A 1134155-nucleotide genomic window follows, 5' to 3' on the forward strand; every position below is an offset into this window, starting at 1 on the left:
GAAAATAATAGTCCCTCACACATAAACTCCCTTTAACCAGCCTACATAAATGCTTACTCAGTTGAAAAACAGTTTACCCCAGAACTGGTGAAACCAGTCCTACAGATGCAGTCAACAGGATGACTCCGTTTAACAGAGGAGGAGGAGGAGGAGGGTGAGGACAGCCACGCATGGGAGAAACTGCTGCTTCTCTCACTAAGTCTATTGCAAGTCCTACAGGAACCTCGGTTGCTTGCCGGGGAGTCACAAGTAGGGCAAGCGCTGTTGCGTTCAGATCCTCCTTGTGTGGTTCCCTTAGGCCTCAGGTCTGAACCAGCAGCCAGGCTCTTCCTGGGTTTCTGTAGACATAATGCTCACAATCCAGTGAAACGGACCCTGACTTTCTCCTTAGAAAGCAGCTCAGTCGTATTCTTTCCCTGAGGGTCAGCTCAGAACATTTTGGTGCCTTAGCCAGGCCATCCAAACATTGACTTTCATAAGCAGCGGTTCACATACGTGGGATCCAGTCCACTGGGAAATTCTCTTGCAGAGCCTCCCTATCCTAATCATTTCCATGAGGATTCTGCAGAAGAACTTCCCTGTGGCTTGTACCTGACGTGGGTCAGGCCTGCCTGCATGTCTTTCTCACTCCTCCCACGCCCAGCGAGGGCGGACACTAACTTGCACAAAATTTGCAGGTGCTAATTTATGTGTAATGGTGAGAACTGAGGAACAATTCCTATAACCATTAAATAGAAAATGAAATAAGAGGCATATTGCTATCCTGGGGGAGATTGTGGCCAGACAACCTGTGTGCTTCAAGGCCACTCCTGCTCTCCAGTCTTCTGGTATTATTATTATTATTACAATTTATTATATGCCCTTCACCGTAAAAAGAATTCAAAACAGTTCCATGTATAAAAACAATTTTAAAATTGTAAAAATAATTCCATATATAAAAACATTTAAAATCGTTTCTCTACAGATGCAGAGGGAGATAAATATCTCTACTTAAAAGACTTATTCAGAAAGTAAGGTCTTTAGGAGGTACGAGGAATTGGGGAGAAATTTGTTTTGGTTTGAATTGAAAGGTGAATCTAACCCAATTCACAAAACAAAATGTGAATAATCAGAATTCATACCTCTGAATTTTGCAATGCAGTTATTTATGTGGGAAAATGCTTATAGTGAAAGAAAGGGTGTGTAAAAATACATCTATATTTGTAAATTTAACATTACAAATGCTTTATATTAGGGCAAATTGGCTTGTAAAAAGTGTGTGTGAAATTTGCACTAAAATATTAATATTAATAATAATAATAATAATAATAATAATAATAATAATAATAATAATAAATATGATGGTGATGCCAGTTGGCAGGAGACTACATTGCTGTGACAAAGACCCAGGCTAAGATGCAGGCCTTACATAGTCCTCTTGCGCTTGCCTCCAGCTGCAGCACATCTCATCACCTGACTGGGCATGCCGGCCTGCACCTGATTCACGTAAGATCCGCCTGGTCAGGGCCCGGCTCCTGCAAACCCTCACAGTGCTCATTACAGGACACACAGCTACCCTGCACCTATCTCATTGCTCTCTAACCCCCCTGTTAGCACCTGGGGTTTGGTGTGTGTTTTTAACTGAAAAACAAAATGGGGGACGGATTGCAAGACAAATATATTTCCTTTCCACCAACTCCTCTTTCTTCTGTTGCACAACCACACAGGAGTTCCTTTCCACCTACATAATATACAAATGTTTCTCTGGGTCATTTCAGCCTTCTTCCAGTCAGCATTTCCTAGGCAGGCAGAACAATTGCCTCGAGGTTGCTCAGAAAGACTGCTCTTTTCCAGAAAAGCCTGTGAGGCAATCAGCAGTGCCCTGCATGTTGAATGCAGTGATGCAACTGGTGTGTCCCTCCTTCTTCTTCCAGGCGGCACAAGCCGGCAGCTTTGACTTTGGACAACTGGACTGGTTGCTAAAAGCTTCTACCCTGGTTGGAGAACAAAGAACCCTCTTGAGAGAGAGGGAACTTTCTTTTCTGAAGCTATGATGACCTGGACTAGAATTGACCAAATATGGATTACTAGTGGGATGGCCCCAAAGATTAAGAAAGTGGAAATCTGCCCAAAGACTTGCTCCGACCATAACGCCATAAAGATGGAGATGAAATTTCCAACAGCTGGTTCTTTCAGATGGAGGATGAATGACACCTTATTTAGAGATGAGGAGGTCTACAAAAAGGCCCAAAAAACATTGAAGGACTATTTTGAAATAAACCTAAAAACAGACGTGGAAAAAAGAGTAATCTGGGACGCAAGCAAAGCTGTGATGCGAGGATTTCTAATACAACAAAATTCAATAAAAAAGAGAAACCAAAATGCCTTCAGCCTCTTTTGACTGTATGTATGATTTTGCCTACTTTGCAAATGCACAGTCTTTGCAAACTAGCCCTGCCCCCAACATTGCATCCCCCAGCACCTGAGCATAAGGTGTGAACAACCTGCACATACCTTTGCACATACAAACACATTGATACAATGTATGCAAATTACTTCTGAAGGGAGGGGAAGTCTCCTTCTCCAGTCAGCGGTGCAGCCATGTAATTTTACTCTGGACTTCACAGCCTTAGGGGCCTGGATAGGCGCCTTCAGCCTCTTTTGACTGTATGTATGATTTTGCCTACTTTCAAAATGTTGTGAGCCAATCTCGCTGTGTTTCGTGACCCTTCCTGCTCATCTTCCTGAGTGGGGTCCCGAACCTCTTCCCTAAAGTCCTGCCCTGACAGTCCCAAGGTAGCAAAATCAGGCAGGCCTTGCTTTTGGGGGACTTTTGTCTGGGGACTGGCATTGGTCTGAATCTCTCTCCCCTCCCCCTTCTTACCTCTCAAGGCTTTCACCCTCCTGGCAACTATCCTCTGAGGCTGCTGTGTGGGCAGTGGGGATACTGTACTTGGCCACAAGTGGCTGGACAAAGTGACTTCCTTGCACAAGGAGAGTAGGAGCCATTCCGAGCCCAGTGCAAGGCACCCTCCTTTCCCCACCCCCTTAATTGACAGGTCTGTGCAGGCCACAGATGAGGTGGGGAAAGAGGCCCTAAGCAGTGGGTGTTTGGAATTTCCCAGGGTGGAATCACAAATAATTGGTGGGGGCTGCAATTGTCCCATACGGTCCTTATACTCTGCAGACCTGATGAAATTTCCCTGCTGGGTCTTTTGGAGAATCTGTGCAAGCATGTTGTGTTTTTGTTTTATGTTCCTGTACACATAACTAGAGGAACAAGTTAAATTGCCAGATATTCAGCTCCCTGGGAGAAGCAAACTCTCACTGTAAACAAGAAAATCCTCATTCACAGATTTCAATGCTTGCTAAAGCATTTAGGGTTGGCAACGTTCTATCTTCCTACAGGGAAAGAAATATTTCTGTACCCAGACTGGTTCTCCAGACTTCCCCCCATGCCTGGGGCTCCCAAACCACATTCAGCATCCTCTCTCCAAAGAGGAACTGAATGAGAGGTTTGTCAGTCCCTCCTTGTAAGTAGTCAAACAGGATGCTGCCCGAAAGATGTTCCCTTTTGCCCAGAGGCAATAGAAGAGCCTTCCTCTGTTTTAGTCATCCGGGCTCAGGCAGGATGTAATATGCAACCTTTCCTTTTTTCAAATTTTATATCCCACCCTTCCTCCCAAAGCGATAAAAACAATTTAAAAGTTCTAAAAGCATCTTAAAAACAGTTCCAGTGTAGATGCAGACTGGAAATAAATCTCGACTTAAAAGGCTTGTTGGAAGAAGAAGACCTTCAGCAGGCACTGAAAAGACAGCAGAAATGGTGCCTGTCAAATATCCAAGGGGAAGGAATTCCAGAGGGCAGCTGCCACAACACTAAAGGCCTGACTGCTGTGACAAACAGATGATATTTGATCAACTGGGTGTATGAGAGCTGAGACGATATCAGAACCTCAAGTGTCACTATTTTCCAGGGACAGTCCCAGATTTTTAGAAGCCATCCTGGTTTCTGATTTGATCCCAGAATGTCCTGCTTTTCCTTCAGATGTCTCTATTTTCATCAGAGAAATGTTGGAGGGTGTGGTAGTGAAAAATCCGGATGCAGACATTGTTGAGCTTTTTAAAGTTTTGCCCAAAGTTGTTGAGCTTTTCTTGCAAAATATTTTTTTAAAAAAGAGAGAGATTTTGAGCTATTTTTAATTAAATTCACTAAAAGCTACACTTCCGACATGGGCTTTCTGGATTTTCCCAGACATTTCAGTGATTTCCGCCTGGACGCTGTTTACCATGGCTGAATACCGGCTATGTCTGGGAAATTCCAGACGTATGGCAACCCTAGGTATGGAGTTATGTGACCCCATGAACCAAGGAGATAAGTAACTATACAACCTTTAGAGGACACCTGTATAGGGGAAGTAATTAAATGTGTGATGTTTTATTATGTTTTTATATATGTTGGAAGCCGCCCAGAGTGACTGGGGCAATCCAGTGAGATGGGCAGGGTATAAATAATAAAATGATGGTGATGGAATAGGACATTCCTATTCCGATTGGGAAAACGTTAGAGGGTATGCAGTATTTTTTGGTATCATCTCAAGCTGCATTGGGGTTTGTATACCAGAACCAGAACTTTGAACTTAGCTCAGTAGCTAATTGGTAATTCTTTCAACAGCAGCGTAACATGGTGGTGATTATCCTGCCCCAGTGATCAGTCAGGCTGACCCATTTTGCACTAGCTGCAACTTCCAGACCAACCTCAAGGGCAGCCCCACATAAGAGTTCACTGCAGTAATCTAACCTGGATGTTACATGGAGCTTTTTGTGTCAGCCAACCGCTGAACAAAGGAGTCACCTCTACATTTCAAAATGAAATGAATGTTGTTGCCATTGCTGATAACCTAGGCCAGCTTTCTACATCAATGAGGTGACTTCCAGATGCTATTGGACTATGGTATGGACTGGTGGGATGCGGAGGAATGGTGGGATGTGCCTACTGGGGAACCACCAAGAGAAGAAGACTCAGAGGAGTGGTGGTGGGACAACAATGAATGGCTGCAGGGAGAAGAGGGAAAAGACTGGGGAGAGGAGGTGTTGGAAGCTGAAGGGATAAACAGGGCTTAGTGAGCAGGGAGGGTCTGTGATGGAGAGCAGTCAAGGAACAGAGGCAGAAGCTGAAGCAGGCAAGTGGGAGGAGGGAGGTCAAGAGGCTGAGATGAGTCAGGTGGGTGAAGAGTCACAGGTGTTGTCCCACCCACCCCCCACCCCCCGCTGCTGCGACAGGACTAGGAGTCCCCTCTGACTCCTAGAACCAGGAGCTGTATGAAACAGGAGCAGCAAAGACAAGCTTCACGCAGGCACAGTCTCCGATTGCTTGGAAGAAGCCCTGGAGAAGAGGAAACAAACACGGCTGTGGGGAGGCCAGGACTTTTAGTCACAGCAACCGGTTTCATGCAGTAAGACCTGAGTGAGCTAGCTCCAGCTTTGAACTGTGAGATTGACTGACAGGAATACAACTGCCATCAGTCCCAGTCCACGTGCTCTTGAAAAAAACAATGGTGCATTAATAGTGGATTTCTTCTGCTTTTTTAATGGTTCTGTGATGCTTCCCCAACACCACCACACTGTCTGCAGGGGCTCCAGCACAGTGAAAACAAACCTAGAACATTTGGGCATTAAAAGTCACAGGGCTTCATCAAGAAATTACAAGGCAGGCAATGGTTGGAAATGAAGCAGTATGAATACCCCAAAGCTTTGGGATGCACAAATAGTGAGGAAAGTGAGATCATGTATGACTGTCCAGATAACATCATGAGCACAAATCATCATAAAAGTAAAGGTGAAGGACCCCTGACAGTTAAGTCCAGTCACGAATGACTCTGGGGTTGCAGCGCTCATCTCGCTTTACAGGCCAAGGGAGCCAACGTTTGTCCGCAGACAGTTTTTCCGGGTCATGTGGCCAGCATGACTAAGACGCTTCTGGTGAACCAGAACAGCGCACAGAAACGCCATTTACCTTCCCGCCGAAGCGGTACCTATTTATCTATTTGCACTTTGACGTGCTTTTGAACTGCTAGGTTGGCAGGAGCTGGGACCGATTCGAACCACCGACCTTCTGATCGGCAAGCCCAAGGCTCTGTGGTTTACACCGGCGTCATGAACGCCACCGGCGTCATGAACAATAAACAGGGCATGTGGAGCAGCCCTTAAAAAGTCTAGTGCTACCTTAAGGACTAGCAAATAAATGGTGGACTTCTGGAAGGTATGTCCATAGGCAAAGTACAGGGAGAAGAGGAGAGATTGTTGTAGCTTTTTCAACCAAGTGAGACCCAGAGATCAAATGCCAGAGGCAGGTGTTCCAACGGGCACCTGGGGATGGTACTGCTGGGCAGCTGCTTGGCTTCAGCACCTCTGGAGGACCCCCCAGTGCTGCCATCGATACTGTATTTATTCTCCCTTGGACATCATGTTGTATGATGTACATCCAAGAATGCAGGCAGCAGGAAGTGGAGGGAGCAGAGAAACAATTTCAGCCTGCATACTTCCCTCCAATTTATGCCACCGTCTTTTATGCCTTGCTGTGCTCTGACAGGCCTACATGCCTTTAGGCCATGTCCACAAATTACATATTCCTGATTCCCATCCCATTTAAGGGAATGTCTCTAAATTATACACTCAGTCACTCTTAACTGCTGGCCCCTAACATGCTTCAGGCCTGCAATTGAGCAAGACGCTCCATTGGTTGGGTTGAAAACTGGGAGGCCTGAAATATTTTGCGACTCCAAGCTGCCCACCCTCAGAGAAGGCTGCTCACTGCAGCTCTGTGTGATGTGCCTACAGTTTGAAAAAGAAGGAAAGATCTGGTAGCAGTGAGTGATGGAAGTGATGGATCTGTGCCTACGATCACCCTGAAGAGCCACTGCCAGTCAAAGGAGGCAATACCCAGCTAGATGGACAAAGAATCTGGCACGGGGCAAGGCACGTCCCTCTGAGGCGCTCAGGGATTCCCAGGCCCAAGTTCTAGGAGAAGAGTCCTGGGACCAAGCCGCTTCCTGTGGTCCACCATAGCACAGGAACAACAAGGCCAGGTGACTCTTCCTTGCTGGGCACCTCCATCTCCCCAAGCAAGAGTCTTGTGGGTCAGCGGGCTGCATCTTGGGAAATGCGAGATCCAGCTGTATTCCATACCAAGTTCTCTCATCTTGTGTCAGAGCTATTCCACTTCAGGTAGCAAGGGAGGGCTCACGGGACAGAATTGTTCCTCCATGTGCAAAAATGGTTAATATATTTACTTGCTTAATACATTCCACTACTGATACAAAAACAACTAAATCCCTGCATCTAGATAGCTAGTACACCCATGAAAAAAGGGCTAGACAATAACCCTGACATGCTAGATATATTGCTGCAGGGATTTGAGGTGTTTGTGGAAGAGGTTGCCTGCCTCTTCAGGGCCACGCACTGGGGAATATTTGGGTACTCTTATGCATTGAGAGTATTATTCCTGCATTTCAGGGGGTTGAACTAGGCAATCCTTGAGTTCCCTTCCAACTCTACAATTCTATGATTTTATGATTCTGTTATTCCAGCCAGGCTGTGCTTGCATCCAGTTATCCTACTCCATCAGGATTGTGTAGACATGTAGCCAGATTATCTGTTCTCAGAAGAGTTTGCCCATTGTATCCCTGTGTGAGTCAATGATCTGCGCCCCATGTCCTTCTGATCAGGTCAGTATAAGAGGGCATCAAGTTCCTTTCAAGAGGCATCACACTTTCTCTTAGAATAAACATTTTCAGGGGTGAGCACGATTGCAAAAAGATCCCATTTTAACTCTGAAAAATGGAGCACTCCCTCGGCTTCCAATGTGTGGGGTGCTCTGCCTCACAGACGACACAAATGAATGTGGGTTTATATTAATGTCATTTTAAGCGAATTGTCAGCAATTGGGGCAGTGGGAAAGGGGAAAGTGCAGGCTTATGTAGCTCAAAGCTAAATATTTTTATACCTCCCCGAACCTAACCTCTGCCGACGTCATTCCTCATTCAGTTCCCACATGTGTTGTTCCCATTAGAAATGTAATGACATGCCAAAATCTGATCTACCAGGGCTGTTGCAGTTACGAAAATATTCTTCCCCTGCCTGGCCTGTGAGTGAAAAGCAGAAAAGGGGTTTCATGAGCCAATCAGACCCTCAGTTGTGATGCTACCCTTGAAGCTAGTTTTCATCTTTTAGCCAGACTTTATGAAAAGGTTTATCTTCTGTTCATTTGTGGTGTTTTATTGTTTTGTTTTTATAAGCATCTGTTTTTGTAGTTTTGTATTTTAAGTAATTGTCAGCTGCCTTGTGGGGTATTTACCTTGAGAGACCTAAAAACACTTAAATAAACAAATGGACTTTTAATGTCCTCAAGGATTTCAGCTCCCCCTAAAAAGGTCGTGTGAACTCTGGTGTGAACACAGCAGAGTGTTTGCAAACTTTGAACTACATAGTCCAGACACAGTCTCTGAGGACCCTGGGACTGGATACAGTTCTATGATAAGGGCAAACTTGGCAGTGTGACATGCAAAGCTGCCTTTAGGGCACTGGCAACACTCTGCAAACATTATTAATTTGGAATAGTGATCAGCAGCTTGTTTTGCATGGACAGTTGATAGTGCAGGTTAGAATATCCCCACAGGGTGTTTAGTTGCTGGCATGAGGCTGCTTTGACTCAGAAGTCATCCCCTTTGTTCTGAACTCTCTTCCTCCTGTCTTACTGCAGTGCAAGGGGAATTATTTTTTTACGCATGCTCAGGGATATTCTCTTCTTGATTAATGTGAAGTTCATCTTACTGCTAGCATTTTTGTATTTATCTGGAACAAAGAGTGTGATGGATCATAGTATAGCCCCTGCCCTGCCCACAGGACTTATAAGAAGCAATCGGATCAGGCATAATAATAATAGCATTAATTTGCTTACTTCAAAAAGGCTAAAGGTGTAAAAGGCAAAACGCATAAAACAGTGTACAGTATATCAATAAAACCATTTAAATAACTCATAAACAAAGCCGGCAGAAAGGCCTCAGAAGCCTTCCCCATCTGACTATGTATGGGGAAACATCTGTGCATGCTTAGAAACATTCTCCTCTATACAGAGTTAGACCATGAATCCATATGGCCTAGTATAGATTCTGCACTGGCTCAGACAGGAGCTTTTCACAATCCCACCATGGAGATGGCAGGACTGAACCTTCTGCACGCAGAGCAAATGCTCTACTTCTACAGAAAGGTCTGTCATGTAGTTCTATGTTCGAAGACTGAGAACTGTCACTGGGGTGGGGGAGAGAGAAAGATTGTGGGGTTGGGACCTCAGTTTCCTGCAGCAAAGGAAGACTGACTAATCCAAATCCTCTCCCATATCTTAAAACAGGGCAATAAACTTTACTCTGGAGGTTAACCAATGAATTCTGGGGTTGATTAATCAGCAAGGCAGCAAGTTAAGAGAGCACACTTGGTCTCTTTCTTTCTTTGACTGTTTTGTCTCTGGCATGTTATTGCAACAAGGAAATTCGGGGAGGGGGAAACAAATTTGTAACATGGCCTTTTCACTACAGCATCGTCTGAAAAAATTGTAAGTAGCATTTGAGTTGTGTGTACGGTACATTTGTTTCAATTCAAGCAATGGATGGGTTTTTAACTGGTTGTCCATCTAAGTTTTAAAACATGTTATTGCTTGATTTTACTGTGTTTCTTTTAGTACAATTAGATCTTGCATTTCTCTTACAGCACAAAGGGGAAAACCTGAGACCCAGGGTCGCACCTGATGTGGTCCTCAAATGCCTTCTGAAGTTGCCCACTCTTCCATCCCATCAGGGCTCCTTTTTTCTGCTTCCTCATTTTGCCTGGATTTTTTATGTACATCTCATCACCCACACACTTTCTGTGCTTCTGCACACTAGTTGCTGGAAACTGCAGAAGGGGAGAGGCCTCTGGTGCTCAGCTTCTGCCTGCAGGTTTCCCGCCACAGGCATCTGGTTGGACCAGTGGTGTAGCGTGGGGGGAAGGCTGGGGGGGGGGCGTGGTCCAGGGGCCACCACAACAGGCTCCCTCATCAGAGCCTGTATCTGGAGTGTGAGGGAGCTGCAGAGACGGGCAGCTCCCTTGCGCCAAACGCCACCAGCCGCAACTCCATTCCTGGGTCAAGCCTGACCCGGGGGTGCAGAGGAGAGTAGGCAGCAACGCTGTGTCCGCCCAGCTGCAGCTCCATCCCCAGGTGAGGCTTGACCCAGGGGCAGAGAGAGGCATCCAGCTGCAGCAGCTCTATAGCCGGGTCAAGCCTAGGCATTCTAACTGGAGGTAGTAGCCATGGTGGACATCAAAGCCAGGCTGTCCTGATTCCAGATCAGCTAATCCAGAACATTTTTGTCTCTGGCTCACTCACCATAGGCATGCAGGTTATGCCCAAGGGAGTGCGACCCTCGACAAAAGAAATAGATTTCCTACCCTTCCTCTACAGAGCCCGGCTCTCTTTCCTTCAGTGCCACCCTCCCAAGATGAGGTAGATCAGGCTGAGGGAGGAGTGGCCCAAAGATTCATGTTTTATAGGCTATAAATGCCATATATAATGACTTTTGTTGTAATTGTGATGCTTAGCTTGTTTTTCATTGCTTTGTTAATAGTGTTCCATAGATATTAACTGTTTTTTTTCGAAATTTTATTATATTATTATTGATTTCCAGTACATAACAATTACAAAAGGGTGGGGAAGGCAAAATCCCAGCTTGCCTCCCTCCCCACTCCAGGACCAATCAGTCTATTTTAGTTTGCCAAACTTCAAGGTTTGATTTCAGTGGCTGCCGTTCTTCAGGGTTATCAGTAAAGTATTTTATAAAGCGATTGTAATTATTTCACTGATGATTTGTTAATTATTTTATATGGTTTATGCTGTACTTGAGAGGTTCTGTTATGCTGTATTACGATATTCTTTATTGTTTGCAAACCACTTTGGGATTCATTTGAATGAAAAGCATCTAGGAAATACAATCAATTAATCCAAGGAAGTTGGAGAGCTTAATGGCTTGAATCTGCCTTTGAACCCGCTTCCCCCTGGACTGTATAAAGGTAAAAAGAGCCCGGGAGGGGGGCGTCCATCACCCTCTTCTCACAAGATGCCCTAAAGGACGGGAAGGCGCAGGGCGCGCTGGCCACTTGCGCTCCGGAGGAATCTCCCGCTTCCGACGGCGGAGGTGGAAGGCAGCAAGGGGCCAGGCAGAGCCCAACGGCCGTCCATGGTCTTCACCCGCCTCCTGGGAAAGCCGTCCCGGCTGCTGGGTCCTGGGCCGCGTCTTGGGGGAAGAAGCAGAAGCGCCGTCGGGCCGCGAGGTTGGACGGAGGCTCCCCGGCAGCGGCGGCAGCGGCTCCTGCCTTCTCGCCCCGTCCCTCTTTGCCCTTATATAGGCATCTCTGGGATCAAATGGCAGGGAGAAGAGAAAAAGATGCGGAGGAGGAGAGGAGGAGGAGGGCTGGGGAGGCGGGCGGGCGGAGGGAGGGCGGCGCGAGCCCTTTCCCAAAAAAGTATTGGATGTCTCCAGGAATGCACTCGGCCCCCGGGGACGGCGGTACTTATCTGCCCGGCGCGACTGGGGAGGCGCTCGCACTTCAGCCCGGCCCTTCGTCTCCGCGCAGCCCAGCCTCCTCCAGGAAGGCAGCTCCAGACGCAGCAGCAGCAGCCAGACGCACAGGTCCGCCGCGCCGCCTTCGAACCGGGACGTTCTTCTTCTTCTTGCCGCTGACCCCCGACCACCGCCGCCGCCGCCGCCATGGATGCCATCAAGAAGAAGATGCAGATGCTCAAACTGGACAAGGAGAACGCCTTGGACCGGGCCGAGCAAGCCGAAGCCGACAAGAAGGCGGCCGAGGACAGGAGCAAACAGGTGGGCGGACGCCCCGTCGGGGCCCCGCAGGGGAGTGGAGGGAGTTTGGAGCGGGGCTGGGGAATATGGGGAACCACCCCCCGAGAAGGCGAGGGGGCGCTCCAGCAAACGACCCTCCCGATTCTCGACGTGTTTCCTCGGGAGTAAGGTCCGTGGATCTCCAGGAGGGTCCAGACTGACGGGCTGCCTTCCCGGCGTTGGGTTTCTGGAGTGCTTTGTAAGAAAGAGGGCGCGCGGTGGGCCGTCGAGGAAATTTGCCTAAAGTTGGGGGAGTCTTTCTTTTTTGCCCCTGGAAGAAGCTGGGCTCATGGGAGAGAAGGGGCCTGCACCTCCTCCGGAGGAAAGCAGTTGGCTGAAGGGGAACGTTTCTGGACGGTGGCTCGACGGTAGCAGGCCCCGCTCCGCAGCTCCCAGGTCGTGGAGGAGGAGAAGCAGGGTGTGCCCTGGGACTTTTTGACACACGGAGACACAGGCTGGCCTGCCAGCTTTCTGAGCGTCAAACTAGTTTCACTGCAATAAGAGGAGCAGAATCCCTACAGCAGGACCAGAAGCCTCTTTTCTCAGAAGTCAAATCCCATGGGGGTGGGATTTTACTTATGAGAAAAGATGCAGAAGGCCAGGCAGTGAGGCTTGCCCAGTGGGGTCAAGGGCCCTGATCCTAAGGAGGCATGCCTAGAGGATTGAGCCCACAGCCTCCCTGTGGGAGGAAGCCCCAACATTCCCCGTTCTGCTTGGCTTCCAAGTGGGCATGAGGGTCCTTGCCATCAACCAGTCCAGGCCAGCTCAAGCTTGTCGTGACTAAGCCCCACTGAAAATAGTTACTCACAAATAACTTGTTTTGTTGGTTTCAGCAAGATTGACTAGTGATTAAGTATAGCTGGATTGGGGTCCAGTTCAAATCAGGGACTGTCTCCCACCCCACTTTTTTTAAAGTGATCTCCAGAGTGGGGTTAAAAAAATAAAAAGAACCACCAAACCCTCTAAGTCAATAACTATATCTAAGCACAGGGTGTGGACTGGCCTGTGGATGGGGCTGAGTCCACGGCTCAGATCTGTTGCATCCTGCCTCACATGCCACTTGGTTAATGCCTTTTCTCCTGCTTCTGGTCTTGTCTGCCCATGTGATGGAGACGTGTAAAAATATTGTGCTTGCTAATTCCAGGGTGGGTGGGAGGAATCCAAGAGGGTGGCTGAAGGCAGGGCAATGTCCCTGGACACAAATGCATCTGAGTGTGTTGTCTGTCTCCTCCTCTTTTGCCTCTAACATGCGTGGCTAGTTGGAGGAGGACATTCTGCAGTTGGAAAAGCAACTGCGGGCCTCTGAGGATGAGAGGGACCGGGTTCTGGAAGAGCAGCACAAAGCGGAAGAGAGCCTGCTGGCTGCGGATGAGAAGGCCACCAAGGTACCGTGCTGAGAGGATGCTAACGGTTCTCCTTCTCTCCCTCTTTCCTCCTTCTCTCCTCTGTCCATCTGTCCTTCTGCACCTGCACCTCTCCTGTGCGCGATCACCTTGCCTGCTGCACCCCCTTCTCCCACACGTCCTCCCTGCTTTCCCCACGCCACAACCAGCTGGAGGATGAGCTGGTGTCTCTGCAAAAGAAGCTGAAGAGCACTGAAGATGAACTGGACAAATATTCCGAGTCCCTGAAAGATGCCCAGGAAAAGTTGGAGGTGGCAGAGAAAAAGGCTGCAGATGTGAGTACCCTTCCCTTTCCACCATCACACACACCACTAACATTTGGGCTGCCATCAGCCCATGCCATCTCTAAGGCCACACAAGTCCATCTTCAGGGCCAGGCATCTCTTGACATGGGCGGATGGGCAGGAACAGACCATTTTCCTTGCATGATGACAGTCACCCCATCACCAAAGAGCATGGGTACCATTTGTTCATTTTGGGTACCTCCAAGCATGTGAAGTGCTACAGCTTCATAAGCGAAGGGGAAAGATGTCTCTCGGGGGTCAATATGCAGGCAGAGGATGAAGGGATAATTGATGTTACATTTAAAATCTTTGCAACTATTCAAAAGACACGTATTAATACACATAAAACAGGGAAGGGATGTAAATACTTAGGGTTGTTGAGTTGAGGCTCCAATGCATATAATGGATACCCAGTAGGTTACCAAAAGATGTCTGTGCTTAAGGATTTGAGGGTACAGGTAGGCCAATGATTCTTAACTTCCAAGCCATCTTCTGGTTTTGAAAGTCAGAAGGTTTGTCAAGAAAACTACAGCTGTGAGGACTCAGCCCGGAAGGTGATACTTGCTGGGTCTGCAGTCTGCAGGAGATAGATCCAGAGAATAAGCATCGGGGTTATATATAGCTCAGCACTTTATATGGTCTGGGTGAGAGCTGCACCCTTTGCAGCCTCTCATTCCGCCCACCTGTCTAACCCTTGACGAGTATTAAATAGTCTCATGCATGTAACTCTCAGACATTTGTAGCTCCCCGTCCATTACGGTGCAAGGGAAATTCTTTCCAAGTAAAGACGTCCTCCCAAGTTTAGAGTGGGTGATGCACATCCCAAGCAGATGATGTCACTTATATTTCACTCATTTGAAAAATGGTAGCATAACTTCCATATACATAAGTGGTTTTAGAAAGAATGGGCAAAAGTGCGGTGTTAAATGAAGAAGATCCAGTGCAAGTTGGAAGACAAACTTCTTTCTTATTTCTGCTCAGTCCATTGCGTAGGATTAAAAAAGAAAGTCTTGTGCCCAGCCTAGAAAGGAATCTGTTTGACTTAATTTCAGCCATAGAACCACAGAATGACTCTTCGTCTGAGAGACAGGCTGCGTCTAATCTGGTTCAGATGTGTTTCCCCCGTATGTGGCATTCTATAGATGGAAGTCAGCATTCCAGCCAGCCGGTTTATTTAACTTGTTCAAAGGAACCGCATATAGATCCAGGGGAGATATTCCTTATAAGGAAAAGAATGCAGACTATTTTGAAATGGCTTGTCTCAGATGAAGGCTGGGGAGAGCTGAGAAATGCTACTGGATTCTCAGAAGGAGACTCTTGCAGTTTCCCTTTAATTCAGAAAGCAGGCACATTGGCTTGCAAATGTTGAAAGGAAAGTGAGAGCTCCTTCCCCATCTTTTTCCATCCTGTACCTTTTAGGTGTGGGGTTTCTTTTTGTAGAAAGCAGCAAAAGGAGATCCAGTGCTACTTGATCTAGAAGGCCAACTTGCCTAGAGAGGAAATAATTTCCTGGATTGATTCAGAAAAATGCTTAGGGAAGGACGGATGTTAAATGAGTGTGCATGAGGAAGGGCTCCCTGGAGTGAGATCACCTTTACCGGCTGGGATTGGGCAACTGCGGGGACATTAGTCATGGGCAAAGCAGACGCAGTCAGCCTCCAAATCACTTCCTTTGAGACACACTGGTTTGCCTGTAGTGGGAGGGAAGAGCTTAATGAGTAACTTTAGGGTGTTGCTATCCTGTTCCCTGCGTGGCCTCCACCAGTCAGCAGAGTCTTGGCAGGTGCCCTTTTACTGTAAAGGTGTGCCCTAGTGTTCTAAATTGTCACAGATCCTACTTTCAGAAGCCTTCACTGCCAGAAAGCTGTAGTACAGGCAGCCCCATCTGAACTTGCTTGGCTTTGAAAACTATGTTTGCTATCAGGAGAGAGAGAGACTCTCTCTCTCTCTCTCTCTCTCACACACACACACACACACAGAGAGAGAGAGAGAGAGATCAGTACTACTCCTGCAGCATGTTGACTCAGGACTGAGTCCCACTGAGTAGACTGAGTGGGGTGGGGCTTGCTGGCTGGTAATTGTTTAGGGATTGCAGCCTTTCAGCCCAATCCTATACTATTATACTCAAAAGTAAGGTGAGTTGAGTAATCTGGGGCTTACTTCCCAGGTGCATGAAATGGCAGCTGAAATCTGCCTGTTACTCCATCCTCCACTTCTGCCCTGAGTGCCTGTGTGTTTTGAAGGCTTCCTCAGGAGGTTTATGGTAATCCAAAATGGCCATCCGTGGGGGGTTTCCTCCCTCCCAGGAGAGTGAGCAGGCCAAGTTCCTTCTGGCTTCTGAACACAGCTTTCAACTAAAAATCAATTTGGATGACCAGAACAATATTTTCCATGTGCCGACCTCCGTAGGATATAATTCTGAACATGTGGAACATCCTGTCTTGTGGAAAGGAAACTGTTATAATGAAGAGGGCTAAGCAACTTCTCTCTTTAAAAAAATACCCTCCTTGCAGACTTCTCCATTCATTTTTAAAGCAAACAATTGAAGCTCAGTTTAAATATGAAGCTGTATTTAAAAGCAGAAACATCTACATGTAGAAACAACTAGTGCGCCAGAGCCACATGCCACAGACTGGATTTCTGGCGTACTCCTTTTGCTCACACAGTCACCAGAGACAACGCACCTGGTTGGGGCTGAAAACCCGGCAGAAGGTTCTGTAGATGCTAAGTGCTCAGTCCCAGCCAGGTAGGTTGTCAAATTACTGGGTTTTAAATATATATATATATATATACCTGGTGTCATGCTTAAACCAGGGCTGAGGAGGAGCTGATTCTGCCATAGGCCAACACCCACCACACCCAACTTGGCGACTCATCTGACCAAGATTTGAAGCCAAAGTTTAACTGAAGTTGCAAATCCTAGTCAAATGGAAACCTTGGCTAGCCTTTGTCATAGCTCATATCAGTAGATAAGGTAGGAGTGAGGAAACCACTCCCTATGGGGGAGCAGAAAAAGAGAAGCCCATAGCTCAATGGCAGACACCCCTGGTTTTTGCATGTAGAAGTTTGGTGATCTGGTGACACACACACACCCCCCCCGGGTTTTGAACTAAAACTCCCATCAACTCCAGCCAGCTGGGCACTAGACTGGCAAAGCCTGCTTTAAAGGATCTTTGCCTGAGACCCTGACAAGCTGTTGCCAGTCAAAGACAGCAGTACTGGACGAGATCAGGAGTAGGCAGGCTTTAGGATCCACTTTCATTTTTTTACCAAACCCCCAAGACCAGCCAATTGGAGTCAGTTACAAAAGGCATCCTTTTGGAATTAGCCAACTGATTCTGCAATCAGAAGGAAGGAATGGTGATGGCATAAGGCATCTCCTCGACTGTCCTCCACTGTGGTTTTTCTGGTGGTGCCAAGAATCCCCCTGTGGCTTGTTGCTATGAAACTCCTTGGAGATATCTGGAGTATTTTGGACAGCACTTTAGCATCCTGCTGTCACTAAGCCCCACCTATCCTAGAATGACTCTGGAATATGGAGTGTTCAACTCAAGGCGATTCTCTGGTTTGACATTCCCTGTGTTTCAGCCAGTATTCTTCCTAGTTTTCTCTAGCCCAGCAAGTCCTGCTCCTTCCCCCTTCCTGTTTTCTCAGGGGGCGGGGCACAATTTTTCCATTCCATTTGCATTATAACACAAGCATGTTCAGAGCCAATTTAAAACCTCTTTGCTCTTTCCCAAATAAAAGGAAGTAAAGCCCCCTTCTCCCACTGAACACACCTAGAGTTACACAGAGGCCACAATTCTGTTTGCTGATATCTTGAACAAGCATACTTTTCAGAATTCATGCAAGTTCTCTAAGCCTTCCCTGCAAACATAGACCAATGTAGAGATGGTAATAATATTGGTCTACCTTGCAGGACTCTTGTGAGGATTGGTGAGTTAAGGCATGTGAAATGATTTGAATGCCAGCAAATGCTAAGTGTCATTAAGGCCACAATCCTACAAACCTAAGCAGCTTTGTACTGAATCAGACCCTTAGTCCACCTACCTCACACTAACTGGCAACAGTTCTCCGGGGTTTCAGACAATAGAAAGCTATACCTGGCAGTGCCAGGGATTGAAACTGGGGCCATCTGCATGCAAAGCCACTGAGCTCCAGCCCTTCCAGACTGAGGAGTAATATCCATCAGACACAACAGGATTTGCTTCTGAATAGACATGCATAAGATTGCACTGCATTTCTCCAATAATGGTTTCCAGAAACGTAGACAAGCACCTTTCATTCTCATGTCCTCCCATTTCATTTGCTTTGTTATGGTGGCCTTTTTGCAATCTCTGTTGGTGGGAGTCTGTCTTGTTTTTGCATATCTGGCTCTTGCTAGGTAGCCTGCTAAACAATTAATGCTGGGAATCTGTAGCAGGCTCAGTCCCTGGTAACTACTTCCTACAGTGCTATTGTGACAGCTGGCTCAATTCTTTAGATGGTTTAAAGCCAGGAAATGTTGCTGTAGTATCACTCTGAGCCAAAGCATCTGTCCCTGGGAGCACAACACCTTCCACCTTGGAAGTGCTGTGAATCTTTGACCACCAGGTGGCACTTGTGCACCTTTTCTGGAAAGTCTCCATTCACTTCCACCCTCCCCCTTTTCTGCCCCCAAACCTCTCACCCATTCCTGCCCCAGGGCATTTTGTCTTTGTACAAATAGGAGAGAGAGGCTGGGGCAGTTCAAGCAGAACAGGCCTGGGACAAAGCTGCTTAGTCCACCACAGCACAGGAACAAGGCCAAGTTACCCCTCCTTGCTACCCAAGCAAGAGTCATGCGGGCTGCACCTTGGGAAATGCATGCGAGATCCAGCTGCATTCAATACCAAGTTCTCTCATCTTGTGTCAGAGCTATTCCACTTCAGGCAGCAAGGGAGGGCTCACAGGACAGGATTGTATCTCAGTGTGCAAGAATGGTTAATATATTTACGTACTTGGCTAACAAATTCCACTACAATACTGATACAAAAACATCTAGATAGCTAGTACACCCATGAAAACAAGCTAAGGCATAACCCTGACATGCTAGATTTATTGATGCAGGGATTTGAGGTGTTTGTGAAAGAGCATCCTTCACCTTGACCTCTGCTACAGTCCAGAGGTTGCCTGCCTCTTCAGGGCCACGCACTGGGGAAATATTTGGGTACTCTTCCGCAGAGAGCAAACAAAAGCAGATCACATAGCACGATCCCAGAAGTGTTTACTCCGCTGTAAGATTTTGTGGGCCTTGCAAAAAAAGTATGTGAGGAACTGTGTCTGCATGCAAACTGATCATAGGCATACTTGTTGTTGTTGTTGTTTAGTCGTGTGCGACTTCGTGATCCATTGGACCCCGTGGACACGCGTACTCAGTAGCAAATCCCAGGGCTTTGAACTGGAGCTGGACTCACTCCCGAGGAATTCTAGGAAATGAATTCCACTGGTTTTACAATTCCACTTGTTACAATCAAGCTGGATATATATACTATTGATTTTTTAAAATTAATAAGGGGAGAGGTTTACTTCCACACTAACAGTGTAAAAGGGGTGGAGGTCTCCACATATAACTTTGGCTAGGAATTTCGCAGCGCGATCCGCAGCGCATTTCATCCGCAGGAAGTCCCGCAGATCTCGGTGATGCTGGTTGGGCTTGAGCGGTTCTTCAGGCGCTGAAGATGCGGCCTTGAAAGGACTGCGGCTTACTTGCGAGTAAGTGCCCGCGCAGCCCACTGCAGGGCAGGGCGCGGCTCCGCGCCGAGACGCGGCGTCTCCTGGCGGCGCAGGTGGGCGCTGGCGGGGCCGCGAAGGCGGACTTCCGGAGGCGGCGAGGCGGGAGGAGCCGGGGTGGGCGCCGCCTTGCCTCCTGGCCCTGCGCCGCGCTGCTTGCCGGTCGGCCTCGGCCCGCTTCCCCTTCTGGCAGCCTCGCCTCCTCGCTCTCCTCTCCTGCGGTGCCCATGGCGGCGGGGCTCAGCTCGCTGGAGGCCGTGCGCCGCAAGATCCGCAGCCTGCAGGAGCAGGCGGACGGCGCCGAGGAAAGGGCCGGCCGGCTCCAGCGGGAGCTCGACGAGGAGCGGGCGCTGCGCGAACAGGTAGCCATCCCCCGAGCATCGCGCCGGGCGCCGCAGTCCCAAGGGCGGCGGCCGCCCTTCCTGCGCCTTTGCGCCTCGGGAGCCCCCGACCCAGCTCGCCTGGGAACCGGGAGGACGCGGAGCGCGAAAAGGGGGTCTTTCCAGCAAGGAGGGACTTGGGGAGCCCCGCTTGGAGTCGGCAGCTCCTCGGTTGCCCTTCCATCCCGGAGACAAGAGGGAGCCCCGTCTCCTTCCTCGGCGGCCCGCTCCCCGCCGCGGGCCTCTTCCCCTTCGCGCTTTGCAAAGCGCGCCCCAAAACCTTCCTCGGGAGACAAAGGGGGCTGCCGGGGCTGCCGCGATGGCCTCGCCTCGGCGAACAAAGGCGGCGCTTTTGGGAAGTTCCCCGCGAGAAGCCAGCTGGCCGTTGCAAGGGGAGCCTGGCGCGGCTTGGACCGAGGCCGAGGAGAGCCTTGCAGGAGTCGCTTTGGGCTCGGGGGGCTCAGGCTCGGAGAGGAGGCGTAGCTAGAGTGAATTACCGTTTAGGATTGCTTTGCGCGGGGTGGCGCAAGGGGCAAGTCTGCACCACATGCCCCTGAAAATCTGAATTCGGGGCAGCGCAAAACCCACCTTTACACCTTTGGGATGAAGAGGGCGGGGCTCTGGGCACAGCGAGGGGGTTCTACGTGTTTACTTTTTTAAACGGAGTAAAATCCATGCAAAACCGCATGGTTTGAAGGACATGCATTAATGTGCACACTTTGATTCCGGTTTATCCGGCCTTCCTTGTAAGCAGCAGAAATTGGCATGCCAGCCTCATAGCCTACCCAGAAATTTGCCTGATGCCAAGTGGGACCATTGGAGCATCCTGGCTTCAGTATTGGCTACAAGGGCTCTCCAGGGATTTGTGCAGGAGGTGGGCCTCCTAAGGATCGAACTTGGAACCATGTGCCTCCTAAGAAGGAGCTGTTCTGCGCTTTCCTCCTCTGAGCTAGGGCCCTTCCCTAACTTGTGGGGGGAGGGGAGGTGAGGCTCAGAGACTTAGTCAACGCAAACCAGAAATCTTAAAGCTAAGCAGAGACTTGAATTCCTCCCCAACTTAAACCCAGTATCCTGTCTTCTGCACCATATTAACCTTTTCCTTTAAAGTGTTGGGGGATTTGCTCCCATGGGTGTAGCCAGGGGGGTGGGGGGCCTGCACCCCCCAATCAGATAACTAACTGACCAATTCCATTGCAGATATCTTGGTTCTGCCCCTGCAACAAAAGCCTGCCCCCGCTAAAGTAATTCCTGGCTACACCCAGATGCCGCTTAGAATCATAGAACGGGTCGTGGGTTTGAGCCCCACGTTGGCCAAAAGATTCTTGCATTGCAGAGGGTTAGACTCTCGATGACCCTTGGGGTCCTAGATGACCCACTCTGATTCATAGACTTCAAGAGGCATCCAGTCCAACCCCCTACAACGCAGGGCCCACAGCTAAAGAATCACTGATATAGGTGGCCCCCCATCCCCAATGAAGGAGAGACCACCCCCTCTGTGCACATCTTGCGCTGCACCCAGCCCTGAGAGGCAGCTGAACATTCATTTTGGAGTGTTCCCAATACAGGGTCACAGTATTAGGTGCAAACAACATTGTGTGTGATGCCTGTGCAAATTTGTTGACCAGAGGAGGGGTGGTGACCCTTTGGCCCTCCTTAAGGTGTTGGATTCCATTCCCCCATCAGCTGCAGTCGTCGGCAAGGTCAGGGATGATGGGAGTTGTAGTTGGGCAACATTTGGAGGATGTTCCGCACCCTGGACTAGAGTTCTTTCTCAACGAACATCAGAAGAGTCCTGCTGCAGGATCAGATCAAAGAGCATAAGAATAGCTTTGATGGATCAGGCCAAGGACCCTTCTGGCCCTGCATCTGTTTCTCACAATGGCCCATTGGATGGCCGCCACCTCCTACAGAATGGAAACATCATCTGTCCTACCACTTCTCTTAGTAGGCTAGCAAAAAATAGCAATAGTAATAAAAGCCTTCTGCAGAGCAGATTGGGGCATGAGGGGTGCTGGTTATGGAAAAACATTTCCCTCCCTCCCTTCTCCGTGGCCAATGTGGGAATGAAGTGGGCTGATGGGGGAGGGCCAGACCATTCATGCACCCCCAGGGCATTCCTTGTTGCCTGCCAGGGGAGTTGCTCAGCCAAACATTGGCCCTCCAGATGTTGCAAGAATACTGCTCTCCACCTTCCCTGAACCCTGGCCATGCTGGCTGCCAGCTTTGCTGGGTGATGGGAGCCCTGGCAACATCTGGGGGTCATTGCTCCTGCCCTGACTCTTCTCATTTGGGAGAATATGCTCCCACCTTTTGTTGTGTAAGGAATGGCTTTGCTACTCAACACCACAGCTCCCTGTGGCAGATAATTCTGCAGGTTAACAGTGTACTTAAAATGACAAAACTCTCCCGCAACCACCCAGTTTCTTTGGATTGTGACTCCTGCCCTTTGGTATTTGCTGAAAGACAATCTCCCTTGTCACTTTCTGCGTATGCCACCCATGAGAGAGCCCTTCTGGGCCAGCCTTTAAAGGCTTCTCTAGCTCATCATCCTGTTTCCTGTGGTAGCCAACTTCCTGGGGGTCCACAGAGGAGGATGCACTCTGATGCTGCTGCTCCCCAGAAAGTAACATTCAAAGACACATTGCCACTGAACATGGAGATTCCACTTAGCCATCATTACTATTGAAAAAGACCCCTATTTGTGCACTTTCCTGCCCTGCTTTTGGTGCAACTTTCTCTTCATCCAGGTTGTTAGTGTGTGGTTGTGCTGTCTGGGCTGCAAATTCTCAAGCATGCTGTCTGAGATTCACCCACAAAAGAACTCTGCCTTGAGCAGGTGCAGCTGGTGACTCAGACATCATGGACGCCTGGGTGATGGGCAACTTCCCTGAGCATTGCTAACCAGTTTCATTCAAGCTGTGATCCTGTGTTCATTTACATGGGAATAATCTCCCTTGACTTCTAAGTAAATATGCATATTGATGTTGGTAACATTTTTTAGAAGAAAAACCAGTGTGAACATCTTTGAATCTGGTTTCCTTTGTTCAAGGCTGAGTTTCACATGGCTGCTATGAACAGGGTTGCCATACAGGTGTTCAGATCAGGACTTGTTTTGTTCTGGTTTTTTTAAGACACAAGCTGAAAAAAAGTGGCACCTGCAACAAAATGTTCAGGCTGCCAGCAGCTCCCTCCCACCTCCATTTCAAGCACTGCGATGCCACTTCAAAAATCATCACTTCTTTCAAAGGATCCCGGGAACTTGTAGTTTGTTCAGGCTACTGAGAAGTATTAAAGGTAAAGGGAGCCCTGACCATTAGGTCCAGTCGTGACCAACTCTGGGGTTGCGGCGCTCATGTTGCTTTACTGGCCGAGGGAGCCGGCTTACAGCTTCCGGGTCAAGTGGCCAGCATGACTGAGCTGCTTCTGGCAAACCAGAGCAGCACACGGAAACACCATTTACCTTCCCGCCGGAGCGGTACCTATTTATCTACTTACACTTTGAGGTGCTTTCGAACTGCTAGGTTGGCAGGAGCAGGGACTGAGCAACGGGAACTCACCCCGTTGTGGGGATCCGAACCGCCAACCTTCTGATCGGCAAGTCCTAGGCTCTGTGGTTTAACCCACAGCACCACCCATGTCCCTCTACTGAGAGGTGTTAGGAGAGCCCCATTCCCCTCGCAAAGCTACAGTTCCCGGAGTGGTTTAACAATCCCTCTTCTCGGGGAACTCTGGGAGCTGTAGTTCTCTTGAGGGGAATGGGGGCCTGCTCACAACTCTCAGCAGCCTTAACAAACTACAGCTCCCATGGTTCTTTGGGGAAGCCATGGCCATGAAAAGGGATGCTTTAAGTGTATAGTGCAGGTGGGGCCTTCATTGCTGTTCCTGTTTGCCTGCTGGGATCCTGCCCTTTTCTCTGCAGCAAACATTTAGTTGGGCAGGTGCCGAATGGGGTGGATGCTTGACTTAATGGCAGGTGACCCACTTGTTTGCTTGATCACCATGCAAAGCAGAGGGAGGCGGGGATGAGAAGAGGAGGGGCAGGGGAAACCCGAAGCCAGGGCTCTAGATGGAGCAGGACTCCAACTCCTGCCGTCTCTGACCATTGGCCATGCTGCCTCCTGGGATTCCAGGTTTCCCCATCCGTGACTTAGATGGTTTTGCAATTCAGGCCGCAGTCCTATGCCTGGGGGCTCATCTCAGCATCTGAGGTTGCTTGTTAAGGAAGCCTTGTATGTATATTTTACATTTTTCTTGCTTGCTTGTTTCTCCAAAGAGATTGGAGGCAGCAAATAGACAGTAGTAAAAACAGATTAAAGCAAACACGATTCCTTTAAAAAAAAAAAAATCCCCCAAAACACATGTCCAGATCAACCCATTTAACAAATTCCAGCAGCATGAAAATAATGTAGAAGCCATCCTTGGGGGGGGGTGGGGGGGATATATAATCAACCCAAGGACTTTTAAAGCCAAGGTTGTTTAAGTAAGTCCACAAAAGTTGATAGTCTGTAAAAATGTTGTCTAGCCTGCTGCAGAATGGGAGTGCAGGGCTGGAGAGCAGGCAAGCACTTAGAGGCCAGGCTGTAAGAAATGGCCAGTGTATTGTGCAAATTCCAAATCCTGTGAGGATACTCCTTTAAAACACAGAGATCAGGTAACTAGCAGAGTTGTTGAAGGGGAGTTTCTGCAGGGTGGAGGGTGCTGTTCCCTTCCCATTCACTTCAGAATGGCGACTGGAGGGGGAGGGAAATAGTTGCTGTCAAGCCCGGCAGCAATCATTAATCCCTGGTCTTCTCATAGTGAAACTATGAGCAAACACAGACAAGAAACTTGTGTTTATCGGCTAGCCCTGGGAGTGCCCCTCCGGTGTCATGGGTAGTTTTCTTTACCATATAAGGAAAAGCCCTGCTTTGCAGAAAGAGGGGAGAAAGGCGGGGGGGGGGGAGAGCAAGGCCATAATTTTGGGACTTTCAAGGAAACTACAAGCAAGCCTCTGCTGACTTTCTGCTTTGGGAACAGGAAGTGGGATACTGACCTTTAATCACTGCAGACTGCAACTGGGTTGAGATCAGTTTTGATGTAATTATTAACTGGGCTGCCTAATCGGTTTTTTCCACACTTGAGACCAGGGTTGTTTGCCAGTTTTCCCCTCCTGAGAGCCTCGGAAAGCACACATGGACTCTGCTTCAGCCATGCCGGCCCAGGAAGTAATTCTGTGCAGGCCCCACCCAAGTGAACAGGAGCTCAGTGCATTGAAATGTGGCGTCGCCCTTTTGACTTCCAGAAACTTGTATTTATTCCTGATCTTTTTGCACTGACGGAGCTCCTAAGCAATAGTGAGGCTTTTGCATCAAAAACCACAGCAACTGAGTTTGCAGAAGAACATGAAAATGTGGCTTAGGTTGCAGTCCTAAACCCACTTCCTAGTGAGTAAGCTCTCTTGCACACAGTGGAGTTTCCATCAAAGTTGACATGTCGCTGTGAACTTGTGGAAGTATTTAAAATTAGGTAGTCTGGTTTGCTCATATTTTATGTTAGAATAAAAATTGTAGGGAATGGCATTCCTTGTAAAATAAGTTGTATAAAAAGTATTGAACTCTTTCCCCCTCCCGGATAGGATCATATTTGGCACGGGGACCACACACAAGTTGGGTTGGAGCTACTGACTGGTGCCCTTTCTGGCACAGAGGATCTGAGAGTGCAGGCCACTTCCCTGTGCGCTGTGGTTTTTTCTCTTGCTGACTTAGCTGAGAATTCAACATCAGCCCAGCCCTGGAGAATCAGCCAGGAGTCTGAGCTCTCTCTTTGGGTCCTGTCTAGGACTCCCAGAAATTCCCATGGCCTGCTTATGCCCTGCAGAGACCCCAAAGCTTTTCATGGGGGAAATGCAATTCCGTCCTTACTCCATGATTTGAGCAAAAAGTCTGGAAGTATGTCAGGCTGGTGTGAAGGAGAAGACAGTTCTCTGCCCCAAGAAGTTTGCAATCTGAAATGATGGTAGCCAACGTGGTACCCTCTAGAAGCTGTTGGATCCCCAACTCCTGTCTGCCCCAGCCAGCATGACCGGTCATTGAGGATGGTGGGAGTTGGGGATCCAAGAACATACAGAGGGTGCTGTGTTGGCCACTTTTGATCTAAATTTTGGAAGCAGGAGGAGTTGCATCCAGGGCAGCACACCTGTAAAGGGCAGTTGCTGGGCCTCGTCTCCCCGCCCTTCGTGTTCTTGCCCCTGATCTATAAGACCCACCCTTCATGTTTTAACTCTAAAAGATGGGGGGGGTCCATTTCCTTTAACTGTCTATAAGTGAAAGTGGCTCTTGATCCCTGAGTGAGTGAAGGATTAGACTGCCTGAGGTGTGTCATGAAGTAACTCGCATGAAAAGGAAAGAGTTGAGAAATATTCTAACAGATTAGGCAAGCGGTGATGGGGACACACATGGCCACAGTCTTTTTTTTAAAGAATCCCCTACTTTAAGAATTGGTTGCTTATTCTCTGCTAACCCCTCAAAACACCACTTTCCCCTATTTTGTTTCCGTCTGCTTCTCCCCAGCCTGACACCCCCCAGATGTTTCAGACTTACACTCTGGGGGTTGTAGTCCAAAACACCTGAAGGACGTGGGGGGGGGCTGGCTGAGGTCTCCTTTCCCCTTCACAGTGTGCTTCCCAACCACCTCTTGGGCTCCCTCAAAAGTCACGGTGTTTTCCTTTCTCCCCAGGCTGAGAGCGATGTGGCTTCTCTGAACAGGCGTATCCAACTGGTAGAGGAAGAGTTGGATCGTGCCCAGGAGCGCCTGGCAACAGCCTTGCAGAAACTGGAGGAGGCTGAGAAGGCGGCAGATGAGAGCGAAAGGTGGGGATAGCCCTCCAACTGTTGTCCAATCTCAAAAAAACCACACCTCAGTTGGAGGCAGGAGCATAGCAGCGGCTGTGGCCTGGCCTGCCTTTTAGCCTCGGCTGTGTTCGGCCACGTACCCTAATGCACAGCATATCTTGGCAAGAGGGCACCTGAATGGCATCTTCACACATCCATATCCTCCCAGAGTTCCCTGAGAAGAGGGATTGTTAAACCATTCTGGGAACTGTAGCTCTCTGAGGGGAATAGGGATCTCCAAAGTGCTCTCAGAACCCTTAACAAACTACAGCTCCCAGAATTCTTTGGGGATAGGCCATGACCTTTTAAAGTGGTATCATTGTGCTTCAACTGCATGGTGTGAATGTGGACACAAGCATACATACATACATGCACACACACTCCGACATGGGGCCCAGTCCACCAGGGTATTATTTTATTAAATTTCTCCAAATTTATACAGTTAACCCCCACCCCCTTTGTGTGCATTTGAGGCATGCATGACCACTGACCCGCACACCATTTTCAGCCCCAGAAGGGCATGGGGCTGGCTTACACAGTCCTCTTGATGCATACAGTGCCTCAGAATGCCACCCCTGTGCAAATGGGAATTCCCTGAACACTGGCTTAAAAAAAAGCAAACTAGCAAATAGCCTGTTGTTGTAAGTAGCTGTATGTTTTGAAGGGAAGTTCTTTTACACCCCTGCAAAGTATTTGTGAGCAGAGGCTTAGCCAGTCGCTGCCAAGCATGGAAGGGTGGCACCAAATTGTTCTTTCTCATACAAGTGAGTGGCAGCCATACGTGTACTAGATAGCCAGACTATCTTGAAGTTTAATTTTGGTACCCAAAAGTGCAGTGAGCTAGAGGGGGAAACAAAATTTCAGCCCACCAGTGAGGAAGGCACTTGTGGGAAGTCCTTAATAGTGTTTTAAAATTGTTGAAACTTCCCTAGCCAGAGAGATGGCTGCAGAAGATTTCCAGTGGGTTGGAGGCAGGTGCTTTATACCCCAGGACTATCCAGGGAAGCATAAATTAGGCAAAATCAGAGAGGCGACACTGATTTGCTTACAGGTCACAGAAATAACTTTTTTTGGGGGGTGAGGGGGAGCAGAATTGTTGAGACACAAATGGGCCTTCAATAGCAAGCTCTTTCCCAACCCTTGTAATTTCTGCCTTCCAGAGGAATGAAGGTCATTGAGAGCAGAGCCCTGAAGGATGAGGAGAAGATGGAGATCCAGGAGATCCAGCTCAAGGAGGCCAAACACATTGCTGAGGACGCTGACCGCAAGTATGAAGAGGTGCGTACTTGAGCGCAGCCGGGGGCCCTTGGGAGGTTATTTGGTTTGGCTGCTGTTTCCAAGGAGGACCAGTGAGGAGGGAGACCTGAGATGCTCTGCAGAAGGCATGGGGTGGCAGGGTGACCCACTGAGAGACTGCGAGGACCTGAGCGGAGAAGCTTTGTGGAGGAAGCCCACAAGAGGGGGGTGGAAAGTGATGCCTTTTGCCTAGCAAGCGTTTGAGAGAGTGTGCTGAAATTTCACAAGGGCAGGATCGCTGGGAGTTGTACACCATCTCCTGAAGCTGGGGACTTGACCTTGGCTTCCTGCCTTCTGAAATGGTCTCCCTCTCCACCTCCCTGTCTCAAGTACGGGCAGCACAGTTACTTGGGGCAACCTTCCCTGACCTGTTGCCCTCCAGATGTTGTTGGGAGATGATTCTCCATCGCAGTCTCCATTTTGCTTCTGGACCCTGAGCCCCCCCCCTCCTTCTGCTTCCCCCATTGCTATAGGTGGCTCGTAAGCTGGTGATCATTGAGAGCGACCTGGAGCGTGCGGAGGAGCGGGCTGAATTGTCAGAAAGGTAGGGGCCACCTCCTGGCCGATTAAAAAAGGGCTCTGGGGTCCATGTGGCAAGTGTGATTTATGTCGCAGTACATGAGTGTCTGGCGCGGGACGGTGACTGGCTATCTTCCAGCGGCAGCTGCGGGGGTCTGCTGCATGCCTTGGCACGCCTGAGTGTGTGTGCGTGTCGTTGCGCCTGCGTAGGTCTGTGCGCTTCCGTGGTGTCTGAATCGTTTCCTCTGGGGGCCTCTCTTATTTGGTCTGGGTCACTGCATGCTTTTTTACTCGCACACGGATTGTTTTGTGAATGGCTCTTGTGCATTTTCATGTGTTCACTAACAGCCAAGCCCGACAGCTGGAGGAACAGTTAAGGATAATGGATCAAACGTTGAAAGCATTAATGGCTGCTGAGGAGAAGGTACTGGAGACAACATACCTCTGTATCTGTGAACCGAATGATCAGGTTTTTTTAGCTGCCACCCAAATCTCCTGGCTACCCTGACCTTCTAGTTAGATGCCTCTTAGCAGTAGTGGCTGGATCTCCCCTTTATCCTTCTCCTTCCTCTCCTGTGTTTGCTTTCTCTCGTCTCTGGTGTGGATGCCGGCGTGAGTGTGCACAGGTGTGTGCTTCACCTTTTTTGTAGCTGATCGAGCCCCAAGAAGAAGCTGAACCTCCTGGGCTGGTTGAAGAGTTTTGGATAAGTCAGCCTTCCGGTGTTTTGGGCTACAGCTGCCGCTTGGGCTGTTGGGATCTGTAGTCCAAAACATCTGGTGTTGGCAGAATAAATAATTCTGAATCAACCTGGCTATTTTAAAACCCACAGTTGTGCTTGTACAAGTCACATCTGCATTGGCTCCTGAGTGCAGAAAGAGAATTCCATGGAAAATCCAGACAGAAGATTGTTGCAGGTCTGCAGACAGTTCGAAAATTGCCATTTTGGCCCTGCTGAAATGTGGCAGCATTCATTTGGGGGCCTTTCCACCAGAGACTCTTGGCTCACCCAACCCAGAGCACGTGTGTGATGCCCCAGTAGCATAGCAGATTTGTGGACAATATTTTGGAGTCCTTCAAAGCAACTTTGGGTTCTGCGATTAATTTATCTCTTTGATCTCAAGTGGGTTCAGCTTCTTTCAAGGCCCTTTCTTAAACTCTGAGATTCAGTTTTCATTTTTCTCTATCTTTTCTTCCCTCTCTTTCCCTCCCCCCTCCCCCAATGACTGTTCTTCCTCTTGGCCCCTTTCCTCCCTCCATTCCAAAATAATAGCAAATGTGCTGAACTTGAAGAGGAGTTGAAAACTGTGACCAACAACCTGAGGTCGCTGGAAGCTCAGGCAGAAAAGGTATGGTCTAGCTGCGAAAGGTGCAAATGTTACATGACGGGCTTTCCAAGCCACTTGTCAGAATGTTTATTCTGAAGTAAGTCCTGTTGCCTCCAGTGGGGAATTTACTTCCTGAGTACTCTTTTTTAATATTTTACTCTCCACTTATTTCTGATGCTTCTAATGCCACGTTCACACCATATAATTAAAAGTACTAGGGTACTACTTTAAACAGTTGTGGCTTCCCTCAAAGAAATCTGGGGGCTGCAGTTTGTTAAGGGTGCTGAGAGTAGTTAGGAGGGACCCCTGTTTCCCTCCTGAAACTACAATTCCTTGAGTGGCTTAATAATCCCTCTTCACAGTAAAACAGAACTGTAAAAGCATTCTGTAGATCAATAAAATAATAAAATAGTATAATAACAGTTTTGTTTAGGGTTGCAAAGTGGATTTCTTATTACTATTCTAAAGAGAGAGAGAGCAAAACTCTGCATCAACAGTCACTTGTTGGCAGATGAAAGGGTCTTTGACCCTTTAACTAGATTTCTGAGAATCTGCAATGGATGCTTTCAAGAGCAGACTGTGACTTCAGTGTGAAATGTGGATTGTAGCATTATGAAGCTGAACAAGGAACCCAATAGGCTATCTTTTAGTCATCCTGTGTCAGGAGTTCTGTGTTGTAGTGCAAACTTCTTTCCATATTCCCGCCCTCCCGGGCATGAGAGAGATTGTGCAGTCCTGCAGAAACAGCTGGTTTGAGCCAGAGCTATAAACCAGGGTGGGGAGCCAATGACCCAGGCAGTGTGGCTAATGGTCAGTGGTGGTGGTGGGATTTGGGAGTCCAGCAATATTTGAAGGGCCATTCCTGTTATAAGCTTTCCCACTGTTAATGCACTTAGCTTACAACAGGCTATTGCTTGGGCTTGCACAATGAAATCTCAACACTTACTCCTGGCATTGCAGTTTTGCTGGTTTCCTCTCATGCAGTTATTTTTAGTGGTCTTTCAACTTGTGATTGTAAAGATATTGGACGCTGCCACCTCAGTGCTGCCCATGTCTGCTCAGTTGACCTTCCTTTGGTCTGCTTAATCTACAGTACTCGCAGAAGGAAGACAAGTATGAAGAGGAGATCAAGGTCCTTACTGACAAACTGAAAGAGGTAAAAATGCCGCTGTATCCTTGCGACAGAAGCCAACCCTCTTCTTTTCCCTGCAGCTTTTAAGAGATTTTGGCCAAACACCATGAAGAATCTTACCTCTTGCCCAAGTGGAGGGCACGAGAGCTTTGCTCTGCTCTTGGGAAACTTCCATTCTGATCAGAAAATGTCTCCATGTACTAAAAAACAGAGGGCTGCATCCAATTTTAGGCCATTGATTTTGGGTCCATAAATTTTAATAGTTCTACTCTGAGCATAACGTAATTGGATGTCACCTATAAATATAATTGTTGCCCTGGGCTCCTTTGGTAGGAAGGGCAAGATACAACATGAATAAATAAAAATAATTGAAATGCTATATTGTTGTATTTGGAGCTGGTTTCCCACTCTGTTTTGGAAGATTCTGCTGCTGCCGCCACCCAGCCTCTTTGCACAATGCAGAAGCTTTCCTATACCTTCCGTGTGCTTTTTGACCATTTCCTTTGTGTGTTTTCTTGGCCTGCAGGCTGAGACCCGAGCTGAGTTTGCAGAGAGGTCGGTAACTAAGCTGGAGAAGAGCATTGATGACTTAGAAGGTACGTTTCTTTATTTGCATCCCTTGCTAACCTAGAAGGCTGAGACAGCAAACTCCATCTTTGAAGTGGGCACTTACAGTGGACAATTGCTAATTTTTGGTCAATACTGGTAAACATCTGCTATGGATAAGTGCCAGGCAGCAGAGGTTGAGAGACCTCCCTAGCATCACTGCGTCTGGAACGGAAGTGACCACTAGGCAAGGGAGGAAGATTGCTGGCTGAACAGGAGGGGACACAGGTGGCGCTGTGGTCTAAACCACTGAGCCTCTCAGGCTTGCTGATCGGAAGGTCAGCAGTTTGAATCCCCGTGATGGGGTTAGCTCCTGTCGCTCTGTCCCAGCTCCCGCCATCCTAGCAGTTCAAAAGCACACCAGCGCGAGTAAATAAATAAGTACTGTGGCAGGAAGGTAAATGGTGTTTCCACATAGTCAGATTTGACAGGACTTAACCTTTTCCTTTAACACATGAACAGGGCAGATGAATAACAATTGACTGAAAATGGGGTTTCAGAATGTTTGATAACTGGCTTTAGACAGAAGGTTTTGCTTTTGCATCTTTCTCTTTTGTCTCTGTCCCTTTGGTGTCTCAAGACTTCATTCTCTTGAATATTGAACTCCACTTCCTCCTCCTCCTGGTCCTTCTGGAATATTCCACTGTAAAAAAATGAACAACTCAGATAGGAAATGCTATGAGTGCCTTAAGATCACTGGCTGAAAATGTCAGCCAAGGGAGGCATTGCAGTTGCTCCCATTAGGAATGTTGCAAGTTGACATAGTTTTCTGATGGAGATGATGAATGAAGGTCAAGACAGCCATTTGGTGGCACCTACTGACTCCACTGTCAGCGACATTTGAAGCCTTGCTTGTGTGTTAATAGGGAGCATCTGTTTAGCAGTTACATGCACCCTTTGCTTCCAAGGTCTTCACAAGTCCTTGGAATTTTCTTCTGTGTTGGTTGGACACTTGGGGAAATGGAAGTAGTTGCTGGAGAGCCTTCCCTCAAGTCTTCCTGTTCTTGTTGGGGTGTGAGGCCTGACCCTGCTCTCATTCTGTAGGGAACTGCTGCGTGGGAAGGGGTTGTCTGCTGTTACACTGGAAGAATGTTTTGGACTTGGACTTTGCCAGCTTGTGTGTTCTGGTGCTTCTGGCCTACATCTCCGGGGGAAAGGAGGAGTTTGGTTTCAGAGCCCCTTGGGCCTCAGCGCTATTCTTTCTGCTGAGCCAATCTGCTTTCTGACCCTGTGACAGTGGCACCAGGTCCAAGAGTTCAAGCCCCTTGATGCAATGACAGAATCGGAAGGAGCAGTAGGAGAGATAAGGACTTTGACAAGTCCTAGAGAAAAATGTTCCCTCTGGCGAAATGCTGGTGCCCCAGTGTGTTTCTGGTAGGAAAGCCTTCCTTAGGGGGGGCTGTGCAATTTCTGCTTCAAGCTGCGTCTAGGCCACAGACTTCTCCAACCTGGTCCCTCCAGATGTTTTGGACTACAACTCTTAACACCCCCAAGCCAGCACAGTTGCATCATGCTGGAGCTGATATTGTAGTCCAAGCATCTGGAGGGCACTGGCTTGGAGAAGGCTTGTCTAAACTGTACAACTTTTGGCTGCAGAGATGGAACAGCTCAAATGCATGTAGAAAAGTGGGAACAAGTTTTATCCAGGTTTAATGGAAAGCTAGCATCTAGGAGAGGTTTTGCGGTATCACTTTGATGTTTGCTTCCCACCATTTGCTTGCTGTATTGTTATTATTTCTACCCACATCTAGCAACTCCACTGCTTGAATTCTTTTTGAACCCATTTGACTCATCTGTTTTCTTTTGCTTTCTCTCACACCTCTCCTGTGCCACACGCTGCCGCCTTCCGCACACCTCCATCTCTCCCCTCCTGGCTGCCATGACTTCCGGACGGTGTTTTGCTTCCACATCACCCTTGGTCACTGCCGCCTCCTCCTCCTCCCACTTCTTCTGCCTTCCCCTTGGTGACTCTCAGATGAGTTGTATGCTCAGAAACTCAAGTACAAGGCCATCAGCGAGGAGCTGGATCACGCTCTCAACGACATGACTTCCATGTAATTGGCCTCTTGTTTCTGCCTGCCCCTGAGGCGCCTCACTGCTGCAGCCTTGCAGGTTAAACTGGCTCACTCTTTAGTGCAGGGCTGGCCTCTCCACACGCCTGGTGCTGGCATGGCTGTGGTCTGATGGAAGCATCTAGGGTGGAGGGGGGGAAACGTTTTAAATAAAAGTAAGCTTCCAGCCTTTAAAATCTTGGAGAGTTTGTTAAATGTCTCCTAATAATTTCCATGCCAGTTTTGTGGTTTCATAGAGCACAAGGCATTCCTAGTCAGCAATAGATTCGCTGGCAGCCAAATTCATAACACAATTATTGGCAATCAGCTGTGAGGTCCCCCAGCCACCCAGTGCAATTCTTTTTGCTGGGCAATTTACCAGAGTCTCTTAACGAGAGGGAAATTCAATGGTCTTTGAGTTTTTCCTATTGCAACAAAGAGTGGGCAAGTTTCATGCTTGGATTGATGAATTTAATCTGACATTCCTACAAGGCTCATTTTTACCTAAGTGTGTGTCCATCCTGCTTTCTTCCTACACCCTTTTGCGAGTGTTTCTCCTTCAAGTTCTCTTCTGTTGCAGCATTTCTAAAGTTCTGTTCCCAAATTTAGTAAGTTTTTATGGTTGCATTCCTAACCTCCACTACTAGGAGATGAACTCAGTTGAAATCAGTGGAATGTACTTCCTAGTAAACATACTTCAGGTTGGAAAAACTATGCAAGCTGCGGGCCACCTGCTTTTAAAAACAGCCACACACTTATTGGATCCTGCTTCTCACTATCATTTAGCTTCACTATTTCGTGCATTCCTGCTATGCAAGAGGTTCAGTGTAGTTAACAGACTTTGGTGCATGTTGCTTTAAGAGAAATAAGGGCTGAACAGGAGCACTCAGGGATCTTCAATGACACTTGGGAGATTCAGGACAGACATGCCTCTGAATACCAGTGGCTACAAATCACAAGTGGGGTGAGTTGCTGTGTTGCGCTGGGATCCTGTTTTGCAGATTTCCCATATTAGGCCTCTGGCATCTTCCCATTTTTTCAGACTCTCAGATTATCAGAACATGGCAAGGAGTTTTAAAGTGAGAGATCAGGTGATCTTGGCTTCCTTCACCCCCCCAAAAAAAAATTCAGCTCAGGATGAGTTTGCAGTTTATTGCAGTCCATAGATCTTATTTCCGTGGAGAGATCTTGGGGTCTTAGGATTGGTGTAATCCAGCGGCCAAAGGGAGCTGCTGCTTCCACACTCTGCCTGCTTCCCACTGGTTGGGCATGGTCTACAGATGGAATGCAGGTTTCTTTGAAATAATTATTCCTTATTTAGGGAAAGGGAAAAAGGCATAGAAATTGCTTAAATAATGTACCAGCAGAGCTGAGTCTTAGAACACCCAAGTAGCCCATAAATAGTGGAAATTGCTGGGAGTTTGAGTCTGTGGGGTCAATTTGCTTTTTAATGTCTTAAGAAATGCTGAGCAGAAGTCAACTGTCCTGTACTGAGAACTCGTAACAAGAAATTTGCTAACTTATTTAAGAACAGCAAAAGGGGAAATCTCAACCTACTTCCCAAATTGCATGGCTAGCTTCATTGCAAAATTTCAGTACTTTTAAATTTCTGCATATTGACTGAACATTGCACACTAACACAATAACCTTCTTGGCTAGAGAAAGTAGAGATTTTTTTCCAGGTCCTGCCTGAGAGGGAATTTGGAAAAGGCAGGTGAGGAAGCTGGATATGCCTGGCTTGAAATAGCAGGTGTGTGGATGAGGGTCTGCCAGCCTTCTCCACCCTGGTCTGCCCCCTGCGGTGTTCGGCTCTAGCTCCCCTTATTCCTGGCCATTGGCCATTCTGGCTGGGGCTGATGGGAGTTGGAGTCCAACACATCTGGAGAGCATCAGGTTGCTTTTGACTCAATGGTGTGTGCCAAGAGTTACTCTGAATCAAGCTGCAGAAATAGATGCATTTAACACCGTTTTTTGTATATGTTTTGAAAGTGAATATTAATTGTGAATATTAAAAAGAAATACCTGCCAAGAGTGCTTGTGGGGGCAATTGGCCTCTTCCCTCCAACGAACCCTGCACCCCTTACACTGACGGTCATTTTCTTTGTCACCCCAGTCAATCTAAAGTGGGGGGGGGGAATGCAATTAAGACGCCCATGAGCTCAAAGTCCCCTCCCTCCCAGGCTGATTTGCATAAATTTGTCATGATGAGCAAGGCATGTTCTGAGTGCAGTGTTTGGAGGTACTGAAAAATGTTGGCTCTGGCAGCCCCCCACCCCACCCCAGTTTGGGAGGGCTGACAGCCCCAGCTGTGAAATGTGTCATTACAGCAGGAGCAGCCCTCTGATCAAAGCCGGCTTTGTTTCTCTGACCTGTTGCCTCTCTCCTGTCTTGCTCCTCCCCCTTGCTGCTTCCTCTTCCACGCCATCCATGATGCCATTTTTTTCATTTCCTTTCTTTTATCTCTGTGCAGATAAATGTCTTTGCTTCACTCCTCCAAAGACACCTTCGTCACGCTGGACAACCCATCTTTTCCAAGCTGCTGGCTGTTTCTCAGTACACGGTCCTGTCCTTCTCGCCCAGTTTCCCTTTAACCTTTTCCTCCTAGCTCTCCCTTTGCTCGCAGGACGTGGGGTGAACACTGTCTCTTCCTCTCTCCTCCCTCTTCTGTGCCTTTTCGACTGTACAGAAACTGGCCAACCTTCAGTGTAAAATAAAAAAGAATCCCACTGTGTAAGCTGTATCTGTTTTGCTATTTCTTTTATTTATTTCCATCATTTCAAGTATGAATAAAATATAAAAAATCTGCTTTCTCGCCATTAGGGATTTATTCTTACTTTCTATTTTAGTTTATTTTTTGCCTCTCTCTTCCACTCTACCCCCCCCATCCCATTTCACAAACCTCCTGTCTTTAATCCAAGAACGCAGCCTCCGTAGTGTAACCTCCCATTGTTGGGTGGAAAGACTGGGGGAAGGGTCTCCTTTATAAAGCCAGTTTCCTTTTTCTTCCTTGACATCTCCCTCCCTCTTAGCCAGGTGAGACAATATAGGCTGGATTCTTAAGAACTATTTGTTTAAAGGTGTGGGCATTTGGAAGGCTCTCAGCTCAGAACTAAGCGTCTCTGCATATGGTGAAAGTCCACTGTAGCCAGGCTTTTGTGTGTGGACGCTCTCAGAACTGAGTGTTCTGAGAATCTCAGCTTCCACTTAAAAATAAACACGGTTCTAACCCTTATGATTCTGGAGGCGATCAAAGGGGAAGGTGGCAGAACCACATCCAGCAAAGGAAGATGAAAACCCAGATTGAGCAAAGAGCTGAGGCTGAGAAATCTGTTAAGTCCTCTTTAAAAGGCTCCCTCCTCTCTTCCCAGCTGGTCAGTTACAAAGTGTTCATTAGAAGGTTTTTGAACATATATTTTTCACATGTCACAGGCTGAACAATTCATATTGGTTTGGACCATCGTGGATCAGTCTGTGGTTGGGGAATTGCCCAGTGTAGCTGTTGGCTGGCAACATTTGCCTGCTGGTGAAGGTGTTGGCCATTTGGTTGCCAGGGTGGTATTTGGCTTGCAAAACGGTTGTCTTCCTCTGAAGACCTAGGCAGGCAAGCAACTCCAAATCTCCAAGAGTGATCAAATGGAAATAAGTCATGATATGGACAGGACAATAACAAAATGTGATGATACATACAATACAATAATTGTTTCATCTGTGAAAAATGGAAATGCTCCAGAATTAACTGATGGCTAGCTGGCAAAATTCGATTTTATTTGAATCCTCATCATAAGCCATCTATGCAATGTGAAGATAAATGAGGAAAGCATAATCCTCATATGAGAAGAAACATTGCTAACATTGCAGTCCTGTGAATGTCTGCTTGGAACTAGACCCAGCTGAATTCAGTGTTGCTTACTCCCAAGAAAGTGGGTGCATGCCCACTTATTTGAGAGTAATCCCATTAAACCAATTTGTAACCAAATTCTGAATAGATATGTACAGTTGTTCCTTGAATCTCGAACACCTTGGCTCCCGAAAGATCGAAACCTGGAAGTAAGTGTTACGGTTTTCAAACGTTCTTGTGGAATCCGAACGTCTGACAGGGCTTCCAATGGGCTGCACCCAATCATAAGCCGCACTTTGGTTTTCGAACGCTTTGAAAGCCGAACGGACTTCTGGAACGGATTCTGTTTGACTTCCAAGGTACAACTGTATATTGTGTTTCATGTCAATGAAAATGGACATGTTACCAGTTTTGTTCTATTGTTATCATGACTTATTTCACTTCTGTGTCACACTTTTGGTACTGGGCTTCTATGTTTGTTTAGTTCGCTGGTTAACCATAAATGTGTTAACTGTTATTATTTTTATATACTTGAAATATGTTGAGAAAACAATGTAGGGGCAAGCCTTAGCCTCTCCATGGTCATTTATGTATTTAGCTTGTTCATCGCCTTGTATCAAAATCTCAAAGCAACATGTTACGTAAAAGAATCAGGACATACAGTTCAATGCCAATAAATTACGTATAACAATTACATTACAAATTACCAATAAATTACTTAAAGAAATATAAAAGGGCAGCTGAAGTACTGAAAGTCATCACATCAAACGTATCTCCCGGCAATATGATTCCTGTGGTCAAATTCTGTCCAGTTTATTTACCCTCATTTGCAGGGCATGTTACAAAAATGCAGTCTCATAAACATATGCATATCTTATGGAATATTTGAGGTTCTTCTGGGGATAAAAGAAGGCAGTGAAGAGCTGTCCAGAAACTTCTTTTTGAATGATGCATCCAACACCCTGCCCTTTGTCTAGCCACTATAAAGAGACCATAAAGGGATCTTTTCATACAAGCAGGAAAGCCTGTCTCACTTGGATCTTATCATAGAGGCTTCTGGGTGCTCCCTGTTCAACAATGGAGCCGGCATGGGGTAGTGGTTAGAGTGTTGGACTTTCAGGGGTCAGCAAACTTTCAGCAGGGGGCCGGTCCACTGTCCCTCAGACCTTGTGGGGGGCCGGACTATATTTTGAAAAAATAATAATGAATGAATTCCTATGCCCCACAAATAACCCAGAGATGCATTTTAAATAAAAGGACACGTTCTATTCATGTAAAAACATGCTGATTCCTGGACTGTCCGTGGGCCAGATTGAGAAGGCGATTGGGCCGCATCCAGCCCCTGGGCCTTAGTTTGACCAGGGTTCAATTTGCTGCCTCTCAGCCTAACCTCACAGGGTTGCTGTGAGGATAAAATGGAAAGAGGGAGAACCCTGTAAACCATTTCGAGCTCCTTGAAGAAGGTGGGAGAAATCAGTGGGATAAAGTTCAGAGAAATGTCTCTAACGTGTGTAAAATGTGTTTGCGTTTGAAAAAGTTAGCCACAAATAAAGTCCGGCTGCAGCCTTTACATTGCCAGGGAAATGCCACAGCCTCCTAGGACATCAGGAAGCTGCTATAGGGCAAGGCTTCTGTTCAGGGCTTTGGAACTTCGGTGAACAACTCAGAGGTGTGGAAAGCTGGGATGAATTATGGGGTGGAAGATTTTGGTTGGCCAGTGTGGGAAAGACTATCTTCTGAATGGTGCCCCAAGCCTGATACTTGGCCATCTCCTGGCCTGCCACCCTTAATGGCGCTGCCTAGCCCCAATGCGTGCTATGCCACCGTCCCCCACTGCAGAAAGGAGTGGTGGTTCTCCAGTTTATGAACAGTCATCTTCTAACGTGGTTATTGGCGGTAAGCGCATTGCCCACTTTTGACGGTAGGCTGTTCTTCCTGCCATGCCTGTAACGACCAGCTGTTACTGGACTCCAGCTTCCATGTGTCCCAGCTAACTTGGCTAATGGTCAGGGCTGATGGGAGTTGTAGTCCAACAGCATCTGGGCTATCACTAACACTGGGACGTGTTTGAGCTTTTGAAGTCTGTGTTTTCATCTCAGGATTGCTCGAAACTCGTGCACTTTTCCAATGTCTTTCTGGCTACTGAGCTCTCTGCATGGGGTGATTTTTCTGGTTAATTTTTTGGTCTGTCTCTAACCTTCTGTTCCTTCTGCCTCTTCCTCCTCCTTTTTTCTCCTGATTCGCTTGCTGACTTGCACAGACCACCTCTACCAGCAGCTTGAGCAAAACCGCCGTCTAACTAACGAACTAAAGTTGGCCCTGAACGAGGATTAAGCTTTAGTAGGAACCAACCCTTTCTAACAAATGTGCTTGTGATTCACTTGATATTGAAATATGCAAGAGTCCTGTGCAAGTAAGAAATATTGCTTTGGTGATTGTTGGAGGTGAAACTGGCTTGACTTAGGGACATTTTAAAATTTCACCGAGTCAGTTGTGCTCTGTTTAGAACTTTTCCTTTATTGTTTGAAGACCAGCTATACGCCTGATGATAATTTTACAGAGAGGAAATCAAGCAGCCTTCCTCTTAGAGTGGAGTTTTCACTAGTAACACACAGAGGTGGGAGCAGAGAGAACTTGGAAACCTGAATCTTTTATTTAAAAGATCTCAAATCAAATGTACTCCCAGCTGCTTATTTGGAATCTGAACCCATAAGTTTGAGTCCCGGTAAAAACAGCTTTTGTTTATGGGTTAAACTACCCACCTAAAGAAGAGGCCGTTATTGAGAACCTCAGGTCAGTTTAAAGGTACGATTGCATCATAACAAGGTCATTGTTACTGTTTGGTTGTATGTGGTCCTGCACTTTCTGTGCTTATGTCAGCATCACTGAAGCGTGTTTAGTGGCTGTCCTACAAAGTGTGCATGTAACAAAACTAAGAACTGTTGTAAAACTCTTTCTTTTTCTTTCTTTTTCTTTTGCGGGGGGAGGTTGAAAGGCTGCTGTAAAAATAAGTCAGCTGGGTTTTTTTTCCATACAGTCAAACTGGTCCCCCCCCTCCCAGCTTTCCTTTTCTGGTAGTTAAATATCAAATGGGTAGAACTGCTTCTGAAGTCCAGTCATCAGCATTTTTAAGAACATGTTTGCATTTCCTCCTGGACTTTCCCTGGAACTGGCTGCCTGACATTCTTTTGTACCTTTCCCTATTACTATTTTTTAAAGAAAAATGAGAAAGCTCATTGAATTACTCTGTTGCAGCAGTGGCAGCCGTCATGTGACATAAGGTTGATGGGGTTTTTTAGTGCCACTAGGATTAAAACAAAAAACACTCCCCAAAGTTGTAGCATAACTTACTCTGTTTAGTTCCCCACCACCACCTGGTTCTTTGGTGTTATGTTTGAAATGATATGAGCCAGGTGTCTTTGTGCCAAAACAAGTCCCAGTTCTTGGCTGCTGCCTCCTTTGATGATGGACCCAACAGATAACTCACTTCTCATTTGGCAAAGGTGTTTTTGGGCTGCTGGCTGCTCTGAAGTGTGTTGCCTTTGTCACCGCCTAGTTTATGTTAATCCTAATATGTCGTGGTCATGCACCCTTCATGCTCATTTACAAATGATATTTGCCTGTGTACAATTAATATAAAACAATGACCTTTTTTTCATAACTTGACTTTTCTAATCCAAAACAGAGAAAGTGGCACATGCCAAAGAAGAGAACCTCAATATGCATCAAATGCTGGATCAAACTTTACTGGAGCTAAACAACATGTGAAAACCACCATTGCTGCGGCCACACCACTGTCAGCTTTGTTTTGATTTATTTTTTCACCTGCTTGCCATGAAACCCTGAAATGTGTTTTTATTTTATTACTGTCCCCCCATGTTGCTATACTCACAAGTCCACTTGCTAAACCCCAGGCATGGAGTCAGGGAAAACAACATATATACACATGTATATGTATATGTATGGGGTTAGGCTCCATGTGGCTGTGAATCAGCTGTGCCATATTCCTGGCCCTAATGTTGCCTCTGTTTTGTAGAATTCGGTGCTGCAAATTGTGTGCAGCCTTTGCTGGGGGGGGGGGGCAGGTGATGGCAGAAATGTTCTCTTCCACCTGTCCAGCCAACTTAGATATTAAACAAAGATTGATGTTAAAAACTCAGGAGAGGAACAAGGAGGGGTGTGTGTGTTTGACATTCCTTGAAACTAAAGGTACTTGTGTGGTCCTTTGAATGGTATTTCTTTAATCTCAGCGGTTTGTCCAGCTCAGTAATTTGATTTCTTTGGAGATGCCTCAAGCTGCAAAGGTTTGGCCTTTGCATTTGAGAACAAAACAGGCCTGTAGGCTCCATTTTAAACTATTTAATGCCTGAGTTGAAAACGTGCAATTTACAGCTCACTACAAATGGTTAGGCAGCATTTTGGTCTGCAAAAAGTCATTCCATGGCAGCGTCTTAAGATCCGCTGCACTGGGGAACAAACCAAACATTTTTCATCAATGGATTCCAGTTGTTAACTCTGTTTTTGTCTGAAACTCAAGGGAATCAAATACATTTGTTATTTGCCACATGTTTGTTTGACACACTTTTTTTTAGCAGTTTTAAAAAAAACGTATCTGTATGTAAACATTGTATAATTGATAATAGAATAAAAGAACAAGCACTCTAGGACATTTTGTAAAAACATGCTGCCTTGTGATCTTTATTTTCCCATCTTACGGGTTTTGTGCATGCAGCTTTTCTGTTATGGTGATGGAAACGGGGGGAAGGGTGTCATCGTTCCAGCACTGGCAAGACGTAGGATGGAAAATGGGGGTTCCAGCAAACTTAATCCTCAACTTCAGATCCTTTTAAAGGTTCTATCAAAAATTGGGGGGGGGGAGGTATAATGCCTAAGTGAAAAGTAATTTGGGGGTGGTGGTGAGGAGTCTGTATGAAGCATGGATGAGTGCCATGGACCGCAGTTCACATATTCACCACAATCCAGCAGCTTTTTAGTCATGTAGAGGTGTCACCCATTGCATGCATGAGTCAAGGCAGATCTGGAGACCTTATGGTATGCTGCTATCCCTCAGCAGCGAATTGGGGGTAGGGGAAGTAGAGAGCCAGGCTTTCCCCTGGAGTAAAGGTGGATGCTGCTGAAACAAGTGTGTTAACAAGGGCAGATGGAGAAACTAAAGGCTGTAAGTTGCGCAAAGGACTTGTGGTTCTCTAATAATAATTATTATTATTTATACCCTTCCCATCTGGCTGGGTTGCCCCAGCCACTCTATATGTTGCTGAACCAAAATTCTCTATCAACCCTGACAGTTGGCTGTGCTGCCTGGAGAATAATGGATGTTGGGAGTTGAGCAGCGTCTGGAGGGTCACTGGTTCCTCATGGATGATGGAGGATTCCTAAAGACAGGCACTCACACTGTTGAGTTGCAATTCCGTGCGCACACATCACCCCAGAAAATGTCCTACCTCTGCACCCCTTGGAAATATTATCTGTGTGTTTCCTTAGCTAGAAAAATGGTGGCATACAGCTAGAATTTCCAGGAAAGGCAGCAGGAACATTTTGTTAACTTTTAAGCCAAAGCACCTCAGCTTTCCATGGTGAATGTAGGCCTCTTCCTAAGGAGGCTGCTGCCATCCTGCTAGCAAGTGTGGGTGGTTTTTATTTTACTTTGGGCACTTCCTGTCCTAAGCCTCTGCTACCCCCCGAAACCCTACAACCCCACAACACTCTAAGGCAGCAGCTTGGCATCGAGCCCGTAGGAAATCCTTATTGGATTGGTGATCTGATCAGCAGCTCAGGAACAACATGAAGAGTTTCTACGAAGCATATGACTTTCTATTCTATTGCATTCTTTGGGGAACATTCTGAAGAAGCCCTTTCACAGAGGAAACCTGTAAAACTTTCTTCCTGAATTCATTGCATGAAGCAAATATTGAAAGTCTTAAGTTGCCAGAAGAGTTTAAAGTCAGAAGTATATCAACATGGGGCAGTTAATGACTGGAATCTGTAATCAGTGAGGCTGTCAGCTCTTTGAGCAGTTTGGAAAGAGAGCTCTGCTTTTGGAAAAAGGCTCTTTTCTTTCATTACTGGAAATGCTGGCATCATCATACTGTTTTCTTATAGTAAGGAGTACAAGAGCAGGATTAAGAGTAGTCTACCCAGATCTGCCCCCCACCCCAGTGTTTTAGATGACACCTCCTGCCTGCCTATAATTCTTAAGTGCCAACACACGTTCCATTTTTGTATCTCTGAACAGCAGAACTTTAAAGTTTTCTGTAACATGTTTCTACAGATCAGCCTGTTGCCCTTCAGATGTTTTGAACTTAAGTTCCTCAGCCCTGACCACTGGTCATGCTGGCTGGACCTGATGGGATTTTGATTTAATATTTATATTCCGCTTTTCCAACAACAAATGTTGATATCAAAGCGGCTCACAATAATCATAGCATTAAAAAACAACAAACAATGAAGGTAAAAAAGTATTGGAAAGTGATTTATAATGAACTGGAAAAAAAATGTTTAAAGTTATTCCCCCCTCAAAAAACAACAACACCTGGAGTGCTTTCTGTTGCGGATAACTTAAATCCCCAGGTGTCAGAAAAGTTTGTTTATGTACGCAACAACTGCAGCCCATGTTTCGTTAGCCTAAAAATGGAAAGTGAGCGAGCTCCCAACTAAAGAAGATTGGCAATTTAAGTTGACAGAAGATGCACAACTTGCAGATTTGACATATAGAATAAGAGAGCATGAAGAACATGCATTTAAATAAGATTGGAAAATGTTTATTGAATATATGGAAAATAACTGTACAGCTGAAAGCGCTGGCACCATTAAGATAAATTAAACAGAGTAAATAATTTTTCATAGATGTAATAGTGGAAAACCAATTGGAATAGTTATTGTAAAATATGCAGGGGTGTAAGTTATGCAAAATGAACCATGGAAAGAGAAGAAGGGAAGTCACTGGATACGTTAAAGTATGTAAAATGTTTATTTGAAATTGCAAAACAAAATTTAAAATAAAAATTACACACACACTGCAATCACTATATTATCAAACACTAACATAAAGCAATAACAGATAATAACATAAAGCAACAACACACAGTAACATAAAGCAACAATATAAAGTCATAGTAATTCAAAATATTACGAACAGCTGCTGAGCACCAACCCTGTGCAATGAGATCCTCTCTCTGGGAAGGGGCTTCTCAGGGCACCAGGCAGCATATTTCCAGGCATATCTGCCATATTTTTTAATCTTTACTACTTTTTTCACCTTGTACAGGTCCACAGCAGTTGGTGTAGGCTTTGCACAAGGGGCCTTCTCAATGGATTGTGTGCCTGTTATAGTGAGGGGGAAGTCGCCATTTGAAGTTTCGGTACCAAAAGCTATTGGACTGGAACTGGGACTTTCACAGACAGCTTAGGGACACAAAGACGGGCAAAACTCCCAGGAGACCAAGCCAGCAGTACTAGTGGTCAGGGTTGATGAGAGTTGCAGGCCCAAAACATCCTGAACGTGCAACTTTGGCTACCCATAGCATAATGCAAATAGGGCAAAGGAAGAGTTATGCTTATTTCCATGCTGCTTGGAAACCTATCTCCCCAAAAAAGTCCGGAGCAAAGGCTGAGCCCAAGAAATCATTCCACCACAATTCAAATGGAAAGGACTATCAACACAATGCAGTCGCAGTGGCCTAGCGTGGAGGGAGACTCGTGGCCACAGGCGCATTTTGGGAGGGATGGCAACGAGGTGCCCCCACGACAGGATCCCTCATTGAGGGAAGCATCACCGAGCTTTCAGGGTTGGACGGGCAGCAGGGCTGGCATCCGGCAGGTGAGTGCACTTCCCCACCTGCCTGACTGGAAGGGTGCGCGCCTCCCCTGCTGTGTCCTGCTCATTTCTCCCTTCTTCCCTGCGCTGGAAGAGCGACATGAGGATGCAAGAGGCAGGCGCACTTCCAATCAGTCCAATCCGGTTGAGAAGGGCATGTGCCTCTCCACCGGCGTCTCCCTCATGGTGCCCTCCAAGCCCTGGGCACTGGGAAGGCAGGCTCCACCGCTGTGCATTCAATGCTGTTGCTGTAAGTAATCTGCCAAAGTAAAATGCTCTTAAGTGAATCCAGACTTTCTCTGTGTTGGATATGAATTTGGCATTTGATAAATGACTCTGTTTTATTGGGAAAATAGTAATGAGAATTAAAACAACAAATGCTGAAATGAATCCCACCTGGTCTGCATTTGATTGCACATCTGAAAGTGGTTTGGTCTGGCTTGGAGCCCAGCTCCATAGTTCAAAACATCACTGGACACGGGGAAGGATGCAATAATTTGTTACTCTATATTTCCTGGATTCTGCACTACTTTATGGTACAGGATAAATTGTTAATAGCCAAAATAATTTGCTCCTATCCTTGGTTTTCATCATTGCTCCACCTACTTGCCCACAGTGTGGCCTTATTTCAGTTGCTTATTTTTAGACTTTAAAAGTAATGGGTATGATCCACCAGGATGTGTCCCCCCCCCCCACTTCATTTCAATGGAGCTTGTGCAAAAAAGCATCCCAGTGAACAAAGTCCAAGATGGAGACAGTTCTGGACATTTTGGAGCAAGCCTGAGGCAGAAAATCCAAATGGTGGTTAGTATATAATGATAAATTTAAAAATGAACACTTAGCTGCTTTTTAATAGTATTCCAAAATCTACTGAGGTAGGTTGTCTCGCTCTGCCTAATGTTAAGTGAAGCTTGTCAGGCAGCAGGAAGAAAATGTGTACATACTCCGTTCTCCCAGCGTCTAGACATTGTTGGATGACAACTCTATAATCCCTGACCTGCTGTCTAATGAGACTTGGAGCCTAACAGCAACTGGAGGGCCACAAGCTCCCCTTCCCTGCTTTAAATTGCTATTTAATGATGGCTTAATAATAGCTGTCACTCCAGCTGTCCCCTCCAACATTTCTCAAATGAAAATAGAGACGTCCTACCATACCCTACAAAGAAAATAGGGATGTCCTAAGGAAAAGCAGGACATTCCAGGATCAAATCAGAAACCGATAAGGCTTTCTGTAAATCTGGGACTGTCCCTGGAAAATAGGGACACTTGGAGGGCCTGAGCCGAACCTGCTTTCCGGGGTTGTGAGAGTAAAAGGTGGATGAAGAATTGATTGATTGAATTCATATTCCATAGCACCAACCACACCTACATTTGGGGGTGGGGGTGGGGGAAGCATTCTGTAATGTTCTAAAAAGTTTCAGTTAAAAATAGTTACAAATAAAAATCAGACATGATTTCAAAACATTAATCCAACAAGATTTTTAAACATTAAGCAAACAATAAGCCTGGGTGCCGCCTTGAGTTCATTGGACGGTAAGGTGGGATAAAAATATATGATACAATACGATAATCTTTATTGTCATTATCCCATACAGAACAAGGAAATTGAAAAATATACACCAGACATTCAAAACAACAAGACAACAAGCTTGCTATCCCAGCTATCCCAACCTGGTTAACCCCCTAAAAACTCTGATACCCCATAATTAAATACAATATACTCCCACAGAGACTACCTTACAGGCAGGCACTGATGAATACAGAAGGGAGAGCTGGCTGTTTGGCACAGTGAGAATCCAATGGGACTCTCCGCAGGGATAAAACAAGCCCCGCAAGACTCCGCTCGATGCGCTCGATGGGCTCCCGCGCTGTCTGATTGCGGCTGGCTCTGCTCGATGCCCTCGGGGGGCTCCTGCTCCTGCCTGGCGCGTCTCCTAGCAACGCGGGCCTAGGCCTGAGCCGGGCGAGCGAGGCAGCTCTTGGCCGGCCATGCTGCGAGGGCTGGCGGCAGCGCGGAGGGTCCTGCTGCCCATGAGGCGCCCGGGGAGCGGCGGGCCGGGGGCGCCATGGAGTCCGCCCTCTCGCGGGAGCCGCTGGCGGCTGGGCCCCGTGGGGCTGGGGCTGGCCCTGACGGCGGCGGCGGCGGCGGCTGTGGGGAGCGAGGAAGAGCGGGAGGGCCCTCGGCCGGAGAAGGGCTTCGCCCGGGCCGTGGCCAGCAGCAGGGACCTGCTCCAGCGGCTGAAGGTGGGAAGGCGGGGAGGGGCCGAGGGCCAAAGTTTATGCCGCCGCCGCCCGGTTTTGTTTTGTTCTTAAGGACCGAACGGCAAAGTTCTGAATTTACATAGCATAAACTATGACAAAAATTTAGTCCCCTGTCTGCATGGGATGCCTTAAATGTGCAGTACAAGTATATAGAATTATAGAGTTGGAAGGGAACCCAGTGGTCATCTAGTCCAGCCCCCTGCAATGCAGGGATCACGGCAAAATAATCTGGCAGATGGGCATCCAACCTCTGTTTAAAAAACTCCAATAAAGGAGAATCCACTACAGTCTGAGGTAGTCCATTCCACTGTTGAACAGTTCTTACAGTTATAAAGTTCTTCCTCTGGTTTCGTCATAATCTCCTTTCTTGGCATTTGAATCCATTGGTTCAGGTTCCTGCTCTCTGGAGCAGCAGAAAACAAGCTTGCTCCATCTTCCAGCCTTTGAGATATTAGAAGATGGCTATCATATCCCAACTCCCTCAACCTTTCCTCATAAGGCTTGGTTTCCACAGCTTTTATCATCTTGGTCACCCTCCTCTGCACATGTTCCAGCTTGTCAATATCCTTAAATTGTGACCAAGACAGAATAGAGCATCCTCATGAGAATCTTCTGCTCACTTTGCATCCTCCAAACTCTGATTAGTCTATTTCTAGACCACCCTTAATATGAAGATTGCAGGGTTGTTTACAGCATACTATAAACCCCTTGCAATAAAAATAAATAAATCTTTAAAATCGTATTGACGTTAAACTAAACTAGCACAAGAGAAAGGTCCTCAAGACTCTGAAGCATATGCAGCACTGGTGCCTTCAAAGGCCTGAGTAAATATATCTGATAACTAACACAGAGAATAAAATTGTGATCCAGTTAGCAAAATTTTGGCTTGGGGAAGGAGGAAGAGGGTGGTTTCTTCTCCACCTCCATTGATGTGGGCAAGGTTATGTGGCTTTAATGGAATTAAATGAGATTTAAATGGTTGTGGGGGGTTTTAAGACACTCTCTTAGGATTGGCGCGTCAGAAGGATTAGGAGAATTCAGAAAGTCAAAGTTGTATTTTATTCCAATAGGATGAAGTGGGAGCACCTGGAATAGTAGCTGGAGTTTCTGTAGATGGCAAAGAAATTTGGTTAGAAGGTAAGTGAGGATTAATGTCGTTTTATTGTTTGTCAAAGACTTCTTGTATGCAGGGGCAGGGGTTGTCTTTATATTAAAAAAAAATATTCCATTTAAGATTATCATTCATTAATATAATTTCTATAGCTCTTTTGAGGATGCTGGGGGGAGGAAAGCTATCCAAATACAAAATTTGAGGAGAAACATACCGTATTTTTCGCTCTATAACACGCAGATTTTTTCTCCTGAAAAGGAAGGGGAAATGTCTGTGCGTGTTATGGAGCGAATGTGTGGTCCCTGGAGCCGAAAAATCAGACAAAAATCAAATCGGGCTTCACAATTGCTGAAACGGAACAAAGAGCAGGGAAAGCCCCTCCCCTCCAGGCAAGAAGAGGAAGTGGTTGCTTTCCTGCATTCTGCCTCAGGGTCTTACTGCCCACCCGCTCTGTTTCGTTGCTGTGTTTGCTGAAACGGAACAAAGAGCAGGGAAAGCCCCTCCCCTCCAGGCAAGAAGAGTGTCTGCTTTCCTCTCCGTGCTCCGGAGGGAACAATGTTTGTGAAGGGAGAGAGATTACAGGTTCAGCTTAAAATTCTGATTTGACTTCCTGCTTTTTGTTTTTGGGGACACACAGCATTCAAATATGCTTTCTTCAATTTAAAAGGATGAAATCCTTAAACAGTGTTTTGCCTGTAAATTCATGCGATCTGGAAGATTACAGTGTTGTGTACCTCTTAAGGGATGGCAAAGCTTAGGTTTCGCTGCTAAATAGTTCTTAATGCAGTTAAAATGCTTTCTTCTGTCAAGGCAATTAAAAAAAATAAATATCAGGCAGCCGGAAAACATGCAGATGGGAGGGAGGGAGGGAGGGAGAGAGAGAGAGAGAGAGAGAGAGAGAGAGAGAGAGCTGGCTGGCTTGTGTGGGTGGGTGGGGGGGAACTTTTGCCTTCCTTTCCTCACGTTATAGCCCTCTCCTGCATTCTTAGCCTTCTGTGTTTTTCCTTCCCTCCCCACTTAAAATGTGGTTACAAAGCATGGATCCACATGGATCCTCAGGATCTTTGCATTGGGTCACCCCAAATTCACCATCAGAGCACACAGCATGTCCATGGCTACAGCCTGCCCCCCCAAAATCACGCACCCACTGTTGCCTGGGGCTGCAATGGTGCAAAAACGTGGTTACAAAGCATGGATCCACATGGATCCTCAGGATCTTTGCATTGGGTCAGCCAAAATTCACCATCAGAGCACATAGCATGTCCATGGCTACAGCCTGCCCCCCAAAAATCATGCACCCACTGTTGCCTGGGGCTGCAATGGTGCAAAAAAGTGGTACAAAGCATGGATCCACAGGGATTCTCAGGATTTTTGCATTGGGTCACCCCAAATTCACCATCAGATCACATGTCTGTGGCCACAGCATGAAGCACAAAAATGATACGTCCACTGTTTCATTCAGAATATTTTTTCCCTTGTTTTCCTCCTCTAAAAACGATGTGCGTGTTATGGTCAGGTGCGTGTTATAGAGCGAAAAATACGGTAAGTTTGTGATGTAAGTCAGTAAGTCACAAATACAGGTTTGTGGTGTAAGTCAGTAATGTTCACAGGATGGCTGGCTGGCTAGCCAGCTTCCTCATTCCTCTGGAGCAACAGTATTCTCCTGCCATGCCTGTCAGTTATAATTCCGCTATCATTTGGCTGCTAGCAGGAATGGAGTGGGATTGTGTGTATGCTCGTTTGTGGGTAATAGCCTTTTAAGATGCCACACTGGTGAATTTTCCCCTCTCCCCCCCCCCTTTTGTTCTTGGGCCTTGTTTCCCTGTTTTGGGTTCCCATCAATTCCCTAAGGCCTGCGGGTGGGGAGTGTTTTTAAAATACCACTTTAACCAACGGTATATTCATAATACAAAGACTAGGAAAATAACATTTAAAATCCTGTGTTAGCGGTACACATAGTGGGAGCAGGATAGAAACAAGGATTTTCCCAGGTGTGGCTTTTCCTGTCCTAATGCTGTTGTGATGGAATAAGATCTGGCAAGGTGACGGCGCCTGCTTGGTTCTCTAGTCCCGTTGCTTCCAAAACGTTCTCTTCTGTCCACCCTTTCTGTCCTGCTTCCTTTAGCAACTTGGGCTCTTGCCTTCCCAGCTGTTTGGCACTACCTCTTCCCTTTCTCAACAGCATGCAGCCTCCTCCTTTAGGCCCTCTCTGAGCTTCTGAGACCAGTTCCTCCTTTGCTGAACTAGCTGCTTACTCTGCTCTTTGTTTCATCAGGCCTCGGCCTGCACAATCAACCCTTCCCTCATGTGTTCCTGTATTTTGATTCACTGCTTTATCCACTTTCTTCTTACCCCATTAGCTGTGGGTTTACCTGCTTCTCGCTTGACTTGCTGCCCAAGGCAAGCTTTGTAAACACTTGTGTGGCATCACAGCAACTTATCCAGCACCAGAAGCTTCTGCACAGCATCGCTTTGCACATTTAGCTATGAAAACCTTTTCAGAGGAGCTCACTCTGATGCGAAAAAGGAAGTGCTGTATGCCCTCCTATTTCAGCTGGGTTACCCACACATTCATGTCTGCTATGCTTAAATAATGAATATGATGCAAAATGTAGCCTGTGGTGTGTGTCCCAAGTTGTCTGTACTGAAATAAATGGGTGTGACTTTATGTCATTGCAGTTTCACCCGGTCACCTATTTTTTTCTGTGGCAGGAAAGGTTGTACTCCTTCTTAATAACTACTTCTCAAAACTAAGTTTAACTTATTCTTTCCATTTATGTGTTAATCCCTTTTTAAAAAATGCCTATGGTGCACATTAACTAAACTTCAGAATGAATTCCTGCAATAATTCCCAATATCCCCTGTCATGGACTACTTGAGATTCATGAGAATCTTGATGTACTATTTAGTTTTTAAAAGATAGTTAAATAGTTTTTATAGTTAAATGTAAAGATAGTTTAAAACAACAACAACAGTTGAACGCAAGCAGCCAGGATTAGATTATTGTTTTAGCAATTGTAATGTGCTGTGCTAGATGCTAAAATATTTTAAAAGTATTTTAAAGAATGATATCGTTTATCTTGCCACCATCCGCTGTTTTTTTCTTTAAAAAAGTAATATGATTAATATTTTCCAAAAAATATTATTATTTCATATTTCTAAAAGCTACCTGCAAAATGTCATCTTGGGATCTCAGTGGGATCACATTTAAAAAAATATTTTGTACCGTTGAAAATCACTTTTCAAAATTTTAAATTTGTAACTTAACTTTAGCATTTAGAGTAAGTCCATCATGTGACATATTAAAGCCCATGAAGTTCTGAAGAGATTGGTATTTTTAGTTTTGAAATATCTCAATTCTGGGCTGAGCTTTCAAGGTTTTTGTATAGTCTTGGCAAGGCCAAATTTATCAATTTTTTGAAATTTCAAACCCTCATAACCCAAAAACAGGATGAGATAAAATTAAAAACTGAGATATTGGACCTTCTCTTATATTACTTATAAGAAACTGAAACTGAAAGCAATATAAAATGGTAAGGTAAAAGTCATTGGATCACTTGACATGGAATGCCCCCTCATAATCTGAGACCTTCATACCACTTGCATAAATATTTGATGTGAGAAAGGAGTCGTAAAGGTTTTTTTGTTCTTCCCAAAAGAGTTGTAAAGTTGATGAGAGTTATAACAAATGTGCCCAAATAAGACTTGCTCAGAAAGCTCTAATAAACTGACTCAAAACATTCCCTCTTGAAGATGTTTGCTTGCCACAGGGAGGTGCCATCCCTTAATCTGGCTTGGGCAGGTCTAACTTGTACTGTGAGCTGTATAATCACTTCTCAGGACAGCAAACATTTATTTGAACTCTGATATGTTGTCTCTTTTCAGCTTTTCTCTTCCTCTCTCCAGCTCCAATTAGGATCTTAAATGGCATCTATGTTTTTGTTAAAAAACATTTGTTTCCTTGGGTTTCTTTCTAGCCCTCTCATGCATCCTCAGAGCTCAATGTGGTAGCCATTCTCCCTTCCTAGACTTGATAACTTTGTATTGATACAGGAACAAACATGTTTGCCACACACAATATCTCTTATCATGGATGTTCATGAAGTGCTGCTATTCATTTGATGTGCAAACAGACCAAAGCTAGATATTATGCCTAACTCACATCTGTCTGTCTTGAGAAGAGGAAATTATCAAAAAGTCTTTGAAAAGTCTTAGGCTGCATACAGACCATCCAGTAAAGCATATTGCTTCCCTCAAAGAATCCTGGGAACTGTAGCTTATCCCTCACAGAGCTACAATTCCCAGCACCCTTAACAGTTTCCAGGATTCTCTGGGGGAAGTAATGTGCTTTAAAGATATGGTGTGTACGCAGCCTCAAACAACTTGATCTTTTGGTTTTCAAAGAGCCTGAGGCATTCCAGTGCACAAAACACCACTTGACAGTAATCTGCTTATTCCCTTAAAGGAATGGGTTATGCTGACGTGGAGAACCGTGTGCTCTGCAAGCCAGAGACCGTCCTGCGAATTGCAAGCATTAGCAAACCTCTGACTATGGTTGCTGTTGCAAAGTTGTGGGAGGAAGGAAAGCTGGATTTAGATTCTCCAGTGCAGAAGTATGTTCCAGAATTTCCTGAAAAAGAATATGAAGGTGAAAAGGTAAATGAGGCCATTCACCAGCGTTAAGTGGTGGTCTGATGGAATTTCTTGGATATCCAGTCATCTGTAACATGTTTAATAGTGACTAACACACAATAACTCTCTTGTTAAGAAGAATGAAGCACATGTAGTAGGAATATAGCTTTCTTTATTGGGATGGGGGGCATCCCTCTGTTGTCCTGCTGACTTTAGCAAGGCTAGTTAAGTGTCAGCAGATCAATGGATTGTCATTGACAAGTCCCCACCCCAAATGTTGGAAAGTTTTTGTTGATGGTAGCATGTGGTATCACTCCACTGTTTACTTGAGCTGATGTCTTTTTAAAATGTAGGTCACCATTACAACAAGACTGCTCACTTCACAGTTAAGTGGGATTCGCCATTATGAGAAAGATATTTCCAAAGTAAAAGAAGAGAAGGAAAAGGTCAACAGAACCCTGAAGGCTACAAAAGATATCACAACATCTGACAGAGAGAAAGAAGACAAAGTCTCTGAAAAAACTGACTTTGCTAAAGCCAAGCCGGAACACGAAGGCAAACCTTCCAAAAGTGAAAAGAAAAAATCAGAGTTTGAACATAAAGAATATTATTTGAAAGAAAAATTTGATAATGTGATTGATTCACTGAACTTATTTAAAAACGATCCTTTGTTCTTTAAACCAGGTGAGTTGTACATTTAATCCAAACTGTTTAGTACAGCTGTGTTGTCAGTATGCCTTATGGAAGCTCACATAACTTGGTTGTTTCAACATTACTTTTTCATTGAGAAAAGGTTTGACTATCTTTGCCTACTCCATTTTCATTTTGAAGTAGGTCTTTATTTCTATACTCTTCCTCTTTTAAGTTTGGTATCTTCCACTGTTTGCATGAAAGATATCTATGTCTGTTCTGTGGGGATCTGAAGAGGAGGAAATAAAGCCCCATTCTTTCATGCAAAGGGTCTCTGCTTAGATTCTTACCATTTTCTGGTGTGGTTGAGAAGAACCATGGAGAGCTGCTGCCAGTCTGTGTGGACAGCCTGGATCTAGATAGGCAATAGTCTAACTATATAAGGTAGCTTCCTATGTTCCAAAGAGTGAGTATACAGTTGCAATCGAAATTATTCAACCCCCATTGCAAATTGGTTTCTTATCAAAATTTACAGACCTTCAGCTGTTTGCAATGAACAAATCAAACAAATGGATGTTCAACACAATGGATGCTTCAAGTGGTCTCCCCAAATTGAGCTGAAACTGCAACTTATACTGGTTTCTCCAGTCTCACAGCATAAACTATTTATAAAATGTACCTTTCTTCCCTTCAAGGTAGCCAGTTTTTGTATTCAACTCATGGATTTACTCTTCTGAGTGCTGTTGTGGAGAGAGCCTCGGGTCAGAAATTCACAGACTACATGCTGAAAATATTTAGTGACCTGGATATGTTGGCAACAGGACTGGATGATAATGAGCCCCTTATATACAACAGAGCGAGGTAAACTTCCATGCAGTCATGTCCCGTAGGCTTGCAACAGTTGCTGTTCATTTGTTTTGGCTTAATAAAATATGTTCCACAGCAATCTGGGTTCCACTGACAGAAGCACTCGTGTATCTTTATATGGCATGATCCCTCTGCAACAGCCTTATTTTCTCTCATTCACAACTGAGCAGTTATTGGCTCCGTTGGAGTTGTGCATAGCTCAGTTTTCCCCTGCCTTGTGCCCTCCAGATGTTTGGGATTACAACTCCCAGCAGCACAACCATACTGAAGGACCCCTGGATGGTTAAGTCCAGTCAAAATCGACTAGGGGGTGCAGTGCTCATCTCCGCTTTCAGGCCGAGAGAGCCGGCGTTTATCTGCAGACAGCTTTCCGCGGCAGGTGGCCAGCATGACTGAACTGCTTCTGGCACAATGGGACACCGTTATGGAAGCCAGAGTGCACGAAAACACTGTTTACTCCCTGTGCCATATGGCCATGCTGTCAGGGGCTGATGGGAGTTGTAGTCCAAAACTACAGGCAACAGGTTGGGGAGGGCTGCTTTAGAACAAGATGAAGAATTAGTTGTCTGGGAGTGATGTTCTAAAATCAGAGTTCACTGCCACCTTGTGGTTCTCTTTGTATTTACATAATCCAAGGCTGTGAGATGATAGTACAGTGGTACCTCAGGTTAAGTACTTAATTCGTTCCGGAGGTCCGTACTTAACCTGAAACTGTTCTTAACCTGAAGCACCACTTTAGCTAATGGGGCCTCCTGCAGCTGCGCCGCCGGAGCCCAATTTCTATTCTCATCCTGAAGCAAAGTTCTTAACCTGAAGCAATATTTCTGGGTTAGCAGAGTCTTTAACCGGAAGCATATGTAACCTGAGGTACCGCTGTACAATGGAACCTCGGGTTGCGAATGTGATCCATGCAGGAGGCACGTTTGCAACCCACAGCACCGCGTCTGTGCGCGCACGGGTCGCGATTTGGCGCTTCTGCGCATAGCACGATTTAGCGCTTCTGCGTGAGCGCCTAAACCCAGAAGTAACTCGTTCCGGTACTTCCGGGTTCGGCGCGGTGCGCAACCCAAAATCATGTAACCTGAAGCGCCTGTAACCAGAGGTACCACTCTATGTACCTTTTTTGTAGTCATACCTTTTTCAAAGAGCCAAGTATAAGAAGCAGAGTGAGTTTTGGCCTAGATCTAAGATCATAATACAGCCAAGTTAACAGTGCTTAAATTTGTTCATACCTACAGTTCCACAGCCCTCAAAATCCTCCAGTTTCTTAGAGTTTCCATGGCTGGCAAGCTGTTTACTGGCATTTTTGCTGTGTGTCTTTTAATTCAGAAAGCTGTGAGGAAGGGTTCTCACCTAGATTTCAGATTTGGAGGGACCGAGTTCTGAGGCATCTTCATTACAGTGAAGTAGGGCTGGCCTTGAATGCATACAAGAGCTTTACTGCTCAAGAGGCTCATCAGTGTACTTGGAGGTCTAGCCTTCAGCAGTACAATGATGTGGCTAGAGTACTGATAGCCTTGTTTCCTTTCTGCTGTTCTAGTGCAACTTGTCCTCCTACCTTTCATAGTAAAGCAACTCCATGCTGAGATGTGGAACCAAGCAGTGGTGAATCCAGCAAATAGCTGAGTGGTGCTTGTTAATTGGGCAAAGCTTCCCCATTTGAAAAAAAAACAACAACATTGCACCGGTTATCACAGGCATAGGCAAACTCGGCCCTCCAGATGTTTTGGGACTACAACTCCCATCATCCCTGACCACTGGTTCTGTTAGCTAGGGATGATGGGAGTTGTAGTCCCAAAACATCTGGAGGGCCAAGTTTGCCTGTGCCTGGGTTATCGCCATCTTTTGATTTCTTCTCGCGTGCAATTTTTGAAGTTTGCCTGTGGCACATTTGAATAAAATAGTTGCTTCCTTTTCTTTGTGGATGACCGTCTTTCTTGCTTCCCCCTCCAGGAACTACATTCACAACAAAAAAGGCCGTCTGGTCAATGCACCCTATGTGGACAACTCCTACAAATGGGCTGGCGGTGGCTTCCTCTCTACAGTGAGCGACCTTCTTAAATTTGGCAACGCTATGCTGTATGGCTATCAACTTGGACAGCTGGAAAACCTCGCTGCTGGACTCCTTCCTGGCTATCTCAAACCTGGCACCGTAGCCATGATGTGGAGGCCAGTTCCAAACACAAAAGCACCTGGGGACAAAGATGTTAAATATGGGATGGCGTGGAGTGTGGTGGAGAATAAGCAGGAATATGGCTTCTGCAGGCGGCAGCGACACTATGCCTACCACACGGGTGGGGCAGTGGGTGCAAGCAGTGTCCTGCTCATTCTTCCTGAAGAGCCAGACTCTGCAGCTTCAAACAGTGGCCCACTGGTGCCACCCAAGGGTGTGGTGGTCACAGTTATTTGTAATATGCAGTCTGTTTCCCTTAGCAGCATTGCCTTAAAGATTGCAATGGAATTTGAACAGGATAAGTTGGCACAATACACTGTTAAAAGCAGCTCCTTACAGGATTAAATAAGGTTCCAAAATAAATGTGGAAAGCTATATATGCTGACAGGTGTCCATAGCACTGAAAGCATCATATTGCAATGGCATGTCCCCATTCTATGTTGGTTGTGCTGCATTCAAACTCGCTACTCAGGGAAGCAGCCATGTGGGTCAAGCAAACTCTCATTAAAGGTATTTCTCGGGTGCAAGTTGCCAAAAGTGTGAGCAGTGGTAACTTTTGCCACCTAAAGCCAAATCTAGTTGCCAATCACATCATTTCACTTCTTCATTCTCTGATCTTAATTGAGAAATTGACTTTTAACTTTCACTGTTGTATTTGAAAGATTGTTGTATTTTGAAAGATTGAGAGGCCAGCTTTTCAACATTGTGATGTACCAGCCAAACATCCCGATCTGACGATACACCATGATGTTGAAACAGAGGGAGGAACAAGCTGCATTGGCCAGGAGCTGAGGCCAATGCAGCTTGTTCCTCTTGCCAGACACTGGGGATGGAGGGAGTCAGCCAGACAGTGGTAGCCAAGTGCAGAGTCTGTCAGGATCTGTGCGTTTGCCTGCCTTTGCCTTCACCCAAGCAAGTAGTCACACTGTCTCTTTTCTCCTGGGATGAAAGACCACTCTGGGGGGAAAGACACACCCCACCCTCCTGGGTGAAGGCAGCCGGGTGGTAGCCAAGCGCACAGAGCCTGTCAGGCTCCTTCCGTTTGCCTTCCCCTACACCCCAGCGAGCGTGCCGGGTCTTTACTCCCGGGTGACCGACCACCCCTGGAGGAAAGATGCAGCTCACCCTCCCAGACGAAAGCAGCTGGGTGACAGTAGCCAAGCACCCAGAGCCTGGGAAGCTCCATTCACAAGGCTGCCTCTGCCTTCGGCCAGAGCACGGTGGCAGTTTCACCCGGCGGTATATTGCAAGTGAAACCACCGCTGCTCCTGAGTCCCTCTGCCTACAGCACCTGGCTGCAGCTTGTTTCTCCTTCGGCACGCTGGGCACTTGGGAGCAGCAACCGTTTCACTCAGAATATACCGCCTGATGAAACTGCCATCACAGCCCTCATATTGGTCTTGGGCAATGTATTGATACATCACCTAGGCCTAGACAGGAGTGGCGAAAACCCAGGGGATGACTGCCACAGGCACCGCTTGACTCAAGTACAGTTGTGCCAAGACAGCAGGAGAGCAACAGAGGTCCATTAATCATGCAGGGTTTTGGTTCTGCTATGCCTGCTTTTGGGTGCCAGCTCTCAATAACAGACAGAGAAAGGCAGCAGGGACTGAGCTCCTAAGAGCAACAATTCCCATCAGCCCCTTAGGGACAGTCAAAGGACCTCCTTCCCCTTCTTGCTGGAACCGTTAGCAGGGCTCAACCCTCCACTTCAGTAACATTGATGCAAAGTACAGAAAGGTAATAAATCCTGCAGTTATATGGTGGGATTGACTTTACAAGAGACTCTTAAGTTGATGTCGGGTGCTGCTATTTTGCTTTTAATAGTTTAAGAACTTGCCCACCCAGTAATAATTTCCTAGACTTGAAGGTAGTCGGGTGTGTGTGTGGAATTTTGATGTCATGTTTGCTTCACAATAGCAAAATTGTAGTTGGTTTCAGGTAGGCATGATCACAATAGGCTGCCAATGTTGCTCCCTGCCAGTCAACACTTTACTGCGTGTATTATTTGTGAAGTGTAGGAAACAGCCATTTGAAAGCTTTAAGAGAAGTTTACATTTATTTAAAAGCTTCACTCCTATGTGCATCTACTTGGGAGTAAGCCCTGTTGAATATATGAGACGTGCTCCCAAGTGAATATGCATAGATTGAGGCTGCACCTGACATTTTTTCTTTCTACTTGCTCTTCTCTAGAAAGCATATCCAAGATGGTCCTTTGTTGTTGTTTTATTAGCCTAGAATTCCTCTGAGAGCCTGGTGCACCATCTTCTTCACTTTTTTAGTCATAGCTGCTAGTTGTAAGAGTGGAGTCCTGGGGCTGGTGGGAATTGTAGTACAAAACTTCAAGGGTATGAGGTTCAGGAGGGTTGGCCTAGGTGCTAAATGATTGATATGTCACAATGATCCTTATATAAATCATGTTAAATGTTTCTTTTTCTCCTGCCCCTGCCTTTTCTCCAGCGATCTGAAATTTGGCTGAACTAATTATGCTTATGTAAAATGCCTATTTGGATCCTTTTATTATTGACTAGCCTTTTTGTATGCCTTAACCAATAAATACTTTATGTTGTTGACAAAGTCCAAGTGGCTATGGGTGCTACATCATGTTCAATTGCATTTGCCCCCTTTTTGGCAAGAGGTGTAAATTCTGGAATCTGGGACAACAGCTATCTTGCTTCCTTGTAGTTTTAAGAAGTGTAGAGCAGCATTTGTAAAAACTGCACAGGGATGATAGAGGTATAGAAGGACGGGAAAGTAAGACAGTGGGGGGGGTCCTTAACTGGAAGTTTCTTTAAGAAGCCCCTCATCCACTGTTAGTCACAAGAGTGTGTCATCTTGAAACTTTTGAAATAGTCCCTAAAGAAGCACAAAGTTTCTTTGCTGGGGCTAAACCTACACAAACTGGTTCACAAATGAATGTGTAACTACAATTTATACATTTACCTAAATTAACAATTCCTTGGATAAAGCAAGACAGGTTAACTTTTTAAGAAGTGCAGTAAGGCAGCTCACACTTTCAGATTTCATATCAAGCAGTTTATTGATTCTAATGCAGACAAATTAAGAAAGCACAAAACACAGCTTTAGTTGAGGAAAGAGACAACTACTGATCAACTAAGACGCTTCCAACTTGGAAGGAGGCCTGTGAACCTCTAATGTTGGTTTTGAGACTTATGTTTTGAATATTACCAAGTAAGGAATAAGACACAGGCTGTAGTAATTATGATTAAAGTTAATCTGCAGTGAATTCTCTTAATGCCTGATAAAATACTCAAACCACTCAGAAATGCAACCGCCATAACACCAATCCACAATTTAGTACTCCTTGCAGCAACTTGCATTTCTGGTTTTAGTACTGTGGGTCATTATTTGCTCTACTGACCAGAACTAGTGAAGTGCATGTCATTCTGCTGACTATGCAGTACAGGCTATAAACAGCAGTTCAAGAGGCAGAAAACAGTCTATAGAAATCATAGAATTGTAGTGTTGGAAGGGACCCCAAGGGTCATCTAGTCCAACCCCCTGCAATGCAGGAATCTTTTGCCCAACTTGGGGCTCAAACCCACGACTGAGATTAAAGTCCCATGCTCTCCCAAATGGATAATCAATTTGAGTACAAGAACATGAGAAGTTGCTGCCTACTAGGTCAGTCCATTTACCCAACTAGCTCACTGCTGCTTCCTCTGACAGGCAGAGAAGCTCTCCATCTTCTTTTCCTTCATCTGCTGTCTGCATGCAAAGTATGTGATCTAACACTGAACGACAGTGCCTCCCCATTAAAAAAAAAAATCAGAAAAGTTAACAAGGGCACTGCATTGTATCAACAGGGAGGCACACAGCAACGCAAGCCGGTTCTGAAAACATTTGTCAAGTGCTGTGCAGTTAGTTGACCAGCCAGGAAATAGGATCAGCATCTTTTGTGAACTTTTCCTGGGCAAGACTACCAAAACAATAAACCAATAGGAACCTAGGAAGCTGCCTTATACTGAGTCAGACCATTGTTCCACTTGGCTCAGTAATAATCCTTTTCCTGTGGCCTCCTTGGCCTAATCTCCATGCCACATTGTGACACCTCTCTCTGCTGGCTTCACAGCAAGAGTGGAAGCATTCATAGGCCTATCTTCCCTGCATTGGTCTGATTTTGAACTGGTGCTCTTTTTCTATAGGAAATAAGAAGAATGGAGGAAAAAGGAGGGATCCTTGTGGGTTTTTCTGAGACCAGAGCACAGCAATGGCGTTTAATATATAATCTTGATCTTTTGCATCCATGAAACAGGGAGGGACATCCCGAATCGTTTGAGGAGAATCGGGATCGAGATGGAGGACCCACAGCTGGAAGTAAGTAGAATTACTTATCTTAACATAAATTGTCTATACTGACTGGCAACAGCTCTCCAGGATTTCAAGGAGTCGTCTCTCCCGGCCCCACCTATGGGTGCTGGGTACTGCACGCAAAGCAGATGTTCAGCCATGGAGCTACAGTCCTTCCCAAGTACCAGTAAGCTATGTTTCTTCTTGCATCATTTCAGTGGAGATTTGCAAATCAGAAGTTCCAAGAAGACTAGGCCCTATAGCTGCAAAACCAGCAGGGCTAAAATATAAAAACTGTTCCCTTCTTATGAAGTTTTTTAAAGACTGGCATTTGAATTTCTTCACCATAGTGATCAGCCGGTTGTTACTGCGAAGAAAAATGCACTAAATGCATTCAAATGACATAATTAACAGCCTTATTCATTCAAGGTTCATTGTATAATAAAAGCTATAAAAATAGAGTTTGGTTACCCCTAAAGCATATACACAAAATCTGCACAAAACCCCACCCCACAGCTAGACATAATTAACTTGCTAGATTAAGCAGCACTGTCAAACATAAGGCTTCCAGTGATATCATTTACAGCAGCACAGGAATTCTTCAGTGTTGCTTTCTTCTAAATGAGCAACCTGTAAATAAATAGTACCATACATGAGATCCAAAGAGCTTATAAAGACTGCAGACAGTGACATGAAAATCAAAGCTCCTACTTGTAAAATAACCCCAGCGGATGTTCGTGTTTGTAAATATCCAAGTGTGCAGAGTTTCCCTTGTCAAATTGTTCTCATTGGGAAACTTGCATTAGTGCTTATATTCTTTCTGTCTCCCTGTAGGGATTCCCCCCACCCCCTGCCAGAATGACTGATCTTTATATCATCTTCTCAGTTCTCTTTAAAGAAATTCAACTCTCACTGTCCCCTGCCCTGCCTTGCCATCCTAGTGTGTTATCTCCCATAATTGAACTGCACTGAGTTAATTTACCTTTAGAATATTTTTACCTATTGAAATGCAGAGTAGCTCAACAACTAGGAAATCTTTCGGTTAAGAATTTTAACTTCAATGGCACCTCTGGACTTAATAGTTCTGGGAATTTTGCCAAGCTGCAATTCTGCCAGCTGAGAATCTTGTTTAACATTGAACCCATTTGCTCATCTAGGTTTTTAAGAGCCCTTGCATTTGTGATTCAACTTTAGCCACACTAGAATGAACAGAATTTTAAGAAATGGCGTATTCCCCTGACCTTCCATCCAGACTAGGCACTGATCAGCGGCAATTTCTGCTAAATGTGTGTGGACTGGTTGGCATTCCAGAAAACTTGAGTCTTCTAGCCAGCCACTCCCTACATCCAAGGCCCTGCCTTATATATGCTTATTATATGCTTTTCCTCAAGTGCTGATGCCCCACTTTTTGTTTCTGAGAAGAATTTTAATGCTGTGTTCTAAATTCTGCCAAAAAACAACAACCCTACCCCTTTCAATGGTTGAAGATGTTTGAGTATATTTCCAGATGCATGCCCAATCATTAACATTAAAGCTGTTTTGTGCAGAACTGAGCAAACCAATCTGCCACATACCGAGTCAGACCATTGATCTATCTAGCCCAATATTTACTCTTCTGTTCGTTTCAGGCACAGGTTTTTCTTGGCTCTGCTATCCAAAAGCCATTAATTGAAGATGACAGGGACTGAAGCTAATACTTTATGCATGTGTTGAATCAATGAACTATGGGTAATCCCTATGGCTCTAGAACAGCCTTCCCAAATCTGGTCCCCACCATATGTTCCTCATAAGTCCCAGCCAGCAGGCTGGGAAATTCTGAAATCTACAAATACATTAGGAGATAAAATCAACAATTTATTTCAACACATAGACTGCCTGAATAAGCTGCCTGTGTTAATGAATACTAAGGTCATGGCGTAAATGGTGTATCTGCGCAGAAGAAGCCTGATTAAAGGAGCAAGGTGGTTTTCCCCTACCTTCTGTGAGTCTGGCTTTGCCTCCTGTTGGTTGGCACAAGACAGTCGAGCATCCTACGCAGGGCACCACTATCTGAGCATGGCTGAATACTGTGGTGATCTTGTAGCATCCTGAATTTTAAAAAGCATATTTTTTCATTCCAATGGACTTACACACTGATACTACACTGAGTGTCCAACATATTACCTACTGCTAGACTGGGATGTCAAATAATGTGCATTGCCCTCTCAGGTCTTTCTTGCCTCTGTGTTACTATTGGTACAAGTGAGTTGGTTTCTTAAGGCCACCAAGTGCTGTCCATAACTGCTTGGTACCTTGAATCTGGGTCTCTTCCCCTGTACAACTTTATTTAATTTCATAAAAATAGACATGCTCTGACTTGTTCTCAGAGTGTGTGCCGATGGTCAGACAATCAGTGTATTTCAGTTACAGTGCTCATTTATGAAGAGAAAGGAAGAGACTCTTAATGTGTTTCTCAAACCCATTTGCCCATGAGAAAAAATGGGTTTTTGTACATGTGTACTGGTGTCACACAGATCACAGATGTTTACAATTGCAAAAACAAAAACAGAACTTTTCAAAGAAATGCAACAAGCTTCATACCTTAAGAAAACCAAAGGGTGTATGTATGATTTTACAAACAATGTTTGGCCCTACAATTAAATTGATTGTAGAAATAGATGGCAGGATTGTAGTAACCGACAAGCTGAACATGAGTCAGCAGTGTGAAACTGCTTGAAAAAAGACTGCTGCTATTTTAAGCTATATTAATAAAACTATAGTCACAAAAAGTGACAGTTCCAACTTTATTCTGCCCTAGTCAGACCTCAACTGAAGTACTGTGTTTAGGTTTGGGAACCACAATTTAAGAAAAATTGGAATGAGTTCAGAGGAGGACAGTGGGGATGGTCAAGGTATAGGAAATGACTGCTATGAGGGAGGTTGAAGTACTGGGTATTGTTGAGCCTGGAGAAGACAGAGACATGATCACGCTCTTCAAATACCTGAAGAGCTGATAAATAGAAGGTAAAGATTTGTCCTCTTGCTGCAGCAAGTGAGAGAATGTCAGATGCAACATTTTCATCCTTAGACAACATTTAGCCTTAAAAAGCCAATTCCAGAAGCACAAACTAGATATGTAGGCAGCAGGCTGAAAAATGTAATAAACCTCATGTACGCTTAGGAGTAAGTCTCACCAAGTTCAGTGGGAATAGATAGGTATGCAGAGGATTGCAGTCTGTAAACAACACTGGTGTACTTGGATAGCACTTGTAAAAGGTTTGATACACACACACAATATCTCCCATTAATTACACTTTCAACCTTTAGGAGGAGGAAACTATTTCATCAACCTGACCTTTTGAATAAACTCTTCTGATAAGTTGCTGCAGTGTTTCAGTAATGAAAGTGAAAAATGAGCCACGCCAGTGAATGTTACTCTGCCAGCAGGACTGGCAGATGCCATTGTTCAAAACTGCAGAAGGAAATAAGTACCTGGTTTTTCCTTAAAGTACCGTAATTCCCCTCACATCCTTTATATTTAAAGTTTTATGGTCAATGAGATTTATTAAAAATATTTGCTTATGAGACTATTAAATTGTCTAGTGTTGTCTAAATGGTTAGTGAATAACCAATCTTGCAAATCAGGGATTTATCAAGACCATTGAACATTTTTTGTTAAGGATACAGGACTAAATTAATTCTTCAATAAATCAAATGTTATTTGTTGCTCATTGGGATGTTGAAGCAGGTAAGGCAAAAAGTGGAATAATTACAATTCATTCTCAAGGAATTTGCTTCTTTTTTATTCCTGGGAACCGATAAATGATAAAAGTAATGAAGAAAATTACATAGATCCACTGCATATGCCTTCGCAATACTTTTACTCCAGAAGAGAAGAGGTTAATATGCAAATTCAAGTGGCAGGCCATTATCTCTTATTGCAGTCTTTGCCAATCTGGTGTCCTCCAGATGTTTTGGAACACTAGATTGCCAAAGGCTGTCTTACTACAAGTTTTCTGTGGTCCTTTACAGGAAGAACACTTTAAAGAATAGTTACCTGGACACTTGACATCCATGAAGTAGGAATTTGGACTCTGGACCAGACGTTTCTTTTTGTGCTTTCTCTTTTCCTCCTCTAGGGATGGGTGAATTAAGTCTCTGGTCAGCTGTGTGAGATATTAGGGAGTTATTGCCATGAGTACAACAAAGCAGAGTTTGCTAACTTTGCTGAAAGAGGTGTTTTCTACTGAATATTATTAATTATAGTTGTTGTTGTTTATATATCTTGCTTTTCCCTGCAAGGATTATTTCATTTATATCCCACCTTTCCTCCAAGGGGCTCAATCAAGGTGGCGTACATTTAATCCCCACAACAACTTTGTGAGGTAGGTTAGGCTGAGAGGCAGTGACTGTTCCAAGGTCACCCAGTGAGCTTCAGCCCCAGTGAGTGGGAATTTGAACCCTGGTCTCCCTAATCCTTGCCCGCCTATGTTGGGTATTTCTCTCAGGGTTCCCCCAAACCATTTAGGTCCCCAAGCCACAAAAATCAAAATGGTAACAACACAGGGCACAATCCCCCATTACAACCCAAAGATCCCCAAGCCTGATCTTTCTACTCCTCACTCTACAATCCACAATGGCATCCAGCCTGTGCCCACTGCCTCCTCTGCTTACCTCTTCCCACCTTTTCCACCAAAAACTAACATCACAAGAACACTCCTCTTATGGGTTAGAGCAGTGGTTCCCAATTAGGGGTCCACGAAGAACGCACCCAGGGGGTCTGCGGCCCCATTCCTTGCCGCTCCAACTAAATTTGTGTTATTTTTGCATGGCAATAACACAAATTTTATGGTCTGTTTTAGCGCTGTGCAATTTTTCAATATATTGGCCAAAATCAGTTTTGAAATCATAGTGCGGTAAGAATTTTGACCTGACAATACATAGTACAGTGGTGCCCCGCAAGACGAATGCCTCGCAAGACGGAAAACTCGCTAGACGAAAGAGTTTTCCATTTTGGAGGTGCTTCGCAAAACGAATCTCCTATGGGCTTGCTTCGCAAGACGAAAATGTCTTGCGAGTTCCTGCGGGTTTTTTCCCCTCCCCCCCTTTTTCTAAGCTGCTAAGCCGCTTATCAGCTGATCCGATAAGCCGCTAATAGCACTAATAGCGCTAATCCGCTAATCTGTCAATGGGCTTGCTTCGCAAGACGATAAAACCGCTAGACGAAGAGAATCACAGAACGGATTCTTTTCTCTTGCGAGGCACCACTGTAATATATCAAGTTACTCTCAATATCACATGAAGCTCTCAGCTGATAATGCTGCTGATAAGTGCTGTTGATTTGAGAACAGGGCAACTTATTACCCTCACTTCAAGGCACCATGGCACTACCTTCCCCTGGCATTGAGGCGGAGCTAGTCAGCAGGAAAGCAGGAGTAGCCACAGTGGATGTGTATCTTCGCTGAAGGCAACTTGATGTGACTCCATTTCCTCTCCTCCCTCCACCCATCCTATCACCACGGCTGCCCCTTCCCTTCTCCCCCACGCTAATCTCCCATTTCAGACATTGTGATATATTGGAATATTGTGATGTTTAGTTGCTGATATACCACGATGTTAAAAACTAGGTATCACTCAGCTCTGGTTTTTAGTATACCTAAAATCCTTTGCTTATTAGATGCTACCCCATATTTTTTTCAGAAAATTGCTTTGTAAAGGTAACTATCATTGGCTTTTGAAAAATAGGGGGTCCTCAGTAATTAGCTAATTGGGAGCCACTGGGTTAGAATATTCGCCATATGGCAATAGCCTTTGTGTGCTGAATTTGCTCAATACTATATTGACTTGGTTGTAAACAGAAGGAGACCAGATCCTGGAAAGAGTGCACTGAATAACTGAAAGGGGGGGGGGTTGAGAGAGAGATGTCTCTCCTTGGACAGCCTGTTGTGGATTCTAAAATTAGCCACTGTAACACCAGTAGGTGCCTGTGAGTGGTGATGATGAAAGGAGTAAGCTGACTCTAAGGAAAAGAACTTTGAAGATTACCATCTGTCTGCACCAAGTGCCTCAAAATGCAGGATGGGAAAATTAAACTGAAAAGCAGACTAGAAAACTGTAAAATACTTGAGCTAGATGCCAAAGTGAAAGGGGGCCACCCCACACTACCAGGCAATCTGCTCAGTTATGTAGCTATATTCCACCTATATGCACCCCTATTCTGACACTTAATTTTGAGACTCCAGGGAGCTCTGGTGCTTCCATCCCCAGGTAAAGCGTAACAGCTGGACCCTGGCTAGGGATCCATATGGCACATCGCATTAAGGGGAAGAGTGTGGTGGTGGGGAGGCAGAAAGAGCTGCCTGGTTTCGCAGCTGGCCTGTGGCCAGGAGTCCGTGGGCACCGGGAATTCCTCTTCGAGGAAAGGGCATGGGTCTGATGATCCCGGTGCTGGGTTTGGGATCAATGCATACGACCTGTCATGGGGGCGGAGGCGTTGATCGTGGCGAAGTGTTCGTGTGTGTGGCTATAACTGCTACGAGGGTGCGCAGAAAGTAGAATAAGTGCTTTTTTTTTTAACACACACCCCCCGCCACCGTAAACGTCCTGCTCCACCCCCGCCCATAAACAGAGTGGAACATCCCACCCACCCCTTCTCTCTTCTTAGGCAATGGGACAAGCCGCCCCCCGACAGGCAGAGCCGAGGGGGGTCCTCTCCTCTTTCTGCCCCCTTCCCCCCATTAACCCTTGCCGCGCCGCCCGCCTTCCGAGTGGCCCCCACTCACGGGCATGGTGGCGCCTCGCCGCTGCTTCTCCTCCCTGCCAGCCGGAAGCCCCTCCGCGCCAGCCTTTCCCTCCCCGCGCCCCCAAACACGCGCAGATACAAACACAGGCGCGTGACGCAGGCGAGAAGCCCCGCCCCTGGGGCTCTGCGGGCACGCCCACTTCCTCGAGACCATCTAGGAGCCCATGCTCTGTGGTTTGGAGAAGGGCGTTTTGGTTTTTCCAAGGCGCGGCTGCCCGTCCAGAACCAGCGAGTCCAGCCCGACCCCCCCCCAAAAAAAAACAGTCCTTCTGCGTTGTCAGGATTCAACCTCAAACCGTTAGCCGCCATCCACCCTCCAGATCTCTTTTTAGTCATTTGAAAAGCAAATCTCAAGGGCTCTGGGAGTGTCCAGGGGCATAATAAAGGTGGCCCCGTGCAAAGACATTGCCTTTACTATGGAGCACATCTGTGCATATTACATATGAGGTAAAGGTAAAGGGACCCCTGACCACTAGGTCCATTCGTGGCTGACTCTGGGGTTGCGGCGCTCATCTCGATTTATTGGCCGAGGGAGCCGGCGTACGGCTTCCGGGTCATGTGGCCAGCATGACTAAGCCGCTTCTGGCGAGCCAGAGCAGCGCACGGAAACATTGTTTTCCTTCCCGCCGGAGTGGTACCTATTTATCTACTTGCTCTTTGAGGTGCTTTCGAACTGCTAGGTTGGCAGGAGCAGGGACCGAGCAACGGGAGCTCACCCCGTTACGGTGAATGTCACCCGCATATTACATATAGGGACATTTAAATAATATTCCAGTAGAGAGATTTAAGGGGTCTCTATTTCTTATAACACATTTTGATAGGACTAGAACAAAATTTCATCTGAGGTTCCATCATCCCAGGAAAGAGAGGAGGCAACCAGCTAACCATCTCTAAACAAAGCAGAAAAATATAGTACTGTCTTGAATCCTTCTTTAGAGCTAATCAAATATACAGCTGCCTTAAGAGTCTGTTTCCGGCTCCTAATTGGGTAGGGTTTGCAAAGCAGAAATATAGAGGAAACTGAGATACGTTCATTTTGTTCTTGGGTTATTCCAGTCTGATGGTGTGAACATTTATCAAAGCCTAGCGTTTTTTGGGGGGGGGGAGGCAGTGCTTTGACATGATTGAACATCTAATCACATACACACTTACCTGGGAATAAACCCCATTAAATGCATGCATAGGATTGTAATATAGTAATAATAATAATATAATAATAAATTTTATTTATATCCCGCCCTCCCCAGCCAAAGCCGGGCTCAGGGCGGCTAACAACAATAAAACAGTACAAAAGTACAGCATAAACAACACTCTAAAATCATTCATTATAAAATTAATTAATCAAATTACATCAAATAGTTCTCTTTCCTCCTAATCAAGGAAGTCCAATATTCTGGGAGAGGGAGGCTTTAAGTTATTTTTAAATCATTATTCATAGTGGTGGGGGTGGTTTCCACAATCTGATTATTTATGTTTGTCTAAAACAATTAACCTATTTAGTTTTAGTGCTCCATTGTCAGACCAGTAATCTGATTAAGTCTTACAATAACCACTCAAAAGTTCTATTTAATTACTCCCAACCCCCCATTTGGGCACTGAAATGAAGAAGCAGAATTGCCTTGACCACTTCCTCTTCGTTTATAAATGAACAGGCTGAGCCACTATCTCTTAACTTAAAAAAAAGAGAGTCTTTTAAAATTATAGAAATTGAACAATGACACAGATAACATATAGTGAACGAGAGGCAAAAGGGCACAAGATCTTACATTACACAGCAAATGTGCTGGCTGACACAAAGTTCATTTGCCACGATTCCATTTTCATACGCAAAAGGTAATAGGAACAAAGGTTAGTTCAATTATATGTTTACAACTTGGAATAAGGCAAAGATCCAGGGTCTAAGATGCTATGCAAAACACTATCTTCTTAATTTGAAATGCTTTCTGTTTCCTTCTCCTTTGTATTTTTCACTTTTATTTGTTTATTATCGCATGTATACCTGACCTCTCCTCCATGGAGCTTAAGGTACCGTATTTTTTGCACCATAACACTCACTTTTTTCCTCCTAGAAAGTAAGGGGAAATGTCTGTGCGTGTTATGGAGGAAATGCCTACGGGTGGCATGCCTACGGATTTTCCTCCTCTAAAAACTATGTGCGTGTTATGGTCGGGTGCGTGTTATAGAGCGAAAAATACAGTAATGTACATGGCTTTTCCCTTCACCAGCCCTGTGAAGTACATTAGGCTAAGAGACTGTGGCTGACCCAGTCACCCAGTGAGCTGAGTGGGGATGCAAGCCCAGGTCTTCCTTATTGCTTTCAAACTGAAACACTCCTATTTCTCTCTATTGAGAAGAAGAACATCTGTGGCACCTCCATATGTTGCCAAACTGAGGTCCAGCACCGAGGGCCTTCTGGCGGTTCCCTCACTGCGAGAAGCCAAGTTACAGGGAACCAGGCAGAGGGCCTTTTCGGTAGTGGCGCCCTCCCTGTGGAACGCCCTCCCACCAGATGTCAAAGAGAACAACAACTACCAGACTTTTAGAAGACATCTGAAGGCAGCCCTGTTTAGGGAAGCTTTTAATGTTTGATGTATCATAGTATTTTAATATTCTTTTGGAAGCCGCCCAGAGTGGCTGGGGAAACCCAGCCAGATGGGCGGGGTATAAATAATAAATTATTATTATTATTATTATTAGCCCCAGCCAGTATGACTAGTGGTCAGTGATGATGGGCCACAGGTTTTCCATCCCTGGCCTAAATCCCTCCTTCCATAAATGGGCTTGCTTGTTTCTTTGTCTCTGGAGCCTGTAGGTGCTCTGCTCCAACAGACCCTCCAAGTGCCCCTATTTTCCAGGGGCAGCTCCAGATTTACAGAAGCCGTCCCCATTTCTGATTTGATCCCAAATGTCCCACTTTTCCTTGTTGTTGTTGTTTAGTCATTTAGTCGTGTCCAACTCTTCGTGACTCCATGGACTAGAGCACACCAAGCACTCCTGTCTTCCACTGTCTCCTGCAGTTTGGCCAAACTCATGCTGGTAGCTTCAAGAACACTGTTCAACCATCTCATCCTCTATCGTCCCCTTCTCCTTGTGCCCTCCATCTTTCCCAACATCAGGGTCTTTTCCAGGGACTCTTCTCATGAGGTGGCCAAAGTCTTGGAGCCCCAGCTTCACGATCTGTCCTTCCAGAGAGCACTCAGGGCTGATTTCTCTAAGAATGGATAGGTTTGATCTTCTTGCAGTCCATGGGACTCTCAAGAGTCTCCTCCAGCACCATAATTCAAAAGCATCAATTCTTCTTTATGGTCCAGCTCTCACTTCCATACATCACTACTGGGAAAACCATGGCTTTAACTATACAGACCTTTGTTGGCAAGGTGATGTCTCTGCTTTTTAAGATGCTGGCTAGGTTTGTCATTGCTTTTCTCCCAAGAAGCAGGGCTTTTCCTTAGGACGTCCCTATTTTCATTGGAGAAATTTTGGAGGGTATGGAGTTATGCAACCCCCGAGCCAAGGGGATAAATAGCTATAAGACATCTGAAGGAAGCCCTGTAATGCTTTTTGTAATGCTTTATTATGTTTTTATATACAGTATGTTGGAAGCCACTCAGAGTGCCTGGGGCAGCACAGTTATGTGGGTGGTATAAATAATAAAGTTGTTGTTATGGAATAAAAGGTAAAGGTAAAAGACCCCTGACAGTTAAGTCCAGTCGTGAACAACTCTGGGGTTGCGATGCTCATCTCATTTTACTGGCCGAGGGAGCCGACGTTTGTCTGCAGTTTTTCCAGGTCATGTGGCCAGCATGACTAAGCCGCTTTGGCAAAACCAGAGCAGTGCATGGAAACGCCATTTACCTTCCCGCTGGAGCAGTACCTATTTATCTACTTGCACTTTGATGTGCTTTTGAACTGCTAGGTTGGCAGGAGCTGGGACCGAGCAACAGGAGCTCAGTAATTGGAGAAATGTTGGAGCATATGTGTAGGTGCTGTGGTGCTGTAAAGCCAACCAAACTTTGAAAATGCTATGATTCTGTGGGAAGTGCACAGACATCGTCCCCACAGATCTTTGGTGCTGACATTCTTGGAACATTGCATTCCTTGAAAAATCAACAATGCCACTGAAGAAAGCAGAAAAGACAACAGAGAGAAATCTGAAGGTGTGGGGCAAATGTTTAGGTCTTTTATCAACGGAAGGGACATGGATGAGAAACTACCAGAAACTTATGGACTTTGTAGAGAGACATGTTTCAAAGTCATTTTCTGGTTTTATGGCTAATTTAATTTGATTATATCTTTTTTATATCTTTTGTAACTTCATTGCACAAAAACCACAGAAACCATGGTGTGAATCAGTTTATAAAAGTGTTGAAATAAGTATTTGTTTTATTATTATTATTATTATTATTATTATTATTATGCCCTTCTCTTCTGGCTGGGTCACCGCAGCCACTCTAGGCAGCTTCCAACACATTTAAAACAAAATAAAACATCAAAAACCTCTGGATACAGGACTGCCTTCAGATCTTTTCTAAAAGTTGGGTTTTTGTATTTTAATTGTGTACTGTCTCTTAGAAAATCTAAAAACAAATGAATTATAATGAATTATATTTGAATAACTTTTACTCTGCTGAACCACTGAAATTAATGTCAGTGATTAAGTTATATTACTATCTGTGGGACTACTCTAAGTAAAAGTTAGTTGAATTCAACACTAAGTTTATTTGTATACCACAGCATCAGCACCGGATTTAGGGTGGTGTGGACCAGGGGTAGGCAACCTAAGGCCCGTGGGCCAGATGCGGCCCAGTCGCCTTCTCAATCCAGCTCGTGGACGGTCCAGGAATCAGTGTGTTTTTACAGAAGTAGAATGTGTGCTTTTATTTAAAATGCATCTCTGGGTTATTTGTGGGGCATAGGAATTTGTTAAACCCCCCCCCTCAAATATAGTCCGGTCCACCACATGGTCTGAGGGACGGTGGACTGGCCCACGGCTGAAAAAGGTTGCTGACCCCTGGGTGGACAGTTCCCTTGCACAGGGTGTTGAGCTGAGGGGTCAAAAAATTATAATAGTAATATGTAGTAATAATTTTTAAATCTATATTTAAATGGGCCATTATATCAGGCTGAAGGTGAGGAAAGGGTCTCCGTCTGCACAACTCTTGGCAGAAAGTCAAAACCAACAACTCTTGTCTCTTTCTCTTGGGCAAATGTTTTCTTTTCTAAGTGGCACTACTAAGACTCATGTAAGTGACTGGGTTTGCTTTTTCTCTTCCCTTCCAATCAATTTTTCTTCTACTATGTCTTTTAAATCATAAGTGTGAAGACAGGGACTCCTTTTCTTTTTATACCACTCTGGGAGCCACTTTTGGTGCTTGCTTTTTAATTATTATTGTTTTTAAAACATTTTAAATAAATGAATACATTTGCACTCGAAATGTCACACAGGAAACAAATCTAACCACAACAGTGCAATGACAACGCAGATCAAAATTATTTGAATTATATACTTTTATTGATAATAATATGTCTTTATTAATTATTATTCCCCCCTCCAAAATATAACTGGACAACAACTATTCAGCAATTAGCAGTTTGTTGCCATTTCTGACTTTGCACTATATTACTAAATAATATGTACATAATAGTATGGCTTCAGTAGTACCAATCCCCAGCACTGGCCGCCGTCCATCCGGTCCAGGCCTCCTCCCTCCCGCCTTGGAGGCTGGGATTTCGACGGGGCCGACAGCGACGATCGCTTCCTACAAGAAAAACTGGAAAAGTCCCGCAGAAAAAACCACGACTCCCAGAGGCCATTGCGCGGGCGGCGAAGGGGGGAGGGAGCGAGAAGGCGGGGCTTCCGTCGTCGCGCGCGCCGCTGGCCTCGCTGCCCCGCCCCTTCCTGTTCCCCTCCCTCCTGCTAGTTCCCCCTCCCCTCCGGCTCCCGGCCGCCAGTCGGAGCGAAGATGGCGAAGACCTACGACTATCTCTTCAAGCTGCTCCTCATCGGCGACTCCGGCGTCGGCAAGACCTGCCTGCTCTTCCGCTTCAGCGAGGACGCCTTCAACACCACCTTCATCTCCACCATCGGTGAGGCGGCCTCGGCCTCCCTCGGAGGGGCGCTTCCTCGGGCAGGCGCCTCGGGCGGGGGGGCGGCTTCCTCGCCTCACGGAGCGCAGGCCCGGCCCCCGGGCGCCTCGGGGGGGGGGCGGCCGGCTGGGTCCTCGGGGGCCACGGGCGTCGCCGCGAGCGAGCGAGCGAGCCGGTTTCCGTTTCCATTTCCCTTCCTCTCTCGCGCCCCGCCTTGTCCCTCAGACCGTTTTTTTTAGGGTAGAATTGTGGGGGTTTCTTCGCGCGACGTCCTTCCCGGTCCCCGTTATGTCGCGGTGGGGCTTCGGCGGGGCCGCGGAGGCCTTGATCCGGCGCGGGGGGCGTGAGAGGAGCGGGCCCTGCGCGAGTCTCCGGCCCGTGACGCGGGTGGCTCCTCTTCCTCTCCGCTCTTCTGCCGCCGCCCCCCTTCGCCGCTTTGTTGTGGGGATTTGTGCTGGAGGGCGGAGAGCGCCTTTTAGGCGGGGATGCTCTCGCCACCGCCGCGGCGGTGGGACGGGACCCTTTTCTCAGAACCGGAGGTCTGTGGGTGGCCCCTTCCGCCCCCGAAGACGCCTGCGCGGACGCCCACCTCCCTGCCCCGGAGAGAAACAGGTTCGTTAGTCCGTTAGGCTAACCCGCTTTCGGCTGCCTTGGAAAGCGCACTTTCCGACGACCCCGCCACCCTTTTGACACTCTTGGGAGTGCATCTCTTAACCCGTTTGACACGCCTAGAAATGTCGCCATCATCAAATGTCATCTTGGCCCCTGTTGGGCGGGGCGGAGGGTTGGAATAGGCACTTGTTTGGGGACACAGGGAGGGATTTGTCACTTCTGTTAAGACGCAAGGTTGGAATGATCCTCCTGCAAGCTGTTCTGTGAGTGCTCCTGACCTAGAGCAGATTTTGGGGAGGAGAGGGGAGGTGGAAACGTGCTGTTGCACTAGTGGGAACCCTTGCACTGACTTCCACTAGCATTCTTTATAAAGTGCCTAAAACTGCTCAGTCCTGTACAGAAATTATGTCATTTGAAATGACATAAGATATGCTCTCCGTCTACGGTTATGGCATGATGTGAAGGAAAGGGAAGGAGAATCTGACCTAGGTGAACAGCAGTCAAAATTGGCCACGGGAACTTGTCTCGCTGTGCAGGAGCTCTGATACAGTGGACGACTGGAATCATTTTTACTCTGATAGCCAAAATGGGGAAGATAGTGATGGATTTGAACTTTACCACTAGTTGATACTTTTGTTATACATATCATGAGTGAGTGGCTGCTAGTTACTCTTTTCAACTACAGGTTACATACGCTTCAGGTTACAGACTCTGTTAACCCAGAAATAGTACCTCGGGTTAAGAACTTTGCTTCAGGATGAGAACAGAAATCGTGCTCCTACGGTGCAGTGGCAGCAGGAGGCCCCATTAGCTAAAGTGGTGCTTCAGGTTAAGAATAGTTTCAGGTTAAGAACGGACCTCCGGAACGATTTAAGTACGTAACCAGAGGTACCACTGTATCCTTTATGTGCTATCTCACAGGATGCCCATATTGATAGGTGTTTTATATGCTCAAGTCCAGCTTCACAAGTTAATTTGTTCTGTCTGCTCCCTCTTGCTGCAACACTTGAAACACTTGTGCATTGATGCAGGTAGCAAGCATGGTGCCCTCCAGATATTGTAGGCAATGCTAGTTGGGGCTGATGGGAGTTGAAGTCCAACAATATCTGGAGGATATCACATTGGCTACGTCTCATAGAAACTTGTAACATCTAGGTGACTCTTCTGAGTCTGATTTAGAATACATTATATGTCCAAGTTTTGAGTCTTGTTTCCTTTTTTTTAAAAAACCTGTAGCTCACTAGCTAAATAGTGTGTTCAACTACCTGCTTAATACTATGCTGTCAGGCTGTAACCAAAAAAGGGAGTTGACTGAGCCCTTGACATACCCTCTTGAATGGCTACTATGACAGATTGGCAGGTTAAACGTTTTGCAGGCCTGCCTTATTCTGATAGTTCAGAGTGGGTAACATGAAACTTCCTGTCTCCCATATAAGGTGTGAGGAATTAAAGAGAGAAAAAATATTTTTAAAGCCAGGGGCAGGCATAGTTCCTGTCTGGCCTGACCATAAGCATAGGGCTAGGTACTAAGAACAAAAGAGAAGTAGAGTTCTGCTAGATCAAAGCAAAGGTTCATATTGTCCATCATCTACTTCCCAAAGGAAACTCACAAGCAGGACGTGAAGACAACATAGTATTATGAGAGAGGGAGAGAAAAAGCAAAACTTCACACAATGTATAATTTGATATACCTCTATGATTTCTCTTACTTGCCCTTTTTATTTTTATAAACAACAAAGTTCCAAATGTTGTAACCTGTCCTTACGGGAAAATAGTCCCAGCCCCCTAATCATTTTGTTTGCCTTTTTCCAGCTCTACAATGTATTTTTTTTATTTACAGTCATACCTCGTGTTGCGTTAGGTTCATGTTGCGTCTTTTCGGCTTGTGAACACGGCAAACCTGGAAGTGTATACCTCCGGGTTTCACCGCACACGCAGAAGTGTTCTGCGCACTTTGTGCATGAGCAGAAGAACTCTATTGCGCTCCATGCTTGCGCAGAAGCGCCTCTCTAGTGGACTTTTCGGGGTGCAAACGGCACCCCAGAATAGATCATGTCCGCAACTAGAGGTACCACTGTACTGCAACCAGGACTGTATACAATATTCCAAGTAGGGGTGCATCATAATATTTGTATAAAGACTTTACAATATTGACAGTATTACTGTATTTTTCGCTCTATAAGCCGCACCAGACCACAAGACGCACCTAGTTTTTGGAGGAGGAAAACAAGAAAAAAAAATATTCTGAATCTCAGAAGCCAGAACAGCAAGAGGGATTGCTGTGCAGTGAAAGCAGCAATCCCTCTTGCTGTTCTGGCTTCTGGGATAGCTGCACAGCCTGCATTCACTCCGTAAGACGCACACACATTTCCCCTTACTTTTTAGGAGGGAAAAAGTGAGTCTTATAGAGCAAAAATTACTGTATATTCAATTTCTTTTGTAGTGATTCCTAGCATGGAATTTGCCCTTTTTGCAGCTGCTGCACATGACAGTGTAATGCAAACAAGCAATTGTGCAGGTTCCTGAAGCAAAGACTGTGGTCCCAATACTTCTCCTCCTTCTGCCCCGCTACCTAGGACTAAGCCATGGTTCATCTTAACATTACATCTGAATCTGGGCTTGTGGATTGTCTCACCCAGAGAAACCACAAGCGGTAAGCTGAGAACAAATCTTCATTACGCTTGTGGTTTGTCTGGACTGAGACAAACCATGATTCAGGATTTGTATATAACACTAAGCCAAACCATGGAATAGCCTTGGGTATCATGATGGCAGCAGGAGCATGCGAGGAGTGCAATAACCTCAGTCTTATGCTCATTTACATTAAGTCACAGTTTAGCTTACTGCTGCATGCAGCATGCATGTAAAATTCAGATTTTTATTCCCGCCCCCCAGTATACATCACTTTTGACTAATTTACCTTGAGTTACAATTGGCATTTTATTTCCCGTTTTCCCAAAATTGGAGAGTTCCTTTTGGAGCCCTTTACACAATGACACTGTAGGTCATTTATGAATTTTAAAATAGTATTGGTCCTGCCAAATATCCTTTGGTGACTCTACACCTTGCATCCCTCCATTGTGAGAGTTGCACATTTATTATTACTCTTTGGTTCCTGTTATTAAAAGTTATTGATCCATATGGGGATTGCTTCCATTCACATGCTTCTTCTCACTCTGAAATGTTAATGAGACAGGACTTACCTTTGCTGAAACCATATTGATGAAAGACTTGTTCTTATGCTTCGTAAATTTTATATTTAACAATTTACCTAGAACTGATGTTAAGCTAATCAGCTTGGATCCTTTTTAAAAAAACTGATTTTACACTGGTCACTTTCCAGAATGGGTCTATCCAAGTGAATAATTTTTTTCTTACTTGGAGTGACGTCCTCCTTCTGAGATGTATATTCTCCATGATGGCAGAGCAGTTATTGCCCTGGGAGTGAAACACATTCTCAAAGGCCTTGTCACAAATTTGAATCTCTTTCAAGTTCTCCAGGGCATCCCCATGGCCGCAAAATTAGACTGTAACTGTGCCCATCTGTTTGAGGCACAGGACCTAGTGGTGCTTGTAATCTATTGTTTGAAAAGTTAGAATAGAGTAACACTTTTTCATTAAGGTATTATTACAGTGGTACCTCGGGTTACAGACGCTTCAGGTTACAGACTCTGCTAACCCAGAAATAGTACCTCGGGTTAAGAACTTTGCTTCAGGATGAGAACAGAAATCGTGCTCTGGCGGCAGCGGGAGGCCTCATTCGTTAAAGTGGTGCTTCAGGTTAAGAACAGTTTCAGGTTAAGAATGGACCTCCGGAATGAATTAAGTTCTTAACCCAAGGTACCACTGTATTTCCTTTGTTGGTTATACAATATTAAAAATGCTGGTTTGTACCCCGCTTTAAAGCAGATACATCAGAGCATTTAAACAAAGAAAACTGCTGTAATGCCAGAGCATTTTCATGACCAGAGGTAATAGATTACCATAAGTGATAAGGGAGTAGGAACAGTCTTAATGAATCTCTGAACAACCTGTAGGACTTGGTTGTAACTTGCACTATTTTCATTTCACTGTTTGAGTAGCTGCTAAGAAGTCAACAGGGCGGCCTTCAGGTGTCTCATTCAGTGCAAGGGCATTTTACAGGTGTTTTTTGAAATACTTTTTAAAAGCAACATTACAAACAGTTATGCCAAACAGTAGACAATTAAATCACAAGCAGGGAAGACATCAAGACCACATTATTGGGACCAGGAATGCCCAAGGTTGTGCTCTCTAGATGTTGCTGGTCCTGGACTGCAATTCTCAACAGCCCCAGCCAGCATGGCTGTAGTTCCAGTAATATCTGGTGGCTCAACATTGGCTACTCTGAGACAGCCCAGCCATGGTCGTTTATAGGAAGCTGCCTTATACCAAGCAGACCATTGAGCTCATGCAGCAGCTTTCCAGATTTTCAGATGGGAGCCCGTTTCAGCTCTACCTGGAGATGCCAGGAATTGAATTTCAGATCTTTTGTATACAGAGTATGTGCTCTACCTCTAAGCTATGGCACTTTTGGAGTTTGCTCCCACAATATGTCACAATGGCGATCAACTTGGATGGCTTTAAAATAGGATTACAGTATACAGATTCATGGAGGATAATGCTACCAATGACTACTAGCTACTGTTGAAGGAAGTATATCTCTGAATCCTAAGGAAAAGAGTGCTTTAGTGCTCTGTTTCTGCTTGCGGGCTTCTCATATTGGGCATCTGGATGACCAGTGTGAGAACAGGATGTTGGAATAGATGGGCCACAGGCCTGCTCTAACTGCTGTGTTCTACAAATGAAAGGTTTTTACTTTCAATGGGCCCATTCCTAGGGTTGAAATTCCCAAAAGATTCTGCTACCACAGAAGAGACATGACATTCACTCATTGAGTGAATAATGGCACTCTAAACAAGCCTTCCTTAGCTGAGCTCCCTGTGGGGAAACAGTTGATTCGAGGAAGGGTGTTCTTTTGTTTCTCAGGGAACTGTCATAGTAACTGTTTGCAAACTAAAGTTTTTGAATGCTGAGTGTACTAAAATGGTCAGGAAATGGAAGAAACCACAAGAAAAACTGCTCAAGCTGGGTGTCTTATTAAGCACTAACTAGCTGCAAGAAACCAAGCATAAGCTGGAGTCTTCTTGTGTTCTGAGGCTCTGTGGTTTTCTGGCCCTGCTGGTTTGTTTTGTCAGGATAGGAAGATACATTGGCATTTGAAGCTCCAACACTTTGAGATTGTTCTTGAGTTTTAATTACCATGGTTAAGGAAATTGAGTTTCTGCATGGTGAAACCTTTATTATGTACTGTTCTGTCTTTCTGTTCATGTCACATGTGCTTGTATTTTCATGTCTATCAATTTGATAGTAACAACTCCAATTGCTGAAATGTGCATTTGATTTTAAATAGTTTATTTAGCTGGTTTTCTCAGATAAGATAGAATTCTCACATGCATAGACAGGAAAGAAACTACAAGGCATTTTTAGTGTTGTATATGAAAATTCCTCCGAGGGCTATAATCTTAGAGCATTACTATGCCACCTAAATATTTTAAATGTCTTCAAAAATAGTTGAGACATTTATTAATTGAAGGTCAGTGGTTCCCTGGATAAATTTGCCTTCATGTCTAGATTTGTAAATTTTCTATGCACTAAAGGCAGCACTGTCAATGTGGCATGAGGCTGCCTTTAGAAATGTTCCAGATGCCTGGGCAGCTAAGAAGGACTTCACTTAAGATTTTGTTGTTCTTTTTCTTAATTTATCTGAGTGCCAGACTATGTCCCAACTCTACTGGTATGCTGTTTAGAAAATTTTGTTGGGAGCCTAAAAGACAGTGTACACATTTGAGTAAGTCACCTGACTGCTCAGTACTTGATGAATTACAACTGAATGTATGAATTGACTCCTGCATATTATACTTATTTGGTGGAAACCATTGATCAACTTTCAAGAGATTTTATGCAATTATATAGTGACTTAAGCAAGCTGCCTCTGTACATGATCTGTCAAGTTTCACTTCCTCTTTAGAGGAGAACTGCGTAATGGCAATAATTTCCACTCAAGGAAGCTGTAAAATCCTGACTACAGAGTGCTTGACTCAGTTATGTTTCCGATAAACATAGCCATTTGCAGAGATACAAAAGGAGATTATTGCTACAGATTAATAAAGTGTAAAGGAAATAGGCAGGGTTGTAAGAGCATGAGACGCTCGCTTTGAGCTTCAAAATTCAAGGGCGTCCTCTTGGTAGTTCCTCTGCACCTAGAGGCTCAGGGTGGTGGCAGCCCAGGAGAGGGCATCCTCTGTGGCATCCTTTAAGCTTTAAAATTTCCTCCCCACAAAGGTATGTATTGCACCTTCATTATACTTCTTATAGAAGTATATTTTTATTTTTGTAAGTGCTTTCAAACTGTTTTCAATGTGGTATCTGAATGTTGTAACCTGCCCTGGGACCTTAGGGTGAAGAAGCAAATAATACTGTTGCTGCATGATATATAGAACATAAGAGGATACCTTCTGAATCAGAACACGTGCCCAAATAGCCCATTGTTCTATTTTCAAAATGGTCTTTGAGAAGTGCATAAGCAGAACATGGGTCCAATAGCTTGTGATCCTCCGCAGCCACCACTGTTCAGAAACATACTTTCCATCTGCTAATCAGGGTACAGAGACACACATGTTTGACTGTGGTATCATAGTTCTTATCTGTGTTAGGCTTGAATTAATCTATTGCTATGTGATGTTTGTCAGATTAAATGTGTTGGGTTTTATAATACCCAGTGAGAGAGTTGTTCTCTCCAGAGATTGTTGGATTTCTTCTGCTGGCAATAGTAACATAGCAAATTTGTGGGTTAGCTTTCTTATCCACTGGGAGGAGTTCAAATTCAATGCAGAAACTTGCTGACTATGAAACAAACTTTGGAATATTTACATTCTTATCCAAGATGATATCAGTATCTGGCAGTGTGTCCACAAAGGTTGTTTGTATGTCAAATGACTGGAACAGATTAATATTTTTTTTACAGATTTTTTTGCCTCTGGGTTTCATTCTGTCTGTCTCTAGTTTGTTTGATTAAGATAAACCTTTGCATTGGAGCATCAGCTTCTAATAAACAACAACAAAAACCCCTCGTATTTTGGAAGACAATATAAAATGAAGGAGAGCTGTAGTAATAGAGAGACTTTGCTTTAGAAATTCCAGTTTAGTATGATAGTGTCATACTTAATTTAAACTTATAACAACTCTTTGGTGGTGTATTGTATCATCGTATCTAATAAGTCAAGCTTTTTCCTCTCAGAATTGTATGAAAAAAATCTGTCAACTGCTGATTCTGAACTTTCAGTTTGAGTTTGAAGGACTTCATAAATTAGAAAACTCATGAATTAAAACAAGCTTCTCAACTATTTTTCATGATTGTTGCTGTGGTTGTGTATTCAAATATGCATCCGTTTTTCTCTGTGTGCAGAAGATGGAGGCATTTGAGATGCTTGGTGGCTTTATGACCATGTCACAGAGACAAGATATTTGGCAGACTCCCAGACTGCGCTCTTGAATCAAGTTCCTGAAGATGTTGTGCAACATTTAGGAATACATTTCCAACATAGCCCTTAGGATGTTGCTTGCTTAGTAATTGAATCAAATCCTATAGAAATCCTCATTAGTATCATTTGAATGTTTGCTCAGTAATATTATTTTAATACTTTGTCTTTAAAATTAATTATTTCTGAGAGAAAATGTTCTGAGTGTCAAGTTTTTATCCATTTCACACCAAGCTTCCAAGCATTCCATGCCAGGCCTGGGGTGATGGAAGTGGGAGGAGGGGCAGGCTAGGCCACTTGGTTTGCAATGGAGTATTGTATTCACCTTAAATAGCTTACCATTCCACAGCCATGTTAAAATGCTAGTTTAAAACGGCTTCCATGTTATGCTTATAGATGCAATGCTTCTGTGCTATTGAAATGTGAACATTGCAACTCTTCCCTTTTATATGTGTTGACAGGTCTTTTGGTGAAATGGCTTGGGTTGAATGGGAGAAGCATCTGCACCTTTTGTCTTTCCACATGACAGATGTCTGAAGGCATCATCCCAATTCACAATTGGCAGATGGAGCTTTCTTATATGCCGCTGTCTCATTTGACTGACATGGAGACAAATGTCTTGTTTAAATATCAATTAACCCTTAATGACTTTAGGAATCAGTGCAACTTCTGACTGAATAGCATATGCTCTGAGGAACTTACTGTGAGCCGAATGAAAAACAGCTACCATACCTTGATCCTTTGTGTTCTTCAAAATAAGTATTTTGCACACATTGTTATTTGATGGCTGGATGTGGATTGAGTGTGTGTTTCTGAAGCTCCTTGCTGAGTTTTCAAAGCAAAGCACCCTACCCTAACTTTAGATCAACCTCTGATTGCAGGCAGACTTCTGTTTCTTGGGGACTAGCAGATAGCATTCTCCAGTTCACCATTATCTATGGAATTCTGTAGTTAAAGAACTTTCCTAACATCAAGACTCCTTAGCATATGCTGTGTTTGCAACAAAATGTATATGAAGACTCTTACATAGGACTATCCAACCTCCCAGTTATTTGCTTCTCACCGATTTCTTTCAACCCTTAAAAAGGGACATAAGTTAGGAACTGTACCTGGGAATGATTTTGCTTTGCATTACTCTGTGTGTGGCTTCTGTGCGGACAAGGAATGCTTTGCCTCTAGCTAAAGGTAGCCTCTGAATGTAAGGTTTGCCTCCATTGATTTACCATTGTACAGTATAACTGCAATATACATTTGTCTATATTGAACTGAACTTTAATATCTGGCTGCCTGAGAGATGCTAGCAGGTTTGCAGTTTGATAATTTCCGACCTAAAGGGCATCTTTTTAAGCCACGATTTGCTATTTGTTTGGGGCACGTTAATGTTAACTGAGTTGACATTTGTTTGCATTCTAACTTGTGGTGTGATTTGGTTTTTAGGTGCACTTTAGAACATTCTAGTTGGGGAAGGAAAACAAGTGAGCTGGCTGCGTTCTTCTCAAATCTGCTAAAGAAAAGGGAGAAAGATTTTCTTCTCTGCTTCCCTTTCTCCTTTTGTCTGAATAGATTAACATTAAAGGTGGGGTGGTGCATAAATATTGCCTTATTACAGCTCTTGTTGGTGTGGATTTGCTGTGCTGTGGAATTACATTAGGAGAACTTTAAAAAGAAAAGTATATTTGTGAGTGCCATGCAAGGAACAACATGCCACTGGGACAATTCTGAGGATGACATATTTTGAGAGGCAAAACATGAAGGTAGCAGTAATTTGTTTGCTTTCAGAACTAAAATTTAAAAACAGAGAAATTGGTATTGGAGAAAATCTGCCACTTAATTAGTAAGACAATCATTTTGTAAGTCTTTAACCAACAGGTGACTAGACGATTTCAGTAGCCTTCCTAAGGCAGGGAATACCTTGATTTGCTATTTAGGTTTTAGGTTTTCTTCTGTATCTACCTGGTAATATTCAAGTGACTTTATCCACTGTGGCGTAAAGGTAAAGGGACCCCTGACCATTAAGTCCAGTTGTAGCCGACTCTGGGGTTGCGGCGCTCATCTCGCTTTATTGGCCGAGGGAGCCGGCGTACAGCTTCCGGGTCATGTGGCCAGCATGACTAAGCCGCTTCTGGCAAGCCAGAGCAGCTCACGGAAATGCCGTTTACCTTCCCGCCAGAGCGATACCTATTTATCTCCTTGCACTTAGACGTGCTTTCGAACGGCTAGGTGGGCAGGAGCAGGGACCGAGCAACGGGAGCTTACCCCGTTGCGGGGATTCGAACCGCCAACCTTCTGATCAGCAAGTCCTAGGCTCTGTGGTTTAACCCACAGCGCCACCCACGTCATTATCCAAATTTAGATAATGGCCAGGGCATGGAAGAACTTTTAGGCTTGCTTGAATCTCAGCTCAGAATAGTGAGGGGTCAGGGAAGAGAGAACAGTTGGTCTTGGCTGCAGGTAAACTTGAGACTTATGGACCAGTTAGACAAATAGACCCCCTTCCCCTGGTTACATATGTGTGTGCTAGGATTCTCTTTAGAAATAACTTTGTTAATGCTATTACAGTGGTACCTCGGGTTACAGACGCTTCAGATTACAGACACTTCAGGCTACAGACTCCGCTAACCCAGAAATAGTACCTCGGGTTAAGAACTTTGCTTCAGGATGAGAACAGAAATTGCACAGCAGCGGCAGGAGGCCCCATTAGCTAAAGGTTAAGAACAGACCTCCAGAACGAATTAAGTTCTTAATCCGAGGTACCACTGTAATTTGAATGCAGGGAACGACTGATTTATGCACGTCCAATTGACTTGCGCACTATGGTGACCCAGAGGTGGCTGGAAAAGGGGGTGGGGCAGAGACAGAATGGGCTTATGTTCACTCTGCCAACACATGGGGGTAATCTTCAAAATTAGCCAAGCACATTTTGCACCTATCAGCTACTTGCAACCAAGTGAAAGGTGCCTGGGTGCCAGGAAGGGCGCCTGACATCTCCACCATCTGGAGGTGCATGCCTGGGGATCATTGGATCTTGACCTTTTTTTGCACACTAATATCAGATCCTGTAGAATTCTGTCAGTTATATTTTATCTGTACAATTGGACTGAACTTCAGGAACCAAAATGTTTTTTCTGTGCAGCCTGAGCAGGAGCAGTAAACATTATAGTTAATTGTTGTAGCTTTTCATTTGCCCCACCCCACTGCCCTGCTCACAGTTGTGAAGAATATTCTTATGATATCAATGGTCCATGTCACCATTAAGAAAAGGAGGTCAAAATAAGTCAATATATGTGTGGACTGTCCCTGGATAAAGTGACTTTTCTTTTCAAAGTTCTCAAAGTTCTTAACCTAGCTCAAGGCTGTCGTCTGAATTAGCCAGGGGTTTAACAGATAAATCAATCACAGTCAGTCAGTCCTTCATTTGAAAAATAAGACTTTAGAGCCGTACTGCCCTAAAATGGCAACTAGACATTCCATTTTGGCAACTGCAACCTTGGTTTAAGGAGCCTTTTGGCACCTAGCTGATATATCTGAGTTTCTAACACTGGCGTGGGGGTGTATGCAAATCGGTTGTTGCCTGTATAAGCACATTGATCCTACAGTTAATGAGCATTGCAGAACTATGACACCCCCCCTCTGCTCTCCTCTTCCTGCATGGTCTAGATGAGAGATAAAAAGTCTCTGGTTCTAACTTCACATCATGGTTAATAATCTTGGTTTCTTTGAATGAAACATAGTTTAACACTAACCACAGTTTCCAAATAAAGAATGCTCCTCTCAGTGCACAAACCCATGGCTTTCTCATGCAATACTAAATTTTGTGTGAACCAAACCAAACTCTAAACTGAATCAGTGCCCTCTACTAGGTGCAGTGAATTTAAAGATGGTTTCCTATGTAAATTAAGAACCAATTTGATTATTGACCGTACATAAATATTTACAGCCTACTTACTCAACATAGGTATTTCATTTCTACCTCATATGTTGCTCTGGTCTGCGCAGTAACTTATCAGCCCTTGCTTTGACCTATCAGTCATGGGAATTTCATTTTTGTTTGCTCCTTTCTTTTTGTGATGGCACGGCTGGGCCAAGGCGGAGGAAAAAGCAGACAGGAGCAATATTGGAAAGAGGGAAATGTGGAATTGTCTAGTGTGCAGGATGTTTTTCCACACCTAGTGATACCTTCTGGTTGTAAGATCCTATATACTGTAATAATAATTTAATGAACTTATTTATATAGATATGTTTTAAAATCTATTAAGCAATGTTATGTTCTAAAATTAGTAAAAAATAAACTTGTTTTTAAAAATTATACAAAATATCTCCTTTACCCCTTCTATAACTAATGCCCTATTTAGTTGTAAATTAGTGTTGCCTAGTGGTTGGATTTGCACAATTTAAAATAAAATGTGAAGTATATCAATAGGAAACTTGATTTAAATTTGCCTTTTTTTCTTGCAGATTTAAATTATGAAATGTAATTGTTTCAAATCCCCTTGAATGGATTTTGCTGCAAGCAAGGTGGATTTCAGAGTTGTTTTTGGAGCTCAGCTGTTAAAAATGGAAGAATGAGATTGTCTGCAGTGTGCTGCTCTGTTGTTGATATGAATGGGATTTTAGGGCTGCTTGGAAGAGGACAGATGAGCCAGGCTCTCTGTTTAATCTGTGGACTGGAGAGGTGGTCTTCCTCCTGATAATATTTTAATCTTATCTGTTTAGTCACTGTTCATAGGTTTACTAAAGGGGGTGAGGAGCTACCTCTGCTGGGTTTAAAGGAGGAGAGCCTCCAAGACCAGTGACAGCCAGCACACGTCCGTCTGAAAATGAGCACTTCTTGAAAGTGAAAATTCATTCTCTGCTGGAATGGAATTCTGTTCAATTCCCTGTTAGCCCTATGAACTTCATATGGTTGCATTCCATACTGCTTATGCAATGGACTTCTCACAGTGAAATCCTTATACATCTTAATGAGAAGTTATTTGCATGCCTGAATTTCCCTGAACAATGATCTAACTGTTGGAAGTTTGCTGTTTGACTTAGGATAGTGGCTTGTAACAATTACATGATTGATAGCTTGAAGAGACTATTTCTGTAAGTAGTCAGGTTAGCAATTTATTTCTTAAAGGGACACTGATACTAACAATAACACTTGAATTGGTTTAATTTGGCCTTGCTATCATAGCAATTCCACTTATGGCCACACTTTGTGTATATTAGCATAGCTAGTGATTGCTTCTGCCGCTGGTACATACACCTTTGGTACGAAATGCATACAATAAATGATATTGGATTGCTCCCCTGCATATTTTGGTATGCCTTGAAATGGAAGTATGAATTGGATATATCCAGTCATCTTCCTAATATCTCAAAACATTACAGAACAAGGCCTTGCCAATTTGAGTCACCTTGAATGTCGAATGACCTTTTCAGGGTCAGTGGGAGGGCTTCTTCTGACCCTGAACCTAAAGATCCAATGAAGCTTTGGCCATCTTGAGCTGTGAGGAAATGCTTCCTCCATTGCAGTAAATGATTTAGCATTTTATTCATGTTAATGCCCTGCCAGAACATGTGAGACGTACTCTTGAGGTTTTGTTGTAATTTCATCATTGGGACATTTTCGACAAAATGAGATCTGTAAAGGACTATATGAAACTCTCAAATTAGTTATTTTAGTACTTTATTCTGGAGGGTCTTATCACAGGCAAAACCTACCTGCAGAATCTTGAAGCACCTGCCAGCATTGCTATACTTGCTTTGACCTGGTTAGTGAGTCCTAAAGTGCACAAGAATAGAAAATGTGCACAAACTCTTTCTCCTTATCCACAGCAAGCTTAATTATGGAGCCTATCATACTTCACCTTTAATCCTTTTTGAATTCAGACCTTTATAATGTCTACTCATGATGGTACAAGTTCAGTTGTATGGATCTTCTGGAACTAGTAAACAAGCTAATTGAGGCTATGGACATTGACACATTTGGAGCAGTTGGTGGTGGTGGCAGAGGTTCTGCATGGAGCTTGTGACCTCAGGGTCATCATGTGTATGCTGTCCTCCCTTCCACTCTCCAGGACCAGGTGCAGGATTGTGGGCATGCTCCTAATACCAGGTAACTTTTATGGGGGGTCTCCTGTTGCTGTATATGAGCCCCAAGTTACTGTTGAAACTACTCTTAAAATTTATGCTGGTCTTTGTATTGAAAGCTGTTAATAGGCTGGAAACAAATGTTAAAGTAATGCTCTCCTTGAATAGTAAAGGAATTTACACGATTCTCCTTCAAACTATCCAGTTTTTGTCTTTTGGAAGGGTTCTTGCCTATTAGTGCCATACAGTAAGTTTTTTTGTGTATCTATCAAAGAAAATAAACCTGTATTTAACCCAGTATCCTTGCCTATTATTTGGCAATATAATAGGGCCAGCAGGCCATGATGTGTATGCTGGATTTGCTCCCCTCACTAAAAAAGGCCACAGTCATTGGATCACATGCTAGTTATCTTTTGGTGCTTCTATCCTGTGCTTTGGGTGAAATTGTTTGCATATCCATGAAAATGCCAATGGATATGTTTTGGGAGAAGAAAGCCAAAGGTTAAAGTTCAGGATAAGTTGCCTTTGTGACTTTGTACAGCATGACACTAGTATGTTGCAATTGTACTCCACCCTCACAAATATTATGAATGTGCCTCCCGTAAGCATTATGTTCCTCAAATCTCTAGTTTTTTGCACAAGTAAGGATGTGCATAAGCAAGACTTAATATTTCTTTCAACTTTAAAGAAGGGAGGCTGAGCAATCTCATACTTTAGGAGTTTAGAGGCTAGTGTAAACATATTTTTAATTATGGAAGTGTAATAGAGGAAATAAAAAGGGAAATTCCAGGCACTAGACTTGATCCTTGGAGTCCAGATTCAGTGCATTTATACCTTTCAGCACTTTCACAAAAGACTCATATACACATGTAACAACTTGCAGGTATGTCTCTACATGCCAAATTTTAATCCCTGGACTGTAAAGTCAACATGATCCCCTCAGGGTTTTTCTTTCTTTTCCTTTTCAAAAAAATTCCCTGCCCACCCCTTCCTTGGAGGTTTTTAAGCAGAGGTTGGATGGCTGAGATTCCTGCATTGCAGGGGGTTGGACTCGATGATCATTAAAAACACGGAGAACAAGGCAAAGGAGAATCTGGGGGGGAAACATTAGGAATCAAAGAAGAGAATAAAGTAAAATATCTAGGAGTTTGGCTTACATCTAACAATTTAAGTCTTATTCAAGATAACTATGAAAAAAATGGACAGAAATGAAGAAGGATATGGAAAAATGGAACTGCATGAATTTATCTATGATGGGAAGAATATCAGCAATTAAGATGAACATATTACCAAAAATGATTTTTTTATTTCAATCATTTCCGGTGATCGCTAACACTAATTGTTTTAAACAATGGGAAAAGGACGTAACAAATTTTATATGGCAAGGCAAAAAAGCCAAGGATTAAGTATAAAATACTAATAGATGATAGGAATAGAGGGGGTTTCTCGCTTCTCTATTGGAGATTTTACTATGAGGGTGCATGCTTAGTGTGGCTAAAGGAGTGAGCGGAATTAAAGGATGTAGGAACTCTGGACATGGAAGGATTTGACCTAAGGTTTGGATGGCATAGCTATTTGTATTATGATAAGATCAAAATACATAAGGGTTTTTTAAACCAGGTGACCAGGAGGAGTGTGTATAATGTTTGGGCAAAACACAGAGAATTGTTACAAAGGAAGATCCCACGTTTGATATCTCCAATGGACATGGTTGTGGTAAAAAAGAATTGAACATGGAGGAAAACGGGGGAACATAAAAAGACCTTCTTGAATTTAAAGATAAATCTGTAAGACTTTAAAAAGAAGTGATAGGACTTGTCACAGATTGGTTCCAGTATTTCCAAATAAAGTAGATTTTTAAAAGAGACAAAGAAAAAGGATTTGTAGAAGGTGGATCAGAATTTGAGAAAATAATATTGGGAAATAACAAAATAATAATAATGAAAGTATACAGAACTCTACTTGAATGGGAAACTAAAGATGAATCAGTGAAAGAGGCAATGATACAACTGGGCGTGAGATTTCAGATAAAACATTGAACTTTTGGCATGGTTAAAATTATGGAATGGCACGATAAAATTTTCGGCTGCCTATGCAATTCAACAGAACATCTTCCAAATGGTATGTAGATGGTATCTTGACACCAAATAAACTTGCCAAAATGTACAAGAGAGGATCCAATGTATGTTGAAACCATTTAGAAAAAGAAGGTTCTCTATATCATATGCGGTGGCAATGTAAGTATGCAAAAAAATTCTGGGAAATTATATATGAGGAACTCAAAAAGATTTTTAAATTTACCTTCCCTAAAAAACCAGAAGCCTTCTTGCTGGCAATAATAGGGGAAAGGTATACCTAAGAAAACAAAGAACTTATTTTTATATGCAGCTGTGGCTGCAAGGATAACTTAATGCAAAAAAAAAATGGAAAGAAATTATTGTTCCGACAAAGGATCAGTGGTTGCAAAAGTTAATAGAGTTTGTTGAGTTAGCAAGCTTGACGGCCAAAATAAGAAATTATGATGAAAAGAAAACAAGAAGCAAGTGAGAGCTTTTTGAAGAATACTTAAAGAGTGGTATCAAGGTTAACTGGCAAGTAGGAGAAGCCTATGAGAATCAGTAGACAAGACAAAGGGAAAGAAAAAGGAAATAATAAAGTGGGGGGGGGAGAAAAAAGGTAAGGAGTTGTACCTAAGAAAACGTAAGAATTTGAAAATAGGATATCAATGGAAGATAAATCAGGAAGCCTATGTAAGACTAAGGCAAGACTTGTATGGATGTAATGTGTAAAATGGAAAATGAATGCACAAACACACACACACCCTCAGTAGGCCAGTGCAATATATCAATATATTGTTTAAAACCACTATTTAAAGAAAATCATGATAACCTTTTTTTAAAAAAGACCTGGCAATTTATTGTGAAACAAGCCGGGTATTGAAGAAGCTGGGGGATGCCTATTCTTAGGCCAGTGCAGCCCTTGCTAACTTGGCGCAAGCTCCTCTCTGCCTCCTGCAGGCAGCGAATCACAAGAACTAGCTGTGGCTGAAATGATTGAGAAACCACATGCAGCGTTAACTCCACCTCCAGTTTCCCCTGCCTATGGCAGCAGCCGCAAGTCTCAAGAGCAGGCTGGCAAAAAAATCCAGAATCTCTGCAGCCAATCATCTGGTAGGTTGCTTAAGAATGCTGCTCCATTACTAGTCTGGACTTCTGGAGCCACTTTCCTCCTTCTGGTCCTCCTCCTGTTCTCCCATAAACATAAACAAACTAAAAGGAAGCACCCTGCACTGGTCTTCCCCCCATCTCTGTGTGTGCGCTGCTTGTGGGAGGGCAGTGGGTGTTGCGTTGGTTTATGTGATTGTGATTGTCTCCCAGTCTCTCTCTCCTCCATCCCCAGGTTGGCTTTTGCGAGGGAGCAGCTCCTAGCTTACCAGTTTGATTATTAACAAAGCCAGTCCAGCAATCACTGTGGACTGATCTCTCTCCTTCATTGTAAAAGAAAGACGTGTTCTGTGTGAAATGCTACTCTTTCCTCCCATCTGTGTTTGGGGTGGGGGGCAGTGGGTGGGGGGGGTGTCTCTCCCCTGGTGTTTGGTTTTGCAACAGAGCAGCTCCCAGCTCACTGGTTTTATGATTAACTAAGCACAGAGCCAGTCCAGCATTCACCGTGGGCTCTCACCAATGGTTGCTTTTCATAATAAAAAGAAAGACACTGCTCTGTGCTTGAGACGCTACTCTTCCCCCCCCCATCTGTGTTGGGGGGACAGTGGGTGGTGTGTGTGTGTGTGATTGTCTCTGTGTCTCTCTCTTCCCCACTCCCCAGGTGTTTGCTTTTGGGACCAAAGCAGCTTTCTCAGTCTCTCACACATTCAATCAAGACTCGGTGTTGAGTTATATTTGAATATCTAAAAGTGTGATACTGAATTGACTTTTTTCTTGTTTAGTACGTAATGTAATTCATTTTTTAGGGAACATTCTCTTACCTTACCTATGATGTGGATATGATTCCTTCTACAGTTTTTATTTTAGAAAATATATATGCTAAGTTAAACATTATTGGTACAGTTCAATAACATAACAGTTGTAACAATATGCTAAAGGTAAGTAAAACTATCAGTTTTAAAGTTAAACCTGTAAGTAATAAGTTACCAGGTCATTACCACATTCACTTCTACATAGCTTCAGCCTTATTTCACATATCGTGACATATCAAAATATTGTGATGTTTAGCTAGTGATGTATTGTGATGTTAAAAATCAGATACTTCTCAGCTCCCATTGCATCTGCTAGCTCTCACCCAGCACAACTTTTCAGAATAATTAGGTCTTTAACGTCCCCAGTGGGACAGCCAAATTTAAATACGAATTTGACCCATAGCTGTGAGGCATTTGCAAGCTTTTTTGCGGAGAAAGTTCTGCTGCCGTGACCTCCCTGCCAATTTGGATACAGTAATAGAACTGGAGGCCCCTTTACTGTCCTCGGGTCCAATATTGGACCATTTCAACCAGATACTCCCTGCCGATGTGGATAGATTCCTCCGAGCTGGAAGGCCCACCACTTGCCTCCTCGACCCGTGCCCGTCTTGGCTGATTAGAGCGTGCCCAGACGAGGTGCGGGTCCCACTGGGTGAGATCATCAACTTGTCCCTTGGCACAGGGACATTCCCAGGGGAGCTGAAGGAAGCAGTGGTGTGTCCGCTCTTAAAGAAAACATCATTAGATCCTTTAGATCTATCCAATTACCGCCCGGTTTTGAATTTTCCGTACCTGGGTAAGGTAATTGAGAGAGCGGTTGCTAAACAGCTTGGTAGGTTTCTGGAGGAAACATTGGCTTTGGATCCATTCCAGTCCGGCTTTCATCCTGGTATGGGACTGAGATGGCTCTGGTAGCCCTAACAGATGATCTCTGTAGGCAACTGGACCGAGGCGGGTTGGGACTGCTGATTCTTTTAGACTTGTCAGCAGCCTTCAACATAGTTGATCACAATCTTTTGGACCACCGCCTTGCTGACATGGGGATTCAGGGCACAGTCCGACAATGGCTGCGTTCCTTTATCTCAGGTTGGGGACAGAGGGTGGCGCTAGGGGAGGAGATGTCGTCGCGGCACCCCTTGGTGTGTGGAGTGCCACAGGGCGCAATCCTTTCCCTGATGCTTTTTAACATCTTTATGCGCCCCCTTGCCCAGATTGTCCGGAGTTTTGGGCCGAACGTCCGATGCGGCTTCCGCTTGAGTGCAGGAAGCTCCTGCAAGCAATTAGAAGTCGTGCCTCAGTTGTCAAACATTTCAGAAGTCGAACGGGCTTCCGGAACGGATTGCGTTCGACAACCAAGGTTTGACTGTATTAAACTTGAGTTCTTTCTGACAGAGGGGCCGCCACACAGCTGAAGATGGTATTGGACCTATGAGAATTAGCACCAAAAGCCATCCTCTGTGGCTACAAATAAGATATGAAACATGCCTTGTAGTGGCACCTTAGAGATGAATAACTTATTGTGTCATAATTTTTGTAGAGTAGAGCCTAGTTCCTTAGGTGCATGGAATATTGTCCTTGTTGGCTGGTTATTATTAGTTTTATGTGTACACAAATCCAGAAAATGTTTGCAAACTCTTATGATTCTCCTTCCTAAAATGGAAGAGTGCAGTAGGGCTGTCGTATTTCTGTGCAGATATATACACTAGCATAATCCATTCAAAATACCAGTCATTAGTATCTTATTTTTCTTGAGATCCTAATTTAACATCTGAAGAGACAATGGCTTTCTGCAGCGGGGAAGATAATCCCATATCTTGATAGATCTATCTTTGATCTTGCTTAGCAGAAAAAGGCATTTGAGCAGTGTATTGCAAATGTCTTAAAATCTCATTAAATCTTGACTAGCCTGGCTTGATACAGCTTAATACCTGAAGCAGAAAATCTAAATCACAGCCCCTTTCATAATTAATACAAGACAGAAGCCTCTGGAAAATTCTACAGTGGGGCTTATGTGGGAGGGAACTTCTATGTTTTTCAGTTGTAGCTTGCACAGGAAAACTTGCCTGTGGATTCTGCTCTGTTTGTGTTTGGTCCAAATGTACCCTAAGTCTTCTGAAAGTGGCGTTCTCTTTACTTTGATTCTTGGTCAATCCACCTCTGCTTGGGCATAATGTTCCTCAGTAGCATTTTCCAGACTTCCGATACCTGAGGCAGACTGTTCAGCTGAACAGAAACTGGAGGTACATTCACTCTTACACATACACACTGAGAAGTTTAGTGTTCATAAGAGAGTCACCCACTCACTGTGTTTCTGTCAGCTGCTGTTCTGGGCATGACTCCTGATGTGAAAGGGATTTGCAGAGAGGAAACATGGGTTAATTCTCAGGGTAGTTGAATTATATGGCATCCCTGCCTCATGAGTAGTTGCAATATTTAATCATACCTGATGCAGACAGAGCAGTGTTATCTGTCCTAGTGTAGGCAAGGCTAGAGTACTGTATCATTCAGAGACTTAGGAAACAGATGTCTTTGTAGGAAGGTACCTGGTTTTGCGCAAGCCTTTTAGTTATTCTTTATCCTAATGGCATATCAGCAGTACAGTGGTGCCTCGCAAGACGAAATTAATTCGTTCCGCAATTCTCTTCGTCTTGCGGGTTTTTCGTCTTGCGATGCACGGTTTCCCATAGGAATGCATTGAAAATCAATTAATGCGTTCCTAGGGAAACCGCCTTCAGACCAGGTCCGGGGACAGTCTGTCCCCGGACCTCTTCTGAAGGCTGGGGGGGGGGGGACAAGGGCTTTTCTTCCCACCCCCAGCATTTTTAAAAACCCTGGGACAGCGGAGGACTTCTCCGCTGTCCGGGCGATCTTAAAATGCTGGCGGGCGGCATTTTAAAATCGCCCCGGACAGCGGAGGACTTCTCCGCTGTCCGGGGCGATTTAAAAGCCCCTGGGAAGGCAGGCAGGGGGGAGCAAAGACTTTCGCCCCCTGCCCGCCTTCAGAAGGTGTTCCCACCCCCCCGCCCGGCTTCGCAGCAGCGCTACGAAGCCCGGCAGCTGGGGCAGCTGTTCCCGCCCCCCTCCCCCCTTCGGAACATCGTTCCGAAGTGGGGCGGCTGGGGCAGCTGTTCCCGCCCCACCTCCCCCCTTCGGAACATCGTTCCGAAGTGGGGCGGCTGGGGCAGCTGTTCCCGCCCCACCTCCCCCCTTCGGAACATCGTTCCGAAGTGGGGCGGATGGGGCAGCTGTTCCCGCCCCACCTCCCCACTTCGGAACAGCGTTCCGAAGTGGGGCGGATGGGGCAGTTGTTCCCGCCCCACCTCCCCCCTTCGGAACATCGTTCCGAAGTGGGGCGGCTGGGGCAGATGTTCCCGCCCCCCTCCCCCCTTCGGAACATCGTTCCGAAGTGGGGCGGATGGGGCAGATGTTCCCGCCCCCCCTCCCCCCTTCGGAACATCGTTCCGAAGTGGGGCGGCTGGGGCAGCTGTTCCCGCCCCACCTCCCCCCTTCGGAACATCGTTCCGAAGTGGGGCGGATGGGGCAGCTGTTCCCGCCCCACCTCCCCCCTTCGGAACATCGTTCCGAAGTGGGGCGGATGGGGCAGCTGTTCCCGCCCCACCTCCCCCCTTCGGAACATCGTTCCGAAGTGGGGCGGCTGGGGCAGCTGTTCCCGCCCCACCTCCCCCCTTCGGAACATCGTTCCGAAGTGGGGCGGCTGGGGCAGCTGTTCCCGCCCCACCTCCCCCCTTCGGAACATCGTTCCGAAGTGGGGCGGATGGGGCAGCTGTTCCCGCCCCACCTCCCCACTTCGGAACAGCGTTCCGAAGTGGGGCGGATGGGGCAGTTGTTCCCGCCCCACCTCCCCCCTTCGGAACATCGTTCCGAAGTGGGGCGGATGGGGCAGCTGTTCCCGCCCCCCTCCCCCCTTCGGAACATCGTTCCGAAGTGGGGCGGATGGGGCAGCTGTTCCCGCCCCACCTCCCCACTTCGGAACAGCGTTCCGAAGTGGGGCGGATGGGGCAGTTGTTCCCGCCCCACCTCCCCCCTTCGGAACATCGTTCCGAAGTGGGGCGGCTGGGGCAGATGTTCCCGCCCCCCTCCCCCCTTCGGAACATCGTTCCGAAGTGGGGCGGATGGGGCAGATGTTCCCGCCCCCCCTCCCCCCTTCGGAACATCGTTCCGAAGTGGGGCGGCTGGGGCAGCTGTTCCCGCCCCACCTCCCCCCTTCGGAACATCGTTCCGAAGTGGGGCGGATGGGGCAGCTGTTCCCGCCCCACCTCCCCACTTCGGAACAGCGTTCCGAAGTGGGGCGGATGGGGCAGCTGTTCCCGCCCCACCTCCCCCCTTCGGAACATCGTTCCGAAGTGGGGCGGATGGGGCAGCTGTTCCCGCCCCACCTCCCCCCTTCGGAACATCGTTCCGAAGTGGGGCGGCTGGGGCAGCTGTTCCCGCCCCACCTCCCCCCTTCGGAACATCGTTCCGAAGTGGGGCGGCTGGGGCAGATGTTCCCGCCCCACCTCCCCCCTTCGGAACATCGTTCCGAAGTGGGGCGGCTGGGGCAGATGTTCCCGCCCCACCTCCCCACTTCGGAACATCGTTTTAAAATGCTGGGGGTCGGCAGCGAATGCTCACGACCCCCAGCATTTTAAAACCTCCCCGGGACAGAGACTTCTCTGCTGTCCCTTGGAGATTTTAAAATGCTGGGGGTCGGCAGCGAACGCTTCGCTCCCGCCCGCCAGCATTTTAAGATCGCCCGGGGCAGGTGGGGGGAAGGCAGGCGGGGGGGAGCAAAGACTTTTGCCCCCCGCCGGCCTTCAGAAGAGGTCCTCTTCTGAAGGCCGGCTGTGGGCGAAAGTCTTTGCTCCCGACCGCCAGCATTTCCCTATGGGCTTTCGTCTTGCGATGCAAGCCCATAGGGAAATTCGTCTTGCGAAGCGCCTCCAAAACAGAAAACCCTTTCGTCTTGCGGGTTTTCCGTCTTGCGAGGCATTCGTCTTGCGGGGTACCACTGTACTGCCATGGCACACAATTTACGAGTTAGCGACCAAAGCTTTCTCACACTAGTGGGGATGGGAAGTGCAAAATATCTCTAGCCTGCTGCCTGGCTAAACTCTGAAACCTCCTGTATCATGTTCTTCAGTGTGTAAAGTTCACTTTAGAAACACTTTATTTCATGTTTCATGCAATTTCTGCAGCAGGAAGCAGTCGGTCACCAGACCTGTGCTGTTGATGGGTGCAGCAGCTCACCACTTCCTGTTGCTGAAGTGAGGAAACAAAAGAAACGTCAGCGGGTGGCTCATTCTAGCCACTCATTAAAAGCTGCAAGTAGTTGTAAGACTTTCCATTGCTTCCATGAAGAGAGTGTGTGTGTAAAAAAACAACCCATGAACCCTGTGTACATTTCTCAAATTTGAACAGGAATTTAGTTAGTGATTGCAACTGTTATGTTATGGCACACATTTCATTTCATAGAATCATAGAGTTGGAATAGACCACAAGGGCCATCGAGTCCATCCCCCTGCCAAGCAGGAAACATTTAGAGTAAGAGAATTTAGGGGTTGCATATAATCTATGCACACCAGATGTAGGCTTAAACATAAGCTTGTAGGCAGGCACCAGTCCTTCCTATGGGATGGAATCCTTTGTGTGCAGGAGAAAGATGTTTTAAGCAGATAGTTCTTATCTCTAGGTTAAAAATTCTCAAATTTGCTATAAACAAGACAGCAAGAACCCACTGACAGCATATGAATCAATATGGCTAACTTGACACAACAACCCACCCATGCAAACAAAGCTCACTCACAAAACTGTAGGCAACCACCCATGCCCTGGGTTCATTGGTTTCAACACCAATGAAAACTAATACAGTGGTACCTCGGGTTAAGAACTTAATTCATTCTGGAGGTCCGCTCTTAACCTGAAACTGTTCTTAACCTGAAGCACCACTTTAGCTAATGGGGCCTCCTGCTTCTGCCGCGTGATTTCTGTTCTCATCCTGAAGCAAAGTTCTTAACCTGAGGTACTATTTCTGGGTTAGCAGAGTCTGTAACCTGAAGCATCTGTAACACTGGGAATTCTTTGGAACTGTTTGTTGAGAAGCGTTGATCACTTTATTGGGGGGGGGGGGTAGGCAGAGAATAGTCTCCATGGATGCATTTGGGATAGGTTTAACTCTGGAGGTGGTTAGTCACTTCATGATGTGTAAAATGACTGCCTTTTGGATTCTGCATGACTAGAAAGCAAGACTGCTTAGACTTACATATGTAGCTTTAGGAAGCAGCCAGATCTGTTTCAGAGCCACTCTGCGTCTTTCCAGTTCTACTCATTATTCAGAACCAAATTAAACCTGTTAAAAACAAAGTTCTTTTCCCCCTCCCATTCACTGAAATGGATATTTTTAAAAGAGCAATATGATCACCAGTTGCACAGAAGTGGATGAAATTTTGAGGAACCCGTCCAGAGTGAATTAAGCCTGTCAAGTTGTAGGCACCTTTTACCTTTTTTAAAAATATGAAATAGTTTTCTGCCAGATTTGGATGTCATTTGCAGGTATAGTCACCCCTTCTCAGGGGATGAAACCTGTTAAATTTCAGAATGATATCTGCAACAGACAGGTGTTACTCTTTAGAGGTGGGTGGAGTAGGAACCATAGGGTGGGGTGGGGGAGTCTATGGCTCTCCAGGAAAATCTGGGGCAGAGAAAATGTCATCACAATCCCCAGCAAGGAACAACAAGAGTCATTGGTAGGAGTGAACTTCTGTCTACCACCAAAGTAGGGTTACAGCTGCTTCTCCACAGAAGAGGCAGGAAAGTCCCATTGTGAAAGTGAAGTTCCACTCACACTTCTCCGGAGCCCAGCAAGTGTGAGACTGGAAGTCCTTTTTCATATAAAGTAACGCTGAGAATTCTAAACTTCAGTATTTACAGAGTTCTCTCTGCCTACCACGATGATAGACAATATCTAATTTGAGAGCAAAGCAGCAGAAACCTGCATAATCCTAAATAACACAAATCTATCTTTCCCACAGGAATTGATTTTAAAATCAGAACAATAGAACTAGATGGGAAGAAAATCAAACTACAGATTTGGTAAGTTTTTTAAAAATGCAACTTTCCTCTGGAGCTAGAGACTTCAGATCATGTTTGTAAATTTCACACTCCTAGTAAAATCATAGTGCCTTGAAGCTGACAACCGGTGGCTGTAACATCTGGGTACTCCCAGTGATGACAGACAAACTTAGTTCCCTCCCAAGATTGTTAAAGAAGCATCCTGTATGTACTCAGCAGACAGCATGAGAGGATCTCCTCACACAATATAAAATCAGCTCCACTCGTCCACCTTCCTAGCAAGAGAATGTAGAAGCTGAGATCACTGCACTTGGAATGGAAAGATTGCACTAATAAAACTACCATTTAATTAAATGCATACAGTTGAGGGAGATGGTGCACATGGATGAAAACCAAACTACATGTAAGGGCTGTACTTGACAGTAACTTCTATTAAAAATAAGCCTTGCTTCCAAATGTGTCAGGGATTTAACTATAAAGCTACTGTCTAGATCAGCCTTCAGCCTGGTGTTTTGCAGGTTGTACTGGCTAGGGCTGATGCAGGTTGTAGTTTGTAACATATGAAGGGGTTGGGAAAGGCTAATCTAGAACCTTCTTGTAAATACAGTTTGCATAACTTGAACTTTGAATGCAAATGTATTGAGAATGAGGCTGTAACATTTTACTTAATTGTACTTGTCCAACGTAGAATGTAATTGCAAGGCTCTTGTAGAATTGTCACATTTATTTTTTAATTGTTCAGCCTGGACACTGAGATCCAGCGCCGAGGGCCTTCTGGCGGTTCCCTCATTGCGAGAAGCGAGGTTACAGGGAACCAGACAGAGGGCCTTCTCGGTAGTGGCACCCGCCCTGTGGAACGCCCTCCCTTCAGATGTGAAGGAAATAAGCAGCTATCCTATCTTTAAAAGACATCTGAGGGCAGCCCTGTTTAGGGAAGTTTTTAATATTTAATGCTGTACTGTTTTTAACACTTGATTGGGAGCCGCCCAGACTGGCTGGGGAAACTCAGGCAGATGGGCGGGATATAAATAATAAATTATTATTATTATTATTATTATTATTATTATTATTATTATTATTATTATTATTATTATTATTATTATTATTATTTGAAAGGTCCTCACTAAGGGCATTGGTATTGGATGGGGGTGGGGTGTGAGCATTGAATTCCTCTCCAACCCCCCCACCCCATTTTTTACATCTGTTTTGGTTTACAGGGATACTGCTGGTCAGGAAAGATTCCGCACCATTACAACTGCCTACTACAGAGGAGCCATGGTCAGTGCTCTTTTTCATACATAGTTTTTCAACTGTTATAAAAAGATATCAGCATCTCACTTTTGATTATCAAGTATATACTGTTGAAGATAAATATTTGGCCTTGCTTGACAGAAGAGCTGTTTCATGTATCTGTCTTCTAAAATCCTGTTTCCAAACATCATGATGGGAGCAGTTTTTCACAGAAGATTTTATATTTTGGACCAGAGCTCTCCAAACTCTTCATGTTGGTGACACACCTTATTTAGACATGCATCATTTTTGTGACACAGTATTTCAGTTTTACTAGCAAACTAACCCCTTTTCAGCCCTGGGAGGAGCACGGGGAGCATTTGTGCACATACCTACACACTGCAGCCAACATACCAACGTGCTTGTAAAGCTGTGTTTTAATTCAACACCCAACACCCGTCCAGTGTTAAAAATTCAGATATATAAGCTAATTGCCAAATGACACCCTAAACCTAGGTTATAGTTGCCACAACAGAATGTATAGGCACTATGGGGGGGGGGATAAAATTATTATTGTTATTATTGTCGTCGTCATCATCATCATCATCATCATCATCATTTCTATACCACTTTATATTTTAAACAAAAGATCTCAAAGCAGTTTACAGCACAATAAAACATCAAATAAAACTATCCAGAATAAAACAAATTAAAGCTTCAAGAAAAATATTTCAGATCCTTCTCAAAGTGGCATTTTGTTTGCCCCATACATATTTACCTACTTAATTTTTATAGCTGCCCCATAGCAGAAGTATTCTAGAAAGCCAGTGTGGTGTAGTGGTTAGAGTGTCAGACTAGGACCTGGAAGATCAGGGTTCAAATACCCAGTCATGAAGCTCACTGGGTGACCTTGGGCCAGTCACAGCCTCTTAACCTGCCTCACAGGGTCGTTGTAGGGATTAACTGAGGAGGGGATGAATCATGTGCTCCTTGGAGAAAAAGGTGGGATATACATGCAATAAATAAGCTATTCTGCTTACCTACCGTATTTTTCGCTCCATAAGACGCACCAGACCATAAGGCACACCTAGTTTTGGGAGGAGGAAAACAAGAAAAATTATTCTGAATCGCAGAAGCCTGAACAGCAAGAGTGATCTGGCTTCTGGAATACCGTGTGGCTGTTCTGGCTTCTGGGATAACTGCGCCAAGCCTCTTCAGGGCAGCAGGATGAAGGCTTCTCTGCCCGGAATAGGCTGTGCGGGACTAAGGCAGAAGCCAGGACAGCAAGCGATCCCTCTTGCTGTCCTGGCTTATGGGATAGCCGCGAGCAGCCTCTCCCGGGCAGCGGGATGAAGGCTCCCTCTGCCCGAAGAGGCTGTGCGCAGCTAAGGCAGAAGCCAGGACAGGCGTGTCGCTGAAGAGGCGCTGCGCAGTTCTCCCTCTCTGCGCAGCGCCTCTCCTGCGCAGAGAGGGAGAACTGCGCAGCGCCCCTTCAGTGAAGCTGGAGAAGGAACAGAAGGAGACCCTTCTGTTCCTCCTCCGGCTTCCAGGACAGGCGCATCGCTGGAGAGGTGCTGCACAGAGAGGGAGAGCTGCGCAGCGCCCCTTCATCGAAGCGGGAGAAGGAACAGAAGGGGCTCCGTTCCTCCTCCCACTTCGCTGAAGGGGCGCTGCGCAGCTCTGCTTCTCCGCGCAGTGCCATTCGCTCCATAAGACGCACTCACATTTCCCCTTACTTTTTAGGAGGAAAAAAAGTGTGTCTTATGGAGCGAAAAATATGGTACTTAAGAAAGCTGGAGGGGTCAGCCAGATGGAGATGTCAGATGCCAACCTGGCATCCAAGGATCTCCACATGGTCACAGTTGGACCCATGCCAGTTGCAAAATGCGCCTGGCATCTGAGGAATTTCTATCACTGCTCCCATCATCCCTGTTGGCTTCAGAATACAATTGGAAATTGTTCCTGGTTGTAGGTTTTTCCCTTAGTATCTGGTTGAGCACTGTGAGAACCGGATGCCGAACTTGATGGGCCTTTGGCTTGAATCCAGCAGCCAAGCACTTACGTTCTTACTCTGTTTTTTTGTAGGGTATTATGCTGGTTTATGATATCACAAATGAGAAGTCCTTCGACAACATTAAAAACTGGATAAGAAACATAGAAGAGGTATGTGTCTACAAGGGAACAGCCAGCTTTGAGTGCTAGCTCAAATTTCACCAACATCATCTCTTAAATTGCACAGTGATCAGGACAGCTGCTGCCATGTCAGTGGGAAGTGGGGGCAAAGTGACTTTGATTCACTGGTAGGATTCAAGTGAAATGTTTTTACAGGATATCAGGTAAATCCACACACAAAAAGTGGTGAAGGGAAGAATAAATTGATTCTGACTGCTTTCTTTGGGCAGTATTAGATGAGGGTAAGGGTATCCCCCGCACCCCGATGGAATAGAGATGAAACAAGAACTTGGTAATAAAAATGTAATGGTGTATATTGGTATATATTGGTGTATAAAGGTGTATATTGATGGTCTATCTACTCTTGAGCATACATGGTTGGATAATATTTTAATTTTTATGTTTGAATAATGGCTCTTAGAGATCCCTTTCTAGTTGTTGAGCATTTTGTTAAGCTCAGGGCTAAACTTTTATTTATTTTCTCACATAGCTGAAGCTTTTTTACCAAGTGGTGCTTATTTAACCACCAGCATGAGGCCCTGCATTTTGACACAGTCCTTGCTCTGTAAAATGAAGCAATGAAAGTTTAAAGGACAGAGTTAAAGGAAGAGGTGGTGTCTCAAAAGATGAATTAATCAGACAATTCTTCATGAGCAAAAGATAGCTAGTTTTATTCTGATATAATTAAAAATGTGTGAATTTGTGCTTTGTGTTGCCTCTGAATAGCTTAGTTCTTGTTATGTATCTGACATATCAAGATTTTGTGACTTGGCTGTTCTTGCTGTTTCTCCCTCTGTTCAGCATGCATCTTCAGATGTAGAAAGAATGATCCTGGGTAATAAATGTGATATGAATGAGAAAAGACAAGTTTCAAAAGAAAAAGGAGAAAAGGTAAATCTAGTTTGATCAGAACTCTCTAGATATTTTTTCACCTTCCTGACCTGATGACCTTTTCTTCCTTGCACCCATTTTCATTTTGAGGCAATGAGTGATGCAGAAGCAAAGTGTTCTCAATACTTTGATTTGGGGATGGTCTCTGAGCAAGCGGGTGGCGCTGTGGTCTAAACCACTGGGCCTCTTGGGCTTACTGATTGGAAGGTTGACTGTTTGAATCCATGCAACGGGGTGAGCTTCTGTTGCTCTGTCCCAGCTTCTGCCAACCTAGCAGTTTGAAAGCATGCAAGTAGATAAATAGGTACCGCTGTGGCAGGAAGGTTAAAGGCATTTCCATGTGCTCTGGCACTCATCACGGCGTCCCATTGCACCAGAAGCAGTTTAGTCATGCTGGCCAGAAAGCTGTCTGTGGACAAATGCTGGCTCCCTTGGCCTGAAAAGTGAGATGAGTGCCACAACCCCACAGTCGCCTTTGACTGAACTTAACTGTCCAGGGGTCCTTTACCTTTCTTTTTTCTTTTTTACCCTTGAGTTCCTTGAGACAGCAATTTTCCTTGAGCATCTCAGAATCAACATTACCGAGATGAAATATTCATGATAGGACTGTAGGTCATAATATGCTAACCATCAAGTTCATCAAGTAGACAAGCTTAAATCACAAGAGTTTAAATACCCAAGACTAAAGACCTGGCAACACAGATAACAAGCAAAAGATTCAGGACATGAGCCCCTTGAAAGCCCCACGACCATGCAGGCTGGACAGTCATTAACTTTAATTCTTATTTTGTGAATAGACAACAGTTTTAAAAGGTGCCAGTTGAAATCAACTGTATGTTCTCACTTCTACTGTGGTTGTATATGGGTCACAACCCTTATGTCCTGGACCAGTTTTGATTCTGTTTAGTTTTAGCATTAAAACTCAAAACGTTGAGGTTTGCCTAATGCAGGCTTGAAAACTAACTTCAAGGACTCGTTAAAGTAGACTTCAAAACCAATGCAAGCCTTGAACATTCTGTTCAGATCTTAATCTGAATTGAAAGGAATGCCCCATCTCTGCCATTTGGTTCTGTGGGAAAGGGTGGAAACAGACATTTCCTGTGGTGTGTAACTTGGGGAGGGTAATTGGGCACCCCAGCCCCAATTCCGCCCATTCCATCCCTCTCCCCTTGGAGTTAATGGAGCAAAGCTATGATGGAAAGGGGCAGGGAGGGAACATCTTACAAACCAGTTCAATGGAAGGAAGCTGCTCTGTTAGATTGCTGGGGTGGAAGGAATAGGGGTGGAATTCTGCAGGTGATGGGCAAGAGAAGACAGTTTTCCAGTACCTCAATTTGGCTCAGTTATTCAGGTTTTTCCAATTACTCAGGTAATTTCCAGTTTTAATTCTAGAGCTTCACTCATTTCTAAGAACCCTTAACTGGTGTAAAACACCATTTGGTGTTGCTTGCCATACTGGATAGTATGCTAGCATCTTGGCATATTTTAGCTTTTCAGAATCAATGAAAATGAAAAAAATAACCCAGCAGGTAACAAGTAAATGCAGAGGCTGCATTCCAGAGGGACACATGGTGCCTCCTCTGTGCCCACGGGATGCTTCAGTCCATTCCAGCGCTGGTGCCCAAATGTATTCCAAGAGGTGAGGCCACCTAAAGGGAAAATGAGCCTGTTTTTGCATCATCTACATGGACCTTTTGCACATTGGCCCCTTTGGATTCCAGTGGAAGAATGTCAGCTTGGAGGTGATAGAGATGGCATTGACTTAGCCATACATTCTGCTTTTTGCTTTTTATCATGCTGTGGTATAGTTGGGCAGTTAGAAGTATGCTGAAAATCCACTTTTTAAAACACTAATGAGTTCTTATTAACACTTTTGCAGTTAGCAATTGATTATGGAATCAAATTTCTGGAGACAAGTGCAAAATCAAGCATAAACGTGGAAGAGGTAAGAGTAGCTACTAACAACCTGGTGAACACCTAGTGGCTAAAATATTTTCTGATGTTGTGTTATAGATGCATTAAACAAAGTCCTATGCTTACACAGATGCTCTTGTGTGGTCTTCTGGGGTGGGGTTCAAATATTAGTTTGACTTGCTAGCCAGGGATTATTTGTATGGCCACTAACACCTTGCTGAGTACTCTGGGGAAGCAGCATGAGTCCTTTGTCCCTCTTTTGCAGTGCTTCCATGGGCATGGGGAAAAGTGGGAATCAGTTATGTGATAAAGCACATGCTTTGCTGCATGCAAATGGGCCCTGGTTCAATCCCAGGCATTTCCAGCAAAGAAGTTCAGGTAGCAGGTGATAAGAGAGACCCTTTCAGACCCAGAGAAGAACTGTTTGAGACAAGAACATAGTGTTAAATGGGAGTCCATAAAAGAGTGCTTTTACTTTGAGGCATGTTGAGGTCTCAAAGATCCCTTTTAGAAGCCAGTTCCTATAAGAGCCAAAGTTTAATGGGACAAAGATTTTTCAACTCCAATAAAGGAATTATTGTACTTTTCATTTTTTAAAAAAGTGCTTTGCACTCTTAAATGCGTAAGATGTGATGATTCATTTGTGGGGGGGTTTTCTTACTACTCTCCCTTTTTCCTTGATTCTAGGCTTTCTTCACCCTTGCACGGGATATCATGACAAAACTCAACAAAAAAATGGTTTGTTTCTCTCATTATTTGTATATCATAATTAGTATATTTTCTACCAAATTCTGAGATTCAGAGTGGTGTTCAACTATGTTTTACTGTGAGTCGACCCATTCAAATTAATGAATATGGCTAAGTAAGGCTTATTAATTTCAGTTGGTCTGCTTTGAGTAAGAAACTTAGTTGAATACCATCCCCACAGTTTTACCAGGCAATAGTAGCCAGCAAAATTTTTGTATTTTCAAACATACCTCTCTTCTCCAAAGAGGTGGGATCTTGTCTGTGATATGCTGAGCCTGGGAGGTGCTGGGGGCTCCTGTGAACCTGAACCCAGCAGTGACAAGCTCCCATCTTCCTCAGTCTGGAGCTGAGATAGAGACTGGTCCTTGCTGGGCTCATCTTCACTCTGGCCCAGATGCTTCCTTTCATGGCGAATCCTTGACTTTGTGCAGGAAGGAACTCTTTGATCAATCTAATGCTTTTTGTTTCATTTGGAACTGGAAACAACATTATAGCATAGAACAAACTCAAAACAAAGGAAGTTCTTACCATTGTTTTGTGCACATTTTGAACAAATTATGTATGTAGTGTGCCAATGTTGCACATGGCAGTGGGAATATGAAGATTACATTCCTTTCCATATGCTCAAAAGCAACATTCTGCACAGTTTCTTCTCAAGGTCTGCAGTTAGGAGGCCCCTAGCCAAACATTTGTAAAGCTTGGAACTGGCCTGCAATGGTACTAGAGCTGATCTGGTGACATCCCACAGGAATTTTGTTTAACCTTTTGGCTTTCCACATCTAAATGGCTGCAGCTTGTCTTCCTTAGAGGAATCTCTTAAGTGGCAGTGAGTTTGCATTTGTGTCTTTAAGATGCAAGTCAGGCACCACAATATGAAGAATCCCTGATTCCTGCCTCCACCCCCACAGTGTAATATAAAAGATGTGCCACAACATTTGCTTTTTTAATGGGAACTTGTGCACACATCTTCATGAGGCCTTTCCATTAAGTAGTGGGCTCAGAGACAGCCTTGCCATTAAGACATTAGATCTTAGGTGCATTAGAGGTGGCAAAATAGAGCATGCAGGTCTGAACCCTTGCACCATCCTCCAGGAAATACTCCTGCACAAGCCTTGCTGAAACACATGGGAAATGTGCAAGAAAACAGAAGTATGTAGTTCCCATTTCTTTGAAAGAGGTCTGCTCAGGAGAGTTTCCTGCCACATTGTGATCTGTTAAAATCAGATGCAGTGCTCTTTGAATTTTCCACTAGATATCCCCCCAACTGCTTCACTTGTCTTGTACTGCAGAGGGATGCAATTTTGCTCCTGTTTGTTTTCAAAACCACCCAATAAGCTAGATTCCCTCCCACAGGGGAAAGAGGCCCCAGTTGTCCTGCTCAGGGATTGTCCCATTTGGAATAAGGTTTTCTCACTTGACATGGACCTGCCTTTGCTTCCTGCACTACCTTGATTGTACTGACAGCCAAAGACCCACTTACTTATCTGTCCTTTGAGGAAACTTGAACATGTCTGATCAGTCATTATTCCTAGTTTGCTGCACTGTGAATTCTGAATTAATTTGTATGATGTTTTAAGGCCTTCTTTGTATTTTTTGGCTTGTCTGTCTTCCACCCTAATCTGCTAAGGGAGGAAGGCCAGGATTTAAATGTAGTGACATAAAGAAAGCAAGGCTGTCCTGTGTAGTGTCCATGTACAGGAGGCATAATCAAGCTGAATCCTCTCTATCATGAACTTTAGGAATGGAATTTGCACATGATTCTGCTGCTGCTCTTTTGCAAAGCTCCTTTTCACTAAAGTGAGGCAGGCGTATTTATTCTTTCATGATTTCCCAAATGCCCAGTAGCTGAATCAAAATTGTGGACTCTTACACCTGAAGAGGTTCTGAGCACCCACACACACCCTGGTGTCTGCATGAGTTTCTGTTCTGGGCATAACGTCAGCAAGCACGGAACAGTGACTCATGCAGGGCTGCAACGGGAATCCACCTCTGAGGGCAGGTAACTACTGCAACTCTGTATAAGTTGTGATTAAATGCTCCAGATAGGGCAGAATTACAAAGCCTAAGCAGAGGAGGAGGCATTGTTAGAGCAGGGAGGTGTATAGAACAGGGCAGTCCAGTGCATGGCCCTCAATACCTTTTTAGTGACCCTCACCAGCATTTGATGCCTCTTACACACACACACACACACACACACACACACACACACACTGCTGCCCTTGTGCTGCCTTCCCAAAGTTGGTAAAAGAGAAGCTGGGTTTTGGGAAGGAGGCATGTGGGCTCTAGACTCTGACAGAGCCTGGCACCTCGCTTAGCTGGCTTTGAGAAGGCAGCGTGAGAGCTGGGAGGGGAGTGTCAAATTTTCCAAAGCACTCTTCTGTGCCCTGTGTGGGGTCAGCTGCTTGACCTCTTGTTTTGAGTACACAATCGTACAGTTATGATTTATGTACTAGTTTTTCATTGGATTTGAGTTTTGTTTGGAGGGGAGGCAAAAAAATCCAAAGGATTTGTTCATTCTGTGGCAATAATACACCTTAAATCTTCTTCTTATGTCTCTCCTTAGAATGACAACAGTTCAGCAGGTGCAGGTGGACCAGTGAAAATAATGGAAAACAGATCAAAGAAGAGCAGCTTCTTTCGATGCACACTGCTTTGATGAACTCCTAATAATAGACTGCAGCATACCTAGAGAGAGAGAAAACCCTTTTCCTGCTTCTCTGAAAGCACAGGCTCACCTGGCCTCAGAGCTGTTACCACCAGGCTGCTGCTGAGAGCTCTGTTTGAATGTAGAGTGTGCTAAACCAAGAGAGAAAAGGATTTTGGTTCGCTCTGCTTCTCAGCAAGTCGGGCTCCCTCTTCTCAAACACGGAAGCTGTGAAGTTGAGAGACACATGTGCAGGAGCTAAATCTTCTTTATTACTTTGTTTCACTGCCTGCTTCAAAAGCTGCTAAGTTTTTCTTTGCACACTCATATTTGCCCTCTGTTGCCTGCTAGAGCACAGTCTTAACACTTGTCTTTGCACAGCTTTCTTTCTTTTTGTTCTGGTAAGCATTCCCTAGCATTTCACCCAGCTGTAGTATAAAGGGATCAGATTGGGTCCCATACTGAATACAGAGGGCATGGCCGTAGATGCAGCACCCATGCTCAGAGGGTCACCATAGAGCCCATAGAATTCTGCCTACAATTATTCATGGGCATCACAAGAGGCCCTTGGAGCTCTGTGTGCTTCCTGTATCCCCAGCCAGTTGCCCTCCTCAACTCAGTGTAATTTACTTGTTCTCTGTCAAGGCAAAAGGGAGGGCTAGATGGCATGTAGGCATAGACCTCCCATCAACACTGTGGCTCATCATACTGCCTTGTGTACTTAATAAGAAGGGGCAGGAGGGCTGAAAGCCCCGCACCTGGTGGCCTGAATATGGCCCTAGTATTTTTCTCAGGCATAGAAATATGTCTGCAACATAAATGTGGTTTTGTAGCCTGGTGTTGGAAAGCTTAACGCCCCCGGCACTTACAATTTCTATTTGGGCTTGCCACTTTTGTTTGACAAATACACAGATCTGTTTATATGAAAACGAACTTTTTTTCTGAATGTATGGTGTTGAATTTCTATGTACAGAAGGTGTACTGGAACCACTTACAGTATCTCTTACATCAATCCAATTTCACTTCTATTTCATGCTGTATTCAGTTGAACTGGAAGGCACTCAGTTCTCTCTTGAATGCAACTATTCCTGTATATAAAGGTTCCTGTTTCAGCCTGTTGAATATTAATAGAAAAAGCACACACAACATGTGTAACTATCCCCTCTAGCTTTCAGTCCCTTTTTCAAAAAGCATAGTCACTGTCCTCCTGATAATGACCTTCCATGAATCTTGAGACAACTGGTGTTGGTTCAGACATTTAGAACAGATATAAACTTAGCTGCCTTTCTCACTTAACTGAGACTCCCATACCAGCCTATTTCACCACTATTTAAATTATTTATAAAATGTTGAGTTACTTTAAATACAGGTGCTTTAGTTCTATTGATGTGCCAAACATGGACCTTTGTAAGTTAAAACTTATCTCAACACAACCTTGATGACACCCCAGCTCCATGAGCTGCTGTTGTGAAACATGTCCCATTAGCTAGCCAAATAGGCACACAACGTTGCATCGTTTTAGAGGGTCAAATGTCAATATAATTCTAAGCATATCTTGCGTCATTCAAGGTGAATAGGTTGGCCACTGGCACTCTGTAACATAACATTGGTTGAGCGGGTTAGAAAAAACATTCCTGTGGAGTTGTGAATTTTTGCACACTCTTCCTGCCCCTCTGTTTATAATCCTAACAATATTGCTCCAATTACCTCTTGGATTGCAGCATCTGGGTTGATGCATGGAAAGAGGAGTGTATCCAACAGGAATATTAAACAGCAAAACACAAATATGTCTGATTGCTGTGGGTCCCATGCTTGGACTAAAGTGTTGTGGTTCTTGCTTTATAACACAAAGTGCTTTTTTGGGGGGCAAGTGTGACTCCACCCACAATGAATGTCCATCTTTTTTCCACATCTGACTTCTTTGTATTGTAATCTGTATCTCAGGGGGTTTGTCTGAAAGCCAAAACTGACAAGTTCTGTGGTTCCTTTTGGCAGATTTTCTTTGCTTATGTTTCCTCTTCGTTGGCATCATACTTCACATCTTGGTTCTATGTACGAACATTTAGTCTCTATGAACTTCCCTTTGAGAGAGCCTGTAACTAGTTGAATTTATATAAAGTGCTTCTTGAAGCAGCAGCAAATTGGGGTATCTACTCTGTTTTATTTTAAAAAATATCTTGCTATTTTCTTACTTCTAGCTGTGCTAAAATGTACATAATTTGAGTAAGACCATAGGAAATTCACTTTAAGATTGGTGTAAGGATGCCACACACAGTTCACTTTCCCTCATTGTTAATATTGTTAATATTTAGTTTTATCCTGTCAAAATATTAGTGACAGAATAGTCTGTTCCCTACTGAAGTTCTGAAAATATTTGTTTCATACGGAAACAACTTTAGTCTTAAGGAAATGTTGGTATAGCCTATGCAGCAGTATTAAGTCAAACTTTTCATAATGGTTGATTTAGCCCATTTTTCTACAAATAATATGCCTTGTCGAACTGCATTTTACAGTGTAAATCAGCTGACTGTCCACGTCAACTTATTTCCTCGAGTGCTCGAGGCAAACAGGCAAACTATGATGGTATGGGACTGCCTTTGCCTTCATTGCTTGATGCAAACATTTCTTACCCCAGAACAAGTCTTGTGTTGGGTGTTAACCCTGAAAAAGACAACATTCTTCCATTTAGCTAATAGTTGGTTTAGATTCCCCAACTGTTGTCTTTTCTTCATGATACAACACATTTAGCCTTGCTCTGCAGAACTCACCCATTTAAATGAAGGGTAAACCTTGATACGCTTTCCAGAGCAGAAAGCATACACTCTCTTTCCATTCTTAGTTTTTTGTCGTTTACTACTGACTTTCTAAAAAGAGAGTGCAATTTTAAAACATTCATCTGTGCTTAGCTAAACTTGTTGATCCATCAAAGCATTGTGTCTCCTCCAGTTGACATTTTATAGCTTAAATGCTTGGTTTTAAGTTTCATACATCTGGTTAGACTTGGATTCCTGTGTGGCATATGAAATATAATCTCTTTTTGAACTTGGTGTTCTCTCTGTACCATACTTGTAAAATACTTGCTAGCCTTTTTTGAGAAGTGTTGTTTTTTTAAATAAATGGGGTATTCGCCTGTCCCAAGTGCATTCCCACTTCTCACTTACTTGCAAATTCAATGAATAAAGTCCATTAATTCTGCTAGCCAAAATGGATGTTGTGTTAGACTTTTTTAAATTCTGTCATCAACTTGGTCTGTAACAACTTGAGAGGCTTGTGACAGTAGGTTAATGTGCAAACGTGTTTGGTAATTATGGAAAGGCTTGATTTAGAGTGAGTGCAATATTTGTAAGGCTAAAGACTGAAGGGGCTAACAGTAAGTCTGGTGTCACCATATTCTAGTCTTATGCCTTTCATTTTAAAATACAGGGCTTCTTAGATAAGTTTCCCTAGCTTCTGGGGAATTTGTAGTGTGTTCCTATGGCCTTACAAATATATTTTTCTGCCCAAATATCATGTTTCTCCCTTGAACTTAACAGTTTTATTGAACATACTAAATTCTGAGAAATAAAGCATGATCCGGAAGAGCCTAATCCTAAGTTTTACATAATTATTCTGCCACGTGTGAAGCACATATTTTCGATACTCCAAAAGCATAAGGTGGAAAAGCTCCGGCAGATAATGTGAACTTGTCATGTGGTTAACTTGTAAACTTAATCATTAACTGTGTATTGATACTGTGTACAAAAAAAGGGGGGGAGGGGTATTATTTCAAGTGAACTCTTTTATAACTATGTGCGTCTCAAATAAAATTACATAATTAAATGTTAAGTTTTTATGAAATATACAGTGTGATCAAACAAGTTCTGTAGTGCATTATCATTCTGCCTGATGCATGCTGTTGGGAGTAAAAAGAGGTAAGAGACAACTGTTTCCTGAAACTGAATGGATTGATTGAACACCCTTTGTTGAATAATTCAGGGCATATCTACAGTATGCTTAACCCTGATCGCACACAATTTTCAGAACTACACTCAGAAAAAGTAACACATTAGATCTACATCCCTGTCCAAATGTTGAATTACAATGCCCATCAACCCTAACTCTTGGCTGGAGCTGATGTGGGCCTTTGGAGAGTCAGAGGTTCCCTAGCCTTTGTCTACTGTGTCTCCAAGAGCTTCCCCCCCCCCTTGCCTTGTCAGGAGATGCCAAGAACGGAGTCTGGGACTGTCTATGTCTCTCAGCTATAGACTTCTCTCTTCAATCATCTGTGAATGAACTATTTCCTGCTTCAGTTTATTCTAATGTGAAAATCTGTAAAAGGTGACTGACGCAAACATGGTCTCCAGCTATATTGCATTAATATAAGGATTCTCCTAGTACAGCCACCGCTGGTTTGAAATACAGGAGAATATTGTTACTTTTGGTGAAAAAAGGATAACCTTTTGCAAATTCCATTCATATACAAAGCTGCTCAGGGAGCATGCAGCCCAGCTGAATCCTCAGATAAGTGGCTAAAGTTGGAGAGGAGTGGAAAGGAAAACTGGCAGACGTTTCCATGCTTGCTGCAAGACTTCTGTACTAGGATAGCTAGTACTTGATTGCAGCCTATCCATATATTTTGTTTTGCATTCACATCCCTGCTCTTTCTGTTAAATTTATTTGGAGGCATTCCCATTTTATCTTGGCAATAATCTTGTTTAGGTTTGAGTGTGAGAGTGACCTAAACAGCTTCATGGCTGAGCAGGGAAAATAATATTGTGTGTTGAGCTTAGAACTAGAGAGAAGCATTTACACTGACTTCTAAGTGTGAGAGAAGCTGCTGTCTTTACTACTTAATCCCATGTGTTTGGTTCCCTTCTGTAACACAGCACCAAAGTATCACCTTCCAGCTGGTGAAGGCTGCCTGCCAAAAGTCAGTGGTTTGAAAACCCTCTATTCCACAACAGTAGCTTATCTGATATTAATGTATTGCTAACCTAGTTTGGGCCTAATGAGTCGTGTTACAAAGGAGCGATAAAAGGCATGCTTGCATACAGTAGGAATATCCCTATGCTGGTAGGCTTGAAGGCTCATCCCCTTTTCTAAAAGTATCGTGCTCAGTCTTTTTTAACCCTGCCAGAACATCTATATGAAGCTGTGGGGGGAGTGGTCATTAGGAGTTTGGGGCTGAGGTTTCATCAGTATATGGCTGAAACCCTTTTGTAGAGCAGGGATGTTTTAAGGTTCTGGACTTGGTTGGTTTGACAGCTATGCCTGTTCCTGAATAGGAAGAATTTGGCTACTTCAGTCATGCATTGGTAACCTCGCAGACAGACAGTGGCCACAGCACCCCATCCCATAATTATGTATTTACAGGACCCTGGACCTACCTGGCTACACCATTCCAGCAGCATTTAATTAGCTAGGCGGCGGGGGGGGGGGGTCCAAAGGGAAGGAGGTCAGACGTTACCGCAAGTATGATCCCATAATAAAAATTATAAAATTCTATAGGTTCAAGCGTATATTCAAAAGGCATATTTATTATTATTATTCACAACAATTACAATATAAACCTACTCGGACCTCGTGATCATCATCTGAGACCCTTCATGTGCCTCCTCTGTGAGAGGTCCAGAAGGCGGCAACCTGAGAACAGGGCCTTTTCTGCAGTAGCTCGCAAAATCTTCAGGCGCTCAGCAAAAATATTTCTCTTCAGCCACGTAGTCGGCTGATTAACATTCTATGGCTTTTAAATGTGTTTGTGGGAGGGAGGTTGTTGGCTTGTTTTTGTTTTATTATGTATTTTGTGTTTTCTGTTGCAAACGCCCCCAGGAACTTCAGATGAAGAACGGTAAGTAAATAACAACAACAACAGCTATATAGCTGGGATAGTCAGTAGCATATGAGACTCTTAATCTCAGGGTTGTGGGTTTGAGCTCCACGTTGGGGAAAAGATTCCTGCATTGCAGAAGTGGAACTAGATGACCCTTTACAATTCTATTAAATAATTGAAATGGCTATGCTTACATGACACATTTATTGCAAGTGGTCTCTGTTTTGTTGGATTAAAATTGGATTTTTTAAATATGCAGCTAGGAGTAATGTACACATCTCTGCAAGCCATTTCCCCTAATAGAATGCATTTTTGCATGTTGTTTTCACTAATATCTCCATTTCTATGCATACTTTCCTCTAACATGCATTGTGGTTGGCTTGAGAACTGCACTGAAAATTAGGATATGTGCAAATGTTGAAGGACAAACATGTTTCACATGTTTTGGAAAGTGAGTTGGAGAGATTCTGCTTTAAATATGTTCTGGATCCAGTTCCCCCTCTATCCTGTCAGTCGGCCGAGGTGAGGCGAGGCCTAAACCAATAAGCAGCAAGTTTTGCCCTACTCGTTGCAGAGTTTTCTTTAGTCAGCCTTTGTTAGAACCAGATTTTGTTAAAAGAATACAGTAAATAATGTTCAGAAAAGCAAACTATTTATGAAAGTGCTTCTGCACCACTACAAATCAAAGTGGGGCTGTGTATAACAGTAAAACAATATAAAACATTATTTGCAGAAGTTGACTGGCTGCACTTCTATCCCTCCTTTTCTCCAAGGGAGCCCAAGGTGGTGGAGCTGGTTAGGCTGCTCCCTATTTTATCCTCTCAACAACCCTGCAAGGTGGATTAGGCTGAGGGACCGTATCTGGCCCAAGTTCACCCAGTGGGTTTCATGGCTGTGCAGGGATTTGAACCCTGGTCTCTCAGGTCCTAGTCCAACACTGAACCATAAATGTCTTTTAAGCCATACATCTCCATAGGTTACATTCAAATAATAAATGGATCAAACAAGACCATTTTCCTACAGACTTGTCAATGTGAAAATTTACATTCCTCCTATGAACTAAATCTGCTGATTTGCCCATTTCTGCCATTCTGTTAAAATGGTTTGCAAGGTGGTTGAGGATAAAAAGCAACAACACTGTAAAACATTTTGGAAAATTTAACCTGCTAGTAGGAAACTGCAATGGATGATTCAGATGAGACCCCATTGTGTGGAGTCCATGGATAGCACAGGGGCATGGCAGACCCTCCATGCCCTGGGATTGCCAAGGGCCTGCGTGAAAAGTCTACGGAGCCCACGCCAGGTTATCCTAGATGTGTCTTGGGATCTTTCCTCTTTGATTTTTAGGTTTGTTTGTTTTTATATTGCTCCAGACCTGGCTGGGGATATATTTCACATTTATAGGCCACTTTCCTCCAAGCAGCTCAAGGTGGCACTCGTGGTTTTTCACATTTTCGGAGAAAAACCTCACTGAGTTAAATGGGACTTAATCCCAGGTAAATGTGCCCCACTGTATTCTTTGGGGGTGATGTCTGTGGAGGAAAGATGGGGTGGACATGCAATAACATGGGGCTTCCAGATGTAAGTGCAAAGCGTTGCCACATTAAAAAATTATAATAGTTCTTGTTCTTCCACTATGCACTAAACAAAACAGTTATTTCAGCAAAATTCTCAGTCCTAATTTGTCATAGTTTAGATAAGAATATCTTTACTTTTTGCTCCACATAGGGTTCTGCCACTAGATGGTATCAAATTGCTTCACCTTGAGATTGCCACATCCCCTTAGTGTTTCAAAAGAAAAACTAATAGACCATGTGTCTTGAAATACACATCTTGCTACTGCTGAGCAAGTAGCTACAGTTAAAAAATTATCTGCAGGTATATGCATAACTGTTGATCTCTGTTATTTCATTTTGCAGTGTGTATAAGTGAGATGTTTCATTTTCTTCACTCAGGCAATTCTTTTTGTTTCTTTTGACATTACTTTGGTATATTCTCTCTTTCCAAAACATGAATCCCTTTAGCTGGCTACAACTATACTGACTTTATGTTAGCTTGTAATGTTTCTGTTGTTTCTGTCTTAGTTGTGTGTCAATTAGTCTACTTAAAAAAACTTTTAGCCTTGAAACCACTGTTGTTGTTGTTGTTGTTTAGTCGTTTAGTCGTGTCCGACTCTTCATGACCCCCTGGACCAGAGCACGCCAGGCACTCCTGTCCTCCACTGCCTCCCGCAGTTTGGTCAGACTCATGTTTGTGGCTTCAAGAACACCATCCAACCATCTCGTCCTCTGTCGTCCCCTTCCCCTTGGGCCCTCCATCTTTCCCAAAATCAGGGTCTTTTCCAGGGAGTCTTCTCTTCTCATGAGGTGGCCAAAGTATTGGAGCCTCAGCTTCAGGATTTGTCTTTCCAGTGAGCGCTCAGGGCTGATTTCCTTCAGAATGGATAGGTTTGATCTTCTTGCAGTCCATGGGACTCTCAAGAGTCTCCTCCAGCACCATAATTCAAAAGCATCAATTCTTTGGCGATCAGCCTTCTTTATGGTCCAGCTCTCACTTCCATACATCACTACTGGGAAAACCATAGCTTTTACTATACGGACCTTTGTTGGCAAGGTGATGTCTCTGCTTTTTAAGATGCTGTCTAGGTTTGCCATTGCCTTTCTCCCAAGGAGCAGGCTTGAAACCACTAGGAGTCTTAATTTACAATGTATTTGTGAAGTGGCTCATCATAAGCATGGCAGGTTGCTTTTGTTTTTGTTTTATGTTGGTGTTATAAGAATTTTAAAATCACACACAAACACACACCATCATATATATATATATATATATAGAGAGAGAGAGAGAGAGAGAGAGAGAGAGAGAGAGAGAGAATGTTCATAAATGTACCAAGCAAACACATACAAATATGTAAACCACATGTCTGAAACCCACAGAAAAGTCCTGAAACAATTTTCTCTTTCCCAAAATGACCTCAAATATTTCTCTGCAAGGTCGAAGTACGGTAAATGGGAAAAAACCTCCCCATTGTCTCACAAATTCTGCCTTAAGGGCACATTTAAGATGTGAATAGGGTGAGCCTGTGACCTGTGACCTGGATTCGGGAATTAAGAAGTTACAATAACAAAAGAGTGGCCAAAACGCAGATAATGCAATCAGGTAACCTGCCAGACAGGAGACAGCACACTCAGGATTCTGTTTTAGACCACCCCTTCTGTGATGTATGTATAATGTATTGGGGGAAGTTGTCCTGGCCTACACCCATTCTGTGTTGTATGTATAATGTTTCTGGTGGTGGTCTGGAGTTTGAGGGTGGGCAATTTCCAAAGTCTATCTAAGGGCGGGCACACCTTTGTTCTGGGTTCCTCCTCTTTCCTGCTTGTGGTGAGTGAGGACCCTGTTGCAAGAGCTTAATAAAGATCAGGCTTAATAGCTGCTTTGCTTTTCAATATTCTCTGGTTGGCCTCTGTTATTTCTCCTACCAATAGAGAACCTACAAAAGGACTCTATATGGGCTCTTGGGTACCCCAATGGAAAAGGAGCAGTTTTTTCTCATAACATTGGCATATTGTCATCATAATGTGATACAAACAAATTATCTTGCTTATTCATAATCCATTTAATGAACTCCCTGTCTTCTCTTTTAATTGGGTGGTGTGGCTACTTTCCAATAATTACTTTGCAGAAACTCAGGCCTGGAGGCCAAGTGTAGCCCTCTAAGGTGTTTGGCCCTCAAGGCAGTCCCAAGGCCGCCAGCCTTGTTCCACACCCTTCTCAAGTGCAGTTGCCCAGGTGGAGACAGAATTTTAGAGTTAGAAGGGATCCCAGGGGTCATCTAGTCCAACCCCCTGCAATGCCGGTATGGCAGGCAGCAAAACCAGACCAGAGTCTGGTGGTGCAGTCCCCCTGAAATTCCACCAGAGGGCAGGAGTCTCTCTCTGATTGGCTACAGAGTCTGCTAGCGGGGGGGGGGGGGACGGACAGCACTTTGCAGGATGGAGGGGGAATATAAATGGAGCCATTTCTGAGGGAGAAGTTAGATAACAGAAGAGTTAGTAACAGAAACTGAAGTGTAGCAACTGATTTTGAGTAAAGAGAGGTTAAGAGAAGCTGTGAGACATCTTATACTGTAGTTAAAGCAAACTTCTAACAGACAGTATGCAATTCCTGACCCCACTTTGTTTCACAAATTTCTTTTTGCTTAATAAAACTTTTCCACTTTGCTTGATCAACTCCTGCCTGAGATGGCAAATGGTAAAACTTATGTGATTGGCATACAGAGTGTGTGCTATATTTAATTGGGGGCAGTTAGCGGGGTGAGTCCACTCACTATTAATTAGTAGTAAGCGGTGGATCTGCTACAGCAGGAATCTCAACTAAAGCATCCATGACAGATGAAGGTATCTTGAACTAGGATAATGCCTCTTGCTTTTCTGGATGGAGAGGTGTTTGTATGTGTCCAGGTGTGTGTGTGGAGTGTGGGTGCAATATACCCTACTGTACAAAGGTAAGAATCACATCTGCTGCTTGGCACATTTTTAGCCTTTGGCCCCGTCATGGGGGCATCGGGAAGCTTGCCCATAAGGAATGCCCTGGATTACTGAAAGCTAAGGCTGAAGGTTTCTGAAGCAGTAATTGAACCCAGGCTCTTAATTCCTCTTTTGCAACTTCATCTGAATTGCTTTAGTGCTCTAAGAATAGTAAGATAGTGAAACTCGAAATCCCAGGCAACTAAGTAAATAGTACCATAGAGGGATGCTTCCTCCCTTTCCATTGCTCACATCCAGAAGAGTAAAGCAGGAGAACGATTACAGTGGTACCTCGGGTTACATACGCTTCAGGTTACAGACTCCACTAACCCAGAAATAGTGCTTCAGGTTAAGAACTTTGCTTTAGGATGAGAACAGAAATTGGGCTCCGGTGGCGCGGCGGAAGCAGGAGGCCCCATTAGCTAAAGTGGTGCTTCACGTTAAGAACAGTTTCAGGTTAAGAACGGACCTCCGGAATGAATTAAGTACTTAACCCGAGGTACCACTGTACTGTGTGTCAAGTGTCATCGTAGGATTAGAGTGCTGGGAGCTGTCTGATGTGCCAGCTGTAGACACATTGTGTGGTGGGAATTAGTCTTCTTTGTGGTCTGACTCCAACAGCAATTTGCCCTACTCCTATTTTGGTTGTGGCTCAGCTCTTGAATAATATTTGTGTGGAAGTGTTTTTGTAATTATTGCTATAGGAGGTACACATGGAGGGGGGGGACACAACCAGTCAGATCAGGACATCTATCTGTTTACATTTTTCAGTTTTCCTGTCAGCTTCACCCCAGGAAAATTAATCAGTGGCCAATTCCAACATTTGTTTTTGGGGGGCTGAAAGCAAATCCTGTAATATGGTCCAAGTGACCGCCCCCCCAATGGCCGACTAACTAATTAACACAATCTACCAGAAAGCACAAGGAACACCACAGAGAGCTGTAAACTTAAGCATGCTTCACTCTATATTGAATTGTGGCCCATCAATATTCGTTTCCTTATATGCTTAAATTTGTGGTCCACCAGACCTGGAGGCTCTGAGCAGCTAACAAAGGACATCCATCACTGCCCTGGCCAGTGATGATTGACTAATTGAAATAAATTCGCCCCTTCCTTTGTTGACAAACAAGTAGGTCTTAAAACACTTCTGAAGGGCCCCCTGACTTCAACCCTGGCCTGTCTACGTTAATACTGGAGATATTAACAGGGGAACTATGATGCTGGGACTTAGGGCTTTATAAGCAGCACCTTGAATTGTGCATGGAAAATAACAGGGCAGACGGCAAGGCACCAATATAAACTGCTCCTGACTCACTAGTGGGTGGACTGTACCACTGCCAGGAGTGCGGGTGCAATACCTCAGGTGTGAGTCCCCATTTAATTAAGAATGGAGGCCAAGCAGTCTCACTGACATTTTCACTCGTGTTTCTGAGATATCATGGAAGACACAGGATGCCAATGGTGTAGTCACTGAAAGATTCCAGTTACTTACTGTAATATTACTGTAATATTATGCACACTTGCTCATGGGTTACCAACATTGAAATAAGTAGAAGTTACAGTAAAGGTAAATGTAAAGGTACCCCTGCCCGTACGGGCCAGTCTTGACAGACTCTAAGGTTGTGCACTCATCTCACTCTATACGCCAGGAGCCAGCGCTGTCCGCAGACACTTCCGGGTCACGTGGCCAGTGTGACGAAGCTGCTCCGGCGAACCGGCACCAGAGTAGCACACGGAACGCCGTTTACCTTCCCGCTAGAAAGCGGTACCTATTTATCTACTTGCACTTAATTGTGCTTTCGAACTCCTAGGTGGGCAGGAGCTGGGACCGAACGACGGGAGCTCACCCCACCGCGGGGATTCGAACCGCCGACCATGCGATCGGCAAGTCCTAGGCGCTAAGGTTTTACCCATAGTGCCACCTGCGTCCCTAGAAGTTACAGTATTTAAAGGTAAAGGGACCCCTGACCATTAGGTCCAGTCATGATCGACTCTGGGGTTGCGGCGCTCATCATACTTTACTGGCCGAGGGAGCCGGCGTACAGCTTCCGGGTCATGTGGCCAGCATGACTAAGCCGCTTCTGGCGAACCAGAGCAGCGCACGGAAACGCCGTTTACCTTCCCGCCAGAGTAGTACCTATTTATCTACCTGCACTTTGACGTGCTTTTGAACTGCTAGGTTGGCAGGAGCAGGGACCAAGCAAAGGGAGCTCACCCCGTCGCGGGGATTCGAACCGCCAGCCTTCTGATCGGCAAGTCCTAGTCTCTGTGGTTTAACCCACAGCGCCACCCGCGTCCAAAATAATAATAATAATAATAATAATAATAATAATAATAATAGTAATAATAATAATAATAAATAAAAATATGGTATGTCTGAGTAAATATGCTCAACCTTGCAGGAACAGAGAGTACAGCTAGAACAAACTCAGCACTCAGTTGCAGCTGGCATTGCAGGGGTGCGTTGATGGTGGCAGGCCACCTGTCTTTGAGAAGGTTGTCCATTAATACGATTGATTTTCTTTGTTGATGAACCAATGGGGTTCCCCGGAACACAGTTTGAGAACAAGCCCCAGTATGCCTTGGGAGTAATATATCTGCACTATAAGGGCTGCCAGGCACTCCTTGCTATCTGGGTGAAAAGCGGAATTCCTTGTTGTGGATTACATGAGCATCACCTTGTCAGCTGAGAGCTCAGGAAATACAGGGAAACATTGCCTGGCTTCTATTCAGGAGAATAATTTTGTCTTATATATTTATAAAACGGTAAATGATTGAAGACAAATGGGAGTTACCACAAAAACTCTTAATAAAAATATTTATTACATGATGCTATATAAAGCTGAAATTACTGATTATGTGTATATAGTATATATTTTTTATTTACAAATTTGTGGCTTCTACCTGTTGTCACTAGCGATAACAATTAGGAGGAAACAAGATTTCTTTAGCCTGAACCTAATGGAGCTCATTATAGTCTCAGAGGAAATGAGAGTTTTATTTGACCTGACCCCTGACCTATAAACTGCTTAAAACGTTCGCTGGGAAACCTGCATCCAAAGCAGGTTTTCTATCCAAATTTGCTCATTTCCTCTCAATATTTCCCACTGTTCCAATTCTATTATTGACACAATCTTTCAATCTGGCACCAATAATGTCATCTGCTCCCTAATACAGGTGATTCCTTAACCTTAGCAGCACTGGTTTTCTGATGGGGGGAGGGGAGTCACATTTTCATACACATGAAAAACTTTCTTCAAACTATAGCACTTTTTGTTACAGGTAGGTAGCCGTGTTGGTCTGCCGTAGTCAAAACAAAATAAAAAAATTCCTTCCAGTAGTACCTTAGAGACCAACTAAGTTTGTTATTGGTGTGAGCTTTTGTGTGCATGGTATCTGAAGAAGTGTGCATGCACATGAAAGCTCATACCAATAACAAACTTAGTTGGTCTCTAAGGTGCTACTGGTAGGATTTTTTAAATTTTATAGTACTTTTTGTTAGCCTTGCTCATAAAGCTCATATTTGAAGTCATAACACAAACAAAGTTCAACACAGCTCCTAATATGTTGTTTGGTACACTTTAGAAAAATATTTTTGGTGGGGGGAGGGAATATTAAGGCACATATCTGTTGCACATCTACTTGAGAGCAAACTCTGCCCTTTCATATTCTTTTGCACAAAGGAGAACAGCTGAACATGTCTCTTTTTGTGCTCAGGCAAAAACAATCCAGCAGATTTGAGTGATAAAGCAAGAGATAACAGTGCAAATGTTTGAGAAAGCAGTGAATGAGTGGCTGCTTAGGAAACTCAACAGAAGCTTATGCTTTGGAAATATTCTCCTCTTTGCTGATCGCTGGCTTATAGATGACCCCTTTTTCTTCCCTTGTTTGTTTGATGCTGAAAAGCAAAACAACTGGGTTAGTCAAAGCTGAAATTGCAATTGAAGAATATCAGCAATTATTTTAAAGCCCTCTTATATTGTTCTCTGAATTGAAGTCATGAAAGGGCGGACTTTTCCTACACAGACAATGGTTAAAGTAGACGTTCTAATCTATTGATGCTATGAATAGTGGAGCAGGGGGTGGTTTGGACTCATGACCCGAATAGCTCCAGTGAGGGTGGGCAGGGTAAGGACACTGGGAGAAAGACAATTTGTGTGGTACAGTACTAGAATAAGTCTGGAGTAAGACTACTGAAATTGGTTTCATCTGCTAATTGTACAGGACAATCTAGCTGAAGAACCATGACTCTAAACTAACATCCCATGGAATGACAGTAACCGTCTTACCTCTTCTTCCTTCGAATCAGCCAAAAGGCTACCACGAGAATGAAGACACTGCCAAGGCTACTGGCTAATACAACAAATGGGACAAAACCTAGGGTGGGGCAAGGAAGGAGAGAAAAGCAGGCAGTTATGAGTAAAACATTGTAATTGAATAACTTGTCCCTAACCTGTTGTGATGCTATAATTGCCCTCAAAGGAGAATACAGAGTTAAGTACTTTTGTGCAGTGTTAAACTATGGATTTCACCCATACAGTATATAGTGCTAGCTGCCAACCTGGATGGCTCAAAAAAAAAGAAAAGAAAAAGGATTAGACAAATTCATTGAGGATAAGGCTATTAGTCATGACGGTATGTTCCATCTCTACTGCCAAAGGCAGCCTCTCACCTCAGTTTCCCATTTGAAAAATAGGAAAAATAATGATCAGCCATTATTTGATAAATGCCATGGATAATAAACTAAACGTGACTGCCCACAAAGCATTAAAGGATACAAAGGTTGCGAATTAGAAGTTAGATTGTTGGGTTTGACAGCCAGTACCTTAGAAGAGGGCACTATTGACAAAGCAGGCAGTCAAGCAAATGCAATTAACTGAGATTGAAACTTCACTTCCATGCAAGACAGAGAGAAGCAGATATTACCGGTACATTTCTGCTTGTGCTTCTCCCTAACTCCTAACTGATGCTTCATAGACACTATACATTTTAAGCACATCTCTCCACACACCCACACCCAAAAATCTTGGGAACTGTAGCTAACATCTCCCAGAGCTACAATTCCCAGCACACTTAGCAATCTACAAGTCCTAGAAGTGGGGAATGTGCTTTAAATATATTGTGTGTACGCAGCCTCACTTGCATATTACACTTTGCAATCTAAGCACAGGTGACATCAGCAAGTGATTTTCCTGCAAATGTGCAATGCACACTTCTCAACAGGTTTGTATACTTCAGTGTGCAAGTCATGCATGTGACCCAATAAGTCACTTTTATATTGAGGATCAGGAATTAGGAATGGCAGACGTTACTCATGTCTGGACAACAGGATATTCCAATTTCTAAATTGTACAGAGGAAATTGAAACTTTAAGCCAGTTGATGAACATGTATGAAATTGTTTGTCAAGACTTAATAATACTTTGCAGGTACTCCATATGTGATCAATCCTGAGTGCTCTCGTACAGGCAATAACTATCAAGAGGACTGATTGGAAGAAAGATATTTTTGTGCTGAAGCATGATATGAGCACAGATTTGAATGGAAATAGGTACCCCCAGGGTCACCTGCTATGAATCCAAATGCTGAAAAATATAAATATGCCAAATCATTTCCTGTCATCAACAGAAAGGAGTTATATTGGAACAGGCAAATAACTAACTGCATGCAGAGCCCAGGCAGTAATGAGACAGTGCTGACAAATGCAACCTTCACAATGTCACATCAGTACAAGAAACACAAATACTCATGCAGCAACCACCAGTACTAGAGAAATGAAAGTCTCAACAGTGTGTTCAAATACTGCCAGCCAAACCACTGCAAGCATATACTGTGTTGGCCTCTTTTTGTTTCTGGGCAGTGGATTTAGACATACTGCTTGCTGGACTTTCATTTCTACCTGTCCAGATGGAGTCTGGATCCAGAGACTCAAGAGTTTCCGTTATCTTCCATCTGTTAGGCTGAAAGTTAATTGCAGCAGGCATCTTCAGCATCCCCCAGAGGTTAAAAATCAAAGAGAAGTCCAACAAGTGTAAAATGAACGTCTCTCAAAAGCTCTTGACTGACTTGAGAGCCACCTGCAGTCTTCTGAGGGTTTCACCACCAGGAAGCTCAGAAGAACTTTCAGCAGAGCCAAATTGATACATACTTTAAAACAAATGCATTTACTGAATGCTAATCTAAAATACTTTTAGGTGGTGTACCTGTTCCAATGCCCACTGCTAAATGTGCGGATTCACAAAACACTTATTGACCCCCACATTACATTCTAGAGAGGTAGCCCTGTGAACTGGTTGTGGCAAAACCAACCCCCCCCTCAAAATGTGTAGCAGCTTCAAGACATGCACATCTATTTTAGAAAATGCTTTTCTTGGCCATGTACCACAATACTCTGCTTTTTAAACGTAATTTCTCTTGTGGAGAGAGAGATGCAACTTATTAATCTAGAAAGTGAAATAAAAAATATGGTATGTATGCCTTTTTGCTTTCCTGTTGAATTGAATATATATTATGCAAATACAATATACTATCATGGGATCTCAGATGAATCTAGAACCGTGCTCCTGTGATTCTACCTAGAAAAAATACAGCAAATGGTCAATTTGAAATTGACAATCCCATATCTGTGTTTTTTAAGTAATTCTGAAATTCCAGCCCTCGAGTGCCAAGCATTTCACCCTTGGCCCATCCTTTGTTTTCTGTTCCTTTTCCTTCCACTGTTCTTAATTTAATAAATAGGGATAAAGACTTCTATGATCATTAAGATCTGCCATATTGTTATTAATTCAGAATAGACCATGCAGTGTTGGTGGAATTGGTGACACTTGTCTTTTCTTTAATGCTTCTTGAATATGCTTTAAGAATTGAGAATGGGGTATAGAATGCCGTGAGGAAGGCCAATTGTAAAGATTTAAGGATATAGCATAGATTACAGAGCCAGGCTGGGACCATGACAGCTGGGTTCACATCCCACAGCCAGGAAGTTCACTGCGTGGCCTCTGGAAAGGCATTCTTTCAGCCTGACCTACCAATAGCATAATGTTGTTTTCCAAATCTATGATGCAACCTCACTTGGAATGCTGTGTATAGTTCAGGTCACCTCACCTGAAAAAAGGGGGGGGCTCATTTAATCTCACTGTGAACAAGTAGTACAGTGATAATAAAGTATTTCTATTTCTATGTTGTACTGCTGGGAAAAGGTTCAGAAAAGGGCAGTCAGGGTGATCAAAGGGTTGGAGTAACTCCACTGTGAGGAAAGGTTACAACATTTGTGGCTAAAAAAATTGTTTAGACTTTAGAGAAAACGTGAGGAAAGGGGGACATGATAGAAGTGTATAAAATTATGCATGGTTTGGATTCTCTAATACTGCAGAGACATCCAGTGGAGCTGAATGTTGGAAGATTCTTGACAAAAGTACTTCCTCACGCAGGACATAATTAAATTAGCCCCTTTTGAAGTAGCAAAAAGGGTTCGTGTTAGGCTTCTAAAGTGCTACAGGGCTTTGAGTGTGACGGCGCTGCAACAGACTCAGGACCGAGTGTGTGTGTATGTGTGGTCCAGCTGAGTTGAGTTGATAGGAGGCAGGCACTGTACCTAAGCTGTAGGCGCATTGCCCATGTTAATTCCCTTCTGGCATATATGTATGTGTGCCAACATCATGTATATATATATATGCAAAAGTAACCTTGAGCATATAGACTGGCACCCCCCCCAGCAGAGTTATTGTCCCTCCAACTGATGTATGCCAGACAGGAATTCAGCAGGTCAGAACCAGCATTGTGAATGCTATTCCTGGGAAGGCTGTGGGTTTTTAATTCCCACTTTTAACTGTTTGAAAGGGTTGCAGATCCCTTTGTGTGCTCTCACTGACTTGAATGGGACAAGATGTGTACACGATTTCAGACTTGAGCATGCTTGGATTTGAATTTGCTGGAACTTACAGTTTGAACCATGCACAGTTTGAAGTTCGAACTTTGACCCATGTGTGTTTATTTCAAAGTAAGTCCCCCTGGGGCAACTCTGCTAGCCCTGCCCCTTCCCCTGTATTTCATTAACAGTGCCCATGTATAATAGCATGGTCCTATTCAACTGATAAATGATGGAGGGTATGAGCTTGTCAACATCCTTTTTGACACATAGTACCTGGAATTTAGATTTTACTAGCAGCATGGCCTACTAAGATGCTAAGAATGCTAATTTTCTAAGTTCAGTTTTCTTTTTGCTCCTTTGAATGAAGGATTCTGTACAAGGCAGAGCTTAGAGCAGTCTTTATTACAAATCTGTTATGTGACCAATTGAAAAATACAATATATAATAAAATTAGACAATCTATTTGCCACCTCAACGCTCATTATTTCAAGAACCACTCACTGCTTCTTTCTTTAGGGAGAGAATAAAAACCTTGTTTACAGAAAAATTAGCCATCTTTTGCCTTTCCTTTTCAAACAAATTTAAATTGGTGTTAATTTCTAAGGCAGAACACTGAGCATGTCAGATCATTTGGGACCTTTTCACACATTATGTCACAACAAACTTAGGACTGTAAATGTGTGTACATATGATGGGGAACTCCAACCAATTCTGATGCTCTGTACCTGTATAATATGCATGTATATGTACAGGTGTACATGCTTGACTGGGCTTCCACAATTGAGTTCCACAGAACAGAGGCAAGCTCGGCTTTCCCAGTTTAGTGGATTCTTAGTTCTGTATACACAGATCAGAGCACATCTCTGAGTGTTTTGTGGGCTTGGGAATGGGCTCTGCATCAGCCAAGAATCTAAGAACAGCACACACCTTTTCTGATGCAAACATGTCCGACATTGACAAGTACACACAGGGCCACTGTCCTCACCATGAAGGGGAGGCCATTACAGAAGTCCACCCAGAGGAAACAGCTGTTGGTAAACATTTATGATAGAAGCAGAGAACTTGATTTGGACTTGCTTCTTCTGAGCTGGGAGACTGGCACTACTGGTCCCTTTTCATCTTGCCATAATTTTGATACCTTAGATTTTGACTATGTCCCCACCAAAGTTGCCACATTATGCACTTGATTTATTCTGCATCCCAGATATGAACTTTCAAAGAAATTAACAATTTTGAGCAAAGCACTTAAAAAACTCCCACAACATTTTATGGATACCGTAGTGCTTGGTTGGTCTAGTTAAGTGCAAAGGATAAATGAAATGTAGCTTTCACGATATACAAGTTTGAAGGCCCATGAAATATCCTGGGTTGCGAAAAGAAATCTCCCCATATCTCTTTCTTCCTTCTTTCCTGTCTTTGGGAGGGTCAGCTGTATAAACTACAGCTTAGTTTATATGTTACATGCCCTAGTTGAATAGCAGATGGGCAGACAAAGAGGTCCAGCCTGCCAGCACAGCACAGGCTTAAAGACAGGGGTGGCATAAGGCAAGCACGTGTCCCTGAAAGTGCTCTCTGGTGCACCTTGCGCATGAAGTCTTCTGCCAGCTGCTTGGTTCATGCTCCATGTAAAAGTTGTATTGGAGCATTTAACTGCTGTTTACCCTGTCAGTGCTATATAAATAATAAATAAAGTTTGGGGTTTCCCCATATGATTTTAGAGTACTACAATTTCAGACCTCTTCAGAAATCTAGTGGAGAATCCCTCCTGAGTTATTTATACAGCTGCAGGAAACTACAGCTGCAATTCTATGCAGAATTAACAGAATAAGCTCCTTTCAAAACAGTGGCTTATTTGAGAGTAAACATGCATAAGACTGCATTATGTATACTTTCTTTGCTGTAAAGCAACAAAGTTTGCAGTTCAGTTTGAAGAAAAGAAGCCCTGTGACAGTAATAAAAAACATTGCTGATCCACAGTAAAATACAAGGCTCCCCCCCTTGTTTTTCTTTTTGACAGAGGTCATTGTTGCATTGATTTGCCAATAATTTAGACCCATATAATAATCTTCAGCCAATTATTTTTGCCTCACATTTCACTTCAGTCAGATGGCTAATTTTTCCACTCATGACGGTGGGTTTTTTAAATCAATCCAGCGTTATGAGTCTTTTTATTACGTGTCAAACTCATTCTCCTGAATGGCTTCATCGGATCCTTTGAAACTCCCCAGAAAGTGTCTTCCTGCAATGCAAAGTTGTGGTTCCTTTTAGATGCAGATCATCAGACAGCAAAATATCCTTGTCTGCTGTTATATCCTGCGGAGCCGGAGGAGGGCTCACAGGGGCCCAGATACTCAGGTTCCCAAAGAAAGCTCTCCACACCGCCAGGTTTACTTAAAGGAAAAGCAAACTCACAGCCCCTGCTCCCAGCACTCTGTGGGACAAACTCCACAACAAGGAGATGGCTTGTCCGCACCCAGGCAGTGGCACAAATGCTTTTTATACAGCAGAGCAGCCCACAGGTGGCCATGATCTCCACCACACCTAAGGTTATCTTGAGGATTCAGCTGGTGCCAGCACAGCTCCTGAACCACCTCACCTTTGGTTCAACACATCCACTTGCTGGCGCTTGTTGCAACTTTAGCCTTTTAGGAAATACAGTCGGGCTGCCCCAACAGAAGACAAGATAAGCAAACAAAACTGTATTTAATGACACCCCATTTCACATCATGTTAAGGGGGAATGCTGCACACCCAATGAACTGTTCTTGGCTTGGAAGTGTCTCTGGTGCAATTTATAAAACTCTAAACTCTGCATAAATTTGAAATTTGAATCTTCTGTTGCTTACCTTGCCGGAAGGACACAGAAACCAGCCTTTCATCAAACTCCTGGACTCTCCTATAGTTGTTCACCATTTCAAGAGGGGCAGGGTCACTAGGCTGTGTGCAGTACAGAGTGCTTTCCAGGGCCAGCAGCTATGAGCAAAGCACAACAGTTTTAATGATATCAGAGTGGCAGGAAAAGCATGCTTTCCTTCCACCACCAGTCCTTATTACAGTTGAGACATTTCTCCCAGTATATAGCTTTAATGTTTCTGTAGCTGGGATGTATTGACTCTACAGTACTAGTCAAAATTCAAGCGACTGAATTCTCCAATCTGTTAAGGTCACTTGGAATTCTGATTCTGTCTTCTGTACCCCTCCTAGTTTAGTGTCATCTGCAAATTGGATGAGCATCCCTCAAGTCCCTCATCCAAGTTGTTTATAAAGATGTTGAACAACAATGGGCTCAGGGCAGAACCCTGCAGTACCCCACTTGTCACTTTTCCCCAGGATGATGAGGAACCATTAATGAGTACTCTTTGGGTTCAGTCCACCAACCAGCTACAAATCTACCCAGTTAACTCATTCAACCCACATTTTACTAGCTTCCTTGCAAGAATATCATGGGGGACTTTGTCAAAAACCTTACTGAAATCAAGATACTCTATGTCCACAGCATTTCCCTGATTCATCAAGTTTGTAATTCCATCAGAAAAGAAATGACTTATTTTTGAGAAACCTATCCTGGGTCTTAGTAATCACAGCATCCTTTTCTAAGTGCTCACAGACAAACTGTTGAATTATCTGTTTTAGGACCTTCCCTAGTATTGATGCCAAGTTCACCAGTCGGTAGTTACCTGGGTCTACTTTTTGCCCTTTTTGAAGATGGGGACAACATCTGCCCACCTCCAGTCTACAGAGACCTCACCTGTTCTCTTAACGTGCAAACTGTGTAACAGAAGGAAAATGTGGAAATGGTGGTATGATTTCCAGATGGAAATATGCGCTGTGGAAAGCTGGGAACCTCAGGAAAGGAGGTTGCGCTCAGATCCTGCTCGAGGGTTTTCCACAGGCTCCTGGGTGGCCACAATGAGAACAGGATGCTGAGCTAGACGGCCCATTGGCCGGATCCAGCAGCCCCTTCTTATGTTCTGTAAAGCAGCTGCCACAGCAGACTTGACTAAGCCAGAGGCACATGCCCCCCCCCCCTTTAAGAGACCTGGATACCCCCACAACTAAGGAGAATTTGCTCTCTTAGTATGTTTGATTAGGGCTGTTTCAAACAGCCACATATGGGGCTTGTATTCAGGCTTGACAGCTTTTTAAAAAAATGTCAACCCAGATCAACTGTGGGTGTTCTAATGTGGTTGAGTGCCAGCAGAAGAGCATGCCTTCCCAGTGCCGGGGGGGGCGGGGGCAGGGCTTGGAGGGCACCATGAGGAGGAGGCAGAGGGGAGGTGTGCCCCCTTCCAGTCAGCCAGGTGGGGGCTGCACTTACCAACTCAGTGAGGGAGAGGGGCGGCAAAGCTGCCACTGCCTCTCCTCTCTGCTGCTTCCACCCCAAGTCAGGCCTGCTTGGAGCTGTGCCCTTCCCCTCCCTCTCAGCTAGCCGAGGGGCACCTTGTTGTACCCCCTAAAAATGTGCCTGGGGCCACGGCCTCCCCCATGCTGCGCCACTGCTGAGTGCATTGCCTGGATTGCAATTTAGTACATTACTGTTTATCCTTCAGGTGGTTTGGTTTGGTTTTGCAGAGGATGCTAGGCCTGTGATGGAATGTGTGGACAACCATTTCACTACATTCAGTACACATTCTGGTCTTGCCCAAGTTTCTTAAATGTGCCCCAAGATCTCTTGGGTCGCAACTCTCATATTGTCCACTGATTGCTTGCACAGCCCTGGACACACTGATGACAGAACAATTTCATTTCATTTTTCACATTGGGTCAAATGAATTAGCCCTGTCTGTGTTTTCCATGTCTCAAACACTAGGGCGGAAGTTCAGTCTTAATCTTCAGTTTGAATGCAACACAGTAAAGCTAAGACGGTAGATAGGAGTCTAGCCTGTGCACAGCATCCATAAAGGTGTAAGTAGGTGGGAAACGAAGTTGAAGGAGAAGAAGAAGAGGAGGAGGAGGAGGAGGAGGAGTTTGGATTTGATATCCCGCTTTATCACTACCTGAAGGAGTCTCAAAGCGGCTAACAATCTCCTTTCCCTTCCTCCCCCACAACAAACACTCTGTGAGGTGAGTGAGGCTGAGAAACTTCAGAGAAGTATGACCAGCCCAAGGTCACCCAGCAGCTGCATGTGGAGGAGCGGAGACGCAAACCCAGTTCACCAGATTACGAGTCCACCACTCTTAACCACTACACCACACTGGCTCTCTCAGAAGGCAGGTATACACTTCATGCACAATTACTGGCAAGATTACCAACTTTAACTGAGAACACATGTTTTATAGACCCTTGCCTGTTCCTCTGAAATTTGTACTGGCTTTCGAAAAACCGTCCAAAGAACACTTGGGTAGCAAGGAGGTGTGGTCAGGGATCCTTCATAGCGGTAATATTCATCCAGTCTGTCTGGGAGCAAATCTTGGACATTGAAACCTGGGATGAAGGCTTCCTGATCTGAAAAAGATCACCCTTTTTTTAAATAACTATATTCTTGCCAGCCCAACTCTCAGCATATTTTTGGATGCAGCATTTCCTTAATTTTTTTACTTTGCCCTCTTTTCCATTATTCCGGATAAGGAGGTTTCATTTGTGCATGCAACAGAATGAGCACTTTCACCAGTCAGTCCCCCTGATGCTGTGCATCTAGCTAGAGAAGCAAAGTGTTCTGCTCTAAAGGTCACAGCTATGACAGCCAATCAGTGTGGCTGGCTGCTGCAAAACACATACTTTGCTGAGCAACAAAGTAATCCAGTATTGTCATCATGACACATTCTCAACCGCAGGTTAGCTAACTTGTCTAGGTCAGGGGTGGGGAGATGACAGTGAGGCAGACAACAGGGTGGGTGCACGACAATGGTATTGGTGGATAAAACAAGCAGAATGTATTTTGTTATGCTGCTTTTTAAATATTTTGTTTATGCTGCTTTGGGTTATCACTTGCTTATAAACAATTCAGTACCACATACAGCAAACCAAGGGACGCGGGTGGCGCTGTGGGTTAAACCACAGAACCTAGGACTTGCCGATCAGAAGGTTGGCGGTTCAAATCCCCGTGACGGGGTGAGCTCCTGTTGTTCGGTTCCTACTCCTGCCAACCTAGCAGTTCGAAAGCACGTCAAAGTGCAAGTAGATAAATAGGTACCGCTCCAGCGGGAAGGGAAACGGCGTTTCCATGTGCTGCTCTTCGCCAGAAGCAGTTTAGTCATGCTGGCCACATGACCCGGAAGCTGTACACCGGCTCCCTTGGCCAATAAAGCGAGATGAACGCCGCAACCCCAGAGTCGGTCACGACTGGACCTAATGGTCAGGGGTCCCTTTACCTTTACCTTACAGCAAACCAACCTCACACCGATCTCTAATGAATTAACCTGCACTGCAAGTACATCCTAAATTGACAAAGTCTTCTGATTTGACTGCTTAGGGATGCAAAATTCCAGTTGAAATCCTCTTTCCTACCTTTGTATTTCACATTCTGAAAATGACTGAAGATCTTTTCGAACGATGGATTGAATGCGCCTGTCTGTAACAAAAAAGGAGAAGATTTATTTTCTCAGCCATTATAATTCTGCGTAGTTTTAGGTTCAGCAAGTACTTGCAGATCTTTATTAGGCACCATTAATGGTAATGGAAAGAGGAGAGCCCAACAAGGGGCAAAATCCACCAGAAAGGTCTCCTGCGCAAGAACACAGTAGCACAGCTCCCATCCACTTCAATGGAACTTGCACAGGAGAGCTTTTGATGGATTGTTTCCCCATGTTTACTCAGTAGGGAAGACCATGTGGATGTTTTGGGCACCCGAATGTTTTGGTCTGACCTTGTTGTTTCAGTTTACACCATCATTTGTTGGCGATATAAGCCTAGCCACAGATTTAGTGGGCTGAGGTCATTTCTATTCAGGGCATAAATACATTTGTGTTTCAATAACCCCAGAGCTGCTCTCATTAGAATAATGGCATCTGGTGGTGAGTGATTTCTTCAACCACATTCTAAAATACTTAATAGCCATGATTATAGTTCACTAAACCATTAGCAAAATAGCACTGGAAAAGCAACCCCAAACATATTTGGTGACCAAAGCATACTTTGGGGAGGGAGATAATGTTGTTTGCATTGTAAGATGTATGAAACAGCTTTTAACAGGGCAGCAATCCTTCATCCACAAGGGCAGGCAATCAAAAGAGCCTTGTCTCCTCCTTTTCCCTGTGTCTGGAGCAGGGGTGGGGAACATGTGGCCCTCCAGATGTTGATGGGCTACAACTTCTGCTATTGCTGAGCATTGGCAAGTGTGGCAGGGGCTGATGGGAGTTGGAGTCCAACAACAACTGGAGGGCCAAAGCTTCTCTAGCTCTGGGACAAGCTTGGAACCTGGATAGAATCATCAACTGCCAAGAGCCAGATAAGACCCTATTATATTAAACCTCTGGGTGGACTTTAGTTTTGGACACTTTTGAGGGAAAGAGCCGCTTACCTCAATCAGGATTGCCAAGACTGCCAGTCCATCTGATTTGTCCATTGCTGAGTTCACGTCCAGATATTTGTCAGAGTTGTAATGTACGATGTGGAGCTACAGAGGGGGAATAAAATGGCAAACACCAACTAAAGGCTTAACCACTGGTGGAGGAAGGCAGGTGGGGAGGGTGCAGTGCGCATCGGGTGACATCACTGCACCCCCCCCCCATGCTCGCTGCGTGGGCGACGGGCCGTTAGGGATGATGCTGCCATGGGCAGCTAGCAGCACCCCCTCCATGCTCACCACGCAGGCAGCAGGCAGCTAGGGATGCTCGCCATGCGGGTGGCAAGCGGCTAGGGACACTCACCGCATGGGAAGCTAGCCCCGCCCCCGCGCCGCTCCGGATGCCGGGGCAGGTAGCTCTGCCCCTGGGCTTAACAAATTTACAAAGCTTGCAAAAGATAACCTGATTTACTGGATGCCTTACTGCAATATAAGTTGCCTGATTAGGAAAACTGACTATATATATATATATGCCTGAATGGACCAGCATGCTGGATTTTACACACCCCAAGCCTGGCCTAGTTATAATAGAACAGAGGTGCAGAATTTGGGGCCTGGGGGCTTGACTTGGCCCACCAGGCTTCCCCATTTGGCAGGTAGTGGGGAGGTAGACATGAGGCTTCAAAAGAACGAAGAGCAACAGATTATTCCTTTGCAGAGACCAGATGTGCTCCCCTCCCCTTCAGCTGATGTGTGGTAGGAATGTGCCTTACTCAAGGAGGGGAAAGTGATTTCTATTCAATGCAAACCACTTTCCCCTCCCAGAGTCGCTCTTTGAACCTCCAAAAACTGATTTTCAGAGGTTTACGGAGCAGTGTGGAGCTGCTTGCAAAGGACTTTAGCACAGCATCTCGTGACATCACTGTGATGTCTGCTGATTGACATGTGGACAGCCTTGCCCGCTTGTCAAATCTGGCCCACTGGCGGAGGAGAGAGTAAGATCTGGCCCACCAGTCAGAAAAGGTCCCCTATCTCTGTAACAGACCATCAGAATTACAGCATTAACTACAGAAGTGGCAGAATGGAATACGGGGGAAATCTGTCTGATGGGTACAGTCCACCAAGAATATGGTATTTTAATGAGGTGGCTTCTGTGGGACAACTTCTGGGCAGCTTGGATGCCCCCTGTTAACAGCAAGGAATATGGGATGGGGAAGAGTGCCAACATCACACCATTAGGGTTTTCTGCCTCAGGAACCAAAATGTATTGCTGCAGCCTGGCGCTCTCAGTCCCTTGTAATTGACCTTGAATTATACTTCATGGCAGGCATCCATGTGTTCTGCTAGACTTATAATTAGTGCAAGACATGAAACAGCTTTGTGGTTGTGAACTGAAGGAACTGAACATAATGGCAATTCCTTGTGGCGTCCACAGAACAGTGTCATAGCTATGGGGGGGGGGGGTAGCTAGAGTTTTGTCCCAGGTGAAGCCTCCAGAGGGGCGCCATTGAGGTTTCCAGCTTCTCTCTCTGTGTGTATGCATGCGTGTGCACAAATGAATGGGTGTGCATGCCAAACTGAGTCTTTGACCCAGGTGAAATAAAGCCTAGTTTGACCCTTGCATGGAATGGATTCTGGTGCTGTGTTCAGATTGGTCCTCCCAGGCAGTTCTGTAGAATAAATATCTAAACTAGGATTGCGAAACTTATTAGCAGATCTGGATCAATCAGCAGTCCTTAAGAGCACCCTCATCCCAGGGTGGCCAATGTGGTGCTTGCCAGATATTGGTGATTACAACTCCCATCATTCCTGATCTTTGCTCATGCCGGCTGGGACTGATGGGAGCTGTAGTAAAAAAAAAAATAATAGTTACACTTGGCATAGATTTCTCCCTGCTAAACAGATATGATAGTTCACCATGTATTGAATCTTTAAGGAAAAAAAGATTTTTCTGGTATCATTTGGAATTTGTCTGTGTTATGATTTGGTGCTACAAGATTTGTAACTGTGTTGCTTTGAGAAGGTGGGGCTTGTAGAGAGTTGTTTGTCCTGAGGAAAACTATATCAGGGAATGAAATAGAATGCATGAGCTAATAAACTTTTTTTTATTATTAAAGTTGTGAAACTCAAAATATATTTTTCTGTACTTAGTAAGTTTGATTAAAATATGTATATTAAAAATATTAGCTGCTTTTCCATGTGAGAAAGGGTCCTAAAAGTGGCGTACAAAACTTGTGATGAACAAATGCAGCTGTGCTGTGCAGAAGAAGGGAGCAACTAGCAGTCTGCTTCTGCCAGCCTCATAAGGAAAACGAAAAATAAGGCAGGAAATTTAGTGTATGTTAATCTTGCCTTTCAATTTTAAATGTTGTTGGATCTTAATTGTAAATTGTCTTGGGTGCCCTTTGTAGGGCCAAAAGGGCCTTAAATGTTTTAATAAATTAATTAATAAATAGATATCTGAAAGGCACAATAGATTGAATGCCTAAAAATCTTACTTCAGCAGCATAATGCCTCCCACCAATTGTGTGTTCAGATCCTTCCTGCTTGTTCCGGTTTCCCCAGTGTAAATGGAGCTGAGCGGCAGAATAGTGGGAAGGGAGGCTCCGGATGCGCATGCTTTGAGAAAGACTCATTCTTACTAGGAGAGGAGAAGATGGGAGAGGGAGACAACACAACATGAGAGTATTAAATGCAGGGATAAAACTCAGTGCAGGTCCACGGCACATATTTACATAAAATTGCATATGCTAATTTATATGTACAGAGGCAAATGAATTCTGCCAGTTCTGATCTTAGATGTAGCTTCCCAAGTTAGGATGCAGCTCAGATTGCTCTCACCTTTTTGGGCAAGATCTTAAACTGAGAGCTACATTAGGGCTCCTAGTACTAATACTGGCTAATATCACAGTCCTCAAAGGATTAATGTTGGGATGTTAGTGTGCTTTAAAAGGGTTATATTTCACACTGGTGCAGAAGCAACAAGAAACTTTGCAGCCATTGAAGGAAGAGAGTTATTTTGTCATCAAACCTGCTGCAAAAGGGAATAATTCACAATACTGTAAAGAACTTAAGGAAGTTCAGATACAACTTACTATGTGCATATGGATGGAGATTACTAAGGAAGGAAATTCTGAATATCATGTGCATTTTTGTTGGGATGAAGAAACTAAAGGGATGACAAACTAGCAACATTTTGAAGCATCCTGTGCCTCTGCTAGTTGTATTTTTCCATATTCTGACTGCTGCCAATATCCAGAATATGAAACAAAATACTAAATGCAGCTCATCCCTCTAAACTTGGAAGAAGAACATTGTACCTTAGTTGCCAAGCCCAATTTAACATGCTAGGTGGTTATTATTCACTGTGCTTTGGTGAGAATTGTACACCTTGTGGTTTTAGAGCTATTTCGTCTATTAGTAGCACTGTATTAAGACCGTCATAATCGCCACCAATAGCAAGTCATTTAACTTGTAACTGAGGTTCTTTGAGTGGCCACCTGTGTAGACACACATATGGGCAAAGAACCAATATGTGTGACAACACCTCCACACAGGAGGGAAAACTAGAGCCAAAGTTATGTGCCAAAATAAACAGGCAGTGTGGTGAAGACTGTAAACCCAACCAAATCCTATCTATGCTGATCCCTGAACGTCTACAAAATGGGAATAAGGCTGGCCTATATTATCTTTTTTTTTTAAAAAAAAAGAGATAATAAATTATTAGAAATTTTTATTATTGAGAAAATATATATTGAGAACAATCAGAACACTCTAAAGTCCTGTACAAGTGCTAAATAGTATTCTTTGTCATTATGTAATGATAGTAATAGTTCAATTTTCTCTGTCCATGTTAGCCTCCCTTACCTGAATGTCCATTATTGGTCAAAATAAACTCCTCAGTGGGGGAGACATTGTAGCCTTCCAGTTCTATGGGCAGAAGAGTTGAATCATACTGGAGAACGTCATTGTGAAAATCAATTGGTGACTGGAATACTCCTCCACAAAAGGGGAACATCTTGGGCCACACTCGCTCCCCATCAGAAGAACCTTAGGGAGACAATAAAGGAATCCAGATTCGAAACACAGGAAGATGCATGGCACAGGGTCAGACCATTGGCCTGTCTCGCCCAGTAGCCTTCAGCCTCTTCAGACATTCGAGAAATACCTTGAACTCAAACATCCATTTAAGGACCCATTTGGAAAACTATTGTGAGCAAGTGAAAAGGCTAGCAGGATTATTGTAAATTCAACAGTATAATTTAGATTAAGATATGATGGGAAGGGGGAAACTAGATGGAAGAAATAGAATATGCAGCTAATTTTGAAAGTACAATGAACCATCGGAGGAGGAGAAGGGAAGTCGTTGGATGTATTGTTTTATATTTAATTGTGGAAAATGTGTACCTGAAAGTTTGTTTGTTTGTTTTTTAAAGAACCTTGGACATGTGAATAGGCAGGTATATGTTGCCCTGGGAACTATACAGACAATTGCTTCTTGAGACAAGCCTTATGGCCTGCCCAGTGTTACGCTCGTTCCATGCCTTGAAAGGGTTTGAGTGGTTTCCCACTTCTCCCCCGCTTTCTAAGAACAGGTCTGAGTGGTTTTGCCCTGCAGCTTTCCCTTGAAAAACCCACTCTTTACTGCTGAATCGGAACAACCAGCAATCCGCAGAAAACCTAATCGCCATTTGTTCCAATTCAGTGGTAAAGAGTGGGCTTTCCGGGGGGAAGTAGCGGGCCAGATGGATGAGTCCTTATTTGGATTAAGAGCAGGGAGAACCTAGGTTCAAATCACTGTTCAGTCATAAAACTCACTTTGTGACTTGTGCCTCTCTCTCTCTAAGCCTTGCCCACCTAGTGGAGTCATGAGGATAAAAATGGAGTCATGAGAATAAAAGCTCCTTGAAAGATTAACACTTAATGGCAACAACTCCCTCTCCTCTCCTTGCCTTGCCAGCAGAACAGAATTGTCTCTTGCTGCCCTCTCTGCTCCAAGGGCCACCACAACCTTGCCCTGACCTGTTAGAATCACATCCTGCAGACGAAACACCTTTCAACAGCAATGTTATATACCTGAGGTGCCTGTGCGTGTGCACACACACGATTTCTGCGTCTTTAGAAACGGTGGAATGGTTTTAAATGTGCAAAGGTCTCCTGCAAGCTTCCTACATCGAGGGCAGGACCTGGGGGGGGGGGAGCTCCTTATCTGACTCAGATAAATGGAAATGTCCTGCAAGCAGCTTCAGCAAGTCATAACTCCACACAAAGATGAACTGTGTGGGGCTGGGCAGCGGAGACAGCAAGCACTCTGCATCATTTCCCATGTGACACAAAGGTCTCTTGGAAGAAACAATAATTCCAAAACAGATTTCCCCTAAGGGGAAATTGTGCCATGTAGCTATTTCGCTTTGGAGGCTACCTTGAAGCAATCCACTTCCCTAAGTGTGTCTTACAAGGTCAATTTCCCTGTGGAGAGAGAGTATGATATGGGCATATGTGTTTGTGTGTGCTTTTAATATCTGCATATTTACAAATATAAAAACACAGAGGAACAGCCATGCACTCAGATAGGGCTTCTCCTGCATCCTAATTTGCCTTGCACAAAGCTTACACTGAGGGTTAACAAACAAACAAACAAACAAACAAACAAACAAACAAACAAGATAAGATAAACCTAAATTTCCAGAAAGCCCTTCTACCCCTCCCACAAAATACTGGCAATCTGGAAGTGACCGTAGATATCATGCCTGTGTATAAACCTGCATCAGTTCACCCCACATGCAAATGGCATATCCTTGAAGTCCCTTAGCCAGTTGCAGAATTCAGACTTTACTGTTTCCTTTGCAGCCACATTCCACCTCTTAGAGCAGGGGTCAGCCACATGCGGCCCCTGGGCTGGATGCGGCCCACAAAGACCATTTTACTGACACATGAGCCACTCCTGAACTGAGCCGCCCACTCGGTGAGTCCCCCGTGTGCTGCGCTAAACCAGGGACTCACTGAGTGGTGCCGGAAATCGCATCTGTGCATGCGCAGATATTAGAAATCACATCTGCGCATGTCCAGATGCCGAAAATCGCTTCTGCGCAGGCATGAATTTTGACGTCTGGGCATGCGCAGAAGCGATTTCTGGCGCCGTGGACATGCGCAGACGTGATTTCCAGCATTGCGCTGCGCCAGTCTGGCCCATGGCCAGTAAACCTTGCCGACCTCTGTCTTAGAGTGTTTCTGCCCAGCAAAGCAGGTAAGGGATGTCCAGTAGCTAGTAAACACCAGCCATCGAAAGTCAGTAAAGAACCTTTCCCAGCTCTTCACTTGACACGACATATTAGGATTTCCATTCCTGGGCTTTAACACATAGTCCTTGAAAGTGGTGTTCTTCTAGTAAAAGAGGTACCAGAACTCACCATGAAACATCCCTTGTTGTTTTCCAGTGGCCATGGTGCCAGAAATGAGTTCCTGCAAGTTCTGGGTGGAAAAAAAGCCCTGGCCCTTGAGACTCAACATGAAGGAACTAAATACAAAGATGTTCCATTTATACAGCACAACGTTGTCGCCACACAATACACCTTTGCCGCCAGCCAGCCGCTGCCTTCTACCCCAGCTCATTTTCATATACTTGTGTGGCCTGTTCCCTAGCAGTGGCCTGGTAAGTTCTACCTTCACTTCCTTTTTTGGTCAACCAGTTGACCTGGTAGTTAGCCAAGTGCTCGGCCCACCTCTTTGAACAAGAATTGATTTCATGTGACACAACATGTTCCTATGATATCTGTACCACATCATGGCATCACATGCTGTTAGTGCCTGATGTGCCCTGTTGTGTGGATGAATGGAATATATGTAGACATTAGATCAACAAAATCTAAATGAGACCTCCCTAGATCTAACCTGACATTAAACAAATAGGATAAAGAATTACAGTTTAATGTATTGACCTAAAGTCACTACTTACCCATATAAGACCACTTGGACCCTAGAAGGAAAATAAAATAGATATAACTTAGAACACATACAAAATAAAGTACTATAGCTAAACATGTGTATAAAAGTATAACATAAAGTAACAACTATATATATTAACACATTAGCACATTAACCTAGGAACTTCCTATCTGCCCAGAACGTTGGAGGCTATACACCACACCCCCTCAACAGTATTTATAGGAACTCAAACACTGAGATCCTGCTCTGTTCTAGTAACAAGAAGCCGAAAGCACCAGCCTGAAGATGACGAGTGAGACCTCGTCGAAACGTCGCCTAGACACCCCAACTCTTACACGGGAAGACACCCGAAGACACCAAAACCTACATTCCTGTACCCGTGAAAATCTACGAAAGCATATATATATATATATATATATATATATATATATATATATATATATATATATATATATATAAACTAGTAACTAAGAAATTCAACCAGAATTTGGTTAATTCTTTCTCTCAATCTGTTTTTCCCATTGAATGATGTCTTTCTAAGATTGTAAACCTGAGCAAGAACTAGTAACTAAGAAATTCAACCAGAATTTGGTTAATTCTTTCTCTCAATCTGTTTTTCCCATTGAATGATGTCTTTCTAAGATTGTAAACCTGAGCAAGGACTATGTTTAATTTGAAAGCTGTTCTGGGGACCTTTTTTTTTTTGGCTAAAGAGTGGGGACCTTAAATGAATGAAAGAATGCATGAATAAATGAATGAATAAATAACTATTTCCTCAGAAATAAATCCCAAAGCATATAGTGCTGCTTGCTCACATGTATGTGTGCATAGAATGGCAGCCTTATTCCTTGACAGTGAACTCTCTCTCTCTCTTTCTTTCTCTCTCTCTCTCTTACACACACACACACACACACACACACACACACACACACACACCCATAGCGATATCCAATGCTCACCAAACACAGAGCAGTCCCATTGAAGCTAATGGACAAGATTAACTTGTCCATTCATTAATTTCAGTGGGTCTGTTTTGAGTAGGATTGAGTACTTAGGTCAGCCTTTATTACTGAGGACTGGAAATGTAGCCAATGTACCACCAGTGTTTAAAGAGGGATCTGGGGGGATCCTGGAAATTATAGCCCAGTTAGTTTAATGACTGTCCTGGGAAAACTGGTAGAAGGTTGGATAGCTCAATGAAGATGTCGACCCAGTGTGATGTCTAAAGGCCATGACCAACACTTTGAACTGAATGTTGGAGTCCTGGGTTCAAATCCCCACTCAGCTATGAAGCTGAGTGATTTTGGGCCAGTCACTGTCACACAACCCAGCCCAGCCCAGCCTCATCCAATGTGAGGATAAAATGAAGATGGAGGAGAACCATGTATGCCCCTGTGAGCTGCTTGGAGGAAAGGTGTGGTGATGATAATGATGATAACGATGATGATAAATAAATAAATCCACTGTAGTCATCTTCATGCAAGAACAGAATGAAGGTTGAGGTATGCTCTCTCTCTCTCTCTCTCTCTCTCTCTCTCTGTGTGTGTGTGTGTGTGTGTTGAAAACCTCTCATACTTTGGGCTTTTAAAGGTTGTTTGCAGCAAACATCTTGTGTTAGTCCCATGCATGGCGTACGTGAGAAGAAGGAGCAGCCAGTGCCCCTCCCTCTCTCCCTTCCCACAGAAACCTCCTAAGAACACACAGGTGTTCCTGCCTCCCCCTCCTTTCACAATAGAACTTCTGTCTCTTGTTTCAACAGCAGAACTGGTGTCTTTAAGAGGAAGCAACCAGGTTTTTGTATTAAACACCAAGGGCTTCAACACACCTGAGATACTACTCTTACTGCCCTTCTTTATTCCTTTGATTCATTATTTTAAAATTTCTAATCCCTCTCTCCAGTTAAAACTGCTCCAGGCATTGAGCTGTGTGCTTTGGGCTGTTGCAACTTCTTTCTTTAAGCAAAGTGTGGAGGAATAAGAGCAAAAGAAGCTGTTAAGAATTCACTCTTTTTCTGAACAGCAGCATTATTCAGCAGCTTTTGAGTTTACAGTGAACACAGCTCAGTTTCTGTAGGTGTGTGTTTGGGGTGTGTGTGTGTTGTCTTTTCCTGGACTAAAATATCTTCAATTAGTGTAACTAGCAGCAAAACAAATAGGAATTGCAGTGGCCCCTACTTGCTAGGGGTTGTAAATCAGGCATGGGGAGCCTGTTGCCCTCCAAATACTCTTTGCCTGCATCTCCCAACCCACCTACCTCAAAAACAGGCTATGTCTGCTTCGGCTGGTGGGAGTTGGGAGTCCAACAACATCTGGAGGACTGTAGGCTGAGCAACCCTGTTTTACACATCACCATCCCTATTCTGCCTTTGGGGAGGGGGAAGATCTTGGAGCGTTGTCTTCATCATTTTGTTTCTGTCCATGCACCATGCAGCTCAAGGTAGTGTACGTGCAGAGGCCGATTTAGGGGAATGTGACCTGTTTGGTCGCCCTGGGTGTGGAGTCTTGAATGCCACAGGGATGCCGCAACTATGATGTAGAATGGAACGCGAGAGGAGGTGGCTGCACAGGGCGCTGCTGAGATTTGAGACCCCACTGCGTCTTCCACTGGTCCCCACATTTTGAGCTCACAACAACTTTGTGAGGTAGGTTAGGCTGAGAGATGGAGACTGATTCAAGTGAGCTTCACGGCTGAGTGGGAATTTGAATTCTCAGGGGCAGCCAACATCGTGCCCTCAAGATCTTGTATCCAACTATCTAATCCAAGGGTCAGCAAACTTTTTCAGCAGGGGGCGGTTCACTGTCCCTCAGACCTTGTGGGGGGCTGGACTATATTTTGAAGGGGGAAAAAGAACGAATTCCTATGCCCCACAAATAACCCAGAGATGCATTTTAAATAAAAGGACACATTCTACTCATGTAAAAGCACGCTGATTCCCGGACCGTCCGTGGGCTGGACTGAGAAGGCGATTGGGCCAGATCCGGGCCCAGGGCCTTAGTTTGCCTACCTATGATCTAATCATTTGCCATGCTGGCTGGAGCTGATGGGAGCTGTAATTCAGCAGCAACAGACCCCCCCTAAGCTCTACCATTATACCACACAGGCTCCTTTTATGACATTTCCTTACTCACAGTTGCCATCCTACTCATAGGATGCCTGTCCTATCTACTTTCCCCATACCAATAGCAGTTAAATATCTGTTGGATGCATTTCCCCCAAGCACTTATGCCTACAAGCACACACACGTGCAACATGCTGCACAGTCTGTCATGGCACACACTTCTTATGCCAGTATTTGCAGCTTCCAGTACAATCACCCTAAGTTCTTGATTCAGCACAGTGTTGTGGTGGTGGTGAACTTTATTACCTGCCCTTCACCAGGAGATCCCAGGGCAGGTTACAACAACTAACTTCAGAATTAAAAACCAGTTGAAACAAATCACAGGAACAGGGATTATTTCTCGTAGGAGCTACAGGTATGAGACAGGATAGCCATTCTCCAAATCTCACAACCAACCAACCAAGCCCAGGTTTACCTGCTGTCTCCAGGGTCCCAGCCAGAGGGCCTTTCTTTCCATCACTACCTGTTCCTTTTCACTGTGTAAGTTAGGGTTACCATACATACGGAATTTCCCGGACATAACCAGGATTCAGCTGTTGGAAAGTGTCTGGGTGGAAATTGCTGAAATGTCCAGGAAAATCCATAACGGCAACACTGTGGGAATCAATACACCCTACAAATGTGTGGCAACCCATGTCAGAAGTGTAGAGTTTGGCCAAAAGCTTTATTACCATATTGGCCTGAATATAAGCCTCACTTTTCCCCCAAATTCCAACCATAAAAAGTTAAATTGTGGCTTATACCTGCAAACTTATGGTATGCCTCCAGGAGTGTGGGGCAAACAGCGCCAGGAACGCGGCAATGTGGCGCCCACCCGCCACATGCGTAGGTCCCCGTCCCCCCGTCCTCTCCCCCAAGGCAGGGAAGGGAGACAGTGAGGAAGGGGAAAGGCCATTGGCAATGCAGCGCAACTCCCCCCCCCCCAAAGTATGCAGCCAGGAGCAGCAAGGGCTTATATTCAGGTATTTTAAATTTTTTTTCTCCCCCCCCTCTCCAATTTTAAAGGTGCGGCTTATATTCAGGTATGGCTTATATTTGGGCCAATATGGTATTTTTTTTTTACAAGAAAAAACTCACCAACTTTTCTATATGGGATTTTCACTTTTTGAAATATGGCAACCCCAGTACAAGAGCTTTTAGGAACCTTGCACCACTGTTGTCTTCTGCTTTTGGTTTTTTGTTTGTTTCTATCTGTGACTGTTCTAAACTGGTTTAGATTTCCCATTTTATTTTGAATTTTATGGTTTTAACGTTTATCTTGCAAACAGTCCAAAGAACTTCACTTATTTGGGCAGCATAGAAATGTAGTGAATAAATAATGAATCAATAAAGAAGTTGCCTTAAGCAAGCTGCCCTTCTCCCACAGCATCAGCCTCACAGCACATCTGCAAAATGGGCATATTATTACTAGCCAACCTGACTGGGCTGCTGTAAAGATGATAATACCTGTGAAAAAGTTTAAAACACTGGTGTATAATATTATTAGCACAGCTTGTGTGGTCTGAGCTGTTGGTCATTCCTGTCGGTTTCTGCAGTCCCTCCAGGAATATCTTCTTTATCAATATTTCTTAAGGAAGCATTTGGGTACTGCCAGCAAGCAAATGCAAACACTCGTCTTTTGCATGCACTTAAGAACATCAAGTGTGGCCACTAAGACATCTGATAACTTCCAAAGGAGCAACTGTATTGGTTTCTTGAAGAAAAACCAACAGAGTCCTGCAGCACTTTAAAGACTAAACCGCTTATTAGAGAACAACTTGCTTTCCTGGACTAGGCTAGAGTCCACTTAATCAGCTGCCTGGAAAGTTGTTCTCAGCAGGCTGTGGTGGGGAAGAACGTAAAAGGTAGATTGAAATGGTAATAAAATGCAAAACATGCAATTCGGTTAGTGCTTAGCTTCCCAACTGCCACATGCATTACTGCTACAGTACTTTAGGAACAGGGACAACAGGAAAGAAGTCTGGAAATGCATTACCGTTGACAGGTGCTTGTGCAGAAAGGTGAGCCTCTAGGAAGAGAGAGAGAAGAACAGCTGCAGTTGTGGCCGACATATCCAGGGAAGCCTTTTGACTCCTATGCAATTCACACAGGGCTGCCTGCGCTTCCTTCCGTGGAGCAAGCTGGCTTCAAAGAGACACACACGTACACCACCAGACACTCCTGCTAATGACTTACGGGCTCTCCACCCTGCCAGCCTTGGCTTCTCAGCAGCTCAGCCCCCAAACAAATGATGTCAGGGATGGACCTGCCTTCCTGGTCACATCTAGAGCTGCAGAGCTGCACTTAGTGTGCTCTGTTTGGGAAGCATTCCGTTTTTATTTGAAAATGAAACATTGCAGTGCACAACTCTTGGGGGAAATCTCAGCCCTTGCTCATTAAGTTCAGCAATGTGCCTTTTACTTTCAGGCTCCACTTCCCCTACACTGAACTCACTTTTGGGGCCCCCAAACCAGCACCTCGGAGGCCAAACTAGGCACACCTTCTATGGTATGAATGCAGTTAATATGCACATGTGCCTGTCTCATAAATGTGCTTGCCTGGTGGTGGGAAGCAAAAAGGTGGTCAGTGCTGGAAAAGGCTCACTGAGGGCACTTGGGGCAAGAACCCTCCCCCCAAAAAAAATCTGGAATGAGGCCTGAGCCTAAGTGAAGATTACTGGGGAGAGGATTGAACTTGGCACCTTCTGCCGCTGCCTTATGTGTCCTCCCCACCAACTGAGAACTTGACATACCACCTTCACATTTCAAGAACAGTCCAAGGGTTCTCCTCCTTATAAGGGTTTGAGGAGAGAAGAGAGAGACCTTGGGAGACCACATTATACAGCAAGGCAGTCCAACTTTTCATACAATGTGGGCCACAAGACAAACAGTAAATTAAATTTCCATACTATAAATTAAAGTGTTTGTAATTAAACACACAATTAATAGATTTAATTATTAAACAAATTTGATGCAGAGAAAGATTATGTTCTTTTGTTAACAACACATGACAACAAAATTTTATAAGGCCTTAAGATGTTTTTTTTCTTGAATGTTGCTGAAGGCTGACCAAAAAGGCCTCGCGGACGCATGTAGCCTGCAGGCTGTGGTTTGGACCACACTGTTATACAGTCTTCAGTAGGGTGACAATGGCTACTCACAGAATGAGAAGAAAACAAGATAGAAGAGAGACTGGACAAAGAAGGCCTTGTAAGGATCTGGAGCTGGTAGGTATAACTTTTTATTTCGAAGAAGCCCCACAAGCCACAGGTGCAAGATCCTCTATTTTCAATAATACTAATAATACTAATACCAATAATATTTATACCCTGTCCATCTGGCTTGGTTGCATGTGGCACAGCCAGTGTGCTTGGACAGTTTCCTTCTACTAAACTGACGCCCTCCTGGCGCTGGGCCACCCAAGTCCCTCCCCATCTCTTACTGTAGTTTGCCATAATTGGAGTTGATCATAGGCTAAGCCTGTTAATGATGAGGATTTTCATCTGATTATGTTTGATCTAACCGTGTTTTGCTCTCTGACTTTTTCACCCCAGCCTCTCTTCTAATCTTTCCTCTCCAGTTTAGTTTTCAGACAGAGATCGTTTTGCAGCAGGAGGGGTGCTTTTATTTGTTCTTTTGTTCTTTTAAATGTTTACAACTGGCTTTTTTATCATAATCCTCAAAGGTGGGTTCATAACAGTGTCTGTTTCTCTCTCTCTTAAACTGCAGTCCTATATATTCCTACTCACAATTGTTCTAAATGGAACTTCCTCCAAATCAAATGTGTAGGGCTACAGGTTTAAAGTAGTCCCAGCTCAAATCAAGAGTTGTTTAACATTTATGGGGAGCAGTAGCTGTGGTAGCCCCTGAACTGTATATATAATTATTTTATTTCAGAATTCTGTAATGCATTTCTGTGGGAGGCTGTTACCCAACAATGGAGGGTGGAATAAAAACACGGACCCTTCAGCTGGAGAAATGCATTAGAAACAAATGCATTGCACAATGTACACATTATAAGTGCACTGTATCCCCTGACAGTCCTAAAGCTTTTATGCTCAGGAAGCACACAGAGCCTGAGAGCAAGGCTAGCCCAGATCCCCCCCAAAAACAACCAGCTGATTTACAATTAAGGACCGGGAACATTCCCCCCACCACCACTTGAGACAACGCATAACAGACGATTAAAAATGCACAGTCTTAAAGTGGGGCTCAGAGCCCCCAGTTACCCTAGGGAATCTTAAATAAGATCCCAGACTGAGAAAGACAATTTTTGCAATTTTACAGTTTAAGTTAAAAGTTGCTGGTAGGCAGCTCTCTCTCCATTAGAGTGCTGAAACATTCCTGTGCTGCCCCTCGCAGGAAGACACAAAACTTGTCCCTGAAACCTTGTTATCAGGTTTACAATACAAATTACAATATGAACAGCAGTTCCAGAATATCCACTACACCAGAGGCATTCAAGATTTTTGAGTCCACGACTCCCTTGGCCAACTACATTCTTTCTGCGGCACCCCTGTGGGTCTCAGGAGCCCAGTTATGTCACCCCCTGCGTGCCAAGCTGGCAGCCTCTCACCCTTGTGGAGTGCTCCCTCAGCCTCCTCTCCTCTGGAGTCCTCTGGGCAGCTGCTGCTGACCCCCCCCCCCCGGTCTCTGAGCTGCCCCCAAAGAGAGGTGCCTCCTCACACTGCCCCCCAGGGGCCTGGGAAGCACCCCTGGCCAGCCCCAGAGGCATCGTTCACCTGGGGAGCTTATAACCAGGGCTGCTGAACAAACAGATGTGCAAGACTTTGGGAGGCAGAGGCCCAAGAGGGCATCAGAAGAGGGAAGGAAGGAAAGAGGGACAGAGGCCAGTGTTGCCCATGGCACTCCTGACCAACATTCAAGGCACCCCAGGGTGCCACGGCACAATGGTTGAAAACCACTGCACTATACCATAGGCATGTTAACTCATATTTTGCTCAGGACTAACATCAAACAAATTACAGTTTATTCACTTTCAGGAAGCTTCCTGCCAATCTAATCCCCCAAACAGGCTAAGCACATTGTAGGCAAACAGAACACAATCCTCCCTTCCCGCAGTCCTAAGGATGACACCAAAGGACCTTTCCACAAGGGTGAAGTTTGGGCAAACATCACAGCAAGCAAGCAATAAATCAGGCAGTAAATGCCTGAAAACAGGGCTACTTTAGCCCCAAATGAACCAGCCTATTTACAATGAGAGAGTCCTAAGCTACATATTTTAACCATTGTCTTTCTACTTACAATCACTTTCTGGAAACGTTCTACAACCACCTGCAGGAAACCTTTCTATGACCACTTTCAGAAAAACTTCCTGAGGACCTTTCGTCCCTTCTGCCACAACTCACACCTTTCTTCTTCATGGCACTTCGTTCCAATAGCCTCAGACTAAAGGGAAAAAAACCATGAACCAGCTTGGAAAAGTTCCTGGGTAGTAGGGGACTGGGTGGGTATCAGACAGACAAGATTCCAGCAAAACTGGCAACAGAATGGGGACTAGCCCCTTGAATTGCATCCGTCTGTAATCTGACAACATATTAGGTTTCACAGCTAAACAAAGCAACAACATACTACAGCCATATGAACTCTGGGTGTGTTCAGTTATTAGTGTTACCAGAAAATAGGGGGGTGACTTCTGATGGCCCAACTCCCCAAATTTGTTACCGGTCAGAGATTAATGAACTGAGGCAGAAATCCGGTGAAAGCAAAGCTGATCTTTTATTGTCTGTTGCAACAGAGTTCTCCCCCCCCCCCCCGTCAGAAGGTGAAGGACCCCGAACAAAGAAGAAACAACTTTTTTTAAGGTTTGCATTTTGGCATGGAGAAGGACATCCCCTTTTGCAAACGTCAGAAATACATCACACATAAGAGGCTCAGGCAGTTCAAGGTGTGACAGTCCTGAGGATTAGCAAGTTGGTTCCAGATCCTTGGAACAAAGTCACATTCCCAAAGCCACACAGTTCAGCTAGGTCAGGACAGAAGGTGTTTAGCCTCTCTTAAAGCACTTGGTTCGTCTGGGGGAAGGAAAGCACAGTGTCATGGACTCTCCTCAGGTTCCACATTTTTGCTCACCACAGCTCCACAGGTGGAATTTTGGTTTTCATTAAGAGCTCTACCCTTTGCAGACATCCTCATCCACAGTATGCACTGATATCAGTTTTATACCATGTTATTTATTGTATCAAAACATTTTTTTCTAATCTACTGCCTGGTTCATTAATCACACCTTTTTAGTTGATCAAAGTTTGGCTTTTCAATCTGTTTGATCAATCAATTAAAATTTACAGCCATGTATACAGAACCACATGCCAGAAACACCTTTTAAAGGGTTGAAACAAAGTTTGATTCAGAGTAGACATATTAACTTTTCACCTTTTAAAGGGTGGGGGTGTTGTTTTTGCTTCTTACTATTTTGCTTCTTACTTTTTTGGTTTTATATTTTAAACCACCCTGTGATCCTCAGATGAAGAGTGGCATAGAAATACAATCAATCAATCAATCAATCAGTCATGTTCAGTAACTTAAGTGCATAATTAATGCTGAGTAAAACTTAGTTGAATACCACAATCACTTGGGAGCCACATTTTGCATTTCTTTAAGCTTGACATTATTCATTCTCAAATTATTCATTTGTCAAACCGTGATCTGTGCCATTTGACTCTGGAATGCCATTCATTTTCAAACCTGACCACAGGGGACTAAAAGGCTTGTTTCAGTCTCCAAAGCTGTCTGTGGGAACACAATATGAAGTTCCAAACCATGTCTTCAGGCTTCCATCAGAGGGACACATCCGGATTCCCACAACAATCAGCTCCCTGCACCATGTCTTTAGAGAAGGGATGCTTGTTGAACTGGTTTATCTGTCAACTTATTGGGACAAAGGTTTGTTTGTAGATTCAAAACATGCAATTGTGTTATTGCAAGGGTCACAAGATCCCACACTGCAATGAAAGTCCTTTTCTCTCCACAACTGTGGTATGTAAGGCTTCCCTATATATCATTTTACAGCATATCTTCTGGACACAAAGACACTTGTCCTAGACGCTATCAGCAGAAAGCGCCCCCCTCCCTGCTGCTGCCACTCCTAGCAGGCCACCTCAAGAGCCATCCATCACACCCTGCTCTCCTGAAGCTCCCAGAGGCAGCTGGGTTTGCTGAGGGGACCTTCATGTGGCTCGTTCCCCATTGCTCAAATTGGTCAAACTCCCACTTGACGACCCTTTGGTTGCATGGTTGCTTATTGCAAAGTCTGTACTCTCCTGAGTCTCCCTGCGTTGGCTGAAAACAAAACAATCCATGGGCATAGGCAGTGCCGGATTTACACATAAGCTAAACAAGCTATATCTTCGGGCACCACTCTCTTGGGGGCCCCTAAAAAAATTAAAGGAAAAAAACACCTGGATGTACAGTACATGTCCAAAATATAAGATAAAAAACAAATAAAATAAAACCTACATACACCAACAGTGTTTTGTGTTGTGTAGATTCCTATGATGTAAGTCATGGGCCTCGCCTGCTAGCCTCCTCCTAAAATATCACTGGTTTGCTCATTTCTATATATAGGGTGCCTACATTCTGCTTGTCTAATAGCAGACAAGAGAACTGGACTGAATTAAGCATGGACTGGTCGCATGGAAACATGTGCAAGTGGCTTTGGATACCTGTTAGGTCCATCAATTACCATATGGCATATATTCAACACAAAAAACAGCGACCATTTGTTGTGGACAAAGGACCGCTGGACATAGAAAGGGCCTCATCCAACCTAAATCCGGCCCTGGACAAAGGCCGCCCAGCTTAGTCCGGGGACCGGGCGCAGGATGCCCGCCTGGCGGCGCGGCCCCGGCGCGTTTGTGAGAGGAAAGTCTCCCTCCCTGGAGCCGGGCTCCAACGCGCAGCCAGAGCTCCGCTCTCGGGTCAGGTCTGGCCCGGGGGTGGAGGGAAGCTGCGTCGCTGCCCCTTCTCCGGCCCCGGGAGCAGCCAGCTCCTTCCCGCCCGGCCTCGGCAGCGGCGCCCGCCTCTCTTGCGCGCTCCCTCTCGCGCAGTCGCAGCTCCGCTCCTGGCTCAGGTCTGGCCCGGGAAGCCGAGAGGAGCAGCGTCGCGGGGGCGCGGGCGTCGGGCGTGCGCGGCCCCGCGGCGTGCGCGGCCCCGGCGCAAAAAAATGTGGGTGCCCCGCTGCCCCTTCCTGGGGAATGGTGTGGGCGCTGGAGCAGCGGCGCCTGTGAATGGACAATAAAACATCAAGTAACTTTTAAAAGAGAAACGCGAGAGGGAAACACCAGCAAGCGAATAGCAGACGAGAGAGCGGGACTGAATTAAGCATCTACAATATTGTGAGCCGCCCTGAGATCTTGTGCTGAAGGACGGTATATAAATTTACATGCGTCCAACTTCAAAGGAATCCAAGCAGCAGGGAGGCCAGTGATGCCCATCGCCACCTGCTCCATGAGACAGCCCTGAGCTGGAAAAGGTTCTCCGTGTGGCCCATGGTTGGAAGCTGGTCTAGATCTGTGGCCTTGTATTACTGGCCTCCACTTCCCAGCAGCCCCAGCCAGCATGGCCAGGGATGATGGAAGTTGTCATTCAGCAGGTTGGATCATAAGGAAAATAAAAAGCACAAAACGGGAAGCAATAAAGTAATCTCAGTTAAAAAGCTCAAGTGGGGTGGACGGTGGGGAAGCCTGGAACTGGAAAGCAAAGCAAGCACCCGGCAGCTCTGCTTGGGGAAAGCATTCCATAAATGGGGCCACCAACAAAAGGGCCCTCAGCCAAGTTGCCCCTCCGATGATGATCTCAGCACAGAGGCAGGCTGGTGTTCGTTCAGGTATTCTGTTCCCCGCATTTGGAGACTTTCAGCACCAGTACTTTCAGCTGTCATTGCTTATGACAATTGCAACCAGCCACCCTGCCCCCTCCATCCACCCTGATCTCCCCAGTCATGCAAGCACTCCTAGACATGGCAGTTGCTTGCAGCTGAATATCTGATGCTCAAGGTGGGCTTTATATGGAACACAAATCATAGGGATGCACTGGTGAAATCACTATATTTGCTCTGTCTGCGTGCGCTGGAAAGGCTGGCCGTCTAGTTAAAAAGGGAGCAAGTGAGGTAAGAGAGAAAGGAGAGGTCCTGCTTGGATTTCTCACACACTGTGCCTGGCTATCCCTCGCCCTGAAGCTGGATCCCTCCATAAATAGCCTCTTCTGTAATAACAAAGCTGCTTCCATGGCTCCAGTTCTTTTTTTTGCTGTTGTTGTGACATTCTTTTTCTTACCAATGTCACAAGGGAAGCTGAGAGGCACTGGGATCACCCACACTTGTTTGTCCCATGATTTCTAGGCATGAGTCCCCAAAGTTTTTCTTTTTGCGTGCCAAGGCCCTGTGACCCACTCACTCCCTGTATGATGGAAGAACCATGCAAGACAGCAGAATATAGGTTTGGGTTCAGATAGGTCACAACTTTATTGGATACAGATGTGAACAGTTTGGCATAGGCGAAGCCATTTAATCAACTCTAGCCCGTCTGCTGGGAGTGTATTTAAGGGGAAACCACAACATGGGCCCCCCTAAGACTTACATCAAATAGAGGCACCCCCTAAGGGGTCCCCGCTGGAGGAGTTCTATGTCCCTAACCCCCATCTCGGCGTTGGACAAACGCAAGTCCTCATGGATCCCTTTAATGGGATACCCTTAACCAAGGTAACCCTAATGTCTCAACAAATGAAACTGACCTATGGAAAATGTAACTTGAAAAAAGAGACATTGTGCATACCTTTGTAAACCAAGAAAACTTTAATAAAAATATTTTTTTTAAATACAACAACCAAGGAGGGGCAGGTGGAGGCTACAACCTCGCCTCCAGGCTCCAGCCAAAACTAAGGCTTACCCAGTTCCTAACCTCACAAAGAGTTGTGATGATTGCTGTGAGGTAGGTGAAAAGCAAATGGCCAGTGCCAATTTGCCAAATGGAAAAATTCCTGCCCGGCTCTGAATACAACAGCCAATAATGTCTCTAGCAAGGTCTTAGGATGAAAGAAAAGCATATGAAATAGGGGAGGAATGGTGGCAGATCCAACAGAAAAACTGAGGAGGAATGCTGGGCTCACCTCAGTTTGTTCCTCAGGGGACGAATCCAAGCAAGGCCCATTGGCTGGTTGAGCCCACCCCCTGGGGAATCCCTGGACCCCAGCCCTGCCTGCCATAGGCCAATCTGCAGGCAACCTGCAGCCCTCCCCAGCTGGCTGCTGGATTGCTGACCAGGCTCATGGTCAGGCCACAATGCAGCCTGACCGTTTAGGGTAAGTGGACTTGTCCTGCCACTTTCCCTGGGAAAACCTGCTGACCCAGAACAAATGTCAATCAGGTTTTCTGCAGATTAATGTTTTGTTCTGATTCAGTAGTAAACTATGGGTTTTCCCAGGGGAAGTGGTAAGACAAAATAAAAGCCTCTCAGACCCATGCTGAGAAATCACAATGCAAGCAGAAAAAATTAGTGTTGATGAGCCCCCAAGGTCTGCTTTTTGCTAGGCGACCATAGGCTACATCTCTTGGTTGATTGCTGCTCTTGTTAAGGGCATTTTAGCCTTGAAAACCCACCACATTGTGAAGCTCCTGTTCAGTCACAAGAGCTAGAGTCCTGTTTTAGCAAGAAGGGGGGGGGGCCTGCTCAGTGCAGAAAAACCCTCTGTGTTTGCACGCAAGACCCCTTATTGTTGGTGTCTGCTGAGTTTTTTGTTCTTTTTTTAAAAAATAATTTTTATTGATTTTAACATATAAATTATAAAATGTACCACAAAACTTATCACTTACACAATCTTTTTAGACTTCCATCAGCACCTCTGATGATCCACCATTTTAACCACTTCTTATGCATTTCTTAACTTTATATTGCCTTTACATCTCTTAACAAATCATCCTTCCCCTTCTCCACTTTTGCAATAGTTCCAATAATACTCCTCACAAAACTTCTTGCAAACCTACAAACGTCGTCTGATCTTCACAAATACTTTTCAAATAGTCCGTAAATTTACTCCAGTCTTCCGTGAATTTCTAGTCCCGCCGGTTTCGAATCCTTCCTGTTAGTTTATCTAGTTCTGCATAGTCCATTAACTTCATCCTCCATTCTTCAATTGTCGGTAATACTTCTTGCTTCCATTTTTGGGCCAATAATATTCTTGCTGATGTTATTTTTTTGTTTTTTGTTCTTGGGATAAGACAAAAGGCAGGTGGTGGGTGAGGAGGAGTTTGGATTTGGTTGACTTTCCTGTTAACATAGTGCCCGGGCCAGGCTCATTTCTAACCAGCCACTTGAATGCAGGTAGTGTCGGCAGGTTGGCCCGGACTGTAGTGAATTAGGTGGGAAGAAAACTGTGTTTGTGCATTTTGGCTCCGTGTTTTAGGAAGAACCAAGAGAGAGATTGCATTATTGGTATCCTGGAGTGCCAACTCTTCCCAACTGGCTTAAACATAGACTGAGGGTCTTCTTTCTTAGACCTAAGAAACGGTTCCTTTCTCTCAAAGGCTCTTTGAGGATTCAGCTGGTGATCCGCCAACTAGGACATAGTGCATCTGTGTACACCCAGGCAGCTCAGCTGTGTGCAGAAGGGAAAGTTAGCACCCTTCTCCAATCACAGGGGTTCTGTGTATCAAGTTAGGGTCGCTAGGAAGTGCTGTAATGATTTTGCCAAATGTCGGGTCCTGGGGGTGTGCGAATTCTTCAGAGATGGGGGTGTGGTCAACATGGTTTCTAGTTTTGGGCCAAAAGGTCTGTCCCTGTCTGAAAGGATGGGATAAATGGAGTGGACTGTGGATTTAAGAGAGTTCTAGTATAATATGTTTCTATACTCAGTGCTAAGACTTGCACAAATGACTATGTGAGCCACGTAGGGCCCCATTTTAGACAGGAGGACCACAATAGAACCCTCTCCCAATTCTTTTGCATGGCAATCTGCATCTGGTGCTAATAATTCAGGCCAGGTGGCTTTGAGCAGCAGGTTACTGGACACAGCCAAGCACAGGAAAGGCAGGTAGTTTGGGAGAGTGAACGTAACACATTTGGGAAGTTGGTGTCCAGCTTCTCTCATGGTCATCAGACTTTCCTTAGACTTGGTGGAGGGAGATATGACTGCTAGAGACTGGGAGGTGAATAGATTGAGAAGGTGCCTCCACTCAGTGCCATTCAGTATGTTTCTCCCACAACAGAACTGAGCATGTGGATACAACATTGAGACTTGGTGGGACCACAACATTCCCTTGCTTGGGTTCCTGCAACAACTGGTGGGTCTGCTAGGGATTTTAAATTTTATTTTTAATAACAATAAGGTCAAGGCAGTGAGGTGAACTTCTGGGTGCTAAAATCTACATTCAGTATGTCTTCCTGCTTACCAAGTCTTTGGACTGAAAAGGCCAAAGCAAAAAGCTTTTGATTCTGAGCAAAGGGGCTGCATGAATGACTAGATGCTTTACAAATGGTGACCCAAAACTTAATGTGGCTTTCATTTGACATTTCCACGGCTTTTCAAAAACAAACAGCAAGGGAGACCTAATCCCACAGCCAAGGCACCTTTGCCTTTTTATAGCAGGGAGCAAAATATGGGTGGATGCTGAAAGGTAGACCAAGTTATTCATTTAAGGTTTGGGGCTTCTGGCAACTGTCATTACTAAAGTGTTGCTTGGTTAAAAATGGGCTCCGATGAAAGGCTTGCTGTGTGGGTCGGCTGGAACTCTCAAAGGAAGGGATTCTGGCACTTGACTGTGCTGAGGCATGGGAGGTGGCCAGGAAGACTCCCAATATGGCCGGTTTACTCATGAGCACAAACGGACATTATTTCAAGAAACAGAGCTCTGTGAACAGGAAAGACACATTCTTCATAGTCACTGCAAGTAAAATAAATTGCTCTAACTGGCCACAGTTCCGCTTATTCAAATGAATGGGTTTGAGTGTCCTTAAATCTATTTAAGGACACTCAAACTCATTCATTTGAATAAGCTTATGTGCATTCAATAGTACTGGATTGTGGCCATTCTGTTTATCTGATATTGTTTTACTGAGCCCACTTTTACTGTTCTTTAAAAGTCTCTAGCTGCCTCTGATCCTGGTATATCACCATCCCTATTTCTCCCTATTTTTACATTTCACAATGCATCACCATCATGATGTCAGGGGCTAGCACTGTAATTCTTTAGGGTTCAGTTCCATACCCTGGGTTGAACCCTGGTGTTTAGCATGTCAGTGTAAGGTGAATGTGCACTTGTATATTTCACTCAGTACAGCTGCACAAGTATAACGTAAGGAAGTGTGATAGCATTTTATAAGAGCCAGCTCTAACATTATACAGAGTAAGATGGCTGCTGGGGTGCAAGAAGCAGCAGTGAGGTGTTGGGAGACAGAGCTGTGTGTGCCATTCTCCCTCAGGTACTGTGGGGGTTGCTGTCCTGTTGCCAGCATTGAAGATTCAGCAACCAATTAGACAATTCACTTTTTCTTCAATGCAGAAAACAAGCACCCACTTCCCTTTGGAATCAGTAAAGGAGGAACACACAGCATGCAGCAGACAGTGGAGGAGAAGGGAAGAGCCCGGCTGCAAATCTTGACATGGCAATGGGGTGTATACAAGGGCATCCCTATTTGCATCCATGAAGCGCTGGTGGAGAGATGCAGATTTAGGATATATTGGTTTTGGCACAGGTGTTCTGTGAAAATCGAGCTGAGACAGATTCTTTTTTAGAAAGTGTCTTGACTTGGAGAACTGAGTGGTTTCAACTCCATTGGAGGAATGTCTCATTAGCATTTGATTCATGTAATGTAGATATAGTCCAACTGCTCCCATAATCAATTGGGCTGTTGTCACATGGAACTCCAAAGCACAATGTGGTTTCTTATCTGTTGTGCTGTCATGGAATAGTGCCTGGTCTTGTGGCAAAGGTATTGTGGCCCAGCAAGTGTTTATTGATGACTACAGCAAAGCTGAAGAGTCTGGTTTGCAAGGTTAACCACAGGGAAGCACCCCCATTGTTATTGTTTAGTCGTGTCCGACTCTTTGTGACCCCATGGACCAGAGCATGCCAGGCACTCCTGTCTTCCACTGCCTCCTGCAGTTTGGTCAGGCTTGTGTTTGTAGCTTCAAGAACACTGCCCAACCATCTCGTCCTCTGTCGTCCCCTTCTCCTTGTGCCCTCCATCTTTCCCAACATCAGGGTCTTTTCCAGGGAGTCTTCTCTTCTCATCAGGTGGCCAAAGTATTGGAGCCTCAGCTTCAGGATCTGTCCTTCCAGTGAGCACTCAGGGCTGATTTCCCTAAGAATGGATACGTTTGATCTTCTTGCAGACCATGGGACTCTCAAGAGTCTCCTCCAGCACAATAATTCAAAAGCATCAATTCTTCGGCAATCAGCCTTCTTGATGGTCCAGCTAGCACCTCCATTAGTGTTCTCTTTATTCTGATCTCCAGCTAGCCCCCTTTCCTCACCCCACTGATCTTTCTGCACCCCATCATGCTAGTGACACCTAACACTCTCTTCTCTTTGCAGCCACTCTTCATTTTTCTCTCCACCCCCCATCTCACAAGTATCTGCATGGCTGAGCTTAAGGATAAATGTCCTAATGGCAAGAGTTGTCCAACGCTAAGTTGCCTGACTGCCTTGGGAGGTGGAGGTAATTACTTCACTTGAGGTAATTAAAGGGAAGCTAGGCCAGAGCTGCTGTAGTTGCCTTTCTGCATTGCAGACCCTTCACTGAGGAAGGGGCTTGGACTAAATGTCCCTTCCAACGCTGTATGATTCTGTATGTTTCCATCTGGAAAGTGCTGCCAACTTTATCAGGCACCCCTGGATCCAGAGAGAGGAGCAGCAATGCAGACACAGGCATGCAGGCATTCTCCCACATTAGGTGGGCTTAAGCAGCCCTTAAATGTTCCCACAAAGATGTGAGAAAGGACTGCAGATTCAAGGGGTCCTCAGAATGGTGCCAACCCCCCCCCCCCAAAAAAAAAACACCACACGGTAGGATGGATGCAAGCTGAGCTGGCTCATGTTCAAAAGAGGCACCATTACTGGAAACACCCGGGAACTTGGTGGGGAAGGCTGTGAATGGTGGCATGGCTGGGTTGGACCAGTGAGGCCCTTCCAAACCCCTGGGTGCCTCAGCCAGGGCCTGACTGAGGATTTGAGGATGGGGTTGTAACTGGCCTGCTTTAGCACCAGCAGTGTCAAATGTTTCAAACACAATACGGGGAAGAGCTGACTGATGAGTTGGCTAAACAAAGAATTGAACCAACACAGTCCATGCTGGCAGCCCCTGTGGTTTACAAGGAAACACATGGCTACAAAAATAGCACCGTCTTTAAGAGTATTTTGGCAACAGTTTTGTTTATGATAGAGGAAAAGTGACCGAGTTTGTATATAGGTGCAACTCAGCCAACTAAATGGCTGGTGTGTGGTTTTTAAAGGGAATGCAACATTCTTCTGTCTGTCTTGAATATTTTGGGTGCTCTTTACAGCATGTTGTACGCTGAAAGAAAATTATATGAAAATGATGTATCGGTGGTATCTGACTCCTACTAAGTTATCCAAAATGTATAGAACAAGCACCAATATTTGTTAGAAGTGCAAAGAAAGGGAGGGTAGCTTTTATCATATGTGGTGGTCATGTAAGATAACAAAGTCTTTTTGGGAATTGATATATAATGAATTGAAAAAAATGTTTAAAATAACATTTGTTAAAAAACAAGAAGCATTTCTATTAGGAATTAAAGGTTCCGATATCCCAAAAGACCAGAAATGACTATTTATGTATGTGACAACAGCTGCAAGGATGCTACTAGCCCAAAGATGGAAAGAACAAACAGTACCGACCAAGGAAGAATGGCAAGTTAAATTGCTGGAATATGCTGAAATGGCAAAACTGACTGGGAGACTCAGGAATCAAGAAGATAATGTCTTTAAAAAAGAATGGGAAAAATTCATAACTTACTTAGGAGACCATTGAATGAATAAAGCTTTATTTGCGTCAGCCATAGGCCATAGCTACAAAAGAACATTGCAATATACACAGAACAGAAATAAAAAGGTGATTATATAAAACACAGATTATATAAAACACAAATAGTGGATCTTATTCTGATTGCCCCAGCTAAAAACCCTGCAACCTTTGCTGTTACCTGCTCATCTTGATCTGCCAAGAGAAAGGACACTGTGGCAGTGGCTGGGTGACCCAGAATGGACAATAAAAGAGGGGTGATAGTCTCATTCCTCAAGTCTTTATAAAGAGTGCAAGTCAGAAGGGCATGCGCCACCGATTCGGTGCTGCCATCTCCACAGACATAAGCATTTTTCGTGTCGAATCTGTTGGAATCATCCCTCAAGTACAGCCGAGGGCTGTACATTCAATCTTGCGAGAGTAAAAGCACATCTATATTTTTGAATTGCTAGGTTATGCAGATAGGGCGCCAGAGAATCAAAATGGGAAGGTGGATTTATGGCATGCCTTTCTCTGGTGTCATTACAGATAAGGAGTGAGCTGTACATAGCAAACAAGCAAAGGGAAAATGGCTGCTGAGCGGCACCCACCATTGTGAGGCCTGAGGTGATGATGATGATGCCGCTTCAGCTGCTGTTATTGGCTGTGGACATCCTGTGATGTCACATAAGCACACGGAAGCTCAGTGGATATACAAAAGCAGCCCAAAGGGAAAGCCCAAGGCAAAAGCTTGAAGAGGACACGGTGGACAACAGCTGTGTTATTCAGTACTTGGTGGTCTTCTTCTGCATGGAGGCGAAGTGGCAAATGGAAGGAGGCCATCATCCATCAATGAGATTCTGTGGAGCAAAGAGAAGGCAAATGGACCTGGCAGAAGCTGTGATTAGCATGTGGAAGCCCAGGATGCCGCAGGGCTGAAGGAGGCTGAAGTTTGTGCATGTAAGCTGGTTGAAATTCACCTTCAGAAGGCCATTGACAAAAGCTGTGTGGATATTTGTGTGTTGACTCTGGGGTAAGTATGAATGGAGAGAGTGGACATAGGTCACCCACCAGACATGGTATGCCTGAGAATTGCATGTTCAGATAGCGGTGTAGGCTGCCCTCCAGGCTCTGGGCGAATGAACCACTGGATATTTATGGGTGGAAGCCAGCAGAGGTTGGCAGGCTGGCCAGTGGAGGTGGCTGAATGATAACTGTTGAATGAGGGCCATTCCCCTCACCGTATCTGTGTTTGCCTTTCATGGATGCTACAAGCCGACGAGGCTTTCCCCGAAAGCAGCAATGAAGGGAACAGCAGAGCTTAAGCAAGCCATCTTTTACTTCTAAATCAAGGTATTTCTAAATACATCTAAGTAATGTTCATGACATTCCCCTTTCCAGTACCAGGATAGGAGGCCGTACAGATGCATCCCTAAGCAGTTGCCACGGGCTACAAACTTCCTGTGATGTCACAATGGACAGAGTGGCTGAGAGGGAAGAGGAAGTTATTAGTGGGAGGTGACTGGAAGAAGGGAGAAACCCCAATAGAAGGTTCAGGGGCAGTTGGGGTAGGTAGGCAGGGCCACTGGATATGCATAAGTTGAATATGGGCTGACTCCCTTCTGACTACTTGCGTTGCCAACATTTTGTTCTCTCAGGGCTCCTGTACCTGTCTTGCCTAGATCACAAGTAATTTGAGAGAACCAAAGCAACATAAAACAATGCAGGCATTTAGGAAATTACACATCTAAAAGCTCAGCAAAATTCCGAAGCGAGAAAGGAAACTCTCAGATCTTTGCTTAAATCTTCTAAAAACAATTTCATAGCTGCTTTCTCAAATGCAGCTCCAATAACCAGTATGGGTTGACATTCATTTGTGCAAAATGCTCTGCACAACTGCCAGCAAATTAATATGTTTTACATAATTACTATTAAAGATATATATGCAGAAACAGCCGTGTGCACCTTGGTAAAAGCCCCAGCCCTTTAATGGTTCCTGTATTTCTGCAGAGCGCCAAAAACCGCACTGGAGACCACTGTAAACAAATAAAAATGTTAGCTGGACCTGTGAAGAAACGAAAAATAAGGTTAATTTAGAGCGATGAAAACTGTGGAGAACGTAATGTAGTTTTAGAAAAATTATGTTAAGGACCCTTGCAGGGGATGGGGGAAAGTCATGGGATTCAGAGAATCTCATATATGGATATGGTAAAAGTTTTTTCTTTTTATTATTTTGAATTTGTTCTTGTAAAAAAACCAATAATTTTTTTTATAAAAAAAGAATATTTTGGGTGCTCTTAAAAATGCCAGAGTCAGAAACTGACTGCTTGGACGATGACCTGGACCTCCTCTTGGCCCAAGACCTGGGAGAGCAGGTAGGGCCCCCTGTTGCTAGCCTTGAAGACCCTATGAATTTGGGGGGGCCTCCTTACAGCCACCTCCGGAGGATCCAATCTAATTGTCAACAGATTCCCAGCACATTTAGAGGGAGAGGCTGAGCCACCACCCCCCCCCAGCCCTCAAGAATGCAGATGGAGAAAGGTCCAAGCTCAGGTTGCAAGTCAATGACAAAAACCATGCCTGAAAGCCCAGTTGCTATGTTGCTCCAGAAGAAAGGGCTGCTCATGAGTAAGGGTTCTTCTCAGGAGGAAGGACGATAGGTGGTCCCTCCTTTGAGCCACCTGGTTGCTGGAAAGGTAAGACCTCTGGCTCCTGCGCATAGCCAGGATTTATGTTGGCAGGACACCCACTTGTCCTCATCAGATTCGGAATGAATTGTACCAAGAACAGTTCCTAGGCAGTCCTTGCAAGTGCGCACTCTCAGGAGAAAATGCTGGAAACCATGAGAAGCTTCTAGAAGAGAGTTACCTGTGATGCACTTTGCGAGTTCACAAAACACAGCCTATCACTCAGTTGGGTTGCCAGATGTGTCACTAAAATGTGCCATATCATCACCCAAGTCTCAGTGAGCATTTCAATTTCAAGCGTTCTGATTATTTCTACTTTTAGTTAAGTATTTTTATTAACTTGACGGGGGAGCAGCTGCCCCCTGGCCACACCCATGTTCTGGTTCCCTAGCTGTGAAACCTGGCTCTTTTGACTTACACTTAGATTTGATTACCTCAGTTGTTTAGTCCTAGGCTGTCTTCTCTCTTCCTTTATTAATTAATACGATATCTTTTTCATTTAACTTCCCAGTTACTTAGAATACTGTGTAAAACAGGCATAGGGAAACTCGGCCCTCCAGATGTTTTGGGACTACAATTCCCATCACCCCTGACCACTGGTCCTGTTAGTTAGGGATGATGGGAGTTGTGGTCCCAAAACATTTGGAGGGCCGAGTTTGCCTATGCCTGGTGTAAAAGCTGATTATCAGAATAGAATATCTGAAAGTGTATTCCAAAACCAGAAATTTCAACTTACCAAACAGTTTTCAATGACTTAAGACCATCTTGTTTTTCACGGATTACCACTGAAAAATGCAGAAATAACAGCAATGCACAATGAATTAGTTTGTTAAGGCACTTCAGTGTCTAAAAAAAGTATGAGTTCTGGAGCATGTGCCTGGAGCCCCCTGGTGCTCAGCAGTGGAAATAGTATGGGAGAAAATGTATTTTCTTTGGAGACCAATGCCCACAGCTACCATGCTTGAAAGGCTTCAAAATTAAGCTGCTGGAACCGAAGGTCCTCTCCTCAGTGTTATTTCAAAAGGTCACTTCCTTCACTGTGACTGTATTGGTTCTAAATATACATCACTTTCCCACAAAAAACTACCCAAGGCAGTTTACTGGGGGGGGGGGTTGTAGCTCAGTGAGAAAACACTTGCTTTGCATGCAAAAGGTCACAGGTTCTCCAGGTGGGTCAGCATAACTGGGTGGGTAGGAAATCCCTGTACAGTGGTACCTCAGGTCCAGAGGTCCTTTCTTAACCTGAAACTGGTCTTAACCTGAAGCACCACTTTAGCTAATGGGGCCTCCAGCTGCCGCCGCGCTGCCGGAACCCGATTTCTGTTCTCATCCTGAAGCAAAGCTCTTAACCTGAAGCACTATTTCTGGGTTAGTGGAGTGTGTAACCTGAAGCGTATGTAACCTGAGGTACCACTGTAATGGAAGGGGAGGCAAGTAGAAGCCTCTTAAGCCTTTTTTTTACACAAACTGCCTTGCGCAGTAGGCCAGTTACACTTAGAAGACTGTCCAGTAATGCTGGACCCCTACAGCGCCCTCTGACAATGATGGATTTTTGGATCCTAAGCAAATATTTAACCAGGGACCCTGAGATAGCATCTAGTATACTTAATTTTCTCCAGGGCAAAACAAACTCCATCAACATTGCTCTCCGCTAATAAACAACCAGCTCTCTGGATCCGAGCAACCGGCATTTCTCTGGCATCCCCTTCTGTAGCATGAGCCAAGTGACTTATGTTCATGGGAGATTTTACACTTCTCCTGCAAATATATGCAAGAACCCAAAGCCAAACTTTATGTAGTTTATTAAGAATGAAGAAGAAAGGAAGATGACACCCTCCTGGTCAGCGTCTACACTGAAGCTCCAAAGTCTGACCCCATGTGAGAGATTTACATAATTTGAACCCTTAGCTGGCTGGCCTAATATCTAAATTCCTCCCACCTGTTAAGCTAGTCCAAAATACAGGGGCCAGCATACTTAATTAACTCTGCAGTTGCACTACTACTGGCAGGCACTCAGCCTCCAGCCGGGCCATGTGGATCTTCCCAAACCCTGCTGCTACTTATTATTAGAGAACAAAAAAACCAAAAAACAAAAACCGTCGACAGTCTCAAAGAGATTGTACCAATAAGCAATGAGGTTGTTGTCATTCATTTGTCCCAAGAGACAATGAAGCGCAGTGGCGTAGCGTGGGGGGTGCAGGGGGGCCGGCCGCACCGGCCGCAACATCTGGGGGTTAGGGGGCGCAAATCCACGGGTTAGGGGGCGCAAATCCACGGGTTAGGGGGCGCAAATTACTTGCCTTGCCCCGGGTGCTGACAACCCATGCTACGCCACTGATGAAGCGTGCCTCCAGGGGTGAAGCCAAACCACTGTGTTAGCAACACTGAAGTGACCTCCCTGGGGCTCAAGCCTGGGCAGTGCGTAGGAAGGTCCTGCGCTGTCCAGACATCAGTCTCACTGATGTGGTCCAAAGGAAAGCAGAACAATACATTTGGCAGCAGCCTGTCTGCAAGAGTTGCTGGAAGGAGGCATACAAGAGGCCATCCAACTGTCTTGGTGACTCCACTCCATGTAGTGTTTACTTCCTAGCCTTTTTCTCTCTCTTGAAAATATCCCAAAAGGCAGCAGAGGTTTCAGATCAGATTTTCCTTCTCCTAGATTGGCAACTTTCCCACGATGATGAGTCGCATTTCTCCCTAAGCAATGAGGAAGAATTGTATAAACCAATTGACCTATCTCCTCTAAATACAACATTTTCCCGGCATAGGTTTCCCTTACAACCGATTACTTCAAGACTTGATTACTGCAATGAGCTCTATGTGGGGCTTCCGTTGTGCTTGATCTGTAAGCTGCAGTTTGTGCAGAATCACTTCAAAAGAAAACTTTTATAAAGTAATTTTTAGATGGTACTTGACCTCCACTATGCTCAAACAGTGTGGCGTAGTGGTTAGAGTGCTGGATTAGGACCTGGGAGGCCAGAACACAAATCCCTATTCACCCATGAAGCCCACTTGGTGACTTTGAGTCACTCTCGGCTTAACCTACCTCACAGTGTTGTTGAGAGGGAGAAGTGTGTACGCTAGGTTGACTTCTTTGGAGAAAAGGCGGGATATAAATGTAGTAATAAATAAAATCATAAAGTCATATTTGTCAAGGTTCAAATGATGTGTGTTGTGAAGAAGTGCAAGTGGGTGTCAGGCACACCTCACTGGGGACAACAAAAATGTTTGTTTTTGTGCCTTCTACTCAATCCCTTTCATTGATTTGTTTTAGCTGCTTAAGTTATTCTGCTGCTGTTTTCTACTTTTGGTAACTTTAATTACTAATTGGATTTTACTGCATTTTAAATTGTGATTGTTTTAAGTTGCTTTGTTGTGCATGTGTTTGGGAAATGCGTTGATAATCATTTTCAGCTATCATTATAAGGCGACCACTAGCAGCAATTGCGGAAATTAATAATAATTAAAAAAGGGAGAAGTCTGATTGCGATGCCTTCATCTCAGGATTAGCGCAAGGCGGCAGGGATGGCAGCGAGGACAACGCTCGTTTTCTGCTCCATCCCCCCTAGCGGTGAAAGGGGGAACAGCAGGAGCTACAGCCGTCGCTGGGAAAGCCGAGCCAGGCGGTGGGAAGACAAACCCGGAGCCTGGATTCCTGGGCGAAGCGAGTGGTGGGAAGGAAGGGGCGGGGCCTGAGCGCCGTCAAACTCCCCGAGAGACAAAGCCAAGAGCCGCTCATTTCCGGTTCCCATTCGCGCCACATAAACAACACCAATGGGCCGAGCGGGGAGCTGCTCTACCCGCCCCCCCCGCTGAACTCTGCCTTTTTGGGCCGAGGGCTCCTTTCGCCCCGCCTTCCCGTAACTACGATTCCGGAAGCTCCGTGAGGCGGAGGCGGCGGGAGGTCTCGAAGTTGGGGGGTTCGAGTGGTCCTCCGAGACGGGGACTTCGCTGTGAGAAGCGGCAGAAGGAAAGGGCCGCCGCCGCCGCCTGTGAGGAAGACCGCGATGGCGGCCGGGCGGCTCGAGGGCTCCCGGGCGCTGAGGTGCCGGTCGGCGCAGGCGCAGTAGCGGCGCCACCCCGCGCGCGCGAGAGAGAAAAGGCGGAGCGAGCGCTGCTCTCCGGGCCCGGCCTGCCCCCTCCCCCCCCCCGCTCAGTCCCGGCCTGCGCTTCGCCTCGCCCGCCTCACGTCGCGCCCCGGCCCTTCGCCGCCGCCATGGAGTGCCCTCACCTCGGCGCCAGCGTCTGCCTCGCGCCCGACTCGGCCAAGTTCCCTCAGGGATCGCCCTCCTCGTGGTGCTGCAGCGGTGAGTGGGGGCGGGGGGGGGCTGACAGGCACCTTCATCTTCCTCGCTCCCCTCCCCTCCCCTCCCCCCCAACCCCGCTCTCCTTTGTTCCAGGGACACGTCCAGGCCCTTCGCCCGCCCGGCTTTATTTAAACACCCGTCTCTCGAGCTCGCCCCCCCCCCGCCGGGAAACAAAAAGATCTCTGGGATTTTGCTCTTCCCACGACCCCCTCTCTTGAGTCCGCCCTCTTCCTCCCCCCCCCCCTTATTCCACTTCAGGGGTTGAGGGGCCTTCGCTTTCTCCACGATCTTCGCCTCCTCTTGCCCCCCCCCCGCCCCGCCCTTTCCTGCACCTTACACGCCAGAGCAACAAAGAGGGGGCCGCACCTGAAGAGGCAAGCGCGTCTCCCTTGGTCTTGCTTGGGCTTTTCCCTGCCTTAAAGTTGTGGTAACCCTTGACAGGCTCTGCCTCGTGGCCGTTGCCTCACTTTCCCGGTTCTGTGTAAGATTTCCTGTTCCTCTTCTGATCCCCTCCTGGTGAGACTCCGCGTGCAGATTCTGCCCTCCTGATCCCATTAAACCATTTTCTCTGATCTCTCGATAGTCTCCCACTGTCGTGTGCAAACAGCAGTGCATCTCCTTTTCGTTATGCGTGTACAGTGCTAGGCTGCCTCCTTATATAACTTCCCACCCCAAATCCTGAGCTTCTCATTTCCTTTGTGGCCTTTCTCTCTCTATGGTCCACTGATGCTAAGGCGGGGGGGGGGGCCGCGAGGAAAGGATGCCTGCAAGAGGAGCAGGAAGTCTTCGATTTCAGACCCTTTCTCAGCAGGGGACCATCCTGGGCCTTTGCTGGAGATGTTGGAGGGATCACATTTTCTACTCTTTTTAGAAAGATGCTCTTTTTAGAAACATTTGCAGCACTCCTACCTCCCAAAGCACAGGATATGTAGTTTTTGCATTCATCTATCCGTGAATGTTTTTGCAGGCCTCATTTTTCTCCTTCCCATTCTGTGGGCTCAGGAATGCTTGGCCTCTACAGTTCTGCCTAGCTTGTCTTACTTTCTTAGAGAGGGAAGTCTAGCAGATGTGATCCTGACCATGTGCTGGCAGGCAAGGCATTGTCCTGGAGAGAGGAGGTGGCCAAGGGGTTCGTTGCCTTCAAATGGGAAAGAATGCAGAAATTTCTTTCTATCTTCTTTGTTCCAGTGAGAGAGCAGTAGCGAGAAAAACAAAACCCACCAAGGAGGACGCTGAAGAGGCTGTGTTTCTGTTGCTAACTTTGCTGCCTGGTCTTCGACCGCAGTAAAGATTGGTTGGTTGGTTGCTGAAGAGGCTGTTTGTGTTTAATGTGCTCGAAGGTGCCTCTTGTATTTTTGAATTTAGGCCATGTCAGTGAACTGGGCCACAGTATGCTGGAAGGTGGATATAGTGCAATAAAACATATGGGGAGGGAAAGTTTCAACAGGAAATGCTGGGTAATTTGATTCCTCTGTGTGTACACATGGCCTCAGTCAATATTTACATTATTGAGATATGTGTTGTGGTGCAAATGTAAGACTTTCCATGTTTGGCCTTTTGTTCATTTCATGGTGGTAATAAACATTGAGACACTTGCTTTACATTTTCAGTACGCTCATGGAAACAGAGTACTGTATGTTGTGTTTAGTTATTTCACTTTGAGTTCTTTTCACCTTTCCAGTAGGAAGTAAATCAATAGTAGGGTGTTTTACAGTGTTTCAGCTGTGCTCTTGTAACTTCTCTTTTTCTCTAAAATGTCTGAGTTGTGCTCAAAAAGCCTCTCTTTTGAATTTGCAAAATTCAGTTGGAGTTTTGCAGTTCAATGGGTTGTGGATTGCATCTTGTCACTAAAGTGAGGAAACCTTGCTAATGTTGTTTTCTGAGGTTTCCTTCTATGGAGGAAAAGCTACATGGCTGCTCTTAAATGTGGTGTTTGTGTTTGAGAGAGGCTGCTAGCTTGCTTGAATCTCCTGTGCAACTCCATCCTGGAGCTAAGGTGTGGTAGGGACTACTGCTGCCTTTGGCTAAACCAGTTATATTACTCTGTAAAACATGCAGTGTTAAAGCAGAATTTATTATACTATGTGATGTTGCAGGAGAACTAAAGTGTAAATGAAAGCACTGAAAAAGAAAACAACTTTGAGAAATATGTTTACAAACTTAGTCATAAGGGGCGTATCTATTAGCTCAGGCAAGCAAATCTGTTAGGCAAGATCACTGGCATAAAGTTCCTCTTCCTCAAGGAAGGTCAGAAAGATAACATTACCAAAGGTGAAGGTAGTAAAAAGTATCAGTGTCAGTATCTTGCAGATTATAAAAGTATACAGTGGTACCTTGGTTTAAGAACAGCTTGGTTTATGAACAACTTGGATTAAGAACGCTGCAAACCCAGAAGTAGGTGTCTTGGTTTGTGAACTTTGACTTGGAATAACAACATGTTTTGCTTCCTGTTGAGTGTGTTCCATTTGTAAATTGAATCCACCATTGCTATGGGAAAGCACACCTTGGTTTAAGAACAGACTTCTGGAAGGGATTAAGTTCGTAAACCAAGGTACCACTGTACTGTGAGCTGTCTTTAGGGCCTGACAAGCTAGTTGTCTGTATGGAAGTGTTACTTGCAACCTTGCAAATGGCTTCCTGTAAGTCTGACGTTTGTATAAATATCCTGACAATGATTTGGGGGAATTTGCTGCAAAATTGAATTAGTTTGGAAGATGTTACAATTGCACCCTAAAGAGTACAGTTGAAGTTGCTGTTTTGCTGAGACAGGTCCAGATACATCTTTGTCTATTGTATATGTAAATTAACATAAGTGCGCTTACACAAATGCAGGAATGTTTTACAGGATGCCAGAGTTTTTCCATACGCTTTGTTTGATAAAGCTCCCCTCTCATTACCACCTTCCCCTCCCTGCAGTCTCAGCCCTCCCATGGTTCTTCCAGTCCATAAAACATCAATCATGCTTGTAACGCTCTAGAAAGGCCAGGAGCTTATGATGTACTGTATTGCAATGTGAATTTCCAATAGACTCCTCTCTCTCTCTCTCTCTCTCTCTGTGTGTGTGTGTATGTGTGTGTGTGTATGCATAAGTATGTGTGGCCGTTACACTCCTTTGGGAATACCCTGTTGAACAGAGTTCAGCAGAGGAGGACAGGAGTTATTTTTATTTCTATAATATACTATAGACATATAAAGGGAACAAGTGTGGGAACTTTCCCCCTGTCGTTTTGTGTTTTGTATTAGAATTATACAAGATGACAAATAATATATTCTGGGCTGGTTTGTAAACATTTCTAGTGAAAACAATTTTTCTGCCTATATTGGATGTCATTAATTGGGCATTCTCTTTCTCTGCTACTGCTGTTCTTATAGTGAGACAGTAATTTTAAACTCTGCTGTTCTTAATTTTTATTTTTTGCTGTTTCTTTATGGTTGTATTTTACTGCTTTTTAAAGCATTCATTATAATTGCTCTAGTGCTGTTTTTAGATTGTAATGAATTTGTGATTTTATCTTGTTTTAATTCTACTTCATATGACATATAGAGAACTATAATTGAATTGGGAATCTAAATATAGTCAATAAAGTTAATGAGCACAGTTGTGACTTCATTCCTTGGCACTGTTTGGTGATGCTGTACTTATTCCTCATTTTTGTGGTGTTTAGAATAAAGCTTTTGTTTAACCGGAGGCCTCTAAATTATGTCCACTGATGAGACTCTCCATGGGATCCGCCTTCTGGCCAGTGTTAGAAACTGAGATATGAAAGCTAGAAGCTAAATGGCACCTTAAACCTAGATTATAGGTGCAACAATGAATGTCTAGGTGCGCTTTTTAATAACAAGAATACAAAGCTGAAAATGAATGAACTGCAGCTAAAATATTGTGTTCATTTTTCACAAGGCCCAGTCCTCATCTGAAGACTGCAAAAAACCAAAAACAAAGCCATGCTTCCCCTGCTGGCCCCCCTGATATTCTTAAGAGGGTCTCTTCTCCAGTCTTCAGAGAGCGGCTGGAAGTGGGGAGGCAGAAAAAGGTCCTCCCTTCTCTCCACTCTGCAGACAAGCCATGGATTCTCCCTCCACCCTCTTTCCCTCATATAAATATATCTTTTTGGCACTACAGTGGTACCTCGGGTTACATACGCTTCAGGTTACAGACTCCGCTAACCCAGAAATGGTACCTCGGGTTAAGAACTTTGCTTCAGGATGAGAACAGAAATCATGCTCCGGCAGCAGGAGGCCCCATTAGCTAAAGTGGTGCTTCAGGTTAAGAACAGTTTCAGGTTAAGAACGGACCTCCGGAATGAATTAACCCGAGGTACCATTGTACAGTTAACACATATTAAAGGCCTATACAGCTGATGGTAGAGACACCCACCTTGAGTGTCCTACAATGATCCCACTCCAAAATTTGTTTTGATTTTAAGCATCACTGTGAGAGTCTGAAGTAGATAACACTTTAACATGTGCTACTTAAACCATCATAACTAACTGGCTAGTATATTTAAAATTAAAAGCACGTCATACATTAAAAGTGCATTAAACAAGGCAGCTAAAACCTAAACAAAACATATTGAGTTCAAAAGAAAAGTTTTCAGGTCCCCGATCCATTCATATTTTACTTGAGAGGAAGCCCCATTGAACTCAATTGGGATTTACTTCTGAGTAACAGGTAGATCCAGATCAGGGTTGAAAACCCTTTCCCCCCATAATGGTGCCCAAATTGCTTCTTTTGTTTCTTATACATTGTATTTTATTGTATTACAGTTTGAATTCCTTAACATTGTAAAGTACAGTGCATTAGAGTTGCTAAACAGAGAAAAATATTTAAATGATCCACCAAGATGCTCAGCAGTTTTCAAGTGCACTGTGGATGGGAAGTTAGAAAACCACCACTCCTGTCTAGATCATTCTCCCTAGTTCTCCTTCCATCTCCCACATGTGTGAAATTCCACCCAAGGTTTAATTTCTCCTGTGCAATTAATTCTGTAGGCAAGCCCATTCCTCCAGCAGTTTCAGTGAAGGCTGATGGGTGGGGGGAGAGTTTCGTAGCTCTCTTGAGGAAAGAGCCAGACAAGGCAGTGAGAGCTTTGCTCCCTGCCCCTTTTCAGTGGTTGAGACAAGATGGGAATGAGATGGATGGAGGGAGGAAAAAGGCAGCTGTACTCCTAGCCTAAGGGCAGCCAGTCCAAGGCTTCTGAGAGGGAAACACTGCCTTTCTGTAAGGCCAGCTGAGAGGTGGAACCTATCAACTTGCCTGACCCTGCAGCAATCTCTTGGAAGTCTAGCGGGAAGGAATTTCTCCTCCCAAACCCTCAGCAGTGGCAGTTTTAATATGAAATATTAGGTGCTTCCAGAGTTCAGAAACTGCTTGCATTTATGAAATTCCCTGTTGTAAAATGTGTCTAGAACAATGGGAGTTTCGAACACTGCACCCAGTGAGAGGTAAGTTGGGTGATTGTGCTATTGGCCCACCTCATGGTTTAAGTGAAAATTTGCACCTGAGTCCGCCCCCCCTCCGCACCCAAATTCTAGTCTGAAACTCTCCACTAAGCACTCACTTTTGCCACTTAGGACTTGCCTGTGTTCCCTATTGGAGAGACTTGCAGTTATAGCAGGTAGCTAATGAGAGAAGCTTTGTAATGCTGCTTGATTTGACTAGGTCTGCTGCCAGTGTTCAAAACGCCCATTGTTCTAGGTGGATTTTGCTACAGGGAATTTCATCAGTGTGAGCTGTTTCTGAGCTCTGGGCACAGTACTGCGCCTAAAATTTCAGATTAAAACTGCAGAGTGGAAGGAAAGGAGGACCCTTTTCTGCCTCCCTACTTCCAGCTATTCTCTGAAGACTGGAGAAGAGACCCTCTTAAGTATATTAGAGGGGTGGGCAGGGGAAGGAATAGATCATTTGAAAAATGAACATAATATTTTAAAATAAAAAAATTCCTTCCTGTAGCACCTTAAAGACCAACTAAGTTAGTTCTTGGTATAAGCTTTCGTGTGCATGCACACCTTCAGATACACTAATATTTTAGTTGCAGTTTATTCATTTTCAACTTTGTATTCTTGTTATTTAAAAAGTGTGCCTAGACATTCCGTTGTTGTGCCCATAACCTAGGTTTAAGGTGCTATTTAGCTCCTAGCTTTCATATCTCAGTTTCTAACACTGACTGCTGCAGGACTCAGCAGCAAGCATCCTTCATGAGTAGCCATTTTAACATATGGTAACCATAACAAAATAAAATGATAGTGGCATTTTTGAAATATAGGCATTTCATTGAGAGTATTTGCTGGATCAGTTTACAGACAGGCCAACTCAGCTCTAATCTCTTGACTAATAACAATGTCTTCAATTATTGTACTGAATATTTATTATGCTTTTTCAATTACGTTTTTAAAATGGGAATATTTATTGTGTTACCAGCTTGACCCACATGGCTTAAGGTTTGTGGCATAACTGGACGTTGCCTGGGAGACTTACTCTCATCTAGACTAGAGTAAGAGTGATTCATTCTGGGGCAGCTGCTGAAGAGGGGTTCTTTGTATGCCTTGTTTGTATCGACTCAGTGTATAGATCATAGGGCTGGAAATATATGTTAGATGCCAGGTTGCCATAGCGATTGAAATTTGGTTCTATTGCAGTGCTTAGAAAACTATTCTGTCAGCTTGTGAAAATCTTTGCACATGTACCCAGTCTTGGTTATAAATGATACCAGAGGATGATATGTACAGGACTTGTCAGTGCAAGTGGTCATAATTCTATTGTCACAGCAACTGTCATTTGAAATAAATCAGTCTTATTTTTATCTGTTTAACAAAATTTATATACTGCTTGATTATAAATAGAACCTCTAAGCCATTTACATAAACTAAAACAAACAATGAAAGGCAAACTTAAAACATAATTAAAACCAACTGTTAAACTAAAAGCAGATTTAAAACACATGTCAATTTCTACATGTCAGAATATTTTAATACCTTATTTCATCTTGGCTACACAGCGAAGTAGCCAAGTGATACTGTGGAAAGCTCTGATACAGTTTAGGCACAGTTTATCATGTTTCAGCCAAACCATGGTTTGGTATCCCTACTTAGGTGCTCCTCTCACATGCTCAGATTTCCTCTTATTTGAGAAGCTTTCTATTTGCTGTGATAGCTGAATTGGGAAAACTAGGGCTTCTATAAATGGCAGCTTGCCTCCAAACAAGAACTAGAAAGTAGTTTGAAGTTGAATTTGAGGTTAATCTTTCATGCAGTCTGGTCATTAGCATAAAATTGCGGTTGAAGCTTTCCTGTAGCGAGCGTGCTGTATGAAAAGGCAGAACAAGCCACAGCTAAATGTCAGACCTATACCTTTGCTTCCCTCGTAGCTGGCCCAATTTTATTAGCAATTTTTTTTATTATGATGCTTGGCATGCATTCTTTATTGTTTATTTTAAATGTTGCATGTGATTTTTATTGTATTGAGTTGTAAGTAATTCTTTAAAAAATGAGACCCTTAAAGTAATTCAGTGATACTGGAAAATGATCATCCAGCCATAGGTGTGTGCAGGTAAGGATTGCTGCATCAGTGAAATGCTGCTTTATCCTCTTTGTGTTTTGATTTGGCATTCATGCTGCTTTTTAAAACAATTTATTTATTAAATTTTCAAATATACATTTTCCACCTTTAAATATACAGCAATACATCCAATGACTTCCCATTTTTTCTTTGTTTTTCCTTGTACTTCCAAAAGTAACTGCATATTCTATTTCTTCCATCTAGTTTCCCCCTTTCCATTATATCTTAATCTATATTATACTGTTGAATTTACAATAATCCTGCCAGTGTTTTCACTTGCTTACAATTGTTTTCCAAATATTCCACAAATAATTTCCATTCCCCTTTATACACACATTCTTATTGTTCTCTTACCTTGCTGGCCTGGCCTGCTAGCTCTGGAGAGTCCATCATTTTCAGTTGCCATTCCTCCTTCTTTGGAACCTCTCCCACCTTCCATTTCTGAGCTAACAAAGTTTGAGCTGCTGTCTTTGCATCCATAAATAGCTTTTTCTGTGCCCTGGGTACCTCTGTCTGTACCATACCCAAAATAAATGCTTCTGGTTTGTTTGTTTTTTGGAATATTCTTGTAAACCATTTTTTTCATTTCATTATAAATCCTTTCCAAAGCATCATTAACTATTCGAATGACCACCCATATATGATAAAACGTTCCTTCTGCTTCTTGAGATTTCCAACAGATACCTGTTTCACTTTTAAACATCTTTGCCAATTTACTTGGAGTTAGGTACCATCTATAAATTATTTTCATATAATTTTCCTTCAATGTGCAACATGCAGTAAATTTTAAATCCGTCTTCCATGTGGCAATCATGCTTCAAGGTAGATTAGGGAGGGGTTTGTGGCCACAGTCCAAGTGTGTACTTTCCTCCTCCTCGCTCATAAGTGCAAAAACAACTTTCTGTGTTCTCGCTCAGCCAGTGCAGATATCATCTTGATTACTGAATGGAAACCAGGCCTCATCTGGGTATTTGCATAACTTAAGGGGTATGACATTGGGTTTCATGCTAGGGTGGAGTAGAAGAAAAACAACTTTTAACGAAGCACTTAAAACAGAATAATAAAGAATACATTAATAAGGTATCTTTATTTTTCTGTATCTCATTGGTTCTGTTATATACATTTTCATGATTACTTCAGAATTTCTGGTTACCTGGAAATGCAGGCATGTTTGGTTCCCTGTGTCAACAGATCTTGTTAGTCTCTACGGCTTCAGAAGATAGTCTTGTTTGCTCTTAGTAGACAGGCTAGGTTTGATGAAAAGGGAACTATATCATATACATGAATTAGTAATGTTTATATGTAATAGACTTGAAACTTGGCTGCCATCCGCCTATCTGCGTAGTTGTTTCTCGGGTATTGGCTTAGCTGCTGTGGCTCGCTGCTTAGGGTGACTGTGTCAGCAGTAGAATGTGGAATTTTTCCTGAAGGGGATAAGTAACCTTGAAGGCACAGAGTAAAGGGAAAAAGCAACCACTAAGAGAGAAGTTCCAGAGGAAGAAAGTATCTTGCTCATGGGCAAGGAGTTGGATTGCAGGAAGGGACTTGTGAAGTTGGAAGCCAAGAGTGCAGTGAGGTCAGTGGTCAGAGTTGGAGGACAAGCAAAATTCAATCATTTAAACTAGCCAGTTGTTGCTTTACTGCAGGTCTTTTAGTTGTCTAAGAAAATGACTAATAAGTTCTTGGAGAGTGGTGAGTTGCCTTTAGAAGTGTATCGTTTAAAGCTACCCTGGGCATTATCTTCAGTCTCTTGACTCAGCTGTTCTCTAAAGCCCATTTCCTGTTTGTCTGCTGTTTCATCCTAACTTGACTTTTCTCTTGTCTGTGAGTATGGAAGCTACAGATAACTTCTTACTCACCTTCAACCCTCTTTGTACCAGCCTGGGTTTGAATATGATATCTGAGAGGTGGTACCCAGTACATATGGGACGCGGGTGGCACTGTGGTCTAAACCACAGAGCCTAGGGTTTGCTGATCAGAAGGTCGGCGGTTCGATTCCCATTGACAGGGTGAGCTCCCGTTGCTTGGTCCCTGCTCCTGCCAACCTAGCAGTTCAAAAGCACATTTAAAGTGCAAGTAGATAAATAAGTACCTCTCCGTCAAGAAGGTAAACCATGTTTCTGTGCACTGCTCTGGTTCACCAGAAGTGGCTTAGTCATGCTGGCCACATGACCCGAAAGCTGTCTGTGGACAAATACAGCTCCCTCGGCCAGTAAAGCGACGTGAGCGCCGCAATCCCAGAGTCGTCCGCGACTGGACCTGACGGTCAAGGGTTCCTTTACCTTTACCTTTACCCAGTACATAGCAGACAAAAACTGAGAAGTTCTTGGTTCGAAAGTCATTGCAGCTGACTAAAAAATGATAGGTGATCTTTGACAAGCCACTGTGTCATTGCTTCAGCCCCATCCCCCTGCAACATACACATAATAGTGTCTACTCCACAGGGTTACTGGAATAGTTACTGGAATAACATGTAAAGTGGTTTGAACATTTTGCTTTTATGAATTGGTTTATATGCCCCCAAAGTAGCTTGTAACAAAACCAGCTGATACACAATCAAACAAATGCATTCAAGAAGCAGAATAAAATGGTCAAAAACTTAAGAGCAAATGAAAAGCTAAGCAGAATAAAAAGATCTCAACAGCTCACCTAAAGCTTAGAAAGGAGGGAGCCAACTGAGGGGCAGACTAAATGTTGTTTATAGGGGAAATATTTTGCTCTTTAAAAATAGAGCAGTTAATTCTTTGCAGGGAATGGCTGTGCCCATTGTGTAAATAAGGAACAAGCATTGCAAACTCACTTCAAGTTACAAAGTTGTAAACAACACTATTCTCCCTCTTCTGTTATGCAATGGCAAATATAGTTTCCACATTCCCAAATTAACAGGATGTTGAAGAAAAGAGACATATGACTCATTTCAGATGGCTTTATGGCATCTCAGATTCTTTTTGGCCAAATCCTTCCTATATGAATGTATTTCATAATACTTGAGGCCATTCTAAAAATACAGCTGGGTAAAACTGTAGGTAATTGCTGTTGCAGACACTTTAGCTAAAACTTGCAGAACAGTTCTGTTTATTTCTCTTTAATGTGAGCTGTATAAAGACTCCCCTTTTCACACAAAGAAGAGCTTTGATTTTGTAAAATTGGTTTGATATTTTCAACATCTAGATAGATACTAAGTTCAGTTTACAGGCATAAGTATATTACTTTGCCTCTGAAGGCTTCTCTGTACCTAGAAGCTGGAGTACTAAGCAGCCAAGCAACTCTAAACAATGGTTTACCTGAATTTTCAGAATTCAGACATCATTCTTAGGTTTTAAGCTCTAATTAGTGCAAACTATGGTTTGGTTGTATGTCTGAGTTGCACCAGCATCTCACCACAGTTATGAAGGCTTATTTTTCAGGAACTATAGTTGTATGCCATCAAATACACTAATTGGGCTGTCAGTGTTTGGAGAGAGTGGCTGCATTTTGTAGCTTGCATGGAACTGAACCTAAGATTTCATGGGCATATTTCTTAAAATCTCTCTATTCTAGCATAGAATATAATTGTGATGATAGTGTGGCCCCAAAATGCAATGTTTTAGACGTTATGCCTGGGCTTTGAGGAGTGCTTTGACTCCTTAGGATGTTGGAGGCTGGAGATACAAGAACAAAGAGAATCTAATTCAGCACCATCCTCTTGTCGGGAGGACTCGCTTATCTTGTTAATTGCACAGTGAAAGCCTTCCATGGATCATGCAGCCTCTGCTTGTGACCAGCACCTGTTTGCTCCCAGGAGAAAAACTTGTGAAAGAGTTACTGGATTGCAAGTGAGCTGGGATTGGGCAAAAGTCTTTGACAGAGCTTCTTGTGGCTCTTGTGATTGGAGGGGGCAGAGAGAGAGAGGGAGAGTGCAAATGCAGATAGCTTGCTCCATGGGGCAGGTTCACATGCTCATCATTGGGGGGGAGGGAATGTAAGGGATCCCATCCCCTTGCTCTCTACTTTTCAACTGAAAAGAACTTCTAATTGCTTTCAATGACTATCAAGTTTAGAGGATTCTCCCACGGCTTGTAGGTAGGTAAGTCTTTCAGTGTCGTATGAGTTTGGGATTCGTGTCTCATCTTGCAAGTCAGACAAGGGAAATAGCTAAGCAATTTGACACTATGGTTAGCACAACAGCTCACCTTCTGATGATTTAGTTTAGTGCAAAAGGTAGCCTGTGTGGATTTTATTTTCTTGTTTTCTGTGGGAAGCTATGTGGCTACATTTGGGGGTGGGAGATGTATGGCAGAATCCTAATAAATTAAAAAGTTGGTCATTCCTATTGGGTAATCAGCAAGAATAAAAACCTCACTCCAAACAAGTATTGTATTTAGCTAATTAATCTCTTTAAGCCAGGGATGAATCTTGGGCACAGAAGGATGAAATTATAATAATAATAAACTATTACTATTACCAACATTACAAAATTCCAGTAGTTTTCTATTCAGTCTTCACCAATCCTTTATCAAGCCCTGACCAAGCCTTCACCTATGTCTTGAAGGTGCAAGATCCCTCAGTTAGCAGAACCATATGCTGCAAAGTTTTGCTGAGATGTACCATTTCAAATTACAAGTAAGAATAGCATGTTTGAACACTCTTTCCTGTAAAAAGCATTTTGCATATATAAAACATGCACGCTCGGGACACAGTTGCTTTTTTTATTCTGTTGTAATGGAGCAATTGAGACAAGTTTTTCCTGTTGTCTGGGGATAGGCAATAGCTCAGTGGTAGAGCATCTGCTTTGCATGCAGAAGGTTCTTGGTTCAATCCTTGGCACCTCCAGATAGGACTGGCAGAAATCCTTATCTGGAATCCTGGAGAGCTACTGCCAGATGATGCTTTTGCAGTGTCAGGGAAAATCAGTGGGCTTGTTTGGGTGAAGACTGTAGCACCTTTAATGAAATAGACCCACTGCAGTGTTCACCGAGAAGGTTTGGCCGCAAAGAAGATGCCAGACTCACTAAAGAAGGTACTTGATGAAATTGTCCAGATTAGTAATTTTATCAAGTTTTGGATTCTAGGATCTTCTCAAAATTGCGGGAAGAAATGGGAAGCCACTCTAAGCAGTTACTTTTACATACAGGAGTGCATTGGCTGTCGGGGGGGTGAGATATTGAAGCAAAGAGTTATGTGATGAAGTACGACTTTCTTTGACAGATTCAAATTTCCATGTGATCAGTTGAGCAACTTTGCATGGTTTTGTATGCTAGCCTAATTAGCAGACATTTTCACATACTTGGAACAATCTCAACAGAAACCTTCAAAGTCGTGATGTGAATATTTTTTATGTTGAAGGGGAGGGAGTGATTTTAAAAATTATAGTTATGGGCAAGCTGAGTAGAAGGTGGTAGCCTCACTAACATCCCAACACTAGAGACATTTCTGGAGGCCACTGACGAAGAATTGGTACCGAAAGTAAAACATTATATCACTGAGGACCTGCGTGATTTAGTGACTAGCTTCAGCAATTACGTGCACCAAATCTGGATTACTGCACGAAATCCTGAAAATTTGTGGATAAGGAATCCTTTTGAAGGGTGATGTACAACTAACAACAATTATCTGTGGAAGAGCAAGATGCACTTGTTGACATGACTTGTGATGGTTCATTGAAATCATTTTTCAAAGAGTGTAGACTTGACCAATTTTGGGTGAAGGTTTTTGCTGATTATAAGGTGTTAGGTGGAAAAGCTTGCTTTCAGGCATCTAGTTCCCTTTTGTTCCACATATCTTCGTGAACAAACATTTTCATTGTTTTGTTTTATGAAGAACAAGCATAGAAATCTGCTTGATGTTGAACCAGATTTGAGAATAAAATTGGAAATACAGAACTGGATGTTGAAGGAATTGTTTGACAAAAAGAGGCATGATTTCTCCCATCACATTTAGGTTTAGTGTTTTTAACATTTTGTTGGGAGGCATCTCTCTCTCAACAACAGCAGGAAGAAGAAGAAGAAGAGTTTAGAAGCTGCTAGAAATGTCAGAATTTGTTTGCATGTACTAGACATTAAGAAAATCTAATTTGTCTCTCCCCAACTAAATATTTGCCATTTTTGTGTGGAAATATCACAGATTTATGGTCTTTTTAGCATACTTAAAATCTTTGCTTATTAGGAGCTACCCACATATTCTTTAAAAAATTGCTTTGCACAGGCAGCTACCATAAAGTTATCAAACGTTTCAAAAGTAAGGGGTCTCTGGCTTAGCTTTTGAAAAATAGAGGATCCTCAACAATTAGCTAATTGGAAACCACTGTTTTATCTGTGAAGGAAGTCGCTGACCTTTTCCTCAGACTCAAAATTAGTAATTGTAATTTGTGATTTCAGAATCGCAAGTGATGGCAACTGTATTGCGGTCCTCATGGATTGGCTTTGGAGTTAAATTGGAGATTGTGACTAGTGCAAAATGAGCTGTTTCTTCCTTTCTAATGTACTTAGTACATCAGGAAAGTGAGTGACTCAGATCTTCAAATCAATCAAAGCAGGAGTGGAAAATCCTTGCTGACTACCCCCTAATCCCTATCCCAATCACTGCAGAACAGACTGCCCTCTTTAGAAATGTATGGCATCCGATCTTTACCATATGGCTTGCTTGCTTTGGTTTCTGTTTTCTTTCCAATATATTGGAAGTTGGTTCTAATCACAAGTGGAGTGCATCATGCCAACTGCACCTCAGTGCTTCACATAACAGGATTTTATAATAAACAAGTGAAAGCATTCCATTTTTTAGTTTGGTTCTGGTTCAGTTGCTGATTGTAGATGTTCCAGTTTGGTTCTGGTTCAGACCAGTAAAGATTTAGTATCCAGTTTAACTAGTGTTCGAAATTTGCCAGGCGCATTTTGTGACTGGCATGGGTCCAATTGTGACAACATGGAGATCTCTGGATGCCAGGTTGGTGACTGACATCTCCATCTGGCTGACCCCTCCAGCTTTCTTAAGTAGGTAAGCAGAATAGCACATTTATTGCATTTATATCCCACCCTTATCTCCAAGGAGCACATGATTCATCCACTCCTCAGTTACCCTGTGAGGCAGGTTAAGAGGCTGTGACTGACCCAAGGTCACCCAGTGAGCTTCATGACTCTGGGTATTTGAACCCTGGTCTCCCAGGTCCTGGTCCAACAGTTTAACCACTACACCACACTGGCTTCCTAGAGTACAGTCGTACCTTGGTTGTCGCACGCCTTGGTACTCGGACGTTTTGGCTTCCGAACTGAATGTTCCTGTTTGCGAACGTTCTTTGGAATGGAACCCGAATGTCCAATGGGGCTTCAAGCCACGCTTTCCGAACATTTTGGAAGTTGAATGGACTTCCAGAACAGATTCCGTCTGACTTCCGAGGTATGACTGTACTTATGGGGTAAATAAATATGGGGAAAGCAAAATGCCACTTAGAGAAAAGGATCTGAAATATTTTCCTTGAAGCTTGATTTTTTAAAAAATTCTGGATTGTTTTATTTGATGTTTTAATGTGTACACTGCTTTGAGATTTTTTATTTAAAATATAAAGCTGTATAGATGTGATGATGATATAAATTTCACTGCAAAAAAATGGCACCTAGACATTCTGTTGTGGCAACTGTAACCATTTAAGGTGCCATTTGGTGATTAGCTTTATATACCTGAGTCTCTAACACATTTAAAGTACAGTAGATCAGTTCAGGATCATGTCAGAAAACAAGTGTTCATATTATGATGCAGGTAAGTAAAATGTAGAACATATGATTGTGAGAAATATACTGATGGAAAATATATGTTTACATTTTAAAATAACCCACCCATTCTCCAACTCTCATATACTGTCCACCTTTATTCTGTCAACTTCCTTCTCTATAGTTTACACAAGCTACCTGCTACCAATCAGTTGATGTTGTATAAACATCATTGTGAGAAATGTTGTATTTCATATTTCTGAAAAAGAGATATTTGTAACTCAAAAAACTGGCTTATGTGACCGCACCACGCAGTCTGTTTAACTCAACTTCTCTATTTTTTCATGCTTAACAGTGTGCCGATCTAATAAAAGTCCTTGGATCTGCCTGACTTGTTCAAGTGTCCACTGTGGAAGGTGGGTATATCTACATTTGACCCATCCTGAAAGCGTATTTAGGTAAAACATGTTTTAGAATGAGAAGACTTAAGAGTGTTTCTCTTCAATTAAAATGACAGGTAATCTGGGCAGTATTTTTTTCAAAAGTCTCTTATCTGAGAGTTTCTGATGTTTTTTATTGGACTGAAACCATAAAAAGGCTGTTAAAAATGTACAAAGGTGAATGTATGCTTATTCTGTTGGAAGACTTCCAAAACCTACTATGTGCACTTAAAATCTGCCAAGTAATTTAACAATCAACAGCCCAACCTAGTTGATACTGCTGCAGTTGTTCATACAGTATGCTTGTTTGAGATGCGCTAGGCATTATCTTGGAAAAGGAGGCTCTTGAGAACTTGCTATCTTTCCCCTCTTCCTTTCAGATATGTGAATGGGCATGCAAAGAAACATTATGAAGAGGCCCAAGTTTCATTAGCTAATCACAAGAAAACAGAAAAGCAAGAGAAGATTCAACACACAGTGTGCATGGATTGCAGTAGTTACAGTACATACTGGTAAGGTTTTTTAAGGCATATCATCAGTTAGTAGTTGTAGTTTATATTTTATGCTTTATGCCTGTTGAGAGTGCTTCACATTATCTTGGCAATACCTTCAACAGTCCTACGAGATAGGCCAGAATTATCCCAATATAGCAGCTGGTAGGTGTACACTGAGATGGTGGTTTATCTCAGGCCCTGTGGTGGTAAGAACTGAACTTGGGACTTCCTAGCTTACAACTGATTTTCTTAACCACTACGCTATACAAGTTGAACAGTTTCCTTGTTTTTTTATTTCTATGTTCATCCCATCTTATCTTGAGGGTTTGGGGTAAATAATGAAAGCAGCAACCTTCACCTGTATGGAATAACCTTTTGCCCAGTTCATTTCAATTTTCTCACCCCTTTGCAGAAGAGATATACAGTGGTGCCTCGCAAGACGAAAAGAATTCGTTCCGCGAGTCTTTTCGTCTTGTGATGTTTTTCGTCTTGCGAAGCACGGTCTTCAAGCGGCTTTAAAAAAAAAGCGCAAGACGTTTTCGTCTTGCGAAGCAAGCCCATAGGGAAATTCGTCTAGCGAAGCAACGCAAAAATGGAAAACCCTTTCGTCTAGCGAGTTTTTCGTCTTGCGGGGCACCACTGTATAAAGCCAAAGGCCAACTGAAAGAAGGAATTTTTTTGCAAACCACTGTAGAGTTAATTTAAGAAATAATTCAAGGAGAAACACTACCTCAGTTCAAACCGGTGTTTGAATCAAGGTTTGCAATTTTGTCTTGAAGGACAAACCCCAGAAATCTGAGGCGAGAGAGCATCCTCATTGGAGGCATCTTCTAGACTTGTAAATCAGCATTATGAATGTGTGAGGAGAGCCAGTATCATGTTCCAATCTCAATCAGGTCTTTGTCAAGTTTGGTTTGAGGTCTATCTCTTACATGAGTGCATGTATGCTTGCATACATAGCTGTCCTGAATCTTCACATGTCCAAATTTTATGGCAGTGTGATTGCTATCCAAACTGCCCCCCTTTTTTGGTGAAAGCCTAATTTGCATAGGATTGGTGTGGTTCTTGGACTGCTTCCACTCTTTGGGTAATGTGTATATCTTCCTTACATGGTGGGTGGCAGATTGTTTAGTTATGGGTCATGCTGATAGCAGTCAACCCTTTGTGGGTATGACAGTGTTGCCAACATGCTATATATAGCAGCATTCTTGGGCCTTTTCCTCTCATGTTGTCAGTGAGATGTTATAAGCCTGACTTGTGAGTTAAAAGCAGCTGTCCTCTTCCCATCCCACTTGCCTCCCTTGAGGCTACCTATGCTCCACTTAGTAAGCTAAACATACCCAGTTAACTCAGTCTGTCTTCATTCATATGGCTTGCTTTGTAAACTTCAGGGAAGTATTATACTGGATTAAAATACCACATATCTGTTTAACTATAGCCACTAGAAGCCAACCAAAACAGAAAGGATACCATGCCTTGAAACCATGTTTGGCCTCAGAATTTGAGGAAAATATACAGTGAAAGAAGTTCACAGCTGTACAGCAGCCATAGAGAATGTCTCTTGATGACACAGCAAAAATGCAACTTTAATGTTCCAGCTCTCTGAAAAGTACAGTTTAATCTCACTTATCCAGCTCATTATGCATTCCAGCCTAACTTTTGGTCCTAAACAAATTGGTGTGTGGAGGTGTTGAAACTAATCCTTATTGCCAGGGTGGTGGCGGCCAGTAAGATGAGCATTTCAGTAATGTTTCTTTGTTTTTAGAATTCCACATAGGTCTTTAAAGGGGATTTTGAACCTTGTATTTAGTAGCTGATTTGTCGTACTTTCATCTGCTCTTGTTTGATTTGCAGTCATTTCTTGACTTTTTCAAGGGCTTCCAACACACAGTGCAATTGTGGTTGTTCCCCTTTCCAGCAGAAACAGTGTGCAGAGGTGTTGAGCCCTTCCTAAATTTAACCACTCTTTCTGCTGTGAAACTAAGGCTATGTACTTGGTAGTGTTATAATCACAGAAAAGCCAGCAGTGTAAGCAGAAACAAAAGCAGAATTGCAGTTAGCAGGTTAGTCATAGCTGCACTGTACCAAAACTCAATATATAACAGGAATATAGATCGTGGATGTAGTATTATTTCTAATCCCATTATCTCACTAAAATAGTTAATGCTTAGCTCCAATGTTGAGAAAATATTGTACAGAGATATGCAAAGTTTTGTACTTTAAATATGCAATCCATTAGAATTTGAGCTACAAAACAATTAACCTTTTTTAAAAGCAAAAGCAATAAAGTTTCTTGTGGTACCTTCAAGACTAGCAGATTTATTCTGACATAAGCTTCCATAGGCTAGAGTTACACCATCAGATTCTTATCCTGCCTTACAGAAATGTATACTCATGGTGGTGGTGGCCGGGGGTGGATGTGGAATTGGAAGCAAAGATACAGTGGTGCCTTGCAAGACGAAATTAATCCGTTCCGCGAGTCTCTTCGTCTTGCGGTTTTTTTGTCTTGCGAAGCACGGCTATTAGCGGCTATTAACGGCTTAGCGGCTTTAAGAAAAAGGAAACAAACTCGCAAGAAGTCGCAAGACGTTTCGTCTTGCGAAGCAAGCCCATAGGGAAATTCGTCTTGCGGAACGACTCAAAAAATGGAAAACTCTTTCGTCTTGCGTGTTTTTCGTCTTGCGAGGCATTCGTCTTGCGAGGTACCACTGTAACTGATTTCCACCTCCACCTCCGTCTACTATATGTGTAACTGAGGGTAACACTGAATGCATCTGATGCAACGGTTTTAATCCATGAAAGTTTATGCAGTAAAAATTTGTTAGTCTTTAAGGTACCATATAGCTGCCTGGCTGTTTTTGCTGCAAGAGATTAACATGACCTCCACTCTGGCTTTTATTATTATTTAAGGAATGGAAAACTGCAGAAGCAGAAGTAAATTTTTGTGGTCATATTAGATTGAATTTTGCAGATGACAAATGTTGTCAATTGATGCTTAATTCCACAAAACATGTAATCATGATTCATGCAGGTAGTGAGATCTCATAAGGGGCATTATAGGATAAGGATTGATATAAGCTAATACTGCAGGGAAGGAACAAGCAGAAAGTGATATCAGATACTGGAACGTTTCCTTGAATTTGTGTTGAGAACCTTTTCCGTTTTAAAAATATACCTATTATATTTTTAAAAAATTGTTCCTGACCCACAAGTGCTTGATGCCTCCCTTTTTATAATGAAAAAGTCTCTTAAATGACTGAAGTACTCTGTTGTAAAGAAATCAGTTGAAGTGGCAGCATACTGAGCAGCACATGCCATTGTGTTTAGTACTACCAACTCTGGGTGTCGCCTGTAGGGCAGGCCTGCTGCATGGTGCTGAGAGTCAGTACTGATTGTTCATGACTGCGTCTCTTGCTTAGGAATGTGACAGATACAGAGGTTTTTTTGCACTCTTGAGCAAAAGTGTAGGAGTAGTCCAGGGGTGGGAAACATTTTCTGGCCAGGAGGGCCAGTTCTTTATCTCCCCTAATCCTGGTGGGCCAAAGTTGACAGGTGAGTGATGCTTCCCTTTGAAGCCCTGATTGTGAGAGTGCAGCTTCAAACATTTTCTTCTTCAAAAAGGCTGCTGCTTGTCCACTGTGAGAACAGAATGCTGGACTGGTGGGGACATTGGCCTATTCCAGAAGGCTTTTCTTATGTTCTTAAGTTATGTAAACCTGCAGCCAAGTGGCTCTATGAAGCAGTTTCCCCTCCTGTAAAGATCTCTCTAGTGATGCGTAAAGGTGGGGAGAGAGACAACTTCAGAAAGTAGTTTGGCAAGCCACTTTAAGACAGTCACTGCTGTCTGAGCAAATAGGAGCAGAAGAGCTGTCTTAAAGCCTTTGGAAAAGCCTCATTGAAGTAGCTCCTGCGGGCTGATAGGCAGGATTAAATCCTGCTGGTTTGGCTGCAGGATCTTGTTCCCTGCTGGAAACAGGATCAAACAGCGAGTGTTCGAAACTTCATTGTTCTAGGTGCATTTTGCAACAGGGAATTTAATTAGTGTGAGCAGTTTCTGAGCTCTGGGCGCAGTACTGTGCCTAAAATTTCAGATTAAAATTGCAGAGTAGAAGGAAAGGAGGACCTTTTTCTGCCTCCCCACTTCCAGCTACTTTCTGAAGACTGGAGAAGAGACCCTCTTAAGTATATTAGGGGGTGGGTGGGCAGGGGAAGGAATAGACCATTTGAAAAATGAACATAATATTTTAGTTGCAGTTCGTTCATTTTCAACTTCGTATTCTTGTTATTTAAAAAGTGTGCCTAGACATTCCATTGTTGCGCCCATAACATAGGCTTAAGGTGCTGTTTAGCTCCTAGCTTTCATATCTCAGTTTCTAACACTGCACACAGCCAGTGTAGGATTAAACCCTATCCTCTCTCTCATCCACTGACATTATCAGTGATGTCCTCTGATAGGCAGGGTGGTGTGGTTTGAGGAAAATGTCATTGAGGACCAAATTGGATCCACCCTTGGAGCAGTCACTTTTAGTTAAGAGGAAATACATACTTTGAACTTGTATTGATCTTCTTAATACAGTCGTACCTCTGGATGCGAACGGGATCCGTTCCGGAGCCTTGTTCGCACCCTGAAGCGAACGCAACTCGTGTCTGTGCATGCGCGGGTCACGATTCACCACTTTCGCGCATGAGTGTGACGTCATTTTGAGTGTCTGCATGTGTGAGCGGTGAAACCCGGAAGTAACGCACTCCGTTACTTCCAGGTCACCACAGAATGCAACCCGAAAATGCTCAACCCGAAGCTGCTTCAACCCGAGGTATGACTGTAACAAATTCTGGTAGTGAGTGTTGAAAGTATTGGCATGCTTGAGGGAGCTTCCCCCCCAAAGAAACCCCCAAATCTAAGGGGAAACCCCCACAACAATCCCTAAATAGCCTAGTCATATGGCAAACAGGGATGGGGAATGGAAGAGTGCCTTCTTGATCTCCATGCAGCTTATTGTATCATGGAAGTGGGCACAGCTGGCTGATAGGAACCGTGAATAGGAAAACTGCTTCTGCTATGCGGGTGAGGCTACATCTCCCCCCTCCCCTGTAGGCCCCACTTGCTTGCTTCCTTTTTCAATGCAGTCTGCTTAGATCATAAGGGCAAGACCTCTGTACCTCTTCATCTGAAAGGAGGTGGTGAATACAGTTTTCATTTTAGTTCTCTTTTTCTGTTCAAGAAACCCATATTTGCTCAACATAAGTCTCATGGTGGTATGGCTGTGCTAAAGTCTGTCCATTTGCTGATTAATGTGTTCTTACTGCAGTTATCGCTGTGATGACTTCGTAGTCAATGATACCAAGCTTGGCCTGGTACAGAAAGTCCGAGAGCACCTCCAAAATTTGGAAAAGTAAGCTATATACTTATATGTGTCTTTCTGAAAGTGGATGTTGCTCGTTTAGCATTGTGATGCCATTCCTTATTAGTAGTTTGTCCTTCGTATGTGAAAGGACAGCATGGGTGCATGCTGAAAATCTAGAGGCACGCTAATTGACATGGAACAAAATCCACTAGGAAATTCTCCTGTGTAGGCTTCACTGTAATAAATAGGAGCTGTGCAAGAGCACACTGTGGTTTTGTATAGTTGCTGTTTATTTCTGTGAGACTTGCATAGCAGAACTTCCTGGTGTACTGTATCCATACGTGGGTTGGCCCTCCCCTGTGCTGCATTAGTGATGCCAAACACCTGTCACCACAATGGGCTTAAACTGCAAAAGCCTGCTGCTGGCCTGGAGTCCATTGATGGAAGTCTGTTGGTTCCAGATGTAGCATACTTTCAGTTCTCTACTTTGGCAAGCTTAAGTTTCATGTTTAGAACAATGCTTGTATGAGCAGAGATGGACTCTTGTGGGGATACTCTACCAAGTAGCCTTTGATCAAGAAAGTGGAGTTCGTTATTTTAGATCATAAATTTTAGTTCTAATTAGGGCATGCTCAAGGGTGTCTGCTGTAGCGTAACCTAATCAGATTAATTTGGGTATTTTATAATTGCATGCTATTGAAAATAGAATAGATTTGAGTGTGTGCTCTGAAATTATTTTAAGATGACTATTTTGTATTATAACTTCTATAACCAACGATCAGTCTCACTGTTGTATGTAAAGGAATCATTGCAAATGTGACTATGCAGTTGTCAAGACATTGTGGCCAAGATTATCTTTGGTATGTTTTCTTTAGATTTCTTAATATGTCTTAACCAATTTATTCATTACTACAGTTCAGCTTTTGCGGCAGACCGACAGAGGAAAAGAAAACTTCTGGAAGACTCTTCCCTAAACAGCAAATTGTTAAAAATAAATGTAGGTACAACATAATTTTGGAGCAGATTTCATTAATCAGTGGAGCTCATTTAGTAAATGTCTTGGGCTGTTAGCATACCTTTCTAATATACTCTTGCCTGCTGGTTCTTGAGTGACACTCCAGTGTTGGTGGTGCACACACAATTGTGTATTGAAATAGGCTCATTACCTTACTGTATCTAGTTTTAAATACCAAAGCCTCCAAAGAGGTCACTATTCTGACTGCCCAAAATATTTTTAATTTGAAGCAAGTCTTATTCTTTAGGGTACCTGATCTTGAGCTACCATTCTGTTCTGGGCATGTGGAGACAAGGATGACAATCTTTTTTCTATCAAAGGTCATTGACTCACCAGGTGGCCAGTCGATTAACAGAGACGCCAGTTGATTTTTTTCTTGTGAATTAACAACCTGTGGGCGTCTTTTTAAAAGTCTCCCTCCCTCCCAACTCCAAGATTTCTTAATGCTGCAGGCTATAGTAGAACTGTGGCAGTCTTCATGTCTTTGCTGGTGCTCATACTTGCCCAAACAGGGCAGATGAAATCCTTCATGCACTGCCTCCTTCTTGCTAGTCACGGAGAAAAGAGGGAACAGCTTTCTTGTCCCAGCTGCTTGCAAAAGCAGTAGAAACACCAAGTGCATGTGATCCTGCTGATAAGGGGAAGGGAATGCAAGAACCATTACAGTATCTTCTCACTGCTGCTGTCGCTGCCGTGGCTTACTTGCTGGGCCTTGCACTTGCCTGTGCAATTGGGCACTGTGCCTCTGCCTGCTCAGGGAGGCTAGAGCAGGCTGTGGTGTCTGATAAGGCCTGGAGAGCCCTTTGGACTGGTTGCAACTTGGCTGCAAGTTTCCCAGACATGGCCTGGAGGAAAGCTGGGTTCAGCATATCTATTCACTCATTCATTCTAAAATTCTGCCCTGCATAATTTCCTAAAGGAACCCAAGCTAGCTAAGAGATCAAATGACAAGACAAATAGCAAATAAAATAATTACATGCTTTTAGCATAAAGCTCCCCCATGTGACCTTGAACAGCATATCCTGCTCTCAACCTAGCCTACGCTACATGCAGAATCGAAAATATTAATAAAGAATAAATACTATTTTGTTTGCAAAGTGGACCTAATAAGAGAAGTATTATTATTAATTTATTATATTATGTATTATCTTATTTATTTATTATCTGGGTCACTGGTGGTCTCAGCCCAGCCAGAATTAGGTGTGAAAATTTGGGTGCTTTGTTCCTCTGGTGGGCACACAGCTGTTCCACTTGTGCAATTTGTGACAGTCCTTTCACAAGCTGTGTTAAAGCTTTGTGGGTTTGGCTCAAATCTATCCTTCTGTGTGTTCTGAATTCTGTGTGGCATGCTCTCATTGGATGAGAGTATTTATATGTAATACTTTTAAAACTTGATGTAGGCATGTAGCCCTCTGTTTCAAAGAAAGCAGGTGGCTGGAAGATGATGTATAGCCTATTGTAAGATGACTTGTTTGCCTTGATGTCTCTGGTTCACAGGGAAGCACCACAGCCCTGTGTGCTACAGGCCTTCGGAATCTGGGTAACACATGTTTCATGAATGCGATTCTTCAGTCACTCAGGTACTCATTGCTTTATTTTTAAAAATCCCACTTCTGTAATTGGCTTCTAGGCTAAGTGTTATTGTGCACCCTGTGATGTATTGAGAGAGTAGGACATTTCACTGAGGCTAAAATATGTGCATCTGAAGGGTCTCTCTACACCCATAAGAGCAGGTTTGCATTCCCACCAGTGGCATATCTAAAACTGACAAACCCTGTAATATATTTGCAAATAAAACTTCCTGTGATGTTTGAAAAGAGGATCCGTTAGACTGACCTCTTACTGTGCAGTTTAATTTCAAGTGTGTTAACATGCAGGTATTTGAGAGGCAATTGTAGAATGTTCAAGTTACATCTGTGTGTGTGCTTTATAGCTGCCCTACAGCTATTCATTGCTGGGTTACAAAGAAAACAGTTAAATCCTTTGGTTTCTTTTTTGTCCCTCTTGGTACATATTTCTGGTTCACATCTCTTTCTTTCAACAGTAACATTCAGCAGTTCTGTTGCTACTTCAAAGAATTGCCGGCTGTGGAGCTTCGGAATGGGAAGACTGCAGGCCGGAGAACTTACCATACTCGAAGCCAAGGGGATAACAGCATGTAAGTCTAAACACAGCGTGTATACCTATATACATATATATACAAACAGCACACATAGTGTTTATCTGTATCCTTCCATAAAACTATAGAGTTGGAAGGGACCCCGGATCATCTAGCTCAACCACCCAGCACACAAGAATATGTGCTGGGGATCAAAATGGGGATCAAAACCTGCAGCCTTGGCATTAACAGCAGCACGCCCTAACTACTAAGCTATTTCCACCTGTAGCACATGAAGTGAGACGTATGTGGGTATCAGTAATACCCTGTGTATTGGCATAATAAGTACCATGCTCTAACCACTGAGCTATCCAGCCTGTAATGCTGGGGTGTGTGGTTGTTCCATATGGTTGTTCCATCTGCATCTTGCAAAGGATCCTAGAATTGTAGAATTGGAAGGGACCACAAGGGTCATCTGGTCTAATCCCCTGCTATGCAGGAAACAACTTTTTGCCCAATGTGGGACTTGAACCCACAACCCTGAGATTAAGAGTCTCATACGATGCTGACTGAGCTATCCAGCCACACGTGCTATCACCATCCGGGGATCCGCCACTGCTCCAAGTCCCAAGCCCCATGCAGGGAATAAATCAGCACACCTGGCTTTGGCCAGTGAGCTATGCTGACTAAAGGGAGCGCCTTCTATACCAGCGCATAAGCTCACGCAGGCCCTATTCCCGCTTAAAGGCAAACGTTTTAACTACACATGCATCCCATGTCTTAAAGGCCCCAGCATTTCTTAAAAGGCTCACGTGAACTTCACCTATAGACCCAATATACTAATAAATACATGCAAACCCCACTCATGCTGAGAATCAGGCGTTACCAACCATACGTGCATCCAGTGCCTTAAGAGTTCCATGAGATGCTGCTTCAAAATATGGCAGACAAAATGTAAACCCTGAAATTCCAAATCTGAGATCTACAGGCAGCCACACAGATGGAGCATTTTGAGAATCGGGCACAAGTGCTTCCACAACTAGGGCAGACCTACTGCTGGCATTACAGAAAGCACTAGTCATAATATGGTGCTGTACTTACCCCCCCCCCACCAAGATCCAGCAGTGTGGCCACATGCCCGCAAAATGGCGCCTGCCACGTGCGAGCAGCAAAGCTTGAGAGGGGCAACTCCAGCAATCGGGCCCGTTGCCTGGGCGCTCCTCCGAAAATGTGACCAACTGCGGGCTAAAGCGCTGGCGTGTCCCTGTGCACTTCCAACCCTTCCAAGGGTTAAAGGACTCCGGTGCTCCGCCACACCTGGGAACTTCAGCTGACTCCAGTGCTTGGCTCGGATGAGCTGTGCCTTGCTGCCAGTGCTCCTCTGCACTTGGGGGTCTCCTCTGACTCCAGTGCTTTTACCCAATTGTCCCACGACGCTCCTCTCGCTGTGTCTTCTTAGTCTTCTTCCGATGACGCTCTGGGGACAACTGCACTGCTGGTATCAGTTCCGATCCCCTTTTCTACTTTTGGACTGCTCAGATGCAGTCCTCTCCTCCTCCCCTGCCCCCCAAGCCGCTGCAGACAGGGCAAATTTGAATTTGGCGGAAACCCAGCAAGTACTGTGGTGACCAAGGGGTGGAGTGGCGTGGCTTTGGGAGGATGGCGGGGCCATGCGCCAGGCCCCAAACCTTGCCCACCTCCAGACCCAGTGAGCAGTCTATATCCTCATCAGTTATTTATACTCTTGGTTGTTGTTGTTTTCTGTTGTATAGAATACAGTTCATGGTGTTGCTGCCCTGTGAAATTGGCACTGTTAATTCTGCTACCTGCAGAATTACCTGCAGAATTACCCTTTGTGATCAAGTGCATGATTTCACTCAAGAGCCAAAAACTTGTATCAGCATCTAATTTGAATTTGGGACACATGACAAGCCATTTATGTGGAGTTTCAAAAAAGAACATAGAGATCTTCTAGATGGTGGACTTCTCAGAGAACATATGGGATTGGGTGGCTAGTTAAATATAGGGAAAAAACACATAACGGAGCAAGGGGGAGCAACAGAGGTGCCAACTTGTGAGGGAGATGGTGGGCCAAGGTTGTGTGTGGGATCAATTCATGATGCTGGAGGAGGTAGGAATGCGGCGGCAGCACGGCATCAATGGCTGCTGACTCCTCCTTCTGCCACCACTGTCTCGGAGCTGCTTCTCCTCTCCTTCCCCTCTGTGGCAGCAGGAGGAGAAGGAGCTGGCCACTGAAGGTACGCTGTGCTTGGCCTTGATTTTTCAGAACATTGGGAGGCACCCCAAAAAAATATTGGGGTGTCCAAAAGGATTGGGTCCTCAGGAGTTGGCACCCTTGGAGAGGAAGATGGTTCACTGTGTATTCTTGGCACTGGAAATTCAACCCAAACCAGCAAAAAGAGAACCCTTCTCATGCAGATTAATCTAGCTGTGGTGGAAAGATTTAAGGGCAAATTACAAGAAGAACGGTACGCTGCTTCTATCTGGGATGGTCATCCTCTTCCACTGGGTGTGCAGTTTCGGGAGGGACGCACATGGAGTGGTGAGGGACACCTGCCTAGCCAACCAGTATAACCAAGTCAACCCTGGCAATCAATGGGGTGACAGATGTCTTAGCCAGATCACCCTCACATCCGATATAAATGGACCCTTGAGCACCATGAACTAGAGCAAACCTGTGTTTTCAAATATAGTGGAGTCTTTTTCAGTGAAACAGTGACTTGGAGGTGGCACACCAAGGTGATGAAAATCAGAACGTAGAGAGTGACCAGGGCTCTGAAGAAGTTTTACTTCATAAAGGGCAGGAAACAGTTTGATCCCACGCTGAAAGTATTTGGCAGTAAAGTGATCCCTCAAATGCTTTATGGAGTCAAAAACGGGTGAGGGTGAGAGTGCTATTAAGGGGTTAGAAACGGTACAAAACCAATTTCTCAAGAGATTATTTTCCCTGCTCAAGGGAACAGCAGTTGCACTCTTATGTACAGAAGCTGGATGGACAACGTTAAGTGCAAGAGCGGACTGTACCAGATTTAATTACCTGAAAAAACTCCTCCATGCCATGCGAGCGCTTGCCAGCCTTGTACTATGTGGAATTGGAGAACAGCCAATGGTGGAAATCTAACAACCAATGTAACTTGAATTCTTATTATTTCCATGAGCTAGAGGAGATTATATCCACAGACAAACGTCAATTAAGGGATTGGTGTCATTGGACAGAATCACTACGCAATCTGCAAGTGATCGAATCCTCTAAATGTTCTCCCTGGTTCCCCCTTCTAAAAACAGTCCCTTTTAGAGCCAGTCCCCTGCTGAATCTCCGGCCAGCCTCACTAAGAATCACTTTTATCGAGCTGCATTTTCAAGCTATGCCTTTCGCCCTCTTGGATGGACAATACCACAGGGTATACTGTACAAAGACAGACTCTATATGTGGGCAACTGCAGGTGGACAACATCTTGCACTATTTACTATATTGCCCGCTATACACTGGTCCTAGGAGGCGATTTCTCACCCAGCCACCTGTACAAGAAAGCTGTCTCTCCCTTCTACAGCTTCTTAGTGATGCAAACACTTCAGTGGCTTGCAAAGTTGCCCTTTTTGCTCTGGTGGCCAAAAAGAGCAGAAAGAAGACCCTGGACAATATAGCATTGAACTGTAAGGGTGACAGAGAGATCTAAACAGAGACTATTATTTGTGGTGAAGCATCCTTTTATTTGTGTATTTATTTTTGATTCAGATTTGTTATGGCCAATGGCTAGAACAATAAAGTTATTTGGATTGGATTACAAGAAGAAATTCCTGTAATCCACAGCTATCATGAATGGTTTTAGAGGAGTCTAATAATCTCTGTGGGGTTAGGAATGTCTTCCCACAGTGCCAGGAAATGTGAGCTGCTGCCCTCACCACTGAGGAGCAGAAAGTGGTGTCTATAGATGTGCTCTCTCTCTCTCTTGCCACCTGATTGAAAATTCCCCGTTCTACCCAGTAACCTGAGATGGTCAGGAAAGCCCTACATTCAGCTAAACATGATACAGCCTGGTTTGTTAGCTAACTTTCTCTCCAGAAGAGATTCGAGCCCTGAAAAGCCTCAGGCAAATCACATTCGTAGTCTCAATTTTCCATCTGTGAATTGAGAATAACACTACTTTGTTTGTAGGTCATGAATTAAAATTCGGCTGGCATGCATGTTTTTAGTATGGGAAGGTGAAAATTTATAAAAGTTTTATGAACCATATTCTTAGGAAGAATCTGTATAGAGTTTGGGAGAAATATAAAAATCTGCTGGAAAGGAAAACACTTATGGCCATCTCCTATCGAGTCTATTAAAATTAGGAGAATTAATATGGATAGACAGTGCACACTTTACAGGGGGGGGGGGAATGACCTAATCAATAGAAAATGTAAGGAGCTATGTTACAGATTGATTACAATACCATCAGGTATTTTTTAACCCATTTAAAACATTTTTATTAAAGATTTCTTGGTTTACAAAAGTATGTGCAATGTCTCTTTTTTCAAGTTACCTTTTCTACAGATCAGTTTCATTTGTTGAGACATTAGTGTTACATTAGGAAGAAAAGGGGAAAGGTGGAGGGGGCCATGGTGAGCGGGGGTGGGGTTGAGTGGCAATGCTTCTATTAAAAACTTTTCAATTTTCTTCCACAGTTCATTGGTAGAAGAGTTTCGGAAGACTCTGTGTGCTTTGTGGCAAGGGAGTCAAACAGCGTTCAGCCCTGAATCATTGTTTTATGTTGTTTGGAAAATCATGCCAAACTTTAGGTAAGTCCTATAAGAAAAGGAGGAATGCTGTTAGCAACTCAGTGACTCTCCAGAACGATGGCATTTTGTTGTCCCTGAATGCAATGTTGCCTTGCTCTTGAGAGCTTCTAGCTCTGTAGGAATGATGCCCACCGTGTGCCAGTAGGTTCTTATTCTTCCAGTATACAGAGGAAGCAGTGTTAGTGGTTTTTGAGTGTTTTTGTTGTATTTGAGGTCTAGCAGGGCTAAGTCATGCCAAGTTCTTAGTCTGTGCAACATGGCTTAAGTACCTGACAGAACCCAAACCTTTGCTTTTGGCAAGGACTGTGCTTAAAAATGTACAGCTCTAGCAGGTTCAAGCAAACATACTGGGCAAAACTTCCTTGATTCTCTCAATATTGAGTTCGTTTCTGTCATTTTAGTTATAAATAAGTGCTGCAAAGAGAATAAATCTGTGTGCAATAGGCATTTTGCACCCAGGCTGTCAAAAAGAACAGTTCACACAAGTAAATCCAAGTGTCATTCCTCTCCAAGGTCTCCCTGTCCTGGCCCCTGAACCTCTTTCAAAGGAGCACTGAACCCTATTAGGATTAATTGTGCAGAAGGTAAGTTGCTCCATATTTTCAGGTAGTAAAGATGTTCTGTTGATGTATTAATGCCTCTAGCAGTGCTGAAAAGATGCTCTGAATGCACACCCAGAGCCTGTGAAGTGAGAAACCCAGGCCATTCCTTTCCCTCTTCCAGTAACTGTGTGTCTATCCCTGGCTGATGAGAATCAAGGAAGTTTAGCACCAGTAGTTTCAGGCAATGGGCAAAAGTCATAATCGTGCTTCCTACAATACTTTTGGCCAGTTATCCTCCTCAACAGTTGTTTGAAGTCAAAGTAAGAGCTCTGCTCCCTAAGTTGGCTCCAGCAGATTTTCAGCACTGTGGGTTTGTTTGCTTTTAACAGAAAGGGATGTTAATGATAATAAATATATTATGGCACTCGAATGCATTTCATCAGATGGAGGAAATGTTATCCTTGGTTGGCATTGCAGGTATATGTATACCTAAGGGAATCAGAGAGTGAAAAAAGTAGACAGTGAGATCAGAGGGAAAAGAATTTGAAAAAATACATGGACAATTACATAAAGTTTAAATGTGTGAAAAATAACCAATATTCATAAAGCATTTTGGCATTGCTAAGCTAATATAATATGGGGGGGGGGGGACACCCTGCCATAGTCTGTCTTTTTTGCATCTTGTTTCCCTCCGGTCTCTTGTTTGTTTCTTTTTGCACTCATCGCCAACTGAGACTATGACTTCACGCATCTGAGGAGCTGGACTCTCGCGTCTGTTACATCTTTAAGGCGCCATGAGACTTCATTTTTGCTCTGATAGACTAACATAGCTCCCCCTTTCTAAAAGAGTGTTGCTGTTGCTCCAGCCCTAGGCTGATTCAAGCATGTGACTGCACTGAAGAGTCTTGTTTCTGAAGCAATCTCAGAGAAGGGCTCTGCTTGTATAGTGATGGATCTACAATTCTGTCTCTTCCTCCCGCCCCCAACAGTATTCTTAACATGTGCAAGTCATCATTAGATGCTCTGTGCTTGAACCCACCTTGAGTTAGGCTGAGAGAAAGGCTGTTTCTTTCTTGGAGACTTTACAAATATTTCCCTGTTGAGAAAATATGAACAATATGGACCAAACCTTTCCGGGTGGCTTTGTTTGGTATACTCATTTGAGAAAGTGTATGCTTGGAAGGCTTTTCGTGAGCAGTTAATAATAATAATAATAATAATAATAATAATAATAATAATAATAATAATAATAATTTATTATTTATACCCCGCCCATCTGGCTGGGCCTCCCCGGCCACTCTGGGCGGCTTCCATAAAAACCAAAAATACAATAAAATATCACCCGTTAAAAACTTCCCTGAACAGGGCTGCCTTAAGATGTCTCCTGAATGTCAGGTAGTTGTTTATCGCTTTGACATCTGCTGGAAGGGCGTTCCACAGGGCGGGCGCCACTACCGAGAAGGCCCTCTGCCTGGTTCCCTGTAGCTTTGCTTCTCGCAATGAGGGAACCGCCAGAAGGCCCTCGGCGCTGGACCTCAGCGTCCGGGCAGAATGATGGGGGTGGAGACGCTCCTTCAGGTATACTGGACCGAGGCCGTTTAGGGCTTTAAAGGTCAGCACCAACACTTTGAATTGTGCTCGGAAACGTACTGGGAGCCAATGCAGGTCTTTCAAGACCGGTGTTATATGGTCTCGGCGGCCGCTCCCAGTCACCAGTCTAGCTGCCGCATTCTGGATTAGTTGTAGTTTCCGAGTCACCTTCAAAGGTAGCCCCACGTAGAGTGCATTGCAGTAGTCCAAGCGGGAGATAACCAGAGCATGCACCACTCTGGCGAGACAGTCCGCAGGCAGATAGGGTCTCAGCCTACGTACCAGATGGAGCTGGTAAACAGCTGCCCTGGACACAGATTTGACCTGTGCCTCCATGGACAGCTGTGAGTCCAAAATGACTCCCAGGCTGCGCACCTGGTCCTTCAGGGGCACAGTTACCCCACTCAGGACCAGGGAATCCTCCACACCTGCCCGCCTCCTGTCCCCCAAAAACAGTACTTCTGTCTTGTCAGGATTCAACCTCAATCTGTTAGCCGCCATCCATCCTCCAACCGCCTCCAGACACTCACACAGGACCTTCACCGCCTTCACTGGTTCTGATTTAAAAGAGAGGTAGAGCTGGGTATCATCCGCATACTGATGAACACCCAGCCCAAACCTCCTGATGATCTCTCCCAGCGGCCGCATGTAGATGTTGAAAAGCATGGGGGAGAGGACAGAACCCTGAGGCACCCCACAAGTGAGAGCCCAGGGGTCAGTTTTAAGTTTGTTTCCCATTTTTCAAACTGTGGGTGGATCCAGCTCGGGCCCAGGTTTCACTGTCCTCTAGCCTCGCTTCCCAGTCTGAAAAAAAGAACTCGGAGGAAAACTATAAAATCCTTAGTGAGATTGTCTTGATTAGGAATGTTATCGATTCCAGATAATTTTGTGTACTTAATAGCACATATAATACCTTCTTTGCCAAGAAATATAATTGTATAAAATCCTGTAGTGGACTGTAAACACTGACATTGCTTAGAAGCTTTGGTTTTGTACAAATTTCAGGCGAATCTGGTGTGCCATTTGTTTGTTTAACCAATTTATAGACTGCCTAATATATATATTTAAAAGCTTCTAAGTAGTTTTACAAAGTAGAAGTTATAAAATCAAAAGACTACAGCAGAAAGTAAAACGAAATACATGCCGTCAATAAAAATCCAGTCAAAACCCTGAAATAAAATGCTGAGCAATGCTGTCTAAAAATGTAATTATATATTTGCTGTGATTAGAAAGCTAAACGGTAATTTTTTTGTTTTCTCTATTGGTTTCTTACTTGTATCCCTGGGTAAATTTAAAAATGGATTCATATTGTGCACCAGGAAATGACCCATCTAGACAATGAGAGGCTTCTCTACACATTTTTATCAACACATTTATTTTATTTTCCATTCCTTCTCCTACCTAGGTTTCAGTGTCTTTTTCTCCTTCCCCCAAGTCAGTCCTCATTTTGCTGTTCTGTTTTTTGTTCTGTTTTGTTTTTTGGTACTTTGCCAACTTTGGGGATACTCCAAAATGTACTGATACGTCCCTGTTTTGTGTCTGGTGGTGCTGTTTGACTCCATAAGTGCATTAATTTTCGCACTGAATGCTGGGAATGGGACACACAATAAGTAGCAAGCATTCTCTGGAATTGGGTGGATGCACTGGATACTGTGCTGAAAGCATAACCCCAGTTTTGCTGCATGATTACAGCAGCAGCCATGAACTGGCATCCAGTTGTAGTTAGAGCACACAAGAGGCAAGAGAGCAGTAAGGATATTACTATTATGGGCAGGTAGATGCCACAGCAAATGTCCACATACAAGGGATGTACACCATTCAGTTGATTATTTTTTGTTTTGTTTTCCTATATCTCAGTCGGGCAACCCACAGGCCCCATAGCACACCCACTGAACCGCTCTCCCTATTTCTTCCTGTCAGTCCTTTTTCGGCTCATGCTGGTTATGGGCGCTACAGAGCTGGCTGCCATGTTTTCTTATATTAATGTGCATGGGCACAGGGGTGTAGGAAGGGGAGCAGGGGGCGGTCTGCCCCGGGTGCCATCTCTGAGGGAGGTGACAAAAAGGCACCCTGCATGGGCACACTTGTCAGCCTGGGCACTTTCATGAAGAAACATTGCTGCTGGTCCTGGAGAAGCAGGCAGGAGATCCATGAATAGGTGGATTCCTAAAGTGGCAGCTGTTGCGATAGGGCGCTGGTGGTAGCCAGAAATCATTCCCCAACTTCCGTGTGTGCTTGGTTTACTTTTGAAATAAAATATGTTCCCATGTGTTAGGGCTACAGTACAATATAAGTTCATATTGCAGAACATTTGCAATGCCTGCAGTGTGTTCATTTTAGAGTTGTTTTCACAGGGTTTTTAAAATATATAAATGTCCCATCCTCTGTCTTGAAAATAAACCATTTAGATAAAGTAAATTGCACTACAAGTACAAAACTCCCACCGCCTTCACAACCTTACCACATTGGCATATTTCAAAATGTGTTTCGCATTGCTGGATTTTCTTTCAGCTCCGAATAAGTTTTGCATTTGAGCTATTGTAGGGAAGCTTGTTGGCCTTTTGTTTGGTTGTAGAACTACAGGGCCATATATCTGTGTGTCACAGTGGCAAGAATGATCGCTCTGAGCCTTTTTTTATTATAAAGTGATACATCCAATGTAATTGAAATTTCCTGATTTGTAAGCCATGCCATGTAATGTGAATTATGTACCAATGTAAGTAAGCAGTCTGTATATTCATTGATGTCTTTGTGTTAAGGGGCTACCAGCAGCAAGATGCCCATGAATTCATGCGTTACCTTTTGGACCATCTGCACTTGGAACTCCAAGGAGGCTTCAATGGTGTTTCCCGCTCAGTCATCTTGCAAGAGAATTCGGGTCTTTCTGGTGGCAGTAGATGCTGCATGTAAGAAGAGAGGTTTTTAATCTGGTTTCCTCAAACCATAAGATCTGAAGTGTAGGGCAGAAAATGCAAATTATGTAGTTTCTAGACAACAAAGATTGGGAGTGGCCTTTGGCAGAAGTTTGTCAGAAAAATGCTCACACGGGTTAGGAGCCAGCATGTTAGCAGCTGCTTTGGCTTGCAGCCTCTGATCATGCTGAAGGCAGACTCCTGGGAGCTGACAAGTTATCTTCAGTGGATAATTATTTCCCACCACAGCTGATGCCTCCTACCAACCTAGCAGTTCAAAAGCACGTCAAAGTGCAAGTAGATAAATAGGTACCGCTCCAGTGGGAAGGTAAACGGCGTTTCCATGCGCTGCTCTGGTTCGCCAGAAGCGGCTTAGTCATGCTGGCCACATGACCTGGAAGCTGTATGCCGGCTCCCTCTGCCAATAAAGCGAGATGAGTGCCGCAACCCCAGAGTCGGCCATGACTGGACCTAATGGTCAGGGGTCCCTTTACCTTTTACAGCTGGTGCACTTTATTGGTGGGGCAAGCAGAAATTCCTGGAGAGTAGCCCGGCATCCCAACTCCCTCCCCCCCCCCATAACCATGTGGCATTTTTCTGCGTCATGTCCAGTTCCCTCACATTGCCCTTTGTATGCCAGGAGGTGAGGTGACACATGGGGAGTATGTCCCTTGGAAACATGGACCTCTTGTGCCAAGTAGATGAAGTGGGAGAGTGGCCAGTTAAATGGAAGCTTCCATGCCTCAGCAGTGTGTCTGCCTTTGAGGGATAGTTGAAGGGAAGTATAAAGGTTGAGCTTTAGGGTTCAGCCTTTTGAAAGTATAGGACATGGGTGCAGTACCCCTCTCCAGCCCTCTCCTGATCCTAGAGGTAGAACAGCGCCATCATCAATAACTAGTTCCCATTGGCAGCCTTATGTCCTTCCACAAATTTCTTTAATCATCCTTTAAATTCATCCAAGTTGGTAGCCATCACCACATGTTCCTGGAGTTAATTCCATAGCATAACTATGCATTCTGTATGTGGAAAAAGTACTTTTCTTTTTTCTGTCCTGAATCTCCCAGCATTCAACTTCATCGGGTGTTCCTGGGTTCTGCTGTTATGAGAGAGGGAGAAAAATGTTTTTGTACAGTATACTCCTTCTCAACCACAACTGGTGCTTCTTCATTTATTTATCTGGGGATACTTTTTGCCACTTGGACAGAGCATAACATTTATGTTGTATTTGGGGCAATATTAGTAGCTCCATTTCTGAATGTAAGCACCTCTCCATATCTGTTCTAAGAAACTTAGATGACCTAAAGGATGTTTTCAGCATGGCTAGGGGCTCTTGGTGCTAGTTGAATGTGACCAGCTGTGCAGTGCTGACCCTTTTCTCCTTGTAATGTTATCTTCAGAAATGGCACGTCTACTGTTGTCACAGCCATCTTTGGAGGCATTCTGCAGAATGAAGTCAACTGCTTGATATGTGGGACTGAATCCAGAAAGTTTGATCCATTCCTAGGTAAATCAAGCATCTTGAAAAGTTTTATGAGCAGATGTTATGTTTTTGACATTAGAAACTAATTTTGAAATTGCCTGTGTCTTCTTTAGACCTTTCGCTAGATATTCCAAGTCACTTCCGAAATAAACGTAAGAACCAAGAAAATGGACCAATGTGTACATTACCAGGTAGGTGGTGGTGTTTTTTTAAACCCTTGCCATCTGCATATATCAATTGCCTTTTTTGCCTCTTTCATCAGTATTTTTATTTAGATCATTAGAGGGATGGGTCAAAAAGCAGAGGAAATGACTTTAATCATGTCAATTCAATTGTTCTAGATTGTCTTCGCAGTTTTACAGACCTGGAAGAACTTGATGAAACAGAGCTCTATATGTGCCACAAATGTAAAAAGAAGCAAAAGTCCACCAAGAAATTTTGGATTCAGAAACTACCAAAGGTGAGATCTAGGAGTTGAAATTTGTAAAAGATTATGGATCTCAGCCTTCTGCAAACTGGTGCCTCCCATATAATTTGGACTACAGCTCCCTATTTGCCTCAGCCAGCACAGCTGGGTTTAGAGATGAGCAGAAACGACTTACCTGATAATAAGCAACACTCAAGATAGAACAGACTCAGACAAGAGGAATTATTTAAAAATTAGGATTCAAGGCACTGGAGTTTTAAAGGAAGGGTCTTAGTGAGAGAGTGATTTTGATTGGCATAAGGAGATATTCATATCACAAGCGAACCCCCCCCCCAAAAAAAACACAAAAACCAGCCACCACTCTTCCAGTGTTACTGCTGCTAAGAGAATGAACTAGCAGAGGGAAATGGAAAACAGTGGCACAGGTCTGTCATATTACTTTATCATCCTTCCTATATGATTGAAGACATTCCTTCTAAAGTCATTCTTTGGTTGGAAGTTAGAGCTGTCAGTCACAAAATGAACTTCTCTTTCATGCCTGGCCTTTTCTATTATGGAGAGCTTGTAGAGAAAAGTTTAAACTTGTTGCCTGTTCCTTGGAAGAAGCGTCAGAGATTCTGATTTGCGTCAGAGAAGGGCCAAATCTTTTGAAAACAAACCACTTTGAAAGTGCACGCTTTGACCAAAGTGAATGCACACCCCAAACCTGAAGTGGGATGTTGCTTCAGTGTTCATTCTGCGGTAAAATAGCTTGTATCTCAGAGCTGCAGTACTTTGTCGTTTTTGCTACTACATATGGGCCTTTTGGGGGGAGGAGGGGAAATGTTTTATTTCTGGAATTTTATCTTTAAGCAAACTTGGAAGTTTCTGCTAGTATCATGTGGATATAAATGTGACAGCTACTTTGCTATGACATGCTCTTGACATGCAGAGGAGGTGGCAGGTCTGTTGTTTTTAAAGTACTCCTCCATTAAGGAATTTGTGGCATGTCCTTCGGCTTATGTGCCATTTTTAATTCCGCAGGTGCTGTGCTTACATCTAAAACGCTTTCACTGGACAGCTTATCTGAGGAACAAAGTGGACACGTATGTTGAGTTTCCCCTGAGAGGCCTAGACATGAAATGTTACTTGCTAGAGGTACAGTGACTTGTCATGGGGAGCTGCTAGTCAGGGGCCCTGGAATGCTGCTGGGAAATTCTCAATTCCTCTTCTCTCTTGTCTCTCTTCCTTGTCCCCCTCCCAATTGCAGCCAGAAAACAGTGGTCCAGAAAGCTGTCTGTATGACCTTGCAGCTGTGGTGGTGCACCACGGTTCAGGGTGAGTATGATTGGACCCTGAAGGCTCTTTTGCCTTTCTGAGTTGATGATTGAAAGGCTTCTCTGCTGTAAAACCTGCATCACTCCATTGGGAACCAGGCATTAATTGAAAAAGAATGTATGGGAACGACTGGAAGTGATGACCAGAGAGGGAGCCTTGCTATGTCAACCTAATCTATGCAGAATGACCTTGTTAGCTTTGCTTATCTTTTTAATTCCCCTTTTGTTTAATAAATCAATAAAGAGATGCAACGCTTTGCCTGAAAATAATGTCTGTGGTTCTGATAGAAATTTTATACTTCACAATCTTATTTGAGTTACTTAAATGAAATGGAAATACATTTAATTCCTACATGAGAGGTAGCTGGTCACATTTGATTTTTTGTTTAAAAGTGCAGTCATCCAGATGAGAAGCAGCTTGTTGTCAGAGGAGCTGTTATTTTTTTCAAAAGGAGAGCTCTCATATCTAGAAGACAAATGCCTCTTGATCTAGATTGGAGTCAACATAAATTAACACACAAAAAGATAATTCAGAATTAGAACTATTTAAATGTGGGATCTTGGTTCTTTCCCAAAACCCTGAATGGATTACAATCCAGCTGGCTTCACATTATATGGTCTGACTGTAACTGACCAGGCTACACTCTCAAAAATGATGTAGGCTGATTAGTGGCTGGTCTGTTATAAGACTTGTGGGTTCCACTGTTCCACTTGCTATGTGGCCCTGGGCAAGTCCCATGACCCCAAAAGGGCTCCTGCTTGTAGCAACAGAAAAAGAAAATGCAGTGCTGAATAGCTTCTGGCAAAAACAGGGCCTGAGGTTCTTCCTGAATAAGCCAACAGCATCAACTCAATAAGTCATATTTATTTTCTCTATGACATGGGGAGGGGTAGCCACTCTTGCTTCATGCACCAGGCATTGTGGGGACCCTGGCTGGTTGATTATGGGTTAAACTGCTGGCAAATTTAAGGAGACGGGTCATTTTCCGCCTTGGCTAAGTAAATGCTGGGAATAGAAGTAGAGAAGTATTCCAGTCAAAAAGTAAGGCAGTGAAGACCAAACTAATGGATGCTGCCCCATCCCTTGAGCAGGTCAGGACTGAAGGGGTGCAGACTTTTCCCAGTGGATGCTTCAGACTTGCCTAAGCCCAGCCTTGAGAGTGAGCAGGAGCAGAGAACCTCTTCCACCAACAGGCTGCGTTTATCTTTGCATGGCTATGTGCCTAAGGCTCCTGAGCGTTAGAAGGCATTCTGGAAATGTTTCATATCAGTGTTTGCGTTGGATGTATCCAATGAAGGAAAAGGCAGTTGAGGCATGGCAAGTATTTTAAGGTGAAGGAAATGGCTAAAACCAGGATTCTTCCCCATGACCTGTTAGCCTTATTTTTAAAATAGAAAGCAGTGAGTTAATTTCCCTCATGCTGTGTTTCTTGATGTTCTCAGGGTTGGCTCTGGACATTATACAGCCTATGCGACTCATGAAGGCCGGTGGTTCCATTTCAATGACAGCACCGTGACGCTGACTGATGAGGAGACGGTGGTGAAAGCCAAGGCGTACATTCTCTTCTATGTAGACCGGCAGGCCAAATCAGCATCTGATAAACTTTAATACCTCTTCCTGCCCTGTGCATATCAAGTCCATCAAACAAAACATTTCCAATCCTCCACAGATACTTGATCCAAGACTCTTGATTTCATTGTGCACTTTTCATTTTTTTTCTTGTGGGTTCTGGTTTGTCAGTAGTAGAGTATTTGATTTGTTAACATGGACACAAGCTGACTGTTGTTAGTCATACCAGGAAAAAAACAACACCTCATTTGCTACTTCAACCCAATTTATATATATTGTTTCAAGAGCTAATTTAGTTGTTTGACTTTGTATATCATTGTATATCAATGTTGGAGTTTGCTTTCTGAAGGCACATTTACATCAAAGAAACTTGAATCCTTCTAATAAGCACATTTGTGTACCTAATTATGAAATAGTCTGGAGGCTTTCAGCTGTTTGGGAAGGCTTTTTTTCTTAAGATCAAGGACTTGTACCAAACACTTTATGTGTGGACAGTTGTTTGGCTGCCTGTAAAAAGAAAAGGAGTGTATGAATTGTGGCCTCATTCAACAGGCCACGTAATCGCTGCTACTCTTTGTCTATGGAGGCTGCTTTCTTTCAAAATTCTCTGTACTTTAGTAGCTGGCTTCATTGTTTATAATAGGAATTTGCTCCATTTTTTCATTTCTCCTTTAAAGCAAGAGGAAAGATTAGTGTTCTACAGCAATTAAGCTATAAAAAAAGCTGAGAAAATTCAGGATTTGCTAGTCTTTCCATTAAGATTAGAACTGTGTGTATAATCCATCTTGTAATACTATCACGCATCCTTTTGTCTTGTGATGCCTTGGAGGTAGAATGGAATAGGTAAAATTGCCATCCCTGTATCATGGAAGCAACAGTCTTGGGTGACTGCAAATGTAGAGACTATAGTCTTCACTAGTATTAATAATCCCTGTTGCAGCATTGCAATGCTGGGTTCCTTGTTGGCATTTCTTTGCTCTGCATCTTGTGGTTTGTTGCTGCAGATTTGGTTTACAGTTGTAAGGAGCCCAGCCCAGCAGGGATTTTGGCTCTCACCGACTAGTTCAAATGAACAGAAGGATGCTCTCTTGCGACTCTATTTTGAGGAGAGGCTGGCCCCCTCAGATTGTGCCCATGTGGTTTACACATACTTGATTGCTTTTTCACACACCCAATAGGAAATTATAGCACCATTTTGTGGTGCTATGTTCACCCCAGGGTTTCAAAGTAGAGAAGAGAATCAGGTCGCTGGAGTTTGTAATGAACCTCAGTGATGCCCAAAGGGTCCATGGTAGGGTTATGATCAAGTTCCCTGGGGTTGTAACCCTGAATTGGCATCTGCTTAAGTGAGGAGGCAGAGCGAAAACATCAGGTCACACTATGTGCTATATTTCCTCAGCACCAGCTCCTGCTGGAATTAAGGAGGAAGCTTCAGAAAGTAATGTAAATGTGCCTTTCTTAAAAATTGGCTATGTTAAATAGCTGGGTCTGGTTCTCATTTCTCCCCTTTCTCTTCCACCTTTTGCCTCCCTCTTCCCCTCCTCCTTTTTTGTCATGGTCTCTTTCCCCTGTGTGAAGACCTTCTTTCTTTTTGGAATGTGGCAGTTGAAATGCAATGCACTTACTTGTTCCTGTTTTTGAAGCCGGCTGTGTGGTGGCTCAGGCACGTCAGTTTGGACAAAGAAGCCTTTTCCTAATTTAGCTCCACCCACCCCTGCAAACACAAATGTCTAATCAGTGAGTTGTGGCAACACAAGTTATTTCTCTTCCTGGTGGAGATTTCCTTATCCGCTGGATTATACTCAGTGAGTCGTGTCAAAGTGACAGATTTGAAGCAGTCAAAGTGTGTACTGCGCCTGGATTAGTATTTTATTTTTACCCTTGTTTGTATAACCTGAGTCTAAAGGGGAGGGTGGGGGGACTTTTTCAGTTCTGCCCCCTCAGCTGCCAGGTGTAGCACTGCCAGCCAGTGACAGTTATAGGCAGGAATGTGCAGCTGGTAATATAGGTAAGCACTAGAGATGCTCTCTGAAAAAGCACTGGCTTAGTTCACGCTAGTTATCAACACTTCCCAATTAAAGGTTGCTCCCCTGTGTAGTTGTTGGGAACCATGCCCTGTCTTAACCCCCCTCCACCCCCACCCCCATTTCCTGCAAGATGAAGCCTGTCTCCTTCACAAATGGTCCACCACCACCACCCCAAAGGTGCTCTGCCTTGGAAGTTCTGTTGATGGACCAGAGTGTTTCCTTTCCACAGACAAAAGGATTAGGCAACTAAGACCCACCTACAAAGGTAAGAGGCAGTCAGACTTTCAGGCACTTGTGGTGACTGGTTGGAAATGGCAGTGTGGTGCTTTTCTCCCCCCCCCCCCCCCGTTCTCTCTCTTTCACTCTCTCGCTCTCACTGGAGTGGTGATCTGCATCTTGAATACCCTTTGGTGCCTGCGTGCCTCGGGGTTCTAGTGCCATAGCTGTGATTGTTTGCCATTAAAATATTGTGTGTCATCCTCGGTGAGGACTGTTGAGCATTTCGGAAGGGGATTGTTGGCCACAATTCAAATTCCTTCATAGAACATATTCCTCTGAAAGATTTGCCATTAAAGTCTTTTCTCTCTGTGCTCATTGTGTGAGAATCGGTTTTCCTGAGCTTCTGGAAGAAGAGCCCTTTAATGAACAAGATTTACATTTTAGATCAGGGCAAGTAAGAATTGACAGAAGTTCCTGGAAAAGCTCCAGGAAAGCTGGCAGGGAACTTTTTGTAAAAGCTGGTGGAACAGGTTTTTTTCAAGGCCGGAACTGGATCATACTTGTGTACCAGGATTGCCATATTTTGAAGAGCAAAAAAGAGGACACATTCCTTAGGTTATCCTCCTAAGGAAACATGCATACATTTAAGTGCTTAACATTTTATTATAGCACAATCACGTATCAAAATATGTACAATTACTCAAAGAAAAATAATATCCTAGTAATGCTTTGAAACTGTTGGAATTTAAACCACATTAAGTAAGCTTTCTTTATTTTTTAATCCTAAATATTATTTCTAATACTTTTAGGTTATTGGGAAATCTTCCAATGTTTGTGTTCATTATGCAGAACATGACATACTTCAGTTTTGTTTCGTAAATGTAAGCCAAAAATGATTCCAATCAGTTTAAAGCACTGATAATTTTCCAGAAAACTCTTCACCACTGCTAAGTTAAGGAGGGAGACTGGAAGGACCGAGAGGCCACATGCCCAGGGCCCGATGCAGCCAGGGGGGCAGGGGAGAGGCCAGACGACAGGAGCTGTGCTCCAGCGGAAGATCCTTTCCAGCCTCAGAGCCTGGCTTCTTCTCCCCCAGGGATATGCCTGCCTCCCTCACTGTGGAATCCCATGCTCCACACACACAACCAATGTTTCCTCTGCAACCTCTGCCCTAAGTCTGATCGGTGGAGGGTGGTGTGGAAGAGGAGGAGGAGGAAGAGGAAGTGGCTTTGGCGTTTTGGCTCTAACTTGCCAGCCAAGTCCCGGCAAAGCACACCAGCTCCAGCAGGAGCCCGGATTTGACAGCTCCTTTTTGCTGCCGCTTCTCCCCTGCTGCGTGCACAATTCCTCGCTCCAGCCAGCCGCCAAACCCAGACATTTTGCCAAATTTATAAATTCTGCCTGGAGAGAAATTTTGACCATGAAAAAGAGGACATGTCCAGGAAAAACCAGACATATGGCATCTCTATGTACGCAGAGTATGTTTGGCTAAATATTTCTTGTAAGTTCCTCCCCTTTGCAGACTCGATACAAAGATTGCATTATTTCTTTTAGTCAGCTGTTGTGTGTTTGCATCCTTGATCATTTAGAACAGCTGTGTGGAGCCTTTCTGTAGAACAGCCCCTGTCCAGTCAATGACAGCCTCTCATTCCCCCAGCAGGGGAGCTTGGAAGGGGCTCCAAGAGGAACGGCTTCCTTTCATTTCCTTTTTCTTGTACCTCCACTGAAGTTTCTGTTCCTTTTTAAGGGAATAAGTTGTGCTTCATGAAGAATCCCGATGGGCATTTGCAGGGAAAGTGTGGTGCAGTGGTCAGTTTGTCAGACTAGCCCTTGAGTGACCAGGGTTCAAATCCCCACTCAGCAAAGAAGCTCCCTGGGTAGTCACCACCCCATGGCTTCACCTACATCACGATACGATAATCTTTATTGTCATTGTCCCATGCAGCACAACGAAATTGAAAAAAATCTACATCAGACATTCAAAAACCAACAAGCCAGCGATCCCAGCCTGGTTAACACCCTAAAAACTCTGATACCCCATAATTAAATATTCTGCCATAGAGACTACCTTACACTGCGTTGAAAACCACAAACACATTTGGATAGAAACAGGGTGCTTGTGAGGATAAAAAGAGGGCCGGACAGTTTCTTGAAGGAAATGTGAGATAGAGATGCAATAATGAAGCAAAAGGGGACAGGGAGCGATGCGACTGCCTCCCCTCCTCAAGATGCAAAGGAGCTGAATGGATTAATTTTTGCCCAGATCTTTTCTTCTCACAGGCTGGGTCTGTCTGTCCTTGGAGATGTTTAAATATAACAAAGGCCAAGCTGGAGCCTTTGGTGCCGGAGCAGGTGCCTTAAAACAGCTTCTGGCTGCCAGTAGCTCGTCACACCCAAGCAATGGGAAGGTGGACTTCAGTTCTGTAGTTTTTCATCCAGGCAGGCAGCAAGGTAGGAGGGCAGAACTACTTCACAAATGACTGGGTGAACCTTTTAACTCACAACCAAGCTCAGAGCTCTCACCATTTCTTGGAAGTCTCTGGAAATTTCCTCTACTTCTCATCTCTGTTTAACCAACTACATGAACTATGTAGCTGAAGTGTCCCATTCTGCAACATGATGAGACCTTCACAACAAAAAATAACAGAACCTGCCCCCCGCAAGCTAGCAATAACCACTCCATCATTTGAGAGCTACTGACTTAAGTAATGACTGCATCCAGCTGTTGTCCAGCATACTAGGTGCTGCTCATCCAGGGCTTTGAAGCAGAGAGTCTTAAACTTGCATTGTAGAATCTCAGTGGATTTATACAGTGTGTAAATCTTGGCTGTCTCCCCCATGTGGGCTGCCTTTGGTGCACAGCCGTTCTTTGAAATCAGGAGCTGCCCTGGTATGATGTGAACCAGCTTCAGACCTTTTACAGGGGAAGCAGTGGCTTTATCCATCATGTGACATAAACAGAGGGGTGGGCTGGGAAGCGCTCTAAACAAGCAGAAACCACCTCCTAAACATGAATAGTCTCGGAGGCAAATAAATCCTTTTAAGGCAAGATTTAACTAAACTAAGCCATTTTGCTCCTGCTCTAGCCATTCCATGGGGAGAAGAGACTGAGTCTGCAGCCAGCCTCCCCTTGATCCTTGCCCTTTTTTGAAACGCCTTTGCCAGCTGGCAGCCAAAAATAGCTTCCATTCCACACCATATTTGTGCAAGAGACCAGAAGTGACTTGGAAGCCGTTCAGGCCTCCTGTCTTGCTGCTGAAACATACAATACCTTCTCCCTACAGCCACTCAGTGGCAATGCATATCACACAGATGAATTGGGAATGCCTTCTGCACATCTTCTCCTTTTTGGATAAAAAGAGCAGGAAAAATTTAGCCCAGACTTGTGTCAAGTTGTTCAGGGTCTTTCAGGATCCCTCGTTATGGCCTCTGCTGCATTTTCATTCTCCTGCAGAACTGACCAAGAACAACTTTGTTCTGGGACCAGCCTTGCGCCATCTCTCCATCTGCTGGCATTCCAGCCAAGTCAAAGTCTGCAACGTTGAGAACTGGATGAAGAGCACCTTACAGCAGAACATCTGCAAGACCCACGAGCACATAGTCAATAACTTTTTACAACAAGTTTGCAACAGGTAAGTTCTTGGGCTGTGAAATGCTTCATAAAACGGGTGGCTTCTGTGATAGATGGGAGTTGCATAGGCTGCAGTTGTACGATCTGATTCCTCTTAGATTTTCTGCGGTTTCGCATCAGAATCACAGTACTTTTGTTTACATGCATTTCTTGAGTACTCTTCAATCATTGTAACAGGCAGTACAACAAAATATTTCTAGTAGGGTTCTTCCTATTCTTATCCCTTATTTCCTCCCCATGGGACCATTCCAACATCTTTTTAAGGTGAAAATAATCAAATCAAGCATAGCAGCCTTCTATGCTTAGGAATTTCCAGCATGTGCTTTACCTTGGCCAGCTATTCCAAACAGTTTTCAAATGGATGTTATTGCCCTCCAGCTAAAGCAAACGAATTTTGGGCCCCTCCTTCATTTCACTGTAGGAAGATTAACTATTGATAGCCTAAGACAAGGTACAAATAATTCCACAGCTGCAGAAAGGTCACTCCATCTAGAGTGTGGGAAAAATACAAAAACCTGCTGGAAAGGAAAACATCTCTATGGCTTTCACCCATAGAAGCAATCTCCTTGAAAAAAGGAAATATGGACTGAGACTGGGCAACACAGAGTTTTTGAATTTTACAGACCAAGAGGCAAAGCTTAAGAAATATGAGAACATTACAGAAGCAGGAAGGGACTAGTTAAAATAGAATGAAATGTTCAAAATTAAAAAAAATGGTTTTATGAATCAAAGCTCACAATTTGAAAGGGAGCTTATAGAGAACACAGAAAAATTGATTTCTAGAGTGTTTAGTGGGAAACAAAATATGTGCTGGTAAAACCAGGAATAATACATAAGGCAAGGGATATAAGATATAATAGTGAACTGAGTGAACGGGATAAACTATGGAACTAAAATTTACTGCATGTTATACATTAAAAGAGAATTATATGGGGAAACCCAGCCAGATGGTGGGGTATTAATAATAATAATATTTTTAAAAGTATGAAAATGATATATAGGTGGTATCTAGCACCTAGTAAGTTGCCGAAGATGTATAAGTCAGAACTAGATACTGCAGGAAGTGTAAGGAAAATTGAGGTACCTTCTACCATATGTGGTGGACATGTAAAGTAGTGAAAGGCTTCTGAGAGATGATTTATAATGAAATTATTTTTGGGGTGAAAAGGTCTTTTATAAAAATACCAGAAGCTGTTATTTTAGGAATAATTGGTCAGGTATACCCAGTGATCTGAAAAATATTTTAATGTATGCAATAATGGAAGCCTGAATGGTGTATGCTAAAAAATGAAAGGAGGGCACAATACCAACGAAGGAAGAATGACAGATGAAATTAATGCTAGCCTAACTGATAGAATAACAGCAGGAACAAAAAGTCTTTAAAGAAGTTTAGGAAAAAATTGTGGAGTATTTGAAAAATTATTGTAAGCAACTTAAAATGTTAGCAGGATTAGAATAAATTTAGCAGTAAAATTACAAATGGAGGAAAAACTGGAAGAGAAAGAATAAGGAGTAATTAAAATATGCAACAGTAAAGGAGAAATTGGAATGAATCATGGAAGGGGAGAAAGGGAAGTTGATGTTTAATGTAGGGTTTGTTGATAGATAGATTCGATAGATACACATTCGCGCAGTAGTTATTGCATACATGAGTACAGTTTGGTATTTCCTAGGTATTTGTTCTAAGAAGGCTTCTGATTTCTTTTGAAATGTTAGCTTAATTTTTTTTGAGTTCGTTATATGCCATCTCCCCTTTTTTTGACACATTTACAATTCCACCACATATAAATTAGCATATCCTCTATTTCTGAACACTTCCAACACAAGTTGGATCTTTTCTTGTACATTCAAAGATTTTACTGGATGTCAGAAACCACCTGTAAGGTCATTTTCTGGATATTCTCTTTAATTGTGTAACATGCCAAAAAAATTATTGTCTTCCAGTTTTTCCCATGTAGATAGCTCAATATTATGTCCAATATCCGACGCCCAGTGTATCGTTGCTGCCTTCACTAACTCATCTTTTGTTTCCCATTCTAATAGGATTTGGTATACTCTTGGTAAGTTTCTTGGTTGCTTCCTAATAGTGTGCTTTCAAACTCTAACCTGCCTTCCACAAACCCTCTTTCTTTATCTCTCCTATATATCTTGCTTGAGTATACTGAAACCAGTGTGTGACTACTCCTGTTAGTAGCTCTCAATTTTTGAGTCTGGTAGTGTCATCCTTAAATTCCAGTAAGTCCTTATATGTCCCCCATTTTTCCTCCAGATTGATCTTTTATTGCTACCACCTCTATTGGGGATACCCAGCATGGGTTCTTTCTTTCTAACAGGTCTCAGTACCTACTCCATACATTGTGTTAGACTTCCCAATCAAATGGTTGAAGCAGCCTTTATGTACTTTATTGTTGTTGTTTAGTCATTTAGTCGTGTCCAACTCTTTGTGACCCCATGGACCAGAGCACGCCGGGCACTCCTGTCTTCCACTGCCTCCCGCAGTTTGGTCAAACTCATGCTGGTAGCTTCGAGAACACTGTCCAACCATCTTGTCCTCTGTCGTCCTCTTCTCCTTGTGCCCTCCGTCTTTCCCAGCATCAGGGTCTTTTCCAGGGAGTTTTCTCTTCTCATGAGGTGGCCAAAGTATTGGAGTCTCAGCTTCACGATCTGTCCTTCCAGTGAGCACTCAGGGCTGATTTCCTTAAGAATGGGAGAGGTTTGATCTTCTTGCAGTCCATGGGACTCTCAAGAGTCTCCTCCAGCACCATAATTCAAAAGCATCAATTATTCGGCGATCAGCCTTCTTTATGGTCCAGCTCTCACTTCCATACATCATTACTGGGAAAACCATAGCTTTAACTATACAGACCTTTGTTGGCAAGGTGATGTGTCTGCTTTTTAAGGTGCTGTCTAGGTTTGTCACTGCTTTTCTCCCAAGAAGCTGGTGTCTTTTAATTTCGTGGCTGCTGTCACCATCTGCAGTGCTCATGGAACCCAATAAAGTAAAATCTCTCACTGCCTCCATTTCTTCCCCTTCTATTTGCCAGGAGGTGATGGGACCAGTGGCCATGATCTTCGTTTTTTTGATGTTGAGCTTCAGACCATATGTTGCGCTCTCCTCTTTCACCCTCAATAAAAGGTTCTTTAATTCCTCCTCACTTTCTGCCATTAAGGTTGTGTCATCTGCATATCTGAGGTTGTTGATATTTCTTCCGGCAATCTTAATTCTGGCTTGGGATTCATCCAGTCCAGCCTTTCGCATGATGAATTCTGCATATAAGTTAAATAAGCAGGGAGACAATATACAGCTTTGTCGTACTCCTTTCCCAATTTTGAACCAATCAGTTATTCCATATCCAGTTCTAACTGTAGCTTCTTGTCCCATATAGAGATTTCTCAGGAGACAGATGAGGTGATCAGGCACTTCCATTTCTTCAAGAACGTGCCATCGTTTTCTGTGGTCGACACAGTCAAATGCTTTTGCGTAGTCAATGAAGCAGAAGTAGATGTTTTTCTGGAACTCTCTAGCTGTCTCCATAATCCAGTGCATGTTTGCAATTTGGTCTCTGGTTGCTCTGCCCCTTCAAAATCCAGCTTGCACTTCTGGGAGTTCTCGGTCTACATACTGCTTAAGCCTGCCTTCTAGAATTTTAAGCATAACCTGTTGGGAAACTGCCAGGGAGATAGTGTCCATCTGAGCCCCCAAGCCGGCTGCCGGACGATCCATCGGCCTCCCGTAGTCACGCAGATCCAACAGTTAGCGGCACGAAGCCTTAGAAACAGATTGCCACATTCCAGGCTTGTGCACAATGTTTATCAGCAGAAACACAGGCAGAAAGCTGCACCGCAGAAGAGCATAATTTACAGACTTTATTTAGCGTAGAACAGAACAAAAGAAAACGTGACCGTTCTGTGTCAGCATCTCTGGCCAACTGGGCAAAACCGAAAGGAAACAGCAAGCATAAATATCCTGTGACTAGGACATGCGCAGACTCTGTGACTTACAAAGCCTGCTCCCTTTTAAGGTGGAACGGAAATATCCTAACATCCTCCCCCTTTCCGTGTAACCTGTAGTACCTGTGGTTCAACCCAATTGCAACCTCTGTGTGTAAACCTTAAGTTGCTCTTTGTTAACAACCTTAGACAACAGATCAGCAGGAATTTCATTTCCTGCCATGTAGGACACCCGAATCAGTCCTTTCTGAATACACTCTCTTGTACGATGTAGCTTAATCTGCAAGTACTTGGTTCTCTGCTTGCAACTCTCCGAGTTCAGCAAAGCCAAACAAGATCTATTGTCTTGATACACTTGTATAGGACATTTCACAGAAACCCCGATGTCCTTAAACAGTTGCATCAACCATTCACAATCCATGAGTGAAAATGACAGAGCATTGAGTTCTGCTTCACAGGAACTTAGGCTCACTGTTGTCTGCTTCTTGCACAACCAGTCAAACAGACAGTGGTTGTACATGTAGCATACTCCAGAAGTGCTTGTCCCATCCGTGGTGTCACTTCCAAAACTTGCATCTGCAAAGATTTCAAGACCTCCAGTCTTCTGACTGGTGAACCTCAGCCTGTAGTGCATAGTCCCTTTCAAATAGCGGGCTATGCGCTTCAGAGCTTTCCAATCCTGAACCGTAGGATTGTTGGCATGTCTGCTAAGCAGATTACAGCTTACAGCTATGTCAGGTCTTGAACATCTGGCAATGAAATTCAGCTTGCCTAGAATGCATCTGTACAGCGTTATGTCAGAAAACGCTTCAGCAGTACTGTCTACCTGGTAACCTGTCACCATCGGTGTGTCTGCTGGGTTTGCATCAACCAAATTCAACCTGGTTAACACATCAGCAATTTTCTGTGTTTGGTGTACCAGAAAATTACCTGCTTGGTCTCTCTCCACCTGCAGAGAAAGATAGTTGGATACCTCACCAAGATCCTTCATGTCAAAGTGCTCATTCAGCTGAGCTAGGGTGCTTTGGTAAAAAGCCTGATTCTTCCAAAACATCAGAAGATCATCAACAAAACATAAACAATACAGTTTGTTTTGCCCCTCCTCCTTGACAAACACACATGGATCAGCTTTGCCCTGGTGAAAACCTAGAGAAAGCAATGTCTCAGTGAGTTTTGTGTTCCAACACCTGGCACTCTGCTTGAGACCATATAAGGATTTCCGCAGTTTACAGACCATTCCCTTCTGTATCTCCATCCCATCAGGTGGAAGCATGAACAGCTCCTCCCCCAAAACCCCGTACAAAAAAGCTGTATTAATGTCATGATGGGTAACATGCAGTTTCTCCTCCGCAGCAATCTTGAGCATCAGCCGAATGCTCTCATACTTGACTGTGGGAGAGTAGGTCTCGTGGTAATCCTGTCCTGGTACCTGTGAAAAACCTCTGGCAACCAATCTGGCTTTGTGTCTGACTACCTTGCCATTCTGGTCTGTCTTGGCCTTGAAGACCCATTTGCTGCCAACCAGTCTCATTCCTGGGACTACCGGTACCAGTTCCCAAGTTTGGTTCCTGTTCAAGGAATCAACTTCAGCCTTCATGGCATTAAGCCAAGGCTCAGCATCTTTAGAGGTTAACTCCTGAACCTCTTTGAAGCTTGAAGGTTCCCACACCTTCTCTGAGCTACTAAGAACAGCAGTTGCTGTCTTAGCAAACTCATCAGCATACCTCTTTGGAGGTCTGCCCTTGGTCGCCCTTTCAGACCTACGTACTAGACACAAGTCTTCTGGACTCATCTCCTCTTTCTTAGGAGAAAAATGACCAATGGTGAACAGTGGTTCTTCCAGTTCATTGTCAGACGCATCAGATGGTCTGACTGAGGCCTTTGCGCTCTCGTAGTCTGCTGTGTCATCACTGTCACTGACACCAGCAGCAGCGCCGCCCACTGAACTGGAATCCGAACTCTGATCATCATCATCATCATCATCCTCATCATCAACAGCAGCAGCTTTCTCATCTTTAGCTGCTTGCTTGACATCACCTTCATCCTCCTCTGGGTAACTCTGGAAAATTCCCACATTTTCCCCCCACTTGGGATTGTACTCAACACTCCTTGTGAACTTAATGGACTTAGAGTTAGTCATCCATACCCTGTATGCACCTTTTTCGTACCCCATGAACAAACCATGTGCCCCACGCTTCCCAAGCTTGTTGGTTTGTTGTGTGCGTACCCACATGTCAGAACCAAAGATTTTCATGTGCTTGATGTTGGGTTTCTTGCCAAACATCTTCTCATAGGGGGTACAGCCAATGGGTGATGACAATCTGCGATTAACGGTATAAACCAAATTCCCCAGAGCCTCCCCCCAAAACTTATCGGGGAGATTGGCATCATGCAACAAGGTTTTCATTCCTTGCAGCAATGTCTGATTTGCTCTCTCCGCAAGCCCATTCATCCATGGCGATCTGGGCGTTGACATGTCATGCTGGATTCCCTTCTCAGTCAGGAAAGCTTCAAACTGCTGAGAAGTAAACTCCCCGCCCCGATCAGTAAACAAACAGGAAATACGTTTACCGTGCACATTCTCCAACCAAGCACAGAATGCCTTAAACTTCGGAAACGCTTGCGATTTCTGTTCGAGCAAATACACATGAATGTACCTGGAAAAAGAATCAATCAGAATCATGAAGTACCTTGCTCCTCCTTTAGAGGGCGCTAGTGGCCCAACCAGGTCCGCATGCACTAGCTGATAGGGTTTGGAAGCCTGCCTGCTAGACTCCTTGCCTTTTGGAGCAACCTTCACCTTGTTCTGTGCACAAGATACACATTTCATGTGAAATTTACAGGGTTTGATGTTCAAACCCTCAACCGCCTCTGGCATCTTGGCCAGTGCCTTCCAAGAGAGGTGACAAAACCTTCGATGTGCATCGTGAATGCAACCTGCATGAAGAACTTTGTTAGTTTGTGCAACACAACAAGAATCAGCATTAGATACAACAGCAGTGTCATCATAAGTTATATGGAACAAACCATCCATAAACTTTGCATGCAAATAGTCCTCTTTGCCTTTACTGATGACACAGACGCTCCTCTTGAAGGAAATCTGAAAACCACGCCCAGTAAGCTGTGGGACGCTAAGCAAGTTGCTCGCCGCTCCTGGAACAAAAAGTACATTACTGATGGTAGTGTGCAGACTTGCAAGTTTCACAGTCCCTTCTCCTGCGATTTGCAACGTCCTTCCATCAGCCAGGTGGATCTCACCTTCCTGAGGCTTGAAGGAGATAAAGAGGTGCCGATCCTTCGAGATGTGGCGGGTACAGCCTGAATCAACAACAAAGCTGCCTTTGGCTGTTGGAGCAGTTTTTACAGCAAGCAAACCCTTGTTTTGCACCGGTGTGGGCTTTTGCAGCTTGCCCCCCTGCTGCTCCTGGCCAGCTGACGTGCCTTTAGCCTTTGGTGAAGCTGTGCCAGCAAGCAAAACCTTGCTTTCCACTGGCGTGGGCTTTTGCAGCTTGCCCCCCTGCTTCTGGTCAGCAGACGTGCCTTTAGCCTTTGGTGAAGCTGTGCCAGCAAACAACGCTTTGTTTTTCCCTGGCGCGGGCTCTTCACCCTCCCTCTGCTCCTGGCCATCTGCAGATGTCTGCGTCTGCCTCTGTTTACCTTTGCCTTTCCGGCCTCTGCAAAGGCGATGGCCTTGGTTCTCACGAGAAACAGAGCTCTCAGCTGCCGACTCCTTGGCTCCCCCTGGAGGCTGGTATGCTGCCTGGGATGACGTGACGGTCAGCTCCCCCTGCAGCTTGCAACCGGTGCCCTCAGCATCCCTGCATTCACTCGCATTCTGGGAAACAGCTAGGACCTCCGATGCAGTCAAACTCTGGGCTGGGATTACTGGCTTGTGAGCTTTCATCAAAGCATACCATATTCCACGTGCAGTGGTGTTGCCAGCCAGCGTCTTAATTTCCTCAAGAGATACGGATAAGACTATTACGTCTATCGCTTTCGAATCAGCGGTTTTCCATCTCTCTGTCAGAGGAACTGGGGGGGGGGCTCACTCACGGTATGCCATACCCGAAACTGACGCAGCAAACTTTCACACCATTTTGCCCAGGTTTCATAATTCTGCCCATGTAACTTAGGACAGTCAGCATTTCCAGAAGCTTGGAAAAACTCCATTTCCAGCTTTTTGTATTAGCCGTGAGTCTTTTTTAACTTCAGAGACTCTTTATCTTGGCAGCCATTAATCACGAAGCCTCTTTGGCGCAGCTCCCAGGCCAATTAAGCCGTGCCGGAGATCAAAGACTCCGTCCGAGGTAAAACAGAAAAGCCTCCCTTTCTTTCGCTTGTCCCACTTCATACCTCTCAAACGCAGTCTGTTGCAGCTTTTACTCTCCTGTAGGTGCTGTGAATCTGGGCCCGAAACCTTGTTGTTGGGAAACTGCCAGGGAGATAGTGTCCATCTGAGCCCCCAAGCCGGCTGCCGGACGATCCATCGGCCTCCCGTAGTCACGCAGATCCAACAGTTAGCGGCACGAAGCCTTAGAAACAGATTGCCACATTCCAGGCTTGTGCACAATGTTTATCAGCAGAAACACAGGCAGAAAGCTGCACCGCAGAAGAGCATAATTTACAGACTTTATTTAGCGTAGAACAGAACAAAAGAAAACGTGACCGTTCTGTGTCAGCATCTCTGGCCAACTGGGCAAAACCGAAAGGAAACAGCAAGCATAAATATCCTGTGACTAGGACATGCGCAGACTCTGTGACTTACAAAGCCTGCTCCCTTTTAAGGTGGAACGGAAATATCCTAACATAACCTTGATAGCGTGTGAAATGAGTGCAATTGTGCGGTAGTTGGAGCATTCTTTGGCACTGTCCTTCTTTGGGATTGGGATGTAAACTGATCTTCTCCAATCCTCTGGCCACTGCTGAGTTTTCCAAACTTGCTGGCATATTGAGTGTAGCACCTTAACAGCATCGTCTTTTAAAATTTTAAATAGTTCAGCTGGAATATCATCACTTCCACTGGCCTTTACTTTACTTTAAAGATAAAGGTACCCCTGCCCGTCCGGGCCAGTCGTGTCCGACTCTAGGGTTGTGCGTTCATCTCACTTAAGAGGCCGGGAGCCAGCGCTGTCCGAAGACACTTCCGGGTCACGTGGCCAGCGTGACGAAGCTGCTCTGGCGAGCCAGCACCAGCGCAGCACACAAAAACGCCGTTTACCTTCCCGCTATAAAGCGGTACCTATTTATCTACTTGCACTTAGGGGTGCTTTCGAACTGCTAGGTGGGCAGGAGCTGGGACTGAGAGAGGGGAGCTCACCCCGCCGCGGGGATTTGAACCGCCGACCATACGATTGGCAAGTCCTAGGCACTGTGGTTTTACCCACAGCGCTACCCGCGTCTCTTACTTTACTTTAGTCTTGTACAAATAACTGTGCCAACCAAACCTCAAGTCATATCCTTCTAAATCCAGAGTCCTCACATCTTTAAATTCCACCCACTCCTTCATTCATACCAGGCATGCTGCCTCATAATATTTTTTAATCTGGGAGGGGAAATCCCCCTCTACTCTTCTCATCTAGCAAAATTTTGTGCTTGATCCAGTTATAGAACACAGCTCATGAAGCTAGAGACCGTAGCACACACAGTTTCTGATGTGTATAGCCTGGCTCTAAATGTTGCTCTCTGTTCTTCAGTAAAATTTCAATAGCCTGAGCTTGTGGGGTAGAGTGTTCTGCACAGCCAATCTGAGGTCTATCAAGCAATTCTCCCAACTCCTGGAGCAGCTGAAAGACTAACAAATATTAGGGCATAAGATGCCCTTACATGAACAGGGTCCATTCACACAGATTGGTATTGAACAGCAGAAAAGCTTCAGTAGCCAATCTGTGTATGCATCCTCCTCTTAGTTGCTGAATGGTGAAGTCTTCCTAAGACTGCAAGGCAGAGAATAGCCTCCATGCACTTGTGATGGCTATATTCTGCCTCTAGCTACCAGTTATTAGGAAACACCAGGAGGGCTTCTGCTCTCTTGCTGGGCAGAATGCAAGCAGGGAATGCTGTAAGATGATAGGTCTGTGGTCTGATCCAGCAGGTTCACCTTTGCATGACTTTACCTCACTTAAGTTGGAAGAACCTTCCCAGTATGTTTAACTAGCTTATATTTGATATGTTCTAAATATTTTGAGGTTAGCTAGATTATAATATTGGGAGATGCTGCAGAGGGATATTCACTATTGGTCTGATGCTGCAAATGCAACAGTTTTGTGGAACCTAATGGATTAAAATTTATTCTGGCATAAGCTTTCTGGAGCAGGGAAAGGGAATTCATGGCCCTCTAGCTGTTAGTATAAATAAAAAATTATCATCATCATTACCAAACTGAAGCTCCCAAATTAGTCACCCTGGAATTAGAAAGTCCACTTGATTAGATGCTTGAAGCATTATCCTAAGTTACATCTATAGCTATACATACATGGTTTGGAGAGGGTTTTGTAATAATAATAATAATAATAATAATAATAATAATAATAATAATAATTTATTATTTATACCCCACCCATCTGGCTGAGTTTCCCAAGGCACCCTGGGCGGCTTCCAATCAAGTGTTAAAAACAATACAGCATTAAATATTAAAAACTTCCCTAAACAGGGAAGTTGTACGTTAGAGGGAAATTAACGGCCATTGTTAATGCAATTTATTACTGTATTCTATGGGCTGTTTGCTCCTAGAGAACATGGTCAGTATAATTGGCTTCAGTGGAGTGAGGGGTAGAGGACTTTAGCACTGTGTGGCTTACGTTTTACTTTGCTAACCTATAGCATTCATTCTTTCAGATGCCCCAACTTGCTGTCTTTGATGCTGTCTGGATGTGGCCATGTCACAGATGACTGTATCACGCTGCTTCTGATGAGCTGCTCCTGTCTGAGCACTCTCCAACTTGAAAACTGTGTCCAGATAACTGACCGGACTTTGGAAGCTGTAATCCTCTACGCTACATCTTTAGAAATTTTACATGTGGACTTCTGCAGGAATATAACTGAGGCTGGTTTGCAGCAAGTCCGTAAAAATCGTCCATTGCTCTCTCTAAAAGCAGAGAGAAGTGCAGACATGATCCCAGACAAAAAGCCAGGCAGCAACTCGCCTGCAGAAAGAGCATTCAAGAAGCTGCTGTGGCACTAAGCCAAGAGAGAAGCTGCCGGGCTCTGGGCTCTTTCTGTTGTGAGATGGTGACCATGCGCACACAGTCACCTGGCTGTTCTCATGCACAAACTCACTAAATGGTGAGAATGGCAAAGCCCTGGAGTTAGGTACTCAGAACTAGCAACCTCACAGCTGCCAGAGGAATTTGTTAAGTGGGCAGTGTGGGGTGTGGAACAGTTCCTGATGGTTTGGGAACATTAAGTGTTCAATTTCATAAAGTGCTTTGGCTTTTGTGCTTTTTTCTTTTTTAGGTTACTTAGTAAGATCCAGAAAGAACCCGCTCTTGATGTTGTGAGAATGCATTTTTCCTCCATTTGGGCAGGGAACAACTGGGTCCCTTCAGCTGTTTGACACCAAGCTCTTCCCTGACCATTACTATACTGCCTTGCGCTGGTGTGAGTTGGAGGGTCACAGATGCTTTATTTACTGGAATCTCAAAAATACCTCAAAAACTGACAAAGGAAATTGCTCCCTTACAGTGGCTTAAACTCTACCGTCTCTCTTAGTGCAAATGATGTAAATCTATTAACTGCAATTCTTCACTACTCTTTACTTTTATACTAGCTTCCTTTGAAAGCCCTCTCAGATTAGCACTCCTCTGGGACTGTAAGAAAAAGTAGCATTGCATCCACAGCTGCACAATTAAGACTAATTGTTGAGCCATAAGACAAAAGTGAGTGAACAAAGCACATGTCCTGTTTTGATGTTCCAGCTCTCATTGGAAGTCCTGTAGTTTCATGTGCCAGATTACAGAAGCCTCCATCCCGGTTTCAGCTGTCAACCTCATTTAAGGAAATTAATATACTGTGAAAGACAAACTGGAGACCCAAATGGCAAGCCACGGTTCTGGGTCAGCACCATGTCAAATACTGACAAAACCACAATTCAGTTCTTGAATTTGCTTTATTTTCTCTGCATAAGGAACCCTGGACAGGCATTTCAAATTAAAACAAAAATAAATATATGAATATTCATGTAAAACTGTCCTTTCTAATGAACAATTATACACAATGTACAACTCTTCATGTTCACTGGGAGGGTTTACAAAATGTACCATTCCCAACAAAAATGCACAAGAAAGGCTCCATGCAAACTTATCAAAAGTGAACAAAAATATGGGGGGAGGGGGAGAAAACCCTTACTGATCTCACTTTTTGCATTTTTTTTTTGTTTACAGTCACAAAAAAATAAACACATCTAAGTTTTGTTACATTTAGAGTAACTAAAAAGGTGGCAGCTGTTTATGTTCCTAAAACATCTATTGTTACCATCAAATGGTGTCAACATTGAAATCTGACATGGGCGAAAAAGGCAGATGATTTTTGTCCACAGAGTTAATAATCTGTGTCTGAGCCCTCAGCGTTGTCCACGTTTCGGGACAGCATGTAATTGTCCATATCTATAGACCTGCAATTGTTGATTGCATAGCGCAAACGCTCGGCCATGATTAGCTGACTGGAATAGGGTGGGAGCCTCAGTTGAAAGAAACAAGTCTGTGAGGTAGGCAAGCTGTCGTAAGGCTGTGGAAAGGAAGAGAAAGGAAGAAGATGGTTAAGCAGAAAGGGAAGCAGAACACTTTAGGGCTGGGTCTGTTCACACACTTGTAGAGAGAGCAGTCTAGGCCTTTTGTTTTTTTAAGAACCCTCTTAAGAGTCAGAAAGGCCCAGCCAGGCAGGCTCCAAGGTCCCTCTTTCCCAATAATAAGTGGCAAGGTGAGAGGAAATAGCAAGTAACACTGTATTTCCATTTTGTGCAATGAAGACTTCCAAACATACTTGGATCCTCCACTGCTGACAGAAACTTTGGGGACCCAATATTTTTTATTCTTCCTGGTGTTAATGGTATTGATGTTGTTGATATTGATATTAATATTCAAGGGGGGAAATACCTTCCCTTGAACAACCCCAAAGCTCGGGATTCTTCTGCTCAAGATTCTCCGAATCCAGTGTTCACTTCTAAAAACCACCCTTCTCAGAGTTTGCATTGGCAATGCAGGGACAGCTCAGGCAGGTATCTGCCTCCCATCCTTTCCTCCCAACTCCCTCACTTTGCAATACGTACTGGAGGAAGGCAGAGGAGTGTGTGGGGACCAAGATACTACGAGCCAGCCTGAAACTCATAGGGGGTGGGGGGTGGGAGATGTTGAGTGTGGGATTTCCAAACTGGCAATATGATTTGTACTACTTCTCCCCCATTTCAAAAAAATACACCCTAAGAGAGATGCCTACAGCCCAGCTTCTAAAGATCACTTTCTATTCTATGGAGAGATCAAGATCCATTCTATACAGGCTAGAAAAGAAGATTTAAAAACAACTAGCTGTCATTGTGATAGGATGACAGGAAAGACACCCCCCACACACATTCTGTAGATCCCCATCAGAGGCCTTTCACCACACCACACATCTCTCACCTCCCCAGTGGTTCCACAAACAGAACACAGGAGGAAAAGATCCCAATGGAACCAATAGGGGCTCTGCCACTTAAAAAAAAGAGCTCCCAAGTCCAACCTTCCTTGTGGGCTGGTGTTTGCTGCCCCATTCCTCTGCTGGGCAACTTCATTAGTCCTTTGAATAGCTAAGTTTGGCACGTTGCCCCATCTAGTTGTGCTTCACCACAACTGGTTTTCCCCAAGGGAGCCTTGTTTCAAGCGAGAATTGAATGCCTTCATCTGCAGCATGGAGGAGGGAACCTGTGAGGGCCTCCCAAATATAATAATAATAATAATAATAATAATAATAATAATAATAATAATAATAATAATAATTTATTATTTATACCCCGCCCATCTGGCTGAGTTTCCCCAGCCACTCTGGGCGGCTCCCAATCAGTGTTAAAAACAGTACAGCGTTACATATTAAAAACTGCCCTGAACAGGGCTGCCTTAAGATGTCTTCTGAATGTCAGGTAATTATTTATCTCTTTGACATCTGATGGGAGGGCGTTCCACAGGGCAGGCGCCACTACCGAGAAGGCCCTCTGCCTGGTTCCCCGTAGCCTCACTTCTCGCAATGAGGGAAATGTTGCTGGGCTCCAAGTCCCAGCAGCCGCAGTCAGTATGGCCAGTAGCTATGGGTGATGGAGACAGACACCATCCGAAGGACCGCAGGTTCCCTGACCCTGATCTAGAGGAAGTTCTTCATCTACTCCCCTGCACAGGCTTTGTCAGTTCCAGATTAGCATTTACATAAACATTCTAAGCCAGTGGGGCCAGATCTATTAGGCTACCTCCAGTTTCAATATTACTTGTTCAAAAGTTTCAGTGTCCAGTGATTACTAGCTTTCTGTTGCCAGACTGAGGCAGGACAGCAATAAAGAGGAGGAAAAGTGGGACCTTACCCGATCGACCTTCATTATTTGGAAACGCTGAGAGATATCCGCTGTGTTAGCTGGCAGGCGAGATCTTCCTGACACAAACCTCATGAAAAGGACACGCTCCTCATTCGAAAACTCTTCCAGGGTGTGCCAGAACCACTGAACCAGCTGGTGCTGCTCATCAACCTCCCTGTACCGTACAACCTTCTTCAGAACTTCCACAGAAATTTCTGGCATTCCGCAGACCATCTGCTCCAACTGCTTAGCAGTCAGAAGAGAAAGCAAGGGGACCGGGACGATCCACGACATCCCTTCTCGCACTGCAGCCACCTGCAGCCCAGAGAGATGGATTTCAGTAGAGTAGAGACACAGATCTCTACTTTGCAGCCACACAATCCGAAGTACAGTCAGTGAAAACACATTTTGGGACAGGTAGCTGATAGCTCATGTAACTAAAACACATCTTCGAAAAGAGAATGCTAGGCCAGAAATGGTGTGACCTTGTGTGCAACTACTACAGTGTTGTTAAAAGTTGCCCCCCCTTTTTTTGCTGTTCTAGCTTTTGGAGGTTTTTTTGTATCTATTTTAGATCTTTTTGTGATTTGTGTGCAAATTATTCAGTTTGGTTGTCTATTTCTTGATATTTATTTGTTTATGACTTCTGTTGTAGCTATGTATTTCAAGTTGTAAGCTGCCTTGAGCATGGTTTGAACCGTGTAAAGGTGGCATATAAATAAAATTATATATGTATGTATGTACTACTTGAGAAAAACAGCAACACTAGATTCATTGTCAATGATCAAGTGATATTCCAAAAAAGGATATGCATTGAGTTCTGCATGTGTTTGGTAAGATGCAGGTTTTATGGAGTACTTCCCTAAGGGAGAACTATATTCTTGCAATCGTAGACTAAAAACACTATTGGTTGGCTCAAGTAACGTTAATGAAGTAGCATAATGTGTTGTTCTTGTTAATTTCATAGAGTATGCTTTTGAGCTTCACAGAGCTCACTGACAGGAAGAACTAGTCTTGATAGCTTGCATACTCCAGCAGCACAGATTGGACTAACCATGAGGTATCTTGCTAGATCTCTTTCTCCACTCTACTGTATCATTTAAAAATATTTATCAAAACTATATTCTGGATGCATCCAGATGAGATCCTATTTGACTATAAACTTTCAGAGGGCAAACCACTGGACCCCTGGATGCAGCAAAGTGACAACATAAAAGTCTTCATAATAGAAAGCAGTCACAAAACCAGGGAAAATTTTAAATTATAAACAGCTATTTAAAAAATGAAAATCTTATAAATACATCTGAGATTCTCACCTGACGGTCAATTTCATGGAGTCTGTACTCGATGGCCCTTTCCACGTACTCCTTTCGGTTTGAAAAAGTAAGTGGGATACTGTTCCCACCAGGGATTATGGGAACCATTTTTCCATCAGCACTCTGACCAACAAATGAATCTAAAGGAATCATCTAATTGGAAAGAAGAACACTTTTAACACTGGAGTTGTGGCCAACCTTCCAAAATGTCCATATTTATCATTTCACTACTATGCATGGACTGATTTCCACCTTAGCCTAGATTTCAACTATGCATTCTTTTTACTTCTCATTCTGCAAGTGCCCCCAAACTAAGTATATGACTTTCAACTCCAGGGCCATGATCTTGCATGGCAGCATCTAGCATGCTGACTTCAGGAGGTGGAAACAGTTGGACAGAGGCTTACTGCTTAACTTACCTCATGGAAATTCTCTTCCGTAATCCCACTGTCTTCAATGTGAAGAATGCTGTTGAGGGTTTGCACATAGAGAAGATCCACTTCCTCCAAGTCCTCCAGAGTGAGTGGGATACAGCACAATTGCTTCCAGACCATGGGAGCCAAATGGAGATCTAAAGGCTTCTTGGTACGAATGGCCACACCCATCAGAATGCCCAGGAACTTGAACTGCATCAGATGTTCATCTGAGCAGGCAGAAGGGTTGAAGAGGAACCTTGAAAAGACACAAGGCACAGGAGTGATGTCAATACACAGCCTTCACTAGAATGGTTACCCAAAGAGTCAGGATCTGAGCGTGTATCACAGGACTCAAGGGACTCTGCATCACTTAAGTGCAGTTTTGTGCCCAGAGATAATTACAGCACCTGCTTGCCCACCAGCTCAGATCCTTGAGGCTGTCATGGGCCAATCTGGTGGGGAATCTTATACGTTGCAGTACAAACTCCAAACACAAACTTGTTCAAATTATTTTTGAAGCTATTTGTGGAATATGCCCAGAAATCTGGCACAAAATAATATGAATAACCATTTTTAATATACTGAAGTTGACATAAGTTTACTTTATTTTCAATATTTTTATGCCATTCCATAAACACAAGATCACAGTGTCCTTTGATTCTGCCACGTTGAGCTTATCATGTGACTGCCTCAATACGTGGGGGCATTTTACGGCATTATGTTCTATGAATAAGGGTTAGTTTTGTTTAAGACAACCCAGTCTCTTCTGGTTCAGTGGTGGAGTAATTTTCATGCAAACACCTTTTTAATTGTTTAAATGAACTTTTATCCCAACAGCATGCATAGCCGCTTTGCATGGCATGGGTTTGATCTACAAGCTGCTGTATACTGTATTTTTCGCTCTATAACACGCACCTGACCATAACACGCACGTAGTTTTTAGAGGAGAAAAACAAGAAAAAAAATTATTCTAAACGAAACAGTGGATGTATAATTTTTGTGGTTCATGCTGTGGCCACAGACATGTGATCTGACAGTGAGTTCGGAGTAGCCCAATGCAATAATCCTGAGGATCCATGTGGATCCATGCTTTGTAACCACGTTTTTGCACCACTGCGGCCCCAGGCAACAGTGGGTGCGTGATTTTTTTGGTGCAAGATGTAGCCATGGACATGCTATGTGATCTGATGGTGAATTTGGGGTGACCCAGTGCAAAAATCCTGAGGATCCATGTGGATCCATGCTTTGTAACCACGTTTTAAGTGGGGAGGGAAGGAAAAGCACTCAAGGGACAAGGAGCACGCGTGGGGTGGGTGGAGAAGGATGTTGCTAATAATGCAGAAGAGGGGTATAAAGGGAGAAGGCTCCTCTCCTCTCCCGCTTTGCTCCTTTAAAGGCTCTGCTTTTCTCCCTCCTCCCCGCTCATCCCCGGCTTAGCGAGCTGAAAAACTTTGCTGCTATGTAGCGGGCTGAGTGGGGAGGAGAGAGGGACAGAGAGCCTGCTTGCTTTAAAGGAGCCAACCGGACAGGAGCCGCTTACACTCGTGTAAGTGGCTCCTCCTCTCTCCTGCTTTGCTCCTTTAAAGCAAGCAGGCTCTCTGTCCCTCTCTCCTCCCCACTCAGCGGCTCTTCTCCCGCTTTGCTGTTTCAAAGCAAGCCACGGAGGAGGGAAGGAAGGGGAACCATGGATCTTCTGCTCACGACTGCAGCAGATCCCCCCCGCCACCCATAGGCATTCTCTCTGTAACACGCACGGACATTTCCCCTTACTTTCTAGGAGGAAAAAAATGAGTGTTATGGTGCAAAAAATACAGTAGTTCAGAGTCTGGGTTCTCTGTCAATGGATTGCAAATATATCACTAGAGGGCAGCTGCAGATCCAACTCAGGCAATTAAGTTCAGAATCCTGATTGCAATTAGCTGGCCTTCATCCAGTTGTCTACCTTTTACAGTCCAGAGCCAACATCCAACATTTTACTCCCCTTAATACCTATGTGATTTTACTAAGCTCACAGGGGCTTCCCTCACTCATTTCAACAGGGCCTGCCTTGAATTCAGAGACTAGCAGCCTTTAAAGAAGAGAAGACCTTGCCACTTACCGATCTCTGTTGTAGCCGACTTCAGCTGTTGCGTTTGGGGAAGGAATTAGGAGGTCTACCACACCAGTTTCAAGTTCCTTATAAATTAAGAAAGAGGGACGGAGAGAGAGAGAGCATTTAAGGCATTATCAGATCTGCCCAAGCATATAAAACTACATGTTTTCATACTAGCTACAACAAAAAGGGTCTTTGTAGCCCTCACACGTACAAAATTAGTGGTGATTTGAGTTAGAGAAACTCAGTCTCAGTGCTTCCAAACTGAATCATGGAACAGACTTCATTTTCATTAAAAAATATTATAAAACTCTAATTCCATGCTAATGTATGGCATGCTGTAACTATGGAGCAGTAATAGCAGGTAACTAAGGTCCACAATAGACAGGGTCAGCACAAAGTATTTTGCTGGCTGGGAAAACGCTTGCTGCACCCACAAGAAGCCATAATTTACAAGGAGCAAAATCCAACAAGGAAGTTCTCATGGATGTGAGCCAGAGCTGCAGACGCACACTTCTCTGGGGTGGGGCAATGTGGTCTCCCCAAGTAAGATCTCTCTGTGTCTCTCTTAGCTGCCATTAACAATATTGATTATTCTGTAGGAATATTGGATCCCGCATGGTGTTGGTGCACCCCACCTGACCTTTTTAAAACCTCATTTTAACTACGTTAAAATTGGGCTTAAAATCCTTTTAAAAATCATTGGCCTGTCCCCTTTCAGGGACGATCTGGGGTGGGTGGCCCCCAAGGTGGCCCTGAGCTAATCAGCTTGTTCCAGGGAGCAACAGGGCAGATCTGGGAATCTGTGCATAGCCCTGTTGAATGGTCACCTAATTTCTGGTAAACAAACAGGGCAGGGAGCCTCTATACCCAAATGGCCAGTTGCAGAGATTATGGAGTTTCCAGAAACACTTTATTTGAATAAGTGCAGGTGTCCCTGGTTATGAGGAGGGCAGATCCCACGGAGAAGCAAGCCATACCTGCCCCCTGGTGGGGATGCCACAGAGTGGCATGCAAGAACATGGGAGACACATTCTGCTACCTGACTGGCCAACATTATCTCAGCCTGGCTGCTTTCAGTCCCAAGGAAGGTCCTCTTACCATAGACTGTCACACTTTTTATTAGATCTATATAGCTATACAAAACTACCGATTTGTTAACCTGCAAAATACCCTCACTTCACACATTTCAGAATCCTGACATAAGTAAAAAAATGCTGGACTATAATATCACCTTCCAACTCAACAAACCCATTTCCATTCCAAAACAGGCTGGCATTTAATTCAGAATTTTCATCAGGCCAAGGACACATGCGCAGGAGATAAGATTTTGAGGAAGAAACTGAAACCATTTAAAACTATACTGAAAATCAACTACCTGGCACATTTCAGTAATTGTGTCATCGAAGACACCGCCTGCATCATCGGCACCTTCCCCCACTAATTTCACTTTCCAGGCACGAGAGGGCAGGCGAAGGTCCGATGCATTCAGCTTCACAACTTGCCTTGCGATTTGAACAAAAATAGGCTTACATTTCCGACCTCTGTGGGGGAAAAAAAATCTGTTAATTTCAACCAATCTTGCTTGGAGGAAAACAAACTACAAGCACTGATTCAGATACGAGGCTAAGCTAAACCATGACTTTGCTTGGGGTAGTGTAGCAGCAGGACCAGAGGGGAGGGCAGTAGCTGCCGTCTTTGCTCTGGGCACCCACACGTTTGCCCAGTTGCACTAAGCCATGGCTTTGCATAGTGTTCCATGCTGACTGGGTCCCTCCTACAACACCAGAAAGAAAGAAAAATGCAGCCTGACCTTGTTGAGATCCTTTTGACGGTTATCTGTGGCCCATAGTTTTTCCCCTGAACCATGGTTTTTCCAATGGAGCGGACCATAGGGAGGGTGTAAACTCTCGGTGCAAGTAACGGCCTCAGTTGCCCTTGAACAATCCCCCATGTCCCAGCATTGTAATGAGATGTGCTGTTCTGTAAGAAAAGGAGGACCGCCTGCTTGAGGTCAACAGGCTCTCCAGCCCCAGTGCTTGCTTGCCTGCCTGCCGGCCAACCTCCCTCCCCCAGAACAGCGGACTGGGCTGGAGTCCCTGCTGCTCCTGAAAGAGACACCACTGTAGGAGCCACACACAGCAAACATCCCCTTCACAATACTGGCAAACCAAATAGCAAGTTGCAGGAAGGGGCTCTCTCTCCCCCCCCCCCCAGCTTAGCCCTTTAGCTCAGCCTGCAGCCAGTTTTCCTCTATGGAGTATGAAGCAAAGTGCTTCTGGGACTGGGCAGACCAGCCTCTTTGGACATGAATCCTGAGGGTGGAGGGGCTGAATTGCACTTGACTTCTCTCTCCCCCACCTTCCATTGCAATTATGGAGACCTCCTTAGAAACGTTGCGTAGGTGTAATTTGTTTCCAAGCCTCACTTTCCATTTATATATTTAAGCAAAAGCATTTAAAGATATTGACACTTCAAGACTTGGCTTTGACACCAAAGAGCACAATCCATAGAAGGTTTGCCTATATGAGCTTCCATGATGTGAGCTGAGGTTGTGCAAGAGACAACACAACTGTGCACCTCCACAGTCCCCAATCACACAAGCAGAGCTTGCAAGCTGCCCCATGGATTAGCTCGTTCTTTTAGGGAGGTGTGAGTGGGATGACTAGCTGCTAAAAAGATTACTGTACACAAGAGATTATCAAGCAGTGTAACTAAGGTTTTATTGGAGTGAGATTTTACAAGCTTAAGAATACACCTGTGACAAGGTTATAAATTACGGAACTTTACCTGGTTATTGGGACTGAGATTCAGCAACCTCCATGAGGAGTACATGAGGTCTGAGAAATGGTACAGCAGCCTCAGTCTTGCCCTTACGGTGTGGATGCTCACTTCCTTCAGCGCCCCATACTGAGGTGGGATGGCATCTGGCAAGCCAAGCTGCAAAGGCACTGAGACACCTGCCATCGGAATTAAGAGAAGGGAAGTGTGTGATCCTGCAGCCTCAAAGGCCTTGTGCATGTACAACCATTTCTGACAGGCCTGTAATGCCAACAAAATGGCACTGGTGGATCTTCAAAGGGGAAAGGACAACAAAGAGCATGAAAGCACTTTTTTGTCAAAATATGACACAATATTGTTGCTCATAAATCATATTGGTTGTGTAAATTACCACTAATTGGGTGCTATCCCATCCTGCTCCTCTGTCAGCATCAAAAGTCTTAAGGACAGAAGAATCAGGACTCATGTAAATATTGCTTTGCCCCCCAACCTGGGATTGGCACTGCAGGGAAACGGCCAATACAGTCCTTGGCTGTCAGGTTCACTCCCAGCCTCAGCACCCTTCTTTACCTGGAGCTCGTGGTGGAACAGGTGGGGCTGTCCATGCGGCACTGTGGCATCGCCCCGCTGAAATCTGCCGGATGCTCTTCCCTTGCAAGAAGGTAATCAGAGTTGGCTCCCGGATGTGGTTGGTATGGCCCAGTCCAAGCTAGAAACCAGGAAGAGATTGGGAGAGAAGGAGGACTTATGTAACCCTCTAATGCATGCAGAAGAGCTGTCAAATACACAACTGGAGTTCTGGACTGGGAGCAGATGGACAGGGAGATGCTACATTCAAATAAATGTGTCTCCTGGTTCAGGCATTAGATTGTGTGTTTGGTGAAAGATGGAGGAAGCAAAGGCTCATATACCTTGGACCGTTCCTTAATCTCACCATGCAGAAAGGTTTTGGGAATAAAGTAGGGACAGTAATCTAAAATGAAAGAATGTTTAACTGAACATAGACTGTTTTGTGCGTGTTCAACTGGTGCGTGACTGCTGGTACATGAGCAGTTTGGGGCCTCAAAAGGGGGAGGAATGGGGCAGTGGTGGAACGGCACTGGGGCAGGCTTAGGCGTGCTCCACCAATGCACACAATGACCCAGAACACAACCCCTGTGAAAATAGGGAGTTGCCTGTATTTTACTCTTTTCATTCAAATGGCAGAAAAGGCAAACTTTTGGTGGTCAAAATTAGACTCTTCTCCTTCCACAGACCTGCCCTTCCGAGTTGCTTCCCCAGGCATAGACGTCCCCAGAGGCAGAGAGAGCGAGAGTGTGTTCTGCTCCAACAGCGACATCTTCAATGAAGACTCCTGACAAAGCTGGAACTTGCTGTGGACGGTTGTGGTTGCGGGCTCTCCCTTCTGGCAAGCCGATCAGCCGGTCTGGAACAGTACAAAATCTGGTCATGTGTCCCAGGAAACAAGAGGGACTTCAAAGGGCGAAAGCAGAAAGAGAGAACTGTGGGCCTCTGGTCAGATCTAGCCTGGAAAGTTTTTCCATCCCAGTCTGCGGCCTCTCCTCAACCCCACTATCCTTGCCCTGCCTCCCCCACGTTTCTCCTACCTCACTGCAACTTCCACATCTGACCACCACCAGAGAAAGAGAGAGGAGAGAGGAACAGCAAGCAAGCTTGAAAGCAAATAAAGCTGATCACAGAATCCCCAGCAGCGGTGTCCCTCAGAAAGATGCTTTAGCCACCAAACTCTTTTGGACTCCAAACTGGTACATGCATCCTTGCCTGCCAGTCTTCTCCATGCTGTTTGATCAGGACTGGCCCTGCCATTAGGCAGAGTAAGACCACAGCCTGAAGCACTAGATGTCAAGGGAGGCAGCAGCCCCCATAATCACCCCTGGCTCCCCCAAGCTAACCTTCCCTGAGCCCCCTCAGCCAGCCTGCTGCCCTCAGGCACAATGAAGGAGGATATCCCATACCCACTGTTGATGTCTGAGTGCCAGTGTGTATGTAGGATTCTGTATATGGGGTGTTGGGGTAGGTCATATTGCCATTTCCCTCAGGCAGCAAAATGGTTTCCTGTGAGCTGAAGGAGCACATGGCCTTTTTATGGTGGGGGTGGGTGGGGTAGGGAGAGGAGGAATGCATCTTTGTGTGTTTGTGCATATACTGATGGAAGGAATAGGTGACAGAAACAGTGTGGGGTGACTCTGACCCTGTCCATCACCTGCACGCTGCTGCCACCCATGAGAGAGCTAGATTGCAGGGAAGGTCCTTTGCTTCTATCTTGAAAAAGCAGTGTGTGACATTGGCAGAGCAAATGCCTTTTGTGATCCAATGTGCACGTGCGGTAAGTGTCTCCAGAGAGACTGCAAATCCCACCCCAATTTGTGCTCAGATGATGTCCAGAAGAATTTTCTGAATGCTTTATCATTAAGCGAGCCAGTTTAACACACAACACATTGTTTAATTTTGAGGCTAAAATCTATTTGAGAAGTTTTGACAATCACTTTTCTTACAATGGCATAACATCTCTTTCCAGGCAGACCACCCTGTGACTTGTAAGCCCTGTGATGCTTGGATGAAGGGCAGTACAATCAATCAACCAACCAACCAACCAACCAACCAACCAACCAACCAGTGATGGGCTATGGGAGGATGGGTGCTCTGAAGTGCATGGAAAGTTTGCAGTATTGAGTAAGCGCCAAGTAAGCTTACCTTGGCCAAATGTATAGACATGCCCGTCTTTCGTCAATGCAACTGAAAACTGGGTCCCACAGGCAACCTTTTTTATTCCAATTCCACAAAGAATATCTACTTTCTATGAAAAAAGATTAAAAGGTAAATTACTGCCCTACTTTAATAACAGATCCACAGTGAAAAAACAAAACAAAAACCAGACAGACAGACAGTACGTCTCAAACAGAAATTTAATTTATTTATTACAATATTTATAAACCACCTTTCAGGGCATGCTGCAATTCAATCTCAATTCATTTTAAAATTCCAGAATCATACAAGCATATCCTTCTGCCCAATGGAAACAGAACTGCTTTTCATGCAAAAGCGATTGAGTTGCATTATCCTAATCTCAAAACTACTAAAACAAAAGCTGAATGGTCAAAAGACAGAGGTATTATGTGTGCCAAGTCTGGAGACCCTGCTCTGGACAAGGTTGCCCTCCCCTGAAATGAGCAGGGGGAGAAGACTCTAGCTTGTGAGCACCGCTCCCTCTGAGGTGCATCTAGCACTACACCAGTGTGGTGTAGTGGTTAAGAGCGGTAGTCACGTAATCTGGTGAATCGGGTTCGTGTCTCCACTCCTCCACATGCAGCTGCTGGGTGACCTTGGGCCAGTCACACTTCTTTGAAGTCTCTCAGCCCCACTCACCCCACAGAGTGTTTGTTGTGGCGGAGGAAGGGAAAGGAGAATGTTAGCCGCTTTGAGACTCCTTAAAGGGAGTGAAAGGCGGGATATCAAATCCAAGCTCCTCCTCCTCTTCTTCTTCTTCTTCTTCTTCTTCTTCTTCTTCTTCACTGTATAGCTTCCAATGGATGCTTTTATGCGGACCTTTGATACCTTAGATATGTGTTTTCAGAATCCATTCACCCTGTTCCTGTGACTAGTATATTTTAATTGTTTTAAATACTGAATTCTAAATTGTTGCAACTCACCCTGGAACCTGCTAGAGAAGGGTGGGTAATAAATTTAATAACACTATAGCTTCAGTATTTGTTTTTGTTTGCATGTTTAATCTGGGATGCATACACTGATTTGCATGACTCTGCAATGGCAGGCTGAGGTCTCAGATACTGAACTTGATTTTATGGTTCTGGAGTAAGAATTAATGGATGTTGCAGATACAAACTACTGTTAACCAACACTGTATTTTAGTTTTTGTTCTCTTATGTGCAGATTAATTTATCACTACCCTAAATGCCTTTTAACTGTGTACTTGTGTTTGTTAAATTAACTTTGTCAACTAAATGAGTTTTCTTTGGAAGCAAGTCCTGTTACATTCAGCAGATTGACTTCTGAGTCAACATACAGATGCTCAGATATTAGCCAGGGTTACTCATTTGAACGTCCCACTTTGAGATCCAAGGCAGGTAAATGCAAATCAACAAGTTCTATTGCTATAACAAAAAGACATGCAGAAAGAAAAGTATTGGTGTGTATTCAGAACATGCTTTTAGAGATATTATGGGAGAAATTACACAGAGGATGCTAACCTGTGGTGAGGATTTTGCAGTTGAGTTTCCCAAGCCCAGCTTCCCGTAGTCACCATCACCAAAAGCCCAAACCATTGAGCCATCTGTGGACACTACTATGGTGTGGTTTAGTCCACAGGCAACCTAGTATTGAAGAGTAAACTTGTAATTAGGTTTCTACCGAAAACAAAAAAAAGAAGTCTCAACTAACAGCTGCTTTGGGGAGAGGTTTTAGGAATATCACTGTAGCAGGTTCTTCCCCAGCCTACTTTCAGCAGGAGTAGTAATGGCGCCACAACCAGGGCCACAGGGGAGAATGAGCTGCAGCAGGCACCAAAGTGAGGACGTGGGAGGCCCTCCGTTTGACATCAATGGCCTAACTATGCCACAAGACATCAGGCATATAAGGCCTACCCCCAGGATGGTAGAGAGGGCTGCCTCAAAAGCTCCAGGGCAGTTGCTCTGAAACCTAGTCACTCTGTAAACAGCAGCATTTTAAAAAGGCTAGGCAAATGCTGATGCTGCTGACCCTACAGATATTGGAATCCTCAGAGCAGCTAAGTATCTCAACCAAGGCACACCAACATTCCTTCAGGGAGTGCTGGTGGCCATATTCTGATCTCAAAGCACCTTGTACACAAAGGTGGAGGTAGAAATGTGAGCTACTACACGTGTAGAGTTTTTTGGGGGGGTAGTAGTGGATTGTTGTTGCTTGTACACGTGCTTTGAACTACCTAACATTAAAATATGGGAACATGGTTGGGCAGGAATTTCCTCCTTCAAATTCCAGCCTGTAAAGGGACTGTGACGCAATCTGAGAGTGCAGTTATACACATGAATGCAAATCAAGCCTGACCTCTCCTATCTGATAGCCTTCTAGTGCTGTCACTCTTTCAGGAAGCTTCTTGTTGGATGTGTTTCCTAATCCAAGTCGGCCGTAATCCCCATTTCCAAAGGTAAACAGTTTGCCATCTGCAGTTACCACAGCTGAATGCTTGAAGCCACAGGACATCTAGGGGAAAGGGGAGGGGAGAGTGAATCAGAAGATCTTATGGTGAATGTCCTTTTTATTTATGAATATATCCAGAAATATTTAGAAACAGAGTCTGCAACAGTATACAAATATGTTATTTCCAACAGAACACATGGCCTCAGTTCTTCAAGAAAAGGAAGGTGATGGATTTGTAGCCCTCACCCAAGGCACTCATTGTCTTTAGCTGTAAAGCCTTTTCTCAGATTTAGAAAACGTCTTCTCTACTTACTGACTCAAACATTTGGAGAATGTATCTTATGGATACATTTCTCAATTCCAGGACTGCATTTTAACTTTTGGCCCATCTGCTATAGTTTTTTGGGGGGTGAGAGGCAGTAGCTCATTGGCATGGGACCTGCATAAGGTGGCTTATGAACATATTGGAACAAAGTGGTTTCCACTCTCAGCAAGTGTGGGCTCAGGTTCTGCCTGCAGATATTCTGCCTTCCTACAATGTAGCAGGCTTGATGTATGCTTGATGTTTAGGCACGATTACCAGGTTCTGACATAATCACATGGTGCATTTCTCTGTCCCAGCCCACTTATTGGCTGCCACAAACAGTCCGCTTACTGTTTTCAAGCGGACACAGAAGGAAAGAATTGCTGAGAGAAGATTGAGAAGTGGAGTGCAGCTTTCAGTTGTCAGCCTGTGGCAGGGATAACACACCTGGTTCTATCCCAACCAGGTAAAAGGAAAACTTGACTCATTACCCAATGGGCCTGAATTCAGATTAAAGACTCCATTAATGCCTAAAAGAGCAATTGAGTTGATGCAACATCTAATCTACTTTAAAACTAGGGAGAAATAACTGTTGCCTCAAACCTGCACCACTTCTTCTCCTTGCAAAGCCTCTATTTGTCTGGGTCGGCGCTGCCGGTCACTGTTTCCGTGGCCCAGTTTGCCATAATCTCCATCCCCCCAGCTGAAGACTTCACCACTCTCTGTCAAAGCCATGGAATGCCCATCAGATCCGCAAGATGTCACCAGCTGGGTCACAACAAAACCTACAGCACAAGAAGGAAAAAAGTGTCAGAATTATCCCAAAGCATAAGCAGCTAGTTGAGCCAAATGACCAAATAAGGCACAGCAGCATTCAGCAACCTGGTGCCCTTATGACGTTTTGCACCGCATCTCCTATCAGCCAAATGACTGCAACTCCTATCAGCCCCAGCTAGGCCTGTGAGCCTATTTGCGTCCCCCCCCCCAGCCCATTTTCCCTATTGTGTAACATTAGGGGACTACCACCTAATGTTGCAAAGGTGCATGAAAAATGCTTTGAGCACCTAAGAAAGTGATTATTATTATTTCAGCATTATACATAATTTTACTTGATCTGTTGCTCTGGGAAGAGATTATAGAAATACCAGCAATTAGGCTTTATAAGGAATCCCAACAACAAGCAAAACAAAACTGATTTGTCATTTGTGGAACTGACAAAAAGTGCTCAATGATTTTTGTTAAAATAAACCTATAAATCATGCCAGGACATATTGTTGCCTATTAAGCTCCCAAAATGAAATGCTGGTGTCCCAACGAAAAGTGAAACCATCTCAGTCTCATCAAATTAGTGAATAATGGGTTATGTCCCACATTCAGTGGATATATTTTTTCCTACTCACCTTGCAATGCTGAAATAACAGTGAGGACGTGAAGATCATCTGAGTTCCCTTGTCCCAGCCGACCATAACTTCCTTCTCCACAAGCCAAGACTGTTCCATTAGCTTGAATCACAAACGTACAGTTCTGGCCACAAATGACCTAATGCAATTAAGGAAAATGGAAAATACATAATTAAAAAACAAAACAAAAAAGATCCCATCCACCACTAAACAGGCACAAGCACAAAGACAGTAAGCTGATCTGTTCCTAATTCACACATTGACCATAAGCAGGGTTAAAATCACATTTGGAAAGGACCTCAGAGCACATCTAGTCCACCCCAACCCCCCGCTGCTGTTGCAGGATATAATAACCACACCTTGTAAACATGTGAGGGAACAGGGCAGCACTAAAGCCTACTCTCAGAAACCTGAATTGTGCACCCAAGTAACTTTTTATTGGCTCTTACAGACTTCGGCATCAGCACAGCCTAGTCTCTAGAGCTTCCTTGTTTATGAAAAAGGTGGCTTGTATGCTTCGAGGTTATTTTGCTTTGCAGAACTTTCCTGCTGTTGTGTCAAACAGCCACTCCAGCCATTTATGGAAAGCGAGGCAACCACTGAACAGGCGGACACAATGCCTCCTCCCACTCTCCCTCAAAAAGTGGTAAGGAAAGGGTTCTGGTTTACCTGTTGAGCTTGTGAGAATGATGGTGCTGACACAGGCACCATGACATTGCGTCCAGCCTCAGCTAGCTGCCCATGTCTCCCGGCTCCCCACAGGTACACGTCACATTTTCCACCAAGGTGCCAGTCCTGAGGATCAACATAAGAGAGATATTCAGAATGGGTTACTGATTACTTATTGTGAATGACTGTTAAGGGTATTGGGTGGTTGCTCGAGAGCAATCAGGCAAGATGCCTCACTGGTCTGTTCTAAAGCTTTATTATTGGTGCTAAAAACCTTTACGATGCAGAGCGCCTCTATTCCATGTCTTGCTCATTCACTGGCAGAATCTGAGAGTGGGCGGTCCTTAAATCTTCCCCAGCAGAGTAGTCTCCTGACCCCCAGTCTACACCTCCCCTCTCTGCGTGAAAGCCTACTGCGCAAGGAAGGCTTGGGTAAAGGAGAACCTCCCTCCTCCCCGCTTTGCTCAGGCAAGGTGCCTTGCATCCTCTGAGCCCTGCATCTCCTCCCCACTAGAGCCGTGGCTTCCTTCCTCTGCTGAGGAAGTGCTGCTTCCCATGATCCTTGGGGGCTCTGTGTAATCCATCTGCCCTTTCCCCTTTCGCCCCTGAGCCAATGGCAGTTTCCTGACAATGACCTTTATTGGTTGACATGTGGATGTGATTCACCCAAGGTAGGGACATGTGACTAGGTGATTTGAATGGTTTCCTTGTCTTGCTTCTTCCTTCAGTTAAGTCTGTGGCCAAGCTTAGAGCATAATAAGATTTCCACATTAGCAAAAGAGTCCTTAGTAAAAACAGCAGTATCAATAAAACATGGTGATGTGAGTTTATACTGATCAAGACCCAGGGCAAGCCAACTTAGGACTGCCAAGGGCTGATCTGAGAAAGGGTTTTCAGAAGCTTCCCTATCATTCAATATCAGTATCGTTTGCTGGGCGGTTCAAAGTTTGTTTTTGTTTTCTGTAAAAGACAATGGAGGTGTCATCTTTTCATAGTCTGGCAGGAAAACATGCTCCAGCAAGAGTCTATTTTGCTTGGTGAGATTGTTCCTTGCCATATGTTAGGATCGATCAAAATGACACCCCACTCCCAACAATGGTAGGGTTTGGTAGGGGCAGGCTTATCTGCTTCTGATAAGAAACACTGAACTGGAGCTGCTTGATTTGACATGGAGCTGACACTCAGAGAAAGCTGCTCCGGCACCTGAAGGCTGTTGGGAAGCCTTTTGATTAATGACATTGATGTACTGTGTTTTTTTTTTGCATACAAACTTACTAGACTGGCTGCCAGTCAGAGCCATTTCACTTATGCTGGGGAGGGGGCGGAGGAGAAAAAGAACAAACTATTTATTTTTGAGAGAGACAGAAATACAACAGGGGGAGGGAGCTGGACATAGAAGCTAAAGTGGAAAAAGGCGGAAAGCAACCTGAGCACAAATGAAGAGAGGAGAGGAGTAACACTTGCTTTGGGCGAAGGCAGGGACTGACTAAAGGAGATGCCAAGAGAGGGAGACTGCATTCAGATGACCTGGTCACATGTTCCCATCTTGAAAAGTACAGGACATAAACTCTCAAATGGATGCCTATCAGAGAAAGGGATCACCACATCGGGCTGCTTAAACACACCATTCACTATACTAACCTCAGGCCGTGATGTTGCCCAGGACATAATCTGCTCATCCATCCCATTGATCCATTTGCAGTTATCCTACAAAACATGAAATGAATTATATTGAGGCTAAATGCATAAGCTGCTCTCCATCCTTCCAGGGCAGTTCTTCTCTCTCTGTCAGAGGAGTAATTTCTTTATGTTTCAAAAGCCTACCAAATGGTGCTTCTCAAACTGTGGTAGGCCCCAACGTATTCCTGGGTGGGCTGCACAATGATGAGCTTCTTTCTTCGCAAGAACTGGAAGCATCAGGGCATGCACAAATACTTTTGAACTTCCAGTCAAGGATGCTACTCGCTGAGCCAGCCTCTCTCTCTCTCTCTCTCTCTCTCTCTCTCTCTCTCACACACACACACACACACACACACACCATTTTACATTGAGCATGGGTGGGCTAGCTGAGGTAGCCATTGAGAGAGCTGCTAGACTTGGCTGTGGTGCAAGCCAATCAACCAGTCAATTTTGGGTTTGTAAATGTGGGATTAGCTTACAAGTGGATCCCAAAATGTTTATGCAAGTTTACAGTGGATTCCACTTCAATTGTTTGAGAAGCACTGCTATATAACTTGTTTTCTGGAATGGAGAAAGAGGAGTGTCTGAAAAGGAAGAATGAGTGAGTGAGTGAGTGAATGAATAATATTAGCAGCAGGATCCCATCCTTCCTTCAGATCCTGACAGTTCATATACAAATTCCCAATAATCAAATTCCTCAAACATCCTTATCGTCAACAGAGAAATAATAATACTGACCTGTCATAAAGGGCTCTTAAAAGCATCTCAATATGTCAGGCACTTGGATAATTAAAATATTTATTATCATTATTATTATTATTATTATTATTATTATTATTATTATTAGGCACAAAGCTGGGGTTGTTTTGGGTGATATTGCCCTGAAAATTTATTCTAAGGATAAGTGGGGAGGCAGGTGTGCTACTGTTTTGGTGCCACTGAAACAGTACTAACTCTCTCTGCCCAACCCTGGCAAGTGCTCCACTGATATTTGTAAGTTTTGTCACACCACCAACCTGCATATCTTACCATAAGAAGGACTAGTTCATCCTCTGGTACAGGCTCCAGATCAGGGACTGTAAAAGACTCTGGAAAAGTGGCTCCTTTGGCCAGAGCCTCAGCAGCTTTAATTGTCGTCGAGAAGCACTCCAACCAGGCCCACTCCGTTGGGTTCCAGGTCAGAGGATCGGGGAGGCAAGTCTGGTGGTGAGGTGGGACTGGTGGGCTGCACAGGAGCTGATCCAGGTGAAGCCCCACGGCCAGCGAAGCCAAGCATTGCATATATGGACTATGAACAAGCTGGTCTCCACAAACTACATGGGGCTATAAAAGAGGAAAGCCAACATTTACAAAGTCCTGGAGTGGGTTAGTCAATCTAATCCAACTGGTACTCACTCATTGGTTTTCTCCTGCTGCTGCCACCACCACCATCTCTGACTTTTAGGAGCTACTGTCCACTAGCAAAAACTCACAGCACAACAGATGGTACAATCCATTTTGCAACAAAGTCACCAGCAACCTGCTTCTGCCTTCTCTAGAACAATGTTTTGCCAGAGAACATTTTGCCAGCTATATTGCTCTATGACTTTAACTTAGGACTACATTGTATGCAACCAACATATTCATTTGAAAGGTGACTGTGTGAAGGTTGCTGGGGTCATTTAACCAGTTTTAAGTACATCTTTGTGTTCTCATTTCTGAGTCCAACAATGAACACAGGCTCAGTTCAATGAATTATCAGGCCTTCTTGGGGGGACACACACGTCACAACTAATATCACACCAATATTGAAGTTCCCTCACTCTCCATGTTCTCTCAATTCTTTCCAAACATCTTCTTAGGAAAAGGATTCAAATGGTCATAAGGTGACATCTTACGGAGTGATACAATCAACCTACATCAGTACACACAATCTAACTTCCATCAGCTTAACGAAACTCTTATGAAATCAAAATGGTTATACAAAGGAAGTTATTCTGCCAAAAAGCAACATAAAATTGGTCAAATATTTTGCCCATATCCCAACAATGCCAGAGAATATTAATTTCAAGGCTCTCTTTTCATTTCTTAAACAAATACTGGAGAACCAGAAGTGTGTGGGACATATTATTTCATGCAAGGTAAGATAAGCATTTCTACTCACATCTTGTGTTAAAAATGTTTTGTTAAGCACTATGCACAGTTAAACAGCACTTTGCAGCTTTCTTGAATTACTAACATGTCACCTTATTCAAGTCCTCCTCTTACCTTTTCATAAGCATACTGTTCCTGAAGCATTATGGGCAGACGCTCTAGGAAAGCCCTCATGCAGGGAGCCATGTTTAACCCAAGAATCCCCTGTTGTTTCAAAGCAGTCCTACAGGTTGCAAGGATATGGTTGGAAGAGATCCATTCTGATGTGCAATTCACCACCAACACATCCTGAACAAAATTCAAATATGTCCAATTCAGGAAAGAAAGGAGAAAAACAGCTTGCTTAGCTTTTACAAACAGATAGAAGCTTGATATAAATCTGGTTTTGTTTACTATAATTATTTGTATTTCATCACCGATTTTATGTTGCTAATTGCAAGCATTCCCCTCCCTTTTTCCCCTTCTTTAATGTATGTTATTTTTAATACACTAAGGGTAAACAACAAAGAGTCTTGCGGTATCTACCTTACAGACAAAACATTTATTCTGTAGCAGAGGTTTCATTGGCAACAGTCCATTTTGCCAGATGCACGAACTCTTAGTCCTCAGCATGTTTTCTCAGAAGTAAGGCCTACTGTGTTCAATGGAGCTTACACTCCCTAGTATGTATGTTTAGGATTGCAGCCTTGCAGCACAATCCTATACATCTCCATTCAGAAGTGAGTCCCATGGAGTTCAATGGGGCTTATTCCCAAGTAAATGAGCGTAGAAATGCAACTTGATAGGTTTTTAAGGTACCACAAGACTTCTTGTTGCATTTAAGTAACACAGATTCCCCCTCTAGTGCTTGCCATTAAGGAGATTATTATATATTGCAATATAATGATGCTCAAATGTGTTGATAATCTGTTAATATAGACTATGTTAACAATATGGAAAACAGCCGCCTTCTACTAGAAGAAAACATTAATTACTATGTTACTATTTCCAATTGTATTTGCTCCACCAGTGGTCAGAAATTACAAATTTCATTATTTGTCTCTGCAGGTGTTTTGGAGGAGGAGGAGGATCAGCACTATAGCCAGATTCTTCATTACGTGCAAATTTAGACTAATTATTCCATGCAGCAAGCCTGAAATCAGCTGTCCATTACTGTACACTGCCAGTAATTCCTGTACAAACTTTTATGAGATACTGGCTGAGAAACAAGTTAAGTTCATTGCTTGATTCAAGTTCACAGCTGTCACTAGGAGGGCACACTTGGTCACACACAGAACTGAGCACACACAGTCAAGGCATGGATTAAAAACTTGGGCTAGCCCAAGCCCAGAGAGGAGAGAAGATGGGCACGCAGAATTCCATTCAAATAAAATGAAAAATACCTTTGATCTACTAGAACAAGCAGCTACTCCAACCTCAGGGATCCATACGGTTGTCTGAATGGCTCCAGAACCTATCACAACACTCTGTAAAACAGATCCATCCTAAAGGAAAGACAAGATAAACCCACAAAAGCTGATTACTTAAGCCCAGCTAATCGTTCTCTCGTGGCTACATTCAGGTCATCAGTAAAATAACTTTTAAATATTTCCTAATCTTTAGGGTAAGTGCAAACTTTTAGGAACCCTAAAAGACTACAATGAATGAAAACAAGCTTTACATTTCCTTAAATAGTGTTTGCTTACCCGTAAAGACCAAATGTTCACAAGCCCACCAAGTCCACCTGATACCAAGGTTAGTCCATCAGAACTGAAGGCCACTGTCCGAACAGGCGTGATATGCCCTTTCAGCTGATAGATGCACTTCGTTTCAGCTACTTTCCTGTATGCATCCTAGAAATTAAATATCATCATTAGGGCATATTTTGTACTAAAAAATACATCAAACATTTTACTACTCTGCACTTACCTTCTGCAGCTCCATCCCTACCCACCCAAAAATATTTGGAAACACAGCAGTTTCTTCAACAAACATAAATTAGATAGACACAGTGGGTGTATTTATGGATACTTTGCTAGGAATAAATACTGAGAACATGCTGAGCAAGTATTTTTAAATATTACAGACAAATAAGAGCGAACTGTTTGTTCACTCCCAATCATCAGCACAATCTAGGTCTATTTTGCCTCTGTCACCCCAAGACAGATGCCTTCCTAAATCAGATATTGTTGCTTTCTGGACCACACTCCTTCTAACAAGGAAGGGAAGGATCTAGATTCCTCTTGCTACCTATGGTTCTCTTTACCTTGCCATTGGCTTCCTCATCCCACCATCCTTCTGAACAACGCAGACTGGATTGCAGTAAGACCAGCTCATCTTGAGGAACAGTCCAAACACAAAGCAAACCATTCTGGCATCCTCTAAATAAAAATTAAGAAAAGCAATATTGAAGGGCCACAATTTATCAGTCAACAAAGTAGGGCAAGTTGGTTAACAATATAATCATGTTTGCACTAAAGGTTTTGCTTTTCAGTCTCCGGAAATCTTGCAAGCTGCCTTCTCAGAACTTTCCCTAAATTACAAAGATGGCAGAAGACAGGAGTCCACAGCAGAGGGGAACATAGAGATGAAGCCTGTCTCTCCTTTCATCTGGTGCCTTCTTTGAGGATGTGGGGGGGGGGGAGGTACATCCAAAGGATGGGTTCTACTACAGAAACATGACACACGTACTGGGAGAAGATGGTAAAACTGTGAACACTGTGTCCAAAATTCTGAAACTATTGCACTATTTTGTACTTTTGTATTTAACAGAAAGAATGCAGAACCATTTAGAATCACAGAATCATAGAACTATAGAGTGAAGAGATCCCAACGGTCATCTAGTCCAACCCCTTGCAATGCAGGAATCTTAATATAGAATCATAGCGTTGGAAGGGACTCTGAGGGTTTATTTGGAATTTAAAAACAAAACAAAACATAGGCAATACAGAGTTCATCCATTTGGGCTTAAAAAATAACCATTTTTAAAATGAGTAAATGCAGGTGGAAATGTCCTAGAAATCCATCCATTGTTTATGGATAAAATAAGCCTGAACTACTGAAAAGGATTACCAGCCAGTACAAAGATGAACCAAAGAATTAAAAGCAAAAGGTCAACTTACGTAGCCAGCAGGAGCTGTGGTTTGGGGCCTTTCCCTAGAAGGCTGCACCAGGCTATGGTATTCACAACAGCCTGGTGAGGAAGCAAGTACAGCTGTCGCCAGCAGCTCCCCATGTATCCCCAGAGCTTGACAGACTCTTCCTTGGCACAAGTCATGAGCATCTTGCCAGTTGGATCCCATTTCATGCTGACAATGGTGTCCTGAAGAATTGGAGGAGCAAGAAGGAAATACACTGTAGTAGGGCTGCCAAACATCTGGGATTTCCCAGACATTACAAGGATTTGAAAGGAAGTGACATCTGGGGAAAATTTCCAGAAGGCGGAGCCTTTTCCTGGATCTTTGGCAATCATGAGAAATCACGTTTTTTGTAAACTTTGGGGTTTGTCTTAAAAAAGTTCAACAACTTTTGCGGTGTCCTGGTTTTTACTTTTTGAAATACGGCATCTTTACATGGCACAAATGCTAACTAAATAAACCCATTTGAAAAAAATAACTCCCCTGTTTAAATAGATAGATGGGGAAGCTAACTTCTAAGAAGCAAGAGCAATCGGAAATGCTTCTCTAGGTCCAGGACGAAGGTATATGACAGACTCCAGACAGGTGAATTTGCCAGCTCCCCTGTGAAAATACTGCAAGGGCCCACAAATACAGAAATGGCATCTTTGCTCCTAAGATGATTCCCTCTTCTTTCCCTGCTCTCTAGCCATTAGCAGTTGTACTTAGGGGTGCTTCACAAAGATCATTTAAAAAGTCATCAAAAATTAAATGACAAATAATGCAAAGGACCACTACTTTAACTGGTGACCTTAATGACAGTGGAAGACACGACTTTATATCTGTGTGACTAAGTCATAAAGTAATTTTAAGAACCTAACAATAATTAGAATGCAATGCAATTTCAGAGTGAGAAATGATTTCCCTTAAGAGTACAAGCTGGTCCTTTTGAAAGAGTTGTCTCAGAATTGTGCACATAAACTTAAAGTTTATTTTAATTCTCAAGAATTTTTTTGGGGGAGGCAGGGTGATGATAATGCCTGGCTTTACCTTGTGTGCATCCACTAAAACAATTCCTCCTTTCTCGAGTGGCTCTTTCGTGCCTATCAGCAACTTTCCGTCCATATAGCCTATTGCAAAAGGTTTGTCTTCACTAAACCATGCAAGGCAAGTAACAGACACTAAGGAAACAAATAGGAAAATATGGATAAGCAAGTTATAATTTGCAGAATTTTAATTAAACTTCTTTGTACTGGAGAAAACAAGAGCAAAGCTGAATAAAGTGTAGGGGGAAGTGAGTGAGTGTGCATGCGCAGGAAAGGAAACTCCTTTAAAAATATCACTTCCAATTGTGCTACACAATTTACTTGAAGACTACTAAGTGCCTAGAAATTTTCAAAATCAAGGACTAAGACTTACTAAGCACATCAGTTTTTCCCCCACAGATATGGAAACAAATGTCCACATTTTTCTTTAATAGGTAGTCATAAATGTTCAGAGCTGAGCATATTGCACACCATAGGGCATTAAAGAACATAAATCCATCAGGCGTGGCCTTCATGAATGACATGAGTGAGAAACAGAGATCAAGTTCAGGCTGGCTTCTTGCAAGTCATGATTTTCAGAATAGCAACTGGCCTTGAGGACATGTGCTCTATCCCTTTCACCTATCGTAAGCAACTCATCCTTCCCAGCATTAACCTTGAAAAGGGCACCAATGCAAACCAGAGTTAACTACAAATCAGATTATTCCAAAACACTAGCTGGCATAACCATGGCTGGCGTCTGCACTTAAGATTATGGTTTTAACTGAAGGTTAACTGAAGCTTGTGAGTAACTCTCAAGACAAGACTTCCAAAGCATTCTAAGCTTCAAAAAGCAACATTTTAAAAAAATATCAGCAGCAGCTACTTACCATCCTTTCTGTAGCAGTGTTCCAATTCAACTCTGTGCATGGCAGAAACATCTAAAACTTCAATAAGTCCAAGAGATCCATCCATACGACCTACAAGGAGTGATTCTGGAGCTTCTCCTGTCCATGTTGCAGCTGGTCCTTCTTCTGGCCATGCTAGAGCAGACACCCAATGTGGCTGAACATCCAAGAGTCCTTTTCCTCCTAAGAAAGTAACGTGCGCCTAATTTTTCTCTATATTTTAATACCCACTAATTTCCATAATCCCAAAAGATGAAAACACATCCAAGAGCAGCACTGTCACTTCTGTAGCATTCTCCCCAGTTAGGCACTGCCAAAGCACTCTGGTAATTTTAACCTGTGATTGTACAAGCTATCAGATAACCCATTCAAAGGCTCTTTTACACAGCAGGAGGACAGACTTTGGTTTGCTGCTTGGTTGAGGATGCTTGTGGCTAGGAATCCCAAAAGCTTCCCCCTGCAGGTGTCTTGAAGGTTTCCCCACCCCGCCCCGACGAGCCCAGAAGAAGTTCTAGCATGTTTCAACCCAACTGTGAACCCATCTTCAGTTATTTATCCTCTTTCTCTCAGCTGCTGTTCCAAGCAAAGGTTAATTTTAAAAACCACTGTTGCTTAAGAAGCAGCTGCTGCCAATCCCAGGTTTTTTTATAAGACTGCTTGGCAGGGGTTTGGACTCGATGGCCCTTGTGGTCTCTTCCAACTCCATGATTCTATGACTTCAAAATCTTAGATGTCTAAACATTCAAAAGTGCAAAGTGTAAAGTGGCCCATGGATGCTGGGGGAGTTTAAAATTATTTGGATTTTTAAATGAATGATACCTATTAATCATGCGCTAGGTACCTAAATTAATCAGAAAGCAAGTGGTACTACACACCTGGTATTATTGACCCACAAAGTACACACCTGGTATTATTGACCCACAAAGCAAAGTAGTTTGCTTTTAAAGACAAACTACTCTTGCCACTATGTGATCAAGCAGGACCAGCCCTACCATTAGACAGAAGGAGGTGGTGGCTTTTATATTTATGATTGTATTTCTATTCCCAAGGAAGAGGTGCTTATGGATTTCAGCCCTCAGGCACCATAATAACTTGTTCAGCTTTGGGTAATATGCACCTTTGTTTTATTCCATTTGCTGTTCCACTCTGGCAGAAAAATGTATCAGGCCAGTTCTATAATCAAGTTACATTCTACCCCACCACAATGAGGCTGGCTCCTTCTGATGACAGGTATGCGACATTCAATCGCATGTGGCTCATACCATTAACTTGCCATATGTTCACCATCTTCTCCAGAGCTCCAGCCAGGTACTTGCCACTGACACTCCAACAGGCGAGTGATAAGCTAGGATCACTAGGTGACCCCAAGTTCTCCTCTTCGTCCCCTTCCCTGAAATATAATTTTAGCTTTCAGTTAGAGGAACGTAGAAGGTAAAGCATATTTGAAACAAGTCAGTTTCTCAAACAGATAGCTCTATGTAAGCCATACAATTAAGTTGCTCTCAATCATTGGTCCAGCTCTGATCATACCTTAACCGCAAAATCATTTGGAAAGGGTATAAATGAAGCTCCACTCCAGACACTATTATTCTTGCAAAACTTAAACCCATCTATTGTAAAAGCTACAGCAGGGATAATAAACTTATGGTTTAGGGACAATAAACTTGTACATATTTTGTCAGGCTGCAGCTCCCATCATACCTGACCACTGGTTATGTTGCTTGGGACTATTTTTCTAGAAAAAGAGGTGCTGGAACTCACCATGAATGCCTCCCTTGTTCTCTTAGAATGGCAATGCAGCCCACCTGGAAGTTGCCAGAACCCACCTGAGAGGTGCCAGAACTGAGTTCCAGTGAGCTCCAGCTGAAAAAAGCCCTGGTTGGGACTGGTGGGAATGCCCTATCACCTGCCTATGGGCTATTTTATGGCATGGTAGGGTATTCAATAAATCCTAAGGCAAGTACGGTCATCACTTCCCAAACTGAGATATAAATACTGTTCTAAGCTTGCATCCTGTCATTAAGGCTCCAGGAGCTTCAGTCTGTGATAAAGCCAAGCCAGTTTCCCTGTTTTACAATCACTCTTGCATAGGGACCCTCATGCACTGTCACTGTGACTATTACACTGTTCCCTGTAGCTAGCAGCAGCTTTCCCAAGAAACACAGCTTCACTGAGGCTCCTTTGCAACACGTGGACATGATGCAAGATATGAGTACTTTTCTAAGCTGTTACACATTGATCACCATACATCCTGCAGCACCCACATCCAATTCTTAGCATAGCTAAAAAGAATAAAAATGGAATGTCAATGCTTTAATCAGTACGGACTTTTTGACAGTAAGAACTGTTCAACAGTGGAACAGACTCCCATGAGAAGTAGTGGACTCTCCTTTGAAGGTTTTTAAGCAGAGGTTGGATGGCCACCTCTTATGTATGACTCCTGTATTCCAGGGGGCTGGACTAGATGACCATCAGTGTCCCTTCCAACACTACAATGCAATGGTTCTATGCACGACTTAACACCTTAGTCTCTAGGCAGTGTACAGTATGGCTTAAAAATACAATAAAAATAAAATCAGTTAGGGCTATCCATAAAATAAAAAAAATTAAATAAAAAAATTAAATAAAAATATCTTCAGTAGGCACTGTTAAGTTCAACAGGGAGGAGTCCTATCTGAACTCAGCTGGGAGGGAGCTTTACTGAGCTGGGCCCACAATATTGGTTACAATGTCCCTTGTGGAAATGAGCTGTGCATCCAAGCTATGAGTGATCAGGCAGAGATATGAGCAGTCCTTAAAGTATCCTGGACCAAGGACTTTGTAAATACATTTCTGTAAGTGCAGGGGAGAAGCTGGTTGCAAGGAATATCCCATGCCTTTGGGAATCAGCAGGCAGACTTGAATGCATCTGAACAAGGCTCTTTGTCATGGTTACAATGAAATCAAAGCAAAATGGCTGCCATTAAAATAACACATGTTTAGCAAGCAATAGTATTAATATAGTTTAATAAAATGGCATAGAGGAAATTAAGTTGCATTAAGCATGTAGAAAATTGAACTTACAAAACATGCATTTGAGTAGGCCCTTGATAACTCTCCTAGCTAATATTTTACCTACAAAGCTGGCACATTAAGCTGACTGAATCTATCTTCTCAAAGGATCACTTACAATTTGTTGAACACACATGTTTGTTGCAATGAGTACTGCTTCTTCGTAACATTCCACACCCGAATTGTTCCATCATTGCCACTTGTTGCTAATAGCCCTTTTTTGTTGCACCACACACACGTCATTACCTACAGCAAACGACAAGAATAATTGCGAAGTTACAAGGCAAGCATTTAAACATTTGTACTTCAAAATACAAGTAACATGCAATTCTCTAATGCCGCCTTTGTCAGCCTCCAGATGTTTCAGACTACAACTCCCATCAGCCCCCAGCCAGCAATGGCCATATGATGCTGGGGCCGATGGGAGCTCCGCTGTACCAATCTACAGCTGTGCCATGAGAACAAGTCCCATGCTTAATGCACAAGACAGTAGTTTAACAAGCACCTCTTGGAGAAATGCCATTTAAGAAACAGTGATGTAGATATTCTGAAAGGATTATTACCCTGTTCTGGTGAGCCTCCAGCTTGATGAAGGAGCATTTGCGCAGATCCCCACCCATATCTGCAAGGGTCTGTGGGCTGGTTTGATTATCTCGATCTTGAGCTGCAAGAGTTCGGACAAGCTGCTGAGCAGCCCACTGCCTATGTTGCGAGGACAACCTTGAAGAAAGGCAGCAAGCTGCTAGTGCATTAGCCAGCTCCAGAGGGCCTACAGTAGAAGGATCATAGGAAGGATGGGCATACAAATGGGCAATTATACCTGCTTAGACAAAACAATGAGATGATGTCTGGATGAGTGACAAGAACAGATAAGGTTGAACATTATTACCCACAAAACAAGAATGGAAGGAGGACCCAGCCCACACATCTGAAATCTCCAAGGAGCTGAAAAAAACTCAAGTTTTCATGTATCCCCACTCCTTCACTCAGCACAAAACTGGTATGCCTTCTCCACCTGTTTCCCCAAGAACGTTACTAGAGCGCATTCAACACCATACACACTCCCCTTTAAAACATTTCTCTTAGTATGTTAGAGCACAGAGTGCTCAACACCATGTTGAATTGCAATGGCAATTTTGCACTGGAAGAGACCTGCTTAACCAGGCCCAAGGCCATTCTAGTCCAATAGCCCCTTTCCCACAATGACCATTCTTATGGGCAGCCTACAAGCAGGCTATGAAGACAATAAACTTTCTCCTTCCAGTGTTGTCCCCCCACAAGGTATACAGAGGCATAGAAGTAATATACAAGCATCATGACTAGCAACCATTGATAGCCTTCTCCTCCCTGAATTTATCTAAACCACTTTTAAAGCCATCCAAGCTGCATCACTACAGCTTGAGGATGCAAATTCCACAGTTTAACTGTGCACTTTTGAAGAAGGAATTCCTTCAGCCTGTCCTGGATTCTAACAGTATGAGAATCTAAATTTTCCTAAACTGAAAATCCCCCAACATAACCTTCCCTCATAGGAGAGTTGTTACAATTCCCAACAATTTTGGTTGCCACTCCATGGCTGTGTAATATCCCTTTTGAGATGCAATGACCAGATTTGCAGGACCCAAATACAGCCAGTGCACGTACAACACTGCCAATTGCTTAAGGTGCCTCTGCCATTTTTTGGAGACCCCCACCACTGCAGCACAACAGCTCACTCCACTTAATAGGGTCCTCCGCCCTTTATGGGAATTTTCTAAGAGGCAGGGTTCTATGGTAAGGAGTTTGGGAAGGCAGGTTTTAGTTATGCATGCTTAACTCTGGGTCCAACTAACTGATTTTTAAAGTTTTAGAAAATAAATCCATAGCCATTTTACCACTCATTTCAATAGGTCAAGAATGTTTCATTTCATGTGGCTGTAGCTTACTTTTCCTTCCAAAAAGGAAAGGCAAAGCAGCCAACAACAACAACAGAGGAAAGCAAATGCCATAATACAAAAACCAAAAAAAATATTCTCAACCTTTGTCTACCCATGAGATGGTGAGAAACACTAGGGAGCTCTCATTTCTGGTGCCTGTACTTAAAATGATGCCCTGTTAAGAATAAATACCTTTCTTTTCAACTTCTGTTTTATCATAATTTGGCCTCAGTTTGGCCCCCTTGTCTGCCAACAAGGCTACTAACGCTTGAGTCACAATAAAGTTGGGTGATGTTACAAGCTTATTCTCTTCTGCTATTCCTCGCAGAAAGCTTGGCAGGAATTTTCGTTGCACTGGATCATCCACTGTAGTCAAATTGACACCAGTTGCTGCAGAAATCAAGTTCTAAAAAACAAGAAATGAACAAAACACTGTAACAGCCAATATAAGTATTTTCAATTATACACATCATTTCAACTGTACAGATTTTTTCAAATAAATGCAGATGCCTAAAAGGTAGATATAATTCTAGTTATTAAGCTGTGTCTATTAAGGAGATGCTATTGCTACATATTAGGCCAAAGGCCATTAACAGTATCTGTTAATTTAGGGACAAAGTGTGTGTGGGGGGGGAGTATTTACATGTCAGCATTCACATGCAACAAGTCAGACCTGGTTTACCTGCAATGAGTAGTGTGTTGATACATGTTGCCTGATCACATTGCTAGTGGTTGTTCATCGGTAGTTAGGGAGAAACCAACCATAGCCCTTGCTTTAGATACAGTGGGAAAACAAGGCTTCCAGGTGTGTTTATCCCACTCACAGAAGCAGGAGTAATGTGGAAGCAATCAGGCAGCATGCACCACTACAAGGCCTGTTCCAGATAAACCACGATTAGCCAGTAAGTCTTATTGTTATGTGTGAATACAGCAATGGATTGCTCTTCCATGTGTATCTTTGGAGGACAACTAGACTGGATGAACTTTCAAAGTTAAGAGAAGTGACTGCAAATGTTGGGGGAGGGGGGAACTAAGCCCTGTGCCACATGCTCTCCAGCCATATACTTCACTGCCACAGAAAGCAAGATTGTTCATTACCTTGTTGGTTCCAGAGTTTAAAGGTATTATGGACTTTGTGATTCAAATAATGTTTAATTTAAAAGTACTCACTCTGCAATGCATAAGCACACCATGTTCCTTTTATACCAGATGCCCATTTTCAAAATTCTCATTTTGTCTGGTGTTATGAGGTTATTGTTAAGTATGTTAGTTATCTAACATACTGCATGTTAGTTATCACTTCTAATGTTACATAATGGTTAGTCCATGTACATTGCCAAGTAGAGAACACTGCATGAAAACTAAGCAAACTTGCTCAAAGTTTTATAACAACAGCACTCACTCAATGCCAAAGTCAGAGGAGTGGGAGAAACTGGGTATGGTGATATACCAAAAGAGGATTGCACAGTTCTATGCCTTTAACCAAATCTCCTAAACCCCATTTCCCTTGGAAATACGCAATATTTCAGAAATTTTTCTTTTTAAAAAAGCAATTGTTATATGCCATTTCTTGGGATAACTTCAGAAAGAATAGATTTAGTACCAGAAAATAAAAACCCAGAGCAGAAGGATGGTTGATCCTACCTGGGTACACAGTTGAACCAGCAGTTTTGCAGCACTTGGGGTATTTGAAGCTAAACAACCAACAGCTGTGCTCAGATAGGCCAAGCAGGAAATGGGCTTGCTCATTTTGCTATGCACGCCTCGAGATCTCTCGGAGGAACCGGATACAGTACAGGGACTTGTGGAGAGGCCTGCTCTCCCTGCTGCAGCCAGGCACATCAGTCGGACCAAGGTTCGGATATCGGTTAAACCCAAGGACTCAAGTCCAGCTGCAAGACTGCAACTAGACCCACTGTTGAGGAAAAAAAGGCAAGTTTTTTCTGCCTACTGACACCCCACACAAACACAGCATTCACATTTCAAGGCATCTACTATACATTGCAGTGGTCATAAAAAACCAAAGGACTGCAGCTCAGTGGTAGAGAATCAACCTCCAAGTTGGGCTAGAAATGTTCCCTGCCTCAAACCCTGGAGAACTGCTGCTAGTCAGGGTACACAATATTGATCGAGTTGGTCTGACACAGTACAAAGCAGCCCCTATGTCTCTAAACCGAGTATAGGATAAAGAGTACAAGTTATTGTTTTTCTGTCAAGGAGAATATTAAGTCAGTCCTCAGAAAGTCAGTGTCAGAGCAGCATACCATCATTATGTCTGCAATCAGGACCAGGGAAAAGGAAGGAAAGGACACTGGTAATCTACATCTGTTTGCTGTGGATGCAGGAGAACATGAGCCCTAGAAGTGGGAGGTGCCTCCTAGTAGCCCTGCCCCCTGGTCAAATTTTCCTTTGTTTCAATAGACTGTGAATGGAGAGTGTCCCCACATTTGGACCACTGGATAGAGCAATATGAGGGGTAGCCAATGTGGCACTTTCAAGACGTTTTGGACAACTCTCATCAGCCCCAGTCAGCTTGGCAAATTGTCAGGGATAATAGGAGTTATAGTTCACAACATTTGGGTGATACCATGCTAGGTATCCCTGAGACACAGAGAGATTGCCAGTGTTCAGAATTTTTTCTTGTTACTAAAGAAAAGGAATTATCTAGAGGGGGGGGACTTGCTTTGAAATTAACACGTGGCTACTTTGGAAAGCTTGCACTAAGATGGGAATTAGCCCTATTCTCCTTGTGTTGTCTAGCAGATTTTTTACCATGTTCAAAAGTTGCTTAGTTTCTATTTTGCTTTGGATTTTGTTTCCGATAACACCACAAGCTAACAATCACAGGGTCATTGTTCAAATCAGGTCCTCTAGAGCTTGACAAACCTGACAGAAAGGAGTGAGAGGGCTCTCATGACCATTGTTCTTGCCAAGAGGACTTGAGCTGCCGCCGTCACCCTTCTTAAAGCCATAACACGGTCGTGTGGATTTACCAGAGCAGCAGCTTGTTCTCCCAGAGTAATTCTGCCAGAAGAACTTTTTTCTATGGAGCCATGGCAACCTTGAATTCAAGGAGTGACAAGAAAAGGAAGCATTGGAGCATGTGCAAATTTATACCCAAATAATTCTATGTTTTGCAAGTCACCTTGAACATTTTAAGTAAAAAGTTAACTCATCAATGTTTAAATGTTTTTTAAAAGTGACGGCAGTTGCAAGTGTGAGACCTAATTCAGGAGGTTAACCTGCACTTTCCCCAAGGACTCGAGTGACAGAAACTGCACAAGATAAACACAATGGGTCATCTCATGCTGAAGTTAATGCTGGGCGGTTCAAAACCCTCTCTCACTCCCATTTCCATCTACTTCACCTCAACTGATGGGAGCACTGCACTGATATCTCTATATCATTCATCATCCCACTGACCACAGTTGGAAACAAAACGGTGGACTAAGTGGTCCTTTGGTTGAAGCCAGCATTGTTCTTGCACGGAAGGGGTAGCTGAATAACTCCACTCACTGAGTCAACAACATACCTATGATTTCTTCAGAGGATGTCCCTTACATCATCTTATGTACCAAAAAAAGCCCTTCTGCTTTTACTCAACCCTACTCTCATGCTTTCCTTTCCCAATACCACATTCCCTGCAGATCCTTAAAGGGCAGAGGGAGATGGGAATAAGTGGTTTTGAAGTTTTCCTAGCTTTTGATGACACAGGAGGAAGCTATGAAAAAACATCTATTCCAAAGTAATAGTACCACCACCTAAAAACAGATGAAGCCAATTAATTTGGCTGCAATTTCACAGTGAGTATGTTCAGGATAATGACCAAGAAAAAACAGTGCAAGACTTCAGGCAATTATTTCTCTATGTAAAGTTTACCTATTTGCATCAGTGTTTCCTCCATACTATTGGTGGCTGTGACCATGGCAACTGAGGCTCCCAGTGGATCACTGTCCGGGAACTGAACAGGCTCAGGTACAATACGGCGATCATTCAACCCAAGGGGTCCAGCCAACAGTTCAAATTCCTCTTCACCCGTCAGCTTTTCATCCTCGTCAACATCCAACATGTCCCAGTCTTCTAGCATGAGAGAAGTAAATTGCAGTTAGGTATACTATTTTAAAGCAAAACTTGAACTATGCACTGGTGTCATCTGAAAAGACCTGCATAAAGAAGAAGTACCTTCATAGACACTGTCTTGCTTGCCTATCAGGTCGGGTGCCTGTCCTTTATATCTGCACCAAAAAGAGAACACAACAATCTGCTGTTAAATCGAACACCCCATCTTTTTCTTTTTTTTAAGTATTGTAGTCTTTTCTTGATTTTCTTCTTGTTGTTTTTTTGATGAAATATAGATTCCTCTTCAATTTTTCAACAGTCATATCAAAGATGCACCACAATATCTTTCGAGATGCACCCCAGAAACTTCTGACACTACCAGTTCCAAGTTCCAAGCAATAGCTGGGCCAAAGAACTGAGAGTCTGTATGCGCTTTTGTGTCAGGCATTGAAACCCAAACTTTGTATAAAGCATCAGAATGAAATGCTGATTTTGAAAACATTATCTTAACAGTCTAACATTTGATTTCATAAATTATTTTAAAATGTGACAATTTTATCCTTCTCCCTCATGCAAAGAAGTTACACAGGACTTCATTAGCAGCTCACATTTGAAAGTCTGGAACAAACAGGACTGCCAATAAGTTTTGATGCTTGTGTATTTCTAACCTTCCTCCATATGGAGGCACCCTTATATCAAATCAAACCACTGGCCCCACCTAGGTGAATAGTCTCTACTTCTGGACAGAAAATCCATGGCCCTCCAGATGTTTTGGACTCCAGTTCTGATCATTCCAGACCATCAGCCATGCTGACTGGGGCCGAAGGGATTTGGAGTCCAAAAATATTTCTCCATCTCTGCTCTAGCAAGGGTTAGATGCTATCTCCTCCAGATGTTGCTGGATTACAACTTCCATCATTCTCCATTGTGCTGACTGGGGCTGATGGGAGTTTGAGTCCAACAACAATCCTAATCTAATTGGCAGCAGCTATCCAAGGTCTTAGACAATTTGTAAACAATATTGGACTACTAGTCAGTGTAGACCAATACAGTCTACTGACTGGCAGCGGCTTTTGAAGATCTCACACTAGGGTTGCTGGGGATTGGACCCAGCACCTTTGCCATTCAGAGGATATGCTCTGCTTCTGAGCTGTACCCTTCTAATGATGTCAGGGGGACCCTGTGACAGGGGTTAGGATGAGACTTGACTTGCCCAAGGCTACCCAATGGAGCTTTCTGGCCATGCAAGGATTTTAAACCAAGCTTTCAGTATCCAACCCAACACTCTAGTTACTGTACCATATTGGCTCATGAAGTTCAGCTCTTTTATGATAAGTGCTTCCTTTTTCCTTTCCTTTCTTTCTTTTTTCCAGCAAAGGGCATCACAGGCTACACAGTCTTTGGTACCTTTCCGAGGAAGATGTCTTAGACTTGCTCTTCAAGGTCAAGTATTTTTCTCGGCAGCTGCCACACAAGAGGTAATAGGGATTCCCACTTCCACATTCGCCACCAAACCATCCATCCACATAGGAGCCATTGCTGCGGTAGCCCTGCCGGTTTGCACTGCGCCCACAGCCAGGGTGGTTTCTTTTCATGTGTTGATTGAAGCTGACAACGCTGGATTCACACAACTCACATACTACCACTTCTTCTCTGTCTTCAGATTCGCAAACATGCTGCACAGTGTAATCATGCTGTTATAATCATGTACACACAGAAAAATCTAGTATTTCTATTGTATTTTAATGGACTGTCATAACCACAGCTGACTCAGCAGTTCTCAGTTGCAGCTTATTATGGAGGCAATAAAAAAAACTGGAAATACAGTGGATTGCCATAGTCAACCTTTGAATAGGTGCCCTTCAGATGTTTTGGATTACAACTCCAATAAGTCCCAGCCAGGATGGCCAATAGTCAGGGATGGTGGAAGTTGTGGACCAAAAAAGCTAGAGGGCACTAGGCTGGCAAAGGCAGCTGTAGGTCAACAACTTCAAATATATTAAAGTTAGCAGTTCGTACTTTACTGGCAACCTAATGGCACGAACCTTTCTTTGACAGGGTCCATAAAAAGCTTCCTTCACTTAGTAAATTAACTCACAAGGAAGAAAAGTTTAGCATCTTTCTTCCTGATGAACTAATTTACTATAAGCATAGAGCATTCAAATACCTGAGGCCAGCTCCCTGAAATTTGAGGCAGCCTAGTTTGCCACCTCATTCTGTTTAATGTGCAGACTGGCTCAAAAGCCTCATCATTCTACAGACACTACTGCACTATTTACTTTTCCTTGAAAGTGATCAGAGAGCACCAGAACAGAGAAAGTCAGACCCCCTAGTCCATCTAGCTCAGTATTGTCTACACTGACTGGCAGTGGCTCTTTAGGGATTCAGGCAGGAGGTCTCTTCCCACCCTACCTGGGTATGTCAAGGATTGAACCTGGGACCTTCTGCATGCAAAGCAAGTGCTCTACCACTGAGCTACAGCCCAATAAATTTGGGTGCATTTGTTAGATCCTAATTCAAAATAAGGGCAATTATGTCTTCACTACTCAAGCATAGCACTAGACATCTTTAAAGCCTATGGTTTTCAGCACCTTCAGCAAGATGCTAAGCCAAAGACACCTGCTTACTTGAAGAGGCAGCAAAACATATATGAACACTGCTGTGAAAACATCAAAGCGCACAATGATCATCTCAATCTGAGAAGCACTTTAAGCAGCAACTGTTGCATTGAAACTATACAGGATATTGTAACTAGAAGCAATTTAGCATATTCCCAAAGCATTAAACAAGGTACAATCTTCAATAAATTTCTCTCACACTAGAGAGCTCTTGCATAACCGTCATTCTGTTCAAAATAAAAGTTCTACAACAGCCTTCCCCAGTGCTGGCCTCCAGTTGTTAAGGGCAACCGCGCTGGATGAGTTCAGGGGGAGCTGTAGTCCAAACCACCTGGAGCATACCAGGTTGGATAATTATTATTATTATTTTTAAAAAAGAAATGTACTGTTCCAATGTAGATAATTCCAGCTGATGTTTGGGGCTGCTCTTTGAGGCTGATTTTTGGCCGTGTTTGGATGATTTCAAGCCCCAATTTGTCCCAGCCATGACTTCACCCGCCCCACAGCTGACATCAAACATGACATCAGGTGTGGGGTAGGTGTGCATGGCCAAACTGGCCTGCCTGGGGGCAGGGGTGCTACTTGGGCCTACAGGCCAGAGTTTTCCTACCCCTGATTTAGGGGAATATTAGCCACTCATCATCTCTGATGAATGAAATCATGCAACTGTCTAAAAAACTTTTTTACAGCTTGCCTGTTTTTCCTTTAAAATGTCAAGTGACTTAATTAGCAGAAAAGACAGCTGGCAAATGGGAAAGCAGTCAAAGTAAAGAGAAACTGTTTCACATGAAATGTACCAATGAGAACTACATGACGATATTCACTTGTGCTGTTAAGAGCCTGGAACCATCCATATAAGGGTTAGCAGCAATAATGTTAATAAAACAATTGCTTAGGTAATGCATAATGTTATTTCATTTCCTAGAAAGCAAGTAATAAGCAAAGCAGCCCCAGCTGCAATCACACACACCCAGGTAGGCCAATCCAATACCTCCGGGATCCACATTCCTAGAATGTCATTATCACTGGCAAGATCCTGCCCAAACATGGCTTCCATGGCTTCATCATCCAAGTCAATTTCTAACTCCTCATCCAAGTTGAAGTCATACAACGCTCCAGGGTCTTGTGGCAAGGAGATCCCTTCTCTCCGGCTCTGATTCCTGTGCGCCTGTACAGAGCGGTACAATCCCGCTTAAACCAGAGAGAGAGAAAAGAAGCACACAGTTTGTTTTGCGGGTTAGTAGTAGCAGTACATGCTAGCTATGGTCAAAGCTGCAACTTAGCAAAATGGGTGCTGTGATGGATAAGGACACTTAAACTGCAGGACCTCTTAGGAGAGATGTCATTCACATTTCAAAGTGAGACACACTGTGCTACTCTCATTCACTGGCCAACACCAGCACCACCAGGCCCCAAAGAATAGATGTCATTCACTTACATGGGGAAGCAGGGGCAAATATAAGGACTATACTTGGTCCCCTGACTCAAAAGCAGGGCTTCCTTCCCTAGCCCCAACAGTTAGGGTTGATGGCACCTCAATTTACATTGTCACACGAAACTTATCAGCCACAAAAATCTTCATCATTTCTACATAAGTCCCACTCTGGGTTCTGTTTCTTAACCACACCATTCTGACAAGATTAGAAACTGCTCTATTATACACACACATATGAAAAAGTTAACATACACACTGACACATACAAGGCCAGCAGAACACATTTAAAGTTCTGTGCTACGGAGTGCATGCCCTCTTCAGCAGGGATGAAAAGAAAAGGGTGTTGAAAAATATTTTCAAACACCTACCAGCACGGGCTAGCAGCGTCCGAGCAGCTAAGTCAAATTTGTGCCTCCTGGTCACTGCTGATCGACCCCTTGAGGTGGGTCCACTTCCAGATGCTGCATTTTCTACGTGTTCCATACTATCATGGCTGAAATGTACAAATAGTTTAGAAATATTGAAATGTGTCAAGTATTCATTAACATTAATCCAGATTGGACATCGGACCAAGAAGGGGGTAATGTTAATATTGTCTAAGCGCTTGTTGTAGATAGCCTAACTCTCATAAAGCATAGAGGCCTTGATTTCTACTAAATTAGGTCCCAATCGCCAGTTATTTGCTCCATTGTAGGACTGCTCTAACTAGAACTGGAGAAATGTATAGCTCTGCTTTTATTTCTAACTTCTGAATGTATAACTCATAATACGCTCAGTCACTTTTGCTTTACCACAGATTAGCGTCTTTATTTAGATCAGGAATGTGAATGCATTAGTTCTTCTACTGTAAAATTGATCTCCATATGCTTTCTTTCTTGTAATAAACAACTTGGTGTGATTACAGTGGTGCCTCGCAAGATGAAATTAATCTGTTCCGCGAGTCTCTTCGTCTAGCGGTTTTTTCGTCTTGCGAAGCAACCCTATTAGCGGCTTAGCGGATTAGCGCTATTAGCAGTTTAGCGGCTAAAAGGCTATTAGCGGCTTAGAAAAAGGGGGGGAAGCGAAAAAAATCGCAAGACTTGCAAAGACGTTTTCGTCTTGCGAAGCAAGCCCATAGGGAAATTTGTCTTGCGAAGCGCATCGAAAAACGGAAAACCCTTTCGTCTAGCGGGTTTTTCGTCTTGCGAGGCATTCGTCTTGCGGTGCACCACTGCATGTTTGTGGAAAGTATAAGTTAGGCACATGTTAGAACAGCACTTGATTGATCTCTCTCTCTCAAGCGACAGGTTTCTGGGGTTCTTATGTAGGGAAGAGACATATAATGCCTTTTGTGTCTTGCCTCTTAAGACAGATTTTTCAGAAAATATTTGAAAACAAAAGAGCCCTGCTGAGCTAGTCAGCACTCTCTTTCTCACAGCAGTCAACAAGCCTGAGCCGGCTGTGGCTGACGAGGCTTGTAGTTCCAAACAGCTGGAGAAACCTGATTGGGCAACACTGCTCTGAACTATTGGTTAACAGACTTGGCCTCCATGGGTTTCTCTAATCCCATCTAAGATAGACTGATTTTAAAAAACTAATGCATATTTTAAAAAGAACCATATTGCATATTTTAATAGTAAACTTGGATGAGAGCCAACAAACTGAAGCTCAATCTAGATAAGACTGAGGCACTGTTAGTGGGTGGTTCCCTAGACCAGATGGCTGGGAAGTTGCCTGCTCTTGAAGGAGTGAGTCCTTTGCTGTCACTTGAGGCTCAGGCGGCCTCAGTGGTGCAGAGTGTGTTCTATCAGCTTTGGCTGGTGGCCTAGCTGCGCCCCTATCTGGACAGGGATAGCCTAACTTTTGTTGTCTATGGTCTGGTATCCTCTAGGTTAGATTACTGCAATGCGTTATATGTAGGGGTGCCTCTGAAGACAGTTCAGAAATGGCAGCTGGTGCAGAATTCGGCGACTAGGCTGCTCACCGGGGCAACATGGTTTGAGCATATGACACCAATCCTGGGCTGAGTGCACTGGCTGCCAAATAGTTTCTGGGCCCAAATCAAAGTGCTGGTTTTGACATATAAAGCCTTAAGCAGCTCAGGATTGCAATACCTCAAGGACCACCTCTCTCCATATGAACCTACCTGGACCCTGAGATCATCCTCTGAAGCACTTCTTCCTGTGCCTGCTCCATGAGAGGTCGTCTGGAAGGTGGCAGCATGAGAATGGGCTTTTCTTGCTCCCCCCAGGGAGATTTGGCTGGCGGCTTTATTATACATCTTTAGGCACTAGGTGAAAATGTTCTTTAACCAGGCCTTTGGCTGATTAACATCTGATGCCCTTTTAAATGTGTTGTGAGAGGGGCAATTATTGGTTTGCTTGTGTTCTATTTTTTATCATGTCATTTTATGTTGTCAGTCACCCTAAGATCTCTGGATAAAGGGTGGTATACAAAATGAATGAATGAATGAATGTGCTGGGGAGTACTATTGTGTGGAAAACTAATACTTACAGTCCCATTAAGGTTTGAAACCTGAAGAAACTAACATTTTACCTTTCGCTAAAACCTTCCTCCATTTCAGTGGCATCAGCTGAAGGAATGTCACCGGGAGACTGCAAGTAACACTGATCACTTGACTTCCCGCTGCCCCCAGAAACTACAGTGCCATGGAGGGAATCGGCTGTTTCTTCTGACTGAGGGTCTTCGTCTTCCTCGTTCCCAGGATGCTCTATCATCCACATTGCTAAGACTGTAATGTTTTGAGCATCTGCTTCTCCTCTTGCACCTAAGAAAGAAAAATCTTATGAAATGACACCCAATTATGAAAACAGGAATGCCCTCTGTTAGAAATGGATATGAATTCCAAAAGTTCATGACAGAAACTCTTTCCAAAGTTTTGTTACATGCAGTTTGATAGCTGATGCAACACCCAACATCCAGAGCATCTTGCCTTCACCTCTTTTAAGGGCAGTCCCTCCTTCTTACAACTGCAGAGAAAAGCTTGAGTGTGCTTGGAAATCCGAAGAAACCAAGAACTTTTGGTGGGTGGTTGTTCAGGACCTTCTACTATTTGATCCTGGGCTCTTATTCCTTGAGCAACTTCAAGGGAGTGCTTGTCCCCATCACACTTTACAGACTAATATTTGACAACAAAGAGCAAACCCTTTAATGAAAAAGAAAGCTATGACACTTCAGAGCCTAATTGGCTTGTTACTTGTGCTCACACTCACACATGCTCTCTCTCTCTCTCTGACAAAGCGGTGCAGTGCATATTCCTTGACAGCAGAAGGATTACCTGTGGCTTCCATTGCTTTCGCAATCTGCCGTAGGGAGAAGCCCATTTCTAACAAGGGCACAGCAATAGCTGGTGGAGGGGGGGAAGTTGAAAGGCGGCTGCTTGGGTCCGACAAAGCTGTGGATTGTGGAAAAAGAATGAATGGCAAATCAGCACCATCTCCTTCATAATTCATCCTGCAACTCATTCAGTCAGGCTACAAAAGCTCAAAATCATTTATTTTGGCTGCATTTCCCCAAACACATACATATTTGTATGCATTTTCCCCTAATATGCTTAGTCTTGTATATAATTGTACAAAGTACAGTTACATCTTTTTGTTACTACAAAAAGGGGGGGAGTAGTAATATCTTCCACGTATCTGCCAATGAATGTTTTAGTATTAAGAGGTTAAACCATTAGCATTCCCTGGCATTGATGCCTTGACCAGCTGAGGGCACATACAGTGATAGTAAACACACAAATTTCAGTACGGATATGAAAAGGACAAAACTGAGTTGCAATATATATATAAACCTTACTAAGGCAATGGACGAAACCTACCTGTCCGATTGGCAGGTCTTGCAGACTGAGAATCAGGAGAGGTCAGTGATTGTCTCCTGCCTACTTCATCAGAAGGAGATGTTGGCAAAGAGGATATGGGAGGCGTTTGTGCACGTCTTGTTGGGAGTACAGTAGTAGTTGGGTAACTGGAGAACATTTGCCTTTTAAAAATATATAAATAAAAAAGGTAAAGCAATGGATAGCAGTGCAAGGCATACCAACAAACAAGATAAATACCTGTATTTCTAATATTACATGGTGATAGCTGTAACCCACCAATGGGATGCTTATGGATGTCAGCAAAAGTAGGATCCATTCCTCACCATCTCTCCTTCCTAAACAAGCCTCCTTCAAATTTAAAAGATTTGAAAACAGCCTGAGGGTTCAACAGGCACAACCTATTTTGTGAGTGATGACAACCCAACTCAACACTATTACGTCTGGCACCATTAGTCAGCAAGTAAAAAAACGCACAGTTTTATTGTTGAAAGTAGGAAGGGAACAGCCTTTTATAAAAAGATATACTGCTTCTTGCTACTTTAGTTAAACAATTTGCAAACATTTTCAGAAAATGAAATCTATCTTTCGGTGAAAACTTATCAAGATAAAAAATGATTACAAACTTGGCTGGATTGTTTATGAAAAGCAAGATCAGACGTCAATCCATACCTAAGAAGGCTAAGAGGCAAAACACCAGGGGACTCAGAGGCAGGCACAGTTTCTGTATCAGTCACCGGAGTGGTGGCAGTTGTTGTATCTTCTAGAGAGCTGCTCATGAAAGATGTCGTACTAGAGGCTGAAGGACTCGTCGTCACAGGTGTCTGGGCCTGCTGAGCTTGGTCGTTTTCTTCTGCTTGCTGGTCCACTTCTGCAGAACAATTTAATGTTTTTCCATATCATTTAGCTTTTAAAAAATTCATTTATGACTTGCTCCCTATAAAGCACCTTGAAGCAATTTCACAATGCAACAAACACATACTCAAAACAATGGCATTTACACAAAGTTTAAAATATTGTGTACATTAAAAAAATGAAATCTAGTATAGACACTGATTGGAATAAAAATATAGCTATACAGATACGCTTATTTTTACAGGCAACTGCAGCACACCTGGGACCGAATACATGTGGGCCTCCTGAAGGCATCTTCTTAGCAAACATGGGAAATAGGCCACTTTGCCTTCTCCTGTAGAACTCTCCTTACATTCTTATATGTGGTTCTAAAGTTTTGATTGTTGAATGAAGGGTTGGGTGGCTGATATTTATTCTGTTAGAACATGCCATATCACAAGGAACGATCCCTTTAGACCTAAACTTTATGGCGCACCCTTCTTCCTAATATATGGGCTGGTGCTATCATTATTCATCATTCTGCACTAATTAAAGGCATGCTTATTTGCCCAAGCTTTCAGAGGGGGCCAGCTGAAAATGAATTGACTTTTTTTTGGGGGGGTTGTACATTGATATTGTACATTTTTATTTTAAATTTTAAATTGTTTTTATGTGAATTATGTTGCTGTAACCTGCCCTAGGATCATGAGCTGATGAAGAGGGGTCTAGGAACCAAAATAATAAATAAACAGTAAATGATAATCAGGTATTCCAGCAGTAGCCAGAAAGGTATCCTTGGGACACTCCAAAGCAGAATGTGAAGCCAATTGCCACCGCGCCCCCTGCCAACTCCCCACATGCTCTAGCACAATGCAGGCAAATGCTCCTCAACTGGAGACATGAGTGCTGAAAGGACAACTGCAACCTTAGCAGGGGATTCTTTGGCCCAGCCTTTCATTCACTGATGGGTTCTGTGGAGACAGAAACATCTCCAGTCCATCACTGGAGAAGCCTGAAGACAGCAGCCATGTGAGAGGCCTTCAGGGGAAAACAATGATTCAGGGCAGAACAAGATGGAACAATACTGTGAGTACAGGAGATAATTGCTGGGTAGGAGGGGAGTACTTTTCCATATCCTGAACACATTTTCACAAGTTGTCGTCCCCCCCCCCCCACAACCATGCATCAAAACCAGACCAGCTGGGGGGGGGATTTGCAGAAGGCATTAAGTACCTTCCCTTCTGCCATTTCTAGAGGAGTACTGCCTATGACGACTGGCAGCAGCTCTCTAGGGTTTCATGAAGGGGTCTTTCCCAGCCTCCCCCTGGAGATGCCAGGGGCTGAACCTGGGGCACTCTGCATGCAAAAGCAAATGGCTTTACCACTGAGCTGCAACATTTCCCCAAGTGGTTGCAACCACATTTACCCAGACATCTAGTTCCACCCACATACCTTATGTTGAAACTGCTACTCAAGACTGATAGCAGTTCTCCCAAATTCTCAGGCAAACAGATGTCTTTCAAGTGGTGATGGCATGGGCTGACCATGGGGTTTTCTGCATGTAAAACATATGCCCTTGCACAACAAGAACCACCCTCTACCATATAGAATTAAATTCAAATAACCAAAGAACTTTGTGATGTACGGGTAAAAGGGGGAAATGTCGTATGATTATTTGTGCAAGCACACTCAAATCATGCTATGGTAGTTCACACTATTGTTAAAACACTGATGCTCATCTAGAGGAGCAGAGATCAAGGGAAGAAACTAGGGAGGGTCACAGGAGCTGCTTTGTCTCCACAAATCTTTGTCATGAGATGTGATCCTACCACTCCTAAGCTGCACAAAGAGTGAAGTCATTTGTTTGCAGACACCTCCTGCAGGTTAGCCAGAGTATAAAGAGTAACTGCTATGTTGCACTAACTAGAAGAATTTTGGAAAGCTGTCATTGAATGCAACAGCCAAGCTTATGGTTTTTATAAAAAATGACTTAGTTTTCTTTAATTAAGCTAAAGGACATGGAAAGTGAATGAACAAGGTAAGGCTATTGGTCAGCATGATAACAGCTACCTTTAGTTATGGCAGAGACCAACAAGACAGACTGACTAACGCAAAGCAAAGTAAATGGCTAGGGCGCTGCACCCCAACTGCTGTTCATGTACCAGTGTAGCACCACAATACACAACATCACACTGGCTCTGCAGAAAGACCATAACAGTATTGCTGGCTTTTCACATGCACAAATATTAGGAAAAGGGTATCCAGCTACCAGCGTAATTGTATTCAAATTAACATCTATACACTTGCATAATTAAAGTGTACCTTGCTTAATTTTGCTGCCACACTGGTCCTCCAACAGCCCGTGAACCACTAATTTGTAGATCATTGCTTGTGCCCGTTCCAAATCAGCCAGTCCTAGTGCCCTCTTGATAGGTGAGCGCATGACTGCCCGTTTCACCATATGGCGCATCAAGAACTGCAAGGCAGCACGCATTTCCACATCTTCGTGAACAATGGGCGAACTCGCACAATCAGAATTATGGCCACTCTCTGCCAGGACCTTTGGTATCAGTAGCAATTCAGCATATTTACTACAACTAAGGAGAGTGCTAAGCGATTTCATAGCACCAAGGTAAAGATAAGACAACTGCACTGCTCTGATTTCTGATTGTACAGCATCATGATTCTTGGAGGCATGTTCATGAGTCTTCCTTTTGCCTTCGGCATTTGGATGCTGGCTCTCCACACCCAAGGGAACAGATTCTAAGGAAAACAAAGCAATTTCATTTTCGGATTTTGAACTTGTAGCTCCATGGCCTTTGATCTCCTCAGTGCTTGGCACCGACCGAGCATCTGATCCAGAGTCACCTTCTGTTCTCTGGTCAACATCTCCTTTGTCTTCTGCATCATGCTTGTGTTTTTTCTCATGTCGCTTGACGCTTTGTTTCCCCATGTCTTCATGGATGCCAGTCAGGAAGGTGAGGTCCAGCAACACAGTGGCTGTCAGTCCACGGAATCTTGCAACATCAAAAGGCAGCGGTTCGCAAGGTTCCAGATTATACAATGGCGTGTCACTAGGCGACCAAAAAGTTGGGAAGCTTTAATAAAGATCAGAATGACACAGGAAGAAGCAAGTGAGGGATAGACAGGAGGAAAGCACGGGAAATAATGTAGGCAAAATAAGACATAAAATATATTTAATCAAAATCTAAATGAATTGACAGTCTAAAAAAGTAAATGTAAACCGGGGGTGGGGGTGGGAGGGAATGAGGGTTATGATCAGATAATGGGGAGAGATGATACTCAGTGCAGAAGGTAACAAAAAATGAGTGTGCTGTTTCAAACAAAACAGTTCATTCCAAATACCCAACAAAGGTAATCATAAAATACTGAGGGAGTTTTTGCTATATTAGACACGTTTGTTTTGGAAAATGTTTCCTAATGGGCGAAAGCACCCTGGGATCTCAACTGGGTTCTGGCACTAAGTAGGGAAGTGGCATGCCCCTTAGATATTTTCACAAAATAAAAATGCAAAACAAAAACTTAGCAGAACTTTAAAGAGTTAAAAAACCCCTATTCTGGCAGAAGTTTCTGAGGGCTCACAGAATATGCCACAAGAGATGTGTTACTCTCTAAGGTGCCACAAGGCACTTGATACCATCGTTCAGACATTACTTAGCTTATAGTCCAAAAGTCATAAATAACACTCCCTAATGTTACAAAGCAATGGCCTCAAAACCCACAGTAGCAAAAGGTTACAAGATATTTAACTAGTTTATAGTATTAGCAACTACTATCTCACATTTTAAAAGTCAGTGACATTTCCTAAGCACTAACAACTGGCCACTTGTGCAACACCAATAGTGAAAACACTATACCTGATTGTAATCTCAGCTTCGTCCCACTGCACCTTGGCAGACGTGCTGCCTTCTTTGACCACTCCAAGCAAGGTGGCATGCCGCCCAGTTTGCCGGTGAACACAGCGGCCTCCAACTCTAAGCCCAGCATCCACTCCACCAATCACTGCCAGGACTGGCCACACCTCCACACACAAGGTCTTCAGCTGGAGCTCTGAGAGATCTGCCAGCCCATGCCGACTGCCATGTCTGCCTTTCTCCTCCTCCTTGCTCTCCTTCTCCTCTCGTGCTTCATTCTCCTCCCGGCTTTGAACAGAGCGGCTTTTCTTCAGTTTCTGACCTGCCTCTTTAAGGCATGCTTTGAGCTTGTGCAGCCGCTCCATCATTTTCTTATTGATGCAATGTGTCCACCGGTCTGTTCGATGGAGGATGCGGATAAGCTGAATTGTGGCCTCTGCAAGCACGGCAGCAACAGGGCTGCAAATGGGGTCTCCTGGCAGCAAATCCCTCGGGGTGCCACGCATCTGCATGTCACAGATTTTTACCTATGCACACAGACACACAAGGAAATTCACGGAGCTGGATTCTCAGGTTTTTGGTAAAATTTATTTGCAAATTAGAAATCTTCTAAATCAATCAGAAAGGGTTTATTTTTTGTAATTTTCACCAATATTGCAGGTCTGCTACCAATCAGACTTCTATGAGCTTTTGTGAGAGGTTGTAGCAATAAGGAAGAGTTTACCCAACTATACTGACAAGCACATGTGAGTCAATTTTTGACGTCTCAGTGATTCTTCCATGCCGTTACAGATAATTTCAAAATATAGAAATATTTACAAACACGTAACAAATTATTTAATTTTATATCCTGCCTTCTTTCTTCATGGAAACCAAGGCAGAATGCATATGGTTTCCAAGCACTGACCAGACCCAGACCTGCTTAGCTTCAGCAAAGGCCTTCAGACCATACCCTGGGACATTTAAGTTTTGGAAGCCGGTTATGAAGGTGTGCTTCAATTCTCATTTTCCATCATGTCCCAGCACTCTGTCTTAGTAGAAGTGGAGCAGAGGGGAGGAGTATTGAGAAAGCTCTGTGGACACAACCTTCCCCCTAATTTGCTACTCCTGGCTATGTTCTCAGCTCTCAGCAAGGACAGTAAGACAAGTTGAGAGATGTCAGGACTGCCCAGGCCTTTTATTTTCCCTGACCTGCCAAGCTTGCTGTATCCAAATGCTGACAGGGGTAAGGAAGAGAGAAGGAAGGGGCTAGAACAAGCTTGGCTGAGGGTGTTGGGGGGTGTTGTCTTCTTGCATGCAAAGGAATCCCTGATTCAGCCCTGGCATAATTTCAGATAGGAGGGCTGAAAAAGACCTCTGCCTGATACTCTGAAGAACATCTATCAGTAGCAACATACAATACTGTTTAAATAGACCAATTCCATATAAACGTGTATGTATGTATGTATGTACGCACACACGCACACAGCTAAAAATGCTCAATTTATTCCACATATTATACTCATAGGTCCTTACCAAACAGCATATTAACCTTCACCACTATTGCTAAATATCCAGCTTACCTTTTCTCCAGGATTACTGCTATAAAACATCACACATGGGTATAATTCTGCAGCATCCACATCTTCAAAAGCCAGTTTTGGTTCCTGGGGGGAGGGGGGGAGATAGCAGACAGCAAACCGATTATGTCAGTCACCAATTTTGCAAGGAGCACTTCCTTACTGTTTACCATCAGGTCATGATTCATTTAGCATCAATTTTAAAGTTTAGATAAGCCTTCCCCAACCTGGTGATCTCCAGCCGTTTTGAACACCATCACCTATTAAGCTCAGCTTGATGCTGGGGCTGATGGGAGTTTTGATCTACGACATCTGGAGAGTACTAAGTTGCCAAAGGCTGGTTTACATTATCACTGATGAAGAACGTGGTCTGTTCAGTTGTGGCACCTACACTATAGAATTTGCGTTCCCCCGAGGACAAGTTGACACACTCCCTATCCTTCCTTTCAAAATTTAGAAAGATTTGTTTCATTGTGCCCTTTCATTTGATTTCAGTTCAAAAATTTAGAACTTTGTGGTAGTTTGTATTATGTCTTTGTTTTGTCTGCTGTACTGCTTTTTTGTAACTGCTGACTGAATGTTGTTTTACTGTTGTGAACTGCTTTGAAAACCATTACAGGTTAAAAAAAATTAACAGTATACAAATGTCATAAATAAGCAATAGAAGATTCATACTTCTCCATTTTTTCCAAAGGAGATAGTTCTCGCTTCCATATCCAGCACGCATGTTATGAAGTCCCCTTGAGTAAAACTGGTCAGTGTCAGCGTCTGCTCCCCATTATGGTAGAGATTGCCACTATATGCTCGGTACAGCCACATGTCTGAGGTAGTGCGATGGTTAAAATCGTGAACTGGCCAACGAGACACTCCAACGCATGTTCCTTCATTGCCTCGATTTTCCTTCACGATATAGAACTAGAAGGTGAAGAAAAACCATCAGCGCCCATGGGCTACTTAAAACATCACGAAGCACAAAGACGTATAAAAGTAATGGGGATTTGAACAGTCATTTCAACCCTCAAACTAATCACTATTGAACTGGAAAGGGGAGGGGAGAGGCTCAGTAGACCCAGGGACATCCAATAGGCTATCTTGTCAAGGTGTACTTAGCAATTATTTAAAAACAGCAATAATCTTTTATCTCTACCATTTTGGGGGATAAAATATTATGAAGAAAAATGAAGTATTCCACAGAATGATGAAAACAAAAGGATTGTTGTTTTAAGACCATTGTTAGGTGGAGCTTCTGATTATTTCTCTCCCCCCCCCCAAAAAAATAATTAGATTTGACATATGATTTAGGTTTATATCTGGCAGAATATCCCATAAAATTTCAGAGTGTCCCGTGAGCCTCTCTCTTCCCCATACAGTTTACCTGGCCTCACAGGTCTTCGCAGAAAGATATAAAATCTAGTGCAGGCAAAAGTATGCCACTGATCTGTACTGCTCAACCCACAGGCTTAGAGAAGCCCAGCAAATCATGAACAAGACCTAAAAACTGTGGACTCTGGAAGTCCAGCTTGCAAGGGCCAGAAATCCTGTGCAAATCTAGGGAACAAATTTAGGCAACCTGAAAAAAATGCCATTAGAACTAGTGTTCAAATACATTCCCCCTATTTTGAGCAGTACAGTTTGTGGGTTAAGAACACAATGGGTTTATCTATACACCTTGCTTCATTTCTATTTTTAAACTTGGTTTTCCACATACCTTCCACTGGTAACACCCAGAAGTGACTCCAGTGGATGCTAATCCATATCCCTTTCCGCCGCTCCCATGAGTTAGGATCTGACCATTCTCTACTAGGCAGCACTGAGCCTTCTCAGGGTCAAACGATACTTCCTGTATAGGGAGATTTTCATCTTCTTCTTCAGATTCACCCTGTTTCTTTCAAAAACAGAATATAAAAACCTCACATTGTGGTCAATTAAACAGATGGGGGGGAGCACAATCTAGCAGTAAAAAAAGGGGGGGGGGTAAAAGATGTATAAAAATACAAAATACCTTTTTCAAAAATAACCATAGATACAAACACTCCAATATTAAAAACTTGATAAACCAAATCCCATATGAGACTGTAGCAGACTCACCCCACTAACTCCCCCCAATTAAATGTAGCAGACCCACCGCACAGTACACCAACAAATTTCTACCATTTACCACAGGCTATCTTGTGTGGGACTTGTGTGAGAAGAACTTTGTTTCAGGGAGTCTCAGGCAGGATTTGATCAAACAAGGAAAGTTTTATTTACAAAAAGAGATTGGTGACACAAAGTTGGGCTAGGAAGAAGTTAACTTTTACTTAAACTAAATATAAAGATGTCACAGGCTTAAACACAATAGTATATGCACATCTTTTCTTAAACTTCAGTTGCTAAATATCGGTTGCTGCACTTCAGGTAGATGTTCCAGTTTCTAGAATAGGTGGTGAAATGCTTGACTCAGTTTCTCTTGTTCCTTTACTTGGTTATGACAGGTCTTTTAGTTAAATACTTTGGACACAGCACAGCTTCCTTCACAACTTAATGCTCTGTTTCGTGATCTGTTTCGTCATTTCCCCCCTCTCTTAGCAATCCCACTTCTGAGGTATAAGAGACCTTGAGATCCCCTCTTAGCTGGCTTGGGAGTCTTCTTTTCCTAGAAGAGCTCTCCTCGCCTGACGGGAAGGAGACGCAAGGGAATTGTAGTCCCACAGCTTCTCCCTCCCCTGCTTAGACTCAGCCCTCCAGGCAACTCCTGTCTCCTCACACGGTCCTCCTCTCTTCAGTACAAGGCTCCTTCCTCTAGCTACAGATATTCTCCGCAGAGCAGATGCTAAACTCACATTTGAACCCACTCTCTTGGACAAACCCATTCCTAATCCCTTTCTCCCATTTCAAACCAAACTAAACCCTGTCTCGCTCCAGCTCTTTCCCTTCTCTATCCCCATCTCAAGGCTTCCTCAGAAGCTGCTCTTTTTTATGTGCCCCCCCATTCTGCTCCTCCCCCTTCTATAGCCAGCTGACTTTGTAGCCAATCAGAGAGAGGCTCCAACCCCCTGGTGGAACTCTGAGGGACTGCATCACCAGGGCTCTGCTTTCCGTCACAGGCCTTTCAACATGAGCCAAACATGTTTCAAGACAAAGGACTTCATCAGTGGCTGAAAAGAACATTATGAAATTGATCAGAATTAAAGCTAGTACCTGCAGCTTCATTTCTTTTTCTTTCTCCTTGATCTGAATTATGTGCTTGGCTTGTGCAACAGGACTTTCCCACATACAATCAGACAGAAGGGAGAACAACCGATCAATAACCTGTTTGGGAAACATGATTGAAGAACATTTAATTCCAAATAGTCACAGGTAATTTTTAAGACTGTATTTCCCGTCCTGTTTACACTACAGATAACAAAGCAACCAGGCGTTTGAAGCAGGCAACTGAAGACAGTTTTCTCTTATTTTTGAAAACACATCTCTGAAAACCTGTGATTTGGTGCACTCCAGGTCTGATGAAGTGGCTATGGGGCCAGGAAGAAGACCTCTGCCTTGTTTCCTTTTTTATAATTATTGGGGGGGGGCAGGAATACTCCCTTTACCCAACCCAAAGGCATAGTTCATACAAGCACTGAAGTGGAGAGAAAGTTGCTAATATCAATATGAAGGAAAATGTTAACACAATCATATATTAAGGAATGTGGCAGAAACAGCTCGTCCTATCGCAGCTCGTCCTGCGTGTGTTTTTTCATGTGTTGAATGAATGGCCACCAGTCCACCATAAAAGTCTCTTGGGCACTTGATCCTATAGCCACACAAAGTTTTGCATCACTTTTCCAGAAAGTGCTACGTCCCAATTTACCTTATTCCACTGTTGTACATTTAAACCCTTTGGTTCTTTCCAATTTCTAGCTATCAATATTTTTTCTGCCATTAACAAGCAACCTATTAAAAGTTTATTTAATAACCATTGGGTTGTTTTAGGAGGACCTTTTTTTTTACAGTATTTTTGTTTTTTCTACAAATATTTTATCCCAGATCTGGGCAACTTTGGCACAGTCCCACCACACATGGAGGATGTGAAGGAACTGTGAGCTGTACACACACACCCTTTCCAGGTGAGCATCAGTTATCCATTTTAGTTACTTCTGTAGGCATTAAGGATTATTTTGGTATTGTTTTCAAATAATTTTCTTTTAATCTAGCTAAAGTTGTTTTACTAGGACTTCTGGCCTTGTGACCTTAGGCAGTCATGGTCACTTAGAGGAGACTGTTGTATGTTGGGCAGATCAGTGATCAGATTGTCAAAAAAGCAGCTTCATTATTTTCAGGCTGTTGCTGAGGGCTGAGAAGTAACTTTAAATATTTAATTACAATTTTCAATTATTAACAATTATTAACAAAAAAGAAAATATTTCACCAATCAATCAACAATAATTCTGACTTTATAAATCTCGACTTCCCTCCCCGTCTTTCTGTAGTCCTTAAAATAATTTTATCTTTATCTTTCCCTGCATATCCCAGGGAAATTTTATCTTTCCCTGCATATCCCAAATCATTTCAATCTATTATTTTTATTGTTATTATCTGTTATTACAGATAATAACAGATATTATTACAGATAATGCTTATTGTAAATATTCAATAAGCCATTTCCATTTCTTAATTAAAAATTGTTATCTTGATTTCTTATTCTTTCCATAAGTTTTGCCATTTCTTCATATTCCATTAGTTTCTGCAACCATTCTTCTCTCATCGGGACTTTTTCGTCTTTCCATTTTGGGCAATTGTTATTCTTGCAGCTATAGCTGCATAAATAAATAAGTTTCTATATTGTTTAGGTAGCTCTGATCCCATTATCCCCAAAAGAAAAACTTCTGGTTTTTAAACAAATGCTATCTTAAACATCTTTTTCAGTTTCTTATATATCATTTCCCAGTAAGCTTTAACCTTATTGCAAGACAGCCACATATGGAAATGGGTACCTTCTTTCTCTTTACATTTCCAATACTTATTTGACTTTGCTTTATACATTTTTGCCAATCTACTAGGTGTTAGGTAGCATCTATATAACATTTTCATATAGTTTTCTCTTAAACCATAGCATACTGTAAATTTGATATCCATATGGGCTGTGAAGTAACTTAAACCGAACCACAGTTTATAAGATGCAAATGCCACCAAAGTAGTCACTGCTGCAAACACAAAAACTTAACATTTTACAATATTGTAAAGTATGAAGACCTGAGCCATCTGGTCATCCTCCACACCCGATTCACAAGCAGGCAGCACAGCTTCCAGAACATGTAGTGCAAGCAGCCTGGTCCTCAAGTTGCCAACCAAAGGTACACCTAGAAATGGGACCGAGAAGGAAAGTTGGTATTACCAACACATGCTAATAACATATCAAACAAAGTTAGAAACCAGTGGTGTGTCTATATTCATTTCATAGAATCATAGAATCATAGAATCATAGAATCATAGAGTTGGAAGAGACCACAAGGGCCATCGAGTCCAACCCCCTGCCAAGCAGGAAACACCATCAGAGCACTCCTGACATATGGTTGTCAAGCCTCTGCTTAAAGACCTCCAAAGTAGGAGACTCCACCACACTCCTTGGCAGCAAATTCCACTGTCGAACAGCTCTTACTGTCAGGAAGTTCTTCCTAATGTTTAGGTGGAATCTTCTTTCTTGTAGTTTGGATCCATTGCTCCGTGTCCGCTTCTCTGGAGCAGCAGAAAACAACCTTTCTCCCTCCTCTATGTGACATCCTTTTATATATTTGAACATGGCTATCATATCACCCCTTAACCTCCTCTTCTCCAGGCTAAACATGCCCAGCATTTGATGGACATGAGGCAAGCTTGTATCTCCAAATGATAAACACACTCCCCACACATCCAAAACAAAGACCATAGGACCATACCTGAACAACATTTCTGAGAAGCTATGTTCAGGAGCACCTCTGTCCACTTTGGGGATGCCATTTTGGACTGAATGGCTTTTGAAGAAACCACCCTTCTAAGAAAGACTAAGAAATCGCCTAGATGCAACTCTGCAGCATGCTGTTTTCGAAGAGCCACTGTGGATTTAAAACAATAAAAATTATTATTGCAAAAAGGAAAGGGATTCATATTTTCAAAAGGCCTGATTTGCATATGCTCTGCCTGGAGAGTGCCTAGGAAAAGATAACCAGCTGTCTACCCTACCTTCTGCCAGCAGGTGTCATTGCTGTTTTGCAGCCAAATGATTAATCCGCTCTGCTTTTATTGTCCACTGTCTTTATTTTTTTATTGCTTTTATATAAGGTGCCCTGAAAGCTTTCTCAGCTGAAGAGCAGGGCAAAAGTATTTTTTTTAAAGTAAAAGAAAAAATAATACACAACAATATCCTTTTGTTGTGCAACAAAATTCTTCTTACACTAACTTTATTTCTGCTCTCTTGGACCAAATTTAGATTTATTCCATTTCATGGGTGCCTTTTTCTGTACCAAAAGAGAAAAGGTAAGCAATGATTTGTAAAATAGTTCAATAAGAAGCATCAATAGGGGCTGCAGTTAAAGATTACAACAGAGGTGGAGAGACAAAATTCTCAGCAACACTTAAAGTCCCATTTTCTATAGTGTCAAAATGTAAACAATGCCCCCCCATTAATTCTGACACTGCTTGTGAAGATGTTTTCATGTTTACATTGTCCACACTCATTTGTTCTTTCTCAAATAAGATCATTTGCCCTCAAATGATCTCATCTCATAGCTGTGTTGTTCTGTTCATCACATGATCTCTCATCCTCTGAGAACATAGATTGTGCAATTTGGATTTACGGGTGAAGGGTAGAATAATAATAATAATAATAATAATAATAATAATAATAATAATGAAGAAACAAATAGACCATATAATATTTATATTTACTTGGAGAAACTTAATTGTGGCTACCTTTTCTGTACTTCTAACAACTAGGGCAATATTGTCAACATAGGTCAAGCTGTCATCTTTTTTTACCTCTGCCATTAGCATGCATGTGCAAATCCCATTAATTGTTTACTGCATTAAGTTTCCAGTGCATAAAACAAAAATATAGAAGTCTCTGAGGAATAATTGGGGATGTGGGCTCTTTTCTATAGCACAAAGCATGGAAACAGAGAGTACATGCAGGTCTCGCTATCCAAATACAGTACTTCCCAAGAAATCATTAGTTAGGTGAGTATTCACATAGCAATCTGATGATTTGCACTGTTTCCATTGTTTCCTGTGGGAACATTTCTAATCTGTGATTTGTCCAATCACACATCCTCCCTCCAAGGTTTCTGCCAAAAATGGCTGCTGCCATCCACCAAACACCAACAAGTAAGGAAGTGGGCAAACTCCAGCCGTTCAGATATCTGAATCAGCCATTCATGTAGTGAGCTTTGGCTCTACATTTCTTCCTCCCCTATCCCCTGCCCCAGGAACTCTCTTTTCTTTAAAAAGCAAACCAACAAAAAGCCAGAATGAGATTACCTCTGAAGTCTTTCTTCTCACTGTCTCCATTTGACTCTGCCTTTTTTTCTTCCTCCTCGCCATCTTCTTTTTCCTCAAATGATGCCATAAGCATTACACCAGCTTGGGACAACAGGTTTTTCAGCTGACTACACAGCAGATCCAGCAAAGACTGGACCACTTTGGGACTCAGTTTATCTGCGTAGGTTCTGGGGGATGGGAGTGTGAAGATCAATTAGCAACTATGTGAAAAGGCTTGGCATTATTAGAACAGCTTTGAATCTGCAGAACCCAGAGGGTTTTGCAGAAAAAGAGACAGATGTGTTTTGGGGGGCAGATTTCATGTTCTTGGGCCTGAATGATCCTTGTTACAGACTGGCAAAATAGTTGCTGGGCCAATGGTTTTCCCGAAGGGACAGAGAGGAAGGACTGTATTTTCAATATGTTGTAAAGCGAGAAACAAAACAGCAAATGGGGGAGAGGGAGAGGTAGGGATGTGTGTGTGTATTTGTGATAGAGATTTTAACAGGTAAATTATATTCAACTAGAGTCCATCTAAGTACAGCAAACAAGTATTAACATATTACACCAACAATTCAACTTTATAGTCCCAGTGCTACTTTCTGAATATTTAACTGTACAAATTTATTCTAATTGTTGTTAAGGTAATGCTGAACTGAGATGAAAAGTGAGTTATAAATGCTCAAAATAAATAAATAAAAACTGTTCCCAACTGACTGAAGGTTTTATCATATCCAATTTACTACCAAGTTACACTGCAAGGACATAAAAGTGTTGAGGAACCAGGTATGGGGAAAATACTGCTTTTAAAATATTTGGGAGAGCTGAGAAGATGAACGATCATTCAGAAAACAGACAGTTAATACTTACCCTGTGGTAATAGCTAGGATCTGAAGTAATCTAGTGCTGGCTACTTTTAAAGCTGTGCTGAGCTGGGAAATGCCACTTTTTGGCAAGAGCTGCAGTGGCTGACCAAGCATGGTGTCTGTTCCACATAATTGCGACAGGACATTTAACAAGCCGGTGGAAATGGCCAAGGAGACATCAACTGGCTGGTAGTGAACACTCAGGGCGAACACAGTTACCAACAGGAGACGCTGCTGTGCCTCTAATACACACATGTACACAAACACACACCAAGATATAAAGAAAATACTTAGAGACTGTCCCCATTTCAAGTCTGCTCAGGAATTGGAAAAAAAATAATACAAGGAATATTTGACTTGTTTTCTGTCGGCAGCAAAAACACTTGCAAGATCGAACGTGATCCTCTTACCTATGTGATGTTTATTTGCTTGGAGGGCTCTTTCCAAAGTTGCAGACAATTGCTGATAGATCTTGTGCACAGCCACTTGGATTTCAGTCTGGATATTTCTCTTAGCTGCCCTGATGCCATCCTATGGAAAAATCAAATACTGTGAAACCCATCCATATGGATATGCACTGATGTCATGCTACTTTTTAAGGTGTTTACCATGTATAATTCAGGAACTTTTCAAATTTTATGAAAGGTTGCTAATGGGTAGCATTGGCTAACTACATTTAACTCCTTTCATGACTTGCCTACTATAGGAAACAACTGACTTTGCAATAAACAATTGTCAGCACAATGTGGTTCCTATCATATGGAATCTCACAACACTAAGAAAATGTTATATTTATAGGATATGCACATATTTTGCTTCCAGTTGTCTTCTACAGTGTCTATTTACATTAGTACACCCCATTCCAGACTTTAATCCACTATCATTCCCTCTATATCTGATATTCAGAAACTCTCCTTTATTTGAGGTTTTAAAACAGAGTTTGGATGGTCATCTGTCAGGGATTCTTTAGCTGTGATTCCTGCTCTGCAGGGGGTTGGACTAGATGACCCCTGAGGTGCCTCCCAACTCTACAATTATATGATTCAAAGATTCTAAGTGCCACTGCTTATGTGGCCAAATTGGCACCATCTATTTTGTATATATAAGCTATTATCAGGCTTGGTGGCAACCCCAAAGCTTGCAGAATGACACCCCCCCACACACACACAATAGGAAAAGAACCCAGGGACCCAGAACAATACAGCACAATGAGAAGTTTTCAGTTTTAGACATGGTCTGCTTTAAACTCAGTTGACAGAATTCCAACGTTTGGCCAAAGCATCCCTTACCTGATAATGATGCAAACGGATACTCTCTCCTTTGGAGCCTGCATGTCCCACAGTACCCAAGCCAAAGCACCCAGCCAGGAACTGCAGCCTCACTGATGTGAGAAGCGAAGAAGACTGAAAGCCTGGGCCTTGCCGGCTTCCTATGGACAGAGTGCTGCCTTTTTCTTCCATCCCAGAAAGCAACACCAGGATCTGATGAAGTGCCTCCAGCCGCAACTAAAAAAAATGTTTTAAAATAGTTTGCATTTTACCCCTTGGAAGACAAAGGTCCTTCAAGTGCAGTGATACAAATACAGAGTATAGGCCTGTATGACCCCCACATACAACAGATGAAAGTATTTTAGGAACAGAAGAACAATCAAGGAAAATAAAGGAAGAGATGTGGGGAGACACTTCGCTTGCACAGCCAAAATTGCTTTCCATAAGCATCCGCTTCCTTCCTTCCTGGCTGCATATGCACAACCCCACATGTAATATGTGTGCATAAGGAACACCCATACAATCTGATTGACTGACTGCTATAGTCTGGCATGTTGCTCCTTTGATGCCCAAGCAGGAAGAAACAAACATGGTGTGCTCTGGAGGTCACACCTACTTCCTCCAAGGCATGCAAGTGATGGCAGAGAGGCCATTACAGACTCATGCATCCTAGAACCTCCTTCTTGTTAAGTAACCTGAAATGATTGCCTCCCCACAAGTTACAGTTGGGCAAAGCATGTAAATTCAAAAGCATCTTTCATTCTACAATTATTAACAGGAATATAGGTAATTACAATACACACCTCTGCCCTCTGTTGCTGCTGCTCCATTGCGATAATATAGGCCTGGGGGCTCGTTGACATGCTTTCTTCAGGCTCCTTGAAGCCTGGAGAGCTTCCCACATCTCCGCTTACAAAGCTAATAACATTTTCAATCAGAGTATGAACTCCAACAGATTTTGTAAAATCAAAATCGGACTCCCCAAACAAACACATAGAGCTATACAGCCAATCTCTGTGCTTCAGTCGAGTCCATGAATCACTTAGTGCTTCAATTGGGCTGTGGACTGCTCCTAGAAACACACAACAGAACTTCATAAATTCCAATGAAGTGATTTTAAATAACACTGACAAGTAGTATTGAATGGGCAGCTTTGCAACAGATGGTAAAAGGTATTCCTATCATCTCATGCACACAGTTAGCAAAGTATACTATTATTGAAGGAAGATAACTTCAGCTATGTTTTTTTAGCAGTAAATCCTCAAGCAACATAAAGAAGAAAATTAAAGGATAAGCCACTCAAACTGCTGAAAGCTTATATACTGAATAAGATGGTAACACAAATAAAATAAAACAGAGAGTGATTGAAGGAAAAGAACAGTCTGCCACAAAACAAACTGAGCACTCCATTTCTTCTTTAACATTCAATTGTAAAGCAAGGATTGTGACTGACCAGAATTATTAAACTATTAAGGGCAAAGCAGGGGGATGATACACAGCTCGCTTTGAATGAAAACTTTACGCAGGTACAGGAATGGGTAAAGGGCAAGTAAACTCACACAAATTATTTCTTTTCTGCCTTCCTTCCAAGCTGTTTTCTATTCATTTGGTGTAATATAGCAAACCTCCTTTTGAAAGCATACCACCTGTGGAGAGTCCGATTTCAAGGACTCTCCCACACCCAAATTTCCAATGGGACTGCAAACAGTTTCTGGTCCCACCCAAATTGCTGCATATGTTGATCAGTTAACTCATCTGGTAGCAGCATGCAGCAGCAATGCAGGGTGTGCATAGCTACTGACTGTTCAAAGGAGGAGGTGGCACAGGGATAGCCAAACAGATGACGAGAACTACTCCAAATATCAGATGGCAGCTATGCACACTCTGCATTGCTGCTGCATACTGGTACCAAATGAGTTAACTGTAAGCTTGCATGGAATTATAATTAAAACGGAAACAGTGCCTATGCAGTAGTATTCCGTGTATTCAAAATTTGCTGCCTGTTGCACTGTTCAGCTGAACTGCTGATAGGAAAAAGAAAAAAGCTTTGGTGTATTGGTGATTCCAAGGCCTGTAGCTTTTCTGTGGAAGTCCCCTTTTTAATGGATTGAATGTCCTAAATGTACCTCCTCATTTCTGATGCTATCATGAACCAATACAGCCACACACACCAAGGCAGCCTCATCATCCAACAGATTCCTTTCTTCCTCTAATTTGGTTTCTTTCTCAGAATGCCTCTTGGTACACTAAACTCTTGCATTCATGAAAATGTACACGAAAAACACTGTTTCACAAAGTTTAGTGTCTTTATTTAACTTTTAAGAATTGGCACAAAATGCAGCCAAAAGCAAGCTTCTGTCTTGAAAATATGAAAGCTAAAACATTTTTTTTTGGGGGGGGGGATACCACCTTGGGTGAGTCCGGGAAAACTTGCTTGCTGTCTTGCAGACCTTTCCCACTTGGCCTGGGAGGGTGAGCATCTGACTGACTACAGTTACAAAAGCTGAGCCTGCTGAACAGACTCTTGGGCTGGGATACTGTTTGGAATTTTGTTGGGGGAGGTTGTTGATGTTGGGTTTCTTGTATCTACATTTTAGGTTTTATTGTGATTTATGAGGAAATTGTTCAGTTTGGTTTTGTATTTTTTAATGTTCTATTTATTGTTTATGACTATTTTTGTTATGTTTAATTATATGGTTTTTCATGTCGTAAGCTGTCTTGAGCATGGTTTGAACTATGGATAATGTAAATTAAATCACGTACGTATGTACCACACACAAGTGTTCAATTCTCTAACAATAATTTGGTTATGTTATTGCTCAAAGTACATATTGCTTCATATTTTTAAAGCCCATATTCTAATGAGTAACCAAAATCACTTAATATTTTTAAATTGTGGGTTGGAATTACTTTCTCTAAAATCTCAAAACCAACTACAGACCTCCATGCAAATTTAAAATGACTTTCTTCATTAAACCCTCCCCTTTAGATGGGATGTTGTATGATCAACACACTTCGGTTCTCCAAATTTATGATTATCCACGTGCTTTGAGAAACTCCCAACCATTAAAATCAAAGAGGCTACTACACAAAATGCAAGCATGTAAAAGAATTTGTGGTTTTTAAAAGTTTTCTTTAAAAGTGATCAAAAGAGTGTTATTGTGAAGTGGCTCTGAAAGGACAAGTGAAAGAGCTTATGCATTTTTTAAAAAGATGGTCTGAACACATCTAACAGTTATTCAAGGCATCCTGCATATGTGAGCAGAACAAAGCCACATACTAGCATGACCTACTCTTGGAAGCTTAAGCTCATCTGCATCAGCCAGCGTGCTACTGTGGTCAGAGCAGTGGTAGACAACATGGTGGCCAGGGATAATGGGAGTTGTACTCCCAACAATATCTGGAGGGCACCATATTGCGTAGCCCCAGGTTAGATAGTTAGGCTAGGACAATTAAAACCCAGTTTCAAATCCCTACTAATCCATGATGTTTACTGAGTGACCCTAGGCTACCTGTTACCTTTTACTTTAATCCACCTTGGGCTGTTCCAGGGATAAAGGGGCACGGAACAGAAATCATGTATATTGTCCTGCACTCCTTGGGGAGAGTGGGATTTTTAAAACAAAATAAATTACAGGATTATCATACAGTGGGGGGGGTTTACTATGACGTTACTGTGTTTGCTTTGCCTGGATTTTAAAAACTTGTTTACTCCTATTTTAAGCCTTCTTCACTAGGCCCTTAACAGCTCGGCGGGAATTATCCTGTGCAAAAATGAGTCATATAGAGGACTGAAAGTGGAGCAACAAAAGATAAAGTCAGAGAAGGAATGCTCCTTAATACCAATTGCTGGAAACTATAGGAGGGGGGGGAGAGTGGTTCTTGTGTCTGGGTCCTGCTTCTTGTTTGCCACTGTGAGAACTGGATGCGGGACTAGATTGGCCTGATCCAGCACCACATTTCTTATGTTCAGATGAAGACCAGGTGAACTACTTCTGTACAAGGCAAAAAAATCCCAAGGAGCAGTATTTGACAAACTTGGGATTGCAGAACAAGGTGGTGCAGCAGATAAAGAGTATTAATGGTAGTATGGTCATACTTTTGGATTAAGTTAACAAGACTCCTCAAGAAAGGTTGGGGGAAGCTGCCTGCTTTGGTTTAAACAAGCTATTGTATTACTTGTAAGTACAGTATATCAAATCAAACCCTGTAGTTTACCTTTCTCAGTATTAAACTGGCAATGGGGTTCTGGACTATAACTCCCATCAGTCCCAGCCAGCACAATGGTGCTGACTGGAGCTGATGTGAGTTATAGTCCACAAAACATCTGGAAGGCACCCAGCTGATGAAGGCTGCTCTACGGTCACATACAGTAGCCTTTTCGCAGCCGTTTCAGTGGAGATGCCAGCCAATGAACCTGGCTTCTGAAACATGCCAAATACACAATTCATTGATCCTCTCAATGCTGATCCCCTGAACATAAACAGAAACATGCTAAATACATTCTTACAACTTGAATTTTTAGTGAGCCGTTATACCTATGTCTACCTGCCAACATTAGATGGAACAAAAACCCCACTGTTTACTTGTCCTTATATGCCAGCTTCTAGTAATGAAATTTTCAAAATGAATGTGGAACAACTGCTACACATATTTTATGTTTTATAAAGTATGTAGGCAAGCTAGAGAGAGAAAATAAAATCACAACATGCCGTCATGTACTTGCTTGGAGCTCTTCTTTTTTCTGGGGCTCAACTGGCCAAAAAGGAGTAAACACACTACCACACAAGAATCAGAAGACAAAGAGAGACATTGGGTACAGAAGACAACATTCAATCTGCATTCTGTCCATACATGGAAAACAGCTTTAAGAGTGGGAAATGTTTGAGCAACGTTCATGAATGTGCAGCTTCTCAAACTTCCTGCAGTGTAAGGAAGTGATGGGGTATTATTGCACCACTTCATATCCCCTTACCATGTGAATGCTAAAGAGGAGTTATGCAATAATTCATGAGGTGACTTCACATTTGAAAAATCGCAGTGTGTTCTAAAGATAGAGGGTGAGGCAGCAGGCTGAGCTTATCAGATAAGGTAAGAGCTGCCCCAAGAAGATGCCTCTCCACAGGAGTAATTAAAACTAGGAGTAACTAAGAGCTGGGAATAAACTCACTCATCCAGCCAAAGCCTTATGAAGGGTTCAAGTCCCAAAGATACTTTCCAAGGAAAGCAGAGCAGGGACAAGGGGAGCAGGCATGAGCAGAGAACTGAAACAATTTTTTGACCAACCTCCCTGCTGATTCTTCCGTCCTAGCTCTGTATTGTTTACAGCCCATGGCAACGGTTCTCTGGATCTCAGTCAAGGGTACTGTCCAGCCCTACCTAGGATAAATCACCCTTGCAACCTGCCCACTCTTTTGGGCCCAGAAGCAGGCAAATAGTGAAACTGCCTGCACTACATGGCATTTATTTGCTGGAGAAAGCTCTCATTGTTCTTTACCTTCTATTACAGGTATGTCAAAGTGTGGGTTTTCAAACTGTGTTCCAGAGTCATGGCAGACAAGATGCTCAAAAGGCGTCTTACCTACCATTACCAGTATTCTCCTGCAACACAGAACTGCAGAGGCAACTTGACAACACTCTGGAGCACACACAGATTCCAGGGAGTGTGAACTGTGTGTATGTCCATAATTCCCTGCAGTATAGAGGGGCTCTGTAGCAGACCAATCAACACAGAAGGATTTTCTGAGGCTTCAAAGTTTCAAGACCACTGCTCTAGAAAAACTGGCTTTTCTACACAGACTATTACCTCTCTTTCTATGGGATGATGCCAAGTCCAAATCCACATTTCGTCTTCCACTCTATAGTGAATAAAAATAACCAAAAAGAGTGTTAGTGTTATACCTTTTTTATTACATTTATACAATGTCTACCAATGTACTCGAGTTTGTTCATGTTGGCTTTCAATTTAACAGACACAACACAGAAGGGACAGGCTTGGAAGAGGAAAGTAAGCAAAGGCAGATATCATTGGCTACTGTATGGGGAAGTTCTGGGAAGGCATGAGCCAAATGATCACAGAGAGGCCTTCACTGTCTTGCCTCTCTCTGATACTGTGAGATGGAATTCTACCTAACCAGCAAACAAAAAGGCAACTCATTCATTTCTAAGTTATATGCAGCAGCTTACCACCAGAGTAAACAATTCCAAATATAATATACTGAACACAAAACATAGTGGGAACTTCCGAAAGACAACCACCTCTATACTTCTGGAGCCATTCCGTGCTGAATTTGAACATGTTTTTGCACAGGTCTCTCAAATTTGAAAATCATACCATGGGCCAGTTCTCACATAATCCTAGACCACGGGTATCAAACACAAGGCCTGCGGGCCGAATCCGGCCCGCCAGACCTCGTCATGTGGCCCATGTAGCCGGCGGCGGCCACCAGCCTTCACCTTTTATTATTCTTTTATTTAGACTCTAAAAGGACGGGAGAGAGAAAGCCTCCGGATACGGGATCAGCAAGCCTGCCAGGTGGCAGCGCCCGCCGGATCCCCGTCGCGGCCAATCCCAGGCAGCCCCAAACACGTGCGCCCACCCTGAGCGCACCAGGCGGCGAAGCAGCCCAGCCGTTTGCTGAGCGCAGCGCTGTGCGCCTTCGGGAAACTCAGGGAGAAGTGGGAGGGGACTTGCGTGGTGTGCAAAGACATCCTCCTCCTCCTCTTCCTCCTCCCGGAGCCGGGCCGCCGTGGGGGCAAGGGGGGCTACCTTCCTGCTGGCCTCCCCCCAAGCAGACACTCATAGAAGCCTCCAAGCACCGGGCCGGCGGAAGGCGGAACGCACGGAGGGAGGGCGCTGGAAAGGGAGATGCGATGGGTGGGGGAAGAGGGCGAAAGGCGCTCCGTGTGCCCCCAAGGGGGCTTATTTCCCCAAGGGGGGGCTCATGTTTGGAGTGGGGTAGGCTGCCGCCACCGGTGCTGCTGGTGCCGCCGCCGCTGCTGCAAAGGCCACTGGTCAGTTGCTGGTGCCGGGGCTGCCTCTCAGAGCCTGTGTGCCCAGCCCGGCCGTCGGGTTCTCCCCGCAGGCAGGAAAGGGCAGAGAGGCTTCCTGCCACCCCCCATAAGGCTCCTGAGTGGGGAGGAGGGCTGCGGAGGGAGACAGGTCCGCCCGGGATGTGGGCATCCAAGGCGGGCGGGCGCAATCCGAGCCACCGGCAGGCCCCCTCCCGTCGTTGCCGCCGCCGCCAGCACAAAGCTCGGTGGCTCTGCTGCCGCCACCACCGCTGCTCCTGCTCCTGCGCCGGCCGAGGCGGGGTTCACCTAAGGCTGCCGGGGCTCCGAGCAGGTGGAGAGGGAGCCATTGGGGCTCCCCGCCATCGGCAGGCGGGCTGGAGGCGGTCGGGGCGGGGAGGAGGGCTTGGGGAGCGATTCTAAACTCAAGGGTGAACCACGACGTCATGGGCATAGCCAGGATTTATGTTGGTGGCGGGCAGGACACCCACCTGCCATCATCCTCTGCCTGGCTCTGGCTAGCAGATTCAGAATGAAATGTCTCAACAAGAGTTGTTTAAAATTGTTTGGCAATATTTGTATGTTTTAAAAAAATTACTGTCTGTTACCAAAAATCATTTTTCAATAAACTGTACAATAATTGTACATTTGAATATCTACTTGCCATTATTCTGACTATGATTCTGCTTTCAGAGCTAGTTATTACTTACATTATTACAAAAAAACAGTAATAATTGATTGCAGTGACAATAATTTATGATAATAAAGAGTGGACACATAGTCCTACAGATACAACCGGCCCTTTGAGGGTGACCAAACTGCTGATGCGGCCCCTGATGAATTTGAGTTTGACACCCCTGTCCTAGACCATCACATGCTGCTAAGTGGATAAGCGAAGTGTTGGTCTCACATATTCCTGCTTCTCTTCTCCTACTCTTGCATAGCTGGAAGGGAGACTTCTGCTGAGTTTAGCATTGCCTTTAAAGAATCTTGGTCCCAGCATTGCATACAAACCAGGCATCCAATTTTAAAACAAATAAGCCAATTTACTTGACATCTGCTATTCAAACCTATGGTTTGAAGTTACTTTGTCATGAGACTGACCAGCTTGGGTTCATCATGCTGCCACTTACACAGCTTTAACACTGTCAAATATTCTTCTGTAATCTGTGGGATTGACTACATTCTTGATTTGCCAAGTTCTTTTGAATGTCATGTCTTGTTTTCTCCCAACAAATTTTTAAGGTAAGCAATGCAGTCCTTTGCACAATGTCATGAGTGGCTTTTCAAACTCCAAGGGAATTTTAAAGTCAACTTGTGATGAAACAGAGCAGGGAAAAGAGGGCTGAAATTAAGCAATGGCAACAATTAGATCCCACTGCATGTAAACTCCCCATGCACACTTTGGGGGCGATGGTTTGCCCCAACCTACCCATAAAGTCCTGAGCTGATGTGAAAGCAGATCCCACTGCAACACAGACTCACAACATTTTAAGGGCATCTTCAGCAGCTGAACCAGCAAGAGTAACATTATGCAAAGCTTTAAAGTATTTCACCTACCAGTGAATAACCTTCTTCATCCGATTCAGGCTGAGATAAATCAGATTCACTCCGTGATTTCATCAGTTTGTAACTTGAACTAGAGTGGACTGAGCGACTCTCTGCAGTAAGGCTTTCACTTCTGTTTCATGCAGATGCAAAAAAAAAAAAAAAAAAAAAGATAATAATTGAAGATGATAATTGGTCTGGAAACCAAGCCTTATGAGGAAGGAACAGTTGAGGGAATTGGGTATGTTTAGCCCAATTCAGGAGACTGAGAGGAGGTATGACAGCCATCTTCAGATATCTCAAGGGCCGTCCCATGGAAGGCGGAGCAAGCTTGTCTTCTCCTGCTCCGGAGGACAGGACCAAAACCAATGGATTCAAGTTACAAGAAAGGAGATTCTGACTAAACATCTGACAGTGGAACAAAATCCTTGCAGGTTTTTAAGGAGAGGTTGGATGGTCATCTGTCATGGTTGAGATTCCTGAATAGCAGGGGGTTGGAACAGATGACCCTTGGGGTCCCTTCCAACCCTACAATTCTATGCTTCCATAAGAGCAGGCAAAGTGCAGCTCCTAGGGTTTAACAATATGCACAGGGAAGTCTGATGTGCCAACAGAATGCTCTCTCAAACAAGGACTTCCCCTTTCACCAGAGACAAAGCCTGGCATATTCCACCACCACCACCCCCATCCCCTGGAGCTCATTGCACAAATTAGGCACTACCAAAGGAAAGGGCCTGACTCTAAGACCTGCCCAATGTACCACTAACTGCTCTGGAACAAACAGTAGGACCTCTGATGCCTATTGTTAGGATTTGGCAGGCTCACCCTACCTTAGCAGATTACTGCTAGGTTTCAAGCAGGTTTCTAGCAGATTACTTAGCAAGGTTTCAAGAGCTGCTGGCTGCTCTTGTGCACAGTTCATTAATCGCACCTGGTCATGAGTCCAATCCCTTCTGCGGTACCAGTTGATGGCTGTTGCAACTGCCCTTCCTCTCTTCGCTTCTGCAGCTCCTCAATAACGGGGCTGACTCCCAGAATCAGCAAAGCACACCTATGGATCACAGAGTTGCAGGCAGCTGTGTACAAATCTTGTCCTTCAGGAAGGTCTCTGCTGACTCTGCGTTCTTGCTGGGACTGAGGGGCCTGGTCATCCATTCGAGCCCCTGCCCCACCATTTATTCTCTCTCGGTCTCGACTGCGAGCTACTTCACGGGCTGATAGGAAACATTGAAAGATTTCTGTAACATGCAACACAAAAACAAAGGTCTTAACTTCTAGGCAGAGCTCAAGGGCTGTAAAAATTATTCAGGTGACTTTTTTTCATCACAGTTAAAACTCCTGTTGAAGGCCCCATTCATTTCAATGGGACTCTCTTTGAACAAGCTTCTGTGGAATCTTTTCCAAACTTTACTTACTGCCAGCTGTCATAACTTCATGCTCCCTTTCTTCCTCTTCCTCTTCTTGTTCTGGGTGCCCCTCTTCTCTTTCTCTTTCTGCCTGCTCTTCCATCTCTGCTTCTTCATCAATGGTCCGAGTAAAGGGGTGCTCTTGGGCATCAATGTCCAAAGAGTCTGGATTTTCTGACATCTGGGATAGGGGAGGAGAGAGGGTAAGGTTCAAAGATATGAAGAATTCATTGCTTAATAAGAAGTATGTTCTTAAATCAAACCAGGGGAGAGGTTCCTCAGGCCTGGGGGCCAAATGCAGCCTTCTCTCTACCTGGTCCCTAGGATTCTTCCTTAAGTCACACACTCTTTCCCGCAGCACAGCTGGAATGTGTCCTTGAACTATGATAGCACTTTGTTTGCCTGGAGGGTAAGTAGAAACCTGACTTTTGTATGGATGGAATACAGTGGTACCGCGGGTTACATATGCTTCAGGTTACAGACTCTGCTAACCCAGAAATAGTACCTCGGGTTAAGAACTTTGCTTCAGGATGAGAACAGAAATCGTGCTCCGGCGGTGTGGCGGCAGCAGGAGGCCCCATTAGCTAAAGTGGTGCTTCAGGTTAAGAACAGTTTCAGGTTAAGAACGGACCTCCGGAATGAATTAAGTACTTAACCCGAGGTACCACTGTAGAGTGTTCTGTACGGAGGTAAGAATCACATCCACCCACTTCTGCCTCTGACCCCATCCACCACTGGCACAAGGCCCCCGGAAGGTTGGCTTCAAGCTGGAAAAAAATCTGCCCCTAAATTAAAACAGGAAACAGTAGTGATTGTGCTGAACAGCAGTGGACTCACAGAGTCCTTTCAGGCTGTGGAGCTGAATTCATAGTAAAATGGCAGTGGTAAAATTGCTTCACCATAAGCACAGGTCACAGGATGACTGCCTCTGCAAAAATTTATGAAGCGATGAAGTAATAATTCCACTATCTGTGCTTGTGTGAGTGGATGCAGACAACCATTTTATACTTGTGACAATAATGACAAGGCTTTTTGTGGAACCTTCTAAGGGGAGGGACAATGCAAGAGGAATGGCACCAACATGCCAAGTCTGTAACTGCTTTGGCGGGAGCAGAAGAACAGAAAAAGATCCATGATGAATCAAATCAGGAAACTTCAACTAGTTCAGCAACCTCCTTCTTAAGAACAAGGAAGATAGGAAAGCAGGCAAGAAAAGCCTCCCTAATTTAGAGCTAGAAGATCCCTTTTCCTCCTTCTCAAAGCAGTTTGACCAGGAAGCAGAGAAGCTTCTCCCAAGTCCAGTTAACGGAAGAAACAGCTACCAACATAAGCCTTATAAACCACTGCCCCACAATTCAAAGCAGTAGGCAAATTAATTTAAAAACACAGTGTTATTTGTGGTCCATAGAACCCACCCACCCCCCAAAAGTAAAACATGCTGTAAAACAAAGGAATGTTTTTTAAAAAAACAAAACCCTAGCTACAGAGAAAACAGAACCAAGCAAAAATTTGAAACTGAAATAAATATACTGGGGCACATCTAAATAGGATTGAAAGTGAGCAAAACTGTAGACAAAGGCTCACATAATTGTTGGCCTCAAAACAATAATCAACTATGCAGTCTTTCATGTTAAACCAATTTTCCTGCCCTACGTAAGAAAGAGGAGCTGAAGTGCCAGTCTTTAGTCTTACCCATCTATCCCTTGAAGACGACCTAGTCTGAATAAGTTCCATATTCTTGCAAGCAAGCAAACGACTCCGCACTTTATACACACACCGATATACTTCTACTAAGGCTTTGCCAGGCTGATACCTAAAAGACACAAAAGTTACATAAGGCTAAGAGTACAGGAAATCTCTCTAACACAAGGGGGAAAGGTCTCAAAATGCTTTTTGGGTACTTGCCTGCTCTCACCACTTGCTTGACTAAGCAAATTTGTATGTTTCAGGAGGGCAGCAAGAACAAATCTAGACACAGTATCCAAAAGCGACTCACTACTCAGGGTGGCACTATCCCAATCTGAAGAGGTAGGGGAAAAGGAACTGATCAGTTTCCTGAAATATTCACAGTTAAAACAGCATCAAATTATTCAGCCATATTTCAATAATTCAGCCTGCATTTTTGCCTTAAACCAGGAGTGGGGAATCTTTTTCACCCCAAGGGCTGCATTCCCTCAATGGAAAACCTTCTGGGGATGAATGCCAGTGGTGGGAGGAGCCAGAGGTAAGAGTGGGCCCTAAATTCACTTGAAGCTCTGCTGTCTTGCCAGTGGGAACTTCCTTTTTTCATTTTGCAATAGCCATGTGGCATGATCAGTGAGCAGAGCTTGCTGAAAGCCTCAATAAGGACTTCACTGCTCTGACACTGGGCAGTATTCACCCCAAAATATTGCACTCCTACCCACCCACACCATGAAATAGCACCAAGTTCTATGAAGTGGGCTATCAAATTGGGATGGGTTTTTCAGAGTAATGGCAGATACACTTCATTGCCATGAGGTGTGGTCAGCAGGCAGAAGGTCATGTAGTTCTATGCTAGTTGCTATTTATTATGTGTCTAAAGCTGCTTTAAACAATATGGTTGTGCCAGCAGATGTCCAATGTACAGTTATTTTAATAAGCAAGTTGACTACAATAGAAATGCAACTAATTTCAGAAAATACATATCTTTCCTAAACTAAAATGGCCATGACAAAGTGGTTTCTCAAATGGTGTGCCCCAACCCAAGGACTTCACTGAAATTTTAAGAGTTCTAGGTGGATCCACACCCTGGGTTTTTGTTTTAACTAAACAAATAATGAAAGAGCCCCTCCTCCAAAATGAGCACAGAAAAGCTTAATTATTGTCGCTGTGGGAGGTCGCTCTTTTGCTTCCAAGAACTTACCTTTACTCACTGCATAGTCCTGCATGCTGACCCAGAGGCTACGAGCAGGCTCCTTCGCACACCCCAAAGCCAAATCCACAAAGACAGAGATTTCTGGGCAAAGCTTGTAATCAAACGGCTTTTGTTCTTCATTTCCAGAAAGAGCTACCTCTAACAAGGAACTCATGGACTTGTCTAAAATGAGATGAAAAGCCATGTCATTATTTATCTATTTAGGTACTTGCAAGTGGGGCCTGACTCAAAAGGGTTCCAACAAGCCAGCCATGTTGTTTTCCATTCTACTGCCGCCACCCCATACATATACATCTCCCAGCAGCCCAAATACATCAAGCATTCCATGGCCAGCAAGCATGCTCAGTCCTCAGGAGGTCCTTCTGAGGGTTCCCCTCACTTTTTTCTGAAGCCTTTTTTGTACTTTCCCCACGGCTACTGATACCTCCTCGTGTGTGGATGGTGTTTTGGCTACACAATGAACAGCACTCAGAGAATGCTATTAGTCCAGAGGACAGGATCACACTTCAAAACGACCTTGACAGATTAGAGAACTGGGCCAAAACAAACAAGATGAATTTTAACAGGGAGAAATGTAAAGTATTGCACTTGGGCAAAAAAAATGAGAGACACAAATACAAGATGGGTGACACCTGGCTTGAGAGCAGTACATGTGAAAAGGATCTAGGAGTCTTGGTTGACCACAAACTTGACATGAGCCAACAGTGTGACGCGGCAGCTAAAAAAGCCAATGCAATTCTGGGCTGCATCAATAGGAGTATAGCATCTAGATCAAGGGAAGTAATAGTGCCACTGTATTCTGCTCTGGTCAGACCTCACCTGGAGTACTGTGTCCAGTTCTGGGCACCACAATTCAAGAAGGACACTGACAAACTGGAACGTGTCCAGAGGAGGGCAACCAAAATGGTCAAAGGCCTGGAAACGATGCCTTATGAGGAACGGCTAAGGGAGCTGGGCATGTTTAGCCTGGAGAAGAGGAGGTTAAGGGGTGATATGATAGCCATGTTCAAATATATAAAAGGATGTCACATAGAGGAGGGAGAAAGGTTGTTTTCTGCTGCTCCAGAGAAGTGGACACGGAGCAATGGATCCAAACTACAAGAAAGAAGATTCCACCTAAACATTAGGAAGAACTTCCTGACAGTAAGAGCTGTTCGACAGTGGAATTTGCTGCCCAGGAGTGTGGTGGAGTCTCCTTCTTTGGAGGTCTTTAAGCAGAGGCTTGACAACCATATGTCAGGAGTGCTCTGATGGTGTTTCCTGCTTGGCAGGGGGTTGGACTCGATGGCCATTGTGGTCTCTTCCAACTCTATGATTCTATGATTCTAGATCAGCCTTTGCCTACCTGGTGCCCTCCTGATCTTCTGGACTCCAGCAAGCATGGCCATATTGTGCTAGGCTGACAGAAGCATGGCTGTGCTAGCTGGGGCTGATGGGAGATGAAGCCCAAAACATCTGGAGGGCACTAGATTGGCAAATGATGTCTTTTCAATGCAAAAAGTATTTGTACAGCAGCAAACAATACTACTAAGAAAGTATAAATAAAAACCAGTAAAAAAACTTCAATTCAAACAACAAAATAAAAATAGAAGTAAGCTAGCAATTAAACAAAGCAATTGATAAATCTTCCTAAAAACGAATACACTCTTTTTTTCTTTTGAAGGAAGGAGAGGGTCTGGTAAATCTCCCACAAATATGGGGCAATAACTGAGAAAGTTCTGTCTCTGGTTCTCATCAACTGGAATGTCATTAATGACAGTCAGACTTCCGGGTTGGCGCCTCAGGCAATGGCGGAGCTCCTCCGTTCGGGAGGAACTTGCTCCGTGAAAAACAGGGTCTGACCGCCACAGCGAAGGTGGAGACCCATGGAAATCACAAGCGGGAGAAGCTTGTGAACCTGGGATTCGGCTGGCACCTTTTGCGCCTCCCCTACTCACAGGGAAACCCTGTTTCGGGGATCCGGAGCGATGTGGGGTGAGTGGCGCGGTGCTTTGAATCGACTGCTTCTTTCACGGAGTGAAGCCGCATTGCTGTTGCCGGAGAGCGCTGACTTTTTCCTGTGGACAATTGGATTTTAAACAACTACCCGTGAGTAGAACGGAAAATTGGATTTTTAAATATCTTAATTTGGCACTGAAGCGGGAAGGTCATAAACAGGAAGTCCGCCTTCCGTTTTTGTAAATAGACTGAAGCAAAGACATTACAAGTTAAAGTCTTTGAAAGCTTTTGGCAAAGGATTAAATTTCCATCGGTTTAAAACACAAAACCCTCCTTGGAAGCAGGAGAAGAGGGGGAAATTCTGGACTTAGTGAGCCTGCAGGAGAGAGTGAAAAATCAAATTACCACTGCTCTGAACCTGGGAACGGGCTGCCAGATGACGTTTGGAGAGAGTGCATTGACAGAACGGATTTGACAGCTAGATAAATAAGAGTAAGATACTGTTTCCATTGTCCTTCTCTGCGTTTAAAAAAGAGGAAAAGTAACTGAAAATTTATCTTTAATGGTTGAGTTGTGCCTGAAAGAACTGATACAATTGGAGACTGTTTCCCTCTAGAGGGAGCTTTTGAAACTGTTACAGGAGTGTAACTGGGGGAATTCCAGCTGCAGATAAGGATTCTGAGAACCAGAGACTGACCTTGGACCACTAAAAAATGTTGACAGGAGAGGCCATTGTGACTGTTTTATGTAAGATAAGCTGTTCGCTGGGACAGCTTCACAAGAAGATAGATGACATGACTTTAAAGTTGATAATTTGGAACAGAAAGTGACTAATCTGAGTCAAAAAGTGAACACCAACACAGAAATAATTCAGGACTTGGTGCAGGAATCCATTTTGGCAGGACAAATGGTGGAGGAGGAGGAGGAGGAGGAGAAAGCTGTTGTTGTTGAACATAAAATAATTCAAGCGGGATCCATGGCTTTACAGAAGCAAATTGATGACTATAAGTTGAGCCTTTTATGATTGAATCTAGGAAAGTCAGATTTTGAGGAATGGATCCCGGCTTGAACTAAAGAAGGAAAGTTGGAAAGATCCCTCTATGCAGGGATTAACTGACTTTTGGGACATGGACTTGGGCCTGGAGGAGATTGAAGTTTTGGGGGCCTTTGGATTTGGAGGAATCTTGAAATATGCCCTGAAATACTTTATGGACTGTGGCTTCAACTATGGAAATTTGGCTGATCTGTTCAGAAGGAAGAAAAGGATTGACAGGTTGGAGTTTTCCCGAGATTTGCTCTTTAGCATTAAAGAAAATGAAGAAGACCTGCAGAAGGGACTTGGAAAAGAGTTAAGAGCCTTGGACATAAGATCACCAGGTTGATGGACTTTATGGAGTTGACGGAAAGGACTGGCAGAATCCGAAACCAGGGAGAGGAGATGGTGGAAGAAGATTGGAAAATTTAAAGTTTATATATAGACATATGGTAAAACTAATGAGTGATAGAAAAATGGTGGAATGATTTTTTATGGGCTTAGCAGAAATGTTATAAGGAGTTAAGCATATATAAGTATTTTAGTTTTAATGGAAAATAAGGTTAAAAAAATACGTTATTTACAATATGATAGAAAATGGAGAAAGATGGAAAGGATTTGTTGAAACAATTCATATAAGTGGAATACAAAAAGGGAGGTGAGAGGAGGTCGAGGAAACAAGGGAATGAAAGATACAGTACGGAAAAGGGAGGATGTATGTTTTTAAATTGTTTTTGTTTTGTTTTATTTAGGGTTAAGGTTAGGGAGTGGGGTTTGTTTAGTTTAGTTTAATGTCTTTAGTTTTGAGTTTAGGTTGTGTTTTGCATTGTTTATATATTGTACTGTATTGTGTGTGTTTTTGTTTTTTTCTGTTTTTTTCTGCTCTTTTTGTAATTTATAAAAGTAATAAATATTATTTTTTTAAAAAAATTAATGACACAGCAGGGAGAAGCATCGCCAATGACAATCTCAAGATTGGGGTAGGCTTGTGTATAGTCCCTAAGATAATCTGGTCTTAACCATTTATACAGCACCATCAATGTGCTTGCCACTTTAGAGAACACAAGACAACAGGTCCGTGTCCTGAGAATCTTACAATCCAGAATTCAACATAGAGGAAAGGAGGAGATGGAGACAAACAAGAGAAAGAACAGGCATTTATATTGCAGTCACATATGCTTCAACACAGTTACAGTAGAACATGGTGGGGAAATAGACAATACCAAAGTCTCCTGAAAAAAGTGGGTTTGGAGGAGGAATTTGAAGAAAGCCAACAAAGTGGCATTGTGCTGGTGTTCCAAAAGGAAATTTTAAGCATAAGTGCAGCAAGGAAAGACAGCTTTAAGTTAAGACAAACTCCACCCCATTTAGAAGATAGTCGTTGTCCTTTTGGGCAAAAAAGCAAATTGCTCTCTCTGCTACTAGCAAAGTGACTGCACTACTCCCGATATGGGAATGACGTCTTCCCACTTTCCTCAGTCTAGACTGAGAAAGGAAAAGAGAAAAACACACCCAAAGTTTGAAATTTTGCAAGCCCATCACTTTCTCACCCACTGAACCATCCCTCTCATGTGGAACTCTCCCTAAAGCCCTGCCTTTTGGGGTTTTAAAGCCAGAAATTCCCTGGTCCTCTTGTGAGATTCTCTGATGCATCTGGCTGCCCACTCTGAAGAGACAGGATGCTGAACTAGATGGACTTTTGGACTGAGTTAGCAAGATAATTATTCTAACAAACCACAACGGTGCATCCACATGTGTGCCACCTTATTCACACATCAATAAAGCAGTTGAAGAGATTACCTAACTGGGGAATGTCCATTTCAACTCCATCACTAAACAGTGGTGTTTTCAACCAATAAGCAGTATCTTGCTCTTCTGGTGACACAGGTGATCCTTGAAGCATTCCACCAAGACAGCGTCCAATAAGCAGAGCCACAGTTCTCTCAAGGTCAACTAGCCACACCCATGACTGTGCAGGCTGTGGTAAGGGCACCCCAGCTGGATCAACCAGTTCAGGTCCACCTAGAAATATTAATAGCTGAAATATTAATAGTCATTTTTTTCTGAATAGAATATGCAAGCCCACCCACCCATCCTGTGATCTGTACTGAGCATGCAAGTTCCAATGTCTACACAAGCTCCCAAAACAAATTCCTCACCCATTTCAGTGGCAGGAACCAACCTATGGATGTATTCATTCACATACATTTACCTCCACTGAGCTGAATGAAGATCAGGATGAAAAACATTTGAAGGCACATGACCTAATTGAAGAATTCATTTCAGAGAAAACTCTTCAGCAAGGGAGGACCCCCTTGGGGATTTACACTCAGCGCAATTACCTTAGTAATGTCCGAAGTGGTTAAAAAATACTCCTTAAAATGTCTACAGCAAAACGTACCAGGGGTCTGATTAGGAAAAAACAAGGCTAATTCCTAAGGGGCTGGTGCTCACGTTAACAAAGGTGGTAGGTATAGCAGCAGCAATTAGCCTACTGGGCCTCCAGATTACTTTAGAAGTCCTAGAGCTGAACCTCTGTGAAAGCATACTGTGAAATTGCTATCCTTTCTCTGTACTCACAAGTAACTGGTACACCAGAACTAGGAGGTGATGCTGTTTCTGGTGAGGGTTGACCATAGAAAAATGGGGGGGGGAGTGGGCACATAAACCAAGGTAAGTTCAGGTGAACAACACATTTTACCCAAAATTCATAAAGCATATTTGCATTCTACAATTCCTATCTTTCAGAAGGCAGAAGTACTGCACTGAATGCCTTACCATGAAGAGGCCACTGTAATTCCTGATCTTCTAAGAGAACAGCAGCTGGCAACAGTCTGTTAAGGCGATCCAGAGGTGGCAACAGATCCAGCAGATAGCTCAATAAAGGTCGGGCTACTGATACAGGCAGTAAGAGCAAGGAATTGACAATTTGGCAAAGCATGCTTCCGGCTGCAGAGACATAAATTACATCTGCAATGGAGGGGGAAATGATAACTTCATTAATAAATTCCAAAAGGGTAACCATGGTTGGATTTTTCAACAGCAGCAAATGATGTGGCATCTTAAAGACTAACAACTGTATTGCAATATAAATCTTTGTGAGATTCTTATTGTTATTTGTTACCCCGCTCTGTGGCAAAGGGATAATAAGGGTCTCCAAAACTAAATATAGTTCCCAAACAAGGGTAGGTTGATGGAGCCATTTTAATTTATACTGAATTGACAGGCTATATCCTGCCCATTCACTGTGGCCCGCAGGAAAGACTCTTCTGTGTTCCCCACTGCACCACAATCTGAGGCGCTGTTGGTGGGAATGAGGGCAAGGGCCTTTCTATAGCAGTGCCACAATGTGGAACTTCCAGCCAGAGAAATTCACCTCTTCCCCTCCTGGATAGTCTTAAGTCAACCCGTAAAGAACTTTTGGCTTGACCACTGTCCCCCCCCCTTTTGGTGTGCACCCCCTATTCTGGTTTATTCACTGCTGCTTTTTTCTGTTGCATTTTTACTGACTTTAGGGTAACTGTGTAACTTGCTCTTATGATGAAAGGCACCTAGAAAACTCCCAAAAAGGAGTGTAAAGGTGAGGAAGAGGTCTTGAAAGACATGTGCTGTTTTGTTGTATTTCCTTCTAAGAGTTGATACCTAAATTCTCAGATTGCAAAGACATCTAAATATACCTGTACAAGATCTGGCAAAAGAAGAGACAACTGGCAAAAAACCTGAGCAGCAAATGGACTCATTTAAAAAACAAACTTGTTCGGTTCTGCTGCTCACATTCCTTATATTGCGCATGATCTAATAAGTAACACACACCTCTTAGTTTTTCCCCAACACTACCATTCCAAGAACTCTCCTTCAGCAAAGTAGCAGAGCGGGAATAGATATCTGTAGCATGAGGCAGTAGAAGTTGAAGGTGCTTGTGCAGGAGCGACACACTACTTGAATTCTAGGAACAAAAGAAACATTCTAAATATGCTTTACAAATGGAAACCTGCAACAATATGTTGCAGCATGGAGTTTAGGGTTCAAGCCAACTAGCTATGGCCCTACTCCTGGAGACTCCATTCCATTACTTTGCCTCCCACACAATTTCTCCATTTTCCCCTCTAAAAGCTAGGCACCATTCTCTTGCCACTGAGTATGATCAGTTCTCCCTGGGATGATTTGGGCAGGGTTCTCCCCCTAGGTTTTTTTTAAAAAAGGTTTTTTGTACTGCAAATCTTGGGTTTTCCCTGCACTTGCTAATACTTCTCTCTTGCGCGTGAATTGTGTTGTTTTGGCTGCATAAGCACCACCACTTACCTCTGAACATTGAAAATAGGAGGGAATGATGAACTTCTGTTCACAGAATCAGATTTCTAAAAGTCAGAGCCAAATATCCTTATTGGTCCTTTTTGTTCCACCCATTATGGAGCAAGTATACTCATCAATACATATGAAAAGTCACAGCACTAACCTCACTAACACTGTTGATATGACAATATGCCAGAAGTTGTTTCTGCAGGGAACACAACAGCTCATGTAGATGAGCAGGCTGGCTGTTTTCTGATGATGATGTTCCAAGTAAAAATTTGTCACTGTTCTTCTCCAGCTCCCCAAATGCTTGATCCTAGACAGTTACAAGAATAATCATGTACATTTTCATATCATTCTCATCTTTCTTATTGTTATGCCTAGGAAACTTCAACCTGGCTCCTCTTACTCAGAATCTTATAAACTATGGGTTCAATTAAGTCCCAGTCAAAGTGAAAGATCCATGGACCTAAGTTAGTCATGTTTATTAACTTCAATGGGTCTAGGACTAGCATTAGATACAACCCTATGCTTTTGTTAATGGAAAGCCACTGGTAGTTTCCAGTAATAACTAAGTTTCAGTTTTGCCCCCAAATAAGCTGAAGGAAGAAGAGTCTGAAAGAAATCCAACTAATATGCAACTTTAAAAAGGAGCTGACTAAAGAAAAAAAGGACCAAGCAGCTGGTAGCTTCTGCATATAAAAATGAGTTTTCAAGAACAACGCCAGGTTTGTGCCTCTCTTGACAACTGCTTCAACACAATTTTTAAAGAATACTGTCATATTTGTGCTGGCAACATGATCCTAGCCAATCAGGAATCATGTAGTCAGTGCAATGATACTGCAGAACTATATAGTTGGATATGACTACATGGCAATGTCAAAAAGCCAATTAAGAGTGAGGACAATTACTTGCACCCCTCACTCTGAATGGGTGATGGTTGTTGCATAGTTTATAGTCCCCACTGAACGTTGCTGTAAAGTGAGGGCATTTTTGGGATGGGCAAATCCCTTTCCAATTCACCTCTGTCCTAGTTTGTTGTATTAAATCAAGTTTCCAATTGGTTAAGTACTGTAGACCCCCCATTTTTCAAAAGTCAAGCCATGGATCCCCTACTTTGACACCACTATGGAAGTTTTTGTTATGTGAATGGTGCCACAGACCCCAGGAGGTCCGCAGAGCACCAACTGGGAACGACTGTATGAAACAATTCCAACTTAATTGGTATTCAGAAATAAAATTCAAATTCTAAGCTTACTGTATAAAATCCTAAATTTCGCAGAAGGGTCTTCATTAAAATTTCAGCCAGATGAGTATCTGGATGATTACTCTGGACATCATATGTTGGATCAGCAATAGTCCCATAAGCAATACAGAGTGAGGAAACATCTGGAGCATCAGGTGGTGAGCTATAGCCAAGCAAGGAGGCTACATGAGTATGGTCCTGCAAACTCGTCAGAATAATATCCAATTGCATTCTCTGAAAAAATAAAAAATAGGCAATTTTCTTCATTTATAATTCTTGAGAGAGAAAAACCCAATTAGAAAATCAACATGAAAATGTTTTATTTTCATGAACATGAAACTTGTTAAGGATCGAAGGGCAAACTGGAATATAAAGGGCAACCAGATAGCACTTAATTTATATATTGTCACTGTATGCAAGTAATATGATTTGTGTATCATAATTAGCAATGTTAACCTAATGTTTTTGTCAGGGAACTGCCATCAGAGCATCAGGTGGTGGAGGGACTCAGGCAGGATGAAAGAGACTCAACTGCTGAAGCAGGGACCAGCAGGGGGAGGAGTGGGTCTCTGAGGGAATGCGAGCAGGAGGGAGGGCTCAGGGAGGCTTCCAGCGAGAACAGTGGTGAGGTATCGGAGTCTCCCATAGGGAGACCCATACCTCGCAGGAAACTGTCACGCCGTGAGTCCAGGAGACGCGTTTCCGTTAAGGAACTTCTTTGCTGGAAACGCTTCCGCAGACAGCCACTGTCGGACTCTACTAGTGACTAGAGCAGACATGTTTGAGGAGCTCCGTCACACACGGAGGTTTGTGGGGGCGCACAAACTCTGAGGGAGCACGTTTTCACGCACAAGCAGCTAATCAAACCCTCACAGCAGTCCGACAGTCTTTGTACGCTGCCTGTGCAAGAGAAGGCATCATGAGCGAACCAACCGGAACCGGAGGAGCAGGGGCTGGAGCTGGTCCAAGCTTGGAAGATAGATACCGAGCGTTGGAGGTTCAACTGGCCCTGCAGACGGCGAGGCTGGAGGAGAGAAGGGCTCAGGATGCCGACAAGAAGGGGAGAGCCACTCAATTCCCCAGAAAGGTACCAGGATTGGTGCAGAAATTTGGGGGGGACCCCAAGGACTACCATGCTTTTAGGACAGAGATGCAATATGCCCTTAATGTGCAGTTCGATGAGTTCCCTGATGAGGAATCGCGAGTTGCTTTTGTAATTGGGCATCTTGAGAAAGGGGCTAGAGACTGGGTTCGACCCCTAATGGCAACGCACAATGACATACTAAAGGACACAATGAAGTTCTTTCGTGCAATGGATATCATGTTTTCCAGCGATATTGAGGAAGGGGTGGTGCGCAGACAGCTAATGGCTTGTAAGCAGGGGAGTCGATCTGTCCGTGAATATTGGACTGAGTTTACCATGCTGATTCACAGACTGAGTTGGGATTTATCGGCGGCACCCGTTCAAATGCTATTTGAAGAAGGTCTTTCTTCGGGGGTGAAAGACGAGCTGGCACGGAGCCCCAGGGCGGAGTCTATGGATCAGCTGACCAAATCTGCGCTGACCATAGGAGCGCGGCAGGAGGCAAGAGCCTTGGAGAGGCGGGAAGGGAGAGGGGAACGTTGGAAGGAGTTCCGCATTCCAGACATTCCTGAGCCAGCTTTCCCGCCGGCAGAGCCGATGGAAATCGGAACAGCGCGCGCGCGCGCATTTTCAAAAACCAGCGAGGGAGCTAAGAAGGAGGGAAAGGGCCCCCGGAAATGCTATCTCTGCCAACAGCCAGGCCACTTTGCCAGAGTCTGCCCCCAGAGGAAGGAATGGCAAGGGATGGTGGGAGCTGTTGAGGGGGGAGAAGAAGGGGGAGCGGAGCAGGTAAAAGCCAACGCCTGGTTGCCACAATTGGGGCACTGCAGCCAGGCCAAAGAGCAGTGAAAGTGCCCGTGCCAGAAGCTCCTCGACCTGCTCTAGTGATTGAAGTGTCGCTAGAGCTGCAGAATGGGCATCCCCTAAAAATAAAGGCGCTATTGGACTCAGGCAGCTCCTGCAATTTTATGAGCAAGGAGTTTGCTGCTGAACACCAGATACAGACCATCCCTTTAAGCAACCCCCTGCAGGTGACCACGATTGATGGCAGGGAGTTGTTGGGAGGAGGAGTCCGCTTGCAGACTGTCCCAATGATAATGAGGGTGGCAAGGCACACAGAACTGATAGCGTTTAATGTGGCCACCCTGGGAGGCGCTCCCATTATTTTGGGAATGAGCTGGCTAGCTCTACATGATCCGCTGGTTGGCTGGCATCAAAGAGTGGTGTCCTTTGGTTCAGCACATTGCCTAGAACACTGCAAAGGGGAGAAGGGTTCAGTAGGGGCCCAAGCCACCCTAGCAGGGACTGAAGTAATGGGGAAGGTGAAGGTACCACCACAGTATGCAGATCTCAGCGACGTGTTCAGCGAGAAGGAAGCTGACCAACTACCACCTCATAGACCCTTTGATTGTCAGATCAATTTACTCCCTGGAGCACAGCTTCCCGTGGGCAAGTTGTATGCCATGTCAGACAGGGAAATGCAGGAGTTGCGAGGGTTCATTGACAAGAACCTGAAGAGAGGCTTCATCAGAGAGTCCAAAGCAGCAGGGGGGAGCCCAGTGTTCTTTGTGGACAAAAAAAATGCGGACAAGCCGAGACTTGTATGTGATTTTAGGCGGCTGAATGCAGTGACTGAACCGGTGGCGTTCCCTATGCCCAGAATTGATGATATTTTGACCATGGTGAGGAAGGGAAAGATTTTCACAAAGCTGGATCTAAGGGGGGCGTACAACCTGATACGCATAAGGAAAGGGGATGAATGGAAAACCACCATGTTTACCCCTTTGGGGGCGTTTGAATACCTCGTTATGCCATTTGGATTACAAGCAGGCTCCGCGTGTTTTCAATCTTTTATGAACCACGTGCTGGGCCCTTTGCTCTACAAGAATTGCGTTGCCTTTCTAGATGATGTGTTGGTGTATTCTGAGAATGAGGAGCAACATGTGAGAGACGTCAGAGAAGTGTTGAGCAGACTGCAAGCCAACAGGCTGTGGGTCAAACTGGAGAAGTGTCGGTTCCATACCAAGGAGGTGGAATTCCTGGGGTACCGCCTGTCAGACAAGGGATTGGCCATGGATCCCGGCAAGGTACAGGCAGTGCTGGAATGGAAAACACCCAAAACCAAGAAGGATGTGCAGAGGTTCCTAGGGTTTGGAAACTTTTATCGTAAGTTCATCCGCAACTTCGCCCATCTGACGGCGCCCATCACTGACTGTCTCAGCAGTAAGAAGAAGTTTGTATGGACGGCGGAGGCGGAGCGAGCGTTTGAGGAACTGAAAAGGGCCTTCGCCTCTGAAGAACAACTTCTGCATGTGGATTTACGAAAGAAGCTAAGGGTTGAAACAGACGCATCTGACAGAGCCATAGGGGCGGTGCTTCTTCTGCAGCCGGGGAAGGAGGAGTCGGAGTGGCGTCCGTGTGCCTTCTTCTCGCGGAAGCTGAACAAATCCGAGAGGAACTACACGGTGTACGACCGAGAACTGCTTGCTATTCATGAGGCGTTCCGGAGATGGAGGCATCTGCTAGTTGGTGCACAACATAAAGTGCAAGTGTGCACGGACCATAAAAATCTAGAGTACTGGAGAACGGCGCGAGTGCTCAACCAAAGGCAGTTGAGATGGGCCCAAGAGTTCTCCAAATTTAACTTTGAGATTTGTTATGTGCCAGGCCCAGAGAATGTTAGGGCGGACGCTCTCTCACGCAAACCTGAATATTTGGAGGGGGAGGGAGCACCCGAAGAAACCCATATCATTCCAGAGGACCGCTGGGTGTGTGGGGCGACTTTGGTGGGGCAAAGGGAATTGGTAGAGGGTACGGTGCAGGATGCATACGCCCAGGGGAAACTCAGGGATCTCAGAGGGGAGGAAGACAAACCCGGTGGTTTTGAGGAGAGAAATGGGGCATTGTATTATAAGGGAGCGTTATATATACCTGAAGGGGAATTGAGGGAGAAAGTACTCAAGCAGCTGCACGATAGCCCCACAGCAGGGCACTTTGGGCAACACAAAACCATGTGGCTGGTTACCAGGGAATTTTGGTGGCCCAAGGTCAGGGAAGATGTGCGGGAGTATGTGAGAGGGTGTGAACAATGCCAAAGAGCCAAGGGGGAGAGGCAGGCGCCGGCTGGTTTATTAGAACCACTGCCCACACCTGAGAGACCGTGGGAAGCAGTGGCAATAGATTTCATGACTGATCTGCCAAGGTCTAGAGGGAAAACAGCCATCATGGTTGTAGTAGACCTGTTAACTAAAATGGCCCACTTCATAGCCTGCTCACATGCGGTTACAGCAGAAGAAACCGCCAAATTGTTTGTAGAGAATGTGTTTAGGTTGCATGGCGCCCCCTTGAGGGTGGTTTCAGACCGAGGGAAACAATTTACTTCCAGGTTCTGGAGGAAGCTCATGAGCTTACTGCATGTAGAGGTTAATTTCTCGACGGCCCGTCATCCTGAAACCAACGGGCAGGCGGAAAGAGCAAATGGGGTTCTCCAACAATATTTGAGGTGTTATGTTAATGACAGAGAGAATGATTGGGTGGAGAAGCTGGCGTTGGCAGAATTTGCCTACAACAATGCAGAGAACGTGTCCACGGGGATGAGCCCCTTTTTGGCTAATCACGGGTGCCATCCCAGAGCCTTCCCAGGGGGGGAGGGGGAGAACTGGAGCGTTCCAGCTGCGGAACAGTTCGTGGAAGAAATGGAAGCGATCCATCGCCAGCTCCAACTCAACTTAAACAGGGCTAAGGAGGAATATAAGAGGCAAGCAGACAAAAACAGAAGGGAAGGTGAAAGCATCAGGGTGGGGGACCAGGTGTGGCTGTCAACCCAAGGGTTGCCATTCAAAGGAGGTTGTAAGAAATTAAGACCCAAAAGGCTGGGTCCGTTTGAAGTCATACAGCAGGTCAATCCAGTGGCTTTCAGGCTCCGGTTACCGAACCACATGAAGCTGCACCCAGTTTTTCACAGGTCGTTGCTGTCACCGTATAGAGGAGACAGTGAGGGGAGGGTCACTAGGGGACCAGCAATGGAGGAGAAGGAACACAGCTACCATGTAGCGGAGATCCTCGATTCCAGGTGGAAGGGAGATCAAGTAGAGTATTTGGTAATGTGGGAAGGGGAACCGGAGTCGGAAAACACCTGGGTTAGGGCAGAGGATGTCAATGACGAGGTTTTAATAGAGACTTTTCATCAGAGGTTCCCACGTAAACCTCAGCCTGTAGCGAGGTTCCGAAGGGAATACTTTGCCACCACCGACGAGGAAGAGGAGTTGGAGGGGTTCCCAGATTCTGAAGAGGAGGAGGATTCAGCTGGCCAGGACGACGATCGATGGAGAGAATTGTTCGAGACGTCAGAAGATGAGGAAGATTCGTTTCGGGGTTTTAGCCCTTCACCTCCCAGGGGGGAGGAATTGGGAGGGGGTGAGGGGGGCCCTGGAGGGGAGGTGGATGTCAGGGAACTGCCATCAGAGCATCAGGTGGTGGAGGGACTCAGGCAGGATGAAAGAGACTCAACTGCTGAAGCAGGGACCAGCAGGGGGAGGAGTGGGTCTCTGAGGGAATGCGAGCAGGAGGGAGGGCTCAGGGAGGCTTCCAGCGAGAACAGTGGTGAGGTATCGGAGTCTCCCATAGGGAGACCCATACCTCGCAGGAAACTGTCACGCCGTGAGTCCAGGAGACGCGTTTCCGTTAAGGAACTTCTTTGCTGGAAACGCTTCCGCAGACAGCCACTGTCGGACTCTACTAGTGACTAGAGCAGACATGTTTGAGGAGCTCCGTCACACACGGAGGTTTGTGGGGGCGCACAAACTCTGAGGGAGCACGTTTTCACGCACAAGCAGCTAATCAAACCCTCACAGTTTTGAATGACTGGGGCATAATACTGGTAAATGTAACTTGTTCTTATAGTTGACTGAAAATAGCAAAATTAATTCTATAAATAGGAAAGTAACTATGCACCTGAAGAAGAAATATAACTGTGCTTTCTTTCACAAGCTTCTTTGTTTCTATATCATTCAAACCATAGTTAGCAATTGCATCTGAACTGCCAAACTATGGTTTAAGCGATTGTCCCAGAGTAGGATCTCATAATGGTTTAAGAAAAACCAAAGATACATTTCTCTGTATTGCAACTAGACGATGTTTGTATCAAATTGTCCAGTAAAACTCTTTATTCAGAAGCCCCACCTTGTTCCAAGTAGCGGTGTAGAGAACAGCTTCAGAATGGGAGCACAGTTCCAATACTACCCCCCTCTCCCAGCCTGCTAGAGTCTTCAGTCCAGCATCCTGTTGTGTGATATCCCTGTAATTCAGTTGGCCACCAGCAAAGTCACCCATTGTCCCTCTGACCCACATAATTACATCTTACTCTGGAAACAAAATGAAGATCTTTTTGCTTAATTATCCCCAACCTACACACTACACAGCAGCATAGAGTTTATGTCCTTAGCCGAATAACACCATGTTATCCTCCATAGTGGCTACTATGGAAGCATGTTCAAGCAAATGCTAATTCCAAGAGACTTTTTACCTGCCCCTTTGACAGGCTCTCCCATCTGTCAGGACCTTGGGGTAGAAGGGAATGCAGCAATTCCATCCTCTCTCTCAATGGAGGCAGTAGCATTGTGGCTCCAACTGACAGAGTTTCAATTACAACCTAAGAAGTGGAATGAGAGGTTGCTGAGACTATTTCAACTTACCCTGGAAAGCATTTCTGAAACATTTCACCTTATGCATTTTGAAATTATAGCTCTGCACCCACTCTACACACTAGTTTCAATGTATCAACTGAAAAGACTAGATGCCCATTAACTGCTATAAGCTCTGCAACATTTACTTCCTTCCCTATCTCCTAGAATCATAGAATTGAGGAGTTGGAAGAGACCTAAAGGATTATCTAGTCCAAACCCTACAATGCAGGAATCTCAACTAAAGCATCAATCACAGATGGCCATCCAACCTCTGCTTAAAGACATCCAATGAAGGACAGCCCACAACCTCCTGAGCAAGACTGTTCCACTGTTGAACAGCTCTCCTGCACAAGAGTAAGCATTTAGTGTACAACAGGGTGCAGGAGGAGTTATGTGTAAGTATTTTTGTATTTTAACAAACTTTGGGAATTCCCTAAGTTGGAGGGTGACTGTGAGTGTGGTGTTGCTTTGGGAACAAAGCTGTGGACACACACCCTTTAGTTTCAGCTTAACAGAGTGTGATAAAACAGTCAGGTAAGTTAGAGAACTTGTGGCAGAATATTGATCTGAGTTTCTAGGTGTCAGATTTTTAGACTGCCTTCCCAACTTGAATTAATAGGGCACACAACCCAAAAACACAAGCAAGTGTGGTCCACTTTGGAGATTTACCTCCTGTATTTCATCTGGAACAGAAGAGTCCATCAATCTAAACAATAAATTCCGAAGCGGGCCAGCCTGCCTTCCAAGTATGCTTGTAGCTACTCCGCCAGCTAATGCAAGAGCAAGGTGGTTTGAGAGCAGCTTCAGACACAACTTCAGGAAATTGTGATGCTCCCTGAAAAACAAGGGATTGCCATTAACCCAGGCTTACCTGTGATCTCCAGTTATTGCTATCAGGTACATTTTCCCTTCTACGGTACTCATGCCCAGCATCTGAACAAAAAGTTTCACATATCACAATAGTCTTACAATGGTTTAGTTGGTGTAACTGTCACAATACAACCAAACAACATTCAGGGCTCAGCAATAGCACAGACAATGAGGAACACACCCCATGAAAACCCACCAGGACCCTTTGCTTTTAGCATTCAGAAGAAACAGAGCCTTTTTGTTTCATTGTGCCTTTGGCTTGTGGCTTTTCTGCTGTTCTGCTGAGACTGGCTTTTCTTCTGCTGTTTATTTGGTTTTATCCGGTTTTATCTGCTGCTGATTTCAACTGCTTTGCTTAAGAATGATTTTGCATTGGTTAAAATAAATAAAAATTCCTTCCAGTAGCACCTTAAAGACCAACTAAGTTAGTTCTTGGTATGAGCTTTCGTGTGCATGCACACTTCTTCAGATACACTGAAACAGAAGTTGCCAGACCCTTCTATATAGTGAGAAGGTGGGGACGGGTATTACTCAGAAGGGTGGTGGGAATGGGAGATTGGCAGATAGCTGAGATGATCCTGTTGATGACTCTTAACGACTGTAATAGGTCTTACAGGAAAAGGCAAGGGGTGAGAAGGTGAGAAATGGCTTAGTCATGTATAATGAGATAAGAATCCAATGTCTTTGTTCAGACCAGGTCTCTCCATGGTTTTAAGTTTGGTAATGAGTTGCAATTCAGCAGCTCTCTTTCCAGTCTATTTCTGAAATTCCTTTGTAGTAAAACAGCTACTTTGAGATCTTGTATAGAATGTCCTGGGAGATTGAAGTGTTCTCCTACTGGTTTCTCTGTTTTGTGATTCTTGATGTCAGATTTTGCATTGGTTATTACTTTCTTGTTATTTTAATTCTTTATCGTAGCAAACCTAACACCAGCTGGGCAGCAGTGGGATGTGACAGTGCAGTATAGCCACTGCTGCACCCAGTGAAATATTGTTATGCATTATGCTTAAGTTTGATAATAATGTTTATCATAAAGAAAGAACACCTCTGATTAAATGTATATATATAGTTTCAATTGTATTTTCAGATTAATTTTCTTGAGTTGAGGGTTTAAATGTTTTCCCTACAAACATCTAAATGCCAATACCCTGAAAATGAGTTTTAAGAGGAGAGAGACTTTACAGTTGAAGAAGTTTCTAAGACTTTGCACACAGAGCTGATCAAATGTTGTTAGTTTTTCCTCTTTCCCAGAAATAAGCTGACTCATTGGTCCTTCCATCCAGCCTGACGTAAAGAGATACAGTAAAACTGAAAAAACCCTTCCAATTGCCCTTGGCAACCAACACCGTATTCCAAGTGAAGGAAAGATCCTGCTGGGTCCACACAGGCGCAAGCATTTGATGGCAAATCCCACCAAATGGGAGGTTTCAACTGCAGAGCTGCTTCCAGAGGTAACTGAACCAATATATCCTGATGTCTGAAATAAGGATGGCGTTATGCAGAAGCATTGGCTAGCTTCAGTTTTTCCTGCAGCATGATTTTTGCCGGTGTCTGCTCTTGTGATTTGATGACCCCTGCATAAGGCAGGGGAGAGCTGAGCTGGCAGTTAGCAGGGCTTGCAGGAATCAAGAGAAGCACTGACTGCCTTCATGGTTTTCCCCACATTGTGATTTTTGCATAGCACACACACGGACATGGACACACACATATCATGATCCGTGATATATTGTCATGTCAAAAATTATGAAACTGATAAAACTATATTGACTTCAAACCAGTTTTGGATGATATATTGATATATATTGCCCAGCCCTAATACTGTTACACAAATCTGAACTCTCATTCTGGAATTGCAAGCCAAGACTTTCCATGCATGAATGTGCCAATAATAATAATAATAATAATAATAATAATAATAATAATAATAATAATAATAATAATAAAAATCAACAGGATAGCATATATGCCACATAAACAAATACCTTGAGGATGGGAAAGGAAGAGGAGGAATCTCACTGTTGATTTTGTCACAATACTGCTCAAGGAAAGAACGGAGGTGGGAGAAGGTACTTTCTTCAAGATCCACACAGTAAGGTCTGTGCCAGGCAACAACTTGTCTGCAAATCAAATAGAAGATGACCATGGAGCAAAAATTAAACATCAAAATAAATAATGACTCATTAAAAACAGAACAAGCTCTTCTTGCCAAGAATATATAAGTGAGGGGATCTGGTTAAGCACAAAGCATTGTGATTCAAAGGCACTCTCACGTGATGGAGCCAAGACCCATTCCATTAGGTATGCATAAACATTAAATGGTTTGGTTATTATCAGTATATAATTACTTACCTGTCTCTGGGAAGGGCTGTCCAGGCAAGACTATGGGATGTTCCAGCTGAAATCTGCTGAATTGCTACTCCATCTAAGCCACTCACTTTCTTTGGTTTTGTAATGGGACCTGTGGAGTTCCCTTGGCCACACTGTCCCATGGAATTGTTACCCCAAGCATAAACTTCATTATCTAAATAAAAAACAAGTAATAGTAATAATAACAGTGTTGATCACACTTGAAAACCAATGTGTATTTGCCATAATAAGCTTTAGTATTACATAAGCATTATAGTTTACCATGAGAAAGTGCCAAACAGTGGCTGTCCCCAATTGAAATATCCACTATCCGCGTTGCAGCCAGCTCTTCAATCAGCTTGGGCCTGAGCGCTGTAGCTTCTGAAGACCCGCATCCGAGACACGCACCACAGCCCCAAGCGTACACCTGGATCAAAATATACAGAATTCAATACACAAAATATCATTGTTATTAGTCCAAAAGCAGCCCCATCTGCAATCCGGTTAGGATTGTCACACTGTTAAAGAAATCTTGGTCACTAACTGATGACGAGTCAATTAAATTTGCATACAGGAAAACACAATTACTCTGAAGCTGGTTATATTCTTTGTCTTTAGATGAAGCCTATGAGTCATAGCAGGCATCATCTTGGAAGAGCTTTCTGCCCAATGTGAAAGACAGCAGGGAAAGCCTCTTTAAAGGTGATGCGTCTTTAGTGGTACATCTATGAAAAATATTTTAAGAAATAAATTAACTTGCCAAGCAAAGACAGCCTACCACACCCTAGGCCACCCCAAACCTCTATCACCACCAAGGAAATATAATATGTGAATAGAAAGAGAACCCGCACAAATGATGCTTACATAAAACCCCACACATTCACTAAGTAGAAAAAATAGAAGTACTGCCACGCCACCCCACGAGCCATCCCCACCCTCCCCCTCATTCCCCCTCTTTTCTTCCCAACCTAATACTGCATGCAACACTAATGTCTCACAACAAATGTAACTGATATGTAAAAAACACAACTTGAAAAAAGATGCAATGCACGTATTTTTGTAAACTAAGAACTCTTTAATATTTTTTTTAAAAAAAGAAATAAATTCACTTAAAAGGTGAATTGCAAGGTTTTAAAACTGCTTAGTTGTTTCAGCAATTAAAAGTTGCAGTCCTACACCAAACCATATATGGTTCTCAAATTCAAATGGATTTCCCACCCTCATTTCACACCAATGGAGAGAGAACTCCTCATGGGCATCCTGTGTAAGCACAGAGTACTGCAACCAAAATGAAGTGAAGCAAAGTAAAAAGACCCTCTGGGCATAGCTTTCAGTTTGCATACTGGGAATACTGCAAGCAATTGCTAGGTTTGGGAGGTGGCAATTCATAATTTCTATCTACAATCAATAAAATCCACATAGCACCAAACTGCATTCTTTTTCATTCTTGACCATTGAAGTGGAGGCTGACCGTTTTCTCTTACGAGTTCTTACAGGAAAATCTAAGGTTTCAACAAGGTTTCCCTTTGAAAGGATGTTAGATATCAACCATGTGCACACAGCTGTTATTTAGAATGTGAGTTTTATTAGACTGCAATACAGTGGAACCTCTACTTATGTTCACCTCTGGTTACATATCCTTTGGGATACGTGCGTGGCAAACCCGAAAGTATTTTTCCAGGTTTCGCCCTGCACGCATATGCAGAAGCAGCACCTCCGGATACGTACACCTTGGGATCCAACCAGAGCTCTGGAACGGATCCCGTGCGCAACTGGAGGTACCACTGTATTTTAAGACTTTACTTTCTATTCTTTGATTTTACAGTGGAACCTCGGTTTTCGAACGTAATCCATTCCAGAAGACCATTCGACTTCCAAAACGTTCGAAAACAGAGGCACAAAAGGCAGTTTGCCAAGTCAATAGAGAAAATTGTGAAAAACAACAGATACATGCAGTTCGACTTCCAAGGCAAGTTCAAAAATGGAAGCATTTACTTCCGGGTTTTTGGCATTTGAAAACCGAAACATTTGGCAACAGAGATGTCCGAAAACCGGGGTACCACTGTATATAACTTTGGCTACTTTTAAAATATAAAAACACACAACAAAGGAAGAAGTACAGCAAAACACAAATGTCTTATTGTCAAACTTGTAAACACTCCCTTGCCTACAGTGAGTAGGCAGAGAAACTTTTGTAAACTTAATTAATTTTCTTTTTTCATCAAACTTCTGATAAACCACAAATGACTTGAACTGTTACAAATGGATAGTAAGAATGGTTTCTGGCCTAGGAACTTTTGTGAAATTGGCAATGCTGCTTGCATCTTACCTGCCCCGTTGAGGTTAGAGCAAGTGAAGACTGACTTCCTGCACAAACTTTCCGAATGAACATTCCCTGTAGGGCTTCTATAACTTTAGGTTTGTACACTCTGTTGGTGTCACCATGACCAAGTTTGCCTGTTGGGATCATACACAAGAGATCAATAATGTTTATGTTGCCTCCTGCACCTCTTGGGCCATTCAATGACCACAAATCTAACATAATCTGCAGTTTTAAACTGGAAATATTTAAAGTGAACTGCATACAAGATTTATCATCACAATTTAACAAAGAAACCTCTCCAAATACATATAAGGACATGAATTATTACCACATACTAGTTTACTGATTTAGGGGACAATCCATAAACCCAAAGAGACCACACAATCTTCTACCACGGCCAGCAACACACACACACACACACACACACACACACACACTGAGAGTTGTGAGAGGAGCCTTCACAAACAAAGCCTGCAGACCTAAGCATTGTAGCAACAGAGGTTTGGACCATCATCCACAGCTCCATAAACCATGGCTTATGAAGCTGCAACAGCATGTTCCTCCCACACCCAGGCTTATATTAAGCCATGTTACATTTGAATTATGGGAATGCAAGATCCTGGCTTCATCAAGTCAGATTTGCCTCTCATGGTCAAACCAGGAAACTATGGATTGAACTGAGATAACAAACCAGGATAACCAGCCAGGATATTAGCTGAAATTGCCAGAGTCCCCCAGTTTAGAGACAAATAGGCCTAGCAAGAGCTGGTGTGTGAAGATAGGAAAGGAAGAGTAGGGTGAGAAAGGAGCATGTGACTACAGCAAATGGTCACCACTTTGTCAACCATGGTTTCTGAAACCAAATGCAGTCATCGGCTGTTTCTGCACTTGAATATGGCCAGAAAGGCAGAACAAGACAGAACATGGAAGCGGAGGTTTTATGGACCTTCTGCCCCCACCATGCCCTTAACAGATGATGTTCTGTACAATCTCAAGCACAACCTAGGAGAAATTGCATGGAAAAAACATTACCATTATCTCCTCCTCCAAATGACCAAACCGTTCGCCCATCTTTGGATAAAGCTATGGTGTGCGAACTGCCACAAGAAACCTCTCCGACGTTGCTAATATCTTTTACTAAAGTTGGAATGTTACGGCTGTTGCTGTCTCCATGACCTTGGAAAGAAAGAAAAAAGAAACACTATTTCTGCATTAAAGAAAATAATAATTATTTCTGTCAGCATGAAAACTTGGGTTATGTAGTAAAGAAAATAAATTTCTCACCAAAGATGAATGCATTACACTTATTATCATCAGAATCAGAATCAGCATCTCTTACCCACCCTTCACCAGAAGATCCACAGCATGTTACAGCATATAAAAGCACAATTAAAACAGTTTAGAACTGTTTTAGTGAACACTTTGAGCCAGGATACATGTATCACACTTGCTTACTCCTTAAACATAATTTTAAAAAAACTGGAAGCCATTTTGGGAAGAAGATAACAACTCCTATCACTAAAAAAAAATTATACTCTGAAAATGAAATGCCTGGTAAGGAGAAAATAGGGACAGTGACTGAAATATAAAGAAGAAAGAATTAATTTATTGGAGGTTTCAAAAGTTGATAGTCTTTTCAAAACAAAGATATTTTGAGTCAAGTTAATAAAAACAGGAATCTTTTGCCTTTTAAAATTATGCAGTTAAGAAAGAATGGAATGGCAGTGAAAGGAGAGGTGAGAGAAAGAACATCTGAAACGCATTATTCAGATTTCTTTGAAAGAACAGATAACAGTGGTTTGAGATGGAGTCCTATTGCAACATATTGAAGCAAAGAAAGAAAAATATTTGGACACCCAAGAAACAATTTAATATTATTTATTAAATGTGTATACTATACTGTCCTATCAATGATCAACAAAAAATAAAAACGCTAGGCTTATGAGTAAAGATACAAGAAACATGCATGATAAATAGTATACCATTAAATCAAAGTGTGTCTTGCTACTATTTAGCTCTGTCCAATTACTTGGTTAAAAGTTTATAGTAAAGGTTATTTTGTACAGGCAGCGACCATTTTGCATGGGGGTCTTGTTCCCAGCCCCCGTGTGTGTCGACAGAGTGCATATAAACATGTCCCAGCCTGTTTCACCCTCATTTTGCAGCCTTCCAGGTCTAAAAGGACCCAAGTGATTGTGCATCAATTGGACGTGCCTAAAATGGTTGCCGCCTGTACTGTCTTACGTAAATCCCAGTACCTTTCTTTAACGTTAGATTTTATTTCAATGAAATATTAATTATATTTCTAAAATCACTGGGCAAGTCAAACTGTTTCCATTACCTAGTCTACCAAAGTCTCCTTCTCCCCATGTATACAATTCACCATCTTCTGTGACAGCAGCACTGTGCCGGTATCCAGCTGACACACAGACCACAACCTGCATTGCATGCAAAGGGGAGAGAGAGTTAAAACTAAACTGTTGCTGGAAATGCTGCTTTCAACACAGTAGACAAAATGAGACTTTCCTCATTCCTCTCCCCTTCCCCATGAACTCCACAAGGAAGAGAGACCTGCACCAAGGCCTTGTAACTGCCACTAATCACAAAGCCTCAAATTTCAGCTGAAGTCAGTCCAAATTCAGAAAAACCACTCAAATGCCAAACCAAACATGAAAGTCCCTACACATCCTTCTGTATGGCTGCACTCCAAGCAGCAGGTGTCTTGGGCTTGCCACAAGCATCAATCCACTCAAGGTGAACATCCCCATGCCAGAGCCAAACTCTCACAGACATGACTGGCACCATCATTCTACATGCCTGGCCTGACTCAAGTGGCAAGTCCAATACCAACATTACACCACTGTCAGCTGGAAGCATTTTTCGCCAGCCTTCACACAAAGTGAATAACCTACTTTGTGGTTTTATGATAAGCACATTTTCTTCTGGTATTTCTAATTCACTGTGACCCCTCCCCCACGGTATATAAATGTATTAAATAAATAAATTAGTATGACTGCAGCTTTCTAGACAGCACCAAAAGCTCAAATCATGCTTAAAGGCCAGTTGGGTTAGGGTAGTCATTTCTTAACACCTAAAGAGGATGTGGAAGGTGCCTCCTAAGCCAGCCCCCAGCTCAATCTTGATTTTGGAAAACATTCTGCCTCCCTGTGAATTGAAAAGAGAGAACTCCACTGTTTCCACCCCATAGCCCACAGCAATAAGGGACAAAGGCAAAAATGGATAACAAGAAACCTTAAAACACATGAAGTCTCCAAAGCAACACTATGAAAGAGGGAAAGTGCAATTCAGTTCTTTGTGTAAGCATACCTTTCCTTGCAAAGGGCCCTGGATAAGTTTTGGATATTTCTGCGTTGAGCTATTTCCATGGCCTAATTTCCCATAGTCACCATCACCCCAGCTGAAGACTTCTCCTTCTGTTGTGAATGCTAATGTGTGGCCATCAGAACCTTTAGATGATGACACCTTTTTGATAGATCTGTGAGGCTCAAAAGTCAGCTTCTTCAGTGTAGATTGATTGTTGGAATCGCCCAGTCCCAACCTGCCATAACTGCCTTTGCCACAAGCTCGAACAGAGCCATCTGTAGATATTACAAATGTACAGTACTGACCAGCTTCAATCTATTGTGGGAAGAAAATTAGAGAACATTAAAAATAATTTATTTAGAACTGCCTATAAAGGGTTATTTTAATTTTTAGAACAAGGGATCCATATATAGCTCAGGAACCACAAACTTGTAGCATGCATTTTTCAAGTTTGGCGGTGATATACAAAGTTTTTCAACAGTGAAAGCTTCACCTCTTCTTTTTCACTACACCGATAACACACATACAAACAAAAACCCCAGTCACTCACTGTCTGAGCATCAGAAAAACTTGGAGCCAACTTGGGCTGAAGAATTTTCTCTTGTGTTCCTTCCACAAGTTGGTGGCTGCTGTTACTGCCCCAAACATACACTTCACAGGTCTCAGAAACAACAGGAGCATCACCCGTCTGAATGCTGTCTGGACTGGCGCATGTCCTAGAGTAGTCTGAAGCCATGCGACAAACCTAGCAAAATAGAAATACATTTCAGGAGACAGAAGGAACGCTGTGCTCAATTATCATGTTATCACTTTATTTCAAGCACCAAGTCTAGATTCACATGGGACTACATGTCCAATCTGTAAATTACATATTCTGAAGACTAGCAGCTATCACAAGTGGGGTGAGCGCCACTGCCCTCGGGTCCCGCTTGCAGGCTTCCCAGAGGCATCTGGATGGCCATTGTGAAAACGGGACACAGGACACTGGGCTGATCCAGCAGCCAGGCTCTTTTGTGTTCTTGATCACAAAACTAACTATGATAGTCCAGGGTGGGAAATTAAGATATTACAACCCTTGGACTAGGTGGCACTTGGGGTTCCTTTTCACTCTATAATTCTGTGATCTGCTGCTTAGCTTTCCACTTCAAGCTTCCCTTTTGTAGAATGGGAGTCACATATTATACTCCGTTGCTTCCTCATAGCCCTCAGCATGAGCCAAGAGCACCTTCCTGACCAAATCAAACAGCACAGGCACATCAACAGCTGTTCTCTGAGACTGCCCTCACCTCTGAAATTCCTTTTTTATATCTTTTTTATTCTGCTACTCTTTTATTCAACTCATAAATGCTTTGAGCCTTAGATAGAGGCGGGACTGAAATTCAGGTGAACAGCAAGACAAAATATAGGGTAGAAATCCATGGAAGCACTGGGACAACATCAGTGTGACTATTTTCATACTTCCAAAGGAGTGAGAAATAAACAACCTGAAGAATGCAGATTTAAAGAAAGAAACTACTCTTTAATTAAAGGTTAGATAGACATACCTCCTCGAAGAGGCACAGAGCTGCCTCGTAAAGAGAGCATAAACCTTCAGATGTTCTTGTTGGCTCCCTCCATTGACTTCGATCAGCAGATGAGCCCTGCAAAGTAAAACATCACAGAGGAAATAATGTCACTGCACACTGTTATTTTATCCTCTATGAAAAGATTAGACGATTTCCCTAAATAAAACCAAAAAGAACATAGTTTCCTTCAAAACAACTACTTTCTTGGTACTTTCTCAAGTGCTGAAATAAGTATATGCACATTCCTGCCATAATCCTTAAGACAGGTTATAAAATCCCCACATTACAGAGAAAGGTGAAGGCAAACACACAATGTGGCATGGGCTAAAACTACCCAGAAGCTTCTGGCTCAGAGTCCCCTGGTCACAGGTCAGGCTCTTAACTATACACCAAATACACCAAGCTGCTCAAAAGGAGCAGTTTAGAAGCATTCCTGCTAGTAAAATAAAGGCAAAGAACAAAAACACCCCAAGATAGATGTTTAATTCATGTTTTTGAAAAATGAAAAACAAGCCAGTTACTAATGAAATCTACTTCACAAGTTTTGCATTCTTTAAAACCACTGGGGGGTTGTATAAGATTACACATCCCCCTCCAATTGTTGAATACATTTATCCATGCACTGAGCTGAAACTCACAAAGAAAAGTGAGCCATTTGACAAACATTTCAAAACAAAGGGGCATGTCAGGGTTGAAAATGTGTACATATGAGGAAGGGGGGAAAGGATTGCAACCACTTGCTCAAGCCACTGGATGCTTCTGTTTAAGTCTGCCTAACATCTTCATATTGGGAGTGAAAATTGGGCCTACATAAGGAAGTAGGTGTGATCTCATTCCCTATTCCCAACCAGCATCTCACAGAAAATATAAAGCCACAATTGAGTCCCCGTCTCCCCAAGCAATGAAACTACACAGTATGTGGGTAACCATTATTATTTCATAGTTTAAGAATAAGCCTTTAATTTGCAGCCCTACTACCAACATTTTTAAGTTAGTTACAATTTTGTTGGATCTTTAAAATAGTACCTTGAAGGGAATCACACGTTTGAATTAACAAGTGTAATTTTCAGAGAAGAATGGAGCAGACAATTAAACTTTAATTTGCTTCCTCTAAATAAGCAGAAGTAGTGGGCAGAAGTATCACAGAGAAAAAATCTCAAGGAAGTATTTTTTAAAAACAAAAATCTTAAAATCCTTTATTATTGAATTACTGGATTGTCCCAGCTAGCTTTATTTGCAATGAATAATTACAGTGTTACAAGTTGCTCTTGACATTGTCTATCATTTCTGTTTAATAAAAAGGACAGAAGTTAAAGCCTATACAAATATTCAAGTATGTTAAAGTTAAAGACAAATCAATCCCAGTTCAGATATTCCTGATACTGTCATGCCACTTTGGCCTCATGCAGACTTCCTTTTGCGCTGTGCTTTCCTGACACAGGTTCGTGCTTTAAAATGCCATGTCAGAGCACTTTTTTTTTCATCCTGGCGCTTTACCTGGGAAAAATCTTGTTACCACTGAATCAGAATAAACAGCAATGTATGGAAAACCTGACTGCCATTTGCTCCAATTTAGCACTAAAACGTGGGTTTTCCCAGGGAAAACACTGGAACGGGGGGGGGGGGACACACATTCACACACAGAGCTTTAATGCATGGACCTGGGCTTAGAAACATGACATAAAATGCAGTCTGGATGAGCCCTATGTACAACTCATGCCAATCCAAAATCCAGGCACACAGGGACTCCAAAACCTCTATAAATCTCAATGATGCAGTGAATCTGTTAATGGAAGTAAGAGCCAAGAATTAAGAAAATCAATTTGAAGTATACATTCTGCATACATACCAATGACCGCCTCATTTGCATCAATATGTTCATGAAACAATCAAAACTGATCATCCCCTCCTGTGTATGCAGCATTTTGTTCTTCTCCATTGTGTTGACCACGGCTGATGCACTTAGTGCCATTTCAATCCATTCCAGCAGATACCGAAGTGACCCACGCTGAGCAGCCAAGCCAAGCAGCAACTCAGAAGCCAACCTCCGTCCAAGAGTATCTGCTCCAGAGTTGGGAATCGTTACTCCTTTAAGAAATGTTGTTACCTGAGACAGGCAGTCCAGACCCATTGGTGGGATTTTACTTTCATTAGCTAGAGATAAAGGTGGCAAAGAGCTCACAACCTCTATCGCCGTGTGGATAACATCATTGCAAAGGCTAATACCAGGTCCTGAAGCAGGCATCATCCAGCTTTGACGTAACAGTGCAAATAACAGGCTCAGTCCAGTCCGGACCCCCATTTCTATTAGCGCGTCTGTACTTGACCTTGGCCGCTCACTAACGGAATGGATGTCTGTTGACCCAGAACTGCTTTCTGGAGAATGCTGCTGCTGTTTCACCTTGCCTTTATCATGATATTTATTAGAAAGTGCATAAAAGATGCGTTGTAACACAAGCAAACGTTTGCGAAGTGCTCCAGCAAATGGAGAGTCTGAGCACACCATCTTAGCCAGAGCCAGCTGGCTGCTAAGAAGGGCATCCAAATAGTGGTCCTGTTCATCGCTTGATAAGGACTCCCGTTCAAAATCTGGTAGCTGAGGTCCTTTGAGACAGAGAACCTGCTGAGGCAATGGTACTACTTCTTTATTACTGACTAATTTAGCATATAAGATGGAGACTCCTTCCCTTGTAGCAATAGATTCACTATCTTCTGTGATCCAAGAGCTATTTAGATGTTCAAGCCATTTCAGCTTCACTGGTGGAACCATGGCTGCCATGTTGGTTTATTCACCTGCCATTAGTCCTACAAATAGAAAAGAAGATATTTATTAAACAAACAATGGCCTAGTTGTACAAAAATCCAGTTTTTAAAGATCAACACTGGACGCAGGTCCATAAATTATCCGCTTAATGCTTATTTAAAGTTGAAGAGAAAAGGATCTATGTTACATGCCACTGTTCTCCCTGAATTAAGGATTGTTGATATTTAAAGCTGAGCATAAGCTCATCCATGATTTTAGGGAAATCTGCTGCGATAGTATGTCAAGCATTACCCAAAGGTTCTTCCATAAACACGCACAATTTTGTTCCTCAAAAACCTACCAGTAATGCCCTCAAAAGAAGGGGTCAAGATACACATTCACAAGAGGTTTTTAAGGACTATAATTGTTAAGTATAGCAAGCAATGTTCTCAGAACTGGTAGCAATAAAGAGCACCTTCTAGTTGTAAACTCTCATAACCTCCAGCTACAAGGATAACCACATGGATAGTGCTCTTTCCAAAATAAGATCAAACAACGCTTACAACCACTGCAGCAAAAAGAAAGAAGAACAGGCTTGCTGGATGAAACCACATACTGGTGTCCTGCTTCTAGTGATGGCTGGACAGATGCCTCCAGGAAGCTAACAAGAAGGGTGTGGACGCAACAACCCTTCTCAACAGGCTGCCTCCAGGTTCTGGTACTTCAGAGGAACAATGCTTCTGAAGGCAGCAATTTCCTTGTTACTATGACCAGTAGCCACACATAGATCTATTCTCTATTCATTTCCCTACTCCTTTAAGTTTAGCATTAATCAGAACCAACAGGAAAACCTGAATCCATGAAATGAAAACTGATAGTCAAGCAACTTTTGATTATCACTTTCCTACAATTGGCAGTCCCATGGCTGTCAAGCAAAGAAGCAATGACCAAGAGTGGACTAACAGGTACCAAGTCTCCCACTTTGTCTCCCTTGGTGTCCCTGATGCCTAGAACTCCCACCGGAGTTCTATTTGATGCAACTTCTTCTGAGTCCCTCCTCAAAAGCACCCTTCTTTTGTGGCTTCTCTGGCTCTTAATGCGCAAAACTCTCCACCAAGTACACGCAACTGCATTTGCCTCTCTCAATCCCACTGAATATGCCCCCTTTCCTCTCAGTTGTCTTCTCCACCGTCAAATCCAGATTCTAAGAGACTCAAGGGATCCACTACCTGTTCTTTTGCTTTTGATGGGAGTTGAAGACTAAAACATCTGAAGGACACCACGCTGTTGAAGGCTTATCTAGAGAATGACTTCTTTCCATTTAGCAAGCAAATGGAGAAAAGCACTTATTTTTCAATCAATCCTGAAAATTGTTCCCTTTTGATTTTGGAGCCCCAAATCACCAAGACACTCGGCTTAACCTGTTTAGCGACAGTTCCACGTAAATCTGCCACTTGCTAACCTCCTGCTATAAAGGACCTCATTCACCCTATGAAGGGAGTGAAGTTGTTGTTGTTGTTGTTGTTGTTGTTGTTGTTGTTGTTGTTGTTGTTGTTACTATTACCCCAGGAGAAGAAACAAATATTTTAATACTGTTTAAGGAAGCCCCACCCTACACACCAAAGTTGTTTGCTTCCTATTAGAAATAAGCCCTGGGTGTGTTTATCTACTGCCAGAGCCGTACATCCTCCTGCAGGTTCTCTCAGTATTTAGTCAGAAGGATGTACTGTCTGGTCACAGATATCTTGCCTGCTCTCTATCTACCCCCAGCTATTCAAAACTTGCATAACTGGCTCATTTAAAATTGATGTTTACTAAAATAAAAGCCCACTAAGAGATTTATCATTCCTTTTTTGAATCTGATATTTTAACATTAAAATATAGGACTGGGTACATGTTAAAACACATGAATGAAAGTAGGGAACCTGTTGAATGGTTGAAACTATGGCTCCTGTCATTCCTGATCACAGCTGTCAACTTTCCCTTTTCTTGCGAGGAATCCTATTCGGAATAAGGGAAATTCCCTTTTAAAAAGGGAAACGTTGACAGCTATGTTCCTGATCCTTGTCCATGCTGGACTCCAACTCATACCAGCCCCAGCCAACAGCATCTGGAGGGCCACAGATGCCCCAACCTTGACACAGATATATACACAAAATGCCCTAAACATGGCTAGCCTTTGAAATATCTATCTATCTATCTATCTATCTATCTATCTATCTATGGTTTATAAACCATAGTCACCAAATGGCAGAATAGCAATGTCCTAACTTTTTCCAAACCTCACCAATACTAATCAACAAAAGATGGAGGATGGGGTGCAATAATTACATATTCATCACAAGCTCTATTTAAAAACAGGAAGAAAGAAGAAGTAAATATTGTTGTGAATAGCACTCCATTTTCCATCTTCCTACTACAACCAAGAGACACTGGTTAAAATTAAGAAATACAAGCTGACTGAGCAAGGCCTATTACCAAATCAAATTTCTATTGATGTAAGTTAGCAAGCTTTCAAACAAAATAGAAAACTGCATAACACAGAAATATTTTTCCAGGTCAGTCCAGAGCCTCCTATGCCAACATGTGACAATAAGGGTGGCTTAAATCCTTGCTTTTAATGGGAGGCAAATGGACATTTTCAAAGTTATATACATGTGCTAAAAGAACAGGTTCCACAGACAGTGGCGTAGCGTGGGGGGTGCCAGGGGTGCCGGCCGCACCGGGCGCAACATCTGGGGGGCGCGCTCGCTGCCTCCGGAGTCGCCGAAGAGCCTCGGGCGCAGGCTGTAGCGGAGCCGCATGTCTCGCGGAACCGACGAGCTGTGCGCGCGTCCGGGCTGAAGGCGCCCGGCAGGCAGCGGCTCTCAGTGCTCGCCGCAGAGGACGCGCCAGGCAGCCCCTCCTCACAGCCCCGCCTCCGCCGCTGCTGCTGCAGCGGCTGGGCCGTTGCATTTTTCTCGCCTCTCTGCCCCCCTCCTCCTCCGGGCAAGCGGCGTCGTTTGGGCGGCAGCGCCAGCGGCAACTCGCAGGTTAGGGGTTGGGGGGGGCGCAAATTACTTGCCTTGCCCCGGGTTAGGGGGCGCAAATTACTTGCGTTGCCCCGGGTGCTGACAACTCACGCTACGCCGCTGTCCACAGAAGACTATGAATGGCTACTAATCACTATGGCAATATGCCAAGATGAACCTTTGGTCTTATCCAGCTACAAGGCTTCTTGAAATAACCCTTGAAGACCCTGCTTTGCCTACATTGCCTATTTCACATTCTCTGGAGCCAACAAGACAACTACCTCCTCCCATTAAATGGAGGACAGGGGGTGGGTGGGTCTGAGGGATTCCCTGGTCCTGAACAGGGTAACCATGACCCTGAAGGACCAGGTACGCAGCCTGGGAGTCTTTTGGACTTGCAGCTGTCCATGGAGGTGCAGGTCAATTCTGTGTCCAGGGCTGCTGTCTACCGGCTCCATCTGGTACGCAGGCTGAGACCCTACCTGCCTGTGAACTGTCTCACCAAAGTGGTGCATGCTCTGGTTATCTCCTGCTTGGACTGCTGCAATCCACTATACATGGGCTTTACATTTGAAGGTGACTCGGAAACTACAACTAATCCAGAATGCGGCAGCTAGTCTGGTAACTGGGAGTGGTCGCTGGGGCCATATAACACCGGTCCTAAACGATATTCACTGGCTCCCAGTATGCTTCCAAGCACAATTCAAAGTGTTGGTGCTAACCTTTAAAGCCCTAAACAGCCTCGGCCCAGTATGCCTGAAGGAGCATCTCCACCCCCATCGTTCAGCCCGGACATTGAGGTTCAGCTCCGAGGACCTTCTGCTGGTTCCCTCACTGAGAAAAGCAAAGTTACAGGGAACTAGGCAGAAAACCTTCTCGGTAGTGGTGCCTTCCCTGTGGAACACCCTCCCTTCAGATGTCAAGGAGATAAATAACTACATAACTTTTAGAAGACATCTGAAGGCAGTCCTGTATCGGGAAGTTGTTACTGTTTGATATTTTACTATGTTTTATATATGCTATAAACCTCACAGTGGCTAAGGAAACCCAGCCAGATGGGCAGGGTATACATATTATTATTGTTGTTGTTGTTGTTGTTATTAAGCATCCCAGTATGCATTTCAACTATCAGAATGATTTTGTAGAGTTGGAAAAATAAGACCTCAAAAGATTTAACTACAGTATATATGTCTGTATGCTGCTCTATGCACACACAAAATACCATAAAAGAAAAACATTACATAATACCTGGAAGCAATACCAGAGCAACTTATTTTACAGTCTCACAACATTAGCCTCCTTTTCCTGTTTTCTGTGTGTCCTGCATACCAACACTTGTCATGAGAAGCTTACTGCAGGATGAACAACAGTCACATACATTGCTATAGCAACACTGCGGTAAGAAATCTGCAATTCAGTCCTCAAACAGTTCAACCTGGACAAGCCTCATTACCTCATTTCTGTTTTGTGTAATGGAGAGTGGGGGTGACAGTGTATGGGAGACAAAATCAAAGAAGTCTAATATTTCAGGAAGGAAGATATTAGACCTGAAGGACTACATGATACTAAGGCTGTCCTTTTTCTTTTATCTGTTTTTGCATTGTAATATACAATGTTAAAAGATGGCAAATGTTTCAGAGAACCATCTAGCCAGAGAATGCCATCTAACAAATAAATATTTGAAATAACTTCAGCAAACCAGAAAACTACAATTGAATATTTGAGCTGTACCATAATAGAGATTTCCTGCTGAAAATCAGAAGTCATAAAAAGGCAGACACATAAAAATTGGAAAAGAATGATATAAACACAATCATCTCTAAATGCTGAAAAGCTGAACCACACCCAGCTGCCTAGAACTCTATCCATAATGGCCAGGGAGATGTCACACAGTTGATAAAATAGGAAGAATTATGACCACACTGTCCCTCTGAGTCTTTCCCACCTTCCCTAATCTAGATGTTTTCAACTGCAATTCTCAGGAGTCCCAGTCAGTTCTGACCATATAGTACTACAAAGCGGGTGATGGGCTCTGTAGTTCAAAACATGTGCAGGACACCCTTGCTATCTGGCACAGGAAGTTCCTAGGCCTGCGAACCCTTTGTTACAACTTATCTAACCAACTCATGGCCAGAACTAGATGAGAAAAATCACTGTAGTCGTATCTTGGAAGTTGAACGGAATCTGTTCCGGAAGTCCGTTCAACAACCAAATTGCGGCTTCTGATTGGCTGCAGAATGCTCCTGCAGCCAATCAGAAGCTGCGGAAGCCCCGTCAGATGTTCGGGTTCCCAAACCATAACAATCACTTCCGGATTTGTGATGTTCAGGAACCAAAACGTCCGAGTTAGAAGGGTTAGAAACTGACAAGCAGGGTTAGAAACTGAGATATAAAAGATAGGAGCCAAATGGCACCTTCAATCTAGGTTATGGTCACCACAACAATAGAAACATTTTTAAAAAACAGGATTACAAAGCAAATGAATACAATATGGGGTATCTAGCTGAAAATTGAATAAATGCTGTGCACGAAAGACAATTTCTTTTAAAACACAGAATTTACTTTTCTATTTTTGCAATCTGTGGTATTTGGAAGGTTGTAACCAGCCACAGTAAAACAGGTTGTACAAAGAGGACTGTAGGACTTAAATTTAGGCATGTATAGGATAGTAACACCCAGTAAAATGCATGGTTGAGTCAAGATTTGAACCCTGGTTGCCCAGATCCTAGTCGTACAGACACACACTAACCACTACACCACACTGGCAATCCAGCCATATGGGTGGGGTATAAATAATAAAATTATTATTAATAATAATCACTTTCTTTATTTATTACTGTATTTCACCGCATAATAGTCGCACCCCTCTTTCTGGCCCTAAAATTGATCCCAAAGCATAATCATTGCAGGAGCAATAAACAAGACAAGTGGGGGCCTCCCACAGGTTGCATTTAGTTGAATTTACCATTCAACTGCACACCAGCAGGTGTGGTTAAAGGATATTTTTTTAAAAAATAGGAGGGTAGTCGAGAGGAATCATGGGAGTTGCAGCCTCTGGGATTCATGGGATTTGTAGGTAAACGACAGGAGTATCTCCCTATGTAATGGCTGCCTTACACTTGAGGTAATGTACTTTGTTGTCTTGACAGGAGAGTTCTGTGTCTCCCCCTCCCCGTCTGCCAAGGGAGCCTTTGCTGTCTTTGAACCTCCAGCACCTTGTCAGGAAAGTAGCTCTCAGGTCCACTAGGCTGTGCTGCAGTGTAAGAGGGTTTTTTTTTGCAGGGCGGTGGGGGGGGTGACTTTTTAAAAAAAACCCACTTATTTCTTCCTTTTTATTTTCACTAGTTGCTGATGCTGCTCTTACCCAGCCCCCCCCCCCGTGTTATCATTCCTGGCTGTGAGAAAGGGTTTGTTTCTTTCACTCCCTAGCAAGAAAGGGTGTCCTTTGATAATTCAGCACATAATTGTCGCACCCCCCATTTTTTGAAAGAAAAATCAGCATTGAAATGTGACAATTACGTGGTGAAATGTGGTGGTGGTGGTGATGTTGTTGTTGTTATCTCTCACTGGGGAGAACCTTTTTCTTTCAGTATGCAAAGTCATAGCGTCTGTGATTAGTGGAGTTGCCAGTGAGGGACATAGTCTCATTCTGTCCATCATAGACCTGTAGAGTTGGAAAGGCATAATGTGATTATTTTCAAAGTTATATATCAATTTTACTTCTGTGAAGGAAAGCATTTCCCTGTAAATGGTACAGGAGCTCTCAAGCAAATCTTTAAAAAAGTAGGATGCTCAGCCGAACTCACGGAAACACAGTTCTGGAACCTCTAAGGTAGGTGCCATTGCCATTCTAAGAAAACGAGGGAGGTGTTCATGGGGAGTTCCGGCACCTATTTTTCTAGAAAAATAGCACTGGTGATGCTCCACTATTTCTTTTAAAAAATCCAGCATTATATCCTTTAAGAGATGTAGTGACCAGAATTGGACAGTATTCCATGTGTAGCTGCACAATAGGCTTCTTATGGTATTTCCAGTTCTGTTTTCAATCCTTTTCCTAAAGGTCACATAACTATAATTCACCCATTTTACCACTACCACAACCTGGATCAACATCTTAATTGAGCTATCCTCTATGAGTCTAAGATCTCATTCTTGGTCAGCCACTGGCAGCTCAGATCTCAATAGCATATACGTAATGTCAGGATATTTTGCCCCAGCATGCATCACTTTACATTTGTTAACACTGAATCAGATTTATCATTTTAATACTCATTCACTCAGTTTGGAGAGATCCTTTTGGTTTTGGAGCACCTCACAGCCTCTTTTAGTTAAAAACTACCCCGAACAACTTGGTGTCATCAGCAGATTTTGCTAACTCGTCTCCAGAAAAGGCTAGGAAGATGTTCTGTCTCATGCTGCAGACTTGGGTTCACAAAGCAGAAAACCCACATCTATTAAATCTCACTCACTGTCACACATGGGCAAGACTGGAACAAAGAACTAGACCTGAAAGTGTTTCTTATCTATTTCAAGAGATAAAAATGTTTATTTGACTTACACACCACAATAATGTTTATTCGACTTACACACCAAATACACCATCAGATACACAAAATCAAATTTCAAAATGGGATACACACGAAGGGAAACCTTTTTGTCATAATTTCCAGTGTGGTCTCCCCACCCCCATGCTCAACCTATATTCCTATTTTTTTTTTAAAAAAAAAGATGAATCCAACCTTTATTCTTCCAAGCAAGCCAGCAAAAATATTATTATGAGACTAAATGAAAGGCAAAGCAAGAAAAGAGGCACTGCTTTACTGCTAGAGCCTTTTCACTTTTGAGAAGCAAGGTCACCGTTAGCAGGCCTTAAATAATCAGCCAGCATAGGAATCAGCATCAGAAGCCCCACAAGTAAAACCACAACATGTCTCACAAAAAGACTGAAGGGATGAAAATTAGCCAGATCTCCCTTCCTGCTCCCCAACCTCCGCAATAGAGAAAGAATCCATTTGTTTGCAAACCACAATGTGTTTCTATCTGCAAAGTTTGAGATTTAAGAGGAGGGGTGAAAATCAGCCAGATCTCCCTTTCTGCTCTCCACTGCCACTGCAGTCCATTTAACTCTGAGAAAGAGCTTCTTCTCAGTTTACTTACTTATGCAAATCATACAGCAATAAAAAGGTTCTGTCTTCCTGAGCACATCTCCTTCCCAGCCAGAGGTGGTCTTGGTAGCAAACCATGCAACTGGAAATCTCTGTTTGGTCACCAGGGGTTACTCCTGAGTCGCAGAAAGCAACTGGCAACTGGTTAATTTTGAACACTGATGACAAGGACCTTTCTAGCAAGCTTAGCCAGGAGTAATTGCCATCAAGAGCCTCTTGCCACAGAACTGTCTCCTGCAGCAACCTAGTTATACAACTTCATTACAGTATGAAACAGCTGGTGCCTGTACCTACCTGCTTATATTCCTCTTCCCTCCCTCTTCCTTTTTCCTTTTGTATCATGTCTCTTAGATCATAAGCCATTATTTATAAAATGCAAACCATCTTCTGTGCAAGAAAGATGGTTAAAAATGTGGCAAACAGAACATACTTCTGAGTATATTTATCCCTGGGGGGTGGAGGGCTTAATTAAACAAAGACTGATGTACTACAAAAATAAGATTACTTGATGAATAAAAGGTTAAGGAAAACAAAGACAAAAAAGTGTGTGTATAGTTACCGTATTTTTCGCCCTATAAGACGCACTTTTTCCCCTCCAAAAATGAAGGGGAAATGTGGGTGCGTCTTATGGGGCGAATGCAGAATCCTTGGCTTCAGCGATAGCAACACGAAGCCTCCGAAGCCTGCGCTCCGGAGGCTTCGCGTTGCTTCCGCTGAAGCCAGGAGAGTCTGCTGTTTGAGGCTGGCGGTGGAGGAAAGCAGCGCTTCCCCCATCGCCAGCCCCAGAGGATGGGGGGCAGCAGGAAGGCGCGCAACGCCTTGCTGCTACTCTCCTACCCGGGTTTGAGGCTGGCGGTGGGGAAAGCAGCGCTTCCCCCATCGCCAGCCCCAGAGGATGGGGGGCAGCAGGAAGGCGCGCAACGCCTTGCCGCTACTCTCCAACCCGGGTTTGAGGCTGGCGGTGGGGAAAGCAGCGCTTCCCCCATCGCCAGCCCCAGAGGATGGGGGGCAGCAGGAAGGCGCGCAACGCCTTGCCGCTACTCTCCAACCCAGGTTTGAGGCTGGCGGTGGGGAAAGCAGCGCTTCCCCCATCGCCAGCCCCAGAGGATGGGGGGCAGCAGGAAGGCGCGCGACGCCTTGCCGCTACTCTCCAACCCGGGTTTGAGGCTGGCGGTGGGGAAAGCAGCGCTTCCCCCATCGCCAGCCCCAGAGGATGGGGGGCAGCAGGAAGGCGCGCGACGCCTTGCCGCTGCTCTCCAACCCGGGTTTGAGGCTGGCGGTGGGGAAAGCAGCACTTCCCCCATCGCCAGCCCCAGAGGATGGGGGGCAGCAGGAAGGCGCGCGACGCCTTGCCGCTGCTCTCCAACCCGGGTTTGAGGCTGGCGGTGGGGAAAGCAGCACTTCCCCCATCGCCAGCCCCAGAGGATGGGGGCAGCAGGAAGGCGCGCGACGCCTTGCCGCTGCTCTCCAACCCGGGTTTGAGGCTGGCGGTGGGGAAAGCAGCGCTTCCCCCATCGCCAGCCCCAGGGGATGGGGGGCAGCAGGAAGGCGCGCAACGCCTTGCCGCTACTCTCCAACCCGGGTTTGAGGCTGGCGGTGGGGAAAGCAGCGCTTCCCCCATCGCCAGCCCCAGAGGATGGGGGGCAGCAGGAAGGCGCGCGACGCCTTGCCGCTACTCTCCAACCCGGGTTTGAGGCTGGCGGTGGGGAAAGCAGCGCTTCCCCCATCGCCAGCCCCAGAGGATGGGGGGCAGCAGGAAGGCGCGCGACGCCTTGCCGCTGCTCTCCAACCCGGGTTTGAGGCTGGCGGTGGGGAAAGCAGCACTTCCCCCATCGCCAGCCCCAGAGGATGGGGGGCAGCAGGAAGGCGCGCGACGCCTTGCCGCTGCTCTCCAACCCGGGTTTGAGGCTGGCGGTGGGGAAAGCAGCACTTCCCCCATCGCCAGCCCCAGAGGATGGGGGGCAGCAGGAAGGCGCGCGACGCCTTGCCGCTGCTCTCCAACCCGGGTTTGAGGCTGGCGGTGGGGAAAGCAGCGCTTCCCCCATCGCCAGCCCCAGGGGATGGGGGGCAGCAGGAAGGCGCGCGACGCCTTGCCGCTGCTCTCCAACCCGGGTTTGAGGCTGGCGGTGGGGAAAGCAGCGCTTCCCCCATCGCCAGCCCCAGAGGATGGGGGGCAGCAGGAAGGCGCGCGACGCCTTGCCGCTGCTCTCCAACCCGGGTTTGAGGCTGGCGGTGGGGAAAGCAGCGCTTCTCCCATCGCCAGCCCCAGAGGATGGGGGGCAGCAGGAAGGCGCGCGACGCCTTGCCGCTGCTCTCCAACCCTCCTTTGGGCTTTTGCGGGAGATGGGGAAATTCCCCCACCTCCCGCAAAAGCAGGCAAAAGCCGTGCGCTCTTTAAAGGGGCTCCGCGGCTTTTCTACGAGGGGGGGAATTCCCCAACCTCCTAGAAAAGCCTGCAGGAGCCGTGCACCTTTTAAAGAGCGCGCCGCTCTTGGGGGCTTTTCCCCAAGGAGGGAGAAGGGACTGACTGGCCGAATCAGTCCCTTCTCCCTTCTGCGGGCTTTTGCGGGAGATGGGGGAATTCCCCCACCTCCTGCAAAAGCAGGCAAAAGCCGTGCGCTCTTTAAAGGGGCTCCCCGGCTTTTCTAGGAGGTGGGGGAATTCCCCAACCTCCTAGAAAAGCCTGCAGGAGCCGTGCACCTTTTAAAGAGCGCGCCGCTCTTGGGGGCTTTTCCCCAAGGAGGGAGAAGGGACTGACTGGCCGAATCAGTCCCTTCTCCCTCCTGCGGGCTTTTGCAGGAGATGGGGGAATTCCCCCACCTCCCGCAAAAGCCCGCAAAAGCCGTGCGCTCTTTAAAGTGGCTCCGCGGCTTTTCTAGGAGGTGGGGGAATTCCCCAACCTCCTAGAAAAGCCTGCAGGAGCCGTGCACCTTTTAAAGAGCGCGCCGCTCTTGGGGGCTTTTCCCCAAGGAGGGAGAAGGGACTGACTGGCCGAATCAGTCCCTTCTCCCTCCTGCGGGCTTTTGCAGGAGATGGGGGAATTCCCCCACCTCCCGCAAAAGCCCGCAAAAGCCGTGCGCTCTTTAAAGTGGCTCCGTGGCTTTTCTAGGAGGTGGGGGAATTCCCCAACCTCCTAGAAAAGCCTGCAGGAGCCGTGCACCTTTTAAAGAGCGCGCCGCTCTTGGGGGCTTTTCCCCAAGGAGGGAGAAGGGACTGACTGGCCGAATCAGTCCCTTCTCCCTCCTGCGGGCTTTTGCAGGAGATGGGGGAATTCCCCCACCTCCCGCAAAAGCCCGCAAAAGCCGTGCGCTCTTTAAAGTGGCTCCGCGGCTTTTCTAGGAGGTGGGGGAATTCCCCAACCTCCTAGAAAAGCCTGCAGGAGCCGTGCACCCTTTAAAGAGCAAGCGGCTCTTGGGGGCTTTTCCCCGAGGAGGGAGAAGGGACTGACTGGCCCTTTCAGTCCCTTCTCCCTCCTGGTCTAAAAGCCCGCAGGAGTCAAGTGGGGCTCCTGTGGGCTTTTGCGGGAGGTGGGGGAATTCCGCCACCTCCCGCAAAAGCAGGGAGAAGGTCTTGGAGTAGCGCACAGGCTGCGTGCAGCCTGTCCGCTGCTCCCAGAGCTGCGGGGGGGAAATCATATTTTTTTCCTTGATTTCCCCCCCTGAAAACTAGGTGCGTCCTATGGGCCGGTGCGTCTTATAGGGCGAAAAATACGGTAGCTACACATCGGGATAAGTGAGCAAAGATTACTATTATTTTTAAGGGAAAAAACACGTTAGAGGAGAAAGTGATATTTAAAAATACAAGCATACAGTTAGTATTTCATTTTGGTAGACTTGGATTCCAGTCTAATAGGAGCTCTAGAGGACATCAGGATGGTGAAGGGTGAACTAGACAATAAAGGAAACACACAACTGAAAGCATCAATCCCATATCTCCTCTAGTGAAGTCTAGGAAAGCAAAACGTGTGATTGTGATACGATGGCATCACTTCCCACATAGGACTCACATCCCATGCTGACATCACATCACATGTTGAGATTTACTAGACATAATCAGAGTAGGAGAACCAAGTATGCATCAACACTTTCTCCTAATCATCTAGTTTTGCCATAAGTATCTGCATGAGCTCACAGTTAGGCCATAAATACAAGACAAGGCTGTCTTTTTTGCTATCTTGCTCTGCATCTACATGGATTGTGCTATATGAACATACAAGAACCACCATCAATTGTGTGTTCAACACAACTGCCAATATTTGCTGCCACGTTTTTAAAATTTTGGTTCACAAATGTCTAAATGCAATGCAAGGCCTATTGTTACTGCTGTTACTGTTACTGTATTACTTTTGTTATACTTTATACATTTTAATAAAAAATTACAAGTCCTACTACAGAATCTATAGCTTCTTGTTTAAACACTGTAAGGCTTGAAACATGCATCTGAAGTAGATGGTGAGTGTTCTCTGGGAGTATTTGCCTTTTGCTGACGAACAAACAAAACAGCTTCCCAAACTGTGAATGAAGACAAACTTTAAATCTGCAATGCCCCAGTGTACAAGGCTACAACCCAAAGCTTTCTCCAACCACAGCCCTTAGAGGTAAAGTCCATGCACCACCGAACCACGGCATTCCTTTGCTCTGCTCAGGGCCAATTCACATGAACAATGACAACATAGTAATGCTCAGATGAGTTGTAAATTCTGGGGGCAAGATCACACTTGTGAACATTCAAGCACAGTGGTGATATAACTGCAGAACACCACTCAACATTTTCTGAAGAACAGTCAACAGGGAAGCTGAGGCACCACAGTCCCCAGGTCTCAACAAACTGAAGCAGTCAGACAATCAGTTTCATACGCCATCTCAAACTGGCTACCCTAGTACAAATCACAGTCTTACCACCAGCAACAACCAGGGAGGACTGAAAGAGGGGTATACTAGCAACATAATCTTATCTTGCTTTCCTGTTTATAATTCCTAAAACTGTGTCCTTCTCTTTAATCTTCAATGTGAGACTCATGCAACAGACAAAGACTTTAAAACTGAAAAGCGAATAAAATCAGTTTTGTGATTCTGGAAATATCCACGCTTCTAGTGGTAGCTGTGTGCATATTTCAAGGGTTCACAATTGCTCACACCACAGAAGAGTTGGACTCTAGAACCCTTGTCGTCACCAGCAAAACAAACACTTATTTAGAATCCAGTATGCTGATAAGCTGACAAAAGCTGTCACTTCTCCAGAAGGTTAGAAAATAAATTTGCTGGAGATATTCTCCATGCAAAATCGGAAACACAGGGATATGTTTTGAGAGGAGCAAGAAAAATAAACACTTCAGCCGCCCCTAAAGATATGTCCATTTTTAACTGTTGTCAGCAGCTCCTTGTTAAACACAGACACACTCTTAACAAGCTTGAAGAAAAAATGTTGTCATTGTGGTCTGTTGATTGCTCTATCAGTTGCTTAGAACATACTGAACTTCTGGCTTATATAAAAATACTATTACATCTATTTCAATAAAGGAACTTGGCTGTTGTTCATTCAATGACAAGATTATAACATTATTAAAGGTGCTTCTTCAGCTCAAAAGAAAACTAGAAAACAGCAGCCAGCAGGTCATGGAACATAACAGAAGGGACAGAATATAGGGTTACTGAGTTTCCAAACCCATCTCAAATTGGGGAGATGCAGGGGGAGGTTTCCAATGGCAGCCATAAACACCTATACTTGCAGAATGGACACTAGACATCTACCAAGACTATTATCCATCTCATCTCATCCTGCACTACCTAACCTGAGGAAAATATATCTTCTAGCATCTCAGGAATAGGTCTCTCAGCCCTACTACAGCCAGTTCTTTAATGGGACATGCCAAAGACTGAACCTGAAACCTTCCATATTCTGCTATCATACCTTCACTTTAGCTGTTAGACATTATAGTCCCTTCTCTTAAGCATTGACAGGTTTCATTTTTAATCCACATGTATCAAAGAGCCCTGAAATTCAGTTAATAAAAACTGGCAACCCTTAACTTATAAACTGCACAGGTTTCTAGACCCCCTTTTAATTTATTTAATGCTATTTTACATAACCAACACAAAGGTGCATTCAAAATGTCACACTACTGAGCACAGGCAACGGATTGTGCCACAAGTGAAAACAAACATGGGCAATGCAGACTCTTTTAAATACAGTGGTACCTCCGGTTGCGCACGGGATCTGTTCCGGAGCTCCGGTCAGATCCCGAGGAATTCGCAACCAGAGGTGCTGCTTCTGTGCATGCGTGTGGTAGTGCGCTTCTGCGCACGTGGCGAAACCCAGAAAAATACTTTTGGGTATGCCGTGTTCGCATCCTGAAGGATATGCAACCAGAGGTCTGCGTATCCAGAGGTATCACTGTATTACTGTACAGCATCTCCAATGTTCCAGAAAAGAACATTCTTAGTAGAGTTGCCTGGAAACGTTCCAACTTGTTCAATGACACTGGATCAGTCACAAGAGGCAGCCATGATAGACAGGTGGCCGTTGGCCTAGAAACACATGAAAAAAGGAAGTCTGGATGAGCCCTAAACCATACTATGGTGACACAACATTCCAGCAACCTCACAAATAATTGTCAATCTAGAAACAATGCCATGGTTTGCACATCACATTAAGCTAAACCACGGCTTAGTGTGAACACTCAGGCTCCCAGATAGGAGATTGTGGCTGCTTAGTTACTCCACAGTCATTTTGCTGTTATGCTGAGCTACACCATCATTTGGCTTAGTGTGTGGTCCAAGGCTCATGGTTTAGCTCTCTCCAAAACTAACCACAAGCTGTAACCAATATCTGTCCTATGATTTACAGTTTGTGGTGTGTCAGGAAGAGCTAAATCATAAGTCCTAGTTTGGACAACATACTAAGCCAAACTAGGACTTAGTTCATAGGAGAGAAGCAAAGCAGTCAGGATCTCCTTTCCTGGAGCCCACATACTTTTGCTAAGCCATGCTTAAGCTCAGGGCAATGTGCAAACCAGGCCACATAAATGTTAAATGATCACAGAGATGTTAGCAAGTAACCAATGGGCCTGAGCCTAAATCAAGCATCGCACTAGCAAACTTCTTTAAAAACAGCAATACCTCCTATTTATATAAGAAAAAATATTCAGAGCAGCCTGCACCAACCTTGTGCCCTCCAGTTGTTTTGAACTACAATTCTCATTAGCTCAAGCCACCGCAGCCGTATGATGCTGGGGCTGGTAGGAGCATGGCTTGTTGTGGTCCAAAATATTTGCATGGCACCAGAGAAATATGGTTAGCTAGAAGACTAGTAGTGCACAGATCAAACTGGTATCAAACTGTCAATCTAGTCCCTTTATAGGTAAAGAAATATCCTCACCACAATAGACTGAGTTTGAATTAATCATTAAAGCACTGGTCTTAAGTTGGTATGTTGTGACCAAAACCCCATCATAATCTGTCCCCAAAGTATGTGGTGTGTGCAGCATACACAGCACATTGCTTTGTTCAGTTCAAACCATTGTTTAATTTAATCTGTAGTTTAAAGTAGGTTTGGGGAACCTTTGGCCCCCTACGTGCTGATTAAATCCTATCATAACAGTGCATGTGTATTTGATAATAAGTAGATGTCTGCAGGGTGTTTTTTAATAAATATTTTTATTCACCTCCAGATATCTGTTGGAAGTCATTTTGGGCACAGCACTCTGTGGAAAAGTGGCGTATAAATAAAGTTACTCAATCAATCAATAGCTGGCTGCTGGCCCTACTTGCTATGTCTGTCAAGAGTTGTAGTTCAGCAACATCTGGAGGGCGAAAGGTTCCCCACGCCTGGTTTAAAGAGACATGGAAGACAGACAAATCCACTCAAAAAGTTTAAACAACTGAAATGAGAAAAACTGAAGTGAATGGTGGTTTCACTAAATCCATAACATCGTACTGGACAATATGGCTGATTTTACGTGCAGTATAACATACTGTTTCTCTTGCCTTTGTAAAGTTTGCTGTTTGATAAATAAAGAGTTCATTTTCTTCACAAAGTAAAATCCATGGTATCCACTACTCATTTATGAGCTGAAATAAGTTACAAAGAACCTGATCCTATGAATGTCTGCATGGAATATGGAATATAAGTTCAATGTGACAATTCCAAGCATGCATGCAATCCTTATGATCATTCCCCTGTATAAGACATGGGAATTAATCAAACCACAAAGAAAAGACTATACCACTGAGGGACCTGGAAGCTGCCTAAGGTCATCTGAGGAGAGGAAATGTCCCAGGACTTTGGTTGCCTTTGTACCTATATAGTTATGATGCTTGCTCATAGATAAGGGCAATGTTGGTGCCCAAATTTCTGAGTCCAGTTCCTAAATATGCAGCGCCAGCATAGGGGTACTTGAAGTTATTTTCCAGTTACTTAACTTTGTTACAAAAAGGCTTGCAACTACAGAATAGCCTAGAAAAGAACCTTCAATACTATATATGAATAAGCTGGGAATATTTACCCAATTCATAATTGTGCTATTTATACTAAGAAGCTTCACAATATTATGAAGGACTATCATAGGAACACACAAGAAAAATAACCTCTCTTGCCAATTTTCTGACACCATAACACTTGTTACAGCTTTATGTTGGACAACTCAAATGTTTCATTTAACGCCAAACAGGTATATAAGGCCCAGTGATGTGTACAGGAGAAAATTAGAAAAGTAACAAATGTATATATGGCACATCCAGTACTTTTTTTCTGGGGGGACGCAGGGGTATGCATATATATACATGTATACATGTATACATGTTGTGAATCTAAGTTTGGTCTCATTGAGGGGCAGTATTTCAATATGAGTAGGAAAATGAGAGTCCCCCCAAACATTTTTTTTAGAAAGAAAAAAACACTGGGCACATCTAACACAGCAGTTGCATTCCTGGAAAAAGAAGAGAACTAGCCAAAAGAGCCACCATATTTGCTCTGTAATGCTGTGGAATAACAAACAGGTCCTCAGCAATGAAGGCCAGCTCACAACAAATTGACAGCTGGATATTTCACACTTCACATATCCAACAACAGAGAAATCCTATGCACACAACGGACTATAGCAACAGGTGGGGGTGTGCCAATTTTGCTGGAAAGACCCAGATACGTAGCTCATTTAAATCAGGGATGGTAGATATCTGGGTGATTTGCAGGAGAACTTCTGACTCCCATTTGTTTTAACAACAATGTCTTTTTTTTCCTATCTCAGGCCACAGAAATGAATAAACCAGGAGTCAATGACTGAGTTCAGTTCATTTCTGGTACCTAGGCCCAGAATGTTCTCAAAAGCAACCTGTTCTTTAAATTCTAATTGTATGTCTTTTCAACTCGCTTTGGTGGAACATGAGGTTCAAGTAAACAACAAAGTAGATCTGAATAACCTCAAGTCTACCCACCCCTGGTTTAAAAAGCCTCCCTGGCACACAGGAGCTACTACCAGCTGCAGTAAGGCTTGGAGACTAATGGGGCACTTCAAGGAGCTGTTCAAGGGTGGATCACTTATTGTTCTTTCATTATATCTTTATGGGTGCAATTATAGTGCTCTGCTTTCACAGTGAGAGCATCTCAGATTAACCACTGCAAAATAATACACTTTTGTGGGAAGATGCACACAAACCCTCTTGGCCAGCCATTCCCACCATCCCCCAGCCCAGGTGGCACTCCACCCACATGGCTAGATGATTCACCCAAACTGCCCATCAGAAGCAAAAGTTGCAGACCCACATGCCACCACTCAACACATGCCGGGGGGCATTTACTAATGTGGGCCTAATTGCAGGTTTTGCTTGTGATTTTTATTTCAGGCAACCCACTTATGGGACACTTGATGTAGCCTGTTGAAAAGGAAAAAATCAAGAATAACTCCACGTGGTTAAGCAAATTGCCTTTCAGGCTCCAAGACTGGAAGTTGAGGCAGGGATTTTACTGCTGAGAAAACAGAACAGAAGAAGGCATCAACAAGCTCCTGTTTAGCCCTAGGAACCATCCTCTCTCCCTCACAATTGATTTCAGATTGTATGGGCCTACAGGGAGGGGAAAGGGCCGTGTGTGAGTGTAACGTTGCTTACAGATCTGTGCGAATTGCTACGCGCACTGTCACACATAACAATAACAACCAGCAGCAAGAGCAGCAGCAGCAGCAGCAACACTATCGTAATATGGATGGCACTGACACAAATAAGACCACTAGCGACGGCGGCGGAATTGCCGTAAGAACAGCCAAGTCCAAGATCTATTATTACACCAGCAGCATCATAATAAATAAGAGATCGTTAGCGAGATGAAGAGCGGCGGCGTCACGGCGAGGTCGAGGGCAGGAGCGCCCCAAATAATGGGGGGAGGCGCCCAAATGGGGAGGGAGTCCCCTGGGTGCCGGGCGGGGTCGCCCCGGCCCCCCTCCCTCCCCGCTCGGCTCCCCTCCCCCTCGCCCCTCCCCGGTGGCGGTTGCCCCTCCCCCCTCCCCTCAGGCCTCGCCTTCCCTCAGCGCGGGCGCCCGCGGGGACGCCAAGGAGCGCGCCGGGAGGAGACCCCTTTACCAAGGTGCGGTCCGGGCAAGGCTGGCGGGGCCCGCGGCGGGAGGTCCCGTGAGGCGGCGGCGGCAGCGGCGGCGGCGCCCCGTCCTCCCCGCTTCTCCTGCTTCTCCGGCAGCAGCTTGTCAAAGGGGAGGAAACATGACGCGGGGAGGGAAAGAGTTGGCGAGATCTCGCGGGACTTCCTCAGGGGCCTCGCGAGATCCGGCGCCGCCTCTTTCTTCTGCCCCCGCCCCGCGCACTCGCCCGCTTCAGTTTTTCCTCTCTACCTTCCCGCTGTTTGCCGCCCCCTAGCGTCAGGCGCAGGGAGGGACGGCGGGAGGGGCTGGCAGCGCGCCCCCTGCTGGAGGGCGGTGGGCGCCTCCCGGGGTGTCTGCGACCCATCAACAAAATCCTATTCCTGTCATAGGCTTGGAGAAGCACAATTATTATCATCTCAACAACCAATAATAATCATAGTTGTTTTCTTGCTTTTATACTAATAGTGGTTTTCTGGTTCTTTTGTTTGTTTTTATTTATTTTAATACATTTATATTTCACTTTAGGGTGTGATTTTTTTTAAGGAATCGTATCAGCAAACAAAAAAATACAAAAAAACCCCAAACCCCAGACACCATGTTGTTGGGAAAGCACTTTCTACTCCAGCAAGAAGCTGAGGGGCAGCTCCAGTCCAGTGGGGTCCCAAGCTGCAGCAGTAGCGGCTCCGTTGGAGAGCACTTCCTTTGCATGCGGAAGGTGCCAAGGCCAGTCTCTGGAAAACATCTCCAGGTGGGGCTGGGAGAGCAATTAACTGCTATTAATTTATCACAGAATCATCAGAACATATGAAGAGCATGGTGGATCAGATCATCAGTCCATCCAGTCCAGTTGTCTGTGGCCAGCCATATGCTCCAGAGGGAATCCCAAAGGCAGGACCTGAGGGCAACAGCACTCTGCCCACCTGCGATTCCCAGAATCCGGTATCCTGAGGCAGGGCTTGCCCAAGACATTTTAGCACCTGAGGCAAACCACGAAATGGCCCTCTCCACCCAACAGGGAAGAACAGGTGAGTGAAGACCTACATCAGGAACAGGGGGTTGGGGATAAATATCGACTTTGGGAACAAGGGAGGAGTAAAGCGATGACAACAGTGGACAATGCATTCCTTGGAGCCAAGATACGCTGCCCATATGTAGATCTTGTGGCCTGAAGCGACTGCCTCACTTTGCCTCATGGGTAGGCCATCCCTGTTCGGAGGTGTACTGCCTCTGACTGTGGCAGCAGAACATAGGCGCCAACTCCATGGGGCTTGAGGGGGCCCGAGCCCCCTCAAAAATTCGTTTGGGGGGGCTCAGCCCCCCCAATAATCTCGAGCGCCCCTCCAGCAGAGCGCCGCCGCCGCGCTGGCTCTGCCTGTCGACGCTTGGCGCGTCCGCGGCTTTTATAGGGCACCGGCGCGGCGGGGGGCGCCGGGCCGGGGGAGGGGGGCGGCCGGCCTGTCTCCTTGGCAACCCCATTGAGCAGCGCCGGCTCCCCCGGGAGGGCCATCCCCCCGCGCCGCCGATCGCCAACACCGCCGACGCTGTGGCTGCCCGAGCCCGAGCCAAAGCCCGAGCCCGAGCCCGAGCCTGAGCCTGAGCCTGAGCCCGACCCGGAGCCCGAGCCTGAGCCCGAGCCCGACCCGGAGCCTGAGCCCGAGCCCAAGCCCGTCAGTCAGGAAGGAAGGAAGGAAGGAAGGAGAAATGGGGAGGGAGACGAGGGAGGAAAATTGCGCGCAGGGTGAAGAAAGGAGAAGGGCGAACGAGACGAGCTTCCAACCCAAAAAAGGGCTGGAAGACTGGGAGGATGAAGGATCGGGAAAGAAAGCGACGCCTTCCCCGCCCGCGACGTCGCCCGCTTGTCATTGGCAGCGCAGCGGGCGCCCAGAGGGGCTGGGCACCGGCGCAGGGCCGCTCCGCAGCCGCGGAGGATAGCTGCGCGGCTAGCAAGGTGCGCCGCGTAGAGCACGGCCCTTGTGTGGCCCGGTGGCCAGGCAAGCTCGGGCGGGGACCTCCATGCGAATCTAAGACGGGAGAAGAGGGCAGAGCAAAGGGGGTCCCTTCCCCAACCTCCGGCTCTGAGACTTCCCTGCGCCCCAGAAAAGCGAAAGGATTTTCTCTCTCTTTTTTTATATAAATATTTTATTAAGTTTTCAAATACAAAGTTAGAAACATACACTGAAGAAAAAAGTAAAAGAACAAGAAAAAGAAAAAAAGAAAAAGAAGAAAAGAAAACCAACCATTCAACACATTTTTTATATAACTAACTGGACTTCCTCGCATCTCCCTTACCCTGCATTCTTTATAATAAAGATATCAGCAAATTATTACCTTGTTTCGTACCTTATTTTGTACTTTTCAAATACTATACCTCTAAATTTAACATACTTTTCATCAGTTACTTATATCTTAAATTAAACATAGTATTACCTTAGATTTTGACCTTTTCTTACTTAACATATAATTTCCTGTTTCCCAAATCTAATTGCTGAAGCTATAGTTTCCGAATCGTGTAAATTTTTAACATTCATACAACTTATATTGTTTTTGCAAATAGTCCTTAAATTTTTTCCAGTCCTCTTCCGTTGTTTCTTCTCCCAAATCTCGGATTCTGCCAGTCATTTCAGCCAGTTCCATGTAGTCCATCATTTGCGTCTGCCACTCTTCCAGTGTGGGCAAATCTTGTGTCTTCCAATATTTTGCGATGAGAATTCTTGCTGCTGTAGTTGCATACATAAAGAAAGTTCTATCCTTCTTTAACACTTTCTGGCCAACAATGCCCAAGAGGAAGGCCTCTGGTTTCTTGGGAAAGGTATACTTAAATACCTTTTTTAACTCTTTATAGATCATTTCCCAGAAGGCCTTCACTTTTGGACAAGTCCACCAGAGGTGAAAGAATGTCCCTTCAGCCTCCTTACATTTCCAACATTTATTATCAGACAGGTGATATATTTTTGCAAGCTTGACTGGGGTCATGTACCACCTATAAATCATTTTCATAATATTTTCCTTCAAGGCATTACATGCCGTGAATTTCATTCCGGTGGTCCATAACCTTTCCCAGTCCTCAAACATGATGTTATACCCAATATCCTGAGCCCATTTTATCATGGCTGATTTGACTGTCTCATCTTGAGTGATTTTCTCTTCAACCTGCCCTCCATCCTCTTGCGGAAAATTCTTTGCCTGCCCTGCCCGTATCTCGTTTTTGCTTTTTAATTCCACACACGCACCCTTCGGACTTTGTGGCAATCGGGTGCGCGGGTTCGTTTCCTAAGAGAGTGAGGACCCCCGCCTCCTCCCCACCTGCTCCCTCACCAGCCAGCCAGCCGCGCGCCCTAGCCGGAGAGCCCCGGCCGTCCCCGTCGCGCAATCGGCTGGATCTCCCTTCAGCAGGCCGTGCTCACAACTCGGCCCAGGGACCCCCAGCAGCGGATCTCCGGCCCAGCTGAAGAATCCGGCAACAAGCCCCCTCCTCCCCAATCGCTCCGCCGAAATACGCTCCAAAACCCGCCAGATAGGCCGCCGGCCGCCAAGTCTCGTGGCGCCCTGAGCGAGGGTCTCTCCCCAACACCGCCACCTCGAACTGCGTTCTCCCGGCTACCCGAGCGAACCAGCGGCAGGACCCCGGTATGGGCCCCCCCAATATTTTTTATAAGTCGGCGCCCCTGCAGCAGAACATGGCCATTGTGGATAAGGCTTGTTGATCATAGAGTTGTAGGCTTTCTTGTATCCTGGCTAGCCATACCCTCTGCTCCATGGAGGGAATCCAGAGCCATTGTGTTCCCAAGGTGTTCTCTTTCATAGGCCTCCCAGGAGAGAGAGACCGTCATCCTTTCAGGGAAGCAGATCCCTTGCCCAGCCACTCTTACTCTCATGAAGTTTCACCTAATGTTCAACCCAAATCTACCCAAGCTCTTAGATCTCATCTTCCCCTCTGGAGCCACAGCAGAAAATACATACTTGGCTTCTTGTGTGGGACATCCTGATGGGTATGGTTCATGTCAAATGCCTTGGCTAGCCTTCCTCAACATGGTGCCCTCCAGATATTTGTGGGGCTCTAGCTCCCATTAACCCCAGCAAGCTTGATCAATAGTCAGTATGATGGAAATTGTAGCTATGTATATCAGCCCCTCCAAGTATCCCTCTTTTCCAGGGACAGTCTTGGGTTTACAGAAGCTGTCCCGTTTTCTGATTTGATCCCGGAATGCCCCACTTTTCCTTAGGGTGTGGAATTATATGACCCCTGAGCCAAGGAGATAAGTAACTATAGAACCTTTAGAAGACATCTGAAGGCAGCTCTGTATAGGGAAGTTTTTTGGCGTTCAATGTTTTATAATGTTTTTATATATGTTGAAAGCCACCCAGAGTGACTGGGGCAACCTAGTCAAATGGGTGGGGTATAAATAATAAAATCTTCATCATCATGGAATAAGATGTCTCTGTTTTCATTGGAGAAAGGTTGGAGGACTTTATTTACAAACACACACACACAGGGCTGTACCCCTGCTCACTCAACTATCCAACCCTCCCAGCCATTTCTCCCACATTAACCCCTAGAGCTTCCCTTTCCCACCACATGCAACTACTAAGCTCGCTTTTCCTGGCCTCTTGGGTTTTTCTTCATGGAAATCCCTGATTGTGACGAGGCACTGCAAATCGTCCAATGGGGGCTTCCTCCAATATGGGCAGCACCAGGCTGGGGAAGGGTGTTCTACGGGGCTTCTGTTTCCTCTGACCACAACAGGCTGGCAGGCAGGCTGGCAAGTATCGTGTCTGCCTGATAAGCTGTAGTGTGTCCAGGAGTTATGAATACCAACAGTGCTGCTGTTTACATGTTGTGTGCAGAGAGTGCTGCTTTACATGTTGTCCTCCTTCTCATCCTGCATCACTCCATTTTTTCAACATGTCTTCAGAGGCCTGACGTTTTCCATCTTCATTTCAAAAACTGGACTCAATACTCCAGATGAGCCCTGACTAATGTGAAATAAAGGCAACTCTGACTTTCAAGTTAAACTTTTATTAATGCTGCCAAAAATCCCATAAACCATTTTTTGCAGCCACAACATGCTACCGTCTCCTGTTCAGCCGCTGATAAGACAGTCCCAGAACATTGCTTATATAGACTATTGCCAAGTAGTACTTGTAAAATAAAAAATTATTATTACTAGAAGTTTTTATTCTACTAAAAAGGTCCCTAATTGATCATGTGAAAGTACCCTGACTGATCCAGCTTTTACAAATATTATTTTTATCTCTGTTGTTTATTTTTAAAAGCACTGCATAAAAAGAAGCATTCTCTTTCCTCTGTCAAAGGAGCAAATGCCTCTTCTATCACAATGCAAGCAGGTTTGTTTGTTTGTTTGGCTTTCGAACTCTTGACTTACAAAATTAATCACTCAGTTAATCCCCGTTGGCTCCACTCATTTGCATATACTTACATGTGAGTGAGGCTCATTTAATAAAGTAGGACTTGATTCTGAGTAAAGTGATATTGTCTCTCCAGCTGCTTGGGACTACAACTCCCATCAGCTCCAGTCAGCATAGCTGAGCTGGCTGGGGCTGATGGGAATTGCAGTCCAAAACACCTGGAAGGCCCCAGGTTAACAAGGACTGAGGCATAGAATTGCTTTAGGAGATTTATTTATTGGGTTGACGACCCTATTCATCCCCACCCACCCCCCAATCCCTCAGGCACTCTAATTTAAATTGGGTTTCAAATTGTAATAAATCTCAGTGCAATTGTTTTGTTCAACAGGGTGGAAATTGACACTCCTTGCTGATATTAATTGGTTGCTTGTTCTCTTTGATGTTGTTTCAATCATTTTTATTGCACCCAGGATTGGTTGTTTTATGCTGTTTTTATTGCATTGCCTTCCACATTTTATTAAAAAAATGGGACAAATAAATTTCATTTTATATTCATTTTTGGACCAATGCAACTGTATATCACAAAATACATGTTTATTTGTACAATATTTTTGACTTTCAGCTCCTCAAGAGCTTCAACCATAGCCCCATCAAAATTGTACCCATTTTACAGCTAGTGGCTAGAAGACAAAGGCAAGGTGAATGGAGTGCACTAGAACCCAGGACAAAACTTAACACTGTCTAGTGCTCTGTGTACCTACTAGAGCTTCCTTTGGCCCAGCCCACAGGCATGCCTTGGCTTTTGAAATTTTGGAAATATCATTCCTTTGCAAGTGGCTGAGGTGTTTGAGAAATTGAGAAATAAATGAAAATAAACAGTTGCTGCCTAAGGAAAAGCCTTGGGAACTGAATATTCCATTAGGCTTCCTCATACCATATTATAAGCATCTTGTTCATTTCTTTTAACATAAGGTAAGACTCCTTTCCCCTTCAAAAAATTTGAAAGTGGGTATATAAAAGAGGACACTAACAGCCTATGCTTTGCATTGGCCAGGCCACTACATCTTCATAAGGCCTCCATGACATGCACATGAGCACACAGACCAGGGTTGCCAATCCCCACTTTAGGGTCCTGATATGGGCCCCAAGTAATGTTTTTCTAGACCACCAATTTTGGCAACCACAGCAAGAGGAGGGAGGTAGTGCTAGGTGATTAACTCCTCTCCTCAGCTGATCTGAACCCATCCGCTTGGGGGTGGGCTGTGTGCCTGTGTGTCTCCCAAGTATTTGTGCATGTGAGAGTGTGAGATGACTACACTCGCCTTGGGACACAGCCACCCACCCATCGGTTTGCCATAATGAATATGATCCTCAAGCAAAAAGGTTTAGCCATCCCCGACCTCTTGTAACCATAAGGTCTAGCAAAATAGCGCAGTCTTGCACTCTAGTTCACAAAAGCCTTGTTGGCCTAATCAGCTTAATTGTCTTGAAGGTGCCACAGGACCTTGTTTCCCCTGCAACAGACTAACACAGCAATCCCACTAGAAATGCATTTTTAAAAAATGAAAGTCTCCTAGATTGCATTTGTGGTCAAAGAGGCACACACACAGGTGATGTGACAGGTCGGTCCCAAGGGGCCTGTGTTAGTAAAAAGATGCTCCCATATGCTTGGGCAGTCAAAAGCAACGGACTGTGAAAGGTTGTGCTAGGGTTAGGGCAGGGATCCATCCTTGACTCCACTTCCTCTCCCCCTCTCTCCCAGCAGTCATGATTTATACTTAGCCTTTGGCTCTCTCCAGCCTCAGCCCGGGGTGTGGGGTTGCTTCAGAAATGCTTATTCATGAACTTCCTGCAAAATTATGTCCCAACGCAGCTGAGAATAAGAGAGCTTGCATCAGCAGCGAGAGAAAAAGAGTACAGCGCTTCAAGATCCCCAGATTAGAGTCCTAGGAGGTCCAACCAGGAGATCTATTATGCCAAGACCCATGTTATGAAACATACCTTAAGAAGCAGCCGGCAGCAGCAGCCGTGTTCAGAATTATGCCTGCTAATTTTTTTTAAAATGCAGATACTGCTTGATTGCAAATATAGTATCTAAGCAGGTTACAAAAATATTTGTTCTGACAATGTGGCTAAGATGTTCTGAGCTACAAAGAATTGCAACCAGGTGTAAAGGGGGTGGGCATGTGTGCACCCCCGTCAGTGGAAGCTCCCATAAAATCTCACCACCACAGTCTCCCCTGTTAGACTGGGACTCTAAGCCCTTAATGTAGTTACCACAAAGGTTCATCCAGTCCTGTTGCAGTTAAAAGGTACCCACCGGAGAAAAGGTACCTGCAGGATTTTTGTTGAGGGGACAGAACCTCAGATTTGTACTGATTTAGGGGGGACAGCTGCCCCCTTGGGCTAAGCCCATGGTTGGAGGATGGGAGGCTGGCATGAAAGAACCCATGGGCAGCTGCCCCCCTAGATCCACAAAGCATTGAAAGTACTCAATTATCTGAGGTTCTGCCCCCCCCCAACTTTGGCTGCCCCCGCCTAAAAGAAATCCCCGCCCATGCCCCACCCCTGCTGCCCTGGTCCTATGTAATTATGCAAGAAAGAGCTCCCATGTTTGATACCCATCATCCCAGGGCTGGGAGAGACTCCTGGGCGAATCCCTGGAGAGCCAGTGCCGGTTCCTGGACTCGACGGACCATCAGCCTGACTCGGGATCAGCTTGCTTAGACCAGGCAGGAGAGGTTTTCCAGGGGGAGGATTATTTATGAATGTATCCTTGGGAAGGAAAGGTGGCGGCGGCGCGGGGGGGGGGGCGGCGGCAATGAGAAGTTCTGCAGGGAGGAGGAGAGATAAGGGGGAAAACACAGGCAGAAAGGGGAGGGGAAGAGAGATCAAGGATCGGGAGACGTAAGCTAAGAACTGCCAATTCCAATTTGAGCGGAAAAGCTGGTGGTCGCCTGGCAGGCAATCCCCTCTGCGCCCTGGCCGCCGCCCATTCCCGGTCCCACTCGCCATCACAGTACTATGAAGCTGCTGGCTCGCCTCCCGTTTGCGTCTGCGCCCCTCCCGCCCCGGCCATCCTTGCCAGGCGCCCCGAGACAGGAAGAAGCGCTTCCAAAGCGCTGACACGAGCAGCTGGGGAGGCGCCAGCGGCAGAGGTGCTGTCCAGTTGCTGAGCGCTGGTGAAGAGCTGCTGCTCCCTCGCTGACAAAGGCGCCATCAGCCAGAGCAAGGGCAGCTTTCCCTGGGTACCAAGGCGCGCGTGGCAGCCAGAGGGGAGCTGTCCAGGAGGCAAAGCAGGAGGAAAGAGAGAGGAGAAACCACCGAATCAAGGGATGCCAGGACACTGGCGGGCAGCCAGGGCTCAGACACGCCCTGCGTAAGGTTCTCTCCGAGGTTGTCAGGGGAAGGGGAAGGGTGTGGCCAAGAATTCGTGCCATCTTTCAGCGTCGCGAATTTTCACTCTTCCGTGAAAGCAAACGCCCAGTTCCGATGTTTGGCACAAAAAAATTCTTCCTCCTTGAGAATATAAGGACACATGGAGGGACCATCTGGACCAGATCCCCAAAGACCCAACTAGTTCAAGATCCTCTTTCTAACACCTGCCTGTCAAAGCTTCCCATAAGCAGGACATGAAGATAATTGCCTTCCCTCTTATTTCCCCACCCCCACCCCAAGAGTCACTGCCTCTGAACAATAAACTAGCATATTAGCCATGAGAACTAGTAGTCACTGACAGGCCTCTCCTCTTCTCCCAAGAATGGCTTGAATCCCCTTTCAAAGTCATCTTGGCCAGCAGCCACCACTACCCCACAATTATGCTAAGTGCTTTTACATGCAGAATCCTCTGGGAGATCAAGGTTTCTACAGGTTTGGATGAAGGGGCAGAGCTGGGGCTGGATGCTGTGCCGCCCAACTGAGGCAGAGCACCAAATGAAGCTGCCTGGCCACACCTGCAAGCCCAGCTGCACAGTCCTGGTCATGCATGGAGCTGGCTTTAAATAACCATCTGGTGACAGCTCAGTGGGTAAAGCAGAGGCCATCCACCCCACTGCCACCTGAATCCTCTTCCCAGAGGGCCAAAACTCAGAGAACTGAAGCAGGGCCAGAGATGAGTATTTGCCACAAAGGTGTGGTGTGGCATCCTCATGGATTGATGCCAGCTTTGTCCATTCCTATCCTACTTTTCTCTTTTGATGGGTTTGCTGAATTTACATCCACAGCCTGATTTTAATAATAATAATAGTAATAATAATAATATTTTTATTTATACCCTGCCCCCCGCGGCCAGAGCCAGGCCTCAGGGCAACTAACACCAATAAAATTACAATAAAACATAATAGTGGGGGGTGGGGACAGACAAACAAACAAACAAAATCAATTTATTAAAATACGGGTTAAAATACAATTTAAAATGCAGCCTCATTTTAATAGTAGCCCACAAATCCAAACCATAAGGGGAGGGAAACATAAGGGTCAGACTGAGTCCAAACCAAAGGCCAGGCTTTCTTGCAGGGCCTGCAGAAAGATGTCAAGTCCCGCAGGGCCCTAGTCTCTTGTGACAGAGCATTCCACCAAGTCAGGGCCAGTACTGAAAAGGCCCTGGCCCTAGTTGAGACCCTAGTTTTACCCATACTGGGGGAGCAGAGGATGAAAGGTCAGTGGGGGCTGCTACAGCTGCTGTCACCCCCCCCACCATCTACTGCTTCACTTGGGCTGGGAACAAGTGCGTCAAGACCCAGTTTCCCTGACCCAACTCCATCATCCCTTCCCCTGAACCCTCACTTGCATTGATTGTGAATCTCCCCTACCCTTTTGCAGGTGGCTGAGTCACTTGGGATGGGTAGCCTCCAGTTCCTTTCCAAATCACCACCCATTCTATCCAGTGCAACCCGAACCTTGCCAGGACTTTAGCTCTTTGCGCTTCACCAAGTCCTACCCTCAAAGCAAGCATTAAAACCAATAGGTGGCTTTTCCACTGCACCAACGCTAGACTGAGACAGGAGCTTTTGGCTGCAGAGGCCCATTTCATCACCAACAAATCCTGTGCCCACTCCATCCATGCAATGGAGGTATCAGATAGTTAGCAGAGGTAGCTGCTATTGGAAACATGCAGACCCCAGATTTTTGCTGTACCCTCAAAAAGCAACAACTGTGACTTGGCACAGGAGACAGATTCTTAAAGAAAGGGAAGAGGTTTCTTTTGCCTGGTGGAACATGCGTGTAGGGCCAGCCTGAGTGCACAATCACGTCAAGAGACCGTTTTGAATTACTGTTTTTTAAGGCAGGGGCATTGCAACTGTACATCTAGCAAAGGTGCTGCTGAGTGTTGCAATGTCAGATACGCAAGTGCCACAGTCGGCTTGGTTCACATGCTGGCATTGCAAAGAATTGTGGGATGTGCCTCTCAGATTGTGCAAAGCAGCTACCCGGGACAGGGAATCTGCAGGTAACTTGCTTTTTCTACCCATGGAATGAGAAGGTGGTTACACCGAACATGCTATGTTAGTCCCTAGCCAATTCAGGACCATAGCTCAGTGGTAGAGCACCAGCAGAAGCTTCTGAGTCTAATTCATATTAAGCATCTCTGGTTTAAAAAAAGATCCAGGGGCAAGGTGATGGGAAAGACCCTCCTCTCTGCCCATGACCCTTGTGGAGAGTTGCCGCCAATCACGAGGAGACAATGCTGGGCTAGATGGATGAATATTCTGACCTTTAATAAGGCACCATTGAGCAGGTTTTAAACAAAGGTTGCAATTTTTAACTGCAAAATGCACATATTGTAATAAGTCAAAGCTTTCCACTGCCTCAAACCCAGAGATCGAAGGCAGTTTGTGAACTTTACATTGGAAACGGTTCAAACATTTCCCATTACTGCAATGAGCTAAACTCCTTTGCAATGCAGATTGCATTGATTTGGTTTATGTAGCTGCTGAATGATCTCCCGTACAATTAATCTCAAGTCATGCTACGCATGTTAAAATCACTGATGCAGGGGATCAAGATTACGGTGCCAAGCTTAATGTAATACCGTGCACACAATTTCCCCTTTCTGCATTATGACCAGCTGAACATAGCAAACCTGAGCTTTATTTCCTGCATTATCTATCCTTTAAGTGTCCTTTGCAGATGGAAGTAGGTGCAGTTGTTCTATGTTAGTAGGAGTGAACAACTGCAACTTGCTTCCATGGAGTGGATGAGCCCCAGAATTCCTGAATCTTCTGTAAATCAGTTCTTTTTTTTAACCTTCTGTATATTCTTCAATATGTACGACAGATCTAATGCCCAAATACAGCACAGTGGAACCTCTACTTATGGACGTAATCAGTTCCAGAGGTCCGTCTGTAAGTCGATCCGGGTCGCTGGTAGAAGCGCCGTTCTGCGCAGGCGCATTCGGCGGCAGTGCACTTCTGCGTGTGTGCAAACGGCAGAAGCCGCTTCTGCACGTGCACGAATCACAGCAAATCCAGTATTTACTTCCAGGTTTGCTGCAGTTGCAACTTGGATCGGGCCCAAGTAGAGGCGGTCGTAAGTAGAGGTTCTACTGTATCAAGTTTAGAATTTTTAACTCATTATCTCCTAACAAAGCAAATGTGTAACTGTTTTATTCTGAAAAATGTTCCTCAGGATAAGTGGGGTGGTACATTTTGGTATACAGCTGAACACAACATGAGAAAAGCAGGTATTGAGGGGCTGCTCAATAGGTACAAATGTTGCAATGTGATGATATCGGATTGGGGGGGAACTGTGCCTCGAGGACAAAAGGAATGGCAGCTTCAAAACGGAAGAGCAGGCAAGGAAAAGAGCGTCCTTGTCTGAATCAGATTGCATTAGCGTTTCTTCTGGTGAAAGCTGAGATTTAACATGTCCTGGAGTACTTTACTTTACTCCCCCCCCCCCCCCCCGCAGATGTAACAGATCACAGGTCTTGCCTCTTGGATAATTTGCTACATCAAAATGAATGTAAGAAGTTGCCCTCAAACATTTAACTCACTGGTGTTTTGTCTTTGGCGATGCAAAGGAGAGGACAATCCCAACAAACGTACATTGGAATTTTTTGCAACACACGCAAAAAATGAAAAACAAAAACACAGCATACATCATAGTGAATATCAAAACCCAAAATACAAGTGCATAAGCAAAATGCTGACCATAATGAGTTTTGAAAATATATACCCACACACAGCCCTTAAGTAAAAAACATGGAGATCTGGGCCAAACATGGAGATACAGGGCCAAAGGACCACAGGGCTAAAGGACCACAAGGTAGTATCAAAGCACAGCAGAGTGATTTTTCAACATGATACAACTAACTTAACTGAATAGTACATTTCCAAAATAATATTGAATATGTTGGTGGAAACAGCAGTATGGCTTATAACTCACTAGGAGCAAAGTACTGTTCCCCCTTTTCCCTTTAATAATATATGAAAAGACATGTAAAGCTGCCCCAGCAGGCTTTTCTTCATTCCAGGCAGGTGATGAAGGCAGGGAAGAAGAAGGAAGAGGAGGAGAAACCAAGAATTAGGAACATAAATTTTGAGAACAGAGCCTCCATAGGCCTATCCCAACAGGACTCAGGAAGCAGAAACATGTGGTGGATGGGATGAAATATATTGGAATGGAATAAATCGCACAGGGGAGGGGGAAGAACATCAGGAATTACAGCACAAGTTTGACCATCTTGACTTGAAATCTCCATAGTTTGCCCTTCCTTTTTTCCTAGAAACCAGGATGCATTTTCCCTGAGGTGGGTTCCTCTCAGATCAGGTAATCCCGGCATAATAGGTGCATGACAATGTTAAAGAATCCGCTATCCAAATGGCAAATGCAAAATGTGAAAACTTTGCAAAGAAACTTAGGCATGTCTCTGGTTGTGCAGGAGCTGATGTTTAGGCATGTGAGGAATTCACTTGACCAAACAATGGTATACTGTGTATGTCTACTTCAGAAGCAAATCTCTTTGTGTTTAAATGGGGCTTGGTCCCCAGTAACTGTGTCCAGGATGGCAACCTAGGCTTTGGTTTAGGGCCATCACAGGGGAAAACAGGGTTATTGTGCCTTTAACAGCTGTATCTCTGCCAGCAGAACAAATCTGATTTCCCCTAGTAAGCATGAGGTTGGTTAGAGCAGGGGAGGGGGAGCAGTATTATTGACTGCCCTCTTAAACTTTTGAGTTAAGCCTGCTGCCCACGGCAACCATGTTTGGCCTGCCATCTCTACCTGCTGCAGGGCAGCCATTTTGTGACTCTCTCTAAATCTGAAATGTGCCCCCTGCTGAAAACATTCCTTTTAGACAAACCTACCTAGATGCTTTACAAGGGACGTGGGTGGCATTGTAGTCTAAACCACAGAGCCTAGGGCTTGCCAATCAGAAGGTCAGCGGTTCGAATCCCCGTGACGGGGTGAGCTCCCGTTGCTCGGTCCCAGCTCCTGCCAACCTAGCGGTTTGAAAGCACGTCAAAGTGCAAGTAGATAAATAGGTACCACTCCGGCGGGAAGGTAAATGGCGTTTCCATGCGCTGCTCTGGTTCGCCAGAAGCGGCTTAGTCATGCTGGCCACATGACCCGGAAGCTGTACACCGGCTCCCTCGGCCAATAAAGCAAGATGAGCGCCGCAACCCCAGAGTCGGCCATGACTGGACCTAACAGTCAGGGGTCCCTTTACCTTTACTAGATGCTTAGAAAGTTGAGGTCATTTTAATCTGTTTCAGTATTTTTAAACTTTTTGTATGTTTTTAAAGTAGGGCTATTCATTTTTCTAGATCTTGCTGTTTGCTCAAACCGTTTTGAGGGTTTTCTTTTAACAACCAAGCAGTTTATTAATTTTTGTGAAATAAATAAATTGGTGACTGCTCCCCTCTGGGCTAAGGTGTCCTGCTATGGGGGGGTGGCCAGAAGAGCGCAGGGGTGCCATTGACTAAGTCGCTTTGATCCTTGAGAGGGGCAAGGCAGGGGAGGCAGGATGTGTTTGCAGAAGGACGATGCAGCAGGTGCCAAGGAAAGGAGGCTTCCTCCTCAGGCCTTCGCCAGGAGGTGAGGGCTGGTGCCCAATCACTACATTAAACTGATTAGGATCAAATGTTTGCCAAATGCACCCAACTCTGCAGGAGAACAAAGACTGGTGGGAAATGTAGCTTGTCAAAAAGGAACACCCTGCAGCCTGCTTTTGCGCTTCCTGTCCACTGCCCATGATCAAAACAATCTCCTGTCTCTTTGCAAGAAAGAGCTGGGGGGTGGGTTGCCCTCAAGGGCTTCAAAGAAGAAGGGGGAGGTTGCTCTCACCTACACAGCGCCCAAGATCAGCTGCCTGCCTGGGCGGCACCTGGAATGGACACCATTCCTACCTTATCATCCTCCTCCTGCTCCAACACCTCAGTTTCCTGCCCAGCTCTTTCCCCTGGATCACCAGCTCTGCACACACTTCTCTTACTTGTTATTTGCAGTTAAAATAATGGAGTCAATTTTTTTCCTCTGGAAATGACACCTCGTATCCCACAGTCCACTCCTATCTTGGCTTGTATGTGACAATTTATAGTGCACCAAACGCGTCTGGGACTTCATTGTGGCTTCTTCCTGCCTTTGGGGGATCCAGAGTCCCCAAGGGGCAGCACGAGCCTTTCTGGTCTGTGCTTGCGTATACGTTGGGGGTAGAAAGAGCCCCCGAGACAAAGTGTTCAGTTGTGCAAGAGCTGCGCTGTTAGGCACTTGGAAATCTCAGTCCGACTCCCATTTCTGTTTGGTGGAGTTAAGATATACTGCTCCTCCTCCTCAAGAGATGGTGAGGGGCCGGCCGGCTGGGAAGATCTTCCTCGTGGTCACTTTCACAATTGCGCTGGAACAAAGGAGAAAATAGGTGACGTTTCAGGCAGGGCTCAGCATCTGCAGACTTTTCCTTGCCCCTCTTTTTATACACACACCAATAATAATAATAATAATAATAATAATAATAATAATAATAATAATAATAATAATAATAAGTTTTCTATACCACTATCTGAGGAACACAGGGCAGTTTACAATATAAAAAGACCTAATATAGTAATAAACAGTAACAATAACCCTGCCCGCCAAAGGAGGAACCAACACTCATGGAGAGGAGCACCAGGCCACTCTGGGGGTGCTGGCATGGGGGTGCATGCTCTCCCCCCGGGGCAGGTGGTGCAGCACACCTTTTTGTGTTCTTCTTGTGCCACCATCCCCGGATCCCAGCCTTGCAAGGCTACAGGGGGGACGGACATGGGGACGTGGCAACCTTGCGCCCTTCGATCCCAGCATTGTGCAAGGCTAGGATCGAGGTGTGCATGGCTGCCACATTCCCCCTGCAGCCTTGTAAGGCTAGGATCTGGGGAGGGTGACACGAGGAGGGTGCAACAGCTGTGCCTACCAGGGCTGGTGTTGCTCCAGCTCCAGCAGGGGCTGGACAGGCACAGTGGGGTCTGTTTGTCCTTGGCCCCTCACGCCACCCCTGGCATGGGGGCATGTGCCTGGGTGCACCCACCCCCACCCAAGGCAACATGGAGACACGCTCCACTGCTGGGTGGGCAGACTTCCGGCTTGCATGATCAACTTTGTTTTTCATTACAAAACCCAAACAGAGAAGGTACAAAATAATCACTCAAGGTGATGAGCATTGAATTGCAGATCCTGGTGCCTTTGCACACACGCTCAGCTCAGGAATCTCTCTCTCTCTCTTCCAGCAGATCCCCACCTGGCTTCTGTCTGCCCCTGCACTGAACAACCCAAGCAACAAAGACGTTCCCAAGTGGGGAGATGGAGGAGTGGGTGAGAGGTAACTCTTAAATGGCTCAGGAGTGCCATACCTCAAGGACTGCCTCTCCTCAGTCACCTGCATGGGGGCGCCTGTTTCATGCCCCCTCAAAAATCCATGCACGGGGCCACAGCCCCTCTGGCACCCCCCACGCTATGCCCCTGTACCCCCCACCTGGAGAATCTAGAGCTCTGCTCAAAGCTCTTTAACTTTGCCTTGCATAGCTAACCATGATGTTCAGGATGTGCAGCAGCAGTGCTGAGGTAGCATTTCTGTATTCCTCAGCATTCGCAAGAGAGCATGCCAATATCAACCTCTTGTTCCTCAGCTCTATTTCGGATGGCGCTCACCTCCTAATGTCATTATTGGGGGAGCGATGGCTCTATGCAGCCTCCAGGCACAGGGACATTAGGCCCCTGAATGACAAATACTAAGAAGCAGCAACGGGAGAAGGGCTATTGCATTGCATAGGCGTCTCAGGGGTTGGTTGGTTGGTTGGCCAGCCAGCTGCTGAAGGAAGCAAAATGCTGAGCTAGGTGATCCTTTGCCTGATTGAACAGGGCTCTCCAGCAACATTTGGAAGGCATTGCCTTGGCTGCCCGTCCTCTGTCGCAAACAACTGGGCATGTCAACTTTCCACTTCCTTTGCCCCCATGTACTTACCAAGCTTTCATCTTGCATTAGGCGAACTTTTCTCACCAAGGTGCGAGATAAATGGTTGCACAGTGCAACAATACTGTAAGTAAGCTGGGGAAACAACAAGGATATTGTGGTTATACCCTTGAAAGGCAGAAGATGACCCTGCAGAGCCACTTATGGGATGTCCCCACAACCCCCAGTGCATTTTATGGGCACAACCAAGGGGCATCTTCAAGAACTGCCCTGTCATCAGCCTCCAATACACAGGTGAGGTTTGGAAGCAGCACCAGGGAGACCTTAAAAAGCTGCATGGGGGATTTAGTGAGCTAACAAAACCAGGAAAATGTCATACACTAAAATGCAGCAATACAGAAAAGATTCAGCTGGACCCTATTGTCTCTGGTTGACCCAGTTCACTGTGAGCTCACCTGGGTCAGAAGGAGGCAGGTCTCAGTGCTCAGACAAAGTGCTCAGTATAGCTGAAATGATTATCGGGGACTACATGGGGCTAACCCTTGAAGACAGTCTGAACTGGGACAGGCAGCTGTGCTCCTCAGCAATAAGAGAGGGTTGGGAAGCCACCCACCCCCTGCTCCTGAGAGCTGCCTACCTCTGTGGGGAAGGTGATCAGAGAGGCCAGAGGCCAGCTATGGCCATTCCTGGTTTGATGTAGCCACCCATCTTGATTACTTAGGGACTACCCTTGGAGATGGTTTGAAAACTTCAGCTAGCAAAGAACAGGCCTGGTGAGAGCTGTAGTCCAACAAGATCTGGAGGCCACCATGTTCAGGAAGGGTGGCCTAGGCATCTATCCTAATGACACATTACTCTATAGTGTGGCTATATGTTGAACTGCAAATTGTTTTACTACAAACTGCTTGGATAACTTTATCGATGGGTAGTCATATAAATTTAAAATAATAATAATCAATAGTGTTGATGTTAACAAGACCGGCCTGCACTTACTAGCTAACTTCTAGAGAGAGAGAAGCCAGTTCTGCAGATAGCTCTGAAAGGTACAATATATGTCACTTTAAAAAAATAATGTTGTTTCTTTAAAATGGTGATGGGGAACCTGTGGCTCTCCAGAAGTTGCTGGAGTAAACAACCACCTGCTCCAATATCATTTGGAAGACCAAAGGCTGCCCATCCCTGCTTTAAAACAAAACAAAACAGAAGTCTTTCTTCTTTGTAGAGAGCACAACACATGCATCAGCAACCACACTCCAAGTACAGTACCTTCCACCGTCTCCGGGCATATTGCTTTTTGAAGTTTTCCAGGTTAATGACCGACTCCCGCCTCACCAAGGCTTGGCATTTGTCCTTTGGCTGGGAAAGACAAGAGAGAACAAGGTCAGTGCTTCAGAAAGCCTGGACCATTAAATATACATTATATGGGTTGTGCGCTTTAAGGACAGGGCGAGGGAGGGGCAATTGTGGTGCCATCCAGATGTTGCTGGACTTCAATTCCCATCCGTCCCAGGCAGCACGGCCATGTATCAGGGAGCTGTAACTCAACAGCATCAGGCAGGCCACAGGCTCTCCATCTGGACCTCAAGTCTTTGACGTTATCATCCTCTCTGTCTGAAGTTTGACAGTGATGAGACTGGCACAACCAAGTGTAACAGCAATAAAATGGTAGCAAATAATTTACATCTTAGGACTTAGCTGGCTCCAATGGGACAACCGGTTATGCAGAATTCAGACAGGCCTCAGGGTACCTACCTTATCTCACACGAGTGAGAGCTTCCAAGCATATTCAAAGCCGACCCAAATGTCAGTTTGGAAGCTACTTCCTTCAAACCTTGGAAAAAGCTGGACTTACTGGACTTCCCTGGCTTGAACGCAAACCAGTACTTAGCACACCCCCTCCATCAAGTGACAGCCTCATCTTGCTGAGACCATCACTAGAAACGAATTAATAGCCAATGGGCAAACACTATTCACTCAACCAATCCTAGGGTGCAGGGTTTGGGACCATCAAGGAAAGGTGAGCAAGAGGTGACATGACAGAAGGGCAGAACATTATGCATGGAATTTGTGGACTGAGGCAGTGGTGGCCCCAAATTTGGATGGCTTTAAAAGAGGATTAGGCCAATTAATGGAGGATAAAACTAGCCACAAAGGCTGTGATTTGCCTCCACAATCAGAGGCAGCAATGCTTCTGAATACCAGTTGCTGGAAACCACAGGAGGAGAGAATGACGCTTGTGCTCAAATCCTGCTTGCGGGCTTCTGGGTAGCTGCTCTGAGAAGGACCAGGCGGGCCACTGGCCTCATCCAGCCAGCTCTTATTGTGTTCTTTTGTGTAGCATACAGACAGATGGTGCTGCAAGTAACCACACTGTATTAAATAAATATTTATTGTCTCTATAAGTGTGAAATTAGTTCAAAGGCAGGAACAAAAATGTGCATAATTCAATTAGATCTCACTCCCCACTCCCACACTTTCTCCTTCTAATAATCTGAGTCAAAACCACAACAAAAACAAAGTCTCAGGTTCCACAATAGGAGTCTTCAGTCATCTGGTTCCTTCACTGGACCATGTTCTTTGCTTGGGGTGGGGTAGAATGCCAAGTCTCTTGACAATGCCTTACGCATCACCCCAGTCAATAGCTGAGAGTAGAGTTGATTTTAGAGCTCTCCATTCACTCCGTAACACGTTCACAATTCTGCTTTTCAACTGAAATGCCTGCTGCTGTTTGAAGTAGACTGCGGTCAGGATTGCAGAGGGTGCTGTGGGCAAGAAAGAGCTTCTCCATCTGAATCCATTGCTATTAAAAGCACCAGTCATACTGAGTTTCAAATCAATGCATTCTTACTGACTCTTTCACAGGACAGCAAGAGAGGCTGTTAAGGATGCTTAACTATCTACAATCAGGTATTTAGGAGGTATCGCATGGTAACAGTAAGCTGCTTCCATCTTCCAAAGTACAATGACAGCAAAGGCTTTCACTTCTAAATGCAAAGTATGCTCCAAAAAGAGAACAGGGTGTTATTCAAAGGAATTTCAATTCATTTCTAACTGGCAAAATTCACAGCCTCCCTGTTAAAAAGGGTAAAACAATGGCAAGAGTTCATATGCCCTGTGTCATGGCACATATATTTTCAGAGTTCAAAAAGCCAACTGCGACAGTGACTGTCAATTATGTTTTTCAGAAATAAAGTGAACAAGTGGGGCGTCACCATTAGTGTGCAGGAATCTTGAGGTGGCATGAATAGATAAATCTGAAACTCCATTTTAGACAGAGTTACTGACTTGATTTTGCAACACCTGGGTTCAAGGCAGCTAGGAATTCTTCACAGCAGGATCTATTTAGCAGCTCCCTAAGAGAGTCATTTATATCTTTGTTAAAGACGGAGCCAAAATTTCCAGTGATGTAGGCGTCACTCCCATCTTCCAGCTGAGAGCTGCCTGTAAATTCCTGAATCCACTTGAGTTCTTCGGACAATTCCTTACTCAAGGACTCGTAATGGGACTGCCGGTCCATGTACTTGCTGGCAACCCCAGTGAGGCTGCTGCCCACAAGTCTGATGTCCTCCTGCAGGTGCTTCTTCAGAGATTCAATCTTGCGATACTCGTACTTCAGCTGGGAAAGTTCATGTCTCACGTTTTCATGTTCTTCTTTGTACCAAGCTTCTTTCTCATTGTAGATGGAAACGAGGGCGTCAATGTCCTCCTGCAAAGCATCATGGGACACAGCCAGAGCACTGAAGTTCTGCTCCATCCTGGAGATGTCTTCCACCACATAGGCAAAGCGCTCAAAGTTGATGTAGGTGTTGTTGGGTGGCATGCTGGAGTGGCACTTGATGGTGTACTCCTTCAGGCGTTTGGTCTTCAGTTGCTGGTTCTCAGCCCTTTTGCTTTCTGGGACCTTCGTTTCTTCCTTGGGCTGGTGAGTCTTCAGACAGAAGTAGTAGGGCATGGTTATTACTGATCCGCAGAATCATGCAAACTGCTTCTACAGACACCACAGCATCAACCACAACACAGCAGGCAAAAGGAAGGCAAACACACAACACATATCCATGGTGCTGGGTGAAAACAGGATTCCTTCATGCATGTCACAGACATTATTTTATTTTCACAAAAAAGGTTGGTGGAACAAAAACAGCCCTGTGAGCACTATGACTGACTGCATGCTGGCATCTGTGCATTTACAGTTTCAAAAGTGGTCATTTTTTGTAAAAAATAGAAAATATTTCAGAAAATACACTATTGAGCATTCTCTCTGTCTGTCTGTGTGTGTGTGTACTGGGGTCACCAAAGTCTGTAGCCCTCCTGGAAAGCAAGTTATGGGACAAAACAAACAGGTCCTTTCTAAGTGATTTCTGTGAAATGAGTGTGAGTGTTGTGTGGCTATTTTTCCTGTTACTGAGGAATGCTCCCTGTTGCCATTCGAAAGCAAGAGTGTCAGTGTGTTTGTGTGTATTTATATATATAAAATCAATATTGTGTGATCTCAACAATCAGAGCCAGAAGTACATGGCTGACTTCCCACAGTAAGTGTAAGGTTGATGGGGCTGGCCGTCTCTCTAATTTTGTGCTATGCCCCCCACAGCAGCTATTTGTGACTGGCGCCCCAGCACTCTCTCAAAATGTGCCCACTGATTCAAAAAGGTTGGTAGCCCCTGATTCATTGTGATGTGAAAAAAATCTTAAGAGTCCAGCACTCCAGATTCCAGCATGCAAAGACCAGCTGCATATATTCCATGTTACAATGGATGTCCAGCACTGAATAAATGTTTTGAGTTTCACTTGTAAATAATTGGCTATTCCAGATGAACTTAATGGATGCCCCATATTAATATCACATATCACTGTGTTCTCAATTATTCACAAAATTTGTCTGGGGTCTTCAACATTCAGATGTGAGTATTGACACTGGGCAAATGTAGGACATCCACTGTATCTTCTACACAGCAGAACACCACAAACACAAAGAAAGACACAGAGAGGCATGTGGTCCACTGGGTACTTCTAGGCTATAGCCACCCTTGAAAAGCTGTACAAAGCCAATGGAGTGTCTTTTACAACCTCCTATAGATTTGAAGGTGGACTGGATGGAGGAAATTCATACCAGATAGAGCCCAGCCAAACACAGTTGGAATGTGGTTTATGTCTGTCCATGCAAACAGTAGGCAGATGTATCACCATCACACAACACATTCCATGACGGAAAATTGTATGCTTGTCAACACGCATCTCAGCATCGCATATTTTTTATCTCTTGCTTAAGACAAGAAAGCATTAAAAAAGGCAACATGTATTTTTATTTTGCAAAGATTCTGACAACTTTTGGCAAAAATTAATCTCCCTCCTCCAGTGAGGTTAAAACCGTGAGAAACCAAACTAGAAGGTCATTGTCATGCTGCCATAATGTTTAAAGTCAGATATGCAAAAGCAAATGAGAATTATGACAGGTGACATTTCAATGCCAAAATGCAGAACTCCATACAAAGCTCTGTCCGAATTAAAAAACACCCCCTTCCCCTGTGACACCACATGCTCCACTTCCAGGCTTACCGTGATCCAGGGGTGAGTGAGAGCTTCTTGGATGGTGAGGCGTTTCCTACAAAGGGAGAAAATTTGTTAAGTAAGCAAGCCCCCCTTGCAGGGAAAAGCTGCTGGTCACAACTGTTCTTGAAGCGTGTCGCATACTGGCTGCAGAGACAGCCCTGTCCGTCTCCCTCTTTAAAAGCATCCTTGGTCTAAAGCTACCACAAGAGAGGTCAGAGGATGAGCTGAAGATGAAGGACACATGGAAAGAGAGCAGATCTGTGCCCGTGAACTGCCAGGATGGGAGGCCACCTGAGAAGAAGATGGGGGGGGGGCACTCTCTGGAGGAAGTGCCCTTGGGCTGTGGTTCTCAAGCACCCAACAACCAGCTGTTTGCTGGGGCACTTGAAACTTTGACAATTGGGCATGACAACCCTCTTGTCAATCATCTGATACCATAATGATGTCAGGTAATTGACAGGTGGGTTGCCCCACCCATCTGCCACAATTTGGCCCACAGAGGTGCTAAGGATTTAGCCTGCTGGGCCAAAAGAGGTCCCCATCCCCATCCCCTGCCTCTTTATAATGGTCCAGAAACTACAGTTGGCCTGGAACAGAGGCACAAGATTATGAACTGGGACAATATTTCATTGGCTCCCAGGTTCATTTCCAGGCACAATTTACCTTCAAATTACATTTAAAAACAACAGGACTAGGTTACCTGAAAAACTGCCTTCTCCAATATGCACCCTGCCAAAGCTTAGCTCTCTTCTGCAGGCCGTGTCCTGAGTGTCCCTGTGGCCCATGCAACCAGCAGGGAGGCAGCCTTTTTGGTAGTGACCATTCCTCTCAGCTTATGGAACAATCTTCCCAAGGAGCCTTGCCTGGCGCCATCCTTGTGGTCATCTGGGCTCCAAAAGAGCTTTCTGATCGCCCAGCCCTTCTAAACAACTATGTAGTAGTTGTGGTTTTTAATTTTTGGGTTCTGTAAGGGGTATGAGTTACTTGTGCGTAAACTGGTGCCTTCCTCGGTTAATTTGACTTGTTAAACCTTTCTGACTGCACAGCCCCTTCTTCCCGTGGCTGCCTCAGTCACTGGCAGAATCCGTCAGTGGGCGTTTCTTGAACCTCTTCTAACATAAAAGTTGTTTGACACCCAGTCTCCTCCTCCTCTCACTGCGCGGGAGTCTTCTGCGCAGGGAAGGCGTGGGTAGCGGAGGCCCTGGGCTCTCCTCACTGATGTCCAGTGAAGAGTCCCTGAGCCCTCTCTCCACTTCCCCCGTCTGCCTCCCTTTATCCCTGGTGTTGCGCTGATTGGCTTCCCCCTCTCCTGAGCTGTTTCTCCCCCTGCTGCTGGGTCCTTCGCCAGCATCATCTGGGAGCCTCCCCTTCACCTCTCGCTCCGATGTCAGTTCCCTGACAGGTTCAGTCCGCTTTGGTTCGCATTTTTTGTACTTAGGACATTTGTGGTTTCATGGTTAACTTCATATTTACATTTTCTCCTGCTATTTACTGTAAGCTGCCTGGATAGGTTTATGCTGTGAGGCATAAACCAATCAACCCAACCATGGTGGGCAGGACCAGGAAGCTTGAGGGCCTGCCTGTACCTCAGCTTAATTCCTCCCGCCTCCCTTAATTTCCCCTCATCCATGCACCTTACAGCTTTCGCAGCACTCCCCTCCAACTACTGCTGCCCCACACTTTCTCCTCCCTAAACCCACAGATACCCTTTGCTTTGAGGGTTAGAGTTATGCTTTTGGGGTTTTTTTTGCAGTTGTATTCTCAAAAATTAATAAACATATATTAAAAGAGAAGAAAATGAAGATGCAAATAGGAGAGCTACATTGATTGCAATGTAAGATGCTAGGCAGCATCTTAAAAAGCAGAGACATCACGTTGCTGACAAAGGTCCATATAGTTAAAGCTATGGTTTTCCCAGTAGTGATGTATGGACGTGAGAGCTGGACCATAAAGAAGGCTGATCGCCAAAGAATTGATGCTTTTGAATTATGGTGCTGGAGGAGACTCTTGAGAGTCCCATGGACTGCAAGAAGATCAAACCTATCCCTTCTGAAGGAAATCAGCCCTGAGTGTGCACTGGAAGGACAGATCCTGAAGCTGAGGCTTCAATACTTTGGGGCCACCTCATGAGAAGAGAAGACTCCCTGGAAAAGACTCTGATGCTGGGAAAGATGGAGGGCACAAGGAGAAGGGGACGACAGAGGACGAGATGGTTGGATGGTGTTCTCGAAGCTACCAGGATGAGTTTGACCAAACTGCGGGAGGCAGTGGAAGACAGAAGTGCCTGGCGTGCTCTGGTCCATGGGGTCACGAAGAGTCGGACACGACTAAACGACTAAACAACAACAACAACAACACATTGATTTAAGCATATGTCAGGAGTGCTCTGATGGTGTTTCCTGCTTGGCAGGGGGTTGGACTCGATGGCCCTTGTGGTCTCTTCCAACTCTATGATTCTATGATTACATAGGGAATCTGTGGGCTTAGGGAGCAGAGAGTGTGAGACAGCAGTAGTTGGAGGAGAATTCACTGTAGAAGAGGAGGAATGAACTGAAGGTGGCACGAGGGGGTCACCATCCACGCTAAGCCAAGGTATGGGTCAGCTCTGAGATTGGCCTTCCTCTCATCTTCCTCCTGGCGGGTCATTTGGGGCTCACCGGGTATCTTTTACCAGAAGCTTCCGAATGAAATCTTTGGCGAGGTCACTGGTGTGGCTGAAGAACTCTTCATCAAATTCATAGTTCACAGCTGTGATGTTAGCCAGCGTCTCCTGTTTGGTATCTCCGAGGAATGGTGAAGCCCCGCTAAGCCTAGAGGACCATAGGGAGAGAGAAGGGTCATTAGCCTACAGAGAAAAACAGGGGAAATTGGTCTCATTCCTGACCCCATAGCAGAGAATGCTATGCCTGCAGTTTTTCTGCCTGCTTTAAAACGGACCATGGGGGGGGGGGATGAATGGTACAGTGGTACCTCGGGTTACATACGCTTCAGGTTACATACGCTTCAGGTTACAGACCCCGCTAACCCAGAAATAGTGCTTCAGGTTAAGAACTTTGCTTCAGGATAAGAACAGAAATTGGGCTCTAGCAGTGCAGCGACAGCAGGAGGCCCCATTAGCTAAAGTGGTGCTTCAGGTTAAGAACAGTTTCAGGTTAAGAACGGACCTCCAGAACGAATTAAGTTCTTAACTCGAGGTACCACTGTATTGACAGCTTCTGAAGGAAGGGAGAGGGCAGGCTGAGCCCATGAAGCTCTTAGAGGCAGACTGAATTGTGGATTAAATCTAGGGTCTTATGAAGAGCTACGAAATAGGAGACAGAATGATCTGATCTTATAGGGCACAACACCCAGGGAATTTCTCCTGTGAAATAAATAGGAGCTCCTCAAGAGCAAAACATTCACTTGTGGGGCTCCCATTTATTACTGAGAGCCAGTGTGGTGCACTAGCTAGAGTGTCGAACTCGGGCCTGGGAGACCAGGGTTCGAATCCCTACTCAGCCATGAAGCTCAGTGCGTGACTTTGGGCCTAACCTACCTTGCAAGGTTGTTGTGAGGATAAAAGTGGAAAGAAGGAGAAGCATGTATGCAGCCTTGAGCTCCTTGGTGGAAAGGTGGGATTTAAATGTAAAAATAAATATATTAAATAAATAATGGGGTTTGCACAGAAATAAATCACCAGGGGATTGTGCCCTATGTAAGTTAGTGCCATTTGGACTTCCTATTTCAGGACCAAAATGTCTTGGGCTCCTCCTACCCAAAATTTGCTCAAGACAAGAGGTAAGAAACATGCAGTGAAATCCAATCCGGGAAGCCCCTGGTGCAGGGAGGAAGTTATTTTTCTGAAGGTTCAGCAGCTGGCCTTGTTTGCAAGGAAAGAAGGCCTGCCTGCCAATAATACCGAGGGTGATCAGCAGTCTTTATTTAGCCTAGGAGAGGAGCCTGGCTTCTTTCTCAAACGCCCTTCACTGTAAGCAACGTCCTTTGCTTACCTTCTTTTTAAAATAAAATGTGTCATCGCACTTTCTTGTCTGTCTTTGAAGAGGGATGCTGAGTTGTGAAATCAAGAGACAGGGAAATGCTGCTCCTGTCCCAAGGGCTAAACAGTCTCCCACTTCCAGGTCTGTAACAGTCACTTTCCATATTTAGGCTGTGCAGCTTAAATGCTATTTATAGGGATGGACCTTATCTTAGAGGTGAAGCATCTGTTTGGCATGCAGAAGGTCTCAGGTTCAGGCCCCACAACATCTCCAGGTAGGTATGGGAACATCCCCTTCCTGAAACCCTGGAGAGCTGCTGCCGGTCAGTGTAGACAACACTGAGAGAAACCAGTGGGTTGGCTCAGTATAAGGCTGCTTCCTACATCCTAACATGTTTGCGGCAGTATCTCCTGACCAGAATGTAGGAATCACGTCCCTGTTATAGGAAAGGAGGTCATTGTGGAGGAGTGGACAGAGGCTTCATCTGGAACCAGGGAGACCAACTCATTACTGAGGAGGGGGATGCTTAACCCTTCCCCACTGAGTCATATTCCCACTCTGCATCAATACAGAGCTTTGAAAACATTCTCAATAATTTGGAAGGATTTTTGTGCTGGTCGGTGTAATTATTTTACTTTCTGCATTGCAATGCATTTTTTCCAGGGGCATACCTGAAGTTATTCACTATTTTGCATAGAACTGAGCTGTTGTTACACTTAAAAACTGTCCTGCATTTGAGATTTTGGAAGACTTGATGGTATATTGTTGGTCTTATTTCTGGTCAGTTGTCCATAATAAACTGGTGTGGATGATGCTATCATAATTCTTCTTCTTTACTTTATGTGCTATTTTACTGCAGTTGCTTTTGTGCATCACTTTTTCTGATTATGTAATTTGCTTTGTAGGGTAGGCCAGTCTCGGTATCTGCATATTGCAGCTGTTGGGGAAGGAGGCAGAGAGACAGACACGTGGTTCACCTAAGGTCTCAGGCTTTGTGGCAGAGGCAAGATTTGAGCTAAGGACTTTCTTACCACTAACCAACACTAGTTCTATTTGAGCAAGTTTTTTTGGGGGAGGGGGATTTGGGAGATGATAGGAAAAGAAACCCAGGAAAAGACTAGACACCGGGGACACACAACTTCATTGAGACTGAGGAGCATTCCGTGGACACAGACCCCCTTTGTTTGCTTTTTGCAGACTCCCCCACAGTGACTTTGCACAAATTCTACTTCCAGCCCAAGGACAAGGGTAACAACAGTTTGCACCAAAGTGTTCAAAGCACACAAGAACCTAGTGCTGGTTTTGGGGTGGGGGGGGGCACAGAGCTCAGCATAGGAAGACACTGCACTGCCACCTAGCAAGCAGCCTTGGCAACTGCATGGTGGAACTGGAATTCGGAGAAAGGCACCTGCATGCCCAGAGGTAGCAAGCAGGCAGCTGTGGCTCAAGCAGATTCTGAACTGGGGACTAGAGAGGTGCTGGGCTAACAACAGGGGTGGGTGGGTGTGGCTTCCCCTTGCCCCATGGAATCCCTGCCAATGGCCTGCTCTTGGATATGATCTTGGGGTGGAGGAGAAGGGGTGATTCCAGGGAGGGAGTGCTCTTTATCAAGGGTAAAATTGACCGAGTTCTACCTAGCGTTCTCTGCAACAAATCCAGGAACTGGGAGTGACTTCTGCTTTAATTTGCTGGGGGCCAATTTGTGCGGATAAAATGGTGGGGTGGGAATCATGTATGTCACATTGAGCTCCCTGGAGCAAAAGCAGGGCATAAAAGCAATACAAAAACAGAGATATAATCCAGTGCAGTACTTACAGAATGTAAGTGATAACTCCTATACTCCTGAAACAAAGCGAAAGAAAAAAGATGGAAATATTTAAATTAACACCCACTATTGTGTAATCTACTGGCATATGCATATGGAAAGTGGGAAGAAGAAAGCCACAGTGGGACCTAACTTTGACACATAAACACATTTTATACCATGTTTGGTTGTTTTTAATAATAATATAAGAGAGTGTTGCCATTGCTGGTGTTTTTCCATAGAACTTGGCCAAACTAGTTAAGAAGCTTTTGAATATTTACCAACTTATAAAACCCCAGCAGTGGCTCTTTCACTTGACGCAACCAAAGCTTTTGATAAAGTTAATTGGGATTTTCATAAAGAATTATTAAAATTTCAAGAATTTGGCACCCAAGGTTTATAGGCATTATTGATCAGTGTTATAATAGCAATTTAGCCCATATTTGAGTTAGTGGTAGAGATTCTAATCAATTTCCAGTCTATAAGAGAACAAAACAAGGTTGTCCACTTTCACCCTTTTTATTTGGAACCACTGGCTGAACTAATTAGAAATGACCCGATAATAACTGGAGTTCAAAGCAGTCATATGCAACACAGTATAATAATGTTTGCAGATGGTATCTTGCCTTTATACTACACTGATCTTGAACCATCAGACAAGAAGTGATGCTATACTGGAAGGGAATGGAAAGAGGGAAATCCTTACCACATATCTGCAGCCAGCCCAAGAGGCTCGTAGTTCACTATTTCTGGTGCTGAAAGGAACAGCAAGAATGAGCAAGAGGGTGCACCAAAGATTTTAAAGGCAAGTATAGAACCACAAACCTAGAAGGCAGGCAAGCACACACACACACACACACACACACACACACACACACACCCTCTGGAGCCCCCAGGACACAATTCCCCTCCTCCTTCCCAACCCGCACTCTCAGCGCCACTGCTCATGCCCCACCTCCACAAACAACAATAAATTCCCAGGGCATAACTCACACCAAAGACTGGTCTCCTTTGGAAGGAGGTCATGGGAGGGCTTGCTGGCATTTCATAACATCTGAGAACATTTTCAGACTTGCAGGTGGATCTATGTGAAGGGGGCAAAGCTTAACCTAGGAATGGAAAATGTGTGGCCTTCCAGGTGTTGCTGGACTTTGGATAGCCTCAGCCAGCAGAGCCCATAAGCAGAGAGAATGGGAACTGTAGTCCGCCAGCATGTGGAGGGCCACAGCATCTCGACCCCTCCAGTGCAGGGACCCCCACAGACCAGTTTCCATGACGCACACATACTTTTCAGTCACGCTAATCTAAACAAGTGGCAGCCATAAGGAATGCCAGAGACTGTAGTATAAACTTTGAGTGACTGGTTAAACAATCAACCACTAACAGTGAAATGGCTGAGACTTACCCACAAATTCTGGTGTCCCAAAAATATTTTTAAACTCCACGCCATCTTCTATTTCATGAGCCAGACCAAAATCAATCAGTTTTATGTGCGGGATGGGGATATTCTTTTCTAGCAGCATAATATTCTCAGGCTTATCGGATAACAGGGAAGACACACATAGAAAGAAATAATAAAGTCAGGTTCGTGGATTGATCCAGCCCTATTTTTTAATAGGAATATAATAATCTGCCTCTTACTGAGTCAAAGCAGGAGTCCATCAGACTCAGTATTGTCTACACTGATGCGTGGGTTGCTTTCAGACAAACACTCCACCCACACCCACCCTGGAAATGCCAGGGATTCAACCTGTGACCATCTGCTTACAGAACAGGTGCTAAACCACTAAGCTACAGCCCTTCCCTAACCTAGATTCAGGTGGGCCTATAGAAAAGGGCGCCTCTGATTGCCCTAAAACAGATGCAAAATGCAATTCTATGCACCAAAGCAAATGTTGCTGTGTCATGCTGAGTCATGGTCTGCAGCTCTAGCAAAGGACTCAGATGACAGTTCCAGCATCATATATTAAGAGATTTATATTTTGACAGCTGTCGTAATTTCAGTTTACGCTTTCCCCCTCAACTGCACAAGACAATGGCAATACAAAATCTGGCAGCTGCAGAGTTTCATAAAAGGAGCTTAGAGACAGGACCCCTGTTTTGTATACAGGAGGTCCCAGGCTCCATCTCTGGCAGCATCTCCAGTTAATAAAGGCTCGGTTGCCCAGAGATGGAGAAGACCCTCTTCTGCCTGAGACAAGCATGGAAAGCCCCTTGCCAGGTGGGGTAGATGGGCAAACAGCCCAGCCAGCTGCTAAAAGGCAGCTTCAGGTTATAGTAATAATTAATAGTAATAATTTTATTACAGCCGTAGGCCCATACAGATAAAAACAAGACATAAATAACAGCTTGTGCACGTGGGAAAAAACAGCCGCTAAAACACTACTATAACAATAAAATACTATGAGGTGGAATGGCATACTACGCCTTAATTAGCTTGTGGTGTTCCTTGGCAACGCTTTTGGGTAAGGACAGCGACCAGGAACCTAGCCACTTTCAGGGTCGTATGGGTATCCTTATCCTGCAAGATTTGGGCAAGGTGGAATTTTGGTGGGGTACCCTCTAGTTTCTGTATGATTGATCCCAACAAATTTGCCCGTGGCCCATTGAATAAGGGGCAAGTGAACATAATGTGCTGAAGCGACTCCGGCGTCTCCTTATCACATTCACACATGGCGGAGGCTTGGCCCTTTGAGAATCTATGTCTCAGGACATTGGAGGGAAAAACGTTAAACCTCGCTTTGGTGAAGGCCAGCCTATGGGCAACAGTCGAAAGGGAGGAGAGGTATGATGGAACGCAGTAAGTTAAAGTGATACCAATGTTCTGGGGCGAACAAACACCTCCCCCCAGCGTATAATTTCGCTGTAAATCGATGTCATCCAGTCTTTGGCGGATTGCAGCTTCAGGTTCTTAATGATCTTTTCCCAACTGGTAGTTATGTTACTCATGTTACAGGCCTCTCTCTTGAATGCTTAAGACTTGGGGGTTTGTTTGTTTCATTTTCTAGTACGTGCAAAACCATTCCCCATCACTCTTTTTGATCAAGTACCCCACTTGCTTTTCCAGTCTGAAACAACTGCCACCACTTTCATTCATGAAAAATTCCCAGTCCTACATTCCCTAACGGAGGTACTGGTGGTTCCTTTCTCCTTTAAAAACAGAAAAGGGGTGGGGAGAGCTTTGAGCCTCAGTCCAAAGCTGTAAACAAAAAGCCCATTTAACCTGGATAAAAGTGTTGGCTAAATCAAGCCCCCTGATTCTCCTCTTGAGGAGGTGAGTTACAGACTCTGAACCTCTGTGAAAAGATTCTACATGCTCAGTCAGAGATACTGAATCACAGAGGGAAACCTGGGTGCACAGTGGTGGAAACTGCAGTGGAGCATTGTGTGCGCGCATGCAGAGTTACCCTATTCACCCGCCCCTTCTTACTTCTTACTCTGAGAGATGCAATCAAGATTCCCTCCCTCCCTGCCATTTAACCTGACTTTTCTCTTCCTGAAATGCAAAGGCACTGCAAGGTCCAGCTGAGGAAAATGCCAGAGGTGAGACAGAAGCAAATCACATTCGCTACCTTTGTTCTTTTCCTAGTTCAGTTTACAGGGTGGAGGGTTGCTACACAAGGGGCAGGCCAGTCCCCAAAGAGGAATTTTCCACCATTCACAGCACAGCAAAGGGTGGGAGGAACTCAGATTTTGAGATTAGATTACAGGCTGTGCTTGCTTTGACAGTGAGCACAGTTCCAGTGTATACAAATCAGCTGAGCTCTGGTTTATTTGTTTATAGAATTTCTTACTTGCCCTTTCCCCAGAAGGTTGCAAAGGCTTACACGTCCACATGGCACAGGAGCCATGAAAACCAAGCATGTTTAAACCACACCCCAGCCTTTCCTTTCCCAACCGGGTGCCCTCCAAATGTTTTGAACTGCAACTCCCACCTGTCTCAGCCAGCACAGCTAAAAAAGGCTGAGGGCTGACTGGGAGTTGTAGCCCCCAAAATATGGAGGGCACCAGGCAGCTGAAAGCTGGTCAGCTGCCAACAGGGTCGCCGACTTGGGCCCCAGATTATGGGTGCCCAGAGGCACATGCGACATAATGTGACGTCATGATGTCACGGTGCGCTGTGACATCATGACATCACATTACGTCACATGTGTTGCAGAGGTGCCTGGGAACCCTGGAAGTCCTGTCCAAGGCCCTATGGTCCAGCACCCACAACAAATTTTTTGTGGGTGCCCGGTCCCCCAGGGCCCCCTAGAGTTGGCATCAGTGGCTGCCAAGCCCCTTCTGCCTGACTTCCCTGCTTACCTTTAAATCAAAATGGGCTATTTTCTTGTCGTGTAAGTAGCTGACACCATCTAGGATCTGCTTAATGAACTGTGTGGCTTCCTCTTCACTCAGCGACTCCTTCTGGGCCAGGAAATCAAAAAGTTCTCCTCCAGACACGCTACAAAGCCAACAAGATAGTATTGTGATAGCTGCATTAATAGTAAAAGGATGCAGATTCATTGTACTATTCTGCTTCCGGTTCCCTGGATTAGTCTAATGGATGTTTCTAACAAATTACTACTGCTGTTTGTTGAATAGAGCATTCACCCTGAATTCTTTGCACAAAGCTTATGAGGTGGTTAGACTGTGTCCAATCTTTATTTTTATTTTGGAAAGTCTCTGGTCTTTATTGAGCATTTGTTCCAATTTGTTTAAGAAGTGATTATATGATAATGAGCACTAATCCTGCATTCTTCCTGATTTACTTGCTGAGCGTTTATACATAATCTGGTTAATCATTTATTCACCCCACATTTTTAAATGCATTTGCCCATCACTTTCCAAACTGCAAAAAGTCCATTTTTAAAAAATAAGATTTGTTGCCCTAGGGCAATGCTGCATTTTAATCTGCTTTACTGTACAGTCCTAACATTCTGGTAGGCTCTTGAATCCCTCTCACAAATTACTGACAGTCTGGATGCACGACTGGGGAGCCAACAGCTCCCCTTTGTGGATAAGGCTAAGGGGAAGATTTACAACACTCTTCTTTTTTTGTTGCTTTGTCCCATAGTTAAATATATTTTGATATATTACATATGCATATCACTTATGCATTTATTTTTAAGATAATTTATAATCCTCACCTTCTATCCCATATGGGACCTTTCTGGAAATGAACGGTCAATGGCATCAGCAGCATAAAAAAACCCTCAAACCAATTACTGCACAGAAAGGACAACTGGGATGGACCTGAGAATGCTATCAACATTGCTGCCCCTCCACCCTAAATGGGCACCTTGCCAATTATAAGTTTGTTCCTTTAAGGATCTAACTTTCTTAAAATCCAATTTGATTTATGTCTTACGCTGCAAGTGTTTCCTATTGCAGCTCAGTTCTTGGTTTAGAATAGATGAACAAACTGATTTTATAGCCCCTGTGGTCCAGGAACCTGGATATAAGTTGAATGCATATAACGAAGCAGTTTACTGCCCTGAACAATGAGCCAGGAATGGGGTGTGTATGAGACTCATTCACACACCAACACCGATATATATGAACTTTGCCTTTGCACTTATTCAAAATCCAACGTGCCACCAAAGCTGGTCACTGAACCTTGAAATTCTGATGGACAGCTAACATGTTGCCCACATGTTCTCCACAAGGTGGCCCTCAGCACTAACACAGTTTTCTACGGAAAATCCCAAGAATCTTAGACTGCTGGGGGGAAAACAAGAACAGAAGAGTCCAATCCCAGTTGTGGTTTTAAGGGCTAGAGGGCCTGGAATTCTGCACTTGATGGGCTCAAATTTTGCACACAAACAAAGGAATAGACGGAGCTGACTGGATTGCTTTGCAATTATTCAAATCATTTGCATATATTCTCTCTCTTATTAAGCATAATTTAGTCTGGTTTTACTCTTCATGGTGAAACCCACGATACTTTATTCAGCTCCCCAGTGGGCTTCCGATATTTCAACAGACATTGCTTGTGCATATTCTAGCTTATCTTAAGAACTAGAAACTTTATCTATTCATTTGTTTTAAAAGTGCATTCCTGTGCATCTCAGCACATAGGCAGCCTCTCCTACTCACAGCTCGAGGATAAGGACCACATCGGTCTTGTTCTCGTACACGTCATGCAGCTTGATTATATTGGCGTGAAGGATCTGCTGCAGGATGTTGACCTCCCTTTCGATCTCCTCTCGCCGGACTCCACGGCGGCTGGCACGGCTCTGTCGCTTCTTGATAAATTTGGCGGCGTATTCCACCCCCGTGACCTTCTCCCGGCATTTCTTCACAATAGCAAACTGGCCGCTGCAAAGAAGAAAGAGGAGCTGAAGGCAATTCTCCTACGCCAGGGAAACTGGCGATCCTTTGGGAAGTCAGGAGTGGGTGCAGGAGACGGGTTCAAATTCCTGGAGTGGCCCCACTTCTGGCTACAGACAAGATAGTTGGATGCCAAGCTAATATGCATTAAAATGTCAACAGAACCCTAATAATAATAATAATAATAATAATAATAATAATAATAATAATAATAATATATTATTATTTATACCCAACCCACTCTGGGCGGCTTCCAACAAAGTATTAAAATACAGTAGTCTGTTAAACATTAAAAGCTTCCCTAAAGAGGGCTGACTTCAGATGTCTTCTAAAACTCTGGTAGTTGTTTTTCTCTTTGACATCTGGTAGGAGGGCGTTCCACAGGGTGGGTGCCACTACCGAGAAGGCCCTCTGCCTGGTTCCCTGTAACTTGGCTTCTCACAGTGAGGGCACCGCTAGAAGGCCCTCAGCGCTAGACCTCAGCGTCCGGACAGAACGATGGAGGTGGAGGCGCTCCTTCAGGTACACTGGGCCGAGGCCGTTTAGGGCTTTAAAGGTCAGCACCAACACTTTGAATTGTGCTCGGAAATGTACTGGGAGCCAATGTAGGTCTTTCAAGACCGGTGTTATGTGGTCTCGGCGGCCGCTCCCAGTCACCAGTCTAGCTGCCGCGTTCTGGATTAGTTTTCCGGGTCACCTTCAAAGGTAGCCCCAGGTAGAGCGCATTGCAATGGTCCAAGCGGGAGATAACTAGACATAAGAATGTAAGAAGAGCCTTGCTGGATGAACTAGTTCAGCATCCCGTTCTCACAGCAGCCAACCAGATGTCCCAGTGGGAAACCCGGAAGCAGGACCTGAAGACAAGAGCCCTCTCCCCTCCTGTGGTTTCCAGCAACTGGTATTCAAGCATCACTGCCTCTGAGCTTGGAGGCAGAGCACCCAAAACAAAGCACCAGGAAAAGATTTAAAGCTTTGAGTCTGCTTTCGAATAATGCTTATTTGGTTTGTCTAAAAAAAGAAATCTGAGCATAAAAAGGGTTTTCTTAGCTCAGAGTTTCAGGGCTCAGAAAAGTTAGCCTTGGGTTAATGTACCCTTTTGGCGCCAGGCAAACTTATTTATTTATTTTTAAATAAATCTCCCAGGCTTTTAAAGTATTAACTTGTAAACTGTCCAGATTTGCTATGCAATTCTGGCTTGTTGTTGTTGTTTAGTCGTTTAGTCATGTCCGACTCTTCATGACCCCATGGACCAGAGCACACCAGGCCCTCCTGTCTTCCACTGCCTCCCACAGTTTGGTCAAACTCATGCAATTCTGGCTAGTTTTTGCTATTATGTTTGCGTTATTTATTACACTATACAGAAATTTATAAAACCTTCACAAATGAAAAATTTTTATGAAATCCTGATATGGTGGGAGGGGGAGACCTCCTAATACTTTTTTTTTTTTTACTGATTGCAGAGTTATGAAGTCTACAAACACATTTTTTAAAAAACCTTAAAAGTTACAGGAGGGATTATCCCACCCACCCCCAGTCAAATGCCTTTATTTAAATGTTTTAGCACTCTACAAACTTTTACAACTTGAGACTATTCTTAAATGTCAGCTGGCCTGACCTGACCACAGCTGCTGCATTTCAAGGTTATTCTTCAACCACCAATTTTAGTATTTCCTCCATAGCTCAGAAAAAGGAAGCAAGTGCTGCATCCTCTAGTATTTTGGTGTGATGGAAGCCCCCCTCAGATCCAGGTATGAAGTAATTAGTTAGCAGAGGAAGGAAGCAGAGAATTACACATAAAGTACAGTGTGGATGAGATCACTTTGCCGCTTCCTGTCTTCCTCTTGTACGCTCAACACAAGGTATGATTTGAATGCAGAGCAGGTGTTGGAGGGGAGAGAGAGAGATGACTGCTGTACCAAGCCTTCTCACGATTTCCAGGCAATAAACCCAAGACAGGCGAGAAAAAGAGGCCTAATTCACATGATGCTTTACAGCAGACTTCCCCAAAACTGGTGCCCTCCAAATGTTTTGGACTACACCTCCCATCAGACCCAGCTTGGGGAAGGCCGATTATTATTTTGCATTTATACAGCACAAAACACATTGAATGTTGCACTGGAGAGATACCGACTCCTCCTTGACTGGGAAGTCAAGGAGGAGGAGGTCACTGCATCAATGATAAAGTGTTCACAAAACTTTGGATACGTTCTATCAATGTCCCAATGGGAAAATCTCTGGAAGAACAATTGGAAATTTACTACCCGTTACGCCATCAGGGAGAACTTCCTAAAAATGCAACACCAATGGTATCTAACACCTCAGAAACTAGCCAAAATGTATAAAGAAGTAAAAAGTAACTGTTGGAGATATGGAGTACAACCAGGCTCCTTTTATCATGTATGGTGGCAATGCAATAAAATCAAAACGTTCTGGGAGGATATCCACTTAGAACTCGAATACATGTTAAGAATCTCCTTTAACTTCAAGCCAGAGGCATACTTACTGGGTATTATTGATACTGACTTTCCTAAAAAAATTAATGATATTTTTCTCTACGCAACAGTGGCAGCGAGGGTTCTTATAGCTACAATGTGGAACAGTGAAAAAGTTCCCTCAAGACAAGAGTGGGTCAAAAAAATGATTGACTATGCTGAATTAGATAGCCTATCCGAAAAATTAAAGAACAAACCAAGGAAAGAATTCATTTCAAAGTGGGAAGTATTTAAAATATATTTGAAAATTAATAATACTGACTTAAAATCCGTAGCGGCATTTGAATAATTCCAGCAATATCGTTCACTAGTTATACGACTTAACATATTTTGAAGTGATTTGAGATGACAGTAATAACATGTATTGGCAGCAAAGAATGGTAATTTGATTTATGGAGTAGATGGGAAGTCGGGTTTAAAAAGAAGAGGCCATTACAGTTTATGGATTATGAAATTTATATTAATTATCTATATAAGGCATGACTGATGGTATTCTCACTACGGTTTATTTTGTCCTTTTTGCTATGTGTTGAGCAAATAAAATAAAATAAATTTAAAAAGGGGGGGGAAGTATGTTGCATTGGAGAGGAACATAAGCAAAACAGAGGGGCCCAGGTGATCTTACAATCTAAATGTTCACAGTGGGGAAGAAAACTGCAATGGGGCATAGATGCAGCGGAGATATGTGTCCTTAGATTTTGCCTCACTTGAGGTTGGGGACACGGGTTTGAAGCCAAAGGCTTTGTGAAAGGTGTAGCAGGTACCATGGAGGGAGAATGCAGGGCAGGGCAGCTCTGTGAGGGAGCCATGGCACTGTGTGCCAGAGGAGGAGCAGCTTCAGGGCAGTCAATGAGCTCCGCCTGCTCTGAGAAGGAAATAAGGAGGCTTCCAAGCTTTACTACTGTTTATGATCCAGCGCACTGGCCTTCAACTGGTGGTGGTAGGGTGTGGGGACCCACAAGTAGGCTGTGGCCTGGTGCAAGGTGGGTCGCAACAGGAGCATTACTATCACATTAATATGTGGTAAAAGATTGCGAAATGGGTCTAATAATAATAATAATAATAATAATAATAATAATTTATTTGTACCCCGCTGATCTGGCTGGGTTTCCCCAGCCACTCTGGGTGGCTTCCAACAAAGATTAAAAATACATTAAAATGCATGTTTGGGTCAAAAGCAGGTCCTGGCTCTGAAAAAAAGGTGGAAGATACTTGACCTAGAGAAAGTTAGGGGACTGGTCAACACAGCTTCCTGCATTATGGGACAATGTGGGTGTAAGTACCAGGGTGGGGGTGGGGCTGTCACAACAATAATTTACCACTCCACTACTGGGAAGAGGCCAGCTGGGAGAAAGAATTTGAAGAAAGATATAACTGTGCTTGATTGATTGATTGATTGATTGATTGATTGATTGTTATTTATTTATTATGCATTTATATCCCATCTTTACTCCCGACAGCTCACAGTGGTATGTGTGGTTCTTCATCCTACCTTTTTTCCTTTTTAAAAAAATTCTCACAGCAATCCTGTGAGGTTGCACCACAGAAGTAATTCTGTGACAGTTTCAGGTGAATGGATGCAGCAAAATATGAAGGGTTTCCTCCTTTTGCATCCGTAACTCGACTCACAGGGAGACATTCTACATGTTGTTTGGAATAATCCACATATTCAGATCTGCAGGTAGAAAATCTCCTCATCAAGAAGATGAAGCAGCCTGAGGACAGCTTTCTCCAAGTTCAGGGAATGGTATTTTGGCCTCCTCCTGTCACCTAGTGCCAGCAGGGGCTGTACCATTCAGGATGCAGAAAATCCTCCCTAGGGCACCTCTCAACAGAATCCCATTCAGAATTCCAGACTGATTAAAATTACAGGGTTTTGTTTACACAGCAGAAGCTCTGAGCTATAAACTTTCCCTCTGTCATTAAACACATTACAAGTATAGTAATTACAGTATATGTATGCAGAGGGCATACATTATGTGGCATATCCTGCAATTAAATGCCATATTTCCCAATGTAATACTAAGAGTATTATATAATTAACAGAGAGACCACAGCCAAAGTCAGGTCTAAAGTCTCTCACACGTCCATAAAAGCCCAGAAATCCAGAGATAAGGCTCACACTTGACCTTCACATGGCCTGGAATGCCTTAGGATTGCGGTACGGACCCTCAACCGCTAATTTTAGTTCTGTGATTGCTAGCCTGATCTACACACAAAGATGGGTTATAATCTGCAGTGTCATTCCAGACCATTTCATCGAGCGCTGGGGGATTATGGACCAGGCGAAGGATCTGCCTATACATTTTGGGATCTGGGTATTTAAAGAATTGTCTGATCCCATACAAATGTGTCCAATTGCCAAGATCTTCCACTGAGGTTCTTCCCTGGGTAACTCCATTCTCCAGCTTTAGGAACACATGAAGTTTCCTTACATCAATTCAGACTGTGTGGATAATGTCATTATATGGTTTAGGCACTAGGTGGCAGTGGACCTAAGTGTATCTGGGTGGAGTCGGGTTTTCAGTGCTGTGCTGTTCTTCTTGGAGACAACAAAGTTCTTCTTTAGCTTCCCAGCACGGCAAAGGGTTGTGGGAAACAAAATCTAAGATTTGTTTTTAAGATTGAGGTAGGCTTGATGTTTGGTGTGAATCTGAAATCGTCATTTGATGCCAAATTGTCAACTAGGGGCACTGCTTCGAAGTATCACCCACATCTCCCAGCTGGCTGGAGAATGTGGCAGAGCAGCTCCACCTGAAACCAACACACCTGGCTTAGCCTATTCCTCAGTCTATGGATGAAGCCAGAATACTTGAGAGGTATTAGTATGGTAATATTACAACTGCAACAGACAGTTCCAAGAATTTCTTTGTTTGATAAGGTGCTTCCATAGGACTTTGGAACTTGCAGGAATTTGGTTCCCTTCCGTATCTTCAATTTTGTTTAAGGATGAGACAGGAATTTGATCCCCACATTTGTTTGTGCAGCAGCTGAAATGTTGGACTCCAGTGTGGGAAGCGCATGTTCAAATCCCCACTCAGCTATGATCCCTCACAAGGCTCTTCTGGGACGGACCACAACTTCTCAGTCTAGCTAGTTCAGCTGCGCAGTCCTGCCTCCAAGTGTAACAGGACTCAGAAAAACATTCATCCATACACACTGCGAGGAGCGTTGTAAAATGTCAAGGCCGCAGCTGCACTATGGATTTAAGGTAGTATCATACCACTTTAAACACTTGCGGCTTCCCACAAAGATTCCTGGGAACTGTAGTTTGTTAAGGGTGCTAAGAGAAGTTAGGACATACAATTCTGAGAGTTCCTGGGGAGGAGAGACTGGTTGTTAAACCATTTTGAGAACTGTAGCTCTGCAAAGCAAACAGAAGTCTCCTTAACAACTCTCAGCACCCTTAGCAAACCACAATTATTTGGGAGAAGCCATAACTGTTCAAAGTGGATGATACTACTTTAAATGTATAGTGCTGACGGGGCCTAAGTCTCTGCTATCATTTTTTATGTGTTTAATTAATTATTTGCATTTCCTTTTGCATATGAGTGTAAATCAGCATTAATTTGACATTTTGCATCAGTGTAAGTGTAGATAACTTTATTATCACTTTTTATTTCTGTCCATTTTTATATGTATCTATATATGTGTGTATGCATGTACAACTTTTCTAGTTTATCATCTTGGAATTTATTGGACTATATGAATCATAAAAAGAAACAAACGTAAATCATAAACGAGTAATGTTTGTGTGGATGTGTGAGGGTGAAGATTAAGCTATTTTATAGTTTAACAGACTTCTACAAGTAAAGGAAGGCATTCAGTCCTTTTCCGGCGGACTATTTACCTTGTACATGATTGCTTTTTGAATTATTCCTGTGAAAGGTCCTGTTCAAATGTAATTGTTGGACTCCAACTCCCATCAGCCCCAGCTAACAAGCAGTCAATGGTCAGGAATGATGGGAGTTGAAGTCCAACAATATCTGTAAGTCCATCCTTGCACTCCTGCACCCACAGTAAGTTCAGCTCTATCTTGGGGGAGAAAGTTTGAGACACCCACATACTCAGCTCAGGTGATTTGCTGGGCTTCTCTCAGAGAACATGCTTATTTCTTTGGCATGCACAGGATCAACAAACAGTGCCTAAGAAGATGACAGCATCATCCCTGTTGTGAAGTACGTGGTCCTGCTTTGGTCCTCACCTTTGCTCAAGCCTCCAAATCATAGCAGGACAGAGGAAGGACTGGAGCTGCCTGGAAGATTCCCCTGACACCAAACAGCATCCTGGTTTAATGAATTTCAGAAGCAGCTGCTCAAAGTGAAGAGACGAGAGGGAAGGCGGGAGTGTGTGCATTTGCAGGTCAATCCTTAAAGAACTTGTCAAATTATTCTCAGCTTGGAAGCTGATAAAATATGATGCGCAGGGCAGGAACTTTGGGAATTTTCTCACACTCCTCTTGTGGGCCCTCCTCCCTCTTCGCTTGCAGATACCGTATTTTTCGCTCTATAAGACGCACCAGACCACAAGACGCACCTAATTTTTGGAGGAGGAAAACAAGAAAAAAAATATTCTGAATCTCAGAAGCCAGAACAGCAAGAGGGATCACTGCGCAGTGAAAGCAGCAATCCCTCTTGCTGTTCTGGCTTCTGGGATAGCTGTGCAGCCTGCATTCGCTCCATAAGACGCACACACATTTCCCCTTACTTTTTAGGAGGGAAAAAGTGAGTCTTATAGAGCAAAAAATACGGTAAATGGACAAAGGGCATGTTCAGCTGCTCCACAACAAGCTGGGGAGGGGGGGCTCACCAAACTCTATTTAGTGATCTAAAAAGGCAACTACCAGACTCTCACCATCTGCAATGTAATCTTTATTTCTTTCTGGTGATCTTTCGCTGGTAATCTCAGCAAAATGCCCAAGGGGCAAACAAATAAATATTCTGGTTACTCATTCACACACTAGAAAACTGCCCTGCTCATCTTCACTGCTTTCCCTCCTAGTCCTGGAGACAGAGCACAGTCAAACTAGGCTACTGGCTGAACTCTAACTGGGACAAGACCAAACAGAAGGAAGCAGGCTGTTGGGACACTCAAGGTGGCTGAGGAAGCAGAAACGGAGGGTGAAGCGTCCAATATATACAGGTCCAGCACTGGAGCAGCATGGAAAGGTTTGAGGAAGGAGAGAGAGCAGGCTCTGTGTAATGCTTACTCTAAAAGCAATAGGCTCACCTCCATAACCGGGCTTCCTGGACAGGGTGCACTTTCTCCATCTAACTGAACTAAATTGCAAGTCTGTAGAAAAACACATCATGAGCAGAAGCAGACTGGTCCACAATCAAGGGTGGGAGGAAGGGAGTGGCTTTCAGAAGTGGCTTCAGCTGCCCTCTTCATCTGGACTTTAGGAAGCAGAAATGCTGAGCATGTGAACATTGTGGCTGCCAAACCCAACAAATGCTGCCAAACCCAACAAATGCATATTATGGCTACTTAGCATGAGAAGGGGCAAATACCGCAGAGCTGAGACAACTACGTTGACCCAAGAGAAATCCTTAAGTCACAGCCCAGATGCAACAAAAATGGCCGCCTAACCCGAACGCTCTGAAGAAAGCCATCAATCAACAATGTCTGTACAACTCTATAATTCCACAACACCCAAGAACCACCACACCAAAACACCAAAACACCGAACCACAACATCCCCCCACTTAAAAAATACAGACTAGGCCACCAAGACAATTGAGATGGCACCAAACAAGGAGATGGCGAACGACAACATCCCCCATGATGACAACTGCCCAACAACAAAAAGGGACCTGAGGGAAATGGAACTGAGAATAGCAGAACTATTGAAGAAAACAGTGACTCCCCTGAAGACAATAATCAGCGACCTGACCTCCAAAGTGGAAACCCTCACTAGCACCATCTCCACTCTAGAAAAAGAAAACCATTATGCAACTAAAACAAATAGAGCAACTCCAAGAGGAAAACACATGTCTGAAAAACAAATTAGCTGATACGGACAACCGCCAAGAAAGAGAAAGCATGGAAGTGAGAATTAAACTAGCAGGCCTAGAAAACTGCAGCAGACGCTGCAACATCCGCTTCCGCAATTTCCCTGAGAAACTCATGTAAAAACACGCTGATTCCCAGACCGTCCGTGGGCTGGATTTAGAAGGCAATTGGGCTGGATCCAGCCCCCGGGCCTTAGTTTGCCTACCCATGAACTAAAACAACAGCCCCCACCCCAATACAACAACCAGCAAACAGGCTAAAATCCGACAAATAACTAACATAATGGTGGTGCCAGAGCATGCCAATACTCACATCCCTACCTAATACCTCAGCAAACCAACAATGCTATTAATGATACTGACAACATTGTTTATAAACCTTGTATCCAACACAAGTGCCACAAAGGCGCTTGACACCGTCTCACTGACCGACCCCTATCGCAAGTGAAAGAGGGGACGGCCTGTTCTCAAAAAAGGCCCTCCATGCCAGCTGAGACACAGGACCAACTGGCTGGGAGCCAAAGGGACCAAGCTACTCCAAACAAACACCTATATAACTACATATTGGCGACCCTCTATAACCTACCCCCCCAATCTTCAGCCCATCTCTAACTCTAACCCCCCCTCCCCCCACCCACCACATTATATGTCAGCACAACACACTGGGTTTGATAGACAATACAAGGTGAGAGACACAGGGCAACCCAAACGGGTGGGCAGGGAATCATCCTATAAGATAGATAAGTAAGATGGCTAGCTTAAAAGCAATTACACTAAATGTGAGGGGGTTGGGAAACCCTATCAAAAGAAAACACATCACCTCGTACATAAACACCATGAAAACACACATTGCCTTCCTACAGGAAATACACAACCCGCCCAAAGGAAGCAAACTCCTGAGCAAACCCCGCTTCAGTCAACAATGGGTGGTAGGTACCTGGCTCAGGAAAGGCCCACAGAGTAGCCATAGTACTCAGTAGAGACCTACATTTTAAAGCCACAAAGGTGCAAAAAGACAAAAGAGGCAGATTCGTTTTCGCCAAAGGGATACTAGATGGCAAACTAAACTGACAATTGGCTCCATATATGCTCCAAACAAGAAGACACTAAACAATCTCCTTTCCTTCTCCAAAGGGAAAGCAATCCTAGGAGGTGACCTCAACCTAAATACGAGACACCTCCCTGAAAGACATGCATCCTACAACCCCCTGGGCAACCTTCCTCAGAGGGACAACTAGAGACTCTTACAAACTACTGAAAATGCTAAGAAATGGAGGCCTTTACGGTATCTGGGAAGAAAAGAACCCAGGAGACACCAGCCACACATTCCAGTCTAGATGCCACAGCACAATATCCAGACTGGACAGTATTCTGCTCACACAAGGCCTGATCCCCCTGGCAGAAACAGCAAACATTAGTAACATTAAAATCACAGACCATGCCCCAGTAGAAGTTACCCTCGAAATAGGAGAGGAAACAGAAACTACCCCATCATGGTCCTTCAGCCCCATCCTAATCACAACCAACTAGCTAGAAAGTGTCTCTTGAAAACTCTCCAAAACTACTTTAAGGACAATGATGTGGGCAACATAACAACCCCCCTCCTCTGGGACACAATGAAAGCAGTCACCAGAGGAGCCTTCATCAAGGAGAGAGCATCCCTTAAAGAACAAACCTCCTCAAAAATTGGTAAATTAGAACAATAAATTATGACCCTCTATACACTATAAACAAACAGGAGCCAAAAAACTCCTTAAACTCATGAACAAAAAAGAAGGGAAATTGACTCGCTAGAAATCAATAAAACAATGATTAACATCCTATACTCTAAACAACACTTTTACGACTATGGAGGGAAGAACTCCAGACTATCAGCAAACAGATGCAAGAAAAAATCACTCAAAACAAGAATACACCAGGTCACACCTTTATTCCCAGTCTTTCAACTATTACAAACTGGAAAAATGCTCATCTCAGCCTCCTGCACATGAGGTTGCCAACCTTTTAACCAGCCCTTGCAGCTGTGCCTTTAACAGTAAAGTACGTAGATCAACGAAATTGGCTTTTAGTGGTACTTCTGCTTAATGATTCTATTGTATGATGGCATGAATTTGCTGTATCCTGCTCTTAGTACAAGCAGAATAAAAATAAATGTTCAGCATCATGTACACACACACACACACACACACACACACAGGGAGCTGCAGAGCACAGCCGCAGAAGTCACTTGAAAAGTTGGCAGCCCAAGCTATTTAGGCGTTCAGCTACCGTGTCACAGCCTGCCTTGCTCTGGCTTCTGAAGGAGAATGTGCCACTAAACTACTAAGCTGGTAGTAATAAACTAATCCTCAAAGATGAAGTTGTGGAGCATCATGTAAGGCAGAACTTTTCAAACAAACTGTGTGTGTGTGACACATTAGTGTGTCGGCTGCAGTGTGTAGGTCGCACAAATGTTCCTGACCCTCCTCCTGGGTCTGGAAAGGGGTTAGCTTAACCTCTGGTTTGCTAGTGTCACGAAATGATGCATGTCTAAAGATTGTGCCACCAACATGAGAAGTTTGGAAAGCTCTGGTATAAGGAAAACCAGCCCAGCCTAAGGTATTCCTAAAAGGAACAGAGTGGGGCCCTGTCTTCCTGAGCATTCCCTGGTCAATGAGGGCTGTTGGAGGACATGAGCTTGTCACTGCAGCTGTCAGGAGCAAGGTGTCAGGAGCAGGTCAGCAATAAATCACACAGCATCAATGAGGTTAACTCTTTATTCAAGGAAATGAGTTCGACTCAGGAGGCCAGGCTTAGTGAGCACAGCAACTCGTCCTGATAGAACTTGCTGCTATGATGCAGTTGCCCAAGTCTGCACCTCCTTTGGGTCCTTCCAAAGCAATTGGAGACTCTTTTGTCTTATCTCTCTTTGCTCCTTCCTCTTCATATCTTTTAGGGTTCAAGAAGACTAGGGGGACGAGGAGCTGGTCTCAGCAGGAAGGGGAGACCCCCGTGGCTTCTTCAGCAGCCTGCTTCATCTCTGCCTCTTGCCCCCCCCTCCTCTCCAGCTTCCACTGCTGCCTCTGATTCTGGACTGCCCTCTGCCACAGCCTCTACCTGATCACTAAACCATGTTACCTCTCCAGCTTCTGACACCTCCTCCTCCCAATCTGCTCCCTCTGATCACTCGTTGTCATCCCACCACCCCTCCCTGGGCTCTGGGCCTTCTTCCCTTGGGGGTTCCCCAGCTGGTGCCCCCCCCCATCGCTCCTCTGCACCCAGCCAGTCCATGATAGCAGCTGTAATGCACTTTCCACACACACACTCCTAAAGTGGCCTGCCATGTCATCTGCCCACACCCCTCCCACCTGCTGTGTTCACTTCAAGCACCGGCTCCAAGCAACAACAGATTTGTGCCCTCTGACTGAGAAAGTGAGTGTGTGGAAAGTGCAGCCTGCTAATAGCTGCCTTTTAGAGACAGACTAGGTGACACCTCCCTCCCCGGTGGCCACTGGCTTTTGTTGTTGTTTGGGGTTTTCCTCAGCAAAGCCAGAGTTAATTTCCTCTTGTCCCGTGGTAGTTCCTGTTTCACTGCATAGCTTTCCTAAAGATAGAAAGGGAGCCAGAGCAATTATGCCTGGAATGACAAGCAGCTGCCTTTGACGCCACACAGATACAAGGGGGGGTGCAGCTGTGTGTGTGTGTGCAGAAGTGACATTTAAGTCCTGGAGAAAACTGGAAAGCGGATGCCACTTGGAAGCGGGTGGCAGAATTTAAAGGGGTGGCTGGTGCCAAGAGGGGGGGGGGGTTCCCCTGAGGTGCAAACAAGAAGCTTCAGAAAGGCGGTTTCTATTGCAGCTGGAGGGGCAAAGAAGGAGTTGTGCCCCCACCCCACTCCACCCCTTCAGTCCCAAGGGCACTCAGGGGCTTTGCTACATCTTCTGTATCCATTCAAGCAGAATATTTACATTAATTTCAATTATTTAGGAGGCTTCTGCCCCGCTGTCAGAGCTGCTTCAAGATCCTAGCTCACAGAGGATCACGCTAGCCAGCGGTCATTAAGTAAAAGTCTTTATTGAATTACAGTTTCCATTCTCACGCTGCTGTCTGCAACTCTACGTCTACTAGCTAGATCGGCGAGGCTCCGTCTGAGTCTCCGCCCCGTGCGCACCAACTTAATATCCTAGCCTTGCTCCACCTTTTCCTCCTGACTGTCCTCCTCTGGGTCCCTCTACCCCCCGGGGCTTCTTCCTTCCGGGATTCTTCTGACGCTGACCCGGACCCTTCTGCCTCCTTGCGCCGGGCTTTAGGACCTGGTTCCCTTTCGGGGCTGCTCACTGCGCCGCCTTCCTCTGCATTTGAACTTGGCGCGCGCGCCCAACCTTCCACTTTCCTCTTAACCGTTTCTTCGCTCCCCGATGGAGGTGTGGCCACTCCTGACTCCTGCCCTCCCTCCTGTGGTGAGCTGCCAGCGCTTCCCCCCTGGCTCCTTTCCTCTTCCCTACTTCCTGGCGGTGACGCTGGTCCCGATTTCCAGCTGCTCCCCCCTGAGTCTCCTCTGGCTCTATCTTCCTGGGGTGCCTCTCTAGATTCCCCCCTTGCCCTGGCCACTGGTGCTCCTTTCTGTGAATCCTCTGATTCACTGGAAAGACTGGGAGATCTCGGGTCGTCGTCATCACTCATCCTTTCCTCTGTCTCCTCCCCTTCGCTCTCTGTTTCCTCCCTTGCCCGTGCCTCTGCACCTAAACCCCTGACACCCGCCCTTAATTAATAGATTCCAGGGTGGGGTTCAGTGCACCATTATAAAAGACTAGCTATTATAAAAAGAAGTTCAAACAATCAAAAGTCATCATACAACAAAGGGGCACAAAAGGGGCCTCAGACGCCCTACCCCTGGGGACCACCAAGGCCTTCCATTCAAAACCAAACCAAACTAAATGTTCAATTTTTTTTACTTGCTTTTCCCCCTCTTTATTTTTTGGTGGTAGTGGGGGGCTTGTCTGATTGTGTCTGTTTTATTCATTTGGGAGTATGTAGAAGTGTTTTCTCTGTTTGGGGGAAACAGGAGGTTCTGAGCACCCCTAGTTTTTTCCTCCGGTGAAATGGGTATTTTGTACCTCCTATGACCATTTCTTAAGGTTTCCGAATGTGCCCTCTGGCCCAAAAGGTTAATGAAGGCAACTAAGATAACAAGGAGCCTGGAGAACTGTTAGAAAGGCAGGGCAGGCTATGGATCATCCGACAGAATAAAATCTTATGACCTGGAAAGGGCCTGGGCAAACAGATACATTTTTGCTCAGCGCCAAATGCACTCAAGTGGGACTGCACTCATGTCATTGATGACAGCCCTGACTATTTTATGAAACAGTTCAGTCCCTCAGAGCCTTTGGCCCAAGATATCATAGGCGCGCTGAACTATTTCTAAAAGTAGCAGTCATTCAGAGAATCATAGACCCACCACGGAGGTGGGAGGAGAGGCTAGTGCTTCTGGTAGATCATGACACTGAGGAGGGGGCCTTCCATTCAGTCCTACTGAAAGCAATGTTTGCTCACTTGTGGCACCATTCTTTTAAGCCATCAAGGCTCAGAAGGCTGCTTGGAGGAACTGTCCTTTTCCTCCTCTCCTGATGTGGCTTCTGAGCAGACAGGGAGCTAAAATAAATGACCAAAAGATCAACCATTTGCATAGGGACATGCAACAATTGCTTTCCTTTGTTGTGATGATGCTACTGCCTGGAGGCACTGCACACTTGTAAGTGACCTCTAACAGCGCTGCCCATTCTGTGTCTCAAAGGCTGCCTTTCTTTTCAACAAAAACGCTTCTGTGACAAAAACAGCCCCACCCAGCACCTGTGGGGCAGGAAAACAGCTGCCAGGAGGGCTGATGGATGTGGAAGGACAATTTCTTGCTGAAAGGTCCAGGCAACAGTGTGGATTCCGATTGTTATTATTTTTTAAGATACAAATGTAGAAGTGCAAAACATTCAGCTTGCCCTAGCAACACGATGGATAATGCTCCCCGCACACTGTCCTCTATCAGAGAATCCTTCTACCCAGAGACATGACCATTTTCGAAAAGGGCTTCTACGGATTTGTTCTCTGCAATAAATGCTGATTCAACGAAACCTTTGGGCCAGTATCCTTTTGCCCTTGCCTCTCCCATGAATATCACCCCTGCCAATCCGCTCAGCCTCAGCCACAGATGCTTCCTCAATTTGACACAGATTTTTCTTGACAGTGGATGACTGACTAGCTATTGAGAGGAGGGACTTGAAGTCGTATCCTGTGGAATGTCAGCTGTTTCAAAACCCTAGTTTGAAGGTCTGGCACAAACCATGCTTTGTTGGCTTGGGTGAAATGGCAGATTAGGTTTCCATGGAAGTGGAAGTAGCCCATAAAAGCAGTGCACACACATGGGATGCTGGAAGAGCATATGAGCACAGGACAGCCAGAAATGCCAAATCAGCTTGTGTGGAATCGCATTGACTCACATCCATCCCAGGCCCACTTTTTTTTTTATTGTCAAGAGCAGGGATATTGTCATTTTTCACTTATGGTGTTCTGCAAGGGGGGAGGCCAAATGCAGCTCATCAAGCTTATCAGGCCCTCAGGATTCCCTTCAGAATCACGCCCTCACTGGTCCCGCTCCACAGCCTCCTAAACTGCACTTGCATGACTGCAAATGCGTCACTGAACCGTGACAATGTCTCCTGAAGGGGACACCTGAAGGCAGCCCTGTATAGGGAAGCTTCTTAAGGTTTAATGTTTTACTATGTCTTTATATATTCTGGAAGCCACCAAGAGTGGCTGGGGCATCCCAGTCAGATGGGCGGGGTACAAATAAATTATTATCATTCTGCATGCCTGGAGTGTAAGTGTTTGAACTTTTGCATGGCTGGAATGTAGCCTACTGTGCAAAGGTCACACAACTGATGCTCCACCCACTTTTACTTTTGGCCCCGCCCACCATTGGCCTGCGGTCCCTGTGAGGGCCCATGAGGGAGTGCAGCCCTTGGGCTGAAAAGTGTTCCCCACCCCCTGCTGTAAAGCTTTGCGTTTGTTGGCAACCATTTGGATGGATTCTTCATCCCAGTGGCGTAGCGTGGGGGGTGCCAAGGGTGCCGACCGCACCGGGCGCAACATCTGGGGGGGCGCGAGTCCAGAGGGAAGGGACAAGTTCCTTCCTCCGCCGGGCTCCCCGCCGCCACCGCCAGCCTTGCGCCCTAGCGCGCGCGCCCCCCGCCGATGCTGTGGCTGCGCTCCGCTCACTGCTCGCAGGAGGAGCAGCCGCTGCAGCAGCGCCGACGCCGCCACCGACGCCTGGCCGGGCACGGGCAGCCTCTGCACCCTGCCGCCGCCGCCATCCCCTCGGCCCAGCCACAGGCGGCGGCTGCTTCTGCCTCCATCCTCCTCCGGGCAAGCAGCGTTGTTTGCGCGGCAGCGCCAGCGGCAACTCGCAGGTTAGGGGTTGGGGGGGCGCAAATTACTTGCCTTGCCCCGGGTTAGGGGGCGCAAATTACTTGCGTTGCCCCGGGTGCTGACAACTCACGCTACGCCGCTGCTTCATCCAAGCAAAGGACCCATAAAGTCAAGCTGTGATTGTACATTTCACAGTAACTTTCTCTTGCTGCTTTCACATTCCCTGATCCCCAGCAGTGCCTTATCTTCCCTCAGTCAGTTCCTCCCTTCAGCAATATGTCACACTTATCTCCACTTTTGGTTTGCCAGGTCAATATTTACCCAACAATCTCACTTGTGCGTGTATTACACATCGTTGGTCAAAGTTTCATTCGCTCCCCTTCAACAGCACTGAAGATCACCAAGTTGATTTATATTACCATCCAGAGAGTGAAACCACCTAAAAGGGATCCCAGTGAATTCAGCATCAGTTACTGTGTGGGAGTAGGAGGAGAAGGAACCTGGTGTCTTCCAAATGTGGATGGACTACAGTTCTCATCATCTCCAAGCATTGCCCAGACTGGCTGATGGGAACCAGAATCCAACAACTTCCGGAGATTCACATGTTTTCCAAGTCAGCTCTGCACCATCCAAGATCCAGGAAATCCAGCAATCAGAAGCACTGAATTAGAATACGATTTCCACACACAAAGGTTTTGCTTTACTGCAGATGTACCGCAGTTGGGATATCCCCATCTACGCATGGTGTGGCTTATTAGGCTGAAAATAGGGATCTCATTTTAGTTACAGGTGAATGCCTAGTTGAGCGATATGAAGATCATGTACTGCAGAGAACAACTTATTACTTAATATGGGACTCCTGGCTGAACAGGCGTGAGAAAACTTAAACGCAGATAATAAATGCCCTGCATGATGCATTAATCTTGTTGTAAAGTAATTATGTTTTGTGTATTAACTTGGAAAATATGTAGAGTAAAACAACAACATCTCCTTCTCTTATTACACATTATTAATCACTTCTAACTGATAACAGCACTATGCAGCAATTTAGTTATGTATTACATATCTGAATATGCAATGTATGTATTATCTACCAGGTCCCGATCCACACAGGTGCTTCCTTTTCTCGCAAACAGCCTCACAGGCAGCTAGCTGGGTACATTGGCTGACGCTCCTGTCTCACTCACTGTCCCCTTCTGCTCCCATGGCCTGTGCAAGCCCAGAGTCCCACATGCAAGGCACACAGTCCATTAACTCTCTACTGAACTAAGTAGGTTTCGGGACAGTCAGTATCTAGATGGGAACTCCCATGTTTTATTATGTTTTTATATTCTACTGGAAGCTGCCCAGAGTGGTTGGGGAAACCCAGACAGATGGGTAAAGGTAAAGGTACCCCTGCCCGTACGGGCCAGTCTTGCCAGACTCTAGGGTTGTGCGCCCATCTCACTCAAGAGGCCGGGGGCCAGCGCTGTCCGAAGACACTTCCGGGTCACGTGGCCAGCGTGACATCGCTGCTCTGGCGAACCAGAGCCGCACACGGAAACGCCGTTTACCTTCCCGCTGGTAAGCGGTCCCTATTTATCTACTTGCACCCGGGGGTGCTTTCGAACTGCTAGGTTGGCAGGCGCTGGGACCGAACGACGGGAGCGCACCCCGCCGCAGGGATTCGAACCGCCGACCTTTCGATCGGCAAGCCCTAGGTGCTGAGGCTTTAGCCCACAGCGCCACCTGCGTCCCTAGACAGATGGGTAGGGTTATTATTATTATTATTATTATCATCATCATCATCATCATCGTCGTCGTCATCACCATCCTGAGCTCCATCGTAGAAGAAAGATGGGCTACAAATTAATTATACAAGTAAATTAATCTCTCTCTCTCTCTCTCTCTCTCTCTCTGTGTGTGTGTGTGTGTGTGTGTGAGAGAGAGAGAGAGAGAGAGAGAGAGAGAGAGAGGTGTCCCATTACAATTTACCAACTCAGGCGCCAAAATGTCTGAACTGGCCATGGAGCAAGTTTTGTCCTGTAATAGGATTTCTGCTTTTCAGAGCTAAGGGAACATCAATTTGTCAAACATAGGGCACAGTGCTTATGACAGCAACTGACACACCCTCCCTTTTACCGCAAACAACTCGTCAGCAAAAGCTTAACCCCCCCAAAGTATTACAGAACCTCTGGGTGTCTGCCACTGGCATGGCTGCCAAATAAGGACTTCTAGATAGACGGGACTTGATGACGGGACTGGAGGATGATTTTAGATCCCAAGGCATTAGTCGTGTCCAGAGCTGACAAATCATGTCAAGCTCCCAGGCACAAGCACCAGTCATTTTAATGCTGCTGCTGCTGCTGCTGCTATTCACAACCCTCCTGACTTTTCATTCCAGACACTGTAAAAATCAGCTATCAGCTACTCAGAGAAGTTGTCAATATTTCCAAAATATTAGTGCAATGGCAAAAGCAATTATTCCATAAACAATGGGCCTCAAGAAGCCATGCCGCTGGAATATTTTTTTATTTACTGGCTGAGTGGCAAAAGAGGATGCTTTGATTCCTCTTTTGCTGCTTTATAGGACATCAGAAAAGCCCTGAATTAGCTGGATCAGGGCCAAGAGAATCCATCTAACCCCGCAGGACTCAAATCCAAAACATGTGAAGGGCACCAGGTTGACAAAGGCTGCTGCTGAAATGGAACGAGAATCAAATCTTTATTGTTGTTTCTTGCTTTAGACATTTTTAGAAAACTTGTTGTAAAAAAACATATTATTGGAAAGAAATTAAATATGGCTCATACACCTTCCAAATCAAATTAAGGCAATCATCTCTCCGGGCTAGCCCTCTGCTTTGGCGGGGAGTGCATACTTTTATTTAATTAAGTTTATTGTGCTTAAATGAGCAGATTCTACAACAGTTTAATTGACAACCACCACCTTGGGTGCTTTTAGCAGAAAACTCAGAAGCAAAAAAGCAAACAAATAAGACATTTCGTTTTTGATAGGCTGATTCACTTCGCTGAATCAGATGCTGACAGACATCTCAGCAAGATTACAAGTTGAAAGAGCACTTCCTGCCACAGCTTCATCAGGGATGTCCTGTGCGAATACATGGCTGAGAGGATGGAGCTTAGAGGCACCAGGATCGGATCTATGGCTGGCCTGGAACATGAAGCTGCCACAGGCAGAGAAGCATCAGAACAACTCCTGCCCAAGATCTCAGGGCTCACTTGCCCAGAGTAGTAGTAGTAGTAATACAGAATCAATGACAGAGGAGCTGCTTCTGTGATCTGGCATCTTGGCCGTCCATCAGCCCCAGTTAAACCAAGTGGCCACAGGGTCACATCCACATCTGTTCTCTTGGTTGCACAAACCACAGGATTTCAACCTTTTGGAGTTCACGGTTCGCTTGACCAACTACATTTTTTCTGCAGCACTCCTGTGGGGCTCAGGAGCCCAGTTACCGTATTTCTCGCTCTATAGGACGCACTTTTTCCCCTTCAAAAATGAAGGGGAAATGTGTGTGCGTCCTATGGAGCGAAGACGGCATAGCCCCGCGACCCTCTGCCGGCTGGAGAGGTGACACGCGGCTGTTGCAGCAGCCTCTTTAGCCGCGCGCCACCTCTCCAGCCGGGAGAGCACGCGCGGGGCTAAAGAAGCCCCCCGTGACCCTGTCCCGGCTGGAGAGGTGACGTAAGGCTATGGCAGGAGCCTCTCCGCTGCGCGCCTTTCCGCTGCTCCCCGACCTGCTCTTTGGGGCTGGTGGTGGGCTTCCCCCTGCCAGCCCCAAAGAGCAGGTTGAAAGGAACCTGAAGCCTGGAGAGCGAGAGGGGTCAGTGCGCACCGACCCGTCTCGCTCTCCAGGCTTCCAAGGTAGCCGCCTGAAGGCGACTGAACGCACCTTAAACGGCACCTTGTTTTAGAGGGGAAAACAAGAGGGGGAAAATTCTCCCCCTCTCTGTGCAGCGCCTCCTGCCGCTTCGCTGAAGGGGCACTGAGCAGAGAGGGGGAGATTCTTTTTTTTTCTTGTTCTCCCCCCTCTAAAACAAGGTGCGTCTTATTGTCCGGTGCATCCTATGGTGCGAAAAATACGGTATGTCGCCCATTTTTGAACACCCTCCCTTGTGGGGTGTTTCCTCAGTCATCTCTCCCATCCCCTCTCCTTGGGAGTTATCCCAGCAGCCACTGCTGCTGCCCCCCCCCCCAAGAGAGGTGCCTTCTCACACTGCCCCACAGGGGCCTGGCAGAGGATGCCCCCATCCTTAGTGGCCCAACGGTGACTGGCCCAAGGTGAATGTGAAGCCAGCACCTTATTCACCTTGGGAGGCAGCAGTGACAGCAGCGGGCACTGCTGGGTCTGCATGGCAGAAGGGCTCCCCTTTGGCACCAGGCACTCAGCTCCCAGGCAGGCCTTGCACACAGCAAGCACAAGAAAGGCCAGTGCAGCACCCGCTTGCCTGCCTGGCCTCCCACTTCTCTGTCCATTCCCAACAGCAAGGGCTGGTGGACTTGCCTCTCTCACCCGCTTGCTTGCTTACTCCAAGCCCACCTCAGCTCCTGGCAACCAGCACCCCCTGGTATCATTCGCCTGGGGATCTTGTAGCCAGGGCTGCTGCAAGAAACAGTTGCACAAGCCTTTGCGAGGCAGAGACACGAGAGGCATCAGAGGAGAGAGGAAAGGAAAGAGGGACAGAGGCCAGTGTTGACTGTGGCACCCCGACCATCATTCAAGGCACCCCAGGGTTCCACGGCACACTGGTTTAAAACCACTGGCATAGAGCTATAAACATCTCCACCCACACCAGAGCAGTGTCAAATTGTTTTTTTTAAGTAATCTTCTTGCAGCGGTGTCTTGGGGGAGACAGGGGAAAATAACTGAAGGCCACATCAGCCCCCACCCCACCCCAAAGTGAGGTTTCAGCATCCCTGATGCAAGCTTACTATGGAGGAGCCATGTCACATCTATACAGTAGCCAACACATAACTGGCCTAAAGTAAATCTTTAATAATGAAATGGAAAGCTGCAGCCCCTCCCTTCCTGCAAATGGCGACAGTTCAGTGGGGTAGCAGATAGTTCTGCCTGTAGAACAACAAGATGCAGCGGGTTTTTATAATCCCTGACAACTGTTTTACCAAAAACCTGTTTTGTTCCGTGCAAGTGATGCATATTCTGAAGGTATCTTGACATAAGTCTCCTTAACCACCAGACACACCTGTCAGCACCTTGAATAGTTTCAGATGCAGAGTGAAGAGGATGTGACCTGACAACAACGTAAAACAATCTTGTTTACAGAACTGAAAGTATGAATGAAGCAAGCGACTGCTTGCCTGGGCCACGCCCTGTACCTTCACAGCGCGTCTCAAGGTGGGCCTTTGTGACTGGGCCCCTGCGCATCGGGGAAGGAAATATGGGGCTAGTTCACACAGGCATTCCCTATCGCTTGATGCCAAAGTTATATCACAGGTTGTGAATGAGAGATGGGAAACCAAAGAGCCAGAATTCCATTCCCCTGAAATGTAGTTGATTTAGTGGAGTGCATTCCCACAGGTGAGATATCAAGCGATACCTCTTGTCCCACAGAGTTTGCTTGTTGGGACCCAAAGATTCTTAAATTATCTCTAATTTACTCTACGTTTATGCATTCATATTCTGCCATGCTCAAGTCTACTTCAGAAGATAAAACCACCACAAACCTTGATGAAATATGTCTGACTGTGGCTTCCGAGAAAAGCTAGGCAGACTAAAATCAGTTCATTCATCCTGACTTTTTAAATAGGTAAGCAGGAGTGAACGAGAGCTTCCACACACCTGGCCCCATACAAATAGCAGGCAGTGGGTCCCTGATGCAGAATAGGACTGCAGCAGGGGGCAAAGGGTAAAAGCCCCCTCCCCTTCACACCATGGTCCCAACCCAATTTGTTCTCTGTCTCTCTCTTTCACACACACACACACACACACACACACACACACACACACACACACACCCTGTGACTAAAGTAACATATTCTTTGGCCCTCATACATAAACCAACTGGTGTTTAACCAGAAATTGAAATGGAGTATAAACGGTACACCTCTATGCAATGTATTTTACTGAAACTGCCACAAACTTTGTCTAATGTTAGAACAGCACAGTTTGCATCTATTTGTGAACATTCCATGACATCTCAGCAGTGCAGCCAATGGCTAAGGGAGCTCGCATGTGACATTTGCACAAGAGTAGGAAAAGTTCAGGCTTACCTTCCTAGCTCTTCACCAATTTCATAAATGTCCTCTACTTTCTGTTGTTTAAACACAGACATGCCTGGACTCCTCATTGATGTACGCTGGTTAATTTAGCTGGGAAATGAAATAGAAACAGTCAGAAAACAACTCTGTATACGTACTGTGGTCAAAGACTGCTAACCACAATTTCTAAGAAAAGAATGATTATGCACTACATTGCCCGCAGTGGCCCCCCAAAAAAATTTCCAGTCAAAAAGATGTTGCAACATATAACCAGAATCAAAGCACAGTATTGTATACCAGTTAATTAAAATGCCTTTTACATACACACACACACACACACACAGAGAGAGAGAGAGAGAGAGAGAGAGAGAGAGAGAGAGTTTTCTAGATCTTGTGTAAAAAAAAAAAAAAGGTAAACGACCCCTGACAGTTAAGTCCAGTCATGAACGACTCTGGAGTTGTGGCGCTCATCTCGCTTTACTGGCTGAGGGAGCCGGAGTTTGTCCGCAGATAGTTTTTCTGGGTCATGTGGCCAACATGACTAAGCCGCTTCTGGCGAACCAGAGCAGCACACGGAAATGCCGTTTACCTTCCCGCCGGAGCGGTACCTATTTATCTACTTGCACTTTGACATGCTTTCAAACTGCTAGGTCGGCAGGAGTAGGGACCGAGCAACAGGAGCTCACACCATTGCAGGGTTTCAAACCACCAACCTTCCGATCGGCAAGCCTTAGGCTCAGTGGTTTAGACCACAGCGCCATTGTAGCTCAGTTAAACAGAGTTCATGATCTATCAGCTGTTCATTCCTAGGTTGTTTCATTTCAGTAGTTAAAGATCTCAGGGTTTAGAGGAAAGGCTGGGCCTTCCTTGTACCTTGAGGGTGTACAATTGAGTGGTTTATCTGGTTGCATGCCATCCCAGTCTCTGAGCAGGGATTCCAGGCACTTACCCGGGGTTCCTGTTTCCTTTTGGAAGGAGGCACAACAGAGACTGTAGTGCCTTTATGATATAGGGTTTGTTTACACATATACACAGCCTGAGCCTACAATGGAGGGGCTCACAGCATCAAGCCCCCCAAAAGGTCCTGCTTCTCGCACAGCCCCAGCTTTGGATTCCAGCAGAAATCTGGCTCTCCAGCATGCCTGTCTGTCTGTCTGACTTTCCAGCCAGCAGCTTTTGCATCCGGCTTCCAGCTCACATAACTCCACTCTGAACTCTGACCTTTTGTCTTTCTAACTGGCCAGAGAGGGAAGCCCACCCATTTGTCCTCTGGCACAGAGCCACTCCCTTTGTTCCCTTACGGACCCATATTTAGCAGACCATTAGCAGGCAGGGCTGGCTATTCCAGCAACTGAATCCATGCTGGATCCAGGCATTTGGCCTCACCCCTCTTCCCCACCCCAGCTCATAACAAGATCATTCTTATGAAACAAATAAATAAATTGCAGCCACAGTTCCTTTTGCAGAAATACTCTCAGGACCACATCATGTTTAGATGGATAGATTAGCGGGAAAGTGCCTCCACCTTTGCAAGGCATTGTTCTGCAACAGATGCTGCTGACACCAACACACCTTTGGACTTGGCTTCCTCATTAGGGAAAGGTGTGGATCTTTAAAAGTTGGGGGCCGGGCAGAGAACGCCTCTGAAAGAATGTACCACATCATCCTGGAAGGGAATATATGTTTTTTTAAAAAACAAGAGAGTGGTTTGTAAGCCTCCTGGGAAGTTGGCTGATTGCTCTGTTGACTCACTTCTCTAGGGCTTTTTGGAGGAGAATGAAAGGATTCCCGTTTGTCATATTTGCATAAACCTCACACATAACAATGCTTAGCATTTATATAATGTGTCTTGGTTTTTTGAGTCAGATTATTCCACTTCTGTGCCAATTTTGGGTTGCAAGAATACACAAAGGCGGGAGTTGTTTGTGATGGGCTGCCGGTGGAGCTCTCTCCTCTTAGGGTCACTACAAAGACTTGTCTAATCAGCTGGGCTTCTGGGGGCTGGAGGAAGGCTTTTCACTATGTCTGGATTAAAATTTTGATATGCATTTTCATATTGTGACCCACCACAAGTTCCAGGAATTGAAGAAGTCTAAATAAAAATAAACTAAGGATTATATCCACCATTAATCAAACATGAAACTGAAATTATTAATCAACATGGTTAAGTTAAGTCCATTAATTTTAACCAATTCAACCTGAGTGGAACATAGCTGGGTTCTGTGCACCTTTTGGATCACTGCATTTTACAATGCAACCATCAAGAGAACTAGGAACTTAACTAAAACAAGGGTCTCGTTTTTACGAGGAAAGCACAAGTAGCCAGGGAATATGGAGCACACAAAACACGAAGTCTTCGGTTCCCAATCCATAACCTATAAAGTGGCCATTTGCCCGACTTTGGAGAGGACAGTCCTCTATTTGAAAGGCTGTCAATGAACAGTCCTCTATTTGAAAGGGTTTTACATAAGGAAGGCAGGGAAAGCCTTGAAGTGGCCCCTCCTTGGACAGCAGACTAAGTAGGTCCCTAATGCCTAATGTCTTCTCCACGAGGGTGAGATGGATTGTATGTGTTATGTACTGAAGTTCTCACCCTGGGCCAGCAGGGGGATACTGTAGATAGTTATGCAAATAAGGAATCGAAAGTGACGTTCAGTGATTGGATAGTTTTAGAAAATTGTTACAGTTACATTGTACTGGAGCTCTATATAAGCAGGCTGACTGAACCCTTCAGTTCAGTTCTGTTCTGGTCTGTGAATAAACAAGAGCTGTTTGAAGAATTGCTGTGTCGTCTGATATGTTCACCCACAACTTAACAGTATGTCTATTTTAAATTATAGTAATTATTTCTAAATTCGCATCTACACATATAAATTAACATATGCAAATTTATGCAGTGACGTATTTCCCCATTTTTGGCCACACGTAACTGTATTCTGCAGTATTGTTCAAAGCTGATGAGGCTCAGTTCCAGGAAGAGAGCGCCATCAGCTCAGGCACTGTTCAAATCCACTTCCTTTCCCAAGGACTTTATAATCTAATATCTAACCCTTGATATAGCTATGCTTCCCTTGGCTATAAAAAAGCAACTGCGAACATTATTTATGGCTCTCTCTCTTCCCACAATCCTCCCCAACAGAATATTGAAGATTTTAGCCGGGATCTGCTCTCATTCACCTGACACCCCCAAAACAGTTCAGATTGGACAAAGTAGGTTTCTAAGGCTGCAACCCTATGCCAAGTTACCTGGGAGTGAGCCCAACTGGATTCAATGGGATGTATTTCTGAATAGACCTACATAGTATTGCATGGGATTCATTGCATAGGATTGCATTGTAAGAAAGTGCAATAATACTTTGTTTTTGACTCCTTTGGAATCAAATTTCTCATGGGAGACATGAACTTGCTTAAAGGGAATTATTTACAATAGGAATAGGAAATTATGACCCTTATATCTTTATCTCAAAAAATATCAGACACAGAAAATGAAGAGGGCAATATATTTTAATGCAGGCATGTCCAACAGGTAGATTGTGATCTACCGGTAGGTCACTGGATGCCTGCGGTAGATCACTGACTCCCCCCCAAAAAGCTCAACAAGATTGCCCCCCTGCACCCCTAAACAACAGGGCTTTCCTTCTCCCTAAAAAAAGCTCAACACTGCCAGTTTTTAGGTCTGTGAGTAGATCACAGTCTCTTGTTTTAGTGGACTGACTATACAAAATCTTCCAGTCGCAGAGGGTTATTTATACCAGATATCTTCAACCTTTTCAGACTCAGGACCCACGTTTAACCCAAACATTGCATTGAGGGACCCATTTCTTAATCATTTACCATATATTTGCATGGTGGTAGCGCTCCTATTGCAACCCACCTTGGATCAGGCCGTGACTGATTTATACCACCTAATGGGAATAAATCTGGGACCTCATTTTCTCAGCCTCACTTGCCCAATCTGCAAAATGGGAGTGGTTTCATAGCCCAGTCTTACCCAATCTAACACCCTCCAGATGCTTTGGAGTGGACTAAACTCCCATGAGCCCCAGTCAGTCAATGTGGGAGTCTATGGGAGTTTTATTCCCAAACATTGTGAAGGCTGTACCCACTTTACAAAACTATTTTAAGGATTATGGTCTGAGATGCAGAAGGTCACATTGGCCCATAAATGTAGATGTTAGCTTTGGAAGCACAATCCTATACATCTCTTCGCAGAAGTAAGCTCCACTGAGTTCAGTGAGGATTATTTCCATGTACAGGACTGCAGCTGAAAATGTTTTTTTCAGAATTTTCAAAATGTTTCGTCAGAGCTGGGTGAGATTCTGGCAGCTAGGGAACAAGGAGTCCTGTGGCACCTGAAAAACTAACACACTGATTACAGCAGAAGCTTTTGTGGACCCCATTTTGTCAGACAAAGTGGGCTCAAGTCCAGGAAAGTTTGTGCCATGGTAGATTTATGTTGTTTTAGCCTAAAACAAGTAACCACATAAGCTAAGTGGGAGGGAATTGCATCCCCAATAAATGCTTATTTAATTTTTAATACTTGTTAAGTCTCTCCTCTGCAAGAATATTCAGAGTTGCATACAGTAAAGCACTGAATATATCTGTTGAAAATAAAAATATGTTTTCAAACAACAATAAACTATCAATTATTATTATTATTTAAACCTAAACTTTCCCCATTAGATGTGGCCATCTCTTTCTCATTCTCTTTCTCTTATTAAAAATGTATTTTACTAAGATTTAGATGTTTATTAAGATAAACACCAGGTATTCAAAAAAAGGTAAAGGACCCCTGACAGTTAAGTCCAGTCACAGACGACTCCGGGGTTGCGGCGCTCATCTCACTTTACAGGCCCAGGGAGCCAGCGTTTGTCCACAGACAATTTTTCCGGGTCACGTGGCCAGTATGACTAAGCCACTTCTGGCGCAATGGAACACCGAAACCAGAGCAGCGCACAGAAATGCCGTTTACCTTCCTGCTGGAGTGGTACCTATTTATCTACTTGCACTTTGACATTATTTTGCTTTTGAACTGCTAGGTTGGCAGGAGCTGGGACCGAGCAATGGGAGCTCACTCCATCGCGGGGATTCGAACCACCGACCTTCTGATTGGCAAGCCCAAGAGGCTCAGTGGTTTAGACCACAGCGCCACCCACGTCCCAGGTATACATACATTCAAAGAAGATTTAATCTAGAGAATCATCACACCTTAAGCAACGTAATTACTGCATCTACCAAAACACATCTGGCTTTCTGGTGCCTTTCACCCAGCAATTTTAGGGCCTTCCACAACTGTGTTGTGTTCATCAAACTGGAAGGCAAGCAGAAGACCCAGGGCGTAAAATTTAAGTCACTTCCCCTTTTGCCCACTGGTGCCTAAAAATGTTATGTTCAGTCGTTATTCTTGCACCGCTTTTGTGAGTCTTGCAAAGAAGCACTGGGCTCACAGGGTGCCGTGAGAGTGCCCCTCAAAGCAGGGTGGCATCGCCCAGCCAAGCTCCCCACTGTCGGCCAGGCAAGTGGCACACTGCAGCCCCATTTAGCTCGAGTGGCCGGGGGTCACTCTGACAGTGCACCCCATGGTGCAACGTGCCCCATATGTGCACCAGCAAGGAAAGCTTTGCCAATGCCCCCCACAGCAGCCATTTTTTAACTGACGCCCACAGCACTCTCTGAAACACACTCACTGGTCCAAAAATTATGAATTATGGGGTGCTGGGAACTGTATCCACAGATGTGGGTGGCCAAGTTGGGTAGGAAGAGAAAACACCCATCATGGAGCTGATAGGATCTCCTAAGAAGGCTTGGGAAGGCTGCCCATCTGCACGCTCTTCAGTAAACTCTTCAGCACAGTCACATAAATCCTTTAGTAATCATGCAAACATTGAGGAGATTACTGCAAGTCAAGGCACAATGAAATTAATTAAGGCTTCACGTACTATGAGGTCACTCCAGGTAAGCAAAGAGGTGCCAAGGCAAGTACTTGATTGCAAGTGAGGAACTCTATCTGCTGCATCACCATGTCAAACTTCTAGCCCCAGTTAAGTCCAGCAAAAGATATTGCTTCGTATAGGAACACAAGGAAGCTGCTTTATACCAGGCAGGGTCATTGGTCCATCAAGTCCAGCATGATCTGTTTTGAGGGTGCTTCCAAATTGAAGGGATCAGCCCTCAGGCATACATGTTTTCTGAAGCGTCTACGCATTGTTGGCATCAAAATGCCATCCCATTTCCCCATTCAACACCACTGCTTTTAATATGGATTGGAGATTCCAGGGACTTTTTATACAAGCTGAGCCTAAGCAGCTGTTGAAAAGTAATGTCACTCCAAAAGCAACAATAACCCTTACATTTGTTGAAAAAGACAAGCTTCTCATTCTCTAGTCAGATTTGCACCAAAAAACTCTCCTTCAGCAAGTCAGGTATGTGAGAGACACATTTCCACCAACTTTCACTCAAATTCCCAATAGCCACCAACTATCAGAGATTTTAAAGCAACCACCTTCCGTTATAAAAGCTTTAGTTGAGTCAGTCCAGTGCTTATCATTGGGCCTGATCCAATAACTGCATGCCATATTTAATTTTTCAAGAAGAGCTATTTTATTGATTCATTTTACTGTTTCATTTTCAGAAGACAGATTTGTTCTAATTTACTGAAAGGCTGAAATAGTCTCTCATGTGTTGTTTTACTGTAGTTAATAATAATAATAATAATAATAATAATAATAATAATAATAATAATAATAATAATAATAATTTATTTATACCCCGCCCATCTGGCTGGGCTTCCCCAGCCACTCTGGGCGGCTTCCAAAAAAATATTAAAATACTATAATCAAACATTAAAAGCTTCCCTAAACAGGGCTGCCTTCAGATGTCTTCTAAAGTCTGGTAGTTGCTCTTTGACATCTGGTCGAAGGACGTTCCACAGGGAGGGCGCCACTACTGAGAAGGCCCTATGCCTGGTTCCCTGTAACTTGGCTTCTCGCAGTGAGGGAACCGCCAGAAGAGGGAACCGCCAGAAGGGGGTTGGAGAATGCCTAATATATCCCCTCTTATGATAAAGTATCCTGGCCAATCCTTAGAGACCCTTCTAAGTAACTTCCTTGAGGAGACCAATTATTTGATGACCGAGCAGCTGCCAAAATATCTGTATCTTCTCTTGTTTCCTGGACCTGCTTTGATCATTAATTTTTAGCTTGTTTCTTTTTTAAAAATTGGTTTTATTGAGGTTGTTATTTTGTATTTTATACTTTGTATTTTGCCTCATTGGCCAGCTAGCTGTAATCAACACAGGACTGATAATAAAAGTGAGCAAAAAAAGCCTATCAAGGGGGGGGGGGGGAAATTACATTTTGCCTAACAAGGAGACTCTGCTGTGGCTTAGTTTCATCTTGAGATCTCTCACTGCACTGTTGTATTTATAAAACCATTGTAATACCACCATATCATAAATATAAAGATGGTATAATATGTCAAAACATAAAACACAATTTTAAATATAAAGATACAGATAATCGCTAAGATGACTGGCCAGTCAAAAATAAAAATTAAACAGGTGCAAAAGTCCTGTCCACATAAGAAGGTCTTCAAGAGATACTTGGAATAATAATAATAATAATAATAATAATAATAATAATAATAATAATAATAATAATAATAATAATAATAATAATTTATTATTTATACCCCGCCCATCTGGCTGGGTTTCCCCAGCCACTCTGGGCGGCTTCCAAAAGAATATTAAAATACTAGAATACATCAAACATTAAAAGCTTCCCGAAACAGGGCTGCCTTCAGGAAGGCCAAAGGGAGGCTTGTGCCTGTGACAAGTCTCTGCTGGAGGACAGTTCCACACAGCATAGGACTGGCAACACTAAGTGCCCAACTTCTAGCTGAACCCGGGCAGACATCTGAGGCATGGGGAACAACAAAGCTCCTCTGGATGATCTCAGATGACCAGGCTTGGATATAAGGGTGGTCCTTAGGGCATCCTGGACCAAAGCTGTTCAGGGCTCTGCATATCAGCACAAGAGCCTTGAACCAGGCACTGCCTACCGCCAGCTGGAGCTTCTGGATCAGGTCCAGGGGTGGTCCTACACAGACCACATTGAAGTCATCCAGTCTCAAGGTTACCACTGCATGAACTACATTGGCTAAACCATCCTGATCCAGATATGGCTATAGCTAGCATTCTTGGAGACATGTATCAAGGTCGATTCCACTGAAGTTCACATAACACCACTTTATGGCAGAGTGTCCTTTATTGCCAAAGCATTTTCAAGTGGCCCTAGTTTTCAAGCATTCCACTCCCAGATTCCTGTATGCAGGCTACCTATGTGCTTTTGCAGCCACACCTCTTTCTAAAGAACATTTGCTGTGCTCAGCATCAATCTCACAACAGGTACGCTTGGGCCAGGGCCAGGTATGCTTGGGTCAGTTAACTTGGGTCAGGGCCATCAGCTGCTGCCACCTATTAAACGCCTCCGAATGTTAGCTTACACAAGTTCCCAGCCCTCAAGATTACATATCAAAACCTGGAAATTTGATTTCCCTGTCTACTATTTTTTAAAGTTTATATCCCACTCTTTGACTAAAACAAAGAGCAGCTTACCAGCAGAAAACAAACAACATTATGACAGCATATGCAGCATTAAAACTACAGATCTGAAACACTTATTGGTGGCAGTGCCAAAATTGTGGAATACCCTTGCTGAGGAGATTCATAATTAAAAATGGCAGCAAAAAAATTATTAAACTCCTGTATGAATCAAAATGTTTTCACTTTGTCTGAAAAGAAAGAGGAGCCAAGCAGATCTCCATGGAGAGCACGTTTCAAGGTCTTGGAACCACCACCAAGAAAGCTGGGCTCTCATGCGGAAACCTGCCTAGCTATGAATGATAGCACAAAAGAGATCAACATTTGCAAGGCAGGCCTGAAAGGCTGGGAAGCCTGTGCTTGTTAGTCTCTCCCCTGCTCCTTATCCATGGTCCCATGCTGGCTCTATAATAATAATAATAATAATAATAATAATAATAATAATAATAATAATAATAAATTTATTATTTATTATTTATACCCCGCCCATCTGGCTGAGTTTCCCCAGCCACTCTGGGCGGCTTCCAATCAAGTGTTAAAAACAATACAGCATTACCGGTACATATTAAAAACTTCCCTAAACAGGGCTGCCTTCAGATGTCTTTTAAAAAGAAGATAGCTGCTTATTTCTTTCACATCTGAAGGGAGGGCGTTCCATAGGGCGGGCACCACTACCGAGAAGGCCCTCTGCCTGGTTCCTGTAACCTCACTTCTCGCAATGAGGGAACTGCCAGAAGGCCCTCGGTGCTGGATCTCAGTGTCTGGGCTGAACGATGGGGGTGGAGACGCTCCTTCAGGTATACAGGACTGACGCCGTGTTCCCCTCCAGAGAAAGCTTTCCAAAACTTTGATGGAAGAATATGTCAGGACAGGCCAGCTACCACCAAAAGCCCTTCCACTGTGCACAGAGCTGTAGTGCAGGGGGAATGCAGGAGCCAGTGTGGTGTAGTGGTTAAGAGCAGTGGACTCGTAATCTGGTGAACCGGGTTCGATTCCCCGCTCCTCCACATGCAGCTGTTGGGTGACCTTGGGCTAGTCACACTTCTCTGAAGTCTCTCAGCCCCACTCACCTCACAGAGTGTTTGTTGTGGGGGAGGAAGGGAAAGGAGAATGTTAGCCGCTTTGAGACTCCTTAAAGGGAGTAAAAGGCGGGATATCAAATCCAAACTCTTCTTCTCCTTCTTCTTCTGGTGAAAAATGAGGCTTTTGAGCATCGATTGTAGCAGATCAGCATAAAGGAGACCAGAGAATCTAGTGGGGCTGCATTTTAGATTTTCCAGGGGCAGAGGGCACCGTTATGGAGAACTCATACGTTTCAAAACTTACCACAAATACTTGCCACCCATAATGGAAAGAAAAAGAAAAAGGTAAACTCTGGGTCAAGCAAGGCTGAGTTGGACATGACGCTTACCCAAAGATATGCATCACATCAAAGACTTGGAATTCCTCAGACAGACAATTTACTTAATGTGCCGTGTCAAGGATTCTTGTGGCTTTGGTGTGGAATGTGAGGTCACCGAGGGGCAGCCTTTGTCAACATGATGCCCTGCAGATGTTTTGGACTTACGGCTTCCAATCATTTTGTCCAACAAAAACATCTGGAGGGCACCAGGTTAGGGAGGTATTCTCTGAGGTTACTCTTCAGAGCCAAGGTCAGGCAGGCAGGAAGCTTTTGTTCAGTGGCTCAGGTAAGCCATCTTTGTTAAGGGCAACCTAGTCCTCCTCTCCTTTGACTCTTCTCTGCAACTAATTCTCAGCCAGGGAGACCAGCTATTTGCCGGGGTTGCCACTATAAGCGATACCCAGGCCTTCAGAGGCTACAGGCTCTGGTGGGGATTAAAAGCATGTGTTCCTGGGGTAGAGGGAGAGGGACAGCCCAAACAAAAGAAAGCTCAGGAATGTCTCCCACACTCTCAGAGTGGGCCTCCCTAAATCATTCCAGTCTCCTCAGCTGCAGCCAACTTGTCATTGTACCATGGAAGCCTTTGGACATGGTACAATGGCAAAGTGAAGTGGCATAAGCCATCTTTCTCTCTGCCAGGAATCCACCAGGAATTAAGGCTGTGTGAGGAGGGCTAAGGACCCCCATTGGAGAATTTTCAGCAACCCCAGCAAACTATGGTTTCCAGGATTCTCTAAGGGTAGCCATGACAGTTAAACTGGTATAAAAATGATGTAAGTTTGTGGTGTAGTCCTTATGGCAATTAATTATGATAATAGGCAATTAAGCTTAGAATAATGTCGGGAGATAGCTACCGGTAATTGGTTTCCCCCTGTAGCACAGATTACCCCATTGTTGTAAAAATGACACATTTCCAGACACCTGGAATTATGCTTGACCTCCTTCTCCTTGTTCATAAACTGCGGCATTGAAAATAGTTTAAATAATAAATGCCAATTCAAAGAAAGGGTACAGGGGGCCGTGAGCTGTTGTGTCCTTTTCAAGGTGTCCTACAGGTGGAGGGCAGTGTGAGAAGGACACATCAGGGAAGGCGCAAAGGGAAGACAAGGATGGGAAGATGGTGATTAACAGAGTGGAGGAAATTTCTACCGTTCCCTTGTCATGGTCAGATCATTACAGGAGGGGTTTAGATTCTCTGGAAATGAGAACCTTTCTAGGGGTGGGGGACCAATTAAGATGGTCTGCCCCAGAAGTTTCCTATTGTCTTGGCAGGTGATTCTGTCAAAGCCCTGGTGGATCTCTGGAATGACGGTTGACATGATCACTCCTCAGCATCCCCTCTCGTGAAGTGAAGCTGAGAGAGGTTGTCTGGAGTTTTGGGGTTTGGTGTCACCAGGAAGCTGTCTCAGGAATGGATTGGATGACGTTGAACAAATTGAAAGTTAGTCCAGACAAGACAGAGGTACTTTTGGTCATTTGGAAAGCAGAACAATGACTAAGAATTCAGTCTGTGTTGGGTGGGGTAACTCTCCCTGTGAAGGCAGAGGTTTGCAGTTTGGGGCATGCTACCAGACTCCACCCTAAACAGAGATGTCCAGGTCTCTGCAGTGGCCAGGAGTACATTTGCACAGTCAAAGCTAGTACGTCTGCACTGTGAAAGTGAGTGGCTCCCTCCTTTCTGTCCTTGCGCTGGCAGGTGAAGTCTTTCTTGTTCTTGTTCTAACAGGCTTTTGGGAACTGACTGCTCTTAATGAAAGGACAGGTGCTGTGCTCTTTTTATTGTAATTATTTGTATGTTTTAAACAGGACTTTAAATATATGTGTGTAGTTTTCATTCTATCAATGTTTTTTAATTACTGCTTTTTCTATTATTGTTTAGCGGTTCTTTTCTTGAGTCCCATCAGGGAAAAAGGCGGGGTATAAATAAATGTATGACAATAGTAATAATGAGATGGCAGGGGGAAGAAATGGGTAACAGAGAAAGACAGATATAAAAGACAGGGGAAAAGAGAGAGCAGTTGGTCAGAGAGAAAGATGGGCAGAAATAACTCAGCAGGCTTCTGCATCCCTGGCTGTGCACAGAATCTTGCTCCTAGCCCTTCCTTCACAGCCACGAGTGACCCCCTGGCCCCCCACTCCCCTTATTCTGAAAGTCAGGTTCAAAACACTTACAATGGATTTCTCTGTTTGCTGAAAAGTATTGCTTGATCCACCCACATTTCTCTTGAACAATAATGAGAAAGGAGAGCAATGAAAAATGGACAATATGCAGGAGTAACAGTCACTTAGCAGATTGGCAAAATGACAGTGTAATTAACTTACATCATGCCTACTTGAACCAGTCTCTAACATAGCATTATTCTTTAACTTCATTCATTTTGATTTGCTGCATACTTATCATTCTACTGTGACCAAGCTGGTCATTTTATTGATGTCAGCTAAATCACACACAGAGAGATATACTGTATATATAATGATGGTCGATGATGATGTTTGTGCTGCAAGTGAGTCCGAATAATCCCATGTTCCTGAATGTCTGAAAATTCATAGTCTGTTACATCGACAAACACAAAAATGTAGGTCCCTGCCCACAAGAAGCTTACAATCCAGACACCACTGAATGGTTCAGCAAACTGTCACAGAATAAATGACAGAAATAAATTCCTTCCTTTTCATCATAAGGTAGCAGGTCTTATTAAATATAATTACAGATGTTCATAAACCATCATTAAGCCAACCAGACTTAAGCAGTATCTTCTCATTACCTCACTAACACACACACACATGAACATACATACATACATACATACATATGGATATAACAATATAACAGTCTGGTGCCTTTCAGCCATTTTGAACCACAACTCCCACCAGGGGTGATATTAGTAGTTATAGTAGTTATTTTAATTTCTTGCCCATCCTTCACTCTCATTACATTAATTAAAGCATATTGATAAAAGCAGTTAAAAACAACGTACAGCAGTACCTAGAGGGCACCAGGCTGGGGCAGAATGGTTTACTTCTTTACTTTCCTACTGTTTACTTAAAAAGAGAAGCAGCACCATTCTGTGACTGTACTCCTCCTTGGAAATTCGCAATCAGTGGGACTTCCAGGCTCATGTTACAAATGCAAGGAATTATCTTCAGTCAGTAACAAGAGCCAGAGCAACTGTGGCTTCGTGGCAGAGCACCTGCTCTGCATGCAGAAGACCCCCTTTTTCCATCTCTGACATCTCCAGGTAGGGCTGGGAATGTCGCCGGCATGAAACCTCACGACAGCAGCTGCCAGTCAGTGTAGGCAATGCTGAGCGAGATGAACCAACAGTCCAACTCGGTACGAGGCAACTGAGTTCCTATGGAGCCCACTCAAGCCTTGGCCTGAGAGATAGGAAAAGATTCCCTTCAAACATTCAGGTAAAGAGCCTCTAACGACACCCCCACCCCTGTTTACTTTGAAACACCACCAAAAGAAAGAGCAGGTGCTCTTTGCTGTGCATGCCATTATTGGGCAATCCATTTTGCAAGCTAAGGATAAATTGATCTGCTTTATGTTGGCTCAAACCTTTAGCCCAGCTAGCCCAGGCCCAGTTGCTGTGACGGGCAGTGGTTCCCCAGGGTCTTTCTGAGCCCAGAGGTGCCAGGATTGAGCCTGGGATACCAGCACTCCAAGCCTGTGCTCTGCTAGTAGGGAACTCCAGGAAGGAATCACAGTTGCTGGTGCCGCCAATCAACTGGAAAGTGCTCCTAAAAAGGAAAGTGCTCACTTTTCTTCTAGAATCAGGGCTAGTAAGGTTAAGTTTTCAGAAGTAAATTTATCTCAAGTGTACATTTTATAAGCATGTACAGTGGTACCTCAGGATACATACGCTTCAGGTTACAGACTCCGCTAACCCAGAAATAGTGCTCCAGGTTAAGAACTTTGCTTCAGGATGAGAACAGAAATCGGGCTCCAGCGGCGCAGCAGCAGCAGGAAGCCCCATTAGCTAAAGTGGTGCTTCAGGTTAAGAACAGTTTCAGGTTAAATACAGACCTCCGGAACGAATTAAGTACTTAACCTGAGGTACCACTGTACATGAAATCAGGATTCCTGTTCTTATTGTTGCTCCTTTTCCCCACAAGGGACAAAGAAAATGTAATCAGAACTTCGTGTAAACAAGGGTGCTCTTTACACTGACAAGGCCAAGAGTATTTCCTGCTTCCTGTTCCAGCATTCTTCAACCCGGTGTCCTCCAGATGTTCTGGACTACAGCTCCCATCAGACCCAGTCAGCACAGCTGTAGATGCCAGGGCTGACAGAAGCGAAGGTTGAGCTTTTGGGGAGAAAGTTGTTTGGGGGGGAGGGGGCTGGAGGGGGGTTGGGCAAAGTTGTTGAGCTTTGCTGGCACAGTTGTGCTTCTGTTAGGGTTGCCATATGTCTGGATTTTCCTGGATATTTTTGTGATTTCCGCCTGGACACTGCTGCTGAGCACGGAATTCTGGATATGTCTGGGAAATTCCAGATGTATGGCAACCCTAACAGAAGTACAACTGTGCCAGCTGATTCTGATGGGAACGGAAGTCCCAAACATCTGGAGAGCAGCAGCTTGGTGAAGGCTGCCCTATTCCACCCCACAGACTTCCAAGAAGATGGCTACAGGAACAGATGGGTGGATCCCAGGCCCACCTCAGAATAAGATCCAGTTCACACAACCGTGGTGTCTGCTAGCTTAAGTTAGCCATATTGATTTATATGTTGTCGGGGGTGAAGTGGGGGGGGGCGGTCATTGTCTTGGCAACCATTCCCCGGGCCCTCTGATCTCTCAGTCCACCCACAAAAATAAGACACCCATCCATGTGACACTGACAAAAAAAAAGCACCACTCATACTCTGCAAAGAAGGAAAGTTTACCTTTCACCCCTTTCTCCTTTTTCTCCCCTCCATCTCTCCACTTCTCTTACCCCACCTCAAACCCGACATTGCCTACAACAAAAATGTCCTAAGTTGACTGTAATTGGCCTGTAACAGGAGACCAACTCCTGGGGGCTGAGTTGTTTTGCCCTCCAATATATTTTGGGATGGAGCCAGGGCCCCCGATGCTGAATTTAATGGCCTGACAAGGTGGGAGGTCATGTTTAGAGGTATAATGTATATTTCTTCCCTTTAAAAAATTAAGTAAGCTAGCACTTCTGACTTTGAAGTCCCTCTTGCCCATTCTTCAAATTGACATTTGCCCCAAAGTCCTGCACCTGTCGCAGACCCTCCAAGTATCCCTGTTTTCCAGGGACATTCTCGGATTTACAAAAGCTGTCCGTTTCTGATTTGATCCCAGAATGTCCTGCTTTTCTGTAGGACATCTCTATTTTCACAGGGCCCAGCATAGTGTGGTTCCAGTGGCTGCTCCTTCTCTTCCTCCTGCTTCTGCGGAGGAGAAGGAGGCATTGAAGGCCCAGCCACCGCATTTGGCTCTGCCCCAGGGCTTCTTCTGACAGTGTGTGACGTGGCCCCCTAATCACCCTTGCAAGCTGGTGCCTCTGACCTCTACAATCTATAATTTGAAATTAGAGATGCTGAATGTACTCTTTCTACTGACAGAAAATCTTTTAATAAAATATTGTTTTTAAAAAATCAGTAGCATTTGCCATTCGTATATTATCTATTTAAAGAAGATCAGGTCATGAGTAAGTCCCACAATTCATGGTGAAGTGGACAACTCGTCATGCAGTGCAAACAACACCGGCTCCTCATGCAATAAACTATGCCTCATGCGTAAATCAAGGCTACAGTCCTAAGCACATGTGCCTGAGGGAAAGCACAACTTACTTTTGAATCAACCTATATGGGACTGTACTGTAGATTTCTTTCCACTAATCTGCTTATCTCCAGTGCATTTTCAGGCAGCCTGGTGCATCTGAGAATAGGGTTGCCAAAAAAACTTAATTTTAACAAGTATATTACATTTCTGCCTCATGTTTGCTTATCAACAACGAGGGAATGGAGCATTCTCACTAACAAACCTCTGTTAAAGCCAGTGCCCTAAAGCTCAAGCATCCAATATCTGGATATAAATACCCAGTTGATCACTAACTGAAGATGCAGTAATTGTCAAGGTCCCTAAGAGAACAAAAATCCCAATACATAGAAAAATATCTGATATATACATTTACCTTGGAACCCAAAGGAGAGTTAGGCAGTGCTCAGAAATGCCTTCCTGGGCTGAGGATGGCTAGGGAGCTGGATGCACTGAAAATGATTTGACGTGACGAAAGAGCATAAGGTAGAGGTGGCCATTACTCTTAGTGGATGGGAGGAAAGTTAGGAGGCATCTATTAAAGCACCCATATTGATAGCTAAAGTATAGCCAGAAGTGCAGGCTAAAGATCCCCCCCCCCCTTTTTTAAGAAAACCCTCCCCACTGAAATACACTTTACAAGTCCTTTTGGAGTCATAATTAGAGTTGTGAAGGCACACCAGATATTGTTGAGTGAAACGGAAATCCACATTAGAGATCAGCTAATTAACTAGTGGACATGGGATCACCGTTAGAAAACGGGAATTGCAAGAGCACAATCAGTGCCATAGCTGGATCAGATCAAATAAGGCCCGCCAAGTTCATCCTTTTTCCTCCTCAATGGCCCACAACCAGATGCCCTGGGATGCCCCCCTGGAGGTCTCCATTGCTCCTCCTCAACAACTGATACGAAGGTGTGCTGCCTCTGATACGGGATGCTCCACACAATATCCACGTGTAACCTTCTGCTCCTCCAGGACACGGCCAGATCCTTTTTTAAAGCTGCCCAACTCTACAGCTCTGGCGGCAGCGATTTCCATAGTTTCACTGGACCCCGCATGAAGGGGGACTGCCGTTTTCCTGCCCTCCACCTCCCACCCTTTGGAGAGGGCGAAGAAAAGCTGCTCCCCAGCCATTTTCTCTGCTCCGGGCATCGCTCTCGTCCCGGCGCGTGGAGAAGAGGCTGGGAGCGCGGCGCCCGAAAGGGCTGGCGAGGAAGGGAAGCCGCCTGGGCTCGAGGGGGGCTGATTCTGCCTGGGGCGGAGGAGAAGGGCAAGCGGGCGCGCGGCTAGAGGAAAGGGGCTACTCACCGGGGCGAGCGGCGGCGGGGCGCGCAGCTGAACGGACGATCGGGCAGGCGGGCAAGGGCGCACGCCGAGGCTGCCTCCGGGACAGGAGATCGTGCGCCGGGCAGGCGGGGAGGAGGCGGGTCCGCTGCTGTTGCTGCCGCCGCCGCCGTTCCCGGCTGCTGGTCCTGTGCTGCGGCCCAGTCCGGGGCGCCTCCTGCCGGCTTTTGGCGGAACAATCCCGGGCGGCCGCTGCCAGCTTCGCGCTCCCACCGCTCTCCTCGGCAGACGGCAGGCTGCAAGTCTCCGCCCGCTGACCTGGAACAAAGAGGCCCGGTGGACAGCGCAATGGGTGGCAATCCCGAGTGCGTTTTCCTTCGGGGCATCCTGCAGGCGCCTAAGCTAAGAAACTAGGGAGAGGCTCATCTTTGGAAAGGGTTAAGAAAGTGATCAGGGGCGGGTGGGTGGGAGGCTGCGACTCCCCTATGAAGAGAATTTGTAGCGTTTGGGGCTTTTTAGTTTACAGAAAAGGCGAGTAAGAGGCGACGCGATAGAAGTTGGTAGAATTACGCATGCCCTGTGGAAAGTGGATAGAGAAAAGTTCGTGTCTCTCCTAACACTGGGACTCCTGAGCGCCCGATGAAGCTGAAGGTTGAAAGATTCAGGAGAGATAAAAGAAAGTCCTTCACACAGCACTTAGTTTTACTCTGGGCCTTCCTCCCCCAGGATGAGACCAATTCATGGAGGGGGCGGCTACTGGCCTGGATGGCTCTGCCCGGACTCCACCGCTGGAGGCAGCAATGCTTTTGAATAGCAGTTGCTGGAAACCACAGGCAGGGCGAGAGCTCTTGTGGTTCCCCCAGACTGCGAGAACAGGATGCCGAACTGGATTGGCCTTCTTTGGCCTGATCCAGAAGGTTCTTCGTATGCTCTTATGTTCATCAATTTGTCTAAGTTGTTCAGGAAGCTGCCTAAGCTAAGGGTCACCCATTTTAAAGGATGTCCTCATAAGTTCCACCTAACAACAGAATCTCTCTCTATCCACCGTCCCCCAGCCCTTTGGTTGCTGTTTTTTCCAAATTATCTGCCTCCCATAAAAAGTGCTCCAGCACCCAATCATCTTGATCAGACTGTTTTCAACATAATAGAAGTTGCTTTTTGCTTCAGAGCAATGCTTATTTACCTGTGTGCAAATTTAAGCTATTAGCCGTGCAATCCTAGACACGTCTTCTCAGAAGTCAGACTCATTAGTTTAGACTTCTTTCACATTTACATTATAAATTTGCATTTATTATTACTGTTGTTGTTGGCATGTCCCAGCCACTTTTGCTGTGCTGGCTCCAAAGTGTGCCCCTCACCTCCCCAGTGAGCATAAAAGCTGCATTGCTCATAAGGAGGAAGCCTCTTCATGAACTCCTCTAAGTTGAGTCCACCCAACAGATTCTCCTGATTCAAAAGGAAGAATCACAATATGACCATCATTTGTTACCAGCGGCACAATGTAGTCTGCTGTTGTGCTGGTGTGTGGGCACCTGGTGTGGCACGGAGGGTGAACGGAGCGCGCTGCGTGAGCTCAGCTCTTGCTGCCGATGCCGTCAGAGTGACACACCCCCCCGAACCATGCTGTGCCACCCACGCAGGTGGGAGCCCAGCTGGCTAATGCAGCCCTTGGCAGGCAAATCCCCCCCCACGCCCGTGGAAGGAAGTACCAAGTCTGGGGCCTTGCCTGCCCCCCTCCTTCCACGCTTGCTTACTGTCCAGGGAGCATGTCCAACGAGGAGCAAGCAGTGAGGCCAGGCTGGGCTCTGGGGCCAAAGACCCCTGGCAGCAGGCAGGGAAGGACGTGGGGATGGGGCCCATCAGGATGCACCTGGGTGGGTCCGGGATCCCTGTGGAAGCCACCACCTACATGGGGGCACCTGGCTTGCGCCCGGTCAAAACTGTGCACCCGGAGTCATGGCTCCACCGCATGCTATGTCCCTGTTTGTCACAGGAGGAAGGAACTGGAGCAAAGTCTCAAAAAGCTTGTGGCCACCTGGAAAGGGAATTCACCTTACAGAAGCCAGAAAATATAGGGTCTCCCCACAGCACTCTAGCACAGCCATTCTACCATAAAATAAGATGTGGCAACTCTGGGCACCACAAATAGTGGCAGAGTGGATAAAACCATTATATTCTCCCGGCAGCCCCCAGTGAAATGAGTGGGCCTCTGTCTGTGCTGTTGCAACTGGGCAGGGGGTGGCTGAGGGTTTGTGGCTTGGATGATGCCACACAGCAGGTGAAAGGCTCAGGTGATGTCTCAAGTGGGGTTTTCCCCGCCCAACACAGCCTCACAGCAGCTGTTGCGGATAGAGCATACAGACCAGCCCCATAACCTGGCATCATTAAATTTCCTCTCAGTTAAAAATGTCAATGTTCACTGCTCTGCTAGACCAAACAGCTGAATTGTGCAGTCAATCCCTTTAAGAAAAGTCATCCACTTCCACAAAACTGTTCTCACTTTAAAGGATGAACAGCAGCGCACGCGCGCGCGCGCACACACACACACACACACACACACACACACCAGTTATGGGATAGCAATTATACTGAGGTTTTCCAGTGCAGCAAAACTTTATTTCACATTGATAACACACAGGAAGTGTGTGACTGCCAAGTATTTTTCCCACAGAATAAGCAGAAAGGTTAATCAAGGGCAGCCAAGCCACTGAAGTAAAATTTCAGCAACGGAAGATGACTTACAAAATCACATTTTAATTTTCCAACGTAACAGGCACAATTAGTGTGCATCTGTACGTAACAGCAAAAGCACACATCTTTGGCATATGCTGCAAAGAGATCCTGAATTTTGGAAACTGGCTGAGACACCTTGATGCCCTCTTAGTTACTTCATCCCATTTCACTGTCTGCTTCACTCATCTAAGGAGTGGGCTGGCTGCATGGACAGAGCCAGGGGGGCCCGGGAGGGGCAGCTGCCCCCCAAAAACATAGTAATAAAAAATACATAACTAACTGAGGTTCTGCCCCCCCCCCAAAAAAAAATCTGGGCTATGCCTTTAGTTGGCTGGCTGATTAACGTTAACATGCATATAAAAGTCAGGAACAATGTATACGACAGCAAATCATGTAACCAATCAGACATATGAAAAATAATACATTTTTACCTAAGTTTCTTTTATATAATAGGAACATAAGAAGCTGCCTTATACTGAGTGAAACCGTTAGTCCATCTAGCTCTGTATTGTCTACACTGACTGGCAGCGCTCTTCAGGATTGCAGGCAGAAGTCTCTCCCAACCCTACCTAGAGATGCTGCGGATTGAACTTGGGGCCTTCTGCTGGCAAGGCTGGCCCTTCCCATAATCACTTTTCTTTCTTTCTTTCTTTCTTTCTTTCTTTCTTTCTTTCTCTTTTGTTTGTTATAAATTGCTTCTAAAGTGGTCTACAATAAGATAAAATACAAAAGATTACCAACTCAATAAACTGAAAGCGCTAAAATAATTTCTACAGCTGCCCAATTAATATTCCAGGGGAAACCTTCTTAAAGAAAAATGTATTTAATAGCTACCGACTTACACAATTATATTCTTATTATAAGGCAGGGAGTAAAGGTCTAATCATTAAAGTACACAATGATCAGCCATAAGGGTGTCTTCTTCTGTGGCTTATGAGTAACCGTGCATTTCATATTAATGTTCCTATCCTGAAATGTATTTTCTCCCAAGAAAGTATTGTCACTTTGATAGGGTTAATTTTCAAATAAGCTTGATTAGGATCACATCCTTATATTAACCTTCAGACACCCACTCACCCAGAGATAGAGAGAGGGGGGGGAATTACAGTTATAATTTATAAGTGAAAACTGCCTCTTTTAAGCAAACCACACAGGGCAAGCAACAAGGAAGGTGGGGAGGACAGAGAGAAGCTGCTCCTTTGGGAGGCCCTTAACCCTTCCTGTCACCAATTGGGTGAGATTAAGAGATAAAACAATACATCCTGATGGCAGAGATACTTACAAAAACCAAGTGTGTTCTTTATCTTTTTGATCTTGCTTTGCAAAACAGCTTCTCAATCTGTGTACATCTTTGTGTAGGAAGCATGTTTAGCATGGGAAACTGTTGGATAGTGACACACCCAGCCTTTAAAATGCCAGAGGGTTTTTAAAATACTTACCGCCCCACCTTTCTTTACTTACCTGGTTCTTTACCTGGTTGAACAGGAATGTTTCGCCTGGCACCTAAAATATATAATGAAGGTGCCAGGTGAACTTCTCTGGGGAGAGCCTTACATGGTTTCCAGGTATCTTCTCCTCTCCACAGAAAGGGCATCATACAGCTCAGTGGTAAAACATCTACTCTGCCTGCAGAAGGCCCCACCTTCAGTCACCAGCATCTCCAGGTAGGGCAGGAAAAAGGCTCCCATCAGAGACCCATTGCCAGACAGTGAAGACTTTTCTGACCCACCATTTTTGGGCTCAGGATAATTAAGCTGCTTCTGTCCATACATTTCCCATAGGTTGCCCATCCCTGTTTTAAATTCACTCAGCTTTGTCACAGTGGGGTTGTTTTGTATTTGCTGCTAAGAAACTAGTCCTCTGGAACAAGCTAGCTGGTACTAAATGAGGCGCAACTACCCCCCAGAACCTTCCAGCCTGAAGGCCCTGGAAAGAGTCCCAGAACACCCACGCAGGATTTAAAATCGCTATTAGTCTCAATTTTAGCAACAAAGTCAAACTAAAGCATTACAAAATTACTGATTTTTATTGTTTTTGGCAAAGATTTCCAGTACAGAACCAGGTTACATTTCAAGGATGCAACCCATTCATTGTGCCGCATCCCTGGTTGTTTCTAATACATAATACTTCTCAAGGGATGAGTTAAGAGCTGTACAAAAGTTTAACAACACCAAAAGAGAAACAAGTTTTTAAATTTCTTCATGAGGGACTGAAGCAAAGCATGATTATGAATGTGTTTGTCACATTGACTACGTAGTGGTTTGTAATGGCTCGGACAAACGAGCCTAATTCCTCGTGCTAATGCAGAAGACAACTACAGTGTAGCTGTAGGAAGAGGAAAGAGTTGTTCAAGTTCAATGTTTGACAAGGGACTTTCCACTAGGAACATGTTCCATGTAAGCCCCACTCAAAAGAGGAAGGCTCATCCACACCTCCTATTCATTTTAGCCAGGCTTGCACGAAAGATGCTCCAGATCAGCCCTGGCCAACTCAGCGCCCTCCAGATGTTTTGGACTACAACTCTCATGAGCCCCAGCATTGTATGGGTGTGCTGGCTGAGGCTAATGTGAGTTGTAGTCCAACACACACGAAAAGCTCCAGGTTGGCAAATGCTGTTCTAGATTAAGGGCACTGGGCATGATCAGTTTCTGCCTACTGAGTAGCACTTGACAACTATAGAGAAAATCTGCCTACTGTGCAATACAAGGCTGGGCATGTACTGCTTGATCCCCATTCTCTCTGCCTCTAGCGTTATAAAAAATTGGTCTGTGATTTGGAAACTTGAACAAATGGCTTCAGCGGTGTGGATTATACAATACTTATAAGAGAAATCATGCATAAGATACTTTGCATATATAATATGTAACACATTTTGAAATTCTTTACAAAAAAAGAAAGAGTAACAGAAAAACCTCATTTAAGTAAATGAGACCTGAAAAAGATGGCACATATTGGGCGGTGGCGGGCAGGGGGGTGGGGAGGTTGCTCAAACTTTCTTTGTTGAACTCTGCTCTTAGGTTTTCAAATATTAGCCTACAGTTTGAGGCTTGGAATCGTCTCACAGAACTGTGGTCTATCTCACGGATTTGATTTCTAGGCCAGCATACAAATGTCAGGCAGCAGGAGCTTCTCATCCAATTTCCAAAGTGGGTCCACACCCCCACACCCCCGGGGGGACAACAACTCTTTCCCGTGTGAGTGCAGGTGCACTGAACATAACCGTCTTTGCAGTGGGAATAACAGCATTTGCAATAATCCTTCTTTTCTGTTTAACTAGTTGAACATCCTTAACAATCTGGCACTAGTAGACTCAAAGATGCTACAAAAATGAGGAGGATTTGCAGCAGCCTACAAAATAACATTGGCACAATGGGTGCTGTCTTCACTCTCCACCATCACCTATGTTTAGTTGCTTGTGAGAATTCTTCAAACATACAAAAGTCAGGTGTTCACTATCCAAACTACTATTCAAATTAGGAGTTTCAAAGAACACAGATGGATCCCCTTTAACAAGCAAGTGCTAAGAAAACAAAAATATTCTACCGCACATTTGGCTTGAGACTCTTTCAGCCCTATCAGAAGACAGTTAAGAAAATCAGACAGCCTGGCATAAATTCAAGTGCCTCCATCTGTGGGTTTCAACACTCCTTACAACAGGAATTGGAGGTACAGTACCTGTAATACTACACGGAGGAATCTTAGTATTCTTCAGGTACAATGTGTTTAAAACGGTAAGTGGCATTAATGTGTTCCGAGGCCCATCTGTTCAGCTTGCACTGTATCTATCTCCTGTGTCCTCCCTTGCTTGCCCCACAGATGGTTCTGATCCTGCCGTCAAAGGAGAGTGTTGCCTGATAGTACCAAGCCAACATGCCACATGAAATAGAGTGAAATAAAATGGTACACTCTTGCACTGCTATCAGCACAAGTGAAAATTCCATGGCCAAAATATGCCTTATCTCCAACAACCTCACAACGAAATTGTCAATTAATGGTACATTTTAGAAACCATCAGAAAGAGGATGGCAACAGTCTGGAAAAAGAGGCTTTATAACATGCTCACAGATTCTTGCAAATAAGTAGAGAGGTGCTCTTTCTCTCCGCATTCCCTGCACGCCACTCCTGCAAATGATCTCTAAGCCTTTGCTGTCAAGAGCAGCTTACAAGGTGGCAGGGGAGGAAACTGTTCTTCAGAGAAAGGAATCTTGACTGCAGGCCACTTGTTGGATGAAGGGAAACATCCTCAGGGCTGAAAAGGCCATGGCAACTTTTGGAAGGGCAGCATGTAAGGAAGGAATTCTTTTTTACATGAATAATAAAATTATTATTATTATTGCATTCATATCCGTGTCTTCTAATGAGGACAAGGTGGGGTATTACTTTTCCCTTCTCCCCACTGTAGTCTACCTTTATTCTTGAGAATTATACTGCCTAATAAAAAGGCACATCAAGTGTGGGAAAGATGAAGGGGAGGGTCTCAGCACAGTCATCTTTAATAATGAAAAAGAACACCCATCCCTCAAAGTAATGAACCGTCTGCCTTCATTTTCTCCAGGTTCATCAACTGTATCTAAGATAACACATACTTCTGCAAAGGTCAGAATAATACAATAGAAGGAATCCACCTGTAATTTCACTGGCGTTAAGTTTCAGCAAAATGACAGGAGCCAAGCACCTAAAAATGTGCAACAGAAAGAAGTACAGAGGTGCAAAAAGAAAAAACAAGTTTAAATATTATCAGAAATTAAACCTTTCATAAGAGAAAGCAAATACACAATTCACATTGTTTGATTCTTCTAGGGTTAATCTATGCCAAACCTCTCTGTGGCAGAAAAATCAGGTGAATTTATAGCACTTTCACAGGTCATTAAGTGAAACCAACATGCTTGCTTAGTTGAGCAATCTGCCACTGATTTTTTTAAAAAAAATGCTTCTCAATATAAATCTCCAAGGTCTAAGGACTCATTGGGATTACATGGAGGGGGAAGCCCATCAGGCAAGAGCACCCTCACCTGGCCAGAACAGGTAGGTGCCGGCAAAACACAACATATCCTTCTGCCATCCTGGAGAGGGCTCCTATGCCTTTAAGAGTATCATGTAAGCGAGAAAGCACCATTTCCTTCATTCCTGTAGTATCCAGAGAAAACTTTTCCAGCAGAACTACTTCTTGCCTTCCAGTTCTTAAAGAGAGATAGACCAATGGTGTCCAAGGCAGCCTTATTAATAGTTCTCAAGGCGCTCACTTAGCACTATGTGAAAACAGACTTCAGCAATTCTTCTTGCTAAAAACAGAGCCACTAGGACTAATGGAATGATGTCTTCAGAGGACTTTGCTTCCTGGCAAAAGCACTGAAAGGCTTTTGACTGGCCTCATGAGGCCTCTTCACATTTTCATAGTTTTGAAGTACGTGCACAGATATGCTGAAGATCTGTCAATATTTGGGCTGGTTTTAAACAAACAGATGGACTGCCAATGCTAGTTGGCAAATGAAAAATGCCAGCTTAGTTCAATATACTCAAGGCTAATGAGGAGTGATTCTCCCAAATGGATTTTGGGGCAGGGGAAAGAGTGGGGAAAGCAACTGGGAAATAAGTGTAAGATGGTGGGTATTAAAAAGATTAAGGACTTTGTGCTACTGCTTCCTATGTGTAGGCACTTCAAAAATGAGTCCTTCAAAGAAGGGTGAAAGTGGCAGCTCAGATGCAAGGTGCAAGAAAAAGTGCTCTTTAACATTCTGGCAAAAAAGGTAAACAGAAAGAGAAATTTTGGTGGGGGGGTGGAGATTTCTGCAACGGCATGCTAAAGACTTGGAAATCTGTCCTGCAAATTTCCAGCTGACGTTGCTTAGTTTTGCTGGATCCGTAAGGAAGAGGCCACTCCACAAAACTTTGGTCAAACTTCCAGAAAGAGTCTTGGCCCCTGGGGGTTCCTCAACCATCTTCTTCATCATCACTAATGAGGTCCCTTTTATCTGGGTTAGTTTCCCGCTCACGCAAGAAGTCTTCCCGAATGGCTTCAAGTTCCATGAGCTCCAGGCGGACTTTCTCCAGGTGGTAGGTCCTCCGATTTCTTATCTGGCGCAATGGAAAGGGATTCAGATCCCCAAAAGCAATACTGATGAGTTTCCTGGAATAAAAAAAAATAGAAAATGCAGATGACCAACCACGTTCCTTTAAAAAGGGTTTGTTGTGTAATCCACCAAAGTTCAGTCCCAAACAGATTTCAGCAGTTGCAAGACACTCCCAAAACTCTTCTCTCAAGATCAAGAGCACAAAACTCATGAACAAATGATAACCAGGGATGGGGGAGCCTGGCATAGGAAGGAAACAAGGTTGGAATGTGGCCATGGTTGGGAAAAGGTTGAGAAACACTGGGCTAGACTGTAGGAGGAGAGCCTCACCTTTCCCACATATTGAAACAATATGGAATAGATGAGGTCTTAAAGTTTCTGCTTCTCATGGAGCTGAAAAGGTACACAGAACCCTTTCTAAAGGGCAATGAAGTGTAAACCCACTAAAGATGTGGAAGGAGTGTGCAAAAGAGATGATGATCTGCAGTAGATTAGCAAGGATTTCTGACTCCCACAAAGCAGATTCTGCAAGTTAGAAGTCTGTTGACCTCAAATATGTATCATTCAGTGCAAGCCCACAAACCTACTTGGGTAGCTTTGCTAAACAAAACAAAAACCTCTCTCACATTCCTAAATTTAACTGGACACACAATTTGCAAATTCAAAATTGCTCAAATGCTCCCAGCTTGCAGAAATTAGCTGCAGCTCCAAGTCTAGATGCAGTTTACAAAGAGAGGAAGTCTCATGTTTCTGAGAAGTATGAAGCCATGCTTGGTCTACTCAAGCAGTGCTGCAGGTTCCAGCTGTTTCTCATCATTCTGTCGCCTTTGTTTATGATGAAACATTTCATCTGTCATGGCAGAGAGGAAGTGGATGCTTATTTCCCCCTCAAAATCTGCCTAGAAGTATACATCATTTTCAAAGGTAAAAAACAAAGAACTACAACTTGAAAAAAGAAACAAGGCATGTACTATTGTGAACAAAGAAAATATTCTATCTATCTATCTATCTCTGCCTAGAAAAAACTTCTTGCTGTTTCAGTGTAACTTCACTGTACTTAATGAACCTAAATACACATTTATCAGGAATATGAGCTCCTGCAGCATTTCCCCATAATTCTCCCATTACTTACACATCACAAAAATCTTAAAGAACTCATACTACTTTGTGTGTAAAATGGGCACGGCTAGTGTCTGAATTATAGTAAAAGTTTTGTATTTGCGTTAGTACTGTAATGTATGATTGCGGTCCACATAGTAGAGGCAGGAACAGCATAAACAATGACATCAAGTCTATGAAGAGTTCAGAAACCTGGCTGTAGCTAGTTGAATTTAGTCGGCCAGAGGGTGCTGTATTCCAGCACCACAGATAGTGCTTGAAGAGGACTGACTGCTTTCATTGGGAATGGGAGCTTTCCAGAGAACTTTGCTAGGTCAACAATGCAAAAGTCAGGTCAGGTTTCTAAACCCTAGCCTTCAGGAACAAACATAGCACATTTATTGAGCTTGACACCTACAACTTAGGAACACGACTATCACTGGAATTTTTGAGATCTTGTTGGACTGCTTAGTGGTCAGCAACCTCAAGTACCTGGGCCTGTACATTTCAAAACAAGAAAGAACATGATGCAATGTAAGTTGGCTGAAAGTCTCCTGAGAAGACGAGAAGGCAATTCATCTGTTTCTGATGAAAAACAAAAACCTGAGGTGTCACTCCTGGGGGGGGGGGGGGAATCTGGGACCAAGCTATTCCTGTGTTGAGTTGCCTTTTAAACACTCACCACTCCACTTGCCAGAATTATCAGGACATAATCAGACATGTACCTTCAAGAAGTGACTAGGAATGTATCCCTTTTCACTGGGGTCACAATGCACTACTCCAAACATCTACTCCCAACATCAACAATGCGCTACTTCCAACATTGCCTAATGTTCAAATGATTTTCTGAAGTCCTTCTCCAAGTGCTCCCACAGGGGGTGAAAATAAGAGACAGAGCCTGTTTGGTCATGGCACCGTCTGTGGAATGTTCTCCCCACTGCCAAATCTTATGTCTTCCCAGCCCCAGGTGAGTGGAACACTTATCACCTAACTAGGCATTTAATAATGTTGGATTTATCTATTTAATGCTGCTTTTAAGGTTTTAATTGTATTTATAAGCTGTCCTGTCAGCTGTAGAATACAGTCGTACCTTGGAAGTCGAACAGAATCCATTCTGAAAGTCCGTTCGACTTCCAAAACATTTTTTTTAAAGATATTTATTGAAATTTTAAACAATAAAATAAGCTTCCCAATCACACCAAAAAAGACAAAACATTATCACACTTAGATCAAAGGGGAAAAAAGAAAAAGATAAGAAGTAGAAAAACATAAGAAAGAAAAAGCATAAAAATCCAGTTTTTTACTTATTATTTTCATAACCCTTCTTCCTGGCTTCCTCACATCTCCCTTTTCTGTGTTCCTTTTTACACAATCATATTCAGCAATAGCTTACCCTCTTTCAAATCTTCGACTTCCAAAACATTTAAAAACCAAACCGCAGCTTCTGATTGGCTGCAGGAAGCTCCTGCAGCCAACCAGAAGACGTGGAAGCCCTGTGGGACATTTGGCTTCCAAAAATAGTTTGCAAACCGGAATAGTTACTTCCAGGTTTGCGACATTCAGGAGCCAAACCGTATGAGTTCCAGGGCATTTGACAACCAAGGTACAACTGTAGAAGGATGGAGAAGAATGAAAATAAATACTGTTTACATTTCCTTTTGCCTGCTTATAGTTTAATATAAATGCTAATTTAAAGCTTTTTAAAGCCCAGGTTGCTCAAATTAGACCTAAAATTTCCCCCTCTTTTTTCTTAAGGCCTTTTCCTGTTGTGGCACCCATCTGTGGAAAAGCAAGGCATGTCAGGCCCCATCATTATACTGCTTTAGGTAGTTGTAAGAGTCTGGGTTTTTTAGGTAGCCAGCCAGATACCTGTTTAATTTGCTAGCTTTGGGGTTCCTTTTGGGTTAATATTGTTTTATAGATTATAAATGCTGTCTATAATGTGTTAATATGACATCTGCTGTAATTGTGATGTTTAGCTTATGTCAAAGTGGGAACTGGGAGCCGGTCAGCAATAACTCACCAGTACTTCTGTAAAACAAGAAAATCATATATATATATATATATATATATATATATATATATATATATATATATATATGCAGGTTTTGGTGTCTTCGGGTATCTTCCCGTGTAAGAGTTGGGGTGTCTAGGCGACGTTTCGACGAGGTCTCACTCATCATCTTCAGGCTGGTGCTTTCGGCTTCTTGTTACTAGAACAGAGCAGGATCTCCGTGTTTGAGTTCCTATAAATACTGTTGAGGGGGTGTGGTGTATAGCCTCCAACGTTCTGGGCAGAGAGGAAGTTCCCAGGTTATTGTGCCTTTTCTTCTTTTGTTCATTAATTACTTGAGGGATATCTTGAGTGATTTCTTGAGTGATATTCTGAGTACCACTTAGGAGGGTCATTAGGTGTGGATTAGTTGCTAAAGCTTTCGTGTCTTGACCTCTTGAGCTGGTGTGTGTTTTTTTCTGAGAAGATGGCTGTACTGCACTTAGTTGTGCTCTGGCTTGGCTTCGTGTATAGGGGCGAGCTGTGGTTTTGTGCCCTGTGCCAGCCAGATCTGTGTAGGGATTGCAGGGGGGTGCAGCATCCGGAGGTGCCACTATGGTTTGGCTACTGGATGGTGTCTGTAATTTATCTGTGGAGAGGGTCTGGGTTTGGGTCTGGTGTGGTTGATTGGAGATGGCGTTCTGTGTGCCTCTGGTTCTGGTGTCGGTTTTTGTGGGGAGGGCTAATTTCCAGATGTCTGGCAGGCGGGACGTGTCGTCACGCTTGTTCATGTTGTGAGGGTGTTTCTCTATCTCGATGGCTTCCATGATTATTCTCTTGTGGTGATGTTCCATGTTAAAGAGCAATTTGGAATCTGCAAAATTAATTTCGTGTCCTGTTTCTTTCATGTGTTGGTAAAGAGAGGAAGTTTTTTCTTCTTTTTTGACGGCATTCTTGTGTTCTGCGATACGTGCATTTATTCGTCTGTTTGTTTGTCCAATGTACGTGGCTGGGCAGACTTTGCAGGGTATTTCATAGACCCCTTGGTTTTCTAACTGGATTTTATCTTTTGGGTTTCTGAGGATATTGGCTATTTTTTGGTTGGTGCAAAAGGCTGTTTTGATATTGTGTTTATGGAGGATTTTGCCCAACTCTTACACGGGAAGATACCCGAAGACACCAAAACCTGCATTCCTGTACCCGTGAAAATCTACGAAAGCATATATATATATATATATATATATATATATATATATATATATATATTTAAAGCAATAACTCACCAGGTGTCAGTAAAGTTAACTCTTTATTCAAAGAAGCAGCAAAACAGCTCAGGCCTAGTGAGCACAGCAACTCTTCCTGTATTTCTGAAACAATGCCCGTAAGTGGTGTCTCCTGATCTCGAGGTAATTGCAGCACTAACTCTTTATATATCTATCTGTAATGTAGTGGCAGTGGCAGAAAGCAATCACTAGGTGGTGTGCTTGCTTCCAATGCAGCTTTGCTATAATGAGGGCTTCTGATATACAATTTATAATGAGCACTTAGCGTTAGATGCCACTATAAATCTATTAATATAATGAAGAAGACTATAAATCTACTTGCATAATTAGAAGTTGGCATCAACCAGAGGCTAGCCAGCTGGCCTGATAAGGAAAGGAGTCAACTGTGCAACAGGCCTACCTCAACCCAGCCATGAAGCTGGCACCCAGACATGAACTTGGTTCATGCCCAAAAATATGAAGGAAGGAAAATGTACATCATTAAGAGCACCTACACAGCCAGCTATTGAGCCTGCCCAGTGTCTATAAATGCTACAAAGGAGCAAAGGAGGGAGTTCCAGAAGAAGGACTGAAGAACCGAGAAACCAGAGGGAGATGAACTGAAGGCAAACTGAAGACGGACTGAAGAATCAGCAGTGCAGGGACCAGCTCACTTACCATCTGGGTGTGTGACCTGCCCACCAGCCTGAAAGGTTAGCAGCAGTCTCTTAGCAGCTGGCAGGGCATGCAGTTGAGCTTATATGATTATTTATCTTTATCTGTCTCTATAACTGTTTGTATTTGTGCTTAGAGTCTAGCTTATAGTGTCATATTATTATTATTTATCAATTAATAAACTGCCTTCTTCTTTACCTGGTGGTCTGCTGGTTTTCCATCTGCTGTGATTGAATACAACTTATTGCCTGCACCTTGCTCTAAGAACTAGGCTAGGCAGCTGGTAATACACTTCCCAGTAGGTCTTGCCCCAATGAGGCAGTTGCAAGGATTGAAGGTCTTTGCCTTCCCACTGCTCTCTTAAGTCTCCTCCTCCCCCAGGTTCTTCTGAAGCAACCTGAGACTTCTTCTCCTTGTCTGTCTTTGCTCTGCCCTCTTCATAACTCTTCAGGTTCTGGGAGGGGAGCTGGTCTCAGCAGGTAGGCCTCTTGCCCCCCACCTTCTAGCCTCCACTTCTGCCTCTGATTTTGGACTGGCCTCTGCCACCACCTCTTCCTGCTCACTAAACCCTGTTGCCTCTTCAGCTTCTGACACCTCCACCCAGTCTTCTCCCTCATGGGAGTCCCTCATGACTCATGGTCATCCCACCACCAATCCCCTGGCTCTGGGTCTTCTTCCCTTGGGGGTTCCCCAGCTGGTGCTTCCCACCACTCCTCTGCATCCAGCCGGTCAATGACAGCTTATTTTTTAGTTGCTGCTTTGCTGAGAGTATTTTATAGGTTGTAATTGTTTTATTGATTATTTGTTAATTGTTTTACATTATTTATGCTGGATTTGTTCTTGGTATTTATTGTTTATAAGTTGCTTTGGGATTCATTTGAATAAAAAGCAGCATAGAAACACAATAAATCAAATCAAACAAATCAATTTTGATGGCTGTTTTGGAATTGTTGTTTGTTTTCAGTTTGTTAATGTTCGGTTGAATTATAGGGCTTCAAATGAGAATTATTGTTTGTTTTATACTATTTTGTTACCAATTTGTTAGTTGCCTTGAGTTTCTTTGGAAAGTTAGGCAGCACAGAAAACTTTACACTAAATTGTTTTAATTTTAGCGCATGGAATGAAGGTCAAGTCAGAGACTTAAATAAAAACAAAACTGAACATAGATATTCTTTCTAAGCAAGCAGTTTCCAACTTCCAAAAAGGCCCTTACCTAGCATCAAGGACTGTGCGAGTGAAGTATCTGAGGTACTTGAATATGGACATCGAGTCTTGCTGTTTTAAGATTTCCTCCTCTTTGTATTTAAAGAGCGCCAAAGCAAACCGGAACATTACCTAAATGTTTGACAAACATCAGGTTACAAAAGAGAATGAGCAGTGTTTAAAATTCCCTGCCACTTCAGTTAACTGCATGGAAGAGATCACTAACTATTTAGGCCACAAAAGGCTCATCCCCTCAACTTCTAGAAAATTATGGTTAGTCTCGCTTCCCACTCTGTTGGCTTCAGAAACTCCATGAATGCCCACATGCATTCAAGGCACAAGGACTAAAACCCTGGTTTTCACAAGGAAAGCAGAGATTGATGAGATGTTTAATTATAGTGCAACAGCAGAGTCTCATGGAATTCACACAGTATTTGTCAATATTCTTCCAGAGGTAAATTTAGTTCATCCTATCAAATTCTCTAAGCAGTATGAAAGATAGTCTTCAGAAAACATTAACACTTAATAGTCTGGTTTGGACATAACACTCAACTATTGTGAACAAGACTCAGGATGTTCATTCATTCCCTCTCCTCTCCTCTCCTCCCCTCCCCTCCCCTTCCCCTGGCTTGGCTGCAGTTTAGCATTATGTCTGAACCCTAAACAGTGATTAATCCGAAACTACATTATATTGAAACAAGTCAACATCATAAACCAAGGTTTGAAGATGGTTTCAATAAGTCATAGTTGACTGGACACAGCTGGCCAGAGTGAAGCCATAACATTAAACAGAAACCAAAACTTCCTATCTCCTCGTGGCTGTACTGGAGGAGGGAACTGACAAGTTTAAGACTCATTCACATTATGCTAAATCAGGAGTCAGCAAACTTTTCAGCAGGGGGCCGGTCCCTCAGACCTTGTGGGGGACTGGACTATATTTGGGGGGGGATGAACGAATTCCTTTGCCCCACAAATAACCCAGAGATGCATTTTAAATAAAAGCGCACATTCTACTCATGTAAAAACATGCTGATTCCCAGACCATCCACGGGCTGGATTTAGAAGGCGACTGGGCCGGATCCGGCCCCTGGGCCTTAGTTTGCCTACCCATGTGCTAAATCATAGCTTAGTCTGAACATTGCCAGCAATTCAATTTCTTTCCTCAAGCAATTGTTTCATCAGCACTCATAAAAGATACAGGGCACAACCAAGGCACATGGAAATGAATGGGACAACTGAGCTATTGCACAGCTCCTATTCATTTCACTAATGTTGGGCAGGAGAACATCCCACTGGGTGGCATCTCAGCTCAGCTTTACCCACAGGTTTTACAAACATCAGGAAACATTCAGGGTTATGCCATGTACCTTTGGCCCCTCGTACAAAAAAGAGTCCCATATCTTGAAGAGTATGTCGCTGACCACACTGTCTACAAACACAACAAGGAACCAGTTGAAAGTGATGAGCGAGTAGTCCACTCTGTATTGCTCAAAGTGGGCATGCAGCCGAGGGAGTTTCTCACTCATCAAGTCCTTGAAGACTCTCTGGTCAACCTAAAGGAGTGCAATACAAAAGAAAACTCATTCAGACAAAAATGGAACAAACGGTACAATCTTTTTTTAAAAAATAAAATGGCAGCCTCACAAGGCCTTAAAGGAGGGTGACTGAATCTCTAATGCCAGAGCAAACTGGTATCTGATTAAAAAGGTGGCACTTAAAAGTAGGGATAATTTCTATAGAACAAGAACCCCATATGCAGAAATATAATATACACTGGCAGAAGGGACATTTATCAATGTGAAAGAACAAAAACCTAAACACATACAAGATGACTAGTATGTCTAATTCTCAAAAAAGCATGTGGCTCATAATCAAAAGAGCCAGACTGCAGCTGGAGATTCATGTAACTGGATGTTTTTACATGCAAAACAAAAGGAAAGACTTCCTGTGTGTAATAATCCACCAAGTCAGGGCAACAGGTTCTAGCCTAACTTCCATTTCAGTATGTGAGTTTTCTATATGCAGGGATGTGTATTTGTTGCATGTATGGAGAAAGAGCTTATCACTTAAGCCCCTACCAAGATTCCTCTTCTGGTGTTTGCGGGAACTAGGCCTTTAGGGGTTGAATTTGCATGCCGGCACACTCCATACCTGGGAGCCTAGTAAGGTTTTAGTATAATAGTCCCGAGGCATGAAGACCTCCACTATTGTAACTAGGCACCAAAAGGCATCTTCCTGCTCCAAGTAGAGAAGCGCAATTGCCACCAGTCTGAAAGACAGAAGATAAAACAGAACAATCTCATATTGCAAAACTGCAAGAGTCTGGGTGCCATTAAAACTGATGCTGGTAAGTGACCGGCACCAATATATGATTGGACCACAGAGAAGGGCTAAAATGAGCGCTGCTTGGCTTGTTTAAACATATATGCATACGTATTTCACCAGCTTCATCTGGTTCACCAGCTTTGGCCATTCCTGGACAGGGATAGTCCATCCATTGGGAACCTCAAGGCTAGTTTACTGCAATGTGTTCTATGTGGGGCTGCCCTCGGGCCTGGTTTAAAACCTCCAGGTGGTGCAGAATGTGGCAGCCAGACCACTGATAGGGGCACATAACCAACAACATGTGACCCAATTGTTAAAATATCTGGACTGGCTGCCCATCTACTACTGAGCCAGGCTCAAGATTTCTGCATTAATTTACATATCATTGAACAACTTAGGTCCAGGGTAAACCTCAGGGACCATCTGAACCCTTATGTCCCAGCTCTTTCACCAGTAGAAGCACTGCTGTTTGTCCTGAGTCGCTGGGGGTCATTTGACATCAACGGTGAAGGACATCATCTCCCAGAACGTCCTCTCCATGGAATGCAGCCTAAAGATCCAGTGTGCGCTTACAGACAGCATGGAGCCATAAAGGGAGATGTCTGACCAGCTGAAGAGGCAAAAGCACCAGCCGTCTATCACCATGTTCTTCTGGAAAATACCACCACCAGCAGAAGCAGCAGCAGCAAGTGCATCTGAATTGCAGCCAAGCACTTCAGGGTACCAGTCTATTCCTTGTTGCTGTTTCCACGTCATCCTCCAGCAATGAGGAAGACTGAGTGCCACCACTGCCCACCAGCAACAGCAGCAGCAGCAGCAGCAGCAGCAGCAGCAGCAAGAGAAGTCCTACAGCCAAGCACTTCTGGGGTACCAGTCCACTGGAAGACTGAGAGCCACCACTGCCACAATTCCTGCCCATCTGGTAAGTACTGCTGGTTTTTTAAAGGGTTTTTCTAGGGGTTTCAGAGGTTTAGAGAGTATGTGTATTTCAATTATACACAATTCCATGTATGTGTGCAGTGCCTCGGAACACAACCGCTGTGTAAATTGGGAGTTGCCTGTAGCTCTAGACCAATCTGGTTTATTGCTCAAAGGAATATTGCTGATGCTATTTGAAGGGTTCTGGATATTATTATTATTATTATTATTGAATTTATATACTGCCCTATACCCGGGGGTCTCAGGGTGGTTCACAGAATAAAATCAAGATATAAAACCAAGATATAATTCACCATGCACGCAAATGTAATTCTTCTGTAACTTTAATTTCACTAGATACCTTCAAGACCTTTGATTGTACTGAATGGAGCTACTTCAGGAAACTCTTATCAAAGAGTTGTTTGGGAATAGATTTTTACATTTAACTGAGCATATTTATTTGGAATTCTAAGCTTGCATTACCATTAGTGGAGTTAACTCCACAAATTTCACAATCAAACGAGGGACCAAACAAGACTATCCACTATTGCCACTCCAATTTGCAGCGGTAATAGAGGCTTTAGCTACAAATCTAAGAGATATCCAAATTCAGGGAACTGAACATAAATTAAATCCATTTGCACACAATCTGCTAAAATGTTCTATGATCCTAAAAGAGCTCTCTTGCCTCTACAGCAGACTCTTAGTATGTCTTCATGGAACTTTGAAGTGTCAGGCATAGCCCTACTGGCTTTAGCCCAAACGTAGCAGAGTTTTCCTGCACAGCGAGGAAGCTAGTTGCGGCAGTAATGACTAGTCAGCTAGACTCAGAATAACTATTTACAGGATTTATTAAAAAGGAAAAATAAAACCAGCAGAGTTTCTGCATACAAATAAAAGCAAATAAATCCTATCTTTCTTTCTCTCTCAAAACCATACACAGCACTTCTGACTCCTAACACACCTCACATCAAACTGTGCTAGCAATCCCTAGATAACAGAGTTGAGTGCTGCTCGTTAACCAATCAGAGTGAGTAGTTTCTAGGTCAAGCAGACCTGGGCTTTCTGCCAAGAGTAAATTGCCACCAGCTGGAGTTAATTGGTGAAGCTAGAATCTGCAAGTTTCTCACGAGAACCAATTAACAGAAACTGAAACCGAAACTGAACACCCCCTCACAGATTCTGCTGAACAATTAACTCCAAATACACCTATGTAGGAGATTATTTTTCCAGCAAACCTAAACCCTTGCACATTCGCTTGTTCTTTACCTTTGCCAATGGTTTAGTTAACACATCTGCCACATTTTCTTCACTTGATACATAAGTACAGGTGATTACATTGTCTTGTACACAGCAACGTACATTTTGGTATTTTACAGAGATATGTTTGGAACGCGATTTGAAACCCTCTGTTTTACTTAAGGTTATACAAGCTTGATTATCAATGTAAACTTGTACTGGTTCTCCACAATTTACATTTAAATCTGCCATCAAATGCTTGAAATAAATCACCTCGTTGCACAATTCACTCAATGCGGCGTACTCTGATTCCGTTGATGACACACTTACAACGTCTTGCTTGCGTGACCGCCAGCTGATTAAAGCTCCACCGACCATTATGACTAGTCCTGTGACAGATTTTCTATCTGGCAAATTTCCCCAGTCACTATCACAGTAGCAACTCAACATTTCATCCTCTGAAGAATTTAATTGTAACATATAGCCAATTGTCTGTTTGAGGTATCTCAGAACTTGTTTTACCCCTTTCCAGGCATTTAGTGTGGGTTTTGAGACCAATCTACTTAATATGCCTACTGCATAGCTAATATCAGGTCTGGACCACTGTGCTATATACAATAAACTTCCAATTACAGAGTGATATACATCAGGATGTTCAAATTCAGGACTCTCATCTATGTGAAGTGTTTTTATGAAACCTGGATCCATAGGCACCGCTGCCCCTTTGCAATCCTGCATCCTGTATGTAGTCAGTAGTTGTTTAACTTTGTTCTGCTGACTAATTAGGCAGCTGCCATCTTGGGCCCAGCACACTTCCAACCCTAGATATGTCCTAACCGGGCCTAAGTCCTTCGTACACCCACCTGCAGCCTACAATCTTTGCCCCCTCAGGCGCTGCTACTGGTGTAAAAACCTTGTGCTCATTCAGAGAGGACATCTCTTCCTCCATTGCCTGTTTCCAGAGCTCTGCCTCCTCTTTTGGTAACTTTAACACCTCCTGAAAACTCTTGGGTTCTGCAATTACACTAAACACATTTGCAGTATCTGGGGAAAAACGCACCGGAGGCACTCCTTTGTTTTGTCTTTTAGATCTTCTGGGAGAAAATTTTTCTTCTGACCCACTTTCCTCCTCAGAACTACGACCTCTCTTTTGTTGCTTAGCAACTGGGCTCTGGCTAACTCCACTTTCCTGAGAGCTCTTATCTGAACTTTCCTCCCCCTCAGACTCTGATTCTCTATGTCTACCTTCAGAGTCATGAAGCTCCTGGGAAGGTTCAAACCAAACCTCAGTATTGGCATGTAGTCTCTCCCAGCCACTATGTTCACAAAAACTGGCATTCCTGGAGATCACAATGCCATTTGTCCCTTCAGCAAAACGGAAACCTTTTCCCAGCTCCTGGTAACCCACAAACACTAGCTGTTTGGTCTTAGGATCTCCCTTCTTTCTCATTTGTTTCGGAATTAATACCCAGGCTTTTGATCCAAACACATGCAAATGGTCAATTTTAGGTTTTTTTCTGAAACAATTTAAAGTACGGGGTTGTACCTATTGTTTGATGAAAGAGCCTATTTTGGAGATAACACGCGGTGAGCATGCTCTCCCCCCAATAAGACATGGGCAAATCAGCATCATCAAGCATGGCAAACATCATACCTTGTAAAGATCTGTTTTTTCGCTCTGCAACGCCATTCTCCTCTGGGGAAAAAACGTTCGTTTTCCTATGCCCAATGCCACGCTTTTGTAACCAATCTTTAAAAGCATTTGACATAAATTCGCCACCTCTGTCCGTCTGAATCCTTTTGAGTTTAGTGGACAGAAATCTTTCCACAGATGCCACCCAGCCTTTAAACTTAGTGAACACGTCACCCTTATTCTTCATGGGAAAAACCCAAGAATAACGCGTGGCGTCATCCACAATTGTTAGTGAAAAACGCGATCCACCCCTGCTTACAGCAAATGGACCAATTACGTCCATGTGAACCAGCTGTAGCGGTGACTCACTAACTCTGTCGCTTCTGGGGTAAGAGACTCTGTGGGTTTTAACCTTTTTACAAACATTACAATCAAGGTACTTGTTACAACTCTTTAAATTACCCCCATCAGCCAATTCAGACATTTTTAGTACACTTTTCCAGCAAGCATGCCCCATTTTCCTATGCAATAAGTGCACACAGTTGTCATGTATAGCTTTGTTATTCACTGCAGGCTGAGATTTACTGACTACTGCTGCAACTTGAGATCCTGCTTTAAGCCAAAACAAGCCTCCCTCTGACTTAGCAGTGCCTAAAATCTCACCAGCCTTCTTAATAATGCAACTGTCTCCTTCAAAATACACTTTAAACCCAGCTTTTAGCAAACAATCTACAGACATCAGATTGCTCCTTAATGACGGCACACAAAGTACATTTTGCAGGCATTCACGAAGACAAGGAACAAAAACTGCACCCCCCGAAATCACTTCGGAAGTACTTCCGTCTGCTAGAGCCACCTGGCTGCGCTGTGCTGAGTTCTTGGAAACAAACAATTCATCTGAATTCACGATGTGGCGAGATGCTCCCGAATCGACCACCCAGACCGCTTGTTTCTCATCAGCACTCTTGACCTCGCCGGTCACCAGCTGAGCCGACTGTTTTCGTTTGAAGAATTTCTTTTTACGCTGCTGCTGCTGCTGCTGATCTCGTCTCTGCTCCTGCACCGGCCACTGAGACTTGACCAACTCCGGACATTGTCGTTTTAGATGCGCTGAAGACCCACATCGGAAACAACGCCTAACAGCAAACGCTGACTCCTCACCAGTACGCTGCTTTTGCTTCACCTCTGGCACGGCATGAGAACTCCTTCCAAACCGTCCACCAGTAGAAGCCTCTGCAGCCACCGACCTTTCTTGCCTCTTCTGCCATTCTTCAATCAAACGCCCAGTAACGTAACTGACTGATAAATCATGCTCCTGCATGCCTTCTAGAGACAAAACTAAATTATCCCAGCTTTCCGGGAGAGAACTCAAAATAATAGCCACCTTCTCCTGCTGGTCTAATGCACAGTCTCTTTCCTGTAGCGCAACAAACTTTAACTGTAAACTGTGTAGGTGTTCCTGCATTGTAACCCCAGGCTGTAACATTGCCTTGTACAATGCCTTGCGAATGAACAGCTTGGAAACCGCTGTCTCACGCACATGGAGTTCTTTAAGTGCTTGCCACACACCTCTAGCTGTCTTGATTCCCCTCACATACGGCAACTGGGAATCTTCCAGCCCCAAGACAATTGTGGCCCTTGCTCTTTGGTCTTTATCGAGGTCTTCATCATCAGGCTTCGTAGGAAACTTACTCACCACTTGCCAGAGACGATCCCTCTGCAGCACTGCCTGCATGCGTTCCGACCACAGCAAGTAATTGGAGTCATTCAGACGCTCAAAAGCCATCTGAACTGGTTGTAAGGCCATCTTGAGAGCGATGTCCCTGGAACCCGGAACCAGCTACTCACGACCACCGAGAGAGAAAACAGGAACCACAGCACCCAGCACTCACACGCTGCAGCTGTTGTCCTTGCGTCCGCTGCGTCACCAGCTCACCACGGTCAGGAACCAGCCAGAGAACAACAACCTCTGGAACTACTGGAACCAACGCCGTTGATGCTGACACCACCGCAACTCAGGCTGGCAGTACAATGCCCATAACCTCATGGAACTTTGAAGTGTCAGGCATAGCCCTACTGGCTTTAGCCCAAACGTAGCAGAGTTTTCCTGCACAGCGAGGAAGCTAGTTGCGGCAGTAATGACTAGTCAGCTAGACTCAGAATAACTATTTACAGGATTTATTAAAAAGGAAAAATAAAACCAGCAGAGTTTCTGCATACAAATAAAAGCAAATAAATCCTATCTTTCTTTCTCTCTCAAAACCATACACAGCACTTCTGACTCCTAACACACCTCACATCAAACTGTGCTAGCAATCCCTAGATAACAGAGTTGAGTGCTGCTCGTTAACCAATCAGAGTGAGTAGTTTCTAGGTCAAGCAGACCTGGGCTTTCTGCCAAGAGTAAATTGCCACCAGCTGGAGTTAATTGGTGAAGCTAGAATCTGCAAGTTTCTCACGAGAACCAATTAACAGAAACTGAAACCGAAACTGAACATGTCTACTAAGGTTGCTGGGTGTGTGGGGGTGTGGACTAGATGACCTTCTACAATTCTATGAAAAATTAATTAAAACAAATAAGTGATGTTTCCTATTTCCATGATTTCAGAACACAACTGGTTACACTCTAATTCTGGTTTTAAATTGCTATGTGGTGGATTCAGATATCTCAAAGTAGTAAAATCATGGGGTTATGTCAACTTTACTCAAGGAATTTTGGGGATCTTGACAAAAGGCTACAGAAACATTTAAATTTAAGTTGGTTAGGCCAAATTGCAGCTGTGAAGGTGTGCATTCTTCATAAATCTCTATTTTTCTTTCAGGCCCTGCCCATAACTATCCCTCTTTCTCAATTGGCTCAATGGCAACACTTGATTAATAATTTTATTTCAGGAGGTAAAGAAAGCAGGGTATGCTGTCTAACCCTGTATTGAGCAAGAACTAAGGGAGGTCTTGGTGCCCCAAATCTTAAGTTGTATTACGAGGCTTTCCAATTAAAAGTTGACACATATGATTAACAACTCAGCTTCAACTCTATGGGCCAAAATAGAACTGGAACCCTTGCAACCCACTCTTAACGCCTTACCCATCCTGAAAACTTCATGGGCTCACATTAGCAAAATAAGTAATCTGTTTCTACAGCTGACCCTTTGAATATGGCACAAATGGCAATCACATTTAACTCATTTGCCGTCGCCTTTAACTCCTATTTTAGATCACCCAGCCTTTTGCTTTATCAATAAATATCACCAGTTCCTATTGTGGTGATAAAGGGGAATCTCTATGTAATTTATGTTTCTCCTCTCATAACAAAATGACAATAAATATTTCTTTTTAAAAAAATAAATAAAAGTGAGACATGCCAAATGACTACAGAAAATGAAGAAAACAGATTCTACCTGTTGAGACCCTGGCAATATCCTATGTCTGGGTTCCGCCAAGAAAATGCAAGCAAGACATTCCGCAGCTTCTGCACTCCTTCAGATGTCAGAGAAGAGTAATGCTTGTTGTTGGGCAAAGTCCGCAGAAGATCTAGCTCTATCTGCTTTGAAGCCGGGTTCTGCTTCTTCAGGGCATTCTGAAGAAGTGATTGGAAGTAGCCGGGGTCCATGTGTTCCCTGAACTTCTTTACATGAAGGCCAATGCACCATTTCCACATCTGGGAGCGGTGGGCATGCGGAATCCCATACCGAATGAGGTTCTTGAGTTCCACAGAGCGCACCATCTCCCTGTTCATGGTGCTAGCCAGATAGTTCTCCCACTTCACCCCTGTGGACATCTCCTGGTTTTCAGTAAGGGAGAGCGATTTCAGATCCAAGGCCCGAACCTTCGCTACCAGCTTCTCTTCCTCATCATCCTCTGGGACTGTCTGAAACCCATAAATATCATATTCACTGTAAAGGAGAGAGAAATCTGATTAACTGGGAATCTTTAGGAATGAAAAAAACTCAAGCAAGAGCGAAAGGTGATATTCTGGAAGTCTGCTATATCTTTTGTGAGCTCAGATAAATGCACTAAGTCCCCCCCCCCCCCATTCTGTTAACTCGTTCATTTTAGTAAGGGAGCAGATGGCGCTGTGGTCTAAAACACTGAGGGCTTGCTGATCAGAAGTTCAGCAGTTTGAGTTCGCGTGATAGGATGAGTTCTTGTTGCTCTGTCCCAGCTCCTGCCAACCTAGCAGTGCGAAAGCATATCAGCGCAAGTAGATAAATAGGTGGCAGGAAGGTAAATAGCATTTCCCTGTGCTCTGGCACTCGTCACAGTGCCCTGTTGCACCAGAAGCAGTTTAGTCATGCTGGCCTCATGACCCAGAAATCTATCTGTAGACAAATGCCGGCTCTCTTGACCTGAAGTGAGATGAGTACTGCACTCCATAGTCAAGTTTCACTGGACTTAACTATCCAGGAGTCCTTTACCCTTTAGGTATGTGTTGTTGTTGTTGCTGATGTTTGTTTGTTTGTTTATTGTTAATTTATCAATCATCTTTTAAGCCACTGTCTCAAAGCAATTTGCATATAAGGTAATTATGAGCAGTGAAAAATACAAAGCCTACAAATACATTTAAAACAAGACAAAAACCCTAGCAAATGGACAGTCATGGGAAAGACCTGGGAAAGCCTGTCAGAACACAAATATCTTCAATTGTTTCTGGAAAGTTAAATAGTGGGAGTCTGTCATATCTCAACAAGAATACTATTCCATAGAACAGAGGTGGCCACCCTGAAAGTCTTGCTCTAAGATCTTTGGGTCTTGCAGGAGAAATTCTTCTGCACACTACAGCAATCTACTGGATGTATAAGGGATAAGGTGGTCTCTTACACTGATTTAACCCTTCAAAGCATATGTGACAGATTTAATTGCAAAATAATTGCCAATAACAATGCTAAGGATTTAATTACACCTGTGCTCGCCAAAATTATTGAATGCCTCACCAGAATGGTAATGCCATCACACTGTGAAATTAAAAGTTTCTAGTCTCACACATTTTAACCATTATTTTCCAATGGCAAGGGATAGGACTCGGAGCCTGGAGCTTCTCCATCCTCCCCTTTCCCAACAGCACTCAGTGATCTTCCTTCACCTCCAGTTTCCAGTCTCCTGTTTTAGAGAATATTTCCAAATATCTTGTGAACCATCCTGAAATCTTTTGGTGAAGGATGGTATATTATTATTATTATTATTATTATTATTATTATTATTATTATTATTATTATTATGTTAAATACTTCTTATAAGTGTTCAGACAAACAATTTCTCAAGTTAGAAAACATGCTGATTATACTTGAATTAAATAAGTTAATTCAGGCTTTGCAACTAATTATTTAAGGGATGGTATACCCCTCTTTCACACACTTTAACACACAAACACAATGTTTAGAAAATATTTAGGGGGTCATCTTGCCAGGGAGGTTGCAGAAGTTCTAGCTTAGAGCAGCTCACCCTAAAAAGGTGTTAAATTCATTCCCACTGTTCCCCAAAGAAAATACGATGCTACTGGCACCCATTCCAAATGCAAAAGTAAAGAAAGTATTCTTAACATCACACAACAACACTTCACACAAGAACATAGGAAACTGCCTTCTACCAAGTCAGACAAATGACCAGCTAGCACAGAACTATCTAGGGCACATGCTTTGCATGCAGAAGGTCTTAGGTTATGCCTACAGCATCTCCATGTAGAGAAGGGAAGGTCTAGAATTCTGGAGTCATTGCCAGTCAATGGTGTTTTTTTCCTGGTAATTGCTTTTATGTTCACTTTCTAGTACACAAAATGCAGTAATAACAATAAAGAAAGAGAATAGACCAAAACAAGAAAGGAAAAGGAAGAAGGCTATGAGGAGTGAAGAGGGAGTGGTTAGTATTCTAAAAATAGTAGAACTCCAGACAATTGTCCTCAGTGGCGTAGCGTGGGTTGTCAGCACCCGGGGCAAGGCAAGTAATTTGTGCCCCCTAACCCGTGGATTTGCGCCCCCTAACCCTAACCCCCAGATGTTGCGCCCGGTGCGGCCGGCCCCCCCTGCACCCCCCACGCTACGCCACTGATTGTCCTTCATAAGCATATTATCCAAGAACTGCTGCCAGTCAGTGTTGACAATACTGAGCTAGATGGACCGATCATCTCACTCAGTGTATGGCATCTAAAGTCTACTCTAAACCAATTCAGCACAAGCTCCCCAGGATTTTGGGCAGGGGATTCTCTCCTGGAAACTGAGGGACTGAACCCAGGCGCTCAACCACTGAGGTAGTTCCATAACTATTACAACAGTCCTAACAACACGAGTCTTGTATTATCCTAGTACATGTGTGCTGGTGGAGCATGCATACGTGTGCCCCCTATCACCCCACCCCTATTCTGCCCTCTTTTGGGTCCAAAAGGACTGCCAAAGGGCAACCAGGCAAAGACATAGTTGCAGTTAAGAGATTTAAAACTGTGAGCGCCAGCTTAGTCCCTCAGCTGCTACACTGCACTAGCTCTCAGAAAAGGCTGTGGTGTTTTTAAATTTTACTTTATTTATATAGTGGTATCATATGTGAAGTTATCAAGAGTCTTCTGTTTACCTGACCATGTGAGGTTTGAAGTATGTCTGCTCCAGGTGCTCACTGCTGTCCACTTTCAAGGCATCTTCCAGGAGCTGGGTCACCACATCATGACAAGGACCCTGCTCCTCTGAGCAAACTGGGGTCTTCATCTCTTGAAGCAAGATAAGATACTTACTTTCCACTTGGCAGAGCTTGGCTTCAAGGCTTGTATACTGCAGAGAATACACCAAAGAATTCTTTCAAATTGGCACTTGCAGAAACAAGTAATGCATGGGAATCCATTTCAATAAGCAAGTGAGTAAGTGAGTGTATGTATGCACAAGTTGTCCCTCTCCCATGAAGATAAAACAGGATTGAGAAACCTCAGTCCCAGAGGCCAAATGCAGCTACCTACACCTCTTTAACTTTATGCTTGGGATTCTCCCCAGACCATAACACCTCCTCAAGTGCTTTTGCTTGGCCAGAATGCACGCCTCTTGCTTGTGTGGAAGGAGGATGTAGAGATGTGTATGTGCAGTAACTGATGATTTTTTGCATGGCTACGATCTCCTGCACAAAGGTAAGAGTCACATCCACGTGCATCTGCCCTGCCCACAACTGGTGTGTGTCGCCTGGAAGGCTGCCCGTGAAGGAATGCTGCAAACCTAAGACTGAAAAAGGGTTCCCCACCTCTGAGATAAAACGAGGATGTTGCAATTCCAGAAAAAGACAGAGGGTTCTGCAAATCAGCATAACAATAAGTTTTAAGTTCCTCTTTCTATATATTGCTTGAAATTTTCACTTCTGGCAATGAAAGCTAGCAGGATTTTACTTTCAGTGTCAAGTGAAAGATTTACAATGAGCATCTGTGTTAAGCTGACCTTTGTCATCAAGTCTCTTTCTCTGTTTTCAGCAGTTCTCCGTAAAGCAGACAGTTCTAGGATCTCTTTATTTAAAAATTTGTTCTGGTTTTTATAACCCTGAAGACTATCCTGTGAACAAAAGATATGGATAAATATAGGTTATTTTAAAAATATATTATGAGGAATACAAGCAATACATTATGAGGAATACAAGACCCAAGAAGCTCTACTTTTCTTGTGTTTTTAAAACAGTATATTGACACAGGGGGGAGGCACTCCAGAATTACAGAGAAAGTGCTCAAGTGGGGAGCTAGATAGTCAAAGAACTCAAAGGTGTGCTATAAATTCTACTCATTAGAACTTGACACGGTGGACCATTTTAGGGCTAGACCACTAGTAAAACTGTACTCTCCAATTTTATACAACTATAGGGAAAATGAAACTCTAATGACAAAACAATGATCTGACTCACTGACTTCCAACTGTTGCTCAATCACTCAAGATCATGCTAAGTTTCTTGAGAAGCTCTGCTTTAAAAATCAAATGTGTCTCAAGCATTAAGAAATAGGGAAGCAATGAAAGTTTATAAAAGAGTTCTATATTTTCAAATCATTAAGCTGTGACTGTTTCTGCTGGGCTCTGTCTTCCCTTAAGACTCTTCAGGTCTGAAGGTTGTCAAATAAGGCAGCATCTTGCCACATACATTGTCGCTCTCTCTTTAATCTGTATTTCTATCATGCTATATGTGTTCTCATGATGTTGCTCTTATGGCATTTTGTTACTTATTCATGGATGTGACCCCATTCCTTAAACCTTGTTTGCAACACCTGTTGTGATCTGAGAATTGGGTCCCCTGCAGCTCAACTCAGATAGATGCAATGCCAAAACATAGTCTGGCAAGTCAGGACCACCTTCAAATGATCCTCATCCCACCTCTCTTCCATTCGCATTCTCCACTTGATAGTTTTTACCAACCAAACCTAGCCCTTGTGTCCAAAATTAGTGAAATGTGGTAAGTGCCTTGCTTCCAAACCAAGGTTCAAATTATTTCCTGAAAATATTCAGCCTACAGAAGGGCACATCACATGGAATTCGAAGGGCCTCCACTACTGAAGCAAAAATGTTCCTTACTTTCAGCCTGTCAAGCTCCTGCAGTTCTTTGTTGATGGAAGAAGACATGGGAGAATGGACTGATCCTCCACTCTGGCCAGATGACTGGCCCTCACATTCACTCAGCTCCCTGGAAAGTTTCATGATCACTTCATCTTTGGCTTGAATGGTCTCCATAAGCATGCCCAGCTGCTCATTGAGCTCGCCCACCTTGCATTTCAAATTCTTTACTTCCTGCCGCAAACTGTCCTTCTCCAGATTAAGCTTTTCAAGCTGGCTGTTGAGACCCAATATCTGATTGTCTTTTTCATGAAGCAGCTCTAACTTATCTTTGGGGACTCCATCACAAAGATGCCCTACAAAATATTTGTCATACTGTGAAGATCTGACGGTCTGCTGCAGAAGCCGCACAAGTTCCTTTAAGGAGAAGGAAAAAAAGGATATTGGTGAACATGGGGGCATGCGCAAGTTAGATGTGCTTTACCTCTTAGCTACTGTTGATTTTAATTCCTCCTTTGACAACTTTTATATGCTTGTGCTTAATTATTTTTACTGAGAATATTTTTGTTTTCTTCCTATATACATCATGTTGCATCACATTGCAGTTTGCATGGCCACCATGCCAACTCCAGTGTGACAAATGGCAGCCAGGAGGAAGGAGAGGTGCTTCACAGACTGGTTTAGTAAGCTACTCTGAAGCACCTGCCTCCATTAAATGCAGTTGCAACAAGCTTTAACCAAGCAATTTTACAGAGGTTTAGCACAGCAGCTCTATTCTGAAGCAGGAGCAGGCTGGCGGGGGACTGGGGCTTTGGAAAGGGGTTGGCAGATAGACATGGTTGGTAAGCGGAGTGAGCAGAAGCAGTGGTGCCAATATTTTATATTTTTGTAAACCGCTTAGAGGTTTGCTTTACAATAAATAATAAACCAAATTTAAAAAAAAAACCTATTTGGTTAAATAAAAGATAAACTAGATCTGTGCAACCAAGAGGGCTCTTAACTTCCATCACTTGTGCATCTACCCCTCGTGACAGACATTACACCAATTTTTTAATTGAGGAAAGTTTTAAAACCATTGCAACCTGAAACTGAATCCTGTTGAAAGAGAAGAATCAAACCTCTGGGTAGATGCCAGCCTTTGGCCATACCTACAGTAGATCTTCAAAAGGAACAATTAGGGTAGTAACTAGAAGCATTTTTAAACCAAGCACATCAAAATTCTGCTGCAAGTTAATCTCTCTCCCTACACCTACAATCATTCAAAAATAATAATTCTGGACAGCTTAAGGCTTTGAATTGGAGACAATTACAGGTAAGTAGATAACAGGTAGCCTTCTCCAACATAGTACTCTCCAGATGCTGTCAGATTCTAGCCCTAGCTAGCATGGCCAGGGATGATGGGAACTGAAGCACAGGGATGGGGAATTCGCCCCGCCAGATGCTGCAGAACTGCAACTCCCATCATCCATAGCCACTGAGCATGCTTGCTGGGGCTGATGAGAGCCACAGTTCAGCAGCATTGTGTGGGGGAGGACAAATGTCACCCACTCAAGATCTAGAGGAATGAGGGTGGAAAAGGCTGCACCTAGGCACAAGAACCATGTTGGGCTGAACAGCATTTTAAGCATCTCTGAGTTTCTATTCAATTCCTGTGCATGGCAAAAAACAAACAACCCCTCCCGCAAAGTTCTTAGCAGCAGTGAGGTCTCTGTAATTCTTTAAAAATGTGTTTAAGAGGTCAGCTAGCTATTTTTTAAAATGAAGAATGCACACTGTCTTCACATAGGCTACAGAGGGAAAACCTGGCCCGTCCCTGGTTCTGGCAACCACACATTTGTAGTATAAAGAACTCAGAGCAGGTGTAGAATGCCTAGGGCTGGGTCCCAAAAGATGCACATACAAAAATTTGGGAGTGTTTCATTACATCCTCTAGCATGCCTCTAAGGAAAAGGACCCCTGGACGGTTACGTCCAGTCAAAGGCAACTACGGGGTTGCAGTGCTCATCTCATTTTCTGGTCAAGGGATCTGCTATTTGTCCACAGACAGCTTTCCGGGTCATGTGGCAAGCTTCTGGCGCAACAGGATACTGTGACGGAAACCAGAGCGCATGGAAATGCCATTTGCCTTCCCACCGCAGCGATACCTTGCACTGGCATGCTTTCGAAATGCTAGGTTGGCAGAAGCTGGGACAGAGCAACAGAAGCTCACCCCGTCAAGCGGATTCAAACCATCAACCTACTGATCGGCAAGCCCAAGAGGTGCTGTACTGTAGTCTAAACCACCCGCCTCTAATGTGTGCCAGGCAGGTTTTCCTGCACTGCTTGGCAAAACCTGCCATATATGATGCCAATGCTGGCTCCAGCTCCAGCTACTGTTCCTCTCTAGCTTGTAGACCAGTTACCTTTTGACTCAACAGCTCCTTCTCGAGACTCTCCAACTCTTCCTGTTGGCTCTGGAACTTCAGCTGCATCTCGGAAGCCAGCTTGTTTCCATTACACTCATCAGGAGAAGACTCCGTGCTATTCCGGTTTTTGCTGCCTGCAATCATTTCCTTTAAAGGACGCCTTGTTCTGTGTGGAATGCGGCCAAAATCAAATGGAAAGGCTGGACCAGACATGCCTGCACAAGAAGATATATTTTTTCCTCATTCAGACTAAAATGTATTTGGACACATTCCTCACTTTGTTAAAAGAACACTACTGTACTCAATCACCAAATCTGGAACAAAGACTGAAGCAAGCACTCTTCTCCCTTGTCCCTTTAATTCTAAGCAGTGAGACCATGCACAATTAAGAAATCATATACCAGGACAAAATTAGAACTGAAAAAAGAAGTGCCTGCTACTTCAGTGGATGTTAGTTTTAACCCTTTTTGCCACTACAAGGAAGTGAGCTCATAGTATTCGCTCTCATTTATCCTCTGTGGTTTGTGTTAGAACTAGGGTTACATTTGGAGACTTAGCCTCAGAATCCATTGTCTGTAGTGAGCTCCAACTCATTACAATAGTAAAGGAAACTGAGCAGTGAAGCACGTATTTCCTTCATCAGACTAACCACAAGTCACCACAAGCGACTCTGATCAGATGGAAGACCTTCCCAATTTAAAGTTGAAAACATCTGTGCAGAAACAAACTCCTACCATTTTTTAAATCATCACATTTGTATCCTATCCATCTTCCTCCTCAGACTTCAGACTGACCTACCTGTAAAGGAAGTTTAGCCACAATTGCCATGGCTGAGTGTGGATTTGAACTCAAACCTCCCCCCCAAACCTCTCTAAACCCCTATCAATTGCACCAAAATGCTCTCTTCACTCTTCATTTATCTATCTAATTTATCTATCTTGCATATAGTACAATATAACCAATTTGCAACATATTGTTTAATAAGGAGGTACTTTGTGCTTAAAAGTACACTCAATAAAAATGCCTTGACAACAGCATGGGTCTGTTGGAAATAAGTCACAGCAGTGCAAGTTTGAGTCCAGGTATCCCGGTAGCTAAGACAGAAAAATCCAAAAGCAAATCAGTTTCCAAGAAGAGATATTATCAGCATTCTTTATCAATAGAGAACACATTTTCATGGTGTGCCTTTAGAGTGGACTGCATTTTCATCAGCTCCTAAGGGTCAATGGTATAGAAATATAAAGAATCTTTCAAGTACAATAGTAGAAAAGATGGGGACAGGAGATGTGGGGAGAAGGAACACTGGAGTACCTTTGCTCTGCTCTCCTGAAAACCTCTTCCGATCTTGAACTATTGACTCCTCCAAATCCTTCGTATCTAGAAATTCCCACTCCTCTGTGTAAAAAATACTCTTACGGTTGTCATTGCTTCCTTTTCCAGTTCTTAGTGAAGACACAGAGTTCCTGGCAAGTACAGAAATTAAGAAGTAGTTATACAAACAGAGAGAAGTGTAATTTTTAAAATAAAGGATATTCAAGTGTAGAAATCAAAAGCAAGCAAAACTACTGTTTTGTTCAATTTCTCCTGGTTCCAAATTTACTCCAAAGCAGAGAACTTGATTGATGCAGATGCCTACACTGCAAAAGTTTGTCAAATGTGCATTTAAATATCAAGGGCTAGGAGTTTAATTTACACCCTTCAGACTAAAAATTATTCCCAGGAAGATATAGAAAGGTGCTCAGCTGACATGCACCGGCTATGGCTGATGGGAGTTGCAATCCGAAACATCAAGTGGGGAAGGCTGGACTACGCTTCAGCCGTTTCCCACCCTGTCAATGACAGCCTGCTCCAAATAAGTCTCAGAATGCCATTTGTAGCATATGGTAATGCAATAAGTGACTCTGCTACAATCTATGACAGCAACAATGGATCACTCAAGGAATCCCTGAGGCTTTCCACTTAAAATAGTAAATCATTTCCTACTACACTTAAATTCAAAGTACAGTGGTACCTCGGATTACGAACACTTCAAGTTACATTTTTTCAGATTACGAATGATTTTAACCCAGAAGTGAGTTTTCCGAGCTCTCGGAGGCCTCGTCGCTGCCCAGAGCCAAGCCCGGACATCCGCGGGGCCTGCGGAGGGTCCGTGACTGGGCTCCAGCCATGGGAGCTCTCTGAGGCCTCCGCGAATAGTGGGAGCCAAGCCGATTGTGATTGTGGAAGAGGACCCTGAGCTGCCATCCAAAGAATGACTATCATCAGCGCAGGTAAGAAAAAAATCACATTTTCATTTTGTTCTGTTTTATTGATTTCATTTTATGGATCAATGGCCTTGTTAGATAGTAAAATCCATGTAAAATTGCTGTTTTAAGGGTCGCTTTTCATCATCTGGTTCCTGTTGAGTGTGTTTCGTTTGTTAATTGAGTCCCTCGCTGCTAATCAGAGGCTTCCTGTTGAGTCTGCCAGCTGTGGAGTCCCGAGCACCCACGCAACACAGAAGTTATATTTGGAGGTTTTGTTTTTGATATTTTTTTTGCGTTTTGGTGTGGCTTTTTTGGTTTTTTGACTGTGGTTTGTTGTTCATTTTATGGGACTGACTTGTGACTTCGCTTTTGTGACTGTAGCTTGTGCCTTCATTTTTGTGACTTGTTTTTGTGACTGTGTGGAACCCAGTTCAGCTACTGGTTGATTGTGTGACTGCAGAAATGGATAAAAGCCCCCCATCCAAACTGACTATCATCAGTGCACATAAGAAAATTGAAAATGGTAAGTAAGATATATTTTAAAAAAAACAAATCAAGGCATGTAAAGCAACTTTATAAACACTATGAGGAATTGTATAAAGAGTGAAAAATGCCATTTGTTAGTTTGATATAAGAATTCCGGTTGCAAAATCTCGCCATATGATTACACCACTCAAGGGTTACTACAGTACATGCATTTAAGATACACTAATCTGCACCAAGCTTCAGGAAGTTTACCAGAACAGATGTATTTCAAGCAATCATGTTTGCCAAGAAATGAAGTCGTAAGTGCAGTCTTGAATTTGTGTAACACAATCTTGGTAACAGCAACCACTCTTTACTATGGATCTGCAACAACTGTACTAAAATTGCTCAGTAGCTGTTAAAACACATGAACACATATTGGCTAATTTTGCAAAGAGAAACATTCAAAGCACGTGATAAAACTGCTGTATTTCTGAAAGAGAAAGCCTGGCAATTGTGGTTAAGCAGTCAACAAGGGGGAACTTGGTAAAGTTATTTCCCTTGGCTGACTCTACAATTTCCGCAAGATCTTGGAACTTCCTTCATATGTTTGGGGAGGGAGTTAGTGGTAAAGTACTTGTGAGAGATGCTAGACCAGCCTTTGTCAACCTGGTGCCCTCCAGGTGTTGGACTACAGCTCCCACAGCTCCAGACATAAAATCTGGAGGGCACCATGAGGCAAGGTGAGGCTGTGGCCTTAGGGCGGCAGGCTCCACACAGCTGCAAGGAGCAACAGTTCCACCTCCTTCACTTGATTGCTGCCTCCTCGGCTGCACACCCTTCCCCTTGCTTTCTGGCTTTCCTCTTTTTCCCTCCTCACCCCCATTTTTCTTCTCCATTTAGTCCCCCTTGCTTCACCACAATGTTTCTCCTCCCCATTTCAGAGTCTTACTTCCCCTCCCTTTCTGTACCTCTATCAAACCTCTAGCCCACAGAGCCCCACTCAACTGCTGTGCTGTGTGCACAGCTCCCTCCCGACATGCAGGCTTCCAGCTTTGCAAGAGAGCAGCTTCAGTCTCCAGCCAGGAAGCCATGGTGCAAAGGCAAAAGACAGGGCAGTCAGTGAAATGGAAAGAGGAGGCAGGAGGGGTTGCAGGGGACGGGTGTTCTTCTACCACCACAGTACTGTCCTCCATCCAAAGAACCATTTCAGACAGTAAACAAAACAAAACTTGAGGGTGCAAAGCAGGACTGGAGAGGGGTGGCCTGAGCCCCAGGACAGAGGCTTGGAAGGCTGCATTGGTCCCTTAGCCTGAGATTCCCTATACTTGCTGTAACCCAGCACCCTTAACAAACTACAATTCCCAAGGAGAGCACCATTTTCTGGTTCACCTCAGGCAGCAAAGTATCTTGGGCCAGCCCTGGAACCAAGTTGGTGAAAGTTACACTAGACTATACAACAGTGGTGGGAAGCCTGTGCTCCTCCAGATCTTGAGGCATCAACCCATACGATCATATAGGTGTGGTCAGAGAGGATGGGAGTTGTAGTCCAGCAACATGTGGAGGGCTGCAGGTTCCACATAATGTCCACAAAAGCTTGATCCAGCCAAGAAAAATGTTCATTTGATTTCCTCAGTAAGGAGCACCATACAACCATGCTGGCTGGGGCTGATGGGAGCTGTAGTTCAGGACATGTGGAGGACACCAGGTTGGCAAAGGCTACTTTATGCACAACCAGTTTGCCACATAGGAACACAATCTGATAAGTAACACAAAACAGATGACGGTTGAAGTTCTGTGCAGGGCTGATATTTCCCTATGTTATGCCCGAAGCAAAAGTTAACATTAAACACTAGGAGCTAAAGGATCACATGGAGGAAGGATCTGGAGCAGGCATCCCCAACCTGCGGCCCTCCAGATGCTTTGGCCTACAACTCCCATGATCCCTAGCTAACAGGACCAGTGGTCAGGGATGATGGGAATTGTAGTTCAAAACATCTGGAGGGCCGAAGGTTGGGGGTGCCTGATCTGGAGTAATTCAGAGATGCCTTAGTTTTCCTACAAACAGTATGCAAGATTCAGAATCCCATTATGGACATTTTTGTGGTCTAACTGACAAGCAGAGAAAAATTCTTAGACCATATTCAGAATTGCACATCCAACATTTTCCTTTCAAAAGCCTTTTTGTGCAACTAAATAGCACAGGGGTGGGGGTATCAATCACACTCATTGAAATCAAAGAAGGATGTGGTTTAATTTTTCCAGCGCAACCAAGGCAACAGTTGCCACATGTGCCCTGCTCCATAACCATCTGGAAAAGGAACCAGGCGAGGGCAATCCTCCAAGTACTGAAGCTTTGCCCCCTAGAAATTGATGGCTGCAGAAGTACTTGCAAGACTTACTCCATTGGGCAGCCTTTCAGCATTAATGAAAGGGTGCGAGTGGGAATAGTAAGAAATGCAAGAAGAGAAGTGATCGGAGGTCAGTTGCCACAAAACTGTTGCCAGAAGTTGGCCAAGGTCAAAACAGTGACTTCAGCAGCAGCACAAGCCTTATAAATGGTTACTTCTTAGATATTCAATGTGCCTTTCCCACTATTTAAAAAGAGAACACAAAGGCAGAGAGATATTTATGGGGTGTTTTTCATTACAATGTTTCAAGACATTTGTTTTAAAGATGTATCAATCAATCTCTTTATTATGTTCAATGACCAATATTGTTTCAAAGATAAATGATCTAGAACTTTTTAAACAGGAGTAACAGTGTATTATGTGAACAGGGTATTATGGCCTTTTCAAAGGGCAAGCGAAAGAGAGCTGGTGCAGCATGGTGGGTAAGACGCTACATTTCATCATTGCTAAAACTTTCTCCTTACCAGAAAGCTGAAAGGTACCAATGTATTTTTTATGATGAAATTACAGGTCTGCCAACTAAATTCTGCTTCATGTAAACTGGTGGAAAGCATCAGTGAGGGAAAAAAATGTTCAACGAAAGAACCAACATTTGCTCATAACACAAACATGGTGTGGAAAATAATCACACCATGGACAAAATTTCCTATGAGAAGATATTTTTACTCAGAGATGCACCTTGTGCAGCAGGTTCTAGTACGTTCTAATCACTCCATTTCCACACCCTTGAGATACATGGGGACTGGACTCCCATATGGATTTTCACAGGTCCCCACTGGTTTTAACTTTGTCTTAAAGTCCTGTTCCCTGATCACTGGCACCCCTAGTCAGCTTAACTCCATCTCCACAGCCTTGCTTAGATTTAGCCTACATGTTTCCCCTGAAACATAATAAAGTTATTATGGAAGCCAGTGGGCTGCAAGTTGAATGTTGCTGCTGGAAACCTAGGTCCAAATGTTACCTCTGCTAAATCATGAACAGCTTCAGTTCCAAATGTATTATTTTTGGGGAGGGGAAGAAATATCACTTCCTCCACAGGCTTAATCAGAACATAAACATTTTTGCAATCACATGGTAGTATTTATGCCAACCCCATTAGATGAACACTGTCAAGTAACACAACACACAATACTCACTTGATATCTGTACCCAGTTGCTTCAAAGAAAAGTTAATGGCACTTGGCTGGCCTGGGGCTGGCTGGCACGCTGCCTGTTCTCCCACCAGTTCTGTGCGCGCTGCCTCCACCATTAGGACATTTCTAGCTTTCTCTGCTGATGCATTTGAAAACATGGTGGTCCAATCTAAGAAGGGCAAAAAACACCACCAGTACTTAATAATGCAGCTGACACCCCAGGAGTCCACATCAAGGCTCATGGAGGGCAAATTCAGAGGACTTCTAACATGTCATGAAGGAAGGTATTGAGCTCCCCTCGTAAGTACCCCAGGAAACTTTTGCAGTCCAACAACTATGGTGCTGAAGAGTTAATACTCGCCTCAAGGCCAGCTAAGAAAGACATGCAAATTGGCTATAACACACAGCATCTCATGCAGTCATTAAAGCAGAGCTTTCCAAACTTTTCACATTGGTGACAGACTTTTTAGACATGCATCGTTTTGTGACACAGTAATTAAGATTTACTAGCAAACTGGAGGTTAAACTAACCCATTTCCAGCCGTGGGAGGAGCACAGGGAGCATTTGAGTGACACACCTGCACACTGCAGCTGACACACTAATGTTTGAAAAGCTCTGCATTAAAGTTTAGAGAATAAAACTGGAATTCAGAATGAGTGTGGAGAAGGGTAGCAGAAACCAACCAAGATAAACCAACAATTATGTCAGTCTCTCACAACAGATTCTAGCACATGCAGGTATTCTAATGCTTCAGGTACCTAAGAATTAGGCCAAACATTATTTATGTGTAATTGTGTAGCCCCCTAAATACACTAAATACCCCACTAAATACACACAGGTATTTAAAGGTACAAATTCAAGAGTTTGAATGAGTACATACCATCTCAGGAAGTACAAGAGGTACACTCATAATGGGCCATATTCCTCCTCTGCTCTGTCAAAGGGCCCAGAGCACAGAGAGGAGCTGGCAATCATTGGGCAGTCTAAGAGTATCTTTACATACACCTTGAAGCTTCCTCACTTATTATGCAACCTGAAGTGGGACAGCCCACCTCAAAAGTTCTGCAGGCACGTGAAAACCACAGGGCCCAGTTTTCTTAGCAAGGAGGCCCTTGCTTCCTTCACCTCCCACTAGCCCTCAGCGACATCAAGAGTGATAGATTAACAGATAGTCCTTCCTAGTACTCTTCCCTCTGTAAGCAGCACTACACAAGAATAGAGCAAGAAAGAGAGAGAAAAGATTATTGAAGTATTCCTCCTCCTTGCACCAAATTGCATACATTTGATGACTGCACCATATCAGGCTTTGTCTTCGTTAACAAGGGATATGTTCTGCTATCTGGATCTAAAGCATACAATGATTTACAAGTTTCAAGAAAACCACTGCTCCAAGGTGAGCCAAGTTTAGAGCTGTAGACACACCTTCAACCATTTCCACTACAGTACAAAGTTGTCAGCACTCTGCTAAAATGAGTACTGTGTGAAAACCAGCAGGACGAAGCAAAGCAAAGCAAAGCGATTCCCCTCCCCAACCAACACGGCCCCAGGAAAGAATGCTCATGCCCAGTTAACAAGACAGTTTGCAGAATGCCCACACTTCTTGCTGTTTTATGACAGAGATGCATATACAGTAATGTAAAACCACATCACATTTGTATGGATTCTCTTCTCCAGATCACAACCAGTATGAAATCCACAGGAATGCTGGAGTGTTGTGAGGACATTTACATAACCTACAATCAAGGACACAGTCTTTCAGCTTGGATGAAGCCAAAGATCTGCTTAACACTCAGTTATTAAAATTACATAAAACGGACTACAACCATTAACGATTAGGCAGGAAAAGCTATTAACCAAATAAAATGCTACATCAGTGGAAGACAACCAAGTAGAACCTTTCTAAGTTAAGTGAGCTCTGCATGTTCCCAAATATTCATCATGTAATGTGCCCCCACAACATGAAATTTCCTCACCTTCATTCTTGGGGCTGCTGTGATTAGCAAGGGAGGAGAGACTCCCAGGTTCAGACATGGCTTAGTGACATGTGAATGGGTTGATCCTCCTCCTGGAACTATGTGCTCACCTTCTCTTTCCACAAAATGGCTATGAGGGGTTTGGGAGCTTTCACTTTTTGTTGTTTATGGTTTTACCTGAACTGGGAAACTTGGGTGTTTCAAACAGGCTAGCTTGTTTACAGTGGGCTTATTTTGAAACAGACTATTGTCAGGGTCAAGCCAAGATGAAATGGGAAATCACAGTTAACTGAGAGTAAAGGCTTCCAAAGCCTTCCCCCCAACCACACAGGAGGAAGAGCACAGGAGCAGGATAGGCTTATTCACTTAGTGAAAAACCATGGTTTAGCATGATGTCGGAAGAGATCAACCCCAAAACTCTCAGCCTGAGAGTGCTTGCAATTGTGGTCTGGGCAGGGTAATTATGGGCTAGATTAAGTGGCATTCCCTGCTGGTGACCATAGAAAAACAGTATGATGAGGCAGCAAGTTAATCAACTGCCAGGAAATTTATGTTCCATTTACTCTTAATACAAACACTGGAAGGGAGTGGCTTGTGTTGGAGCACAGACTTACTTTGAGCTGTTCATGCCCCATATCATCTGTCCATTGCCGGTTTGATCATGACTAGGACACCTGCGGCATTCTACTAGAACAAGAGGCTGTTGACTGGCATGAAACCTTGCTTGGGTTCTTATCTGGGTTTCTTAAAAAACATCTACTCAAAAGGATGGCTTTGGTGTGACCTTACATAAAACTTTTACCAGCATGGAAGCTGTTTCAACAAAAGATACCTCCCCTGCTTATTTTATATCGATTATAAATACAATTTAACCTAAATGAAAATGATGCAGTCAGAAATGTACTATTTAAATTACCTTATAATCTGATAACAGCACTCAATGAATAAATACAATTTCCTCAGTTATCTGTAATACTGCAAAGTTATTTATTGCTTATATTCACTCACACACAAATATAGGAATGAAGCCAGAAAGACAAGACTCTGCAGACAAAATCTACCATAAATCAGAGAAAGCTCAAAGCAGTTTTCAATTAGAATAATTTTCCAAATGCTGGTAGTACAATGGTCCCCATACACAACATTGCACTATATTTTATGCTCACTGCCCACTTCTTTGTAAACATGAACATTAGGAAGAAAGCTACCATGAATGCCTTCTTGTTTCAGCTGGATGACAAACAGTACTGCAATATCACACTTACTGTAAATTGTAATATAAAGTTTTCATTTAAAATATTTAAAGTATCTATATATTGACTTATAAACATGGCAGTGCCTTGAAATACAATCCCTGAAATTATAATCCATAGAAAAAGCAGCAAAAAACCCAGCAATAGTAGATTGCCAACGTATCTGATTTTATTTATCTCAAAGTTTTTTGGTCTAGAAAGGTACAATCGGCATAACTAAATAACTATCACAAAATCAATAAGGTTTCTAAAAATGCTATTTCTCAAGTCAGCTTCAAAAAAGTTGTACAGTTGTACCTCGGCTCCTCAACGCCTTAGGAGTAGAATGTTCCGGCTCCCAAACAGAAACTGGAAGTGAGTGTTCTGGTTTTCAAACGGATTTCCGGAACGGATTCTGTTCGACTTCCGAGATACAACTGTACTTATTCTGCAGCAGATTTATGAAATTCCAGGAGCAATGAAATTAAAAAGATTGCCTATAAAATAGAAAATCCCCCTCCCCCCAGATCAATTGTGTTAAAAATAAAATAGCTAAGTAACTTTCAGAAGCTGAATGTTCAAAGCATGATACTAGTTAGGAAGAGAAAAGCAATCACACCCACAAATAATTGTATTTTGGGTAAGGATATTACTAAGATACCTATTTTGTCTCAACAAGATTTGACCAATTATAATTTGGCCTACTGGTCAGAACACAGGCATTTGGCAATGCACTTACAGAATTATTTTGGCCCAATTTACATGTACTTTCTTTACCTGATCTTAAAGATCCAATTCATGACTTGTGTGAGGAAACCTCACATTCTTATGGGGAAAATTCACTCAAAACCTGGGACAATGAAATGCGGCCATTTCTGATAACTCATAAGTTAACTCTTGAAAGACACTGAGGACCTAGAAGCTCTCCCTGCTACTTGGTGGGGTTTTATTGCTTATGCCAATAATGCTGATCTACAAAGTCTATTGCCAATACCGGCAGATAAAATTTGGAAGTCTTAAAAAAAATGTTACAGGCTAGATACTTTCTATTTTTCTGTCACAATGTATGCTGCTGCTTAGAAGTCAGAATAGCATTTTATAGCTTTTCTAAATCTTGGTTTCCACATAGTTGATATGGTTTTCTTTTGTATTGTTTTTAAAATAAAAATCTAATGAAAAAACAGAAATTGTGAAAATGCAGTATTTTCTTCAGAAGACAACCTTCATTGCTACTGCAATGGTCTGAATGCGGCTGGATTAGTGGCACAACTCCACTATTTCCATAGCTTTTTTATAATAAAAAAACACATTTTGGAGGCTCTGTGCTCTACCTAATGTTCATGTACTTCTATATATCGTTAATACTGGGGAACCAGTATTACTATTCCCACCCATCTATAACATACACATATTATACTACTAGCATTGAACATCACACAAAGGTTAAGACATATCTGGGGCAGCTTTGATGGATTGTGTAAATAACACTGAGACTTACAGGGCAATCCTATAAAAACCAACAAGCAACTAGGATGACCTTTGAATTGTTTACTATCCTAAGATTTCCTGTTCCAAATGTCATTTACATGAGACCGATAGATTTATTTATTTCTTCTTTATTTATTTCTTCTCAGGATAAGAGAATCTAATGAACTTCACAAACCTTGACATCTGTAATGGTTCTAATATGTCAGATTTTATGTTTTAGCATATAGTGATGCCGGTGTCATGCCGGTGACAAATTAAATTTTTATATTGCATTTTATGCCACCAGTGGTTGAAATGTTCCAACTCACCCTGAGAATTTGGAGGACAGGAAATCAAATTGAATATTAAATAAAGAAGCCACTAAAACTGAGTAAGCAGTTACAGCACAATCCATTAAACGTTATCAAGCACCCTCTCTACACTTCAGCTAATTGTGCCCACAATCTACCTTTCATGGAAACTAAGTTAAACTATGTGTAGAGTTGGCAGTTGCACTTAGAATTTGAAAAATATTACGATACTGCCACCAACAAAGTTATATGACTCACATTCTCGACCAGTCTCATCATTAGCTTACCAGTATTATCTTTGGCAACAAGCCCTTTGGAGGAGTCACATGGTGTCGGTGAAATTTGACTGACTCTCTTAGTTGCATCATGGCTGTTACAATACTCCCATCTCCTCTGCTGAAGCTCCTGAAGCCAGTACTTCATATCCTGGTGTGTTGGTGCCTGTTACACACACAAGCAGAAATGTTGAAAACATTACAAGAGGAATACTGCACAAGGAATGGAAGGTGCCTGCATACGCATGAAAACACAAAAAGGTGCCTGTCATCTGTTTGAAAATACAGAAAGGCTGCTACATTATGGCTGGTCGTCCATAAGCTGCACTAAAATGGAAATAACCCAACAACTGTGTTCAGGGATTTGCATCCTTCTATGCTAAGTATTTATTTACAAGATAAAAGATGCAGTTCTGATTTGTGTATGTGGCTCATGCAGTCCAAATTCCATCTAAGTTGGGGACCTGTCATGCAAGCCTAGCTATTGCATTTTTTGCAATGGCTTGTTGTCCTATTACATGTCCTATTACATTAGTTGACAACAGGAATCTTTAACTTGGACTGCTTTTACCATGTTGTTATTTGAAGGCATCAGCACAGTGCTCTATGTGTTCACACTTTATCCATGCTTGCCACTACTTTCTTCAAACTGATCTAGATTGGCCTACAATAAGAATAAGAATAATATTTATTATAGGATCATGTTTAGTAACAGAATGAATACTTTCAGAATAATGAATCTCATATACAGAGCAACTTGGGGCAGATGGAGAGACCACAATGGACTCTTGATTATTGGGGAGTCCATTTTTCATGATGTGGTTTATATTTTTCAGACTGCCTTTCCAAAACTTAAAATATTTGTCTAATGATGAATGTTTACAGTTTGTCTTCCCTATAAAGAAAACATGTTACGTATTGATAGGATCGAGGAACAGGAAAGAAAGCTGAAACCTCAAAGAAATAGGCAACCACAACATATGCTGTGAGTTAATTCATCTTCCTGTCACAGTGAAAGCAATAAAGGTCAGCATCACTCAGGCAAATAAGCCTGCAGCATCTTAAATACTAATGAATTTATTGTGACATTAGCTTTCATAGGAAAGGCATGAAATTATCTGGAAGAGACAGTGCTTGACTGCTAGTTAAGGGAAGGTATGTTCTGACTCAATAGGAAAAACCCACAAGAGGAAGCCAATTGTCAAGAAACTGCATTGCATCATGTTTGAATAACAGCACCATTCTCAGAAGTCCCACTGTAACCCCTGTAACTTATTCTCAGGGAGGCCTAACAGGATTGGAGTTCAGTGGGGTGCATGTCTGGGTAAACAAGTATTCAATTAGGATGTACAACATTTACTTGGAAGCAATTCCCACCAACCAGTGACACTGCAACAGACACAGCTTTTGTGCAATTTTTTTTTTACTGCGCAACTTTTCAGTCACAACTATCTAGCAAGGTTACCTTCATTTTCTCCAGGTAATAAAGAACCTGTGGGTTGATATCTTAGGATTCAGGATATGACAGGCCTAAAACCATTTTGCTCTTTTCCTGTAGCTTTCACAACCTCCAGTTTAAGCCAATATGGTTCAGAAAACATCACCACACCATTACCTACATCACAGGATTAGCAAAAGCATTTTGCACACTTAACATTTCTGACCTTGGAACAGGAGGCTGCCAAAATGAATAGGATCCCAATGCAGCCAGAAGCCACATTGCTCTAGTACAACAGGCCTGAAGTTGCATTACACGAACACAGCACAACTGCTAGCTATAAAGTGGTGACTTGGAAAAACTCCCCAAAGGACACAGATTTAATATTTCCAAGTCATTTCTTAGTGTTCCTATAATGTTAAGAATAATGGATGGGAGAGTCCATCCCATGATACATTCAGAAACTGTGAATCAGCAGCAAGTTTAGGAATATTAAAGCATGTGAGCATGAAGAAGCCTATGTTTGATTTGACTTTCTTCCTTGAAAATATTGTTCTGCTCTTATACGGAGTTTTTCCTTGAAAGGATAAATCCATTAAGCTTGAAATGTAAAGCACAAATTCAGTAATGAGCTCCATTTAATCCTGAAATAAATACTTAAGAACACCAATGCCTAAACTAAACATTTGGCAGCAAAATTATTATTCTTTTAATAGGCTTTAGGAATCCTCTTCACACCCAAACCCTAAGAGCCAATGAAGTAGGACAAGATGCTTGGATAATCCAGGATGTTCTTTTCACAGAGCCATCATTGGAGTTTTTGCAAGATAAAGGAGGTTATTACTATCGTGAACAGCTACAGAACATGGAACCATATTTCATCAACCATAGTTTCCCAGCTTGGACAAACCAGGGAGCTATGGCTTGTTTGATCACTCCTATGTAGAAAAGAATGAAGCAGCAGCACATGAGTGAATAAGGTTTGTTCATTTAGCAGAATGTTAAGATGAAACACAGTGGCCGAAACACAGCTAAAGAATAAGTGTAACAAGTCACAGAAGGTGGCTCAAAGCCAGATCAGCAACATCAGAGCAAAAGGGAAGCGAAGCCCAACAAAAATGATAGAACTAACAATTAAGGAAGAACCAATTGTCCACCTTATTCTTTTGTCACTCCACCCCACCAAATATTAGTGCCACCTGATACTGTGAAATTACTGCATTGATACTCAACTAGAAAAGGGAAAGGTATGCCTCTTGCAGTCACAGGTCAAGGCAACGTTGAAATGTTGGAAGCAGGTACATCCAGGGTGCATTTTAACATACTCATCCTGGCTACTGAAGCAATTCATTGTTTTACAGTCCCACTGTAAGTATGTTTCCTCAGAAATAAACCTCACAATGTTCACCAGGACTTAAATCCAAATATGTGTGCAAAGGATTGCTGCCAGCTATTACACCACATTTTGCCTTCATGCTGTATACAGATTGCTGTTCAAGCCCTCAGCTCCAACCTACTGAGCAAGATGCTATAATTCTCAGAATGATTTTGTAACAGAGCACCTAATATCTACAAGAGAAAATTACTTATGGAAACTTATCACTGAAGAGCACAGCTCTCTCAGAACTTGTTAAATCAGAGAAACATTTTCATTTACAGTTTTAAATGCATTGTTTATTACATTATTTGTACATGGATAGCAATACCAAAAGCAGAGCAATAAATGCAATTTCTATTTTTTTTATTACTGTTTGGACATGTTTTGGTATTGCAGTTACACATGGCATGTGGCTTTAGGCACAGACAGCACTGAAATACTGTTTTATTAGCTTGTGGGGCTAGACTACTCTGCTGAAGAAATAATTCTGGTATGAATTGTGGAGTAAAAGGTCTAGCTCTGTCCTGCAACTCAGTTGTTTCACCTTGCTTTTCTTGTATTATAACTAACGGGGAAGTGAGTTGTTCCAGCTCTTCCTGCAATACTGACTGATGGTTTCTTGGCTTACCCCACAGACTATCTTGACAGAGGTGCCATGTGGTCTTTGCCACCATCCCAGCTCAGCAGCTCTCTAGGTACTGCCCACAATGACACTGATAAGTGTGCACTTTAGCCATGCTTTAGGGTAGGTACCTTTGGATATGAAACTGGAAGGTTTTCCTTCCCTCAGTCTTTATCGCTTGGGTGAAAGAGATTCAAAACAAAACCAGAAGTTATCAAAGGGGAAAGAGAACAGGTGCTCCAGATTAGTTAATGTTGATTTGTGTGTGTGTTTTTAGTGTAATCATCTTGGTAACACAAATACATGGTTAGGCAAACCAAATTGAATTCTCCAACAATCTCTTCCTCTGATCCTGCATATAGATGGATAAGGATTTCCAAGGAAGTGCCAGACGATATGCCCAGACAGGTTAACCTATCTGGAAAGAATATCTGTGTGCCAGAGAACATGCTTTGCATACAAACAGTAACAGGTATATCCAGGCAGGGCTGGGAAATACCCATTTGAAATTCTGGAGAACCCCTGCTAAGCAGAGTAGTCAACACTGAGCTGGATGGAGGAGTGGTCTGACTCTGCGGAAGCCACTTGCACAAGCCTATATGTAGAAGCAAGCTCTGCTTGAGCCCAGATGGTTTTGGGATCTGGGTCCTTCAGACAGGGCAGTTGGTGGAGGAGCAAAGATTTGAGGGAATGCTTTTTCCAACAATCAAGCTGTATGTAAACTTTATGAAATAAATACTGTAAATAACGCTTAACGGGACTCATTGACAGGTTAAAAAGGGGGGGGGGAGCGCGCATGGTGGTGAGCCTCGAGGAAGCGACCTTACCTGAGAAAGTTACCTGAGAGCAAGCCCCGCCCCACAAGCCTAAGCGGGCTGGCTTGGAGGTCCATCCCCGCCTCGGAGAGTTCCCTGACCCGCTTGACCCTCCCTCAGGACCCCTTTGGCCGGCGAAGCGGGGCAGCTACCCCGGACCCACCCCGGGGAGGCCCCGTTCTACCTTGAGGACGGTGACGCCGCCGCCGGGGCTGTGGATCTCGAATGTGCTGCCGAGGGCGGCCTCGACATCCCCGACGCCGCCGCTGCTGCTGCTGCTGCCGCCGCCGGAAAAGGAGCAGGAGGACGAGGCGGCGGAGAAGGAGGCGGAGGCCGGGGCGGCGGCGCTGGGGGCGGCGGCGCCGGGGGTCTCGGCCGGCTGGTGGTAGCTGAAGGAGGCTCCGGCGATGTCGAGGCGTCCGAGGGGCACCGCCTCCTGGGAGCCCTTGAAGTAGTAGAGGGCGCAGCAGCGCGGGTCGAAGGCGAACCAGCGGCTGCGGAAGCCCCGCAGCGGGCCCTTCCCCGTCAGCTTCTGCAGGTAGCCGCACAGCCGGGGCCGCTCCGAGGCCGAGGGGGGCGCCGCCGCCGGAGGAGGACCTTCCCCAGGCGCGGCGCCGCCGCCTTCTGCCTCCTCGCAGCAGCCCGCAGAAGGCATCGCGGCGGCAAGAGCAGCAGCAGCAGCAGCAGCGCCGCCGCCGCCTCTCTGCGCTCCGGAGAGGGTGTGAGGCTACAGGGCTGGGCGGCCTTCCGCAGCGCCCTCCCCAGACCTGGCTTTGCCCCCGGAGCATGCTGGGACTTGTAGTCCGCTCTTTCTGAGGCGAAGGGCCTGGCCGCCTACGCCTCCGCCCTTCTCCCCGCCTCGGTAGGCCCTGAGGAGGCAAGGGCGAGGGTTGCCCATAGGCCAGGAGGCGCGCGAGGTGGCGGTGGGGTTAATTTAAATTAATTATAAGCGTTCTTGCTGGCTTTTTAGTGATTTATTTCCTGAATTCATTTTCCATACCGCCTTTCTTCCAAGGAGCTCAAGGCGGCGTTCGGGGTTCTTGCAGTTCCCATTTAATTTCCTCACATCGCTCCTGTGAGGAAGAGTAAGTGGCCCAAGGTCACATGCAGTGAGCTTCATGTGGTAAATATATTTATTTAATTTGTATATCACCCATCCTTTGAAGATTTGAACCCTGGAGTCTCCAGGTCTGACCCTCTTACTGCTGGCTCCTGCTATACGGTATATTGCGATGTATCACTTGATTGTTTTAAAAAACAAAATAAAACTCAAAGTGGCATACAAAAATATTAATAAATTTATTGGTAAAGGCAATTAACAACAACATACATTTAAAGTACATTCAGAGCACAGTGCTTCTCCCAGATCCTGGGAACAAGTTTCCCCTTTGGCTACGATTCCCAGCACCCTGAACAGACGACTGTTCCCAGGATTGGGGGGGGGGGGCAGGTAAGTAATGCATGGTGTGTAAGCAGCCATAGTTTCCAAGGAGCTTCCAAACCAGAATCTCAAACTGTTTTGAAGATGATTTGGGCAAACTGGTGTTCAGTGTTACTTCTGGACCAACAAAAAATGGTTTCAAACATTTCCCTGCCCTCAGTGACTTTTGTTGGTAGAATCCAGGGATTATTAGGAAGGGCGAACAAAGAACCCATGGTTTACTTGGATCTCTGCAATACAATTGACGCGCTGTGGTTTTATCTCAGTGTAAACCATGGTTTGCTGTTACACCTGCATACAGTGGTGCCTCGCAAGACGAAAATAATCCGTTCTGTGATTCTCTTCGTCTAGCGGTTTTTTCGTCTTGCGAAGCAAGCCCATTGAAGGATTAGCGCTATTAGCACTATTAGCGGCTTTTAGCGGCTTTTAGCGGCTTATCTGCTGATCGGATCAGCTGATTAGCGGCTTAGAAAAAGGGGGGGAGGGAAAAAACCAGCAGGAACTCGCAAGACATTGTCGTCTTGCGAAGCAAGCCCATAGGAGATTCGTTTTGCGAAGCACCTCCAAAACGGAAAACCCTTTCGTCTAGCGGGTTTTCCGTCTTGCGAGGCATTCGTCTTGCGGGGCACCACTGTATTTATTTATTGCATTTGGGTCATTCCGTGTCAAGTGATACAGAAACTTTTACCTTACCATTTTAAATTACTCTCATTTTCAGTTTTCTAAAAATAGTATAAAAGAAGGTTCCAGATCTCTGTTTTTAATTTTTTTTAACTCATCCCATTTTTGAATTATTACGGTTTGGAATTTCAAATAATTGACAATTTTGGCCTTGCCCCCTACCTTAAAAGCTCAACCCAGACTTCAAACTATAATATCTGTTACTTCAGGCATTTCTTTTAAAAAGTTACTCAATTAGAAAGTATATGAAAAGCTAGTCAGGCTTTGCTTTTAAAAATGTATTCAAAAGTAGTTTCAGCTTGTTTGAACCAGCACTGACTGGCTTTTATGTGTATGGACAAGCTGTGGCTTGTTGTACAGGGCTCAGCAGTGAGTTGGGAGTCTTATCTCAGCTCTTGGGTTGATCAGTTTATTAAATTTTACTGTGACTCTGACATGTACTAATATATTTTCACTAAAGACTGTCTGCAAAAGAAAGAAATGTGATGTCTAATATGATATATTGCTGTAATCCTTTTAGTAAAATTAGTCACTAGCATCATCATTTGTTGACCCATCTAGTTGGGATATACTCACCTTGTCATGGTGAGTGGGCTTGAACGTTCCTATGATCCTAGTGAGCAAAGCCGTTGGGAGTCTCGTACTCTCAATAGGGTCATGCAAGGCGGTAAGGTCCGGGGAGAGAAGCTAGACAAATAATGATCCAAGAAGACCTCAATGGTAGAACAGGCAGAAGATAACAAGCGGCATGTTACCACAGGTGTGAAGGTGGAAGAAGGCTGCAGCATATAAGAATCTACCGGCTGTCGTGATACTCATGGCATCGGAATAGAGCCTTACTGCAAAGAGTCCCATGGTGACTGGCAAATGGTAACAAGGGCAGGACCGTGAAATCTGGAAGCACCTGGTCATGAACCGTCACATGGGTGGTGGATACAGATTCAGTCATTCTGCCTTAAGGAATGAGGCGTTGAATAGCTTGGCAGCTGTATCCACGACTGAGCAGTCCTATTTTGGATCCACTTTGCTCATCTCTAAAAGGAGAAGGGGCTAGAAAAGGTGCACTAAACATAGTCTGCCTCCTTTTTCCCCTGACTGCATTACTGCGCCCAGTGGGGTCACCACCCAGCAGTCATAAAAGACAATTGACCTTTGGAACATGGAATAGACAGATTACACAAATAACGAGCGCCCCGAGCACAGGAGTGCTATCATTGCAAGAGAGTTGCGATGTTTTAACATAGATATTGCAGCTCTTAAAGAAACTTGAAGAGCAGGAGAGGGACAACTGAAGGAAGAAAAAGGAGGCTACACATTCTTCTGGAAAGGTCTACCTGAACAAGAAAGTCAAATATAGTCAGACTTCGTGTTACGTTTGCTTCACATTGTGGCTTTTCAGGTTACAAACACAGCAACCCCAGAAGTGTTTGCTTCCGAGTTCGCCATGCATGTACACGCAGAAGTGATCTGTGCACTTTGCACATGCACAGAAGCGCTCTATCGCGTTTTGCTCACATGCAGTAGTGGCGCTCTACTTACAGACTTTTCAGGGTGCGAACGGCACCTTGAAACTGATCATGTTCATAAGTAGAGGTACCACTGTACATGGAGTAGGCTTTGCTATCAAAAACGATATTGTGAAGCTTGTGGTAATAATTTACCTCTACACTACCTTGTTTGTTACCCAGGTGAGGAACAACCACCTTTTGAATAAATCACAGAACCAAGGAAACTATTTTCAAGTCCAGCATCTGGATTTAGGGACCCCGCATTTATTATAGCTATTGCAATAGGACAGAGCTCATTCAACATGCCAGTTAAGAAGGTCTGCCCCCAGGCACTTCAGAAAAAAAGCTCATATAGTAGTTCAACCACAGCAAACAAAGAGTCATAAAACATCTTGACATACGTCAGGAAAATCATGAGAAGTAAAGCACATATGGCTCCATACTGATATCTTCACTCCTGCATCACCTTGGAGTGGCCCTGATGTGCCCAGGTCATTTGACCATCTTAGGCAGGGGTTGGCAAGGTTTACCTCACCTGGGCCGGTTCACTGGGGATCCTTCCGTGGGCCGGATCGCACGCAAGCATAAGCTTGCGTGGCTGTGATTTCCTGCGGCTGCATCTGCAGACATGATTTCCAGGGTCTGCGCCTGCACAGATGAGATTTTCAGCGTCTGAGCATGCGCAGACACGATTTCCAGCAACGCAGAAGCGAGTCTCTGCGCTGCGCTGCGCCAGTTTAGCATAGCACGTGGGGACTCGCCAAGTGGGCAGCTCGGTTCGGGGGCGGCTCGTGGGCCAGTTAAATGACCCCCGTGGGCCACTTGTGGCCCATGGGCCTTAGGTTGCCTACCCCTGATCTTAGGTCTCTGGTGTCCAGCATTACCCTGGCAAAATAGCCTTCATTGACAGAAGAGCATAATAAAATCCTCTTCCTGGGTCTCAGATGACTTCAAGAATTGCTGATTTACACTCTGGTGCTGAAACATCCTGCCATTTGTATCACTTTCAGGGGTAGATAAGGAGAGATGGAATGCAGCGTACGAGGGGGAAGACTCACAAATGCAGAACACACAAAATCAAGCCTAATATAGTCTAAAATGTTTTAATAATTAAAGTGAAACATTTAAACATTATTAAAATAATAAAAATATACACCCGGGGTCTCCAATTCTTATACCAGTCTCCCTTTGATCCTAACCTTATCAAGGATTGTAATCATACTTTATCAAAGTTACCAATCTACCAATTGGACTTCTTTACAAAACACACTTTTACAAGCATTGAATACCACAACATAGCAATATAATACAGAGAATGACTGAGAGGAAAACTAATACCCCCCCTTAAGGCTTTCTTGATCCAACTATCTGAGGAGACCAACCTCTTGGATTCCAATATGAGATTCCTTTTAATCATTTATGGACTTTTAAGAACCTTGGGAGAAGTATTCTCTCTTGCTATAAACATGTTTGTCTATGCTTTACACTCAGCAGGAAGGTTTATTCATAAAGAAGCACAAAGTTTTATTGCTTTAGCTTTATTTTGTGTCCAGTGTCAAATTAGTCTTCTGGACCCCATCTCTTTGCTATTCCACAACAACACCCCATTAATGAATTCTTGTTAAAGGGCTTTCATCAATCATCAGCAGCCTCCCAATTTGGCACAGATGTTGACACATCCAAACAGAAATGTCTTCACCCTTCTGGGAGGTTCTTAACTTGCTGTGAACTTCACTAAAGGGTGAATCGCTTTCCAACACTCCAGAGGGACACGAAAAGGCTAATTGCACCTTGGGTTCACTTGCCCAATCCAAAAGCAAAATCTAATTAGAATTTTTCTATAACCCCAAAATTTCAAGTCCAGAAACTAATTTGTTAAACAATTCCAGTAGGTGCATTTGTCCAAATTAACTACTTTTACTCTATAAAGCACATACAGACTTCCTTCACACGTGCAGTGATTCCTGCTTAATCAAAGCATATATTTATGTGCCACTGTTAACTTGTTTCCCACGGTGCTTCTCCTGAAACCATTGGATCAATAGGGAAGATTGGGACACATGTAGAGACAAAGAAATTAAGAGAGTTTGTACTGGTCCAGTAAACGCTTCCGCTGCGCCACCAGCAACAGCTCTCTTTGCAGAGCATTAATTAAGTCCAGTGCAGAGATTCTTGTTGCAGTACAAGGCTTCAGAGTCTCAGCAGCAAAGAAATAACGACACAGGGAAGCCTGTCTTTCCAAAGACAGGTTTATTGCAGAAAGATAACAGAAACACCTCCGGAGCTTTCGGACATTTTTGCTTCACGCCCCAACACACAGAGAAAACAAACACTCTTTATATACTGAGCAACTTAACAACTTAACAACTTAACGAGCTTGACTACTTAAAGTTACATGACATTGCTAACTTGCCAGCGTCTTAGGTTTCAAACCCTAACACCCCCTCTCGCTGGCAATACAAAAAACAAAATTACTTCAGACCCATTTCTTCACAAAAGTTTTCATGCCGCTGAAAACCAAGCGGTTTTGTAAAACCATCAGCTTGATTTTCATGACTGGGACAGTAATTTAATTTAACAATTCCTGCTTTTACCGTTTGACAAACATTTTGAAAGCGGATATCCAAATGTTTTGTACGACCTTTAAACTGCCCATTTTGTGCTAACTTAAGACACGGTTGATTATCACCCCATACAGTGATTGGAGTGATGGCCTTTTCATACATCTCTTGTGCCAAGCATTTGTAAAATTCTAGATCTCTACATAACTCAGATAAGGCACAGAACTCAGCTTCTGTTGACGACAAAGCAATCAGGTTCTGTTTCTTGGATCTCCACCCAATCAGAGAGTTACCAAATTTTATTACACAACCAGACACTGATTTTCTATCCTTTAAATTTGCCCAATCACTATCTGCCCAACAAGTAATCTGTGCTTGTCCTTCCGAAGATAATTCAAGGCAAAAATCTTTGGTGTATTGTAAATATCTTAACACTCTTTGAATTCCTTTCCATGCATTTACACTAGGTTTCGAAGCTTCTCTGCTGAGTAAGTTAACAGCGTAAGCAATATCTGGTCTACTCCATTGCGAAAGATGAAGTAAGCTTCCCAGTGCTGACTGAAAAATTTCAGCACGCTTGAATTCAGCACTATCCTTGAACTCATTGTCTTTTACAAAACCCATTTCCATTGGTGTTCTAACACCTGCACACTCCGTCATGTTAAACTTTTTCAACATTTGCAATATCTTGCCTTTTTGATTCAGTAGAAAACTGCCATTTTTGGTCCTATCTATCTGAACACCAAGATAGACCTTCACATCACCAAGATTCTTAACTTTGAAGTGTTTATTTAACTCTTTGGCTAGTTTTTTTACTTGTTCTTGTGTCTTTGAAGTATAAATCAGGTCATCTACATAAACAAGCAAAGATTCTTGAGCATCTCCTGAACTTCTGAAATATAAGCAATTGTCAGCCTTGCTCCTGCTAAAACCAATGCCTACCAAAACGTCATTCAAACACTCATTCCAATTATGAGCAGATTGCTTGAGTCCATAAATAGATTTATGTAGTTTCCATACCTGATTTGATTTACCAACTTTCAATCCTGGCGGTAGCTCCATATAGAGCTCTTCAGCCAAGTCTGAATGAAGATAAGCTGTAGAGACATCAAATTGATTCACTTTGAACCCTTTCTGAGCAGCAACTGCTAATAGTGCCCGTAGGGTTTCACTCCTTGAAGTGGGTGCATAGACTTCGGAATAATGTAACCCCTTTCTTTGCGTAAAACCTCGAGCTACAAGTCTTGCTTTATACTCTGGTTTCCCCATCGCTGTTGTCTTTATCCTGTACACCCACCTACAACTTACTGCCTTGGCACCTTCTGGCAGTTTGGTGATGGAAAACACACCCAGTTCCTTCATAGAATTCAACTCCTTTTGCATGGCCTCACGCCACCTACTGGCCTCCTCCTGGGGTAATTGCTCAACCTCCTCAAAACTTTCAGGTTCGCAATTTGCCAAACCAGCCCAAACACTAATAGCTTGGTACCTTTCAGGAGGTATACCTTTGTTGGTACGCTTAGAACGCCTTAACAGTTCCTGCGATGTTCCTTCAGTTTCCCCCTCTGACCCAGAATCACTAGTCGTCACCTGTTTGTCACTAGTAGTTGAAGAACTTTCTGATTCTGACTTTACACGTCTCTCTTGCTGTACAGGTGAACTTTTAGAGCTAGAAGATTCTGACTTTACAGACTTGGGTGAACTAGGCGATTTCTCACCCTTGTCCTCAGACTTAAATTCCTCAGTCTGTTCTGGAACTAATACCTGCCCTGGGGCCTGAGTTTCATTGCTACTGTTCACCACATCAAATAGTATGTCAGGATTTCCATGAATTTTATTCCAACCATCCTGTTCACAAAATTCTGCACTTCTGCTGATTGTGATTTTCGTTTGATTGCCTTCTACATTCACAAATCTCCAACCTTTTGTGTTTGCTTGATAACCACAGAAAAACATTTCTTTAGACCTAGGATCGCCTTTCCTACGTTGTGCCCTAGGCACCAGCACATAAGCACGACATCCAAAAACTCTTAGATGATCAATTTTTGGTTTTTTCCCAAATAGCATGAAGTAAGGAGTGTTGCCTACTGTGCTATTGTACACTCTATTAAAAGTATAATTCGCATACAGTGCAGCCTCAGCCCAAAAACGCTGTGGAAGTCCAGAATCAAACAGCAAAGCAGCAATGGCTTCCTGTAATGTTCGAAATTTTCTTTCGGCAACTGCATTCTCCTGTGGTGAATAGGGATTGGTAAGTCTATGAACTATACCTTTCCTTTTTAACCACGTCTCCAGCGTGTGGTTCACAAATTCCCCACCACGATCTGATTGTATTTTACGTACCCTGGTGTCAAATTTACATTCGACTTCTTCAATCCAATCCATCAGGATGGAAGCTGCTTTTGATTTTTCTTTCAGAAAGAAAACCCAACTAGCCCTTGAAAAGTCATCCACCAAAATTTGCATAAATCTCGCACCTCCAAGCGATTTGACTGGCATAGGGCCACACACGTCTGTGTGCACAAGTTCAAAGGGTTTCTTGCTTACTCTATCAGATCTAGGATAGTTACATGTCTTAACCTTAGCATGTTTACAAGCACAACAATCCAGAAAATTTGGACAGGGTTTAATGTTACACTCCTCAGCTAAATCTGGCATCTTGCTTACATACTTAAAGCATATATGAGCTAACCTTCTGTGTAGTAGATGTGCACAACCTGTATGAGGAGCCTTATTTACACACTTAGCTTGCACTTCACCTGTTGAACATCTACCTGCTGCTAACTGCTCTTCATCCAAAACAAAAAGCCCATCCTCACAGGGAATTTTAACTAGCTCCTTTCCCTTTTTCGAAATGGTGCACACATCATTTTCAAACTCAACCTTAAAACCACTTTTTACCAGGCATGACACACTCAAAAGTCCATTCTTCATTCCTGGAAGAACAAAAACAGGAAGGTTAGTTTGCAAACAGTTAACATAAATTGTGCCTTTAAGGTTCATTTCTCGTTTACTATTGTCTGCTATAGTCACGGTTTTTGCAACTGGCAATGTCTTGCAGTTCATCAAGCAGCCACTAGATGTCGCTGGAACTAAACTGTGACTTGCTCCACTGTCAATTATCCACTTCAAGGTTTGTTGGCTCCTTTTAGGACTCTGTTGTGCTGCCATTGCAGATAGTCCCTTATCAGCACCTGCTCCCCCTCTGGATCGTTGATTCTTGTAGTTCTCACGTCGTCTTCCTCTGTAACTCCGGAAACTGGCCTTGGACTGTTGAAATTCCTGTTGCTTTTCTGGACACTTTGCTATCAAATGAAACCTGCTGCCACATCGAAAACATGACTTGCTGGCCATAGCAGACACTTGTGAGGCTTCCTTACAGCTCTGCCTGCTAGCTTCCCCACGCTGGGAATTATCTGAACATCCAACCCTTGGGGTATTTGAATTATCAATACGTTTTCGATGATGTTGATATTCTTGTTCACACAATCTACCAGTCACATAATTCATATTCAGCTGGTCCTCTGGCAAAACTTGTAAAGTTAGTACTAAGTTTTCAAACCCTGCATGCAGGCTGCTAAGCAGAGTATAAACTTTAATATTTTCAGGAAAATTCACACCTAAAGATGACAGTCGGTTGAAATACTCAGTCATCTGTGACGTGTGTTCAACCACACTATCCTCTGGCTTCAGTTTCAACTCATACAAAGCACGTATAATGTTCACCTTCTCTCCGGGCGTGGCTCTATGGTGAATTCGCCTAAGAGCTTCCCAAATTTCAAATGCAGTCCTTAAATTTTCCACATGAGGTAATTGGGAATCGTCTATCGATACCATCAACATGCATCTAGCTTTAGTGTCCATTTTATCATGTTCCCTGTTCTGGGCATGTGCAGCAGCCTGTTGCTCTGCTGTGGCATCTGCTGCAACAGCCACAAACGGCTTTCGCCTCTGGACATAGTCAGCCCACACTTCTTTGGCTTCCAACCAGACTTGAGCCCTCTTAGACCACTGCACGTAATTAGCAGAGTTCAACTTTGTAAAGGGAACCTGGAAATTTTCCACTGCCATTCTTGGGGTCTGCTGCTACTCCCTCTGTGTGCCCTTTCTTCTCTTTCCCCTTGGGATTTGTCTTACTCACTTTTCAGACGCCTCCAGCCTCCTCTGAAGCCTTTAAGAGCTGGATTTACGACCAAGCCGGTCTTCTCTCATCCAAAAGCTGCTTTCACTTTCTCTGCACACAATACAGCTGTAGAAACGTAGAAAGAGTCCATAACCTAAGAGAGTTTGTACTGGTCCAGTAAACGCTTCCGCTGCGCCACCAGCAACAGCTCTCTTTGCAGAGCATTAATTAAGTCCAGTGCAGAGATTCTTGTTGCAGTACAAGGCTTCAGAGTCTCAGCAGCAAAGAAATAACGACACAGTGAAGCCTGTCTTTCCAAAGACAGGTTTATTGCAGAAAGATAACAGAAACACCTCCGGAGCTTTCGGACATTTTTGCTTCACGCCCCAACACACAGAGAAAACAAACACTCTTTATATACTGAGCAACTTAACAACTTAACAACTTAACGAGCTTGACTACTTAAAGTTACATGACATTGCTAACTTGCCAGCGTCTTAGGTTTCAAACCCTAACAGAAATGCGGTCACCAATTGACCTATTTTGAATTTTGGATTTCACAAAAACCTGATCTATTCAAAGACATAAAACACATGGGTAAACTTTCATACCTACTTTTAAATAATCTGGTACAATTTCAGCAATCATAATACTCAGCAATTGCTTTTTGGCAGTGATCCAAACCTACGTACAGATTTTCATTTTCCAATGGATATTCTCAGTACCTCAAACATGCAAATGATATCATACAAACAATTACATGGGAATCACAACACAATTAAATACATCAATTTACAGTTCCAACTACATTCAAACTACCATATAACACAAAATACCAATTCTATATTTAGTTATTTATGAAAATCTATTGGTCTTCTTGCTGCTTTCACAAAGATCTTCACTCTCCAGGAGCTTCAACTCCTGTAGTCCAAAAATTATCTTTGCAAGTCACCTTCTTCCAGGCCCCATTTGCCTGCAGCCCCACAAGTCTTGGTTTGATGCAGATGAAAATAAATGGCTGTTGCTACTTTGCTGTTATCTGGGAAGCCGTAAGCATACAATAAACACATTATTCTAAGTGATTTCCTGGCAGATTTCTTCCATTAACCTGGAGGGTTGAGATGCATTTCTGGAGCACCTAAGTCTGCAGAGAGAACAAAACTGCATCTGGGACTGAAAACATAGTTAGCATGGGAGGGGGTTAAAAAATGACAAACAGGTAAAGGGTTTTCCAAAATGACGATCCTTTTTTTTTGTAAACCATGTAAAGTTTTTAAGTTAGAAAATTTATTCAGCCTAGTTTATTTATAACTGTTCCTGTTATCTGCTTAATTTCCTTTAGCTAGTTGGCAGTAGGAGGGAAGAGAAAGAGAATCTTTTTGTTAATTCAAATACAATAGAAAACATTTTGCTATAGGGAGCAGTAAGAGTTTCCAGACACCCCCATTACCTGCAGAAAGCAAAATTATTATGGAAGAAAAAACTCTTACAGTTATGGGCAGTTATTTTTACACCAGGATAACTTATTTCCATCACGGGTTTATTCATACGAATTTTAGCAGTGACAGGTTTATTAGAAACAAAGTTTATTATTTATTCTCACATAATTAATCCGAACCATGTGGGTTCAAAATTAGAATTGAAAATTAATACTTTTTTAAAAAAATCAACTCTCCATTACTGAGTTGATGCACATGTTATTTACATGTACATGTTTGGATGTTGAACCAACTTCCAGGCTTTCTGCCATATAAACACAAGTGTTCTAAAGGTGGAGTCTCAAGCCCCATGACTTCAAGCACATAATTAAATGAATTATTTACCATTTCCGTATTGAGATTTCCGTTTTGAATTTTCAGTTTTCAAACGTTTTGGAACTTGAACGGTCTTCTGAGATCAGGATCCTTAGATTATGACAGACAGCTAATCAGATGTTGCAAAACAGCGGCCCTTAGTGTCTGGAACACGCAATAAACAGGGAAGTTACTGCAATGCCCCTGCAGGACAGGCAGCTCAGCCTTGCGCAGTTCACTGGGTGCCTCCAGTGCTGTGCATGACAAATCAACAATGGGAGTAGAGTTCATAAAATTTATCCATTCTGGTTTTGATTGCTTAAAAGTGATACAATGTCTGTTTTGAACTTGGCTAAGTAGAAAATACATACAAACCTTCAGAAATTAATAGAAAATCACTGGTCTAACCCATGGGTAGGCAAACTAAGGCCCATGGGCCGGATCAGGCCCAATTGCCTTCTGGATTCAGCTCACGGACGGTCCGGGAATCGCTGCATGGATCGCCAGCGTGCGTGTTCTTTCCCTCTCCCTCACACGGCGGTGGCACCACCGCCTCCTCCCTCCCTCCTCCTGGCTTCTCCCCGCCCTGCCCAGAGGAGGAAGGGGGCTGGGCTTTGTTGGTGCCAGCAACAGCAGCGGCTGCCATTTTAAGCAGCCCCTCTCCGGAGTCCTTTCACACGCCGCTCATTGTCCCTCCGCCGTCAGCCCCTGCCGCTCGCAAGACACAGGTAAGCAGTCATCGGGGCTGGTGGTGCTCTTGCATCATTCCCCCCCCAAAAAATATAGTCCGGCCCCCCACAAAGTCTGAGGGACAGTGGACTGGCCCCCTGCTGAAAGAGTTTGCTGGCCCCTGGTTTAACCAATCCCCTCTGTTCCAAAGCGTACAGTCACATTCTCCTTATATAGACATTAACACAATAGGAGACAGGAGGCTACTCCCAATGACCCAGACAGAAACCCATTGGTAGAGTGGATTGAGACCAGGTACTTTCAAAGCCTGAAAACAGGAAAGTCCAGAGTCCAGAGGACAAGTGTAAATAGTTTAATTGTTCTTAGGGAATCAGGTACTTAGAAGGTGTGGGGAATAGGGGTGATTGATTGACAGGGGTGGGTGACAGGCTCATGTTTCCACATGCCAACCACTCCTTCTTTATGACAAATTTGTGATGTACTGATAATGCTGTTGGAAGTGTATGATGGGAAAGGGGCGAGAAATTTGTAAAGTCTGTACAATCCCTTGCTTGGGGTTCTTACTCACTGTGTGTTTTGAACCTTGTTGCAACAATAAAGATTGGGTCTATTGACTGCCGTTTTGCTTCTTCTAACTTGACTAGAGACTCTTTCTTTGCTGACCGGAGGGACCCGCGGGGAGTGGCACCCTGACAAGCTGGGCAGCGGAGCAATCCCACATCCCAGGTTTTGTTTTTCCTTATCACCAGAAACATACCTCTGAGCTGTCACAGCATCTTGTGAATTTTACTTCTGCAGGTTAGTTCTTCTGTGGGGAAAATACACTTTCAGGCATGGATCTGGGCCACGCTTGTTTTCTCCTACAAGGCAGAGGTCCAGCACCCAAGAGCAAAATAAAAACTTAAGGAAAAGGAGGGAGAATAACGAAACAGGGCACCTCTCAGTTTATCTTAGCCTGGGAATTTGTTTTTAGTTCCATAACTGATGTCACATTCCTTTCATACAAAAATCTATTCCTGGTTTCCCTTAAAGTTGCTTCTTTTAAGCAGCCTAATTTGGACTGAGGGGGTGGGGAGTTATTACTGTTGTTAAACAATTGAGAATCGGGAACCTTGATGATTCTACTGCAAATCACTAAAAGATATACCAAGAGCATGATCTACCTTCTGCCTGCCCCTGAGTATATTATATTGTGCCATTGTTTTGTTTTACTGCATTGCTATATTTAATCCTGCTGATTGCTTTGTTGTGCTTTTTAAAAGTTGCAAAAGTTTTAAATAAATATTAACAACAGCACACGGTCCTGTTGAAGGTCCTGGGGTTGGCAGATTGACACATATATAAAAAAACATATTCTTTCTCTCCTTAACATACATCCAAGATTCTGGGTTTGCAGAACAGAAGGTTTCTCTTCAACAATTCCGCAACTTACCATTCATATTCTGATTTAAATTACTATTTGTTGAGACAGGAAAAAATACAGAGTATAACGTATAGCATGAAAATGTCAATTTTATTCAGATTTAAACGATTTTTAAAATAGATAATTCAAAAACGCAAAAACCAGGTAACCAACTGGAATGTCTTAAGTTGTATCTAATTGTCTGTGCAAAGTTTTACAGGAAAAATTATTCAAATCTATACATATTTGCTGTTTTCATTTGTCCTCTCACGGTTATAGTTTTTACAATACCAATAAACTGTATTTTATTGTTTATAAAGCTCTAAATGAACTTTCTCCTAATATTTATGGCTGCATATGTGTTAGATTGATAACTAAAATACATGTATTTCTTTCCCCTCACAATTCTGTTGAAGAAATACCTGGAAATGCTTATTCATTATCATTAGCTTTGTGTAAACAGGACGAGATTTAGCTGCCATTTGATTTTGAATTTTACAGCAGTTATACTTCATTAACAAAGTTGAGTCAAAAGAGCCTCCAGTAAGCTCTTTTGCAAGATGTTGCAAATCAAGGTGCACAGCTGGTGGGTAAACACTGTCGCTTGATAACAATTTATTATTTTTCTTATAATGGAACTTTATTATCACTGAAGGAAAAAAAATGCTCAGCTCTAGTTTTGTGAAGTGTTTCCTCTGCGATGTTTTCTTCACAACCTGATGGTATAACACGATTCTACCTTCTGTATTATCAGGGGCCCACTCTGCTCTCCAGATAACGACCCTGAAAAGTGTGTTCTGCTGCACAAACAAGAACATAAACTGGGCTGTAAGGTACTTGTAGTATTTTCTGGGCTGCTGCAGGACTGGATTGTACCAACAACAGGGCAGAGCAGTCTCAAAGCACTGAAGCAAAGAGCTTTTAATTTGACTGGGCCCCACTGAGAAGTAAGCTGGTTTTAAAATCTGCACACGCAGAGTGTAAGAGCAGTTTATGCATTCCAACCTATGGATATGAGCCAATTCTTGAGCAAGCACCATTGAAAGTAATGGGGGTCCCAGACAACTGTCCCTCTGCAGCTCATGACTCTCTCCTAGAGAATCCATAGCATAGATACTGTTGGTGGGACTTGCCTGTTTCCTTAAAAGGAACCAAGTTTCTCAAGTGGGAGCTCAGGCCATAGCCAATTGTGGAGAATGGTTGGTACCTTCCGATTTCCCCTGCAACGCATAGCTGTCAACTTACAGATTTGAAAATAAGGGACCAGCAGTCTCGAAAATAAGGGATCAGCAGCCAAAATAAAGGATTTTCCGGGCACAGGTATGTTCAGCTTCTGAGCCCCTCCGAGCCAAAGGCAGAAAGCCCAGCCAGCAGCCAAATGAAGCCTCATCTGTAAGGGACAGCAGCGGGACATGGCGCTGGGATAAGGGACTCTCCCGCCAAATAAGGGACGCTTGACAGCTATGCCTGCGAGAGTAAAACAGAGCAAGTCAGACTGCTCTGTGCCATCCTGCTGGTGCAAGAAGGAAGCAAAATGAAGGGCAGTCGTGGGCAGAGCAGCCCACGGCCCCACAACCAGTTGTGATGGCTCTCATATTCTTCCAAGTGCCTGGTGGGTTGCCAAGTTGGAGGTGAAAGTTGTGGGCAGAGCGGAGTTTGGTGCATAAGCAGCGAGTGAGGCTGGACATACACACTTGGATTGTGGGAAGGCGCTGCCCTCTGAGACTCACTGGCTCTGTGCTCCACAAGAGGGAGACAGGCCTGCTGCCACCCCTCTCTCCCTTCTAGGGGTTGGCCAGCTGGGCCTCTACAAAGGGTGCAGGCCCAGGAGGATGCAAAAATAAAAGCTCTCCACTATAGCTCAGAGTGGCTAGGAGCCTGCCTGCACATGCACACACTCCCTAGTCTGCTCCTAATCTGGAGGAAGGCACAAGGGACAAGGGCGGGGTGTGTGTGCTGATACAGCTCCCTGCCAAGGGTGCAAGGGAGCCTAGGTATGCCTCTGCTTCTGGAGCAAGTGTTTCATGCATTTTGGAGACTCCATCACTGGAATCTAAAAGGAATACAGCGGTACCTCGGGTTAAGTACTTAATTTGTTCCGGAGGTCCGTACTTAACCTGAAACTGTTCTTAACCTGAAGCACCACTTTAGCTAATGGGGCCTCCTGCTGCCGCCACGCCGCCAGAGCACGATTTCTGTTCTCATCCTGAAGCAAAGTTCTTAACCTGAAACACTATTTCTGGGTTAGCGGCGTCTGTAACCTGAAGCGTATGTAACCCGAAGCATATGTAACCCGAGGTACCACTGTAGAACTAAACTTGTATGAATGCTCACCCACACAGCTCCGCCATGCTTGCAGGAATTTACAGTCATCCAGTGACTGTGGTAAATAATGGGGTGCTGCCGATACTCACAGCTCAATAGAAGTGTTGTGGCTGCCAGCGCACAATGGATGCCATGGGCAGCAAGAAAAGAAGGGTCAGTCAAGTTTAGTCCAAGAGTATATCAAAAGTGGCTTATTTTAGTCCTTTAAAATAGTTGTTAAGTGTAGGACTTGATCTGGAGATAGTAATTTGGACTATGAAAAGTGTCAAAGCATGTCTGAGAAATTTGTTACTAACAGTAAATTAATTAGCCAACAATAACATCCCTAAGACTCAGATGAAGGGCAGTATATAAATTTAACAAATGAATGAAAGAATGCATTTGATGCCATGAAACATTGTTCTGCATGGCTTCTTCCCACCACCAGCTAAACCATCAAAGTAGAAACTGCAAATGAACAAACCTATCAGGCTTTGCTGTTGACCAGCCTACAGGTATTCCAAATCCAGTGCAGGTGGGATTATTGCACAAGGAGTCCCCCAAATTAGGCAATCAACGCGACTGAAGCCCATAGCCAGAAATAGGGAATATGGGGGGGGGGGGAATCACAGTACGTCATGCAATACAGGAAAGCCCTATGTTGCAATTAACTTAATATGTCTAAAGTTGTTTACCCATGCAAGATTGTAATAAAATCACATTTTAATAGAATTATGAAATAAACATCAAACATGTCAGTCAAACCAGTGCCTTTGTGCTCATTGGTCAAAACAATGGGAGGTGGGAGCAAGTCTGTGACTTAACAGAGCCTCTGATAGAATTCTGCCTGTATATTTTTTACTTTAAAAGGGCTAAAGGTTTAATTTTTAAGAAATTAAAGCTGAAAATCAGGAATATAGGAAGCTGTCATATACTGTACATGAGTCAGGCTATTGATCTATCTAGCTCAGTATTACTTACACTGACTGACAGCAGCAGCTGTCCAGGGCCTCTGACGGGGGGTGGGGTGGGGGGGGAAGACTTTCTCAGGCCTACTTGGAGATGCTGGGGATTGAATCTACTCTTCCACTGAGCTGTGGCCCTTCCCTAAATTTCCATGAGTGGGGCAGACCCACCAACATATTCCCTGTCTCTGAAATGGCCATGATACTGGCACAAGCAATATACACTACAGTTCTGCATTTTCTATTCACTTGGCGTATCTCTTCATTATACAGTGGTACCTCGGGTTAAGTCATTCCGGAGGTCCATTCTTAACCTGAAACTGTTCTTAACCTGAAGCACCACTTTAACTAATGGGGCCTCCCGCTGCCGCCGCGCCACTGGAGCACGATTTCTGTTCTCACCCTGAAGCAAAGTTCTTAACCCGAGGTACTATTTATGGGTTAGCAGAGTCTGTAACCTGAAGCGTATGTAACCCGAGGTACCACTGTACTCTTATAAATCAGAAGGAAATGTTGCACAATATCCAGCAGCACCATGCGATATTACAAAAAATTGACCCTTAATCTTAATGAAACACAAGAGAGAGAGAAGGGGGGGGGGTGAAATAAAGTGAAAGGTCGTTTTGTCAAAATACTTGCTTGCCAAAGCACCTGTACAGAGTCACCTGCTGTTCTGGCTGAAAACAGCAGGGAAAGGGTCCTGTAGAAAGGCTCAAACACAAACCGAAGGTTTGCAGTGACAGTGCAGTGTTAAGTATCTCTGATTTCAGTGGGAAACAGCTGCTGGCAGGGCTGGCCCCCAAGGCATGTTTGCCTTGAGGCGAACCACAAAATGGTTCCCTCACCCCCGCCAGGGAGGAAGGGGTGAGTGAAGATTTACATCAGGAACAGGGGTGGCGATAAACATCTACATTGGGCCAGCCCTGGTTGCAGGTGTGTTTAATTCCTCAGTGAAAAATAAATGGGGCTTCAAAATGCATAGATTTGGTCTCGGCATTAAAAAAACAGGCTCTGGTTTCTCCAGCAGCAATTATCCATGGCTATATATAAATTTTACATGCATGGGTATAGAAGCCCATTGCTGCATTAGCCCTAGACTCCCCTCCCATTGGACAGAGACCCCCATGGCTGAAAACAGCCCCCACAACAAAATTAGGCTTAGATAAAAGTCTTCTGCTGGCTCCTGTCTTCTGTCCCTCCCCCACCAAGCCCAATTGTTGCAGGATGGATGGAGCAAGCTGCTTCCTGCAGCCTCCAGGAAGAACACCTCTGCCTCCTCCAGCAGTTTGGCTTGAAAGAGGCCAAAATACCCTTTTTCAGCCTAATTGCTGGGCGGAGGGAATGGGAGGGAATGCATAATTAGTGTGCATGCTCTTTGCATGCAAGTACATATGTGTTGTACATGTGTGGTTTGGCCATGCCCACTGCGGCCTCTGTCCCTTGGAGGGTTGGCCAAGAGACCATTCAGCTCTCAGGCCAAGAGGTTTTCTCACACTGTCCAAGAGAAACTGAGGCAGGAGTTTGATAATCTTGGGCTAGACGGCTTGGAGAGCTTTTTGAGGAGCAGCGGGGTCTCATAACAGACGAGGGGATTTGGTGGAGGTGGACATACACAGCTGCCTCTAGGCCAGTGTTGTCCTTTCTGAGCAGCTTATGGTTCTCCAGAGTTTCTGAGAGCAAAACGTCTTCCCTTTGACTTGTGAACTTGGGGAAGGGGTAGCAGCAAATCACCTGCTCTGCTTGCAGGAGGTCTCGGGTCCAATGGAGGTCCTCATGGCATCTCCAGTTGGACTGAGAGAGACTCCCTGCCTGAAACCCCCGGAAAGTCGCTGCCTATCATCCTACTAACTAATACTTTTCTAATCAAAGAGGCTTCTGGGAATTGGCCCTGGCATCTCCTGTGTGGAAAGCAAGTGGCCATGAGGCCTCTGGCAGTGATTGGATGAGGTAGCCTACCATGACAGAGGGGATTGGCAGGAGGATGGCAAAGACCTGAGCAGTTTAGCCAGGGAGAAAGGCAAAAGCTCTGAAGGCAGGAATAAGAGACTGAGGGAGCCAGGAGGAAGGCATAAGACACAAGAAGATGCAAGAGTTGCAAGAGAGAGCAGCCCAGAAGGGGAGGAGGGGGAAATTAAGGATCCTGGGAACAGACAGGGCTTATCCACGCTTACCTTTTGCTCTGCCCCTTCCAGGCAGAGGTCGAAGCTTTAACGCTCCCTGTCTGAGTGTTTTGTTCTTGTTTTCCCTTGAGCTTTCCCTTTGAAAACCTGCTGTTTAAAGCTGAATTGGAGCAAATGTCAATTCAGGTTTTCTGTGGATTGAGCTTTAAGAGACAATTTTCATGGGGAAAGCCGCAAACCTTTTGCAATAATACTGTAACCTTCTCAATACCTTGCATGGAAAATGGACAGAGCAGCTTGGGCAATTGCCGCATCACGCCCTGCAAGCTGAGGTGGCCTCTCTTCCCCTCAAGAACCATCTACAGAAGGATGGCCAAGAACTATCCTGTCCAGAGGCAAGGAGAGATCTCACATTCAAAAAGTTTTCTTTCCCTGTAGCTTGTCTCTTTTACGTGTACGTGGTTTTAATTAATACTTATTGTTTTAACATTTTTATGTAAAACCGCTTTCTGGGGTTTGCTGAGAAGCGGTACGTAAATAGAGAGATGGGCCCCCTACTCCCAGCAGCCAGCCTGGCCACTGATCAGGGATGGGAGTCCCACAGTATCTGGAAGGACACCACAGGTTTCCCATCCCTGTCTTAAATAAATAAATTAAACAAGGCAGGATATACACCTGTGAAACCAACGGAGGACCGTAACATGCAATAGAGCATTAGACCTTCAGCAGAAGGCTGTGTTGCAAACACCTGGTCTGGTGGATCCTCACAATGACTGCCAGCTGACTGATTCTGGATGTTCTCCAGTGGATGATTTTTGCTCTTGAATTTAGTGGAATATAGATTAGCACTTTTATGTCTCACAACGGAACTCAATGATGGCCAAAGTGCACAGATTTAAACCCAATTCAGTCCCATGGTAGTGAATGCAACTGATTGAATTGACCTGAATTGCAGACTAGAGATCTTGCATCCTTCAGCATGTTGAAATACATGGCTCTGCTCAAGCATTTGGAGGCCCTGACAAAAATCTGTGACCCAAGTTATGTGAGACAGCTCTTTTGGAGTCAATGGAGCTTAGATCTGGAGTTACAGGGCAGTGGTCCTCACAGGTCTTCCGTAAAAAGTATTTTTGATAGCAATGCTGTCTTTTTACTATTTACAGTAGCCATACAGCTCCACAAGATTGGGAGCACATAGCTCTGTCCATCCATCAGATTTATATCGCAGCCTGGATCAACATTATAGGCAGACCAGATCCATTTTTCTTCCAGCTGCTCAGGTGAGCTGCATTCAGATGCCTTTACTTCATTTGCTGAATCTGCTTCTGCAGCTCTTCCTTATCCAGTTTCATTTTGGCTTCAAGAACCTGCCGCAGAGATCCAATGCTCTCGTAGATGGTTGCAAATCCTAAGCAGGGGAAGAATTGAAACAACATTTGCTATCTTTTTTATTTTTAAACAAACTATGCTGACACTAAAAGGAAGTCTCATCTTCAGTTTAGCTTTCTCAATCAATCAATTTATTGTATATAGCCAAAGGCCTTTACAATGTACAGCAGGGGATAAGATCAAGGCTGAAATCATGCAACATGACCTATAAAGTTAAAACATAAAAAATTATAGTATGAGGTTTTAAAATTAGGAAGCATTCACCTATCTAGAACTTCTTAGCTGCCAGAGTGAACTTGATGTGCAATTTGGAGATCTTTATCAGCTAGGAGCTCAACTGTCACCTTCTGGGGGGATTGGCCTGAGAAACAGTCAAGAACCAATAATAAAATAAATTATCCGTGCAGTGAATTTAAAGGGCAAAGCAGCAGGAAATGCACGACATCCCCAGCTTGATTGTATCAATAAATGCACCTGTGTTCCATATGGGGAATTCCCAGGTATCTCCCCTCTAATTACTCTGAGGGCATCTGCTGGAATCTTAGTTCCACAAACGCCCTACCTCAAGGTAATGGGGCCTTGAGTGGTTGATCTTGATTTGGGGGCACCAAATAGAATAATGGGCAACCATAATGGATCTTGGTTGGCATCCTGATCAAAGATCCAATTTCTTTGGTCACATGGACTGAGGACTAAATATTTATCCATTTGGAGACTGTAAGCCCTAAGCTTATCATGACACTTTTGCGCCCAGCCACCTGTCCTTAGTTGCTCTAACCAACAGAGCTTGGTAAGGATATGGTCCTCAAAGGCATTTAGCCTGCACCAGTATCTGAGATGGGCTAGATCGATTCTGGCTGCCATTGAGGGGAGACCCAATTGGGCTCTGGGGTGAGTTGCCAGCGTCGCTGGTGGAAGCCCCAATATCTGCCTCATGAATTTATTTTGTTGGGCTTCTAGTTCTGATTTGATACCGCTTCCCAAATCTTAGCCCCATAAAGCATTTGTGCAATGAAATTTGACATGCAGATCTTGATGGCTGGATTAATTTTGAGCAGAGGAACCTGTATAGCTGTCCAGAAGAGCAGGCAGATAATAGCTTGATTGCATCCCGATAGGGTTTCCATGAAAGTAATCCCAATTTATTTATCGGCATGGAAGGTTTTTCAGAAAAAAGTCCGCCTAACAGGGCTGGTGGAAATTTTAATTTATATATTTATTTGGACACCTTAACCTTGGCCCTGATAGTCACTCTTTCTCCAATGCTGAGTTGACACCATTCGTTTTCTTTACTTCCAATAAAGTGCCCCTGTTGTCATTTTTGAGTGGGAGCCACAACACTGGCCAGGTTATTACATCAATAAGCACATTCTTACCAGCATTAACCTCGGCTTTCACCTCTTTTATATCTTCATTAATATCCATCTGGAGCTTGCTGAGCTGGATGTTGATTCTGTCTTCGGTCTTCTTTGCTCCGTGTTCTTCCGTGGTGATCTTTTGCCCGTCTTCCATTTTATTAAGTTTCCCTTGGATCTCGCTGAATTGCATCTCTAAGGCCCTGCTGTCCATTTCCTGGGATCAATCAAACAATTTAAGACTTGCAATGATAAGATAAAACTGCCACATGGTTAATTTCTAGGCTAAGTCATTCAGGAAGTGCAACCCTCACGCAACCCCACGCAAACCAAGGCCTGTGGTCTGCAAGGGTTTTTTGCAGGATTTCCCTGGCACAGATAAAGGTGAGATGGCTTGGCTCAGGAGGCATTAAGGCAGCACAGCAGGAGGCTGAAACTCAGTTCAAATAAAATTGGGAACTGGCTTCCTCTTATGAGAATAAATCTCAGGCTTGAATGCTCCTTTCATTCTCCTTGGAAAATGGAAGCTTCAGATTTGGTTTCGGACAAGCTACCTATAGTTTTCTATTACATCTGAAATCAGGGAACTGTGTTTTATTCTAACCATGCTTAGTTAAAACAAACTAGGATCAAATATGTATAGTGAGGGGCCTCAGAACAATTTTATAGAGGGCATAGGAAGATTGGGGAGGTGTTGAAGTAACAATATATTTCCAGAGCCCATAGCAGTGGTGTGGCTAAGTGATTTTAGACCTTGGACTCAGTGGTCTTACAGAGGCCCCCTTTAGGCACCATGTATATTTATTAAGTTGTGAAGTTTTACATTCTTGATATATTGGAGCAGAAAACAAAAAACAGTTGGCAACTCTGATCTTTTTATAAAAAGAATACCCTGAGCAGTAGTAGTTTCTCAGTTTAAACTCACAACTCAAAGTCTACATTACATCTGCAGGAATAGAGTGGAGTTTGTTTTTGCTGCTAAACATCTGGCTTATGAATAAACATACTTTTTGTTGCATTAAAGGATAACCTATTTATTTAAAGTAAAAATAATTAAAACGAGCATCTGTAACCATGCACATCCCATTAACTCGAAAATGTTTTAATAATTCAGAGGACAGCAAGGCTACCATGGTGACCAGCACCGGCCCCTGGTGGACTCAGGTGCTGATGGTGAGTCTGTTTGCTGCTGCCTCCTGGATGGTCATTTAGGGAGCCCCTGGGCTGAGCGGCCCTGGATATCAGGCATGAGGTCCAGCCCTAATTGCACATAGCAAGATCTGGAAGCGGGGTTGTGAAGGTCTTTCCAGGTGTGTTTGTGTGGGGCGGGGGGTGGCCAGGATTGTAAAATTACTTTTCAGGAGCTTTTGGAAGACACAAAACGTACACTTTTTTCCTTAATGGCCAGGGACAGCTGATCAATCTTCTCCAGAAACTCTTTCTCAAACCGGTCATGCTCCTGTTCCATCCAGCTTCGTGCAGATGAGATCTGGTTACTGAGGTAATCAATGGCATCCTGTAATCTAGGGGAATAAAATGCATTAAGAGGAAATATTTTTTAAACATGACCTCTGAACGAATTTGGCAGAACTAAAGTGATTTTTTTGGTGGGGGGATCTTAACTTGACATGAATTTCCTTGCAAATATTTAAATTTATATTGTTCTAGTGTGGCTTTTTGGGCAACACTCCTCATTAGGATAAAGTGTAAAATACCAAATTTTGGCAAGTTAATCAGTTAGTGATTTAAAATCTGAGATAATGTTAATGTTTAATTATGGGATGCGGGCGGCACTGTGGGTTAAACCACAGAGCCTAGGACTTGCCAATCAGAAGGTCACGGTTTGAATCCCCACGACAGGGTGAGCTCCCATTGCTCGGTCCCTGCTCCTGCCAACCTAGTAGTTCGAAAGCACGTCAAAGTGCAAGTAGATAAATAGGTACCGCTCCGGCGGGAAAGTAAATGGCGTTTCCGTGCGCTGCTCTGGTTTGCCAGAAGCGGCTTAGTCATGCTGGCCACATGACCCGGAAGCTGTACATCGGCTCCCTCGGCCAATAAAGCGAGATGAGTGCTGCAACCCCAGAGTCGGCCACGACTGGACCTAATGGTCAGGGGTCCCTTTACCTTTACCTTACATCAAAATTGAATTTTAAAACAATTGTTTTGGATTCATAAGACTCTGACCTGAAGAAAATGAATGAGCTCATGTTGAAACATGCAAGGTTCAAGAGGCAAGAACTATCCCATTGCTGCATTATAGCTCAGCATTCCACTTTCATTTGTGGTCAGCAATGAACAGTAGCCTGGGGAATATGGAGATCACACAGAAGCAGCCCTCCTCTCCACTATTGTCCATCCCCTGACATCTGGTACTTAGAAGTTCACTGCCTTTTAACAAAGAGGCTCCATTTATTTAACTAACAGCCTTTAATAGGCTTATCCCCAATTAAGTTGTCTAATTTTTTAAAAAAGGTTTTGTAGCGTGAGGCCTTTTTCCTGATTGATTTTTTTTTTCATTATGCAAATATAGACAACTGTGGTTTGCAAACAAGCCTTTTATTTCAGTTCTCAGAAAGTTGCTTCCCCAAAAGTCTTCTGTGGTTTCACACCAAACTTTCGCAAATTTAGAAAAATGGATTTTGAAATATATGGTGACACTCACTTTGTGTCCAGAAGGTGGAGCTGTTGGTTGCTCTCTTTATATGTGAGCTTCAGTTTGGCTTCCTGTTGCATGATTGACTGCTCTATTCTGCTCAAAAGGTGAGAAATCTGAAAGGGAGGAAAGAACATTTCTTCTGCTAGCTGTTTACTTAATCCTGGTTTCAAAGGATAAAACACATCTTAAACGCGTGAAAACTGATAAAGTGATAAAACTGAAAGAAGCTGAAACAGGAAGAGTATGTAAAACAGCTTCTTTCATTTTGGTTTTAGGCAACTGCACAACATCCTTCAAGAAAACAAAAGGCCGCCCAGTGAATGAGAATCATCCTGTAACAGGGATCCACTGTGAGAGATCCCTCCTTTCCCCCAAAGAATAGAGACCCTTTGGATGGAGATGATCTGCCATCTTGGCCCTTTCTGCAAGGGAGGGGACACCTGTCCTTACACCTTTGGTTGCTTGGAATGAAACCCACTTGAACGATCACGCAGAAAGTGGCTGTTTCGGAGGCTAGACAGATGTCTTGTCTATGAAGGCTGAAGTTTGGATCTTGTCACTATGGTGAGCTTTTGCTAGGGACTAGCAGAAGCACTGTGCTGCATAGAAAAACACCCAGCAGAAGCGGGGGCAAGAGGAGAGGGAAGCACTGACCACCCACACATTCCTAGCTAGGGAGAGAGAGGAGAGATCAGAAATAGACACCACAGATGCGTGTTCCCAAACCCAGGTAACCAACCATGGGGTTATATATAGATATATGTATACATTCACTTACGCTGATTGCATTTTCTTGCACACTGGAGACTGCTGAGGTGTTCCTTTGTTGCAGACTTTCAGTCAGCAGAATTAAAGCTCTCATTTCACACAGCACTTGAGAGTGTGTGCTCCCTTATCCAGCAGTACTCTTACCCCACAACTAAGATGTTTTTTGTAATGTTTACTCCAAAGTAAGCCAAGATCAGCAAAGGTCACTTCCAGTGTTGATTAAAGGTTTCCTGCTTGCAGGACCCTTGTCCCCTTTCACTGCCCCTAGCAGGGAATCACTCCCTCTAAAAGCAAGCTGAGGAGGCTGACTACTGACATGATTGGAGTTGAGAAAGGTCCGTTGGGACACAAGAGCTTGGCATAAACCCCAATATTTGCAGTAGTTGGGGGTTTTTTAAGTTTCAAAGAAAAAACTAAGCCCTCCCCACCTGCCGCTGCCTAAAACACTCCAGCTGAATGTGGACCAAGCATGTTCATCCGTCAATGATGAATGTCAGAAAAGGAAAATGGAAAGGAGGGAGGGTCAGGAGGGCGGAACGGAATGGTCCACTAGGGGAGAGCCTGGCTGGCTGGCAGGACCACTCCTGAGAGGATATAAAGAATGCACTGCAACATTTTGTTTCAGGTCCCACTTTTTACTCATGAGTAGCCTGTTAGGGACTCATGAGTAGCCTGTTAGGGACGCGGGTGGCGCTGTGGGTTAAACCACAGAGCCTAGGACTTGCTGATCAGAAGGTCAGTGGTTCGAATCCCCGCGACGGGGTGAGCTCCCGTTGCTGGGTCCCAGCTCCTGCCAACCTAGCAGTTCGAAAGCACCTCAAAGTGCAAGTAGATAAATAGGTACTGCTTCAGCGGGAAGGTAAATGGCGTTTCCGTGCACTGCTCTGGTTCGCCAGAAGCGGCTTAGTCATGCTGGCCACATGACCCGGAAGCTGTACACCGGCTCCCTCAACCTATAGAGCGAGATGAGCGCGCAACCCCAGAGTCGGTCACAACTGGACCTAATGGTCAGGGGTTCAAGTAATCTAGCCTGTTACTTGCTCCTTGATGAGCCTCTCTGAATTACTCTTTCATGTTGTACATCCTTGTTTCTCCACTGGGGTGGGGGATTTGGGGGGGGAGTGTTAATTATTAGTTTCTTCTCATTCTTCTTTTTCTTTTTAACAAATAGCACTATATATACAGAAAACAGCAAGGTAAAATGGGCTGACTGGATCCCGTGTAAAAAAGAAGTGAACCAAGGATGGCAGTCTCAAGCTAAACTGCTGCTTGCAGGGAGCAACTGAAAACTCATCTCAAGCTCCATGAAACCAGTAGCACGAAACTGCCTCATTCCAGATAATGTGTATTTATTTATATATTCTGCCTTTGAGGGCAAGGGTAGCTGTTTTCTATTGCTTGTTGCAGGCTACCCTGGAAGCAGTGAAACAATAACAATTTTATTTATTAAAATATATATATATCTCTAGCCACACTTTTTGGCCACGCTCAAAATGTAGCAAAAAGGAACATATCTGGTTGATTTCATTGCAGCCTCACATAGCTTCTCCCACTCCTGGCTGGTGTGCTTAGTACTACAGTGTAAGTGTGATGGGAGGTTGTTTGGCATTTCAGGAGCAAAAGAGGCCCACCATCGCTGTTGCTGAATCTTAAGACTGCACAGCATTTGGAAGATAAAAACTAAAATGGGTCAACTGGGGGCTAATTTCCCAGTTTAGAATCTGAATGCATAGCCAGCCTGCTGGACTCAGGATGACCACCTTCCCCTACTGAGGAAAACCACAGATGTCTAAATACAGCTGTTTTGGATGTCATGGGATTGTGTTTCCACCGTGACTAATAGACAGAAAGCGCTGCAGAGTAATGCAGGCTGGGTGTGTTGGGGGGGAGAGAGATGATGACTTTACACATTTTTATGGAACAAATTTCCTTGCAAATGACTTTCCAGATTGTGAGTGGGCCTTGGCAAGGCAGGATAACAAACACGAGCTTTCTTCAAGAAGACAGATGGGTCAGAAGACATTTCCAGGACCTGTTTGCAGTTTTCCCAAAGGCATCCGGCAGAACGCAGTGGGAAATAAATGCAGGATTGTGGTGCATAGAACTCTAGATAGAGTTGGGAGTTATTTCAAAGGTCATCTGGTCCATTGGTCTTCAACTGGTGTGTCCAGACCCACTGGTAGGCTGTGGCCTGATCCAAGGTGGGTTGCATCAGGGGCACCACCACCATGCAAATATATGGCAAAAGATTAACAAAATGGGCCCCCAATTGCGCATTTGGGTTAAAAGTGGATCCTGGGTCTGAGAAGGTAGGAGATTGCTGATGTAATCCATCCACCTCGGCTAATACAGGAGATCCGCTGCTACAGCATGCCTGGCAGGTGGCTCATTTACATTTTCTGTTTGTGACATTTTCTTCCTGCTGCCTTCCAATCCCCAAAGAATCCCCCAATTCCCCAATTCAAACAGATTTCAAAGGATATAAGGCAGTTAATAAAAATTATGAAACAAGGCAAAAGCATCAGAACCGCATAACCTCAACTACTATATTTGCCCATATCTACAAACAACATGAGATTCATCTGCCACAAAGACTTTCACGAACTGTCACCGTCGAAAGGTGAGCAGTGATGAAGCCAGGTGGGCCTCCAGCAGAGGGCATTCCTGAATTGTATTGGCATTGTGAGCAGCTTTGTGGGTCACCTCAAACAGAATGCCGGGAAAGCCAAAACGAGCTCCCACCTTCCAGCAGGTGTACTGTCTGAATTTGGGTTTCCTCTGGAGGACCTGAGGTGTTTTTGTAACATTTGGCTCATATTCACATATGCCAGCAGAGCATAAGTGGAGGGAAAACAGGTGGCACTCCTGGAAAGCAACAGATCCACTAACCCAAATCAGCTTCCAGGAGAGAAGCCTCTCAGCTTCCAGGTGTCTTCAGCTGTCTCACAGCTCTCTTTGTCTCCCATTCTCCATTGCCAATCATTTTGTACATGCACTGTTGGCATCAGGCTCTGTCCCCCACAACTCCTTAGCTGGAGGTGTGGTGTGTCACCTTCTCCAAGCTGTGGCAGCGCTCTCTCTTCAAAACACTCAACAGAGACTACCACCTCTCAAAAGACCCTCCCTGGACAATCAGATCCCACCTTTGTCAGTTATTGCTCTTCTAAATGGTCAATGCACATCTCTTGCTTACATGGAATTGTCACAGACTCTTGTCTTTTGCATTTCGTGACCATCTGGGCACACAGCCTACAATTTCCCCGCTCTGTACTAATATGTGTGTGTGTAGGTGGTTCATATGCATCAATAAGCCAAATCATGGTTTAGTGTGGGTGTGTGGACCCAGACAGATCACAGCCACTTTGCTCATCTTCTGGTCCTGCTGCTGCTGAACAGCTGGCTGCACTAAACTATGGCTTGACTTAGCATGCTGTCAGATCCTGAGCTCATGGTTTGTCTCACTCCAGTTTGCTTTCCATCCTTGATGTCAGTCCTGCTACTCCGGCCCGAGAGAGAACAAATGCCTGCTCCATCTTTTGTGTGCAAGACATCCCGTCGGATAGCTTAAACTGCCATCACATCTCCCCTTCATCTGTTCTTCTCCGGGCTAACTAGACCCCGATTTTTCAGCCATTCCTTATAGGACTTGGTTTCCATCCTGAGCACCCTTCTCTGGACACATTCCCATCAGTCTACACTCTTCTTAAATGTGGTACCCAGAACTGGACAGAGTACCCTAGGTGCAATCTGTCCAGCATGGAATAAAGAGGAAAAGATCTGGACACTCTGCTCTCCTTCATGGAGCTGAGGGTTGTGTTCACTTTTTCAGCTGTGGATGCTCTATGCCGAGAATTTTTTTACAACTGGAAAAATATTCCAGTTTTCCCTGATATTCATAACTGAAAAGCAGATACATCTAAAACAGTAACTAAGAATTATTGGGATCCATTGTTTTTTCATATCTTACCTGTATTTCTGCTTCTTTTATTTTAGACTCCAATATCAACTTGGTCGCCTGCTGATCTTTGCTTAGGTTCTGTAGTCTTTCGTAGGTAACTTTGTGTTCAGCAGACAATCTGGCTAACCCAGTATCACACCTATTCAGGAACAACAGGGATTATTTGGAGTTGTCATAGGCACTTTTTCGCTTGCCTCCCAGCAGCTTATTCCAAAAATACTCACCTTACCTGCCACACTATCACAGACTAGAATTGTTGATAATTGTTGATAATTTTATTACTCTTTAAAAAAGAAGAAGTTTGAATTCAGACACACTTCTGGCACATGGAGGTTTTCAAACTCACACTCTGAACCTATGCCAACTTACTCATAAGAAAAGCAGAAGGTTTGACAGTAGATTCAGCCCAGATTTTAAAAAGAAATTCTGCACATAATACATTTACAGAATCTGCTGCCACAGAATGTGGCGACCAAAGACAAGTTCATGGTGGTGGTGACGGCAGGAAGCTGCCTTCTGCTGAGGCAGACCATTGGTCCATCTAGTTTGGTGTTGTCTGCAGTGACTGGCGTGGGACACAGATGGCACTGTGGGTTAAACCACAGAGCCTAGGACTTGCCGATCAGAAGGTCGGCGGTTCGAATCCCCGCGACAGGGTGAGCTCCCGTTGCTCGGTCCCTGCTCCTGCCAACCTAGCAGTTCGAAAGCACATCAAAGTGCAAGTAGATAAATAGGTACAGTACTGCTCTGGCGGGAAGGTAAACGGTGTTTCCGTGCGCTGCTCTGGTTCGCCAGAAGCGGCTTAGTCATGCTGGCCACATGACCTGGAAGCTGTACACCGGCTCCCTTGGCCAATAAAGCGAGATGAGCGCCGCTACCCCAGAGTCGGCCACGACTGGACCTAATGGTCAGCGGTCCCTTTACCTTTACCTTACAGTGACTGGCAGCAGCTCTCCAGGATTTCACGCTGGAGTTTTCCCTCAGCCCCACCTGGAGATGGAACCTGGGACCTTCTGCATGCAAAAGTGATGCTCTGCCACTGAAGCCAGCCACAAAGGTGTCAGAGTGGATTCAGTGTTGATCCTCTCTGTGGAGGTTCTATCGTGCAGTGTCCACACAGAGCCAAACTTTTTTGAAAATGGGTTCTCGTGTGAATACCCTAAAGCCCAGGTCTCCACTTCCTTTTGATCCTGCAACTTCTCCACATGTGTAATCACCTCCTCATTTGCACCTCCCTGCCTGGCCTGTTTCTGTTCATAATACCATCGGCTGTTCTCTTCTGGTGCAGCTGTGTCACAGCTGGCAGCCACTGGCTTAGTTACGCTCACGTCAGAGAGAGATGCTGGACAAAATTGTATCTGGTAACTGAGTTATACGACAAACATGGGGAATGGATTTCCATGTGCACAATTAACTGTTGTTGAATATAGAAACTGCTGAGATAATAGACCTAGGTCCTGTGTTTTATATAAAATTTTGGCAGAGTTGGAACATCTGTGGGTCTTAAAATGTTGTTGGACACACACACACACACACCAGCTACAACTTAGTTAGCTTCCATTCTTCAAATAGAAAACATCCCTGGAACAGTTCAGTCGGTAGAACATGAGACACTTAATCTCAGGGCTATGGGTGCGAGCCAGGCATGCCGAGTTGGGCCCAACATTGGGGGGGGGGAGGGAGTCATGCGTGCATGATGCCACACACATGGGCCATCCCTGCTAGGACACTGGCAATCGCAGCAGGGGCACATGGAGCGAAAATCACCCTCCTCCTGCCCCCACCTGCCATGCGGGGGCAGCGGGGGAGGGCGGCCCCCTCAGTATGGGGAGGGTCAGCACCCTGCCTCAAAATATTGAGGGGGCTGTAGCCCCTTGCACTTGCTATACCCAGTGCCTCTGGTTCAAGCCCTGCATTGGGGCGAGAGATTCCTGCGTTGCAGGAGGTTGGACTAGATGACCCTCGTGGTCCCTTCCAAGGCGACAATTCTATTATTTTGTGGCCCTTCTGTATTATTCTGTAGCTGGAAATCACAATGGCTATATAGAACTTCTGTCTCAAGAAACCATGTGCCATTGTGGAAAGTAAATTTGAAATTTACAGACTGTTCTCTTTTGAAATAAAATTACATGAAAATGATGTATAGATGTTATATTACACCAGTACAGATAGCAAAAATGTATAAAATTGGGTCAAACATATGTTGGAAATGTAAAGAAAAAGAAGGGACTTTTTATCACATGTGGTGGGAATGTAGAGAAGTTTTAAAAAATGGAAATGATATACAATGAATTGAAAAAAAATGTTTAAAATGACATTTGTAAAAAAAACCAGAAGCATTTTTGTGAGGGATTGTAGGACAAAGACCTGCCAAGAAAAAAAAAATAATTTTTTATGTATGCGACAACAGTGTCAAGAGTCTTGATAGCACAAGGATGGAAGAATGAGGAAATCCCAATGAAAGAACAGTGGCAAGAAAAATTGATGAGTTATGCAGAGTTGGCTAAACTGACATACAAACTCCGGGACAAGGACAACTGTGACTTTAAGGAAGAATGGGAGCTTTTCATAAATTATCTAAAAAGACAACAAAATGAACTGGACTCCTTGGCAGGTTTTGAATAAACATACACAAATTTATTGGTTGATAACATGATAGATAGACAAGGCAAGGATAGGTATAATTTTATAACATGCAGAGAATAATATGTGCAGAGAAATCAGAGAGAGGAGCTGTGGGAAGTCCCTGGTGGTTGGGGGAGGGAGGGATGGGTGGAAGGGGGAAAATAATGTATGTGATTACATGGTTTGATAATTTGTTAAGTTGAAATTGCTTAATAAAAATATTTTTAAAAAAGAAAGAAAGAAACAATGTGCCATGGAATAGCAGTTTCTGTGGATTAACAATGGGTGAGCACTGAAGCCCCCTCCATCCCGCTTGCTGGGCTAAATGGACTTCACCAGGGCAGGTTACAACAATGTAAACATTAGAACCAGTTATAACAATTTACAATCAAAAGAATAGGGTGGGTCCTAAAGCCATACCTCTCTGGGGTCAAAGGCCAGGGTCAAGACATGGGCATAGCCAGGACTTTTGTTGGGGGGACAGGCAGTGGCATTTGGGGGGGGGGATCCGTGTCAGGAGGTGGTGTGAGACACACCTCTGTGAAAAGGGAATTCCACAGCATTTGGGTACCACCGAGAAGGCCCTCTCCCAGCCCCCCAGCCCCACCCCCTGAAGGCAAGAGAACTGAAAGAGGACCCCTCTCTGCTGATGTTTCATCCATGGAGATCATGGTGGTGGGCCTGGTTCCCTCACGCCTCATTTTGTCCTTAGCAAAAGCCCTGTGAGGGAGGTTGGGCTGAGAGACAGGAAGTGGCCCACGTTCACTCAGTGAGCTTCGTCGGCTGAGTGGGGAATTCACAGTAAACCAAAAGGAGGAGTTCCCTCCATAACGCATACAAAATATACAAGCCACGGACCAATCAATGACAAAAATGATAAATAGGTGATAAAGCTCATATACAACAGTGGACTCAAGCCTCCAGCATAATATGATATAATGTGATACAGATATGGATAACAACCAATAAACAACTGAAGACCCACGTATCAATGAAAATGCAACATGATACAAAATTTAAGTTTTATTGAACAACCAATATGAAGGCTATCTAAAACAGAAATAACAGTCCATGAAAACTGTATGTAACATAAATAATAGTCCAATATAAGTTATATGAATTCCACATGTGTGAAGACAGGTGGCATGTCTGATGCATCAAATAAAGCTGATGTACAAATTCCACGCGGCAGCAAATTTAATAGGGTAAAAATTCCAGGCTATGTTTTCATTTTGGTGCTTCCTCAGAAACTACTGTGATGGATGGCAGCCAACCTTGACTCTTACCAAGAGATTCCTAGCTGCACAGCAATACAAAAATCCATAGGTAACATAAAATGGTGAGCTTCATGGCAGAGTGTGGATTTGAACCCTGGAATCCCATGTTCCAGTCCAACACTGACCATCACATGGAACTCAAAGACGTCTCCAATCTAGGCACTGAGCAGACCCAGGCCTGCTTAGCTTCAATAAGTACCTGCATTGTGGATCCTCAGATCATTCTGCTGCATATAAATATATTATATTTGTGTGCGTGTTTCAAGAGAGGGGGAAACAGCTTGCCAGAGACTTCGCTTTCCATGATGTTCTCCAGATGTTCTGGGCTACAAATCCCATCAGCCTCAGCCAACAAGGTTATATGATACTGGGACTGGTGGGAGCTGTGATCCAAAACTTTTGGAGGACATCAGGTCAAGGAAGGCTTCTGTTCAAGAAACATCCAAATCTGTCTAGTAAAAAGTGAATTTGGGGTACACAGTCCCTCTTTTGAACTGGCTTTAGCTGCCTGCACAAAAGCCACCAGCTCTTCCCAACTCTCACGAAAAAGTGGTTTCTGAAAGGCTTTCTCTCCCTGCTACCCAGAAATAAACCCCATGTATGCTCCAGATAAGCATGCTGGTATAGGGCGGTATACAAATGCTAGATAGCTAGATAATTGTCTGGCTTTAGCAATCAATACCTTTCTTACGCACACTCTTTTGCCCTAAAACCTATTATAATCGTCTCCTCTGCGTGGCATTTGGGCCACAACATTCTCCATACATCTAGTCCAGCAGTCAGTTCTCACAGTGGATAGAGAAGTGCCTGTGGGATGCTGGCAAGCTGGACATGAGCACAAAAGCACTCTCCCCTCCTGTGGCTTCCAGAAACTAGTATTAAGATGCCTGCAAATGACTAACCTGCTAGTGTTCCCTCTGCTAGCTTAATTTGTTGCACTGGGAGGGGGCCTACTAGGGAAGATCTGTCATTACACCCTCTCTTATCCCAAGAGTGAGGGAGTCCCAGAGTTAACTGCAGCTCTGTGCCCTAGTATTAACTTTCCTGCCCCTTTTCCAGCATGGGTGGTGCTGTGGTCTAAACCACTGAGCCTAGGGCTTGCTGATCAGAAGGTCGGCGATTCGAATCCCTGCGACGGGGTGAGCTCCCGTTGCTTGGTCCCTTCTCCTGCCAACCTACCAGTTCGAAAGCACATTAAAGTGCAAGTAGATAAATAGGTACCGCTCTGGCGGGAAGGTAAATGGCGCTGCTCTGGTTCGCTGGTTCATGCTGGCCACATGACTCAGAAGCTGTTTGCAGAAAAACGCCAGCTCCCTCGGCCAGTAAAGTGAGATGAGCGCCAGAACCCTAGAGTCATCCGCGACTGGACCTAATGGTCAGTGGTCCCTTTACCTTTACCTATCCCAAGAGTGAGGGAGTCCCAGAGTTAACTGCAGCTCTGTGCCCTAGCGTTAACTTTCCTGCCCCTTTTCCAGCCAGGGGCTCATTCACACTTCCATTTGTCTAGGCACAGGTTGGCATTTGTTCTGAATCAGCAGTAAACAACAAGTTTTCCCTGTGAAAGCAGTAGGAGAAAAGAAAAACCTATTGGACTCGTGCCTAGGAATTGCAGTACAAACGAAAGTGTAGATGTGCCTTAGGTGCTGCTGCATCAGCAACTGATGCTCTCGGTTCTTCCCCTCCTCCCTGCAGAAAACCTGCTTGCCAGAAGGGCTGCTGTCACCTAAATTCAGGTCTAATTTCACTACTGCAGCGTCAACATGGCGCGCACACAGAGAAATGGATTTATAAAATATACGGCTAAGCCCACACACCATTGTGGTGGAAATGATTTCTGCTCCAGGAAATAACTTTTTCCAACCAATAGGGGTTTTTTGCAGGAAGGCCAAATAAGAAATATATTTTTTGGCATAGGCTAACTTGAAATGAGGTCATTTCTAAAACATAGTGCAGTATTCAAGGGCACAAATTAGAAATAATAAAAACTTTCCCCCATATAAAATAATAACCCCTTTTCTTTAGTTGGAAAAGGGTCAAGTGTTAACATGTGCTAAGCAATATACTTCACAAATGTTTTTTGGCTTTTTTAGTTACCTGATTTTTTCATGGGTACAGCAGTCAGCAAATCAAAACAGTTAAGTGTGTTGGCTTATAATTTCATGCACTCTTACTAGGAAATAAGTCCTACAGAACTCAGTAGGACTTGCTTATGAGTAGACGTGTATCGGATTGCACTGTGTGCAAAGTTTTAGGCAATGTGAAAGGTTGAATTACAGTAAATGAAGAGATTCAATGGACTGTGAGCTGAATTAAGGTAACTTTTTTGAGAATGGCCCCTCTTAATAATGTAATTACACCAGGCTTCCTCAACCTCAGCCCTCCAGATGTTTTTGGCCTACAACTCCCATGACCCCTAGCTATGATGGGAATTGTAGTCTCAAAACATCTGGAAGGCCAAGGTTGAGGAAGCTGGACTGCAAGAAGATCAAACCTCTCCATTCTTAAGGAAATCAGCCCTGAGTGCTCACTGGAAGGACAGATCCTAAAGCTGAGGCTCCAAAACTTTGGCCACCTGGTGAGAAGAGAAGACTCCCTGGAAAAGACCCTCATGTTGGGAAAGATGGAGGGCACAAGGAGAAGGGGACGACAGAGGACGAGATGGTTGGACAGTGTTCTCAAAGCTACTAACATGCGTTTGACCAAACTGCAAGAGGCAGTGGAAGACAGGAGTGCCTGGCGTGCTCTGGTCCATGGGGTCATGAAGAGTCGGACACGACTAAACGACTAAACAACAACAACAACACTTTTGCCATAATAAATTTGTGAGCACCCACAAAACACTCTTTGTTTTTGCTGCAACAGACTAGCATGTCTACTGCCATCCTAAACACACTTAGCCCCACTGAGCACAGTGGAGCTTACTTCTGAGTAAATAGATGTAGGATTGTGCTACACACATTAAGGTTTGCCTGTTCTATTCCTACAAGTAAAAAAATGTGATTTTTTTTTTTAAATTACTCAAGCATTTTTTAACACCTCCTGTTTTGAATATGTTTCCCAACATCTGATTTGGACTCATAGAAAGAATGATCAGTTTGCAAACCTTTGAAAGGATCTAGATTTGAAAAACAGCAGCGGCAGGTAGGCTCAGCAGCAACAAAAGCAATTGGAAAGAGCTGGTTTTCAGTGCCAGATAGTTTGCTTTGCTAGTAAACAGTATAATCTTGACAAACCAGAGTGAGTGTCTAAAATAAACTATAAAATTATGGCACAGTGCTGTCTTCCAGATCTCAAAGGGGTAAAGGGAGGGCTTCTTCCACTGTGTAGCTGAAAAGCCTTTTTAAAATCTCTGACAGTTCTAAGAAGCGGCTGCATAATGTGAAAAAACTCACTGTTCTATTACTCCTGCCAAAGCTGTGCCAAACAACACGCCTCGCGCTCTGTGAGGAAGGCACAGAAAAGATGTTTTGAAGTAAGGTGGGCCCTCCCTGGCCTCCGTCGCGGCATGATGTGCCTCTTTGAACAGCCTGTTCCAGTGCAACAGAGGATGGTCAGTGTGATCCTCCAGAGTTCCTGGCACAGCTTTGAAAGGGGGTTAGTCAGATTTGCGGGGGATCAGTCACTCCATCCATGGCTAGCAATGAGAGCTGCATGAAACTTCCACATTCAGAGGCAGTCGAACATTCAGAGCCAGTTATGGGGGATAGAAAGCAATAGCAGGAGAATGTGACCTCTCTCTGCCCACAGCTCAGCTGTGTTACATATGCTGGAGTCAGTGGCAGGACATACTGCAAGAGCAACCAAAGTGGCAAATGTTTTTAGGGTGCCAATGAAGAAGCATGCAGCTCAAGAGGTGTGGCTCAACACCCTCTGCTAAGCTACAGATTCAGGAGCTTGGGGGGGGGGGGCTGAGCTAGGAACCCTTCGCCTGTGGGGCATGCAAGCTGAAAAGCCTCTCACGGGCATTGCAAGGTGTGCTGTGCTGTTATTGGGACATTGGATGTTTTGAGGGTCTTGAGTTCCCAGTGAATGCTCTGCAACTGGTCCCACCTGCAAAGGATCCTGGACTATGCTCCTCAGGTCTTACACTGCCATTATTCGGAGCAACAAAACATCCTGAGAGTGGTCACGTGGCTAGCCTTTGGTCATGTTCACACAACACTGCAAGCCATAAACCGTGCCCATTTGATTTCCTCCTGGCTTGTGCTGAGAGTAAACAAACCATTATCTCTGGCTTGGTCTTACATCCCAGCCTTGACAGTGTACTCTGAGGAAGCTCTGCAGAGACCCATCAACCATTTTGCCCAAGCCTGCATGGAGTTTGGCCTTATGCCCCACAAGCTCAGTGTCGCTTTGCAAGACTTGCAAAAACGATGCAGGGTGCCGCAAGTAGGTGTGCACCCTGGCCCCTGCAAGCTCAGCGCTGCTTTTGTGAGCGGCATTGGGCTTGCAGGAGCCAGGGTGCAACAGCTCACAACGGGGCAGGGCGCTGTGATGTGCCCCCCAAAGTGCACCCAGGGTGACGGCTCCCTCAGCCCCTCCCCACACTATGCCACTGAGCACTCCACACAAATCAGCATTGGTTACCACATTCTTTAGGTGGTAGATGATTTTTTCTACTTAAGCTCCTCCATAACTAGCAGCCTCTCAACTGACACTGAGCAGGACAAGTGTATTGGCAATGCAGTTGTGGCACTGACTCAGCTCTCCAAAAGAGTAAGTGAGAATGTGAAGCTAACAACCAATACCAAGATGAAGATCTACCAGGTTTGTGTGTTGAACACACTGCTTTATGGAAGTGAGTTGTGGGTAACTGACAACACTCAGGAGTGATGCCTAAACACTTTCCACATGTGCTGCATCAGGAAGATTTTGGGCGTCAAATGTCAGGACAGAGTCTCAAATAAAGATGTGCTCTCTCAAGTCCACATTCCCAGCATGTTCACACTCCTGTCTCAGCAACATCTACACTGACTTGGTCATGTCCACAACTTGAAGATGGCAGGACCCCCAAGGATGTGCTCTATGGGGAGCTGGCTTCAAGTACCAGGCCCATTGGCAGACCACATTTGCATTACAAAGATGTCTGCAAATGTGACATGAAGGCTGGCAACATTAATCGTGCCATGTGGGAATCCCTTGCAGATAACCGCAGCACCTGGAGATAATCAGTCTGATTGTGTATCTACAGCAGTGACCAAAGGAGGAATGACTCCTGGGAGGAGCAAAGAAAGAAAAAATATCACCCTGCACCTGCATCAGCACAACTGGATGCCTTCAACTGCCCCAGCAGCAACAAAACACGTCACTCTCATATTGGTCTCTACAGCCACAGCAGGTGCTATAACTCTCCAATGGTCTGACTTCACCCCCAAAGGCACACTCTTCCATTGTCTCCCGAGACAGGCATGTTTCAGATCCCTCAGCAAAAAGAAATACCGGTAGACTGGTGGTGGATCATAGGTTGAATGGAGTCCACCAAGACTCTCTATCAAACTCCCAGGACTTTCTCCAGGCCACAATCCACATCAACCCTGCTTCACACTCTGCTTAATTGCCCTTGCCAAGCTAGACTACATCTTTACATTTTAATAATGCCTCTTGTGCCCTGGATGGAGGATGGAGATGGGGGGCACTAAGTCCCTGAAAGAGCTGTTTCCAGTCAGAGTAGACCAGCCTCCCCCTAACATCTGGTGCCCTACAAATGTTGCTGGGCTCCTAATGCCACCAGTCCCAACCAGCATGGCCACTGGTCAGGGATGATGGGGGTATCTGGAGCATGCCAGGTCAGAGAAGGCTGGAGTAAGCAACTCTGGGGTAGACTGACATGTGGTCTGGCTTAGTCTGTGAATGCAACTTCGTGTACCGTATTTTTCGCCCTATAAGACGCACTTTTCCCCCTCCAAAAATGAAGGGGAAATGTGGGTGCGTCTTATGGGGCGAATGCAGGCTTTCGCTGAAGCCTGGAGAGCGAGAGCGGTAGGTGCGCACCGACCCCTCTCGCTCTCCAGGCTTCGCGGACCTCTCCCCAAGCAGCGGGAATGCTCCCGCTGCTTGGGGAGAGTTGCCGGCATCCCGAAGCCTGCGCGCGCTGATCCCAGCGCCTGCAGGCTTCGCGGATCTCTCCGCAAGCAGCGGGAACGTTCCCGCTGCTTGGGGAGAGTTGCCGGCATCCCGAAGCCTGCGCGCGCTGATCCCAGCGCCTGCAGGCTTCGCGGATCTCTCCGCAAGCAGCGGGAACGTTCCCGCTGCTTGGGGAGAGTTGCAGGCATCCCGAAGCCTGCCCGCGCTGATCCCAGCGCCTGCAGGCTTCGCGGATCTCTCCGCAAGCAGCGGGAACGTTCCCGCTGCTTGGGGAGAGTTGCAGGCATCCCGAAGCCTGCCCGCGCTGATCCCAGCGCCTGCAGGCTTCGCGGATCTCTCCGCAAGCAGCGGGAACGTTCCCGCTGCTTGGGGAGAGTTGCAGGCATCCCGAAGCCTGCCCACGCTGATCCCAGCGCCTGCAGGCTTCGCGGATCTCTCCGCAAGCAGCGGGAACGGTCCCGCTGCTTGGGGAGAGTTGCAGGCATCCCGAAGCCTGCCCGCGCTGATCCCAGCGCCTGCAGGCTTCGCGGATCTCTCCGCAAGCAGCGGGAACCACCGCTGGGCTCCCACGGCTTGCAGAGAGCTGCCTGTTTGCGGGCTGGGGTCGGGGGAAGCTCGGGCTGCCCCAGCCCCGCGCCTGGGGGGGAAATAATTTTTTCCCTTTATTTCCCCCCCAAAAAACTAGGTGCGTCTTATGGGCCGGAGCGTCTTATGGGGCGCAAAATACGGTATGTTACCATGGGTCTCATTAGGGACCACTGGGGCTGAAAAATGATCTGCCAAGGAGCTATGATCCCTCCCCATAGGAGTTCCCAGGCTCAGTCCCTGGAATCTCCAGGTAGAAGGTTCAAGTAGCAGGTGAATGGAGGAGGCAATGCAGGGCTGGATGGACAAATAGCCCACCCTGTTGTAAGACGTTTCTGCATTCTCAGGAATGCATGTGTATGCATATAATGTGCATGCCAAGGAGTAATTTAATTGGTGATTGAATACAGTCAAAATTATAGGAATAAACATGGAATGGATGTATCTGCCAATTTTGGTTCCCCCTCATTGTTCCAGTCTCAAATTTTGTTTAATGCACCTAGGCCATCATTTGCAATTAAAAAAGACAGTCCTCCCAAACAGTTGTCAGTATTTTAGTCACTAACGTTTTCATTTAGGATGCAATTTTGCCTAACACACACATTTTTGCAAGCAATTTTCCTTAATAGAATGCATGTTTTGTGTTGTTTTCACAAATATATGTGTTTTCTGCACACTTTCCCCTAGCATGTTCGGAGATGTGCCTTGCTTTGTGTATTGATTTCAGTAAGGGCAATTTTAGAAGGTTCACATAGAAAGTTTTGCAACCATAATCAAATCTCTCTCTCTGCCCCATCTTTGTTATAAAGAGATCTGAAACTGGCCTTGAGCAAGGCAGTGGAGAGCCAGTGAATAGCTCAGACCCCCCAGGTGGGTGTGTTTTTGGTTCACAACCGTGTTTTCACAGAATCTTGTACAAAGAAGGAACATCTGCCATGCTGCAAGATACCCCAAGTTCTACCTCCAAAGGGCAGCAGCCTGCTTTTTCTGACTCACAACAATACACATCCCTGATCACTGCTACAATTACACCTACAATTTTTCAAAGAATATGATGACACCTATAAGGAAGAAAACAATAACTAGCTTTCAGAAACACCTGACAGTTCAATGTGCAGAAGCAGTATGCTTCAGTATGCTATTTTTGCTTTCCTTGTGTGGGAGAGCAAATGATCAACAAATTGTCATGGACAGGGAATTTTGCCGATTGCTCCCTTTAGTCTACCAGTCTTCAGCTGCTGAGCTGTGACCCAAAGGCAGTCATTCCCCATCAGTATTGCCACCATTTTCTCATTGTCCTCTTTAAAGTGGGGAAGGCAAAAAGATAGTGGAGAGAAAACGAGAAACAGACCTCCACTAAAGACTTTGCCTGAGTCATTGTTTTGAAAATGCTGGTCTTTTTCTGTGAAGAACTGAATGTTTTAGGCTGGGATGAAGCCTTTGCAAAACACCCTGTTGATTACTATGGGTGTTGTGCGTGACTGGAGAGGAACCATAACACAAGTGCGTAGAATCTGCAGCAGCCTTCCCCAATCTGGGGACCTCCAGATATTTTGGACTATAACTCCAATCAGCACCAGTCAGCACAGCTGTATGATGTGAGAGCTGATGGGAGTTGTAGTCCAAAAAGTTTGGAGGTCCTCAGGCTGGGTAAGGCTGATCTACATTTTATATTCAGTCCCAAAGCATACAAAGCTTTGCAGAAGCAGCTGCTTCTCTGGTTTGCTTCAGTGCCAGGGAATGTTGTTCACTCTCTTACTGGCTGTGGTTGGAAGTATGGCTGATTCTGCCTGCCCACCTCCCCACAAAACCCCAGAAATCTGCTTTAGCTGCTAGAGAAATAACAACAACAAAGAAAAAATTACCTTGTAACCCGACCTCTGAGATCTCCCAGACCAGATAACTGACGCATCTCAAGGCTCTTCAGTGTTGAATTCGTTCCGTAACTGAGGTTATCCCTGACACGGATTTGTTCTTGTAGAGCCTATAATTGCAGAGGAGTGAAATGGGCGACTCCCCTCTTAAGTGTGTGGTGCAGAGAGGCTGATAGAGTGTGTCAGCTCTCAAGAGTCCTTCACACATGCTCCATTTGCCCTGGGGTTTGACCTCAGGACCCATAATTCCCATGCACATTCATGCATCTCCCCAAATCTCTTATCAGAGACCATGCTGGCTGGGGCTGATGGGAACTGTAGTCCAAAAACTACTTGGGCACCAGGGTTAGATGGAAGGCATGGAGAATGGACCTATCACTGGCAGTTTTGTTGCTATTCAGAGGCACTCTGCTGCTACATACCAACTGCAAAGGGAGGGTGCTCCCTTCATGTTAAGCTTGTGGGCTACTCAGAGGTATCTGGTTGGCCACTGTGGCAAGGAAGATGCTGGCTGAGAGAGGCCCTTAGTATGCCTCTTATTATGTGCTGACTGTGTATACATGTTGTTGACACATGGAGAAAGACATGCATGATCAATCCCATCAACCTGGCTTGTAAAAGAACCACACAGTCAACCCCACCAATGTGACTGCATTATTTGCCCATATATCACAGCCAGTTGGGGTTGCTTCACCGACAAGTGGTGTGTGTATGGGGGGCAGTCCTTTGTGATTGTGGGTGAAAAACCAGAAGGTGGTAATTATGCATCTCAGATATTTTGATTAATTAAAAACAAGTAGACTGCCTGCAATGTACCTTAGTGGGGATGGTAATTATCCCAGACTAATTAACACTGTGTGTAAATGTGTGATCTTATGTGTGTGGTACTCGTGTGCTCTCAAATAGAACTGTAAAGAATTTGTCCCAGTTCTTCCTGTAAATAAGCCTGCACCAAAGCCTAAGGGCAGGTACATGAAACAATTGCATGTTTCTTCCCTGTTTATGTCCTAAGTACATAGCAGGAGCCTCCCTGGATCAGACCAATGGCCCATCTAATCCAGCATCCTGATCTCACAGAGGCCAAGCAGATGCCCATTATGGGATGCCCACAAGCAGGTCCCAAGTGCAACAGCAGTGCTCTCACCACCTCTGCATCAGTCTCTGCTTTCCTCCGTGCATAAATTGAGACTGTAGGTTCTTTGGCAGCAGCGAACTGTCTACTTGTACACTATAAAGCACTAGGCACGTGGATGGCACTAAACAAGCAATAAATAATAATTTATTTCCAACATTTGTTTTCTCTTGATTAAAAGGGAAACATGAAGAAGGGCTGCAGATTCTTAGGACTGAACCACCTGTGTGCTGTAACTGTTAGTGATGGATAATGACCTGTAAGGCCTGGGTTCAAATTTCCATGAAGCTCACAGGGTGACATGAGCTAATCACTATCTTTCAGTCTAGCCTACCGCACAGGGCTGTTGTGAGGATAAAAATGGAGAACCATCTATGCCACACAGAGCTCCTTGGAAGAAAAGGTGGTATATAAACATAATAAGTTTAAAAAAGACAAAGAAACCACGCACCTTCAGAAATTTAAAATGTGAAGACTGGGTACACCACACCACCAGAGAATTACCACTGACCTCAATGTCCCGGTTCAGTTGCCTGACGATGGCTGTGATGTTGCGGATGTGCTCCTCCAAGAGCTGCCTGGCCAGCCGGTCCCCTCCGCCTTTGTTCTGCATCCTATGCAGCGTGCAAACAATGTCTTCCTTGATGCGAAAAGCGTGTTCCACAAGGGCGGCTGTCGTCTTCTCATGGCTGAGAATCCTGTCTTCTAGCTGGTCCACGAGTCTCGCTGACCCAAGAGGAATGGCTGTCAGAGCTTGGCTGTGGAGGGGGATGTTCCGGATTCGTCTAAAAGAAGGAAGTGATGGAGATGCTTGGTTTTATGGAGCAAGTACTTATCCGACACCCCACTTACTTCTACAATATCTTATCTTCCCCCTCCTCCAAGGAGGTCAATAAAGCACCTTCTGCCATTTCATTGTCACAATGACACTATGCGGCAGGTCAGCCTGAGAGACAGTGACTGGCCCAGGGTCACCCAGTGAACACGGAGTGAGCGAGGATTTGAATTTGAATACATAGTGCAGCACTCTAACCATTACACTACACTGCTCAAGCCATTATAATTAACTGTCTATTGTGCACCAGAATCAGCCAGGATGTGCACTGGTCTGTGTATTGTGCAGCATTGTTGTGAGCCATGAGAGGAGCAGGATTATGCTCCCAAGGACCAGAAGGGATCCACACAACTGGTAGTGAATCAGTTCCCCTCATCCGGACTGGTGAAAATTGATTTTGGGTCAGGCTCAGATCTTCACCTCAGCAAGAGCCAAATTCCGGCCTTGCCTGTGTGGCTTTTAGTCTCTCCAAGCATCAGTTCTTGTTCCTCTTCTGTCTCCATGTGTGCCGGCCAGTTGTAAGAACCTAGGAAGAGCCTCCTGGGTCTGGCAGAAAGTGGCCCATGTAGTCCAGGACCCGATTCTCACATTGACCAACCAGATGCCTCTGGAAAAGTCACAAGCAGGAGCTGAGCACATGAGCACACGCCCCTCCCATGGTTTTCTAAACTGGATTCAGAACCATAAATGCCTCTGACGATAGAGGCAGAGCAGAACCATGATGGCTAGTAGCCATTAATAGCTTTCTCCGACATGAATTTGTCTAATCCTCTATTATACACATCTATCATGTCACCTCTTATTTGCCTTTTCTCTAAACCAAAACCCCCCAAATACTGCAACCTTTCCTCATATGGGAGTTGTTCCATCCCCTTGATCATTTTGGCTGCTCTTATCCCATGTTTCCTATCCACTTGCTCTGCAGCCAAATGCATCCTTGGCCTAGTCCTCCTTTGAATACAGCTCTGTGCTCAGATCTTGGCCTGCTACTGATTCCACTGCCTGATGGGTACTGGAGCTTTTGTGGCTCTTAGGAAGTGTCCTACCAGAGACAAGATTAGGGCTGGGTGATCAACATTGTGATACATCACCAACTAAACATTGTGATATACAGTGGTAAAGGTAAAGGTACCCCTGCCCGTACGGGCCAGTCTTGACAGACTCTAGGGATGTGCGCCCATCTCACTCAAGAGGCCAAGGGCCAGCGCTGTCCGGAGACACTTCCGGGTCACGTGGCCAGCGTGACAAAGCTGCATCTGGCGAGCCAGCGCAGCACACGGAAACGCCATTTACCTTCCTGCCAGTAATGGTCCCTATTTATCTACTTGCACCCGGGGGTGCTTTCGAACTGCTAGGTTGGCAGGCGCTGGGGCCGAGCAACGGGAGCGCACCCCGCCGCGGGGATTCGAACCGCCGACCTTTCGATCGGCAAGCCCTAGGCACTGAGGCTTTTACCCACAGCGCCACCCGCGTCCCTCATATACAGTGGTACCTCGGGTTAAGTACTTAATTCGTTCCAGAGGTCTGTACTTAACCTGAAACTGTTCTTAACCTGAAGCACCACTTTAGCTAATGGGACCTCCTGCTGCTGCCGCGCCGCCGGAGCACAATTTCTGTTCTCATCCTGAAGCAAAGTTCTTAACCTGAAGCACTATTTCTGGGTTAGCAGAGTCTGTAACCTGAAGCGTATGTAACCTGAAGCGTATGTAACCTGAAGCGTATGTAACCCGAGGTACCACTGTATCACGATGTCTGAAATAAGGATGGAGCTATGTAGAGGCATTGGCTGGCAGCACGGTTTCCCCCACATTGTAATTCCTGCATAGCACACACACAAACACACACATCATGATTTGCGATGTATTGGCAGGTCAAAAATTATGAAACCGATATCACAATATGGACTTCAAACCAGTTTTGGATGATATATCAATATATCTCCCAGCCCTAAACAAGATCCATTGAACCCCGCATCCTCCTTCCCACATCAGCCAATCAGACGTTATCAGGATGAAGCCTACAAGGAGAGCTGGAAGGCAAGAGGCCCCCTCTCATGGCTGCTCCCTAGCAATGGGCAAAAGTCTCTGGGTCCAAACAGGCAAGTCCTCTTTTGGCCCCACTCACACTCAGCTGAGCTAAACCTGAAAATGCACCATAGTGGGGAAACATGAACCCTATGTGTTTCCTGACATGCACTGAACCTGGGATGTTCTGCAAGCAAAGAACCTGTCCTTTTGCCCCTGAGATTTGTCCTGACCCTGTAAGAGCTCCATGGAAGGATGGGCATAGAGTAAATGGGCCTTCCTCACCAAATGTTGTTTGACCTCCAACTCCCATTATTCCCAGCAAGCACATTCAATGGTTGGCAGTGATGCAAGCTGGAGTCCAGCAACATATGGAGGGGGCTACCGGGTCTGGGAAACCTTCAATAAATAAATATTTCAAATCACACACACACACCTCACACACCCTCTGCCACACCACCAAAGCCAGTTCCCTCACATGCCTCAGGATACCTTTCAGTTGGGCCGAGTGTGGAGAATATTGGGCTTCGCTGTGCCATCCTCTCTTTCCAAGAATTTATGCCTGTTGGGGAAACAGCAACACAACATGACTGAAGCAGTTAAATTATTCATCTGTTTATAGCTGGCACAGAACAGCCACTTCACGCCAGCAATGCCACTGTTAGAGGGCACTTTTGGAATCTGCACAGCCAAGACAGCACAAAGCTTCCCCATGGAGAAGGCAGTGGCTTGTGGAGGCTCCCAGGGTTATCTGCAACGTGGGTTGGGCAGAAGCAAAACACATGGGAGTAACACATGGGCCAAGACGCCTGGCATTGCACCAAAGAGGCTTAGGCCTACACTATCAGGAGCACATGAGGACGCTGTTCCCATATTGAACATGCATGTAAAGCTTACCTGTGTGCAGAGGTCCAAAAGAGGATGTGTTAGGCCCTGGCACTCTGATGGAATACAGGAAGGCCTGCTAATATTGAGTCAGGAGTGGGCCCATGTCCTGATGGGCAGCCCTGGTTCTCTAGGATTTTGGGGTTGGGTATCTCCCAGCCCTAGCTGGAGGTGCTGCTAGGGACTGAAATGAGGAGCTTCTGCCTGCAAAGAAGTATGCTCCCCCTGAGCAACAGCCCATTTATTGGGAAATAGATTGAGCTAGGACTATAACATGGCCAGTCCACTTCCAGAATCTCAGCCAGAGCAATTGCAGAATCATTGCAGGACCTCCTAGTTTGGGCTGGTGTCCCAGGGCAGAGAGTCTGAGAGATCCAGAGGGTGGCAACACACAAACGGGCCTTTTCTGCAGTGGCTCCCCGCCTGTGGAATGTTCTCCCCAGGGAGGTTCGCCTGGAGCCTTCATTATACACCTTTAAGCACCAGGCAAAAACGTTCCTCTTTAACCAGGCTTTTGGTTGATTTGATTGACATATTATGCCCTTTTAAAATGTGTTGGGTGGTGGTGGTGGTTGTTTTTTTAATTATTTGAGTATGCATTTTGTGGTTTTATATTCTGATGTTATCCTGTGACCTGCAGATATAGGGCAGTATATAAATTCAGTAAATAAAACAATAAAAAACATACTGGGGAATGTCTTGTGTAGCTATCCTTGCAGTTTTTGCCTCTATTTATTTATTTTTAATCTAGATGCTTTAGAGCTGTCACCAGATGAAATAAATCTTAGTGAATTGCTTGTATGAGTTTGATTCATCGATTGGTTACAATAAACACAATTATTTTGGAGGCAAGTCACGCGTTTCCTTTGTTTTTTGAGGATGCTGAGAGGCCTTGAAAGGAAGGGAGAAGATGGTGGTGGCAGAGATGGGCCCAGCCAGGCCCGCGGCAAAGGAGACACCTAAGTTGCCCCTGCCTCACCTCCCCCCTCCGCCACCACTAACTTCTCCTTCCTCTGTGCCTCTGGGACCACCTTCACACCACACATTTAAAGTGCTATGAATACCACTGAAACAGTCATGGCTTCCCTCAAAGAATTCTGGGAGCTGTAGTCTGTTAAGAGTGCTGAGAGTTGTTCAGAGACCCCTGTTCCCCCCACAGAGCTACAATTCTCAGAGTGGCTTAACTGTCAATCTCTCTTCACAGGGAACTCTAGAACTGGAACTCTGTAAGGGAAATATGGGCCTCCTCACAACTCTCAGAACGCTTAACAAACTACAGCTCCCAGAATTCTTGAGGGGAAGCCATGTTGATTCAAAGTAGTATCGTTGTGCTTTAAAAGTATGGTGTGAATTTGGTCAGAGTTGAGGGGCCCAGTAGCAGGGGAGGGGAGGAAGAGAACAGCTCCAGTACTGCTCTACAGCGCTGTGTGATTAAGTTTAAAATAATACATACATTTTAAACATCCCATCCCATAGGCTGATGCCAAGCCTTTTGAAAGTGACTTCTGGCTCTTTTCTATCTCTTTGGCTTTTGATTTGATTTTGCACCCCTTTCCCAAGCCCATGTTCCTTTCTTGCCTGCTGCTCAGAAGCTACTGCTCAGATACCTTCCTGGAAAATGTCCAGATATTACTCTCCCTCTGATCAACCATAGGTTCCCATTCCAGCCTACTTTCTTTCTGCCTCTCAGCCAACTTTCATGAGACTGTGGAGAAGGAAAGCAAGAAAGAGAAATAAATGGGAGGGGATCTGATGGAGCAACGGAAGGAGGGAGAACCCTCTGCAAGTGACCAGCTTGGACCCCTGGAGACAGACCCCTGGCAGTCCCCCAGCAGCCTGCTGGGTGGGGAAGAGAGGGAGGAAAAAGGAGGTAGCTCAAACCACTTTTTGTCCTGGCCCCATCTACCACCTAAACACCTCACATTGTTCCCCTGCATCTGTTTTAGATTGCAAGCCTCTTGAGGACAGGGACCTTTCACACCCATTCATTGTAAAGCACCCAGACGGCACTATACAAATCATCATAATTATAACAAAGGCTCATTTCATTCCAGCACAATAACCTGCAATATAAAATTAAACCAGACTCTGGCCCTCACCGCTTTGCTTTCTGAATGGAATTCACAAAGATTAGTCAGTCACCAAGGCCGGCTACCAAAAAAGAAAAGAAAAGCCATACTGGAGTCCCACTTGCCACCTCAGAGGCCATTTGCTCCGAGGCTGATCTCACATGCTCTGAAAACACTGGAACACCCACTGAAACCTGGCAGGATGTGCCATCAGGAGGACTGCTTGGGGATTACTGATTAAACATGATGCAATATGGTGCGCAGATGGAAAGGGAACAGAGGGGTTATTTCGATGGAAGTGTCAGCTTTGCAGAGAAAAAAAACCCACAAGGGATATCCTGCAAAACATCACAAGATACTGCTTGTCTGTTAACCAAGGCCACATTTTCCAAGCACTGCATGGAAAAGAGAGACTTGCTGTGTGCTCCTCCACTCAAAATGACAGCACCTCTCTTGGAGGGAGCTTTTGAAAATAGGGCTGCTCCCATGTCTGTAGGAACACCATATACCGGTACATTAGATGAGATTGCCTGTTGCCTGTCAGCCCCCATCCCATAAGCTGTTGACTAAGATTCTGGGGATGCCATGGAATTCTCCAGATGCTTAGGGGAGAGGTATCAGCAACAGACTGCCAACAGGCAGTGCTGCTTATGAGAGATGAGTGAGAGGTCCTTTGCTAGACAGGAAAAAAAGATAGCTAGCCTATTGAACTTGGAGGGGTTTGACTTAAGATACGGTTGGCATGCGTACTTATGGTATGACAAAGTTAAAGTACATAGAGCATGGGTAGGTAAACTAAGGCCCAGGGGCTGGATCCGGTCCAATCGCCTTCTAAATCTGGCCCGCGGATGGTCCGGGGATCAGCATGTTTTTACATGAGTAGAATGTGTCCTTTTATTTATTTAACTAGAGGTACCACTGTAATCTCCTACAGTAACTTTTCTAGCAGAAACTCTTTGACATTCCAGGGTTGCAGCCTCTTCAATGCAGTGTCCATGTAACACACATTTTAGAGCATGGGTAGGCAAACTAAGGCCTGGGGGCCAGATCTGGCCCAATCGCCTTCTAAATCCAGCCTGCGGACGGTCCAGGAATCAGTGTTTTTTTACATGAGTAGAATGTGTGCTTTTATTTAAAATGCATCTCTGGGTTTTTTGTGGGGCATAGGAATTCATTCATCCCCCCCCCCAAAAAAAAAATATAGTCCGGCCCCTCACAAGGTCTGAGGGACAGTGGACTGGCCCCCTGCTGAAAAAGTTTGCTGACCCCTGACAGAGAGGGTTCCTAAATCATATAGTAAGGAGGCGTTTATACAGTTTGGATAAGGTATAAGGACCTTTTAGAAAGGAAAACGCCACAATGGTTATCACCTGTGGAATTATATATTTTTTTATTTTCCTGGCTAATAAATTAAAAATGGCCTCACAAAAGAAGTATCTGGCATTGACACCTGGCCAATCAAGGAAAGGCTTTATCCAAGAGGGAGAACCAAAGATGACCTTGTGGAGGTAATAATGGAAATGCGGAAAGATCTTCAAAGCCACACCAAAGTGGTAGGTGAATTATCAACAGAAATAAAGGCTCTTGCAAGTAAAACAAGTAATTTGGAGAAAACAGTGCAAGCTCTTCAAGATGCTGTCCAAATAAATAAAGAGGAAAATAAAGAAATAATGAAGGAACAGGAAAAGATGCTAGAGGAAGTTGTGGCAGCCAGAGCAACTCAGGAATTAACGGTGGATAATTTGGCGTTAATTGAATTAAGGCAAAAAGCGATGTTTTTGAGATTCAGATCTATTCCTCAGCAATCAGATGTAGTAATAAGGGATAAAATAACCGAGGCACTTGCATCTTTGCTTGAGATGCAACAACAGGATGTGGATACAGCTATTGATTGTGCATTCAGGGTTAAATTTCCATATGCTAAGAAGAAAATATTTCCAGGGACTGTCTGGTCCTTTTTAATTCTAGAAGTATCAAAGACAGAGTGCTCCAGACATATTATGAGAAAGGTATTGAAATAGATGATGAAAGGATTATACGGTAATTTTAAAAGACATTCCAGTAAAATTGTTGAAAAGAGAGAGGATTACAATTTTTTGACAGAGGCCCTTAAAAAGATAAAATTCCGCTTCAGACGGGAATGACCTGAAGGGATTTCCTATGATTATGAAGGTAAAAAATAGAGGTGTGTAGAACCAGTTAAAGCACATGCCTTTGTAATGCCTTCGTGGTGAGATTTTGGAATTGAGCATGGAGAATAAGAAGAAGAAGAGAGGGAAGAAGAAGAGGATAAACAGTAAAGAGGGAAGGGGGTAGAAGGAAAACTGGAACTGTGAAAAAATATATATGTGTGTGTGTGTGTGTGTGTGTGTGTGTGTGTGTGTGTGTGTATATATATATATGAATGATAAATAAGATATACCGTAATTCTCGCTCTATAACACGCACATTTTTTCTCCTAAAAAGTAAGGGGAAATGTCTGTGCATGGTCCCTGGCAGCCGACTGGCAAATGTGTGGTCCCTGGAGCCGACTGGCCCGAGTGCAGGGGCAAAAATCAGGCAAAAATCAGATCACGCGTCACGGAGGAGGGAAGGCTGCAGAAGCGAGGCTGCTGCTTTCCTGCATTCTGCCTCAGGGTCTTACTGCCCACCCGTCTCTGTTTTTGGTTGCTGTGTTTGCTCAAATGCAACAAAGAGCAGAGAAATCCCCTGACCTCCTGGCAAGCAGAGGGGAAAGGAAAGGATCACGTCCTTCCTTCTAATTCCTTCCTAGTCACACTGTGCGCAGGCTCCAGCCCACCCGGCTCAGGTTCCGTCAGCTAGGAGCGCAGCCGACAGCCACCACCTCCTCCTCTCCGTGCTCCGGTGCTGCTGCTGCTGCGTCCAGCATTCTAAGGACTTGCAGGCAGCCGGACAAAATGCAGGTGGGTGGGAGAGGGTGGGCTGGCTTGGGTGGGGGAAAACTTTTGCCTTCCTTTCCTCCCTCCTGTTAAACCTCTCTCCTGCATTGTTAGCCAGCTGCTTCTCAGCACACCCCTCTCATGCTCCTTGTCCCTTCTGTGTTTTTCCTTCCCTCCCCACTTAAAACATGGTTACAAAGCACGGATCCACATGGATCCTCAGGATCTTTGCATTGGGTCACCACAAATTCACCACCAGATCACATTACATGTCCATGGTTACAGCCTGCACCAAAAAAAATAATGCACCCACTGTTGCCTGGGGCTGCAATGGTGCAAAAACGTGGTTACAAAGCATGGATCCACATGTATCCTCGGGGTCTTTGCATTGGGTCACCCCAAATTCACCATCAAATCACATAGCATGTCCATGGCTACAGCCTGCACCAAAAAAATCACGCACCCACTGTTGCCTGGGGCTGCAATGGTGCAAAAACGTGGTTACAAAGCATGGGTCCACATGGATCCTCAGGATCTTTGCATTGGGCTACCCCAAACTCACCGTCAAATCACATGTCTGTGGCCACAGCATGAAGCACAAAAATGATACATCCACTGTTTCATTCAGAATTTTTTTTCTTGTTTTCCTCCTCTAAAAACTATGTGCGTGTTATGGTCAGGTGCGTGTTATAGAGTGAAAAATACGGTAATAGAATACAGTATGGATCTTATATTTATTTCATAGAATGTAAATGGACTAAATACTGAAATGAAAATGAATAAAATAGTGCATATATTGTCAAAGTAGAAATTAGACATCATTTGCTTGCAGGACACACATATAAAAAGACAACATAGAAAACTACTAATAAATAAATATTTTTAAATAAATAACAAATAAAGGTCTGGGGCAAGAGTTTATCTCTTCTTATAAAACCAAAAAGGGAGGGGTAATTATGTATGTTAACCCCAAACTAGATCCTAAATTCATTTTTAAAGAAGGCAGAATGATGGTTATTGAAGTGAGACTAGATGGAGAACCAATTACTGTAGTGGGAAATTTATGCCCCCAATGAACAGAAAACTGATTAAAAAACAAACAAACTGGAAGAGAAATTGTTTGATTTGTGTGATAGTAAAATAATAATGATGGGTAATTTTAATTGTGTCATTCCCTTGATCTAGATAGAATGGTACGGAAAACAGATTCAAAATAAGGGAAATTGCCAAATACCTTTTTTGATATGGTGTCCAATTTTGACTTAACTGACCTATGGCGAGTTAAGCATCCATTAGAACACAAATTTACTTTTTTCTCAAATGCAAACAATTCTTCAAGCAGAATACACCTTTTATTGGCTTTGAAAGAGTTAACAACTAGGGTAAAAAAGGTAGAAATTCAACCTAAGATATTATCCAATCTCAATGGCATCTTTATGACAATAACAGGAGGGAAATGTTCTTCATTTAGGTGGAAGGTAAATGATGTGGTATTGCAAAATGAACAAATTATGAGTAAGGGGCAACACTCCCCTACAAGAATTTTTTTTACCTCAATCTAAATAAAGAAACAGATTTAATTATAGTATGGGATGCCAGTAAGGCAGTGGTGAGAGGTTTCCTAATTCAACAAAATACTTTTCAAAAAAAGAGATAGGGGGAAAAAGAAGCAGGAGATATTAGATGCCATGTTGAATAAGGAGAAGTTAATTGCAAAACCAAAGGATAAAGATTTGTGTCAAGTGATTAAAATACTGCAAGCACAATTTTCACTGTTAGTTAATCAAGAGATTGAGATGAAAATTAAATTAATGGAACAATTTTTTTTTAATTTGCTAACAAAGCACATAAATTGTTAGCATGGCAACTCAAAAAAGAAAGAAAAAATAGCACAATAAATAATATTGTAGATGAGGATAAGCATTTGACTAGCTGAATAGATAAGAAAGCGTTTGAAAAATATTATATTTCATTATATCATTGTGAGAAAGAGCACTTTAAGAAAATGGACTCTTATTTAAGTGACTGTAACATATCCCGAGTATCTAAGGAAAACTGGCAAATTCTGAATGCACCCAAATCGATATCGGAATTGCAAATAGAAATAAACTGAATAAATATGGGGAAAGCACCGGGGCCAGGTGGACTTACAGCCATTTATTATAAAAAGTTTCAGGATATATTTTTACAGTGGTACCTCGGGTTAAGAACTTAATTCGTTCTGGAGGTCTGTTCTTAACCTGAAACTGTTCTTAACCTGAGGTACCACTTTAGCTAATGGGGCCTCCCGCTGCCGCCGTGCCGCCGCCACACAATTTCTGTTCTCATCCTGAAGCAAAGTTTTTAACCCGAGGTACTATTCCTGGGTTAGCGGAGTCTGTAACCTAAAGCGTCTATAACCCGAGGTACCACTGTAGAACCACTTAAGGACACCATGAAGGGAATTTTGGTGACAGGAGTAGTTCCGGCTTCATGGAAAGATGCATTCATTACTTTGATCCACAAACAAGACAGTGACCTAACAAAAACTAAAAATTACAGACCTATTTCATTATTGAATTGTGACTACAAACAATTTGCTACAATATTGGCTAATAGATTGAAAAAGACATTGACTGAGTTAGTTCACAGAGATCAGGCTGGGTTTTTACCAGGCCAACAAATGAATGAAAATATAGGAAATGTAATTAATTTAATAGAGTATGCGGAAGTAAGAAATGAAAAACAGGCTGCGTTAATCTTCCAAGACGCAGATAAAGCTTTTGACAACATTTCCTGGTCATTTATGATTAAGGTTTTAGAGAAAATGGAAATAGGTAATTATTTCCTAGGAGGAATTAAAACAATCTATATCTGCAAATATAGTAATAAATTATATTATTTCAGACAAATGCCAAATAGAAAAAGGAACAAGACAAGGCTGTCCCTGTTTGTTATGACATTAGAAATACTGCTTCAGAATATAACGAGAAAAGGGGAAATTAAAGGTTTTGAGGTGGGACGTAGAGTCTACAAATTAAGGGCATTTGCTGATGATGTGGTGTTGACACTAGAACAACCTTTGGAGAGCGTTCTCTAAGCATTAGAATAAATTAAAAGGTTTGGAGAAGTGGTGGGTTTCAAAATAAACTCAGATAAAACCAAAATGTTGGTTAAAACATGGATGAGCAGTCAAAATTTTTTTAGAAAGGATGTCTGGTTTAAAAATAGATAAAAAAATTAAGTATTTAGGAATTTGGCTGACAGTAAGAAAGCTCAACCTATTTGAAAATAATTATATTAAATTGTGGAAAGAGGTTAAGAAAGCTGGAGATATGGGGGAGAATGAAACTCTCCCTATTAGATAGAATTTCGGCCATTAAAATGAATATACTCCCTAGGGCGCTGTTTTTATTCCAATCAATCCTGATTGTAAATCATTCAAGCTGCTTCAAAGAATGGAAAAAAGATGTCTCTAAATTTATCTGGCAAGGGGAGAAGCCAAGAATAAAATATTTTGTATCCTGATAGATACAAAAGAAAGAGGAGGCTTTGCCCTGCCAGATTTGCAACTGTATTATGAGGGAGGTTGTTTGCATAGGTTAAAAGAATGGATTGTATTGGACAATGCAAACATCTTAGATTGAGAGGGTCATGATTTAAAATTTGGCTGACATGCATGTCTTTGGTATGGGAAGGCTAAAACCTATGAGTTTAATGAACCACATTCTTAGGAAGAATCTATATAGAGACTGGGAAAAATATATAAATATGCTAGAAACACCTTTATGGCTATCTCACATCAAAGCAATTACAATTAAGAGAGTTAATATGGATAGACAATGGGCATCTTATAGGGAACTGCTGGATTTTATGGGGGGGGTGGAACCCAAACTGAAACCAATGGACCCCAAAAGAAGATGTATTTTGTGGCATCCCCATGGCTAGCTTACCTGCAAGGCATAATATGGGGGCCTGCCTTGGAAGATGATATACAGCACATGCCAAGTGATGTGGGTTAGAAAATTTCCCCTTTTTTCATCAGGTCATTAGTAACAATAAATGGGTGTCAACAGCAAATACAATATTAGGGAAGCTTGGAAAGTCCCCCCCCCCTTATGCTTTGTTTACAAGTAAAACGAACACTATCGCTCTTCAGGAAATTTCGCAGTGCAAATTAGGCTAATTTGCATTGGAAATTTTTCCAGTACAACTTATTTCCAGAGAAGTGACATTACTAGCACAAGCTTTGCATGCAGAAGGTCTAAGATTTAATAATTATTAAAGGCAACCACATTCGTTATGGCATGAGCTTCCATGGACTAGTAGAATCTGCTCCATCAGAAGCATGATGAGTTGCATCAGAGGAAGTGGCATCAATGAAGACTTCTGCTAAATTTGTTAGGCTTTATGATGCTGCAAGACCCTTTGGTTATTTTTGCTCCAACAGAATAACACAGGCTTCTCTCTGGAAGCTGGTAGAAAAGCACCAGGGGGGCGGGCTTCCTTTGAAATGCTAATAGGCGTCACAAAAATGTGGTTTTTTATTTTAACTGTGACAGGGAAAGAGAGTAAAACCCCTCCCTCCCAGCAGTCCTGGGGCTGCTCAGGCATTTGCTATTTGCTCAGCAAGAAAAAATGCATGTTAACTGTATTCACTTCACACAACCTAAGAGCCTGCTGGACCAGTCCAATGGCCCATTTAGTCCAGCATCCTGGGGAGGGTGTTAAAAGGCCTTTCAAAGTGTGATATGCTGTATGGATGGGCTCTGTAGCTAGAAGGAGTCTCTCTTTGCTAATCACAGCTGTCAGTGGTGGAGCAAGGTGACAGGAGGTGTTTTGCAAATCACCTGAGGTTCAGTTGCGGAACCAAATGGCTGGACATAAGTAGTTTAAGAAATTATTTAATAAATAAGCTGCTCTCCAGGTGACAGAGGGAAAAGTTGAGAAGTTGGGAACTTCCCACCCACATGTGTAGATAGATGCCTTCACGAACAGCTGTCTGGGTGAAGGTGTTGGGCACCATTCAAGGTAGTCTAGCAGCAGAACGGAGAGAGCTGACCCACAGCCGAAAGAGGGAGGAGGAGGAGGAGGGTGATGAAGAGAGCATCTGTTGCTGAAAAATCAGGTTAAGTGATGGACAGTAGAGCACCTGTTCCTTTCATGCAGAAGGTTCGCTTAGATGTCAACTTTTCCCTTTTCTTGTGATGAATCCTATTCAGAATAAGAGAATTTCCCTTTTAAAAAAGGAAAAAGTTGACAGCTATGGGTTCAAGTTTCAATCCATCTCCATGGAGGGGAGATTTGGCCAGCAAGTAATGGCTTTTCCCACCTGCCTTGCCCCACCCTCCAGCCCTAGGAGATCTTATAGGGGAGCTGTTTCCAGAGGAAAAACTGTGAGGACTCTGTTTTCCATCAGGGGGTGGCTGGTTTCACCTGTGCTGCCCCATGTCTGGCCCGAAGAACCTTTAGAAGGGAGTTGCTACCCTGGGCATTACACGCATGTGTACTTCAATGAGCTGAATAGAGTGAAATATGAGTCATGGGAGCGTGGCAAATGTGTGCAAGAACTTAACAGTGCTTAGTGTAACTGACCTGTAGAAAGGACTCTATGAACTGAAAAGAGATATGCTTATGTACCCTTATTAACTACGAAAATCCTTTTTAAAAAGAATGATTATAAAAAAACAACAATGCTTAGTGTATTTTTGGCTGCTATTTTGTTAATGTTGCTTTGTAGACTGTGAATGTTGCATTGATTTGTTAATCATATAATATGACTTTTGCTTTAATTGTGACGTATAGCTTATTTTTAAGTTGCTACTTTGCTAACAAAGACAAGCGGGTGGCGCTGTGGGTAAAACCTCAGTGCCTAGGACTTGCCGACCGCATGGTCGGCAGTTCGAATCCCCGCGGCGGGGTGAGCTCCCGTCTTTCGGTCCCAGCTCCTGCCCACCTAGCAGTTCGAAAGCACCCCCAAGTGCAAGTAGATAAATAGGTACCGCTTTATAGCGGGAAGGTAAACGGCGTTTCCGTGTGCTGCGCTGGTGCTGGCTCGCCAGAGCAGCTTCGTCACGCTGGCCATGTGACCCGGAAATGTTTCCGGACAGCGCTGGCCCCCAGCCTCTTAAGTGAGATGGGCGCATAACCCTAGAGTCGGACACGACTGGCCCGTACGGGCAGGGGTACCTTGATCTTACCTTTAATTTGCTAACAGTGCTTTATAGATTGTAATTGTTTCACTGATGATTTGTTAATTTTTCTATATGATCTATGCTGCATTTGTGATGTTCTATGATGTTCCATAATGTTATTATTTATGGTTTGCAAGTCGCTTTGGGATTCATTTGAATGAAAAACAGTATAGAGTTATAATGAATTGAATCAAATCTCCAGGTAAGACTCCCTGCCTGAAATTCTGGAGAGCTGTTGCCAGTCAGTGTAGTCAGTACTGAGTAAGATGGACCAATGGCCTGATGTATTTTCTATGTTCTATTTCTAATGATGGGAGGAGGGGAAAACCTGCTCCTAGCTGACGGAATGACAAACCCCAGGGATGGCTGTGCTCTGCCTCCAACTGGTATCCACGGTCTGGATACCAGTTGCTGGGAATTGCAAATATGGAAGAGTGCTCTTGCTCTCAGGTCCTGCTTGTGGACTAATAATAATAATAATAATAATAATAATAATAATAATAATAAATTTATTATTTATACCCACCCATCTGGCTAGGTCTCCCCAGCCACTCTGGGCATCTGCCTGGGTGGACCATGATGGGCGTTTGCCTGGATCCTGCAGGGCTCTTCTTATGTTGCTATGAAAAGACAGAGGTTGCAACTCTCTCTGCTTTGGCAGGGCCAGCCATTGACCCGGCTACCAACAACTGATCCCCCTGCTGCTGGGAAGGTGAACTTTGGATAACACTGTACAAACCAGCATGTTGGATGTTGGAGAGTGATAATTAAGCAGAGATTCCTGCCACCCACCCTCAGACACTGCAGAAATCTCTCCCCACTGCGAGAATAACACCAAGCAAGTGAGATGTCTCCCTCTTGCCTTGACTGTGGGGGGGGGGGTGCCTCAACAGGGGGCTGGAGCCCTGAGTCCAACTTGCAGACTTCCACTGTCAAGTTCTCCTGCCCAAGCCTCATGGAAACAAACGAGAGATGAGCAAGAGAGCCCTTACATCTCTCCCATTCATTTCTAGGAAACTTGTGCAGGAGAACTTCTCAGTCCATGCCTCATTAGGAATGGGGGAGGGGGAGGTGCTATTTGGATTTCCCACCGCAGGCACCAAAATAAGCCTCGGCCCATCTCATCCCAGCCTGAAAAGGCATCTTTTTATGTATGTACATCAGCCCATTACAATTAATACAACGGCAAACATACCCGAAGAAAGAAGCCCCATCAAAAACTGCTTGTCATAAGGCGCAAAAAAGCTCACCACCACCATCTCCAACCACACAATGCACAGATCTCCCTGCTGTTGATTTGTTTGTTTCAAGTCACCCACTGAAATGCTCCCTCTCAGATACCAGTTTATTTTGGATCTTCAAAGGAACATTTCTTAATCCCCCACCCCACCGTACGCTGACTATTTTGAGAGAAGTCACAAATGTACAACACATCCCCTCCCTAGAGAGACCCCCCCCAGGAGCATCCCCCCAACAGCCTAAGAAACTCACAACAGAACATGCCACAGCTGCATCCAGGGCCCCGCTGACAGCATTCAACATGGCTTTGTTCCCGTCGCCTCAAACTCGTGTCTTCGGAAAACCAAAAGTCGTCAGGATCCTGGCATGGTGGAAGGAGGCGGCATGCAGTGTCTCCACTGGTCTTGACAGCGAAGGCTTCCCTCATTCCCCGCCCCCACTCTGCTTCCCCACCCTCATGCGAGAGACGTGTGGTCTCAGTGCCAACACACCTGAAAATATGGAGGTGGTTGGAAGCAACGGTGACAGAAATGAACCGAAGGTCAACACCAGGAGCCTCACCACATCTGAATGCAAATGAAACGTCTGACTGGAAGCAAGTTGTCTCTCAAGGCTGCTTACCTGGGTCTGGTTAGGGCAGGGCTGGAGTGCCCCAAATCTGCTTCTGAGTATCATAGCAGCATATTCGACTACACTTCTTGTTTGGGGGGTGTAGGTATTTTTCAGGTCAGCAGCCACACCTAAAGGCTTCCCAGGATGAAGCTGGGATGTACTGGTGCCCCTCTGTTGCTGATTTCCTGCTTCCACCACGGCAACCGAGGAGCGTGGCAACCGAGGAGCCCCCTCGGCTCTTCTTGGCTGGGCCTCGGAGAAGGAGAAGCAAAGCAGCAGCTGGGAGTTGTTGCCAGGACGCTGTCGCTATAGCAACAAGCATCTCAACCTCCATGAAGCAAGGCCCTCCTCAAGAGGAGAGAGAGAGAAGGAACTTATTTATAGGGAACAAAATATCAGCACATACAAATCCTCTTTGAAGAGACTTAACCCCACAATTATTTCCTAGCGGGGTCAGTTTCTCTCAGAAGATTGGCAGGGGGAAGAACAGTTTCTTCCCTTTTTCAAAAGCAAATTGCCAGCTGTGACGAATTCTAATCCAGACAAAGCACAGACACAGAAAGAACACTTTGGCTTCCCATAGCTCAAGCTTATATCCTGTTCAATGTGCGCCACAGAATTCCTGCAGGCACACAATGCTCGGCTGTAAGGAAATGAAGTTGGTACACATAAAAGGTCCTGGTGACATTTCTCCGGGCTGTCATTCACAGAAATTAATTACCCCCTCTCCCCCCACCTCCAGTAAGAGAGAGTTTGGCCTGGTGGCAAAGCAACACAGTTGCCAACCAAAGTCAAGACACGCAGTATCGCTTTTTTACAGAGAACAAAAGGAACCCCATGCAGGGCCATTGAGGCAAACTTCCCACAAAGAGGATGTTGAGCTCCATGAAATGCTACAAACCTCAGCCATGTAGCATTATCCCTTGGGAAGTTCTCCTGCACAAGCCACCCCCCCCCCCCGCCATGGAAAAGCACACACAAGAGTCCTTACGTAGGATAATTTTTGGCAGGTTGTTCCTCCGGTGGGAAAACTGGAGGGAACTGTCACTTGGGGTTTCACCCCAGCACCTCAAGGCTATAGCAAGTGGCCTGCTCCAGGCAGTCAGGTCCTGGGACTGGCTGCCTATCCAAGTAGGCTGAAAGACATCATTCACACTTGGGGTTCAAACAGGCAGAGATCAACTTTCAGAGCAGCAAATGTGAGAGGCTGAAGGCAGGTGCTTAGGCAAAGCCAGGTGGGGCTTAAGAAAGCCCACTGGAAAAGTGGGAAAATGGGAGGTTGGCAACAAGGTTTTCACATCAAAGATGAGAATTACTATTCTTATTATAAATTTCTGTACCGGCTTTTATCCGAAGATCACAGGGTGATTTACAAGATCAAAACACAAAAATACATACCATAATAACAAGCAAAAACAATACCCTTACTTCAGTTTAAAAGGCCAAATATTGTTTAATTAGCCACAGGCCTTGGAGTAGAGGCATGATATAGCTTGTAATGAAGGTACCAGGTGAGCCTCTCTGGGGAGAGCATTCCACAAGTGGGGGGCCACTGCAGAAAAGGCCCATTATTGTCTTGCCACCCGCTGGACCTTTCATCACAGAGGAGGCACACGAAGAAGGGCCTGAGATGATGATTGCAGGGTCCGGGTTTATATGGGAAACGGCATTGAGGAATTGTGGTCCTGAGCCATTTTAAGACTTTATAGGTCAAAACCAGCACTTTGAACTGGGACTGGAAACTAATTGGCAGCCAGTGCAGTCGGGCCAGGATCGGTGTAAAATGCTCAAACCGTCTTGCCCTGGTGAGCAACCAGGCTGCCAAATTTGGCATCAGCTGAAGTTTCTAAACCGTCTTCAGAGGCAGCCCTACGTATAACACATTGCGGTAATCTAACATTGAAGTTACCAGAGCACAGGCAACAGTTGTTAGGCTATCCCTGTCCAGATAGGGGCACAGCTGGGCCACTAGCCAAAGTAAATGGGAGGCACTCTGCGCCAGCATGGTGTAGTGGTTAAGAGCAGTGGACTTGTAATCTGGTGAACCATGTTCACTCCTCCACTCCTCCACCTGCAGCTGCTGGGTGACCTTGGGCTAGTCACACTTTTCTGAAATCTCTCGGCCTCACTCACCTCACAGAGTGTTTGTTGTAATATTCAGTCAAACCTCATGTTGCGTCCGCTTCAGGTTGCATTTTTTCGGGTTGCGGACTGCTGAAACCTGGAAGTACCAGAACGGGTTACTTCCGGGCTTTGGCAGAAGCGCATGTGCAGAAGCGCCAAATCACAACCTGCGCAAGCACAGACATGGGTTGCAAACGCTGTGGGTTGCAAACGTGCATCCCACACGGATCACGTTTGCAACCCAAGCGTCCACTGTAATAATGAAACAACAACACAAGACTCGGAACCAGCACAAAATAATGAAAACATTGGAGAAAAACATCTAATTTTGCAGCAGCACATGAAATGGTGGCGTATGACAGCAGGAAAATAACAAATTACCCATCAGTCTCAGAAGACAAAACTCAAAATTACCATTCAAATATCAGGCTGTACCTGGCCCCTAAAGCTTTAAGGGTGCTGGGTGGGTGACTCTGAGGAGGACATTCTAATAAAGGGGAGCCACAACTGAAAAGGGCACTTGCTTCTCTCCTGAAGGAGGGTGAGGCCAGTATATCTGAAGGAGCGTCTCCACCCCCATCATTCTACCCGGACACTGAGGTCCAGCACCGAGAGCCTTCTGGTGGTTCCCTCACTGCGAGAAGCCAAGTTACAGGGAACCAGACAGAGGGCCTTCTCAGTAGTGGCGCCTTCCCTGTGGAACACCCTCCCACCAGATGTCAAAGAGAAGAACAACTACCAGAGTTTTAGAAGACATCTGAAGGCTTGTTTAGGGAAGCTTTTAATGTTTGATGTATTACGGTATTTTAATATTTTGTTGGAAGCCGCCCAGAGTGGCTGTGGAAGCCCAGCCACATGGGCGGGGTATAAATAATGTATTATTATTATTATTATTATTATTATTATTATTAGGCGGCACCCACAGGAAGACTTCTGGCATAATGTTTTGGCAGGTTCATATAAGAGTAGCAAATTCTTCAGAGTTGTCAAAAGCCTGGAACTGTCCAGGAAGAGATCTGTCTATAAAAAAGGAACTAAATAAATACACATTTACAGTCACATCATCAGCTCCCTGCCTAGCCAAGAGCATTAAATTCAGAGTAAGCCCTCCCTCCCCCCGCCTACAGGTATTAGGGCAGATTACAGGTTAGGACATCTCCGCGGCTGTCCTAGCAGCCATGAAGTTATTGAAAAGGCAGTGGGAATATTGAGGTCCCCAAGAATGAGCGTGGGGTACTCAACAACAAGCCTCACCTTTCTGAGACCACTTCTGTTAGCTGAAGATGCCTAGTCTGTCCTGATTAGCCAATATCAGATGCAAACACTGGTAGCCAGGTTTCCTGGAAGAGATGGGACCACGATGTCCTACAGTAGAAAGCCCTCCTGCCCCATCTGCAAGCATGAGAGCTAGTGTGGCACAGTGGTTATGGTACAGGACTAGGACCTGGGAGAGACGGGAGATGAAATCCCCACTTGGCCAGGAAGCTTGCTGGGTGACCCTTGGCCAGTCACTCACTCTCAGCCTAACCTACCTCGTTGTGAGGATAAAATGGGGAAAAGGAGAACCATGTATGCCACCTTGAGCTCCTTGTAGCGAAGGTAGGATATAAATTAAACAAACAAACAAACAAACAAACACGGTAATTCAGTTTTACTAGCAAACCAGAGGTTAAACTAACTCCTTTCCAGCTCTGGAAGGAGCAAGAGGAGCATTTGTGCGACCCACCTACACACTACAACTGACACACTAATGTGGAGAGTTCTGCTCTGTTCTGTTATTGCTGTAAATAGGACTGTCAAAGGTAGAAGGGAACATTGCTCGGTAGTTATGAACTTCTGTCCATTGTGGCAGCAGGCTGTTTTTGGACAATAAATACAATCAGACTGAATAGGAAGCTTTGACTTATTTGGAACATGAAGGAAACAAGACGTTCTCAGAAAAGAAAAAAGAGCAAAGCAAGAATAGGAGACTAGGGGCAGAGCTAAGGGAAACATGCCTCCCAAAACCCATATTGTGTATACTTTAGATTTTCCATACATTTTAAACTATAACGGTTAGGAAAAACAAATCTTGAGTTTCACTCAGTGCTGAAAAGCATAATTTGTTTGGGCTTCATCTGATTGAGGTAGATCTGAAACATGTGACTCAAGGGAAGGCAATGTCACGAGAAGCACCTGGGGTCTGGCTTGAGCCAGCGAAAGGCCTAGAGATTCTGCTCATCACAAGGGGAATTTCATGTTGGCATAACTTGTTTCCCACTCACAGTCCTGGCCCAATTGCTAGCTTATTGATTAGCATGACGACGGTTATCCTTTGTTAATGGTAGGTGTTGTTGGTGTTAGGCGTATGAAACTCACTACATGGTGGGCAGGATGAACCATTAGCAACATGGCTGGAGTGTGGCCAGCTCAGCCCCAGAGAAGTACTGAAACCCTGTTAGGCCAGAACTGGGTCACTTGGTTCCTCAAAAAGTTGGTGATTCATAGCTGAACTGTGTGAACTGTCTCTAATGGAATGAAAAGCACTATGTCTGAGGGTCAGATAAGACCCAGATGGGCTTAGCTTACCACCTTAAAAAAAAATCACATGCCTAGCTTGTTCATTAATAGGGTTGTTGGGGTGGATGCCTAATTTTAATTTGAGACAGGGTCTGGATCTTAACCCCATACCTGCCTTTCCTCCCTTGGATCCATCACTACGAACATTTTAAGCCCAGCTCACGCTGGGGAAAAAGCACGGCAGGGGAAGTAAAGGGAAGCTTTTTCTATTTATTGTGATTCAGCAAATATGGCTGTCCTTGTCCCGTCAGTCATCACATCTAGTTTGGCCCTGAGGTAAGGTGAGGTGGGGACACAGAAGCCCTCTCCGTGGGGTCTTGTGGTTTCTGCTGACCCGTTCGCACGTCTAAGTTATCCACTTGCTGTTGCAGACATTAAGAAAGACAAACCTCTTTCTTGGGAAAGAGAATCAGAGAATTGTAGACTTGAAAGGGACACAAAGGATCATCTTATTCAGAGCTTTCCAAACGTTGCATGTCGGTGACACACTTTTGAGACACACATCATTTCACGGCAAAGTAATTCAGTTTTAACAGCAAACCAGAGGTTCAACTAACCCCTTTCCAGCAGTGGGAGCGTTTGCATGACACACCTACACATTGCAGCTGACACACTAATGTGTCGCGACATACAGTTTGGGTAACTCTGGCCTGGAGCCTGTTGTTTGACTTGTCTGCTGTTCTGGCTCATGCCCACTAGAGTCCACTGTTCTCCCTGATAGGTTGGAACATCCATTCCCCCAGATTTCTGCTCCACTGAAAAAGTGCCCACTAACTTTACAAACAAACTGGACGCTTACTTTGGGAGGTGGAGTGAGGGTGTTAGAGGAAAGCTGCTCACTAGAGAAGATCATTTATCAGTCTATGGTGATTGTGTAGGGCAGGTAGGTGTAAATGAACCATTCTCTCTCAATCCCAACAACCCAAGTTCCAAGTACGTATAAACCACGCTGCCTCCTGTGTTCCTTGAAAGCAGGTTGTTTCCTTTCTTAATTTCCTTTATGAAATGGGATCAAATACCATAACCAAACCCTAGTGGGGGAAGGGGGCAACTACCCTGTGAGTATAGGTCCAACCAAAAAATCATATTAGGCTTCCTCAAGGTGGGGTTAGATATAGAATCATAGATTCTTAGAGTTGGAAGGGACCCCAAGGGTCATCTAGTCTAACCCCCTGCAACGCAGGAATCTCAGCTAAAGCATCCATGACAGATGGCCATCCAACCTCTGTTTAAAAACCTCCAAGGAAGGAGAGTCCACCACATCTTGTGGGAGTCTGTTCCACTGTTGAACAGCTGTTACTGTCAGAAAGTTTTTCCAAATGTTTAGTTGGAATCTCCTTTCTTGCAACTTGAAGTCATTGGTTCAAGTCCTTCCCTCTAGAGCAGGAGAAAACAAGCCTGCTTCCTCCTCCATGTGACAGCCCTTAAGATATTTGAAGATCTCTTCTCAGTCTCTTCTTTTCCAGGCTAAACATACCCAGCTCCTTCAAGTGCTCTTCATGAGGCTTAGTTTCTTGATTGTCCTCCTCTGCATGCATTGCACCTTGTCAACATCCTTCTTAAACCATGGTGTCCAGAACTGGACACAGTATTCCAGATGTGGTCTGACCAAGGCAGAACAGAGTGGTACTCTTACTTCCCTTGATCTGAACACTATACTTCTGTTGCTGCAGCCTAGAATAGCATTAGCCTTTTTTGCTGCTGTATCACTTTTGACTCATGTTAAGCTTGTGGTCCACCAAGCTTCACATGTACTGCTAGTAAGCCAGGTGTCTCCCATCTATATAGTTGTGGTTGAAATTTTTAAAAAGGGATTAGTTAAATTAACAATGGTTGATAGGTTACTAGGGAGAGGGATACTGCCCTCATGCCCTCCTTCCAGGGGCTTTCCACAGACATCAAAGTGGACATCATGGGAAAAGAGGATGTGGGACTAGAAGCCTTTAGCTTCTTACGATGTCAGCCACAACAGCTGATGGAGCCTCTATTTCCAGGGGCCGTCTGGCTAACTGATATTGGAGATAAACAGCTGGGGAACATTGTTGCCTTCAGTTTCTTGTGACTGTCCTGGAGGTCTCTGGATGGTGGGCCTTTGGTCTCATCCAGAAGGGCACTTCTTAGGTTCCTATAGAAAGTGGCTATCACCAGCTATTACTGGATTATTTGCCATGGTAGATAGATAAAACCTCCATGTACAGAGACGGTTCACCTCTGAATATGAGTTCTAGCTTCCTGGAGGCATCTGATGTACATGCTGGACTGAGGTCTCCTGGTCCAATTCAACAGAGCTTAAATTGCAGGGGGCGGGGGATACAGTGTACTTTAGAAGCTGTTGCTGTGGTTACCTTTTTAATACACATCTGTTACCCTTGCATGTCAACCCCTCGTTTCTCTATTTGTAGGGATGCTTCGACTCTGGGGATGCTGCAGCAGGCAAGTTCCTCCTTCCTTGAGAGCTTGCAAAAGAAGTCTCCTTGGACTCCAGATCTGTTCCAGCGGCTACAAAACTCCTGTTCTTAAGCAGAGCCGTAGCTAGGTGATCTTGCACCCCTGGCAGATTGCGCTTCCTAGCCACAGACAAACTAGCTCTTCTTTCCGCCTCCACCCATTCAATTCACCCTCTATTTAAAACCTTTTCTTATGAGGCAATAATCAATATTTTTATTTATAGACATATTTATGGACATGTTTCTTAAGCCAATTTTGCACACACACCCCGTCTGCATCTCTGGTGGGGGCCCACCTCACCACCCCCTAGCTATGGCCCTGCTTGCTGTCAGACATGGCCAGGAAAGCGTTCTTCCTGAGACTGGTTATAACCTGTTAAAAGGTTCTAATTAGGGTCTTCAGCATGATACATCTGTTTGAGGATGCACATGTTGTGTCAAATTAGATGTGACGAGTCCAAGCACATTTTTATAAAAAATGTTGTGCTTTAAAAAATAAAATGGATTAAATGTTCTGGAGAGATTGCAGTTCTTTTGTGGCAACGAGAGAATGTGAGGAGTGGGGAGTGCTCTCTTTTCTAGAGGCCCTGCTTTTGGTGTATGGAAATTTACAACTGAAGCTTTTCCCTTCATGGATATAAATGGTGGGGGAAACTTCACGTGTCAGAAGTTAATGTAAAGGAATGCTCCTCAATACTCAAGGCCCTGCCAAGGAGGAACTGAAATCAAGATAGACTGAAATCAAGATACATTATGTCGACAGCATCCCCTTGATCCACCAAGCTTGTAACTCCATCAGCAAAAAGAAATGAGATTTGTCTGTGTGGCGTTCGTACAGAGCCCCCGGTCGTTTCATGGACTATTGACCTGTACACCACTGCTTTATTCTTCTGCTGCCACCAACCAGGTTTCTTCTGGTGAAATACTGAGTCTCAGTCAGGTTGTAAAATCAACAATGAAGATTAAAGTTTATTGAAGAACAAATAAGTTTTTAAAATATTCAGAACGGTTTCTCAAATGCGCGCCCTTAACTAGATGTGGCACTATCTCACACTGTCACACTCTTCTCTCTCAGTTCTATCCCTGTCTCTCACTCTAGCTGTCACAACCGCTATGTTCATCTTAGTGGCTCTCTGTCTCTGACTCCTCTATCTCCCCATGGTAAAACCCCTGGGCTGAGCCTCAAAACCAGGTAGGCTCCACCTCTGAGCTTTCTCATGGGTCAATCTACATTAACCATTTCCATCCCCCTGTACAAACAAATTCACAAGGAATGGGCAAATGCCACAGTCTGGAATTACTTGTCATTGAGAAACCCATGCTGGGTCTTAGGAATCACAGCATTCTTTTCTAAATGCTCACAAACTGTGGCGTTTGCCTGTTCTTTTTAAAATGTCTGTAAAGGGGGAGAGAAAGAGTTAATAGGTAGACCAATAGAAAAGCCAGAGGCGGAGCCTACCTGTTCATAAAAGGGCTAAGCCCGAGGTTTGGGTTGGTTGGTTTTAGTTGGCTGGGAAAGGCAGTTGAGAAAGCAGTTGGCAGACAGTTGGAAATAGACAGTTAGTGCAGTTGGTTCTTGTGTGAGGGGAGGTAGAAGAGTTAGAGACAGGATAAAATAAGACTAAGAAGATAAAGAGTAACAACGTTTTGAATGCAGTTGAAGTTTATTTGTGTTTGCAATAAACTACACCCTTCTTTGTTAACTTAAGAACCTGACTGAGACTTCTGTATTTTTCGCTCCATAAGAGGCACTTTTTTCTTCCTAAAAAGTAAGGGGAAATGTCTGTGCGTCTTATGGAGCGAACACGTGGTCCCTGGAGCCAAATTGCCCAGGGGTGAAAAGCAGATCATGCTTTTTTTTTTTTTTTTTGAAAGAGGAAAGTGGGTGTTGAAAGGAAGCAGCTGATCGGAAAGCGATCGGGGAGGGAGATAAGGGACGCTAGAGATAAAGGAGGCTGCTTGGGAGGGGGGAGGTAAAAGCCCATGGATCCTCAGGATTTTTGCATTGGGTCACCCCAAATTCACCATCAGATCACATAGCATGTCCATGGCTACAGCCTGCACCACAAAAATCATACATCCACTGTTTTGTTCAGAATTTTTGTTTTCTTGTTTTCCTCCTCTAAAAACTAGGTGCGTCTTATGGTCAGGTGCGTCTTATGGAGCGAAAAATACGGTAGGTGATTTACCGGGGAGGACCTGGTTGGTGGCAGCGGATTAGTGGTGTATGGGTCAATAGTCCGTGAGATGACCGGGGGCTCTGTACAAACGCCACACAGATTGATTTGGGTGCTGGGCTGCTGCTGCACTACTTTTGGGAAAAGGGAGGTTTGAGAGGGTGGCATGAGGGCTGCTCTTTCTGTTGAGGGGGTGCTCCTGGTGGAATCTGCCCCCTTATCCCCTGGGGTGGGGCTGTGGTGTTAGCTGGCATTTCCATCATGGAGGGGGGCCTGGGAAAGGGAGGGAGTTGGGAGGAGCTGTTTGCCCTCAGGGTCTTCCAGACACCCTCTGGGCTGAAAGGGAGAGAAAAAGAGAGGGACATTTCATTCATTCAGAAAATTACTTCTGTACTGCTTTGTCTCACACACACACACATATTCATTCATGGAAGCTGTTTCCAAAATTCCAAGCCATAGAAGGATTAAAGACAGGCATGCATTAACCCTTTGTGGAGGGCTGTGTCATCCTCTTGTCATGAATATAATGCATGGGGATAAGTGAATGCTTACAAGAATAAAAGGTAAAGGTACCCCTGCCCGTACGGGCCAGTCGTGTCCGACTCTGGGGTTGCACGCCCATCTCGCTTAAGAGGCCGGGGGCCAGCGCTGTCCGAAGATACTTCCGGGTCACGTGGCCAGCGTGACAAGCTGCATCTGGCGAGCCAGCGCAGCACACGGAAACGCCGTTTACCTTCCTGCTAGTAAGCAGTCCCTATTTATCTACTTGCACCCGGGGGTGCTTTCGAACTGCTAGGTTGGCAGGTGCTGGGACCGAGCAACGGGAGCGCACCCCGCCGCGGGGATTCGAACCGCCGACCTGACGATCGGCAAGTCCTAGGTGCTGAGGTTTTACCCACAGCGCCACCCGCGTCCCGCTTGCAAGAATACAGAAGCACAAACACAGCTCCATATGCCAAGAAAGTGCTACAGAAAAATGGCAGTTGCTCTTTGAATTTTAAATCCCCTTAGGAAACAGCATCCTCTATAGGAAAAACAGAGTCAGTAGAAGGCTTGTCAACACCTCATCCATCAAACAGCAGGGGGCAAAGCAGAGACACACACCTAAAGGTATATACTGCCCTTAATCCACAGATCACAGGGTGTCGACGACATAAAAATGCAATATAAAAGCACAAATACATGACAAGAGTAAGAACAAAAAATAAACAAACCTATAACCCACCCCCATATAGTAACATTATTAATTAAAGCCTATAAACTCTCTTTTATGAATGAAAAACACTGTAAATGTTTGAATAAAATGTTATGTGCTGGCCAGATAAGGGGTATAACAGCATATGCTTGACCTTTCCAGCAAACTGTCAATGGGAAATACTAGACCTAACAAAAGACCTAAATAAAGCTATCTACCCAAAAATATAGAACTATGTGAACAGACACTAATTGCAATAGCAAAGAGATATAATAATGTTGGCCCCAGAGGCGAAAGAGACACTTTGACTGGTCAGGGACTTGAACTAGTCAAGAAAGTTGTGATTCCCCACCGGCACTTTAAAAAAGTAAGGTCTTCCCATCTTCCTTTTGAGCAGCAGCAAAGATCTATCACAAACTCAGGAGCGGAGAAAGAGTCAAATAAGCCTAATCAGGGTGATGATTTATCCCAAGAAAAGCAGAACCACCATAAAAAAATTAAGGTGTCTACTCAAACAATTTAAGTGACTCCCTACCAGAATAAGCCAATCCCCAAACAGCTGGCCCCAGACCAATTTGACTGGGTGGAACCAGCAGAAGAAGAATTGATATCCTCCTTCCTCAAACTCCCTGATGAAGAACAACACAGGATTATGGACAAATTAGACAAGCTACCATTTAAATTGAGACATTTATGGACATGTACCCAGCCCAATCTTGAAGGAACAGATTCAACAGAATCCCTTTGCAAAATCTGATTCTAAGATCACTGTTGAGGCAGAGGCCGAAAATATCCCTGCTAGACACAGAATAAATATCCTTGCTCTGGCAAAGAATTACTAGCCAACAGATATCTAGAACCACACGAACTGGGTAGCCCATTGGAATCAGCATAAGACACGCATTCTGAAGAGCATGAGAAGATGCAAACTGCCCAATTTCGCAATAGCAGCGTTTTTTGGGCACCACCAGTTGTGATAGATTAGATAGATAGATTAGAAGTAAAGCACACTGAGCATTCACGACATATCTTGTCATGGAACATGGCAGGGTGGATAAACGAATTTGTTGATCCTGAATTTATTACTTATATGCAATCATTTGATTTACTGTGCCTACAAGAAACTTGGCCAACAGATACCACCAGCATCCATTTACAAGGCTTTAAAATAGTGTCCTGCCCAGCAGTTAAAACAGGTAAATACGGATCTGGAAGTGGCGGTGTGGCTGTCCTCCTCTCTTGTGACACACAAAAATGGATATAAAGGAGCTGAAATGAACAAATAATGGTTATATCCGGACAGTATTAAATGAATTCATGTATCTGCTTAAATGTATACAGTGGTACCTCAGGTTAAGAACTTTATTCGTTCTGGAGGTCTGTTCTTAACCTGAAACTGTTCTTAATCTGAGGTACCACTTTAGCTAATGGGGCCTCTCGCTGCTGCTGCCGCCGCGCAATTTCTGTTCTGATTCTGAAGCAAAGTTCTTAACCCGAGGTACTATTTCTGGGTTAGCGGAGTCTGTAACCTGAAGCGTCTATAACCTGAAGCGTCTGTAACCTGAGGTACCACTGTATATCCCTCCTAAACACAGTGCTTTTTTCTGGGGGTACGCAGGGGTACGCATACCCCTAAACATTTTCTGAATCTTTATACTTTTGTCCATTTACTGCATTTATTTTTCCCGATTTGAACTATAAAATGGTGATTTTCTTGAGTCAAAATGAGAGTACCCCTAAACATTTTTTAAGAAAAAAATCACTGGCTAAACACATAAACCACGATGCAAAACAACTCTGGCAGGATCTAGAACAAGCTCTACAATGTATTGAGGAAAAATTCCCAACAACAGAGGTATTGTTATGTGGGGATTTTAATGCGAGAATCGGGGGGGGGGGGATAATCTAATAAGTAAAGCTGTTGCCCTAAATGAGGACAATATTAACACCACAGACATATCCTCACAAAATAGGATTATCTATCAATTTGGGCAATATGCTTAAATATTCCAGAATGGGGGCAGTATGGTAGATTACATATTTGTGTCATATGCTGTTTATTCAAAAATCCAATTATTTTAAGTTGAAGATAGGGCAGATAGCGATCACCTTTCATTGGTGGCCCAGGTAGGTCACTTAAAGAGTAGCAAAGCCCCCACTGTCATTCATCCAATGCAGGGAGTAAACTGTGGTCCTCTATTGGACACCAGATGCTGCAGCAGGCTGTGCAGCCAAAACACCTCCCACAAGAAGAGGTCTGCTGTTTCTCTGGCCAATGGCAGGCCAGTGCAAGGGACAAAATGCACCATCTTGGTCAAGGTATCCACCATTACCAACATGGTAGTGGCCCCGGGATGGAGGCAGGTCCGTGATAAAGTCCAGTCTGCCAGAGCTGTTCAGGAATTGGTAGAGGTAGAATGTGTCCTGCCGGCTTGCCAGGACCATCTTTAGCCCAACGACAGACTGGGCAGGAGGCCACTATTGCTCCACCTTGACCCGAAGATGAGGCCACCAAAAGTCCTTGGCCAGCAAATGAAGTTTTGAAGCGTCCGAAGTGCCCTGCCGGAAGATTGTCATGGCATAACGGCAGAAAAATTCCCCGTAGTGGACCAGGAGGGACATAATAACAGTCCCAAAAAAGAAGCACGTCCTGGTACAGAGTCCAATGGCAAGGAGTGTGTCCGGCCCATTCAGGCAATTCTTGCCGCTGGTGCTGCGAATAGGCATCCTGCTCATGCAGCTCCCACAGGAAGTCCCCAGGAACTTGGGCCAGAGCAAAGCTGGCAGGCGGCAAGGCCGTGGCTGTATGTGACGTACCATCGGACTGCTCATACTCCGGCTTCCTAGACAGGGTATCAGCCTGCTGGTTCTGGCTGCGGGGAATATAGATGACATTGAAATTGAAGAACTGGGACCACTGGATCTGGCGTTGATTCAGCTTCTTGGCTAACTGGAGATGTTCTAGGTTCCAATGGTCTGTCCGATCTTCAACCAGATAACGGGCCCCCTCTAACAAATGATGCCACATCTCAAAGGCCACTTCGACAGCCAATAGTTCCTCATCCCAAATGCCATAATTCTGATCTGCTGGTTGAAGTTTTTAGAAGTAGTACCCACAGGGGTAGAACACCGAAGGCTGTGGGTCGGCCTGAAGTAGCGCTACCCCTACCGTAACATCCGAAGCATCGGTTTCCACCACAAACGGCAGTGTTGGGTCTGGTTGCCTAAGGATGGGTTCTGAAGCAAACACAGCCTTCAAGGCATCTAATGCCTCCTGAGCTGCACCATCCCAGACAAACACAGCCTTTTTCCGAAGGAGGACGGTCAGAGATGCTGTGACCTGAGTGAAGTGCAGGATGAACGAACAATAGTAGTTCGCAAATCCCAGTAGGTTCTGCACCTCCTTGGGGTTATGGGGAGACTGCCAGGACAACATAGTCTCCACCTTGCCATCGGCTGAGATGCAATGGCCCAGGAAGTCGATGGTGGGCTTGTCAAACTTGCACTTCAAGAGGTTGGAGAACAGGCAATGCTCTTGTAATCTCTGCAGCAGGGTGTATACATGCTGCTCATGGTCAGTGGCTGAAGAGGAGTAGATCAGGATCTTGTCAAGGTAAACAAAGCGGTCAGGGAGGTCCTGGAACACATCATTCATGAAATGTTGGAAGACCAGGCACGTTGGTCAAGCTGAAGGGAATTACAGTGTACTCAAAGTGCCCATATCGTGTCCGAAATGCTGTCTTTCATCCATTACCCTCACAGATGTGCACCAGGTTATAGGCTCCCTGCAAGTCCAGCTTGGTGAATAGTGTGCCCCCCCCCCTGCAGCTGCTCCAAAATTTCAGCAATGAAGGGAAGTGAGTATCAATTATGGATGGTAACCTGGTTTAAACACCAGTTATCATTGCAAAGCCACAACTCCCCCAACTTACTCACAAAGCGTACAGAATCAGCAGCTGGTGAGGAAGAGGGTTATATAAAACATCTCTGCAGATTCTTGGTAATAATGAACTCACGTAATGTGGCCCATTCAGGTTCCAACAAAGGGTAGATACAGGTTACTGGAATTTGAGCCCCAGGAATCAGGTTGATAGGACAGTTGTAGGGTCAATGAAGTGGCAAGAGGGCTGCTTCTGTTTCACTGAACACATCAGCAAACTCGGCATACTTAGCAGGCAGGTCGGCAAGCCCATCCTTCTCCATTCCTGCTGCCAGGACTGCTAGTGCCAGACAGACATGGCTCATGCAGCCAGGGACACCAAAGCTGATTGTCCTCTGGGACCAACTGATGTGTGGATCATGGGCCTCCAACCACTCCAGGCCCAACACAATGGGGAAATGGAGTGCAGAAGCCAAATAAAACTCTGCCTCCTCACTATGAGTCCCCACCTGCAGCTGCAGCTTGTCCACTGCCCAAGTCACCGGTCCCAAGGCCAAAAGCTGGCCATCAATTGTTTCCACCACAAGAGGTGACCGGGGATTCCCTGCCAGGTAGCAAAATCCATGGCCATGAAGTTGGCCATAGCCCCTGAATCGATCATGGCCCAGGTCTGCAGGGCTGGTCTCCCTCTCTGCGTCTCCTTTCATTGTCAACTGCCACCAAATGAGGGCGAATTCCCCCTATTTGCAGTGACTCCTCAGCAGGAGGCACTTCTGGAGCGGGTTGGGGCACGGCACCCCCTGGAGAAGGTGCCACCAGATGGGTCCTGTTGGCACTGTTGTAGGCATTGAGCAATCCTGAGACACAGGTGAATCAGGTTTTGCAGGCACTCTGTGTGGGCCAGTTTGTTTAGAACTGGGTCTGAAAGCCCTTCTTGAAACTGGTCCACTAGAGCTGCCTGATTCCAAGCCAATTCCTGTGCCAGCAGCTGAAATTCACTGGCATACTTCCCCACCAACTGATTTCTCTGTTTCAGCTTCCAGATCAGGCAGTTGGCAGTCTGAGTCCTGACGGGGTCCGTGTACATGCCCTGGAGTTGTTGCCTAAGGTGTCAAAATCGGCCAGCAATGGACTCTCTTGTGGCAGCTTTCGGACAGCAGGCTGATGATGAACCCCACTTTATGCCCATATGTCGGAAAGTCCTCAGCCCGCAAACTGAGGACAACTGGAACGGACCTCAAAAGGCTGGGAACTTTGCTGGACCCATCCAACTTTTCAGGGCCAGCATGGGAAAAGAGCCCCCCAGGGACAGTGTCCAGCCAGCAGCTGAGAAGGCCCCTTCCGTGAGCTCAGCCTCCTCTTCTCACACAGCTTACCTGGATGACATGCCGGAGCCGAGCATCCCTCTGCTGCTTCGTTTTAAGAATCTCCAGGGCCCTGGCCTGCTGCAAGCTGCTTTTGAGGATGGCCTGCCGGAACTCCTCGCTTGCAGCCACACCAAACTGGGGGGAAGGTAGGGGGCCTTGGAGAGGAAACACGCCTGGTGAGCATCAGGAAATCAAGGGCCCCAGTCCACTGGAGACCCACAGGCAGCCCCTTCCCAGCTGCCGCCAGCCTCTCCCTTTCTCCTGCAGATCCCTCATCTTCCCCGACAGAGAACCTGGGAGGGGAGGGAAGAAACACGGGAGGGGAGGTTGAGCAAGGCAATGGGAGTGGGGGAATAAAGAATAACCCCAGCAGGGACAGGAGGGGGACGGAGATGGCCTGCTCTTTTTAAAATACCACTTTCTCAGTGGTGGAGAGACCAGGCGTCTCATTTATTTATGTCATTTACACCCCACCTTACCCTACAAGGAACTTAAGAGGGTGTCCATGGATTCCCTCCTCAATTAATCCTCACAACAACCCTGTGAGGTAGGTTAGGCTCAGAGGCAGCAACTGGCTGCCCCCTCCATCCTCCCTGTCCAAGGCAGTGGACGCCTCTAAAGAATCCCCGTTCCTGGGCCTCCTGCCCTGCTGCTTGCGCCCCCCCCCCTGAAAAAGGCTGCAGTTGTGGCTGGGCCCCTTAGGCCTGATCCTGCTGCAGAGCTCTTTGGATGCTGTGCTTTTCTTTTAGTCCCTTCTCCCTCTGCCCCTGACCCACCCAGGAAGAAGCGGAGGCCTGGGCCAGCCACAGTCTGGAGGGGAAGCAGACTTACCATGGATCTTAATCAGTTCTCTTAGGTCGGGGAAGAGGAGGGTCAGCTCCTCCTGCGAAAGGAGCTTTTCTGTATGGAGCTGCTGATAGAAGAGCACGGCCACAATACGAAGGGAGCTCAGGTGGGACGCCTCCATCATAAACAGCTCTGTGCAAAGAGGGCAGAAGGGGAAGAACATCAGGTAGAGGCCACATCCCAGCAGGGTCTGGAAGAGAGGCAGCTAAAGTGGACTGTTCTTTGAAAAAAGACTTGGGCTCTGCCTGGCAAGGAGAGATGGATCCTGCTCTCCTCCTGAACTGGGAGCAAAGCCCAAAGAGTGGCCATTGGTGGGGTGCCAAGGAGTTGGTCCTCCTGGCCCAAAGTGACCTCCATGCTGACTGGCAGGTGGCTGTCCAGCGCCTCAGGCAGGGGTCCCTCCTTCCCAGGCCTTCCTGGAGATGCCACTGCACTTGGGGCTCGTGCAGGCAAGGCAAGGGCTCCACCGCTGAGCTGTGGCCATTTGCCAGCCTGGACACCAGGAAGCACCCCATGGCTCTGGCGGTTTTAGGGCGGCGTGGCTGGTGTGGCTGCACTGGGCACCGCACTGCAGGGAGTGCCAAAACAGTGCTTTGGTACAGAGCACGAGAGGCGGCGGTGGGCCTTGTGGGTGGGAGTTGCACAGGGTGGCACTGGAATTTGAGAGCCCGAAGTCCACCACTGTCATTCTGGGTCTTGTTTGGAGAAAAATTATCTCCTGGCCATTTTTGAGAACTCAAAAGTTCCAGGCTACCCTTGGGAGGGAGAAGGACCCACTTCCCAGCTGATCTCCCAGGCACTCCCTCCCTCCCCATGCTTTACAAAATTGAAGATCCCCCCTGGACTCCCTTGCCTAATATTTATGAGGGAGACCTGAGGTAAGAGCCAGAGAAAGACCCTCCTCACCATGAATGGCTTCCTGCCGGAGGACCTCCCTTGCCAAAAGAGAACCAGCGATGTTGCGGCCAGCCGTCTCTCCACAGGCTCCCCTCGTATTGAAAGACTTCCTCCAGCTCTGAGGGGAGGGAGGGGTCCGGCTTGGCTCTCCCATCTGAGACTCTGGCTGTTCTGTGGAAAAAGGGAGAAGCAAAGATCAGTTAGACTGTAACAATAAAGTGATGACTAAAATGCATAAGATATTATTGGAATGGGAAACAAAGGCTGAACAAGTGCAATCTTCAACAATATGTTGGGCAATAGATATTGGTCATAACATTGAAAAGGAGGCATGAGAATGATTGTGGAATATGGATATAAAATTTACAACTTGCTATGGTATAAGTGAAAATTATATGAAAAATGTTATATAGATGGTATTTAACACTTAGTAGACTGGCAAAAATGTATAAATCAAAAGCAAATAAGTGTTGGAAGTGTAAAGAGAAAGAAGGTTCATTTTTTTCACATGTGGTGGTCTTGTAATAAGGTCAAAGCTTACTGGCAAATGATATATAATAAATTGAAAAAATGTTTAAGGTAACATTTGTAAGAAAACCAGAAGCTTTTCTCTTGGGAATTATAGGATCAGAACTACCTAAACAGTATAGAAATTTATTTACCGTATTTTTCGCTCTATAAGACGCACCAGACCACAAGACGCACCTAGTTTTTGGAGGAGGAAAACAAGAAAAAAAATATTCTGAATCTCAGAAGCCAGAACAGCAAGAGGGATTGCTGCGCAGTGAAAGCAGCAATCCCTCTTGCTGTTCTGGCTTCTGGGATAGCTGCGTAGCCTGCATTCGCTCCATAAGACGCACACACATTTCCCCTTACTTTTTAGGAGGGAAAAAGTGAGTCTTATAGAGCAAAAAATACGGTATATATGCAGCTACAGCTGCAAGAATGGAAAGAAGTAGATGTCCCGATGAAAGAAGAATAGATAATAAAACTAATGGATGCAGAAATGGCAAAGCTTACCAGAAGAATAAGAAACTAAAGACTAAGAATAAGACACAAAACTTTTTATAATGGAATGGAAATGGTTTATTGAATATTTACAAATAAACTGTAAATGGATTAAAACGTTGGCGGGATTATTGCAAAAACCTGCAGTTTCAAAAATATATGTGAGAACAGATGATTAAAAGAATGAGTTAAGATAATTTGGAGTATGCAGAAAATGTGAAAATAAATATAAGGAACCACAGAAAGAGCAGGAAGGAAGTCAAGGTTCGAAATGTTAGAATTATAGTTGAACTATTGTTGTAATATAAATTAAAATTATTAAAAAAAATTAAAAAACCCAACTCTGTGCCAAGTCACAACAACCTTTTAAACAGACAAAAGGCACTGCCAGTTACGGTACTTCTTATTTTGCAAAGAGTGCAGAGCTGATCCCCAGGGCTGCTCTCCTGCAGATGACTAACAAGGTCCTCTGATCCACTTTCCACATTGGACAGCAAGTGGCTGATTCTGGCTACTCCTGATCAGAGTCAGGATAAACCCCTGGCCCAGTGTTATGATGCTAAATTACCCTTATGTTTTCTCCATCAAGCCTCCCCAAACCTGGTTCCCTCCAGATGTTGCAACGGGACTCCAACTGTTGCAATTTGGATGGTGACAAAAAAGGAAACTCAGAGAATTCATCAGAAAACTCCCTGGGAAAATTGCTGGCTCACTTAACACAGCATGGGAGTTAGAAAGGTCAAATAACCAAGGAGCATCTTTAAAAACTAGGCATGTGGTGGGGGCACAAATCTTCAGGATACCTCCCCCCTTTCCCATGACTTTACCTTCTACCATCCGGCACATTATGCAAAACATCTTCAGAACCAGAAAGACCACAAAAGGCTTTCAAGACCACAAAAGAAGGATCACTGCTTTATGGGCTGCTAACTGATCCAACTGGCTCTCAACTGACCCAGGCCTCCTAGAACTCACCTGGCCTCCTAGGAAACAAAATATTCTGCAGGATTCCCCAGCGGGTTGTGAGGTCAGAGCCTGGCCAAGGACTGGAGCCAATGGGCTCTGGGCTCCAGGAATGCTCTCTCTGCCAGGCCCATGGCACCACTGGGCAACTTCAGGAAGCTGCCAAGCGTCTGGCCCAGCCCTGCATTTACCCCCAGGCAGAAGGCTCAGGCAGCTGGATCTAGGCTCTCCTTAAGAGTTTCCCCAAATCCTCCCAGCTTTGCATCCCTCTGGATAATCGAGAAAATAAGGCAGGCCAGGACTGTGGTCCAGTTTCTGGCACCTCCTTAAAACTCACCTGTTTGCCCAGATGTTGTTGGCTGGCTAGTGGTCCATCATTTAGTCATGGTGTATTAGATCTTTAAATATTTTTTTGGGGGGGGCTTCATTGTATTATGGAGCCACCTTCTCTCTCTGCCTGGGTGCTCACCCACATTCGCCACCTCCAGGCATCTTTTTAAAACATGTTTGTGCACCTAGAGGCCTTTCTTGGTGCTTTATTGTATTATTACATGAAAACTGCATCTTTTCTCCGAGGAACTCAAAGTGGTGTACAAGATGCAATGCCTCTCTCCAAATTATCCTCACAATCACCCTGTGAGGTAGGCTAGGCTGAGAGCCCGAAACCTGGTCCAAGGTCAGCCAGGGAGCTTGATAGCCAAGAGGGGACTTGAACCCTGGACACCTGGGTCCTAGTCTGGTCTGGACACCGCAGTGTATTAACAACTTGGATGGTTTTAAAGGAGGATCAGACAATGAAGGAGAAGGCAAACAGTGACTACTAGCCATGGTTGCAATACTTTGCCTTCACAATCGCAATCAGTAACGCTTTGGAACAGGGCCAAATTATTCAGGGGTGTTACCAAGGGCAGAACCAGTCCACAGTGTGGGGAAATATTTCAAGCGAGAGGGCTTCATATTAGGGAACACCTTTTTTTTGGCCGGGGAGGGGGGACTTTTCTAACACTTGGTGGATGGGCTTCCTTTCCTTGCCCAACAGCACCTTTCTGGAAGCAATGCTGGCTTAGAAGATGGAGAGTGGAAGGACCTGGCCCCCGGCCTACCTCACAGGGTCGTTGTGAGGAAAACGTAACGAAACAATACCAGCCATCCAAAACCTGCACCAAAGCATGGACGTGCCCAAGGATTAAGGCTTTCTGGGAAATGATATAAAATGAATTGAAAAAGGTATTTAAATATACCTTCCTGAAGAAACCAGAGGCCTTTCTCCTGGGCATGGTCGGCCAATTGGTGCCAACGAAAGACAGAACTTTTTTATGTACGCTACAACAGCAGCAAGAATACTCATCGCAAAGTATTGGAAGACACAAGATTTACCCACTCTGGAAGAATGGCAGATGAAAATGATGGACTACATGGAATTGGCGGAAATGACTGGCAGAATCCGTGACCAGGGAGAAGAGTCGGTGGAAGAAGATTGGAAGAAATTCAAAGACTATTTACAGAAATATTGTAAAATTAATGAATGTTAGAATGATGTTGGATAGAAATTAAATGGTTTCCAGCTGCAATGCTTTAAGAGACATGAAAAAAAAGGTTTATAAATGGGTAAAAGCTTAATGGCAAGGATTTGCTGAACTAACAAATTGAAGTGGAATACAAAAAAGGGAGGTATGAGGAGGTCCGGGGAAATAAGTGTAAGAAAAATATGCAATGGAAAATTAAGGTGTTTTTAACTGTTTTTATTTTGTATTTTTTCTTGTATTTTTTTCATTTTTACTGTAATATCTTAAAATTTTTAATAAATATCTTATTAAAAAAAAAAACCTGCACCAAAGCAGCTCATGTGAGAGAGGGAGGGCAGGACTGTAATGCGCGGACTGGGCAGTAGGCTCCCGCCTAGCGCTCGAGGAGCGCGGAGCCGTCTCCCTCAGCGGAGCCGCCCGCTCGTCCGCCCGCGCTGGCTCCACGCCGGGCTCCCCCTCAGGAAAGGGCGCGCAGGCTGGGCGGGCCGGCGCCGGTTCGGCCTTGTATGGGAAACGAGGCGCGGCCGGCGGGCCCGCGGGAGGAGCCCGGAGGGGAGGCGCCGCCCAGCTCCACTCGCGCCGGCTCCAAAGTTCCCTCAGGACTCGGCGGCGGCGGCTGGCTGTGTGATGGCGCGGGCGCCCCGCCGGCCTCCCCACCGCCGCGCTCGGCCCGGAGCGCCTTGAGCCCAGCCTGCCAGTGAGCGAGACAGGAGCCGCAGCCGGAGCGCAGCCGGCCAGCCAGCGAGCCATGGTGAGTGAGGCGTCTCCGTGGGCCTCGGCCGCGGGGTACCAGGGGCGCTCGGCTCGTAGCGCCGGAGCCGGGCGGAGGACCCGAGCCTCCCCTGCCGCCTTCGCCGCCCGGTTTGGGGGCCAAAGCGGAAAGTCGCGGGCGGTGAAGTTCGCTTGGTTCTGCAAGAGCGGGGAAGCTCTGTTTGTAGCCAGGGCGGAGGGAAAGTCAGAGAAATATAGGCATCACACGCCCACCGAATATATTCTTGTGTCTTTTGCACTTTGCAATTAACCCCCCCAAAAAACAAACAAACAAACAAACAAACAAACAAACCGGGCAGTTAGTTATTCAGGAATAAGCCTCCTCGGATCGGATTTGCGCACATTTGTTTTGTTCCTCTCCCTCTTGGTTGGAGTGGATTCTGGCCCATGGAAGCTTTTGTGCCGCGGTGTAGTTTTGTGCCTGTAACGTCATTGGCGTGTATAGCGCTGTTCTGAGCTCCGCGAGCCGGAGTGGAGGTTGGCCAGGCCCTTCTCGCGAGGAGCTGACCGTGTAAAATCAGCAGGGGGCGAAGGATGCTGGCTACCCCTTGGCGGGGGTGCACATGGGTCAAGCTAAGCAGGGTTCTGTATGGTTTCAAACTGGACGGAGGATCGCATGTTGAGATGGCAGGGGGTTGGACTAGATGATGCTTGGGGTCCCTTCCAACTCTACAGTTCTATGATTGCCTCTTGAGAATCAGCGTCCGCCTTAGGAAGCAGGCCCTTGGTCTTGTGCTCTGGCTTTCCAACACTCACATCAGTTCCCGGCAGCATGGCCTGGGGCTGGAGTTAGCGCTGCTGTGCTGGCTGGGCTGATGCAAGTTGTAATCCAACAACACCTTTTCTTCCTTGTGACTTGATCCATCATATACCCTCCAAAATTTCTCCAGTGAAAATAGGGACATCCCATTCCATAATGATAATTTTACTATTTATATTCCACACATCTTATTGGGTTGCTCCAGCACTCTGGGCAGCTTCCAACATATATTAAAAACATAATAAAACAGTAAACATTTTTTTTAAAAAAACCTGTATACAGGATTGCCTTCTGATGGCTCACAGGTTGGATTACTCCAATATTTCTCCAATGAAAATAGGGACATCCTGAGAAAAAGCGAGACATTCCGGGATCAAATCAGAAACAGGGACGGCTTCTCTAATTCAGGGACGTCCCTGGAAAATAGGGACACTTGGAGGGTTTGCCATTAGATTTATTTTGTTGACTGTGGTCAGCCCCCCCCCCCCCTGCAGCCTGGTGCCCTGGTTTGTGAAGACTGGGCTAGGAATTGCTGGAGCTACTTTTGTGTTTTTTTGAAGGAGGAGGGGTGGCAGTGTGTGGGAGGGTGCTGGGGAACATCTGCTCTGAATTTCCATGGGGGGTGGTTAGCCTGGCATGAGAAGGAAGCAGAGAGAAGCTTTACCACCCAAATTACTCATGCTACAACTTATTCAGCAGATGTGTGGGCCTCTGCTGCCATCCTCCTTCAATGCCTTGCTGGATCCTTTCCAGAAAGGAGATCCTTGTTCACATGCTGTGCTTTCTCGGTTTGCTTCTGCTTCGTTACTGCCTACCATGAGGATTTTGGCCATATGTAAGTGTCTCAGAATGGGAGAGATGCGTAAGATCCAGTCTTACTATGGAAAGTTCTCCTGCACAAGTTCCATTGTGCTGCAACTCTGATTCATTTCAATGGGGCTTGTGCAGGAGAATTTCCTGCAGGATTGCGTCTAGTGTTTCTGAGGGGCGGTGATGGAGAAGTGCTCCTTGGATTTCTCACCTCTTGGCATCAAAATGTTTGGGGCAGGCCCATGAGCTCTGGAACATGGTCTCCTGGCTCTTGGCTTCCTCTTTGGTGTTCTCTTGCATTACTTCTCTCTATCCTCTGCTCAATACTTCTGGAAGGATGTCCCCAAATTTTCTTTGGTTTTTGCAGTCTGACTCTGTTCTGGGTGTTCTGCTGATTTGCAAGGCTTTTTAAACTGTTGGGTCTTCCCAGCGACTTCTGGGTTTCTGATGACCACCCACTAGTGGAATGGATACCTCTGCCTGCCTTTTCACTGTCCTTTAGAAATTGATGATGGTGCCTTTTTCAGAGCTGTCCATTCTATTTCCTCTCCTTTCTCTGAGCCAGTGCCAGTTTCTTAAGCATGTAGGAGTCTCTACCTCTTCTCTCCAAAGGTACTGAACTTGGAGGCCAGGGGTAAGCCACATGTTGGTGATGATGGCCCAGCTTTTGGTGAGGCAACTGTCACTATTTTTGTCCTGGTTTGCTTGCAACTTCTCCTCTTTATAGCACAAGGTGGGTGGAAAGGAGGAAGGAAGTACAATTCACTAGTTGGATGGGTTACCTGGAGAGCTCTTTGTTTACCACATGAAAGCAAAAGTCAGAGAGCCTGGAGGTGGAGCTGGCAGGATTCCTGCATATGTAAGAAGGTGCTTGGTGTCCTCAAGGCTCAAATGAATGCCTTTCTTGAATGCTGGGCGTTGGCATAGTTACAAGGTTAGCTGGACTGTCTTGGCTTGAGGTGGAGGGTGCATGACGTGAAGGCATAGAAGCTGTTCTGTCCATATGCTCATTCAGGAATTTGGTCCCCCCTCCTACCCTTTGCTGGCATATGAGGAAAAGTAAACACCTACCTCACAAGACCCGTTGAGTCTTCTAGGAGATCAAGAAGCCACTAAAGCCTGTCTGCCTTTCCAAAGCTGAAGCAAACACTTGTGGCTGACCCAACTGAGCAAGGAAGCCAAGCGGTTGCTTGACTTGGATTTTAAGGGGTGAAGCAGCATGTTACCCAAGAGGTGCAGCCGACAATACTTTGCGGTGGATTCTGGGGTGCGGCTCCTGTTTTGCACAGTGCAGCTGGTCTGAAAAAGGCACCCGACAATCTCTTTGAGGCTTCAAACTACCGTATTTTTTGCTCTATAAGACTCACTTTCCCCCCCCTAAAAAGTAAGGGGAAATGTGTGTGCGTCTTATGGAGCGAATGCAGGCTGCGCAGCTATCCCAGAAGCCAGAACAGCAAGAGGGATTGCTGCTTTCACTGCACAGCGATCCCTCTTGCTGTTCTGGCTTCTGAGATTCAGAATATTTTTTTTCTTGTTTTCCTCCTCCAAAAACTAGGTGCGTCTTGTGGTCTGGTGCGTCTTATAGAGCGAAAAATACGGTATGTCTCTTAGGCAGGGTCAGCAACCTTTTTTCAGCCGTGGGCCGGTCCATCGTCCCTCAAACCATGTGGTGGGCCGGAATATATTTTGAAAAAAAATATGAACCCTCCACAAATAACCCAGAGATGCATTTTAAATAAAAGCACACATTCTACTAGTGTAAAAACACGCTGATTCCTGGACTGTCTGCGGGCCGGACTGAGAAGGCGATTGGGCTACATCTGGCCCTGGGCCTTAGGTTGCCTACCCCTGCTCTTGAAGGCATCACATTTCTTACCAAAGCCCATCCCTCAAGTACAGTGTGTGGCCTGGTGCCAAGTTAAGCCCACTGTGCCAGCAGATCACTTGGCTTGATGACCATCTTGTCATTGCTGGCTTCTGTGAAACAGTCAGGCCTGCCACCTGGGCCTCATTTGTTGGGCAGCAGTTGTGAGGTGGCAGTGTGTTTTGGAACTTAGGGACTTCTGTGGCCTTATGTAGGGGCAAAGCTAGGCTTTATTTCACATGGGTCAAAGACCCAGTTTGGCACCATGTGCATTTGCACACACATGCACAGACACAGGCTGGGAGCTTCAATGGTGCCCTTCTGGAAGCCTCACCCAGGGCAAAAACACTGGCTAGCCCTCCTCTCCCCACTCCCCTACCCCCGTAGCTAGGGCTCTGCCTTACACAAAGGGTTATGTTTCAGTTCCCTCACCTATGCAGTGTAGATAGGAGCACTGGACTGCCTTGTCAGATCGTTGTAAGGACAGCCAGAACAATATATTTGCCATTCTTTTACTGTACTTGGGCTTCCCCCCAACTCTTTAAAAACTGGGGATTAGACAGATCAATGGCGGTGGAGATCTCTCCTCTTCACAGGCTAAATAGAGGCAGATGCTGGGGGCAAATAATGGGGGGGGGGAAGAGACTCCTGAGTTGGTGCCCTGCTCATGGGATTCCCAGAGGCACCTGGTAGGAAACCAGGATGCTGGGAAAAGATGGAACTTTCTGTGCTGTTCCAGCAGATTCCTCTAATTGACTATAGCTGCCTGTTTTATCTGCTGAAGAGACTGGAAGCATTTCTCTTGTTTTCTTTGGCCAGCCATCACTGGTGACTTTTTCCTAACCTTGAGGCTTGACTTAGGAGTGCTTTTGGAGTCTGCTCTGATACCATAATGATTCCCTGCACTAGTGTTTCCCAAAGTGTGGTAGGCATACCTCCAGGGGTATGTGAAAGGATTTCAAAGGATATAGGGCAGACTTTTATTTTTATTTTTTAAAATACCACATGTATAGTATTTGCTCTAGTCTGGATAAAATATTATTAAAAATGCCCCCTAAATGTCTTTGCCTGGGAAGGGGTAAGACTAAACTCTCAAAATTCTCTGCGAAGGGGTAAGGCTAAACTCTCAAAAGGGGTATGCAATTATTATAAGTTTTGGGAACACTGCCCTGCATGAACCTTCTCTCCTCACAAGGTGACCCATTGGGAATGCTTTGTACCCATGCCCCACATGTGCTGCTTCATGAGCCTTCAAGGATGGTTTAAACCCCACACAGAGGCCGGTCGCTCGCTTTGAGAGTAAACAGCTTCCAGGTGGTTAGATTGTTAGACAAGCTTAACTTATAGGTGTCTGCAGGATGGCTGGTTTGAAAATAGTACTGCAGGCTGATAACCTCTGTCTTTTTTAAACACTTGAAGACAGAGAGAACATGATATTCTGAAAAAGAAGAGAGAAAATACAACACATCTAAAACTTGTAGACCTTTTTCTGATCCCTCTTTGCTTATGAGTTGATCCATCAGATTTCTTTTGCTTATCAAAGACAGCCATCTTCAATCTAATGTCCTGCAGGTGTTTTTGACCATTATTCCCATCACCTCCAGCCCAGGTTGTATGATGGTTGGTTGATGGGAAAACAGCTGTACTAGCTAGTCCAAAACATCTGGAGGGCCAAAGATTGGCACAGTTGATTTGTGGAGGCTTGTATTGGATTACTGTTTTAAAGCATACAGTCCTGTAATGGTGGTGTCTAATAGCTGAGTCTGTAATTAACCCTTATCCACCATGGCATGTGGTTGCTTCCACACCTCCAGCTGTCACATGCCCCCACCTCTGACTTGGTGGTGCCGTGGGCAGGTGATGCAAGAGGCCAGTGGGCCTGTGAACCATAGCCTCTGAACATAAGAAAAAAAGATGAATCTGCTGGATCAGGCCAATGGTCCATCTAGTCCAGCATTCTGTTCTCACTGTGGGAAGCCTGCAAGCTGCACATGAGCGAAACCACACTCTGCCCGCTTGCGATTCCCAGCAACTAGTCATAGTGGCTAGTAGCCATTGGTAGCCTTGTCCTCCACAAATTCATTCAACTCACGAACAATTCTGGAAGTAAATACTGGGTTTGCCGCGATTCGCGCATGCACAGAAGCGGCTTCTGCTGTTAGCGCATGCGCAGAAGCGGCTTCTGCCATCTGCACATGCGCAGAATGACGCTGCCTCCGAATGCCCACAAGCAGAACCGCGTTTCTACTAGCGACCCGGATCAACGCACGAACGGACGTCCGGAACGGATTCCGTACGTGAGAATAATCCGCCTATCTGGATGGAGGGCTCCTTAACCTGAGCCATGAAGCACAAGATGTACCAGACTGTTCTGGGTGAGATGCTTGTGCTCCATCCTCCACTTGGATCAGAGTCCACGGCTGCTTCTCAGTCCACCTCAAGTCTCAGTAGAGGCTGGATGTCGCTGGACACACTGGTTACTGGTGTTTGTGGGATTTTACCAGCCCCACTAAACAAGCTCCTCTGAAGTCAGTAAGAGGCAAAGCTGTGTTCAGGACACACAGGTGTGATTGCTTTTGGTTGTTTTGGCCCTGGGGCTGTTGGCAGGCAGGCAGGGGAGTCAGGTGGACGCCTTGAATGCATCTTATTTCAACCATAGGACTGATAGAGAAAAATGTTGTGCTGCAGGTTAAACTGGTAATCCAGGTTGACCCAAGACATTTTGACACTTGAGGTCAAAAATCTGAATCTCTCACTCTTACTTTTTCCTTTGCCTTGCTCCTAAATTAAGATTAGATACAATCTACTGCAAAATTTGTTATTGTGATTGTGTCACTTTCAACAATGGGTAGGCAAACTAAGGCCCGGGAGCTGGATCCGGCCCAATTGCCTTCTAAATGTGGCCCGCGGACGGTCCGGGAATCAGCGTGTTTTTACATGAGTAGAATGTGCCCTTTTATTTAAAATGCATCTCTGGGTTATTTGTGGGGCATAGGAATTCATTCACCCCCCCCCCAATATAGTCCGGCCCCCCACAAGGTCTGAGGAACAGTGGACCAGCCCCCTGCTGAAAACGTTTGCTGACCCCTGAACCATCCCTTCATAGATAGCTCAACGATGGAGCCTGCTTTGCATGGAAAATGTTTCCAGGTTCAGTAGCCTCTGGCATCTCCAGTTAGGGCTGCGTAAGACTCTTGTCTGAAATAGTAGAGAGCCTGACAAATATCTGTAGTTCTGAAGACATTTTTTATTATTCTGTACCTAGATATTATTAATAAAAATAGGCCAAAACCATAGAATCAGAAGAACCTTTATTTTCATCAGCCACTAGTCATAGCAATAAAATAAAATACAGTGTACTGAAATTGAGGTAAAAACCTAACTTTACAAAATACATTCTGGAGGTTTACATCAATAATCAAATAATAGATCTTTTTCTAATTTTCCCAGCTAAATTTTTTGCAGTTTTTGCTGTCACCTGATTACCTTGATTTGCTAGAAGGACACAGTAGCAATGGTTGGGCGACCTGGTATGAATAGTAGTACAGGGGTAATAACCTCACTCCTCAAATCTTTATGAAGAGTGGAAGCCAGAAGCACGTGAGCTACTTATTCAATACTGTCATCTCCACATGGACATAACTGTTTTTCTAGCAGATTTTTTTTGAAATTGACTTTCAAGTACAGCTGAAGACAGTATATTTAATCTTGTGTAAGTCAAAGCGCATCTGTACTTTGGAATTGTTAAATTTTGCAAATAGGGTGCTACTGTATCAAAATGACAAGGTGGAAAATAATCATACCATGGACAAAATTTCCTTATCGTGGCAAAATTATGCTGTCACTAAATTATTTGCTTTACTGAAGCCCAGTGTTAATAACTGTTCTGGTGATAAACCAGAAAAGTAAAGCTTTAGGTTGACAATTTTAGTCCAAGTGCTCTCATGGCAATCTTGTGATACTAAGGGTAGTAGACTCATGAGGTTTAAATTTAGCTGAAGCCAATAATTAAATGTCCTGCACCAAATCTGTAATTCAACAGGGGGAAGATTAGCCTCCAAGCGCAATGAAGCATTTGAAACACAGAATGGAACAGAAAAAAATTGCCTTAGGAACTTAGACCGAACAGCTTCTGTAGATCCAAGGTGAGCACCTGCCCAAATCTGAGCCCTATATAAGAAAGCATAGTGGATAGCCACTGCTGACATAAATGGGCGGATGGTTTGACTTGTAGGCTGCTTATTCTGATTCTATATTGGCGATAGGTGCCTTGAGGAATTATACTCCAGGGGGCCAGATGTATTCATCTCCCAGTCTGCCACTGTGAAAAACACCCCAAAACTGAGACAATTACCTCTATTGGTAATCTTTTCCCACAGTCTGTCAAGTCTTCCGAAGTAGTTTTGTATGGCTGAAGAAATCTTGAGCTGATGGATCTAGTCTGTGCAGCATATGAGATTGTTGGCACTGGTCCCTTTTTGCACTTCTGAAAAGTGCACTGGCCCACTCTTGTCTTAAACCAACCTAAAACTGGAAACCAACAGTTCTCTTTTGGGCTGCTGTGTCTTCTCTAAGTGTTTGTGCTGTCATTGCATCCTGCACAGTGGTGCCCCAACACAGCAGTCTGAGCACCGCAGCACCACTTTTAATTTGCTGATGCAACAGATCTGTCCGTGTTTTTTATCCACTGCAATAGATCTTCCATTGCAGAATAAAATGTGAAGTGCTTGCATTTCTTTTCCAACACATTGCCCTTTTAGGGTGAAACCATCTGGCAAGCTACCAGTTACCTGTGAAGTGGGTTGTTAATAATAATAATAGAAATAATAATACTCTTCCCATCCGGCTGGGACTCCCCAGTCACTCTGAGCGGCTTACAACATATATAAAAACATAGTAAAACATCAAACATTAAAAACTTCTTGATACAGATGCCTACAGGTGTCTTCTAAAAGTTATGGCTTGGTTCCCAAACAAATTGGCTTCTGAACGTCACAAACCCGGAAGTAAGTGTTCCAGTTTGCGAATGTTTTTTGGAAGCTGAGCATCCATTTCAGCTGTAGGCATTGTTTCCGGGGCTAGCAGCCAATCAGAAGTCGTGCCTTGGTTTGTGAACATTTTGGTATTTGAACAGACTTCCAGAACAGATTGAGTTCGGGAACCAAGGTACCACTGTAGTTCTTTATCTTCTTGACATCTGAAGGGAGGGTGTTCCACAGGGCGTCACTATCAAGAAGGATGCAAGGAGGTTCCCTGACAGAGCTGTTAAGGGCAGGAAGTGGAAAAGGAATCCACACTCTGGGCAGATCAAGACAATGTCTGCAGCCTTCCACTGCCAAGGGTTCAGCTCCACATTATGTTTAATGCATACTGTGCAGCTCTGGCTCTTGTTTTTCATTAATTAATTGCAGGCATATCTCCCTCCAAATTACTGTCAGGATCACAGCACATAGGGAGGGAGGAGAGATTTATCCCCTTCCCTCCCTAGTCACCACCCCATCCCAGAAAACAACAACAACAAAACACACCTGACCAACTGTGCAGCTACAAGGCTTAGAGAGAGAAGAATCCTGTTGGAAACAATGGGAATATTTCTAAGCCTGTGGAGGGGAGGTATAAACTTCCCATTTCTCTGTGCACTTTGATCCCAATTCCTGCCCCCTGTGCATGCAATTAATTGAAGAAAAACAGGAAACAGTTACCAAAAGGTGTAGTTAGGCCCAGAAGTGTTATAATATTACCTTTACAGCAGTGACTTGCAAATAGTGTTTTCAGCAGCCCTGGGCTACCTTGGGAGCTAATTGGTGGATTTTGAACTAGACCAGTGATGGCCAAACTTGGCCCTCCAGCTGTTTTGGGACTACAACTCCCATCATCCCTAGCTAACAGGATCAGTGGTCAGGGATGATGGGAATTGTAGTCCCCAAACAGCTGGAGGGCCAAGTTTGGCTATCACTGAACTAGACAATCAGAATGGTAACAGTGGACATGTTTCTGCTGTACTTGAACTCATGTTTGCAGATGTTCCTGAGTTCAGTCCCCACCATCCCCAGTAAAAATAAGAAAAATTGATTGTAGACCTAGGAAAAATCTAGAGAGCTGCTACGAGTCAGATGAACAGGACTGGGCTAGATGGATACTGGTGTCCTACCCTGGTGCAAGGCAGTTTCTTATGGCAGCTGTATTGGATGTCTTAAGAGCTCCTCACGTCAATTGGACTGATGCCTCTTGCAGCTTTGACTCTGATGGTGGTGTCTGGCTGGCCATTTGTGAACTAGGTATATGGAATGTTCCAGGCTCCATGTCCAAGATGTAGCTGTTCCGCAGCAGATGGATTGATCAGTGAAAGGTTCCCCAGAGGCAGAAATTGTGAAAATATCTCCTTTGCAATACTGATCCTACAGAACTGTTGCATTAAAAAAAAAGCAAACCTTGACATGTTTGTGTAAAATATATCTGTTTCATAAAGTTCTGTGCACATAAATGTGTAGCCTGGTCTCTTCTTTCTAAAACTCTTGCCACACTGATCCTATCTCCTGCACCCTTCCCTGCATGCTGTGTAGGAGACCTGGGGTCTCACTTTTGTAGTACACAAGATAAAACAGGTCCCAGGAGCTACCGCTGCTGTCTCTTCTGATCCAGCTCTGGATTTGAAGCTTACAGGAAGAATCTCTGGATTGGCAGCTGGAAAGCTCTATGGAGTTTGGAACTGGGTCCCTTGAAATCATTGGGACCTATTTCTGCGAATCCATCAGCAGAGCTTTGGATTCCATGTCCCCTATAGACATGCAGGACAGTTAAGTTGGATCTTGCAGTGTTTGTGGAGTTAACTTGGCTGGGGCTGTTTGGGTGGGTGGATTGCTCAGCACTGAGACTCCCTTTGCAAATGAAGCATGAATTACTGCTCAACTACATTGGAAGCTTCATGTAAATAAGCTTGCATAAGGGTCTTTTCTTTCTCTCCCCCCGCCCCCCGATCATGGTGGGTGCCAAGCCACAGCCACAAATGCCTTTGCTGTGCTACAGTTATGAAACTGATGCCCTTAAATGCAAGTCTATGAACTTTGCCCCTTTAATGCCTTGATGTCTGGATCAGGTGGGGTGTTGTATAAACATATTCAACTTTAGCTCATTTCCTTTTAGGTCAGAGGCCAAACTAGATGATGTAATTAACAAAGTGTGGAGTGATTATTTAATGTATAAATTGCAGGCTCAGAGAACCCAACATGGATCAGAACTCTGGTGGGGTGGGGGATTTAACTATCTGTCCACACAGTGGTCCTGATCTGGATTGGGGGTCCCTGCGCCTGCTGTTTGCATGAAGAAGAAAGCTCCCCTTGGCACCAACAGGATTTTCCCTCCCTAGTTCAAATCACAGGTGCAGTGGAAAAGGGTTAATGTCCCTTACCTTCATGGAGCACAATCTATAACAGTCCCTTTGCATCTGTTTCCAAACTTGCAGCATTTACTATTGAGGTATCAAGCACTTGCAGCCCACTACATTTAAGCAACATTTTTTTGAATACTTTCTGGTGGTGTAGTGGTTAGAAAGTTGAACTAGGACCTGGGAGACTAGGGTTCAAATCCCCACTCAGCCATGAAGCTCACTGGGTGATCTTGGGCCAGTCATTGTCCCTCAGCCTTAACTACGTCACAGGATTGTTTGGGGGATTAAATTAGAGGGGGAGAATCATGTACGCCAGCTTGAGCCCTTTGGGAGAAAAAGATGGGATATAAATGCATTAAACAAATAAATAACGTTCAGATTCTAGTATAATATAGTGGTACCTCAAGTTCCAAATGCCTCAGGTTCCAAACGCTTCAGGTTACAAACTCTGCTAACCTGGAAGTGTTACCTAGAGTTGAGAACTTTGCCCCAGGATGAGAACGGAAATGGTGTGCCGGCAGTGCAGCGGCAGCAAGAGGCCCCATTAGCAAAAGCATGCCTCTAGTTAAGAACAGTTTCAGGTTAAGAACGGACCTCCGGAATGAATTAAGTTTGTAACTAGAGGTACCACTGTAATCTCCTACAGTAACTTTTCTAGCAGAAACTCTTTGACATTCCAGGGTTGCAGCCTCTTCAATGCAGTGTCCATGTAACACACATTTTAGAGCATGGGTAGGCAAACTAAGGCCTGGGGGCCAGATCTGGCCCAATCGCCTTCTAAATCCAGCCTGCGGATGGTCCAGGAATCAGTGTGTTTTTACATGAGCAGAATGTGTGCTTTTATTTAAAATGCATCTCTGGGTTTTTTGTGGGGCATAGGAATTTGTTCATTCTCTCCCCCCCCCAAGTATAGTCTGGCCCCCCCACAAGGTCTGAGGGACAGTGGACTGGTCCCCTGCTGAAAAAGTTTGCTGACCCCTGGTTTAGAGCCTATGTTTTCATAATAGCATGTGAAAGTTCTGCAGAGTGTGGCTCTTGGGAGAGCACTATGCCTGTGTGCATATGTACTCATCATAAAGGGTTTTCTCATCTCTCTGCCATCCATTTTGGTACCTATTAATGCTTCCTTTGTCAGGGTTACCTTTTCAGATGTTGTTTCTCTTGCCTTATTGATTTTGATGACAGGTGTGACATTTCAGCAACGCAGCTGTGGCAGCTCATGAAGGTTAGACTGCCTTTCTGGAAACAGAGGAATATTCTTTGTTTGTCAGCCACTGAATAGTTTAGGAAGGCAACAATTTAGGCTATGCTGGGGACACCATTCCCACCCTCGGAGAGCTGTGTTGTGGACATTGCAGTTACTGAGCAAACATGGACACTTCAGGCCTTGATGTCCACAGAAGTTCGTCCCAAGAATGCAAGGAGAGAATGCCTCCTACAGCCAATGCTTCCTGCAGCCAATCAGAAGCCGCGCTTTGGTTTCTGAACGTTTTGGAAGTCGAATGGACATCTAGAACGGATTCCATTTGACTTCCAAGGTACAACTGTACACCTGTTTGGAAGCCACTGCAGCCAGATGTTTATTCTTCCAGAGACTCCAGAAGGTTATTCCTGCAGCACATAGCCAAACTTTGGAACTCACTCCCACTGGATGCAGTGATGGCCAGCAACTTGGAGGGCTTTAAAAGAGGATTAGACATTCATGGAGGAGAAGACCATCAGTGACTACTAGCAATTATAGCTATGCTCTGCCCCCATAGTTGAAGGCCATAATGCATCTGAATACCTAGTTGCTGAAAGCCATGGGATGGGAGAGTGTTCTTGAGCTCTGGTGCTGCATGCTGGTTTCCCAGAGGCATCTGTTTGGCCAGTATGAGAAGGGGCTCTCCCCCTGCTATTCTTATTTGTCTGCAGTCCATCAATCAAAGTGGGACAACTTGTACTGCTTTTTTTAAATCTGAGGCTTCATGCCAACTTTTAATTTAGATGATCCAAGAATGCAGGTGGCTGAACAGTTAAATTCTTCCTATTACGTACCTGCTTGAATGTGGTGCTATGCTGGCCACAGTCTTAAAACCACAGAATTGTAAATGCAATAAGATGAGTTTGCATGTTGGTGGCTTTGTGGTTGTAGGCTTTGGTTAAAACCCTGAATGCAGAGCTTTGGTTTGCAGTCCCCAGAGACTTAGCGACACATACCTATGGGGAAGATCACAACCAATAGGGGCACCACCACTCTCCTTCTTTCCATGGACTAATCCTTAACTTTATCCTCTCCTCCAACAAAGTCATCTTGTTAAAATAAAACTAGAGTATCTTTTTGCTGTAGAAATATCTTCAAGACCCTGTAAGCATTGATGTGTAAGTAAATGGAAAATAGGAAGGGCAGAGAAGGGGACCTAATCCTTTTCCCTTTGGTATTCTATAGATATATTTGCTCCAATTGTCCTGGAAGTTACTTCACTTTCCTCTGCATACCATGGAGGTTTCAAATGCTGTGTAGGGGTGGGTATGAAGGAAGCAGCTGGAATGGTAATTGGTAGAAGAAAAGTAGGCAGTCTTTCCTCTGCACCCCCACTCTGTTCCTGGATTGCATCTACTGTATGTTCAATGGTAGTTTTCCTTAAGGGTGCCTGACTTTTCCCTTTGCCTTGCATAAGGTGATCTATGCACATAACTGTCTTGGAATCATGGTGGAAATATAGCCCAGTGCACACAGACGGAGATTTCTAGTGAGGGTAAAAGGAGAAAAAAGTGATTTGTGTGTGCAGCAATAACTGGAGTTTAACTAAAGAGTGTTGACAGATAGTATTATCCATTTGATATGTCTTCATGGGAGAGAAGATTGCGCCTCACCGATGCAGCTTGTTTCTCCCTCTGTCAGTATGAGGGCAGAGTGGGATGGTGGCTTCACTCAGTGGTATATCGCTGGTGGAACCGCCACTGCTCCTGAGTCCCTCTGCCACCAGCGCCAGCTGGAGGGAGCCAAGAGTGGGAGTGGTTTCACCTGTGATATACTGCCGAGTGAAGCTGCCATTGCTTTCTGCCCCTCATCCCAGTCCTGGGTGATGTATCAATACATCATCCAGGTCTATTTAGTGTAAAAGGCAGCCTGCATGAATGTTGTTTTCTTGTTTTCTGCAGGAAGCTATGTGGCTACATTTGGGGGTGGGAGGAAAGAGATGTATGGCAGAATCCTAATAAGTTAAAAAGCTGGTTGTTCCTTTTGGGTAATCAGCAAGAATAAAAACCTCACTCCAAATAAGTACCGCATATAACTAATTAATCTCTTTAAGCCAGGGGATGAAACTTGGGCACAGGAGGACTAAATAATAATAAAAAAAATACTACTACAAAATTTTAGCTGTTTTCTACTCAGTCTTCACCAATACTTTATCAAGCCCTGAACAGGCCTTCACCTATGTCTTGAATGTGCAAGTTAGCAGGACCAGATGCTGCAAAGTTTTGCTAAGATGTACCACCTCAGGTTACAAGTAAGGAATAGCATATTTGAATACTTTCTCATATAAAAAGCCTTCTGCATATAGAACACTTGCAAGTTAGGGACACAAATTATTCAGTTGTAGTGGAGCAATGGAGACAGGTTTTTCCTACTGTGGGGATAGGCAATTTGTGGTAATATCGCAAATTTAATGGTCTGTTTTTTAGTATACTTAAAATCCTTTGCTTATTAGGGGCTATCCCACATTTTCTTCAAAAAAATTGTTTTGTACAGGTAGCTATCATAGAGTTATCTAAATTTTCAAATGTAGGGGGTCCGTGGCTTGACTGTTGAAAAATAGGGGGTCCTCAGTAAATAGCCAATTGGAAACCACTGCTCTAGAGATCTGATGTGGGAGCAGTGGACTTTGGTGGTCTATTTGAGCACTTGAGCTATGTGTCTCCCTCTACGTTCAGTGTGTGTGTGTGTGTGTGTGTGTGTGTGTGTGTAAGTAAACCAACTCACATGTTTCGCTAAGCCTCTAGTGACCTCCTTCCAAAGGGAACCTGACCTCAGAGAAGTCAGATGAGCACAACAATATTGATTGCACTTCAAAATGCTTGGCTATCATAGTATATGACAAGGCAGACTCTTCAGCCCTTCATCCTGACTTCCTGTCTACAAAGTTATCATCTTGTTAGCAGGGGGTAAGGAACCTCTGGGCCTTCAGGTGCTGCTGAACGCAGCTCCCACTACCTGTGGCCAGTGACCATGCTTGCTGGGGCTGATGGGAGCTGTAGTTCAGCAACATCTGGAGGGCCAAAGGTTCTTCACCCCAATGTGAACAGTTTCTCTAACTCCATTAAACCAGGGACCTGAACTTCTTGGTCTGCTTGTATTATTTTTTGGCAGCCTCAGCAATTGAGAACGACTGTGAGGCATTGCTGCTCCACTTTGTTCCACCTCTGTCAAATTAGAGCCAGAGGCTTAATTTCTAGCAGATTCTGTTGTGTTGGCTCGTGGTGGAGAGCTTACCGTCGACCTACATTGATGTGTTTTTTTAACCTAGTTTTTGCTGACAAAATTGGCTGAATTGAAAGAAAAAACCCAGTCCTTGTTCCTCCAGAAGTTAATTTGGAACTTAGATCAGCCGCCTTCTTCCTCAGCTACGAGACGTTTTGGCACCCCAGGCATTGGCCTGAGAGGCCTCCTTGCAACTGGCTGCGAGCATCTCTACACAGGAAGCCAGAGGCGGCTCTCAGAGCCCTCTTGCACTCCTCAGCTGAATCACCTGGTCTGCTGAGCCCAACATCTATAAATTGTTTGCTGCTGTCACCCTTGTGACTAATTTGTATATCTGAGGCTGGTTGCCGTCTGGAGGCTGCAGCCTTGATTTATGGCTCTTACAAAGCAGGGCCTCAGTTTTGGCAAATGCTTTGTTGCACTTGGGTGGAGTTGCAGCCTCAGTAGTGCTAAAAGAGGCGGGGGAACTCTTTAGAAAATGAGTGGTATGTGCTAGCATGAGAGAGCAAGAGAGCCCTTTTTATTGAGTGACATCTGTTGTCATGTAAAAGATTCTGGTTGTTGAGTTGTACCAGGCTTGGGAATAAATTTACAAGCACTACTAGCGCACCTAACTTTTTATTTGCTTGCCTGTTCACAAGTCACAGTCCAGTGATTTAACAGCAGAAAACCTTACCTTTCTGGTGCAAACTTTTAAGTTTGGCTCTTACATTTTTATTTAACAGACAGTTGAGATGTTGCTACCTTAAATTTTATATTGTTGTCTTAAATGTTGTATTCATACTTGTAACCTGCTCTGGGGTCTTAGGAAGAAGGGTGGAGTATAAGTCTGAGAGTAAACAGATTAGCCACTTGTGGCAGTGCAGCAGCCTGAAGAACAAGGAATTGGTGTTTCCCCCCCAGTTTACAAAAATGTCTGTATTTGTTAATCTTTTAAAAATATGTGACCAATGACTGGCTGTCTTCAAGCCTGAGCTACAAGAGCATAGGAAGCTTTGAGTGACTAGCCCTGGGTCAGTAGTCTGTGCCACCCTTCCCCAGATAATGTCCTCCAATAACCAGGGATGATTGGAGTAGTAGTACAGCAACGTGGAGGGCACCAGTGTGAAGAATGCTGTGTTTGCTGCAGCTCTCCAGGATTTTGGACAACAGAGGGGTATCAGTGGGGACTGAACCTGGGACCCTTTGTGTGCAAAGAAGAAACTCCAGCATAGAACTGCAGCCTTTCCATCTCTGGATCTGCTCTCCTTGACCTGAGAGGGTTTGTGGGAGCTTAACTTGCAAGGTGCTAGAAGAACCACAGCAAAAGGCAGCAGATCTGAGTAGAAAACCCATACAGTGGTACCTCGGGTTACAGACGCTTCAGGTTACAAACTCCACTAACCCAGAAATAGTACCTTGGGTTAAGAACTTTGCTTCAGGATGAGAACAGAAATTTCACGGCGGCGCAGCAGCAGTGGGAGGCCCCATTAGCTAAAGTGGTACCTTAGGTTAAGAACAGTTTCAGGTTAAGAACGGACCTCCTGAACGAATTAAGTTCTTAACCCGAGGTACCACTGTAATAGAAAGTGTCTTGCTCTGCTCTCCTGGCAGAGCGTGGAATCAAAGTAACATGGCTACTGCTAATTGCCACTGAAAACCCTTAACTGGATATGGAGATACTTATAAACAGGGACTTGCCTGCCAGGTTGATGCAGTGGCATAACCTGCTTTAGGGATGGTTGTCAGGTTTAGGCTGTTAGGCAGGAGTACAACAGAGCCAAAGCCAATGGCAAGGCAGCTGCCAGATTTCCTGACTCTAAACCTGGTACATTCTTAATTCTCTGTGTCAATTCCCCATGTTGAGATGTTATGGTTTCATCTTTGTAAGGGATGTGTCATTGAGCCATATTGGTGACAGGCAAGAGAAGACCAACTGCATTCTGAGTTATTTCTTGTTAGGGACTGCCAGGAGTCTTTGATGTGGTGCTTTGTTCCTTCCCTGAGTTGGATCCTGCTAATAAAACAACCATGAAAGTCAGCACAGAGTGTAGACTAGGAGGGGAAGGAAGAATAATCCAAATGAGCACATTCATAGCCCCTCCCTCATTTCCAAATGTAACCAAGCTTTAAGTATGTGTTACTGAAAATGGCCACATTTCCACCTCCCCCTGTTTCCCCCCTGTCTATTTTAGTTTGTAAGCGCTAGGGCAGCAGAGAGCTACCTAGGTTTTCTGGGTAACCCTGTAAGGTGTTGCATTATATACCAGCTTTCCCAAATACTCTCCAAATTCTTTAGACTAAAATGCCCATCAGCCCAGTTAGTTCAGCCTGGCCCAGGGATCAGGGTTGACTGGAGTTGCAGCCAAAATATCTGGATGGCAGCAGGTTGGGGAAAGACGATATGGACATGCCCCTATGAAACTAATTTGTACATTATATAATGGACTCTGTGGTTGATGTGGTGGAAGATGCACAAGCATTCACAATCCCTTCATGTGAGTATGGCAACCCTAAATGTGTGAAGTGGCACAGAGAGGCCGTGGCTCACTGGGAAACAGATGTTCATATCTTCCGCTTTTCTTTCTTCCATTTAATTCTAGAAAGGAACAATGTCCTGAATCTAGGGAATGTGAAAAATGGTCTGGTGTTGCCTCCCTTTCTAAAACTTGACCCATGGAAAGGGCCATAGGGCAGAGGTAGAGCATCTGCTTTGCATGCAGAAAGCCTTGTGTTTAATCTCCACAAAGGGCTGGGGATGTCTCCTGCCACCAGCCATGTGATAATGGGACTGTAGTTCAAAACATCTGGAGGTCACCAGGTTGGCAATGGCTGATGGCTAGCTGTCCACAGCTGAGCTAGGATTTGACTGTGAAGCTATGCCTTCCTGCCCTAGCTGTTGTTTCCATTGGCTTGCAATCAATGGCCTTGGTTTTGCTTCTCTGCAAGAAAAACAGCATGCCTATTTAAAAAAAACAAAAAGCCTCCGGGCTTCAAAGATAACTAGTGTTGTGGACAGAGCTAATTGTATTTATTCTTGGATTTCTTGACTTGTTCATTTTCACAAGGTACATATTTGAGTGCCCCAGCCTTAACAGCTGCAGTCAATGTGAGCCACTGCCACATTCTTTCTTCCCCTGTTGCTGTTCCAGAGGCAGGAACTGACCTATAAATGTGTTTATCCTCTGTTGTCCCAGAGTATTTTTCCTAGGGTTGCATTCCATTAGTTTTGAAGCCAGTGAGGTGGGCAGATTTGAGGCTTCAGCCTCTCTGTGTAATGAGCCAATTCAATAGTATTTCTCAAAGCAGTGGAGGGGAAATACTTAGTCTGGGCTGATGGGAATAGTCTGAAGACCAGAATGCATATTTCTCAAAACACACTCGAGGAATTTTGTCCTTCTCTTCCCTTTCGCTAAAGCTAGGCTGAGGTTTTCCTGTTGGTTCATAGTTTTAGTCTCAAGTGTTACGTATTTAGGTGTATTCTTGTTCAGCCAGGGTAACTTTGGGTCACTTTCTACTTCTTGGGTAATCTACCTCACAGGGTTGTTGTGAAGAGAGAGGTCAGTGATTGCTGCCCTGAGTTGAGCTCCTTGGGAGGAAGGGTGCAGTAAAAATGAGATGTTGTATCTAATAGTCCTTACTTTAACATATTAAGCTGTAATTCATTTGCTTGTGAAATACACGTCCCCTCCAACTCACTATTCTATATTTTTTTAAACGGCCTTGGCCCAGTATACCTGAAGGAGTGTCTCCACCCCCATCATTCTGCCTGGACACTAAGGTCCAGCGCCGAGGGCCTTCTGGCAGTTCCCTCTCTGCGAGAAGCCAAGTTACAGAGAAGCAGGCAGAGGGCCTTCTCGGTAGTGGCGCCCGCCCTGTGGAACACCTTCCCATCAGATGTCAAAGAGATAAACATTTCCCTGACATTTAGAAGACGTCTGAAGGCAGCCCTGTTTAGGGAAGATTTTAATGTGTGACATTTTAATGTATTTTTAATCTTTATTGGAAACCACCCAGAGTGGTTGGGGAAACCCAGCCAGATGGGTGGGGTACAAATAATAAATTATTATTATTATTATTATTATTATTATTATTATTATTATTATTATTATTATTATTATTATTATTTATTAAAAGCTAGAATTCCAAAACCAATGGTCATTCTTCATTTTTGCTTCTTTTCAATGCACACAGTACAGTCTCTCTCTTTTTCATACTGGACTGAATACTCTTGAGATCCGTATCATGATACAGTTTAAACATGACTTGTATGTTCCTTGTGGGTTTTTTCTCAGAAGAATGTTTGTGATTCAGTTTTTCCTCTAGATAAATGTTCTGGCTTCTGTTGCTTATTAACCCTCTTTGCATCTGGCTCTGCAGCAGACAGAAATGAATAGTATTTCAGATCCCTTTTAAATTTCAGGACTGAAATTCATCCTGAAAATATGTGGTTGAGTTGCAAGAGCTTATTTAATGTGCAAAAGCTGGGTGGGATCCCTCCTCCTCCTCCATGCAGATAAGTTCTTCAATTCATGTGTTTAAAAATGAGCCAATTCTTTGGGAACCTACCATGAAATAAAAATTACCACCCTAAATATGCTGGTAATAGTGGTTGGATTTCTGTAGCCATTATGGAAGAAAATGGCTTAGTCCTGTGAGAAAGAGTTGGGGCATGCTGAGCCCGGAGAAGAGAATTGATTGATTTTTAGAGTATGGATATTGTCCTAAGGAAGGGGCAAAACTAGGCTTTATTTCACTCAGGTCAAAGACCTAGTTTGGCACCCCGCCATGCGCATTTGTGTACACACACACACACACACACACACACACACACACACACACACAGAGTCTGGGAGCCTCAATGGCACCCTTTTGGAAACTTCACCTGGAGCAAAAAACCTGGCTGGCACCCCCATAGCTACAGCTCTGCCTAAGGCAGGCTGGGATTCTCTTTTCCAGACCTTAGAAGTTCACATGTTTTACATCTGTCCCTTTTGCCAATACCAAATGGATAATTTTTGTGTGTGGCATCACTGGGTTAGGTATGTATCACAGTAATAAATATAGACACTAATTGCAAGATTGTCTCTATGCTGTGGTCTACTAATGTAACTGAGTATTTACTGCTCTGGAGTCCAGATTGGCCAGTTCGTGCTTCACTGCAGGATCCATGCTTAGCAAAGAGCCACAGTGATATTTTTTTATGTTGTTAAAAGCAGCAGAGAAGGATCCTGGGCTGGCTCGAAACTTACTGACTGGATGGGCAGCTGAATCCTAATTCAACAATGTGAATGGGGCTGTGTCCTGCACAAGAAGGAAACAGGCTAGTTTACTGGGGGCGAGATGGGGAGGGGAGGGCAAGCAGTTGATTCTTCATCTCTGGAATTACAAAATGCAGCGTTTCATCTGGTCTGCCTCTTTGGGCGAAACACACAGAGGTTCCCTGATAAGTGTAAAACAGGAATAAGGGGAAGCTAGGCAGTTTTCATATGATCAAATAAGGTTTTATATAAATGTAAAAAGGTAAAGGACCCCTGGACAGTTAATCCCAGTCAAAGGTGACTATGGGTTGTGGCGCTCATCTCGCTTTTCAGGCTGAGGGTGCCGGCGTTTGTCCACAGATAGCTTTGTGCATCATGTGGCCAGCATGACTAAACTGCTACTGGTGCACGGAAGACCTTGATGAGTGCAAGAGCACACAGAAACACTGTTTACCTTCCCGCCGCAGCAGTACCTATTTGTTTACAGTGGTATCTCTGGTTACGAACTTAATTCGTCCCAGAGGTCCATTCTTAAGCTGAAACTGTTCTTATCCTGAGGCGCGCTTTTGCTAATGGGGCCTCCCCCTGCGTGCACGCCTCTGGCACGCGATTTCCGTTCACATCCTGTGGCAAAGTTCGCAACCAAGAGCAGCTACTTCCGGGTTAGCGGAGCTCGTAACCCGAAGTGTTCGTAAACAGAGGTACCACTGTACTTGCATTGGTATGCTTTTGAACTGCTAGGTGGCAGAAGCTGGGACAGCAATGGGAGCTCACCTTGTCGCACAGATTCGAACCGCTGACCTTCCGATTGGCAAGCCCAAGAGGCTCAGTGGTTTAGACTACAGCGCCACCTGCGTCCCATAGGAATCTGTATATAGCAAGGGGTAGGGAACCTTTTTGCCCCTGTGGGCCAAATCATGATGACATCAGATGACTGACAGGTGGGCAGTCCCACATGCCTTCTTTGCCAGCACATTCCTCCAGCGCCAAACAGCTGATGACTGGAGGGTCTGCTTTCCTTCAGGGAGCATGCTGGCAAAGCAGCACCCAGTAGGATTGAGCCCCACCTATCAGCTAACAGCAATAACAGCCATGATAATAGAGTGCTGCCATATGTCTGGGAGTTCAACAACTTTCAGTGTGTCCTTGTTTTTACTTTTTGAAATATGGCAACCCGAAATAATAATGGTGGTGATGATATTATAATTTATACCCCACCCATCTGGCTGGGTTGCCAACTGGAGATGTCAGCTGATTGACAGGTAGGCATCACTTGGGGGATAAAGGGTAGTATATCCAGGGTACCTATCTAGTACAAGTCTTCAAAGGACCTGGTGCTGGAAATCCTTACAGTGGACTTTGCCAATCTGGTGCCTTCCAGATGTTTTTTACTCCAGTTTCCCATCAGCCCCAGCAGCCTTGTAAGGCAAATTGGCATTATTCTCATAATACAGACCTGTAGATGAGGCTGTGGTATGAGACTTGCTTAACATCACCTCAGTGCTTCCCCCCCACCCCTAAAAAAATGTTTAGGGGTACTCTCATTTTCCTACTCATACTGAAATACTGCCCCTCAATGAGACCAAACTTAGATTCACAAAATATTTAGGGGTATGCATACCCCTGCGTACCCCCAGAAAAAAACAGTTTGTCACCCAATGAGTCGGTTGCAGAAGGAGAGGTTTGTGACTTTTATCCCCTTAAGAGATTCTCTCCTAGGGATGCATGCCTGGCACCTACATACAAATTTCTTCTTGGTTCACCGGGAAGCCTTAAGCAAGCGTTTGAGCTGGAGAGTTCTGCACCAGCCTCCATTGCCAGGGATTTCTGAGCTGTGCGTCTCCCATTATGCATGGCATCCTCTGTGCCCCTTCATATTTCCTTTCCAAACCGCTGCTTGGGTTACTTATTCAGTCCAGCCAGCTCTGGGTGTAGCCTAACTATTGTGTTTGTTATGCAGGAACAGTTAAGTCACTTGGGAAGGCAATACCAAAGATGGTCCTCTGCCAAAACACCATTAGTAACTTCCTTCTTTTCATATGGTCTGAACCTTCTTCACCAACTCCTTCTGTTCCTTTAGAAGAAATGCTGAAGATGAATTTAATTAGTACCAGCAGGAAAGTTTCAACATTAGTAAAACTGATTCTGACGACCTATGTGATCTGTGAAAAGCATACATTGTTTGGTTTTTTTAAAAAAAGTTGTGACACCAGGTGAAACTGAATAAAAAATAGGAAGCTGTTGTTTTGATGGGGCTACTTGAGGGGTCTCTCCTCAACACACACTTACCCAGAGTCCCAGAGAAGGGCTTGCATTATTATTATTATTGTTATTATTAGTATTAGTAGTAAAATTACACAACTTTTAGGAGACATCTGAAGGCAGCCCTGTATTGGGAGGTTTTTAATGCTTGATGTTTTTAGATATGCTGGAAGCTACCCAGAGTGGCTGGGGCAACCCAGCCAGATGGATGGGGTATAAATGATAAAATTATTGCTATTAGTAGTAGTAGTAGGATCCTGCCTATCTGACCGGGATGCCCCAGCCACTCTGGGTAGCTTCCAACAAAATATAAAAACACAGTAAAACATGCATCAAACATAACTCATCTCTGCATTAACCGGAAAGTTTTTAAAAAAACAATAATTGATTTACAATTTTGATAGCCGACACTCATTTGTTTTGTTATTATTATTCTAATTGTTTTGTTTTACATTTATGTACATTATATATGATGTAAAAACTTAATAAAGCCTTTTTTTTAAAAAGCAATAAACTTTTACACAAGTCTCCCTCCACATTTGTAAACGTGTTTTGCATGCTATATTATTATTATTTTTCACTGTAGTCCTATTTTGTGAAACCACATAATCCAAACGTGCAGAAATTATTCCAAATGTTAACAAATTGATCAAAAAGAGTGCTTGTGCCCTTTGTTAGCAAAGCCCTTGCTTCACTCCTCCTCTGCACCTGCTCTTGCTATCCCAGGGAGGAAACAAACCAGAGGCTGGCTTCCTCTTACCTTTGAACCAGTGCTTGAGGTTTGTTTCCTGCAAACAAACTATGGATAAGCCAAGAACAAATATTTCCTTCCATTTGTACTTTGGAGAGAAGCAAACCTTGAGCACTAGCTCATTCACAATGGTTTGGGCCTGCAACAGCCTCTGGTTTGGAACTGCAGCGGGCGTCAGCACACTAGTGCTTGTTCGTGTTAAACCATAGTTTATTTTTAACTGCTATGTCCAAGTCAGACCAATATGTTGTAAATAAAGTTTTCCCCTGGAACAATTTAAAATCAGTGCTGTGTGTAGTGGTTTGAGTGTTGGACTAGGACCCGGGTTCAGCTCCCCACTCAGTCATTCAGCTCGCTGGTTGTGACCTTGGGCCAGTCACGGCTTCTCACCCTCAATCTTCCTCGCAGGGTTGATGTGGAGATTAAATGAAGAGGGGGTGAATGATGTGTGCCACCTTGAGCTGTTTAGTGGGAAAGTGGGCTATAAATGCAATAAATAAAAAAGAAAGCGTATAGAAAATATACCGTATTTTTCTCTCCATAAGGCGCACCTGACCATAGGGCGCACCTACTTTTTTGGGAGGGAATTCAAGAGAAAAAATGAAGCTCTTGGGGGCTTTTGTGGGAGGTGGGGGAAGTGAGTGAGCCTCACTCTGTCCCTTCCCCCACCTCCCGCAAAAGTCAGGCATAGCCGCGTGAAGCCTCCCCAGGGCAGTGGGATGAAGGCTCCCCACTGCCCTGCGGAGGCTTTGCAGAAGCTAAAACAGCTAGAGGGAGCGCTGCGCAGCGCTTTCTCTAGCTGTTCTGGCTTCTGGGGCAGCCTTTCCGCTGCTCCCAGAGTTGTCAGGGCTGGCGGGGGAAGCCCGGGTCCGTCCGTCCCCCCCAGCCCCAGGGACCACACATTCGCTCCATAAGACAGACAGACATTTCCCCTTAGATTTTAAGAGGGGGAAAGTGCGTCTTATGGAGCGAAAAATACTGTGGTTTCCCTCAAGTACAAATCTATATTGTACTTGAAGGGAGGCACTGAGGGATGGAGGATAAAGGACTAATGTGGTATGTTTCTCTATTGATATTGGGGTGTGTGTGAAGAAGAGTGAGATAGTGCTATGTTCACATTTGTGCCAGTGTTTTTTTTTTAAAAAAAAATAGCTTGACTTCCGATACTCAAAGAAACGGACAAGACTCATAAATATTTTTCCTGTTACTTAAAAAGAAACGAAAAGAACAGAAGCCTTTTCAGGCAGCAGAGCAACTCGTCTGATTATGGAACTTTGCATAAAGTTCCATGTATGTTGATGGCGTTATATGTATATTTTCAGGTGGATTTGCTGAATGCTGGGAAAATAAATTCAGCTGTAGTGGCCCTTTGCTCTCCTTTGCCAAATGCTTTAAACGTACTTCCTTTTAAGCAGGTTTGCTGGATTTCCTTCTAGCAGGTGAAGTCATGGAATGAAAAAGTATCCCCAGAGCTTTGTTGCTATTGCTGTGAAAATGCAGGTGTGCAAACAAGGAAGAAAACAAAAGGCAAGCTGGCCTCTCTGTTTGCCAGAGCAGCAGGCAGGCTGCCTACTCACCACTCACTGTGGGGTGCAGTCCCTGCAGCAACTGCAACAGGACATGACAACAATGCCTTTCTGGTCAAATCCAGTGGTAGCAAGTACCGTATTTTTCGCACCATAGGACGCACTTTTTCCCTCCTAAAAAGCAAGGGAAAATGTGTGTGCGTCCTATGGAGCGAATGCAGGCTTTCGCTGAAGCCTGGAGAGTGAGAGGGGTCGGTGCGCACCGACTCCTCTCGCTCTCCAGGCTTCAGGAAGCTATCTGCTAGCAGAGGGAGACCCAGCTCTCCCACCGCTAGCGGAGCGCTGCATTAATCCCGAAGCTTGGGGCGTGCGGAGCTCAGCACGCCCCAAGCTTCTGGGTGCCGGCAAGGTCTCCGCTAGCCCTGGGAGAGCCCCGCGACGTCGCACGGCTCTCCCAGGGCTAGCGGACCACTGCGCTAATCCCGAAGTTTGGGGCGTGCGGAGCTGAGCGCGCCCCAAGCTTCTGGGTGCCGGCAAGGTCTCCGCTAGCCCTGGGAGAGCCCCGCGACGTCGCGCGGCTCTCCCAGGGCTAGCGGACCACTGCGCTAATCCCGAAGCTTGGGGCGTGCGGAGCTCAGCACGCCCCAAGCTTCTGGGTGCCGGCAAGGTCTCCGCTAGCCCTGGGAGAGCCCCGCGACGTCGCGCGGCTCTCCCAGGGCTAGCGGACCACTGCGCTAATCCCGAAGCTTGGGGCGTGCGGAGCTCAGCACGCCCCAAGCTTCTGGGTGCCGGCAAGGTCTCCGCTAGCCCTGGGAGAGCCCCGCGACGTCGCGCGGCTCTCCCAGGGCTAGCGGACCACTGCGCTAATCCCGAAGTTTGGGGCGTGCGGAGCTGAGCGCGCCCCAAGCTTCTGGGTGCCGGCAAGGTCTCCGCTAGCCCTGGGAGAGCCCCGCGACGTCGCGCGGCTCTCCCAGGGCTAGCGGACCACTGCGCTAATCCCGAAGCTTGGGGCGTGCGGAGCTCAGCACGCCCCAAGCTTCTGGGTGCCGGCAAGGTCTCCGCTAGCCCTGGGAGAGCCCCGCGACGTCGCGCGGCTCTCCCAGGGCTAGCGGACCACTGCGCTAATCCCGAAGCTTGGGGCGTGTGGAGCTCAGCACGCCCCAAGCTTCTGGGTGCCGGCAAGGTCTCCGCTAGCCCTGGGAGAGCCCCGCGACGTCGCGCGGCTCTCCCAGGGCTAGCGGACCACTGCGCTAATCCCGAAGTTTGGGGCGTGCGGAGCTGAGCGCGCCCCAAGCTTCTGGGTGCTGGCAAGGTCTCCGCTAGCCCTGGGAGAGCCCCGCGACGTCGCGCGGCTCTCCCAGGGCTAGCGGACCACTGCGCTAATCCCGAAGTTTGGGGCGTGCGGAGCTGAGCGCGCCCCAAGCTTCTGGGTGCTGGCAAGGTCTCCGCTAGCCCTGGGAGAGCCCCGCGACGTCGCACGGCTCTCCCAGGGCTAGCGGACCACTGCGCTAATCCCGAAGCTTGGGGCGTGCGGAGCTGAGCGCGCCCCAAGCTTCTGGGTGCTGGCAAGGTCTCCGCTAGCCCTGGGAGAGCCCCGCGACGTCGCGCGGCTCTCCCAGGGCTAGCGGACCACTGCGCTAATCCCGAAGTTTGGGGCGTGCGGAGCTGAGCGCGCCCCAAGCTTCTGGGTGCTGGCAAGGTCTCCGCTAGCCCTGGGAGAGCCCCGCGACGTCGCACGGCTCTCCCAGGGCTAGCGGACCACTGCGCTAATCCCGAAGCTTGGGGCGTGCGGAGCTGAGCGCGCCCCAAGCTTCTGGGTGCTGGCAAGGTCTCCGCTAGCCCTGGGAGAGCCCCGCGACGTCGCGGGGCTCTCCCAGGGCTAGCGGAGACCTTGCCGGCGCCCAGAAGCTTGGGGCACGCTGAGCTCCGCACGCCCCAAGCTTCGGGATTAGCGCTCCGCTAGCCGTGTCTAGGCTGCGGATAGCAGCCTGCTTCCCGGAGCGTCGGGCGCCCTGAAAGCAGAGCTCCCGGCGCTTTGGGAACACATCCGCAGCATGGGGACCCTTGCAGGAGCTCCCCGCAAGCTTCCCCACGCTGCGGATAGCAGCCTGCCGCCCGGCGGGTGGGGCACCCTGAAGCAGAGCGCCCCTCGCGCCAGGCATACATCCGCAGCGTGGGGAGCCCTGCAGCAGTTCCCCACAAGGCTCCCCAAGCTGCGGATAGCAGCCTGCCGCCCGGCGGGTAGGGCGCCCTGAAGCAGAGCGCCCCGCGCGCTAGGCAGACATCAGCCAGCCCCACAAGCTCGGGGGACAGCAGGGAGGCGCAGCGCCACTATCCCGCTGTTCCTCGACCTGGTTCGGTTTCCCTGACCTGCTTTTGGGGGGGAAATAAAGGGAAAATTTTTTTCCTTTATTTCCCCCCAAAAAAACTAGGCGCGTCCTATGGTCCGGTGCGTCCAATCGTGCGAAAAATACGGTATGCCCTTTTAAGGGTCTCCTTGCACACTCTCATGGGTCAGTTGCATTGTGCTGGGAGGAAAAGGGAAGTTCTCTCTTGCTATATTTGGATATTGGACTTTTATGGGCATAGAGATGAGCCTGTCCCTCAGGAGCAGCGAGTCATGGCTGCACTTGGAGTAGATGCCAACCAGGAGGTCCAGCACCTCCATACTCAGGATGTTCTTACTGGGCCACGGCCCACCCAGCAGGCATAATTTGGACAGGTTGCAGGATTTGGATTCTTTGGAGCCTGATGAGCAGTGTGAATATGCCATACTAGTGCAGTGCAGTCTTCATAGTCTTTGGAGAAGGCAGCATGGGAAACTGCCTTAGACAGAGCCACACCAATACTTGCATCTGGCCCAGTATTGCTTCAGGCCATGGAAATGCCAGGGAGCAAATGAAGAGGACTCCTATATGATAAGACTAGGAGTGGATTGGTAGGACCATGCACCACAGGGCAGCCTTCGCCGACATGATGCCCTGCCGATGCTTTGGTCTACAACTGCCGTCAGTCTCACCATCATACAGCCATGAGGCCTATGGCTGATGGGAATTGTAGTCCAAAACATGGAAGTCTGCATGGGGTGGGGTTGGGGTTATCATGGTGCCTTCTTGTTTGTGCAGCTCCTTCCTGCCATTCAGTGTAGTGCTATGCGACATAGAGGAGGGCGTTGAATGAAGGCACATGCTCTAAAAACAAATAATTAATCCAGGTTTGGTGCTGAAAGGGAAAAGAGAGAGAGAGAGAAGGCAATGTTTGGTTGGGCATGTTAGCTTGGAAGAAGATAATTGCATAGCTGGTTTTTCAGTCAGCACTATGGGTTTAAGGGATCCTGCAGAATTTTGCACACGACTCTGAATTTTACCACATCTGGGCTCTTCCCTGTTGTGTCACCTCTGAAAAAGTGACACTGCCAGCACTTAATGCCACCTGAACTCTCAAGTGGAGCCACTGGCTCAGCAGTGACTCAGTGGACAGAGCCATAATTACTACATTGCCACCCTTTCTTTCTAAGTTACCACCCGGAGTGCTTCTTGGTCTTGCTCCAGGCCAAGGGCAAGACCCCCAAAGGAAAAGCTGCTGCTGTCATTCAGACAGGGAAGGAACTTGAGGTTCTAGCATGTGTGTGTGTGTGTGTGTGTGTGTGTGTGTGTTGCTGAGCCCGTCTGAGGCCCTGACAAGATGCCCGAGTTTGTTTTCGCAGTTTATGTGCTGAACTCTTTCTCTTCTCTTGTGTTCAGAAATAAAAGTCTTCAAGTTGGCAGAAGCAGTGAAAACAAGAGGGGTTTTTTTAAGCACTGCTTTTGTGGGTCTGCCTTTTTTCTTTTCCTTTTTTCAAGAAGAGCAGGTGGAGTGGAGTATACTCCCTAAAAGCTGAAATTCTTATGAGTTTCTTTTATGATGTAGAAACAAAGGCACAAGTCAACCCATAGCTTGGTATTGTCTACATTGACTGACAGCAAGATTTTCATACCGCTCTCCCTAGAGATGCTGAAGACTGTACCTGGAACCTTCTGCATACAAAGCAGGTGTTCTGCTATGGAACTGCAGCCCTTCCCCATGGAGGAAGAGCCTTGTCATCAAACTGTAGAATTGGAAGGGACCACAAGGGTCATCTAGTCCAACTCCCTGCAATGCAGGAATCTTTTTGCCCAACACAGGGCTTGAACCGATGACCCTGAAATTAAGAGCCTTTTGCTCTCCCAACTGAGCTATCCCAGGTTGTTGCCTCCCACCACATGGGACCAATTCCCTGGACTGTGTGCATATGATTTTAAAATGCATTGGATCCATGTCCAAACCCTGCCTTTCTCTGGAGATCCCTGGTGATTGTGAGCAAACATTTTCATCCCAACCTACTTGACATGATAGTTGTGTGGAGGCAAGTTATGGCAACTCTGTTGGAACATGGCTGTGCTCTTGCAGATCTTGTGTTCATTTCAATGAGGCTTGTGCAGGAGACCTTCCCAGTGTGCCTTGTGCTCTGTTCATGTAACCAAAAGACAGGGGTGGGCTAGGAGAGCCTGCTTATGCTCTTCCTTGCACAACTATATTGCAAGGTAGGACAGTCAAGTCCCAGTGCTATCCAGCAATCGCTGCCACTACCGCCTCTCAACACATACAGCTCCCAGGTAATTATGTGTTGCTTGAGGAAATATTTTGAAAAGGCTCTTGCTGTGAGGAGTCACTCAGCAATGGGCACCCCTCCACATCTGGTAGAGAATAGCTCCACATCTGGTAGAGAATAGCTCCACATCTGGTAGAGAATAGCTTTCGGGAAACAGTTGCCTATATTCCAAAGCATAGGCAAAATATTTATGGAATGTTTCCTACTGCAAATTAACTCTCCCCTCCCCGCAATGAATCACTTTTGTAAGAGTGATCTTAAGTGCTGATTATTTTTCCAGCTGACACAATATGAAGAGTGTCTGTTTATTTTGGCCTCTTTAGGGAATTTCTTTGGAATACAAAATCTCACAAGGGATTTGCTTGATATCCCACCCAGCAGACTTTTCTGGGACCCTGTGGTGTTTATCCTTGTTCTAGTCCTATGTGTGGTTTTTCCTTTGCCTCGGAATAGGATGGCTGGTTAGCAGCTGCGTATATGACGAATGCACCTAATGAGTGTGGAAATGCAACTTTTGGCAATTGCTTTTGAAAACCTCACCTGTCTAGAATGGTGACCTGCAAATGGATGTCTCTGGTTTAGTCAGCCTCTGTGTAGATATCCTGTCCTGGCTATAGCTTTCTGCAGGCAAACATCACTCTGAGACTTGACCTCCATCCAGCGGTAGACCTACATTTGGGGGGCCCTGAAGCTTGAACTGTTATGGAGGCCCTTCACAACCAGCAATGAAGTCTGGGTAACCACTATTCTCTTCTTCAATGGTTTTGTTCCATGAAAGATCACCTTTAACAAACTGCAGTGCCCAGGATTCTTTGGGGGAAGCCATGACTGCTTAAAGTGGTATGATACTGCTTTAAACATATAGTGCAGATGAGGCCTCCCTCTCTGATGTCAAATTCTATTTAAAGAGCTGCTGGTGACTGTGAGGAAATGAGCCCCAGAAACACGGTGACTTCATTTTCTTTGAAGGTGAGCAAGCTCCTTGTGCCTGACGAGGATGAGGATGCTATTCATCCTGAAGGGCTTCTTTTTGTCCTCAGGAGACCAGCTCAGACAAGGAGACTTGAATGGAACTTCTGCCCAACAAAAGGAAGTCACTCCATCAACTTCAAAGAGGATAAGATCAACTACTGAATACCACAACATCTTCAGATCACTTTCTTTTTGTTCTAAAGTTGTGTTTAGACAAAATATTTGTTTTCCTGACTTAAAAAGACTGCTATGGCTTGCCTTAGCAGGATCCAAACTCCCTTTTGTAACATAAAATGTTGGGGAGGAAAATGGGCACCAGCCATCTGAGGCCACCAGTACAGGATGTCAGCAATGTCTAGGTAACCCGGTGACCATTGTTTTGCCTAGACATTGCTGACGTTCTCTTTGCAACACAGGGGTTTGTTTGGTTAAACCAGTACAGGATGGCTGCTTTTGGTTTGGTTTTGGTGGTAGTATGAGAAGATTTTGTTCAAACAACCAAAGGTGTTCTTGGTGTAGAAGAGATTTCATGTTGGCTCTTCTTATTCATCTGCCAATCAACTTTCCATCTACACAACTTATTTTTATTGGATATTCCTCTTCTGCAGCAATTCACAGAGCGTTATCTATCTCAAATGAAGCTTCATGCAAATAGAAAAAATTAGTGTAAAATTGTGTGTAAAATTGGACTCAGTATCACATAGCCCAGCCTCATCCACTCTGGTGCCCTCCAGATGTTTTGAACTACAACAACCACAGAAAAGTAGTCCAAAATACGTGGAAGATACTAGGGGGGCCAACACCGAGACGTGTAGCCAGTGCAAACATTTGCCGCTAAAATATCTGGGTCCTGTAACTAGGAATTGAAGCCTGATTCTGCATGTCTTATGCACTGCTGAAATTTGCTCTGGGCTCTCTGCTCTGCTGCCACAGTTTAAGCTGTACTTTCCTCAGAGAGCTGCAGATCCAGGAAGAATGTGTCTTTATTCCAGCATTATCTTGTAGTTTCAGGGACGCGGACTTATAAAAAATATTGGGGGGGCCCCCGGGAAAGCTCATGAATAATAAATAAGCTCATGAATATGCAAATAAAGTGGCGCCGCCTCCTCGTGAGCGAATAGGGGAGAGCGTGCTGCGCCTATTAATCAGCTCCAAAGGAAATTGGGTGGAGCTTTTGCTCGGGAGGGAGGGCAGGAGGCATGCAGCCCGACCCTGTGCATTTTGGGCTGGGGGAGGGGCGGCGATGGCGCTCTGCTGGAGGGGCGCCGGAGATTATTGGGGGGGCGGAGCCCCCCACCCCCCAAACGAATTTTTGAGGGGGCTCGGGCCCCCTCAAGCCCCATGGAGTCGGCGCCTATGTGTAGTTTTAAATACGTTTCTACCAGCAACTGAAAGCCAGAATGAACTTTGGTGGATGCAAATTGGCTTCCGTTTATGGAAATATAAGCTTGAGAAGAAACAATACTGCAAAAGAAACAGAGGGGATCAAATATTCTCTGGAGCCAAAGTTCAGAGAAGCATGTCAAATGGGTTGGGTGGAGGAAGCAGGAATCAAGGGTGTGCACTGCGATTGTCAGCTCAATCTCTCTCTCTCTCTCTCTCTCTCTCTCTCTCTCTCTCTCTCTCTCTCTTGTTCTAGTTGCTTGGAGGCTTATGATCTGACCCACTTTACCCTCTGACCAAAATAATATTTGTGGGTCACAGATGGCTTCCTGTGAGGCAAAGACCTAGCTGAACTGTTTGTATCTCATTGCGGCAGTAATTATATCCTTCTGGTTTTGAGTCATAGCATGAGAGAGGGAAATTTTTAAACTGTAAAGCAGCAAAAGAACTCAGGGGAAATGTACACATACAGCTGGTGCCTGCTGCCCTCTTTGCTACCAGCTCTCCATGACTGTGAAAACTGACGTAGGCTGAACTGTAGATGAGAGGCTGGATTTCATGTTGGATTTCAGCTTAGCTATGAATGCAGTTGTCAGCTGTAAGCAACTCCCTGCCCTTCTGATTTTCCTTCCCACTCCCAAATACACAGTATTGTGGGGACATAATACTTTATATCAGCCTTCTCCAACATGGCAACCTCTAGATGTTGCTGGACTCAAATTCCCATTGCCCCAGCCAGCATGTGGTCAGGGGTGGTGGGAGTTGTTGCCTAAAAAATCTGGAGGGCAATAGGTTGGGGAAGGCAGTTCTAAATGTCTGTGTTGACATCATCCTAACATTAGCACTTCTAATAGGTGTTTCTTGGAGTCCTTCAAGGATGGAAATCCTGCTGCATCCTTGAGGAGTGCATACAGGTGGTGCCTGACTTTTTAGTTTGTTGCTTTAGATCCTGCCCTCCAGGCATTTGGTAAGTCATTATCTTGGTATTGCCCCCTCTGTCCATGGCCACATCTTAAGCAGTGGTTAAAGCTGTACATTGTTAAGGTTACCAGTTTAGCTTCTAAGGTTTGAACTTCTCCTCCCTTCAGTTCTCCTGCTCCAAGTTAGCTAATGTGGTGCCCTTCAGTGATTGCTGGACTACTACTCCCATAATCCTTGATCATTGGCCATGTTGGCTGGGGCTGATGGGAAGTGTCTCATTGGCTACTCCTGTGCTAATCTTATGTCTTAATTCTGCTCTTAGCACCTTGTTATGTCACTGAGTTTTCACTGAGCCCTCCCACTGAAAGAGTCAAAAACTATTGAAATACTAGCTGAGTTTGGACATCATGAGAAATCATGCTTTATAATGAAGGGAACATACCTAGTCTTGCCATTATGTGTGCCACAAAGAGGCGATTCAAAGCTTTCATGTCCGTTTTTGATTAGCCACAGTTTAGCACTAATTCAAACACTAAACTATGGTCTGTCTTAACTATGGTTTGCTTGAAACAAGTCAACTTCATAGCTGTGGTTTGAAGGTTACTTTTTAAAAAGATGTAGTTAGGATAGACCACCATTTTTGGGACTCAAATGACACAACAAACTATGGGTAATAAAAAATGGAAGCAAAAGTTTCCAAGCTCCACCTGGATATGCCAAAGCAGAAGCAGACAGGGAAGGGGTGTGCAAGACCAAAGAGAGGCTAGATAAGCCATTGTTTACTGTGATAGATGAATGTTATCCTTATATATAAGCTCTTAGTTCCTAATGACCTTTATTTATTTTAGTTTTTGTATGCCTGAGAAACATATTTTTTTCTGTTTGTATTTGTTAATATTTTGAAATTCAGTAAAACAATTTGCAACAGTTTTGTGGCATCTTAATGACTTACCCTTTGTGGACTTGAGTCCACTTTATCAGATGTGTGAAGGATTATTCTTGGTTGGGTGCAGAGAGTAAAAAAATAAATGGAAATAGTGAAGTTGGAAGGAGATGAAATGCCCCAATTAGTCTGTCCCTTTGTGGTACCAGATGGGACATATTCACCAATGGTGGAGGGTGCCATCAGTTGACCTTGGCAGTTTTCCACAGCATATGATTGGCCACTGTGAGAACAAGACGCTGGACTAGATGGGCCATTGGCTTGAATTAGGTTTCTATATTGAGACAAGCCTTTTCCATCATAGTTTTTCACCCCTCCTTTTCACCCACTCTATTCTGAGGAAACTCCCTTTAGACCATGAAGTTTCTAGCTCTCTCCATCTCCTGCTTAGGCTGCAGGTTGAGTTTGGAATTCAAATGGGAAAGACTATTACTGGTAGCAGTTACAGATAGGTAGCCGTGTTGGTCTGCCATAGTCAAAATAAAAAAATTCCTTCCTGTAGCACGTTAAAGACCAACTAAGTTAGTTCTTGGTATAAGCTTTCGTGTGCATGCACACTTCTTCAGATATCTTCAGGTATCTGAAGAAGTATGCATGCACACGAAAGCTTATACCAAGAACTAACTTAGTTGGTCTTTAAGGTGCTACAGGAAGGAATTTTTTTATTACTGGTAGGATAGTGCAAGCTCCTTTGCTAAGTTCTTGTACTACCCAAAAGTGATTTCTAACACTAGGCATCCTGTTTATGTGTTCGTACAGTAAATAACAGCGTGAAGGTGCCTTTACCAATCCAGTGCCTCCAGATGTTCTGGACTCCATCTGAAGGGCATCAGGTTGACAAAGGCTGGCATGAGGTTTTTTAGGGACTTACGGCTGTAAACTTTTCCCGTTTTCTTTTTTAAAAATAAAGAATCTCTTGTTTAGTCTTGCCCATGCAAAAGACAGATTTCCCAGGCTTGAATTTGTCTGGGACACATCCTTTCCAAGCCATCTCTTCTCATTTGACTTCTGTCTCTCAATGTTTATTGGGAAACAATCTTCCATGGAGTTAATTCTTCTTCATGTTAATTGCCTTTTATCATGGGGTGGTGGTGGTTCTGATCAGCTTTTGCCTACTCTGATAACTTTCCTGTTTCTATTCCAGGCAGTGTTTTGGTTCCTGGTTTGTATTGTGGGGAGCGGGGAGTGTGTTGGTTCTTCCTTTAAGGATCAAAGGGCCTGGCAATGGTGTGCTTTATAAACTAGCTCTGAGTTTTGTGCTTCCTGAAAACAGCAGTTGTGCCTGTGTTTCTCTACAGGTAATAACACTGTTCTAAGGAGATCACCGGGACGCGGGTGGCGCTGTGGGTTAAAGCCTCAGCGCCTAGGGCTTGCCGATCGAAAGGTCGGCGGTTCGAATCCCCGCGGCGGGGTGCGCTCCCGCTGCTCGGTCCCAGCGCCTGCCAACCTAGCAGTTCGAAAGCACCCCCGGGTGCAAGTAGATAAATAGGTACCGCTTACCAGCGGGAAGGTAAACGGCGTTCCGTGTGCTGCGCTGGCTCGCCAGATGCAGCTTTGTCACGCTGGCCACGTGACCCGGAAGTGTCTCCGGACAGCGCTGGCCCCCGGCCTATAGATGTGAGATGGGCGCACAAACCCCAGAGTCTGTCAAGACTGGCCCGTTCGGGCAGGGGTACCTTTACCTTTACCTTAAGGAGATCACCATTGGCTTCTCATGTGTTTATGGGTTCAATTCAAGTTCAGTGGTACCTCGGGTTAAGAACTTAATTCGTTCTGGAGGTCTGTTCTTAACCTGAAACTGTTCTTAACCTGAAGCACCACTTTAGCTACTGGGGTCTCCTGCTGCTGCCGCCACCACGCCGCCAGAGCACGATTTCTGTTCTCACCCTGAAGCAAAGTTCTTAACCTGAAGCACTATTTCTGGGTTAGCGGAGTCTGTAACCTGAAGTGTATGTAACCCGAGGTACCACTGTACTTGTTTTAACATTTAAACACCATACAGATCATTTGTCTACATAGCTCAGTGCTGCCAATGCTGACTTGCAGCAGCTCTGAAGGGTTCAGGTGGAGGACATGCCCAGCCCTACTTAGAGGTTCTGCTGGGGACTGAACCTGTGGCCTTTTGCATGCAAGACAGCTGCTATGCCCACAGCTAGGGACATCTCCTGAAGCAAAGGTGAGGAAGCTGTGGGGGCCCTCCAGGTGTTGCTGCACTCCACGCCCCCCCCTGCCTTAACCATGGGCCATGCTGGCTGGGACTGATGCAGGTTAGGGTCTGACAACATATGGAGGGCTGCAGGCTCCCTGTCCAGGCTTTTTTTGGGACTTTAAACAACCTCCCATGCAAACCTGCACCAGATGCCCTTGGCTGGGGTGGGGGGTTTAGGGCAGTAGTGACTGGGGAGAGGGAGTTGAAGGAGGGCACGTCCCATTTGAGAAATGTCCTTCCCTAGTATGTAAAGAAGACAGCAGCCCATTTATCATGCAGGAGGCAAGTTGAAACCTTTCTGCTGGCTGATGCTTTTAGTGGTTTCTATCATTTTACTGCATGTTTTAATTCCTTGATTTATTACAACCTTGGGACCAGTGGCAAAATGCTGCTGCCTCAAGCCCTGCCCATATGTGAGCAGGGCTTGGAGAGCATAAACATCAGCCAGAAAATCCTGGAAGCCACAATGCAGCTCACGTGCCCTCCTCCCACAGCCCCTTCTGGGTAACCTTCATTCCTCAGACTTGTGTGGTATTTGGATTTCAGTGACTGTTTGATGGGCTTGTATGAGCCTTCCTCCTCCTCCTCCTCTTCCTCAGTGCAAAGACTCTAAATGTGTAACTTTTCCCCTCTTACCTTTTGGTCACAAATGTTGGAACAACTTTTTTTATGTGTTTATGGCAAAACCTTTATGGGAGACATATACATAATAAATCAAGCATTAAATCCAGAAAATATAGTCTGCGCGTTTTACTGTTGTGCACATTATTCAGAGCCATATTTATTAAAACCTGACTTTCAGGACTGGGTACAATGATCAAAGGCAAGTGGGAAAGCCCCCCCCCCTCTCAAAAAAAGGTCCCTGGGAATCAGAGGTTGAATATCACCATGATGAGTTAACACATGCAAGAATATGCAAGGACAAATCTTTAGATATCTCTTCCAGCCAACCTACATTGCTGCATTTATAAGGGGAGAGCTGTTTGACAAATCCTGTGATACCATTGTTGAGTAGAAAAGCCGTCTTTGCATTTCCAGAACTTGTGATTGAATAGTGGCAAGCATGTCAGGAGCAGAGCTCACACCTTTGGTACACATTTCCTAATGTACACTCCTGACTGGGAGCAGAACGCTGGGCTAGGTGTATCATTTGTCTCATGTAGCAGGCTCTTTTTTAGTATTCATTTCATAAAATTTATGTACCGCATGATTGTAAAAAACAAAGTTCCCAAAACTCTTCTTGACTAAACCAACACCTCTTGTTTTATGCTGGAAACTGCCCTAAGATCTACAGAGAAAGGGCTTTATACAAATTTAATAAATAATGATAAAATCAAATAATAATTTTCTTCCTGCAGGGGAGCAAGGGGCATTATCGGTATCACTGGCAGAGCCACAATGTCAAGCACAGCGGGGTGGATGACATGGTCCTTCTCTCCAAGATCTCAGAAGATTCCATTGTGGAGAACCTCAAGAAGAGATACATGGATGATTACATATTTGTATCCTTTACAGCAGGGCCTGGGGGACATTTATCAGCTCGAAGGTGGCATTTCCTCATAGGCATAATTCTGCGGTCATTTGTGCATGCTTGGATGTGACCAAAGATGGAAGTAGAGCAATGGATGTGATTCTTACCCCTTTGTGTACAGGAGGCTGTATTCTAGCCAGGCAAAAGTTAGGTTTCTATGGGCTTTACCTCCACCCAGACAATTAAGAGGCTCTGTCACAGTTCAGGGACACATTCCAACCAGACAAAAACCATCAGGGAGGATGTCCAGTGGGGTATGTGGTCCCAGGTTCAATCCCCTTGAATTGTCTCTTATTCTCTGCACATGGAAAGCTAGCACACCTGGGCTGATTGGTAGTGACCCTACACAGCAGGACAGGGACTCTTTTTAGCAACAGTTTTCCCCATGCCAAGTAAAGTAGAATAAAGATGTCAAATGACCAGGACCAGTCTTTTCTCCCATCGTTGCCGGTCTGCCAAGGGAAGCTGCACCTGTTAGATTTTGTTCTGTCATGTCTTGCTGGGGTTGGGGAGAAAAACGTAGTTCTGTGCCTACTGCTGTGCCAGGTGTGGGGCACACGCTAGCCCTCGTTGGCTTGTAAATGTTAGCCGTGTGTTTGAGGATGACGGGTCTGCGGGCTCTGAAGGGCCTTGAAACGAAGATGGAAGCAGCGGGGATGTTGTGGAGGAGAAAGTGAATGCTCCTAAGAGCATCATCCCACCCCAGCCCATGCCTGCTGCCAAACCTGCTTTCGTGCTTGAAATATCAGGGACTTATGAAAGGATTCCATTGACGTGAGACACAATGGCTTGCTATTCTGCTGCCTGCTTTCACACTCTCAGGCATAATCTCTGCAGACATAAAATCCAGTTTTGAGCTACTCAGCAGAACGTAGAGTTTCGGAAGAGGAGAGACTAACCTTCTCTCTCCCCCTCCCTCCTCACTCCCTAGTAGTTGAGTCCTTGCATTCCCCTTGTGGCAGAGCTATATAAGTTACACATGTGATTTGGGTTAGAGCAAAGCAGCTGGGAGGGGGCTGCTATGGAGTGGGAAAGCAGGGGGAAGTGATTAACCCTTCACCACCCTTTCCTCACTCAGGTGTGTGTTGAACCTCACAAATGTGTGAAATCCCCCTTCTCACTTTGAAGGTGATAAAGCACTATGTTTGCATCAATTGCCATAGAATATTGGCTGGTGGGAAAAGAGTTGACATCTTCCCACTTACTTCTTCTCTGCAGCCCAGCCATTGCACTCCTTCCCTTGAAGATGCTATGTCTCTATTGCTAGGCCCCTTGCAGAGGATTACCATATTGGCCTGAATATAAGCCTCACTTTTTACCCAAATTCCAACCGTGAAAAGTTGAAGTGCGGCCTATATATGCGACCTTACGGTATGCAGCCAGGAGTGCAGCAAACTGACAGCTGTCCCGTGCATAGTCCCCTGTCCTCTCCCCTAAGGCTGGGAAGGGAGAGAGCGAGGAAGGGGAAAGCTCCAACCCCACCCCCCATACAGCCAGGAGCAGCGAGGAATGGAGCAGCTTATATGCGGGTATTTTTTTCATTTTTTTCTTCCTCCCCAATCAATTTTAAAGGTGCGGCTTATATTCAGATGCGGCTTATATTCGGGCCAATACGGTAGTTCATATGCTGCTTTTCCACGTTGGACTGTGCTAGTAAAGCTCAGATATCAAAATAAATATCAAATAAATATCAAAATACAACACATGTGCTTTGTTACGCAGTTCTATGTGTCACTTACAGTTCTCCCTTGTGAGAAGGTGTTCTTAAGGAGTGTAATCTTGTTCTGGAGTCAAACAGACTTGAGCAACCAGGCTGGAGTTTGTGTGTTGTCTCAAGCTGCTTTTCTCACAGGTGGCAAGCTTCAGTTCTGAGGAGAGATCCTTCAGTCTCTTAGTCTGAGTGGCTTCTTCCACCATGACTGTCCTGTCAGTTCAGATTGTTGCAGAATTCCAGCACCAGTCTGGCCTCCCCTCGTAAGCTTACTGGGCTTCTAACTTGCACAGGGATGACCCTTTTTCTGCTGCTCTCCTAGTCTGTAACAGGCGTCTTCTCCTCAAGGCTTGGCATCCCATAATCTCACTCAGGCCTAAAAAGCTTTGCAAGATCCGGTGCTATTCTCCTGATAGCTAAGAGCAACACTCACTGCTTTCTTTTTTCCACTTCCCAAATTCCAAAAAGGGAGGCCTTTTAGTTTTCATCTGGGCATTGGCTCCTGAATGGCTCAGCTGTCACCGCCATCAATCATAGGATTTTTTTTTTACAGTGTTCCTCATATTGGAGAAGGTTATTGAATCATTCCATAAATTATTAACACTGAATCAACAAGTTGCTTCAATATATTTTATGTTCACACAAACAGTTCTGGATTTCCCATAGAGCTGTCCTGAGTGGTGCCACAGTTCCATGGATATCCTCCAAATGTAGCAATTTCGCACAATATGGAAGTTATGTTTGTTTGCCTTAGTTGCTTTTTTATTATTTGCAGCATGACATCATCTTGCAGTTATTATCCCAAGACAATGGGCTGCTGTGTGCACACTGAGTGCTGATTGTGCCTGTGTTGGGTGTGTGTCTGTGTGTTGAATAGCAAAGCGTTAAATGTTGCTATCACTTGTGCAGCACCAGTCATCCAAACACAATATGCATATCCTGATACTAATGTATAGGGCTGCAATGCTGAATTGCTTACATGAGTCAGTAGAAAAGCATATTGATCAACTAAGGAAGTCGACTTTGAGAGTTGGAGAAACTGCAGATGGCAAGTGTCATCCCAAAAGAGACACTTCATCTTCTGGCTTGCACAGGAGGAGATGCCTCTTCCAAAATGGCAGCTGTTGTGACATATCACATGGGCATCATCTTAAAAACAAAGGAAGTGTGTATTTTGTGCCTGAACTGTTCTGCTCCTATGCAAATTCGGGCATATTTTATTATTTCACTAATTGACTATAATTTCATCTAAAAGAACTGGAGGAAGGGGAAATAAAAAAATTCCTTCCAGTAGCACCTTAAAGACCAACTAAGTTAGTTCTTGGTATGAGCTTTCGTGTGCATGCACACTTCTTCAGATACACATGTGTGTATTTGAAGAAGTGTGCATGCACACGAAAGCTCATACCAAGAACTAACTTAGTTGGTCTTTAAGGTGCTACTGGAAGGAATTTTTTTATTTTGACTATGGCAGACCAACACGGCTACCTATCTGTAACTGGAGGAAGGGGAAGCATTGTACACAGAAGGCCCCAGGATGAAACCCAAATAGCATCACCAACTGAAAGGGTTGGGAAGCAGCAGATGATGGAAGAGAATCTCCACAGCCCTGAGACCCCCCTCCCCCGCGAGAGATGCAGCTGGTCAGGGCAGAGGGTGGTGGGGACTGGATGGATAAAGGGTTTGATCTGGTTTAGGGCAGCTTCCACATGTACTTCTCTAATGTTCCTGTATAATTAAACAACTAAGATTTATTTTGCTTGGTAACCACTCTACTGTACTATCTATGTTTTGAGCCTGCAAGCTGAAATGTATGCACATTCACACATGGGCTGCAATATAGAAAAGCAGAGGGTTGTCTAATTGGGTGAAGAGGGAGTTTGCATCATAAATTGATTTATTTTTTAAGCATTGTGAACCTTGACTGATCCAAACACAGACATATATTGGATCAGTGCTGATTTCTGTGAACCCGTTCAAGCAGATGCCATATTTTGGAGAGAAAGAAATTGAAATGTATCAAGGAGCCGTAAGTAATGATTTCTCTCTTAGCTTATTTCATTCTCAAAAAGCGTTTAAAGGTTTGCTGAGGCCCGTTGTCTCTTCTCTTTTTTCTCTTTAATTTTGTTTTTCTAAACAACAAAAACAGACAATTCACATGAAAAGAAAATGGATGTTAACAAAATAATATAAATACAAAAAAGGAGCTTTTGAGGATAAAGTCCCAAAGAAAGAAAGAAAGAAAGAAAGAAAGAAAGAAAGAAAGAAAGAAAAAGGAGTAAATGAACAGGGTACAAATGTGAAATTATTATTGGCTTCTGTGCACATCTGGGGGTGAAGCCAGACCGCTGCACTAGCAGCACTGAAGTGACCTCCTGGGGCATAAGCCTGGGCTGACCAGATGACAAGACCTCCCTCTTGGCCTCATTGAAGTAGTCCAAAGGAAAGCAGAGCAATATGTCTGGCTGCAGGAGTTGCCGGAAGGAGGCATACAAGACACCATCCAACCGTCTTAGGGCTCTGTTCTGGATTTGTGTAGGGCTTACTCCTTAGCCTTTTCTTCTCCTGAAGATATCCCACAAGGTGGCAGAGGTTTTGGATCAGAGTTTTCCTTCTCTTAGATGGACTACCTTCCATCGAGCCCCATCTGCCCCTCACTCCCCCCTCTACAGCATGTGCAGAAGCCACCTTCTTGACCATTGGACCCACTACTGGCCTCGTCCGCTCAACCCACCTCAGTATCTCATTGCACCAAATTATCTGTTTCTAGAAGTTGGAAGCTGTCTGTCAGTTTCTGGATGCCCTTTGGGGGGGGGGAGGTGAATGCTGTACTGTTTAAATGACTGAGAAGTTATCTTTTTGTTGTTGATATGACCTTTCTTAGTAACAGTTTCATTTATTGCCTGGTGCTTCACATGTATTTCCCTCCCGTAGGCTCAGTATGAAAATCCACCACATATCTATGCTCTAGCGGACAATATGTACCGAAATATGATAATTGACAGAGAGAACCAATGTGTCATCATCAGGTAAGGACTTGCTCTTTAACCTCATGATTTGCATTTATGCCCTGGTTTGGACAAGGGGCACTGGACACAGTCTAGAAGCCCATCTTGCTTCTACTGCAAATAACTGTCTATGCCATCCTTGACCAGACTTGCTTCAAAGTGTTGTATCTGACTCAGTGTAGGCCCACTGAATTAAATGGATATAAGGCAGTCACAGTAAACTTAGTCATGTGTGAGAGGGCGAGTGTGAGTCGCTTTGTGTGTGACAGTGAGTGAACACTGTGGCTGATGAATAAAGAACATGAGTTTGCCCCCCAGAAAGCATCTGGCTTTTTGTGTCCCGAGCCTCCAGGTCTGTTCCACAGTCCAGAGCCCACCTCTCCCTTCCCTTGAGCCTCCCTGGTTGTAGTGTCCATCCTGTTAAATACGTCTTGCTCAAGTGTCCACCATTCATTCTCATGTGGCCTTTCCACGTACCCAGTTCCTTTACATCCAGCCTCAATTCTGGGTGACAGTGCTAATCTACAAATCTTTGTTAGGGCCCCTTTTCTATTAGCTGGCTGATCTCTGTCAAAGACCCTTTGGATTATTGGGAATAAGTCATTTTCATTTGTTTTTTGGAAGGCTAATGTGATGCAAGAAGTACTGGCTGATATGTCATAAACTCCCAAGTACCTTCCTGCCCTTGAGCCACTAGTGGCCAACTCTGCATTTCAGAAATCTTTTTGTGCTGATCTCTGTATCGGGTGGATATGTTGCTGTGGCAATAAATGAAATGCGGTCATCTTCAGGGTCCTTTTCCCTGCCATGCTCGATTATGCCCCAAATATCCTTGGCCTGGGAGCAACCAGCCGTCTTTTATTTCCCAACGTATCATCATTGTGGCTTTTTGAGTCTATTTCTGGAATCTGAAGCTTAAAAATAAATGTACTCTTTACTGCTTACAGGAATTCTCCTTGAGTGCGGCTAGGGGTAAAGAAAAGAAACAGTGACGTGGTTAGAAATGCAGCTTCTTGTTTTATGCTGTGCAACACACATGCAGCAGTGCTGTGGCCAAAGTGTTCTCCTCCATATCAGCTTTATGACAGTCACCACTTAGGTCCCAGAATGACCGTGCTTGAAATAAATTTTTACCTTGAGCCATTGGATTGGTGGTTAGAAACATGGTCCCTACAGCAGATGATATTACATTGCATATTAATTTGATAATATCTAAATTTATTATTATTAATAATACTAGCCCCTTCATCATAATGTCCCATAACCTGACAGTACCAAACTATTGAAGGCTTTTTACCAAAGCCAGACTAAACGTCTTTCCTTCTGCAGTGTTGGATGGCAGGTTGAGAGGAGTGCCATACCAGGACAGACTTTGCTCGTGTGCTCAAGACATCGATTCCATAAAACATAGTTTGTTGCATTGTGCAAAATATGAGCGAGCCAGGGCTGAACTGATACTACCCTTGCTGGTACCTTTCCTGGGAAAATCAGAGGCTCACTATGTCAGGTTCCTATTGGAAGACCGGACAAATGCTAGAACATTAGTGGTGGCAAAGTTTTTATCGGTGGTTGCAAGAACAAATAATCCCTATATTCTGAACAAAATTCTTGTCTAACCTGGAGGTAGGCTGTATGAATTGTGTATTGCTTTGTAATGATTTGTTGGGTCTCTGAACCGTAATAAAGATTGATGATGATGAAATTTATTATTATTAATAATACTAGCCCCTTCATCATAACGTCTCAGGGTAGGCTGCAACAATTAAAAGGCAAGCAGCTCATCCACAGGGGCTGAAGGGGGCAACTGCAGCTATTTATAAGATGCTCCTGGGCACTCAAGACCCGGATGGAGGAGGACTGTGAACCATTTGGGAAGCAGATCCCATTGTCTGATTTATTGGTTCAGAATGGGTCTGTGGAATAAACCTCATTTAAAGTCCACCTCTGCAAAGATGAGAAAGGCAGGCTTAAAACTAATACACAAGTGGCACTGAAACCCTGTTAGACACAGTTACACAAATCTAGACCTCTCTCCACTTTGCTGGAGGGGCTGTCCAGTCAAAGTCTTGTGGTGGCCATATGGAAAAGTACAGAACTTATGGGGCACCAACAGCAGCTGCCCAGTGCAGCATTAGGAACACAGAAAGCTGCCTAATATCTAGATCAGTATTGTCTATGACGATTAGCAGCAGCTCTCCAGTGTTTCAGGTAGGGACATTCTCTCAGCCCCACCTGGAGATGTCAAGGACTGAAATGGGACATTCTAGCTTTTCTAGGAAGTAGCAGGCATGAGGCCCTTCGCCTTCTCAACATTGTCTTGGGGGCGGGGGGTGTTTTGCAAATCAAGAGCTCAAAGGTCTTCCTAGATCCAAAGGTCAATTCATGTGATAACTGGCTTTACCTTTGTGGATAATGGAGGAGTTCTGAGCCTGGGGAACACGGATAGTGAACCTGTGGCCCCCCAGATGTTGTTTCTCCACCTCCCATCAGATCCAGCCAGTGTGGCCAATGGCCAGGGATGATGGCAGGTATAGTCCAGAAAAATCAGGAGTGCCATAGTTCCCCAGCTCTGTTGTAGAGAATAACAGAGACCCAGACAATCAGGTGTGCTTGCCCTGTTGACCCCTGGAGCTGTGCAAGCCTCATTACAACAAAGAGGGTGTTGCACTTCATTGAATAACCCTTTAAAAATTAAACATCCAGTTGCTCAGATTTCATTATGGAAACACTTAATTTTACTTAAAAATCAGGGTGCTTGATACTGCATGATTCCTTGGGTTCAGTTTTCAACTTTTATATTTCAGCATTTAAATGCATCCTTCTCCTTCAGGGATTTTGTAATCCATCTCTTTGTGTGTTTGTAGTTTATTTGTCATGGCATTATTTTTTCTAACTTATTCTGCTTTTGCTCTTCCAATGAATATGGTGTTGCATCTTCTAGAACTTACGCATGGTTTGCGTGAATGTAAACAGCAGAATCAATACAATGGGTGGGGTTTTTTTGCAGACCTCTCCACCCTATACAGTGATACCTCGGGTTAAGTACTTAATTCGTTCCAGAGGTCCGTTCTTAACCTGAAACTGTTCTTAACCTGAAGCACCACTTTAGCTAATGGGGCCTCCTGCTGCCGCTGCGCCATCGGAACACGATTTCTGTTCTCATCCTGAAGCAAAGTTCTTAACCCGAAGCACTATTTCTGGGTTAGCGGAGTCTGTAACCTGAAGCGTATGTAACCTGAAGCGTATGTAACCTGAGGCACCACTGTACATGTGTCTGATGGTGGCATTGGAACAGGGCACAGTGGACTGAGCCTGTTCAATGCAGCCTCCACCAGCTAAACTCCTACTTTGTTCTGGCACCAAATCCTGCTTTGATTTTTCATTTAATTGTAATAGTACTAATGCATGGACTTCGTAATTTATTTAAGCATATAGTTGAGTCTGACTTCTCAGAGGCTGCTGAGCTGCCTGTGGCTGTTTCTCTTCTCCCTGCAAACCTCTCCAAATGGAATGCAGAGTAATAATCACAGAATTGCAGAGTTGGGAGAGACCCCAAGGGTCACCTAGTCCAACCCCCTGCATTGCAGGAGTCCCAACTAGGTCATAATATGACAAGTGAGTCCAATTCAGCTCAATGGGACTTGTGCCTGAGTAAACATGACTACTATTTCACCCAAGAATTGTTGCCATCCTCAGTGGCCACCTTTCCCCCTTCCATACCACAGACTCTTTGAATTTGGCACTGCATGTAGGCATTATGCCACCTTTGGTAGCTCAAATATCCCCTCCCCCTGCTCTCTTGGGATAGAGTCATTTCTGTTAGAAGGCAGGTTTTAAATCTTCTTTGTTGAGAATATGGCCGTGTGTTCTTTGAGTCCCCAAATCCTTAATTCTGTAATCGGACTATTTATGCACTTCCTAACAAAAGCCATGTTTTTAAACATCTTGGAACTTCCTGTCAGCTGGTCGGTTGTTAAGTAACGTGTGTGAGCAGCTGTACTGGTCCCCCCAGAATGATAAAAGCAAGCCAAATGAGTATTTAGAAACAGGATTTACAGAATGCTTTTTGAATTTTCAAAATGGCTTCACAGACGCTGGGAAGGCTCAGATGGAGCACTGAAGTTTAATCCTAAGGAAGCCTGCTTTGCAGCTTCTATAACTGCTGGGGTTTCAGTGTTGTATTTTTAGCTGTTCCTATTGTTCACATTGATTTATGGTTTCAATTGCTTTCAGTTGATTTTATGTGAGCTGTGCATTGTAATTTATGCATTATACTCCACCCTGGGATCTATTATGATGAAGGGCAGGCTTCAAATAATAGGCTTGTGGGCTCTCGCCTGCTCAGGAACAGCCACAAATAGAGGTTTAGAAGCATTACTTTCTGTTATCAACTAACTGTGGCTTCAATACCTCAAGAGCACCTGCTCTGCATGCAGAAGGACCCCAGGATTCAATGAATGACCTCTCCAGTGAAAAGGGCCAGGCAACAGAAGGACCGTTTCTCACCAATAATCTTTCTCACCACTGATGGGCCCCTTTCAGGCATAGTACATGCCATATTATCGTCTTCCAGAGCAACTACTCTATTCCCAATTTAAGAATGGAAAGTGTAATGTCGGTGGACAGCAAAAGAGGTTTAAGGCAAATCTTAAGGCAAATATTTAAAAATGTAATATAGTCACACCTCATATTACATCCGCTTCGTGTTATGTTCTTTCAGGTTACGTCTCGCGGCGACCCGGAAGTACCAGAAAGGGTTACTTCTGGGTTTTGCCACTTGCGCATGCGCAGAAGCACAAAATGATGTCACATGCATGTGGAGAAGCGGCGAGTTGCAACCCGTGTGTGCGCAGACGCGCCGCTGCGGGTTGTGCTCTTTTCATGTTGCGAATGGGCCTCCAGAACGGATCCCGTTCGTAACCAGAGGTGCCACTGTATAAACACCGACAGCTGGGAAACACTGGCCTGCCAGCACTGCAGTTGGAGAACAGCCTTCACTAAAGGTGTCATGGACTTTGAAGAAGCACAAACTCAGGACGAAAGGGAAAAATGAGCTAAGAGGAAGGCACATTTGGCAAATCCTCACCAAGATGAACTCCCGCCCATAAACCTTTGTCCCCATTATGGAAGGATGTGCAGATCCAGAATTGCCCTCCATAGTGACATATGGACACACTGTTAAGATCATATTCATAGAAGACAATCTTAACTCGGCTACGAGTGATCACCAAAGAAGAAGGGGTGGCCTGGCTCATAGCTCCTCTTCTGAGCCACCTCAGCACACCATCTCTTAAAAATAATGTTTTTTACTTAGGCCAACCAGTTTTTAAGAGTGCTAGAGAAAGCTTTTGTATTGCTTGGGGCAAAAGTAGCCTATGGTGTATTATATCACCTTTCACCAACCAGGTGCCCTCCAGATGTTTCACATTACAACTTCCATCTGCCCCAGTATCGTACAACCATGCTGGCTGGGACTGATGGGAACTGTAGTCTGAAACATATGGAGGGCACCAGACTGGGCAAAGATGTATGATATCATGTCTGGTAGTAATCTAACTGGAACGCGGGTGGCGCTGTGGTCTATACCACTGAGCCTCTTAGGCTTGCCAATCGGAAGGTCGGCAGTTTGAATCTGCGTGACGGGGTGAGCTCCTTTGCTCTGTCCCAGCTTCTGCCAACCTAGCAGTTCAAAAGCATACCAGTGCAAGTAGATAAATAGGTACCACTACTCTAAAACCAGCATCAAACTATGGTTTAACTGTAGCTGTTTTCCACAAGATTTGATGGAGGCCACCAACATGGGCATCAGTAGCTTCTAGACATGATCACTATATATGCTCCCTCCTGGATCAGAGGCAGTATACAGTTGAATACCAGTTCCACAGGATCATGAGCAGGGAGAGAGATGTTGTGCCTATGCCCTGCTTGGGGGCTTCCCTTAATGGACATGGGCATCCTATGAGGACTAAGTAAGCCTTTGATCTGATCCAACAGCCAGGCTCTTCTTCTGTGAATCAAAATGTATATTATTAACCTATATATTATTTGTTTCTCCATTATAATTTTTTGAAAATGCCTACTGAAATGAGGTAGTGCAGAAAACAAAGGCTCTCTGTAAAACTTAGTCATCACTCTTGAGTGCTATACAGGATGCTTTTATTGTCCAAGTTTTTCTCTTTATGTTTTTTTCCAATGTTCAACACACATTGCAGTTTTTGGTAACTGTACATGGGAACACTTAATAGAGGCATCAAAAGTCCCTGAAATGGATATGGGATGCATTATGTTTCTCTCTCGCTCTTGTGTTCTTTTACCCCCAACCTTTAGTGGCTTTGAGTCACTTATAACTGCTTTGTTTTTTAAATTTAAGATACATGTTTTTGCAGAATGCTTCTGGTGAGAGATCCCTAAAGGGGGATGAATTAGAAAGGAGAGTGCACATTTTTATATGCTTATTGGAAAAGCAATAGAAGAGAGAGGAACTGGTGCACAACCACTCTAGAAAAATCCTTTTGCTGGAATGACCACAGTTCCCTGGAGGGATTTCACTGATATGTAAGAAGGGCTCGGAAAGAGTCAGGCCAGCAGGAATAGGACTCACTTCTGGTTATTGCAGTTCATAAATATTGTACTGTTGTCTTGCTTAGTTTTACAGTTTTTATATTGAACAAATTTATCAGGCTCCTGATCAATAAAACCAGAATAAAAAACATTGTGTGCAGATGTAAAGGAGATCAGATATAATGTTGGCTTGTATGCTTCCTTGTTCCATCACATGCAGAGATTAGAAGCCTCATTTTCTGGTTTCGTGCAAACTGTTGTTTGTCTTTGCATCCAAATCTTGAAACTATGGGTTGCATGCAAATCAGGATCATATATTCACTTTGAACTGTAGTTTTCAATCCAAGAAGGTGGGCATACTATGCACAAGCCACAGTTCACGGGATGTGAATGAAATGAGAAGTTAGAAGGGCTGCTGCAAAGCAAGAATGGAAGGGAAGAATGCATGAGGTTGAGGCTCGAGTCTGCTTGTACTTGTAATGCTAAACCGTGTATTTGGGGTCTCTGCCTTTGGATGGCTTCAAATATATCCTACTTCTATCCCCCCCCCCCCCAGTGGTGAAAGTGGTGCTGGGAAGACTGTGGCAGCTAAGTACATCATGAGTTACATCTCCAAAATATCAGGAGGAGGTCCAAAAGTGCAGGTAAGTGGATACTGATGGGAGAAGTATTTGTACCATTGACTTGGGGATGTATTTGTAACACTGATTGTCATCAGATGGCATTCCCTTTGGACTCCTGTGTAGCTTGTTCATGGGCTCAGTGGGTTAATCTGAGGCTGAAACAAGTTGAAACTTACTGAAAGGAGCCTTGGGTTAGTTAGGGGCATCTATTCTTGCTTGTTCAATGGTATCTTTAATCCTGTCAATATCCCTGTTCTACAGGGACTGGTGGGGGCTAATTCCTTCAGTGCTTATTGATGCTCTTTTGACATAGACCTGTTCAGCTGTGTCACTGTTGCCTCCCAGTCCTCACCCTCCACTCTGTAACGGATGAAGGCCCCTTCTCCATTGCTAACTTACTCCCACTTGCCTTCCCTTGGGCTCCACCCATTCAAAGCTGCTGTTTCCTGCTTAACTCATAGAAGCCCCATCCCGCCAGGATGGTTGGCTCAATGGAGCCTCCATGCTTGGGGGCAGTATAGCCCTGTGTTGCAATGCTGAGAACAAGCAATGGATTTCGAGGATGAGTTGTTGTTTTTTTTAAAAATGTGTCCTTTTCATCTGGGCATTGGCTCCTGAATGGCTCAGCACCAGTGGACCGTTTCCACTGCCAATCAGTTTGACTTTACCTAAAACATTCAAATGCATTTATGTTTGCCCTTCAAAAAATTATTTGTTCTCACTTCTGCCTCTGTTCCCCCACGCTCCCACTAAAAGAAAGGGAATCCCAGTTTCCACCACTTCTGTTTGATCACAACCAGGCACCCCAGCATAGCGGGATGTGGCAGTCAATGGCAACTAATCATGATAGCTATATCACCTCCAGCATCAATGGCAGTATGCTTGAGAGGGAGAGTGCTATTGCTGGTGGGCTTCCTAGGGGCATTGCATTGGGGACTGTAGGAAAAGAATGTTGGGGTTGGTCTGATCCAGCAGGGCTCTTCTTACTTACAACAGCTCTCCCCTCCCCTCCCCTCCCTAATTCTTTCTACTTACTGTATCTTGCTCTCCACTTCCAGCGTAAAGAGGCAATGGGTGTGTATGTGACATTTCTAGAACACTGAAATCTGGTGGCCAGCTACCCACCCTCTAGCCCTCCCATTCTCTATAATCCACACAGGCTCTCCTCTGTAGGAGGAATTGGACAGGGAGTCTCCTGAAATCCTGTTGTGTACCTGTACAGGTACAGCAGTGCCAGTTCTGGAGGCTCAGAGCCTTCTCCGTCCTGAATTCCATCTTAAGTCAGAAAAAGGAACAGCCTGAAAATCAACCACTTTGACCCTTGCTGCGTGTGCACTTACTTTTCATCCAGAGGTGTAGAGGAGTTGCAGCAACTGAAGGGTAAGGCAGTGAGCAAGCTGTGGCATCTGGCTGACAGGTGTCCATGAGATCACCAGCGGATGGGTAGCTGGGCTATTTTAAGAGAACTGGTAGCTGCTTCCTCCTACCAAGCGGCTGCTGTCATTGCCCCTCAACTCCCTGCTGTTTATTTGCTTTACTGTACTCACGTTGATTATGCCCTTCCTGTTTTCTTTCCATGGGAAACAATGATAACTGTCTGCATGGTTTGGTCTCTGTTAGTAGTCAAAGAAACAGTGACTGGACGGAAATATGCACTGTGTTGTTTCTGGAATTGGTTTAATTGCACACTATAAATAGCCTTTTCCGTTATTTTTGGGGATGATTCTAGCGTTTTCTGCAAAAGCCAAAATGAAAACTGTACTTTTGCCATAAAACAGATGATGAAATTGGTACATTTGTCTTTTGATTACTGGATTGGGTGCATGTATCTGTCTGTCTGTGAATATTAAAAGTCCACCTGCAACCTTGTTGGAGGCCCTGTGCACCCATTTGAGGCTGGTGTCTGAAGGTGGATTTAATACATGAATAAGGTGCCTGAGACGGTCAAGTCACTTGTCCCTCTGCCTCATAACTTTCTCCTCTAAGAATGATCTCTGGTCCAGGCAGAGGCCTCATTCCATCTCTGTTCCACAAGATCCTTCTAATGTTCAGGTGCTTGGGAGCAAACCAGGGGCTTATGCCCTCCATCAGTTTTTCTTATCTTCAAACCTCCTTTTGACCAAGGGAGCAGGATTCAAACCTACAAGCACATTGGAGCTAAAACTACTGGGAGTGCCAGATCTAGACCATAGCTTTTGTTTACGCTGGATCCCCTCTGCCCAGAGTACGAGTCTAAAGAGCCCACTTGGATCCCTGAAAGTGGCCTCCTGAGACTGCATTGGGAGTGGGTCTCCTTTTTGCTTTCCCAGCTCCTGGTGAAATCAGGTCACTCCTTCACAGAATCGAGAGTAATTTGGGGGGCACTGTAGCGTCCTATCCTCTTTCTCCCCACACCCCACAAATACAACAGGATTCCCTAATAATTGGGGCAGGTGAGTATACATGGTTCTTTTGCCAAAACAATCCAGAAGAAGACTCTGCAGCTCCCTGTGGGAACCTGTTCCTTGAAGGTCATAAGGATTGCCTTGTTGGGACAAGTGTAAAAGCCCAACTAGCCCAGCACTGTTTAATGAAAACTTTTGGAAGGTTATTTTTTTAACTAAGGTATTTTTTCTTATATGCAATTAACCCCATTTATTCTTTTGACTCTAGCATGTGAAGGACATAATTCTGCAGTCTAATCCCCTCTTGGAAGCCTTTGGGAATGCCAAAACAGTTCGGAACAACAACTCCAGTAGATTTGTAAGTCCTCCATGGAAACTTGCAAAAGGGCCACCGCAATGAGAAAGAGGACACATTGTTTCGGGGGTGGAAAAGGGGCATTCTCTCTCTCAGTACTTGGAATGAACTAATTTGGTTTAACTAGTTCAAAGAATTAATTAGAAAATCTCTTAATTGCATCTGAAAGCAGTTCCTATAATTTCCAGGCAAACTGAACATAAGTTCTTTTTGTGCTGGGACTTTGGGGCATTTTTAATTGAATTCCATTTTAATTTAAATTCCATTGTTTATCTTCCTATATACATAAGAACGTAAAATGTTGCCATGCTCTGCAGCTGGTGTGAAAGCCTGTTAGGAATGCCAGCCCAGTGAGAAATGCCAGCCCAGGCAAGCTGTTTGGAGAAGCACCTGCCCTCCCTCTGTTAAACTCATCAGCAGTAGGGTTTAACAGAGGGGTGGGGATATGCTTCACACAGCCTGCAGGAGGGAGAAGGGAAAAGTGCTTCTTGACCCACTCCATTAAGCCTTGCTTCAGGCAGTGTTGGCTAGCTGATGGGAGGATGGGAGCTCGCATCCACCCCATGACATGGGTGTGTGTGTGGTTGGGAAGTGGAGCGAGCAGAGACAGAGTCCCTAGGGCAGGTGTTGCATTACACTCTGTGTGTGCACATTTTGATGTTTTCTTAGTCTTAAATATATATATTTTACTTTAGCACAGCAGCCTGTGCAATTTTGTAGGCTTAAAAAAATGCTCAGGGTCACACGAATGAATTGTGAATTGAACTGCAAATTAATCTTTCATAATCCAAATTCATTTTTGGAGTGGGTGAACTGGAACTTGAGCAAATTCATTTGCAAAATGAACTTCCCAAGCACTTTTCCCTCCTTGTGTGAGTGGGAGGGGTATTCAAAGAGAAGAAGGCCTGGAGATTCTGTGCAACCTTTTTTTGGAGGGGATTCCCTTCACTCTCTGTGATTCAGATCAGCTTGCTTTTCTAAACTGCTGAATCAGGACTGCTTTCTCTGTGCTTCACATCAACTAAGAAATGGAGTAACAGAACCCCCCCCCCCATGTGTTGAGGATATTGGTAGAACAGTGTGCAAAGAACAAATTTGTGCTTCCTTTCCTGCACTCATGCGGAGGAGAGAGAGAGAGAGAGTTTGAAGGGGGAAGAGGTGCAAATGTTTGTGCCTTCTTTGTTCTGGAAGCATGAAGGAATATTTCTTCTTTGGGTTAGGACAGACAGAGTAGGCCCAACTTCCCACCCTCTGCAATGTTGAAGGTGATATGATAAGTGTCATTGTACATTGTATGTACACTCATTTCAAACCCATCCCCACCTCATTCTTGTCTCTGGTCTAATAGGTTTTATTTGTTTTGTCAATGAAGTTGCAGAAATAAAACAATTACTGTATTTTTCGCCCCATAAGATGCACTTTTTCCCCTCCAAAAATGAAGGGGAAATGTGCCTGCGTCTTATGGGGCGAATGCAGGCTTTCGCTGAAGCCTGGAGAGCGAGGGGGGTCGGTGCGCACCGACCCCTCTCGCTCTCCAGGCTTCAGGAAGCTCTGCGCAACCCTCGGGAGACCGGCTCCGAGGGTTGCGCAGAGCTGCCTGCAGTACCGGGATCAGCGCAGCTCTGCACGGCCACCGGGAGCCGGGGGAGAAGCTCCACCCCGCTCCCGGTGGCCGCGCAGAGCTGCCTGCAGTCCTGGGACCAGCGCAGCTCTGCGCTGCCATCCGGAGCGGGGTGCTAAGCTCCGCCCCGCTCCTGGGGGCCACGCAGAGCTGCCTGCGGTCCTGGGACCAGCGCAGCTCTGCGCAGCCATCCGGAGCGGGGCGCTAAGCTCCGCCCTGCTCCCGGTGGCCGCGCAGAGCTGCCTGCGGTCCTGGGACCAGCGCAGCTCTGCCCGGCCACCGGGAGCCGGGGGCGAAGCTCCGCCCCGCTCCCGGTGGCCGCGCAGAGCTGCCTGCGGTCCTGGGACCAGCGCAGCTCTGCCTGGCCACCGGGAGCTGGGGGCGAAGCTCCGCCCCGCTCCCGGTGGCCGCGCAGAGCTGCCTGCGGTCCTGGGACCAGCGCAGCTCTGCGCCGCCATCCGGAGCAGGGCGCTAAGTCCCGCCCCGCTCCGGATGGCGGCGCAGAGCTGCCTGCCATCCCGGGATCAGCACAGCTCTGCCCATCGCCAGCCCCACAAGCTCGGGGGACAGCGGGGAGGCAGAGCGTGCCTTCCCACTGTTCCCCGACCTGGTTCTTCCAGCCCCGCACCTGGGGGGGAAATAAATTTTTTTTTCTTTATTTCCCCCCCCAAAAACTAGGTGCGTCCTATGGGCCGGAGCGTCTTATGGGGCGCAAAATACAGTACATACTCAATAACATAACACAATAAAATCATGCAGCACAGTTAACAAAAAAGTTGCCCGGGCAGAAGGCCTTCTCCGTAGTGGTACCCGTCCAGTGGACTGCCCTCCCATCAGATGTCAAGGAGATATAACTCTGAGGTCTTCTAAATCTGAAGGCAGCCCTGTATAGGGAAGTTTTTATGTTTGATGTATGACTGTATTTTTATATTTTGTTGAAAGCTGCCAGCATGGTTGGGGCAACCCAGTCAGATAGGTACAAAGATGATGATGATGATGATGATGATAACATACAGGCAAAATCTTTGCATTCAAAGGCCTGCTGAAAGAGGCAAGCCTTTAGCTTTTTAGCACCTTTAACCACCTTAAATGTTTAGGAAACCTGGAAACCTGTTTGACCAGTCAAAAAAGCAGTTTCTTCAGGTTCCTCCAGTTAATGAAATAAGGCAGGAGACTACAAGGGAGAGAGACTTTTTGCTGGTGGCCCAAGTTTCTCCTTAGCTGACTGTACATTGGTTTTAAATCATTTTAGCTGTTGTGTCTTAGCCTGATCCTAGTTGCTTGTTTCCTACTATTGTGATATATTTTATTTTAGCTTCTGCGTGCTTATTGTGAATTGAGTTGTGTATTTATTGTTTATGTAAACCACACAGAGAACTTGGTTGGACGGGCGGCATACAGATGAAGTAAATAAATAAGGAGAGAGGGTCTCAAGGGTGTGGAAGAATAAAGGTTTAATGATGCATTTTGAGGGGAGTATATATATTGGGGGACCTCAACTGTGCTGGGTAAGCAGATGAATCCGGTCTCTCCCTCTATCCCTGTTACTTGTGATTTCCCTGTCCACTGTCATGCCACCTTTAATCTAAAACAAACAAACAAACAAACCCCAGTTGTAGTCCCCCCTGCATTCTAGCCCAAGACCTCACATGGAAAGCTCTTGGGAGAATACATACCATGCATAAAATTATTATCAGTGCTTTTTTTCTAGAAAAATAGGTGCCAGTACTCACCATGAAGTTGTTACAGTAAGTACCACACTTTTTAACAACAACAACAACAACAAGTTGCCAATACTATGTACCCTTGAGTACCCCCTGAAAAAAACCCCTGCACTGATTGTTATTATTATGCAACTTAAACCTTGCCTGCAACCAGTTGGCAAGGCCTAGTGTCATTGAGGCTAATGTTTACTTCATCCATTTCCAGCAGTCTGCATCCTTTATGTCTTGCAGGGAAAATATTTTGAAATCCAGTTTAGTCCAGGTGGGGAACCAGATGGAGGCAAAATATCCAACTTCCTGCTGGAGAAGTCACGGGTGGTCATGAGGAATCCTGGGGAAAGGAGCTTCCACATTTTCTATCAGGTTAGCTACCTTTCGAGGAGGTCTGCGTTAGGCCTTTGGTTTTCTGTTGGAGTTTCTTTTCGGGGGGCGGAGATGGGGTCCCTCTTTGGAATGTTGGGCACAATCCATGTCACAAGAATCTTCTTTTGAGTAAGCCCCTTTGTAATGAGCAGACCCTGTTTGTTTCCATATGTTAGGGGCCGGGAACCTTTCTTCAGTCTGAAAGCTGTGTTCTTTAGTGCAGCATCTCCTGGGGCAGTGATGTGGAGCCTCCAGCAGAAGTCCTAATTTGGCTGAAGAGGCCAGTTTTCCCCAAGCCACATCCACCTGCCCTACTGGTAAAAGTAGCCACAGGCAGATAAAGATACGGCTCCCAGCTGAAAGTGGGGTTTGCAGGTGCCCCTGACCAGCCCTGCCCACCTGTAAAAAATGGCCTGCAGGAGTTTGGAGGATCCACTTCTCCATCCTCCTAAGGGGCTACATGACTGGTGGGTGGGGCCAGAGATAAAGTAGGTGGAGCAATAGATGTGATTCTAACCTTTGTGCAATCAGCTTCATTCCAGCCACACAAAGGTCAGAAGCTTCTCTACTGACTTGGGACTATTTTCTGCTCTTTGTCCTGCAGATGATTGAAGGTGCCTCCACTGAACAGAAGTCCAGCCTCGGCATCACCAGCATGGACTATTACCACTACTTAAGCCTCTCAGGATCCTACAAAGTGGAGGATATTAATGACAAATCTGATTTCCAGGAAACTTTGGTAAATTCTTCACCATCTTACTACCTCTCCCCTCAATAACTTTTCGGTTTAAGTAAAAACAATAACATTTCTGCTTGTACAGCAATTACAATGCATGTGAGATTGAAAACTATTTTGCACATTTTTCCCATATAAAACCTTAGAGCCCCCAAACAGATTATGGGCTATTGACAAGCAGTAACTGAAGATCAAGGGGAGTGGGGGCACCAGCACCCTTGGGGAGTTGTGAAGACTGGAGGAGCCCCGTTCCTCAGCCACTAGAAACCCCTTTTCAGGCTCTTCAGCCAAGGATAGTAGCAATTTGCTTTTTTATTTAAAAAGCAGGGGAAAGAGGTGTGCATTCCTTTATTATGTGCAGTGGTCTGTTTGACTCTCACTGTTTCTTCATGTGAAGAAGGCACCAGAATCTCCCCTGTGGGTTGCCCATGGCAGGCAAAGATTGGTAATGGCAGAGAAATGGCAATTTCACGGAAGGTAGTTTTTGGGGGTCTTCTCATTGACTGGATACACACTGAGGAACTTCCCCTGGAGCACAGCCCCAAAATTATCTGACATATGGCACACAAAAGGAATATGCCACTGGCAGGAAATTGCAATATAAACCTGGTTTTAACTATAACAAAACAGACAAGCTTTTGCCAAGAGGCAGTAAAAAATATTGGCTTGTAAAGTTTACAGTTAGTGGGACTCTTGAGTAGGGGAGGCAGGACAGCGGCTTTATTATTGCAGTTTCAAGGGCGATCCAGAATTGACTCAGATGCAAGGAAAAGCACACAAGTGAGCTGTGGTTTACCTTTCTCCATTTTAGATATAATATGGGGAGGAGGGATGGGGGCATGGATTTTGGCTTGCTGTGAGATCCCTGAGCCCCAGATGACTTCCAGAGTTTATGGATCTTGCAAGAGGCAAATCCAGCAGGTTCTGCTTTATAAGAGATGTATGAGTTGATGTTTGTACTGTGCTGTGCATGTACATTTTGACACTTGAGACATATAGTTTTAGAACCCACCTTATTTCTGTGATTGTAAGTTGTTTCAAACTGTTTTTATTACTATGTTTTAATGCTGTAGCTTGCCTTGGCATCTTAGAGTGATACTGCCCTTCATCTGCAGATTTCAGGGTAGTTTACAACATGAAAATACAGTATAAAAATACAAATACATGATAAAAACAAGAACAAAACAAAGCAATAGCCCCCCCGCCCTCCCTCACCCTCCCTCAACCCCCCTCCCACAAACACATTTAAAGGGGACATAGGATGCTAATTCTCATCCTAGGCTTTTCCAGCTGAATCCTGCTCCCCTACCTACCCCATTCTCTGGACTGCCATTGCTCCTAAAAATTTCTGTGCTGTTTGCAAAGCCTGCACTGTTTCCTCCTCCTGGTAGTCTACGTGGACAGATGTGCATTGTTGCACTATGACAACCTTTGCTAATAATAATAGTAATTGATAATGCATTATGCTTTCTAGTGGCCAAGGTTATTTTGGCAAACAAAGCAGGTCTCTCCTCCAAGGGGCTTATAAGAGCCCAGGAGGCAGTGGCAGCTGTAGAGGAGAGAAAGCAAAGACAGAAGGGTTCTTCCTTTGTCCTATCCCACTCTAGAAGAGAGGGCTGTTGGGAGCTCCTTACCAGGGGCCCTTCTAGACCAAGGGTAGCAAATCGTCATTACATGTGAACTTGGGCTGTGTTTCAATTGGGATAGGAGACTGAGGATTTAACATGAAGGGTTTGTGGGAAAGGTGAGTTCTGAGGAGGCATTTGAAGGCTAAAAGTGTGGTACCATTCCATTAGTTGCTATAGCATGGTGGTTAATGGAAGGCAGTTCAAATGTCACCTCTGTGAAGAGGTGCAAGCTCACCTCTCCATCAGCCTCTGCTAGGATAATGATACCAGGCTACCTCACAGGGCTGTTGCAAGGATTGCTGAAAGATAACATTTTGAATGCTATAAAAGTGATGCAGAAATACTACTAGAATTTTGCACAAAAGGTACTTGGTTATTATGGTGGGCTTTTAATTCATCCATTGCTTTTTTTTAAAAAAGAAAAACCTTGATTTTTGCAGCATGCCATGAATGTGATTGGGATCTTTGCTGAGGAGCAGGCTTTGGTGCTGCAGATCGTGGCTGGAGTCCTTCACCTGGGCAACATCAGCTTCAAAGAAGTCGGCAACTATGCAGCTGTGGAGAGCGAGGAGTGTAGGTGGTCCCTGTGGATTCCCAGAGCATTGAGATTTGAATGTGAGGCAGAGATGGCAAGGGGGGAAAGCTAGTTGGGTCAGGCGCTTTGATATAAGGGTCATGGTGGCACATCCCATTTCGCTGCTTGAGGCAAAGTGGGAAGTGCTGCCCTGCCTCTGCAGTGCCCCGTTGCCCCTGCCAAAGCATCCCTTACCTAGGTTGCATGGCACTGCTGAAAAGTAATGATGGCGACAGCTGGTTGCAGCAAGATCTCACGAGATTTTGCTGATACTGGGGCCACTTCTCCACCACCAGTGGAAGCAGAGGTGCAGGCAGGGTGCCCATGGGGGGGGGGTGCCGCCCAAAGTGGCTGCTTCACCCCACCTCGTGGGTGGACTGGCCCTGGTAAGGATGGACCAAGGAGACATTATGGGCTTTTAATTTGGGGAAATAAATTAAGGTGTCTTTATTTAGGGATGATTTAGGGATGAATGAATGGGGGAATTGGATTGATGTGGAAGAGGATCTGTTGGAAATTATTGGGGGTAAATGAATAGAAGGTGTGGTGCAAATTAATTGAAGGAATTACTCAGGGCAATTTGGATAGGAAATTAGTTCCGCTGCTGCCTGTGACTCTAAATATGCATCTGTACATATAAACTAGCATCTGCAAATCTGTGCCTGTTTTCCTTTTCCAGATCAAGTGTGTAGGCTGTGATCTAGAGGTGCCTCCATGCTCACAGGAGACTCATAAACACTTAGTGATTTTCCCATTCTCCTATCCTGACCCCCAAAGCATTGTGCCCAGAATAAGTGGAAAGCCTGATGCATGGGCTGCAAATACTGGAGAGTTTTCATATGCAAGCCCCAGTGATGGTCCTGGGGTTTGGATTTGAGGGCGTCCTTGGGCAAGGTGTTGTCAGTGGACTCCCTCCTTTGTGCCACATGACAGTTTGCTGACCTCTCCCTCTGGGCCCTATCCGTACCGTCTCCCAGAGGGAAAGGACTGCTTCTGGCCTTGTGTTGGCTTGCTCTCTTTGACAGGCCAGGTGAACTGCCAGGAACACTTCAGAGTAAGGGATAGTAAAGCCAGGAGGCTGCAGGGGTTCAGCTGTGGGGCCCCAACAATGCTACTAGCTGATGCCTGCCCTGCCCAGTGAAACAGCTCCACTCTTGTGCAGCACCCTATCTTTTCCTATGTGGCTTGTGTAGGAAGATTCCCACCTCCTTTGTTAAACCATGTATGAAGGTTTTGCAAGAGGATTCTCCACCTTGCCTGATGAGCCACTGCCACCACCTCTATTCTTTCTTGGGAAACATGATAAGAACAAGCTCACTAGTTCAGGAATGGAAGAGGAGTGGAGACCCTACAAGAATGTAAAGCCTATTTTCTCAGCAGAAGGTTCTCCAAAACTTTAGAGAATCGGTTGATAAGCATGTTTTACTACTACACCTCTGTGGGCTGCTTTGTTGGATGCAGCGTCACTTATTTCGATTCTGCTTTGGGGTTGCTGTCAGCTTGGCTAACCTTGCCCTCATTGTAAATGTTCTATTTATGTGTTTGTTATTTCTTGCAGTCTTGGCGTTCCCGGCTTTCCTCCTGGGAATTAACCAGGGCCGACTCAAGGAGAAGCTGACCAGCAGGCAGATGGACAGCAAGTGGGGGGGCAAATCAGAATCCATCAACGTGACCCTCAATGTAGAGCAAGCCAGCTACACCAGGGATGCCTTAGCCAAAGCCCTTCACGCCAGAGTGTTTGATTACTTGGTGGATGTAGGTGTGACAATTCAAGTTTTTTTGGGGGGGGGCGGTTGTTGTTTTTGGTTTTGGTACCATACTCAGGTGGTTGACTTGAATCAAAAATGGTGGTCTTTATCATAAACATAGGCACCAACTCATAGGGGTGGCGGTGTCTTCCGCCCCCTCAATAATTGTTGGCAGGGGGCTGAGTTCCCCCAATGTTGAGCGGGCATAGGAGGCCAAGTGTGGAGCCATGCGCGGCACAGCATCAGTGGCCAGCTCCTGAGCATCAGAGAGGAGCTGCCAGCAATTGAGGCTGTGATGTGCTGGGTTTTGGGCTCCTAGCCTCCTCCTGGTGCAAACGCATGCATGATGTAAGAGGAGCGCTGTCACAGAGCCGATAGGCAGAGCAGGTCATTCACAGGTCAGAGAGAAATGAGGTGAACTTGCAGTTAGTTTCTTTATTAAGGAAATAAAAAAATACAATGAGGCTCATAAAGGCAAAATCCTCTAATGAAGCAGTTGTGTGAACTGGCATGCAGCCCCTGCTTTGCTCTCTAGTCTTCTGAGTCAGGGCTCCTCCTTCTGTGGTCCAGAAGTCTCTCTCTCTGTGCCTGCCTGGCTTGTTGCTCGGCAACATGTAACATTTGTCGCGTTCTAGGAGTAAGGGGCTGGAGAGCCGCTAACAGAGAAGCTGTCAGGATGGATCACCCTTCGATCACCTCTGTCAAAGCCTGCATCCAAACTGGAAGCCTCATCACCTTGCCCTGTGCTGGGCCACCTGCCTCTTCTGCCTATTCATTATCCCTCAAGCTTCCTGTTTCTAGTACCTCTTGGCTTGTCCCCTCCTCTGAGGTGTGACAGGTACCCCCCACCAGGATCCAGGATCTTATTCATCATCTTCTGTGCCTTCCTCAGGGGACAGGGAGTTCTTTTGGTGTGTGTCTTCTACCACTCTTCCTCATCCAGCCAGTCCCTGACACACCCGTGTGATGTCGCACATTGGGCCCCCTCAGTCTTTGGCCCAAGTCAGTGCCTCTGATCCTTTGTTTTGCAACAAATCCTTTGTTGCAAAACTTCCCCAAATCTGAAAATACTGTTCGGACTGCAGCCTGTTCCACATACTACTAGAAGTGGCTAACCTGTGGTCTTCCAGATGTTGTTGGACTCCAACTCCTTCCTGAAAATTAAAAAAAATATTTTAAGATCTTGGCAGCTCCTGTCATCCCCAACCAGCATGGCTGATGATCAGCAATGATAGGGCCACAGTCCATATTGAAGGCCACAGGTTAGCTGCTCACGATGAACACACACAGAAAAATCAAAACAAAAAAAGTTTGCCTCATAGAATAATAGAATCATAGAGTTGGAAGGGACCAAGGGTCATCTAGTCCAACCGCCTGCAATGCAGGAATCTTAGGTAAAGCATCCATGACAGATGGCCATCCAATCTCTGCTTAAAAACCTCCAAGGAAGGAGAGTCCACAACCTCCCAAGGGAGATCATTCCACTGCCAAACAGCTCTTACTGTCAGAAAGTTTTTCTGAATGTTTAGTCTAAATCACCTTTCTTGTAACTTGAAGCCATTGGTTCAAGTCCTACCCTCCAGAGCAGGAGAAAACAAGCATGTGCCCTCTTCCACGTGACAGCCCTTAAGATATTTGAAGATGGTTGTCATATCTCCTCTCAGTCTCCTCTTTTCCAGGCTAAACATACCCAGCTCCTTCAAGTGCTCCTCATAAGGCTTTGTTTCCAGAACTTGATCACCTTGGTTGCCCTCTTGTGCACACTTTCCAGCTTGTCAATATCCTTCTAAAACTGGTGCCCAGAACTGTATGCAGTAGTCCAGGTGTGCATCTTATATTTGTGCATCTGTTTCTTCCTGCCTCGGGGACGCGGGTGGCACTGTGGGTAAAACCTCAGCACCTAGGACTTGCCGATCGTATGGTCGGCAGTTCGAATCCCCGCGGCGGGGTGAGCTCCCGTCGTTCGGTCCCAGCTCCTGCCAACCTAGCAGTTCGAAAGCACTCTTAAGTGCAAGTAGATAAATAGGGACCGCTTTATAGCGGGAAGGTAAACGGCGTTTCCGTGTGCTGCGCTGGTGCTGGCTCACCAGCTGCAGCTTCGTCACACTGGCCACGTGACCCGGAAGTGTCTGCGGACGGCGCCGGCTCACGGCCTCCAGAGCGAGATGAGCATGCAACCCTAGAGTCAGACACGACTGGCCCGTACGGGCAGGGGTACCTTACCTTCTTCTTGCCTAAGTGCAGAACCTTACCATTGTCCCTATTGGAATTAATTTTGTTAGTTTGGGCCCAACTCCAGTCTGTTAAAGTCATCTCCTCAATTCCTTCATCCATTTATAAAGATGAACAGCAGAGTCCTGCGGCATCCCACTTACCACTTTTTCCCAGGATGACGATGAACCATTAATGATAACTCTTTGGGTTTGGTCAATCAAACAGCTACAAATTCACCTAGCAGTTACCTTGTTCAGCCCACATTTTGCCAGCTTCCTCGCAAAACTATCATGGGGGGCTTTGTTAAAAGCCTTACAGAAATAAAGATACACTATGTCCACAGCACACCCCCCCCCGACCCGAAAAGCTTGTAATTCAGTCAAAAAAAGAAATCAGCTTCATCTGACATGACTTGTTTTTGAGAAACCCATCTTAGTAATCACAGTGATCACAGGCCAACTTTTGAATTGTCTGTTCTAGGACTTTCTTGGTATCAGTGTCAAGCTCACCAGCTGGTAATTACCTGGGTCTTCCTTTCCCCCCCTTTTGAATATGGAGACATTTGCCTGTCTCCAGTATGTAGGGACCTCACCTGTCCTCCATGAACACTCAAAGATCATAGATAGGGTCTATGAGATTACATCCACAAGCTCCTTTGGTACCCTTGGATGCAGTTTGTCAGGCCCTGGAGATTTTAATCCATTTAAAGTAGCTAGGTGTTTCCTTACTACCTCTTTTCCTATCTTGGGCTGCAAGATCCCAAGCTTCCTCCTTACATCATTTATTCTGTTATCACCAGGTTGGGCATCACTTTCCTTTGGTATGAAGACAGAGGCAAAGTAGGTGTTGCGTAGTTCTGCCTTCTCTCTATCACCCAATAGCATTTCTCTGTCTTCTGCATGCAGAGAACCTCCCACTTGCTTGTTCTTCCTCTTACTTCGGACATAGCCAAAGAAATATTATTATTATTATTATTATTATTATTATTATTATTATTATTATTATTAACCTTTCTTGCAAGCCTGAGCTCATTCTGAAACAGAAGTGGGGAACATTTTTCAGTCCAAGGGCCACATTTCCTTTTGGGTAGCTTTCCAGATGCCACACATTAGTGAGGGGGGTGGACAGAGGCAACTAGGCAAAGCAGCAGGTGTGATTTTTTTCTTTGTACACTTGACGACATTCCAGCCACATAAAAGCCAAAGGTTTACACAGGCAGCACATGTAAATGCCTCCATCCAGGCAAGCAGCAGGCATCACCCCAAATCAAAGGCACAGCTCAGCCAAGGGAAAGGCCTTGGGGAGGATGGGTCAGTTGGGGTGTGGCTTGGGGAGAGTCCCAAGGGGTGGACAGAGAGCTGCATTCAGCTCTGAAGGCTGAACTCCTCTAGCCCTGTGCTAAAACCTTAAAGCTGGCATGAGGTGTGTGTGCAAAGCAGGAGAAGCTGAAAGAAAAACATTAAAAAGAGCAGAACTGCAGGAGATGAATATGCCAGCATCTGTCTTTTAAAGGGCCAGAATGTTCTGCTGAATCCCATGTGGAAGGATTTCTAATGAGCGTGGCTCACTGCTGCTATCATGTGGCTTTTCTGTAATGCGTGTTTTGAAGCTGGTAATTTTCTCCCTTCTGCCTCTGCTTCCCTGTCTATTTGTGGATCTCCAGTCCCCTTCTTGTCTTGGGGAAGCTTCCTGAGTCAGAGAGTCTGCCCACTCATGTGTGTGTGCGCACGCGTGTGTGTGGCGCGAAGCCCTCACTGTATGGCAGGTGCTACTTTGCATGCTGAATGATCCAGGTTCAGTCCTGGTACCTCCAGTTTCAAAAAGCTCCTCGGGTCACAAGTGACTACCTCCTGAGACCTAGGAGATTTATAACATATGAAAAATCCAAATTTGTTTATTTGGTACATTTATTGTCGTTGTTTAGTCGTTTAGTCGTGTCCGACTCTTCGTGACCCCATGGACCATGGACTGCCTCCCGCAGTTTGGTCAGACTCAATTTTGTAGCTTTGAGAACGCTGTCTAACCATCTTGTCCTCTGTCGTCCCCTTCTTCTTGTGCCCTCAATCTTTCCCAACATCAGGGTCTTTAACAGGGAGTCTTCTCTTCTCATGAGCTGGCCAAAGTATTGGAGCCTCAGCTTCATGATCTGTCCTTCCAGTGAGCGCTCAGGGCTGATTTCCTTAAGAATGGATAGGTTTGATCTTCTTGCAGTCCATGGGACTCTCAAGAGTCTCCTCCAGCATCACAGTTCAAAAGCATAAATTCTTTGGTGATCAGCCTTCTTTATGGTCCAGCTCTCACTTCCATACATCACTACTGGGAAAACCATGGCTTTTACTATACGGACCTTTGTTGGCAAGGTACATTTATATCTGGCCTTTATTCTGAGCAGCTCAAGAAGGCATGCATCAATTCTCCCACTGACCCATGCATTTTATCTTCACTACAGCCCTGTTGGGTAAGTCAGACTCAGAGACAGTGACTGGGCCAAAGACTCAGTGAGTTTGTTCCTGTGTGAGGATTTGAACCCAAGTCTGCTCAGTCCTAGTCTGATGTTCTTGTTGTCACTTGTTAATGCACATACAGAAGTACTTCCTTCCAATCTGGCCTGTAGTGGGTGGCCTTCCTATTGTATGGTGGTTTCAAAAAGAACAGTAATCCTAACACACCAAGAAGCAACACAATGACTGTAGGATTGCCTCTGTTTTCACTTTTTGCTTTACCAGATTGTTTCCTGGGCCTTTTTTTAATAGCAGCTCGGTTTACAAGCATCACTGGGTGATAATAGCCATCTCAGTGCCATGAAATCCTCACCTGCTGACCCATAGATGAAGTTGTTGTTCAAAGTTCAAGAACAGGCGAGCCTGCTTTTTTCCTCTTCCCTTTTTCTGGTTGCTTGGCAACCATTAATATACCGTGTCCAGGATGTGGGTTTCTGCAATTGCTTTTCACGAATCTGTTCAATGAATTTATCTATTACTTGCTTTAATGCAAAAGGCTAAAAGCATGTTCTAAAGAAAGGAGAGCCACATTTTTGCCACAGGGCAAAAGCATCACACCTCCCATATTCTGTAGTGGCTGCAGTGGCCATTTCAGGCAGCCATGCGGCTCTAGCCCTGTGACCTTCCAGATGTTGCTGATTTCATCATCCTTGAATCATTGACCAGGCTGACTGGGATTAATGGGAACTGGAGTCCAACAGTATATGGAGGGCCCTTGACTCTCCAGCCCTGGTCCACAGGGTCTTCCTTCCAACCACCTTCTTGTTCCATTATCCAGACTAAGAAACAGCTGCTGCTTACCTGCAGTGCCTTTACTGTTTAGGCCAGAGAGGTAACCTTGTCTCTTTTCCTTCCTTGTTCCTTCTGGTGTTTAATTTATTAGAGAAATCGATTTGGAAGACGGATGCATTCTCTCCAGTAACAGAGTTAACACAATGGTGATTGCTCCAAGCACATTCAAACTTGCTTAGATTTACATCTGCCCTCATGCACCTTTAGACAAATGTTCACCACAAAAATGCTTAGACTAGAATAAATTGCAGACACTTAGTTTTTTCAAATAAGTGAATATCTTACTCACAACTCTCCATCCCTGGCAATAAAACAAAGAAGGAAAAAGTTCCACACGGCTTTTAAAAAGATCATGCAATCTTTGGGTTAGCAAAGATGCTGGCTATAAAATATCATTTTAGATTCAGTTCATTTGTTGCATTTGTGAGCCAAGCCGCATGGCTCCTTCTTGCTTGTTTTAGGAAGCACAAAGAGAAAGATACAAGAAGGTAGAGAGCAGAGACATTGAAGAAATCTTTTTTAAAAATCAAATCTCTCTCATTCTGAGTTTTAGCCAGCCTGACTCCCCCCCCCCCCTGCAACTGTTGGCTACTCGTGTATACTCATCCTTTCTTCCATTTCCCCTTTCTTCCATTTCTTATACATGCCCTTCTGAACTCTCAGCTCATCTGTAAGCTCCTTATGAAGGCACACCAGTTTCCTTAGATTCCTCCCACTTTTCTTTCTTGTTGGAATTGTCTGCATTTGGACCTTCAATATTTTTCCTTTTAAAATCTCCCATCCTTGGATTCGGTTCTCTTTGAGTATTTCTGACCATGGGATCACACCCAGTAGCTCCTTAAGCTTTTTGAAATTGGCCTTCTTAAAGTCCAGAGTGCATGTCCACCATGCTCAGTTTTTCCTTGCCTCTATATCCTGAAACCCAGGAGAACATGATCACTTCCTCCCACATTTCCCACTATTGGTCAGTTCCTTCCTAATGGTGACGACCAGGTCCAAGATAGATGATCCCCTTCTGAGGATAGACGATTCCACCTTCTGGGAAATGAAATTGTCAGCTTGGCAACGGAGGAATTTGTCAGACCTTACATTCTTGCTAGTGTTTGAATCCTAACAGATACCATGATTACTATATTTCTTCTTTTTCAGTGTTTGGTTATCTGCTCTAGTAAGGCATCATCCAAGTCTTTAGTCTGGCTTGGCGGTCTATAGCAGACACCCACAATAAGGTCACTGTTGTTTCTCTCTCCTACAGTTTCCTCCCATATACTCTCAATCGCCTTTCCATGCTCCAGGTCATGGATTTCTTCACAAGTATATACATCCTTTACATATAATGCCACTCCTCCTCCCTTCCTGTTTGGTCTATTCCTTTTGAACAAGTTATACCCCTCAGTTCCTACATTTCAGTCATGAGTCTCATCCCACCAAGTTTCAGCAATGCCTAGCAGGTCATATTTGCCATCCTGTACTAAAAGCTCCAATTCTTCTTGCTTGTTTCCCATACTCTGTGCATTTGTGTAGAGACAACTGAAACCATGAGCTGCCCCCTCCAGCTGCTTCCTTCCTGTTGTTTTTTGCCCTTTAGCAGGTTTCTAAAGCACCACCTCAGTTTCCTGTGCATCAATGAAGCTATTATCCCCAGTGCCAGGTGCTCTTCTGTTATCTGTAATGTTGTCTCCCTTTCCCTCGAGATCTAGTTTAAAGCTTTCCTGATCAGGTTCTTGAGACTTTTAGCAAACACAGTCTTGCCAACCGCTGTGACATGCAGCCTATCTTTCGCTAGAAGTTAGCAGAGACCGTGATCCAAGAAGCCAAATCCTTCCTGATGACACCACCTGTGCAGTCAGTGGTTCATCTCAAGCATTTTCCTCTCCCTGGACCACGACCTTCAACAGGAAGGAATCATGAAAATACTACCTGTGCCCCAGTTATCTTCAGCTCCCTTCCCAGTGTCTCATAGTTCATTGCTATGTGTTGCAGGCTGTGTGTGGCAGTATTATTTGTACCCATATGAATCAGAAGGAAGGGGTAGTGGTCAGTGGTTACTCTGATAACTTGAGGCCAGGGCTTAGGTTAACCCTTTCATGCATGCAAGTGTAAGTCAGTATTACAACATACTTATATTTTTTTCTCTCCTGCTGTCCAGCAAAGAATAATCCTGATGCCAGAGAGAGGGAGGGAGGGGGCTGGGGCAGAGGTTTCTTTGTTTCTTCTGGTGAGACAACCAGCTGCATACTGTTTGCGCTGCTGAGAGACTGGACAAGTGGAGATGCCCCAGAGAGTCCCCTTCTTGCCTTTCAGTGCAATATCACAGAAGAAGATGAAGCAGATGGGGTTCAGATACTAGCCTTCCCCAATTGGTTGCACGCCTGGGGTTTGGCACTGCAGCTGCCATCAGCTCCAGCATGATCTGGCCATGGCGGTTGGGACAGGTGGAAGTTGTCATTCAAAACATCTGGAGGGGACCAGGCTGGGGAAGGCTGCCTTAAATGTTTTTTTAATTTATGCAACTCATTCATTCATTAAATTCTTAGTCCTTTTTTCATCAAATACTTAGTCCTTTAGACAAGTCTGTATTTTTCTGTTTTTGTTTTATTAGTCAATTAATAAGGCTATGGAGAAGGATCACGAAGAATATAATATTGGTGTCTTGGACATCTACGGCTTTGAAATATTTCAGGTAATGAGTTAAAGCATTATTTCAGTGGCAGCAAAAATACCCCTGTTTTTCTGCCTGGTTTGGGCAACCTGTGGTGCTCCAGGTGTTGCTGGACTCCCAGCACCCAATACCTTCAGCGTCCAACATGGCCAATGGCCAGAGGTTGATGCAAGTTGCAGTCCAGCAGCACCTGGAGAGCCAAGGCTTCCCAGCCACTGTACAAAGGAGAAGGAAATTCACCTCCTTTGGCATCGTGGCTCTGTCATTTTCTACATGGCAATGACGATAATATTGCACAAATTAAATTCTACTGCATACTGCCCTGAAATCCATTTTTGGATGAAAGATAGGTGTGTGTGTGTGATTAAATTAAAGCAGTTTTATCTCACTCTCGCTCCCAGAGTGACTTACAGATGGAATTAATTAGAGGGCCCCTTGTCCTTAGCCTTACAATTTAAAGGCTGTGACACAAAAGGAAATTATTTGGAGGGAAGAGGAAAGAGGCAAACTCAGGCATTATTTCTCAGTTACAGAGTTCTGAAATGGGAAGAGTTCAGGAAGTGGAGCCAAAATTTGCTGGTTTTTAGCAGAGTGGAAAGAGTGGCCAAACAGTCCAATTTCTCTCTCTCCTATAGTTTGGTGGAAAGGCTGTCACAATTTTTAAATTTAGTTTAATTTTCATAAAGTTGCAAAATTTATGCCCTGCACGCAGAGTACATGAATGGAAACCTTTGGGGATAAAGTTGGGACATACATATTACTTCCTATAATTGGAAACAAATATAATGTAAAACAAAAATGCTTCGTATAATGCAGGGTTTGAATGAACTTGTGTAAGTTGTTCTAGGAACAATAACAGTTCCTTTAATGAAAACTCAAGTCTTGGAAAGAGCTTTGGAGAATCTAGGCTACTGTCTTCTCTGCTGAGGTTTGCAGTGCAAATGTAAAAACCAGCTGTTAAACTTACTGAAAATATATTGCAAAAATAATCAGGATTGACCTAATTGGTAAAAGGGGTGTTTTTATGAAGCTAATGTTTTGATAGCTTGTTTTCTCTCCCAGAAAAACGGGTTCGAACAGTTTTGCATCAATTTTGTTAATGAAAAGCTGCAGCAGATCTTCATTGAATTGACACTGAAGGCAGAGCAGGTAAAAAAAATACCAGTTTGTGTTGTTTTTTGTACAGATATCCACAAAACTGCCTTCCCCTTGTCAAATGTGGCCTGGCTTTTTGGGTGATGACTATTTAAAGTTTGTCTGGCATGTATATTTGAGAGAAAACAGATGTGGGTTTGCTAGTACAATTTTGGAAAGTAATGCAACCACAGTTGTAAGCAGATTTTATCATCTGACATGGTGACCCAAGAGTGAGTCTCAGCAGAGAGAACAACCATCCTGTCAGCTGACTGCCTCGTGGATGCTGACTTGCTGCCACAGATGGCTGGCTGACATTTGTGTTGGATAGGGCTGTCAAGTGAAAATGGGGGAATATCTGCTTTCTCAATTTCCTACCAGCCTGTCTCTTTGAAAGAGAAGGGGAAGGGGTTTGTATTTCCCCTGCTACCAGCCAGTCTGAAGAGCCGGTATATTTGTTGGTTTGTTTTGTTTTGATTTATTATATTTCTATGGCACTTTTCATTCAAATGAATCCCAAAGTGGCTTACAAACAATAAATAAGAATAACATGATCGACAATAATAGAACATCACAAATACAACATAAATTATATAGAATAATTAACAAATAATCAGTGAAACAATTACAATTTGAAAAACACTATTAACAAAGCAACAACAAAAATAAGCTAAACATCACAATTAAAGCAAAAGTCATACTATATGAATAACAAATCAATACATTTATAATCTATAAAACAGTACTGTATTAACAATATTAACAAAATAGGAGTCAAAAAATAAACTAAGCACTGTTATGTTCTTGCACACACTCCCATGACTCATAATCTTTCAATCTATTTAGCTCATACTATTTCAATCTATTTAGCTTGGAATACACCTGTGTGCAATGCCTGTGGCAGCAACTCCCTTCTGAAGGTTCCTTGGGCAGGAGCTGGGACAGCACAGGTGAAACCAGCCACCCCCTGATGGCAAACAGAGTGTTTTGCCCCCTAAGTGCTACAGGGAAGCAACAGAGCTCATTTATCCCTTCGAATATTTGGACTGTAATACTGAGTGGGGCAACTGAACATACTCTGAGGTCTGAGTATGTGGTCAGCTTGGTTACTTGGAACAACTTTGTCAAGTAGTTTTCTAAAGTGGGGGTGACTAACCCAAGAGCCTTCATCACACACAGGAAATTTATCTCCCTTGCTCCTGGACCCCACAAATTTTGATGTTGGTGAAAAGAAATGTTTTTTAAAAGCAGACAGGAATGGAATGATTTTAAAAAAGCCACGTCCAGTGTCTAAATGGGGGGGGGGGAGAAGTCACTCCCTCCCCGATCACCAGATTTATCAGTTGATGATAACCTCAGCTGGTCTGTATGTAAGTGCAAAGGTGGACTCACCCACTTTTGGCCACACACACTCCTGGCAAGCAGCCCCTGGATGGTTGGCCAAGGGTGAACGTGGCCTTTGAGCCAAAGAGAAAGGCTAGCCACCTCTGAATTAAAGGAACTTTGAGTAAGAACCCTATGAAATGTGTAATTTACCATCCTCCACTTAAAATTAGTAATTGTTGAATCAGGGCTTAGACTTATAGGCTGTTTCCAGCGTCAGTGGTGACTCAGCCTGGTTTTCCTTCCTCTGAATAGCACCCATGATGTATGATTTATGGAAAGGTCTCTAGGACAAGCAAGCTCCAGCTCCAGCCCTTCACATTTTAGAAATTAAGCTCTGTCATACAAACACACACCAGCATCTTCACCTTCTTTGTTTTGAAAGACTTGGAGTGACAACTGCTTTGGTATCAAAATCCGCAACAACTAGGCAGGAACCCGGTGTCTTATCTCACACAGATCATAATTTTAATTACAGTAGGCCGAAAACATATGTGGGAGTTACTTCCCCCCTCCCAATGCAACCATCGCTACCTGTCTGAAGCCGGCACACTGAGCAGGCAAGATCTCAGGAGCCTTGCAGCGCCTTCCAGAGTCCTCGTGCAACCTTCACAGAGTCTGGAAAAGACTTAAAAACACTTTTTGCAGCAGAAAACCTGGCACTGAAAGAGCTTTTTAAGCCCTCTGGGCTCTGGGAAGGTTATATGAGGGCAGTCTCCCACCCTCTTTCCATTCATTCATTCATTCATTCATTCATTCATTCATCTGTTGATGACGCATGCAAAGCTGTGATCATGTAGGTTTGGGGCCTAGTCTTCAAAGCCACCACAGTGTCATGGGCTGGCCAAATCAGGACAATACAGATGAAGGGTTTGTCAAGGACCTGGGGGAGGGCTCTAGCTTGTTGTGGAGGCCTTTGCCGGAATTGGGGCAGCCTGATAGTAAGGATCCAGTTGGGGACATTCCTTCAACCTGCTCTCTTGCCTTAATCATCTCTGCAATGAGAGCTGAAGCCCACCTTTCTCTCCATCTCCATCTCCACCTCCACCTCCACAGCGGTCAGAGCCCTTCTCTGGCACTTCCACAGTGCCTGCCACACCACCTACCCAGGCGCCATCAGACACTGAAAGGAGCCCTGCCTCTCCAGAGGGGGATGTTCTGCTGGTGCTGTCTGCCTCTCAAGGGGCAGAGACACTTCCCCCATCACCTAGATCCAGGAGGCGCCAGAGGAGGAGAGAACAGATGGCTCCGCCAACTAGGCTTACTGAGAGATTGCAGAAACGCTTGCTGTACTAAGCTGAGCCCACCCTGTTCCTATATATAGGATAGCAAGGGGGTGTATCTGTGTCAGATCAGCATCCAAAGCTTTGGGAGTTACTTTGCCTGACTTTGTTGTAGCTGAATCTAGGATTAATTATGTGGCTTAAGACAGCGATTTGTTTATGTACCGCAGAAATCTACGCATTAAATCCTTGGGAGAGTATTCTTCAAGTCTTCATTCTCGATGAGTAGGAATCAGGACAGATAGCAATTGCCACTGTTTGTAGATACTGGGCAGACCCAGGGCAAAAAGTCTAAGCCCAAAGGCTGTTCTTGGGTGTTGGGGTATCCAGAGTGGAACTGCCTGATGCCCCTTCCTATTCCATGCATCCTTTGGCTCAGGTCCAAGAACTCACTGCTGATATATGTCTAAGCTTGTAGATAACAACTCACCTGGTCCCTTGTGGCAAGTAAGATACTCCCCACCTGCCCCACACCAAACTCTGTAAAGATTGTGGCTTTACCTATTTGGCCACAAATGGAAGCATGACTGGGGAAACATGTTAATCATTTGTTTGCCCTTCTCACAGCAGATTAAAATGGTTCCACTTTTTCCCTCCTGAAACAATTCCTCAAAGAAATTCCAGTGACTTTTGTGTTACACAAACACCACTCAACACTGTGGGAGGAATTCAGTCTCGAGCTAAAACAAATGGTCTGTCAGCACCCGCATTTCTGCTTGCTTGACAGAATGTCCTCCGCTTTCCTCCCTCTGTGGCTGCTCTGGGGTTTCCTATGACCTCCCAGAGTGGGTGGGGAGAAGAGGGGGAAGCCCCATTGCATTAGTGCAGAAGCCTTTGCACTGGCTTCTGCTAGTGGAAATCCTTAGCTCAATCTGGCCCTGTATATTCAAAACTGGGTGTTTCCCATAGGGAACAGCTTTATGACACCTGTCACTTTGGGAGTTTTGTAAATGAGACAGTTTCTACAGGTGCTGCTTCTACAGCACAAAAATGTGACAAGCTGCTGTCAGTGAAATCAATAAATTCTCTTACCTCTGGAGCTATCTCTGGAGCAGAAGCCCTAATGCAGTGTTTCCCAACCTTTTTCCAGCCGTGGCCCCCTTCCAACCTTGTTTCCTTCCTCTGGCCCCCCATGGGCGTAGCCAAGGGGGGCAGGGGAGCAGCTGCCCCCCAAATAAGTAAAAATCAATACAAATGTGAGGTTCTGCCCCCCCAAGCCTCCCCGCTAACAAAACTCCTGGCTATGCCCCCCCCTTCTTAGAAAGGTAGCTATTTAAATGTTTTGTTTGTAAAGAGAACAGGTTTTATTCATAATTTTTATAATTACATAATTTTTATAATTACATAAAATGATAGGAACATAATGAAATATTGTTGAAGCAGAAAAACATAGAATCACCTTTATAGTACAACCCCCTGCAATGTAGGAAACTCAGCTAAAGCATCCATGACCGATAGCCATCCAGCCTCTGCTTAGAAACCTCCAAGGAGGGAGAGTCCACCACCTCCAGAGGGAGATCCATCTTCCATCAAAACTATCCAACTGAAGTCTCTGAAATTCCTTGAATAAGTCAAGGTGCCGTACTTTACCCAGCGGAGATGAAGCTCATAAAGCTTTGTATAATCGGCAAATGTCCAACTCTCAACTTCAGTTTGATAGTTTTGATGTTTTGCATTATTCCATAAAGTTTTCTATACTGTAATTGTTTCTGGCCATCGTGTTGCTTTCGATATTGCTAATGTCCAAAGGTGGCTGGACATTTGTTGCTTTAGATGCTACTTGCTATTGGATCTGTTTCACAGACGTTTTGATACTGCAGAGTTTTGTGTCCAAAATGTCCAAAATATGCACCTGAATCTCTGTATGTCTGTTTCTAAGCTCTTATTTCTGTACTGCAGGAGGAATATGTGCAAGAAGGAATACGCTGGACACCCATAGATTACTTCAACAATAAAATTGTGTGTGACCTCATAGAAAATAAAGTGGTATGTGTCCTGAGGGCCTCCCAGGTCTCATGCAGAGAGAAGGGACACCTGTCTCTCTTGGGGATTGAACCTGGGACGTTATGCATGCAAAGCGGGTGCTCCCTCAGTCTACCTTGGCCTGTCTCCGCATGTTCAGCAGCTTCTGGCTGGATAGCTCCCAGTGGGGCACAATGATAGTCCTATGACACATGGAGAAAACTGGAAAAAAGCCCATGCTAATTCCACTTTTGAGAACTAAACACAAATGGATGCCAGGAGGAGCGACCACACCTGCAGAAACCAGCCAACCCCACAAACTTCACTGGTAGCTGATTGGCTTAGTCTCTGACTAGTTGGAAACAATCCTTTTCTTTAAAATTCTACAAAGAAAAATGGAAAGAGAGGTCCTAATTTATGGCACCTCAAGATAGCTGAACAAGCATCACCTTTTCTTAATTGTACCAAAATCTGCTTCTGTTTTGTGCAGGTTTCACAGGGGGGCATTCTGGTAAACATGGCTGGATCAAAGAAGGGTCAATAAATGTGAATAAACAGAAGTTTTCTGAAGTGCAATGGCAGTGTGTGTGTGTGCTCATCACTGCCTTGAGCCTTTGATCTATAGGTGTTTGCGGAGGGTACTAAAAGCTGAGATGACATTTATTCATAGTATATATAGATATCCCTTCTGTCAAAAGGCACCCAGTGACCTTATTTGTTTAAAAATGATTAAAATCCAATTAAGCGCCTTGAGTGCCTGGCCTAGAGATAGGGGCAAGAAGCCTCGAAGGTTTTGCTGGAGAGAGGTTTGTATACCACCTGTTTCTTCTTGGTACACCAGAATCCTCCAGGCATCATGAGCATCCTGGATGATGTATGTGCCACGATGCACGCTGTGGGTGAAGGGGCCGACCAGACCCTGCTGCAAAAGCTCCAGATGCAGATTGGGACTCACGAACACTTCAACAGCTGGAACCAGGGATTCATCATACACCATTATGCTGGAAAGGTGACTCTCAAAATGCATTGGTGAAAGGGGGGGGGGGCGCTGATTCAATTTCTGACTGACCTGAGACTTGATTTGGCTAGCATATACCATGCAAGGTTGTGGGGAGCAGCCAGGGTGGGGGACCCCTTGGCATGGTGCTGTCATATCCTCAGTGTCAGTAAACAGGCTTCCACTGGCCCATTTTAAAAGACTTGTTTACATTTTTATTGCGAGGTAACATTTGTTTTAACCCTGCATGGGGAAAGGTTCCTGGGTAAGAACGTGTAGGGTTTGGAGCAGGGAAACAGAACAGGAAAATATCCAGCCTCTCCCTGGATCTTCTGTGCTCTCAGTCTCTCCCTTTCCAAAGCAAGCAGCATCAGCTGATTTTAAGAGAGAGCATGCATTTAGCTCCCCTAATTTCTCCAGATGGTGCCTTAACAGATTGCATTATTTTCCAAAACTGAAAGAACTATTTTCTGTAAGTGAAGTGCATTTCACTGCCATATCCCTTGCAAATGGAATAAAAGCTCACTCCTTTCCCCAGGTGTCTTACGACATGGATGGATTCTGTGAGAGGAACCGGGATGTTCTTTTCATGGACCTGATTGAACTCATGCAAAGCAGTGAACAGTATGTAAGACATGTTTCCCCCCACTTAGGGTGGGCATTGCACATGTGTCCCAGGTGTAACAGTTCATATTTCTCCAATCTCTCCCTATCTGTGCTTTTGGGTACAGTTTCCGCTTGCCTGCTCTAAATTTAATAACATAGAGTAATCCAGGCAGCAGCTCAGATACCAGCCTTCACCAACCTGGTGCCATCCAGGTGCTTTGGGCTGTACTGCCCATGAGCCTCAGCATCATGACCATGCTTGCTGGTGCTGATGGAAGTTGTAGTAGAACACATAGAGGGCTCCAGGTTAGTGAAGGCTGAGATAACCTTACACTGCACTCTTCTGGCTAGACAGGAGGAGAATTAATTGGTTCCATATAACAGTCCAGGAATTAATAGGGAAAGTGACCACTTGGAACTAACTTTTGATGGTATAAGCAGTGCTTAATTTCTAACATTTAATAAAGATATGGGCTATTTCTTAAATATGAAAAGTGCTGCCTGGAATAATGTCATCTTGAATCAGGATTCAGAAATACGCAATTTCTCTTCAACGAAAGAAGGTTCAATCTGGAACTTGAGGAACATCTGCAGTATCCCTTGGTTCCTGTCAGGGCATTACTCTGTTGGACATTAAAGCCATAATCAGAGGACTGCTTTTGTTTTTAAAATAATAATAGCACCTAATATAATATTATTAAGAGGAGTGAGACCTTGTCACCATATATCACCTGTGTTAGAGATCTCCAGTGGTTGCCCCTTTGCTATTGGGCCAGGTTCATGGTGTTACTATTAGTATATAAAGCTCTTAACAACTTGGGACCAGGTTACCTGCGATATCACCTTCCCCCATATGCCTCCTTCTGACCACTTTGATCTGCAGAACTGGCACTGTTGCAGGTGCCACATGGTATTTGTTCTGAGTTTGTAAGAAATTGGTCTTCTAGTATGGCAGCACCCACACTTAGGAACTCCCTCCCTGTGGAGCTGTACTCCTTTCAGTGCCTACTAAAAACATTTTTGTTTAGACTAGTCTACCCAGACACGTAAAATGCTGGTGTATGTTTTAATCTGTTTTTATTTTATTTGTTTTGAATAGTTTTTAAACCGTTTCCCCCTGATAATTTTATTATTTTATTCTTTTTGAAAACCACTTTGAAGTTTGTTTAATTTTATAATCAAGTGGTGTATAATTTTTATGAAACAAAGAGGTCAGGAAGGCCCAACTGACTGATGGAGGAAATGATCATATATTCACCTGCTTCTCCATCAGCCTCTTGGTCTTTTGTATTATCACTATGTGCTGACCTGTGTCTTATTTTTCCTCTCCTAGGCCTTTTATAAAGGCTCTGTTTCCTGAGAATCTCCAAGCTGACAAGAAAGGCCGACCCACGACAGCTGGTAGCAAAATCAAGGTGTGCTCCAGTTTTTGAGAGTCCTGTCCTACAATTGCACACTTGGAAGTGTTATGTGGAAGTTGTTGATAGGTACTGGAAAGTTTCAGGGCATGGGCTCCATAGACACAGATTTGCCTATGCTCATTTATATGTGCAGATACACATTTGAAAGTCAAATAAGGCAAGTGAACTAATTTCCCATCCAAATAATAAATTTGTCCCCCAAAAATGTTCCTCTCCAGTTCATTTTCTTCCACATAGATCCTTCTCCAAATCAATTCATTTTCCCTTCAGTTGTCTACATTCATCAACACTCCTCCCAGTCATCTCTAGATAAAGTCATCTTGAATTAATTCATTTCCCCCAATTAACATCCTGCCAAGTAACCCAGAATCCCCCACCCTCATTCAATTCCCCCATAGTTCATTATTTCCTCCAAAGCACTAGGGCACCTAGGGAAAGATTTTGAGCCCACTCCTATCAGCACTCCTGACACTTGCATTGGATGGTAGGGGAAACCAGTCAGCATTGCCACCCGTCTTCATCTGTGTGGGAGGAGGGCTCTTACTGTGGCTTCCCCCTCAAACACCCTCTCCCTGCTGGTCCCTGACCCTCAGCCATGCCAGGCAAACTGTATATCAGTGTGAAGGGATTCTTGGAACCTGTTGATCTTGGCGGGAAGATTGCCCAGGCAACATTAGTTCTTCTGAAGGGCGATTTCAGGAGAGACTGCTGTTACAAATAAGACAGTGCATAAGTTTTCTGGCTTCAGTAAATTCTCTTGGGATCCTGTTTCTGATATAGTGAAATTACCATCTAATTAAAAAAATAAAAAGGAGCAAAAATATTATCAGTAACAGTTCTAAGCAGCAGCTAGTATCTAAATATGCCATTATTATTATTATTATTATTATTATTATTATTATTTATTTGCAGAAACAAGCCAATGACCTTGTTGGCACCCTGATGAAATGCACACCCCACTACATCCGTTGCATCAAGCCGAATGAAACAAAAAAGCCTCGAGACTGGGAGGAAAGCAGGTACAGAGGAGACCGTTCCCACTGCTAATGCATATTAGATTGTTCCCTGCATTATGCCCAAGATGGCGAAAGAGTCGCTTTCGTGGCATGTAGTATACTTGTGGCTTCATGAGCAAGAGTAGAATCATCTACAGATGTAGGTTGCCTGTTAATTGAGACCACAGCAGAGACCACCCATGGAGAAACAGCAGGCAGGCAAGACAAATGTAAATACGTTTTGTTCTGGCGCCTTCCCCCATGACTCGTTCCCTTTACACCTCACCTACCTGCTCGACTATCCCCCACTGCTGTGCCCACCCCTCTCACCAAAGCTTGTCCCAAGCCCCTTCACTCACAGCTCAGCCCAAACCCTTTTAAAGGGGGAGGGAGATGCTTCAGACAGGTGCCTCCCCCTCCTCCTCGGTTAAGCAGCTCATCTGGGCTGCCTGCCACTTGTACTCCTTGCTCTCTGTCCTACCTGCCATTCTGTCATCTACATTTTTATGTATATAGGAAGAAATTATGAATACAGTGGTACCTCAGTTCTCGAATGTCTCCATTGATGAACATTTCGGAACCTGAATGCAGAAAACCCGGAAGTAAATGCTTCCATTTTCGAAAGAGCCTTGGAGGTCGAATGTCTTCCGCTGCGTGTTTTGCAATTTCCTCGACTGAATTTGCAGGCAGCCCTTTGCGCCTCCGTTTTCGAACGTTTCAGAACTCGAACGGTCTTCTGGAATGGATTACGATCGAGAATCGTGGTACCACTGTACATTATTTTGAATGCACTTTTGCAACCAAGTGTTAATGGTGGTTAGGGTGGGCAGAAGTTACATAAATGTTCTGGTCAGTCTAAAGGAGGGCTGTGCATTTCCTTGTAGGCAATACTGTCATAGGCCTCTGAATACCAGTTTCTGGAAACTGCAGGAGGGGAGAGTGATGCTCTTGTGCTCAACTCCTGCTCACAGGTTTCCCCCAAGCATCTGGCTGGCCTCTGTAAGGTACAGATGCTGGATGGGCCATTGGCAGGATCCAGCTGGGCTCTTTTTGTGGCCTTTGCCTTCTGAGTTGGGCCAGAAGCAACAGTGGATGGGATCAAAGGGGAAAGTGGGTGGAGCAGTAGATGTGACTCTTACCTTTGTAGACTAAACTCCAACCATACAGTAGTCAGGAGGAGTGTGTGTGTGTGTGTGTGTGTGTGTGTGTGTGTGTAGATAGGTACATAAACATGTGCATGCGCACAAACAAACAAACAAACAAACAGGGTATTCTATCCTCCTTCCATCCAGTCAAGCAAGCACTGAGGATTGTCACAGTTCAAGGACACATTCCAGGCAAGCAAAAGTCCTTGAGGTGTTTCCAGAGCAGGGCTGATGTGAGGAGTAGCCTGGGGAAGGGGCATGACCTAGGGCCACTTAAGGAAGCACATTCGATCCACAAACATGTATCTTTAAATGGCATGCAAAGTAAAACTCAGAACACTTTTTCAGCAAGCTTGTCAAATCCTTATTTTTTCCAATTAATATTTAAAAAATTGGTTATCCTCAAACCTAATATATTTTTCCTAATTTTATTCCCATACTGTATTTTGCTATTTTTCCAGACTGCAGTTTTACCAACTTGGAGAATTCTTTTCCAAGCTGAACTTTTAAAAAAGTTGTCTAAGTACAAGATGCGTTGCCAGTTAGGGTGTGTAGCTTTTTTTCTAAAATCAAGACATTCCTTTTGCATTTTTCACTGCACAAAACCAGTGAAAAATGTAGTTGGGGTGCGTGGTCTCCACTAATATGGACAAGGCACAAAGACTAACAGTTACTAAGGAAGGGAGACTTCCTAAGACTTTTTTTGAAATGACGGAAAACATGGACTTGATAGATATTTGGAGAACAAGGAACCCTCTGGAGAGAGAGGGAACCTTTTTCTCTCAAGCAATGATGACCTGGACCAGAATTGACCAAATTTGGATTACTAGTGGTATGGCTCCAAAGATTAAGAAAGTGGAAATCTGCCCAAAAACTTGCTCCGACCATAATGCCGTGAGGATGGAGATGAAACTTACAATAACTGGTCAATTTAGATGGAGAATGAATGACACCCTCTTTCGTGACAAGGAAATCCTCACGAAGGCCCAAAAGACTTTAAAAGACTATTTTGAAATAAATCTGAGGGCCGACGTGGAGAAAAGAGTGATCTGGGACGCAAGTAAAGCGGTGATGAGAGGATTCTTGATTCAACAAAATTCAATAAAGAGGAAAAAACAAAATGAGAAAAAAGAAAAGATTTTGGAAAAGATAAAGGAAGGAGAGAGAAAATTAAGAACAAAACCAAAGTCCCAGGAGATTTTAAGAGAGATCAAGCTATATCAAACACAATATATGGAATTGATGAACCAAGAGATTGAATGGAAGATAAAGCAAATGAAGCAAAAGACCTTTGAATCAGCAAATAAATGCGGCAAACTTCTGGCATGGCAACTGAAGAAAAGGCAGAAATTAAATACAGTTACAAGCCTAGAGGTGGATGGAAAAAATATATCTAAACCCAATGAAATTAGAAATTGCTTTTTGAGTTACTTTAAAAAACTTTACACTCAAGGCCCGCAAAATGAAGAAGATATAGACAAATTCCTCGATAAAAATGGACTACAAATAATCTCTCATCAAAGCAAGATGGATTTGAACCAGAGAATCTCAGAACAAGAGATAGAGGCTGCCATTCAGAATATGCAATTGGGCAAATCTCCAGGACCGGATGGACTGACTTCCAGATACTACAAATCGCTGAAGGAATGGTTGATTCAACCACTAAAAGAAGTTTGCAACGAGATTCTTGAGGGAAAAAAGGCACCTGAATCGTGGAAAGAAGCATATATTTCACTCATACCAAAGTCAGAGACTGAAAAGACCCAACTTAAGAACTACCGCCCAATATCATTACTTAATGTGGATTACAAAATCTTTGCAGACATTTTGGCAAAAAGACTTAAAAGAGTGTTGATGGAGAAGATTCATAGGGACCAAGCAGGCTTTCTCCCTAAAAGACACCTAGCAGACAATGTAAGGAATGTAATAGACATTTTGGAAAAGCTAGAGGTGAATATAAACACTAAAGCAGTATTGATCTTTGTGGACGCGGAGAAAGCCTTTGACAATATTTCTTGGAGCTTTATGATAAAGAATCTTCATGGGATGGGGGTAGGTCAAGGTTTTGAGAATGGTATGGCGGCAATATACTCTGAACAAAAAGCTAAATTGATTGTAAATAATGTAGTGACGGAGGAACTTAAGATAGAAAAAGGAACACGACAGGGGTGCCCAATTTCCCCATTACTTTTTATTTCAGTTCTGGAGGTGTTGCTGAACATGATAAGGAACGACCAGCAGGTTAAAGGTGTGCAGGTCGGAGCTAAACATTACAAGTTAAGAGCGTTTGCAGATGACCTAGTATTGACTTTGCAAGAGCCAAACACTAGTACGAAAAAGGTCTTAGAAATAATACAACAGTTTGGCCAGGTAGCTGGATTTAAGTTGAATAAACAAAAAACCAAAGTTTTAGGAAAAAACTTAACAGATACAGAAAAGGAGAAATTTCAAGAGGAGACAGGGTTGACAGTGGTCAAGAAGGTGAAATACCTAGGGGTCTATTTGACATCTAAAAATGTGAATTTGTATAAAGACAATTATGAAAAATGTTGGTTAGAAATTAAAAAAGATCTAGAAATATGGTCAAATTTGAAATTGTCAATGTTAGGCCGAATTGCTGTGATTAAAATGAATGTATTGCCTAGAATGTTATTTTTGTTCCAGACCTTGCAGATTCTGGATAAGATGGAATGTTTTAAGAGGTGGCAGAAAGACATTTCGAAATTTGTCTGGCAGGGCAAAAAGCCCAGAATTAAATTTAAAATATTGACAGATGCTAAAGAAAGAGGGGGTTTTGCCCTGCCGGACTTGAAATTGTACTATGAGGCAGCAGCATTTTGCTGGCTGAAAGAATGGATGCTCCTCGAAAACACAGACATCTTAGATCTGGAAGGTTTTAATAATGCTTTTGGTTGGCATGCATATCTATGGTACGATAAAGTCAACAGTGCCTTTAAGAATCACATTGTTAGAAAAGCATTGTTCAATGTTTGGATAAGATACAAAGATCTGTTGGAAAACAAAACCCCTAGATGGGTCTCACCAGTGGAGGCCAAGGCAGTGAAGAAACTCAATATGGAGGTCGGATGGCCGAAGTATTGGGAAATCTTGGAACAAGATGGAGATAAGTTCAAATTGCAAAGTTATGAGAAATTGAAACATAAGGTACAAAATTGGTTTCAATATCATCAAATAATGGAATTTTTCAAACAGGACAGGAAAATTGGCTTCCAGATGGAAAAATCAAAATTAGAAACTGAATTGTTAGAACCCAGTACTAAGAATTTATCTAGAATGTATAACTTGTTGCTGAAATGGAATACACAGGATGAAACAGTCAAATCAGCTATGATTAAGTGGGCACAGGATGTCGGTCACAACATCATGTCAGATGACTGGGAATGGTTATGGAACACCGGTATCAAATTTACGGCATGTAATGCCTTAAAGGAAAATATTATGAAAATGGTATACAGGTGGTACATGACCCCAGTCAAGCTGGCAAAAATTTATCATCTGCCCGACAACAAATGTTGGAAATGTAAAGAGACTGAAGGTACCTTCTATCACCTTTGGTGGACATGCCCGAAGATTAAGGCTTTCTGGGAAATGATCTATAATGAAATGAAAAAGGTACTTAAATGTACTTTTCCCAAAAAACCAGAGGCCTTTCTCTTGGGCATTGTCGGCCAATTGGTGTCAAAGAGGGATAGAATTTTCTTTATGTACGCTACAACAGCAGCAAGAATACTTATCGCAAAGTATTGGAAGACACAAGATCTACCCACTCTGGAAGATTGGCAGATGAAAGTGATGGACTATATGACATTGGCCGAGATGACAGGCAGAATCCGTGACCAAGGAAAAGAGACGGCGGAAGAAGATTGGAGAAAATTCAAAAACTATCTTAAGGACTATTATAAACTTAATGAATGTTAGAGTGTTGTGGTTTTCAGAAACAAAGGGATACAGTGATATAAGGTCAGAATACAGAGATGATTAAGATGACAGAGGTTGGAAAGTAACAATTGGGAGTTGCTATAAAATTATGGACATTGGGATGCAGAAGGGGGGGTATGGGGAAGTCCTAGAAAAGAGGGTTATGAAAATATATTATGAAACTATACATGTATGTTTGTCTTTTTAAGTGTTTGTTTGTTTTCTAAAATTTTGTAAAACCAATAAAAATTTTATAAAAAAAAAAAATAGAATGTTGTACAGTGGTACCTCGGGTTACATATGTTTCAGGTTACATACGCTTCAGGTTACAGACTCCACTAACCCAGAAACAGTGCTACAGGTTAAGAACCTCTCACTTCTGCTACAACTGGGGTGAAGACAGAGTAACAGAAGAATGGACAGGCAAGAGGCTTCATGCCTGGTGTCCAGTTCTGAGCACCCCAGTTTGTAGTTGTAGTTGGGGTGATGTAGTTGGGGTGATGTAGTTGGGGTGATGTAGAAAGTGATTAAATCTCTAAAACCAATTCTAAATCTCCATGTTGCAACTGGCACTGCCCTCTAGTTCTTTCAAATTTTGAAAAATGCCTTCCATTACAGTTGTTCTGCCCCCATTCCATCCCATCCTATCATACTACTTTGCTGGGGAGGGGAGAGGGGAGGAAAATCAAATTGTTCTGTTCGGAGAATTCTGTTCGGAGAATTGGAGTCCCGAATCTTGTTCCCCTTCCAAAGCCATAAAAAGAGCTGATCAGCCAAAGTATATTTTCCTGTTTATAGATTCCCGCCTGCTGACTTATGGAATAATGCAATGGGGGCGGGGGGGGGGAGACAAAGTTAGTCCTTGTTTCTTACTGCTTCACCAATGCCAATCAGTCTCAAGCTACAAAGAACTTTTAAGACTGTTAAAAAAAGGTTTGGGAAAAGGCACTTCTGAATAATTCTCTCTCTCAGAGCCAAAGCCTTTCAGGTCAGTGTCTGGGTATCAAGCTAATGAGAAGCATTATTGTAATTCTGGGGAAAACTGTTATTTTTAAAGCACACACACCATTTTCATATTTTTATGAGGTAGACTAGCAAAATTATAGGTCTGGCTTGGTTCAGAACTTAAGAACTTAATTGTTCTTACGATATCCTGAAACAAAAGTTTGCTTACTGCTGACCTGGGATGGAAAGTTCTTTATTTTTTGTTAATATTCAAATGTTTGTATTCTTGAAATGTGGAATTTGTTAACTTAAAATCAAGGAAATAATGCTGCCACACAAATTTGTTCTCCTATAAATGCTGTTCCTGAAGCTACTTACATTAGAAGATACTGCTTTCCAAAAGTGGATCCAATATGGCTCAGAGGGCTCGAGCCAGTGCTATTCCCTGTGGAAGGATGTACAGATCCAGAATTGGCCTCCACAGTCACTTAGGGACACACTGTTAAGACAATATTCATGGAAGACAATCTTACTCGGCTACGAGTGATCGCCAAAGAAGAAGATTCATTGATTTCTATGGGTCTTCTTTGAGTAGGACTAGTGTTGAATGCAACTCTGAAGGAAGGACCCTAGTCCAATGACCAAGCTGCTTTGCATGGTCCAATTCTCCAGCAGGATCCCCAAGTGGCACCAGGAGAGATCCCTGTCTGGAACCCTGGAGGACTGCTGCCAGTCAGTGTAGACAACACTGAGCTAGATGGACCAATGATCTGACTAACTCTGCGAAAACTGGCATGGATATAATTCCAACTGGCCGATTTGTGCCTTTCTTGCACATGCAAACATTGCAACATGTTATGTCACAAGAGTTTCCTTCAGCATAATCCTCCACCGTTGTAATCCAAAGTGTTGTTCAGGGGGTATGTGTCCCCTGCATCTTTTTCCCAGCACAAACACAGCAGCATAGCCAGAATTTATCTTGACAGCTGTGTATACTAACTCAGGCCAACATTAGTTGGATTCCCCCTGACTTAAATCATACCCACAGACACACATGGGGGGGGGGGTCCTCTTGCTATTTACACATTTTACTGAGTTTCTTCAGATTACTACATAATGAAAGAGGCAATGCTTTAACCCTCCTCCATTTCCCATATCCATGCATGTTACATTCTCCTGGCTGCCAGGGCTGTTGGACGTTGATGCCTGGCAATGTCTGGAGGTCACCATGTTTATCTTTTATCATCTTTGTTTTGGAGGACCAGATAACTGGGGTCAAGACTGAACAGGGAGTTCGCAATGCTTGTTAGAAACATCCAGAGACAAGAGTGTCTCTGGATGTTTCTAACAAGCACTGCAAACTCCCTGTGCAGTCTTGACCCCAGTTATCTGGTGGCACTTGTTTTCAGTGTCTAAGAAAGATCTTAAGATAAGAAGGTCCCAATATCTCTTTTGAACATTACAAAAGAGTTCAGCAAGCTATCCACATGAGAAAAACCACCCCTAACCTGGGTAACGGCAGCCTTTCCTGTTACCCAGGCTAGGTGTGCTTTGCTGTCACTTGAAACTGCTGCTTCTTTCCCTTCAATCCGTGACTGTAAGGGCTGTGAGTTGTTCTCCATGTAGAGCTTCTGTAGAGACCCTTGAAAGCTGATTCCCACCTACCTCTTCAACTAATCATGCTTCTTTTCTGCCCCTTTCCCTGCAGGGTAAAGCACCAAGTGGAATATCTTGGGCTCAAAGAAAACATCCGAGTGCGGCGAGCGGGTTATGCCTATAGGCGAGTGTTCCAGAAATTCTTACAGAGGTACGATATTCCTCTGTGTTGCTTTCTTCTCTTCAGGAGATTTTGAAATAGGAGGGAAGATCACATTCCACAAAAACCATTCCCAGGTTTTCCTCTCCATTACTGCATAGAGTAGATAGGAGCCTAAAGAAGCCCAGGTGTGTTAAATTTGGGCTCTTGTTTGCTTGTCAACAAATCTAAAAATAACGTTTCTCTTAAAGTGAGGGCAGACCTAAGATTTGAGGAGCAGCTGAAATGCTCTTGCACCAGATCCCCCGTCTTACTCCTGCCCTTGTGTATCAAGGCTGCCTGCCTTTTAAAAAGTATTATTATTACTAACATGGCACAAATACTTAAAAATACACCACCTTATAAATAGAGAGTTGCAAAAGCTGCCCTGGCAACTGCTTTGTTGGTGACACTTCCCAGTCAATGTCTTCCTTCTGTGTTTGTCCTCTCCCACCCAGTGCCTCGTTCAAACTGACCATGCTTGAAACTTGCTACTGTATTTTGTGTTATGGTGGAATAAGGAAGCCTTCCCCAACCTGGTGCCCACTAGATAAAACTCATGGGAGCTGTAGTCTAAAACGTCTGGAGGACCCCAGGTTGGGTAAGGCTGGAATAAGGTATGTCATTTTTTCAAACGAGCCATACTGCTTTAAGGAACAACAGCTTTGTCTTCTCCACCTTTACTCTCTGTACAGTTTTCGCTGTGATGGAGTATCAAAAATGACAGCTGCTGCCTGATGAAAGGAATCTTAGTTGATTAATCATTTAAGTTTATATTAGTTAATCAGTTGATTGTTCAGGGACCTCCTGCATTGCGTTTTTGAGTTGTGTGTCACTTTGCAGTGTGTTATATGAAAGTGTGGTTTATACATATTTAAATAAATATATGTAAATGTGTAATTTAAATTCACACTTTAGGGAAATTGTTCTAAAGAAAATAAAGCATACTTTCTTTTGATTTTAGATTATACAAACATACATCCTAGATCATACACGGAGCATTCTCCTTCTCTCTCTCTCTCTCTCTCTCTCTCTCTCTCTCTCTCTCTCTCACACACACACACACACACACCCCTTCACCTTCTAAGATGTCCCTCTGCCATCTGTAGTTCTTATCACTATAAAGAAATAAATTATAACCAGGAGCACCCTTTATCAAAGTGTTTTAAAGTCGTCCAGGCATTGCAGCCCTAGCTGCTAAAACTCCTCCTGGGCTCTTCTTCCTTCCTTCCTTCCTCCCTTGCTCTGCTTTCTCGTAACAATGGCTTGCTTTTGCTTCTGTTTTGATTTTGTGTGTGCTGCAAATTCTTTCAAGCTGGAAATGCCCCACATTTCTGCTATGTCTAAGGGAGGATGGAAGCTGATGCGGTTTAATAAAGAAGCGTCAGGCAGTTGTTAGGGAGGGAGAGAGGAAGTGGGAAAAGGATCCCACACCAGAACTGCAAGATTGGCTCCCCTGAGGCAGCGGGCAATGCTCTTTGTGCTCTGCCAGAGAGACAACTGAATGACAACATCTTGCTGTCTAAACTGTTTGGTCAGCCCTTGTTTTGTTTTGATGGTTCCATGACCCTCCTGTCTTTGCTCACATATTAATTATGATTTCCAAGGTTGTTTTCCTGTTGTAACTGAGCCTTGTGGTGGTGTAGCGGAGAGGTCGGGGGAACACAAATCTTAGTCCAGCAGTGAAGCTCCCCGGTGACCTTGGGCTTCTCTCTCCTCTCTCTCTCTCTTTGCCTGACATGCACCACAAGGCTTAGGATACAATAAGGGAATCCCCAGGTAAACAGCCTTGATCATACTGGTGGAATGGTTAGGGTACAAGACAGAAAATATGTTAGACTACACAGCTGTGATTATCCAAACTCTAAGTTGACTTTTGTGTATTATCTTTCTTCAGCTAGATATGATGCCTTGGGAAGAAATTTAAAAAGCTAGAAAATGTAAGAAAATACCTTATACCAAGTCAGTCCAATGTTGTCTCTGATCAATTACAGTTCTCCATGGTTTTGGGGCCTGTTCCAACTCTTGACTCCAGTGGGATAGTTCTGAGTTAGAGGCCAGATTTTAATTTCTCATGCTTCAATAGCTTCATTATCCCAGAATCCTTGGTGTAGAACATTTCTGTAGCACCTGGGAGGGAGAGGCTGACCTCCATCTTGGAATTTCCAAGTTCTGTACTTCTTTGCTTTTTGTTTTTCCTCCCCTGACCCCCCCTCCTGACAACTCCCTCCCCCCTTTGTGTAAAATCTTGCCTAATGAACAGTTCTGGAGAACTTGAAAACTTACCTCACTTTTATGACATTTTTGTCAGTCTCAAGTGTGGATTTTGGAATAACAATAATACTCTTCTATTCCTTGAACTGCATTAATCCATTCTTGGACAAACTGAAGTGTGGGTGGCTTTGGATGGTGCTTATATTACAGCAGGAATTTCAATTGGTGTATCCCAACAACTGATTTTTAATTTGTCCTGGAATTGCCCATAGATGAAATCTATCACTGAGTGGAATGGCAGAATCTCATCATCATCATCATCTGATGATGATGATGGTTAAAATTTAAATACTACCCTTTATCTGAAGTTCACAGAACAGTTTACAATATAAAAACAAAAAAAATACATAACATAGTAACAAACAAAAACAATAACTGCCCCCAACAGTTTAAAAGCCCATAGATGGTTTAATAAGCCAAAGGCCTGGGAGAAGCGGGATGTTTTTCCTGGCACCTAAAGATATGTAACAAAGGCGCCAGGCAAGCCTTTCTGGAGAGCACATTCCAGAAGCAGGGAGCCACCACAGAAAAGACCCGTCCTCGTGTTGCCGCCGCCCCCCCCCCCCGGCCTCTTGTGGATGAGGCACATGAAGAAGGATCTCAGGTGATGATTTCAGGGTCTGGGTCAGTTTGTATAGGAAGAGGTGGACCTTGAGGTATTTTATTTGTGTTTGTCTTTTATTTTTAACCATGGGGCAACCCAGCCAGATAGGGTGTTAATTATGATGATGGTGATTATGCTTTTCTGCAGGTACGCCATCCTGACCAAAGCAACCTGGCCTTCCTGGAAAGGGGACGAAAAACAGGGGGTTCTCCACCTCCTCCATTCTGTCAATGTGGATCCTGACCAATATCAGCTTGGGAGAACAAAAATCTTCATCAAGGCACCAGAGTCTGTGAGTAGAAGGGCAAAGTCTTGACTCCAAAGAATGAGACAGCCTGCTAGAACTGAACTGTAGAATTGGGGAGGGGGAAAGGGGAGGTCACTTGTCAGTTCTGCAGTGTGTTGTGTAGACCAAATGGATAGAATTTGCACTTGTTCCCAGATTGCAAGTCTTTATCAAGCCATCCTCTTCTCCTTTGTTTTCCATTTTGTGACACAGCAGTGCTGGGGGGAGGTTACCTGCTCTCCAGAAGAGGATTCACCAGAAGAGAGGAAAGCAGGTGGTGTTTCTTTCTACTGTGGCACCGGACTAGGCTGAGAGGTTTAAACCTCTTCTCCCAGGCTAGTGTCACAATGAGGAGAGAAATGTCTCACTCTTCTGATGATCTGCGCAGGTCGGCTAAAAAATGGTGGGCAGGGGATCAGCATGTCTGCTTGTGTGTGGTATGTGTGTGCTTTGGTGGGTGGGAGGGAGTAAGTGTACAGTGCATCACCTGGTAACCCAGGCAGCCTTTCCTAGATGTTGTTGGGACTCCAACTCCCATCAGCCCCTGCCAACATAGCCAGTGTCAAGGATGAAGGGAGTTGCAGTTCTATTATATCTGGAGGGCCCTTGCAGTTTCCTCTGCCCTGCCCTAAAGAATCCTAAGAATTGTAGTTCAGTGATGGGGATGATTCACCCCAACCCTATAGAGCTAGATTTGATAGAGTTCCCTGGCAATAGGTAATGACTGTTAATTAAACCAGTTTAAATTGGTGGTGTAGACATCCATTGAAATATCTGATTCAGGTCAAGTGTAGATGTCTCATGAGCCATGTTCTTGCAACGTAACTGGGGTGAGTAAACTGCCCCTGTGGGGCTCTCTCCACACAGTTAGGAAGCCTGGAAGGAATGTACAGTTTCCAATCAGAAGTGGAGAGCCCACTGCTGAGACAGTTGGGTGCATATAGACACCATGCAGTCATTCACCTGAACGCGCATAGACTGGTGGTGGATCCCACTGCTGCTGTGATCTTGCTTCCTCTTGGGTGTGTGTTGAGAGGACTGGACTTCTGCTCCCCTGTGAACTGCAGCTACCTGCCTCAGCAGTGTAGGCCTTCTTCTTGAGTGAGAGAGGGCATATTTTCTGGAGGTGGTTCCCAGTTTGCCACCAGGGTTTAAAGGCAACTGGGTTAAGTATGGATCAGACCTAGGCCTTCTGTAGTACTAATTGCATCTCTCTCTTGGGTGCACCAAGATAAAGTGTTTTTAAGAAGGAACAGTGAAGGAAATAGAAGATCATTCTTTATAAAACTTCTCTAATATGTTTTTGTTGAAAATCTCTTGCAAGTCATTAAGGTGTTGTTGTTTTTTAAGAGGGATGCTGGTTTTTCTTTCTGGGCACAGGAAGTGTGTCTGATGCAAACTTTAATTACATCTGATGGGTTGCTCTGCTTTGATAGATGTGCTGCAATTAGTACAGCTTTCTGGGAGTCAGCCATGCAAGTAAAGTTGCTATGAGCAGCTTGTTCTGCCAGCTCCCTTTTCCATTTAAAAAAAAAAAGGCAGAGAGGCATGCTAATTATTTCAGGAGAGAAAGGTTGGCCACAGCATGCTGAAAACTGTAAGCTGTTTTCATATGTGTGAGGACACATGTAGAAACTCGAGAACAGACTTTGCTACCATCACAGCAGACGAGAGTTGTAGTCCAAAATATCTGAAGGGCTCCAGGCTGGTGAAGGCTGCTGTTTGTGGAGGCAGAAGGATCAGACCCAGAGGGTGCAAATGACACAGGGGAGTTCCTCTACGCAAGCTGTTCCACAACTCCTGTTCACTTCCATGGAGCTTGTGGAGGAAAACATCCCAGTGGATTATGCTAATTAGTGGGAAGGCAATGGGCACCATCTCACTCCAGACACCAGAATAACTTGGTGGAGTTGTGGCCACCATCCTTTGCTTTGTCAGCTATGTTGTCATGTAAGCAGAAAGAATGGATAGTCACAGACTCGGGGATGTCAATCCTGGAAGATCTGCTTCCTTACCTTGCAGGCCTTTTCCCACCTGCCTTGGGAGAGTTGGGCCTGACTGACTCCAGCTACAAAGGCTGAGGCTGCTGAACAGAGTGTTTTTGTTGGGATGGTTGCTGTTGTTGGCTTTTTGTATATTTATTATAGATCTCCTTGTGATTTATGTGGAAATGGTTCGGTTTGGTTGTACATTTTAAAATGTTTTATTTATTGTACCTTTTTTACCTTGTAGTTACGTATTTTTTCATGTTGTTAAGTAAGCCACCTTGAGAATGGCTTGAACTATGGAAAGGCAGCATACAAATAAAATTATCTATGCATGTGGATGCTGGGGTTGTCCCTTCCTGCTCTGCTGAGCTTCTGCAGTCCTGGAGTGGCAGGATTGAACCCTGGTGGAATATTGCAAGCTAGACAGGGGTATTCAGGACTAGGGAGGCTGTCACCTCTGTGCAGGTTGTGTTCAACCTCAGGAACCTCCACTTCAAGAGAGTCAGGTTCCAGGTGATGAGAAAGTCCTGTTCTCTGCCTGAGGCTCTGGAGAGTTGCCTGCTCACCAGAGCAGGATAGATGGGCCAGAAGTCTGACTTGGCATGAACCAGTTTCATAAATCGCTCCCACCCCAGCAAAAAATCTGGCCAGACTGGAGGATCGTGCCGCACACCTTGGAAGCCAGAGGCTCTTGGCAACAACCCAGGGAGCTGAGGAGTGTACAGGGTTAGGAGTGCATTTATGAAGGGTTGCAGGACTCAGCTCTGTCCAGGGCACCCTGAAAGATGTCAGCACTGTATCTCTGCATTGCTTTCCTCTCTGTGAGCATCACACTGTGTGCAGGAACTCTGTGCCAAGACTACAGCAATCAGAACGTCAAGCAGATGCTGCTAAATCCCTTGTCGGCAGCCATCATGCGCTGCTGTCTATCTCCCGTCGCCTGCCTGAAAGCAGATGTGAAATTTGTGAGATAGGCCAGGTCCCCTTTTGACTTTAAGATGAACTGCTCCTTGTTTCCAAAAATATCCTCCTTTCATCCGCTGCTGGTTGATTGGAAACATACATGTCTTGAAGGTGAATCTCTGCATTGTCTGTCTGCGGGACTTCCTGAATCATTTCACATTTCCCACACCTGGGCTTTTCTTGCAGTGCTGGAATTTCTACCTTTAAAGCAGGGGAAACTGACGCACACTGACCTGTTTGTGCCAGTGGCATATTTGTGGCACACTCCACATGGGACACGGGTGGCGCTGTGGGTTAAACCACAGAGCCTAGGACTTGCCAATCAGAAGGTTGGCGGTTCGAATCCCCACGACGGGGTGAGCTCCCGTTGCTCGGTCCCTGCTCCTGCCAACCTAGCAGTTCGAAAGCACGTCCAAGTGCAAGTAGATAAATAGGTACTGCTCCGGCGGGAAGGTAAACGGCGTTTCTGTGCGCTGCTCTGGTTCGCCAGAAGCGGCTTAGTCATGCTGGCCACATGACCCAGAAGCTGTATGCCGGCTCCCTCGGCCAATAAAGCGAGATGAGCACCGCAACCCCAGAGTCGGCCACGACTAGACCTAATGGTCAGGGGTCCCTTTACCTTTTACCACATATTTTTGGAGGTTCTGTCTGTTGATCCAAGTGGGTGGCACCCACTGAAAGTCAACTTCAGTATGCAATTTGTGAATGAGGCGTTTGCAATACCCAAATGCCTCATTAACAATAGCGGGCGATTTTAATGCTAGGTTGGGAATTGACAATGAACAATTAAGTAGCGCTTTAAATTGGAATACCACCGATGATATCGCACATTCAGTGAAAATGATTCTCTAGAGACAAGGTTATAAACAGGGAACGTATATGCTTGCTCAAGCTGTGTAATAATTTTAATTTACTAATTGTGAATGGCTCAATAGATGGGGATAGAAATGGGGAATTTACATACTTCCCCTCCAATGTAGTGTCACTGATTATAGTGTCTCTTGTGACACTGTAAATCTGATAGTGGACTTTAGAATTGGGACGCGCACAGAAAGCGATCACCAACCATTGTTGATGTCTATAAATTTAAACTTTGATTTAGAAATAACTAATCGTAACAACACAAAGTTTTGTCAATACAAGCAAATGGCCCAACTAAAATGGTCCCAGGAAATGAGTGTAGTAGTGGGGCAAAAACTCACAGCTGATTTTAGAAACCAGGTTCTCTCTAAAGAATATCAATTCTCATAGTGACATTCTGGAAGTATATAGTGAAGTCTTCAAAACATTTGAAGAGCTTAACACTCCACCAAAAGTCGGGGTACTTAAAAACAGAACTTGTCCCTGGTTCAACGATGAATGTCTTCAACTTAAAAGAAAATGGCGCCAAATTTCAAAGATAACCATACCAAACTAGAACCCCCTACAGGTGGTTAACCCTTGTAAGACTTACTGCATGGTGGTCAGGAGTCAGGTATAGTCATTTCGGGTCCAATGCCTAAAGCCAATACCACTCACATTCTGTAACCAATAAAGTTGTGGCCTTTTTTCGCCCATTAACCGAAAATACTGGTGTCCACGTGTTTTATTCATCAAAGGAGGGAGTGTGGGATGTTGACGCGCAAGACCTTTTACTTAGATTAGTTACCAGGATGAAAAATCTAAACTTGCCAGGGAAAGAACAAATAGGTTTTTCCAAAGGCTACTCTATCTTAGACCATTGTCTCACAATGGTTGAAAAATATAGACTTCAAACTCATTCCAAGATTTATGCAGCCTTCATAGATTTTCGTGGTGCCTTTGATTCAGTTGATTGTGTGATATTGTGGATGAAGCTTGTAGAGTTAGGAGTTGATTAACGCTTGCTGTTCCTAATACAGAATTTTTATGCTTTTAGCATCTGCCAAATCAAACTCAATGCCAAAGGTCCCCTCTCTTCCAACATCCCTAATATGAAAGGTGTAAAACATGGGTGTATTCTTGCCCCTTTTCTTTTTAATTTATTTTTGATCAGAGCACATTAAAAAAATAGAATGACATGCTCCCCAAATCAATCAAAACCCAGTTCCACTGCTACTGTATGTGGATGATGCAGTCTTGTTATCACTGACGAGGGTAGGTCTGGAACGTCTTTTACTCTCCCTGATTCCCTATTGTGAAACCAATAAATTTTCAATAAAATATGAGAAGAGAACAATTCTGGGAAAATTAGAGAAATGGGAAATAAGAGGACAAGGAATCCAGCTAGTAAAGATGAACAGATATCTCAGAATTTTATTCCAGATGGTTGGTCAAACCATCACACAAATGCTATAAAACAAGCAAAGTGTACCTCCTCAGCAGTAGCTCAGTTTTCTTTTGAGAAAGGTAACCAATTTATATCAGTTGCTATTCAGATTTATCAAGCTAAAGTGTCATCCCAGCTGCTTTTTGGGATCCCAATCTGGATACAAGCCTATAATAGTGATTTAGATAAGATACACTCAAGTTTCTTGAGATGTATCCTGGGGCTCCCAAATTCAATCAAGTATGAGACGATGTGTGCATACACACGATGGAATATTGGGCGGTTGGGCGTGGTCCAGCACTATAAAATACTGGTTGCGTTGCCATTTTCCTTGCCAACCTTCGAGTCTGCTTTCTGACTTACTTAAGGACTCTTAGGAATCCAGTTGGTTCCAACTCTTACATAGCAAAATCAGATCTATTGGTACAGTGGTACCTTGGGTTTCCGGACGGCTTGGCTCCCAAACGCCAGAAACCCAGAAGTAAGTGTTCAGGTTTGTGAACGTTTTTCGGAAGCCAAACATCCGACGTGGCTTCCAGTTGAGTGCAGGAAGCTCCTGCAGCCAATGAGAAGCTGCACCTTGGTTTCCAAACAGTTTCGGGAGTCAAACGGACTCCTGGAATGGATTAAGTTTAAGAACCAAGGTTCCACTGTGTTGAAACTAGATATTTGAACTCTTATAAAATTCAAGTGAGCAATATATTTATCACAATATTCCAACCAAATTAAGGGACATTGAAAAACAAAATATTGAGTCAGTTGTAAATAAAATTTGCTCCCCTAGGTTCTATGGTTTAAATACAGATAACAGGGTCACTTATATGTCAAAATTAATAATTCCAGTCCAACACAGGGCCTTTATGTTATCCCGACTGAACATTTCCCCCTCAGCTTTTGCCAATGTCAGGGCAGATATTTAAACTTCCCCACAAATGATAAACATTGCAGTTGTTTTTTGAATGTGCCAGATACTGTAGAACTTAGGTATTCTTTTCTACTGTCCATTGTACAACCAGCTATGCAAACTCATGCTATATCCCCTTTTTTTGGTACTCTTAACATCACGACACAATAAAAATATCAGAAGCTATCTGTCTGACATTAACCCGGAAGTAATTGCAAGGGAGGCTGAGTTTTTGTCAATAGTATCTCTTAGAGTGATGAATGTCACTATTTAGCGGGAAGAAATCCCAATGAAAACCCTTGTCAATATATATTTTACATGCTGTTTATTTGTATATATTTTAAAATTTACATATGGATGTTTTATGACGGCCTATACTTGGAATGCCTTACAAAGGTTTGGCAAAGTAAGTAAGCAATTTGTTGCCTGTTTGGCTTCTGCTTCTCATCCTTTCCTCTCCTCTCTCACTTGCTGAGCTGATGGGTTTTCTTTTTATTGCAGCTGTTTTTGCTGGAAGAGATGCGGGAGCGGAAGTACGATGGCTATGCCCGGGCCATCCAGAAGGCGTGGCGGAAATACGTGGCCAGGAAGAAATATGTACAGATGAGAGAAGAAGGTATGTCTCAGTTGCTAATAATGCAGTAACTCAGGACTTTGCCCCTGACTGCTCCCGCCTGTCAGTATTTTTAGCTAGTGGGTGAAGTCAGCACTGTGATTGACAAGTGAGTTGTCTGGACACTAGGCAGTAGGAATTCCTGGAGTCCTGAAGTGATTCTGTTTCTGCCCCCCATTTTGTGCACATTCCTTGCTTCCTGCTCCCTAGGAGTTATTTTCTGCAAGTAGTACTACAAAATAAGGGTGTATGTGTGTGTTACCCAATCGCCTCCCCAAATGGCAAATGCAGATTGTGAAAACTCTGCAAAGTGGCTTAGGCATGTCAGCTGCTGTGCAGGAACTGATATCCAGGCGCTCAGTAGGAATTCGCTGCATTGTTAACTTTCCAGAATAATGGTATATGTGTCTACTTAAGATGTAAGGCTCTTTGTGTTTAATGGAGCCTACTCCCAGGTTAGGTAGGTGCAGGGTCTCAGCCTGTGCATTGGTTTAAGATTGGCATTGTGGAAAACAGGGGTATTGTTCCTTTAACAGCTCTGTTTCCACAATCAGAACCTGTAGGACATAGCTTATTTCCCATAGTAAACATGAGGTTCTCTGAGGGTAAGGAGTAGAAAATCAGTAATCACTGTAATTTTATGTTATGCACTTCCCTTCTGACCCCCCCCCCTAGAAAAATGTAAATGGAATGGCATCTCCTTGTTTCTCAGAACTGTGAAACTCATCTTTATAACTGGGGCTGCAAAGTAACACTTCTTCCTCTCTCCCCATTTTAAAGCCTCTGACCTGCTGCTGAACAAGAAGGAGAGACGGAAAAACAGCATCAATAGGAACTTTGTGGGTGACTACATAGGCATGGAGGACCGCCCAGAGCTGCGGCAATTTGTGGGAAAGCGGGAAAAGATCGATTTTGCTGACACTGTCACCAAATACGACAGGAGGTTTAAGGTAGGAATGGGTCGGGGCAGAAGAACTACACAGTGAATTCTGCCTGGGCTGGCCGGGTCTCTGCGCCATCTTACATTTTTCCCTGTGGGCATCAGAATATATTGGGCTGTCCGCTGGAAGCAAGTTCCATCTCACCCAGGTGTCTCCTTATTTATTTCCAGATAATGGAACTTGAGGCCTAAAGCTAAATCAATCCTTATTCCTCATCTTAAAAAATTCTATTTAAATCGTAGGGGCATAAACACAGATCTGCTCTTATTTCCAGGGCATCAAGCGAGACCTCATCCTCTCCCCAAAGTGTGTGTACCTGGTTGGGCGTGAAAAGGTGAAGCAAGGCCCAGAGAAAGGCCTGGTGAAAGAGGTGCTCAAGCGACGGATCGAGGTGGAAAGGATTCTCTCAGTTTCGCTAAGGTCAGTCCCACCTCCTCTTTTTCTCACAGGAATAGGCCAGGGGGAAAGGGAGAGGGGAGGGGAGCTAAGTTGGGTGGGAGGCAAGGTCAGTGGGCAGTAGCAAGCTTTAAAGTCCCAGAGCAGGGCCTGTGGGGCCCCCCAGGTGTTGCTGGCTTCCAGCTCCTATCAGGCCCAGCCAGCATGGCCAATGGTCAGAGGTGATGGCTATTGCAGTCCAGCAATGCCTTGAGGAGGGCCACAGGTTCCTCCTGTTCTGCTTCATGACATGTATTAAATTTGCCCATTTCCTGGAGGTATCTGCTTGGCCAGTATGGAAGGAAGCTGGATCCTGGGACTGGATCTGGTCTGATTTAGCAAGGAGGTCCTTCCCACTGATATTAGCAATAATAGCTCAGCAGTATACCACTGAATACTAAATTCTGGAGATGGCAGTTTACCTTCCTGCCCAGGTTGTGGGCTTCCTTTTGTGGACTTCCCTGGTTGTCTGTTGTGGGAAACGGGATGCTGAACTAGAGAGAGATCTCTTTTGACCATCATCTAATAACTAATCTGCATTAAGTGATCCTGAGTGCTGGCTCTTGCTCAACAATTTGAGAAGTGCCTTGCAGGATCAGACCGAAGTCTCCCTTATCCAACCTCCTTGTCCAGAATCTAGCCAAGAAACAAACCACTCAGTCACCGTTGAGGAACCTCAGTCTCTCCAGATCTTGCCGGATTACAGCTCCCATCCTCTCTGACCACTGGCCATGTTGACTGCTGGGTGTTGGGAGCCCAACAGTATTTGGAGGGGCTCCCACAGTCTCCCCTCCCCTGACTGGCTGGGGCTGATGGAAGTTGGCAGAGGCAGCAAACATGCTGCTCCCCATTTTAAAAATTCGATTGTTCTAACACTGATCCCTGTAACTATCACAGTACTACTTCCTTTAAAAAAAATATTCCCAAATTATTACAAATCAAACCAAATTACTTTAATACAGTTTCTTAAAATCAGATTTCCTGCTCTTGTTGCAATCATATGTCCAAGATTTCCCCCCATAGCTGCTTCATTTCTTATTTATATCCAGTTGACACCCTTCACTTGCCATTAAACCATTCTTCCAGCTGTCCGCTTTTTCACCTTACAAAACAGCACCTCAGTTTCATCTTGTAAATATACAATCCATTTCACGTGTGTAGCTCTTTATGTACATTTTTGTTCCTGACCTGGAGTGTTGGAAGAGTTCAGTTCTTTTTCTCGTTGTTCAGTTCTTTGCAATGTTTCCATCTCACTGTTATCAAGCTGACTTGCGAACCACAGCCATAAAAAAATCTCACAGAGTGAACTTTCCAGATATGCACCATTAGGTTCCCCTCTGGAGTTCTTTCTCGGCACAGGATACACAGCAAAATCTTTTCTAAGATTCATTCTCACTTCAACAACTCTCCAGCTGTGGGCCATTCCTCCAACAACACCCCCATCCAGTGGTATTCATAAATAAAATCCATTCAGCCTCGGTCAAGGGGGCACATAGCAAAACCTTGTTAAATTCCTTGTAGAGCATAAATCAAAAGCCCCCCCCCCCTTTTCGGAGTATTAAACAAAGTAGCAACTACAGTCGTACCTTGTAAGTTGGACAGAATCCGTTCTGGAAGTCCGTTTGACTTCCAAAACATTTGGAAACCAAAGCATGGTTTCTGATTGGCTGAAGGAAGCTCCTGCAGCCAATCAGAAGACGCAGAAGCCTCACTGGACTTTCGGCTTCCAAAAATAGTTCACAAACCGGAACAGTCACTTCTGGGTTTGCGGCATTCGGGAGCCAAAACATTCGAGAACTAAGCTGTTCAAAAACCAAGGTACGACTGTACATATGTCTCTTTATTGTAGGGGAGAACAAGAGAAAGAAAGACCATTACAAAACCATAAGAAAGCACAAAGCTCCTTGTCCTCCCCCTTTCCTTTCAGTCTTTGTAAAGATTCTCAAACTTCAGAAAATCATTCAAATACCTTCAGAAAACCAGTCCCGGTTTTTGGGCAGCTGATTGATTGCAGCCCATTAGCATATGATGCTTCAAGAGCCCCTCTTGATTGATGCCAATTACCCAGATTGAGGAGAAACCTTCCACAAATCATGCCAGTAACAGAGGCTCGTCCATGGCAGGGGCACACTCCCAGATCGCTCCCCTTCTGCCTTTCAAGTTGGCAGACATGGGATGGCGCGACATTGCGGGATGCAGTGAACTCCCCAGGCCCCACTGAGGAACATCAGGAGGATTTCGGCCTCATCTCTGTCCCTTGCCTGAATTTCTTCGCAACCCCCAGAGGGCTATGAAGAACAACCGCCACGGACTCGTAGGCGTGGCCGGAAACCACTACTTCCTGTTCTTGAAATACAAATATATTCATATCCTTCTGGCTAACTGCTGATTCCCATTTAGACTGATCAGGCGCCTGTGTCTGATAGAATGAGCTGAACAGCAGGCGGAATGTAATTCATTCATTCACCTTCAGAACAGCTTGTATGCTTCTCCCATTCAACCAAGATACAGAGCAGGCAACCTCTTTTCCTCTAGGAGAGTGAGCTGCTTCTACTTCTCCAGCAGAGGACACTGTCAGCTCATTTCTGTCCGAAAGGGGGTTAGAGGAGAGGCCAGTTTTGAATTTCTTGTGACCCTGGCTTTTATTTCTGCAGCATGATGCAAGATGACCTCTTCGTCATTCATGAGCAAGAATATGACAGTCTCCTTGAGTCAGTCTTCAAGACAGAGTTTCTCAGCCTTTTGTCGAAGCGCTACGAGGAGAAGACACAAAGGAGGCTACCTCTCAAGTTTAGCAATACGTGAGTGACAGGCTTAACAGCAGCACTTTGCTCCTGTCAGGCTGAATCACACGAGTGGCCACAGCTGTGCCTTTAGGGGCGTCAGCAAAGGCAGTTGGAAGTATGGCCCTGAGACAACTCGTGATAATCACAGAGCACATGGTTGTTATCATTTATTTATTAAATTTATATACCACCTTTCATCTGAGGATCACAGGGGGGTTTACAATATAAAAATACAAATATACATAATGTAAAAAGGTAAAGGACCCCTGACAGTTAAGTCCAGTTGCGAACGACTCTGGGGTTGCAGCGCTCATCTCGCTTTACTGGCCAAGGGAGCCGACGTTTGTCCGCAGACAGTTTTTCCGGGTCATGTGGCCAGCATGACTAAACCGCTTCTGGCGAACCAGAGCAGCACACGGAACGCCATTTACCTTCCCGCCGGAGCGGTACCTATTTATCTACTTGCACTTTGATGTGCTTTTGAACTGCTAGGTTGGCAGGAGCAGGGACCGAGCAACAGGAGCTCACCCTGTCACGGGGATTCAAACTGCCGACCTTCTGATTGGCAAGTCCTAGGCTCTGTGGTTTAACCCACAGTGCCACCCGCATCCCGAGAAAGAGACGAACCCTGCAGTAAAGATGAACATCAGTGTGAGGAGGGTGTCAGCAGTTTCCTTACGGCATGCCTGAAATGACCTCCCCAGCTGGCCTTTGGGCCCAGTCATACAGCCCAGCCCTTTCACCAGGCTGAGCAGTCTGTTGAGGGAGGTGGGGTGTAGTGAGCTCACTTCCATTTGGTAGGAAGCACCAGAGTATGGCTTTCAGTTGTGATTTCTGGTTTCTGAATGAGGTTGAGGCCCTGCTTGAGCCTGGGAGAAGGAGGGCCAACCCGTTTCTCACCTGGGCAGTGCCCTTGGGGTGGCGTCTCTTTCCAGGGCTCGTTTTTCCAAGGTAGGCCCCTTCCCTCCAGGCTACTGAAGTCCTCAGTTCTGTGGGAAGGAGAGACCACAGCCAGGTCCTTCTGGTTGCAGGAATCGCCCCTCTCCCCACGGTTTCATCCCAGTCCAGCCCCAGGCCTTTTCCAGAAGCATGAGAAGGGATAGCTTTTTCCACAGCTGGGCTTGCAAGAAAATGGCAACCCCATTTATTTTCCTTTGTGGTGATGAGGAGGAGAGGGAACCCGCTCTGCTCTGTAAGAAGGAAGAGGGAGAAATAAATGCTCCGTAAGGAGGAAAAATAAATTCTGACGCAAAGCCCACCATCCCAGAATGTTTGTTTTTTTAGGCAAGTCATTTCCCAGCTTGTGTAGGAGTCTCCAAAAAAAAGCAAGAAAAAAGGATAGTGAGTGCATTTTGCTGGTGTCATTTCCTGGCTGAGGCAGGGGGCTACGAATAGCGTTTTTGTAGCTCAGGGCTCGCTCTCTGTGTATCAGCTTGTTTGCTTTTTGTGCATGTCATTAAACGCATAATGCAAGGGTGGGCAAGTCTGCCGCCCGAAACACCCAGCAACCACATGATAGCAGCCCTGATGGGAGAGGCATATTATTGTGCGGTGGGCATTCATTTCAGTGGAGCCTGACTTTAAATTTCACCTCCCACAGCAGCAGAGATTTTTCAGAATGTCAACAACTCTGCTCTTTAGAGATGAGACCAAACTTTGGGAAACAGACTCCACCTTTTGGGGTCGAGTGGGAATTCGTTTTCCGTGCCCCCAAATTATACAACGGTGGTGTCAGACCCTAGAGCCGCTTTCCTCAACCTGATGCCCCCCAAATATTTCGAGCTACAACTGAAGCTGTGATGCTGAAGCTGATGGGCTGCAATGGCTGCTCTCGGGCATGTGGGTGGTATCCTTCTCATGCAAGTAACTGAGTTTTCCTGCTCACTTTGTTTCAGGCTTGAAGTGAAGCTAAAAAAGGAGAACTGGGGGCCCTGGAAGGCTGGTGGGTCCCGCCAGGTGCAGTTCAGCCAAGGCCAGGGAGACGTGGCCATTCTCAAGCCAAGTAATAAAGTGCTGCAGGTCAGCATCGGGCCTGGACTCCCAAAGAACTCCCGTACGTATGAAGTCCCCTGAGGTCGCAAGGAGGGAGGGGAAGGAGGGTCAGCAACCATGGCCACCTGGCCCCTGCTGCGCAGCTGCCTGAACAGGTGTTGCAACTTGCCTTGCAGGCCCCACCAGAAGGAATGTAACCCAAGGCAGGAGCTGTTCCAACAGGACCACACAGGGCCAGCACTACCCCATGAGGGCCGCACCGCCTCCCCCTGGTTTGTATTTTGGAGCAGATGTTGGCAAATGATGCTCTGGTTAAGGGAACAGACATGGCCAATCATGGAAGACTTCCAAACTCCTTGACTGGGGTGGGGGTGGGGAGGGCACCTTTGATGGTTGTCTTTTGTCCTCTTCTGGAGAGCTTCACATTTTAGGAAGAGCTTGCCTTTTCCTGGCAGCTGTTTGGGCCCATCAAATTTACGTGGCAAATTGACTCCTTTGGAAATGAGGTTTAGCAGTCACACTTCTGTATTGTTTTTCTTAATGTGGTGTGTGTGTGTGTGTATTTGTGTAAAACAAATCAGGCCAAGTTCAAGGTGGGACTAATTTGCTTGAGTGGTCGCCTTACCCCCCCCCCCCATGTGCCCCCTCAACTGCTTCATGCCGATTAATACTTCTTCCACAGTTGTGAGAAATGACCCTTTTAATGTGGCAGCTCCTATACTTTGGAGCTCCCTGCCTATAAGCATCACGCAGGCATCTTTGCCGCACTCTTTTCGGTGCCTGCGTGAAACACCTTTGCTTAAGCAAGTCTATCCAGACATGTAGATATTAAGGCATTTTAATCATTTTTGATTGCTTTAGAAAGAATTAAAGTAATTATCTTTAACTGTTCTTAATGATAATTTTAATATTGGTTGTATCATGCTTAGAGGTTTTACTACAATTCAGTGGTATATAGATTTTGTAAAATAAAATAAAAATAAAATAAGGGCATAAGACCCCTGCTGGATGAAGCCTGTGGCCCGTCTAGTCCAGCATCCTGTGTTCACAGTGGCCAACCAGATGCCCATTATGGGATGCCCACAAGCAAGAGCCTAGTGCAAGAGCAGCCTCTCCATTTGTGGTTCCAAGCAACTCGTATTCAGAGGCATATCGCCTCATGACAGTAGAGGCAGAATATAGCCACTGTGTCTAGCAGCCATTGATAGCCTTGCCTTCCATGCATTTGCCTAATCAACTGCGTCTTGTAGTAGCAAATTCCATCATTTAACAATGTGCTGTATCCATGGTTTCACTATGTGCCATATGAATAAGGACTTTCTTTTGTATGTCCTGAATCTCCCAGCATTCGGCTTGATTGGATAACCCTGTTGGATTCTAGTGTTAGGAAAGAGGGAGACCAGCCACTTTTTCCATGCCACACGTAATTTTGCACATTTTTGTATGTCTCCCACTTATTCAGCTTTTTTTCATGTTTAAAAACCTCCACCAATTTGCAGCCTTTTTTCATCTTCCCTGTTTGATACCTCTTCAGTATGTTTTTCAGACGTAGCAATGAGAACCAGGTGTAGTATTGACTTCTTCTTTTATGATCAGCTTCCTCAAGCCATTTCTGTTCTTATTTCTAAAGGAAAGGCAGGGTATATATATTTTTAACAAATGAAGTCCCAAAGTTTGCCACACTGGTGTTTCTTTTCCAAAGCAACTGCCGTCGCCTATGAATGTTTGGTGAGGGTGTTATACACTAGCCATGAAAGCTGAGAGAGGCAAAATTTCAAAGCTAAAGGAAGGTAGAGCTGGAAAAGCGATTTTAAAAATGCAACCAGAATTACCAAGAGATTGGAATACAGTGAGTTGCCTTATCAAGAGTCGAATCCTTGATCTATCTTTCTCATTCTTGTTGACGCTTAACTGGCAGCGTCTGCTCCCAGAGTTTCAGGCCAGAGTCCTTTCCCCCTCGTGCCTGGAGATGCTGCGTCAGGGATTAAATCTGGGTGCTTCTGCATGCCAAGGCTGTGCTCTGCTTTGGAGCCACTTTCTTCTTACATAGGAAGAAGGGCTAAAACATTTAGGGACTGAGCTGCTGTTGCTTTGAAAGACAGCTGGGGGAGGAGAACATGATAGAGGATTATACAACAGTGCTTGAAGAGAATTTTTTTCTCCCTTTCTCTTACATTGCTAGAACTCAAGGCCATCTGCTGAAGTTGGCAGTAGATGCAAAAGGCTTGCACCGTACATAGTTAACGAAAGGAGCTGCCTGCTGCGGCTGCAAAATGTGGTGTGATGGTCACTGGCTTACATGGCTTTAGAAGAGGATTAGGCATTGTAATGGAGGAAGAGGTCTGTCAGCAGTTATTGGCCATATTGGTTAAGCTTCCATGTTCAGAAGCGGCGGCAGCGTGACATTTAATACCAGTTAGTGGGAGGAGCAGCAGCAGGAGTTGGCTTCCCAAAAACATCTGGTTGTCCACCACAGGAAGGAAGGTGTTGAGTGAGAGGGTTCTATGCTGGCTTAAAGGGGCAAGGCCTGCTTTTGGTGGCTTTATGAAGACTGGGCAGAATTTAACTGGGAGAATTTTCAAATGGGTAGCCCTTGTGCTAGTCTCTTGAAGCAAAAGCAACAAAGAGTCCTGTGACACCTTAAAGACTAACAAAGAGACATCAGTAGATATGCCATAATCCACAAGTCTTGTGCCACAAGACTCTTTGTTGTAACTGGGACAGAAGTTATCCAGACTTAGAAAGGTATTCTGAGGGGGTTCCCTGTGAATGGAGGGTGTGGGCTCCCCCAGGCTCACGTCTTGAACTATTTCTAGGTCTTCATCAGAATGGGGTGATAAAAATCCCACAACACACACCCCACCCTCAAGGCCTCGCGAGCCAGCGAGCCAGCCAGAGAAGCCTGTACACCAGTATGGCGCAGCCCCCATTGCCTCAGGTCTTGGGTGGATCAGATCGAATTTCCCAGCAGCCAGACAGCTTGGACTTCCTCAAGGTCCCAGACCAAGGGGCAGCCGGGTAAGTGCACCGTCCAATACATTTCCAATACATTTAAGTGGCTAGCTTGCTTGTCTAAAGTCAGGCAGCTGATGGGCTGAAGGGTTGTTCCTGCGTTCATGAAGTAGGTCTTCTGTGCCTGGCAGTTTCTATGAACTGCAGTGGAGAGTCTGGTATCCTGCCAATTCTGTGTTCTGTAGAGTGCTTCATAGAGGCATCTTTTGACAGGTGGGCCCTTGATAGAGGCCGGTCATGATCCAGAGAAGCACACGTGTCAGGCCTGCTCCCCAGCTCTCTGTACCTGTTTGGGCAGCAACAGAAACCTGATCCATGCATTACTCCTATGTAGGGTATCCTTGAGGGGTTTTTTTAACAATAACAACTGTTTGTTGAGTCTAGTTGCCTATGTAGGAAGGCCAGCACACAGGTGCCTCTTCACATGTAGGGGCTCCATGACTAGAAAACCATGTGTTTCTTTAAAAAGTCTATGCCAGGGCAAAGCTAAAATGCAGGCCCCTGCCCTGGGTCTCTAGATGGCCGTGCCTTACACACAGATAACACATCCATAGGGCTAGAATCTCTCTTTATATAGAGGTTTCAAGATGTATGAGAAATCTGGCTTAGAGTAGATAGCTTCATCTCATTTCGCTGTAAAATGGAACATGGGAAGCTGCCTTTATAACGAGTCAGACCACTGGTGCGCCTGCACTGAGCATTATTACTTGGCAATGACTCTTGATGGTTTCAGAGAGGGGTCTTTGCCAGCCACACCTGGGAATGTGGGAGATTGAACCAGGGACCTTCTGCATGAATAGCATGTTCCCTATCACTGAGCTATGATTCACTCCTAAATATTAACATGCACAGGTTTCCTAGCAATGTTCCCTGCCATCCTTTTCCCCCCAAAGTGAACATGGGTTCTTTTCCCTGCAAAGCATGTGCTGTCAGGGAACTACGACTCATTCTCTCGTACATGTGTATTTTTCTGTCTTTGATTTTTTAAAAAAACTATTTGCAGGGAAATAATTTCAGTGTACAGAACTGTACAGTGTACAGTAGGTTGGAGATGAATGTGATTTGAGGTGGCGCAGGTCCCTGCAGCCATTCTTCCTGGCTCAGATGATCAATGTGTCTCTTATCTGATTTACAGATGTGGAAGGCGGCACAAGTACTGTTTTGAAACCATCTGTTGGGAGAGCAGCAGGAGATGCAGTTTATGCTGTGGAGGGGTTAACTTTGTACAGTGGCCAGCAGTGCCACCTGCTGTTTATTCAGAATGACTGCATGCTTTCTGATAGCAATCCACTCATTCTACCTTTAATTCATGGGTTCACATTTAATAAATTAGTAGATTGTATATTTTTATAAGAAGATGTGGAGTTCAAAGAGTCCTATTAGATGAGACCAAAAGTTCTTAGTCCAGAACAGGCATAGGCAAACTCAGCCCTCCAGATGTTTTGGGACTACAACTCCCATCATCCCTGGCCACTTGTCCTGTTACCTAGGGGTGATGGGAGTTGTAGTCCCAAAACATCTGGAGGGCCAAGTTTGCCTATGCCCGGTCCAGAATCTCCTTCCTCACCCCTTGGGTGCCTCTTATTCTAAGTGCCCAGGTGTGGCAATGAATTGTGGCTGCCAAGCCTAATGACTTTCCTGTGCGTCTCTGCAGCGTTCGCAGGCAGACTACAAACCGGCCGCCACCTGCAGGGGGCAGACCCAAGCCACAACCAAAACCAAAGCCTCAGGTACCCCAGTGCAGGGCGCTGTATGCCTACGATGCTCAGGACACAGATGAACTCAGCTTTAATGCCAATGATGTTATTGATATCATCAAAGAAGGTAAGGCCTCTTTGTTTTTACATTTTCTATTACCACTGGTGAGAATATTGAAAATATGTTCCATCTTCTAGAACAGGCATAGGCAAACTCGGCCCTCCAGATGTTTTGGGACTACAACTCCCACCATCCCTGACCACTGATCCTGTTGGCTAGGGATGATGGGAGTTGCAGTCCCAAAACATCTGGAGGGCCGAGTTTGCCTATGCCTGTTCTAAAAGGACCCTCCCCCCACCAGAGAAGCATCTGGAAGCTTTGTGCCTCTGCTTCTAGTTAAGCAGTTTGGTTAACCATCCAAACAGGGAAATGTGATTTAACCTTAACCATGGTTAGTTGTGGAGCTGTTTTATAGGCAACTTCATAAACCATGGTTTGAAGCAGACCTAGTATCCAGCCAGTTAATATTAAACGACAATACTATTTGGACTACATGGGAAATGGTTTAACTAAAATCTAAAGCTTTCAAACTCTTCCTTGGCTCTGTGGGAGAAGGAAAGAGACCAGGAAGACTCATTCACATGCACAGTGCAAGGGTGGGGAACCTTTGGCCTTCCAGATGTTGCTGAACTACAACTCCCATTATCCCTAACCATTGGCCATACTTGCTGCAGCTGGTGGGAGTTGTAGTTTAGCAACACCTGGAGGGTCAAAGGTTCCCCACACCTGGCTTAGCAGTTTGTGCAAATATGGCCACTCTCTTTTACCATCTCCCAGTTTTATTTATCTGATAAGTTCATTCTCACAAAGGTTAATGGCAGCATTTTGCTCCCACCCCTAGTTTTCTTTTAAACCAAGTCACTCCTGACGTAGACATTTCCACAGCAGCAAGTTTGGAGAAGCGTACGTTGGGACAACCCACAGATTTGATTCTAAACTCACTCCCTTTCTTTTCCAGATCCCTCAGGCTGGTGGACAGGCAGGTTAAGAGGGAAAAAAGGACTCTTCCCAAACAATTATGTGACCAAAGTATAATCCTGCAGCCCCCTCAAGAGGCCCTTGCGACCGTAAAGGTGCTGCCGGTTGTGCTTTTCCAGCTGCTGTGGTCTCCTTGTAAAGCTACAGTTCTGTGCAGCGTCGATAATAGACAGCAGTCGCTCCATCAGTGAAATTGAAAGGCAAAAGATGGAAGAGGGGGAAGTCCCCATGTTTACTCTCCAAAAAGCCAAAGCCGATGTGTCAGCTGCCCACGGTACCAAACCAAGGAATTATTTATTTTACTGAATGTTTTTTTCTCATGAAGGAAGAAGAGTGTGTTTAAATTCCATTCTTTTTTTAAAAAATGCCTGAAAATAGCAAGGTGCTCTGTGAGGACTTTGGAAGAGTTACATACACACTTTTTACAAGTGCCTTTAGTTGCTCTGGTGACTTTCTTCTAAATTATGTAACAAAATAATGGCATTATTATGCACATTTCCTCTGTTGATGACTTTGCGGAGGATCACAGTAATAAGTTATGCTGCTACCTGCCTTAGAATAGTAGGATTCTATTTCTTCTTGGACTCTTGTCATTCTCTTCCCCCAAGCATGTATTTTAAAAGGCCTCACAGCAAGCTTGACCAGGTTTACTTGGGAGCTACAATGATTCTGCAAGGGCAATGCGACCAAAGAAAGGCAGCCTTGTATGCTGTAAATGGTTTGCGTTTATGTTGACTTGTTAATGTGGCTGGCCCATGTTGGTTTTTATTATTGATGCATCTGTTTGGGTTGTGGGGACGGGACCTTCCCAAGGAAGCTTTGTGCATTTAATGAATAGAACTTACGAAATATACATTTTAAAAAATCAAATAACAGGCAAACCTGTATGAATGTACACAGCAGTAACCCACTGTACTTAATGATAAAGGTAGCTCAGTTAGCATTTTGGGGCCGGGTATTTCTACCTATGCACTATTCTTTAAGGATAAAGTCAGTGTTACAAAACCTTGATTAAGCCCAGCTGCCTTTCCCATCAGCCACAAAAGCTGTTGCTTACCCAATGCATGTTAATTTATCCATTCTCTTCTCAACCATCATCAATAAAAACATAGGAACTACCACAGCAGTGTGGGGGGCTTTTATCGCGAGTAGGAATTATGCTCTGTTAGTGGGAAGTACTGTTTAACAGTACACATTGCAGCTGAAGCATAAACGGTGTTCCGAGAAAGGGACCGCAGCGTAGTGGCAGAGTAGCTGCTTTGTACACAGGGGGACCAAGACATATTCAAATCCCTGGAGGTCTCATCAAGGTGGTCGGTAGGATGTGCCAGGTTCCACTTGCTCTGCATCTTATGGCTGCTGGCCCATCCTCTGTGGCCAAGAGCCTGCCAGACTCTGCACCAACCTTGCCTTGTCCTGAGGGGTCTGCAGATGGGGCCAGCTCCAGCCACCCTTCTCTCTGTACAGCATTAGGTCCTTCCACCATGACAGATGCCTTGAGAATAAAAACATTCATGCTGCTTTCATGCATATTTAGCTGCTTCTGCTCCAGAACAAATCTAAGCAACATCAGGAAGTTCTGTGTCATAGGACCTCTGCTCTGTCAAATGTAGTAGAAGAATGGAGCTCAGAAGCACGTAATCTCAAATCTAGCTGCAGCAAAGCACTGGAGCAGGAAGACAGAAGTGTTTTCAAGTGGCTTCCAGAAACGCTAAACTTTGAAAGGTAGCTGCTACCACCAGAAGTTCAACACACTCTGCCACAATACAAGATTTAAATGCTACAGTCAGTAATACTAAGGATGGTACCAACAAGCTTATAGAGAAAGAACAGCAACCCCCAACCCCCCGCATGTCTATCCCCTTCCCACAGCACCCTACAATCAAGGCTCAGGCTGTGTTCAGACACCAGGGGCAGGAGGACTAGGAGTGATTGGGCACCTTGTTCATGAGGCTTTGTTAATCTCTAATTGTCCTAAACCTGCAAACACATGGAACAATCCCCCCCCAAAAAAAACCCAGGATTTCAGGCCATGGGTTTGACAAGATTGAAAATGATGGCTTAACCAGCCTCCGGCCTCAGCAGTAAGGCTGCTTAAACTTATTTGTAAATGGTAAAGCTAAGGCTTTGCCCAGAGCTTCTCATTTTCAAGAAGCAAAATATTTCAAATACTATCCTTTAGTAAGGTACAGTGGAATTCCTACTGATGCACAAACACAAAACCAGCAGTAACTTACAGGTATTTTAACACCATCAGTTTCATATCTCCTAAACTGTATAGAAGGCAAATTGTAACAAGGTGTGAAGGTGGAATGAAAAGCAGAATTGCTTCACTTGTCATTTATTCCAGATGTTTAAATTTGGTTACAAAAAAATGCTGAAAATGACCAAAAACATTTTCTCTTGGCCTGTTTCTGGCTCAGTGCATCATTTTCATTTGGGGGTGGGGGCAGCAGAAGGTTGCTTCACCCTGAAGTCTTAATCAGTGTCTGGCCAAGAACAGCAAATCATTGTTGGCCAATAAAACACACTGCAGTGAGGGGACCACTTCTGGCTCCTGTGCATAAGGAGATGTGCAACATTTTCAAGGCATTGAAATGCTGTGGAGCAGAAACAAGAAAGGAAGCTGCCTCCTGGCCCTCTCGGGCCTTCACTTACCCTGGTAAGCCCAAGCAGCACAGTGAGAAGGACTGCTAGAAAGAATGGATGGACTTGCAAGACTGCCAGACTAGCAAAGTGTTGCTCTGCCTTGGTAATGCTGTTATGACTCCTGCTTTTTGTTTTTGTAAAAGGACATTTTTTTTTACAATATCTTTATTATGTACAAGAATATGGAATATTTGTTTAAGAGCAACTCTAAAGCATTCACCTTAAAAAGACCTCCAGAAGGCCACATCCAAAAACGGCATATTTTCTTCCATGTAATGATTGGGCAGTGCTCACATCAGCTGCCTGGCTTCACCCAGCAAAGGCGCTGCAAAGTCTTTAATGCTGCTGGAGTTCAGCTGAGGGATAGTGCTGATCCTCAGGAATTTGCTGCTAGAATATTTGTTCTTGACAGCCTGTCAGAGGTGTGAGGCGGGAGAAGGTTACGTTGCAGAGAATATGTTTACCTTGCTGCAGGAATTAAGCTGCTGGTTTTGTTCCTGAGAAAGTCATCACTTACACTTGACTACTTGTAGGAGAATGTCAAATTCTCTCAACATCTATTGCTTTTACTTTTATTTTTGATGGCAAAGAAACCAAGATCTCCCAGCACCCTGCTGCTCTACTTTCTTTGGTCTAAGGGAAAAGGTTTGTGCTCATCTGATTCCAGCATCCCAAAACAGAGCACCCAGAAAGGCAGTAGTTGCCTGTAACAGGAACATTAAGCCTAATAGCAGCCAAGGCTGCTAAAATAGGAGCAGATACTTACAAGGTGTTTTGTTAGATTCCTGTTGACTCTGACAACATTCTTGGCCATGTGCTCCATAACAGGGGTAAGACCCTCCTCTTCATATCCAGTATAATAGCACAGCTTGGGGTTCTACAAAGGAGAGGCGGCGGCAGCGGCTGTCAAAGCCTGTCCCAAGAGCACTGTAAACCCCCACCTGCCAGGGCCACCCATAGCAGCTAGGCAGAACCCAGCAAATCCTTTTGAGCTGTCAGTGGACCTCACAAGCAGACTTGCTCAAACATTTGTGAGTCAGTAACTTGTCTGTAGGTTTGCAGGACTGCTTTAAAACCATCTTAGAGCAAATCGGTTTCTGACTAGGTTATGATGCTGGTAAGGCCTGAAAGCACCTGTGGCCAGCACCTTGCTCATGCTAAGAAGGTCCGGGTCAGTGCCTGGAGGCAAGGAATGCCAGGTATTCTCTTCACAGACTCTCCGCAGGGGCCTCTAGTCCAGTTACTTGGGGGGAGAATGTGGACTCTGCCCCCTTCCATACCGCTTTCACTCAACCAAGACTCACCCACTGGCCTTCTGAGAAGACCTTCCGAGACAGGCAAATTGCTGCAGCTGCAACCTCTGAAGGATTATAATGCACCATATTGTAGTCCAAAAGGGTCAGCTCCATCAGGTACTTTGCTAGCAGGTACGATTCAGCAGATGCCTGGCAAAACAGGAAGAGCACTTGCATGAATGCAGCCGGCCTCTAGTTTTAATGCCTACCCAGAGAAGCTCGTGTATCTTTGATTTTACTGGAACTTGTAACTAGACCTAGAGCAACCCCCACAACCCTGATACTCTCCAGGGTTCTGGACTACAATTCCCATCAATTGTGGTCCAAAATATCTGGAGGACGCCAGGTTGGCAGGGTGGTGGCTTAAGTCAAAGGAGAGTTCTTATCTCCCTTCCTAGCTGCTGTGCCCCTCTTCATGACTAGGTGCACTTGCCTTCTCTAAGAGCCCATGCTTCAGTCCTGGATCATCACAGGCACAAGTACAGTCAGCTCTTATTCATCCTGTGGTCCCTTTTCTTTCATCTAGCCTCTCCCTTAATAGCTGCTTTGTCTATGCTCATTTAGCCACTTGCCAGAGGCCTTGAACCCGTGTTCCTCCCCAGCACCTTGCACATTTGTGTACTTAAAGGGCAGAAACAAAAAATGGCTTTCATGGGAGCAGAGGGCTTGCACAAATTAGTGCATTCACCTCTGGAATCTACACATAGCACCAGGAGACTCTTCTTTGGCTTGCACATGCCCCCTCCCCTCATTACCAGATACTGTAGTGCCCAAATCAAGTGATGCCATGGTTGGATCCCAGACCTTCCCGCTCACTCCAACACACAGGTGGACACTTCTTTCAGAAGAGGCTGGTCAGCACCCCCGCCCCTCAACCATACTCAACATCCTATTACCAGGCTACCCAAGCTCAAGGTACTGGCAGATGGACCTACATCAGAAACTTTGGCTATTCGTCTCAGGAAGTGGAGTGGTAGCGGTCTTCCTAAGGCAAAGTTAAGCTCCTTAAGGATCTTCTGCTCCGTTGCCCGGATCTGAGTCGGTGTGTATGCTCGGTCGGTCATGTAGACAAAATCCAAAATACTTGGTGGATAGATCTCTTCATATTTTGCAGCCAGAAGCATCGCAGTAACACCGACCAGCTGGAGTTCCTTGCGGGAGACAGGCTGAGCCTAGTTTGACACACACAATACTGGTTGTATTACACAAATGTTGAGATATTGAGACCCTACCTTGCTCCTCACTTTTGCACAGGGACAGCTCTCAGGAACTGACAAAGAGGTTACTTAATAGGACCTTCTTTATAGTTCTCAATAGTTTGGGTTTCAAGTGTGGTGGTGTTTTGGAATCAAGATAGACAGAGGCCACCCTGCCCTCTGCAAAATCAGCTGCACCATGGTCTCAGAGGGTGTTCTGCTACCTACAGCTTCCCAGAGATACAACTCCTAGGAGAACTTTGGAAAAGCAAACACCTCACATTTTAAAATGGGGATGCTTCCAGAGTATGTCCACCACCTAGTTGAAGCTAAGTTGGTTTGAGTCTGATCAGTGCCTAGAGGGTCGTCATGCACACGCATGACACTTTGGGTCTCATGTAGGAAGGGGGAGGGATATAAGCATAAGGAAACCAAAGTTTGGCTGACTGGAATGTAGTGAGTGCCAACAACAAATTCCTAGTATACCTTAATTCAAAGCATGGGGAAGATTCCAGTCACTGCTTTTAAGCCCATGCTTAAACCTCCCTAGTTGACAGTGTCCACTGTTTCAATATCAATCTCCCACCCCCAGTGTGATGATGCCTTCCGTGCCCTGATAGGAGTTGTGGTCCAAAACATCTGGAAATCACCACACTGCAGAAGGCTACTCCACAGCTCAGTCTATGCAACTAGGAACCCCACATCCATCCACCAAGCCCCCACCCAGCAAAAGCAGCATCTCAGAGGTCAAAACAGGAGTTTCATGCACAGCTCCACCATTCAAGCTTCATATGTGCTATAAATGCCAAGCTTACTTGCAAGAAGCGATCTATGATGGCCACACACATGTAGAGAGTGTCCTGCATAAGTTGGAACTTTGCATGGAGCTGGATCAGCCAGTCAACAAGAATGGCCCGCATCCGCCCACTGATCTCTGTGCCATCAAGGTAGAAGGGAAAGACACGCTGCTGGACCTGTTGGAGAGGGTCAACTAATTCAGAGGCTTGTCCCATGTTTAGATAGCTGGCAAGTGGGAAGCAGCTAGAAGGGAGTCAGACCCAAAATGCATTTGTCAGGGTTCAGGTCCCAAGGACTCCAGGGGCATGCCTGCTTAGTTGTTAGCAGAATGGCAGCTCCAAGTAGGTGTGTGGTTCTAGGAAGAACTCATTATGCAGTAGATTCATTAGTAAAAATTTACTAAGGCAAAAATAAGCTTGACAGTTCAATACCAGATCCCTGGAATGGAAATCTTTACAATCTAGTTGCAGCAAAATAGAACAGTAAAAAACTTAAGTGTACTATATACACTAAGCAAGTAAAAATCAATTCAGAAAGAGTGCGAAGGAACAGCAGAGAGAGTGAAAGCAAGAGTAACATGAGATCCTGTTGGACTGCATTCATAGGCAGACCTTGAAACACAACGAGCTCATTCCAGCTGCATGTCTGTTCCCTTGGAAATCTTCCAGACACTCTGGAAAATGCTAGAACATTTCTGTTAGCTTCTACAAGCTTCCACGAGTTCTGTACCTCAGAAACGCCATGATAGCTGACAGGATTCCCCAACCAACAGTAGCAGCCCAAACACCACACACCATGTGGGTAGGAGGAGGTTTCGCTGCCAGGCATAAATACCTCCAGTTGCCTCAGGTACTGGTAGATATCCTTCACGTAGTCACTGCACATCTGGGGGTCCTCCCTGTCTCCAGCATCAATATCTTCTATATTTCCCCGCAGCATTTCAGAAAAGGCTTGGCACAATTCCACTTCCATAGAGAATGAATTGGGATCCTAGTTTAAGAAGCAACCCCCCCCCCAGACACACCCCAGTTGAAATTATTTTTAGCTGGTACTTTGTTTGATTTTCTTGATATTTCACCCTGCCCCTTTTCGTATTAATATTGTTAACCACCTGGTGACAATTTGGTAGAAAGGAAGGATGCAAGTTTAATAAATAACATCTAAGAAAAAAAGATAGCAGAAGTGAAGCCACAACACCAAATGGGAGATTTGTAGGCCCAATGCTCTTGTAACAAGCTACAGAAAGAGGATGGGAGAGGGTGTTCTGATCACTTCCTGCTCATAGTCCCTTGCATGCTTGCACTCACTCAACATTTGCCAAGCACCTGGCCTTTGCTTTCTTCCAAATAATTATCTGGCAAGATGAGTTATACTTGCTCAAGGGCACACAGGTCAACATCAAGTCTCAAGAGGAGACTGAACCCACATGTGTCTTTCACCAAATGAGGATAGAAAAACTTGCATATCACTTGCAACAGCCACATTCCAAGAGAAGTGATATCACTTGAATCTCACTTAGGAAGAATAAGCCTCCCCCATGCCCTCTTCATCCCCTGTCCTGCAAAGCAATGCTGGTGAAACCAAGGTACTTGAAACTTTAGGGATGAAGAAAGCAACTGAATCCATTCACCTGTAGCACCAGACACCTGAAAAGGTCAAAGGATTAAACTAGGACCAAGCAGATTCCAGCAGCACCAGCAGAGCCGGCTAGTCCTCCTCCACTTTAGTCCAAACATGCTTGTCAAAAATAGTAATTATTAATTGGGTTGGGAGAGCCAAGTTAGATGAACTGTAGCACCACAGTTGGCCGTGAGAACATGAGGAAATGTTTGGGTATCAAACACTGAATTTGTTGTACTGAAGACAATTAATGAATGTTCACAAACAGGCCTCTTTGCTAAACATCTGTCAACTACACTGCAACTTGTGGAGGTAGGAAGCAGAAAAGGGGAGAACATTTAGAGAGGTAGCCAGTGCTGTGGTGGAAAGAGTCAGGAAGAGAATTTTTTTTGGCTTCTAAAAATCCCCAGGCAGCACCAGCCACTCCCCGCTAGACGAAACAAAATAAAAGCAGTAAGCCACCAATATGTGGTCTTCGCCATGGGACCACATCCAACCAGTGCTATATCAGCTGCACTGGCTCCCGGTGGAGTACAGGGTCAGGTTTAAGGTGCTGGTCCTAACCTTTAAAGCCCTATACGACCTGGGACCCTCATACCTACGGGACTGCCTCTCCTTTTCGGTCCTGGTCCCAGTCTGGTGGAAAGCTCTGTCGCAAGAGACCAGGGCCCTGCGGGACTTGACATCTTTCTGCATGGCCTTCAAGATGGAACTGTTCCACCAGGCCTTTAGTTGGGGCTCAGTCTGACCCAGTGGCGGAGCTTCATGCTCCGGTACCAGGGGGCGGAGAGCAGGTGGGGGCGGGGCTGGCGCATGTCCCGGGGGTGTTGCGCGCTGCCCGTAGGGGTGGGGCACCCAGCGTGGGCGGGGGGGCAGCTGCAATGGCACCCCGCCAGGATCGCGCTGCTGTGGACGATGCGCTCCTCCCACACGCCTCTTCCTCTGCCAGTGGTCTGACCCTCTCCTTTTACAAGACCCTGCATATAAGCGGCCTAACTCTTTTCACCGGCTCATACAAATAGCTGAGCCTGGTGAGTACTTAAGGTTCCCAACCCCTATAGTTATAGCTATAGTTTGCGGGCAGTCATCTGATCTTATTTTGATTTTAATCCGATTTTAAGCTGTATTTCAGTTGATTGCTGAATTTTATGTCTTAATGTATTATATATTTTGATGTTAGCCGCCCTGAGCCCAGTTCTGGGTGGGAAGGGCGGGATATAAATAAAACTTCTTCTTCTTATGTTAATTAAAAGTTCTCACTTCCAAAAACCACCGGTAACCTGATAAGGCCTTCAGCTGCTACTTAGGAATTCTCTGTTTCCTGATGAGGGAAGGCAAGGGCAGAAATGCAAGAGGCAAGGCCCCCCACAGCTAAAGGGCTAAAGTTACCTTGAATCCTTTGGGTCTTTGGGTCACCATCCTGTTGCTGATTTCTTGCAGAGGTCCCCGTGGACCATTCAACAGGCTGCAGGTCTTGCCATGATCTACTATCATGTCTTTCTTCAGGTGGTTTAGCATCTAGAAAGTGAGGACCAGGCATTACTTCTTCAAGGGGCAGTGCCCGCTCCCCAAACCCACTGATTAAGACTTAGCCACTATGTGGGCCAGCATACTAGATTCTAAATAAGGCCCAGAACATTCTGCAAGGTCATCCACAATCGAGACTCTGCAAGCTAAATTATGTAGTTGTAGGCACTGCATGTCTTACTGCTTAAGCAACACTACCAAAATACTGTGAAGATTTTTGCAAGTTCAGCCATGGAAAAGGTGGGACATCAGACAGGATGACAAATAAGCAAATAGCTTACATGCCGGTTACGCTCCAGGGGCCACACCTAAAGCCAAAATCACATATAGTCAAAACCCATTCGGTTCAATGGTGGGTGGGATTGCCAAAGTCATTTTTTCACAGAACCCCACCCCCATTCCTCCTGTTTATATTATTACTGTATTTAAGTGTCACACACACAAAGCTGAAGTTAAATGTGTGTAAATTGTGGGGTTACTGTATGCACACACATGGATTTTGATTGTCATTTCCCACACACTTCCAAGCATATATGTATAGCCTTAGAGTTTTGATGCCAATAGGAATGAATTCTGTACCAGCTGGTAAAGCTTATGTTTTATCCACCCCTGGGATGGAATAAGAGAATTGTACAGTTTGAATGCGTCCCCAAGGTCACTGAGTCCAACCCTGTCTAATGGAATCACAGCGAAACTGGCACGGGAAAGGCTGGTGCTGCCATAACAGCATAACGACTGGACACAGAGACACAAAGACAGTTAATAATAAATTCATGACAAAGATAACTGGTGTGCAACACACACACACAGCTGTTCTGTCAGGGGGTTGGTGCATTTTTCTTACCTGCTCTATGTCCACAAGGGGCATCAATCCATCCCACCTGGACTTGGAAAAGAGATAGAAACTGTTCCACTAAGAAAAAAAACCCTATGCCAACGCTAAGGCTGAGGTTCAAAGAAGAACCAGAGAATTAAAGAACACCTGGTGGATAAAAAAAGCTCAAGAAATCCAGCACTTAGCCGGCACTCATGATGCACAGAATTTCTTTAAAGCCACAAAGACCATCTATGGGCCAATAAATCATGGCATATGCCCCCTATGCTCAGTACCACACTTCTAAAAGATAAAGAAGCTATTGCACTGCACTGGAAAGAACGTTACCAGCATCTTCTTAACCGCAACTCCCCCATCCTTTCTCAAATCCCACAAAAACAAATTAAAGATGAGCATGCAGTACCTCCAAATCTGGGAGAGTTGTGTACAGCTATTAACCAAATGAAAAACAACAAAGCCAGAAGACCTAATGGGATACCTGCTGAAGTCTTCAAAGTGGGTGGAATCAAACTTACACAACTTCACAAGCTCATTGGAAAAATCTGGGAGAGAAATGAGATCCCAGTAGACTTTAGGGATGCCAAAATTATCAATCTCTTTAAAAAAAGACAACAGAACAGATTGCAGAAACTATCGAGGTATCTCTTTATTAGCTGCAGCCAGCAAAATTCTTGCAAGGATCTTAGCAAACCGTCTCTTAACAATATCCAAGGCTACCCTTCCTGAATCCCAAAATGTTTTTAGACCTTCTGAGGGACAGTGGACATGATTTTCACTGCTTGACAGCTTCAAGAAAAATGCAGAGAGCAAAACCAACCCCTGTTTATGGCATTTATTGACCTTACTAAGGACTTTGACACTGTAAATCGTAATGCCCTGTGGACTGTCCTTCTGAAAATTGGATGCCCAGATAAATTTGTGAACATCGTTCAGCTCCTGCATGACACTATGACAGCAACAATTTCAGATAACAATGGTTCTCAAAGTGAACCATTAATAGTGGGATCAGGTGTTAAACAGGGTTGTGTTATTGCCCCAACTCTATTCATTATTTTCATTGCCATGATCCTACACATGGTCAAAGGGAAACTCCCCACCAGAGTAGAAATCATATATCAAACAGATGGAAAGCTCTTTAATCTGAGTAGGCTGAAAGCAAAGAGTAAAGTTACTGTAACTTCCGTCATAGAGCTTCAGTATGATGATGACACTGTAGTGTGTGCACACTCAGAGGATGACCTCCAAGCCATCCTAAATATCTTCACAGAAGCTTACGAAAAGCTTGGCCTATGGCTCAACATCCAAAAAACCAAAGTGCTGCACCAACAAGTAGTGCAGCACCACAAATCCAACTCAATGCTGTAACATTGGAAAGTGTTGATCACTTTTCCTACCTGGGCAGTTATCTTTCCACAAGGGCCGACATTGATGCCAAAATCCAGCATTGCCTGAGCTCTGTGAGTGCAGCTTTCTCCCAATTGAAGTGCAGAGGGTTTGAGGACCGGGACATTCACAGGGAAACCAAAATGCTTGTTTACAAAACTATTGTACTACCAACTTTACTGTACACTTGTGAAACATGGACCACTTAAAAATGCTATCTCCAACTCCTTGAAATATTTCATAAGTGGTGTCTGAAAAAATTTACACTTCACTTGGGAAAACAGATGAACTAATGCCAGTGTACTGGAAGAAGCAAAGATCATCAGTGTTGAAGCAATAATTCTTCAACATCAACTTCATTGGATTAGTCATGTTGTTCAGATGCCTGATTATTGCCTTCCAAAGCAACTACTCTATTCCAAACTTAGAAATGGAAAGTGTAATGCTGGTAGTCAACAAAAGAGCATTAAAGAGTCTCTCAAAGCAAATCTTTAAAAAATGCAGAATAAGCACAGGTGACTGATAAACACTGGCCTGAGAGCGCTTCAATTGGAGAACAGCCATTATCAAAGGCATCCTGGACTTGAACTCTGGATGAAAGGGAGAAACAAGCTCAGAGGAAGGCAAACCCTCACTGTGATCAACTCCTGCCCGGAAACCTATCCCCCCCCCCCCCCGTGGAAGGATGTGTGGATCCAGAATTGGCCTCCAGTCACTTACGGTCTCACTGTTAAAACCGTGTTCATGGAAGACAATCTTACTTTGCTAGAGAACAGTGGAAACCAAGTTTTACTCAGAGTAGACCCACTTCAATTTATGAGCATGACTAAGCTGGGTCCTCTAATTTTAATGCCTCTGTTTTGAGAAAGACTTTGCAGCAGAGCACCATATTCACCCCCTTGGAATCATTTATAAGCAGCTAGATATTACAGAAGGCCCCAGAGGTTAACAACGAAAATGCCACTAGCGGGCACAGAGAAAGTGGAGCCAGTCCTAGAGGGAAACTTGACCTTCTGCGAAAATCTGCCAAATGGAAATTTCTCTACACCCAACAACAATACGTGACCAGCGCCGGTAGCTCTTCAAGGGGCAGCGCGTTCCGAAGGCACAAAAACGACAGTCAGGCCAAGGGCGGCTTCTTGGCCCAGGGGCGGAACCCTCCTCGCTCCGGCCTTTAAACCCCAACGAAGCTTTCCCCCTAGACCCCAAACCTGGCCGTGGGGGGGGGGCAACAAGAAGCCCCGCGGCGGGTCAGTCTCGGAGCACCCAAGCGACCCTCGGACCAAGATACGCGTCACGGACCTCATGCACACGTGCAGCTGGAGCCGCGCACGAGTGGAGGAAAGCCGGTTCGTCACACGTTGCCACTAAGCCAGTGGCGGGGAGTTTCACAGGCCACGACTCAACAGATCCCTTCGTAGCTGCGCCGCCATGGCCAGCACAGCCGCCTCCTCGCGCTTTTTCAAGGCCGCCGCCGCAGCCTCGCCCTTCTGAGGGGATCCTAGCGGCGTCGCCATTGGCTCTTCGCGTCGAGCCCGCCTCGCACAATTGGCTGCCACTCTCTGGCGCCCGCCCCTTATGCCTGTGTTGCCAAGGCGACTGCGGCCTTCAGCTGCGGGCTCCGACGCCCGAGAAGGGCGAGAGGCGACACATTCTCTCAGGGGCCGCTAAAAGCGCGCAAGGCCACATGGGAGTTGTAGTCCTGCTTAGGAAGAGGGGAGCATCTTTAGCAGTTCTTGCAAGTCGTGGGTTCGAAACCTGCCGTTTTCTTTGCGCGGAAAGTAAACAGTGGCTGCTTACAAAGATCAGTAATGAGACAGCCCCTGTCTTCAGCTTTCGAGACTCAAAGACAAAACACAAATGAAACGGGGACTGAGAGGGAGGAGGGGAAAAGTAAACCCGGGCACTTGTTACAAAGTTCTTCTAACGATCAGCTGGAATGGAAACGGTTCAAAGGAGAACAGTCCACAGCGGCTGGTCTCTCAGATGAGTTGATGGAGAGGCCCTGCATCCCCATCTTAGACCCTTTACAGTAACCTCATGCACGCTGGAACATAGCTGTCAACTTTTTCCTTTTCTTGGGAGGAATCCTATTCGGAATAAGGGAATTTCCCTTTAAAAAGGGGGAATGTTGACAGCTATGCACTGGAATGACCCACGAGAATTGCCCTGCTGGGTTCCTCTGTTACTCGCTTGCAAGTGATGCTTGGTCTGCCCTACAATAGCGATATTTAAGAAAAAGTTTTATGTGACCTGGTATTTGGGCCATGAACAATTATTTTAGGGTGTGGTGTGGTCCCATGGATAAAATTGCTGTTACTTTTTACATTTTATTTGATTCTGAGATTTTTCCGTTCTTCTGACATATGGTTATCTTCTTTCTGCTGTTTGCTGCACTCTGGTCCAGAGGAAGAGCGGGGTACAAAACATTGAATGAATATCCAGTCCAATGTGGGATTACTTTTAATGGGTTATGAAACAGATTCCTCTAATGAGATATGTCTACTAATGACGGAATTTATTTCTGGATGCAGTTAGAAACTTCTCAAGTGCAGCTACCTGACAAAATGCAAACTGGTTTGTAAGGCCATCTGCTAGGAAAAGCTGTGCTTCTAACAGTTTCAAACCATCTGATATTCTAATAATTTAGAAAGTTGTGATACAGTTGAAAACCTCAACTACGCCCTTCATGCAGCAGTTCTGCTTTTATTCTTAAATAGCCCATGTAAAGATTGACATCTTTTGTCAGATTACTTGTTTAAACAGAAAGGAATTATATTCACAGAAGGCAAAAACAAAAAGCAATTTTACCACTCATTATTTTTACTGCATACAAAAAATAGTTTTGAGCAAGTTTTTAAAAAGGGATTCAATGCAGACTATTGAGTGTTATGTTCCGGCTCAGTGATTATACTTTGAAATGTATGGTGATGGATCCAGGCTAGTTTTGATTATCTTACTGCATGCCTAGCTGCAACTTTCAAAACACAACTGCTTCTGCACACCCACTTTTGACAATAATATGCCAGGAAATGCAACCAGCTTCTCTACTGCTCCTTTACCCACCCATGGGAGACAGGGGTGCCCAGGATATTGGTGGTGGCAGGTAAGGGAGCCTAGAAGACAAAGGCAAGGGTCCTTGAAGGACAACGTGCCAGACTTGCCTTCAGGCTTACACCCCAAAGACAAAACCTTCAGCTGATCTCCCTCAACCCCGCATTATGACCTCACAGGTTAGTAATGTCAGCCTTTCATCTTTTATGTCTATCATTTTAGTGTGAGGATTGCAACATCCCTCTAGGATGAAGAGCTGTTTGACACTGGAACAGACTTCTTCAAAAGGTGGTGCACTCTCCTTCATTGGAGGCAGTGGAGTGCAGTAAAATTTATGGGAGTATCGGGCCTCCCTAAGCCAGTCAAGAGCTTCCCAGGCTTTGGGAAGGAGGTTCCAGGGAACATTTAAGGAACTAATTTAGTCCCCATGTCCGCTAACTGGACGTTATTAAAGAGCAGTTGGGTGGCCATCTGTCAGGGATTCTTTAGCTGTAATTCCTGAATTGCAGGAAGTTGATGACCTTTGGGGTCCCTTTCAATTCTATGCGTCTGTGAGGAAAGCCTGGATATCACTGTCCCTTAGCAAAAAAAACCCAACCCAAGTTATATGAATCTCTAGACCATGGGTAGGCAAACTAAGGCCTGGGGCCCAGATCCGGCCCAATTGCCTTCTAAATCCGGCCTGCGGATGGTCCAGGAATCAGCGTGTTTTTATATGAGTAGAATGTGTTCTTTGATTTAAAATGCATCTCTGGGTTATTTGTGGGGCATAGGAATTCGTTCATTTCCCCCCAAAAAATATAGTCCGGCCCCCCACAAAGTCTGAGGGACAGTGGACCGGCCCCCTGCTGAAAAAGTTTGCCGACCCCTGCTCTAGACCTTCCAAAAAGGAATTATTCATGTCTTTCAAACAATGCAGGAATTGCATTCAGAAGTTTCAAAAAACACCCACACCAAACCCAAAAGGTGTTCTTAGCATCACTCAAGAATCCATAATGTGCTCTCTCTCTGAATCCTAAATAGCTGCAGTGAATTTTGCTGGAATCATCTCTTCATTACATTGCATTATGTTCTTTTTGTGATGCTACTATAGGCCTTGGAAAAAATTAGCTATATGTTGCCAGCTTCCTAACATACTGTACTAGAAAAAAATCAGTCCTCATTAGAACTTGATTAAGAAAGCACAGTATGCCCACAGTAATTAACGGCTTTAAGATATCTTGATTGAGGCATAATGAATGTACACAATAGCACTCCCTTGTTCACCTCAATTGGAGAGTGATATTGAGACTGTAACCAGGATTGGGGGGGGGGAAATGCTTTGGCTAGCCTTAGTCCAGTAGCATTTTTTCTTTTCCTGTACTTCTCTATTCTGTCCCCCACCAGTGGGCACAGACATGTGAGTCTCCAGGTTCAGAGGTAGCATGTCATGCATCATTGGTGGGTAGGAAGTGCCATTCAAGGATAATAAAGTTCAAACCCCAGCCTTTTGGGCTAGTTTTATACTAATTTGGATCGGGGGCTTAATTTTGCAGCCAACATTACTGTATATAATAAAAGATTTATAACCTGTGTCTTTATGGATGTTATTGGACTCCAACTCCCCTCAGGCCCAGCCATCATGGCCTGTGGTCAGGCACAATGGGAATTATGTCATTCATCCATTGTACCTGGGGTGGCTGACTGATCTTAGGGAAGTCAGTACAAAGCTAGCAACAGCATTAACAGTCTCATTCCTAACCCACTCCCCAAATTATGCAAATTGAGCCTTAGAAACAACACAGGAGACAGGTGGATTCAGCTAACTTTATTAACTGTAAAACTAAATTTTAAAAAAAAAACACCACCCAGTTCCCATGACAGGGCAAGGGACCTTTCAATGTTCTATGAAGTCATGGATATTTGCCTTAGGAAGTTAAATTCAAAGTCTTGGTTTAATCTTTGTGGCTGTTACCCCAACCCCCAACCCCAATTTTTGTATTTTATTTTTTTTTAAAAAAACCAGCTTGTGCAGATCTTTAGATGAATTTAGCATTAAGACTGAGGAGCAAACAAACAAATAAAAACAGCCTGTCTTTCCCCCCTGTTTTCCAGCAAACTTATTTTATTCAATCTGCATATATCTACAACCCAGCTAGTTGAAATCAAATATTTAGTGTTCATTAGAGCTGTTTCACAGCAGCAAAATATTACGTTAGAGAAATTCAAATTGCTAGACATAAGAAAATGGTACATACAATCGGACAGCAGTCTAAATGTTTTTAATATTGACATTCAAATATATCTGCATTGTGCTGAAGGTTTAAGAACATGAACATTTGATCTGAAAAGGATGATCCAATAATGGGTTATGCCATTTGAAATCAAAGGATCTGAAGGTTATGTTCCCAGTTATTGATTATGGATGGTGCAACTTGGAACGAACAGCGCCTGCAGAGCTCTCACAAGGCTCCCATTCACTTTCAGGAGGCTTGTGCAGGAGAAGTGCTTGGCGTCTCTCCCCAACACAAGTATACAGCAGCTTTTTCCCCTAATTAAGGAATGTCTTAAAAACACAATAATATCCTTTTTGATCTTTATACATTTAGAACTAAAATACATGATTAAATTAAGGACTCTGAGGTTAGTATTGAGTGAAATCATACTCTGAATAAGCCTGACTCTATGTAAAAAAAAACCAAAACAAAAAAACCACACAATTCTATTTTCTAAAGCAGATAATCTTGCCTGCAAGTTTGGAGAGGTCACTAAGCCCATAACATGTGCAAAGAAATGCAATACAAGGAACCATGCAAAATGTACAGGAAAATGTGTTAAGAGTAGGGAAAACTGTACGGTCTAAACAAACAAAAGAAAAGCTTTATAAATACACTGAACTGTAGGTTTAGCATTAGGTATACCATAGAGCAGACAAACAGCACTCTAGCAGGTTCAAATGCTTCCAACATCTGCACAGGTAAGTCATGCCATCTTTGGTTGACTGCAGTACCAGGAAGGATGAGCGTGAAGGAGGTTTTAGGCAAAAGGGTGTCAACTTTCGCTTGGCAGCTGAGCCTCAATGTCCACTCTGCAAATGGGGCACTTCTTGTTTGTGATCAACCACTGATCTACGCACACTTGATGGAAGAGATGCATACATGGAAGACGCCTATGAACAAGAAAAATGGAAGGAGAGAGGTCAGCACTTTACAGGCAAGAATGGCTACCTGAAAACATACATCATAAAAAAGGTCCTCCGTTAAAAAAAACAACCCTACTTTATTTTATATCACATTTTAACATACTGATTAGGAGATCTGACTGTCAGCAAGGCTGTGGCATTTCTTCCCAACATGATGGGCCTTGTATCATAGGGCAACTATATTTTGTAAAAGGATCCTTAGTGCACCATCTAGTTTCTGAGTCTCTACTTGGCCTTGCAAGCTTCTCTTTGCAACCATGAAAGTCAAAACTTTTTTCCCCAAAAGGTTTGCAATTCCCTGGGTATTATATGGTGATCTGAGGGTGTACTAAAAGCACACAGCCACAATAACACTAGCACCCCAAACACACTAAATTAGATGGTTCAAGATGCTGAACTGGAACAGTACAGCAGAGCTTGTCCTAAGGTCTGTCATTGCAGAAGAGTTGACACTGTCTATGGCAAGGAAAGACTGTCACTGACAAAAGGGGATGTAGGGGATTTTCTTTTCATCAATAGCAGAAGTAAGCAGTCTTGAAGATGGTCAAAGGCATGGGTGAGCCATGCCCACTCCTTCCTACTAAGCACTGCTCTAATCACATGCAGTGCGCGCACCCTAGTTCTGACATAATCCTGGCAGCGGCAGTGCAGGCATGCATTGGCCTCCAAGCATGGGAAAAGCACAAAGGAAGTTGCCTTAAACCAAGTCAAACCACTGGTCCGTCTAGCTCAGTATTGCCTACACTGTCTGGCATCAGCTGTCCAGGGTTTCAGGCAGGGGTCTCTCCCAGCTTTACCACCTAGGACCTTTTGCAAGGTGCTCTACCGCTGAGTTATGGCCTGTCCACATCACGTTTAAGAAGTGTTTAAACATTTATGATTCCAGGTGAAGCACTACAGCAAGGAATAGCTTTTCAACAACACTCAATGTGAAGGTGGCTACATGAAACTCAGCCTTTTCTCAGTTTTGGGACTACTATTGTGTTAAATGTTATTTTTCTGTTTTAAGTATGTTTTGATGATATGTTCCTTCTTATTGAAACATTATAAATATTTCAGTTTTTTCACTTCAGGCCTTATAAATGTCAAAAGGGCAGTCCTGTTAACTGATGACCTCTAAAAATCCTGTTAACAGTATTTTCTGATGACAGTTCATTATGGCACTGCCAATGTACTGATGACAACTAACTGGGACTGGAACAGACTAAATTCCCAAATGCATCTAGAAACCCTCAATTTTGAGAAACAACATTTCTAAAATGGTTTTTAGAACGCCAGGGATTTGGTCCTGGCTTGGGGTTTTGTTTTGTTTTTAGTTATTTACCTGACATCTTCACCTTCCTCTAATATAGATAAACAAATGGTACATTTTTCCTCTGTATCTTCCTCAGTTCCTTCCTCCCCATCTTGTTTGCAGTGCAGTTTCCTCTGTGAGAACCAATCAGTTGTTACCTTATTAGTAGAGATGACATTATTGGCAAACTGAGTAAGATCTGTTTTATGCACATTTATCAGTTCTGTTATGACTGCATTGGAAGTACACACATGAAGGTTTTAACAAAATGCAACAAGCAGGCTAAGCAACCCATCCATTTCTAGCCTCCCCACAATCATTTTAACAACATATTAAACTTCAGTGATTAAATTGGCATAGACATTTGCAACAACCTTAACAAGTTAAGAAAGCTAAAGAATCTAAAATTAAAGGGAAACCAGTCCTGGACAACATTACATTAGAAAACTAAACCAATAGTGATGATGAAGTATGGGGCTCCAATCCTAAAATATGCATTGGTGTATAATCCTGGAAAAATAGTGCAACAAGCTGGCACAAACTCATGTGGTGCAATAGGCAGGCCTGATAATTGGGCTGAAAAGCTCAGATTTCAGGTCAGCTGACGCTGGTGGCTTTAGGCAACTCTTATTCCCCAACTCAATTTCAGCACTATAATATAAACTAAAACTCCACTGACAGGATTGCTAGGATTGAAATTACTACAAATCACTTTTGCATGCTACATGATCAGCAGACTTGTATTACATGCCTGTTTTTGTGGCTCTACCTTTTGGGTGATCAAATGTCCCTACAAATACAAAGTACACATCAGGGGAAAGGAGAGGTTGGACTCTCCTGACATGCTAGTTTGTATGTGTTGACATTTGATGGAACTTGTCCCTCTCACCTATTTATTAACAATTCTGAACTTTTAAAAGATAAAACAATGTAAGGCTCCAGAACTGAGTAAGAACTACATTTTCAGCTCCTTAAGGAGAAGCATCCAGTAGCAGTCCTAGGCCAGCTACACTTACAAAACATGTCATTTGTCACTTTCTATAAAAGAGCAATCTAGTCACAATCTGGGGAGTACATTCTTAAAGGGGTGTGTGTTCTATTTTCTATTATTTACAGATAGGTAAGTAAGAATTTGTGGAACTAATATTTGCAAGTTTAGTTGTCCAAAATGTATTCCCGCCCCTCCACATGGCCCTGAAACAGCCCCTAAGACACGCTCACCTTTTTGTATTTGTGTGGATATGTGCACCTTTCAATTGTCCCTTGCGAAGCTCCACGATTCACATTTCCTAAACGTTCTTCCAGATGAATTAATTCCTGGAATCAAGGAGGAACCGAGAGAATTCAATATCTTGGTCCTCTCACTTAATCATTTATTCATTCTTCAAATGGCAAAACAGTTCTCTCAACTACTTAATTTACATGCATGTTATTTGAAAAGTAGTATGCGAACAGTTTTCTATTTCTGATCTCCACTAATACCACAGGGGTCCTGTCAATCATCAGCCCCTCTTGCTGCGAATGGCTTACCTGCTCTGATGTCATAAAGGGGCTCAGCATGAGGTGGTTTAGTGCTTAAGGAGGTTCTTGAGTCCCTACATGGATAGGGAACCTGTAACTCTCCAGATGTTAATGGACTCCAGCTCCTCTCAGCCCCAGCCAGCATGGCCAATGGTCAGGTATGCTGGGAGTTGTAGTCCAGCAATATCTGTGGAGGGCACAGGTTCCCCATCATTGCCTTAAGACTCTGCAATCCAAGGTCTGCAAATAATCTTCATGAAACAGACCCCCTCAATCCCCTTGTCAGGGCTCCACAGGCTTTTGGAAGAAACCTAGTTGGTTCAAATAATGACAGCTCAGCTTGCTGGTGAGCAGTCAGCTTTACTCTTGTTGTGCTTATGCACAGGATGGTTTGTTGCATGTTTAATAATGATGGTAGGATGATAATAAAATGCACTGAAAAGGCTGCACTTCCTGATTCTACAACAAGAAGAGCACCAAGGCTTTTGGCTGAAACACAGTAATCCGTTTTTGGCCCCAAGAACACAACTTAAATTGAAAGCACTTCCTGAACATGTTTCCAATGTACTAGAACAGTCTTCCCCAACCTGGCACCCACAGGATGTTTTGGGCTGCAACTCCCATCAGCCCCAGAATCATACAGCCGTGCTAGCTGGGGCTGATGGCAGTTGCAGCCCACAACATCCAGAGGGCACGAGGCTGGGAAAGACTGAACTAGAACATTAAGAGTTCATTAACTCTCTGCATCCGATGTCTTAATTTCTCCGATGTGCATAACAAACTTCAGCTGCAAACGTGGCCCAGCTTCACTTAAGCAAGAGGATTGACAGTTTAACGCCAACTGTCCTCCCCTTCAGCCAGCCGCCTCAAGCAGCACCGCATCCTCTCAACATAAACATTTATTGCAGTACATAGTCCATTAACTGCCATCTACTGCTGCATAATAATAATAAAAAGTATTCTATGCTTTTTAAACACCAGCCTTGTTCCCAAGGCATAATTAAAAGGCCAGAGGTCATTAAAAATATATAATCTAAAACCAGATTAGTTTACATTTAACTCTGCAATGTACCCCTCCCCCGTGTTCCCTCAAGCAAAAATCCTGCCACATAGCCAGGTTTATTCTATTACAAACCTCAAAATTGCCCCTGAAAGGGCCTCTGAATGAAGTTCCATCCAATCCCGATGAAATGTAACGAATGTGAGGGTAGCCCGCCATGTCAGGAACCTATTCAAATAGCAGAATGGAGTTAAATCTAATTGCAGAACAGTTTCGAGTATTTTACTGTCCATGTTGCAAAAATACAGAACCCTGCTGCTTTGATTCTCATCAGCAATTGACAGAATGCTGGAAGATGGTGACCCTGCCATCCTTTCTCTTTTTGCAAGGGCTCCAGAAACAAACTCTTTCAAAGAAGGAAACTATTCTGAACATGGTCTGAACCTGGTCCAGAGGATGACTTGTTCTCACCCAACCAAGGCTTAAGGTGTGAATATTTCAGAAACATTTTTGCAAATTATGTGCCTCAAACATAGTAGACATGAAATCTAACATGATGATGGTTATTATAACAAAGCTTGAAAATTATCTAAGAACAAGTCAAAGTAGTTCCTTAGCTAGCCAGCTTCATGCATTGTTCGCATATAAGTCAAACAGGCATATACCTTATGGTCTTAAAAGGGTAGGGACTCCGTCCAACAATGATACAACACTTAGAATAAACTGCAGTTTGAATTGACTGTTGGTGCATGCCTCCACATACGCAACCTCACCATGTTATTTCAGAACCTACACACACACACACACACACACACACACACACACACACACACACCGTTAGAAATTCCAACACTTTTTATGGAAAGGTGAGAACAAAAAACAAACCCCAAAGGGAACACAGCAAGTCCCTTCAACAGAGAAATCCCAATGCGCACTGTTAAGTCAGTAAGAATGCAGCAAGCAACCCCACTTCCAGGAATGCTGGCCTAACATTTGGGGAGCAGTATTCAACAGCCTGGTACTTTCCAGATGTTTTGGGCATACTGGCTGGGCTGATAAAAGATATACCGTATTTTTCGCTCCATAGGACGCACCGGCCCATAGGACGCACCTAGTTTTTTTTTGGGGGGGGGAAATAAAGGGGAAAAAAATTTATTTCCCCCCCAGGTGCGCTGTGCTAATCCCGAAGCTTGGGGCGTGCGGAGCTCAGCGTGCCCCAAGCTTCTGGGTGCTGGGAAGGTCTCCACTAGCCGTGGGAGAGCCCCGCAGCTCTCCCACGGCTAGCAGAGCACTGCGCTAATCCCGAAGCTTGGGGCGTGCGGAGCTCAGCGCGCTCCAAGCTTCTGGGTGCTGGCAAGGTCTCCGCTAGCCGTGGGAGAGCCGCGCAGCTCTCCCACGGCTAGCGGTGCACTGCGCTAATCCCGAAGCTTGGGGTGTGCGGAGCTCAGCGCGCCCCAAGCTTCTGGGTGCAGGCAAGATCTCCGCTAGCCCTGGGAGAGCTGGGTCTCCCACGGCTAGTGGATAGCTTCCTGAAGCCTGGAGAGCGAGAGGGGTCGGTGCGCACCGACCCCCCTCGCTCTCCACGCTTCAGCGAAAGCCTGCCTTCGCCCCATAGGATGCACACACATTTCCCCTTCATTTTTGGAGGGGAAAAAGTGCGTCTTATAGGGCGAAAAATACGGTAGTCCAAAACATATTGAGCAGCAGCAGGCTGCTGATGGTGAAAGCTGCTTTTGCAGCATTGCTAGCATTGGGGTCCAGAATATCTTGTCCCCTAAAAGGCCACAGAGATCTCGAGTTAAAGTCATCCCACCAAGCAAAGCAAAAATGAAACAACGGACATTCCAGTATCCCTTCATGCCTAAAACAAGGAAGTAGTCAAAAGAACTGGAGGTTCAGAAAGTTTTCACCACAGCTAGATGCCTATCAGATGGATTCCACATTCTGCACTTCCTCACAAGTTCAAGCAAACCCCAGTTCCTCAGATCCTTTAATTCTTGAATTAAGATGCAATAGAGGTCACTGGATAGAAAAGCGGGGACTAAATCTTTAAAACAATAAATGCTCAAATGAGGATGATTTTCTGTCCTTCCAATGACCTGGAACTAACTTTAGCAGAAATGACGCCTTCCCACCTGGCTGACTAACTAGAGCACTTCTAGCCTACTCTTATGCATAGTAAAGAAAGCCATCAACTCACAAATCCAGAAATTTCCTGGAGACCAGCCATAACCGATGCAACTCTACTTACACAGACCATCCTTCAGGACTTTGTAAGAAAGGCACAAATAAAAGCTTTAATTCCTTTGTCAACCGTCATCTGATCGCACCTCTTTTGCTTTTCCAACAGAAATTTTCTAACGATTTCATTTAGGTAAGACGTTTAGGTAAGTGGTAGTCTCTGACATTGACAAGCTGCACAGGGTCAAAGATAGTGATGCATAAGCCACTTGCACAGTTACACTAAGTGCTGTACGACATTCACAACATTCTCTGTAAACCGGGATGAAGAACCTGTGGCCCCCTAGATGTTACTACATTACAACTCCCATCATCCCTGACCACTGGTCATGCTAGCTGGGTTGAGGGATGTTGGGAGTCCAACAACATGGGGCCATAAGCTCCTGTTGTAAGAGAACCTGACAATCCAGGTGCAATCATTTTAACTAGCATTTCATCTAGCACATGAAGAAGAAAAGCCAGCGACATGTGTCATCTTGTGAACCAGAATCGAAGAACGTGGATTGTGGTACTACAAGCAAAATTTTCCTTTCTAATTCAGGAGCCTAAGCAGTCAAGTAATGCCACTGGAAAAAGTTATTCAGGTACAAAGCTAGGCAAGAACTGCCAGAATTCATCAAAAGTGGTCTCTTCCTTTCGCATAAGCTGTCTTTTTATTCTGGAGTCTGTGATCAATCTCAGATTCTGCCAAATTGCAGACCAGCAGCAAATAACCATCCTTGCTTCCAATATGCCCTTCCTGTAATCTCAAACCCCAATATTTGTATTAAAATAGAGGGGGTGCTAGAATTCAAGACTACTTCCACCAACCACATCAAATGTGAAATTAAACAGTAGCAAAAGTAACTAGAAGATAATCCTCTTAGCACTTTCCAGTTAATCAAGGAGTGCTGTAACTTAGCCTTGCAAAGTGAGTTATAAACTAAGCAACAGCAACAACAAAATCAGATGCAGAGTGTCAATGTACTACTGGCTAATTTAATTTGGGTTATATTCTGATTTCCAAGTGAGAAATGTGGGCGAATTAAACCCAATATAAGTCCCTGCCAGTTAAGACAGAGATGCAGAACAGATGCTGTGGGACTAGAACTCCTACCATCCCATGCTGGCTGGGGTCGATAGGAGTTGGGAGTCCAACAACATACGGAGAACAACAGGTTTCCCAGCCCTGAGTTAGGAAGCCCACCTTTTTCTTTTTTCACAAAAAACTTTGTGTATGTCAATGTTCCCAAGAACAAAATTTCAAATGAAATGGAAGCAGGGACAACCTGCCATGGACTCTGTGACACAATCCTCATTCTTTTCAGAAGGGAGGAGCTGCTCCCAGTGGCTGTTGTGCAGCAGCAAATGTCAAATACTGCCAGTGGCTTCAGAGCTGTTCTCCTTACCATTAAAGGAAGAGCACCTATTTGCAAGTGGTGAAGTCGAGGAGGTGCGTGGTAGTGAGCCAAGTGAGGATGCAGCGGGCCTGGGGGGTAGGTAGCTGCAGTCACTCCTGCTTCGATTCCCAGCTCCCTATTGGGGGAAGGAGAGAGTTCACTTTTAGTCAGGCTAGTTCCCGTCTTCTAGGCAGTGAAGGCAGCAACACCTTCCTTATTCAGGGAATGAAATTATTTCACAGCAGCAATAACCTTGACTCATGCAGTTTTCTGGAGATACCGTACATAAACATTGGAAGTAAGAGTTCGGTGTTGATTATCTGTTTATTTCTAGGCCCGGATCAAAATGCCTGTTTTCATTCAGGTTTGTTAGATGCTTTCTAAAGCAAAGCCTTCTCAAGGAGGCTTTCATAAAACGTAAAATGAAACATACTAGCCTTTCCCTACTTGGTGCTGTTGGAAGCTGTTGTCCAAAGCACGTGGAGGGGCTGAGAAAGGCTGCAATATGCAATATGTCTACTCATAAAATACAATTACTAATTTACCAAACAACCATCGTGTAATGCAATATAACCCCTGCACAGACAAAAACAATAAAACAAAAACAAAATTTGTAGCACAAGACCGGTTCACACTTGTGAGGATAAAATGAGAAATCTCTCACAGTTGCTTTGAGAAAAAATAGGACACAGATGCAATAGATTAAAAACTAAGCCTATTTAAGGGAGAACTCAAAAACAACTCAAAGAAGCATTTGCAGCCTTTACAAAAAGAACTGATCTACAGTAAACTAAGAATTTATTCTTGATCAGTTGTCTTTGCAAGTATGATGAACAAGGGATGCTTTGCTATAACTTCTAAAAGCAAAGGTTGCTATGCCATGTTTTGCTGATGTAAATAAAGAGAAGGTAAGAGCTTACTAACCAGGCAGATCTCTCTGGTGCTTGACGTGGGTGGGAAGACATTGTCTGTGGTACATGAATGTGATGTCCATGGCCATAGTTGGGATGCATCCGGTGAGGATGTGGCGGTGGTCGTTCATGTGCTCTCCTGGGGGGGTGGGGAAAGCAGGAGTATTGAAACCTTAGAAATGCAAAGCTTTTCTCCTTTGTATATTACCTCACACTGCAGCCTAAAGGTGATAGGTTTCTCAGCTTCCATTTCTGAGCAGCCTGCTTCATTCACAACCTCCCCACCCTGTCTCAACCCAAGCTCAATCTGGTGAATGCGAGGGGGGAAGATTCCTCACTGAGAAGTACATGGCTAGTGGGGGGGGGGTGATGCTTGTGGACAAATAGTCCTTTGATGCTTGGTTATCCCCCCCCCCTTTAACAAGTTTTTAACTTTCTATAATTTTATTGTCTGGTTTTATGTTTATATTGTTGTAAACTGCTGAGATATATTTTATTATACAGTGATATATAACAGTATGAATGAATGAATGAATGAATGAATAAATAAATGTGGGAAAGGCTATATACAGTGGTACCTCGGGTTAAGTACTTAATTCGTTCCGGAGGTCTGTTCTTAACCTGAAGCACCACTTTAGCTAATGGGGCCTCCCACTGCCGCTGTGCCACCGGAGCACAATTTCTGTTCTCATCCTGAAGCAAAGTTCTTAACCCGAGGTACTATTTCTGGGTTAGCGGAGTCTGTAACCTGAAGCGCACCTAACCCGAGGTACCACTGTACATGCTTGACACAGGATATTTTAAGTACTATATAAAAATGGCATATTTCTAAAATGATTCACAGATGTATTGAACTTCTAGACTTGAGGTGGCCTTTGCCTATTTCCCATTTCTTAATAACTAAGCCTCAGTTACTCAAGCTCTTTAATGAATATCAAGTGAAAAGCCCTATCTCAATTAGCATTCCTTTTTAAAATCCAGAAACTGGATGGAGTTGCTGTGATGTAATTATTCAAAATGACAGAGGCTGACATTTCAATTAATAGCAGTTCCATTACAGCTAAACATTTGAGTGCAGATGATAGGTTCCTGTTCTTAATGAGATTTGCTCCCAAGTAGAAGTGAGTCAACTATTTACATCCATTCATGTCTTTAGCTTTCTGCTCAAATTAAAGCCCAGGAAGAAGAAGGATGGTGCAGCTTTTAGACCTTCCTTACATCACAGCAAATACCAGTTAACCTCCCACCTCCCAATCCTTTCTTCTGAGTTTCCTAAGAGTTAGTGTAGAGTCCTGATTATAGCACTGGCCTAAGGCTGATCACCAAAGAATTGATGCTTTTGAATTATGGTGCTGGAGGAGACTCTTGAGAGTCCCATGGACTGCAAGAAGATCAAACGCATCCATTCTGAAGGAAATCAGCCCTGAGTGCTCACTGGAAGGACAGATCATGAAGCTGCGGCTCCAATACTTTGGCCACCTCATGAGAAGAGAAGACTCCCTGGAAAAGACCCTGATGTTGGGAAAGATTGAGGGCACAAGGAGAAGGGGACGACAGAGGACGAGATGGTTGGACAGTGTCCTCGAAGCTACAAACATGAGTCTGACCAAACTGAGGGAGGCAGTGGAAGACAGGAGTGCCTGGCGTGCTCTGGTCCAGGGGGTCACAAAGAGTCGGACACGACTAAATGACTAAACAACAAGGTTGAGGAGACAATGGTCCAACTTGCAGCTCAGCCATAAATCTCACTGGATGACCCTGGGCCAATCAACCACTAGCTGCACAGTCTCTTTCACAGGTTGTTGTGAGGGAAAAATGGGTGGGGAGAGAAGCAGGTCTACCAACCTGAGATCATAGGAAGAAAGGTGGCATTAAAAGAAAAAGGTAACTAGTTTACTTTCAGCTGCTGTTCAGAGGCAGACTTATAGCTCCTTAGTTACCTCTTGGCAATTGCAACTAAGTGGGTGAACAGTCTTCCTCAACCTGGTGCCCCCCAGAAGCTTTGGACGACAGCGTGGGGAATCTTTGACCTGCCAGATGTTGCTGAACTACAAATCCAATCAGCCCCAGCAAGCATAGCCAATGTCCAAGGATGATGTGAGTTGTAGTTCAGTAAAATCTGGAGGGCTCAAGCTTTCCCTGCTCTCAGCCCCTAACCAGCACAGCTGATGAGAGCTGCTGCAGTCCTAAGCATGTGGAGGGTGCCAGGCTGGGGAATGCAGAGAAAAAAAGATCAGGTGATCTGCCTGTATTCTAAAGGATTCAGAAAGAACCCTCATTGAAGCTGTTCTGGGTATAAGCTTTCCTATATCTGAAGAAGTGTGCATGCACATGAAAAGCTTATACAGTGGTGCCTCGCAAGACAAAATTAATTCATTCCGCGAGTTTTTTCGTCTAGCGAATTTTTCATCTTGCGAAGCACGGTGTCGGAAAAGTTTTGGAAAAGCTTCAAAAATCACCAAAAACCTCAAAAAAGGCTACCACACCGCGTTCTATGAGTTGCTCCTCGAAGTCAAGTCGCAACTGTATTAACGGTGTTAAGAAAAAGGAAACAAACTTGCAAGACGTTTCCGTCTTGCGAAGCAAGCCCATAGGGAAATTCGTCTTGTGAAGCAGCTCAAAAACCGCAAAACCCTTTCGTCTAGCAAGTTTTTCGTCTTGTGAGGCATTCGTCTTGCGGGGCACCACTGTACCCAGAACAAACTTAGTTTGTCTCCAAGGTGCTACTGGACAATTTTTTTATTTATTTCCTTATTGAAGCTGACACTCTTCCATGCCACTATCCACCCTCTGCCTGTTCCTCCTCCAGGCTAAAGCCTAACTTACGTTGGATGCTGCATCATTCTTCTCCTTTGGACCTCCATCCTCTGGATCACCTCGTGAGGGTGCAGCCTCTGGGCCGGAGATGCCGTGGCAGGGATGTGATGGGAAATAGACTGGTGGGTGGCTGGGAGAGGCTGTGGGATTGGAGCAGCAGCGTTGGCCAACGGGTGTGGGGGCGGCGGAGGCGGGACAGGGTGAGAAGAGGCATGCGAGGATATGGAAGGGTGGAAGGGGTGGACGGGGTGAGGGATGACATAGTCCACTTGCGAAGTGGGTTGTGGCGGCTGAGGGGGGACAGGGGGAGGGGGGTTTCCATGGGAATGGGGACATGCAGCAGCTTGATGATGAAGCGGCCGAGTCAAAGAGGCATCTGAAAAGGGGTAGCAGAGAGCAACAAACCCGGTTAGTTCATTACAACTGTCTGCTAAACTAAGATCATCTGCTGCTCTTGACAGCACCCACCCCCAAACAAAAAAATCAGATGCCCATGCCAGACGCTTCGCTTTACCCTGCCACAAGGGAAGGCGGCACCACTCATAGAATCATAGAATAGAATCATAGAATCATAGAGTTGGAAGAGACCACAAGGGCCATCGAGTCCAACCCCCTGCCAAGCAGGAAACACCACCAGAGCACTCCTGACATATGGTTGTCAAGCCTCTGCTTAAAGACCTCCAAAGCAGGAGACTCCACCACACTCCTAGGCAGCAAATTCCACTGTCGAACAGCTCTTACTGTCAGGAAGTTCTTCCTAATGTTTAGGTGGAATCTTCTTTCTTGTAGTTTGGATCCATTGCTCCGTGTCCGCTTCTCTGGAGCAGCAGAAAACAACCTTTCTCCCTCCTCTATGTGACATCCTTTTATATATTTGAACATGGCTATCATATCACCCCTTAACCTCCTCTTCTCCAGGCTAAACATGCCCAGCTCCCTTAGCCATTCCTCATAAGGCATCGTTTCCAGGCCTTTGACCATTTTGGTTGCCCTCCTCTGGACACTCAAGTAGGGTGCGCATCCTGCCAACTGCACCACTTTGCAGAGACCCTGCCAGCTGCCAATATGAAGCAGGGCATCCTTGGGGGGCCTCCCCTGCCCCACACATACACAGACTGCAGTCATTCTTACATGACATATAATGCCGGCAGGATGCCAGAGAAGCCTGGGGTGGTGGCTGGGGCTGGGGCTGGGCAACCATGTTCGCACTGTATCCATCTATGGCAATGGGCTGGCTGGGAGTAGCACCCGCCTGGTGCCCGTATACGGCTGTTCGGGAAGAGGCTCCTGGACAGCAGGGGTCAAAGGCTGATGCTCCGTGGAAAGAGCTGCTTCCGTGGTTCCTTATGCCATTGTTGCTTAAGTCCACTGGGAGTGCCTGCTGCAAGGAGGGAGAGCAAAACAAAAGATTATTTGAATATTCATGGAACTGTGATAAAAAGGCTGCTATAGGACAAGTCACACAAAAACATATATGCACAATGCTGTCCATTAGCAAAAGACTAAATAAGCTTTTGTGTCTGAGTGGTATGATTAACGTTTGCCATTGGTAAATTTAACAAGAGGGCAGCAACTAGTATTTCACCATGAAATTGGCATCTTCCTTGTAAACCTGCTAGTCAGCAGATATGAGGAAACCCATTTGATCTCCACAAAGAGAGGAACCCAAAGAGCTACTTTAGGCTTCAGAAATAAGAAGTTCCTCCTTGGGTCCAACCAAGGGCTATATTGGCCAACATTCCAGTTCAGGTCAGGGCACACAAGTAGTGCTTGGGAAAAGCCATGACTGAGGCCTGCCAGCAGCAAGAGGCATGGGGGAAATCTGAGTTTCCCTAGCCAGATACCCTAACTCCAAACTCTCCCTAATCCCACTTTCATCTCCACCAGCCTTTGCCTTCCGGATGTTTTGGGGGTAACAGGTTGACTGCATACATTTACAGTGGTGCCCTGCAAGACAAATGCCTTGCAAGACGAAAAACTCGCTAGACGAAAGGGTTTTCTGTTTTTTTGAGTCATTCCGCAAGACGAATTTCCCTATGGGCTTGCTTTGCAAGACAAAACGTCTTGCGAGTTCTTGCGAGTTTGTTTCCTTTTTCTTAAAGCCGCTAAGCCGTTAATAGCCGCTAAGCCGCTAATAGCTGCTAAGCCGCTAATAGCCGTGCTTCGCAAGACGAAAAAACCGCAAGACGAAGAGACTCGCGGAACGGATTTATTTCGTCTTGCGAGGCACCACTGTACATTTAAAGCCTGGGGCCCAAATATCTGAGAGAATGTCTGCCCTCATATAGACCTTTCCTTGCCTTGAGACCTGCAGAGGATGCCCTGAGTAGCAGCCCTGAGGCAGCATGTAGTGCATTAGTATGTCAGAACATCAGAAAAGCCTGCCCACTAGCTCAGGCCAAAGGCCCAACTAGTCCAGAACCCAGTTCTCACAGTGGCCTCCCAGGTGCCTGCAAGAAGCACACAAGCAGAACATCAGCGCAGCAATGCTCTCTTCAATTGTCATTCCCAGCAACTGCTATTCAGAGGCATACTGCTTCTGACAGTTGAGGCTAGCGGCCTAGTACCCTAGAAAAAGCACTCTGCACAGCACATGGAGAAACTATTATCCGTAACTCTTCACCATCACCACAGTGAAGCATTCTCAACCAAACCTGCCTGCTCATGGTACGTGGTGCCAGAACTGCTACTTGATCCTGCAGGTGCCGGCACTGGGGGAGGCCTTTCAACAGGGCAGCTGGATTCGCTGAACGATGGTGAGAGAGGGACGCTTGCGTGGGGGTTGTGGTGGTGGTGATGGTGGAAATGATGGCTGTGCTGTTGGAAACAGCTGGCGTGAGGATGCCCCAGGATGTGGTGGTTCTGCGAGGAGCCGCCGCATGGAGAATGCTGGGGGCAGCATGACGGCAGCCTTGGCATTGCAGGAGGGCCAGATTCCAGTGTTGTACTTGAGGTATTTCCTCTTGAGTCATCTTAAATTGGGGGTGAAAGAAACATGTGAGCTCAGCTGGTAACACAGGTACAGTAAAAGCCAAACCTGAAAACTCTGCAGGGTGTACAACTGGATTAGTCATTTGCTTATTAAAGTGAGACCAGTGTGACCTGCAACAAAATGTTGCAGTGTGAAACGCTCCTGTTCACGGTACCAGTTCGTCATGCCCTGCTCCATGATACTCCCCTCCTCCACCCCTCTTGTTTTGCATGCAGAAGGTCCTAGATTCGAATTCTCAGCACCTGCAAGTAGCAGATGATGGGGAGGACCCAGAGAGCCACTGCAAGAAGAGTAGCCAGTCTTTGGCTAGACTTAGGCCAAGGTTTCAAGCTCCCTGGTGTGGGATTCCTCTGCACAAGCTGCATTACAGGGCATTCTGAGGCACTCTGCACTGGGCACCAGAGAAAATTGTTAAGACTCACCAGCAGCCCCTACAAACTGGATGCCCTGGAATGTGCTTCAAACTTTCCTGGGGCTGCACACTGTGAGTTTAGGTACAAGTAGTCACTCAAATGTTTGCCATTACAACGTTTTCAGTAAGAAACCCCAGCATTCCCAGGAACACATGCTCCCCTACTAGGATTACAACACAGTCAAGCTCAGTCTACATTTGCTATCCCAGTACAACAGATTGACCCCCAAACTGGGTAACCCTCGGATAAAAAAATTTCACTGCAGCTCCCTGTACTAGACTCTCATGTCGTCAATTAAAAAAATACACACGAAGGAAACACTGGCCCCAGAAATTCTTTGCCTCTCCAGCAAAAGCATGCACTACATTTTCAAAGTAGTAAGCACATCAACTTTGTGGTAAGCCAGCATTTTCACCTACTGTAGAACAGTAAAAAAAATAAAAATTCATACCTCCTGCCGGATTCCCTGCAGTCCCACTATTGGTGAGGACAACCAAAGGCTCTGGGGCCAAGGAGGACTGGCTGTTGGAGATGCTAGAAATTACGTCAGAGACCTGCTCTGAGGTCGTGACACTAGGGCCGCCATCGGACGTGGAATTTGCAGTCTGAGATTCCACTCTAGATGAAGTTGTTGGCACAACAGTGGGCTCTGTATAAAAATGACAAACAACATAAAGAAATTTAAGCTCCTGCAGCCTGTTTAAGTGGGTTATGACTAAGAACTCATTTGACACAGATCTTGGGCAAACACAAGACAGACAATGTGGGGTTACTATGTGGCTGGCTGCACCCAAACAGTACCCTTTGGTGCATACAACCAGTGTAACAGTGATATTTACAGCACCAACCTCAATAGTTCCACAGTTATTCATATCAGGATCAGTTTCACATTGTTGTGTCAAATGTGCCCATGGGCTGAAAAAAGGCTGGCACCCCCTGATTTATTCTGATCGCATCTGTGTTGGGGGGCAGGTCTGCAAAAGTTCAGGGTGCCAACAGTAACATCTGAGGATGCATGTATGCAAACATAGGAGTGATCCAGAGAGACTATCCCAAGTCTGAAACATCATGAAAGGCAGCCCTGAGCCTGGCCAGACCACAAAGTATCATGTCTGCACTCCCTTATGTGATGCAAGCAGCTTTTAACATGGCAATCCAAAAGTCAAGAGTTTCAATGGCCAGCTAACACATCTTGTTTCTTTTCAGAACACTAATCGGCCTGATGGGAGGCTCAAGGCTCTGTCACTGCTGCAACCTACCATCCTCATCCACTGTGAGGTCCACTACTTCTGCTGCATTCTGTCTCAGGGGCTGAATGACTGTGGAGATTCTACTACGGTTCCGCTGCTCCTGTGGCCGTGAAGCATGCGAGTTTGAACTGTGGCCCCAGTGGGATCGAGAATGCCCAAGTGACGATCGAGACCTGGAAGCATAAAGTACAAATGCCTGAAAACTCAAAACAAAGGTTTTCTTCTTTTACCATGACAGGTCTGGTAAGATGATCACTTCTCCAATCTGTACCACCAACAGCTTCAGATACGGCAATTCAATTCAAAACCGAGTTTTGTTTTAAGTGGTATTTTGTTTTCCAGATCAATTGTGGGCCACCTTCAGTAACATGTGCTCTATTTAGGGTCCAAGGTTCAATCCCTGGCATCCCCAGGTAGGTCTGGGGGCAGGGGCAAGCGGAGGAGACTCTTGTTTGAAGCCAAACTTAATGACTGGCTGGTGTACAGCCTTGGCTACCTGTTACACCTGAAGCAGAGGTCATGGTTTACTGCTCCACAACAAGTCACAAACCCTGGCTTGGACATAATGGGAAGTCAGGACACAGCCTGGTTTGTTTATCCAACTCATGCCGGGGAACAGTGAAACCAGAGTGATTAGGCAATGTACACCAACATGCTACTTGTTCACATTAGAAAGTCTGGCTCCTCAAGAGAAATGTGTGACAAATTTGAAGTTTGAAATTAATTTAATAATAACAATAACAATAATTAAAAAAATCTTAATAATAATAAAAAAGAAAGCCTGGCTTCTCATTACATATGACCGCTTCTGTGTGGAGAAAATTCTTAGCTAGATAGTTCAGCCAGGGCCAGCCGACCCAGGATGCATGGTGAGGCAACTGCCTCAGGTGGCAGGATCCACAGGGTCAGCAGATCTGGCCTCCAAGGGGCACACAGCTTACTGCCACTGCAGCAATGGCTGAGGTGCACTCCTTGGAGGATGGATCTGCCTCCACTCCACAACCCACCCCCATGCCACAGCAACCTCTTGGCCCTGGAGTGGTGTGTGTGTGCTCACCATTTTGTGGTTCGCATCAGGTGCCAAAATGTCTGGCACGAGCCCTGTGGATCAACGGTCTGAATAGAAAGCTAAGGCAGCTTTCTATGTCCACAAGACTCTCAACGATAGTGGCACTAACTAGTCTGTGTCAACTAATCTTGAGTTTGCATTCTCTTAAGAACGTACCATGCAATAGCACATGGGCTATCTTTGCAAAATTTTAGCCCCAAGTAGATATAGGGTGGTCCACCACATACTGTCCATGATGACCTGTCACAATCCAGTCTCATTGCCCCAAGAATATGTAAACAGATTTTCTACTGCAGTGTGGCTTTGGAGAGTATTGAATTACAGAGTGGGAGAGATTCTAAAGGACAAGGCTTAGACTGGACCTAGCTTAACGGTTAAACTGCAGGTGTGAATGCACATTAAAATAAGAGTAAAAAATGGCACAAATGCTACCTTTTACATCACTAATGTACAGATCTAATGAGCAAGTGTAGTGTCATTATATGCAAGAGCCTCAAATCTAAATTCATACTTTTATTATGTTTATATATCCTTTGATATATATGAATGCTATTTTAACCTCATTACACAAAAATAGAAAGCCACTGCAACAAAACTGAATACTCAAACCCTTTACTACATAGCCTATTCAGAAAAAGCATGATGTGAATCTCAAGTTTGCCAGAGCATCTTCACTACCCTTCATCCAATCAAAGATCAAATTATAGGTACCCATTTTAACAGTAATGTTAGACTGTTAAATTGAGCATTCATAACTGCATCCTTGATTGGATCAAGAGTTTTGCCAACACAGAATTAAAATTACAAAATCTGTATTAGGAAAATTAAGAAGCCAAAAGATCAGGAAACCAAAATAACTCCAACAAGGCATAGACTGCATGGCTTTAACAACAGTCAAAATACCTTCCCCCCTCTCTCCTCACTATCTAGCCTGATGGTGTGTGCTAGAAAATTCCAAAGCGTACACACTATTTTGTGATATTTTGATTGGCCTAATAGGGCTATTGCCCTATTACGTATTTGCAACTTTTCTTAGAGGCCAACATAAGTTACCTTTACTTTTTGAATTAAAATTAGAGCATTCTGCAAAAGATCCCAAGTACAGTGGTACTTCAGGTTACAGACTTCGCTATCCCAGAAATAGTACCTCGGGTTAAGAACTTTGCTTCAGGATGAGAACAGAAATCATGTGGCGGCAGCAGGAGGCCCCATTAGCTAAAGTGGTACCTCAGGTTAAGAACAGTTTCAGGTTAAGAACAGACCTCCAGAACGAATTAAGTTCTTAACCCGAGGTACCACTGTATACAGTCATGGGGGAAAGAAGACACCCTCTTTGAATTTTGTTTTTTTTTAACATATGAGGACATAAGAACATTCACTTGTTCTTTAGCAGGTTTAACAACCTCAAATGAACAGCACATGACCTATTACACCATGTCATGATTTATTTAACAGAAATGAAGCAAAAATGGAGAAGGCATGTGTGAAAAACTAAGTACACTTATGATTCACTAGCTTGTAGAACCACCTTTAGCAGCAATGACTTGAAGTAAACATTTTCTGTATGACTTTTAGTCTCTCACATCGTTGTGGAGGAATTCTGTCCCACTCTTCTTTACATTATTGCTTCAGTTCACTGAGGTTCACTGGCACAGCACTTTTAAGGTCCCACCGCAGCATTTCAATTAGGTTGAACTGGGCCATTTGACTGGGCCATTGCAACACCTTGATTCTTTTCTTTTTCAGCCATTCTGTTGTATTTTTGCTGGTGTGTTTGGGATTATTGTCTTGTTGCATGACCCAATTTTGCCCAAGCTTCAATTGTTGGGCAGATGGCCTCACATTTTACCCTAGAATACTTTGGTATACTGAGGAGTTCATGGTCGACTCAATGACTGCAAGGTTTCCAGGTACTGTGGCTGCAAAACAAGCCCAAATCATCACCCCTCCACCATCGTGCTTGACAGTTGGTATGAGGTGTTTGTGCTGACATGCTGTGTAGGGTTTTTGCCAAACATGGTGCTCTGCATTATGGTCAAACATCTCCACTCATCTGTCAAAAGGACACTGTTCCAGAAGTCTGGTGGTCTGTTCAGATGCAACTTTGCAAACCGAAGTCGTCCTGCCATGTTCTTCTTAGAGAGAAGAGGCTTTCTCCTTGGCAACCCTTCCAAATAAACCATACTTGTTCAGTCTTTTTCTAATTGTACTGTCATGAACATTAACATTTAACATGCTAACTGAGACCTGTAGAGCCTGAGATGTCTCTTTTGGTTTTTTTGCAATTTCTCTGAGCATTGCACGGTCTGCCCTTGGGGTGAATTTGCTGGGACGTCCACTCCTGCGAAGATTGGCAACTGTCTTGATTGTTTTCCACTTTTGAATAATCCTTCTCACTGTAAAATGATGGACTTAAAATTGGTTGGAGATGGCCTTATCAACCTTCCCAGTTTCATGGGCAGCAACAATTGCTTCTCTAAGAGCATTGTGTCATTTTTCCTCCTTGGCATTGTGTTAAAACACACCTGAATGCTCCAGACCAGCAAACTGCTAAAATTTCGGCTTTTATAGAAGTGGACACACTTGCTGATGATCAATTAAGCAAAGGCATTTGCTTAGCAGCACCTGTCTGCTACTTAGTCCCTTAATTCCTATGAAAGCAGTAAGGGTGTACTTAGTTTTTCACACATGGCTTCTCCATTTTGGCTTTGTTTTTGTTAAATAAATCATGACATGCTGTAATGTGTAATGTGTTGTTGTTCATTTGAGGTTGTATTTACCTAATTTTAAGACCTGCTAAGGAACAGGGGGTTGTTATTATGTCCTGATATGCAAAACCACAGAATTCAAAGAGGGTGAACTTTCTTTTTTCCATGACTGTACGTCAGTATTTTACAACAATGTCAATAAAGTAAGCAGGTACACATTAAAGTTGCAGTTTCAGCATTTCCTAGTCTTCAGTTCATTCAATGCCTAGGTCAGAGCTTTCCAAACTTTTCATATTTGTGACACACTTTTTAGACATGCGTCGTTTCGCGACACAGTAATTCAATTTAACTAGCAAACCGAAGGGAGGAGCGTGGGGAGCGTTCACATGACACATCCACACACTAATGTGTTATGCAGGGTGGATTTGATTTAAATTAAACCGATCTAAATCACAATTTAAATCACTGGTCAGTGAGAATTGATTTAAATCATTTTTTCACAGAAAGACTTATTCTTGCTGGTATAATCTTAATATTGACAACCAGATGAAGGTTTCATTTTTGGAATAATAAATTTTCAGAGTAGTTTTCACAGTTATATCAAAAATTACTGATTTGGTTATACTATCAGAAATACATAGACAGATAACTACAAAATTATGGTGAGGTTTAATAAGTTAACTGTTTATATTTGGACAACTTTTCTGCTGTACTTTATTGGAAAGAGAAAAATAGTAATTTCCTTAGTAACAATTTAAACAATTTATTTAACTGAAACAATAACATTATAGCATATGTATCCATGTTTGTTAATTGATGTGGTTAAACGGTTTTAAAAAAATAAACTTAGACTGAGTTTTAGCACACATGAAAAACTTAAAACAAATCCTTATTTCCTGATGAATAGACTTTGGACTATAATGTAACAAATAGAAAACTATCTTTAGAAAGATTTTTCCTCCAAAAGCATTTTATTTTAAAAATCCAATTTAAATTTTAAAAAATCCAATTTAATTTTTAAAAAATCTGATTTAAATTAAAAATAAAATAAAAATCATTGATTTTTATCCATCCTGGTGTTGTGATAAACAGTTTGGAAAGCTCTGGCCTAGGCTGACCATGGACTCATGCAAGTTCCTTTTCCTTTCTCTTTCCTACTTTAAAACTGATTCCAACTGACTGAACCAGTAGGGAATCGGACTCCTTGATGAATCCAGTGCTTGATGAATCCATGGACAAATGAGTGATACTCGTGCTGGGCATAAAACTGGGGTGAAAACTCCAGCTAAAATAATCTTTAATAACAAACGTGATCCCATGATTTTAGACAGGCAATAAGCTGCGTATTATCAGCTGTGATCAGGAATCTCTGCATGCTGAGGGAAGGGGCTTAGGGTGGCAGAATAATTTTAGACCAGGAAGGGGTTGGGTTTTGTTTTTTTTAATGTACGTATTGTTAGAACTAACGGCAAAGCTCCCATCAGTTCCACTGGGTGAGGGATCCATACATTTTGAGAGTCTGAAAAGGGAGGAGACAAGACTTTGCTTGGGCCTCTTCTCATTTGCTGAGGAGACTGAATTCAGAAGGTTTATTCATTTATCTTTGATCAAGGCATCACGGCATCTATCAGCAGAGTTACATCCAGGATGACACTTTAAAGCACTGCTGCAAGATGAAAGACCAAAATAATTGACAACTTGAGAACTATCTGCATATCTCTCCCTAGTACAACTACAGATTATTCCTGCAGTTAGACGGAAAGAGGCTTTCATGTGCAGCACAAATAAAATAATAATATATGGTTTAATGAAGCAGGAGCAAGGAAGATGGTGAGGCCTAGAGTAAAATGAGAGAGAAAAGAAAAAAGGAACCATGTATTAAATGTAAACTCACATTTGTTGACTTACTTTACATTCCTATACAATGGCAGGACCAACTTTTCATATGCCTGAGGCACAGGAAGGACTCACACTGGAAAGCTATGAAGTAATCCTATTAAATGAATTGTGTGGTAACTGGTTGCCTGTGTTGAGGCAGATATATTATGAGGTAGCTGTAAATATATTTGAGAGTAACCATAGAGCGAATAAATTGTGTTTTCAGCCTGAAGTCATGCACTGCCTTGTTTAGTAAAGCTCCATTTTGAACCCAGGATGGCAGCTAGAGAAACTCAAGACCCAGAGACAGAGCAGCCGAAATTAACAAAATATTGAGGTAAAGAACTGAAAGGACAAAGAAAGCAATGTTCTAGTTTAAAGGTAGCTGACATAAGCAGCTGCTATAAACCATGTGAGGCCACTGGCCCACCTTGCTCAGTGGGCGTCAGATAGGAGTCCTTTCCAGCCTTCTCTAGAGATGCCAGGAATTAAACTTTGGGCCTTGCAAAGCAGCTGGTTCTCTGTGGAGAAACAGTCCCCCCTCCCAAATTCTTTTTTTTAAAAAAATGTTTTTTATTATGTTTTTAACAAACAAAAATAAAACAATCTTTTACAGTCATCATTTTATGTCATCTTATTTACACTGCGTATATTCACACCCTGACTTCCTTCCCTGCATCAGCTTTCTTAATATATATCTTCTCTTGCAGATTCTTATTCACCTTCTATAAACATCACAGGATTTATGTTAACCCTGCTAGTTTTTAAACTTCTACAGTTAATTCTTATGTGTGCAACCCACTCGTCTTCAAACTTTGTCCCTTTTTGGTCTCGAATTTTATAAGTCATTTTAAATATAAGTCATAATTCTGTATACTCAAAAAATTTATCCTGCCATTCCATTACCGTTGGGATCTCCTGTGATTTCCACTTTTGAGCCTCCCAAATTCTATTTCTAAGGCAAAGCCTTGTTTTAACAGAATGTGTAACAGCATTTACACTACTGAACGTAAAGCGAAATCTGTACAGTATATAAATGGTCCTCACTTTCATATACAAGGTATACAAGGTCGGCTGGCTGTTTAACACTGCATTGACTCAAAATAGCAGTGACTCTGGGAGAAGGTACATGAGGGAACAAAAACTGGTCAAATCTGATTTATTGGACATTGCATCTCATCCCACTGAACAAGAGTAGTGGCCTGTTGAGCACCGCCGACTCCACGCAAATCTTACTAGTTGGGAAAGAAAAGGGATGTCTCAAGGAAGAGGCAGTTAATGGCTGGGTGGGGTATAAATAATAAAATTATTATTATTATTATTATTATTATTATTATTATTATTATTATTATTATTATTATTAGGTAGATCAGTTAGAAGAAGTCAGTTGGGGGGAGTGGTCAGCCAGTAATCAAGATGGCTGCAAAACTCACGAGTTCCTGCCCTCAAGTACATAATTTCTTTTCAAAACAGCCAATTAACTGGGAAAACTTGAAAACTTTTACCCCAATTCAAGAAATATGCTGAGATAAAAATAAGGGAACACCAAGAAGAAGCCAGGGCAATGAGCCAGCAAAGAGAGAACATGGCGCCCGAACCAGTTAAGACGGCAGAAGCTGCGGCAGAAAAGGGTACCAATGCAGTGCTGAGAGAGGACAGGATGAAGAAAAGCTTTGAAAACTGCTTCACGAAAATATGGATATAAAATCAAAGCTGGAGGATTTTCAAAACAGACTTAAAGGGTTAATCTTACCAGGGGCTTTGTAGAAGGGGCAGAAAGTGACAAGATAGTGGTTTAAATTGCTAATACCTGCCTTGGAACTATCCCCAGGGGATACTGAGTGAGCCCACAGAGCCCTATCAACTCGTCCATGTGTTTCAGCCCCTCCAAGAGACATTATTATATATAATATATTTACATAGATTTTAGGAAAAAAGATATGGAAAACACTTAGGAATGTGGAAAATATAACTTTTGAAAATCAACCAATTATGGTTCTCCAGGATCTATCTCAGGACACCTTGAAAAAAGGAGAGAATTTCACTTAGTAACATCTAGATCAGGGGTAGTCAACCTTTTTATACCTACTGCCCACTAATGCATCTTTCTTGATGGTAAAACTTCCTTACCGCCCACCAGTGCTCAATGGAAAGAGGAACCCCTTACCGCCCACCTAGAATCCTGAAACACCCACTAGTGGACGGTAGGGACCAGGCTGACAAGCCCCGATCTTGATTATCAGAAGTGGGAATCAGATTATCACTGAGCATTCACTTTCTGTCTAATATTCAACAGAGGAAATTCAGTTTTTTTGGCTGCAAACCTCTGGGAAGTAGCAGAGCTTTTGCAACTTCTGGAGTTGGAATGACTCTCTGAATTGCTGAGCTTTTTGCAACAAGAAGGCACTGACCCAGGAGAAGAGAACCCAGTGGAGTCGAGATGAGAAACCTATCGTAGATCTTGTAGCACAAAGATAGCACAAGGAAAAGCAGGACAGACTTCTCCACTCTCAAGCAACTAGAAAATGAACAATTAAGACCCTTCTCTGAGGTGTTAGAAATAATTTATTCAAGATGAAGCCATACAATTGGCTAGACAAAGCAGTAATTATAGCACATGTACCCCTTGAAGTTAAGATATAAGCTATTATTTAAAATGTACTCATCATGTGTACTTATGGTATGTTCTGTACCCCAGTGGTGCAGGAGTGCCCTCTAGTGTCTATAGAGGACACATACCAAGTTGTATTTTACTGTTTTAAGTTGAATGTTGAATTGTTTTTCAGTTGTGGGGAAGGGAGGGTGTATTTACAAATAAGAAAGCAAGGTGGCATCAAATAAGAAAAGTGAAGGTATGACTATGATTACCTTTAATTTAAAAGGGATGGGAGATAAAATAAAACATGTTCAACATGTTATATCTTTATAATAGGTAACCAAATATAGTTTGTTTACAGGAAATACATGTGGATCAGAAAAACACCTTATTTAATCAATCTTGGGTAGGACGATTCATAGCAATAGGGTCAAATAAAAGTAGACGAGTTGTGATCTTAGTTCATTCTCAACTTAATTTTCAGGTCATTAAAATACTAAGAGATCCAAATGGTAGATCTGTTGTTACAGAAGGAACCCTCAGTGGGACATGTTAGGTAACTCTGAATTCAGTTTATGTGCTGAATACTGGCCAAATGCCATTTTTACAAAAACCTGTGTCACGCCTCAATGAATTTTTCTTCTTATGATTTAATAATTGGAGGAAGATTTAAATTGGAGTGCAAGTAGCCTTTCACATAAAGACCTAACTGATTCTGCATGGAAAAAGCAATGCAAAACAACAGTGGAGTTTAAAAAGGGCAAGGAACAACTGAAATGGTTGAGAACATTTCTAAGAGTGGGGTCTATGGGATATACGGAGTGAGTGGAATCCAGTGGCTACAACTCACATGTTTGTCTCCCCTGTTCATAGCTCACAATCTTTAGACTTTATACTAACCTCTGCCCAGTGTCAGAATCTCAGCTATAAAAGCTAGGTGCCAAATGGCTCCTTAAACCAAGGTTACAGTCGCCAAAACAGAATGTCTAGTTGCCATTTTAGGGCAATACGGCTCTAAAGTCTGAATTTTTCAAATGGACTGTGATTGATTGTTAAACATCTGGTTAGTTCAGATTGCAACCCTGAGCTAGGTTAAGATTGAGGACAGTCCACATATATATAGACTTATTCCTACCTCTTTTTCTTAATGGTGACATGGGCCATTGATATCATAAGAATATTCTTTACAATTGAGAGTAGGGCAGTAAAGACAAGCTACAACAATTAACTATAATGTTGTTCATCGCTCCTCCTCGGGCTGCACAGAAAAAAACATTTTGGTTCCTGAAATCCATTCTGATTGTGCAGATAAAATACAAATGATCAAATTATACAGTCCTGATCCAATGATCCCCAGACATGCACCTCCAGATGGTGGAGATGACAGGCACCATCCTGGGGCCCAGGCAACTTCACTTGGTCACAAGTAGCCAATCGGCTTAGTGCAAAATGCACCTGGCTAATTTCAAACTCTGCCTCCTTTTTAAAGGAAGTGCAGACAGCTCATATTGGTGAAATTAACTTAACAGAACACACTCCAGTGAGTGCACACTTCCTATTAATTATGTCAGAAAATGTGACCTGTATTTGGTCTTTTAGTCCTGTCCTTGTAACCAATCAAATGGTAAAAGAAAAACTTAAGGCATCATTGGAACAAAAACTAAGAAAAGTAATAGAAGGACTAAGGCAGTGTTTAGAGGAGTATGTTTCAAGAAAAATCAGGACTGAATAAAATCTACAGGACACAAAAGATGCAATTAGAACAGGAAGTCTCTTCCCTAGAACAAAAGCATAGGACAAGAACTTCAAAACAAGTTTACTATTACAAATTAAGCAAAAAATAACTAGAAGCAATAAAAATAGATAAAACAATGGTACAATTATTGTACTTAAAACAAAAATATTATTACTATTTTTGCTGCCAAGTTGCAAAAAGAGAAACAAAGCAATAACTACAGGTATAAAAATAAAGGCAGGAGAAAGGGTTTATAGTACAAAATATATATGTGCAGAATTTAAAAAGTTTTTCTCCTTTCTGTACACCTCCACCTCTCTCTAGAAGAAATTAAGAAAATTTTAGACACTATAGCAGGGGTAGGCAACCTAAGGCCCGTGGGCCAGATCTGGCCCAATCACCTTCTCAATCCGGCCCGCAGACGGTCCAGGAATCAGCGTGTTTTTACATGAGTAGAACGTGTCTTTTTATTTAAAATGCATCTCTGGGTTATTTGTGGGGCACAGGAATTCGTTCTTTTTTATTTTTTAGAAAATATAGTCCGGCCCCCCACATGAGCTGAGGGACGGTGGACTGGCCAACGGCTGAAAAAGGTTGCTGACCCCTGCACTATAGCGATACCTATAACTAAAGGAGGAGGACAGTAAATGTATAGAAAAGGAGGAGATAAAGGAAGTAATTAACAATGATATTGTAATGATATTTTAGCTGATAACAGGCTTCCTGCAACCTGGAGACATTAAAAAATAGTAGCTATTCCCAAGCCTCGCAGGGACCATCCAATTTTGAGTCACACAGACCAATCTCTTTATTCAATGTTGACCAATCTCTGGTCAACAAATTAAAAATCTTTATTGACAATTATAAATACCTAAGAAGAGGGGAGAGGAGAGGAGGCTGAGGGAACCTTCCACAAGGGAGGGTGTTTGAAAAAGGGTGAGGGGCTGCCAGCTCTGCAGGCAAGGGGTGACATAGCTGGGCTCCTGAGCCTCACAAGGGTGCCACAGAAAGAATGTATTTGGTCAAGGGAGCAATGGACTCAAAAAGGTTGAAAACCTGTGCTGTATGTAATTAAATGCATACATCTGAAGAGAAGGGTTCTCTTGTTCTAAATTTAGAATCAGCATCCAACTGTTGCAGAGGCAGAAGGACAGGGACTAGAGAATATCTGTACCATCAGATGGTGAAAAGGAAAGAGCACAGCTAGGCAGAAGATTTAACACATGACAAAAATGGCAACGATCTGGCCCATACCAGGGGCAGCCTATAGCTAACCTGGAAGTTCCAACCACAAGAGGGTGAGAGAAATCAATACAGTGAAGTTTAAGCAGTGTTAGAAATTGGGATAGAAAAGCTAGGGCCAAATGGCTTCTGGAATCTGGGTTATAGGCACAAAATCAGAATGGCTAGTTGCCATCCCCCCCCCCCCCCAGTGCAGCAGCACATTCCATTTATTTTTGCGAAATAGGTCTATGACATCAAAATTCTTGGAAGAACAGGTCCAACAGCATAATCCTAGCCATTTCTACACAGAAATAGATCCTACTGAATGAATTCAAAAGGGTTTACACCAAGGCAAATGGGAATGAGATTCTACATGTGAAGAATTCTTCTGAATTCCTGGCAAACTGAGATCAACATTTGCAATCACCTAGAAAACTTTCCTTATCCATCAATTTTCATTAGACAAATCTCTATTTCACAATATGGAATTCTGTACAGACCAATTCACCCCATGAGAAAAATGCATGCATTTAGAATGCATTTTACAATAAGTCTTTAAGAAAATGTTACATGGGGGGAAATATAATAATTATTTCTTTTTTAAAAAAACAGATATTCTACTAACACTATAGGTTTTCTGTTTTAAAAACCAAATTTCGGCAAAAAACTAATTCAGGCGTGTTTAAAAACATGAAATAAATGACAGTTTAGAAGAAATTTTTAATACAACTATGTGAACGTCATAGCTTTCTGGCAAGAACAACACAAGGGCGGGGGAATCCCATAACGAAGGCTCTGCTAATTCCAACTGCAAACAGTCTATTCACCAATTTCCCTATAGGAAATTGGTTCCTGAAACCAATTTCCAACCAACAAAGACAGCCTGCCAGGGGAAGGTCACCTGGAACCTTCACCTTTAGGTGCCAGGCAAAAAATGGTTCCTCTTTAACCAGGCCTTAGGCTGATTGACATCCAATGCCCTTTTAAAATGTGTTGGGTTGTTTCTATTTTTAATTTGTTTGAGTATTAGCATACTTGAGCATTGCTGTCTATGGCTTGTTTAAAGTGCTGAATACAGAAAACAAAAGTGTGGTTTTTAAAAAGGTGGGTGCATATGTAGCCCGGAGAAAACATGTTGGAGTTGTAGCTAGGGGTTGAAGTCAGGCCAATTAAGAAAGGGGATTGTTTTAAACTTTTATCTTTTTATTTAAAATAAACAAAAAATATCCAGTAGCAGCAAAAACGTAATGTGTTTTTTAAATCAACTGTGATGTCTTAGCATTCTAAGATCAGCAGTTAATAATGTTTTATATAAATTGGTATAAATTAGGGAGAAATGAACATGTGAAAAAGCCCTAACTTACAATGAACACAGGAATTCTGAAGCTCATCATCAGTAATAATATTTCCCCCATTGAAAACATAAGCTCTCTTTCTCATTACGTCATATATAATACACAGCTCTTAATACAAAAAGAAACATAAAAGGGAGCTTATGTAGTAACTTGGTTATATTTTGAAGTTCGAATTAAGTGCATTGTAAAAAATATTCTCCTTCTAATCATTTCAACAAAAAATATAGCACCCAAAGTAGAAAGCCACAGTTATACATCTCTGAATTATTTCAAAAGCAAAATACCAAGCCTATGAAGAGACTTCAAACATTAAACTCTAACTTGCCTGGCCGAGAGGGGACTCCTGCTACTATGTAGGAAGGGCAGGGAGCCATCTAAGTTATGTTTATCCTGGATGGCTCCCACATCCCTTTGCATTTGAAAAAAGCTTTATAACCAAGACTTTTGAGTACTCTGACTTGTTGCCACTGTCCTGTGTCCTCCACTGATAGCAGCACCAGCTTACCTGTGTGGGGAGAAGGTGACAGTCCTAAGTCACCTTCCAGTCCCTCCCAGCAGCAACAAAGTCAGATCACTAATGTGTTGATTAGAATGCTCTTTTCAAATGCAAAGGGTTGTGAGAGCCCTAGTTGTGTTTCTGTTGTGCTATTGGCTGGGAGGCATTTTTCCTCCTGTGCTCTCAGTGGTCAGTTGCACCATTTGAATGGTTCAGCAGCCGAATACTAGAACTACCGTATTTTTCGCCCCATAAGACGCACTTTTTCCCCTCCAAAAATGAAGGGGAAATCGGGGTGCGTCTTATGGGGCGAATGCCTGCAAGCCTCGCGCGCCCGGCAGGAGGTCCGACCGGGTGCGCGAGGCTTGGGGCGGCAGCCTGTCGCCCGAAGCACGGGGAGCCCTCTGGAGGGCTCCCCCTGCTTCGGGCGAGTGTCTGCAAGCCTCGCGCACCCGGCAGGAGGTCCCACGCACCGAGAAGCTTGGGGCGGGCTGAGCTCAGCACGCCCCAAGCTTCTGCATGCCGGCAAGCAGTCCGCTGCCGCCCCAAGCCTCGCGCACCCAGCGGGACCTCCTGCCTTGTGCGGGAGGCTTGGGGCGGCAGCGGACTGCTTGCGCGCACCGAGAAGCTTGGGGCCAGCTGAGCTCAGCCCGCCCCAAGCTTCTAGGTGCGCGCAAGCAGTCCGCTGCCGCCCCAAGCCTCGCGCACCCAGCGGGACCTCCTGCCTTGTGCGGGAGGCTTGGGGCGGCAGCGGACTGCTTGCGCGCACCGAGAAGCTTGGGGCCAGCTGAGCTCAGCCCGCCCCAAGCTTCTAGGTGCGCGCAAGCAGTCCGCTGCCGCCCCAAGCCTCCCGCACCCGGCAGGAGGTCCCGCTGGGTGCGCGAGGCTTGGGGCGGCAGCGGACTGCTTGCGCGCACCTAGAAGCTTGGGGCGGGCTGAGCTCAGCTGGCCCCAAGCTTCTCGGTGCGCGCAAGCAGTCCGCTGCCGCCCCAAGCCTCCCGCACAAGGCAGGAGGTCCCGCTGGGTGCGCGAGGCTTGGGGCGGCAGCGGACTGCTTGCGCGCACCTAGAAGCTTGGGGCGGGCTGAGCTCAGCTGGCCCCAAGCTTCTCGGTGCGCGCAAGCAGTCCGCTGCCGCCCCAAGCCTCCCGCACAAGGCAGGAGGTCCCGCTGGGTGCGCGAGGCTTGGGGCGGCAGCGGACTGCTTGCCGGCATGCAGAAGCTTGGGGCGTGCTGAGCTCAGCCCGCCCCAAGCTTCTCGGTGCGCGCAAGCAGTCCGCTGCCGCCCCAAGCCTTGCGCACCCAGCGGGACCTCCTGCCGGGTGCGGGAGGCTTGGGGCGGCAGCGGACTGCTTGCGCGCACCTAGAAGCTTGGGGCGGGCTGAGCTCAGCTGGCCCCAAGCTTCTCGGTGCGCGCAAGCAGTCCGCTGCCGCCCCAAGCCTCCCGCACAAGGCAGGAGGTCCCGCTGGGTGCGCGAGGCTTGGGGCGGCAGCGGACTGCTTGCGCGCACCTAGAAGCTTGGGGCCAGCTGAGCTCAGCTGGCCCCAAGCTTCTCGGTGCGCGCAAGCAGTCCGCTGCCGCCCCAAGCCTCCCGCACAAGGCAGGAGGTCCCGCTGGGTGCGCGAGGCTTGGGGCGGCAGCGGACTGCTTGCCGGCATGCAGAAGCTTGGGGCGTGCTGAGCTCAGCCCGCCCCAAGCTTCTCGGTGCGCGCAAGCAGTCCGCTGCCGCCCCAAGCCTTGCGCACCCAGCGGGACCTCCTGCCGGGTGCGGGAGGCTTGGGGCGGCAGCGGACTGCTTGCCGGCATGCAGAAGCTTGGGGCGTGCTGAGCTCAGCCCGCCCCAAGCTTCTCGGTGCGCGCAAGCAGTCCGCTGCCGCCCCAAGCCTTGCGCACCCAGCGGGACCTCCTGCCGGGTGCGGGAGGCTTGGGGCGGCAGCGGACTGCTTGCCGGCATGCAGAAGCTTGGGGCGTGCTGAGCTCAGCCCGCCCCAAGCTTCTGGATTAGCGCAGCGCACCTGGGGGGGAAATAAATTTTTTTTCCTTTATTTCCCCCCCTAAAATCTAGGTGCGTCTTATGGGCCGGTGCGTCTTATGGGGCGAAAAATACGGTATGCATCAGGACGTGATCTCATTCAGGGAATTCTTAGTTGCAAAATGCACTCCGCACCCGCTTATTATGAACCCTGACTTTAAGGAACAGCTGTTCAATAAAGTCCAACCCTTATTCACAAAGTTATTATCATAATCCAAAAGAAAAGAACATTGGCCTTACCGGTAACTTTCTCCAACTGTTACAATCTCTACTTCGCTGTCTGTTGAGGTAACATTGATTTCTTCATTGGCAGTGACTTGGGGGGTGGAGGATGCTTCGATCACCACCACATCTTCATCAATACTCCCTGAAATGAAACAGAAGACTGAAATAAGTTGCATTAGATTTGAATTCCACAAGGTATTAACTATATATGGTGCAAAATGGAGGCAATCAGTAAGTGTTGCAGAAGATGTAACTTACAAAAAGTAATAATACACCTCTTCTGCGCCAGTTACATTTAGTTTTAATAAGACTGCAGCCACTTTCAGTGGTGCCTGGAAGCAGCTTTGGCCCAAAATAGACCAGGAGCTATTTGATGGGTCAGGAGCAGATTAGAGCTATCAAATTGTTGTTCTCAGATCAGAGTAACTCAGCATTGTTTAATTTATATCCCGCTTTTCTGTGAAGTTCAAGGAAAGAGACATGGGAGATTGGAGCACAACCTCTCATCCAGGCACCAACTGACTCAGTGTCAGCAAAATGCTTGCCTCATGTGCCTTCATACACAGGGAATCTGCAGCCCTTCAGATGATGCTGGAGTTTCTCACTGGATCCAGACATGAGAAGATAAGATGATCCCTGCTTGACCAAGCCAAAGGCACATCTAGTACAGCTTCCTGTACTCACAGTAGCCAACCAGATGAGCCAAATGAGCAAGAGCAGGAGCACAACAGCATCTTGTTGACCTGCAATTTCCAGCAAGTGGTATTTAGAGGCATTATGCCTCTGACAGTGAAGGCAAAGCTGGTAGCATGGTCAGTGGTCATTAACATCATGGTCAATGGTCAGGAGTTGGAAGTCTAGAAATATCTGAATGGCTGCACATTCCCTGCCATACAGTTTCAATGGAAAGCAGATAATTGAGAATGAATTTGTAACCTCGGAAACTGTATTTTATTTTCAAAGCTGTGACTAAGCATGCCCTGAAAAACCTTTCTAATTCCTAAGCATGCCCCAACACAGGAGGCTTTTACAGACTTTCCTGGATTGTGTCATATTTCAGTTTAAACTCAAGAGTCACTGAACACGTAAAATAAAGCTTTGTCTTACAAGTGAAGTCAGGTCCTACGACTGTCTAATTTCTGCATGTACAAAGAGAGAAGCCATACAGTGCAAATGAATGGTCAGCAATACACACAACACATAGTTAAGCTATGGAATTTGCTATCTCAAGATGTAGCAACATAGATAGCTTTAAAGGGGATCAGACAATTTCAGTGGCTGCTAGTCATGAGAATTGTGTATTACCTCCAGGATCAGACACACCATACCAATATCTGTCACAAAGAAACATTGGGCTTCCCATTAGGCCATTTGGTTGGATCCCAGAGGAAACAATATGCCATCCTATGCCTCTGAACTGATCAAGCAGAGAACTCTTCTTATGCTGAGGCATCCAAAAGATGAAACGCTATAGTAAGGTGCCTTTTACTACCCTCACATAGACTGAGTGCAAGTGCGTTGCAGTCATGACAAAAAAGTACCATTTCTAAATGCCTGCCCTCTAGAACAACAATCATGGAACCAACCGGAGGGGCAGCAGGAACTCTGGATTTAATCTTAAGCAATGTAGAGGTGTTAGCTACAAATGTTATTGAACTGACTGGAAACTGTGGCTATAGTGCTATCCAATTCAATATATATGTACCATAAATGGAACAATTTCCAAACAAAAACAAAACAATCACATTTGACTTCAAAAGAGGTAACTGCTTTTCAGCTTCCTTTTCAGCAAACTCAAGAGGATCAAAACTCTCCAAAAAAGATTGGGAGTTGTTTAGAATCACAACATGAGAAGCTCAGCTGGAATATACACCAGATAAAGAAAGGTGTACACACACACACACACACACACACACACACACACACGTGTGTGTGTGTGTGTGTGTGTAAATATAAGATATAGAGGAAAAACAGAGGTGGAATTGAGAAAGAAACAGTTTATTAAGTATAGAAACAGACCTGCGTTGGGGGGGAAGGAAGTCAAATACAAATGAATAAGAACTGAAATAGGGATCTATGTGCATTATTTGTTGTGTGTGTGTAGTTATATCTTTTTGTAAGTTTGTCTTGTGAGTGACATCTGTGTTGGTATAATAACCTAAGAAAAGCATTTTAAAAATTAAAAAAGAAAGAAAAGAAAAACAGATAAAGAAAGGCACCACCAAAGCCTAGAGGATGCTAGTGTCCTTAACAAGCAAAGAAACTATTAGAGACATGAGGGCTTCCTTTAGAAAATGGAAGTCTTGTCCAAACGAGGCGAGCAAAAAGGAACACAAACTTTGGAAAAATAAATGCAAGCAGACAATATAGGATGCTGAAAAAGAATTTGAGGATCACACTGCTAAAAACATTAAGACCAGCAACAACAAAAAATATTTAAATAGTTGCAGGGAACCAGGGAGGAAGGTGGACACTTTCAACGCCAATGGAGTCAAAAGTCTGATCTAGCAGTCTCTCTTTGTGCTCTTAAGCCAAGACTGGCTGAAAAGCCTATACCGTACAGAGATTACTCCCATGAAAGAGTTTGGTCATTTGTGGTCCCTTGTGGATGGGTTACCACTGTGAGTTTTGAAAGAGGGAGCACCAGCCATGAGTGGGAGAGTTAATGTCTGCATCCCAATTGCTGATTCATACAGTTTTCATGTCTCTGTTTCATAGTAACAATTTCTTGCATCTTAAAGACTAACAGATCTACTGTTAAAACGAAGTTTTAATGGACTAGAGCAGTGTTTCCCAACCACTGTTCCGCGGCACACTAGTGTGCCGCGAGATGTTGCCTGGTGTGCCGCGAGATGTTGCCTGGAGGGAGGCGGGGCGGCAGCGGCGAGGAGAGGCCGCCCAGCGCGGGGCTCTCGCCGTCTGCCTGGCTGGCTGCCTGCGAGCTCGGAGGGCAGCGCCTCCGTCCGCAGCGCCCGCCTCGCGGCTCTCATTCCCTGCCCCTGCCAAAGCTCACCCAGCCAAGCCGCGCTCTCCTTCCTGCCTCGCTTTGCTGCCTCCTCCCCCCCCCCACCCCCAAAGCTTGGAGGTTTCCCGGCAAGGGGGAGGAAAAAAAATTGAAACTTACACTTTCGTGCGTCCCTCCCGGCGTGACGCTGCGCGCTGACGTCACGGGGCTGTAATGGTGGTGTGCCTCGAGATTTTTTTCATCAAACAAATGTGCCTTTGCCCAAAAAAGGTTGGGAAACACTGGACTAGAGTCCATTTCATCAGGTGCATCAAGAGTTATCCTCAGTGGACAGCTATATACAGGAGCAAAGATGTATATACACGTACGCAATGCTTTTTTGATTACAAAAAAAGTGTGCTGGTACTCACCATGAGTTGTTACAGTAAGTGCCACACTTTTAACCTTGGGGTGGGGAGGCACTGGTACTGTATACCCTTGGGTACCCCCCAGGGAAAAAAGCACTGCACGTACCTGCCAAATGAAAGTAACCCTTTGTGCATCTGATGAAGTGGACTCTATTCCACAAAAGTTTAGGTACAATACAAAGAGATCTAAGGTACTATGAATTCTTTGTTGTGTGCATTGAATTCATATCCTATTATTCATATTTTACAAAAAACCTCCATGGGATCTTCCTGCTGATATGAAAAAGCATATTTACAATGACTGTCCACCCAAAGAAAAGAAATATCAAAAACAAATGGGCTCACTGGATACATGCATCAACTTTTGTTCTAGTCGTGTGGAGTCGTTTCACAACTTTGTCAGCAAGAGACAAAGAGACACCTAAACAAAGGCAGCAGAAGTGTGCAGGTAGAACACAACAACGCATGGAGCAACTTCTTATGGAAGGGGCAGAACCTCCACCCCATCAACTCAGGAGTCTTTTGCAGGCAGTGTTCACACACTTTCAAAACCACAGGTGAACTGGTACTGTTACAGGTGCCACATAATATTCGTTCTGAACTTGTAAGTATTTTACTTTTTCTTATAAACTACTTAGAAGTTATGTTACAATCAAATGGTATATAAATTTTGTTAAATAAAAATAATAAATAAATAGCAGCAAGAAACATACTTTAAAATTAAAATGATGGTTTTGATTAATACTCCTATTCATAAAGATGTGAGTGGTACACCAGTTTCGAGACAGAGCCACTGAAAAGTTGAAATAAGGGGACTTCAGAACACTGATGAAGTAGGGAACAAATATTGCTGAAATGGCCAATGTATATGCTAGTATGGGCCAGCCTACTTCAACAAAGTTAGGTAAAAGGCAAAGGTAAAGGACCCCTGGATGGTTAAGTCCAGTTGAATTTGACTATAGGGTACGGCACTCATCTCTGCTTTCAGGCCGAGGGGGCCAGTGTTTGTCCAGACAGCTTCTCCGGGTTATGTGGCCAACATAACTAAACCACTTATGGTGTATAGAACACCATGACAAGTGCCAGATCGCACAGAAAGACCATCTACTTTCCCGCTGCAGCGGTACCAATTTATTTACTCGCACTGGTATGCTTTAGAACTGCTAGGTTGGCAGGAGCTGGGACAGGACCTCACCCTGTTGTGTGGATTCGAACTGCCGACTTTACAATCGGCAAGCCCAAGAGGCTCAGTGGTCTAGACCACAGTGCCACATGCGTCCCTAAACAAAGTTATTGGAAAATTGGTGTATTACATCCACACATCATGGGCTCATTTTACTCTCAGTCATGGAATGTTTCTACAGACTATAGTACAGCAAAGGCTAGTAGAAAGTGGGCAGTCACAAGAGTAACCTACGCTGCATTTTTAGAAACAATACTGCATGGGCTTAGCATGTTGTGTGAACCAGGCCATTGTGGTTCTGATTATACTGGAGATCAGGGATGGACACAGGAGATTATGTTCTTTTGGCAACTTGCAACCCTGTGACATTCTGTCTATGCTGACTATGTGACACTTCTAGGGTTATCAGAAGTTTGAAACAAGACTGTTAAAAGTGTGTCTCTTTGCCTATGCTTCTGCATGGCCAGATATAATCCAGGATCTCTCACATCTAATTCATGGTACATGCAAGAGATGTTCTGCAAGAGGTACATAACTGCTTGAAGACCCTATAGATTAAGGGAAATGAACCGGACCCAGGCCAACGCTGACCCTTCTGAGATGGGTGTGTGGGTGTAGTGGGAGGTTGACTGCTGTAGTAATGGGACTTGTTGGCAGGCCACTTTGGGCAACTAAAAATTTGGCACACCAACTCACGCTCCTTCTCATAGAAGCCTTTGGCTGAAATCAGGCAAAGTCTCTTCCCTTCCAAGACTGAGTCACTTTGCCCAGCCGTGGAAAAAGAACTCAAGAATCTGGGCTGCAGCCTCCTCTCCAATCATCTCCAAAATCCCAGCACCCCAATAAATGGATGGCTGGATCCCACATAGAAACATATGAACTACCTTCCACTGAATCAGAGTTCTGGTCCATCTGGCCAACATTGCCTTCCTGACCAGCAGTGGCGCTCCGAAGTCTCTTGCCCCACAGCCCTGAGAGCCTTTAGCTGAAATCCCTGCAGCCTGAACTGAGAATCCTCCACTCACAAAATGCATGTCTTAGCTATGGGCCCTCCAGCTAAGCGACCAGAGCTGCAGATAAACTATTTGAAAAACTCTATGAAGAGGAGCAGGATAACACAGTTATTTGACAGCAAGGTGGTTTTACCTGAAGGAACAGCAGTACTGTTTGGGTGGTTATCGCCAGTCGACACAAAGATATCTTCCTCTCCTTCAGTGGATGAGCTGGAAGAGGAATCACTACTGATGTCATTCTCACTAGAACTGCTGGAGCTGGGCAGCAGAGCATACTTCCGCCGAGCCAATACCTCCCTTTTCTTCCGCTGCATTAAAATCCGCTCTTTTTGGTTTTGCGTCCGCTGGGAGGAGCTGGTTTTCACAAACCGCTTCCTATAAGGGAGCCTCCTCAGAGTACTGCTGCTATGGAAACAGGGCCTTTTCATCAAGAGCCCTGGAACAGACTCTGTCTCTGTCCGGGGCCACTTTTGGGGCCGAGTACCATGAGTTCTGCTTGAAGCATTCAACACCGGCCGAGCGTGCCTCACGGGGGCCGCTTCCTTGTCCTCCTCCTCAGACGTTACCGTGTCAGAGTCTCCAAAATGCAAACTAGATGAAGGTGAAGAGACACAGTCACTAAAAGATGAGTCATTGTCTTCGCTTTGCGTATCGAGGCGCTGCCTTAACCCTAAAACCCGGGGGTTCTCTTTTCCGCCACAGTTCTGAGCATAGGAAGGACCAGCCTGCTGGTTTTTACGCTTCTTGCGCATGACTATGGTTTCTTGCTCCGGGCGATTTCCGTTGAGGTCCTTCTGCTTCTGAGAGTCACCACAAAGGTGAGAGAATTCATCCCCAACTTTGTTGGCAATCATCTCAACTTCTTCAGGGAAGCTTTTGGCTGCCTCAATGGGCTGAGGAGGGTTCAAAAGGATCCCTTTCAGGCTCTCCTGGCTCTTTGGTGCACCAGAAGAAACGTCACTCTTCATATCCGCTTCGAGGGTATAGACTGTATTACATTTAGGAGTCCATTGAGACATGGGAAAACGGCAGGGAGGGCCTGGCAGAAATAAAAACAGAAATATTAGAATAATGAACAATGCAAACACCAGCTGTCAGAAGAACTTCCCAATAACTAAATAATTCATTTCTTCCCCTCCGTAAGTTGCAGGAAAGTCTGTGGAAATCCAGTGTTTGGCATCTACCCTCACAGGAAGTCATGCTGTGTTTTAAAACTCTATATTTCACAAGCTTTTGAAACTAACCAGGCGCCAGCAGCGCCCCCTAGCAACCAAGTGGAGATTTCTGGTCGCAGGAAATGCAACTTGAAATCTCCACCACTCACAAAAGCTGAAAAGCTGTTAGCAGTTATTGAGCTTCTGGCATTCCCTTGTTACTCCTCATCAAGCCTTTTGCATAAGTAAACAAGTAAGCTCCTCTTTCACCATCCCAGAAACAATGCCATTTGGAAGGCTGTAGCAGCTACTTTTTCAGCCCAACCTCCCCTCCAGAGCAGCCTGTTTTTAAGCCTTTGCCTGTTTTTAATACAGGTTTCAGCTTCGCTTTAGGTTTCTGATGAATAGGAGAGGGATGGATTGGTACTACCGGAGTGATACTGCTCAAAAGTAACAAATTAGGTTGCAATCCCATCTGCCTGTGTGGGTTAAAACACAGAGCCTAGAACTTGCCGAAGGTCGGCGGTTTGAATCCCCGTGACGGGGTGAGCTCCTGTTGCTCGGTCCCTGCTCCTGCCCACCTAGCAGTTCGAAAGCGCGTCAAAGTGCAAGTAGATAAATAGGTACCCCTCCAGTGGGAAGGTAAACGGCGTTTCTGTGTGCTGCTCTGGTTCACCAGAAGCGGCTTGGTCATGCTGGCCACATGACCCGGAAGCTGTACGCCGGCTCCCTCGGCCAATAAAGCGAGATGAGCGCCGCAACCCCAGAGTCGGCCACGACTGGACCTAGTGGTTAGGGGTGCCTTTACCTTTAAGCCCTTTTGAATTCAGTAGGAACTATTTCTGTGTAGAAATGGTTAGGATTGTGTCTCTCTTTCAAGAATTTTGATATAATAGAATAGACAGTTTCTTGCCTTTTAGTATTTTTCTTATTCACTGTTTGTTAGTGGCTTGGCAAAGGGGGCTTTATGGTGTGGAGTAGATACTTAAATCTCATTGATTTCAATGGGAGCATTTCAGCCTGATTCAGTACATGTTTTCAATACATATTTTCTCTGAAGTAATTTCCTGTTTATTAAAAAGAATTTACTCTCAAAAAATCCTGTGATAAGGATTACAGCCCTAAGCATGTCCTTGACTCTTGCCCATTGAAAACAGCACAACCAAAAAGTACTTAACTTTAGCAGGAACTAGAATGTTCTCTTATCCTATATAGTATCATAGTTCATTTAGCATTTACCGGTAATTGCTGTGTTATTGTAAATGAGATCACCACATTCTGTGAGAATGAGCATTAGTACACCTGTTCTGTTGGAAAAACTGAAATACCTTGCAGCTAGTTGTTTTCTTTCTCAAGAAAATGGTGTGGAAGATGTAGTTTTGGTTTTTAAATACTGTAATTAATTTCCAGGTCCGTAATTTTCTATGCCATTGTAATCTTTGGTTTCTCGATGCATAATTCTGGGCATGAACGAAGCCCAAAAAAGATGCTTGCATTTCTCTTTATTTTAAAATGATTTTTTTAAGTACATAAAAAAATCATCTGTAAAAAAAAATATATCAACATTCTACACAATGCGTCTCAATAGATATATCATTGGTTTACCTACACAATTTCATTTTGTGACATTTCCTGAAGGCTCCAAGATGTAATAAATATTATAAGAGGACAATTGGGTGTGGTGGCTTTTTTAAAATCCCATGTCATTTTCCAAACAAGGAGCTTCTGAATGAAGCACTGGAAATCACTATTTCATTGTGAAATGTCTCAAAGAATATGAAATGACGACAGCTGATCCTGAGCACCCTAAGATGTAGTGTGAAGCTTTTTAGTATAAATAGTTCATATTTTAAGATGCATTGTTTATACTGGGATAGCCTTAGACTATACTTATCATCTTCCTACCTGTTTGCCTTGCCAGTGTAAAAATAACAAAATAAACATATGAATGTGGGTTGCAGGAAAGGCTTTCATGTATTCGATATAATACCATTTTCATATTTATTTTATAAAATCTCAAGTATAAAAATGGACTTCTCTAATCCTAGCTTTCATTGCAGTTTGAAGAAATCTAGCTAGTCATAGAATCATAGTTGGAAGGGACACAAAGGGTCATGTAGTCCAAACCCCTTGCAATGTCAGACGTGTGTGTGTGTGTGTGAAGCTGGTACAATTGAATGACTGCAATTTATGAAGAACTGCAATGTGGTGGGGGTTATTTCTTTAACCCAGGAGTGTAGCTCCAGTGGTTCAAGGAAGAGGTGTGGGTGTAACTTAACAGCCTTTGAGTGTGTTCAGAAAGCAGTACAAAAATCAAACTGAACAAAAAATGGCAACTAGCCATTGTGTTTTTGCACCTGCAACCTAGGTTTCCAGGAGCCATGTGGCGAATAGCTTTTCTAACCCAGTTTCTAATACTGCTTGCAACAACCCACAAATTGCCGTGTCTCAAATAAAATGAAGCAGAAGTAGAAGACATACCCAGGGAGATGACGATCAGAAAAGGTTTAACAAGAATTTAAGTTACCTCATTGGAAGATATTAATGATTAGAAAGGCAAAATAATAAAATCCAAGCTATATTAAAATGTTGCTTGTTAGAAAAGCAGCAGTATTCCCTTTCACATAGTTCTAAAATCTTGCAGACAAGGACTAGCGTCTGATGAGCTTTAAAGGATACCAGGACTACTTTCTCAATGGAGTGCAGATAATCTGTGGAACTTCCTGCAACCACAGGAAACAATGACCCACAGAGTGCAACTAAGTTGTGCATTTTTTGAGAGAGAATTTGGACTTGCTTGTTTGAAAACAAAATATATGCAGGGAGAGGGATGAAGATTTAAGAGAGCTTCGGTTTGCTATCAAGTGCTCACCTCCCTCTCACCCTCAGTTTTGAAAAACACAGATGCACACTTCACTGCTTTGCCATTTAATAGCATTTGTACACACATTTCCAAGTTTTAGCAATAATCATGTGACCTGGAAGCTTGCTATTTATTTTTATCTATTTTGAATGCTCAGAATCTAAGAATTCTGACAACCATTCTATATTGTCATCAAAAGGGAACCAGCTGAGGTCAAGAAGCTATGCAGGGTCTGTCTAGGATGCTGTGCTTTAAACACCCTTGCTCTCAAGATAACAAATGCTTCTGCTGTTGCTCATCACTTTTCCAATTAGTAGTTGATAGTTTAATAGCCTCTCAGAACCTGGGCAACAGCAGAGAGAACTGGAGAGCAAGAAGTAGCAAATTTGCACGTTGCAACTGCTGTGAAAACTGGGAGGGCTAGCAAACTCTAATTCACTAAGCAATTAGGTTCTGAATATGTTAACAGGTTACCTTCATTTCTTACGCCCTTGTTGGGATTTTGTCAGCTTGAACAAAAGTTTCCCTGCAACCAAAAACACCCCACTCCTGTGATACATATTCTCTTCTTGCAGCTATACAACAAGGAAGCCTTTGCCAACCTGGTGCTCTCCTGGGCTTCATAGGGTTCTACTGGTTAGGCCTGATGGCAGTGTTAGAAACTGGGATAGGACTGCTAAGAGCCATGTGGCTCCTGGGACCTAGGTTGTGGGTGCCAAAACAAAATGTCTAGGTTTGTGTGTTGCTGCCCTGTTACCAGTCCAGGCAGCCTCACAGCAAAATATAGATTTATTTATTTTTAATGCTGCCAGGTGAATCAGGGTCTGCAGGGTATCTTTTGCTGCCGCTCTACCCCACCAAACACCTGATTCACCCGGCAGCGCAGCAGCAAAAAAAAAGGACACGTCTTTTGCTGCAGGGCAAATCAAGTGCTGGACAGGGTAGTAAAAGACGCAGCCAAGCAGGTGGAGATGCTATGCACCAAGGGTATCTCCTGGACATCTCCATCGCCTGACTAATTTCGGACCCTGCCTGATAGGAGTTGCAGTTCAAAATATCTGAAGGGCACCAGGTTGCAGAAGGCTGTCATGAGGGATCTGGTGTATTTGTCTTGGCTGTAAAAAAAAAAAAAAGAGGGGGTGAAAGTACAGATGTAGCTCCATGTACATGTCCTTTCACATAAATGGCTCAATAAAGCTATGCGAACAGCTTCTTTATGGCCAGGCATTTTCACATTCGAAAACTAAAGAGGGATTGCAGAGAACTGTGTATTAACTAACAACACAATTGAAACTGGCCTCCAAGCAAACACAGTTCTAGGAGGCCCATGTTTAGAAGCATGCTTATCAACAGGACAATGCTCCACGTTCCCCTAACATACAGAAAACTGGCAGGGATGGCTGTGGTTATTGCACTGCTTGACACAACCAGGAAAACTGCATGATGCTGGCTGTTTACAGACAAGCAAGGAAGGAGGAGCATTTTGAGAAAGAGCAGCACTAAAGGAACTCAGGGACAAACTTCTACATAGGGGGACTTCTTCCTTTCTTTGTCAACGAATAGTAGGAGAATCACGATCAACCTTGGTGTTGCTATGTTTTATTTTGTACATTTCTACTTTACCTTGTCAACAGATTATTTCTAAGGTGGCTCACAAAATTGCAATACTTAAAAAAATACAAATATTAAATACATCATCACCATAAATGTTTTAGCAGCAGGGATGTAAAAATTACTTATTATTGCATCATTTATAATTTATTATCCATCTTTCCACAAAGGAGGTAAAGGCATCATTGTATATGGCTCTCCCACTCCACATTTTACCCTCACAACAACCCTGTGAGGTAGCCTTGATCTGGTGAGATGAAAGACGGTGACTGGCCAGGTCAAAATCACCCAGTAAGCATCATGACTGAATGGGGAGTCAAACACTGATATTTCAAGTCCTAGTCTACCACCCCAACCACTGTAAAAAGGTAAAGGGACTCCTGACCATTAGGTCCAGTCGCGGATGACTCTGGGGTTGCGGTGCTCATCTCGCTTTATAGTCTGAGGGAGCCAGGGTACAGCTTCCAGGTCATGTGGCCAGCATGACTAAGCTGCTTCTGGTGAACTAGAGCAGCACCGTTTACCTTCCTGCCGGAGCGGTACCTATTTATCTACTTGCACTTTGACATGCTTTCGAACTGCTAGGTTGGCAGGAGACCACTGTACTAGACATCAAAGCAACACAACGAGTAGGCAGAACTAAGAACACTACAATTGTGGGCAGATGTGCAAGTAGCACTATTATTACCTGGCACTAGCGAATTCTGAGGACCTAAACCTCAGAAGCATTGAAAAACAGTCACCACACCCTTGACCACAGTAGGTAGGGATTTCCAAAGGGTCACCCCTGACCAAAGGGAGGAAGGTTCATGTGGGACTAGGTGGCCCTCAAGACATTCTGGTCCGGAGCTATGGGGCTTTTGTAAGTTAATGCCAACAGTCTTGACTTGAGCCCAAAACCATTGAAGGATCCAGTGAACCTTTTCCAATACCCCCACCCCAATCTTCTAAACATCAGGAGCTGACTGAGCATGGCACTCCAGAGAACATCCTACATGATGTATGACAACTCTCCTAAGCAGACATAGAAACATACTCCACTCTGCAGCCAAGGCTCAGATTCTCTTCTCTCTATCATACCCCCTCCTATCAGCAGGGGTGGGAGACCTATTTCAGCCCCAAGGCCACATTCTCTCATGCATAACCTTCTGGAAGGCTGCTGCATATGAATGGTGGGCAGGGCACAAAAGCGGGTGTGGGCAGAACAATGGACATGGCTCTTCCCTTTATACCAGGGATGGGCAACTGATGGTCCTGCTTGCTGATCTACAACTCCCATAATCCCTGGCTGGGCTGATGGGAGTTGGGAGTCCAACCACATATGGCTCCCAATCTCCTCTGCTTTATTCATTATGCTATATTCCAGGCAAGCAAAAGTCAGAGGTTTCTACACCTACCCTCATTTCTCCATCCAGATAAGCAAGAGGCGTCATTACAGTTCAAAGACACATTTCAGCCAGGCAAAAGCACTCAAAGACACAGAGAAAGGGCCGGTGAGAGGTATGGTCTGGGTAGGCCACTCAATTTAAAGTGCTGGTATGAAAATTTTAGAGGACCAAATTGTATGAGGAAACCTACCTGAGCCCAAAGATCAGCTTTGGAGTTTAAGATCTGACTGGCAGATAATAGGGAAAGGGCCTTTACTGGGGGCAGTACAGATGCATAACTCCTTCCCTAGTGATATCTGTCAAACCCCTCTCTTGCCCACTTATTGTAAAGACCTTTCTATTCAACAATGTATGACCCACCCCTTCCCAAACTGGGCAGCAGAGGTCCAAAGACTCATTCAATGATGTGAGGTGGCTGAGGCCCAGGAGAGTCTTGGATGCCAAACCATGCACATTGGCAGTGATACTGGGTGGTACCTGAGCTTTACTCAGAATAGACCCAATAAAATTAATGAACATGAAGTCAGTGCCATTAATTTCAGGTCTACTTTGAATAAAATGCTTTGGATGCCAAAGAAGAGTAAAAACACTGTGAAGTTAAATAACTAACACTGGAGACTACAAGAGGTATTGCATAAGCCATACTTGTAAGCCAGTTGTTAGCAAGGGTTCTTTATAGGCCTTTCCATGGGCAATGCCTCCATAGAGATTCATTCCACAGAACAGCTGCAACCTCGAGAGCAGTACCACCCCCTAGTAGGACATGGGATTACCTGGGGGGCAGTAAGAGGCAAGGGGGTGTCAGGGGAGTGCTGGAGGTAACTGAGGCCAAATCTGCCATCTCTCTATTTTACTTCAGAGTTAACTCTAGTCAAGTGCAATGCAAGGTGTTGCACGCTGTACCAATTTCCAAACCTGTCTGAGCTAGAAGAGAAAAGTGGGATGTTGTTGACAGACAATGGAGTGTGCCTCTGGGAGTGAAGTCAAACTGCTGTAAGCACTGAAGTGACCTCTCTGGGATGCAAGCCTGGGCAGTATGTATGCAGGTCCTGGGCTGCCCAAACGACAAGACCCCCCTCTTGGCCTCACTGATGGGGTTCAAAGGAAAGCAGAGCAAGATGTTTACAAGCTTTTTGTCACCATTTGGATATGCTGTTTAAGATATGTCTAAGTGATTTGGGGGATCTTCTTTTGATAGAAATTCCATATTAGAAATCCATTTTCAGATACATTGAGGAAGTTGCGGTAGTGAAGAAAGAACTACCTGAGCTACAAAATGACTCAGTTGAAGCCAAAGTTTAAGAAATCATACAAGTTTTGGTTACAAAAGGAAATTTCTGGTTGCTCTCTGTGCTATAGACAGAGGTTAAACTCCTTGCTGCATTTCCAACATGAACCTTGATAGAACACAGTTTAGTGCTGTTGTCCACCTTCTCTCCAAGCAAAGAAATGGACTTCCAGATTACTAAATGTAGTGATTTAAGAAGACTCCCGCTATGTGACTTTAGACCAAAGAGTGGGAAATTGGTATAACTTCATCAAGCCCACCCATTGCATTCAGAATTTATGGAATAGTGAAAGAGTTACTAAATGTGATAGCTAAGAAACGACTCTCAGACTTTGAAAAGCTGGTAGCACTGGATCAAGATAATCAATTTTGTTGAATTAATTAAACTAGTTCTAACTGGATTTTGAATAAATGTGCAATTAATTGTTACTGCATTGAATTTTATTGTGCTTTCATGTTCCTTAGTGGGTCATGCACACTGCTATTCTGAATAATGCTGTAGGGAAGACAGAGGTTATGGAACCAAGGGGGTGGTGGCCCCAAAACCACTGATCTATAAAGTTGCAAGGACATGTGTGGGAAAGACTCCTGCAATCAGCCTTGGCCAATGGCCATGCAATTCCAAGCCTTCAAGTATTACAGCTATGCTGTGGAAGGAACCCATAGAAAAGCAGTTTCTACAGCAGTGTAAAATACGTTAGGAAGGCACCGCATATTCATGCCACTGTGTGACGGGACTACCTCTGAAAATTGATTCTGGACATGGATTTTCCATTTTTAAAAAAGCTTATTTTAAAGGGCACCAATAAGCAGAAATGAAAGGAAAATATTACCATGAATTTCTATTCCCAGAGGCACCTGAAGGACAGCCCTTCCATCTGGGAAAACTCTTCTCTCTCACTGGTAGGCCAGTGAGAGGGAAGAGTCATCCCAGATGGAAGGGCTGTCCTTCAGGAGCCTCTGGGGAACATAGCTTTCTACTGGTAAGGAAGAAATCAGCATACAACAAGAGTTAAAGATAAGGAAGAAGTGGCAGCATCTACCAGGGTTTCCATTTGAACCCAGACTTTTACAGTTTGTATTGCAGCAATTCAGAGTATCGGCCTAGAGCAGGGATGGGGAATACGTGATCCTCCACATGTTGTTAGACTATAACTCACATCATCCCTGACCAATGGTCACATACTGGTTGGGACTGATGGGAGTTTGGAGTCAAGCATGTGGAGTGGCACAGGTTGCTCACATTATTGGTGCTAACGTCACAGATGAGGTTGATGCTCCCACTTCCTACACCCTCAACGGGCATACTGAAGAGGAAGGGAAGTGGACTAATTGTTACTGACTAGCACCGCAGTAACTGGTGCTTCTATTGTGCTGTACAGTAGCTTGTTGCTGGGTAAGGGACAATATGATCAGGGTGGTGGAGTTGCACAATTGCTGCAAACTCTGTAGTGGGCAAGTCACAATCCCTGTGTTTGGGACTTCTGGCAGCATTCCTATGATTGCACAGCTGGCTAAGTTCAGGATATTGAATGCAGATCACAACAATATCAGAGGCTCCATGTTAGCCATCTTGACTGCTCATTCAGACATAAAAACAGTTTTAATGGTTTGCCATCCCCCCACCCTTCCTACTGCCTTCTTTCTGTTTCAAGTTGGTGTGTTGGCTGCTATCCAACTAATGCTTTTATTAGTATTAATGGATAATCTGTTTTGTTTTGCTCTGCTGTGTTATGTTATTATTATACTGCTGTTTTTAGAAGACTTGCCATGTCAACTCTGGTAGAAATTAAAAATATATATTTTTTAAGGACAGCCCAATTTTCTGGTCTCACTGCTACCCCAGTTATTTCTCCCCTGCTGCCATTCTAACAGTAGCAGTATTCCGAGTGGTATATTAACAAGTACTTTCATTAATGTACTGAAGACCAAGCACCACAGCAATCCTCAACAGTTCACATTGGAGAGAGCTGCTCATATATCACCAGGATTAGTTAGTAGCACTGCAACAAGAAATTCTGATTGATAGATAGATAGATACCACCAAATGGCACCTTAAACCTAGATTATGGTTGCCACAATGCAATGGCTAGGTCCCATTTTTGTTCATTTGTTTTTGTTTTGCAGTGGACTTCATTATCATCATTCCTTTCATTTCATACCACTTTATATTTTAAAGAACAAATCTCAAAGCCATTTACAAAACATCAAATAAAACAATCCAGAATAAAACAAAGTGAAGCTTCAATGACATATTTCAGATTCTTCTCTAAGTGACTTTTTGCTTTCCCCAGCCACCATCCAGAGATTTTCACCTGGTCGCAATTGGACCTGTGCCAGTCGCAAAACATACCTGGCACCTGGCTAATTTTGAACACTCCTATACAAACTATACCAGCCTTCCCCAAATGTTTTGGGCTACAGGGGAAAAGGTGGGATATAAAAAAATATATAACAACAACTTCACTCAGCCCCAACAAAATCCAGATGAGCCAAAACATCTGGATAGTGGAAGGCTGGTCTATAGTCCTATATCTCCTGCTATGGATCCTTTAGGATCCTGGCGTGGTAGTGGGGGGGGGGAGAGAAGATCGCCACCAGCCGGTCCAGTTAGCATCAGGGGATCTCTTACTATCATGTGCAAGATACAACTAGACTATCATGTAACCCGGGGAGGGGGGAGCTTACCACTTGGGAGATTCATTCACATTAATGACACCCCACTCAACTCTGTAAAGAGAGACACAATACATTAAGTCCTTGTTAATATGATTTCCTCACCACTGTGACCCACCATTTCAGGACAGATCAGCTGGCATATAGCCAAAGTGTGTTTAACTAACAGCAGATCCACAACCAGACACTGAAGTTCTCTCATCCCACTCTATGCATATACGATATATGTTGTGTATATAAACACAATGCTAGCTCTTGTACTTTTGCCCTTCATACACTTCTCACCACCTTCACTCCCCCAATCGCATGTAAAAATTGAACCTCAATTTACATTAAATTTACCTCAACCTGCCTGGTAAACAGATTTCACAGTACAGTTAACAAGTAATTCCACAAAATATATACCCTGGGAGGACAACAAAGCTTGCCAAGGTTCAGAGTTACCACATACTCCAACTTCCTACATGGCCTTTGACAATGTACAAGGATACCACCAGATATTTTATTTTGAGAGGGGAGGAGTTAAGATTGAAATGTTCTCATCCTCTTCCTGTCCTACTACATTTAGATTTCTGATTCCTGCCCTGTTCCCATGCTGAAGCTGAGGCTTTCCATGTAGTCCAGGCACTGACCCACCCCAGACCAGCTCAGATTCAGCAAGGTAGGTCCATTGCCATTTGTTCAAATCAAATTTCAAGCATTAATAGAAGGGCTACACATTGATAAAATAAGGACTCCAGGTCACAAGAGTACTTCACTCCTCTCCAACCTGCAGACAAATTGTGAACAACATTTGGTTTGTTAATTTAGTACAGTATACCAACTATAGCACAAAAAACCTTAAAACAAATTGCAGAGCCATCTTCAACCACTGCAAATATGGTCTTCCATCTTAGTCCTACTAGAACCCCATACAACCTCCCCAAGTCACAAATCCTGTTCTCCTTTTCTTCAGGCTCTCTTCACATCAGGGCCATATACTTAAGCTTTTACTGTTCATTCATCTGAAGTCAAATGCCACATCCCTATTCTGTTTCAGGATCCATACTCCATGCACAAGCAAACACTTAAGTAGGGGGGGGGGAGAGTCCACTCTGAGCAGGAGACAGAAATAAAAGGGGCTGTGTTGAAAGTGTGTTAAGAGATAATGAATCCACATTAAGGCACCTTGGGCATATTTTCTCTAGGGATAGCATACAGCAAGTGATCACCCTAAGTCTTGCCCTTGGATCATTCCATATCAAGTGATGCATTTTTCCCCCTCATGTCATCCATTTTTTGTCATATTTTGTACACTTGTTGAATGATCAAAACTAAGTTTACATCTTTTTTTAAAAAATCTCATCCTGTTTTTGAATTATGAGGGTTTGAAATTTCAAAAGACGGCAATTTTGGCTTTGCGGGACTACACAAAAACCTTTAAAATTTCTTCAAAACTTCATGGGCTTTAATGTGATATGTCGCATGATAGGCTTACTTTAAATTTTAAAGTTAAGTTACAAAATTGAAAATTTTAAAAATTGTATTTAATATTTCTAAGAGCTACCTGCAAAATTTATTATTGGTATCTCAATGGGATCACACTAAAAGAATGTTTTGTACATACATGTCTGCCGTATGGGGTTCTATTTAGGCTAAATGTGTCTTCTTGGAGTAAAATATAACAGAATAAACAAGATTTCAAACTATAATAAACTATAATATAATGCCTACTTCAGGCATTTCTTTAGAAAGTTATTCAGTTAAAAGGTATCTGAAAACTAATCAAGTTTTTCTTTTAAAAATGCGTTCCAAAGCGGAGTGATAGCTTGTTGTTGCATGATAGAATTAACACTTTAAAAGAATTATTCTAAGTGCTTCATTTCATGAACATTACAACAAAATACATGGAGGGGATATATCCAATGTAAATGCTGTATTGAAACTTTTGAATAAATGTTTTTTATTAAATAAAAAATAAATGCTTCTGATCAAGCAGAAATGTCAAATGAAGAGAGGCATTTATCCTGCTAAACACACTCATTCGTTTGAATGAATGAAAGACTAACAGCCTTATGTAGTGATCCCATACACACTCAGAAACAAGCACTTCCAACAGGTATTTTCACAAGTAAACCTGCACAGAATTGAGCTGCGTGCATGTTTTGTTTGCTTCACCCACTTTCAAGCAGATTCCCTCTTGCCACCTTTTTATGCTATCATATTCTGTTGCCTTTGCAACTCATCTCCCCATTCCAACCACATTCTGGCTGTTAAGTTTCTAAAGGCAGAGGGCTGCCTTTTGTTTGGGTTCCCATATAAAGAGCCATGTGCACCGATGGTGCTGTATTATTAATTAATCAATCAATCATCACACGTCATTATGGAAATGACATAAAAGACAACAACCCAGGACCCATTTCTAAAGCTGCATTTCGTTTCTTCACCCTCCGCTTCAAGCTTCCACCCCCTTAAGGGGCTGGAAGGGGAGGGGCTGCTGTGGCCCTTACAAATCCCCCTCTTTCCACGCCCCTCCAACACATGCAGTAAAAGAGTCTAAATTTAGATTCTTAACTTCTCAATGCAGGCACTTGCAGGTTTTTTTACTCATATCGCCGGCGTTCACCAGACCCTCGAGGCTGCTAGACCAGGGCATAGTGATCACCAATAATTCCATTTCTTTATCCGAGATCACACAGGCCCAGCGCGGGGAGGAGGAAAGCGAGGCGCAAGAGGCCGGCCAAGCCCGAGCTGCCCATATTTTGCCTTCCCTCCTACCCCACAAGCTCTCACGCTGCGCGGAGCTGCCACCCTTCCGTCTCCCCCCACCCAACCCAAACTGTACGCCTCTCGGGACAGAGAGTTGCACCAGTCGGGGCCCTCAGCCCACCGCCGCCTATTCCTCTGCGGTCTCGCACCTTCTCATCCGCCGTGAAGCGGGAGGAAGCGAGCGGAGGCGGCGGCGGGCAGCCCCGGCCCAGGGGAGCCCCACACGCAGGGCGGCCTCTCGCCCTCCTCCCACTCCCGGGGCCCACGGAAGCCTCCAGCGCGTACCTGCGGGCGCTGAGGGGGGCGAGGGCGAAGCGGCCTAGCCCGGCCCAGCTGGCGCCGGACCCTCCTCACGGCTCCGCTCGGCGCGACGTCCTTCCTCTCGCCCGGTCCCCTCCTTCCCTCCCCGGTTCGGGGCCGAGGGCGCAGCCCCGAGCGGGGGCAGTTGGCTTTGCTGCGCGGCCCCCGCCCCCCGGTCAGGCTTCTCCTGCCGCCGCCGCCGCCGCCGCCGCCGCCGCCGCCGCCGCCACCTCCCTCGTCTCCTTCTTCTGCTTCTTCTTCTCCTCTGCCAGCCGCTCCCTCCCTCTCCCTTTCCCCCTCTCTCTCCCTCCGCGGACGCAAAAGCGCGACACTCGGCGACGCTTTACGGCAAAGCCGCCAAGCGCCACCGGGCAGCTGCCTAAAGAGGGCGCGAGGCTCTGCTCGCAGCGCGCACTTCGGGAGTGCGATGGGCGACTCCACGTGCGGGTGCAGGGCGGGGAAAGACAGGGAGGGGGGGTTGGTGGGGGGGTTGTTTAGTTTTAAATAAGCCTAGTTAAAGGATGGTGGTCTTGTTTATTTTGATGAGTTAAATCAAAAGGGAACCCTGACAAGATCCTTATTTCATCAGCCAACCTGCGCCCACAAGCGGAAGGCCACGCTCTCCTCTAGCAAACATCGAAGCAGCGGAATGAATGCACACCTTGGGTTTTGTTGCGTGCGCGTTTTTAAAACGACTGAATAAACGCAAAACGTATTTGCCACCACTTTCTACGCCCCGCACATGGAGTCCAGCCGAGGCATATTAGCGATCCGGAAGTGTTTGTAGGGAAAGCCGTTAAGATTGCAGCCGCTTTGTCATCACCAGAGAGACGCACTAACGTCCCTCCCCATCCCCCCCCGCTGCCGCTCCTATCACCGCTGTTCCTCACTATGGGCGGCGCGCCACCTACTGGCCGGAGGACTACGCAGTGCCTTGCTGCAGAGGCTCAGCCTTCCGGAAGGGATCCTGTTTGCGCCTCGTTGCTGCTGCAGGACTGCGAAATGGGTGGCGATGGCCCATTGTAGCGTCCCTCTGGCCGCCCCACACGCTTCTCAGAGCCGGCTTCTCAGCAGCGAGCTGCCTTGGGTCCATGAATGGGTCTTGCTGGTAGCCCCCCGACCAAAGCAGCCTCGGCTTTCCTCCAGATGCGGGGCGGAGTAATGCTACCTAACCCACCTCGCGGGGTTGTTGTGACGGTCAAAGAATTGTGGAGTTGGAAGGGGCCACCAGGATCATCTGGTCCGACTCCCCTGCAATGCAGGAACCTTCTGCGCAGGCTGAGGAAGCCATTTGCAGACCTAACATGAACCCCTGAAATAAGTCGAGTCGACAGGTTCTGACAGCTGGATGCTAGAAGGAAACACGTGTGTGTGTTCAGTGGGACTCCCAAGTCCACAAAGCGTCCGCCACAAGGGAAATGTAATTTTCTAAGACGCCTCAAAACCCTTCGGGGATTTGGATCGAGAGGGCTGCAGCCCTGTGCTGCCTCTGGGGGGCAAAGAAAAATGAAAGTATCCCCAAGTTTCAAAACTAAGGAATTAAAATAATCGAAAGTGGGCCCGTAGAGGGGGAAAGAGGAACGTGTAGAAACTACGAATTTCTATTTTAAATTTTAACTATTAATTTCGGAACTAGGGAACTTAATAACCTGCACTTCCATTATCCCCACGTACCAAAGCTTTCCCCCCGACTGCGTAGCCTTTTCGCACAAGGCTCCATGGAGTTGGGCACAGCTAAACCTGCAGAGAGGAGTCCGAAAGCCGCGTCGCTTTGCGCCACTTCAACTGCCAGCTTTCCCCCGAAGAATCCTGGGCGTTGTAGTTCGTTGCGTGTCGGGTGAACTGAGTTCTTCCAACCCCCGCACAGAACAAACCATGACAACAGCTCATCCAACTGTGCATACTGAGAAAAGTGCGCAGCCTTCCTTGCAACCCTAATTCCCACCCCACGTCTGCTCTGAAGCACTAGTGAATTTAGAGGGGGTTACTCCCAGGAACTGGAGTTAGGATTTCCACTTTAGGGTTTTTTTAAAAAATGCTTTATTGGTTGTTTTTTAAACAAACCCATAACAAAACAGAAAAACAGATCAAAAAGTATATAACGATCAACAAAAAAAATCCAAAATTAACACTCCTTGCATACCAAAAAGAAAGACACAAATTTAAGTTCATCCTTTACTAATTCTTCCGGTCCCCCCACTGTGGTTCCTTTATATATATATATATAATAATCTTTATTAAATTTTCAAAAGGTTACAAACAACAAAACAAAAGAGAAAAAAGAGAAAGAGAGAAAAAAACAACCAAAAGAGAACACAAAAAACAACAAAAAATTTTCCACCTTCTAACACTCATTTTCAATAACTTCTTTTCATGACTTCCCCACGTCTCCCCTTATTGTATTCCAACTCCAATTGTTTGTTCAAACAAGTTTTTCCCTTATTGTCCTAATGTCCTAAGCATAGTTTATTAAATTCACTTGACCCTAATTTATTAAAATAATTCTTTGTGGTAAATTTAAACCTTAATTCGTTGTTATACCTTAATTTAGTTTAATTAGCAATTTTTGAAATATATACCTTAACCCTATATAAAGAAAGAAAACAGAGATGTAGAAATAAAGTTAAAAAAGATACCTTTCCTAAGGTTGCCACTATTTCCCATCCACGGATTCCCCATTCTTATAATAATAAAGAGCATATAGTTTTTACACTGCAAAGACAAAAATCAGACCCCCTTTGGACTTCTAAACCCCACCCTTCTCTCCCCGGTTTCAATCCCAAACCAAAATCCAATTAATCCATCTTTTTAGCCTGGTGACCTTACGTCCGAGGCTCTCAAATCTCTCTCAGTCCCTTTCAGCCGGTTTCTTCGAAAGTCTCTCATACTAAACACCCAAGATCGAAGAAGTACTTTCCCAATGCTGACCATGGTTCTTCCAGCGAGGCCTACTTGTTTAAAGGTGGAGCTCCAGCTCTGTTTCTTAAGTCTATATGTCCCAAATAGTCCAACTTTCACCTTGGTCAAATTAGAATTCTTCTTGGCAGGTCTCTGGCTCTCTTTTATCTTCTGTAACGTTTCATCCATCCCTTCCTTCTGCTCCTCCTGTTTGGCAGATGTCTTTTCCTCCTCAATCTTTGGTTCCTTTTCTTGTCCAACTGCCTGTGTTTTGAACGTCGAGTCCCTTTCCAATTCAGTAGGTATGTTTTCTATTAACTTTGGGTTTGAAGGGCTCGTAGACAAAACATGGCCTTTCTCATTCATCTCTCGCAGCTTTCCCACGAGAAAGATCAGCTCTTTCAAGGCAGCTCGTATTTCCTGTATTCCCTGTTTTAGTTCCATTCTTGTAATGTCCAAGAATCCCCTCTAGAGGGATTCTGGTTACTTAATGTTCTTTTCCCTTCCGATCCAAAAGTCAGATTTATTTGTATCAGTCTTTCTTTACTTTCAATATTTTGTAACAATATAACCGGTTAGAGTTTAAGCTTTCGGTTTTTCCAACTTTGACAGCTAATTTGACAGCTGTCAAAAGTTTTTACATGTTGATGGCCTTTCAGCCGATTCCCTGGTGGCCCGCTGGAATGTGGAGTTAACCAGGGCTATTGACTGTTTGGCTCCGAAGCGCCCTCTCCGATTGCATGGAGCCCGGACAGCCCCGTGGTTTTCCACGGATCTGAGGGCAATGAAACAATCGTTGAGACGGCTAGAGCGCCGGTGGCGGATAACTCATTCCGAATCTGACCGGACACAGGTTAGAGCTCAACGTCGAGCCTACCAAGTGGCGATAGCGACGGCGAAGAAGAATTTCTTCACCGCCTCTATTGCATCTGCAGAAAACAGCAGCAGGAGACTTTTTCAGGTGGTTCACAATTTAGCGGAACCACCTGCAACATCGGGGCCCAGTACGGGCCACATGTTCTCCTGCAATGATTTTGCAAAGTTTTTTGCAGATAAAATCGCCCAGATTCGGGAAGAAGTAGACTCCACCGTGGGAGCAGGGCCGGGGCGGGAGAGTGCTAGAGTTCTGTCTAGTCAAGTTGAGTGGGATGAATTTCAATCTGTTACCTCCGAGGATGTGGACAGGCTGCTTGGACGAGTGAAACCAACCACCTGTCTCCTGGATCCTTGCCCATCCTGGCTTATAAAAGCCAGCCGGGAAGGACTGGGCGATGGGCTTCGTGGGGTGGTGAATGCTTCCCTCCGTGAGGGAGCCTTCCCAGACCCGCTGAAAGAGGCGGTTATTAAACCGCTTCTTAAAAAACCATCTTTAGATGCGGCCACGATGGCCAACTATCGCCCAGTCTCAAATCTTCCATTCCTGGGCAAGGTGATTGAGCGAGTGGTTGCTGAACAACTCCAGGCACGCCTGGAAGAAGCGGACCATTTGGATCCCTTCCAGTCGGGATTCAGGCCTCATCATGGGACTGAAACTGCCTTGGTTGCACTGGTTGATGATCTCCGGCGGGCTAGGGACAAATGTGAGAGCTGTTTCCTAGTTCTGCTGGATCTCTCAGCGGCGTTTGATACCATCGACCATAGCATCCTTCTGGACCGTCTTGAGGGGCTGGGAGCTGGGGGCACTGTTATACAGTGGTTCCGCTCCTTCCTCCTGGGCCGTGTTCAGAAAGTGGTGGTGGGGGATGAGTGTTCAGACCCTTGGGCCCTCACTTGTGGGGTGCCTCAGGGTTCTGTCCTCTCCCCCATGCTTTTTAACATCTATATGAAGCCGCTGGGAGAGATCATCAGGAGGTTTGGGCTGGGTGTTCATCAGTATGCGGATGACACCCAGCTCTACCTCTCTTTTAAATCAGAACCAGTGAAGGCGGTGAAGGTCCTGTGTGAGTGTCTGGAGGCGGTTGGAGGATGGATGGCGACTAACAGATTGAGGTTGAATCCTGACAAGACAGAAGTACTGTTTTTGGGGGACAGGAGGCGGGCAGGTGTGGAGGATTCCCTGGTCCTGAATGGGGTAGCTGTGCCCCTGAAGGACCAGGTGCGCAGCCTGGGAGTCATTTTGGACTCACAGCTGTCCATGGAGGCACAGGTCAAATCTGTGTCCAGGGCAGCTGTTTACCAGCTCCATCTGGTACGTAGGCTGAGACCCTATCTGCCTGCGGACTGTCTCGCCAGAGTGGTGCATGCTCTGGTTATCTCCCGCTTGGACTACTGCAATGCGCTCTACGTGGGGCTACCTTTGAAGGTGACGCGGAAACTACAACTAATCCAGAATGCGGCAGCTAGACTGGTGACTGGGAGCGGCCGCCGAGACCATATAACACCGGTCTTGAAAGACCTGCATTGGCTCCCAGTACGTTTCCGAGCACAATTCAAAGTGTTGGTGCTGACCTTTAAAGCCCTAAACGGCCTCGGTCCAGTATACCTGAAGGAGCGTCTCCACCCCCATCAGTCTGCCCGGACGCTGAGGTCCAGCGCCGAGGGCCTTCTGGCGGTTCCCTCACTGCGAGAAGCAAAGCTACAGGGAACCAGGCAGAGGGCCTTCTCGGTAGTGGCGCCCGCCCTGTGGAACGCCCTTCCAGCAGATGTCAAAGCGATAAACAACTACCTGATATTCAGGAGACATCTCAAGGCAGCCCTGTTCAGGGAAGTTTTTAACGTGTGACATTTTACTGTATTTTTGGTTTTTATGGAAGCCGCCCAGAGTGGCTGGGGAGGCCCAGCCAGATGGGCGGGGTATAAATAATAAATTATTATTATATTATTATTATTATTATTATTTCTGTAAATCCTCAGCAGGCTCTTTTCACGGGTTACTCCCGGGCTTGAGAAAAGTGGTACTTAATCCAAACAAAGTAAACTCTAGTCCTCCAGCACATTAACTTAGTCCTTTAAATCCGTGGAATTTATATCCTTATCCAATCACAACAATTCTTCCCGCAACCTTAGTTGACAGATCCTTGCTTTAAACTGTTTACAATAGGGGGGAGACGGACTTCCTTTTTTTTCCCCACCTCCCCTGCTCGTGCCAAATCCAAAACCGAAATATTTGTAATCCAATTTCCAAATTACTCACGGGTTGTTGTTCTTGATTTTAAGTCCAAATTTTAATAGGAAGAAGTCAGCGCTGTCCGACAAATGGCATGCGGCTTCGCTTGGCAGGGGAAGCGGAGGACTCACAGCACGCCGCTCCCCGGCACCCGTTCCGTAGCCTTTAAAAAGGCTCCTTCACGAGTTGGGAGGGCGCTTACGGTGCCCGCCGAGTCACCATGTCCACGGGCTCCGTGCCCGTGGTTTTTAAGGGTCCCCGTGTCGCCGGCACGGCAAGACCCAGCCCCCTGTCAAGCCGATTCCCTCCGGAGCTCGGAGGGAATCCGCCATTAGCCGGTCGCGCCAACCCGGAAGTCCCCCCACTGTGGTTCCTTAGTTCCCTTTCAATGCGCACTTACTTTATCTCTCCTAAATTCTCTATCACTCAAATTCTTTAACAATCTCTTGTTTTTAAGGATTTCCACTTCAGGAATAAACAAAAGGGGGTTGTTTTTGGAAATGTACTTGACATTTCTTTGGAAGATTGTTAAAACATATGTAGTATTTGTGTGTGCATTTGTGTGTACACACACACACTTATATTTATTACAGTGACTAACAAAACAGATTTTCAATTCTTACAGCAAATGGTTTCGGCTACTGCCTCCTTCAGGTGCTCTGAATTGAACCCAAGGGTTCTTTAGCCAAGGTGGCAGTTCAAGGAATATTTGCAAGTGCGCCCTTTGCTGTAGCTTAGCAGTGCTGAGCTGGGGAGGCTTTCCTCTTAGATGTTATGTACCGAAGTTCTCACCCTGGGCCAGCAGGGGGATACTGTAGATAGTTATGCAAATGAAGGATCGAAAGTGACGTTCAGTGATTGGATAGTTTGTATGCAAATGAAGGATCGAAAGTGACATTCAGTGATTGGATAGTTTTAGAAAATGGCAACAGTTACGTTGTTCTGGAGCTCTATATAAGCAGGCTGACTGAGCTCCTCAGTTAGTTCTGTTCCAGCTTACAAATAAAGAGCTGCTTTGGAAGAATCGCTGTGTCATCTGATATGTTCGCCCACAACTTAACATTAGGGCCATCAGTAAGGGAAGTAGCCATCTCCCAGAGTGACCCATCTCACCTGTAGCACCCCACTTATGGAACACCACACCCTTCAAGTGTCCCTATTTCCCAGGAACAGTCCTGGAATCTCAGAAGCCATCCCGGTTTCTGATTTGATCCCAAAATGTCCCACTTTTCTTAAGATATCCCTATTTTCATCGGAGAAATGTTGAAGGGTATGGAGTCATGCAACCCCTGAGCCAAGGAAGTAACTATACAACTTTAAGAAGACATCTGAATTCAGCCCTGTATAGGGAGGTTTTTACATGTTTAATGTTTTGTTATGTCTTTATAGATGTTGGAAGCCGCCCAGAGTGATGGCATAGATATTGTTGTTGTTGTTGTTGTTGTTGTTGTCGTCATTATTATGGTTGTTGAATAAGACATCCCTATTTTCATTGGAGAAATATTGGAGGGTATTGAACACACACCTCCCCTCCTTAGAAATTCAGTTGACACAAACTTTGCTTTGTTTTAGGTCCCAACTGAAAAAGTGTCTTTTTGCCTATCCACAGAATGCAGTGATTTGACAGTTAAACTGATTTTAATATTGATTGTTGTCATTGTTTTCCCTTTGTGCAATTCCACTCTAAGGTCTACAAACCAAACCAGGTTGTTGAAAAGTTGTTTAGATTTACTAAACAAGTATTAATTCACTTACACAATGCAGAATGTATTAGTACATCACCATATAGCATCATAACACTGATTATATTTTAATTGCAAGCCTTGTCACCATTATGGTTTATAGAAATAATTATCACCTATGAAAATTACAATGGCTCAGCCAATCTGCTATCACGCAAGCAGGGGATTTTTTCATAAAGAAAACACTATACAGTGGTACCTCAGGTTATTATTTTTTTTATAAAATTTTTATTGGTTTTACAAAATTTTTAAAGACAAACAAACACCTAAAAAGACATACAAACACGTATAATTTCATAACATTTTTTCATAAACCTCTTTTCCGGGACTCCCCCATACCCCCCCTTTCTGCATTCCAATGTCCATAATTTTTTAGCAACTTCTAAACATTCCTTTCCAACCTCTGTCATCTTGATCTTTTCTATAATCTGTTCTTATGTCACTGTATCCCTTTTTTTTCCTGCAAACCTCAACATTCTAACATTCGTCAAGTTTATAATAGTCCTTAAGGTATCTCTTAAATTTTCTCCATTCTTCTTCCGCCGTCTCTTTTCCTTGATCACGGATTCTGCCTGTCATCTTGGCCTGTGTCATATAGTCCATCATTTTCATCTGCCATTCTTCCAGAGTAGGTAGATCTTGTGTCTTCCAATACTTTGCGATGAGTATTCTTGCTGCTGTTGTAGCATACATAAAAAAAGTTCTATCCCTCTTTGACACCAATTGGCCGACAATGCCCAAGAGTGGTACCTCAGGTTAAGTACTTAATTCGTTCCAGAGGTCCGTACTTAACCTGAAACTGTTCTTAACCTGAAGCACCATTTTAGCCAATGGGGCCTTCTGCTGCTGCTGCGCTGCCGGAGCACGAATTCTGTTCTCATCCTGAAGCAAAGTTCTTAACCTGAAGCACTATTTCTGGGTTAGCTGAAGCGTATGTAACCTGAAGCGTATGTAACCCGAGGTACCACTGTATACATATCAACAACTGGCCCTTTTTAAATCCTCCTATAATAATAAGGTGCAGTATATTCCTAATCAAAATCGCCTCTCTTTCATGTTGTCTTGATTACAATTGATATAAAAAATGCAAGCTTCATGATCAGAACCCCCCGAACGAAGTCAGTCCAAAAATTTATAATTTGGTAAAAATTGCAAGCTTCATCAAACTTATCTTCAAAGCGAAAAGAATATTGGTAACAAATAATTGGGATTAAATCACTTGGTTTTCAAATGTGGATTAAGGCCTACTAGTGGGTCATGGCCTGTTCTAAGGTGAGTCATAACAGCAGTTCTACCACCATACAAACATATGATAAAAAATTAAGAAATGGGTCCCCACTTTAAAGTTGTATATCAGCTGGAGATCAAATACAAATAATTGCCATTAAAACCATATCTGGATAGGAATTATTTAGACACCTATTAAAATCTACATGATAATGTAGAAGAATAAATAATATATACCGTGTTTTTCGTCCCATAGGACACTGTCCCATAGGACGCACCTAGTTTTTTTGGGGGGAAATAAAGGAGAATTTTTTTCCTTTATTTCCCCCCCCCCAAAACCAGGTTGGGGAAAAGCGGTATGGCAGCGCTCCGCCTCCCCGCTGTCCCCTGAGCTTGTGGGGCTGGGGCGCCAGCCTCCAAACCAGGTCGGGGAACAGCGGGATGGCGGTGCTGCGCCTCCCTGCTGTCCCCTGCGCTTGTGGGGCTGGCCGATGTCTGCCCGAAGCGCGGGGCGCTCTGCTTCAGGGCGCCCGCATGCCGGGCAGCAGGCTGCTATCCGCAGCCTAGGGAGCCCTGCAGGAACTCCCGCAGGGCTCCCCAGGCTTGCTGATAGCTTCCTGAAGCCTGGCGAGCGAGAGGGGTCAGTGCGCACCGACCCCTCTCGCTCTCCAAGCTTCAGCAAAAGCCTGTATTCGCCCCATGCGTCACACAGATTTCCCCTTCATTTTTGGAGGGGGAAAAGTGCGTCCTATAGGGCGAAAAATACGGTACTTTCTGGTGTGTGGTTTTTATAATAGTGAGATTTTCATTTATTTTTGCTTTTTAAAAAAGGAGTTAAAATGTATGTGGCTCACTTAGGATTTAAGCTGTACAAGGCTTTATCCTGTATGCTTAAGCACAGCTCTCACTAAATGTGAAAGCGGTTTCACAGTGCTTTAAAAATGCGGTGAGACTGTGGCCTTGCTCCACACCTTATTTGAGTGCTTTAGTTTGGCAGGAATGTGGCCTTAGTCTGTGATAATGTCTCTTCCTTGCCTTGAAGGATGAGGAGAAATAAGGGAGTGATACAGAGATCCTACCCCCGGGGCTGAAAAAGATCCCCCAGGGCAGAGGATCTCAGGGTTCTTGTAGATCCCACAATCCTGAAGTCTGCCCCTCCTTGGTGTAATGAGTGTGTGCCTGCTTGTATCTATGGATTCACACATTACATACCTGCATATGTATTATTTGTTCTATCATTTGTGTTCTGCTTCTAGCCAAAAAAAGGCTTCCAGCTTACACAGTTTGATCAATTTAAACAATAGATTGATCATCCTTACCCAGTAGATTGATCAAGCCTACCCAGATGCTTGAAAAGTTGAGGTAATTTAAATCTGCTGTTAGTATTTTAATTTTTGTATATTTTAAAGTATGGTTGTGATTTTTTTTCATTTTCATTCTCTCTCTTTTCAAAAACCGCATTGAGGTTTGTTTGTTTTTGCAATCAAGCAGCGTATAAATTTTATGAAATAAATGAGCAATAAATGATAAAAGTCAGGGCACAAAAGGGGGGGAAGCACAAAGAAGGATAAAAACAAAAGCAAACTCAAGTCTTAAAGTTATGTGGTAATAATTATTACAATACGCTGCTGAAATGGAAGCAGCCTGATGGAATCAGCCGAGGTGGGAGACCTGAGGCGCCACTCCCATCACTCCTGTCTATGGCCATGCTGCCTGGGCCTAATGGGAACTGAAGTCCAACGGCATTTTTGAACGCTCAAACGCCCCCTCCCATAAGCCCCGCTTCCCTTTCTCTCTCTTCCAATAAAGTTCAAGATCCTGCCTTCCGGCAATCCAACTAGCCAATCCGCATGCTTGGAAGAGTAAAAAGAGGCGGAGCCGAGCGCCCCTCGCGGCGTGCGGGAGAAAAGGCGCAGCGGAAGACAAGGCTCCCTCCAGTTACACGCATGCGCTCAGACTCGTGCACGGCCCGCCCGCCCCGCATGTCCGCCCGCTACGCAGCCTCGGCGTCTCTTGCATCCGGGTCCTTCCTGAGCGCGACTTGCCAATAGGCGAGGAGGCGAGAGGCTTGCGCGTGCGCGCTAGAGGGCCGGCCTGGCTGGTTCCGAGGCTGAGGGGGAAGGGCGCTGCATTGTGCGAGCTGCAGAAGCGGCAGCAAAATGGCCGCTGCGCCGTCTGGGGCCGCCGCCGCCGCCGCCTTCGCCTCCCCCGCCGCCTCGGCTACCGCTGCCTCGTCTTCCTCCTCCTCTTCTTCGGCCAGCGGCGCCCTGGGCCCCAACCAGACGCCGACGGAAAGCAAGAAAATCACGGAGCTGCGGGTTATCGACCTCAAGTCCGAGCTGAAGCGCCGCAACCTGGACGTGGCCGGCGTCAAGACCGTCCTCATCGCTCGCCTCAAGCAGGTGAGGAGGAGGAGGAGGAGGAGCGGGGTAGGCCGCGGGCCCCGCAGCCAAGCGCCGGCCTGGCCTCGGGAGGGAGCGAGGAGGAGGGCGCGGGGCCTCCGTGAGCGCCCGGCTCGCCTTGCCTCCGCGGCCTCTCCCTCTCTCCGCCGCTCGGCGTCCTTCCTCTTAACCGCCTTCCAACGCAGAAGCGCGGCGGGCGGAAGGCTTTCCTGCGTCGCGTGAAGGCTTCTCTTCTTCCTTTGCCCCCGCAATTTGCAGGCTGGTAGCGCGTTTCTCGCTCCGGAGACGCCGTGGGGTTTAATAGGGCTTAAAAAACAGAAAACGATTTCGAGAGAACTATTCGTAGGCGGTTCTGTGGCAATGGCTGCTCTGTATCCTGCCCTGAGGTCTGCTATAGGGCAGCCGATAAAAAATGTGCTCAATAAAACAAATGGGCGAGATTGAAAGTGAGGGAAGGAGGCGGGAAACCCTCAGCAGTCAGCGAAGGAGGGCACGTGTGGAGTTGAGCTTGTGCTCAGCTAAGTCACGATGCATCTTCGTTTTTATTCTTTTCTCCAAGGAGCTCCGGGTGGTCTGCCTAGTGGTTGTCTCTCTCTCACACACCCCTCCAAAAAAAAAAAAAAAAATTGCTCCGCACAGCAACCCTGTGAGGTGAATCAGACCAGCAGTTAATGGCTGGCTCAAGCTCTTCCAGTGAACTTCATGGCTAAGTGAGGATTTGAACCCAGTGGCGTAGCGTGGGGGGTGCAAGGGGGGCCGGCCGCACCGGGCGCAACATCTGGGGGTTAGGGTTAGGGGGCGCAAATCCACGGGTTAGGGGGCGCAAATTACTTGCCTTGCCCCGGGTGCTGACAACCCACGCTACGCCACTGTTTGAACCTGGCTAGTCTGACTGGTCAAACCATTATTCCATCTTGCCTCCTGATAACAATTGCATATGGCTGTGCATTTATCATTCAGTAAATGTTTAGGCTTGTGAAGTTGTCTTGGATCTCGGCTTTAGAGGCGGGGGTTGTTCATACTGCACTTATTTTGAAAGTTCTGCATTGGCTGCCTTATCACTTCTGGGTTTAGCTTAAGGTGTTCGTGGTGTTTAACTTTTAAAACTTGAAAAGATATGGGGCGCAAATTCATGAAGCAGCATCTTTTGCCATACCAGCCTACCCATATCTTAAGATCTTCTGAAGAGGCCTGCTCCAAGTTCCTGCTTTCATACTATGCTTCTGCAAATGAGATTCACAAAGGAGAGTGATGTTTTCTCTGGTGGTATCCCAGATTTGTAATGCTCTTCCTATGGTGCCAACGTTACAGGTTTTTAGACACCATGTGAAAACATTTCTGTATGCTTGGGCATTTTAGATTAGATTAGATTTTTTTAAAATCATGTCCAGGTTTGTTTTGGGCTATTTTGTTTTGTTTTATTGAATATTATTAGGTTTCCTTTTAGTTTTAAATATTGAATGAAATGTATTTACTCTTTCTACACCACTATGGAATCTTTTAATGAAGGGTTGCTAAATATTTTAAAGAAAGTAAACTCTTGTTTGTTAGGTTTTCAAAGGCCTATTGTAGTTTAATGTTTGTACAGCACTTATAAATGTTGGGGGCTTCCTAAATAACCAGATTATATCTGGAACCCTTGGCATATTTAAGAAAATCACAGGTTTGTACTGAGATCCATGACAGTTATCCTGCTATAAGTTGTTTCTGGTACCTGCAGGCATACATAGTGAAAGTTCTGTTAATCACCAATTGCTGTTAATGTGTTTGTGACAGACTTTTAATTTGCAAACTGTTGAATCCTGTACTGCTGCACCCCCATTTCTTCACGGTTGTTACCCTATTTGCAGATGTCATAATTCCTGAGTCTCCGTTCTTTTGCCCAAGGCACAGAACAAGGGCAGCTCCATAGGTTGAGTGTTATATTTGTTGATTTATTTAAGAACACTTTTAACCCATTCTTCATTGATAGGCAAACTCAGAGTGGTGTACAGTAAAACAAATTAAAATTGCAGATAAACAGCTTAGACTAATCACAGGGTAGGTAACTCTCCTACTTAACAAAACCTGTGTAAACAAATAATACTTTAAGCTGGCAATGAAAATGAATTGGTGCCAGCCATAACCATGGATTCCACAACCATGGCACCACTACAGAAAAGGTCCTTGTATGCTGTCTGTATGGCATAATCAACATGTGACAGAAGTGAGCTGAAACTCAGTGGCTTGCCCCTCACCTTTGAACACAGATCATATATTGCTTTCAAGATGAACATGAATAAACTGTGATTAAAATGCCAGATTAAATGTGTTGGGTATGGCTAGGAGATTTAGTCGCCCCTGCTCCTCCCATGCATTTATTGTTTTCTGCCCAGGACTACAATTGTTTCAAGTACATACTAGATTGGTTTAACTTTGTGGGCACAGGTGTCTAATGATGCATATGTTGTTTGCATGTCATCATTTAGTATGGAGGACTGCTGCATGACGTGTGCAGCTATCCTGTACCTGTGGAATTGCTTGGACTGTACCTGGATCTCATATCCATGCGTAACAGACTCTCAGAACAATTATATTAGGTAGTCGGTCTGCTCAGTCTTGTTCATGTCCATTCAGAAGTCTCACTTCTAAGCAGTGATGTGGGTGGAACATTTTCTCAAAGGAGTAATTTCCAGTGCTTTATTTTTCCACGGTAAAAAAAATACTTAATAAGTTCTTTGGTAGCAATGAATGGTTGCCATTTGCAAATAAATTTTAGGCAACCTTGGCAATTCCAAAGTTTTTAGTTTGAGTACAAAATGCAAGTAAAATATCCAAATACTACCGGGGGTGGGTGGGGGAGGCTATGACCATCGTTCTTGATGATTGGCCATGCAGACTGGGGCTTTAAGGGGAAACATGGTGTGCTTGTATTATTTAATTATCATAATTATTGTCATTCTGTGCTACTTTTCCTCTCATAGGAGGAAGTGTAGTATAGGGTAGTTTACAGCATAATAAAATTTGATCTTAAGAAATCATGTTAGATATTAAAGCTACATAACTAAACAAAAAAACCTAACTCATCCCAGGGACATTTAAATTTCTTGTGATGATGCTGGTATGATCCTGTTAGATTAAAATTTCTGTAGCAGTCAATCAGTGAGGTCTCTCAATTATCCCTCTATATATTTTCATTGGAATGAAATCCAAGGATACTTTGCAGGAGAAACTGGAGAAGGAGAGAAACTTGCACATGGTTAGGCAGCTTAAGTAACATTGAACTCAGTGACAAAGGTGTATCTAGGGTCCTTTGCGCCCTTGCCAAGGAGTGATATCTGCACCCCCCCCAAAAAAAAATAACTTCACCCATGTTTGATCTCACCACTTATTGAACATACATTTAACCTATAATTATCACTGACTGGGGAAGGGACACCAAGGGTCGTTTAGTCCAACCCCCTGCAATGCAGGATTTTTTATTTTTGTATCTCATTACCATTCAACTCCCATTTTATAATTTTCTCCTTTGTATACCTGTTGGAGGGGTGTGAGGAGATGATGAATATTTCCACCCATACTGTCTGAAATTGTGATATTCAAAAGTAAGGACAACAGGGTTGAGGTTTTATGACCTTAGTTTAAAAAAATCAGCATTATGATATTCTTTAAGATATGTGGTGACAATAATTATACACAATATTCCAGGAGCATCTACAGAATAGACTTGTATAAGGCCATTACGATATTTCCATTTTTTTCCAATCCTTTTCCTAATGGTCACCCATTTTACTGCTGCCACAACCTGGATCAACTTCTTGAGCTTTCCACTATAAACCTAAGATCTCATTCTTGGTCAGTCACCGCAAGTTCAGACCTCAATAGCATATATGTAATGTTAGAATATTTTGCCCCAGCATGCATCACTTTACATTTGTTAACACTGGACCAGATTAAACCATTCACCCAGTTTGAAGAGATCCTTTTGGAGTGCCTTTTAGTTTAAACTACCCCAAACAACTTGGTGTCATCTCCAAGAAGGGTTAGAAAGATGTTCTGTCTCATCCTCCAGACTTAGGTTCAAAAAGCAGGCAACAACACATCCGGTAAATCTCACTGTCACAAATGGGCAGGACCGGAACAAAGAATTAGACCAGAATGGGTTTCTTACCTATTTCAAAATAGAAGCACTTACACTGCTCCCTCCATACCAGATACACAAAATCAAACTTCAGAATGAGTAGGTACACAGGAAGGACGGCCCACCCCACCCCCCGCAAAAAGCCTCCTTTTTGTCATAATTTCCAGTTTGCTCTCCCCACCCCCATGCTCAACCTTTATTCCTAGAAAAAAAAGATGCAGCAGAATCCAAATAAAGGGATCAAACCTTTGTTTTTCCAGGCAAGCCAGCAAAAATAATACTATGAGAAGAAATGAAAGGCAAAGTGAGAAAAGCGGCATTGATTTACTGCAAGGTGGATTTGATTTAAATCAAATCAATTTAAATTACGATTTAAAACACTAGTCAGTAAGGCTTGATTTAAATCACTGGTCAGTAAAACATGAGAGCCAGTGTGGTGTAGTGGTTAAGAGCAGTAGTCACGTAATCTGGGAAACCGGGTTCGTGTCTCCGCTCGTCCACATGCAGCTGCTGGGTGACCTTGGGCCAGTCACACTTCTTTGAAGTCTCTCAGCCCCACTCACCTCACAGAGTGTTTGTTGTGGGGGAGGAAGGGAAAGGAGAATGTTAGCCGCTTTGAGACTCCTTAAAGGGAGTGAAAGGCGGGATATCAAATCCAAACTCTTCTTCTTCTTCTTCTTCTTCTTCTTCTTCTTCTTCTTCTTCTAGATTTAAATCATTTTTTTACAGAGAGACTCATTCTTGTTGGTATAATCTTAATATTTACAAGCATATGAAGGCTCCATTTTTGGAATAATAAATTTTTAGAGTAGTTTTTACAGTTATATCAAAAATTACTGATTTGGTAATACTATTAGAAATACATAGACAGATAATTATGAAATTATGGTGCGGTTTAGTAAGTTACCTGTTTATATTTGGACAACTTTTCTGCTGTACTTTATTGGAAGGAGAAAAATGATCATTTCCTTAATAACCATTTAAACAATTTTTTTAACTAAAACAAGAACATTATAGCATATGTATCCATGTTTGTTAACTGATGTGGTTAAACCTTTTTTTTAAAAAAAAAATCCACCTTAGACTGAGTTTCAGGAAACATGAAAAACTTAGTTTTAGCACACATGAAAGACTATATTTAGAAATATTTTTCCTGCAAAAGCATTTTATTTTAAAAATCCAATTTAAATAAAAAAAAATCTGATTTTATTTTTTTAAAAAAATGATTTTTAAATTTTTATTTTTTAAAAAAAGCATTGATTTTTATCCACCCAGCTTTACAGCTAGATAGGGCTGGGCCACGTCAGCTTTTCAACGTTGCAATGTATCACCAGCCAAACATCATGATATGGCAATACATCACAGTGTTGAGATGAAGGGGATGCAACACACACACACAAGTTAGGAGAGGGGAGGAATGAGCGCCATCTTCCTTCTTTGCGTTGCTCGCTAGCCTCCCCAGCACCACAATCCCTTCCCCTAGGATAGCCGCTTTCCCAAGGAGCCAAATTCTCCTTTGGGTTCCGCTGTGCTCCTGCCTGATTTCAAGCATCCTTCACCGCACACCCAGTCCAATGTGTTCCATCACCCATCCACCCACCAGATTTCAAACATCCTTCACCACACTCCTGATTCTCCATGCTCCACAGAGGCCTAGGAAGAGGATACCCCAGCCTTAGTGGCCCAATGGAGACTGGCCAAACTTGAGGCCAGTACCTTACCTTGGGCATTGCTGGGCCTGCATGGCAGAAAGGCTCCCCTTCACCAGGCAGTCAGCTCCCAGGCAGGCATTGCACTCAGCAGGCACAAGAAAGGCCAGAGCAGTGCAGGCCTGCATGCCCGGCTTCCTACTTGTCTGTCCGTTCCCAACAGCAAGGGCTGGTGGACTGGCTGGCTAGGTAGGCTCCCTCACCCAGGTGTTTGCTTACTCTGAGGCTGCCTCTGTTGCTGGCAATCAGCACCCACTGGCCAGCCCCAGAGGCACCATTCGCCTGCAGAGCTTGTAGCCAGGGCTGCTACAACATACAGCTACACAAGCTTTTGGGAGGCAGAGAGATGAGAGGTCATCAGAGGGAAGAAAAGAGGGACTGAGGCTGGTGTTGCCCACAACAACCCTGACCACCATTCAAGGCACCCAAGGGGTGCCTTCTCATTATTACAAAGTGTTATTAGGATCTTCCTCAAGCACCTCACCAGAACTATGCAATATGAATTACACTTTGTCCTTTGCAAAATGCCCTTAACTTGAGGTTTATTGTATCAGTGCAAAAACTAAATTGTACTTCATGAGTAAAATGTTTGTATAACCCAGTCCTGTGTTTCATTTTGTTAGGCTATTGAAGAAGAAGGAGGGGACCCAGATAATATTGAAATAGCTGTCTCAGCTGATACTCCAAACAAGAAACCAACCAAAGGAAAAGGTCAGAACTTCTGTGAAAGTAAACTTTATGAAAATGGTGGTGTTAGTTAAAGAATCTGCTATTGAATTTTAAAACACTTTTCTGCAAGTAGAAGGTATCCTGGTATTTATTGAGATACTAATTAACTGGTATCCTTATCTTGATCACACCAGTTTGTTTGAAGCCTTCGACTACCCTGCCCTTTGTTCCTTTATAGTACAAATGTCTAATTTGCTAATCTCCAGATGTTACCAGACTACAACTCCAGTTTTTGCCATCCTGGTCGTAATTGGGGCTTCTGGGAGTTCAAGTCCAGCAACATATGGTAGCCACTCTTGCTTTCTTGGCTCAGTCAACATTTAAAATTTATGCCTTGTTTTTCTTAACTTAAAAAGCACAGCTATCAGAATAGTTAGTGGTTCAACTGAAAATTTTGACTGAAATTATTCTTCTAAATGCATTTGATTCGTCATCGTAAGTTTATTGTTCTAGCCAAAGGCCATGACAAACTTGTAAAATCATACAGAACATAAATCTATAATATAAGAGAGAAAAGATACCAGAGGCACAAACAAGCTTAAATCTAATTTAATTTCAGATTACACCTCTGAATCACCAAAACAACTTATAGCAATTTTATCTAAAACACATTTTCCTGGACTTTCTAGCTGCCAGTGTGTAAAGGGCTCCTCCATTATTGTCATTCAAAAGAAACTCAACCCTTTCTGCCAGAGTGTAACTGCTTGCTTGTGAGAACAAAAGTTTCCGAAAGTGATCTCCTGGATCTCTATATAAAGAGCAGTCTAACAGATAATGAGTGATGTCTTCCACCACAAAGTATTTCTGCATACAGGACCTTGTTATGGTAATGGCCATCCAAGGTTGCAGTTGGCATCACTTGGAAACACAGCTCAATAAAGGCATTTGGTCAGCTAACTAGATCTGAAATGCTTTGTTGTCAGGAGTGGGTACGAAGGAAGAATTATGGTGTTCCTAATTAGTTTCAAGTCCTTTCTGGATTCTAGCCAGAAGAGCCAATCTCTTAATTGACACCAGTGTTCGAAATTAACCAGTCGCTAGTCTTTTTTTTTTAATCTTTGACTGAATTTGCTCTGTGGACTACTAGGAAGCTCCATTACAAAAAAAACAGGCCGCCAAGCCAGTCAGCCTTCCTCCAGGTCCTAGAGAAGGCTGCTGCATGCTTATCGCAGGCGGCACAGAGGAGAACAAGTGCTGCTCCTTGTTGCAAAAGGAAGCATCTTTTACCTCAGTAAGCCAACCCCTGCTCCCACAAGCCAAAGACCACAAGGGTCTCTCTACCCAAGAGAAGAAAGTTGCCCACTAATGTTTCCCATTTTTTTATGTCAGAAGACAACCCTCCCAATACCACAAATTGCAAAAAGAACCAAATATATTTTTTACAAAAAAATAAACAGAAAGTTCTGTTGCATTGGGGGCGGGGAAATGGTGACTAACCATTCTGTTTTTGTGCCCATAACCCAGGTTCTAGGAGACATTTGGTGAATAGTTTTTGCATCTCAGTTTCTAACACTGATTGACAGTTATTCAAGGTCAATGTAGAGCTCAGTTCTGGAAAATAATAATAGTCTAAAACATCTTGACAGAGTTATCACCCAATTCCGTATAGCACAGGAAAACACTCAATTGGTATAGTAGTGATTCTTTTAATATATTTTAACTAGATGCAGTCTGCTCTTGCCTCACAAGTTGACCACTTGTATTCTATACATGGATATTGTGTACATTTCCCAAAACTTTAATGGAGTTGGAACAGACCCACAAATTTCAATGCCATAGGGCATTTGAGTAAGCACTGCTACCAAATAACTTTAGGGCAGGTTCCCTCCCTTATTGTAATAGAACATTTATCAATGCCCCTCTGGTTTTCTAGGCTTGGACTTTCCGTTTGACACTTCCAAGAGCCAGTTTCACTAAAGAGTACACCCAAGTATCTAAATGAGGCAGTTTGTTCTATAGCTTGCTTCTCTAAACACCATTAATATCAAGGTCTGTCTTTGCCAAAATCATAATCCTGGTCTTATAGCAATTCATAGATAGGCTTTCCTGTTTACAGTATTTAGTGAGCACCTCCAGGAGAGTTTTGAGTTCCAGTCAGGAAAGTGAGAGGAGCACTAAATCATCTACTTACATCAAGATTGAGATCATTCTGTTCCCAATCACCATAAAGTTAAAAGGCCTGGGAGCCAGTATGCAACCTTGCTTTCACTCCTCATGACATTTTAAAGGCATCAGTCATACTACCATTTAAACCTACTGTGACCCTCATTTTTGTGTTTCTGCATAGTTCTTGAATCAATAGCAGAAGTCTATAGTCGATGTTGGCAATTTGAAATTTCTTGCACAGTCTATTGCAATTAATATAATTGAATGTAGCAGACAGATCAATAAAGGTTGCATAGATTATTCTTAATGTTCTTAGTATATTTCTTTATAATATGGTTCCAAGTAAAACATTGATCAATGGTACTGTGTCCTCTGAACCCTGTTTATTCTTCATGAATAAAGTTACTTTGCAGCCAGTTTGATAACAGCCTAATTGGCTGGGCCCACCCGTGCATAAGTGAAGTGCATGTAAGTGGAGAACACCCTGGAGAGTCCTCATGGCTCCTGAAGAGACCTTTCCCAGAGCCCAAAGAGGACTTCCTCTTCAGGCTCTGGGAAAGGTCTCTTCAGGAGTCATGAGGACTTCGGAGCCAGAGCCCAAAGAGGAAGTTCTCTTTGGGCTCCGTGGTATCCTTGCAGAGTCCAGAGGGGCAGCAGGGCTTTGTTGAGACTGCTCTGCCTCCCACCTAACAGCTGATGTGCAGGGTACTACAGCTGCAGGTGCTTCCCTACACATCAGCAGAGCAGCTCAAGAAAGTCCCACCGGCCCTCCAGCTCGTGAGGACACTCTCTCCAGAGCCCGAAGAGGACATTGGGGAGTTGCCTGTATTTAAAGAGTGAGAAAAAATGTTCCCTTATTTCCAGGAAGTTGTACTTACATAAATTATGTAAAATTTCAGCTTTTCCCATCACAAGTTCTATAACAATTAAAGTTTAAATATAATTTAACATAAAGAGCATGCTGTCATAAAAGTAGCTTATGTTGTGCAGTAAAGATAAAACTTTGCTCAGTAAATTTACTGAAGATTTTGTTTTGTACTATTTGAGGGGGAAACCAAAAAGTTTTTTTAAAAAAGAACTTTCAGTTGAAAAATTACAGGCCAAGCTATGAATTTGTGGAAGCACAGCTGCTGAAAAATAAATCACCCATTGCTAAATCAAATTGAGTGATGTGATTCTCTGCTCAACTGAGCTAAATAAAGATATTCAAACACTGTTTTTTGCCCAAATTGAGTGCTTTTCAAGGTGGGCATCTTGAGTTCCAAGGAATAGTGTTCAACAAAGTGGCTTTTCTGGAAAAATCTGAAACTGCCACGTTTCCTTAATATTGTGCCGGCATTCATTGTTACTAATTTACTTGTGAAGTAAAAAAAATTCCATAAAAATATTAAGCATTGGGATCTTTTTCACTTTTGGAAACATTTGTTCCAATCATCATTAGTAGTATGGGTGTTCTAACCCCACAGGAACAGTGACTACTGGGGCATGTGAATACTACTTGTTCTTAGTTTTTAGTGGTGTACATTAAATTTACAAACACCTTAGAATATTTGGCTGTGGTAGTTGTTTGGTTAGTAAAAAAATTGAAAGCATTAAAGCATTAAGTTGGTTGAGATGCATTTATATTAAAGGGTCATTCCATATCATGTCATCCAATTTTCTTAATATATTGTACACTTGTTGAATGACCAAAACTAAGTTTAAATCTAAAATGTTTATTTTTTTATATCATCCCATTTTTTTAGTTATGAAGGTTTGAAGTTTTTTTTTAAAAAAATGGCAATTTTGGCCTTGCCAGACTACACAAAAACATTAAAAGCTCCGCCAACAATTAAGACATTTCAAAACTCAAAATACCAACCTATTCAGAACTGCATGGGCTTTACTATGATATGTCATATGATGGGCTTACTTTAAATTTTAAAGTACTTCATTTCATGGACATTACAACAAAACATATCAAACAAAATTATGACACTTGATATGGAATGACCCAATGTCAATTTATTATTATTACATTTATATTCCACCTTCCTTCCCAGAAACTCAGTATCAGTACAGTGGTACCTCGGGTTACATACGCTTCAGGTTACACACTCCGCTAACCTAGAAATAGTGCTTCAGTTTAAGAACTTTGCTTCAGGATAAGAACAGAAATCAGGCTCCAGCAGCGTGGCAGCAGCAGGAGGCCCCATTAGCTAAAGTGGTGCTTCAGATTAAGAACAGTTTCAGGTTAAGTACGGACCTCCGGAACGAATTAAGTACTTAACCCGAGGTACCACTGTACATGGTTCCTCCACTCTCTGTATAATCCTCTAGATTAGGCTGAGAGTTGGTGACTGGCCCAAGGTGAGATTCATGGCCAAGTGGGCATTTAGACCCTGGTCTCCCAGGTCCTAGTCCAACTAACCGCTGCACCATGCTGGCTCTCAGACAGATAAGGATATGTTGTTGTTGATGATGATGATGATGATGATAAAATGGTATTATAGTTAAACCCCGTCCATCTGGCTGGGCTCAAATATATCTATTGAGGGACATGAATGCTCTACTCATGTGGAAGCCTTAACCTCTAGCAGAATTTACAGATTAATTTGTCTGATGTTGACATCACATCTTAACCTGGGGCAGCAAATGTACCCCTCAGCTGTTGTGAACTCTTAACTCCTTGAACACAAATATGTTACTTTATGATACCTGTTTGGAAGATTTCTTTGGCTAACAAGGAGAGTTGTATAGATACGCAAGTGACAATGTGATATGAAAATATGAGTTCAAGCCATGTGTTTCTTACAAGAAGGGGGTATTCTGTGATTCCTGTGGATCAGGGCCAAGTAGCACTGTGTGATCCTAGGGCCAGTAATGCAGCCACACTACGCAGTAGAATAACACATGAAGGGGATGTTAATGATGAATTTCCATAACTGAGAGGCAGAGATGCTCACCAATTCAAATCTTTTACTTGATAGCAGGCAATTGCAGAAGACTATCAATCTAGATTGTCACAGTATATATTTAGATGAAGTTGATTAAGTTCTGTCTGCACCACAAGCTCCCCCCCAAAATTTAATGTGAATAAGGCTTCCTACAACATTCAATATGTTGTTGCTATGGTTTGTTTCTACTTGGGGTAAGGGGCTAGGTGATTGGTTGTATGTTTTTTGGTTAGATTGTTTTTCTGGAGTGCCTTATGCGTTGAGGGCTTTCCTGAGTCTTGTGGTGAGAGAGACACTTGAAATGGAGCAGATACAAGCTTGTCATTGGCATATCATGTCTTTTAGGTAAAAAGCAGGAAACTGATGAATTAAGTGGTGATACTTCAGTGGAAGATGATTCCATGGTCAAGGTAATTCTGCTATGAAAAATAAAACTGGGGATCCAGTCCTAAGTTTTGCCAATTCATTCTCACTTCTAAACAATTTTGACTGTAAACCATCTTTGATACTGAATTTGCAGTTTATTGTTATTCAGACTAAGTTAGATGCTCTTGGTTCCCTTTGATTTCAGTGGGAGTTAAGTCATCACTGACACGTCCCATTGAGCTCAGCTTCCTTCATCTGCATACAGTTACATGAGACCTTGCATACCAACTGTAATAAAGTATTGTTGGGCAAGTTATCTGTCAAGGAAGCATGAACGCTTTGTAATTTGATGAAGAGACCTTATGTTTAGTTAGAATCCTAGGTTTTAAGGCTACTGAACTCAAGATACAAGAAATTTCCTTCTGATATATTAAGTTTAAGTGTTGCTCCTATTGAAAGGAGAGTGAACTGGAAGCTCAAGATGCAAGTGACCAGGATGGAAATGATGAATTGAAAGAGTCGGAAGAATCTGCAGAAAATGGAGAGGAATCCTTGAATTCTAAAGCGGTGCCTCGTGTAGACAAGAAGAAAACTCATTCAAAGCAGACAGAGAAGGACTTGGAAATCCAGGTATACTGCAATATAAGCAAATTATTAGGATGGCGCCTACAACTTTCCTTTCAAAATTTGTCCCATTAAGATTCCATAAATTCACCTTCTTCCTTGCCCATGATGATTGCCTGTCTCGTCTTGGGTCAGTGCCCCTACTTCCACAGCAACATCCACCTCGTTGCTGTTGCTGCCTCATACAAAAGTCAGGCCAAGGGATAGAAATTGCACCGCCTTTCCTCCATGAACAAAGTGGAGAGGGAAAAGGGGTACAAATTCCCTCAGGAAGGAGCAATGATGGAAGCAACAGAAATAAGTGCTTTGTTTCCATTTGTGTATGTGCTAATCTGTTGCCTCCTCTCATCCTCTGTGCAATGTGAATGTTTAAACCAATGGAGCGCTTATGCACCAGCCTGAACCTACTCTGCAGCTATGCTGGCCTGGTCCAAAGCTGGGAATATAATTCTAGCTTGCAAAGCAGAGCCTTTGGAAGACAAGTATGAAGCGCAGTCTGGCAGCTGGTCTGTGATTGCTAGTTTTATTTTCAGTGAATTGGCAGATTCACAGGAGGTAAACAAGTGCTGGGAGGATTGCATCCAAGGATGGGTGGGTAAATTGGTTTAACCCTTGCCTTGCTTCTCCCTTCTACCATGCAGTCCTAATGCACTCTTCAGAGAGAGAAAACAAAGGCAACATAAATGGAGAAAGTGCCATTTTAGAAACCCAAGCTTAAGTGAGCAACAAGATGTAATTTCTCCTCTCCTCCAGTTCAATTGTGACATTGGAAAGAGGTGTCATCTGAATTACTCATGGTTGCTTCAGGTTCTGTGCGGCAAAACACACTTCGTTTCTATTTATCTGTCTTTCAAGACCCCTTCTGTGTGATGCCATCACTCTCATTGGACATGAGAAGAGCTGGCATTTATGAAGTTGGTGGGATCAAGATGTCAGTGTGAACCTTTCCCCAACCTATTCCCACTTACTTGGGAGTAAGTGCCATGGAACTCTGAGACTTACATATGACTAAGCCTGTTTAGAATCAAGCTGTTAAGAACACTTTCCTTAGCTAAATATAGTAAGGGAGAACAGTAGTAAAATAAAATAATTCCATTGATCTGCTCATGCAAGAAGATAAAAGTCCTGAATAGGATTTACTGCCATGGGAAACAATTAATTGTCCAAATTTTGATACAGCTACAGAACTTGTAGTTCTTTGTGCTGAACAATCATAACAACTAGCACATATTTGATTAGACACAACCTCTCTGTTTGTGATCTTCCCTAAATCTTCTTTTGGCAGGAATGTTTGTTTGCAAGTGATGCTGGGATGAGTACATTGCTAGAAAATGATTGGCCATCAATTCCAGACTCAGTTGATGCTAAGATCTAATTTCCCTTTGCTTCTTGCCTCTTGCTGCAACTGTGTAGTGTAAAAAGTGGATTAACTGCCAGCAAGAGTGTTTACCATTTGTGACAGTTTTTCTGGGGGAATGGAGCTCCTTGCTTCCCCATATGTCTCCAGAGATTGGAGTGGGGAAGAGAAGCCTTTCTGTCCTGTTGCAAGGTATTGTGGTGCTCTCTGGTTCATGGAAGAACCTTATTAAGGCGAAACCTTCGCATGGCACTGTTGACAGTAGCTCAATTTATGGACAGTTTGTGACTTGTCAAATAATATTGTTCAGTAACTTTAATATATTTGGAAATGGAGACTGCCCTTTGTAAGCTCAAGATAGGACTTGGTGTGGTTTTCATGGGTCTGAAATTTTGGTTGCCCAGCCACAACTGTGCAGAAGATGAAACAAAGAGAACTCAATGAGCTTTGTTCGGCTGGTCAGCATTCTGTTAGACAGGTCTGCTCCACTGCAGGAAATTATGGCAAGGTAGAGAAACTTGCTTAAGCAGAGGGTTGCAACATTACCAGCTGTCCCTTAGAAGGCATCTTCTTGTTACTGCTCACCTCCCCAGTGGGAGTGAACCACACCCAAGGCAACTTGTAAAAAGCAGTTGTCATTCAAAGTGCAAGTTCTTGGTTAGTGCATTTGCTTGCTTCTGAAGTAAGCCAACTTACTTAGGCTGTCTTTGTTTATTTCCTCATGTTAGGCCAGCAATATTCGAGATACAGAAGATGAAAGCTTTTCCGCTAGTCATGTAAGTTTCTAAATTGCCTTCTTAAACCTGATTAGAAAGCTGATTATATTTGAATTCAGCTAGAAGGGATCTATAGGGACCACCTCTAAAGTGTCAGGTTTAGTTGCATTGTAGAAAGACTTTGTATACCTTAATCTCTGTCATCTAATTCCACAAAACTACTGAAATAAATACCATGTGTTGTGAACTATTGTTGAGATTATGGCTTGCACCTTACTGTCTCAAACCAGACTACTTAACTGTTCCCAGAATATTCCAGGATATCCCTGGGTCTGGTGTAGCACGTTGTGCAAACTAGTGCCTATGCCCCCCCCCCATTTTATTTTATTTTTAAAATATTGCCCTGCATTGGCTTTGCTCAACAGTCACCACTGCCGGACATGGATTCTTCCTTCTTGTGTAGTGAAAGAGCAGCCTTCACTAGAGTTAGTTACTTGCTCTGAACCAACTTTTAATGACATCTGCAGGAAGGTGAACTTGCCTTGAAACAAGGGTTTGGGGTGCTATTTAAGGGGCACCACAAGGGAGGGAGATGAACCATTAGCAAGTTTGACTGCACTAGTTCTATTGAAATGTGTGGGAGCAGGATAATTTCATAAATGAGAAGGATGTCTCTTGGGTTGCTGTACCTCAGTCACCAAAATCTTGCGGAGTTGTGTGGTCTTGGATTACATACATAAGACATTTAAAAGGCTTCCACTGGAAATTTTAGGACTTCCTGAATATTGTCAAAAGGGAAATGGCAGTTCCTTCCCTAGATCTCATAGTATGTTTTTGGAGTTTCCATATTGTAGACAAATCATTCTTTGAAATAGTGGAAGCTGCGAACCATCCACTAGTACTAGCTTAGAATGTAAAGCTTAATAGATTTCAGCTGGGCAGATATCTGTTAATTGAGTCTTTGCCTTATTAGAACAGGCACCTCAATTTGTTCCTCTAGATTGCCATTAGTTTACTGGCTCTGTTTAAAATGTATCCTAATCTGGAATGCTTATTCGATTTTTATTTTATTTTACAGGATGGAGAGGAAGAGAATGAGAGAGGTATGTTAGAAGTTCAGTAGAGTTTTGTGTGTTCTAATATGCTTCAAGTTGCCTTTTGTAAATGGCAGTTGTATTAGTTGGTTCTCTATCAGGCATTTCAGCTATATCTGTGCCTTTGCAATGAAGAGTGGTTGGATCCATGCTCTCTGTTGGCTTTTCGGCTTTTAAATTGCGCATGTGCCTATCAGTTACTTCAGTGGATGTTGTTACATGCATATGACCACAACATGCCTTTAATGGAACAAAGATCCCAGACTCCGTGGATCTGAATATTTTTTTCTCTTTTTTGGGGAGTGGGGGGTACGGTAAGTCTTTATGTCTATACATTCTCTTGCACTGCAGTAACAGATAGGTGCCAGTTGAATATTACGTATTCTGCAGTTTGCAAGCCATTTGAACTACAGGCCACATTCTGCTTCCACACATTGGCAATTGCCGCATCACGCTTTACAGCCTCACATGAAATTTTGGAACAAGTAACAATGGAATCATCTAATCAGCATTGCCTTTAAAAGCTACAGAAACCCACCCTGGCTTCACATTCTTGCCAAAGAAGACTTCTAGAGAGCATGCTAAGGACCTTGCATGTTGTCGACTAAAGGACATGGAATCATTGTGACTCAAGCATAACAGTGGAAATCTTGAAAGGGCACTTATGGGTGTCAGCCACAGACTTGGTGTTTGGAAGGGATCCGAAGGCAGAAGCTTTTGTGGAACGTAAGAATGCTGATGGAAACACTATTAACAGAACTGAGAGTATTGACCCCATGGACACAGGATGAACACTCCGCATCCTTTCTGAACTTTGGCCTAAGTTGGTGCATGAACAAGAACAGCCGACATCTGCGACTTCACCATGGCTGACGGCAAGAGTTGGAACGCAGAGGACAGTGGTTATGCAGCTATGAAGGATTCGTCTATTGAACTATGAGCCATTAGAAGGATATTGGAAGACAAAAAGACTTGTCAGTGGAAGTGTAGATATACTGACAAGCAGTCACTATTTGGTCATGAAGAAAAACTTCTTTGCACATTAATGCCAACATTGGAAGCCAGATACTTGTATTGAAGAACAGGTATCTGCTGGATGGAACCTTTGTCTAACTTCTGTTCTATTTTGGTATTTATGTCTAGAGAATTTGTTTGCCATGAAGAATGAGTGATCCTGGGTAAAGGATTGGTTTATATGTTAATGCCCTTTATGCTTTCCTTCCCCCCCTAACCTTCCATCAGTTCTAATAACTGGCTTTGTATTTTCTAGGTCCTCTCTTCTAGCTTATACATATGCAAATGTTTAAACTTCTTGTTTTGCCATATTTATTCCTGTTAAATCCTCTTAGATAAAGCAGGTTCTGGTGATGGTACACAAGAAGTATCTAAGCCTCTTCCTTCAGAAGAGAGCCTAGCTGAGGCTGATCACTCTGCTCAGGAAGAGATGGAAGCTAACGTGTCTGTGAAAGAAGCTGAGGATGATAACATATCGGTTACAGTCCAGGCCGAAGATGCCATCACTCTGGATTTTGATGGGGATGACCTTCTAGAAACAGGTAAAAATCTGAAAATTACAGATTCAGAAGCAAATAAGCCAAAAGACGGACAAGATGCCAGTGCACCGAACCTGGAGAAGGAAAGCAAGGATTATGAGATGACAGAGAACCATAAAGATGGTAAGAAGGATGACTGCGTGAAGGGGGATCCTGTCAAGAAGGAAGCCCGAGAAAGCTCGAAGAAAGCAGAATCTGGAGACAAAGACAAGGATACTTCGAAGAAAGGTCTCTCGTCTACTGGGGCCTCAGGTCAAGCAAAGAGGTTTGTCTTTCTATGTCAGTTCTTTAAGATACTGCCAGCATTCGATAAGATCACTCTGCATTAAGGGGGTAGCAGCAAGAAACTTATAATTAGTATCTTATGCTCCTGCCTATAAAATGTTTTGACGGCCATAAGTTACCTGTGTGTTCCTTAAAAAAAAAAATCGGGATCTTCGTATATGCTTTGTCCTGCTGGCTGCATTGGCGAATTGACAGCATTTTATTTTTTATTTTTTCAAATAGTCAAGTTTTATGTATCCTTGTGATGATGGTAATGAACAACTCTCAGTTCTGAGAAACACCAGTATGAAGTCAAGTCCCAGTCCTGAAAGGTGGAGAAGATTACCATATCCACTGAATAAAATTGTCAGAAAATCTAGATCTTCGGGCATCTTGGGGAAAATCAGTGCAAGAAAACCATGATGAGGGAAAATCACTTTTCCTCAAATAACAGTCCAGCCCTCCTTTTTTTTTTTTTGTTTCCTTTTTTTGAAATGACTTGCTTAATAATGTAAGATTCTGGACAAGCAAATTCTGCATGTTCAATTTTCTTTGATTTGTTCCTCCTTTTAGCTCTACTAAGGAATCTAAAGAAAGCAAGGCTTCTTCAAAGGATGAAAAAGGTAATGTGTCCTTTGTGATATGTTGCTATCTTTGATCTGGTAGCAAGGCCATGAGACTAGAAAGCTTCAGGGATGTTTCTGCCTGTCCCGGAGGGGGTGATGCTTATGCCCTCCTCCCCTTCAGGTTTTTTCCTTTCCGCTATACAGCCTGGCTTCAATTAGCTGATTTGAAAGGATTTTTGTTTTTTGTTTTTTTACACAGCAGGCTACTTCTAAGTGGGGTGGTATGACTCTAGTTACTTGAGATGACCAGATGTCAATCTTGTTCCACTGCTACTTTTTATGCTATTGAGTGAGTGGGGAAACGTTGTAGAAGCAAAAGTGTTCCTTCCATTACTACTAACTTGTGCCTGTGTCTTAACAAACGTTTCTCCAAACATCTTTGTGGAGTAGGAGGATCCTACTGAATATATCCTTAGTTGTATTCCAAATATTGTTTGTTACTTGAAAAATGTGTCATGCATCCAGTTGATGATTACATTGCTCTGTTGTATTCTCATCCTAGAAAGAATCTATAGATTGTTCATGCTAGGTAGTAAAGTTAATTGTAAATGAAATTTTAAATAGAAGACATCTTCATTTGAGACAATGGTCTCCTTACAAGATGGCATCTGAAATGAGGTGAGAAATCCTAGGCTTGGGCCTTTGACTGGTCAGGTACAGTCAGCAAATAAGTTAACTTCTTTAAATTTAGTGGATTACTATAACTTAATAGTTTTTGGTAAGGTTTTTGTAACTGAACAATTTCACTGGGCAGTGTCTTTAGTTTCCCGCCTGGAATACTTAGGGCAGCCTATCATTATACTTTTTAAAAATGAATTTCAAATAAGTAAAACAAAATAACAGCACAATTTTTAAAAAAGATCAGTTGTGCTAAGAGAGCCAATTCTTCAAGCATGAGCTTCATTATGAAGGAGATGCTGCCTGGTTTCTGGAGTAAGCAGGATTGAGACATGGCCATCCTTGGCGGGGGAATTTGCTGCTAACTGCTTATATTCCTCTTTGGAGGAGCCTGCAGTTACTGCAGCCGGTCCATAGAAGCAGCTTTGCACTGCTGCTGTGTTTGCCCCTGACTACTGCAAGGCTTGGCTGCAAACTGCCTTTTCTGCCTCCCTTGCTAACAAATGGCACCATCATGAAATAAATGCAACATATTAGCAATCTGAGTTGCATGGAATATTTGACAAGTCTGCTGACTATCCTGCAAACCCAATAGATCAGGGGTCAGCAACCCTTTTCAGCTGTGGACTGGTCCACCGTCCCTCAGACCATGTGGTGGGCCGGACTATATTTTTTGGGGGGGAAATGAATGAATTCCTATGCCCCACAAATAACCCAGAGATGCACTTTAAATAAAAGGACACATTCTACACATGTAAAAAACATGCTATTCTCGGACTGCCCACGAGCCGGATTGAGAAGGTGCTTGGACCACATCCAGCCCCCAGGCCTTAGGTTGCCTACCCCGGTAATAGATCCTTGCTTGAAATATGTCCTCAGCCAACATAACTTGATGCAAGAATGCTAACTAATGGGTATTTAAAGCAACAACAACACCATGAAGTTTGTAAGGTGTAATTTTTAAAAAATGGAGGCACATACCTGTCATTGTCTTCTCAAAGGTATCTTAGAATAGTCTGCTTGTTGGGACCATAGAATAGTAGAGTGTTGACTAATCTGAGCTGTGGCAGTTCTCTAGGAGCTCATGAGAAAAGGGTCTTTCTCGTCACCTGCTATCTGAGTGGTTTCTGGATGTGCTTGCTTTAGAAAATCTTTAAAAGCGCATTGTAAGTGTCTTTGCTGCTGTAAAATTGGTGGCACAGATTGCATACCCTCCAAATCTCCCCTCTTGCTCTCTGATCTTGGTCTTTGCGCACCGTTTGCTTATTAAAAGAAAATTGTGGGTAGAAGTCATCTTCCAAAACTGCACTTTACCACTTGAATGCTAGTTTTTAATATTGATACTGAAATGTTCTGTGAAATTTGTTTTAGGAAGTGCAAGCAGTGGGAGCAGCAGCAGCTCTACCAAGAACTTATGGGTTAGTGGCTTGTCTTCTAACACAAAAGCCGCTGACTTGAAAAATCTCTTCGGCAAATATGGGAAGGTATGGTTCCGTTTAACAGTATCAGTTAATGAATATGACGTTGACTGAGGTTGCAAACAGTGTTCACACACTTGGGAGTGGTATGGCTTTAAACACAAACAAACAGATAATAGTTTCACTTAAAATAGCCTAGATTTGAATGTATTACTTAAAGTCTGCACATCACAGAACTGAATCTTGACTGTTGAGCTAAAACCTATTTTTCTATATAAAAGAACAAGCCAGAAGCAAAAAAATACAGTGGTGCCCCGCAAGACGAATGCCTCGCAAGACGAAAAAGGTTTTTCGGTTTTGCGTTGCTTCGCTAGACGAATTTCCCTATGGGCTTGCTTCGCAAGACGAAAACGTCTTGCACTTTTTTTTTAAAGCCGCTTGAAGAGGCGCAGTTGCGACGGACCGTGCTTCGCAAGACGAAAAACATCGCAAGACGAAAAGACTCGCGGAACGAATTATTTTCGTCTTGCGAGGCACCACTCTAAAGACTTTAAGATTAGACTTCATACAGTAACGTATTATATGCAAACTATGAGTACTTGGACATTCAGCCAAAGAGTGTGGAGACCTAATTTTCCATCTTCTGGAGAGAAATGCTATTTTGTCCAGCTACCAGTCTTTTCTTCTGGAATGTATTTGGCACTTACTCTTTAAGAAACTGATCTTACGTAGTGTCCTTGCATGTGAACAGGAAGCCGGGCCAAAATACTTTAACTTAAAATTGTTCCCCTACACAGTGTAGTAGGCACCAAAGGCTTGTGGGCTATAGAACCAGAGGCCTTGAGAGCATAAGAGCCCTTATGGTCCAACATCCTGTTTTCACAGGGCGTAGCGGACTCACCCCACTAACTGCCCCCAATTCAATACAGCAGGCCCACTGCACAGTACGCGTACAGATTTCTTCCATTTACCACAGGCTATCTTGTGGGGGCCTTGTGTGAGGGAGACTTTGTTTCAGGGAGTCTCAGGCAGGAGTTGATTAAACAAGGAAAGTTTTATTTACAAAAAGAGATTGGTGAAACAAAGTTGGGTTAGGAAGAAGTTACCGTATTTTTCGCCCTATAGGACGCACCGTCCCTTAAGGCGCACCTAGTTTTTTGGGGGGGAAATAAAGGGGGGAAATTAATTTTTCCCCAGGCACGGGGCTGGGGAAGCTCGAGCTTCCCCCGACCCCAGCCCCCAAACAGGCAGCTCTCTGCAAGGAGTGGGAGCGCTCCCGCTGCTTGCGGAGAGGTCCGCGAAGCCTGGACGTGCTCAGCTCCCCCCGACCCCTCTCGCTCTCCAGGCTTCAGCGAAAGCCTGCATTCGCCCCATAGGACGCACACACATTTCCCCTTCATTTTTGGAGGGGAAAAAGTGCGTCCTATAGGGCGAAAAATACGGTAACTTTTACTTAAACTAAATATAAAGATGTCACAGGCTTAAACACAGTAGTATATGCACATCTTTTCTTAAACTTCAGTTGCTAAATATCGGTCGTAGCACTTCAAGTAGATGTTCCAGTTTCTAGAATAGGTGGTGAAATGCTTAACTCAGTTTCTCTTGTTCCTTTACTTGGTTATGACAGGTCTTTTAGTTAAATACTTTGGACACGGCACAGCTTCCTTCACGGCTTAATGCTCTGTTTCGTGATCTGTTTTGTCATTTCCCCCCTCTCTTAGCAATCCCACTTCTGAGGTATAAGAGACTTTGGGATCCCCTCTTAGCTGGCTTGGGAGTCTTCTTTTCCTAGAAGAGCTCTCCTCGCCTGACGGGAAGGAGACGCAAGGGAATTGTAGTCCCACAGCTTCTCCCTCCCCTGACTCAGACTCAGCCCTCCAGGCAACTCCTGTCTCCTCACACGGTCCTCCTCTCTTCAGTACGAGGCTCCTTCCTCTAGCTACAGATATTCTCCGCAGAGCGGATGCTAAACTCACATTTGAACCCACTCTCTTGGAGAAACCCATTCCTAATCCCTTTCTCCCATCTCAAACCAAACTAAACCCTGTCTCGCTCCAGCACTTTCCCTTCCCTATCCCCATCTCAAGGCTTCCTCAGAAGCTGCTCCTTTTATGTGCCCCCCCATTCTGCTCCTCCCCCTTCTACAGCCAGCTGACTTTGTAGCCAATCAGAAAGAGGCTCCAACCCTCTGGTGGAACTCTGAGGGACCTCCCATCACATAGGGACCAACCAAAAGCCTATATGGGAAGCCTGCAAGCAGAATCTGAGTGCAACTGTGTTCGCCTCAGTTATGCTTGCCAGCAACTGATGTAGTGGATTGCATCCAGTTAAATTCTACTCAGAGTAGACCTATTGAAATGGACACTCCCAAGTTAGTCATGCCCATTAATTTCATTTAGTCTACTTGGTGTATGACTAACATTGGATACAACTTGCTGCCTCCAATATGCTCTTGGGGAGTACAAAGTCTCTAGTTGCAGGTGGATCTTTAATTTTGTTAAAGTAACAGGTAAGTGTGCATGCTTGTCTTGTTCAGAAAATACAGAAATTACAGTGGTACCTCAGGTTACATATGCTTCAGGTTACAGACTCCGCTAACCCAGAAATAGTGCTTCAGGTTAAGAACTTTGCTTTCGGATGAGAACAGAAATCTTGCTCCGGCGGCGCGGCGACAGCAGGAGGCCCCATTAGCTAAAGTGGTGCTTCAGGTTAAGAACGGACCTCCAGAACGAATTAAGTACTTAACCCGAGGTACCACTGTAGTTTGGAGTCCATCACTGTCTGGAGACCCACCAGTTCCCCATCCTGACTTTAATACTACCTCAGGGAATGTTACTAGCTAAGAAGCATATTTTCTTCCCTTCCTTTTAAAAAACTGTTTGCCCCATGCTCTTCCATGTACACTCACCTTCAATTGAAGAGACTGGCAGGCCGGGTTAGCAAAAACTGAGTTCCAAGCCTGGCTCCTAATGGTTGAAAGTAAAGCAGATGCCACACTAAGTGGTGGCAGCAATTGATGCTAAAGTAAATTTTGAGAGCCAGCAACGCTAACCTGTTGAAGTTTCAGGGAAGGAGACAGAGAGGTGCCAGTGCTCTTTTCTTCTCTACCCACTTTCCAGTAAGGGGCATAAACTACTGTTCATGCCCAGCCTTTTCAGGTTATGACAGTCAAAAATAGCAGGCTATCATAACACTAGATACAGGAGGAAGAGGATATGGGTTTGTATGTTGGAACAAAGATCGTACATCTTGATGTAAACAAGAGCAACAGTTAAGCAAAGGGATGAAAATAGTGACCTCTTTAATTTAGTAATGCAAGAGGATCTCACACTTGTCAAAGTGTATCTCACCATTTATCTAGAAGACAATTTCTAAACTGCCAAGTAATCTAAAATATAATGGCATTGTACAATATTATAATTAATACGTAAGGTCAGTATTTACAGTGCAAATAGCCAATTCTGCATTCAATTAATCTCTAAAAATGCTTGGCAAAACCGACAGTTTCAGCAGACAACAGACTATCACAATCCTCAGGTTTCAGTAGAAAGTGTTCTAAAGTCCTGGAGCCACTTTGCTTTATTTAAAAAAAGAAAAGTATTGGTTCACAAAAAATAAACAAGTGATAACTGTGAGACAGTCGGTAGGGCTTCTCCAGATGATGGTAGTAGTGTATAAGGGACAATTTGGTCCTTCAAGTAACCTGGTACTAGGGTTTTTAGGACTTTACACACAAACAGTAGTATAGGCATATGAATTGTGCACATGTGCACAGTGCTGAACCCAGAAGTGACCCGAAAAGTCACTCAGCACGTCACAGAAAGGGTGGGGTGGGCTTATACACGCATGGGTGCTGGGAATGGAACCTCTGTGCAAAATGCTTGTCTACTGTACTTTGAATGTAGCGCCATAATATACTGGAAGCCAGTGCAGAGCTTTCACCACTGGCGTAATGCAGCTGGTGCAGGGCTAGTGTAACCAGAAGCCACACCCAACATTCTGCACTTGATGCAATTTCTGAGGCAGCCTCAAGCGTAGCCCCACATAGGGCATAATACAATAGAGGTTACCAAAGCCCACATCACTGTGACCTTAATATCCATGTCTGGGAATGGTCATAACTCAATCTGAGGAAAAGCACTTGGCCACTGAGGATGTGGTTTTTGCCATATAAACTGCCTAAAATGGGCTCATAAGAAAGGTACATTTTAGCAGGGCTGTTCCCCTACCAGCATCATGCCCAAGCTTGCATGTATCATTCATGCATTCTGACCACTTTCCTGGTGCAACAGTAATGTTCACTTGTTTTTCTTTGCAAGAACAGGTGTCATCATCACACACACACACCCCGACTCAAAAGCTGCTTTTCTCCTGGCCAGCAAACCTGATGTTGAGGCATACAAATTGCCAGGTCTAATGTGGCATCAGATCATAATGACATAACTGTTGTCTGTGAATTTTTCTCTGGCTGTCCCAGTGCATGAGATGTATGCAGCCTAGTTGTTTACTGATATTTAGGTATTGCCTCTGGATGTAGAGTAGGAAATGATGAAGATGTCAGTTTAAAGCCATGACTGTTTCCATTTCTTTTTCTTACAGGTTCTTGCTGCAAAAGTGGTCACCAGTGCCCGAAGCCCTGGAGCCAAGTGCTATGGCATTGTGACCATGTCATCGAGCACAGAAGTGGCAAGGTGTATAAGCCATCTTCACCGTACAGAGCTGCATGGGCAACAAATTTCCGTTGAGAAAGTAGGTGTGACGTGCGCTCTCTTAACAGACAGGGGCAATATCTGTGGAGGGGAAGATGCATCTCTTCAAGAAACTGGGAGGGAAGAACTTATCCCTTCAGAAGATGGATGCCACCTCCTTGACTCTGCTCAGTGGGCCTTGAGGAAATGGGCTGGGTTTAAAGTAGATGCTGTTGGAAGTGAACTCAACCTGAAACTAAGCCAGGCTGCACATTTCATATCTAGACCAACAAACAGTTGGTCTGGAGTTAATTTGGGAAGGGAAATGCTTTAGCAGTTAGGCCGGCATCCTACTGAATTATAACAGTGTTAAATAATTTGGAGAAAGTTCTTATGTGACTCTCCTCCTACAATGTATGTATGTATGGGATGGGCTTCCAAAAATAAAAAGAAGAGCTGTATTGGAATTAGTTGTCCATCGTTTCTCCAGGGTGCTGTCCTGTGATCTTCTGTTTCCTCCTCCGCCTCTTACTCAGAGTAGCAGTTGGCTGGATATATAACAGAAAACGATGACTGATAGCAAAAAGGAATGCATCCCTTTTAAAGTTTATTTTAGTCCATTGAGAAATGGCTCTATGCTACACGTCCTGGTTGGCAGTCAATGTGTAACGTACTTAATTTTAAAAAATAAATTGCAGGTAAAAGGTGATCCTTCCAAGAAAGAACTGAAGAAAGACAATGATGAGAAATCTGGCTCCGGTAGGAATCCTGGAGAAAAGAAGATGACTTCAAGCGACAAAGCCAGCAAGTAAGAGCCTGATCCTGCAACTTTTGTGTAACCAGAATTTGTTTGGAAAAAACATGAGCCCAAGTGCTGCTTCCTAGCATGACTATGTGTTCCCTCTTTTTAAAACAAAAATAAAAAATGGTTTATTAGCAAAAGCTGGATTCGGCAACCTATATAAAGTATGCAGACTGAGGAGATATGCATAATACTGCTCTTGCTAGACAAGACAAGGAGCAAGGAGCTGTGTAGCATTACACTCACTCCCACCTACTAAAAAACTTCCTTAGTCACCTCTCTGGTTTGAGATTTCAACCTTTTCTGCCCATGTGCATTCCAGCGTATTTGATAACCATCTATCAATATTCCATCAGAACCAAAAACTTGCTTTTTCTTCAAATTATAGTTATACAGGCAACCCCCGATTTTCTCAAGGGTTGTGTTCTTGGTCCCCACGCACATTAGCGGCACACATAATCCTGCCCCGTTCCACTTCCATTCTGCCCTCTTCCAGGTCCAAAAGGACCCACACGGTCAGTCACCGCCTGTATATAAAACATACAGTAACAAAGTTATTGTGAATTTTACTTTGCTCACTAACTCAGTCCATAACTCATAAATTCAATCCATTTAACTTGGTAACTTTAATGGCTATCCAAAGTCCTTCCCACTACTAAACAAAAATTTAGTTTCTCAGAAAGTGAATTCCATACCACTCCTGTTTGTTACCTTTTTTAGGACCCTCTCCAAAAAGGAGGATAAGAAATCTGACAAATCTGAGAAGAAAGAAAGCAAGGATGGGAAGAAACCTGAAGGCAAAGAAGAGAAGAGTGACTATGGATCCAGTTGTCCTGCTCAAGACCCTACGAAAACGGCAGAAGAAAAAAAGCGAATAAGTATGCATTGCAGCTACTCTCCTTACAAACAAATCTCCATCATGTACTTGGGTCCCTACTATATTATGCTATTGCTTTTTATGCTAATGCTTTGAAAAGGATTAGGCTTGTATAGTCATACATTTTTCAGGCAGTGAGCTGGCATTTTAACAGGAATCACCTAAAGTTTCTCTTAATGTTAACAAATCTGCTTTGAATATTTTAGAGTGGAGTAGTTAGTGTTAGGCTCACTTGACACAAAACGGTGGTGCAGGGGCAGCGCCAGTCAGAAAATGGTGGCACATGAAGGCAGAATTTGGCAGTCAGTTGAAAATTCCTGATGCCACTTTCTACTGATAATCTTACACGCCTTTGGAAATTGCTAAATTCTTTGTCGCAGTGTTTTCCTTGTAGCAAGGAGTTCTATGGTTCAGCTTTCCTCAAGCTAAGGACAGACATTTGCACTGGAGGTATTGTGATTTAGCCTCCCCCTTTTCAGCAGAATTTGCTGATCCAGAAGTTCGAAATGGGGAAGGCCTTTTCTTTGCCACCCTCACATGCTCTTCAAAGTGTTTTTACCCATCTCCTGTAATTTCTTCTCCCATTCCCCTTTCTCTTGTACTTTATCCACATGCATACTGTAGTGCCAGTTTCTTTCATCCTTCCTCCCTGATTTTTTACTTTCACTTCTTCCTTCTATAGCAGCTTCCCTATCACACCCTCTTCCATTCTTATTTCCGGTTTGTTTGCTATTATTTAATAGCAAACTTTTCTCTCACTTTCTAATTTCCTCTGGCTCTTTCTTCCCTCTTCTCCCTGCTCCTCTCCCCACCCTGCACCCCAAACACTTCTGTCTCTTGGCCACTTTTACTCAGCATGCAAAGAGTTGCTGGTACTGTCCTTGTTCCACCCAAAAAGGTGTGGCAGGACTGGAAAGCAGGAGAGGCAAATAAAGAGGCGTTGGACAGGCTGTGGGCCCACCTGAAGATATTCCAAGGCCCACTGATTAAGAAACAGGGATCTAGAACAATTAGCATGGCTTCTTGTAAAATCCAAATCAGTTGGCCTTTACATCAGAAAAATTACCTTTAAAATCTTTTTTTTACATGTTCCTGGAACATGTACAGACTTAGCAAAATGGCTTTTGTGTTTTTTGTTATGTGAATAATTAAGCATGTAATTTATCTTCCAAAGGTGTAAAAAGTCCAAGTCATATGGTAGTCCTAGACCAAACAAAAGGAGACCAAGTTCACACCAGGACAATAAGAAGGGGACGGTTTGAAAAAGTAAGTATTGCTCAAAACATTAGTCTGTGTAGGCCCTAATTCAGTTTATGTGAGAGTTGGTTTTAGCTGAGACAGAGGAGTGATGGGGTGCTTTGTCACAAAGGAGACTAGCTAACCACAATTTGACTTCTTTCTGAAGCCTAGGCAACTATAAGGCAGCTCTCACAGCAAAGTTTGGAAGTTCACTTGCAAACAGTGAATTTTTGCAAAAGTCTTGATTAAATGCTGCAGTCAAGATTGCTATGCAAGCATCACTCCTACCTCCTATGAGCTTGGCTCTTCTGGAGAAAGATTTGACGGGGCTCTGGAGTAGGAGGCACTTCCCACTTCCTCTTAGAGCCAGTCTTTCTCTTGCTGCCTCTGTAAGCAAACTTCCGTTTCACCTAAGACCCTGTCATAAACTGTTCTTAGTGGGAGTTTGTTCTTTATTTTACAGAGAAAGGGAGCTCTTGGGCATTGGGACCCTTCATAGTCCACAAGAAGCCAGATGACTCTTGGCATGCTGTAAACATGTAAAAGTGTCTCTAATTCTCATATTTATATATATAAAACACTTGTCTCCAGCCACCTATGTTAAGGAACAAAGAGCGTTTTCTTCAAGACAAAATGAAGTTCAGAGACTACCGGGGCAGAAAGGACATACTGCCTTTTGAGAAGATGAAGGAGCAGAGAATGAGGGAGCACATTGTTCGGCTAGAGCGAATTCGCCGTGCTGTAGAGTTACGAAGGTAGGAGGGATGCTCGACACTTTGTCGCCATCAAGCTTCTCAGGTGCTTGGGGAAAACACCACCTTGAGGCCAAAACGAGACTCTGGCAGTTGGACTCCTGTTTCCAGGCATCTCATTGGCACTGAGAGAGGCAGGGATGATCCGCAGGATGGAAGTGGTGAATGGGAGGAGGGGTGCTTAACCTTTTTGTCCTCCCAAGTTCTAGACAGGAGAGTTCATGGCAAGCATGTAGTCCTATGCAGCTCCACCCTAATATGATGGTTGCTAGTGGAAGAGGAGAAGAACAAAAGGTGACACCAGTGAAGTGCAAGATGCTTCAGAAATCATTACTCACAATGATGTGGGAGAGAAGAGAGAAATTGCAAAGTGCTAAACTGTTTTCTGCACAAGTGCAGTTACCCCCACCCCAAATTGCACACTCTGGAGGAACCCCATGCCCCGTTAAAACAAACCCCAGAGCATCCCTCAGAGCAGGTTGATGTTACTGCCATTGTCTGTAGAGAGTTCTCCGCCCATCTTGCTCGCCAAAGCACAAGAATCTGGCAAGTGTATTCTGCAGTAACTTTTTCAGCGTTGCTGTAACCATCAGTCATGTGACTAACGAAGGAAGTCAAGTCCCAAAGGAACACCTTGTTCACTTGTTGGCCTTGGGCCTAAAAAGGCTGCCTGCAGCTGCCCCACCTTTGAAGCTCCCGCTTTTTGCAGGCGAAGAGAAATTGCCGAGCGAGAGAGAAGAGAGAGGGAGCGCGTCAGACTCCTCCGTGAGCGTGAAGAGCGTGAGCGTTTGCAGAGGGAGAGGGAGAGGCTGGAAATTGAGCGGCAGAAGCTGGAGAGGGAACGGATGGAACGAGAGCGCTTGGAGAGGGAGCGTATCCGTATTGAGCAGGTGGGTTTCCCTCTCTTTTATTTTCTGTTGCTTGCAGTCTGTCCAGCTTCTTTGAAGGGTGTTAGCTCTAGTTCCCTGGTAACAGAGACTCCCGCCAGGTGCTTTCTCTGTCACGTAGAGCCCAGGAACTTGTCTGTTTCTTTACATAGTTGAACTTTCTGGGATACGTTCTGGTGCTAAGGTCCAGTTTCTGCCATTGCAACAAAATATGCAAATTGAGCCAAGTCTGCCTAGTCTTAATTAGCACAACTTGGTCCATCAGTAATGGCATGATGGGACAAACCGATGGGGACCACGAAGAAGGATATGAGTGCAGCTGAATACTTTTTAGTATTGGATTGTTAGGTTATCTGGTTTCTGAAGAGGGCTGGTAACATCAGCATTGCGCTTTGTGTTGAAACCCTTTCGAAACACCAGGCACATGCACTTCGCTGCTCCTTTGGATCACTTAGAGCTCTTGTACAGTTGTCGGTGCTAATTCTGCTGCTTTCCCAATTGTAGCTGAAGCTCTATGGCAGGGATGGGGCACTGGAGGTTCTCCAGATGCTGCTGTACTACAACTCCCATCAGCCTCTGCCAGTATGGCCAATGGTCAGGGATGATGGGAGTTGCAGTCCAACCTCTGGAGGGTCACAGATGTTCCCCATCTGTGTCCTCTGGCCTTCCCAGTGGGTTAACTTCTTCCAGTGCTCTTTAGAGATGCTTTCTCTTCTCCTGGCTAGGAGCGTCGCAAGGAAGCAGAGCGGATTGCTCGTGAAAGAGAAGAGCTTCGGCGCCAGCAGCAGCAGCTTCGTTATGAGCAGGAGAAGAGGAATTCCCTGAAACGGCCTCGGGATGTTGATCACAGGTAGTGCTTTTTTCCTTTTCAGGCTGGATGCCTGCTCCTCTGTCCCATCGGCTCTGACAAAGCACAAAACAAATAAATGTGTGTGGCAGCTTGGAGTCCTAACAGCCGTGTGTCTCTTCCCCACCCCATTAGGAGAGAGGAGCCCTACTGGAATGAAAGCAAAAAGATTTCCTTGGACACAGATGCACGTTTTAGCCATGGGTCTGATTACAGCCGGCAGCAGAACCGCTTTAGTGATTTTGACCACCGAGACAGAGGGCGATACCCAGAGGGTTCCGCAGTGCAGACTTCCTTTGACAGGTATGCTTGGGGATGATGGTCGCAAAAGTACATTCTGATGTTGTCATGATTCAATAATGGAAGGGTGGCCTCAAGTGGAGCAGACTTCCTCAGGAAGTTGTGGACTCTCCTTCATTGGAGGTTTCTAAGCAGAGATTGGATAGCCATCTGCCATGGATGCTTTAGTTGAGATTCCTGTATTGCACTGGGTTAGAGTAGATGAGCCTTCTATATCTATGATTCTAAGTGCCCCACAATCATTTTCATCCTGGGATACAGTTTCCACCATTCAAATGTGTGTTCCCTTAGTTAGAGAGGACAAGGTATTCTGATTCTTGAAGTGTGATCTCAGAAATAAGTTATTATTACAGCTGGGAAGTTGCTGTTTGTTACACTAGTGCCGGGGTCGGCAACCTAAGGCCCATGGGGTACAAGCGGCCCATGGGGGTCATTTAACTGGCCCATGTACCGCTCGGTCAGCTCCCATGCACAGAGCAGAGCAGGGACCGCCTTCCGCAACGATGGCCAGCTTCCCATTGGCTGCAGGGAGCTCCTGCAGCCAGTGGGAAGCTGCGCACGGCTCCTCCGCACCAGAAGGAGCGCTGGAAATAGCGTTTGCACATGCACACACACACTGACCCACCACAGCGTCTGCGGGACCGTGAACTGGCCCAAGCCACAAAAACTTTGCCAACCCCTGCACTAGTGTGTTCTTGGGTAACGGGAAGTGTAGTCCAACAATATCTATAGCAGAGATGGGGAATCTGCTGCCTCCCAGCATTGCTGGATACCAGTTCCCATCAGCCCCAGCTAGTCTGGCCAGTGGTCAAAGAGGATGGCAGTTGTGCTCCAAAAGCATATGAAGGGCACCAGATTCCACATCCCTGATCTTGCGTAAGAAATAGAAATCAACATGCTCTGAATAAAACATAGTGACTGCCTTGGAATCTTTCCCCTGTATTTCTGCTGTCTTTTGTTTTCAAAACTGTTTTTGTGGGTCTTTCAACCGTAATAAAGAATGTGTGTGTGATCTTGGGGGCACCATATTGGCTACCTGTGCTAGGCTCTGATTTTCAAGATGATAAGTTTGCAGTGTGATCTGAAGCATGTTTACTCAGGTGGCAGTGGGATTTACTCTGGGACAGAGGAGAGGATCTGGTAGATTTCTGCATGGATTGGCGAAAGTGACTCTCAACTGTTAAACACTAGTAGCAGCACAAAAGCTCCCCCCTTCTAAATTACCTTAGTTCTGCTAGTATCAATTCTGTGATACTGAAAATAAATTTCTGGGCTGAGCATGTACTTACATTGCTCCTAAATACTAGCTCTTAAAGACCCCCCCTCCCGAGCCCTGGTTGGTGGATTTCCGCTTGCAGGCTCAACTTTGTGCTTTACTAGAAGCCCTAGATGTCTGCCCACCCTCAGGCTACTCCGGTTTCTTGCAGCTGTATCCCTAATATCCTCATGATGATAAATCAAGCAGCAAAGCACCTTGGGGTATGGCGGGCAGATGCTGTGCCAGACAGAGAACCAGTTTAGGGAGTAACCCTTAATCTGAAAAACTCTTGCCTTTCTGAACAGGCGGGAACGATTTGTCAACCAAAGTGATGGGAAAAAAGCTCGGCCAACCACCAGAAGGGAGGAGCCTGGGTTTGAAAGATACCCAAAAAGCTTCAGTGAATCCAGAAGAAATGAGCCCCCTCAGCCCCGAAACGAACTCCGTGACAGTGACCGGCGGGAAGTGAGAGGAGACCGCGATGAGAGGAGGACTGTGATAATCCAGGAGAGACCTGAGATCCCTCATGGCCGTCACCCACGAGAGGCTGGGACCAACTCATCCCGGCAGAGTTCTTGGAAGGGTGAAGGAGGCATCAACCCTGACAAGCGAGATGCCAGGTGATTCTTCAACCTGGGTTAATAGCTGGGATGTGCAGGTTCATTCCTGCCCAAAACCTGGGGTGGGGATATGTATATGTGGCTGTGATTCACCAAGGCAGAACAGGTATGGCTCTGTTGACCTTTCTTCAACTGGAAATTCTTCAGAGTGTGGGATGTGCTGGGTAGAGAGGGAAGATCTTGCTACTTTTGCCCTGGCCCATTTGCAGCCTGTCACTTGTGCATCAGCCTGGCTGTGTAAGAATCGGAGTGCTTTTGCTCAATATGTTGCCTGTTCCATAAGAGGCCTTCAGGCTCATTATATTTTGATCCTTGATATGCTCCAACACATTAATACTTAATTTCTAACCTAGATTTCTTTTAACACACTTCTTTGGGTGCCATTCTTGGCAGCGAACAGCATGACTTGCATGTGCCTAAACTGAGCAAATGCCATGTTAAATGACTGGGCTTCCATGTCGTCTTCTATTTTGCATACTGGTGAGCAAATGGACAATACAGGCCCTTCAAGTCACAGTTAGAAAGAACCCTTTTGAGTGAGGTGATACTTGCCAGGTCTGCAGATTTCCCTGCCAAGCAGAGGTGATTTTCTAAACCTAGTTGGGACAGGTCAAGAGAGCTCTAGAGTTACTTTCCTTCCCCAGTCAGCAGGAGGCAAACTAGATTGCTTTATATTTTTGGCACATTTAGACTGCAGCCAGTCAGCTAATGGAAATACATATGGGATTGGCTGGAAGTGCACAGATAGTAGGAGAGAATTGTTTGCACTTCCACAATTTGAGGAAGGCAACTTCAACCCTTTATTCTAAGGTGTTAAGAGCGATGAGTAAAACAGAGCCCCCCCAATTCAAGGTGTGAATTATTACTTACTGTACCATGTTGACTCTTTCCTTCCACAGAGAGAGGCCAGAAAGATCAGGCCGAGAAGTCTCTGGACATTCTGGGAGTCGTAGCAGCACATCTGGCTACGGAAGCCGGGAAGCAGAGCGCAGTGTGATGGAGCGTGGAAGTGGGGGACAGGTAAATGGAAGGGGGCCTTTGCTCACTTGGTGGAACGTGGCAGGGGGCCATAATTAACATGCATATTCTGATTAGGAATGTGGTGATTGGTTTTTGTTGCATTTTCTGTAAGGTCACTTGCACAGAGGGAAAGGCAAGGTAGTTTTCATCTGCTAATTTGGATTCTGGTTTTACTTCATTTGTATACCACCTTCTGGCCAAAATATTTGACCCTTTAGGCAGCTGATACTATATTGCTACTATGTTCTTCAAAAAACCCATCAAAATGAATCACTAAGAGAAGCAGAAAACTGTTCACTTAGTAGCGTGACAAAAACAGAAGTGTCAAAGCAAAGCAGTGAGGTAGCCAAGTGGGTTGATGATACCAAATGGTTTGAGATAGCTGAAATAAAAAGGGATTGTGAGGTGTTCAGAAAGGCTCTTTCTAAACTGGCTGAATGGACAGTAAAATGGTTAGCATAATTCAGCATAATCAAGTGTAAATGGACAGGGGGGGGAATCTTAACTCTGAATTTATGGAGACTCTTTAGGAATGAATCCCTGGGATTGTAGTGGATAGCTGGATGAAAATGTCAACACTGTGTGACAACTAGAAAAAATGGATTTCCTGCTAGGAGTCATTAGGGAAAGAATTATAAATAGAGCTGCCAATATCATACTGCTGTCATACAAATCTGGTGTGACCACATATGGAGTTCTGTGTATGGTTCTGATCACCTCACTTCAAAAAGGATATTGTAGAGTTGCCAAAGTTTCAGAAAAGAGCAACCAAAATGATCATGAGGATGGAGCAACTCCTTTATGAGTAAATGTTACAACAGACAAAGGAAAGTACTTCATATAATGCATAGTTGATTGTTGTAGTGATGGACACCAATTTGGATGGCTTTTAAAAAGAGATGTAGACAAATTGTTTTTGTGTTCTGCCTCCCCTGTCAAAATGATTCTAAATGCCAGTTTCGAGAATCGTAAGTGGGGAGAGCACTGCTGCACTGAGGTTCTGCTTGCTTATAGGCCACTGTGAGAACAGGTGGCTGGACTAGATGGGCTTTGGGTCTAATCTAGCAAGGCTCTTATGTTCTGTGCACCTGGTGAGTGAATGGCAGCTGGGCCTGGCAGACTTCGTAGGGAAGGACGTTGAGAGGATGGACCACCAGTGAGGGAGCCCTGCTTGACGCAGCCACAAGGGCAGCCTCTAAAAGCTGTTCTGACTCAGAGTCTCCTGGGGTGGCCCCCACAAATGGGGAAGTCATTTCATGGAAAAGGCTTTTCCAACTTGCTGTGCCCCCAGATTCTTTAGGGCTGAAAAGTCAAGAAGCAGCATTGCAAAGTTTGTCTGGCAACCAGTACAGAACACACTGTTTCTAACAGCCAAGCTGCTGCCTTTTGACAGGCTGGTGGATTGGGGTGGTCACTGAGCCCAAGTTGGTGACTGCTGTATGATCATATGATTGATCAATTGCATTTATATCCTACCTGCTTCTCCAAGGAGCTTAAGGTGGTGTACATGGTTTGCCCCCACTTCAATTAATCCCCACCCAAAAACTCTGTGAGGTAAGTTAAAGCTGAGAGGCAGATCACCCAGGGAGCTTCATGGCCAAGTGGGGATTTGAACCCTAGTCTCCAAGGTCCAGGTCTGACATTCTAACTACTACACCACACTAGCTCTCATTTTTTTGTGAGTGAAACCTTGTCTTGCCAGGCCGATGTTGTCTGCTCTGTGCTTCTTGCCTTCACTTGATTTTGGGAAGAGTGATTATTGTACAGTAGAGTCGGAGCAGATGGAGGGGAATGCTTCACCTTTTCCCTGGAGAGCCACCTTAGGCATCACACTCTGAGGAGAAATCCTCAACATTAGCGGTTGCTTAACATGGAAGGATGGGTGTCCAGTTGAACAGAAGCCCTCTTTTCCCATCTCCCCACCCACTATAGTCCCTTTTTTTCTTCAGAGAAAAAGCAAGAACAAAAATGTGCATTCCTCCTAATGGGCTGTGCAAAGTACTTTGCATGCTAACCTCTAGTTATTTCCAAATTTGAGGTTTTCTTAGTGCAACATCCAAGACACAATGCATGCAAACTCTGAATATCGGTGCAAAAAGTGTACCTATGTGGGTGTTGTCCTTTATAGTCCAAGGGCTGAACTTGAGACACATTGAAAGCCCCTGATGTAGAACATGATTTGCAGAACATTTCCTGCTTTTGTTGGCGCTGCTCCTCTGAAGTTCTTCCGAAAGAGCTGCGAACCTTCCCAGGATGCACATCAAGAGAACGCTGTACTGGAGCCAAGGGTGTGCATCTGTTCTTCCTTTGGGTCCATTTAGGAAACACAAGTCAAAAGGTGGTGGCGCTAGCAGAGTAACCTCCCGTGTCCCTTTCTAGCATTATAATGAAGATCGCCACGTGGTTGAGCGGCATAGCCGTGACGCTGGACCAAGGAAAGAATGGCACGGGCCCAGTTCACAGGGCAGCAGCTATCACGACACAAGGCGGATGGGAGATGGCCGAGCAGGAGGTGGCATGATGTCTCCCCACTCAAGGTACCTGTGACGCTTCTTGCTTCCCCACACCCTAAAATATCACACTTCTGAGGTTGCTGCTAAAACTCAGCTTTACATATAGGGCTGAAAAAGGTCAGATTCAAGGAGCATCCACCTGATTGGTGTGCTGGGGTGCCCAAGTTTCCATTAGGACGGTGTATGCCACCCGCTCCCCATAACTGATTCGGAGCCCACTTTGAATTGGCCCTGAGCTCTGGATTTCAGTCTAAAAAAGAAAGCTTCAGGAACCCCAGCAACTTGCATTGAGACACCAAAATCACCATTTTCTTTACATGGGTGTGAGGAATTTGGAGACATGGTAGCCCCTATAAGAGGGGTGTAACTCTGCCACATTTCAGGCAGGTGGTTTACTTTTTTACTCTGGATCACCCCGGATCTCTGAGGCAATGCAGGATTGGGTGCTCTGCCCCCACTGCTGGCACAAATCTTAGTTGCCCTGATTGAGGATGGGATTCAGTGCAGACTTTGGAACTCTGTTCCTAGAGAAGTTGGACTGGCTCCCTCCTTGTCCTCCTGTCAGCAGGTGAATACATTTTTATTCCAGCAGATCTTTAGGAACTGGCTGTTGAAGGAATGGTTGTTGCTGTGGAGTTTTTAATGTTGTTATCATCTGTATTTTTAGTAGTTTTTATATAGGATTTTTTCTATTTGTGTTCAATTACTGTTAAATGAATCTCTTGCCAATGTTTTTAGCTTTTTATCTTTAAGCCACTTGAGTCCCAGTCTAGGAAAAAGATGGGATAGAAATAAATGTAATAACAATAATTCCTATGACTCAGTGGAAGCTTGGCAGTACAGTTGAGTAAGCTTTGCAGAGAGTTTCATGACCGCATAGAATATTGTCTGAATCTAGTTGGGCTTTGGAAACACATGAAACTTAACTACTCATATTGTTAGTTTGTAACCATGATGTGCTCTGGATAAGGAGAAATGCCCTTGGGCCTGAGCAGATAAAGCTTGACCAATGAGGAAATTGGACAGAGGCCCTGGGCCTGGGACCTTCTCCCATGTGTGTGAGGCAGACATAGACATTTCCTGGGCAGCATCTGTATAAGTCACAGTATAAGATCCAGGAGTTCGGTTGGGCATCTTTTTAAAGCTCTCTGCACCTGAACATGATTATGCTGAATGTTGTCCAGCATGGGTTGCTAGCTCCCTGCTGCACACTAAGGAGTGTTCTGCCCCCAGTCTCAAAAAAAGTCGCTGCTGTTCTCTCAGTAGCCTGCCAGTCTCAGCGCATGGTTGAGTGGGAGCTCTCCAATGTGTCAGCCTTTACACCTGTAACAAGATCAGGTTGTGAGAACTTTGCCTTGCTCAGCACTCTGGATAGTGAGATGTTAATTTCTCTGAAACTTCTTTTTAAATCTGCTTCTTTTCCAACTTTTATTCCAGTAATTCTTCGCCCATTAATAGAGTTGTACAGATTACGGGCAATTCCATGCAGAGGGGAAGTGGTTCAGGATTTAAGCCGTTTAAGAGTGGACCACCACGAAGATTCTAAGCCCGCTGACCTGCTTGCCCCCCCCTTGGTTTCAAGATAACTTATTGGAAATCTTTTATGAACGAAGAAGCCTTGGCTAAGAGAACTTGTCTTTTTTTAATTTTACCATAATTACTTTTTCCTCTTTTTTGGAGGCATTTTAAATAAGTTAGGCTGTTTGGATTTTGGATAGTTCATTGTACTTTCTTGATGAGCATTTCCCCCTGTAACACTAGGAGCTCTGAAATTAATTGGAACCAAACATGTGAACCGCTGTACAAAGAGATGATTTGTTTTGCACCCAGTAGTTTAATTTACAATTTAGCTCTGTGATGTCAGGCTTGAAAATTAGGTACTTACCACAAAACACACAGATAACCCAATTGTACATTAGAATGGGTAGAGAATAAGGGTTGGGTTGGTTGTTTGATTTCTGGGTATTATGTAACCTATTTTTGGAGAGTTGTTAAACTGAGTGGATCTGTATCCTGGCCACTGTATCCTTTTGAAATAAAGCTTCATAATCTGCATTGCCACTTGTAAAGTCTGGTTTGTTTGTCTGGGAAGCTGAAATCAGCTGGTCCTATGCAGTAAATCATTCCAGGAGTAACTCTTTTCTCTGTTCCTGTCACTGAGGTAAGATCACAGTAAAAACAGAAACATTTAATTAAGCAATGTTGTAATGACATCTGAAAACTTTGTGTGAAAAGTGCAGAATAAGAGTCTTCCTCTTACTTGGCCCCTGCCCCGTTTCCCTTTCAGCAGCCCCACTCATGGCCTGCAGTAATGGAAATGGCCAGACCCAGATGACATTGCTAAAAAAATTAAGACCCCATTTGCAGCAGAGCATAGTGGCCTTAAGATTTGGCTGTGTTCTGCTCTTGGCCTTCAGCAGCCAAGCTGGGGAAGTGGCTGTTCACATATGTCCTCTTGAAATCTGCCTCATTCTTAAGGTACATCCCATTTTATCTGAAAGATTGACTTGGGTGATATACAGAAAAGTACCCATAGTCTACATTTTTCAGTATTCAGTGCTGCAATGTCCATTGTCAAGGAAAGCTGGATTCTCTACCCTGTGTAAATTACGCATATTGGCACTTTTGTCCAATTTTACATTTGTTTTTACTCTTGCTTAAATGTGCAATGATTCTGGAGGAAGGGAACAAGGAACGCAACAAAGCACCATTGCTAACTTCTGGTCTAGAGTGTTCAGGCATTTATTTAATTTTAACATTTTATATACTGCCCATAACAAGAGCTCTTTGGGCAGCTTAGAATTTTAAAAAAGTACAATCAAAGCATAAAAATAGAAACAGCATCAAATTTAAGTTATATAGTATAACAGCAAAGGCCTTGTTCAAACTTTTGAACAAATCTTAACCATGAACACTAGAAACTTGAGCTTAAAGTTAAATGAAAACTGGAATGTGAACTATCTAATCAGTATCCTTTTCTCTCATTTGTCTGTACTTCTTTGATACCGTGGCATGTACAGCCTTACCCTGATTGCCATTTTTCCAGAAATTAAAAAATATATATCACGTGTTTCCATTGGATGACATTCAAGCAGGCTAGCAACAATAAAACAACTTAAGCAACAGCAAAATAGTGCTAACAGAGTCAATACAAACAGCAATTTAATTACACCACCTCACATTCCTTTAAAGTGCTGGGTTCTTGCTGTTTGTGTGTTTAAAACTAGTCAGGTGGACACCTGTAGGCGCTATTGTAAAAACCAGAACCTGTCTTGTGTTCCACTTCTTCTGCAGCCATCTGGATTTTATATAGGAAATGATGTAGGTGGGCCACTTTGTGTGGAAGGAGATGGTTTTTAAAGAGCTCCTACTTGCAAATGTTTAGGGCCTAATTATGCCACGGAAAAAGCAATCCACCCGTTTTCATTCAGGCCCAAGTTCTTGCATACCAGTATGCTGCTTGTAAACAGTGTAAAATACCTATGTAACATCCGGGGGGGGGGGGGGGACAAATGTTCTATACAATTGGCCATTTTCATTCCTAAATGCCACTTGGGTAGACCTCTTAGACAGCTGCAAAAAAAGTGTCCTGTGATATAGACATAAGCCCACATCAGAGGCATGTCAGGTTTGTGTCCATTTATTCTTAAAAATTGTTCCATGAACCAAGTGTGTACTAACTTTTAAAAAACCTCACATTTGGCATGTTTAGCTGTGGCCTCTGCCCTGTACAAAAACCAGCAAACACTGTGTTAGCCATATCTTCAGTTGCACAATAAAGGGGCTATCAAACTTAAGGCAAGTAAGATAGGGGTTGAAGTGCTTACATATTTAAAACATCAACTCCAGCAGCTTTCCCATAGTGGCAAGCTCACAGGAAGGCAGTGGCCCTTTCCAGTAGCTGAAACATTGCCTTTGCCCCTGAACCTTTGTTGTTTCAACATGAAAGGCGGAATGTAACTATTTGATAAAATATGAATTGGTTTGGATCCATTTTTAAACCCTTCTAAGATGACAGACATTACCACACACATCTTGTGGCAGCAAACACCATAAAGCAGCCTTCCCCATAATTATAGACACCATCTCCTACATTCTGATGGGAATTGTAGTCTGAAAGGAGAGCACCAGGTTGGTGGTGTAATATTGGGGCATTAAGGAAGGTGAAATTTCCTGCTAAGTGATCCCAGTTTCAACAGAATATATATGTATACGCACACATCCCTACTGCTTTCTGTACCTCATCCATAATTTTATAAACCTGTTATGAGCCTTATTTACTTTTTCTCAACAAGAGTTTTGGTAAAGGTAAAGGACCCCTGGACAGTTAAGTCCAGTCAAGGGCGGCTATGGGGTGTGGCACTCATTTCGCCTTCAGGCCGAGGGAGCTGGCGTTTGTCCAGAGACAGCTTTCCAGGTCATGTGACCAGCAGGACTAAACCGCTTCTGGTGCAACGGAACACCATGATGGAAGCCAGAGTGCACGGAAACACAAGTTTACCTTCCCGATGCAGCAGTACCTATTTATCTTGCTTGTACTGGGGTGCTTTTGAACTGCTAGGTTGGCAGGAGCTGGGACACTGCAATGGGAGCTCACTTCATCGCAGGGATTCAAACTGCCAACCTTCCAATCGGCAAATCAAAGAGGCTCAGTGGTTTAGAGCATAGCACCACCCGCATCCCACTAGTTTTTTTTAGAAACAACAACACCACCACACACCATCTAGTGATGGAAAACACAGTGGCTCTTCAGTTGTTGGAGTCTCTCATCCACAGGAATCACAGCTAGTGGCCAGGGATTAGTAAAGAGGCATAGCTTGCTCATCCCTTCTCTAATAATTTTGGCTGGTATCTATGCCAACTTCGGTTTTCTGTCTTTTGGCATGTCTCTCTCCTTTCAGTGGAATGTGTATCAAGGAAAGCCTACTGATAACTGAATATGAACACAGCATTCAGCACCCTGCAAATTACAGCTTTGCCTTTTCAGAAAAATATTAAGGCTCTTGCCAGACTTTGGGCCAGCAAGGGAAACTGATTTCAAGGAATGTTTCTACATGCTGTAGATGTAGATTTTCAGCTAAAGATCTACCCTCTGCTCTGTAACACATGTGGCTATAATTGGGAAATTAATCTTGAAGGCAGCCCTGTATTGTGAACTTTTTGATGTTTGAATTTCCCCCCTTTTTTTGCTGGAAGCCTTGTAGAGTGGCTGGGGAAATCCAGCCAGATGGGCAGGGTATAAATAATAATATCCTGCACCTGCTGGCAGCTACCTAAAACTAGAGCTGGATTGCATGGTGGGCAAGGTCTTGTTTATGGCTGCAAATTGCCTGTAAGGGAAGCTGGATTGCTTTTGAAGCTACAGCACCCACCCCTTAGAGCTACCTTTTAGATCATAGGATTGACATTGTTCCACAGGTGTCTCTGACCTTGTTTGTGTAGGTTCTCTTTGGTTTTTAATAGTTCCATTGAGGAGGATGTAGGCTGAAGCAATAAAACACACAATTAGCAGGATGCTACAGTACAAGTTCAGCAAGGGCAAACCAGACTGTCCCCCTATGGGTTTTGTTCTTTGCTTAAATACTCCATGAGTCATTTCAGCAGTTGAATCAATTTTTATTACATGAGGAAGTCACTTTTAAGACTATTAAAAATTATAAATATATATATTTAAAAATTAGAAAGAAAACAGTGAGAATGCCAACAGTTGTCAGCTCAATACATCAAAGTAGGTTGACAAGATCCAACAGAAAACAGCTAGCTGCTGATCACAGTGTAAATCCATGCAAAGTATCTGATCAACTAGAAGCCAGCCTGTGGCTGAGATATGTGGGTTGGAATCTAAAGATGGACAGAAGCCAGGAAGTGCTGCTGTATTTGCTGCCTGAAGGTTGCACATAACGTGTATTTACGGAGTAAGACAGATACCGCCCCCCGCAACACACTAACTGAGCAAGCCATATGGGAAACCAGCTTTCAGTGGTTCTACCCCACGGAGTGGGAGCTTGTGTTTCTGAATACTGCCATTGCAGGCAGAGGTGAACTTGTGTGCTATTTCCCAGCCAGTAATAAAGAGAAAAATCCATACGATTGGCCCCAGCCACAATGGTTGCACAACATTCACTCCCGTTCTACAGCCATAAGCCAAAAACAAAAAGAAACAGCTGCAGTGAAAGAGAACTAAGACATTCTAATTGTTAAAGGATGCCATTTAGGACAACTGTCATGATTTTTTTCAAAAGCAACATCTTACACATAAGTGCCTTTTACAAAATTATAAAAGTATTTGGCAGTGCTTTAAGTGGTGACATTGATGAATCTCTGCATTTATAACATCAATTACATAGCCGCAGCAAAAAAGAAAAGACCCTACACTCCTGCTCTACATTATTAAGCTTTGATAAGGCAAAAGCCTGTGTTCATTAAGGGCCTTAAGTCTTTCCACACCCTTCACTCTCTACATAATCAAGTCTTCTGGAAGTGATGTGATGTTTTGTTTTTAAGAGGCAGCAGAAGGGAAATACATGACAAGCATGTGTTTTTGTGTTAAACTTGATTTTGCTTTCAAGTTAAAAGCCTAGGCTAAGTCTCTGCAGGAATGATCAGGAACCCCATCAATGGCAGCAACCTTATGGAGAGGTATGCAGCCTTGAGCACCAACAACACAGCGGGGCCCCTATTACTATGCCCCCACCAGCTACTCACAAATGCAAGCAAATAGACCTGGGGCTAAAAATTGGGTTGTTATGGCTAGAAGACATAGATACTCCATCTTTCCTCTCCGCAGCTTCTAAGAGGCTACTATGAGGCTCTCCGAACACCACCACCAACCACACAAGTCTGCCAAAAACCTAAATGGTAAGATCATGCTGTTAGGGCAAATCCGCATCTTGAAAAGGTTCTGCATGCTGCACCAAAGAATGAGATTGTCAACATAAGGCCAGGCATGACCTCAGAGCTAGCCCTCCTAGAAACTACCTCTTGCCTAATGGGAGGAAGTCATAGCTCATTGCACACAGAAGGCCCTCCATCTGCTGGAGCTTTCTGACTCCACAACACCAGCCACATCATAGAAATCTAACTTCCTTGATATTCAGATAAAAGCAAGAGAGTCATACCCTACTGTAAATGAAGAGGGAACAATGAATAGGAGCATCAGGCATTTCTTTCACTATGACTGACTATTGCAATTGCCAGTGTAAAAACAGACTGGAAATGGAACAAACGTACACTTAATGTAAACACCTTCGCATTGTTTCTGCAAAAAGAAAAGCCTTGATACAGCTTTGTGCTAACGTATGTGTTAAAATCTCATCCATCATGTAAGATGGCACTATTGTCTAACAGAGGGTTAGGGTAATGTGCATATGTGAAATAAGATACTCTGAAGTAGTACAAGAAGAGATACTCTTTAAAATGTTATGCAATACAAGGGTAAATTCAGTTCTGAATAAAGCCATTCTGTTTGTTCGCAAATTTGCCAGAAATGTTTACCTTTCAGACCAATGGTTGAAGGCCAATATTTTAGACTTAATTTAAAGGGGACAAATACACGCACCCTGTCAAGCAGTAGGCATCTCTCATGGAAATGACTTTGGCTAGAACTAACTTCAGGGGACGGCCTCCCTCTCATCTGAGACTTAAGGTATTTTGGTGCTGCTGCAAAATGGAAGTTAGAAACAGGGTATCTAATTATTAGACTGGACTCTCTGCTCCTAAAGGAACTTCAGGGGGGAAAGCATCCAACCCCCCCATTTCAATGGCACCTTGTTACCAACCACCTCAGTAGAAAGATTGCCACACTGAATGTTAGGCAGGGATGAGGTCTGTCTATAGATGCAATTATCCAGGCTTTGTGATTGTAGCAAGTAGCCTCTACGGACTGACATATAAAGTTATCAAAAGGATGAAGGCCAATGCCTTCCTGGTGAGGATGGCCTGGAATTTCCTCCCTCTGACAGTAACATTCAATACTATCAGTACTATGAGAAGTAGGATGTTCATTTGTATGCTGTCCTCTACAAAATGTGATTCCCCAAAGTTCTACTTTAAGTGTTTACAGCCAAGTATCTTTTCCAAATATTCAATGCTCCTTCCCTCCATAACTGCCTTGTAAGTCCCACCAAAATCCAGGAGATTCGTTCACATATGCAGTTAGGACCACAGCCCCAGAGCATAGTGGAACAATTTTCATACTCTGTGGAAGTGTGCTTTAGAGCTGCATGGACATGATACAGATTATCTACCTACAGTACACTTGATAAGGCATATAATCACACACATCCTCATATTACTCATCCAAGGTACTTTGGGTGAGGGGGGGCGAGGCAAGTATCAAGCAATTTTAATTCCACAGATTACAGCACATCAGCTTTTCCTTCCAGTCACCTACTCCTGCATGGAGGAGATCAATAAATAATAGAACAGCTCTGGTCTCACTCATCTGTATTGAACAGAAAAGGGCCAAGTTCAATGGTGAGCTTGACTCAAATATGGTACAAGCCTCCATTTCTCTTGCCATTTCTGAGTAATCTTAACCAATACTTTTCAGACCCAGGTCTCACCTAGGTTGAAGACAGCTCAGGGGACACCTACCCAAAAGCCAATAAAACAGGTGAGCTACAGGCTGCGAGATGCCCAGAAGCCTGAAAGATTGCTTTCACACCATAAATGGTCCTCTTGTGGCAACTGATGTACAGACCTCTGGCAGAAGCCCAATATGAGAACCACTTAACTCCTTTCATCACAGAGACAAGCAGATTTACTAACAAATATTTTGAGTTAGTTATGTTCCAACAGGTCAAAACCTGTGGCAGTGTGGACTCCCCCTCCACAAAGGTGGTTATTTTCTCACAATGCATTGAAGGCAGAGGCAGCCTCATTCAAATCCCTCTGAAAGAGAGTGTGCATGACTTCAATGGTCTTGGGGGCACCATCCTCTGTGGGGCTATCAGGCACAGGCGGCATGTGGAGCTTGGAGTCCTTAGAATTCCTTGTTTGTGTTTCAAGGATATGTGCTTGGGTCCAGGTAGAGTCCCCCTCCTGTTATAGAATGGCACAGCTGTTCTTCTCTTTCTCTCGCTCTTTTTCTTTCTCCCGAGGTTCTTTTCTTTTCCGCTCACTACTCCCAGATTGTCTTCCAGTTGATGGAGACGCAGCTCCTTGCACTTGCTATCAATAGGAAAGGGGAGGGGGAAAGGCAGCTTATTTATTTGAAGTATTTTCATCCACTGCTCAGGCAAAGAAAGGCTCAGAACAGATCAGCCAGGCATCATTTATGCTTAGAAACACTCATTAAGGCCAACTAAGAGATACTGTCCACACTGGGCCAAGCACTGCTGAACATCAAATGGTGACCAGCCAGCCAAGTTCATCATTGGAGGGGGGACAAGGGAGTGTAGTATACTGTCCCCAACTACTCCCCACCCCATTAGGAATTTTCACATTTCCTTTTCTGGAAGATGGAGGCCCACCACTCACTTCAGAATTCACTCCGTGTGAACTTGTTGCAAAGAAAGTGATTCTTGTGCCACCATAAAGACAAAGAAAGATAGCCTAACAACTTTGTGTTCCATTCCTAGGAAAGGTGGCTTGTCAGCTTCAGGCAGGCCTTCATGAAGCAGATTATCTAGATCCATTTCATGAAGTTGCCTTTACTCTTTTGTCTGTTGCCTCACATCTTTGTTCGCAGCACCATTGCCACACCTGTGAGCTATTTGCTGAGTTTCTGTGGGATAAATGGCTACAAATAGCAGTTTGTATGCAGCTGGACAAGTGAGCTTTGCTGTTTTTGTTCTGTTTTGTAATTCCCAAATGTACTCTTAACTGTATTTTCTAATTGTATTTTCAGAATATGCAGGTTTGATTTTATGCTATTATTTTTAGTTACCGGTACTTAATAAATCTACCATTTCAACCCTGATTTAGCTTTTTTGGAAGCCTTATTACTGAATCCAGTTTTCATAGCTACTGAACAATTTTTGTGGACCAGAGGTACAAGGACAGACAGTCTGGTTTTTTGCTCTTGTCCCAGTGTATGTCATGTGATATCTGGTAATGTTATGGGAGTTTCCTGGTCCAGCCTAGTTGGACCAGTGTCATGGTGGCAGCTGCACTACCTTGCAGAGTTGGTTTTTCAACTGTGGTTGCTTGGCACCTGCTAAACCAACAAGGGCTGGTTCCCGGGGTTTTAGGAGTCCAGTGCTTGACACTAACTATAAAAAATAGTACCTTAATCCCCCAAGATGGTACCAAACACCCCATGTTAAGGTCCATGTCATTGAAAGAAAATATGCCAATAGATGAAAAGGGAGGGGAAGCATTAGTTTACATTAGGTTACCTCAATAGATATGTGATCAGTGTCAGATAGCAGGCTAAATTAGGAATATATTGGTGTATAACATGCAGAAGACAGACCAATCCTCAGCCTCTAAGAAACAATTTCATCCATAAGTGAAATCTAAAAAATAAAAATTTCCCTCGCATTATTTACAGATTTTGCACTGTGTGTTCCGCATTTGTTCAGTATGTTTTTCAGGGTGTGAAACCTACAGCTACCAACTGATTTTTACATATTGTCAATTATTTTTGATGTAATTAAGGATTTATTTATTTTTATTGAAAACTACTCATTGCCAGCAGCCAACATGGCTGATCATTTTACCAGGGTCACCGCTTCAGGCCTATGCAGGCATGCCAGGCTCCCCCCAACATTGTGGAAGCCCGGAACGTGCAATGTCACACCGTGGGAGGAGGCCTGTCGTGCCCAACAGGGCTTGCTGTGGCTGCAATGCACTCTCTGTTGGGCCCTCCCACCACTGCGATGGTCTCCAGTGGAGCTCGCCACTGCAATGGGAAGGCACAACAGAGCCTGCTGCTGCTGCTGCCGCCGCTACCGCGGCACATTCCATTGGGCCCCATTTACTCCCAAGGGAGAAAAGAACCACTGAGTGTCCACTGATTTGCGATGTGTGCATTTGCTGGAGAAAATTGCAAATGGGCCTTGGGGATACAGGCTCTAGCAACTCACTTTTATGCCAAACAATGGCAGGCAGGCCTGGTCCCTGAAGTCCTCAGGAAGGCCTCTCAAAGCAGACCCTAATGTATGTTCTAAGGACTTCTGCCCCAGATGGCGCCATACCTCACATCAGCTGTCCAGCTACAGAATTCTTTGGATAAATTTATACCTCGCCTTTCAGCATTACACTTCCAGAACTGTTAACAGTTAAAGTCAGATCACTGGTCCAGTGAACTCAGTATTGTCTACAACAACTGGCAGGGGCTCTCCGGGGTTTCAAACAGAAGTCTTTCCCAGCACTACTTTCCCAGCTCTGTCGCTGAGCTACAGCCCCAACCAACTCAACAGAAAAAGCTTCCATGCAAGCATGCAGAAGACAGGACTACAAGGGCCACCAGGAGCCAAACTTCCATACCTGAACCTGAGCAGCAGCGGTGGCAGCGGCAGCTTGCTCCTGCTCCTGATAGTACTGAGAAGCCCGTCTGTCCTCCTCTTCCTGAAGTTTCTTGGCAAGTTCAAGGTCACTGATTCCTTCTGGTATCTGCTCCCAATTAATGTCTTGGCTTTGCTGCTCTTGTTGCAAGGATAATGCCATCAGATAATCCTATTATGTAAATCCATGGTGAACACTGCTTTAGTTGGCACAATACAATCAACCAGTGAGATTGTATCCACCATCCAAATTTTCAGCTTTCCTCCATAAACAAAAGAAATATCACTTTCAGCAGCTGCATGAAATGAACTGGGTAAAAAATTGCTGGGCACCATGCAGCCCTGACTTGGTTACAAGTTGTAACTGCTGGATCACTCAGCAGCTTTTAGTGTACAGAATTTAGCAGGCTTTTTGTCCATCCTCAACTCATGCTTCCAGATATCATGGACAAAAGGCATCCCTCAGATACTTCCTGCCTGCCCTCAAGATCTCAAGGACGGAGAATGATATTTCAAATAATCCAGTGTCCTTATAGATGTCTTTAAAAGGGCATTAGACAAAGTCATGGATAGGGCTCTCAATGGCTAAATGTTACTGCGTGCTTCTGGGTATCACCAAATGTTGGAAGACAGCAGTGCAGAGGGCTGTTGCCCTCTTCATGGGCTTCCCGGGGGCATCGGGTTCACTGTTGTGGGGAACAGGATACTGGAAAAGGAAGGGCTTTCTGTCTGATTCAGCATGACTCTACTGAGGTTCTTAAGAAACGTAATGTTATGCTACATGACTACATAATTGAAGCAGACATTGAGTTCTGCCTAGTTTATTCTGCTTTCAGAGAATCAAGAGGGAAAAGGAGGCTGACACAAGGCACGATTTACATACAGCGCTAGTGGGGAAATTGCATCCATCCCAAGTACTGAAAAGGCAAAGCAAATCTACCTGGTCTATCTGATCTTGCTGTCCTCTGTATACTGTTTCTGGATCAGATGGAGGTCGTAGATGGAATTCAGAATCACAGAAGTTTCCATCCCCATCTACATTGTGTAAGCTTTCCCAAACAACTTTGTCTTCTGTAAGGAAACCCTGATCTGTCACCAGGAGATAAAGCTGGCCCTAAACGAAAAGGAAATTCTTTTACACATGTGTTGTTGGAAACTAATTTGGATGGGGTTGGGAGCGCTGATTCCTGCTAATACCATGTCCATTGTTTGGGATAAAGTTAGTGACCATCTCCTGAGTATTTTTAGCTTTAGGAGCCATACTTGTGGAGTCTGCAACCTTGCTGCACAGTTATGCAACTTTCCATAGTCAATCATCAGTTTATAGCTATCAGCTAAAATTTCACTTCTGTGACTATTTCATGCATTATTATACTTCCTCCAGAAGCGCAGCTTGCCATAAGTTGTTGGATTCCAACTCCCATCAGCATGGCCAATGGCCAGGGATGATGGGAGTTGTATAGTGTAATAACTGGAGGGCTGTAGGTTCCCCACACTATAGTCTCTGAATGTACTCAGCAGAGATTCAAGGAGACATGGCACTATCTAATGGCATAACAGTGTGCAGATGTGGATATCAACTTAATTCATTGGCTGTACATTTTGATACACAGGATTCTAGTAAAAGAAGGCTGATCATCAAGTCACAGCTACAACCCTAGAGAGAAGAATTAAAACTGAACTACTTGAGCATACATGTATGTGGAGTTTGAAAATATGCCAAAGGAAACACATTTAGAAGCCAACACACATTCCTCAATAGGAAAAGATCGGGGATGCCAGCATAGTCAGTGACATGGGACAATGGGACTAGTAGTTAACATATTGAAGGCCACAGGTTCCTTATCCCTGTTCTCGGGCAAAGCAGCCACATGACACTTTAGGGGCAAATGGACATCAACTAGGAGCAGGCCACAAACTCATGAGCTTCATTAGTTAACAAGCTCAGATAAAATACAGAAACTGTTCACAGCCATATATATACCTTATGTTTGGTCATGGTGCTAAAGTGGTTGTTTCTAAAGAACACACATAGTTCTCCTTCTTGAACAGTGGAAGTCAACTCACATAACCCATGGTAGGTCAACTGAGTGGCTGTGTTGTTTAGGAACTGTTCTGCTATGGAACCTGCGAAGAAAGGTGGGTTACTGAAATTTAAAAATACATTAAAATCAGTTTAAAACAATTACAGTCAAGAAAATAGGGTAGATCCCCCCCCCACACACACACAGAGTTAAAGGCCTGTGTAAAAAGGTGCTTCTTCAGCATATGGCTAAAACTATACAATGCCAGAGACACCTCTTATAAACTGCCACAGAAAAGACCCTCTCCCAGGCCACACACACACCCAAAAATTATGAAGGGTAGTGGAAATACCAAGAGGAACCCCCCTGTTTATCTTCAGTACAGACTCTTGGGTATTAAGGAGGCATATTTCAGATATTTTGGGCCTAAACCTGCTGTACTGTAGTACCCAGCTAAGCATGACATTTATCTGAAAATTGGAGAGTGTCAGCTTAGAACCGCATGGAGGACAAGACAATTTCAGTGTAAAACAGCTGAGTTAAGGATGGTTTGCTGATAAAAAGGAATTCAATTACTACAAAGCCTGCTAGACTCAAATGAGATGAAGATGTTGATTGTGAAACAGAGTTACAGGCTTGCTTCTAGGTTAAGTGGCCACTGGATTGCAGTCACAGACTATTCAATGCTAGTCCGACTCAGAGCACACCCATTTAAGTTACTGGACATTCATTGTTCATTAATCTCAGTGGGTCTACTCTGAGCAGGACTTAGTTGAATTCTACTCAATAGGTCTATGCTTAAAATCAGAGATTTCCCCCCAATACGCCTCATTCATGCATGTGATCAAGATGGCTTTATAACTGTGAAAGCTGCTAAACAACCGGGTGGGGCCATTGCCTTCATGCTCTGCTTGTGGGCCTCCCAGAGACATTCAGTTAGTTACTATGGGAAACAGGATGCTTGGTTGGACGGGCCTTTAGTCTGCCCCAGCAGGGTCCTTAAGTTCTTATGGATTCTATTCATGTCAGCTACCAGTTGCTGAAGAATGACAGCATTGTCTTAATGCTTCTGACTGGTCCATGTTTGAAAAAAGGATGTTGGATTAGTTGGACATTTCATATGATCAAATAGTGTTTTTCTAACATTCCTAAGCAATTCACCCACCTTCATCAACTAGCTTGGTGTTGTCTGACTGCTTACAACAAATTATTTTCTCCACCAGCTGATTGTAGCTGCAGTTACCAACTGCTTTCACAATGTCAGCAGTCTGTGGGGGAAAGAAAAGGTACACCAAGCTTGACTGATATTTTGTGTCTATTATGAGAAAGACAAGTTAATGCTACCAATAGTTAAAAACACACTACTGTGATGGCACACACAGGTGGAATGATGTAACGTTGTATTTTCCAGTACACAATGATGACTAAAACAATATGCAACTGCCCATCCACCAGTATCATTCTTTGCATGATTCTTTTTTAGGAAGGGAGCTGGGTGACTACTGGAAAGGTTTTTGCTGTGGTGGCACCCACACTCTGCAATTCCTCAAAGCCACATTTTGGACCTTCCATGCTATTTCTTAGTTACAAGAAGGCAGCTGTACTGAGGCACTTTTAGTGGTGTTTAGGATCTGTAAAAAATTTAGTTACTATATTTATCTTTGTGTTTATCCGTTGTAGCTTTTAAATGTTCACTTAAGTTCTTATATGAACTTGTTTTACAGGCCATCCTCTGAGCTGGGGACAAATTCCATAAACCACACCCATAGGATTAACACATCCCCTCTCCTTGCTTACCTGGGGATCTACTAGCCATCCATGGTATAATGGAATATCAAGAAGGTCAAACACTATGCATTCAGGTGTGTACTCAAACACTCGTACACCAGTGAACCTCACATTCACATCAAGACCTGTCTGAAGCTTATGCAAGATTGCCATTGCATCACTCATATTCTGCCAAAAAAAAGGAAAACTTAACTGTTTGCATCAGTCAACACACAATACCAGTATTAATAACAGTATTTTAAAAACAGATTACAGAAAAAATCTGAAGCTGTTGAGTTCTTAATGCTGTATGAAGACAGTAGAAAGTATAAAAAATTATCATTTACAGTAGGATGAGACTTGACCAATAATCAGATTATAACCTCATTTACCAATATGTTAAAACATTGCCAAAGGACATAAAGTGTCCAAATCTTATAACCATAGTTTCTGAGAGCAATAATATCCACAAGCTTTTAACAAATAAATAACATTTAACACATTTTACTGATTCATATTGAAATCTACCAAGGGTTAGCAAATGCCCATCATTAAAAAATTAACTGCTTCAGGTTTTTCAGGAGAATCAGGAAATTCGCAACTCACTGCAAATTTCTTATTGGTAATTTACTCTCTTCAAGTTTTTTATTACTTAAAAACTCTATGAAAGTAATGGAAAACAAACTTATTACAGAGAAAAATTAAGCCATCCTATCATTTGTTAACTAGACTTTAGCAGAAAGAAGAACTGTAGGTTAATTCACTAAAGAATTTCATCTCACAAACAAGATAAAGAGTGTAGCTCATGTTGCTATATGTAATGCATAATTCTTTCTTTAATGTAGCAGTCTGTCTTCCATTGATTTACTCTTGCTTTTAATATGATTAAACAGATGCTTTAACTTTACAATATGAATGGGGAGGGGGAGAGAGATTAAGTGGTTTAATTCACTACTAGAAAATGCCACTTACTCTTAAGAAGAGCTTGTTATTTATTACCTGCTCATAGTTTAAGCGCTGAATTTCAGATATTTCTTTTGGTTTTGAATCAAGGATATAGTCCCCTATAAGAAAACAAAAGATTCTAATTTGAAAGCTGGAACTTTATAATCAAAAGCAATCTAATCTTGTTAAAGCTTTATTGGTTCTTTCACAGGAAAAAAAAACTATCAATTAGAGGAGATTAGTTGTGAGAGGCTGTAAAGATGCAAGCAAATACCCAAAATTAGAAAGCTGCTGCTTACTAGCATGAGTCAGCTTCCTTTCAGGTATGACCTGAAAGACAAAGCTGGAATTTATGAGACAAATCAAGGAGTGTATTTATATGCTGAATAATCTGTTGCAATAAAATTAGTTTTTCTAAAAACCTGTACTTTGACCTGCCAATTTCAACTTTTGATTCATTCTGGTAACTGGAATGTTGGGACTTTTATTATTAAATGGTGTGGTTAGATACAAGAAGAGTGTCCAATACTTGTCCTCCAAAGGTGTGCAAAAGTGATTATTTCTGCCTTGATCATATCACACCTGGAGTACTGTGTCCAGTTCTGGGCAACACAATTTAAGAAGGATATTGACAAGCTGGAATGTGTGCAGAGGAGGGTGGCCAATACGATAAAGGGTCTGGAAACCAAAGCTTCTGAGGACTGCTGCAGGGAGCTGGGTAAGAGGAGACTGAAAGGAGTGAATATGCCACCTTCAAATATCTTAAAGGCTGCCAGAACCAATGGCTTCAAGTTACAAGAAAAGAGATTCAAGTTAAACATCAGGAATACCTTTCTGACAAGTAGAGCTGTTTTGACAGTGGAATGGACTCCCTCAGAAGGTGGCAGACTCTTGTTCAGTGGAGACTTTTTAAGCAAAGCTTGGGTGGCCATCTGTCATGGATGCTCTAATTCAGGCATCCCCAACCTTCGGTCCTCCAGATGTTTTGGCCTACAACTCCCATGATCCCTAGCTAACAGGGCCTGTGGTCAGGGATGATGGGAATTGTAGTCCAAAACATCTGGAGGGCCGAAGGTTGGTGGTGCCTGCTCTAGGTGATATTCCTGCTTTGGGGGGGGGTTTGGGGGGATTGGACTAGATGATCGTCAGTGTACCTTCCAACTCTACAGTTCTATGGCTCTATGATTAACTCAAACAGAGAGAGAGAAATGAAATGGGGAAAACATTAAGATTTAAGCTAACCTTCATTAGCCTGGAGCCCTCTAGATGTTTTGCACTATAACTCCCATCAGCCCCACCCAACCTCAACATGGCTCTGCTGGCTGCAGTTGATGAGAGTTGCCCTCCAGATGTTTGGGACTGCACCAGGTTGGTGAAGCCTGGATTAAGCTTTGGCAAGAGAGTCATTCTCCCTGAATCATGCTTGCCTGAGCTTTACATTCCCCACTCAACTTTGAGTGGCTTCTTCTTGTTTATATCAGCTTTAACATCTATTTTAACACTTCAAACTGTTATATTCTTTAGTAACATAAAATATTTTAAATTGTGCATTCAAGATTTTGCTTCCAGCGTATCAACCTTTTATCACCAATTAGCAACCACAAAAACAAATACTACCTAAAGAGCAACCAATAGATTACTTCTTCTGTAACAAGTGTGGAGAGCTGCCAAAACATCTGGCCCATGGTGCATTCCCCTCCCGCTTTTAGTCTCTCCTCCTCAGACCCCCCCAAAGCCCACTGTGCTGCCTTGCAGGGCAGCAAAGAAGACACCTCTCTTCCTCCTCCAGTACAGAAATACAGTGAGCTACTTGAAAGAAGTGACTGATCTTCCCCTTTTCTGGCAGCTCACTTCTTCCTTCCACTTCTTTTCCTCCACATTCACCACATAAGCCAGGAGAGAATGGGTGGCCCCACTTTCTTTTGGCCCTGGACTAGCCCATGGCTAGCATGCAGCCCAAAAGGAATTCCCACTCCCATCCCATTAAAGGGAGCAGAAAAGGTTCCCTGACCCTTGCTATAATGTTCCTACAGTATATATCAATCAGTGCATCCTATACTACTGAGTAGCAACCCTCAATTTTTAGCTGTTAAATTATTCCCTGGAGAGAAAACCAAACAAGTCTATAGTATTCTGAAGTATTTAAGGGCAGAATGAGTCATGGCCCCTGCAAATCCATTCTATGAAATTAAAGTGGAGCCGCTGAACTCCCTCTGCAGAATGAACCAATACATTTCAGGACTGCTGGACTGTGAATGCTGCTTCTTAGCCTACTCAGTTCCATTTTAACTAAAGAAAAATCTGATTTCCCATAGAAATCATGCCAATTGTAGCAAGTGTCAGGGATATTTTCCTTTTCAAATTTAAAGAGACAAAATGCAAGAACAGAAATAACATTTGCAGTCTTACATCACCCAAACTAACCAAATCAGTGAGAAGGGTAGGGTACAAATCCCCAGGCCCTTGTTTCCCAACCATGTGCCAAGATCCAAAGTGAAGGGCCAGTGGGAGGAGAGAGAAATAATAGTCCTTAGTAGGCAAAGGTGAGCTAGTTAGTATAAGGTAAAGGAACCCCTGACCATTAGGTCCAGTCATGACTGACTCTGGGGTTGTGGTGCTCATCTCACTTTATTGGCCGAGGGAGCCGGCGTACAGCTTCTAGGTCATGTGGCCAGCATGACTAAGCCGCTTCTGGAGAACCAGAGCAGTGCACGGAAACGCCGTTTACCTTCCCGCTGGAGCAGTACCTATTTATCTACTTGCACTTTGACGTGCTTTCGAACTGCTAGGTAGACAAGAGCTAGTTAGGGCCCCAATAATTAGAAGCTATGTATAGCTTCTAGAGGAGTCCTTCAGTGTCCAAGGATCATCTCACTCTAGCATGGCCAGGCTTCTCCAACCCACAAGCTGACTACACCCATGATATTTTAAAGTTAACAACAGGCTCAAGGCTAATTTAAACGTTCAACTACTGCCAAGCAGGCTATCCTGTCAGATTCTAAACAATCCTTGCTTAGGAATTAACCATTTTTCTCAATACAAATTACACATACAGTGTTATTAGTACTAACCTAAGTATTCCATCAACTGCTCAGCAGTTATGATTTCCATCATTGGTGGCAGTTTCACCTGTGAGAGAAGAGAATTTAAGCTCAATTGTTTTTCCACAGTACTTAAAAGACAATAAAAGTTTGTAAGAGTTAAATATCCAAATTTGCACTGTAGATGTACAAGAGCCACAGATATTTTTGTTACATGTAGAAATAAGCCTGCCTATCAACTATTGGAAACCATATTAAAAATCACCAAGAAGTACAAAGGTCAACTCCCCAAGTGAGAGAGACACATTTCTCTGCTGCTTCCAAATCCCTACATCTAGGAAAAGCTGCAGAAGATATTATTATTCTTTTGATGATTTCTCTTTCCATGGATTGTTTTTACTACCACAACTTAAGAGTTCTATATACTTCAGAAAAGCAGTATTAGTATTTAGTTGTCCTTGATATTGAAGCACCTCACAAGTTTAGGCTCCAAAATAAGTCCCTTGGTGTTTATGTTTCAGTCGACAGAGGTTACTCCTTTATATAGAACTATATAAGCATACTGCAAGTGGTCAGCAGCATTAGCACTGCATACCTGTTTTTTGTTGTGATTGCAAAGAAACATAAATGTCTCCAAATGCAGAAGCTACCGAAATCATTATGATGTGCAACTTTCAACAATTTATATAAAGTCTGCATCAACACCTGGTACACAATCGAGACCCAAAGAGCCTTACCAGACTGGAATAGAGTGTGTGGCTAGGTCACTGTGGAAGTGAAATTACGGCAACATATGCATACGACTGTCTTTCAGGAAGACTTGAATTTCATTGGGTCTCTTGGTGGAAACAAATCCCAGCATCACTTAAGATTCTGAATGCTGGGCTACAGATGAAATTATCTGAGCTGCTGAACTGCTATGCTTCTCAGAGCTGTTAATGTATGTTTGAACTACTGTTCAAAGCCACATTAACAACACTGAGAAGAATAGCGAGGACACAGATTGCAAATGGAATGTTTCAGGCAGCAGTAAGGTTAAAGAAGATGCATTAGTTGACAAAGTAATTCTCTCTTCCATGGAAACTTTCAAAATGGAGAAGTTAATGTTGAACATAAAAGGATGCCATATGTACACACTCCTTTACTGTATATGGAGACCATAATTATTTCCATTTCTGTAAGATGCTGCACGCATTTCCAGAATGAGATTTGTTTGGCAAATAACTTGGTTTCCAAGATGGAACATATCACATTTTGTATCACATTGTTTGTAACAATGTTGTTTGGCAACGGCTCTCTGTGTTCTGAACAGTGCTGTCTGAGAAACAAGATTGATTTGGGTTTCCAGCACCTTGCAAATAGATATACAGAGCTGAAAGGGCACACTAGCCAGGGGACTAAAAGTCAGTAGGTTCCATGGCTTTAGTATGTGTTTTCCTACTATACTACACCTGCAACGTTTTGTGCAACACTACCCCCCTAACTCGGCAGGTAACAAATGCATTAATCTTGAAAACAATATCCCAACAGGAAGCCAATGTTCAATAGTTCATGTTTTACTTAATGAGAAAGTGTAGATGCAAAGAAACTGTTTGTGTGAGGCTTGTAACAGCACAAAAATGAATTTTCTCCCTGCTGCAATTCTACTGCCAAATCCCCAGCAAAACATGTGATTTTTTACCACCAGGATAATAAACCCTTTTCAGACCAACCCAAGTTAATCTAATAGTAGTTGATCAAATTGGAGATAACATGAAAAAGCTTAGCTCATCATTTGCCCCCAGTTTACCACTCCTTTCAGCATCTTTGGCTAAAGGCAATCACAGCCCTTCTCAAAACTAGCTTCTCTCTTGCACCCAAAATAGTCATACTAGATTATTTTGAGAACACTTTGTAAGATACTTGTCAAGCCTCTTGGGACTAAAAAGCAGAATATAAAATAAATGTTAGCTTCCTTCTGTACCTAGCCAGCCACCTAGCAAGAATAATACAGTGGTGCTTCGCAAGATGAAATTAATTCGTTCCGCGAGTTTTTTCGTCTAGCGAATTTTTCGTCTTGCGAAGCACGGTGTCGGGAAAGTTTTGGAAAAGCTTCAAAAATCGCCAAAAACCTCAAAAAAGGCTACCACACCGCGTTCTATGAGTTGCTCCTCGAAGTCAAGTCGCAACTGTATTAACGGTGTTAAGAAAAAGGAAACAAACTTGCAAGACGTTTTCGTCTTGCGAAGCAGCTCAAAAACCGCAAAACCCTTTGGTCTAGCGAGTTTTTCGTCTTGCGAGGCATTCGTCTTGCGGGGCACCACTGTACTGTTAGTGTATTCTAACTGGCTGTCAGTGTCTTGGGTATTAAGGAAACAGACAAAATTCTTTTAATGGGAGGTCAACCTGGAACCTTCTGTAATCACAACATGGAATCAAAAGCTGAGTTATGGCTTCTAAAACAGAAGGAGGGGTAAGAAAACAGTAATGGTGTCATTTCACACCTCCCAGCACCAGATTTAGGATGTACAGGTGGTTCCCCGCAACAGAGCACCAAGCCAAGGGAGCACAAAAATGAGGAAATCCATAATTGAGAAGATCCATTTGGGGTGCCAAATGTTGGCCTTGCACAGGGTGCCACATTATAAAAGATTACCAAAGTCCATCCCCGCGCCTCCACAGACCTTAAAGAAGAGGAGTTTGGATTTGATATCCTGCTTTATCACTACCCTAAGGAGTCTCAAAGCGGCTAACAATCTCCTTTTCCCTTCCTCCCCCACAACAAACACTCAGTGAGGTGAGTGAGGCTGAGAGACTTCAAAGAAGTGTGACTAGCCCAAGGTCACCCAGCAGCTGCATGTGGAGGAGCGGGGACGCGAACCCAGTTCACCAGATTACAAGTCCACCGCTCTTAGTGGGGGCTAAACAGTACAAACTGAAAGCATTTGCTGATGACTTAGTATTGTCTTTACAGGAGCCAGAATCTAGTACTAAAAGGGTATTGGAACCGATTCAAGAATTCGGACAGGTAGCAGGTTTTAAGTTGAACAAGATGAAGACTAAGGTTTTAGAGAAAAACTTAACTGTGAATGAGAGAGAGAAGTTTCAGGAGGAGACAGGGCTAACATTGGTTAAGAAAGTGAAATATTTAGGGGTTAACATGACTGCCAAAAATGTGAATTTATTTAAGGATAATTATGAAAAATGTTGGATTGAAGTGAAAAAGGACTTAGAAATATGGACAAATTTGAAGTTATCATTGTTAGGCCGAATTGCTGTGATAAAGATGAATGTGTTGCCAAGGATGTTGTTTTTGTTTCAAAGATTGCAAATTTTGGATAAGATGGATTGTTTCAAGAAGTGGCAGAAAGATATTTCCAGGTTTGTTTGGCAGGGCAAGAAGCCTCGAATAAAATTTAAGATATTAACTGATGCCAAAGAAAGAGGTGGATTTGCCCTGCCAGACCTGAAACTTTATTATGAATCAGCTGCTTTTTGCTGGCTGAGAGAATGGCTGCTTCTTGAAAACACTGACGTGTTAGATTTAGAAGGTTTCAACAATGCATTTGGCTGGCATGCATATTTGTGATATGATAAGGTAAAAGCACATAAAGCATTTAAAAATCATATTGTTAGAAAAGCATTGTTTAATGTTTGGATAAGATATAAGGATTTGTTAGAAAAGAAAACCCCAAGATGGTTGTCACCAATGGAAGCGAAGGCACAGAAAAAACTCAATATGGAGGCTAAATGGCCGAAATATTGGGAAATTCTGGAACAAGATGGAGACAGAATAAAATTACAGAGCTTTGAAAAATTGGAAAACAAAGTGCGAGATTGGCTCCATTATTACCAAATAATGGAGGCATACAATTTGGACAAAAAAGTTGGTTTCCAGGTAGAAAAATCAAAATTGGAAACAGAATTGCTAGATCCAAAAATCAAGAATTTGTCAAGAATGTATAACTTGCTGTTGAAATGGAACACTCAGGATGAAATGGTGAAATCAGCTATGATTAAATGGGCACAAGATGTTGGACATAACATAAATATGGCTGACTGGGAACAGTTATGGACCACAGGTATGAAATTTATGGCATGTAATGCCTTAAGAGAAAATTTAATGAAAATGATTTATAGGTGGTACATGACGCCAGTCAAGCTTGCAAAAAATTACCATTTGCCCGACAATAAATGTTGGAAATGTAATGAGACTGAAGGTACATTCTTTCACCTTTGGTGGACATGCCCAAGGGTTAAGACATTCTGGAAGATGATTTATAACGAAATGAAAAAGATATTTAAATATACTTTCCTGAAGAAACCAGAGGCCTTTCTCCTGGGCATGGTCGGCCAAATGGTGCCAAAGAAGGATAGAACTTTTTTTATGTATGCAACAACAGCAGCAAGAATACTTATTGCGAAGTATTGGAAGACACAAGATTTACCCACCCGGGAAGAATGGCAGATGAAGTTGATGGACTATATGGAACTGGCGGAAATGACTGGCAGAATCCGAGACCAGGGAGAAGAGTCGGTGGAAGAAGATTGGAAAAAGTTTAAAGACTATTTACAGAAATACTGTAAAATTAATGAATGTTAGAAAAATGTTGGAATGAAGTTATATGGCTTTAGTAGAAATGTTATAAGGAACTAAGTATAAATAGATTAATAGAGTATTAAAGGAAAAAATAAGGTTAGAATGTGTCAAGATAATTATAGGATAGAAAACAGAGGAAGATGGAAAGGAATTGCTGAAACAATTAACAGAAGTGGAATACAAAAAGGGAGGTGTGAGGAGGTCGTTGAAACAAGTGAATGAAAGATAAGATATCGAAATTGTTTGTTGTGTTTTAAACGGTTTTTGTTTTGTTAGTTTAATGTGTTAGTGTGATGTAGTGTCTTTGTATTGTATTGTATTGTCTTTTTTTGTGTTTAAATTGTTGGAAAAGTGATAAATATTATTTTTAAAAAATACAAGTCCACCGCTCTTAACCACTACACCACGCTGGCTCTCTCATTGCTTGCCTTAGACGGAGTCAGCCTGTTGGACCACTACCTGCTATTAGCTCCTCCAAGTGGCAGCATCATTTGGAGTCATCATGTGAGGGGCTGGTTGGCTACAATTATGTGGCAGAACACATACATACATGCTCTTCTGCTTTTAGCTACAGGGGCATAGTTTATAGATCTCTGTCAGATGAAATTGCCCAGGACTATAGATGGACGACAGGTCTGACTGTGCCTAAGGCTACTTGCTTCATATGTTCTTTGTATGGCTTTTGTCAGTCAGGACTCACAGAAACTCAGTTCCGGCACCTCAGGAACTCAGGCATCTCTCAGGTGGGCGCCACTGCTATTATTAGAGAAGAAGGGAGGTGTTCATGGTGAGTTCCAGCACCTCTTTTTCTAGAAAAATAGCACTGGTTCTTTTCAACATACTGTATGGGGGGAAACCTCACCTCAACAGCAAATACAGCTTTGCAAACAAAAGGTCCCACTTTCAGCTTCCTACACCACAGGTTAAAAAGGGTCGGATGGTGAGAATAAACTTTCTCCCATGTCTGAGAGGCTGGAGCAGGCATAGGCAAACTCCGGCCCTCCAGAAGTTTGGGACTACAATTCCCATCATCCCTAGCTAACAGGACCAGTGGTCGGAGATGATGGGAATTGTAGTCCCAAACATCTGGAGGGTCGGAGTTTGACTATGCCTGGGCTGGAGGGTAGCTACCAGTCACAGCAAACAATATTGGGCTAGATCAGGGGTCTGCAACCCGCGGCTCCGGAGCCGCATGTGGCTCTTTTACACCTTTGCCGCGGCTCCGGGCGGATACTAGCGAGGGGAGGAGGCGCATTGTGCGCCCCGACACTCCCCACTGTGGCGGGCGCTGTACTGGCTGTGACGTCGCATGGGGGCAGTGCGTGCGTTAGTCACGCACCGTCCCGACGTCACCTTCCCACCCGCTGTCAGATCGGAGGGCAGCGGCGCGCATGCTTTAAATGCCGCAATGGTTTTGCGGCTCCCAGGGTTTTTTTTCTTCAGAAACGGGTCCAAGTGGCTCTTTTTGTCTTAAAGGTTGCAGACTCCTGGGCTAGATGGTATAGAATGCATTCACATGTAATGCTATGGGCTTAGGATGAATGTGTGGGCTCCCATGGAGGAGATCACAGCTGCCTTGCTCCCCCTCCCAGTCTTCAGGTCAGTGAGGTGCATGTCACACCTAAACTAATGTTTGGCTTAACACACTGTCCAAACCCAGACTCAGGATGAAGTTTTGTTGATACAACTTTGAAGAGGAGAGCTTAACTGTGAGCCTGGGTTTAGATGACATGACAAGCCAAACCTTGGCTTAGCAGCACACTGCACTGAACTAAGAGAACCAGGGAGAAGCAAAGTGGGTCTGAGCTCCTTTCTGACAGCACACTTGTGCAGGCTCAGTAAACCATAGCTTGGTTAACCATGTGCAAACTAGATCCTATTTAGTATGAGACTGAACCTGGGACTCTCTACCTTCCCAAGACGAACTGCAGAGCTGTAGAAAACTTCCAAAGGAGAGGCACCCTGCCAGGCTTGCGGCCTGAGGCAAAGGGAAAGACCCCTGCTATGTACAGAAACGACTAGCAAGAGTGAAGTAAGTTGCACCTTACTTCAATTCTGGCAATGAGGCAGTGTCATTCCAGGAGCTGCATCGCAGGGTAGGACCCAGGTTGTGCCTCCAACCTCACAGCATCAGCCTCCTGGAGTGGCTATCTCACCTGCATTCTGCCCATACCCAGAGAGAAATTCACCTAGGCACACCCACTCAGTATCTGTGGGCAGGGTGCCCTGCCCGTTGAATGTTAAGGAGGCATTCGCACTAGCCCGTCTCTTTGATTGCTGACAATCTCAAAGGACCATGCCAAAGTGATGTCACGCATGTGCAACCCGCACCCCCCAAATAATGTTGGGTGCAATTGCACCTCTGCACCTAGGGTGATCAGTTCCTGGGCATGGCAGACAAGGGAAGACATCCACACATGTAACAGAGGAAGCAGCCTTACAAGAGGGATCACACTCATCCTCTATACCATTTGTTCTCCAGGATGCCACTGCGAAAGTGCTTCCCAGCCCTACCTGGAGGTACCTGGGATTGCACCCACGATCTTATTGAATGCAAAATGCAGGTGCTCTGCCCCTGCCAGCGGGCCCTTCCCTGCAAGGATAAGGAAAGACGACAGCCCTCCTGGCCAGTTATCTAGGAAGCTGCCTGTCCCTCGGGAGGCCAGCGAGGCGTGCAGCTGGCCTGGTCCTTCTCCCCCAGCCCCGCCACGCACCTTCCAGGCCAGGAGCAGTACGTTCATGATGGCCAGGAGCGGGCAGGGCCCGTTCTCGTTCTGGGTGATAATGGGCGTGTTCTCCTCCTTCCAGCGCACCCACTTGATGTGGTAGACCGACTGACCCGGGAAGCGCTCCTTGGCGCCCGGCGGGAGGAGCAGGAGCGGCGATGGCGAGGCGGAGGAGGACGACGAAGAGGCGGCGGCGGCGGCGGCGGCGGCGACGGAGGCAGTTCCTGCCGCAGCCCCCTTGCTAGGGCTGACTCCATCCTCGTCGTCGTCGTCTTCTCCGCCGGCGACAGGGGCTCTCCTGGGCGCCGCCGCCGCCTCCTCCTCGGAGTCGTCGTCGTCCTCGCCGGCGCCGTTGAGGTCGGAGATGCTGGCCCCATCGCAGGACGGCAGGTTGGAGAAGGAGCCGAGCGAGTCGGCCAGGCTCGCCGACTCCTCGCCGCCCGCCGGGCTCAGCGAGCCGGGCCCCGAGACCCCGCTGCTGCCGCTGCCTGGGGACGGAGCCGCGGTCGCCTCAGCCTGGGAGGGGCTTTCGGGCGTCGTCGCATCTCGGGCGGCCACCGGCCGCGGCTCTTCCAGGCGGGAAGCGAGGGACGCGGCCGCCTCTGAGAGGACCGTCGAAGAGCTTCCCGCCCCTCGCTGCTTCTCCTCCTCCTCCCGCGTCTCCTCAGATGCCGCCGCCGCCGCCTCGTCAGGCTCTGAGGCGATTCCCGCCTCTTCCTGAGGGGAGACGCGACTCGCCTCAGGGGCGCCGTCGCCGCCCCGCTCGAGCGCGCCCAGGGGGGCGGGAGGAAGCAGAGCTGGCGGGGGCGGAAGCTCCGCCAGGCCCTCCATTGCCCTCGGCGGACAGCTCCCCTCCCTCGGTCAGCGAGGCGTTTCCGCTACAGGCGGCGGCAGCATGAGCACCGCCGCCGCCGCCGCCGCCGCGATCGAGACGGCTGCTTCTGGCCCAAGCGGCCTTCGGACGCCATGACAGGCAGAGGCCACGCCCCGTCCCCGCCCTGCCCAGGGAGGGGCTGGCTGCGGGGCGCATGCGCGTGACGCGTGCGAAAAAGGGCGCGGTTTGATGGGGAGTCCTCTGTCAAGGGGGCTGATTGTCAAACACAGGGGGACCGTTGGGGGGGGGACAGACAGACACCCCCACATAGACACACACACAAGGCCGCAGCTTCCGCCCCCTCTGTTAGAGTTGCTGTGAGTGAGTTCCCTGATCTGGACTTGTGCGGAGCAGAATAGAAATGAATTTGCTCTCCGCCTCAATAATGTGTGTCAAAGCTTTACTGGAAACAGTCTTAAGGTAGTTAGAAATAAAAGTTGCAAAACACAGAGCAACGCATTGGTTTTTAAACAAACTAGCGATGCTATCCAAGTCTTCTTTGTAATCCTTAATGCAGTTTGAAATTAAAAATTGAAGGTCTCATATATATAATAAATGTTCATAAATGTTACAACCAAACACATACATAAATATATAAACCACATGTCTCAAGCAGCACAGGAAAACAGTCCTGAAACCCTTTTGACTCACAAGCTGACCAAGTGTTTCTCTGCAAGGAGGGAGGGGGTGAGGGAACCTTCCCATTGTCTCAGGAATTAAGAAATCACCATCTCAAACGAATGGCCAGACTACCAGGAAAGGCAATCAGATAAGGCAAAACAACAGCACTCAAATTTCTGTTGTAGACCACCTTTTCTGTGATGTATGTATGATGTATGGAGGGATGGTCTTGAGCTCCAGGGCAGGAAATTTAAAATATCTATATAAGGGCAGGCACACCTTGGTTCGGGGTCCTCCTCCTTTCTTGCGTGTGAGGGAGCACCCTGTTGCAACAGTTCAATAAAGATCGGGCTTACTAGCTGCTTTGCTTCTCAGTATTCTCTGGTTGGCCTCTGTTATTTTCTCTGACCGATGAAAAACTTACAAAGGACTCAGAGGAGGGCAACCAAAATGGTCAAAGGCCTGGAAACGATGCCTTATGAGGAACGGCTAAGGGAGCTGGGCATGTTTAGCCTGGAGAAGAGGAGGTTAAGGGGTGATATGATAGCCATGTTCAAATATATAAAAGGATGTCACATAGAGGAGGGAGAAAGGTTGTTTTCTGCTGCTCCAGAGAAGCGGACACGGAGCAATGGATCCAAACTACAAGAAAGAAGATTCCACCTAAACATTAGGAAGAACTTCCTGACAGTAAGAGCTGTTCGACAGTGGAATTTGCTGCCAAGGAGTATGGTGGAGTCTCCTTCTTTGGAGGTCTTTAAGCAGAGGCTTGACAACCATATGTCAGGAGTGCTCTGATGGTGTTTCCTGCTTGGCAGGGGGTTGGACTCGATGGCCCTTGTGGTCTCTTCCAACTCTATGATTCTATGATTCTATTCTATTATTCTATGACTCTATAAGGGCTCTTGTGTCCCCCATAAGGGAACAAGGGCAGATTTTTGTTTATTACAAGTTCAAAAAGCTTTCCTCTCTCTGGTCCCAGATCCTAAGTAACTTGCTTGTTAAAACAGTCGTCTACTCCTGCTGTTCATCCTGCTGGATGAATCCCAAGCCGGAATTAAGATTGCCGGAAGAAATATCAACAACCTCAGATATGCAGATGACACAACCTTGATGGCAGAAAGTGAAGAGGAATTAAAGAACCTTTTAATGAGGGTGAAAGAGGAGAGCACAAAATATGGTCTGAAGCTCAACATCAAAAAAACGAAGATCATGGCCACTGGGCCCATCACCTCCTGGCAAATAGAAGGGGAAGAAATGGAGGCAGTGAGAGATTTTACCTTCTTGGGCTCCATGATCAGTGCAGATGGTGACAGCAGTCACGAAATTAAAAGACGCCTGATCCTTGGGAGAAAGGCGATGGCAAACCTAGACAACATCTTAAAAAGCAGAGACATCACCTTGCCAACAAAGGTCCGTATAGTAAAAGCCATGGTTTTCCCAGTAGTGATGTATGGAAGTGAGAGCTGGACCATAAAGAAGGCTGATCGCCGAAGAATTTATGCTTTTGAATTATGGTGCTGGAGGAGACTCTTGAGAGTCCCATGGACTGCAAGAAGATCAAACCTCTCCATTCTGAAGGAAATCAGCCCTGAGCGCTCACTGGAAGGACAGATCGTGAAGCTGAGGCTCCAATACTTTGGCCACCTCATGAGAAGAGAAGACTCCCTGGAAAAGACCCTGATGTTGGGAAAGATGGAGGGCACAAGGAGAAGGGGACGACAGAGAATGAGATGGTTGGATGGTGTTCTTGAAGCTACCAGCATGAGTTTGATCAAACTGCGGGAGGCAGTGGAGGACAGAAGTGCCTGGCGTGCTCTGGTCCATGGGGTCACGAAGAGTCGGACACGACTAAACGACTAAACAACAACAACAACTCCTCCTGCTGTTGGCTCCATCCACTGCTTGAGACGCTGTGTTCTTAGGGTCCATCTTCCTTCTGTGAGAGATCTCTGCTAGACTCTCTAGTACAGTAATGAGTCATCAATTAGCATAAATCATCAAATGGAAACATCTATCCCCTTGTGCTGCATTAGCTAGAGACAAGCATGCCTAATGCAAAGTTCTCTTTGCAAAATATTTTCACAGAATCATAGACCATGGGGATTGGGGGGCGGTCATCTGGTCCAACACCCTGCACTGCAGGAAACTTTTCTCCAATGCAGGGTTTGAAACCAAGACCCTGAAGTTAAGAGTCTGATGCAAACACAATACAGTGGTACCTCGGCTTAAAGTACTTAATTCATTCCAGAGGTTCGTACTTAACCTGAAACTGTTCTTAACCTGAAGCACCACTTTAGCCAATGGGGCCTCCCGCTGTTGCCACGCTGCCGGAGCACAACTTTGGTTCTCATCCTGAAGCAAAATTCTTAACCCGAGGTACTATTTCTGGGTTAGCGGAGTCTGTAACCTGAAGCGTATGTAACCTGAAGCGTATGTAACCCGAGGTACCACTGTACATACAAGCATAGCATTCTATGCTCAATCAATTTATGCACCCTATGCCTGCCCCACATTATAACTGCTTCCTCCCATTCTGCTCTCTCCATCTGCACTCTTACTTAGATTATAATTCTGTTATCCACTGGGTTTCTTATATAGGCAATACTAACTACCTAAAGTAATGTACTACATACAGAGGACCAGGACACCTGTCTGCACTGGATGTATCCAGGGCTTTTTTCAGCCAGAACTTGCCAGAACTTAGTTCCGGCTACTCTAAGGTGGATGCCATTGTCATTATAAGGGAACAAGGGAGGAGTTCATGGTGAATTCTGGCACCTCTTTTTCTAGACAAAAATCAGTGGGTGTAACAATACCTCTTGGGAAAGCCTGGTGGCATCTCACAGAGAAAGCTCAAAACAGCTTGCCATGTCCAAGGCGAGCCAAGTTATTTTGGCACTTGAGGCAGATTCCCAAAGGTGCCTCTTCCAGGGAGAAAATATTTATGTAACTGAAATAGCACAATTTCCAGCCTTTCAGTGATACCCAAAGCCAGGTGCTGTAGGCAGCCCCCTCACTCACACCCATATAAAATCTCTGTAACAGTGTGGTGCTGTTAGTGTACCAGACTAGCGCACATGGAGGACCCAGCTTCAAATTCCCACTTGGCCCTGAAACCCATCACTCCCAGCCTAACCTTCCTCACAGTATTGTCCTGAGGATTAAAAGGGGCTCCTTAGAGGGAAGGTGGAATATAAATGAAACACATACATAAAACCTTGAGTAGGATTCCTCTTAGGGAGGGAGAATCCAAATATCATCCCTGTATAAAGACCTTTATTTTCTTTCCCCTCCTCTCTCATTGTCCCCCCTCATGGTAAAACTGTTGATGTAAGCTCCTTGGGGCAGGGACTTCTGCTTGGATTAATCTGCACCAAGACCTAAAAGGAAGTGGTAAATTCTGAAGTGCAGGTGTTTGCATAACAGCCATCATAGCCACAAGCCTTCAAAGTGTCAGCTTGGCTTTTCTCCCCCCTCTGCTTAGCTTATTTTGTGGATTTCTCTGTTGGGGAATGAAACTTTATATTTTACATGCAGAATATTTGCAAAAAAGTGCCTCAGGAGATGACAGGCATACCCCTCTAGTGAAATAAAAGGCAGGGCTTCCTGCCCCGCCCCACAACACCTCTTTGCAAAAGAATAAAAATACATCAAGGGAATATACTCATCACAGAGGGCTACATGAGACAAGCCACAGCTGCATGGCACTATGGGACAGCAAAGCCAGAAACTGCCTTTTGTTTTCAACTTCATCTGTGTTCTCTGGAAACAGCTGTTTCCTGTGTGCAGTCAAAAAGGACACAATTGTGGAGAGGAGGCCTTCTGTGTCAACAATACAGTGCTTCTCACATCACTCGGTTCAAAATAAAGCCTTTTAAGCAGTGTAACTTGCTTTCAATAACACCCATTAGTTATTTCCCCCCCAAAGTGCCAATTATATTCCAACAAACATGCATACACATAGCAAAGCATTTCAAACTTTCTAAAATGTTATGCAGCCCTTGAGTGAACGCCAAAGTCACATACACCATTGGTTTGATCTGTTGTCCATCCAGCACAGATAGCAACTGAATAAAACCCATGCAGCTGCAACAGATCAAAGGCCCATCAAGCCAAATATCCTGTTTCCACCAGTGGCCAACCAATATCTAGCTCTGCCATTCAGACTCTTAGACAGGAGACACCTGTACATTCTTGCTAGTGCCAGAGGAACCTAACTCATATATTACAAATATTTTCATAAAACAGTGTTCTAAGACACTTTTATGGTTGTATTTATATTCCACCTTTCCTCTAAGGAGGTCAGGGGGTTGCCCGATTTTCCTTGCTCCCCTTTTTATACAGTGGCACCTCGGGTTAAGTACTTAATTTGTTCCGGAGGTCCATTCTTAACCTGAGACTGTACTTAACCTGAAGCACCACTTTAGCTGATGGGGCCTCCTGCTGCCGCTGCGCCACCGCTGCACAAACTCTGTTCTCATCCTAAAGCAAAGTTCTTAACCCAATGTACTATTTCTGAGTTAGCGGAGTCTGTAACCTGAAGCGTATGTAACCCGAGGGACCACTGTACTTGCAACAACTCCATGAGGTAGGCTAGGCTGAATGAGAGCAACTGGCTCCAGGTCACCCAGTGGGCATCATGGCTAAGTGGGAATTTGAATCCAGGTCTCCCAGACCCTAATCCAACAGATGTGTGCAGTGCAGTGCAGTGCTTGCTGTTGTAATCTTCCACCCCAAAAGAATAATTCCATCATTTACTATATGCTGTGTGAAGCAATACTTCCTGAAGTCTGCCCTGAATGGAGGTGTACCTAAGCTCCCTTGTGCCCTTGACAAGGAGCTGTATTGGTGCCTGTTACGGTAAAATCTGGGTGCGGGGCTACTCTGCCACCCAGCTCGTCGGACTAGGTCCGTGGGTCCCTGCGGAAGAAAATGAGTTCAGCCGGAGACTGGAGCAAACTGCAGAAGATCCAAGTTTATTGCGCAACAGGTTCAAGGCGAGATTGAACCCCGAGAAAGGGGCGACATGAGTTTTTGAAACTTCCCTCCATGTCCCAGAATACAGTGCAAAATACATCATAGTTACATCATGAATACATTAGAGAGAGGTTGGGTTACACAGATTACATCATGAATATTTAAAGGAGAGGTTGGGTTACACAGATTAACATATGGAGGAGGGAGGGGGAATATGCAGAGCTGGAGATATGTGCGGATAAGTGCTTCCTGAGTACCGATGATGAGAAGACAATAGTCCAAGTATGTAAAGTCTGCCACCTGGCATTACCCGGAGGAAAGGTTGGGCAGAGTGATTTGACTGGATTAGGGTCTTCCTGAGTACGTGACTCCTCGCTCGAGGGATTATGGAGGCAGAGGAGGTGTCATGGAGTCCTGAAGAAACTGAGTCGATCGACACCAAAACCAAGGAAATCGGAGCTGCGGTTGATTTTATATGAATTTTAGAAGTTTTTAGTCAGTTTCAGTCCATTCATATATTGATAATTGAAGTCGGAAACAAAATAGATACATTGTTGCAAGATTTGACACTTTTATGGGTTCACGAGTTTCGGTTCCATTGTTCTCCCAGCGGGGAGCTGTCAGCAGCTTGTCAAGAGGTTAAATGAGGCGTGCAGGAGCTCGCTGAGCTAGCTCTGCAAAGCGAATGCATGGTTCTGATTGGGTAGAACGCAGCCATTGAAACGAATGGGGGATACAGTTTGATACGGTCTACCCACGATAAAGATGGAGCGAGAGAGAGGCTTAAGAGAAAGGGGCTTAAGAGTTTGGGCTTATTTCGCTCGTGTGGAAAAGGGAAAGGCACTTTAAATTTAGGGCTTGGGTAGGGTGTGGTGCTTGTGCAACAGTGTGGGGGCTGAGGGGTGAATGTAGGGCTGGGTGCCCTTGAGGTCATCGCCTCGGACCCTCTGGCGGAAGGGTGAAGGAAGGCAACCCCCCCTCTTTCCGTATCAGTGCCCTTGTCTCTTGGGCCCTTAGCAAGCAGATGTATTGGAGACCAGGCCAGCAACCGAATTCCTCTGCCGAGATGCCCAGAGGAGCCTGTGCACCTCACCTGGTTGCCCAGAGCAGTGGAGGAGTGGCCTTGGGAGTGTGTGAATGGGGGCGGGTGGGCTCCTAGCCACTCCGAGCCAGTGTGCATAGGCACAATACCTGACTGAGCCCTAGACACACCCCTGGTCCTGAATCTTCCAGCATTCAGCTTCATTGGATGCCCCAAGTTCTAATATTTGGGAATGCACTTTCTTAATACCATGCATAACATTATATCTGTCTATCGCAGTGTTTCCCAACCACTGTTCCGCGGCACACTAGTGTGCCGCGAGATGTTGCCTGGTGTGCCGCGGGAAAAATTAAAAAAATTGATTTTTTTTTTTAAAGTCAAATTTTCGATTGGGGCGCCGTCACTAGATGACCCCTGGGGTTCCCTCCCTCCCTCCCGCTCTGCGCCTCCCACCTCCTCCTCCTCCGGGGAGGCCCTTCCTGGCTCTCGGCCAAGGCTTGGCGGCTGCCACTCACTCGCTCGCCCACCCGTCCCTCCATCCCTGCACCCGGTCTCTCCCCCTCCGTCCCCGGCGCGGGGGCTGCCGGGATCCGTAGTCCCCTCGCCCTTGGGCTCCACGCCCGCGCAGGGTGCGCGAACTACGTTTCCCAGCGTGGCCTGGCGGGCCGGGCGTTTTGTTTGAAGCGCTCTTCTCCCGGCCATGGAAGGAGCGCAGCGGCGGCGGCCGGGCGGGCAGGGGCTCTTCCGCGCAGACCCCGCGCAGCCTGCCTGCGCCCCCGCGGAGATCGGGCGGCAGGATAGAGCCTGGGGATCCCCGCGGAGGCAGAGCGGCGGAGGCGGAGGCTGCCCCCCAGGTAGGGCTGCGTCGGGTGTGTGTGTTATTTTTGCAATGCTGCATCCACGCCGGAGGGGACGCATCGGACCGCGGGGAGACCCCTTGGCGGGCGTGCAAGGCAATGCATGCGTGCAGGCGTTGCATGGAGTGCAGTGCAATGCAATGGCAACGCGGCGCCCTGCATGCATGCATGCAACTTCTACCGGCACTCCGGATTTGGCAGGTGAGGGGGGTCCCCAGTGGGCGGCAGAGAGAGCCGGGAGGGCGAAGGGGAGCCGGGGGGAGCAGTGCTGCTCCCCGAGCCGAGCCCGGGGGGAAACTTCGGCGTCGTTGCGCCGGGTGTTGGAAGCGGAGGCTGGCGGGGGCCCCTCACCTGCAAAACCTGGTCGCCTCTCATATATTTCGTGCATTGCATTCATCGCCTGCTTTCTCCTCCAAGGAGCTCCCGGGGGCGCGCGTGGTTCTCCCCATGCTATCCTCGCAACAACAGCCCTGCGAGGTGGGTCAGGCGAGTGGCCCAAGGGAGCACCCAGGGATTGTCCTGGCCAGGTGGGGTGATTTGAACCCTGCTCTCTGCCCGGTCTTCGTCTTCATTTAGCCCCCACATGTGCATGACTGTGCATGACTGAGGTTTTCCCCCCTCGTCTTGGCTATGGTGTGAGTCTGTCCTGTTAATTAATGGGGTTCTGCCTTCGGAGAAGATGAGCCAGCCCTCAAGGAGGTGATTATGTAATTTGCTAGCAATTCATGTCCCTCCCGGCGTGACGCTGCGCGCTGACGTCACGGGGCTGTAATGGTGGTGTGCCTCGAGATTTTTTTTCATGAAACAAGTGTGCCTTTGCCCAAAAAAGGTTGGGAAACACTGGTCTATCGTGACACCTCTGACTTGCCTTTTCTCTAAACTAAAAAGTCCCAAATGTTGGAACTTATTCCACATAGCTTACTAGATCCATGCTTGGGTGGCCTCAAGGTCAAACTGTTACATTGTGCTCCACATGGGACTGAAGACAGCCTGGAAGCTGCATCTAGTGCAGAATGCAGTGGTCAGAGTGTTGATGGACACAGCGGATTGAACCCATACATACTGATCAAGGGAACTTCACTGGTTGCCAATCCATATCTAAGCCCAATTTAAGGTGACATGTAAAGCCCTACAATGACTGGAGACCGAAATATCTGAAGAAGGGTATCTTTTCATATCAACCATCCCATTGATATGTGGATGGGTCTTCTCTGTGGTGGCTCCCTGTCTCTTGAATGACCTCCCACCCATATTAATATCAGTGAACCATGGCTGGGAACCATTTGCACTTTCTGCAGCCTGGGAGGCTGTTAACATACCTACAGCTGGGACTCCACAGTTTGTTCCTGTTTGGATGAAGCAGCATGCTTCCTTCTGTAGATATTTGTAAAATGGCTTTGGTCCCCACAATTGGGGCATGAGACTCCAGAGACAGGGCAAGGCTTTGGTTTATGTGCACTGCCACATATCTTGCAGGAATGGCCAAGAGCTGAGGAGCTGTCCTTAGGAACTGCAGACCGCACATAAATACATAAGTCTTTGCCTCCTGGTGCACTGTGTGCCTTTGCTTGTTATTTTGAGTGTATACAGGCATTGTAAGTTGTAAGGGCTTGAGCTCTGAAAATGTTTATTGCTTGAAAAGGTGTGAGGCTGGAATGCTCAGTAGGTTTCTCTTTTAAGTTGCAATCAAAGATGCTAAAAGCAATTTTGTCTCTTATCATCACATCCTCTAAGGCTCCAAACTCATAGTCCTGAGCTTTGTGCTAGAGTAGCAATGCCTTCTGTTTCATTAAATTTGAGCTATCCAAATCGATAACATTCAAACTCTCTAGTGTCACAATGTTATTTAAAGGCTGGTGATGACTCCTTGACTGTGACTGCGAAGACTCCTCTATATAAACCAGGGGTCGGGAAAGTTTTTTGTGGCTTGGGCTGGTTTATGGTCCTGCAGACGTTGCAGAGGGCCAGAGTGCACGCACACATGAAACCAAGTGGGTGGCGGGGGTCCATGGGCCGGTTAAACGACCGCTTGTGGCCCATGGGCCTTAGGTTGCCGACTCCTGATATAAACCTGATATATATAGAGTGGTGCTGATAACGCCAAGGTTGCAGGTTTGATTCCTGTATGGGACAGCTGCATATTTCTATGGACTAGATCAGCGTTTCACAACTGGAGGCCATATGGCCCCCTGCCCCCCCCAGATATTACAAGGGGGCCACAGGTGAAAATTGCACAAATGGGGGGCCTCAGCATGTGACTAGGGACCACAGAGGGAAGTGAGAAGTGAAGAAAACAGAGAAGTAACCAAGAAAAGAAAACAGAAAACAGAGAAGTACCGTGGTACTTCAGGTTAAGAACTTAATTCGTTCCGGAGGTCCGTTCTTAACCTGAAACTGTTCTTAACCTGAAGCACCACTTTAGCTAATGGGGACTCCTGCTGCTGCCGCCACACAATTTCTGTTCTCATCCTGAAGCAAAGTTCTTAACCCGAGGTACTATTTCTGGGTTAGCAGAGTCTGTAACCTGAAGGGTATGTAACCCGAGGTACCACTGTAGAGTGAACAGAGAAGTGATGGTGCTTCCCACACACATTCTGTGGCAACGTCGCTTCCGCTTCCTTCTCCCTCCCACTTCCGTACTCCACCGCTGCATGCACCAAGCTGTCTGCATCTCGTATGTCTCGGGTAACGTGCGTGGCTGCAGCAGTGTTAGTGCGTGGGGTGCTGTTTTTTCATGCAAGTACCGTACTACTGTGAAAGGAGGTATGTTACTCAGCCTTGTTATCTTCCACCTGTTCTGCTGTTGGACTTATTGGATCATTCTTTGTCTAGCTCCTCCCCTTTGACCTTACCACCTTGGGTGGCCATGCTGGGAGTACGAGATTCCTGACGGTTCCGCTCACAAGGATCATAGGAACATACAAGCCCATTCCCCACAACAAGGTGATGGTCCCGCAGAACACAATCTTACTCAGCTATGAGTGATTGCCAAAGAAGTTACTCAGCCTAAAACAGAATTGCCTTAACATAATGGACAAAGGTGATCTTCGGTTATCCTTCAGAGCAATCAAACCAGATATAAAAAAGCTTGTTTCTGGTCATTTAGCGCAAGGGTCACATTGATGGAAAAATACTTAAAGTATATTTTTTTATGTAATTGTATTTTGTATAAATTATAAAAATTATAATTTTGTTTGTTCTATTTACAAATAAAACATTTAGATAGCTACCTTTCTACTGGTAGGTCAGGCTGCCACAGGAAGGAAACAAGGTTGGAAAGGGGCCACAATTGGGAAAAGGTTGAGAAACACTGGACTAGATGATCCTCAGGGTCCCTTCTAACTCTACAGTTCTGGTTCTGTGAAAAACTGTTACGGTTTATTGAAAGTGAAGGCCTACTTTGACTCCATGCGGTATCCCAGTGGTTTGGGAAGCATACCTTGTGATTAAACCTTGCAACGGATTGCCCTAATACCAAGAAGCTGGAGTCAGGAAAGCTTCAATAAAAGTACAATATTTCTTCATAAACAACATATTAGCAATTCAACAGAGCAGCTAAGGTTTGCTACATGGGCAAGACTAAGGTCCCAACACCTTTTCGGTTGGGTTACTATTGCATGTCTCTTTAAAACAAAAACAGGCCACACCCATTATAATGGGGGGAAAGCCTCAGAAAGCTTAGAGGTGATCCACTTGCAAAACCTTTGTGATATTCTGTAGAAAAGATCACGGATTAGACGAGATCCTCCCATGTAGTTTTTGCTAGAATGTTTTTCTCCCCAGAAGGCCAAATATCAAGAAAAAAAATTGCACTGCGAAAGGATTTGCAAATACAGCGGGTTAGATCTGCTGCACGCCGCTGCCCCAGCCATGACCCAGCCGCCACCTTCCCCTTTAAGGAAACAATGATGGCAGGAAAAAACAACGCCCCTCACTCCCGCCCCAGGGGAGGGACCCACTGCGCACGCGCCAGCCGGCTCCGGCCAAGGCCTTCAAGTTAACAATAACAACCCCGGGCCACGTGATAGGCAGGAGGCGGGCTTTTGCCTTGTGCCGGGCGGGAAAGAAAGGAAGAAAACACGAGACTGTAAGGGGCGTGGCCCCAAGCAACGACCGCCGGAGGGCGAGGAGGCGGGCCTAAACACAGCCACGCCTCCTTTCGCCTCCCCGGCGATCTCCCAGCGCTTGCGTGCTCGGCGCCGCTCACCTCCGTCGCCCCTGAGTGGCTGAGCGGAGGCGGCCGGGCGTGCGCGCGCACGGAGAGGAAGAAAGAGGGTAGCAGCGGCGGCGGCCGGGAGGGGGAAGAAAGAAGGACTGAGGGAGGAGGGGGGGAGTGCGCGGGTGCGCGGGTGCGCGCGCTGACTGGACTCTGAGGCGACCGAGGGAGCTCGTTCCGAGGCACTTTCGGTGGGCGCCTGAGGCGAGGCCGACGGGAGGCGGAGAAGGGGAAGGAGAACAGCCCCAGCAGCAGCGGCGGCGCCGCCGCTCGGCTCCTCCTCCCCCTCCTCCGGCCGGGGCGGATGCTTTGTGGGTAGGAGGAAGAGGAGGAGAGGCGGCCGCCTGGCTGGCTGGCTGGCAGGCGGCGGGGCCTTGCGGAGAAGATGGTGCTGCTGAGGGTGCTCGTCGTGCTTTGCTCCTGGGCGGCCGGAGCCGGAGGTGAGGCGAGGCGAGGCCGCGTCGGAGGAGGGCGAGTGGCTCCCCCGCTTCTTCCTTCCTTTTCCCTCTCCCTCCTTCCCTCGCCCCGGGAAGCAGCCAGCTAAGCAGCCGAGGTTCCTTCCTGCCCCCGGGGGCAGCTTCCCTCACGGCTCCCGCTCCACTCCGGTTCTGGGTCCCCCGCCGCTCTTTCCTTTCCCTTCCCCGATAGCGGCTTCAGTTCTTTTTCGGTGTGTTTTAATTGTTGGATTGGGCCCATTTTGAAAAGGGAGGGTGGCGGGGAGTCTCCTCCACACTCTCTTGTGTCTTCCTTTCACTCCTATCTGCCGCCGCCACACTATTTATTTCGACCCCTCTCCTGCTTTTTTGTTTAAAAGGACAGCTCCGGGCTCTACGTAAAAGAAGAAACTGTAATTATGAAAAGTATAACTATACACACACACACACACACACATACATATGCAAAGGTGGCCGTTTGACCCATTAAGGGGAAAACCAACAAATAAAAACCCACGGTTGGGTAACCCTTTTACTAGAAGCAGCCAAAAATGTCACTACTGTGTAGCAGTCGTTTGAGTTCTCTAGAACTCTTTATTAGACAAAGCCCAGGTGAAACGAGGCAAAATAATAAAAATACATTAATGGGGAAAAGTGCAAAGCTTGCAGCCATGAGGTCAGCTTAGAGACTCCAAGATGGAGCTTGCAGGCTGATTTATTTATTTATTACTGTTTTGATAAAATTTATATACCACTTGATTGAAAAAACACACTCCCTAAGAGCAGTTTGCAAGTAAGGCTCTTTTACAGTCACACTTGGAGGAGACTGTTTCTCCTCCACTTAGTCTTATGTGCATACAGTAATTGCTTTGGGGTAGCACACTCCCCCCCAATAACTGTAAAACATTAGAAAAATATTGTGGTCTATACATGCCTTCATGTCTTTCCTGCCTTTTCTCTACCCTCTCCCCCATCTGACTTTCCCCTCTGAGATTTCCTCTCCTCTCCTTCCTGCTGCCTCAAATGAATGGAGGGGGGGTTGTGTGAAAAAGGGGAACAAGGCAGTTAGATACATGTAAATATGCCCTCTGCACTCACACCTAGTATGGGGTAGTTTCCAGTGAGTTTTTTTTACTTCCTGTTGTGCCATCCCTCTTTCTCACCACTGTGAGTCTGATCCAGTTGGGCATTAAGTCAAAAGAGCTAGAAGACTTTCAGGAGGAGAGTAGGCCTTCTGTAAGTTGTGTATTGTATCTGATACCTGGAAGGAATGATACATTAAATGAGTTTCTAAAGCAGGGTGAGGTATTTCTGAAAAGAGGAAGTGCAATATTGTTGAGATTTGTTAAAATGTTGTAATTTATGGCAGATCTGCTTCTTCTATTTTATCTTTTGCTATCATTCTGTCTGTGGTTCACTATCCATATTTTGAGTAAGCTGAATAATTTTGCTTACTTAAATCAGAAAGCAATTCTTGTGGGTCAAAATTAGAAGTCCTCACCCCATCATTGCAATTTACTGTGAGTGCTCAAGAAGCGGCTTGGGATTGTGGCTTTGTCTTTACACATAACATCCCTAAAGTGTCACAAAGCTCTTAGCACATTTATTCTGTCATTATCTTTTGTGTAACTGTACATAATGAAGGGGGCCTCATATTGTGATGCAAGTTTTCATAGACATACAGTGCAGTCCTAACAATGAATACTCAGCAGTAAATCCTATTATATTCAATAGGTTATATGACCAGCTAAACAAGATTAGGATTGCAGCCTAATCTATTAGTCCAGTGGTTCCCAATTAGCTAACTACTGTGGTTTTTCAAAGGCCAAGTCATGAACCCACTACTTTTGAAAATTTTGATGATAGTTTTAGTTATGTGGGTGGGTTGAGCAGACCACCAATTGGGAACCACTTTATTAGTCTTAAAGATACATGGGGACTTTTTTTGCTCTGTGCTGTAGTGGCAGCTACTCTAAAATTTTGATATTATGGAAGGCAGAATAAACACATTTATCTTATAGTATCCTGCCATTGAAGGGTGTTTTGGTTTTACTTGCTCTTTGGCAGGTTGGAATCAGAATTGGCAGGTTGGAATCAGAATAATTTTGTCTGAATGGTGACAAATTCCTCAGTTGGTTACCAATTCCAGACATGCTGCTCTGCTAGGAAAAAAACAAAAAACAAGTCTTTTAAAATACATTTATTGTGGTGCAAACTTTTGTTGATGAGAGCTGTGAAGTGGGCTCTAATTCACCAAAGGTATGTCATAAATGAGGCACCACTGTTTCCCCTCACTTAAAAGTGGCAAAACATGTCTTCTTTGGAAGGGCACAAGGTGTGGTCCTGATGATGTCATAGAACTTGGTTATGAGCAATTCTTATCAGGAAGTGCAGTAGGGTGTGGATTAACAAGATTAACTAACATTTCAACATCACCTGTGTAGTATGGTTTCAGTTAAGATCCTGACTCTTGGAAAGGCTCTATTTAAAAGTAAACCACTTTTACATTTCACTAAGTTCATGCAGAAGCTTTTGTGAGTTAAATAGTTTTTTTTTCTACTTAGGGCAGTGGTTCTCAAAGGGTGTGGCATGCCACACTAGTGTAGTGGGAAAGGATGGCGAGTGGTGGGAAGATTCAAAGACAATTGGAGAAACATTTAAACATTTCAGTGTCGTATAGTATCAAAAAAAATCTTTCTTTATTTGCAGAATAGGGACATATCTTTTCAAAATGAGAGCAAGAGCATCAAGTGTGTGGGAATGATTGTTTTATACTCTGCAGTGATTTATACTTTCTGGGTGTCCCGTGATCATATTATAAAGTAGTTGTGTTCTGTATTATAAATGAAGCACTGCTAGTTGTTGTTTCTCCCCCCCCCCGCCCCAATGTATTTCTTATCAATTAAAAATTTGGTGTGTCGCAAACAAATTTTTATTTTGAAAGTGTAGCCCAGAGGAAAAAGTTTGAGAACCACTGACTTGGGATGTTCACATATGAGTATGTGCAGACCAGTGGTTGCAAATGATTGATAGCACACTTCAGACTTACTCAGTTATCAACCTTCTGTTGTTCTGCACTTAAATAATAACACCACATTAAAGGTTTCAGTCCTTGCTTCAGAAATTCTGAATTGGACTCAGTGTTTTTAAGTGTTGGAGGATTTGCAATCTTAAGTATACTGTACTGAAAAGAAACTTTGTCTATCAACATACTTTTAGTTGGTCTCCTCAAAGTCTGAATCTAGTTGTGAGACCATATAACCTATGCTGTTGAGATGATTGGTAGGGTTAATGGCATGTTGGTTTTTTTGGATAATATATAGTAAACTTCAACCTACTGTCCTAAGAGAAAGTCCATGATTGCATTTCTGCATGTGCATTTTAGCATCTTCTTAGCCTTTGCAGTCTCCAGTATACTTTAAAAAATGGGCATAAAAGTGGCTTCATATAGTGCAAAAAACCCAGAACCTAGTTCAAGATTGGGAACCTGCAGTCCTTCAGTTGTTGAACTCTAATTTCCATCATTTTTTACTATTACCCATGTTGTTTAAGTAGATGAGAGTTGGAATTTGTCTGACCTAGTCAAAGCTCAGAACTTATAAAATTCAAAGTAATTTAAAAACTCAATTCTTGTCAGTTAACTAGAGAGCGATTCATTAAGTCAGGAGATATTTACAACTATTTCAGCATTTTACATGGAACATGATGTATTCCAGCATCATATTTGACATCATATTCACCGAAACTTTGACTCAGATGACCTGAAACTGTCCATGACACTGTCCTCTCTCTTTTTCCTCTATGCCTCAGAAAGAGTTGCAGCTTTTGTTTTTATGCTGGAACTAACTACAGTTTCATATTCTGAAACTACAGTTTCAGAATATTTCAGAACTACATATTATGAAACTACAGTTTTATATTTCATCTGAATTGGGAAGCTGAGGATTAAACAAAGTTAGTTTAAACAAACACCAGATCAAAACACCTCAGTTCAGATTTCACCTCTGCCATAAATTTGCTATGCGGCCTTTGGCAAGCTGCTCTTTCAGACACAGCTTCTGTATCTGCAGTATGTGTGATAATAATGCTCAGTTACTTTATAGGGTTGTTATAAGTATTACAACTAGATAATGCATGTGAAGTGCATTTTGTATGGTGCTTTCAAGTATTCATAGTGATGTGAAAGGGCTATATAAAAAACGTTATTATCAAACTGGTTTCAGATCTTGGTTTTGTTGTCGTTTAGTCGTGTCCGACTCTTCGTGACCCCATGGACCAGTGCATCTTGGTTTAACTAACTTTAATTTGAACAAACTGAGCTCTCCCACGTTTAAATGTAACATGGCACTGTAATTGTTCCAAAGTGAAAGCAGAAGCATTAATTCTCTTCCTCTTGCACATAAATTAGTACTAAATAAGGTGAAAAGAAGAGGCAGCATAAGCCTGAGGTTTGCTGCCCCTTGATTCCAGTCACTGAAACAATAGATTATAATCTCAACATGGCCCCTATTTCATATATCTGTATTGACTAATTGTAGTGTCAAGCTTTGTGTTTACTGCTATAAGAGAAAGTAAGGTTGTTTGTGGCTAGTTTAATGCCTGGAAACTAAAACTTTCAAGATAAGGTCATTCTTTGGAGCATTTCCTAAGTTTGAGCTGAGAATGGAAACCCATTAACTTTCATCCAAGCAGTCAGCAAAATGATCCAACAGTTTGCATATTCTTTCAACCACAGACATCTGGAATAATTGCTGATAGTTGCAGGCTGGGAGGTAAGGTGTGCTCCTGGTACTAAGTTCTAGTGTTTATTAACATGGTATGTTGATGAAAGTGAAATGTGTATAGTAGATGCTCTTGCAGATTACATGAATCTAGGAGTACTTATGTACTTGAGGCTAGTATTTACAAGGCATGTAAATGTTCCTGTTCATTTTGGTTAGTCTGGTTCTCTTTGGCTATTCTCCTTTATGTTAAAAGGAGAGGCAAGTGTTTGCTTGTATGGTGGACTTCCCAGGCACCATTTTGATATCTTGGAAAATTCCAGCTTCACAGTATTCTTTATTTTTGTTTCCTATCATATGCAACTTACTGTTGTCCAAAGTTATGAAGTTTATGACAGTTTTCTTACCTTAATTGTTTCTGAATTAAAACAGATTTTGTATTTACTTGCTTGTTGGACTTACAGGGCTGTCTAAAAAATACTTGCAAAAATATTATTCTGTACCCAAAAATATTGCCAGTTTATATGAAGCTTTTAAACTTGTTCTTTCTGAAAATCCCTATTTAACAACTTTTTGTGGAACCTGGTATATAAAAAATAAGCTATTTTGGAGCTGCTTAATGAAAAGTCAGATTTTTGTGGAAGAATGGAAGTCTTTTTCAAAACATTTAAAGAAATATTATAGTATGATGAATTCGTGAGCAGGATTTGAACTATGAGCAACAGAAGGAATTAGAGATTGTTGTATGATGGTTATGATGTAAGGGGAAAAAGGTAAGGTGCAGCAAGGGGAAGAAATTAAAAACACTGTGGAAAACGGGAGGGGAAGTTGAAAAAACTAAAGAATTTTTTAATGCTTTGTATATGTGAAATTTTTGTAGTTTTGAATTTTAATAAAATATAATTATTATAATGCTGCTCATTTATTCCTCTGATACTGGTTGCTGGGGAACATGAGTGGAAGAGTGCACTCTTGTCCTTGTTGTTGGATTCCCATAGCCATCTAATTAGGAGTCTTAGAAACGGGGATAGAAAAGGTATTTGCCACATGGCTCCCTGGAACCTGGGTTATGAGTGCAAAACCGAATGGCTACTTACCCCCCATGTAGTGGCACTTTGTTTATTTTTCCATAGAGAATTTATTTGGTTTATTTTGCAATTTGTGGTATTGGGAGGGTTGTAACCAGCCATAGCAAAGCAGGTCATACAGAGTGCACAGTAGGGTTTAAAATTAGGCGTGTATACAACAGTAACACCCAGTGAACTTCATGGGGATTTAGTGTGTCTAGTCATACAGTCATATACCACACTGCTTCTCAATAGGAAGAAGCTTTTTCTTTCACTTTGCAAAGTCACAGCTTCTGCCAGTGAGGGACCGTGTCTCATTCTGTACAGTCATGCCCACATAACGTGATTTTCAAAGTTCTAATGTTTTTATTTCTGAAAAGGAAAGCACTTCCCTGTAAATGGTACAGGAATACTCATGCAAATATTTTAAAAAGTAGGATGATACTCCACCAGTTTGTTTTTTTAAATCCAGCATTATGATATTCTTTAAGAGACATGGTGACGAGAATTGCACACAGTATTCCAAGTGCAGCTGCATCACAGACTTGTATAAGGCCATTATGATATCAGGAGGCAGGTGGTGCTGGGCTTGCTGATCAGAAGGTTGGCGGTTCAAATCTGCGACAGGGTGAGCTCCCATTGCTCTTTCCCAGCGGCAGGAAGGTAAATGGCGTTTCTGTGCACTCTGGTTTCTGTCGTGGTGTTCCGTTGCGCCAGAAGCTGTTTAGTCATGCTGACCACATGACCAGGAAATCTGTCTGTGGACAAATGCCATCTCCCTCGGCCTTAAAGCGAGATGAGTGCCGCAACTCCATAGTCACCTTTGACTGGACTTAACCATCCAGGGGTCCTTTACCTTTTTTTTACCTATTATGATATTTCCAGTTGTTTCCAATCCTTTCCCTAATGATCCCTAAAATATATTTCCCCATTTTACTGCTGCCACAACCTGGGTCAACTTCTTAATTGAGGTATCCACTATGACCCTAAGTTCTTGGTCAATCACCACCAACTCAGACCTCACTAGCATATATGTAATGCTAGGATTCCCCCCCCCCCCCAAGCGTGTATCACTTTGCACTTATTAACACTGGATCAGATTTATCATGTTAATGCTCATTCATCCAGTTTGGAGAGATCCTTTTGGAGTGCCTAACAGCCTCTTTTAGTTAAAAGCTACTCCAAACAACTTTGTGTCATTAGCAGACTTTGCTAACTCATCTCCAGGAAAGGTTAGGAACGCTGCAGACTTGGGTTCAGAAAGCAGAAAACCCACATCCATTAAATATCACTCACTGTCACAAATGGGCAAGACTGGAACAAAGAACTAGACCTGAATGTGTTTCTTATCTATTTCAAGAGATAATAATGTTTATTCGACTTACACACCTCAAGAATGTTTGTTCGACTTACACACCTCCCTCCACACCAAATACACCATCAGAAACACAATATCAAATTTCAAAATGGGATACACAGGAAGGAACCCCCCCCCCCAACCCTCCTTTTTGTCATAATTTCCAGTGTGCTTTCCCCACCCCAGTGCTCAACCTGCATTCCTGGAAAAAACGATGCAGTAGAATCCAAATAAAGGGTATAAACCATTATTCTTCTAAGCAAGCCAGCAAAAATATTATTATAAGATGAAATGAAAGGCAAACAAGAAAAGATGCACTGCTTTACTGCTAGAGCCATTTCACTTTTGAGATGCAAGGTTACCATTAGAAGCATTTTAAATAATCAGGCAGCACAGGAAAAAAAAACATTTAACCTGCTTGTGTTTGGTTGCAAACTACAATGTGCTTTCTACTCCACCCTGCCCCCGCCCCTGCAGGAGATAAACTATTAATTCAAGTGTGTGAAAAAACTTTTCCTGTTTGCTTACTTTCCTACAACAATGAAAAGGTTCCCCTTCAATCCCCCCACCCGCAAGATATCTGTTGCAAGATTTCCACCCGCAAGATTTCCAGACTGGAAATCTCAGCTTGGCCACTAGATGGTGCACCTGAGTAGCAAAACTGGCGATAGAGTAATTTCAAACGCTGTGCCTGGACCAGTGGCATAGCATTGTTTGCTGGTGCCCTGGGTGGGAGTGTGCAGGCTGGGTAGGGGCTAGGTGTGGAGGGCAAATGAAAACTCTTGCACCAGCCTAGCGGACGCCACCAGGCAGATGCAGAGTGTGAACAGAACCTGCCATGCCAGCTCAGCCCTTGCCACCAGAGCCAAGGGGGCCTCTGTTGCACTGCCCACCCATGCAGAGGGGAGCCTGGCCAGCCAACACTGGCCTTGGTGGGAAAATCTCCCCCAATGCCTGTCAAGAGGAGCACTGGGCCAGGCTAGGCAAGGGTTGTCCTTTGCTTCCCTCCCTTCATCTGTGCCTGCTCACCGTCTGAGCAAGGAGCAGGCCACTGCTGGCTGGGTTGCCATTCAGCGAGCGGGCCAGGGACGTGACAGTGGGGCTAGGCCAGGTTCTGGGGCCCAGAGACCTCAGACAGCAAGCAAGGCGCAACAGGGAACCCTGCATGGGGGTGCCTGGTTCGCGCCCCCTCAAAATTGTGTGCCCAGGGCCACGACCCCTGGCCCCCCACGCTATGCCCCTGGCATGTCCGCCCTCTGGGGATGTTTGGTTTTGACTGTTTTTACACACTAATACCACATCCTAAGGGACGTGGGTGGCGGTGTGGGTTAAAGCCTCAGCACCTAGGACTTGCCGATCGAAAGGTCGGCGGTTTGAATCCCCGCGGCGGGGTGCACTCCCGTCGTTTGGTCCCAGCGCCTGCCAACCTAGCAGTTCGAAAGCACCCTTGGGTGCAAGTAGATAAATAGGGACCGCTTACCAGCGGGAAGGTAAACGGCATTCCGTGTGCTGCGCTGGCTCGCCAGATGCAGCTTGTCACGCTGGCCACGTGACCCGGAAGTGTCTTCGGACAGCGCTGGCTCCCGGCCTTTAGAGTGAGATGAGCGCACAACCCTAGAGTCTGGCAAGACTGGCCCGTACGGGCAGGGGTACCTTTACCTTTACCTTACCACATCCTGTAGAATTCTATCAGTTACCTTTTATCTGTACAATAAAAATGAATTTAAAGATTCCTAATGCGTTTTTGTGCAGCTTGAGCAGGAACAGTGAACAATGTTATAGTTACCAGTAATTGTTGTAGCTTTTCTTTGCTTACCCTACCCCTCTGCCCAGCTCACAGTTGTGAAGAGTATTATTACATGATGAATGGTTTGTGTCACCATTAAAAAAAAGGGGTAGGAATAGGCCAATATATATGAGGATATCTTGACAGGATATTGTTAAATTCTCAAAGTTTTTAACCTAGCTCAAGGTTGTTATCAGAACTAGCCAGATGTTTAAATCAATCACAGTCAGTTCATCATTTGAAAAATAAGACTGCCTTGCCCCAAAATGGCAACTAGACATTCTGTTTTGGTGACTCTAACCTTGGTTTAAGGAGCCATTTGGTGTGTAGCTTATATACCTGAGTTTCTAACACTGCTTTAAAGCCCTACGGCCATGGCCCTGTATAGCTGAAGGAGCATCTCCACCCACCTTTTTCAGCCCAGACACTGAGGTCCAGCTCCAAGGGCCTTCTGACAGTTTCCTCACTGCGAGAAATGGAGTTACAGAGAACCAGGTGGAGGGACTTCTCCATAGTGGCATGCACCCTGTGGAATGCTCTCTTGTCAGATGCCAAACAGTTAAAAAACTACAGTGGTACCTCGCAAGACGAATGCCTCGCAAGACAAAAAACTCGCTAGACGAAAGGTTTTTCCGTTTTCGATTTGCCTCGCAAGACGAATTTCCTTATGGGCTTGTTTCGCAAGACGAAAACGTCTCGCGACTTTGTTTCCTTTGTCTAAAAACAAAGACATGTTTTGTTTATAAAGTTAATTTATTTTCCCTTCACTTTTTGAACTGCTCTTTACAGTATGTGTGACTTTAAAGAGCAGTTAATAAACTGTTGTTGTACCAAATTTGGCTTTGTTTGGACTTTTTTTGACCATAGGAACGCATTAATTGATTTTCAATGCATTCCTATGGGATTTCGTGATTCGCAAGACGAAAAATTCGCTAGACGACAAAACTTGCGGAACGAATTAATTTCGTCTTGCGGGGCACCACTGTATGTGACTTTTAGAAGACATCTGAAGGCGTCCCTGTTTAGGGAAGTTTTTAATGTTTTATGTTTTATTGTGTTTTTAATATCCTGTTGGAAGTCGCCCAGAGTGGCTGGGGAGGCTAATAATAATAATAATAATAATAATAATAATAATAATATAAATATAATAATAATAATAATAATAATAATAATAATAATAATAATAATAATAATAATAATAATAATATAATTATTTATTATTTTATTGACCACCTTTGGCACATTACAGAAAGGTAGGGTAAAATGCTTTCTTTAATTTTATTGAAACTATTACAAAAATATCCAGATTTAGATGGAGCTGCCTGCAGCTTGAGCTGGTAAACAAGGGGGGGGGGAGTTAAAAATAAAACAAAAGCTAAAATCTGACATTTTGGTAGTCAAAAGTGATGGTTATATAATTTGGGCATAACAAAAATAGCATGTACAGCCCAAATTTTATGTAGAAACAAAAACCACAATTTTCGGAGAAAAAAGTTGAGAAGAGAAAAGAATAACATAGGATTAGTTCTTTCTTTTTAGTGCTCGTCAGTGATATTTTATTTGGTGCCCCATAAACCTTCGGTTCATATCAGTTGGAATATTATTTCCCCCACCCCACCCATAGGTTTTGCATCACTAGTTCAACAAATGGTTTGGTATGGTTAACTTGAAAAATTCTAGAGTGATTTTGCAGCTCTGTCTGCATTTAAGAGCCAAGAGATACAAAAGTGATCAGTTTTCTAGATTGGAAGAAAGTGAGGAAGAGACCAGGAAAGGGGGTTGCTAAACCTTTTTAAAAAGCTCATTATCCATGTCCACTTATTACTATTTAGATCAGTTCCATATCAGTGCTTGCAGCTCACTATCAAACCAGGTCTTGGATGACTTTGCTGTTGCTGTTGGTGGGTGGGTTAGGGGATGGGTGAGAGTTGCAATTCTACAAAGCAAAATGGTGTATCATGATAAAGCCATTGTTGGTAAGAGTGCTGTCTGAAATGCTGTTCACCCTAAAAACTGGTGCTGTCTTAACCATTGAATTGCCTCCTTTAAAAAAAAAAAGACAAAACCCTGTATAAAACTAAAAACATCTTGGAAGTCGAACGTTTCGGTTTTCAAACGCCGCAAACCCAGATGTAAATGCTTCCATTTTCAAACGCGCCTCAGACGTCAAACGGCTTCCACTGAGTCGCCCCCCCCATTTTCTCTATTGAATTTGCAGGCCACTCTTTGCGCCTCGGTTTTTGAACGTTTCGGAACTCAAATGGTCTTCCGGAACGGATTACATTCGAAAACTGAGGTACCACTATATTTGCTAAATATCGCCTTGTAAGTATTTTGCTTTGGCCCTCTTACTCATTTGTGTCAGACTTATGTTCTAGTATCGTCCCCCCTGTTGACTGGAAGTAATGGAACTGAGGTTCCTTTTAGTATTTGCACATGTTTGGGGCCATGTGCTGTGAGACCAGTTAGGGAGGAAGTGGTCACTGAGGCTGGGCAGTGAAGCATACAACTGCCACCAAAGCAGAGACTGTTAACAACCGAAAAGGCTCCCAGAGCAGTTTGCAAAAATCAGTAAGTCAGGTTTGCAAATTAAAAGACAAAACCCAAAAAGAAAAGGGCTTGGGAGACAGGCGGGGGAAATGCAAACTTGGGCATTTGTTCTTAGTCATGAAGTTCTTACTACCATCAGTTGGATTGGAAGCAGTTCAAGGAGAAGAGGTGCCAAACATTGCTGGTCTCTCAGATAAGCTGATAAATTGGCTGTACTTATCATCTCTCCCTCGGATGCTGCATAATGGAATGGCTGCTTCTGGATGATGTCCATTGGGGTTGGCTTCATTTGGGCAGGAGAAAAATAGTGTTCTAGCACCTTGACCACCAATATATGAACATAGGAAGCTGCCTTTGGTCCATCTAGCTCAGGACTTCTAGGATTTCAAGCTGGGGACCTGGAGGGGCTGAGGATTGAACCTGAAACCTTGTGTATGCAAAACAGATGCTCAACTACTGATCTACAGCCCTTTGTTACATGACTGCACATATACTTGGACAAGTTTTGTTTCTTTTATAAAACTCCCTGTGTTTGGTTCAAAACTTGTCGGATGGAAATACACACTTGAATTTGAACTTTGTTTCAATTCCATATGATGCCTACTCATTTCACAATTGGTGTTCTCGTCAGGAGTAAGCATGGACCAATGGTACCAAATAGTATGGGAAACAGCCCTACTAGAAAAATTAACTAATAAACTGAAACTGGCACGGGGACAAACAGAAGAAGACGCCTTCACCCCGGTATGGCTCCCCTTTATCACATACACAGCCCAACAGGACAGTGACAATAATCCACCAACAGCATACAAATCAATATGGCTAACCTGATCCAAAACACCCACCCACCCCACTCACACACGAAAACAAAGATCACCACAGCCAATCACAAGCAAACAATCACACCCTAGGCCAACCCCAACCTCTCTCACCACCAAAGGAACACAAGTGAACAACACAAGCAATGCTGACACCAAACTCTACATACATTAAACATAATAGAAACACCGCCACCTGACCCCACCCCTATCCATCTTCCCTCTCTCCACCCCCCTTCTTTTTTCTTTTCTTTTCTTCTCCCCCTAATGCCTCAACAAATGAAATGAATTTGTAAAAATGTTACATGGAAAAAAAAATACGATGCACTACACTTCTGTAAAACAAGAAAATCCTGAATAAAATATATATTAAATCCTAAACAAACAAACAAACAAACAAACAAACAATTGGTGTTCTCCTTAAGCTCAATTCTCCCATGAAAATTTTCCTTAGTTCTTTTCACTCTTTAACGGTCTCTCTTGTTTTTTGTCATAATCCTTCTTACTATATTGGCTCCATTTTCTTCTGTCATCTAACCCTGGTTAGATTTTTCTTTTTTTTCAGTTTTATTGAGCAGTTGTTTTTAATTAGCGGGTTAACTCTTTTCGTAGATACAGTAGTCTATTCAAACTGAGAAGTACAGTATAAGCATAATCTAGTTCTCAATATTTTTAGGAAAAAAATAATCTTGGAAAGCTGTTTTCAGGCCAGATTATAATTTATCTGTACCTGTGGTAGTGGCCTTCCAGATTCTGAAGCAAACATCTTTCCCATCACTTGATACTGATTTGATTTTTTTTTAATGGATATGCCGGGTAATGCTGGTTGATACCTGGTTTTCAAAAGTGTGATATATCACTAGCTAATCATCACAATATACTGATATATCACAATGTCTGAAATAAGAATGGAGCTGTGTAGAGGCATTGGCTGGCTTCAAGGTTTTCCCCACATTGTGATTTTTCAATAGCACAAACCATGATTCATGATACATTGCCAGGACAAAAATTATGAAAGCAATATCACATTATGGACTTTAAACCGGTTTTGGGCGATATATTGCTCAGCCCCAAAACTAGGAATTTAATTTAGTGATTTCTACATGCAAAGCATGTCTTCTGGGTCACTGAGCTGTTGCCCCTCCCCACTTAGAAATATAATTTCATTAAAGTGGAAGTGTCTAACCCCTAAGAGGTTTGGCTGATGGAAGGAGATTTGTCCGTGACTCTCCTTTTAGCTTCTAAGTATGGGTGAGCATCTGTACCTTTGTCTTCTGCGTCCACTTCTAAAGCCTGCTCACTCTCCAAAGAAAGTCTGTTGGCTTTGTTCTGCCCAAAACAGAGCACAACTCAAAATGCTAATATTTATCAGTTTAATAATAAATTTCCTAGTTCTTCACTAGCAGATCCAGGGAAGGTTAAAGCAATTCAAAATTCAGAATTAAAAACATTTAAAATAGTACAGTCTCAGGCTAGGGTAAAGAGGTAGCCCAATGTGTTTCTGTCTAAAGGTTTCTTTAGAAAGGGAAGTTAGTGTCCCTGTTTCTTTTTCTCTTTCTTTTGGTGATTGGCTTGGTAGGTACTTCCTAGTGTGTATTTTTATAGTTCTGTAAAGGGCAAGTTATCCTGACTGTCTATTGAAAATATTTGATATTTCTTAATCTGAAGTAATAGTGTTTGGAATCCAAAATATAAGTTATAAGCAACATCTTAAACGTATTTCAACATGCTTTGGAGTTACAACTGGTACATGCAAGAATATCGCTACCATTTGACGTTGTTTGTATTAACAATCTCAATTTACTTTTCTAAGCAAAAGGTTTAGAAAATTAAAGGAGAATGAAAATAGAAATAGTTTGGGGAAAGAGCCTTTCCCTTATTTCTGAAATGTGCCTGGACTGACTGATTTATCAATCCACTGTTTTGTTCACAGGTCAATACGGAAATCCTCTAAATAAACACATAAGACATTATGAAGGCCTGTCATATGATGTGGATTCATTACACCAAAAACACCAGCGTGCCAAAAGAGCAGTATCACATGAAGACCAATTTTTACGCTTAGATTTCCATGCTCATGGAAGGTAAGTATCAGATCAAGCTTATTACTTTATATTCCTTAAATTCCATCAAATATAAAGGAATGGTAAAGAATTAACTTAATACAGTGGTGCCTCGCAAGACGAAATTAATCCGTTCCGCAAGTCTCTTTGTCTTGCGGTTTTTTCGTCTTGCGAAGCACGGCTATTAGCGGCTTAGCGGCTATTAGCGGCTTAGCGGCTATTAACGGCTTAGCGGCTTTAAGAAAAAGGAAACAAACTCGCAAGACGTTTCGTCTTGCGAAGCAAGCCCATAGGGAAATTCGTCTTGCGGAACGACTCAAAAAACGGAAAACTATTTCGTCTTGCGCGTTTTTCGTCTTGCGAGGCATTCGTCTTGCGGGGCACCACTGTATTAACATTGCATTGTACTTATAGTTATGGTTCTTGGCTGCTGAATTCCTTCAAGTTTTTCATTCAATGTGTAAAGGCACTTAGCACTTTGCAACTTTTTTCGGCAACCTGTTGGCTTCAAGACTTCAGAAACTGGACAGACTTTGACTAATCTAGTTTACAGTCTGGGGCACAATGAAATCTCCTTTGTATATACATAGCTGGTTTTTCATCTGTTAATGTTCAAGGCTGAGGTGCTGAAGGAATGAAGGATAAATTGCTCCTTGCTGCATACATTTATAAGCCAATGCAGCTACATTGTGTTTTAAAAAATAGCTGAAAAAAATAACACGTTTGTTCTCTTTTCCTTTACTCTTGCTTTGCACACCACTAGCTCTGTTCTACTTGCATTTACCAAAACTAACTTTCAGAAGTTTATCTTACAAAATTCAAGTGAATGTAATTTTAGTGGATAGTTGTTTGTGTAGAAACCGGTTGTGTCTCCATCTAGCTCTTAAAAGTTGTATATTTATAGTGTTTAGAAATCGGTAGTTTATTCCCATAGTAGTAATCCAGGGATAGGGGACATCTGACCTACAGAACAAACTTGATCCACAAGGCGCTTTTCCTGTGACAGGTGGACTGGACAACTTGACATCAATATTAAATGAAATTCATTTTGGGAAAGCCTTTACTCTCTTGCGTGGTTCCAACTGTGAATTTCCTCTCCGTTTTATGGTCTGGGCCAGCTTTTCTGTTAGCTTAGGTTTTTTTAGTTAGAATTACTAACGAGCAGAAGTAGATGTAGGCCCAGCTAGTTAATAGACCGGATTACTGCAAAAGAGCTTTATCCTATACTTGGCTTCTTGCCGGAAATGAAAGAGCAAAGAGAAATTGCCCCGCTCTAACTGACTAATAAAAATTTATGGATTTCTCCAAGATTTCTGGGTTTTGGAGTGAGAAAAAGCTCGCTGCAAATTGTCCTGCTTAGACCTGACTCCCCACCCCCAGTATTTTGTCCCCTGCTTATAAGATTTTGCCATGTGGTACTGTCTCTTGCAGCTTTAATCAGAGCAGTATTCCTAATGTGTACTTCTAGGCAGGGGGCAGATGTTTTCCTATAAGTGGTTGAAATAGGAAACCTAAAGATTATAATAAAGGAAACTGGGAATGCATGGCTGCAGTACCAGATGGTATTTTGGGATAATTGGGCTACATTGATGGCCTATGAATATCAAAGAAGGAAAGTATTTAACAAGATTCAGGATGTTCATTCTCACTCACACTCTTAACAGCTCATGTTCTTGAGGTATTTTTGTAATTGAATATGGCCTGTAGCTTAGTAGTTGAGTACCTTGTTTGTATGCAGAAGGTCCCAGATTCAACACCTGGCATTTTCAGATAGGGCTTAGAAGAGAATGCCATCTGCAACTTTGGAGAACCCCTGCTGCCCAGTGTAGTCAGTATTGAGCTGGATGGACCCAGTTGTCTGACTCTGTAGAAGTCAGCTTTGTATGTTCCTTTGTTTACATTTAAGTTCTGTTGTCTTCCCTTTACAGACAATTTAACCTTCGAATGAAGAGAGATATGTCTCTCTTTAGTGATGACTTCAAGCTAGAGATATCAGATAAAGTACTTGATTACGATACCTCCCACATATATACTGGGCACATTTATGGTAAGTTCAATCATTTTGTATTTAAAAAGTTTGTTGTTGTCTTAAGTTAGTGATAAATCTGTTTTAAGTGTAATAGTGAACAATAGATCAGGTCTCAATAATTGAAATATTTTTTGGAAAGTCCACCTAAAAACTGCCTCTAAAAGTTGCAAGTAATGTGGATTTAAGCTGAAGTGCTCTCTTTCCATTGTTTTTTTCAAATCGCATAAGCTAAAGCTACTTACCTCAGGCGAGCCTCACATCTGGCCTACTGCCTTTAACTGAAGGTGCACTATGTGTGCATCCTGCCTGCATGTAGCACCCCCTCACTGTTTTGACTGCACCCACTACTGGAGGACGACCTTCAGAAGATTGGCTCTGAAGGAAGGTGGGCCTTGGGCTCAAAAATATTCCCAACTTCTGCATGAGACCTTTGCAGTGGAGAAAAGGTGTAAGTCAGAGGTGTAAGTCATCTTTCAAATTAAAGCCACTTCAGCAATATTTAGATGGCCAAAGGTTTCTGAACTACAGCTGCCATTATCCCTGGCTATTGGCCATGCTTGCTGGGGTTGATGGGAGTTGTCGTTCAGCAACAAAAGAAGGGCCAAATATTCCTCAAACCTGGATTAAATAATTTATTTGTATGAATTTATATGAAGAACCTTTGTTGCTTGTGTTAAAATCCAAGCATGGATCCCTGTTATGCCTTTGAAACGAGTAAAGCCACACAAATAAATGCATATAGCACATGCTGCACTCACACACATGCAGATACTTTGCATGTGTTTTTCAACCCTAGTTGTTGAAGGGTAAATGATCTTTATGGAGATACACCTAGGGAGGATTAAGTGATCAATTGTTATCATGCATAGATGGAATCAGGGCAAAGGTTTTTTATATATATAAAAAAATTAGGATCACACTACATGTATCAATTGACCTACCAATGCTAGGATGTTTGCTTTTACCAAAAAATAATAATAAAATAAAATAATAAAATAAAATAAAAAGAGTTTATTGGCCATTGTTAATGTAGCTATCACCTTCTGTACTTTCCTGCATTTAATTTCTTTCTGATTGCACTGTTTACAGTTCTACCACCACTATCAGCTATGTGTTTATTTTCCTGTAACACTTGAAGGCATCTGAAGAAGTGGACTGTAATCCATGAAAGCTTATATCATAGTAAATTTGTCAGTTCTTAAGGTGTCCCACAATTTGTTGTTTAGCTATAGCAGACTAACATGACTTAACCTTTTGGAAATTATTAGAAAGGTTATTATTCCTTCATAGCACAAAAAGTCAGCAAATCAGTAAGTGGCTTGATGGTGTCAGAAATATTGCAGGACATCTTGTTTGCTAAAACTCATTATTTGTGTATTGACAAATAATGTTCACAAAGTTAATGTTACGAGTCTTTTTATGGATAATTGGGACGTGTTGTTTTTTAAACTTTTGGAATAAGTTTAGTCAACATCTATCAAAAAGACATCCTTTTCATTTTTCTGTGACTTTAAGGAAAAGGCTTGTTAAGAGAGTGGGAATTTAAACATTAAAGAACTGACCCTGCTAATGATGTTTTCACTATTTATTAAAACTAATGATAAACGAATTGTACAGTTATGTGCAGAATGGTGTATTACTTTTTTGACTGTTTGCCACCTGCTGAAAAGTGGTAAACAATTTCAGCAAGATTGGCCAACCAAACTATTCTTTTCAGAGGTTAAATCTGTGACAAAACCTCATGGTAGAGGTTTTATAATAAGCTGGTTAAGCATTCATATAAGGGTCACATGGTATTTAATACAATATTTTTGAAGCAACTGGGATAGCTCTGCAACTTTCCTGCCTTGAGCAAAGCATGTTAATGGTGGTTAAAGGAGAAGGTGGCTGGCAGGGGAGGGTATCAGCTGTTTGCAAGCATAGTTAAATAAGCTTAATTATTGGTGGTTGATGCCTGAGTATGAAAACTGCCAGTGCACTATTTTCTTTAATCTTTTATTTCTCCCCCAAAGGTGAGCAGGGAAGCTTTAGCCATGGATCTGTTGTTGATGGAAGATTTGAAGGATTCATTAAGACTCACACTGGGACCTTCTATATTGAACCAGCAGAAAGATATATTAAGGACAGAGCCCTGCCTTTTCATTCAGTCATGTATCACGAAGATGATATTAGTAAGTATTTCCGTTTATCATGTACCGTGAAAATAATCAGTACAGCACAAATATCCTAAAATAGTGCGACACTTGATTTTTTATGAAAGCAAACCGTGTGAAAGCTGTTCTCATACTCATGTAGGCATTCGCTGTTGTGCTACTGTGTAAATATATGATAAAAACCATAAATCTCTTTGACTGCAAGTGTGGGGATGACAGATGCCTAAGGGCTAACTTATGGTGGGGTACAAACAACAACAGCAACAACACCACATGGGAAGTGATATTACACATATATCCTTGGTCTGGGATCCCAAAGTGTTAGGGAATGCATGTAACTGAAGAGTGACATCACAGCTATAAATTGCCATAGGTATGTTGCCTTGGGATGTTATATCAGATGTGTTTCTTAAGCAATAACTATTAGTATCATACAAGATAAAGGGTGGGCAAGACCTGCACATATTTTGTAGGTTTTGTAGAAGCAATTTTCCTTAGTATTTTAATTTATTGGATATGTTGCACTGGCTGTCAGTCTCTGAAATTAAATGTGTGGCTTAGCAGTTCTAGTGATTGTCCGTGTCTTGAGGATAGCATTAGGGAATCCTGGAAGGACTTCTGCCAGCAATAAAGCTTTCCTTTGTTGTGTTCTGTTCTCTGTCCCTTTCCATGACCCCTTTGTTGTCTTAAAAAAGCACCAGCCTAGTCTCTTCATTAGGGTGGACAAATTGGTGCTAGTGTATGCTGGGGCCATTGCTCTGGCTGCTGCCAACTTTGGTTAAAAAGCTATCTGTTCAGGCAGTGTGCCAAGAACTTCTGGGTTCAAGTGAAAGGAATGGGTAGTACATTTCTTGAGATCATATTATGGAAAATCAGTAGCCCAAGTTGATAAGGATAATTATCAACAGAGGGGGATGCGCTGGGACAACCGATCTCCGTGATCACGGGTAGGAGGAGGAGTTACGCTAAGACCAGACCATGTCATTACAGAGGAGGCAGGTTTAGTCGTTATCTGAGGACTATCCCTGCCTCCGGGTCTGGTCCTGACCGGACGGATACTAGAATCAGCAAGGGATACCCACATAACCTGAAGGTGCTGCTGTGCAATGCCAGGTCAATGATTCATAAGACTACTGCCATCCATGACTTGATCATGGATGGAGGATTTGACCTGGCATGTGTAACAGAGACTTGGTTGGATGAAGCAGATGGGCCTGTTCTTGCCGCTGCTTGTCCACCAGGTTTCTCTTACGCACAGCAACCCAGGCCTTGTGGGCGGGGAGGGGGGTTGCAGTGATTTTTAGGAAGTCATTAGTTTGCACCAGGCGTCCTATTGGGAAGACCCAGTTCTCTGAGTGCATGTTCTGGAAGTTGGGCAATAGGGGCAGTACAGGATTCCTTTTGGTGTACCAACCTCCCCGCTGCACCAAGGATTCCCTGCCCGAGCTGCTTCAGGTCGTGGCGGATGTTCTCCTGGAGACACCTACCGTATTTTTCGCTCTATAACACGCAGATTTTTTCTCCTAAAAAGGAAGGGGAAATGTCTGTGCGTGTTATGGAGCGAATGTGTGGAAAAATAAGGCAAAAATCAAACCGCGCTTCAGGGAGAAGGGAGCTCCGTGATACAGGAAGTGGCAGCTTTCCTGCATTCTGCCTCAGGGTCTTACTGCCCGCCCTCTCTGTTTCCTTGCTGTGTTTGCTCAAACGGAACAAAGAGCAGGGGAAGCCCCTCCCCTCCAGGCAAGTAGAGAGGGAAAGCAGAGCGTCCGAACAAAGAGCAGGGAAAGCCCCTCCCCTCCAGGCAAGTAGAGAGGGAAAGCAGAGCGTCCGAACAAAGAGCAGGGAAAGCCCCTCCCCTCCAGGCAAGTAGAGAGGGAAAGCAGAGCGTCCGTCCTTCTATCCTCTCCCTGCTCCGGAGGAACAATGTTTGTGAAGGGAAGAGAGATTACAGGTTCGGCTTAAAATTCTGATTTGACTTCCTGCTTTTTGTTTTTGGAGACACACAGCATTCAAATATGCTTTCTTCCATTTAAAGAGGGAGAGAGAGAGAGAGAGCGCACGCTGGCTGGCTTGTGTGGGTGGGTGGGGGGAAACTTTTGCCTTCCTTTCCTCACGTTATAGCCCTCTCCTGCATTCTTAGCCTTCTGTGTTTTTCCTTCCCTCCCCACTTAAAATGTGGTTACAAAGCATGGATCCACATGGATCCTCAGGATCTTTGCATTGGGTCACCCCAAATTCACCATCAGAGCACACAGCATGCCCATGGCTACAGCCTGCCCCCCCCCAAAAAAAATCACGCACCCACTGTTGCCTGGGGCTGCAATGGTGCAAAAACGTGGTTACAAAGCATGGATCCACATGGATCCTCAGGATCTTTGCATTGGGTCAGCCAAAATTCACCATCAGATCACATGTCTGTGGCCACAGCATGAAGCACAAAAATGATACGTCCACTGTTTCATTCAGAATATTTTTTCCCTTGTTTTCCTCCTCTAAAAACGATGTGCGTGTTATGGTCAGGTGCGTGTTATAGAGCGAAAAATACGGTAGTTTGGTTGTCCTAGGGGATTTTAATATCCATGCCGACACGACCTTACAAGGGGCCGCTTGGGACTTCGTGGAAAGCATGGCCTCCATGGGGCTGTCCCTGAATAAGTTTGGCCCAACCCATAGCCGCGGACATGCCTTGGACCCGGTGTTTACCTCCATGGATGTTGGTGTTCTGACACTAAGAAAAGCGAAACAAAAGAAGTGCCATCGTCAGACCACTTCCTGGTGCAACTTGACTTCTCCGCGACCCTTCCCCTCTGCAGGGAGGTGGGACCGATTCGGATGGTCCGCCCCCGCCACTTAATGGATCCAAATGGTTTCCAGAGAGTGGTAGGGGATGCTTTATTCCATGTTGATGGCCTTTCAGCTGATTCCCTGGTGGCCCGCTGGAATGTGGAGTTAACTAGAGCTATTGACTGTTTGGCTCCGAAGTGCCCTCCGATTGCATGGAGCCCGGACAGCCCCGTGGTTTTCCACGGATCTGAGGGCAATGAAACAATCGTTGAGACGGCTAGAGCGCCGGTGGCGGATGACCCATTCTGAAGCTGACCAGACACAGGTTAGAGCTCAATGTTGAGCCTACCAAGTGGCGGTAGCGACGGCGAAGAAGACTTTCTTCACCGCCTCTATTGCATCTGCAGAAAACAGCAGCAGGAGACTTTTTCAGGTGGTCTGCAATTTAGCAGAACCACCTGCTACATCGGGGCCCAGTACGGGCCACATGATCTGCTGCAATGATTTTGCAAAGTTTTTTGCAGATAAAGTCGCTCAGATTCGGGAAGAGGTAGACGCCACCGTGGGAGCAGGGCCGGGGCGGGAGAGTGCTAGAGTCCTGTCTAGTCAAATTGCGTGGGATCAGTTCCAATCTGTTACCTCTGAGGATGTGGACAGGCTGCTTGGATGAGTGAAACCGACCACCTGTCTCCTTGATCCTTGCCCATCCTGGCTTATAAAAGCTAGCCGGGAAGGGCTAGGCGATGGCTTTGTGGGGTGGTGAATGCTTCCCTCCGTGAGGGAGCCTTCCCAGACCCGCTGAAAGAGGTGGTTATTAAACCGCTTCTTAAAAAACCATCTTTAGATGCGGCCACGATGGCCAACTATCGCCCAGTCTCAAATCTTCCATTCTTGGGCAAGGTGATTGAGCGAGTGGTTGCTGAACAACTCCAGGCACGCCTGGAAGAAGCGGACCATTTGGATCCCTTCCAGTCGGGATTCAGGCCTCATCACGGGACTGAAACTGCCTTGGTCGCACTGGTTGATGATCTCCGGCTTTTAATGTTTGATGTATCACAGTATTTTAATATTCTTTTGGAAGCCGCCCAGAGTGGCTGGGGAAACCCAGCCAGATGGGCGGGGTATAAATAATAAATTATTATTATTATTATTATTATTATTATTATTATTATTATTATTATAGCCAAACATAGTTCAAATCAGCTCCACCTTCATCAACTTCTCTATTGCCTCTGCTTTTTTTTAAACCTTCCTTGAGGTTCCTGTTTGTCTTCAGTTACCTCTTCTTCTGGGATCCCTACCCCTTCACCTCCTTACCTCAGATTCCTTCCCAGTTCACAGCCTTCTTTGCAGGGCTACTGCACTTAAAGTCTGTATAAGGTTCTAAATCTCAGGCATTTTCACCTCTCCTGGAAAGTGCATGACCAACATTCCATCAGATTTGAGCTTTAGAATGTTTATGAACAGCCCTTGCCATCACAGCAGCTTAGTTAATGCTGTTGGTTTTCACTCATGAGCTCAGATACATAATGTTTGCTGGGCACCACTCTGCCCCGCAAAACACCTGATTTGCCAAGCAGAGCAGCAGCAAAAGTCTCCCTCTCCCCCTCTCCCTCTCCCAAAGGGCTGGGTGGGCTCTTCACAGCTGCTGAGCTGGCCGGTTCCATAAGTTTGAGCTGGCAGGAAAGAGGGCACTATCCCCGCTGGTTTACTTCAGCTGCGTGGAAGGAAAAGGAAAGGCATCCAAGAGGAGTTTTATTCCTTTCCCTCTGGGAGATTTTCTTCTCAGCATGCTGTGGGATTAAAATATCCATCACTTGATTGAATTCAGGTGTAGGTAAGCCTTGGCATAGGCCAGGCTTCCTCAACCTCGGCCCCCCAGATGTTTTGAGACTACAATTCCCTGCTAGCTAGGGATCATGGGAGTTGTAGGCCAAAAACATATGGAGGGCCAAGGTTGAGGAGGCCTGCTAGGCACTGGGCGTTTGTCACTCTCAGCCCCCTGCTGAGGTTCTGAGGTATGACAGGGTCAGTTAGGGGAAGATGGGTCCAACTCAAAATGCGAATTTATGCAGCCGGACCCTCTCCAATTTGCTGAAGGGAGCTCTGTGGCCTTTCCTCCGTGCGCTTCTGACACGTGGACAGACTCCCCTCATGACCCCTCTTGCCCTGTTATTGCCACCACCCTTCCTTGCTTTCTTCCTTCCCGATCACAACAGCAGCGAGTCTTGCATTAACAATGGAGATGTGGGGGGCTTTGGACAGGGAAGTGAGCACTCACTTGCTCTCTGAAGAGCTCAACAGCTATTCTTGGCATAGCAGTGCCTTGAAATCTTTTTAGAGAGAGAGAGGGAAAGGGGAGGAGAAGCCGGAGCCTTTGAGGGGAGAGAGAGCCAGGAGCAGCCACTTTGCCTTGAGATCTCACATCAGTACAGGCAAAGAATTTTTCTCAGCTGCAGAACCTCCCCCACCTTTACATCTAACCCAACTATACCTACTCTGCTATTAGTTTAGCAGCTGGATTGGAAGCAAAGTATGGAATTGGCAAGGCTACAAAGGAGAGGTAGAGATAGAAGATACTACTGCAAACCCAAATGTATGGGAGCAAAACAGCTTGATGTTCCTGTTTAGGACATTCATTTTGGAAAACTAGTTTTTATACAAACAGACCACCTTGACGGTGTCCATCATTTTGTCTGAGGTTTATCAGATCAAATTCAGCTGACAGAGAATAAAGTGAATTTAGTGAGTGTTTGATTGTGAGAAGTCTTGTCTCCTGTGCTTTGAGGCACTCTACACTATGGGAAGGTAACAAGACTGGCATCAGCTGAAGATTGTTTGAGATAGACAAAATCTGTATTTCTAATGGATGAGCCTGTTGGTTGCCGGATCTTTCAGTTTTTGGCAGGAATATCCTTTTAGCGGCTTTTCAGGCACAACAATGCAACATATGTTTAGCATCACAATGAAGTCTTATTCAGAGTTTAAACAAAAGCCTATTCTGCAAGTGGGGATCTTCTTGTCCACTTTCTACAAAGCCCTTTGTCCATGTTGCAGTGAAATTGGTGGCCAGTAAAAGGCGACCTTTCTATTCTAATTTCAAAATATGGTGAACTATTTTAGATTCTTACTCTTGATCTTGATTCATACTTTTTCTATGAGTGATGTTAAATATGTAAGTGATAAGGGTTTTTTCTTTTTAAAAAATCCTTTCTATTCTGTTTCGAAATGAATTGTCTTCATTAACTAGTACTCGTTCTTTGCCATAAGCCAGTGGTTTTCAACCAGTGTGGTGCGGCACCCTGGGGTGCATTGAATGATGGTCAGGGATGTCATGGGCAATTTTCCTTCTCCCCCCTCCCCTAATGCCCTCGTGCATCTCTGCCTCCCAAAGGCTTGCACAGCTGTTTGTTGCAGCAGCCCTGCTGCCACCCAAGATAAGGTACTGTGTTTATCTTCACCTTTGGCCAGTCTCTGTTGGGCCACTAAAGCCAGGGGCACCCTCTGCCCAAGCCCCTGTGGGGTAGCAGGAGCAGGCACCTCTTTGGGGGGGGCAGCTCAGAGACCAGGGGTGGCTGCAGTGACTGCCCAGAGGACTCCTGAGGAGAGAGGAGAGGAAAGGAGGCTGAGGGAGGGTGTTCAAAAAAGGGTAAGAGGCTGTTAGCTCTGCAGGCAAGGAGTGATATAACCGGGCTCCTGAGCACCACAGGGGGGCTGCAGAAAAAAGATAGCTGGTCAAGGGAGTTGTGGACTCAAAAAGGTTGAAAACCTCTGCTGTAAAGCTGTGTTATAAAATGCAGAAATCACTGAAAATTTTCTTGTAGAGCAAGATTTGCAGTTTAATCGTGGGTTTGTAATATACTATTGGTACTAAATAAATGGTGGGTGGTAGGAAATGGGACTGCTTTGGGGCTTGTTGGCACATTTGATTATACCCCCTTTTCTTTCATATGTTCAGATCAGAATTAAAAGCTGATAATACAATCAGAATTGTAGAGTTGGAAGGGACCCTGTGGATCATCTACTCCAACCCCCTCCAATGCAGGAATATACAGCTGTCCCTTATGGGAATCGAACCTGCAACCTTGGCAGTATCAGCACCATGCTGTAACTAAGCTACCCAGCTGAAGAAAGTTTAAAGAGAAAAGAAACTATCTAGCAGTAGATCTAGATCAGCACCCATTCGAAGCTGTGATATTATGAAGAAAATATTGATTAATTGGTCAAATTGCAAATGCAAAAGCTGGTATATATCTAATTTTAGCATTGAGTAGTACTTTGTTATGTCATAGTGTTTCTTAATACATACCAGGAAAATGAAATGATAGTCATAATATAATACAGTGAACAGCATTCTTGTGAAATGATATTTTTAATGAGAGAAGATGAGAATACTGGAGCTTTCAAATTCTATTTTTACTACTTTAGTAACTGTATTTCACCTTATTGTAGAGAATTGCAGTTGGGAAAATAGCCGCCTGGAAGATTGTGCTTGTTGAGACTAGATTTGGTCTCGTGACATTAAATCATGTCTCAGATCTACAACCATGTTTCAAGACAGAAAAGCTCCCACTGAAATATGGGCATTTTACATAAAAATTCAATTTCCCCTGAGCTTCAAGATCCAAGGTTAGGGGCAGGAATGCATTGAATAAGGTGAAGTGTGTCCTGCTGAACTCTGTGCAAGTGTGACCAAACTGTTTCTTGCATCATCGTATAGAGTAGTAATGGTGACACAAGTAACCTCCAGCCCTAGAAGTCATAGATGACATGTATATTTTGTATTATAGCATCATTTACTTAATTGGGATGGAAAAAATAAACCCCAAATTAATATATATTGCTTCTCCTTCTTTGACCGAGTTCAGGTCCAAACAAACACATGAGTAATGCCAGTGTTCTTCTAGAGCATGAGTTAGGCATCTTACTAAAGGGCTGGCTAACCTTGCAGATGCTCCTGGACTACAACTCCCATAATGCCTGGCTGTATTTTTTAAATTTATTATTAAATTATTATTTCTTATTGGCCATGCTGCTTCTTTGCCTCAAGAATGCTACCTGAGAGCCAGTCAGGATATATTACCTGGTCACTGGACTCATGCTCTGGTAACCTCCCAATTAGACTGTTGCAATGTGCACTATGTAGGGCTGGCCTTGAACATGATTTGTCAACTTCATCTTGTCTAAAATACTGCAGCCATGTGATCAGGTGGGGTTTCATGTAAAATGTACATGACCTCTGTTTTGAAACAGCTGTATTGGTTGCCAGCTAGTTTCTGAGCCCAGTTCAAGATGCTGCCATAAAGCGCTAAAGTACTCAGGCCCCAAATATCTGAATAACGACCTCTTTCTTTACGGATCCTGTCAGATGTTAATATGTGCAGAGAGGGCCCTCAAGAATCATGGGGAGCGGGTGGCAGCCCAGGAGGGGGCATAATGGGTTTTCGTTGTTTGCTGCAGACACCCCCTTTACCTTGGCCTTTGTCAGATGAGATTTTTGTGAGGCCACCTGTATCGCCTGATACATATCCTTTGGTTTGTTTAAATTCCTTTATTAGCTTCCTCTACAAACCATGAACTTGTAACCAAAGTCTGCTTTAGAGTTTACAGCTCATGGTCTTGTCCATAGGGAGACAAACCACAAGCCAAAGAAAATGGATAACATTTTAAAGCAAAACCATGCCTTAACCTCACAGGAGGTCCAGAGGTGGAGCACAGTATCCACACACACTCACATTTATAGTAAGCCATGTTAGTGTTACATGTGAATGAGTCCTCTACTTGTGCAACCTGTTGGTAGCAGTGGCATTTGGGCCTAATTATTGCTCATATCAGTAATAACTAAGTTGCAGCTGGAGGCACTATTTAACATTAGAGAACAATTTGTAAATAATTGCAGCCTTGTTGTGAGCATTTGGTATCAAACCCTGAACATCTCTTTGTTGGCTCCTCTTTGTACATACCTACTACCTGATTCTTCTGTGCCTCTCCAGTATTCAAGCTCTTAAACGCTGCATAGTCAAAACTGATATAGTCCTTATTAAACTGTTCATTGACATTAGTTAACTCTTTTTTCCCTTTTTAGTTACTTTGAAATCACTGTAATCTTAAAATAGGATGCATTTGTTTTAAACATGGAGGGAAATGGAGATCTGAGGTTCAAAACAGCTTATGAGGAAAGCATGCAGACTGTCTTCACTAAAAAGATTTGATAGTAACTTACAAAGTATTGGGCAGATCTGTCACTAGTTTCATAATTAAGATCCAACTAGTCACTTGGTTTGTGTTCTAGGATACCCACATAAATATGGACCACAAGGTGGCTGTGCAGATCATTCCGTATTTGAAAGAATGAGAAAGTACCAAATGACTGGTGTAGAAGAGCCCATGAACCAGGTATATAAATATAATCATTTACTCCTGACCCCCACTACTCCATATTAGGAGGCTCATAGCTTTGTAAAGGAACTTACACTCTTTAGCCAGAAGCCAAAGAGCTGTTTACTGTAGCCATGACCAAGGATCATGCCTTGTGATAACTATGTCATTATTGCAGACTCTCCCCCTTCAGTTTCAAAAAGGAATTGATATATGTCATAGGAGGACTGTATGAGAAATACAAGCTCAAAGAACCCTTGATGGCACAAAACTAGTTAAACTGTTACTTGGATCTGAATCATATTACCTGATAATGCAGTTTACATTAAATTTCCTGAAGCTTTACAGTCAAGAACATGGATACCATTAAGCTAAGTTGATTTATTAGGTTTTCTGATTTTGATTAAAAGTTAATTGCAGCTTTTAAGAACATTTTAAATACCTGTCAGTAGCAGGCCTAAAAACTTGGCTGAAAATTTCCTCAGGCTGCAGAAATGTGTCTTTTTTCATTGAAACTTCATTCATGCATTCAACTGGCTCATGAGCTATTTTATTTCCTCTTAGTCCTTAGATAAACTTTGCATGTGCCAGATTAATTGGAGGCAAACATTTTTAAGAGCCCAGTCACTGTACCAGTACGTATGGTAATAGGGGAATGTGGCTGGATTCAAGCAACTGTAATTGTGGACAGTGCAGAGATGTGTCAGACCACTCTCTCACTAAAGAGGACAACCAGGTCCTGCGTGATGGAGGATAGAAGCTTCGGTGTTGAACACATCTTTGCATATTACTGCATCAAAATTTACCAGCCAATACAAATTGTTAGTCACCACTTGCCCACAGTTACCTTCTACATGTTGGAGCCCTGCTTGATTTGAAGGTTCTTAACAGGCCTTATTTTCTCTCATTTCCCACCCCCCTGTTTTTAATGCAGATTGTTACTATTGTGTTACAGTGCATAACGTTTTTCATTGTGTGTAACTGAGGCTGCAATCGTAATTATACTTACCCAGGAGTGAGCCCCACTGAATTCAATAGGATTTACTCCTGAGTAGTCATGGTTAGGATTGTGCTGTTGGTCTCTGTATTCTTTGAACTGGAAGGCTGTATAGAAGTGTTATTTATCTATATTGCTAAGCCCCTTGGCTTTGTATGCTGCAGCAAACTTCAGAAGAATCTACCAATCATGGCCCAGAGCTTTTAAGAAGAAAACGAGCTGCTCAAGCGGAAAAAAACACTTGTCAACTCTATATTCAGACAGACCACCTATTCTTTAGATATTATGGAACAAGAGAAGCTGTGATTGCACAGGTAAGTGTTTAACTATTGCTTCAAGTGATAGTTTTCTTTTAAAGGAGGTGAAAGGAGGATGTCCTTTATGTAAAAAGTCATCTTAATGTACAACTGCCTACATTGTTCTTTTCTGGGAAATTGTCATGTATACAACTTTTTGCACAACACAAAAAGCACATTGTCAGCAACAGAACCTATAGTTACTTGTGGATGTGCACTATGGGTATTTATGTATCTCTAGAACATACGATAAATGCCCATGCAGGGGGTGGACCCTGAAATTTCCCTGGGATGTGGTAGAGGACATGCTTATTATTATACAAAAGGTTCCAGGTTCATCTCCAGGTAGGATTAGAACCCCAGAGCAACAGCCTGTTATTTTGTACTGCTTTTAATAGTTTTTAAACTGCTTTTATATTGCTGTACATGGGTGGTACATAAATACTTCTTTAAATAAAGAAGTTGCAGATAGGTAGCCGTGTTGGTCTGTCATAGTCAAAATAAAAAAATTCCTTCCAGTAGCACCTTAAAGACCAACTAAGTTAGTTCTTGGTATGAGCTTTCGCGTGCATGCACACTTCTTCAGATACAGATGTGTGTATCTGAAGAAGTGTGCATGCACACGAAAGCTCATACCAAGAACTAACTTAGTTGGTCTTTAAGGTGCTACTGGAAGGAATTTTTTTATTTTAATTAAAGAAGTAAATGAACTAAATGAATCAATGGTTTAAGGCCGCTCCCTTGACATTTTGCCTCTCAGAGAACTATATGCACAGAACTTTAACCTTCTTCTGTTTTAGATATCCAGCCATGTTAAAGCAATTGACACAATTTACCAGTCAACAGATTTCTCAGGAATCCGAAATATCAGTTTTATGGTGAAACGAATAAGAGTAAGTACTCTGTAATTTAATTTTTAGAATTTCTGTTCCTTGCAAGCTCTAGCTAACTTAGCCATTCCTGCTAAATAAAGTGTTTTCATTTTTTTATAAGATGTTTATTAAGATTTTCAAAAGATTACAAAATAGTAAGAAAAAAATAAAAATACAAAAAATAAAAATAGCTAAAAACAATTCAGTCTTTCCATCACATGTTTTTCATTTGCTTATTTCCCCACCGCCTCATGCCTCCCTTTTCTGTATTCCAGTTCAAATTGTTAATTCAGCAAATCCCTCCCCTCTTCATTCTCTTTGTCTTCAAATTTAAAAATATTGTAACATTAAATTATTACCTATTAATAGCCATTTTCTCATATTCCCTTACAGCATTACAGCTAAAGACCACTTAGTTTCTATCCAGCATCATTCTAGCATTCATTAATTTTACAATATTTCTGTAAATAATCTTTAAACTTTTTCCAATCTTCTTCCACCAACTCTTCTCCCTGGTCTCGGATTCTGCCAGTCATTTCTGCCAATTCCATATAGTCCATCACCTTCATCTGCCATTCTTCCAGGGTGGGTAGATCTTGTGTCTTCCAATACTTTGCGATGAGTATTCTTGCTGCTGTTGTGGCATACATAAAAAAAATATCTATCCTTCTTTGGTAAATAAAGTGTTTTCAGTTGCCTATTATTTATTCCAGTAGTCCAGTGCTGGTGAACATACTGTTAATTCCTACCCTATTTACACTAATGGAATAAAAGATGTGGAGGCAACTTTTGAATCTTCACTACAAATGAAACCAGCAACAAAACGTTGCATAGAGAAATGTTTTTGGTCAGGATGCCAGCCAGCCATACCTCTTCCAGGTTACCCATTTCATTCCTCCTCCCACAGCTTGCCATCCTCCCCCAAACACATTCAGTGTTCCATAGCCGCAGAGCAGCATGAAGTTCTTCCCTCTTGTGTGTGGTACCATTTTGACGCAGTGGCGTAGCGTGGGGGGTGCCAGGGGTGCCGGCCGCACCGGGCGCAACATTTGGGGGGGCGCGTTTGGCCGGCCCTCCTCGAGGAAGCAGGAACCCCACTATCCTTGGACCTCCTCCGAAGGCTGGCGGTGGGGCGGAGAGACCTCACGCCGCCAGCCTTTGGAAGGCTGCTCCGAAGCCTGGCAGTGGGGCGGAGAGACCTCCTCCCGCCGCCAGGCTTCGGAAGGATGCTCCAAAGCCTGGCGGTGGGGCGGAGAGACCTTCTCCCCGCGCCAGCCTTCGGAAGGCTGCTCCGAAGCCTGGCGGTGGGGCGGAGAGACCTTCTCCCCGCGCCAGCCTTCGGATGGCTGTCCTGAAGACTTGTGGTGGGAGCAGTGGCGTAGCGTGGGGGGTGCAGGGGGGCCTGCTGCACCTGGCGCAACATCTGGGGGGCGTGCGGAAGAGACTCGAGTGCTAAAATCCACGGGTTAGGGGGCGCAAATTACTTGCCTTGCCCCGGGTGCTGAGAACCCACGCTACGCCACTGTTTTGACGTAACATAAGCATTGAGATTCTCCTCCAAATTCCACTAATAGAGGGGTGACTGAGATTCTGAAAATCTCAAGGAAAATCAGTTGGTGAAATTAGATTCTTTACTAAGAAGCCCTGCCTAGTATAGTGGAGAAGTTTTGGACTTCACATTTGGGTCTGAATACCTGCTCAGTTTTGGAACCCGCTGGTGGGCTTAGACCTAGTCACTTTGTCTCAGAGAGATTATATAATGGAATATTAATAATATAGCGCTCAGACTTGATGACATGAAAAACAAATCTTACGGGTTTGAGAGCAATAAAAGGCAAATGTTATTTTTCCCCACCCCTTCTTAAAGTTTAAGCTTGGTTGACCTTCATCCCTCTGACACTCAGATTCTGGGTGTGATATTTTATCTCCATTTTCCGGCCAATATAAATTTTATGCCACTCCATCTGTACTATTGGGTGATGGTATTGAGGCCCTGAAGCTTTCCTATAACTGCAAATGTTCTTTGATTCCAATTACATTTTCCCTTAGAGTTCAAGGGATTTCTCCTGTGCTTTTGCTTCCTCTTTGTTTAAATTTACTAGCCTCTAGGAATTGGAGTACATCTGTTGAACTTATTACATTGTTACCATTTACTTGTTGTCCTTGGGTGGTGATTAAAGCAGTTCCTTGGCTCTTGGCAAATAATCTTTTCTCTGGTCCTGTGTCACCTCATACCATGCCTCTTAATGACTGCAACATCAAGCCACAAATTGCATGTGTTGAACTGCTTTTGCAGATCAAGCACCACAGAGTTTTCTTTCCCCCTCTGAATGCTTTTCAGCGGGTACTGTTCATATAATTCATTTCTGAGTCACTGAATGTTAAACTGGTGGGATTGAGTAATGTATATTATTATATCTGTGAATCAGTCTTTTGCAGTGTGGATTCTTACAGTGAGCATAGGTTACATCTTTGAAAAGCTGCTACTTGGCTAGCAAGAGTTATTTGACACCACAGAACCTTTTCTTTTAGATCAACACTACTCAAGATGAAAAAGACCCTACCAATCCCTTCAGGTTTCCAAATATTGGTGTGGAGAAATTTTTGGAACTCAATTCTGAGCAGAATCATGATGACTATTGTTTAGCCTATGTGTTCACTGATCGTGATTTTGATGATGGTGTCCTTGGCTTGGCTTGGGTTGGAGCACCTTCAGGTAAAAAAAAATTAAAAATAGTTTATGTTGCTTGAGTGAAGTATAGAGGGCATCTTGTGTGTTAAAGATCTTAAGATCAAGACCAATCTGGCATCTCCAGTTAAAATGATATCTATTAGCAAGGATATCTATTTACCTGTATCCTGGAGAGCTGCTGCCTGTCAGTGTTGTGGCAGTGGTCTGGCTCTATACACAGAGTTCCATCATGGCCATCATTCTTAAATGGTTGTGTTGCCTAGTTTAAACTCCTAGTGTTACTGAAAGGCAGCATACCTTGCTACCTGGCAGGCTTGCCTGACTGAGGTGATACTTCTTTTCACTTGTACTACGTAGTTGTCATATGCTCCTTACTCCCACAAAAGTATATGAGGCACAGGAGATTAACTTCCACCCTACAGCTGAAGTGTTGAAATAAATCTTAACCAGCCAGAAAAAAAGTTATAACTTTTCCTAACTTGATAACCTCCAGACATTTTGGACTACAACTCCTATCAGCCTCAGCATCATATGGCAGTGCTGGCTGCAGCTGATAAAAGTCATAGTCCAAAATACCAGGAGGGCACTATGTTGGGGAATTCTGTGCTAGACAATACCAGAACAACTCCCATTTGGTATCATCAGTGCCCATTTAAACTGTGTAAAGTGGAACCTCTGGTTATGTACCATCCTCCTTACTTTGGGTAACGAGCTCCGCTAACCCGGAAGTAGGTGTTCCGGGTAGCAAACTTTGCCCCGGGATGCGAGTGGAAGTCACATGGTGGCAGTGGGAGGCCCCATTAGCAAAAGCGCGCCTCAGGTTAAGAACGGTTTTGGGTTAAGAACAGACCTCCGGAACAAATTTAAGTACAGTGGTGCCTCGCAAGACGAAATTAATTCGTTCCGCAAGTTTTTTCTTCTTGCGAGTTATTCGTCTTGCGATGCACGGTTTCCCATAGGAATGCATTGAAAATCAATTAATGCGTTCCTAGGGAAACCGCCTTCAGACCAGGTCCGGGGGCAGTCTGTCCCCCGACCTCTTCTGAAGGCTGGGGGGGGGGGGACAAGGGCTTTTCTTCCCACCCCCAGCCTTCAGAAGGCTGTTCTGAAGGCTGGTGGTGGGAAGAAAAGCCCTTCTTCCCACCTCCCGCCCCGCAAGCTCCAGGGACAGAAGGGCTTCACTGCCGACCGCCAGCATTTTAAAAGCCCCTGCTGTCCCGGGGCGATTTTAAAATGCTGGCGGGCGGGAGCGAAGTCTCTGCTGTCCCGGGGAGATTTTAAAATGCTGGGGGTCGGGAGCGAACGCTTCGCTGCTGACCCCCAGCATTTTAAAATCTCCCCGGGACAGCAGAGAAGCAGCCCCCTGCGACCCTCTCCCGGCTGGAGAGGTGACGTGCGCCTATGGCAGGAGCCTCCATAGGCGCGCGTCACCTCTCCAGCTGGGAGAGCGCGCGCGGGGCTCCTGTAGTCCTTTTCAGGCATTGTCATTAGGATTTTCCTTTTTGTACTTATCCAAGTCACCTTCGGGGAGCAAGCCTTAAACAGGAGAATGTCTTTTGAACTGATTATGGCTTGAACTCACTAACCACTATGCAAGTGACTTATGGGTGTTTCACTTCAGGGCATTTGGGTGCATGAAATACACTTGAGGGCATTTCTCTACATAGCATTTGGATGGCAAAAATAACCTTTCTTAAGCTGCTTTGGGAGTCAATATTGACTGAAGAACAACATATACATTAATAAGTAATGTATAGAAGAAGGAGGGAAAATTATCAACTTTCTCCTTCTGCAAATATCATTTTTAAAGCCCACAGACGGCTGGTTATTTTGGCAACTCTTGCATTATTTTTCTGCAGACGTAACATAGCCCCTTCCTCAAAAACAAACAAACAAAACAAAACCTTCGAGAGACTACTGTTAACCTCTGCATAGCACAATTTATGTTATTTTCAGGTCACAACCTATCCCACCATCCTATTAAAATTCCTGTTGATCAGTTGTTACATCTTCAGGAAGACAATTTTGGATAACTGTGGTAACTCAGAAGTGGGTGTGACTTGTCTAACTGATATTTTTGTCTTTGTGGTTTCAACCCAAACTTCCCGAAGAACAGTTGGTCTGTAAATATACTCTTAAGAATGAGTCATACTGCTTGCTGAGATAAGCAGATATTCTTAGGCTAAGTACTTTGCAACAGCAAAGTGTGCTATTTAAGCACTTGAACTGTAGCACTTGGAAGAATCACAGTTTAAGAAGCACATATTTGAGGACCTCAAGAATTTATAGTCTACCCCTGCAAGTGCATGTTGGCCTCCATATAGAATAGACTGTTGGCCATTGGGGGTTGCAGCTGAGGGTGGGAAAAGTTTGTGGCAGTGCAGGATTGTAAAGCTTTCTCTCTGCCCCACTCCGTCTCTCTCTGAAAGCCATATGAAAGGCTAAGGGTCACATAAGGCTGCAGGTTCTCCTCTCCAGTATAAGATAAAACTTTTTTTCCTCAGTCCAAAATTAGATATTTTACTGAGGCATAGTTTGTAGGTCCCCCCCCAAAAAAAAATACTTGTCCTGCTAAAATCCTAAGATTATGATCTTAGGGACCACAAGGGTCAGCTAGTCCAACTTCCTGCAATGCCCACAAACCTGAGATTAAGATTCTCATGCTCTACTGATTGAACTATCCCAGTTGTGAGACCCTTTCCAAACTTGGCAACAGAATGGAAGGTCAGTGATACATGTTGGAGCAAAGCATCAAAACTTCAAATAGAGCCTGAATGGAATGATAGGATTGTGGAAAGTGGTCATAGGATCATGGAAAGCTGCCTTGCACTGAATGAGACCACTGGCCCATCTAGCTTGGCCTTGCCTACACTGACCAGCAGCCGCTCTCTAAGGCAGGCTTCCTCAACCTCGGCCCTCCAGATGTTTTTGGCCTACGACTCCCATGATCCCTAACTAGCAGGACCAGTGGTCAGGGATGATGGGAATTGTAGTCTCAAAACATCAGGAGGGCCAAGGTTGAGGAAGCCTGCTCTAAGGTCGATCAGCCAATTCGTAGGAAAAGCTCACTGTGTCAGTTTGTTGTTCTGTGGCAGAAGTTCTGTGTTGGAGATTATTCCAAATGATACTAGAGGTGGAGTAGTAAAATTACATAAACTAAAACAGTTCCTCACTTAACCCTAAGCAATGAAATGTCCACTTAAGTAAAGTGTGGAATGTGCCAGAAATTTGAACTTCTGATGGAAGGGAATGCTTTGCAGGGGATTAAACGTGGCCAATAAATCTGCCTGTCATTCACTATTTGTCTGCACAAAGAGCTTTGTTACAGTTGCTCCTTGCTAATTATGCCAGAATATAGGGTGAGATGTTTTGATAACAAAAGTAATGGCGAGAAAAGCTCTATTGTGGCATTTTCTTAGCTGGAATATGTATTCATAGCTTTCTAGTGAATCTAGAATAATCCCCTTTTAAAATGTTTTTGCTTAATTTTAACTGCAGGGAGCTCTGGTGGTATATGTGAAAAGAGCAAGCTTTATTCTGACGGCAAAAAGAAATCGTTAAATACTGGCATCATCACAGTACAGAATTATGGTTCCCACGTCCCTCCTAAGGTCTCTCATATCACCTTTGCACATGAAGTTGGACATAACTTTGGTTCTCCAGTAAGTATGAGTGTTACAGCTGCATTCCTATCTGGCCCTGCTTCTACAGCAGATAAGGAGTACTCAAGAGTTGTGCTGAAATCCTCGCTTCCCGTTTTGTGTAAATAGAACTGATGTGAGTTGTGCTTCTCCCAAGTGAACAATTTGTTGCATCCAAGCCTTGTCTCTTTAATTTGGGCAATCAGGAATTATCATACGTTCACAGTGCACTTATGACCATGTGCAACAGAGCAAATGCTTCTCTCTCTCTCTCTCTCTCTCTCTCTCTCTCTCTCTCTCTCTCTCTCTCTCTCTCTCTCTCTCTGAAATGACATTTTAGAGCCTTTGCTATGGCATAGTTGAAAGAATACTGGCTTGTTCCTATACAGTTTGGCCTTGTTTTTCACAGCCTGCAGGGTCACATGTGCTAGCAAGCTTCTGCAAGATAGATGTTAACAAGGACTGAACTCTGCTTTCCAAGAACATGTCCTTTGCAAGCTTCAGTGAAATTACTAGGACTTGTATGAGTTGTGGCAGGAGTAGTTTGCAATAACCATGTGGAATATGCTGTTTGTATAAATACAAAGGCGGACACACTCTCTTGTGTGGACACAGTTATTGCAACTTGCCTTGCTAAAATGTAAGCAATGATATATAGTCTGGTTAACATAATGTGGAGAATCCATTTCTTTGTCCTGGCTTTTGATAGTGTTAAATATAAATCTTATCACTTATGCCAATGTTTAAGAAAAAATCGCCACGTCTCTTATGGTTTATGTGACTAGCTTGTATTGATACTGAACACCTTCCACTGGGATATAAAACATGTCGGGATTAGCAATGCCAATTTATGCTGAACTTGGAGTTTGGATGCTCAAAGCACTTTGAAATATTAAAATGTTTTTTGTTTTCATAGAATCATAGAATGGTAGAGTTGGAAGGTGCCCATGGGTCATCTAGCCCAACCCCCTGCAATGCAGGAATCTCAGCTAAAGCATCCATGACAGATGGCCATCCAACCTCTGCTTAAAAACCTCCAAGGAAGGAGAGCCCACAACCTTCCAAAGGGAGAATGTTCCACTGTCAAATAGCTCTTACTGCCAGAAAGTTTTTCCAAATGTTTGGTTGGAATCTCCTTTCTTGTAACTTGAAGCATTGGTTTTATCTATTGCTAGAATGGTTTGTTGCAGTTTTAAGTCTAAATTTTACTTCAGTTGGTGCTCAGACTGTTCATATTGTGCAGATAAGGGGATAACATATTGGTTATTAATGGATAAACATATTAGTTATTAATGGATAGAAACAATCTATCGAATGTAACAAAAATATAATATTGCTTATGGGTGCTGGTTGGTGAATGTTCTATGAAACGTTTTCACATTAATTCCAGGAAAACTGGCTGCAAATATCATTTCTCCCTAACCCTGCCTGCCTCTTATCCTGGGAACATTCACTCCTCCACTAACACTATTACTGTAAAGCTGCCTTTAAGACAACAGAAAATTAAACCGAGAATTATCTCTCTTGCAGCATGATTCTGGAACAGAATGCACTCCAGGAGAGTCTAAAAACTTGGGACAGAAAGAAAATGGCAATTACATCATGTATGCAAGAGCAACATCTGGGGACAAACTTAACAACAACAAATTCTCTATCTGTAGCGTTCGGAATATCAGTCAAGTTCTTGAAAAAAAGAGAAATAATTGTTTTGTTGGTAGGTTGATAATTCATCCATGTTTTTTGGGGGGAGGGTGATATGGGAATAGGGTATCAGTATGAAATCTAGACAGTCTCAAGACTCCCCAATTTGTCATTTTTGAAATTTTCACTGGCCAGTTGTCCCTCTAATAGATAAAAAAGAAAGCCAAGCAAGCAAGAACCTTGCTTGTCACCAATAAACTACAGCTCTGCTTGTTCACAAGTGTGTCCCGTTTTTCTGGGTCCTGTTCAGGGTGCTGGCATTTACCTTTAAAGACTCAAATGCCTGTCCCAACCTAGCCATGTTTTGAGATCTGCTTGGAGCTCTTCTTCAAGGGCCCTTCTTAACAGATGTGCACTGTGTCACAACAAAGGAGAGGGTTTTTGTGTTGGTGGTGTCCTGATTGCAAAGCATCTTTTCACAAAGAAATGCACCACACCATTAAGTGGCAACCTTTTTACTCCTGGTTACGTTTCTGTATTCCCAGGCATATAAATGCATGCAGTGCCTTAGCCTATGGTTTAGCTGTTGCCAAATATTATTGCTAAAGTTACAATTTAAAGTTCCAGCAGAGATTCGGCAAGCATTCCTTTTGATTTGCAGGCATCACTTAAATATTTTTTCATGCCACAGGCCTATGTGGCTGTTCAAAGGATATTTTTTTTAACTGACTAGTCATTTTAAGAATTTTTTTGTACAGTTTTTTTTAGTTTACATAGCCATATATGGCTCTTATATTGCAGCATAGAAATACTTTTATCAATAAAATCATTATATTTGTTCACTATCTTGGAATCTACTGGATGGAGAGCAATATCCACGGTACCCCCCCCCCCCCGGTGAAAGTCAGAGCAAGCTGATACCTGCCTCCTGCAACACACTCATTAGAAGCGTTCTGGGAAATGTTTCCCATACCTGCTCTGGTTATTTAAAAGGAATTTCCCTTTTGTTTTGGTTCAGTTAATCACTGTGACCTCCAGTGTTTCTCTAAATATCTCACAATATATGTTTAAGGGACAAAGTGTTCTGAAGATCTTCCTGCTTTTCAGAATCTGGTCAACCTATCTGTGGGAATGGATTGGTGGAGCAAGGAGAGCAGTGTGATTGTGGTTACAGTGACCAGTGTAAAGATGACTGTTGCTATGATGCAAACCAACCAGAAGACAAGAAGTGCAAACTAAAACCAGGCCAGCAGTGCAGGTATTGATGTCCAACTTGGTTTTCACTATCCAACTGCTTGACTATTGCTGCCCCTGAACATTTTGCCAATAAGTATCTGTAAACCACAATTTACAGTGGCAATTGAAATTATTCAACCCCCATTTCAAATTGTGTTTGTTATCAAAATTAAAGACTTTCAGCTGTTTGCAGTGAGCAGATCAAACAGAAGCAATTGAAATAGCTCAATACAGTGGATGCTTCCCCAAATTCAGCTGGCATACTGGCTTCTCCAGTCTCACTATTACCCAACTCCCTGAATAGAATCCCTCACAACAGCACAAATACAGCAGGTGTTGTCTCATGATGCTTGCTGTGTGCAAGGCCTGCCTGGGAACTGAATGCCCAGCACTGATGTGGAGCCTTTATGCTGTGCAGGCTCATTGGCACCCATTGCTGTCTCCTAAGGTGAGTAAGGTGCTGGCCTCATGTTCATCTTTGGCCAGTCTCTGTCGGGCTGCTAAGACTGGGGGCATATTTCCAGGTCCCTGTGGGTGGGATGTGGATGAACCTCTCTTTGGGGTGGAGGGGGTTCAGAGACCAGGGGTGGCGGCTGCCGCCTGGAGGACTCCCAAGGAGAGGAGGTGTCACAGAAAGAATGTAGTTGGTCAAGGGAGCCATGGACTCCAAAAGGTTGAAAACCCATGGGCCTAGGGGTTTGCTGAGCATCAAATTTGGCTGCATGTTAGAAATACAACGTAAGTCAAGAGAATGGTCCAAGAAGGTAAGTGAAGAGCTCATCGGCCTTCACAAACAAGGAGCAGGATACAAAAAGATAGTGAAGGCACTGAATGTTCCTAGAGGCACATAGTTGGGAACATAGTTTGCAAGCTCAAAGTTAAAGGAACAATGGTTACATTGCCTGGATGGGGCAGGGGGGAAAAAGCTATCTGTGGCACCAACCAGATTTTTGAGAAGGCAGGCTGGGAAAAAATCTTGAGTGACTGCAAAAGAGCTGCAGCAAGACTTGGTGGCAGCAGGCACTGAGGTTTCAGTGAGCACAGTAAGGCACGTACTAAATGCAGAAGGTTTCCATCCCAGAACTCCCAAGACGTACACCACTACAAAAGCACAAGAAAAGTCAGATCCAGTATGCTCAAAATCATATAAATAAGTCACAGAAGTTTTGGGATTCTGTTCTGTGGAGCAATGAAACAAAATTGGAATTTTTCGGCCCCATGGATCAGCGCTGTATCTGGAGGAGGAAGAATGAAGCATATGCTGAGAAGAACACTCTGCCTACAGTGAAGCATGGTGGTGGCTCGGTGATGCTCTGGGGCTGCTTTGCATCCTCTGGCACTCAAAACTTGCAGTGTGTGGAAGGCAGGATGGATTCACTGAAGTATCAGGAAATCCTAGGAGGAAATATCGTGCCATCTGTGAGGAAGCTGAAGCTTGGACGTCACTGGACAGTGATCCCAAGCATACCTCAGATTCCACCAAGGTTTGATTGCAGAAGTCCTGGAAAGTTCTACAGTGGCCATCACAGTTACCTGACTTGAACCTCATAGAAAATCTCTGGTGGGATTTGAAGAAGGCGGTTACAGCATGCAAATCCAAGAGTATTACTGAACTGGAGGCCATTGCTCCTGAGGAATGGGCTAAGATTCCTCAGGAATTCTGCCAGAAACTGCTGTTTGGCTATGCATCTCTTTTGCAGAAGGTCATAGCAGCAAAAGGCTGCTACCTAAGTACTAAAGATACTTGCCCTGGAGGGGTTGAATAATAGTGAGACTGAAGAAGCCAATATAAGTTGCAATTTCAGCTGAATTTGGGGAAACCAATTGAAGCATCTGTTGTGTTGAGCTATTTCAATCACTTTTGTTTGATTTGCTCATTGCAAACAGCTGAAAGTCTGCACATTTTGATAATAAACCTGATTTGCATTGGGGTTGAATAATTTTAATTGCCCTGATACATGTGAATAGAGTCACCTTTGAGGCTTTTCAGTAGTATATGAGTTTTTTTTAAAGAACACCGGTGGTGACAAAGTCCATGTCTTTTTATATTGTCGATCATGCTAGCTTTAGTCCTCTTTTCTGGCTCTGCTTTTGAGTTCCAAATTCCAATTTTCTGTTTTCCTCCTGCCAATGGTATAGAACACATCCCTTCTGTTTGGCCTTTGATTCAGCTGACTAGGCTGTTTGCTCCTATTGATGTTGTTACCTCTGTTTTGCTTTTGTTGAATATATTTTATTTATTTGTTGCCTTGAACACTTGAAAGGCAGCTAATAAATTATTTGAAACTGAAGGAAGTGCCACAAGTAGGGCTGAGTGTGTTACACGCGAAAAGGGGACCCACATATTCTTTTCAGTGCCTTGTTCTTTTTACTACTGATTTAAGCTTTTGAATTCAGCTAAAAACTATCAATGAGACTTTAAACAACCCTGTTATACCCACAGTCATAGGGATTAAACAGTGATAGGAGGCACCTTTTTAAGAGCAAGCTTATCGGTTAAAGTTTTGATCTATATTGGTGATGGGCTGTAGAACAAAAGCTAAAGTTAATCCTTCCAGCTAAATAACGAAAGGGTATGTGTGGGCTGAATAAGGTGACAGGAGGTACCTGTTAAGAAGTGACAACTGAGTATTTCCCTCTCTTTTACAGCCCCAGTCAAGGTCCCTGTTGTACACCATCTTGTACATTCAGGGTATTTGGAGCAAAGTGCCGAAATGATTCTGAGTGTGCGGAAGAAGGGAGGTGCAATGGCAACACTTCTTTCTGTCCAACATCTGCACCAAAGCCTAACTTGACGGACTGCAACAGAAATACACAAGTTTGCATAAATGGAGTAAGTCTTCTAGAGATGTTACAGAAAAGCTAAGGAATCAATTTCAGCTTACATGCTGCTGGCCCAGGATGATTGTATATTTCTCCCAGCTGGAATAAAGCATTTCCTTTATTGGGTAACAAGTGGAGAACCTGTGAATTTTCTTAGTGTTTAGGAAATGGCATTCTGAAGCTTTGCATTGTCAGGCCTTGTATTCTGCCCAGTCTATATCAAGTGCCACCAGCTGCTGCATCCAGTTTTATTATTTCCAGAGTGGGCAAGGTATTACTCTCTGTACCGAAAAATGTTCACAATATATGGTGGTGGTGGTTCTTCCTGTACAAATGATGAATGAAGGAACGTCTCCACCCCCATCGTTCTACCCGGACACTGAGGTCCAGCACCGAGGGCCTTCTGGCGGTTCCCTCACTGCGAGAAAGCCAAGTTACAGGGAACCAGGCAGAGGGCCTTCTCAGTAGTGGCGCCCTCCCTGTGGAACGCCCTCCCACCAGATGTCAAAGAGAACAACAACTACCAGACTTTTAGAAGACATCTGAAGGCAGCCCTGTTTAGGGAAGCTTTTAATGTTTGATGTATTATAGTATTTTAATATTTTTTTGGAAGCCGCCCAGAGTGGCTGGGGAAGCCCAGCCAGATGGGCGGGGTATAAATAATAAATTATTATTATTATTATTATTATTATTATTATTATTATTATTATTATTATTATTATTATTATTATTATTACTACGACTACTACTACTACTACTACTATTATTACCTTAAGTTTTCTGGAATGTAAAGTATGTATGGGAAATAATTGTATCTTTTCTTCTCTAGCAATGTGCTGGTTCTATCTGTGAGAAGTATGGCTTGGAAGAATGTACATGTGCCAGTACGGATGCAAAGGATGATAAAGAATTATGCCATGTATGCTGCATGGAGAAAAGTAAGTTCTCTTCACATTAAAACATAAATAGTGTAAGCTTGGATTTTGATACTAGAATTTCAGATACTTTTATTTAATAAAACTGAAGCTGAGGAAAAGTTTGCAGAGTTATTCAGAGAACCTTACCATGAAGAAAGATGATTGCCTCAAGAGGTGGATCTTGTGTGCCATGAAGGACAGCCAAGTGTGAGGACACAATCAACTGAGAGGTCCTGGTAAAAGCACTTCTAGCCACTGAGGCTCCCTGGGACTCCAGTGACGGAGTGGGATCCAGATTCATCCCCAGACTGTGCACCTGAACAGGCAATTGACCAACATCTCTGACATGGAAGCCCCTCACCGACAATACCTCCATCCTGTCAGGGTTCAAGCTTGGCTTATTTTGTGCACAAGTTAAAGGTAAAGGTACCCCTGCCCGTTTGGGCCAGTCGTGTCCGACTCTGGGGTTGCGCGCCCATCTCGCTTAAGAGGCCGGTGGCCAGCGCTGTCCGGAAACACTTCCAGGTCACGTGGCCAGCGTGACGAAGCTGCTCTGGCGAGCCAGCAGCAGCGCAGCACACAAAAACGCCGTTTACCTTCCCGCTATAAAGCGGTACCTATTTATCTACTTGCACTTAAGGGTGCTTTCGAACTGCTAGGTGGGCAGGAGCTGGGACCGAACGACGGGAGCTCACCCCGCCGCGGGGATTTGAATCCTCGACCATGCGATCGGCAAGTCCTAGGCGCTGAGGTTTTACCCACAGCGCCACCCGTGTCCTTGTGCACAAGCTTTATTTAAAAAATCTCTGCTCCTTTGCAGCAGAAAATGAAATTACTCATGTGAGAAACCATCCCAGTGCATTGTGTGCTATTCTACTAGTTCAAATGGTGTTCCTCTCTTTTCTCTTTCAACCACCAAAATGCCTTGGCTCAGTCCTGGTTGTAACACTTCAATCTCATGAAGACTATCCATTTAACCTGAGGGCAGGAGGAACCTCCAGCCCACCAACCTAATTAAGCTCACCAGACCTCTGAATTTGACCCATGAGGCCTTTCAGGCAAACTGGATCCATCTATCAGTTACCCAGTGACCTGTGATGTCAGGCGTAAAGATCTGTTATCTCTGATCTTGGCAGTAAGTGATGACAAGGGATCTCAGATCTTAGTGCTAAGTGCATCAGTACTTGTACCGAGATAAGCTTATATCTGGTCTTTAATGCTGTAGTGCTTAGCACTGAGATAACAAATAAGCCTCTGCCTGCTCTTTGTAAAAGGCAGCAAGATCTTAACCCATGATATGAGAAATGGCAACCCACTCTTGGAGCATTTCCATTCATCCACAGATTTCTTGCTTTGCAATCCTGGCTTGAATTTGAAGTGGGGAGGCAAAGGAAGAATCATGACACAACAAGTGATTGGCAGTTGTGTGGCCCCACCCACCTGTCAAAATGACCCATGGATCAATTTCCTACCCCTGATTTAAGTAATGATTGCTGTCCTGTACTTCTTACGTTCTTTCAATACACATGTAATTGTGGGCAGGCTGTTGCTTCTGATGCATTTTGTTGTATTGCTCTTCCTAAAAATAACATCTGTTCTTAAAATGTTTTTTGCTTTATCCAGTGCTTCCAGACTCCTGTGCAAGTACAGGATCTGCTAAATGGAAGAACTTCTTCGATCACAAAACTATCACCCTGCAGCCTGGGTCACCCTGCAATGATTTTAAAGGTTACTGTGATGTGTTCATGAGGTGTCGATTGGTAGATGCTGACGGCCCCTTAGCCAGGTTAAAGAAGGCCATTTTTAATCCAGAGCTGTATGAAAACATTGCAGAATGGATTGTTGTAAGTTTTTAAACATAAGAAATCTCTAATACTATGTTGTAAACTGTGGTAAAGCTTGCCATTTTCAGTTGTTTTGAATTTGAATTAAATCCCACCTCCAAAAAAAACCCCTCTTTGATTGCCACAATTCTACAATGCTACCTTGATGAGTAGTGCTTTTACAAGAGCAGTAGTTCATTTTCTTCAGAGCCATTGTAGCATCTGCTTTGCTAATATGTAAATATTTACTCGAAGGGTAGCATGCTAGCAGTTTTATTGATGCACCACTAGGAGTCAGGTCCGCCCCCCCCCCCGGCCCTCAATATGGATAATGGTAAAATTCTCCTGCAATCATACAGATTCTGCTTTAATAATGTTGTATGCTTTTTCTAATGAAGCAGAGTGGTAGTACACTGTTGAATAAAGTGGGGTGGGAGGATAACGAAAAGCCATTAAGAATTGCTAGAAGCTCTACTCGTGAGCTCTTGTAATTTCTAGTTTTCAGAATTTGTGTATGTGTAACATTGGCCATGGTTGCTGGGGCTGATGGGACATATAGGTAGTTCAGCTACATCTGGAGAACCAAAGGTTCCCTGTAATATTATATTATATTATATTATATTATATTATATTATATTATATTATATTATATTATATTATATTATATTATATTATATTATATTATATTATATTATATTATATTATATTATATTATATTATATTATATTATATTATATTATATTATATTATATTATATTATATTATATTATGACACAATAGATAGATATATTTAGATAGATATATTTAGACACAAATAGATAAAGCTTGTTGCCAGCTTTGGGTATGACAAGAGGTGAAAAAGGCTGTTGTGCACTTTCCAGGCTTTAGAAGACAGTGTGCTATGTGGCTAGAACATTGGACTTGGTCCAGGAAGAGCTGGCTTAGATTCTTGCTTGGCCATGAAGCTTACTAGGTGACCTTAGGCAAGGCATGATTAGTACAGTGGGGGTTGACATGAGGGAAACTGCATAACCCTGTGCTTCTTAGAGGAAGGGTGAGATAAAGATCCAATAGGCAGGCACTGGTGCCGCTTCACTGATTTGTGTGCATCTGTATTGGCTGAGTGCCAGGAAAAATAGATTTTGATGTTTATATTTCTATGCTGCTTTTCATTCAAATGAATCCCAAAGCAGCTTGCAAACAATAAATAATAGTAACATGGTAGAGCATAATAGAACATCACAAATACAGCATGAATCAAATGAAATAACTAAAAAATCATCAATATAATAATTACAATCTTTAAAACACTATTAACAAAACAGCAACTAAAAAACAAGCTGCACTGTAATTAAAGCAAAAGTCATATGATTAAGAAATCAATACAGCATGTATAATCTATAAAACAGTATTAACAACATGAACAAAAAAGCAGCCAAAAATACACTAAGCTCTGTTAAATTCATAGTGCACCCCCATGAATCATATTCTTTCACTCTGTTCAGCGCATTGAAATACAGTGGTACCTCAGGTTACATATGCTTCAGGTTACATACGCTTCAGTTTACAGACTCCGCTAATCCAGAAATAGTGCTTCAGGTTAAGAACTTTGCTTCAGGATAAGAACAGAAATTGTGCTTCAGCGGCGTGGCAGCAGCAGGAGGCCCCATTAACTAAAGTGGTGCTTCAGGTTAAGAACAGTTTCAGGTTAAGTACGGACCTCCGGAACAAATTTAAGTACTTAACCCAAGGTACCACTGTACACATGTGCATAACAAATACCTTCTGACGGTTCTTCAGGCCAGACATGGGACAACACTGGTGAAACCAGCCACCCTATGATGGAAACAGTCTCTCCTCAGAGTTTGGAAACAGCTATCTTATAAAATCTAGGGCTGGATGGTGGGGCAAAGCAGGTGGGAAAAGCCATTACCTGCTGGCCAACTCAGTGTCTCTCTCACAGTTCTTCCTCTGGATATTACTGTGTTTCATTTCACATTTTCCCTTTATTCACCAGAACAGGAAATGTTATGTTATAATGAAACATTTTCAGGGTTGTTTAGGAATGGAAAAGAATGGGAATTGCCAGATAAGAAATTTTCATACACACACTCAGTAGCTAGGTTTATTGCAGTAATATGTTTTTGACCAGCACATTTTCCAAACAGTGACCATTGCCCGTGTCCATGGGCATAGCCATGATTTTTCTTAAGGGGGGCAGGCTTTTGTTGGAGGAAGCAGAACCTCAGTTAAGTATTTTTCTTGATTTTTATTGATATGCGGGGCAGCTGCACCCCCCAGCTAAGCCCATGCCCATGTCCTTTAAATCTGGTCTCTTGAGGGGCTGATTCTCACCTCATTACATTAGAGAAGCTCTGCCATTGTCTTACCATGGTTGGTGGCTTGTTCAGGCCTGGATGCCACTGCATTCCTTTATTCCTGCTGAATTGTGATTGTCAGACACGTTCTGTTTCGTCTGGTGACCAGTCAGCCTCCATATCTGTACTACTTCTAATGAGACCTCATGGGAGACAGGTCGTGCAGTCAGCTCTTCCTTAGCAGCTCTCAGTTTTGTGTGCAGTAAATGGTAGTTGGTTGAATTCTTTGGTGCCCTCTGATTTCCGAATCTATAGCTGCTGTATATGTCTCAGTTGTAAATGGTTCCTTATACACTGCCAAAAGTGCAGCCATTTCAGCTTCCTTTTGCCACCTTACTCTGAATCTGGCCAATCTAACTGCTGGTGCAGTATCCATCTTTTCTTCTCTTAACAAATTTTATGTTTGGCCACGGTTTTTAAAAAGTTCAATAAAATGTTGTCCTGTTCCAGTTTTATCTTCAGCATTTTCAGGTACGGGGCACATTGTTAGCTCTAACATGCAACTTGGGGCTGAGGTTTCAATATTTTGCCATACAAATATGTACTGTGTACCTGGGCATGGAAAGAAGGACTCTGCCTCCTTTCATCACTGATGTATCACTTAGCCAAAATGATTAACATAATTCCCAAATGCCAGGTCAGAATAGCACCTGTGGCCAGCCCTCTGCTCTCAGGAGATTTGCATATGATGAGTGCCCTTTGTGACACAGATTACAGGACAGAGAATGGGACCTTTTCCCCCCACCCCAATTCCCACCCTGTCTGCCCACAGGAGATTCACTTCTATAATATATAAAAAGTGAGATGTCACTCATCTCTTATTTGTTTTTCCTGCTCTTGTCCTGTGTTCTGTCTTTTTCTCTCTCAAATGCTACTCTCCCCAGCGAAATGCAGCTGCCATTGTCACAACCCACCAGTGTCCTGTTCCAATCTCTCCTCCTTTAGTAATTCTATTAGTGTGGTATTGTCTAGTTTTTCCTATGGAGTTTGGGCAGTTTCCAAGCTGGAGCTTAACCTTTTATTCTCTATATCAGTCCTGGGAAAATTCACTTTTCTAGACTCAAGTCAGTTTACTTTTTTGGAAAATGATTGCATTAATATATGGATGACTGCTCTTGATTTTAACCTGCAAATTCAAATTGAATTAAAGCCAGAGAATGTAGTGGAGAAACTTCAACACAATAATTAGATTTGCTAATGGTTAAATGGCTTTTGCTTTGCAATTTGTGAATCATCCAACTTCAGCCTTGTTTCTAGTGCTGGGGTGGGGGAGGTGTGAGGAGGGCAAGTGCCTGTCCTGAGAAAGCAGATGACCTGTCCAGGTTTGGGTAGTTGAACTGGTTTCTGGATTCATTTGCCTCCCTCCTGAGAACTTTACCCATTTGATTTTTCCTTTAGTGCTGTAACTGCTTTTATAACCATCTAAACCACTCCCAGGTATGCTTTTATAAAAGGTTTAACCAAACAGTAGGTGGTTGACAGGCCCTCAACGATGCTGCTTCGTTCAGCTTTACTTGAGAATAGTCAAAACAAGCCGCCTACTCTCCTTTCATTGCTGGGGTCTGCATGCCCTCTGCTGCCACCACCAGACCCCCTTCTGGTGGACCATAGAGTAAGGCAGGTGGGCTGCAGCTGAGGAGCCAGCAGCTAAGGCTGGGATCCATGGGTCTCTCCCCAACTCCATGGGGGCTCTCAGGGGTCCTAGAATCTCATTCATAGAGACCTCTGGTGGCATTTGAGGAATAAAGCTATCTCTTTGCACTGATATTAAGATGCAGTAGGGTTGTACATGCACATCTATCTTAAAAATAGTATTTTGTGTTCTGTCACAATATTTCAGATATACTGGTGGGCTGTCCTGCTTATGGGGATTGCGCTGATCATGTTTATGGCCGGTTTCATTAAGATATGCAGTGTTCATACCCCAAGCAGCAACCCAAAGCTGCCACCACCTAAACCTCTCCCAGGTAAGCACCTTCATGTTGTGACTTCTGTAAATTCTGTATAACCTCTTCTGTATAATGGAAAATGTCACTGGCACCTTGTAGTAGTTGCACTATGAAAGGGCAGGGCTGTGTTTCCTCAAAATGCTCTTGTATATAGAAGAGGAAAACCTATGAGAAGGTGCTGCCCTATTGGACACTCAGAGGCTTAAAAGTCAGTTGTCCCTTCAGCTGTCAAATCTTTGTGGACTTAGTATAATGGGTGGTATCCTTAACTCCTTCACACTAATGGGCTTGTACTGCCTCTAAAGGAGTAGGTATGAAGCTTATGTTATTGGAAGTGCAAATGACCTAGGTGGCTGTTACCTGTTTAGTCTGGTGCAACAGCTGTATCTGATAGCCCATGTGTTGCTAACATTGAGAATGGATTACTGCAATGTGCTCTGTGTGGGCCTTGTTCACATAGGACAAGCTAGGACAGAATGCAGCAGCTAGACTACTGATGAGGGCAGAAAGCTGGCAGCATGTGACACCTCTGCTAAAACTTCTGTACTGGTTGCCCATGTGCTACAGGGCCAGGTTCAAGGTTCTTGTGTTGATAAACTAAACTCAGGATGCTTTAAGGACTGCCTGAGCTGTTGTATTTCAGCCCAATCACGGAGAACATCCAGAGGAGAGCTGTTGTCCTCTGTGTCGCAGGGGCCTGACTGGCCTCAGCCTAGAGATCAGACTTTTTGTGTCACCACCAGTCCCATGCTGTGGAGCACTCCACCAGCAGAAACTGAGCAGGCGTTTTGACTTTCAGGCTTCACCTGGCAACTTACTTTACGCTGACAGGCCTTTGCAGTTGCATAAAATGGTCGTCTCAACCACTGTTTTGCTTTCCCTTTGTTTAATGTACCCCCCCCCCCCCGATGTTTTGCAGGAAGAGGGAGAACTGATCTAGAGCTCTCTGTGCTTGGCATCTTTGTTCTTACCTTAGACAGGCAATCAAAGGCCTTCCACATTTGCATATAACACAGTAAGCCTTAGGTTTTGACTGGTCTCTAAACAGGCAATATGTTTTTTAAAACTATGCTTTTTTCTGCAGGCACTTTGAAGCGAAGGAGACCGCCCCAAACAGCTCAGCCTCCTCCACGCCAGAGGCCCCGAGAGAGTTATCAGATGGGACACATGAGACGTTAAGTGCTGTTTTTTGCCTTGGTTCTTCCTAGTGCCTACAGTGGGAAAATTTCACTCCAAAGAAAACCTATATTAAGTCATTGTCCCTGGTCTAACTTTCAACTAAAAAGCAGAAGAAAGAAAAAAAGGCAAGATTGTGGAGATGTTCAATGCTCGCATTTCCCTGCCCAGAAAGAGAAGCGGCTGATCTTGAAGCAGATTTTTAACCGCCTTCAGCACCATGATTTCGACTTTCTCCTCCCTGTGCTCTTCGTTGTTGCCTTTTCTTCACTTGGAGGCAAACATGACTCTTGTGAAACTCCTCTTCACATGAATTAAAGCATATATTTTTCAACTGTTGAGGCTAGGAAGCTAGACATTGGAGACATTACTTTGCCAATGTACATAAAATGTTATATGCAGACATTGTATTTCTCATGTACACCTGTACTTCTGTGTGCAATTGTAAAACAAGAGAATTGCAATATGGATGTTTCTTTGTATTATAAACCTTTTACGCTCTTAATGAAGAAATTACTGTTTAATTGACATACTCAGGATAACAGAGGTTGAAGGTGTATAAAAGTCTGGATTCTGTAATGCTTTATGCAGGAATTGTGAATCGGATCGAATCCTTTTTTAAATGTATCTATATTATGGTCAGAATTACTGCTAACATTCACTCTGGATGCAAAACCCAGATTTCTCATCCTGCACAAGCCCCACTAAAATGAACGAAGCTCTGCTCTGATCCAAAGGGGGCTTGTGGAGGAAATGTTCCCTCTGGATTGTGCTTTCTCTCTCGCATTGTGCCGCTGCTGTCCTGGGGATAGCACATGCCAGAATGTTCCCATCATTAATTTTTATGTAAAATATATAATTTCTGAGAGCTCAGCATAAGTATTTTCCAAAAAAAGGGGAAAAAAAATCTTTGCCTGTTAAATGATCGACTTCTTTTTTCATGCTTTGGTAGAAAGACAAGTGTGTTCTATTTTTCCTCAGAAGATTGCAACTGACTTTTCTTTGATATGCTCTGATAGTCTTAATATGTGGTAATTAGGTTCCCAGTTCTGACAGATATGGGAGAGATGAAAAGTTGTTTAATTTTTTTGTTTAAGTATTTTGGTAATTCTTCAGCATGATACTGTTCTTAAGGATAACCACTAAAACAAAAGTAACTGCTGCAGAGTCTGCTGTAGTTGTGTTTTAATTGTGTAGGCTGGGGAATGTCCACAAAAGGCGCTTAAAGGAGTCCGGAAGCTCAACAGCACAATGGCCCAAAGTTTTTATTATGAGTGTAAATAATTGGCATTTTAAAACAAAGTAGAAACAAAAGCAATGTCATAATATGCTTAACTGCTATGCAGGAAATGGAAGAGGGCATTATTCAAGCTTGTGATACACTGCTTCTGTTTTTCCAAAAGCACCAAGCTAATTAGGGAACAAATGGCTGTAAAAATATTTCTGGCTTTGCTTGGGAAGCAAATTTTATTAAGGGGTTGGCCAGGGTTTTGTTTTGTTTTCCAAGAGTATACAGTTTACACACACATTCTCATAATGTGAAGCAAGCCAGCAAGGCCAAAAATGTTAAAAGAATATAATGAAATCTCTTCCTTGTAAAACTTGTACAGTATGTGGTGACTTTTTTCAAAATACAGCTTTTTTGTACATGGTTTAGAGACAAATTTTGTACATGAAACCCCCAGACCAATAGACTATAAATAATTCTGAAGGATCTTAACTAGTTAGAAATCTGTAGTTGCTTTTAAACCATTTTAAAATACATTTTGGGGTGGTTCTGTTCTTGTTCTGTTCTTCAGACTGTGCAAAGGCTGGAAGCTAGGTTTGCATTTCTAAAATGGTGACTTTTGTTCTGCAAGAGTTCATAGTAACTTCTTGAGTGTGGTAGATCTTGGAACATGTAAATTCCTTGCTTGTAATGTTCTCCTGTGGCTAGGGTGCCTGGCAGAGAGCTGGCTACCCTGTTTTATTTTGGGTCTAAGTTTCATGTTTTCTGCAAAGAGAAAAGTGCACTGAACTCTCCACTACAAGTTAAGATGTGGTAAATTAAAACAAGATTATCAAGGCAAATTGCAATCTAATACTACTGTCAGTTTAATGTCCACTGTGTTTTATACAGTATCCTTTTTTTTTTTTGGTTCACTTTGGAAATTTTTACTAAAAAGTTGCAAAAATAAAATAAAGTATTGTGCAAACAAATGTAAGGGTTTTTTTTAAACTTGAAATGCATTAATAAATAGACCTGATGAAATCACCCTGGAAGTTGAGCTCTTTCTCAGAATTGAAGGGCAGTCAATTCTGATGTGCCTTCCTACATTTCACTGCCAGAAGCAGGCTGTGCTTCTTAGTAAAGGTAAAGGTACCCCTGCCCGTACGGGCCAGTCTTGTCAGACTCTAGGGTTGTGCGCTCATCTCACTCTAGAGGCCGGGAGCCGTCCGCAGACACTTCCGGGTCACGTGGCCAGCGTGACTAAGCTGCATCTGGCGAGCCAGCACCAGAGCAGCACACGGAATGCCGTTTACTTTCCCGCTATAAAGTGGTACCTATTTATCTACTTGCACTTAAGAGTGCTTTCGAACTGCTAGGTGGGCAGGAGCTGGGACCGAAAGACGGGAGCTCACCCCGCCGCGGGGATCCGAACCTCCGACCATACAATCGGCAAGTCCTAGGCACTGAGGTTTTACCCACAGCGCCACCCGCGTCCTGTGCTTCTTAGTAGATCTCATTTTATTGGTGTGGCTCAAAAAGGGGGGGGGGGTCTCAGTTAAACATGCCCCAAATCATACTGCTGCTGTATCTGCAAATGCTTCATCCAGGCCTGTAAAACTTTATCTCAGTACAGTGCTATGGTGTGATTATCAAAATATTTGTGCTTTATTGAAACGTGTTTGTGGGTTAGAGGCTCGTGTGCATGCGTGTGTGTGTGTGTGTGTTTTAAGGGATGGATTGGACTATTTCTGATCAATGTCAATTTTATTAGTGCAACACTATGCATTGGTGGGTGGACTGCACAAGTAAACTGATCAGAGCAATTAGTTCTGGGCACTTGAGTGATGTGAGGCTTTGACCTCAGTCTTAAATATTGACCCCTTCATTTTATATGGCAAACAGATATTGGAGTTGTAATTTCAGATATGACACATAGGGTAACAATCTCAAAGGCCAAGAGAAACAGTCAAAAATACTACTTGGAGCACCTAAAGTAGCACTTAAAAAAAGTAAAGGACCCCTGACAGTTAATTCCAGTCGCAGTCGACTCTGGGGTTGTGGCGCTCATCTCACTTTACAGGCCGAGGGAGCCGGCATTTGTCCACAGACAGTTTTTCCAGGTCATGTGGCTAGCATGACTAAGCCGCTTCTGGCGCAACGGAACACCAAAACCAGAGCAGCGCACGGAAACGCCGTTCACCTTCCCGCCGGAGCGGTACCTATTTATCTACTTGCACTTTTTGGCATGTTTTTGAACTGTTAGATTGGCAGGAGCTGGGACCGAGCAACGCGCACTCACCTTGTCATGGGGTTTCGAACTGCCAACCTTCTGATCGGCAAGCCCTAGGCCATAGCACCACCTGCGTCCCTTTAAAGTAGCACTTTGGATGCAACTAAGTTTACTGTGCACGTTTCTGTTTAAGGTGGCTGAGTAATAGGCATGCTAGCATGTTTCCCCTCATCTCCAAGCACTGTCTTTCTGGTGGACTTCTTTTGTGGAAACACTCCCTATTATGTGGGAAACAAAGGATTGTATCCCAGGAAGTTCTGGTCAAAGTAGACCCAATCAGAGCAAACAGCATTCAGTCAGAGCAAACAGCAATTCAGGTTTTTTCCAGATTGACGTTTGGTCTAATTTAGAGCCAAGGAACAGATTTTCTCTGAGAAAGGAGTGGGGTGAGGGGAAAACCGCTCGAACCCATGCTCTATAGGCATGGGACAAGTGTGGATGAGCCCCTAGTGGCAAAAGAATGACAGGCCACCCCTGCTGCTTCAGTCACCTGCACTAAGCGTCATAACTTGGTGTAGGGCAACTGCTTTGCCTTCCGTCCCTGGTTCAATCTTTAGTATCTCCGGTTAAAAGGTGATGAGTCCTGGATCCCTACACAGAAACATGCTGCTCAGCTGTAGCGCCTTTTCCAAGTTGTTGTGAAAATCCTTAAACAAAAGTCTTAAACACACATTTACCTGAAAGTCTGCAGAGCATGTATATGTTTAGGATTCTAGCGCTGGACCCAGGCATGCTGGACCCAGGCATACAGTAGCTGTGGCTAACCTGCCCTGTTAATTTTGGGAAGTATGGCTAAGTCAGATCAAACCCACAGCTTGCAGAACTTGATTTTCTGGTTCACATAGTTTAAAAGCAAGGTTTCAACAAGTATAGCCAATGTGTTCAGACCAGTGTTTCATTTGGGGACCCTAACAAATTTGAAAATGGCTTCAGATAACCATGCTAGCCAGGGCTGGCCCTGCTATAACACAGATACTGCAGGGAGGAGAGCAGTCAAAGCTGCAAGTGTCATGCCCTGCCCAGCGCCACCTAAGCAAGCCTGTTGCTGTCAGATGCACTGGAGGGTTCTGTCCCATCAATGGTGTTTGGCTTTTGTACGTGGAATGGGGAGGCTGCTATCTCTGTTGCCTCAGAGAACAAAACGTCTTGGGCTGGCCTTTATACTAGCCACATGTTCATGGGGTGGTTGCAATTATCACTTTAGCTGAAGCTTCCATAGCCTTGCAGAAGACTGTCCTTAGCTCTTAATGTTGATGGGGATGAGAAGGTGGTTTGTTCTACTGCAGATGCTGGTCAAAGTGGGAATATATGTTCATGCCATACTAAACATGCACCCAAACATGTGATTCCAATGAATGCTTGCTTTTAATTTAGCTGGTATGAAATTTAACCTTGATCTTGTGCTCATAAAGTGTGTTAGAATTATAGGCTATAATCCCAAAACACATTATGGGCACAAAATCAAGACTTCATTTTCACACCAGTGTTAAGCTTGAGCCATAAGCCTTAATTTTACTAATGCTTGTATGGCTAACAGGACTGGCTTTCCCTCTTAAGGGAAGCAAATGAGCAGTATTTTCTCTGCAGAGCTATCTAGCTGGGCTTGACCCATTTGGCATGAGGCAGGAGGCAGCAGCAAGATGGAGAGGAAGGGGTGTGTGTGCATGGCATGTGGCCTGCTTGCTGCCCTTGGGTGGAGTGGAAGTTGCTCTCCTATGGCCAGTGTTGGTAGAAGATTCAGCTACCAATCCAGTCAGATAATGCCCTTCGCTAGAAGCACTGAACAGTCTTGGACCAGCCCTCCTAGATATAGCAAAGGGAATCCAAATTCCGAAGGTGCCTTCTACCATTTCATTGAGACCTACGGGTATAGGGTGGTATATAAATTCAATAAATAATAATAATTGTTGAAGGGGTGTTATATGAGTGCAGGAGGGGTTATACAAGTGTACTTTCAAAATCACCAGCTATGCAAGTCTTCTCTACAGTACGGTGGTACCTCCGGTTACGAACTTAATCCGTTCCAGAGGTCCGTTCGTAACTGGAAACCGCTTGAAACCTGAGGTGCACTTTTGCTAATGGCGCCTCCTGCTGCTGCCGCGCCACCTGAGCGCGACTTCCGCTCGCATCCCGGGGCAAAGTTTGTAACAAGGGGCATTTACTTCCGGGTCAGCGGAGCACGTAACCTGAAGCATTTGTAAGGGGGACGGTATGTAACACGAGGTACCACTGTAATGCTTTTGTATAGTGCCCCAGCATTTCAATGAAGTTTGCACAGGACACAAATGTACCCCTGGACTGTATACTATCATGACATGGTCATCTTCAGGTGTAGCTTTATGAACTAAGTCAGCTTTCACCAAACTGGCCCCCTCCAGATGTTTTGAATTCCAAATCCTATCAGCCCCAGCCAGCACAGGAGGGCACTGGGCTGGCAAATTTTGAACTAAGTCCATAGCCTAAGCTGTTGACTCAAAACATTAAAATGCCCAGACTTTAAAAAATAAGGACACACATTAGGGTTTAATTTTAATGAGTCTATAAACCTCAAGCGATTCTTGCTCATTTTGAGATCTCGACGTGCTGTTTAAATTTTCTAACCAGATTGGACCAGAAAACTTTTTGTGTAAAATGGTATGTCCCTTTATTGAGTGAGTTGGTAATGAAAAATCCATGCTGTCTAACCATCTATAAAATATGCATATTCTGGCCTACTTAACAGCTGATTTAGTTGCTTTCACACTTTAGTCAACATTCGGGATAAATGTAAACAATTGAAGTTTGGGATCCAGCAGGGTTTTCTATGACCCCATCCTGCCCAGCCAAGATATATACATTAAAATTATAGATGTTAAGAAATAAAAACCCAAAGAAAAGGTACAGCTTGAAAGTGATTGAAGAGCAGTGCCAGTTTTTCCAGGTTCTTGCTTATTTGTACCTTCACCTGAGCCGCTGGGAGCTTACTTCACATCTAACAAACATTTTCTCCTGGCCTGGATAGAGGTGTAAATCGTCAAGGCTTTGAGAACAGAATGTCATTCTATGCAGAAGATTGGGGGGGGGGGGGAGAAGAGAAGAGAAGAGAAGAGAAGAGAAGAGAAGAGAAGAGAAGAGAAGAGAGAGAAACAAAATATTACTTGTTTATTTAATTGTAATAGTCGTGTAGTGTTTAAAAAGTGCACTCTAAAAATGGCATCATAAAATACTAGACTGGAAGCTCAAAGACCAATGACAGCCGTCAGTTCATCATTGCACAGCAGGGCACAGGGACGATTAGCAAGGAAAGCCAATCATCATAACAGCTGCAACAGCCTTTAGAACAAAAGCAGTTTCATTGCCTGGTGCAGCACTGCAAAGCTGATGATCAGGTGGACGTCCTTTGGCAAGGAAGTCCACATAGAGAAGATGTCTTAAACCAAGTCATGTTATTGGTCACTTCTGCCATAGCTCTGTGATAGAGCATATGTTTTGCATGTAGAAGGTCCTGGGATCTTGCTCTGCTTTGCTAGATGGACTGCAGTCTGGGACCCTAGGCAGCCATAGCCAGGGAGTGGCTGGAGGCACCGTATGAGGCAGTTTCCTGTTTCCTATGATTGTCTGTCTACTCTGGTAGCAACTTTCCAAGGCCTCAGATGAAAAAGACTTCTTTCCCCTGCGATCTGCTCCTTTTTAGAACTGGAAATGCTTTCCAAGTCTGACCTTCCTGCCCGAAAAACACAGCCACTTAATTATGGGGGTCTCCTCTTTCGTGTGGGACTGTCTATATTGTCAAATTGGAACACACGTGTTCTGTGATGTAATGCAAGATTCAGGGTCTTAATAATCTGTGTGGTTGTTTTTTTTGGGGGGGGGCAAAATCCATCCTAGTGCAAATGCAGACATTGTTGTTGGGCCAAAGAAGAAGGGCAGCTTGTCCCTTGGAGCAAGGATGAGAGACATGAAGTTCTCCAGCTAGCATGCCCAGTGTTTAAAGGTGATGGGAGATGTTGTCCAGCAATGACTGGAGCCCCACAAGTGCCCTAGCCCTGCTCCAGACATCAGTTGCAGAAGGCAAGCAGTACTGGAATTGGCTGTGGTCATCCTCGAATGCAGCCTTTGCCTACCTGGTGCCCCTAGCTCTCACCAGCCCCAGCCAGCAAAAATGTTGATTGGAGTCATCTAAAGGGCACCAGCTTGGCTCAAATGGCCCAAACCCCAACAGGGCTATAAGCAGTCACCCCTCTTTGTCCCATGACACTTACTTCTGTTGAGTTTCGCCTGCCTTGACTCGTATCGTCTCCATGATGAGTCCCAGTCGGCGGTCGCCCTTTCCCCATGGGATGATTGTTTGAACAGTGTTCCAGATGTTTTCCCAAATTGCAATCCCTTCCCACTTCAACTTGATCATCATCAGCTCACCAATATCAATTTCCAGAGGGACAAGAAAAGTGTATGTTTTATTCCCTGTAATGCCTTCGACTCTTAAGGGAGAGTAGGAGAGGGAGAAAGCAAAAATCCAAGCATCATACAAGGCACAGACCCATTGAAATCAATGGACAAGTAATTCACCCAAAATGCATGTGTGACACCAATGCACCTTTCACACATTCGTTTATCCTTGGGTCTCTTTCCCACCAAATTATGCTTGCTATACAGTGGTGCCCTGCAAGACGAATGCCTCGCAAGACGGAAAACCCGCTAGACGAAAGGGTTTTCCGTTTTTGAGCTGCTTCGCAAGACAATTTTCCCTATGGGCTTGCTTTGCAAGACGAAAACGTCTTGCAAGTGTTCCGATTTTTTTTCGCCCCCCCCTTTTTTAAGCCGCTAAGCCGCTAATAGCCTTTTAGCCACTAATCCACTAAGCCTTTAATAGCCGCTAAGCCTTTAATAGCTGCTAAACCACTAATAGCGCTAATCCGCTAAGCCGCTAATAGGGTTGCTTCGCAAGACGAAAAAACCGCTAGACAAAGAGACTCGCGGAACGGATTAATTTTGTCTTGCGAGGCACCACTGTATATCAAATGAACTTCACTGATACACCACTTCAATACATAACATAATATAAACAAAATCAATTTACAGAGTCAATACAAAATAGTATCAGTAAGTCATTAACTATCCAGCCAACCCCCTCCCCCCAAATGGAGACCATGTGAGGAATATGTGTTACAAAGGATAGCGAACACGGTGGTCAGTTTGGATGTCCAGGAGCTCATTGTGATTACCCTTAAAGCTGTGCTCCCAATGAGAGACCAAAAATGCAGGTAGCTCTGTTGATCCATATTATCTTCCTATATACATAAAAATGTAAGGCTGTTGTCAGCAGCGAGACAGATAAGCAAGGAAGTGGGGTGCGTGGGTACCAGCCTAGATAAGGTGCTTAATGTGGGGGAGGTGAGACGTGCAGCAATCCAGCAGGAAGCGAGTGCTGGCAAAAAGCATCAGCTGACAGGCGGGCAACTGGAGCTGCCTGCTTTTCTTGGTTTTCTTTTCCAGTGCACTTTTAAAGCTCCCAACTGTAGTGTCAGCAGTGTCTCTACCTGCCCCACACATGATGTCAGGTGTGAGATGGGTTTGGTTTAGGATTAATGTCCTTGTGGGCCAAATTTGAATCCTTGGCTGGCCAGATGTGGCCTGTGGGCTGAAGGCTCCCCACCCCTATTCTACACAAAAATATTTGTTACCGCCCACGCTCCTCTCTGAGCTGATACACACACATTTGTTTCAAAGATAGATTCTATACCTGGCACAGTAAAGGAGCACACTCGGCATTAATTTGGCTTATAATTCAGCATTTAATTTGGCTAATTAAACAATCTATGGCCTTTTAAACTGTAGGGTAGGTTGTTATTGTTATTGTTATTGTTTGTTACAATGTTATATATTTTTGCATTTTTATATTGCAACTGTCCTGTGATCCTTGGATGAAGGCGGTATAGAAATTTAATAAAAAATAATAAAAACAACAGCAACAATATTATCCAGTACTCACAAAGTGATGGAGAGGTTTTCAACGTTGTCTTTGCTGCCTGTCAGTGAGATTGTGAATGTTGGATCTATTTGCCTCTCTTTGAATTCGTTGATGAAACGGAACTTGAACTGATAGTGATGAACTGTGGAAAGGAGGAAACCACTGGCTGAAAATATGCACCTGCCTTTACAGGTACTCTCTGGCTGTCTTCTTTCTCCCTACTCCAGGGGCCAACCTGGTCTAGGGGAGCCACAAGGCCATTTCCCCAAAACCACCTCTCAGTCAGATGGGGGAGGGCAGGGTTTAATTCTGCTGGTGCTGCTTCACCAGTGAGTTTCCTGTGGGGAATGTGCTGACAATGCAGACACCCCTCCTCTCACCCTTCAGACCAACTTTGACCAGTGGGTAGGACTGCCGAACTATCAGTTGCCTGATGTCATCATGATGTCAGATGCTTAGCAGCTGGGGCTGGGGCCGCCCACCTGTCATAGTCAGCCTATGGTGTGGGAGGAGATAAAATCTGGTCTGCTGGGCCACAAAGGTTGCCCACCCCTGTCCCATTGCAAATGCAACATGGGGTTTGAATCCTTAGCTCAAAATTCAGATCCATAAAATGATATAAAATTAAATGCAGTGGTTCTCCCATATAATAATTCAGTTTGTTTGCTTCATCTAATGCAACTTTCCACAACGTGTTGCCCTTCAGATGTTGTAAGACTATAGATTATGCCATCTATCATCCTAAAGGGTCATCCTTTAAGGGTCAACATGGCAGGGCACCTGCTTAGGAGCAACAGCCCAGCAGGGCGCCCATTCATGACCCCTCCATGTACTGGTTCCTCCTCACCACTGTTGCAACTGGCTGGCTGGCTTGCGCTCTGGCACACAAGCCACCGCCATGTTGGCCTTCAATGGCACTGGCTGGTTTGAAGACACAGGCAGTAACAAAGATGGGGCAGAGGAGCAACTGCAGTAGCCGGCAACAATGGTAGCAAGTGGGTAAACTCACTGAGAAAAGGGGGACATTCAGAATGTCTTTCCCAAAGATCCCCCTCCCCAAAAAGAAACCCAGAAGCCAGCATTGACCGTGATGCTCTTGTTTCCAGGGCAAGGGGAACTCCTCATTGGATTCAGCCTTGAATCCCTGATTGCTTTAATCATTTGCAAAATGCATCCATGTTCTGGCGTGTGGTTTTGTTGTTCCTATCTGGCATTCTCACATGATCGCTGCAGCGTTTTGAGGAAAGTCATACCAGATCATTTGACAGGCCCCGGAATAATAGCTGCACTGTTATTCTCTGTTGCCTACGATGAAAGACTGCTCTTGTTCCATGCCTTGACCTTTTGGATAACTTGACATTCTCAAAATGTCTTATTTCAATGGCGGCAGCCCCAGCCCCAGCAAGCAGATCTCAGGGGTGGATGCCGAGTGGGGAAAGAGCAGGGCTGGGCCTCGGGAGGGTCTCCCTTCCACCACTCCCTCCCCGGCCAGGTCTGAGCTGTGAGTCATGAAGTCACACTGCATTTGAATGTCATGTCTTTCGTTCATTAGTTCAGGAAACCTTCGGCAACTTGCTAACTTTTAACTTCAGGGTGCAACCTGGGGATAATAATTTTGACCCACCTTACATGGATGATGCAAGGATGACCAAGATCATTTCTCCTTTACATCTGCAGGTGAGGCAGTGGAAGTGCTGGACCAGTGTCTTGCCTGGGTAATGGACTGGATGAGAGCCAACAAACTGAAGCTCAATCAGATAAAACTGAGGCACTGTTAGTGGGTGGTTCCCAAGACCAGATGGCTGGGAGGTCGCCTGCTCTTGATGGGGTTACACTTCCTCTGAAGGAGCAGGCTCATAGCTTGGGGGTCCTCCTGGATCCTTTGCTGCCGCTCAAGGCTCAGGTTGCCTCAGTGGCTCAGAGTGCCTTCCATCAGCTTCGGGTGGTGGCCCAGCTATCTGGACAGGGATAGCCTAAGAACTGTTGCCTGTGCTCTGGTAACTTCAATGTTAGATTACCGCAATGTGTTATACGTAGGGCTGCCTCTGAAGATGGTTCAGAAACTTCAGCTGGTGCAGAATTCAACAGCCAGGTTGCTCACTGGTGCAAGACGGTTTGAGAGTATTACACTGATCCTGGTTCAACCGCTCTGGCTACCAATTAGTTTCTGGGCCCAATTCAAAGTGCTGGTTTTGACCTATAAAGCCTTAAAATGGCTCAGGACTGCAATACCTCAAGGACCGCCTCTTTCCATATGAACCTACCTGGACCCTGAGATTATCTTCAGAGGCCCTTCTTCATGTGCCACCTCTTCAAGAGGTCCGGAGGGTGGCAACACGAGAACGGGGCCTTCTCTGCAGTGGCTCCCTGCTGTGGAATGCTCTCCTCAGGGAAGTTCGCCGGGTGTCTTCATTATACACCTTTAGCCGCCAGGCAAAAATGTTCCTTTTTAACCAGGCCTTTTGGTTGATCCAATTTACATAATATGCCCTTTTAAAATATGCTTTTCGGGGGGGGGGGCTATAGGTTGTTGTTTTTATTTTTATTAGGTGTTTTGTGGTTTTATATCGTGATTTTATATCTTTGATTTTGTGGTTTTATATTTTGAGACCCCTGGGTATAGGGTGGTATATAAATTCAAATGATGATGATGTTTAGGAGCACTTGGAACAGTCTGAAATGCCATGTACAGTGGTACCTCGGGTTAAGAACTTAATTCATTCTGGAGGTCTGTTCTTAACCTGAAACTGTTCTTAACCTGAAGCACCACTTTAGCTAATGGGGCCTCCTGCTGCCACCGCGCTGCTACTGTGAGATTTCTGTTCTCATCCTGAAGCAAAGTTCTTAACCCGAGGTAATACTTCTGGGTTAGCGGAGTCTGTAACCTGAAGCGTATGTAACCTGAAGTGTATGTAACCCAAGGTACCACTGTAAATGCAAACTAGCATGATTGATTAGAACCAGAAATTATTTCTGCTGCCATTGTTGCAAGCCCAGGAATGTCCACCTCGCTCATGCTCCTCTCTGACCTTTCAGATCTGTGGATTGAGCATTGCTTTGTGTCTCCTCCTTTGCTCAGTTCAGCCCAGCTGGGCCCTGACACCAGGCAGAAGGGACTTTTCAGTGGAAGTACTTCTTCATGCAGTGCAGAGTTAAAAGTGTGGAGCTCACTCCCATGGGAAACATCAATGGCCACCAACTTGGATGGCTTTAAAGTAGACAAATTTATGGTTATTGATGGCTACTAGCCATGACGGTTATGCTTTGCCTCCAGTCAGAGGAAGCAATTGCTTTTGAACGCCAGTAGCTGGAACCCACAGGAGGGGGGGAGTGACTCCTGCGCTCAGGCCTTGCTTACTGGTTTCCCACAAACATCTGGGTGGCCACTGTGAGGAGAAGATGCTGGACTAGATGGGATACTGGCCTGATCCATCAGGCTCTCCTTATCTTCAGCAGGGGCACAGCAATGGTGGAAGCTGCTCTTTTGGGTGAAAACGCAAGCCTGGCTGCTGAGCGTCTTCTGTAACAAAGTCAAGCCTTTCATAGTTCAAAATTTAGAATTACCGTTTGGGACGGGTTGACTCCACTCCATCTCTTTAGTACGAGGTTGGTATTGAAAATAATGTTCATTGGCAATTAGTAGTCTGTTTTTCAAAAAAGTAATTTAAATACTTACCTGCTTTTATTCTGGATTGGACAACTATATGTTGTTGTCCCCCTTTACAAGTACTTTGAGTAAAATGTTGGATAGAATTTATCTAATAACCAACAATGTTATTGAAGAAAAGACTCACGTCACTAGTAGGCTGTGTTCTGTTTGGGAGTCACAGAGTTTTGTAAGCCTCAGTTTGGAAGGCAGTTGAGCAGTTAGAGGCAGGAGGGCAGGAGGGGGGGCAGGGAATACACCCTAACCCCCACCCATGGGAGAGACAATAAGTGTGGGATTGGTTTTAATGGGTAGGAGAGGATATATTAATTGCAATTTATCTCCCCAGGCACCCACATGTGTGGGTTGAACAGAGTTTCAAAATCCCATCTTTGACAGCAAAATTAAAAGCATAGGAATTCGGCTATAAAGCCTTCTTTTGGACAGGTCCAGCTATGAAGTAAGCTGGCTCTCCCTTCCTTACCCCACTTAACTAAGAACCAGGCAGCAACTTGTAAAGCAAGTTTAAAAACTTACTTACTTTATAATGATGTGTTGGTTCACAGCAACAGTAGCAGTAAAAACTATTCAGGCAAAATCTTTATATTTACAGTATAACCAGCCTCAGGCATCTGCTTGAAGCTGGAGCAAACAGAGGCATGTCTGCATCCATGGCTAGTCAAAGGGAGAGAGAAAGGAACAGGGAGCACTATATGTTCCTTCCTCTCCAGGAGAGGAGGGGAAATGACGTCACCCAGAGCCCTATCAGCCAACTGTAGTTCTATGGCCCACCTATCATCAATACAGCTCTGTGGTCTTATCCCCTTCTCATACTAACTAGCAAGGATATGCATTTGTTAGCTTTTGCTGCTAATCTCCCACAATAAGCCACAATCTCACCTTGAAAATGCCCAAACTCTCCAGCTGCCTATTTGCACTTTAAAAACAATGCCAGTGTGAGTGACTGTTTGTGGACAAATTCCAAATAAAATCTGGAGTGCCATTGAAGGAGGAGGTCATTTGTGGCCCTCTCTGGGCAAATACACTGGCATGGCCTGTTTTTTTGGTTTTTTTTGTCTAATTCATCAGAACCACTGAGTAATGGAAGCCTGTAGATCTGACAATCCTCCCTGCATTTTTCTCAACCTGTCAAACTCAGGTTCCACCCTCACCATGGGAGTAGCCAAGGGGGGGGGGTTGGGGAGGGGCAGCTGCTCCCCCTAAATCAATAAAAATACAAAGCTAGCTAACTGAGGTTCTGCCCCCACAACAAAAGCCCCCCCCCAATCCTGGCTACACCTATGATGCTCACTCAGAGACACACCTAAACCCATATGTTGTGTAAGCACAGATAGACGTTGCCTGCCTTGGCTTCCCAGGAGACATGGCGGCAATCTCTTGCTCCCTCCTCATCTGCCCACACCAACCTTTGAAAGGCATCTGGGCTCGCGTCTTCAGGAACAGCCGCCAGCTGCCAGGGACCCTCTCCTTCCGAATATGGTAGCCCAGGATGTTGCACCTCTTTGCCCTGCAGCTGAGGCACCGGCCCTTGTCAAAGGTCTGCATGTCTTTGCACCAGTAGCCCTTGATATGCTGGTTGTTGTGCCACAGGGAGTCGATGAAGAGGTGGACGGACCTTTCGTGCGCACACTTCACGGTCTGAGCCAGACCTGCACAAAAACAGGGCAGCAGGACCAAGCGCTTCCACGATCTCTTGTTCACAGGGAATGGAAAGAGCTCCCAACCTGGTCTCTTCTCCCCCAGCACTCTGCTGCCATGTCCCTCTTCTGACAAGCCCCCTCCTACCAGCACCAATCTGAAGGACAGAGCCAGCTATCTACATCCCAGGGATGAATTCAAGAATAAACCACCCGCTGCTACTCTTGAATCATTCCGTCAGAAGAGCCAGGAGACAGACTGCAAGGAAGATGAAGACAGGACCCGATTTCAGCAATCTTTTATGATATGGCGCCCTGTGGGAAGCCAAAATTTGGCATTCCCAAATGAATCCTCTCAATTATGGATTGTCTCAAATTTGCACCCCCTCAGGGAACCACCTGCACCACCCTAAATCTGGCACTGATGAAGAGGAAGGGCTACTTGAGGAACTTCAGAACTTTTGCCTGCAGGGAGACCATCCCTGAGACCCCATCCGCTTGGGAAGGGCAGCAGCAAGGCAGAGGCCCTCTCATGCCAAGCAACAGGGGCAGCAGCCAGAAGTGCAGTCCTCTCCCTCTCTTTGCATCTTGGGAAATGCCGGGCTCTAATGGCAGAGGCAGAAAAATCCAGGAAGATGGGGGGCAGCTAGTTGGCAGGCTGTGTTCTGTTTGTGGGCCATAAGACATACAAGACTGAGTGAGGGGAACAGCAGGAGAGAAGGCAATAGGAATTGGGGACAGGAGTGCTACTGGGACATTGCCACTATGGGGATCCTTAAGCTCTTTCAGCTGATGCTTAGAAGCACTAAGGACAACCCATCCTGTTCTCTTGCTTGGGCCTCCCCAAGCACATACGCCTACAAACTTTGGAATTCAATCCATTTCACTCAAGGGGGGGGGGCTCTTTCGCACATTTTGCATGAAGGGGGCTCTGTTCCTCAACAGCTTCAGTGACATTAAAACTGTCAGCCTTTAAGGGGCCACAAGACTCATTGTTGGTTTTACTGCACCAGACTATAACAATCATCTCCTTCAAAGCTGTGGAAATATCACATGCACAGATCCTGTGGGAGAAGATTTTGCCTAAAGGTGTGTATGGGATGCAACAGTATATTATGGGGGTGAGGAGGAGGAGTGCTGAAAGTGTGGGATGGCAGGCACACTTGTGGGCCTCACCCTGCAGAGCCCCAACATTACCACACCTCCTTCTCTCTTCCTGGTTGGCCTCTGTGAGAACAGGATGCTGAGGGAGATGTGCCATTAACTTGATCCAGCCGGGCGCTTCTTACATTTGTTATGTTCCTTACCTGTAATTCCATACTGCACGATGTGATTATAGACATGCATGATGTGGCATCCAGGCTGAAAAGTCCCTCCATTGGGGTAGAAGTCAAAGTGAGCAACAGGCTGCTTGATGCCAACGCTGAGGCCCATTTGCTGCTGGGTGAAGGTGTGGATGGCATCGACAAAGTCTGCATCATCTGGGGATAAGCGGTCTGTTGGGGACATGCCTTCAAAGAGAGGGCCAGCCGGGTCAAGCCCTGTAGGAAATGCAAACCAGGGCTTGTGATGAGGGCACCATCTCCAGACTGTGCCTTTACATGATGTAAAGTTCAATGCCTCCAAGAGGGGTAGGGTAGGGGGAATGGAGGTGGTGGGTCATAGCTCAGTGACAGAGCGTGTGCTTTGCCTGCAGAAATCACACCACATTTTTGTAATTGCAAGTTGTTATAAACTGTTTTGAACATTGTGCTTTAATGTTGTAGCACGCCCTGGGATCTTGGGGTGAAAGGCAGGCAATAAATAATAATTATTCTAATGATAACACTTAGGGAACAGGGCAAAGGTGGTGTGGGATTCTGCAAAGTTTCAGTAAAAGTGTGGGGAGGAGAGCAATGTTAGCCCTTGATTTCTACGAGGTGGAAAATCTCAAATGGCTCCATCTTTCCAAGCCTCAGCCTGGAAATGATGTTCATGGGAGCTGAGCAAAAGTTCCTCTGCTGAAGACCCTCCTTGAGTTTTGCTTCTGCCTCACCTTTAGAACAAAGCACCACCACTTCTGGCCTGGGAGCAGCGCTGGCTCTTGGCTTACCAAAATCAAGCAGGTGGAGCAGGGACAGGGGAGTAACCAGACCATCCCCTACTTTTGCTCTGTCTTTTCCATCCCCTCAACCTTTCATTGTTGCTCCTCCTCATGTTTTTGGAAGGCGTCTCTTTGACACAGAAAACACACAGCAGCCTATTGTGTAACTGAGTTCAAAGAAGGGGGTAGGTAGCCATGCAAGATGTGGAGATAGGTTGCTATGAATGAAGCTATTCAAGGCAGCTTTCCTTTTGCAAGAGGTCTCCTTTGCACTAATTCCTCCTAAGCAGGAATGCTGCACTGTTCTAGCCTTCCTGGAAGCATTTGGAATATGATGATTTAATTGCAGAAATGGTGGGGCCTGCTTCACAGTCCATGACTGGAAGCCTGTTGGGCTTGGACCCTTTTTACACACCAGGCCCAAGATAGAACCCAGCACTTTTTCATCTTTGATGCAAGCACTGTTTGCATGTGGCTTACTCACTTGAAGGCCCCTATTTCTCAGTCCCATGAAATCTACGGGAATTATGCCAGACCCTACAATGAGCGTCATGAGAGCTCTCATTAATGTGACCACACACAATAGGAGCAACTTCAACAAATGCACATCAGAAGGCAAGGCAACCATTGTTCTGGGCGCAATTAGTTCTAAGCACTGAGGTTTTCTTGCAGCTGCCAAATATGAGCAAATGCTACAGAGATGCTGTCAGAGCTGCTTCCAGATCCTAGCTCACAGAGGATCACGCTAGCCAGCGATCATTAATTAAAAGTCTTTATTGAGTTACAGTTTCCATTCTCAAGCTGCTGCGTGCAACTCTACGTCTAGTGGTTAGATCGGCGAAGCTCCGTCTGAGTCTCCGCCCCTTGAGCACCAACTTAATATCCTAGCCCTGCTCCACCTTTTCCGCCTGACTGTTCTCCTCTGGGTCCCTCTGCCCCCCGGGGTCTCTTCCTTCCGGGATTCTTCTGACGCCGACCCCCCGGAACCTCCTGTCTCCTTGCGCCGGGCTTTAGGACCTGGCTCCCTTTCCGGGCTGCCTACTGCGTCACTTTCCTGTGCATTTGAACTTGGCGCGCGCGCCCAACCTTCCACTTTCCGTCTGACCGTTTCTTCGCTCCCCGATGGAGGTGTGGCCACTCCTGACTCGTGCCCTCCCCCCTGTTGTGAGCTGCCAGCGCTTGATCCCTGGCGCCCTTCCTCTTCCCTGCTCTCTGGCGGTGACGCTGGTTCCGATTTCCAACTGCTCCCCTCTGAGTCCCCTCTGGCTCTATCTTCCTGGGGTGTCCCCCTAGGCTCCCCCCTTGCCCTGGCCACTGGTGCTCCTTTCTGTGAATCTTCTGATTCACTGGAAAGACTCGGAGATCTCGGGTCGTCGTCATCACTCATCCTTTCTTCTGCCTCCTCCCCCTCGCTCTCTGTTTCCTCCCTTGCCCTTGCCTCTGCTCCTGAACCCCTGACAGATGCTTTCTAGAAAGATTATCCTGCTCAGCCCAGGACCAACACCACAGGCACTGAAGAGTGAGGTTATCACCCCTCTGCTATTGTCCATTGCTGCAGTGTCCTTTCTTTTGGCAGTTCAGAATTAACTGGGGACAGCAAAAACTGAAAAGTTTTTAGCGGGGGCAACTAGAATAAGATCTGTCATTTGATTATTGATCTAAATGTATTTTATATACAGTGGTTAAGTTTTTACCTTTATCTTCTGTACATTGTATCTTATTTTATTGCTATGGCTGGTGGCTGACGCAAATAAAGATTATTCTGATTCTGATTCACAGGCACTGTTGAATGAAGCAAAATGATTTTTGTTCCCAAACATGTAAGTTATGCCTTAAAATAGGAAGCGTATGGAAGAAAACCTAATTAATATTATTAGCTGATAATTGATTTTGCGTGTGTGTGTATAAATTATCCTACTGTATAAAAGTAAACTTTACATTCATTACTCACTTTTTCTACTGAACGGGGTACAGGGATGTCCCCTCGCCCCATCCCCAGAAGAGAATGCAGCCTGGAAAAAGTTATCCACCTCGGTTTTGACTGAGGGGTCTAAGACAGGAAGCTGCCCTATATGGAGTCAGACCACTGGTCTATCTAGCTCAACTGGGTCTACACGGACTGGCAGCAGCCCTCCAGGATTCTGGGCAGGGTTCTCTCACAGCCCTGCCTGGAGATGCTGTCAGGGATGGTACCCAGGGCCTTCTGCACACAAAGCAGCTGTTCTACTGCTGAGCTACAATGGCCCTTCCCCCAAGGGATGCTTTGCGGGATTTTTCTTCTTACCTGTAATCCTGCCAATCTTCCTTGCACCCCTAATGTAGCTGCCGGCAAAGCCAGAGACGTGAGCGCCAAGGCTGTACCCAATCAGGTGAGCATTGCCTCTGGAGAACTGGACAGATTCCTGGAAGATACCCGACAGCCATGTAAGTGCAGGCAAAGTGTGGGGCATGCACTGTTGTTGCAGGCTCAGCCTGGGGCTGGTGCAAGACATTTGGGTGCCCGAGATGGAAATCCAACTGACCTCAGTCCCTCCCACTAATGAGCATGAGGCACAACTTGGTGGGAAGTTCTCTTGTGCGAGCCCCATTGGAACAGTACAGTTGTGCTCTTGCATTGCTCCCATTCATTTCAATGGGGTTTGCCCAGGAGAACCTCCCAGTTGGATTTTAGAATCTCAGCTGTTCCTCCAAGGGTATTTGATCCTCACAATGACCCTAGAAGGTAGGTGTGAGTGACTGGCTCAGGGTCACACAGGGTGCTTCATGGCTGAGTGGGGATGATGACGATGGTTAATTGCACTTAGAATCATAGAACTGGAAAGGAACCATGAGGGTCATCTTGTCCATTGCAGGAATCTTTTACCCAATGCTCAAACCCACGACCCTGAGTTTAAGAGTCTCCTGCTCTACTGACTGAGATAGTTGCATTTACTTTTTCACAATATGACTTATAATATGCAACTTGCAATATCATTTGAACCCGAGTCTCCCCAGTCTACGTGTGACACTCATTCAGCCTTCCCAACCTGCTGTCCTCCAGATGTTGCTGATTTACCCATTGGTCCTGCTGCCTGTGGCTGATGGGACTTGCTGGACTTCAACGCCAGGTGGAGAGCTCCAAGTTGGGCAAGTCTGCTCCAGTCAGCATGTCAAACTGGATTGTACCCTGTGGCCCGAATCCATCTGACTCTCCTGCAGGCGGAATGTTGCCCCAACTACCCCAATTTACCTTATCATGCACCCACTCTGGTCTAGGAAGCTGTTCCTACGGTTTTGGGACCACATTCAGAATTAATTTGAACTTGTGAGATTCAGAGAGAGGCTGCACTCAAGAAAAGCCCTGCTTGATCAGTCTGCTGGGCCACGTAGTCTAGCATCTCACATCCCACTGTGGCCAGAGCCGCCTGGGAAACCCACAAATGGAGTTTGAAGTCAGGCGCACACACACTCCAGCTCTTGCTCTCAAACAGCTGATATTCAGAGGCAGGCAGTCTCTGTAAGTAGAGTCTTGATTTAGCTCTCATGCCTTATAGCTCCTGGTGGACCAGGAATATAACTTGTCCTTCTTGAAAGCTCTATAAGCTAGTGGTCACCATCATCACCACATCATGTATCAGTTAATTCCACAAGTTAGCAGTGCCTCACCTGCTGCTGGCTTAATCCCACTCTGTAGGGCAGAAATCACAGGGAATTGCTTATTTTACTTTTCAAATAATTCAGGAACTGTGTTCCTTATTACCATGGCAGAAAAACTGTGTTTAAAAATGTATTTCTTTAGACCCAGATATGCAGAATGTTGATATGTTTTAAAATCTGTTTTTAGTTTATGGTTGACTTTAATTATTTTGTTAAATGTTTTAAATAGTTGTTTTTTGTCACTTATTATTTTATTAGTTTATTCTTTTTGTAAACTGCTTTGAGTTGGGTTTGTTTTGTTTACAATCAAGTGGTATATAAATTTTATGAAACTAATGAGAAACAAATAAATGATAAATAAAAGGGATTGCTTTGCAGACGTGAAAATTGTCATGCTTGTTCATTTCACCCTTTGCTTCAAGCAATGCTCTACCTTCCCCTGAGACACTGGCACATTGCAAATGCCGCATCCTTGTCTGAAATGTAAGACGCCTCAACTGCACCTGACTTGACAGAATGACAGGCTATAGAGAGCTGATATGAATACAAGCCTGTGGGGTCAAAATTGGCCCCGGGCACTCCACTCTCCCTAATCAACACTGAATACACTTTACGTCCTTGTTTAAATTCTGCCACCACAATGGAGAGAATCACTCCTCCTTCTAGGCTAATGCTTTCTTTGCAGTAACTTCAGAAGACCGTATGGTTGCAGCTGGTGATTAGTAGGAAAACCCTAGTGCAAGCTTTGAGGCCTCATCCACACTTCTTCTTGTCCTGTGCTTAAGAAACCTGGATCCAAACTATTTTCCATTTGCCCCACTGCTTTCACTAGGGAAACCCACTTTTTACCATGGAATTGGAGCAAATGTGAATCCGTAGAAAACCTGGTTGCTCCAATTCTGTGGTAAATAGGGGGTTTTCCCAGAGGAAGTTGGTGGGACAAGCAGGAGCGTGGATGAGCCCTGAGAAGAGAGCCTTCCTCCAACCCTGCCCTGATGGTACAGCTCACTGCATGTAGAAAATTAGCACAGCCAAGTGAGGACTGAAGTAGGAGCCAGCGTGGTGTAGTGATTAAGAGTTGTGGAGTTGTAATCTGGTGAACCGGGTTCGTTTCCTCGCTCCTCCACATGCAGCTGCTGGGTGACCTTGGGCCAGTCACACTTCTCTGAAGTCTCTCAGCCTCACTCACCTCACAGAGTGTTTGTTGTGGGGGAGGAAGGGAAAGGAGATTGTTAGCTGCTCTGAGACTTCTTAAGGGGAGTGAAAGGCGGGGTATCAAGTCCAAACGCTTCTTCTTCTTCTTCTTTCTCCCTGTCATGTTCATTTTTTTCTCAGGCAGAGACTTTGAAAAATGGCATTGCCCATCTGCTGCCTCAAGGTGGTAGAGTCTACACCAGGCTTCCTCAACCTCGGCCCTCCAGATGTTTTTGGCCTACAACTCCCATGATCCCTAGCTAGCAGGACCAGTGGTCAGGGATGATGGGAATTGTAGTCTCAAAACATCTGGAGGGCTGAGGTTGAGGAAGCCTGGTCTATACCATCACATCAGGACTTTACCACCTCCTGCGTAGACCAGACCAACAAAGGCAGTAGCAGCAAGGCAGAGGATCTGTTGCCAGTGGTCTGCTCTGCAGGGTTGGTGCTGGGAGCTGGGACAGTGGTCCCTCACCTCTACACCAGCCCATAGCTGTAAGTGGCTGGCACAAGACACATTTACAAATTTTAAGTTGGAGGAGCTGGGGTGGTAAGGAAGAGGCATTAAACACACACTTTATACTGTCTCCTCTCTCTGAGTATGCTTACCTCCAGCCATTCCAGGAATCGAGCGATTTCTTGGCCAACATCTCGGGTGTTCTGCACTGCAATGGGATAGTGCGCATGAGCAAGGGCCAGCCAATCAGTGATGATCACATTTGTTTGTGTCAGCTGGGATTTCAGGGCTTCGGCCAGCTTCCAAATCCAGCCTTCTAGCCTTCCATCCACCTGCAGTCATGGGAGAAAACCAAGTCTGTAAAATTCATGATGCCCTGTCATGAAGTAGTGAGCTTGTGAGCAAGTACCACTGGGTGGAGCCCCTCAAGCAGGTGGTAACAATTAGTCCCCAAAGTTGGAGCATGTGATGGGATTGGCTGGTTGCCAGAATTCCCCAGCCCCTATAAATCTCTGAGTTAACCTGCCGGAGGAGAGGAGAACACGCCATGTATTAGACTTGCTGGTTGATGTTCTGTAGCTGGTGCCAGAGAAGAAACCAATAAAGCCCAATAACTCGTTTGGTGCCTGCATGTGATTGATTAGTAGCTTGGAGGGAGGACTTGGGAAAGAGACCCCCTCCTTGATAAGCCCAAGCAAGGGCAGGCCTGGAGAATTGCTCACAGCCAGCTGACAGCCAGGCCACCAACTCCTTGCAAACCCCAACGGTGTGCCTTGGGTGATTGCTTCCTAATGGCCAAAGACAGCCTGTCACATCCTTGATTTGGGGCTCCAGTTTTGCCCATCTGCAGTAGCATGAACAATTCCCAGGACAGAAGTTTTATATTTTTGACATCTGTATGGTGACATGCTCATATTTACTCTCACACACCCTTATTTCAGTGGAAAGGAGTATAGTTCTGCATGTGAGGCCAACTGAAAGTAATAGCATGTTGTTGTTTTTAAAAGATGTATGGTTAAGACCATGACTAAATAGATTCTCCTCATCCTTTTGGGGTGAGTGAATATAATATATTGTTATAGGCTTGAAGGGGCGGCCTGGGACACCCCCCCAAACCCTAGAAATTAATAAATGGTAGGATTTTGATTATTTGGAGTATTGAAAGGAAGACTGCAGGCCGGTGGAAAGATACAGGCTAAGCTACCTTTCCAAGCCAGGGCCTCACCTGGGATAGAGGTGTTAACATGACAAAAGGTGCTGATGGCCCATCCAAAAGGAAACCTGGGCCTGGGCATAAAGAAGGTTGCTAGGTTAATTGGGTGTGAAGTGACAGGAAATGACAGTCTTTAGCAAGGTGTGCTGGGAAGAAGAACAAAGGGAGAGATCCATCTTGGGTAGGTTGGCTGAAGGCTGGCTGGGAGAGATGCCTTGCACTCCAGTGCTGCACTACTGTGGGGAACAAGTCCCTCTTGGAATGGCCATGCTGTAAGTTCTGGAATTCCTCCAAGCAGACTGAAGGTGTAAATATGTGAATAAATAATATTTCTTAAAACTATGACAGTCTCCGCTACATCTTCAATTTTCCAAAGGAGCACAAACTTTGGGTGAGCGCTAATGAGTTCTTCCCAATGTTTAGTCAGAATCTCATTTCTTGTAATTTGAATCCAGTGGTTTGGGTCCTGCCCCCTCGGAGCAGCATAAAGAAAGCTAGCTCCATCTTCCATGTGTCAGCCCTTCAGATATTTGAAGATGACTATTACATCTCCTCTCAGCCTTCTGCTCTCCAGGCTAAATATACCCGTGTCTGCAAATGGTCTGGAGTCATTCAAAACACTTGCATTAGGCATCCTTGGCGTAGCAAGAGGTTGAGGTTGAGCAAAAGGAGGTGGCAGAGGTGTAGCGTGGGCAGGGTGAGATGGCCAGTGCCGCAGACACACTTTTTCCAGCGTGCTTTTTGCTCCCCACACTGCCCTTTCCAGCCCCATGCTGGTTTGTGAGTCTGATCCCACATTCCAGCCTTGCAAAGCAACGTGGTAAAATCCTGAAATGGGAGAAGGGGCTGTGCCAGTGTAGGGTAGGTTTGAATGCCCCTTTGTTACGCCCCTCCCTCTCACCCCACAACAACCTCTCTCCATGTAGAAAATTAGCACAGCAGAGTGAGGAAGGAACCTTTCTCCCAGCTATGCTTGTCTTTTCTGGTAGGGAGTTTGAAAAATGGCAATGCCCACCTGCCGCCTCTAGATGGTACAGCCCAGTGGCGTAGCGTGGGGGGTGCAGGGGGGGCTGGCTGCACCGGGCGCAACATCTGGGGGTTAGGGTTAGGGGGCGCAAATCCACGGGTTAGGGGGCGCAAATCCATGGGTTAGGGGGCGCAAATTACTTGCCTTGCCCTGGGTGCGGACAACCCACGCTACGCCACTGGTACAGCCCATAACATTGTGTCAGGACTCTACCACCTCCTCCACAGATCAGGCCAATGAACAACCTTTGAGAAAAAATGAAGTGGGGGGATTCTGTATGAGGCCAGATTTATCTAGATATCAAAGTTCAGCTGAGCAACATCCCTGGATAAGAAAAAAAGAAAAAGTGCTGTGAAGTTCATTACCGACCATCCGTGGACTATCATCACCAAAGGAAGAGAGGCATTGAAACGGCATTTTTCAAGCGTATCGAACTGGTTAAATTCGATCAGGCAGCCTTCTTCAATGGTATTTGAGTAGAGCAGGAACTTTGTTTCGGAGCGGGAATGACTGGTCCTTCGGATTGGCTGCAGTTGTGGCCCTGCAAAGAGATGTTTCAGAAATTTTTTTGGGGGGGTTTCCCCATAAAGTTTATACACCACTTGATTGTAAACAAAAAACTCAAAACTCAAAGTGGTTTACAAAAAAGATAAAACAATAAACAAGGTAAATAAAAAAACAATGAAAGACTTTCAAAAAGTATGATACATTGGGCAAAATATATTGGTCATAATATTCAGTTAGAAGATTGGGGAAAATTATGGAAGGCTGGAATAAACTTTACACCATGCAGTTTACTTAAAGAGAATGTAATGAAAATGATGTATAGATGGTATATAACGCCAGTGAAATTAGCAAAAATGTATAAAACAAATAATCAATGTTGGAAATGTAAAGAAAAAGATGGTACTTTTTATCATATGTGGTGGGAATGTAAGGAAGTGAAGGCATTCAGGGAAATGATATATAATGAATTTTTTAAAATGTTGAAATATACATTTGTCAAAAAAACAGAAGCCTTCCTATTTGGAACTGTAGGTAGAGAAATACACAGGCAGGATAAGACATTTTTTTTTAATGCTATAACTGCAGTGAGAATATTATTAGCCCAACGATGGAAGCAAGAAGAGATACCATCGAAAGAAGAGTAGTGACATTAACCATTTTCTTTCCGTTTGGCCATTTTGCCACAATTCAAATATGGGGGAGAAATTTGGTTTTGTGTGCATTTTAATGTGAACCCCCACCCCCGCCACACTTCCCGAAAAAACCAAATGGTGCTCTGCCAAGTGGCAGCTACCCTGCAGAATTTGCCGTGCAATTATCCAACCAAAGAATGTGTATCTTAAAGGGAAGCATGCGTAAAAGTGTACATGTATTTGGGAACATAAAAAGGCATTGCCTTCCGGGAATTTGTAGAAATATTTATGGTAGGCAAAATTGCATATAAAACGTGTCTATTAGCATAAATGTACCCAAAAATGCTAACTAAAAAAATGAATTGGAAGCTGATACAAAAATGTGGTGAACTGAAGACTGGAAACTCAAATTCATAGTTTCAATCGATCTGTAGTTTCAGAACCAGATTCAACCGTCTAATTCATTTGCTGGAGCTTGAACTGCTTTTCCTGAACTGTTTACTTCCTCTGTTCATCCCTGTTAATTTCTACAGCATTAATGTGACTTGCATCCAGATATAACTTTAACAAGACTTTATCTGCCACCAAGCACCACAACACTAACTAATCACATTAAGCAAAAAGGCAAGCTGTGAGCAGTAAATGTCAGAACAAAGCCATTCTTTTCATCACTTTAATTAAAAAAGAAATTCTTAGCTAGGATTACACTTATTAATGTTAAGTATCACTTATTCAAGGAGAACCACTTTCACCCAGCAACCTCTTGCTGGTGCAGGCTCTCCATACCCACAGAGAACCAGCCCCACACCTGCAAAAGCTCTCTTTCCCTCTCTCAGCTCCAAAGCCTTCCAACCTCACATTTCAGAGGAAGGAGACTCCTCCTCACACAAGAGTTCCACATGTCCATCAGAGCACAGGTGAAGAGCAGCCCTTTCCTGCGACTTTCCTCTATTCTTTTCTGTTGGGGCTGAGCACAGGAGACTCCAGATTCTGAAGAAGGAACCTGTAAAGCAGGGCTGGGGAAGTTGAGGGGTGGGCTGACTGGAATGGACTCCAACTCCCACCTTTACTTACTGCTGGCCGTGCAGGCTGAGTCTGGAAGGACTCCGAATCTAAAGTTATAATATATTAAGATAAAGAATTAAGATAAAAACAAAGAGGGAAAGGATTTGCTGAATTAACTAACTGAACTGGAATACAAAAAAGGGAGGTGTGAGGAGGTCAGGGAAACAAGTAAATGAAAGACAAGATATGGAAAGATTGATTTGTTTTTAATTGTTTTTATTTTTCTGTATTTTGTATTTTCTCTTTTCTTTTTTTCTTTTTCTTATTTTTGTAACCTTTTCTGAAACTTTAATAAATATCATTAAAAAAAAAAGAGTCTGGAAGGACTCCACAGGTGAGTGTGGGTGACTTTCAGAAAGACTGGGCCGTGGCTAATTCAGCTGCTAGAAATATGTTAAAAAATAAAAAAAAATTGTCTAGTAGCACTTTAGAGACCAACTAAGTTTGTTCTAGGTATGCACACTTCTTCAGATACACTGAAACAGAAGTCACCAGACCCTTATATATATAGTGGGAGGGTGGGATGGGGTTTTTCTCAGGAGGGTAGTAGGAGATGGGTGATTGACTCAATGGGTATGGTAAACCTGTTGATGAATGTTAAAGACTGCAATTACCGTATTTCTCGCCCCATAGGACGCACCGGCCCATAGGACGCATCAAGTTTTTTTGGGGGGAAATAAAGGAAAAAAAAATTATTTCCCCCCCAGGCGCTTGTGGGGCCGGCAGCGGGGAGAAGCGCTCTTCTCCCCGCAGCCCGCCTTCAGATCAGGTCTGGGGACAGCGGGGAGACGCGCTGCGCCTCCCAGCTGTCCCCGGAGCTTGCGGGGCAGGCAGCGGGGAGAAGCCCAATCTTTGGTCTCCCCGCCGTCAGCCTCCAAACCACTTCGGGAGACAGCGGGATGGCAGCGTTCCGCTTCCCTCTGTCCCCCGACCTTGTGGGGCTGGCGCTGGGGCTCTCCTGAAGCCTGGAGAGCGAGAGGGGTCGGTGTGCACCGACCCCTCTCGCTCTCCAGGCTTCAGCGAAAGCCTGCATTCGCCCCATAGGACGCACACACATTTCCCCTTCATTTTTGGAGGGGAAAAGTGCGTCCTATAGGGCGAAAAATACGGTAGTACTACAGGAAAAAGCAAGGGATAGTATGGAGATGATTAGCCTATGTAATGAGACAGGGATCCAATATCTCTATTAAGACCAGGTCTCTCCATAGTTTTCAGTTTAGTGATAAGTTGTAATTTATCAACTTCTCTTTCAAGTCTGTTTCTGAAATTCTTTTGTAATAAGACAGCTGCTTTGAGATCCTGCATTGAATGTCCTGGGAGATTGAAGTGTTTTCCTACTGGCTTTTCTGTCTTGTGATTCCTGATGTCAGATTTATGTCCATTTATCCTTTGGCGTAGGGTTTGGCCTGTTTGTCCAATATACAGTGGTACCCCGCAAGACGAATGCCTCGCAAGACGGAAAACCCGTAAGACGAAAGGGTTTTCTGTTTTGGAGGCGCTTCGCAAGATGAATTTCCCTATGGGCTTGCATCGCAAGACGAAAGCCCATAGGGAAATGCTGGCGGTCAGGAGCAAAGACTTTCGCCCACAGCCGGCCTTCAGAAGAGGACCTCTTCTGAAGGCCGGCGGGGGGCAAAAGTCTTTGCTCCCCCCCCCGCCTGCCTCCCCCCCGCCTGCCCCGGGCGATCTTAAAATGCTGGCGGGCGGGAGCGAAGCGTTCGCTGCCGACCCCCAGCATTTTAAAATCTCCCCGTGTCCTGGGAAGATTTTAAAATGCTGGGGGTCGGGAGCGAAGCGCTGCAGACCCCCAGCATTTTAAAATCTCCCCGTGTCCTGGGAAGATTTTAAAATGCTGGGGGTCGGGAGCGAAGCGCTGCAGACCCCCAGCATTTTAAAATCTCCCCGTGTCCTGGGAAGATTTTAAAATGCTGGGGGTCGGGAGCGAAGCCAGAGGGCGGCGGCGGAGCAGGAGGAGGAGGATCGGGTTTGGCAACGGCTGCTGCGTCCTCTCCAAGCGCGGGGCTGGCCTCCGCCGCGCCCGATCCTCCGCGCTCGCCGCGCTTCTCGGCGGAGCAGGTCTCGTGCGTGTGCGAGGCGCTGCTGCAGGCGGGCGACCCCGGCCGGCTGGGCCGCTTCCTGGGCTCGCTGCCGCCCGACGCTGAGGCGCCGTGCCTGGAGGCGCAGGCGGGCGAGAGCCTGGCCAAGGCGCGCTGCTGGCCTTCCAGCATGGCGACTTCGCCGAGCTCTACCGCCTGGTGCAGAGCCGGCGATGGGATGTGGGAGGGAGCTCGCTCGCCGCCCCGCGTGTGCCTATGTGGGGCACGTTACAGCCCCGTGATGTCAGCGCCACGCAGGCAGCCAGGCAGGCAGACGGCGAGAGCCCCGCGCTGGGCGGCCTCTCCTCGCCGCCGCCGCCCCGCCTCTCGCCGCCCGACTCGCCCGCCTCCCTCCCACGGCACACCAGGCAACGTCTCGCGGCACACTAGTGTGCCGCGGAACACCGGTTGGGAAACACTGCTCTAGGTCAGGACTCTCTATGACTGGCAGTGGTTCCCTAGGGAGTCTTTCTTAGTCTTCTCTGGAAATGGCCCATCAGGGATTGAACCTTCTGCTTGCAAAGCAGCTGCTCTGTCATGGATCTGTGGACCCTTCCCAATGCACTCTCTTAGGCAATGGATGGTGTTGTCTCGCACACCATAATTCTATACTTATGCCGGTTTCCTTCCAAAGAACTCAAGGCAACCCCCTACCAGCTCTGGTGAGAAGCCAGGTTCCAGCCTCCATCATCCATCCCTAGACAGCAGCCGTTACCTCAGCTGGTCATTAGAAGAAACTGCAACTAAGAATTTATACATGTATTTGCTTATCTCCTTCTCCCGCCTAATTCGTTTCCTTTTTGTTTCGTGTCTCTTTAAACTGTAGGTATGAGGGCAGGGACTGTCTTGCTTACAGAGCCGTTCCAGAGCTTTTTTTGGGGGTGGTGGGACAAAGTTCGATAAATACACTTAAAACAATGGCTTACTATGTAAGAAATGCAACACAAAAGGAGAAAGTGACAGGGAGGAAAGAGGTCTCATGGCCACTGCTCAAGACAGTTCAGAGAAGGGAGGGACCCAACGCCAGCTGGTCTCAGCCAAGCCGCTGGAGGGATGCAGCCGAGTGGAGGGAAACCCTTCTGAGAGCTCAGGAGCCTAAAGGTCCCTGCCATGGTGTCCATCTTTGGGATCAACTGCCCTCTTGCAAAAGGGTTTCCTGTGTCATCCTCAGCGCTTCCTTCTCTGCCTTCTATCTCACCTGCCCTGGAGTGGGTTGTGCAGAGAGGGCCCTGCAAATGCCAGTCAAGGCAGTGGCATCAGGCTGGTGATTCCTCTTCAGAGTCCAACAGATGCAACAGCATTTCTTTGCATTGCAAGCTTAGGAACAATTAACGTGGAACAAATCAATGAACAATTGTAGCAGCAAATACGCAAAGCAAACATTCCACTCCATAGCCCAACCCAGCCCACTGCTGGTGCCTTGGCAACAGTGAATTTGTTGAATTAATGAGGGAATGACCATGAACTCTTGTGAGTTACGTGCCTCTTTCTGTCCCAGGTCTGTCAGAATCTACTTTCCCCTCTCCTTTCCTGCTTTAGTGGTCATTCATTTCTGTGGAGATGGGGTTGGCTGAGACAGAGTGGTTTTGATTTGAGTAGAGCTCCTGAGTGGAAGACCTTGCAGTTAGAAGGGGCAGCGCTAGTTCCTTGGGCCAGAGATATGCTGGCTCATTGTACCCTTCCTGGGCCAGGGCTTCTGGTTCACTATGGACATCCGGCACTTCAAATCCCCACATCCTGAGCAGGGAGCATCCAATGCTAGGATTTGGCAACATTAACCCCCTGCCCAGTTATAGGGCCTGGAGCTCCATGGCAGAGCACCTGCTTTACATGGAGAAGATCCCAGGATCAGTCCCCAGGGACATCTCCAGATAGGGCTGGGAGAGAATCCCATCTGAAATCCTGGAGAGCCACTGGCACTCTGGGTAGACAACAGTGAACTAGATGGGCTCATGGTCTGACTCAGGATAGTGTATCTGTTTAAAACATTTATGGCCCACTTCTCCCCTCAGGAAAGGAGCTGCTCAAAGCAGCTTACAAGCAAACAGCCAACATAAAAGCCACAGCGGTCTAATTATTACAACACAAATTAACAATACTAAAAACAGCAGCATGAGGAATCAATGCACTAAGAAGAAACAGACCCAAAAGCTTGTTTAAAAAGGGACAGTTTGCATAGAACTACGATTCTGTGAAAACTGTCCCTTTTTAAACAAGCTTTTGAGTCTGCTGCTTCTTAGTGCATTGATTGCAGAGTTGGAAGGGATGCCAAGGCTCTGTTAGAATTCCTGCTCCATGATTGCAGTCATGATGCTAGAGAGGGAGGGAGCCATGTTGCAGTGCTCTGTGTGTGTTTATATGTAAATAAAGTAGATTAGCCAAAATGCTGAGTTGCTGGGGTTCTGTCACGAAAGCTGTGAAGACTCTGCAATCCCTAAGTGTGCCGGTGTCAGTTGGCATCGGTTGCTGTGATGTTCAGGCTGAAGAAAGCTTTTGAAGCTCCCGAATGATTGACCAGGAGGGAGAAAACATGCCAGTCGGGCATGTGTCTCTACCAGGGTCCTACACGAGTGTAGGCTGAACTCCTGACAGGCTCATCTAGTCCAAACCCCTCAAGTGTCAGTTGAACAAAGATAAAAGAGGGGGAGCTCCCCATAGCTCTTGGAGCAGGGAGTTCACAAAGAAAACCTTCCTGCATGTTGACACCAACCCTGCCCTTGAAAACAGAGTGAAACACCAACCTTAAAATATGTTGGGCAGATTTCACATGAGAGGAGATGGCTGTTCCAGGAGTGCTTTCCTAAACTACGAAGGGCAACCAGAATTACCCTTGGAAACAGACTAGGAGCTAGTGCAGCTGATACAGTTAAGGTGTCATAAATTGCAGAACAGCGGGGAGGAGGAAGAGGATCCTGGAGAGGGGTCTAGCCATGCCTGGGACACACCAGGACAGGCTGAGGATGGAGAAGGAGAGGTTGGCGTAGAAAGTACTCATGGGGCAATGGAGGGTGGCAAGGGCATGGAGGTCAGTGCACAGGAACCAGAGCAGCAGGACACATCACCAGAGCGGAGGTGCTGTGTCTGCTCAACTTCCCATGTTGGTTGGACCACAGCTTGGGTGTTCCAGGGAGCTCTTTGGTAGCTGCAGAGGTGGGAACTTGGACATTGGACTTTGGACTTGTTGGCCTGCCAGACTGTGTGCTGGCATTTGTCATAGGATCGTGCACTCTCACTGGACTTGCCACCAGGTACCCTGTAGTTCAGGACAGAAGGGGCCCCAGGAGGCAGGTTCACGTAGAATCATAGAATCATAGAATCATAGAGTTGGAAGAGACCACAAGGGCCATTGAGTCCAACCCCCTGCCAAGCAGGAAACACCATCAGAGCACGCCTGACATATGGTTGTCAAGCCTCTGCTTAAAGACCTCCAAAGAAGGAGACTCCACCACACTCCTTGGCAGCAAATTCCACTGTCGAACAGCTCTTACTGTCAGGAAGTTCTTCCTAATGTTTAGGTGGAATCTTCTTTCTTGTAGTTTGGATCCATTGCTCCGTGTCCGCTTCTCTGGAGCAGCAGAAAACAACCTTTCTCCCTCCTCTATGTGACATCCTTTTATATATTTGAACATGGCTATCATATCACCCCTTAACCTCCTCTTCTCCAGGCTAAACATGCCCAGCTCCCTTAGCCGTTCCTCATAAGGCATTGTTTCCAGGCCTTTGACCATTTTGGTTCATATGAAACACACCAGAGTTTTGGGGAGGGGCAGGGCACCTCTTTTACATGCAAAAGGTGGCAAGTGCAATCTCTGGAAGCATCTCCATTTAACAAGGCACAGGTACTATGCCATGGGGTCCTTGCCATGCTGGGTGTGAAACACAGGCTGCAGTGGTACCACTTGAGCACATCCGCACTAGGGATGGGGATTTCAGCAAAGAGATCTCCTGTCTGTGGGGCAGGCATGGGCAGCCCCATGGCAGGCCCCTCTGGGTCAGCTGGTGGGTGTTTTGCCTCTGATAAGGCCCCTTCCCACTTGCCGAGTTCCACAGCAGCTAGAGACTCAAGAGGCTCCTTATGCCAATTTCCTCAATTACTGCTGAGAAATGTATTGTGTTTAAGGCCTGATCTGAGGTACCTCATTTGGAATGTCTTCCATAAACTGTCCCATTTATTCACAAGCCCATTATGGTGCCATCTGAGAGTATGGCCTGCTCTAGATTAGATGTGCTACATTAATTTGCAAAAAGAAGCAGCAGTGAATCAGAGAGGGAAGATGCTCTGAGGTCAGTGCTGGGTTGTTCTTGCTTTATCCTGTGGTGTGACAATCCTAGGCAAGTTCTACATTAAACCAATATTTGACAGAAACAATTTGGCCCGTTTTGGCAAACTCAAAATATAAAGGCCCTTTCGAGTAAAGAGAACTTACAGAGAGCTGTGCTCAGTAATAATGATTAGCAAAACTTCTGCTCTGGATGTTTCATGAAAGCCTTACAATGTGAGACCTTCATTTTAGCTGGGCAAGTATTGCTGCCATTTGTATGTGAAAAAAACTCATTTCTGGTAAAAAAGCATTTCATTTGCTGTTATAGCTTAGGTCTCCATTTCTAATTAATGGGAGGGTTCATGGCGCTATGATGGGCACTCCCTTGCTTGCCAGTAGACTGCCCGGGACATTTCCCCCTGCCTAAAACCCACCAGCTTTTATCTTCGTTGAGCGAATTGTTGCCTGCTTTACAATCCACTCACTGTTCTCAAAAAATCCATCTGTATTATTTCAGTTGTTCCTTGGAAGTCGAACAGAATCCGTTCCGGAAGTCCGTTCAACTTCCGAAATGTTTCACTTCCAAAGCGTGGCTTCTGATTGGCCGTAGGAAGCCAATCAGAAGCTGTGGAAGCCCCGTCGGACATTCAGCTTAGAAAAGAACATTTGGAAACTGGAGCACTCACTTCCGGTTTTTGATTGTTCGGGAGCTGGAACGTTCGACTCCCAAGCGTTCAGGAGCTGAGGTACAACTGTATTATTATTTCTTGTATCCCTTCCTCCCAAAGGAGCCCATGCAAATAAAATCAACAAAGAACAATAAAACTGCCAAGATATAGTAAAATAGCATACAGTAAAGCAACAGCAATAATTGAACTATAAGGCTGTGTATCCACTATTCATTTAAAGCACATTCAAAGCACCTCCCCCACCCCCCCACCCACTCAAGAATTCTGTAGTTTGTTAAGGGCTGCTGGGAATTGCAACTATGCTGAGGGGTGAACTTCAGCATCCAGAATTCTTTGAGGGGGGAAATGTACTTTGAAAGTACTTTGAAGATACAGTGGACGCTCGGGTTGTGAACATGATTCATGCGGGATGCATGTTTGCAACCTGTAGCGTTCACAACCCGCAGCGGCACGTCTGCCCATGTGTGGGTTGCAATTCGGCGCTTCTGCGCATGCGCAAAGCATGATTTAGCGCATGCACAACCCCCCAAACCCGGAAGTAACCCGTTCTGGTACTTCTGGGTTTCGGCGGGTTTGTAACCCAAAAAAACACAACCTGAAGCGTCTGTAACCCGAGGTATGACTGTATAGACAACCGGGTCATGGAGAGAAGTAGCAGGGTCTGAATTCTGTAAGGCCTTATGGATGCCCAGCAAACCTTTTGGTATGGTCTTTAATCAGGGAAGTTGTATAGGAATTGAGAGACCAAAAACCTTCCCCAATTGCCGCCCAGCAGGGCCAGCTCACCAATGAGGCAAGGCGAGGTGATTGCCTCAGGTGGCAGGATCCACAGGGGCAGCAGATCTTCGTCTGCTGCCACGGCCGTAGTAGCAGCAAGAGATGTGCTCCTTGAAGACTGGATCTGCTAGCCTCTCAGTCGCCACCTCTCCAGCAGCCTTTTGGCAAATAGGAGGTGCTGTTGCTCTCCTCCCCTTCCCTAGGTGGGGGCTGCCCTCTGGGGGTCTCCTGGGCTCTGCACCTGGCCAGCTGGAGTCACCACACGCCCTCACCTTCTGTGATAGCCTTTGATTCCCAATTTCGTGGTTCACCTCAAAATGTCTTGAGGCAGCCCTGCCTCTCAGCATATGTCACTCTGCTTGGTAGGACCGCCCCGGTAAGCACTTTCAGTTTAGCCCCTGAATTAAGGGGGATTTAAATACTTCCTTGTTGTGCAGAAGGAAGTGTGAAGTGCCTTGTATAGCCAGGCTCTCATAGAGTCTCACCCACACAGTTTATTAGATCTGGAAGTTCGGGGCTCTCTCTCAGATTCTCTTTTTTATTTTTTTTGAGTATATTAGGCTCCCAGGCCAGTTGGAACTTTCTTATTCTAGTTTTGTTAACCTAATATATTGCGAAGCCACACGATTTGCTACTAAATGCCCTGAAATATGGGCCAAACAAGCAATGCAGGCGCTGCCATTTCTGCAGATTGAAAGTTGGCTGCTTTCAGGATCAACGGCCTTTATTTTTAGCATCGCATTCTCAACAGTGGCCGATTCTGGCGTCATAAAACTAAGAAGCAACGCAGTTCATTTACCGCATCCCCCTTTTTTCACCCCTTTCTTTCTCATTCTGCTGCAATATTGTGAACTGCTCTGACAGCCTGTCTTTAATGTAATAAAGCAGAAGTATTTTTATTAGGTCTTTGGAATAAGCACACGGCATGCATATTTCATTGGGCTCCATTGCAATGCAGCCTCCAATCTAGGCAGCCAGAAGGTTGCGGCAAAAATGTCGAGGCAACACTTTTTCATGATCCAAGGTTTTGAGGAGAATGCAAAACAGAGAAAGATGCTCAGCTTGGGCTCCTGAACATGTTGAGACCTCAGCAACAAACTGTAAGGGTGCCATTACTTTGGAAAATATTACAAATGTGCAGGGTTTCGTGATATCTTAAAGATTAAATCAATTTAGTGTTGTTTTTGTTATTAATTCTACTACAGCCAGATGTGTGAAGGTCTGTTCCTGGGTGCAGAATGAGGGCGGGGAAAGTAAATGGTCATAGCTGTCAAGCGTCCCTTATTTGGAGGGACACTCCCTTATCCTAGCGCCATGTCCCGCTGCTGTCCCTTATTGATGGATGTCCCTTAAATTTCCCGGGTTTCAAAGGAAGCAGCTCCTCTCCCTCCCTCCCTGCTGGCCATGAAGCCAACCTCTCCTCCGCTCTTCTCATGCCTTTTCTTGTTCTTAGACACTGGGGGGGGGGAGTTTCTTGAAGCAGGAGAGGAAGACACCTGTGACTCTTTGCCAGCTGGACTCACCTCTGCGTCTCCCTCCTCCCACTTGCCTGCTTTGGCTTTTGGCCCTGATTCTGAACTTCTCTCTGCCATGTTGTTGTTGTTGTTTAGTCGTTTAGTCGTGTCCGACTCTTCGTGACCCCATGGACCAGAGCACGCCAGACACTCCTGTCTTCCACTGCCTCCCGCAGTTTGGTCAGACTCATGTTTGTGGCTTCGAGAACACTGTCCAAGCATCTCGTCCTCTGTCGTCCCCTTCTCCTTGGGCCCTCCATCTTTCCCAACATCAGGGTCTTTTCCAGGGAGTCTTCTCTTCTCATGAGGTGGCCAAAGTATTGGAGCCTCAGCTTCATGATCTGTCCTTCCAGTGAGCACTCAGGGCTGATTTCCTTCAGAATGGATAGGTTTGATCTTCTTGCAGTCCATGGGACTCTCAAGAGTCTCCTCCAGCACCATAATTCAAAAGCATCAGTTCTTCCGCAATCAGTCTTCTTTATGGTCCAGCTCTCACTTCCATACATCACTACTGGGAAGCTCTCTGCCATAGACGCTCCCTGTTCACTATGCCCTGCTGCCTCTTCTCAGTCTTCTCCCTCTTCTCCCTCATTGTTTTCCCACCACCACTCCCCGTGCTCTGAGCCTTCTTCCCTTGGGAGTTCCTCAGCTGGTTCCTTCCACCATTCCTCTGCATCCAGCCAGTCCAAGACACCTAAGGAAGCTGTGGGATCCCTCCAGATGTTGTTGGGCTCTGACTTCCATCATTCCTGACCACTGGCCATGCTGGCTGGGGCTGAGGGAAGCGAGGGGATTGCCCCACAGATCCCCCATTCCTGGTCTCAAGAAGAGGGCTTGAAGTCCAGAGCCTAAATGCATCCCTGATGGAATGCAACTATCTCAGGGGTTCTTTTTGGAAAGTACCGGGGCTTTGAAGAAGTGGATTATAGCCAAAATCTGTTATAAACTGCTGGCCTTTTCAAGTGCCTCAAGACTCCTTTCTTGTTTTTGCAACAACAGCTGCCACCTCTCTGGAAACTGTTATCAATGCACAGGCAGGTGCTTATTTACTGAACAGAGAGAGACCCAAAGGGTTTAAGGAGAGCAGGGGCCACTTTGAGAGGGAGGGAAGGAGGCAGGGAGAGGTGCTAGGGTTGCCATATTTTGAAGAGCAAAAAAGAGGACACTTTTGCCGACTTCGACTTTTAACTATAGATTGCTATAATGACTCTCGTTTTACATACCCATGAAAAAGAGGACGTGTCCTGCAAAAAGAGGACATATGGCAACCCTACAGGGATCCTGGAGTACCCAAAAGGCAAGGATGCCCAACCTCAGAAGGTGCCCAAGAGAATGGGATGTGCTTTGATTGTAACCCCTCTTCATCTGAGGCAATTGTCTCCGTTGTCTCCTGAATGAGGAGTTATTTTGTCATTTGGGAGCGGGATAAATTGCAATTTGTTTATGCATAAAACATACATTTTTTCCAGCACCTTTTGAAGCTCACCTCGTTTTGGTTTGAAATGGGGTCCTACCCTCTCCCCAAGTTATCCTGTGACAGATGCACAGGGGCTTGTTTTTAGCATTGTTGTTGTTGTTATTATTATTATTTATTAAATTTGTATATTGCCTGTAATGTGTATGGGTTGCTCGTGCGTAAGTTGCTGCCTCTCCAGGCTTTGTTGCCTTGCTAAACTTTTCAGTCTGGGCAGCCCTTCACTTCGTGGCTGCCTCAGTCGCTAGCAGAATCCGTCAGTGGGCGTTTCTTAAATCTTTTCCAACATAAAAGTTGTTTGACACCCAGTCTCCTCCTACTCTCTCTGCGCGGAAGTCTTCTGTGCAGGGTGGGCGTGGGTAGCGGAGGACCCGTGCTCTCCCCGCTGGTGTCCGGTGAAGAGTCCTGGAGCCCTCTCGCCGATTCCCCCATCAGCCCCTCTATATCCCTGGTGTTGCGCTGATTTGCTTCCCCATCTGCGGAGCTGCCTCTCTCCCTGCTGGGCCCTTCTCCAGCATCATTTGAGAGCCTTCCCTCCACCTCTAGCTCCGATGTCAGTTCCCTGACATTGCCCTATACCTGTAGACCTCAGGGTAGTTCACAACATAAAATTACAATACAAAAAAATATGGTTCTTGAGGCTAAGACAGGGTGGTGGGCAGTCATGGCCAAATCCTTCCCAAACAGGAGAGTCACTGTCTGTTATTGGTGTTTGATGGAAGTAATGGTCTGGATCAGGCAACTGAGGATCCATACCAGGCCTGGCCAATCCAGAGTCTTCATACTCCTGCCAATCGGAGGTCCTGATGTTGCACACTCCTGTTCTGTTCTATGCCCAAAGGGGGTCCTGAGGCCTATAAGTAAAGTTCAGTCACAACCCGGGAAGACAACTGCAACCTTTCTTGATGTATAGGTGCAATTAATAACTGAAAGCTTTTAATTTACTACAGAGGGGAGGAGGAGGGAATAGTGCTCCAAAAGGACCTGGAACAATTACTATTAATCAAGGCAATTAATCAACTAACCTCTGCAGCGTTTGAGGGCACCCACTTCTCCTCAGTGCCTGATTTCCTTAGGTCCTTCTTACTCTTAGCTCTGCCATGCTGGCTTTTATGCTTGCTGACCTCGCGAACACTTTCACTCTATTGGCACTTGTTGAAAGCTTGGAAGTTGCACAAGAAGGGAAGGCACGGAAGGCGCATCTCTGGATCTGCAGTCTGCAGTGCGGACTGTGCCACAAGCAACATTCGTTTTAGAAGAGGGCTGGGCAGACTTCTGGAAGACAAGGCTATCAATGGCTACTAGCCATGATGGCGATGCCTCTAAAGACCAGTTGCTGGAAGCCACAGGAGGGAAGAGGGCGTTTGTGCTCAAATCCTGCTTGGGGGTTTCCCACAATCATCTTTTTGGCAGCTGTGAAAACAAGATGCTGGACTCGGTGGGCCACTGGCCTGATCCAGCAAACTCTTCATATGTTCTTATTGCTTGATACCCAAAACATTCCCCCCCTTTCCCTTTAGTTAGTTAAAACACTGAGAGGAAAAAACAACTCTGTCCAGGGTTGTAAAGACTGCGGAGAGAATAATTGGGTGCACTCTTCCCACCTTGGATCAAATCTATGCTTCCAGGTGCCATAAAAAAGCTGCAGAGATAGCGCAGGATAGTGCACACCCTGGAAATGATCTCTTTCAGCTTCTGCCTTCTGGAAGAAGGTACAGGGTTAATAAAGACTAGGAATAGCCGCCTGAGAAACAGTTTCTATCCAAATGCGATGGTATTCAGAGGTCTCCTGCCTTCAGTACTGGACGTAGTACATCGTCATCATGGCCAATAGCCATGGATAGCCTTATTGTACTCCATCACTTTGTTTAGCCTTAAAAAAAGCCATCTGAGTGGCCCTCACCAGATCTTGTGGCAGCAAAGTCTCTCAATTAGATGCTGTGTTCACAGATATTCACAGATCATTGCATATCTGTATTTGCTTCTCATTTTTTTAAAGCCAGACAGTGACAAAGTTGCTCAATGATAAAGCCATTATGCAGTTGTAATAATACAATTGTTGATCAAAAACAGAGTAAAGAACCAACACAATGAGTATCACCGTAACTACAGTTCCCAAAAGCAAATGAAAAGGAAACCAGTTCTGAAGACAAAGCATGTTTCTTAATAAACCCTTCCCTCAATTTTAGAGAACGTGTTAATTTTAATAATATCAGCATACTCACGATGCTCCCTCTACATTCATCCAATATAAATGTTTTAAGTTTTTGTATCAAATTAGTATATATTTTATTGAATGACAATATATACATTGCAGCGGCCTTTGGCTATAAGCAATAAACTTGACTGACTGACTCTACATTCATCACCCAGTGACAAATGTTTATGAATCGTGATTACCAACCTCTCTGCCACAATTAAATTCAACACAAAGGAATGCCATTCCTTTGTGGACAAGGCTTTTTGTTATTATTTAGAGTAACAGTTCGTGAGACAGTTGGTCTGTCTACTCCAGACATGATTGATATCACCCTTCTGACTTTACTCCAGTCTATAAATCACTCTGCACTTTCAGAACAAATGTATTTATCTTGTCACCATCTTCAGAGCTTATCTGAATTAGTACTGTAAAAGTTCTGAATTTTGGCTAGGATAGGACACCATCAAAACATCATTTTATCCTGCTTTTCTTTTAACACGACACAGTGTGGCATAGCAAAGTTCATGCACCAAAGCTGTAGCCAAATATCACCTGATAAGTGTTCTTCAGACGCACATATTCTGGAGCCAGTTAACAACCTAAGTATGCCTTAATAAGTTATCCTCTTTTGCTGTCCCTTCAAATTTTTAGAAATGTTTTTTAAAACAACCAAAAACCTTTATTAGCTGGTAACAAGACATGCCTTTTACATCCTGGTAATTTTGATAATTGTCAAGGTGACAAATGCCTCCTTCAGAGGCCCCTGCTCCAAGTAGGGATTGGGGGCGGAGGCTGTGGGTTCCCAAATGTTGGACTCCACCTTCCTGTTATAGAGTTAAAGATAAAGGGACCCCTGACCATTAGGTCCAGTTGTGGCCAACTCTGGGGTTGCAGCGCTCATCTCGCTTTATTGGCCGAGGGAACCGGCATACAACTTCCAGGTCATGTGGCCAGCATGACTAAGCTGCTTCTGGCGAACCAGAGCAGCGCACGGAAACACCGTTTACCTTCCCACCGGAGCGGTACCTATTTATCTACTTGCACTTTGAGGGGCTTTCGAACTGCTAGGTTGACAGGAGCTGGGACCGAGGAACGGGAGCTCACTCCGTCACAGGGATTTGAACCGCCGACCTTCTGATCAGCAAGCCCTAGGCTCTGTGGTTTAACCCACAGCGCCACCTGTGTCCCTTATAGAGTTATAGAGTTACGTGAGCGGAATTCCATTATCTTGACTTTGGGGACTTCCCATTCCCATTCAACAGTGCTATTTTTCTAGAAAAAGAGTTGCCGGAACTCACCATGAACGCCTCCCTTGTTCTCTTATAATGGCAATGGTGCCCAGCTGGGAGGTGCCGGTACTGAGTTTCTGGTGAGTTCTGGCTGAAAAAAAGCCCTGCCACTCAACCTGTAAATGTACAGTTGAACAAATTTTCCCCATGAAGGGCAAAACTCAGTGGTTCTCTGTCTCTCCTTGGCTGAGCTGGAGAAAGGATTGGGACAGGTTTAAATAGTCATCATTTGAATGCTCACATGGATCCCTTTCTGCTGCTGAGGTCCTTTGAGTTAAATGCCCCAAGTTATATACTGGTGAGACCTGTGTTAGACAGACTCCCAGCCACTTGTGAGCTGCTTCTGAGTTGCCTTCCAAGATCTGAGTGCATCTCTGCCGTTCCCTCACCTTGAGTGCCACTGCTCTGCAGGTGGAGATGCTCGTGGGTGTGCTAATTAGAGCTAATAATAGCTTCCATGACCTGCCTTGGCACACAAATGCTTTTTTTTGCAGCCGGATATCAGCCCTTCTGGGCTGGTCTGATGGGGTGGAGCACGTCTCCCTACATGCCCAAGAACTGTACAAATTAGGGATAAAAATGGTCTTTAATCACAGCATTGCCTTCAAGACAATGCATTCCCAAAGGCTGGTCTGTGTCTCCACATTGCTTTGCCTAGATGCACAGGGAGAAGGATCTTCTGCAACTAAAACTCTTCCACCTAAAGCTTGGGTTTCTTTCTGTATGTGCTTTCAATCAGCTGGAACGAATAGTCATTGAACCAGCCAGGAAATTCATTTCAGCACCTGTTCCAGGAAAGACACTGAGGTAAATTTTAAAACATTCATAGAATACTGTGAGTGTACAGGGTACAATCTGATTAGTGGCGTCTCTTTGAAGAAAGGGCTCCCCCGCCCCCCTCGTCCTTGCCCCCTAAGGTCACTAGGTGTGCCAGCCACAGGGTCAGATAGGAAATACAGTACAATAAATACAACAGGGAACCACAATCACAAATCAGTAAAAATCCCTGAAATCTAGGTCAGAGAACCACAGTATTTCTCTAAACTGGAAACATATAATTGACAGCTCAGCACCATCTTGAAATGCCTGAGCCAACAAACTCTCTTAAAATATTTTGCAGCGTAATGGGAATTTTTTTTTAGTGCTTTCCTGAACATTTTTATTGCCAAATGAAAGCTGCAAATGGACAAGATAAAAAACATGTAGGTGAAAGTTTCACTTTAATTGACCACAGAGGTATTAATAATTAGCATTTATGCGATACTCTCGGTTGTTTTGGATGCCTCATGCATAGCACCAGAATTCTTACAACAGCTTCTTTATGGGGGTGGTGGTACAGAGGGGGCGCTGCCAAGTCCCTCATGGGCAGGGCCTATAGATTCATGGGAGAGCATATGCAGAAGGTCTCAAGTCCAATTCCTGGCATAGCATCTCCAAATAAGGCTGAAACCCTGGGGGAGATGCTGCCAGTTAGTGCTGACATTATTGAGTCAGGTGGGCCAAGGGTCTGACTCGGCATACAGCTGCTTCCTGTTTATGTAGAACCATGAGGACTAGAACCTTACTTTTTAGAGGAAAGTGTTAAGTTGTGGGCGAACATATCAGACGACACAGCGATTCTTCCAAAGCAGCTCTTTATTTGTAAGCTGGAACAGAACTAAACTGAGGAGCTCAGTCAGCCTGCTTATATAGAGCTCCAGAACAACGTAACTGTTGCAACTTTCTAAAACTCCGCTAGAATGCAACAGTAACCATTTTCTGTAACTAGCCAATCACTGAACGTCACTTTCGATCCTTCATTTGCATACAAACTTTCCAATCACTGAACGTCACTTTCGATCCTTCATTTGCATAACTATCTACAGTATCCCCCTGCTGGCCCAGGGTGAGAACTTCAGTACATAACAGATGCAGGTAAGGCTGGGAAAGATTTCCATTTGAAACCCTGGGGAGCTGCTGCAAGTCAGAATCAAGAGTACTGAGGATGGAGAGAAAACCAGAGCAACTTGGCCATGCCCTTGGGACCTTCTAGCAGCCCCACCAGGTCTGGGGGACATCAGCTGCCATTGGCCAAAAGGTTGGTGCTTTGAGCCCACTCAGCAGACTTGAACTCACTGCCCTTGAGTGGGGTGGGGGCCGCTGCTGGGAGGAGGCGGTAAACTTGCCCCCTCCTAAGTGATCTTGAGGTCTAAGCCACTTTGTTTAAAATTTTGGGAAGCAGTTGAGCAAGCCTGGGACAAATAGGCAGGGCTGCCCCACCTAGGGAAAGCCACAGAGTTTGAACAATGAATATCTTTGACTCACAAAGGCATTGGCTTTTGGGGGTTGACCTTGGCATGCCTCAATAAACAAAAAGCAAACAAGATCAAGAACTACGCTCTCTCTCTCTCTCTCTCTGTGTGTGTGTTGTTGTTGTTGTTAATTAAATTTCCTGATTTGACTGGGGCACCCTGGAATTACAGAAGCCATCCTGGCTTCTGATTAGAGTCTGGGATGTCATGTTCGGGCTTCAGTGAGGACATGGCCCCAAAAGATGTGTGTCCTGATTTTCCTCTGCAGCATGTTGGAGGGTATGATATACAGTCGCCTTGGTATTCAGAATGCCGCAAACCCTGAAGTTTAGTGTTCTGGTTTGCAAACGTTTTTTGGAAGCTGAACGTCTGTTTTGGCTGTTGGCATTGTTTCCGGGGCCAATCAGCCAACCAGAAGCCGTGCCTTGGTTTTTGAACGTTTTGGAAGTCGAACGGACTTTGGTAAAGGATTCTGTTCGACAACCAAGGTACGACTGTATTCCAGAAGCCAACCAATTTTATTTTTAAAACATGTCAGAAGAGAGGTTTCAAAATGTTTTAAATACAACATTTAATAGAATTGGGAAATAATTGGTTCCATTTCCAAATTGCACTCAGCAACCAAAATCTCCCCTTTTGTCCCTTGAGCCCTTCAGATTGAGCCCAGCCCACTGAGACAAGAGCAGCTGAGGACAAGGCTTCCCCACCCCCACGCATATGACCCCCCCCAAATCTCCAGTCATGGCTCCTTCACACACAGATTGTCAGAGCAGGGTGTGATCACACCTTGGGGAAAGGGAAAGTGCTTCACGCCACCGTGGGTAAGCGTGAATTGGTCCCATAATTCCCATTGGTACATATTTATATTTCTCTCTCCTGTGTTTTCCTTGATATAAACTGTGTGTTGTTAGCCCGGAGAATGAAAATATCCTCCAGCTTTCTGTGCTGTCAATCATTCTAGGAAATGGGCGCACAATGTTCATTAAAAAATGTATTATTTCATCAAGGCAAGACATGGGAGCTGTAGAGTGGAAATGCTGCTTGTACTGGGGTATCTTCGTTCCTTTTTTTTGCAGAGGGGGCAGTTTTTGGTTTTTTTAAGCAGAGTTTGAGGCACCCGAGCCTGGGGCCTCACTGCTGGTGTGTTGATTGTTGGACGTAGGAAGTTGCCTTCTACAGAGTCAAGGGTCATCTACACTTCTGTTTGTCTTGTGATTGGCAGGCATGGGTCAAAGAGATTTTTCTTCCAGTCCCTGTCTATCTTCTCTTTTGAGATCCTTCCAATTTCTCCCATTGTTTTGGATATATTGTAGTACTCCAATAATTTGGCAAGCCACTCTATTTTTGTCGGTACCTGGCTGGCTGTTGTGCGAACAGGATGCTGGACTAGATGGTTCCACTGGCCTGATCCTGTAGGCTCATGGTGCTCACCCACCTTAGAGGGTTGTTATGAGGATTACTGTGAAATAATGTTGCAGAGCGTAACTATGTCAAAGAGCTGCTTGAAGGTAAAGTGTAACTATTATGTATGAATTTTAAAGGATTTGGAATCTACAGTCATACCTCAGGTTACAGACGCTCCAGGTTGTGTTTTTTTGGGTTATGGACCGCCAAAACCCAGAAGTACCGGAATGGGTTACTTCCAGGGTTTGGCGGGCGTGCATGCGCAGAAGCACTAAATCGAGCTTTGTGCATGCGCAGAAGTGTCGAACTGCAACTCATGTGTGCGCAGATGAGCCGCTGCAGGTTGAGAACATGCATCCCGCACGGAGCGTCCACTTTATATGTATCCGAGCCTTTTAAAAAAGTGAGGTGGAAAAATGTGTCTCCTCCTGGGGCTCTTAATAGTACAACCTTTGGAAAGGAAGCATAGCAAACACTTAGTTAAACATTAATGTATGACCTTTGGTGGTCCCCATCACCTATCCTTACCCAAAGGTTAATTCCAGTTTATGCAGTCAGCTGAACTAAGTGTTAGAATGATGCATGGACTCAACCTCTTCAGGTTTGCTGACAGTGTTGTATATGTGAAGAAAGGAAAGACGTCCCTGATGCATAGAAATTTAGCATGTGAAGGAGAAGAGCTCTGGGCTCATTGTCTTCCATACATGCTGTTTTCTTGCACTTGTGGGGCATCAAACATCTCAGCCCCACCAGCCCGCAGTAGGCCTTCCAAGAAGACACTGGCACCCAGCTCCTCTGACTGTCTAAAATGGCCGTGAAGAGGTCAAAATTGTGTAATGGGCACAAAGAAGGGGGGCAGAATTGTGCCCACCCCTAACTGCCACACACTCATTGGTTCTGCAGACACAGCACATTCTCCACTTATTTTATGATTACCTTCAAGGGAATGGCACCTTCAGCAGGAAAAGGCTGCCCGTCCCTGTTTGGAGTGGAATGCCTTCATGAGTTAACTGGGGCCTGGGACTACTTGCATCAGCTCTTTCTCAGGCTTACTTCCCCATCTGTTAAATGAGCATAAAAGTAACATACCTCACCTAAAGTCTGTAGAACTATGCTGAAATCCTGAACCCAGTTACCTGTGCCTCATTGAACTCCATTTAATTTATACTGGAGCAAATGTGCATTGGCAGCGGTGGAATTGGATACTATGGTGCCCTGTGTGAGGCCAAAATTTGGCAGCCCCACCCCAGTCCTTGTGCCTCCTTCCCAAAGCTGGAAAAGCACTAACTAGGCTTGGGGAAGGAGGAGGGAGGACTCCAGGACCGGAGGACCCAGTCAGAAGCTCATGTCTCCTTCCAAAGCCCAGTGCCTCGCTTATTAGGCTTTGAGAGGACACCCCCTTGGTTCAGTGCCCAGTAGTACAGCCTTTGTTCATAGGATGCAGATGTCTCACTCTCTGTTGTCTTTAATAGTGCCCAGTTTTTGGTTCCTGTTGCTCAGCTTGCACTCTGGGAAGACTGTTCCTGACTAGAAAGAGACACTCTCAGGCCTGGGGAAGATATTAATTCAAGGAGTGTACAGTACTTATTTACTGCTGGGTTGCTATTAAATCCCTCTATTCATAATTAACTAGGGTGAAAACTTCACACACGCATTTCTAGTGAGTATTTCTTATTTGCAGGTTTTGGAATAATTGAATTTAGAGCCTGAAGACCAAGGGAGAAATTAAGTCCCTCCATTCATAATTAACTAGGGGGGAATATTTCACACATTCTAGCTAGTATTTCTTGTTGGCAGAGTTTGGAATAATTGAATGGAGAGAGTCTGAGGCCCTGGGAGGGATGTGGTGGAGGTGAATGGCAAATTCAGCTCCGCTTAATTCAATCCATGTGTCCACCTTGTTTGTGAAAGAGGAAGAGGAGAAGGGAAGGACAGGATGTCAGGTTCTGGGAAATCTCATCCTTCCAATCTCAGCACATTCTCCTGCTACAAAAGGTTTAATGAAAACAAACCAGTCCTCATCTGGCCATAAACGGAGTCCCTGGAGTTATGACCAGAATGCGTTCATATTGAAAAGTCCTTTACAGTATGGCATGTTCAAGGGTTACATTAATCACAAAAGTCTGCTTAGGCTACTGCCCAGAGGGGTTCTCTCTGTCTGCTGTTTCCTGGTACTCCCACAGCGCACTATTCAGCTACTGTTCCAAAGGGGTTTCTTTTTTTTAGCGAGAGATACATAATGTAAAAAACAGCTGCACCTGTTGTTGTTTTAAAGACATGCAATGCCCTTCATTGCACCCTGATGCTGTTCAAGTAGCTGGTAACTGTACCTGGGCCTTGGGTCTGCAGAAAACCTCCAGCCTTTGGCACATTTTGAAAAAAGGGACGGAAGATGGCAAAGAAACAGTTCCTTTTGCTTCACAGGACTCACGCCTGGCACTAAGCAAAAGATTCTTTTTTGAGTTTCTTAGGCTGTTTGCTTCCAGCATTCATTTCTCCAAGTGCTGCTCTTTCTGTACCCAAAGCAACACTGTCCTATGGCTGAGCCACTTCTGGGGCCAAATGTCCCACCAGTCCATTGGATGGACTGTTGCTGTGACCCTATTCTTCTTCCAGCTTGGAGTAGGAAAACACTGATTAGTTGCTTATCCACATCAGGCCCCGTCAGGAAATAGTTTACTCAGTGCCACTGGCAAATGGGTGGCCTTCACGAGGCAGCCTTGGCAAATGCCTGGAGCCGGGGCCTTCTGTCACTCTTGTCAGTGACTGCCATGAAAAACGTACTTATGCTGATCGGAAATGGTTGCAGGCAGAACTGCCTGGTGCCAAGCGTTTCCCCCGAGGCCCAGCCTAACCTTTGCCAAAGGTGTGGTTTCTCTCTTTCTGAAATGCTAAGGAAGGGGAGAGGATCCCCTTGGAGAAGCCATGTCGTGTCAACCATTTATTCATTTTGCACATTCAGCACCAGAAGACCAAGCTGCAAAATCAGCTCGCAATATACAGGGCAGTGGGGCGCAGAGAAAACAGAATTCCAGACTTGTGTTTCCTTCTGGCTGGCATTTCTCATTTGTTTTCTGTCGCCTGGAGGTGCTTTTTAGATAAGTGTTATCTGGTAAACAGCCCCAGTGAAAGCAGTTTGGCAAAGCGACAAAGAAACCCGAAAACGTGTGCATGTTTTTAAAACAAAGTCAGTGAAAATTTGGGTGCAATCTTATTGCAGCCCCAATGTCTCCTGAACAAACCTTGTAGTTGAGAGTGTCAAGGTGAGGGATTTGCAAGCAACTGTTGCCATGTGAACATGTGGCCTCTTCTGTCCAGGGTTTCAAAGGCTCCATCTTCCGATCCTCCTCCCCTTCCAGATTTCATTTTACAGAGGACTCTCTGGAGTCCTTCAGCAGTGAGGGAAATGCACTCTGCACCTGCTCAGGAGTAAAGGTAAGGGGACCCCTGACCATTAGGTCCAGTCGTGCAGTCGTGACCAACTCTGGGGTTGCGGCGCTATTTCTGTTTCCTTTCTTTCCAGAGCAGAACCCTCAAAGCAGGTGCCAAATGTGTGCCTCGCACTTTGAAAAGCAGCCTCCAGATCAGGGATGGGAAAGCTGTGGACCTCCTGATGCTGCAGGACTGAAATTCCCACAATCCCTGACTTTTTGCTGTACTGACAGGGACTGATGGGAGTTGGAACCCAACAATTCCAGGTTCCTCATACCCTGTTCTAGTATATATTCAACACTCTTGACTTTGAAACCAGTTGAGGACAGGCCACTGCAGCATTAAAACAACAACACATCCAATGTAAATGAGCTTTCCCCACCTCAAATGTGCAAGGAGGGAGGCAGTACAGTGGTGCCCCGCAAGACGAATGCCTCGCAAGACGAAAAACTCGCTAGACGAAAGGGTTTTGCGGCTTTTGAGCTTCTTCGCAAGACGAATTTCCCTATGGGCTTGCTTTGCAAGATGAAAACGTCTTGCATTTTTTGCAAGTTTGTTTCCTTTTTCTTAACACCGTTAATACAGTTGCGACTTGACTTCGAGGAGGAACTCATAGAACGCGGTGTGGTAGCCTTTTTTGAGGTTTTTGGTGATTTTTGAAGCTTTTCCAAAACTTTTCCGACACCGTGTTTCGCAAGACGAAAAATTCGCTAGACGAAAAAACTCGCAGAACGAATTAATTTCGTCTTGCGAGGCACCACTGTAATCCTTTCTATTTCCACCTGTGAAATGCCTGTGGGTAATGCTATCTATTTAGCCACCAGCAATATGGAGGAATGGCAAATGCTTAGAATTTCAAAAGTCACCCTACAATTGTTAAGAGGCAGGTGTGGGTGTTTTCCAGGCCTTGGGAAATAATATTTTGAAGCTAGTTGTATTCTATTTAATCCATTTCAGTATACAAAAGCACAGTGGAAGCAAAATCCCCTAACTTTCCTGAAGCTACAAATCTTTAATTGACGCTAAAATCAATTTCTCAGATGTTGTCGTGGAGCCAGCATTCTCCTCCTGCCCCTGCTCTTGCTCTTGCTTTGCATTTCTCCACCCGTCGGAAAAAGAATTCAGCATCTTGATGACTGTGGCACCGGGCAACATCATTCCAATTAACCATAGTGAAAGTGAGTGTGGTATTTGACAGAAGAATGGCTGCCGTTGCTAAGCAAACACTGTTCAGCTATGCCTGTCAGAGATAAAAGCTGGCTGAGAGGGCTGGGTCCAAAGTTCTCATTAAAAGAGCATTACAGGGTGCTGCTGCGCTGCGCTGAGTGGAGAGGTGCCCACCTCTCTTGGCTTTTGGACAGCTCAGTCGCTTGCTTAATGGCTTGTGATGACCGGTGGCTACTCTGAGCAACTGGTATCTGCAGCTTACACGTCACAGGCAGAGCTAGGACTGGAAATGAGTGTTCTGCTTGTGTGCATTTGTAGCTGGAGACCGGAGAAAGAGTTTGATGCTAGCAGTGAGAAAAGCACTGAATTCCACTATTGGCTGGAAAAAAGCAGTCTCGGTGGAAACTGCAAGAGTGTGTGCTTTCGCAGGGGTCAATGCTGTTTGAAAGGTCAGCATTCCTAATGGATGTGTAAGGTAGTAAAAGCACTCTGGGAAATGATATATAATGAAATGAAAAGAATGTTTTAAATAACCTTTATAAAGAAACCAGAAGTATTTTTTAAAGGAATTGTAGACAAACCTAGACAGCATCTTAAAAAGCAGAGACATAACCTTGCCAACAAAGATCCGTATAGTAAAGGCTATGGTTTTCCCAGTAGTGATGTATGAAAGTGAGAGCTGGACCATAAAGAAGGCTGATCACTGAAGAATTTATGCTTTTGAATTATGGTGCTGGAGGAGACTCTTGAGAGTCCCATGGACTGCAAGAAGATGAAACTTATCCATTCTTAAGGAAATCAGCCCTGAGTGCTCACTGGAAGGACAGATCATGAAGCTGAGGCTCCAATACTTTGGCCACCTCATGAGAAGAGAAGACTCCCTGGGAAAGACCCTGATGTTGGGGAAAGAATGGAGGGCACAAGGAGAAGGGGACGACAGAGGACGAGATGGCTGGATAGTGTTCTCAAAGCTACCAGCATGAGTTTGACCAAAGTGCGGGAGGCAGTGGAAGACAGGAGTGCCTGGCGTGCTCTGGTCCAGGGGGTCACGAAGAGTCGGACACGACTAAATGACTAAACAACAACAACAACAGGTACCAAGATTCCAAAGGCGCAGAAAAGACTTTTCATGTATGCTACGATGGCCGCACGGATGCTACTAGCCCAGAGATGGGAAGAAGACAAAGTCCCTGCCAGAGAAGAATGGCAAATTAAGCTGTTGGACAAAGCTGACCAGAAGGCTCAGGAACCAAGACAAAACTTTCAAGAAAGAATGGGAAAGATTTATAATTTATTTAAGGGACCACTGTAAGCAAATGAAAACAATAGCAGGATTTTAACAACACTAGTAATGTAACAAATACTTTGGATGATATGGATAGGCTTAAAATCTGGATGATGAAATAATATGCAGCTGAAATTGATGACAATAGGACCCATGGAGGGGATGGTGGGAAGTCTTGAGATTCAGAGAAATCTCTAAATCTGAGTGTGTATTTGATATTATTATAATTTTACACTTGTAAAATCAAATAAAAAATATTTACAAAAAAAGGAAGAAAGGTTGGCATTCCTAGGTCTAGTGACTACTTTCTGCGGCTCAGCGTGTCTATTTGCAAATAAGCAGCTTGTACTTTATTAAAGGCTTACAGTGTGTCTTTTTTTACTGACGTGGTTACAAGCCACTCCTGGAACATCCAGTTCTTCATGGAAATGGCAAGCATGACGCAATAAAGAGACCCATGTCCCTAAGAGGTTGATTTGGTTCGCATTTTGATACAAACCTACTTCCAGGGTGGCATAACCTTACATTATGTGCTGTATGCAGTCTCCGTTTTGAATGTGCTTCCTGCAAATGGCAGAAAATCAACAAGACTAAATTGACCCTCACCAAAACCAGACTTGACCTCTATAGTGTATTCAGCACACAAGTTGATGTTTTATTAGGTGTGCTCTTTTAAGTAGGTGAAGAAGAAGAAGAGAAGAGTTTGGATTTGATATCCCACTTTATCACTACCCGAAGGAGTCTCAAAGCGGCTAACATTCTCCTTTCCCTTCCTCCCCCACAACAAACACTCTGTGAGGTGAGTGGGGCTGAGAGACTTCAGAGAAGTGTGACTAGCCCAAGGTCACCCAGCAGCTGCATGTGGAGGAGCGGGGAAGAGAACCCGGTTCACCAGATTACGAGTCCACCACTCCTAACCACTACACCACACTGGCTCACACTGGTATTCCCTTTGCAAGTGGGTGCATTTTTTAAAAAAAGAGTTTGCAATATCCTTTTGCAATAATGCCTTTTGCAATGGGACCATTTCAACACATGGTTCAGCAGGACTGCTGTTAAAGGACAGAAGCGAAGGGGCTCCTCTGTTTGCTAGAGGGTTGTACATATGGTTTTCATGAAAACCCCCAAACCCAGTACAGGTCGATGACTTGTTTGTAAAGGGGTGACTTTTTCCCTTGAGAAATGGTTTAAGCAGAACTGATTGCTGTGCCAATTACATCACAACCACTGGCAGATTTGAACAGGTAAGGTGGGTTATGAGCAGCAATAGAAATTATCAAAACTTTAGCTACAAGGAAGAGTTAAACGATGCCAGGGCAGGTGGAGGCTATTCAGAGAAAGCTGGCTGTTCAGATTCGATCCCCACCCCCACTCTAAAAGGCTGCTCCTAAACTCTGCTAAATTCAGGTTTCAGACTTGTTCCAACTTAAGTGTTTAGGGAAGTTTTTACTGTTTGAAGTTTTATTCTGTTTTTAGTCCTCTATTGGGAGCCGCCCAGAGTGGCTGGGGAAACCCAGCCAGATTGGTGGGGTATAAATAATAAAATTATTATTCTTATAAGTGTTGCGCCTGCAGAGCTATTACTTCAGCCTCCTATCAGAGCAGGAGAGTGAGAGCAAAACAGAGCAAGCAATTGTTGGTGCAGGAGTGAGTTCGAAACCAAAAAGCAGCCTTTCTGGAGCTGCCCAATGGTCACTTACATCCTGTATTTTTTTTTTTAAAAAAATTCATGCTATTAATTTTTTACTAATATTTCTAGACTGCTGTTCCACCAATAAGCCTTCAAAGTAAAAAGGTAAAGGGTCCCCTGACCATTAGGTCCCGTCGCAGACGACTCTGGGGTTGTGGCGCTCATCTCGCTTTATTGGCCAAGGGAGCCGGCGTACAGCTTCTGGGTCATGTGGCCAGCAGGACTAAGCTGCTTCTGGCAAACCAGAGCAGCACACGGAAACACCGTTTACCTTCCCGATTTATCTACTTGCACTTTGACGTGCTTTTGAACTGCTAGGTTGGCAGGAGCAGGGACCGAGCAACGGAAGCTCACCCCATCGCAGGGATTTGAACCACCGACCTTCTGATTGGCAAGTCCTAAGCTCTGTGGTTTAACCCACAGTGCCACCCATGTCCCAAGCCTTCAAAGTAGCTATAAAATAATAATATATTCCTGGTAAAATAATAAAAAAGCACCACTCCATTCTTGCCGTAGGTATATTCACCTGTGTGTAAGCACCCATGTTGCTATAAGGGGAGGCAATGCAAGGAGGGTCATACAGTTGCAATGTTTTTACAAAGGAAACATAGTCTTCAGAAGGGGCTGTTTTGAGAAGTGATGGTGCAGACATGCTTAACCTGACCCCCCCCCACTGCGCTTCCCCCACCATGCTACAAATTGCCACCTCCTCCATCTGTTTCCTCCTCCATCGCCACTGCCCAGTTGGCTCCAGGAGTGGTCTGGGCTCTCAGGCCCAGTGATCCAAAATTTGCTCCCACCATGTTGAAGTTGGCCTCCGTCCACTTGGAGACCAATGAAAACATTACTTTATAAACCTATTGGTTAAACCACCAGAGCTTGCAGCAGCCCTCCTCGCTTTACAATGATCTTACACAAACGGATGTTTTGCCAGGGTCTCTTTGATTCAAAGGAACAGGATGCTGTGCTACTTCAGGCAACTCAGATGAACAAAAGGGAGCTGAGAAGGAGAGCCCAGATGTGGGATTTTCCTTGAGACCACAAATATTACACACACACACACGATTAAACTATTGCAAGCAGATGTGCCTTGCTCGATCCAGCTATGGCTGGCTTTGCTCAGCTACCTTGAGGTCGCCTAGATTTTCACGAGTATTTCAGTCTTAGTAACAGAAGACTGTACTCAGTTTCCCAATGAGCAGATACTTATGGGTGCTAATCTTTCTTCTTTTTCTTTTGCAAAGCCACTTCAGTCCTGTTATAAGAGTTACCAATTTGGGGAGAACGTGAGCCCAATCCTGCCCACTTTGCGCTCGAAGCAGACCCACATTTTTTTGAATTTTCCCATTATCTGTCCTCGTGCAGCATCTACCATTTACTCAGCACGGCCACAGCGCAGTTTCCACAAATGCATGTTAAAAATCTGGAAAGTTGGCAACTCACCTTTCTTCTTCCTGTTCTTTGGAATCTCAGGACTAACAGCAAGGCAGGAAAGGAACAGAAGTGAAAAGATCAGGAAGCTTCTCATCTCTTTGCCTTTTTACACAACAAGAGAGGCTGCTTTCCTGTGTGATGTGGGCACAGGAAGGAAAGGAATAGCCCCCCCTGCTCATCAATACATAGTGAGGATCAGCAGCTCATTAATGATTAACCTTTAAAATGGAGTTCAGTGTCTCCTCCTCTTTGGCCCCAAAGAAACATCACCTTAATCAGAGTTGGTCTTTTCTTTTAGGCCTAACGGCGCAGAACCACCCCTAGCCTAACCCAAGACCATAACGGAACTAACCTTTTATGGTTTTTTTGAACTTTGATCAATTTTGCACAGATCAAAATGTGAGGTTGTGTGTTTTGTTTTATGAAATACTGTGGTAGTTGACTCAGTTTTGGTTGATCTTAGTCCAAACATATTGCAAAATGGGTACAGGAAATGAAGCCTGTCCACCCCCCCTTCTCTGAACTATATTGTGATAATTTCCGCCCTCCCTTCCCCACAGGTGGGCGGTGTTAATTTGTGGGTGAACATATCAGACGACACAGCGATTCTTCAAACAGCTCTTGTTTATTCACAGGCCAGAACAGAACTGAACTGAAGGATTCAGCCAGCCTGCTTATATAGAGCTCCAATACAACGCAACTGTAACCATTTTCTGTAACTATCCAATCACTGAATGTCACTTTCAATCCCTTATTTGCATATGTGGACCCGAGTGAAAAGTATCTACAGCATCCCCCTGCTGGCCCAGGATGAGAACTTCAGTACATAACAGGCGGGGTTTACGGACCAAGCGAGGGCTCACTGGCCAGGTGCCTCCCACCTGCTTGGGCTGGCATTTGGCCCGCCCTCGGTCAGGAAGGACAATGGACAGCTGGCCTGGGGTGGGGCAAAGGCCAAAGAAAAGAGGCTGACCCCTTTTGTCCAAGCCTCTTTTGGTTTTCTTCCTTCCAGAATCAAGTTGGGGTGGATGCATTCATGCTCCCTCCCCATGCGGCGGCTCTTGCAGGGCCCGTTAAAGGGCAAAAAACCCGGAGTCCCTGGCCCTAGAGCGGCGGCATGTAGGTCAAACTCCCGGGACGAGGTCGGTGGAAGGGCATGCTGTGTAAGTTTGTGCTTTACAGTCCCCTCCCACTGGATCTCACCTGCCTGCGTATCCTCAGCCAGATGGGCTGAGAGGGTTACCTGCCAAGGCCTATGCCAAGTTTCCAACTTCTGAAGCTCAATAAAGTTGTGGCTAATTTGAACCCACACTCTGGTCTCTTGTCTCATTCTTTGGGGAAAAGGGGTAGGCATCACAGGAGGGTTTAGCGTGTGTGTCCACAAAGCTAAGCAGAGTGGTGGACACGGGTGTAGCTAAGGGGCGGGGGGCAGCTACCCTCCTAGATCAAGTAAAACAATAGAAACACTTAACTAAGTAACCAATCACATTGGTTCTGCCCTCCCAAAAAAAGTCCTAAAGGTAAAGGTAAAGGGACCCCTGACCATTTGGTCCAATCGTGGCCGACGCTGGGGTTGCGGCGCTCATCTCGCTTTATTGGCCGAGGGAGCCGGCGTACAGCTTCCGGGTCATGTGGCCAGCATGACTAAGCCACTTCTGGCGAACCAGAGCAGCGCACGGAAACACCGCTTACCTTCCCGCCGGAGCGGTACCTATTTATCTACTTGCACTAGTGTGCTTTCGAACTGCTAGGTTGGCAGGAGCAGGGACCGAGCAACGGGCACTCACCCCGTCACGGGGATTCGAACCGCCGACCTTCTGATCGGCAAGTCCTAGGCTCTGTGGTTTAACCCACAGCGCCACCCGCGTCCCACCTAATAAAAGTCCTGCCCCCCCAAATCCTGGCTCGCCCATGGTGATGGAGGTGGTGAATCTAGGAAGAAACAGTGCAGGATGCAATGATCTCTCCATGTTGGTTCTCTCCATTTTTCATTTTTCCAATATTAAAATTCAGTTCATCACATTTCTCCAGCAATTTGCAGATTTAAATCTTCGTGAAAATTCATCATCTTTTTTTGGTATGACTTTCTCCTGATAAACACATTTTTTGTATGCAGTTTTGACTAACGGACACATTTCTGGCAGCATTGTCCCTTGTTATGATGCATCTTTGTAAACATTGTTCAGCTAGAGAAGTAATTTGCAGCAATAAAGCATAATACCATAATAAAAACTTATTTAAAAGTTAAAAACAGGCATCCATTAACCAATGTGGAAGGATGTATTTTTAATTGCATGTGGAATATCAAGGTTTTCAGCAGGCATTAAAAAGTTGTCACAGAAAGCACCAGCTTAATCTCTATTGGTAAAGTATTCCACAGGACTGATGACACTAAAGGTTCAGTTTCTTGATGTTGTCAAATGAGCCTTGCCAACTCGGAGAGCAACCAATGATGTTCCTGCTGACAATCTCAGTTATCGAGCTGGGATGTAATCAGATGATCCCTAAGGCCCCTCTGTGTGTGACACTGATTTTAGTAATTGTCCTTGTGCTTTATGCTTTTTATGAATTACTTGTAAGCAGCTTTGATTTGATTTTATAAAGAAAAGCAGGGTGCACATTTAAAACAATATATAAACTAGGGCTGGGCGATATATATCAATATATTGTCCAAAACTGGTTTCAAGTCAGTATGATATTGGTTTCAATTTCTTTTGACCTGACAATATATTGTGAAACATGGTGTGTGTGTGTGTGCTATGCAAAAATCACAATGTGCAAAAAACCGTGAAGCCAGCCAATGCCTCTTATTTCAGACATTGTGGTATTTCGGTATATAGTGATGGTTAGCTAGTGATATATCACAATGTTGAGAATCAGATATCGCCCTGCCCTAATATAAACATAAAACCAGTTGGCAGTGGAAAAAGCTGCTGAGGGCCTTTTTCAGCAGAGGTTTTGAAACTGAGGCTGGAAAAGGCAGAAGATAAAATATGGTGCTCACACCCTCGGTGTCTGCTTTTGCCAGACTGACCAAAACAGGGATCTGGGTGGGGAAAAGTGGTTTTTCTGAAGATGTAGTGACGTTATGGAGCAGGGAAAAGCTTTAGGCTAGGACAGACACCAAGGACAATTCCAGATAAGATGTTTGCACACCTTAACAACAGGAAAATGTATAACCAGGTCAGAAGGAAACTGTCCTGCACAAGGAGTGAGAGAGGGAATGCCATCAGTAAGGGCCCTGATGGGTCAGGTCCCAGCCTGACACCCATAGAGACCAGCCTGCTGTAGAGAAAGGGGTCGTGCCCTGCTGCCCCTGCTTATCTAGCATTCTCTGCAGCAAAAGCCTAATACTTTCTGGCATAATTCCATGATGCAGCAGAACAGTCACACCCAGGGCTTTGTGCAAAAAGATAAAGTCAAATTTTGCGGCTGTTCTTCAGCCGGTATGAAGATTGATTGATTGATTATTTAATTTCTATACTGCTGAATATATTTAAAATGTCTTTAAGTGGTGTACAAAAAAACTGAAGCAGCAACAGCTAAATTTTAAAAAATTACAAAAACAGTTACAGTGGTACCTCAGGTTACATACGCTTCAGGTTACATATGCTTCAGGTTACAGACTCCGCTAACCCAGAAATAGTGCTTCAGGTTAAGAACTTTGCTTCAGGATAAGAACAGAAATCGTGCTCCGGCGGCGCCATGGCAGCGGGAGGCCCCATTAGCAAAGTGGTGCTTCAGGTTAAGAACAGTTTCAGGTTAAGAACGGACCTCTGGAACGAATTAAGTACCGGTACTTAACCTGAGGTACCACTGTACATATGAAAATGTTACATTAATACAAAGTTACACACACACGCATACTCATTTTCATTCTGACACACCCTCCCTCTCAGTCTCTGGGTTCTCACCGAGGGTCCAAACGAGCTCTCAGCTCACCCACAAAAATCTCACAACAAGAAGAGTTCCTGGAAACAGCAGACATGGCCCTGGTCTCCTGCTCTAAACTTGCTTTTTATGGGCACTCTCCACACCCAGTTCCAGGTGCAGCAGGTTTGCTGAGTTTCCTTGGGGGTCCAAAGGATGGGGAAAGGGCCCTGCTCCACGCACAACTCTTGCTTCACCCTCTGCACTCTCCTCCTCCAGCTGCAAAGTGCAAATTAGCCGAAGGATATCCTGAAAGTAATTTTATTAGTTACAAGAGGGAATGTGGAATCTGCTCCCACAAGAGGTAATAATGTCCATCAATTTGGGTTGCCTTAAAAGAGGATTGGACAAATCCACAGAGGATAACAAGGCCACGCTCTGTCTCCAGTGTTGGAGGCAATGTGTCTCTGAATGTGAGTTGATGGGAATTGCGGGGGTGGGGGTGGGGTGGCGGGGAGTGCTGCTGTTGTGATCAGGTCCTCTTTGGGGCTTCCCATCGAGGCATCTGGTTGGCCAGTGTGAGAACAGGATGTTGTATTCGATGGGCCATTGGCCTGATCCAGCAGAGCTCTTTTTAGGTTCTTATGCAACTTACCTTTCCCAGTCAAAATAAAAAAATTCCTTCCAGTAGCACCTTAAAGACCAACTAAGTTAGTTCTTGGTATGAGCTTTCGTGTGCATGCACACTTCTTCAGATACACTGAAACAGAAGTTGCCAGACCCTTCTATATAGTGAGAAGGTGGGGAGGGGTATTACTCAGAAGGGTGGTGGGAATGGGAGATTGGCAGATAGCTGAGATGAGCCTGTTGACGACTCTTAACGACTGCAATAGGTCTTACAGGAAAAGGCAAGGGGTGAGAAGGTGAAAAATGGCTTAGTCATGTATAATGAGATAAGAATCCAATGTCTTTGTTCAGACCAGGTCTCTCCATGGTTTTGAGTTTGGTAATGAATTTTGAATTTGGTAACATTACCTTTCCCAGGTTACTGGGGGTATTTGCAAGTGTGTGTGTGTGTGTGTGTGTACATCCTGCTATGGGTGTGAGGTGTAACACAATCGCTATGGATGACTGATGAAATTGTGGATTGTTGATGAAGGTTGCAACCAGTGAGGCCCCTGATGCACCTCACAGATGGCACTTTGCCAAGCCCCCCCCAACCTGTAGATGACCCTAATTTTTTGGGCCAACTCTAAGATTCTTTGAGCTCCTTGAGCCATCCCCCTCCTGCTGCCTTGGGATCTGCTCAGCTCCTTCCTCTGCACATGACACCAGCACAAAAACACACACACTTCTATGGATTTCAGCTGGGTTACCATTCTGATGGTGTCCTGGTTCCCATTTTCCCTTCATCCTTGTGGAATTCCATAGCCAAGCACATCACAGGACTGTGGGGATGGCGCTGTTGGGGTCTATGGGCAAACATTCGAATATTTTGTAGTCACTTGTGACGTTTGGAGGCACATCAGCAGGCAGGCTTGCAAGATTCATGACTGTGCTCCAGAGAGAATTTATGTATCTCCACATTGCAAGCCACAAACGCATAAGTCTCCCTCTGTTGTTGCTGCTTTTGACAAGGCTGTGTTCTGCCCCCTCCTGCCTTGGTTGCTGGCTTGTTGCAGCGTGTGTGTTTTCGAGGGTCTGCTTCTTCTTTCCCTTTAAAGTAAAATAAAAAATGACCCTCTTCTCTATTTGATGTACATGAGTAATTCCAATTAATTTTAATGTGCACTCATCAAGTGAAGAATGACCAGCCTGCAGCAAAACACTGTTGCTCAATGGAATTGGGTTTCTGCCCATGTCCTTTGCGTCATGGATCCAAATTGTGATTGAACCAGCAACTCCTGGAACCGGGATTTTGATTCTTGGGTGCGTGGATGTTCATCTTTTAGCTTTGGAATATGGGAAGCAATAATAAAAATGTCATTTCTAGGATTCAGACACTAGGAGAGGATATATTGTTTAGGTATTGTCCTTCCATGCTCATGTTTGTGAGATCAACAGAGCACCATCCTTTGAAGTTTAAACTTGGAAGCTAAGACGAGGTTTATTTAACCTTCTAGACAGACTGGATTTTCCTGGTATTACATCCTTTCTCCCCCTTAAAAAAAAATAATGACACAAACATGGTTACAGTGGTGCCCCGCAAGACGAATGCCTCGCAAGACGAAAAACTCGCTAGACGAAAGGGTTTTGCGGTTTTTGAGCTGCTTCGCAAGACGAATTTCCCTTGGGCTTGCTTTGCAAGATGAAAACGTCTTGCGTTTTTTGCAAGTTTGTTTCCTTTTTCTTAACACCATTAATACAGTTGCGACTTGGCTTCGAGGAGCAACTCATAGAACGCGGTGTGGTAGCCTTTTTTGAGGTTTTTGGTGATTTTTGAAGCTTTTCCAAAACTTTTCCGACACCGTGCTTCGCAAGACGAAAAATTCGCTAGATGAAAAAACTTGCGGAACGAATTAATTTTGTCTTGCGAGGCACCACTGTATATAACAAAATAAATAGTTTTTAAATACATATTGCAGGTCTTGAAGTAGCAGTTTACAGCAGCAAAATGAAGGCAGGTTTAAAACTACTATCTAAGTTACAAAAGTACAAAATGTAAGTTCAAAAATGGTGTCCGAGCTGCAGAGCTCAGACATGCACACGTGGTCAGCTTGCCAACATTATGAAGAAAGATGCAATCAGGATGTCTGTAGTGCTACAGCTTCCTGCCAAGGCAGACAAAGGAAATTATCTCACAGAGTTCTCGCTAGCAAATTTTACAAGAAAGCTCTATGAATCTCAGTCTTTTCATGTGCCCATCTGCCAAAGCAGGAATTGTTGGTTTGACCGCACAAATGCCCTTCAACTAGCCCCTCCCATAAAGCCCCCACCAGAGCAAGCAGGGTGTCCTTTCTAACTAGTAGCCACCAGTCATCAAAAGCCATTGAAAAAGTGTATACAGTGGTACCTTGGGTTAAGTACTTAATTTGTTCTGGAGGTCCGTTCTTAACCTGAAACTGTTCTTAGCCTGAAGCACCACTTTAGCTAATGGGGCCTCCTGCTGCCGCTGCGCCGCACAATTTCTGTTCTCATCCTGAAGCAAAGATCTTAACCCGAGGTAATATTTCTGGGTTAGCGGAGTCTGTAACCTGAAGCGTATGTAACCTGAAGCGTTTGTAACCCGAGGCACCACTGTAGCTACAGAGCTTGGGGTGGTTTAGGCATTCACTTGATGCCACCAAAACATCTTTCTTGCCTGCCCAAACAATGGACCTTTTTCTAACATACCTCTTGAAAAGAGCAAGTGTTTTTTAAGTCCTTACTTAGAGGCATATGAAAGAATGCAAAATGTATTTTATTCAGCACCAGGTGGGGACCAATTAGAAGAGTTCCTCTTCTTCACACACCAAAGTCAAGTTTTAAAGGTGACAAATTTGGTTTCATTTAAAGCCTAAGCTTGCAAATTTGAGTCCCTGGATCACTCTCCCCAGAGATGGAGGACTGCATACATTTCAAGCTCTCTTCCTCTCCTGGCCTTTCCCCAGTGGCACCCCCCTTCGCCCACTGACGCCACTGTCTGAGTTGTGAGAATCTGTGATTGCCAGAAGAGCTGCTCTTAATCAGGCCCTCCATCTGCTCCCAGGCTAGTGTGCCAATTAGAGGCGGACCTGCACGTCCAAAATGAAAGGTGCACTTTCGTGATTAGCGGAAAGAGCATGGCTGGAAGGTGGATTCTATCCTGCCCAAAGCACCACTTAAAATATATTGAAGTTGGGTGAAAATACCAAAGAACTAGCTGGGGAAGCCCAGCGCTCCCCTCTTCACCTCTCAGATGGCAACAGATGGTGCCCTAAGGGAGAGCAGTACTCTCAGTTTTGCACCACGAACGTTAACGTTTGCTAAAGGAGAACTAAAAAGGGAGGGAGAAAATTGGCTGGTTACCTCTAAACTCTGTTCTGAAGTAATCTGAGAGCTTGGGGAAAGCGTGGTTGTTGTGCCTTTTTGCAGGGGGGGCACTGAATATGCCCTGGGGAAATTGCCTCTTCAATAAGTGGAATTTGGGGGTAATTAAATGCCCCCCCTCAGCCACCCAGCACTGTCCAGGTTACAGCTGCTGCCCATCCGCAGGGCCCACCTGGAGGCATTCTGTCCAGGACCCCCTCAAATCTGGGGCTGGCTGTGGGTGGAGAAAGTTCTCTTGCACCATCACCTGGTTGACAACAAGTGACGCCATTGTTAAAGCATCTGCACTGGCTGCCTATCTACTACTGAGCTAGGTTCAAGGTCAGGGTTGGCCCATCCCATTTCACCACCTGAGGCAAAATGGAGATGTGCTGCCTTCTGCCCCCCGCTTGCCCCACCACTTCTGCCGCTGGCTGAATGCCCCTCGCTCTTGCTGAGCTTGGCAGGAAGGGCAAGGCAACACCTCTTGCGTTTCCACTGCTGGAGCCGGCTGCTTTGCATTTATTTACAAAGCCCAGAACAACTTAGGTCCAGGGTGCCTCAGGAACCACCCAAACCCTTATATCCCAGCTCAGTTTCCAATATCATCTGCAGGAGCATCATTGGCTGTTGTCCGTGGTAGCAAGGCTCATTTGACAACAACAGGGAGCCAAGCCTTTAGTGTCCTTGGGCAAGTCCTGGGGAACTCTGCCAACAGAGGTGCAGCAGGCGCCTTCTGTGGCAACTTTTAAACACCTGCTGAAGTAGGGTCACCATATATCAAAAAGTGAAAATCAAGACACAAAAATTGCCATACATCCGCATTTTCCCAGATATTTAAGCAATTTCCACCTGGACACTGTTTCCAATGACCTTATCTTGGCTATGTCTGGGAAATTCCGGACGTATCGCAACCCTGTGCTGAAAACATTTCTGTTCCATCAGGCTTATACACACAATTCAGAATTACTGTGGTACCTCGGGTTAAGAACTTAATTCATTCTGTAGGTCTGTTCTTAACCTGAAACTGTTCTTAACCTGAGGTACCACTTTAGCTAATGGGGCCTCCCGCTGCCGCCGCCGCACGATTTATGTTCTCACCCTGAAGCAAAGTTCTTAACCCGAGGTACTATTTCTGGGTTAGCGGAGTCTGTAACCTGAAGCATCTGTAACCTGCAGGTACCACTGTACATCTTACAATATTAGCTTATTTCCTATTTTAACTTTTTAATATAGTTTTTATTGTATGGTTTTATGTGCAATTGTTGTAAACTGTTGTTTTTTTTCCAATGAATGGGGTATATACTGTAGATATTTTTATAAGTAAAATGTGAAAAAGGAACTGCTCAGGCTGTCTGCCCTGCTGAGCCCCAACTTGTCAGATCTGGGATTCTTCAGGTTTGTGTTTTTTTTCTTCTCTGTTCCAGGAAGAGGACTGAAGTGAAACCTGCAACGTCAGGGACCGTTTTCTTTTGAAGCTGCCTTGCTTGTTCACCTCTCTTTCTTCAAACAGGAAAAGATCTGAGAGGCCTACGAGAGACAAGGGCCCTTGCTCCACTCGCTCCAGGTGGAAAGGCAGGGCTCCCTTTTTTCTGATAACAGGGGTTCTGTTTCAGGAAGAGATTAATAACAGTTTGTACAGCAAGTACAAGCCAGGCAGGGCTGGCTGCAACAGTGACGTCTTTGCAGATGAGGTGTTTGAAAGTGGCTTTCAAAGAAGATAAATAAAGAGGCAGGAAAGAGCTTGAAAAGCGATCCGTGTTTGAGGGCTGTTTTGATGGTGCCACTTCAGAGGCAAAACATTTAGGAGAGCAAACCCCAAATCTCAGCCCAGAGAGGAGGAAGGACAAAGGCATGTGAGGACAAAGCCCTGAAACAAAGCCCAAGTCTGAAAAGCAAATTTGAAATGAAGTTGGAATTTGTAAAATGTGCAAAGCAGCTGGAGAATTTGGAGCCAAGCAATGAAAAGGGGTTTCTACAAAAATCCAGGAGGGAGCACATCATGTCTGGTTGGGTTTTATGGTTCAAGGCATCAGTGAATGCTTAGATGCGGGGGCAGGGGGGACATAGCTTGCTTCAGCATACATAATTTGTGACAAAAAAGCACTGCGCACAGACAGCAAATATTCTGTGACAGAAAAAATGGACCCATCCGCACTACACATTTAAAGCAGCATCACAACACTTCAAAAACTTCATGGCTTTTCCTCACAGAATGTTTGGAACTGTAGTTTGTTAAGGGTTAGGGTTGTGGCAGAATTATAGTTCTGCAAAGTCTCCAGAGAACTCTCAGCACTCTTACCAAATTACACCTCCCAGGATTCTTTGGGGGGTGCCAACCCTTATGTCAAATTTAAACATTGCCACAGCAATTAATTGACAAAGTCTAAAATACTTCCCCCTCACCCCAGATTCTCAGGACTGCCAAGCCAAAAAGAAAAACCCTGTGTGTCACAAAACTGTACAGGCAACACCCAATTTACATGGGGTTTATGTTCGAAGGCACCACACATTAAAATTGTGTATATTTTAAAAACCATTGAAAAAGCCAGCAAACACTATGTTCTGCCCCCACCCTGCCCCTTTTTGGGGGTTTCTTGTAATAACATTTTATTTTTTTTATATAGAAAGTTATATTTGTTACAATTATATTCTGGTTCAACAAAACTACTGATTTCCTGCTCACCCACCATCCATGTTTATAACTCAAATTACATACAATTGCATTTTAAGGTTTTGTCTTATCTAATTTCATCCTTTCTAACATCTTTCTTAATATACCCTGCTGCTTTGTTACACTTCAAACCATGCTGTGGCCCCTGCACGTGGAATCAACTTTTTGGGTCACTTCTGGTTCAGCACAGTCACTTCCGGTTCACACATGCGCAGTTGCACACATATCAGATGCCCCTAAAATAATTGCTGTCTCTATCAGCTTCACCATACCTCACAACTGCCCCATTTTGACTGGAACATTCCAAATTGACAGAAGCCATTCCTGGCTTCTAATTGCATCCTGGAATGTCCTGGACATTTGTGCTGGGCCCGGGGGTAACCTGGGAAACGCGGTCCAGGACTGGACCAGAATCCAGAGGTTCTGCTAAGAGTCAGTCTGACAGGGCCAAGGCAGGACACGAGGCAGGAAATCAGGCAAGGACAGGCACAGGATCTAGCCTATAGCAATGTTGCTCCCGCAGCCTGGGGCGGGGTCCGACAGCCTTTTATCTTTGCCAGGGTAGCGGCTGGTCCTGATCCCCCGGCGACTCACCTCCCTGTCTCGCCCTAAGGCGAACACTCCTCCTGCGAGTACTCAGGTCTCTCCTTCTCTCAGACCTCAGTCTCTGCAGCTCAGGAGACGTCGGTGGGTTACTAGACCACCGGTAGTGGAGCAGCTGTAAGTGATGGCCCAGCTGGAGGCAACGAGGTACCGTAATCCCCGCATCTGGAGCCAGGGCAGGCTCAGGCCCCTGACTCGGCCCAGCTGGTGCTTGTTGCAGGGAAACCTGTGCAGACTGGAACTCTTCAGGATCAGGCCCCAGACTTGGTTCAGATGATGCCTGAGGCAAAGGATCCAGTGCAGACTGAGACTCCTCTTGTTCCAAGTCCGAGCCCCAGTCCCAGGCCATCACAACATTGCCAATAGGAACAAAGATTTTCTTCTCCTCACTGCTGGTGAACATGGTGGCGCCTGAAGCTGGCATGCTGTTCCCCCTTCCACTTTCCCTCTCTATGGCTGCTAGGGAGGTCTGTGGGCGGGGAGCCGAGTCGCAGTGACGGCAGCAGGTATGTGGTTGAGGTGGGCAGTGATAGCGGCTGTGAGGGGGATGGCGGAGGAGCCTTTACACTCAGGAAGGCTTGGGAAGAATCCTGAGAATGTAGGAGGGCAGCAGGCAGATGTTGGAGCCAGAACGTGGAGCGAGGAAAGTGGGAAGGGCAACCATCTTCCAGGGGCAAGGGCTGCTGGGAGAGAGGTGGGCAGCTCAAGTGGGGCATTGGGAATATTGTGTGGGTGACTGGAGCATTCACGAGAGAGGGGAGTAGAGCTGGGTATGTTTAGCCTGGAAAAGAGGAGACTGAGAGGGAGATATGAGAGCCATCTTCAAATATCTCAAGGGCTGTCACGTGGAAGAGGGAGCATGCTTGTTTTCTCCTGCTCTAGAGGGTAGGACTCAAACCAAAGGCTTTAAGTTACAAGAAAGGAGATTCCGACCAAACATACGGAAAAACTTTCTGACAGTAAGAGCTGTTTGACAGTGGAACAGACTCCCACAAGAGGTTGTGGACTCTCCTTTGTAAGCAGAGGCTGGATGGCCATCTGTCATGGATGCTTTAGCTGAGATTCCCACATTGCAGGGGGTCCCTTCCAACTATAAGATTCTATGATTCTATATGAAGATAATTTTGCATGGCAAAATATCCCAGGCTTCATAGTTTAATATTTTCAAGCTTCTGCCTCCTTTTCCTCCCGTAACTCTCTCCCTCCCTCTCTCTCTGTGTGTCTCTGTGTGTTTCTGTGCAAGCTCTATTACAAGTTTATTATGGTGGCTACTATTTAGATAAAAGGTTCTATACACTTGAGACTTGGGGAATGTGAAGTTCCTCTCCACATGCTGAATGCAGATTTAGTGTCAGCTCTTCCCTTGCAAGTTTTCCTGATTTGGGGAAGAAACAGGCAGAAATTTCATAGCACATTTGCCTTTGACATGAGGCCTGTTTTAGGCCTAATGAGATCTTAAGGGCTTCTTGAATTATTTTGTCACTTGAAAATTCGGTGTGTGGCTCTGGCGAAACAATCTTTCTTGGATATAGTGCCAGATTTAGGGTGCTATGGACGGTTCCCTTGCACAGGGCACCAAGCGAAAGGGGTGAAAAATTGTGAAGATTCATAATTGAGAAGATCCATTTGGGGGCGCTGAATTTTGGTCTGACATGGGGTGCCATGTTACGAAAGATTATCAAAGTCCGCCCCTGGTGGGATATTGTTGTTATATAAATGGGCCAAATGTGGACATTTCTGGCACTGAGGCAAATAACTAAATCAGGTGAGCAACTTGTGGCCCTTCTGATGTTGTTGGACTACATCTCCCATCAGCCTCAGCATACTGATGACACTTCACTCCAATCCCCGCACGGGGATTCCTGGGTTCTCTATCTCCCAAAGCGTCTCTCTCCTGGGTCCTCTTCCCATGTCTCAGCCTGCCATACAAAGCTATTCCTGTTTTTAGGACCTCTTTAATCTCATCCAAACAGACGGCTCCTCTTCTCTCACAGGAAAAGAACAGCAAACACCGTTGGTGTTTAATTGCCTGAACAGGTGGAATGTTGATGCACATTCTTTGCCATTGCACTAGCTCAGCTGCTCCACATCAGTAGGTTCATTGCCACCAGCACCATACAATATAGATAAGCTGGCATAAAGTAAAAAGTTATTGCCTTGGCTGTTCTTGCAGATCAAAGGTATGCAAATGTGGTCTAAGGTGCCTTTAATGTTTTTGGCATGCACATCAGTCACTCATCTGTATGGCGAGCTCACTTGAAAAAAAGCTCCCTGCTTCAGGCTGGCCTCCCAGGGTGGCAAGTCATAGCCGTCTGAAGCCTTCACGTGGCTTTTTGCTACAGCTTCACTATGTCTGACGAAAGAAATAGCCATGCTGTATCTCTGAGCGTGTGTTGCGCCTTCAGTGAGAAAGGACTTTTTTGCCTGGGCCCAGGTGTTCCTGCAACCTGCTCTGTAGGGCGCATGAACTTTTTCAGAGTACATATATCATCAGTGCAGTGGAGGAACCCTGGGGTGGGAATTTACCTTTGGGGGTGAAGTCCAGCAGTCAGGTCTGGGGAAAGAATGTATTTTAGTCATGTTGAATTCATCCTGTGATGGTGAACCAATTCTCTGCTTAATTATAGTCCCAGCTGTAAATACTAAAGGATCAGGCCTGCTTCGTTTCACAAAAGTATACTATTTTGGATGGTAAGTTACAGAAATAGCATGCCTGCCTATTTGAAAAACTAAAAAGCAGCAGATTTTGGCACATGGCTTTTGGCTGTCTCCAGTGCAGCCTCTTCCCAATGCCTTGACTCAGAAGTGCTGTCTCTCTTCCCATCTTCACTAGACTGGAGGTCTTCCTGATCAGTTCCCTCGCGCACCCTGCTTTCCTTTAGAAGGCAGCTTTCAAACAACTTGGGGCCCCAACACAACCACATTAAAAACATTGCATGTGATCTGGCGGCACACAGGGATGTTGGGGTATATTTTCAGAGATGCTTCAAACACAGAAGTTCTCCATCAGTGGGACTTTTTTTTTTTAAAGCATTCCTCATGAAAACTCATCAGCATTTCAACTAGCAGAGATGATTGTATGAAATTTAACCTAACATGCACAGTTTTGCAAAGCAATTTTTCCTATTGTAATGCAGTTTTCGATGTCATGATCGCTAATATGCACATTTATACACAACTTGCCCCTGGGTTTGCATTTATGTACACATTACTTGGCTGGAGAACTGCATTGCTAAATTCAGGGAAGTGCAAATTTAATATTGTTTCAGGAAGTGCAAACCAGGTAGATTTGTGTTAAAATGCAGAAGAGCATTTTCTTAGAAGAGCATTTTCATGCCTTGCAGTCTGACGCAGGTGGCACTGTGGGTTAAACCACAGAGCTTAGGGCTTGCCGATCAGAAGGTCGGTGGTTCAAATCCCAGTGATGGGGTGAGCTCCCGTTGCTTGGTCTCTGCTCCTGCCAACCTAGCAGTTCAAAAGCACGAAGTGCAAGTAGATAAATAGGTACCACTCCAGCGGGAAGGTAAACGGCATTTCTGTGCGCTGCTCTGGTTCACCAGAAGTGGCTTAGTCATGCTGGCCACGTGACCTGGAAGCTGTTCCCTTGGCCAGTAAAGTGAGATGAGCGCCACAACCCCAGAGTCATCCACGACTGGACCTAATGATCAGGGGTCCCTTTACCTTTACCTTTACTCTGATGCCGGAGTCTACCCAGGCAGCTGGAGAGAAGCAACACAACTGCTCAAGTGTGGCTTATGTGATTCAATTCTGAAAATGTTGCAGAACTCGTGGCTAGTTAGGGTGGGATTCTGGCCTCCCCAGAAAAAAATAGGAAAAACGGTTTTCCGTAGGAAAGTAAAGAATGAAGTTATCACTGAAGAAGTTGCCTATGTTTGCAACAAAGCACCATAGAAGTTGTGGGACATGAAATATCTACTGATAGGCTGTGTTATATCTTCTGGAGAGTTTAACATGGAGTTTAAATCTTCAGGTGAGCACCGTCTCTTTGCCCCATCAACATCAATGGCCCAGTTGGTGGTGGCACAGGAGAGAGAGAGCATTTTCTGTGGGGCTGCTCCCAGGTTGTGGAATCCTCCCCCCCCCCAAGGTTAGACTGGCTTCCTCTTTGTTATTCTTCTGCTGGCAGACAAGCCTTTGAAAAATACAGCCAATGCTGGGCACTGTGCTATAATGCATGGGTAGCCAACCTAAGGCCCGGGGGCTGGATCCGGCCCAATCGCCTTCTATATCCGGCCCATGGACGGTCTGGGAATCAGCATGATTTTACATGAATAGAATGTGTTCTTTTATTAAAAATGCATCTCTGGGTTATTTGTGGGGCCTCCTGGTGTTTTTACATGAGTAGAATGTGTGCTTTTATTTAAAATGCATCTTTCGATTATTTGTGGGGCGTAGGAATTTGTTCATTATTCCCCCCCCCCCAATATAGTCCAGCCCCCCACAAGGTATGAGGGACAGTGGACCGGCCCCCTGCTGAAAAAGTTTGCTGACCCCTGCTATAATGCAATGCTGATTTTAAATGTGTTTCAATATATATTAAATATTGTTTTTAAGAACAGTTAAGAAATGCTGTATTACTGTGTATTTAAAAATATGTTTTCATATGCCGTAAGCCGCACTGAACCCAGTCTGGAATACTGAATATAAATACATTTTTAAATAAAAAAAAACCAGTAATTTTTTTTATTACCGCTGATTTATTTTTATAGCATTATTTTATGCATCCAGTGCAACAGCTGGAATAATATGTCAGCTCCAGGAGAAAAGACTGCTTTGCAGGGGGTTGGATTAGATGACCCTCAGGGTCCCTTTCAACTCTACAATTCCTGTCCGGTGCTCTGAGAAATTCCCAATACCGAAATCCTGCTGAGGCAACTGAGAGCAGAGAGCTATATTCCTCCCAGTCTCCACTGTGGCTTTGCAAGTGGGATTCCCAGGTCTTGGCTCACATCAAAGGCGCTTGGGAAGGGAAAAGGAAGCTCCGGCCTGCCCTAGCCACAGTTGTAGCGCTTTCTCATTAGCCACCTAAGCTGCTTTCTCTAGTATGTGGTACAACCTTTTCAAGTGGGGAGGAAGGGCAGACAATGGTGTGTGCATAAAATGAAATGCAATGATGAAAGAGAGAGGGAGAGAGGGAGAAAGAGAGACGAGAGACTGTATGACAGTAAGATGCAAATATAAGCAGTACTTTATTCTTAATATCATCCTTTCCACACACCTCAACAATTAAAAGAAATGCCTCTTGGTTCAGAGCAGATCACCGTAGCTTATAATTATATTTAATTCTTTGCTCCTCCAGCCCCAAAGAAAAGGAATCACATGAAGGGTGTACTGCAAGAGTGTACTGCTCATTTGTGTGCAATATTTTGGTGAGTCTCTACCAGAGTAAGAATAGCGTCAGACTGGTTATCTAACCGGACTTCAACATTGTACATTAGCAGAGGGTTGGGAAGTTCAGACCACAGACTCAAGATTAGAACTGAACCAAATCAATCCATTTAAAGATGCACAATGCTTCATTCAAGGCATATGATTATCTTCATATGGAAGATAATGACATTCTGTACTTGGAAGGCAAACGTAGCAAGAAAAAGAAATGTAAGATAGCAATATATTACGAAGATTAAGAATGGAATAAGAACAGCATTGTAATTACATCAACAGAGCAATCAATTCAAGTAATTTGAATGAGAATCTTGGGCTTGTAGCTTCCTGCTCTAACTTTGGCCTCCTGCCTTTTTGGTTATTATATTTGTTTCTTACCAGGGGCAGTTGCCCCTGCTTGCTGCACTCAAGAACTACTTGCTAAGATAATCTTGGATAATGTCGGCCTTGAGAAAAAACTGGAGATGTTCTCAGGCGTAAAATGCAAGGGAAGGCAGATGTTGAGAAGTGGGAGGTGGCCGATCTCTCAGAAAAGCCCAGTGCTCACGGTCCTGGGAGACATCTGCTGTGACAAAAGGGCTGCTGCCCCAGGCAGAGAGATTTAGTCAGGACTCTGGGAGGAGCAGAGCGTCTCTTTTGGGGAGAAAAAAACTAGGGGAGGGAGGTGGTTAATCTTCTGTATGGCTGGGGCCAATAAGCTCTTCAAGAAATTTCTGTGGTTTGCACTCCGTAGTTCTACATGCTGGAATAAACAGTAACAGATATCTCAGAAAGCAGACTTGGATGTTACCTGGCAGCTTGGGAGAAAGGAATGAGGAAGAGGTACAAGCTGCTTTGTACAGGGACATCCAATGTTGTTGGTTTCCTTCCCCCACTCAGCCTTGGAAACAGCTTTAGGTACCAGGTGAACCTGCCGATGATGTGGGCCTAGCCAGGATTTTTGTTAGGGGGGGCAGAACCTCAGATATGTGTTGATTTGTATTGATGTAGGGACACGGGTGGCGCTGTGGGTTAAACCACAGAGCCCAGGACTTGCCAATCAGAAGGTCGGCGGTTCGAATCCCCGTGATGGGATGAGCTCCTGTTGCTTGGTCCCTGCCAACCTAGCAGTTCGAAAGCACGTCCAAGTGCAAGTAGATAAATAGGTACCGCTCCGGCGGGAAGGTAAACGGCGTTTCCGTGCACTGCTCTGGTTAACCAGAAGTGGCTTAGTCATGCTGGCCACATGACCCGGAAGCTGTACGCCAGCTCCCTCGGCCAATAAAGCGAGATGAGCGCCGCAATCCCAGAGTCGGCCACAACTGGACCTAATGGTCAGGAGTCCCTTTACCTTTAGATTGATTTAGGGGGAGAAGTTGCCCCACCCCGGCTATGCCCGTGGCCCATGAGACTTGGCGAAGCAATTGCCTCAGGGCAGCAAGATCAGGAAAGCTGGGAAGGGCAGCAGACCTGGGCCCATGAGGTATGTGCCACTCACCCCCCCCTTCCCCCCTTCCTTTACCTCCCATTTTTCTTGGTGTTGTCATAGGCAACAGGGGTGGAGTCACTGGCAGAGATTGCATTTTCTATTTTACCTCAAGCAAACGACAGCATGGGCTGGCCCTGTTGGATACTATGCACAGGTCATACAATACATCCATTTCTCTGCTTATGTCGAAGATTTATACCCAGGGCTGAGTTCTGGCACCCTTTAGGCACGTTATGGCACCTCTGTAGCATTGCCTATTTTTAAAAAAGCTCACCAAATTGAGTTGGTTGCTCCCCCCCAAAAAAAGCACTGTACAGTGGTGCCTCGCAAGACGAAATTAATTCGTTCCGCAAGTTTTGCCGTCTAGCGAATTTTTCGTCTTGCGAAGCACGGTTTTAACGGTTTAACAAAGTCGCAAGACGTTTTCGTCTTGCGAAGCAAGCCCATAGGGAAATTCGTCTTGCGAAGCAAATTGCAAACGGAAAAACCTTTCGTCTAGCGAGTTTTTTGTCTTGCGAGGCATTCGTCTTGCGAGGTACCACTGTATTTTTCGCTCTATAAGACGCACCTAGTTTAAGAGGAAGAGAACAAGAAAAAAAATATTCTCTCCCTCTCTGCGCAGCGCCTCTCCAGCAAAGCGGGAGGAGAAATGGAAGGGGCTCCGTTTCTCCTGCCACTTTGCTGAAGGGGCGCTGTGCAACTCTTCCTCTCTGCGCAGTGCCTCTTCAGCAAAGTGAAGTCAGAACAGCAAGAGGGATTGCTGCTTTCGCTGCGCAGTGATCCCTCTGGCTGTTCTGGCTTCTGGGATAGCTGCGCAGCCTGCACTCGCTCTATAAGACACACACACATTTCCCCTTACTTTTTAGGAGGGAAAAAGTGTGTCTTATAGAGCGAAAAATACGGTAAGTTCCAGTACAGTGGTACCTCGGGTTAAGAACTTAATTCGTTCAGGAGGTCCATTCTTAACCTGAAGCACCACTTTAGCTAATGGGGCCTCCTGCCACTGCCGTACGATTTCTGTTCTCATCCTGAAGCAAAGTTCTTAACCTGAGGTACTATTTCTGGGTTAGTGGAGTCTGTAACCTGAAGTGTATGTAACCTGAAGCGTATGTAACCCGAGGTACCACTGTATCTCCTTTTTTATAGAAAAAAAGCCCTGATTATACCTCACCTTTCGATCAGCACAATCAATTTAAAATCAAATACAAATTGTAATGAAATTGTTTTTACAAAGAAAGCTGCTCTCTCTCTCTCTTCTCCTCGGTCAGCAGCCCTTAATTCTCTGACAGGCAAATGGTGGCAGCTCTGGCTTCCCTTTGGTTCTGCAACCCAGATCACAAAGGAGAGGCTTCTGATTTGTAGGGCTATTGTCCTAAGCTTGGTTCCTGGTTGCAGTTCCTCCAGGAAGCAAGAAACAGTTGCCCTGTTGCATCTTGATCCTTGGATTATCACGTGTCTACCCCACGCTGCTTTCTCCAGAAGCTTAAAACTTACTTGATTAATCAACTTAATTTGTTTAATTGGGTGACAATCCTGCCCCACAAAAGAATAAAAGAAAATATTTTAAAAACCAGTTATAGACAGTGCCTCAGATTCTATCAGAACTGTCTCTGGGTAAATATTTTCAGGACGTGGGGTTTGCGGCACACTAAAGATCAGGTGGGTCAGTGGGGCATCCGGGGAACAACTGAGCTAACAATCTGCACCAGCCCCGGACAATGAGGCCTTTGAAATGGACCGGTTTTCTTCTGGATGTGTGCCTAGAAAAGGCATCCATTCTCTTTCTGCAGCCCTCGTTATATTGCAGCAACAGCTAAAAAGTGTTGACGGAAAGCTTCAAAGCTGCGCTCTGTGACATTGTTAGCAGAGTGTGGGAAACGACCGACCCCTTTAAGCTACGAGTTGCGAGTTGCGATTTCTCCCTGTGAAAACCCTGCACAGCAGCAGCAGAAGTCAGCACAGCAGAAGACTCTGCTTAAGCAGAGAGTATATGTTGAACAGGAGTAAAAAAAGGGCATTACTACTCTTTGTGGAAATGCTGATAAGGACGGTTGTGTGGAAGGAAGAGAGGAAGTGGTTAGGCAAGTTTGCATTTTTATTTTTCTAAGGAAGGAACAAAAGGATCTCTGTGTTGCAGAATTAAGCTCTTTTCCTGGCAATTTAGACATTCTGCAAAGAGAAGGCTACTCCTGTGTAATGTTCATGAAAACTACTGCAACGTCTGCCATGGCTGTCTTGAGCCTTCCTCTGGATTGGGACCCCAGAGTGTAAACCTATTGGATCCCCCACACTTTCCCTTTCCCTGGTGCTATGGTATGCGGCAGGCTGAATCCCAGGAGAGCCACTGCCAGTCAGTGTTGACACTATTAAGCTAGACCCAGTCTAAGGAAGCTTCCTGGGTTCCCAGCTTCTTTAAGGGAGAAGGCTGTAGCTCACTGGATGTATGGGATATTGGAAAACGCCAATGAAAACAGAAACAGGAGCAGAAACGGCCGACACTCACTTATTCTGTAACAGAAAATGATCCAGTGAATACAATCGGTATTTGGTGTTCTGCTTTCAACCTGCAAACAAAACAGTAACTGAGTACATCCTCCCTCCCCCATTCGCATTAGGTTTCCTTTGCAATGAAATAAATAGGGTGGAATAATGTAATGAAAATATAACATGTAATTAATTATCTAGATTACGTAAGCTAGGTAGTTTTGCCCCAGTGGGCAGCAGAATAAACAACATGGTTTTTGGCAGAAAGTGAACTGCAGTGGAACAGAAGCAGTGTTGTATGCGATGAGCATAGGGGCTAATGGAAGATGGTGCCTTCTTCCATCTCTGGTGGAAGAGCAACTGTTTTGCATGCAGAAGGCCCCGGGTTCAATCCTCAGCATCTCCAGGTATCCATGGCATCTCTGCCTGCAACTCTGGAGAGCCACTATCAGTCATGTTGGCAGGCCATACTCAGCTAGATGGATCAATGGGTTGACTTGGGATGAGGCATCTTCCTCTGATTCTAGGACCTTTGGACAGAGCCAGGAGAGTTCTTGTGATGTTCTTAGGCCCTGTCTCTTGACTACGCAGGCCCTGAAACCACAAAGAAGGGACCTGGGACAGCTGCCTCCAGGTTCTGCCTCAAAGACACACGGTGTTTGCTTCATTGTATGCACACACACAGAACTTTCTTTTTAATTCTCCAAGGCTTTTCAACCAAATTTGAAGCTTTGGCTTTTCAGTTTTGCGTGAGTTTAATTTTATTGCTTACTCTCTGCTGTGATGCTATTATTATTATTATTATTATTATTATTATTATTATTATTATTTTACTGCAGTAGTGTTTCAGTGTTCATTTTGCAGGAGAGTTTCACTTATAAGGTGCTGTTGTTAAGCAGATAAATAGGTACTCATTCTCTAATTTTCAAGCCCGGATTTCACAATGCATCTTAGAATGCAATTAAAATAATATAATTTTAAAAGCAATAAACATTTCCTAATACTGTGAAAACATTTATTCTCTCCCCTCTTCAGTTTAATTTAGGACAGTCCCTCCCAACCTGGGCCCCTCCAGGTTTTTGCAACTACAACTCCCATCAGCTTCAGTCAGGTAAACCATATGATGCTGAGGCTGATGGGAGTTGTAGTCCCAAATACCTGGAGGGGCCCAGGATGGTGAAAGCTGCTTCAGAATCTCCCCAGGGCCACGTTGTCCAAGGGGGAGCCTCTCAAAAGCTGCAGCCAGCCAACTCTCGCTGGTTCTCATGAGGAAATGGAAGGTTGATGGGAAATAATTTATGACTTTCGACATGTGGAGGGAAGTTCATTTAAGAAGCAAGGAGACAGTTGGAAATTGGGGGACATTTGCATTTTAATCTGAGGATTTCCATGTACCACCAATTAGAGACAAAAGATACATAAGAAATTCTGATGAATGACGCAGGCAGCTCGGTAGCCTTCTCATTACATTGGCATCTGAAGTGGAACCAATGCCATTTATTAATAATTTAATTAAAATGGCAACACATTATTTTTCCCCTGTACTATACAGAACTGTAAACATTAATTTGATATGGTTGAGGATCATGAAATGCAATCTTAATTACTTAGAAACTAGGATAGCCAGTTGAACTGAATCAGGCAGGCAATTATCTTGAGTTTCCCCCCTTTCTTCTCCTTCTCAAAACGAGCACCCATCCATCTTAAAGAGCGGAGATAAATAACAAACTGAAAAAATGAAGAATATTCTGGAGAACTCTTTGTATAAACAAACCACCCTCCTCCCCAAACTGATCGAACAGTTCTATGACGCTGTTAAGGAATCTCTAAAAATGAGATGTTTTGGTGCTCAAGACACAAAATGGCTCACACACAAAAACACTCAGCATCAGGTGCAATCATCCAAGAGGTTCTTCTATGTATGCTCCATTGAAGTGAATGGGGAGTGGTCTACAACTACACCACAGTGCTCACAGAATCATAGAATGGTACAATGTAGGAATGTCAGCTAAAGCATCCGTGACAGGTGGACATCCAACCTCTGCATAAAAATCTCCAAGGAAGGAGAGTCCATAACGTCCCGAGAGGGGCCGTTCCACTGTCAAACAGCTCTGTCAGCTCCTGCTCTTTGCAATGGGATACCTGGAGAACAAGCCCCACATTCTGGACGGTGGAGAAGGCTCTGAAAAAAGGTAGGACAGGAGCTCAATTCCGTTGTTTTTTTAAGAAGAAGGTGGCGCATAAATTTGTCGCATGTTTCATAAGAACAGGATAAGAACACACAAAATGCACTGAATTTAATTGCCATATTTCTAGGGTTGAGCCTTTGAATTAAAAATAGCTGCTTCCTGTGTGCCCATTTCATGAGCCATCATCACAGCATGAGCTGGACGCCACACCCGCTTGCAACAACAGAGATAAAGTGGCTTTGTGGAATATGAGGTCATCGCTGGGAATAAAAGAGAACTGCAATCAGCAGCCCCTGATTGCCTTTGGCTATTCAGCCTAACGGGGTTCATGGGCAGCGCATGACGCACACACAGAGCATGATAGAGAAATGGGCCCAAGCACAGCCTTCTTTTGCTGGGCCGATTCTCGCAGACCCACGTCCACAGGATGAGAAATCCATGGCCTGTGTAGAGCACAAACCCCCAGGTTTCCATCTCTTCATTGCAGTCGGGCAAAGAAAAGAAACCTGAACGTGTCTCTGTCTGTGGCTCTTTCAATGAGGGCTGCTGTCATGAATGGCAGGACAACGGGGAGGAGGAAGAGGATCCCAGCAAGGGACTGGGACACACCAGAGCAAGCTGGGAGTGGAGAAGGAGAGGTTGGTGTAGAAAGTGCTCACCGGGCGAGAGAGGATAGCGAGGGGATGGAGGTCAGTGGACAGGAACCAGAGCAGCAGGACCCATCACCAGAGCCAGAGGAGCCCCTGTTTCCCCAAAGACAGCAGGCTCTGAGGTGTAAGGAGCAGCAGTAGGTGTGCTTGAGGAGGCTAAGGCAGGCATGGCCCCCCAACCCAGATCATTAGCTGTGACGAGGTATGATTCCTCAGCTGGAGTAGGCTCGGGACAGGTGAATGTCACCTGCCTCATGCAGTTCAGATGCTGCAATCAGCATGCAAGGTATAAAAGGGAAGCAGTGCTGAGGAGTGCAGCCCTTATCCCTGATATGCTAGCTTTCTACTGTTTTCCTTGGAGAAACTGGGCAGCTCCTGCCCCAAATTGTTTTTTTTTAATAAATTTTTTATTAAAGTTTCCATAATTTTTATAACAACAAAAACAAAACAAGACAATACAATGAACACAACAAACAAAAAAAACAGGTACAATTTCAAAATCTTATTTTCTTATAATTTACTTCCCCAACTTCCTCATACTTCCCCTTTCTGTATTCCAATTTCTAATCAATTATTCAGCAAATCCTTCCCTTATTTTAACTTGAATTTAGTCTTACTTATTCTCCTTAGCTTATCCGTTACTGCTAGTAACTGCTTATTTTCTGATCCAACATCATTTTAACATTCATTAATTTTGCAATACTTCTTTAAGTAGTCCTTAAATTTTTTCCAATCTTCTTCCGCAGCTCCTGCCCCAAATTGCCCTCCACCCTCAGCTCGCAAGAGCACATTGTCCCTGCCTGCATGCTCTGGCCAGCAAGCAAGACTAACTCTGTTATGTACTGAAGTTCTCACCCTGGGCCAGCAGGGGGATACTGTAGATAGTTTTCACTCAGGTCCACATATGCAAATAAGGAATTGAAAGTGACGTTCAGTGATTGGATAGTTACGGAAAGTTGTTACTGTTGCTTTGTAGTTGAGCTCTATATAGGCAGATTGGCTGAACCTTGCAGCTCAGTTATGTACTGGGCCTGTGAATAAACAAGAGCTGTTTGAAGAATCGCTGTGTCGTCTGATATGTTCACCCACAACAAACTCAACAGCTTTTATAGGGGTCAGGAGGGTCCCACCTGACCAACCCTGGCCTCCATTATCCTCCCAACAGATAAAAATGGAGAGACATTTTAGAATCATTATACTCATTCCAACAATGGCAGCTTGTGCTAAATTCCTTTCTTTGGCAATTGCCTCCCCCACCCCAGACTTAGCTTGGTGGTCACATTTAGTTGTGTGACGATTGCAGGAAAGATGAACCTAAACCTCGGTCAGAGATTTGATTCTGATAGCAGCGGTGGGGACCCCTAGGCCCTGACAATGAATGTGGCCCTCCAGTCCTTTTTCTCTGGCCCTCTAATGTCTCCCCTTGAGTCCTTTGGCCTGGCTGGAATGTGTCCCTGGTGTTTGATGACACCCTTTGCCTGCCTTTGCATGACTGGGATGCAGCCGACTGAGCAATGGTAAGAGACGAGCCATTGCTCCGCCCACATTTGCCCCTGGCCTTGCCCACCATTTGCATGTGTCTCCTAGATGGTCCCCCACGGGGAACTGGGGTCCTTGAACTGAAAAAGATCATGGAACTTTGAAGTGTCAGGCATAGCCCTATTGGCTTTAGCCCAAACGTAGCAGAGTTTTCCTGCACAGCGAAGAAGCTAGTTGCGGTGGTAATGACTGGTCAGCTAGACTCAGAATAACTATTTACAGGATTTATTAAAAGGAAAAATAAAACCAGCAGAGTTTCTGCATACAAATAAAAGCAAAATAAATCCTCTCTTTCTCTCTCTCAAAACCATACACAGCACTTCTAACTCCTAACACACCTCACACCAAACTGTGCTAGCAATCCCTAGATAACAGAGTTGAGTGCTGCTCGTTAACCAATCAGAGTGAGTAGTTTCTAGGTCAAGCAGACCTGGGCTTTCTGCCAAGAGTAAATTGACACCAGCTTGAGTTAATTGGTGAAGCTAGAATCTGCAAGTTTCCCACGAGAACCAATTAACAGAAACTGAACACCCCCTCACAGATTCTGCTGAACAATTAACTCCAAATACACCTATGTAGGAGATTATTTTTCCAGCAAACCTAAACCCTTGCACATTCGCTTGTTCTTTATCTTTGCCAATGGTTTAGTTAACACATCTGCTACATTTTCTTCACTTGACACATAAGTACAGGTGATTACATTGTCTTGTACACAGCAACGTACATTTTGGTATTTTACAGAGATATGTTTGGAACGCGATTTGAAGCCCTCTGTTTTACTTAAGGTTATACAAGCTTGATTATCAATGTAAACTTGTACTGGTTCTCCACAATTTACATTTAAATCTGCCATCAAATGCTTGAAATAAATCACCTCGTTGCACAATTCACTCAATGCGGCGTACTCTGATTCCGTTGATGACACACTTACAACGTCTTGCTTGCGTGACCGCCAGCTGATTAAAGCTCCACCGACCATTATGACTAGTCCTGTGACAGATTTTCTATCTGGCAAATTTCCCCAGTCACTATCACAGTAGCAACTCAACATTTCATCCTCTGAAGAATTTAATTGTAACATATAGCCAATTGTCTGCTTGAGATATCTCAGAACTTGTTTTACCCCTTTCCAGGCATTTAGTGTGGGTTTTGAGACCAATCTACTTAATATGCCTACTGCATAGCTAATATCAGGTCTGGACCACTGTGCTAGATACAATAAACTTCCAATTACAGAGTGATATACATCAGGATGTTCAAATTCAGGACTCTCATCTGTATGAAGTGTTTTTATGAAACCTGGATCCATAGGCACTGCTGCCCCTTTGCAATCCTGCATCCTGTATGTAGTCAGTAGTTGTTTAACTTTGTTCTGCTGACTAATTAGGCAGCTGCCATCTTGGGCCCAGCACACTTCCAACCCTAGATATGTCCTAACCGGGCCTAAGTCTTTCACTTTGAACTTACTGGACAATTGCTTGGCAAACCTTTTAGTTTGTTTATCTGTTTTACAGGCATACAATACATCATCTACATAAATCAGACAAAATTCTTGATCACTGCCTGTACCACGTACATAAACACAATTGTCAGCTGTACTCTGCTTGAAACCAAATGACACTAAGGCCTCATGGAAGCATTTGTTCCAAGATCTTGCAGCCTGTTTGAGACCATATAGAGCTCTGTTTAATTTCAACACTCTATTGGAACCTGTCTCATAACCAGGCGGTTCGGCTAGATACAGGTCTTCTGATATTGGTGCATGTAAATATGCAGTCTGGATATCAAAATGGTTTAACAGGAGTTTTCTCTTTGCTCCAAGCGTTAAAATCAGCCTTACACTGTCCCCCTTAGCAGTAGGGGAAAAAGTCTCGTCATAATCTTTTCCAGGCCTCTGAGAATATCCTTGAGCCACTAAACGAGCTTTGTATTTGTACTCTCCTGTCACCAGAGGTTTAAGTTTGTACACCCACCTGCAGCCTACAATCTTTGCCCCCTCAGGCGCTGCTACTGGTGTAAAAACCTTGTGCTCATTCAGAGAGGACATCTCTTCCTCCATTGCCTGTTTCCAGAGCTCTGCCTCCTCTTTTGGTAACTTTAACACCTCCTGAAAACTCTTCGGTTCTGCACTTACACTAAACACATTTGCAGTATCTGGGGAAAAACGCACTGGAGGCACTCCTTTGTTTTGTCTTTTAGATCTTCTGGGAGAAAATTTTTCTTCTGACCCACTTTCCTCCTCAGAACTACGACCTCTCTTTTGTTGCTTAGCAACTGGTCTTTGGCTAACTTCACTTTCTTGAGAGCTCTTATCTGAACTTTCCTCCCCCTCAGACTCTGATTCTCTGTGTCTACTTTCAGAGTCATGAAGCTCCTGGGAAGGTTCAAACCAAACCTCAGTATTGGCATGTAGTCTCTCCCAGCCACTATGTTCACAAAAACTGGCATTCCTGGAGATCACAATGCCATTTGTCCCTTCAGCAAAGCGGAAACCTTTTCCCAGCTCCTGGTAACCCACAAACACTAACTGTTTGGTCTTAGGATCTCCCTTCTTCCTCATTTGTTTCGGAATTAATACCCAGGCTTTTGATCCAAACACGTGCAAATGGTCAATTTTAGGTTTTTTCTGAAACAATTTAAAGTACGGGGTTGTACCTATTGTTTGATGAAAGAGCCTATTTTGGAGATAACACGCGGTGAGCATGCTCTCCCCCCAATAAGACATGGGCAAATCAGCATCATCAAGCATGGCAAACATCATATCCTGTAAAGATCTGTTTTTTCGCTCTGCAACACCATTCTCCTCTGGGGAAAAAACGTTCGTTTTCCTATGCCCAATGCCACGCTTTTGTAACCAATCTCTAAAGGCATTTGACATAAATTCGCCACCTCTGTCCGTCTGTATCCTTTTGAGTTTAATGGACAGAAATCTTTCCACAGATGCCACCCAGCCTTTAAACTTAGTGAACACGTCACCCTTATTTTTCATGGGAAAAACCCAAGAATAACGCGTGGCGTCATCCACAATTGTTAGTGAAAAACGCGATCCACCCCTGCTTACAGCAAATGGACCAATTACGTCCATGTGAACCAGCTGTAGCGGTGACTCACTAACTCTGTCACTTCTGGGGTAAGAGACTCTGTGGGTTTTAACCTTTTTACAGACATTACAATCAAGGTACTTGTTACAACTCTTTAAATTACCCCCATCAGCCAATTCAGACATTTTTAGTACACTTTTCCAGCAAGCATGCCCCATTTTCCTATGCAATAAGTGCACACAGTTGTCATGTATAGCTTTGTTATTCACTGCAGGCTGAGGTTTACTGACTACTGCTGCAACTTGAGATCCTGCTTTAAGCCAAAACAAGCCTCCCTCTGACTTAGCAGTGCCTAAAATCTCACCAGCCTTCTTAATAATGCAACTGTCTCCTTCAAAATGCACTTTAAACCCGGCTTTCAGCAAACAATCTACAGACATCAGATTGCTCCTTAATGACGGCACACAAAGTACATTTTGCAGGCATTCACGAAGACAAGGAACAAAAACTGCACCCCCCGAAATCACTTCGGATGTACTTCCGTCTGCTAGAGCCACCTGGCTGCGCTGTGCTGAGTTCTTGGAAACAAACAATTCATCTGAATTCACGATGTGGCGAGACGCTCCCGAATCGACCACCCAGACCGCTTGTTTCTCATCAGCAATCTTGACCTCGCCGGTCACCAGCTGAGCCGACTGTTTTCGTTTGAAGAATTTCTTTTTACGCTGCTGCTGCTGCTGCTGATCTCGTCTCTGCTCCTGCACCGGCAACTGAGACTTGACCAACTCCGGACATTGTCGTTTTAGATGCGCTGAAGACCCACATCGGAAACAACGCCTAACAGCAAACGCTGACTCCTCACCAGTACGCTGCTTTTGCTTCACCTCTGGCACGGCATGAGAACTCCTTCCAAACCGCCCACCTGTAGAAGCCTCTGCAGCCACCGACCTTTCTTGCCTCTTCTGCCATTCTTCAATCAAACGCCCAGTAACGTAACTGACTGATAAATCATGCTCCTGTATGCCTTCTAGAGACAAAACTAAATTATCCCAGCTTTCCGGGAGAGAACTCAAAATAATAGCCACCTTCTCCTGCTGGTCTAACGCACAGTCTCTTTCCTGTAGCGCAGAAAACTTTAACTGTAAACTGTGTAGGTGTTCCTGCATTGTAACCCCAGGCTGTAACATTGCCTTGTACAATGCCTTGCGAATGAACAGCTTGGAAACCGCTGTCTCACGCACATGGAGTTCTTTAAGTGCTTGCCACACACCTCTAGCTGTCTTGATTCCCCTCACATACGGCAACTGGGAATCTTCCAGCCCCAAGACAATTGTGGCCCTTGCTCTTTGGTCTTTATCGAGGTCTTCATCATCAGGCTTTGTAGGAAACTTACTCACCACTTGCCAGAGACGATCCCTCTGCAGCACTGCCTGCATGCGTTCCGACCACAGCAAGTAATTGGAGTCATTCAGACGCTCAAAAGCCATCTGAACTGGTTGTGAGGCCATCTTGAGAGCGATGTCCCTGGAACCCGGAACCAGCTACTCACGACCACCGAGAGAGAAAACAGGAACCACAGCACCCAGCACTCACACGCTGCAGCTGTTGTCCTTGTGTCCGCTGCGTCACCAGCTCACCACGGTCAGGAACCAGCCAGAGAACAACAACTTCTGGAACTACTGGAACCAACGCCGTTGATGCTGACACCACCGCAACTCAGGCTGGCAGCACAATACCCATAACCTCATGGAACTTTGAAGTGTCAGGCATAGCCCTATTGGCTTTAGCCCAAACGTAGCAGAGTTTTCCTGCACAGCGAAGAAGCTAGTTGCGGTGGTAATGACTGGTCAGCTAGACTCAGAATAACTATTTACAGGATTTATTAAAAGGAAAAATAAAACCAGCAGAGTTTCTGCATACAAATAAAAGCAAAATAAATCCTCTCTTTCTCTCTCTCAAAACCATACACAGCACTTCTAACTCCTAACACACCTCACACCAAACTGTGCTAGCAATCCCTAGATAACAGAGTTGAGTGCTGCTCGTTAACCAATCAGAGTGAGTAGTTTCTAGGTCAAGCAGACCTGGGCTTTCTGCCAAGAGTAAATTGACACCAGCTTGAGTTAATTGGTGAAGCTAGAATCTGCAAGTTTCCCACGAGAACCAATTAACAGAAACTGAACAAAAGATTCCCAGGCCTGTGGGGAGGGAGCTGACAATGCCATATTTGTTAAGGCTGGTGACTCGGTATAAGGCAGCTCACTTTGATCCTAAATATCACTCACGAAAAGGCCAAAAAAGGGGACAATGACTTCCTAGAGCAGGGGTCAGCAAACTTTTTCAGCAGGGGGCCGGTCCACTGTCCCTCAGACCTTGTGGGGGGCCGGACTATATTTTGAAAAAACACACACAAAAGAACGAATTCCTATGCCCCACAAATAACCCAGAGATGCATTTTAAATAAAAGCACAGATTCTACTCATGTAAAAATACCAGGCAGGCCCCACAAATAACCCAGAGACACATTTTAAATAAAAGGATGCATTCTACTCATGTAAAAACACGCTGATTCCCGGACTATCTGTGGGCTGGATTTAGGTGATTGGGCCGGATCCGGCCCCTGGGCCTTAGTTTGCCTACCCATGTCCTAGAACAGCCTTTCTCCACCTGTGGGTCTCCAGATGTTGTTGAACTACAACTCCTATCACCCCTAGCCAGCAAGGCCAGAGCTCGGGTGATGGGAGTTGTAGTCCAACAACATCTGGGGATCCACAGGTTGAGAACCGCTATCCTAGAGTGAGCTGAACAGGAACAGCAGGAGCAAGTGACTTCCATGGATGGAAGGTGGGGGTGAGCTCAGCCGGGGCACCCTGGGACAGCTGCCCTTTTGAGCCAATGGCCAAGCACCTTAATTACCAGATCATCTTTGCCCTATTGCCCTACTGGGACAAGCAGGAGGAGCCTCAAGAGCCAAGGTGGGCCCAGCACAGCAGCAGTATTTGTGCAAATGTTTGCCCCCCCCCGCAATTCTTACATCTGTTATTGCCGAATCTGCAAACTCATCCTCTGCGTTCGCTTGATAGTTAGCGACAGCAGCCAATTTCTCCCAGATCCGTTTTCGAGGGATTTCAGATGCTTCCTGTTAATGAGGGAAGAAGAGAAGGAAATAAGATCCAAAGAGATGCAGCATGTATCATTGCGGGAGACAAACACGAGAGCGACCATGGGAAAGTGGCCGTAGGTCCAGGGCAGAGCACCTGTGTTGCATGCAGAAGGTCACAGGTTCACTCAGAAGAGCTGCTGCCAGTCAGTGTCAACAGTATTGAGATAGATGAGCCAAGTTCATCTTCCTACTGTCCACAGTGGGGAGGGCAGGCATTTCCCCTCTAACCGGAGGATCCTGGTTCTGGAGGCTTCCACTTTCCTAAGAAACACAAAACTTCCCCCTCTTCCTTTTCCAAGGCTCTGAGTGGCTTGTCTCCTGCACTCTGTGGTCAACTCAGTCTCCATTCAGCCTTCCTCCTTTTTCTACCCTGGCCAGGCTGGGTTGGGCAATTATTTCAGTGAGACTCCAAATAGCCACAGATCAAATCTGAAAATGGCATTGGAGATGGCTAGGCTAGAGAACCTGTAACTGATGGCTCCCTCGCGAAAAACATCTATGCAGGGTCTAGCTCTATACTCCTGCAACTGTGTCATTAGCCCATCCCCACGGCCCCAATCCTATTCAGGGCCAGCCCACCTGAACAAGCAACCCAAGCAATGTGTTTAGTTGCCAGTGGAAGCAGCTAGTCCCAGGGTAATCAACGTGGAGCATTTCAGATGTTGTTGGTCTGCAACTTCCATCATTCTTGATCATGCTGGCTGGGGTTGATGGAAAATGGAGCTCAGCAGCATATGGAGGGCACCAGGCCAGTTACCCTGGTTTAATGTGAGGAGATGCCCAACAGCCTCTATTAACTGAGATGGCTAAATGTTCAGTGGTATGCCAGGAAGTGACTTTTTGCGCTGCTTAGGGGCATTAGAAAACTGCCTTACACCAGGTCAGATCCTTGGTCCATCAAGCTCAGAATCATCTACACCAGGAACAGGGAGCCTCACAGCTGCTGTAGGTCTTCTCCAGCTCCCACTAGCCCTAGTCAGCATGGTCAGGGGGATGATGGGAGTTGGAGTCCAGCAGCATCCAGAAGGCCACTGGCTCCCTCTCCCTGGTGAACACTGATTGGCAGTGCTTCAGGGGGGGTTTCAGATAGGAATTCTCCTAAGGTCTATCTGGAGATGCCAATAATAGAACTTGGGCCCTTCTGTACATAATGCTGAAAGGGAGGGATGTAGTCTAGTGGGAAAGTATCTGCTTTGCATGCAGAAAGATCCGGGTTCAATCCCCAGGTTGGGCACGGAGAGCTCTCTGTCTGAAATCCTGGAGAGCTGCTGCCAGTCAGTGTAGGCACTACTGAGCCAGATGGACCCAAAGGTCTGACTCAGTATACGGCACACTTCCTATGTCCTGCACCTGATACTGAGGCATCTGATCAAGACCTGTATTTTAAAATGAGCTTAAAAATATATACCGTATTTTTTGCACCATAACACTCACTTTTTTCCTCCTAAAAAGTAAGGAGAAATGTCTGTGCGTGTTATGGAGGGAATGCCTACGGGTGGCATGCCTACGGATTTTCCTCCTCTAAAAGCTATGCACGTGTTATGGTAGGGTGCATGTTATAGAGCGAAAAATACGGTATTTGTAAATGTTTGTATCTTTCATGCCAGGCAGAAACCAGCTGGCTAAGTACTTTGGCAGATGTTTATCTTCCTAAACAGCGCCCCTCTGATTTATAGCATTATCAGGAGATGAGTACCTCAAAGTTGTAAAAGGAAATTACAGGCTGGGAGCAAAGGTTACAGTGACCATACATATTACAGAATACAATCAAGCTGCAAAAACACAATTAAGAGTTGGTAAATAGTGAGATTTATTGTTTAACAGAAAATAATACTAGGTGCCTCCCATTAGACGTGAGCCATATTTTCATAAGGTTAAAGGGCAAGAGCTAATAGGAACAGCAGCTGGCTTGAAAGGGGGGTGTAAATTTAAGGGGTTGCTTTTGGAAACTGTTTTTACTAAGTTCCTTTTCTTCTAAAAAGCTATATATGTTAATGTATGAAATATATTGGCTTAATGTAATTATGCAAAGGATTTAAAAAGTAAGAAATGTTAGATTCTTATGTTAGATTCTTATTTCATTGATGGTGTGTGAGAAGGTGAACCCAAGATCTCTGTTTAAGATAAAAATTAAAACCATGAGCCATCTGTTTTAGCCATTTGTTTTGGAGTGAAGAGGTAATAGGGCAATAGGGCAATAGGGCAAAGATGATCTGGTAATTAAGGTGCCTTGTCGAGGCAAATGTAAGATATATGGCTACTTGTCTGCCATTTATGGATAGAAGGAAATATAGCTCTTTGTCTCCCATAAAAGGTAATAGGAAATGGGTGTATCTTTTATGATTGGTTCTAGCAAACAGCCAATAGGAATTTCAACCAGGCTGATTGGACAGAGGCAGCCAAAGGAGGAGCAAGGGGGCTGGGCTGAGGAAATATAAGTGCTGGCCATCAGGGCTGGAGTGGGCAGAGCTTTGGTAACCATATACCACTGTGTCTCTCATTTATTTGTCTGACAAATAAATTATTATTTTAATTTCTCTATTGCTGCGTTGAATATTTCATTCCAGCTAAGCGTTAACCACAAGCAGGGTGCTACAATATGGGCCCCTTTCCTATCTTCTGCTTCTAAAGCTCCCAGAAGCATCTCTTTGCCTACTCTGGGAATTTGGGTGCTGGATTATCCTGGACTTCAGTCTGTTTCTGTAAGGAAGTTCTGGTGTTCATATGTCTAAGGCCAGCCATCTTTCCCTCCCCCAGTGGACTCTGGGATAGCACCTTTCCTGGGCCATGCAAGAATTGCTTCCTCCTTGCTCACCTTCCCAGTGATGCTGTCTGCTTCTGGAGGGGTTGGCAGTGATAGGCACTATTAGATGTGGGGCAGGGCCTATCCGTCCAACGGACAGCAGAATCCAGCCCTTGGGTGCAGAATGCCGCGGCGAGACTCCTTATGGGGTCTTCGCTGCGAGAGCACATTCATCCGGTATTATACCAGCTGCACTGGCTCCCGGTGGAGTACAGGATCAGGTTTAAGGTGCTGGTTTTAACCTTTAAAGCCCTATACGGCCTAGGACCCTCGTACCTACGGGACCGCCTCTCCTGGTATGCCCCACAGAGAAACCTACGGTCTGCAAATAATAACATCCTCAAGGTCCCAGGCCTCAGAGAGGTTAGGCTGGCCTCAACTAGAGCCAGGGCCTTCTCGGCTGCAGCTCCAAACTGGTGGAATGCTCTGTCAAAAGAGACTAGGGCCCTGCGGGACCTGACATCTTTCCGCAGGGCCTGCAAGACAGAGTTGTTCCGCCAGGCCTTTGGTCAGGGCGCAGCCTGACTCCCTCCTCTGGCAACCTGCACATAATTCTACTTAATTGGTTGCCATCAATTTGATTTAATTAATTTTTATAATGAAATTTTTAGATTGTGTGATTATTTGATTGATTATTTTATTGTTGTTAGCCGCCCTGAGCCCGGCTTTGGCTGGGGAGGGCGGGATATAAATAAAATTTATTATTATTATTATTATTATTATTGATAAATGGCCCAATTGCACAAGCTGCTTTGGTCTGTGCTCATTAAGCTACAGTTTTGTTCTTTGGGTTTTTATTTTATTTAATGATCCTCTTGTCATTAGAAGGTTGGTTGTTCTCCTGGGTATTTAAACTGTTTTAATTACTTGTGTATATATCTCTGCTTTGTCAGCTATAATGGCAATTGTGGGGTGTGTGTGATACTGATCCCTCTTAAATCTTTTTTTTTATAAAAATGCTGTAACTCTAGCTATAAAAATAAATTCAATAAGAGTTCGGTGTCGATTCTTTCTGTCCAGGAGAAAGGCAATTCTGTCTCCCTCTGTCCCTTATTTGTAATTCCTCAAATAGTGCAGACTCTAGATGGGACTGGATGGTGTGATCTGGTGCTGCTTTCAGGGTACAGGGCTATATTCAGGCTGCCTCTGCACCTCTCAGGTGATTAAAGAGCCAGGGCCTAAGAATAAGGAGCTGAGAACGGCAACTGAGCTTCTGCCCTCCCTACAGGCCAGGCCTCCTATCCGCTGTTCTTTCAACTTCAGAGCGGCACCTGGCCTTGGAACTGGGCTAATCTTGCTGCGGTTTATTTCTGGGTACTTTTGCACTGGTACACCGGAAGGTAAGGCAGGGAATGATTAACATCAAAATGAGGAGGGAAAGTCTCTTTTGTGCTCCCAGTTGCAGGCTGTCCAAAGTCAGCAGCAGCAGCAGTGCCAGCAGGGTAGAAAGGAAATTCCACTCTTCCTTTCATCTGTTTGCACTTCCGGGCTCTGATCACCAGGTGACCAACAATTGCAAAAAGGGACAAGCACTGTTGCCGCCTTCATATCCTGCATGTGGGCATCCCACAATGGGCATCTGATTGCCCACTGTGAGAACACAATGCTGAACTAGATAGGTCCCCTTTGGATTGATCCAGCTGCAGCCGGGCTCTTCTGATGTCCCCACAAGTAGAGGGGGAGGGGAATATGCCTCCCATAGTAAGCTCAAGAGGTCTGAAGGCAGAAACTCTGAAGAATGGGCAGTGCCACACTATCTTCCATGGTTGGTAGTTTTAGAAGCCCCTCTGAGAGGGGAGGGAGAATCAGGGCAGCTTCCTGATGTTGTCTCGAAGGCCTTTCTCCTCTGTATGCAGTACAAAGCAAACAAGGCAGACAAACACAAATGTACCTTTGACTTTTCAAACAGAGCCAGGGCTTGTTTGTAGTAACGGATGGCTGGACCAAAGTGGCCCTGGCAGAGGTGAGTCATGCCCAGCTGTTCACAGGCCTGCGCCTCACCATAGGAGTCACCTGGAGGAAGAAACACAGCCAATAGTTGCAGGACAGGGGCCAGGAAGTCCAGGATGGAATGAGGAGGAGCGTAGGGTCAATGGCTTGTAGTTTATTGCCTGGAATTGGGGACACTTTGATCTGCAACTAGCCCAGGTCTTTGGCTGGCATATGAGCTGAGCTACTTTTCAAAGTGAAACAGTGTCAATCTGCCCAGTTACAAGCGGGAATATACAAAACTACTCCTTTTTTAGTTTCACCTCCTTGTCAGGCAGCAGGCATTGTAGGTTTCTGGAGACATCAGTGCAAAAACAAGGTTTGCAGTGGTGAGTTGCTGGAAGTTCTTAATAGCCCATTGCTCCACATTTAAGAGGATTTTCAATTACCATTTGTATAAAACAGGTTTTATTGTTCCATTTGCATTTTGCAAGCAGAAATAAGGCAGCTGGCCCCAGAGGCCTTCAAGGGACAGTGAGAGTTCCTTCTTCCACCCTGGCCGTGTAAATTCAGACACATTTTGCACTCCAAAACATTCCTTCACTCACACTCCAAAATGTCTCAACAACCCTAACAGCTGCATCTTATATACAGTGGTGCCCCGCAAGACAAATGCCTCGCAAGACGGAAAACCCGCTGGATGAAAGGGTTTTCTGTTTTGGAGGTGCTTCGCAAAACGAATTTCCTATGGGCTTGCTTCGCAAGATGGAAATGTCTTGCGAGTTCCTGCGGGGTTTTTTCCCCTTTCCCCCCCTTTTCCCCAAGCCGCTAAACCGCTTATCAGCTGATCCTAAGCCGCTAAGTCGCTTAACAGCTGATCCGCTAAGCCGCTTATCAGCTGATCTGCTAAGCCGCTTCTCAGCTAATCCGCTAATCCGCTAAACCACTTATCAGCTGACCCGCTAAGACCGCTAAGCCGCTAATAGCGCTAATCCGCTAATGGGCTTGCTTCGCAAGACGAAAAAACCGCAAGACGAAGAGACTCGCGGAACAGATTCTTTTCGTCTTGCGAGGCACCACTGTACTTACAGAGAACTCATTTCCTGTGTGTGGATTCTTGTGTAGCCAAAGCAGCAGTACCCAAGCACAAGAGGGAGGAGGAGATACTAGCAGGCATGGAGCGAATGGCAAGGTGTGCAGAAGTACAAAAAGGCTTTTGGGGCGCAGGGGACTAACAGCTCAATGAACAATACCTACAGAACAGGTCAATTGGGGGCCCAGGAGGATGGAAAACCAGGGAGAAGGCAAAATGGAATACTGTAGAGTGTTCTGAAAACAGGTGAGGTGGCATGCATGTAACATTGCAACAGTTTGCTGCTGGTCCCACCTGCCTGTTCTGTCTCTCAAATTGCTTAGTATGAGCTCTCCTGGAGGTTAACGTAACTCTGTCCCAAACCTACTTGTAGTTCATGATCTTAGCCTGGAGCCTGCAGTGTCAGGGCTGGAGTCAGCAATGAAGGAAGCAGATCTCCGTTGTCAGCAAAGTTAACTCTTTATTCAAGGAAACGGACCTACAACTCAGCCTAGTGGTCCCAGCAACTCTCTCCAGGAGGTCTTGCCCCTATGGAGCAGGGGTCAGGACTGAAGGTCCCTGCCAGCCATCCTCTCTAAGCCTCCTCCTCTCCTGGGTGTTTCCCAAGCAGCCTAAAACTGCGTCTGTGCACCTCTGCTCTTTGGTCTGCTCTTCTCATTACTCTGTGGATTCTTGGGAGACCAGGGGGGAGGAGAGCTTGTCACACAGGAGAGGGAGACTCCTGGGGTTCTTCAGCAGTCCCTTGACCCCTCTCCTCCGCCTCCTCCTCAGAGTCTGAACTGCTCCCTTAAGCCTGTTGCCCCTTCAGCAGTGGGCACCTCCTCCTAATCTTCTCTCTCTGGGTCTCCCAGCTCCTAGTCTGGCCCTCTAACCACCACACCACCACTGGCTCTCTGCTTTGCACACAGAAGGGCCCCAGCATCCCACGCTAGCTAATACAGTAGGATCAGTAGGTGTTTCTGGAGAGCCCCTGCCAATCAGAGTGGACCTGCCTTCCCCAACTGGGCACTCTGCACATGTTTTGGACCACAACTCCCATCACCCCTGACTCAGGCTGGGGCCAAGGGGAGTTATCATCCAGTCATTGGGAGAGCACCTGGTTGGAGATGGCTGGAGTGGGTCATACTGGATCATAGGCACCAAAGGACTGACCTGATACAGTGGTTGTACCTTGGGTTAAGAACTTAATTCGTTCTGGAGGTCCGTTCTTAACCTGAAACTGTTCTTAACATGAGGTACCACTTTAGCTAATGGGGCCTCCCGCTGCTGCTGCGCCGCCGCACGATTTCTGTTCTCATCCTTAACCAAAGTTCTTAACCCGAGGTACTATTTCTGGGTTAGCAGCGTCTGTAACCTGAAGCGTCTGTAACCCAAGGTACCACTGTATATAAGGTGGGCTTCACCACAGTCACTTACCTGCATCCACAAAAGCCTTCAGCGCCTGCTGGGAGTAAAATCCAGCCATGTCGTAGTTTTTCAGCTGGCCATGAGCAGTGGCCAAATTGTAGTGGCATTGCGCCTGAGCAGCCCTCTCTCCCAGTGCCCCTGGCAAAAAAAGGGAAAAAAAGAAAAAAGATCCAGCATGGATGATGTCAGCAGCTTGGCAAATGGATCCAGCCCCTTCCCAGAACTCTAGAAACTTTCCCCGAATGGATATTGTTCTGAAAACATCCCTAGCAGGGGACATTTTAGCCTTATGCAATTCTGTAGGCGTGAGAGCGAATCTGCCACAGGGGCAGTGAGGGCTCCTGAGTCCTGCAGGCTTGGAATTCTGCATCAGAGTGACCAAAATCATGCCCCAATGAAAGCTACGGTCTGCAATCTGCATATATTATACAAATCACCATACCGTCTCTTATTTGACTGTTTTGCTGAGAATTGAAGCAAAGAGATCTACATGCTTCACTGGAAGCCTTATACAGCCATCTGCTCTGGCTTCTGACATTTCAGACAGGGTAAAGAAGTGGAAAGGGAACCAATTTGCAGGGGGGTTTTCATGATTGAGGCTCATGGCTGATCCCCACTTACCTTTTGCCCCGCTGTTTCCAGACACAGGTCTGCACTTTAAAGCTCCAAGTCTGAGTGCTCCTTTTTGCCCCAGAGCTTTCCCCACCAAAACCCACTCTTTAAAGCTCAAGTGTAACAAGCAGCAAGTTCGGAAAACCCAAATTGTGATTTGCTCTGATTCAGCAGGGAAGATCAGGTTTTTCTGGGGAAAGCAGCAGGACAAAAAAAATATATAAAAATCTCTTGGACACAGACTGGGAAAACATGGACTTGTGTCTGTGAAGACACAGGGCAAAAGGTACCGGTAAGTGTGGATGAGTCCTTTGCTTTAAAGAGTGTGTCTTCATTGGAAAAAAACTCCAGAGGGGGAAAAGAACCCCTCAGACACAGAGTTTTCAAGCGTGTAGGAAAGTTAAGTGTCAGAATTGACCTCTGCCTCTACTCACTTGGTATGGTCATGGGCCAGTTAGGCGTTTCCTCACTTGTGCCTTTCCTTAAAATGGGCATTGTCTTGCAGCAAGAAAGAAGACAAAAGAGTGTTTTGGTTTTTGGTATTCAGATCCTACCTCTGCATTACAGTCTGTTTGCTTCATGGGTATAGTCATTTGCAGTGTTTGAAACTCCCATTGTCCTAGGCGCATTTTGCAACAGGGAATTTCATTAGTGTGAGCAATTTCTTAAGGTTGCCATATTTCAAAAAGTAAAAATCCTGACACCTGCAAAGTTTTTGAGCTTTTGTTTTAGAAAGCCACCACTCTGAAGACTGGAGAAGAGACCCTCTTATGAATATTAGGGGGGTGGACAGGGGATAGACTAGATCATGAACATAAAATTTTAGTTGCAGTTCATTCATTTTCAGCTTTGTATTCTTGTTATTAAAAAAGTGTGCCTAGACATTCCATTGTTGTGCCCATAACCTAGGTTTAAGGTGCCATTTAGCTCCCAGCTTTCATATCTCAGTTTCTAACACCAGTCATTTGTCCCTCTCTAGCCCAGTATCCTATTTTCCACATAGGCCAGCTAAATGCCTGTGTCAAGCCCACAAGCAAGGCACAAGAGCAAGAACATTTCCCTGTTGCATGCCCCCAATATTCTGAGGTAGGCTGCCTCTGAAACGGAAGGTTCCATTTACCTGTTGCGGCTCACACAGGCACAGAGAGGGTGGAGAAGGGAGGAGGAGCTTTCAGTGGCTGGAAGTGGTTTATTAGGGTGCATCACCCCTGCAGTTTGGAGGGCAGCACTTGGTGGAGGAGGAGAATGCCAGGGAGCCCGTGGTGGGACTGAGTGCTGTCTTCCTGAGGCCTTGAAGAGTGTGGCTGTCAGCCAGCGGAGGTGGGCTGTGGGATTAATTTAGCCTAAGGAGGCAGCCTGGCAGAAATAAGGACATTTTTTTTGTCTCTCAACCAGTGCTTGCTTTATGGCAGTGGTGGCCAAACTTGGCCCTCCAGCTGTTTTTGGACTACAACTCCCATCATCCCTAGCTAACAGGACTAGTGGTCAGGGATGATGGGAATTGTAGTCCCAAAACAGCTGGAGGGCCAAGTTTGGCCACCACTGCTTTATGGTGTCGCCCAAGCTCCACCTCTTCCTGTCTCTCCCCTGCAAGAGGCAGCCATGAGAAACTGGCTCCCACCACATGAGCTTAGAATCTGAAGCCCTCCTTGCAAATAGGGCAGAATGGAAAGCAAAGAACACCCCACCTCCCTTTACCAAGGAGCCCTGTGTAGCCTCCCATGGCTCTTTCCAGCAGAAAGAGGCACAATGGGTGGTGTGGTGGTGGGACCAGGGACTTCCAGCTTCTAAGTCTTTCAAATCTCTGCAAAGCCACTTGGCCAATCCATACCCCAGCCTAGAAACTCAGGGAGGACATGTTTTCAAACAGGGATTGTAACATTCTAGGTAAGAAGGAGTGGAAATGAATTGAACAAGCACAGCGCCCCACAGATGAGACCAGTGACCCACAAGCTTTGTTAGCAGACAGACAGAGGCCCAATTGGCAAACAAAGCTGAGCAGAAATTAACAGACAATGACATGCAAAGATATGTGAACAAAATAAACATTGCAATTAATTATTTGATGTGATCAAAACAACCAAATATTATAAAAGTTTGTATTAAGAAGTAGGTATTTTGTTTATCTTTAACAGTAATATGAATAGGGACAATAATTTAAGTTTTTTGTTTATGTCACATCATTCTCTATGTATTGGTACAGCAATGTGTTTTTCAGACTTGAATAATTTGGCTTAAAAAAACCTAGCCCAATGCAACTCACCGTACATGTCAGCTGCTTCGCTGTGGTACCGCAGGGCCCTGTCGAAGCACTCCAGGGCATTGCAGGCAGCCCCCAGGTTCTGCAACAGGACAGCTTTCTTCCGCACCGAAAAGCCTTTCCCGCTGCAAAGGCGGAGAGCTGCTTCAAAGTGCTGCTCTGCCTGCTGGAAGCACCTCATTTCCGCATAGTGCAGCCCCAGGTGATTGTAGAGTTTGCCTGAGAGCCAAAGTGGTGGGAGAAAACCCGCCATTAGCTGGAGCTTGGGATCTTTCCAACTGATCAAGCAGGACCTTGTAGGCATTGCACAGTTGAAGGGAGCAAGACTCAGAGGAAATGTGTTCCCCAAAGATTGGGCCTTTCCACTGGGATGGAGCGTCCCCCTTGCCCCTAGACTTAAAGGGCCCCTGGGTGTAGAAAAGGCTCAGAGGATGCCCCTCCCACTCAAAAAGTGGCAAAGCCCCCATCCCTACTTGAAACAGGCCATCTTCAGTTACCGTATTTTTCACTCCATAAGACACACGTTTTCCCTCCTAAAAATTAAGGGGAAATGTGTGTGCGTCTTATGGAGCGAATGCAGGTGGGAGGCTCTGCTCAGTGCTCCTTTTAAAGAGCTGCATGGAGTGTGTGTGCGGCTCTTGGGGGCTTTTCCCCGAGGAGGGAGAAGGGCAGCCCGTCAGTGAAAGGGACGCTCCACACGGCTTGTGAAAGGGAGCGCTGAGCAGAGCCTGGGATGCATACAGACTCTGCTCAGCGCTCCCTTTAAAGAATATTTTTTTTTTCTGGCATCCCCCCTCTAAAAACTAGGTGCATCTTTTGGAGCAAAAAATACAGCACTTAAAGAACCTTCAGCGTCCTCTTCTTGCAGAAGTTCTCTTAGCATTGTAGCGTCAGTGTGAGTTCTAGCTATGACTGGAAGATAGGAGTCAACTCCTAGGGGCCAAGGCCCCTTCGCACCCCAATAAAATATTTGAGAGGGCAGGCCCCCCCGGAAGTTGATGGACATTGCCATTCAAAAGGCGTGTGTGAGCTGCATCTTGTGAGGGGCTTACCTGGGCCACCCTAATATTTTATTCAAGTTGGCACCCCTATTGGAGAATGAGAGGCAATTAGAGTAGCATCCTGCTAGGCCAGGCTTTCCCAACCAAGTGCCCTCCAAATGTTTTGGACCACAACTTCCATCTGCCCCCAGCCTGACCAGCCGGGCTCCTAGCAGCCCTAGCTGTGCAGGCCGGGGTTGATGGGAGTAATGGTCCAAAACATCTACAGGGCACCAGGTTGCAGGAAGTCAAGCCAAGATTCTCCTTGCAGTGCACAGGAAGAGACAGGAAGGGCCACTCCATCCTCTCTGCTGCAAGACCAGCTCCATCAGGACCTTCCTCTCCCTGTTCCCATTCAAGCTGGTCATTTGAAGAACTACCCCTCCTTCCCCCAACACAGCCAGGTATATAATATAACTGCAACTCAGGATAACACTTCATGCATCTGCAGAGGTGGGCTATACAGTGGTGCCCTGCAAGACGAATGCCTCGCAAGACGGAAAACCCGCTAGACGAAAGGGTTTTCCGTTTTGGAGGTGCTTCGCAAAACGAATTTCCTATGGGCTTGCTTCGCAAGACGAAAATGTCTTGCGAGTTCCTGCGGGTTCCCCCCCCTTTTCTAAGCTGCTAAGCCGCTTATCAGCTGATCCGCTAAGCCGCTTATCAGCTGATCTGCTAAGCCGCTTATCAGCTGATCCCCTAAGCCCGCTAAGCCACTAATGGGCTTGTTTCGCAAGACGAAAAAACCACAAGACGAAGAGACTCGCGGAACGGATTCTTTTCGTCTTGCAAGGCACCACTGTAATTCACAAAAGCTCATGCCATAATAAATTTGTTAGATTTTAAGGTACCACAAGGATCTTTGTTGTTTTTGCTGCTAGAGACTCTGGAAAATATGTAGCTTTTGTAATTGGTGCCTATTTTGTGGTTACCAGATTTTTCCCAAGGAATCCGGGGGCCCTTTTTTAAAAAAAATTCATGCTTCATTATTTTAGGAAAGGGTTGCCCAGGGTTCTTGACCTTTTTTAGGGGGTGTGCATCTCGACACAAGGCAGGCGGAGAAGCCCATCTCCCATCTACAAACACACAAATGCCCCCCAAAAAGAGGTTTGCGGGGGGAGAGATCGACTAAAGGTGCTCGCTGGTCTTGGGAAAACACGCATTAAAACACACACACAAGGCTCCATCTCTCTCTCTCTCTCTCTCTCTCTCTCTCTCTCTCTCTCTCTCTCTCTCTCTCTCTTGCAACGCAGCAGAGCTCTTTTCTAGGCTTCTCCTCTTCTTCTTCACCGCTTCAGAGCCTTGCTCACCCCCCCCCCAAACTCGGGTGTGCAGAGCCTGCAGCAGAAGAGTCTCTGTGCGATTTCGGGGCAAGTGTTGATCGAGGAAGTGAGTCAGAAGGAAGCTCTCTGGCTCGCGCCTCGGTTTAAATAGCCCCCCCCCCGCCAGCAGATTGGCTGGCTGGAACTTTGACATGGTCAGGACCTCCAGTGCTGCTCGCTGCCATGGCACCCACCGTGTTGCCTCACCGGAAGCCCCCAGGCATAAATCAGGGGACATTAATTAAAATCCGGGGACATTCCGGGGACAGATTTTGTCCGGGGACAGATTGGTGAATCCGGGGACGTCTGGTAACCCTAGCCTATTTGCCTGCTTCCCTCTTCCCTCCCCCTCCTTTCCCTTTGTGATGTGCCCATTGTAAACATGTGAACAGGGACAATCTTATTTTTAATGACCATATGTAAGTTGCCCTTGGAGCCATTCTAGCTGAATAATGTGCTAGTACATCTGTCTCTCACACACTGTCCCTAGGCATGAGATTTCGTCTTCTGATTCATCTTAATACTTGTCTATCAAAAAGCCTTCATTTGGGAATCCCCATTCCTGCTGAGATCAAGGGTGGGAACTGGGTCCCAAAGGCAGAGTAGCTCATCTGGCTAGAGGGCACTCTGGCAGCCCCCTGAGATTTCTGGGGTGGCAGGATTTTTCCTTAAGGAGACCCAATGGGGACTACGGAGGTACTTAGCTATACCCAGCAGTTCCTGGTTCCTTATCTTGGTGCACAACCGGCTGCAGGCCTGCAAGCTCTCCAAGACGTCGTCTGGGGAGTACACTGGGCTTCGCAGGAAGTAATTTGCTGCCTCCCTCATAGCCATGGCTGCATCTTCTGGGAGTTGCACTCTCTGGTAGGCCTGGCCGGCCAGGCGAAAAGACTGTGCGGCTGACTCCACGTCACCTGTGCTCACCAGGCAATAGGCCAGCTTGATCAGGGCATTGGCTGTGCTTTGCGTTTGATTTGTGCTGTATTCCTGGATGGCCTTTCCGTAGAACTCTGCGGCTTTTGTGTATTCTCTCATGTCGTCGTAAGCAGCGCCCATGTTGAAGGAGAGGTCGCCATCCTTCTCCTCGGCTCCGAGCTCCTTGGCCTTCAACAGGCACTTGAGGCCCTTCTGGGGCTTGCCGGTGGCAACGTAAGCCGCCCCGAGGTTGAAGAGACACTTGGCTTTGGAGCGTGGCTCAGAGAGGCTACCCGAGAGTCTGTATGCCTTTTTGAAGGCAGCCAAAGCCTGGCCTTCCTCATTGCTGCTGAAAAGACATATACCCGCCTTCAACAGCCTTTGCATTTCACTTTGGACAGAGCCCAGCTGGCTCACAGGCTGGTCTCCGACAGAGCCAGAGATCGGAGGAGCAGAGGCCATCTCTTCCGAAGGGGCAGTGGAAGGGGAACTGCAAAAGGAAGCAGAGCATCACAACCATCTGCACTTTGAAGCACAGTTTATCTGCATATTTAGGTTTTTTTAAAAAAAAATCTAGACTGCTTTTCTTTTCTTTTCTTTTTTGTTGTTGTTAATTTCAAATTCTTTTTCCCTTCTTTTTGTATTAAAGATTTTCTTGTTTTACAAAAGTGTTTGCAATGTCTCTCTCATATTTTTCCCCCATGTAACATTTTTACAAATCAGTTTCATTTGTTGAGACATTGGGAAGAAAAAGGGGGAAAGAGGTGGAGGGGGGGAAAGATGGGTGGGGGTGGGGTCAGGCGACGGTGTTTCTATTTTACTTACTATATGTAGGGTTTGGTGTCAGCGTTGTTTGTGTAGGTTCTTTGTTGTTCGCTTGTGTTCCTTTGGTGGTGAGAGAGGTTGGGGTTGGCCTAGGGTGTGGTTGTTCATTTGTTGTTGGCTGTGGTGGTCTTTATTTTCATGTGTGAGTGGGGTGGGTGGGTGTTTTGGATCAGGTTAGCCATACTGATTTGTATGTTGTTGGTGGGTTTTTGTCGTTGTCTTGTTGGGCTGTGTATGTGATAAAGGGGAGCCATACCGGGGTGAAGGTGTCTAGACTGCTTTTCAAGGAAGGCACAGACCCTGGCTCTAGGTAACCACCTCCCACCTCCCAGTGATGGGTCAGAAAAACAAATGTAAGGGAGGCCCATGGCTGGCATCAGCACCCAGCCCTTCCAGGGTGCAAGCTGTCCAAATAAGGCACCCTTCTCAGAAGATGGAGGTGCCACTTTCCTCTCTTCCTCCATTTGGTCAGGCAAGATGACCTTCATGGATGGTCCCCCCCAGCTTTATTATTTGCCCCACTCCCCCTTTTTATAGCTCCCAAACCACTCCCCTTTTTTATAGCTCCCAAACCAGGGGCCATCATCACTACACCTTGTGGCAGAGAATTCCAAAGATCATCAGGATGTTACACAGAGATCTCACCATCTTGTCTGATTCCTCAGTTTCCCACTGATCTTGCAGTGAGAATACATCATGTAGCTATATTTGTATGTTGCCGTTTCAAACGATCTGTGTCAAGAGGTTATAAAATCATAGTTGTAGAGCTGGTAGTGACCCTGAGGATGTCCAACCCTCTGCGAGGCTGGAATATGCAGCTGTCTCATATGGTGATCAAACCTGCAACCTTGGCGTTCTCAGTACCAACTGAGCTCTAACCAACTGAGCTGTCCAGCTGGTGTCTGTGCCTTCCATTTTTCGTACATGCATTTTATTATCCCATACTTGTTTCTCTTGCCCACTCCCCACAACGTAGCTTTAAAATGATTTCTAACAGGCAAAAGGGAGCAGAAAAAGTGAGGAATATTATGAACTAACACGTGTCTTCCATGAGAACATTACTGACAGGTAATGCAAACAAGTCAGCAGAAAGAAAAAAGGAACTTTTGAAGAGAGAGATGCAGATTTTGGCATAATATTAGCTTCAGCTATCCAGGGAGCTCATTAGTTCCTCATTAAATGTTTGCTATAAACATACGTTTTGATTGATAATTATGTAATGAGCTGGAGAGCCTTGTTTCCCATCATCATGCTTTCCAGCTTGCATGGCTGTTGTGCAAACTAGACTTTGATTAAAAATAGTTAATTGATGGGGGGTGGTCAATAAAGGAAGCAGCACCATTTATGATCTGTGCAGTGGGAATCCTCTCGATTTCCTGGCTCTGGTGGATTATCTTTGGTTGCTTAAATGCCTTTCCAGGGAGCTATTTTGGTCTGTATCTGCATGTGTGTGTGTAAGAGAGAGAGAGGGAGAATGATTCTGGGAGAGGAGGCAAAATTCTCTGCAAAAGGGGTGGAGGAAAACAGCATATATCAAGGAGGACGAGTTGCAATTCCTTTCGATAACTCAAGATGGCTATAGCAATGTTGTTGTGGTCACTATGGCACAGGAATGGGACTCTGAAACCTCAGGGTTGGTGGAAAAGTCCATGGCAGACCCTACAGGAAGGACACCGAGAATGGCCATGTCTGTCTTGGGGAAGCGGGAGCTGAAAAATAGCCACACATGGTCTGGAAGGTGTGGGGTGAACATTAATCCTTCATGCTCAGTGGCACGCCTCATGAGTTTAGGGATGCAAAGATAGTAAACTGTGCATAGAATGGTAGAGTTGGAGGGGACCCCAAAGGTCATCTAGTCCAGCCCCTGTAATGCAGATAATCTCACCTAAAGCATCCATGACAGATGGCCATCCAAACTGCTTAAAAACCTCCAAGGAGGGAGAGTCCACCACCTCCCAAGGGAGTCCACTCCGTGGTTGAACAGCTCTTACTGCCAGAAAGTTCTTCTTAATGTTTGGTCTGAACCTCCTTACTTGTAACTTGAAGCCATTGGTTCGAGTCCTGCCCTCCAGAGCAGGAGAAAACAAGCTTGCTCCGTCTTTCACGTGACAGCCCTTGAGATATTTGAAGATGGCTATCCTATCTCCTCTCAGTCTCCTTTTTTCCAGGCTAAACATACCCAGCTCCAACCATCAGTGGCGTAGCGTGGGTTGTCAGCACCCGGGGCAAGGCAAGTAATTTGCGCCCCCTAACCCGTGGATTTGCGCCCCCTAACCCTAACCAGATGTTGCGCCCGGTGCGGCTGGCCCCCCCTGCACCCCCACGCTACGCCACTGCCAACCATTCCTCATAAGGCTTGGTTTAAAAACCCTTGATCATCTTGGCTGCCTTCCTCTGTACGTGCTCCAGCTTGTCAACATCCTTCTTAAACCGTGGTGCTCAGAATTGGACACAGTGTTCCAGGTGTGGTCTGACCAAGGCAGAATAGAGTGGTTCTCTTACTTCCCTTGATCTGGACACTCTACTTCTGTTGATCCGGCCTGGAATAGCATTAGCCTTTTTTTTGCTGCTGCATCACACTGTTGACTCATGTTAAGCTTGTGGTCCACTAAGACCCCTACATCCTTTTCACATGTACTACATGTACATGACCAGGACATGGTGTGGAGGCTAAAGACACAGAGCTGTAGGGAGAGGAGAAGGGGAGGTTGCTAGCCATTGCCAGCTGCATGGCTACCTGCTCTTTTGCCGGGCTTCTCTCCTCCTAGGTAGACCCATGGCAGTCAAATGAGCACTACTCTGGGCTTCTGCTGCCTTCACTCCTGAGGCCTGTCAGGGGGAGGGGGACATGGGTGAGGGTGGAGATCAAGGCAGGGCTTGGAATTGGATCGGTGGGGTTCCTGAGGAATCCCTAAAAGGGGGCTCTGAATCCAGTCTGGTTTATCCAGGTCTTCAGTTGGGAGCGAGATTATCTGCAGGGCCCTAAGCAAAAGAGGTCTCTTTAGGGTCTACGTTGGATGGGATCCTGCTGTAAACACAAAGCAATGGCTTCTCTCTGGGGAAGACCTATGGGGGTGGACCAGGAAAGCTACAGCAAGCAGCACAAGGAGACAAGGCTGGTCCCAACAGCAGCTGGCTGAGGCTGGAACATCTGCCTTCAAGGATACTTCCAGACATGGACAATTTAGCAGTGGCCTGTGGCAAAACGCAACCAAGTAACAGCCTGTAAATTTGGTCATTTTTGAGAGAGGGGGCTTTCACAGGGAAAGCGTGTGAGGTATTTATCTTGGACTGTCAAATAATCTGTCCATTTAAATTAACTTTGACACCTTTATGTGATGTGATGAAGATGGCGGCGCGCATAGACGCTGCGGCTTAGTGCTCTCCCTTAGCGTTTTGTTTTGTTTGTTTTGTTTTTATTATTTTTACTTGGTCTGAGTATGTCTGGCCGGGCAAGAAAGATTTACAGCAGGCAGGAACTTCTGAAGGTCAGGTTACAGTGTGAACAAGCTGTAAGAGCTGATTATTTTCGCCCAGATAACGTTCCTGTGGGAGTAGCCAGGTAAAGTCCAACTGGCAGTTAAAGTCCAACTGACAGTTCAGCTGCTGTAGGGCGCTGGCTTTGGGATGCCATTTGTCTACACGGGATTTGCACCTTCCTGATTGTGAAGAGGACCGTAAATTAATTCAGCCTTGAACAAGCGAATAAGGAAAGGAGTGGTTTAATGGGAATCTAATAGCCAGTAACCAGATACAAGATATACAAGATGGCAGCGCGCATAGACGCTGTGGCTTAGTGCTCTCCCTCAGCGTTTTGTTTTGTTTTTATTATTTTTACTTGGTCTGAGTATGTCTGGCCGGGCAAGAAAGATTTACAGCAGGCAGGAACTTCTGAAGGTCGGGTTACAGTGTGAACAAGCTGTAAGAGCTGATTATTTTCGCCCAGATAATGTTCCTGTGGGAGTAGCCAGGCCACCGGGCTCTCCATGGATTACTATGCCTCCAGGGAGGAGGCGAAGGCGGCGTAGAGACAGGAGGCAAAAGCGAGGTTGTCGGGCTGGCGTCCTGGTAAGATTGCAGAGGAGTCCATCTAAACCACCGCTCCCTAGCATATTTCTTGCTAATGTGAGATCTCTTACCAACAAGATGGATGAATTGAGGCTGCAGGCAGCAAAGAACAGCCTTGTAAAAGATTGCTGCGTTTTATTTGTCATTGAGACATGGCTTCAACCGTCCATACCAGACACAGCTATTCAGTTGGAAGGCTGTGCGGTACATCGTCATGACCGAAGCATGGACTTCGGAAAAACCAAAGGAGGGGGGCTGTGTGTATATGTGAACAAATGCTGGTCCAAAAATTCGAAGACTGTGGGCAGTCACTGTTCACCGGATTTGGAATATGTGGCTGTTAAATGTAGACCAGCCTATCTCCCTAGGGAGTTCACAGCTGTTATGTTAACTGGTGTGTACGTGCCACCAGATGCCAATGCCAACTTGGCTTTGGGATGCCTGCAGGACCTTATCAGCAGCCAGCAAGACAAGTATCCTGAAGCTGTGCACATCATTGCGGGAGACTTCAACCATGTTGAACTTAAAACAGTGCTCCCAACGCTCTATCAGCATGTGAAATGTCCCACAAGAGGGGACAAGACACTGGATAAAGTTTATTCGAATGTAAATCACGGCTATAGGGCTTTACAGCTGCCACACTTGGGCCAGTCCGACCATATGTCTCTGTTCCTGGTACCAGCATATATCCCAGTCAGGAAACGGGCTCCCACAATATTAAAATCTGTTAAAATCTGGCCTGAAGGTGCTATTCACCAGCTGCAGGACTGTTTTGAGAGAACCAATTGGGATATTTTCGATAGTTCAGACCTGGAGGAGCACACGGCGGCAGTTCTGTGCTATATCAATCACTGCACAGACACTGTCACTGTAAACAAATCCATCCGGTTTTACCCCAATCAGAAACCCTGGATGAATAGAGAGGTCCAGTGCCTGTTGCGGGAAAGGAACAGGGCTTTCAGGTCAGGCGAGGTGCAGCTTTACAGTGTAGCAAGAGCAAACTTGAGGAGGGGTATTCGACGGGCAAAATTGGATTATAGGCTGAGGATTGAGGATAATTTAAGGAGCAACAACACAAGACAGATGTGGCAGGGGATTCAACATATTACCAACTACAAACCTAACCTTGGTGCTGTCGACGGTGACCCCTTGCTGGCGGAGGAGCTTAACCTCTTCTTTGCTCGCTTCGAGAAGGAGCCACCTGAGACGCCGGTATTACAGCCACCAGCCCATAGGGGCCCCTCATTCACGGTAGAGGAACATGAGGTGAGACAGGTTTTGAGGATGGTGAATCCGAGGAAGGCGGCTGGACCTGATGGAATCACTGGAAAGGTGTTGAAGGGCTGTGCGGATCAGCTGGCGAGGGTCTTTACTAAGATCTTCAATAAGTCCTTACACCAGTCTATTGTCCCACCCTGCCTGAAGTCGTCAACTATTGTCCCTCTGCCTAAAAAATCCACAATCAGTAGTTTGAATGACTATAGACCAGTTGCACTGACTCCAATCATCATGAAGTGTTTTGAGAAACTGGTGCGCCGTCACATTATTTCCTGTCTTCCATCAACTTTTGACAACTACCAGTTTGCATACAGAGCAAATAGATCCACAGAAGACGCCATCAATACCACTCTCCATGCTGCTCTGTCCCATCTGGAGCAGCCGGGGAGTTATGTGAGGCTGCTGTTTGTGGATTTTAGCTCTGCTTTTAACACTATCCTCCCCCATAGACTGGTGTCCAAGCTAGAGGCGATTGGACTCTCCAACTCCACCTGTCTCTGGGTTTTGGATTTTTTGTCAGAACGTTCTCAGAGGGTTAGAGTAGGGTCACACATGTCCACAGCCCTTAGCCTTAACACCGGCTCACCACAGGGTTGTGTGTTGAGTCCCCTGCTCTACACTCTCTATACGTATGACTGTACAGCCATCTATTCCAGCAACAAAATCATCAAGTTTGCTGATGACACTACGGTGGTAGGGCTCATTTCAGGAGGGGATGAGTCCGCCTATCGGGACGAGGTGGAGCGGCTCTGTGTTTGGTGTGGAGAGAACAATCTGGCTCTTAATACGGCTAAGACCAAGGAATTGGTGGTGGATTACAGGAAAAAAAAGGCGGACATTCAGCCCTTGTATATCAACGGGGAACGGGTGGAGAGGGTGGCGGAATTCAGGTTTTTGGGAGTAGCTATCGAACAGGGCATGACTTGGAGCGCACATACCACTGCTCTGGTGAAGAAGGCCCAGCAGAGAATTTATTACCTCAGACTTTTAAAGAAGAACAATCTGAGTGAGAGACTGCTGGTGTGCTTCTACCGAGGCTCCATAGAGAGCATTCTTACATACTGTATTTGTGCTTGGTTCTCCAGTTGTACAGCTAGGGAGAGGAAGGTGCTCCAGAAGGTCATAACCACAGCCCAAAGGATTATTGGTCATCCTCTCCCATCTTTGGAAGAACTGTACGGTTCCCGTTGTCTTAGGAAAGCAAATAACATCCTGCAGGATTCATCTCACCCGGGACACGGTCTGTTTGCACTACTGCCTTCTGGCAGGAGATATAGAAACATCAAGTCAAAGACAAATAGACTGAAAAACAGTTTCTATCCAAGAGCTGTGGCCTTTTTGAATGCTGTAACTCGATAGTGTGACCTGGGAGTTTGATGGGTGTGGTGTGGGTGTGGCTGGAATGTGGTTTGTTTGGTTGTTGTTGTTGTCTTGCTTTTGATGTTTTAAGGGATGGCATCCAATTTCGTTGCACTTTGTACAATGTTGCACTTGTGTAATGACAATAAAGAATCTATTCTATTCTATTCTATTTATGAGTATTTTTCCTCAACCTCAGTTGACCTGCTGTTGGGTTTTAGGTTGTTGTTGCTGCTATGTTTGCTGTGCCCCTGCCCCAATATCTCTATTTTTTGTTTCCCAATAACCTAATCTATTGTTGGGCATCTCTAGTTGCATTATTGGGGGGTGCGCGCCATACACAGGCCAGGAATCTTGAGGTGCTTTAGTCTGGAATGGCTGACAGGGAAGGAGAACGGGGGGAAAGAGAGATAGAAAGCACAATCCTATGGGGTGCGCAGAGCTGCTCATCACTTACCTGTGCAAAGTTTTGGGAAGGAAAGTTCTGAATTGTACCAGAGACGGCAACTGCAGGCAAGCCCAGAGGCAAGAAGGAGAAGGGGCAGTTCAGCCTTTCTGCAAAACTGTTAGGGAAATGCTTGTGGAGGCATCAGACAGGCTTAGCAACAATGCCTGGTTGTCATCAACAAACTTACTAAGGCTGTGCACACGTCATTCATTGAAGCCACTCCCCTAAAAAAGAACAATTCTTGGAACTCTAGTTTGTTAAGGGTGCTGGGAATTGCAGCTGTGTAAGGAAGGCCGGCGGTTCGAGTCCCCACGATGGAGTGAGCTCCCATTGCTCGGTCCCTGCTTCTGCCAACCTAGCAGTTCAAAAGCACGCCAAAGTGCAAGTAGATAAATAGGTAACACTCTGGCAGGAAGGTAAACGGTGTTTCTGTGTGCTGCTCTTGTTCGCCAGAAGCGGCTTAGTCATGCTGGCCACATGACCCGGAAGCTGTATGCCGGCTCCCTTAGCCAATAAAGCGACATGAGCGCTGCAACCCCAGAGTCGTTCGCGACTGGACCTAATGCTCGGGGGTCCCTTTACCTTTAAAGAGCAAACTACAGTTCCCACGGTTCTGTGTGCGCGCGCGTGTGTGCGCGCACTTTAAACATATGGTGTATATGCAGCCTAAGACTGTGATTCCAGACACACCTACTTGGCTGCCTGTGTTTAAAGCCTGCCTTTCATGCAACTGCAAAGCAAGCCATCAATCTGAGGACAGCCAGAACGGCACCACCAGAAAGGGGCTGGCTGGCTCTCCTGGGTTCAACGGTTGGGTTCCTCTGGAGCACTGTGGGCTACTTCCCGCCTACCTGGTGAACATTGAGAAGTTGCAACACTCCTTAGTCCAGGAAGTTACCCTCTTTGTCAAGGTTTGGAGGCACTAGATTGTTCTGTGTTCCAGTTGTGTGGTATCCTGGGTGGAGAGCCAGGGCAGGGTCAGAGGGAGCTGAGCTCAAATTCCTTCTCAGCCATGGAAGTTCATTTGGGCGACCCGGTTGGCTCAGCCATACTTTCTCAACCTAGCTTATCTTGAAGGGTGGTTGTGAGGATAAAATAGTGAATCATGGACACTCGTCTTGCTCGACCTTATGCTCTCCAGATTCTGCTGGGCAATAACTTCCACCACCTGCCTGACCGCTGGCCAGGATGCCTGAGGCTGAGAGGGGTTGGGAGTCGAACAACATCTGGAGAGCATCAGTTTGGGGAGGACTGATGTATGCAGTTCTGGGCTTTCTGAAGGAAAAGTGGGGAGACAAATGTAACAAGTTATTAAAAAAACGAAACAGATGGCCAACCATAAATCTGAGCTCTAAAGATGCAACGAACCTGCACTGGCTACCAATTTGCAACCAGGTCGGTCTCATGGTTCTTGTTTAGATTCTTGCGTTGGTTCACAAAGTTCTAAGCAACTTGGGCCCAAAGTCCACCTGATTCCTTATGCTCTGATCTTCTGATGGGGCGCTTTTGGTGGTCCAACCTGGCCCTGAGGTTTCACCTGGCCTTTACGAGGCGCTGAGCCTGGCCCTGTGGAACACTGTGCCAACAGAGGTTCGGCAGGAGCCCATGCTCTGCTTGCTTTGAGTCAGCTTCTGAACAGGGGCCTAGCGCTGCTTGCTGGTGCCTGGGGCAGGTGAGCACAGTTGCCCAGCTCTTGCCGCCAGGTGGGTTCTCTCTTCACCCTCTGCTCTCACCAAGCCCCCGCTGCTGGAGTCAGGCAGGGCACAGGGATCTCTGTGGGGCTGGGGCGCCCAGTTTGTGCCCCCAATTCTGCACCTAGAGCCATGCCCCCCTAACATTACACCGCTGCTTCTAAAAACTGTATTACCCAGGCAGGCCTTTCGAACCTGCGAAGGTCTTCCAACCGTCTCTTTGATTTTTCTGTTGTAACGCTGTGTTTTTAATCTGTATGCTGCCTTGTGATATAGGAAAGTGCGGCTTATAAATATTTCAGCAGCTCTTGGCCTCCTACACAGGCGAATTTTGCTTTTTGATCTCATTAGCTGCACTGTTGTAGTAGTGGAGAGACACCCCTATTACCTGCACAGGTGATGCAGTGACCATCCTGGCATGCTGCTAAGAGGGAGTTCTGCCACACACACACACACACACACACACACACACACACACACACACACACAGCTTGTTTTGCCCCAGATAAACTTTTGAGTTACCAGAAGACCAAAAAAATCACTTTATTTGTGGTCATTATCAGTGTATATATAAAAATCAGAGAAGGCTCTCTACTCTTTTTCCACTGCTGGAAACCAGGAGAGAGGGCGGGGGGGGGGGAAGGGGAGAGGGAGAGGGAGAGGGAGAGGGCACTTCTGCCACCAAAGACTAAGGCCCAAGCGCCTCCTGCCCATTCTGTGGTGGAGAAAAAATTTGCTGGTTGCTGGTTGGGTCCTGCAAAGAGTTTTGGAACCTCTTAAGTAGGTATAAATACTTTCCATTGAAAGGCTAGTCCTTGGGTGACATGCCAGGGAAAAGAGGCAAGAGTGAGTAGGAGAAAATATGGCACATTGCGGAACTTCCCTGACAAATTTAGCATTACTGAAAGACGCAGGTGCTGTTGGTGTTGTTTGGTGATGGACTCCTCCCCACATTTACCATTAATAAACATGGGGCACAGTCTGCTGGGAAGTTGTTATTGTAGGTGTTAGTGGAACTTGTGTACGAAGGAGAGTGTCCAGGTGGATTGGGCCCTGTGGGTCAGACCTGCCTGTCTCCTGCACAGCATGTTTAAAAGTCCTCTGTGCACAGGGCGCCCTGTCCAATGTGCTCCTCCCACTCTTTTGTGCAGAGATGGCTAAAGTGTAGCCGCCTTTCCCTGATGTTGTCAGACTACAACTCCCATCACTCTTGAACATTAGCTATGCCTTGGGCTGAGGCTGATGGGAGTTGGGAGTCTAGCAACATCTGGAGGGCCATGGGGGGGGGGGGTCACCCCTGCACTGGAGTTGCTGCTTTGGCCTTTGAGCCTAACAACCACTTCGTTTGAGCCTAACAACCAGCCTAAATGCCCACTTTGTTCCTAAACTGTTGAATTGCTTGATTAAACTGTTACAGGTGGAAGATGTGGGTGGAATGAGAGGGGTACATTTGTAAAATGTTTTCCCCCCTCCAGAGCATTTGCCCCCAAAGGTGCGGGTGCATAAAATCAGAAAAAGAGTATTTTGTGGATGGATACTGATGAACAGATGTCATAGGAACAGCAAAGTTATGATTAGTGATGCGTGTATTTAAACACACGACAGTGAAATTAGATGGGGCTGCAGACGCAAACCAAGAAACAGGAAGGGAAGTACAGGGAACTCTTCTAGTTTAGGAAGATCCCATTAAGATTAAGATATCTGGCACAGGAAGTAAATCTGAGCACTTGGAAATGCCTGGAATAAAGCCTTTGGTGTCCCAAACTTTAGTGTCCCAAAAAGTTGGAGACTGACAATTTTAAATTTGGTTTTTCCAATATTCAGTTTGCCACATCCATATATATATTTATATCTCTCCACAAAGATTGCCAGGATTTTAATGTGCATTTCTTCTAAAATACACATTTTTGCATCCAATTTGCCTAATTTTAAAAAATATTTCCTCCCAATAGAATGCATTTTGTATATTTTCACATAATTGCATTTTTATACACATAGTGTGTGTGTGTGTGTGTGTGTGCGCGCGCGCGCGTGTTTACTCTTTTGGCTGAACAAAAGTTAGAAAAGTTCTTTTCCATATATTTTGAGAAAGTGTATAAGAAAGCATATATTAGTGAAAACAATATGCAAAAATGCAAAAATGCATTCTATCAGGGGAAATGGGATCCAGAACCCAGCCAGGAGCCTCTGGCGAAACTGGCAAATATGGCAGGAAGGGAAGGAGTCTTTCCTATTGTTTGTTCCCAGCATTCAATTTTGTAGAGGTAGACTGCCCTTGAACATGGAGTCCCCCCATCAGCCTTCATAAGCATTGTTATACTTATCTGCCATCATTGGTCTAATCTTCCATGAAAACCATCTGAGTTAATTGCTGTTTGATAGCTGTGCTGTTAATGCCTTTAAAACCCAGCCAGGACAGCCTCATTTAAGGTTATCTCATTCAAGGGCGTATTTTCTTTTAAAAAAAACCTCCACCCTGTAAAATATAGCCTTTTTCAACAGATGCTTTTGGCAGTAATGAGTCTCTGCTAGTGGCACCACGGAACAATTAACAGCCTCTGTCTGCAGCTTGTTGACATGAACCTCACTCATTAGTGGTTAATTAGGCGACATTATTTAAATTGCATAGGTTGCCTTAGCAGGTCAGGTGACTGCTCCCCCTTTTAGATTCGTGGGTGGGGGTGGGAACTGGACCTCAGCTGCGCGGAGAGGATGGCAAACGTCCTTCCCCAGGTGATGCAGCCATCTCCCGGTTCCCTTTCCACCTGTCCTGCAATGCAAAGGAGAGGGAGGTTCCGCTGCCTGGCCCAACTCCCAAGACCCTCTTTTTTTCCACGTGGCCCACCTGGCAAGGGCTGCTCTAGGGGGGCATGTCCATTTTTAAATGGAAGTGTGGAGAGACTTCTCTTCCTCCATGTTTGTGAGGGTGTATTTCTCATGTTCTGCGCTGCGCTGGGGTGGCTCCCGAGGGGCGTGGTGAAGTTCAATGAAGAGCATGTAGATAGCAGTTCCGATAGCGGCCCCCACCATCGGGCCGACGATAGGGACCCACCAAAAGTGGTGGCCAGCCCTGGGGGAAGAGAGAGAGAGAGAGAGATTAACATTCCATTGTTTTCGATGCCTACATTTTTGTAGACCTGATATGTGGTGGCTCCCCACTTCCACTATCAGTGTGGTGTGGCAATGTGGTACTGAAGCTTTGAATGGGCCACTGTGCTTTCAGTTAAAAGCTTCCTATCCGTGGGAAAAGCTGTTTCTGTCCTGGTAGAGCCTCTCCTGGTATGTCCCACGGAGGACCTTACGGTCTTCAAATAAAAACATCTTGGAGATCCCGGGCCACAGGGAGGTTAGGCTGGCCTCAACCAGAACCAGGGCTTTTTCAGCCGTGGCCCCGATCTGGTGGAACGCTCTGTCACAAGAGACTAGGGCCCTGCAGGACTTGACATCTTTCCGCAGGGCCTGCAAGACAGAGCTGTTCCACCAGGCCTTTGGCCAAGGCACAGAACTCTAGCCCAATGGTTGCCTTTAATTTGATTTTGAATTGATTTTAAAATGAATTGATTTTAGAATGCTGTGTTACTTTTATTGTTGTTAGCCGTTTTGAGTCTGGCTTCGGCTGGGAGGGGCAGGATATAAATAAATAAATAAATTATTATTATTATTATTATTATTATTATTATTATTATTATTATTATTATTATTTCTCCTTGCTAGGTTGTTAAAGGCAAAGGAGCAGAGACAGAAAATGGATCTGCAAGGGACGCAGCTAGGCCTCTGTCACTCTTCAGGTGCAGCCACGTGGGGGCTGGTTTGGCATCAGGCAGAGCGTGTTTTGAGGGGCACCCTGTTCCCTGTTCTGTTTGAAGGCTACCATTGCTGATTAGAGCAGGAGGGGTGGAAACCCCTTCGACATGGAAGCTTGTAGCTGAAGCACTGCAACTTATTACATTTTCAAGACCAGGCCTGACAGCCTGCAGACAAAACCTCTTGAATTGGAAGTTTATCCTCATTTTGAAATGGAACAGAAATCACGTCACAGTGTGATGATGCTAGCAGGGATGGAATTGGGTAATATGGTACCCTGAGCGAGGACAAAATCTGCACCCCCCCCAATACTTCTTATTTTCACAATAATTCCTTTTGGTACAGTTGCTTATTATTATTGTATTGCACACACTTGGCTCAGCACCCGGGGGGGGGGGGAGGGAACCACCCACACTTCCCTAAATCTGGCACTGATGCCAGCCACACTGGAGGCTGCGGGAACGACAGCACCAGGAGCACTGCTGGAAAGAAACCCATACAGTATTCTTATTAGAGTCTCCCAAGAACAATTGACTGTTTCCTCTGCTCCGATTAGAAAGAGATGCTTGTGTGTGTCCACTAGAGGTCACCCTTGCAACACGATGGAGGCGAAGGCAGAGGCATCTTCTCCATCACCCTGAATTCCTCCACCTTCCTCTGTCTTTTCTGAGCCTTGGCACTCACGGGATGAAAGACCCACACCCTCTTATTTCAGTGAGCTTTTTAGAACCGCTCCTGCTTCCACAGCCAGGTGAAAGAGCTTCAGCTTTGTGTTTAGAGCACTAAACCCCTGCCCCAGGTTCAGATCTCAGTCTCTTCTGGTAAAAAGGAGCAGGTTAGGGAAACACAACAGCCAGGTAACATACAACTGTGTTTTAACATGGAAGTTCCTGGGAAGGGGCCCTCACTGAACAACTGCTGCTGCTGCTGCTGCACCTCAGTCAGAACAAGCCAGAGTCCGGCTTCTGGTATTCTGTAAACCTGGACTCCAGCACAAGCCAAGAACAAATCTTGGAAATTGCTCAGGGTTTGTTCGGAGTGAAACCAATTCAATAGACAAGACGGACTCTCTTGAGAAGTGTGCACCACCATGCTGGTCGTTCACATTAAAACATATACAGATAGGTAGCCGTGTTGGTCTGCCATAGTCAAAATAAAAAAATTCCTTCCAGTAGCACCTTAAAGACCAACTAAGTTAGTTCTTGGTATGAGCTTTCGTGTGCATGCACACTTCTTCAGATACATGTGTTAAAACAAGCCAGAGTTAAAACACATGTATCTGAAGAAGTGTGCATGCACACGAAAGCTCATACCAAGAACTAACTTAGTTGGTCTTTAAGGTGCTACTGGAAGGAATTTTTTTATTTTGACATTAAACCATAGTTTGTTTTACATTGTGGTTTAATGTGACATTAAAACTGGGCAATAATAATAATAATAATAATAATAATAATAATAATAATAATAATTTTATTTATACCCTGCCCTTCCTGGTTCAAAAACCAGGCTCAGGGCAGCTAACAACAAATTCTAAAACGCTAAATTATAAAAACAGCATAAAATACAATATAAAAACATGAATAACAATAAAATTCAAAAATCAATTAGATAATCCCCAGGGCTAGCTGGCTGAATTGGTCCTACTTGGGCCAGCGAGGAGGCCAGGGGAGAATTAGCTGTGGGGTCTCAGAGTGGGTGATCTTCATAAAAGGGGAGGGGGAAGGAAGAAAAGGGAAATAAAAGAACAGGCTGAATTCAAATTAAAGGCCAGGCAGAATAAGACGGCTTCAGATAGATAGATATAGATAGATATCCATATGTTGGTATCTATGGGGCAGAGTGGTGGTTCTGCCCATCTCTGCTTTCATTGGCAGGGTAAGGAGTTACTGCAGAGTAGCAGCCAAGAGACTGAGCTATGAGTCAGAATCTCAGCCCTGCCATGAACACAGATCTCAAGAAGTGACTTTAAACTAGTCACTCTGCCTCCGACTGAGGGGAATAATGATGATTTACAGGATCGCTCTAAGGATTACAGGAAGGTAATTCACGTGAAAACAATGATAAGAATATAAGACAACCTGCTTGATCAGGCAAGTATCCTGTGGTCACAGTGGTTGACCAGATGACCGTGGGAAGCTTGCTGGCCAGATATGAGGGAAACATCCACCCTCCCCACAGACCCCACCTATGAGCAAAGCCATCCTAGCTTTTAAATGGTTCCACAAATGCAGTTTATCCTTCTGCGAAGGCGAGCGGACTTACGTGAAGACTTCAGGCCCCCATCCAGCAAAGTAGGTGAAGAGGCGTGGGGACAGGTCTCTGGCAGGGTTCATGGCACAGCCACTGTTCCTGGCCATGGAAGACGTCAGCAGTATGATGACCAGGCCAATGGCAATGGGCTCCAGCCCCTTCGGCACAGGAAGGTTGCACGGGTCAAAAACGGCAAAAATACCCAGGAGAAGGATGGCTGTCGACATCACCTGGTCAGTGAAAAGCAGGCGGATTCAGCCCAGGAGGTAGGAGCAGCCCAATCCATTTGGGTACCAGAAAAGGGTGCCTCCCCCACCCTGGCCAGGGAAGAAGGGGTGAGTGAAGATCTACAACAGGAACGAGGGGCCGGGGGGGGGATTGACATTGGGATCTGCTGCCCCTGTGGATCCTGCCACCTGAAGCAGTCGCTTCACAGATTGGCTGGCCCTGGATGAAGATTTACATCTGGATCCATTGTCTCAGTGGATCCTACTGCCTGAGGCAGTTGCTTTACTTGGCCTCATGGGTGGGCTGGCCCTGCCAGGAAGAAGTAATTTTTATTATTGAGGGAGTGCTCAGCCGCTCCCACAAAACTTTTAAAAGACTTCCCTTTAAAAAGCCACCACCGTTAGCAGCTGCCGGGGGCACTGGAGGCAGCCTCGCCAGCTGCCTATGCATATAGGAAAGGCCAGCTGAGGACATTGTGGAGTCCTCAGGAAGTGCAGGCACCTGGGGAGGCTGCAGACCTCCAGAGAGATGGTCTGCAGAATTAAAGAGAGGATCCTCAACTACCTCAAAAGTAAGGTAAGCAGAACAAAATGCCCACACGTTGTAATTTTTGAATAAAACTTCTTATTAATTGATGTGAAATGTTTGACAAGAATGTAGAAGAAAATTTCAGCACAGCACCAGTGGCTTCAGCCCTCCCCCCTGCCCCCAAATGGTGGTAGAAAGGTTGCATGAGCAGAGCTGGCCCCCAACGAGCCCTTGATACGGGACTACCCCTGTGCCCAGTCTCCAGTACACAAGGTCAGAAAATCCCTGGCCGAAGACTTGGGGTTTGGGGAGGTCCTACAAAGACTTGGAGCCCCCAAAGGTGGTGAATATTCCAGCTTCCTCACACCCAGTTTTACACCACAGTTCACCCAAAGGAAAGCTCATTTGTGGTCAGACCCTCACATCATTGCTCTCTTACTCCACTTTGTGCTGACCAGCTTCCAAATCCATTTTGCAGGGCTGGAAAAATAAAATTGCCCTGGAATTTGGCACAGCTGGTTCCTGGGCAATGGGAATGTTATTCCAGCCCTAAAGTCCTGTTTCCACCCCATGCCTTCCCAGTGGCTCAGGCGTGTAATAGCAGTAGGGAGTCACCTTACCCCATATATGCCCGCTCAACTGCTTCAGCCTGCAGAACTGGCACTGTTACAGGTGCCACATCAATCCCATTCCACACACATACATAGCTCATCATTTAGTGTGGCAGAGCCTGCACTTCGGAACTTCCTGCCTATTGACACCAGGCAGGTGCTTTGCTTTACTCTTTTTGGCGCCTGCATAAAATGATTTTGTTTAGGCAAGTCTCTCCAGTCAGGTAGAAGTTACATGTGTTTTATCTCTCTTTAGCCACTGTAGATTTCAATTCGTCTGTTTAATGCTTTTATATACTTGATTTTATGGGATGCGGGTGGCGCTGTGGGTTAAACCACAGAGCCTAGGACTTGCCGATCAGAAGGTCGGCGGTTCAAATCCTCGCGACGGGGTGAGCTCCCGTTGCTCGGTCCCTGCTCTTGCCAACCTAGGAGTTCAAAAGCACGTCAAAGTGCAAGTAGATAAATAGGTACCGCTCTGGCGGGAAGGTAAACGGCGTTTCCATGCGCTGCTCTGGTTCGCCAGAAGCGGCTTAGTCATGCTGGCCACATGACCCGGAAGCTGTACACATGCTCCCTCGGCCAGTAAAGCGAGATGAGCACTGCAACCCCAGAGTCGGTCACGACTGGACCTAATTTGGATCCCTTCCAGTCGGGATTCAGGCCTCATCATGGGACTGAAACTGCCTTGGTCGCACTGGTTGATGATCTCCGGGGGCTAGGGACAAAGGTGAGAGTTCTGCTGGATCTCTCAGCGGCATTTGATACCATCGACCATAACATCCTTCTGGACCGTCTTGAGGGGCTGGGAGCTGGGGGCACTGTCATACAGTGGTTCCGCTCCTTCCTCCTGGGCCGTGTCCAGAAAGTGGTGGTGGGGGGATGAGCGTTCAGACCCCTGGGCCCTCACTTGTGGGGTGCCTCAGGGTTCTGTCCTCTCCCCCATGCTTTTCAACATCTACATGAAGCCGCTGGGAGAGATCATCAGGGGATTTGGGCTGGGTGTTCATCAGTATGCGGATGATACCGAGCTCTACCTCTCTTTCAAATCAGAACCAGTGAAGGCAGTGAAGGTCCTGCGTGAGTGTCTGGAGGCGGTTGGAGGTTGGATGGCGGCTAACAGCTTGAGGTTGAATCCTGACAAGACAGAAGTACTGTTTTTGGGGGACAGGAGGCGGGCAGGTGTGGAGGATTCCCTGGTCCTGAATGGGGTAACTGTGCCCCTGAAGGACCAGGTGCGCAGCCTGAGAGTCATTTTGGACTCACAGCTGTCCATGGAGGCACAGGTCAAATCTGTGTCCAGGGCAGCTGTTTACCAGCTCCATCTGGTATGCAGGCTGAGACCATATCTGCCTGCGGACTGTCTCGCCAGAGTGGTGCATGCTCTGGTTATCTCCCGCTTGGACTACTGCAATGCGCTCTACGTGGGGCTACGTTTGAAGGTGACTCGGAAACTACAACTAATCCAGAACGCGGCAGCTAGACTGGTGACTGGGAGCGGCCACAGAGACCACATAACACCGGTCTTGAAAGACCTACATTGGCTCCCAGTACGTTTCCGAGCACAATTCAAAGTGTTGGTACTGACATTTAAAGCCCTAAACAGCCTCGGTCCAGTATATCTGAAGGAGCGTCTCCACCTCCATTGTTCTACCCGGACACTGAGGTCCAGCGCCGAGGGCCTTCTGGCGGTTCCCTCATTGTGAGAAGCAAAGCTACAGGGAACCAGGCAGAGGGCCTTCTCGGTAGTGGCGCCCTCCCTGTGGAACACCCTCCCACCAGATGTCAAAGAGAACAACAACTACCAGGCTTTTAGAAGACATCTGAAGGCAGCCCTGTTTCGGGAAGCTTTTAATGTTTGATGTATTATAGTATTTTAATATTCTTTTGGAAGCCGCCCAGAGTGGCCGGGGAAGCCCAGCCAGATGGGCGGGGTATAAATAATAAATTATTATTATTATTATTATTATTATTATTATTGGTCAGGGGTCCCCTTTACCTTTACTATACTTGATTTTAACTGTGTTTTCCCCACCCCTCAGAGAATCTTAATAGTTTATTTTAATTTTATGTAGACTTCTTGTTTTACAATCAAGTGGTATATCAGTTATGTTAAATAAACACATGAAAGCACTTAATAGTGGAACCCTCAGCTCAGTCACTCCAGCTCCCTTAATCCTGCCTGCTAGATGCCCGGCTGAGCCACACAGGAGACAGGTTTAAATAGGTTAAATTACCTGATCTGAAAATCCATTTGCCACGGACAGATACTCCTCTGGGTAAGTTGCAAAAATATGTGCCGTTTTATTTACTCCTGTGACGGTGAGGTTTCCCCCAGTGTAGAACATCAATAAATCTAAAGGGAAATGATGGTTAATAAATATTAAGCATTTAAACAGCATATTTCAGACCACCTCATAGAAGGGGACTGCGGGCCCTTTTGTGCTCTTGAGGCATTGCTTTCTTGCAACTAGCATGAAGTGAAATTAAAAAGTCTGCTTGGTGTGTACGCATACGCGCGCGCACACACACACACACACACACACACACCATTAAAACCCTTCAGGTGGTGCACATTCCTGAACTAACCACTGTTCTCTCCTTGCGGGAGAGGGGAGATTTAATTACTCATTTCCTCTTTGCAGCCAGAGCAATTGCTGAGCATTTTTAATGTTTTTGTTTATTATAAATAATGATCAGAATTATTTTTTTATGACTGCAAAGAGGAGACCTAGAATTAAAGCCTTCCGCCATCCACAGCAGGGAACAGGGGCTGTCTAACTAAGGGTCAACCCAGGAATGTTGGCCATGGCAGAGGACAGGAGACAAGCAGGGGCAAAAGTCTCTTTAAAAGAAAGGGGCAAGGAGGAGCCTTCTAATTAAAGAGACAGATCCTCTGAAAAGAGGAGTTTGTTGCTAGTCCACATGGGACAAGTGGAGGCAAAAATTAACTAATTAAGTAATTAATCTGTCACATCTGAAGAAAGGCAGGAAGAACTCACACGCTTTGGCAGAAACCTTTTATAGATTTTCTGGGAATAAAACAAATGTGAGTGAACAACGAGTGAAGTTAATACTGGAGAAAATGGCTTCAGTGGAAGCAAACCCCAGTCTGCAAACTTGGACTGCCCTCTCATACCCTCCAACATATCTCCGATGAAAATAGGGACATCTCATTCCATAATGATAATTTTACTATTTATACCCCACACATCTTGCTGGGTTGCCCCAGCTACTCTGGACAGCTTCCAACATATATAAAAACATAATACATTTAACATTAAAAAAGCTTCCCTATACAGTGGTATCTTGGCTTACATACACTTCAGGTTACAGACTCTGCTAACCCAGAAATAGTACCTCGGGTTAAGAACTTTGCTTCAGGATGAGAGCAGAAATTGGGCTCCGGCGGCGCAGCAGCAGCAGGAGGCCCCATTAGCTAAAGTGGTGCTTCAGGTTAAGAACAGTTTCAGGTTAAGAACGGACCTCCGAAACGAATTAAGTACTTAACCCGAGGTACCACTGTACAGGATTGCCTTCAGATAGGTTGGGGGCAGGATAATGCCATATCCTCAAACATTTCTTCAATGAAAATAAGGACATCCTAAGGAAAAGTGGGACATTCCAGGATCAAATCAGAGTTTCTCTAAATCCAGGACGTCCCTGGAAAATAGGGATACTTGGAGGGCTTGCCCTCTCCCTCCCGCCTTTCTCATAAACATGCTTTTCTTTACCTCCCCCCACGTGTATGTTTGTGTGTTGTTTAGTTCAGCATTAAGTCTGATGAAGCAGGATTAGCATCCTAATAAGAAGAATATTAATTAATAAATGATACCCGTAACTGTTACTTCTGTTTGTTTTCTAATGGCACAACAGGGTTACCTCTAATGATTATCCCTGCAAAGTGGGTGGATACCAGCTTTCATATTTGATAGCTAAACCATATTTCTGGGCAAAATCCCTTAAAAAGTATTGTTGCATGCCACCTCAATCTCTGAGTGGTGTGAGATTCCAGGGTTTCCAGGAACTTACCCAGGGTTCAGTTTCCTTAGAATGAGGGACAGTGGAGACTCTGGTGTCTTTAAGATATATGGCTTATTAACACACATATATACAACCTCACAGCATTAATACCCTGAAAGGTCTTGCTTCTCCCATAGTCACAGAATCTGATTCCAGCAGAGGTCAAGCATGGCTCTGGCACCCAGCTTCTGCCTGCAGTCTGCTCTCAGCTCACACACCAGCCAAGTGATGAGGGGCAAAGAGCCCCATTTGCCCACTAGTACAGACGCGGGTGGCGCTGTGGTCTAAACCACTGAGCCTCTTGGGCTTGCCAACCAGAAGGTCGGTGGTTCAAATCCCCGCAATGGGGTGAGCTCCCGTTGCTCGGTCCCTGCCAACCTAGCAGTTCGAAAGCACATCAAAGTGCAAGTAGATAAATAGGTACCGCTCCAGCGGGAAGGTAAACAGCATTTCCGTGTGCTGTTCTGGTTTGCCAGAAGCGACTTAGTCATGCTGGCCACATGATCCAGAAGCTGTCTGCGGACAAACACCGGCTCCCTCGCCCAATAAAGCGAGATGAGTGCCGCAACCCCAGAGTCATCTGCGACTGGACCTAACAGTCAGGGGTCCCTTTACCTTTACAGACCACTAGGGTTATTAACTCGCAAAGAAACTTGCCTGACTAGTTCAACAATGGAATTCTCCATTAAATTTTAACCCTTGCTAGATCTACGAGGACCTCAGGAATGAGAAGGGACTCAGGCATCATACAGACTAACCCCACAAACTCACAGCAGTATTTTCCATTGTCTACTAGACTGTCATTTCAGTTTGGGCACCACAAAACACATCCAATCTAGCAGGAACTTCTTCTTTTTTTTGGACAGGAGGGGTCAGAAGCTACCTTGAAATGACATGAGATTCCTACAAGAAATTTCAACTTTTGAGTGTTGGCCAAAAGGTTTCAACCTAAGCGTAACTTTGGTCTTTGTTGGAAAGTTTCCTGAGGAGGAGGAGGAGGAGACAGGTCTCTTCCACTCACCGTAGTTGATCCAGTAGACAGCAGCTGCTCCAACAAATGCGCCAAGAAACTGTGCTATGACGTAAACAGGGAATTTAATCCAACTTATCTTCCCTGACAGGCACATGGCAAAGGTAACGGCTGGGTTTATGTGACCACCTGAAAGAAGGAAGGTAGGGAGAAGAACAAGGGTTGGGAATAATTTTTATATGCAAGTTTTTATGAATCAGATATTTCCCTTCAGTAGATTTATTTCTTACTTATTCATTGCATTTATATCCCACCTTTCCCCCCAAGAAGCTCAAGGTGGCATACATGGTTCTCCCTATCTTTGTTTCATCCTCACAGCAACCCTGTCAGGTAGGTCAGGCTGAGAGGGAGAGTGACTGGCCACCCAGTAGTTTCATGTCCTATCCTGACACTCTAATCACTACACCACTACTACAACTAGAGGTTTGGTGAAATAGTACATCCTATCATAGTACCAAGACTTTGGCCACCTCATGAGAAGAGAAGACTCCCTGGAAAAGACCCTGATGTTGGGAAAGATGGAGGGCACAAGGAGAAGAGGACGACAGAGGACGAGATGGTTGGACAGTGTTCTTGAAGCTACCAGCATGAAACCAAACTGCGGGAGGCAGTGGAAGACAGGAGTGCCTGGCGTGCTCTGGTCCATGGGGGTCACGAAGAGTCGGACACGACTAAACAACAACAACAACAACAACATAGTACCAGCTTCATTTTGGGTGGCCGACTGGGTGATCCTTCTCCTGGTTCCATTCCAAGCCCAGTCCTTGGTGATTGTTCTGACACAGAAAGCCACAGACAGCTTGGAACCGAGGCATTTGATGGGTTGCTCTGAGCACCTGCCCAGACATGGTGATGGCTTTGGGCATGGGGAACACCCATTTAACTGTGCCACATCTGCTGAGCTCTTGCCTTGAGGCCACGCTGGCACCCGGATTGCAGAAGGCCCTTCCCCCTTAGTCTCAGGTTCGACTGGCGCCAACTCTGCATGGCTTGTCAGCACAAGTTAAAAGCAAATTTATCTTCCCACCTGCATGTCTAAATTGGCACTGCTAGAGGAGGGCTGCGCCCTTGTTGAACTTAATGAATGAATGAATCTTTATTTGCTTCATTGCCATCGGCCATAGCAATAAAACAACAATACGATATACAAAGAATAGAAATAAAAAGTCAGTTATATAAAATACATTTTAGGGTTTTGAATCAATAGTCAAATAGTGGATCTTATTCTGATTGCCCCAGATAAAAATCTGTTGAACTTGTTGGTTTGCTGATGCTACTGCTCTTTTAAGGTTCTGTTCTGTTTTATTTAAAAGGACGCTTTTAAATGTGTGGCGCTGTGGGTTAGACTACAAAGCCTAGGACTTGCCGATCAGAAGGTTGGCGGTTCGAATCCCCGCAACGGGGTGAGCTCCCCTTGCTTGGTGCCTGCTCCTGCCAACCTAGCAGTTTGAAAGCGCGTCAAAGTGCAAGTAGATAAATAGGTACCGCTCCGGTGGGAAGGTAAACGGTGTTTCCGTGTGCTGCTCTGGTTCGCCAGAAGCGGTTTAGTCATGCTGGCCACATGACCCAGAAGCTGTACGCCGGCTCCCTTGGCCAGTAAAGCGAGACGAGCGCTGCAACCCCAGAGTCGGTCACAACTGGACCTAATTGTCAGGGGTCCCTTTACCTTTACCTTGTTTTATTTATAATTTGGTTTTATTACATTCTAAGAATTATCAGTGCTTTTTTTTACCTAGAAAAAAATGGTGCCAGTACTGACCATGAAGTTGTTACAGTAAGTGCCACATTTTTAACATGGGGGGGAGGTGCTGGGACTGTGTCCCCTTGAGGACCCCCAGAAAAAAGCACTGGGCGTTATATTTTTTACATGCTATCCTGCTCCAGGATTGGTTTTTATGAAGAGCAGCCTAGAAATGCCTCAGATAGATAGATACATGCAAAGCAACCATAACTGAGGTGGTATACGGCCCCTGACTTTAATGAAATGTTTCTGATAACAGTGACCTTTGCCTGTCAAAGGGGAGCTGGGAAGAAGGGGCCCCCTCTACGTGATCCCTCTGTTTGCTTGCACTGGGGGGTCAGGGTGTTATCTCAGGCACCCGAGAGCACCTCTGATGTATCATGAGCAGCAAACACAGATAACCAAAGTTGGATAAAGGCCAGCATTGTAATGTCTCCAAAATGGTGTGACCTGCGACGAGCCACGGGGGAGTTAATTCTGAACTTTGGATTATTTCTTCTTTCACATTCTTCATCTAAGGATTGATGTCTGCTGGTTCTGTGTGCCGAAGAGGTGGCTTTTCAAATTTCCTTGCCTTTTGGTTTTCTTTTAATCTGAATGAACAATTTTCTTCTCTTTCAGCAATTGCAAATATGGGCAGCGCATGGTAAGGTTTGGAGTAAAGAATTCATTTACTTTGTCATGAGGCCTTGTCCATCACTGACCGTTCCTGTCAAAAGAATGATTGTGTCTCTTGCTATGGATTCAGCCATTGAGCAGCACTGATGTGAAATGATTGACTGGTATGTGAGTGAAATGAGGGAGGGGCCACATGCCAGTGGTGGGCAGGGCCACAGGCAAAAAAGAGCAGGGCCAAGGGGAAGCTGACTTTATACAGTAGGCTGCATTCCAACCACACACAAGGCAGAGGCATCCATGCTGGACCTGTTCGCATTCTCTCCATCCTGCACCCAGGCAAACAAGAGTCGCTGGCCATTAACGCCAAGGAGGCATTCCAACCAGGCAAAAGCACTTGCGGAGGGCAGAGAAGAGAACAGATGAGACACTTGGCCTGGAAGCTCAGAGAGAGACTTCCAGGGCTGTCTTGATCTCCTGAGTTTGCTGTTCTCCACCCCTATCTCAGTCAGTCTGAATAGTGTTGAGCCATTTGCAGAATGGAGAAGGGGAAGAGCTGTAGCTCAGGGGCAGATGCCCCCATTTTGTAAAAAGAAGCTCCTGTGGCTGGGAATGACTTCCACTTGAGAGAGTGGCTGGAAGAGCCATGGCTAGTCAGCTTAGGCAACCGTGGGAGAGATGGGTGGACCAGTGTCCTGACTCAGTCTAAGGCTGTCCACTCTCTCTGGGCCTTGGAGCCCTACATGAGAAGAGGATGAGGATTGCTGTCCTCTCTTCCTTTTACAGTGTGGGTTAAACCACAGAGCCTAGGACTTGCCGATCAGAAGGTCGGCGGTTCAAATCCCCACGACAGGGTGAGTTCCCATTGCTCAGTCCCTGCTCCTGCCAACCTAGCAGTTCGAAAGCACATCAAAGTGCAAGTAGATAAATAGGTACCGCTCCGGCGGGAAGGTAAACAGCGTTTCCGTGTGCTGCTCTGGTTCGCCAGAAGCGGCTTAGTCATGCTGGCCACATGACCCGGAAGCTGTACGCCGGCTCCCTCGGCCAATAAAGTGAGATGAGCGCCGCAACCCCAGAGTCGGTCACGACTGGACCTAATGGTCAGGGGTCCCTTTACCTACATGCAAAATAGCCCTCGCTGAATGTGGACATCAAACATCAGCATCGAAACATAGAATTGCAGAGTTAGAACAGTGGTTCTCAAACTTTTTTCTCTGGGCCACACTTTCAGAATAAAAAATTGCTCATGCCACACACTCGCTCTCAGTCTAGTGAGTCCATGAACCTCACCCTGGCCCATTATTTGTGTGTGACCTTGGCAAAACGGCCAGAAAACAGATGAGGCAAATATTTTGAAAAATGACACTTTGACAAGCAGGTGTCATTAGGTAGCCGTTTTCATTTGTGGCATGTTAGAAATTATGGCTTACACAGTGGCTCTTCTTCTTCACAAACTGTTGATAAGACTTCTGTGACGCTTCCTTTGTTGTTAAATGATGTGCAAATTTGTTGTCCCAATCATTATCTTAGAAGAGGCACCCAGGAGAAAACGACTTTTCCAATATTGGTATTTGCTGTGTGCAGTTATTATAAATACTTGCATTCAAACAGTGTTTTAAAAATCTGCATCAGTGTGTGATAAGTTGACTAATCAACTGAAGTGTTGCAGCTTTGCACCAAATACTATTGTTGGTGTGGGGTGTGTGTCAACATTTAATTAGGAGTAGGGGAAAATGGAGATCACCATACAATCTGTGCATATGTGCATGAAAAAAATGGTGATGCATGGATTTTTGAAAGGCAACATCTAAGTTGCAAATATTTAGTACAAAAGCCATAAAAAATGCCATCAAAACAGAAGCCCTGTTCCACCCCCCCCTGAATTTTGCAAATACAATTTCTTACAAATCTTGGCTGTTTCTGAACATTTTGGATTACCTTTTAAATCCTTTAAATTCTCTCTCTCTCTCTCTCTCTCTCTCTCTCTCTCTCTCTCTCTCTCTCTCTGTTCTTGCAACACAGTTTACCACCAGCTCTCTTCTGAGTTACTTCTCCTTTAATAACTCCAACTATAGGTTCAACCAGGACCAACAAAAGCACTTCTTCCTCCCTCCCCCACCTATGGATTCTTTTTGTGAATTCCTCCTGGATGGCTTCCACATCCAACCCCACAGCATCATATTGCAGATTATTTTCCAGTGAGTCACCCATTATAATGTGGATGCCTTTCTTGGTATTATTCCTGCATTTATTTCTTATGCAACAGGGGTGTTTTTTGTTTGTTTTGTTTGCTCCCAGGGGCAACACTTGCCTGCTGTCTTTAATTTAAATCAATCCACTCATTTTCAATGGACTAATGAAGCCAGTTAATTGATCACACAGTGCAGCCTTACTAAATATTTTCACTGTTGTAGAGACTATGAAAATAGTCATCAGATTTGTACTGTATAACATTTTCAAGTGTTCAAAGTGCTTCATTCACTGTTACCTACAGAATCTCTGAAATAGACCTTGCAACAACCCTGTAAGGTAAATCAGGATTATTATCCCACCCTCTTTATTACAAAGGGGGGGTGAGCGGAGAAAGGGGGCTTTGGCTAAGGCCACTGAGTTTTTTTATGGCAGAGATAAGATGCAAGCTGTGAACCTCCTGATCTGTAGTCTAGTTTCCTAGCCATCCCACCAGCTCTCTTCCAACTTCTTTAGCAACGCGGTGAAAATGTCAGCTTACCAGAAACACCTCCGGCGATATAGATGGCGATAGTGACAGCCATAGCAAAGCCAAGAGATATCATTGGTGCTCCTCCCAATTCACCTCTGCTAAGGACAGACTGCGCAACCGCGCCACATCCCAGGGCCTGCAGTTTGGGAGAGAGAGAAAGAGAGGGAGGGTGGGTGTACGCTCATGGTTTATAATGTTAAGGAAGGGTTAAGGAATGGTTTTCATAATGTAGTTGAACACGTTACGTTCTACTTTGAATGGTCATAAAGCATTATTAAAATGTGACACTAGAGGGTGCTGCAGAGTAATCAGGAACCAGCAATAGGCAAAGAGTGTTTTGAGGATTAAAACAGGTAAGAAATGCTTTTAATTTACAAGTAGGCCCTGTGACGTTTTATAATGATATATCTAATATCGTTCTAATAGCATCAAATAGGTCAGTGTAGACCCAGCCAGAGAGAGAGAAAAGCATGCAGCCAGAATTTCATCTTCTTGCCAAGATCCTAAAAAATGGGCACATCACCTCCAAGTGTACTTTTGCACGGATCTTTTTTTAAAACCTGTTTTCCCATCAAAGACATGTTGTGCATATCACATACATCATTTGTCCATTAAAACAAAAAAATGAAGTCAGTTCTTTGAAGCAATTTGCCCACTGCGGGGCCCCTGCTATATTTGTGAATACCTTGTTCCTCTTGACAGGGTGGAGAATTTTCGGAAAGGGCACCTCATTATTTGCAAATGCAAACTTTAACTTAAGCATTATTTGATTAACTGGCATATTTTAAATGGTGAGTCTGCAGAGCAAGGAGGACACAGGGGTCTTTTGGGGAGAAGATTCTGGTTCCAGCATCTTAAAAAGTCACTTATATTTAGGTTTTGGTGGTATGCAAATATATTTCAACTTTAGTCAATTGATTGATCAAAAGACTGCATTTTAATCTAACTCGAATTGTTTAATCTATTGTCAAGCCTTCGAAAAAGCTATATGAAGCAAATAAAAGTGAAACCTGACCCTTTTAGCCAGCTTAAAAGCTTCCTTGGGAAATTAAAGGGGAAGTGGAGAGGCCAGGAAATCCTGATGCCAAGGTCAACCAAGAAAAATACAGTTTAAAATGAGAGATCCTCTATAAACCATTTGGTTTCTCTGATAATTTATCTTCCCCCAGCCCCACCCTGACACTAAACGTTTCATGAGAATTTAGTCTGCTTTATTAGATGTCAGTGGAACCCATTCCTCTTTGGGGTCTCCTCACGACCCACATTCAGGGTATTATTAATGGACTCCACTATAAAAATGTCCCTTCTCACATTCAAACTTCTGCCCAGTTCAGAGCAGCCCCAAAGCATGGAACTCTCTGTAAAACTGGGCTGCATTTCACTTCCTTAAATGTTGTGAAAACAAGGGTGAATTTGACATTTCCTTCCCTAATTACAAGCAGTGATTCAGACTTTTTCCTCTCCAATAGCAGAGCTGCTCTTTGTGACAAATATTGAGTCCAGAGGGGGTGGGAATGGGGCTGCTACTAGGGATGGCAAGAAGGGATTTAGTTTGTTTCAGCTACCAAATTTACACTTCCCCAAACAATACACAAATCACAACACAGATACCCATTGAAATTTACACTTCTATGAATTTTGCAGTTTAGATATCTGACAAAAATGAATGCATACAAAACTGTGTACGTATAAAATGCATATATTGGTGAAAATGACATAAAATGTATTGTTAAAAAATGCACACAAGATGAGTTTATTAAGAGTAATGCCCACTAAAACACTGACAATTTTTCATGGGATTTTTTTGCAAACACACACACACACACACGGAAATGTAATCAACTGAATTTTAAGTCTGGGGAAATGAGAAACTGAAGAGAATCCATAGTTGTTGCCGTGGACACAAAACCACCCTACATGCCCAATTCTATGCTATAATTCGAGGCAGCCCTGTTTTCAGGGGTGCATATGGCCTGAGATCCACACTTCCAGAAACCTTTCTGATGCTGCACCTCAGAATCCTTTGTGACATTGCAAGAGAGCTCCCATTCATTTCACTGATGGTTGTGCAAGAGAAATTGCAGGTGGCGAGAGGTGAGGAAATGGAGTGCCGCATGGATTGTCCCACTCAGGCACAGTGAAATTGGCACAATCTGAATAAACCAGCCCCTCTTTGCTGACTTGGTCAGATGCTGGCCTGGCAGTTATGCCCCACACAATTCTCCCCCCTGTTCCATTTCCTTGTATTATGTGACATTACACAAGTGGCAACCCGATATGCAGATAATCTCTTCTCAGGTGGTTTGGATTGCGCTCCTATAACACTTACTTTCCCTCTTCACTAAAGAAGGGAAAAAAGGCAATTTCCTTCTTTGTCTCCTGCAGTCATTTACTCTAGAGTAGCCTGTCTTGCACTGGCTACACCACAGATGGTCAGCCTGGCCCAAAGGGTGGGGAGGACAATAGAAAAACCAACCAGGACATGACAGAAGTCACTACACTGTGGTGGTTCTCCCTGAGATAAAAACAGTCTTTGTCAACCTGGTGCCCTCTAAATGTTTTGGACTACAACTCCCATCAGCCCCAGCCTGCAGTTCAAAACAACTGAAGGGCAACAGATTGGCGCATGTGGCTCTCCAAGGTTTCTGGGTGAAATATACTCAGAGTCGCAAAGTGATTTCATGCTCTTTATTCAGCTCATAGTGGTGAGGAGGAATGAATGAATGTCCCCTCAAAGTATCTGCTTTATATACATTATTTACACAATGGGCTGCACATGATTGGTTAATTCTGGAATTCTACTGTAAGCCAATCAGGTTGTGGATTCACTTATATCTGGAGCATGATTGGGTGGTTCCTGCCAACCAATCATACTGCTGCATTGTTCTTGGACCAATCAGACTGCTGCAATTTGGATCCTATTGTTCTAGGACCAATCAGACTGCTGCAATTTGGATCCTATTGTTCTAGGACCAATCAGACTGCTGCAATTTGGATCCTATTGTTCTAGGACCAATCAGACTGCTGCAATTTGGATCCTATTGTTCTAGGACCAATCAGACTGCTGCAGTTTGGATCCTATTCAACTCGGTACATAACACTGGGCCAGGCTTGTTCCTGGGGCTGCCTGGGCCGGGGCTCTCCTGGGCCTCCTCTATGCTTGGCAGGAGCTACGGCTGGCAAATCTGCACCTTTTTGCCCTCACTTCCCAATTCTCATTATCCTTGCCGTTTGATTTTCCGCCCAGCGATAAATAAAAAAGATGGTAGCTATTAAGCGAAAGCTTAGCTTGGCAGCGTGTGAGGATGGCCGCCTGGGCCGCCTCTGCCAAAAAGCCCTTGCCTCACAAGACACCGGATCCTTGTTTTTGTCTGGAAGGTGGCTAACCTCACATGGAGGAAAACAGTTCTCCATCGGAGGAGGGAGCAGCTCCCCTAGGAAGTTGCCGTGTTTCATCGGCAGCCCACTCATACGGGAGATTAAAGACCGGTGTCTTTTTCTTTCAGCTGCTTTCAGGAAGTATGTATTAGTGTTTCCAAGATACATAAATATGACTTTCCAGTATAAATAGGGTTTTCCAAGAGGTCTGGGCCCTCAGCTTTTGGAAGAACAGGGCCTCCCTGGGTGGCCTCAGCCAGGCTGGTAATTCCTTTGGCCTCCATCTCACTTCGTTAAATGGGGATTAGAGAGACAGCTACCCTACAGTTGGGATCCGCCTTTGCCAGAGGATGTTTGATGTTAGCGAAGCTGACTAGAAACTGAGGCAGAAATGTCTGATAATAAATAAAGTCACCTTCCCATCCTTTCTTAAGAAGGGCATTTGGGGCTGGATTAATGAATAAGCTGAGGGTGATTTAGAGTCCTGGATAAATTGTCTTATGACAAGGAAAGGCCCATGGTGTACATTCATTTTATCCCATTTTATCCCATTTATCCCTTTGGTCTAACAGGTGTGGTAGGTTTTTTGGGGAACCACAGAAATATTCAAAACCTATTTAACCAGAGATCATAGAATGATAGAGTTGGCCTTGTAAGCCACTTAGTAGAGTGCATTGCAAAACATGAGAATCCTCGTTGTTATGTATTTTTACATGGCTGTTTATTTGTATATATATTTTTTAAAATTATATGTATGCTTTATGATGGCCTATATTTGTAATGCCTAATAAAGTTTTGGCGAAGTAAGTAAGCATTGCAAGAAAAGGACAACGATTTGCATACATTCGCATGTGCATAGATGCAAATTTTGAAATAACAATATAAATGAAAAAGAGATACAATATATCTCACCACAGAGGGGTTTCCCAGATGACCCTTATGGCCCCTTCCATCCCTACAATTCTATGGTTTTATGGTAGGATTGCTATACATCTAGAATTTCCCAGACATAGACGATATTCTGCTCTTGCTAGGAGTGTCTGGGCATAAATTGCTTTAATGTCCGGGAAAATCCAGATGTATGGCAGCCCTATTCTATGGATTTTCACCTTTTTAAATATGGCAGCCCTATTCTATGGATGTTCTTGGACTCCAGCTCCCATCAGCTCCTTCTGGCATGGCCATTGGTCAAGGATGCTGCTGGCCAGGAATGATGGGAGAGGCAGTGTGGCACAGTGGTTAGGGTGCTGGACTAGGACCTGGGAGACGGGGCTTCAATCCCTGCTCAGCCATGAAACTCACTGGGTGTGAACTTGGGCAAGTCACAGCCTCTTAGCCTAGTAATAGAGGACACAATTGATTCAGCAGTGCAGAAATGCCTGAATGAGTGAACACGCTGTCCAAATGATGGTGGGATGACTGTGTACACACCATAGGCAACAACTGTGCTCTCTTTTCACCTTCAGCTCTTTCAAAAACTGCCATCCATCTGCAGCCTAGCAAGAGAGCAATCTGAGAAATATGCTCTGCAACATTGCCAGGGGGCTGGGGAGCACGGCCTGCAGCTGGCCGTCCGGACATTAACAATGACTGATACGTGGTGAGATTTGACCCATTTCTCTTGGTGCAGGTGACACATAACTCTCTGGTAAAGTACTGAATTGGCTGGACAACTAAGTGGCTCTTCCTTGATAATTAGTTATATATTTATCGTTTCTCTGCTGCATATTAGAAGGTAATCAAACTTGCAGTAATAAAATGGGCCAGATCCATTATTCCATAGGTCTCCAAGGAACACAATCAATACCCTTTCAGGTTCAAATGGATTTCCCTTCATTTGGTTTCAGGCCCAAGTTTAATTTATATATTAAAAAAGCAGCTTGGAATTAAAGATGGCTATTTAAGTACTCAAAAACTGTGGATGTAAGCCATACCAAGATTGCTTTTTCAAAGACCGCTTCCATTCAAATGGCAGAATGTGAGATTATCGCTCAATCACAAAATGTATGTTCCATAAGGCGATAGCCAAACTCTATACATTTTAAAGCTTTTAAAACTCATAAAGGTCTGGTTCTAATTGCACATAGAAAATGAAACCTGTACACTCAAAACATTATGACTGTGTTTTTGTAAAAAAGAAAGAAAGATAGTTTTTACATGTAAAAACATTAAGCAGGAATAGAAGTGTTAAAATAGTAAATAGAAAAGGAACTGGCTGTATTTTCTCATGTGGATGAGTTCTGATGGTTTGTGCCTGGGTGCTAAAACCCTTTTTTATAGACAGGCAAGCATTACAAGGAGTTGGAAAATGACCACTGTGCGTTATGGTGGCCATGAGTCCCACAATCAGAACAGCAAGGAAGCTTTGTTATATATTTTCTTGGCATTATATCCCAGATTAAAGTCTCATCCTTCCTCCAAAAAAAGGTGGAAGTGGTTACCTGCCGTTTACCATCACAACAATCAGGTGAGATAAATTGGGCTGGGAGGGAAAGAGGCTGATTCACAGGTGCCAAATCAGGGTTGATTAAACTGCGGTTTCTTAATTGTTCATTTGTTTGAACCCTGCTCAGCAGCTGAACTATGGTTTGTTTACTGGTAACAAACTGTGATCTAATGCCATGATTTGCTCTTACAAGCTTTGGTTTTTACTAAAGAACACAAGAAGAGCCTGCTATATCAGGCCAGTGGCTCATCTAGTGCAGTATCCTGTTCTCACAGTGACTTCCCAGATGCCTGTGGGACACCTGCACACAGGCCCTGAACACAAGACCACTCTCCCCTCCTGCAGCCTCTGGCAACTGGTATTCAGGAGCATGCTGCCTCCAAGCATCTTTCAACTGTGGCCTGGTGTTGTGCATAGCTCCAGCACCCTTCCTTAACCATGGTTTCTTTTACAGATAGGTAGCCGTGTTGGTCTGCCATAGTCAAAATAAGTAGCTGTTTTACTACAAAGGAATTGTAGCTGTTTTACTACAAAGGAATTTCAGAAATAGACTGGAAAGAGAAGCTGCTGAATTGCAACTCATTACCAAACTCAAAACCATGGAGAGACCTGGTCTGAACAGAGACATTGGATTCTTATCTCATTATACATGACTAAGCCATTTCTCACCTTCTCACCCCTTGCCTTTTCCTGTAAGACCTATTGCAGTCGTTAAGAGTCGTCAACAGGCTCATCTCAGCTATCTGCCTATCTCCCATTCCCACCACCCTTCTGAGTAACACCCCTCCCCACCTTCTCACTATATAGAAGGGTCTGGCAACTTCTGTTTCAGTGTATCTGATGAAGTGTGCATGCACACGAAAGCTCATACCAAGAACTAACTTAGTTGGTCTTTAAGGTGCTACTGGAAGGAATTTTTTTATTTTGACCATGGTTTCTTTGACCACCCTATCTCACCAACAACAAAAGCACTTGGCAAGAGCAGCTGGGAAACCAACCCAACCCAAGCTCTCTGGTATGTTGAAAGCATAGCTCAGTTGGTAGAGCATGAGACTCAAGGTCATGGGTTCAAGCCCCATGTTGGGCAAAAGATTCTTGCTTTGCAGGCGGTTGGACTAGAATCACCCTTGGGATCCCTTCCAACTCTCCAGTTCTATGATTCTATTATTCTACTGGCACCCAAAAATTCAGAGGTGGCCTAATAGTAATGAGTCACAGGATACTGGAGTAGGCAACAGCTGGCCTCCCCTGCTAAGAGAGGGTGGCTGATTTAAGCTGGGTGAGTGTGAAGAGCAAAACAGCAGTTTGGGTTGTCTGAGGGAGAGAGAAGGAAAGATGAGAGGGAGAGAAGGTTGTGATCTGGCTGAGGATCTGGTCTGGGTTCACAGATCTGCTGCTTTTCAGGCGTGCCTCCTGTGGGCCTCCACGTACGCTCTGCCTGCAAATTTGTAATTAAAGTATTTCAAAAGTGCCTCATGCCATTTGCAGTGCTCTAAATTGCATCCAAAGGAAGCCAAATTCAGGCATTGCAGGAACTTCTCAATATTCTGGGAGAGTAGTAGTAGAGAATGTCCCTCAGCTGAGAGTACGAAATGGGAAAAGTAAACATCCACAGCAGGAGCCTTCACCAACCTCCCATCAGCCCCAGATGGGACTGAGAGGCAGAAACAGAAGGAGGGCGCCAGGTTGCTGAAGGCTGGACCACTTTCAGCTCTCTGAATTGAAAGGATTGTCTTGCCTTCAGCCATTGTGCTCTACATCTGCTGGGTAAAATGGAAACACTGGACAGCTTGTTACGATGGGGTGAAAGTACCAGCAACTTTAGAACCACACCCATTGATAGCCTCTAGAGATCTTTCCCAGCTATCACACGGGGTTTTTTGTTTCTTTATAAAATAAATCACACTAAGGAGGGCACTTGACCATGTCATTGTCCAGGGCTGTCCTTCCAAGTTAAACTCCAGACTGGCGCTCACACAGATGGCATTTTCTGGCCTCCAGGGGACTGTCAGGGTGGTTATTTTAGTCTGGATGTGCTTCCCTGGAAAACGTGCCACCCTCGCCTCTTCTCCAGCCTTATCTCCAGCCTCTCCAGCCTTATCTGGCAGCCCCCCCCCCTTTTCAGCAGCCCTCAGCCAACACATCTGCAATGTGAGTCGCCACTGTTCTGCATCTACAATTCCTGGCTTCATCTTGACTGGACCCCTTGGGGACTGAAACTGGGCCGTAGTGGAGCTGCCTGTTGCTGGAACGCCAGAGACAAAAGAAAGGCAGGCGCTTGGGTAAGAGTGACCTGCTCTGACCAGGACTGGGGAGCTTGAACAGAAAAGGGAGAGCAAAGGGTGCTGTCCCTTGCTTGGCGCTGCCTCTGGGTCCAGCCAACCAGATCCGAGGAATGTCCTTCCCCTTGGCTGGATCCTGTATTTCTGCCTTGGCAAACACTCGTTTTCTCTCCCACCCCCGCCTTGAGCATCTGATTAATTTCAAATACCTGCAGCTTGCTTTTCCATTTCAAATAAAGTTCCCAAAATGAGTTGCAATAATTTGAGGAATCAAAGGAAGTCAAGCAGAAAACCAACTCGCCAGATTGCAGTGCAATAAGAAGCACCACCAGTCAGACCTCCCTTTATACAATGTCAAGAGCTGGAATCAGGAGCAGGTCAGTAGTAAAACACCCAGTTAACTCTATTCAAAGAAAACAAAAACAGTGCAGGCCTAGTGATCACAGCAACTCTTCCTAGTAGGTCTTGCCCCAAGAAGGCAGTTGTGAGGACTGAAGGTCCCCGACTCCCCACTGCTCTCTAAGACTCTCTCCCAGGTCCTTCCCCAGCAACCTGAGGCTCCTCCATATCGTCTTTCTTTGCTCCACCCTCTTCATTCCTTTTTGTGTTCTGGGAGACAAGGTGGGAGGGGAGCTGGTCACAGCAGGAGGGGAAGACTTCCTGGCTTCTTCAGCAGCCTGCCTGACCTACTCTTGGCCCCCTTCCTCTCCAGCCTCTGCTTCTGCTCTTGAGTCAGAACTGCTCTCTGCTCCAGCCTCTCCTTGCTCATTGAACCCTGTTACATCTTCAGCTTCTGACACCTTCTCCTCCCAGTCTTCTCCCTCTGACCACTCATCATTGTCCCACCACCAATCCCCTGGCTCTGAGCCTTGGGGTTCCCCTGGGGGTTCCCTTGAGGGTTCCCCACCATTCCTCTGCATCCAGCCAGTCCATGGCATAGGACCCCCAAGAAGCAGCCATCTTGGGAAGGACCTAGAAAAGGGCCTGTGCTGAAAATTCTGATTCTCAGACATGTTCAGATAGGAGAAGAGGACCTCCCAGCATTTGTTGTATGCAAAGGGAAGAGGAATTGTGTTCCCTCCAGAGGTGGTGGTGGTTGCCATCTGTGACACAATTTCCATGCTGCAGGTCTCAGATTGGGTGGGGAGGGAGACCCCCCAGGTTTCTCCTGCTCCAGGCAGCTGCTGTCTAGATTGCTGGCTACCCCACAGCAGAGGATCACAGGGGCTGGCAGGCTGCAAATCATGGGCAGCAAAGCCATGCCAGACTATGATTACTTCTGCATTCCCGGGTTCTCTCGCTATCTGGGCCACCTCCATCCTGGCTCTTGCCACCCCTTGCTTTCAGCTCTCAGTTTACCGTCCTTTAGCCCTGTAGTGTATATCAGTCATGGACACTGTGATGTTCCCTCCCTGCATAGGCAAATAAATGTCCACTAGCTGTGCTAACAAAGCCCCCCCCCCACTGCTTTCCTAACCTTTGACCTTTGTCTGTGCAGTTTGTTGTCTTCTGGTGTCTGTTTGATGTTGTGTGTCATTGCAGGTCATTTGTTCTGGAAACCAGCTGGAATAATGTAGAAAAAAACCCAATTGCTCCTAGGACACACTCTCCAACATTTCTCTGATGAAAATAGGGGCGTCCCATTCCATAATGATAATTCTACTATTTATACTCCACCCATCTGACTGGGTTGCCATTCTGGGCGGTTTGTAACATATATATAACATATATAAAGCATAGCTTTAACATATATAGAAACATCATGTAAAAACATCCCTATACAGGGCTGCTCAGATGCCTCAGGGGTCAGACAACTCCATACCCTTGAATATTTCTGCAGTGAAAATAGGGACGTTTCAAGGAAAAGCAGGACATTCAGGGATCAAATCAGAAACCGAGACGGCATCTGTAGATCTAGGACATCCCTGGAAAATAGGGGCACTTGGAGGGTCTGTTAAGATGCTCAGGACAATATGGGCCTAAGCTGAGAGCCAGCACCTGGACTTTGAAAATAATTAAAATTATGCTTTTGTGTTTGCTTTTATAGGGATAGAGATTAATTCTCAAGCCCAGTTTGAATTTAGTTTCCAGTTGGGGGAGTAGCCCAGGTTCCAGTTGGCAGGGGGCTGATTTCTTGAACAGATCGAGGGAATCTGCATTCCACAATGTTCCAATCAAGAGTTTGGGTAGAGCGGAATGCATTCTGGACTTAAAAGTTCTGTTCTTAGACTTCAAAGTGGCAACACTCTTAGGGGTATCTTGTGTTGGTACCACCAATTGTAGGATCATATAGAAACTTTTTAAAAGTGTTTATAAGCCCCTGAACAATGCATTTTCTGTTACTTGTTCCATGAAAATCAACAGGTGTCCCATCATTTATCTCATATCAAAGATCTACCTTATCTGAGATCTATTTTTATTCCAGCTGTTCATTCCTCGTTCATCACTAAATAAAATGAAACACAACAAATTGTGTGATCAAAATATGGGGGGACTTGTTAGATACACTAAAACTGCATGTATGGTGTATTCTGAATGTGACTCCGATTATGTAGTGCAATTTACCATATATTGATTTCATAAAAGCTTGTCAAAAAAACCCCTCAAAGTGGTTTGCAAAAAAGATAAAACAAAAAAATTATCGATAAGAAGGCATGGTCTCTTTCAATGTATTCTGCAGCTTCCCTTCATTTCAATGGGGCTTGCAGGGAGAACGCTCTTGTGGATTACACCCCATGGTAATTCATAGAAATTCCTCACCTCCGGCACCAAAATGTGCCAGGCCAGTACAAACTTGCAAAGACCTGTGCTTACTTCCTATTTGGAAGCCCTCAGCAGGGGCAGATTTAGGGGAGCACGACTGGTTCGCCCACACTGGGCGCCGAGCCGAGAGGGCGCCTCAGGGGGTGCTGCAACAATGACTTGGAACAGAAGGCGAGAGCCAGGGTGTGGGCAGAATTTGGGTGTCTCACAGGGCGTAGCTGAGATTTGAAAGCTCAAAATCTGCCACTGGCCTCAGGCACCTTATTATCTCGCAGGCTCAGTTTCTCAGTCTGTAAAATGGAAGTTCTAACTATGGCTGGAAATAAGCGTGAGCTACAGTTTCACTGGCAAACCACTCTAAACACACAGACCCTGGGTTGTTGCAAGGACAAACAGCATTTGTATTATTTAGCTCGTTGCCATAGAAATAGGTAGCTATAGTTGTTAACTGAAACCCAAAAACCCAACATGTTTTGGATTAAGTTACAGATAGGTAGCCATGTTGGTCTGCCATAGTCAAAATAAAAAAATTCCTTCCAGCAGCACCTTAAAGACCAACTAAGTTAGTTCTTGGTATGAGCTTTCGTGTGCATGCACACTTCTTCAGATACTTCTTCAGATGTGTATCTGAAGAAGTGTGCATGCACACGAAAGCTCATACCAAGAACTAACTTAGTTGGTCTTTAAGGTGCTACTGGAAGGAATTTTTTTTAAAAAAAAATTTTAAATTTAAATTCATCATTAATACACATATACAAGCATACAAACTGGAAGGAATTTTTTTATTTTGTTTTGGATTAAGTCAGCCTTCTCCAACTGGCACCCTCCAGATGGTCTGAATGCCAGCTGGGACTGGTGGAAGTTGAAGTCCAAAACATCAGGAGGCCGCTGGGTTGAAGGAAGGCTGGGCTGTGTTAGTGATGCGTTCCTGCCTGAACTTCCCTTCCCACCCTTTGTTGTCTTTCCCCGTGTTGAATTTTGGATTGTAAGACTCTTGGGGCAGGGAGCTGTCCTCTGGAACCTTTCTAAATCATCAGGCACACTGAGAGCACCATAGAAATAGTCGTAATGTGCTGCGCATAGAAAGGGCAGCTTGTGCATTATGTGAAAAAAAGCATGCACCCAGCCACCCTTTGCACAGCCCGCCCAACACCAGTTTAGCCAGTAAGCACTGGGGATGAATAAACTGGGGAGCAAATCTGAGAATTTCACTTTCCCTCAGTTTATTATTTTTCCAGTCCTAAATTCAGTTCCTCCACATTTCCTTATCAGCTAGCAAACTTTTTTTTTAGGTCTTGAAAATTCTCCAGCGTTTTAACATGCATTTTATACCTAATACAACACACCACATTTCTCGTAAATGGCATAAAAGTTTTATTACAATCAAGTTATATATTTAACTTGCCAAATAAAGTCAAGCAATAATATTTTTGCAAAGCAATTTTCTCTAACACAATGTGCTTTCGTATGTCATTTTCACCAATGCATGCATTTATTTGCACACTACCCTAGTAGATACACATCATTTGGGCTGGAGAAATGCAAAATTTGGAGACGTGTGAATTTCAAAGGATGGCCTCATTTTGCTCTGCACACTTTTGGAAACTGCTAATTTGGTGACTTTCCCTTTAAATGAAAACAGACTTGAATGTGCCCCTCATCCCTCAATCTGGGACTGCTATGTTTTATAAGGCAGCACAACAGCTGAGTGGGCAGCGCACCTCAACCTTCCTTGCTGAACTGCTGTGGCAGAAGATATCACTCACCAGTTGCTCTGCTTTGGGTCAACCCTGTTAGGAAGGAAAAGAGGGAGGGAGGCAGGCAGGAAGCTGCTCAACTTACTACAAGAATGAACGTTCCCAGGAATTCTGAGAGGGCTTCCTTCACCAAGTGGTTCTTCAGGGCCAATTTTTCCTTGAAGCTCCTCTTCATGTTCTTGCTCATTTTGGCTCCTTCTTGCTTGGTGCTTCTGGAGCCAGGCAACAGAAGAACGGTAGTAGCTTTACAATCTTCTCTGCAATTGTCACTTTCTTCCCCCCCTTTTCTTCTTAACTTTGGCACTCCTCCTCATATGTTGAAATACGAGCTGTGGAGTGCCGCAACACAGTCCTTGGAATCATCTGATCGTTCCAGAGCTTTACAGAGACCACTTCACATTCCCTGCTCGTTCATTGAGAGTTTCCATCATGTGCTTTTCCTTCCTGGTCCTGCAGGCACTATTTATATCAGGCCTGACTAGATAATAACACACGTCAGCTCACTTCCAGGAGCTAGCCCACACTTTCCCTCCTAATTCCCTCCTAATTTCTGGCTCTCTGGATTAATCATTACCTGCTAATCATGACCCCCACCTCCAAAATAAACACCCATGCAATTAAACAAGCTGAGGGCAGGGTGGGGGGCAGGACAGAAAGGCAGGCAAACGATCTCTTATATTACCTGCCAAATGCAAAAGCACTGCAGTAATTGGCTGGTTTTTAAAAAAACAACAACACAACAACCCTCAAAAGATTTTTCCTTTGGATGCTTACCAGGAGGTGTGTCCATGCTGAAAAGGTGAGAGTCAAATTGCTGCTCGCATTTGTGGAATGCGTTCTGTCTCCACATGCCCAGGTGAACAGAGAGCATTTCAGGCAAGGCGAATCAATGGCATCCCACCAGAGAACCTCCTGGGTGTTAAAAACATCAATTGAACCCTGCTGGATCATTCAGACTCCTCCGCCAAGGAGCTTCACGAGGCAGTTTACAAGTAAGCAAAGATAAAAACCACAACGGTCCAATTATTAAAAAACAAATTATTACAAAAAAGAGGAACAAAGAGCAGCACTAGCTATCAACATATTAAGCAGGAACGGAATCAAAAACTTGCTTAAAAATGAAAGGTTTTCAATTCCCGGTAGAACAAAGATAGAGAAGAAGAGGACCCCTAGCCTCTTGAAGCAGGGAGTTCCACAGGCAGGGCCACCACAGAGAAAGCCCTTCCATGTGTCGCATCATGGGGGCAGGGGCAACAGCCAACCTTAAAGGATTTTGGGCAGAGTCACATAAGAGGAGACTGCCCTTCAAGGAGTATGGTCTCAAGCTTTTTTTAGACTTTAAAGGGTCTCAGTTCAAGTAGATCAACAGCCACTTCGGGTCTCAGATCACAGGTTCATTCCTGGTGGAGCCCTTCGATTTCTCTTTGTTCTCCACTCTGGTGGTGGATCAGAGGCTCCAAACTTGGACCCCAGTCCCCAAGCGGTCTCTGTAGTTGCACCCAGGGCCTCAGGGCACAACTCCGCAATCAAATCTGATTTCCCACTGGTACTCTGGGAGTCCCCTCCATCTTTTTTTCTCTTGCTGCCCCTGGATCACTTCACCCCCTGCTCCAAACTGAAAATCAAAGTCCTGCCACAAGTCTTTATCTGGGGGCCCCTTCTTCAGGAACACCTGGCCCAGTCACCCAAGCTGACAGCCACGTACTCCCCTCTCTGCTTATTCCCAATCTCTCTCGCGCTCCTCATGGGCCCAAATAAAGGCAGGTAACACAGCATCTCTTGCTCCCCAAACTCACAGGACCCTGGCGGCTGGGGCCTGCTTAAGGGCTGCACTCAGTATAGGGACTGGTGCCCATCCCACAAGGCCATCTTGGGGCACCCAGAAGGCAAAGTCTTGGGAGGGTTTAGTCTCACCCAGTTCAGCAGGCACTACCCTGGTGCATGCCCACGGATTGCCAACTTTCTCCACCACCACTTCCTCAGGTACCAGCTGCTCTTCCTGCATGCTCACACATGCCTCCCATTCCTTCTGCTGCCCCCCTTCTTCTGGCATTCTGCAGGCACTAGTTCCTCTTGCTCATGCATGCCCACCTCTTCCATCTCCTGCACCGCTGGCACACATGGAGTGAAGAGGTCAATAAGCAGCAGCTCTTCACCTCCATCCTGCATTTTGCTCTACTCACTTTCCTCCTGCATCCCTTTTTCCCAAGGGGTTGAGACTGAGCAGAAACAGCTCCTCAGCTCCAACCAGCATGCCCTTCTCCATAAGAGCCAACTCCTAGGGGCTGCGGGGACTTCAGCCCCCACAATAAAATATTTGAGGGGGCTGGGCCCCACAAAGTTGATTCATTCAAGTGGTGTGCATGCACTGTGTCATGTGATCAGTTATGTGGGGCAGGGCTTACCTGGGTCCCCTACAATGTTCTATTCAAGATGGCACCCCTGCCCTTCACGGAGGCGTCGTCTTCCCCCTTGCTTTCAGCTACTGACTGCCTCTGTTTGCAGTCCCAGCCCCTCTGCTGCCCATTCGCACTCTGGATCTCTCTGCCCACTCCTTCCATCTGGGTGCTTTGCAACAGGGTTCCTGGGTCACTTTCAACCCCCTGTAGCATCTCACACAGCATGGCCCTCACCTCGTGTGGAGTCACGCTTTCCTCCCCATGGAGACTTATCACCCACTTTGCCGCCAGGGAAAGAACCAGGGCAAAAGAAAGAGAGAACATCTACTTTCTGGCAGAATTTAATCAGGGTCTTGTATCAGGACCAACACAGGGCTTGGTCAAGGCGTTGCGCAAAGACTGCAGGAGTAGATTCATCAAGGACATAACAGGAAGAGTATACTTGCACATAATCTGATTTGGGGTTTTCTTAGAAACTTGGAAGGAGCTATAAGCCAGTTTCATCAGAAAACCAACTTCTGCTTTGCAAAATGCCTTGGTCAGAAGGGTGGGCGAAGCAGTTGTTGGCATCTGTCTGTCTCTGGAGACAATGGAGGAGTGCGGCTTTGGGAGTGAAGTAAAACTGTTGGAAGGTTGCAGCGCCTGCTGTGGCTGTAGAAACCGATACAGGAGAGGCATGTTTTGTTGCAGCTGGGGCAGATGGAGGAGTCTGATTGTGCTGCTGCAGTTGCACCATGGGGCTTCTTCTCTCTGCACTCCTTCCAGTGGTCATTCCTCCTCTGGACACTGCTATGAATGTACAACCTGACTATCTGCCTCCAGGCGCTGTGGTTGTCTGCAAGGGAGTCCCACACCGGGGGGGGGGGTGTTGTTTGATGTTTCCAGCCTTCACACCACATTTGCAGACATCTTTGTAACACAGAGTTGGAGAAGCAGTATAGACACCAGAAGCTGTTTCCAGCCTTCCTCCTCCTTCTCTCCCCGCTTCCCCTGCTCTTTCAGATCTCATTTATTCCAGCACCACTCCCATACCCTCCAACATTTTTGCCCCCAAAATTGGGGCGTCAAAAGGGGTGCACCTTCCTGTCCAGGGCTCTGGCGCTTGTCAGCTGGGTTGCGCCAGAGCCCTAGTATGACCCTGCTGACCTGTGCCAGAATGAGCATGTTTTGCAAGACATTCAGGGCTTCTTATAGGGAAGCCCAGTTCTTTTGGGCACTCCATGTTAAGCCCCGATCTGTGGAGAAGGCCCACCATGGGAACTACCATCAGCAAACTGGGTACTGTGGCCCCATGGATAATTGACACAGAAGCTTCTTTCTGTGAGAGTCTTAAGTCCTTCTTGGCTAAACCAAGGGGAGGATATAGGAAGATAATCTAAAAGGTGGTGGGGATGTCACACAGGGGACATTCCCAGCCCTATTTGGAGATGCCAGTGGGAACTGAGCCTGTGACCTTGTGTTTGCAAAGCATGGGCTCAACCACTTTGCTCTAATCTTTCTCCTAATATCAGAAGAATAGGCAGCAAGTCTCTCAGCAGAGGCAGGTTTCTCAGTATGAGGAGCAAGCACTGAGGCCCAGGGCTTCATAGGGCCTGGTGTGCTGGGACTGACTGGTTGGGAGCAGCTGATGGGATGCTCTGGAAAGTTGGCACTGTAGCCTAGAAGCTCCAGTCTGCTGGGTTTGCAGAGGGAGTGAGGAGCATGGTAGAATAATAATAATAATAATAATAATAATAATAATAATAATAATAATATATTATTTATATCCCGCCCATCTGGCTGGGTTTCCCCAGCCACTCTGGGCGGCTTCCAACAAAATATTAAAAATACATTAAAACATAAGTCATTAAAAACTTCCCCAAACAGGGCTGTCTTCAGATGTCTTCTAAAAGTCAGAGAGTTGTTTATTTCCTTGACATCTGATGGGAGGGTGTGCCACAGGGTGGGCACCACCACTGAGAAGGCCCTCTGCCTGGTTCCCTGTAACCTCACTTCTCGCAGTGAGGGAACTGCCAGAAGGCCCTCGGCGCTGGACCTCAGTGTCTGGGTAGAACGATGGGGGTGGAGACGCTCCTTCAGGTATACTGGACCGAGCCCGTTTAGGGCTTTAAAGGTCAGCACCAACACTTTGAATTGTGCTCGTAAACGTACTGGGAGCCAATGTAGGTCTTTCAAGACCAGTGTTATGTGGTCTTGGCAGCCGCTCCCAATCACCAGTCTAGACCAATGCATTTTTCTGCCTGGAGAAGTTTGTGTACACCCACACCCACCCACACCCACACCCTACATACAAAAGCTGACTGGAGCAGCAGCTGAATCTTGTTTCAGCACTGGTGAAGGGCAGCGTCTTCTAACACGACTGAGGCAGGAGGCTACCTTAAGGGTGCAAGGCAGGTCACGTGGCCTAGAGAGGAATGGCTGGGGATTCTACAAGGAAGAGTCAGGGGCCTGCTGTTATGACCTCCTCCAGAGGATGTTGCCTCACTCTGCCTAATGGTAGAGCCAGCCCCTATGTTCAACACAAGCCCCAACATGTGAGTGTGTGTGTGCACACGTGCATGGACACAAACACACACCCTTTCTCTTTCACACACTGTTATTTAATCCCTGGCAGGAAATGTGCCATTGCTGCTGCCACAGCATGCCCCTGACAGTTCCCTTGCCCAGTTAGTCAATATGAGATTATAAAAAGGGCGTGAAATTCAGGCATTAACATTTACCCAGAGCAGTTTTTGTTTAGTTAGCTGTGGCATACCTGCTGGGGCTTGTGAGAGTCCCCTGGAGGCTTCAGGTGCAGCCTAAGTCCTGTGAGGCGTGCCCTTGCCCACCAGGCAGCAACATGCAGGATGCTTGACCATATATTCAATAGGCAATGTGATCTAGCTGTCCTTTGTTCCAGGTCTCTTATTCAGGGCTGCAAGGTGTGGTGGAACAACACCCCATGTAAACCTATAATCTACATGGGGAAGTGCTGTAGCTTAATGGCAGAGCGTCCGACTCACATGCTGAAGGTCCCAGGTTCAATCCTTGGCATCTCCAGGTGGGGTTGAGAAGGTCTCCTGCCTGAAACGCTGGAGAGCTGCTGCCAGTCAGTGTAGGAAATAGAAAGTGAGATGAACCATATTGTCTGACTCAATATAAGGCAGCTTCCTATGTACGTTTGTTCATTCCATCAGCCCAGCCTTTTAAATTTCAGATCCCTCCTTTCTTCCATCAAGAAAACAGTGATGTGCAGGGGGGCTTCCCAAGCTGTGTCCACTCCAGATCTGCTTCTCTTCAACAAGGCAGCTGCATCCGGATGGCCCACAACAATATTTTGCTGTCTGGAGCAAAGGACAACATTTTGCTGCCTTGACCGCCCCACAGCCCTCACTGGCTGAAGTTGGCCAGGCGGAGAGTTGAATGTTACTCCCACCCTGGTGACAGAGCAGCGTCCCTCACGTCATCAAGCTAGTTTAGGGGAACACTTCTACTCTAGGGTTACCAGACGTCCCCGGTTTCTGGGGACAGTCCCCAGATTTGCAAATCTGTCCCCGGGAAACGTGGCAGCCTCAGCCTCAGCAGCCCAGAGCCAGCCTGGTAGCGCAACTGGCTCTGGCTGGCTTCAGGAGCCGCTTGCTGCCATGGCGCCCACCATTTTTCCTCTCCGGAAGTCCCCATATGATGTGTATTGTGCACAACACATGACTGCCGCTGCCGCCGACACTGCCAAAGGGGAACCGGGGGCGTCTGGTGGTACAGATCTCCTGCCCCCTGCCCCCTTTGTTTCAACTGATTGGGGGAGGCTTGGGTTGCGGGTGGGCGCTTGTTGCCCAGATTTTTAAAAACTCTGCGCATTTATGTTTCACAGGGTGCGAAAGAAGGGCTTGGCACCTTTATACAATATGCATGTGTGCTTGGGCCCAGGGTCTTTTGCCTCACCATCCCCACTACTGACTCCCTGTTGCTACTCAGCTTCAAAAAAAAAAAGAAAGAAAGAAAAGGGGGGTTGGAAAGAAAAAGAAAAGAAAAAAAGAAGTGTCCCCAGATTCATTGGAAAAAAATCTGGTAACCATATTCTACTCACCTGCCCTCCAGCACCTCACTGCCACTGCCCATCCCATGGCCTCTGCTACCTGACGCAGCTGCTTTACTCTACCTAATGGTTTCATTTCATTGTAAACTGATTACTGTCTGAAAGATCTCAAGGCAATTTACAGTAGATAAACACATAAGGGTGTATCAGAGGTACACACAGTAGGAGAGGGTCTTCTCGGTGGCTGCTCCCAGGCCTAGGAACTCCCTTCCTAGAGAACTTTGGTGGTTGTCTTTTCGCTGGCAGGCAAAGACTTTCTTGTTCCAACAGGCTTTTGGGAACTGACTGTATGGAAAGGGCTTGTGCTGTGATGTTTCTGTTGTAACAATTGGTATGTTTTAATAGAGAGTGAGTATGTAGTCCGCCCCCTCTTGGTGTCTAATTGTTTTTTAATGGTAGCTAATATCTGAAAGAGCAATGGACTCATGCCCCAGCCACACTGGTCACTGACCATCTAATACTCCTCTCCATCCCTCACCTGAGAAGGGGCCAGATTGATACCAGAGCAAGCTCTCAGCAAGGATGTTGAACTCCTTCCATCTACTCATTTGCAGCTACAGAGTCACAGCATGCCTGAGTCTGCACAACTGATAAAGGGACCTTCAACACTGGTAGCAGATGCAGACATCAACCTGACACTCAAGGTGGCTCTGAAGGTCACCATGAACTCAGTTGGTTGGGCCAGCCCTCATGCCTGGGACTCCTTGCCTTGGATACTGTGTGTATTGGGCTTTGCCACCAAGGGGGTAGATCCCTTTGTTTCAGAAAAATCTTCAGGGGCCTTTTGGGCCAGGTTTCTCACGATAAGGCAGCAGGAGTGGGTGGCAGCAGTTTGCATTTACTGGGTAATAAGCAGACTGATTTTTGGATTAGGGAATGTCTCTGGGTGAGGCCTTTACAGGAGGCAAAATCTTAGAGGGAGGGGTCGTGGCAAGTACCCAAAAGGCTATCCAAGGCAATAATGATTCCCCTTCTGTGTAACATTTTATGAGCTCCTGGGAATCACCCAGTGTCACAAAGGGAGATGCAGGCAAGGTACACAGGGAGGAGTGAGAGAGTCATAATCCTTTAAGACCGTAATTACCCTTTTATGCTGGGCCTGTTTCCTTTTACTGCTGCTTTTCTTCTTAGGGCTGCTAACTTAAATAAAGGAAAGGTGATTTATGGTCACAGTGCAGTGTGTTAAAGGGCGTGGGGATCTTCCTGTGGCCTTGCATGCTGGGAGTGCTCTTTAAGCCATATTCTCTAAGGACCACAGGACCCAAGCATCTGACCATTCAGATTCTGTTTCTATCACCAGTGTCCAGGACCTGAAAACCAGGCTCAAGCAATGCCAACTTTTGCCCTGAACCCAGAGCTCCTCCTTGGGCTCTGGGTTCCCATCCTGCTCAACTCTCAGCTGCCAGATTATTCTAGGCTTGGCTCTGAGGGACTCCAGGGCTAGGACCTCCTTTGCCTCCAAGTCCCACCACCTGACTTTGACATAGAAGAGGAAGAGTTTGGATTTGATATCCTGCTTTATCACTACCCGGAGGAGTCTCAAAGCGGCTAACATTCTCCTTTCCCTTCCTTCCCTACAACAAACACTGTGTGAGGTGAGTGGGGCTGAGAGACTTCAAAGAAGTGTGACTGGCCCAAGGTCACCCAGCAGCTGCATGTGGAGGAGCGGAGACGCGAACCCGGTTCCCCAGATTACGAGACTACCGCTCTTAACCACTACACCACACTGGCTGCATGTGGAGGCGCAGAAACGCAAACCCAGTTCACCAGATTACGAGACTACCGCTCTTAACCACTACACCACACTGGCAACGTCATTTCATGCTGCCTCAGATTTCATGCGATCCTACTCTTCGGGGTCATCCCCCGTAGGAGACTCTGGTCTTCCTCCTTAACCCTCTGCTACTGTTTCTCCTCCAGGCCTGGAAAACCGAGCTTGGTGGTACCATCTAGGCTGCAGTACCAGCCAGTGTGCACATTCCATCAGCTGAGCTCCCCCTTGCACCAGGCTCTTTCCTGGCCCCTCAGGCCCTGTAACAAAACCTGCTGCTAGCGCTGGCCAACTTGGTGCTCTCTGGATATTGCTGGACTCCAGCTCCCACCATCCCTAGCTGTTGAGCATGCTGGCTGAGGCTGGTGAGAGCTGGAGCTGAACAACACCCACAGGGCACCTTGTTGGCTACCCTGCCCTACATGTGCCAAGCCAGCTTTGGAGGCTGAGCTCACTATTCTGCCCACACGTGAGACCAGACTGCTGGGCTCCACCAGGCAGACGGCCTTCTTGGTGGCGCTGGGACTTAGAACTTCCTCTCTTGGTGACAGTCTGGCCGGTTCCTTCCTTCCCAGTTCGAGACAGCTGGTAAAGCTTTTGCTAATTCCGGCCAGCTTTTAAGGCAGTGGTTCTCAGACCTTTTTCTCTAAGCCACACTTTCAGAATAAAAATTCTTTGCGCCACACCACATTTTTATTGATAAGAAATACAATGGAAAACAAAGAGACAACTCCTAGCCGTGCTTGATTTATAACAGTGTTTCCCAACCTTTTTTGGGCAAAGGCACACTTGTTTCATGAAAAAAATCTCGAGGCACACCACCATTACAGCCCTGTGACGTCAGCGCGCAGCGTCACGCCGGGAGGGACATGAATTGCTAGCAAATTACATAATCACCTCCTTGAGGGCTGGCTCATCTTCTCCGAAGGCAGAACCCCATTAATTAACAGCACAGACTCACACCATAGCCAAGACGAGGGGGGAAAACCTCAGTCATGCACAGTCATGCACATGTGGGGGCTAAATGAGGACGAAGACCGGGCAGAGAGCAGGGTTCAAATCACCCCACCTGGCCAGGACAATCCCTGGGTGCTCCCTTGGGCCACTCGCCTGACCCACCTCGCAGGGCTGTTGTTGCGAGGATAACACGGGGAGAACCACGCGCGCCCCCGGGAGCTCCTTGGAGGAGAAAGCGGGCGATGAATGCAATGCACAAAATATATGAGAGGCGACCAGGTTTTGCAGGTGAGGGGCCCCCGCCAGCCTCCGCTTCCAACACCCGGTGCAACGACGCCGAAGTTTCCCCCCGGGCTCGGCTCGGGGAGCAGCGCTGCTCCCCCCGGCTCCCCTTCGCCCTCCCGGCTCTCTCTGCCGCCCACTGGGGACCCCCCTCACCTGCCAAGTCCGGAGCGCCGGTGGAAGTTGCATGCATGCATGCAGGGCGCCGCGTTGCCATTGCATTGCACTGCACTCCATGCAACGCCTGCATGCATGCATTGCCTTGCACGCCCGCCAAGGGGTCTCCCCGCTGTCCGATGCATCCCCTCCGGCGCGGATGCAGCATTGCAAAAATAAAAAAACCCCGAAGCAGCCCTACCTGGGGGGCAGCCTCCGCCTCCGCCGCTCCGCCTCCGCGGGGATCCCCGGGCTCCATCCTGCCGCCCGATCTCCGCGGGGGCGCAGGCAGGCTGCGCGGGGTCTGCGCGGAAGAGCCCCTGCCCGCCCGGCCGCCGCCGCCGCGCTCATTCCATGGCCGGGAGAAGAGCGCTTCAAACAAAACGCCCGGCCCGCCAGGCCACGCTGGGAAACGTAGTTCACGCACCCCGCGCGGGCGCAGAGCCCAAGGGCGAGGGGACTACGGATCCCGGCAGCCCCCGCGCCGGGGACGGAGGGGGAGAGGCCGGGTGCAGGGATGGAGGGACGGGTGGGCAAGCGAGTGAGTGAGTGGCAGCCGCCAAGCCTTGGCCGAGAGCCAGGAAGGGCCTCCCCGGAGGAGGAGGAGGGAGGCGCAGAGCGGGAGGGAGGGAGGGAACCCCAGGGGTCATCTAGTGACGGCGCCTCAATCGAAAATCTGACTTAAAAAAAAAATCTTTCGATTTTTTAAATTTTTCCCGCGGCACACCAGGCAACATCTCGCGGCACACTAGTGTGCCGCGGAACAGTGGTTGGGAAACACTGATTTATAACACAGAACACAACTACTTTATAATATGATCATGGGACATCCAGACAGTATAAAACAAAGAACATGAACCATTTTAAAAAAAATGAATCATTCCCAAAATGTAATTATAAACATATGTACCATAAATATGTATGTAAACTTAATGAGAGGTGTGAGCTTGCCAGGTAATCTCGTTTAGATGTCTAATTTGAGATAAACGTACTCTTATTGCCTCATCAGCACAAAGAAGCCTTTCTCTTTTCCAGTCTCCCATATTTGCCAGAGTTGGAAATCCCCGCTCACAACGATATGTTGTGAAGAACTATAGAAGAGCCAATGCTGTTGAAGAGAAGCGTGGGTACTGTTTCTGGTTGTATATCCAAAAAGAGTCCGGTGCCATACAGTAAACGACACTGAAATGTTTAAATGCTTCTTTGATGGTCTTTGAATCTTCCTGTCACACGTGCCACCCTCTCCTGCCACACCAGTTTGGGGTGCCACAGCCTTTCAGAACCACTGTTTTAAGGTATGTTTGGACTACATCTCCCACCAGCCCCAGCCAGCACCAATAAAGCCGCGCTAAGGCAAATGATAACACTTGAGCTATTTGGCTTTCTGTACAGTCTCAGCACCTTGACCCTGCGCAAGGACAGTTTCTGCCTGCGCTCCTGGGCTCAATGGCCAGTCCACTCTGGACCTTGCCCTCTGCTTGATGTTGACTGTGTGTTGCAGCCTTCTGGGACAGTGGGATGGGCAATCTGACAGCCCCGCCAAGCTCCTTGACCGGTGTCTAAACCTTGCCAAGGCCAGACAGAGCCCACCCCACCCGCTGACCGCTATTGTTTGCATCTCCAGACAAGGATTTGGGTCCAGGTGTTTGCTGACCTCAACCCTTCCCTCCTTTCCAGAGGTGAGGGAGGTGTGTGTGTGTGTGTGTGTGTAAGTGTAAGAAGGATTGCTCCCGGATTAATTCCAGAGCCCTTTTCATCACCAGCAGAAAAATCTCCATCCCCTTAACCCAGGCTCCATATTCATTAAGCCATAATGACTCTATTAATTGAATATGTAAGTTTGCTTAATTAGACACAAGACTTATTTCTTCAGTTTAAAGGGTAAAAATAAAAAATTTAAGCAGGCGGACGAGATCGAGCATTTAGCGATGATGGATGGGAACTGGGAAAGTGCAATATCCCAAGATGGAGGTGGTTAATGGCACCCGCTCATTAGGCGATGTACATTAGCAGAAAGGTCAGTCCATTTTAGGGCTTGATGCGTTTCTCAGATAGTAAATTTTAAGCAGGGATGGGTGGGAAGGGGAAGGTACACTGAGAAAGAGCTGGAAATGGGGGGGGGGTGCCATTGGATCCCAGCGGGAGCACAGTGGTTTTCAGAAGCAGCACTGGGACCAGATTACTTCACATGGGTGGAAAGCTTGGCATTTCACTATTGGGGAAGATCTGTACAAGTGTGTGGCTCTTTTGGGCTCCATATCATCACATTAGGCCTCTGGAACTCCCTGCCTCATGAGCTCTGTCTGAATCCTCCCCTCAAAACCTGTTCTGAGGGAGCCTAGTTAGAAAAAGAGAAGCTGACCTTTGGCAACAGTGTGTCGGAAGGGGTCATAGTTCAGAGACAGAGCTGTCTCACCAGAGTGGTGCATGCTCTAGTTATCTCCCGCCTGGACTACTGCAATGCGCTCTATGTGGGACTACCTTTGAAGGTGACCCGGAAACTGCAATTAATCCAGAATGCGGCAGCTAGACTGGTGACTGGGAGTGGCTGCCGGGACCACATAACACCAGTCCTGAGAGATCTGCATTGGCTCCCAGTACGTTTCCGAGCACAATTCAAAGTGTTGGTGTTGACCTTTAAAGCCCTAAACGGCCTCGGTCCAGTATACCTGAAGGAGCATCTCCACCCCACTAAGATCCAGTGCCGAGGGCCTTCTGGCAGTTCCCTCATTGTGAGAAGTGAGGTTACAGGGAACCAGGGAGAGGGCCTTCTCAGTAGTGGCGCCCGCCCTGTGGAACGCCCTCCCTTCCGATGTCAAAGAGATAAACAACTACCTGACATTCAGAAAACATCTTAAGGCAGCCCTGTTCAGGGAAGTTTTTAATATTTAACGCTGTATTGTTTTTAACACTTGATTGGCTGGGGAAACTCAGCCAGATGGGCGGGGTATAAATTATTATTATTATTATTATTATTATTATTATTATTATTATTATTATTATTAATATTAATATTAATATTATTATGCATCTGTCTTGAATACAGAGGGTCCCAGGTTCAGTTCCTGGCACCTTCAGGTAGGGCTGGGAGAGAACCCAGCCTGGAGTCCTGGGGAGCGGCTGCCAGTAAGTGTAAGCAGTACTGAGTTAGATGGACCAGTGGTCTGACCCAGTATGCTAGCTTCTTATGGTTCTTCCTAGACTATGAGCTGAATTCTCCCCACTGGGCAGCTCTACTCTGGCTTCCTGTTTCACTTTATTGCATTGTATTTTAATCGCCTTGGGCAAAGTATTTTACCGTCACAGCACCGGATATGTTGTGCCGTCAGGATCCCCATCTCAGGGCCAAGCTAAGACCTTGTGCTTGAGGGAGCGCCCTTGACCCTCCATCTCTCAGCTCCCCTTTGCAGCATCTGGTTGGAAGAACTGCCTGCCTGCTTGGCCTCTGCACAAGAGGGGTGGGGGGAGTCAATCCAGTTTGAATTTAAAGGCCAACCTGCCTCATTCACACTTCCTTTTTATATATATATAATAATAATTTTATTAAGGTTTCCATTTTAACAATCCAATCAAATCGCATTAAATATTCCAAATTATACAAATACATATCATAAAGTCCAAATATTTTGCCAAATTATACATTTTTGTTGGGGCTTCCCATGCTTCAAGTTCAGTGGGGTCCGATCATCTTATGTTTCTACTGCCTTGAGTTTCCAAAAGTTCCTTCTTTGAGTCCTCCTGTTGTTATCCTTTCTTTCATGGCCTCTGAGTTGTTTCCACAGGTGAGTTGAAATGAACAATAATATACTTCTGTGTGAAATTTGTATGGCTCTCCTTGAGAGAGCCAGCGTGGTGTAGTTGTTAAGAGCAATAGACTCGTAATCTGGTGAACCGGGTTCGCGTCTCCGCTCCTCCACATGCAGCTGCTGGGTGACCTTGGGCCAGTCACACTTCTCTAAAGTCTCTCAGCCCCACTCACCTCACAGAGTGTTTGTTGTGAGGGAGGAAGGGAAAGGAGAATGTTAGCCGCTTTGAGACTCGTTAAAGGGAGTGAAAGGCGGGATATCAAATCCAAACTCTTCTTTTTTCTTTTTTCTTTTTTCTTTTTTCTTTTTTCTTTTTTCTTTTTTCTTTTTTCTTTTTTCTTTTTTCTTTTTTGCAGCTGGTAAGTCTATTATTTGCAGTATGTCCTCATACGCTGATGTTTATGCCAAATCAATCCAAAAGCCCTTCTCTGGTGGCAGACGCCATCTTCTCTCAGTTTCGATGAAATAAAATCTAGACGTTTGCTCATTAATTTTCTCAGACAGGTTGCATCAAACATTAGTCTTTCCAGGGGAGGTTTGCCAAATTGGACTTGAAGTACTGAATATAATAACAAATTAAGAGCTTGCCTCCGCCTATGACTATTTATCTCTGCAACTCAGTCTATCCCATAATGGCGGATCCCAATTAAATAGTGCGTCACAGGAGAGTCTTTTATCTTCTTCCAAATATTTCAAAGAACAAAGGCTTTAGTTAGTATTATTTCCACACAGTTTATATTTTCCAATCTCACTTGCTATCAGTAATGTAGACGGTTCTTCGGGGGGGGGGTTGTTAGGTATTATCGTAGTAGAAAAAGAATAAGTTTTATCCCCCCTCCTTTCCGTTCCGTTCCAACATACCGGCTTAGATGTTATTCTTTGATGTTATCTTTCTTCCTCTCCGTCACTCTTGGCTCCTCAGTGGCTGGCTTAATTGGCAGATTAATTACCCTTTCTTCACCCGAAGCATGTCCAAGATCTTAAATCAAATTTTTTATCTTAAGAAATGGAACTAGGAGCTATCATGAAGACAGCGTCCAGGAGATCCGAGCTCCCTCGAGGGCTTTCCATCCAGTGCCCCCCCACTCCTTCTTTACGAACTCGGGGGTGATTTGTTGGGCACCGCGGATGAGGCTGCATCTTCCCTTCCACCGGGAAGAATTTGGGAGGCTGATTACTCCCATCTCAGCCTCTAAATTACCTCGTGGGAGCTGGAGAGATGGAATTGTCAGCCATCTTTTGCGGTGCCCCTAGCGGAGCCCCCCTCATTCGCACTTCCTAAAGCAATACTGGAACTGGAACACAGTCATCCTTTGAAATTCAAAATTCTCCAGCCGGGTAATGTTCACAAAAGGGCATTTACTAGGCGAAAACGAGTACAAAATTGCAAATCCTGGTGAAAACAGCATATGGAAATGCATTCCGTGAGGGGAAATTGCTCTGCAAGAAATGAAATTTCCACTAAATTTTGATAAGTTTTCACGAGGACTTTAAAGAGAAATCACAAACTGATGGAGAAATGTGGTTAATGGAAATTAAGATGGGAAAAACGAGAAGCTGAGAACACCTGAAATTGACTTATTTGCTTTTGGTCTGATCCAGTTGCAGGCCTCCTCTTGTGTTTTTCACAATTCCTCCAAGTGTCACCTTTCCTCTTCCAACTAATTAAGATGTTTGCAGGAAGCTTTCTTGTGCAGGACCATTGAAATGAATGGGGACCCAGGTGTGAGCTCCCCTGCTCTCCTCTTGCATGGCCCCTGCTCATCTCAGTGTGGCTTCTGCAGAAGAATTTCCCACTGGATGGTACCTCCTGGCTCACCTCTGTTTCTCTCCCACTTTACCCCACTTATGGACACCCAAAATGTGGTGCTTGGGGTCAGGTAGCCCACACCTCACATTGTTCCAGGTTCAGGCCAGTTGGCACCAACCTCCTCCATTGCTCTTGGCAGCCAAAGATTTGTCTCCAGAACATGTGCAGAGGTGTAAGGCTGCAACTGGGTGGAGTGGGGAGAGGCTGGCCCTTGGCTAGTTTGGCCAGTTCACTGCATCGTGTACAGTGGTACCTCGGGTTAAGTACTTAATTCGTTCCGGAGGTCTGTTCTTGACCTGAAACTGTTCTTAACCTGAAGCACCACTTTAGCTAATGGGGCCTCCTGCTGCCACTGCATTGCTGGAGCACGATTTCTGTTCTCATCCTGAAGCAAAGTTCTTAACCTGAGGTACTATTTCTGGGTTAGCGGAGTCTGTAACCTGAAGCGTATGTAACCTGAAGCGTATGTAACCCGAGGTACCACTGTATAGGCTGGTGTTTTGTGGTGGCTTTGCCATTTTGACGGCTGATTTCTTGAACTGTTATAGTATTTTTCATTTCCGCAATCTGCTGCTCGCTTTGCCCTAACTCTTCTGAGGAACTCAAGGAGGCCAGCTCTAGATTAGCCCCCTAGACTCTGGAATGCAGAAGACGGCTTTACACTGAGAGACCATCCAGCTGAGGATTGTCTCCAGTGACTGGCTGTGGTTCTCTGGGGTCTCAGACAAGCAGAGGTTGGATGGCCATTTGTCATGGATGCTTCAGCTGGAATTCATGCTTTACAGGAGGTTGGACTAAATGACCCTTGGGTTTCCCTCCAACTCAGCAATTCTGTACTCTTTCCCAACCCTACTTGGAGATTCCATGGGCTGAGCTCATTGGGACACTAGAATGCAAAGCATGTCCTCTGCCAGGGAGCTTTGTCCATCTTGCCCAATATTTTTCACTCAATATTTTTCACTCTTGCCTGCCTTTAAATGGGAGAAGTCAGAGCTTAAAGCAGTGGTCTTCTGCATGCAAGACCTGTCTCCCACCATGACTGAGTGATGGTCTCTTCCCAGGCACCTTGCTTGTCAGAGTAGCTAGGACAAGGGATGAGCCAAAGGACTGGACTCAGGGGTCAACAAGGCAGCTTCGTATTTTCATAGGATGCCAGGTGGGGGGAGGAGGCTGCTTGGGGTGGCAGCCTTGTGTCATCATGTGCAAAGGGTTGTCCCATCCTCAATTCAGGAACGGCTGTCAGGCCCCGTCCTTCCCTGTAAAAGGTCTAGAGGAGGAGAAGCAATATTTTGACAGATGAACCATTTGGTGGGAACACTTCTCCCTGCACAAAGCAGCAGGATCATTTTGCAGCCAGCCCAAAAGGCAATAAATTTGCAGGGGCTTTCAAATGGTGACCTCCTCTCAAATCATCATCAGGCTTGGAGGCATTTAAAGAATTGATTCAATTAACCCAGGTGGTGAGTCTTGGATGGGGGAGATGCTATAAGGCATGATTTATTCTTGCACTAAAATTAAAACACAAGTATCTGTTGAAGAACATTTGCTGCCAATGTGATGACTAATGAAAGTGCCAAGTAATTAATGAGAGAAAGCTAAGGCTAAAGCACTTGAGATATAATAGCGCATAAAACCATCAGTACATCGTAAGGGCTGCCTTTCTGGACCGGACTGAAGCTCCATTAGTTTAACATTTTGTTTGCAGCAGGAGTTCCCAAGGTGACAATTCCCTGGCTTGGGTTTAGTCCCCACTGCTTGCTTCAAAAAGGTAAACTGCATCTAAACCTGGAGGTTCTATATTGTTATTACATGTAACAGCCACTGGCAGACCTTCTCTCTCTCTCTTCTCTTTTTGTCTAATTCCCCTTTGGAAGCTATCTAGACTATATGATGGATAAGGCAATGATATGTACAATTTTATAATATGCAGAGATTAAAATGTGTAAACAAACCAGAGAGGGGAGCTGAGGGAAGTCCTTGGTGGGCAGGAGAGGGATGGAGGGATGGGAGGAAACAAAAAGGGGTGGGCGGGAAATATAATCGGTTATATTGATTGATAACTTGTTTTGTTAAAATGGTTTAATAAATAAATGTTTAAAAAGAGAAAGCTATCTAAACCTACATTGATCTCTACATCTTGTGGCCGTGAGTTCCTAAGTTAAATATGCATTGTGTGAATAAAACCTTTCTTTTCTACTGCCAGTACATCAACAGGGCTCCCCCTACTGGTGGTTGACCCTTATGAGACTACCTGCATGATGGGCAGGAGTCAGTCATAGTTGGTCCAGTTCCAGTGCCTAAGCAAATAACGCTCACATCTGCAACCAATAAAGTTGTGGCCTTATTTACCCCATGAACCCCAAATACTGGTGTCCGTGTATTTCATTATCTAAGAAATGGGGTGGTGCTTGGCGCCTTGCCATGCAATGCCCCTTCCCAGTCCATTTAGGGGTTTAGAAGGCACCCTCAAAGTGAGAGCTGGACCATCAAGAAGGCTTATCACCAAAGAATGGATGCTTTTGAATTATGGTGCTGGAGGAGACTCTTGAGAGTCCCATGGACTGCAAGAAGTTCAAACCTATCCATTCTGAAGGAAATCAGCCCTGAGCGCTCACTGGAAGGACAGATCGTGAAGCTGAGGCTCCAATACTTTGGCCACCTCATGAGAAGAGAAGACTGCCTGGAAAAGACCCTGATGTAGGGAAAGATGGAGGGCACAAGGAGAAGGGGATGACAGAGGACGAGATGGTGGGACAGTGTTCTCGAAGCTACCAGCATGAGTTTGACCAAACTGCGGGAGGCAGTGGAAGACAGAAGTGCCTGGCGTGCTCTGGTCCAGGGGGTCACGAAGAGTCGGACACGACTAAACAACTAAACAACAACAAAAGCCAAAGCTGATCTTTCCATGCTGCCAAGACGTGATCACAATTGCAGGCTCCCATTCACAGCCTTCCTGCCATCTTTTGAACCAACTCAAGTTTTTTAAAATCTTTCAGTGGCACTCCCATATGTGGGGCACTGTAGGACTCAAGCCTGGGTTGCATGTGCCCCCCCCCCCCGAGGGATAGCTGTCTCCCTTTGGCACACATTTGAACCCCCTAGATTCTAGAGAGATTGGCCCTAGGCCGGCGTCAACATGTTTGTTCAAGCACCGAAAGGAGTGTGGGTGGGTGTGGAGCAGTGTTTAATCTTGTGATAATCTGCAGGCTGACATTAGCTACTGGGCTAAGTTCAAGGCATTGGTTTTTGGTGTATAAAGGCCCATACATCTTGGGTCCAGGATACCTGAAAGTTTGTCTCACCCCTTAAATATGCAGTTGATTACCGTGTCCTGCAGAGAACTTCTCAGGAGGTCCATTCTGTACAGTCTAGGAATTGGCCCTTTAGTGCTGTGGCACCTGCCTTCTGGAATTACCACCCCCTGAATATTAGACAACGCTGGTCTCTTTTCAGTACCTACTGAATACCTTCCTCTTCCAGCAAGCCTTTCAAGCTGAGATCTTTCCCAGTCTGCATCTGCGCTAGAATTATTTCTAAGTTGTTTTAATGGCATTTTTATTGTTTTTATCAATTGGTTGCCACGCTGGGCTCCTTTGGGAGGAAGGGTGGGATATAGATTTAGTAATAATAATCTAGGGTGCACCTATTACCCCCCCCACGTACTTCTTGGACTGGTGATTAAGAAAGTTCAATGCCTCTTGCTGACATGTCTGGTACCTTCTCTTTGGGTTTCCTTGGAGAAGGCCCTGCAAAGATTCAGAAGTTCGAACAGTGATTTGATTTGTCAAGATTTGTGCTGCAGAGTGATTCTCACACCTCCTCTGCAAAAGGTAAAACTGGCAGGATTTGAGGTCCCCTCCTCTTCCCACGGCTGAGGCCAATCTCTGCAGGGTTCAGAGCAGCCTTGTCCTCCGCTGCCTATGAGCGTGTGTGCTGCCTCGAGTCAAGGAAGGCATCCACAGCCTCCCTCCTAACAGCATGGAGGCTCATGAAGTTTAATTGAGCAGATTTAATGTGCTCCCGCTGCTGACAGCTGGTCCTTCTTACAACGCCGGAGCTGCAGCTCCCTTTGGAACAAGAGAACATGAATTCTTGGAAGGAATGTTTCCGTTCACAAAAGGTTGCTTACAAATGCCCCAAAACGTGTTCAAACATAGACTCTTTGGCCTAATCACATTTACTTTCTGCACCGATTTCTTCCTTCTCTTTGGGGCTACATGCTGAAGCAGGCAGATTTAAGAGAAGGCCCCACTGAACTCAGTAGGAGTTCCTAAGGGAAACAGGACATAGGAATATGGGAAACTGTCAGAACATTGAGCCATCTAGTTCAGTATTGCCTACACGGACTGGCAGCAGTTGTTGAGGTTTCAGGCGGGGTCTCTCTCCCAGTTGTATCTGGAGAAGCCTGGGATTGAACCTGGGACCGTCTGCAGGCAAAGCAGATGCTCTGCCACTGAGCTACAGTCCTTACTTCTGAGTAAGCATGCACAGGGCGTGGATCACTTCTTGCAAAATCTCTGCGGAGGGACCTAAAAGAATGAAAAGTGATTTTTTAGTCCAGCTCTGAGATCTTGCAACCTTTGTCCTTTGGCTACAATGCAATAAAAGGAGAGGTCTGGGCTACTGCTTAAGTTTGCAAGCCAACCACAGAAGCATTAATCTGAAGCATGGTGCGGTGGGCAGCCTGGGAACTGTAGTTTGCTTAGAGGGCTGGGAATTGCAGCTCTGTGAGGGGTTAGACTTTGGAGTAGTCCCTGGATTCTTTGGGGGAAGTTTAAAAGCAAAACAAAAACCGAGCTTGATTACTTTCCTTTCAAAATGTTGAAAAAGAAAGGATACAATTACTATTACTATTCCCAGTAGAATAATAATAAAAATAAATTTTATTTATATCCCGCCCTCCCCAGCCAAAGCTGGGCTAGGAGCAGCTAACAACAGTAAAAATAACAGTTTACATAAAATCACAATCAATTAATTGAAATACATTCTAAAATCAATTCATTCTAAAATCAATTCAGAATCAAATTAATGGCAACCATTGGGCTAGAGTGCTATGAGGATTACAGAAGGAGAGAGGGGGTCAGGCTGTGCCTTGGCCAAAGGCCTGGTGGAACAGCTCTGTCTTGCAGGCCCTGCGGAAAGATGTCAAGTCCCGCAGGGCCCTAGTCTCTTGTGACAGAGCGTTCCACCAGACTGGGGCCCCGGCCGAAAAAGCCCCGGCTCTGGTTGAGGCCACCCTAACCTCCCTGTGGCCTGGGACCTCCAATATGTTTTTATTTGAAGACCGTAAGGTCCTCTGTAAAGGGACACGGGTGGCGCTGTGGGTTAAACCACAGAGCCTAGGACTTGCTGATCAGAAGGTTGGAGGTTTGAATCCCCGCGACGTGGTGAGCTCCTGTTGCTCGGTCCCTGCTCCTGCAAACCTAGCAGTTCGAAAGAATGTCAAAGCGCAAGTAGATCAATAGGTACCGCTCCGGTGGGAAGGTAAACGGCGTTTCCGTGCGCTGCTCTGGTTCGCCAGAAGCGGCTTAGTCATGCTGGGCACATGACCCAGAAGCTGTACGCCGGCTACCTTGGCCAATAAAGCGAGATGAGCGCCACAACCCCAGAGTTGGTCACGACTGGACCTAATGGTCAGGGGTCCCTTTACCTTTTAGGTCCTCTGTGGGACATACCAGGAGAGGCGGTCCTAGGCCTTATAGGGCTTTAAAGGTTAAAACCAGCACTTTAAACCTGATCCTGTACTCCACCGGGAGCCAGCGCAGAAGGAGCGGTGCTGGCTGTGGCAGTTCCCCGCTTGGCCCAGCAGATGGAAGCAAACACACGGGAGATGCTGCCTCCGCTGGGGAAGGTGATCTTGGTCTGGGGCATCACCCCAGCGCAGCGCTATCCAGGCCCAGCCTGACGGACACGGGTCGCGGAGAGGCAGTGAGCTGCCCTCCTGCCGCCATCCAAGCTGCACAAAAAGCAGCCGCGGGAGTGCCCTGCTGCGCCCAGCCAAGGCGGGCTTTCTGCACGAGCCCCGGAGCTATTAAATCAGACGCTGCAGGCGAGACCAGGGCTCTGGCCAGGTGCAGAGCGGGGAGCTAAGTCCAGGCGGAGTTGGTGCTGTCAAAGTAGCGCGAGCAAAGAGGGACGGGGGGGAGTCCCTGTGGCCCCTGCGCCCCCTGCGCCCCTCCCGGCAGGAGTGGCTTCAGAGGCTGCTGCCTGGCCAGCAACCTGCCAGCAGAGCGGAGCCTTCCCTTCCCTGGGGTGGCCCTGAGCTCAGCCAGCAGGCCCAGTGGTCGGAGGTGCTATGCCTGGTGGGGGCCGCCCGCTCCGGGTCTCCCCAGTGGCGTAGCGTGGGTTGTCAGCACCCGGGGCAAGGCAAGTAATTTGCGCCCCCTAACCCGTGGATTTGCACTACCTAACCCTAACCCCCAGATGTTGCGCCCGGTGCGGCCAGCCCCCCCTGCACCCCCCCACGCTACGCCACTGGGTCTCCCTCCCCGGACATCAAGTTGGGAGGCTGGTCCCACGCACGTTGGCTGTCACTGGATTCAAGAAAGCTTAGCAGGTGACTCTTGCGCGGATCATGAAACTGCATCTAGAATGGATTTATGAACACACACTGAGAAAGAGAGAGACACACGTAGACAGACAGAGATCTAAAGCATCGGCCGCATCCGGAGGTCTCGCGGGTCTCCAGGGCTGCCTTCGAGGATCGCAACGGGGCTTGCTTCCTTGGGGACCCGCAGAGCGAGGGGGGCCCATGTGGCCACCCAGGTCACGCGCATGGCCAGGGGTCTCGGGGTGACGAGCGCCGGGGTCCAGCAGCGCCTGAAACGGACAGAGCTGTCCAAGCCGGGATGGAGAGGGTCGCCCTTCCAAGTCCGGTTGATTTCAAGTCCTAATTCTCTCATCTCGAACTTTGCGGGACCGACAAACTCTTCCCTTGGGCCGGAGGATCCGGCGGGGGTGGGGGTGCTGCTTCCCTCTGGATCGTGGCCCAAATGCCAAGCGCTGCGTTTGCCCCCGCCTTGCCGCCCGAGCAGAGGAGGCAAAAGGGCTTCTCCCTGGGAACGGCTCTCCGGCATTTCATACCGAGCGAGTTTTCCTCGCAAGCCTATTCCTTGCCCGGCCTACTCAGAGGAAGGACTGCAGGCAGGGCCAAACTCGGCCCGCCAGATGTTTTGGGACTACAACTCCCACCACCCCTAGCTAACAGGACCAGTGGTCAGGGATGATGGGAATTGTAGTCCCAAAACATCTGGAGGGCCAAGTTTGGCCATGCCTGATCAATGGGCCTTGCCCCGAGGAAGGGGATCCTCCCTTGCTGCCCGACCAGGGCCTTGCACGGATCCATTGGGTGCGGGGAGCAGAACTGACGAGCCCTGTCTTCTGGGGCTAACTGGTCTCCTGACTTCTCTTCTTAGTGGAGAGTTTCTCACAGCCACGCCAGCCATTTAAAGCCCTCTCGCGCCTCTTTAAGAGTCTTGGCTCTCCTCTCAAAGAACCCTGGGAACCAGTGGCATAGCGTGGGTTGTCAGCACCCGGGGCAAGGCAAGTAATTTGCGCCCCCTAACCCGTGGATTTGCGCCCCCTAACCCTAACCCCCAGATGTTGCGCCCGGTGCGGCCGGCCCCCCCTGCACCCCCCACGCTAAGCCACTGCTGGGAACTGTAGTTCGCTGAAGATTTAACAAGGCACCCTTCATAAACCACAGTTCTCAGGGTTCTCTGGGGGCAGGGAGGCCAGACTCTTCAAGTGTCCTTCAAGCCTGGGCGTATGTTGCGGGCTCAGGCTTTATGCCGGGGATGGCCACAACCTCAGTTAAGTTTTTTTTTTATTGATTTACTTGATTTAGGGGGCCAGCTGCCCCCTGCTCGCCCCTGCTCACCAGTGGATGGTGCCAGGTGCGATAGAGTGAGCATCTGGGGCCCTTGAGCCTTTTGGTCCCTTTGCGAAAGTCACCCAGCAGTGAAAGGGTGGTGGTGATCCTGGGGTGGCTCACTTGGGCCAAGGCTTAGAGTCACAAGGGAACGCGGGTCTGCGGATGGGGCTTAACGACATTAGATGACCCCTGCGACCCCTTCCACTTCTACAATTCTATCAGTCTATGATCTGCGCCGGGTATCGGCCAATGAGCTCTACAAGCGAGACTCCTGCAGAAGAACTTCAAACCCACTTCCTTCCAAGGGCGCGCGCCCGGATGTGTCAGGATGAGTCCCTCCGACTCCTCGCTTTCTCCTCGCAGGCGATCAGAAGCCAGATTGAATGCGAAGGTTGGGGTTTTTTCCTCCCGTTCTCCGTGACGTTTCTCACTTTTGAAACTGAAATAAGTTTCCAATTAAAACAAGAACAAAAAACCGATCTGCCAAACGCGGAATGAAACAGCCCCTCAACAACAAAGGGTGGTTTTTTTGGGGGGGAGGGGGGCGTCCTGCCCCTCTTTGGGTCTTCTTCTGCAATCCCTGAACTGGTCTTCAAAGCAGGTGCTGTCAGTCATGCCTCAGCCCAGTCAGCTCTGGGAGGCATAGGAACCAAGGTCACTTCGGCGCCCCCAATAAAATATTTGAGGGGGCAGGCCCCCAAAAGTTTATGGGCTTTGCCGTTCAAATGGTGTGGGTGTGCGCCACGCCAACTGATCAATTATGTGGGGTGGGGCTTACCTGGGCCCCCCAATATTTTATTCAAGTTGGCACGCCTGCTGTGAGGGGAGCAGGGCTCTCTCAACAACTCTCAGCACCCAGCAAGCTACAGTTCTCACGATCCTCGACTGTTCAATGTGGTATCACAGCGCTTTAAATGGATAGTGTGGATGCTGCCTGCGGCTGCTTCTCTGATCCGCCCCTCTGCCATCCATGGCTGAAGTGGCTTGGGGACACCCTGGCTTCCCCAGACCCTCTCATCGCTCCCACCTGGGCTGACGCTCCGTGCCTGCGCCCCCAAGAGAGAGGGGGCGGAGCGCGTTTCTGGGTCTGACATGTTTATGGCTCCTTTTCCTCCCTCCCTTGGCAGCGAGTTTCTAATTAGATCCCCAAATTCCTTCTGGGCTGCTGGAGGAGTGAGTCCCCTTCTTCCCTCCTGGAGCCTCTGCCCAGAAAGCCCCCTCGTCGGATTTCCGCTGGGCTGCATCTAAGACCAAGGTGCTAATTCCTCTTTAATTATCCCAGGGAAACCCTCCGTAATTGCTTCTCTTCCCCCCGCCCCGCCAGCCTCGCCTTGGACCCTCTTCTCCCGCCTCTGCTTATCAGCAAAAGGGGGAAGAAGGATTCAGGCAAAGCCTCTTTCCCCGGTGAGCAAAGGGAGTTATCAGTTCCTGCTGGTGCCCAGTTGATGGGATGAAGCTCAAGGGGGGAGCGGGTGGCTGGACTTGACGGCCAGCCAGGGAGGACCTGTTGCCTCTCCTCGACGCCTCTGCAGGGCTTGGGGTGGAGAGGCTCTGGATGCTCCCATCCTCCTTGGAGGTCGTCCTGCCTCCTTGGCCCTGCCCTCCCGTCCAATAAGGAGAGGTTGCCTTGACACCTGCTTATATACCGAAGACGGCAGCAGCCTCCAAATCTCCAGCGCTGGGTTGGGGGAAGAGGGGAGAAAATACACACATAAACACACCCACACACTCCCCTCTCTCCATACCTATTTCAAGCCACAGACTTAGAGAGACAGTCGCCCCGTCGGGCAAGGAGGAGAAGGCTCCCGAGACGATGACCTCCAGCAAAATTGAGATGCCAGGTGGGCTGAAGGCGGACCCGGCGGCTCTGATGGCTTCTCTGCATTTGCTCCCGTCTCCCACCCTCAACCTGGAGATCAAGTATACCAAGGTAAGTCACCTGTCTGCTCTTCCCTGCCAGAGGAGCACGGGCTTCTCTTTTTCTCAGCTGACACAAAACCGCTTCCCTCGGACTTTTCTTCCAAAACACACAAACACAAAAGCCAGAAAGAGGTGCGTTTTCAGGTGCTGGATGCCAGTAGATGGGTGGCTATATGTGAAAGAAAGTCCATAGCATAAGAAAAAATATCTTGCCCTTTCCAGTTTGCCTGGCATCATTTTAACTCTTTGGATCAGTTTTTCTTTCTTTCTGGGAAAAGGGTTTCTCCGCACAGACTTGGGCTCCTGAAGATTGTTGGAGGGCGCGATTGTACAAATCTTGTTTTAGCCTATTGAAAGATGATGAGAATCATGTTCTGTTTTGCTGTTCTAAAAACTGGTGTCTTTCGCTCCTGGGACTCTTCCTTAACAATTCCTGCCGCAGATGTCACCGAGCCAAGTTGTTGTAACTTTGGAAGGAGGGAATCGTTTGCTGATTTCCTTCCTAGACAAATAACCACCTCGAATACAGGCAACTTGGCAAGAAAATTATTTGCTTATCCACATCACCAAGTGCCCAGGGTTGATGGCTTATTCTGCGGGCTAAGGTGTGCAGAGCTTTCCTATATTTACAATTGATACAGATCTGCAAGTTTTTTAGTGTATGTGTGTTCGAAGACAGTTATTCCAAAACGCAATTTCGACAGGAAGTGTGATGCCTTTGGTCCGTCTTCTGGTTGTGAATGCCTGTTTGTATTATTAAGCACACTGGACATGATCCCGTGGGATGCAAGACCATTTGAACAAGCCCCCTGAGGTTAAAGGGGAATTGCGCGAGAGCGTGCAACTCAGGGAGCAGTCATTGCAGGAGAATTTGGGCATGGATCAGGTCCCAAGCGCGGACATTCTTCATCCTTTGAAAGGGACATTAGACGCTTCAGGCTTGTAAAAAGGCGGCACTTCTATTTAAAGCCAATATAGACCTGAAGGTCACGCAATGCCGATTAACAAGAAACCTCATTGATGCAAACATACATGATAAATGTTTGTTAAAGATTCATTCTGTTCCCAGAATGTTTCATCACGAATGTGTTCTAGTCCCAAATTTTCATCATGAATCTGCGGCTGCTCCCTGTTTTTTCTTAAATCCGAAATATTGGTGATCATTCGAATAAACCACCTATTTTCAAATTAAAATTAAAAAAATAAAATAAATGTGAGTCTCGAATGCCTTGTGCCGGTTCACTTACCTGGCACTTAACTGCTCTTAACAATGTAAGGATTATTTATCTATAGTGCTAGGATTACTGGGGGTGCGATCCAGTCAAATTAAGCACTTTCAAGCCTCATTGATTTCAGTGGGAGATAATGAAGCCCGTCGCTGACTCTTCCCGTTGAAATCAAAGGAATGTGCAGAAGCGTAGCTGGTTCATAATCACAATACTCGTGGTTTTATGCGCAGAGGCTGCAATTCTACATACACTTCCTAGTACGGGGTAAACCCCATTGAGCTCAATGGAACTTACTTCTGAGTAAAAAAAAATACTGTATGAATTGTGCTGTAACAATCTATAGCTAAGCATCTTTACATCCATTGTGATGGCAGCATCTTGCTTAGTTCTCTCCAGCTGAAATCAGTGAGATCTAATAGCGCTTAACTTGGGCTGGATCCGACCACAGTCTTGAGATTATTTATAAAAAGAGAAAGAAAAGTGATCTAGATTAAATATGGATATGTAGAAATATGGGGGGGGGGATGTCTCACGGCAGCTTGTTTCAGTAGCATACAATTAGTCCCAAAATATTTTTGGGTCACACCGTCGCCTGGGCTAGAAGATACGCACCGAACGCGAGAGAGACCAGAGCAGATTCTTGAGGACCAGAAACTTGCGCCCCAAGTAGAAGCGGGGGCGACAACGGGCTGGGATTAAGGAGTCACAAGGATGGGGCAGGAACCTCCCTCACTCGTCCCAAAATGAATGTTGATCTGAAATATTGAGTGGCTGTGGCACTCGTAAAATTACTTTACCTGCGTGGAACTGTGTTACTCTGCAAAAATCCATGCACAATGATGGTGTATATCAGTAGTAAATCCTTGTCGGTTTTTATCCCATATTTCTATAAAAATTACAGTGCATCGAGAAATGGAAATAAAAGCTTGCCTTTGCAAGAGAAAACATGGTGTGTGTGTGTGAGAGAGAGGGGGGGGGATCTTAGTTTCGTACACCCGTCTCTGTTTTTCTCGCTCCGTTTTTCTCCGGTCTCTCTCCCCCCACTGCCGCCCTCTCTCTCGGCAGGCCAGGCAAGTGATTTATTGCTAATTGAAGCCTTTAATTGGGTGTCGTGGCTCTGGCCAGACTTTTATCCAGGATCCACTTTCCCACTTATTGCAAAGAAAAACAAGGAGATAGAAAATGACGGCCCTGCGCTGGATTCTCTCAGCCGGTGGGGTCACTTTTATGTCTCTCTCAAGTGACAACTCCTGTAAACAAAAGGGAACAAATCGCCTCCAGAAGGGGAAGGGGAGGGGGGGGGAAATCACTTGTAACCTCGAGCATCTCAAAAGTTATAGCAGCGCCCATTCTTCTATAGCTGCTCCGCCTCCCTTTTCTTCTGGGCTGTTCCTTGAGCGCCCAGCGGGATTTCCTTCTCTTGCCAGGAATTCGGCGCAACCGTTCCAGTTTGTGGATGCTGCGCGGCTCTTGCAATCCTGAGTCTCGGTGGAAAGGCCTCCGCAGTTGTGTCTGTGACTTGCATGCAGAGGCGGGACGAGGGGGGACACTTGAGGGGGGACACTTTAGGCGTGAAATTTCGAGCCTCGTTTAAGCGTTGCAGAGACCTGTCCCCTTGGGGCGCACAATCCACCGGGAAGTTCTCCTGCGCGCAACCCTGGAAATGAGTGCGAGTTGCGCAAGAGTGGTGCTGTGCTCCCGCGCACCTCTGTCATTTCAGGGGGGCTTGCCGGGGAGAAAGGGGTTGGCAGAAAGCATTCTGGGTTCATTAGTGGGGGGGCTGGTTGTTTGTTTGTTTTGCACCTGGGGCATCCAGATGCATTATAGACTGACCCCATCACTGAATGGGGTGATGTTGCTCAATGGAAGCCTTAAACACATTAAACTATTGCAAGCATGCTCAGATGAGCGCTGAGTGCAGGGTGAGGGCCAAAGGTGGACCAACAACCACAGAAGGAGCATGATGTGTCCTTCACCAGAGACACTCCTTCTCCCAGAGTAGTAAGACTTCTACACCCTACCAGACACAGGTAAAGGTAAAGGGACCCCTGACCCAGTGGCGTAGCGTGGGTTATCAGCACCCGGGGCAAGGCAAGTAATTTGCGCCCCCTAACCAGTGGATTTGCGCCCCCTAACCCGTGGATTTCCCTAACCCCCAGATGTTGCGCCCGGTGCGGCCGGCCCCCCCTGCACCCCCCACGCTACGCCACTGCCCTGACCATTAGGTCCAGTCGTGGCCGACTCTGGGGTGCTCATCTCACTTTATTGGCCGAGGGAGCCGGCGAACAGCTTCTGGGTCATGTGGCCAGCATGACTAAGTCACTTCTGGCGAGCCAGAGCAGCGCACGGAAACGCCCTTTACCTTACCTTCCCGCCGGAGCCGTACCTATTTATCTACTTGCACTTTGACGTGCTTTCAAACTGCTAGGTTGGCAGGAGCAGGGACCGAGCAACGGGAGCTCACCCCGTCGTGGGGATTCAAACCTTCTGATCGGCAAGTCCTAGGCTCTGTGGTTTAACCCACAGCACCACCCGCGTCCAGACATAAGACTTCTTTAAAAACAGAGTCTGATTGGAATCAGAAAATAAGAGTTGAAGGTTAGAATCAGATGGTGGCTGAATGTATTGAGGAAGCTCTTGACTTCTGAGGGTGACTGGCAAAGAAGCAATTCCAGTCAGGTGGGGACTGGCCAAGGACAGAGTAAAATTGCTAGGGTTGTCCCCCACTAGCCGCGCTGGAATAGCCTCCACCAGGAACAGAGCTCCTGAATGTTTCTCAAATCTGGGTGTCGAGCTGTACCTGGACTACAACTTCGACTACAACTTCCATCATCCCAAGCTAGCAGGAACAGTGGTCAGGGATGATGGGAGTTGTAGTCCAACAACAGCTGTCAATGGCCCGCCAGATGTTGCTGGACTACAGTCCCATCACCATCCCTGGTCACTGGCCTGGCTGATGGGAGTTGGAGTCCAGTCACATCTGGAGGGCCACAGGTTCTCCATCTGTGCAGCAGCCACCTGTACTAGCAACCTTCGCTGCTTCTTGTGGCAGCAAGTTTCATGTGCTAATTCTGCATTGTGCGGCACTCCTTCTTTCATCTGTTAAAAATACAGGGAAGGCTGGTGCATCTGGCCATCAGAGGAGATGCACGAATTCGCCTCCAGATGCTCAGGAACTGAATGTGGAGGCAGCTTGCCTTTGTGTGTTTCCTTGTAACATCCGAAGCCACCCTGCAGAGTCTGAGATGGGGTGCGGGGTGTAGGGAAAGGTTCAGGAAATATTTTGCTAGATCTACAAGCTGTTTACATTGCTGAGAGGTCTGCATTAAATAAATCCAGCATGTTAAATTGTGCAGTGAAAGACAGCAATATTCACTGAGTGACTCATAAATCTTTCAAACATCAGGAGGTGGACCAGTTTGTTGGGAGAATTGTTGGCTGATGCTGGAGGCTCGGAAGCACCAGGATGTATTGCAAAGGCTGCTTGCTTGTGTATCACAGCTGCACATTCTTCCTCTTGTGTGTAGCTTGAACCGTTATCCTTTAGGGGAAATACCATAATGAAAAATGAAATTTACCTGGACAAGGGCAGTTTAACAGAAGCTCAATCCAAGTAATGCAGAAATGTTGACAGTGAGCAGTTTGATTGCCTACTCCAGAGGGGCTTGTGTGCACCACTCTATTCCATGGGTTGGCAAACTAAGGTCCACGGGCCGGATCAGGCCCAACTGCCTTCTGGATCCGGCCCGCAGACGGTCTGGGAATCGCTGCATGGATTACCAGCGCGCGTGTTCTTTCCCTCTCTCTCCCTCTCCCTTACACGGTGGTGCCAGTGCTTTCTCCCTGCCTCCTCCTGGCTTCTCCTTGCCCTGCCTAGAGGAGGAAGGGGGCTGGGCTTTGTTGGTGCCAACTGCAGCAGTGCTCAAGCGGCCGCCATTTTAAGCAGCCCCTCTCTGGAGCCCTTTCACATGCCGCTCATTGTCCCTCCGCTGCCAGCCCCTGCCACTCGCAAGACACAGGTAAGCAGTCACTGGGGCTCATGGTACTCTTGCATCATTCCCCCCCCCAATATAATCTGCCCCCCCACAAGGTCTGAGGGACAGTGGACCAGCCCCCTGCTGAAAAAGTTTGCTGACCCCTGCTCTGTTCCTTAAGGGGCAGCTAAGGGATGTTGGGGGAATCCTCTTGGTTTCCCTGGTGTTAGCTAGTGGGGGGGGGGCAACTCTGCACCACATTGTGCTCCTTGTCAATATTCTTACTTGCTTCACCTGGGGGCTTGTAACTGGACACATTTCCTTAGAAGCAAATCCCAAGGATCTCGCTTCCATGCAGGTGTGCTTAAGGTTAGGATACCAGGACGTGTGTGTGCTCATATTCAAAGAAATAAGGAATAATGAGTTACTTCCAAGTAATGTCTTGAAGCTTATGATACTAGCAGAAAGAGATTCAGGTGTAGGAACATAGGAACCAACTCCTAGGGGTCAAGGTCCCTTTACCCACCCATAAAATATTTGAGCCCCCCCCCTCCGTTGATGGCCATTGCTCTTCAAATGGTGTGTGCACGCTGTGCCACGTGATCAGTTATGTGGGGCGGGGCTTACCTGCCCCCCCCATATTTTATTCAAGTTGGCATCCCTGTGTAAGGTTGGGGGGAATTGGGGATGCACCATACTCAGGCCAGACCTCACAAAAGAGCTAGTTGCTTGAGGCAGCCGTGATCTTCTGCAGCTCGAGGTCTTTTGCAGTGCTGCTGAAGGGGCACAACTCTGCTCTTCCTTGTAGTTGTGCATGAACCAGGAGTTCCAAAGTATTCCTGGGACTGATTTGGGGTTTTCCCCAAGGCTGGGTGGTTCATACTGCTGGACCATGAAGATGACTGAGGAGTAAAGAAGCCTACCTACCTGTCCCAGGAGATTCCCTTCGCTTACTTTGAACTCCACTTTTGAATGGAAGCCAGCCTCATTTTAATCATCCCAAAGGGCAAGCTGTCTCTTTAAATATTGAGACATTCATGGAGGATTCAGCTAAGTGGTGACTATCCAGGATTGTTCTGTGCAGGCTCCATGTTCAAAGGCAGTCTAACACTGAATGTGGGTTTTGGGAGAGGGACATTGAGAGAAGTGACTTGTCCTCTCACCCTGCTTCTGGACTTCCTGGAGGTATCTGGCTGGCCCCCTGGGGGAAGCAAGGGCCAGAGGGACCTTCAGTGACACCCAGCACCAGCCAGGCTCCTCTGGTGTTCTTATGATCCTCCCAAACCATGTAAAATGACAACCATGTGCTTTGGAGGAATTTAAAATTAAAATGAATAGAATTTTTTAAAAAATATTTTTATTTTTTGCAGGAAACAAATTCTGTTTGACACAGATTTTGCAGGCCCAGCTTTAGGCAGCCTTTTAGAAGTGGCTTATCTCTCAGGAGACTTAGCACATGTATTCTGAAAAGTGAAATAAAGAACCATCACATTGTCCTGCCAATTGGCTAAGTCCCTGGGATGGAGAAGCAAGACGTGAGAGGTGTGGCGACTGCATCCTTTTTTGCCTCTGTTTAGAGTTGTGTCCCCCTGCTTGTTGCGCCTGGTAGAGCTCTGTGGTTAAACCCTCAGATAAACAGCTCGGTAGGAAGACAAAGTGGTGTTATGAATGGAAGACAAGGCTGTTGATACACCCGTCGGCCTCTGTGCAGGAAGGGAGATGCACCAGCCACAATCTCCTCCTTTCTGTCTTGCTTCCAGCTGTATAAACTCCATATAAACACTTTGGGGGGAGCTGGCAGGATTGTAAGCACAAACCAGTGGTCAAATGGGCTGGTGTGGTCTGCAGTGTAGGCAGAAAGTCTGAGGGGAGGGGGGAGATGGGAGTGTGGGGTGTCCCCTTCTCCCCTCCCCTGTCAAAGTGTGTGTGTGCTAAGTTGCAGTGTCAAGGTGTTGATGGCTTTGCCCAAGCTCAAGGTACCGCTGAGATGCAATTACTCCTAGGCTGCAATCCTACACTTACCTGGGACTAAGCCCCATTGAACACAATGGGACTTCCTTCCAAGAAAACAGGCACGGGACAGTCGTTCAGAAGTGACAGGTCAGCTTTCTCCACTATGGTGTCCCTTCAGATGTTTTGGACCCAGAACTATGTTCTACTTCCACTGCTGGAGACCATAATGCTTCTGGATGTAACTTGCTGGAAACTGCAGGAAGGAGTTGTGGTGGTGGTGCTCTGATGCTGGTGGGCTTTGTGTGGCCATTGACTGGCCACTGTGAGAACAGGACGCTGGGCTAGATGACCAGCACGACAATTCTTACATGAACCTGTGGCTTCTGCCTCTGCTTCTCGTAATGGTGAATGCTGGGCTGAGGCAGTCCTACCTGCAGACAAAGCCTGGGTGCGCTTAAGGGTGGCTGAGTGAATGAGGGTTGCATCCCATGGGGTGGTAGAGGCTCACAGAATGAGGAAAGAATGGGTAGAGAGGGATTTTTATCCCCCACAATTCATAGTCACCCAGTGCCACTGATGGGGAGTAGATTCATGGAGAAAGAAGTTCTTCACACAAGACAATGTATCATTCATTGATGGATCTCACTGTGAACTTAGGCAAATTCACAGAAGAAGGGGAGAAGGCCATCAGCGGTTCTTGTCAGGAAATGGCACTATCAGAGGCTACATGCTACAAAATGCTGTGTTTGTATTACTGGCAGGAGAGAGCCATGGAAGGAGAGCTATTTGCCTTTATGCCCTGCCTGTGGACTTCCTGGAGGCTTCTTGCTGTTGGGTGCTGGAGTGGATGATCTGATCCAGCATTGGTTCTTCTGGTGCTCTTCCAAAAAAAGTCCATTTATGCCAAGCATAAGCAAGGTTCTGGACTACAGTTCCCCTCCTCTCTGCTGACGGGGCCTGATGGGAGTCAGAGCATCCGCCCTGGTTTGTTATCACAAAGGTTGGCATTTGTTCTGGTTTGTTTGTGAGATGGTTGTACAGTGCCTCATCAAACAGTTGTTATTCCACACACTTCCCAGTGCATTTCCACATCACTTTTCTTACCGCAAGTAGTCTATGGAGGGTGTGTGGTTGTTGTTTCGGAAGCAGATCTGTTGTGGCAGAACTCCAAACTCACTCTAGTTGTACCATCTGAATTTGCCAGCAGGGGCCTGAGTCCCATCTCAAAAACCCAGAAATGCCCTTGGTGTGCAAAACCACTGCTGAGGGTGAGTCCTGGTGAGCCCCCGCACAAACGATGCTCTGGGTGATGCCAGAAAACTGTAGGGCTGCTCTTGACAGTACACTTTGCAGCTGAATGTCTTTGGCCATTCAAGGTGGTTTTTAAAGTTAGTATGAAGTGTGTTTTACGTTGTTTTTGTTTAAAAAAGCCCAGCCCTACCCTCTGCCTTTAAGCATCCTTTAAGCTGTGTTAGTTCTGGCTCACCACCGCAATCTCTTCCTCTCTTCCTCTTTCTCTCTCTGAGTGCGGTTGGGGGTATCAGCTTTTGTTCAAAGAGCCCATTTGAGATTCTTGCATCTCCCTACACAACCCCACTGTTCCTGTCCTATATTTGGCTTCAGAAATGCCCCCTGAAAGGGCCCTGGAGGTGGGGAGTGGGGAGAGACGCCTCCGTTCCCTCCCGCTTTCCTGCTGATTCTATGGACTCCAATTTCCGAACTCCTTGCAGGGAGTTTCAAATGTACTTCCTTTTTAAATTAAATCCACCCTCTTGCATCGTCGCACGGCGCCCCAGGGTGCAGTAAGTCAAGCGCATTGTATTCTGCCCAGCTCCGCTGCAAGAAGGCTGACAGTCTAACATGTTGGCAGTTAACTCACACACACAAATACACGCCTGTGATAGCTGCTTGAATCACCAGCCTTTGACAAGAATGTTTTGCATCACACAGGATGCCTTTTAATTGCCTTTATTTCCAGCAAATTAACATGGGGGGGGGGGGAGGCGTGTGGAATTACTACTAAGCTTATTTTTCTCATGAGCAATAAATATCAGGCATGTGCTTACATTTATAGTTTCCTCAGGATATTAATGACTTCCATGCGCCTAGACCTTGCAAGGAATCTTTTCTCCCTTCCTTCCATTTGTATGCAATCATTGGAAGCAGGGCCTCTCCAGGGGTTGTGAGGCCTGGGGGTTGAAAGAGGGTTTCCAGGGCCACCGCCAAGTTCCCTTCCCAGAGCCCTGATCCCCCAAATCCATCTTCAGCCTTTCAGGCCTGTGCTGCACCTTGAACCCTGTTCTTCACCTGCAGCAACTGGAGAGCTGTGGCTCCTCAGTGTCCTACCAGTGGTTCTACAGCAGAGAGGGCTTTTTTTGAAGGGAGGCAGCTACAAGGGTAAGGAAAGCCCCCTCCTCCTGGGAACAAGGGTGGCACCAGCTATTTGGGGTTTTTCAATAGTTTTTTTATTTATTGCCTTTCTATACCTCCCTTCTTCCCAGGATCATAAAAAGGTAAAGGGACCCCTGACCATTACGTCGAATCGTGGCCGACTCTCGGGTTGCAGCGCTCATCTTGCTTTATTAGTCAAGGGAGCCGGCGTACAGCTTCCGGGTCATGTGGCCAGCATGACTAAGCTGCTTCTGGCGAACCAGAGCGGCGCACGGAAACACCATTTACCTTCCTGCCAGAGCGGTACCCATTTATCTACTTGCACTTTGACATGCTTTCGAATTGCTAGGTTGGCAGGAGCTGGGACCGAGCAACGGGAGCTCCCCCCGTCGCGGGGATTTGAACCGTCGACTTTCTGATCAGCAAGTCCTAGGATCATAGGCCAGGTCTTTTCCAGGGTAGTATTGTGGGATATTGTTCCTGCTGGTTGGTTTTTAACTTTGCATCTTGTTTGTTATTCTTTTTTGGTACAATTCCACGATACAGTGGAACCTCGGTTGTCAAACGTAATCTGTTCTGGAAGACCGTTTTACTTCCGAAACGTTTGACAACTGAGGCACAAAGGGTTGTCAGCAATTTCAATGGTGAAAATTGAGAAACATGCCTTGGAAGCCGTTCGACTTCTGAGGCATGTTCGAAAATGGAAGCATTCACGTCTGCGTTTTCGGCGTTCGGCTTCTGAAATGTTCGGCTTCTGAGACACTTGAAAACTGAGTTTCCACTGTATTTTCAAATGATGGTGTTTATCGGTTCTTTAATTCTTCACCAGGTAAGGACACAGGAACAAGTTCTTGCCCTCTGCCACCCCTTGCTCTCTGCTTTGCTTCAGCCTTTCTTGGCCTTGGAGGGAACCTGCGTATTTTGTCTTGTGGAGCAAAGAGTAGAAGCAGGGGGACAAATATTTTTATTAGGAAAATGAAACAGGAAGAGAGGAAGGGTTAACATACAGACTTTGCTGCTACCACACCAATGCCTTGATCCAGTTCTGGGGACAGAATTGTATCTCTGCAGCTGCTACTGACTTTTTTTTGTTTCGTTTTTTGGAGTGGGGAGTGGGGAAAACCTTGACTTTAGCAATCTCTTCTCCCATAGCCAGTTGTTCCTTGAGAAATTCTGTACATCAGCTTTCTCCATCCTGTTGGTACTCTCCAGATGTTTTGAATAACTGGCTGATGGGAGTCCAAAATCTCTGGAGGGCCCCGGGTTGGGGAAGGATGCTCTAAATAAAATAAAAAATGCCTTCAGAGGGAGGGGTTCCCTTCCGCAATTACCTGTCCGGCTCCCTTGTGGTGGCTTCTCCTCTAAGGTCTCCACATTTCAGATGCCACCAGGGCAGATCTGGAAGCCTATAGCCATCCAGGAAAGGGTTCAGATTTGACAGCCAGAGGCCTGTTTGCTTTGCAGGGAGTTCTTGATGCAGACATTCCTGGTGGAGAGAAATGGCGGAATTCCTCCCCCAACCATTCCTGTCCTCCCTACATAGTTTATTGCCAGGCGTAATGGGATGCCATGGAATTGTCTCCATCCACTGCCTTTCAGGAGATCTCTCTCCCTCTTCCTTTCTCTCCCTCTTCCCCTCTCTCTCCTTCTGTTTTTTTCTGGTGTGAAACAATCCAGATCACTCTTTTCCATGCTTTCAAGCTCCCCTCATTCGTTTGTGGGCACTTGCTCTTATTTCTTTCCTTTTCTCTTTGTAATGAAGGTTGAAGTTCTAATCATGGAAGAGGTGATCATATGGGGAACAATTAGGAAAGGAACTGAGAATAAAAGAGCATTGTCTCATAATGCCTTCTTAAAAAAGGAAATCTCTGGTGCTGCTGCATTTCGAATAGCAGGCACAGTTTTGGTCGCCCCGTCTGAAGAAAATAATATAAGAAGAGCATGCTGGATCAGGCCAGCTGCAGGCCTGCCATTCTGGGAAGCCCATAAGCAGGATCTGAGCACAACAGCACTGTCCTCCTGTGGGTTCCAGCAACTGGCATTCGGAAGCATTACTGCCTGTGACCATGGAGGCAGAGCAGAGCCACCATGACTAGTAAACACGGATAGCCTTAACCACCATGAATGGGTCCGATGTGTTTTTAAAGCCATCCCAGTTGCTGGCAGCACTGTCCCTGTGGAAGCAAGTTCCATAGTTTAATGATGCAGTATGTGGAAAGAATGGGATGCGGGTGGCACTGTGGGTTAAACCACAGAGCCTAGGACTTGCTAATCAGAAGGTCGGCGGTTCGAATCCCCGCGATGGGGTGAGCTCCCGTTGCTCTGTCCCTGCTCCTACCAACCTAGCAGTTTGAAAGCACATCAAAGTGCAAGTAGATAAATAGGTACTGCTCCAGCGGGAAGGTAAACAGCGTTTTCATGCGCTGCTCTGGTTTGCCAGAAGCGGCTTAGTCATGCTGGCCACATGACCCAGAAGCTGTACGCCGGCTCCCTCGGCAAATAAAGCGAGATGAGCCCCGCAACCCCAGAGTCGGTCACGACTGGACCTAATGGTCAGGGGTCCCTTTACCTTTACCTTATGTGGAAAGAAGTCCTGTCTTTTAACTGTCCTGAATCTTCCGACATTCAGCTCTATTGAATGTCCCCAAATTCTAGTGTTATGAGAGGAGAAAAACATTTCTCTATCCTCTTTCTCCATCCCATGCAGAAGTTTATAAACTTCTATCATGTTGCCTCTTACTCACCTTTTCTCTAAACGAAAAAGTCCCAAGTGACGCAACCTTTCTTCATGGGGGGGGGGGTTGCTCCTTTCCCTTGATCACGTGGGTTGCCCTTTTCTGAAGCTTTTTGCCAGGAAGGCCCTGGCCTGTAGGGGGCATCAAAGAACCAGCTCACAGGCCCCATGCTTTGAAGATGCTGCTGTCCAGAGCTTCCCTATGTCCCCTGCGAGGGCTGAGCCAGTGGCTCAAAAGGAGGTCTTTACAACATTAGCAGCAGTGCGTAGGCATTTGGGGAAGCATTGCAGTGCAACTAATAAAGCAGGGTAAATCCACCAACTGTGCAGTATTGCTGTGTCAGGAACATGGTGCGGAATGCATGCACTGCAATAAAGCACAAGTCTCGACGGCCACCTAATCACAGCGCAAGGAGGACCCAGCTCTGCCAAGCAGAAGACTTGGGTGTGGATCATGACTGGTGACACATGGTGGTCAAGAGAACAGTTCCCTGCCTGCCCCATTAAGCTCACAACCTAAAATTTGATAATGAAGGGAGGAGGCCGGGGGAAAGGAGGAAGAGGTCTGGTGGAGTACCAATGTGGGCGGGGGGAGGGGAAGGGTGCTTTTTCAGTGGCCTGATGCCCAGAAACTTGGGGCAGAGGCCTGGCTCCACTTCCTGGGCCTTCCAAACCCTCCTGCTGAATTGAAGCCTTTGTGTGGCCTTTTGGTGCCATGTTTCCAAGCTCCCGGTTGCTACCAAAGAGCACAGCTCAGCTTTTCCAGTTGGGGGGGGGGTCCAGGCCTTTTTGAGGCACCCCAGACAATTGCAAGCTCCTGGAGAGGCTGCCTGATGGAAGGGAGCAAAAGCATCTCAGAGAGAGAGAAGCCAAAAGGTTGTTTCTGCCGGGGGCCACCCTGCTGTGCAGCTGCTACCCCCGGGGAGGACGCTCCTGGCGGCAGAGGCCAGCCATGGCAAGATCCTGGGCCCAGCCTCTTGGACAGGGGGAGGCAGCTGTGGAGGGGAAGCAGTGAGCAAAGGCAGGCATTTGAGCCCCCTCGGCTCATCCCGCCCCCATCTGGATGTCTGCTGCATTCTTTCTCAGGGCGGGGAAGTGTGAGCCTTTCCCCTCTGGCTGGAGCTCCAGAGGCCGATACAGCCTGCTACTCTCAGGAAACACAGCAGGGTCGTCCAGGTGCACAGCTTAATTGGAAGCGGGGCTTGATCCTCTGGGGCTCAGCTGCTGGACATCTAAAGCGGCAAGGGACAGTAAAGGCACTCTGGGCATGCGTCAAGTGCTTTTGCATCAGCTCCAAGGAAAGGCTGCCACATGTTTTGAGAAAGGGGCTTTTCAGCTTGGGCAGCATGTCCTGCCAACAAACTTCATGAGTGGTGCTTTGGGGTGTTGGGAAGCCTTTTCCTATACAACTCTTGAACTCTGATGCAGCTCGATAAGCCAAGCTGTGGAGGACAGGATCAGAGCCGGCCTGGACAGCAGGCAGAAGGGCAACCCTTTCCAGTCCGTCCCTTTTGTGGGCAAATGTTTTGGGCTGTGTGTAGTGTATGTGTCCAAGTTTGGCCCACAGGCCTGAGGTTGCCCACTCCTGCTGTAGAGAACGCAGGGCTAGATCCATCCCAGCCTAAGGCAGCTTCCTGTGTTCCTACAAAATGAAGCAAAGGATCATCTTCGTCGTGGTTCAAAAAGTGCCTCAGTATCGCTTTCCATGTTGGCTTTGGGGTGAATGAAAGGAAGAAACTCTTGCGGTCTGATGTTTGGCCACCTATTAGTAAATAGTTACAGTATGCTTCACCAAAACATTGCCAGTGATGGCTGCCAAGTTATGACAGGGCCATGCTGTGAAGCTTCAGTTGCAGATTTGACACTATCAGACGAGGGCTCAATAGAGATTGGGAGTGGCTCACTCATCGTTACAGAGAGGAACGTTTCCTCTTCAAGTGTTTATGTACAACTTGCTTTGCCAATTCATTACCAGTCAAGAGAGACTCGCACCCACTCAGACTGGATTTTCAACCCTTTTGAGTAGATCATGTTTGCATTAGCACTTTGCATAGTTCTAGAACAGTCCCCCCCCAACTGAAACACTCCAAATGTTGCACCTTCCCTTTGTAGGACGTTTCACCCCCTTGACCATTTTGGTTGCCCCTTTCTGCATCTTTTCCAGCTCTACATTATCTCACCTCAGGCAGAGCCATGATGATGTTGGTGGTGACTCTGATTTCTGCCAAGACAAGGGGGAGGCAAGAAAGTCACAGAAAATCAGGCCCTGTTCTCACAGGGACAGCATATTTTCAGGAATCTGGCGACTGAATATCAGCCCAGCCTTAGTTTCATTGGTGGGATTTCAAAACCCTTTCTGTTCTTGTGCATTTGGGTTTTTTAAATACAGAAATTGCCTGGGGTAGGGGGATGTTCCCCTACCTTTTAATATTAGGCACTTGGCAAAGAATTAAACTTACGTTTTTCATTTACACCTTGAGCACTGTCGCCCCCTTTGAATTTAGCGGCAAATAGAAATGTCTTGTTCACATTGGCCTTTATTGGGGAACAAGTCATCACTATTCCCCCGCCCCAAAATCTCACAATAGATTAGAACAGAGGTTTTCAACCTTTTTGAGTCCGTGGCTCCCTTGACCAACTACATTCTTTCTGTGGCTCCCCTGTGAGGAAACACACTGTGAGCCTCAGGAGCCCAGTTATGTCACCCCTTGCCTGCAGAGCCAGCAGCCCCTCACCCCTTTTCAGACACCCTCCCTTGTGGAGTGTTCCCTCAGCCTCCTCTCGTCTCTCCTTTCCTTGGGAGTCCTCCAGGCAGCAGCTACCACTACCCCTAGTCTGAGCTGTCCTCACACTGCCCCACAGGAGCCTGGGAAGAGGATGCCCCCAGCCTTAGTGGCCTGATGCAGACCGGGCAAAGGTGAGGCCAGCGCCTTACCTTGGGGGTCTCCTAATAATTCCCAGGGCCCTTAACTAACTACAATCCCTGGGGCGCTTTGAGGGAAGCCATGGCTTTTAAAAGTGGCGTGATGCTGCTTTAAATGTATAGTGCGGAAGGGGAGCTGTGCAGCAAAGTTTGTCATGCCTGCAAAAAACAGGGGAGGCGCTTGACCTTAATGTAGCCATGAAGAGTCAGAAAGGTGCCCTGGATTCTATGCTCTTGGCTTAGCAACCTTCAATTCTTGTACTGTCAAAGGAAGGAATCATAACTGCAATTGCACAGTAGGGTGTGTGGAGGGGATCTGTGTCCAGCAGATCACCACCAGGAAACAATGCCCTGCCAGCTAACAGAGCCTAAAGAAAAGGGGGCCAGCAGTAGGAATCGCTTCTTTGCACAACCATGAGCTGCCTTACTGAATTCACTGCCACAGGTACAAGGGAAGATGGCCATTGGTCTGTTGTTGTTTAGTCATTTAGTCGTGTCCGACTCTTCATGACCCCCTGGACCAGAGCACGCCAGGCACTCCTGTCTTCCACTGCCTCCCGCAGTTTGGTCAAACTCATGTTGCTAGCTTCGAGAACACTGTCCAACCATCTCGTCCTCTGTTGTCCCCTTCTCCTTGTGCCCTCCATCTTTCCCAACATCAGGGTCTTTTCCAGGGAGTCTTTTCTTCTCATGAGGTGGCCAAAGTACTGGAGCCTCAGCTTCACGATCTGTCCTTCCAGTGAGCACTCAGGGCTGATTTCCTTAAGAATGGATCGGTTTGATCTTCTTGCAGTCCATGGGACTCTCAAGAGTCTCCTCCAGCACCATAATTCAAAAGCATCAATTCTTTGGTGATCAGCCTTCTTTATGGTCCAGCGCTCACTTAGAAGCATTTAAATAAGGTTTAGAGGCATTCATAAAAGAGGAGAGGTTTTTCCAAGGGCTGTTAGTCATGATAGCTGACAATGAATGCTCCAGAAAACACCTATCACTTAATACCAGGTGCTGGGTGCTGTCTTCCTATCCTGGTGGCGAGTTTCCTGGAGGCATCTGGGTAGCTCTTGGTAGGAAGAAGGGTGCTGTGGACCTTTGGTCTGATCCAGCTGGGCTGGGAACATAATGTTTAAATGTTTCTTTATTGGTTTCGTGTAGGAGAAAGGGTCCAAACTCCCTTTTGTTTCTTTGGCAGGCAAGACAGTGTGAAGGATCTTCCATTTAACTCTGTAAGGGGTTTTTTTTGAGGGGGGGATGTGGCTTTTCCAGCTTCTGCTGCCATCACCCAAAGTTTGCTTAATGCCTTTCACCAAAGATGTCATAGGTGGCAAAAGGCAGCGAGTAAATGTTCTTTAATATGATGTAACCTAATCCTGATGGATCCAAAACTGTCCTTTTTCTGAACTCCCTGTTCATGTTCTCCCATTTCACTGAAGTTGTTGAATGCTTGTGCTAAATTATATGAAAAGGTCTACCCACAAATGCTCCTCAGTTGGAGCCCCTCCTGCTCTTTGCTGCTTTGGCCCATCTCTAATTATAGACTGTAATAATAATCACCAACATCCTTCTGAGCAGATGAATTTGTGAACATCAGAAAGATGCTTTTGCCAACCAAAAGAGAGCGAGAGAGAGTGTGCTGTGTGCGCATCTTGACGGTGGTAGTGCTGGTGGGGGGAGGCTAATTGGAACCACATGTGCAAACTTAACATTAGAAATACTCCATTATAGGCACCACAATCAGTGTTGATATGTATTCTGCTGCTTGCACTGAAATGCCAGAAGTCATTTAGACTAGCTAATCCTTCCTGAGCTCTTCCCATGGAGTTTTAAAAACTTTGTTTTAGAGCCACCAGACACAAAGAGACATGTCCTGCGCAGGCTCTCCACAGAGCTGGCTTTGAAATGCTCTAACAGGAGAATTGGGGAACATTAAGGAGGCTGGCGGGAGGCTTGCCGGAGTGAACCCTCATCCCAAAGCTGCCTCCTGATGGTTCACTTGGGCCTAATCGAACAGCCACTTTTTGCAGGTCACAGGCTCTGCTATTTGTCTCTGACCTAAGAGATCTGGAGTGTTCTTCACATCAAAACCGGGTCTTGCTGAGCTGAGATCAAACAGGCAAAGGTAAAGGATTTGGCCAGTGATTTATCATGCCACGGAGAGCGCTCAGGCCAGAAGGGGCCACTGAGGATGAAGCTGACATTCCAGCCGTTTCTCATATGTGCTTAGAAGAGGGACTTCCAAGTTAAACAGAAGGAGGCCTTCCCCCCTCTCTTTTTGCTTTTTCAGGAATAAATATTGAGAGATTGTGTTTAACTACAAATGTCTTCCCAAGGACAGCATTTTCCAAGGCTGATGATTAACAGGAAGGTCTTCACCTAAAAATAACAGAGATACACAGACAATCTCAGTGCTACTGCAAAAGGGGCACATTCTACCAAGTGTAGAAGAGCAGTTCCTGCAGAAAGATTCAGCACCTACCTTTTATGTTTTATTAAGAAGTCAAAAAGACACCATCCTTCTGAACCAGACCCCAAGCTCTACTGATCTAGTCAAGCACTCTGTTTTAATGGCATTTTATTTGCTTGCTTGTTTGTTGGATTTCTTGCCTGGGGTCTAAGGTACGTCACAACAATAAAATATACCATTTGTAAAACAGATAAAACAGTGTCATCGTGAATTCTATCATTTAGTTACAAATTGTGCAAAGAAGGGCTCTCTTTTGTTTGTTCTGAATCTGTTGCTGAGGAATGTCACTGAGTGTCCCAGAGTTCCTGTACTATAGAAGAGGGAGAAAGAGTTCTCTCTCCACGCCTCCCATTCCATTCATAATTTTATAAATCTCTATCAAGCCTTTCCTTATGTATCATCTTCTCTAAACTAATCCTGCCATGTACTGTCAACTTTGTCTTCTCAGATGAGGCACTGAGAGCCAGGGCCTTCTTATGTGTGGCACCTCTCTTGTGGATCTCCCCTGCTCTTGTCCTGCAGAGCCCAAGTGGTAGTGGAGGGGGTGAAGAGGAGGAAAGCAGCACCATGGAGAGCTCATAGGGAGCTGCTTGCTCCAAGGAGGACTGGAAGTGACCTGAGGCCTTTTGAAACTCTCCCTCCTAGGTTCTGCCCCCTTTTTGGAGAACAAGAGCCCCTGGAAGGGCCAGTCCACTGACCTGGAGAAACCCTCTGTCCTAGTGTGGTCCCTATGCCATTGGACTGGTGAGATAGCATGGGAGGTACCAAAGCCTGTGAAGGTTCTGGCTCTGTTCCTATAGACCAGTGTTTCTCAACCGGTGTTCCGCGGCACACTACTGTGCCGTGAGACATTGGCTGGTGTGCCGTGGGAGGGAGGCGGGCGAGTCGGGCGGTGAGAGGCGGCGGCGGCGAGGATCCGCGTCGAGCCGGGGGCGGCTCCGCGGTGGTGGTGCCGAGCGGCGGGGCAGCGCGTGCAAAAGGGAGGAGCGCGAGACAGCGGAGGAGGAGGAGGCCGGCATGTCCGGGCAGCAGCAGCAGCAGCAACTCCCGGCGACGGCTCCTCAAGCCCCGCCGCCGCCCCCTCCTCCGCCCGCTATCGCCGCCACCACCACAACAGCCGCCGCCGCCTCAGTTGCCACCGTCCCTCAGTCCCTCGCTCTGCTGCCTCCTCCCACCCCCAAAGCTTGGAGGTTCCCCGGCAAGGGGGAGGGAAAAAACTTTCACTTTCGTGCGTCCCTCCCGGCGTGACGCTGCGCGCTGACGTCACGGGGCGGGGCTTTAATGGTGGTGTGCCGCGAGATTTTTTTTCAGTAAACAGGTGTGCCGTTGCCCAAAAAAGTTTGGGAAACACTGCTATAGACCCTGGTGCTGTGGGTTGTGCTTCAGTGGGCTCCTCTGCCAACCTCTAGTCCAGCTGTCCTCTGATCTCCAGCATCTTGGAATCTGCCCTGGTTCCTTAACTTCTGACTTGGTCACTGCAGGACTTCCCTTAGCGGCAGAGCCCAGACTTGGCACGGATTAGGTCCCGAGGTCAAATCCCTAGTATCTCCAAAGGAATTGGCAGCAGGTGGCAGGAAATACCTGTCTGCCCAAGTCCCTGCCAAGCTGCTGTTTCAGTCTGAGCATCTAATACTGGCCTAGGCGGACCAATGGTCCTGACATGATAGTTATGTCCATGAGCAAAAATGTGCAGCGGTGTGCCAAAGAGAGGCCTTGGCTCAGGGACAGAGCACCTACTTTGAATGCAGAAGGTTTCAGGATCCACCCCCAGACTCTAAAGCAGCAGCGAGAGATCAGGGGTCTCACCTGGGTCAGCACAGCTAAGTGATGGGCAGGGGGGGGCGGCGACTAGGATACTCAGATTCCTCCTTAGCCATGGGTGTGAGACCTTCACTTCACCTCACCCCCCCACCTGCCTCACAAGTTTGTTGTGAGGATGAAGAAGGGTAGAATACACATGGGATTTTAAAAAAATCATCCAAGGTAGCTTCATGTGTCTATGTAGAAGTGTCTACACTGTGTGTGTGTGTGTGTGTGTGTGTGTGAGAGAGAGAGAGAGAGAGAGAGAGAGAGAGAGAGAGAGAGAGAGAGAGACTGTTGCAGACTGAGCCCAGCAAAAAGTGGTAGAGGAGTAAGCATTCCTGGACCTCAAGGCCGACGTGTGTGTGTGTGTGTGTGTGTGTGTGTGTGTGTGTGTGTGTGTGTGTGTGTCTAGGAGGCAGCAGGTACAGAAAGCACCCAAAGCTGCCTTTATAGTTGCTCATCCCTATCACCCACCTGGCCCTGTATTGCAGCTGCTTCCCGGGGTTCTTGCCACAGAGGCTATTCCCATCTCCAACTTCCTGGGGTCCTTTTTAATTAGAGGTTGAACCACAGAACCTAGTGAAACCCCCTGTCCTCAGGACCTTTCTCCAAGATCTCCCCTCCTGTCTCTTAAGCACCTTCACTCTAGGCGTGCCCTCTGGGGCCTCTCTGCATCCTTCTGTGGGGCCGACAGCCTTTCAGGTCCCCCCCTCAAGTTTCTCTTCCTCTGGCTGACCTGAGACCTTCCTTTGTGCCAAATCTGTGCCCTGCCAATAAGCTCTGGGTCTCTATTCCCTGTACCTCATATCTGGAAACCTGCAGCAGCCAGGCACTTTGGGGACAGAGTGTGGGTGGCAGAGACAGACAGGGTCCGGGTGACCGTCTTCCACCTTTGCCAGAATCTGTGATGGCCTTTGCAGAAGGACAAAGTTCCGCTGGTGATGAGTCCCTAAAGCCAAATTCCTCCAAAGCAAAATGTTCATTGGGAAGGATTCTTCAGCCAGCTGCTGGTGGGTAGCTGATCCCAGGAATGCATCGTCATTCCCTGGCGGGAAGGTTTGGGCTTGTGTCGGATCAGGACAGCCATGTGCTTGAGAGCAAATGAGCCCTGAGAAATCAAGACACATCACGCACCACACCTTGGGTTGGGGAGGATTTTCCTTTGCCAGGCTCAATGCTGGAGCTTTTGAAAAGTTTCCAAACAGAGAGGAAATGAAGGATATGAAATTTCCGGAGGCACAGGTGCCAGGTATCTTCAGTGTTATGAAATATTTACCAAGGGAAGCGGGGGCTGCTGGATTTTTTGCATGCCTCCAAAATTATCCCCAAAAAGTGTCATTATGCACTCAGCTCCTGCAGCCACGAGATGGTCGCTTGGGGCCAAACAGCTGAGATTCCTCCCTTAAGCTTCTTTGGCATCCGATGCCTCCCCCCCCCCGCAAAAAAAACCCTCTTGGAGGAACGAGCCTCATATGAAAAAGGGATCACTTTGATGGAATTGAAACTATAACCAGCTACTAAATCAAGAGAGCTAGGAAATTCCAATTCATCCAAAAACATGCTTCTCTCCTATGGGAAGCTGTTATTATGTGGATGTTAAAATCCTCTTCCTGTATGGGGGAGAGGGGAAAAACATTATGGAATGGCAGAACTACAAGAACATGGTTTATTAAATCCATGGGAAAATAATTCCACCTTGGAGGACCCGAGGGCTCAGGCTTAATTTCTGTCCACTGGCCGAGGTTCTTGCTGGTGCTCCAGGGAGGTCGCCGCAGATGCCTGATGACATCATCACGAATCAATATTGAAGGAGGAATGAAAATTATTCACTCGCACGTCGTTCCAGGACATATTTCAAGAGAGGAAATGAAAGGTTACACTGCATGCCATCCATGTTGATTCGTTGGCCAGTGGTGATTGTGATTTGGTTGCTTTTAATTGCAGAAGTTTAAAAGGAGATGGTAGAAAAAAGAGACTCAGTGGATGTATTACTGTTCATGAGTTTTCAACATTGTCCTGTCCAAACTGGGTGGATGTTAGAAGGAATTTGTATTCAAACCCCGAAACCACTTCGGTTCTATACAGAACAGAGCAGAAAATTGTCAAATTTGAAACTGGGATGGGTGGGTAGGTTTTATACAATAATTTCTTAGCTGCAAAGAATAGAAAGCCTGGTGTGGGATTTATGTTTTCTATCTGAAGGGAATCCCCTGGGCACTGGGAAATTTCTCTCTCCATAATTGTGAATGAACTTCATTTTACTTGTCGCTAAGAAATGGATGAGACACATTCATTCTCAGTTTTGTGTTCAACACAACCAGGATGTGTCCATAGGGCCATTATTCCATTTAGTTTCATAACACGAGGCAAGGGGCGATTTAGGTGTTGTCATGGGTGGCAGAGTATCTTATACTCTGCTTAGCTGTCTCCCATTTCCTTATTATTTTGGAACAGTGGAGGCTGGCCGGTTGCTTTAGATCACCCTGTGGTTTCTCTTTCATAAGGCAGGCCGTTCCAATGACACTCCATGGTTTGGGCAGGCAGGAAATCGGGAGAGAATTGGCTGACTCTTCCTCCCAGCAGCAACTGGAGACAGTCTGCTGGCAGTTTCCCAATTCCCAGGCCATGATCCTGAAGGCTGTAGGTGCCTCTATGACAACCCACTACGTGAGATGTTATAAATAGAGTTGTTGCCACACAATTTAAAGGTAGGAGCCATCAGTGGGGCTTTGATGGATCTGTGTGATATCCCGGGGTTCTGTGCCTGCTCCTAAGTAGAGGTTGCCTCTGTCAGCCTGAGGCTGTGAGGCCCCTTTTTTTTGGATTTGGGGTGTGAGGAGCCCACACCAGTGACTAAAGCCCTGGCTGATGATGTCCTAGAATTGGGCTGGCAGGCGGAAATAAAGACCAGAAGATGGAATAGGCAGAGCAGAGCTGTGGTCCACAAGTGCAGAGGACAGGTTGGAATGGAAGCACCTCTTCCCATTCTGATGCTGTTTGCACATCTGGCAAACCATGCAGGAGGCCTCTGATTCCTTGCAGGAGATTGACAGTCCTTTTGAGGGGAAACTGGACCGGCAGGAGGACAGCATCCTTTACCCACCATGGATATGCACTGGCTCGTTTCCTTTCCCCTGCCTGTGGCCGCTGGACAAGGGCTTTTGAAGTGCTACTAATCCTGTTGAAAGGAGTCTAGAAAGGGGACGAGTAGCAAGAAGGCCTCTTTCCTCCAAGCACCTTCTAGAAAAATAGTCTGCGCTGCCTCAAGGCCTCCTTGCCCTGCATAGGAAGGGAGGGAAGGAAGGAAGGAAGGAGAAGTTCTTCCCTCTCTGGGCAAAGTGATCCAGAGCACCTCCTCCACAGAGGACGAGGTAGGATCCACAAGGAGAGCCCTATGGAATTGGACCAAGGGTGGTTTCCTTAGCCCTGCACCCTGTTTCCAGATGCCAGTGGGAAACCCAGAGGCAGGACATGAGGAAGGCTTGCAGGGGGTGCACTCTGCCAGAGCCATGCCCCAGCATCCTTGGGGGGCACATTTCATGGCTCCAGTCTAAGAACTGGGCCAATCACATGCCTTTTCTGGATATTTATCCCTCTATTTTTCTGAAGGCTGAAGTGGCTTATAGCATTTCAGCATTTTAATGTCCTAACTATGAAACACCAGTAAAAATAGCATTCACAGGGTGAGGTGGGGGGGGGCTCTCCCTCTCCCAAGAACCGGGTGAGATCCCGGAATTCAGATGCCAGGGGAGAGCAGGGACATTGGGAGTTCAGCTCTGGGCTGCAGTTAGTTTCTGAGCTGCGAGGCGATAGCAGCAAATGTTTATGTGCTTTCCGTGTTACTTGCAAAATATATCAAGTGTTTCTCTCCATCCTACTGCCCCCCTTCCAATTTGGCTCAGTTCCATGGACCGTGCCCCCATGAGCTAAATTACTTAACTGCTTACAGTGCCACATAGCAAACACATGACACCCCTTTTAGCAAACCACGGAATGTAACTCTGGGGTTCAAACCAAAACAAATGACCTCAGCAACTCTTGGGAGATTATACACACACACATACATATTTACACACACACACACACACACTACACACACACACACACTTAAAGCAGAATTAAGTTGTAAAACCCAATGGCTGATTTATGGCCGCAGTCAGCCTTAATTAACATTGATTCCAGGGGAATAGTAAACGTTGAATAGGGTTCACAATTGAAGTTGAACAATGCCCTCTCTGGGTGTTGTTCAATTTGTAGCATGATTTACATGGAGGCGAGCCCTTCCATTCCAGGGGTTATCCCTTTTTCATCTGGTCCTTGGGATGAGTTATATATAATCCACTGATAGCAACATTTGCTGTCAAATAGTCCCCTTGATTTAAAGTTACCCACTACAATGGTCACTATAAATAAGAAGGAAATAAAAGAGGGAAACGAAAACCCAATTTGAGGCTTTGCAGGGATTCCTTGTTTGGGCAATGTGTCATCGCTTGTCCAGGCCCGTGGCGTTTTTACGAACTGGCCGTAATGAAAGTCAGATCAAATGTACAGGCTCTAAACATTTAATCAACAACCACTGGAACCGGACAAGTTCTTTAAAAGCCCCAGCAAGCTCAAATTTATTGTCTAAGAACCTCGGTCTTGGTGGGGAGGGAAGCCGGTGGAGGAATGGCACTACCTGACACCAAACGCCTAAAACTTTCAAAACGTGAGTTATTTAAACATAAGGTTGTGCTTGTAAAGCCGCCAGCTGCTGGATTTCAAGATTTGAAACCCTTCCAAGAGTTTGGACGAGGTACTTTATATGGGCAGGAGAGTAAATACTCCAATTTTACTGCCAATTTAGAGGCGCTCGGTTTACAGTAATGAGCTTGCCTTGACCGTCCTTTGTTTATAGAAAGTGGAACAGGAAGAAATGAACGTTAACCATTAACAGTAGCAATCCCTCAAGCCTCTCCTTCTCTCTCTGCTCCATGCCAGGCTGACGCCTTGCTCTTATTGGAAGGCTGGCTGGACACCTTGTCAACCCCAACTGGTCATGTAGAGAATAAAACTATTGGAGTGGATGCAGGGTCGCTCAAAAAGCGGCCTTCCAACAGCATTCTCCAAACGCTGTCTGTGGAACTCATTGTCACAGGATGTTGGATTGACTACTTGCACCAGCAGCTTGTCAGGATCAGCCCTTCCATTAAGCAGAGGGAAGCATCTGCTTCAGGTGGGACGTGGCCAGGGTTAGCTTCAGCCACCTTCCATCACCCCCCTCACACACCCCCCCCGAATCTCCTCAGCTAGCATGCTGCCCTCACAGACCTGGGTGGGGAAATGTTGCCTAATTCCTTGTGTGGGAGTCAGATTCCGTGGGTGGTCCAGTTGGATCCTGCACATGGAATGAGGTCATGCGTCCCATCTTGGCCTTCTTTGCCTCAGGCAGCAAAATCTCTTGGGCAAACTTTGCTGAGGTCTGGACAGTAGTGATGCTGAAGGCTGATATCTCTTCATTGCTCAGATCTGGAAGGGGTTAAGGTAGGGCTGCCATACGTCCATAATTTCCCAGGTATATATGGGATTCGCCCATTGTGTGTGTCCAGATTTTCACTTGAAATAGGGCAACCCTAGTTAAGGAATATCACCTGACTCACTCCGGCCTATTGGTGAGATTCCTTGGGTGGTAATGTTATTTCATGGCTCCGTAGGTCCTTCCCTCAGCCAGAGATGCCAGCAGGGGGCAGCAGAATGGCTGGACATAGGTAAATGTAAAGGGACCATTAGGTCCAGTCGTGGCCAACTCTGGGGTTACAGCTTCCGGGTCATGTGGGGAAGGCCGCCAAGTGTTGTGCTGTTGTTGTCTGTTGAATGTCTCAGTTGCTCCCATCTCTGACGGTTGGATCTCTGCTTGTTTTTGTGATAACCTGTGAAGTCAGGCATCTGTTTTAAGAGTTGGTCTTCTTTGTGATGCGTCTTGTGTACTGTAAAGAACTTTGGGTGCCTGGAATCCTGTTAGGAAGGTATTCTGTCCCCTACTCAAAAGGTGTCAAGGAGTTTTGAGTGGTGGTGGTGTAGCAAATGGAGAAGCAGAGAGGGAAAACTTGCACAGACTCAAAGAACTGAATGGCAGCTAGAGATGGGTTTTGAGAAGGGGTGCACCAGAAAATGTCCAGATGGATGGATAGATGGTAGGTAGGTAGATAGATAGATAGATAGATAGATAGATAGATAGATAGATAGATGATAGTAGATAGATAGATGATAGATAGATAGATAGATATAGATAGATAGATAGATAGATAGATAGATAGATAGATGATAGATAGATAGATAGATAGATAGATAGATGTCTTCATGTTTGCAAGGGGGAGGGGAGTATGTGCCATTTGGATTTTCTGCCTTCGGCACCAAAATATTTTGAGCCAGTCCTGCATCTTGGATCAAGGCTCCGTTAATTCCACACAATGTGTTTTCATCTCAATCAACGGCTTGTTTCCTTGAAGAAGAGTAAAGTTGGAGATGATTTCACATTATCTGGGTGATTCCCATGACAAAAAGGTTTATGTTTTGAGATGGGGTATTTGGATGGCTGAGCTCTGGGCGGATTTGCCTTCATTCTGGATAGTTGTGTGATTTTAACAATTTGGGGTTTTGCAGTTTCTCTTTGTGCTCTGAGAATCCCAATTTCAATTTCAGGCAATCCACTTAAGGCTTTAAATCCTATCTCTCTTGCAAAAGGACTGTTGATTTGGAGTGACAGATGGATCCAGGCTTTCATGTTAATTTGCAGGAGCTGGTGAGCTAGCCAAACTTGCTGCAACAGATCCTGCCCATGGCGTGTGTGGCAACACATCACACACACACACACACACACACACACTTCATTACAAACAAGAGCCGCCCCCCAAAATAAGATGTGCCAAGACACCTTAACAGCACAGATGAGAACAGTACCACCATCTTAGTAGCTGCAAGTTTTAAAAACAAAAAAACCCCCTCTGTGGCCTCATTTCTGAATACCAGACTTAGTACTTGGCCATGAAAAAGAAGCAAGCAAAGTAGCTGAGTGCATGTATCTCAGGAGAACCTTGCAGACTGAGTGCCACCACCAAGAATGTCCTTAAATCAGCCAGAGCATCCTTTGCTAACCTGATGCCCTCCAGACGTTCTGGATTACAACAACAGTCAACCCAAAACTTCCAGCAGGAACCACCTTGGCAAAGGCTGGGGCCAAGGATGCCAGTGAGCCTCCCACCCTCTTTGGTGAAAGCAAATGTGAGGAAGCACGTATAGCTTTAAAAAGTTACATTTGTCTTTGCTTAATATCCATTTTTTCCTCATTCAGATTTTTATCAACAATGAATGGCAAAACTCAGAGAGTGGGAAAGTATTCCCTGTGTCCAACCCTGCAACGGGAGAGCAGATCTGTGAGGTGCAAGAGGCTGAGAAGGTAATGTATCCTCGGAATTTGTCTGCTCCTCATGACACCTGGCCTGCCCTATCCCTCGGCTCAGGCAGAGAAACAGATTCCTTCTCACCCTCCATGTGACAACAGTTCAGCTGGCAAGTGGGCACTTTGCCCACCCAAGGGCCCTCTCTGCCCATCTGAGCCACTGCCAGCCATTGGCGATGGGGAAGGGGTTAAGAGGTTTCCTGTGTGATGAAGAAGCGGAAACATTTATCTGGTAACTTCTCAAAGCCCCCCCACCCCCACCCGGCACAAACAGGGTCGCCCTCTCCCGATTACCTGGGAAATGGCAGGCTGTGGGCAAATGGAGAAGGGCTCTTAGGCTACCTCCAAACCTCAGTGCCCCAATCTCTCTGGCCTCTGGAGTGGAACTGCAGCCACAGTCCCCTGGGAGGGTCTTCTGTGCTTGAGGAAGGGGCACTCGGAGGCTTGCCTCACTGCCCAAAGTGTGTCATGAGAAGCATCTATCTGCCCTCTCCAGCCAGGCGGCCTTGCAGCCCTCACTCGGCGGCAACCCAGGTTACCTGGTTCCAGTTCATGGTTGTCTAAGTCAGCCTCATCTTTTTTTATAAAATATAATTTTTATTAGTTTTTTAAGATATCATTTTCAACAGTAATTAAACATACTTTTACATCTTATTCAATTTTTTTGACTTCCATCAGTCCTGTCTGAAAATTTTCCAATCTAATCTCTCAGTATGCATTTCTTATCTTCCCTATTACATTTCAAACTCATAACCAATATCTCTATCTTTTTCTACTTTGTAACACTTTGTATATTTCTCCTTACAAAACTTCTTGTAGTCCTACTAGCATAATTTGTTGGTTACAGTTGCTCTCAAATAATTCATATACTTCTTCCAATCTTCTGTAAATCTCTGGTCCCGCAGGTTTCGAATCCTTCCTGTCATTTTGTCCAATTCTGCATAGTCCATTAATTTCGTCTGCCATTCTTCTTTCATCGGAAGTCAGCCTCATCTCAACCCTGGTCCATTCCAGGTGCTTCAGACTACAGCTCTCTGCTTTAACACCAGATCATGTCTTCTTTTCACCTGTGCATGTTTTAATCCAACGAAAGACGCCTTGAGTCTTTTTGAGAGAAAAAAAGTGTGTAAGGAATTTTAAAAAACTGCACTAATGAAATGCATGGGAACAAATCCTAAATGTCTTTCGTGTATTTTTCAAAGACACCTATCCGTCAGTCCGTCAATCCACCGACATCTTTTCTTCCCAACAAGGATTGTTTCTGGTGCCGTGTTTGTACTTTGTACTCACTAAGGTTTCTCTCCCCCCCCCCCTTTGACAGCCTGACACAGACAAAGCCGTGAGGGCCGCTCGCCTCGCCTTCTCTCTGGGCTCCGTGTGGAGGAGGCTCGATGCCTCGGAAAGGGGGCGCCTTTTGGACAAGCTGGCTGACCTGGTGGAAAGAGACAGAGCCTTACTGGCTGTAAGTTTTGCAATGGGACTGGTGGGAGCGGGGCGCTGTTTTTTCTGCCCGCTGAGAGTACTGCTAAAAATGCTTTGGGCATCAGAATATGACATGCAAATAAGTTTGTTTGATGTGCTTTTAAAAACATTTTATTAGAGCTGCCACCCAATTAAAAAAAAGTATGATTTTTGTTGATTTGGTAGTTCAGCCATGGTCAACCTGGAACCCTCCAGATGTTGCTGGACTCCAACTCCCATTAGCCCCAGCATCATATTGTCAGATTGGCTGAAGCTGATGGGAGTTGGAGTCCAAAATATCTGAAGGTTGAATAACAACAACAACAACAACAGAAGCAGCAGCAGCAGCAACAACAACATATTTGTACCCTACCCATCTGTCAGGGTTGCCCCAGCCAGTCTGGGTAGCTTCTAGCATATATAAAAACATAGTAAAACATTAAACCTTAAAAAGCTTCGCTATACAGGGCTGCCTTCCTAAAACATATACAATTGCTCACCTTCTTGACATCTGATGGGAGGGCATTCCACAGGGTGGGCGCCACTACCGAGAAGGCCCTCTGGCTTAACTCTTCTCTTCCCAGAAAGCCCTAATGAGAAAGCCCTTGCTCCACATCTGGGCAATTGAGGTCCATGTATGTTTATGGCAAGGGTCAGTTCTTGAAGCCTCCCATGTCAAAACAGCCCCCGTGACATGGCTCCTAGATGGCATCTGCCACTGGGCAGGAGTCCTGAGAAGAAGGTCTCTCAGCAAAGCATCCTCTTGCTGAATGCAGGCTGCTGAATTCTGCATCAGGAGAGGCTTCTATACCGTCTCCAAGGGCAGCACTGCAGAAACAGGTGGGCAGACCCTCTTGCGACTGTATAGCTTCTCCCACTCCAGCTCTTTGGGGAGAATGTTGTGTCAGAGGCTTGTGCCAGGAGCAACTGTGACTGTGTCTGTGTCTGCTTGGGCTGTGGATCCCTCAAACCTTCAGGCTCTGGGGTCCAAACCCACTCTCTGTGCACGTAAACCCCTGCTCTCCAACCCCCTTCACTGGGGCTTTTGTGAGAGATGCCTTTGGTGGATTGGGTGCTCAGTGGGTTGCCCACAGCCTGAAGGCTGGAAGTTGCCAGTCCCCTGCTAGAATAATAATTTCTGAGCCTGTGCAAAGCAAACCGCACCCCCCCCCGCACGCCAAAGAGAGAACGCTGAGCTGCACAGTTCAGGCACGACGCGGAGGAGCACATGTGGTCGGCCCCGACATGGTGGCACTCTTAATGTTATTTTCCACATGTCAAGTGCTTTGAACTAAGCCGGCAAACATCTTAATTCCAGCTTTGTCAACACTTAAATCATCTTACCACCAGTGTATGCTGTAAAATCGCCACGGGGAGAAGGGGAGGGGCCCAGCAAATCAAGTCAGCTCCCTGCCTGTCGCTGGATTTGCGGTTCCCGAGCCAAATTCTTTATTGAGCGGAGCCCACCGCCTACCATGCCACTGACTTCAATTGCAGGATGGGAGGCAGGGGAAAAAATATGGCTATTGCCCTTCCGTATATCAATGGGATTTATGGCTCACATCCATTTGTGTGTTATACCTGCTTTCACGGATACATTTCCCCCAGCTTGGAACTATCGTGGGGAGATAATGGTGCCTCTTAAAAGTGATTTAAGCGATCTGGGTGGAAATTTTATGGGGTTCCTTAAGAGGATCTTTAAGGTCTTCTTTTTAAAATGGGAATATCCCCTTAAAGAAGGGCCTGTGGCTTGTTTCATTGGGGCTCAGAGCCTCCCTAGAGAAGAGCAGGCTTATTTGATGACGGGCTGGACGCTGTAGATATCACATCGCTCAGCAGGGGTCTTGGCAGCCACGGTAGAATTCCTTGGAGACTTGTTCCAAGGAACAGTGCAGTGGCAAAGCAAAGCGAGGGACACAGAGGAGTGTGGCTTTTTCAGAGCAGGTGTGATTGGGTGCTTGGGTAATTGGCGGACCCTTCCATGCTCTGGTAGAAGCATGAGGTGATAAGGAGGCTTTCACATTTGTTTGTGGCAGATTAGAGGGAAGTCAGAGGAGGAAGAAAATAATCAAGCGGAGGCTGGATACATCTTTCTTTTCCTTTAACATGGTTCCCACTTCACACAAGCAGTTTAAATGACACATGTCTTCTCTGCACAAAGTTTTGCATTTTTAACAAAAAGCTAAAGTTTGCATTTCATCTGAAGATATTTGGTTAAAGCTTGATGTGTTTTCACAAATAGATCAAGGCTGCTGCCTGAGATTTTGGGCTCTAGTTGGGGGTTATCATGATGTACTCCTGTTCTTCAAAACTTACTATGATACCACTGTTTCAGAAGGACAAGCTGACCCTTCGGTTTGAGTTCAATGGAGCTTCTCCCAGGAAATGATGCCTGGGGTTGCAGTCATGCTGATCCTGAAAAACAGGGCAGGATGCTACTTCCTGCTGCTCTTTGGTGCATGTAAACAAATAGATCAAGGCTGCTGCCTGAGATTTTGGGCTCTAGTTGGGGGTTATCATGATGTACTCCTGTTCTTCAAAACTTACTATGATACCACTGTTTCAGAAGGACAAGCTGACCCTTCGGTTTCAATATGTTTCTTATTAGGAGAGGGTTCTGGCAAGCTCTCTCCCAGCTGCTGTCATTAATGTAGCAAAGCCCAAGGCTTTCGTTTTTCAGCTTGGCCCCTGTCCATAGGAACTTCAGGTTTATCTGGCTGACCTGAGCCCAGTGGCAAAGGGGAGGCAGACAACTCAAGGGTATTGGGTATTGTCAACTTGAATGGCGGAGAAAGGTGGATCTACGGAGCACACATGGTCTTCTGGGAAGTTTTCCTGTAGCTTGCCACCTGCAGATGAACAGGAGCTACGCAAGAGTATTGCACATCTCCCAATCATGTCAGTGCGACTTGTACAGGAGAACCTCCTCCTAAGATGCCCTCATTCTGTGCTGTTGGGAATGGACCTCTTTCTGGGATATGTCCTGTGCCCCCAATTATAGCACTGAACTTTGGCAACTACCATCCAGATACGCCCATTTCTTCCAGGCTTCTTTGCCCACTCCAGTTTGATCGCCAGGATCCCCCACGGTGGCTCGGAAGTTGCTGACACAGCAGCTGAGATGCCAGGAGAGATTTGGGAGCGTAACTCTCAGATTATGTGCTGTTCATCCACACCCCGAAAAATCTTACCACTCCAGCCCCTTTGTACAGCTAGACCAGCCTTAGCTCACAATGGCACTTTGATGAGCTGCTGCAGATACGGAGACAGGAGCAGCTGTCCAAAGGGGCCCTGTGACTTCCCTTTGCATATGGACTAGGCACATGAGAGGTACAGTCAGGAATGCACTCTGAAAAGACCGATGTTAAAGCGGCAGTCCCTGGTGTGTGCCCAGCCAACTTCCTCAGGCCTTAAGGGTCAAAATCCAGTCCTTTGGCTCACAGGCCGAGGCGAAAACTCACCGGTTGCAAATTATAATAGCCTTTTTCTACTGTCCTGTCTCTGAATAGGAAATAGTTGTGATCACTGCCTCTACATGCCTTTTCTTTTGTCTTCCTTGTCCTCCAGACCATGGAGTCACTGAACAGTGGGAAGCCCTTCCTGCAGGCTTTCTATGTTGACCTTCAGGGCGTCATCAAGACTTTGCGCTATTATGCTGGCTGGGCAGACAAAATCCATGGAGCGACCATTCCTGTGGGTAAGTCAAGTCCTTTGAAGCAACAGCTCTTGCCTACGAGGACAAGGCTCTCCTGGGGTTTTATTTGTGTCACGAGTAGACCGAGGGCATCTCTGTAGCTCTTAGCCAGGATGGCAGCTATAGAGAGATGTTTCACGTTCACAGGCCGTGTGTGTGACATCTGCCACTGAGAGAGGGATGTTGCCGCCTCCCACTCCAGGCTCTTCTCCTGGGCCTCCTGGGGGCATTTGGGCTGGTGTGGCAGGAAGCAGGATGCGGAGTGAAATGGACCGTGGGCCAGATGGCTCCATGTTTGGGGAAAGAGTGTGACTCAGAATGTATTAATTGTTTATTGCATTTACATCCCATCTTTTTCTTCTCTAAGGAGATCAAAGTGGTGTGCACAGTTCTTCCTCTCCGCATTTAATCCCCCCCAACAACCCTGTAAGGTTGGTCAGGCTGAGATGCAGTGACCGGCCCAAGGTCACCCACTGGGCTTCTCCATGGCCAAAGGGAGGGGGTTGAACCCTCCCAGTCCAATTCTGACACTAACCAATCCCAGAGGCGTTTGAAGGTAGAGCGACCGCTTCAGCTGCACTGGGTGCTGGAGCTGCAAAGGGCACTGCAACAATGATACAGAGCAGAGTGCGAGAGGCAGGCGGGTGCCAAACTTTAGTGTTGCACCAGGTGCCACTGAAATTTGGAAGCCCAAAGTCCGCCACTGCACCACACACACAGTTGGGAGGGGGGCAAGAGCAGAGAACAACTGCCCATCCTGCCCCCGCTTCTCATTCCATGGCCTTTGGCTCCCACAACTCTTTTTAGCAGCTCTGCTCAGATGCATTGTGGAGGCTTGGCCACTCAGCCAGAGAACCTGAACATCAATTGCTGCTTGCTAGGGAGACTGTGTCCGAAAATGTGCAAAAGAACCCCTGCCACGTGGCTGTGAGTCTCTGAATGTTTGGTGCTCTCAGGCCCCTCCATTTTGTTCCAGTGGGGTCAGTGGGGGTGAAAGCAACTGCAAAGGGTGCCTGCCTGGCTTGCCGTCTCTTGGAGAATGCAGCTGCCCTGAACCCCCAGTAACAACAGGCATCTGAACCAGTCTGCGTTGGGAGCCTTCAAGGGTAGAGTCTCTGTGCCCTCCCTTCTTCCACTGCTGGCTCAGCCTTCGCCACGGAGGCTTGGGAGCTGGCTTATGCTCCTGCCCTCCAGTGGGAGAGCATTTGGACCCTATTCCAGAGTTTCTGTGCTATTGACAGAATTTGGCCTGTTCAGTGCCCACTGCAGCTGCTTTCCTTCCACACACTGCACCAAGGGAAGTTTGTTTCATGGCGGTGATTCTTTTTTTGACAAGGAGGGAGGATGACTTTACAGCTCTCTTGGGTTTCTGTTGTCTCACCAAAGGCAGAGATGGCCTTTCCTCCCCTTGGCGGCAGCGCTGAGTAATAGTCTAATATTGCACACAAAGGTGAAGACAACAAAGGCCAGCGTGAAACATGACACAGGGCTTTTCTTCCTTCTTCTAGCAGCTAATTTAGTTGATTTAAAAGGGGCTTGGTGGGTGGGAAAGTTTGTCCCGGGAGGGGGGAGAGACTTTAGGAGGCAGACGGCTTAGCCTGGAATAGGAGCACAAAGTCACTGCAGGCAGAGTTAAACCCGGCACCCACCCAGGGGGAACTCTGTGCAGAAGAAGCCAATGTCCAGATGGTTGCACTGGGTGTAATTGGACCCCCCCAAACTGACCCCAAAATCTTCAGGGGATTATTAACACCCCTCCCCACATTTGCACACAGAGCCATAGCTTTGGAATGCATGAAATAAGAGTAAATTCTCACTGAGCATGTGCAGAGTGTCTGAGTAATTGTGCTTCCAAGTCATCCACTGTGATGGGCCAGCTGGATGCAGAGGAATGGTGGGAGGCACCAGCTGGGGAACCCCCGGCAGAAGAAGGCTCAGAGCCTGGAGAGTGGTGGTGGGACGACCATGAGTGGTCAGAGGGAGAAGACTGAGGGGAGGAGGTGTCAGAAGCTGAAGAGGCAACAGGGTTTAGTGAGCAGGGAGAGGCTGTGGCAGAAAGAAGTGCAGAAGCAGAAGTGGAAGCAGAAGAGGAGAGAGGCCAAGAGGCAGAGATCAGGCAGGCTGTTGAGGAACCCAGGGGGTCTCCCCCTCCTGCTGCAACCAACTCCTCTTCCCCCTGGTCCCCCAGAACCTGAGAAGGTATGAAGAGGGCAGAGTAAAGACAGGCAAGGCGATACAGCTTCAGCTTGCTTGAGAAGGAACCTGGGGTGGTGGAGATTTAGAGAGGGGTGGGAAGGCAGAGATCTTCAGTCCTCGCAACTGCCTCATAGGGGCAAGTTCTACCAGGAAGAGTTGCTGTGCTCACTAGGCCTGCCTCCTGGGCTGTCTTGTTGCTTTGAATAAAGAGTTAAGTTCACAGAAGCCATGTGAGTTATTGCTGACCTGCTCCTGGCACCATCCTCTGTCATCTGAGGGCGTAGCTTCAATGAGAGCACGGCTTCTCCTGTTTGGACTCACTGGTCTCCCCAGGGTGTTGCCTGCCTGACAAATGTGTGCCCTTTTCGGAAGCACTTGCTGCCACATGGATTGGGGCTGCCCCACTGTGTGTTGTTGGCAGCCTGCTGGCTGGTGGAGGATGGGAAACAGGCCACATGATGGCTCCCATCCTTGTGACAAGTGACTGTGCAGAGGGACGATGCTCATCCTTTTCCAACACCAACTGAATCTCCATGCTGGGACAAGGTTCATCTGCTCCATTTCTCTTTCAGTCAGACTGAAGGTGCAGGAGCAGCACCCATGAAAAAAGGTGGCCACCCTCATTCACTGCTCCCTACCAGCTACGAGGGAGCAATGGGGGACATTTGTCTAAACAGACAGATCCTGGGATTTACTGCTCCCCAAAAGCCCACTCACCCAATCTCCATGGGTTGGCTAGTTCATGGGGCACTTTGCCTGGAGTCAGAAATTCAGAGAATCATAAAACTGTAGAGTTGGAAGGGACCACGAGGGTTCCAGTTCCTTATAATGCAGGCATCTTTTGCCTCTCGACCCTGAGATTAAGAGTCTCATGCTTCAAGAGAAGCCTTGCAATTTTTGAAAGTGAAATCCTGGACTTGAGAAGAAAGAGGTGTTCTGATCCATGGGACCTTATATTAGGTCTTATTCTCCCATTGTTTGCACATGTCAAGCATTAATGTGATCTGCAGCTGATTCTCTGGCTTGAATGCTTTGCTTTTGGGGGGAGGACAGTGGGAGAGCACGTATTTGCCTTGCCCCCCTCCCCCCACATTTCCAGGTAGGCCTGTCAGAAACCTCAGAGAGCTGCTCTGTGCACAAGAGGGAGCTTGATGAATTTATGGTCTTCCTCACTAAGAGGTAGCTTTTTGTGCTCTGATGCTGTTCTGCTGAAAGGGGCTTCCAGGGAGTAAGGCGCACCCGCCCTGCATAGGGACCCTCTGTTGCAACGCTGATCCGTTTTGCTAGGACCATTCTGTGGCTTACTTAGCATCCCTGTTAATCCCTCCCGGCTGCAACCATATTTCACTGAGCACATGTGAAAGCCCACTCTAAAAATGCCAAGGAGAATCCAAATGAGAACCACAAATGTTATTGATGCTTTTCTACAACATGTTAAAGTCGGATCATTTTCACTGCTGGGGCTTTCCGAGGTTTATATGGAAACAGTAAAACTTTCAACGTTGCCTGCTCAGTTTCCGAGCACAGGAGGCCCCCAGCTCCGGAAAGATCAATGTTTAGGCAAAGTGGGCCATTTTTGTCAAACTTCGTTATTCTGGTATCACAAACGCTGGTTTTATAGCAGGCGTTGGGCGGGCGGGAAACTCTGGGATGTGACTCTCCACATTCCGACTTTAATCTCCATCCTCTGTGTAAAACATTTGCCAAAAGGAGGGTCTAATAAACAGGTCTGTAAAATTCCGCCGTGATTGCAAATGCTGAATACAGGAAGGTGTTGAAAAAGGGCAGCTCTTTCAGAGTCCAGTCGCAGTTTGGAGTTTGGGAAGCCTGTGCGCAAAAGAAAACTCTTAGGTGAGGAGGGAAGACCTGGCCGTTTGTGTCTGATCAAATTAATTAGGGTCTGATCAAATTAATTAGGGTCCTGACTTAGAAACTGGGTTTCCCCTCACAGTTTTGGCCTCTCATCCTCAGGCACAAGGCAGGGCAGAGACGCTAAGAGGCCATGATGTGTGGACTTGAGCCAAACCTGGTGGAACCACCATGGAAATGGGGTGGAAATGTTGACAGGCTGCCTGAAAGGAAAATGAACCAACAGTGAACAGAGGTCACTGCAGGGCGACAAAAGTCACAGGCAAATGGCTCTGCCCAATATGGACTGATTTTTTGGCTCATTTGCTAGGGTGCTTCCACCATGCTGGGCATTTCAGGTGGCACTGCCAAGCCTCGTTCACTCGCTCTTTTTACATCCTGCATTTCCTTCGCGGTGGCTCTGTTTCCCCCTCAGGATTCAGTTGTATACTGGCAAATTTAGGTTGCACAATAAAAGTGGGTTGGGCTTTCTTGTGCAACCAGCCCAAATCAGAACTCTTTGTGGTAAATAAAGCGAAGGAGGAAATGCCCAGGAAAGCAGGGGGTCACAATTGCTCAATGCAATATTGTGTAACCTTCTTGCAAACAAGTAAGAAGTAATGCTGAGCTCGCAGGATCTCCCTGAAGGTTTTGTGAAAACAAATCAGGGTGGATGCTCACTAAAGAGGTTCTCTGGAAGAGCCCCCAGATCACAGAAAGTCCGACAGATGCCTATCCTGTCACCACCATTCTCCTATCCTGTCTTTTTAAAAGGGTGGGGGTTCTGACATGGGTAGTGCTCTACTGGGGAAAGTGAACAGCTCAGCACAATTCAAATATAGCCTTTGTCGTGGTGGACAGAATCTGATGACCCCATTTTTTTTAAAAAAACACACCTATATTTTCAATTATCTCAAAAACTTTACTTAAAAACAAAACAAAATGAAAGATTGTTTAGTCGTGTCCGACTCTTCGTGACCCCATGGACCAGAGCACGCCAGGCACTCCTGTCTTCCACTGCCTCCCGCAGTTTGGTCAAACTCATGCTAGTAGCTTCGAGAACACTGTCCAACCATCTCGTCCTCTGTCGTCCCCTTCTCCTTGTGCCCTCCATCTTTCCCAGCATCAGGGTCTTTTCCAGGGAGTCTTCTCTTCTCATGAGGTGGTCAAAGTATTGGAGCCTCAGCTTCACGATCTGTCCTTCCAGTGAGCACTCAGGGTTGATTTCCTTAAGAATAGATAGGTTGGATCAATTCAAAAGCATCAATTCTTCAGTGATCAGCCTTCCCTATGGTCCAGCTCTCACTTCCATACAACACTACTGGGAAAACCATAGCTTTAATTATACGGACCTTTGTTGGCAAGGTGATGTCTCTGCTTTTTAAGATGCTGTCTAGGTTTGACATTGCGGTTCTCCCAAGAAGCAGGTGTCTTTTAATTTCGTGTGCTGTCACCATCTGCAGTGATCATGGAGCCCAAGAAAGTAAAATCTCTCACTGCCTCCATTTCTTCCCCTTCTATTTGCCAGGAGGTGATGGGACCAGTGGCCATGATCTTCGTTTTTTTGATGTTGAGCTTCAGACCATATTTTGCGCTCTCCTCTTTCACCCTTATTAAAAGGTTCTTTAATTCCTCCTCACTTTCTGCCATCAAGGTTGTGTCATCTGCATATCTGAGGTTGTTGATATTTCTTCCGGCAATCTTAATTCCGGCTTGGGATTCATCCAGCCCAGACTTTCACATGATGAAGTCTGAATATAAGTTAAATAAGCAGGGAGACAATATACAGCCTTGTTGTATTCCTTTCCCAATTTTGAACCAATCAGTTCTTCCATATCCCGTTCTAACTGTAGCTTCTTGTCCCACATAGAGATTTCTCAGGAGACAGATGAGGTGATCAGGCACTCCCATTTCTTTAAGAACTTGCCATAGTTTGCTGTGGTTGACACAGTCAAAGGCTTTTGCGTAGTCAATGAAGCAGAAGTACATGTCTTTCTGGAACTCTCTAGCTTTCTCCATAATCCAGCGCATGTTTGCAATTTGGTCTCTGGTTCCCCTGCCCTTAAAGTCCTATAGCACTAACTCTTTCTGTCATGGGGGTTTGGGGCAAAGCCAGAAAAATGTTCTAGCACTAATTAAAAGATCATTTTTTAAAAAAACTGATGAGATTATAAAATGGCACCCACCCAGGGGCGAAACTAGGTTTTATTTCACCCGGGTCAAAGACCCAGTTTGGTATCCCCCGCTATGTGCATTTGCGCCCAAACACATACAGTCTGGGAGCCTCAATTGTGCCCTTCTGGAGTCTTCACCTGGGGCAAAAACCCTGGCTGCCCCCCCCCAATAGCTATGGCACTGCACCCACCACAAGGTTTATAGTGAGTGTGTGCTGCACTACAAACAACACCCACACCAGCTACATTGCATCCACTCATGTGGATGGCAAACAGCCATGTGGGCATTTGGGGGAGGGAAACCCAGAATCCTCTCTTCCTGGTAGTGTGGAAGGTCATCTGCAATGTTGATAATACAGTGGAAAAGTCATGATTAACTAATGCTGGGAACCACTCACCTGCAAGCAGCACCCTCGGGTCCCCCTCGGCGTGTCGGGAGATGGGCCTTGCCTCAGTGGCAGCAGAACCGCCATGCTTCATGCGAAAGGCCACAGGTTGGTGACCTCTCAGTGTTCTTGGACTCCAATTCCCATCAGCCCTAGACAGCACTGCCATGCTGCAGGCTGCAGAAGGTATGGAGGACATGCCAGGATGGAGAAGGATGAAGGAGACAGCCATGGGCTAAGACCAGACAGGGTCTAATGCAAGTCATCTCACAACAGAGATGTATTTTTTGAGCTGGATTCAGCCTGTTGTTCTTTAAAGTCACATTTCGAAAGGAGCTCCTGAGATCCCCCCTTTTTCAGAATGTTTTCTTTTTCGCAGGACTGGCCCTTCTGTTGACTTCTTAAAAAATCCAAGTTTCCTTTCTTTTTCGGGGGGGGGGGGTTCAGTTCTCAACATTGCAAAATAAGAAGGTGGCTGGCTGACACATCGACCATCTTTCCTGTTGTCTCAGGAACAGGAAAGGAAGTGAAAATAATCCCCAAATCGTTGTTTCTTGTAATTTGGGAGGCCTTTGTGCTGTTCCAGGAAGAGACTTCAGCTTGCCCAGCTCCCAGATGAGATTATCTGAGCAGAATAGGTTCTGTGTGCCCACTGCTCAAAACCTGATAATGATGTGTGATCTGAGCAGATGTGTTAAAAGGGATCTCCCTGGTTTCTGCAGAATTAGGGCTTCCAAGTTGCACAAGCGGGGGTTTATTGCGCGCACAAAAAGTCAGCCCCCTCTGTCTAGCTAGAATGTTTTCTTTCTGTCTCATCGTCTGTGCCTTTTACTAATTAGCCAATCTTTTCCTCTCTCTCCTTCTCCTCTTTCCTGTCCCTACTGCTTCTTATCGGGCCTCCTCCTTGCTCCCACTTCACTGATAAGGGGCCTATCTTTATTAGTCTCCTTCCAGGGCCTTGGAAACATCACATGGAGCAAAAGCAAATCCCCAGCTGGTCAGTCTGGAGCTCTGCACTGATCTGTCTTTCTCCCACTCATCCCACCCCGCTTTGTGGAGCAAACGGAACAGGGTGAAGAAATTCAGCAAGCTAGAGAAGGGGCTTGTTTCTAATCAAAGTCAAGTTGAAAACTATGTTTAGAAACCAGGATGCTTTCTGGATTCATCCCTTTATTATGACCAGATGTTTGCACAGATGCCTCCCCAAAATGCAACCAGCCCCAGTAAATCTTGATGTGTCCCTTGCCAGCCTTAGCTGCAGACTCCTGGCGTACTGGGCGAGTGACACACCCAAAGCCCGTGGGGAACTCCAGGAACCCCTAAAAGCTGCTGTGAGAGGTACTAGTGTGGAACTACAAGACAGCAAGGAAAGAAAGAATCAAAGGCTCCTGTGTGCCCAAACAGAGAGAGGAGGAGGCTGCCCGCTATAGCTCTCCATGAAATTCATTGTTTGCGCCTTGCTCTCCCTCCAACTAGTCTTTGCTGGCGGAAGTGATGTTGCATTGGGTCTGATTAGATCACTCATTTTTCCCAATAGGGACAAGAGACTTGCTCACTGAGAAGGAGGTTTCCTGTTGCATCTCTGTATGTGCTTCCCGCTTCTGGTCACAACAGCAGCGGAGCGTCTCCATACCGCTCGTGTGTGTGTTTGTGTGGGTTGGTGCACACTCGTGCCCTTGCTGGGGGTGAGCTGAGGGGTGGAAGACAAATGGAGCCCACCGTGCCTGCCCAGCCCCTTTGGCACTGATCTAGCAGTTTCTTCTGATGGACTTAGCCCTGGTGATCCTACACCCTGCTGCTCTTTTTGGGGTTCCCTGGAAAATCCCTGACCCAGTTTTGCTTTTCAGGAAGACTGGAGGGAAGGGTGTTTCTTAAAATGTTATTAAGTGTGCATATATATGTATTGTACATTGTTGTTTGTCACGTTTCAGCACACCCACCCTCCAGCCTTTGCAGGTTAAGAGTAAGGAAGAGGGTGCCCTTTGGCTCAAGGGCCCAGACCTGGACACCAAATTCCCCCTTTTCCTGCTTGTCTTCCTTCAGTCCCTCTAAAATCTGCCTATCCAGAGTGCAAATGCTGCTGAATCTGGCAGCTGTCCTGATACGTGCATGCGGATTGAGTGTGAGATTAAACAGCTTATTCAACTTTCATAAGTTTTATATATTATATGATGAAAGGAAGCCGTTATGGCTAATTTGCTAACACAAAACTGCTTCCGCTGTCAGCTGTTGCAAAGTTAGTGAATCACTTGTGGGCACTCAGCCACAAAGAGCTTTCATTTAGCAGTGGGAACTGAGCCCAAACTGGAGCTAAATTCATGTAAGCACCCCCCCCCCCAGGTTCTCTGTACACATTGGGAGCCGTGGTTGGTGAAGCAGGGGAGACCAATGAGGATCAGGGCCCACTCACATTATAGTTAGCATTTACCAAAAATGTAAAGAGGTGGGAGCAGTGGCGTAGTGTGGGGGGGTGCAGGGGGCCGCACCAGGCGCAACATCTGGGGGTTAGGGTTAGGGGGCGCAAATCCACGGGTTAGGGGGTGCAAATTACTTGCCTTGCCCCGGGTGCTGACAACCCACGCTACGCCACTGGGTGGGAGACCCAGTTTTTGATCCACTTGAGCCTGCCCAGTGTGTTCCCTTGTAGGAATTAAAGGGAATTAGATAAATTCATGGAAGAGGGTAAGGCTACCCATAGCTATTAGTCACAAGGGCTACCTGGAACCTCCATATTCAGAGAAAGTCTACCTATGGCAAGCTATTGCCTTCAAGCCCTGCCAGTGGACTTCCTGGAAGTGTTTGATTAGTCACTGTGGGCAAAAGAAACCTAGATGGATCCTTGGTCTGATTTGGCAGGGTTCTGGCTCTGGGGAGGTCCCCCCCCCAAAAAAAAATTCAGTGTAGAGAAGCTGCCAGCTGGGCTGGCTGTTGGGGTGCATCTAAGTACTGAGATGGGATTGTATCCTGCACTGCACCATAGGGAGGTAGAGAAGGCTAGCTTAGAGGGTGCAGGACAGGTGTTGTGCCAGCCGCAGCTCTGTCTGCTCCACACACACCCCTCAGCATCTGCCACCTGAGGCAGCTGTCTCACAGCGTCTAATGGTAGGGCAGTCCCAGGCTCTCACCACTGCTGGAATGCATCACCATGCAGAGGGGAGAGCCAATAGGGTCTGTTCTGTGGGGCACTCTAAGTTCAGGTGAGGCAACAATGAAAGCTAGCAGGGTCACCCTGGCATGCATTGCAATCTGACTGTGAACCCTGGAAGAAGCTCCTCAGAGCCTCTTCTGCAAGACTTGAACTTGGTGGCAGATGAACGTGGACCTTTTAGCTAGGGAGTTGATGCAGAATGAAAAGCACCCAAAAGGAAGACATTCTGCGAGCCCAGGGGGAGCAAGCTTGTTTTCTCCTGTTCCAGAGGGTAGGACCCGAACCAATGGATTCAAATTACAAGAAAGGGGGCTCTGACTAAACATTAGGAACACTGGTGCCACCTCCAGGGGGCCCTGGGGGCCTGGACACCCATAAAACCTTTGCTGTGGGTGCCCTCCCTCTGCCCCCCCTCGCATGCTGGCCCTGCACTTTGCTGCCTTATCTCTGGCGCTCTGGCACCATGGCAGCAACTGGGCCGGGGCCTACGCTTCTGCTGTGGCCATGGCCATGCTTCTGGGGTGTGTCTGTGGTGCAGGCCCCAGCTCAGTTGCCGATGTGGCATTGGAACATGCACATGTGCTGCACCTCAAGGTTCATGGCACCCACACTGTGGGGTCAAAGCAGCACCGCTGAAGGAAGAACTTAATGACAGTAAGCATTGCTCAACAGTGGGACAGGCTACCTGGGAAGATGGTGGACTCTCCTTCTTTGGAGGTTTCTGAACAGAAGTTGAATGGCCATCTCTCACAGATGCCTTGGCTGTAAATGCTGCATCGCAGAGGGTGGACTAATGGCCCTTGGATCCCTCTCAACCCCATAATTCTATGGTTCTGTGATCCATTCATTTAGTACACAGCAAATGAATTGGTGCTTCCAAAGTTCCCAGGCTGAATGTTCTCCAGTAATGCTTTGGTAGCTTTAAAAAATATATGGTCCCACCCATCAAAGCTGTCTCAACCTCTTCCCCCTTGGATTTTCTTTTCCTTTTGTGTGGCTTGCCTGGCCCAAGTGCTTTTGAGAGTAACCAGGCTCCTCTCTTTCAGACGGAGATTATTTCACCTTTACAAGACATGAGCCCATCGGTGTGTGTGGACAGATCATCCCTGTGAGTATCTGTGCTCGCACCTCATATTTATTTTCACTGGAATGAGCTCCCTTGAAAAGGCCCATAAGCCCCAGGCTTCAGCAAGGCGTGTTTTTCATTATGGGAGACCGGGCAATGGGGTGAGGGGGGAGGCAGGCGGAACTGAGCGCACATTGTTGACATATCTTTAACAGCCGCCCTACCAGTGCTTATTTGCACATCCTAATAGAGTTTTAGAGCTGCAGTATTAGGGAGGTGAGGCCTCCAGTCACAGAATTCCCAGGACTGGAGAGAGCAAAGCAAAACACGGCATTAGCATCAGGCGGCTGTCAGCCAATTGAGATGTTTGCACAATGGGGAGGAAGTGGAGCCCCCCCCCCCTTTTCAATCCAGCAGGATCTTTTTATCTCTCCTGTTCCAAACTGCAGCGTAACAGGGATCCAGGGAGGATAATTTTCAGGTTCTTCATCTTTTTCCTTCTTGCCCTAAACAGGGCAGAAAACTCTACAATATAATATACTTTCCTAGAACTGGTCCCTTCCATTGGGCAAAAGGGGCTATTGAGGAGTGCCCCCCATCAGAGAGGGCCCCTGGTGTCCCCCTTCCAGCAGGAGGTGGCTATAACATCTTCTCCTCATCTGGATTAGCCTTCCACTGCTAGATCCGGCTCAGTCCAGCCGTTTTGCTAGGCAGGGGTAGGGCAAGCGTGTCTTTCCAACCAGACCTCCACCACCTAGTCCGTCAGATTTGTTGTAGGTCTGGAAGGGCAGGTGCAAAGGTGCATATGTCCCTGACTAACACAGAGTAGCCTCCGTTGTGTGACAGAAAGAACAGCTTCCCCCCTGGGCAGTTTTGCATCTGATCTGATACCCCTGGTTAATGTGCCTGCTCCTCCTGATGCAGAGACATCTTGCTGGTCTCCCAGGGAAAATTGGATACAAAGCTTCAGACTCAGAGCAGGAAAAGAGGAAACACAAAGGCCACAGACTTCCATCACATCTATTGCATGATTGGGGTGGTGGGGAAATAATAATAATAATCATCATCATCATCATCATCATCATCATCATCAATCAATCTCTGGGCGGCTTCCAGCAGAACACTAAAATACAATAACCTATTAAACATTAAAAGCTTCCCTAAAGAGGGCTGCCTTCATATGTCTTCTAAAAATTTGGTAGTTATTTTTCTCTTTGACATCTGGTGGGAGGGCATTCCACAGGGCGGGTGCCACTACCGAGAAGGCCCTCTGCCTGGTTCCCTGTAACTGGAAAGTGCATAATCCAGTATAGCTTCATGTTGCTATATCCACCAACTTCAGGGCCCCACAGAGTTCAAAGGGTTGGCTGGAGAGATTGTGCTACTCAAGCCAAGGTCTGCATCCCTACAAGAAGTCCATCATGTCCCCCATTAAAGTGGCACAACAGTGTACCAGCTCCCCTTTAGTAACTGCGTCTCTTGATTTGGAATGGCTTCTCACTGTTAAAACCAGAGAGCCCATGCAGAAGCATTCAAACTGTAATCTGCTGCTACAAAACCCCATAGACTTAATGAGCATTTTAAAACAAACGTTTGCAAGTTGCTCGGAAACTACCAAGGTCAACCCAGAGTCCTGAAGCCCAGTGCCAGCTCCGATTAAAATCAGCACAGCTAAGTCTTCTAATCTGTGTTTGTACAGGACTGCACAGCAATAGGGGTCCTAGTGACACCCCCTACCAGTGGTGTTTAAGTTATCATTCAAATAGTTAGCCAAAATATCCCCAGTAGTAGTTCTGACGAATATCAGAGCCTCGTGTATTTTAGTGCCTGTTTGAAAAGAGCAGAAGAACCAACAGATGGAATTTGCTGTCACAAGAGTGATGATGGACCCCTTGCCACATAGCCATGAGCCACAAGCGAGAAGTAGATCAGTGGCTGTTAGTCATGAGTGCTAAAGGGAGCCCCATGTTCAGAGGCAGTGGGGTGGGGGTAGGGTTTATTGCCCTCATGCCTTGCACAGTTGGCCACTATGGGAAACACAGTACTAGGCTAGAGGAACGTGGTCTACACCTGCAAAGCCTCAGTTAGGAAGTTTGGCTTTGATTTTTGATTTTTCTGTGTACATTTAATTGTGGGGTGTTGTATGTGGAGCACACAATAGTTACAGTAGATGTAAAGTATCCAAGGACATCAGTTGGCCAAGCCCAGTTTTAGGAAGATTGCTTTTCATTTTTTAAACGATGATTATGATGATGATGCTTTTGTATTCTGGTCAAACCAGAGACATTCCAGGCTGCAGAAGTGGAACGACACATTGGCACTGCATGATTACTGTGCTTAATATGAGTACAGTTCACCTACAGAGCACTTACAGTTTTTCTAAGCACAATCTTCTAACAGACATGATACAAAAGGAAAAAAGGACCAGGGAGGGAAGAGGAACGCAAAAATTGGAGCAGGTTGATGTAGCTCTAATGTTCTCCACCTTGTTCTTTAAAATGGACTAAATAAGTAAATAACTATCACTGGTAGATTGATAAGCTAAAACCGCCTTTGGCAACCCTTTTGCCCTCCAGAGGACTCGAGCAGCTAGGATTTCTTGGGTCATGTGGCTGCCTTAGTAATAATGGCTGCATTCTTTCCTTCAGTGGAATTTCCCCCTGCTGATGTTTGCGTGGAAGATTGCACCTGCTCTCTGCTGCGGCAACACCATCGTCATCAAGCCGGCAGAGCAAACGCCGCTGACCGCGCTCCACATGGGAGCCCTCATCAAGGAGGTGAGCAGAGCAGCGGGGTCAGAGCCGGGCTTTCTTTGAGCCAGGCCTTGCCGGAACTCAGTTCTGCAACTTGGTTTTAAGAGAGCAAGGGAGGTGTTCATGGTGAGTTCTGGCACCTCTTTTTCTAGATAAATAGCACTGAGTCAGAGGATGCATCCAGGGAGCTGCCCAGCTTGGCTTGTGTGTGGTCCATTCACCCTAAACAGCTTGCCCCTCCCCCTTCCCTCTCTTTGTTGTTGCAACAGGCTGGGTTTCCACCCGGAGTGGTCAATATCGTGCCAGGTTTTGGACCCACCACTGGCGCAGCGATTGCTTCTCACGCGGGGATTGATAAGATTGCCTTCACTGGATCCACCGAGGTAAGTGGGTGCTCTAGAGGGTGTTTGGCGTCACCTCAGAAGGAAATGGTACACCCAACAAGGCATGCTGGTGCCTGCGGAGGAGATTCGCTTTCCCAGTTAAGGCCAGGGCAGAGCATCACCTCCAGGAAGTCCTTGCTGAACTGCCTGGGAGATGTGCCACAGGCCTTCCCATTTCAGTGGGGCTTTGCAGAAGTCCTTACCCATCAGCCTCTGGAGGTCTGGCGTGCTCCACTTTCCCCAAAGGCCCTGAAGAAGAGTCCTTTGCCTGAGAGGGTCTTTACAGAGGTGGAGCTTCTCTTGGTTGCTGTGGTTTTTAATGGAACTCTTGTTTGGTTTGAAGAGACAGATAAATGTGGCTGCAGGCCATGAGCTTTCATAGAGAAGATTTCAGGTGTTTCCTTTGTTTAGTGTTGTGTTTTGAACTTTAATACATCAGCCACCTCGAAAGAGTGCTCCTTGGAAAGGCAGCATACAAAAGTAAAATTAAAATAAAAAGAATGAAGATATGCTTGTCCCTGGATTGTGCCCAAGGTGGGGCCCCTTCTCTATAGACCCTGCAAAGGCTTCCTCAGATGGCTATTACCTGTTGACACCAATATTGGAGCATTCTGGAGAGTCTGGTAAAGGCAGAGTCAGGTTCCATTGACAGATTTTGTAGCTGTATGTGGCCTGTATTTCAGTTAAAGAGACTCTCATGCAGGATGCACTTCTGATTGCGGGACGAAAAATACAGATGGATTTGGTTTCAGAATTGTCTCTTGTAGCCAAAATAAATTTTTAGCGTCATTCCAGCGGCTTTCATTTCTAATAGGCGTTTAAACTCAAAATGCTGTGGATTTTGTCCTAACTCAATACCTGCCTTTAAGAGCCTTACTAATAGGAAGTGAAAAGCGTTACAGAGATGAAAAAAAGCAATTCTCTAAGAACCTAAAGTGGGAACAGCTGGAACATTTTAATGTAACGCGAGTGTAAACTGTTCCATATTGTTTTTTATTTCCTGTTCTGTGGAATTCTTGTAACAGCAAGTCGATGTAGTAACACTTTCAAACCAGTAATGTAAGATCAGCTGTTCTGCGGAGCATTGGGCTTCTCAGAACTAATGAAGGCTGCCTTCATAAAGGTGGAAATGTTTTGTTTTCTCCTGCTTGTATCCGTTGAATATCCCTTGCACAACCTGAAGAATGGGTTTACTCCTGCTTTCAAAACTTATATGCCGCCACCTCCAGGAACTGGGAGCAGCGAGTGATATTTTAGGAAAATTAAAAGAGGTCTTGTTAACAGGCAATAGAAAGGCTGGCAAAGTTTGCCAGATTCAGGCCCATAGACAAGCTTCCTGGTAAGGCCTGCCTCAAACTTCTGAAATCTTTTCTGGCTTGGCTTTTCATCCACGCTGGGGAGGACATCTCAGCCCCCAAACGGCTGGTGGGGGCAAACAGCACTCTGCCACTGAAGACCTTAGTTTGGAACCACAGGGTTTGCAGCTTGGGCTACCAATTGCCAGTCACTACTTCTTTTCATGAATGCACACAGATTTATTTGTTTCCAGTATTTGATCAGGATGATAGTCAGGGCTAGAGCTGGAGGTCAGGGTCACTGAGTGGGGAACAGCAAGCCTGTCATCTTTTGTGACATCTAAGCCAGGCATGTCCAACTCCCAAGAGACTGCAATCTACTCCCACTATAAAAAACTGACAGTGGATTGGATTGACCAAAGTTGCTGAGCTTTTTTTCGGGGGGGGGGGGGCGCGAGATCAGAATCACGCAAATGACCAGGATCGACCAGGGATGCCCCGCAATCGATTGGTAGATCGTGATCGACCTGTTGGACATCCCTGATCTCAGCTGTATAATATAATTTGTGTGCATCTGTGCAATACCCATTCACATGAACAATACAGAGACCCATGTGCTCTAATGGGATACTTGTATATACTGTATAATTGTTTTAAAAAATGTACCTTTTTCTTTTTAAACCTCCTTACTGTTTCTCCAAAGAGACTGAGCACAGCTAACAATCAGCAATAAAAACAGAGTAACACAGATGTATGCACTATTGACTTTTAAAAGATGTAAAAAATACATTGAAATTGATAGGACAAGCAACTAATCCAGCCTCTTTGACAAATTCAAGCAACACAAAAATAGCAAAAAGTACACAACTAAAGACCCTTTTGAAAAGTCAGGTCTTTGCCAGCTGCCTGAAACTGTGAAGGAACTTGCTCTGCAAGCTGTTTCATAGAGGAGGTGCCACAACAAGGAAGGCCCTGTCCTTAGCTTCACCACCTAAGGTGGAGGGATTAGGAGCAAGGGCCCATCTGAGTACTGGAGTTTGCAGGGGCAAACATACAGAAAAATGGGGACTTGAGGCCCATGGAAGTCTTTCATCTGTGCAACCCAATTCTATACCTGTTACTCAGAAGAAGTTTCTGGTAAACACTGACCAGCTCACTCCCAGACAAGTGTCTTTGCTGATAAATCACATGCATTTAGGATGAAGAGTTTGCAGCCCTGCTGCTTGTAAAACAACATGGGCATTGCCAGCTAACTTTTTTTGGTCATCCTCCAACTCCTGAATAATGACTGTCTGGTGGTGGGGGGAGATTGGGAGATGGACCATATGTCAGATCTTTGTGGAGCCTTTGATGTGCTCTCCCCATCCCAGCACCCCGCCTCTTTTCCCATTCACGGCTCACCTCTCCCAGGTGGGGATGCAGCGGGGTGACGGTCCCCCCCAGCCTGCAGGCAGGCAACTTCTTACACAAACCCGCCCGTCATGGATCGCTTCTCTGCACAATCCCCCATCGCTTGTGTTTCATGCTGCCATGGCTCATTAGGGACAGCTCTGCAAAAACGCTGGGTTTCTGTAAGCACCAAGGCTGAGGGCCAAATGCTGCCTTTGGGAGAAAGCAAAGCAAAATGTGTGCTCCACACTCCATGATTCCCCCCCCCCCCCCCGCTGAGCCTCAGATCAGTCACAGAGCCCTCAGAAGTAGAAGAAACGGGTGTGGAGAAAGAGGGACGTTTTTCTCCTTCTCTCCATAGTGCAAGAACTAAATGGGATCATTCCATGCAGCTGAATGGTGGAAGATTTGGGACAGTCTAAAGGAGGGACTTCTCTGCACATCTCAGAGTTAAATGATGACATTCACTCTTGCAAGGTGTACAATGGCTACCAACTTGGACTTTTTCTAAAAGGGAATTGGACCAATCCATGGAGCATAACGCTCTCAGTGGCTGCTAGCCCAAATGGCTAGTATGGCCTGCTGTGGCTGTGGCTGTAGAGACCGATGTGGGAGAGACATGTTCTTTTGCAACTGGGGCAGATGAAGGCGTCCGGTTGTGCCTGTGCAAATGCACCATGGGATTTTTTCTTTCTGTGCTCCTCCCAGAGGTCATTCCTCCTTTGGTCACTGCTGTGGATACACAATCAGACTGATTATCTCCAGGTGCTGCGGTTATCTGCATGGCACATGGCACGATCAATGTTGCCATCCTCCATGTCATGTTGGCCTGCCAATGGGCCTGGTACCTGAAGCCAGTTCCCCACAGAGCACGTCCTTGGAGATCTTTACTGCTTCATCAGCATCTCCAAAAATCTCTTTCCCCTACTTCCGAGCAAACACTTAGCTCTGGGGTGCTATCGCGTTGGCCTTGGGAAGTGAACAGGGAGTGGTATTCCTGGCGCTGCTTGAGTGTTTTCATCCCCTGTATGGCTTCACTTGCCTTCCTACCTCTCTGCCCCTTGTTAAATGAGCATCCAGTTATCAAGGATGAAGAGAAAGCAGAATACAGGCAATGTAATGTCAGTGAGCCCTCAGGCAACAAACCAAATGGAATCTCAGGTCTGGGAACAACTTTAGAAGTGTCTGGGTGGGGCTCTATGCCAGTCCCAATAGCCAGATACCTCAAAGTCCTCTGGGGAATATGTGGAGCAGGAGAGTCTTTTACCAGCATCTCAGCATCACGTTGCTTTCGACTCTGGATCCCTCCTTCCTTCTCTTTGCTCCTTCAGTGTTTGTCCTGTTCCAAGCCTAGATGGCTGTAGAAACAAATTGGAAGAGGATTGGTCTGTCAATAGCTGCGGCTGATGGGAGTTGCAGTCCAAACATTTGGCAGTAAAGGCTGCTGTAAGTCACGGTAGCTAAGCAGAACCTCCATGTGCCAAGGCAGTGCTCCTCAGATTATACCTGACACCAGGAGCAAAAACCAGTGGGTGGATCTCCTTCCTGTGCCTTGTTTGTGCGTATATCAGGATTAGACTCTGCTGGATTAGACTAACCTTGATCTCCTCCACCAAGACAATTCTTATACACTGAAAGGGACCTGGGGCAAAGCATGAATAACCTGAGACAGCGGTCAGTCGCTGGATGATGTTTAGGGAAGCTCACAAGCGTTTTTCCTTGGGTGTGAAGTGGGCTACAAATTTGCTGCATTCTAGGTAAAATCAGCCATAGTGGTTACTTCTGTTCCAAGCTGACCACATTGTTGTCTCCATATGGTGTCTCCCAGGCAGAAACTGAAGATAATGAAACATCTGACATTTGTTCCAACATACTGAAGTCTGTATGAGTGAGAGGAAAGATGAAGATTTGGTTGATGCAACAAACACACCCAAGCAAACAAGTTAGATCCCCAGTTTAATGAGAGAGGGAGATCAGTGGGGGAGAGGGAGAGAGGGAGCGCTTTGGGCTCAAAGATCTTTAGGTTGAACAACTTCAGTCAAAAGCCCAAGGAAGCATCTTGTCTGATTTGCTTGAAACTCGGGTGTTTTCTTTATGCTGTGAGTTTAACAAAGCATGAGCTCATCATTAGTCAACAAGATACCGGGCGAGGCCATCAAAGCAAACTACAGGAGAGTCCAGGATTGAGTCATGCCAAGCAAATGTTTGCAGCTAACAGCTGTATTACCACTGATCCTGTCTTGCTCAGCAGGTGACCCCCCCTCCAAATGAGATGGATTTCATGCTGCAGGATCCAGACCCTGTTGTGTCAGCTCTCCCTTCTCATCCAAGAGGATTTTGCACTAAAGGCCTGCAAGGACCTTCCAGATCAACCCTGCGAGACATTTTGCTCATTTTTACTGAACTTCTTTGGTTTCTCTCAAAGGTTCTCAGAAGAACACTCAGATTCCAAAACTTGTGGAGGGGCAGGGCAAATTGGACTGGCCCTGTTGAAAGCAGAAGTGGCACGGAGCCCACAAATCTTTCCCACCTCTGTTCTGTGCTGAATAAATGCTACATTTCAGATTAAAATGGTCATTGGTATCATTGCCCATAGCCTAGACCAACTTTCCCCCAGGTGCCCTTGACATGTTGCTGGACTACAACTCCCAGCAGCCCCAGCAGCCAGCATGGCCAATGGTCAGGGGCAATGGGAGCTGTGATCCAACAAAATCCAGACGGCACCAAGGCTGGCTACCTCTGCATTAAGAGGAAACAGGCCAAATGGAGCCATAGGGCAAAGAGTCCACCAGGAATTCTACAGAACAGGGTGGCCTGTCCTGTTTCACCACCTGAAGTGAAGTGGGAGGGTACTGCACACTGTGTGTCACCTCTCCTTGCCACCCCTGATGCAGCTTCCAGGTTCTGGCAAGATCTCACCGGAAGCCAGATGCTTCTCCTTGCTTCTCTGGTGGCAGCGATGGTGGGGTGCCCACAGTGGTGCCCCTTGGATTCTGCCCTCTGAGGCGGCTGCCTCACTCTGCCTCATGGATAGGCCAGCCCTGCTGTACCAGCACCACTGGGATTTATGGAGGACTTTCCTGATGAAGGCAAGCGGTGCCATTTGGACTTGTCACTCTGGACGCTGAAATGTTTTGGGTCACCAGCAAGGTGGGAAGACGACACAAAAATCAAAAATGGAGTGAATGTGACCCAGTCATAAAGCAATGCAAGGTCTTCTTCACACAGGCCTTCTTTGCCATTTGTAAGCCCTGGTAGCTTGGGGGAGTCCTGAAAGCTGATCCCTGAGACAGGGCTGGTTTTAGGGTGGTGCACCCCACATAGAACATGGAACCAAGGGGGCAAAAATTGAGAAGATCCATCACTGAGAAGATCCATTTGGGGATGCCAAATTTTGGGCTCACTCAGGGCACCATGCTATCAAAGATGACCAACACCTGACCCTGCCCTGAAATGCAACTGTGATATGGACTGAGCTGAGAGGACCTGCCAGACCCGTGCATCTCTCTGTGCATTTCTGTGTGCTGCTGGGTTGGCTCATCTGGGCCAAGGGGGTTCTTCTGGGGTGGGCCAAGGACTGACAAGCACAGCTTACTCTTCTCCATGCCAATCTGCAGCCAGGTGCTGTGTTTGTGCAGCAAACAACCCCACATCTGCAGAATCAGTGTGTGTGGGGGTGTACTTTGCATGGGGAGTTAGGCTTTGACAGAGGAACCTGAGAATATTCTCATACCTGCAAGATCCTTGTTTGCAGTTTATGTTTGTTTTGATATTTAACCTTCCTTTCAGCCACAAAACAACCCCTTAAGCAGCTCCAAAACAGGACTACTTAAAATAAAACACACACACCAGAAAGCAAATTAAAAACAAATTACATCCAGTGAAGAGCAGAACATGCATAATCACAGAGAACAAGTCTAAGCTATTTGACCCTTTCAATGTACTTTAAATTAACTGGATTATTATTTAGTAATTGAGAAGACAAAAGAAAAATGAAAGACATTTTTTTAAATTTTATTTTTGCATTTTCTATTTTACATATACAAGTGAAATAAAAACATAAACACAAAATCCCCTTTGACTTCCTTTCCCCACCCCTGCCAAAAAAAAGCAAGACATTTGCCCCTTGTGAGTGACCCAAGCAGAACTTGCAAAAAAATCACATTTTTATAGAGGACAGAAGGTTATATATCTATATATCTATTTTAAGCAAAATTTGTCCAATATTTTAAGTCTAATTAATGCATTAAGGGGTTAATACTATAGAGTAAGCTGTCCTGCTATGCTTAACTAGGTCACTCCCCAACACCTTGAGAGAAAGGTAAACTTCCGTCTACCTGAGAAGCTCAGTGTGTAAAGAGGTCTGAGCTGGTTGCACCAAGCTCAGACCACGTGGCTCTAACAAGCCTGAGTTCCTATACCAATAATTTAGGAACTTTCACCACTGTAGCTAACCCACATTTTACTGATTGATGTATGAAAAAGCACATGAATCTGACCTTTGGAAAGTTTGTAAGTAAACAATCTTTAACTTACCAAATGTGTGGTCTTTTCTATGCTAAAAGAGAAGTTTTGGAACTCACAAGAGCATATTTTAAAAGTCAAATAGCCTATATTTCCACGTTTCACTTTGCAGCATAATTTGTGATGTTAAAATCTCTAATGGGGTTCTCTTGCCAAAGAGTACTTGCCCCAAACTTGTATCCCGGCATCCAGGAAGTCTCTTTTTATACCCATTTTCCTCCTTTTTTGTAATAATTTTTATTACATTTTCTGTTTTACAATTTCAAATAAACATTTTACAAACTCTAAAATATCCAGTGGCTTCCCTTCCTCTCTTTCCATGGTTCATTTTACATATCATACATCCTTGCATATATTACTATAACCATTCAAATAAATTTTACACTTTTACATCCATCAAAAATTATTTACTTTGTTGAATTTATCTTAATGCTGTCAGTGTTTTCAGCTGTACAGTTATTTTCCAGATATTCAGTAAGCATTTTCCAATCTTCTTTAAATGCATGTTCTCCTTGCTCTCTTATTCTATCTGTTAAACCTGCAAGTTGTGCATATGCTTTCGACTTAAGTTGCCAATCCTCTTTAGTTGGGACCTCGCTCACTTTCCATTTTGGGGCTAACGAAACACAGGCCACAGTTGTTGCATATGTAAGTAACCTTTTCTGGCATCTGGGAATTTCAGTCTGGGTTATCCCCAGCAAAAAGAACTCTGTTTTTTTTGGGGGGGGGACGGACGTAATTTTGAACATTTTTTTCAATTCATTATAAATCATTTCCCAATACCCTTTTACCTTTTTACATGTCTACCACATGTGGAAGAACATTCCCTCTACTTCTTTACACTTCCAACACATCTGATTCTGTCTTATAAATCTTAGCCAACCTACCCAGAGTTAAATAATAATAATACCATCTATGAATCATTTTCAAGTAGTTCTCTTTCAATGAGTAGCATGCTGTAAATTTCAGGTTGCTTTTCCAGAGTTGAGATCTATATTGTGTCCTATATCATTTGCCCGGTGTGTCATTGAAGTTTTAACAAGCTCGTCTTTTGTTTCCCATTCTAATAGAAGATGATACATTTTAGACAAAGGTTTATCCTTATTTTGCAAGAGTTCCATTTCAAATTGTGAACTTTGGTCCAAAAATCCATTCTTTCTATCTAATTTAAACATATCATGTAACTGGTGATATTGCAAGCAAGCAATAACTTGGTTCCTTAGGTTTTCCATTGATTTCAGTTTGGGTTCCCCAATGTAAATTCCAGCAGTTACAGGGAACAGTCACCCATTGTCTACAGTTACAGTTGCCTATTGTACAGTGGTACCTCGGGTTACAAACGCTTCAGGTTACAGACTCCGCTAACCCAGAAATAGTACCTCGGGTTAAGAACTTTGCTTCAGGATGAGAATAGAAATTGTGCAGCAGCGGCACAGTGGCAGCAGGAGGCCCCATTAGCTAAAATGGTACCTCAGGTTAAGAACAGTTTCAGGTTAAGAACGGACCTCCAGGACGAATTAAGTACTTAACCCGAGGTACCACTGTATATCTACATTAACTCTCTTAATTGTAATTGCTCCGATGGGAGATAGCCATAAATAAAGGTGTTTTTCTTTCCAACAGATTTTTATGTTTCTCCCAAACTCTATACAGATTCTTCCTAAGAATGTGATTCATAAAACTCTTATAGATTTTCGCCTTCCCATACCAAAGACATGCATGCCAGCCGAATTTTAAATCATGTCCCTATACCTATAAATGTATATATACCTATTTTTTCCTTGCCACCAACAGAGATTATATTGTTGCAGGTCCTTGTGGCACACAGAGTTCTGGTCCCTCTTGGGTTATGCAGAGAATGATCCTCCCCTCCAGCCAGTCTCACAACCTATTCCAAGTGGGGATTGAGGAGTGGAGGATGCTGGTGCCAACATTCCTGTTGATGAAACGTCTTGGCTCCACTGTCTATGGGGGAGAAACCTTTCCTCTGGCATTCCCTTCCTCGGCTGCACCGGCTGTCTGTGGGGAGTTCATTGGGAGTACCAAGAGATGGGAAGGAGGAAGCAAGTGAGCAGTGCAGAAGACATAAAAGCCAACACACACCTCCCTTTGCAACCCTTTCCAAATTAAAAACTGGAAAGAACTGCCTTTTCTCTCTGCAAAGCTTCCCTCGCCCCTGCCCAGGGTAAAAATACAGAATAATCAAATAATTAGTGAGTAGTCATTCAAGAGAGAAGAGGAGTAGCATTGGAGTTAGAGCACATATTCTCCCAGATGAACTGCAACACTCATTAAGCTTATATCTAGAGAGGCTTTGATCTGTGTACTTTCCTTGACTGAGCTAGCTTTGTTATGTAGTCCCATAATTCAGGTGATATCAGATCCCCACCCTCAATTTACTGTGGCAGCCACTCTGAGGAGCTCCTTCCCTGGGAAAACAAAGTTGCCTCCCTCTTCATCCAACTCCCTTCCCGGACAGGTGGAAATCTCCCTCTTTGGGAAGGTGTTTGGGGCTTCCTCTTGTTGGCTTTGCAACATCTCTAGATTGTTTTGCTGTACAACTGCTCTTGGCTGGCTTTTCATTCATTGAGTTTTTAGCTGTGATCTGAAAATGTGATTGGTTTAGATTCCGTTGTGTGTCACATTGAGCGTTTAGTGGTTTTGAAAGGCTGGGAAAGAAACTGAGGTATTTTATAAATAAAAATAGAAACAGTTGACAGGATGAGGTTGCAGACCGAAGGAGCAACAGATTGCTAGTTCTTTGATTTATTGCTTGGTGTTTGCCACTGTGATGATTGTAGGGATGTGTATAGATCACGGGTGTCAAACACAAGGCCCGTGGGCCGAATCCGGCCCGCCAGACCTCGTCATGTGGCCCGTGTAGCCGCCGCCGGCCGCCAGCCTTCACCTTTTATTCTTGCTTTTTTTTTGACACAAGAAAGCCGCCTCTTCAGCGCATGCGCGGCAGCCTACAAGCCAGAGAACGTCTGCCCTCTAGCGGCGCCGGCTGTTCTACACAGGAAACCTCCACTTTAAAGAGTGGACACATAGTCCTACAGATACAACCGGCCCTTTGAGGGTGACTAAACTGCTGATGCGGCCCCCGATGAATTTGAGTTTGACACCCCTGGTATAGATGTTAGGAGAGGATGTATTTATTAGATGTTATCCTACCTTCCTTACGTTATAGCAGAGTGCATCTCTTTGCAACTTAAAAGGGAAGCTTAGATTGACCAGTTTTAGTTTTTTAGTTTAAGTAACCAGTATGCTTTAAGGCGGGACGCGGGTGGCACTGTGGGTTAAACCACAGAGCCTAGGACTTGCCGATCAGAAGGTCGGGGTGAGCTCCCATTGCTCGTTCCCTGCTCCTGCCAACCTAGCAGTTCGAAAGCACGTCAAAGTGCAAGTAGATAAATAGGTACCGCTCTGGTGGGAAGGTAAACGGCGTTTCCATGCGCTGCTCTGGTTCGCCAGAAGCAGCTTAGTCCTGCTGGCCACATGACCCGGAAGCTGTACGCCGGCTCCCTCGGCCAGTAAAGCGAGATGAGCGCCGCAACCCCAGAGTCGCTCACGACCGGACCTAATGGTCAGGGGTCCCTTTACCTTTATCTATGCTTTAAGGCAGACTGGTTTCTCCTTTTCTCTCCCTTAAAACAACAATCACATAAACAGTCTTGTAAAAGGTAAAAAACATTTTGCTCACTCAGAATACTTGTTGAGAAGTAACAGATACAGCAGCTTTGTTCAGGCAAGCTTAAAATGGTAATTCTGTTACATAGGCATGCTTAAGTCTAGCTTAAGATGGAGTCTGAGCATTGGAGGTCAGACATGGCAGATTGTTTTTCACATTTATAGCTTGAGATAAAGAGTAAAAGTGAAGAGAGGCAAAAGAGCAGAGAGCAAAGACAAATTGCCCAGTCAGGTAAGTAGATTATATATGGCTTTGCCATTATATATGGCTGGGCATAGTGGGAGTGTCTCTCACAGAGCTCTCTCTAGCAAACTTACAGGAAAACTCTGTGAGCTTCATGTGCCTGTCTAGCAAACATGCATTGTCGGTTTGACTGCATTGTAAATACAGTGGTACCTCAGGTTAAGTACTTAATTCGTTCCGGAGGTCCATTCTTAACCTGAAACTGTTCTTAACCTGAAGCACCACTTTAGCTAATGGGGCCTCCTGCTGCCACCGCGCCGCTGGAGCACGATTTCTGTTCTTATCCTGAAGCAAGGTACTTAACCTGAGGTACTATTTCTGGGTTAGCGGAGTCTGTAACCTGAAGCGTATGTAACCTGAAGTGTATGTAACCTGAGGTACCACTGTATCCCACAATGATTTGGTGTTCTTGGGATATGTTGCCTCCAACCATCAGAATGTCTCAGGCCAAAAGCATCTGAATGGAGTCAGTTCTGAAGGAAAAGTCTGAAGGTGTAACCTTTTCTCTAAAGCGAAGCATCATAAGGGTCTTCTTGAAACTTTGCTGAGGTCAATGGGGCTTGCACAGGAGATCTTCCCAGGGACTGGGCTTCTCTGTCCTCCCAGCTGCCCTGTTTGGCTAGATTGCCTCTGCTTTGCATTTGCTCCATCTTATGCTGTCATTTTTACCACATTTTCCATTGTCAAGTGATGATGGGAAAGAAGAAACAACTGTTGGTAAGCAAGACCATTTCATATCACAGGAGGGGAGAGGGCTGCTGTGCTCAAGTCCTGCTCATGGCCTGACTGTAGGCATCTGGTTGGCCACTGTGAGAACAGGATGCTGGACTAAATTGGCCAATGGCTTGACCCAGCAGGCACTTCTTATGTTCAGCTCTGTTGTCCACTCTTGTTGATTTTGCACGTGTGCTTTTGGCAAAAATCTGAACATGTTCAAGGGTGTGGGCAGCAACAAAGCAGTGTTGAGGTCCGTCATCTATCCATGAGCATTGGCTTGTAGTGGAATGCCTTTTTTGATACGCTGGCAGATGCCACCTGATCCCTTAGAAAAGGCTCATTAATGCTCTGTCATGCTACCACCCACTTCTGTGTGTGTTGTTAACAATATTAACCTCCATCATAGGTGCTGGCTCCCTGGGGCCTTGAGTGCCTGAGCACCCACAAAATTCCCCACGAAGGGGCTGGGCACCCACAAAATTTGGCACCAGGGCCACCACGGCCCCAGGCACCCATGGTCGCAGGGCCAAGCTGGCACTCTTGACTTCCATTATATGCCCAGCTGAGCCTACAGCCAAGGTTGTTGTTGTTGTGGTTACCTCAGGTTTGTGTATGATTAAGGATGACTGAGTGGACAACAGGCAGATATGGCCAACTCTCCTAGAAAAGGCTCCAGTGCAATGCAGCAGATGTTGCATAGGCGCACAGGGCTCTTGCAAGCTCTGCTTGGTTTTGCTGAGGCTTTTTGCTGCCTGCCATTATTGTGTGGCAGCTGGCTGCCATATAAAATGTCTGCCTCAGAGTCAAAATGTCTCAGGGTTTATCCACTCTTAATTTCCCCCTGCTTTTTCTAGGCATGGCCCACACTTAAAAGCTCAATGTCTGAGCACCCTTTTCTTTTGCTCTGGAGCTTTCCTCATGAAAACCCACTGCCAGAAACTCAAATTGACATTTGCTCTGCTTGAGCACTAAAGAGCAGGTTTTTGTGGGGAAAGCTCCTGGGCAAAACAAAACAAAATGCTCATACCTGGAGTTTTAAGCACAGACGTTTTCCTGGAAAGAGTGGGGCAAAAGGTAAGTGTGGATAAGCCCACAGTCCTACATTTGAGTAAACGTTGGAGACCACAGAGCACTGATTCTGACTGCTTGCAGTACGCCCATCTCCCCGCATGGACTGCACAGTCAAAAGACTAACCAGTGTCTAGACTGTGTGGGCAGGCAGGGAATCTCTGTGAACTTGTATGGAGCAAAGAGACCAGGATGACTTCAGTCCCTTCTTAGACCCGTTGTTGATATGTCTGCCTCCACTCTTATCTGCCCATTGCTTCTGGGAATCAAAATGTTTTGTTTCTTATGTCAGCATAATTATGCATCTTCACCTGCATCTCATGTCAGGGCTGGTTCAGCTGCAGGTCAGCCCAGAGACTCAGAGACTAGCTTTAAAGGTGATTCTTTATTCAAAGAAACAGAATACAAACAGAAAAACCTAAGGTGAGACTGGCCCCGGTGAAGCAGTAGCCAGAACTGGCGATCTGGGCCTCCCACTTCCCCCTAAGCCTCCTCTCCATCCAGCTGTTTTCCCTGCAGTCCACCAGGGAGGGGCCCCTTGAAACCTCTGGGCCCATTGTTCGGCCACATGCAAAAGTCTCTGAGACCTTGGAGACAAGAGGGGAGCTGAATACAGTAGGACCAGCAGGCTCCTATGGATCTGTTGCAGTCTCAGCCCCCACCTCCAACTGCCTGTCCTATGTCTGCAGTGTTTTCATCCTCTTTGTTATGTACTGAGTTGAATAGGATCCACAAGGCAGCAGTCTGACTGGTCATAGAACAATAGGATTCAGAATGCAGCAGTCTGATTGGTCCTAGAACAATAGGGTCCGGAATGCAGTAGTCTGATTGGTCCACAGGAGCCAACCAATCCAGCTCCAGGTGGAAGTGAATCCGCAACCTGATTGGTCTACAGGTGAATCCTGGAATTAGCCAATCACGTGGGGCCCATTGTGTAAATAATGTATATAAAGCAGACATTCTGGGGGAACTTCCATTCCTCCTCACCACTATGAGCAGAATAAAGAGCATGAAATCCACTCGACTCTGAGTATATTTCACTCTTCTTCCTCTCTCTCACTAAGAACTGTTGCTTGTCCAGTACAGTGGTACCTCGGGTTAAGTACTTAATTCGTTCCGGAGGTCCGTTCTTAACCTGAAACTGTTCTTAACCTGAAGCACCACTTTAGCTAATGGGGCCTTCTGCTGCTGCTGCGCCGCCGGAGCATAATTTCTGTTCTCATCCTGAAGCAAAGTTCTTAACCCAAGGTACTATTTCTGGGTTAGCAGAGTCTGTAACCTGAAGCATATGTAACCTGAAGCATATGTAACCCAAGGTACCACTGTATTCAGCCATTTCCCCCCCCCCTCCTCTCTTCTGTGTCCCACCAGCATTCCCCTGACCTGGAGCCCTCCTCTTCTCAGGCTTCTCTGGGGGTTTCTCTGGATGGAGCTCCCCGCCTCTCCTCATTGTCCAGCCAGACCCTGACATTTCACTAGAGCCTTGAGCTGCCTGTTGCTCTGAGCCCATCTCTCAAGCCTTTTCTCCTTCATCTTTTCAGGTTGGCAAGTTGATCCAAGAAGCGGCTGGGAGGAGTAACTTAAAGAGGGTGACGCTGGAACTTGGGGGGAAGAGCCCCAATATTATCTTTGCAGATGCCGACTGTAAGTAAGGAAGAGGGAAGAGTTTTGTAAGGTTCACATTTTAATGCAAATAATGTAATGTAAATAACTCTCACTTTCTGAAACAGCCCACAAACCAAAACACTGCTATCCTTCAAAATTAACTCTTCTCTGAGTTTCGTGATGCAGTCCTACAACCAATTAAGATGTACAGAAATGTATATGTCAGGGAAAGTGTATACTACTTTAAAAAATACATTATATCAGGGATTCCCCCCAAAAAGTGTATATATTGTTGTAAAAGTTGGGCACCATCGCCACTCTTTGCTGAGTGGTAGTGAGATTCCAGGGGGTTCCAGGCATTCACCCAAGATCAATGCTCCTTTGGAAAATAGAAGACTGCCATAGCTTTAAGAAATATGATTTATTCACATATCCACACCTTCAGTCTGCATGGAGGGAGTCCAGATCTTGCAGCATGGCCATCTCAAACAGTGCAGCGGCACAAATAAAGAGGACAGAGGGAAGATTTTCTGCCTCTCTCATAATGAGGGCACTTGAGGACATCCAACAAAGCTGGATACTGGGAAATTCAGGACAGATAAATAGTTCTTCACACAGCGCATAGTTAAACTGTGGAACTCACTCCTACAAGAGAGAAGGATAGCCATCAGCCTGGATGGCTTTAAGGGCAGATTAGAATTTGGGGAGAAGAAGGATATCAATAGCAACTAGCTATGATGGCTATTTTGTTTGTTTGTTTATCAAATTTATTTTTAATAATAATAATAATAATAATAATAATAATAATAATAATAATAATAATAATTTTATTATTTATAACCTGCCCATCAGGGACGCGGGTGGTGCTGTGGGTTAAACCACAGAGCCTAGGACTTGCCGATCAAAAGGTCGGCAGTTCGTATCCCCGCGACGGGGTGAGCTCCCATTGCTCGGTCCCTGCTCCTGCCAACCTAGCAGTTTGAAAGCACGTCAAAGTGCAAGTAGATAAATAGGTACCACTCCGGCGGGAAGGTAAATGGCGTTTCCATGCACTGCTCTGGTTCGCCAGAAGCAGCTTAGTCATGCTGGCCACATGACCCAGAAGTTGTACGCCGGCTCCCTCGGCCAGTAAAGTGAGATGAGCGCCTCAACCCCAAAGTTGGCCATGACTGGACCTAATGGTCCGGGGTCCCATTACCTTTTACCTTTACCCCACCCATCTGGCTGGATTGTTAACTTTATTAGATTAAATCCTTGGATCACACGGTGGTTTAAAATATTAAAACACAAAAATACATCAAAGAAGAAGAAGAAGAAGAGTTTGGATTTGATATCCCGCCTTTCACTCCCTTTAAGGAGTCTCAAAGCGGCTAACATTCTCCTTTCCCTTCCTCCCCCACAACAAACACCCTGTGAGGTGAGTGGGGCTGAGAGACTTCAGAGAAGTGTGACTGGCCCAAGGTCACCCAGCAGCTGCATGTGGAGGAGCGGAGACGCGAACCCGGTTCCCCAGATTACGAGACTACCGCTCTTAACCACTACACCACACTGGCTCTCATCAGATAGTAACAAACAAAAACAATACCCCCCCCAGTGTTTATCTGTGCTCTTCCTCCCCAGTCAGAGGCAGGAATGCTGGGAATCAGAAATGGGGAGAGTGTTGCTGTTGTGCTCACAGGTCCTTCCTCTAGGCATCAGTTTGGCCACTGTGAGAAGCGGATGCTGGACTCGATGGACCTCTGGTAGGATCCAGCAGACTGTCTTTACGTTCTTATGATATTTGGACAAAAGCTGCCAGTTCCCAGTTACTGGGTTTTCATTTCAACAACAGGCTGAGTTCTGAGTTGTCTGCCAGTGGTTTTATGATCTGACACAGTCTGAATTATGCAGGCCAAAATATTAATTAATCTGTTGTTGTCGTAACTAGCATCCAGGACCTCCTGCAGAGCACCGTGGGTTTTTTCTTACGGCCCTCGAAACCTTTTTGATCTCTGCCCTGCTCTTACAGGAATCCCTACGTAAAACAGAATGAATCATCTGCAGTAACGGCAGCATACACAAATAACATGTGTGTGGATGTTTTGATCTTTTCAAACGTCTGCCCACCACCCCAGCAATGGAGTTTTGTTCTGTTGCTTTGAAGTTGAGCAGCATTATTTGCAGCTTGGAGTGATGTGTGTGACGTGGGCTCAGGAGCCACAGATGTGGGGAACGGTCCCTCAGCATGTGGCTCTCTTGCTTTTGCAGTGGATTACGCAGTGGAGCAGGCACATCAAGGGGTCTTTTTCAACCAAGGCCAGTGCTGCACCGCCGGCTCCCGGATCTACGTGGAGGAGCCCATCTACGAGGAGTTTGTTCGAAGGAGCGTTGAGCGTGCCAAGAGGAGGGTGGTGGGGAGTCCTTTTGACCCCACCACAGAACAAGGACCACAGGTAAAGGGAAGGTATCCAGGGCCCAGATACTAAATGCATTTCTACGGTGCATGCCAAGTCCTGGAAAAACACTGGCCACATTAGCACCATACATTTAAAGTGCTATGATCCCACTTTAAACACTCATAGCTTCCCCCAAAGAATTCTGGAAGCTGTCATTTGTTAAGGGTGCTGAGAGTTCTTAGGGGACTTTTGTTCTCACTGAAGAGCTACAATTCCCAGAGTTCCTTGTGAAGAGAGATTGATTGTTAAACTACTCTAGAAACTAGAGGGAGGGAGGGAGGGAGGGAGGGGAGGAAGAGATCAGGTGAAAACACTATAACAGCAATGCAATGCATGTAAACTTCAGTGTGTAGTATTCCAAGAGAGCAGATCTCCAGGTGCCAGGCAGTCACGGCAAAGAAATGAAGAGGAGGAATTTATAAAGACGGTTTGTGCTTTGCAGATCAATCTATGTCCACAGCCAATGATCCTGTGATTCCAGGCACATCTTGTTGGCCGCTGTGAAAAAAAGGACACTGGAAAAGATGGTCTTGTATTGGGCGCACCCAGTTTCTGCAGGGCCCTGCTCATGCTCATCTTCTCTTTCCTTCCTTCCTTCTTCTTTTTCTTTTTAAAGATTGATAAGAAACAATACAATAAGATCCTGGAACTGATTCAGAGTGGCATTGCTGAAGGCGCACGGCTGGAATGTGGAGGCAAAGGACTGGGAAGGAAGGGATTCTTCATTGAACCCACAGTCTTCTCCAATGTAACGGATGATATGCGCATTGCCAAGGAAGAGGTATTGGTTCCTCTCATCCTCTTTTCCCCACACTCTGGGTCAAAGATCTTGTCGGATGTTGCCAGGAAAAAACCCTATTCACAGAGGCTCCTGAAGTTTCCCCCTGGCAGGGCACCAGCGGTCAGCCAGGATGAGCACTGGTCAAGAGTCCCAGCAGCCCAGAAGCACCCCTTGTTTGCCTGACCCAGCTGTGCCAGCTTACCATTTTCTTTGCTGGATTCCCAGGAAGGCATCTCAGTGGTGGGTGGGTGGTGGTGTGGTGCCATTTCTAAACAAGATCCAAATTTTTCTGAACAAGAGCCAAACATTTCTGGGCGCATCTAAACAAGATCCATACTTGACTCCCATCCATGGTGACTGCCTGCCATTTTAATTTACCCCAGATGCCCACTCCATTTCTGTTGCAGATCTTTGGGCCTGTTCAAGAAATCCTGCGGTTTAAAACCATGGATGAAGTTATTGAAAGAGCCAACAATTCAGACTTTGGACTGGTTGCTGCCGTCTTCACCAATGACATCAACAAGGCCTTGACCGTTTCCTCCGCAATGCAAGCAGGAACTGTCTGGTGAGGAGGAGGGAGGAGGGCTGGGGGCAGGGGGTGCCTGCTCTGGAAAATGGGGTGTCTGTTTCTGGGGTGAGGGATAACATGGAGACTTTGTAATCAATGTGTTTTCTTTCTTCCTCCGACAGGATAAATTGTTACAACGCCTTAAATGCCCAGAGTCCTTTTGGAGGATTCAAAATGTCCGGCAATGGGAGAGAGATGTAAGCAACACTTCCAGTGAGGGCTTTGGGGCTCATACCTGTCCAAATGGTGCCTCCACCAGAAAGGGGGAAATGGTGGCTCTCCAGGTGATGCTGTGGGGCTGGATGTGGAGGAGGCAGTCATGCAAACAAGCCCTTCGTCTGGATCCACACTGACCTTTCAGCACCTGACCCTGGGCATTTTAATGCCTGATAGAGCTCAACCAAAATGGCCTTCAATTTGACGAAAGTATATGGGGGCAGGGAGATTGTTATGTTCAGTGTTTGACCTTGAACAACCCAGTGGAAACAGGGTTGTAGCGGTGGTGGAGGCAGTTCTTTTTCTCCCTAAGCAAAAGCTTCATGAACTGCCTATATTCCTCCACCAAGGAAACCACTGCCAGTATCCCCAGAAGGGAATTTGGGTGGGGGAGAGCAGGGGATGGAGGGCACGGAGTCTGCATTTCCCTTGTTGAGCAGAGAGATATTCTCCTCTACAAGCACCACTGAAGTGAATGGAGACTTATGATGCTCTACACGTGCCTCTCCCGTTCATTTCAATGGGGAGCACACACAGGGATTTCTCAGGTCAAATCTCTTGTCTTTCACTCTCCCTCCTTTAGTGGCACGCAGGATCTGCCTCCTTACCTTATCGTGTGGGAGGGTTGGCCATCCCTGTTTGTTGGTGCATCACCCAGACTCTGATAAGCATCTTTGTATGGTACTTGTAGAGAGGAATGGTGTTTAGTCACAAATCTTGCACATTTAATTTGTTTTCTAGGGGAGAGTGTGGACTGCGAGAATATTCCGAAGTGAAGACTGTGACGATAAAGGTTCCTCAGAAGAACTCGTAAGAAGACAATGTGCCGATCACTGCAGTACATCAAGTGACCCTCTGTATTCCTTTTATGGGGACTAGCACTCAGGAATTTTTTAAAAAACAACGACACAGATTTCTTTTTTAAATAGCATTGCAACCAGGCTTGCCATTAAGCTGGATGGGTTTTCGCCCCACTGCTGGCCACAAACCACTCGTTTAATATAGTACAGTTAGAAAACATTCAGAAATGTTCCCACTATACAAATTGCAAGTAAACACACGCTATCATGTTCCTGAAAAGAAAACCTGTTTTAAACTGACCTTCCCAACCATCGTGTCCTTGATTTGCTCCATTCTTGTATGACGTTGGCGCTGCAACCGGATTCATTTGGGGACCCAAAACTCAGCAAGCAGCCACTTACCAGAAATAGAAGCCCCAAGGCTGGAGGTGGGCAACTTAACTGGAGATTGTAATGTGCGTTCTTGAAAGCATAATCCTTTTCTCCTGAAGTGAGTTTGTATTCCTCCTCATTTCAGGGAAACTTGCAAAAACACAGTGCTCCAACAGAGAAAACGATGGTGGAGTTTTGGGTTCTCTCTGTAGCTGCAGGTGTGTCTTCGTAAGGAAACCATTTCCCTTTTGGATCTGACATAAAGCGCACTGGCAGTATAACCACCACCACCACCTTCCCCCCCCCCAAAAAAGGCTGGTTGCGTTTACACCTGCTCTTCTAGACAGAAAGGGAGGAGCTGGGTGAGAGGAAAGGGGTCACTTCAGCCACTTGCTCCCATGTTGAGTTATGAGGGAGCAGATTCCTGGAACTGGACCCTCTTCAGCTGCAAGCTGGATTTCTACCATCAGTGTTGCAGCTGATGATGGGCAGCAAATGTGAGGAGGAAGAGCATGCCGGGAACCCCATGGCAGAATCTGCACAAATGGAGCTGTGGGAAAATGGAAATGAGCCCATTTCATCCCTGGGGGCAGTTCCAAATCCTGAGCAGAATTTGAGGTTTTGATGTTCAAATCGGCAGGTTAACTGCAACCTCACAGCTCCCTCCATTCAGAGCAGCGCTAATGGCTTGAATGACAAGGGGCTGCTGTCAGCCATGTTCTGCATCATTTTTGCCCCCCTTCATCATGCTCTGTCTAGCACCCCCAAATCAGTGGCAGCAGCTGGGAGACAAACACCATGGTGACATCACACCATATGATATGTTAATGTGTGGGGAAAGGAGCCCCAGAAATGGCTGTTGCTGATTTGGCCCCTGGAGCAAGGAGGAACCTCCCTCTGCAGTTCACCTGCCTTTTTCTGACTTCTTTGCAGGCAGGCCCTCATTTCACGTAGGAAGGTGGAACACTGGCAAGTGACCTGGGCTTTCTATGACTTTCACTCTTGACTGAAGCCTTGCAAAAAATAAAAAATAAAAAGATCCTTTGGCCATGGTTCTGCAGAACAGTGGCCTGACTTGAGAAATTGCAATTTATTATTATTATTATTAAAGACCAACTTGCCAAAAAGAAAAGCTGAGTAAGGAGGAGGCAATCCCTAGATTTGTCATGGCTACTCTTAACCATACTGATTCCAAGTACACTTGCCAGTCCTCCTCTTGTGAAGGAAGGACATGTTCTGCTGCTGCTCCTTCCATAATGATATTCAGCAGTTTGTGACCGGCCTTTGAGAAGCACTAGATTTAGGGCTGAGGGGGCGCAAAATTGAGAAGATCCATCTGGGGGTGCCAAATTTTGGCCTCCCACAGGGTGCCGTATTACGAAAGATGACTAAAGTCTGCCCCTGTTTTGACTGTCACCTCCTTTGCAGCCACAGCCTCTCAGTGCTACTTGAATGAGAAATCTACTTATTTTTTATTCCCCAAAACCAACATCGCTCCTGTTGCATAAGGATATAAATGCATGCAGAAGGGGACTGCTGGGTGATGCTGCCAGGTGAGCATCAGTGGCACCAGCCAGGGTATGGGTGCTGCAACAGCGTGGTTTCCCTCAAGGAGGCCGGATCCACATACAGAGGCCCACAATGTCATCACTTTGCCACTTTTTCTAATGGCTCCACTCAGTTCACCTGTTTGTGCTTCTGGCTGCCAACTGCAGAACAAGGGCTGAACCAAGAGGCAGAAAGCAATGTTGGCTCCACTCATTAACTCACTCCCCTCTCTGTTGCTGAACTGCAACTTATCACCAAACTTAAAACCATGGAGAGACCTGGTCTGAATAGAGACATTGGATTCTTAACTCATTATACATGATAAAGCTATTTTTAGCCATCTCACCCCTTGCTTTTCCTGTATGGCCAAATGCAGTCGTTAACAGTCATCAACAGGTTTACCACACCTGTTGACGACTCACCAATCACCCATTCCCACCACCCTTCTGAGTAATACCCCTCCACACCCTCTCACTATATATAAGGGTCTGGTGACTTCTGTTTCAGCGTATCTGAAGAAGTGTGCATGCACACGAAAGCTCATACCAAGAACAAACTTAGTTCGTCTCCAAGGTGCTGCTCCAAGATTCGTCTTCTGGTCATAGATCTAGCTGAGTTAATGTGAACCTTGAAAAGCACATAGAGCTGAAACAGGAAGTGAGAAAGAGTGTCACTCTTCCAACCTCCTCCTTCAGCTCTATGTACTTTTCAATGGAGAAGAAGTTAACCACCCTTTCCAGAAAGTAGGGAATTCAGAGGCTTCATGGGCACCAGGGAAAGACCTAAAGGGCACAACTGAGCCCATGGAATGGTGTCTCCTGATTTACACCCTCATTCAGCTAGGGGTGATTTCAAAGGCAGGAGTCCTTTGTTCCAGATGAAAGATTGAGGCCTCATGTTCTTTATAAAGGAGAAAACAAATTCAAAGACATTCGTTTGCATGTTATCCCCGTGGGAACATCCCACATCTGACAAAATCATGTCTGGATGAGACATAGAACAAATGTGAAATGTAGTGGCCAATCATGAAACAGAAATATCAGCAGTTTTTGGACACAATTTACCAGGAATTGGGCCAAAGCACAGAACGTCCCCAAGGGTGGTATTCAGAGGCGGTTGAAACACCAGTGCAGAAGTTGCATTTTTGACTGGTTGATGGAGGGTTTTTTTCTGGACTTTTGAAAGACAGCTGTGTGTACTCAGCTGTCCATGTTTGCTACAGCATCTTTACAAAAAATGGATCTCCCAAAATGAATCACTCTGTGTCAAAAACTCAGACAGAAACTCTGGACACTGAAAAGGTTCATCCCCTCTAAGCTGAAGGGTTGAGAGTTAGTCAATAAGGAACCTGGCCATTGGAAAGTTGTCATGAGAAGGGGTGAGAGCTTGGCGTAAAAGAAGACCAAGGCAGCCTCTTGCACCACACAAGGATCCAGTTCAAGTGTGCAAGCTCAGCAAAGTACTTCATTGGCTGGCCCAAAGGTGCCTAGAACCTGAAACATTTAATGCAAAAGGCTCCTCTTCCCACTACATCACATGGAGCACCCTTTGCCAGGAAGTTCTCCTGCACAAGCTCCAGTGGCACAAGTATGAGTTGCACAAATGTGCTCTTCAACAATGCACACTCGTGTCAGATGGGCTTGCCCAGGAAAACTTCTCACTGGAATGGTGGGGCTCTCTGTCTCCCTCTCTGCCACCCCCTTCAGGCTCTCTCCATCTCCCCTCTCCCCTCCCTTCCCAGCCCAGCCCTCTCTGCATCCTGCCCCCCATGTTTGATATTTATGCCATCCTTGTTTGTCTCCAAATATAGATATATATTTTTTGCTAGATGCATAATTCAAGCTGTTCTTTTCCGAACGTGGAGATGCAATTGCAAGCTATACCAGAGCTGTGCAACATGAATGTCATATACTCCTATTGTAGGGTTATGTCAGAGTTTTGTTTTCTTTCTTGAAAGAAATATGCTTTAAGAAATTAGTTTTCTTATTATCGCCAATATTCATTGTGAAGGGATAATTTTCATTTCTTTTTCTGTTACATGCCTTTGGAAGAAACTCGTGCTAGCAATAAGCATTTATACTGTGTATTCCTCTGTATTATATGTGTCTTGTCTATTGTTTGTGTGTTATTTCAAATAAATTCAGGTAACAACTGAAGTTGCCATTTTTCCCACCACCCTCAACGCACATGAGTCGGTGAAATTTGTCTTTTCATTTGCCAGATACATCATGTGCTGCTCAAGGGCACCCCCCGTCAGTCTTCGAAGTTTCCTGTTATCAGTTTTAATCCTGTGTATGGTTAGAGACGACAAATGAAAACAGGTTATTGAAGTCTTTACTATTAAGTTTCCCCTAAAGGGCTTCCGAGGTGAAACTTGGCCATTCCGTCTCATTGGTGGGACTCTGCTCTGCACAGAGGCAAGGCCTCCTCCTCAGTAGCTTTATTTTCCTTTGCAAAATGAATAGAGAGTGGGAGAAACGAGTCTGATTCCCCCCCTTGAATATTATTGCAGCTGCATTTCTTTCTTTTTAAAAAGAAAACTCTGAATTGTGGATCCAGGTCAGAGGCAAAGTTCATCCTCACCCACTGTGGCCATAAAGTTTAGCTATCAGCGAAAGTCTGAAATCATCGGCCTCTGCAGGGTGCTCAGGCAAACTCTTGCTTCTTGGAGGGAGTCCTGGATAAAGTTTTAAGAAGTGATGATTTTTATTTCCTCTCTAGATGAGTCACACAGATACGATGAAGTTAACACCCAGATCGCTTGCAGAAGAGACACCCGCCAGCTCTTTTGAGCCACAGATTCTAAGCGTGCTTGCCGGAAGGAATCCTTAAAATCAACTGGCAGCTGCTTCCCAGAAAAGTGGCCATGGACTTCAAGTCCTGGGCTTGGTTTTCCAAGCCTACAGCCGGCTGATCAGCTTCTAAAGCCACAATGCCAAAGATGTGACATAGGGCTCATCCATCTTTGCTCCACATTTCCAGATCCATGTCTGACAGCTTTTTTGTTTTGTTTTTCCCAGCAAAAACCCGCTATTTACCACTGATTCAGAACAAACAGCAATCTCTGGGGAAAACCCGAACAGCCATCTGCTCTGATTTAGCAGTAAATATCGGGTTTTCCTGGAGAAACAGCAAAGCAAAAGAAAAAAAAGTGGTGGGGAGTGTTTATTTGAGTCTCCCCTTGAGGTTGCAGTCCCCTTATGTGGCTCTTGCCTATTCCTACCCCTTCTTTGTAGTTGGGAGAATGCAGTTCTCCCCCATTTCCATGGCTAGGAAGTGAAGCACCTGACAAACAATCCTGCCCGCTCTCCTCGACACACCATCTTCGTTCTGCCTCTGACTGTGGAATTGCATCTGCTCAGCTTCTTGGGCTGCTGTGCATGTCTTGCACCTCTTGGGCATGTTCAGGGAGGAGAAGGCTAATTATGATCGCTGTATGTGCTACCTCCAGAATCAGTGGCAGTGGACCTCTGCACATCAGCTTCTGGGTATCAGGAGTGAGGAGAGCTTGCAGACTTCCTATAATGGCGGGCATCTGGTAGGGCACTGCAGGAATGGGACTTTGGACTAGAAGGGCCCCCTTGGGGCTGATCCAACTGCAAGGCTTACGTTCTTATGACTGAAAAGCATTCTGGTCCTACCTGCCGTCCTCTGTTGACTTGGGAGGCCACCAAGTTAAGGGAGGGAGGTGGTGTTGTGGCTGAAGTTTTTCTTTGATTGGCTGAAATAAAAAGGGAAGGTGGGTGGTTTTTTTGGGGGGGGGGTTGGACACCAGTCTGCAGGGATTGCTCTTCTCATATGGGGGGTGGGAGGGCAGCCAATGCCCCTGGAGCGTTTGAAAAGGCACGTTGCGAAGCTTGAGGCGTGATTAGTCTTCCCAAAGCGGACACTTTGAAAACAAAGCCCTGGCCATTTGTTGGCGTCCCACCTAGGAACGCAGCTGAGAGAGCCAAACACCCATGAGAGAGCGTTCAAGATGTGCTGTGAGTGTTTTTAAACCCCATCCCACCCACATTTTATCATAGCTGGTCACTGGCCAGCCTGTTTCAAAACAAGAGCGGTGCTGGTGGCAGAGAGGACAGCCTCTCCCTCTTGGAAGGAGAAGTGGCAACAGAGAGGGGCCCAGCAGACTGGTCTGGATCCTCCGGGCCTGCCATCCCTCCCCCTGCCCAACCCCACCAGTTAGGAGCAAGAGGGTCCTTTATTCCAAATTGCCAATTTCCCTTTTGCTTGTTAAAGGCGTCTTGCAACCCGGGTTCCTGTTGGCCTTCTTGGGTTCCGAGCTCTGGGCTCTCAATACCTCAGGTGACCTCCTCCAAATCTGGGCTTTCAGCTCCCGCCCAAGAGACACTCTGATCTCTGGCTGGTTTTGTCACAGACTTGATAGACTGGCCAGCTATGAGACATGGTTCAAACAAACTAATATTTCTTATAATAGGAAATGCTGAATATAACCAAGTTCTTATAGTGTTTGTTTTCAATAACAGTGTTTGCATAGCTTTGCATTTCAAAACATGTGCTTATAACTCTATTCCTATTCCTTACCTTATATCTGAGAAATATCTCCCTACATAACATTTTGCAGTATATCACTTAATATAAAAATCTTGTGCAGGTCAGTAACAAAGACAGACACCGCAGGACCCTCCGCAATGGGGAGAACTTTCCTTCACAAGGGAGTGACAGCTCCTGGTTTTGTTCGGAAAGACCCTCTCTATGGGCCTCCTTCCTCCCTGCCACACACTCTCCCCCATGGCTGCCAGCTGATCGCTTGCCAGGCAGAAATCCAACTGGGCAAGCAGGTGAGGCCAGGGCAGCTGCTCCTGTGGCTTCTCCTCCCACTGTTGGCTGAGCCAGAGGGAGGCACAGATGTACAAACTAGCAGAGCAGGGGGCCATGGTGAAGAAGAGGAGGAACAGGTCCAGGGAGGTTCTTGTCTGTGGGCGCCTTGACGCCACCCTTGCTGTGCAGTGTCAACACCGGAAGCAGCTGCCCCTGCTGCTGGCAGCATCCCTGGGAGCACCTTGTGGGATTTCAAGGAAAAGGATGCCTGGCAGGCTTCCCTGGGTTGAAAATTAAAGGGTCTGTGCCCCCACCCCCAGTACTGCTTTTGTCTTATTGTTGCTGTGTTGGGGAGAGGGGCACCGCTTGGCAGTGGAAAACCTGCTGTGCCTGCAGAAGGCATCACTTCCCCCCCCATCCCTGGCATCTGAAGGAGCAGGCTGAAGTTGCAAGGGAGCACTGTCAGCAGAGGCGGGGTAGAGCAATCTTTGTCCCAGCCGGGCAGTGCCGGATTTAAAGGTAAAGGTAAAGGGACTCCTGACCATTAGGTCCAGTCATGGCCGACTCTGGTGTTGCGGCGCTCATCTCGCTTTATTGGCCGAGGGAGCCAGCATACAGCTTCCTGGTTATGTGGCCAGCATGACCAAGTCGCTTCTTGTGAACCACAGCAGCGCACAGAAACGCTGTTTACCTTCCCGCCAGAGCGGTATCTATTTATCTGCTTGCACTTTGACGTGCTTTCAAACTGCTAGGTTGGCAGGAGTAGGGACCGAGCAATGGGAGCTCACCCCGTCGCGGGGATTCGAACTGTCGACCTTCTGATCAGCAAGTCCTAGGCTCTCTGGTTTAAACCACAGCGCCAAACGCGTCCCTTATGTGCCAGATTTACGTATAAGCTAAACAAGCGATAGCTTAGGGCCCCACTCTCTTGCCCCCCCTAAATTCACTATTAATATACGTCTTCTTAATTGTATTTCAGTTCAACAATTAATTTGATAAAATACATATTTTGTTATGTGCAAATGGCTTTAGATACCTATTAGGTCCATAAATTACCATATAACACAAAAAAACAGTGACAATTTGTTGTTGACAAAGGACAGCTGGACATATAAAGGGCCCTATTACCTTCAGGATCTTAGGGCCTCATCAAACCTAAATTCGGCCCTGCACCCAGGACGCATTTCCCCATGGGTAATCTGCTGGGGACCAGAGGCAGTGGGGGGGTTTGTCTCTCTCCCCCTCCCCCTTTGTCACCTGCATGAAATCAGGCCAAGGTGTAGAAGAGGCCTCTCTGGGTCTGGCAGCTCCATGCCCCCTCCATCGATAGTGTTGTCCCAGCTGCCTCTTGGCCCTTTGTGACAGGCAAAGGCACCTTTTGGTTCGCTGACTTGACAGTGGCTTGAAAGCAAAGTGGGGGACCTCCCCTCCCCCCACAAGTTGTTGCTGGACTCCAACTGCCAGCAGCCCCAGCAGTTGGAGAGGGTGGATGTTGGGAGTCCAGCAAGATCTGGAGGGCACAGATCTCCCTCACTCTAGAATCTTAGAGGACCTAGATTCTAGAGGTCATCAGCACAGCTATCCCATGAGTGGTTCCACTATTAGGGACTGCACTTTGGAGAAAAGGTCCAGGGCCCCATTCAGGAGCAGGAGGGTCCCCAAGCGCAGCAGGGCTGATATGTCACATTTTGAAGTAAGCCATTGGAAGAGGACCATGAGATCCAGAGCTTAAACCTGCTCAGAGCACCCCTGCTCAGAAGGAAGCATCTCCCACTAGGCTAAGGAGTACAAACCCCAGAGCCTATGGCTTGCCGATCAGAAGGTTGGTGGTTCGAATCCCCGTGAAGGGGTGAGCTCCCATTGCTCTGTCCCAGCTCCTGCCAACCTAGCAGTTCGAAGGCACAAAGTGCAAGTAGATAAATAGGTACCGCTCTGGCGGGAAGGTAAACAGTGTTTCTGGTTCGCCAGAAGTGGCTTAGTCATGCTGGCCACATGACCCAGAAGCTGTATGCCGGCTCCCTCGGCCAATAAAGTGAGATGAGCGCTGCAACCCCAGAGTTGGCCACAACTGGACCTAATGGTCAGGGGTCCCTTTACCTTTTTACCTTTTTTCATTAGGACTTATTTGCCACCGCCCCCCCCACCAGCCCAAGGACAAATGATCCAATATAGAAGCAGCAGAGGGGGACTCCACCACTCTGCCCCGATTCTTGCACGGCTGCCCCCACCAGTATTTTGCTGCTTGAGGCCAAGGACAAAATGGCGCCCCCTTGTTCCACCACATACAACAGAAGTGGCAGCAGAATCCAGATTCCACCCTCCTCCTGCAGCACACCTCCTCTGCCCTCAGGGCCAGCACCTGCAGCCTGAAGCAACTGTCTCCCTTGGTAGAATGGCAGAGCTGGCCCTAGATTCTTGCCAGGCCACCATGTTTGAAGTGCGACAAGCACCCTTAGTCCAGCAAGCGCTGGTCACCAAAGAGAAGCAGAGAAGACCATTCCTCTCCCCTCCGTGCAGCACAGTGCATGCAGGAATGGATCCAGGTTGAGACCAGGCTTGGAGATATTTCCTCGGAGCACCTGGATACCTTTGAAAGGCTGTCTAGCTTAGACATGGCTTGCAGTTCCTGCTCAGCGACGGCAACATAGATAAATGGCCAAAGGAAACGTTATCCAAACATTATCTGCTTCAAAGGCTTGACTGCAAACTTGCAGAGCTTTGACTCTGTCCAATCGCCCAGCGAAAACTGTAAGCCGATCCCGACCCGGGACGGGGGACCCATGCCGCTCCAGGCCAGCCTTTCCCAGGCTCCCCTGCCAGCCCTGCGGCATTTGATGTGCTAATGGCCTGTGTGTGATCTCACTTGGCAGCAGCACATTGTGCAAGGGCTCGGCTGCTGGATCCCTCCCATCGGACAGGCGGACGCCCCTCTGGCGGCCTTGGCTGGCCATGGGAGAGTTTCTTGGAGAGCAGGCCGTGTTCCTGAAGCAGCAGCACCCGTCAACAGGAAGGGCGTGCGCACCCCACCCCGACTTCAAAACAACACAGGATTTTAAAATGTTGTTTTTTGGGGGGGAGGTGGATGTGGAGAGGGCAGAGGTTGCTTGCTGCTCTCTAGAACAGGGGTAGATAGATGCAATGTGGAGACTGTTGCAGAAGGCAGCATGGTCCATGACCAGGGAACTTGGGAGTTGTAGTCCAACAACATCTGAAGGGCGCCAAGTTGGGGAAAGCTGTCCTGGAAGGCCACACTGGGGGCGGGGCGAGTGTCACAAGAGATGCCAGAATCTCCTCCTTCTTTTTTAAGCTTGTGATTGATAACACGGGACCTCCCATTTTTATTAAGCCTGATTAAACATTTCAGCTGGTGAATCATTTCCTCCCCGTTAAGTACATTTGCGCATTACGGAAGTGTCAAGGCAGCACCTTTTTGGAGATGCTGAAATTGTAAAATGACTTACAGATTAATTAGCAAAAGCTGTCACTCTTTGACAGAAGGGGAGGCTGAATGGAGCTGCTATGCTCAGCCGCAGTCTATCTCTAAGTTCCAGTTGCTGGGGGCAGCAATAGAAGGCGTCAGAAAGGCTCTTGCTTTCTCACCAGGCAGCTGACTGACCTCTGTCTGAATGGTGACGCTGGGCTGCTTGGGCCTGATCCTCTTTCTCTTAAGCAAGCTGCCCTGGTCATCAAATGACGAAGAGAATGGCTCCAAGCAGAAGTACATCCTCAATGCGCATCCTGGCCAATTAAGATCCACCCTTGCCCTATCAAACAAATAAAGTTTGAATCGGTGGAAATCAAGCCATTCAAGTTAGGGCTGGCAAACCCAGTGCGCTGTAGGTGTCACTGGATTCGAACTCTCATCAGCCCCAGCCAGGAAGGCCAGCGATGTGGGATGAAGAGAGCGGGAGCTCAGAAACATCTGGAGAGACACACGTTCGCCACTCTGGATCAAAGCAGATTGTCTTCCTACTCAGTGCAGAATAAATGGTCTTCCTTTAAGTATTGAACTGATGCAAAAGAAAGAGATCACCAGCTATATTATGTCCCAGGTCACATTTACTCCCTGCCCTTATCCCTTACAACCTCCCTCCCCCCCCCCCGACTGCTGTTAACTGGCGTGAATCTTACGTTGTGGAGGAGCTAAGGGGCCCAGATAAATCCACAACGGATGGGTCTATCAATGTCTATTAGCCATGATGGCTACATGGAACCTCCATGAACCGAGGCAGTGTACCCCTGAAGACTATTTTCTGGGGGGCAACAGCAGGAGAAGCCTCCTGCCTCCTGGATGCCCTGCCGCTTGTTGGCTTCCTGGGGGCATCGGGTGGCCATTGTGAGAAGGAGGGGGAGGTTGCTGGGCTCTTCTGGTGGCCTTAGGCCTCGTCTTTGGATGGGTCTCCTTGGGTTTTATTTTATAGCATGTCGCGCGCATAAAGGCTACATGAGCTTTATTGAAACATTTGGTCTAATTCGACAGACACAAATTCATCCCCGGAGACTCCCCTCATGGGTTAAGCGATGGCTATCAAGAGGCGGCCAGTTATAGCTAGAAGATGAATAGATGTGCATTGCAGGGAAATGCCTCTTTTAAGGAAAAAAATATCTCTCATGGAAGGCAGTGCCATAAATCTTCTTGACTACCTTGCATGGGAGAGCGAGAAGTTAAAAGAGTGGCGTGGGGATTCAAGCTGAGTCCAGCAGGAATAACATTCACACCGGACGGAAACAGCCCCACACAGCACACTGCCTCTCTTCATTCGAGGGTTGTGTCGTGTCCCTCGGCAAAATGGGCACAGGCCAGGTGGGCAGGGCTGGCCTAAAACATTTTGATGCCTGAGATGGAACATTGAAATGCATCTGCCCAGCCCTCACAGCTTCATGTTGGACATAAGCCACAGGGAGGTTCTCCTGCACAAGCCTCGTTTCCACTAGGAGGATGTGCAGAAGACCAGCCCGCCAGATCGCGCTCTTTGTCACTCAGAGTGGTCCAGCTCCCTCTCCCTCTCTGCAACTTTCAATGGCACCCAAAATACACACCTCTAAGGGGTCGCCTTCCTTCCCCATGATAACAGAGCTGTGTGTCTGAACTCAGCTGAAGGACCACACAAGGTCTTGACATCACATGCGTCTCCGCATCAGGACTGGTTTGTTCTCAGACATTCCAGAGGAGTTCTCGGGCTGCTCCATGAACCAAGGAGTCTCCAGTCCAGCTATGACTTCTGCCATGAACTCCCCAGCTAGTCATAGCCCCCCTCCCCCACCTCTTTGTCATTCCCAGTTTCCAATCTGTAATCTGTCCTCCTTTATGAGGGCATTGCAAAAAAAATTTCCATGATGACCCCCCATGTATGGAATTCCTTTCCACTGAACTGGAATCAAATTTCTACACTGCTGGCTTTTTGGAAGGCCCTGAAGAAGACCCCTCTCTTTTTCCATTGATCTTCTAGGTAGGATGTCTATTAGCTGGCTGGTGGGTGAATTATGGGTTTGCTGTTGTGTTTCTGGCTCTCTCTTTTTTATAAGGTGCTATCAGGGTTCCTGTTTTCTGTAGTTTAAAGTTTTGCTTTTTTTTGCATTACAGTGGTTCCTCTGGTTGTGAACGGGATCCATTCTGGAGCCCCATTCGCAACCTGAAAGGAATGCAACCCGCGTCTGCGCACATGCGGGTCGTGATTTGCCGCTTCTGTGCATGCGTATGACGTCATTTTGTGCGTCTGCGCATGTGTGAGCAGCGAAACCCGGAAGTACCCCTTTCTGGTACTTCCAGGTTGCCGCAGGACGCAACCTGAAAAGACATAACCTGAACCAAATGTAACAAGAGGTATGACTGTAGTAGGTCTTTCCATCTCTCGTAGTTCTTGACTGTCAGCTGCTTTGGATGGGGAGGTGCTCAGAAAAGCCACCACTATTATTTTTATAATTTTGGTGGGACTCTGAACAGTTTGTAAATGTTGTGTTGTTTTAAAGCTTTGAGCAATAACAACTGCACTAGTGGAAAAATTTTACACTTCCACAAGTCACAGCGCCCAATTTTCACTGGTTCTTCTGCTCCACTGTACCCTTCCAAAATCTGACCCTGAGATTTGGGAGACAATCTAGTACAGCACAGAGTATTTGCAGAAAGCTGAAGCAGGGTTATTGGGGATCTGAAAAATTGGGTTGCCTACATTGCAGGAGCACAAGCACTTTCAGCCCTTCATTGGATACAAGCCAAAATGTTGACTCTGGTTACCTGTAAACTCACAAGCTTGAATCCCTGGTTCATGTTGCAGTGCAAGGTCTGAGAAGCCTGAACTAATTAAGGCGAAAGTTCATAGGCAACTAATTAAGCACTCGAGTGGTGGTGCAAATCCCCACCCTGGAGCTTAGTGTCAGCGAGAGAGAGTAACGCTGAAGAGCAGGTGTCGGAGGAGAATTCCCCTCGCCCCTTGGCAGGATGTAGATTTTTTTTAAAAAAAAGAAATTAAATTGTGCGATAGAAGGAAGAGGCATATCACCATGTTAATGTGTTTCTTCCCAAGATGAAGAGCGATTAGAAAGCACCTCTAGGAAATAATATTCTTTTTTTCCCCAGTCATGTATTTTGCAGTAAATATTGCCATTTGATTTATATAGGTAAATCAACTTTCAACAGGAAAACCCTTAAGGAGGAAACAGAGAAGGCGAGAGAGCCGAGGTGTGGTAGGATCCAAGCCCCAGGCCTCACTGGGAGGAGGCCAGGATTCAGGTCACCTTTGGCCAAGCAGTTGGGAGTGTGCTGACTCTCGCTTGCTTGCTTGTCCTTCCCCCATCAGAGATTTAGAAACAAGTAACACGGCCAACACGCCAGGCTCTCAGTGCCTCACATGGGAGGCTGGTGTTGAAGCCCCACGTGGGAGGCAGGTTAATCCCAGCAAAACCACAGCTGGAACATGGATAGGTGCTGGGCAAACAAGTGCAGTTCACAAGTGTGTACAAACGCAAGACAGACATCTGTCACAACAAGGATAGTTTGCACAATCTTTTTTTTAAAAAAAGCCCTAACCGTAACAGCACAATCTTGTGCATGTTTACTTAGGACAAAGCCCCATTACAATCAATGGGACTTACTCTCCAGGTAAATGTGTGTGCCCTTCTTCTCTTCCCCCATGGAACTGCCATTGCCCACGGTCACCAAGTAACACTAGCATTTTATGAATTCTGTTTTGCACTGATACTTCATCACCCATTTTATCCTCACAATATCCCTGTGAGGTAGGCTAGGTGAAGGGATAGCAACTGGCCCAAGGTAAGTTTCATGGCTTGAGTGGGATTCAAACTCAGGCCTTGCCACACTCTAAGCTGGGCTGTTAAACGGTGGGACTTGCTCCTAGAGGAGGCAGTGGCAGCTGCCAGCTTGAAGGGCTTTAGAAGACGATGACATAAATTCATGCAGGAAGAGCTATCAGCTCCCAGCCACAGTGGCTCTGTTCTGCTTCCACTTTTGAAGGCAGTTTACCTCTGGACACCAGTTGCTAGGAAATCATAGGTAGGCAGATTACTCTTGCAGAATTCGCCCCCGGCCTCCTCGTTGGCCCAAGTAGGACCAATTCAGCCAGCTAGCCCTGGGGATTATCTAATTGATTTTTGAATTTTATTGTTATTCATGTTTTTATACTGTACTGTATTTTATGCTGCTTTTATAATTAAGTGTTTCAAGGTGTTTTAAATTTGTTGTTAGCTGCCCTGAGCCTGGTTTTTGAACCGGGAAGGGTGGGGTATAAATAAAAATAATTTATTATTATTATTATTATTATTATTATTATTATTATTATCATTATCATTATCATTATCATTATCATTATTGTCGTCATCATCATCATTATCCAGCTTCTTGGTTTCTTGTTTGGGGCATCTTGCTGGCCACTGGACTAAATAGACTTCCTTGCATTCCTAGGAGGGGCAGCTTTTTCTCTGTTTTTCTCCTTTTGAATTTTGTCTCTCACCTGCCCCCCCCCTTCTAATTTCCCAGTAACATTACTCTCTTTCCCTTCCTATGGACCCCAGTAGGAGGGAAATTTCCCAGTAGGAGGGAAATAGCTGGCCTCTAGAGTTGAGTTCAAAACATAACTCAAAAAGAAAAAGTATAGAGGCGACTGAGAGGAGATAGGACAAAAAGGTAAAGGGACCCCTGACCGTTAGGATAGCCATATTCAAATAGCTAAAGGATGGAGCAAACTTGTTTTCTCCTGCTCTGGAGGATAGGAGTCAAACCAATGGCTTGAAGTTACAAGAAAGCAGATTCTGGCTGAACACCAGAAATAACGTTTGGAGAGTAAGAGCTGTTTGACAGTGGAACAGACTCCCACAAGAGCTGCTGGGCTCTCCTCCTTTGGGGGTTTTTAAGCAGATGTTGGGTGTCCCTTTGTCATGTATGATCTAGTTAAGACTCCTGCATGAACAGATGACTTCCAACTTTACAATTCTATGATTAATCAATCAACACAAAATAGGACATGTTTTTAAATTGCTGGGTAAATATATTGATCTACAAACAACACTAGACCAAACTTTATTCCATGGATTCTTCATGTTAAAGTTTTTATTAATTGTATTTAAAAAAAGAAAATAAAAGTGGTCTTACTGAAAAGTCAGCCCATGTCATATAACTCTGTGGAATTTTTTTTTTTAAATTTTTTTTGGCGGGGGGAAGTAATCAGGATGGTTAAGCAGGTTGCCTGGAAGAGCCTCTGTGCCCTCAATTTTGCAAAGACGCAGGCGAAGCTCACTCCTGGCCATCGTCAATACTCAGCCCAACCATGGCTGGAGACCTCGAGGAACGCATCCCAGAAAGCCCTCTAGGGGTCAAGCGGGGAAGTGCCTCGCCTGCGTGGAGGAAGAAACTAGCTGGGTGGCTGAGGAGGAAGGCAGAAGGGCTGCAATCCAAGCAGCCTTACTTTACTTGGGAGGAGGAGTAAATATTGTTAGACTCGTCCCCCCTCCCAAATTCCCTCTTTGGGACCTTCAGAGTTTGCTGTTATTAATTCAGTTACAATGGTAAAATCTGTGATTTGTGATTGGAAGGCTATTCTTGCGTGTGCGCACGTGCTAACCCTGACTTTCCTTCTAAACACTCCCTGCAGGTGTCAACAGAGGGACTTCCTTAGCTAGGACACTTGTGGCATCCTAAACAGAAAGCAGCATCGTTGTTGCTGCTTCAATTTATTTGTTGTTGTTTAGTCATTTAGTCGTGTCCGACTCTTCGTGACCCCATGGACCAGAGCACGCCAGGTACTCCTGTCTTCCACTGCCTCCCACAGTTTGGTCAAACTCATGCTGGTAGCTTCGAGAACACTGTCCAACCATCTCATCCTCTGTCGTCCCCTTCTCCTTGTGCCCTCCATCTTTCCCAACATCAGGGTCTTTTCCAGGGAGTCTTCTCTTCTCATGAGGTGGCCAAAGTATTGGAGCCTCAGCTTCACGATCTGTCCTTCCAGTGAGCACTCAGGGCTGATTCCTTAAGAATGGATCGGTTTGATCTTCTTGCATTCCATGGGACTCTCAAGAGTCTCCTCCAGCACCATAATTCAAAAGCATCAATTCTTCGGGGATCAGCCTTCTTTATGGTCCAGCTCTCACTTCCACACATCACTACTGGGAAAACCATAGCTTTTACTATATGGACCTTTGTTGGCAAGGTGATATCTCTGCTTCAATTTATATACCACCCTTTATCAAAAGACCTCAGGGTGATGTACAACATTAGAAACACATTACAAAACATTGATGATAAAACATAATAATAACATAGTAAAAAGCATGTCCAACATAGGCTGGATCTGGTCTAGAATCAGCACCTAGAGTTGTTCAGCAATTTGGTCTGCCGAGGAGAGCAGCATGGTTTGTTTACTTTGAATGTTGCGTTGGTGTGTGAACATCTGACAATCCACATCGCAACACGGCCTCCCTCAGCGGAAGGGCCATAGCTCTGTGGAAGCAGAGCACCTGTTTTTCATGGAGAAGACTCCAGTTTCATTCCCTGGCATCTCCATATACAGTGGTACCTCAGGTTAAGTACTTAATTTGTTCCGGAGGTCTGTTCTTAACCTGAAACTGTTCTTAACCTGAAGCACCAGTTTAGCTAATGGGGCCTCCTGCTGCCAGAGCACGATTTCTGTTCTCATCCTTTTCGGTGGTGGCCCCACGATTGTGGAGCCAAAGACTATCACCATCTGCAATTTTCGGTATTTCATGTCCTTCTGAGCTGACTGTTTGTACTCCCCTCTCCCAAACCACACACAAACAGCATCACAGGATAACACTGCATGCATCAGTTGCTTCTTCTTCTTTTTTATTTTTCTTAAAGCTTTATTGAAATTTAAAAAAAAACAGCGAACAGAAATTCACCCAGAAAGAAAAAACAGTAGTAAATGATACATCAAATCACGGTAAATTCTTCTTGCATTTATAACAACTTCCCGTCACCCCACCATGCATCTACCACCTATTTCATCTAACGCACTATCCATTTCCTTAATTAATTTTCATTAATGACTTATTCTCCTATAAATATCCACGATATCACAGAAGTCATTCAAGGCCTGCCATTGACATCATATTATTACAATGTTGCTTAAGGTATTTTTTGTACATGTCCCATTCTTTAATAAATGTTTTTTCACTATGACCTCTCAGCTTCCCTGTCATTTTGGCCAACTCGGTGTATTCCAATAATTTACTTTGCCACTTCAGTTTAGTCGGGATTTTTCCCCCTTTCCAATTTGTAGCGATTAATATTCTTGCAGCTACCGTAGTGTACAAGAATATTTCCCTCGTTTTTTTAGGTATGCCAGTGCCTAGTATCCCCAGGAGGAAGGCTTCCGGTTTTTTAATAAAGGAAATCTTAAACATCTTTGAAAGCTCGTTATAGATTACCTCCCAAAATTCCTTTGTTTTCTTACAGTTCCACCACATATGTAGCACTGAACCTTCTGCTACCCCATATCTCCAACATTTACTAGAGGTATTTTTTATACGTTTTAGATAGTTTTAATGACGTTAGGTACCAGCGGAATTGTATCTTCATAAAATTTTCTTTCAAAGCATAACATGCGATGAACTTCATATCTACCTTCCATAGTTTTTCCCAGGCATCCATGGTGATGTTGTAACCAAAGTCTTGAGCCCATTTAACCGTTACTGATTTTACCTCCTCCTTCTTGACTTCCCAGTCAAGGAGGAGTCGGTACATTTTAGAGAGTGTTTTCCCTTTGGAGTTGATCTGTTCTTTTTCCAGTCTGGAGGGTTCCGTTGGAAAGCCATTTCTTTTATCAAGTTTAAGTATCTCACGTAGTTGATGATATCATCATCATCATCATCAGTTGCTTCTGCTAGAATTCATTTCTCAGCCTTTAAGGCGCTACAAGAAACTTGATTGTTTCTTCCCAAAGAGGTTTTCTCAGCAGTACTGTATCTGTTTCATGTTTGTGTTCTCCAATAAGCTACGACTGACTATTATTGTTAACTAATGAAAGGGGAAATAAATTTTAAAAATTGTCCAATAGCACCTTGGAGACCACCTATGGTAAGTATGTTCTGGGCATGCACACTTCTTCAGATACCACTCAGGAGACAATAACTGTGCATGCACACAAAGGCTTATACCCAGAACATACTTACAGTAGTTGGTCTCTAAGATGCTACTGGACAATTTTTTTATTTATTTCGACTGCATCAGACCGACACAGCTACCTACCTGAATAATGAAAGGGGGACACGTTATGCTCCTTCTGGGGTAGCTTGTTCACCTTTGGTCCCCACCCTGCACTCAGTTCTCACCTGTGGCTCCTGGAAGCTGTCAGCAGGCAACAGTGGCTGATGGGTCTCAAACCTTGGTGCGTTAGGGACCTCCTCTGCATGTGAAGATGGGCTCTGGTGGATTGAGAGAATGAGACCAAGAGCGGGTTCAATGGTCAAGAAGAAGGTTTCTGCATGTGCTGTAGAGGGAAGTAAGGAGCAGATGGGACTCGTCCGCCTGGCAAGGTAGCCCATCAAAGAGAAGGAAAACTCTGATCCGAAACCTCTGCTGCCGTGTGAGATATCTTCAGGAGAAGAAAAGGCTAAGGAGCAAACCGTACATAAATCCAGAGTAGATTCCCTAATGAGGTTGAATGACACACCTTGTATGCCTCCTTCTGGCAACTCCTACAGTCAATCTGGTGCCAAACACATTGCTCTGCTTTCCTTTGGGCCACATCGGTGAGGCCAAAGAGGGTCTTGCCCAGGACACTGCCCAGGTTTGCGACCCGGGGAGGTTACTTCAGTGCTGCTAATGCAGCAGATTGACTTCATTCCTGGAGGCACACTTCATTGTCTCTTGAGACAAATGGATGCCAGCAAGAAATAAAGGGGGAGAGGTGGGCTCCAGGCGAGCATGCTACCCAGTTCACCCCAGTCCCCATATTCCTAACCCCCCCCCTGGCCCTAATCTCTTCCCACTCCACATCCCTGTGGCCCAATTCATAAAAACATACATTTTGCTTTGAGCAGATAATACAGAATTCACTAAAGGCTGATGGGTGACATTCTTGCCTCTGAGTGTTCTGGGGTCGCAAAGATTATCTCCTTCAATCTCCATGTTGACACGTTTGACAGCTGCAATAAAAACAGTCAGCCCTCTCCATATTATTATTATTTTTCTCCAAGTCAGCGCTCCCTCCCCCTAAAAATACATCTGTTCGGAAGTGTTAAGATCCTGCTGAAAAACCTCCACGCAGATATGGGCAGAGCGCCATATTGAAAAACAATGGAATATCCAAACATCCGCCCATGAGTTATTTCAGCATAATTCCCCAAAAAGGAATGAATCAAAAGGCACGTCACCAAATGCTCCCCCCAAGAGATGCTGATGTTGTGGGGAAGGAAGAGGTGATGCTGGGGAAGAAATGCTGGGGCTTATGGGGGGGTGGCCCATATGGGATCCCCAAATTGCACATGCAGACATGTAGATTTGAGAGGAAACAGGGCTGGCTCTTGGCATTTTGGCACCTGAGGTGAACCACAAAATTGTGCTGTGTCCCCACCACAGAAGAGGGGGTGCATGAATACCTACATCAGGAAGGTGTGTGTGTGAATATCTACATCAGGATCTGCTGCGCCTGTGGATCCTGCTGCCTGAGGCAGTTGCCTCACCTTGCCTCATGGGTAGGCAAGCCTTGAGCGGAACCTGCCAAGCTGCTCCACAGGGCAAATGTAGGGAGGAAGTAAGGCTTGTTTCCTGTTCCTTCCTCTCTCTCTCTCTCTCTCTCTCTCTCTCTCTCTCTCTCTCTCTCTCTCTCTTTTGAACCATGTAACTGACCAGATGCACGTCCAGATCAACTCCATGCCCAGACTCCATGCTTGAAGATACTTTTGTATTTTGTACTGAATAAGTTTTTACCTGTGTTGCTTTTGCTGTAGCATTGAGCAATACATGAGTGAGACCTCTGATTACAGTAAGTAAAGCATTTAAACTTACTTAAATTCGTGGGCTATTTACTAGGAGAGGAGTAAAGGTGGGGGAGCACATTGTGAGCGGTTAATCCTGTGATATTTAAAAGTCTAGCAACCTATATCTCCCACATTTTGAAAATGCTGCATATATTTCAGTTTTAAACACTGCTGGGGGCTCTTTTGGCTAGCGAGTGAATCAAGCCTAGTGCTTTTTTGAATTCAGGCAGTCAGAGAGGAAGGGCTTCAGGAATTGGTGCCATTGGTTGCTAAACAGTGCTTACTATCAATAAACCTTTCCTAATGTTCTACCAAAATCTTCCCCACCCCCGGAAACTGCTAGACCTGCTATGGGTGTACTGTAGCAGCAGCAGCAACAGTGAACAAGCCTCCTTGTTCATTCATACTGCTTTTTGAACTAGCATTTTCCCAACATGGTAGTGCCTTCCAGGAGTCTGTACCAGTTTTCCCATGTATATCAGCCTTCACCAGCCAGGTGCCCCCCATCAGCCCCAGCATCATATGGCTGTGCCGGGTGTCACTGATGGGAGTTGTAACCCAGAACATCTGGAGGGCTCCATGTTGGGGAAGGCTGTCCTAGTTAATCTCCAATGATAGTCTGATATCCTCCTCGAATCAGCATAATCCGTGGTTGTGGCTGCCTCATGGCAGTGCTGCAACAATGCCCAGCATGTGACAAATAACTTCTGGCTATCAGCCTTCAGTGGGTCTCCTCGTGGGAGGGCTGCTTTGAAACAGCCACAGAAGTAGGAGAGGGAAAGGAAAGATGTAAAGGGATCCCAGTATGTCCCTGAATGGGAAAGCAGAGAAGCAGATTGCGAGAGGAAATGGCGCCACCTGCTCGCTCAGCCATGCTTGGCTGATAAAATGGTGTGAACACTGCTGCAACTGAGCTGCGGGGCCTGCAAGCCTTTGCGCCGCAACTCTGTCTTTTGGCAACAGGAAGGCCTCTCGCATTTCCAAAGCGCCCTCATAAAGAGACAGGAAGCTTGTGCCATGTGTGTGGCTGCAGCCCGTCCTCTTGCCGTGCTCCCAGTTCGGAGCTCTGATGCAGATTCAGTGCCCACTACCCTCCTCCTGACAATTTGTTGTTTAATCATTTAGTTGTGTCCGACTCTTCGTGACCCCCTGGACCAGAGCACGCCAGGCACTCCTGTCTTCCACTGCCTCCCACAGCTTGGTCAAACTCAGGTTCATAGCTTCGAGAACACTGTCCAGCCATCTCGTCCTCTGTCGTCCCCTTCTCCTTGTGCCCTCCATCTTTCCCAACATCAGGGTCTTTTCCTGACAATTACCTCTGTCTTTTTGGCTGAGGGTGCATTCTGCCAGTCACTTTTTGGGATGCCCAGCCTTGCCTGACCACTAGACATCCAAGAAGATACAGAAGAAAAATCAGTCAGAGATGCTGTTGCTGGACGTCCACTGCTGACAGATAAGAAGTGTTGCTGTGGAACCAGCCCATACAACTGATGACTCTCCAGCCAGGTCCTGCCAGCAGTTTCTGCTGCTCTAGAGTGATGGCAGAAGTAAGTGGTTCATGGAAGTCCCTCAATGGGCTGCCATCCAGGCCCAACTTCGGCACACAGCACCCTTGAATGGCTGGCAGGGACACAACAGGGATCCCGCTGAGCTGACACCTGCCCTACCCCCCATGTCAAGCTTCTGGGTCTGGAAGCTGCCATTTTAATTCCCATGAAACATCTCTCTGCTTAAAGGTAAAGGGACCCCTGACCATTAGGTTCAGTCGTGGATGACTCTGGGGTTCCAGCGCTCATCTTGCTCTATAGGCAGAGGAGCCGGCGTTTGTGCACAGACAGCTTCCGGGTCATGTGGCCAGCATGACTAAGCTGCTTCTGGCAAACCAGAGCAGCACACGGAAACACCATTTACCTTCCCACCAGAGCGGTACCTATTTATCTACTTGCACTTTGACATGCTTTCAAACTGCTAGGTTGTCAGGAGCAGGGACCGAGCAACGGGAGCTCACCCCGTTGCGGGGATTCGAACTGCCGACCTTCTGATTGGCAAGCCCTACAGCAACACTGTGCCAAGAGCATTATGGGTTCAAATGAAAGCGTCAAGCTGCCCTGCTCTGATTTGCAATGCGACCTTGCCAAAGTGAGAGAACGAAGAGCAGTGCACATGTTAACCAAAAAAGCACAAGTAGATGATCAAGGATGTCAAGAAAGAAATGAAAAACTGGGTTGAAGATTCTGTCTAGGGCCATCAGTACCATTAGGCAAAGCACAGCAGCAGCATCTCGTGGCAGATGTTCGAGGGTGGAGTGGAGAAGAAGCAGAGCTGTGTGTGCAGCACCCTGACCTCAAGGGGTGTGCAATTGTGGGTGCATTGTCTTGTTGCCAGTGTGGAAGGTAAGCTTCAAATGCCTGCCTGTGGGCGGGGTGGGGTGGACGGTTCTGTAGGTGAAATTGGTGGGAGGGAGTCATGGTATCTTGTTTTCCACCTCCAGCACCAAAATGTCTTGGGCCAGCCCTAAGCATGTGGCTAGAAAAATAGAAGCTGGAAGCTGGTGGGCCATTTGGTGGCCAGTATTCAGAGGAAGCACCTGTCGTGCACCACCCAGCATGAGGACTGGGAAAAGAGAAACCAGTGTGGTGTAGTGGTTAAGAGCAGTGGACTCATAATCTGGGGAACCGGGTTCGCTTCCCCGCTCCTCCACATGCAGCTGTTGGGTGACCTTGGGCTAGTCACACTTCTCTGAAGTCTCTCAGCCCCACTCTCACCTCACAGAGTGTTTGTTGTGGGGGAGGAAGGGAAAGGAGAATGTTAGCCGCTTTGAGACTCCTTCGAGTAGTGATAAAGCGGGATATCAAATCCAAACTCCTCTTCTTCTTCTCTTCTTCTTATGGAGGAAAGGATGGCCGTCATTTTGGTCTGGTTGTTTCCACCACCCCTGCCCTGAGATGGGTTTCATGATGCCTCCTCCTCCTTGCCTTTCTGGCAAGCTCCCATCATGGACAGCCCCGGGGCAAGGACAAGTCAAGTGACAACACAGTCTATTGTGTTTTACGAACGTCAAGCCTTCCCTTGATTGTGAAGGGGACGTGGAGCCTGTTTCCTTGCACGTCATTCTCATCAGACGGTTGTGAAATCGGATTCCGGGCCTGGATGGGGGACCAACTCTGCCCCTCTTGCACTCCGGATGCTTTCCAGATGTTTCTCCATCACATAAATGCAGGTGATGAGAGCCACGGGCTACATATGGGCCTGCAACAGGTGGGGAATCGCTGCCACGGCAGCCTGTGGCAAATTGGAGGAGAGGGGCAAATGGATTTTTACGAAGAGGCAATGGCCAACTCAAGGTGGACAGGGCAAAAGGGATGGTGCTTCCCTTGGGCTCCAGACAGCAAGAGGAGCAAAGAGGACAAGGCTGGCTGCACAAGACAGGATGCTAATTTTAGAGGCATCAGCAGTGATAGAAACATCCCAGCCTCCTCCGCAGGAAACCGGAGCACACCTCTTGGCTAAGTCTTCTCTAACCTGGTGCCTTCCAGAAGTCATTGGACTACAACTCCCATCAGCCCGAGACAGCAAGGCTGTATCATGATGGGGCTGATGGGAGTTGTAGTCCAATACATCAGGAGGGGACCAGCTTCACAAAGGCTGTGTTAGTCCTAAGTGCTGCAGCTCCTTGAGGCAGCAAATACCTTAGGCGAGTCCCCAGACATGGAAAGGTGATGGAAAATGAGTGAGGAAAGAAGACTCAATGGACATTTCATGCTGCTGTATATTTGGTCAGATTATTGTCCACCTAGAAGGCCAACAGGCAGCAGCTCTTCCGGAGCGGGGGGTTGTCTCCTGCAGAAAGAAGGGTCTGCCGTCATGAGCTAATTTTATGAAGAGGAGATGCTTCCAGGGTTGGCAAGAATTTTGGTTTTTGTAAATGCGATTTTCCTCAGAAGGGGAAATTCCAGATCGCGTAGGAGGTGAGGAAAGAGACTGGCATTTTGATACCCGTGTTGTCATGTGGACACTGCAAAAAACTTGCCCATCTGGAAGCCGCCCGCTTCTCCCTTTTCACTTCAGACATTTTGGGCGCAAATTGGGGAGCAAGTAGGAGATGGGTGATTTCCAGTTCTTCTGCACAGCTCAGTGGAGTCTGCGCAGGGAGAGAGGGAGAGAGGGAGCGCCCTCCCAGGATGACCGTGAGATGGAAGAAGTGGGTGTGATCTTGGGGAGGGGGTGCTGTGCAGTGTGTTGGTGCAGGCTGTTGCTGACTCCAGGGCACCCCCCCCGCACCCCCCCTGTTAGCAGCAGCTGTCGGCTGTGAGGGGGAGGAGGACTGGAGGTGGGTGAAGCCAAGGAGATGCTGTGCAGATGTGAGGGGAGTGAAAGAGTGCAATAATATTTTTTAAAGACTGTCAGGGGGCAAAATCCCCAGCTGCACCAGATTAGCTCTTTCTCCTTCCCTCTGTTGCTGTCTTGGACTTGGAGGGGTTCGTGGTGAGGAAAATTATTCTCATTTTAAAAAGAGAGAGAAGCGCAAGCGCCCAGGACAGGACAGACCTCTGCACCCTGTTGCCAAAAAGCCAGTTTGTGCCCTCTCACATGAAGACTGAAATATACTCAGAGTCGAGAGTGGATTTCATGCTCTTTATTCAGCTCATAGTGGTGAGGAGGAATGGAAGTTTCCCCAAAGTATCTGCTTTATATACATTATTTACACAATGGGCCCCACGTGATTGGCTAATTCCGGAATTCTCCTGTAGGCCAATCAGGTTGTGGATTCACTTTCATCTGGAGCTGGATTGGGTGGTTCCTGCAGACCAATCATACTGCTGCATTGTTCTAGGACCAATCAGACTGCAGCATTTTGGATCCTATTGTTCCAGGACCAATCAGACTGCTGCATTTTGGATCATATTCAACTCAGTACATAACAAAGACGCACTTTGAGACATAGCCCTGAAAACACACAGGTGCAAACACGGGGAAACTGGCCAACGTTTGCATTAATGCCCTCATGTGGACCCAGCAGGAATGGCCTCCTCTAAGTGGCAGCTCCGCAGGCCTTTGCTCTGTAGGAGAGCCTGGGGGGTGTCCCTGCCAGCAGCTAGAATACATTCCCCAAATCTCCATTTAAAACAATCTCAGGTAACAGAGCTTGAAGGACACTTGAAAGACACCTGTCTCAATCCAGTCAAAGTAGACCAGAGGTGGGCAGGGGGCCTGTGACCCTCCAGATGTGGTTGGACTACAACTCCCATCACCCCTGATCGCAGGCCTGTCTGGTGGGGGCTGAGCTGGATGGACCAATGGACTGGCTCAGAATAAGGCAGCCTGTTGTGACAGGCAAATCATTCAGAGGCCGACCCCTTCCCTCTTTGCTGATTGGCTGAGATACTAAAAGGTCATGGATTGCTCATTAAGCATTCTGAGCAATGAAAGAATGAGCCTTTTCAAGGGGAAATTCTCACAGCCAGTTTGGATGGGGAAATCCTCCCACAAGCCACAGGGGCAGGAGGAGGAAACCCTGTCTGAAAAGTCCCTGGTGGAAATGGGCTCCAGGAAGGAGAGAAAGAAAGGGCCAAGGCTGGGCCAAAGTGCCTTTTCCAGCCTGGTGCCCTCCTGTTGCTTCAGTTGGACTACAATGCCCATCATTCTCAGAGCATATGGCTTTGCTGGCTGGGGCTGGTGGGAATGGTAGTCCAAAACCTCTGGAGGGTACCAGGTTACACATGACTGATGCTGGAAGATGGTGGGCTTGACATATTGAAGAGAAGCTCATCAGGCTAAGCCCCCCCCCCCCTTAACATTTTTTAACACACCGTTTGCTTGTGATCAACTTAAGGAGCTGTCATTGTATGAAGCAAAAGACAGATAGTCCTAGACTCCTTACCTGGAAAGCACAAATAAGTTTCTGGGGCCAAAATCTGAGCATTAAAGCCCAAAGAACTGAACCATTTAAAAAACTGCTTTAAAAACATTTTAGCAGCAAATGTGATAAAGACATTCTTGGCAATGAAGCTGCGCCGTGACCTTTCGTGAATAGTGAAGTGTGAGAGACACAGAGGAATGCGGCAAGTCTTTTGGTGTGTTCCTATGAAATTATTGCTGATTGCCAAGGCTTGGGGCTGAGCGGGGTGGGGGATGTGTGGTCGATCTTTTTTTCTTTGGGTCAGGACAGATTCCGCTTCCCCTTCTCCTGGGCAGTGAGTCTGGGCCACTTGTGCTGCTTTTGCAAAGGGGTCACAGGGTGAACAAGTATCTGGCCATGGGGTGGCAAGGCGCCTGAGAGGTACATTCCAGAGACCCTGCTGCAGACGGAGTCAGTCCCAGGAGAAGTTTAGCAAAAGGTATCCTCAGAAGGCCAAAGTGGGGTCCTTGGTTTACAAGAGGGTCTAGTCCTCCGTCCTGCCAGGGCCTGTTGGCATTAGGAGATGACCCAAGTTCGCCCCCCAAACCCTGATCTTCCACTTCAAAGGCTTAACCATCTATGCCATCCGCTTTCAATGGGAGGTTTGAGATGTACCACCAGGTCATGGCTTGATCTAAGGTGAGTTCAACAACAGTGCTATCACTATACAGACATCTAGGGTTACAAAAAAAGTCAAGAATTGGTCCCCCAAGTGCATGCTTGGGTTAAAGGTGAGACGCAGTCCTGAAGAAGTTGAAGACTTCTGCGCCAGAAGATCACCTTGTCCTCCTCCCCCACCACACAGGCTGCGCAGCCTGTCAAAAGTGGTTTGTTGTTCCCAATTTGGTCAGAGGCACCAGCAGCCACATATTTTCCACCCATGTTTGACGCCTCCCAGGCATCTGTGTCGCCTGTGTTCCTGTGTCAAAATGGAATCCTCAAGAGACAAGTCACTCATTTTCACACGGTGGAGATGGATGGGGGCCTCACACCTTCTTCCATAACCATCTGATAGCTGCCAGTGTGGGAAGAAAAACCGTCTCTGGATTACAGTCAAGGCCATTTGCTGTCTTAACAAGGTGCAAATGTTGTGAAGGGGTAACTGGGGGAGGGGGCAATTCACAGCCTCCTGTACATGCCTGCCCTGAAAAGTGGAGGCAGAGTTCAAAAGAAACCCACCAGAAGTTGTTAAAAGAGACACCAGATATCAATCCCTCATTAGGCACCACTGAGGGGAAGGTTTTGGTATGAACATGGCTGTTTGCCTGATGCCCACAGAGTGTTGAGTTTGGCACCATTCAAGGCAGGATCCTGGGCCCTCAACGTCAAAGTGGCCTGAGGGGTCCCTATTTTGGTGTCCAAAGCACAGCAGGAGCTTTAACCATTTGATCCCTAGAAGACGGCTCTGCTCTATGTCCCTCATGAAAGTAGAACATTGCAATCTTGCACATGCCTACTCAGAAGTATGTCCCATGTTGAGTAGAGATGTATAGGGTTGCACTGGAAATGTATTGCTGCCCCAAATGCTCACAGGGCAACTTACTGTCAAAATGAACAGGAAGATTGTAAGCTGTTGGCAGAGGTTTGGTTTTGTTCCTCATTTATTTGCACAGTATCTCTAGTGCCAGCAAAGTCAGGCACTTCAGAAATATCAAAGAGAACCAAGTAAGTCATATTAAACTATCTCTTCAGCTCATCAGAATCCATCCTAAACTAAACCCTTTCATGTTCTATGGATGAATTCCTGATCCTGGTTTTGATAGGAGAGTTAACTACATGCTTAAAATTAAAATTTCTCCCCTTAGAAAGCAGTAAGGCCTGATCAAAAAGTTCTTTGAAAATGATTGTGAGAGGATTAATTGCTTGATTACTGCATTGACTCTGCACTAAACTGCAAATAAATAAACTAATCTCTTTGGAGGAGGAGGAGGAGGAGGACACAACATTTTAACCGGGTGAAGTAATTGAACACTGCAGCTGCAAAATCAACGTGCCCAACTTCTCTAGAAAGGCTCCTATCTGATCAGTAAGAAAGAGCACAGTAGTCTGGCCAGTTAAAATCTTAGAAGAGGCATCCCAGACAGAAAGGTGATGAAAGTGATGCAACTGCCATTTTAATAAGACTATTAAAACTATTCTGCCCCTGTCAGCAGAGTTCTCATTGCCCTCACATGAGGCAAAGCAATGCTGTCCTAGTCAAAGGAAGCTAAACCTGCCTGGTTGCTGGGAGGTTGGCAAAAACATTCCCATTTCCAAATATGTATTGCTGCCCCAATTTGGGAGAATCAACTAGCCTGGGATTGCTGGGTTTCAAGTGTTTTAGCTGGATGGTTTTGAGCAGTTGTTTCTTTGTATTGCGCTTTAGGTAAGCCACCTTCAAGATTGTTTTGGATCAAAAGACAGGGTGGAAATTAATTAAGGGACTCCACACAATGTTGCTGTCGGATCGTGGCATTCCAGTTTCTTCTCTGTGGACCTTGTTTGCTTTTTTCTAGTCCTGATTTCTGGTGATTTTTAAACACAACTGAAGTACCAGCCTTTCCACTGTTGTCATGCAAATTCTTATTGAGGTTTTTAAGGAATTCTGTGTCCAAATCAGAGGCTTCCTGTTTGCAGATTCAGTCCATTTCATTGCTTTCTGTGCAATGTGACTGAAGAATTGTTTAGTTAGCTTCTGTTCCCCCGGGGAGGTCTGTGTGTAAAATTATCGTTTAACACACAAGGAACAGAAGCTGACAAAATAACAGAAAATTAAGCGACAATTCTTCATTAATCACTAGTCACACTAAACAGGAAGAACGAAAACCTGCACAACTTGCTTTTAATTAATATTGGAAAGGAGCTTTGCAGAATATGACTTATTTGTGAGTAACTATTAAAGAAGGAGCATGGCCACAGAGAAGAGCATTGGCCATGTTATATTAGAGCTATATTAAGTGCTGTGTGAAAAATTCCACTGGTTGTAGAAAAGCTGGTTATGGAAGGATGTGGGTGGCGCTGTGGTCCAAACCACTGAGCCTTTGGGCTTGCCAATCAAAAGGTCAGCAGTTTGAATCCCCACAATGGGGTGAGTTCCTGTTGCTCGGTCCCAGCTCCTGCCAACCTAGCAGTTCAAAAGCACACCAGTGCAAGTAGATAAATAGGTACTGCTCTGGCAGGAAGGTAAACGGCATTTCTGTGCACTGCTCTGGTGTTGGTGTTCTGTTGCACCAGAAGCAACTTAGTCATGCTGGCCACACGATCCGGAAAAACTGTCTGCGGAGCGGACAAATGCCCGCTCTCTCGGCCAATAAAGCAAGATGAGCGCCACAACCCCAGAGTTGTTCGTGACTGGACTTAACTGTCAGGGGTCCTTTTAAGCTTTCACTAGCAGCAAAGAGACCCTTGTGTGGAAGTAGCCCAGGTGAGTCTTCTTTTTAAAAAAGTGCTTGGTTTTGTACATTTGTGGAAGACTTGAAATACGGGTCCTTCTGTTTGTTTATTTTTAAAGTACAGATTGTAATTCTGGTTTCTCTGTGTGATATTATATGCTTTATTTTCATATCTTTGTAATCTGAGGCTGTTAGGGGCGGGGTCTTCACGTAAAAATGGCATCCTGCTGGCCTCTCCTTTCTCTGGGACAGACCCCCTTCCTTGCTGTGTGTTAGCACTGCCAGCTCTGTCTGTTCAGTATAAAACTGGCCTGGGAATACAGAGTTTTCACACAGAACCGTCCCTGGTTATGTGTAGCCCTGAACGAGTTTCCTTTCTCATTTGTTAATCCAGAGCTTGTTTATTCTAGAAAACAGGAGAAGTGACAGGAGGCGATTGCTGGCATCAGAGGCTTCGGCAGTCCCTTCTATAACCGCCCCCCTCGACACACACACACACACACACACACACACACACACAACCCCGCTGCAGCTTTTACTGTGAAGTGATAAATGATTCCTCGCCCCTCTTGGGTTAGAGGGCACCAAACTTCAAATAACTACAACATCCGATAACAAAGTTTTTTCTTCTTCCATCATTTACAATCAAAACACCGAGAACGCAGCCCTCTGGACCCTCATCCTTCTTGTTCAATTGTAAATCCCAGCAAAATGGCTTACAGGTGTCGGGATTAGAAAATATTCATTGGGAAACGAAACATCTCAGCAGCTGGATTCCTCGTTTGGGAGCTGGGCTTGCTGCTTTGTTTAGAGACTGTTGACGGGACAACTGCAAGTATTCCTTTGGGTAGAGACAGAGTTAAATAACAAGAGGGATGAGTAACCAAACAGCTGGTGAGTCTTCCTCCTCCTCCCCTTATCCACCCCCTCCCCATTAAACATACCTGTGTTTCTTGATTTATAGTAATTCTCCACCACTGCCACAATACAACTTGCATTCTGTGTATTCCACACCATTCTGCGTTTGGGACTACAATAAAGAGCTCAGGCTCCAGAAATGAGGTTTGGCAGGACTTGATAGGGTCTGCATTTGCCAACTGGCTAGTCTTTATGTTTTGGGCCAAGGAAATCTGGATTGTCAGTTAACCGCACCTTTTGCGTACAAGCTACCGGAGATATTGATGTCAACACTTCATCAGTATCTGGCACATCAATATCCTGCTTGCAGTTTTTTGGGTCTCCCTCCCTCCAGGTTTCATACTTCTGGGGTTTGCAACCAGCACCAGTAGCAATACATAAAATATTGGGGGAGAGACGATGGAGCAAGTTCGGGGATGTGGGGCCAGCTCTGATGTGTCTGCACAAGCTGTTAAGGAAATGGTCTCTACACTGAGGGAAGGGGCTAAGAGTATTTTTGGAGGGGAGAGACATGCTCACACTTGACCTCTTATCTCAACCTCTATAATAACCCTAGCCAGGGCTTTTTTCAGGGAGAACTCACAGGAACTCAGTTCCAGCATCTCTCAGTTGGGCAACATTGCCATTCTAAGAGAGCAGGTGTTCCGGCACCTTTTTTTTCTAGAAAAATAGCACTGGCTTAACCCTATCCTTAAATGCTCCCAACAGATAATAATGCTTCTTAAAATTTCATTTGCAGTGATTCCCTGAAACTTGTATTCAGAAGCACACCACCTCTGACTATGGAGGTGGTTCATAGCTATTGCGGTCAGTAGCCACTGACAGCAGCCTTTTTCTCCACTTACAGATCTCATTGCCTTTCAAAGCCTTCCATGGTGGTGGCTATTAGGCGCTGTGGGTCAAACCACAGGGCCTAGGACTTGCCGATCAGAAAGTCGGCAGATCGAATCCCTGCGACGGGGTGCGCTCCCGTTGTTCGGTCCCAGCTTCTGCCAACCTAGCAGTTCGAAAGCACATCAAAGTGCAAGTAGATAAATAGGTACCGCTCCGGCGGGAAGGTAAACGGTGTTTCCGTGCACTGCTCTGGTTCGCCAGAAGCGGCTTAGTCCTGCTGGCCACATGACCCGGAAGCTGTACGCCGGCTCCCTTGGCCAATAAAGCGAGATGAGCGCCACAACCCCAGAGTCGGCCACGACTGGACCTAATGGTCAGGGGTCCCTTTACCTTTTTATGAGGTGTATAGAAGAATCAACATGGAAATGCGAAAGGGGTTTCCAGGAAGTCTTCCACGCAGGTACTCAGCACACTCAGACTGGCATGGCTACAGCAACGTGGTACCCTCATGGGATGTAGAGAGGTACGTAGACAATCAACATATGGGTCAAGCGAAAGTGTGGACAAGCCTTTTGTTTCACTGCGGCCCCTTTTCACCTTCTTATTAAAAATAAGAAATTAAACAAAACGGCAGAAATTAAACAAAAAAGGGTATCTTGTGGATCCCAGATATTCAGTGCAAGAAAAGCTCAAGCCCAAGAAGAGGATGTTTTGGACATCTGTATTGGGCTAGAAAAGATTCTGCCAAATGGTCCCAGAATAATTTGCACAGTGGTGAGTATTAACTTGCTCATGACAGATTGAACTTGCATTTCCTAGATCCAGGCCTTATGAAGAATTCAAAGTGCAGTGTAGGAGGGGAGCACTGGGGTCAGAGAATTCCTTACACTCATTTTGTTGGAATTCAGGTGGGTAGATTTGAATGAATGATTTGAATCCCATTTCCCAAAAGCCCCTTTCGGTACCACTGACTGGGATGCGGCTGTTCCATGTCTCTTTCTGAGGTGGTTCAAAAAAGAAAAATAATACAGTGGTACCTCAGGTTACAGATGCTTCAGTTTACAGACGCTTTAGGTTACAGACTCCACTAACCCAGAAATAGTACCTCGGGTTAAGAACTTTGCTTCAGGATGAGAACAGAGGCCCCATTAGCTAAAGTGGTACCTCAGGTTAAGAACAGTTTCAGGTTAAGAACAGACCTCCGGAACGAATTAAGTTCTTAATCCGAGGTACCACTCTAATACTCCTCAGAAAATTCCAGTAGCCCAAATCATCACAGGACTTAGGAAATCTTGGAGGAGGTGGTTAAGCACATGTCATGTTCAAGAGCCAGAAACAGGGTGGCCATGAGCTCTACTTGACAGAGGACAATCCTCTCTTCTGAAAAGCTGTCAGAGGATAGTCTTAGAGCAGGGTTTCTCAAACTCCAGCTGTTTTTGGACTGCAACTTCCATCAACCCTAACTAGCAGAACAAGTGGCCAGGGATTATGGGAATTGTAGTCCAGAACAGCTGAAGACCCAAGCTTGGGAACCCCTGACTTCAAAGTCCACGCTGGGTTTCAAAGAGGAGGAGAACGCTTGAAGCTGCCCATCTGCAGCGCGGGGCACCTGGGTGGCAGGATGAGCAGGTGGCACATAGGCCACCTGGTGTCTTCCCCACTATGGTAGGGTGCATTGTATAGAGAATAAATGCAATTTTTGCAAATTTACCATATGCAAATATTATGCAAATCAGTGCTCTCTTTTCTGCAGTTTCCGCAGGCTTTCAGTGCACATCCAGCAGAATCCACTGTGGTGACTGCTGCCTCCCAGCTTACACTCCAGATTGCCTTCATTCCCTCTTCTCAGAGCCCCCGGAGCAGTTCCTTAAAATGTTTCTGAATGTTCCTTACCCTCTTTTTTTTTTTTTTTTGTTAGCTGCAGCATGAAAACAAAACACACATATGTGGCCTAGGACCCTCGTACCTACGGGACCGCCTCTCCTGGTAACCCCTGCGGAGGACCTTAAGCTCCACAAATAACAACACTTTGGAGGTCCCAAGCCGCAAGGTGGTTAGATTGGTCTCAACTAGGGCCAGGGCCTTTTTAGTACTGGCCCCAGCTTGGTGGAACGCTCTGTCACAAGAGACTAGGGCCCTGTGGGATTTGACATCTTTCCACAGGGCTTGCAAAACAGAGCCTGGCCTTTGGTTTGGACTCAGTCTGACCCTTACGTTTCCCTCCCCTGATGGTTTTGACTTATGGGCTACTTTTAAAATGAGGCTGCATTTTAAATTGTATTTTAACCTGCATTCTAAGAAACCGGTTTCCCCGTGCCCCCATTATGTTTTATTGTAATTTTATTAGTGTTAGCCACTCTGAGCCCAGCTCTGGCCAGGGAGGGCGGGGTATAAATAAAACAATTATTATTACTATTATTATTATGTGCTTCCTTTTTCAGAAACAACAGCACTTTCAGAAAAGTGACGTGGTATCCCTCACTGACTTTCAAAATGTGCCATTGATACAGCATTTAACTTGCTGCCGCGTACGTTTCTAACACCCGTTGCAGAGTTGGGTTCACACCACGAGTGAAGAAAGCGCCCCCGCCCAATGATTACAGCTTCCTCCAGCGTCAGTGTCCTCTCATCTAGAATTTCTCCCCTTTCTGATGTGGCCCCTTTGGTTCTGGAGACATGAAGCCCTTTCTCTCCCCCCCTCCCCCCTTTCCTCCTTCCTCTTCTTCTTCTTCTTCTTTTTCTGCATTTCCTTTCTGTTTGCTCACACGCTCATATTGTTTCTTAAAATAATTTGCATCTGCTGAGATCACACATCTGTAATCACTGCAAGCAACATCAGGTGTGGACTGCTTTGATTTTGACAAGGGACACTTGGTAGGGTGTTATTCTTACTTTCCATATATGCCAGGTTCTAAAGGAACGGCTCAGGCAGGAGAGTGATGGTGAAAATGGGAAGTGTTAAGCCAAGGGCCTCGGAGGCAGAAGGCAGGCGACTGGAGGCCCCTTTTGCAAGGGGACAAGGCCACACAAGGCCACCTGATCAGCAGCCCTTCTGTCAGGAGCACCAGGCATCAGCGGGGGGGTGGGGGGTAGGATCCCTCTTTCTTTCCAGTTTCTAGCATACACTATTTTGGCGGCTGCTGTTGTATAAAGAAAAAAGTTGTGTGTCTTCTTTGGTATCTTATCACCAGTTATAGCCAGTAAGAAGGCTTCAGGTGTTTTTTTGGGGGCGGGGGTGTAAACTTGAAAATCTTTTTTAAACTCATTATACACCATCTCCCAATAATCTTTGGCATATTTACAGAACCACCACACGTGTATAAAAGTTCCCTCTACCTCTGAACACTTCTGGCACAATTTGGACCCTCTCTTATACATTTTGACAAGTTTACAGGGCATAAAGTACCACCTATAGTGCATCTTTTGCATGTTTTCCTTTATCAAATAACAAGCTGAAAAGTTCATAGTTTTGTCCCCTTGCTTTTCCCATTCTGAAATTTCAATGTTATGTCCAATGTCTATTGGTTTCCCACTCTAATAAATTTATATATAATTTAGATATTATTATTTTTTTAAAAAATCTGATCCTTCTACGAATCCTTTAATTTTCTGATGGACTGATGTTCACATTAATTGATGGACAATGTTAAACAAAGTGTAGGGCACGTTCAGAGCAGCACTAACCTTGACAACTACTTGTGCTCTCCACTGTGTTGTCCAACATGCATCTGAATTGCACCCCTGCATGCCATGGAAAGCCAGGCTGGTGCTGGGTTCTGCCACAAGAGCCCTTTTGACAGAAGGGCTTTCTTGGCTCTGCCCATGGCATTCCCTCGTTCAGCCATTACCAGCCAGCTTGGGCTGTGTTCCAGGGGAAGGGAGGCATTGTCTCCTTGAGCCTGCCCACACGATCCCTGCAGTGTAGGAAGCATCCTCCATATTGCCTTGCTGACAGACAGAGCAGCTGCCTGCCAGTGGCTACACAGATGGGCCACTTGGGGATCAGCCAAGTGACAGGGAAAGAAAACTCCCCACCAGGTGCCAACAGGCTCTGTGCATTGTCTCCCTTGCTGTCTAATGATGACAGCAAAGAGCCTTGGCCAAATACTGGAGGTATTCATGTCCTTCATAAGATCACTTGTGTTCTGCATACCTTGGTTCTCAAACGCCTTGTGACTTGAACGTTTTGGCTCCCGAACACTGCAAACCTGGAAGTAAGTGTTCCAGTTTGCGAACTTTGTTTGGAAGCCGAACATCCGACAGGGCTTCCACGGCTTCCAATTGAGTGCAGGAAGCTCCTGCAGCCGATCGGAAGTCGCACCTTGGTTTTTGAACATTTTCGGAAACAGACTTCCGGATCGGATTCCGTTCAAGAACCAAGGTGTGACTGTATTTTACTTTGGTGCTAGACATGGGAGGGACTAGGAGAAGGCATTCCAAAGCCACCTTCCGCCTCTGACATCCAGAAATCATATCTCCGCCCTGCAGCCCTTTTGGCTTCAGAGATTTTGCTGGTGTGGCCCACATATTTAAGCGCAGTAGTGCAGCCATGTGGACTAGCACTTTGCCTTTCTCAAAACCAGAAATCTGATATTATCAGAAAGCTAGAATCTTCCACATTGGGTTGTGCTTGCACTGGACCAAGACACGCACACCCCTGGGGCCCCCCAAGGTCTGGGGCTGGCCCTGCATCTTTGGGTTCTTTACTTTTAGGTCTGGGAGAGACAGCCGTTCAAAGAGATGGGTGTGCTTTGTGAAATAGGATGTCCCACCAATCTGTGGCCTCACTATAGACTGCCCTCTACAGAGCCAGAGCATTGGTCCATCTGGCAGTCTTGGGCCCCACCAGAGACTCTGAGAGTTTCACCTGGGAGCTTCTGTATGCCTTTAAAGTGTGGGTTCTACCACTGATCTTCAGCCCCACAGAGTCAATCCTATCAAGAGACATGACATTTTTCATCCGGCGAGTAAATATCAGCATCCACAGAAGCACTGCAGAGGCCACGCTGTTTTGAAAACCGTTTTGCTTTTCTTCCCCTAAACCATCAATATTGCCAACTCCTGCATAAAACAAGCCTTCCATTCCAAGGGGACCGGTTGTCCCGAAACCACAAAAAGGGTGGAAATAAATTCCATAAGGCACCTTAAAATCTTCAGGCAATTATATAAACACAGCTGCATAAATGTTAGCTCCTTCTCTCTCTCTCTCTTTTTAAACCTTTGTTTTAAGCCAGGGGATTTAAAACAATTAGCACACTTCCCTGCTTTGAAAACGTCTCCTTGGCATTCTTTTCAGTTTGTTTTAGAGAAGGGGGGGGGGACATTTTGAATTGTAGGCCGGTTGGCCTTTCCCCTCCAGGACCATTTGCTCTTCTGGCACACGAATATAGATCTTTGCTGACATCCTAAAAGGTTGGAGGTATATACAGTCCCGAGCTTGCTTGGTACGGAATGCCTCGCATCAAAAGACACGAAGCTGTCACTCCTGTAATCCCGCCCACTTCCCCAAGACCGCCAAGGGGAAGAAAGCTCTTGCAGCCAAGGTCCACTTTACTGCTAATCCACACCAAGGATGAGAAAACTTTGATGGACACACAAACACTTCCACTGAGCTTATTTGATTTTACAAACTGCCCATCGTCATTATTATCCATGTCCAAGCCTCCCCTCACCCCACTTTCTTTATTTTTGCAGGGGAGCACAATATTTCTTTCTGTTTAGACTAGTTATGTGTTGACATTCTTTTTATAAAGAAAACAATTTCACAGCAGCAGCAGTAAATGGGTTCTAGGATTTAACTGCCTTGTGCCAGGAACTGCCTCCCAAATCACCACCCGTCTCCCTCCCTCCTTAGGCCTCATGAAGCCTTTGGCGCGACCGTTTCAACCCCATCGCCTGCCAAAAGGAACCTAGGCTGAGGGCACAGGCAACACACCTTGGCTCTTTGCCCCTGTCCCTGCTCCCATCTCCCTCCCCTTCCCCAGATATTCAGCACAGAAGCTTCTCTGGGCAGAGGAGGCAGGAAAGGAAGGCCTGTAGAATGAGATTGTAGAATGAAGGGCAGCAATGCCATCTCACCCTCAGGATTGTGGGTGCCCACCGCCACAATGCGGATATGCGACATCACATGCACACACCTGCACGTAGTGTGTTTGACGTCACAAGTACTACGCGCAGGCGTGTGCATGTGACATTGCACATCCGTGTTGCGGTGGCCAGCTGCAGCTCCTCTCCCTCCTCCTCTCCACAGCCAGCAAGGCACCCTTTCCCATGGGAAGGGGCGTGGACTTGGAGGCAGAGACCCTACCTTCGCATGCAAGACCCCCCCTAAAAGGGAGCCTCACTGGCTGGCTGTGGAGGGCAGAGCTGAACTGCTTCTGTCTAGGAGGGAGCACACCTGCCAGCTTTTCTCAATGACTTTGTGGGTGCCCAGCTCCCACAATAATATTATTGTGGATTCCCAAGCACCTATGTCCCCCTGGAGTTGGCTCCTAAGGTGAGGGGTGGGGTGGGGTAGCTTCATTAGGCCCACCAGGCCATTTTTCTCAAATCACACTCACCTGTTCTACCACCTGACAACCAGCTGGTCACCAGAGCTTGTGGAGCACCTACTCCTGGCTCAGCACAAGACCCAGCGATGAGCTGGTGCCATGTGGTGCCATGTGGGTGCACGTTTGCCTTCACAGTTGGAAATCAAACCCTGTGGGCAAAAACAGGTGACCAGTGATTGGCCAATGAACAGCCCTGCTCACCTCTCAAACCTGGACCAGTAGGGGCAGGGGAGAGAATGGTCCTGCTCACCCGCTGACCAAATCCCACCCCTTGCTCCTGTTTTAGGGCCTTAGGGAGAAAATTAGCCTGGAAGACACAACCCATATCCCAAGAGAGGTTCTGAAGGAACAGGAGGCCCCCTCCTTTCTGAAGATGAGCAGCTAGCTGGATGGAAGACCTCCTGTGAAGCACCTGCATGCTGCCTTAGGTCTCATAATAGGAGAAGCAGACATTCTGAACCACTTTGAGGTTTTATTGCAAGCAGGCGATGCAGAAGGTTGTGAAATAATAATAATAAAAATGAACCACACAAGCACGTTGAGAGCCTCTTCTGATGTGCTGGGCCTTCCCCCAAGCCAATCAGATTTGTCTGTTGTGTCTTATACAATACCTCCCTTAAGGGTACCAAAAACCAGTCACTCGAAAGATCTTAACAACTGAAACCTGGTGAGGGGAAATGGGAGAGGGACAGAGAGAGGGATGGAGGGGACATGAACAAATGCAGTTGGACCTGCTTATTGGCTTTCCTGTTCAGTTTGGGGTGACACGTAAAAGGCAAAGGAGCAGGGGCTTGATGGAGGAGGTGGCACTTGAGGCAGGATTTGTATATATAGTGACATGACAGCAAATGTTGACTTTGAGTGCCCTGTGTGAAATATTGGCCTTGCTCTGGGATGTGGCTAATGCAAGTCCTGCTAAGGATAGACCGGTTGAAGTTAATGAACATGACTAACTTGAGTTCACTCATTTATATGGGGCTCCTCTGAGCAGGAGTAACAGGTTGTGCCTTGTTGTGGGCGCTGCTCCCAATTTAAAGCTGTAAAGAACCAAATCTGGGATGAGATTGCAGGAGTTCTTCTGAAGGCAACTTTTTGCGCTCTCCCCTCCCTTTCTTCTTCTTCTTCTTCTTCTCCTCCACAATCAGTTTTTGGCAAAGTGTTGACTTTGCTCCCACCCCCTCCGTTGCCTGGGAGTCTCCGTCTGCTTCCTTGCCAAAGGATTCTGCACCAGATTCTGCACCTGTTTGCTCTCCCTGTAACAACGCAGGCAGAAGAATCTTTGGGTCACAAGGCTTCTTAAAAGCACCAGCCTGCTTTAGCAGACAGCTGGAACCTGGCAGCTACACAATGAGCACCCAAGGCTCTTCTTGAAGGGGGAGCCGAGAGGCGCCCAGAAAAAGCACCTTGGAACCAGCTTCCTGCAGCCACAAGCAAAGAGGGACCTTCCCCTTCAACTGGGGGAGGGGGCGGCTGCACAGCTGCAGAGCCCAGTGGGGCTGAGGGAACTTCCTCCAGCCAGCAGCTGTGCAAGGAACTTTTGGCAGGCTTGCGCCCCGCAAGGCAGGCGAGGCAGACTCCAGAAACTGTGCGTGTGCCAGCAAAGCCTGCTGGTTTGACTGTGCCTGCTCCATCCTGCGGCTGGCTGGATGTGGCCCCAGCTTCAGGAACACAGAAAGGCCTTATGCCAAGGCAGACCATGTCACTCCGTATTGTCTGCACTGACTGGCAGTGGGAATCTTTTCCAGGCGATGCTGTTAGGGACTGAACTGGGGGTCATCTGAACCCAAAGTAGATGCTCCATCCCTGAGTTACAGCCTTTCCCATCACCTAGTATTCTGTCTCCAAGAGAGGGGTGCTGCGTGTCATTCTGCCATTTTAACAGCAGACTTCCTGTACTGTCTCCCCCAGGTTAAGGTGTTAAAGGACTCCGTCTTCCCGGCAGCTCTTTACACAATGACCATGAGGGCAGAGTGCGTCCAAGACAGCACCACATGCCCATGGGATAGAACATGGGTAGGCAAACTAAGGCTCAGGGGCCGGATCCGGCCCAATCGCCTTCTAAATCTGGCCTGTGGACGGTCCAGGAATCAGCGTGTTTTCACATGAGTAGAATGTGTCCTTTTATTTAAAATGCATCTCTGAGTTATTTGTAGGGCATAGGAATTTGTTCCTTTTTTTCTCCTTCAAAATATAGTCCGGCCCCCCACAAGGTCTGAGGGACAGTGGACCGCCACCCTGCTGAAAAAGTTTGCTGGGATAGACGCTCCCCTGAGGCCACGGCCTCCTTGCTTTGCCTCTGGCAATGTTGCAGGAAGAGACAGAAGGAGAGAGGGGGTCCAGGGTTCAACGTTATGCACCTGCTGAGGGAGACCCACACCTGGGGCCGTGAGTCCCTGGTCCTGCCCAAAGCAAGCAAGCTGCCACAGAGGACTCTGAGCTGGTCTCTCAAGCAGCAAGGTCTGAGGAAGAACAGCTGGATTTCTACCTCTATGGCACTGACTTTGCTCTATGATTCAAATGCTGCCTGGCCTCCTTCTCATACTCTCTAGTATCAGTGGGAATTAAAGATACGTCACTTAAAAAGAAGATGACGTTGCGTGTCCCAAAAGCGCAGCAGTATCACATAGGATAATAGGAAACTGAGTGAGACCCTTAGTCCACCTGGCTCAAGATTGTCAACTACCGTGGGCAGCTGTTGCTATGGAGTTTCAGGGCAGGTAACTCTCCCAGCCCTACCTGCAGATGTTGTTGTAGATTGAACTTTCAAAGGAGGTGCTCTAATGATGGAGCAGCTACGATGGCCCTTCCCCTAAAGTCTCTCTCAAGGAGAGCCAACAAAATGCATTGTGACACCTGGAAAGTTAGCAGAGTCATTGTCCTAGAAGGAGCCTTTATGGGCAAGAGTCTGCTTTGTCCAATGCATGAATGAGACAGTAAAATGGCGTGTGGCTGTGGGTACATACCTGTGGAAAAGACACACACTTTGCTTCTCTATATCTCTTGTTGTTGTTGTTGTTTAGTCATTTAGTCGTGTCCAACTCTTCTTGACCCCATGGACCAGAGCACACCAGGCACTCCTGTCTTCCACTGCCTCTCTCAGTTTGGTCAAACTCATGCTGGTAGCTTGGAGAACACTGTCCCACCATCTCGTCCTCTGTCGTCCCCTTCTCCTTGTGCCCTCCATCTTTCCCAACATCAGGGTCTTTTCCAGGGAGTCTTCTCTTCTCATGAGGTGGCCAAAGTATTGGAGCCTCAGCTTCAGGATCTGTCCTTCCAGGGAGCACTCAGGGCTGATTTCCTTAAGAATGGATAGGTTTGATCTTCTTGCAGTCCATGGGACTCTCAAGAGTCTCCTCCAGCACCATAATTCAAAAGCATCCATTCTTCGGCGATCAGCCTTCTTTATGGTCCTGCTCTCACTTCCATACATCACTACTGGGAAAACTCTATCTCTCTATCTCTATCTCTATCTCTATCTCTATCTCTATCTCTATCTCTATCTCTATCTCTATCTCTATCTCTATCTCTCTACACACACACAAACACACATGGTGCAATGAGGGGAAGCTGCACAGTGAGATTTTAAAGTAGCCAGGCGTCTGCTGAATGTTGAGGTGCAGTATATGAGCCCCATCAATGGAAGTGAATGAGATTCAGTCCTTGGGGTCATCAGTCTCACAGGCAGAGGAAGGCCTAGCCATTCTCAGGGGGCCTTTAGTGAGATTTGGTCATTGTAGGGAGAAGGGTGAGCTGTGCTGCAAAGATGGAGGAAGCCCCCCCTTGACACCCCCCCCAGCTCTCCCCCCCCCCAGCCTGCCTTTGCAATGGATCCGTCCTTTGAATCCCACCAGAGTTTCTCTGCCGCTGACTTTTTGAAGGGTTAATTGGGTGCAATTCTAAATACATTCAAGTATATTGTAGGAGACAAGGATTAAATCCAATGATGTGAAAACATTCCCACGGTTTTGACTTACTAAAAAGAAATAAGCAAGATGTGGGCCATCGTCATATTGCATTACTTCATACTAGCCCGGAGGCAGACTTGACGGGAGGGAAATGAAGAGAGATGTAGCGAGAGGAAACCTTCAAGTCCATGTTTGCTTCAAACCCCGATTTTCTTAGGCTCAGAGATGAACGGGCACTGCAAGTGAAGCACGCCACTTTATTCCTGCACAACCCCATCAAGTATCAAGTGCGGGAAAAGTGTGTTGATGGGACCACATTGCAAACTCATACCTTTGCTGCCATCTTCTGGCTCAATAGGGGAAGGACAGGCTAGCCCTGCTCTTCGCGGCAGACTTCTGGAGCCAGGAGGACAGAACACCAAGTTTGCTTGTGTTATGTTCGGACCAGTTAGCTGCAAAACGGACTTCGACAGACTTGAGCAGGAGAACTTCTTATTGCTGCGCCCCATGTTAATTAGCTAGGCTAATTAGGCTTCGGGTGCTCATAGAAAGCACCAGAATTGGCCCATCTCTTGCACCAGATGCAGTTTGCTCCCATGGGCAAAACTGCACATTAAAATGCAAGGGCTGCTCAAAGAGTTCTTTGGATTATTACGTTTTTAATTTAAATCACATGGCTTTAGGCACTTGGGGGAAATAGCCCTGCTCCCAGTTTGTGGGTCATAGTAATTTTGTCATAATAGTGCCCTTCTCTGCCCCTCTAATCTCACCATCACATCAGCCACCTGTGTTCTCCTGAAGGTGTCCAAGATGAGGTGCCCGTGGCTCTAAGGATCACCAGTTGCTCATCTGCCATGGATGGATGCAAGCTTCCAGGTCTCGTAGCCACTGGGCTCTTTTTATTTTAATTTGAAGGTAACACTTTCAAGGGATTTTGTGTGGGGTTTTTTTTTGTGTGTGTGTGTGTGTGTGTGTGTGTGTGTGTGTGTTTTTTCATTGCATCCAGTTGCAAACATTTAAAATATTAATTATCAGAGGAAAACAAAGTTGAAAGTGAAATGTTAATTGTGTTTCCAAGGGTAGTAGGCACATAGGCAGTTCAGGGGGTCGGGGGACAGTTAAATGGCTGAACTTGGACTTAAGGTGATAACATTTGATTACAGCAAATAAGAATCAATATAAGTGCAACTGGAAGGAAGCTGGCTTGCTTAATCAATGACTGGATTTTAGCTTGGTTGTTACAGTCTATCAAGATGCACCAAAGAATTTGTTTCTCTGTTCCGTGCTTTTAATCTGCAGTATCCTTAAAAGCTGCTACACATTTTATGGGAGTTTAAAAACAGCAGCAGCAACTGCTTGTGTTGCAAAGGTGAGGGTGGTAATTTGGTTCAATTTCAGTCACTGCCCATGGGTGCTACTCTTGAGTAATAGGAACAGTGAGAGAACTTACTAACAGGAGACTGCTACAAATGCCGGTATGTGATTTGTCAGTTGTACCCAGAAGAGCGATGCCTGCCTATTAAGAACAGATGTCAAATATATTGCAGGAAATACCCAAGCGCTTAGCAAGTCTGAACATCATACTGCACTGAAGGTGGGGCAGAGGAGCTTTTCCTAAGTAGTAGGGCGGCATTGTTGTCGAGCGGGTCCCTGGACCAGATGGCCGGGAGGTTGCCTGCTCTTGATGGGACAGGGATAGCCTAACGTCTGTTGTCTGTGCTCTGGTAACCTCAAGGTTAGATAACAGTAATATGTTATACTCAGGGCTGCCTCTGAAGATGGTTCAGAAACTTCAGCTGGTGAAGAATTCAGCAGCCTGGTTGCTCACTGGGGCAAGACAGGTTGAGTATATTACACCTATCCTGGCCCGGCTGCACTGACTTCCAGGCCCAATTCAAAGTGCTGGTTTAGACCTAGAAAGCCTTGAATAGCTCAGGACTGCAATACCTCAAGGACCGCCTCTCTCCATATGAACTGACCTGGACCCTGCAGTCATCATGTGAGGCCCTTCTTTGTGTGCGTCCTCTGTGAGAAGTCTGGCAACACGAGAACAGGTCTTTTCTGCAGTGGCTCCCCGTTTGTGGAATGTTCTTCATTACACACCTTTAGACACCAGGCAAAAATATCCTCTTCAGCCAGGTCTTTGGCAGACTAACAACCTATATCCTTTTAGATGCCAGTGTCAGCTTAGATGGAGCTCAAGGAGAAGAGGCCAGGGAGCTGCCCCCAGGAAGGCCCTTTCAAAAATCACAGGACCACGAACCACAATAGCGCTTAGTCACTGCAAGAAGAGTGTGCGGCTAGATAGCCCTTTGGTCTGATCCAACAGCACGTTATATATAAAAGGTAAAGGACCGCCTGGACAGTTAAGTCCAGTAAAAGGCGACTATGGGGTTGCGTCGCTCATCTCGCTTTTCAGGCCGAGGGTGCCACCGTTTGTCCACAGCTTTTCGGGTCATATGGCCAACAGGATTAAATCACTTCTGTTGCAACAGGACACTCTGATGGAAGCCAGAGTACACAGAAAAGCCGTTTACCTTCCCACCGCAATGGTACCTATTTATCTACTAGCACCGGTGTGTTTTCGAACTGCTGGGTTGGCAGGAGCTGGGACAGAGCAACGGGAGCTCACCACCATTGCACAGATTTGAACCACTGACCTTCCGATCAGCAAGCCCAAGAAGCTCAGTTTTTCAGACGATATGTTATATGTTTATCCCCCAACTTGCAAGATATTTTAAAAACTCTCCCCTGAAGGGGTGGTGTTTCTAGAGGCGCCAGCCAATGGGACCCCTCCACTGCCAGCTTACAGTCTGCTTCATCCCATCATAGCAGGACAAAAAAACGACAAAGACCTTTTCCTGTTCTTCAAAACAGAGAAGTAATGGCACCATCCTACTGCCTCCAGTGCTTCAGAAAGTAGCTTTCCTTCACCCTTTTGCCCTAATGAGACTGGGCAAGTCACTGTAGCTATTGCTTTGGGGGCAAACAAAAGTAAATAGGATCCTATTAAAAATGGGAAGCTTAGCACAAAAGAGTGGGGGGAACCACACCAAACTCCGATTCAATAAACATCAGAAGAGGTTCTATCCATGGATAATTAACTCTGATGTCTTTCTAAAAACGAGAATAATTGAAAACAGGGGTTTAAAGTTGATTCATGGAGGCTTCCCCAAGATATTTATTATTGCAAGCTCAGAAGATCTGTCTGGGTTCTGTCACTGGGGATGGCTAAACTTGGTGTCCAGATGTTTGTTTAAGTTTCTCCCACATAGTTCTGAAGTCCGTTAGCAGGGGGTTATCAGGGAGCAGGCCCTGCGAATCTTCCTTGACTAATATTCTCATTTCTTCCGCAACTTTGATGTTTTCTTTCATTAAAATTCCTGGCCCTTTGCCACACACACCAAAAAAAAACCTGCTTGGCTTGCAAAAAGAGAGGCCTGCAGACATGACATACGACCGAAGAAAGCTAATATTTATCATCAGCTGTCATTAAAGCCTCGCTATAATTGGTGTGGTGACAATCAGAACAGCTTAAAATGGACCCCCAAAAAATTAAGGGAAAAAGAACCGCAGGTGGTGCTTAACGACACAAGTCAGAAAAAGGTGTCCACCAAATTAATTGGGAGTTAGCAAATTCCTGCACTTTATTTTTTAAAAGGAAAAGAAAAAGCAGGACAAGAGTATAACTATGAAGCTGAGAGGGAGTGAATTCAGGGCGCCATTGATGGTGGATGGAGAAATCTCACTCTCAAAAACTGAGGCACAACCCGACGTGACAACCTCCTGGGCAAGTCCCACATGAGAGAGCGAGCCTGGCTGTGGCAGGGCAGGAGTGTGGGGGTGTTGCACATGTGTGCATGCATGAGAAATGGACAGAGGTTCTCAAGCATTTTCATTGGCTAAAACATTCTTGGGGAGGGAGTTATCTGCAATTCGTAGAAACCAGCCTTATAACACAGCCTATTTCTTACTTATAAACTTTGTTATTAATTGAAAACTGTAATTCACCGAATTTGATCACAAATGCATCCATGTCGAACGGTACTGTGCAGGGGGAAAGAGCCCCCATTGCAGACAGCAAACATCGTAGTCAAGAAGAGCACAAGGAGGAAACGCTGCAAAGTTAATGGGACTCCAGGAGAGTTCAGGGAGAGCATGGAGAGCAGCAGGTAGGAAGAGGAAACACGGTGAGGGGGGAATAAGTAGGGGGTGGTGCAGCAGAATTACAGGGCAAAAGAAAGAAGGGTAAGAGGACTTATACATCTCCCACTGTTTTGAACAGAGGTACACTTTGGGTAGGCGCTGTGGGTTAAACCACAGAGCCTAGGACTTGCTGATCAGGTCAGTGGTTCGAATCCCCGCGACGGGGTGAGCTCC

The 1134155-nt window shown here is 45.1% G+C and overlaps 21 protein-coding genes and 3 long non-coding RNA genes across 81 annotated transcripts; 10 read left to right on the forward strand and 14 right to left on the reverse strand.

Moving 5' to 3' along the window:
• Positions 1-11587: 11587 nt before the first annotated feature.
• TPM1 (tropomyosin 1) lies at positions 11588-42044 on the forward strand (the record flags this gene model as incomplete). Of its 12 annotated transcripts, none has more annotated exons than XM_081170680.1 (10): positions 11589-11891; positions 13169-13294; positions 13462-13587; positions 26442-26575; positions 27757-27874; positions 28366-28436; positions 29683-29758; positions 30831-30893; positions 31396-31465; positions 41050-42044. In XM_081170680.1, exons 1-10 carry the CDS (start codon positions 11778-11780, stop codon positions 41130-41132), a joined length of 981 nt encoding a protein of 326 aa, XP_081026806.1. In that variant the 5' UTR covers positions 11589-11777. The 12 variants fall into 12 exon arrangements, with proteins under 12 accessions (XP_081026812.1, XP_081026806.1, XP_081026807.1 ...); XM_081170681.1 differs by lacking the exon at positions 41050-42044 and adding an exon at positions 33451-33533 and having other exon boundaries at positions 11590-11891; XM_081170684.1 differs by lacking the exons at positions 13462-13587; positions 41050-42044 and adding exons at positions 33451-33529; positions 35997-36199 and having other exon boundaries at positions 11591-11891.
• Positions 41312-211296, reverse strand: LOC308573601. The gene is made up of 2 exons (XR_014002129.1): positions 211181-211296; positions 41312-46934 (listed from the first exon to the last, which is right to left on the reverse strand). It is a non-coding gene; the product is annotated as an uncharacterized lncRNA (long non-coding RNA).
• On the forward strand, positions 47173-59450 carry LACTB (lactamase beta). 3 transcript variants are annotated; one of them, XR_014002106.1, is made up of 7 exons: positions 47173-47442; positions 48531-48597; positions 53037-53227; positions 53557-53887; positions 54529-54694; positions 56654-57736; positions 57905-59450. XR_014002106.1 is itself a non-coding variant. In XM_081170628.1 (6 exons), exons 1-6 carry the CDS (start codon positions 47188-47190, stop codon positions 57216-57218), a joined length of 1575 nt encoding a protein of 524 aa, XP_081026754.1. In that variant the 5' UTR covers positions 47173-47187; the 3' UTR covers positions 57219-59450. The 3 variants fall into 3 exon arrangements, 1 of the variants encoding a protein (XP_081026754.1); XR_014002107.1 differs by having other exon boundaries at positions 56654-57622; positions 57677-59450; XM_081170628.1 differs by having other exon boundaries at positions 56654-59450.
• Positions 59895-68134, reverse strand: RPS27L (ribosomal protein S27 like). Its single transcript, XM_081170718.1, has 4 exons — positions 67946-68134; positions 65221-65329; positions 63161-63271; positions 59895-61814 (listed from the first exon to the last, which is right to left on the reverse strand). The coding sequence occupies exons 1-4, from the start codon at positions 68117-68119 to the stop codon at positions 61786-61788; spliced, it is 423 nt and encodes a 140-aa protein (XP_081026844.1). The 5' UTR covers positions 68120-68134; the 3' UTR covers positions 59895-61785.
• Positions 73865-112145, forward strand: RAB8B (RAB8B, member RAS oncogene family). 2 transcript variants are annotated; one of them, XM_081170710.1, is made up of 8 exons: positions 73865-74052; positions 99303-99363; positions 100560-100620; positions 102658-102735; positions 103546-103635; positions 105515-105580; positions 106237-106287; positions 108860-112145. In XM_081170710.1, the coding sequence occupies exons 1-8, from the start codon at positions 73929-73931 to the stop codon at positions 108950-108952; spliced, it is 624 nt and encodes a 207-aa protein (XP_081026836.1). In that variant the 5' UTR covers positions 73865-73928; the 3' UTR covers positions 108953-112145. The 2 variants fall into 2 exon arrangements, with proteins under 2 accessions (XP_081026836.1, XP_081026835.1); XM_081170709.1 differs by lacking the exon at positions 73865-74052 and adding an exon at positions 74523-74664.
• On the reverse strand, positions 122286-152638 carry CA12 (carbonic anhydrase 12). Of its 4 annotated transcripts, XM_081170676.1 has the most exons (11): positions 152416-152638; positions 146627-146659; positions 141544-141564; positions 138456-138638; positions 137087-137229; positions 134604-134699; positions 133592-133655; positions 132432-132589; positions 129990-130116; positions 123565-123652; positions 122286-123173 (listed from the first exon to the last, which is right to left on the reverse strand). In XM_081170676.1, exons 3-11 carry the CDS (start codon positions 141545-141547, stop codon positions 123095-123097), a joined length of 942 nt encoding a protein of 313 aa, XP_081026802.1. In that variant the 5' UTR covers positions 141548-141564; positions 146627-146659; positions 152416-152638; the 3' UTR covers positions 122286-123094. The 4 variants fall into 4 exon arrangements, with proteins under 4 accessions (XP_081026802.1, XP_081026803.1, XP_081026801.1 ...); XM_081170677.1 differs by lacking the exon at positions 146627-146659; XM_081170675.1 differs by lacking the exon at positions 152416-152638 and having other exon boundaries at positions 146627-147256.
• USP3 (ubiquitin specific peptidase 3) lies at positions 167467-209483 on the forward strand. Of its 3 annotated transcripts, none has more exons than XM_081170614.1 (15): positions 167467-167597; positions 183193-183253; positions 183658-183789; positions 189081-189164; positions 190032-190113; positions 191629-191711; positions 192176-192289; positions 196916-197029; positions 201921-202067; positions 203471-203577; positions 203667-203744; positions 203895-204013; positions 205004-205065; positions 205230-205297; positions 206740-209483. In XM_081170614.1, exons 1-15 carry the CDS (start codon positions 167507-167509, stop codon positions 206811-206813), a joined length of 1416 nt encoding a protein of 471 aa, XP_081026740.1. In that variant the 5' UTR covers positions 167467-167506; the 3' UTR covers positions 206814-209483. The 3 variants fall into 3 exon arrangements, with proteins under 3 accessions (XP_081026740.1, XP_081026739.1, XP_081026741.1); XM_081170613.1 differs by having other exon boundaries at positions 167471-167597; positions 205004-205117; XM_081170615.1 differs by lacking the exon at positions 167467-167597 and adding an exon at positions 182741-182886 and having other exon boundaries at positions 205004-205117.
• Positions 211297-211940: 644 nt separating the features above from the next.
• On the forward strand, positions 211941-224876 carry FBXL22 (F-box and leucine rich repeat protein 22). The gene is made up of 2 exons (XM_081170708.1): positions 211941-212744; positions 223529-224876. Exons 1-2 carry the CDS (start codon positions 212410-212412, stop codon positions 223872-223874), a joined length of 681 nt encoding a protein of 226 aa, XP_081026834.1. The 5' UTR covers positions 211941-212409; the 3' UTR covers positions 223875-224876.
• On the reverse strand, positions 224780-343145 carry HERC1 (HECT and RLD domain containing E3 ubiquitin protein ligase family member 1). 16 transcript variants are annotated; one of them, XM_081170474.1, is made up of 79 exons: positions 343027-343145; positions 323386-324341; positions 321516-321611; positions 320522-320716; positions 319975-320286; positions 318989-319085; positions 317680-317823; positions 316654-316781; positions 314607-314751; positions 314328-314499; positions 313961-314095; positions 311778-311943; positions 310949-311074; positions 304353-304574; positions 303258-303410; positions 302615-302747; positions 301580-301771; positions 300602-300823; positions 295819-295992; positions 294840-294954; positions 294627-294747; positions 292944-293115; positions 292460-292742; positions 291541-291661; positions 288776-288827; positions 287682-287747; positions 283773-284041; positions 282991-283206; positions 282112-282232; positions 281706-281943; positions 280836-281023; positions 279260-279415; positions 278577-278683; positions 276543-276653; positions 275071-275247; positions 274038-274277; positions 273366-273449; positions 271807-272330; positions 270251-271026; positions 267767-267965; positions 267098-267258; positions 266555-266671; positions 265813-266044; positions 263646-263770; positions 262813-263033; positions 260632-260900; positions 259348-259400; positions 259045-259245; positions 258052-258226; positions 256810-257080; positions 255358-255571; positions 253813-254072; positions 253368-253495; positions 251461-251588; positions 250181-250381; positions 249316-249446; positions 248272-248471; positions 247416-247530; positions 246856-247002; positions 246553-246654; positions 245285-245458; positions 244067-244360; positions 242999-243064; positions 241358-241483; positions 240689-240827; positions 239892-240073; positions 238892-239047; positions 238057-238179; positions 236543-236645; positions 235084-235253; positions 234398-234536; positions 233837-234006; positions 232860-233050; positions 232425-232590; positions 231053-231129; positions 228958-229210; positions 228539-228691; positions 227232-227537; positions 224780-225415 (listed from the first exon to the last, which is right to left on the reverse strand). In XM_081170474.1, the coding sequence occupies exons 2-79, from the start codon at positions 324313-324315 to the stop codon at positions 225230-225232; spliced, it is 14703 nt and encodes a 4900-aa protein (XP_081026600.1). In that variant the 5' UTR covers positions 324316-324341; positions 343027-343145; the 3' UTR covers positions 224780-225229. The 16 variants fall into 16 exon arrangements, with proteins under 16 accessions (XP_081026600.1, XP_081026595.1, XP_081026599.1 ...); XM_081170469.1 differs by having other exon boundaries at positions 275071-275241; positions 292460-292766; XM_081170473.1 differs by having other exon boundaries at positions 270251-271002; positions 292460-292766.
• Positions 343146-343267: 122 nt separating this feature from the next.
• On the forward strand, positions 343268-348962 carry LOC308573603. Its single transcript, XR_014002131.1, has 2 exons — positions 343268-344065; positions 348796-348962. It is a non-coding gene; the product is annotated as an uncharacterized lncRNA (long non-coding RNA).
• A 5137-nt stretch (positions 348963-354099) lies between these two features.
• DAPK2 (death associated protein kinase 2) lies at positions 354100-416786 on the reverse strand. Of its 4 annotated transcripts, XM_081170644.1 has the most exons (12): positions 416628-416786; positions 399561-399659; positions 377197-377418; positions 375424-375562; positions 372524-372653; positions 371825-371873; positions 371130-371156; positions 367995-368147; positions 365344-365389; positions 361057-361146; positions 359842-359925; positions 354100-358242 (listed from the first exon to the last, which is right to left on the reverse strand). In XM_081170644.1, the coding sequence occupies exons 2-12, from the start codon at positions 399635-399637 to the stop codon at positions 358156-358158; spliced, it is 1104 nt and encodes a 367-aa protein (XP_081026770.1). In that variant the 5' UTR covers positions 399638-399659; positions 416628-416786; the 3' UTR covers positions 354100-358155. The 4 variants fall into 4 exon arrangements, with proteins under 4 accessions (XP_081026770.1, XP_081026768.1, XP_081026767.1 ...); XM_081170642.1 differs by lacking the exons at positions 354100-358242; positions 359842-359925; positions 361057-361146 and adding exons at positions 362186-363718; positions 415350-415437 and having other exon boundaries at positions 416628-416721; XM_081170641.1 differs by lacking the exons at positions 354100-358242; positions 359842-359925; positions 361057-361146 and adding an exon at positions 362186-363718.
• Positions 416787-421343: 4557 nt separating this feature from the next.
• On the reverse strand, positions 421344-465087 carry TBC1D2B (TBC1 domain family member 2B). Its single transcript, XM_081170536.1, has 13 exons — positions 464602-465087; positions 460177-460330; positions 454909-455074; positions 449962-450113; positions 448648-448865; positions 446267-446662; positions 445154-445264; positions 444312-444505; positions 441152-441646; positions 433790-433907; positions 433006-433191; positions 431649-431770; positions 421344-425463 (listed from the first exon to the last, which is right to left on the reverse strand). Exons 1-13 carry the CDS (start codon positions 465070-465072, stop codon positions 425268-425270), a joined length of 2979 nt encoding a protein of 992 aa, XP_081026662.1. The 5' UTR covers positions 465073-465087; the 3' UTR covers positions 421344-425267.
• Positions 465088-478708: 13621 nt separating this feature from the next.
• On the reverse strand, positions 478709-525134 carry FAM81A (family with sequence similarity 81 member A). Of its 7 annotated transcripts, none has more exons than XR_014002108.1 (10): positions 524086-524295; positions 511060-511129; positions 508220-508493; positions 506568-506686; positions 494141-494270; positions 489412-489518; positions 488137-488272; positions 486771-486966; positions 480935-485413; positions 478709-480690 (listed from the first exon to the last, which is right to left on the reverse strand). XR_014002108.1 is itself a non-coding variant. In XM_081170655.1 (10 exons), exons 1-10 carry the CDS (start codon positions 524506-524508, stop codon positions 485307-485309), a joined length of 1302 nt encoding a protein of 433 aa, XP_081026781.1. In that variant the 5' UTR covers positions 524509-525134; the 3' UTR covers positions 478709-485306. The 7 variants fall into 7 exon arrangements, 6 of the variants coding, with proteins under 6 accessions (XP_081026781.1, XP_081026782.1, XP_081026783.1 ...); XM_081170655.1 differs by adding an exon at positions 524455-525134 and having other exon boundaries at positions 478709-485413; positions 524086-524194; XM_081170656.1 differs by lacking the exon at positions 524086-524295 and adding an exon at positions 524455-525127 and having other exon boundaries at positions 478709-485413.
• A 20913-nt stretch (positions 525135-546047) lies between these two features.
• Positions 546048-655611, forward strand: MYO1E (myosin IE). Of its 2 annotated transcripts, none has more exons than XM_081170521.1 (28): positions 546048-546185; positions 583687-583830; positions 587510-587599; positions 588505-588599; positions 595696-595783; positions 598415-598504; positions 602078-602209; positions 602814-602948; positions 605014-605146; positions 606706-606902; positions 615005-615085; positions 616127-616213; positions 620764-620850; positions 621668-621835; positions 622362-622447; positions 623763-623844; positions 624763-624869; positions 632583-632681; positions 635695-635839; positions 642477-642591; positions 643369-643538; positions 643804-643949; positions 646619-646765; positions 648646-648803; positions 648919-649014; positions 651559-651760; positions 653409-653578; positions 654471-655611. In XM_081170521.1, the coding sequence occupies exons 1-28, from the start codon at positions 546183-546185 to the stop codon at positions 654545-654547; spliced, it is 3330 nt and encodes a 1109-aa protein (XP_081026647.1). In that variant the 5' UTR covers positions 546048-546182; the 3' UTR covers positions 654548-655611. The 2 variants fall into 2 exon arrangements, with proteins under 2 accessions (XP_081026647.1, XP_081026648.1); XM_081170522.1 differs by having other exon boundaries at positions 546064-546189.
• Positions 655612-655613: 2 nt separating this feature from the next.
• CCNB2 (cyclin B2) lies at positions 655614-666452 on the reverse strand. 7 transcript variants are annotated; one of them, XR_014002111.1, is made up of 9 exons: positions 665805-665870; positions 663438-663566; positions 661263-661418; positions 660446-660604; positions 659370-659606; positions 658444-658584; positions 657906-658016; positions 657360-657552; positions 655614-655985 (listed from the first exon to the last, which is right to left on the reverse strand). XR_014002111.1 is itself a non-coding variant. In XM_081170668.1 (8 exons), the coding sequence occupies exons 1-8, from the start codon at positions 665853-665855 to the stop codon at positions 657430-657432; spliced, it is 1107 nt and encodes a 368-aa protein (XP_081026794.1). In that variant the 5' UTR covers positions 665856-666452; the 3' UTR covers positions 655614-657429. The 7 variants fall into 7 exon arrangements, 3 of the variants coding, with proteins under 3 accessions (XP_081026794.1, XP_081026796.1, XP_081026795.1); XR_014002112.1 differs by having other exon boundaries at positions 655614-656085; XR_014002113.1 differs by having other exon boundaries at positions 655614-656090.
• Positions 666453-670639: 4187 nt separating this feature from the next.
• RNF111 (ring finger protein 111) lies at positions 670640-724663 on the reverse strand. Of its 5 annotated transcripts, none has more exons than XM_081170531.1 (14): positions 724434-724662; positions 708865-709770; positions 703179-703305; positions 687856-688019; positions 687048-687245; positions 685850-686163; positions 684323-684572; positions 683201-683567; positions 680388-680513; positions 679473-679599; positions 675979-676071; positions 674544-674639; positions 673353-673480; positions 670640-671995 (listed from the first exon to the last, which is right to left on the reverse strand). In XM_081170531.1, the coding sequence occupies exons 1-14, from the start codon at positions 724477-724479 to the stop codon at positions 671878-671880; spliced, it is 3060 nt and encodes a 1019-aa protein (XP_081026657.1). In that variant the 5' UTR covers positions 724480-724662; the 3' UTR covers positions 670640-671877. The 5 variants fall into 5 exon arrangements, with proteins under 5 accessions (XP_081026657.1, XP_081026658.1, XP_081026659.1 ...); XM_081170532.1 differs by having other exon boundaries at positions 673353-673456; positions 724434-724661; XM_081170533.1 differs by lacking the exon at positions 724434-724662 and adding an exon at positions 722745-723065.
• Positions 724664-729248: 4585 nt separating this feature from the next.
• Positions 729249-731952, reverse strand: LOC308573390. Its single transcript, XR_014002070.1, has 3 exons — positions 731474-731952; positions 729825-730690; positions 729249-729527 (listed from the first exon to the last, which is right to left on the reverse strand). It is a non-coding gene; the product is annotated as an uncharacterized lncRNA (long non-coding RNA).
• A 1884-nt stretch (positions 731953-733836) lies between these two features.
• On the forward strand, positions 733837-772226 carry SLTM (SAFB like transcription modulator). The gene is made up of 21 exons (XM_081170528.1): positions 733837-734134; positions 740587-740674; positions 746080-746144; positions 746560-746730; positions 748810-748857; positions 749876-749900; positions 751241-751709; positions 752282-752331; positions 754324-754436; positions 758970-759119; positions 759757-759866; positions 760581-760738; positions 761912-762003; positions 762568-762731; positions 763438-763618; positions 764341-764465; positions 764598-764765; positions 766326-766640; positions 767540-767660; positions 770040-770197; positions 771611-772226. The coding sequence occupies exons 1-21, from the start codon at positions 733892-733894 to the stop codon at positions 771717-771719; spliced, it is 3123 nt and encodes a 1040-aa protein (XP_081026654.1). The 5' UTR covers positions 733837-733891; the 3' UTR covers positions 771720-772226.
• A 3542-nt stretch (positions 772227-775768) lies between these two features.
• On the reverse strand, positions 775769-797711 carry MINDY2 (MINDY lysine 48 deubiquitinase 2). 3 transcript variants are annotated; one of them, XR_014002105.1, is made up of 10 exons: positions 796694-797711; positions 789431-789488; positions 786387-786478; positions 785445-785603; positions 784813-784915; positions 783608-783750; positions 782564-782737; positions 781607-781795; positions 780514-780633; positions 779246-779344 (listed from the first exon to the last, which is right to left on the reverse strand). XR_014002105.1 is itself a non-coding variant. In XM_081170603.1 (9 exons), exons 1-9 carry the CDS (start codon positions 797534-797536, stop codon positions 779219-779221), a joined length of 1887 nt encoding a protein of 628 aa, XP_081026729.1. In that variant the 5' UTR covers positions 797537-797708; the 3' UTR covers positions 775769-779218. The 3 variants fall into 3 exon arrangements, 2 of the variants coding, with proteins under 2 accessions (XP_081026729.1, XP_081026730.1); XM_081170603.1 differs by lacking the exon at positions 780514-780633 and having other exon boundaries at positions 775769-779344; positions 796694-797708; XM_081170604.1 differs by lacking the exon at positions 780514-780633 and having other exon boundaries at positions 775769-779344; positions 786414-786478; positions 796694-797707.
• Positions 797712-809370: 11659 nt separating this feature from the next.
• ADAM10 (ADAM metallopeptidase domain 10) lies at positions 809371-862130 on the forward strand. Its single transcript, XM_081170567.1, has 16 exons — positions 809371-809735; positions 823962-824112; positions 826020-826138; positions 828133-828291; positions 837350-837453; positions 838597-838746; positions 839529-839621; positions 842133-842316; positions 845791-845954; positions 847464-847647; positions 848682-848832; positions 851460-851643; positions 852463-852571; positions 854174-854394; positions 858592-858718; positions 859785-862130. Exons 1-16 carry the CDS (start codon positions 809681-809683, stop codon positions 859877-859879), a joined length of 2250 nt encoding a protein of 749 aa, XP_081026693.1. The 5' UTR covers positions 809371-809680; the 3' UTR covers positions 859880-862130.
• Positions 862131-865995: 3865 nt separating this feature from the next.
• Positions 865996-913614, reverse strand: LIPC (lipase C, hepatic type). The gene is made up of 9 exons (XM_081170645.1): positions 913458-913614; positions 884606-884781; positions 882153-882332; positions 878998-879115; positions 875938-876171; positions 874400-874642; positions 869348-869468; positions 867618-867836; positions 865996-866416 (listed from the first exon to the last, which is right to left on the reverse strand). The coding sequence occupies exons 1-9, from the start codon at positions 913540-913542 to the stop codon at positions 866317-866319; spliced, it is 1476 nt and encodes a 491-aa protein (XP_081026771.1). The 5' UTR covers positions 913543-913614; the 3' UTR covers positions 865996-866316.
• Positions 913615-935287: 21673 nt separating this feature from the next.
• LOC308573556 (tetratricopeptide repeat protein 24-like) lies at positions 935288-968891 on the reverse strand. Of its 2 annotated transcripts, none has more exons than XM_081170650.1 (7): positions 965891-968891; positions 957699-958393; positions 954630-954845; positions 951764-951892; positions 949217-949338; positions 944394-944498; positions 935288-936122 (listed from the first exon to the last, which is right to left on the reverse strand). In XM_081170650.1, the coding sequence occupies exons 2-7, from the start codon at positions 958363-958365 to the stop codon at positions 936042-936044; spliced, it is 1320 nt and encodes a 439-aa protein (XP_081026776.1). In that variant the 5' UTR covers positions 958366-958393; positions 965891-968891; the 3' UTR covers positions 935288-936041. The 2 variants fall into 2 exon arrangements, with proteins under 2 accessions (XP_081026776.1, XP_081026775.1); XM_081170649.1 differs by lacking the exon at positions 965891-968891 and adding an exon at positions 960614-960870.
• A 148-nt stretch (positions 968892-969039) lies between these two features.
• Positions 969040-998664, reverse strand: AQP9 (aquaporin 9). Its single transcript, XM_081170702.1, has 7 exons — positions 998525-998664; positions 997836-997962; positions 985134-985260; positions 980038-980175; positions 977231-977349; positions 973639-973856; positions 969040-970642 (listed from the first exon to the last, which is right to left on the reverse strand). The coding sequence occupies exons 2-7, from the start codon at positions 997935-997937 to the stop codon at positions 970453-970455; spliced, it is 894 nt and encodes a 297-aa protein (XP_081026828.1). The 5' UTR covers positions 997938-997962; positions 998525-998664; the 3' UTR covers positions 969040-970452.
• A 23392-nt stretch (positions 998665-1022056) lies between these two features.
• ALDH1A2 (aldehyde dehydrogenase 1 family member A2) lies at positions 1022057-1088587 on the forward strand. The gene is made up of 14 exons (XM_081170629.1): positions 1022057-1022134; positions 1022635-1022809; positions 1049598-1049702; positions 1051027-1051167; positions 1054734-1054863; positions 1065659-1065720; positions 1068327-1068455; positions 1068701-1068814; positions 1083283-1083385; positions 1085594-1085778; positions 1086398-1086562; positions 1086970-1087127; positions 1087253-1087327; positions 1088088-1088587. The coding sequence occupies exons 2-14, from the start codon at positions 1022693-1022695 to the stop codon at positions 1088158-1088160; spliced, it is 1557 nt and encodes a 518-aa protein (XP_081026755.1). The 5' UTR covers positions 1022057-1022134; positions 1022635-1022692; the 3' UTR covers positions 1088161-1088587.
• Positions 1088588-1134155: the final 45568 nt, after the last annotated feature.

Source organism: Podarcis bocagei (assembly GCF_964188305.1).
Source record: "Podarcis bocagei genome assembly, chromosome: 14".
In the NCBI taxonomy this organism is placed as follows: domain Eukaryota; kingdom Metazoa; phylum Chordata; class Lepidosauria; order Squamata; family Lacertidae; genus Podarcis; species Podarcis bocagei.

Excerpts from the sequence above, each read along its gene's own strand:
- LACTB (XM_081170628.1), top strand. The coding sequence starts at position 47,188 with ATGCTGCGAGGGCTGGCGGCAGCGCGGAGGGTCCTGCTGCCCATGAGG. Across the intron at positions 47,443-48,530 it reads ACCTGCTCCAGCGGCTGAAG|GATGAAGTGGGAGCACCTGG; the intron begins GTGGGAAGGCGG and ends TTATTCCAATAG. Across the intron at positions 53,228-53,556 it reads AAGAATATGAAGGTGAAAAG|GTCACCATTACAACAAGACT; the intron begins GTAAATGAGGCC and ends TTTAAAATGTAG.
- RPS27L (XM_081170718.1), bottom strand. The coding sequence starts at position 68,119 with ATGGTCTCGAGGAAGTGGGCGTGCCCGCAGAGCCCCAGGGGCGGGGCT. Across the intron at positions 65,330-67,945 it reads GGCGAGGCGCCACCATGCCC|CTGACCAGAGACTTAATTCA; the intron begins GTGAGTGGGGGC and ends TATCTCACACAG. Across the intron at positions 61,815-63,160 it reads CAAAGCCAGACTCACAGAAG|GTTGCTCATTTAGAAGAAAG; the intron begins GTAGGGGAAAAC and ends ATTTATTTACAG.
- RAB8B (XM_081170709.1), top strand. The coding sequence starts at position 74,538 with ATGCTCTCGCCACCGCCGCGGCGGTGGGACGGGACCCTTTTCTCAGAA. Across the intron at positions 74,665-99,302 it reads CCTGCCCCGGAGAGAAACAG|GAATTGATTTTAAAATCAGA; the intron begins GTTCGTTAGTCC and ends TCTTTCCCACAG. Across the intron at positions 105,581-106,236 it reads CAAGCATAAACGTGGAAGAG|GCTTTCTTCACCCTTGCACG; the intron begins GTAAGAGTAGCT and ends CCTTGATTCTAG.
- CA12 (XM_081170675.1), bottom strand. The coding sequence starts at position 146,702 with ATGTCGGCCACAACTGCAGCTGTTCTTCTCTCTCTCTTCCTAGAGGCT. Across the intron at positions 130,117-132,431 it reads TACAAATTTCAGAGGAACAG|CTGCTGGCCCTGGAAAGCAC; the intron begins GCAAGGGTCTAT and ends CTTTGCTCATAG. Across the intron at positions 123,653-129,989 it reads TTCTGTGTCCTTCCGGCAAG|GTTTTGTCCCATTTGTTGTA; the intron begins GTAAGCAACAGA and ends GCCCCACCCTAG.
- USP3 (XM_081170613.1), top strand. The coding sequence starts at position 167,507 with ATGGAGTGCCCTCACCTCGGCGCCAGCGTCTGCCTCGCGCCCGACTCG. Across the intron at positions 167,598-183,192 it reads CTCCTCGTGGTGCTGCAGCG|TGTGCCGATCTAATAAAAGT; the intron begins GTGAGTGGGGGC and ends CATGCTTAACAG. Across the intron at positions 192,290-196,915 it reads AGCCAAGGGGATAACAGCAT|TTCATTGGTAGAAGAGTTTC; the intron begins GTAAGTCTAAAC and ends TTTCTTCCACAG.
- FBXL22 (XM_081170708.1), top strand. The coding sequence starts at position 212,410 with ATGCATATCACACAGATGAATTGGGAATGCCTTCTGCACATCTTCTCC. Across the intron at positions 212,745-223,528 it reads TTACAACAAGTTTGCAACAG|ATGCCCCAACTTGCTGTCTT; the intron begins GTAAGTTCTTGG and ends TCATTCTTTCAG.
- HERC1 (XM_081170459.1), bottom strand. The coding sequence starts at position 324,315 with ATGGCAGCCATGGTTCCACCAGTGAAGCTGAAATGGCTTGAACATCTA. Across the intron at positions 279,416-280,835 it reads TGAGAAGAAAGACTTCAGAG|TGGCTCTTCGAAAACAGCAT; the intron begins GTAATCTCATTC and ends TTAAATCCACAG. Across the intron at positions 263,771-265,812 it reads GAGGAAGGTTTTAGCGAAAG|CCATGATAGTATGGAACACG; the intron begins GTAAAATGTTAG and ends TGTACATTTCAG.
- DAPK2 (XM_081170641.1), bottom strand. The coding sequence starts at position 399,637 with ATGAGGAGTCCAGGCATGTCTGTGTTTAAACAACAGAAAGTAGAGGAC. Across the intron at positions 368,148-371,129 it reads GGAGTTATCACTTACATTCT|GCTTAGCGGGGCTTCACCAT; the intron begins GTAAGTACTGCA and ends ATGGTCCTCTAG. Across the intron at positions 365,390-367,994 it reads CTTCTGGTAAAAGATACCCG|GAAACGCCTCACCATCCAAG; the intron begins GTGAGCCCCAAA and ends CTCCCTTTGTAG.
- TBC1D2B (XM_081170536.1), bottom strand. The coding sequence starts at position 465,072 with ATGCCTTCTGCGGGCTGCTGCGAGGAGGCAGAAGGCGGCGGCGCCGCG. Across the intron at positions 446,663-448,647 it reads AGGAGCTGTTGAGTCAAAAG|GAACTTGTGCGGCTTCTGCA; the intron begins GTAACTGGTCTA and ends TTCTCCTTAAAG. Across the intron at positions 425,464-431,648 it reads CGCACAGTCCTTGATGCTAG|GAAACTCATCAGTATTGCTT; the intron begins GTAAGGGCCTTT and ends TTTTTATTCCAG.
- FAM81A (XM_081170654.1), bottom strand. The coding sequence starts at position 524,260 with ATGAGGGAAGCCTTCGCTGTCAAGACCAGTGGAGACACTGCATGCCGC. Across the intron at positions 511,130-524,085 it reads CAGCTGTGGCATGTTCTGTT|GCATAAATTCTTGGAAAGAG; the intron begins GTGAGTTTCTTA and ends TTTCCCCAACAG. Across the intron at positions 494,271-506,567 it reads CTCAGAGGTCGGGTTACAAG|GTGTGATACTGGGTTAGCCA; the intron begins GTAATTTTTTCT and ends GTTCCTGAATAG.
- MYO1E (XM_081170521.1), top strand. Across the intron at positions 643,539-643,803 it reads AATACGACAGGAGGTTTAAG|GGCATCAAGCGAGACCTCAT; the intron begins GTAGGAATGGGT and ends TCTTATTTCCAG. Across the intron at positions 651,761-653,408 it reads CCAGACCAAGGGGCAGCCGG|CGTTCGCAGGCAGACTACAA; the intron begins GTAAGTGCACCG and ends GCGTCTCTGCAG.
- CCNB2 (XM_081170668.1), bottom strand. The coding sequence starts at position 665,855 with ATGCTGGATTTTGGCATCAATGTCGGCCCTTGTGGAAAGATAACTGCC. Across the intron at positions 658,585-659,369 it reads GAATAGCCAAAGTTTCTGAT|GCATCTGCTGAATCGTACCT; the intron begins GTAGGTCCATCT and ends CTGTTTTGCCAG. Across the intron at positions 657,553-657,905 it reads GGAATCTAACAAAACACCTT|GCTGTCAAGAACAAATATTC; the intron begins GTAAGTATCTGC and ends CACCTCTGACAG.
- RNF111 (XM_081170531.1), bottom strand. The coding sequence starts at position 724,479 with ATGGAGCCTTGTGCGAAAAGGCTACGCAGTCGGGGGGAAAGCTTTG. Across the intron at positions 688,020-703,178 it reads ACAGTTGGAGAAAGTTACCG|GTCTCGATCGTCACTTGGGC; the intron begins GTAAGGCCAATG and ends TTATGCTTCCAG. Across the intron at positions 671,996-673,352 it reads GAGGAAGGTGAAGATGTCAG|GCGTCTTCCATGTATGCATC; the intron begins GTAAATAACTAA and ends TCTTGTTCATAG.
- SLTM (XM_081170528.1), top strand. The coding sequence starts at position 733,892 with ATGGCCGCTGCGCCGTCTGGGGCCGCCGCCGCCGCCGCCTTCGCCTCC. Across the intron at positions 759,120-759,756 it reads AACAAATTTCCGTTGAGAAA|GTAAAAGGTGATCCTTCCAA; the intron begins GTAGGTGTGACG and ends AATAAATTGCAG. Across the intron at positions 762,004-762,567 it reads GAAGGGGACGGTTTGAAAAA|CCACCTATGTTAAGGAACAA; the intron begins GTAAGTATTGCT and ends ACTTGTCTCCAG.
- MINDY2 (XM_081170603.1), bottom strand. The coding sequence starts at position 797,536 with ATGGAGGGCCTGGCGGAGCTTCCGCCCCCGCCAGCTCTGCTTCCTCCC. Across the intron at positions 783,751-784,812 it reads CACCAAGCTAGTTGATGAAG|GTTCCATAGCAGAACAGTTC; the intron begins GTGGGTGAATTG and ends CTTTCTTCGCAG. Across the intron at positions 782,738-783,607 it reads GCACCATGACCAAACATAAG|GGCCAGCTTTATCTCCTGGT; the intron begins GTATATATATGG and ends CTTTTCGTTTAG.
- ADAM10 (XM_081170567.1), top strand. The coding sequence starts at position 809,681 with ATGGTGCTGCTGAGGGTGCTCGTCGTGCTTTGCTCCTGGGCGGCCGGA. Across the intron at positions 848,833-851,459 it reads AAACCAGGCCAGCAGTGCAG|CCCCAGTCAAGGTCCCTGTT; the intron begins GTATTGATGTCC and ends TCTCTTTTACAG. Across the intron at positions 851,644-852,462 it reads CACAAGTTTGCATAAATGGA|CAATGTGCTGGTTCTATCTG; the intron begins GTAAGTCTTCTA and ends TTTCTTCTCTAG.
- LIPC (XM_081170645.1), bottom strand. The coding sequence starts at position 913,542 with ATGAGAAGCTTCCTGATCTTTTCACTTCTGTTCCTTTCCTGCCTTGCT. Across the intron at positions 882,333-884,605 it reads TGATAGTCCACGGATGGTCG|GTGGATGGAAGGCTAGAAGG; the intron begins GTAATGAACTTC and ends CCATGACTGCAG. Across the intron at positions 879,116-882,152 it reads GATTCCTGGAATGGCTGGAG|GAATCTGTCCAGTTCTCCAG; the intron begins GTAAGCATACTC and ends GGTATCTTCCAG.
- LOC308573556 (XM_081170649.1), bottom strand. The coding sequence starts at position 960,639 with ATGGCCATCTGTCATGGATGCTTTAG. Across the intron at positions 949,339-951,763 it reads GAAGGCTTTTGTGGATGCAG|GTGACTCCTATGGTGAGGCG; the intron begins GTAAGTGACTGT and ends TTCTTCCTCCAG. Across the intron at positions 944,499-949,216 it reads CTCTGTTTGAAAAGTCAAAG|GAAGCATCTGAAATCCCTCG; the intron begins GTACATTTGTGT and ends CCTCATTAACAG.
- AQP9 (XM_081170702.1), bottom strand. The coding sequence starts at position 997,937 with ATGAGCAAGAACATGAAGAGGAGCTTCAAGGAAAAATTGGCCCTGAAG. Across the intron at positions 973,857-977,230 it reads CAAATGGATTTTCAGATCAG|GTGATGTCGACAGCCATCCT; the intron begins GTAATTTAACCT and ends TTCACTGACCAG. Across the intron at positions 970,643-973,638 it reads TGGGGGCCTGAAGTCTTCAC|GGCTGGCCACCACTTTTGGT; the intron begins GTAAGTCCGCTC and ends CTCTTCCCCCAG.
- ALDH1A2 (XM_081170629.1), top strand. The coding sequence starts at position 1,022,693 with ATGACCTCCAGCAAAATTGAGATGCCAGGTGGGCTGAAGGCGGACCCG. Across the intron at positions 1,049,703-1,051,026 it reads AGGTGCAAGAGGCTGAGAAG|CCTGACACAGACAAAGCCGT; the intron begins GTAATGTATCCT and ends CCCCTTTGACAG. Across the intron at positions 1,086,563-1,086,969 it reads TGCGCATTGCCAAGGAAGAG|ATCTTTGGGCCTGTTCAAGA; the intron begins GTATTGGTTCCT and ends TTTCTGTTGCAG.